The following is a 1,153,433-nucleotide window of genomic DNA, read 5'->3' as shown; positions in this document are numbered from 1 at the left end:
ATTGTTAATGCTTAAATAAAACAACTCTGCCAGTGGTTTTCCTACTGACTTGAACTAAAAATCTTGTTCATTTACCACTTCTCCCTCTCCTTTTCTCTCTTTCCCCCTCCCTTTCTCTCTCCCATCTCTCTATCCTCCTCTCACCCCTATTATTGGTAGGTCCTATAAAATCTTACCTTATAGAATCTCACATTTATCTTTTACATCATTCACACTGCTACCATCCAAATTCAGATCTTTCATACCTCTTCATTGGACTATTAAAATAGTCGAATTCCTTTCTGTCATTATCTCCATGCCAAACCATCTTTATTATTTATCTATTTATATGTAACATATCACCCCCAAACTTAGCATTTTAAAACACACATTATTTCAATTTTTGTTGGTGGGAATCCACATGTGGATTAGCTGTGGCCTCTGACTCTCACTCTTTTAAAAGTCTGCAGTCATCTTAAGGCTGGACAGGGAATGATTTATTTGCAGACTCACTCACATAGTTGTTGGCTTTAGTTTTGTGCCAGGTGTTGTGCTGTAAACTCCCTTGGTTCCTTGTCACGTGGGTCTCTCCACAAAGCATCACACAACATGGCAACTCTCTTTATCAAAGCAAGCAAGCGAGAGGGCAAGAGGGAATGCCAGCAAGAGTTGGGGGTGGCTAGCAAGGGGCAAGACATAGTTCCTTGTTAGCTAACCAAGGAAGTAACACCGCATTACTTTTGTTGAATTCTGTCTCTTACCAGCAAGGCACCAGGTCCAGCTCATACTCAAGAAGGGGAGATAATACAAGATATCGGGAGGTGGAATCAGAAACATGGGAGCTGTGTCAGAAGCCACCCATCCCACCACTCCAGATAGTTATCACTTTCTTCTATTATGTTATTTTTTTCTCCTTAAAATACTTAAATGACCTAGAGTAGTGGTCTCTACAGTTTTTTTTTTATCCTGCTCTTCACTCCCAGAGTATATTAGTTGATGCAGCAGTTTGTCTCTCTTCATTATCACCAAACTCACACATAATTCATGCATGTGGTAGAGATGCTCTGTGTATGCATAAGTCTGACTCTTCAGAATCCCTGTTATTGACATGTGAGTGACTATTGCTATCCATGAGCCATTGAATTTCTACTATCCTCATTCTCAGTGGTCAAAAGGGTTGATTGCTTTCTACTCTCTACTTCTCATTGTCACCTGGCTTCTGTAACAATGTTCCTGCCTATACTTTTTTCCTTTTTGCAATGTCATTTTCTGCTTTCTTGTGTAATTTCAAGTAAAAAGAACTTTTTTAAAACAGTTTCTACCATGGGGTCCTCCTGAACAGTGTGACTTCTCTGCCCAAAACAGTTGTAACGTCCAGCTGTTTTCAGTAATTTTTCCTAGTTGGAGCTCAAAGAATAACACGAGAGAACTAATTTTTTTTTCATTCTGTCCAGACTAAGATGGGAGGGCTGATAATTCTGTTAAACTATTGCAGGGATTGCTAAGATTTTATTGCATGAATACGTCTGTCTTTCTTTGGATGCCTTTTTTTTTTAAAGCACAAAGTTAACTGTAATAAGGATGGTTATTTATATTGTTTATTTATATGTACCTTTGAGATTTCAATTTTTGTTAAATGAATATTTATTAAGTCATTATGCACTAGAAAACAGAGAAAACTGAAAACAAAAACCTAAATTGCGAGGATTTTTCAGTACTACTGTAACTATATGCAAACTCAAAGCAGTTTTTTTGTGTTCGGTGGCGCTCTGAAATCCTCTTCTGGATACCTTGCCAAGTCCAGTATTGTGGAAGATGGCGTTATGGTCCAGATCACTGCAGAGAACATGGATTCCTCGAGGCAGGCACTGCTAGAGACGAGGGACTTCAGCATCACCTGTGGGAAGGCAGACGCGGAGGATCCCCAGGAGCGCATGCACATCCGGTGGGTGGATGATGACAAGAACGTTAGCAAGGGTGTCTAAGTCCTATAGATGGGAAGTCCATGGAGACTATAACAAATGTGAAGATATTCCACGGATCAGAATACAAAGCAAATGGAAAAGTCATCATATGGACAGAGGTGTTTTTTCTAGAAAACGATTCCCAGGATTTCCTAGAAATCCTAGTGCTGGGATTACAAGGAAACGATGACCGGCACAATTGCCTCAGTGATCCTACGGATCACAGTAGATTGACTGAGCATGTTGCCAAGGCTTTTTGCCTTGCTCCTGAAGCTTCTGAAGGAGGATGGAATGACCAAACTGGGACTACGTGTAACACTTGACTCAGATCAGGCTGGCTATCAAGCAGGGAGCAGCGGCCAGCCCCTTCCCTCGCAGTCCATGAATGATTTGGACAGCGCCTTGGTGCCGGTGATCCATGGAGGGGCCTGCCAGCTCAGTGAGGGCCCTGTCGTCATGGAACTCATTTTTTATATTCTGGAAGCCGGGCGCGGTGGCTCACGCCTGTAATCCCAGCACTTTGGGAGGCCGAGGCGGGCGGATCACAAGGTCAGGAGATGGAGACCATCCTGGCTAACACGGTGAAACCCCGTCTGTACTAAAAAATACAAAAAATTAGTTGGGCGTCGTGGCGGGCGCCTGCAGTCTCAGCTACTTGGGAGGCTGAGGCAGGAGAATGGCGTGAACCCGGGAGGTGGAGCTTGCAGTGAGCTGAGATCGCGCCACTGCACTCCAGCCTGGGCGACTGAGCAAGACTCCGTCAAAAAAAAAAAAAAAAGTTAGATTAACCTTTTGTTAACACTATTAATTGGGCGGGGAATAGGGTGGGAGTGGGGGTTTGGGGGATGGGTGGGAAAGGGTGGTTGGGGGGACAGATGTTCCATAATTCTAAGTCTTTTTTCTATGCACTCTCCACCAAGAAGATCTGGGCAGCTTCTGTTCCTGCACAACAGTTATGCTATCCTTACAGGTAATCCCCTTCTGTTAGTGTTTAGACAATAATTCCACTCCTCTCTCAAGATTTACTTACGGTCATGTGCCCCGAAATGCTCAGATGGGCACAACCATCACCAAAGGTGGGATGGGAGAGCAGAGGGGAAATAAAATATGAAGCATCAGTTAAAAATAATAATACTAATAATTTGAAAAATGTTTAATGAAGACATAACTTTGTAGAAAAAGGCACACCTAAAGAAGGTTATTCAAGACAAAATTAAGAATATATTTGCTAATATATGCTTTGAATTAATTTTTGATGTTTCTTATGTATATATTTAAAAAGCAAACGTATGAATTTTAATCATTTTTTATTCATAGGAAATGTATAGGGGTTCATAAATTTTGTCACTATACTTCTCTGACCTTATATATTCAGTTTTGTCCCCTTGTTTACAATCTGACTGAGCTGTAAAGGTGTAACCATTAACCAATCAAAGTGAACATTAAAAGGTCAGTGCATTACATATTTTAGCTGCTTCCCAAAAAAATGGGTAAGGCATTCAAATTTTGGCATATTTTTGCAAGTCCAAACTTGTAAAATAAATCTGTGATTACATAAATGAGACTGGCTCCCTGTAAAATTTGTAAAAAACATGAGAAGGAAGTTCAATTCCCTGTCTTTCCCTTTTTATTATATTTTAAAGTCAGTCTCCAAAATTCTAGTAAGTTGATATAGGAAGTACTCCAGTTATCAATGTCATAACAACCTTATAAATATTTTCCAGGCTGCAAGTTTCAAAATAAGAACTTCCTTCCTATTTACAAATTAGCACATGGACATACTTTGGAATTATTTGTGGGTATCAAATAACTTTTTATTTTTGCAAATATTTGTATCAATAACTTCTTTCCTGCCTCAGCCTCCCAAAGTAACTGGAATTACAGGTGCCCACCACCAAAACCAAAGAGTGTTTATTTATTTTTTATTTTTTTTTATGTAGAGACAGGGTTTCTACATGTTGGCCAGGCTGGTCTCAAACTCCTGACCTCAGGTGATCCCACCTTTCTCGGTCTCCCAAAGTGCTAGGATTACAAGCATGAGCCACCCCACCCAGCCAGTGTCAATAACTTCTATCATGACAATTATCCATTTTGGCCATCAGTTATTTGTAAATAAGTGATAAGACATTTTGCCCTCATATCTATTTGTGATCAAAGGAAAACCAGTACCAAAGAATATTTATTTTCTGCATGATCAATGTGATTGGAACATATATAGTGTCTATATTCTTTGTTATTAGTGTGAAAAATAAGCAAATAATTTGTGTTTTAAATCATTTGTAAAAATTGTTTTTGTTGCCAATATATTTTAACCATTCTGAAGAGAAGGCTAAAAAAGATTTTTGCGTCTTTTTTTTTGAGATGGAGTCTTGCTCTGTCACCCAGGCTGGAGTGCAGTGGCGCGATCTCGGATCACTGCAAGCTCTGCCTCCCGGGTTCACGCCATTCTCCTGCCTCAGCCTCCCGAGTAGCCGGGACTACAGGTGCCCGCTGCCACGCTAATTTTTTTGTATTTTTAGTAGAGGCGGGGTTTCACTGTGTTAGCCAGGATGGTCTCAATCTCCTGACCTCATGATCCACCCTCCTTGGCCTCCCAAAGCGCTGGGCTTACAGGAATTAGCCACCGTGCCCGGCCAGGTTTTTGCCTTTATAAGAACGAATGTAAGGAATAAAATTAGATGGCTAAAAATGGGGGATTGGGGAGGGGAAGACTGGCCTATTGATTAGGAGAAGGCCAGGAGTAAAGTCTGCCAGTAACATTAAAGATATGAAACCATAACCTTTGTTATACAATTTTATCCATTGCATAACAGCAATGGATGCTGTTTCTGTGCTGAATGGAAGGTGAGGTCATAGCAAGAAAGCTGCCTACAAGGCCTCATTTACAGGGAAGTTTTGAGAAGCTGGAGAAAATCTGAGAAAAAGCATATATGATGGTTGGAATTAAACCATCTACAGAAAGTATGTTCTAAGGTGTTAGGATAAGCACCTAATTAAGCACCAGCAGGCTGAAGCAAGCAGAGGCGTCATCGGAGCTACGTGTTCACACCGTGCTGGGACTGAGAAGAAGCTGAAGGCAGTATCTCTTCAGAAGTTTCAGGCATCCGGGCATTTGAGAGGCCAAGAAGTCTGTGGCTGCTAAAAGCAAAAGGGCCAGCAGATTTAAAAAAATAAATAAATAAATAAAAATAAAAAACGTTGATTTTTAAAATCTAGAAAATGTCACTGCGAGCGCAAGGTAAATTGTCACTGCAAAGATAAAAGGCACCCTCATTTCCTAAGCTTCCTGTTCTCCACATACAATTTATTTTTTAAGATTTCTGGGCAAAAGTAATTACTGCTTGATCTGCATCGAAAACTATTTTAATTGCTATATTTCAGTATAGCATGTGATATGTGGAGCATTGCTGCTATCACTGGGCGAATGTCAGAGTCAGTAGATGTGTGATTTGTTGCAAGTTACTTCTAGCAAAGGCTGAACTGAAGTTTCTTTCTTTTCTGACCTTGATTATGATAATTGAATGAGGTAATTGGATGAAAATATCCTTACTTTCATTTCAACCTTAATTTTTTCCTTAAAAATTTTATAGGCAAATACATTTGCCACTTTCCTCACCTTTCAGCAATTTTTTCAGAAAATAACACACTTTTCATTTGGCCATTATCCTATTTAAAAGGAGCCATGAATATCTTGCGAATGAGAGAAAAGGAGGTCAGGCACGAATAAGATGTGATGACATTTGGAAGTCTGAAAGCGAATAGAATTGTCCTGACAGTCTAGCTAAGGAGAAGAGACACACCACTCTGAGTACTCACAATGCCAATGTAGTGGCAGTTTTTCCAAAAATCACTATGGATGATAAGAACTGGGAAGAGAAGCAGAAATCAAGAAGATTGAAAAGTTGCATATGGCAACAGCTATGTGGGTCAACCTTCCACATACTTCCCCTATCGCTTCCGTTGCCTATAGCCTTTGCACAAAGGATAAAGTCACATAAATATTCTTGAGAACAACACGATTTGTCCAGAAAAGGCTCAGTGAGACATAGCTGAATGATAGTTAGATTTGACGGGTTAATTTAGCAATTACTTGTGTGACTTCTCATCAAAGAGCAGATGTGAGTTACAGCATCATCATAAATGATGGTGAACAGATGCAGACCTGAACCAGAACTTCCACCCAACCCCCACAAACGTGTCTCCCCACTGTGTGACTAAGCCCATCGTCTCTGGAACAACTGGTAGGAAAGTGTGAGTGGGATCATCAAATCAACTACAAGAAAATCGAACAAAGGATTCTGAAGAGTAGAACTGAGGTTACAACAGAAATGTATTCAATAATACGGAAAATAATTATGTCTATCTTTTTAAAAAGAAGAAATACTAGTTTTACTTGGACATATGTGGTTGAAGGAGAGGGGCTGTGGGCATCTATCCTCCCCTTCAATGGCAAGGTATCAGTAACTGCTCAAAAGAAGAACTAGTGGTCTTTTCAGAAACTTTACTGTTGGGATTAAAAAGTATGCTAGTGGACAGGAAATAATATTACCACAATGATTTCAAGATGAATTAAAAAGGCAAATGTTGAAAGCTAAATTTCAAATTCATTTGAATATGAATTGATATTTACATAATCTGGAGTGAGGCAGAGCCTGCATAGAGCTGGACACCATAAGGGAAAGGACTATAGATTAACTAGATAAAATTTCACATCGCAATTTTCCAAACAAAATTTTATCCTGTTTAGTAAACATCACTTAAACACAATTTTAACATTATAAATATATCTGCACATATACATGTACAAATGTGTTATTTATGTAGAAAGAGTTAAAACAGATCAACAGCAAAACATGCATTTTTGTACATAAGTGATTAACAAGGGAGGGTAATGTGCTTCTTTTTTCAAAAATAGTCACTAGCTTGGGCACAGTGGCTCACACCTATAATCCTAGCACTTTGGGCAGAAGTGCTTGAATCCAGAAGTTTGACATCAGCTTGGGCAACATAGCGAGACACCAACTCCACAAAATTTTTTTTTTTAAAAAGCCAGGCATGGTGGCACACACCCGTAGTCCCAGCTACTCAGGAGGCTGAAGCAGGAGGATTATGTGAGCTGGAGGTCGAGGCTGCAGTGATCAATCAGGCCACTGAACTCCAGCCTGGGTGACAGACTTCATCTCCAAAAACAAAAAATAGTCATTAAAAAGAAAGGCCCTGCTGCAAAAGAAGAAAGGCAGTGGATTTGTCATACAGTCTAACTTTTATGAAGAGTTTACTTACTGCTACTTTTAAAGGGTATCTTACAGTCTGTAAATTGGCAGATGGAATAATGACTTGTACTTCCCTCTTATGAGTAATTAAAGCAGCTTATTTTTGTTCAGTGCTTCAACACCTTCATTTACTGTCTGATTAGACAACTTTTCTAGAATCTGCTATCTGCAAACCCTCCTCTCATATGCAGATCTACAACGTGTGAATATAACATTCCTGATTATATCATGACCACTCCCAGTGGGCTCTGCTGGTAGCTTGTTTTGTATAGGTATAGATCCAGTGCTGTTTCCTCTTTATTCTTTTTATTGAGCACTCTTATACATATATGGTTATGCAGAGATAACACACTGTCAATACAAAGATTTTCAGAATTTATTTGACAAAATGACACAAAACTAAAAATATCATTTACACATGAAATTCAAAGAACGCATTATTTTTCCTTACAAAATTGTGGAAAAATTAATTCAGATAGTAACATAGAACTAGTTCTAAAACTAAAATGCTAGTGTGAATGTATATAGGAGATATGGTTTGACTGTGTTCCTACCCAAATCTCATCTTGATTTTTAGTTCCCACAATTCCCACATGTTGTGGCAGGGACACAGTGGGAGGTAACTGAATCACGGAGGTGAGTCTTTCTCATGCTGCTCCCATGAGACTGCATAAGTCTCATGAGATTGGATGGTTTTATAAAGGGGAATTCCCCTGCACACATGCTCTCTCTCTTGCCTGCCACCATGTAAGATGTGACTTTGCTCCTCATTCACCTTCTGCCATGATTGGGAGGCCTCCCCAGCCATGTGGAACTGTGAGTCAATTAAACCTCTTTACTTTATAAATTACCAGTCTTGGGTATGTCTTTATTAGCAGTGTGAGAACAGAGTAATAGAACAGGCAAAATGAAGGAGTTTATTTTAAACCTGCTTTAAATTATTTCGTGGTTAAAGTATTTAAAACCTTTTCTTCTATTTTTAGGAAAACAATGAGAAAGCTAAACACAGGTCTAACTTGTTATTCAACTAAAAATTATTTTAAAAATATTTGAGTACTGACTTCTGGCACCAGCCAAGACAAAGCATGCTCACCAAGGCCTATTTCTCTTTCTGACTGAAATTAAAACTCTGGACATAAAAAGCAACTATCAAGGACTCTTAAAAGTAAACAATAACAGATGGATTGAAGGCAAAATCAAAATACCAATAGTGACCTGTAACAGGGGTGGGTTTAATGGCTATTTTTTTTTTTTCTAACCCAGGTGTGCAAAATTTCTACTGTTTTTAGCTAGAGAACCAAGAATGAAGCCTCTGCAAGATGGAGCATATGTAGAGTGTTGGGAGCAGGCCCCCCAAAATCTGGCCATAAACTGGCCATAAATAAAATCTCTGCAGCACTGTAACATGTTCATAATGGCCCTAACACCCATACTGGAAGGTTGTGGGTTTACTGGAATGAGGGCAAAGAACACCTGGCCTGCCCGGGGTGGAAAACCGCTTAAAGGCATTCTTAAACCACAAACAATAGCATGAGTGATCTGTGCCTTAAGGACATGCTCCTGCTGCAGTTAACTAGCCCAACCTATTCCTTTAATTCGGCCCATCCCTTCGTTTCCCATAAGGGATACTTTTAGTTAATTTAATATCTATAGAAACAATGCTAATGACTGGCTTGCTGTTAATAAATACGTGGGTAAATCTCTGTTTGTGGCTGAGCTCTGAAGGCTGTGAGACCCCTGATTTCCCACTTCACACCTCTATATTTCTGTGTCTATGTCTTTAATTCCTCTAGCACCGCTAGGTTAGGGTCTCCCTGACCGAGCTGGTCTCGGCATAGAGAAATAATTCTTTTGTTTTTCTCTTTCTTCCCCACCCAGCCTTGCCTGGAAGCCAGCTCTGGTTCTGAAGCTGCTGTCATGATACTAGCTGTGTAGTGGCAGCAATGCACAGGCACTGAGAACTTCAAGAGAGACAATCTCTCTCATTATTTCTCTTTAAAGAAAAAAAAAGGGGGGTACAGACACTTATGAGAAAACAAAAACACATGAAGACAAATATAAAAATACAATACTAAGATATCAAATCTAGCAATATTTAAAAACAATACTTTACAAACAAGTGATTTATACCATGAATGCAAGGCTGGTTCAACATTCAAAGCTCAACAGATATAAATTGCAACATTATTAGGTAGATGAAGAATAAACGTGTCATTTCAGCAGATGCAGCAAAAGCATTTGACAAAATTCAATAGCTATTCTTTATAAAAACTCTCAGCAAAATGAGAAAAGGGAACTTATCCTGATAGAGGGCATCTACAAAACAAACAAAAAAAAAACAAACAAAACTACCACTAAATTACACTTAATGGTGACTCTCCAACTGATTTAAAAACTGGGTCCAAGGCAAGAAGTCAGATCTTTTACCACTTATATTCAACTTTATACTGATAGTCCTAGCCAGATCAGTAATGTAGGGAAAAAAATCAGTGACATCCACATCAGAAAGGAAGAAATAAACCTGTTTCTATTTTCAGACAACAGTCTATGTAAAAGTATTCAAAATAACCTATTAAAATGCTCAATATGCGAGTTTAGTAATGTGGTTATATGCAAACTCAATAAACAAAATCAATCATATTTCTATATATTACCAAACAACGTTTGGAAATAGAAACATACAAAAAATTATTTAGAATGACATAAAAAATAAAGTGTTTATGTATAATTTTACAAAAATATGTGCACAATTGGTATTTTTCCTCCCAAGTAGCTGGGACTACAGGCATGCACCACCATGTCCAGCTAATTTTTGTATTTTTAGGAGAGCTGGGGTTTCACCATGTTGCCCAGCCTGGTCTCAAATTCATGGTCTCAAGCAATCCGCCCGCCTCAGCCTCCCAAAGTGCTGGGATTATAGGCATGAGCCACTGTGCCAGACTCCCTATTTACTTTATTTTAAAAAACCTATTTACCTGTAGATAAATGTTTGAGGTGATAGATACGCTAATTACCCTGATTTGATCATTCCATATTATATACCTCAAAATATCACACTATACCTCATAAATATGTACAATTATGTGTCAATTAAAAATAAAACCAAAAAATTATTTTTTCAACCTTCATAGTAGCTTTTTTTTAATTAAAGGAATTTATCTCTAATAATAAAGTCAAATAGAACAAAAATTACAGACTGAGGATCATTTTGTGGAGGAAATACAAATGTAGGCCTGGAACAGAGGGCATAAAAAAATAACATCATCCTCTTAAGTATATACTTTAAAAAAAAAGAAAAAAGAAAGTTGTAGATATCAAAAAAAAACAACAACACATTTTACTTTTAACTGGGCACTTTCACTACACTTATATCACAATGCTGCCTGGATAACATTTTAAAGAATTGTTTATTACAAATGAGAGGAAATGCCAGCTAAAGTCAAGGGAGTTGAACAGTTTTCAGTTTTCCCTGCCAATCTAAACCACCAGTGCCAGTAAGGACTACTCAGTGAAGAGTGCAGAGCAGGAACCCAAGCGTGTTGTGATGTTAAAAACAGCAGTTATTTTATATCATGGGTTTTGAATCACTGATATTCTATTTTTGTTGTTGCTTTTTATTGATATACCAGAAATAATGTTATTTTTTAAATGTTTCATGTTCTGAATGACCTGTTCTTAATACTTTCCTCTTTAGAGCGGTCTTCATTTATTTCCCCAGAAGTGTAGATGAGGTGATTGTTTATAGAACTTACATCTTTAAATGCTCTCAATCGTTGGAGTGTTTGACGTTCTTGGTTGACCCATTCTTTTTTCTTTTGCTCCTTTTTATCTTGTCTCTTTTCTATATTTAAGCAGATGTATATTTGTAAATTGCTCAACATTACAAAAATGTGTGGCATACAATAAAAATGTCCTGACAAAGAAAGAGGCTGTACCCCAACATTACCACCCCAAGACTGCGCCCAGACTGCAGGCCTGGAGGTGAATTGGCTGACAGCTGCAGGTCCAGGGCAGCGCAACTCCAGTTTCCACAAGTCTAGGCCTGCATGTCACGCTACACAAACATAGAACATTTTCCTTCGGAGGACACTCACCATCTGAATACTGTGATGCTGACGAGAATATCTTATGCTTTCTTCAGCCTGTTGCAATCTGAGCCAATGATTTTCTTTGCACTGATCCTGGTGGAATAATACAAATCACCTACATGGTTTTTAGTGTTACCCTGGTATAGCATAAAAGGTTAAAAGAAGAAAGCACTGCATTTGGGCGTAGTGTAAGGCATTCATTAATATTAGTTCTGGTGCGGCCCAATGGTACTCTCCTCCACAGTCTATGATGAGAGTTGCCTGGCTGCTTATGGAAATAATTTGTTCCCAGCAGAGTGCTTTAAGAGGTGAAAACAATCCGCCAACCATGAGAGGACACACAGGCAGCCCCCATTCTTAAATGGGATGTGTCCCAACAATGTTTTAATGTGATTGTTTTAAACACATTTCCCCATAACATTATAAATACTAATTACATTTCCAAGCATACCTACAAACGCAGAGCAACTGAAAAATTGTTATAACTGTGTTTCACCTGTGCTTAACCACTCACTATACCAATATATAATATGCTATACATACATAAAATCCTTAATCTATGTAAAAAATAATACAGTAATACTCACAGATAATACTAACATTTATTGAGTAGGTTTTAGCTTCAGTGATAAATACTTTTCATGCCTTATGCTACTCTATCGTCACATGAAATTTGTATTATTACCACTATCTTTTTTTTTTGAGACTGAGTTTTGCTCTTGTTGCCCAGGCTGGAGGAGTGCAATGGCATGATCTCGGCTCACTGCAACTTCCGCCTCCTGGGTTCAAGCGATTCTCCTGCCTCAGCCTCCCAAGTAGCTGGGATTACGGGTGCCGTGCCTGATCTATCATCCTCTTTTAACAGAGGAGAAAACTGTGAGCCCAAAAGAGATTTAAGTAATTTGCCTAATGTCACATGACTACTACCTAAGTGGCCAGACTGCGATCTGAACCCAAGTTGAGAGCTCACCTCAACTACCATTCTATTAACCGAGTGCCTTCCAAATTCCAACATTTCCAGAATCAGTGGAAAGAGCTCCTCTAAATGGGGTAGGGGGAGTGATTATATCTTGAGAGTGAAGGTTAATGCTCCAAGTCTGGATAAGAGAAGGCACAGGAGCATTTTATATACATATACATATAACACTGCCAAGGAGGTGGAGGCATCTGTTCATCCACAGCACCATGGGAGTGCCAAAGGAGACTCCTCTTGGGGCTCATGGGTTTTCTGAAATGTGGAGCAAAGGGCAAATGCCTGTAGATCTTCAAATCCTCTGAATAACAGTTCCTAAATCCAGAAGTACAATTCTTAAACACGAACATGCAAAGAATATACTCTTCTAACAAATTTTTTTATTTTTAATTTTTATTAGAGACAGGGTTTTGTTCTATCACCCTAGCTGGAGTGCAGTGGTACAATCACAGCTCACTGAGGCCTCAACCTCCTGGCCTCAAGCAATCCTCCTGCCTCAGCCTCTTGAGTAGCTGGGACTATACGTGCGCACCACAGAGATGAGGTCTCCCTGTGTTGTCCCTGGTCTCGAACTTCTGGCCTTAAGTGATTCTCCCACCTCAACCTCCCAAAGTGCTGGGATTACAGCCATAAGCCACAGCACCTAGCCAAGTTTTTTTTAAGTATTTGTATTTACATGGAAGAGTAATTAACATTTTTGTAAGCTACAAAAGTCACAATTTTCATGTTTTCTTAATTCTAACAAGAAAAGTATAGTAGGCTCGGCACAGTGGCTCACGCCTGTAATCCCAGCACTTTGGGAGGCTGAGGCAGGTGGATTGCTCGAGGTCAGGAATTCAAGGCTAGTCTGACCAACATGGTGAAACCCCGTCTCTACTAAAAATACAAAAATTAGCCAGGCTTGGTGGCAGGCACCTGTAATCCCAGCTATGCAGGAGGCTGAGGCAGCAGATTCGCTTGAACCTGGGAGGTGGAGGTTGCAGTGAACCGAGATCACGCCACTGCACTCCAGCCTGGGAGACAGAGCAAGACTGCGCATCAAAAAAAAAAAAAGGGAGAAAAGTATAGTAAATATGAGTAAATACAAATAAAAGTCTGTATAAAAATGATATATAGAAGCTTCCTTTTCTGTCAGAAAAAATTAAATTTCTTAGTGTTATCTTTTTATGTATTCATGGATTTTTAAAAATTAAGAAAAAAAATCACCAAATACAAGGTCTGAGGTGAGCTGAATATTGTTATCTGTAATTGTTTTGTGTACTAAAATATATTTAGAATTATTATAGCTGGTTATTAGAAATGGAGTTTCTACCTATTGTGGTTTTTAAAGTACCTGTGGTCCGGGGGTGGTGGCTCACACCTGTAATCCCAGGACTTTGGGAGGCCAAGGTGGGCGGATCACTTGAGGTCAGGAGTTCAAGACGAGCCTAGCCAACATGGCGAAACCCCGTCTCTACAAAATATACAAAAATTAGCTGGGCGTGGTGGCACGTGCCTGTAAACCCAGCTACTTGGCAGGCTAAGGCACGAGAATTGCTTGAACCTAGGAGGCAGAAGTTGTAGTGAGCCAAGATCATGCCTCCGCACTCCAGCCTGGGTGACAGAGCAAGACTCTGTCTCAAAAAAAATAAAAATAAAGTGCCTGTGTATGCAGTGGGAATTCAACAAATAGTTGTTGAATGAATAAATTAAAACCTTGAGATTTGCTAAATGCTTAAAACCCAAAAGAAAAAAATAATATTTTTAAGAAAAATATTAAAAATCATTTTAACTATAGCCATGGATAAGTTCATAAGCACACAAAAAATTAATCACTGTGTTGGTAAAAACCTTATTTCAATACCTCTTTATCCTTCATACAAGAATAAATCTCTGGAAGAGAAAAGAAAAGAAAGCTGCTCTGAGCGTACCCACCTTTCTACTCTGGAGAGAAGCTCTTTTGACACAGATCCTGCCCCGTTTAATAGACTCCAGCTGCTGGCACTGCCTTCTGAGTTCTTTCACTTCCGAATTCTTATCGTCCTGCAGCCCCACCACAGTCAATGACTAAGTTCCTCTGGACTTTCACATGGATCGTAATAGACAACTTCATCCTGTTTTTCTAAAAAGGTATTAATGATTGTTTAAAACATATTTTATTATTTGTAAAAATACATTGAATTTTTTTAAATGTAAGGAAAATAAAGATCACTTGTAATCCCACCACTGAGAACCACTATTAACATATAAAAAATCTATGTGTATAAATGTAATATACATATACACATGTGTATATATACATGACTATACACATGTATGTAAGTAGCATGTGTGTATATACATGTAAGTAGTATATGCATGTATATATACCTGTATAGACATACGTATATATACACATGCACACACACACACATACTACTTACATAGCTACACGTATCAATGGAGTTCTAAAAGAACACTTTCCATGGGATGGAAATAAATTTTTAGGCCAGGTGCGGTGGCTCACGCCTGTAATCCCAGCACTTTGGGAGGCCAAGGCAGGCTGCACACCTGAGGTCAGGAGTTCAAGACCAGCCTGGCCAACATGGCAAAACCCCATCTCTACTAAAAATACAAAACTAGTTGGGCACAGTGGCGTGTGCCTGTAATCCCAGCTACTCAGGAGGCTGAGGCAGGAGAACAGCATGAACCTGGGAGGCAGAAGTTGCAGTGAGCCGAGATCGTGCCACTGCACTCCAGCCTGGGCAACAGAGCAAGACTCCATCTCCAAAAACAAAAAAAAATTAAAAAAGATAAATTTTAATGGCAGCATAGTATTCTCTAATTTAAGCAATCCATGTTGTTAGGCTGTTCCAATGTTCCATTATTATTCATTTCACTGTGATGAACATCTCTGTATAAATCTTTGTGTATGCTTTTTATCACTTCCTTAGCAGATAAGTGTTTAAGGATCTTGATACCCATTGCCACACTGCCCTCCAGAAAGGCAACTTATATTCTACCAGCAATATATTATTAAGATGCCTTAGTGATATTTAATCTTGATTACATATTGATTTTTTAAAAGTCATGCTTACTGTAACAAATTCAAACCCACCCGAAGTACATCAAATAAACAGTGAAATTCTATTGCTCCTTCCCCAAACCTTCTGAGTCATTCTCAGAGGAAAAACATTATGAACAATTTGGCATGCATCCTTCCAGATTAACTTGTTTTTTAATGTAATTTTTTTCCTAAATATGTAAAATGCTTATAACCTGAAACTACTGAAAAAAATTCTGAATACTCAGGATTAAACTAAAAGTTCAGGATCTATGTGAAGAAATTTATTAAACTTGGAGGAACTTTAGGAAAAAAGATTTAAATAAATGGAGAGAGACATACCAAGTTCTTGGGTAGGAAGATTCAAAATTGCAAAGACCACTATTCTCCCCAAAGTAATCTCTAATTTTAAGCAAAATCACAATCAAAATTCCAAAGAGTTTTTTGTTTTGAACTTGATTCTAAATTTCATCTGGAAGAATAAACGAGTGAAAATAGTCAGAAAACTTGTGAAGTAATGTGGGGGGTACTTGCCTTACCAGACCCTAAAATGTGCCTCCAAGACAGTCGTGGGAACAGTATGGAGCCAGCAGCAGAAGCCACTCACGAACCAATGGAGGAGAACAACTCAGAAACAGACCCAAGTCAATCTAAGGTTTAACTGGAGAAATGTTAAACATTTAGGGAAAATGTTTTTAAAATCAGTGATTGGGACTGCTTAACAATTTGAGGGAAAGGTTCAATTCCTACCACAATCAAAATAAATTCCACCTGGACTAAAGAATTAAATGTTTTAAAAAATAACATCATAAACATACTGAAAGAAAACATAAGTATATATTGACATAATTTTGGGATAGGAGACTATTGCCAGACATAATACTAAAAGCAGAAGCCATAGGGGAAAAAAATCGATAAACACGACTTCATAAAACTTAAATATTTCTGAAAGGCAAGAAAACGCAAATGACAAGGAGAGATTATTTGCAACATATGACAGACAATAGAGGACATTATTCTTAATGTTGAAAGGAAATATTCCAAAGAAAAATGGACAAAGACTATGAATAGGCATTTCATAAAATAAGTACAAATGGCTTGTAAACATACAAAATTTTGTTCAATAATCACTCATAATTAAATAAATGAAAATTGGAAGACTGCCATTTTCTCTGTCAAGTAAGCAAAAATGCAAAAGAATGGCATGAGTCTGGGAAACATACACACTCATATTCTGCTGATGGGAGCGTCTTTTTTCTTTTCTTTTTTTTTTTGAGACAGAGTCTTACTCTGTCGCCCAGGCTGGAGTGCAGTGGTGCCATCTCAGCTCACTGCAATCTCAACCTCCCAGGTTTAAGCGATTCTCCTGCCTCAGCCTCCCAGGTAGCTGGGATTGCAGGCACCCACCACCACGCCCGGCTAATTTTTGTATTTTTAGTAGAGACAGGGTTTCACCACGTTGGCCAAGCTGGTCTTGAACTCCTGACCTCAAGTGATCTGCCCCCTCTCAGCCTCCCAAAGTGCTGAGATTACAGGCGTGAGCCACCACGCCCAGCCTGGGAGCGTCATTTTAAATGTACGACCTATCTAGAGGGCCACTACATAGTATGAAATTTAGAAATCAGAAAATAATACGGAGGTGAGGAAAAATGTATCTCAGATGACTGCTGTATTGTTACGTAGCAAAATGTAAAATATACATTGCCCTTGACCCAGTAATTCCATCCTTAGATATTTATTCCAAGGAGATAATCTGTCCTATACTCAAAGACATGTGTAAAGGAAAGTTCACTACACTACTGTTCAAAACAGCGGAAATTTGGAAATCACGGTATATCCATATAATGGAATACTATGCAGCCATTAAAATTTTGATACTTTTATTATTTCTGAAACAGAAAGACAATTATTATGTATTAAATGAAAAAGAGACTATTATGCATTGTATGCCTGTGTCAAAATATCTCATGTAACCCATAAATATATGTATCTGCTATGCACCCCTAAACATTAAAAAATTTTAAAAAAGATGTTACTGAACTGGTTATGTAGTTTTGGTTAAAAATTTATATTTTTACATATCAGCATATTTTGAAATCTACAAAGTTATACAGCAAATTGTTACCACTAAGTATCCGTCTTTTTTTTTTTCTTTTTTAGACGGAGTCTTGCTCTGTCTTCTAGGCTGGAGTGCAGTGGCACGATCTTGGCTCACTGAAACTTCCACCTCACGGGTTCAAGCCATTCTCCTGCCTCAGCCTCCCAAGTAGCTGGGATTACAGGCACGTGCCACCACATTGGACTTTGTATTTTTAGTAGAAACAGGGTTTAGTATTTTTGTATTTTTAGTAGAGACGGGGTTTCACCATGTTGGTCAGACTGGTCTGGAACTCCTGACCTCAAGTGATCTGCCCGCCTCAGCCTCCCAAAGTGCTGGGATTATAGGCCTGAGCCACTGTGCCCAGCCAACCATTGAGCATCTCTAGATGATGGGATTGGGGTAATAATCATTTTTCTTTCTTTGTTTTGCTATGTGCTAACAATGAATATATTATTTGAATAATAAACCACTGAAGGAAAACTTTAGGAAATTTTCAGATGTTACAGTTTACAAAAAGTAATTGATAATATGGTCTGTATTTCCTTAAATTTATAAACATTGTAATCTATATACTTAAATAAAAACTTTACCTTTTATAAGTCTTTCAAGAGAGTCCAACTGTGTAGTAAGCAGTATTTCTTTGTTTTTTAATATCTCAAATTTAACTTCATATAGTTCTAACTGAATTTCATAAAATTGTATTTCTAATTCATCTACAACATTTATATTTTTTTCTTGTTCTGGAAGATCTTCCATCTTATTTTCATAGAAAAAAGAAAAATAAGTTAAAACAAATAGTATATTAAAAACAAACTTTAGAAGCATTCTAGCTATTTTCTATTCCTTGTTCCGTACTAAATATAAAAGAGCAAATAGGAAAGAAACACTTTTTCATTTCATCTAGTGATGCTAATACTTTATCCCATCCTTGAAACAGAGAAAAACATTTAGGTTTTGAGAAACATAAATGGCAATGAGGTATTATTATGTATTGCATATCGGTGTCCCCCCAAAATTCATATGTTGACACTGTAACTCCCAATGTGATGTTATTTGGAGGTGGGTCCTTTGGAAGTAATTAGGTTCAGATTATGTCAAAAGGATAGCACCCCCATCATGGGATTAGTGCCCTTATTAGAAGAGAAAGACAGGGATCACTTTCTTTCTCTCCAAACATACACACAGAAGAAAGGCTATATGAGCACTCAGTTAAGAAGGCAGCTGTCTACTAGACAGGAAGAGGATCCGCACCAGACAGTGAATCTGCAGGCACCTTGATCTTGGACTTCCCAGCCTCCAGAACTGTGAGAAATACATGTCCGTTGTTGAAGCCACCCAATCTGTGATATTTAATATTGTTATAGCAGCCTTAGCCAACTAAGACAGGTGTTTACAGTGTTTTCTGCTTTAAAGTCATAAGATTATAGGAAAAAACTTAAGTGTCTAAGATCCTTCAGGGAAGTATCTCTTTGATTATTTTAGAGCTGTACTGAAAACATTGCTGGATTGATTTTCAAGTACAGTACCCACTTCAATACTGGGCTTGGTGTTACTATAAAGTGAATCCTACAGTGTGGTATTTTGAAACATCTTAACCAAAGGAAAACTTTATGTCTAACCTTCCATAGGAGATGGTGTTGGAATAAGTGAAGAAAAGCAGCTCTTTAACAATGCCTGGAAAGAAAAGTGCTATCTAAAAATACAAGTGTGCTTTACCACATGGTCTCACTTATAAGTGGGAGCTAAGTAGTGTATACACAGACAGTGTGGAATAACAGACACTGGAGACTCAGAAGAGTAAGAGGGTGGGAGGGGGGATGAGAAATATTTAATGGGTACAATTACATTATGTAGGTGATGATTACGCTAAAAGCCCAAACTTCACCACTACACAATATATCCATGGAACAAAACTGCACTTGTATCCTTTATTTATACAAAATTTTTAAAAAATAAAAGTGGGGCGGGGCACGGTGGCTCACACCTGTAATCCCAGCACTTTCGGAGGCCAAGGTGGGCGGATCACGAGGTCAGGAGATCGAGACCATCCTGGCTAACACGGTGAAACCCCGTCTCTACTAAAAATACAAAAAATTAGCTGGGCGCGGTGGCGGGCGCCTGTAGCCCCAGCTACTCAGGAGGCTGAGGCAGGAGAATGGCATGAACCCGGGAGGCGGAGCTTGCTGTGAGCCGAGATCGTGCCACTGCAGTCCGGCCTAGGCAAAAGAGCGAGACTCCGTCTCAAAAAAAAAAATAAAAATAAAAAATAAATAAAAGTGTATTTTTAAAACAAAGTTACGTTTATCTTTGTCTTACCTTTCCCTGAATTTCAGCTCTTTTGCAATTTAAATACAATTCTTTCGCTCTCATGAGTTGCAGAGTCTCTTGAGCTAGCATTAGCTTAAGTTTTTCCAACCTGGGAATTGCTGTGGCCCAGGCAGCCTGGCCAAGTCTCTTCACATCCTGTTCCATTTCTTTTTGCATTCCTGTTGGATTATAAAAATAAAATATAATTACACCTCATTAAAAAGGGAAACATTGATCATGAGCTAATTCTTTTTTTATTGCCTCCATACTACCTGCAGAACATCTTTTTTAAAAGAAATTTTGTTTTATTAACTTTTTATTATTATAAAAATAATACATGGTCATTAATATACAATTTTAGGTATTCAATTTTTAAAAGGACAATAATAAGTCATGATCTCACCTAGTTGAGGCAACTGCTTCTTATATTTTGGCACACTTGCTTCCATATTGTTTCTATGACTAGCTAGACAGACAGGCTCATATGGATAGTTTGACCAAAAAACCAGGATCATCATTCTGCTTTATATCTTGTTGATTCTGTGCAATATATCAGAAACTCCTGCCATTTATAAAAAAAAAATCAAGAATCATGCTTAATAGCTATGTAGTTTTCTCTTTTATGAATGTACCATAACTTAAACTGACAGACATTAAGTTGTTTCCTATTTGGTGTTTTTATCAACAATTATTTAAGACTGAAAAAAAGTCCTTCACCCAGCCCACAAGCCCCTGCACGGTCTGATCCCTGCCTGTCTTGCCAGCATTCTCCCTCATACCACATTGTCCTGCACTCTCTGCGATCCAGCCCCGCAGGTTTTCTGTAAGCTCCTATTTGCCAACTTCCCTCAAGCCAGGGGACCTTCGCCAGTGCTATTCCTTCTGCCCGGAACACTCCTCACTTTTTCTATTCTCTCAATTTCCATTTACCCTTCAGATATTGGGGCAAGCGCCACTTCTCAGAGGCCTTCAGTGACCACGCTGATCAAGCCCAATTTCTCTCTCACAGACCCTCAGAGCCCCATGTCTCTCTTCTTTGTGCCATTTATTGTCACTGCCATTTTCTGTGTGCTTCAGTGAATAGATAATTAAGATTTCTCTCCCTTCACCAGACTGTACAATGTCTCTTAATGCTTGACACTGAATTCTCGCCACCTAGAAAACACAGTGCCTAGTGCGTAAGAGGGACTCAAATGGTATTTGAATAAAATGACAATCAATTACACGTATCTGCGTATAGCATTTTTTTAGATTATCACCTGCTAATGCTTTTACTGTCTCCTTAAAATAATTCACTGTGATATCTTGAATAGAGACGACAGCTTCTCCAGCCCGTCTGGTCCATTCTTCAGCTTCTTTCTCCAGGGCAACTACCCTTCTAGGACCTAGGTCATCCTCATCCAAGGACTTCTACAGACAGAAGGGAAAATTATCTTAGTAAGAGCTAATAGTTATGTAGAACCATTAGGAAATTGAAAGGAAATTGGTCACATGGATTAATTTAACTACACTACTACTCAGTCAGTTAAATTTTCATTCATTCAGCAGTCCCTTACTGCATATGAATAAGGCTCTAAGCTGAGCACCACCTGGAAGACAAAAGGACCCTCTGGGGCATAAAGTGGGGGGGAAAAAAAACTACTTTCACTTCACATGCCTAGAATAACTTTTTCTAGAGAGGAATGTTGTCAACTTATGCTTCTCTCTATTAATAATAATACACAATTGTTTAAATGAGTGATCTGTGTTGTCAAGCACTCAGCACAGGGCCTGGAAAACAGCACTTAAGTGTTAGCTGTTGTTATCATTTCTTTTAGGGATATGTAATATTATCACCTAAAAGACAGTATCTGTATATTCATGCTTATAACATGTACTGGTATTGGACTGAATGTTTGGGTCCCCCCAAAATGCATATGTTGAAGCCTAAATCCCCAGTGTGATGGGATTTGAAGATGGGGCCTTTGGGAGGTAATTAGGTCATGAGGGTGGAGACCTCAAGAAAATTGGGATTAATGCCCTTATAAAAAGAAGAGGAGACACAGGATCTCTCTCTCTGCTCTTCACCATGTGAAGACACAGCAAGACAGTCATCTACAAATTAAGAAACTGGCCCTCACAAGACACTGGATCTGCCAGCACCTTGATCTTAGACTACCCAGCCTCCAGAACTGTGAGAAAAAAGTTTTGTTGTTTATAAGCCACTAATCTACAGTACTTTGTTACAACAGCCTGAACTAAGACATGTACAGCTATGTCATCCAATATGCAATTTTTCTTCTACAAAGCATAAGAAATATGTACAAGTTAGCCGACAAGGAATTACAAATCAAAACGAGATACCACTTCACACCCACTAGGATGGCTGTAACCAAAGAGACACACAATTACAAGTGTTGGTGATAATGTGGACAAATTGGAACCCTCATTTACTGCTTCTGGGAATATAAATGATGCACCCACTTTGGAAAACCATCTGGCGTCTTTCAAAAGGTTAAACACTGAGTAATCACAGGACCCAGCAATCCTACTCCTCAGTACGTACACAAGAGCAATGAAAAGATATGTCTACACAAAAACTCACACACAAGCATTCATAGCAGAATTATTCATGATAGCCAAAAAGTGGAAACAACCCAAATGTCCATCAACTGATGAATAAAATGCAATATATCCATACAATGAATATCACTGAGCAATAAAAAGAAATGAAATCCTGGTATTTGCTACAACATGGATTAGCCTTGCAAACATTGTGCTGAGTGAAAGGACCACATATTCAATAATGCTGTTGCTATGTCCAGAGTAGGGAAATCCACAGAGACAGAAAGTAGATTGGTGGTTGCCCAGGGCTGGCAGTGACTAATGGGTACAGGGTTTCTTTTGGGGGTGAAAATGTCCTGAAATTACATAGTAATGATCATTGTGCAACTTTCAATATACTAAAAATCACTGAATTGTACATCTTTTTATATATGTAGATATATTTTATATATATATGCATATATATACATATATACGTATATACGTATACATACATATATACGTATATATGTATATATACATATACACATACATATATACATATACATATATACGTATATATACATATATACACATATACATACATACATATACAGATTATATATATGTATACATATATACACATACATATATACATATATGTATGTACGTATACATGCATATATACATATATGTATGTACGTATACATGCATATATACATATATGTATGTACATATACATGCATATATACATACATATATGTATACATATATATACAGATTTTACATATATATATATATATATATATATATATGGTCTGTGAATGGTATTTTAAAACAGCTGTTACTTAAAGAAAGGAAAATTATAGACTGGGTGCGGTGGCTCATGCCTGTAATCCCAGCACAATGGGAGCCTGAGGCAGGCAGATCACCTGAGGTCAGGAGTTCGAGACCAGCCTGACCAACATGAAGAAACCCCGTCTCTACTAAAAAAATACAAAATTAGCCGGGCTGGACAAGGTGGCACATGCCTGTAATCCCAGCTACTCGGGAGGCTGAGGCAGAAGAATCGCTTGAATCCAGGAGGTGGAGGTTGCCGTGAGCCGAGATCACGCCATTGCACTCCAGCCTGGGCAACAAGAGCGAAACTCCATCTCAAAAAAAAAAAAAAAAGAAGAAGAAAGCAAAATATATGCGAGACGTAGACTCTCCAAATAATAGACTTTCAAAATAATGAACAGAACAACTTTATCCACAGGTTAGGGTGGCATGAGTTTCATCTAAATGTGATACTATTTTTATAGTACAATCATCTGGCAGGGGCATGAGATTATATGTGGAAAGATGGCCCAGTGCAGGGGGCAGAAATCAAGAGATCTCTTAGGTGTCTTCTGATTCCCGTTGTTGAGACCCAAGGCAAGCTATTTAACAACTCCGGACTCTAGATTCATTTGTAACACTGGAATAAGAATGCCTTTCCTGAATGGTGTCACAAGGATGTTTGATGGCTCAATGAAGCAAGAGCGATAACTGTATTTACTAAAATTTAAGTTACTGAATTACAATCTAGGGTCCTGCTATTTAAATTTTCATCCTATTTTAAGAAATCTGCATGAGTCCTTAGAGGAAAACAACTGAAGCAAATAAACATCACATCAAAAACAATTCATCAGGCTGGGCGCAGTGGCTCACGCTTGTAATCCCAGCACTTTGGGAGGCTGAGACGGGTGGCTCACTTGAGGCCAGGAGTTCGAACCAGTCTGGCCAACATGGTGAAACCCCGTCTCTACTAAAAATACAAAGAAAGTTAGCTGGGCATGGTAGTGCACACCTGTAATCCCAGCTACTCAGGAGGCTGAGGCAGAAGAGTCACTTGAACCTGGAGGAGGTTGCAGTGAGCCAAGATTGTGCCACTGCACTCTAGCCTAGCTGACAAAGAGAGACCCTATCTCAAAAAACAAAAAAAAAAATTCATCGCCAGAAAAAACATTTAACTCTTTAAAATTTGTAGGAATCTTAAGCTATTAAGATGACCAACGTAAATGTCTTCATTTTCTATCAATTTTAAATATAAATTCAATATTTAAACACGAGGGTGAACTAGGCATAGTGGCTTATGCCTGTAATGCTACGCTTTGGGAGGCCGAGGTGGGCAGACTGCTTGAGCTCAGGAGTTAGAAACGAGCTTGAGCAACATGGCAAAACCTCATCTCTATCAATAAATAAGTAAATAAACATAAGAGTAAACCCAAACAAACCCAAACAAAGTACAGAGATTGAAGATTAAGTGTAAATAAAGAAATAATATATGACAAATAGTAAATGTGATAAAATAAAAATTAAAAAAAAAACCAAAATATCAAGCTTACATAAAGTTGCAACTTCTCGCATAGCCCTAAATGGCCGCAATAAGTACTGGAAGAACGTGGTTGCCACGGTAACTAATTCCTGGTAGGCTTCATCTTCCTCTTGGTAAACTTTCATTAATGCTACCATGGTGTTGGCTTTTCCGTGTCCTTGAATAACCTAGAGAGCAAATGTGAATAAAGCTCAAGTCAGGACAGTGTAATACATACCCAACAAACAAAGCTAAACGAAAGAAACCTTCATGTTCTCAACTTTCAATACATCAATTTAAAATATTGATTAAATACGAAAATGTTATCATTCTCCATCAAAAATGCCCAATAAAACAAGAATTGTTAAGAAAATTATGATATATCCATGGCAGAATATTATTAGTGTAGTCATTCAGCACTGTGCTTCTGAAGATTGTTTAATAATATGGAGACTTTTGGCCAGGCACGGTGGCTCATGCCGGTAATTCCAGCACTTTGGGAGGCCGAGGCGGGTGGATCACTTGAGGTCAGGACTTCGAGACCAGCCTGACCAACATAGAGAAACACTGTCTGTACTAAAAATACAAAATTAGTTGGGCGTGGTGGCGCATGCCTGTAATCCCAGCTACTGGGGAGGCTGAGGCAGGAGAATCGCTTGAACCTGGGAGGCGGAGGTTGCGGTGAGCCGAGACAGTGCCATTGCATTCCAGCCTGGGCAACAAGAATGAAACTCCGTTTCAAAAATAAAAAGAGACTTTTATAATTAAATGGAGAGGCAGAGTATAAAATTTAATCTCAACTGTGCACTAAGTATGCAGCGAAAAGGACCCAAAAGAAGGTTTGAGGTTGTGGATATTTTTTCATTTGACTTTTCTGACTGTAAAGGTTTTGTGAGGCTGTATTCCTTTTTAAAAGCTCATAAGGGCCAGGCGTGGTGGCTCACGCCTGTAACCCCAGCACCTTGGGAGGCCACAGCAGGCGCATCACAAGGTCAGGAGAACGAGACCATCCTGGCTAACACGGTGAAACCTGTCTATACTAACAATACAAAAAATTAGCCGGGCGTGGTGGCGGGCGCCTGCAGTCCCAGCTACTGGGGAGGATGAGGCAGGAAAATGGCGTGAACCCGGGGGGCAGAGCTTGCAGTGAGCCAAGATGGCACCACTGCACTCCAGCCTGGGCGACAGTGCAAGACTCTCTCAAAAAACAAAACAAAACTCAACTAAACAAAATCTCATAAAACATTACAGAGCTGTCTCCAAGTACTTTAGCATGTTGATTCTCTTAATGCCCCAGGTTAATATTCCCATGAAGTCCTTAGCAGTCAACTCATTTACAGAGCCTCAGCTGTGGTTCCGGTCTCTGCTGGTTATTGCTTGTGCTGCAGGGCAGAAAGCAAACTGAACAGTGTATAATCTAGGTGGACTGATTTGGTTGGAAATTATTTTACTCCCACAAGAAGAGAAATAAAATCAAATAATATAGATTTTTTTCAACCAATACATTCTTAAAGTCTTCTATTTCCATCCTTCTGCTTAAGGCTAAAGTGATCTACTTTCAGCTGTATTTTTTATCCAGGTAATAATATTATCATTTTTTTTAAGTGAAAGCCTCACTGAACAAAATTAAAACACACAAGCAAAAGTCAAAAGGCAAGTGGTACATTTCAGCCTTCTTTCTTAGACTATTCAGAAAAATTCCGGAGTTAAAACATTCAGCTTCATTTTATATATCCTAGCAATCCTAGCAATTGGTCTAATTCTAGAATCAATTACTTTTCTATTCTAAATATAAAGTAAATATTAAAATTATATATTTGGACATGTGAAGTTTAGCTTCCCCTCTCAACCCCTCATTTTTGAGTTCCAGATAAATATGTGAACTACACTAACGTGAACAACTAGCTCAACAGAATGAACTACATTCATGCTATAGTACCCCAGAGTGAACTTAAATTTGGGAAAACTAACTTTTCTGATAGCAACTACAGTAAAATACACCATATAAATGTTCGATTTTAAGGAGAAACCACCTATCTCTGTGAGAAACCAAGTGTTTAAAAAACAAGTCTGATACAAAATGATACCATTTTTGAAACTCCCCTGTGGGTTCCTCATATCCTCAGGTGAAAGTTATAAAGTTGAAGATGAAAAGCTGACTGGCCTGAAACTCCCCTGTGGTTTCCTCATAGTCTAAAGTGAAATCAACACGTTAAGTGGGTGTGTAGACATTTACACATAAAGCTCACAGTACAAAAATGACCCCACTAACAAGCTCCTTTTATAAAACCATTTTAATTTAGAAAGCTTATTCTATATTTAGCTTAGGCTGAATTCTTCTTTTCACCTCCCCTTCCTCAAAAGAATGCACAGAAAAATATCATTCAGGTTAATAAGAGCAGTGAGCCGAGACTCCAGCCTGGCTCTGCTTAGTAAACCGTGGGTGTGGATTTAGAAGGCATACTTTCTCCTAAACCCTTCTATGAACATGTACTTCCCCGTCCCCTAAGTTCAGTAAGTTTACCACTCAATTACTCTCTCAAACTACCTCTTTCAAGCTTAAAAGGGCACTAATGCGGTTAAACTGATGAATAAAGCTCACTTTCTACCGGCTTTCCATTTGACCAAGTCTGTATTACTTAAAACAAAACACCCTAACTCCTAAAAGCCATTTCTTCCTTTAAACCATTTTATCCCACTTGCGACGTCCCCGCAGACACAGACTTAGAATTGTTTACGTGTAGTCCGTGTTATTCTTTCCTACATGGATGGGTTGTTTTCAGTTTGCTTGCAGTATTTCTGACATTTCCCGTTACAACATCCTGCTCTGCCAGCATCTTCAGGGCAAAGGTTGGGGGCCTAGCCCAGCTCCCAGCGGCAAGTACACTAGGCTCTTAACTTCGCTTGTCCTCTCTGCAGGCCCTGCCGAAGCTCCCCCTGGTTTCCCGCAGCGATCCCGCGCAGGTGAGGGTACTGGGGAGCCCGTGGCCTTCTCCGCCCGCCGGCTCCTCCCCATCAGCCGTCAGCCAGGGCTCTCGGCGCCGGGGAAGCCTCCCACAGGGTCCCAGGCCACCCAAGCGCGGTCAAACGCCGGCGGCCCGGCCTCGCTTACCTGACGCAGCCGCGCGTCCGCCTCGACCCATCAGGCGCGCAGGGCCCGCTCCCGAAACTCGCGCGGGCTCTCGCAGTCGGCCGCGCGGCCCTTAGCCGCGAAGAGAGCGTCGCGCACGGTGGCGCCGCCACAGCCGTGGGCCGCCGCGCCCAGGTAGCGCTCCAGCTGCCCGCAAAGCTCCTGCAGCGCCGCCTCGCCGGGGCCCACGCGCGCCGGCCAGAGCAGCGCCCACCGCCCGAGCCCCAGACCTCAGGCCCCGCCGCCGCCCACGTCCAGCTCCGGCGGCAGCCGTGGGAAGCAGTGTTCCAGAGGCGGCCACAGCGCCGCTGGCTGCCGGCGCGCGCCGCGGAACCCCGCGGCCGAGAGCCGGCCGGCCCAGCTGGGCGGGGACACGGCGGCCTCGGGCTTGTGCTCCAGCCCCAGCCGGGCCCCCTCGCGCCGCTGCGGCTGCTGCGCGGTGCGGTCGTGACAAGTCACAGCAAACTTGCCCTCCGCGCCGTTCCAAGCCACCAGGAAGCGCAACCGGTGCCTCTGGGGATCGGCGAAGAGGCCCTCCCGGAGCGGCGCCCAGCCCTCCAGGCTGTCGGGCTGCTCGTCCTCCATGGCCGTCGGCGGCAGCGGCCCTAGGGCTTGGCGGGCGCGGGCCTGACCTCGTCGCACCGCCTGTCAGGGGACAGTCCCAGGTGAAGCATTTTTCGCTCCACAATTGGTATTTTAACAATATGAATGAAAAAAAAAAACCTCAGCTGTTTTGATAGAAATAACAAACGTGCCTAGGAATCATCTTCCTTGAAGGGAGAGGAGGGTCTTACTGAACTTGAAAAAACTAAATAAGCAAAGTTGATACATAAGGACACCCTTCTCTTTACCCTTACCTATTCTTAACAACTTTAATTCATTTCTGACACTGTCACCAACTGAAAAAGGGTCCAACTAAAAAAAAAAAATCATAAAGGTGAGAAAAATTGTGACGTGTTCTATCCTAATCCAATATATCTAAACCAATTTTACTGATAGAGAAAATATATTAAGTGAATGATGTAAATACATTAATATAGGTAACAACTCTTTGAAAGTAAAGTTTGCACATAACATGAAATACATAGAGAATTACTGCCGTCTCGAAGGAGAGAACCCTTGATGGGGAGTGGTAGTCAAAAAGGTGTATGAGCAAGTCATCTGTTGCAAGGTGATGGGAGGAGATTTTTATGCAGGCATTCAATATCAGTCAGAGGTTTTAATGATTTTTGTTTTTTATCTTGAGAGTTGGAGACTAGAAGATCTAAAATAGGAAAATTTTGGCATATCCATAGATAGAATGGAAGCTCTTGGCCAAAAATAACGTGCTCCAAGTCATGAAAAATAGCACACATGCACAATTAACTACAGAGTTACACAAGATGGTGTCTTTTCATTCGATTTTATTTGAACTCTTATTCTTCTCTATCTTTTACGCTTTGTATCCTTGTTAAATTAACTCTTCCATTTTTTCCTCATCCTATGGGGTACTTTAAACATTTTATTCAATAACTCTTAAGGCAATTTTTACAATTCTATTCACATATAAAATTGTCATAAGCATGTTTTGTGAGTGAAAAATTCTAATTTGTAATGCATATCAAGTGAAAAGCCTCAGTTCAGCACTCGTCATATCCAAAATCTGTGTTATATAATAATGTAAAAGACATATTTTCACACATGTAGCTCAAATGAGATTCTTACTTAACATTTCTTTTTTTTTTTTTTTTTGAGACGGAGTCTCGCTCTGTTGCCCAGGCTGGAGTGCAGTGGCGCAATCTCAGCTCACTGCAAGCTCTGCCTCCTGGGTTCATGCCATTCTCCTGTTTCAGCCTCCCAAGTAGCTGGGACTACAGGTGCCCGCCACCACGCCCGGCTAATTTTTTGTATTTTTAGTAGAGACGGGGTTTCACAGTGTTAGCCAGGATGGTCTCGATCTCCTGACCTCGTGATCTGCTCGTCTCTGCCTCCCAAAGTGCTGGGATTACAGGCGTGAGCCACCACGCCCGGCCTACATTTTACAAAATTTAACTCAATCTTTTATTTTAAAAAATGTGCATATACTGCCTGTTCAAGTACTTACTCTTTTTATTTATTATTTGAAATTGGAGGTCCATCTTTTTAGATTGTTAGGAGGTCTTCACATATTTGAATGAGTTATTAAGTTGATACAATCATTTTGGAAAAATAATTATCATTATCTACTACATTTAAACACATAATTTATGACTAGCAGTTTCAACAGAAACACCTGGATGTTCATCAGGCTAGAATGGATTGGAAAGCTCCATATTCATTCAACAGGGTGCTACACAAAACAAAAAGGAATGAATCACTGGTCCATAACATAAACAGATTTCACAAATGTAATTTTGAGTGAAATAAGCCAGAAAAAAATAAATACCATATGCTTCCATTTATATGAAGACAAAGATAGGCAATATTAATCTATGGTAACATGTGAGACTGACTTCTTTTTCTCAGCATCAGCTGAGAGCCTGAAAAATATTTTTCTGGGGTGCTAAAAAAGTGCCAGATCTTAAAAATATTTGTACAAAAGATAATAATATTTGTTTTTTATATAAATAGGTACAAAACATAAATATGTACAAAAATGTATTTATAAATATGTTAAACAAGATTACTATTTATACTTCAATATGATTTTTTTCACTTTTGTTGACATTAGTAAACCATCACACTTAATAAACAGCCATTTGGAATTGTTCTTGATTTAGGTATTTCCTTGATTAAATACCAAGTAGGAACATACCTTGATTCTAAAATATAAAGAATATTATTCCATGAAAGTTTCCATGAAAACTATTTTGCATTCTAAAATATTTTTAAAAGTACTTATTTTCAAAGTTCAGTTTCCTATTTTAAACAAAAGTTGAGCTAAATTACATATAAGCTAGTCCCCAAAATATTCAGTAAATATCAAATGAAGGTGTGAAAGTTAAAGATTTCATTTTACTAGTTAATTTGCAGTGCTATTATTTTGCTTAATAAACAATTTTATGCTAGAAATAAGCAGATTTCCCTATTCACATTATCTTTACCAAGAGAACTTAAATAAATACCATTGATTACTTGCAAAATACAGATTGTAGATTCAGAGCTCAAAACTAAACCTCTGAGGATGTAATTCAATTAAAACAACCCATAGTTGTGAATTCACCTCACCAGTGTCCCTAAGACAAGAAGCTCTTTCTCACATCAAAGTGAATTATTTTAATTCACTTTGGATGTTAGGAATATCCTAACTCCTTTGTAATTAAAAACAAAAACAAAACTTCTGATGCTTCTTTATATCTTAACAATCATGAGGTCTATAAAAATATGAACACAGAAGTTTGGGTCAGTTCAATGACTGAACTAAAACATTATTTCCCAACATGTCCATGTTTTACAAGATGATGGGGTTGTTATCGGTGATGCCATTGCAAAGATCTTGATGGTTCCAAAACACTAAGCATCACATAAGCCATGTTATAGCTGTTGCCCCAGATTTACCAAACCATTTGGATTAAAACTCTCAGTAAGGACCTCTGAAGCACAAAGATATATGAGTAACTCCTTAACCCCTTTGCTCTTACTCTTCAGGTACAAGTTCAAATTTTCACCTTTCCCTTTCTGCACTGACCTTGGGAAAGTCACTTTATCTCTGTGATCTAATTTTCCACATCAATAATGTATCTATACTTGGCATAGAGAGTTATGAGAATAAAATAATAACATATATGGGCAATTTCTGTGAATACCAATTGTATAGGTGGATTTTTAAATAATAGATTTAGGGCCGGGCGCAGTGACTCACACCTGTAATACCATCACTTTGGGAGGCCGAATCGGGTGGATCACCTGAGGTCAGGAGTTTAAGACCAGCCTGACCAACAAGGTGAAATACCGTCTCTACTAAAAATACAAAAATTAGCCAGGTGTGGTGGCGGGCACCTGTAGTCCCAGCTACTCAGGAGGGTGAGACAGGAGAATTGCTTGAACCCACAAGGCGGAGGTTGCAGTAGGCCGAGATCGCACCACTGCACTCCAGCCTGGGCGATGAAGCAAGACACCATGTAAAAAACAAACAAACAAATAAATAAATGAAATATATTTAGGAAAACTATTATAAGAAAAAATTTGAAAGCATTAAGAACTCTATTATGGACTGAACAAAAAAAGGAGAATTGGTACCATACCTTGGTAAGTTTATTTTAATAAGCCCAATTTCTATTAGTTCTTCAGTGTTTCCTCTTGCTCCGTGAATGTATGTTCCTTGCCTCTATCTTATCCCATTTTTTCTATTGTTAATGCACAGAGAGTTGTCGCAAGTTCTATTCTCAATGCCTACTGCATTGGGCAATAGATGACTCTGGTTCCCAACTCAGAAAAACCTCATTTTTAAGAAACGTTTGAGCTTTGACTTTGATCTCATTCAGAATATTTTGGTTCAAAAGTTTTTTGTTTTTTTGTTTTTTTTGAGACGGAGTCTCGCTTTGTCGCCCAGGCTGGAGTGCAATGGCGCGATCTCGGCTCACTGCAAGCTCCGCCTCTCGGGTTCACGCCATTCTCCTGCATCAGCCTCCCTAGTAGCTGGGACTGCAGGCGTCCGCCACCATGCCCGGCTAATTTTTTTTTTTGTATTTTTAGTAGAGACGGGGTTCCACCATGTTAGCCAGGATGGTCTCAAATCTCCTGATCTTGTGATCCGCCCGTCTTGGCCTCCCACAGTGCTGGGGTTACAGGTGTGAGCCACCACGCCTGGCCCAAGAGTCTTAAGTTTGTGTAAATAAGCACCTTTGAAAACTACATCTACAAATGGGAATATGGAATAAAAAGGACAAGCCAAAGGTTATGGAACAAAATAAAACATGAAGAAAGAGAAACACAATATTACTATATACAATATAGTAATATATTTTAAAATATGAAAAACGCTAGCAAAAAAAGCAATATGTAAACAAAAGAATTGGAGTAAAATAATATAATTTGAAACAGCACAATCTGCTGAAAATATACAAAAGACAAATTAGGGTATTCCTGAGCTCACTGTTTATAATATTAGAACATGTATATAAAAAGGAAAAGTGACTTTAAACTGTCTGGGGGCCAAGGAATATATAGTTTGTTACATTTTATTTACAAACAGTTTCTTTGACTAGGGAATCAATTTAAATTTTCTGTTTTGGAAATAATATAAATATATCTTTATTTTAGACTTTTTGCTGTAAAGTTTCTTAAATATTTACAACTTTAGGATAATCAGTGTACATTTCAATATATAATGTCCTAAAAATCAAACAGCTACCAAACATTGAATTGAAGTTCTGACTTATATAAATCATTTGCATAAAAACTGATCATTAAAAACAGTATCTAATGAACATTTTGGCCCCAATATTAATTAAAACTGAAATGATAGCATTACAAGCTAAAGATTAATTTCAATGACATGTCATTCAACCATTTTGACATAATTGACTTATAATAATCTAAAATTGACTATTTTTATGACATATTTGACATAAATGAAGAGAAAAAAGCTTCGACTCATTCTTAATTACTCATTCTAACCAATTGATGGCCAATAACTGAAATTAATTTCAAACCATTTTTTGTTATTTTAATCTTTTAAACATGTTTTACTTTCAGTGATTCATTTTCTAACATTCATAGCCAAAGCCCAGGCTCTACCCATCTTTGTCTACCTTAATGACTTTGTCAATTATTGGCATACACTGGGTCTTAAAAACTTGTGTTTCTTCCGAATTAATTAATGAAGTAGAATTGCTCTTATAGGGTTTCATATACCATTACCTCCAAAAGAGTACATTAGAAGTATTAGAAAATACTGATATTTATAAACAGATATTTATCTTATGATACAAAGAGCCAGAGCTGTTTTATTTTCTGTAAAACTAAGAATAACTTCTTGATAACATAGCTTCACAAAAAGAAAACCCAACACATTTCCATAAATAATTCTCTGAAATAACTATGTGAGTTTGTGTCTTTTTATATACATGTAGATATACATATACTTACACATCTATACATATATATGTAACATAAAGGATATGAACATTAGGACTGTTTAAATGTCTATTTGTCTTGGAAAGAAAAATATACTTAAAAATATTTCTCAATTGGGATTTGTAATCGTACCAACTTAATTGATAAACTTGGCAACTGCTTTTATGTTCCGTCTCCTTCCATAAATTTTTCAAAACACTAATTCAACAAAGAAAAAGCTCTAATTTTCATTGGAAATAATTTATATACTTGTTTAGAGCAGAGAAAAATTAAGAAAAACTTTGAAATTGTCTCAAAAAATTGCTAAATATTTTCAATGGAAAACTAAATGTTAGTTTAGCTGATTGTATGGGGTTTCTGAACCTTTCACTTTTTGTTTGTTTTACCTATTTCACAACTGTGTAAATTGCAAATAATTCCTGTCCATGAAAATGCAAATTATCCAGTGTAGATATATTTGACCATCACCCTATGGATATTGGCTAGTTTTGCCTTTATTAAGCAAATTCATTTCAGCATGAATGTCTGCCTATATATTCTCTTTGTATTCTCCTTTGAACCAGTTAAAACATCCTGTGGCACTCTTATTTATTAATCAGTTAAATAAAATCATGAACATATATTCATTTTACATTTGTATGAGAACCATTATTTTTCTTTTCTTTAAAAAAATTAATTATCCTTTGACATTGGGTTGACATTTTCTTAAGACATGCCATAAAGAGAGGGTATCAAGTTTCTCAATGTCAGTTCTAGAGGAAAAAAAATTCTTTATAAAAATTTAACCTCATGTGTAACAGTTTCCATTCCCATAGCAATGACATTTGATATACATTGTATATATTAATCTGGGAATGATGTAAGATTCCAAGTATAATTTTATCAGTGAACTCAACTACTTGATTACTTTCACTTATTTAAATATCTAGTTCAATGTTGTCCAGTGGCATTGTGGATTTAGGTAATTTTACCAGGCAGCCGTTCAATTTCTGCACTTTCTGTTTGCCCATGCAGAACACAACACATTTTATAAGTCAAAGTATAGGCATCTGGTGGCATAATTTTAATTTGTTATCAAATAAAAGCCTCATCAAATTAGTCTAGAAAATAACTCATTATTTATTTTAGGACTGTATCACTATGTAATGAGATACAAATATATGTAAATGTAAGTGCCTAAGAGGCATGCAGAGAGCCTAAGATGTATGCAGTATGCCTAACAGGAATGCAGAGAGCTTCATTTCCATTGTCAGCTGCTCAGTTGTTTCTCAGGAAAGAAATGTGGCCAACGGACACCATTTAAGAGATATATAGCAACAAGTTCAGAAAATTCTCATAAATGGGAGTGGCTAATGCATAGACAATAGCATTGACCTTTGATCCATATATATATATATATATATATATATATATATATATATGTATATATATAGTACCTCAAATACATTTGGATCAATTTAATTGTGAGTGCTATAAACTACAAATGAAAGTAAAAAAGCAAATCTGTTGATATTTTAGAAGAATGAAAGATTATTAACTCATGGCCTGTATGTATTTGGAATGAGAAGGATGTACATAGCTTTCTTTGGATGGGTGGAATTGAAATTGTGATTTACAGTGACTAAAACCTGACTGCTTTCACAATTTTTTTCACTGTTGGGGGTGAAATTCTTGATTGATTTGTGCATTGGGAACTTTTTTTTTTTTTTTTGGAGACAGAGTCTCGCTTTGTAGCCAAGGCTAGAGTGCAGTGGCGGGATCTCGGCTCACTGCAAACTCCATCTTCTGGGTTCACACCATCCTCCTGCCTCAGCCTCCCAAGTAGCTGGGACTACAGGCGGGCGCCACCACGCCTGGCAAATTTTTTGTATTTTTAGTAGAGACGGGGTTTCACCGTGTTAGCCAGGATGGCCAGGATGGTCTCAACCTCCTGACCCTGTGATCCACCTGCCTTGGCCTTCCAAAGTGCTGGGATTACAGGCATGAGCTACCATGCCCCACCTTTTTTTTTCCTTTTCTTTTTTTTTTCTTTCTTTCTTTTTTTTTTTTTGTTAGTCCTTCCCTCCAGTGTCATGGAGATAATTGGAAAATGTTTTAGAGCAAAAAAGTTTATTTCTCCTTCTTGTTGTTAGCAAAGAAATTTATTTTTCCTTCTTGTTATTTATTGGCCTTGGAGACATACACCAAATAGCTCATTCTACTTCTGAAATTTTGTTTTGATTTCCCTGGCCCTCCCCATGAAGTATTTCAGATTAGCAGGGAGTCAAGCATTGTCTGTCTATCTGTGAATAAAATATTTCAGGCTGCTTTTGCATAATATACATGCTCTTGCCTTTACAAGTCACACTCACATCTGGTTTTGTAAAACACCAGGTAAAGAAGAAAACAATGTTTCTGAATTCTGCTTTATCAGCCCAGTAGAGAACTCCTCCCTTCCCTAAACTGAGGGCCACATCTAAGGGGTTGAAACAGGGCCAGTTACATTCTATGTTCCCAACATAATTGTCCGTGCACGGATCCAATCAAGTTAAATGAGAAATAGGATATTTATTCTAAAAACAAGTTATTGCTACAATAATAATAATAATACTATAGTAATATTATTATTCTAATAATGATATTAGAATAAAAACTGGTTATTAAAGTACTAAACAGTTGAAAATCTAAATGTCTCACAAGGTCAACTACAGCAAGTATGTAAGATTTAGTATTAGTCACACGTCAAAAATTATATCCATAAAAGTAATGACATATGAAAACAGTTTATTGATACAGATATAACAAATGTAACTAAACTGTGCTGAAATGTATTTTAAAATAAAATATGCCAAAATATTATTGATGATGACTTTGGATGATGGTATTACTACTAAGGTTTCAAATTTAATTTGCTTCTTACTTCTGAGTACTTTTATAAATTTTTAAATAATAAAATTAGTGTGTTAAAAATATCAAGTGATATCTAGAAATCAGAAAAAGGCATATTGCCAGAGGAGGACCGAGTTAGTAGATTTGAGGCTCCATTAAGTTTTGTTTATGATCAAAAACCAAACAAAAACCAGGCAACAGTGGCAAAAAATATCTCACTCCCTTCCTGGAAAAGTAAATGAAACTACAAAGAATTTCCAAACTTAAAAACTATACATTTCAAGTCTGTTCATAACTAGTGAAGTCACAGTTTCTGAAAACAATGATAAAATTTTAATTGATATTTAATTCATATTTTTTGTTTAAAAAACTATCAGTATTGGAAGATAAATTTCATGGGAAAAGCATTGAATCATTAAGTTTTGCAGTCACAAAGGTAAATATAATTTGCTTAATGCTGCCCTCAGCTTACAATGAGTCTTTAGTATTTTCTAAGCTATGAGTTCACCAAAATATAGGATTGTTTTGCTGCGTATAATTTGCTCAGTGATCAAACACAAAGGAGTTACCTATGTTAAGATGTGAATAATAAATTTATGGAAAATTTATGAAAGTGTACATTGGAAAGACAATAAAACTTTCCATTAAATTGGTGGAAAAGGAGCTCAAAACCTAGCTGGGTGATTCATTATTTTAATGACTTCCTGCTTTACTGCAAAACCTCTCTCTTCATTCGGTGTTGGTAGTTTGAGCCCCTGTTAAGGATATAGGCTCACAGTGAAGCTTCTATAAATTTCTGGACCTCTGTCATGCTGGCATGTATATCATTCTCCTTTAGGAATGATGAGGAGACTGGAAAGCGGTTGCTCCAAGGGAAGGGATAATTTTGCAAACCTGAGCTGTCTAAGCTCAGCATGAATTGGAGTGGGCTGCTGACTCAGGCTAGCAGAGGCAGCCAGGAAACATGCAAATCTGCAATCCGTTCTGCCAGGTCTGTCCCAGCAGGTGTCACTGAAGGCACCTCTGTGTGCTTGTCACTGTGGCAGCCTTGACAAGGAAGGTGGAAAGGAAAAAGAGACCCAGTGCTGAACTCCAAGCAGAGATGGGGCTTTTCTGTATGCATATTTTCCCTCCCCTCCCAGCCTGCATTTCCAATAACATATTGATTTATATTTGTATTATGAAACAAAAGTGGTTGTAATCAGATGTTCTTTCCTTTTACACACAATGTTAGCTCCTATTTACATTCCTAACTGAACAATGTCTAAAGAGGTACTTAAACTGATGTAAAACGCAGATAATCTCATGACCAAATGCTTAGCGCAAGAAAAAACTTCAATTTGCAAGAGAAGTCCCTCCAAATACAGAAAGGACCAGTATTGTAAGAGGTACCTTAACTAAAATGTGGCAATGGAAGGAGCAGAGCAGGAAGAACTTTTAAGTCTGAAACTTACAACAAGTCAATTTCATAGTCAGTTTCTCTGGTCCTTCCACAACAGCCTCCGGCACCTGTTTTCTCTACAATGGAGGTAACAATAGTAGCTATTTCAGAGCAGGAAAAGGCTTAGAGCAGTGCTAGAATATGGTCGTGGCTATATAAAGTTTAGCTATTTATATATTGTAAGAAACCTACAATGTGTTCTTTTATCGGTAGTCAGTAATGGATTTCTTGTGGGAAAGTAGCAGCCTCCTATGGGGGGAACACCTGCAGTTCCCACTAAGTGAACACTGGTGTCTGCTAACCTTTGCCTCTATTTGTCGCAATAATATACTGTCAAGCTGTTCCTTGAGTTAGCAATTTTATTTACATTCTTTTTCTTTTTTTTTCCTTTCCCTTTTCCTGCCACAGAGTCCCGCTCTGTCGCCCAGTCTGGAGTGCAGCAGCGCCATCATAGCTCACTGCCACCTAGAAGCTGGGGTGAAGCAATCCTCCTCCATCAGCCTTCAGAGTAGCTGGGACTACCTGCGCGGCCCACCACACCCGGCTAATCTTTGTGGTTTTTGTTTTGTTTTTCTGTTCTGGGTTTCCGCCGGGCGCAGTGGCTCAGGCCTGCAATCCCAGCACTTTGGAAGGCAGAGGTGGGCGGATCACCCGAGGTCGGAGACCAGCCTGACAAACATGAAGAAATCCCGTCTCTACTAAAAAAAAAAAAAAAAAAAAAAAAAAATCTACAAAATTAGCCGGATATGGTGTCTCATGCCTGTAATCCCAGCTACTAGGGAGGCCTATGCAGGAGAATCACCTAAATCCGGGAGGCCGAGGTTGCGGTGAGCAAAGATCACACCATTGCACTCCAGCCTGGACAACAAGAGTGAAACTCCGTCTCAAAACAGAGACCGGGTTTCACCATGTTGCCCAGGCGGTCTGGAACTCCTAGGCTCAAGCGATCTGCCGCACTCTGCCTTCCAAAGTCCTGGGATCACAAGGGGGAGGCACCACGCCAGGCCGATCTATTCCTTTCTGGTTACTAAATTGGACCGGGGGCGCGGTGGCTCATGCCTGCAATCCCAGCACCCAGGGAGGCGGAGGCGGGCGGATCACCCGAGGTCAGGAGCTCGAGATCAGCCCAACCAACACGGAGAAACCCCGTCTGTACCAAAAAAATAAAACCAAAATTAGCTGGCATGGTGGCTTATGCCTGCAATCCCAACCACTCAGGAGGCTGAGGCAGGAGAACCACCTAAACCCAGGAGGTGGAGGCCGCGGTGAGTCGAGACCACGCCACTGCACTCCAGCCTGGAAAACGAGCAAAACTCCACTAAAAAAAAAAAAAAAAAAAAAAAAAAAGACAGTGTTTCACCACGTTGCCCAGGCCGGTCTGGAAGTCCTAGGCTCAATCGATCGCTGCTCTCGGCCGTCCAAAGTACTGGGATCACAAGCATGAGCTACCACGCCAGGCCGATCTATTCCTTTCTGATTAATAAATTGGACTGGGTGTGGTGGCTCACGCCTGCAATCCCAGCACCCCGGGAGGCGAGGCGGGCGAATCACCTGAGGTCCACAGTTTGAGACCAGCCTGACCAAAAGTGAGAAACCCCGTCTCTTAAAAAAAAAAAAAAAAAAAGCCGGGCATGGTGGCTCACGCCTGCAATCCCAGCACCCAGGGAGGTGGAGGCAGGTGGATCACCCAAGGTCAGGTGCTTGAGATCAGCCCGACCAACACGGAGAAACCCCGTCTGTACAAAAAAAAAAAACACCAAAATTAGCTGGCATGGTGGCTCATGCCTGCAATCCCAGCCACTCAGGAGGCTTAGGCAGGAGAACCACCTAACCGGGAGGTGGAGGCCGCGGTGAGTCGAGACCGTGCCACTGCACTCCAGCCTGGAAAACAAGAGCGAAACTCCACTCAAAAAAAAAAAAAAAAAAAAAAAAAAAAGACCATGTTTCACCATGTTGTCCAGGCTGGTCTGGAACTCCTAGGCTCAAGTGATCCGCTGCGCTCGGCCGTCCAAAATCCTGGGATCACAAGGGTGAGCCACCACGCCAGGCCGATCTATTCCTTTCTGATTAATAAATTGCGCCGGGCACGGCGGCTGACGCCTGCAATCCCAGCACCCCCGGGAGGCTGAGGTGGGTGGATAACCTGAGGTCGGGAGTTTGAGACTAGCCTGACCAATATGGAGAAAACTGTCTCCACCAAAAAAAAAAAAAAAATTAGCCAGGCATGGTGGCTCACTCCTGCAATCCCAGCCACTTGGGAGGCTGAGGCGGGAGGATCACTTAAAACCGGGAGGTGGAGGTTGCGGTGAGCCGTCATTGCACTCCAGCCTGGGCACCAAGAGCGAAACTCTATCTGAAAAACAAACAAACAACAACAAAAAAACAGGTTTCACCATGTTGCCCAGGCAGGTCTGGAACTCCCAGTCTCAAGCGATCTGCCTCGCTCCTGGGATTACACTGTGAGGGTAAATTTTATGTGCCATCTTGACTGGGCCACAGGGTGCTCGGATTAAACATTGTTTCTGGGTGTGTTTGTGAGTGTTTCCAGGTGACTTTAGCTTTTGAGTCAGTGAATTCAGTAACGTAGATGGCCCCATGGAGATGGACATCATCCAACCTGGTGAGGGCTTGAGTAGAACAAAGGGAGGAAGGGGAAATTTGCCCCCTTTCTTTCTGCCTCTTTGCTTGTGCTGGGACATCTCATCTTCTGTCCTGGGACTGGGATGTACACCATCAGCTCTCCTGGTTCTCAGGCCTTCTGACTTGGACAGAATTAAATCACCAATTTTTCTGAGTGTTCCAGCTTCCAGATGGCACATTCTTTGCCTTCATAATAATGTAAGCCATGACCCCATAATAAATCTCTTTTTAAGAAAATGTGGGACATATATATCATGGAATACTATGAAGCTATAAAAAGGAACAAAATCATGTCCTTTTCAGCAACATGGATGCAGTTGGAGGCCATAATCCTCAGGAAACTAACACAGAGACAGAAAACCAAATACTGCATGTTCTCACTTATAAGTGGGAGCTAATAATTAAGTCCTAATTCCTAGAACCTGTAGATGTTACCTCATTTGGAAAAAGCATATTTTCAGGTATGATTAAGTTAAGGATCTTGAGGAGAGATTATCCTGGATTGTCTCCGTGGGCATTAAATCCTGGCACATATATCCTTATAAGAGGGAGATAAAGGAGATTTAACTTCAGACAGAAGAGAAGGAGGCCCTGTGACCAAGGAGGCAGAGCCTGGAGTGGTGGAGCTGCAAGACAATGAATGCCAGCAGCCATCAGAAGCTGCGAAAGTCAAAGGATGGATTTTCCCCTCAGCCTCTGAGAGCACTGGCTCTGCTGATACCTAGATTTCAGCCCAGTGATACTGATTTTGGACTCCTGATATCCAAAACTGTGAGAAAATAAATTTCTGTTGTTTTAAGTCACCAAATTTTTGGTAATTTGCTCTAACAGCCACAGGAAACTAACATACATGCCTACCTGGGTCCAGTTGTGTCCTGTGACTCCTGCTTTCCTGGGACAGGCAGGCTGCTCCATGCCTCCTGGCCATCCTACTGAGTGCTGGACGCTGTAGGCTGCTCCATGCATGCCGGTCATCCTCCTGGGTGCTGGATGCTGCAGGCTGCTCCATGCCTGTTGGCCATTCCCTTTGGTGCTGGACAGCACTCGCGTTGTGAAATCCACTGGCCCTGTGAAAAACACCTGGAAATGTTACCAGGAGAGGGGTTAGTTCTCTTTTTGGCAACCCATGTTATTGCTTATGGCTTAATATCTGTGCCTCCAAGATCCCTTCTCTCTGCCTTCATCGATGCCAGGAAAGCAGTCACCTTTTGCCTTTCTTTGCTTCTCAGCAAGTGGCATGTCTCCATGTCACTTTAAGCATCAAGCACACGGAGCCCAATAAGATGCTGAAAAGTGTCTGCCTACAAGGTTACAAGGTGGTGGAGACATTCTGAGCCGGTAACTGCAGGGCTCAGTAAAACCGCTACAGGAAATCTCAAGTTCAAAATGCTGAAGTGAAAAATGGGTGATCACAACGAAGGGAAACACAAACCCCTTCTTTTAAAAACATTATGGTGATAAGGCACAACATAAAATTTACCATATTAACCACTTGTAAGTATACAGTGCAGTAGTGTTAAAAATATACATGTTGAGTAACGAGTTTCTAGAACTTGCTTCTCTTGGAGAACTGAAACTATAGCCACTATACAACAACTCCCCATTTCTCTATCCCCTGGCTTATGGAAACAACCGCTCTATTTTCTGTTTCTATGAGTTTGACTAATTTCAAACCTAATGTAAGAGAAATCGTACAGCATTTGTCTTTGTGTGATGGGCTGATTTCAATTAGTGTAATGTTTTCAAGGTTCATCTATATTGCAGCATGTGACAGGGCTTCTTTCTTTTTTAAGGCTGATAATTTTATAGTATTCCGTTGCATGGATAGACCACATTTATTTATTTATTTATTTATTTATTTATTTATTGAGACAATCTCACTCTGTTGCCCAGGCTGGAGTGCGGTGGCATGATCATGGCTCACTGCAGTCTGAATCTCACATTCTCAAGCGATCCTGCCGCCTCAGCCTCCTGAGTAGCTGGGACTACAGGCACATGACACCATGCCTGGATATTCATCTTTCTGTGTAACTGGTTGAGAAACAGGGGAGTAACAGTGAAGAAACGGTCTTAGAATAAATCTGGTGACAGCAGAAGAGAATATGAGACAGATTGTGCTCACAGAGCCTTGAAGAGTGTGACAGTATTTGAGGGCCACGCTGTTGTCTTAGAGTGAAGTGAGGAGAACCTACACTGGTTTGGTAGTCATGGGAATGGAAGGAGGAAAGAAATGTGAAAGCTCATCGGTGGCAGAGTCAAAATGGCTTGGTCTTTGTAGTCAATGCTTAGGTGAGAAGGAGGAATTACTGGCTGACTTAGAAGAAGTAAAAAATGTGAAATACCGATAAAACACAAATCTCGCGATTTTAGTCAGCGTACAGACTAACCATTGTGTGATTCTAGATATATTATTAAGCAGTTTTGTTCCAGTATTTTATATCCCATATCTTCTAGCTATGACCCTATTTCTTTGTTTCTTGACATAGACAAACATTTTTTAAACTAAGAGCTTTATTGTGATACAGTTTTTGTATGATAAGCCTCACCCTTCAAGTGTACAGTTCAGTGGTTTTTAGTATATTCAGAGTTATGCAGCCATTACCACTCCCTAATTTCAGAACATTTTCATCTCCCCAAAAAGAACCCCGTACCCACTAGCAGTCACTCCCTGTACCTCTCTCCCCCACCATTGATCCTGGCAACCTCTGATCTAACTTCTATCTCTGTAGATTTGCCTATCCTGGGCATTTCATATAAATAGAATCATACAAAAGTGGCATTTTGTGACTGATTTTTCTTTACAGTGATTATAAATCAAATGCCTGAAGACGCTAAGCTTAGGATAGTGTTTGCTGTACAACTTTGATAACTGAACTTTTGTAAAGCTGAAAATGTGACTGTGTCTGTATATGTGGCATATTATCCTTAGATGATCCTTACTTCGATTATTAAGAATTTTTTCCCCTAGTAATCTTCAACTGTCTCAATATTCAGCAGGAACCCCTTGGAGACAAAGATCAGTATGAATTTGGAACACCTATTGACAAAATGAATGTAATTTAATTTAGTACAGTAGTAAAGTCAACCACTTTTAGGTGTTGATGCTGCTGAAAGTGTATATTAAGGAAAAGTTTACTTACCCTACTTTTTGTGGAGGTGCTAGAACTACTTCTGTCTTGTGTTTAGATTTCAACAGACCTTTGCATGGGCATTATGTGGTTGCACAAATGTACTTCGTTTTGACCTGAAAATGCAAAAACTTCCTTTCTTCCCACTTTCTGAGACTCTGCAACCTTAAAGGAAGAGTGGGGTTCTTTAAAGGAAAGGTGGTGGTGGTTGGGTCATGGGTAACAATGTCTACTGTGTACTTCCTTTCCCAAAACAAGTCCCTGTCTACCGTCAGCATTTCGAAAATTTGAAGATCAAGTGTGGTGTTAACTCATGAACTAATGACTAGACTTTGAGCGGTTGTGGCAGCAAAATCTCAGTGAGTGCCTGGATGTTCTAATTCTGTTAAGTCAGTGAGTGCATATTCTGTACAATACTCTCTTAGCCCAGTGGCAGGTTTAAGGAGTGGGAGAGAGATTTCTATGTTTCGGAAATCAAATACACAAAGAATAAAAATTTTTAATCCCATGATTCTTTGCCCGAGTTTAATTTTTTGGAGAGTTTTTCTTTTAGATTTTCTTTCCCTTCCATTAAACTTTTACTTAGAAAGGTCCCAGGGTTTGGGCAAAGCAAGTGGGAAAGATACTTGCTTGGATTCTCCAGGATAAGGGATTGAAGAGGACTTCTTTCCCTCATTTTATTATTGAATAATGTCACAATAACAATTATTAAGGTGAATAGTCTACAGTGGAAGTTTTTAGATGCCTTGTCTGCAAAATAATTTGGTTTAGTCAACCCAGGGATGCCTTTGGTTAGCTGGAATGGGAGATGTGCAGGTTAGAGTGGTCTTGGCAAGTCTTCCAGGGGGAAATACAGCATTTGGAAGGGTAGGAAGCAGAAGGAATCTCAGGCAAGGGAAAGGCGTGGGCAGAGCCCCGGAGGACAGAACAGGTTGTGGTGGACTTGGTGTCCACATAGACCTAATTAGTGGTCTTAGCTTTTGTGTTTTCAAAATTACCACAGTTTGTGTTCTAAAACTGTCATTCTCTTGATTTTATTTTAGACATACTATCTGTGTATTTTGAAATTTAAAATAACAGTAAAGGAGAAACGAATTTATTTTGTTTGAGAAAGAGTTAAAAGGTTAAAACATCTTGATCTTAATAATTTTCTAAAGGGAGATTTGGTACACCCCCAGAAGTTGTCTTTGGTTCAGAGAATAGTCTTCAGATCTAGAAAGGACTTGAGAAGTCCCAGAGAGGTGCTGCATGGTCTGAACCATTTGATTCTCACGACAGAATGGATAAAAACAATTTGAACCAGGAAACCATGCAGATGTTCATATTTTGGATAGGGTAAGGTCAGTGCCGTCGTCAGAGGAAAAACTCTCGGCCATCACAGGATGGGAGAGAAAGTTTGAGTTGTGAAGAATACTCAAATGCCGTTTAAGGAAACGGGTTCTTCTGCACCTATTCTTTGGAATATTTAGGGCTAAGTTCTTAGTTTTTGACATCATAAAAATGTCAAAGTATTCTGTTCTAAGAGCCATTTCAAACAACTGACTAGAATTTCAGAGCAATTACATGAGAGTAATACCATTAAAATGTTTAAATTACCCATAGTCCTATATCCCTAACAAGTATGTTCACGCTTGCATGTCCTCTTCTCATCTTTACTGTGTGCATACTTAGTAATGGCACGTAGACATTGTTTAAGCAGGAATAATTCTCGAGATAATTTTGTATGTTTCCTTTTTTCTTTTTAAGGTAGGTATTGGGTGGAGGAGCATTATATTTGCAACTTCTCGCAAAACACGTGATTATTTTCTTATAATATTCAATTTTCACCCTCAATACAGTGTTTTGATTATGTAATTTAGATAGAAAGTAGAAGGTTCTCTTAGAGAAATTTTAGTGTTTTTTTTTCATAGCTCCTACTTTCAAGAATGAAAAAGGTAAACCAGTAAAATGACACTGTACTTGGTGCTGAATCTATGCCGGGATAGGCATTAAGAGTGACCTTTATTTAAGGTTCTAATTTGCTCATGTTGGGCACTTAGAACGTCAGTTTGTTGCTTTTTGTGAGATTCTGGAAATGGTCCAATTTTACTTTTTCCCCTTGACTCCAGACTTTTTAACACTGATGTGCTGCTGTTGAGGCATATGCCGTTTTGTTAGGCCTCCTCAAGTGGGAGTCAGGAATGCTGCTGTGTTCCAGAGAGGTTTTGTTCTTCCTGTAGGGCTGAAGCAGTGCCTACTCAATAGAACCAGTCATCGTGCAAAGAAATGCCACCTGACTCAAAGGCAAAGCCAGAGTGCAGCTTGGAGCAAAGAAGGTATTTTATTAAGAATTTTACATAAACCATAAGATATATTTTATATTACTTTGCGAGCCTTCTTCCTGTCTTGACTTAATTCTTTTTGAGAGAATTCATTTCATTTTCATTTGGTTTGTTTTCTTCTTGTTACAAAGATGATGTATAGAAAATATAGAAGTATAAGAAAATTAAAGATACTAACTGATAATTGCTTAATGATTTAGTATCTGCTTGTTTAGTCTTTGTTATATTTACAGTAGGCAAACATGTCTACCGTTGTAAATTTATTACTGGTATGTATACCCTAGTAAGTTAAAAGTTATATGTACTTTGAAGTTTTGCAAAATTGAGTTCATATTATAGAATTAATTCCTGATGAACTTTTATGTGCTAGGCACTGGTCTTTTTATTTAATTATTTATTTTTACTTTTTTTTCCTCTGTGCCTATGCTTACCAAGTCTTTTTATTTTTTACTTTTTATTAACTCTTTTAATCCTCTGAATAAATTGAAAAGAGGGTATTATTAATATCTGCATTTTGTAGATGAGGTAACTGAAGGTAGGTAACTTGTCCAAGGTCACAGGTGGCAGAGCAAGGATTAAAACTAGACAGTCTGGCTGCCCAAGGCCCAACGAAGAGGAGCTGAGAGCAAGCCACCGGGCAGAAGGATGTTGGTCAGGCTGGTTTCCTGTTCAGTTAACATGAAACACAGGCTTAACCTTAATTCTAGGACGTTACCGAGAAAGCCTTCCAAAGCCATAGGTTTTTTACCATGACCATGACTTTTTTTTTTTTTTTTTGAGACAGAGTTTCACTGTGTAGCCCAGGCTGGAGTGCAGTGGCGCGATCTCGGTTCACTGCAGCCTACCTCTCTTGACAGTCCACTGGTTAAAGTGATTCTCCTGCCTCAGCCTCCCGAGTAGCTGAAATTACAGGCACTGGCCACCACGCCTGGCTAGCTTTTGTGTTTTTAGTAGAGACGGGGTTTCACCGTGTTGGCCAGGCTGGTCTTGAACTCCTGACCTCAAATGACCCACCTCTGCCTCCCAAAATGCTGGGATTCCAGGCGTGAGCCACCGTGCCAGGACCTAAGGCCCTTAAGTTTTAACGTCTCATTCTTCAGTCAGGTTTTCCTTGTTCCTGCGTGTTCAGCCATTTGTTTTTAAGTTTGTGTTGAAGGAGAAACTAACAATGAAAATGGACTTGTTGACGGAAGAAAAGTAGGAATGCAGCCTCTGGTGCTGTTTGAGTGATCCCTCTGCCCCAGGCCTGGCTGTGCGCTGCTGTGTTCTGGAAAGGCGCATTGTGCCCTCGCTGTGGCAGGTAAGAGTCCTGTACAGGTGCTCTGCCCACTTTACCTTTCAGGCTTCTGTATCAGCTGTTTTTCCCTTGTAGAATGTGCCCCTGACCTGTGCCCCTGACTTCCACCCCTTAACCCTGCCCAATACATCTTTAGATGTCTGACCATCAAGACTCTTCTGGGTCATATTCAGTTCATGCTGATATTTTCCCTTCCTCCCCTCTTTAGTCCTTACTATTTTTGCTTTGGTCATGTTATGCTATATTCTGTAAGCCTTTAAAAATTTTGTTGTATCATGGCAGGGGAGAATATTTTATAATTATGCTTTGTGCGTTTTATCTTCCACTTAATGAATGCTTGGTAAATATTTGTTTTATTGAGTATATGACCCTTTTCTAGCTATACTGTGAACAAAAATGTTAACTGTCTTGTAAGTTAACTGCTAAGAATTTGTCAAAAGTGCAGAGATGACATCCAGAACTTGTCAGAATATTACAAAAAGGTCTCTAGGGGCATGACGGAGGTCTGTAAATTGACTTCATGTGAAAGAGTGTAAGAAGCGAAAATGTGAAGCATGACTGGAGAGCCGGAGTGATAAAGCAAGGGTCCCTTTCTCCAGATCCTTTGTAACAGTGTCATGTGACCTCTTCTAGATCATTCTGAAAGACAATGCCAGCTCGGAACCTAGGAAAGCATCCAGTGGGTTTCTGCATGTTAGGTGGTTCAAATCCTCATTAGCACCTTTGTTTTCTCTGCCTCAGTTTGCTTACAGTGATGTTCTCAGTAGCTGTAATTGCTCTCTGTCTTTGAATATTTAAGCATTTTTTTTTAGATCACAGGGTGTATATGTCCATTTTTATTTTACCAAGTGTTAGAATTTTTACTCTGCCTTTGTGGGCTCTGGGTTAGCTGCTTGGTTGTTTCATCGTAAAATGATTAGCAGGAAAAACTGTGTGTGTGTGTGTGTGTGTGTGTGTGTGTATTTTAAGTTTCTTAATTGGGTTGGTACATGTAAACCATTTAGAACAGTGCCTGCTGCATATCACATCCCCATCGGTATTCACGTCTCTCATATTCTACCCTCACACTTGATTGATAGTTTGCTTGATTATGTATTTCTAGGTTGAGGATAATTTTACCTTAGAATTTCAAAGTCTGTGCTGTTGTCTTCTAACCAGTCGTGGTGGTGAAGCCTCATGCCATCATGAGTTTCACTTGTTTATGCATTACTTTCTCTCTGGAAGCTTTTAGGAGTTTGTCTTTTCCTTGGTGAGCTGAAATAGCACAACAGTGTACTTAGTGTGGGTCTTTTTTCATTCATTATGCTGGGTACACCAAATGAACAGGCCAATGGATAGGCTCTTTCAAAGTTGGAGTCTTGAATCTTGTCATATTTTGTTGTTAACTTTCTCTTTTCCATTTTATTTGTTCATTTTGAAGTGTCTGTTAATTGGATTTTAGACCTCTTGTCCTGAGTGTTGTATCTCACGTTATTTCTAAATTTTTTAAAATTTTAAGTTCTGGAATATTTTCTTATCTTTTGACTTTCAGGAAATTTTATTTGGACTGTCATAACTTTAAGTTTTGTTTTGGTTATTTATTGTTGCTTAACCAATTATCCCAAAACTTAATGGCGTAAAACTACACATATGTCTATCTGTCACTACTGTATTGATTAACTGGGGCTAGCTGGACAGTTTTTCTGCTGGTCTCATTTGGCAGCTCTCACTGTGTGGTTAAACAGTGTCAGGGACTGGTCATCTGGATGCTCAGCTGCAGTGGAATGTCTGAGACGGCTTCTTCACCCACAGGTCTGCTGCCTTGGTAATTCTTGGTGTGGCCTTTCTCTCTGCATAGCATCTCATCCTCTTGGATCTCTTCATGTGGCTTTTCTTTCTCCAAGAAGGTAGCCAATTCTTATTTTTGGCTTCCAGAAGCACAGAAATGGAGCTGCCAGGAGTTCTTAAGGCTTAGACCTGGAACAGGTCCAGTGTCATTTCTACCACATGCTATAGGTTAAAGTGAGTGTTGGGGCCAACCCAGATTGACTATGGGATGGGCCTGTCTAAGGACATGATGACAGGAGGTATGGCTCATTGGAGACCAACTCCCAGGATGAAGCATGAGTTCTAAGAACTTTTTGTTCTCTGATTATTTCTTATTCATATTGTTTTGTTTTATACATGTAATATATTCACAAGTGTCTTTATGAAGTGATTTTGATACTCTTTGTCTTCTCCCTGGCATCTCCTTGTTCTTTAATAATTTTTTTCTTAGTTTATTTTGGTCTTATTTTTCTTTTTAAAGCCTTTCCTTAAATATCTATTCTATGTTGCTTATCATTTGTTGTCTTTCTTTTTTTTTTGAGACCCAGTTTCGCTCTTGTTGCCTAGGCTGGAGTACAATGATGTGATCTCAGCTCACCACAACCTCTGCCTCCAAGGTTCAAGCAGTTCTCCTGCCTCAGCCTCCCAAGTACCTGGGATTACAGGCATGTGCTACCACACCCACCTAATTTGTGTATTTTTAGTAGAGATGGGATTTCTCCATGTTGGTCAGTCTGGTCTGGAACTCCCAACCTCAGGTGATCCACCCACCTCAGCCTCCCAAAGTGCAGGATTACAGACATGAGCCACCGTGCCTGACCTGTAGTCTTTTTTCCATTCCTTTATTTGCTCATTCATATTTGAGAGAGGTACTAAAAGACTGGGAGCCGGGGTGTGGTGGCTCACACCTATAATCTCAGTGCTTTGGGAGACCGAAGTGGGAGGATCACTTGAGCCCAGGAGCTCAAGACTAGTTTGGGCAACATAGTGAGACCCCATCTTTACAAAAAAAAGAAAAATAGCTAGGTGTGGTGACACCCATCTGCAGTCCCAGCTACTTGGGAGGCTGAGGCAGGAGGATTGCTTGAGCCCAGGAGGTTGAGGCTGCAGTGAGCTCTGATCATGCCACTGCATTCCTGCATTCCAGCCTGGGCGAAGGAGCAAGACCCTGTCTCAAAAAAAATAAATAAATAAAAATAAAAATAAATAAAAATTGATTGGGAGTTCTTTGTGGCCAAGACTTGTCAACTGATAGCTTTAAGGGGAATGTATGCTGATTCCTAATTGTTATCCTCCATCCCTCTATCTTATCTCCTGTTGCAATCTTAAATGATGGCTGGATGACTACTCCATTCCTCTGGATGTAAAATCTACATTCTCTTGCCTGAGGTAGATACGTTTGCTTGGGTTCTGTTCAAGGAGATGGGGCCAGCAGTGTGTTTCAGGGCCTGTGAAATGTGTTCTCTATCCGGGCTTTTGCTTAATCTCTGTTTTCAGTCTTGCCTATCAGTCCCACTGTCGGGGGTACCTCGTGTCTGGGTCTAGAACCTTTCCAGGTTGCTGTGGGACAGATTAGCCTCCTTGTTCTCAGTATCCCCCTGACCTCCACCTTTGTTGCTTTGCTCCATGAATTAACCATTTTCCATGTACTGTCATTGTCTAATGAAGATGAATTCTCTTCTGTTGGTAACCCCATTCCTTTTTTGTAATTGTGTGCTTATACAATGTTTATTCTTCACTGTATTTCTATTGGAGCCTCAGGACAAAGAGCAGATGGTGAGAATCTTTGTTCAGTGTTAAGTTTTCCTTCTGTAAGACATGTGCAACTTGTGTTTTTCACTGAATAGATCATCAACTTAATGCATATAGAGCTACTTTGTTTTTCATGATTGTGCCTTCAATTATATGTAGAAATATAATTTGTGAATTGCCTGATGAAATTTTCCTAATTTTGAATTATCTTTGCATTCCTATAGTAAACACTGTTAGAATGGCTATGGTAATATTTTATTTTTGTATTTTTACTTCTGTATTAAATAAGATTATAGTTTTGTTTGTTTCCTTTAAGGCTGTTATTTCATTTCAGTATCAAGGGTATGCAGGGCTGAGTTGGGAAGCTTTACATCTTTTTTCTAAGATCTAGGATGTAGATCTGGTTTACACAGTAATTTTCACCTGCAGGAGTATTTTGCCTCCTATGGGACGTTTGGAAATATCTGGAGACATTTTTGTGGTCACCACTGGTCATGGTCGGGAGGTCTTATTGGCATTCTGTGGGTAGACGGAATGTTACTAAATGCCCGACAACACACCAGGAGAACCCTCCACAAAGAATTATCTGGCCCAATATATCAATATTGCTGAGGCTGACAAATTCTGGTTTAAATAAATACCCAATTTGGGGGATGAGTCTTTGTCTTTTTCCTTCTTCTGCATATTGGTCTCCAGATTTCCCACTTCTTCAGTTAGTTTTCGTAACTGTAGGTTCTTAAAAAAAAATGAACACTTTGGCCGGGTGCGATGGCTCATGCCTGTAATCCCAGCACTTTGGGAGGCCGAGGCGGGTGGATCACGAGGTCAGGAGATCGAGACCATCCTGGCTAACATGGTGAAACCCCGTCTCTACTAAGCCAAAATACAAAAAATTAGCCAGGCGTGGTGGCGGGCGCCTGTAGTCACAGCTACTCGGGAGGTTGAGGCAGGAGAATGTTGTGAACCCGGGAGGTGGAGCTTGCAAGTGAGCCAAGATCACGCCACTGCACTCCAGCGTGGGTGACAGAGCAAGACTCCGTCTCAAAAAAAAAAAAAAAAAAAAAGAACATGTCATCCATACTTCTAAGGTGTTGTAAAGATGTGTAAAGTTTTCACTTTTTGCATCATATTCACATGTGGCTATATGCCCTTTTCTCTTCAAAGTTTTCTTTATCTTGATTACTTATCAGAGGCTTGACTGTTTTATTATCTCAGTCTTTTGAAAGAATCCTCCTTCAGTTTTGTTTTTTAAATCTAGTGGTTTTTCTTTTTCCTTTTTCCTGACGTCTTAATTATTTCTCCCTTTTTGTTTGCTTTGCTTTTCCTAGTTTAGTGGATCAATGTAATTTAAATTGCTTTTTAAACAAACATGTAAGGGTATACATTTTCGTTGGGTGCTGTTTGACTTTGTTGCACAAGTTTTAAAATCTATTTTTTAATAGCTTGTATTTTCTAAATTATTTTATTGCATCTTTTGTTCACATTGCTCTTACTATTAATTTTTTATTTTTATTAATAAATAAATAAATTAATTAATTAATTGAGATGGAGTCTTGCTCTGTAGCCCAGGCTGGAGTACAGCGGCATGATCTTGGCTCACTGCAAGCTCCACCTCGGGGGTTCATGTCATTCTCCTGCCTCAGCCTCCCAAGTAGCTGAGACTACAGCTGCCTGCCACCACATCCGGCCTTTTTTGTATTTTTAGTAGAGATGGGGTTTCACCGTGTTAGCCAGGATGGTCTCGATCTCCTGACCTCATGATCCACCCACCTTGGGCTCTCAAAGTCCTGGAATTACAGGCATGAGCCACTGCACCCGGCCCAAAAGCTTTGTGTTTTTACAGATATTAGACATGTTTCTTGTTTAAGAAAAAAAATCTTAACGAAAACATAGGAGAATAAGAGAAACATTTTTCCAAAAAAGAGAAATCATTGTGATTATTTTATCTTATTAGAATGTTGGATAATATAGTCTGCTTCATTAATCATCAAGCATGCTATGCATTTTCCATTTTTATAGGATCTGTATCTCAGTTAAGATAATACTGGTAATTTTTGTACTGTAATCAAAGATGAAAAATGTAGGCCAAAATCATAGACCTTGCATAGAAGCTGGATAATGAAGACAGCTATGGAGAAAAACATAGATACGCACACACGGACACACATATATATAAAGTATACACACATATATTTTTTAAAGTTTTAAAGCTGTTAAAGCAAAAGCTGGCCCCTCTTCTCTTCCAGAGTGGGAGGCCTCTCCCCTCTCTTAGAGTGGGTGCGGAGAGCGGTCGCATGGGCAGCTTTCCTTGTGAGCCACAGGGCCCTCTGGACACGCTGCTGTCTGGCCACGCCCCCTTTCCCTTTCATCTTTCTCATTGACCAATGGGCTTGGAGCATTAAGGCCACACCCCTATTCCGCATTCTACTGGGGCCCTGGTTACGCCTCCTCTGGCTCAGTCACACAGCTGCCTGGAAGGTGACTGGAGGCCTTGATCGGTTCTCATTGCGATTTTGCTGCTGTGGCCCCAACCCTGCCTCCCTCCCCACCCTGCGATGGCAGAAGAAACTCAACACAACAAATTGGCTGCAGCCAAGAAAAAGGTAAAAACGCACTAGGTCATAGCCCCTCAACCCAGCCACAGATCCCCTCTGATGACAAGACCCCTGCCAGAGTCTATACGACTCCTGAGGCACACTGGACTGGTCCCCCCAACCCCGGTGCCTTGGGCTACCCCCATCAAAGTTTTGTCAGTCAGCCCCACCCCTTCAGAAAGCAGCCCAGTCCTTGCCCTCGCCAATCACCCCAGGGTGACTTTGGGTGGGTGACTCCTGGGGCTTCCCGCTCCGTTACTGGGCCCTCATCTCCTGCCGCCCCAAGCTTGATCTCCCTGGGCTCTTTGGGCTCTCATCTCTGAGGAGCCAGGCCCCACCCTCGCCAATCATCCCTGGGTGACTTTGGGCTGGTGACTCCTGGGGCTCCCTGCTGCAGACTCTGCCCTCCCCTCCTGCTGCCTCAAGGTCGACCTCCCTGGGTTCTTTGTGCTGGCGTCTCCAAGGAGCTGGGTCCCAACCCTGTGCTTCCCTCCCCCATCGTGGAGCAGCGACTTAGACATGGTGCTGACATGGTCCCTCCCCCCGACCAGGAGGAGTGGAATGTTGTGATGTCACAGCCCACCTAGTAACTGCCGTTACTGCAAGACTGGCCTTTGATCTTATGACCCAGTCCCCTAAGCGTTCTCACCTCGTTTCTGGTTCCTCTGGTCACAGGACAAATTTCCAGCTGGAAGGGGAATGGAGACTATGGGACCTAGGAGCAAGAGGTTCCAGGCTGCCTCACTCCCTTACAGATGTTGACGGTGGGAAAAGCCTACACTTCCCCCATGAACTCAAAACATTGACGGTATCTCTGGGTGGCAATGAGAGAATGGGTTTGGTTTGGTTTTCTCCCAGGCTTCTACTTTCCAGAGAGATTTTAACATTTTTTTCTGAGTTCTCCACCTCATATTCTAATTCTCCATGGTTCTGGGACCAGACTCTCCTTCAGTCAGTGGTCTCTGAAGTGACATTTGCTCATCTTCTGTGGAATAGATCTTGGGAAACTGAACTTGACACCTTGAATCTTCCTCATATTATCTCAACTTTGGGTACTTTGAGTGCCACAGGATAAATGTGGGACATCTTTCTGAAGCATCAGTTTCCCTTGATTCTCTTGAGATCAAGAGAAAAAACATGAATATACTTAGGGATGACAGTCACATAGGTTTCTAAGAGTATACCAGCCCTCTCTCTGAAATGAGGCTTGGGTTGTCCTCTTTCTGATGAATTCTGATTTAAGAGAAAGGCTGCCTTCTGCCGTGAGGACACATTGATATAAAAGTTTGAGAGGTACTGGTGCACTTCTTCACACTAACAGACGTGTGAGGATGTATGACTCTAAACCACATGGCATACAGTTCCTGCCTACTTAATGTTTACTTTTCTACCTCTGCCTCTGGTTTTGGTCCCTGGCAGCTGCTGATTCTTGGCAAAACCTCAGAGCTTGGAGTCAGAAGACTGAGTTTCAAAGTTCCAGTATTGCCTTTTTCTTTTTTTTTTTCTAGCCATGATATCAATCCTTCTCAGTCACTAAATGAGTGTGACAACACCTTGTACAGTTGTTGGTGTCATTAAATCAGATGGTGTGTAAGTGTATTTTGTAAAAACTGTAAAGGAGGATGTGGCTGTAGGGGCTGACGGTTCTCATGAGTATTACTGCTCTTCTTTCCAACAGTTAAAAGAATATTGGCAGAAAAACAGCCCTAGAGTTCCAGCAGGAGCGAACAGGAACAGGAAAACAAATGGCAGTATCCCTCAGACAGCCACTTCTGGTGGTTGCCAGCCACCTGGGGATGTGAGTCTTGGCTGACCAGGCTTCTGGGGACAGGGGGCCCAAGGGGCAATAGAGGGTAATTGTTAAGATTGTGGATGGACTGCTGGGTACGGGTTAAGAATTCTGGCTTTAGCCGGGTGTGGTGGCCCACGCCTGTAATCCTAGCACTTTGGGAGGCCAAGGCAGGCGGATCATGACGTCAGGAGATAGAGACCATCCTGGTTAACACGGTGAAACCCTGTCTCTACTAAAAATACAAAAACATTAGCCAAGCGTGGTGGCGTGTGCCTGTAGTCCCAGCTACTCAGAAGGCTGAGGCAAGAGAATGGTGTGAACCTGGGAGGTGGAGCTTGCAGTAGCCAAGATTATGCCACCGCACTCCAGCCTGGTGACAGAGCAAGACTCTGTCTCAAAGAAAAAAAAAGGAATTCTGGGTTTGAATCCTGCCTCTCCATCTGCTCTGCTAGGGATATGATTTAGGGCAAGTTGCTAGACCTCATCGGGCCTCTCTTTTCACATCTGTATAATAGAGGTGATATTGTTTCACTTCCATTTGTGAAATTTTCATGAGATTTGTTATTGTTGTTTTTATGTTAATCCCTAGTACATGGCCTGCTGTAAACACTCAGGACACCCAGGATATGGTCTTTGCTGTTTGATTTTCCTCATCCCCAGTCTCAAGGGGAAGCCAGGACAATGAGAACAGCCACTTGCCATCAGGAGTCACTGAAGGGGCCCCAGGATGGGATGGTGGGGAGATAAGAACCATGAGAGAAGTTGGCACAAAGGAGTTATGGGACAAAGGGTCCAAGATAGGCAGAAAAGAAAATGTTGCCAGTTGATGGGGAAGAAAGGAAGTCAGAGGGCTCAGACACTGTGGGGGACAGAACATCTCCATGTGCACTCTCATCTCTTGTAGTCAGCAACAGGTTTTCACAGGGAAGGCCCTACATCATCTGCTACCCTGAAAGATCTGGAGGTAAGAGGCTCTGGGCAGAGGTGCAGTGACCCTTCGGGTCAGCCCTCCAACCTCCTCCTCCAGGAGGGACTGGGTGCCCCTCTGCCAGCTGAGACAGCCCACACACCCCAGCCCTAATGATTGTTCTCTCTACCTCTCCCCCGACTCCTGCTCCACCTCCTCCTCTCTGCATGCACCTCAGAGCCCGTGCCAAGAACGAGCAGTAGTCCTGGATTCAAGGTCCGTAGAAATCAGTCAACTGAAGAACACCATCAAATCTTTGGTAAGAGTCCGGTGGGGTCCCCTGATTCCACGCTGCCAATCCTGGGCTCCAGTTTCCCCTTGGGGCCCTGAAGAAAGGGGCTGGGGGTCCCTGGTGCCCGGGACAAATAGGGAGCTTGGGTGCCCAGGCCTCACCTGGAGGGACCCCAGAGCATGCAGCATGGCTCTTCTTTTGCTGCCCTCTTTGCCGACTCTCTCCTCTCCAGACACCCCTGCTCGAGTCCTTGCTACACACGCCCTGGGGTTGTTGCCTCTTGGGGAAGTGCTAGCCTGACTGGTTGTCAAGGTCCCCGTATTTCTGCCATGACTCAGTCCCTAATTTGCTCTTTGATTCTGGACAAGCCACCTCTCCTTTTTGGGCTCGTGTTTCCAGAGGAGGTAGTGAGTATCAAAGGTCTCTGTTAGCTCTCGAGTCTGAGATTTAAAGGCCCCCGAGAATGGAAACCTCAGGGCTAAGGGCTCCTGTCTGTCCTTTTCCATCCTATATCTGCTGTAAAGAACCGTACCTGGTCCATACATGCTCAGTAAATGTTTATTGAATGAACCCACTTTTCTAAATCACAAGCTGCCAGAAGGAGGGGCCTTTCTGAAACTCCATCTCTAGAGGTTTATGTTGCTGTCCTCTCAAGAGATTCCAGATTCAGACTTTGAGTTCTGTGGCTGTGGGCAAAAGCCCACAAAGACCCAAATCCTCTGTCCTTGGGAGCTTGAGGAGAGTTTACCAGTTCGTGTTCCCATTATGTCTGAGAACTTTGCCTTTAAAATCCATTCCTGGCCCCTGCCTACCGCTTCCTGGTCTGGGGAATAGAGTTGAGGGGGCCACCCTCCATCACCTTATTTGACTCTCCCCACAGAAACAACAGAAGAAACAAGTGGAACATCAGCTGGAAGAAGTAACGTGATTTCGTTTCCTTGCAACATGACTGCTGGAAGAAGGCTCACCCTTCAGATTCCACCCCATCCCCACAGGGCCCCGATAACCTGGTCCCATGGGTGGGCCTGTCCTGGGGCATTGGTGGCATTCTGGGGGCATGTCTCTTGCTGTGCCATCTCTGCCTCCCCCTGGTAAGAGCTCTGTCTTCCTCTTCCTACAGGAAAAGAAAGCAAACAACAAGAAACAGAAAGCCAAAAGGGTGCTAGAGGTGAGTGGAGGGTGTGCAGTTTCCTCCTGTCCTCCGGAGAATGTTTCTTTCCTTCTCTTTCAGCACTTGCTTGGCTTTTCTCCCAAAGGTTCAACTCCAGACATTGAACATACAGAAAGAGGAACTAAATACGGACCTGTACCACATGAAACGTTCTCTCAGATACTTTGAAGGTGGGAATCTGGGCACCCTGTCATCCTTCAACCTGGCACTTTGACAGGTCTTCAGGGGGAGTCCTTTGGGCCCCATCTCAACTCTCTCACTACAGAAAAGTCCAAGGATCTGGCTGTCCGCCTGCAACATTCATTGCAGCGTAAAGGAGAGTTAGAGAGTGTTCTCTCTGATGTCATGGCCACACAGAAGAAGAAGGCAAACCAGGTGAGTCCAACCACCTGCCCCATCCCCTGGGAGTCTGGCTTTGCAGATGGAGGAGTGAGCCTAAAGGTCCCTTCTGCAGGATGGCGTGTCCTGCCCAGAAGGCAGCATGGCCATTTCTTGCTACTTTTTTGTATGGTTTTTAGTGGCAGCCTGGGGCTGAGTCAGCTGCTGTGGGTGAGTTGGGGGTCACTGTGTGGAGTGAGCACTGGACGCAGAGCTTGGAGGCCAAGTGCCTGCCCCGCCCTTACCTGGCTGTGGTCTTGGGCAAGTCCTAGGTGGGGTATTGGGTACTTGTACTGTGAAGGTACAGAAGAGTACCTTTAGTATGTTACCATTTCTGTAGAAAGAGGAAACGTGTGCATGTGTGTGTGTGTGTGTGTGTGTGTGTACATACTATGATAATATACATAAAACATGTCTGCAAGGGTTCATAAAAAATTCAGGAGAGAGCAACAAGATGGCCGGGAGATACTTCCCTTCTGTACCTTCTGAGTTTTGGACTATGCAAATGTATCATCCTTTCAAAAAGTGAACAAAAGATTAATTTTCCCCTTCCTATCTGTGCCCCCATCCCCAGCAAGAAAAACGGGCTTAGAGAATTGGATAGACCTGGGTGTTTATATCCCAGCTCTGCCTAAGTGAACTTAGGCAAGCACTTAACCTCAAATACTCCATGTTTTTTATCTCCACAATAGAGGGAATCATAGTAACTGTCTCCTATGGTGGTTGCGAGGATTAAATGGGATTGTTAGCATGGTATCTGGTGAAGCATTCCACAAAGGTTCAAACAGTGGTAATAATAACAGTAATAACAATAGCAATATTATCTGATCTCTCTGGGCCTCTGTTAGCCAGCTATAAACTCAATCTCATTCCCTGTCCGTTCCAACTTTACTGTGTTCTTTTAAAAACCAGACCACGGGCTTGGAAATGCCTTGATCTTTACTGACCGAGTTGTATATTGGGCCTAGCCCGAGCCCTGTTAAGGGGCACTGTGTGGAAATGCCCAGGCTCTCCAGATTGAAACTTCTCACTCTTTGCCATCCAGTTGTCCAGCCCCAGTAAAGCAGGTACGGAGTGGAAGTTAGAGCAGTCCATGCGGGAGGAGGCACTACTGAAAGTGCAGCTGACACAGGTGAGGTTTTCTGAGGGAGTTATGTGGAAGGAAGATGACCCCAGGTGGCCAGGAGCAGGTGAGGACCAGTGACAGCCCTTCCTAAGTTCTGTGCCCATTCTTGCAGTTGAAGGAGTCATTTCAACAAGTCCAATTAGAAAGAGATGAGTATTCTGAACATCTAAAAGGAGAGAGGGCCCGGTGGCAGCAGAGGATGAGAAAAATGTCGCAGGAGGTGAGATCTGACCCTTCAGCCCCCCCACATTAGATAGGTCACTGGATCTTTCTGGTCATCTGTAAAATGGGAATAGTAGAGCCAGAGGTGGTCATGGGTCTGGGCTTTGTGGAGGTGGGGGCAGAGAGGGAGAGGGCAGCCTGTCCAGCCTCCAGCCCCTCTCTCCAGGGCCCTTTCCCCTTGTGCTTTGGGCAGATTTGCACATTAAAGAAAGAGAAGCAGCAAGATATGCGTCGGGTAGAGAAGCTGGAGAGGAGCTTGTCCAAACTCAAAAACCAGATGGGTAAGATGGGGCTGGCATGACCTGGGAGCAGGACTGGCATCAGAGGGCTGTGAGGGTGGCTTAGAGTGCCCCAGGGAGGTGGGTGGATGGAAGGGCTTTGAGGCAGAGGGAAAGAGATCTGTGCCAGGAGACGGCGAGTCTTGTCATCTCAATGAGTCTCAGTGTCTCAGTGTCCCCATCAGCAAAGAGGGCCCGTTGTCAGCCACCCGCAGTGCTCTTTCTCTGAAAGTGCTTTGGAAGACTGGCTACCATCTGGGTGCGAGGAATCATTAGCAGTGAGGCCAAGTTTGAGGAGCCTGAGAGGAGCTGTGCGCCAAGAGGAGGGTTTTTCTTTTCCGAGAATCCAGAGGCCCTTATTGTCTGCTTCCTTTCTCAGCTGAACCCTTGCCCCCGGAGCCCCCAGCAGTGCCCTCTGAGGTGGAGCTGCAGCACCTGAGGAAGGAACTAGAGAGAGTGGCAGGAGAGCTCCAGGCCCAGGTCAAAAACAATCAGCGCATAAGTCTCCTGAACCAGCGACAAGAAGAGAGGATTCGGGAGCAGGAAGAGAGGCTTCGGAAGCAGGAGGAGAGGATTCAGGAGCAGCACAAGAGCCTTCAGCAGCTGGCCAAGCCACAGAGCGTCTTCGAGGAGCCGGTGCGTTGCCCAAACTGGGGAGCTTGCCCTCCTCCCTAGCCCTCCGGGCCTTTGTTTCCCCACCTCTAAAATGGGGCAGTGTAGCCCTCACATGAAATGTTACTTCTAAAGGCACCTGTGAGCCAGGTGGCTGTGGGAGAGAGGGGGTGATTTTTCTAACCTGCCTCCAGCCTTCCCAGTGCCATGGGAGGCAGACACCAAGTTCTGGGGTCTCCAGCTGCAGTGGGTGGCTGCTGATTGCTTCTCTCTGTCCAGAACAATGAGAACAAGAGCACACTGCAGTTGGAGCAGCAAGTAAAGGAGCTACAGGAGAAGCTTGGCGAGGTGAAGGAGTCGGAAACCTCCACCCCATCCAAGAAGGGCTGGGAGGCGGGCAGCAGCCTCTGGGGAGGGGAGGTACCAGGCCAGAGGCAGCTTCCAGCCTGGGGGCTGGTGACCACAGCACCCCCCAGGGCAGTCCTGTTTCTTGCTTCCTGCCTCTGACTTTTAAAGGTGGGTAGCCCTGGGCTCCTCTCAGGTCTGGACATCATCATCCTAGCTAGAGGCATGGAGCCCCCAATCACAGGGGAAGAGACAGTGCTATAACAGGCTCCTTATGCCAGGTGCAGTGGCTCATGCCTATAATCCCAGCACTTTGGGAGGCTGAGGCAGGAGAATCACTTGAGGTCGGGAGTTTGAGATCAGCCTGGCCAATGTGGTAAAACCTCATCTCTACTAAAATTACAAAAAAAAAAAAAATTAGCAGGACATTGTGGTGCATGCCTGTAATTCCACCTACTCGGGAGGCTGAGGCATGAGAATTGCTTCAACCCAGGAGGTGGAGGTTGCAGTGAGCTGAGATTGCACCACTGCACTCCAGCCTGGGCCACAGAGTGACACTCTTGTCTGAAAACAAAACAAAAAGACTCCTTAGATTAAAACTGGATTCCAGCCTCGGTTCCACTGGTCACCGTTCAAGTACTTTGCATCTCTAAGTCTCTGTTTCTTTAACTTCAAAGGGAAGTTAGCATTTTCCTTACAGAGGTGCTGCGGATTAAATGAGAAGAGGGTATGAGATTTGAGGCTGGGGAAGGAGGCATGGGGTTCTAGGAAAGGGAGGCAGTCACTTAGGCCTGGAGTAAGGGGACAGGGGCCTGGGCAGCTGACAGAGCCCCACAGTGCCCTCGCTACCCTATTAATGGGCCCAGAATCTGGAAACCAGCCACCACGTGCCCTCACACCCAGGGTCTTCCTGCAGGTGGAGCTGAAGAGCCAAGAGGCTCAGAGTCTGCAGCAGCAGCCAGACCATTACCTGGGTCACCTGCAGCAGTCCGTGGCCACCTATCAGCAGCAGGTGGCCGCCTATCAGCAGTTGACCTGTGAGAAGGAGGCGCTGTACAGGCAGTGACTGCAGCAGACCCAGCTAATGAACCAGCTGCAGTAGCAGGAAGCTTGAGGCAAAGCGGTGGCCGATATGGCCTGCCAAAAGTTGCAGGAGACCCAGGGGAGGGAGCTGCGGAGGATGGGGCTGTGAGGGGGACGACCTGGCAAACTCCATCCCTTCTCACTCTTTCCTGGCCCCTTAGGAGCACCTGGAAGCTGCCAGCCAGCAGAACCAGCAGCTAACGGCCCAGCTGAGCCTCATGGCTCTCCCTGGGGAAGGTACGGGAGACCGCTCAGAGGAAGAGGAGAGAGCCCCAGGAGGAAGGGGGGACTGCTAGCAGCATAGGATTGAGGAGTTGGAAGAGACCTTTAGAACAGCTGGTCATTATGCCGACTGGGTGCCTGCACTAAGTTCGGCATCAGTGTGGTGACCTCCTGTGAGCGGGGGGTCACCAAGTTGCCTAAGGATGGCTGAACTGGCCAAGGTCAGAAAGGGAGCAGGTCAGAACTCCCACATCGACCAGTAGTGGGAGTGTGCCTGGGCGGAATAGCAAGATCTTGATTCTTAAAAGTAAAAATAAAGAACAACAGCTCATTCCTCTCTGGGGAGGGGCTGGCTCAGGGTTACACAGTGAGGGTGGAGGTAGAGGTGGGCCCACAGTACCTCCCTTGTTGGGTTGTCTGAAGACCCCTCTGGCCACCCCCCACAGGACACGGAGGAGAACATCTGGACAGTGAGGGGGAGGAGGCACCTCAGCCCATGCCGAGTGTCCCAGAGGACCCGGAGAGCAGGGAGGCCATGGTGAGCCTGACTCCCCCTGCACCCATTTTGCCACCTTTCTCTGTGGTCCCTCCAAGACCCCTTTATGCTCTTCGTTTCCCTGCCTTCTGATTTCTCTGGACCCTCACCCCTTCTGAGAGCCAGTGGTCAGACACCATTTCACCTGTGGCCAACATGTGCAGTCTCTGGGGGCCCAAGGGAAGGGGCTGCGCTCCACCTCTCTGCCCCATTTGTTCTGTGTATGCCCCTAGAAGAATGCTCACATCTTGCCCTCAGGTGGCATTTCTCAAGTCCGCTGGAGCTAGTGCCCAGGAGAAGCAGGCACAGTTACAAGAGCAGGTGAAAGAGCAGAGGGTGGCTGCCAGCGCCTGGCTCACCCGGTGGCCTCGGCCCAGAAGGAGCCAGAGGCAGCCAGAGGCCCTGCAGCCCCAGGGCCTGGGGGCGAGTCTGTGAGTGGGGAGACCCACTGGGCCCTGCAGGAAGTCACGGAGAAGCTGGCCCATGCCAGGACTCACCTCCACCTTCTCCATGACTTGAAAATGCCACCTGAGGGCAGGTCGCTGCCGAGATGTGACTGCAATATTTTGGCTCCAGAGCAGCTTTATGGACCACCTGGAGGAGAAGGCAGACCTGAGTGAGCTTGTGAAGAAACAAGAACTTCGCTTCATTCAATACTGGCAAGAGAGATGCCATCAGTGAGTGGGAGGCCAGGGCACGGCAGGGGGAGCTGCAGGACCGTCGGAGGGGCCCCAGCGTCTGAGCCCCGTCCTCCCGCAGGAAAATCCATCACCTTTTATCAGAACCAGGGGGCCGTGCCAAAGATGCGGCACTGGGAGGAGGACACCATCAGGCTGGAGCTCAGGGAGGAGATGAAGGTAGGGTGTGCAACATCTCTGTGGGGGTGGGGGTGGGGGTGGGTGTGAGGGTGGGCGCAGGCAGCGGCATGGCAGCTGAGCACCCCTCCCTCCAGGTGAAGCTGCTGGAGCTGCAGCAGATGGTATTGCGGCTTACAGCAACTACAACAATGGGCACAGAAAATTCCTGGCCGCTGCCCACAACTCTGCTGATGAGCCCGGTCCAGGAGCCCCAGCTCCCCAGGAGCTTGGGGCTGCAGACAAGCATGGTGGTGAGTACAGCCCTCAGGTGGTGTGGGCAGGCAGGAAGAGGGGGCTCCCACTGTGCTCAGATCCCTGCCTCCCTCTCTCCAAAGATCTTTGTGAGGTGAGCCTCACCTCCTCTGCCCAAGGAGAGGCCAGGGAGGATCCTCTCCTTGACAAGCCTACTGCACAGCCGATCGTGCAGGACCACCAGGAGCACCCAGGCTTGGGCAGCAACTGCTGTGTGCCATTCTTTTGCTGGGCTTGGCTGCCAAGAAGAAGGAGATAAACATCACCATCCTCAAAGAGCTGCTCAAGAAATTTTTAAATAAGAAACCAAGTTATGGGGTTAATCTCCTACACAATTCATTTACTTCCTTTGAATGTTAGAGTCACTCATGATTATTTGTGTTTCTAATTTATAGTTTTAAGTTTATTTGTAAAAAGTTAAAAGAGAGTGGGTGTCTGTGGCTCTCACTGATGTTCACTCTGGCATCCTTTAGCATTTTTCTTTTTTAATTTCATAATTGTAGGTCATTAGCATGCATATCGAGTTTGCCCTTACGTGGTGGAAGTTCAAACACACAAAGACCCACTCTTTGCCCAAAACTGTTCTCGCTGGTTTGGAATAGGCTGCCATGCTTTTTTAATGTTATTGCAGCATGTATATTCACTACAGAATTCAGACAAAATTTGCCTATGTTCTGCTGTTGTTTGATCTAATCTTAATCACAGTGAGCTCTTCGTTAGCTCAATATGTAGTTTGCCCCCAAGTGTGCACTGTTTATTACTTTGTAATATGCCACTATGAGTACTGACATTTAGAGTTGTTTAAAGGCCAAGAACTGGAAACAGCCTTTCCTCCATTTTCTGTGTATTGGTGATGGGAGTGAAACCTTTTGGGGGAGCTTTTTAAATCTCACAGAAGAGGAAAGTGGCTTCCTCTGGCAGGTATGTGCAGGATAGAGTGTGTTTCATCTGTTCCGGTGCCAGGAATTAGCGGTGTATTATGGTGGTGCCCTTAGGATTTGTATGTGCTCTGGGCTCATGAAGATACTGCATCATGAGCTGCAGCAGTTGTACTCTTTTTCGATGACCTAAAAAGGGCTTATTTCTGAGGAATGAAAGGTTCCCATCGTTGACTGTGGATGTGGAAAACCTTTCCTAGCTTAGAGCATTTGTATCTACAATACATTTTAAAGTCAGAGTTCATGTTACCTGTTTTAATCGCATGACTACATGTCCCAGTACACAAAAGGACACTGGTTGGCATTCTTCTTAATGTATTTAGTGAAGATCATAAGAAATCCTTTATGAGTTCAAACGTCCCTGGAACAGGCATACAGGCTCTAGTCAAGAATGAATTAGAGTGAAGGAAAGCTGTGTGACACCTGGCATTCCTCTCTGTTCACGTATTCTTTGAGGCTTGAAGATTGATTTTACCATCTAGACCTCTTTGGCTAATACCTATTCTTCAACCACCTTGGTTACTCTGACATAGGAATTTACTTCTTTTTCCTTGAATGGAAAACACTTTAAAAAATAATAGAAACATTATTATAAACTAATATATGTGAGATACTTAGTTGAAACAAAAAGGAGTTTTAGTAGACGGTATTATACTATCTTTGAAAATCAAGGAGAAGTTTATGAAACTTAAAATGTGTACAAACTGCAGTGCAATCTACTGTTCGTGAATGTCAATGTATTATCAGGAAACGTGTCTATACAATCACAGAGTTATATTTTCTCACAGACTTCTTTACAAAGTGAAATATGTTTTTGTACCTCTGGGTTTCTGTTCGGGACATATTTTGTGCAATATTTATGTGATTGTGCCTATGCATGATGAATGAATGCATTTCAGTTATATATTGCCTAAATCGTAACTTGATGATGCTTGGGAAAGACTCAACAGTTAAAACTTCATGAAGTTCTAATGTCTGTGTTCCAAAACACATCACATTGTTAGGATGCAGGGAGATAGGTGTGTGTGCTCCCTGCGGTGGGGATTTCTAGTTACTAGATCATCTCCATTTTTAGCATTTGGCATCCTCATGATACTTCTATAAATATGACATTAACAGGAGAGCAACAGTACGATTTTACCGATGGAATAACAGATTTGCTGGCATTCACTGAAAGAGTGCAAATATTCGGTCCTTGTGACTTCCACTGACTCTTCCAAATTTTATGAATGTATCAATGTATTAGATAAACCCAGTTTCAGAATGATAAAGAAAAAATCTTAGACCAAATAATGCGGCTAATTAACAGTGGTACGATTTGTAGCCCGTGGGTTTAAAATGCACTTAAAGTCCTGTTCTCGCCTTTTATTTTCTGAACTTGCCGCTTTTGCATTCTTTGAGTTCAGTTTAAAGACAGTTACTTTAAGAGCATTTTAAACCCTCGGGCTAGAAATCGGACCACTGTTAATCAGCCACATTATTTGGTCTAACGTTTTTTCTTTTATCATTCTGAAACTGGGTTTATCTAATACATTGATAAATTATTGCAAAGGTACTTTTATCGTTGAAATCACTTCACTTTTACCCTGATAAATATCAGTGACTAGGAATGACCTTCGGATAGCGTTTAGCATCTGTAACCAATCTGACAATAATGTGTTCATGAGGTGCCTATGGATTAAATCACACACTGGCATATTTAAGCTGAAGGTCAGTCTGGAAAATAAATTTACTATATTGACTGAAATACCACTCTTTGTATAGGTATTTGTCATATATTTAAGAAAAAGCTAAAAAGAATGGAAATTGTATGACAATAACTCAAGTCTTTCTCCAAAGTGCATGCAGTCTTTTGCGATACCTCATTCAGCCGAGTATTTGTGCTCTTCCTCATTCTGTATAAGGCAGCTTTCAGTTTGCTTAGAAGGCAACATTGGAATGTTAGAGTTCATCAGAAACACAGAATTTTAAACTGTGAGTTCCACTGAATACATTTTAATTTCTGTAGGAAGAATCAAAATACCTATTTAAAGATGGCAATATATAATAATCATTTTAAAAGTATTTGATTCAACCTGATAATTTTCCAGAAATGAAAAAAAAAATCAGCTCTAAAACCAAAGCTGATTTTAGAAAATTTGAAAATGTAAATCAGCCCTATCCATAATATAGTTTCTCTAAAACTTTAAAGAGTTGTTTTAAAATAATATAACTATTAAAATATGTAACTGCTATCTTAATGTTCTGAAATAATTTAAAACATTTTAAAATATGAATACTGTAGTATAAAAGAAAGAAACAGTGGGAACGAAAAGCAGAGAAAGAAATGCCAATTCCAGTCCAAAGTTTTATTTGCCAAGTTTTCTTAGAATGAATTTTACCAGTTTATGAATTATTATAAACAGAATGTGTAATGGAAATACTGAAAGATTTTTCCCTAGAGTGGCCTTATTGACTGCTGGTGTGATGCCACTGTAATGTAATAAATTATTAAGTTGTTTGAATGTGTTGTTTTTGCCTTAAAATTTTATTTTGCGTTTCTTGAAAACTATAGTATTAAAGGTATTGATACTGTGCAAATGCTGGGCATGCTTGGCATGAGATAATGTGTTTCATTTTTACAAAGTTGTAATATAACTATGCAAGTGTTTATTAAAAACCAAAATAAAAAAGTTATGGGTTAATTAAAAAACTTTTATTAAAGTTTTATAAAAAGTTATTTTATTAAATAACTTTATTTAAAAAAGTTATGGGGTGAAAAAGTTATGGGATAAAAAATGTAAAAACGTTGTGGCAAAAAAACTTGTGGGAACAAAGTAGAAAACAGTATTATGAAAAGTTACAAAAAAAGTTATGAAAAAGAAGTTACGGGATTCTTTTTTAAAAAGTCATGGAATAAAAATAAAAATTAAAAGCAGGCCCCTGTCAGCAAAGCCTGGAGAAGTGGGGCCGGAGTCTCCACCGCCACCATGTCCCTACCACCCCTTCCCAGGCACCCCTTTACAATTAGGGTAGCAGGACAAGACCTCTGTCTAATGGGGAAAGACAAACAGACCCTTTGCCACCCTGACCAGGGCTGAGTCCCTAAATTTCTGGATGATGATGATTGTTATTTAAGAGCCAGAGGCTGGTGGAGTTGGTTTGTTTGGAGGAGGCCTGATGTCCCCCTTACTCTCACCATAGCAACTTTTCCCTCAGGGGGGCTCCCATCTTCTTATTCAGAGAGGTAGCTGAGGCCAGAAAGTGGGGCTAACTGTGGACCAGCGAGGGCATGGGCTGCTGGGGTGGCCCACCTTCCCCGGTGTACATACTGTGTCTGTGTAACATTTTGTATATTCCAGAGGGTAGGGCTGCCCCTGTATCATACCTAGCAGAGGTTGGAGCTGTCACATGGGGAGGAGGTTCTAATAATTATTTGTGGCTGGGAAACTTATTTATTGCTAGCGTAGGACAGAGGAAGGAGGCGGGGATGGGGTCGTGGCTCTCTGGTGGTATGATCACAGCTTACTGCAACCTCCAACTCTTAGGCTCAAGTGATCCTCCCACCTCAGCCTCCCAGGTAGCTGGGAGTATAAGCATGCACTACTATGCCTGGCTAATTTTTAAATTTTTTTGTAGAGAAAAGGTCTTACTATGTTGCCAATGCTAGTCTTGAACTCCTGGCCTCAAGCAATTCTCCCATCTTGGCCTCCGAAAGCACTGGGATTACAGGCACGAGACATTGCTCCTGTCCATTAGGTTTTCTCTTTATTACTGTTTTGTTGTTGTGGTTGTTGTTTTGTTTTGTTTTGTTTTGTTTTTTGACAGAGTCTTGGTCTGTTGCCCAGGCTGGAGTGCCGTGGTGTGATCTCGGCTCACGGCAACCTCTGCCTCCTGGTTCAAGCAATTCTCATGCCTCAGTCTCTCGAGTGTCTGGGGTTACAGGCATGAGCCACTGCGCCCCTGGCTAATTTTTGAATTTTTAGTTGAGACAGAGTTTTGCCGTGTTGGCCAGATTGGTCTTGAACTCCTGCCTCAAACAATCCGCCCTCCTCAGCCTCCCAAAGTGCTGGGATTACAGGGGTGAGCCACTGCTCCTGGCTAAGATCCCATCTCTATTTAAATAAAAAAAGAAAATTCAGAGCATGTGGAATACAGAACACCAAAGTCCAAAGTTATTTACCTCTCTGAGGTAATCTGTGTAAACAATTTGAAATATATCTTTTCAAGTTCATGCTTGCTATGCATATACATACATATACACACATACGTTGACATAGTCCCCCTTCCCTGCTGTCATGCTATTAGAGTCTTCTTTTTTTTGTAGAAATTGGACCAACTCTATGTTCTTTGCTGGCCCATATTTCTCCTATTCAGTGATGTGTTACAAATGTGTGTTTAAGTCAATGTATGCAACTCTTCAATATCATTTTAAAAGGTTAAATATACGATCATATGAAGGCATTAGAATTTATTCCAACAGTTCCATTTTGCACATTTAATAATTTCCATTGGTTTGCCAGGGAGAACATTCTCGTGTCATGGCTAAATCCTTTTGTATGGCCATCCTTAATTATTCCCCTAAGATAAACTTTTAAATAAAGTTGCTAGATGAGTCTCATTTCTTAAAAAGTTCTTTTTTGGTAGTTTATATGTAACACTGTAGTTTTATATGTACTTGCAAATAGCTATAGTGCCAGTAAAAAATGTGATAAAATTAAACTCTTTCACGTATGCCAAATATATTTTGATTTAGTGCTTCATTAAGTGCATGATTACAGTCTCTATATCTTTTGATTTACCTTTCTATCTTTACAATTTTCAGCCCAGATACTTAGAGGTCACATAGTAAATTAAGGTTTTCTTTTTATAATAATCCCCATCTTTCTAAATTTGGTGAGTCACAGTAAGTTATTTTTTGGTTGTTGAAAGCTGTGGCTCTGTTCTAAATTTGAGCCCAGAAATCATGCCACTTACAAAATATGCTTTGTCTTCCAACATCAGAGTGTGTGGTAGAAGGTGACTGTTCTTGGAATTTAAAAAATCTAAACAGGACAAGACAAGAATATGGAAAATATTTCTGTTTCTGATAATATGGCTGAGTAGGTACTCTGCAAAGCCTCTGTCATAAAATAGACATTCTGGATGGTCCTTGCAAAGACATATTTGATCTTGCCAAAAAAAAAAAAAAATCCAGAATCTCTAAGAATGAAGATGAAGTGAAAATCAGAAGGGCTACTATGAGAATAATGGGGAAGCAGCCCCAGTTATCAAGGGATGTTTGCATGTGTTCAATAAAAAGTTTCAAACCTAAAAAAAGTTAAGAAAAATAATATAACTGCCCTACATACATACATCATCAACAATTTTTCATTCATGGCATGGCCAGTTTTTGTTTTGTTTTTTTTTTTAAAGGTGGGCTTTTGCTGTGGTTGCCCAGGCTGGAGTGCAGTGGCATGATCTTGACTTACTGAAACTTCTGCCTCCCAGGTTCAAGCAATTCTCCTGCCTCAGCCTCCTGAGTAGCTGGGATTACAGGCACCCGTCACAACATCCGGCTAATTTTTGTATTTTTAGTAGAGATGGGGTGTCACCACGTTGGCCAGGCTGGTCTTGAACTCCTGACATCAGGTGATTTGCCTGCCTCGGCCTCCCAAAGTGCTGGGATTACAGGCGTGAGCCACCGCACCTGGCCACATCCTGTTTTGTTCCATTTGTATTCCCACTTCATTTATATACATTCCTTCTTCCTCTGAATTATTTTTAAGTAAAACCTATATATCATATCATTTTTAAAATTACCTTATATGTATCTGTAGAAGACAAGGAATTTTTAAAAATAAATATACTCATAACGCCATTAAATATCAAAAAATTAATACATTCTGAAAATAGCCACAAATCCAGAGTTCACATTTTCTTGACTTTCTCATAAGTGATTTTTTCTAGGTTATCTATTTCAATCAGATACCTGTTTGCTCATATTTACATTCCTAACTGAACAATGTCTGAAGAGGTACTTAAACCTGACATAAAACGCAAATGAGCTTATGACCAAATGCTTAGTGCAAGAAAAAACTTCACACTGCAAGATGAGTCCCTCCAAATACAGAAAGGACCAGTATTTTAAGAGGTATGTTAACTACAATGTTGCAGTGTATGGAGCAGAGCAGGAAGAACCTTTAAGTCTGAAAAGTACAAGTAAATTTCAGTTTCCCTGGTCCTTCCACAACAACCTCTGGCATCTGTTTTTTCTACAATGGAGGTAACAGTAGCTCTTTCAGAGCAGGAAAAGGCTTAGAGCAGTGCTAGAAGAGGGTGGTGGCTATATAAAGTGTAGCTATTTGTATATTGTAACAAACCAACTTTTTTTTTTTTTTTTAAGTCAATAGTAGATTTCTTTTGGAAAAATAGCAGCCTCCTGTCTGGGGACACCTGCAGTTCCACTAAGTGAACATTGGTGTCTGCTCACCTTTGCCTCTATTTCTCTCAATAATATACTCTTAAGCTGTTCCCTGATTTAGCAATTTTATATACTTTCTTTTTCTTTATTTTTTTTTCCTTTCCCTTTTCCTGAGACACTGTCCCGCTCTGTCGCCCAGTCTGGACTGCAGCAGCGCCAACATGGCTCACTGCCACCTCCACCCCCTGGCTCAAGCAATCCTCCTACATCAGCCTTCAGAGTAGCTGGGACTGCCCGCCGGGCCCACCAGGCCAGGCTAATCTTTATGGTTTTTGTTTTGTTTTTCTGTTAAGAGACCTGGTGTCAGGTCAGGCGCAGTGACTCACGCCTGCAATCCCAGCACCCCAGAAGGTGGAGTCCGGCAGATCACCTGAGGTGAGGAGCTGGAGACCAGCCTGACCAACATGGAGAAACCCAGTCTCTACCAAAAAAATAAAAAAATAAAAAACTAACTTGGCATGGTGGCTCACGCCTGCAATCCCAGCCACTCAGGAGGCTAAGGCAGGAGGACCACCCAAACCCGGGAGGTGGAGGCCACGGGGAGCTGAGACCGGGCCACTGCACTCCAGCCTGGGCAACAAGAGCGAAACTCTGCCTCAAAAAAAAAAAAAAAAGACCGGTTTCACCACGTTGCCCAGGCCGGTCTGGATCTCCTAGGCTCAATCGATCCTCAGTGCTCGGCCGTCCAAAGTCCCAGCTGGGATCACCAGCGTGAGCCACCACGCCAGGCCAATCTGTTCCTTTCTGATTAATAAATTGGGCCGGTCACAGTGGCTTATGCCTGGAATCGCACCACCCCGAGAGGCCGAGGCGGGTGGATAACCTGCAGTCGGGAGTTTGAGACCAGCCTGACCAATGTGGAGAATACTCGTCTATACTAAAAAAAAAAAAACAAAAAATACAAAGTTAGCAGGCATGGTGGTTCACACCTGCAATTCCAGCCACTCGGGAGGCTGAGGCAGGAGAACCACCCAAACCCAGGAGGCGGAGGCCCAGTGAGCTGAGTCCACGCCACTGCACTCCAGCCTGGGCAACAAGAGCGTAACTCCACCTCAAAAAAAAAAAAACAAAACAAAAACAAAAAACAAAGCGACCGGGTTTCACCGTGTTGCCCAGGCTGGTCTGGAACTCCTAGGCTCAAGCGATCTGCCGCTCTCGGCCGTCCAAATTCCTGGGATCACAAGCATGAGCCACCACTCCAGGCCAATCTATTCCTTTCTAATTAATAAATTGGGCCAGGAACGGTGACTCAAGCCTGCAATCCCAGCACCCAGGGAGGCCGAGGCGGGCGGATCACCTGAGGTCGGGAGTCTGAGATCAGCCTGACAAACATGAAGAAACCCCGTCTCTACCAAAAAAAAAAAAAAAAAAAAGCCGGGCATAGTGGCTCACACCTGCAATCCCAGCCACTTGGGAAGCTGAGGCAGGAGAACCAACCAAACCCGGAGAGGGAGGCCACAGGCAGCCGAGACCACGCCACTGCACTCCAGCCAGTCAGCAAGAGCGAAATTCTGTCTCAAAAAAAAAAAAAAAAAAAAAAAAAGAGAACAAGTTTCATCATGTTGCCCAGGCCAGTCTGGAACTCCTAGTCTCAAGTGATCCCCCGCGCTCAGCCCTACAAAGTCCTGGGATCAATCGTGAGCCACCACGCCAGGCCGATCAGTTCCTTTATGATTAATAAATTGGGACTTGCGCAGTGGCTCACGCCTGAAATCCCAGCACCCCTAGAGGCCGAGGCGGGCAGATAACCTGAGGTCGGGAGTTTGAGACCAGCCTGACCAACATGGAGAAACCCCATCTCCACCAAAAAAAAAAAAAAAAAAAAAAAAAAAAAAGAGCCGAGCATGATGGCTCACGCCTGCAATCCCAGCCACTAGGGAGGCTGTGGCAGGAGAACCACCCAAACCGGGGAGGCAGAGGCCCGGCGAGCTGAGTCCACACCACTGCACTCCAGCCTGGGCAACAAGAGCGGAACTCCGCCTCAAAAAAAAACAAAAACAAAAAACAAAAAAAGTGACCCGGTTTCACCATGTTGCCCAGGCTGGTCTGGAACTCCTAGGCTCAAGGGATCCAACACGCTCGGCTGTCCAAATTCTTGGGATCACAAGCGTGAGCCACCACACCAGGCCGATCTATTCTTTTCTGATTAAGAAATTGGGCTGGGTGCGGTGGCTCACACCTGCAATCCCAGCACCCTGGTGGCTCATGCTTACAATCCTGAAGCAGGATTTTTAAGGAATTAGAGAGACTGATGGGGTTTAGGAGGTTATTAATTAATTATTTACGTGCATTGACCCAGTCGGATTAACATTTAAAGCACTGAGTTCTGAACAAGACTTACCTTTTAAGCATTTTATGGGGTGGGGGTAGATCTGTGCAGGGTGAAGCATATGATAGAAGTGAGAAACAAAGATAATTGTTCAATTGAATCATGCATTATATTATTTTTTCCTTTTTTAGGAAAAATATGTTTTGTAACTTGAGTTTGTTTAGTGACCTTGCAGTTGTACAGTTAGGGAATTAGGGTTTTTATAATGCCCGGGAAGGGAGGAGAGATAAGGCTCACTGCCATAGAAAAACAGGAGGTAGTAGTTTTTTTTGAAGGACTCTAGCTCTTCTCTTTCTCAGGGGGAATTGGGTTTTTTTACATACAACTGAGTTTTTGTTTACACATTTTTAAATTTCTTTTAATTCCTGTTCCCATCCCAGCACCCTGAGAGGACGAGGCAGGCAGATAACCTGAGGTCGGGAGTTTGAGACCAGCCCCACGAACATGAAGCCCCATCTCCACCAAAAAAAATAAATAAATAAATTAGCCGGGCATGGTGGCTCAGCCTGCAATCCCAGCCACTCGGGAGGCTGAGGCAGGAATATTTTCTCCCTCCCTTAGATAAAAGATAGCATATACCATTGTGCACTTTGTTTTTTGACCTGGGGTGGGGTCTCACTCTGTCACTGAGGCTGGAGTACAGTGGGGTGATCTTGGCTCACTGAAACCTCTGCCTCCTAGACTCAAGCTGTCTTCCCACCCCAGCCTCCAGGGTAGCTGGAACCACAGGTGTGTGCCACCACACCCGGCTATTTTTTTTGTATTTTTGGTAGTGACTGGGTTTTGCCATGCTGCCCAGGCTGATATCGGGCTCAGGCGATCCACCTGCCTCAGCCTCCCAGAGTGTTTTCAAAGTGCTGGGAATTACAGGTGTGAGCCACTGCATCCGGCCCATTTTGCACCTTTTTAAACTTCTCTTAGAGATCACTTCATATCTGTTTATAGAAATGTTCTTCATCTTTTTTAAAATTAGTACTTTGTAGTGTGGATGTACCACTTTTTTATTCAGTTAGGTTTTTTTTTGACATTTGAGTGTTAGGTCTTTTTTTCTGACATTATAAGACTAAAATATGAAAAGAAAAACTAGAAAAAATTTCAAAGAAAATTTACCTGTCTTTGTGATCTTGTTGTAGGGAAACTTTTTGTAATGGTTAGTATCCAGGATATGAAAAATAGCCTAATAATGAAAAGAAAAACTTAAGACAAAATGGGCATAGGATGTGAAGAGTTACTTTATAGAGGAAGAAACTGGAATGGTCAGTAAACATGGGAAAAGATACTTGAACTAGAAACTCATGGATAAATTGAAAGTTAAAATGACTATTCTGTCATCTTCAGATTGGCGAAAATGTAAGTCTGACAGAATTGCTGGCAGAGATATGGGCCAGTGGAAACTCAGCTAGGTAAAGTGGAGTGCAATTTTATAATCTCTAATGAAGTTGAAGATGCACATACCTGAGCAAAAAAACACATGTGTACAAAGAAATTTGGAAAACCTGTTTATCACGGTAGTATTTGCAGTAACATAAGATGATGCAGAATGTAAGTTAACCAACAAGAGATTGGATAAACTCATATCCATGTGGTGGAATATTATACAGCAATTAAACATGAACATACTAGATTGAAAAGAATTAACATGGGTAAATCTCATGAAGAAAACTTTGGGTGAAAAAGGCAAGCTGCAGAAGGATATGGGCAATATAATAACATATGTGAGTAGTTCATTTCCATATTTATGTTGTTTCAAAGGAGTTATCGGCCAGGCACGAAGGCTCACACCTGTAATCCTGGCACTTTGGGAGGCTGAGGTGTATCGGGCAAAATTCACCCCCGATATTTCACATAGTTTCTTTTCTATTTTCCCTAAGTGTTGGCCGGTCTGAGAAATAAAGGAACAGAGTACAAAAGAGAAATTTTAAAGCTGGGTGTCTGGGGGAGACGTCACATGTTGGCAGGTTCCGTGATGCCCCCTGAGCCATAAAACCAGCAAGTTTTTATTAGCAATTTTCAAAAGGGGAGGGAGTGTACGAATAGGGTGTGGGTCACAGAGATCACATGCTTCACAAGGTAATAGAATATCACAAGGCAAGTGGAGGCAGGGCGAGATCACAAGACCACAGGACCGGGGCAAAATTAAAATTGCTAATGAAGTTTCAGACACGCATTGTCATTGATAACATCTTATCAGGAAACAGGGTTTGAGAGCAGACAACTGGTCTGACCAAAATTTATTAGGCAGGAATTTCCTCGTCCTAATAAGACTGGGAGCGCTATGGGAGACCGGGGCTTATTTCATCCCTCTGCTGTGACTGTAAAAGACAGCCGTCCCCAAAGTGGCCATTTCAGAGGCCTCCCCTCAGGGATACATTCTCTTTCTCAGGGATGTTCCTTGCTGAGAAAAAGAACTCAACGATATTTCTCCCATTTGCTTTTCAAAGAAGAGAAATATGGCTCTGTTCCGCCCGGCTCACCGGCAGTCAGAGTTTAAGATTATCTCTCTTGTTCCCTGAACATTGCTGTTATCCTGTTGTTTTTTCAAGGTGCCCAGATTTCATATTGTTCAAACACACATGTTCTACAAACAATTTGTGCAGTTAACGCAATCATCACAGGGTCCTGAGGCGACATACATCCTACTCAGCTTATGAAGATGACGGGATTAAGAGATTAAAGACAGGCATAGGAAATCACAAGGGTATTGATTGGGGAAGTGATAAGTGTCCATGAAATCTTCACAATTTATGTTCAGAGACTGCAGTAAAGACAGGCGTAAGAAATTATAAAAGTATTAATTTGGGGAACTAATGAATCTCCATGAAATCTTCACAATTTATGTTCTTCTGCCATGGCTTCAGCTGGTCCCTCCGTTTGGGGTCCCTGACTTCCTGCAACAGAGGTGGGTGGATCACCTGAGGTCAGGAGTTTGAGACCAGCCTGGCCAACATGGTGAAACCTCATTTTGGGGTGTGGTGGTGCATGCCTGTAATCCCAGCTACTCGGTAGGCTGAGGCAGGATAATCACTCGAACCGGGGAGGCGGAGGTTGCAGTGAGCCCAGATTGCAACACTATACTCCAGCCTGGGTGACAGAGCAAGACTCCATTACCAAAAAAAAAAAAAAAAAAAAAAAAAAAAAAAATCTCTTAGTTTCTGATGGTTTTCCTGACCATATATGTGATGCCAAAGTTGCTTTTTTGTTGTCACATCTATTGGCATCAAGTGCTGAACTTTTCATGGAGTGGCAATTTTTTGGTAATAAAGCAACTTTCAAAATGAGTCTAAGTTTATCTCTGGAAAAGTTTGAAAGAATCAGTGAAGGTTCTTTTAGACAGTACCCATGTTCTACAGATCAGCCATTCTCTGTCTCTCAAATTTTCAGTAAACCTTTCCACATAGGATGTCAGCACGATTTTAATACATTAAATATATGTAAAATAAGGCAAATTAAGACACAACTCCATCAACTCTCATCTGCTCTGGGCTTATTTCTCTTCATAGTACATAACACCATCTACGTCATATGCTTATTGTCTGTTTCTATTAGAGCAGGGTATTTTTGTTAGTGCTGTTAGTGTGCTCAGCATATACAGCAACACTTGGCAGACAGTAGGTGCTGAATGAAAGAATGAAGAAGAACAGAACTTATTTTACTAAAGACATTTTGATATCACTTTTGGGATAGGATACTATACATTAAAGATGATACACTGTTTATTCCAGAATGGTCTTAGCTACAGTGTTCACAGCACAGTATTTGTAGACTTAATGCTGTTATCCATTCTACCTTCCTTTGAGGTTGGCATGAGAGTTGCCCGTCAGCGTATGTGTGCTCTTAGAAATCAGGGACAATACTATCATTTTAAGCTTCTTGGCAGTGACGTGTACTTAACTAGATGGTGAACTCATAGGTGGATGGGGAGTATCTAATGCTTTTGTATTCTGCTTTTCAGCAAATAAATATTACCGTACTGTGTGTGTAACATGAGCTATATAAGTGTGTGATGATTAAATTAGAAGATAGGGTTCTCTGCAATCCAGTTTTCCAAGATAAATTTTTGCCTTGTTTTTCTTAGGTAATAAAGGTACCATATTGACTGTTGATATATGCCTACTTAGTCATGCTTCTCTTGCAGTAATCTTATCAAATTACCAGCTTTTTACTTTTTTAGAGAGACAGTCCTAGAATTGAGAATCCTCCTTTGCCTACATTCAAAATGAGACTATATTATGTGGGTAGGAAATTTCTGGTGACCTACTTTTAATTTTTAAATTTAAAAAAATATTAGCATAGTTTTATATTTAGAAAACAGTTGCAAAGGTGGTATAGAGAGTTTCTGTGTACCACACAGGCACCCAGTTTCCCTTGTTGCTAACATCTTACATGATTATGGTATATTTGTCACAACTAACAAATCAGTATTGATATATTATAACTAAACTGCATACTTTTAGGGGTAGTGACCCAGTTTTAAAGCTTATTTCCCACAATTTGTTAAAAATGACAATCAGTATTGAGTGCCCATGGGTGGTGGCTTCCTGATTCTTCAAAGAAACTGAGTAATTTTGTAACCATTGGGACTTATCAGGAAATAAGGAACTCATAATAATGTGCGCTTAAATTTCCAGTGGAGGAATTGTACAGCTTAACATACGGTTTTGTAAGTTGGGTATTAACACATAAAGAGGCTGGGTGGGGTTTGATCACTATTAAAACTGATTTGTTTTGTTCCCTGGAAAATATGTTACTACCACATGGTCTACCCTTCATAGATAATCGAACCTAAGATCACTGGGCAGAAAAGGGTTGCCCTGTAGTAGGAAATGTGTCCTCCTGGGACTGAGTTGAGATTTAGTTTAGCACACAGAATAAGTAGCCAATGGCTGCTATGAGTCTGACTTCTATAATTCAAATTGGTATAAATTAAATCTAATTCTTTTCCCCAGGACTGCCCAATTTAAGATTAAGTTTTATACTGGCGCTTATTAGAGATATGGCCATTTTGCCATTTCAGTGGAACCTTTTAATCAGCTTTAATGCTGTCTTAGGTAAAGTAAAAACTTAATCTAAGGGCTTTTCTAGTTTGCCATCCTCAAAGCAGAAAAAGCAGCAATGAAGCAGCACTGCCTCATATAGACTCTGCTTTTATTAAATTTGCTTCAATAATCCTCTTCCAGTCATCTTTTGTGCTGCATATTTGAACCATAAAATAAGCAAAAATTGTACCCAAATGAAAATTTCAAGTTATTTTAATGAAGCTCTGGAAACATCCCACAGCTCAGAAGATGTTTTTTCCTAGTTTATTTTTTAAATTCTGGAAAGTAGGTCAGTAGACATACCCTGCTTTAATTGGTTTAATTAGAAGTGAAAAATTATAGGACTAACTCAATTTGAAGTATAGATTTCAATAAGAATTATACTGGGATGAATATTATTTAAGGTTTTGAATTTAAGATGCATTTAATCAATGCTTATAATTTCCTCTTGAAAAGATTTATATTGCAAAAAGGAACACTAAGTGTTGGAATATGTCAATATATAGGGAAAAACTTTGCCATGAAATAGAATATTTGATAAAATCATTTTAGAATTGTATCTCTAAATGGTATGCCTAAGAATATTGTTCTATAGGACCTTAATAGATATGCCTCGGGGGAAAAAAGTATTGTGTGCTCAAGTGAGTTTGAGATATACTGCATTAAATATAAGAAGTTGCCTGCAGGACTTCTCAGAGTCTTTAACACTTTCTGAATTTCTGAGACAAGATATATAGAGGGTACAGTACTTTGCAAACCTATTTATCCCTATACCACCTAGTAACATTTTTCAGGAAAATGTTTTGAGAACACGAATTTGACCTGTTTTAGGAATTTATACCTTTGACAATGTTGAGGACCTTGTCTTTTCCTATTATAATGATGATGTGATATTCACATATATTACTTTTTCCCAATTCTTTAAGATATTTTTCCAATGTATTATATTCAACCCTCTGCTCAGTGCCTTCCTTCTGCTAACTAAAGTGATGGTTTCCGTCTGTTGCTACACATCAGACATACTTGGCCCTGACCCTGGAGATTCTGTATGAACAGAAATGCCAGAATACCTGCTCAGGATTCTGTATTTATTACAAACACCCAGGTGATTCTGATGCAGCCAACACTGGTCCTCCAACTGATGCTTTGGAATTGTTGAACTAAAAGCATGCCTTTTTTTCTAGATGGATGAGTAGATTGGGGCATAGTTTGTGGTCCTAGAACACATGGGTTAACCATCCCTCCTAGTGAGAATGATAGCACAGGCCTCTGATGACCCCACGAGGTGCTGTGCTGGCTATAACCTAACATGAAACGATCATTATTCCTTAAGAAAAGCAGAATATGTCTAAATGGGCTTTTAGTCACCTTCCTAATAATGAAGTACCATATATATGACTACCATTTGTTTTAATTTCAAGTAATTCCCTTGTAGATGATGTTTTATTTATTCTTTTTTTTTTTTGAGACAGAGTCTCGCTCTTTCGCCCAGGCTGGAGTGCAGTGGCGCGATCTCGGCTCACTGCAAGCTCCACCTCCTGGGTTCACGCCGTTCTCCTGCCTCAGCCTCCTGAGTAGCTGGGACTACAGGCGCCCGCCACCGCGCCCAGCTAATTTTTTGTATTTTTAGTAGAGACGGGGTTTCACCGTGTTAGCCAGGATGGTCTCGATCTCCTGACCTCGTGATCCGCCCGCCTTGGCCTCCCAAAGTGCTGGGATTACAGGTGTGAGCCACCGTGCCCGGCCTATTCTTTAAAAAGAATATTAGATTATATTTTCTAAATGTGCCAAGTATCTAAGAATATATTCTTTCACCTCCTGCTGATAAGAGTTATACATTTAACCTTAAGCAAATCTGCCAAGATTCTATGTCATTTATGCTTTGATTTATGTGAGTATTAATGTAGTTTCTGTGACTATTGTATGGTTATATATACCCTCCACCTAGTAAAACAGTTCCATATTCCTGGAAATGGTCTTTTACATCCTACAAGTGTAGCTGGAAAGGAATAATATAAATACTAATGGTTTGAGAGACAACTAGTCTTGACATGTCTTGGTTGAATAGTGTTCTATAAGCAACAATATATGAAATACTAGACATACCCATTAAAAGTAGAAAATACCCACTACTGTTTTAAAATTATTCTGCAAGATCTCATCAATGCAATGAGACATAAAACAGAAATAATGGGTGTAATTATTGAAAATTGGAGATAAAATTTTTATTACTTGTAAACAAAATTCTGTCAAAAACCTGACAAATTAAACAATACAATTAATATGTTTAATAGAACTAATTACATATGAGAGGCATCCAAAATCCATTTTTTCTATACAAACATGGTTTGATATACAGTCATTTTATCTGTATATTAATTGGTTTATGAAATAACAAATAGAAAAATCAAGTATGCATTATCAAGTTAAAGAAGCAGGAGAGATGGAGCTATAAAAACAGAGAAAAGAATGTTGTAAGGAGGGCTTAACGACCAGGATAAATGTTGTAGAGAGATCAATTAAAGTGATGGCCTAGAGATCACGGGCTTCCTTTGGCAGAGCCATGTTGGTGAAGTGAAGGAAGTGGAAGCCAGACCACAATGGTTGAAGAATGAATGTAATGTAAGAGCCAAGACATTTATTTGAGTCTGATAGTAATGAAAAAGGACGAGAATTTTCTTCTTGCTGTTGTTTTTGTCATTTCATGTTCAAAACCCTTTATCTCCCATGTGGGACTGAAAACTCCAAGATGGGATCTCTGTTTCTGTGAGGCCTGTAGTGCTTAGTACATCCTTGAATGTGTGAGGCTCTCATTGGTATAAGTTTAATTCCTGACTGTGGATGAAATCTTTAAAACTTTGCGGGCAAAATACAGAATGAATTTCAGTGAGTTCCCATGTATTAAACAAGGTGGCACTGGCTGGAGACATGCTGTCCCTGTGCCCACAGGAGTAGCAGTGCTGTGCTCATCTTCCTGACCCGCTCTTCACAGTCTTCACCGCCTTTCTTCAGGAGTCTCCCCTTTGGCTTTTCCACAGCTATGAAACCCACGTAGTCGGACACCCTAATGCTTCTCCTGCAGGGCGTGTGATGAGGAGGTGAGCTTGGCTTTGGAGTGCTGGGAACCTGAGGAATTGCCAAGGACCCAGAGCCCAGCCCTGACCACCCAGGGAGCCCAAAACACAATGAACAAATTGAATTTCCACAACAACAGAGTCATGCAAGACCACCGCAGCGTGTGCCTTTTCCTTCCCAATGAGAATCTCTGAACATCATCATAAATGTGAGTAGATCTCAATATAATTCTGATAGCTGGAGGATAGTGTATTTTCAGGTTTGCTGCAGGAAAAAAACTGGACTTTAAATAATTAAGACAAAATGATTGTATTAATTGACTTCTATTCTTAATCACTAATTTCATTTTTTATATTTCCCTTGACTTTTGGGGGAGAAATAGTCTTTGTCTCAAAAGTGGGCTTCAGTGACCTATGGGTTTGATAAAGCAACCAGAGATAATGAGACAAGGATATTTAATGGCAACATGCCAGCAATTATTATTAGTTAATTGAAAGCGTTTATGATTTTGGCCTGGGGCCAATGCTTTCCCCTTCTGCTGGACTAACATGTGGGTAAGGGAGAGGAAAAGCTTTGTTTCACTTTTTAAATAAAAGTATTACGTAACTTTGAAATTTGTATAAAATTAAAAGATAGTAAAAACAACTATTCTAACAGAATTCAAAACCTGTTATGCTTCAGTGGAGAGATTATTCAAGATAAGTCCGTGGGAAATTGGGAGTACATTTCTACTGGCAAAGTTAGTGATAACTATGCACTTCTGACAAAATGTGAAATGAGGGGTATGGGCGTGCCATATCATCATGGTGCAGATACGTGGATGTGTGCTTCCAAACAATGGCAACCTAACTGACTGCTGGAACCATACAAAATACCTGAAACTACTCAGAAAGAAGGTGAAAATTGCATGCAAAAATTATTTGAAAAATATTGAGCTAACACATGAATTTTGAATTATAAGTGAGGTATTGTAACTCACCTACAGATGTGTTTTTTGTAATCAATATTCATGGACTCAGACTACACAGTAAAAGCTTACATAGAAATCATTCTATCTAAACTTTCTGGATACGAAAGTAACCTAGTATGCGTTTTGCTACTATATCTTTATATGAATTTAAATCACATTTCCAAGTGGCTTACAGTAATCAAGGTTGTCACAAGGAAGATGCAAATTAAAACCACATTGCAATATCACTGCACACCCACTAGTACGGTTTAAAAGAAAAAAAAAACAGAAAATATCAAGTATTGGTGACAATGTGGAGCAAACAGAACTCTTTTTCAATAATGGCAGGTATGTAAAGTGGCACAAACACTTTGGAAACCTGTTTGGCATTATACTGTACTAAACCTGAACACACGCATTGTTTATGACCCAGGAATGCCCCTCCTGGGAACCAACAACAACGCATATATGTGTTGCATATGTTCACCAAAAGACATTTACAAGAATGTTCATAGCAGCACTATTTGAAATCACCCCCAAGTAGAAAATGCACAAATATTTAACAGTAGTTGGATAAAGTGTGGTACGTTTATGCAATATAATACCATATAGAAATGAGAGTGAGGGATCTGCAAACTAATATGCAACTGTACAAATGAATCCCACAAATATAATGTTGGGTGGCAGAAGCCAGATGCAAATGAATACATGCTGTAGATTTCATTCTTTTACATTAAAAAAGCTAGTCACACAAAGTTATGCTGTTAGAAGAGAGTGATTTGGTCGGGCGCAGGGGTAGTTACAGGAAGGGAGTACACGGAGATTTCTGGTTGTTAGTTATGTTCAGTGTCAATCTAGGTGCTAAACAGGTACAATAAAGATTTTAGAATTCATCAATTTGCACACTTATGATAGATGCACTTTCCTGTATGTATATTTCAATAAAATCTTTTAAAAAGTAAAATGACAAAAAGACACTATTAACAAAAATGACATATTATATTAACTGTTATACTAAGGAAAATATAAAAATGAGTTCTATAACAGGGGCTCTGCAGGTCATGTGGTCATGCCAAGGACCATATGTGCTCAAGATTCTCATGACATTTTGGAAGGAGGTTGGGCTTTCTTTATCTTTCCTTTCTTCTCTCCCTTCCCTTCCCTTCCCTTCCCTTCCCTATTTTTAAACCTAGGTTTGGTATTTTCCTGGGGTGATGGTGACTTTGGAAAATTGGGCCGGGGCGGAAGTGAAGGCTGCAACATTCCCCAGAACATTGAGAGACTAAATGGACAGGGGGTGTGCCAGATTGAGTGTGGAGCTCAGTTCCTACTGGCGCTCACCAAGTCTGGAGTGGTGTGGACATGGTACGTAAACGTCCTCCCCGTCACAGTGTGTGTGCTTGTGCCGGCGCGTGCAGGGAACTTGGGCCTCGCCCCAGGACCACCCCGGCGTGATTGTGACCTGTCATATTTTTACTTATGCATGCATCTTTGTCCTTTAAAGGATATTGAGTCGGGATTAGTGACAATAGTACAAGAAGAAATTTCCTATTGTAACTGGGTCATTTTGAAAATACTAGAAAAATTTTAGGCCACTTACCTTTCCTGTTTGGGCGAGATTTATAGGAAGTGTTTCTTCTGCTGAAGCCTAAGGATAAAATGAGAGCAAAATAGCCTTCTGAATCCTTTGATCCTGAGAAAGTTAACATGTATTTCTTGTAAAAGCTTATTATATTAATGTGCAAATGAGCAGGTGCCCAGACTGGCCTTGGATGCTGTGTCAGGCCTTGCTGCCTCTGGTCATAACATTGGCACTATTTATTTATTTATTTATTTATTTATTTATTTATTTATTTATTTATTTGAGATGGAGTCTCGCTCTGTCGCCCAGGCTGGAATGCAGTGGCACAATCTCAGCTCACTGCAAGCTCCGTCTCCCGGGTTCACGCCATTCTCCTGCCTCAGCCTCCCGAGTAGCTGGGACTACAGGCGTCTGCCACCATGCCCGGCTAATTTTTTTGTGTTTTTAGTAGAGATAGGGTTTCACCATGTTAGCCAGGATGGTCTCGATCTCCTGACCTTGTGATCCACCCGCCTCGGCCTCCCAAAGTGCTGGGATTACAGGCGTGAACCACTGCTACTGGCCGACATTGGCACTCTGAGAAAGATGTATACCAGATAGGACTTTGGATAGGTGTTTGCAGTAATGTGTCTTATTTTCAGTCTATATGAAAACCTACAACAGTAACTTAAATATTGTAGAACATGTATTAAGGTATTAAGGTTTTTCCCAGCTGACTTAATAAGTTAATTTGAATTAATGGTGTATGATTTTGAATACAAGTTCGAAGACCTTGGGTGCTGTGTGTGATGTCATTGAGCTGGCTGTGAAAGATGTGAGACAATGAGTGTCTTCTTGTATAGCATTGTCAGACCACAACTATATTGTAACACTCCACCACGGGCCTCCTTCTCAGGGGAAAGGGGGATTACTTCAGGTTGCGCCAGGGCTCTGACGTGCACGTGTGGAAACTGTAGGTGGTGGAAGGGCTGAGAGGGAAGAAGATCGTGCATGTGGCTGTCGGGGCCCTGCACTGCCTGGCGGTCACGGACTCGGGGCAGGTAAGGCTGCAGGTGGCCTGGGGGTGGCGTGCCATCCTGACTTGGGGGACGTGGGGGTCACGACATGGCCCTCGTCCTGTTGAAATCACAGCTGTTGATGAACTCAGCCGAGTCTTACTGCTTGAAGAACCATGAGGCCGGGACCCATCCGTTTTGCCCGCTGGTGTATCTGCCTGCTCAGCAGCAGGGGTTGGGGGTGGGGTCCTCAGAAAAGAGGCGTTCCCACTCTGAAGTCCACGTGAAAAGTGTGTGGAAAGATTGTTATCCTTTTTTTTTTTTTTTGAGACAGAGTCTCGCTCTGTCGCCCAGGCTGGAGTGCAGTGGCGCAATCTCGGCTCACTGCAAGTTCTGCCTCCTGGGTTCATGCCATTCTCCTGCCTCAGCCTCCCGAGTAGCTGGGACTACAGGCGCCCGCCACTACGCCCGGCTAATTTTTTGTATTTTTAGTAGAGACGGGGTTTCACCGTGGTCTCGATCTCCTGACCTCGTGATCCACCTGCCTCGGCCTCCCAAAGTGCTGGGATTACAGGCGTGAGCCACCGCACCCGGCCAAAAGATTGTTATTCTTGAAGATGCTCCTACTGCAAGGTATTAACAAGACTTTGCTTTAGGAAATTGCTAACTGGTGAGGAGGCACCCATGCCTCATTTTAGAGACAGAGCTAGTGCCTGACAAGTGTTACACTCTCTTCTGCTTGGAGAAGCATATGCTATGACCGGCTTGTGGATATTCAATTTAAAATTTTATTTATGAAAACAAAATTACCATTACTGTTTTTTAGTCAAAATGAATTATACTTTATAATTCTATAAGGCCAAGGAGCTACTTACTTGAAAAATGAGCATATTGTTTTTGGTCATTTTTCTTTGCAAAGTAAAAGGGAAAAAATTATTGCACTTAGTTGAAGAGAGGACCTTCTGTGTGACTTGCAACAAAGCAGAATTAATTTGATTAATATTAAGAAAATACTCCTTTTATGGTTATTGGCATTTTCATGGTTAGATTTTCTTCAGAATTATAGTACACCGATGCCATTTTGTAAGATTGTGAAATGGTTTGCTTTTACTTTTAAGAACTCAATTCTTTCAAATACCATGGCATACACGTTAAGCATTTTGAAGTAAAAATTACATTAAAGAAAATGTCCTGAAATGTTGAAAAATTATAAGCTTTTTTCTCCTCGTAAACAGGTGTATGCTTGGGGTGACAATGACCACGGCCAGCAGGGCAATGGCACGACCACGGTTAACAGGAAGCCCACGCTCGTGCAAGGCTTAGAAGGCCAGAAGATCATGTGTGTGGCTTGTGGGTCGTCCCACAGTGTGGCGTGGACAACTGTGGATGTGGCCACGCCCTCTGTCCACGAGCCCGTCCTCTTCCAGACTGCAAGAGACCCTTTAGGTGCTTCCTATTTAGGTAACACAGATTTGTATCCTGAGATTTTTCTGTAGGTTACAGCAACTTTACATTTATTTAATTGTGCCAACACATTAGAGGTTGTAGTGCTGCGTTAACTACATTATGAATCTAAAGACACAGAAGAATTATGGTGTGCTCTCATGCGATTTATGCTGCTGGAATGAAAGTTTTAGAAGAAAGTATGTTGCTGATTCTTGTGTTTATGATCAGGTAAACTCACAGCGCTGTCCTTGTGTGTGAACAGGACTCCTAATAACTGCCTGAGAGCTACAGGCACTGTACTGGGCTCTTTTGTATTTTTTAACAGCTTTATTCAGTTATAATTGACATATAATAAACTGCACCTATTTAAAGTATGCATTTTGATCGACTTTGGAATACGTATGATCCATGAAAGCATCAGCACAATCAAAGATAATGAACTCATACACTACCCCAGCGTTCCTCTCTGGCCCTCTGTACCCCTCCCTTTTGCTTTTACCTCCCTCCTTCCTGCCGTATGCACCAATTTAATTTCTGTCACTAGAGATCAGTTTGCATGTCTGCTTTTTGTTGTTGTTGTTTCGTGGGTGTTTTATTTGTTTGTTTTCTTTTTTTTTGTAGACCGGGTCTCACTCTGTTGCCCAGGCTGGAGTGCAGTGGCACGATCTTGGCTCACTGCAGCTTCCACCTCCTGGGCTCAAGTGATCCTCCCACCTTAGCCTCCCAAATAGCTGGGACTACAGGCACATGTCACCATGCCTGGCTAATTTTTGTTTGTTTGGTGGAGACATGGTTTTGCCATGTTGCTCAGGTTGGTCTGGAACTCCTGAGCTCAAGTGATCCTCCCACCTCGGCCTCCCAAAGTGCTGGGATTATGGGCAGGAGCCACTGTGGCAGGCCAGTTTGCATGTTTTACAGCTTACTATAAGTAGAATCATACAGCATATACTCTTTTTAAAAATCTTACTTTTTCCACTCAGCATAATAATTTTGAGATTCACTTACGTTGCATGTATCAATAGTTTATTCTTTTAAATTGTTGAATAGTATCTTAAGATAAACAAATGCAATTTGTTCATCCATTTTTCTGTTGATGAATGTTTGGGCTGTTTCCAGTTTTTGACTATGCAAGTGAAATTGCTAATGGACATTTCCATACAAGTTTGTGTATGGACATCCACTTGAAATTCTCTTGGGTAAACTTCTAAGAGAGGAGTGGTTGGATCATATGGTAGGTGTATGTCTAGCTTCTTAAGATCGCTACATACTGTTTTGCAAAGTGGATGTTCCAGAGGTCCACATCCTCCACATTTTTGTCAACCCTTGATACATTCAGTCTTTAATTTTAGTTATACTGACAGATGTATAGTGGTATCTCGTTGTGGTTTTAATCTGCATTTCCCTAATAACTAATGATCTCAAGCATCTTGCTTATTTACAAATCACATACCTTTTTTGGTGAATGTCTGTTCAAGTCTTTTCCCATATTTAAATAGGTTGTTTTCTTACTGGTTTGAGAGTTCCTTATATATTCTGAGTTACAAGTCCTTTGCCTAATATAGAATTTGCTAGTATTTTCTGTCAGTGTGGCTTGTCATTTTATTCTCTTCACAGGTGAATCTTAAAGATTAGAAGTTTTTAATTTTGATGAAGCCTAGTTTATTCATTTTATTCTTTTGTAGAGTGTACTTTTGATGTTGTGACTACAAAACCTTTGCCTCAAGATTATAAAGTTTGTCTTTCTATGTTCTGTTATAGAAGTTTTATAGTTTTAGACAGGTATATCTATGACCAGTTGATTAAATTTTATATATAGTGGGAGGTTCAGATTGAAAGGCTTTTTTGGGCATGATTGTCCAGTTGTTTCAGTTGTATTTGTTGAAAAACTACGCTTTTCCTACTGAATTGCCTTTTGCCTTTGTCAGAAATCAGTTGTCTATGGATGTATGGATCTATTTCTGGACTCCCAGTACTGTTTCATTGATTTATTTGTGTATTTTGGTGGCAATGCCACATTGTCTTGATTACTACAGCTTTATAAAAGGCCTGAACTCAGGTTGCAACAGTTTTTTAGCTTTGTTCTTTTTCAAATATATTTTGGCTGTTGCAGGCCCTTTGCATTTCCATATGACTTAAAATGAGCTTGTCAGTTTTTATAAAACCGCTTGCTTGGGATTTTGATGTGGATTGCATTAATTCTGTAAGTCAATGTGCAAGGATGGATTCACAGTATTCAGTCTTCTAACCCATGAACATAGTGTTTCTCTTTATTTGTTAGGTGTCCAGTACATAATGACACATGAAGAGGCAAAAAAAGTGACTAAAAATGACCAGAAATGATAGGAGAGAAACAGACCCACAAGGGCTCCATATATTGGAGTCAGAAGACACAGACTTTAGTATAATAAATATGCTTACTGTGTTCAAAAAGATAATATTTCAGCAGAGAACCAAAAACTACTGAAAATAAAATAGAAAGACTAGAACTGATAAATCCAATATTTAAAATTAAGAACTTAATGAGTAAGTTTAGAACACACTGAACTCAGCTGAAGAGAAAGTAAAAATATCTGGAATGAAGAACTGAGGAGCAAAAGTTTAGAAAACATAACAAGAAGGTAAAAGATCTGCAGGACAGAGGTTAGGCCTAACACAAGTGGAAGAAGAGTCCCCCCAAAAAGATAGAAAAGAGAATAGAGCAGAGGCAAAATGTGAAGAAATACTGAAAGACAGAATTTTCCAAAACAGACAACAGATATCATGCCCCAGAAGCCCTACCAACCCCAAGAAAGATAAACATCTCCATGCACATGTAAAACCTGTGCAAGATGAAAACAAAAAGACTCTCTGAAAAGCAGACGAAGGAAAAATAAAATGAACCACAATTAGACTTCCATCCAACTTCAGGAGAAATAATATAAACCAAATTGCAATGGAATACTATTTTTAAAGTGCTGAAAGAAAACACCTAGCAAAAAGACTTTTCAAAAATAAAGGAGAAATAAAGACATTTTCAGACATACAAAAATAGATAATTTGTAACCAACAAAGACACATTTTTAAAAATATTAAGGGGATTTTCAGGCAGGAGAAAAACAGTACAGATGGAAAATTAAAGAGGAAGAAAAAAGTGGAGAGAAATTACAAAGTATGCAGAAAAATCTAAATGAATATTGACTACATAAAATCGTCATATGCCCTGCATGTATTGTTTGATCCTTTGACTTGTTTTTTTGCTTTTTTTGTTTTTTGAGACGTAGTCTTGTTCTGTCGCCCAGGCTGGAGTGCAGTGGCACGATCTCGGCTCACTGCAAGCTCCGCCTCCTGGGTTCACGCCATTCTCCCGCCTCAGCCTCCCAAGTAGTTGGGACTACAGGTGCCCGCCAACACACCGGCTAATTTTTTGTACTTTTAGTAGAGACAGGGTTTCACCGCGTTAGCCAGGATGGTCTCGATCTCCTGAACTCCTGATTCACCTGCCTCGGCCTCCCAAAGTGCTGGGATTACAGGCATGGATCATGAGGTCAGGAGATCGAGACCATCTTGGCTAACACGGTGAAGCCCCATCTCTATTAAAAATACGAAAAATTAGCTTGGCATGGTGGCATGCGTCTGTAGTCCCAGCTACTCGGGAGGCTGAGGCGGGAGGAATGGCGAGAACCCAGGAGGCGGAGCTTGCAGTGAGCTGAGATCACGTGCCACTGCACTCCAGCCTGGGTGACAGAGCGAGACTCTGTCTCAAAAAACAAAAACAAAAACAAAAACAAAAACAGGCATGAGTCACTGCGCCTGGCTGATCCTTTGACTTTTTTTGAAATTTTGTTTGAGCATATGACCCACTTAGCATATGACTGGATTTTATGAACATTTTCTATGTGCATAAAAGAATGTCTTCGATAGTTCTGTTAGATATATATTTGTATAAAATGTATAAAATTTTGGCTGGACGTGGTGGCTCATGCACATAACCCCAGCACTTTGGGAGACTGAGGTGGGTGGATCGCCTGAGGTCAGGAGTTCAAGAGCAGCCTGGCCAGCATGGTGAAATCTCACCTCCACTAAAAATACAAAAATTAGCCAGGCGTGGTGGCAGGAGCCTATAATCCCAGCTACTCAGGAGGCTGATGCAGGAGAATCGCTTGAGCCCGGGAGGTGTCAGTTGCAGTGAGCCAGGATCGCGCCACTGCACTCCAGCCGGGGCGACAGAGTGAGACTCCGTCTCAAAAAAAAAAAAATTAAAAATTAAAATATGTTAAGAACATATAAATCAGAATGAAGATAAATGATGTTAAAGAGAACTAAGGTCTTTGCATTGTTTAGGAGGAGACTTTACTAAATAATAATAGATTTAAATCAGTCAAAAATAGATGTTATAATTAATATCTTCAGTAACTACTAAAACTAAAAATGTATATAACACATACACTCCTTATAGACAGAGTGAGACTCTGTCTCAAAAAAATAATAATTAAAAAAAAAAAGTAGAAAAGTTAGCTGAGCATGGTGGCACCGGCCTGTAATCCCAGCTGCTCAGCAGGCTGAGACAGGAGAACTGCTTGAACCCAGGAGGCGGAGGTTGCAGTGAGCCAAGATTGCGCCACTGCACTCCAGCCTGGGCAACAGAGTGAGACTCTATCTCACAAAGAAGAAAAGTGATATATGCATACAGTGGAATATTATTCAGCCATTAAAAAGGATGACGTTCTGACACATGCTACAATACGGATGAAGCTTGAAGACATTATGCTAAACACAAAAGGATAAATCTTACATGGTTCCATCTAGATGAGATGTCTGGAGTGGTCATATTCGTAGAGACCAAAGTTAGATTCAAGGTTACCAGGGTTGGGGTAAGGGGAAGTAGGGCAGTTAAATTGCTTAATGGGTACAGAGTTTCTGATCGGAGTGGTGAAAAGTTTTGGTAAGAGAAAGTTGTGATGGTTGTGCAACACTGTACTTAAGGTACTTAATACCCTGAATTATAAACTTAGAAAATGACTAAGTGGCTAATTTTAAGTTAAATATATTTTGCCACAATGAAAAATATAATAAAAGGTATACAAATTAAAACACTCACTCTCCATCTAACCAATTCCACATGCCACGCAACTAAACACTTACTAGTTTCTTGAGATTCTTTTAATGTTTCTTTATGGAAAAACAAGCAAACAAGCCTAGTTATTCTAATTCTTCCCCGATACCCCATCCTGATTTTTTTAAAAAGCCAGCCAGTCATCAGCGGGTAGGACCGTCACTTCCGTCTCACTGTACTCACTCTACAGAATTACCATATGCAAAGGAACCTTAAAATAACAAATTCCAGTACACTGTGGTCCACAATAAGTATTTCATTAATATTTGGTGGAAGAGAGAATATAAACATTCTGCCATACCTGGTTCATTTATTCTGCCAAATGTATGCCTGGTATTGTGTTTTTTGGTCTTGAAACACGTTTCACAAAAATCAAAGTCATCACAGTTTCTGCATTTGAATCTGGATCCATTGATAGGAAACATCTGACATCCATCACACCTATTTGTAAAATAGCAACTGAGTTAAGAAAGGTCATTTATTAAACTTAATTCAACAGAAAACCATTCGTCCCAAAGCAAATCTAGCAATCATAAAAATAACTCACGTAACCCCAGGATGAATACTGGGCACCAACTCCATTTCTGATAGCAACCCAGTCCAGTGAGACTGCTGGGGAAAGTCAACAATGATATCTTTTCCATTGGCACTGAAAGCCAGGACACAACAAAAATCACCTGATCCATCTTCCTCTTCACCAATAAAAACCTGAACTTAAAACTGCACCTAGCCATGTCATACTACATTGTAGTTATTTGTTTTTTACAAAGAGTCTATTTTTTAGAGATAGGTACTAAAATGCTTATGGATGAACTAATACATGATGTCAGCGCCTGGTTTCAAAATAATCACAAGAAGGGAGCATGAATAATTTTGGCCATGAGGCGACAATCGTTAAAGCCAGGTAATGAGCACATGGAGGTTCATTGTAAACTACATTCCTTACTTTTGCATTAGGTTTAAAATAGGACATTTTGGTTTCTAATTACACCAAGTCAACAATTCCATACAATACCTTTGGTATCTCAGGGAATAAAAACCACATTAATAACATGAAGACTTCTTTCATCCTTTGATAAGAGCAACGTGTCACTCAAAACAAAGAAACCAAATTCTTATTTTTAAAATTTGTCTTGTTTTGATTTGCAAATATTTTAACAATCTCTTAAGCAAAGAAAAATGTTTAAAGTAAAATATTAAATAATCCACTTGTTCTTATGTAACATGAGAAGCTCTAGGAACCTCTCACCACTGGGGAACCACCAACTGTGGCCATTTTCTAAGCGATCTGATGAAAAGAGAGGCTTCCACAAGGTTCAAACGAACAAACAAATAATCTCTTTATGCATCAAGAGTTTATAAAACTATACACATACTTATTTCTCATGCAACTGTTAAAACGGACATAGTGTGCCTTTCAAAGTGTGCCACGGATTTGATTTGGAATCTCAACAGTATCATATTAAATATAATCTGAGAATTGTTTCCAGTTCCTAATTTCCATCATTAGCACATTTCCATTTCTTAAATTCAGTCCTAAATTTTTATACAGCATGAAAAAGAGCCAGGCATGGTGGCTCACGCCTGTAATCCCAACACTTTGGGAGGCCGAGGTGGGCGGATCAATAGGTAAGGAGTTCGAGACCAGCCTGGCCAACATGGGGAAACGCCATCTCTATGAAAAATACAAAAATTAGCCAGGCACGGTGGTGGGCACCTGTAATCCCAGCTACTCTGGAGGCTGAGACTGGAGAACTGCTTAAACCCGGGGGCGGAGGTTGCAGTGAGCCAAGATGGCGCCACTGCACTCCAGCCTGAGGATCAGGGGAGGAGAAAGAAAAAGCAGTCCTGACAGTCAGGAGCTGGCCTGTTAATGTCAATGTTAGGCCATTTCACAGAACAAATGACAGGACAAGTTTACAGAACACGAACATCAGATAAGGCCACTCTGTGACTGATGAATCAAGGCACAACCAAAACCCCTCCTTAACCATGTGTGATTAAAGTTGAGTCTAATCCAAACCACAAACAACCACACAGTCCCCTATCCTGGTGATATGAATGACTGCTTCCTTACCAATCATGACGTTAGCATGGCTCCATTCTTTCTGCCTGCTAGGTAAATTTATTAAGACATCCTGTTTTAGGATTACCCCTGCTTTCTCGACCCCTCCCCCAAATACCCAACATAAACTTCATTAGTCCTCGCTCACTCCCTCTGATGGAGACACCCATTCCCCAAGGTGTGTGTTCTCCTGTACTGCAATGAGTTAATATTAATAAATCTGATTGTTTCACTGCAGGTGAGTTCCTTTGTGGCCTTTGGCAGAAGGCACTGACAAGCAAAGGAACACTCTATCTCTTTCTTCACACTTGTTTTCTGTTTTGTGTGCTTGAACAAAAAGAAATACTAAGTACATATGCATTAATGAAAAGTTAACATCAGGAATTTAATTACCCAGATGATATTACCTTTCACAACCCCCACACTCTGATGAGTCACAGATCCCCATTTGTATTTTGGTGTGGTGACAGAGGCTTTGACCCGCACTTTATCACCAATCTTGATGTGAGAAGAACTTCTTGGTGGAGGATAGCCTACAGATTTCAATAACAAATCATTATAATCAGTATTCATTTATGGGAATTCTGTCTCTAAGAAAAAGTAAAAGCACTAAACAAAGAATGTGCTCACCTATAAGTTCCACATGAATGTACCTAAACCAGTAGATGCCCCCTTTCTGCTGCCAGTCACACTGCACATTGAGATCATGCAATCCATCTCTGTCCAGCTTGATGACTTTGCCAACATCACATCACCTTCGCACACTTCTTCGTATGTTCGGCAGCATCTAACCATCATTCCCACCTAGAATTAAAATGAAATTGGAGATCCAGTCCATCATGTACACAGGTGAAATGAGCCATGATAAGTAGTATTACTCTACTCTTAATAAAGAATTTCAACTGGGCACGGTGGCTCACATCTGTAATCCTAGCACTTTGGGAGGCTGAGGTGGGAGGATCACTTGAGCTCAGGTGTTTGAGACAAACCTGGGCAACATGGCGAAACCCACCTCTACCAAAAATACAAAAATTAGCCAGATGTGATGGCACATGCCTGTGGTCCCAGCTACTTGGGAGACTTGAGTTGAGAGGATTGCTTGAGCCTGGAAGGTGGAGGTTACAATGAGCCAAGATCATACCACTGCACTCCAGCCTGAGTGACAAAGTAAGACCCTATCTCAAAAAAAAAAAAAAAAAAAAAAAAAAAAAAAAAAAAAAAGAATTTCATCTAGCACCCAGAGTGCATTCTAAGTATTATTTAATGATAAAGGGAAGAGAAACTCTTTAGAACACTGTCTGGCTTTGTGTCTCAGGCAGGAAATATACAGGAAGAGGCTGGATCAACTTGTATCATAAAGGAAGGGAGCTTTCAAAGATTACTCAAAAGGATTCCCTGATCATCAAAAATATAACAGTGGAGACATCACACCCTAAAAGCCAATGGATTGGTCATCATGATAATAAGGAAAACAAAGCTTCCTGGTCATCTTTATACATATCAGAACACCAATGCATCATTGTGAAAACTGGTGAAGTCTCCCTGTATTATCAAGAGCAACCAAGATTAATAACAAAGCTTTTTTTCACAGAAGAGAATTCCAGCTAATGAACTCAGAGAAGATGAAGTTAGAAAATCACTATGGTGCAGCCCCTAATGATAGGTCTAGGTGATGACACTAATGCCTGCTGGAGCTATGAGATGGACAATTAATACAGAATGTCATCAAGGAAGGAGCAGGCTGACAAGACCTAACCCACCCAAACCTGCTTGCCTGTTGAGATGGGGCCGGAGGGAGTACATGCCTATGAAGCTTCCTGCCTGAGATTCAGCCTGGTCCAATCACCCTCCAACCCTAACTCCTACTGCATTGGAGAAACAGGGAGAGAGGAAGATGTTAGCCACAAGGAAGCCACCTCCAAATGCAGACTGTAAGACATTTGGAGGACATGGTTTCAGCCACAAATAAATAGCATGAAAGGAGAGGAAGGGAGAAGGAGGGTTACTATGAAATGAATGTTTGTATCCCCCCCGCAAAATTCATGAAGTCCCGACTCCTAATGTGGCAGTATTAGGAGATGGGGCCTCTAAGGAAGTCATTAAGGTAAAATCAGGTCATAAGAGTGGGGCTCTGACACAACAGGATTAGGGTCTTTATAAGAAGAGACTCCAGGATGGGCATGGTGGCTCACGCCTATAATCCCAGCACTTTGGGAGGCCAAGGCAGGTGGATCACCTGAGGTCAAGAGTTCGAGACCAGCCTGACCAACATGAATAAACCCTGTCTCTACTAAAAATATAAAATTAACCAGGCATGTGGTGCATGTCTGTAATCCCAGATACTTGGGAGGCTGAGACAGGAGAATCGCTTGAACCCGGGAGGCAGAGGTTGTGGTGAGCCAAGATCGTGCCACTGCGTTCCAGCCTAGGCAACAAGAGCGAAACACCGTCTCAAAAAAAAAAAAAAAAAAAAAAAAAGACACCAGTGCTCCCCTGCTAGCTCCAGCTCCCCCCATCCCCAGCCCCACGTCCACAGGAGGACACAGCAAGAAGGCAGCCACCTGGCCGGGCACGGTGGCTCATGCCTATAATTCCAACACTTTGGGAGGCCAAGGCGGGCAGATCACGAGGTCAGGAGATCGAGACCATCCTGGCTAACATGGTGAAACCCCGTCTCTACTAAAAATACAAAAAAATTAGCTGAGCATGGTGGCGGGCACCTGTAGTCCCAGCTACTCAGGAGGCTGAGGCAGGAGAATGGCAGGAACCCGGGAGGCGGAGCTTGTAGTGAGCTGAGATCACGCCACTGCACTCCAGCCTGGGTGACAGAGCGAGACTCTGTCTCAAAAAAAAAAAAAAAAAAAAAAAAGGTAGCCACCTACAAGCCAGGAAGAGGGCCATCACCAGAATCCAGCCAAGCTGGTACCTTGATCTTGGATTTCCAGCCTCCAGAACCATGAGAAATAAATGTCTGTTGTTGAAGCTGCCAGTCTATGGTACTGTGTTATAGCCAACTGAGCTAAGACAAGGGGGAACCACTCTAGCTTGGAATAGACTTCAAAGATCCATCAACCAAATGTAGATAAGGCATACAATCTTGGTTTATCCAAGTTCAAAAACTAACCATTAAAGCCATTTCTGAGAAAACTGGAAAACTACAAGCAAGCGTTAGATATGAGATGATATTAAGGAATTATTATTTATTTTGTTAGGTAATGCTGGTAAACAGAAATGTCATTATGTTAAGATTCTTTATTAGTGATACTCACTGACATATATACAGGTGAAATGAGATGATTTGGGGGATTTTCTCTAAAATATACTAAAACAAGAGAATTAGGACAAGAAATGATTTAAAGTAGATAAAGGACTATATAAAACATAATTAGATTTTTAAAGTTTGATGGCAATGAGAATTACATAAGAAAAACAAGGAAAGGTATGTAGGAAGTGTCACAAGTGGGGCTAGTAGAAAACAGCCATCTCTGCGCCATGTCCACCGTGGACAGGCCACTTGTGCTCTCCGGCTGCCCCTGAGCCCATCTGCCCCTCTGTCCTCTGGCTACACCGGGGCAGCCACAGCAGCCTCTGTCTGGGTGCCCATCCTGCTCAGCCACCCTTCACACCCTGTAGGCTTTGCACCCATGTCACCTTCTCATTGCAGATCCCGATCCCTGGACTGTGCCCTCACTCCTACCCCTTTACTGTAGTCTGCTCTCTCTCATTCCAGGGTACACAGCACCTTCTAGTGTACCATGAGCTCACTGGTCAGGTATGTCTTCCAGCACCAGAAGGCAGGCTCCCTGAGGGCAGGGGCCTCTGTCCACTGATGTTTGGCATATAGGACATACCCAGATATTTGCTGAGTGAAAAACGGATCGAGGCTCCAGCTTAAGACAATTACTCACCTGAATATTCTCTCTCACATATACAGCATAATCATCATTACCCAAGAAACCAGCTCGGTTTTTGTACGTCTGGCTCTCCGTCACAACAGCACCAGTAGACTACAAGAAATAAATACATTCAAAGAAAAAAAAAAAGGAGAACTCAATAAATCTACTCAAAAAGAAATGTCTGTGAAATCTATAATATTAAAAAGTAAAGGATGAAATCCTTTATTTTCTCTATAAAAATCTTCATTTAAAAAAGACTAATAGCAGTAGCATAGTAGGCAGAAATGAATCTCAAAAGCTACAAGTATACAAAATTTCCAAGGCACTTCCAAATTAATCCTATGAACAATTTACTCAGGTCAGAAACTGATGTGTCAAAACATGGTATTTTAATAAAATATCCTCTAATGGCTAGCGAAGATCATGAGATGTTTGAACAAGGGTCTGTTCTGAAGCTAAAAGTAATTATGATATAGAAACCCAATCATCCCTTCAGTAGTGAAACACAGCTTTGTTCTGTGCCCGGCAACACCATAGGTTGGTTTTATGAAACAGTCCACAGTAGATATAGTTAATTCTTTCAAGGGACAGAGAAAGCCAAGGTGTAAGACTGTTAGAGCGCTAGACGGACAGCGGCCCAGGTGCGGGCGGTCACATGGGAGGCACTGACCATGGAGTAGGCGGCATCATCCACGTCCTCCACCACCTCCTCGTCAGAATACTCGTCGGACACCGTGTCTGCATCTGAGAGCTCCGTGACCTGTATGTCGGAGTGGTCCAGCAGCCACCCGACCAAGGCTTCCACACCTAAGAGAGGCACACACAGCACACCAGCCACTGTGAGTCAACAGCCCTGAAGCGGGAACCCACACACGTACAAGCAGAGGCCAGGAAAACGAAGTACCAGGCAAGCCGGACGCATTCCCGGAAGCACCAGTGAGAGACTTCAGGGCAAACTCGATGTTCCTTCTGGAAAATCCCATCTCCATGAGCTGCACCACGATCGGCAGAGCGGGAACGGGCGACTGCTTGCGCCTCTTCACTCTGGCAGGGCGGATGTGCTGCACGGCGACAGGCGTGGTGGCCTCACTGGAGCTGCAGTCTTCAAATCCTGGGCTCGAAGGGTGAGTGGACTCCACAGCCAAGCACTGGCAAACGGCCAGTGCAGCAGCCTGGGCAGACAAGAGGGTCCTGGGAGATTTGGGAAGTGCCCTCAGCTAGCTTACACAGTCTAGGAACACAGGGGTGATGGCCTTCTACTGTGAACTGCAGTATGCAAGTCTAGAAAGCCCGCATTCACATGTGTGTTTTTCAATGAGTTCCTAAAACATGTTAGAAAATGACAAAGCCAAGTTTCACGGTTTAATGCAGAGAAAATACGTGGGGGTAAAATAACTTGCCTGTTTCAGCAGACAGAGAGCCTACTAAATTAGCCAAGTATCAATGTCCATTAAGGAAAACTTCATTACAGCCCCAAGCGAACAGTCACAGGGGCTTGAAGGAGCAGGGAGAAAGGCATTCCCCCTGCCTTAACCAGGCACTGTGGTGGCGGCCACAGGCACCTGTGTTTTAGACAGGCCAGAAATGACACAGGACTCTCATGTACCATTAAAACAACCCTCAACTATTCAAGGGTTAAATAACCACAGTGAGGTTAAACAAGGTATTAAAAAGTAAGAGAAATAAAAGAGTATTAGTTGGGAAACACACTGCAATGAATCAGTGAACATCTAAACTGCCAGTCTCTGCAGCTGGGAACTCCCCACCTACAGCACAAATAGCACTTCCCTGATCTGTCTGTAACTCCCTGGTCCTCCTCCCCAGCTGCTCTCATAGCACTGACTTGCTATTTTGTTAAACGGAGCATGTGAGGAAGGAATCAGGAAGAAACCGAGGACACTGTGGAGCCCCCCGGTGCTCAGGAAGTATCAAAGCCTAGGGTTTTGCAGCGAAGTCTGGGTAACTTGGAAGTGACAGGTTTCATCCTAAAAGTTTAAAATTCAGAGCCAGATTGAGCCAAGAGTTCTGGTTCTGATAATGGGGAGTTAGGGTGCATTGGACTAACCCTTGGCTGATAATAATCATGAACTCTGGATAAAATATTTTTTAAAACTGCTTGAGGGCACTGGAGAACAGCTGACGCAATCAGCAATAAAACAAGCACAACCCCTGACACCGAGAAGCCTGCAGGTAAGACGCGCATTTAACCACAGACGGCGCACCTTCCTGCACTGCAGGGGCTGGGGTCCCGGCCTGCCAGAGCAACCAGAATGTGAGGGAAAGCCCGCCTGAGAAAGAAACCACAGAGGGAAAACCACGAAATATGCGGACGGACTACCCGCAAATCTACAGCTGAATCTAAACTGAAGCACCACTGAAGAGCCTGCGCTCGGCACAAAGGGACCGCTGGAAGGCTGCAGGGGCTCCCCAGCTGCCCAGGGCCAGGACAGCATCTGAGGCTCAAGCTCAACCAACTAGAGGTGGGGAGGAGAATGTCAAGGCTTCCAGTGACGCCCAGAAGAGATTCTAAATCCTTGAGAATTAAGGATCCACAACCAGGGCTAAGGGCAAATAAAAAATCATTAGAAAGCCTGGCACCAAGCCACCTCAGGATCAAGGAGGACTGCCAGGTACTGAACTGCCTGTGAGAAGAAAACTCCCCATTCTCCAGAGGAGGCAGAACCCAGAGCCAATACAATGTAGCGTCCAAAGAATCCAGAATGAAATAAAAATTCTCATATGTGAAGGACAACAACCAATAACTGACTATAATCAAGGGAAAAAAACTGCAAAGAGCAGCAGACCAACAGGTGGGCAGATGTTAGAATTAGCAAACAAGAAATTCAACATAACTATCAGAAATATGTTTTAAAATGTACAGCAAAAGATAGATTTGGCCAGGCACGGTGGCTCACACCTGTAATCCCAGCACTTTGGGAGGCTGAGGCGGGCAGATCATGAGGTCAGGAGTTCGAGACCAGCCTGGCCAACATGGTAAAACCCCATCTCTACTAAATATACAAAAATTAGCCAGGCATGGTGGCAGGCACCTGTAGTCCTAGCTACTCGGGAGGCTGAGGCAGGAGAATCACCTGAACCCAGGAGTCAGAGGTTGCAGTGAGCTGAGATCACGCCACTGCACTCCAGCCTGGTGACAGAGCAAGACTCCATCCAAAAAAAAAAAAAAAAAAAAAAAAAAAAAAAAGATAGACTTAAAGGATGAAGAAAGGAACTGTCAGAAGAGATATAAAACTATTAAATGAGAGCCAAATGGAAATAAGAGATGTGAGAAATATAAAATAAAGTATGTCTTGGATGGATATAACAACAGATTAGGCCCAACAAAGCAAAGCATCTTGACCTTTCAAACAGATCAAGACAAACTAACCAAGCTACTAACAAGGAGAAGAAAGACTTTCTATTAAAGTCATAAAAGGAAACTCACTAACAGTGTAACAGATGTATAATAGTATTTCCAGAAAAGAACAAAAAGAGCAAGGCAGGGGGAAAAAACAGCAGTCAAAAGTTTCCAAATTTGGTAGGGGAACAAAAATCAAGCCAAAGATGCAAGCAGCTTAAATAAATTTCAAGGAGGACGGTGGGGTGGGCGGGGTGTGCCACCATTGTATACATGAGCCCAGCTTAGGGAAACTGCAGAAAACCAAAGATAACACAAAATACGAAAAGCAACCAGAGAAAACAGACATTTCATACAAAAGAAGAGATAAGAACAACGACTCTCCATCGGAATCCATGGAGACAAAACAGCGGAAGGTCTTTTTTTGTACAACAGTCCTTCTCAGTTCCTGAAGAACAACTCTACACGGCCTTCTAGGTGTTCACACTCGGCATCTCCCAGCATGACTGCAGGGAGCACGTGCACCGCCCCACGTGCTCTCAAGTTGCTCAGCGTCTTTTGATCTCTGCCAGGGAGACTGGAAACACAACCAGGCCCTTTAAAATGAACCTTCACCTCGGAGGTTCCCAGACCTGAGAAGAAGCTGGAGTTCAGAAGAGCTCATGGCCAACCTCCTCCCTTCCTGCCCACACCCGTTTCTTGCTTTCTCCCTTTGCACCCCCACCATCTTTCCAGCTCGTTCTAGGACTGGGGGAGGCCTCCCACCTGTCCAAGGCAGTGGCTGCCTCATCTGGACCCTTGCTCCCAGAAGGGCCCTGCTATCTGAGGGTTTCTGTTAGGGTAATTTCTGATTGCCAAACTGAGTACTGATAGTTTTATTTTTGTCTCTGATATTTTGTCCAGATTTTTAATGTATTACACAGCAAGAAAGATTTTGGAATGAACATCTCTAATCCTCTATGTTGCCAGCCATGAAAGCTCCCATCCCTCTTACACTCAATCACGTCGCCTCCTCTATGCGAACGTCCCGTAGCCCTGACCCTGTGCCTCGCTGCTGCCCTCACCTGCTCCACAGCATGGAGAGAGCGGAGAGGCTGGCGGCACCAGAGCACCCCCAAGAGGCTCCTGAGTGAATGAAACAGACAAACGGCTGCCAGAGTCCTGACGAGCCTCTTTGAATAATTCTACTTCCTGGAAAAAGATCCCTTCATGAAGATGTGAGCGTTTAACCCATGCTGCATCTAGTTAATATTTTTTCACAATTTACACAAACCCAAAATAAGGTTAAACTTCAACCCTCTCAGTCTTTAGTATTATAATGTTCTGCAGACTATGCACAAACATGGTTAAACCCCAATGAATCATTAGAATTATTTGCGTACTATCATTTAACATTCAGAATAGATCCTTAAGAAAATATACATCTAGAAAAAAAGTGTTCACAATTTAGTGCTGTGGATTAAAAACTGTCAAGGCTGCATGGCTGTACCTCAAGTTCCTGTTTATCAAATATGGCCTTCACAGGAGACGGCTGGGTGGCCGAGGCCAGCAGCTGCTGCAAGAGGATCATGGGGGGCTGCGGCCCTTCAGGAGACATGTCCCCAAGGTCAGGTGATACCACTGCTCCATCATCTGAATTTAAAAACAAAATATGTGTAAGATTCTATTTTCAACTGCGAACACCACTTTACTATTAAAGAAAATGCATTAAGCATGTTAAATCAGGTATGACTTCTGCCTCATTATGTGATAGAAAACCAAAATCTTCAAGGTTCAGACATCGAACAAAAACTAGACTCTAGGTTGGGTGCGGTGGCTCACGCGTGTAATCCCTGCACTTTGGGAGGCCAAGGCGGGTGGATCACGAGGTCAGGAGATCGAGACCATCCTGGCTAACACAGTGAAACCTCATCTTTATTAAAAACACAAAAAAATTAGCCGGGCATGGTGGTGGGCACCTGTAGTCCCAGCTACTTGGGAGGCTGACACAGAAGAATGGCATGAACCTGGGAGGCGTAGCTTGCAGTGAGCCGAGATCACGCCACTGCACTCCAGCCTGGGCGACAGACCAAGACTCGGTCTCAAAAAAAAAAAAAAAAAAAAAAATTAGCTGGGCATGGTGGTGCGTGCCTGTAATCCCAGCTACTCGCAAGGCTAAGGCAGGAGAATTGCTTGAACCAGGGAGTTGGAGGTTGCAGTGAGCCAAGATCACGCCACTGCACTCCAGCCTGGCAACAGAGCGAGACTCCATCTCAAAAAAAAAAAAAAAAGGAACTAGACTCTAAACCACTTTCACTGCCTGCTTTTGGTCTCTGTCCTTCATTAGTGCATCTGTCTCTTAGAGCCAGCAAATGCTCCTTCCCAGATTTCTGCACTTGGTCTGATTCTTTCTCTTTTTCTTGAGATGGAGTCTCACTCTGTTGCCCAGGCTGGAGTGCAGTGGCACAATCTTGGCAAACTGCAACCTCTGCCTCCTGGCTCAAGCGATTCTCCTGCATCAGCCTTCCCTGTAGCTGGGACTACAGGCACATGCTACCACGCCTAGCTAATTTTTGTATTTTTAGTATAGATGGGGCCAGGCTGTTGATTAGATTTCACCATGTTGGCCAGGCTGGTCTCCAACTCCTGATCCACCCGCCTCGGCATCCCAAAGTGTTGGGATTACAGGCGTAAGCCACCATGCCTGACCTACACACTCTCTTTCATGTTCACTCACGGCTTCAGTAACCCCTGACACAGACACATCCCATGTGCATATTTCTAGCTGTAGCTTTTCCAGCTAAGCCTTGTTGAGATCATTAAGTGACCCCAATTCCAAATGTGTCATGTGCTCAGGGTGATGGCTTTTTGTCTGTTATGAGTAGCTTTAGGTGCAGCCTTTAGGACTCTGTTTGACACAGCCCCAGGGAGATCCACTGCGCTCAAGCCCACTTCACACATCTAGGTACTCATCCAGGTACTCACAGCATTTGCATGTGCTGGTTTTCTTCAGTGACAATTTCAACTAACTAGACCAGGAGCTGGAAATCTTTCTCTTAAAGGGCCAGAGAGTAAATAGTTTAGGCTGATGGGCTGTACAGTCTCTGTCCCAACTACTCAGCTCTGCCATTGCAGAGCAAAAGCATCCAGAGACGATCTGTAAACAAGTGGTGTGCCTGTGTTCCCATAAAAACTTACAAAAACAGGTGCACGGCAGTTTTGTCAATCTAGCTCTGTTCGGAGTCCCTGCTCGGCCCAAAGCACAGACTTGATCATCCTGATTCAGGTCTGCTGTAATTGCTCATCGGGCTGAGTGCAGAACAGAACAGCCAATCCAATTCCCAGGCTCCAATCTCCCAATCTCTACAACTGGGAAATCTTCATGTTCCCTACGACCTCTACTATTAATTGATTCTATACTTTCAATTGATTTCTTTCATCCTCAGCAGGTTTAAAATTAATTTCATAGCATCCTCTCCTCTTAAGAAGCAAACGCACACACTCCACATTCTACTGGACTTATTTGTTTCAAACACACTACTCAATATTCCTCCCTCAACTCAAGCTTGAAACAGCAGTCACCTTCCACTTTTTGCTGGTTCCCCATAAAGTTATCATCTACAAGACTACACCATCACAGTGGATGGCACCTTCCTTCCACCAGAACCTTCTTTCCCTTTTCATGCCTTCCCCCTCATCACCTGACGCAGGAGCAATTCTCCATCTCTGTCATCTCCTGTTTCAGATACTCCTATACCTTCCTAGCAGGTGTATCACCCGAAGGTCAATGCTTACCATGTGGCCCCTACCACAGCTTTCCAAGTGGGCCTCAAGTTTCACCCTGGTCTCCCAGGTACTCTGTAACAGGATGTCAGCTGCCCATCTAGCTTCAGCCCCACCACTCATCGAAAAACCCTGAGCTCCAAGAAGAGGAGAGCTGCTCAACGTGCTTCCAAAGACTCACCACGTTCACTCCTCTCCTCCTGCCTCCACCACCAGCAGAGTGCTTGTCTGCTGGCATCTGTCTGCCACAGCCTTCAAAGGCTGCCCGTCCAGTGCTCAGCTGCCACTGGCTCCAGACGCCTGTGGAACCACTCACATGCCTCACCGCCCCCTGGCCCCAGAGAACAAAGAGAGCCATCTGCATTCACTTCCTCTCCTCATCCAAACCCTAGAGAGCAATGATCATAGAAAAGGACTTCTCCGCAAAAGACTTAGCATAATGTCTTTCAATAGTTGGAGATCAAAAAATGTTTTTTTCTATTAAAAGTAACACAAGCTCATTCTAGAAAACTAAATATAGAGAAATATAAAGAAAATAAAGACAGCCAAAATTCCACCAAAGATTACTGGGTCACTGTTTTGCTAAACAGATAACTATGGCATATCTATAAACGGATATACATAGCAGTGTGCTTTTCTGTTCACTTATTGTTTTCATGTTTCCACAGCAATAAACATATACAGCTAGCCCTCCGTATCCATGGGTTCTGCATCCAAAGATTCAACAAACCACACATCAAAAATATTCAGAATAAAACAATTTTTTAAAATATAATTTTAAAAAGAATAGCAATAACAACTATTTACATATCATTTATTTTATTTTATTTTTATTTATTTATTTATTTTTTTGAGACAGAGTCTCGCTCTGTCACCCAGGCTGGAGTGCAGTGGCATGATCTCGGCTCACTGCAAGCTCCGCCTCCTGGGTTCATGCCATTCTCCTGCCTCAGCCTCCCAAGTAGCTGGGACTACTGGCACCCGTCACCACGCCCAGCTAATTTTTTGTATTTTTAGTAGAGATGGAGTTTCACCGTGTTAGCCAGGATGGTCTCAATCTCCTGACCTCGTGATCTGCCCACCTCAGCCTCCCAAAGTGCTGGGATTACAGGCGTGAGCCACCGCACCCAGCCTATATATCATTTATATTTTTAAAGTATTTCGGAGGATGTGCATAGGTTATATGCAAATACTACACCATTTTATAGAAGGGCCTTAAGCATTAGTGAATTCTGGTATAACTGGGGGTCTTGGAACTCATCCCCATGGATATTGAGGGAAGACTATACATGTACCATCATTTTGAATGGCACCATGATATCACACTGTACGGATACACAACATAAGAATGGGTATTTTGGTGTCTACAGTTTTTCAATACAAAAACAATACCAAAAAGGAGGCCATAACGACACTGTTGAATACATTATTTTTATTTATTATTTTTTTTGAGACGAAGTCTCACTCTGTCACCCAGGCTGGAGTGCAGTGGCACAATCTGCACCCTGCAATCCGCACACACGGCAACCTCCGCAACCCCCGGTTCAAGTGATTCTCCTGCCTCAGCCTCCCAAGTAGCTGGCATTACATGCAGCCACCACTATGCCCCGCCAATTTTTTTTTTTTTTTTTTTTGAGACAGAGTCTTGCTCTGTTGCCCAGGCTGGAGTGCAGTGGCGCCATCTCGGCTCACTGCAAGCTCCGCCTCACAGATTCATGCCATTCTCCTGCCTCACCCTCCCGAGTAGCTAGAACTGCAGGCGTCTGCCACCTTGCCCAGCTAATGTTTTGTATTTTTAGCAGAGATGGGGTTTCACCGTGTTAGCCAGGATGGTCTCTATCTCCTGACCTCGTGATCCGCCCGCCTCGGCCTCCCAAAGTGCTGGGATTACAGGCATGAGCCACTGTGCCCAGGTGGTGAATACATTATCTTTACATGCCTTTTCGTGTGATAAAGTCCCACAGAATGACTTGCTGGGCCAAAGTATATAAATACATACATACATCTATGCATTTCAAAGTCCAACTCATTTCCTCAGATGCCCATTAGATGGCTACACCAACTGAAATTCCCAGCAGCAGCGTGTTCATGGAGTGCGGCTTTACGCGCATTTGAAGAACCAGCTTAGGTTCATCTTGTTACAATACAGGCTCTATTTCTTTGGTCTGGGGTGCGGCCTGGGAGTCTGCATTTCTAACACATACCTGTGTGCCACCAGTCTTGCTGACCCATGCAGCACACTTTAAATGGAAAGGCATGAAAATACCTTTTTCCCTCCCCACCCACCAGATGCCCTCAGTCTTGTCTTATAAGATGACGATGACAATTTTATTCACAGTTGGTGGTTGCTGGGCAGGCCACGTGTCTGTTTTGTACATTTATAAGCCACCTATGTCCATTTTTATGAACTGATTATTCACTTCCTTTGTCTACTTTCTACTGCCCTTCTTATAAAGATTTAAGAACTTTTTAAAAAGACACCTGTGTGAACACTTCCAGTCTCCTGAACAGCTGGCTGAGACAGGATCTGCCGCAGTTTATCCTGGTGGGAGAACAGCGCCCGACCTGCTTTCAGGATGTATAGCTTCAACTGCTGGCACCGCAGCAGGTCCAGGTCCACTTGTCCTGCGGAAGGAAAGACTCAGTGAGAAGGGCGTGCCCTGCTCAGACTCCCTCCTCGCCAGCAGCAAGCCTCCGCCACATGGCGACGAGTAACGCTCTGCCCTTCAGGAATCTGCCGACCGCACACACTGTCCGTGACGAAGGGCTTGCCTTTCCCAGAGTTACACTCGGTGCTTCTGGGTAAGCATCTTCTGCCTCCTGGGTCTTCCTTCCCTGCTCTCCAGGCACCTAACTTGATAGGACGCAGGATTCAATGGGTTTAACACGGTTAGAACCATGTTAGCTACTATTAATATGATCAAATGTTCCCCAAGTTGCTGAAGTTTCAGCCGCTTCCACTCTTCTTCTAAGACTCCTCTGAGAGAATCTGTCAGCCCCACTAGCTCTTTAACTGATGAAGATCGCAGCAATGCCCAAGGCTTATCTGATAGCAGAGGCCGCAGAAGCAGCACAGAGAGCATGGGGTGGGAAGGAAGGAGGGCCGCAGGTGCCGCTCGGACACTGGCTCAACTAACTGGCAGACAGGTTTATTCACCACGATGGGAAACGGCAGCTACTAGAGAAAGCCAGCTGAATTTCGGACATGTGGTGATTTGCATGCACTGCACCTCCAACCAGAGATGTGAATGGGAGATCCAGAGTTGAAAGTGCTTACATCATATATGCTGAAGCAGCAATCGTAGGTCTGTGGGAGCAAGAGGGGAGAAAACTCAAGAAGACTGGGCAGAATATGCCATAGTTATGGGTGAAGCCACACAGACTTCCAGGACATAAAGAATGAGCAGAGAGAAGAGCTCCCTAGAAACATGGAAACAAACTCAGGAGAGCCGCATTCTAGACCCGAAGGAAGGCAAAGCCAAGCCAGGCTACAGTCACAGTCTTAGCCATCCTGAATGTCACAGGCAAGCCAGGCGCTTCCGGGACAGAGGCCCCTGGATCCGGCAGAGAACAGGCTGTGAGCCATGGTCCAACAGGGTGACGGGGCCACAGGGCCCTGGGATGGAGGGGAGGAGGGAAGAGGTGAACAGACTTCTCTTCCGGGATAAAGGGTGACACGGAGAAGAGGGTGTGAGCCATGGGGTTCTTCAAGTGTGGCTCCGAACATGGCGACAAAGGCTGACTCGAAAATACTCATTACCACGAACACAGGGTTACATTCCCAACCGCAACTCAACAAATGGTGAGCCCACGTGAACCCCAGGACTTTGGTATGTCCGTGAATTCACTCATAAAAGAACACTGTACAAACGACACGAGTTTAAGATGGCAGCTATTTCATCAAGAAGCGCCATGTACTGACCTGCAAAGGCCTGTTTAGTCGATTTCTTTATTTTGTGCTTTTCTAACTTGCTTCCAGCGAGGTTCACCAACTGAGCCCAGACAGACAGCATGGGCTCTGTGAAGGGCAGGTTGTTCACATTAAAGGCCACGGCAGGGAGCTGGAGAGGACACAGAAGCTGTCAGAGTGTGGCCAATATGACTAACAAATGAAACGTTCTGAAAGTCATCAAAACCATGGGCTTAATCCTGAAATGCCACACATACCCGTAAGCCTTTTTATAGCTGAGAATAATCATTTTTTAAAATGACATTAAAGGCAGGATAGAGATTTACACATATAATAAGTATAATCTATATTAATTTTTCTTTACAAACCTGTCAACAATAATTACATCAGTGTGGTGGTTACTATCTTCTCAGATATTTTCTATATACTTCAAGTTTTCTACAACATGTATATATTCCTATAATAATAAAAAAGAGTGCTTTATAGAAAATATAGTCAGGCCGGGCACGGTGGCTCATGCCTGTAATCCCAGCACTTTGGGAGGCCGAGGCGGGCGGATCACCTGAGGTCAGGAGTTTGAGACCAGCCCGGCCAACATAGTGAAACCCCCATCTCTACTAAAAATACAAAATTAGCCAGGCGTGGTGGCACACACCGTAATCCCAGCCACTCAGGAGGCTGAGGCAGGAGAATCGCTTGAACCCGGGAGGCAAAGGTTGCAGAGGGCCGACAACATTGTGCCATTGCACTCCAGCCTGGGTGACAAGAGCAAGACTCCATCTCAAAACAAAAAAGAAAAAGAATATATAGTAAGATTGCACTTGGGTTACATCAGAATAATGTAAATGGCTCCTTCTCCCTGTGCATCCTTGATTCACAGATTAAGATGACAGTAGCTGCTACATTAAGTCACGTCACTCAAAACTACTAAGCATTTTCTACATGAAGAAAGGCTGTTTTTTTAAAGGTGTTTAAACATGTTTGTTTTTTTAAAACTTGAGTTGTTGAATAAAAAGTAAACTTCATAAATTCACATTTTAAAATAATTAGAACTACCTCATAGATGCACGGTACCTTCTAGGTTGCTAAAGCCCTCTTCGTGTCTCTGAGGCTGAAATACACACGAACCACTGCTTTAAGTGCCCTGTGAGACAGGCCCTGCTTACCACAGAAGCACAAGCTCACACAGCTTCCTGGAAGGCAAACTTCAAGTACCAGAATCAAGTTCTTTCAAGTGCTGATGTTGGTGCTCGGTTCTAGTGTAAAGTCAATTTCCCTTATCATGCAGTAACTAAGCACAAGTTCACCTACTGGTTTCAGCTGATTCAATGGGCAAACGCGACACGTCCGCATGTCAGAGAACTGCACGGTGATTTTGCCCTTCAGGGTGATGCGAGTCATGGTGACTTCTCCAAAGTCATCGTGCACAACTTGGCCACCCAGGCGCAGGCGACCATCGATGCCTCCAACCACAGCCAGGACCGCCATGAGGCCCCCCACTTCAGGGTTCTCGGAGTCGGGGAAGTAGTCCTCTAACTGGGCCTAGTGCAGACCAAACAGCGAGCTCGACCGGGGACACTCACGGAGCTGCCCAATCCCTACAGGTTTACTGTTCAACTAAATTAATTCTGAGAACACAAACCCACCCCTTCGGAAGGCCTTCCCGCAAAGCTGTGGGTGATGGAGCGGAGCTGGGAGTTGATGTACTTGTTGATGAGCCCATTCCACTGAGTCAGGGAGTGCAGCGTGTGCAGCAGTGCCACCACCTCCTCCACCAGTGTGCTGCTGTGGGTGGCAGTCAGCGAGGCCTGCGGGCACACCCTGCGCCACCTCAGCATGGACTCTGAGGAGGAAACCAGGGGAGAAGCTGCTGCACCGCTCTTCACCAGGGCACAGGGAAAGGAGACGGCCACTCACCTCTGAGTAACGGCACGTCAGAGGAGCACATAGTGAGCAAGCTCCCCAAGAAGTCAAACAGCTTCTCCACGAGGCATTTCATGTCCCTCGCCCTTTCGGTCTTGTCCCATGACGGAAGGACTGCTTGCAACAAATGCACAGCTAAGATCTGATAAAAGAAAATTTACAATGACAAGCATTAAAAAAAATCTGATGAGGAAACTACAGATTGTTATTTTCTTTTTTTTTTTTTTTTTGAGACAGAGTCTCGCACTGTCGCCCAGGCTGGAGTGCAGTGGCACGGTCTTGGCTCACTACAACCACCACCTCCCAGGTTCAAGCGATTCTCCTTGCTTCAGCTTCCTGAGTAGCTGGGATTATAGGCACTCACCACCAAGCCCGGCTCATTTTTTTTGGATTTTCAGTAGAGACAGGATTTCACTATGTTGGCCAGGCTGGTCTCAAACTCCTGACCTCATGATACACCTGCCTCTGCCTCCCAAAGTGCTGGGATTACAGGCATGAGCCACTGCGCCCAGCCTCTCTTTATTTTCTGTTCTCATAATGCAAGTAATCATGTGAAAATTTTGAGATTCATTATTTTACAGCCAGGTAATTACACTCAAGTTGATTAGTGATTAGGATTGTCAGGGACTTTAGAAAAAAGCAACATTACAGATGCATGTGTTTAATTAAAAAAGAATTATTTTTAGTTTAATTCTTAAGACAATTACACTACAAATTCTGTGAAGCAGATGAGTAAGTAGTTGCAGGATTTACCACTTAAGAGAAAAGCAGGTAAACTGAAGGTTAGCAACTTACCAATTATCAAGGACCTCTGCCCCTTGCCTCCAGAAAATCTACCCTGTCACTTCTAGACCCTTTCTGCACTCGTTACTGAATAAAGGCCCCTGACTCTGAGGGCAGGGAACTTCAGTACATGGAGGCCTCTCTCAGGGAACTGGTTTTGCCTGGCAGCACATTACCTGCCTCTGCAGCGAGGTGGCAGTGAAGGGTGCGTGCCCTTCCACGACCTTCATGAGCAGCGTGATCCACTGCAGGGAGCTGAGGGCGCCGCACACCTGCAGCGTGAGAGCGATGCTCTGCACAAACCCCAGCGTGCACCAGCTCCGGTGTTGCTCCCTGTACACCAGCCTGTTTGGAGAAGCTGCAGGAGGGAAAATAGACATGCTTGGTAACAAGTCCCTAAAGACAAATCCCTAAAGATATATCCTTATTTTTTTATCAACTTATTTTCTACAATAAGCTCCTTTAAAATATATTGCAGTTTGTAAATTAATTCAAACTAATTCAAAGTGAGAAGTGGAAGGCGGCTTTTAAGTTAGTTCAAGAAACATTTCCGAAGTTTTCTTTTTTTTTTGTTTTTTTTAGAGATGGGCCCTCACTGTGTTTCCCAGGCTGGTCTAAAACTCCTGGGCTCAAGTGATTCTCCTGCCTTGCCCTGCCGAATAGCTGGGACTACAGGCATTTTTAAAACCTTCTAAATATGTGTCGTAAAAGTAGTTAGGGAATTTTAGCTATGTATTGTTTCTAGGCAATAGGAAAATGATCTATAATTCAAATAGTAATTTGCAACAGTGCATCTATTATATTTTTAATTTCGTGTTTTAAATATCTCCACAATCTTGCTTATATTTAATCTGCACCACTTAAATACTCTTTTTGTAATTTTAGTAGAGACAGTTTCCAATCCAAGTTTAATGCATCTGCATTAACAAAATGAGTTTTTCACTAGGTTTACACCACTGGATTCTAGCACCAGTGGGCCCACCTCTGCTCCGCCTGGCTCCAGGACTCCACTACTCCCTGAATGGAGGCTGAGGCTTGGAGGCTGGGCCCCCTGAGGGACCCCGCCCACAGCCCCACAGGACCTGCTCTCCCTCCCACCTCCCCCACCCTGCCCTCAGCTATCCAAGCTTATGAGGACACCTGCCTTCCTTCAGCACACTCACATGCGCTCACACACACACACACTCACTCTCACACCCTCATATGCATCCTCACACTCACACTGATACTAAGTTATTCAGACACACTCATGGGCACTCATACACCCACCCTCACACTTTCAGGTGCACTCACACCACTGTCGCAATCACTAACACACACACAATCCCAGTCACACGTATGCACAAACAGATGCAAGCTGACACACACTCCCATGCACTCTCACATACACTTACCCCTCCCAATGCATACAAAAACTCACATATGCACTCACACTCCTCAACACTAGTAACGACCGATTACTCACCCACTCACACCTTTACCCACACACTTTCTCACTTTACACTCACACCTATACTGTTATAACCTCCCATTCACTGACACAAGCAAAATGCTCACATTCACTCACACGCATTCACAATAACATCACTCGTGCTCACACTGACACAAGGCACTCATACACATTTACACAAATGCTCGCACTCAATCGCACACTTACACTTGTGCCTGCCACCCACTCATACTTCCTCACACTCACCAACCCTCACTGACTTACACTTACACTGGGTGTCTCATTCGCACACCCAGTAATCCCCTCACACTCACACTCATGCCTCCCTCGTGCTCACCCTCACACACACACTGGCTCAATGCACTGACGCTTTCACTCCCACTTCACCTGAATGTAGTCACCTGCCCACTCACATGCTCTCATGGACACACACCCACACAACCACATGCTACAAACACACCATCACACTTGCAACACAAACGCTCAGCCACTTGCCCATCGACCACTAACACACTCACTCTCATCAATATGTGCGGACGCTCCAGCACACCACTAATACACGCATGCTCTCACACACACACTGGAGGACGCCCACATACCCACCCACACTCACATGTGCTCACTCGCAGTCACATGCACACTCACCCCACTCCCTCAGCTCACATTTCTCATACTTACTCTCCACACACACAAACACTTTATGGATTAAACTGTGCCTGTCCTCCAACTTCACATACATTCGGAACCTCAGAATATGATCTTATTTAATGAGGTCTCTGTAGACGTCATTAAGGTAAGAATTTAGGTGACATCATGTTGGATTAGAGTCAAAGAAACTCAATGAAAGAGTCCTTTCAGAGACAGAAAAGGACATGCAGAACACAGGGGCAGGGGCCATGTGAAGACGCAGGCAGAGACTGGCACAATGCGTCCCAACACCAAGGAAGCCTGGAGCTCCCAGAAGCTGGACAAAGTAAGGAAGGACCTTCCCCTAGAGCCTGTGGAAGAAGCATGGCCCTGCCCGCACCTGGATTTGGGACTTCTGGTCTCCAGAACTCTGAGAGAACAAATTTGTTGTTTGAAGCCAGTGTTACGGGTTGAATTCAGAATTGCAAAATTCGTATGTTGAAGCCCTAACCCCTATCGTACCTCGGCAGGTGACCTTGTTTGGAAATAGGGTCGCTGCAGATGTAATCAGTTTGATGAGGTTGAATGATGTCCTCATGAAAAGGGGAGATTTGGAGGCGACTCACACACAGGGAGAATGCCATGTGAAGATGACGGCAGAGATAGGGGTGACACCTCTACAAGCCGAGGAACGCTAAAGAGACCAGTAAACTCCAGAAGCTGGGGCAGAGCCCTGAAGCAGCTTCTCCCTCACAGCCCCAGAAGGAACTACCCTTGATCTCAGCCTTCCAGCCACCAGAACCGTGAGAATTTCTACTGTGTAAGTCCCCAAGTTTGTATACTTTGTTACAGCAGCCACAGGAAAGGAATCCACACACATCCACACCCACCCACATGCACACCCAGACACGACAAGCGTGCGGCCCCCAGCGCTGACTCCCTGGGCCCTCGATCTCTCATTCCATACATGTCTTGTCCGTCATTCCGCTTTCCACTAACATTTGCAGCAGTCCGCATAAAGTCTTGGTGGCTTCACTCTGCATGATCTCAGCATGAACTCCAGCAGACAGACAAAGAGTCTGCAGTAAGTTAATAGTGCTGGTAAACATCATTGCAGTGGGGTGAATGTTCCTTTCAGTTTGTTCGGCTTCTAAAAAAAATAATCAAAATTACAAATTATATTGGCAGCCCCAGCCTCTTGGATGGTCTTACCAAGCCCAACCATGTGAAGCTTCACGTGTTTTAGGAACAGCTAAGAAATGTCACGAAACCTCCTCCCACAACCTGGATCTCCACAGATAGGATCTAGCTTTCTTGGTCCACCCCTAAATTCTCACCTCTGCTTCCCTAGAAGCGATAAAGTGCTGACTAACTCCACATTACATGAAGAGTTCAGAGTCAGGGACCACAGAGGAAAGGTAAAGGCAGGTGGCAGGTGGGGTGTGCTTGGGCAGGGGCTCTCACTGGAGGAGGACGCGATGGACCGAGACCGCAGGGCAATTCCACCAGGCCTCGGCTCACTCGCTCAGATGCAGGCTCAGCACCAACCACATGAGACTCACTGGTGATGCAGCTGCCCCCACCTGGCCACCACATTCTCAAAGAGGGGCGGGTGCACACATGAGAGGAAAATGCAGAAAGTCAGTTCCAGCCAGATCGCCGGATCCCACAGTCACTCCACACACCTGCATCGGAGGTGCCTGGGAGCTTATTTAAATTACAGGTTCCGAGGACAGAGCGCCAGCTGCAGGTGTGTCCTGACATCCCATTCTAAGGCCCAGATGGCAGTGGCAGCACCCAGCAACTGGACAGTTTGTAGGCTGCCTTGGACTAAACACCTTCCTGAGTCACCCACCAGAGTCGTCCTCTGTGTCCGAATCCTCTGCTGAGGGCTGTGCAGGGGCTGGCAGCTCTGCCAGCTTGAGGTCGTATTTTCCTTCTTTCCCCATCCTGTAGGAGTTGGTGCTGCCTGTGTCCCACTGGACTCTTATCCACCCGTCCTCTCCCAGCTCACCAATCACTCGGCCTAGGCCTGGAGGAGGCCCATCCTGAGAAAGCCAAAGTAGAGATCAGTTAGGAGGGTGCGTAACCTGCCCTGGTCCTTCCATGGCTCCCAGCAGACCTCAGTTAGGAGGGTGTGTGCCCTGCCCTGGTCCTTCCATGGCTCCCAGCAGACCTCAGTTAGGAGGGTGCATGCCCTGCCCTGGTCCTTCCATGGCTCCCAGCAGACCTCAGTTAGGAGGGTGTGTGCCCTGCCCTGGTCCTTCCATAGCTCCCACCAGACCTCAGTTAGGAGGGTGCGTGCCCTGCCCTGGTCCTTCCATGGCTCCCAGCAGACCTCAGTTAGGAGGGTGCCTGCCCTGCCCTGGTCCTTCCATGGCTCCCACCAGACCTCAGTTAGGAGGGTGCGTGCCCTGCCCTGGTCCTTCCATGGCTCCCACCAGACCTCAGTTAGGAGGGTGCGTGCCCTGCCCTGGTCCTTCCATGGCTCCCACCAGACCTGCCACACAGATGTCGCCATATGCCACCCTGTCTGTCAGGGGCTGTCCCCAGACACAGATTTCACCTCTCCTACAAAATGTGTGCTTGCATCATTTTAAATTAAATGGCATAAAATAACGTGCTCATGCTGCTTTACCAAGGAAGTCGGGGAAATCTCATCTCAATGAGGATCCTCTGAGTCAATGCAGAGACAGGGCTTTGCAGCAAGTCCTGTCCCCACAATCCCTCACGGGCCTTGCAAGAGCGGAAACCTGAAACAAGCACCAGCACCTCCACATTCCCTTTGCTTCAGTTTCCCCTGGGCCCCAGGGGGAAGCTCTGTCTCTCACTTCTGCAGGAGAAAGCTGTTTCTAGGATGGATGCTGTCTCCAGACACTGCTATTTCTAAGATGACTGTGACAAAGCCAGGGCTTACCAGCGTGGCTGAGAAAAGCCAGACAGACCATGGGAAGGTGAACACTGCCCTAACTTAGCTAGGGCTGTGGTAAGTGACTTCCACCTGGGGGCACCTGGCAGAGATTTAGAAGAGACCTGCGATGAGGGAAGATGGAAACGTGGCCACAGGCCCATGAAGTAGATCCCTAACTACTGGCTTCAGGGCACTTCGCAGCACATGGCCATCAGCCCACAGGGGCAGCATCTGGGCTTCCTGCCTCAGAGCCTTCACTACACCAACTTTCAGAATGAGATTTACTCTCTTGCTCACTCTCACACTCTTGTTCCAGTGACCCATCAAACTGAGCCTCATGCCAGTGAGTTTCCTGAAAAGAGCTGCCTCTCTTTCCAGACTTGATTCTGCTCAGATGCCCTACTTATGATTCCCTGTTTGTGTTCACTCCCTTCAGCTGCTCGGGAACCAACACCTGTGTCATCGATCAACTGACACATCCTGGATTATTCCAATTTCCACCCACCAATATCGTACAGAACTATGCAGAAGATAACTAATGTGTGGCTAATGTGTTCACATCAAATCTCTGAGTACCTGATCGCCCCATTTCCAGTCCACACCTCTCATGACCCTTGTTCCAATCTTCATCATGGCAGCCAGTTCTGGCCCTGAAACAGGGAGCTGCACAGGAGCCGTTTCCTTCCTTGTTTCTTCCAAAACTGTGGCAGAAGCACCTTGAGCAGAAGCATTCATATCTTCCTCAACGTTGTCACAACTGGGGCCTGACGGAGCGTCAAAAACAATAGCTGAGCCAACAAGTAGCTACAGTGTCCCCTTAATACACACAAAACATTCACAAAGTACTAATGAAGATCGTAATTTTGAACAATCCATACTATATGTTTTATCAATATAATATTATGAATATTTTACTGATATAGGATAAAAAGAAGATAAACGGAAGGATGAAATACATAAATATCCTAGGAAGATATAAAAGATATTAAAATGCTCAGTAAAGCTACTTTCTCTACTTCTAGGAATTACTCCCCTGAAAAAAGCAAAATAACTGAGTTAGAAAGATCCTCATCACATTTTTTATTAATAGAAAAACAAAGATAACTACCTAAATATCTAACAGTGGGAAACTAACAAACTTTAATCATGGTTCTGTGCAGAAGACAGCTAACAGCTGGCCCGAGATACAACCTCAGACAGGGTTGCTGCAGGCTGGCCCTCAGCTGGAGTCTGGATCTCAGGAGGGCTCCCCCATTCCCTAGGTGGTAGGTGTGGTTCCCTGTGCCTGAACTGTCTGTACAAACAATGGGGTCTGTGCTGAAACCTGCTTTCCTTAGTCTGGAACTTGGTACACGCCAGGCAGGGGGTGCCCGTGTGATCAGTCCTGATGGAAACCGTGGGCCTGGAGTCTCTACCCAGCTTCCCGGCAGACAGCACTTGACACGGCTCGGTGCCAGGGCAGTTAAGCTCGTCCTGTGTGGATCCTGTGGAAGCTTGTACCTGCTTTCCTCTGGACTTTACCCATGTCCTTTTTCATGATTTTGCTCTGTGTCCCTTCACTGTAATAAACTATAGCCCTGAGTACAACTACATGCTGAGTCTTGTGAGTCCTCCTGGCCAACCATCAAACCTGGGGGTGGTCTCGGAGACCCCTGACAATTGGTGCCCTGGGTGGCTACAGAGTCATCCATAGCACAAAACAGAAGCCGAGCTGCTGTCACCTGAGAGAAGTAAAACTTCCCAATGGATCTGAAAATAGGAGCGCTAACCCTAGGAGAGTAGGCTAGATTTTTAACCCCCCTTTTCCCACTTGCTAAACTGAGAGGGGGTAGGAGTGTGGTTCTGGTAACTCCCTTGATTTTAGTTTTCTCCTCCAGGTGGGAGGGAAAAAGATCCAAACAGTCCCAAAGGTGGGCTGGGGTGGACCAAAAAATGTAAAAAGTTTGTGTTTCTCTCTCTTCCAAGAGAACAAAAAAGGATATTCAATTCCCAGGGCTGGAGCAAAACTTTAGATAAACTAGCAGCAGAAACAGCCTTTCCTTTAGCCTAGCCGCTACTTTAGGGCCCCCAGGAAGGAGCCCCAAGGAAGGGACAGGAGTTGCATTCCAGGTGGATCTCCCAGGATCCCCTGGGCAGCTATACTGTTAACTCTGTAAAGACTGAATTTATTGCTAAGGGCTTGAATAAATTTGCAACCAAAACCGGGGGGAATTTTTTTATTTTACATAGCTTTATGTTTTGTGGCTGTTACATGTGGATGTATACATTAAGCTGGTATAAAATATTATATGTTTATAATTTCTTAAATGATAAGAAGGATACCCTGATCAGGGCAAGCTGCAAATATAGACGGATATTCATGAGACACAACTTCCTTGCTTTTTGCAGCCAGTGGGCCAGATGAAATTTAAACACATGAATATTATCAACAGAACAAGTCCCCATACTTAATGATTTGTGCTGTGATTTTTACTTATGGGAACCTCTGGGGGAAAAGTAGACAACATAAAAAGGCCATTTCTCGATGGAGATATGCTTTTGTAATTTTTAAATGCAACTTTTGGTTGCTAATGAGGCCTCAGGAAATCAGATATAACCCTTACTAGATAATTCTTTTCAGCTGTAATACACATATTAAAATATATATTTAACATAATACAACATATAAACATAATATATAAATTAAAAAATAATTATATATATATATATAGAGAGAGAGAGAGAGACAGACAGACAGACAGATAGATAGAAAGATTCCACCCACCCCCAAGACAGGATTTCACTCTGTCACCCAGGCTGGAGCCCAGGCTGGAGTGCAGTGGCTTGATCTCCGCTCACTGCAACCTCTGCATCCCTGGCTCAAGCAATCCTCCCACCTCAGCCTCCCAGGTAGCTGGGACCACAGGCACACACCACTATGCCCAGCTAATTTTCGTATTTTTTGTAGAGAGAGGGTTTCGCTATGTTGCCCAAGTTGGTCTCAAACTCCTGAGCTCAAGCAATCCACCCGCCTGAGCCTCCCAAAGTACTACGATTACAGCCTGGCCTGATACATATTTTTGAATGGATTAATGTGAACTCTAAAACTGATGTGATTATAAGAGCTTGGGAAAACCTTGCTTTTTCACTGTGACTTTGACAACTGGCCCTGCAGCATCTCAGTTTTAGCCAAAGAACACCACCATAAACCAATCAGATCTAATAGACATATACAGAACATTTCACCAAAAAGAGCAGAATACACGTTCTTCTCAAGTATACCACAGGACACTCTCTTAGACTGACCAGACCATATGTTAGGCCACAAAGTCTCAAATTTAAACAGACGAAAATCATACAAGTTACCTTCTCCAACCAAAAGGAAATGATGAGAAATTAATAACAAAAGGAAAAGTGGAAAATTCACAAGTATATGAAAATTAAACAACACATGGTAAACAATCAGTGGGTCAAAGAAGAAATCACAAGGGAAATTAGAAAATACTATGAGATGAATGAAAACACAACACACCAAAACTTCTGTGCTGGGCCAAAAGCAGGGCTAAAAGGGGCAATTATACTATAAAAGTCTGCATTTACAAAAGATGATCTCAAATCAATAACTCTACATCTGGAAGAACTAAAAAAATAAGAACACAATAAAAACCAAAGTTAGGCCAGGTGTCGTGCCTCACACCTGTAATCCCAGCAACTTTGGGAGGCTGAGGCAGGTAGATAACTTGAGCCCAGGAGGTTGAGGCTGCAGTGAGCCATGAGTGCGCCACTGTACTTGGGCCTGAGGGACAAAGTAAGACCCTGTCTCAAAACAAAGACAAAAACAAAAACAAAAAAATACAAAGCAGAAAGAAGGAAACGATAGAGATTAGAGCAGCCATAAATTAAATAGAGAATAGAAAAATAATCTACAAAACCAAAAGTTCGGTTTCTGGCAAGAACAAAAAATCTGACAAACTTTTGGTAAATTAAGAAAAAAAGAGGCCAGTCAAGGTGGCTCACGCCTCTAATCCCAGCACTTTGGGAAGCTGAGGTGGGCGGATCACAAGGTCAAGAGATTTAGATCATCCTGGTCAACATGGTGAAACCCCATCTCCACTAAAAATACAAAAAAAATTAGCCAGGCCTGGCGGCAGGCGCCTGTACTCCCAGCTTACTTGGGAGGCTGAGGCAGGAGAATCACTTGAATCCGGGAGGCGGAGGTTGCAGTGAGCCAAGACTGTGTCACTGCACTCTGGCCTGGCAACAGAGTGAGACTCCATCTCAAAAAAAAAAAAAAAAAAAGAAAAAAAAGAGAAAAGATGCAAATAACTAACATCAGAAATGTAAGTGGAGACAGTACTACCAACATAAAAATAAAAAAGATTATAAAAGAACACTGTGAACAACTGTATGCCAACAAATAAAATAGCCTAGATAAAATGGACACATTCCTAGAAACATAAATTACCCAAACTGACTCAAGAAGAAATAGAAAATCTGAATAGAGCCATAACAAGTAAAGAGATTGAATCGGTAATTAAAAATCTTTCAGGCCAGGCGCCGTGGCTCACGCCTGTAATCCCAGCACTTTGGGAGGCCGAGGCGGGTGGATCACGAGGTCAGGAAATCGAGAGCATCCTGGCTAACACAGTGAAACCCCGTCTCTACTAAAAATACAAAAAATTAGCCGGGCGTGGTGGCTGGCGACTATAATCCCAGCTACTCAGGAGGCTAAGGAAGGAGAATGGCGTGAACCCGGGAGGCGGAGCTTGCAGTGGGCCGAGATCACGCCACTGCAGTCCAGCCTGGGCAACAGTGTGAGACTCCGTCTCAAAGAAAAAAAAAAAAAAAATCTTTCAACAAAGAAAAGCTTAGGTGGTCAACTCTACCAAACATTTAAAGCTGAACTGACACCAATCCTCAAACTCTTCTAAAAACAGAATATATGGGAACACTACCTAGTTCATTCTATGAGGCCATTATTACCCTGATAACTGTAAAACAATAAAATATTGCTGAAAGAAATTAAAGAGGACAGAAATAAATGGAAAGACATTCCACATTCAGAGAATGGATGTTAACATTGTTAAAATGGCACTATTCCCCAAAACAATCTACAGATTCAATCCCTAGCAAAAATCCCAATGGTCTTTTTTTGCAGATATGGAAAAGCCAGCCTTGAAGTTCATGTGAAAATGCAAGGGACCCAAAGTAGCCAAAATCATCTTGAGAAAGAAAACACACTTCTCAATTTTAAAACAGTACAAAACTACAATGTTCAAAACAGGGCGGTACCTGCACAATTATCAACATATAGAATGTGATAATGTAATTGAGAGTCCAGAAATAAACCTAAATATCCACAGCCAACTGATTTTTGCCAAGGGTACCCAGAACTTCAGGGAAAGAACAGTCCTCAACAAGTGGTATTGAAACAATCAGATCAACAAAAGAAAAAGGCTGGACTCTTACCTCACACTGTGTAAAAGAAATTACCTAAAAATGGACCAAAGATCTAAATATAAGAGCTGAAACTATAAAACTTACAGAAGAAAACATGAGGATAATCTTCATCAACCTTGTGTTTGGAAATGGCTTTTTGGATATGATATCAAAAGCATAGACGACAAAAGAGAAACAGATAAATTGAACTTCATCAAAATAAAAAACTTCTCTATCTAAGGGAATACAATCCAGAGAACAGGAGAAAATACCCTCAAATGATATACCTGATAAAGGTCTACAGATCTGTGAAGGTCTAGTATACACGAACTTTTTAAAGAGTCTGAGGACTGGTGTTAATTCTTCTTTAAAGGTTTGATACACTTATATAGTGCATTTATTGGTACAACAAGATGACGACAAATAACCCTATTTAAAAAGGAGAAAGGGGCTGGGCGCAGTGGCTCACGCCTGTTATCCCAGCACTCTGGGAGGCCAAGGCAGGCAGATCACCTGAGGTCAGGAGTTCCAGACCAGCCTGGCCAACATGGCGAAATCCCATCTCTACTAAAAATACAAAAGTTAGCCAGGTGTGGTGGTGTGTGACTGTAATCCCAGCTACTTGGGAGGCTGAGGCACAAGAAGTGCTTGAACCCGGGAGGCGGAGGTTGCAGTGAGCCGAGATCGTGCCACTGCGCTCCAGCTTGGGCGACAGAGTGAGACTCCGTCTCAAAAAAATAAAATAAAAAATAAAGAGAAAGGGACTTGAATAGACACTTCTCCAAAGAAGATATACAAATGGCCAACAAGCACAAACATGTAAAGAAGCTCAATGTCATTCATCATTAGTGAAATGCAAACCAAAATCACAATGAGATACCACTTCACACCCGCTAGGATGGCCTTAATCCAAAAAAAAAAAGAAAACCACAAAAAATAGTGTTGGCAGGGAAGCAGAGAAACTGGAACCCTGGAATCCTGCCCACTGGTGATGGGAATGTAAAAATGATATGGCACTGTGGAAAACTTTGGTAGTTTCTCAGTAAGTTACACATAGTTGTACCATATGACCCTGTAATTCCAGTCCTAGGTGTATAATCAAAAGAACTAGAAACAAGTGTTCAAACAAGTACTTGTATATAAATGTTCCTAGCAGCACTATTCACAAAAGTCAAAAGGCAAAACCAACCCAAATGTCCATCAACAGATAAATGAGTAAACAAAATGTTATATATTCATACAATGAAATCTTTTTCAGCCATAAAAATAAAGTACTGATATATACCAAATGAAATAACCCAGACACAAAGGCCACAAATGGTATGATTCCATTTATATGAAATATCCGGGATATGCAAATCCATAGACAGAGAAAGCAGATTTGTGACTACCAGGGGCTGGAGAGCAGGGGAGTGAGGACTGATGGCTAAATGGGGTGCATTTATAGTGATGAAAAAGTTCTACAACTAGACAGTGGTGATGACTCTAGAAAATTGTGAATGTATTTAATACCGCTGAATTGCGACGTTAAAATGCTACACTTTCTGCTATTTGTGTCTTACCATAATTTACAAAAAGCTTTTTTTAAAAAAAAGAAAGAAAATAAATCAAAGCAAAATCTTGACGTTTTCCCAAAGGCTCTCAAGCCAGTGCAGACCTACCAATCAGGCGCAGTGCCGTCTGAGCGAGGGCCAGCGTGCCGGAATTGAGCAGGAGGTCAAGGTTGTTTGCGCTGTGCTGCAGGGTGAGCATGCTGAGCATCACCAGGAGGAAGTGGGCTTGCGGGATGGTCCCCAGGCTCGGTCCCGATGGGTTCTCATTGGTGATGGTTTGCAGGGGAACCGGCTGGATACCTAATGAGCATTGGCACCCACTGACATTTCTTGTAATGGATACAAGAATAAATGTAATGCAGAAAGCACGGGCAATTACTCTAAACATCTGACTAATAAGCACTGACACCCACTGACATTTCTTGTGCGTGGATACAAGAATAAACGTAACGCAGAAAGCATGGGCAATTACTCTAATCATCTGACTATTTTGACACCCACTGACATTTCTCTCGCATGGATACAAGCATAAACGTAACGCAGAAGGCACGGGCGATTACTCTAAACATCTGACTATTTTTCAGTGGTTTCCACAGAGTGGGCAGCTCTGTCATGCTGCACGATGGGCCTACCCCCTGCATTCTATGCACAGGTCGTTCCATCTGTCTACAGGACTTAGTATGTTGCTCTCTGAATACACCGGTGCCCTATTCCATTCCTTCCATTTCAAATATAAAAGTTATGTCTCACTTTTCCTCCATAAAATCAATCCAATCAACTCTCTGTAGATGCTCAAACTATCCAGGAAATAAATATCAATATAGGACACAGACACTTTAGGATATGTGGTGATACACATAAAAATGTCAAAATGTAAAAATGTTATACTAGAGTACTTCAACATTGTGTCTCCTGCTAAATTTTAAAGTTTTGTTTAAAATCTGAGAAAGCTGACAGCAGCATAGATTATACAAGTACAAAGTACAAACTTATTAAAGTCTTCTCAAAACCAAAAATTGGCATTTGCAAGTTTCCACAACATATAATTAAAGGCAAACTATAAAATAACATTGATACAATTATTGACTCACCAAGCTCTTTAAATTTGGCACTGGCATCCACCAAAACATTTCGAATGTTCTGAACAGCCCAAGCGTACAGCTTGCCAAAGGTGACTTCCAGCAGCATCCGATTAAAAGGCGGGATCAAATCAACATCCTTTAAACAATCAGTAAGAGGTTCCCTTTCAAATAAAGATAAAGAATTTGACTTGGGACACTGCCAGACTTCTAACTGTTACAGAAAAACATTCTGTTGCCACAGCTTCCTTAATTAAGAAAAAAATATGCTAACGTTTTACCCTATATCGATTCCCTCAGGAATAAGTCTTTGCCATCCACAAAACATTGCATATGGCACAGATGGAAGTAAGAAATTCTTGCTCACCAGATACAATTTTAAAATTGTATCTATCCCTTCCAGGCGAACCTCTGCTCTCTCCAACTGCAAAATATCAATGCATACAGTTAAGTGTTATGTATATTACCCAATGCAGAGAAGCATTTCTCATCAAATGTTACCTGTTTTAGTAGGCACTTTCTCTTTTCCACATCCACTGGCTCTTCTTTAAGGGCAAATTCAGCAATTGTACTGAGGAGTGGAGACTGCGGATAAAGACCCTGCACATTCTGCTTCAACCACTTGTATTTGTGAACACCTGTAACAGTACTCAACAGCGGCTGCCATTTGTCCTAACAAAGGAAAACAATTTTCATCATTAGTCTACCCTATTTAATAATAAACTGTGCTCTAAAAGTTATTCAAGTAAAATATAAATAATGCTTATGGGTTTAAATTGGTTAAAATACGTTAAATTTAGTAATACATGTTTTTAAAACTATGCTATAAATATAAGTGAATTTATAATCTCTATACTATATGTTGGAACAGGCTAGCTTGGCATACTAAGTTAAGTTATGGTTCATATTAACAGCCACAGGGCCCAGCACTGTTTCTGGAACAAAGAATATATTTAAGGAATGAATGGTGAATAATTAATGATACAATCTAATACCAAAAATAAAAGGAAACCCTTCTCCAGCTACAGCTCTGACCAGGACATCATAAGTCAAGTTCATGAAGCATCACTGGGGCCGTATTTCTAACAACCGCCCGTCCCTCCCTCCAGATGCTCAGGTACAGAGGTACAAGACTGTGGATTCCTGTGCTACATGCTACGATTCTATTCAGCCAACCTCAGAATCACAGAAAATACTGCACCTTGGGTGATTTAATTGCAATGGGTCTCTTGTCCACATTTATTGGACTATGAGGCAAAATGCAAGCTTCTTCTAAATCACTCTCTTCGTTTCCAATTTTTTCTTCATCATCCGTAGATTCTGGCTTCTTAGGAACTGTGTTTTAAAACATCATTCACTATAAAAATCATACACTTAAATATTAATTTTAAATTAAGACATATTTAGATTTACATGAAGGACAAATATTTCATTCAAATAAACATCTGAACAACATTATAAATTGCAATGCTCAACAAGAGTGAAATGATCACCCTGGCAGAACAAAAAGACAAAGTGAGAGTGCGACGAGGGGAGAAGCCCCGAAGCAGGGGAAGCCCGGCAGCCAGCAAGCTCTTCCTCAAGTGCCAGAGAGTGAACATTTGAGTCTTTCAGGCCATGCTGTCTGTCGCAAATACTCAACTCTGCTGCTGTAGCACAAAAAGTAACCACAGATAAAGCAACAGGTGTGGCTGTGCTCCTGTAAAACTTTATTTATGGTGCTACAATTTTAGCTTCATGTAATTTTCATGTGCCAAAATAATATACTTCTTTTAATTTTTAAATAACAATTTCAAACTGGAAAAAAAAAAAAGGTCTTAGTCCATGGGCAACCCAAAGCCAGCAAGAGGTAGAATTTGGCCCATAGTTCCTGGCTTGTCCACCCTGGTCCAGTTCAGTGGTTCTGTTACTGTGTAACTGAATCAACTGAATTCACTGTGATATGTGGAATTTCCTCCCTATACTTTATCTCTTTTAAAATTTTTGGTCTAAATCTCCTCAGCATATAATATAAAAAATAAGCAACATGATAATACATCTGGGCAGTAAAGAGCTAACATAGCAGGCCGGGGTTGCTCAAACCCTGCAAATTCCCAAGGAAGGTCTGTCCCTTCAGGATTGGTCCTTCTTCTAGGAGCTGAGCTCTGAGCCCTTGGAACATCCTGCCTGAGAAGTTTTTTGGTATACCTGACACCCAGGACCTTGTGGCAGTGGTCTGGCCAGGTAGTTTATGCTAATGATGGGACTTGCGAGGGACCACTTGTTTTTGCACTGGGGCACTGGAGCCTGAGTGAGGTCAGTCACAGGGGCACTGCCTGCGTATGTGACTGGCCCCCAACAAAATCTCTAGACTCGAGGCTCAGGTGCGCTGGCCTGGTTGACAATTCTTCACACATGATGTGACACTGTTGCTGGGAGAGCTAAGCACATCCACGTGACGCCACTGGGGAGAGACACCAAAGCGTGTGCCTAGTTTCCTCTGGACTTCCCTCCATGCACCCTTCCCTCTGCTAATTTTAATCTGTATCCTTTTTGCAGTAAAAACACAGCTGTGACTATAACAGCTCTTCTGAGTCCTTTTAGTGAATCATCAAGCCTGAGAGAAGGCTCGGGGATCCCTGACACAGCAACAGGAATATTAATCACTTAATCTTTTCAAGTTACTTAATTTCCAAAAAAAAAAGAAAACCAGCTTGAAACACCACACGATAAATCTATAAACCCACAAGAAACTCTAAAAGTGACAGTGTGGGCTCAGAACCCACGGATATGAGATGGCAAATGTGGAGTCTCTCTCCCTCATTCCGAGGCAGCCTGTCTCCTGGGCCCAGGCTGAGTTCCTGCATGCCTGGGTTAAAGGAATCGCAGCAGTGTGACTGCTGTGACTTCCTGATCCAGAGCACCCCTCGCATTCAGACAGGCTGTTATGGTGTAGGGTTTGTTCAGGAACAATCAAATTAGGATGGCTTCTAACACACTTTAGTCTTTCATAAGCTTATTGTTCAAAATGCCCATCAGAAAGTCAGTAATCAATACTGTTCAATAAGCAGGTTTGTGAGTAAATCAGTATAAGTCATAATATGATCAGAGGCCAGGCGCGGTGGCTCACGCCCGTAATCCCAGCACTTTGGGAGGCCGAGGCAGGCAGATCACGAGGTCAGGAGATCAAGACCATCTTGGCCAACATGGTGAAACTCCGTCTCTACTAAAATATAAAAATTAGCCAGGAGTGGTGGCGCGTGCCTGTAATCCCAGCTACTTGGAAGGCTGAGGCAGGGGAATCGTTTGAACCTGGGAGGCGGAGGTTGCAGTGAGCTGAGATCGCACCACTGCACTCCAGCCTGGCAACAGACCAAGACTCCATCTCAAAAAAAAAAAAAAAAAGGATATAATCAGAAATTTCTGTAGTTTATTTATAATCACAAGTGACTAAATTCTAAACTATTTTATAATTTCTAAGCATTTTTATTCAAATTTGGATTTAATGCAAAAAGACTTTTCTGTACCCTTACACAGCTACTTCCAGGAAAATGTCAGTAACTCTTTTAGCTTCCCTTTATAGTTCTTCATGTATCAGAATACTCAATATTTCCAAACAAAAAACATTTCTTTAGAAGAATGGCAATAAGTTTAAATGTTCCCATTATATCTCATTACCAGGATAACTAATAAAAGTACTTCCTTGTTCCCATCAATTTAGCAAAGATTATTTACGTTTTCAACATCAATTTACTAGTAATCAAATCATACCACACTCAATTCCTAAACTGCCTCATTGTCTGATCATTTGGAAAAATAAGCGAGATGTCTGTATTTAATCCTAACTATAATAAAAATGATGGCAGCAGGTAGAAATGTTACATGGAATCAACAGTAGAGAAACTTCACTCTGAAATCACAGATCCAACGTGGCAGGGTGAAGCACAAGCTTTAATAGTATCTTCTGTCCTTTTACATTCTTACCTCTCTTTTTCCTTGGTTCTCGAATTATCTTCTGAGCTATCCTCCTCCAATGGGGCAAAGAACTTAACAATTTAAACTTAGACATTATAGAGAGGTCATTACAAACAGCAGGTCTCAATTCATTAAAGAGGAATCTCAAACGTTCGATGACAGGAGCGCAGACCTCCTTGTAAGAACGGTCCTGTTCTTGATGAGTCTGCAAAGTTAACCAGGAAAAGACAACTTTAACAACAAATATTTCAGCAACTGTCTGCAAAGCACAGAATAAAAAGAATTAAAATCTATCACCTTAATGAGCGAACATTTTGCTTGGTAGACAACTCTACAAACATCCACCACTGACTTAGGCAACGTTCTGTGCTTTACTTGCTCAATACCAAGTGCACCTGCATGAACTAAAGATAATGCCACATGACCTGTAAAAAGACATTTAAAAGAAGGGCAGTGAAGGAATGAATACGTACCACAGGTTAGTCGAGGAATCTGCAGTGTAGCTAAAGTACAAAGATATTGAGCTCCTTACCTAAATCTTCATGTTTTAAGAGGCAACATAACAGCAAGCGACCGACCTCTTCCACGGGATGCTCGGGGGGAAACATGATCGGTGTGGTCAAATGGCACTGCCTACAGTACCTTTCTATTTGACACAAAAAGTCCTGCAACAGGAACAGCTGGAAGTAACTTCAGGGAAACCCAGTGAGTCTTCACAAATCTTAAACATGCCACAGCTTCTGACGCACTTGCAATCACTAATGCTTCTGAAGCCTCGCTAGCATGTTAACACAATCAGGTTCTCACCTCAAAACCCTCCAAATAATACATGAAACAAAGTCTGTGCTGTGTTAACCAAAGAGCACATAAGTATTCCTATGTCAAAGTCCTCAGATAAACAGAGCACTGAGGTGGCAGTGGGGGCAGGCCTAGCTCACCTTCACGTTGTGATCCTGAATGTTGTTGTCTGCAATGGCTTGCAGAAATGCCTGGGAATGGTCCCCCAGGGCCCGTCTGTGGGAGCAGAGTCGAGATTTGCTGGCAGGTGTGCCCCCTGGGGAGCTGCAGTGGTCCTCGTCTTTCTCCTCGTTGTAGCTGTAGTGGATCTGGCTGGTCTGCAGGCCTCCAGAGAAGATGGATGACTGAAGCCATTCTAGAAAATGCACACGCAAACATGAAAGAGAAACTCAAGTGCACAACTCAAAATAAATACTAAAAAAAAAAAAAGATGCTCAACTGAACACTCAATTTAGAAGGTGAAATTCAGCATCATTCATATGAAAGAGCTCCACCTAACATGTTTACACAGGTTGACTTATAATTCCTCTATCTACGTGAACACACTTTCTGGTGATTCCACACGCCTCAGGCATGGCATCAGAACTCAGGATCGTAGTTCCAGTCCAACATTCTCTGGATACCTGTGCTCTGCCTGCAGCTGCCTGGTTCCACAGGTACCGTGTGAAGACTGAGGTGCACATTCTAACAGGGAAGGCAGCAAAGGGCACCGCTGACACAATTAATCACAGGATTTCAAGTCCAAAACTGTGCAACAGATGACTATGGGGGTACCAGGGAGACTGGAAGACAGACCACCGCTATTCTGAGGGTCAGTGAGGGACTTGTGGAAGCAACAACTGAGCTAAGATGAGGAATAAGACCCAGACGCTGAGTATCCAGGCAGGGAACAGCACATCTGAAGGGTTTCTACAAAGAATTACATCCTCAGGGTAGGCTATGTATTCCTAGAGCACTTATAAAGGAATGAAAAGGAGAAAATATTTAAGAAACACACAATCTGTAATGAAGGATAGATCCTTGGAGATGGGAGGGCCGATGGACTGGAAAGGAGACCTGTGCGTGGTGCAAGGCATGGGATCAACCAGTGCGAATGTTAATTACAACTGCTTATGGCAACTTGAGGGAGTGCACCACTACAGATCTCTATTAACAATCTGTGTTATCAAATACTGCTCCAAATCCAAGCAATCAAAGCGGGATGCACTTAGTGTTCTTTTACTGGACATTTAGATTTTAGAGCACTCAGGAGCATTCCCCAACACACCACATTCGTTCTTCTGAAACACTAATCCAATGCCGACTCTCTCTGGCCCCCTCTCTTTAAGCACAGGACAGCCCCTCCTTACTGCTCCAAGATAAGCCTCTGATCCTCCTGTGGATCGGACCCACCTGCCAGGGCCCATGGCACCCTCTGCCCTGGAGCTCGCCAGCCCTGCCCTCCTTGCCAATTTAAACAAAGCCCATCTTCTGGCAAGCAATGAACCTTGAGGAGGAGGGAAGGAAGCAGACACCTCAGAGGGCACCACAGGCAGCCCAGCACCTAGCACTGCACAAAGGTCCGCCCAACGGGGGGCTGTATGGACACCAAGATCCTCCTTCCCTGCAAGCCTCTGCCACACCCACTCCTGCAAGCAGCAGGAAAGCCCTGCTCCTCTCAGCAGTGCCCTTGACACTCCTGTGTTTTCTGCCCCGAATGCTCTCTCACGCAATTTCAGGACTGCTGCCAATGTGAAGCCTTTCTTCTCCCAGAACCATGTATGAACATCTCCATTTCACCATTCACCACCTTGTAATGTGACCTGCTTAGAATGGTGGCTCATCAACAAGCAGCAGCTGAAAGCAGAGGCGTGTCCTACCCATCACTGCATCCTGAACACCTCGCATGGTAACGGCACCAGAAAGCAGAGGTGTGTCCTATCTATCACTGTATCCTGAACACCTCGTATGGTAACGGCACCAGGCAAATGCTCAACAGAAGCTGCTCACATGGATGGACAGACAGACAGATGGGAAATGCACAACTACATGAAGGAAAATGTAAACCCATCTTAGGAGACAGGAAGAAACTTATTATTTTAGGTGGTTACAAAGGCTGCCATCCTGAAATATAACTGACTTGAGCCTGGTCTGGTAAAAACGCAGTGCTCAAATAGTATGCTCTTCCCTGAGAGGACAGCTGATCCACATTCTGTGCAATTTCTGGGCATGCAGGGAGACAAAAGCCATGCTGGGCCCATCAGGCAGAGGCTGCAATACGTGAGACCACCAAGGGCAGACGGGTAGACATTCCTGCACACTTTTTAGCTTCCTCTGCAGCAACAGACCATGAGGGCAAATGACAACCACTCACAGCTGTTTCTACCTGATTGAGTCTCACTATCCTTATTATTATTATTTTTATCATCATCAACTGTGTTGAATCCTCCTCTCCTTTTTTTTTTTTGAGACCGAGTCTCGCTCTTGTCACCCAGGCTGGAGTGCAGTGGCATGATCTCAGCTCACTGCAACCTCCGTCTCCTGGGTTCAAGCAATTCTCCTACCTCAGCCTCCCGAGTAACTGGGATTACAGGCACCCGTCACCACACCCAGCTAATTTTTGCATTTTTAGTAGACATGGGGTTTCACCACATTGGCCAGGCTGGTCTTGAACTCCTGACCTCAGGTGATCCACCCGCCTCAGCCTCCCAAAGTGCTGGGATTACAGGCATGAGCCACTGCCTGGCCATCTCCTGCTTTTTTAAAGAGAGAGTCTTGCTCTGTCACCCAGGCTGGAGTGCAGTGGTATGATCATGACTCACTGCAGCCTCAACCTCCCAGGCTCAAGCAATCCTCCTACCTCAGCCTCCTGAGTATCTGGGACTACAAATACGTGCCAACATGCCTGGCTAATTTTTGTGTTTTTTGTAGAGATGGGGTTTTGCCATGTTGCCCAGGCTGGTCTCAAACTCTTGACCTCAAGCAATCCACGTGCCACAACCTCCCAAACTGCTGGGATTACAGGCATGAACCACTGTGCCTGGCCCTCTCCCACTCTTAATGGCACTTACAGTTCAAAAAAAAATAATCTGCTGATCAGCAAAAAGCAAAGATTTTCTTACTGGCACATTCAATCTCGACAGGAGACAGCGGTGTGCTCATTGCCAAATAGGAAGCGTGTAATCCGAGAAGCAGGCCCAGATTCCTCTCTGTGTCTATCAGAGGTGAAGAGAGACTCCCCAGATCTGGTATGGTGACGATTTCTTGGTCAGGCTGGAAAAATAAATTTCATCATCAATCTGAGGAAACAGAATTAATTAAAAACATAAAACCAAAAGGACAGCTCTGTCCTGCAGCTGTAACCGCACGTGAGCCCAGGGGTGCTCTGGGCATTCTGCCCCTCCATCCTGTAATGAGTTGATGCTGCTGTGCCCAAGTAACAGCAGATACCACATAAACCCACAAAAGACCCAGATATCAGTACTTCTAGATCCAAATATTCCTATCACAAACACACAGAGGGTATCCCCTGCCATCCTCTGCATCACTCAAGGCATACAGCCTCACCTCCAAATACTGGCCAACACAAAATGCGTGCATGGATTCCCGGGTGTCTTCAAACTGCAAAGCAGCTTCCAAAGCTACCACTGGGTCTTCCCCTGCAAACTGAGCTGAAACAAAAAGGGAAAAAGCAACATGAGTTCAATTCAGCTTGCCTGAAGAGCTACAGGAGAAATAGTGAGTAGGAAATAAGTTAGGCTCTTAACTCAAAAGTGAGGGTTACCAGAATATAATGACCTCCCACTGTCTCCCAGGGTTGCCTGGGCCAACTCGGAACTTGAAATGAGTTCCAAGTATTAAAACAAAAGATACATAATGAAAGGAAATTCTTCGAATGTGCTGAATTTGTTGATAAGACAGACACCAAAGCCACAGATACATTAAAATATGCGGGGGCTGGCACAAAACTAAAGGAATCATTTATAAGCCAAATACTCTGCTTAAAATGATACAGGCTGTAACTTTTAACCAGGAAATAACAAGTGTAATCTTACCAAGAATACTATTTTCTGTTAACGACTGTGTCTGGAAGTCCTTTATATCATACACTTTCCCGTCAATCACAGTCCAGAAGCCTCCATCGTTATTATGGTTCTCCAAATCAGCTATGCGTACAAGTGTCACTTTCTCATTATTTCTACAGTTCTGACCTGTAAAAAATGACTCTGTATATACAGAAACCAGAATCAGTCCATTGATCAATCAACAGGTAAAATGAAAAGAACAAACTGTGTGAAAGAACTACAAGCAGAAATAAACAAATCCACAATCACAATGGGAGAAATACATACCTAGCTCTGAAACTAATACCACACATACAAATTCTGTTAAATATAGAATGCTTTAAAAAAAAGGTCTAGGCAGCATGAATACCAAATCGGGCCATGCCAGGCCATAGAGTAAATCTCAACAGATTTCAAAGAAATAAACTTACAGAGCATGTGTGCTGACTACAATGCAGTTAAATTACAAATAGGTTTTCAAAAATTCATTCAAAATAAAATAAAAATGACTCTGTATACACAGAAAATAAAAATATTCATCCACATATTTGAAAATTACAAGATACACTTATAAGTAACCCAAAATTCTAAGAAAAAATGACTATGAAAATTAGAAAATGTGTTCAGTTAATAATCAAAATACTGCAGATCGAAATTGGTGACATACAACTAAATGCATGCTTGAGGGCATTTATGCCTTTAAATGTATATATTTACACATTAAAGGGGGAAAAAGCTAAAAAAGAAAAGAAACACCAAATCAATAAAAGTCTGTTAGTTCATAAAAATACTCAAAAAAAAGAAAACCTGAGTGGTGGTCACCTATGCAAGTGCTAGGATACCAACTCAATATTATGAAAAATAGTTAAAGGGAGGTGGCAGTTCAAGAAGTCAAGCTTAGATTATGTCCTTCCTGTACAAATTGTACCTCCTGCTAACCAGACAGCAGAGGGCAAGGTTGGTAGGGGATTTTATAGAGGATACGCAACACATGAATTCCCTGGTCTAGCTTCACAGAACTAAAGCGGGGAGCCACCGAGCATTACAGGCCTCCTGAGCCAACAGAAAGCATGCAGCATGACCCCAGACATAACACCGCCCCAACGAGACTGAATTCAAATCCAACCAAACCTCTAGATCTAACCAGCAGATTAATGTAACTAACAGAAGAACATGTTGGTCTAGAATAAGAGAATGCAATCAACCAAGTTCAGAAAATGTGAAGTTCTCCAAAATAACCAACCTGCTTCTTTGAAAAAGAAAACGGTATGATCAGAGACAGGGAGAAGAGGGCCTGGAGCCATGTTGTTTGGGGAAAGAGACTAGAAGCATATGTCAAGCAATGCCAATACGCAGAACATGCTCAGGTCTTAATTCAAAATTACCACCTAAAAAAGGCATTTTTGAGATAGTCCAGGAAAATGTAACATGGACTGCATGTTAGATTAAGGAATCACTGTTAATCTTATAGACAGGATAATGATATTGTAGGGTTTTTTTAAAATCCTTATCATTAAGAGGTAAAATACCTTAAAATGTTTTAAAGACAGAGTTATGCTTTAAAATAATCCAATCAGCCGGGCGCGGTGGCTCATGCCTATAATCCCAGCACTTTGGGAGGCCGAGGCGGGCAGATCATGAAGTCAGGAGATCGAGACCATCCTGGCTAACACAGTGAAACCCCATCTCGTACCATGCCATATTACTGCATTTAACAGGTATGATGAAGCAACTGAACAGGCTATTTTTCCATTTCCATTGCATTTCAACAGAGCCCATTAAAAAGTAGTATAAATGGCCCTTAAATACTAATATATTTTAAAATGCTCAAACTATATCGGGGTCACCACTTTGTGCTTTAGCAGGCAAAATCCCAAAAGCCCACACACAAGGCTGGGAGACCAGCATCCCTATTGGTGGTGAGAGAAATCAAGATGTACAGGAGCAATCTGGTGACAACCAGCCCACACGAGGTCCATCCCCACCTGTGCATGTGCACAGGCACACACGCGTGCACACATGGAGGACACGTGTTCCAGGCCAGGCCTTGCAGTACTATTTGTGTTTTCTGTTGTTGTTGTTTGAGATGGAGTTTCACTCTTGTTGCCCAGCCTGGAGTGCAGTGGCGCGATCTCGGCTCACTGCAACCTCTGCCTCCCAGGTTCAAGCGATTCTCCTGCCTCAGCCTCCCAAGTAGCTGGGATTACAGGCATCCGTCACCACGCCCCGCTAATTTTTGTATTTTTTAGTAGAGACGGGGTTTCTCCAAGTTGGCCAGGCTGATCTCAAACTCCCAACCTCAGGTGATCCACCCACCTCGACCTCCCAAAGTGCTGGGATTACAGGCGTGAGCCACTACACCCGACCCTCAGCACTATTTGTATAGCAACATTGTGGCAATAAGCCCAAGTGTCCACCAATAAGAGACTCACTAAAGAAAGATAGATAAAAGACACATCCACACACTGAAGACTAAGCTGATTTATAAAAACAAAGAGGGACACTCTGATAAGGTACTCCAGTATATATGGTTAGTTAAAAAAAAAAAACAAAAAACAAGCAACACAAGTAATGAAGCATGCTACCACGAACGTACTCATGCCAGAGAACAAGGAGGTTACAGAGGAGACTGGAAAGTCAGAGGGAGCAGGTGGGAAAATGGGTGGAAGGGGTGGGCAGGGGAAGCGACAGTGTGTCTCTGCCTAGGTTTGATTTTTGAACCATGTGACTGTATTTTTTTTTTTAATGACTGTAAAACAAAATAAATACTCTTTATACTAGAAATAAAATGTTAGAAAAATCTGGATTCAAAACTAGGATTACTGTTCTGCACTGGCAAAGTTCACTACCATTCCCAAAGGCAGTTTTCTCATTGACATAATGAGATACAACAGCGTGCATGAGGTCCTCAGCGGGCCTGCACCCTACAGGTGCTCCACACATGCAAATCACTACCATTACTATTACATAAGAGATATAATACATAATTATACTGTCACTACTATAACCAGCATGACATACTAAGACAGCCTGCGTTCAGAGTATGAAGAAGGCTGTGGAACCCCCTGCAGAAGGTGGGAGGGCCTGGGGCTGTGGATAAAGGGGAGCTCTCTGGGGCTGTGCCACCTGAACCTGGAACCCGGGCCCCCAGGTTGGGTCGCCAGGCCTGTGCGCCTCAGCTTGCTCATCACTCACTCTCAACACGGATAACACCTTCAACTGCAAACACGTTTAAAAACCACAGGCCAGCTCCCCCTACCAATACCAGAAAAAACAAGTCTCCACACGGGCCCAGGATGAGAACCTACAAGTGGTACTAGCTACAAAACACATGGAGAACACGGTTCTTGCACACACCTTATGAGACGTCGGAGAGCTACACAGAGGAGGCATCTACAGGGTGTAGCCAGACGGTCTAAATGGGCCATGACAACAACCGCCGTTTGTTGCAGATCAATGGCAAGCCTGTTGTCTTGTGGAAGGGTGAGGTACCTCAGGAAACTCTCACTGGGGCTCAGAGGACCACACAAAAGCTAGAAAGGAAAAGTAAACAAAAATTCAGAACTGGTGGGAAAAACTAAAGTAACACAGTTTTTTACCCACGCTTTATATTTTGGTATTGACTCACTTGACCCATCAAATGACAATGTTGATGATACAGTTATACTATACGTCTATATATTTATGCAGCATATAAACTGTATAAATCTCTAAATCTGCTGTATACATGTACACAACATTGACTGTGCATGTATACATTTATGATACCATAGGTAAGTTGAATCCACACAGATTACTAACATGACCAAACCACTCTACAAGCCTAGGACCCCTGGAGAAAGGCAGAACCACCTCTGTGGGAACCCAGCACAGCATCTCAAGCTGGCCTTGAAATCTAAAACCAAAACCTTTATTTTAATCCACTCTGGAGAACACCTACTTTCATTTGCAAATTAAATCACAGTTCTAATTCTTCTAAAGGCAGAAGACCCCTATTATCATTAGTTTAAAGACTGCCAAATAATAGGCTGGGCATGGTGGCTCACACCTGTAATCCCAGCACTTTGGGAGGCCGAGGCAGGCAGATCACAAGGTTAGGACTTTGAGACCACCCTGGCCAACATGGTGAAACCTCATCTCTATTAAAAATATAAAACTGAGCTGGGCATGGTGGCGGGTACCTATAATCCCAGCTACTCGAGAGGCTCAGACAGGAGAATCATTCGAACTAGGGAGGCGGCAGTTGCAGTGAGCTGAGAACGTGCACTGCACTCCAGCCTGGGAAACAGGCAGAGACTCCGAAGACGGGAAGGGACGGGATGGGACGGGATAGGACAGGACGGGATGGGATAGGACGGGACGGGAAGGGAGAAAGAAAGCAATGTACCCGCAAAACAAACAAACAAACAAAAAAACAGTCTCGGGGACCTATGGGACTATAACAACTCCGGTCACTGAACTCACGAAGGGACAGGAGAAAGAAGGTGGGGCTGAAACTGTACTCTATGAAGTGATGGCTTACAAGTTCCCAAATTTGGCAAGAGACATAAATCTACAGATCTAAGGTAAGCAAACCCTAAACAGGATGAACCCAAAGAAATCCAAACTAAGACATATAATAATCAAACTCCAAAAAACAAAAGACAAAACATTTCAAAAGCCACTAAACAAAAACAGTGCCTTAACTATCGTGGATTAACAAGTCAAATGACAGCGAATTTCTCATCAGAAACCATGGAGCCCAGCTGAAAGTACAAAATATTTTTCAAGCGATGAAAAGAACCATTAACCCAGAATTCTTATATCCAGCAAAAATGTCCTTCAGGAATGAAAAGGAAAGCAAAACATTCTCAGAGGAAGTGAAACAGAATTTGTCACCAGAAGACCCACACCAAAAGAAAGGCTAATGGAAGTTCTCTAAGCAGAATGGCAACCATCAAAGAAGAAAACCCTGGAACTTCTGGAAGGAGGAGATGACAAGCACACCAACGCATAAATACAATAGACTTTTCCCTCACCTCTTGACTTTGCTAAATTATGTCTGAAGGTTCAACCAAAAATTATAACATTGTCATATGTGGTTATCAATGTAAGTAAATGAAATATTTAAGGCAAGTATATTATGAACAGAAGAACATAAAGGAACATCAAAGGAGGTAGTTTCTATATCCCTGAAGCTGGTAAATGACAACATCAGGTAAAATCTGATAAGTGTTCATACATACACAGGCTGAGTGTCCCTTATAAAATGCTCAGGAGCACAAGTGTTCCAAATTTCAGATTTTTATCAGATTTAGGAATATCTGCATATAAATAATGAGATATTTTGGGGATAGGACCCAAGTCTAAATACATTCATTTATGTTTTATATATAACTTACACACAGAGCCTGAAGGTAATTTTATATAGCATGCTTAGTAATTTTGTGCATGAAACAAAGTTCATGCTAAGTACTTATGAATGGAATTTTCAATTTGGGGGCGTCATGCTGGAGTGCCATAAAGTTTCGAATTTTGGGGCATTTCAGATTTTGGATTTTGGGTTTACAGATGCTCAATCTGTATGTAATATATTACCTAGAAAAGCCACTAAAAAAGCTATACAAAAAGATACACTCTAAAACACTACAGATGAAATAGAATGCTAAAAATGGTCAAGTAAACCACAGAGAGCCAGGAAGAACCAAACCGAAAAAATGAAAAACAGAAGAAATAGAAAATGCAAAACAAAATGGCAGTGTTAAGCCTCAATTTATCAATGACATTAAATTAAATGTAAACAATCTAAATACATCAATTAAAAGACACTAGGAGAGTAGACTAGAGAACATGATCCAACTATATGTTGTCCATAAGAAAGTGACTTCAAACAGGCAAACTGAAAATAGAAGTATAGAAAAAAAAAGATCATGCAAACATTACTGAAAGGACAGCAGGAGTTGGCTATATTTATATCAAATAAAGTAAACTTCAGAACAAAGATAATTACCAGGAGGGCCGGGCACAGTGGCTCACGCCTGTACTCCTAGCACTTTGGGAGGCCAAGGTGGGTGGATCTCAGGAGTTTGAGACCAGCCTGGCCAATATGGCAAAACCCCATCTCTACTAAAAATACAAAAATTAGCTGGGTGTGATGGCAGAAGCCTATAATCCCAGCTTCTCAGGAGGCTGAGGCAGGAGAATCACTTGAACCTGGTAGGGTCGGAAGTTGCAGTGAGCTGAGATCATGCCACTTCACTCCTGCCTGGGCAAAAGGAGCGAAACTCCGTCTCAAAAAAAAAAAAAGATAATTACCAGGAACCAACGGCAACATTACAAAATGAGAACTTGGTCAATCCACCATTAAGACACAGCAATTCGAAACGTGCAGACACCAAACAAACAAAAAAACAATGAACAGAACCGAAAGGAGAAAAAGACATTTATACTTTTATAGTTGGAGACCTCAAAATCTCTCTCTACAGCTGATAAAATTAGGAGACAGAAAAGCTGCCAGGATATAGAACGCAACATCACCATCCATCAACTAGAGCCAATCAAAATTTATAGAACACTCCAGCCAATAATAACAGAATACATAATCTTTTCAAGTATCCACAAAACAAATACTAAGTTAGAACATATTCTGAGGCATAAAACAAACCTAACAAATTTTTTGAAATTAAAATCACACAGCATATGTTCCCTCAAACAATGGGAACAAATCTGAAGTCAACAAGAGAACAATTACAGGAAAATTGCCTAACTCTCAGAAACTAAACAATAAACTTTTACATAACCCATGGATCAAAGAGAAAGTCTCAAGGGAAATTTTAAAATATATTGTGAACTGAGAGAAAATGCAAGTACAATACATCAAAATGTATGGGAAAGAGCTACAGTGGGTGACGAGAGACAAATTTACAGCACTAAATGAATGGTACATTAGAAACTTGGAAACAAATCAATAATATAAGTGCCCACGTTGACAACCTAAAAGAAAATTAAAAATAGCAAAATCAACCCAAAAGTAAGCAGAAAGGAAGAAATAATTAAGGTAAGAGTAGAAACAAAGTGAAAACAGAAAAACAATAAACAGTAAAGCAAAAAGCTGGTTCTTTGAAAAGATCAATAAAACTGACACACCTCTCTAAGCAAGACTGACAAAAAAAAAAAAGACATAAATTACCCAACATTAGTGATGAAACAGGCTCTAAAGATATGAAAAAAGATAATTAGGAATTACTAGGAACAACTCTACACACATAACTTTGACAACTTGGGCAAAATAGACTTATTCCTCAAATAATGCAAATTACCACAACTCACCAAATATAAAATAGATCATTTGAATAGCTCTACCACTATCAAGAAAACTGAATTCATAATTCAAAGAATCCCAAAAAAAAAAAAAGAAATTACCAGATCCAAATGAACTCACTGGATAATTCCATCAAACATTAAAAAAGAATTAACACAGACTCAAAACAATCTCTTCTGGAAACTAGAAAAGGAAAAACTTCCCAATTCATATTAAGAAGCTAATATTAGAGCTAATATTAGCATTTTAAGAAGCTAATATTAGAGCTAATATTAGCATTTTAAGAAGCTAATATTAGAGCTAATATTAGCATTTTAAGAAGCTAATATTAGAGCTAATATTAGCATTTTAAGAAGCTAATATTAGGTACCGTACCTAAAGACAGTACAAACTACAGAACAATATACCTTAATATATATATAGACACAAAAATATTCAGTGAATTATTAGCAAGTAGAAGTAAACAATATATAAAAAGAATTCCACATCATCGCCAAGTAGTTTCATTCCAGGAATGCAAAGCTGGTTCAACAGTCAAATATCAATGTAACCCACCCTATTAATAGACTAAAGAACAAAAATCACATAATTACATATCAATTGATTTAGAAAAAGCAAATGACAAAATTCAATACTCGTGAATGATAAAAATTCTCAGAAAATAGCAACAAATGGGAACTTCATCATCTTGATAAACAGCATTTACAACACCTTAAGCTAAAACCTATGCCAACAAGAATGTCAGAAAGGGTCCTCCCAGACCTATTTATACAGCAGAGAGAATCATTAAGAATGATTTAGATAGTTACTAAGAGTTTACTCTCCTAAGAGATTACAACACCCAATGGCCAGCAAGCCCTTTTCATTAGACAAAAAGAAAAGCTGTGATCTGTCAACACTCTCAGAAGGTTCACTGTGAAATGTGCACTTCTGAACTCCTGCTGAGGGCCTACACGCTGCAATGTTGAGAAGCAAGTGTCCAGAGGTCTCCTTGGAAACATTGCAAAAAAAATGTGAGGGACTGATGGATGAATAGAAGGATGAAAAGGTGGAGAGAACGGTGATAAAGCACGTGGGATGATGCCAGCGGCACAATCTTAGGTGGTGAATATGTGGGTGCGCGCTGTAAAATTCTTTCAACTTTTCTGTATATATTTTTTTCATAATAAAATGTTGGAAAAAATAAACCTGTGAAAAAGGAAGCTTTAGTCAAACATATCTAAGCAAAAGAAAAAACAAATTCTAAATTCCTATGGCTCAAATTAACGTGTTTTTCTTTTTAGGCTGAGATGGAAGAGTAAAAAAACAGAAAAAGAAATGAAAGGAATAGGAGCTATTCTAACAGCTACAAATTCCACCTGCAGTTTGATTAAAGATGGCGTGGCTCAAGAATATGCTTTGAATCCAAGCCCCTTCAAGGCTGCCAGGTACAGAGTCGGTTCTGCAAAAGCTCTGTACCTGTGAACAAGCAGAGCTTCCAAATAAACCGATTAAAGCTGCCCTGAGTCAATAAGCCGGGCTTTAATCTGAGCAAGAAAGGTACATTTTTAGTCTAGTTACCCACCCATAACTGTAGGTACTTTGATACCTAGGTGAGGGGAAACATGGAGAAAGGCAAAATAACAGATTTTTAAAATCACAACAAATCTTTATCAAACATTTGTGCCAGGCACTGACTTAAGAGCTTCAAATGCATTATTTCATGTCATTTGCACAGCAACTCTCTGAGTAAGTACTTTCACTTATTTTATATATAATTTTAATTATTTACATTATATTATACTTATTCCTTTTTTTTGTTTGTTTTTTTTGTTTTGAGATGGAGTCTCACCCTGTCACCCAGGCTAGAGTGGTGGTGCAATCTTGGCTCACTGCAAGCTCCGCCTCCTGGGTTCATGCCATTCTCCTGCCTGAGCTTCCCGAGTAGCTGGGACTACAGGTGCCCACCACCACGCCCAGCTAATTTTTTTGTATCTTTAGTAGAGACAGGGTTTCACCACGTTAGCCAGGATGGTCTCGATCTCCTGACCTCATGATCCGCCCGTCTCAGCCTCCCAAAGTGCTGGGATTACAGGCATGAGCCTCTGCACCCGGCCACTTATTCCTATTTTATACATGAGAGGCCCAAGGTGAGACAAAGTGATTTGTGTAGAGTCAGAGATAAAGCCAAAATTGATACCCAGACAGACTGAAAAACTTCTCTGTCAGAAAATCTAGAAATGGTAAAGGGAGATCTTCAAACTGAAGGAACATGATAACACAAGGTAGCTGGGACAGAAACAAAACCTTAAGGGCCCATAATGGTAAAATGAAAGTTAACATAAAAAACTTTTTTTTGGCCAGCCATGGTGGCTCTTTGGGAGGCCGAGGTGGGTGGATCACCTGAGGTCAGGAGTTCGAAACCAGCCTGACCAACATGACGAAACCATGTCTCTACTCAAAAATACAAAATTAGCCAGGTGTGGTGGCGTATGCCTGTAATCCCAGCTACTCGGGAGGCTGAGCCAGAATCGTTTGAACCCAGGAGGCAGAGGCTGCAGTGAGCCAAGATCATGCCATTGCACTCCATCCTGGCAGCCTGGGCAACAAGACCAAAACTCCGCCTCAAAAAAAAAAAAAAAAAGAGGCCAGGTGTGGTGGCTCACACCTATAATCCTATAATCCCAGCACTTAAGGGTGGCTGAGGCACGTGGATCACCTAAGGTCAGGAGTTCGAGGCGAGCCTGGCAAACATAGTGAAACCCTGTCTCTACTAAAAATACAAAAACGTTAGCCAGGCACGGTGGTGTGTGTCTGTAATCCCAGCTACTAGGGAGGCTGAGGCAGGAGACTCGCTTGAACCTGGGTGGCGGAGGTTGCAGTGAGCTGAGATTGTGCCATTACACTCCAGTCTGGGCAACAACAGCAAAACTCCGTCTCAAAAAAAAAAAGACTTTTTTTTCTCTTTTCAAATTTGAGGGGAAAAAATGTAATTGCCTATTTAAAGCAAAAACAAAAACATCATATTGTGGGGTTTATACCATGTTTCACTTGGACATGACACAGCAACACTACCAACCAAGAACATGTCAGAAGCAGGAAGCTACAGTCAGAGCACTGCCCCGCAGCTCAGGCAGTGTAATACCATTTGAGAGTGGGCAGTGACAAGTGAAAGATGTAACTGAAAACGCCAGAGATGATAGATTTAAACCCAAGTAGTCTAAAGATTCCAAATAAAAAACAGAGGTTGTCAGGGTGAATAAAGAAGCAAGACCTAATTAAATGATACCTGAAAGAAATCTACTTTACACATACACAAAGTTTGAAAGTGAAAAAAGCTAAACCTGGCAAACACACCACGCAAACACCAAATCAGAAGAAAGGAGAGTAGTCAGACCAAGGTGACTTCACAACAAAGAATGTCACCGGAGATTAAGGGGGTCAAATTTATGAATATGGCGTAAAAATCCTAAAAGTGCATGCACCCTATAACATTCTCAAATACATGAAGCAAAACCTGCAGAGCTGAAAGAAAATAATCCATAATTAGCATGAGAGATTTCAATTCTCCTCAGAAGAAAGAGGAACTAAGCAGTGAAATTGCTCTTCATGCCTCCCCAGCACAATGGAGATACTCCTGGGAAATAAAGCCAGTCACTGGGGCTGATCTCCCAGAACACTGAGACTGGCTTCTCTGTAAATAAATGACTGGTATTTGCTAGGAGAAGTGTCCTTATCTATGAAATGTTTTTAGCAAGATGTGGTTAGTTTAGGATTGTGTTTGGTAAACATACCTAAAATCCATGGACTTATGGGACATGGCTCCCTGGAAAAGGTTCCCTAAGGTGTATAAACTATCTGACTACAAAACGGGAACACTGCACATCCTTAATGCTCCTTGTGCAGTGAGATGACGACACACCTCAGTGAGAGGACCACACGCCTCAGTGAGAGGTCTCATCTCGCAGGCCGGGCTCAAAGAGGATGGACCTGCGGGGGTTGCACAGACTCTCCCACATCTCTCCCCACTTTGCCTGAGCACACAAGTGAGGATATTACTTGTATCTTTAAAGTTACTAAGTAATCAGCTACGGGTAACATCTCTGAGATTCATGTCAAACTAATGTGGTAAGCCAACCTTGTGTGTTAGTTCAACTCCTCTCCTAACAGTGACTAGAACAAGCAGGCAGAAAACTATTTCAAGTCAAGGATACCTGAACACTATCAACTTGATCTCACTAAGCTTTACAGAGCAGCAAAATACACTTTTTTTTTTTTTTGAGATGTAGTCTTGCTTTGTCACCCAGACTAAAGTGCAGGGGTGCAATCGAGATTACAGGCACCCACCACCACACCCAGCTAATTTTTGTATGTTTCGTAGAGACAGGGTTTCACTATGTTGGCCAGGCTGGTCTCGAACTCCTGACCTCAAGTAATCCACCCACCTCAGCCTCCCAAAGTGTTGAGATTACAGGCAGGAGCCACTGCACCCAGCCACATTCTTATTACATGTGCATGAAACATTCCACAGAATGCACCATATTCTGGGGCTTCAGACAAGCCTCAGCATTGAAATCACAGAATATGTTCTCTGACTACAACTAATTTAGAAATTGTTAACAGGAGATATTTGAAAATCCCCAAATATTTGGAAATGAAATAACACATTTCCAAATAATAAGTGAGTAAAAGAAGAAATTAAAAGGGAAATTAGAAAATATTTTCAACTGAATGAAGATGAAAATGAATAAACATTTCCAAATTTGTGAAATGTGGCTAAACAATGCTTAGAGGGAAATTTATATTATAGTTTTGAACACTTGTTAGAAAAGACAAAAAATCTGAAGTCAATGATCTAAGCCTTTACCTTAAGAAACTAGAAGAGACAGAAGAACAAATGGAACCCAAAGCCAGCAGAAAAAAGGAAATAATAAAGAGTAAAGCAGAAATCAATGAAAAAGAAAACAAACAAAATCAATAAAACCAACAACTGGTTCTTTGAAAAAACTCAAACTGATGACTTCTAGGAAGACTGATCAAAATCGAAAGAGAGAAAATACAAGGCACATTTCAGCAAATTTCTGGATAACAGGTAGTATATGCTGGTACTTACTACATGCAAAATAATAGCATACGCACTTTGTCTGGCCTACTGTACTGATCCCATAATAACCTATGAGGTAGGTACTACTACTAACCCCAAATACGAATTTTTTTTTAAGAGACAGGGTCTCACCCTGTCACCCAGGCTGGAGTGTAGAGGCACAATCATAGATCACTGCAGCTTCAAACTGATGGCCTCAAGCAATTCTCTCACCTCAGCGTCCCAAAGTGCTGGGATTACAGGCGTGAGCTACCATGCATGGTGTCACTAATTATTTTTATATATGTACATTTACATATGTATGTCCATGCCAGGAAAGAAAAGCCTGAATATCCACTCTGAAGGGATAATAGTGGCTAACTCTTAGAGGAAAACTGAAATTGGGGTGGGCAGCCAGGTGAAATTTCTGCTTTTATAATCGATACATTTTTATAAGAAAACATTTATTTGATGTATATTTTTAATTGGAACGAAAATGCATCAGACATTTTAAAAAATTCAATTACACACAAAAAAGTAAGCAAAGAATAAATATATGGGTTTTACTGGGTTGGAGAAAGGGAAGAGATTATGAAAGTCCATCCATGATAAGGAACTCCTATAACCCAAAACAAAAAACTCAATTAAAAAATGGAATTAGCTGGGTGTGGTGGTGCCCGCCTGTAGTCCCAGCTACTCGGGAGGCTGAGGCAGGAGAATGGCGTGAACCCGGAAGGTGGAGGTTGCAGTAAGCCAAGATCATGCCACTGTACTCCAGCCTGGGTGACAGAACAAGACTCTGTCTCCAAAAAAAAAAAAAAAAAAAAGAAAGGGCAAAAGGGCCAGGCACAGTGGCTCATACCTGTAATACAGCACTTTAGGAGGCCAAGGTGGGTGGATCACCTGAAGTCAGGAGTTCAAGACCAGCCTGGCTAACATAGTGAAACTTCGTCTCTACTAAAAATACAAAAAATTAGCCAGGCACGGTGGCGGACACCTGTAATCCCAGCTACTCGGGAGGATGAGGCAGGAGAATCACTTGAACCTGGGAGGTGGAGGTTGCAATGAGCCAAGATTGCACCACTGCACTCCAGCCTGGGCAACAAGAGCCAAACTCCATCTCCCCAAAAAAAAAAAAAAACAAAAAACGGGCAAAGGATTTGAATAGACATTTCTCCAGTGAATGTATACAAATGGCCAATAAGCATGTAAAAAGATGCTCAGCATGACTAATCAACAGGGAAATACAAATCAAAACAATGAGATGCTGTACCTACTCACACAAATTAGGATGGCTATCATCAGAAAACAAAAAGTGTTGGTGAGGGTGTGGAGAAATTGGAACCTTAGTATACTGCTGCAAGAATGTAAAACAATGTAGCCACTGTGGAAAACAGTTTACTGCTTCCTCAAAAAGTTACACATAGTGCCAGGTGCGATGGCTCACATCTGAAATCTCAGCAACTCAGGAGTCTGAGGCAGGAAGATCCCGTGAAGCCAGGAGTATAAGACCGGCCTGGGCAACACAGTGAGATTCTGTCTCTAATTAGTCAAGCGTGATGGCTGGGCAACAATGTCAATATATTTAATGCCAATGAACTGTACACATAAAACTGGTTAAAACGGTAAGTTACATGGTATGTATATTTTACCACAATATTTAAATTTTTTAATTAGTTTTTAAAAAATTGTTACCAAAAAAATACTAAGAATCCATTCAAGTTATTTAGAAAGGGAGTGTCAGATCAACCTTTCCAAAGTGCCAAAATTCGCAAGATCACCTGGTTGCTTGCCCCATACCCAGCTGTCCAGAATTGACTTGGCCCTATATATAGGTGCAGGAGTTTCTTCTTCATCTTTTTTCTCTTTGTCATTCAGATCTTTCTTTGTCCCACTTGGTTCGACACTATCATCTGCAGAATTAAAAATTTTTTAATCTGTCACCGCTTTTCAGAATGTCATACCGTTAGCCTCTGCAAATGTCCCTCCCCGAAAAGTTACAACACACATGATTAACTGAATGCTTGACAACTTAAAAATAAAATACATCAATCATACCTGTAACAGATCCAGTATAATTTTCATAAAGAAACCAATATATTGGCCGGGCGTGGTGGCTCATGCCTGTAATCCCAGCACTTTGGGAAGCCATGGCGGGTGGATCAGGAGGTCAGGATATCGACACCATCCTGGCTAACACGGTGAAACCTCGTCTCTACTAAAAATACAAAAAATTAGCTGAGCATGATGGCAGGCGCCTGTATTCCCAGCTACTCGGGAGGCTGAGGCAGGAGAATGGTGTGAACCTGGGAGGCAGAGCTTGCAGTGTGCTGAGATCATGCCACTGCACTCCAGCCTGGGTGACAGAGCGAGACTCCATCTCAAAAAAAAAAAAAAAGAAACCAATACAACAAATTATTTAAAGGATGTCTTCCAAAATGATATTCCATCTACTTCCTAGTACATTTCTTAACTGAGAAACTTAAGTCTTTCATATTTACCTACTTCAATTTCACACCAATTGCTTTTATCCAGTGAGTCCCAGTGCTTGTGTATCCATGGGAAAAGGGAGGGTGTAGAACAAGAGTATGATTCAAAAATCTTTTAACTCTTTACAAGGCCCTACTCCACTGCCAACTGGGAAGCACTGCTATGCAGGGGCACTGTCACTGCTGGCATAATTCAAGAGCACTGGGACACAAAGGAAAAGCTGAGAAAAATCACTTTAGGCCACTGACAATGTCAAGTTTCAGTCAAAAACAACTGTCATAAAACTCCTTACACAGTAAGCGAAGAGAAGAGAGAACTAACCTTAACCTTGAAGTGTAAACACATTCCATCACAGAAGGCTGTGACTAAATGTCTAACAACATAATTAGAAAAATGTATCTCAATCGGGGAAAGACATGATATCCCATCCAGATTACAAATAATGACTATCTAAAAATCTCGAAGGAAACAGTTCCTCTGTTTACAACACTTCTGACACCAAATGTATGGACTTTTGCACCAAGCAATTCTCCAGTTCTCTGCGACACCCAGCTTTGTGTCCCACAGTGCAATTCAATTCTGAAACTAACTACCTAGAATTAGCACAGACCCCACAGGTTAATAACAAGAGAGAAAAGGTGAATGCTGAAAAAAATATCCAAAGAACTAATGGCTGAAAACTTCCTAGGTTCAGCAAATGACATAAACCCAGGCAGACTGAAGAATCTGCACAAAGCCCACACAAGATAAATCCAAAGGAAGCCATGACGAGGCACATCATAATCAACTGCTAAACACTAAGGACAAAACCTTTTGAAAAGTGCCACGGAAAGTAGATACAGAAGAATTTCTCGTGTGGCCTGAAATTAAGACTAAATATTACGTGCTGCCTTGACATTGGTAAAATCAAGAAGGCCTCAAATAGCCTAACCACAAGGTCTCCCCTGAGCTCTGCTCTCACGGATAAGATCCCAAAGCCAAACAACCTCCTTATCGCGGAAACCCGACCCCAGCCTGCTCATCCCTGCCGGCCCAGAGTTATTCAAACAAGCCAGTCACATCTTCCCATGGAAGCAAGGTCATCTCACCCTCCTGTTACTACAAAATGTGCCTCCCACAGCCCCTCGTGGTTCGCTCTGTTCCCAAGTGCAGCCCCCGTGTGGCATGCGGTGTCCCCCACCCCAGGGCTGTGAGCATGCGTGACTAATAAACTGCTATTTCATCTGTCCAGTGTCGGTGTCCTACGTTCAGCCATCCCATATCCCTAGGGCAGGAATCTTCTAGGGTTATAAACAGAACTTTAATCAACCTCTCCTTGGTTATTTTACTGGTTCCATGATACAGCTTTTTCTGTGCAAAAGATCTGAACAGAAACTCACAGAGGATACAAGAGTGGCAAAAAAGAACATGATATTCAGCATTGTTAGCCATTACAGAATTGCAAATTAAAACCACAATGAGATCCCACTAGACTTGTTAGAATGGCTCAACTAAAAATCACTGATAACACCAAGTGCTAACAAAGACACAGAGCAACAGAAACGTGACAGATTGTCAGCGGGAATGCAAACTAAAACAGCCTCCAGTTTACCAAGGTAGACACCTCGAGTCACAGAATACAGAGTAGAACCCAGCCAGGAACACGGCTCAGGTGAGAACACAGGTGCTGGCTCTGAATGCCAGACTCTGCCGTGTGTGTGTGTGTGTGTGTGTGTGTGTGTGTGTGGTCACTAACCACAGCCCACAGGACAAACCCAGCCCACAGCCTTTTTGTGTATGGTCTGAACACAGAGAAAGTATTTTAGTTTTGTTGTTCTTTTGAGATGGAGTCTTGGCTCACCACAACCTCTGCCTCCCAGGCTCAAGCGATTCTCCCAGGTTCAAGTGATTCTCATGCCTCAACCTCCGAGGAGCTGGGATTACAGGGGTGCATCACCATGCCCGGCTAATTTTTTGTTTTCAGTAGAGATGGGGTTTCACCATGTTGGCCAGGCTGGTCTCGAACTCCTGACCTCAGGTGATCCGCCTGCCTCGGCCTCCAAAAGTGCTGGGATTACAGGTGTGAGCCACCACGCCCAGCCACCGTATTTTATAGTTTTTAATAATTGAAAAATAATCAAAAGAAAAACAGTATTTTGTGACTTGCAAACATTCTGTGGACTTCATCTTTTCGTGTCCATAAATAAAGTTTACAGAATGAACGTCCCCAGCCCGCTGACGTAGTATTGTCTGTGGCTACTCTGGCACTACAGCTGCAAGGTCCCATGGCTATGACAGAGACCATAGGGTCCATTGAGAGCTTAAAATATTTACTATCTGGCCCTTTACAGAAAGTAGGCCACCCCTACCCTACATCTGGCTATAAATTTTACAAATTTGACAAATTCTGAGACCCTGTCTCAGAAAATAAAATAAAATATTCATAGTCTTAATAATGGAAAACAAAAACATTTACTGAATGCCAAAACATCTCCCTAACAATCCCAATCAGTTGGGATCTACATAAAGAACAATTATGCTCTGCTTTCCAACCATGATTTTTAAAAGAACAAAAGACAAAAAAATTCATCAAATGTGGGCTGGGCATGGTGGCTCACACCTGTAAACCCAGCACTTTGGGAGGCCGAGGTGGGCAGATTATGAGGTCAGGAGTTCAAGACCAGCCTGACCAAGATGGTGAAACTCCGTCTTTACTAAAAATTCAACAATTAGCTGGGCATGGTGGAGGGCGCCTGTAATCCTAGCTGAGTACTCAGGAGGCTGAGGCAGAGAACTGCTTGAACCCGAGAGGAAGGGGTTGCAGTGAGCCAAAATCATGCCGCTGCACCCCAGCCTGAGCGACAGAACAAGACTCCCTCTCGAGAGGAAAAAACAAAAAAAATTCATCAAATGTAATGAATAAAACATATACTTTGGATTTTGCCATGTACTTAGCTTTTCTTAGAGCACCTTTTAGAACTATTGTTTCACAGAAAACACTTTGGGAAACGTTTTAATTTATAAACAAATACTGGAGGGCTAGGAAGAAGAGGTTAAAACTTTTTAAAATATACAGAATGAATTACTGATACAGAAAAACAAAAAAAGGTTGCTGATTCCTGTCTTGGAAGACACTGTCATATGGACACTCTTAGCCTCAGCATCCAGAGGTCCAGAAAGGGAAAATTTCAAGTCAGAGAGAATTCTATATATACCACTTACTTGGAACATTCAGCCCTCAAAATCCCAACATCATGACCTCAGTTTCAACACAATTGTCCTTAGTCCTTATGTCACTGCTTTTGGTGCTGCCTGCTGTCAAGGCAGTGGAAGCCAGTGATGCAACTGCTCTCTCGTTAAAAGGTGTGGTTCTCAGTATTACAGGTGTTTGTACTTGCTTGCAGGTATACGCACGAAAGATAAAAATGAACAGATGTGACTTTGAAGGGCCTAATGAATGAAACCTCACCCTGAAAACCTTTGTGCTACTGAAACTAAATGTAAGCTTTGGTGTCTGAAAGTTTCCAAGAATTAGTAAGTAGGAGAGTTTTACTTTCTGAGTTGATTCCATGAAATGGGAACAAATTGGTACATAAATGGATTTTGCCCAGAATCCTAGGAAATCGCCACTGTTCAGTCGTAATCACTGCCTCCTAAATCACTGAGTCTGTTCTCTGTATTTTTATTAGACTTTTGTCATCTCCCCAATTCAGATATCCAATAGTCAGCCAAAAAGGGAAACTTTTATCTCTGGAAAGAAAAAAAATCATTTAGAAAAATGTGTTCAGTGTATCTAATACTGAAATGGAGAAAAGACTTAATGTTAAAGAAAAAAAAACACTATAGACATTGACATGGAAAAGAGATTTAATGTTAATAAAAACTTTATATTAACTGAGTAACACCTCCTGATGAGAAGTGCTATATTAAATATAAACCCATTACGTTGTTTAAAAAAAAAAAACATGAAAATCAAAAGCACTAAACAGAGTGAAAGAAGCCAAGACACAGAAGAACCCGACTACATGATTCCATGTATGGAGTTCTAGAACAGGCGCAATTTGTCAATGCTGGAGAAACATCAGGCCAGCTATTGCCTCTGGGAAGAAGGGGCAGGACACCAGAGAACTTTCTGAGCAAGAGTCATGATAAAGATGTGGGTTACACGGGTTACATTTGTCAAAACTTGTGAAATGGTAAACTCAAAATAGATACATTTCATTATATATAAATTTTACCTGAAAGTCAAAAACAAAGTTGAACTAGAATCAATTACATACATGAGTGTCTAAGGAGCTAGGTGAGACAAACGGTGGATGGACAGACAGCAGGATGTGGAGCCAAATACGGTGGCAGGACATGGAGGTGGGTCTGCAGCCACTCACTGTACACGTCTGTCAGTTATTGTGTGTGTGTGTGTGTGTGTGTGTGTGTGAATATTTTCAAAAAAATATAAAAAATAAATTAAAATAAAAACACAGGTAACTCTGCTTGACACTGAAACTGAAGAGGGAGACTAATACTTTTTCCCATGGTTTGTTTTGTGTTTTTTGTTTTTTTTTTTTGAGATGGAGTCTCACTCTGTCACCCAGGCTGGAGTGCAGTAGCACAATATCTGCTCACTGCAACCTCCACCTCCCGGCTCCAAGCAATTCTCCTGCCGTGCCCTCCCAAGTAGCTGGGATTACAGGCGCCCGCCACTATGCCTGGCTAATTTTTGTATTTTTTAGTAGAGACGGGGTTTCACCATGTTGGCCAGGCTGGTCTCAAACTCCCAACCTCAAATGATCTGCCCGCCTCAGCCTCCCAAAGTGCTGGAATTACAGGCACGATCCACCGCGCCCGGTCCCCAAGTATTTTCAAGTGGACACCATCCCAATTCATTCCACAAAAGAAGAATAAATACTTGCCAGGCACGGTGGCTCACGCCTATAATCCCAGCACTTTGGGAGGCTGAGGCGGGCGGATCACGAGGTCAGGAGATTGAGACCATCCTGGCTAACACGGTGAAACCCTGTCTCTACTAAAAAATACAAAAAATTAGCTGGGCGTGGTGGTGGACACCTGTAGTCCCAGCTACTTGGGAGGCTGAGGCAGGAGAATGGCATGAACCCAGGAGGTGGAGCTTGCAGTGAGCTGAGATCGCGCCACTGCACTCCAGCCTCAGCGACAGAGCAAGACTCCTTCCCAAAAAAAAAAAAAAGAAGAAGAAATACTTTCTTCAGACTAATGCTCTCCCAACTGAGCTATTTCAACTTAGAATAAATACTTTCTAAAGTGGTAGCTTTATCCACGTTGATGACTCTCAAGCAGGGGGACCAACGAACTTCAACAGTGGTTCTCAACCAAGGATCTTTTCAGATTCAACAAGTTTAGGGTGTATACAAGCATCCATTTTTTTAAACCTCAATGGGGACTCTGAAACACAGCCACTGTTATGAACAACCTAATGATAGTCCTATTGAGCATGCAAAACTACAACGCTAAATAAGATTGTTCAATGGCATTTCCTTGCAGGCCAAAGGCTTCCAATAAGTGTTTAATACACCCCCAAAGAACACCACAAATGCGGCAAGACGGTTTTGCAATAAAAATGCCTTCAATTCACGTAAAACAATAAAATCCGGGCAGCTTGTATTAACTACCATTTTAGACAACAATCTCCAAAGTAAAAAGCAAAACTTCAAAGAGTTAAGCTCAAAGCTCCTGTTCCTATAGCACATTACAAAATTTCTATAAAATGCATTTTATAATGGTCTTTACCAAATAAAAAACACTAGTTAAAGGCCCTTACCTTTTCCAGGAGGGAGCTATCCGTTCTGGGTTGATTCTGTTCCAGTGTATACAATTTCTCCATCTTTAACCATTTCATTCCACAGACCACAGAGCCCATCTCTTGTGAATGCAAGCTGGCAATGATAAATGAGATAAGCTCACACTCACACTGCAATTTTTAAAGAATGATATGGGAAAAAATCTCAATCGCCCTTATGTATTCGATCATTCGGTAATAAAATCAATGATTTACTGAATTAGTGACTTAATCATTTTACATTTCATGAAAGTCATCCAAGAAATATAAATGAAAAGGTGCATAATAGTATAAATACTATTCTACCTCTTATGTAACATACAAGAAAAATGACACATGGTCGGGCGAGGTGGCTCATGCTTGTCATCCCAGCACTTTGGGAGGCCGAGCGGGGCACATCACGGGGGATCAGGAATTTGAGACCAGCCTGGCCAACACGGTGAAACGCCGTCCCAACTAAAAATACAAAAAATTAGCCAGGCGTGGTGGCGGGCGCCTATAATCCCAGCTACTCACGAAGCCGAGGCAAGAGAATTGCTTGAACCCAGGAGGCAGAGGTTGCAGTGAGCCAAGATCGCGCCACAGCACTCAGCCTGAGTTGATAAGAGCGAGACTCGGTGTTAAAAAAAAAAAAAAAGAAAAAAAAAAAAAAGACACACACACAAACACACACACGTGCATATGCTCTGAAAAGATAAACCGAAAGCAAGTACCAATGACTACCTACGGGGAAATGGGGAGGGGACATGGACAAAGGCAGCAGGACCAGAAAAAGCAACAACATTGTGAGTATACTTTAGATGTCTTTACTTCTGAAACATACATGACTTTCATCCTCAAAAATTAAAATTAAATCATAAAAAAGCAAAACCTACAACTGGCAACAAGCAAATTAACCCATGCATATACAAAGAAAAGTATGTCAAGGGACTTTTGAACTACATATCATTAATAGAATATACTATAATGAAAAATAAAATATTTATCGGTATTGATAACACTCTCACAATTTTAGAACTACTTCATGTTGCACAATAAAGCAGTGTAAATACAATAAAACATGTTTATGATAAAGTATTAAATGTTCTTAGAAATTAAGGTTTTAGGCCGGCCATGGTGGCTCACACCCGTAATCCCAGCATTTGGCAGGCCAAGGCAGGTAAATCACTTGAGGTCAGGAGTTCATGACCAGCCTGGCCAACATGGTGAAACCCCATCTCTACTAAAAATATGAAAAATTAGCCGGGTGTGCTGGTGCATGCCTGTAATCCCAGTCACTCGGGAGGCTGAAGCAGAAGACTAGCATGAACCCAGGAGGCAGAGGTTTCAGTGAGCCGAGATTATGTCACTGTGCTCCAGCCTGGGTAAACAGAACGAGACTCCATCTCAAAAAAAAAAAAAAAAAAATTAAGGTTTTCAGTGGAAAAGAGGAAAAAAAATCAAAGAAATTTTGAAAAACAACTTAAATTGGAAATCTATGAACTTTATTTTTGAATATATTTGCTTACTCTGTTTTTTAAAGGACTAGAATCAAAGGCAATCTGACAGCGGCACCCAGATTTTGGTCTCTCAGAACCATTTCCCGATAAAAGACGCTAGGGCTCTTGGGAAAATAAGTAGATTCAAGGGCCAGGGCAGACAAAGATGAGCCTGTTTCCTCAAAGAAAAAGCTGTTTCCTCAAACATGGCCAGGTGCGGTGGCTCACGCCTATAATCCTAGCATTTTGGGAGGCTGAGGCGGGCAGATCACTTGAGGTCAGGAGTTCGAGACCAGCCTACCCAACATGCCGAAACCCCATCTCTTCTAAAAATACAAAAATTAGCTGGGCATGGTGGCAGGCGCCCATAATCCCAGCTACTTGGGAGGCTGAGGCAGGAGAATAGCCTGAACCCAGGAGGCGGAGGTTACAGTGGGCCAAGACTGTGCCACTGCACTCCAGCCTGGGTGACAGAGCAAGACTTTATCTCAAAAAAAAAAAAAAAAAAAAAAAAAAAGCAGCTGTTCAAAGACGATAGGGACTCCTGGCCAAATTTATAATAATTATAATAACTGTGAGCATCAAAATCAAAAACGCCTTTGCTTGTCAACATTTGTGAGTCAGAAAAGGCTTCCCAGAACAGGAAAAGGGAGCATTTCAGACACTGGGGGAAGGCATCCATTCTGAAAACTGCGTATGTGACAGAAGCTCCCTTGTCTGGCAAAACAAAAGCCATTTTTAATTAAAAGAGACAGATGTTTGCCCATCTTTTTTTTTTTTTTAACTTCTGTGGATACACACTAGTTGTATGTATATATATATGGGTTATATATTCTATCTAACTTTTTTTTTTTTTTGGAGACGGATCTCGTTCTGGCACTAAGCTGGAGTGCAGTTGTGCGATCTCAGCTCACTGCAACCTTTGCCTTCTGGGTTCAAGGGTTTCTCCTGCCTCAGCCTCCCGAGTAGCTGGGACTACAGGCTCACACCACCACACCCAGCTAATTTTTGTATTTTTGGTAGAGATGGGGTTTCACCGTGTTGGCCAGGATGGTCTGGGTCTCTTGACCTCATGATCCACCTACCTTGGCCTCCCAAAGAGCTGGGATTACAGGCGTAAGCCACTGTGCCCAGCCCTATCTAACTCCATTTTTATACCCATTAACCATCCGCACTTCACCCCCACTTTATCCTTCCCAGTCTCTGATAACCATCATTCTACTCTATCTCCATGAGTTCAATTACTTTCATTTGCTTAGCACCTACAAATAAGTGAGAACATGCAAAGTTCGATTTTCTGGGTCTGGCTCATGACATTCTGTTCCTGACTTAACATAACGACCTCCAGTTCTATCCATGTTGTTGCAAACGGCAGTATCCCATTCTTTTTCATGGTTGAATAGTACTCCGTTGAGTATATATACCACATTTTCTTCATCCATTCATCTGCTGGGAACACTTAGGTTGCTTCCAAATCTTGGCTATTGAGAATAGTGCTGCAATAAACATGAGAGTGTACATATTTCTTCAACATACTGATATTCTTTCCTCTGGGTATATACCTACCAGTGGGATTGCTGAATCATATGATAGTCCTATTTTTAGTTTTTTGAGGAACCTCCAAGCTAATCTCCATAATGGCTGTGCTAATTTACATTCCCACCAACAGTGCACAAGGGTTCCCTTTTCTCTATATTCTTGCCAGCATTTGTTCTTGTCTTTTGGATATAAGCCATTTTAATTAGGGTGAGATAATATCTCATTATAGTTTTGATTTGCATGTCTCTGATGACCAACCATGTTGAGCACCTGTTCGTATTGCCTGTTTGTCATTTGTATATCTTCTTTTGAGAAATGTCTATTCAAATCTTTTGCCCATTCTTATTGGATTATTAGATTTTTTTCCTATAGAGTTGCTTAAGCTAATTATATATTCTGGTTATTAATCCTTTGTCAGATGGGTAGTTTGCAAATATTTTCTCCCATTCTGTGGGTTGTCTCTTCATTTTGTTGATTGTTTCCTTTGCTGTGCAGCTTTTTAACTCAATGTGATCCCACTTGTCCATTTTAGCTTTGGTTGCCTGTGTTTACGAAGTATTACTCAAGAAATCATTACCCAGTGCAATGTCCTGGAGAGTCTCCCCAATGTTTTCTTTTAGCACTTTCATAGTCTGAAGTCTTAGGTTTAAGTCTTTACTCCATTTTGATGTGATTTTCGTATATGGTGAGAGATAGTGGTCTAGTTTCATTTTTCTGCATATGGGTGCCCCATTTTCCCAGCACCATTTATCAATGAGGCTATCCTTTCCCTCATGTATCCTCCGGGCACCTCTGTCAAAGGTGAGTTCACTGTAGATGTATAGATCTGTTTCTGGGTTCTCTATTCTGTTCCATTGGTCTAGGTGTCTGTTTTTATACCAGTACCATGCTGTTTTGGTATACCTTTCTAGTAAACTTTGCACTTGATCTAAGCCAAAAAAGACCAGGAAGTGACTGTAGTATAATTTTAAGTCAGATAATGCAATTTCTCCAGTTTTGTTTTTTGCTCAGGATGGCTTTGGCTATTCTGTCTCTTGTGATTCCATACAAATTTCAGGATTTTTTTTTCTATTTCTGTGAAGAATGTCATTGGTATTTTGATAGGGATTACATTGAACCTGTAGATTGCTTTGGGTAGTACAGACATTTTAATATTGATTCTTCCAATCCATGAACACAGAGTAACTTTTCCTTTTCTGTGTGTCTTCTTCAATTTTCTGCATCAATGTTTTACAGTTTTCGTGGTAGAGATCTTTTCACTTCTTGGGTTAGGTTTATTCCTACGTATTTTACTTTATTTGTAGCTATTATAAATGGAATTATTTTTCTTGATTTATTTTTCATATTGTTCACTGTTGACATATAGAAATGCTACTGATTTGGCTGGGCAAAGTGGCTCATACCTGTAATCCCAGCACTTTGGGAGGCCGAGGCAGGTGGATCACCTGAGGTCAGGAGTTCAAGACCAGCCTGGCCAATGTGGTGAAACCCTGTCTCTACTAAAAATACAAAAATTAGCCAGGCCTGGTGGCAGGCGCCTGTAATCCCAGCTACTCAGGCGGCTAACACAGGCGGATCGTTTGAACCCAGGAGGCAGAGGTTGCAGTGAGCCGAGATTGCGCCATTGCTTTCCAGCCTAGGCCACAGAGTGAGACTCCATCTCAAAAAAAAAAAAAAAAAAAAGAGAGAGAGAGAAATGCTACTGATTTTTGTATGTTAATTTAGTATCCTGCAATTTTACTGAATTTATCAGTTCTAATCATTTTTTGGTGGAGTTTTTAGGTTTTTCCAAATATAACAATCATCTGCAAACAAGAGTAACTTGGCATCTTCATTTCCAATTTAGATGCCCTTTATTTCTTCTTCTTTTTTTTTTTTTCTGAGATGGAGTCTTGCTCCATAGCCCAGGCTGGAATATAGCGGCACAATCTCAGCTCACTGCAATCTCCACCTCTGGGGTTCAAGTGATTTCCCTGCCTCAGCCTCCCGAGTAGCTGGGACAACAGACACCCGCCACCACGCCTAGCTAATTTTTATATTTTTAGTAGAGATAGGGTATCACCATGTTGGCCAGGCTTCAAACTCCTGACCTCAAGTGATCCACTCACCTCAGCCTCCCAAAGTGCTGGGATTATAGGTGTGAGCCACTGCACCCGGCCTTTCTCTCTCTTATCTGACTCCTCTAGCAAGGGCTTCCATTATTATATTGAATAACAGTGGTGACAGTGGGCATCCGTGTCTTGTTCCAGATCTTAGAGGAAAGGCTTTCAGTTTTTCACCTTTCAGTATGATACTAGCTGTGTGTCAGTTGTATATGGCTTTTATTGCGTTGAGGTGTGTTCCTTCTATAACCAGTTTTTTGGGGTTTTTATCATGAAAGGATGTTGAATTTTATCAAATGCCTTTTCAGCATGAATTTAAATGATCATATGGTTTTTTATCCTTCATTCTATTGATATGATGTATCAAACTGATTGATTTGGATATGGTGAACCATCCTGGCATCCCTGGGATAAACCCCACTTTGGTCATGATGAACGATGTTTCTAATGTGTTGTTGAATTCGGTTTGCTGGTATTTTGTTGGGTATTTCTGCATCAATGTTCATCTGGGATACTGGCCTGTTTTGTTTTTTTGATTATGTCTTTGTCTGGTTTTGGTATCAGGGTAATATTGGCCTTCTACAGTAAGTTTGGAAGTATTCCCTCCTCCTCTATTTTTCAGAATAGTTTCACTAGGATTGGTAATAGTTCTTCTTTAAATATTTGGTAAAATTCAGCAGTGAAGTCACTGGGTCCTGGGGTTTTTCTTTGCTGGAAGACTTTTTATTATTACAGTTTCAATCTCATTACCTGTTATTGGTATGTTCAGGTTCTGGATTTCTTCATGGTTCAAACTTGGAAGGCTGTATGTGCCTGTGAAATTATCCATTTCTTTTTCCTTCTTTTTTTGAAGACACAGTCTCACTCTTTCACCCAGGGTGGAGTGCAGTAACATGATCTCAGCACACTGCAACCTCCCCCTCCCAGGGCTCAAGTGACTCTCGTGCCTCAGCCTTCCAAGTGGCTGGAATTACAGGCACGCAAAACCACACCTGGTTAATTTTTGTATTTTTAGTAGAGATGGAGTTTCACCATGTTGGCCAGACTGGTCTCAAACTCCTGACCTCAAGCGATCCACCCGCCTCAGCCTCCCAAGGTGCTGGGATTACAGGTATGAGCCACCACGCCCAGCCTGCAAACTTATCTATTTCTTCCATGTTTCCCAATTTATTGACATATAGCTGTTCATAGTCTCTAATGATCCTTTGAATTTCTGCAATATCAGTTGTAATGCCTACTTTTTCACCTCTGATTTGGGTCTTCTTTTTCTCTTAGCCTGCCTGAAAGCTTGTCAATTTATCTTTTAGAAAAACCAACTTTTCATTTCATTGATCTTTTGTATTATTTTCTTCATTTCAACTCCATTTTATTTCTGCTCTAATTTTTATTATTTCTGTCCTTAAAATTATGGGTTTGGTTAGCTCCTTCATTTCTAGTTCTTTAAGATGTATCATTAGGTTATTTATTTGAAGTTTTTCTACTTTTTTGATTTTCCTCTTAGTATTGCTTTCACTATATCCCACAGGTTTCGTATGCTGTGCTGCCATTGCCATTTGCTTCAAGAAATTGTTTAATTTCATTCTTAATTTCTTCACTGACCTGTTGGTCATTCAGGAGCATATTGTTTAATTCCCATGTGTTGGTGGAGTTTCCAAAATTCCTCGTTATTGATTTTTAGTTATAGTCCATTGTGATCAGAGAAGATACTTAACATAATTTTTTTAACTTTTATATGGCAAAAGAGGAATCTAGCTTCATTCTTCTGCATATGAATATCAAGTTTTCCCAACACCATTTATTGAAGAGATTGTCTTTTCCCCAGTGTTTGTTCTTGGTACCTTTGTCGAAAATGAGTTCACCGTAGATGTGCGGATTTGTTTCTGGATTCTCTATTCTGTTCCGTTGGTCTGTGTCTGTTTTATGCTAGTACTATGCTGTTTTGGTTACTATAGCTCTGTAGTATAATTTGAAGTCAGGTAATCTGATTCCTCCAGTTTGTTTCTTTTCAATTATGAGAGCTTCGGCTATTCTGGGTCTTTTGTGGTTCAACATGAATTTTAGGATTTTTTTTTTTTCTGTTTCTGTGAAAAATGTCATTGGTATTTTGCTAGGGATTGCACTCAATCGGTAGATTGCTTTGGGTAGTATGGACATTTTAACAATATTGATTCTTCCGATCCATGAAGATGAAATATTTTTCCATCTTTTGTGTCCTCTTTAATGTCTTTCATCAGGGTTTTAGAGTTTTCATTACAGAGATCTTTGTAATTATCTTCTTTGGTTACTTCCCAGGTACTTAATTTCATGTGTGGCTACTATAAATGGGATTAGTTTTCTAATTTTTTTCATATTGTTTACTGTTGGCACACAGAAATGCTACTGATTTTTGTATGTTGATTTCGTATACTGCAACTGTACTGAATTTATCAGCTCTAATCATTTTCTTGTGGAGTCTTTAGGTTTTTCCACATATAAGATCATATCATCTGCAAACAAGGATAATTTGACTTCTTCCTTTCCAATGTGGAGGCCTTTTATTTCTTTCTCTTGTCTGATTGCTCTAGCAAGAACTTCCAGTACTATGTTGAATAACGGTGGCCACACTGAGCATCCTTGTCATGTTCCAGATCTTAGAGGAAAGACTTTCAGTTTTTCACCATTCAGTATGATACTAGCTGTGGGTCTGTCATATACGGCTTTTATTATGTTGAGGTATGTTTCTTCCATAATCAGTTTTAAGAGATTTTATCATGAAAGGATGTTGAATTTTATCAAATGCCTTTTCAGCATCGACTGAAATAATCACATGGTTTTTATCCTTCTGTTGACATGATGTGTCACATCGATTGATTTGCATATGTTGAACCATCCTTGTACCCCAGGGATAAACCCCACTTCATCACAATGAACGATCTTTCTAACGTATTGCTGAATTTGGTTTGCTAGTATTTTGTTGAGGATATTTGCATCAATATTCATCAGAGACATTGGCCTGTAGTATTCTTTCTTTGACGTGTCTTTGTCTGCTTTTAGTATCAAGGTTTCAATTTTTAATGACTTATTTTGTGGCCTAACATATGGTCTAACCTTGAGGACGATCCATGTGCTAAAGAGAACAATGTAAATTCTGCAGCCATCAGATGAAATGTTCTAGAAATATCTATTAAATCCATTTGGTCTACAGTGCAGATTAAGTTTGATGTTTCTTCGTTAATTTTGTCTGGATGATCTGATCTGTCCAATGCTGAAGTGGAGTGTTGAAGCCTCCATCTATTAATGTATTAACGCCTTTCTCTCTCTTTAGCTGTAATATTTGTTTTATGTATCTGGGTGCTCTAGTGTTGAGTGCATATATACATATATTTATAATAGTTATAGCCTCTTGCTGAATTGGCCCCTTTATCATTACATAATGACTTTTTTGGTCTCCTTTTATAGTTTTGGTCTTGAAATCTATTTGGTCTGATATAACCGCTATGCTCTTTTGTGATTTCCATTTGCCTCTCCCTTTTTCCATCCCTCCGCACCGTCCTGAAGAGATGGTCTCCAATCTGAAGAAGCAAGCAGCCAATGAACTGCCTGTGGGGAGGGGCAGCCTCCAAGAGCCCAGGGTTTCAGTCCCACAACCACAATGGATTCAATTCTACCAATGAGGACCTGAGCTCCAGATGACAGCGTGCCCTAGCCAACACCTTGACTACAGCCTGTGACACCTGAAGTAGAGGATAGAACTAAGCTATGGCCAGACTCCTGACCCACAGAAACTGTGAGAGTGTAAATGCTTGTTGTTACAAGCTGCCAAATTTGTGTTTGGTAACTTGTTCTGTAGCGACAGAAACCAAGCCAGCATCCTTCAGTTTTTGTAGAAGGAACAGCTTTCTCTCAGCACTGTTATTTTTTCTGTTCACATCACTAACAGGATAACTGCCATAAACATACTTGGAACCAAAACATATGACTTTTGGTAAAAATATCAGCTGGTGGGGGAGAGGTAAACTCCTTCCTAAAAAGTGAGCCCTGGCCAGGTAGAGTGACTCACATCTCTAATCCCAGCACCTTGGAAGACTGAGGCAAGAGAATCACTTGTGCCCAGGAGTTCAAAACCAATCTAAGCAACATAGCAAGACCCTGTCTCTACAAAAAAAATTGTAAAATTAGCCAGAAAGCTGGGCATGGTGGCTCACACCTGTAATCCCAGCACTTGGGAGGCCAAGGCAGGTGAATTGTTTGAGCTCAGGAGTACAAGACCAGCCTGAACAACATGGCAAAACCGCATTTCTACCAAAAATACAAAAAATTAGCCAGAGGTGGTGGCGCGCCTGTACTCCCAGCTACTTGGGAGGCTGAGGTGGGAGAACTGCTTGAGACCAGGAGGTAGAGGTTGCAGTGAGTTGAGATCACTCCACTGTACTCCAGCCTGGGCAATAGAGCAAGACCCTGTCAAAAAAAATTTTTAATTTAAATTTAAAAAATTAAAATAATATAAAAAATAAAATTAAAAAGTGAGCCAAAAACATTCAGGGCCCCTGAAGTTTAACGAGTGAATGGAAAGCTTTGACTCTTCTAGTCTTCAGTCAGAGGAGAGCAGTGAATACGTGCACTGGGGTTCAGTCCAAACCCTACCACAATGCACATGATAAGAGGCTAACAGTGGTCAGAACTCACAGCTCCATGTGGGCCGTGCTCCAGGAGTTTCAGACTATCTTTAGGCACTCAAGGGAATACGACATTTGACCCGTGTCTTAAAGTGTTTCAGAAAACAGAAACAGAGAAGGTGAACTAAGAAGCTATTACTGGCCACGCACGGTGGCTGACGCCTGTAATCCCAGCACTTTGGGAGGCCAAAGCGGGTGGATCATGAAGTCAGGAGATAAAGACCATCCTGGCTAACACAGCGAAAACTCATCTCTACTAAAAATACAAAAAATTAGCCAGATGTGGTGGCACGCGCCTATAGTCCCAGCTACTCGGGAGGCTGAGGCAAGGGAATTGCTTGAACCTGGGAGGCGGACGTTGCAGTGAGTGGAGATCGCACCACTGCACACCAGCCTGGGTGACAGAGTGGGACTGCATCTCAAAAAAAAAAAAAAAAAAAAAAGGCTATTACCAAGGGTCCAAAAAAGAAAGGATGACAGCAGAAGTCAACACAGGGAAGTACAGTCTTTAAGATTATTTCAGGCAGGGCACGGTGGCTCACATTTGTAATCCCAGCAGTCTGGGAGGCCGAGGTGGGCAGACTGCTTGAGCCCAGGAGTTCGAGACCAGCCAGAGCAACACGGTGAAACCCGGTCTCTACAAAAAATACAAAAATTAACCAGGCGTGGTGGTACGCACCTGTAGTCCCACTACTCAGGGAGCTGAGGTGGGAGGATCACCTGAGCCCGGGGAGGTTAAGGCTGCAGTGAGCCGTGACGGTGCCACTGCATTCCAGCCTGGGCAACAGAGTGAGACCCTGACTTAAAAAACAAAAAAAGAAACTATTTCAAATCACGTAAGTTAAATCAAATGTGAAAGGGAAAATAAGGGAGGGAACAGAAGAGGAATGAGAATTAGTTCCGTTTTAACCACTAAGATTTGCACTAACTACTGAACATAAACATGGAGCTCCTCCCCACTCCACCAACCCTCAGTAAATATAGATCCAGATCTTAGCAGAGTGTTCAGGGCTAGAGACTCAAATCTGGGAGTAGTCAACAAATGGACTGTAGGTGGTGTCCTGGAGAAGATGCCAACACCCAAGCAGAGAGGGGAGACCCCTGCCCAGCCCTGAAAGCACTCTAAGATCGCCCCAGACTGGCTGGGCTCCACACATCAGTGTTCTGCGGTACAGCCTAGATTGAGAAACATTAGTGTTACAGAGGTACCATTTAAAAAAAAAAAGCCAAAAGATGGAACATTTAAAGACTAAGCCAAGGAGGAAGCCCAGTTTACATGGAAACAAGAATAATTACCACCACCTTTCGATTATTACCTGGGTAGCACTGGGAAGGAAGAGGATAGGCCAGACCTTGTCCTTCTGAGTAACAAGGAATTCTTTTTTGGAAGGTAGACACTGGACTCCTGGAAGGACATGCACTGTGGAAGCCTCCTAGGAACTGATGACCCAAATAAATGGTAAGCACCATTCAAAAAACAATTTGGGCACCTTAAAGGTGGAACATTACTAAGGCAATAAAGCAAGCCTCACTGGAGGAGGTCTCCAGAGAGTTAGACTGTGAACAAGCAAAAGTGAAGCCCAGGAGAAGAGCTCTCCAGATCACAGACAGTACAGGATCCTGACTGAGGAAGCAGCAGCCTGGGAACAACTGGAAGACAGCCGTGGCACTGAGAAGAATGGAGACTACAGGCAGGGCGTGGTGGCCCACGCCGTAATCCCAGAGCTTTGGGAGGCCAAGACAGAAGAACTGCTTGAGGCCAAGAGTTCAAGATCAGTCTGGGCAACATGGTAAGACCGTGTCTCTACAGAAATGTAAAAATTACCCAAGTGCATGGCACGTGCCTGTAATCCCAGCTACTCAGGAGGCTACAGCAGGACGGTCACCTGCACCCAGGAGTTTGAGGTTACAGTAAGCTCTGATCACACCACAGCATTCCAACCTGGGTGACAGAGACCCTATTCATTTAAAAAAAAAAAAAAAGAAAGAAAAAGAAAAAAATGAATGGGACTTTCCATTTGTAAAGTGAGAGTATTTATTTCTACAACTGTCTCCAATTAGCTTTTTATTAGTAGCTGACTTACCTAAACGTGCCCAGTAGCTTTTCAACTTTTGACTTTTTTGGTTCAGATCCCAGAAGCTTCTAATTAGGTTATTTGGGCTAAGAACTCTTTTCCAATCTTTTCCAATCTCACATTCCTATCTTACACCTCTGAAATGACATGGCAAGTAAAGGCACTTTCATCGTCAAAAGACCCCAGCAAAAGAGGCAGTAACAGGCTCACTTTTTGTAAGTTACTAAACTGAAGCTCAGAAGGCCAATGACTTGACCAAAGGCCACACAACACTGAGGCTGTGAGAGGCGGGATTTGGGAAGAGGCCCAACTCCAAGGCTTATTCGCTTCCCACCAACACCATAACATGCACCCACACCTGCAGCACGGCAGCCAGGGCAAGCCTTCACGCTCCCATACATAGGCCACCAATATTTTAATACCAATCAGGACTAGGCAAGCAAACAGTTAAGGCATTTTTTTTTTTTTTTTTTTTTTAAGACAGAGTCTTGCTCTGTCGCCCAGGCTGGAGTGCAGTGGCGCCATCTTGGCTCCCCGGGTTCATGCCATTCTCCTGCCTCAGCCTCCCAAGTAGCTGGGACTACAGGCGCACGCCACCACGCCCGGCTAATTTTTTGTGTATTTTTAGTAGAGACAGGGTTTCACCGTGTTAGCCTGGATGGTCTCGATCTCCTGACCTTGTGATCCACCCGCCTCGGCCTGGGATTACAGGCGGGAGCCACCGCACCCAGCCCGTTAAGGCATTTATTAAAGTGACTTCAGAACTATAGAGTCAGGCAATAAAATCCAAAACTGAATAATATAACAAATGAATATCTGATTAATGTATAGGTTAGAAAATGTTTCTTTTTCATGTCCTTACAATTTGACAGAAAAGTAATCTTCAAATATTTGCAGATGAGTAAAGGTATACGGCTTTTTTTCTTAAACCTACAGAAAAATACTAAACACCTACTGAACGTAGGACAACATATGAAAAAATGTTAAGAACAGGTTCCTAGAACAATTAGAAAGGTCAGACAGGAACATTAAGTACGTCGATTTGAAGACATCCTAGAAGCAGCAAGGGAGTGAGGTCTTCCTAAAGTCTAAGACCCACGAGAGGAAGAAAGAGGCCCAGAGAACCTAAGCACGCAGGGATGAGACTGAGAAGCAAAACGGAGCTTCTGAGAGACTCCCAGGGCCCTCATACAGGAGAAAGAGGCCTGGCAGATCCCATGCTCTGAGCTGGAACCTCAAAGGGCCACACACCAGAAATACAGGTGAGTTAGAAGTAGACCAGCCTTCACGGAAAACCAGCCCAGTTTTGCATTCTCTCAATTTCCAAAGGGACTGCAGTGACCTGGGATTGCCTAGAACATCCTCTCTGGAGGAAGATATTGTTACCTAGAGCCTCGATTTATTGCTACAATATTGCATATACAATATCTGAAAGTCAAGCAAATATAATAATGACAAAGATACAAGACCACATCATTGAAAAATGAAAAAAAAATAGAAGTCATTAGAACAGACCGAGTAGATCCTGAAAACAGAAATATAAAGACTTCTGTCGTGAAAGAAGAGCCTGAGGAATGAACTGAAGTGTTGACACTCTGCTCAGCAGATGTCAGCTCGGGGCAATGGGGTGAGGGAAGTGGGAAAGTGAGACAAGGAGATCAATGAAGTAACGATATGCAGTATATGACTTCACAGTCAGCTAAGTGTGATTTTAGCCTACTCTGCCTATGTAGGAGCCATTCTTATTTCCTTTAATTTCCTAAAAAAAGAAAAATATATATTAAAAAAGAGTGATTTTATATTTTTCAATGGTTGCAACATAATCAAAAGAATCATATGTCAGCCAAGCACGGTGGCTCACACCTGTCATCTCAGACTTTGGGAGGCCAAGGCGGGCGGATCACGAGGTAAGGAGTTCACGACCAGCCTGGCCAACATGATGAAACCCCATCTCTACTAAAAATACAAAAAAAAAAATTAGTGAGGCATGATGGTACACGCCTGTAATCCCAGCTACTCCAGAGTCTGAGGCAGAACAATTGCTTAAACCCAGGAGGTGGAGGTTGCAGTGAGCCAAGATCGCGCCACTGCACTCCAGCCTGGGCAACAGAGCAAGACTCCCTCTCAGAAAAAAAAAAAAAAAAAAAATCATATGTCAACAAATGAAAATTATATGACATTCAAATTCTGGTATCCACAAAGTTTTCCTGGAATATAGCCATACACATGTTTGGCAGCTTCTCGCAGGACAATGGCCAAGGTGAGCTGTTCTAAAAGAGCACGTACGGCCCACATAAACATTTACTATCTGGTGCTTTACAGAAAAAATGTGCTGACCCCTATGTTAGTGCCACCTCTTCTCAATGAGCTGCAAATACAACCAACTGTTCAGCCAGCACATTCACTAGGCATATGTGGCTTTTCCAGAAGGTTTGCAAGAAGAAACTACACCATAAAATAGTCCAAAGAGGAAAGAAAAAAGGGAGGAATAAAAACACTGAGTTCCCTCATCTCTCCTTGTAAAGTGGTGAACGTTCATACCACAAGGAATTCACACCCACACACACTCGCCACACCTTCCAGGCTGTGTCACTGGCTCCTTGGTAGGCAGTCAGGAAGCCATACTCCAACTCTCTTGCGTGACATCACAGCGGAGACTGGAGCCGAAGGGCGGCTCACAGGCATGAGTCAGCCAAGAGGGACAGAGAGAGGCGGCTAAGGAATCTATGGGGTCGGACAAGGTTTATAAACACACTTTTAAAATAACTACCTTTAATAGAGTCAAGCAATTAAAAGATCCTATTAACAGCCGGGCACGGTTCATGCTTGTAATCCCAGCACTTTGGGAGGCCAAGGCAGGCGGATCACGAGGTCACGAGTTCAAGACCAGCCTGGCCAATCTGGTGAAACCCCGTCTCTATTAAAAATACAAAAATTAGCCAGGTGTGGTGGCGGGCACCTGCAGTCCCAGCTACTCGGGAGGCTGAGGCAGGAGAATCACTTGAACCCAGGAGATGGAGGTTGCAGTGAGCCGAGATTGTGCCACTGCACTACAGCCTGAGCGACAGAGCGAGACTCCTTGTCAAAAAAAAAAAAAAAAAAAAAGATCACATTAACAATTTCAACACAGAAGTTGAAACTAGAAAAAAGTACCTAAAGTGGCAGTTAAAGAAACTGTCAAACATTTCAAACTAAACATTTTAAAGGGATGTGTTTAATATAATTATACCTCAATAAAGTTGATATGTTTAAAAAATGGAAATTCTGGAATAGAAAAATATAATAGTAAAATTTAAAACTCAATGGATTTGATTAAAATCAGATTGGGAAGGCCTGTGCTTCCTCCACCTATAAAGGATGAATTCTGTAGAAATCACTTCCTTGCTATAATCAACTAGAAAACCAGACAGAATATACCGAAAAGCTGTTACCAAAAACTGGACAACAGACAGCCCAGAGCTGGGATCCCTGAGAGAAGGGAAACACTGCCCAGAAGCAGCTTCCAGGCTGCAGCACAGGAAAGGGGAACCCAAATAGAGCCCAAAGAACTTGCTGAGCTCAGGAGACAGATCAGCTATACGTAGGCCAAATGACAAGAATACAGCAAGCTCCAGAGATGAGTGGAGGGGCCCCTTGAGTATCTGTCTGAGTACTACTCTGAGCATAGGTTAAGAAAACTATGGAATACTGGGGAAAGCAGCACTAGAAAGTAATAAGCAGCACTGCCATGATGCACAGTCTGGGAAAAGCCTGTGTTTCCACAAACAAGGACAGAAAGATCTTCTCATACACCAAGCATCAGGTGGAGTCCTGAGAACAGTATTGCCTTCGTTGTATGGATAAATGAGCCCAAGAGTAAAGCCTGTGTGGATCAGCCTAACAAACCTCAGAATCAAGCTTTGAAAAGATCAAACTGACCCCATGTAACTTACATGTATGGCAGAAGAAAACTAAGGCTCTTTAAAAAAATAAAACAAAATCCTGCACAGAAGATAAAATTAATGCCTAGCATTCAATCAAAAATTAGCAGGCATACAACCATGCCCCCATAACTAGGGCAATCAATCAATAGAAATGACAGAATCAATCAACAGAGATGGATCTAGAAGTGATCAGAGATTACAGAATTCACAGACAAGGACATTAAAAGCTCTCTTACAGAAATTCTCCCTATACTAATAGAAGGAAAGCATGAATGTTATAAGGAGTGAAACAGAAGATATAAAAAGGACTCAAATGGAATCTCTAGAAATGAAAATACAAAATGGATGGATGAGATTAACAGAACTGCATAACAGTTACAACCATAATCTACAATGTCTAAGCACATGGCTATGCCATGCTCTCTCCCTTAACACTCATGCAGTCTAGGTTTAACAAATAACTGTTTCATGCCCATCATCAGTTGCAGGTTGATCTACAGTCATCCAGTTGTCTAAAGATCTTTCTCCACTCCATTCCTAAGGAAGGGCTCATGAGAACAATACTTCCTAAGTTACAGCTCACTGAGAAGTTTGTGTGTTTTTCATCTGAAAAGTCGGTTTTGCTGGAACAAAAAATGCTTTACTCACATTTTCTTTTCTTGAGTGCCTTAAACAGGATACTCAATTTCTTCTTCATAAAGAATTGTCATCTGCTGGGCTCAGTGGCTCACTGCTGTAATCCCACCACTCTGGGAGGCCAAGGCAGGTGGACTGCCTGAGCTCAGGAGTTCAAGACCAGCCTGGGCAACATGGTGAAACCCCATCTCTACTAAAAATATAAAAAATTATCTGGGTGTGGTGGTGCACACTTGTAATTCCAGCCACTTGGGAGGCTGAGGCACGAGAATGGCTTGAACCTGGGAGGTGGAGGTTGCAGTGAGCTGAGATAGTGCCACTGTACTCCAACCTGGGCAACAGAGTGAGACTCTGTCTCAAAAAAAAAAAAAAAAAAAAGGAATTGTCATCAAAGTCCTACGGCTAAACCCTTTTCCTTTTTTTTATAACAAGTATTGCTAGTCTTTTCCAAGAACCAAAGTTAAAAGTTAGTTCTTTAAAACACCAGGCCAGGCACAGTGGCTCACACATCTAATCACAGCACTTTGGGAGGCCAAGGCAGGAGGATCACTTGAATGCAGAAGTTCTAGACCAGCCTGGACAACAAAGCAAGACCCTGCCTCTACAAAAAACTTTTTTTTTTGCTGCAAAATGCTCTTAATTAACCTGACAAAATGCCACATACAGGGTTACTGCATCTTTTTTATCATGGAATTTTGAAAACAAAAATTGTTCTCTTGAGGCAGCAGTATTTGGATATTAGAGGTAAAAACCACCCTTAGAATCCAGTCCTAAAAACATCAATGAATATTCCTATATTTACAAATTCTTCTATTTCTACATGTCATCTATCAACAGGATTATGAACCTGAAAGCCTGAGAATAGAATTTATCAAGATACTCATGTTTGTACTTTTTTTATCTACTGCCCTTTTTTATTTTTTTTGAGACAGATTCTCGCTCTCTCACCAGGCTGTAGTGCAGTGGCGCGATCTCAGCTCACTACAACCTCCGCCACCTGGGTTCAAGCGATTCTCCTGCCTCAGCCTCCTAAGTAGCTGGGACTACAGGCACGTGCCACCACACCCAGCTAATTTTTGTATTTTTAGTAGAGATGGGGTTTCACCATGTTCGCCAGGATGACCTCGATCTCCTGACCTCAGCCTCCCAAACTGTTAGGATTACAGGCTAAGCCACCACACCCGGCCATCTACTGATATTTCTAAGCATGAAGTGACATTTTTTTTTTTTTGAGAAGGAGTCTTGCTGTGTTGGCCAGGCTGGAGTGCAATGGCATGATCTCGGCTCACTGCAACCTCCACCTTCTGGGTTCAAGCAGTTCTCCTGCCTCAACCTCCCAAGTAGCTGGGATTACAAGCGCACACCACCACACCTGGCTCATTTGTATTTTTAGTAGAGACAGGGTTTCACCATGGGGGCCAGGTTGGTTTTGAACTCCTGACCTCAAGTGATCCGCCCTCCTCGGCCTCCCAAAGTGCTGTGATTACAGGCGTGAGCCACCGCGCCCAGCCGAAGTGACTATTTATATACAATAAGTTTAACTGTAAAAGCTTACATTTATGCGTGGTCATTTTTAATTGATGATTAGATGAAGAGACAAATAAATGGTCCCAGTTTAGCTACTGATATACTCAACAAACCTTGACGGACCTGAGGGCATTATGCTGAGTAAAGAAAATCATTTCCGAAGGTCACATATCACTTGGTAATCTCACAGTAACAAAATTATAGAGATGAAGAACAGATCAGTGGTTGGCAGGAGTTAGAGATGGTGGCAGAAGAGAGGCAGGAGAGAGATCTTTCTGGTGATGAAACAGTTCTGCATAGGAAATTGTAGTAGTAGTTATATTTACAGACACTTGATAGAATGGCACAGAACTACGCACACACATTGTACCAACTTCAATTTCTGGGTTTTTATACTCTATTATGGTTACATAAAATGTAACCACTGGGGCAGTATGCGCAAATATACAATGACCTCTCTAGTTTCTTTACAACTTCCTGAGAGTCTATTATTATTTCAAAATAAAAAGTTTTTTTAAAAATTGCTTCATGCATATCTAGTTTCATGTGCCACTTAAAAAAGAACCCAAAAATAGAAACTGTAGGAAATTCATCTGAGTGCAGCTTATGCAAGAAGGGGCAGGATAACTCCATTCTGGACCTATGCTCAAAGACATGCACCTTTACCTTACAACAAAACTGGCGAACAGGCATGTGTTTTAAGAATAAAAAGCTTTTAAGGTCTCATATATTGGTTTTTATGATTCCTTTGCTTAACTGACTTTTTGGTTTGCTAAAAAACTACCAATCACATCAGATTAGAAGTACTTTCACGGTAAAAATAAAAAGTGATGTGACTGACACCTCTTACCTCTGTAATGTATTACTCTTCACGAGAGCAGTGAAGGAAAACATGGTGATTCAATCACTCCACACATCAAGCAGAAAAGAGTGTTGAACAGGCCAGGCGCGGTGGCTCACGCCTGTAATCCCAGCACTTTGGGAGGCCGAGGCGGGTGGATCACTTGAGGTCAGGAGTTCAAAACCAGCCTGGCCCACATGGTGGAACCCTGTCTCTACTAAAAGTACACAAAATTAGCCAGGCGTGGTGGTGGACACCTGTAGTCCCAGCTACTCGGGAGGCTGAGGCAGGAGAATGGCATGAACCCAGGAGGCTTGCAGTGAGCCAAGATGGCACCAATGCACCCCAGCCTGGGAGACAGAGTGAGACTCCGTCTCAAAAAAAAAAAAAAAAAAAAGTGTTGAACAATTAAACTGTTTATATGTAATAACCAGATATATATGCCTGGCATAAAATGAGCCCTGCATTAGAGGTTGCTGGATGTAGGGTCCTAGGCCTGACGTATCCAAATAATGTCTATGATAAAGAAGTCAATAAGTGCTCTCTATAACACACAAGCATTATAAGTTTTCACACTCCAAAAACTCTTCCTTTCTAAAGTTACTAAAACTTTTAAGGGCATTTCAAACAAAAACAGCTGTGGAAAACAGATCGGTTAAATCCTATGGCTAAGAAACATCTTCCTATCCCATGTATTATTCATTACCCAGGTGTCAATTCTGTTTCCAATACAAAAGTCTCAAGCAGTGAAGCGCTTCCCACTCCAGCTGGGAGAGCCATCCTCAACAAGATAAGGGTAAAACCTGTGAGCACAAGGCTTCCATCTGCAATTCCTGTCTGCAGGGAAGCTCCCCAAAGAGGGAAACCATGTCTTATTCCTTACGGTAAAACACCACCATTCATTCCTTGTGTTTAACAACCAATGCTGGTGGAACATAAAACAAAACTTAGCAATCACTTTTTTCATGCTACTTAGACCTGTAACACATTTTTCCTCTGGTGCACACTATCCAAAACCTAGTCGTTTCCCTTACTCCTAGGAGGAATTTAGATGACTTTTTTTTTTGGCCAGGTGCAGTGGCTCACGCCTGTAATCCCAGCAATTTGGGAGGCCGAGGCAGGCAGATCGCTTTGAGGTCAGGAGACCAGCCAGGCCAACACAGTGAAACCCCATCTCTACTAAAAATACAAAAATTAGTCGGGCATGCATGGTGGCACACACTTGTAATCCCAGCTACTCGGAAGGCTGAGGTGGGAGAATCACTTGCATTCGGGAGGCGGAAGTTGCAGTGAGCCAAGATTGCGCCACTGCACGCCAGCCTGGGCGACAGAGCAAGACTGCGTCTCAAAAAAAAAAAAAAAAGACTTTCTAATCATATTGGAAATGTGTAACAAGGACCAAGTACTGTGTATTAAACTTAATAAATCAAAACAACAGGCCCTCTAAGATATAAATGGTGCTTCACTGTATGTTTATCTGCCCAACCCATCATAGGAACTCAATTCAGCATTAAACTGGTTTTAGATCAAGACACTAGAACTCATGTTTAGCAGTTATTAAATTACAATTATTAAGAAAAAAACTTCATTACGTAAAGTCCTTTACTCCAAAAAGTTTCTCAAAATACATAAACACTAATATAAAAACGACTATTAAAACTTTGCCTGAATCTCAGGATTTCAGAAATATGAAAGTACTCATCTCTCACGTCTCCCATCCACTTAAAATGACAAAACAGATCATTATAGCTAAATCAAAGGAAATGTTTAAAGAGAAACAAACCCAAAGAGTAACTACACCAATTCTTGACCCAATTCTCTGTACTCTGTCTTATGTAACATTACACTATGAATAACAATCCCATCATCCACAACAGCTTTTTTTTTTTTTTTTGAAAAAAAAGCTCTCATTGTCCAGGCTGGAGTGCAACGGCACAATCTTGACCCATTGCAACCTCCACCTCCCGGGTTCAAGCGATTCTCCTGCCTCAGCCTCCCGAGTGGCTGGGATTACAGGCATACACCACCACGTCTGGCTAATTTTGTATTTTTAGTAGAGACGGGGTTTCACCATGTTGGTCAGACTGGTCTCCAACTCCTGACCTCAGGGCATCCACCCGCCTCGGCCTCCCAAACTGCCGGGATTACAGGCGTGAGCCACTGCGCCCAGCCACGCAACACAGCTCTAAACACTGGACTCTCATATCCACCAACACTCAATACCTGTTTAAAAAGAAAAAAAAAATTAGGAAGGGGCAATAACACTTCAGTGTAAGTATCCATGATCAACTACTGCTTAACAGCCTACACGACTTTTGATGAACAGTCAAGGCACATTACTTAATACTTAAAATGGTTAACCTTAGGGAGTAGGAAAATACAGACACACACAAAATATTTCAAACACTTCTTTTTGCTGCTGATAAGGAGTTCCAAAAGTAGTTTTTCCAAGCCATTTCCAAATAAAAGTAGATTGGGTGTAAAGAACTGTCTATCGAAATATTACCGTTATTATTTATTTAATAATGTCCTGACAAGCTTGCAATTATCTCATTAAATCAAAAAATTAGGATCTAAGGCCAACATTGTTTCCTCATATTCTTGATGTGAAAATCTGAGCACTCCTCTTAATAAGGAGTTACAAAGACAAAACAAACAGCTCAACTGAACTAACTCGTCTCTCCAGAAACACAAACACAAGACCTCATAAAATGAGTGAGTTTCTATAGGCCATAATTACTGCAACTTACTTCTCCAATTTTCCCCTCCACAGTTAACTCAACAGCTCAAAAACGATCAGTAACAAACAACAGTCACCATGATATGGTTAGGAGTGTGGCAGATTTCTTAACCAGTAATAATAAATAGGAAAAAAATTTTCTCTATTAATAGATCTCAAGTTTCGTGCACTTGCAAGAAACTAATTAAAAGGCAGCCGCGCACGATCTACAAAAACAGCCATAAGACTGTTACATTTTAAGTTACAGGAAATAAACCTGCTCCTCTAATTCAGCAAGATACAACTGACTTCCCCTTACATACCCTAAAAAAAAGCCTTACACGAGAAATTTAAACATGGAAGCAGAAACACACCAAGAAAAAGACATGTCAAACCCCACCTGTATATCTGTTTTCAACCATTTGGAGTCGAGGCGAGCCTGGGCAGCCAAACAGAAAGATTCAGAGGGCATCTTTTCTCCAGCTTCCTCCCAGGTCTCAGGCCTGCAAGTAAACACATACGCTGAAGACCTAATGCTTTTTAATAGTTTACAAAGACACTCCCGAAAGGTTCAATGCACAAAAGAAAAAAGAGAGAGAGAACAGAAAGGGGGGAGAGAAGAGCTGGTGGAGGGGAGAGAAGGGGAGAGAGGGAAAGAGGGAAGAGATGGAGGGAGAGGGAGGTGGGGAAGGGAAAGCCTCCTTCCAAGGTAGGCAGGGTGTGCCGAGTTTCTGCACCACGCTGACGAGACCTTGAGAATGGACGGTCACAGGAAGCCAAGTCACAATGTCATCCCCCTGCCCTCAAATCCAAGAAGTACACACACATAACACACATCGTTTTAACGACAAATGACAGCAGCATGAATCTGCCGCTTTACCCCACAGCAGGGCGCGTGCGTGAAACAAATTACTCAAAAGGATCGCCTGCAGAAAAACCCACAGCCACCACCACTTAAGAGATGGAGAGAGGCCCGAGGCTGCCCCGCGGGTGGTCCGCGCAGGCCCCGGTGCGGCCGCCGCGCCCACGCCCGCCTCCCGGGCTCGGCCGCCCGCCAGCCCCGCGCCCGTACCGCCCCCGCCACCGGCCGCCCAGGTGCCCCAGGCCAGGACCTGACGCGCAGGGCCCGGCCGCCTCGCCTCGCCGGCGCGCGGACGCAGCCTCCCAAGAGCCGCTGGCTCAGCCGGCGCCCGCGATCCCGGCGCCTCTCGCGGCCCGAGGGGCGGGCCGACGCGGGACTGCCGCCCCCCGCGTACGGCCAATCGCAACGAGGCTGCTCCGTGGGCGCAGCCAATGGGGAAGAGGAGCCCTTCGCCGCTCCTCCCGACTCTCCCGCTTCCAGCAATCCCGCTTATCTTCCTACTTGGAGCGCCCTGGCTGCGGCCAAGGCCAACAGCGGGCGCCGGAAGGCGGGATTTCCGCCGCACGCACGCACTCCCGCACTCCCACGGGAGACTGCTTGGCCCGGAGCGCTCTTGATCACGCCGCGGCGGGTGGTGGCGCTCACACTAACTATAGCTATCCAGGGCGCGGGTCGAGTGGCGAGACCAGCTCCCCTGGGTATGAGAACGCATCTTTGTGCGGTCGGCTGGCTGGGGCCTGAAGAGCTTCCTCCTGTGTGTTCAACTGAACGCAGCAAAAGTCTTGGGCAGATTCCATGGAGCAGCTGTGGAAGCACTGTGCAGGGAATCGAAGAAGGAAACACCTCCGGCGACCACAAAACAAAATTGAAGAACTATAAAACAATATAGGCCGGGCGTGGTGGCTCACGTATGTAATTCTCAGCGCTTTGGGAGGCCGAAGCGGGAGGATCCCTCGAAGCCAGGAGTTGGAGGATCCCATGTTGCCAGACTGGGCAACATAGCAAGACCCCATCTCTAAAAAATAAAAATAAAAAAATTTAACAATTAGCCAGGTGTGGTGGCACACACCTGTGATCCCAGCTGCTCGGGAGGCTGAGACAGGAGAATCGCCTGAGCCTGGGAGATCAATGCTACAGTGAGCTTAGATCGTGCCACTGCACTCCAGCCTGGGCGACAGAGTGAGATCCTGCCTCTAAGAAAGAAAAATAACGGCCGGGCGTGGTGGCTCAGGCCTGTAATCCCAGCACTTTGGGAGGCCAGAGCAGGTGGATCATCTGAGGTCAGGAGTTCAAAACCAGCCTGGCCAACATGATGAGACCCCTTCTCTACTGAAAATACAAAGATTAGCCAGGTGTGGTGGCACGTGACTGTAATCCCAGCTACTCGGGAGGCCGAGGCAGGAGAATCGCTTGAACCCGGGAGGCGGAGGTTGCAGTGAGCCGACATTGCACCACTGCACTCCAGCCTGGGGGACAGAGGCTGCACCACTGCAGCCTTGACTTACCGGGTTCAGGTGGTTCTCCACCTCAGCCTTGCCACTAGCTGGGACTGCAGGCACATGGAACCACACCTGGCTAATTTTTGTAGTTTTTGTAGACGGGATTTTGCCATGTTGCCCAGGCTGGTCTCGAACTCCTGGGCTCAAGTGATCCGCCCGCCTCAGTCTCCCAAAGTGCTAGGATTACAGGTGTGAGTCACTGCACTCGGCTAATAGTAATGAACTTTGAACAGAAGGAAAGTTGTTATTATTTTCTTGGTTATGTTCTATCTATATTTTCTAATTTTTCTAAACATGTAAAGATAAAATTCTAAAAACTCAGACCTCAGAACAAAAAAATTAGAGTATAAATATTTATTTTAGTTAACTTGTACAAATTTGGTTTCTGGAAAAAGAATGGAATAGATTTTCTGAGAAAAAAAATCCACCACTTTGGCCGGGCGCAGTGGTTTACGCGTGTAATGCCTGCACTTTGGGAGGCTGAGGCGGTGGATCACCTGAGGTGAGGAGTTCAAGACCAGCCTGACCGACATGAAGAAACCCCTGTCTCTACTAAAAATACAAAAATTAGTCAGGCCTGGTGGCACGCACCTGTAATCCCAGCTACTCAGGAGGCTGAGGCTGGAGAATCGCTTGAACCCAGGAGGCAGAGGTTGCAGTGAGCTGAGATCGCACCATAGCGCTCCAGCCTGGGTGACAAAAGGAAAACTCTGTCTCAAAAAGAAAGAAAGAAAAGCAGACTGGCTGAAAGGATTGAAGAACAAAATATGATCCACCAATGTGCTATCTACAAGATAAACATTTTAAATACAGAAACAGATTGAAAGTAAAGGGATACAAAGATACAATTAAAATAGTAACCAAAAAAGAGCTGAAGGGGCTGTACTAATATCAAATGTAATACACTTTAAATTAAAGCAGGGCTGGGCATGGTAGCTCAGGCCTGCAATCCCAGCACTTTGGGAGGTGGAGGCAGAGAGACACTTGAGCCCAGAAGTTCGAGATCAGCCTGAGCAACATGGCATAATCCCATCTCTACAAAAAATACAAAAATTAGGCGGGCATGGTGGTACCCACCTGTGGTCCCAGCTATTTGGGAGGCTGAGGTGGGAGGATCATGTGAGCTGGGGAAGTTGAGGCCGCAGTGAGCTAAGATCGGGCCCCTGCACTCCACCCTGGGCAACAGAGCGAGACCCTGTCTGAAAATAAAAAAAAATAAAAAACGGGGTTGAGAGACAAAAAAGGACATCCTTTTTTTTATTATTGTATTTTGAGATGGAGTTTCGCTCGTTGCCCAGGCTGGAGTGCAATCGTGTGATCTTGGCTCACTGCAACCTCCGCCTCCCGGGTTCAAGTGATTGTCGTGCCTCAGGCTCCCGAGTAGCTGGCATTACATGTGCCTGCCATCACGCCCAGCTAATTTTTGTATTTTGGTACAGACGGGGTTTCACCATGTTGGCCAGGGTGGTCTCCAACTACTGACCTCAGGTGATCCACCTGCCTTGGCCTCCCAAAATGCTGGGACTACAGACATGAGCCACCGCGCCAGCCGAAACCTTCATTTTAAAAAAGGCTGGGTCAGGCATCATGCCTCATGCCTGTAATCCCAGCACTTTGAGAGGGCAACGCAGGCGGATCACCTGACGTCAGGAGTTCGAGACCAGACTGACCAACATGGTGAAACCCCGTCTCTACCAAAAATATAAAAATTAGCCGGGTGTGGTGGCACACACCTGTAATCCCAGCTACTCAGGAGGCTGAGGCAGGAGAATTGCTTGAATCTGGGAGGTGGAGTTTGCAGTGAGCCGAGATTGTGCTGCCACACTGCAGCCAGGGTGACAGAGTGAGACGCCATCTCAAAAAATAAATAAAGGCTGGGTGCCAGATGTGGTGCATAGGCCTAGTTTGTTGACTCCTGTACTTAACATATAAAACTCTAAAGAACAGTGGGAAGGAGCTTCCCTCTAGAGGCACAGGACCGGCCAAGTTGGTCCCTGAGCAGTGACTTTATAATAACATGTTACACTGTGTTTTTTGTTTTTGTTTTGTTTTTTGTTTGTTTGAGACGGAGTTTCGCTCTTGTTGCCCAGGCTGGAGTACAATGGCGTGATCTCAGCTCAAAACAACCTCTACCTCCCAGATTCAAGCGATTCTCCTGCCTCAGCCTCCAAAGTAGCTGGGATTTCAGTCATGCAACACCATGCCCGGCTAATTTTGTACTTTTAGTAGGGATGGGGTTTCTCCATGTTGGTCAGGCTGGTCTCGAACTCCTGACCTCAAGGGATCTGCCCGCCTCGGCCTCCCAAAGTGCTGGGATTACAGGCGTGAGCCACCACACCCGGCCTATATTTTTTTTCTTTTTTTTTAGACACAGTCTGACTCCGTTGCCCAGGCTGGAGTGCAGTAGCGCGATCTTGGTTCACTGTAACTTCTGCCTCCCAGGTTCAAGCGATTCTCCTGCCTCAGCCTCCCAAGTAGCTGGGATTACAGGCATGCACCACCACATCCGACTAATTTTTGTATTTTTAGTAGAGATGGGGTTTCACCATGTTGGCCAGGCTGGTCTCAAACTCCTCACCTCAAGTAATCCGCCCGCCTCGGCCTCCCAAAGTGCTGGGATTACAAGGCGTGACCCACCGGGCCTGGCCCTGTGTGTTGTTTTATGTATGTTTCTATATGTGTTATATTTCACAATAAACTAAATATTAAAACAAAGAATAACTGATAGCTATGCACAAAGGTATTTAAATTTCACCCTCACAGATAATTTTTTTTTTTTTGAGACAGGATCTCACTCTGTTACCCAGGCTGGAGTGCAGTGGCACCACCTTGGTTCACTGCAGCCTTGACCTCCCAGGCCCAAGCGATCCTTCTACCTCAGCCTCCTGAGTAGCTGGGACTACAGGCACACTCCACCACACCCACCTAATTTTTGTATTTTTGGTAAAGATGGGGTTTCACCATGTTGGCCAGGCTGGTCTCGAACTTCTGGGATCAAGGAATCCTCCAACCTTGGCTTTCCAAAGTGCTGGTATTACAGGCGTGAGCCACTGTACCCGGCCAAGAATAGTTTCTTCTCCTTACCTAGGTAGAGACCTCTGCAGAAATGCTGGGAGATCTTTGGAGAGGGGAGATTTTTTAAATAAAAAATTTAATACTTGGAGGGGCGTGGTGGCTTACCCCTGTAATCCCAGCACTTTGGGAGGCCAAGGCGGACAGATCAGGAAGTCAGGAGATTGAGACCACCCTGGCTAACACGGTGAAACCCCATCTCTACTAAAAAAAAATACAAAAAATTAGCTGGGCATCGTGGCGGGCGCCTGTAGTCCCAGCTACTCGGGAGGCTGAGTCAGGAGACTGGCGTGAACCTGGGAGGCGGAGCTTGCAGTGAGCCGACATCGGGCCACTGCACTCCAGCCTGGGCGACACAGCAAGACTTCGTCTCAAAAAAAAAAAAAAATTAATACTTTGGGATGCCAAGGCAGGTGGATCACGAGGTCAGGAGTTCAAGAACTGCCTGGCCAAGATGGTGAAACCCCGTAAAAATACAAAAATTTGCCGGGCTTGGTGGCAGGTGCCTGTAATCCCAGCTATTCAGGAGGCTGAGGCAGGAGAATTGCTTGAACCTGGGTGGCAGAGGTTGCAGTGAGCCAAGATAGCACCACTGCACTCCAGCCTGGGCAATAAGAGTCAGACTCTGTCTAAAAAAAAAAAAAAAAAAAAAACTGATCTAGTTCAAAACCTCACTTTGAATCCACCCACATTGCTCTAAAATACTTTCATCTTTCCTGTGGCTAAAACCTTAAAGCCTTGCCAGTAACTCCCATTGCACTTAAGGAAATCCAATCTCCCTTGTTGTGGCCCCTGAACAGGCTGCTGCTGGCCCACCACGGTGCCTCTAGTTTGTGTAAAATGCATATGTTAATTTATAATATATGAGGCTTTTTTAGCTCTAAAAGGCTATTATTCACTAGTTGCTGTGTGAATCAGTATTTCTGGGTGCAGTTAGAAATTATTAGAGTTGATGCCCAAGACTCATCTCCATCAGCACGGGGGAGGCATCTGCTCGTTTTATGGTCAGTGACTCTGGGCCTCCTGCTGGGCTAAGTCCTGAGGTGGGTCTGACTCAGGTCAGAGCTGTGCACCCCGGCCCTCCTCCTCAACGTGCATGAGTGCTCTTTAGGATGGAGCTGAACACTGGCTTCTCAAAACCACTTGGCCCCATCACAGGCCCTGAGAACTGATTGGGTCACTCTGGTGGGCTCCCCAGCCCTAGCCAAGAAGGGTTTCTCTAGGGAGCCTGGCCCCCCACTTATGAGACCTGGAGCCCCAAAGATCCTGACCAGGGGCCTGCCTCCTCCAGGGAGGGGCCACTCGCCCCCACCAAGCTCCCTTCACAGAGACCCATCCAACAGAGCTGAGGAAAACCATGCCTCATAAATGAATAAATACATAAATAAGAATGCCGGGGACCTGTGGATTTTGTAATTCCTGAAAGAAGGCAGAGTGGCTGGCTCACAGCAAGCGCAGTAGGAGATACTGCTCCCCGGCCAGGCTGTTCTCTGTCTCTTTGGAGGGAGCCCTAGGGTACAAGAAAAGCCAGAGGAGACCAGCTGGCCCAGAAGGTGCCTCTCCACCCCTTCCCCAGAGTTTCTGGGAAACAAAGCCCACCCGAGGGACACATGCCTTCTTGGGAGTTGTACCAGGCCTCCTTCCTCATCCAGCCATGCAGTGGTTTTCAGTGCCCGAAACAGATGAATAAAATAGGCCCTTTACGGGATGTTCTTCAGGAACATGCACACTTCTTTGGATCTTACCATCGTTTTATCTCTATTTAAAGTTAAATGCTGTGTTATACAGAGTATTGGTAAAGATGTAGAGCTACAAGAACTGTCAAGCTGGCAGTAGCATAAAATTGTATAAGCACATTGGAAACCTGTTTGGCAGCTTCTACTAAAGCTATATCTATGCCTACCTTCAGAAATTCCATCCTAAGCATGTACACAAGAGAAACGAGTGCATATGTCCACAAAAAGACTTATATAAGAATGTTCACTGCCATTTTTATTCATAAGAGCCCCAAATGAAAACAACCTAAATGTCCATCAACAGGAGAGTGAATAAATGGTGATACAGTCACATCATGGAATACTACACAGCCAAAAAAGAAAAATGAAGTGGTAGGAACACTCAACGACATGGGTGAATAGAGGGAGCCAGGTATGAGAGACAGTGCACAGTACCAGCCCACCTAGATGAAGCGCAGGAAGACAGAACTGACGATGATTGAAGTCAGAAGAGTAGTTTCCTTTGTGGGAAAGTGTAGGTCAGGAAGGAGCCTTCTGGGGTACTACAAATCTGCCGTATTTTGGCTGGGTGCAACAGCTCACACCAGCACTTCGGGAGGCATAGGCGAGAGGGTCACTTGAGCCCAGGAGTTAGAGACCAGCTTGGGCAACACAGCGAGATCCCATCTCTACAAAAAAATTAAAAATTAGCGTGGCATGCTGGTGTGCACCTGTAGTCTCAGCTACTCAGGAGGCTGAGGCAGGAGGATTGCTTGAGCTTAAGAGTTTGAGGTTGCAGTGAGCTCCCAAAGTGCTGGGATTACAGGTGTGAGACACTATACCAGCCTGATTTTTAAATACTGACCAAGCCTTGTGTTACTGGGATAGGCATCACTTGGCCACGATTTACTACTCTCTTTCTTTTTTTTTTTTTTTTTTTTGAGACAGAATTTCACTCTGTCACCCAGGCTGGAGTGCATTAGTGCAATCTCAGCTCTCTGCAACCTCTGCCTCCTGGGTTCAAGCAATTCTCCTGCCTCAGCTTCCTGAGTAGCTGGGATTACAGGTGTGCACCACCACACCTGGCTAATTTTGTTTGTTTGTTGTTTGTTTTTAGTAGAGATGGGGTTTCACCATGTTGGCCAGCCTGGTCTCCAACTCCTGACCTCAAGTGATCCACCCTCCTTGGCATCCCAATATTCCTATGATTACAGGCGTGAGCCACTGCGCCCGGCCCTATTCTGTTTCTATATTGCTAAATTTGACTTGCTAACACGTTTTTGAGGATTTTTCTGTTGATGCTCATCAGGGATGTTGGTTTGCAGTTTTCTTTCTTTGTATTATACTATCTTGTCTGGCTTTCTGTCAGGGGAAAGCTGACCTTATACAAAGTATTGGCATGTGTTCCCTCCTTTTCCATTTTCTCTAAGGGATTGTGTAGAATTAGTGTTATTTCTTCTTTAAATGTTTTTGAATCCATCTGAACCTGGAGATTTCTTTCTAAAAGATTTTACGCCGGGCACGGTGGCTCGTGCCTATAATCCCAGCACGTTGGGAGGCTGAGGCAGGTGGATCACCTGAGGTCAGGAGTTTGAGACCAGCCTGGCTAACATGGTGAAACCCCGTTTCTACTAAAAATACAAAAAATTAGTCGAGCTTGGTGGCGTGCGCCTGTAATCCCAGCTACTCAGGAGGCTAAGGCAGGAGAATCACTTGAACCTGGGAGGCAGAGATTGCAGAGAGCTGAGATTGCACCAATGCACTCCAGCCTGGGTGACAGAGTGAGACTCCGGCTCAAAAAAAAAAAAAAAATTTTTACAAATTCAATTTATTTAACAGATACAGAACTATTCAGGTAACCTGTTTGTTTCTAGGAGGATTTTCCTGGTTTGTGGCACTCGGACATTGCTTTATTTCATCTAAGTTGTCTGATTTTTAAGTGTCAAGTTTTCCTTAGTGTTCTCTTGCTAACCGTCTGAAGTCTGTGGGGCCTGCAGTGATGTCCCTTCATTCATTCCTGATACTGATAATTTGTATCTTTTCTGTTTTTTTCTTTGTCAGTTTTCCTAGAGTTTTTCAATTTTGTTGATCTTTTCAAAGAATGATCTTTAAGTTTCATTAATTTTTCCCTTCTTTTTTTGCTTTCAATCTCATTAGTTTCTGCTTTTATCTTGGCATTTGTTCCTTTGGCTTGTTTTGCGTTCACTTTGCTCTTTTTCTGGTTTCTTAAGGTGGAAACTTAGATTGCTGATTTAGACCTATCTTTTCTGTAATATATAATGATTTGATGCTATAAATTTTCCTCTAAGCAGTGCTTTAATTAAACCCACAAATTTTGGTGCATTTTCATTTATGTTCAAAATATTTTCTAATTTCTTTTGAGAATTGTTCTTTGACCCATGGATGATGATGATGATTATTATTATTATTATTTTTCTTCAATACGGAGTTTCACTGTTGTTGCCCAGGCTGGAGTGCAATGACATGATCTCGGCTCACTGCAACCTCTGTCTCCTGGGTTCAAGCGATTCTCCTGCCTCAGCCTCCTGATTAGCTGGGACTACGGGCACCCGCCACCATGCCCGGCTAATTGTTTTGTATTTTCAGTAGAGATGGGGTTTCTCCATGTTGGCCAGGCTGATCTTCAACTCCTGGCCTCAGGTGATCCCCCCAACTTGGCCTCCCACAGTGTTGGGATTACACGCGTGAGCCAGTGCGCCCGGCCTGACCCATGGATTATTAAGTATGTTGTTTTATTTTGAAGTGTTTGCAGATTGTTTTGTTAATGATTTCTAGTTTAATACCATTGTGATTGGAGAACAAACTGCATATGATTTCATTTCTTTTAAATTTGTTAAGATTTATGTGTCAGGTTATGTTCTCAGTGAACATTCTGTATGTGCTTAAAAAGTATATGTATGGTCTGTATATGTATGGTCTGTATATACATATATGTATACATATATGTGTAAAAAGTATATGTATGGTCTGTATGTGCTTAAAAAGTATATGTATGGTCCAGCACTTTGGGAGGCCAAGGCAGGCAGATCACAAGGTCAGGAGATCGAGACCATCCTGGCTAACAGGGTGAAACTCCGTCTCTACTAAAAATACAAAAAAAATTACCCGGGCATGATGGCGGGCGCCTGTAGTCCCAGCTACTTGGGAGGCTGAGGCAGGAGACTGGCTTGAGCCTGGGAAGCAGAGCTTGCAGTGAACTGAGATCGTGCGACTGCACTCCAGCCTGGGCGACAGAGCTAGACTCCATCTCAAAAAAAATAAAATTTAAAAAAAGTATATGTAAAGTGTATGTATGGCCGGGCACGGTGGCTCACGCCTGTAATCCCAGCACTTTGGGAGGCCAAGGCAGGTGGATCACGAGGTCAGGAGATCAAGACCATCCTGGCTGACATGGTGAAACCCCATCTCCACTAAAAATAAAAATTAAAAAAATAATAATAATTAGCCAGGCGTGGTGGTGAGCACCTGTAGTCCCAGCTACTCAGGAGGCTGAGGTAGGAGAATGGCGTGAACCCAGGAGGCACAGCTTGCAGTGGGCTGAGATCCCGCCACTGCACTCTAGCCTGGGCGACAGAGCGAGACTCTGTCTCAAAAAAAAAAAAAAAAAGTATATGTATTTTGCTGTTGTTGGGTGAAGTGTTCTATAAATTAGATCCAGTTTATTGAAGGTGTTCTACAGTTCTCCTAGATTTTTGCCGATTACTTGTTCTCTCACTATGAAAGGTATTGTGTGTGTTATATGTGTCTAACAATTCATTTTCTAGTTAGAGTTGCTATTATACCACTTCAAGTGGATGGAGAGCCTCACTGCCATCCATTAATGTGCATTAATCATTTTGAGAGTGAAAAGATTTTTTAAAATGTTTTTACTTTTTTAGGTATGGCCAAGTGAGATGGGGCTAGTGAAATGGGTGGGAGAATTGGAAGCTGATAGTGTGTGAGCTAGACACCCATGAATGCTTTTCCACTGGGCAGTTAGAGGGATGATAGGTAATAATATAAGGCAGCTCCATCACACAAGCTGGTGACTCCTGTGCGACAGACCAAGAGCTGCATTTGGAGATTCATTTCCGATTGTTGCGTTTCCTCTTAGAGCATTGCTTGGTCATCGTGTTCTGAGTGGTCCATTGGCCTCCATGTCCCTTTTGGGGTGGATATTTGCTCAGTGACTTTTGAGCAGCTGGATCTCCTGCTTCGGCAGGTGAGTGAGGGGATGGATGGCTCCGCGGACTGGCCCCCGCCCCAGGAGAAAGAGTGCGTGGCCGTGGCAACGCTGAATCTTCCCCGACTTCAGGTATTCGTGATTTCCCTTCCTCTTGCTCCTTTTATAAGTGTCTTAGCGATTTGTAAGAAGGTTTATGTATTCTGAAGGACATAGGTTTTAGCCTGTTGGGGGAAGTATTTTAAAGTAAGATTGTAATGCACTAATAATGGACGCAAGGCTTAAAAAACTTGATCTGTTTATTTTATGTTTGTCCTGGAAGTCAGCCTCGGCATGCAGGAAGAGTGTATATGGATTGTGTTATTTTTGCTATAATCATTAGTTTGTTGGTATTCTTACTGTTTTACTGTTGTTGCGTGTGGAGAAATGACTGGGTGAGATCACAGGTGATGGAGAGAGACAGAGCTCAGCTGAGAGACCAGTGCTGGCCTGTCTCTCCTCTGTCCTGTGAAAACCCTGCTCCAGGAGGGTCCAGTCTTTTGGTTTCCCTGGGCCACACTGGAAGAAGAATTGTCTTGGGCTACACATAAAATACACTTATGATAGCTGATGAGCTTAAAAAAAAAATCCCAAAAATATCTCATGATGTTTTAAGAAATTTTACTTTGGGCCACATTCAAAGCTGCCCTGGGCCACATGCTGCCCTCGGGCCGTGGGTTGAACAAGCTTGATCTACTCAATAAGCTCGGCTCCCAAAGCAATACCTTCCTTTCCTCACCATGAAGGCTGTGGTTAGGGTCACAATAAAAGCTACAAAAGCCTTCCTCCCTAGCAAAACTAAAGCTGAAGTGTTTGATCATCATCTTTTGTCTTTGTAATAAAACCCTCTAACTTAATGACAAGAACCACGGTTTTCTCGACATAGTAATTTTTCCCTTTTATTACAGTGGTTTCTTGTAACAACCCGTCATGTCCCTCTTCCAGCCCCTCCCCTTTTTGCCCTGCTTCTAGAATGTACAGAACTGAGTGTAGTGTTTAGTTGCAGTAATGAACTGAGCAGAGGTCTGGAGCATGCTTCTCCTCTAGTCCTCTGTAGCACTCATTTATCACCATACCTGTGGCATCCTGGCGTTTGCGTGGTTGCGCCCCAGGTGTTTGCTGCCCCTCCTGGTTTGCGGTGATGTGTCTGTTCTGGTCAGTGCTGTGGGGCGTGGCCTTGCGTATGTCTTAGGCTGTCGAGGTGTCCCAGCGTATGGTTTTGCATTTGCCTCTCCGGGGTCCTGAGGGTTCTGTAGGTTTCACAGACTCCAGGTGAGTTTCGGTGGTCATTTCCTGACCTGTGATATCTATACCTAGATGAGTGGTGTGCTTTTGATTTCACTTCTACTTACAGGGCAAGGCCGGGTCTCTGATTTCTCATGGGGCCTCTTGCTACCCAGAGCCTGGGACGGGCAGTGTGTTGCCCCCTGGCTGCGGTTGGCTGGCAGGCAGGTGATCCTGAGTGGCTCCCAGCCTTCTGCAGGAAGCTCGGGTTCAGTGGGTCCTTGTGTGCATTCCCGTGTGGGAGGTTGTGCTGAAGCCTGGCGGCTTGGCTCTGCTTTCAGAGCCCGGAACCTCTTGACTCCTGCTGTGTGTGCCCATGTGAATTTTGGTTTTGCACTTGAGGAGTTTCCCTGTGTACTCTCAGCTCCGCAGTCTAATTTTTAGCAGCTCTTTTTTTTTTTTAGACAGGGTGTCACTTTGTCACCCAGGCTGGAATGCAGTGGTACAGTCTTGGCCTGCCAGGTTCCAGTGATTCTCCTGCCTCAGCCTCCCAAGTAGCTGGGACTACAGGTGTGTACCATCACACCCGGCTGATTTTTTTATAGAGATGGGGTTTCATCATGTTGGCCAGGCTGATCTTGAACTCCTGATCTCAAGTGAGCTTTCCACGTCGGCCTCCCAAAGTGCTGGGATGACAGGCATGAGCCACCGCCTGTGGCAGCTTTTGTGGTTACATTGTAGCCATTATTTCTGTGTTTGGTGCAGATTGTTGGGGCGGGGTGGAGGTTGCTGTTGCTAGTTGTTTAGCTCTTCTGCTCATCTTGAGCTTTTCCATATATGTGTTCATAGTGGGGTTAAAAAAAATTCCTCTAGAAAATACTTCAACTATTGTGGGTAAGAGTTTTTTTAGTCCAGTTTTTAAAAATACGTAAACTGAGAAGTTATTTTGTCTATTTAAATAATACTTCAAATTGACTTTTATTCAGTGTTTAATAAGACTTTGAAATTCACTCATTTTTAGGGGTTCTAAGTGAAAATTGTTTTTCTCCTTTCAGTTGCATGCTGCCATTAGTCACCAGGTTGACCTGGAATTCCTTGGTTTAGGTCTGGGCAGCGTCTTCCTGAACAGCCTGAAGCAGAAGGTGGTGACCCTGGCAAGCAGCGCAGACGTGCTGAGCACCGTGCAGTCGGCCTCCCAGGCCATGCTGCAGAGCGGCTGGTCCATGCTGTTGCCCACCGCTGAGAAGCAGGCCCGGGCACTCTGCTCTCCTGTCCTGTGGAGGTGGGCTCGGGGAAGGAACAGGAGAGGGCATGGGTCAGGGTGCTGGGAGGGGATGGCGTTTCACTCAAATTGGCACAGACTTTCTATTTCAGTTTCAGGCAATGAAGTGAACATAAGTCCAGGTCATCGATTGGTGATTGATCTTCTGGTGGGCAGCTTGATGGCTGATGGAGGGTTGGAGTCAGCCTTACACGCAGCCATTACTGCAGAGATCCAGGTATGGCCTTGGAGGCACACGTGACCTGGTGGTGGGCTGAGATCGGAAATACCACACTCACACATGTGAAGAATAACTGAAAACAGTAAAACACTAAACTTATATCCAAGTATTTTTTTAAATTAAAATTCTTTTATGTGCTAATTTTAAAAATTATTGAGATGATTTGTGATAAAATACTGCATGTTGTCTGTTTCAGTGAAGTTAACAGGTAACCTGTTCCTCATGTAGACCATTCCCGTCACCCGGAAAGATCCCTGTGCTCCTTGGCACTTGCAGCCAGGATACTCCCCTGCCCTGAGATTAGATTCATTTTTCCTGCTCTGAGTGTCGCAGCAATATAACTGTATAGTATGCACTCTTTCCTGCTTTGCCTTGGAGAATGATTTTCAGATTCACTCACTGTTGTGTGTATTGCGACTTCGTTTTTATTATTGGGAAGTTTTCCATTTTATAGGTGTAGTACTGTTTGTTAGTTCATTCTCCTATTGAAGGACATGTAATTGTTTTTGGTTTTTGTTTTCTTTTTTTTTTTTTTTTTTTGAGACAGGGTCTTGCTCTGTCACCCAGGCTGTATACAGTGACCTGATGTTGGCTCACTGCAGCCTTGTCCTCCTAGGCTCAAATGATCCTCCCACCTCAGCCTCCTGTGTTGCAGGGACCACATACATGTCACCATGCCCGGCTAGTTTTTTGATTTTTTTGTAGAGACAAGGTTTCACTGTGTTGCAAGGCTGGTCTTCAACTCCTGGGCTCCAGTGATCCCCCCACCTTGGCCTCCCAAAGTGTTGGGATTACAAGCGTGAGCCACCGCGCCCAGGCTTTCTGGTTTTTGGCCGTGTAGAGCTGCCACAATTGTGCTGTGAACAAGTACTTTAGTGAACATATGTTCTCCCTTTGGATAAACACTTGGAGTGGAATTTGTTAGGTCCTGGGGTAAGTGTGTGTTCATAGTTTCCCAAAGTGGCTTTGCCATTTGCATTTGAACCAGGACTTTTGTGTGTGAGAATTCTAGCTCCTTCTTGTCCTTACAGAGCAGCTGGATGCTGCGTGTGTGGAGCCGATCACATTGGGTTTTGTGTGAGCCATTAGCAGGGTTAAGGATTTTAGGGACTTCACAGAAGGAGGCTGGAGAGCATCAGCAGAGGCAGCCTGGACCTTGGATCTGTAAAAAGAAGACACTGTTTGAAACTGCACAAATGAGTTGGGGTTTCCAACAGGGCAGGTGGGGGGCCTGTGGGTGGATGGGTGTGGCAGCCACAGAGGCTGGGATAGCTTGGCACTGGGGTCAGGGCTCAGCCAGCCTGTGTGCCTTCACACCTGGTAATGAGATCACTTGTAAACAATTTCTGTTTATCAATTACAGGATACAAAAAAAGAAGCACGGAAGGAAAAAGAAATTTATGAACAGGAAGCAAATGCCTCAACATTTCATAGAAGGAGGACTCCATTGGATAAAGACCTTATTAATACGGGGATCTGTGAGTCTTCTGGCAAACAGTGTTTGCCTCTGGTTCAGCTCATACAACAGCTTCTTAGGTAAATCATATTAGCTGTATTGTATTGTGTTTTATTTATTTACTTTTTTTTTTTTGAGACAGAGTTTCGCTCTTGTTGCCCAGGCCGGAGTGCAGTGGTGCGATCTTGACTCACTGCAACCTCCGCCTCCCAGGTTCAAGTAATTCCTCTGCCTCAGCCTCTCGAGCAGCTGGGATTACAGGCATGCGCCACCATGCCCCACTAATTTTGTAGTTTTATTAGAGACAGGGTTTCTTCATGTTGGTCAGGCTGGTCTTGAACTCCCGACCTCAGGTGGTCCATCCACTTTGGCCTCCCAAAATGTTGGGATTACAGGCATTAGCCACCACGCCTGGCCTATTTATTTACTTATTAATGGTGTTTTTTGTTTTTTGTTTTTTTTTTGAGATGGAGTCTTGCTCTATCGTCCAGGCTGGAGTGCAGTGTCACGATCTTGGCTCACTGCAACCCCCGCCTCCTGGGTTCAAGCTATTCTCCTGCCTCAGCCTCCCGAGTAGCTGGGACTACAGGCGTCTGCAACCACACCTGGCTGATTTGTGTATTTTTAGTAGAGATGGGGTTTTACCATATTGGTCAGGCTGGTCTCAAATTCCTGACGTCAGGTGACCCACCTGCCTTGGCCTCTCAAAATGTTGGGATTACAGGTGTTAGCCACTGTTCCCGGCCTGTATTGTATTTTAATAGGTGATTATTGGTTTTCATATTAAGATAGTGAAATCTAGCGCAAGGGTCTCAAAAATTTGTTTGATGATTGAAGGAATATTCTGAAAATTACCTAGTATAGATGTTAGGATAAAGAGCAGACCCTTCTCAATATAGGTGAGAGGAGAAGTTGGAGGGTGTGATGATACTCAGAAGTTTTTCACAGAAGAGAAATTGGGGCGTGCAGTAAACATGTAAAAAGATTCTTACTAATAAGCAGGTAGGTGCGAATGAAAATCATCATGGAAGGTTATTTTTAAAACTGGTTCTATCATTGCCTCACTTTACATATTACAGAGTTGTACCTACTACTTTGTAAGATAACTTTTCTTTTCAAAACTGAAGTCAATGTGATAGAATGGTGAGCATTATTTTGGAAGGCCAGACTAGGAGGAGGTGGGAGGAGGAAGTCAGACTCAGCCTGTGAACAGACGCTAACCTTGGCAGAAGCCAAAACAGTCAGACAGTGTTGTGTAAAAATGATCATTCAAGAAGAGCGAAACAGCAAGGTGATTTGTGAAAGAGATTTATTAGAAAATGAAACACATTTATACCTCTGTTCAATAAAAATCTGCTTTTCGTCAACTGATGCTCCTGGTTTTTGTTTCTACACATAGAGAAAGCAGAGCCCTGGCAGCTTGGGTCAGGCAGCCGAGTACAGACCAGGGAGCCCTGGGCAGTGGCTGCAGCTCTCAGCTGGCCTGTTCATGGGGCCATGGTGGGTCTGTGGCGTGGGGTGGGCCCGTGGCGTGGGGTGGGCCCGCGGCGTGGGGTGGGCCCGCGGCGTGGGGTGGGCCCGCGGCATGGGGTGGGCCTGCTGTCCACAGCCAGCAAAACTAACTTAGTGCACACACAGTGAAATTTTGAAACAGGAAGTTTTAGAGCTAGTTTCTGTCATAGATTTTAGTAAATGCTATTTTGCAAAACCTTTTTCTGATGTTTGTTTTGTTTTTCTAATCTGATAATGCATATTTCACACATTCTGGTCTTTAACAAATGGAAATAAAGAGAACTAAACAATATAGTTTGTGTCGATGGAAAGAGCTTGGGATTTGTTCTCAGAAAATTTCAGTTACAACAGTTTGTTCATATAGGTGGACTTCCAACACAGTAACTATAGGAGTAAGAATAAAAGCTGTGTTTACTTTCACAGAGTTAATTAAGAATACATGAGAAAATGGATGTTAAAAACCTTGTAATTAAAATGTACAGTTACATGCAAAGTTTTAAAGTGAGCATTTTCCAGAGGTGCTTTTCTAAGTTCTTGAATGCCTCTCCCTTTTCTGAAGTGGCTGCTTCGTGGGGCTGTTGGTCTTTGGCAGGGGGTGAGTGCAGGGTTCCTGTTGTGGGTCCTTTGTTCTCACGAGGGCAGTGCCCGTTTTCCCCGTCTCCTGCTTGCCCAGACTGTTCCCGTGCGCAGAGAGACTGGCCTGTTTGACCTGCAGCTGTGCTGTTTGAGCTGCAGCTGTGTAGCCTGCGCTGGCCCATCTGGCTACACTCAACACCGTTTGCTGATCAGCACTTGAAGTCTGTCCGTCATAGCTGAGACACTGAATATTTTATCTGTTTAATTTTTATTCATTAAAATGCAGGTTTGAAAATTTGATTCTGTTATTAGAAAGCACTTAAGTATGTTTAGAATCACTTGGCCTTGGGAGTCTACTTTGTCAACTGTGTATTTTATGAGTCTAAATGGAGATCAGATGTTTTCAATGCAAATTTCACTGTCCAAATTGAAATGTGTTACATATGTAAGCTACTCAGATGGTTTTTGAGGACTTAATATGAAATAACCTATGTAAAATATCTCAATAATTTTTCTTAGATTGATTTCATGTTGAAATGGTCATATTTTTGATCTGTTGGAATAACTATGATACATTATTAAAATTATTTTTATTTTTTAAGATGGAATCTTACTCTGTTGACCAGACCGGAGTGCAGTGGTGCAATCTTGGCTCACTGCAACCTCCGCCTCTTGGGTTCAAGTGATTCTCCTGCCTCAGCCTCCTGAGCAGCTGGGACTACAGGACTACAGACTCCCGAGCAGCTGGGACTACCACCACGCCTGGCTGATTTTTGTATTTTTGTAGAGACAGAGTTTCACCATGTTGGCCAGGCTGGTCTCGAACTCCTGACCTCAAGTAATCTGCCCGCTTTGGCTTCCCAGAGTGCTGGGATTACAGGCATGAGCCACTGCAACCAGCCATTATTACAATTAATTTTATGTGTTGTTGTTTTTCTTGTTGGTGTTTTTTGTTTTTTTTTTTTACTTTTGTTAATGTGACTAAGAACAATTTTTTTTCCCCACCCGGAGATGGATCCTCACTCTGTTGCCTGGACTGGAGTGCAGTAGCACGATCTCAGCTCACTGCAGCCTCTGCCTCCTGGGTTCAAATGATTCTCCTGCCTCAACCTCCTGAGTGGCTGGGACTAACAGAAGCATGCCACCATACCTGGCTGATTTTTGTATTTTTAGTAGAGATGGGGTTTCACCATGTTGGCCAGGACGGTCTTGAACTCCCAAACTCAGGTAATCTGCCCACCTCAGCCTCCCAAAGTGTTGGGATTACCGGCGTGAGCCACCGCACCTGGCCATGTTTATTAATACGACTAAGAACATTCTGAATTGCACCTGTGGCTCCATTGGTGTCCTGGGCAGGTGGCTCTGTGCTGTCCACACAGGTTGTCTCCTGTGTCTTCGTCTTCGCTGCGTGTGACTTTTTGGTTCCTGTGGCACGTGGGGTCCTGTATGGGACATTGGTTCTACAGCAGATTTATAGTAAGGATGTACCTACTAAAAAATACAAAATAGAAAGAATAGACACAAACATAGAAATAAGTATCACCTCACAAAAATTTTGGAAAGTAGAAAAAGAAAAATGCATTCGCAGCTTTCCAGTAGCCGATATCCAGGCTGTCTTCATAAGCATGGATCATGTGTCCCTCTCCCGCATGGGTAGACACTGTTTTCTCACCTTAAGTGTTTGTGAGTGAAGGATTCTTGATGTGTTGACTTGGCAGATGCAGTTGTTGAACAGTAGTTTATCTAAAGATCGTAAGAGACTTTTGGAGACATTTCACGTCCTTTTTTCCCTTGGAAAACGTGAGTTGGAGAAATCGCTGCTTGCCAAAAATAAGCCGTGAAACGTATTTCAGAGTAGATCGTTATTTACTTGCTGGCGAGGAGCCACAGAATACCATTTACATTTGAAAATAGAGCGCTGCAAAGTTTTTATAAGTAGTGAATCCCATCAGAATTACACATTTTGATTATGGCTCTAAATTTTATATTAAATAAACTAAAAATTTCATTGTATTGTATTACCGTCTCTTGCTCCTTCAGGTGTAGCATACATGCTAGATTCTAGACCTGTTTCTTGTGTTACAGTGGTGTTATCCAGGCAGGGTATCATGTAGTGAAGGTGATGTCTGGTGGTGGTGAGCCCAGTGAAGGCGCATCCTTGCCGTGTGTGATGAGGGCCTGTGGGTTGCTATGGGATTCCCCAACCCTGGCTCCTCTGTCTCCTGCTTCTGTCCTTACTCATGCTGCTGGTAGTTTTCTGGTGTGAGACACGGGGGCAAGTGGGATTGACAAGCCTGCTGTCACATTAGGAACCTGAGTTAAAGTGGAGCTGAAAGCATGTCCTCGCTCTTGATGTTGTGCAGAGAGCCACCTGTGCTCCTGGCTCAACGGGGCAGGTGTGGTGGGTCTGGAACCAGGCCCTGGTTTGGCTCTCCTCCCCTCCATGTTCCCCTGTCCTGTCTGATTTGCTTCACACTGACATAAGAGTTACTTTCCCTCGGCCTCCCAAAGTGCTGGTATTACAGGCATTAGCCACCGCGCCCAGCTAGCATCCTTTCAAGTACTGGGGTACACCCAAGCTCCCAGCTTCTAGCTAGGAGTCATTTTGTCCCTCTTTATCCCAAAGGACTTGCCACCATCTTTGGTTCCCAAAGCCCAGGAGGGTCCAGGCTCTTCAGCCTCCAACCACTTTGCATTTCTTGTCTGCTTTTCGTTCATGGAGATAATTAACTTATTTTTCAGCCTGGGCATGTCTTTTTTATTTACTTTATTTTTTATTTTTATTTTTTGAGATGGAGTCTCACTCTGTCGCCCAGGCTGGAATGCAGTGGCGGGATCTCATTTCACTGCAGCCTCTGCCTCCCGGGTTCAAGTGATTCTCCTGCCTCAGCCTCCTGAGTAGCTGGGACTACAGGTGTGCACCACTATGCCCAGCTAATTTTTACATTTTTAGTAGAGACAGGGTGTCGCCATATTGGCCAGGCTGGTCTCGAACTCCTGGCTTCAAGTGATCCTCCTGCCTCAGCCTCCCAGAGTGCTGGGATTACAGGCACGACCACCGCACCCAGCCTTTATTTACTTTGTATATCTCATCTATTACTGCTGCAGTTTGCAGAAGAGAGGATGCCCTCAAACCTAACTTCTCCAAACCATCCCAAATGGGAAGTCTGCTCCACGTCAACAGCATTGTTGCTTTTAAAGACTATACGTCAACATGGCAGATTATAGCAAAAGGATGTCGAGGGAGCAATAGGAAAGCAAGCCTGAGAGTCCTGGAGAGAAGGTGGCAGAGCTGCCTTTTGAAGGTGGTTCCTTCCTCAGACCCTGCCCTTCCTGCCTTGTTCCTCCAGTTGCCAGATTTGCTGTTGGAGCTCCTCCACGGGCGAAGAGGTGAGGCTGGACTGAGAGGGAGATGGAGAAGCTGCCAGAGATTCTTTTGGATCTAGAATTGAGACAGCAGTTCCAGCCAGGTCCAGAGGTGGGGGCTGTCACCCAGCCCCCAGGGGAATGGTACTGATTGCAGAATGTGGCGAGAACTCCCTGGCTGGGAGAGGGAGGTGCTTGCTCCCTTGAATCACCTGAGCTCAGGCTGGAAGGCCCAAGGGGGAGGACGAGGCCAGCTCACTCCAGCTCCATCCCCTCCCTTTAACCCTAAGCTAGTTAACCCTCCCAGACTCCAGTCCTTTTTCCTAAGTGCCCTCCCTGCAAAGTCTGCACCGAGCAGCGCTCCCTCGCACCAGCTCACCCTGCACTGTCTTGTCTTTCAGCAACCCCATGGGTTTGAACTTGAGACGATTCATTTTCCTAAAAGCCTCTTTGGGCTGAGGGAAGGCATGGGTGGCTCTGCCAGTTTTGGAGTGGGGGCCGACTCTTCTCAGAGCCGCTGCAAGGGCCAGGGCCACCCTCCCAGGCGGGTGTCTCCGGGCTGGGCAGCAGCTTTGTAGGCAGCCTGGGTCATCCCCACTGGTCTGGGAAGCTGGGGGTGCACCGGCTCCTGCTCCTGATAGGGCCAAGGCACCTTCCTTACCTAAGAGCTGACTTTCTTGAAGAGTGGGCACAGAGGAGCCGGCAACCTGGGCTGTGTAGGCACCCAGGAGAAAATCTGCAGCTCAGTATCAGAAGTCTCCACCAGCACGGCTGTTGCAGAGATGGGGAAACTGGGCTGAGAGGGAAGGGGGCTTCCCCAAATCACCAGCCCTGGAATGTTTGGAGCTTTGGGGGTGGATCTCCCAGGAAACGTGTTTTTATGGCACCACCGCCTCTGGTCACCCACCCCGAGGTGTGGCGGGCCTGGACAGCCAGCTTGACTGAGGGCCAGGCTGGTGAAGTCAAAACTACCACTCAGGAAGAAGACCTAGCCCTTCTCCAGACAGAGTTCAAATGTGAGGGCTGCCTTCTTTGGGCCTCAAATTCCCCACGTGAATTCCAAGGACCCCTCTAGCTCCTACACTCTGGGCCAAGGTTTCCTCTGAGCCGCAGTCAGCCTAGAGGACCTAGGATACATCTTCCTTGGACAGAGACCCACCATAGGGGCAGCAGGAGGTAGGGGTGGGGGTAGGCAAGATTCCTGTGGGGAGGTGGAGCTGTCATCAGAGATGGTGTCTGCAGGCAGTGGGTGTATCGTGGCTCTGCTACTACTTGCTGGGTGGCCCCATGACGTTTCTTTCCCCACTCTGACCTCAGTTTCCCTATCTGTTCTGTGGAGATAAGATGCCTGCCTACATATTTGTGGACTGGGATGTGTGTGGGCCAGTTGCAGTGTTTCTTGGTGTGGTCCTGGGGCAGGCTGCACCACCCCATAGAGATTTCTGGGCCCCACCCTAGGCTCACAGGACCAGAATCTCTGGGAATGAAGCCTGGGAATTTGCATTTCCACAGGCATCTGGCTGATTCTGACATGACTGAAAAGCACTAATAGTATATAGCAAGCTCTTTATAAAAGGTAAATTCATAGCTGCCTTTTACTAAACATAAATCTCACCTTCCCTTCCTCAGTTAAGGACACACACTGCAGTTGAAAATCACTGTGCCTTTCCAGATGCAGAGTCTGACCTTTCCGATAAGATTCTGTTAACTGCTGCTTTCTGCAGTTTGTATTCCAAAACAAGGGGAATATGTTTCCATTTTTTCAATACAAATGTTTAAGTCGGATATGCTTTCTCAAACTGGACACACACTCACACAGCTTAGGGTTTCAGCTATGGCTTCCTCTCAAATTATTAGCCTCTTTCTGCCAGGGAGCAGTTTTTCCCAGACAAGACCCTGGACAGAGGTTGGTGGGGCCCTCCTCATCAGAATCACTAGATTATGACTGACCCCTAGAGGTGGCTTTTCTGCTTAAGTGTCAGCCCATGGGCTGGGTTGTGACCCCCAAAGCTGCGGCAGAAGCTTCCACCCATCCTGGGTCCCCCCTGCCATCTATGGGGAAAGGCCTGTCCCTTGTCTTCTGGGCCCAGCCGGCCTCACAGGCATTCAGCAGATTGGAAAGTCGAAGCATGTGCTGTGCTTGGCTGGGCTCTGCTGTGCCCCTTTTTGGGGTGAGGTGGAGTGCATCCAGCCCCCAGCATCCCTGCCGTTTATTCCCACCCCTCATCCCCACCCCCATACACACTCACAAGTACAAACACAAGCACAGTCACTGGCACACACCACTCTGGACAGCACCATTTCCAGCCTCAGCGGGGCAGTTTCCTTACAGGGAAGTTAATGAGGCACTAACGAAGGCTCAGGGGACAGGGGGAACCTCTATCGAGAAGAGGCTCCTAGACCTGGTTCTGCCTCTGAATTGCTGGGGGTCCTTGAGAAAGTTGCTATCCCTCTCTGGTCTCAGTTTCCTCAGGTGAGAAATGGGGGGCCGGCCAAATGGTCTAAGGTTCTGGGAACCTCTAAATCAGAGCCCGTAGCTGGTGGTCAAGATGAGGGAGAGGCCCTCAGGGTCAGCCGAATGCCTGAGAGGCAGGACAGGCCCAAAGGTGAGCAACGTGAGCACATCAGGTGGGCTCAGAGCTGGCGCATGAGCCCCACAGCCTGCAGAGCAGCCCTGTACTCGGGAGCCCGCTCACACCCACCCAGTGGGACTTCAGAGATGTGGGGTCCAGCCTTTCCTACTATTGCTGGGCTGAGGGCTGGGAGCTGCAGATTCTGACCCCACAGCTGCCTTAGACATGCCAGATGGTCTGGGGCAAGACACACCCCTCTCTATGAAATGAGCAGCCAGTCCAAATAGGTACATTAGAGAAGGGCTGTGGGATGGACCCAGCTGTAGCCTGGGGCTACAGACTGGCTTCCGGGGTACTCAAGCAGCTGGCCTCTGGGGTAGCAGCCCCAGGTATGAGAGGCAGGACTCAGAATCTAGGCCAAGCCTCCATAGGAATCCCCTCTGGAGAGCCCGGGCACTCTGCAGGAGGGGCAGCAGGCAGCAGGTGCACCAGGAGCATGTTTCACAAGGTGCCCAATATCGCATCTGCTCAGATAGGCAGCGAGTTGGAAAGTGGATGCAATAGGCAGGGTGGCGGCTGCTCCCCACAGCCAGGAGTCCGGCCCAGCACCCACCTGAGTCCGCCTCAGTCCTGCTCAATTGGGTTATCCGTGCTCTTGGCCCTCTGGTCCCACCCACAGAGGGAGGTCTTTGGGGCGACCAGGTGAGCTGGCCCTTGTGGGAGGATGTAACTGACTCCTGAGCCTGGCGAGCCAGGCAGCCCCTCGCCAACATCCCCACCCCTACCTCTCCAGCCCCCCCGCATTCCCTGATCCTCCCATCCGCTCCCCTGACCCAGCAGTTGCCTCTGCTCACTCTCTTTTCCTGCTCCCAGGCTCGCCTGGTCATGTGTCCTTCACTCTCCTCTGAGTCTCCCTCTTTCCAAGCCGCCTCCACTCTACTTGACACACTCTCCCTTAAGACACCAGAGTACACAAGCGCAAGTCCCTGCACCTCACCTTTACTCCCAGACATGGGAGGGAGATGACATGAAGACCCAAACGCCACTTAGCAGGAGATCTGGGGTATGCAGAGGGGCAGAACGGAGGCTGTGGAAGCTCCAGGGGCTCCCTGCAGGAGGCCACATGTAAGCTGGCTATTGAATGTGGCTCTGAGCTGAGACCTCTCCTTGAAGCTCCAGACCAGGAGCCAGCTGCTAGCTGGACCCCTCCATTTGGTGCCTCAGAGAAACTTTGCACTCTGTAGGTCTAACTTTGAACCCAGAAAATTCCCCCATGTCGGCCCTGTCTCTTCACAGGGAAAGCACCACCTCAGACCCAGTTCTGCACCAAACCCACATTTGAGTCACGAGGCTCCTGCCCTGCACTGTGAGCACTCTGGATAAGCCAGTGCTGAGGGGGAAAGAGCTCTGAATGCCAAGCCAAAACATGAGCTTCAACTCCACCTCCAGCTCTGAGAGCTGTGGGTAGGGAAGGGCCCAAGTCCAGTTTGCTGTAGAAAGACCAGTCTGCCACTGTATGGCACATGGATGGCACGGGCAGAGTGTGGGTGGAGAGAATAGAAGGTGGGCAGGGCGGGGGAGGCAGGGACATGGCTGTAGCCGTGGAGATGGGAGGACAGACAGGACTTGGTGGCCACTTGGGTGAACCAAGGGAGGAGTCAGGAAGAGACACCCAGTTTTGTATCAGATGTGTAGAGCGTGGGATGCTGTTCATTGACGGAGGGAGGAGGAGGAGGAAGAGGTATGGCATGGGGAGGAGGTAGCTGAGCTCTGTCGTGAATGTCATTTGAAGTCCCCAGGGAGAGCCAGGCCGGCCAGCACCTTCAGTGCTTCAGCCAGCTCTCAGGGTGTCTGTGCTCCCTGGCCCTCTCAGCTCCTGCTTCATAGCTGTCAGCTGCAGTGGGAGACAGCTGCACAAGGGCCCAGCATGTCTGTGTGTTTACCCAGGGGACTGCCGCATGGCCCATGCCGAGCAGAAACTGATGGACGACCTTCTGAACAAAACCTGTTACAACAACCTGATCCGCCCAGCCACCAGCTCCTCACAGCTCATCTCCATCCAGACGGCGCTCTCCCTGGCCCAGTGCATCAGCGTGGTAGGTGCAGAGGGTACCTGTGGCTCAGGCTCAGGTGAAGAGGAAGCTCATGCCCAAGCCCTAAGCAGTCAATGTCCAGAGGAATGAAATGACTAGAGTTGACTTAGACTCACCGGTACACGGTGGGGAGGCTGGAGGAGGGTCCATGAGGTTTATAGGTGTCCAGTATTTAATGAGGTCATGGTTTTGTTAACAAAGAAGAAATGAGGGTGGGAGCGAGATCACCACTGGCTAGGCAGCCAATGGGCCTGCATAGACTCTGCTCAGCTGAGTCTCCAGCACGACCATGAGCTTCTCCTCCTCATCCTCCCAGCCCCACCCTACTCTCTCCCCCAGCTTGCTCAACAGGTGACCTTATAGGCTCCCTACTCTTTGCAGGGAATAAGAACCAGACTGGGGGAACTGACGGGTACAGAGGCCCAGGTGTAGGCGCAGGACCACAGGCAGTGAAGCGTCTACTGACCCAGGCGGGTGAGGGTCTGGAGAGTGGGCATGGCTGCTGCAGGCATGGAAAGCAGGCACAGATGGCGGCACTCCCAGGGCCCATTGTCAGGGTCTCCACATGTGGACATGTGCAGAGGTGGGGGTGCTGAGGGAGGAGGGGCAGGGAATTTCTCATCTTCTCTCTACTGCCTCTGAGTTGGAGATGTCAGAGGGAGCCATGGCCCACTGTAAAGTAACACAATGTCCCCACCCACAGGATTAGAACCCCTCCCCTGGAAGCAGCTCTGAGGGGAACAGTCACATGTAGAGAGTGCAGGGCACTGTGTCCAGCCGGGGGAAGGAGGTCACCAAGGGGGTTGACCCCCCTCTGGCCAGGTGGCTACCTTCTGACACACCAGCCTCTGTCTCTAGCACGGTGGCCCCCACACACCCAGCCTGTGAAACCTACAGCCCTCAAGAAGGCTTTGGCCAAATTAATGAGCGGCTCCCTCTCCCAGGAGGAAGCACGGGTGAAGGATGTGGAGGGCAGTAGAGTTGTGTGTGCTCCGCCCCCTTTCTCCACAGTCGGATGGAAAGAAGGGGGCTTTCAGCCAGGCTCGCCCAGCCTGGGGTCTGAGTGTCACTGTCCAGCTATTGGCTTCTTGCTTAATGGGTGAGCCCAGCTGCTCCCGTGCAGCTGCCGCCCTAGTGAGGGTGAACCGGCAGGCGAGTTACATTTCTGAAAGCCTGGGAATACAGTAAATATTAGGCTGTGGGCTGCTGGGCCAGGAAGAGTTGTTTATTTTTCAGGGTTTGTTTATCTATTGACTTGATGAGGGAGGGTTATAGGTACAACCAGTTTAAAGATGGAAATTTTGAGAGAGCAGGCAGGGATTTAGTGCTGGGTAAGCCTGGTCAAAGCGGCTCTTTTGGGGCGGCCAGAATCCAGTACCAATGTCCTCAGCATGTTCATCAGCTGCTGGGGGAGTGCGGGACAGCATGAAAGCACAGGAGAACTTTCTGGATGATAGAAATACTCTGTATCTTCAAAGGAGGTGGGTTCCATAGTAATGTTAAATGAGTTAAAACTCATCAAAATGTAAACCAGACCTGTGCATTTCACTAATAGAAATTATACCTCCAATTAAAAACATGTTTTAAAAGACAGATGGGCCGGATGCAGTGGCTCATACTTGTAATCCCAGCACTTTGGGAGGCTGAGGCAGGTAGATCACCTGAGTCAGGAGCTCGAGACCAGCCTGGAAAACATGGTGAAATCCTGCCTCTATTAAAGGTATAAAAAAAAATTAGCCAGGCATGGTGGCACACGCTACTCGGGAAGCTGAGGCAGGAGAATTGCTTGAACCCAGGAGGCAGAGGTTACAGTGAGCAGAGATCGTGCCATTGCACTAGAGCCTGGGCAACAGCGCAAGACTCCATCTCAACAACAACAAAAAAAGGACAGATGAAGGTTTTCAACTTTCAATAAAGGCAGAGGAGCTTGTTACAGATTCGCCTCCCCGCAAGAGCAGTTAGAAAAACTGGATAAAAATGTGCCCCGCCCCCAATCAAAAACAATTGTTGGAAGGTAATTGGAGACCTCAGTCAGGACTTGAGTGACCAGGCCTAGGAGGTGATCCTGACAGTCTGTAGTGCTTTCCCACATTTGGTGATTGGTCAACAGTAGAGGGCTAAGAGGCTAAGAAACTGAGTATGAAGTGGTAGTTAAGAGGCTGGAGAGCCTAGCTGAATGTTTGGCACTCTCACAGGGCTGAAATGACCTAATGAGAATTTGGGTCCCAGGAGGGAGATGGGACCTTGGTGGGGACCCTGGAAGGGCCACCCCTGGGAGTCCAAATGAATAAAACATAGACCAGCCATCAGAAAACCTAAAACCTGCTTTGAACCAGCTTAGTCCCGAAGTAGATGAAGGCGATCTGCCCTTACTCCAATTGTGTGCCATAAACTCAAAGTCAATACTCTCTGGAGGCAGATAAAAGTTTACTATGAATGCCAAAAGACAACACAAGACTAAATGAGAAAGACCAAGAAGAAAACTAATAGAAACATACATGTAAGGAAGAAACTTTTTTTTTTGAGACGGAGTTTCGCTCTGTCACCCAGGCTTGAGTGCAGTGGCACGATCTCAGCTCACTGCAACCTCTGCCTCCCAGGTTCAAGCGATTCTCCTGCCTCAGCCTCCCAAGTAGCTGGGATTACAGGCATGCGCCACCATGCCCGGCTAATTTTTGTATTGGCCAGGCTGGTCTTGAACTCTTGACCTCAGGTCATCCATTTACCTCGGCCTCCCAAATTGCTAGGATTACAGGCGTGAGCTACCATGCCTGGCCAGTATTTTGCCACAATTTAAAATAAATAAAATTTTTTTTTCAGGTTTGTGCTCAGACTATATTCTAAACAGTCACATGGCGGCTTACTCTTCTCCAGGCCTTGCTGCCGGCTTTTACATGTTTATTGTCTTTGCCTTCTTGTCATGTGCTCATTAGATGGCAGCTTCCAGGTGCTCCTAAGGGGCCAGGAAAGAGAGTGAGAAGGCACGGAGGTTGCCAGATCATCCCCCTTGGGGCCCCGCCCTCATCAACTCCCTCAACCGGGTCTCCTGCAACTATCGGTGGGCCATCTCGGCCACCGCTTCGCCCTGAGCTTCCTGCTGCTGCAGCTGGGCAGTGCCTCCTTCTCAGAGGCCAGCTGCTGATAGGCGGCCACGTACTGCTGCAGGTGACCCAGGTAATGGTCTCGCTGCTGCTGCAGACTCAGCCTCTTGGCTCTTCAGCTCCACCTGCAGGATAGGCGTCAGGGTAGGTAGTGGCTGGCTTCCAGATTCTGGGCCCATAAACAGGGTAGTGAGGGCACTGCGGGGCTCTGTCGCCTACCCAGGCCCCTGGCCCTGGCCCCTTCCTCCAGGCCTAAATGACTGCCTCCCTTGCCTAGAGGCCCATGCCTCCCTCCCCAGCCTCAAATCTCACACCCTTCTTCCCACCATTTAAACTGTAGGCCACAGACTGGTGGAAAAGCAGAGGGAGCCAACCACCATCTGCTAAGTTGTGGTGAGGTCGTTCTGTATGATCTCCAGGGTTTGCACACACCTCCGCCTGCTCCCCCCAAGAGCTCGGCCTTCTGCCCCAGCTTCCCCAGCCTCTCCTCCAGCTCCTGCAGCCTCACCTAGTGTTCCTGCATCTTCTCCTCCTGCTGCCGCAGCCTCACTTCCTGCTCCCGCATCTTCTCCTCCTGCCTCCGCATCTTCTCCTCCTGTTCTTGCATCTTCTCTTCCTGCTCACACATCTTCTCCTCCTGCTCCCACATCTTCTCTTCCTGTTCCTGCATCATCTCCTCCTGCTCTCGTATCTTCTCCTCCTGCTCCCGTATCTTCTTCTCCTGCTCCCTTATCTTCTCCTCCTGCCTCCGCATCTTCTCCTCCTGTTCTTGCATCTTCGCTTCCTGCTCACACATCTTCCCCTCCTGCTCCCCCATCTTCTCTTCCTGTTCCTGCATCATCTCCTCCTGCTCTCGTATCTTCTCCTCCTGCTCCCGTATCTTCTTCTCCTGCTCCCTTATCTTCTCCTCCTGCCTCCGCATCTTCTCCTCCTGTTCTTGCATCTCCTCTTCCTGCTCCCACATCTTCTCCTCCTGCTCCCCCATCTTCTCTTCCTGTTCCTGCATCATCTCCTCCTGCTCTCGTATCTTCTCCTCCTGCTCCCATATCTTCTCCTCCTGCTCCCGTATCTTCTCCTTCTGCTCCCGTATCTTCTCCTCCTGCTCCCTTATCTTCTCCTCCTGCCTCCGCATCTTCTCCTGTTCTTGCATCTTCTCTTCCTGCTCCCCCATCTTCTCTTCCTGTTCCTGCATCATCTCCTCCTGCTCTCGTATCTTCTCCTCCTGCTCCCGTATCTTCTCCTGCTCCCGTATCTTCTCCTCCTGCTCCCTTATCTTCTCCTCCTGCTTCCACATCTTCTCCTCCTGCTCCTGCCTCTTTTCCTCCTGCTCCCGTATCTTCTCCTCCTGCCTCCACACCTTCTCCTCCTGCTCCCGTATCTTCTCCTCCTGCCTCCACATCTTATCCTCCTGCTCCTGCCTCTTCTCCTCCTCCCATATCTTCTCCTGCTCATGCATCTTCTCTTCCTCCCTCCACATCTCCTCCTGCTCCCGTATCTTCTCCTCCTGCCTCCACATCTTCTCCTCCTGCTCCCGTATCTTCTCCTCCTGCCTCCACACCTTCTCCTCCTGCTCCCGTATCTTCTCCTCCTGGTCGTGCATCTTCTCCTCCTGCCTCCACACCTTCTCCTCCTGCTTCCGTATCTTCTCCTCCTGCTCGTGCATCTTCTCCTTTTGCCTCCATATCTCCTCCTGCTCCCTTATCTTCTCCTCCTGCCTCCACATCTCCTCCTGCTCCTGCCTCTTCTCCTCCTCCCGTATCTTCTCCTGCTCGTGAATCTTCTCCTCCTGCCTCCACATCTTTTTCTCCTGCTCCCGTATCTTCTCTTCCTGCTCCCGTATCTTCTCCTCCTGCCTCCACATCTTCGCCTCCTGCTCCTGCCTCTTCTCCTGCTCGCGTATCTTCTCCTCCTCCTGCCTCTTCTCTTCCTGCTCCCGTATCTTCTCCTGCTCGTGCATCTTCTCTTCCAGCTCCCGTATCTTCTCCTCCTTCTCCCACATCATCTCCTCCTGCCTCCGCATCTTCTCCTCCTTCTCCCACATCATCTCCTCCTGCCTCCGCATCTTCTCCTCCTGCTCCCGTATCTTCTCCTCCTGCTCCTGTATCTTCTCCTCCCGCTCCTGTATCTTCTCCTCCTGCCTCCACATCTTCTCCTCCTGTTGCTGGTTCAGGCGGTTCCACAACTCGTTCTCTTCCACCTGGGCTTGGAGCTTTGCTGACACACTCTGCAGCTCCTTACCCAGGTGGTCAGCCTCCGCCTGCAGCTGCTGCTGGAATAGTGAAAGTGTTTTTTTGAACCTCAGAAGGAAGCAGAATCATGAGCTAGCCACATAAATGTAATCTATAGGCTGGGCGCGGTGGCTCACGCCTGTAATCCCAGCACTTTGGGAGGCCGAGGTGGGCGGATCACGAGGTCAGGAGATCGAGACCATCCTGGTTAACACAGTGAAACCCCGTCTCTACTAAAAATACAAAAAATTAGCTGGGTGTGGTGGTGGGCACCTGTAGTCCCAGCTACTTGGGAGGCTGAGGCAGGAGAATGGCGTGAAGCCGGGGGGTGGAGCTTGCAGTGAGCCGAGATTGCGCCACTGCACTCTGGCCTGGGTGACAGAGTGAGACTACTTCTCAAATAAATAAATAAATAAATAAATAAATAAATAAATAAATGTAATCTATAAAATAATGGTTTTCATCCATGATCCTTTAAAAAAATATTTTTAAGCCCTAACTCTTGAGATTCTGATTCCCCAGGCAGGGCCCCAATTTGTACATTTTTAGTACACTCTAGAGGATTCTATGGCGGGGCCAGAACAAGGACCCAAATTTTCCAGCTCTTGGCTGGAGCCTCCCCATACCCTGCATGATCCCTAGACCATGGTCCCAGCTGGATGGGTCTCCCACAACCCCCGGGGCTGCAGCTGCTCACCTGTGGCAGCAGGAGCTTGGCCCTCTCCAGTTTCCTTTTTAGCTCCTTTACGTTGAGCTGGATCTCAGACTTTTCAGATTCTACAAGTTGAAGTTTTTCTTGTAGTTTGGCATTTTTCTCCTTCAGCTCCTCATCAGTTATGCTATGGCCAGAGGCAGTAGAGAAAGGAATGAATGAAGAACATAAAAGACCACTTTGGTGATTGACCCCCTACCCTCGCCCCACAACCACAGAACCGTGGCGCTGGAAGGGACCCCAGGAATTAAAAGTCCCAGGTGGCAGGCCAGAGAGAAGACATGAGTTGCCTGAGGCTACCCCATGAGTCAGTGGCACAGCCAGCACTAGAGTTTCCGTGTGCACACATGAAAACATGTATGAGCCTCTCCCCACACTCACCTGGACCCCCCACCTCCCAGCACACCACCCATGCTAAGGGCCCCCAGACCTCCCATTCCACCTTCCCCCATCCTACGTGTTCCTGTACAGTTCCAGACTCAGGGCGTCCCTCTCCTTTGTTAACTCCTCAATGTACTGCAAATAGAGAAAGGTTAAGTCAGGATAGAGCAGGCACAGCAGTAGCTGGACGACCAGGAACAACTGCTACAGTGACTACTCCACAGTAACACTTCCTCACTCTCAATCACACCTGACGTGTTCTCAAGGCATTTCCAAGCCCATGGTCTCATTTGTTTTTCTTTCTTTCTTTCTTTTTTTTTTTTTGGCAGAGTTTCATTCTTGTTGCCCTCACTGGAGTGCAATGGCACAATCTCAGCTCACCACAACCTACACCTCCTGGGTTCAAGCAATTCTCCTGCCTCAGCTTCCCGAGTAGTTGGGATTACAGGCATGTGCCACCACACCGGGCTAATTTTGTATTTTTAGTAGAGACGGGGTTTCTTCGTGTTGGTCAGTCTAGTCTTGAACTCCTGACCGCAGGTGATCCGCCCACCTCAGCCTCCCAAAGTGCTGGCATTACAGGCGTGAGCGAGAGCACCTGGCCCTCATTTGTTTTTCAAAGAACTCAGTGGATGTGGAAGGGACAGGGAAAGAGATTGAATTTAGGGCTGGCTAACAGGGGCCCAGAGCGATCAGATAATATTGTTATTGTTATTACTGTTATTACTACCACTGTTGGAGCCTTTATTGGGTGCTTCACCAGGCACTATGCTAACAATCCCATTTAATCCTCACAACCTCCATAGGAGACGGTTACCATTATTACCTCTATTGTGTAGATGAAAAACATGCAGTATTAAAGGTTAAGTGCTGCCTAAGATCACTTGGAGCTGGGATTTCAACACCCAGGTATATCTGATTCTCTAAGCCCATTCTTCCGCTGGAGGTAGGGGCACAGTTAAGAAGGAGGAAATTAATCCTTTGTTGAATTTTTGAAAGGATGATACGTTCGCATAGTCCAAAACTCAGAAAGTCCAGAAGGGAAATATCTCCCCCCAACACTGTGCCTCTATCCTGAGTTTTTTAATGAATCCTTACAAACGTGTTTTATGTATGTTACCATAATACGTACACACACACACATATACACCTGCCCCCTCTCTCCACACAAATAATAACATACTCAAGATACTCTTCTGTACCTTTATGGTACAAGTACCCTAACCGCCACTTAGGACTTGGCCAAGGCCACAGCCAAGTATGGGCAGGGCGGGCACTTGGCCTCTGAGATCTATGTCCAGTGCTCGCTCCTCACAGTGCTCCCCAACTCACCCACAACAGCCGACTCAGCCCCAGTCTGCCTCTAACAACCACACACAAAAGCAGCAAGAAATGGCCATGCTGCCTTCTGGGCAGGACACTCCATCCTACAGAAGGGACCTTTAGGCTCACTCCTCCATCTGCGAAGCTGGGCTCCCAAGGGACGGGGCCGTGTTTGGACTCACCCTATCCGCCTTCTTCTTCTGTGTAGCGACAGCAGAGAGAGCCTGCTCTAACTCTCCTGCAAACTTCCATGAATCATGCAGGCGGCTGATCAGATCCCTGGCCTCTCCTGGAATGAGAGACATTCAGATGTGGCCCAAAGGACTCCCCCTAAAGGCCTGTCAAAGTGCCAGGTTGAAGGATGATGGGGTGCCAGATTCCCACCTTCCAACTGCTTGACAGCATGCTGGCTGTAGTAGAGTGCCATCTGAAGCTCAGTTTTCTGACATGTAAGGATTCGTATGGTATGAACCTGGGCCTTTGGGAGAAAAGACAAGCAAATGCTGAAAGAGAAGCAAAGAAACATTCTCCAGAGGGCAGGAGGGAACTTCACACCCTCCACTCACCTCTAGCTCCCTCCTTAGGGCTTCCTGATGTTGGTGGCTTGCCTTCTGTTCCTATAGAAAGAGGAAAACAGAGCTCTTACTAGGGGGAGGCAGAGATCCACAGCAAGAGACATGCCCCCAGAATGGCACCACTGCCCCAGAACAGGCCCACCCATGGGACCAGTTTATCAGGGACCCTGTGGGGATGGGGTGGAATCTTGGGGGTGAGCCCTCTTCCCCAGGCTGGGAGTGGGTGAGATGAGCCTGGGGCCTCTACATCTGAGTGCCCCCAAACCCAGCGGTCATGTCGTGAGCAAAGAAATCACACGACTTCTTCCAGCTGAGCTCGGTTCTATTGTTTCTGTGGGGAGAGTCAAAGGAAGGTGACTGAGGGTGGCCCCCTTGACTCTATTCCCCAGGCCAGGAAGCGATAGGCAGGGGCCAGGAATGGATTTAAAAGGCACAGTTCTCAGACCCAATGGGAACATGAACTGGTCAACTCTCCTCAACTCCCAAAGAAGAGGGATTTGGGTCTTTTTGGTTTTTGCCCACAGCCACAGAACTCAAAGTCTGAAACTAGATTCTCTTGAAAAGACAGTAACAGAAACCTTCAGAGGTGGAGTGCGAGAAAAGCCCACCCTTCCGCCAGCTTGTGATTTAGAAAGGTGCATTCACTCAGCAAACGTTGAGCACATACGGGCCAGGGACGGTTCTTCACAGCGGGAATAGAGGTCAGAAAAGGCAGACAGGAGCCCTTGGCCCCGAGGTTTCCATTCTAGTGGGCCTTTAACTCTCGGGCTCTCAGAGCTAACAGAAACCTCTGATACTCTCTAACTCTACCTCAGGAAACGCAAGCCCAAGAAGGAGAGTTTACAGCAGGTCCTGGACGAGGGATTAACATAAAAACACAATGACAAATCTCATTTAAACTTCACAAATGTAAGGAAAACAATACCACTCGTATTTTACGGATGTGAAAAGAGAGGCCCAAAGAGCTCAAGCAATTTGCGCTAAATCATATCCCTAGCAGATGGAGGGGTAGGATTCAAACCCAGAATTCTTAGCCAGTACCTGGCAGTTCTTCCACAATCTTAACAATTACCCTCCACCACCCCTTGGGCCCTCTGTCCCCAGGAGCCCGGCCAGCCAAGACTCACATCCTCAGGCGAGTGGCAACCACCAGAAGTGGTTGTCTCAGGGTTAGTGCCATTATTTATTTTCTTCTTTTTGGTGTCGCTTGCTGCTGTACCAACACTAGGGTTGGTCTGGGGATGATGGTCTGTCAACTGTGGAAAGGAAGAGCAGTGATACTCATGAGAACTACAAGCTCCTACAGTCACATCCTGCTTTACAGTTTATACTAAATACTCTTATAGACCATCTGATTTAATGCCACCAACTGTAGGAAATGTTGTCACAATCACTTAGTGACTGAGAGAGATTGATACCATGGCTGAAAAAAAAGGCAGTAATGGAACTTAAACTCAGTCTTCTGACTCTGAGCTCTGGGATTTTGCCCTAAATCAGCAGCTGCCAGGGACCAAAACCAGAGGCAGAGGTAGAAAAGCAAATATTAAGTAGGCAGGAACTGTGCACTATGTGGTTTAGGGTTATTCACCCTCACACGTCTGTTAGTGTTAAAAAGTACACCAGTACCTCTCAAACCTTTACATCAATGTCTCCTCATGGCAGAAGGCAGCCTTTCTGCTAAATCTGGGAATTTAACAGAAAGAGGACAACCCAAGCCTCATTTCAGAGAGAAGTCTTGTATACGCTTATAAATCTATGTGACTTTCATCCCTAAGTACATTAATGTTTTGTCTCTCAATAGAATCAAGGGAAACTGATGCTTCAGAAAGATGCCCCATATTTATCCTGTGGCACTCAAAGTACCCCAGGTTGAGATGAGATGAGGAAGACTCAAGCTAAGTTCAGTTTCCCAAGATCTGTTCCACAGAAGATAAGCAGATCTCACTCCAGAACCAGTGACTGAGGGGCACTCTGGTCCCAGAACAATGGAGAATTCAAATCTGAGGTGCAGAACTGAGAAAAAATGTTAAAATCTCTCTGGAGAGTAGAAGCCTGGGAGAAAACCAAACCAAACCCGTTCTCCCATTGCCACCCAGAGACACTGTCAACGTGTTGAGCTCATGGGGGAGGTGTAGGCTTTTCACACTGTCAAGGTCTGTGGTAAGGAAGTCAGGCAGCCTGAAACCTCTCTCTTCTAGGTCCCACAGTCCCCATTCCCCTTCCAGCTGGAAACCTGTGCTGCAACCAGAGGAAACAGAAGTGGGCAAGAACACTTAGGGGACTGGGTCCTAAGACCAAAGGCCGGTCTTGTGGTAGTAATGACAGTTTGTAGCGGGACTGTGACATCACTACATTCTACTCCTCGGTGGAGTGGTTGGGGGGGACACATGAGTGCAATGCCCAAGTTGCCGCTTTGAGACTGGGGAGGGGGTCACAAAATTGGGAGCCAGGTCCTTGGAGACGTGACCCCAAAGAGCCCCGGGAGGTCAGGCTTGGGGCGGCAGGAGGTGAGGGCCAATTAAGGAGCAAGGAGCTCCAGGAGTCACATCCCCAAAGTCACCCTGTGGCAACTGGTGAGGGCAGGTTCTGGGGCACCCAGGTCCTTGGAGCTGTGAGCTCAAGGAGCCCAGGGAGGTCGGGTTTGGGGTAGCAGGAGGTAAGGGCGGAGTATGGAGTTGGAAGCCCCAGGAGTCACCTGCTCAAAGTCACCCTGGTGTGCCGGGCAGAGCAGGGGCAGGACTTATGAGGGGGTTGGGCTGGCTGACAAGATTTTGGTGTGGGGAGCCCAGAGGCACTGGGGTGGGGGGCCCAGCCTGGTGTCCCTCAGGAGTGGCACAGACTCTGGCAGCAGTTCGGCTGTCAGAGGGGGCCTCGGGTTGGGTTGGGGTGTTGGTGCGTTTACCTGTTCCTTGGCCTCGGCCAATTTGCTCTGTCTGGTTTCTTTGGACATCATAGGATGGGTAGGGAGGTGGGGATGGGTAGGGAGGTGGGGATGGGTAGGGAGGTGGGGATGGGTAGGGAGGTGGGGTTGGGGCCACATCAGCATGATCCAGGTGAGGACAAGTATATACCTCCAGTCACCTCTACGTCGCTGTGTGACTGAGCCAGAGGAGGCGTAACCAGGGCTGCACTAGAATGCAGAATAGGGGTGTGGCCTTCATGCTTGAAGCCCATTGGTCAATGAGAAAGATGAAAGGAAAAGGAGGTGTGGCCAGACAGCAGCGTGTCATCAAGGACCTGTGTTGTCACAAGGAAAGCTGCCTATGCAACCGCTGTCCCCGCCCACTCCAGGAGAGGGGCGGGGCTGGCTTTCACTTTAAAAACTTTAAAACTTTATTACCTCAATTGAGGTACAAGTCCTATTAAAATGGAAATTTTATAGTGTGCTTGATGATTGATAAAGCAGACTTTATTATCCAACATTCCAATAAGATAATCACAATGTTTTCTCTTTTTTGGAAAAACTTTCTCTTATTCTCCTACATTAGCGTTTAGTTTTTTTAAAAAAAACAAACAAACAAGAAACATGTCTAATATCTTTAAAAATACAAAGCTTTGAGCCAGGCATGATGGCTCATGCCTGTAATCCCAGCACTTTGGGAGGCTGGGGCGGGTGGATCACCCGAATTCAGGAGTTCAAGACCAGCCTGGCCAACATGATGAAATCCTGTCTCTACTAAAAATACAAAAGTAGCTGGGCATGGTGGCAGGTGCCTGTAATCCTAGCTACTTGGGAGGCTGAGGCAGGAGAATCCCTTGAACCTGTGAGGCAGAGGTTGCAGTGAGCCAAAATCATGCCACTGCACTTCAGCCTGGGCTGCTACAGAATGTGACTCTGTCTCTAAATACACACACACACACACACACACACGCACAGACACACACACACACACACACACACACACACAAGGCTTTCCATTTAATAAGCACTCAAAGTTCTTTACAAGGTTAAAGCAAATACAGGACCCTTCTAAAGTAAGGCTAAATGCTAAGTGATGGGGGAGAGAAAAAGGACATAAATAACTCCTACTCTCATGAGTTAATCACTAAATCCGATTTTTCTAGAATCACCTGGCCTCTAAGCCCTGAAAATGAAACTGAATTTCTCACTCGATACTTGGCTATGACTTGCAATCATGAAAACCAAGAATTGTGTTATGTCACTGTGTATTGCTTGTTACCTGGGATCAAGGGTTGACTTTTTCATGATTTGCTCCATTACCTGTGTGCTTCTTCTCCCAGTCCAAACTACGCTTTTTTCTAGAGTTCTACAATTTACAGTTAGTATGTAAGGGTGGCTCTCAAACATGTAGTCTCCGGACCAGGAGCACCTGGGAACTTCTTATAAATGTAAATTCTCAGGCCCCACCCTAGACATGAATGAATCAGAAACTCTGCAGTAGGGCCCAGCAATCCGTGCTGCAATAATCCCTCCAGGTGCTCAGGAACCTCTGCCATACAGCAGGTAGAAAAATGTGTTTCCTTCTGTAGGTCCAAAGCCAGGGATACTATATGTTCTGTCTCAATATGAAACAATGACATGCAATTAAAAGACATAAATCTCCTTCCTACTTCCACCCTCCAGCCAGTGTGTTTTATTTTTATGAGTTCAATAAGAAAACGTGTGGCAATCAGAGATTTCATCTAAAAAATATATCTACAGGTATCAGTTCTCATCCAGCCTGATCTCATCCAATATCATTTCTATCCTCTTACATCTAAAGTTTTAGAAAAGGATTTTCACAACGTAAGACTCAGGCGCACTAGGAGTTCTATGATAAAAGACCAAGTAGATCTGAATGTCCAAACTTACTAGAGAAGAAAAGTGGACTCATTGGCTATATTTTCAAATTGCATTCAACAGGAAATTAAAGGTTTGAATTTTTTCCACCTTCATCCTTCCAAGTTAATAGAATTAAACCAGAATACTCCATTCTTCCAAAGCCTGTAGCCAGGCAAACTTTTACTGTATTACTTCTTGCTTTTCAATGGATATAAAGCAGAGTCCTGGTAGGCACATTTTGTATACCTGCAAAGATGCAAAACTAAACAGTTCCCTCGGTTCAATATTAAAACAAAAGTCCTGTAAACCTCAGATGGTGAGTGTAATACTTCAGCACTAGCACGAAAGCCTCAAATATAAAAAGATACCAAGAACCTTGCTAGCAAACCAAAGTAAGCTCTTGGCCGGGAGCAGTAGTTCACGCCCGTACTCCCAGCATATTGGCAAGCTAAGGTGGGGTAAGTCAGGAGTTAAAGACCAGCCTGGGCAGCATAGCGAATTCATATCTCTACAAAGAAAATTTAAAAATTAGCTGGGCTTGGCGGCACACACCTGTAGTCCTAGAGCTACTTGGGAGGCTGAGGTGGGAAAATCACTTGAGCCCAGAAGTTTGAGGCTGCAGTAGCTATGATCATGCCACTGCACTCCAGTTGGGGTGACAGAGCGAGAGCTAATTATTACATTCTGTCCTGCTCCTGTTTCCACTAAAATCACTAACTTAAAATGTGTTCATTCAGCAGGATAAAAATTAAGTGAAATTTGACTTTGGTGCTTTGCTAGCAAAAAATAAATAAATAAAGTGAAATGACAAATTACTTACTGGGAGAAGATCTTTGTAACCTCAATGACAGATTAAAGGTTTGTATCCTTAGCCTATAAAGAAATCTTTTAAATTACTCAGAAAAAAAAAATGAATGATTTGCAGCAGAAAATGGGCAATGGAGAAACCAGCACTTCCCACAAGAATAAAAATGGCCAATGAGCAAATGAAAAAGATTCAAAAGCACTAGAAATCAAAGAAAGGTAATGAAAACAATGAGATTTTCTGCTTAAAGACCAGCGAAGACGACAAATGGAAGGCGGAACCTGGAGCTCTGTCCCTGTTGGTGGGAGCGTAAACTCAACCAATTTTCCTATAGGATGATTTGAACATTTGTTTTAAAAATCCTAAAACTGTTTTATATTATTTTCTTCTAGAAATTCTACTTCTATGAATTCAGTGCAAAAATCCTCACTCGAGTCCATTAAAATATATATAGAAGGAAATCCACCTCTGGGGTGGCAATGATTCACTTAACATACATCCAGCTGTTGAAAGTGATGATGCCAGGATATATTTCTCCCATAGAAACATGCTTAAAATATAGTAAGTGACAAAAGACCATGTATTGTGATTCTACTTTTTAAAATGTTTACAGCATAAAAAGTGTGAAAAGCAACAAACCGGAATGTTTTGAGTGGCAAAATTAAAGATTTTTCTTTACATTTTGTCATCCAAATTATTACAAAAACAATGTGATTTCCTTTATAATCATGGAAAAGTGTTATTTTCATTTATTTATATTTACATTTCTTTTCTTTTTCTTCTTTTTTCTCCTGTATGTATCCCACATAGGCTACAGAGCTTAAATCCCTGCCTCTTGAGAGAAATCAGCCCGTTTTCAGGACATGCAATACACAAAGCTGCCCCATCTTCCCTTTATTTTTATTTTTATCTTATTTATTTATTTATTTATTTATTTATTTATTTATTTATTTATTTATGTTGAGATGGAGTCTCACTCTGTTGCCCAGGCTGGAGTGCGGTGGCGCATCTCAGCTCACTGCAACCTCCATATCCCGAGATCAAGCGATTCCCCTGCCTCAGCCTCCCGAGTACCTGGGACTATAGGCATGCACCACCATGCCCAGCTAATTTTTGTATTTTTAGTAGAGAGGAAGTTTTACCATCTTGGACAGGCTGGTCTCGAACTCCTGACCTCAAGTGATCCGTCTGCCTTGGCCTCCCAAAGTGCTGGGATTACAGGCATGAGCCACTGTGCCTGGCCTGTCATATTATTTCTAAACATTTGAGTGACATTTCAATTAAGTGAAATTTAATTCTTACTGACCTGATCTCTTATCCTCTGTTTAATGATACCTTCCAGTTGAAAGGTGTTTCCTCTGTAATCACGGGTGCCAAAGGAAATACAACATGTATTCATTAGGTGGATATCCACTAAACCACGGATTCATGCATTGTAGTCCTTAGACCCTCAGCATCAGAAACACGTGGGAACTTGTTAGACATGCAAATTCCTGGGCCAGCCCCACACCTCCTGAATCAGAAAGTGGGGAAGGACAGCTATCTGTGCTTTAATAAGCCTTGAGATGCTCCCTGAAGTTTGAAAACTACAGAACTAGAATACATATGGTAGTAAGTGCTCATACTTTATCCAAGGTACTAGGGACTCTTCCCCTCTTTTCCATTCTCTTTTCTGTTGAAATAAAATGAGAGCTCCTTTTGACTTAATGGGTATAAGAAAGAAGGCAATGAGATGACCAGGGTTTCAAGTTAGAGTTCAAAATTTAATCAGTGGACAGTGACAGGATGCAAGCCTTCTAAACAGATTGCTGCAAGGAAGCTGATTATAATCTATACAGTAGGTATCATTAGTGTATTGATGTTAAATTTTGGGGGTGGATTAATGGTATTGTGATTACATAGGAGAAGTCCTGGTTCCTAGAAGATATCTGCGAAAGTACTTAACAGTGAAATGCTCTGATACTGCCAACTTACTTTGAAATGATTCAGAGGGAAAAAGGGCACATATACAATCTTCCATACGCAGAAGACAGAAAACAAGTGTGACAAAACATTAACTAGTGAATCCAGTTGAATAGCATACAGATGTTCACTGTATGATTTTATCAACTTTTCTGTGTTTGCAAGTTTTCAAAATAAAAGTTGAGGGAAAGAAACATCACCCCAAATCTTTCTATGAAATGGGACCACAGAAAAAGCAGAGAAGTGAACACTTTGCAGAAAAGAGCACTGCACCCATCCGGACAGCATGGTCAAAGTGCAGGCTCTCCTCCAGGAGGCTCTTCTCTGGTCTCTTCTGTGCTGTCACTTCCCCCACATGCAGCCAAGGCTTTTTTCTAACAACTCTTTTTCTAAAGATGTAATTTTTGTCATTCATCTAAGAAAGAGAAGAAAAGAATTAGTATACATTTAGAAAATAAAATTACACTTACATTTGTGAAAAAGCAAAAAATACTTTGAAAAGTGGGGAAGCAAGAAATGTACTGTTCTACAATTCTGTTCTGTTCTTACCATCTTTTTATTCTGCCAATGACTTCCTATTCCTGCTGTGTATGGTGGGGTGAGCTGCAAATGATTTCTTTTCCTCATTGATTTAAAATCTCATGTTTATAATGTACCAAACTCCCCCAGAAGCATTTGGGTTTATTTCTGGGCTCTATTCTATTCAAGTAATCTATCTGTTCACAAGCCACTATCAATTTTGATTATTGGAGCATCCTAAAGTTAAGTAATTGTTGTTTTTGTTTTTGAGATGCAGTCTCTCACTCTGCCGCCCAGCTGGACTGCAGTGGCGTGATCTAGGCTCACTGCAAGCTCCACCTCCCGGGTTCATGGCATTCTCCTGCCTCAGCCTCCCGAGTAGCTGGGACTACAGGCACCTGCCACCACGCCTGGCTAATTTTTTGTATGTTTAGTAGAGATGGGGTTTCACCTTGTTAGCCAGGATGGTCTCGATCTCCTGACCTCGTGATCCACCTGCCTCGGCCTCCCAAAGTGCTGGGATTACAGGCGTGAGCCACCGCGCCTGGCCCTGAATTTGCTTGAGTTTTTAGCTCTCTCACCCATTTCAGGATTGTCACCACCCATATCTGACACGTCCTCCTCCTCCTCTAAATCTTCTAGGTCCTCCTGGCCATCAGCCTCTGTTTCTGAACCAGCCTCTTCATGCTCCTGTTCTTCACTCTCTGGGAGAAGACTGATATCTTCATCTTTCTTTCACTAACCGCATTCTGGAAGCACGGTAAAATTGCTTCATTTTGCAATTCCAGTTGTTGCAAAGTCTGCTCATCATCAAAACTTTCTATCACAAGTTTTTGTAAAGAGCTGCCATGGATTCTACCATTCTCTACTGTTTTATTAAAGTCATAAAGCACTTTTGTTAAAGAAGTGAACTTTGGTTCCAATCCATCTTGAAACCTATTGGGAGGAATTAAATGAGATTTAGAATTATAGATAATAATTTCACAGCCCTCTTAATTAAAAGAAAAATAAAAACCTCAACTCTTCTGTAAAATCAAATTTGAATAAAGTGTAAGTATAGATTCTGGCCCCAACAATATATAAGCTGATGAGCCACAATGATATATAAAACCTGTCAACCAAGTATTTGTGAATCAGCTGTATAGATTGTTGGCAGGAAAAGCATTACAAATCTATTTGCTTGGAGATATATAGTGAATTAGCCTTAAATTATCTACTCTGCTACATTATATACCACTCCATTCATTCATTCCCTTATTCACTCAATGATCAACATTTGCTTTGGCTACAGTGGTCAAGGAAAACCTCTCCTAGATGTGACATCTGAGATGAAACTTACAGACAAGTATAGTCTTATAAAGATTGGGAAACATGTATTCCAGGCGGAAGAAACAGCAAGAACAAATTCTCTAAGATGCAATTGAGCTTGGTAAGCCTGAGGAATAAAAAAAGTGAGCATGGCTATAGCGTGAAGGAGGCAGAAGGTGAAGTTGGAGAGACTGATGGGAGCCAAATTCTGCAGGGCTCAAGGGTAAGAGTTTGCCGTTTTAAGTGTAATAAGAAAATATGAGAAGATTTTAAGCAGAAGGATGAAATGATGATTTATACGAAGGAAGAAGAAAGGGAGGAAGGAGGAGGAGGAAAGTAGAGTGATTAGAAGGTTGATGCAGCATTCCAGGCAAAGGATGATGGTGATTTAAGCTGGAGTTAGAGCAGTGAATATGCTGAGTACAGTTTGGAGGTAGAACTGACAGGATTGCTAAGGAATTAGATACAGAATAGAGAAAAGTGAAGACATCAAAATAGCAGCCTAGTTTTATGTGCGAGCAACTGGAGAGACAGAACTGCCATTTAGTGCGATAGGCAAGGCTTGAGTGGTGGAGCAAGGGGAAAGGACTTCAGCGGATGGCAGAGTGTAGGTGGGTAGAAACAGCATTCTACTGTATTTTGGACACAGTGAATTTGTGATGCTGAGAGGACCAAAATTTAAAAAATTGTTAAAAACCGTACGGTGCGGATATCCCAGTTGTGCGCTACTGAATTCCAACTAAGCTCAGTCTGGAGTTGCTTGTGAGCAAGGAACTCAAGGGAGAGGTTGGAGTTTGAAACATAAATGAGTCATAATTTTATAGGTCATATTTGAAGTTCTTCAACAAAATACACATAAAACGTTTGTGTTGGGAAGAGACATGAAAGTTCTAATTCTCAAGAAGCTTAGTGGGGTAGACAGACAAGTGACAAGTTTGTGTTTTCAATAAAGTATGATGGCAGGTAAACACTGAGTGCTTTAGGAGCACAGGCGGAAGGAGAAACCAACACAGTTGTGTGTAGGGGGATGGGGGCCGTAATAAGCCTCAAGGGGAGCTTATAGGCGTGAATAACTGAGGTTAGGTTGATTTCAATAACATTCAACTGAGAGATCCATACTGTAAAAGTTTTAACAATTTTTAAAATTTTGATAGCCTAGGTCCTCTGAAATGTGGGGAAAAGTGATTTACATTTCCCCTTACCTTCCCCCAGCTCCACAATTTGCCAGGGGTCTGCAACCCGTGTCCACGTGCGACCGCAGTCGCACCCAAGCCCGGGATCTGTGCACTTACGTGAGGATGCTCTCGGGCCAGCCAGTGGCTTTGCCCACCTCCCTCAGACACCGCTCCAGGGTCCGTCAGCGCCAGGCCCATGGGCCATGGCTGTCTGCAACTCCCGACACAAGCTGCAAGGCAAGAGAGCCGCTGGGAAACCGCACCGCAAGGATGCTGGCATTGGAACAGGAATTAAAAGAAATGAAAAAATGTGTAAGCAAAAACTCAGCTGTATGTAAAAAAAAACCAATTCCCCCTGAGAATGAGAAAGAGCCTTAGTCCTTTAAAAAAACTACCTGTTTTCCTATGGCTAGTGAGCCTTATCGCTCCCTTCCCAGGCATTATCAAAACCCTAATTCCCTAACTGTGCAACTGCAAGGTCACTAAACAAACGAATGCAAGTCACAAAACATATTTTTCCTAAAAACATAAAAAAAAAAAAAAACATAATGCGTGCTTCAATTAAATAACCCTCTGTTTCTCGCTTCTGTAATATGCTTCCCCCTGCACAGATCTACCCGGGCTCCACAAAATGCTAAAAGATAACTCTTTATTCAGCTCAACGCTTTGATCTGCCTGGCGTGGTGGCTCACTCTTGTGATCCCAGGACTTTGGACGGCCAAGTAGGGTGGATCGCTTGTGCCTTGGAGTTCCAGACAGGCCTGGGCAACATGGTGAAACCTGGTCTTTTTGTTTTGTGTTGTTTTGAGACGGAGTTTCGCTCTTGTTGCCCAGGCTGGAATGCAGTGGCTGGGTCTCTGCTTGCCGCGACTTCCGCCTCCCGGGTTTCGGTCGTTGTCCTGCATCAGCCTCCAGAGTGGCTGGGATTGCAGGCATAAGCCACCAAGCCCGGCTAATTTTGTATTTTTTTTTTATTTTTATTTTGGTACAGATGGGGTTTCTCCCTGTTGGTCAGGCTGGTCTCAAACTCCCGACCTCAGGTGATCCACCTGCCTAGGCCTCCCGAGGTGCTAGGATTGCAGGCTTGAGCCACCGCTCCCGGCCCAATTTGTTAATCAGAAAGGAATAGATCGTCCTGGTGTGGTGGCTCACGCTTGTGATCCCAGTACTTTGGATGGCCCAGCGCGGGGTATCCCTTGAGCCTAGGAGTTCCAGACCTGCCTGGGCAACATGGTGAAACCCGGTCTCTCTCTCTTTTTTTTTTTTTATGAGGCGGAGTTTCGCTCTTGTTGCCCAGGGTGGAGTGCAGTGGCTGGGTCTCCGCTCGCAGCGACTTCTGCCTCCAGGGTTTTAGTAGTTCTCCTGCCTCAGTCTCCGGAGTGGCTGGGATTGCAGGCCTGACCAACATTGCTCTGCTAATTTTTTTTTATTTGTTTTTGGTAGAGACGGGGTTTCTCCATGCTGGGCAAGCTGATCTCAAACTCCAGACCTCAGGTTATCCGCCCACCTCGGCCTCTGGGGATGCTGGAATTGCAGGCGTGAGCCAGCGCACACACCCAATTTATTTTTATTTCATTTTTTATTTTTATATATATATACTTTTGAGACGGAGTCTCACTTTGTCACCCAGGCTGGAGTGCAGTGGTGCGCTGTCTCGGCTCACTGCAACCTCTGCCTCCCAGGTTCAAGTGATTCTCCTGCCTCAGCCGCCTGAGTAGCTGAGATTACAGGCGCCCGCTAGCACACCCATCTAATTTTTATTTATTTATTTATTTATTTATTTATTTTGTATTTTTAGTAGAGATGGGTTTTCATCATGTTGGCCAGGCTGGTCTCGAACTCCGGACCTCAGGTAAACCCACCTCGGCCTCCCAAAGTGCTGGGATGACAGGAAGGATCGGCCTGGCGTGGTGGCTCACGCTTTTGATCCCAGGAGTTTGGACGGGCCGAGCGTGGCGGATCCCTTGATCCTAGGAGTTCTAGACCAGCCTGGGCAACATGGTGAAAACCGGTCTCTCTCTCTCTCTCTCTTTTTTTTTTTTTTTGAGGCATAGTTTCCCTCTTGTTGCAGGGCTGGAGTGCAGTGGTGCGGTGTCGGCTCCCCGCGGCCTCTGCCTCTGGGTTTGGGTGGTTCTCCTGCCTCAGCCTCCGAGTGACTGGGATTGCAGGCGGGAGCCACCATGCCCGGCTCTTTTTTTTTTTTTTTTTCTGGTAGAGACAGGTCTCTCCATGTTGGTCAGGCTGGTCTCAAACTCCCGACCTCAGGTGATCCGCCCGCCACGGCCTCCCGGGGTGCTGGGACTGCAGGCGTGAGCCACCCTCCTGGCCCAATTTATTAATCAGAAAGAAATAGATCGGCCTGGCGTGGTGGCTCACGCTTTTGATCCCAGGACTTTGGACAACCGAGCGTGGGGAATTGCTTGAGCCTAAGAGTTCCAGACCTGCCTGGGCAACATGGTGAAAATCTGTCTCTTATTATTATTTTTTTTTTTTTTTTTTGAGGCGGAGTTTCCCTCTTGTTGCCCAGGCTGGAGTGCAGTGGCTGGGTCTCCGCTCGCGGCGAATTCTGCATCCCGGGTTTTGGTGGTTCTCCTGCCTCAGCCTCCTGAGTAGCTGGGATTACAGGCACCTGCCGCCACACCCGGCTAATTTTTTTTTTTTGTATTTTTAGTAGAGACGGGTTTTCATCATGTTGGCCAGGCTGGTCTCAAATTCCTGACCTCCGGTGATCCACCCACCTCCGCCTCCCCAAGTGCTGGGATGACAGGCGTGATCGGCCTGGCGTGGTGGCTCACGCTTTTGATTCCAGGACTTTGGACTGGCCAAGCGTGGGGGATTGCTTGAGCCTAGGAGTTCCAGACCGGCCTGGGCAACATGGTTAAACCCAGTCTTTTTTTAAATTCCTTTATTATTATTATTATTTTTTTTTTTTTTGAGACGGAGTCTCTCTGTCGCCCAGGCTGGAGTGCAGTGGCGCTATCTCGGCTCACTGCAGCCTCTGCCTCCCAGGGTCAAGGGATTCTCCTGCCTCAGCCTCCTGAGTAGCTGGGATTACAGGCGCCCACCACCACACCCGGCTAATTTTTTTTTATTTTTTAGTAGATCGTGGTAACTGCCTTAAAATGATGATTGTTCAGAAAGTCAGTTTAATTTAGATACTAAGGATATTGAGGTTATGTAACATTTGAGCAAGTTCTAAAAAAAAAGAGAAATAGTATATTTAATTGCTAATAAAGTATTGTCAACTCACAAATATATTCACATAGCATACATTTCAAGAGCAGAATAACCATGAATATAAAAGGAATTAGCAAAAACGAGACAAAAAAGACATGAAGAAATAAAAACAGATGGAACAAATAGCACAAAATACGATGAAAGTTATAAAAGAAACTATGCCAACAATCACAATAAATGTAAATAGACTGAATAATTAAGAGAAAATGACTATAAAACAGAATTAGGGCACGCGTGGTGGCTCATGCCTGTAATCCCAGCACTTTGGGAGGATGAGGCAGGCGGAGGGATCACAAGGTCAGGAGTTCGAGAGCAGCCTGACCAACATGGTGAAACCCCATCTCTGCTAATACAAAAATTAGCCGGCGTGGTGGTGAACATCTGTAATCCCAGTTACTCAGGAGGCTGAGGCAGGAGAATCGCTTGAATCCAGGAGGCAGAGGTTGCAGTGCCGAGATCACACCATTACACTCCAGCCTGGGCAACAGAGCAAGACTCCGTATCAAAAAAAAAAACACACAAAAAAAACACAAAAAACAGAAAATAAACAGTATGAAAAGACATCTAAAACATAAAGTCACAGAAAGACTGAGAGAGATTGAAAAAAGATACACATGTCATATGTACCCAACCCAAAGAAGGGTTGGAAGCTATATTATTATCAGATAAAATAGGCTTTGGGCAAAAAGCAATATGGGAGATTTTTTAAGGTCACAATATGATGATAAAAATTCTAATAAACCAAGGGAGAAGGTAATCTAAAATGTTAATGTATCTAATAACTAGCACTCAAAATACATGAAAGCAAAATATGACAAAATTGCAACCCTCAGAGGGCAATTTAAATACATATCTCAGTATCTGATAAAAGAGACAAAAAACAATCAGCATAGACATAGAAGATTTACATCTCTCTAGAAAATTAACAAGCTTGACCTAATGTAGAGAAAAAACATATCTCTCCAAAGTGACAGCATTCACCCCCCCCAAGTACATATGTACTGAGCCATAAGGAAAATCTCAACAAATTCCAAAGAAGCGGAATCATGCATCCATCTTTCTCTCTAACCATAATCTCATTAAACTAAAAACAATAATAAAAAGATAAAGTAAAAAGCCAGAAAGGCAGATGCTAAATGAGAAAGTGACAGAAAAGTTACAGATTTTGTTAAGCATACAAAGCTTCTATAGGGTAAAGCAGTCAAAGGGATATGCAAATTTACACAGAAATCCAACCGATATAAATCCTTGAAAGATACTACATACAGATATTTCATCAGTTCTCACATGCCAAACCCAGCAAAGCCAAACTTTGGAGCCTCCCCTGCGAGCAGACCTGCCACAGGAGGAGAGGCAGCACAAACCTCCCTTTGCAGTGAAAATGCCACATTGTGTGTGCTTCTTACCCCATCACCTCTTTGGAAGTGGCCCCACTCAGTGCTAGCTGAGAATCGCTTCCCTCATACCACTCTCAGTAGTTCACCCCAAGACACACTGGACAACTCTGTACCTGGTAAGTCATTGTGAATCCAATTAATAATGGCATTCAGAAAGTTAGGAATCTTTGAATTATTAGATTCATAGTGATATTCAAAAGAAAGAAAACGACATCATTTCTGTTCCACGCATGTTGCCCACATTCACTGCGTAAAAGGCAAAGGGAACTGTGAGTACCCACAAAGAACCTGATATTGACGGCACATACATTTCTTCATTAGGAAGAATAAATTTAGACTGTAACAATTTAAAAAACCAGAAAATACAACTGTACATTTTAGCTCTTATTAAAATCCAAGAGGTTTAACTTATTTGCTCCTTGTTTAGGTAATTAGTGTCTAAAACATTTCAAAGATAACATATATAGTGGCTACGATTTCTAGTACTTTTTAAAAATTCAAGCCCAGTCTCTTCTAATTAAATGTATAAATGATTTATCTCTGTCTTTCTTAAAAAGAACCAAGAGCCCCAATTAAAAAGTAAAACTTAAATTTCCTCTTAAAAAATTGTTACGTCAAAATTATCGAATAAACCATAGTTCAGAAAATAATTTCTGAATTAAGAAAATATGAATAATAAAACCAACAGTTTATGTGCTGAATTTCAAATTTTTATTTTTTATTATTTTTAAAATTTTGTTTTAAGTTCTAGGGTACATGTGCAGGAGTGTTACGTAGGGAAACGTGTGCCATGGTGGTTTGGTCCACCTATCAACTCATCACCTCAGTGTTAAGCCCAGCACGCATTAGCTATTTTTCCTGATGCTCCTCCCCCACCCGCCCTGACAGGCCCCAGTATGTGTTGTTTCCCTTCCTGTGTCCATGTGTTCTCATTGAACCTCACATTTTTAAATACAGCATATGCCAGGTGTCATTTCAGTACCCATGATTATACATAGTATAATTATACATAGTATATGTATATGTGTAAATATATGTATATGTGTACATATATGTATGTAATATGTGTATGTAAATATTATGTAAATATGTATGTATGTAAGTATATATGTAAATATGTATGTGAATGTATGTAAATATATACACATGTAAATATGTATGTAAAAATATGTACGTAAATATATGTATATATATAAATGTAAAATATGTAAATATTTGTAAATGTAAAATATGTAAATGTAAAATAAATGTAGAATGTCAAATGTAAATGTAAAATGTAAAATAAATGTAAAATGTAAAATAAATGTAAAATGTAAATGCAAAATATGTAAATATATGTATATGTGTAAATATATGTGTGTAAATATATATGTATATGTGTAATATATATGTATATGTGTAAATATATATGTATATATAACACAGCATACAGCATATGCCAGGTGTCATTTCAGTACCCATAATTATACATAGTATAATTATACATAGTATAATTAGACTACTATGTTAGCTAAAAAATGTTGATTAGATACAAATGTATAAATTTATCTTCTCTAAAAGTGGAAATTCTCTAGAGGCTATTTCCAGCTTCTGTGTGGATTGTAGAGCAGGCTGCTACCTGTACCCCAAAAATGAACACCTTAAAAAAAAGACAAGTTTCTCAGCCTCCCTATTGCACACACATATGAAAAATATGTTAAATTCAACGCCAACTATTCCTGAGATCAACACAGCAGTGATCCCAAAGAGAAAATTTCTCTTTGCTAATGGGCACAAACTTGAAGGGCAAAGCAGTGGAAGGGTAAGTCTGCAGACTCGGGTGGGGCTCAAGTCAGAATCACGTGGAAGATCATTGCCACATGTTTTTGTTTTTTTAAATAGCAAACACCACCAAGTGGAGCCCGCCGGGTTTAGTAGATATTAAACCTCTAAGGAGTGGCACATCCGAGACTGAAATTCCCATCTTTTGATTCCCAGCTCAAGGTCTCTGAAATGCCAGCACCAGCTGTGAAATTGTTCTTCTGCATTTTCATGGAGACCTTTTCTTCTATACTGCCATACTCTTTTTTTTGGAACAGTTATACCTGATCTTCCTATTTTTGTGTGTGTTCCACCGAAAGTTTTTCACTCTAAATACTTCCCTCTTTCCAACTGAGCATTTACATCTGTAACAAGGACAAAAACATCTAACATCTCTCTCACCCTTGGTTTGTGTTTTGTTTTGTTTGTTTTTGAGACAGGGTCTTGCTCTGTCACCCAGGCTGGAGTGCAGTGGCGTGATCACCGTTCACTGCAGCCTCGAGCTCCTGAGCTGAAGCAATTTTCCCACCTCAACCTCTGAGTAGCTGAGACTATAGGTGTGTGCCACCACGCCTGGCTAATATTTGTATTTTTTGTAGAGATGAGTTTTTGCCATGTTGCCCAGGCTGGTATTGAACTCCTGGCTTAAGTGATCCTCCTGCCTAGGCTTCCCAAAGTGCTGGAAGGAATTACAGGTATGAGCCACCGTGCCTGGCCTCACCATTGTTAAAATTATGGAAATCGTGTTTGCAAAGCAGCTTGGCCTGTTTGGAAAAGGGTGTCATAATTTCTCAGGTAACTCCAAAAAGAGAAAGCTACGAAAATTACTTTAATACATTCATTACAGTCTCAGTATAAGATTATAGCTTCCTCTCCCAAAGCGTAACCACAACCTGACGCAGGATGAGTTGGTTTGAAAATACCGCATACAATATCCTCTTGAGTAGAATCATAATTTAGAACTCTAAAACTGACCAGAAACAAAACTGTCCAAGTTTGTTTAACGTAATGTGTTTCAACTTATTTGACTAGAAAACCCTTCATTCGTGCAACACTTATAAACATCCCATGGCAAATCTAGTTTTCTATGAATAATGAACAAAACATTTATAATTTAAAACTAAAATTGTCTTCTAAGCAGAGATCTACGTATCAATAAAATGAAGAAATAAAATTTCCATACTGTTTTCTTCCCAATACAAGGATTAGAAGGAAAGGGAAAAGAGTAACAGCGAGAATCAATAGCCCATGTCTGGCCAGGCTCCATGGCTCAATCACACCTGTAATCCCAGCAATTTCAGAAGCTGAGGCGGGAGGATCACTGGCCTTTAGTGATCCTTGAATGAAACTCCATCTCTAAAAAATTAAAAATATTAGCTTAGAGAATCATTTGGGCCCAGGAGTTTGAGGCTGTATTGAACTATGACTATGCTACTGCATTCCAGCCTGGGCAACAGGCTGCTTAAACCTGGAGGGGCGGAGCTTGCAGTGAGCCGAGATCGTGCCACTGCACTCCAGCCTGGGCAAAGGAGCCAGACTCCGTGGCAAAAAAAAAAAAAAAAAAAAAGAGATTCTATTCACAATAGCAACAAAACCCTGAGAATATATCTAGCAAAGTATACACAAGGCCTTTCATGAAGAGTATTGCCATAGCCTGAATGTGTCTCCCAAAATTCATGTATTAAAACTTAATTCCCAAGATGATAGTACTAAGAAGTGGGGCCTTTAAGAAGTGATTAAGACATAAGGGTGAGCCCTCATGCATGAGATTAGTGCCTTCCTTATAAAAGGGCTTGTGGGTGGTGGTAAATCTGTCCCTTCTGCCTCATGAGAACATAGCATTTGCCTGCTCCAGAGGAAGCAGCATTCAACGTACCATCTTGGAAGCAGAGACCAGGCCCTCACTAGACACTGTGTCTGCTGGAGTCTTGATCTTGTTCTTCCCAACCTCCAGAACTGAGAAAATAAACTTCTGCTCTGTGTAAATTACCCAGTCTCAGGTGTTTTGTTATAGCACTATGAAGGGACTAAGACAAATATAAAAATTACCCAGGGACTTAAAGGAAGAACTGACTAAACTGAAATACATGCCATATATATTATGAATCGTAGGACTCAATGCTATAAACATACTACTTCTCAACAAATTAATCTATAAATTCAAGAAATTCCTACACAAATCCCAATAGAATTTTTTTGTGGAACTCGAGAGGCTCATCCTAAAATTCATACAGTCACTTGAGGGGCCAAGAATAGTGTAACAGGGCTGGCGGGGCTGGTGGCTCACACCTGTAGTCCCAGTACTTTGGGAAGTCAAGACTGGAGGATGGTTTGAACCCAGGAGTTCAAGACCAGCCTAGGCAACATAGCAAGATGTTGTCTCAAAATATTAAAAATAAATAAATAAATAAATAAATAAATAAATAAAAAGAAGGTTAAGTATGCACATTTTGTTGTGAATTTCAATTTTATAGTGTTTTTTTTTTTTTTTTGAGACAGGGTCTTGCTCTGTCACCCAGGCTGGAGTGCAGTGGTGCCATCTTGATTCACTGCAACCTCTGCGTGGGCTCAAGCAATCCTCCCGCCTCACTCTCTGGAGTAGCTGGGACCACAGTTATGTGCCACCACACCTGACTAATTTTTATATTTTTTTTTTGTAGAGATGGGGTTTTTCCATGTTGCCCAGGTTGTTCTCAAACTCATCCACCTGCCTTGGCCTCCGTAAGTGAGATCACAGACATGGGCCACTGTGCCCGGTCTAGTGCGCTTTTTTTTTTTTTTTTTTTTTTTAACCAAACAAACGATGAAGTCTCAGGAGTAAAAGTTGATACACAAGTAAATTTTATTGGTAATGTTTTTGTGTGGTCTTTAAGCAGAGGGAAAATTAGTCTGCATTATGGTGTATCCAGACTAAATAACTGATATTAAAATGAAATTATCCTTAGGATTTGCAATCTTAGAGAAAACTTTTTCATTTTTTTTGAGTTACAAATTATCTTCACTTACATTTGAGAACAGTGAGTCACAGAGGGATTAAGTATCTTACTCAAGATCTTGCAAGTGTTTGGTTTGAACCCAATCTTTTCACTCTGCAGAACTCAGAGTCACTCTTATTTGGAAACTTTTTAACTGATGTGGATCCTCTAATATGGGCTTCCTATTATTCATTCCGTATTAGTCAGAAGTTTTGCAAGCAGGCAGAATTCATTTTGCCAATTACGGGATTTTCCCTCAGTTGCAGTCAAGGTTCATAAAACTATAACTATTTATCTTTAATTATAAATTTTGTTTTTGAGACAAAGTCTTGCTCTGTTGCTCAGACTGGGATCCAGTGGCACAGTAACAGCCCATTGCAGCTTTGAACTCCTGGGCTCAAGGGATCCTCCGCCTCAGCCTCCCAAGTATCTGGGACTACAAGTGCATGCCATCATCCCTGGCTAATTTTGTTAAAAAAAAAATTGTAGAGATAGGGTCTTGCTTCGTTGCCCAGGCTGGTCTCAAACTCCTGGCCTCAAGCAAGTCTTCAGCCTTGGTCTCCCAAAGGGCTGAGATTACAGGTGTCAGCCATTGCACCTGGCCAAAACTGTAACTATATATACACACACACATAACTACATATATATGTGTGTGTGTATGTATGTGTGTGTGTATATATATTTTTATATATAAATAGATATATCTGAAAGGCATCAAAAGAAAAAAGCTGTAACTTTTAGTCTTGATCTTGATAGTGACTTGATTAGGCTATCTGTTTAACATCAAAGATGCAAATTAATGCTTTCTTTGGGTGAGCATATTAAAAATGCAGAAAATATTGGAGTAGTTTTTTATGTTAAATAAATTGTATTCTGTGTATTTAAGGTATACAACATGATTTTATGGGATGCATATAGATGGTTAAAAAAAATTACTACAGTGAAGCAAATTAACGTATCCTTCAACTCAGATAGTTACCCGTTTTCTTTTTGTTTGGTGGCAAGAGGAGCTTAAAATCTCATTTAGCGTGAATCCCAAATACAGCACAATTTTATTACCTATATTTCTCGCGTTGTACATTATATTTCTAGGCTTGTTCATCCTACATATCTGCTACTGTGTAACCTCTGAGCTATGTCCACCCATTTTCTCTCTTGCCCCCCAAGTAATTTCCTAAAGTGTCTCATATAAAAAGGCAGTAGCTTTCAGCTTAAACTTTTTCTCTGTATATATTTAAGTCAATTTCTTTGAGGTATGTTTTTCTCTCCAGAATAGTTAGATGTAGGCATACCACTTTAATGTTGACACTAGTTCACCTAGAACTTATCTTCTGCAAATCTGTCTCTATGTCCATCTCTGTCTCCATCTTTGTCTCTATCTTTATCTCTGTCTATCTATCTATCCATCCATCCATCCATCCATCTATCTATCTATCCATCTGTCTATCTAACTAAAGCAAATTCATGCCCTTCTCCTATTTATGGAATCGAGACCATAAACAGAGGTGAGGGAAAGAATTTGGCAGGAATTGCGATGTGTATTACCTGTGGCATAAGGAAACTTTACAGAACTAGGGTCAAAAGTATACTTTCTAGTTCTTTCCCATGGCTTTTCACTTTGATGTAGTCCTTATCAGGCAACTGAGGTTTTATATAAGTCCCCTGATTCTTAGAACATGAAGGTGTAGTATTCAAGTTTGGTCCCTTGAAACCACAATTTTTGTTAAAAAAAATTAAGAAAATTGTATAATTTCCTCAGCAAATACATATTGATCATCTGTTATACAGCCATGAGAAGTGGTTCTGTTGAACACGTTTATTTTATCAGATCCCAATTCTAAACCAGGCATAGAATGGAAACCATGAAGGTAGGATGAAATAACTTCTGAATGTTTGAAAATAGTGTACTTAAAAATAAATATCAGGTGTTTTTGTTTTGTTTTTTGTTTTTTGTTTTTGAGACAGGGTCTCACTCTGTCACCCAGGCTGGAGTGTGGTGGTGCCATCTCACCTCATTGCAGCCTTGACCTCCCAGGCTCGGGTGATCTCCCACCTCGGCCTCCCAAGTAGCTGGGACTACAGGCACATGCCACCATGCCCAGCTAATTTTTTGTATTTTTTGTAGAGACAGGGTTTCACCATGTTGCCCAAGCTGGTCTAGAACTCCTGGGCTTAAGCGATCTTCCCACCTCAGCCTCCCAAAGTGCCAGGATTACAGGCATGAGCCACCATGCCTGGCTGAAAATACCAGGTTTTTAAGTATCAGCACTGCCTCTTCAATCTTTTCTATTACTATGTTGTGCTCAGTGGTATTTTTTACTGAATTAGAGCAGTGCTGTTCAATGGAACCTTCTTTGAGGATGGAAATCTTTTATGTCTCTGCTGTGTGGGTATGGTATTAGCTGGGTATGGGGCACCTGCCTATAGTCCCAGCTACTCAAGAGGCTGAGGTGGGAGGATCACTTGAGCCCAGGAGGCCGAGTCTGCAGGTTCGTACCACTGCAATTCAGCCTGTGTGACAGAATGAGACTCAGTCTCAGAATAAAATGAAATAAGGAAATAAAAATGTAATTGTTGAAATAAGAAACTAGTGGATGGATTAGACACGAGAAGAAAGAATTAATTGTTTAGGCGATTCTCTCCAAAAAGTAAGTCAGCATGTCACACAGAGAGACATGAGGATGGATGATAGGGCAGAAGTTGGTGGGCTTGGAGGGGAGAGGAAGATCAGAATGAGGTCCAAAATGTGTCTTAGTGAAATCCCAGGAGGAGATATTAAAATTATATTAGAAAGTGAAAGAAATAGAAGTTTTATTTATTTATTTATTTATTTTGAGAAGGAGTCTCGCTCTGTAGCCCAGGCTCGAGTGCAGTGGCACGATCTGAGCTCACTGCAAGCTCCACCTCCTGGGTTCACGCCATTCTCCTGCCTCAGCTTCCCAAGTAGCTGGGACTACAGGCACCCACCACCACGCCTGGCTAATTTTTTGTATTTTTAGTAGAGATGTGGTTTCACCTTTTTAGTCAGGATGGTCTCAATCTCCTGACCTCATGATCCGCCAGCCTCAGGCTCCTAAAGTGCTGGAATTATACGCATAAGCCACTGCACCCGGCCCAAAAGCTTTGTGTTTTTACAAATATTACACATGTTTCTTGTTTAAGAAAAAAAGTCTTCACAATAACGTAGGAGAATAAGAGAAACATTTTTCCAAAAAAGAGAAGTCATTGTGATTATTTTATCTTATTGGAATGTTGGATAATATAGTCTGCTTCAGTAATCATCAAGCATGCTATGGATTTTCCATGTTCATAGGATCTGTATCTCGGTTAAGGTAATACTGGTAATTTTTGTACTCTATGAAAAATATAGGCCAAAATCATAGACCTTGCATAGAAGCTGGATCATGAAGACAGCTCTGGAGGAACACACAGGTACACACACACAGACACACATATATATAAAGTATACACATATATATATTTTTAAAAGCTTTTAAAGCAAAAGCCGGCCCTGCCCCTCTCCCAGAGTTGGCGGCCTCTCCCCTCTCTTAGGGTGGGTGGGGACAGTGGTTGCCTGGGCAGCTTTCCTTGTGAGCCAAAGGTCCCTCTGGACACATGATGCCTGGCCACGCCCCCTTTCCCTTTCATCTTTCTCATTAACCAATGGGCTTGGAGCATTAAGGCCACGCCCCTATTCTGCCTTCTACTGCATCCCTGGTTACGCCTCCTCTGGCTCAGTCGCACAGCTACCTGGTAGGTGACTGGAGGTGTTGATCAGTGCTTGGTGGGATTTTGCTGATGTGGCCCCAAGCCCGCCTCCCTCCCCACCCTGCGATGGCAGAAGAAACTCGACAAAGTAAATTGGCAGCAGCCAAGAGAAAGGTAAAAACACACCAGGTCACGGACCCCCAACCCAGCCATAGATCCTCTCCAACGACAAGACTGCTGCCAGAGTCCATACCACTCCCGAGGTTCACCGGACTGGGACCCCCACACCGGTGCCTCTGGGCTACCCCCACCAAAGTTTTGTCAGTCAGCCCCACCCCTTCAGCAAGCAGCCCAGTCTCTGCCCTCACCAATCACCCCAGGGTGACTTTGGGCAGGTGAATCCTGGGGCTCCCCGCTCCTTTACTGGGCCCTCATCTCCTGCCACCCCAAGCTTGACCTCCCAGGGCTTTTTGGGCTCACATCTCCAAGGACCTGGGTCCCACAGCCCCAGACCCCACCCTCACCAGTCATCCCTGGGTGACTTTAGGCTGGTGAATCCTGGGGCTCCCTGCTGCTGACTCTTCCCTTCCCTCCTGCTGCCTCAAGGTGGACCTCCCTAGGCTGTGTGCACTGGTGTCTCCAAGGACCTGGGTCCCAGCTCTGTTTTTCCCTCCCCTATCATGGAGCGGTGACTCGGACATCATGCTGATGTGGTCCCTCCCCCTCACCAGGAAGAGTGGAATGTAGTGATGTCACGGTCCATCCAGTAACTGTCATTACTGCAAGACTGGCCTTTGATCTTATGACCCAGTCCCCTAAGCATTGCCACCCCATTTCTGGTTCCTCTTGTCACAGCACAAATTTCCAGCTGGAAGGGGAATGGAGATTGGGACCTAGGAGCAAGAGGTTTCAGGCTGCCTCACTCCCTTAGCATAAACATTGACAGCGGGAAAAGCCTACACTTCCCCTGTGAGCTCAAAACATTGACAGTACCTCTGGATGGCAACTGGAGAATGGGTTTGACTTGGTTTGGTTTTCTCCCAGGCTTCTACTTTCCAGAGAGATTTTAACAAATTTTTTGTGAGTTCTCCACCTCACATTCTAATTCTCCATGGTTCTGGGACCAGACTGCCCTTCAGCCAGTGGTCTGTGAAGTGAGATTTGCTCATCTTCTGTGGAATAGATCTTGGGAAACTGAACTTGACAGCTTGAATCTTCCTCATATTATGTAAACCTGGGGTACTTTGAGTGCCACAGGATACATATGGGACATCTTTCTGAAGCATCAGTTTCCATTGATTCTCTTGAGATCAAGAGAAAAAACATTAATGTACTTAGGGATGACAGTCACATAGGTTTCTAACAGTATACCAGACTTCTCTCTGAAATGAGGCTTGGGTTGTCCTCTTTCTGATAAATTCCCAGATTTAACAGAAAGGCTGCCTTCTGCCATGAGGACACATTGATATAAGAGTTTGAGAGGTACTGGTGCACTTCTTCACACTAACAGACGTGTGAGGATGTATGACTAAACCACATGGCATACAGTTCCTGCCTACTTAATGTTTACTTTTCTACCTCTGCCTCTGGTTTTGGTCCCTGGCAGCTGATGATTCTTGGTAAAACCCCAGAGTTTGGAGTCAGAAGACTGAGTTTCAAAGTTCGTCTGTCGCCTTTTTCTTTTCTTCTTTTTTTTTCTAGCCATGATATCAATCTCTTTGAGTCACTAAATGATTGTGACAACACCTTGTACAGTTGTTGGTATCATTAAATCAGATGGTGTATAAGAGTATTTTATAAAAACTGTAAAGGAGGATGTGGCTGCAGGGGCTGATAGTTCTCATGAGTATTACTGCTCTTATTTCTGACAGTTAAAAGAATATTGGCAGAGAAACAGCCCTGGTGTTCCAGCAGGAGCCAAGAGGAACAGGAAAACAAATGGCAGCATCCATGAGACAGCCACTTCTGGTGGTTGCCACTCACCTGGAGATGTGAGTCTTGGCTGACTAGGTTCCTGGGGACAGGGGACCCAAGGGGCACTAGAGGGTAATTGTTAAGATTGTGGATGGACTGTTGGGTACCTGTGAAGAATTCTGGGTTTGAATCCTGCCTCTTTGTCTGCTAGGGATATGAATTAGGGCAAGTTGCTAGACCTCATCGGGCCTCTCTTTTCACATCTGTATAATAGAGGTGGTATTGTTTCACTTCCATTTGTGAAGTTTAAATGAGATTTGTTATTGTTGTTTTTATGTTAATCCCTAGTACATGGCCTGCTGTAAACACCCAGAACACCCAGGATATGGTCATTGCTGTTCGATTTTCCTCATCCCCAGTCTCAAGGGGAAGCCAGGACAATGAGAACAGTCACTTGGCACAGGAGTCACTGAAAGGGCCACAGGGTGCTGTGGTGGGGAGATAAGAACCATGAGAGAAGTTGGCACAAAGGAGTTATGGGACAAAGGGTCCAAGATAGGCAGAAAAGAAAATTGTGCCAGTTGATGGGGAAGAAAAGAAGTCAGAGGGCTTAGATACTGAGTGGGACAGAACATCTTCATGTGCACTCTCATCTCTTGTAGTCAGCAACAGGTATCCACGGGGAGAGCCCTACATCATCTGCTACCCTGAAGGATCTGGAGGTAAGAGGCTCTGGGCAGAGGTGCAGTGACCCTGCAGGCCAGCCCTCCAACCTCCTCCTCCAGGTGGGACGGGGTGCCCCTCTGCCAGCTGAGACAGTCCACACACACCCCAGCCCTAATGATTGCTCTCTCTACCTCTCCCCCCACTCCTCCTCCACCTCCTCCTCTCTGCATGCGCCTCAGAGCCCGTGCCAAGAACTAGCAGTAGTCCCAGACTCGAGGTCCGTAAAAGTCAGTCAACTGAAGAACACCATCAAATCTTTGGTAAGAGTCCACTGGGGTCCCCTGATTCCACGCTGCCAATCCTGGGCTCTAGTTTCCCCTTGGGGCCCTGAAGAAAGGGGACGGCGGCCCCTGGTGCCAAGGGCGAATAGGGAGCTGGGGCGCCCAGGCCTCACCTGGAGGGACCCCGGAGCATGCAGCATGGCTCTTTTTTTGCTGCCCTGTTTGCTGACTCTCCCCTCTCCAGACGCCCCTGCTCGAGTCCTTGCTACACACGCCCTGGGATTGTTGCCTCTTGGGGAAGTGCTAGCCTGACTGGTTGTCAGGGGCCCCGTATTTCTGCCATGACTCAGTCCCTAATTTGCTCTTTGATTCTGGACAAGCCACCTCTCCTTTTTGGGCTCATGTTTCCAGAGGAAGTAGTGAGTATCAAAGGTCTCTGTTAGCTCTCGAGTCTGAGATTTAAAGGCCTCCTAGAATGGAAACCTCAGGGCCAAAGGCTCCTGTCTGTCCTTTTCCGCCCTAAATCTTCTGTGAAGAACCGTACTTGGCCCGTACGTGCTCAGTAAATGTTTATTGAATGAATGCACTTTTCTAAATCACAAGCTGGCAGAAGGGGGGGCCTTTCTCAAACTCCATCTCTAGAGGTTTATGTTACTGTCCTGTCAAGAGATTCCAGATTCAGACCTTGAGTTCTGTGGCTGTGGACAAAAGCCAACAAAGACCCAAATCCTCTGTCCTTGGGAGCTTGAGGAGAGTTTACCAGTTCGAGTTCCCACTGGGTCTGAGAACTTTGCCTTTAAAATCCATTCCTGGCCCCTGCCTACCACTTCCTGCTCTGGGGAATAGAGTTGAGGGGGCCACCCTCCATCACCTTAATGTGACTCTCCCCACAGAAACAACAGAATAAACAAGTGGAACATCAGCTGGAAGAAGTAACATGATTTCTTTGTTTGCTCGCGACATGACTGCTCGGTTTGGGGGACACTCAGATGTAGAGGCCCCGAGTCTCGTCTCACCCACTCCCAGCCTGGGGAAGAAGGCTCACCCCCCAGAGTCCACCCCATCCCCCACAGGGTCCCTGATAACCCGGTCCCATGGGTGGGCCTGTCCCGGGGCAGGGGCAGTGGTGGCATTCTGGGGACATGTCTCTTGCAGTACCATCTCTGCCTCTGCCTGGTTAGATCTCTGTCTTCCTCTTCCTACAGGAAAAGAAAGCAAACAACGAGAAACAGAAAGCCGAAAGGGAGCTAGAGGTGAGTGGACGGTGTGCAGTTTTCTCCTGTCCTCCGGAGAATGTTTCTTTCCTTCTCTTTCAGCACTTGCTTGGCTTTTCTCCCAAAGGTTCAAATCCAGAGATTGAACATACAGAAAGGGAAACTAAATACGGACCTGTACCACACGAAACGTTCTCTCAGATACTTTGAAGGTGGGAATCTGGGTACCCTGTCATCCTTCAACCTGGCACTTTGACAGGTCTTCAGGGGGAGTCCTTTGGGCCCCATCTCAACTCTCTCATTACAGAAGAGTCCAAGGATCTGGCCGTCCGTCTGCAACATTCATTGCAGCGTAAAGGAGAGTTAGAGCGGGCTCTCTCTGCTGTCACCGCCACACAGAAGAAGAAGGCGGAGAGGGTGAGTCCAACCACCTGCCCCGTCCCCTGGGAGCCTGGCTTCGCAGACAGAGGAGTGAGCCTAAAGGTCCCTTCTGCAGGATGGAGTGTCCTGCCCAGAAGGCAGCATGGCCATTTCTCACTGCTTTTTTGTATGGTTGTTAGCGGCAGCTTGGGACTGAGTCAGCTGCTGTGGGTGAGTTGGGGGGCACTCTGGGGAGAGAGCACAGGACGTAGAGCTTGGAGGCCAAGTGCCTGCCATGCCTTTACCTGGCTGTGGTCTTGGCCAAGTCCTCAGTGGGTATTGGGTACTTGTACTGTGAAGGTACAGAAGAGTACCTTTAGTATGTTACCATTTCTGTAGAGAGAGGAAACGTGTGTGTGTGTGTACATATTATGATAATATACATAAAATATGTTTGCAAGTGTTCATAAAAACTCAGGAGAGAGCAACAGGGTGGCTGGGAGATACTTCCCTTCTGTACCTTCTGAGTTTGGGACTATGTGAATGTATTATCCTTTCAAAAAGTGAACAAAAGATTAATTTTCCCCTTCCTAGCTGTGCCCCCACCCCCAGCAAGAAAAATGGGCTTAGAGAATTGGATAGATCTGGGTGTTTAAATCCCAGCTCTGCCTAAGTGATCTTAGGCAAGCACTTAACCTCAAATACTCCATGTTTTTTCATCTACACAATAGAGGTCATCATAGTAACTGTCTCCCATGGTAGTTGCGAGGATTAAATGGGATTGCTAGCATGGTATCTGGTGAAGCACTCCATAAAAGTTCAAACAGTGGTAATAATAACAGTAATAACAATAGCAATATTATCTGATCTCTCTGGGCCTCTGTTAGCCAGCTATAAATTCGATCTCTTTCCCTGTCCCTTCCAACTTTACTGAGTTCTTTAAAAACCAAACCACGGGCTTGGAAATGCCTTGATCTTTACTGACCGAGTTGTATATTGGGCCTAGCCCTGGCCCTTTTAAGGGGCACTGTGTGGAATGGCCCGGCCTCACCAGATTGAAACTTCTCACTCTTCAGCAGTTCTCCAGCCGCAGTAAAGCACGTATGGAGTGGAAGTTAGAGCAGTCCATGCGGGAGCAGGCACTGCTGAAAGCGCAGCTGACACAGGTGAGGTGTTCAGAGGGAGGGATGTGGAAGGAAGATGACCCCAGGTAACCAGGAGCAGGTGAGGACCAGTGACAGCCCTTCCTAATTTCTGTGCCCATTCTTGCAGTTGAAGGAGTCACTTAAAGAAGTCCAGCTAGAGAGGGATGAATATGCTGAACATCTAAAAGGAGAGAGGGCCCGGTGGCAGCAGAGGATGAGAAAAATGTCGCAGGAGGTGAGATCTGACCCTTCAGCCCCCCCACATTAGATAGGTCACTGGATCTTTCTGGGCACCTGTAAAATGGGAATAGTAGAGCCAGAGGTGGTCCTGGGACTGGGCTTTGTGGAGGTGGGGGCAGAGAGGGAGATGGTAGCATGTCCAGCCTCCAGCCCCTCTCTCCAGGGCCCTTTCCCCCTGTGCTTTGGGCAGGTTTGCTCGTTGAAGAAGGAGAAGAAGCATGATAAATATCGGGTAGAGAAGCTGGAGAGGAGCTTGTCCAAACTCAAACACCAGATGGGTAAGATGGGGCTGGCGTGACCTGGCAGCAGGACTGGCATCAGAGGGCTGTGAGGGTGGCTTGGAGTGCCCCAGCGAGGTGGGTGGATGGAAGGGCTTTGAGGCAGAGGGAAAGAGGTCTGTGCCAGGAGACGGCAAGTCTTGTCATCTCAATGAGCCTCAGTGTCCCCATCAGCAAAGAGGGCCCGTTGTCAGCCACCCGCAGTGCTCTTTCTCTGAAAGTGCTTTGGAAGACTGGCTACCATCTGGGTGCGAGGAATCATTAGCAGTGAGGCTAAGTTTGAGGAGCCGGAGAGGAGCTGTGCGCCAAGAGGAGGGTTTTTTCTTTTCTTTTCTTTTCTTTTTTTTTTTTTGGAATCCAGAGGCTCTTATTGTCTGCTTCCTTTCTCAGCTGAACCTCTGCCCCCGGAGCCCCCAGCAGTGCCCTCTGAGGTGGAGCTGCAGCACCTGAGGAAGGAACTAGAGAGAGTGGCAGGAGAGCTCCAGGCCCAGGTGGAGTACAATCAGCGCATAAGTCTCCTGAATGAGGGGCAAAAGGAGAGGCTTCGGGAGCAGGAGGAGAGGCTTCAGGAGCAGCAGGAGAGGCTTCCAGAGCAGGAGGAGAGGCTTCAGCAGCTGGCCGAGCCACAGAACAGCTTCAAGGAGCTGGTGCGTTGCCCCAGCTGGGGAGCTTGCCCTCCTCCCTAGCCCTCCAGGCCTTTGTTTCCCCACCTATAAAATGGGGCAGTGTAGCCCTCAAGTGAAATGTTACTCCTAAAGGCACCTGTGAGCCAGAGCCCTGCTCTGGTGGCTGTGGGAGACAGGGGATGATTTTTCTAACCTGCCTCCACCCTTCCCGGTGCCATGGGAGGCAGTCACCAAGTTCTGGGGTCTCCAGCTGCAGTGGGTGGCTGCTGATTGCTTCTCTCTGTCCAGAACAATGAGAACAAGAGCGTACTACAGTTGGAGCAGCAAGTAAAGGAGCTGCAGGAGAAGCTAGGCAAGGTGAAGGAGACGGTAACCTCCACCCCATCCAAGAAGGTCTGGGAGGTGGGTGGGCACCAGCCTCTGGGGAGGGGAGGTGCCAGGCCAGCGGTAGCTCCAGCCCGGGGGCAGGTGACCCCAGCACCCTCCAGGGCAGTCCTGTGGCTGTTTCTTGCTTCCTGCCCTCTGATTTTAGAGGTGGGTAGCCCTGGGCTCCTCCCAGGTCTGGACATCATCATTCCAGCTAGAGACATGGAGCCCCCCCAATCACAGGGGAAGAGACAGAGTGGTATAACAGTCTTCTTATGCCAGATGCGGTGGCTTACGCCTATAGTGCCAACACTTTGGGAGGCTGAGGCAGGAGAATCACTTGAGGTTTGGAGTTTGAGATCAGCCTGGCCAACATGGTAAAACCTCATCTCTACTAAAATTACAAAAACAAAAAACAAAAAAAGAAAGAAAAATTAGTGGGGCATGGTGGTGGCGCATGCCTGTAATCCCACCTACTCAGGAGGCTGAGGCACGAGAATTGCTTGAGCCCAGGAGGTGGAGGTTGCAGTGAGCTGAGATTGCACCACTGCACTCCTGCCTGGGCCACAGAGTGACACTCTGTCTCAAAACAAAACAAAAAGACTCCTTAGATTAAAACTGGATTCCAGCCTCAGTTCCACTGGTCACCATTCAAGTACTTCGCATCTCTAAGTCTCTGTTTCTTTAACTTCAAAAGGAAGTTAGCATTTTCCTTACAGAGGTGCTGAGGATTAAATGAGATAATACATGGGAAGCATTAGGCCTGTAGCACATTTAGCAGATGGTGGTTGGCTCCCATACTTTTCTACCATTCTGTGGCCTACAGTTGAAATGGTGGGAAGAGGACATGAGATTTGAGGCTGGGGAAGGAGGCATGGGGTTCTAGGAAAGCAAGGCAGTCACTTAGGCCTGAAGTAAGGGGCCAGGGGCCTGGGCAGGCGACAGAGCCCCACAGTGCCCTCGCTACCCTATTAATGGGCCCAGAATCTGCAAACCAGCCACCACGTGCCCTCACACCCAGGGTCTTCCTGCAGGTGGAGCTGAAGAGCCAAGAGGCTCAGAGTCTGCAGCAGCAGCCAGACCATTACCTGGGTCACCTGCAGCAGTACGTGGCCACCTATCAGCAGCAGGTGGCCGCCTATCAGCAGCTGACCTGTGAGAAGGAGGCGCTGTACAGGCAGTGACTGCAGCAGACCCAGCTAATGAACCAGTTGCAGCAGCAGGAAGCTTGGGGCAAAGCGGTGGCCGAGATGGCCTGCCAAAAGTTGCAGGAGACCCAGGGGAGGGAGCTGCCGAGGATGGGGCTGTGAGGGGGACGACCTGGCAAACTCTGTGCCTTCTCACTCTTTCCTGGCCCCTTAGGAGCGTCTGGAAGCTGCGAGCCAGCAGAAACAGCAGCTAACGGCCCAGTTGAGCCTCATGGCTCTCCCTGGGGAAGGTACGGGAGACCGCTCAGAGGAAGAGGAGAGAGCCCCAGGAGGAAGGGGGGACTGCTAGCAGCATAGGATTGAGGAGTTGGAAGAGACCTTTAGAACAGCTGGTCATTATACTAACCGGGTGCCTGCACTAAGTTCAGCATCAATATGGTGACCTCCTGTGAGCGGGGGGCCACCAAGTTGCCTAAGGATGGCTGAACTGGCCGAGGTCAGAAAGGGAGCAGGTCAGAACTCCCGCACCGACCAGTAGTGGGAATGTGCCTGGGCAGTATAGCAAGATCTTGGTTCTTCAAAGTAAAAATAAATAACAGCAGCTCATTCCTCTCTGGGGAGGGCCTGGCTCAGGGTTACACAATGAGGGTGGAGGCAGAGGTGGGCCCACAATACTTCCCTTGTTGAGTTGTCTGAGGACCCCTCTGGCCACCACCCCCACCCCCAGGAGATGGAGGAGGACATCTGGACAGTGAGGGGGAGGAGGCACCTCGGCCCATTCCTAGCATCCCACAGGACCTGGAGAGCAGGGAGGCCATGGTAAGCCTGACTCCACCTGAACCCATTTTGCCTCCTTCCTCTGTGGTCCCTCCAAGACCCCTTTATGCTCTTCGTTTCCCTGCCTTCTGATTTCTCTGGACCCTCACCCCTTCTGGGAGCCAGTGGTCAGACACCATTTCACCTGTGACCAACATGTGCAGTCTCTGGGGCCCCAAGGGAAGGGGCTGCGCTCCACCTCTCTGCCCCATTTGTTCTGTGTATGCCCCTGCAAGAATGCTCACATCTTGCCCTCAGGTGGCATTTTTCAAGTCCGCTGGAGCTAGTGCCCAGGAGAAGCAGGCACAGTTACAAGAGCAGGTGAAAGAGCAGAGGGTGTGCTGCCAGCGCCTGGCTCACCCGGTGGCCTCGGCCCAGAAGGAGCCAGAGGCAGCCAGAGGCCCTGGAGCCCCAGGGCCTGGGGGCGAGTCTGTGAGTGGGGAGACCCACCGGGCCCTGCAGGAAGTCACGGAGAAGCTGGCCCATGCCGGAACTCACCTCCGCCTTCTCCATGACTTGAAAATGCCACCTGAGGGCAGGTCGCTGGCGAGATGTGACCCCATTATTTTGGCTCCAGAGCGGCTTTATGGACCACCTGGAGGAGAAGGCAGACCTGAGTGAGCTGGTGGAGAAAGAAGAACTTGGATTCTTCCAGTACTACAGAGAGAGATGCCATCAGTGAGTGGGAGGCCAGGGCATGGCAGGGGGAGCTGCAGGGCTGTTGGAGGGGCCCCAGCGTCTGAGCCCTGTCCTCCCGCAGGAAAGTTTATCACCCTATAACAAAGCCAGGGGGCAGTGCCAAAGATGCAGCACCGGGAGGAGGACACCATCAGGCTGGCCCTGGACAGGGAGGAGATGAAGGTAGAGTGTGCAACATCTCTGCGGGGGTGGGGGTGGCTGTGACGGTGAGCGCTGGCAGCAGCGTGACAGCTGAGCACCCCTCCCTCCAGGTGAAGCTGCTGGAGCTGCAGGAGATGGTGTTGCAGCTGGTGGCGACTACAAGGGACACAGCAAATTCTTGGTGACTGCCCAGAACCCTGCTCATGAGCCCAGTCCAGGAGCCCCAGCCCCCCAGGAGCTTGGGGCTGCCCACAAGCATGGTGGTGAGTAGAGCCCTCAGGCGGGGTGGGCAGGCAGGAGCAGGGGGGCTCTCACTGAGCTCAGATCCCCGCCTCCCTCTCTCCAAAGATCTTTGTGAGGTGAGCCTCACTGACAGCGTGGAGCCTGTGCAAGGAGAGGCCAGGGAGGGTTCTCCCCACGACAACCCTACTGCACAGCCGATCGTGCAGGACCACCAGGAGCACCCAGGCTTGGGCAGCAACTGCTGTGTGCCATTCTTTTGCTGGGCTTGGCTGCCAAGAAGAAGGAGATAAACATCACCATCGTCAAAGAGCTGCTGAAGAAATTTTTAAAAAAGAAACAAAGTTATGGGGTTAATCTCCTACACAATTCATTTACTTCATTTGAATGTTATAGCCACTTATGATTATTTGTGTTTCTAATTTATAGTTTAAGTTCATTTGTAAATAGTTAAAAGAGAGTGGGTCTCTGTGGCTTTCACTGATGTTCACTCTGGCATACTTTCGCAATTTTCTTTTTCAATTTCATAATTGTAGGTCATTAGCATGCATATTGAGTTTGCCCTTACGTGGTGGGAGTTCAAACACACAAAGACCCACTATTTGCACAAAACTATTCTTGCTGGTTTGGAATAGGCTGCCATGTGTTTTTAATGTTATTGCAGCATGTATATTCATTACAGAATTCAGATAAAATGTGCCTATGTTCTGCTGTTGTTTGATCTAATCTTAATCACAGTGAGCTCTTCATTAGCACAATATGTGGTTTGCCCCAAGTGTGCACTATTTAATACTTTGTAATATGCCACCAAGAGTACTGACATTTAGAGTTGTTTAAAGGCCGAGAACTGGAAACAGCCTTTTCCTCATTTTCTGTGTATTGGTGATGGGAGTAATAACATTTTGGGGGAGCTTTTTAAATTTCACAGAAGAGGAAAGTTGCCTGCTCTGGCAGGTATGTGCAAGATAGAGTGTGTTTCATTTGTTCTGTTGCCAAGAATTAGTGCTGTACTATTGTAGTTCCTTTAGGATTTGTATGTGCTCTGGGCTCATGAAGATATTGCATCATGAGCTTCAGCAGTTGTACTCTTTTTTGATGACCTAAAAAGGGCTTATTTCTGAGGAATGAAAGGTTCCCATCATTGACTACGGTTGTGGAAAACCTTTCCTAGCTTAGAGCATTTGTATCTATATTTTAAAGTCAGAGTTCATGTTACCTGTTTTAATCACATGACTGCATGTCCCAGTACACAAAAGGGCACTGGTTGGCATTCTTCTTAATGTATTTAGTAAAGATCATAAGAAATCCTTTAAGAGTTCAAATGTCCCTGGAACAGGCATACAGGCTCTAGTCAAGAATGAATTAGAGTGAAGGAAAGCTGTGTGACACCTGGCATTCCTCTGTTCATGGAGCTTCTTTGAGGCTTGAAGATTGATTTTACCATCTAGACCACTCTGCCTATTCTTCAACCACCTTGGTTACTTTGACATAGGAATTGACTTCTTTTCCTTGAATGGAAAACACTTTGAAATAATAATAAACATTGTTATAAACTAATATATGTGAGAGTGCTTAGTTGAAACAAAAAGGAGTTTTAGTAGACAGTATTATACTATCTTTGAAAATCAAGGAGAAGTTTATGCAACTTAAAATGTGTACAAACTGCAGTGCAATCTACTGTTGGTGAATGTCAGTGTATTATCAGGAAACATGTCTATACAATCACAGAGTTATATTTCCTCACAAACTTCTTTGTGAAGAGTGAAATGTGTTTCTGTACCTCTGGGTTTCACTTACGGGCATATTTTGTGCAGTATTTATGTGATTGTGCCTATGCATGATGAATGAATGAATTTCAGTTGTACATTGCCTAAATCATAACTTGATGATGCTTGGGAAAGACTCAACAGTTAAAACTTCATGAAGTTCTAATGTCTGTGTTCCAAAACACATCACATTATTAGGATGTAGGGAGATATGTATGTGTGCTCCCTGGGGTGGGGATTTCTAGTTACTAGACCATCTCCATTTTTAGCATTTGGCATCCTCATGATACTTTTATAAATACGACATTAACAGGAGAGCAGCAGTACGATTTTGCCGATGGAATAACAGATTTGCCGGCAATCACTGAAAGAGTGCAAACATCGGGTCCTTGTGACTTCAACGGACTCTTCCAAATTGTATGAATGTATCAATGTATTAGATAAACCCAGTTTCAGAATGATAAAGAAAAAATGTTAGACCAAATAATGCGGCTAGTTAACAGTGGTACGATTTCTCGCCCGTGGCTTTAAAATGCACTTAAAGTCCTGTCCTTGCCTTTTATTTTCTGAACTTGATGTTTTTGCATTCTTTGAGTTCAGTTTAAAGACAACTACGAGCATCTGTAACCAATCTGACAATAATGTGTTCATCAGGTGCCTGTGGATTAAATCACATACTGGCATATTTAAGCTGAATGTCAATCTGGAAAATAAATTGACTGTATTAACGGAAATACCACTCTTTGTGTAGATATTTGTCGTATATTGAAGAAAAAGCTAAAAAGAATGGAAATCGCATGACTATAACTTAAGTCTTTCTTCAAAGTGCATGCAGTCTTTTGCGATACCTCATTCAGCCAAGTATTGGTATTCTTCCTCATTCGGTATAAGGCAGCTTTCAATTTGCTTAGAGGGCAACATTGGAAGGTTAGAGTTCATCAGAAACAGAATTCTAAAATGTGAGTTCAATTCAATAAATTTGAATTTCTGTAGGAAGAATCAAATCACCGATTTAAAGATTGCAATATATAATAATCATTTTTAAAGTATTGGATTAAATCTGATAGGTTTTCCAGAAATGAACAAAAATCAGCTCTAAAACCAAAGCTGATTTTTAGAAAATTTGAAAATGTAAATCAGCCCTATCCATACTATAGTTTCTCTAAAACTTTATCTGAAAGAGTCATTTTAAAATAACTATTAAACAATGTAACTGCTATCTTAATGTTCTGAAATAAGTTAAAACATTTTAAAATATGAATACTGTAAAGGAAATAAACGGTGGGAAGGAAAAGTAGAGAAAGAAATGCCAATTCCAGTCCAAAGCTTTATTTGCCAAGTTTTCTTAGAATGAATTTTACCAATTTATGAATTCTTGTAAGCGGAATGTAAAACGGAAATACTGAAAGACTTTTGCCTAAAGTGGCATTATTGACTGCTGGTGTGATGCTACTGTAATGTAATAAATTATTAAGTTGTTGCAAAGTGCTGTTTTTGCCTTAAAATTTTATTCTGTGTGTCTTCAAAAATATAGTATTAAAGGTATTGATACTGTGCAAATGCTGAGCATGCTTGGCATGAGATAATGTTTCATTTTTACAAAATTGTAATATAACTATGCAAGGGTTTATTAAAAGAACACAAAATAAAAAAGTTATGGGATTAACAAAAGTTATGGGGTGAAAAAGTTATGGGATAAAAAATGTAAAAAAGTTGTGGCAAAAAAATCTTGTGACCAAAAAGTAGAAGAAAGTTTTATGAAAAGTTACCAAAAAAAGTTATGAAAAAGAAGTTATGGGATTTAAAAAAAAAGGCATGGGATAAAAATAAAAATTAAAATTAAAAGCAGGCCCCTGTCAGCAAAGCCTGGAGAAGTGGGGCTGGGGTCTCCACCACCACACTGTCCCTATCTCCCCTTCCCAGTCACCCCTTTACAATTAGGGTAGCAGGACAAGACCTCTGTCTAACGAGGAAAGACAAACAGACCCTTTGCCACCTTGACCAGAGCTGAGTCCTTAAATTTCTGGATGATATTGTTATTTAAGAGCCAGAGGCTGGTGGAGTTGGTTTGTTTGGAGGAGGCCTCATGGCCTCCTTACTCTCACCATAGCAACTTTTCCCTCAGTGGGGGCTCCAATCTTCTTATTCAGAGAGGTAGCTGAGGCAGGACAGTGGGGCTAACTGTGGACCAGGCGAAGGCATGGGCTGCTGGGGTGGCCCCCCTTCCCCGGTGTATATATTGTGTCTGTGTAAGGTTTTGTATATTCCAGAGGGTAGGGCCACCCCTGTATCATACCTAGCGGTGGTTGGAGGTGGCACATGGGGAGGAGGTTCTAATAATTATTTGTGGCTGGGAAACTTACTTATTGCTAGCATAGGACAGAGGAAGAAGGCAGGGATGGGGTCATGGCTTCCCAGTGGTGTGATCACAGTTCACTGCAACCTCCAACTCTCATGCTCAAGTGATCCTCCCACCTCAGCCTCCCAGGTAGCTGGGAGTATAAGCATGCACTACTATGCCTGGCTAATTTTTAAATTTTTTGTAGAGAAAAGGTCTTGCTATGTTGCCCATGCTGGTCTTGAACTCCTGGGCTCAAGCGATTCTCCCATCTTGGCCTCCCAAAGCACTGGGGTTACAGGCATGAGACATTGCTCCTGTCCATAAGATTTTCTCTTTATTACTGTTTTGTTGTTGGTGGTGGTGTTTTGTTTTGTTTTTATTTTTTGACAGAGTCTCGGTCTGTTGCCTAAGCTGGAGTGCAGTGGTGCAATCTCTGCTCACTGCAACCTCCGCCTCCTGGTTCAAGCAATTCTTATGCCTCAGCCTCCCGAGTACCTGGGGTTATAGGCATAAGCCACTGCGCCTGGCTAATTTTTGGATTTTTAGTAGAGACAGAGTTTTGCCATGTTGGCCAGATTGGTCTTCAACTCCTGGCCTTAAGCAATCCGCCCTCCTCAGCCTCCCAAAGTGCTGGGATTACAGGTGTGAGCCACTGCTCCTGGCTAAGATCCCATCTCTATTTAAATAAAAAAAGAAAATTCAGAATCTATGGAACACAGAACACCAAAGGCCAGTTATTTACCTCTCTGAGGTAATCTGTGTAAACAATTTGATATATATCCTTTCAAGTTCATACTTGCTATGCATACATATATATACACACATACATTGACATATTCCCCCTTCCCTGCCGTCATGCTATTAGTCTTCTTTTTTTTGTAGAAATTGGACCAACTCTATGTTCTTTGCTGGCCCGTATTTCTCCTATTCAGTGATGTGTTATGAATATCTGTTTAAGTCAATGTATGCAACTCTTTAATATCATTTTAAAAGGTTACGACATACGATCATATGAAGGCATTAGAATTTATTCCAACAGTTCCCTTTTGCACATTTAATAATTTCCATTGATTTGCCAGGAAGAACATTCTCGTGTCATGGCTAAATCCTTTTGTATGGACATCCTTAATTATTCCCTTAAGATAAACTTTTAAATAAAGTTGCTAGATTAGTCTCGTTTCTTAAGTTCTTTTTTGGTAGTTTATATGTAACACTGTAGTTTTATATGTACTTACAAATACCTATAGTGCCAGTAGAAAATGGGATAAAATTAAACTCTTTCACATATGCCAAATATATTTTGATTTAGCGCTTTATTAAGTGCATGATTACAGTCTCTGTATCTTTTGATTTACCTTTCTATCTTTACAATTTTCAGCCGAGATACTTAGAGGTCACATGATAAATTAAGGTTTTCTTTTTTTAATAATCTCCATCTTTCTAAATATGGTGAGTCACAGTCAGCTATTTTTGGATTGTTGAAAGCTGTGACTGTTCTAAATCGGAGCCCAGAAATCACGCCACTTACCAAATATGCTTTGTCTTCCAACATCAGAGTGTCTGGTAGAAGGTGACTGTTCTTGGAATTTAAAAAATCTGAACAGGACAAGACAAGAATCTGGACACTTTTTCTGTTTCTGATAATATGATTGAGTAGGTAGACACGCTGGATAATCCTTGCAAAGACATACTTGAACTTCCCAAAAAAAAAAAAAATAAAATCCAGAATCTCTAAGAATGAAGATGGAGTGAAAATCAGAAGGGCTGCTGAGAGAATAATGGGGAAGCAGCCCCAGTTATCAAGGGACATGTCCATGTGTTCAATAGAAAGTTTCAGATGTAAAAAAAAGTTGAGAAAAATAATATATATATTATATATAATAAATGATATAATTGCCCTACATATACACATCATCAACAATTTTTCATTCATGGTATGGACAGTTTTTTTTTTTGGTTGTTTTTTGTTTGTTTGTTTGTTTTTAAAGGTGGGATTTTGCTGTGGTTGCCCAGGCTGGAGTGCAGTGGCATGATCTTGGCTCACTGCAACTTCCACCTCCCAGGTTCAAGCGATTCTCCTGCCTCAGCTTCCCGAGTAGCTGGGATTACAGGCACCCGGCACCACATCCGGCTAATTGTTGTATTTTTAGTAGAGATGGTGTTTCACCACGTTGGCCAGGCTGGTCTTGAACTCCTGACCTCAGGTGATCCACCTGCCTCGGTCTCCCAAAGTGCTGAGACTACAGGCGTGAGCCACCACACCTGGCCACAGCCAGTTTTGTTTCATTTATATTCCCACTTCATTTATATACATTCCTTCTTCCTCTGAATTATTTTGAAGTAAAACCTATACATCCTATCATTTTTAATTACCTTATATGTATCTGTAGAAGACAAGGAATTCTTAAAAATAAATATATTCACAATGCCATTAAATATCAAAAAATTAATATTCTGAAAATAGCCACAAATCCAGAGTTGACATTTTGTTGACTTTCTCATAGGTGATTTTTTTTCTAGTTTATCTATTTCAATCAGATAACTGTTTGCTCATATTTACATTCCTTACTGAACAATGTCTAAACTTAAACTGACATAAAATGGAGATGATCTTCTAACCAGATGCTTAGTGTAAGAAAAAACTTCAAACTGCAAGAGGAGTCCCTCCAAATACAGAAAGGACCAGTATTTTAAGAGGTATGTTAACTAAAATGTGGCAATGTAAGGAGCAAAGCAGGAAGAACCTTTAAGTCCTAAACTTACAAGTCAATTTCATAGTCAGTTTCCCTGGTCCTTCCACAACAACCTCCCCCATCTGTTTTCTCTACAATGGAGGTAACAATAGTAGCTATTCCAGAGCAGGAAAAGGCTTAGAGCAGTGCTAGAAGAGGGTCGTGGCTATATAAAGTTTAGCTATTTGTATATTGTAACAAACTAACTTTTTTTGGTCAATAATAGATTTCTGTTGGAAAAGTAGCAGCCTCCTGTCTGGGGACACCTGCAGTTCCACTAAGTGAACATTGGTGTCTGCTAACCTTTGCCTCTATTTCTCTCAATATACTGTGAAGCTGTTCCTGGATTTAGCAATTTTATATACTTCTTTTTATTATTCTTTTTTTCCTTTCCCTTTTCCTGAGACACAGTCCTGCTCTGTCACCCAGTCTGGACTGCAGCAGCGCCATCATGGCTCACTGCCACCTCCACCCCGGGCTCAAGCAATCCTCCTGCATCAGCCTTCAGAGTAGCTGGGACTACCCAGGGGGGCCCACCAGGTCTGGCTAATCTTTGTGGTTTTTGTTTTGTTTTTCCGTTAAGGGACTGGGTTTCCGGCCAGGCACAGTGACTCACGCCTGCAATCGCACCACCCCTGGAGGCCGAGGCCGGCGGATCTCCCCAGGTGAGGAGCAGGAGACCAGCCCGACCAACATGGAGAAACCCCATCTCAACCTAAATAAATAAATAAATAAATAAATAAATAAAAGTAGCCAGGCTTGGTGGCTCACGCCCTTGATCCCAGCCACTCAGGAGGCTGAAGCAGGAGAATCACCCAAACCCGGGAGGCGGAGGCCCGGCGAGCCGAGACCGCGCCACTGCACTCTAGCCTGGGCAACAAGAGGGAAACTCCGTCTCAAAAAAAAAAAAACAGGTTTCACCATGTTGCCCAAGCGGGTCTGGATCTCCTAGGCTCAAGCGATTTGCCACACTCAGCCGTCCAAAATCCTAGGATCACAAGCGTGAGCCATGACGCCAGGCCGATCTATTCCTGTCTGATTAAAAATTGGGCCGGTTGCGGTGGTTCACGCCTGCGATCCCAGCACCCCGGGAGGCTGAGGCGGGCGGATAACCTGAGGTCAGATTGAGGCCAGCCTGAGTAACATGGAGAAACCCCATCTCTACCAAAAAAAAAAAAAAAATTAGCAGGGCATGGTGGCTCACGCTTGCAATCCCAGCCACTCGGGAGGCTGAGCCAGGAGAACCACCCAAACCCGGGAGGCTGAGGCTGCGGGGAGCTGAGACCCTGCCACTGCACTCCAGCCTGGGCAACAAGAGTGAAACTCCCTCTCAAAAAAAAAAAAAGAGAGAGAGAGAGAGACTGAGTTTCACCATGTTGCCCAGGCCGGCGTGTAACTCCTAGGCTCAAGGGATCCGCCGCGCTCGGCCATCGGAAGTCCTGGGATCACAAGCATGAGCCGCCACGCCAGGCCCATCTGTTCCTTTCTGATTAATAAATTGCGCCCGGCGCGGTGGCTCCCTCCTGCAACCCCACCACCCTGGGAGGCCGAGGCGGGCGGATCACCTGAGGTCGGGAGTTTGAGACCAGCCTGACCAACATGGAGAAACCCGTCTCTACCAAAAAAGAAAAAAAAATAAGCTGGGCATGGTGGCTCACGCCTGCAATCCCACCACCCCGGGAGGCCGAAGCAGACGGGTAATCTGAGGTCAGGAGTTTGAGACTACCCTGACGAAGGGAGAAACCCCGTCTATACCAAAAAAAAAAAAAAAAATACAAAAAGAGCCGGGCATGTTGGCTCATGCCTGCAATCTCAGCCACTTGGTAAGCTGAGGCAGGAGAACCACCCAAATCCCGGAAGCGGAGGCCGCGGGGAGCTGAGACCGCGCCACTGCACTCCAACCGGGCAACAAGAGTGAAACTGCCGCAAAAAAAAAAAAAGAAAAAAAAAAAAAAGAGAGCGGGTTTCACCGTGTTGCCCCGGCCTGTCTGGAATTCCTAGGCTCAAGGGATCCCCGGCCCTATTCCTTTCTGATTTATAGATTAGGCCTTGCGCGCTGGCTCACGCTTGCAATCCCAGCACCTCCGGACGCCGAGGCGGGCGGATAACCTGAGGTGGGAAGTTTGAGACCAGCCTTATGAACATGGAGAAACCCCATCTCCAACAATAAAAACAAAAACAAACAAAAAACAAAATGAGCTGGGCATGGTGGCTCACGCGTGCAATCCCAGCCACTCGGGAGGCTGTGGCAGGAGAACCACCCAAACCCTGGAGGCGGAGGCCCGTTGAGCCAAGACCTCACCACTGCACTCCAGCCTGGGCAACAAGAGCGAATCTCCGCCTCAAAACAAACAAAAAGTGACCAGGTTTCACCATGTTACCCAGGCAGGTCTGGAACTCCTAGGCTCAAGCGATCCGCCGCGCTTGCCGTCCAAATTCCTGGGATCACAAGTGTGAGCCACCATGCCAGGCCGATCTAGTCCTTTATGATTAATAAACTGGACCGGGCGCGCTGGCTCACGCCTGCAATCCCAGCATCCCCAGAGGCCGAGGAGGCGGGCAGATAACCTGAGGTCGGGAGTTTGAGACCAGCCTGATGAATATGGAGAAACCCTGCCTGTACCCCCCCCCGCCAAAAAAAAGAGAGACCGGGTTTCACCATGTTGCCCAAGCCGGTGTGGAACTCCTAGGCTCAAGTGATCCCCAGCGCTCGGCCGTCCGACGTCCTGGGATCACAAGCGTGAACCACCACGCCAGGCTGATCTATTCTTTTCTGATTAATCAATTGGGCCTTGCGCGCTGGCTCACGCCTGCAATCCCAGCATCCCCGGAAGCCAAGGCAGGCGGATAACCTGAGGTCCTGAGTTTGAGACCAGCCTGACCAACAGGGAGAAACCCTGTGTGTACCAAAAAAAAAAAAAATTAGCCGGGCATGGTGGCTCACACCTGCAATCTCAGCCACTAGGGAGGCTGAGGCAGGAGAACCACCCAAACCCAAGAGGTGGAGGTGGCAGGGAGCCGAGACTGCACCACTGCACTCCAGCCTGGGCAACAAGAGCAAAACTCTGCCTCCAAAAAAACAAAAAAAAGAGAGAGACCGAGTTCCACCATGTTGCCCAGGCCAGTCTGGATCTCCTAGGCTCAAGTGATCCCCAGTGCTCCATCATCCAAAGTCCCTGGATCACAAGCGTGAGCCACCACGCCAGGCCGATCTATTCCTCTCTGATTAATAAATTAGGCGGGGTGCAGTGGCTCACACCTGCAGTCCTGTAGAGGGATTTTTAAGGAATTAGATAGACTCATGGGGTTTAGGAGGACATTTATTAATTATTTAGGTGCACCGGCCCAGTCGGATTAACATTTAAAGGATTGAGCACTGAACCAAGAGTTACCTTTCAAGCATTATGTGGGGCGAAGGGGGAGATCTGTGCAGGGAGAAGCATATTATAGAAGCGAGAAACAAAGATTGTTATTTAATTGAAACATGCATTATATTATTTTTTACTATTTAAGGAAAAATATGTTTTGTGACTTGAGTTTATTTGTTTAGTGACCTTGTAGTTGCACAGTTAAGGAATTAGTCGGGCATGGTGGCTCACACCGCAATCCCAGCCACTCAGGAGGCTTTGGCAGGAGAACCACCCAAACCCCGGAGACGGAGGTCTGGCAAGCTGAGACCTCGCCACTGCACTCCAGCCTGGACAGCAAGAGCAAATTTCCCCCTAAAAAAAAATATATATGACTGGGTTTCACCATGTTGTCCAGGCCGGTCTGGAACTCCTAGGCTCAAGCAATCTGGCTCTGGATGTCTTTAACTTGTGATTGAAAGCGTATTAAGATGTTGGGTGTATCAACAGTCCGGAGGACAAGAAGGAAAATCCTGGCATGTGAAATATTCTGCAACAAGAAAAGCAATCGGAGAGGTGACTACATTCACTCAGCTGTTTTGCCCTCTTCTTCCCCACCCCCCACCCCCCCGTCTCTTTCCTGGAAGTTCCCTAGTAAGAAGTAAAAGAGATAATGGCTTTCGAGTGCATGTTTTTCCTGGAATTGGAAGGAATTTTAACAAAGGAGCCCTTCACAATGAAACCCCCCCACACCCCTGCTTTTCACCTGAAGTAGGACAAGATCGTCGCCCCCACCATCATTCTCCACGTGACCCCAGGTGGGGATGGGTAGTGGACACTACTGATAAGCTCTCAGCAATTTCCCTATTTGTGGACTCTGAAGCTCCTTAGCTTGACAACTGATGCATAAGTTTTCTTTTGTGGGATAAGAATAGGAGAATAGGTGACCTTTTCCCCCTGAATTCCCATCCTGGGGCCAGGGAAGAGAGCCCAGGATCCCTTCTCTTGGCCTTCACACTGTGGGAAAGAGTACCTAGAGTTAAAAGCCTGATAAATGCCCTCGAACAGCTTTGAAAATCACAAGGTCAGGAGATCGAGGCCATCCTGCCTAACACGGTCAAACCCGTCTCTACTATAAAAAAAAAAAAAAAAAAAAAATACAAAAAATTACCCGGGCATGGTGGTGGGCGCCTGTAGTCCCAGCTACCTACCGGGGAGGCTGAGGCAGGAGAATGGTGTGAACCCGGGAGGGGGACCTTGCAGTGAGCTGAGATCGAACCACTGCACTCCAGCCTGGGCGACAGAGCGAGACTCAGTCTTAAAAACAAACAAACAAAAAAAAAAAGAAAAGAAAAGAAAAGAAAAAAGAAAAATCACTCGGCGTGAGCGCTTGCCCCCTGAACAAATGTCCAAGTGTATCACTATGGGAATGCCTCTTGGGTCACAGACACAGAGGTAATTCTCTTTGTAAATAGATTCATGTCATTTGTCTCGTTTCTGAACAGTTTCAAAAGAATTATTTGGTGAAGTCAGTTTCCTAGGAGAATCCATCACATTTCCCCAGAGGTATTTCCACCCTTGCAAACCATTAGATAAAGAACAGGCCACGCACAGTGGCTCACACCTGTAATCCCAGCACTTTGGGAGGCCAGGCGGGTGGATCATGAGGTTAGCGGATCGAGACCATCCTAGCTAACAGTGTGAAACCCCGTCTCTACTAAAAATACAAACAATTAGCCAGGTGTGGTGGCAGGTGCCTGTAGTCCTAGTTACTCAGGAGGCTGAGGCAGGAGAATGGCATGAACCTCGGAGACGGAGCTTGCAGTGAGCCAAGATTGCGCTACTGCACTCCAGCCTGGGCGACAGAGTGAGACTTTGTCTAAAAAAATAAAAAAACAAAAACACGTAAAGAACAAATTAGTCCTCGTGGTAGGCCACCCCCACCCCATCTCCAGTTCACCACTTCAATCATACTACTTTCTCAGTGGACTTGAAGCCAAGCTTTCACATCAGAGCCCTCCAACCAAGAGCCTGACTGTATAACTCCTAAGAACAATCAAGTAAGAATGTTTTTCTTTCCATTCCTCACATCTGGTATCTGTTGCCTTGTGAATGGGGTGCCCATCAGCAGGAAGGGTTAGAACTAGGGTAAGTGTGTAGGGAGCAAGGCTTGAAAAGAAACAGATGAGGAAAGAGTAGCAAAATCAAGACTGTCCCAGGAAGTGAGTGTCAGTCAAAGGTTTTGAAATCCCTCAAATAGTTACTTCTGCTGTCTTGGTTTTGTCCACCTCCCTTCTTTTTTCACATACCTGCCACCCTAAAAAGTAATACCTATGCCTAACATAGAGCTAACCAGTTAAAGAACTGCTAGTAACTTTAGAAAAGAGTCCATTTCCCATCAGAATCAGAACAAAATCTTTTTAAAAAAATTATTTTTGGCCAGGCATGGTTGTTCACACCTGTAATCCCGGCACTTTGGGGGGCTGAGGTGGGTGGATCACTTGAGGTCAGGAGTTCAAGACCAGCCTAACCAACATGGTGAAACCATGTCTCTGCTAAAAATACAAAAATCAGCCGGGTGTAGTGGCATATGCCTGTAATCCCAGCTACTCAGGAGGCTGAGGCATGAGAATCACTTGAACCTGGAGGCAGAGGGTGCAGTGAGCCAATATCGTGCCACTGCACTCCAGCCTGGGTGACACAGCGAGACTCTGTCTCAAAAAAAACACAAAAACATATATATATATATATATATATATGTATATATATATACATATATATATATATATATACATATATATATATATATACATATATATATATATATAAAATATAAATATATATACATATAAATTTTTTCAGGCGGGGGCAATGGCTTATGCCTGCAATTTTAACACTTTGGGAGGCAGAGGTGGGAGGATCATTTTACCTAGGAGTTTGAGACCAGCCTGGGCAACATAGTGAGATCTTGTCTCTACAAAAACAGTTTTAAATTAGTCAGGCGTGGTGGTGCATACCTGTAGCCCCAGCTACTTAGGAGGCTGGGGCAGGAGAATCCTGCTGCTGCATTTTGTGCTACTTTTAAAAATATTTGGTAAAATTCAGGAGTAAAGCCGTCGGGTCTTGGGCTTTTCTTTCCCGGGAAACTTTTTTTTATTTTTTGAGAGGGCGTCTCGCTCTGTCGCCCAGGCTGGAGTGCAGTGGCCTGATCTCGACTCACTTGCAGGCTCCGCCCCTCAGGTTCACGCCATTCTCCTACCTCAGCCTCCTGAGTAGCTGGGACTAGAGGCACCCGCCACCATGCCCAGCTAATTTTTTTTTTTTGTATTTTTTTTAGTAGAGACGGGGTTTGACCGTGTTAGTCAGGATGGTCTCCATCTCCTGACCTCGTGATCCGCCCGCCTCGGCTTCCCAAAGTGCTGGGATTACACGCGTGAGCCACTGCACCCGGCTTTTCCTGGGAAAATTGTTTCCGTCTCACTACTTATTGGTCTTTTCAGGTTTTGGATTTCTTTGTGGTTCATTCTTGCTAGGTTGTATGTATCTAGGAAAGTATCCATTTATTCTAGATTTTCTAATTTATTGGTCTATAGTTGCTCATACTAGCCTCTAATGATCCTTAGAATTTCTACAGTATCAATGAAAATGTCCCCGTTTTCATCTTGATTTTATTTATTTAGGGTTTTTTGTTTTTTTTTAGTGTGGCTAAAGGTTACTGGTTTGGTTTATCTTTTTTAAAAAACGAACTTTTCGTTTTGTTCATATTTTGTATTTTTTCATTTCAATTTCATTAATTTTTGCTCTTATCTTTATTCTTTCCTTTCTTCTATACTTATTTTGGGTCTGGTTTATTCTTGCTTTTCTAGTTCTTTTAAGATGTATCGGCGCCACGGGCCCCGCAGAGCCAGGGCGGCTCCCGCCGGTAGCCTGTGTGTGGGCCCCGGCCAGCCGCGCCCCCAGTCCATATCGCCCTTCACTGCCCCGAGGCTGGCGCGGCTATGGGGCGCGGGGCCGGAGCTGCTCTGGGGCGTTGGAGCCGCGCGCCGCTGGAGGAGCTGCTGCCGGGGCGGGGGTCTGGGCGGCTCGGGGGGCCACGCGGGCCTCGGACGGCTCCCGGGGCTGTGGGCTTGGGCCCGGCAGCTGCAGGTGCGGGGCTCTTGCCGGCCGGGCGCTCCTCGGCTCCCGCGCACCGGGTTCCCGGGCGGTCCCACCGCCACTGCCTCGGCAGGGGAGGAGGCCTGGCGGCGCGGGCGGGCGGCGCCTTCCCGGGACGACCAGCGGCTACGACCCATGGCGCCCGGACTCTCGGAGGCCGGGAAGCTCCTGGGGCTGGAGTACCCTGAGCGCCAGAGGCTGGCAGCTGCGGTTGGATTTCTCCGATGTCCGGTGTTATCTCCATGTCTGCCCCTTTCTTTCTGGGGAAGATCATCGATGCCATCTATACCAACCCCACTGTGGACTACAGCGACAACCTGACCCGCCTCTGCCTTGGCCTCAGTGGCGTGTTTCTATGTGGTGCTGCCGCCAATGCCATTCGTGTCTACCTCATGCAAACTTCACGTCAGCGCGTTGTGAAGAGGCTGAGAACTTCGTTATTCTCCTCCATTCTGGGGCAGGAGGTTGCTTTCTTTGACAAGGCTGGCACAGGGGAATTGATTAACCGCCTCTCATCGGACACTGCACTCCTGGGGCGCTCAGTGACTGAAAACCTCTCAGATGGGCTCAGGGCCGGGGCCCGGGCTTCTGTAGGCATCAGGATGATGTTTTGTGTCTCACCTAATCGGGCCACCTTTGTTGTGAGTGTGGTGCGTCTAGTGTCAATCATTGATGTAATTTATGGACGATATCTACGGAAACTGACCAAAGTCACCCAGGATTCGCTGGCACAAGCCACTCAGGAGGAACGTATTGGAAATGTTAAGAACTGTTCGAGCTTTTGGGAAAGAAATGACTGAAATAGAAAAATAGGCCAGCAAAGTGGACCATGTGATGTAGTCAGCAAGGAAAGAGGCATTCGCTCGGGCTGGCTTCTTTGGAGAACTAGGCTGTCCGGAAACCTGATTGTGCTTTCTGTCCTGTACAAAGGGGGGCTGCTGATGGGCAGTGCCCACATGACCATGGGTGAACTCTCTTCCTTCCTATGTATGCTTTCGGGGTTGGAATAAGCATTGGAGGTCTGAGCTCTTTCTACTCGGAGCTGATGAAAGGACTGGGTGCCGGGGGGCGCCTCTGGGAGCTCCTGGAGAGAGAGCCCAATCTGCCTTTTAAGGAGGGGGAAGGGTTATCTTAAATGAGAAAAGCTTCCAGGGTGCTTTGGAGTTTAAGAACGTGCATTTTGCCGATCCCGCTTGCCCGGAGGCGCCCATATTTCAGGATTTCAGCCTTTCCATTCCGTCAGGATCTGTCACGGCACTGGTTGGCCCAGGTGGTTCTGGCAAATCAACAGTGCTTTCGCTCCTGCTGAGGTTGTTCGACCCTGCTTCTGGAACCATCAGTCTTGATGGCCATGACATCCGTCAGCTAAACCCAGTGTGGCTGAGATCCAAGATTGGGACAGTGAGACAGGAACCCATTTTGTTTTCTTGCTCTATCACTGAGAACATTGCTTATGGTGCTGATGGCCTTCCTCTGTGACCGCTGAGCAAGTCCAGAGAGTGGCTGAAGTGGCCAATGCAGTGGTCTTGATCCGGAATTTCCCCCAAGCGTTCAACACTGTGGTTGGAGAAAAGGGTGTTCTCCTCTCAGGTGGGCAGAAACAGCGGATTGCAATTGCCCGTGCTCTGCTGAAGAATCCCAAAATTCTTCTCCTAGATGAAGCAACCAGTGCGCTGGATGCTGAAAATGAGTACCTTGTTCAAGAAGCTCTAGATCCACTGACGGATGGAAGAACAGCGTTAGTTATTGCCCATCATCTCTCCACCATTAAGAATGCTAATATGGTTGCTGTTCTTGACCAAGGAAAAATTACTGAATATGGAAAACATGAAGAGCTGCTTTCAAAACCAAATGGGATATACAGAAAACTAATGAACAAGCAAAGTTTTATTTCAGCCTAAGGAAACAATTACTGGTAAACAACATGAGAGACTTTAATGCAAAACAGTACTGTAGAAAAAAAAAACCTCAGAGACTGCATGAAATATGTAAACCATATATCAAGTTATTTGAAAAATAGCTATTTTTTCCAAAGCGTGTAAAATATTGCTTTGAAATGTACCTGTTCTCAAGATCTTTTTATTCAGAGTTTTAACCATTGTAACTTTTTAAATGTCTATAGCACTGAAGTTATTTTCAGGTTTTGTATTTTCTTTCATTGTGGAATATTTTAATTAATATAGCATGGCACCTCATTTTCTTTTGCCTGCTGTTAAAGATGGAAGCTGTTGTCAAATGACAACTTTAAAAAGGGAAGTATAAATAAAAAGCCTGATTATTTTAGGCCAGTTTGCCAATCACTGTGTAATTCCTCTGGTAGTATTCTACCTACTTTAAGTCTAATTTTACTAGATAGAGTAATGGAAAATGAAAATCTAACCCTTTATTCCGATAATCTCATGAAGCAAACCTAACTATTTAACATCAGCTGGAAAGAAGGGAACATTTATATTGCCCGTCTCCTGTGTCTTCAAAGGTGTGAGAGTTGAGGAATATGTGTTCCTACGGGAACTATGTTTGAATATGTGCAGTTTTCAACATTTTGGCAAATGAAAGCCTGACAAGTTTTTAAAAGGGCAGAAGCTTTATTTTTTGAACAGAAAAATCTATTTTTTAAATTCACATGTTTGTATGAGTACTTCTGGGAAGCAAGGGATGAACTGCTAGGTATTATTAAGAACGAATGATTTTTGCATTTAAGTTGTTTGAAGGCATGTATTTTGAAAAATATCTGTTACAAATTTATAATTTCAAGACATACTAAATCTTATAATACTTTTGGAATTTCATTAATAAGGCTAAAATCTGAGGAATGTAACTAATTTTCAGCCTTAAGACACTTAAGTTTGGAAGTCCTTGCTATTCAACAGAATAACAAGAAACCTTCAGAATGTATCACTCTCCCAAAAAGAAGATATTAATAAGCCCTTTTCTTTTATTCATGGTTATAGTTTTTTTATAGTCTCAAAATTCCTAAAGCAATGCTGACAGCCATTGAATTTGCCATATTTTGTATTCAGTGCTGTTAATGTGCTGTTGCCTCAAGAAAAAGTGCTTTTTCTCCATTGATGAGGCTAGACCCTAAGAGGTAATTAAGTCAATGTAAATCAAATGGAAGTTTTGCCATGAACTAAGCATTTATTAGTTCCCTGATTAGACTGGAAGAAGAAACCGCTATTTCATGACAAGCATGGAATATTATATTTTCTTCTTCATAATTAATGAATAAAATTGATATGAGCGAATGAATGTAGTATTTTTTGAATTAGTAAACAGTACATCTGTGACAATCATTTTAACAAGCTCTACTTGTGTTCTTTATAAAGTGTGATTTTCAGAAAGCAAACAAAACACAATTAAAAGGTTGAATCTGAGGAAAATAATGCTTGTACCATAGAAGTATTTACAAAATTGCATTTCATTGTTATGTTTTATTTTCTGATACCTGATGTTCAATTATATCTGTAGGTAATATTTTATATCATAGATTAAAATTTATAGTGACCTTAAAAAAAGATGTATCATCAGGTTATTTATTTGAGGTTTTTCACTTTTTTGATCTTGGAAATTATAGGTATAAATTTCCCTCTTACTACTGCTTTTTGCTGTATCCCATAGGTTTTGGTATGTTGTGTTGCCGTTTTTATCTGCTTCAATAAACTTTTCAATTTCTTCTGAATTTCTTTGTTGAAATTGTAAGGATCATTAGAGGCTACTATGAGCAACCATAGGCCAGAAATTAGAAAACCTAGACTATCTGGATACATATAGATACAGAAAAATTCACATTATGAATTTGTTCTTAAATAAGCTTTGGTAATTTGTCTCTTTACAGAACTTTAAGCTGCCAAATTCTTGAGTATGGAATTGTTCATAATAGTTATTATCATTTAAATATAGAGGTTCTGTAATGATATTTCTTCTTTTATCAGTCCTTTTTTCTTAGTCTTACTAGTATGTAACAACTTTACTGATTTTTTCAAAGGAACTTTTCACTTTGTGAATTTATTTACTTTCAATTTCATTTATTTCTTTCATTACCTGTTATTTTATTTTTTCAAATTACGTTTTGTTTATTTTTTCATTGACTTTTAAACCTACGTATTTTTCTAATAGAAGAATTTCAAATAATAAATTACCCTCTCAATTTAACTCTACACCACAAATATGAAGCTTTTATTATCATAATTTTATTTTATTTTTTTAATTGGCACATAATAATTGTGCATATTTATGGGTACATAGTGATGTTTCAATACTCATAGTGTATATATTTAATTACCCTGATGAGGTGATGGTAATTAGCATATCCATCATTGCAAACATTTATCATTTCTTTGTTTTGGGAACATTCAATATCCTTTGCTAACTATTTGAAGCTATATGTTATTGTTAACTATTGTCATACCATAATGGTATAGAGCATTAGAACTTATTCCTCCTATCTAGCTTTAATTTTGAATCTTTTAACAAATCTCTCCCTATCCCTCCCTCCCTCTTATACTTTCCAGCCTCTAGCATCCTCTGTTTTAACTTCTATAAGATCAAAATATTTTAGCTTCCACATATGAGTGAGAAGCTGTAATGTTTAACTTTCTCTTCTTGGCTCATTTCACTCACATAATACACTCCATTTCTATGCATGTTGCTTTTATGGCCGAATAGTACTTCATTGTGTATCTATTCCTTTTCCCCTCCTGTCCCCTCCCTTCCCCTCCTCTCCCCTCTCCTCTCCTTCCTTTCCCTTCTTGAGATGGAGTCTTGCTCTGGAGTGCAATGGTGTGATCTTGGCTCACTGTAACCTCTGCCTCTCGGATTCAAGTGATCTTCCACCTCAGCCTCCCGAGTAGCTGGGGACGTGCCACCATGCCCAGCTAATTTTTATATTTGTAGTAGAGATGGGGTTTCACCATGTTGGCCAGGCTAGTCTCGAACTCCTGACCTCCAGTGATCCACCCATCTTGGCCTTCCAAAGTGCTGGGATTGCAGGCGTGAGCCACCGTGCCCGGCCTATATACCACATTTTCTTTAACCATCATCTGTTGCTGGACCCTTAGGTTGATTCCATATCTTGCCTATTGTGAATAGTGCTGCAATAAACATCTAGGTGCAGATGTTTATTTAATATACTGTTTTCCTTATTTTATATTTTTTCTAAATTATCTTTTGATTTCTTTTATGAACTATGAGTTAAATAGTGTTTCATGTTATTTACAACTATTTGGGGGTTTCCTAGGAATCTCTTATGTCATCGATTTCAAATTAAATTTTATTGTGATCAGAGAATATATTCTATAAAATCTAAAGCTTGAGTAAGTTAAATTCATTTAAACTTACTCTTTGATTCAGCATTTGGCCTATGTTGGTGGTGCTTTCAATACACAAGAAAACAATGTATATTCAGCATTTGAAATGTAGTTTTTATAAATGTCAATAAGATCAAGGTGATTTATAATGAAGTTGAAATGTTCTATAGCCATACGAATGGTTTGTCTTACTGTTCAATCAGTGATGAACAGAGGGATGTTAAAATCTTTAATTATTATTGTCATTTATCCATTTCTCCCTTCAATTCTGCTTTTTCCTTCATGAATTATGAGGCTTTATTATTAAGTTGGTGTCCCTTTCATAATTATGAAATGGGGGCATTTCATAATTATGGACATATATGTCATATTAGGACAATAATATAATAACCAATTCATCAGAGGACAATAATATAAGCAATATTATTGTCCTCTGATGAATTGGTTCTTTCATAATTATGAAATGCCCCCATTTTCTCTTATAATGCACCCTCTTTTCCAGTCTACATTGCATTTTGCTAATGTAGCCACACAAGCTTCCTAATGCTTGCTGTGTATATGGTTTATCTTTTCTTGTAGGTTTACTTTTCATCTATCTGTGTCTTTATGTTTAATGTATGTTTCTGGTAGACAACATTAGTTGGGTCTCATTCTTTTGTCTAATATGACAGTCTCTACCTTGTAATTGAATAATTTAGTTCATAAATATGTTAAATGAAATGTGTTGCCACTTTTAAAAACTGTACAATCTCTTGTTTCTCTTCTCATATTTTTGTTTAATTGTATTTTAAGTATTCATTTTAAATTGCATAGATGAGTTAGTTGCAACGCTTTTTTGTATTGAGTTATTTGTATTACAATAATCATCAATTTATACTTAACTAATCTAAATTTTACTTCGAGGTAATTTTTGACAACTTCATATATAATGTAAAAAACTGATGACATCTGTTCTATTTTTACATTCTCTCCAGTGATTGATAGTGTTGCCTACTTTGTCAAATCAAAACAAGGCAACATTTTCCTAAAAAGTGATCTGTGCTCCACCTATCCTATTCATATGCACAGAAGACTTTCAGGGCAGAAAACTATTCTGCATGATACTATACTGGTATATGAATTTGCCTAAACTCATAGAATGTATGACAGCAAGCGTGGACCCTAATATAACTATGGACCTTGGTGATAAGGATGTGCCAGTGCAGGTTCATCAGCGGTAAGTAATGTGCCACTCCAGAGGAGAATGACAGCAAGGGGTCAGGCTGTGCCTGTGTGGACACAATGATGTATGAGAAATCTTTGTATCTTTCTTTCAATTTTGCTGTGAGCTTACAACTGCCCTAAAAATAAAGTCTATTAAAAAAACCCAAAACAACAACAACAAAAACTGATGACGGTAACATTTCCTTTACTCCCCCTCTGTCTTTTGTGATTTTTTTTAGTATAAGTTTTTCTGTCCACATCATAAACCCCACAATAAAATGATATCTTTTTAAATTTAAATAGTCAGTTTCCCTTCAACAAAATCGGCAGATTAAAAAAAAGTATTTCCTGTTACTCATATACTTACCATTTCTATGCTTTTCATTTCCTCTAATCTGGAGTTTAGATTCGACGTTATTTCCCTTCAGGCCAGAAAACTTCTGCTAGCATGTTTTGTAGTACAGATTTGCTGGTGACAAATTGGCCCATTTAATTTTTCCGAAAATGTCTTAATTTTACCTTCAACTTTGAAAGATACTTTAATAATATATAGAAACGAACCTGATGCTCTGTCATCTCCAAATACTTTAGTAGACTGATTCTCAACCAGGGGGAGTTTTGCCCTCCAGGAAACATCTGATAATATCTCAAGATATTTTTAGTTGTTAGCCTGGGGAAAGGTGTGAGGAGGATGCTACTGTCATTTAGTTATTAAAGGCAAACCAAGTCGCTAAACATCCTGCAATTCACAGGAAATGCCCCCAACAAAGAATTATGTGGCCCAAATGTCAGAAGCGATAGTGCCAAAGTTGAAAAACCTTGCTTTCATATATATTTTCTACAAACACAATTGTGTCTATATATGTATATACATATATATAATTGTATATATTACAAATCTGTTACAGTAATATATGTGCCCCCCCAAATGCAATACATGCACAGTACAACGAACAAAACCAGAAAATTAATATTAATATATTGCTACATCTAATTATCAAGTCCGCATTAAAATTTCACCAATAGTCAGCCGGGCACGGTGGCTCACGCCTGTAATCCCAGCACTTTGGGAGGCCGAGGCGGATGGGTCACGAGGTCAGGCGATCAAGACCATCCTGGCTAACAGGGTGAAACCCCGTCTCTACTAAAAATACAAAAAAAAAAAGGAAAAAATTAGCCGGGCGTGGTGGTGGGTGCCTGTAGTCCCAGCTACTCGGGAGGCTGAGGCAGGAGAATGGCGTGAACCCAGGAGGCGAGGCTTGCAGTGAGCCCAGACTGCGCCACTGCACTCCAGGCTGGGCGACAGACCGAGACCCCGTCTCAAAAAAAAAAAAAAAAAATTCACCAATAGTCCCAATAATGTTTCATAGCAAAAGGATCAAGTTCAGAATCATGCATTGCCTTTCATTGTCATGTCTTTTTAATGTCCTTGTATCAAGAATAGATCTTTAGACCTAACTTAACCAAGATTTCTGGCCCATATTTTCTTCTTTTTTTCCTTTGCTTTGCTTCTCCTTCCTTTTCTCCTTTCCTTTCTCCTTCGCTTTCCCCTTCCTTTTTCTCTTCCCTCTCCCCTTCCCTTCCCCCTCCCCTTCCTTCTCTCCTCTTTCCCTTACTTTTTCCTTTTCCCTTCCTTCTTTTTTGAATGGCTCCCTTTAGGTTTTCTGAGGTTTCCTTGTGACTAGAGTCAGGCAATGCATTTTGGCAAGAATATCACAGAATTGATGCTGCGTTTTTTTCATTGCATCCTATCAGGTGGTACATGATTCCAGTTTGTCTCACTACTGACAATGTTTATTTTGACAGGTTGATAATGGTGGTATATAGTAGGCTTCTATCTTGTTATTCTCTGTTTCTAGATTCTGTTACTTTATTTTATGTTGTTTTTCCTAAAGGGTAATAGGAATTTTCTCTGTTTCTTTATTTTGTTTTTGTTTATTTCCCTATTTTTATTCCTTACTATACTTTTAGCACATAGTACCTAGTGCAAAATACTAATATATGTTGAACACCAACAGTTGTTGAACAAATGTCTGAAACTGACTCTGTCCTGCTACCACAAAAACATATATATATATATTTTTTTCCTATAGGGATACCATCAACTCTACATAGTTGTCTAAGCCAAGACCTCCTGCTAGGACTGATTAAAGCCTGTGCATCCTCATTATCCAGAGCCTGTGTTGCTCCTCTAGAGCTATAGTCAGGCTAACCATTCCTTCTGGTTAATATCTGAAAGGAAGAATCATGCAGCAAGAAGAGAACTGTGAGGGAATAAAAATGGCACAAACCCAGCCTGGATTTCTCTCTCCCCTTTTAATGATGAATGAATGAAAAAAATTCATCATTAGCTGTAGTTAGTTTCTATTACATAAAAAGGAAGCTGATGAAATATATAACTGAGTTATATACCCACATCCAATTGGTTCTGTTTCTCTGGAGAACTCTATTAAAGAAGTTATTGAGTATTGTTTACATGTACACTGACAAATATGTCTAAAGGTTATGTCTGAACACCTATAAATTTATATCAATGATTCTATATAGTTCATTCTTATTACACTTGATTCTAATTCTTATGAAGTTGATGTTTGGTAGAATGAATGATAAAAGGAGATTCTGTCCCCTATTGAAGTGTTTGTGTAGTTACACGCCAGAGTTTTGGAGATTGAGGAAAAGGTTGAGCTTAAATAATTTTATGGGCAAACTCAATGCTTGAATGTAAGATAGTACTTTGAAAGATTTGGAGGATTTCATAATGACTTTTACTTTTGCTAATTATTGATACAGTCACTTGTAAATAAGTTTACTTAGGTAAGCTCAAGGAAATCATGCTTTTTCTCAGGCTTATTTTAAATCTGAATATTTTTACTGTCTTTGCTTTTACAAGAAAATATTCATCATTGTATTTTTTGTCTTAATTTTCAAAGTCAAATGTTAATTGTTTTTGTGGGATTACTTTGGCAAATATGGGAGATCCCCAAACAAATTTTAAAAAGTTTTTTCGGCCGGGCGCTGTGGCTCACGCCTGCAATCCCAGCACTTTGGGAGGCTGAGGCGGGCGGATCACGAGGTCAGGAGGTCAAGACCATCCTGGTTAACACAGTGAAACCACGTCTCTACTAAAAATACAAAAAAATTAGCCGGACGTGGTGGCGGGCGCCTGTAGTCCCAGCTACTCTGGAGGCTGAGGCAGGAGAACGGCGTGAACCCGGGAGGCAGAGCTTGCAGTGAGCTGAGATCGTGCCACTGCACTCCAGCCTGGGCGACAGAGCGAGATTCTGTCTCAAAAAAAAAAAAAAAAAAAAAAAAAAAAAAGTTGTTTCTGTTCTCCTTTGTTTTCTACTTTCTCTTAAATAGAAATATATTTCTTGTACAAATAAATGCCATGAATTAAAAAAATAATAAATTATGATTTTCCTTCGTGAGGATCAGTTCTCCTAGACATTGGTTTAGCTAATGCCAGCTATTTGGTATAAAAATCTGTATCAGTGGAGAGGTAAAAAAGAGCTAAAGGAAGCATAAGAAAGACAACCGCATCTTTAAGAAGTTCCTCTTTTTCTTTTCTTTTTTTTTTTTTTTTTTTGAGACGGAGTCTTGCTTTGTTCCCCATTGTTCCCCAGGCTGGAGTGCAGCGGCGCGATTTCTGCTCAGTGCAAACTCCGCCTCCCGGGTTCACGCCATTCTCCTGCCTCAGCCTCCCGTGCAGCTGGGACTACAAGTGCCCGCTGCGGCGCCCAGCTAATTTTTTGTATCTTTAGTAGAGACGGGGTTTCACTGTGTTAACCAGGATGGTCTCGATCTCCTGACCTCGTGATCCACCCGCCTCGGCCTCCCAAAGTGCTGGGATTACAGGCGTGAGCCACAGCACCCGGCCAAGAAGGTTCTCTTAAAAGGAATCACTTCTTGTTTTCTTACAAGTTATAACCTCACTACCCTAGAGTCACATTTTTTAATAACTTATGAATTTTCTGAAACTTCAAATACCCTATGGCCCCATGGTAAAACATCAGATGACATTTGCCTCTCATTTAAACCATTTTTCTTTTCCTCTTTCTTCTTTATTTTTCTTATACTCTCTCCTCATTTCTTTTTCTCTCTTCCTATTTCTCTTTTTCTCTCTGCTTCTTCCTACCTCCCCTCGTGACTTTGTCTCCTCATCCCATCACCGTGCTACTTAGATGCCACATCAATTTGACTAGCCTCAAATTTACAATGAATACTTTTTAAATTCATGCTTCTGAAACTTTTAAAGGATGAAGAGGTATAAATGTCTCAAATAATAATTTGCTTGATGGCTGAAATGAATGGCATTTCTCAAAAAGGCCAAGGGACTGAATACAGAAATTTAAACAATAACTTTCCGTTAGTGATACGGTTTGGATGTTTTGTCCCCTCCAAATCTCATGTTGAAATGCGACCTCCAGTGTTGGAGGTGGGCCTAGTAATAGGTGTTTGTTTCCCAAGGGTGGATCCCCATGAATGGTTTTGTGCTGTCCTCCTGGTAATGAGTGAGTTCTTGCTCTATGAATTCACGAGAGATCTTGTTGTTTAAAAGAGCCTGGCATCTCCCTTGCTCCCTCTCTCCCCATGTAATATGCCAGCTCCCCCTTTGCCTTAAGCCATGATTGTCAGCTTCCCGGGCCTCAGCAGAAGCTGAGCAGATACTGGTGGCCTGTTTGTACAGCCTGCAGACCATCAGCCCAAATACTCCTCTTTTCTTTATAAATTACCCAGTCTCAGGTATTCCTTTATAGCATTGAGATGGACTAACATAGTCAGTTTTGACAACATGAACCTTTCATATTAAAATTTAATTTCTAAATTCACTCATTTACTGTGATTGGTTGATAGCTTTTCTGTAATAATGAATTTTACGTGTGACTTTCAATGTGCTTTAAAACTTGATTCACTTTTTAGCTCTATTTTTGGAAACTACCAGCTTCCACTGTTGAGGCAAAAGTGTCATCATTGAGGCTCTCCTGCTGAGGTAGCTGTTGTCTGATTTCCCTTCAGTTCTACTGCTGTCCCAGTGGAAAAAGGGAATCTTCACCACTTACATGACATGTTTGCCTGAACTCTAATCTTCCACACTTGCTGTAGAAAAGAGTAAAGTGGCAGTTCAGGGCAGTTTACCAATTTAGAAACGGTGTCCGCTCAGTATTTTCCTCTGTGTCACTTACTAAAACATATAAAGAAACCATGGACATTAAAAGAAAGAGAGAGGTTTAATGTGATATTTTAATTCTAACAAGGATTTATGGGCACGTGAATGCTCAAAATCACATACCCCCTTAGTGTTTTTCATCTCACACATATCACATCAGACACATATCACACACATCAGGCACATATCACACAGAACTTACCGTAATTAAATTATCAGTTTTTGAAAAATATTATCATTTGCTCTCTTTTTTTCTATATAAATAAATTTTTTTAAAATATGATTTTCAGTTCTGGGATACATGCACGGAACATGCAGGTTTGTTATATAGGTATACATGTGCCATATAGGTGGTTTCTTATTTGTGTTTTCATCTTATGGCTTTGGCTAGAACTAGATAATAAAAGTATGCATCAATTTAAGAGTTATTTTTAATCATGGTAAGGACATATCTATAACTACTTTGTTAAATTTCATCAGTCATGCATGTTAAATATCATTAAATAAATATCAAAAATGGGCTGCTGTACCAGAATACCATAGACTTGGTGGCTTATAAACAACAGAAAGGAATTTCTCACAGTTCTGGGGTCTGGGAAATCTAAGACCAAGGTACTAGCCAATCTGGTGTCTGGGAAAAACTTTTGTTCTAGTTCAAAGAAGGCTGCCCTTTCTCTATAACCTCAGTGGGGAAGGAGCAAGGGAGTTCAGGGGGCTGCTTTAGAAGGGTGCTAAACCCATTAATGAGGGCTGCTCTCTCATGACTTAATTAGTTCCCAAAAGCCCCACCTTCAAAAACCCTCACATTGGCGGTTAGCATTTCAACATATGAATTTGAGAGGGATGTAAACATTTAGTCTGTAGCAGTAAATGTACAATATAAAGTAAATAGCTTTATTGTTGTGTTGCATTATATTAATATATATTTTCTAGTATTAAATCTTTGTATGCCAAATCACTGGGGTGGGTGATTTCTTAGTAAGTGTAGAATTCAGTTCCTTTTTCTTTCAGTTAAGAATATTTTAACTATGTTTATAAGGGATACTGTTTAGTAATTTTATTCTTTTTGTATTCACTTCATCAAGAGTTAGTAATAGTTATATTTGCTTTGTAAAATGAACTGAAAGGAAGCCACTTTTTATAACTTTATCCATATTTCCTAGTTTGGGGTCCATTTTACAAGATGTTTTAAACAGATGCTTATTAAAAACACTGGTTATAGGGACTTTAATAAAAATTTTTAAAATAATGTTTTACATTTCTTGCAAAAATTGATGCCTGCAACCTATTTACTATTTTTAAAATTAAATTAAGATTCATTTAAGCAGTACATGTTTATTTTAGTGAAACACGTATTTAATTTTCTAAGATAGTATTTTTTGTCTTTAAAACAATTTCTGCATGTTTTGTTTTTTTTTCACTTTAAATTTTATGTTTTCTCAGTTTTTGTTTTATCACATTTGCTATATTTTTCTGTATCATGGGTTATTTGTTAAAGAATGAACTTGTGTATGTTTATAAATTGTTACTGTTTTTGTTTATAATTTATTGCCTTCTAACTTAATATGTAATTAGCATTCCTTTTAATTTTGCTTGTATGCTTTGCTGTACCATTTTGAAATTCTTGAGTTAAATGCTTAACTAGTTTTTATCAAGTTTAAATATTAAATTAAATATGTCCCATCAGTTTAGTCATTTTAATATTCTCACTCATCAGACATTTTTTGGGAACACCATATGCCTTTTCATGCAGTCAGTTTCAAGAAAATGAAAATTACTTTTTATATGTTTATACTCAAAGCTTGGCTAGAGATAAGTCTCCCCTTCCTTAAGTTGGGGAGAAAGTGATTTCTTCCAGGCTATAGTCAAAAGAGATACAATTATAGTAACTTTTTGTGTTTGTTTGGGTTGTTTCTGTTTGTTTGTTTGTTTGTTTGTTTGAGACGGAGGTTGGATCTTGTTGCCCAGGCTGGAGTGTAGTGGCATAATCTCAGCTCACTGCAACCTCCGCCTCCTGGGTTCAAGCAATTCTAAACATATTTTAGCACAAAACTGTTTAAGATTTCAATTTATATCTTTTTATTATGTTCCATATACTCTTTTGATACATTACCCATTATGTTGATTATTAACGTACACTCAAGTCAAGATCTTTTATTATGTGAGGTCATCAGTCAATGATAACAGATATTGATGAATTAGTCTCCTCATCAGAAATTGAGCAACATTTTCATTCAAGACGACACATGGGCCTTTAAAGCATATTCAATAATACTGAGTCTCAGTGTTCTCCTGCTATTTTCTGAATGTGCATTTAGACCTTTATACATCTATCTATCTACTGACCCATTTATTAAATTTTCAGCATTTACTTTGTACTCCAAGGACCAGAACCATGTTTGTCTTGTTCACTGCTGTACTCCTATTGCAAGGACCTAGAACATAGTAGGAGCTCATTAAACCCTGAGGATTCAAAATAAGTGAATAGAGGTTGTAGCAGGAAGAAGTCTAAGATAGCCCCTATGACCTTCATTTCCTCATGTTACCCTGTTGATACCTCACACGGCAAAGGAGTCTTGCACATGTCACTAAGGCTAATAATCCGTCAGCCTTAAGACGGGGGGAGTATCTGGGTAAACCTAACCTAATCACACCAAAACTTCACAATCAGGGAGTTTTCTACAACTGAGAGTAGAATGGGAAGTCAGAGAGTTTCAGAGTCCAAGAAGCATTTATAGCACCCTTATTGACTTTGAAGATGCTTTGCTTCTTCTTTTGAGTTCAGTTTGAGATTATCTTTCTAATAATTGATTAGATTTTATTCTTGTAAAAAAAGAGATAATTTAAAGGAATCTATTTTTAAATACTCTGAGGAGGGTGATACTAGGGGTGCTGGTTGTCCTGTTTTAACTTTGTCTTAATTTCTAATGTAATTAAATTTTGAGTAGGTAATGTGACCTGTGTGGTTTTTATTTTAAAAAATATATTGAGGTTTTATATAATCTATTTTTAAAATTTTCAATGGAAACTTGAAAAAATACTGTTTCACATATTCTCGTATATATATATTAAAAATCTTTTTTTATTTATTTTTTATTTTTATTTTTTTTTGAGACGGAGTCTCGCTCTGTCGCCCAGGCTGGAGTGCAGTGGCGCCATCTGGGCTCACTGCAAGCTCCGCCTCCTGGGTTCACGCCATTCTCCTGCCTCAGCTTCCCGAGTAGCTGGGACTGCAGGCACCCACCACCACGCCCAGCTAATTTTTTGTATTTTTAGTGGAGACAGAGTTTCACCGTGTTAGCCAGGATGGTCTCGATTTCCTGACCTCGTGATCCGCCCGCCTCAGCCTCCCAAAGTGCTGGGATTACAGGCGTGAGCCACTTAGCCCGGCCTAATTATTTGTTTTTTAAAAGACGGTACATAGGAAGAAGTAAATCAGGAAAAGTGGATAGTGATTGGTGGCAGTAGAAGTGAGTCAGTGTTACAGTTACTATTGCTGCTTAAGAAACTAACCCAAATGGCCTGGGCGCCGTGGCTCACGCCTGTAATCCCAGCAGTTTGGGAGGCTGAGACGGGCGGATCATGAGTTCAGGAGATCGAGACCATCCTGCCTAATACGGTGAAACTCTGTCTCTACTAAAAATACAAAAGTTAGCCTGGCCTGGTGGTGGTGGGCGCCTTAAGTCCCAGCTACTCGGGAGGCTGAGGCAGGAGAATGGCGTGAACCCGGGAGGCGGAGCTTGCTGTGAGCCGAGATCGCGCCACTGCAGTCCAGCCTGGGCGACAGAGGGAGACTCCGTCTCAAAAAAAAAAAAATTTAAAAAAAGAAAAAGAAAAAAGAAACTACCCTAAATTTAATAAGGTAAAACAACGACCACTTCATTATATCTCATGGATCCTATAGGTGAGAAATTCCAGCAGGATTCATCTGAGTGATTCTTCCTCTCTCACATCATTAACTAGGGTGACTCAGTGCTAGTCGGCTGGCAAACAAGTCAGTCTGGAAGGTGCAAGGTGCTTTTTTTCTGTCTTATAAATTGATGGAGTTGTCTGGAAGGCAAGGCTCAGATGGGAAGGACTCTTAGTTATAGTGCCTGCACAGGGTAAACTTTTTTTTTTTTCTTTTTTTTTTGAGACGGAGTCTCACTGTCCCCCAGGCTGGAGTGGTGTGACCCGATCTCGGCTAACTGCAAACTCCGCCTCCCGGGTTCACGCCATTCTCCTGCCTCAGCCTCCCGAGTAGCTGGGACTACAGGCGCCCACCACCAGGCCCGGCTAATTTTTTGTATTTTTAGTAGAGACTGGGTTTCACCGTGTTAGCCAGGATGGTCTCGATCTCCTGACCTCGTGATCCACCCGCCTTGGCCTCCCAAAGTGCTGGGATTACAGGCCTGAGCCACCGCGCCCGGCCTGCACAGGGTAAACTTCTTATATGGCTGCTGGCTTTCCGCAGATCAAACACTCCAAGGGAACCAGGTGGAAAATGCCTGGTCTCTTTTTATCTCACTTTAAAGGTCAGGTAGAATTATTTGTCATACTCTATTGATTGTAGCAGTCACAAGCACGTCCAGATTTAGGGAAGGGAGACATAGACCTATTTTTTGATGAGAAGAATATCAACCTGTTTTTGGACTATGTTTAAAACTGCCACACATGACAATTACACACCAGGTAGAAGGCATTTGGGGACAGACTTGAAGGAAATGAGGAGGAATCGTGCTCTGCTGAAACAAGAGCATTCCAAAGAGAGACCACAGCTTGGGCAAAAGCCCTGAGTCGGAATCATGTGGACTTATTCTTAGAACAGCATCGAGGAAGCCATTATAGCTGGAGTAGAATGAGAAGGGGGAAGAGTATTAGTAGATGGTGGCAGAGAAATAAACATGAGAAGACGGATGATGGAACGAGCACCTTGTACGTCATTTTAAGGACTTTGGCTGTTCCTCAAACTGACATGGGACCATTGAAAGATTTTTTTATTTTTTATTTTTTAAATTTAACTTTTAAGTTCAGTGGTACACGTGCAGGTTTGTTATGTAGGTAAAGTTGTGTCATGGGGGTTTGTTGTACGGATTATTCTGTTACCCACATGGTAAACCTGCTACCCACTAGTTGTTTTTCCTGATCCTCTCCCTCCTCCCAGCTTTCACCCTCCTTTTCAAAATAAGACATACGTGCAGCCAACAAACGTAGAAAAAAAGCTCAGCATCACTGATCATTAAAGAAATGCACATCAGAAGTACAATGAGATACTATCTCACACCATTCAGAATGGTTATTATTAAAAAGCTAAAAAATAACATGCTGGCAATATTGTGGAGAAAAGGCAACATTTCTACACTGTTGGTGGGAGTGTAAATTAGTTCAGCCATTGTGGAAGACAGTGTGGTGATTCCTCAAACACCTAAAAGAACTACCATTCGACCCGGCAATCCTATTACTGGGTATACACCCAAAGGAATATAAATTGTTCTGTCATAAAGACACATGCATGCATATGTTTATTGCAGCGCTATTCACAGTAGCAAAGGCATGGAATCAACATAAATGCCCATCAATGGTAGACTGGATAAAGAAAATGTGGTATATATACACCATGGCATATTATGCCACCATAAAAGATGAGATCACGCCCTTTGTAGGAACATGGATGGAGCTGGAAGCCATTATCCTTAGCCAACTAATGCAGGAACAGAAAACCAAATGTTCCCACTTAGAAGCGAGAGTCAAAGGGGAGAATACATGAACACGTAGAGGGGAACAACATTGAAAGATATAAGCAAAGAAGTGATATCATCTGAATTGCATTTCTGAGATTTCTCTGGCACTTGTGTAAAAAATAGCTGAAAGGAATCAACGGCAGAAGCTGGGAGACCAGTTAGGGAGCTTTTGCAATAACCATAAGAGGAAATATGTGTGGCTTAGACTAGGAATCGTCAGGTTGGGAGTGCTCATATTCAAATGTGGTCAGAATCCGGACATTTTGAGTGAGCCTACAGAAAGCTTTAATACTATCTCAAACTAAAGGATATAGAAGGTTTTCCCTTTCTCTTGCCCTGAAACCTTCTGTATCCTTTATTTTGAGATAGTATTAGAATTCTTACTATCTTACTGACAATTCTCACTATCTTGTTTTATAACTTGGAACATGATTATAATTATAGTATTGTTAAATATTTTATTTTTATTTTATAATTATACTTTAAAAATATTATTTTGGTAAATAATCATAAAATATGAAAAATAAATCTTTCCATTAACTGAATCAATTGTCCCCTTGCAGGATTTTGGCTTCACAACTTCCTAATCCTTGAAATATTAATTTTGATTATTTTTCTAATATGTACCCATATGTCTTTGAGTAAATTTTTATTGGAAGGACAAATCAGTGCTGGATATACAGATGCCATTGCTTCGTACTCAGGTAAAGACAACCTGATATTTATGATCCTCTTGATCATATTTTTATTCTCTTAAAATCTTTATGTCTTCTAATAATGTTAACAGAGAAGAAAAAAAGTCTTATCTAAGCCTGACTTTTTATTTTTAAGGAAGTTTTTTTCTTTATTTGTAAAATTCAGGAGTTTGGCTAGTTGTTATTTAAATATGGAGAACTCTTCCTTGTTTCTTCCCCCTCCCTGCCTAGAAGCTGGTTGGTGCTTTTATTATTCGTACTTCAGTGATAGCTTTGATTATTGTTTCAGATCTCCTTGCCCTTGTGTCTTTCCCCAGTACACAAACTATTCTCGAGGTGGAACCTGTGGTCTCTGGCATACCCATCCGCCTTCTTCTCTGTCATTAGTTCATCTCTTCTTTTGCCCTCCAGAGCTCTGATTCAATTGCTGCTTGAACTTTTCAGTGTGTCAGTTTCTTTCTCCACGGATTTCCCTGTGGATGGAAAATCTGCCCTTGCACTTTAGTTTTCATAGAAGCCTCATCTCAGCTATCTCCCATTTTGTGATATGAGCCTCTTTTGTTATTGTAGCCTTCATCTCCTATTTCCTAAATTCCATGTGTTTCTACATACTGTTCATAGACAAATAGTTTAAAGCAATGTTCTATAGTTTCTTGTGGTTTGAAAGTCATATATTTTTAAATACGTTTTCTCCCCCTGAGAATTCAGCATACAGTTTCATTTTTCTTGTACGCAGGATGATTTTTAAGATTTTTTTTCTGTTATTTTTTTCCATTCTGGTTACCTAGAAGGTAGTGATTATTACCCCAAACCAGGGTTTGATACTGTGTTAGTCCACTTTCATACTGCTATGAAGAAATACCTGAGACTGGGTAATTTATAAAGAAAAAAAGGTTTAATGGACTCAGTTCCACGTGGCTGGGGAAGCCTCACAATCATGGCAGAAGGCAAAGGAGGAGCAAAGACATGTCTTACATGGTGGCAGGCAAGAGAGAGAGCATGTGCAGGGGAACTCCCCTTTATAAAACCATCAGAACTTGTGAGACTTATTCGGTTTCACAAGAACAACACAGGGAGAAACCCATCCCCATGATTCAGTTACCTCCCACTGGGTCCCTTTCATGACATATGGGGATTATGGGAGCTACAATTCAAGATGAGATTTGGGTAGGGACATAGCCAAACCATATCATTCTTCCCCTGGTGCCTCCTGAATCTCATGTTCTCACATTTCAAAATCAATCATGCCTTCCCAACAGTCCCCCAAAGTTTTAACTCGTTTCAACATTAACTGAAAAGTCCACAGTCCAAGGTCTCATCTGAGACAAGTCCCTTCCACCTATGAGCCTGTAAAACTAAAAGCAAGTTAGTTACTTCCTACATACAATGGGGGTACAGGCATTGGGTACCCCCAGTGTATTTACACCTGTTCCAAATGGGAGACATTGGTCAAAACAAAGGGGCTACAGGTTCCATGCAAGTCTGAAATCCAATAGGGCAGTCATTAAACGTTAAAGTTCCAAAATGATCTCCTTTGACTCCGTGTCTCACATGCAGGTCACACTGACGCAAGTGGTGGTCTCCCATGGCCTTGGGCAGCTCTGCCTCTGTGGCTTTGCAGGGTACAGCCTCCCTCCTGGCTGCTTTCACTGGCTGGCATTGTCTGTGGCTTTTCCAGGTACACAGTGTAAACTGTTTGTGGATCTACCAATTGGGGGTTTGGAGGGCAGCGGCCCTCTTCTCATAGCTCCACTAGGCATTGCCCCAGTAGGGACTCTGTATGGGAGACAGAGCCCACATTTCAATTCTCTACTACCCTGGAAGAGGTTCTTCATGAGCCCCTGCTCCTGCCCCCGCACCCCACCAGAGCAAACTTCTGCCTGAACATCCAAGTGTTTCCATACATTCTCTGAAATCTAGGTGGAGGGTCCCAAACCTCAATTCTTGACTTCTGTGCGCCTGCAGGCTCAACATCTTGTGGAAGCTGCCAAGGCTTGGGGCTGCAACCTCTGAAGACATGGCCTGAGCTGTAGCCTGGTGTCTCCCACCCCAGCCATGGCTGGAGTGGCTGGAATGCCGGGCACCAAGTCTCTAGGCTGCACACAGCAGGGGGACCTGGACCTGCTCCAGGAAATCATTTTTCCATACTAGGCTTTTGAGCCTGTGATGGAAAGAGCTGCCGTGAAGGTGTTAAGGTCTTTAATGTTCTGGAGACATTTTCCCCATTGTCTTGGTGATTACATTTGGCTCCTTGTTACTTATGCAAATTTCTGCAGGAGGCTTTAATGAAAGTCGGTTTTTCTTTTCTTTTCTTTTCTTTTTTTTTTTTTTGGATTGGGAGTCTCACTCTCTTGCCCAGGCTGGAGTGCAGTGCCGCAATCTGGGCTCACTGCAAGCTCCGCCTCCCAGGTTCACGCCATTCCTCAGCCTCCCAAGTAGCTGGGACTACAGGTGCCCGCCACCACGCCTGGCTAATTTTTTTGTATTTTTTTAGTAGAGACAGGGTTTCACCGTGTTAGCCAGGATGGTCTGGATTTGCTGACCTCGTGATCCGCCCGCCTCAGCCTCTCAACGTGCTGGGACTACAGGCGTGAGCCCCTGCGCCCGGCCAAAAATCTTATACATTATAATGCTCAAATTTTATCCTTTAATAAGTCATAACGGAGAAACATGCTAATGATTTCACAATTAAATGTGACGTTCATTTAGTGTTTTGCTTTGTAATATTAAATATTTTATTGTTTTCCATGTGATACCTTTTCCTTTAAAATTCTACTTTATGTGAAATCGATGATGTTATAAATAGTCTTTGATTTTTACTTTATTAATCTTTGTACATTTTAATATCGTTAAACTTACAGGAACAGTTTGTACACTTCATGGAAATAGAGTAGAGTAATAGAGTTTGATTATTTGTTTTGTTTTCAGCTGAGGGTTTTTTTTTTTTTGGTAATTTCAGTCTTAGAGTCTTTCTTTTCAGCAGTTAGTGGTATAATTCATATTTGTTTCTCATAGCTGATTTTTTGTTTTAACTTTTGTGAACTTGCTTATAGTTTCTTTACAACTATTAGGCCGGTGCAAAAGTTATTGAAGTTTTCACTAATTATTATTATTATTATTATTATTTTGAGGCAGACTCTCCCTCTGTCGCCCAGGCTGGAGTGCAGTGGCGCGATCTCAGCTCACTGCAAGCTCCGCCTCCCGGGTTCACGCCATTTTCTTGCCTCAGCCTCCCGAGTAGCTGGGACTGCAGGCCCCGGTCACCACGCCTGGCTAATTTTTTGTATTTTTAGCGGAGACGGGGTTTCACCATATTAGCTAGGATGGTCTCGATCTCCTGACCTCGTGATCCGCCCACCTCAGCCTCCCAAAGTGCTGGGATTACAGGCGTGAGCCACTGCACCCGGCCTAATTATTTGTTTTTTAAAAGATGGTACATACGAGGAAGTAAATCAGGAAAGGAGGATAGTGATTGGTGGCAGTAGAAGTGAGTCAGTGTTACAGTTACTATTGCTGCTTAAGAAACTACCCCAAATGGCCCGGGCGCCGTGGCTCACGCCTGTAATCCCAGCAGTTTGGGAGGCTGAGACGGGCGGATCACGAGTTCAGGAGATCGAGACCATCCTGCCTAATACGGTGAAACCCCGTCTCTACTAAAAATACAAAAGTTAGCCTGGCGTGGTGGTGGGTGACTGTAGTCCCAGCTACTCGGGAGGCTGAGGCAGGAGAATGGTGTGAACCCGGGAGGCGGAGCTTGCAGTGAGCCGAGATTGCGCCACTGCACTCCAGCTTGGGCCACAGAGTGAGACTCCGTCTCAAAAAAAAAAAAGAAAAAAGAAAAAAAAAAAAGAAAAAAGAAACTACCCCAAATTTAATAAGGTAAAACAACGACCACTTCATTGTATCTCATGGATCCTATAGGTGAGAAATTCCAGCAGGATTCGTCTGAGTGATTCTTCCTCTCTCATATCATTAACTAGGGTGACTCAGTGCTATGCGGCTGGCAAACAAGTCAGTCTGGAAGGTGCAAGGTGCTTTTTTTCTGTCTTATGTATTGGTGGGGTTGTCTGGAAGGCAAGGCTCAGATGGGAGGGACTCGTAGTTATAGTGCCTGCATAGGGTGAACTTCTTTTTTTTTTTTTTTTAGACGGAGTCTCACTGTCCCCCAGGCTGGAGTGGTGTGGCCCGATCTCGGCTCACTGCAAGCTCCGCCTCCCGGGTTCACGCCATTCTCCTGCCTCAGCCTCCCAAGTAGCTGGGACTATAGGCGCCCACCACCAGGCCCGGCTAATTTTTTGTATTTTTAGTAGAGACGGGGTTTCACCGTGTTAGCCAGGATGGTCTCGATCTCCTGACCTCGTGATCCGCCCTCCTCGGCCTCCCAAAGTACTGGGATTACAGGCCTGAGCCACCGCGCCCGGCCTGTGCTCACCCATATTTCTGTTTGCTGTGTGGTGCAGTGCGACCACACGGTTCTTCAGACACAACCTCTGCTTTCTCATTTACCTCAACACTTTAACCCTTAGATTCTTTTTTACTATACTTCAGTGTATTTCCCAGGCATATATTGTCTATGAGGGATAAAATAAAATATCAATTAAAAACAAAAAAATTCAGAGAAATATTAACCATTCACTCTTCTAAGTTCTCAAAGGTTACATTCTTCACCAAATCATATAACCAGGTCCCAATAAAATACCATCATGCAGGGAATTTAACATCATGTAGTTTAAAATACCATCATGCGGGCAGCTTTCAACTAAGCATCCTGTAAGAAAAGATCATTTGTTCTTACATCTTTAAAAGTTTGGAAATTGCTATGGAAGATTATTTTTATTATATTGTCCATTGTCTGTTGCTTGAAGACATATATTTTGCTTGAGTTTAGAGTTACCAAAAAATAGTTGCTGATATATCCAGATACTATTTTATTAACTAACAATACCTATTTGAATTCTGGTTTTCCTTTTGGCCTTTAAGAACAAGGGGCTTAGGACTAAATTTTAGGCTGAAGGGTAGTGTTTCCTTCCCTAGGTTGTCCCATGTAATTGTCACCTCTTTCTCTTCATTATTCTGTCATTTTGCCCTTGTTTTATAGTGTCTGTGCCTTTCATTCTAAGCTGTCTCAGGGGCTTTTCTGGAAATACACAGTGTATAAGTACAAAATGATGAAATAAACATGCTTCTTTTTTTTTTTTTTTTTAAGACGGAGTCTCACTCTATTGCCCAGACTGGAGTGCAGTGGCACGATCTCGGCTCACTGCAAGCTCTGCCTCCTGGGTTCACTCCATTCTCCGGCCTCAGCCTCGCGAGTAGCTGGGACTACAGGCACCTGCCACCATGTCCGGCTAATTTTTTGTATTTTTAGTAGAGACGGGGTTTCACCATGTTAGGCAGGATGGTCTCGATCTCCTGACCTTGTGATCTGCCCGCCTTGGCCTCCCAAAGTGCTGGGATTACAGGCGTGAGCCACCGCATCAGGCCAACACACTTCTTTATTTTGTTTTCAAAGATGCTTGGGTGGGACTAGATGACCTCTAAGGTCCTTTCCAGCTCTAAATTTACGTTACTTTCACCAAAGACAGACAAAAAAAAAATCTGTTAGGTTATAGGTCTAGAGATGAGTGCCAAGTACTATATTCCTGCTCTAGGTGCATTTCTTGTTGAAGGCAGTGCTAGATTCAGTGACCTGTTACGGCCGTTTACAGTCTTATGGTGATAAAACAAGAGAACTGATTGCTAAAAAAAAAAAAAAAAAATTCAGTTGAAATATCTTTTTACTCTTAAGCATCAACAAAAAATAAATAGAAAACAGAAGAGTTGAGTTATTTAGTTTGAGCTATTTGTAATAAATTTGGACAACTAAGCTAAGCCCGAGTGTAGTTAATTCAATGAAATTAGTCATATTTGAATATTGTCACAACCTTACTACCACATTAGCATTAAGTGTGATTAAAATTTATTCTTTGTTTCTGTGTGAGTCTCCACAGAATCAGCTATCAACACCTTCATAATAAACTAGCCCTTCATTGCTTTCAGGAAACTTTTAGATTCAGAGCAGGTGGTTGGGCTTCTGCTTTAAAAGAGAACACATCATTTTTAAAGTCCCTTTCCTGTTTGTGTGTGTGAATTTAGAACACAGAAATTATCCATTGCATTGTTTATTTTTGCTAGGAGGTAGAAGTTCTTAAAAATATAGGAAATACTAGATATCATGTACTGATAATTTCCAAAGCTAATTATTTTTCTTAAGTCCAAGCTATAATTTAAGAGGTGTACTTGTGAAATATGAATATTGTTTTAGAGTAATAAAATGTTTCTCATGGAAAAATAGAATATGATTTTGTCGAAGTTCAAGGGAATATCCATTTTCATTCAGGTAGCTTCCAGATTTTTGTCTTTACATGTTCTGTGTAGTGATTTAAATACCGTACCTCCAAAATTTATGTCCATTAGGAACTTTAGAATGTGATTTTATTTGGAAGTAGGGTCTTTGCAGATATAATTAACCCAGTGATTGAGATGAGGTCATCCTGGGTGAAGGTGGGCCCTAAATCCAGTGTAAATGTCCTTATAACATACAGGAAAAGACACACACAAGGTCATGTGAAGATGGAGACAGAAATTGGAGTTATGCAGTCATAAATCAAAGAAGGTCAAGGATTGCCAGGAGCCACTGGAAGCCAGGAAGAAGCGAGGGAGAATTCTTCCCTAGGGTCTTCAGGGGGAGTGTGGCCCCGCCAACATCTTGATTTCAGAGGTCCAGGCTTCAGAACTATGAGAGAATATATTTCTGTCCTCTTAACCCACCAAGTGTGTGATAATTAGGTATGATGGCCCTAGGCAACTACTACACTCTAATTCAGAAGTTCTTCTGGATTTTATTGTATCATGTGTTGGTAGGAAGTACCTGGCTGTTTCAGTTGCATGATATGTGGGTAATCTTAGAATTATCATATCTTGCAAGTAATTTTAAAGTATGTTGTAATGTAGTCTGAAGCTTTTTAAATATGAAATTTAATTCATGCTGGTGTCAATTACATTTGAAAAAATACAAAAAAGCTATATAAGATTCTAGGATCTTTCAGAATTTTATAATGTTTATAATGGACAGTTGGTTAAATAAAAATTGTACCCTAAACAATTTTGTTGTTGGCTTAAAATAGCATTTAATTTATTAGTGCTCAGATAATAGTTATCCCCTAAATAGCATTTTTACTTTCATATGTTGATATCAAACAGTGAAGTGAGACAGCAAATCAGTACAACGTGGTGATTATCAAACATCATAAATCCATGAAGGATAGCCTTGATCTTACTGAGAAGAGTTTAATTTTAAAATGCATACCTGGAAAAGGCAACTTAGATTAACATTTCAAACTCACATAGCATTATTTGTGATTGATTATAGTTATAATTGATCATTTTACTTTTGGACCGTCACTTCGAATCAAATTGGGATAAATATAAATTAAAGATTGATTATTTGCTTTGAATTTTAGATTAAAAAATTCAAAAACCATAAAAACAGAGCTTTGACTATAATAAAGGTATTTATCCTTTCTTGGTAAGAATTGGGGAGGGGTTTAAGAAAAGGCTAAGCAATGTTCTATTTTTTACGTAGGCAAAAGTTCATTTGTGCTACTTTTTAATTAGGTAGTTTGTTGTTTTTTAAATGACAGCTTCCTAAACACTACTGATTTTACATGTGCAGTCATTAGCTTTTCATGTGGAAATAGTATCTTTCAAATTCACGCAGCTGCTTATTTTATGAAATGCAATGAGACTACTTACTTGCCACCTGTCTAAACTGGAATGCATAGATTCATGCCTTGCCAAATGAGGAGTTAGGGTGAAAAGTGATTAACGTCCATTCTTTAATGAGTTTCTAAGTCTTTCTGAACATGTTTTTATTCTATCTATTGCAGTGGTATAGTAACATTTTCGTGTTGGTTGCTGTACAAAGCATGATAATACCTTTATTAAAGCAATGTTAATGACATCCATAAGATATCATAAAATATTATATTCTCAATAGGAAATTTGTTATATATAAATAACAATAAAGATCGTAATAAGCTCTCCTTAATTCTGTTTATTTTGACTTCATTATTAAGTTTGGAAACATAGGTGTCAAATTTAGACATTATTTATATGTAATTATAAAGCCAAATAAATGTTAGAGATTAACTTAAAAAGAGTTTTGTGGCTTAACAATTGAAGTGAGATAGTGAGATCACAAGGGGCTTAATCATTCTGAATTGATTCTACAGATGTCTCCTTTCTCTAAATGCCCTGTAAGCTTCCTATCTTCCATGAAAGTTTATTCCCATAATCCTGGCACATAAAATTAGTCATATAACTCTTTTCCATTCTGAGATTTCAAGGATTAGGACTTTCAACATAGAGAAAACGTGCTGTGTAGAAGCTGAATGTACAAAAGGCAACACTTGGCAACGGAATCCAGTATTTCCCAAGTATTTGAGGAAACTTACAAAACCCAAATCTCTAGTACTTGCTTTCACATTTGCTATCAGAACCAGGAAGGGAGGCCTAGAAATGGTTTGAATGGAAAATTTGTTGTTGTAGAAGGGGTTCCCATTCACTGGTGAATAGACACAACGTATTTCCCAACCTTCTTTTAATCCAAGATAGCAACATTTTTACTGGAGCCAAAGATAAAACCAGTATTTAATCTCCTAGAAATTAGGAGATTTATGACTCTGGAAATGGAAAGAATTTTCATATCCAGCCACATAACCAAGTCCTGCAAGAACATAATAAACAAACCAATCAAACAACAAGAATAACAACCACAACATGGTCCCCATTCTGTCTTTAACCTCTGATAGAAAGAGCAGTAATGGTAAGACGAGAAAGCTCTCGTCAAGTGTTTTCCTCATCTACTGTTAATGATTTATTCTTACATCCTGTCCCAGTCCAATTATGAAAAAATTCTAAGAGAGATCCCTTTAACTGACTTGTAATGAATTCCAGGGTCACATTCCAGATATTGTTTTCCCCTGAAATCGTGTAAGTGCACATCAAAATACTATACTTTTGGTGTGAATCTGAGCCAAATTCTATTGTATTCTAAATAAAGTGAAACTCCTATCAGCCAATAGGGCACGGTATCAGTTTCAAATAAGACAAGTTGGTAAAGTCAGGAGAAATGACTTCCTCCTTCCTCCTGATGTGCTGTATATAGATGTATTAGCACTGCCTTTTAATATTTTATGTGTTCAACAGAGAGGGAACTAACATCTTGTTAATCCTCATTTGAAAACAATTTTGCGAATGTAAATGTAGCAGGGCTTTTGCCTTTTTTCCTTCTTCATGAAAAACAAGTAGTGCTTGGGGAGCAAGTGTTCCTGTTCAACTGCTGTCACTCATTCCCAGCTCTGTTTAGAAGAAATAAGCACAGATGGTTGGTCTACTACTTCCCCAACGAAAAATTTGCCTGTTGGCCGGGCGCAGTGGCTCAAGCCTGTAATCCCAGCACTTTGGGAGACGGAGGCGGGCAGATCACAAGGTCAGGAGATGGAGACCATCCTGGCTAACACGGTGAAACCCCGTCTCCACTAAAAATACAAAAAATTAGCTGGGCACGGTGGCGGACGCCTGTAGTCCCAGCTACTTCGAAGGCTGAGGCAGGAGAATGACGGGAACCCGGGAGGCGGAGCTTGCAGTGAGCAGAGATCGCGCCACTGCACTCCAGCCTGGGCGACAGAGCAAGACTCCGCCTCAAAAAAAAAAAATTGCTTACCTTTTTTGTGTTTTATTCCATCCTTCTCATTGTCATGTGAACAGTATTTCAAGGGAAGAAACTTCTGTAGGGATCTTTGAAATGTTTATCCACTGCTTGTGCATGAAAGAGAAAAAGAAGAAATTAATGATTTATTAAAATTCCATGAGGGGAACTCAAAAACGCTTTGTTACAAAAAAATTTAATTTAGAAACCGTGTATTTTGCATGCAAAATTAAAGTCTTCAGGGAAGTAAGTTTTTATATCAGACTTGCATCCTAAAGTACTCATTTAATGATGACAGAACCACTTCATCCATGTTAAAAATACCTGTGTGGGTCTTTTTTATTTATACTGTGGCTTAATGAAAATTTGTCTATTGTAAATATATTAAGAAAAAGAGCATAAAGACTTTTTAACATAATTTTCTAACGCTGAAAATACATACAAACAGTAAAATACCCAAATCTTAACTGTACAGCTCAATACTTCTTTTGTTTTTAAACAAACTTAGCCCTTCTGTGTATCCAGTACTCAAGTCAGGAAATTTTATATTATTACTTCTTCTAGACACTATTTCATAGGATCGCTCTTATGGTGATTTGGAACATAACTGATGAGTTTTACAATTTTTAGTGAATTAGATCGTAGAATATGTTCTGTATCTTGCTTCTTTCATTCAATATTTAGTTTATAAGATTTGTTAATCTTTTTGCATATAGTTGTAATTTGTTAGGTTCTCATTGCTATATACTATATCATTATACAAATATAAGTTCAATTTGTGGTTATTTTGAATGGTGCCTCTCTGAGCATTCATGTATTTGTCTTTTGGTAAATATTGCTGGGTATATGCTCAGGGTCATAGAATATGGTCAGATTTAGCATACATGGAAAATGGTGGTGTCCATCAGTTTACATTTCCATCCACAATGGGAGAGAGTTCTAGTTGCTCCGCATCTTTGCCAACACTTGGTATCATTTCTCTTTTTCATTTGAACTGTTCTGATGTGTATGTATCACTATTTCAATTGTGGTTATTTTGAACATTACAAAATTGGCAAAGAATAACTGATTTTATTAAATCATATTTCATTTGAAGTAACGTGGGTCTACTTTGCAGTATTTTTCCCTATTTACATGATTCATAAGAAGAGTGATCATGAGATAGTCAACAATATAACAGCTTGGAATGAGATTTTTGATCAGCTATAATTGTAATGTATTTTATCTAAATATTATTTAACTGTATTAGTAACTGTGATCATTAAGAACAGAAACAAAAGGTAAGCAAGTCCTTAGATTAACATGAAACAACATTCCTGCCTTTTGAAAGGAACTTTTCTGACCTGTAAGTAAATGATGTAAATCAATTAATAGCTTAACTGAAATTAAGAGATGAGTCTCAGCTTTCATTGCCTATATTATATCTGTGTTTCTGGAGAAACAAAAAAACAGTATGACAAACCTACAGTCTGCTAGTTTCTTCTCACCCTGCCAACAACTGTTATATTACTGTTTAGCTGGTTATGTGCAACCATTTGTTCAGGATTGTTTTGTTTTGCTTAGTTTTACTTTTTAAGGCAGAGTCTTGCTCTGTTGCCCAGGCTTGAGGTCTATGAGTTACACTCAGGGTCACGTGGTCAACGAGATGTAATCACAGCTCACTGCAGCCTTAACCTCCTGGGCTCACGTGATCCCCCTGCCTCTGCTTCCTCAGTAGCTGGGACTACAGGTGCATGCCACGACACCCGGCTTGTTGAGCAGAGTTTTGATGAAAATCATTCATCCCTTCTTAATCACAAACAGTGAAACCTTAGAAAATGTAATTAGAGAGAAAAATAACATTTTGCACCAAGCTAATTGTATCTTTACCTTTTATTAGTTGGTTTCAGGATTGGTACTTGTTGATGGTTCTGTTTTGGAGTGTGCGTTCCCTGGGTTTAACTCCTTGCAGCACACTTTATATACGTTGTGTGGCCTTACTTGAGTAACTTAAGTTGCTTAACTTCTCCAGATCCCAGATTCTCAACCTGTAGAATGGAAGTAATTATAATACAAACATTATGTGGTGGGTTAGTCCAGGTCCTCCAAGAGGTAGATGTTGAAAACGAGTTAAACACAAGAGGATTTTATTAAGGGAAATCCCTGTGAGAGAAAATGGAGAGGAAGCTGAGTAAGCCTGGAAGAGGTCTCAGCTATGAGGCAAGTCTGACCTAGAATGAAGGAAAGAGGAAAGGAAGGTTGAGTGGAAGCACTGGAGCGTAATGTACAGTCTAAGGAAGGGTGAGAAAAGGCTTCAGGGAATCCTGAGCCAAGACTGGTCCTCAGAGAAGCCCTGTGTCTCCTAAAGAGGGATCTGCATTAGCCACCCTGTGGGCCTCAGTCATTGACTGAGGGGCAGATGCAGAAACAGATTTTAGAGTGAAGCAGCAAGTGGCCGTAGGCAGTTAGGCTTCCCATACTTTGAGGTCTATGAGTTTATTTATTTATTTATTATTTATTTATTTAAATTATACTTTAAGCTCTGGGTTACATGTGCGGAACTTGCAGTTTTGTTTCATAGGTATACACATGCCATGGTGGTTTGCTGCACCCATCAACCCATCACCTACATTAGGTATTTCTCCTAATGTTATCCCTCCCCTACACCCCCACACCCCACAGGCCCCAGTGTGTGATGATCCCCTCCCTGTGTCCATGTGTTCTCATTGTTCAACTCCTGCTTATGAGTGAGAACATGCGGCGTTTGGTTCTCTGATCTTGTGATAGTTTGCTGAGAATGATGGCTTCCAGCTTCATGCATGTCCCTGCAAAGGACATGAACTCATGTCCTTTTTTATGGCTGCATAGTATTCCATGGTGTATATGTGCCACATTTTCTTAATCCAGTCTATCACTGATGGACATTTGGGTTGGTTCCAAGTCTTTGCTATTGTGAATAGTGCCACAATAAACATACGTGTGCATGTGTCTTTATCGTAGAATGATTTATAATCTTTTGAGTATATGCCCAGTAATGGGATTGCTGGGTCAAATGGTATTTCTAGTTCTAGATCCTTGAGGAATTCACACACTGTCTTCCACAATGGTTGAAGTAAATTACACTCCCACCAATAGTGTAAAAGCATTCCTGTTTTTCCACAACCTCTCCAGCATCTGTTGTTTCCTGACTTTTTAAGGACTGCCATTCTAACTGGAGTGAGATGGTATCTCATTGTGGTTTAGATTTGCATTTCTCTAATGCAGGTCTATGAGTTTCTTATTCATGGTCACTAAAAGATGTTTATCATGAATTGAAATCTCCAGATAAGAGTAAAGCAATGCCTAATTCATAGTTACGCACTTATCAATTTATTTATTCATATTATTCATTATCATTATGAATATTCAACACATTAATAAAAGAGTCACATGTGCAATCTACTTGGGGTATTGGGAGAGTAAAGAATAACATAGTGGTGCTACAGGTAATTTAAGAGATGGTTTCTCTCTCTCTCTCTCTCTCTATGTGTGTGTGTATATATATATATATATATATATATATATATGACACAGGTATAATTATTTTCCTTCTACTATTTGTTATTGATGTATACTGCCAAATCCCTAACGGATACTGGAATACTTAACTCTAAGCTCCCCCCACGCCTACAAAAGAAGTGGGTACAAGGTTAGTTTTTAAATCAAAAGATTTATTAATAGTATTTTTATCATGTCCAATTGATATTATCATTATCAAAAAGTTTAATCACTTATTATTACTTGAAGGACCTCGTTAGGAAATATTCGATCCACTTTTTTTGTTTTTTTTTTTTTTTGAGACAGAGTCTCATTCTGTCACCTAGGCTGGAGTGCAGTGAGGTGATCTCGGCTCACTGCAAGCTCTGCCTCCCAGGTTCACACCATTCTCCTGCCTCAGCCTCCCGAGTAGCTGGGACTACAGGCGCCCGCCACCACGCCCGGCTAATTTTTTGTATTTTTAGTAGAGACGGGGTTTCACCGTGTTAGCCAGGATGGTCTCGATCTCCTGACCTCGTGATCTGCCCGCCTCGGACTCCCAAAGTGCTGGGATTACAGGCATGAGCCACCGCGCCTGGCCTGTTCCACTTCTTAAAACTGGTCACTGGAAGTACATCGTCTTGGGAAGAACTGGATATTTCTTGAAACCCCTTTCATATAGCCATATTCTCAAACATAGAACCTTCTTTTATTTTTTTCAAAGATTTTTTTCCATTACTGTAGAAAATTCAGAGGGTGTTTATGGATAGTGCAGTACTCCGCTCAAATACAGGGAACGAAAGTTACATTAAAATGATAATATTTTTTGCTGAAAAGTATTATGATATTTAATGTAAGCAAACAAATTACTCAGGTGATAGTGTTTTGTTTTCATTTTTTAAATGTCTTGGCCGGGCGCGGTGGCTCAAGCGTGTAATCGCAGCACTTTGGGAGGCCAAGGCGGGCGGATCATGAGGTCAGGAGATCGAGACCATCCTGGCTAACACAGTGAAACCCCGTCTCTACTAAAAATACAAAAATTAGCCGGGCGTACTGGCGGGAGCCTGTAGTCCCAGCTACTCGGGAGGCTAAGGCAGGAGAATGGCGTGAACCCGGGAGGCGGAGCTTGCAGTGAGCCGAGATTGCGCCACTGCATTCCAGCCTGGGCGACAGAGCCAGACTCCGTCTCAAAAAAATAAATAAATAAACATAAATAAATAAATAAATAAATAAATAAATAAATAAATGTCTTACTTCAATAGCTTTTGGAGCACAAGTGGTTTAGGTAACATGGATAATTTGTATAGTGGTGAAGTCTGAGATTTTATTGCACCTGTCACCTGAGTAGTGTACATTGTACCAAACATGTAGCTTTTTTATTCCACACCCACCTGCCAACTTCCCCCTTATGAATTTCCAGAGCCCATTATATCACTCAGTGGAGAGTCTTCAACATTCAGGGTGGAATCTTCAGGGTGTGGCCCTCTATCCATTGCTTTCCAACGTTTGTACTCTCTGCTTTGTGAATAGAGGCCTGTTCTCCCTGTCTGCCTTGTTCACGTACCTTTGCCGTTTTCCTTGCTGGGATGACATCCTTTGCCCTGAAGTTCTCATTAACCATACCATAGATGTCCTCTTCTTACCTCAATACATCCAAGGCTACCTCAAGTTATAACTTCTCCTTTAGTTTTTCCCTAGTGTCTGAGTTCAAATGGGCTTCTCTATATCCAGAATATCTACCACCTGTCTTATCTTTCCTCACACGTGGCACGTGCAGTTCCTTCCATCTACTTTCATAATGTTGTATTTTAACGGTTCAGTTGTGTTTATATTACACTCTTCTGTCAGGCAAACAAGGGTATTTATATGGCTGAAATCTACGGTATTTTTTAAATGTAGTAAAATGTAATGAATAAGCATACAAATGAATGAGTTAATTAATCTGTTATATTCTTGGTTAAGTAATGAGCATTATGAGGACAAAAATTGAGTCTTACACCTTCTTATAATCCTAAAGACCTAGTACAGGACTTGGAATATAGCATTCACTTAAGACATCTTTGTGACTAATGAATTTAAATATTTTTATTAATTCTAAGTTGACGTATGATTGTAATTTGGGGAAGGTAGTGAAATTTCAAATGGCTTTCACCACCTGTGAAATGACCCTTTTTACCTACCACATGATTTACCAGATCTTTGTTTAGGTGAACCTAGGCGAAAGCAGATTGTTTCCTCTACTTAGGAAATACTTCGCACATTTTCGTTGCTTATAAATTTGATGATTTTAATTTGTACAGTTATAATTTATGATATTGACTTGTACAGTTATATATATTTTACATATAATATATATTATATATTATATATAGTTATACTATATATAATTTTATTTTCTAAAGTAAAGAATATCATTACACATTAACAAAATAGATATAACTGTTTTCTTTCTACTATTTGTTACTGGTGTATACTGCAAATCCCTAATGGATACTGAAATTCTTATCTCTAAGCCCCTCTATGACTATGAAAAGAAATGGGTTCAAGTTTATTTTAAAAATCAAAGAGTTTATTAATAATATTATTGTTATCATGTCCAATTGATACTATCATTATTAAAAAGTTTAATCACTTATTTCTTGAAGGACCTAATTAGGAAATATATATGTGTGTGTATATCTATATTCTATCTATATATATCCTATATCTATATTCCATATATATTCTATATCTATATTCTATATCTATATTCTACATATATTCTATATATAGTCTATCTATATTCTATCTATATCCTATATATAGTCTATCTATATCCTATATATAGTCTATATATATTCTATCTATATCCTATATATAGTCTATATATATTCTATCGATATCCTGTATATAGTCTATATATATTCTATCTATATCCTATATATAGTCTATATACTCTATATATCTTATATAGTCTATATATATTCTATATATATCCTATATAGTCTATGTATATTCTATATATATCCTATATAGTCTATGTATATTCTATATATATCCTATATAGTCTATGTATATTCTATATATATCCTATATAGTCTATGTATATTCTATATATATCCTATATAGTCTATGTATATTCTATATATATCCTATATAGTCTATGTATATTCTATATATATCCTATATAGTCTATGTATATTCTATATATATCCTATATAGTCTATGTATATTCTATATATATCCTATATAGTCTATATGTATATTCTATATAGTCTATATATATTCTATATGTGTATCCTATATATATTCTCTATACATATTCTATATATATATACACACACACACACACACATATATAGTAGCCTGATATTTAAAAAATAAGATTGGGACTGCGTAAAATAAGCTCACCCAGACAATAGGGGTACAGACATATGTATAATTCAGCAAGAACTGGTAACAAAGTGAGATATGTCAACTCTTTGTAGCATATTGTTAAGTAGTATTAAAAAACAAGTAATTTTTGGTTGGGTCCATTGAGAGAATAACATTATTTTTAGAATGATCTAATGGCACAATAAGCATTTTAGCATTTTACCTGCAAAAGCATTATAGCTGTGCCAGTTTCTGTTCCAAGAAAAAAATACATTGGTGTATTCTCTAAAGGAGGAAATTCTGACCTCAACTATGTTCAGATAGCTGTGGCAGATAATACTCTGATCAGGTACTAAGTCATATATCTTTCACATTTCCCTTTGCTAGTTATACTCAGCATGTGGTTGGAAATGGAATCAAAGCCCAGTCTGGAAATCCTGAAGTCAAAGTCAAAGGAACTGATCCTGTGATAAATCAGATTATTGATAAACTGAAGCATGTTATTCAGGTAAGTCCTGATCCTATATTTTTTGGTATAGCCAATAATAAATAATAAGTGGTCACTTTCTGTTATACTTGATAAATTTGTTAACCCTATCAGGTAATCCTGCCTAAAATATTGTAACACATTATTTGTATCAGGACTTTTGGGAATATTTAGTTTAATGATTTTTGTATGCAGTCAATATGCAGTGGTATTTTAATGTTGGACAATCTGTATATGTGAAAAGCAAGCCTCAGCCTCAGCATTTCAATAATGAGAATCTCAGGACATGCATTGTCTTCAGTGAATAAGTTTGAACGTGGGAATCACTGTGACCATTAAAGAAAACACATAGAAGACCATAGAAGATGCCAGAGTTTTCTTTCAGGTAATTCTCTGAATGTTGCTATGAAGGTTTTTGCAGCATTTCAATACAAATTAGGTCATAGATGAATAATATGTACTTCTAATATTTATTTCCTATATCACCTTTTATATGTTATCTTATAATCTACCTAATGGTTGTTTATGAAATACTTCTGTTTTATCTTCAATAATATTTTTCATCAAGTGAGTGTGTATTGCTGTTTTTAATACATGACAAATGAAGCATGAACATATTTATCAAAATAATATTTCATTGAAATAGTCTATTAATTAGAACCAAACATGATGTTGCATGTTGTAAATATTACTCTGCATTCTGCATCTATTGATGTTTGGGGAAAGAAAGGCTATTTTTTTTTTTAGTTAATAGTCATTTTATAAAAATTTATATTTGAATATACTTTCATTTTTCCTAAGCAGAACTTTGCATGGCTAGTTGATGCTTATTTCTAGTATCGTGCATCAGAAACAATACCTAAATAGTACAGAGTTTTTATTGCATACAACATATTCCAGAGTCAGTAGTAGGCTTCTCATAATTGTTCTGCAAAGACAAAGCTTAAGTTTATGCAGAGCCAATTCCTGGGTTTCCATTTTTCACGAGTCCCTATCTCTCAAGGAGAGGATATGTAAGAAGGACTTGGGGGTTGGTGTCCAATACCATAGACTTCTCCCTTCTGTGAGGCAACAATGCTTATTCTACCATTGATACCTATAGAAAACAGCTCTCACCCTGGCTGGCAAAACCAAAAATAAATTCTACTGGAAAAGTCTAAGAGAAAAGTGGTATCATGACTACTGATGAGTTAAACCTTCCAGCCTCTGCTGAGCTGGTCCAGTTGGTACCTCACAGTATCGTCCACTGTAGTATAATATGTACAGCTAGATTATTTGAAAATTCGACCGCATAATTGATAATAAAACCAAAAGAGCTTTAATATTAATGTTCTCTCATTGAGGAGTGAGTACAATCTCACTGTGAGGACACAGTGAAATCTTAGGGGTTTCTTAAGTGGGGTAAGCATTCCACAGAGGATGGAGGAAGAAAAACTAGAACTTAAATATATATTTATTCCATCTCATTCTTTTATATTTCTTTGGTTGTAGTAAGGTATATAAAATATGTAATGTATTAGTGCAATAGCATATACATATAATTTATAAATACATAAATATACATATTAACTGGACATTTGTTCAGATTGTTTTTCTAAGATATATACATGATGAAAGCAGAACAGAAACCCTGTTACAGATAATAAGGATAGAGCTGTTCCATGAGAAGTGCAGTTATAAGAAAACACATTCACAGAGGAACACATAGATACCCAAGATAGAAAGGATTATAAAAACCCTTAGGAGGAGGGCTCATATATTTATTACCCATTCAGCAACCCCCCTCCCCATTTCTTGTTTCGTAGGTTTCAAAGCCTTTTCAAGGTGGCAGAGGGAAGTCATCCTGCCTTTCTTTTTTAGCTTCTGTGTGAACTTGAGTCCCATTCTTTATTCTTTATAGGAGTGTGCAGATCTCCAATTATTCATGCTTAAGTTTCATTCTGGGGTTGCAAGAGAATATCAAATGCAGTGCTACCTTTGAGGTCTATCATTTTAAGATCTGCTAGATTTATATGATAGAAATGTAGATTTTTATAGAGGACAGCAGAAAGTCATATCTTGCACAGGTGTCACTGAAAATTTACCTTTAATATCTAAGAATATGCTCTTTCATGAACTGCTCTCCTGGAGATGAAGAGAAGTGTTTTACTTTGCCAATTTTTTTTTTTTTTTTTTTTTTTTTTTTTTTTTTTTTTGAGACAGAGTTTCCCTCTTGTTGCCCAGGCTGGAGTGCAATGGCGCGATCTCGGCTCGCTGCAACCTCCGCCTCCCGGATTCAAGAGATTCTCCTGCCTCAGCCTCCAGAGCAGCTGGGATTACAGGCACGTGCCACCACAGCCCGGCTAATTTTTTTTGTATTTTTAGTAGAGACAGGGTTTCTCCATGTTGCTCAGGCTGGTCTCGAACTCCCGACCTCAGGTGATCCACCTGCCTCGGCCTCCCAAAGTGCCGATTACAGGCGTGAGCCACGGCGCCCGGCCTACTTTGCCAAACTTTTGACTACTGATGGTGTACGCGTGCCCTGGCAGGGATGGCCATTGTGCTGTCAGTATCAAGGGATGGCTAACAGCACCCACCACAATGTCAGCTATGAAAGGATTCAGAAAATAGCCTTCTGTAAGTCAGAATTTATTAATTAAGGAGTAGGGCCATGGAAGATGTCAACATAGGAATAGGTTTCAGATTCTAAACTGTAGATTTAGATGATCACTTCTTAGTGTTTGTATAAAATTTACTTTATTTTTTATTATAACATGAAGTTCGCTTTCCACCTTTATACTATGAAAAATGCCGTGTCTCACAATAGGGACATACCTGTGTTAAAGTATATGGAAGTAAATCAGCCACAATAGCAAACATTGCCTGCATGGACTCACCCAAAAATGCCTTTCTCGGCCTGCCATTGATCTGAACCTCATTTCTACCTTGCATTGTCTGCAATTAGAGTCACTAAGGAAGTAGATAAAGATTTTTACTTGGAAAATGTCACTTTTTAATGTTTTAATAATTAATTCGTTCAAGATACTCAACAAATGCTCACTGAGTTTCTAGTACGGTCCTGGTTCTGTACAGGCACTGAGGTTAAAGTTGTGAATAAAGCAGACACAACCCTGCTCTCATGGGCTTTCCATTGTAAGAAAAAAGTAAATAAACAAACCAATGAAACCAGTATTGTAGCTGACACATGTTATGCACAAAACCAAACAAGGTGAGGTAAGGAAAGATATTTAAGAAGAGTGTGCTGGTGAAGGCCACTCAGGGGCAGATGTTTGGGTTGATGCTGAATAAGGAGAAGAAAGGAGTCATGGGAAAACCTGTGAGAACTGTGTCTGGGGCAGAAGGCAAAGTAGGTGTAAAGGCCCTGTGGCAGGAATAAGTTTATTTTATTCAGAGAACAGAAGGCCAGGTGGCTAAAACAGAGTGAGTTAAAGGGAGGAGATAAACATACATCATGTTTTGGGGAGTCCAGTAGGCTCTGGTAAAGAGTTTATATTTTCTCCTAAATAGACTAAGAAGTCATTTTAAAACTGTAAGCAGAAACTAGCTGCGCGCAGTGGCTCATGCCTGTAATCTCAGCACTTTGGGAGGCTGAGGTGGGTGGATCACCTTAAGTCAGGAGTTTGAGACCAGCCTGGCCAACATGGTGAAACCCCATCTCTTCTAAAAATACAAAAATTAGCTGAGCACGGTGGAGCGTGCCTGTAATGCCAGCTACTGAGGAGGCTGAGGAAGGAGAATCGCTTGAACCCAGGAGTCGGAGCCTGCAGTGAGCCAAGATCGCGCCACTGCACTCCAGCCTGGATGACAGAGCAAGACTCCTTCTCAAAATAAATAAATAAATAAAAATACATCACAAATTTAATAAATAAATAAATAACTGTAAGCAGAAGCTGATACAATTTAATACATGTTTTATGAGGACTTCACTATGAAAACTGGACCCTGCGTACAAGAATGGAAAAAAGAAAGTAACACAGACAGAAGGCCACATAATTGGAGCTAGAATAATAAGAGTGGATAAGCTGAGAAGTGCATAGATTTAGACAAATATTGGAAGCGGGGTTTTTGGGATTTGTTAATGGATTGGAAATTTGGGAGACGGAAGAAAGATGATAGCGAGGTTTGGTGGGATGATAGTGTCACTAAGTGAGAAAAGGAATTCTGAGAGAGGAGCAGGCCTGGCGGAGGGTCCCTGGGATTGATTAGAAATCAGTGGTTTTGTTAACTGTGAGATGCTTGTTAGATGCCCAAGAGGGATGTGCAGAACTCAGGGAGACCACACAACTGGAGGTGTATGTTTGTAAGCATCAGCACGTGGATAGTATTTAAGCCCTGAGATTGTATAAGGTTGTCACCTTTCCTTTAGAGTATAAATTCACACCAAAACTATTGGTGGAGATGATAGGACAAGGGAATCATACAAAAAAAATTGTACTGCAAAAAGCTATGAATGAATAAAACATTTTATTAAATGTATTTGGCACCTTGTATATACCTAGTTGATCTAGGACAGAGAAGATACTTAGTAACATTCATTTTTTCTTACTGTAAGAATAATGACCCAGGAGGCGGAGGCTGCAGTGAGCTGAGATCAGGCCACTGCACTCTAGCTCTAGCAGACAGAGTGAGACTCCGTCTCAAAAAAAAAAAAAAAAAAAAGAATAATGAATGCTCATCAGAGGGAATTGAATTTTATTATTCTAGGAAATCTGATGGAAAAAGTGAAAAATAAATATTGATACCATTTATAAAACAATGAAAAGACTTATAAGAGAAGCCATCTAGGCTTTTCTCTATACTTAATTATACATATAAATACATCAGTACTTTACTTCAAAAAATAAGATCATAGGGTACATTTGATTTTATGATCTGAACTGCTCACCTGACCACACAAAACAAATACTTTACCATGACATTAAATAGTCTGCTATCTGGTTGTTAGTGCTGGCATACTATTCTATCATATGGAAAAATTACAGTTTTCCTTCACCCAGTCACCGAAAGTTGGATATTTAGGATGCGACCAGTTTTTCATGATAATAAAGACTAATAGGAATAGCAGTAGACATAAGATGTTTTTGGCATCTTTTTTTTCTTGTAATACGTTCTACATATTGAAACTAATAATTGTATTTTGCTACATATTGCCACGTTTTTCTCAAGGAAAATTATAGCTAACAGAAAGTGTCAGCTTTCTCTGTGTGTTAAGGGTGTGGGTGGAAGCTCGGCAGTGACGCTGAGACATATTGGTATGGAACATCATTGGACTCTCTAGAGATCAAGGTAGCAGTCCTGTAGAAATGTTAGCCCGAGCTGTGTGTCACCTGGGAGTACTCCAAGGACGGCCAAAAGAAATATTTTAGTTAGAAGACAATTTATAAGAAAAGTTTAGAGGCTTCCTAGAGAGGTCATAGCATACACAATTTTATTTCATCCTTTAGGGCAAGCCGTATATATATGTTCTGCGCACATCTCCTCCTGCACCCTCCTCAAAAAAAAAAAAAAAAAAAAAAAAAAAAAGCTGAGATCTGATGTAAATAGATAGCTGTGAATTATAGCTTGGTCCTTAAGGAATATCTCAGAAACTTCAATGTTCCTTCACCCCCTCCGCAAACCCTTCTGAATTGAGAATGGGAACCTTGGCAACAGAGGGGAGTCATGCACCTCCCTTTTCCATCTGTGACTCTGGCATCTTCCTCCAGGTCAGCCATGGTGCAAACTCTCACAGTTACTTTCTGGCAGTTTCCTGCATTCCAAACCTGTTTCTGAAATGGGCAATATTTGTCCCCTTGAAAATCACCTGTGATAAATGTGGTATAGCCCACGGCCAGTGAAAATTTTCCTACAGGGAGACATATTCCTAAGTGTTAACATTAACTTTTTCAGATGTTTGAGTCAGACTCAATTGCCCTTTCATATTATAGATTGAAAACAACACTTGGTTGATGTTAGTATATCTGATTGAGGAAATATGAGAGCCTTTTTAATTTAGATTTGCTCGCCTAGAAAACTCACTTTGAAACTTCTTGGTCATGTTATGTTTGCTTATGGCAAAGTTATCAGCAAAAAAGTCACTGTTATGCAGCAATTTATCTTTAAACACTAAATGACATCTATCATTTTTCAAAGAAAATAGTGTCAGCAGTTAAAATCCTAACTGCTTGAGCACTGTTAGTTGACAATTATAATGCCCCATTGCTTAGAAATTAATTGACCTACTTTCAATAAGAAACATAAAAAGTAATATCACAGCAATTTTCTGGATCTATTTTATTCCAAAACCAATAAATGTTACAGTGTTGTTAAAAGTAATAGATTTAAAAACATTTTATTTTCTTAAACTTAACAATTCAAATAACATAAAATAATATTACGTTTCTATTAAGTATTCATTTTTATACAGACCAAAAGTTCTTTAGAAAATGTCTTCATGTATAATATAAATTTGATTTTTAGATGTGAGAAAAGCAACAATCATAATCGTTGCCTAAATCCACAAAATAAGTAGATATTCTATAATATGTATTTCAGTAATCACAATGTATTGGATTCAGGCAGAGATGAGAGACACTCTGATTTTAGCAGAAAAAGACTGTGTTAAATTACCTCTTTGCCTTTTCTCACTCTGTTCCTAGGATAGCAATATAATAAATAGTAACTTTAGAACTGGGATACACTGAGAAAATGTCCTAATTTAAATCTCAATAGATGATTACACAGGTAGTGTTTACACACACACACACACACACAATGACAGGAGTTTTTAAAGATATTAGTATCTCGGAATTTTTGAATTCTGAAAACTGTCCAAGCTTTTATCATTAAATCACTTGTTATGAAACCCATTTTAGAAACACGCTTTCCTATTTTTAATAGCCTATGATAGTCATACAGAATGAGTTAATCAAAATTGATTGGTCAATTGCTAATTGCAAATTCTTTGACCGTAGCATGTCAGCTGATTCTATGAACTTCTACAGACTCTTTCCCTTGGTCCGGGAGTTGCCACAACACTCTGACTCCTTTCCCCACAACTCCATTACATGATATTGTCACCTCCCCAGGCTTACGATACTAATATTCCAGAGAGATGAACAGTCCTTGATTTTGAATAGCAATGCAGTAGTGACCAAAACAGATTTAGTTTTGGTTCAGAAGAAAGTGCTGGATATGCCCTCAGTAACTTTCCATGGTCATCTAATTCAGCAATTAGTTTGAGTAAATTCAATGGAAGGCTGCTTTCTGGAATGGGTAGTGTAATGTACTGACTTCCCTATTAGACATTTCATTTAAAAAAATCAATTGTCCGCATAAAACAACCATTTCAATCAGTGTACATTCAACTGGAAAGGAAAGTTAGAGGACTTTTTTTGAAAGTAATGGGATTGGGGTTGGCCGTTGCTAATTTCTTTTTGATTAAAGCGTATGTAATTGTTTTGTGTTGGATAAAAATTTGACTTTTTATTTGCGCGGATGCTGCTGATCTTATATGTTATCATTTCCCATTCAGACTTGAGCTGTTTACCTGCCGGGTTTTCTGTTCATAAAATGTTGAAAGGACGTTAAAATGTAGAACTTTTACATTTTTTATTTAGGTGACTAGGACAAATTCTGGTAATTTGTAGGCTACAACTTAAATGTATTTCTGCTTAAAATATTTTGAAATATGGTTTATTTCACAAATGAGGTTCCAAACTATAACCAGCTCTCACTAAATTCTTATTTATTTATTTATTTATTTATTTATTTTGAGACGGAGTCTTTCTCTGTCACCCAGGCTGGAGGGCAGTGGCCGGATCTCGGCTCACCGCAAGCTCCGCCTCCCGGGTTCACGCCATCCTCCTGCCCCAGCCTCCTGAGTAGCTGGGACTACAGGCGCCCGCCACCACGCCCAGCTCATTTTTTGTATTTTTAGTAGAGATGGGGTTTCCCCGTGTTAGCCAGGATGGTCTGGATCTCCTGACCTCGTGATCCGCCCGCCTCGGCCTCCCAAAGTGCTGGGATTACAGGCGTGAGCCACCGCGCCCAGCCAAAAGATCATTTTTAAATTATGTATCTGGGAATATATTATCAAACCAGGCCTGAAACTTATTAAAAAGATGGTAAAATCTAATTTAACTTCATTTAATACTCCTTTTCTCTTAGTCTTATAAAAGCAAATGAGCTTGTTGGCTTTTCATTATGAAAATATAATTTTAATTTATAAGACATATGTAACAAAGCAAGATAGCTGCTAAATTCACTCTATCCTAATAACTTCTGGTACCCACCTGTGGTCCCAGCTGTTTGGGAGGCTGAGGTGGGAGGATCCTGTGAGCTGGGGAAGTTGAGGCCGCAGTGAGCTAAGATCGGGCCCCTGCACTCCACCCTGGGCAACAGAGTGAGACCCTGTCTGAAAATAAAAAAAAATAAAAAACGGGGTTGAGAGACAAAAAAGGACATCCTTTTTTTTATTATTGTATTTTGAGATGGAGTTTCGCTCGTTGCCCAGGCTGGAGTGCAATCGTGTGATCTTGGCTCACTGCAACCTCCGCCTCCCGGGTTCAAGTGATTGTCGTGCCTCAGGCTCCCGAGTAGCTGGCATTACATGTGCCTGCCATCACGCCCAGCTAATTTTTGTATTTTGATACAGACGGGGTTTCACCATGTTGGCCAGGGTGGTCCCCAACTACTGACCTCAGGTGATCCACCTGCCTTGGCCTCCCAAAGTGCTGGGATTACAGACATGAGCCACCGCGCCAGCCGAAACCTTCATTTTAGAAAAGGCTGGGTCAGGCATCATGCCTCATGCCTGTAATCCCAGCACTTTGAGAGGGCAACGCAGGCGGATCACCTGACGTCAGGAGTTCGAGACCAGACTGACCAACATGTTGAAACCCCGTCTCTACCAAAAATATAAAAATTAGCCGGGTGTGGTGGCACACACCTGTAATCCCAGCTACTCAGGAGGCTGAGGCAGGAGAATTGCCTGAATCTGGGAGGCGGAGGTTGCAGTGAGCCGAGATTGTGCTACCACACTGCAGCCAGGATGACAGAGTGAGACGCCATCTCAAAAAATAAATAAAGGCTGGGTGCCAGATGTGGTGCATAGGCCTAGTTTGTTGACTCCTGTACTTAACATATAAAACTCTAAAGAACAGTGGGAAGGAGCTTCCCTCTAGAGGCACAGGAGCGGCCAAGTTGGTCCCTGAGCAGTGACTTCATAATAACATGTTACACTGTGTTTTTTGTTTTTGTTTTGTTTTTTGTTTGTTTGAGACGGAGTTTTGCTCTTGTTGCCCAGGCTGGAGTACAATGGCGTGATCTCAGCTCAAAACAACCTCTACCTCCCAGATTCAAGTGATTCCCCTGCCTCAGCCTCCAAAGTGGCTGGGATTTCAGTCATGCAACACCACGCCCAGCTAATTTTGTACTTTTAGTAGGGATGGGGTTTCTCCATGTTGGTCAGGCTGGTCTCGAACTCCTGACCTCAAGTGATCTGCCCGCCTCGGCCTCCCAAAGTTCTGGGATTACAGGCGTGAGCCACCACACCCGGCCTATTTTTTTTTTTTTTTTTTTTTAGACACAGTCTGACTCCGTTGCCCAGGCTGGAGTGCAGTAGCGCGATCTTGGTTCACTGTAACTTCTGCCTCCCTGGTTCAAGCGATTCTCCTGCCTCAGCCTCCCAAGTAGCTGGGATTACAGGCATGCACCACCACATCCGACTAATTTTTGTATTTTTAGTAGAGATGGGGTTTCACCATGTTGGCCAGGCTGGTCTCAAACTCCTCACCTCAAGTAATCCGCCCGCCTCGGCCTCCCAAAGTGCTGGGATTACAAGGCGTGACCCACCGGGCCTGGCCCTGTGTGTTGTTTTATGTATGTTTCTATACGTGTTATATTTCACAATAAACTAAATATTAAAACAAAGAATAACTGATAGCTATGCACAAAGGTATTTAAATTTCACCTTCACAATTTTTTTTTTTTTTGAGACAGGATCTCACTCTGTTACCCAGGCTGGAGTGCAGTGGCACCACCTTGGTTCACTGCAGCCTTGACCTCCCAGGCCCAAGCGATCCTTCTACCTCAGCCTCCTGAGTAGCTGGGACTACAGGCACACTCCACCACACCCACCTAATTTTTGTATTTTTGGTAAAGATGAGGTTTCACCATGTTCACCATGAAGCCCCTGCCTCATTCCCAAGTTCTCTCCTTTTCCACTGCCAGTACTTGGAAGGTTATGTGCCATGTGTGTCATAGGTTAAGGCTAGAGGAGTTTATTCTGACTGACATTGAACTTTATGGGAGCAACCAACAAACTTTGGTTTGGTTGAGCCACTGAGAATTCCAGTTTAGTATCTTCTTGTTGCTACTGCTGTTTACCAACACAGTGGGATTTCTACAGGGCTCCAGCGGGCAGAGAAATTCCATGTGAACAAGAATGTCTCATGTTGGGCTTCTGTATAAATTGTGCTGATGAAAAATGTTAAGCTGATAAAAATTTTAGAAATTCATTGCTCCACACTGTATCGATGCTATTTTTGTCTCAGTTGAAGCCATCCTAAAATTATATATTTAGATCATACTATCTTCAATAGAATTGTTTTTACCGAGTTGCTTTTTGACGTTATAGATGAGCCTTTTGTAATTCACAACTGAGTTTATACACAAATGTTATTGAGTCTATTGCCCACCATGTTAGAGAGGTTTATGAGAGCTCAATGCAGAAATGCCTCTGAAGTGGGAAAATCTGTCATTTCTCTGAAGAAACTATTATAGTTTTAACAGAATGAGTGATGGAAAATAATAATATAGAAAATCATATGAAGGAGTAAGAAAGATGGGGCACTATTAAAGGGATTATTTGATGGCAATAAGGATGAAAATGTGTCATTGAAATTCTTAGGTTTCACATAGAAATTGCACCGGTTTATCCTAGCAGACATTTTGTTTAGAAGTTTTTAAGAAAATAAATTTCTGAATCATGGTTTACACTGTTTTAGGTCATTGGAACTAGTAAAAATGTTTCACTATGCAGACTATTAGTCAACATTTAAATCATGCTTTTCAATAAAGAATGTCAAATTGTGAGAGGAGAATTAATAAACCTAATTGTTACAGTCACTGAGCTGACATGTTGAAGTGCCTGGAAAATTTCTCACATGAATAATGGGTGAAGAGTCAAAGAATGTTTCACTTGGGGAAAAGAAGACCTGCCGGGTTTTGGAAAGGGTATGTGTATGCATTTAGTATTGTTTAGTGTGGTAGCTCTGTGGTCCTGACCTTCACATATTTATTGGGCTGCCATGTGTTAGGTGGAAACACAAAACTGTCATTTTTTTGTAGGACAAAAAAGGCTGAATACTGACAATTTCATATGGTTCCACCTAATAGAATAGGAAACAGAGTTATCTCTGAATTGTTTATCTAAGGTAGAATTTGGGGAAGTACTTACAATTTATAAAAATTAAATTTTAGACTAAAATATATAGATATATCTAGAGTTGTTCAAAAATGAAAATAGAGCTGAAATATCAAGTGCTATAATGGAGTTCATATGAGAATTCCATGCTTTATATTTGAGGTTGGATATGTGCTTTTTCTTTATCCCTTTCATTTATATGGATCTAATCTTCTATAATGCTTCAAACATTTTGACAGAGATCTTCTTTGGTGTTCTTTTTTCTCTTGATTTAAAAATCTGCTTTACAACCAAACAGTAAGATTAAACAAAACCAAACAATGCCCATGGCTTCATGGTCACTCTACCCATCTACAAAGGCCTTGTGCATGGCCTATTATGGTCATCTTGAAATTCTTTGTAAGTTTTTATCAAAGGGTTCTACATTTTCACTTTTTACTGGGCCCTGAAAATTATGCACCCAATCCTCAATCCTTGGTCTTCTTAAATTTGCATGCAGATTAGAATTATAAAGGTACATCAATTCTAGGCCATCAAAGGCTAGCTTATAACTCAAATTACATTTGGGAATTGTTCTTACGTAACAGCATTTATTGCTCCAAAGATCATTGTGTAATAACTACTAAATAATCTATATGAATGTACATTTGGAAAACCATGAAAACTTTCTGAAAGAGCTCTGCTGTTTTATGTAACAATCATAAAATATTTCCAAAGGCATAAATAAAAATAATTACAACAGAAAATCTGAGAGACAAAAAGAAAATCTATGATAATATACCAATGCAATTTATTGAAAATAGATACACATGGAACAAAGAATAAAGGAACAGCAGGAAAATGTGCCACTATTGTGGTTACAGCTTCGAGGCAACACATTAAAATGCCAACCAGACACAGGTGGCAACAGATGTATCTACCACCAAAAAATAAAGTTAAATTAAATCAAGTGAAAAATTTCAAATGAAGTAACTGTTCAATGAAAAGGAAAAAAGAATAAAAATCACATCTGCTTACATGGCAATGAAAGGTGAAAGAGTCTGCTAAAAGTTTATGTTGAAAATTAAGATGGAGGTAATCTATGCACACTCATCCAAAAATAGAAAACAAGGAATTAGTGGACCAATGCCAATGTTAATTTTGAAGACCTCAAAAAGAAGAAAATTAAGATATGGTTGATAGGTTCTCTACAATATAGCAAGAAAACTCTGCCCAAATTCTAAAGGATACAAAGTCTACTCAATTTAATAACAAATGGCACGTTTCTGTTTCTTAAAAGACATATGCAGAATCTGTGAGTGCATTTTCTACTTTAGGGACCATTTGAATTAAAATCCTTAAGTTCTTATGAATGTTTGAGAAATACATACAGTAAATGAATAAAGCCCATAGTTATTTAAGGATAACATTTAAAATTATTTCCTAAATATTTAATATTAAAATAATAGTACATGCCGTCCAGTCATAATCAAAAAAGCCAAAGTGATTATGGAGTATTGAGGCTGAAAAGAGTTAGATCTAAACCAACCTCTTCTGGACTTCACTGTCAAGGAGAAGAATTGAGAGGAAAATTTTCAAAAAACATGTATATTTGTGAGATTGGTGATGAGAAAAAACCTGTGAAATATTGCCATTTCTTTGGAGTAAAAATTTTAAATGATTGGTTAGCACGATGTCCCTTTCTCGTCACACTCACATCTTTCTGATTTGCTCCTCACATCTCGGGCATGCTGAGGCTATAATGCCTTTCCATCTACCTTAGGTTTACTATTTTAAAATTGGTTTTTGATGTTGTGAACATGAAGTGTGTATTAATACAGGAGAATGGGGTGTGTATTTCTGAAAGTCCAGAGTTGTAGTGGCAAAGAAGAGATTTCTGGAGTCCCCTGCGTGCCTGCTTACAGAGGTTTCCTTCCTGACATTGTCAAATTCCAGAATTCTTGCCCTGGCTCCATTTTAAAGCCCAGAGCACAGTTAAGTGTCTTTTCCTGACCCTCATTTATACTACCATGAGGCTCCTTTGTAACATGAAATGTGCAATGTGACCAATTGTTGGCTGCCCAAACAAGCATATGTTAGGACTTTTCACTCTGGCCCCCTATACTGACACATCATTCACATTTAGTAAAGGAAGGTGCACTCTGCTAAACTCACCACATTCTTTACTTTATGGAGTCATAAGAGATATTCCACTAAGTCCTTTTGCTTGATCCCACAGAGACCATCCTATGAAAACTGAATTAATATGAAAGCAGGTAGAGTGAATATTCATTTAAGTCATTTACAACAACATCAAATAGTGTCTCCAAGTGGAACAGATAAGTAGAGACCAATTTGGCAGGAGATAGGATGGGGAAAGAGAGTGGCTGATGCATGCTGAGAAGTAGGAGGAACAGTCCAGTTTTTAAAACATTGTTCTTCTTGTTAAGAGTCTGTTTATCAGATTAAACACAGTCAAGCGGTCAGCTGAGTCTAATAATTCAGCAACTGAGAACAGATGGAGAAAACCTGGATATGTGTCTGTGTGTACACTCACATGCAAAATCAGTTGCCCTGACTTTATCTTACTTACATCCATCTATTTATTGATTTTGATAGGAAGAGTATGTATTTTAGATACCTCAAGAATATCTCCTGAAATACTTCCATGTTCTTGCCTTTTGAAGAATCTTTTTAAAGAAGAAAAATAATTATTAGCAAAGAATCCACATTCCCAATGGCTCCATTTTCATCTCCTTAATCCAGTGTTAAAATTCATGGCTTGGGAAAAGTGGGATGTTTACAATGCCTATCTATACCATTTATCTATACCATTCGTTTTAATAGCCTGTTCACTTGAACAATTTCTAAGTATGTGGCAAAAGAAACTAAACTAAAATAATAATGCGTTATATTTGAAAACATCAGTATCCTGTACACAAAACTTCCATAAGTAATTCTTCCTAGATTGAGACTAGAACTAATCCATTTCCAAAATCATCTACATTTTTCTGAAGACAAAAAAAAATGTGGCTACAGATAATTGCCATAGGCTGCAAATATTCTAATTCATCTGATATTTCTCTCCTGTTGCATGTTGTATAGATAAATATAATGCATCAATATTAGGATAGCAGGTATTTTATTAAATGTTAATGCAGAATTCTAAATTTTCTAGATTTCACAGAAAAGCAAGCTACCGATAATAAGTAGTATTTAAAGAGAACTCTTATCTACTACAATCAATTGAGAAATCCAGGATATTAAGACCACAAAAATGATTGTTTAGATGATTTAATTATAGCACAACAGGCTTTTCTGCTGATAATGTTATAATGATGTTTTCATAACCCAATCTCAACAAACATAACTAGAGTACAAATGATGAGCACAAAAATCCATCTCATTTGTAGCTCAGACTAGTATTTCAAGTGTAATTTCTCTATTACTAATTTAGTCTGATTTTTATAATTCATCAGAATAAATCAATAACTGACTTAGAAATCACTTCTATGATTTTAAGTAATTTTCCACAGAAACATTAACAATACCACAAGCATTAAAATGTTGAGAAATATTTGTGTATGATGATGTCAGTGCATGTTCCTTTCCTCAGCTAATAAATTCTAGTATAAAGTTTTCAGATCTGTACACAAAAATGGATCATAAAAATATAATCATGGTAGAAACTATGTAGCAATTTTATGAATGTGGAGAAAGAGTTCAAATAGTACTTTTGTACTGTACTGTGTCCATGCAAAGCTTCATTCAAACAAACAAAAACAATACTGAATTTATTATGTTAAAATCTTTAAGGACACTCTGGTAGATGAGATCATTTTCCTGCATTTGTTCACACTCTCTCCTATCTCCATCTCTAAGGGACAGATATAATTCCCCACTCCTTGACTTTGATCCTTGCTGTGTGACTCTGCTTAAGCCAAAGGGGTATCTTAGAGGATTTAAGGCAACAGAAGCCTGGCATGTTTTTGCACAGGCAGGTTGCACTCCTGACTTTGGCCACAACAATAACATGCTTCAAGTACCCGGGAGGGCTGAGGAGGATCACAAATACATGGAACAGATCTGGACACCAGCTGCAGCTTCAAGCCAATGCTAGCCAAGCCCAGCCTACATCAGCTGAATTGCGTCTGACCAGCGGTGCATGAACAAGGAAGGCAACGCGTGGACCTGGGCCAGATGAGCAGCTTCTACATTGGCCTGTGTTCCCGCCTCCACTGCAACATCTTCTCCTACGACTACTCCGGCTACGGTGCCAGCTCGGGCAGGCCCTCCGAGACGAACCTCTACGCCGACATCGACGCCGCCCGGCAGGCCCTGCGCACCAGGTGAGGGCGACCCCGGGGGCAGCTCAGCCTGGGCACACCGGAGAGGGGACCAGGCCGGGGGCCGGGGGGAAGGGCGGGCTTCCCTGGGAGGAAGGTGGGCGGCCCTGCAGGAGAGGAGCCACAGTGGACGCATGCGGCCAGAGAGCCGGAAAGGTGAGCTCAGGCGTGCGGGTGCCGCCTCCACATGGCTGAGGTGTGGCCAGGTCCCCCCACACCCTGGCCTGTGGAGCCAGGCTCTCTGGGATCCCCTGGCCTGAGGACAGGAAGGGGCTGAGCTTGTCACAGGGGCGTGGACGCCACCCGGCGGGAGGGGGTGGGTGGTGTCTGGGGGGGGTCTGTGCACGTGTGGCTGGGAGCCCAATGGCCGAGGCAGCACTTGGGGCCAGGTGAGGCGAGGCTGCTGCATCGAGGTCCCGAGGCCTGGCCCATGAGGCCCTGTGGCTGTGGAGCTCGGCCATCCCGGGGCAGGGCCTGCTGGGTCAGGTGCAGACCCCCAGCACACACCTGAGGTCTGGGCCAGCCTCCATTCCAGATCCAGCCCTCCTAAACATCCAGCTCCCCAGCCCTGCGCTTTCCTGGGCCCTTCACTGGTGTTTGAGCACCGCCCACCGCCCGGGCCAGTGCTGCTCTGGATCAGAAGACCCGCGTGGGCCTCTGGAGGCCTTTCCTGCTTGCCACCCGCTGGGGCTGTCTCGTCCTGGCCCTGCCCCCCACTGGTCTGCCCCGCTCCTGCAGGGGCCAGGCGCAGCTCTGAGAAGTCAGAGGCCCTGGGGAGGTGGGGTCCTCGATGCCTTGGCGATATCCCAGGCAGTCCCTTCTGTGGGCCTGGGAGCTGGGTCCCCTGGCACCACCCTGGCTCTGGGGGCCTCCTGGCAGTGTGGGCGCAGAAACCAAGCACCACTTCATGCAGCTTCCTCGGCCCCCTCCTGTCTCTACTGCCCAGGGCACTGGCAGAGTCACACCCGCCATGGCCAGCTCTGAGCTCTGTCTGCTCGGCCATCTGTCCTGCTGCTGCTTTGTCCTGCAGGAACCTCGGCCCAGAGCCATGAGGGGGAGGCCAGATCGCGCTCAGGGCCTCCACTGAGGATGTGTCTTGTTTGATTGTCTGAGTGGTGACATCCAGGTGGCAGCTGGGGGTCCTGCCTGGAGCAGGTGACAGGGCTGGGCTGGCTCAGCACACTACTGGCCTTGGCTGCCAGGGAGCAGGCCAAGGAGGCTGAGGCAGAGCTGGGGCCACAGGCACCAGCCAGGCAGCATCCTTTGGGGCATGGGTGAACAGTGAGCTGTGGAGTGCTGCCAGGAGGCTGGGATTCCAGGCCAAGGAGGGGTACAGCCCTGCTGGTGGAGTCCGAATGCCAGGCAGATGGGACGCACACCTGCCCATGCTCCTGCCTCGCAGGAGGGCATCTGCCTGGGATCAGAGCCTGGAGCGTGTGGGAGGAGAGTTCTGGGGTTGCGGCATCGACAGGGTGGCAGGTGGGTCCCGCGTGGTTGGGACTGGGCACGAGGAGGCCTTGGTACTGGTGCTGGACCAGCTGGGCCAGGGGCCGCACACCAGTGACCTGGCGGTGGGGGTGGCCCTGGGTGGGAGCTGGTGGTGCTGAGGTGGCCGAGGACTTGTCCACTCCCAAGGGAAGGCGCTGGTGGGAGGAGGTGCTGCCCCCGCAGCCGCCACCCTCGATGTTGACCTGGGTTGGGCTGGCACCTCATTGAGCATGGGACTCCGAGAGTCCAAAATTGGGTGGAGACATGTGGGGACACAGCTGCCTGAATTCCTCATGGCCAAGGGGGTGGGCAAGGGCTGCAGGGAGGAAGAGTGTACCCTGTTCCGGCCAGTGCACCAGGAACGGCTTTCTAACCTGGGCAGGAAGGCATGAAGCATTCAGGATGTGGGGGGGCACACAGTTCCCAGTGTGCGCCCAGGGATGACCAGGAGAAGGAGAGGCGCCAGGGCTTCCCCTACCCTAGCCCGAGGGGGACTCCCTAGCCAGGATCCAGCAGATCCTGGCTAGGAAACGCCAGTGAACCATAGCGCCAGGGAACAGGACCAGGCCGCCGGCTCCGCCCACCGCTGCGGTCTTGGGGGACTGGGGGTGGCCCTTGGGACTGCTGTGGAGCCTGGGCCTGACCCACTGACTAGGCTGAGCCGGGAGACTGGAGAGTCGCATCTGGAGCTGGGCCCGGGGACGCCCGCTGGCGGGAGGGGTGCGCGCGAGTCGGAGGCCGCGGCTGACCCTGCTCCGGTGCCGCCAGGTACCGCATCAGCCCGGACAGCATCATCCTGTACCGGCAGAGCATCGGCACGGTGCCCACCGTGGACCTGGCCTCGCGCTACGAGTCCGCCGCGGTGGTGCTGCACTCGCCGCTCACCTTGGACCTGAGCGTCGCCTTCCCGACACCAAGACGACCTACTGCTTCGACGCCTTCCCCAAGTGAGCAGGCTGGGGCAGGGACAGGGGCGGGGACGGGGACTGGGTCGGGGACTGGGGCGGGGCGGGGCCCGGGCCCGGAGAGGTCTCACCCGCCCCACGCCCCTCCCGCAGAATCCAGAAGGTGTCCAAGATCACGTCGCCCGTGCTCATTATCCACGGCACGAAAGACGAGGTGATCGACTTCTCGCAGGGGCTGGCGCTCTAGGAGCGCTGCCCCAAGGCCGTGGAGCCGCTGTGGGTGGAGGGCGCCGGGCACAAAGACATCCAGCTCTACAGCCAGTACCTGGAGCGCCTGCGCCGCTTCATCTCCCAGGAGCTGCGCAGCCAGAGCGCCTAGCGGCCGCCGGGGCCCCAACCGGCCGGACTTCAGCAATAAGGCGGCCCCCGGACCTCACCCCGCACCGGCCTCCCGGGGGCTGCATGTGGACCCCCAGGTGGCCCGGGGGACCCCGCCCGGATCCAGGGGCCGTGGACGGTGTACAACAGAGCTACCCACTCCTTTCCTTTTGGAAGCAAGAAGAAATATGTGAAAACGGAAATTAAAGATTAAAATTTTTTTTTTAAAAAACACAATGTTTATTAATATACTCCAAAGTTGTGTTCTTTTTTTTTTTTTTTTTTTGAAATGGAGTCTCACTCTGTTGCCCAGGCTGGAGTGCAGTGGCGCGATCTCAGCTTACTGCAACCTCCACCTCCCAGGTTCAAGCGATTCTCCTGCCTCAGCCTCCCGAGTAGCTGGGACTACAGGCGCGTGCCACCATGCCCAGCTAATTTTTTGTATTTTTAGTAGTTACGGGGTTTCACCGTGTTAGCCAGGATGGTCTCCATCTCCCGACCTCGTGATCCGCCCTCCTCGGCCTCCCAAAGTGCTAGGATTACAGGCGTGAGCCACCGTGCCCGGCCGTTTTGCACAGATTTTTTAATGCAGAATCATGTTGGCAATGGGTAATGGCTACCAAGGTGCCATCGTTCCACATTCCTGTTATTCAGTCATCACATCTACTATGTGTGAGCCATAATATCTTCTAAAATGAATTATAACTATGTTCGAATTGTTATTTCACTAAGTAATCTCTGCTACTTTAGTCTCTATTTCATCTCAACGGAATGCCTTCTGAGTTCCTATAATTGTGACTAATTCTCTGAGACAACATCAGCAGTATCACTATAAACTATGAAACCTACAAAGGGAATTTCCTCTTTTTCCTTTTTATTATAGAGATGCTTTTTTGTTTGTTTTCTGCAAGCAAGCACAGTCTTAATCAATTTTGTATGCCCATACCTAGGAGAGCCCCTGATTCATAATAAGACCTCAATAAGATTTGTTGAATAAAGTGAAAATAGGATTTTCAGCTTTCCCTCACCACTTTCTTCAAAACAGACTAGTTCATAACTGAAATAGGCATTGTTTCTAGAAAACGGTCACTCCAGCTGATCCCTTCGTTTAACCATTTTTGTACTCCCTGAATCTATGATGATACCTGGCACATAGTGGGTAAGTAATCAATATTTGTTCACTGAACTAATGGAAGGATGAGTGAATGAAACAATACAGGCATTTTAAAATTATAATTCAAAATTAACATATTACTTGTTATTAGAGTGATTTTAAACAGTTATGTTAAGTATATGATAATTAGGAAGATTTACTTTCCTGCTTCATTTAAATTTTAAATATAGTGATCAAGGTAATCATGATTTTCATTCATTTATTCAATAAATGCATATTTAATATTTTTTATCTCACATGATAGATTGCTCCTGGTCAAAGACATTACGATGGTATTACACATAAAGATTTGTTTTAAATTTACAGTATCTTGAAATTTTTCTCTTGTTAATCCACAAAGTATATTTATCCATTGGGAAATATACTTTTTAAAATGTCAGTTAATGATATTTTTATTTTCTATTTTATCTTATTATTATTGATACAAGATCTCACTATGTCACCCACTGCTGGAATGCAGTGGCATAATCATGGCTCACCACAACCTCAACCTCCCAGGCCCAGGTGATCCTCCTACCTCAGCCTCCTCAGTTGCTAGGACTACAGGTGCCCGCCACCTTGCCCGGCTAACTTTTTACTTTTTTTTTTTTTTTTTTGGTAGAGATGAGTTTTCACCATGTTGCCCAGGCTGGTCTTGAACTCCTGGGCTCAAGCAATCTGCCAGCCTCGGCCTCCCAAAGTGTTAGGATTACAGGCATGAGCCACCACTATGGGGCAGATAATGATATTTTTTCAGGAATCGGTAAAACATTGTCCTTCAATGAATTAGTGCAGAAGCATGAAAAAATCTATTCTGAGCAAATCTGTGAAACAGACATTGAAATTAGTATTCTAATAAGGCTTTTGTGCTGTTTGATGATATAAAATAATTTTGCTATGACAATACAGTTACTTAAATGAGAAGTATGAATAACTTGCTTTGATATGTTTGTGGTATGTTTCACTTCTTTTTTAAGAAGGGAAATTATTAAATTTAAACTCTCTATATATGTAAAGAGTGCACATCAAATATTTTAAAGCCCTGAAGAATTAGGTCTTCATTTCAAGAATTATTAAGTGTCTTAAGAACATATTTATTTTCTAGAAATGTTGAGCCTCTTCTTGGGTAATGTGATTCTTTTAAGCATTTTGAAAGGATTTTCTTATTACATTAAAAATGAATGTATGCAATAGGAAGTTACTAGGATAGAGTGAATTTAGCAGCTATCTTGCTTTGTTACATATGTCTTATAAATTAAAATTATATTTTCATAATTAAAAGCCAACAAGCTCATTTGCTTTTATAAGACTAAGAGAAAAGGAGTATTAAATGAAGTTAAATTAGATTTTACCATCTTTTTAATAAGTTTCAGGCCTGGTTTGATAATATATTCCCAGATACATAATTTAAAAATGATCTTTTGGCTGGGCGAGGTGGCTCACGCCTGTAATCCCAGCACTTTGGGAGGCCGAGGCGGGCGGATCACGAGGTCAGGAGATCCAGACCATCCTGGCTAACACGGGGAAACCCCGTCTCTACTAAAAATACAAAAAATGAGCTGGGCGTGGTGGCGGGCGCCTGTAGTCCCAGCTACTCAGGAGGCTGGGGCAGGAGGATGGCGTGAACCCGGGAGGCGGAGCTTGCGGTGAGCCGAGATCCGGCCACTGCCCTCCAGCCTGGGTGACAGAGAAAGACTCCGTCTCAAAATAAATAAATAAATAAATAAATAAATAAGAATTTAGTGAGAGCTGGTTATAGTTTGGAACCTCATTTGTGAAATAAACCATATTTCAAAATATTTTAAGCAGAAATACATTTAAGTTGTAGCCTACAAATTACCAGAATTTGTCCTAGTCACCTAAATAAAAAATGTAAAAGTTCTACATTTTAACGTCCTTTCAACATTTTATGAACAGAAAACCCGGCAGGTAAACAGCTCAAGTCTGAATGGGAAATGATAACATATAAGATCAGCAGCATCCGCGCAAATAAAAAGTCAAATTTTTATCCAACACAAAACAATTACATACGCTTTAATCAAAAAGAAATTAGCAACGGCCAACCCCAATCCCATTACTTTCAAAAAAAGTCCTCTAACTTTCCTTTCCAGTTGAATGTACACTGATTGAAATGGTTGTTTTATGCGGACAATTGATTTTTTTAAATGAAATGTCTAATAGGGAAGTCAGTACATTACACTACCCATTCCAGAAAGCAGCCTTCCATTGAATTTACTCAAACTAATTGCTGAATTAGATGACCATGGAAAGTTACTGAGGGCATATCCAGCACTTTCTTCTGAACCAAAACTAAATCTGTTTTGGTCACTACTGCATTGCTATTCAAAATCAAGGACTGTTCGTCTCTCTGGAATATTAGTATCGTAAGCCTGGGGAGGTGACAATATCATGTAATGGAGTTGTGGGGAAAGGAGTCAGAGTGTTGTGGCAATTCCCGGACCAAGGGAAAGAGTCTGTAGAAGTTCATAGAATCAGCTGACATGCTACGGTCAAAGAATTTGCAATTAGCAATTGACCAATCAATTTTGATTAACTCATTCTGTATGACTATCATAGGCTATTAAAAATAGGAAAGCGTGTTTCTAAAATGGGTTTCATAACAAGTGATTTAATGATAAAAGCTTGGACAGTTTTCAGAATTCAAAAATTCCGAGATACTAATATCTTTAAAAACTCCTGTCATTGTGTGTGTGTGTGTGTGTGTGTGTGTGTGTGTAAACACTACCTGTGTAATCATCTATTGAGATTTAAATTAGGACATTTTCTCAGTGTATCCCAGTTCTAAAGTTACTATTTATTATATTGCTATCCTAGGAACAGAGTGAGAAAAGGCAAAGAGGTAATTTAACACAGTCTTTTTCTGCTAAAATCAGAGTGTCTCTCATCTCTGCCTGAATCCAATACATTGTGATTACTGAAATACATATTATAGAATATCTACTTATTTTGTGGATTTAGGCAACGATTATGATTGTTGCTTTTCTCACATCTAAAAATCAAATTTATATTATACATGAAGACATTTTCTAAAGAACTTTTGGTCTGTATAAAAATGAATACTTAATAGAAACGTAATATTATTTTATGTTATTTGAATTGTTAAGTTTAAGAAAATAAAATGTTTTTAAATCTATTACTTTTAACAACACTGTAACATTTATTGGTTTTGGAATAAAATAGATCCAGAAAATTGCTGTGATATTACTTTTTATGTTTCTTATTGAAAGTAGGTCAATTAATTTCTAAGCAATGGGGCATTATAATTGTCAACTAACAGTGCTCAAGCAGTTAGGATTTTAACTGCTGACACTATTTTCTTTGAAAAATGATAGATGTCATTTAGTGTTTAAAGATAAATTGCTGCATAACAGTGACTTTTTTGCTGATAACTTTGCCATAAGCAAACATAACATGACCAAGAAGTTTCAAAGTGAGTTTTCTAGGCGAGCAAATCTAAATTAAAAAGGCTCTCATATTTCCTCAATCAGATATACTAACATCAACCAAGTGTTGTTTTCAATCTATAATATGAAAGGGCAATTGAGTCTGACTCAAACATCTGAAAAAGTTAATGTTAACACTTAGGAATATGTCTCCCTGTAGGAAAATTTTCACTGGCCGTGGGCTATACCACATTTATCACAGGTGATTTTCAAGGGGACAAATATTGCCCATTTCAGAAACAGGTTTGGAATGCAGGAAACTGCCAGAAAGTAACTGTGAGAGTTTGCACCATGGCTGACCTGGAGGAAGATGTCAGAGTCACAGATGGAAAAGGGAGGTGCATGACTCCCCTCTGTTGCCAAGGTTCCCATTCTCAATTCAGAAGGGTTTGCGGAGGGGGTGAAGGAACATTGAAGTTTCTGAGATATTCCTTAAGGACCAAGCTATAATTCACAGCTATCTATTTACATCAGATCTCAGCTTTTTTTTTTTTTTTTTTTTTTTTTTTTTGAGGAGGGTGCAGGAGGAGATGTGCGCAGAACATATATATACGGCTTGCCCTAAAGGATGAAATAAAATTGTGTATGCTATGACCTCTCTAGGAAGCCTCTAAACTTTTCTTATAAATTGTCTTCTAACTAAAATATTTCTTTTGGCCGTCCTTGGAGTACTCCCAGGTGACACACAGCTCGGGCTAACATTTCTACAGGACTGCTACCTTGATCTCTAGAGAGTCCAATGATGTTCCATACCAATATGTCTCAGCGTCACTGCCGAGCTTCCACCCACACCCTTAACACACAGAGAAAGCTGACACTTTCTGTTAGCTATAATTTTCCTTGAGAAAAACGTGGCAATATGTAGCAAAATACAATTATTAGTTTCAATATGTAGAACGTATTACAAGAAAAAAAAGATGCCAAAAACATCTTATGTCTACTGCTATTCCTATTAGTCTTTATTATCATGAAAAACTGGTCGCATCCTAAATATCCAACTTTCGGTGACTGGGTGAAGGAAAACTGTAATTTTTCCATATGATAGAATAGTATGCCAGCACTAACAACCAGAGAGCAGACTATTTAATGTCATGGTAAAGTATTTGTTTTGTGTGGTCAGGTGAGCAGTTCAGATCATAAAATCAAATGTACCCTATGATCTTATTTTTTGAAGTAAAGTACTGATGTATTTATATGTATAATTAAGTATAGAGAAAAGCCTAGATGGCTTCTCTTATAAGTCTTTTCATTGTTTTATAAATGGTATCAATATTTATTTTTCACTTTTTCCATCAGATTTCCTAGAATAATAAAATTCAATTCCCTCTGATGAGCATTCATTATTCTTTTTTTTTTTTTTTTTTGAGACGGAGTCTCACTCTGTCTGCTAGAGCTAGAGTGCAGTGGCCTGATCTCAGCTCACTGCAGCCTCCGCCTCCTGGGTCATTATTCTTACAGTAAGAAAAAATGAATGTTACTAAGTATCTTCTCTGTCCTAGATCAACTAGGTATATACAAGGTGCCAAATACATTTAATAAAATGTTTTATTCATTCATAGCTTTTTGCAGTACAATTTTTTTTGTATGATTCCCTTGTCCTATCATCTCCACCAATAGTTTTGGTGTGAATTTATACTCTAAAGGAAAGGTGACAACCTTATACAATCTCAGGGCTTAAATACTATCCACGTGCTGATGCTTACAAACATACACCTCCAGTTGTGTGGTCTCCCTGAGTTCTGCACATCCCTCTTGGGCATCTAACAAGCATCTCACAGTTAACAAAACCACTGATTTCTAATCAATCCCAGGGACCCTCCGCCAGGCCTGCTCCTCTCTCAGAATTCCTTTTCTCACTTAGTGACACTATCATCCCACCAAACCTCGCTATCATCTTTCTTCCGTCTCCCAAATTTCCAATCCATTAACAAATCCCAAAAACCCCGCTTCCAATATTTGTCTAAATCTATGCACTTCTCAGCTTATCCACTCTTATTATTCTAGCTCCAATTATGTGGCCTTCTGTCTGTGTTACTTTCTTTTTTCCATTCTTGTACGCAGGGTCCAGTTTTCATAGTGAAGTCCTCATAAAACATGTATTAAATTGTATCAGCTTCTGCTTACAGTTATTTATTTATTTATTAAATTTGTGATGTATTTTTATTTATTTATTTATTTTGAGAAGGAGTCTTGCTCTGTCATCCAGGCTGGAGTGCAGTGGCGCGATCTTGGCTCACTGCAGGCTCCGACTCCTGGGTTCAAGCGATTCTCCTTCCTCAGCCTCCTCAGTAGCTGGCATTACAGGCACGCTCCACCGTGCTCAGCTAATTTTTGTATTTTTAGAAGAGATGGGGTTTCACCATGTTGGCCAGGCTGGTCTCAAACTCCTGACTTAAGGTGATCCACCCACCTCAGCCTCCCAAAGTGCTGAGATTACAGGCATGAGCCACTGCGCGCAGCTAGTTTCTGCTTACAGTTTTAAAATGACTTCTTAGTCTATTTAGGAGAAAATATAAACTCTTTACCAGAGCCTACTGGACTCCCCAAAACATGATGTATGTTTATCTCCTCCCTTTAACTCACTCTGTTTTAGCCACCTGGCCTTCTGTTCTCTGAATAAAATAAACTTATTCCTGCCACAGGGCCTTTACACCTACTTTGCCTTCTGCCCCAGACACAGTTCTCACAGGTTTTCCCATGACTCCTTTCTTCTCCTTATTCAGCATCAACCCAAACATCTGCCCCTGAGTGGCCTTCACCAGCACACTCTTCTTAAATATCTTTCCTTACCTCACCTTGTTTGGTTTTGTGCATAACATGTGTCAGCTACAATACTGGTTTCATTGGTTTGTTTATTTACTTTTTTCTTACAATGGAAAGCCCATGAGAGCAGGGTTGTGTCTGCTTTATTCACAACTTTAACCTCAGTGCCTGTACAGAACCAGGACCGTACTAGAAACTCAGTGAGCATTTGTTGAGTATCTTGAACGAATTAATTATTAAAACATTAAAAAGTGACATTTTCCAAGTAAAAATCTTTATCTACTTCCTTAGTGACTCTAATTGCAGACAATGCAAGGTAGAAATGAGGTTCAGATCAATGGCAGGCCGAGAAAGGCATTTTTGGGTGAGTCCATGCAGGCAATGTTTGCTATTGTGGCTGATTTACTTCCATATACTTTAACACAGGTATGTCCCTATTGTGAGACACGGCATTTTTCATAGTATAAAGGTGGAAAGCGAACTTCATGTTATAATAAAAAATAAAGTAAATTTTATACAAACACTAAGAAGTGATCATCTAAATCTACAGTTTAGAATCTGAAACCTATTCCTATGTTGACATCTTCCATGGCCCTACTCCTTAATTAATAAATTCTGACTTACAGAAGGCTATTTTCTGAATCCTTTCATAGCTGACATTGTGGTGGGTGCTGTTAGCCATCCCTTGATACTGACAGCACAATGGCCATCCCTGCCAGGGCACGCGTACACCATCAGTAGTCAAAAGTTTGGCAAAGTAGGCCGGGCGCCGTGGCTCACGCCTGTAATCGGCACTTTGGGAGGCCGAGGCAGGTGGATCATCTGAGGTCGGGAGTTCGAGACCAGCCTGAGCAACATGGAGAAACCCTGTCTCTACTAAAAATACAAAAAAAATTAGCCGGGCTGTGGTGGCACGTGCCTGTAATCCCAGCTGCTCTGGAGGCTGAGGCAGGAGAATCTCTTGAATCCGGGAGGCGGAGGTTGCAGCGAGCCGAGATTGCGCCATTGCACTCCAGCCTGGGCAACAAGAGGGAAACTCTGTCTCAAAAAAAAAAAAAAAAAAAAAAAAAATTGGCAAAGTAAAACACTTCTCTTCATCTCCAGGAGAGCAGTTCATGAAAGAGCATATTCTTAGATATTAAAGGTAAATTTTCAGTGACACCTGTGCAAGTTATGACTTTCTGCTGTCCTTTCTACATTTCTATCATATAAATCTAGCAGATCTTAAAATGATAGACCTCAAAGGTAGCACTGCATTTGATATTCTCTTGCAACCCCAGAATGAAACTTAAGCATGAATAATTGGAGATCTGCACACTCCTATAAAGAATAAAGAATGGGACTCAAGTTCACACAGAAGCTAAAAAAGAAAGGCAGGATGACTTCCCTCTGCCACCTTGAAAAGGCTTTGAAACCTACAAAACAAGAAATGGGGAGGGGGGTTGCTGAATGGGTAATAAATATATGAGCCCTCCTCCTAAGGGTTTTTATAATCCTTTCTATCTTGGGTATCTATGTGTTCCTCTGTGAATGTGTTTTCTTATAACTGCACTTCTCATGGAACAGCTCTATCCTTATTATCTGTAACAGGGTTTCTGTTCTGCTTTCATCATGTATATATCTTAGAAAAACAATCTGAACAAATGTCCAGTTAATATGTATATTTATGTATTTATAAATTATATGTATATGCTATTGCACTAATACATTACATATTTTATATACCTTACTACAACCAAAGAAATATAAAAGAATGAGACGGAATAAATATATATTTAAGTTCTAGTTTTTCTTCCTCCATCCTCTGTGGAATGCTTACCCCACTTAAGAAACCCCTAAGATTTCACTGTGTCCTCACAGTGAGATTGTACTCACTCCTCAATGAGAGAACATTAATATTAAAGCTCTTTTGGTTTTATTATCAATTATGCGGTCGAATTTTCAAATAATCTAGCTGTACATATTATACTACAGTGGACGATACTGTGAGGTACCAACTGGACCAGCTCAGCAGAGGCTGGAAGGTTTAACTCATCAGTAGTCATGATACCACTTTTCTCTTAGACTTTTCCAATAGAATTTATTTTTGGTTTTGCCAGCCAGGGTGAGAGCTGTTTTCTATAGGTATCAATGGTAGAATAAGCATTGTTGCCTCACAGAAGGGAGAAGTCTATGGTATTGGACACCAACCCCCAAGTCCTTCTTACATATCCTCTCCTTGAGAGATAGGGACTCGTGAAAAATGGAAACCCAGGAATTGGCTCTGCATAAACTTAAGCTTTGTCTTTGCAGAACAATTATGAGAAGCCTACTACTGACTCTGGAATATGTTGTATGCAATAAAAACTCTGTACTATTTAGGTATTGTTTCTGATGCACGATACTAGAAATAAGCATCAACTAGCCACGCAAAGTTCTGCTTAGGAAAAATGAAAGTATATTCAAATATAAATTTTTATAAAATGACTATTAACTAAAAAAAAAAATAGCCTTTCTTTCCCCAAACATCAATAGATGCAGAATGCAGAGTAATATTTACAACATGCAACATCATGTTTGGTTCTAATTAATAGACTATTTCAATGAAATATTATTTTGATAAATATGTTCATGCTTCATTTGTCATGTATTAAAAACAGCAATACACACTCACTTGATGAAAAATATTATTGAAGATAAAACAGAAGTATTTCATAAACAACCATTAGGTAGATTATAAGATAACATATAAAAGGTGATATAGGAAATAAATATTAGAAGTACATATTATTCATCTATGACCTAATTTGTATTGAAATGCTGCAAAAACCTTCATAGCAACATTCAGAGAATTACCTGAAAGAAAACTCTGGCATCTTCTATGGTCTTCTATGTGTTTTCTTTAATGGTCACAGTGATTCCCACGTTCAAACTTATTCACTGAAGACAATGCATGTCCTGAGATTCTCATTATTGAAATGCTGAGGCTGAGGCTTGCTTTTCACATATACAGATTGTCCAACATTAAAATACCACTGCATATTGACTGCATACAAAAATCATTAAACTAAATATTCCCAAAAGTCCTGATACAAATAATGTGTTACAATATTTTAGGCAGGATTACCTGATAGGGTTAACAAATTTATCAAGTATAACAGAAAGTGACCACTTATTATTTATTATTGGCTATACCAAAAAATATAGGATCAGGACTTACCTGAATAACATGCTTCAGTTTATCAATAATCTGATTTATCACAGGATCAGTTCCTTTGACTTTGACTTCAGGATTTCCAGACTGGGCTTTGATTCCATTTCCAACCACATGCTGAGTATAACTAGCAAAGGGAAATGTGAAAGATATATGACTTAGTACCTGATCAGAGTATTATCTGCCACAGCTATCTGAACATAGTTGAGGTCAGAATTTCCTCCTTTAGAGAATACACCAATGTATTTTTTTCTTGGAACAGAAACTGGCACAGCTATAATGCTTTTGCAGGTAAAATGCTAAAATGCTTATTGTGCCATTAGATCATTCTAAAAATAATGTTATTCTCTCAATGGACCCAACCAAAAATTACTTGTTTTTTAATACTACTTAACAATATGCTACAAAGAGTTGACATATCTCACTTTGTTACCAGTTCTTGCTGAATTATACATATGTCTGTACCCCTATTGTCTGGGTGAGCTTATTTTACGCAGTCCCAATCTTATTTTTTAAATATCAGGCTACTATACATGTGTGTGTGTGTGTGTGTATATATATATAGAATATGTATAGAGAATATATATAGGATACACATATAGAATATATATAGACTATATAGAATATACATAGACTATATAGGATATATATAGAATATACATAGACTATATAGGATATATATAGAATATACATAGACTATATAGGATATATATAGAATATACATAGACTATATAGGATATATATAGAATATACATAGACTATATAGGATATATATAGAATATACATAGACTACATAGGATATATATAGAATATACATAGACTACATAGGATATATATAGAATATACATAGACTACATAGGATATATATAGAATATACATAGACTACATAGGATATATATAGAATATACATAGACTACATAGGATATATATAGAATATACATAGACTATATAGGATATATATAGAATATACATAGACTATATAGGATATATATAGAATATACATAGACTATATAGGATATATATAGAATATACATAGACTATATAGGATATATATAGAATATACATAGACTATATAGGATATATATAGAATATACATAGACTATATAGGATATATATAGAATATACATAGACTATATAGGATATATATAGAATATATATAGACTATATAAGATATATAGAGTATATAGACTATATATAGGATATAGATAGAAAATATATAGACTATATACAGGATATCGATAGAATATATATAGACTATATATAGGATATAGATAGAATATATATAGACTATATATAGGATATAGATAGAATATATATAGACTATATATAGGATATAGATAGTCTATATATAGGATATAGATAGAATATAGATAGACTATATATAGAATATATGTAGAATACAGATATAGAATATAGATACAGAATATATATGGAATATAGATATAGGATATATATAGATAGAATATAGATATACACACACATATATATTTCCTAATTAGGTCCTTCAAGAAATAAGTGATTAAACTTTTTAATAATGATAGTATCAATTGGACATGATCACAATAATATTATTAATACACTCTTTGATTTTTAAAATAAACTTGAACCCATTTCTTTTCATAGTCATAGAGGGGCTTAGAGATAAGAATTTCAGTATCCATTAGGGATTTGCAGTATACACCAGTAACAAATAGTAGAAAGAAAACAGTTATATCTATTTTGTTAATGTGTAATGATATTCTTTACTTTAGAAAATAAAATTATATATAGTATAACTATATATAATATATAATATATATTATATGTAAAATATATATAACTGTACAAGTCAATATCATAAATTATAACTGTACAAATTAAAATCATCAAATTTATAAGCAACGAAAATGTGCGAAGTATTTCCTAAGTAGAGGAAACAATCTGCTTTCGCCTAGGTTCACCTAAACAAAGATCTGGTAAATCATGTGGTAGGTAAAAAGGGTCATTTCACAGGTGGTGAAAGCCATTTGAAATTTCACTACCTTCCCCAAATTACAATCATACGTCAACTTAGAATTAATAAAAATATTTAAATTCATTAGTCACAAAGATGTCTTAAGTGAATGCTATATTCCAAGTCCTGTACTAGGTCTTTAGGATTATAAGAAGGTGTAAGACTCAATTTTTGTCCTCATAATGCTCATTACTTAACCAAGAATATAACAGATTAATTAACTCATTCATTTGTATGCTTATTCATTACATTTTACTACATTTAAAAAATACCGTAGATTTCAGCCATATAAATACCCTTGTTTGCCTGACAGAAGAGTGTAATATAAACACAACTGAACCGTTAAAATACAACATTATGAAAGTAGATGGAAGGAACTGCACGTGCCACGTGTGAGGAAAGATAAGACAGGTGGTAGATATTCTGGATATAGAGAAGCCCATTTGAACTCAGACACTAGGGAAAAACTAAAGGAGAAGTTATAACTTGAGGTAGCCTTGGATGTATTGAGGTAAGAAGAGGACATCTATGGTATGGTTAATGAGAACTTCAGGGCAAAGGATGTCATCCCAGCAAGGAAAACGGCAAAGGTACGTGAACAAGGCAGACAGGGAGAACAGGCCTCTATTCACAAAGCAGAGAGTACAAACGTTGGAAAGCAATGGATAAAGGGCCACACCCTGAAGATTCCACCCTGAATGTTGAAGACTCTCCACTGAGTGATATAATGGGCTCTGGAGATTCATAAGGGGGAAGTTGGCAGGTGGGTGTGGAATAAAAAAGCTACATGTTTGGTACAATGTACACTACTCAGGTGACAGGTGCAATAAAATCTCAGACTTCACCACTATACAAATTATCCATGTTACCTAAACCACTTGTGCTCCAAAAGCTATTGAAGTAAGACATTTATTTATTTATTTATTTTTATTTATTTATTTTTTTGAGACGGAGTCTGGCTCTGTCGCCCAGGCTGGAGTGCAGTGGCGCAATCTCGGCTCACTGCAAGCTCCGCCTCCCGGGTTCACGCCATTCTCCTGCCTTAGCCTCCCGAGTAGCTGGGACTACAGGCTCCCGCCAGTACGCCCGGCTAATTTTTGTATTTTTAGTAGAGACGGGGTTTCACTGTGTTAGCCAGGATGGTCTCGATCTCCTGACCTCATGATCCGCCCGCCTTGGCCTCCCAAAGTGCTGGGATTACACGCTTGAGCCACCGCGCCCGGCCAAGGCATTTAAAAAATGAAAACAAAACACTATCACCTGAGTCATTTGTTTGCTTACATTAAATATCATAATACTTTTCAGCAAAAAATATTATCATTTTAATGTAACTTTCGTTCCCTGTATTTGAGCGGAGTACTGCACTATCCATAAACACCCTCTGAATTTTCTACAGTAATGGAAAAAAATCTTTGAAAAAAATAAAAGAAGGTTCTATGTTTGAGAATATGGCTATATGAAAGGGGTTTCAAGAAATATCCAGTTCTTCCCAAGACGATGTACTTCCAGTGACCAGTTTTAAGAAGTGGAACAGGCCAGGCGCGGTGGCTCACGCCCGTAATCCCAGCACTTTGGGAGTCCGAGGCGGGCAGATCACGAGGTCAGGAGATCGAGACCATCCTGGCTAACACGGTGAAACCCCGTCTCTACTAAAAATACAAAAAATTAGCCGGGCGTGGTGGCGGGCGCCTGTAGTCCCAGCTACTCGGGAGGCTGAGGCAGGAGAATGGCGTGAACCTGGGAGGCAGAGCTTGCAGTGAGCCGAGATCACCTCACTGCACTCCAGCCTGGGTGACAGAATGAGACTCTGTCTCAAAAAAAAAAAAAACCAAAAAAAGGGGATCGAATATTTCCTAACGAGGTCCTTCAAGTAATAATAAGTGATTAAACTTTTTGATAATGATAATATCAATTGGACATGATAAAAATACTATTAATAAATCTTTTGATTTAAAAACTAACCTTGTACCCACTTCTTTTGTAGGCGTGGGGGGAGCTTAGAGTTAAGTATTCCAGTATCCGTTAGGGATTTGGCAGTATACATCAACAACAAATAGTAGAAGGAAAATAATTATACCTGTGTCTCATATATATATATATATATATATATATATACACACATAGAGAGAGAGAGAGAGAGAGAGAAACCATCTCTTAAATTACCTGTAGCACCACTATGTTATTCTTTACTCTCCCAATACCCCAAGTAGATTGCACATGTGACTCTTTTATTAATGTGTTGAATATTCATAATGATAATGAATAATATGAATAAATAAATTGATAAGTGCGTAACTATGAATTAGGCATTGCTTTACTCTTATCTGGAGATTTCAATTCATGATAAACATCTTTTAGTGACCATGAATAAGAAACTCATAGACCTGCATTAGAGAAATGCAAATCTAAACCACAATGAGATACCATCTCACTCCAGTTAGAATGGCAGTCCTTAAAAAGTCAGGAAACAACAGATGCTGGAGAGGTTGTGGAAAAATAGGAATGCTTTTACACTATTGGTGGGAGTGTAATTTACTTCAACCATTGTGGAAGACAGTGTGTGAATTCCTCAAGGATCTAGAACTAGAAATACCATTTGACCCAGCAATCCCATTACTGGGCATATACTCAAAAGATTATAAATCATTCTACAATAAAGACACATGCACACGTATGTTTATTGTGGCACTATTCACAATAGCAAAGACTTGGAACCAACCCAAATGTCCATCAGTGATAGACTGGATTAAGAAAATGTGGCACATATACACCATGGAATACTATGCAGCCATAAAAAAGGACATGAGTTCATGTCCTTTGCAGGGACATGCATGAAGCTGGAAGCCATCATTCTCAGCAAACTATCACAAGATCAGAGAACCAAACGCCGCATGTTCTCACTCATAAGCAGGAGTTGAACAATGAGAACACATGGACACAGGGAGGGGATCATCACACACTGGGGCCTGTGGGGTGTGGGGGTGTAGGGGAGGGATAACATTAGGAGAAATACCTAATGTAGGTGACGGGTTGATGGGTGCAGCAAACCACCATGGCATGTGTATACCTATGAAACAAAACTGCAAGTTCCGCACATGTAACCCAGAGCTTAAAGTATAATTTAAATAAATAAATAATAAATAAATAAATAAACTCATAGACCTCAAAGTATGGGAAGCCTAACTGCCTACGGCCACTTGCTGCTTCACTCTAAAATCTGTTTCTGCATCTGCCCCTCAGTCAATGACTGAGGGCCACAGGGTGGCTAATGCAGATCCCTCTTTAGGAGACACAGGGCTTCTCTGAGGACCAGTCTTGGCTCAGGATTCCCTGAAGCCTTTTCTCACCCTTCCTTAGACTGTACATTACGCTCCAATGCTTCCACTCAACCTTCCTTTCCTCTTTCCTTCATTCTAGGTCAGACTTGCCTCATAGCTGAGACCTCTTCCAGGCTTACTCAGCTTCCTCTCCATTTTCTCTCACAGGGATTTCCCTTAATAAAATCCTCTTGTGTTTAACTCGTTTTCAACATCTACCTCTTGGAGGACCTGGACTAACCCACCACATAATGTTTGTATTATAATTACTTCCATTCTACAGGTTGAGAATCTGGGATCTGGAGAAGTTAAGCAACTTAAGTTACTCAAGTAAGGCCACACAACGTATATAAAGTGTGCTGCAAGGAGTTAAACCCAGGGAACGCACACTCCAAAACAGAACCATCAACAAGTACCAATCCTGAAACCAACTAATAAAAGGTAAAGATACAATTAGCTTGGTGCAAAATGTTATTTTTCTCTCTAATTACATTTTCTAAGGTTTCACTGTTTGTGATTAAGAAGGGATGAATGATTTTCATCAAAACTCTGCTCAACAAGCCGGGTGTCGTGGCATGCACCTGTAGTCCCAGCTACTGAGGAAGCAGAGGCAGGGGGATCACGTGAGCCCAGGAGGTTAAGGCTGCAGTGAGCTGTGATTACATCTCGTTGACCACGTGACCCTGAGTGTAACTCATAGACCTCAAGCCTGGGCAACAGAGCAAGACTCTGCCTTAAAAAGTAAAACTAAGCAAAACAAAACAATCCTGAACAAATGGTTGCACATAACCAGCTAAACAGTAATATAACAGTTGTTGGCAGGGTGAGAAGAAACTAGCAGACTGTAGGTTTGTCATACTGTTTTTTTGTTTCTCCAGAAACACAGATATAATATAGGCAATGAAAGCTGAGACTCATCTCTTAATTTCAGTTAAGCTATTAATTGATTTACATCATTTACTTACAGGTCAGAAAAGTTTCTTTCAAAAGGCAGGAATGTTGTTTCATGTTAATCTAAGGACTTGCTTACCTTTTGTTTCTGTTCTTAATGATCACAGTTACTAATACAGTTAAATAATATTTAGATAAAATACATTACAATTATAGCTGATCAAAAATCTCATTCCAAGCTGTTATATTGTTGACTATCTCATGATCACTCTTCTTATGAATCATGTAAATAGGGAAAAATACTGCAAAGTAGACCCACGTTACTTCAAATGAAATATGATTTAATAAAATCAGTTATTCTTTGCCAATTTTGTAATGTTCAAAATAACCACAATTGAAATAGTGATACATACACATCAGAACAGTTCAAATGAAAGAGAGAAATGATACCAAGTGTTGGCAAAGATGCGGAGCAACTAGAACTCTCTCCCATTGTGGATGGAAATGTAAACTGATGGACACCACCATTTTCCATGTATGCTAAATCTGACCATATTCTATGACCCTGAGCATATACCCAGCAATATTTACCAAAAGACAAATACATGAATGCTCAGAGAGGCACCATTCAAAATAACCACAAATTGAACTTATATTTGTATAATGATATAGTATATAGCAATGAGAACCTAACAAATTACAACTATATGCAAAAAGATTAACAAATCTTATAAACTAAATATTGAATGAAAGAAGCAAGATACAGAACATATTCTACGATCTAATTCACTAAAAATTGTAAAACTCATCAGTTATGTTCCAAATCACCATAAGAGCTATCCTATGAAATAGTGTCTAGAAGAAGTAATAATATAAAATTTCCTGATTTGAGTACTGGATACACAGAAGGGCTAAGTTTGTTTAAAAACAAAAGAAGTATTGAGCTGTACAGTTAAGATTTGGGTATTTTACTGTTTGTATGTATTTTCAGCGTTAGAAAATTATGTTAAAAAGTCTTTATGCTCTTTTTCTTAATATATTTACAATAGACAAATTTTCATTAAGCCACAGTATAAATAAAAAAGACCCACACAGGTATTTTTAACATGGATGAAGTGGTTCTGTCATCATTAAATGAGTACTTTGGGATGCAAGTCTGATATAAAAACTTACTTCCCTGAAGACTTTAATTTTGCATGCAAAATACACGGTTTCTAAATTAAATTTTTTTGTAACAAAGCGTTTTTGAGTTCCCCTCATGAAATTTTAATAAATCATTAATTTCTTCTTTTTCTCTTTCATGCACAAGCAGTGGATAAACATTTCAAAGATCCCTACAGAAGTTTCTTCCCTTGAAATACTGTTCACATGACAATGAGAAGGATGGAATAAAACACAAAAAAGGTAAGCAATTTTTTTTTTTTTTTGAGGCGGAGTCTTGCTCTGTCGCCCAGGCTGGAGTGCAGTGGCGCGATCTCTGCTCACTGCAAGCTCCGCCTCCCGGGTTCCCGTCATTCTCCTGCCTCAGCCTTCGAAGTAGCTGGGACTACAGGCGTCCGCCACCGTGCCCAGCTAATTTTTTGTATTTTTAGTGGAGACGGGGTTTCACCGTGTTAGCCAGGATGGTCTCCATCTCCTGACCTTGTGATCTGCCCGCCTCCGTCTCCCAAAGTGCTGGGATTACAGGCTTGAGCCACTGCGCCCGGCCAACAGGCAAATTTTTCGTTGGGGAAGTAGTAGACCAACCATCTGTGCTTATTTCTTCTAAACAGAGCTGGGAATGAGTGACAGCAGTTGAACAGGAACACTTGCTCCCCAAGCACTACTTGTTTTTCATGAAGAAGGAAAAAAGGCAAAAGCCCTGCTACATTTACATTCGCAAAATTGTTTTCAAATGAGGATTAACAAGATGTTAGTTCCCTCTCTGTTGAACACATAAAATATTAAAAGGCAGTGCTAATACATCTATATACAGCACATCAGGAGGAAGGAGGAAGTCATTTCTCCTGACTTTACCAACTTGTCTTATTTGAAACTGATACCGTGCCCTATTGGCTGATAGGAGTTTCACTTTATTTAGAATACAATAGAATTTGGCTCAGATTCACACCAAAAGTATAGTATTTTGATGTGCACTTACACGATTTCAGGGGAAAACAATATCTGGAATGTGACCCTGGAATTCATTACAAGTCAGTTAAAGGGATCTCTCTTAGAATTTTTTCATAATTGGACTGGGACAGGATGTAAGAATAAATCATTAACAGTAGATGAGGAAAACACTTGACGAGAGCTTTCTCGTCTTACCATTACTGCTCTTTCTATCAGAGGTTAAAGACAGAATGGGGACCATGTTGTGGTTGTTATTCTTGTTGTTTGATTGGTTTGTTTATTATGTTCTTGCAGGACTTGGTTATGTGGCTGGATATGAAAATTCTTTCCATTTCCAGAGTCATACATCTCCTAATTTCTAGGAGATTAAATACTGGTTTTATCTTTGGCTCCAGTAAAAATGTTGCTATCTTGGATTAAAAGAAGGTTGGGAAATACGTTGTGTCTATTCACCAGTGAATGGGAACCCCTTCTACAACAACAAATTTTCCATTCAAACCATTTCTAGGCCTCCCTTCCTGGTTCTGATAGCAAATGTGAAAGCAAGTACTAGAGATTTGGGTTTTGTAAGTTTCCTCAAATACTTGGGAAATACTGGATTCCGTTGCCAAGTGTTGCCTTTTGTACATTCAGCTTCTACACAGCACGTTTTCTCTATGTTGAAAGTCCTAATCCTTGAAATCTCAGAATGGAAAAGAGTTATATGACTAATTTTATGTGCCAGGATTATGGGAATAAACTTTCATGGAAGATAGGAAGCTTACAGGGCATTTAGAGAAAGGAGACATCTGTAGAATCAATTCAGAATGATTAAGCCCCTTGTGATCTCACTATCTCACTTCAATTGTTAAGCCACAAAACTCTTTTTAAGTTAATCTCTAACATTTATTTGGCTTTATAATTACATATAAATAATGTCTAAATTTGACACCTATGTTTCCAAACTTAATAATGAAGTCAAAATAAACAGAATTAAGGAGAGCTTATTACGATCTTTATTGTTATTTATATATAACAAATTTCCTATTGAGAATATAATATTTTATGATATCTTATGGATGTCATTAACATTGCTTTAATAAAGGTATTATCATGCATTGTACAGCAACCAACACGAAAATGTTACTATACCACTGCAATAGATAGAATAAAAACATGTTCAGAAAGACTTAGAAACTCATTAAAGAATGGACGTTAATCACTTTTCACCCTAACTCCTCATTTGGCAAGGCATGAATCTATGCATTCCAGTTTAGACAGGTGGCAAGTAAGTAGTCTCATTGCATTTCATAAAATAAGCAGCTGCGTGAATTTGAAAGATACTATTTCCACATGAAAAGCTAATGACTGCACATGTAAAATCAGTAGTGTTTAGGAAGCTGTCATTTAAAAAACAACAAACTACCTAATTAAAAAGTAGCACAAATGAACTTTTGCCTACGTAAAAAATAGAACATTGCTTAGCCTTTTCTTAAACCCCTCCCCAATTCTTACCAAGAAAGGATAAATACCTTTATTATAGTCAAAGCTCTGTTTTTATGGTTTTTGAATTTTTTAATCTAAAATTCAAAGCAAATAATCAATCTTTAATTTATATTTATCCCAATTTGATTCGAAGTGACGGTCCAAAAGTAAAATGATCAATTATAACTATAATCAATCACAAATAATGCTATGTGAGTTTGAAATGTTAATCTAAGTTGCCTTTTCCAGGTATGCATTTTAAAATTAAACTCTTCTCAGTAAGATCAAGGCTATCCTTCATGGATTTATGATGTTTGATAATCACCACGTTGTACTGATTTGCTGTCTCACTTCACTGTTTGATATCAACATATGAAAGTAAAAATGCTATTTAGGGGATAACTATTATCTGAGCACTAATAAATTAAATGCTATTTTAAGCCAACAACAAAATTGTTTAGGGTACAATTTTTATTTAACCAACTGTCCATTATAAACATTATAAAATTCTGAAAGATCCTAGAATCTTATATAGCTTTTTTGTATTTTTTCAAATGTAATTGACACCAGCATGAATTAAATTTCATATTTAAAAAGCTTCTGACTACATTACAACATACTTTAAAATTACTTGCAAGATATGATAATTCTAAGATTACCCACATATCATGCAACTGAAACAGCCAGGTACTTCCTACCAACACATGATACAATAAAATCCAGAAGAACTTCTGAATTAGAGTGTAGTAGTTGCCTAGGGCCATCATACCTAATTATCACACACTTGGTGGGTTAAGAGGACAGAAATATATTCTCTCATAGTTCTGAAGCCTGGACCTCTGAAATCAAGATGTTGGCGGGGCCACACTCCCCCTGAAGACCCTAGGGAAGAATTCTCCCTCGCTTCTTCCTGGCTTCCAGTGGCTCCTGGCAATCCTTGACCTTCTTTGATTTATGACTGCATAACTCCAATTTCTGTCTCCATCTTCACATGACCTTGTGTGTGTCTTTTCCTGTATGTTATAAGGACATTTACACTGGATTTAGGGCCCACCTTCACCCAGGATGACCTCATCTCAATCACTGGGTTAATTATATCTGCAAAGACCCTACTTCCAAATAAAATCACATTCTAAAGTTCCTAATGGACATAAATTTTGGAGGTACGGTATTTAAATCACTACACAGAACATGTAAAGACAAAAATCTGGAAGCTACCTGAATGAAAATGGATATTCCCTTGAACTTTGACAAAATCATATTCTATTTTTCCATGAGAAACATTTTATTACTCTAAAACAATATTCATATTTCACAAGTACACCTCTTAAATTATAGCTTGGACTTAAGAAAAATAATTAGCTTTGGAAATTATCAGTACATGATATCTAGTATTTCCTATATTTTTAAGAACTTCTACCTCCTAGCAAAAATAAACAATGCAATGGATAATTTCTGTGTTCTAAATTCACACACACAAACAGGAAAGGGACTTTAAAAATGATGTGTTCTCTTTTAAAGCAGAAGCCCAACCACCTGCTCTGAATCTAAAAGTTTCCTGAAAGCAATGAAGGGCTAGTTTATTATGAAGGTGTTGATAGCTGATTCTGTGGAGACTCACACAGAAACAAAGAATAAATTTTAATCACACTTAATGCTAATGTGGTAGTAAGGTTGTGACAATATTCAAATATGACTAATTTCATTGAATTAACTACACTCGGGCTTAGCTTAGTTGTCCAAATTTATTACAAATAGCTCAAACTAAATAATTCAACTCTTCTGTTTTCTATTTATTTTTTGTTGATGCTTAAGAGTAAAAAGATATTTCAACTGAAATTTTTTTTTTTTTTTAGCAATCAGTTCTCTTGTTTTATCACCATAAGACTGTAAACGGCCGTAACAGGTCACTGAATCTAGCACTGCCTTCAACAAGAAATGCACCTAGAGCAGGAATATAGTACTTGGCACTCATCTCTAGACCTATAACCTAACAGATTTTTTTTTGTCTGTCTTTGGTGAAAGTAACGTAAATTTAGAGCTGGAAAGGACCTTAGAGGTCATCTAGTCCCACCCAAGCATCTTTGAAAACAAAATAAAGAAGTGTGTTGGCCTGATGTGGTGGCTCACGCCTGTAATCCCAGCACTTTGGGAGGCCAAGGCGGGCAGATCACAAGGTCAGGAGATCGAGACCATCCTGCCTAACATGGTGAAACCCCGTCTCTACTAACAATACAAAAAATTAGCCAGACATGGTGGCAGGTGCCTGTAGTCCCAGCTACTCGCGAGGCTGAGGCCGGAGAATGGAGTGAACCCAGGAGGCAGAGCTTGCAGTGAGCCGAGATCGTGCCACTGCACTCCAGTCTGGGCAATAGAGTGAGACTCCGCCTTAAAAAAAAAAAAAAAAAAGAAGCATGTTTATTTCATCATTTTGTACTTATACACTGTGTATTTCCAGAAAAGCCCCTGAGACAGCTTAGAATGAAAGGCACAGACACTATAAAACAAGGGCAAAATGACAGAATAATGAAGAGAAAGAGGTGACAATTACATGGGACAACCTAGGGAAGGAAACACTACCCTTCAGCCTAAAATTTAGTCCTAAGCCCCTTGTTCTTAAAGGCCAAAAGGAAAACCAGAATTCAAATAGGTATTGTTAGTTAATAAAATAGTATCTGGATATATCAGCAACTATTTTTTGGTAACTCTAAACTCAAGCAAAATATATGTCTTCAAGCAACAGACAATGGACAATATAATAAAAATAATCTTCCATAGCAATTTCCAAACTTTTAAAGATGTAAGAACAAATGATCTTTTCTTACAGGATGCTTAGTTGAAAGCTGCCCGCATGATGGTATTTTAAACTACATGATGTTAAATTCCCTGCATGATGGTATTTTATTGGGACCTGGTTATATGATTTGGTGAAGAATGTAACCTTTGAGAACTTAGAAGAGTGAATGGTTAATATTTCTCTGAATTTTTTTGTTTTTAATTGATATTTTATTTTATCCCTCATAGACAATATATGCCTGGGAAATACACTGAAGTATAGTAAAAAAGAATCTAAGGGTTAAAGTGTTGAGGTAAATGAGAAAGCAGAGGTTGTGTCTGAAGAACCGTGTGGTCGCACTGCACCACACAGCAAACAGAAATATGGGTGAGCACAGGCCGGGCGCGGTGGCTCAGGCCTGTAATCCCAGCACTTTGGGAGGCCGAGGAGGGCGGATCACGAGGTCAGGAGATCGAGACCATCCTGGCTAACACGGTGAAACCCCGTCTCTACTAAAAATACAAAAAATTAGCCGGGCCTGGTCGTGGGCGCCTATAGTCCCAGCTACTTGGGAGGCTGAGGCAGGAGAATGGCGTGAACCCGGGAGGCGGAGCTTGCAGTGAGCCGAGATCGGGCCACACCACTCCAGCCTGGGGGACAGTGAGACTCCGTCTAAAAAAAAAAAAAAAAGAAGTTCACCCTATGCAGGCACTATAACTACGAGTCCCTCCCATCTGAGCCTTGCCTTCCAGACAACCCCACCAATACATAAGACAGAAAAAAAGCACCTTGCACCTTCCAGACTGACTTGTTTGCCAGCCGCATAGCACTGAGTCACCCTAGTTAATGATATGAGAGAGGAAGAATCACTCAGACGAATCCTGCTGGAATTTCTCACCTATAGGATCCATGAGATACAATGAAGTGGTCGTTGTTTTACCTTATTAAATTTGGGGTAGTTTCTTTTTTCTTTTTTTTTTTCTTTTTTCTTTTTTTTTTTTGAGACGGAGTCTCACTCTGTGGCCCAAGCTGGAGTGCAGTGGCGCAATCTCGGCTCACTGCAAGCTCCGCCTCCCGGGTTCACACCATTCTCCTGCCTCAGCCTCCCGAGTAGCTGGGACTACAGTCACCCACCACCACGCCAGGCTAACTTTTGTATTTTTAGTAGAGACGGGGTTTCACCGTGTTAGGCAGGATGGTCTCGATCTCCTGAACTCGTGATCCGCCCGTCTCAGCCTCCCAAACTGCTGGGATTACAGGCGTGAGCCACGGCGCCCGGGCCATTTGGGGTAGTTTCTTAAGCAGCAATAGTAACTGTAACACTGACTCACTTCTACTGCCACCAATCACTATCCTCCTTTCCTGATTTACTTCCTCGTATGTACCATCTTTTAAAAAACAAATAATTAGGCCGGGTGCAGTGGCTCACGCCTGTAATCCCAGCACTTTGGGAGGCTGAGGTGGGCGGATCACGAGGTCAGGAGATCGAGACCATCCTAGCTAATATGGTGAAACCCCATCTCCGCTAAAAATACAAAAAATTAGCCAGGCGTGGTGACCGGGGCCTGCAGTCCCAGCTACTCGGGAGGCTGAGGCAAGAAAATGGCGTGAACCCGGGAGGCGGAGCTTGCAGTGAGCTGAGATCGCGCCACTGCACTCCAGCCTGGGCGACAGAGGGAGAGTCTGCCTCAAAATAATAATAATAATAATAATTAGTGAAAACTTCAATAACTTTTGCACCGGCCTAATAGTTGTAAAGAAACTATAAGCAAGTTCACAAAAGTTAAAACAAAAAATCAGCTATGAGAAACAAATATGAATTATACCACTAACTGCTGAAAAGAAAGACTCTAAGACTGAAATTACCAAAAAAAAAAAAACCCTCAGCTGAAAACAAAACAAATAATCAAACTCTATTACTCTACTCTATTTCCATGAAGTGTACAAACTGTTCCTGTAAGTATAACGATATTAAAATGTACAAAGATTAATAAAGTAAAAATCAAAGACTATTTATAACATCATCGATTTCACATAAAGTAGAATTTTAAAGGAAAAGGTATCACATGGAAAACAATAAAATATTTAATATTACAAAGCAAAACACTAAATGAACGTCACATTTAATTGTGAAATCATTAGCATGTTTCTCCGTTATGACTTATTAAAGGATAAAATTTGAGCATTATAATGTATAAGATTTTTTGGCCGGGCGCGGTGGCTCACGCCTGTAGTCCCAGCACTTTGAGAGGCTGAGGCGGGCGGATCACGAGGTCAGCAAATCCAGACCATCCTGGCTAACACGGTGAAACCCTGTCTCTACTAAAAAAATACAAAAAAATTAGCCAGGCGTGGTGGCGGGCACCTGTAGTCCCAGCTACTTGGGAGGCTGAGGAATGGCGTGAACCTGGGAGGCGGAGCTTGCAGTGAGCCCAGATTGCGGCACTGCACTCCAGCCTGGGCAAGAGAGTGAGACTCCCAATCCAAAAAAAAAAAAAAGAAAAGAAAAGAAAAGAAAAACCGACTTTCATTAAAGCCTCCTGCAGAAATTTGCATAAGTAACAAGGAGCCAAATGTAATCACCAAGACAATGGGGAAAATGTCTCCAGAACATTAAAGACCTTAACACCTTCACGGCAGCTCTTTCCATCACAGGCTCAAAAGCCTAGTATGGAAAAATGATTTCCTGGAGCAGGTCCAGGTCCCCCTGCTGTGTGCAGCCTAGAGACTTGGTGCCCTGCATTCCAGCCACTCCAGCCATGGCTGGGGTGGGAGACACCAGGCTACAGCTCAGGCCATGTCTTCAGAGGTTGCAGCCCCAAGCCTTGGCAGCTTCCACAAGATGTTGAGCCTGCAGGCGCACAGAAGTCAAGAATTGAGGTTTGGGACCCTCCACCTAGATTTCAGAGAATGTATGGAAACACTTGGATGTTCAGGCAGAAATTTGCTCTGGTGGGGTGCGGGGGCAGGAGCAGGGGCTCATGAAGAACCTCTTCCAGGGTAGTAGAGAATTGAAATGTGGGCTCTGTCTCCCATACAGAGTCCCTACTGGGGCAATGCCTAGTGGAGCTATGAGAAGAGGGCCGCTGCCCTCCAAACCCCCAATTGGTAATCCACAAACAGTTTACACTGTGTACCTGGAAAAGCCACAGACAATGCCAGCCAGTGAAAGCAGCCAGGAGGGAGGCTGTACCCTGCAAAGCCACAGAGGCAGAGCTGCCCAAGGCCATGGGAGACCACCACTTGCATCAGTGTGACCTGCATGTGAGACACAGAGTCAAAGGAGATCATTTTGGAACTTTAATGTTTAATGACTGCCCTATTGGATTTCAGACTTGCATGGAACCTGTAGCCCCTTTGTTTTGACCAATGTCTCCCATTTGGAACAGGTGTAAATACACTGGGGGTACCCAATGCCTGTACCCCCATTGTATGTAGGAAGTAACTAACTTGCTTTTAGTTTTACAGGCTCATAGGTGGAAGGGACTTGTCTCAGATGAGACCTTGGACTGTGGACTTTTCAGTTAATGTTGAAACGAGTTAAAACTTTGGGGGACTGTTGGGAAGGCATGATTGATTTTGAAATGTGAGAACATGAGATTCAGGAGGCGCCAGGGGAAGAATGATATGGTTTGGCTATGTCCCTACCCAAATCTCATCTTGAATTGTAGCTCCCATAATCCCCATATGTCATGAAAGGGACCCAGTGGGAGGTAACTGAATCATGGGGATGGGTTTCTCCCTGTGTTGTTCTTGTGAAACCGAATAAGTCTCACAAGATCTGATGGTTTTATAAAGGGGAGTTCCCCTGCACATGCTCTCTCTCTTGCCTGCCACCATGTAAGACATGTCTTTGCTCCTCCTTTGCCTTCTGCCATGATTGTGAGGCTTCCCCAGCCACGTGGAACTGAGTCCATTAAACCTTTTTTTCTTTATAAATTACCCAGTCTCAGGTATTTCTTCATAGCAGTATGAAAGTGGACTAACACAGTATCAAACCCTGGTTTGGGGTAATAATCACTACCTTCTAGGTAACCAGAATGGAAAAAAATAACAGAAAAAAAATCCTAAAAATCATCCTGCGTACAAGAAAAATGAAACTGTATGCTGAATTCTCAGGGGGAGAAAACGTATTTAAAAATATATGACTTTCAAACCACAAGAAACTATAGAACATTGCTTTAAACTATTTGTCTATGAACAGTATGTAGAAACACATGGAATTTAGGAAATAGGAGATGAAGGCTACAATAACAAAAGAGGCTCATATCACAAAATGGGAGATAGCTGAGATGAGGCTTCTATGAAAACTAAAGTGCAAGGGCAGATTTTCCATCCACAGGGAAATCCGTGGAGAAAGAAACTGACACACTGAAAAGTTCAAGCAGCAATTGAATCAGAGCTCTGGAGGGCAAAAGAAGAGATGAACTAATGACAGAGAAGAAGGCGGATGGGTATGCCAGAGACCACAGGTTCCACCTCGAGAATAGTTTGTGTACTAGGGAAAGACACAAGGGCAAGGAGATCTGAAACAATAATCAAAGCTATCACTGAAGTACGAATAATAAAAGCACCAACCAGTTTCTAGGCAGGGAGGGGGAAGAAACAAGGAAGAGTTCTCCATATTTAAATAACAACTAGCCAAACTCCTGAATTTTACAAATAAAGAAAAAAACTTCCTTAAAAATAAAAAGTCAGGCTTAGATAAGACTTTTTTTCTTCTCTGTTAACATTATTAGAAGACATAAAGATTTTAAGAGAATAAAAATATGATCAAGAGGATCATAAATATCAGGTTGTCTTTACCTGAGTACGAAGCAATGGCATCTGTATATCCAGCACTGATTTGTCCTTCCAATAAAAATTTACTCAAAGACATATGGGTACATATTAGAAAAATAATCAAAATTAATATTTCAAGGATTAGGAAGTTGTGAAGCCAAAATCCTGCAAGGGGACAATTGATTCAGTTAATGGAAAGATTTATTTTTCATATTTTATGATTATTTACCAAAATAATATTTTTAAAGTATAATTATAAAATAAAAATAAAATATTTAACAATACTATAATTATAATCATGTTCCAAGTTATAAAACAAGATAGTGAGAATTGTCAGTAAGATAGTAAGAATTCTAATACTATCTCAAAATAAAGGATACAGAAGGTTTCAGGGCAAGAGAAAGGGAAAACCTTCTATATCCTTTAGTTTGAGATAGTATTAAAGCTTTCTGTAGGCTCACTCAAAATGTCCGGATTCTGACCACATTTGAATATGAGCACTCCCAACCTGACGATTCCTAGTCTAAGCCACACATATTTCCTCTTATGGTTATTGCAAAAGCTCCCTAACTGGTCTCCCAGCTTCTGCCGTTGATTCCTTTCAGCTATTTTTTACACAAGTGCCAGAGAAATCTCAGAAATGCAATTCAGATGATATCACTTCTTTGCTTATATCTTTCAATGTTGTTCCCCTCTACGTGTTCATGTATTCTCCCCTTTGACTCTCGCTTCTAAGTGGGAACATTTGGTTTTCTGTTCCTGCATTAGTTGGCTAAGGATAATGGCTTCCAGCTCCATCCATGTTCCTACAAAGGGCGTGATCTCATCTTTTATGGTGGCATAATATGCCATGGTGTATATATACCACATTTTCTTTATCCAGTCTACCATTGATGGGCATTTATGTTGATTCCATGCCTTTGCTACTGTGAATAGCGCTGCAATAAACATATGCATGCATGTGTCTTTATGACAGAACAATTTATATTCCTTTGGGTGTATACCCAGTAATAGGATTGCCGGGTCGAATGGTAGTTCTTTTAGGTGTTTGAGGAATCACCACACTGTCTTCCACAATGGCTGAACTAATTTACACTCCCACCAACAGTGTAGAAATGTTGCCTTTTCTCCACAATATTGCCAACATGTTATTTTTTGGCTTTTTAATAATAACCATTCTGAATGGTGTGAGATAGTATCTCATTGTACTTCTGATGTGCATTTCTTTAATGACCAGTGATGCTGAGCTTTTTTTCTATGTTTGTTGGCTGCATGTATGTCTTATTTTGAAAAGGAGGGTGAAAGCTGGGAGGAGGGAGAGGATCAGGAAAAACAACTAGTGGGTAGCAGGTTTACCATGTGGGTAACAGAATAATCCGTACAACAAACCCCCATGACACAAGTTTACCTACATAACAAACCTGCACGTGTACCACTGAACTTAAAAGTTAAATTTAAAAAATAAAAAATAAAAAAATCTTTCAATGGTCCCATGTCAGTTTGAGGAACAGCCAAAGTCCTTAAAATGACTTACAAGGTGCTCGTTCCATCATCCGTCTTCTCATGTTTATTTCTCTGCCACCATCTACTAATACTCTTCCCCCTTCTCATTCTACTCCAGCTATAATGGCTTCCTCGATGCTGTTCTAAGAATAAGTCCACATGATTCCAACTCAGGGCTTTTGCCCAAGCTGTGGTCTCTCTTTGGAATGCTCTTCTTTCAGCAGAGCACGATTCCTCCTCATTTCCTTCAAGTCTGTCCCCAAATGCCTTCTACCTGGTGTGTAATTGTCATGTGTGGCAGTTTTAAACATAGTCCAAAAACAGGTTGATATTCTTCTCATCAAAAAATAGGTCTATGTCTCCCTTCCCTAAATCTGGACGTGCTTGTGACTGCTACAATCAATAGAGTATGACAAATAATTCTACCTGACCTTTAAAGTGAGATAAAAAGAGACCAGGCATTTTCCACCTGGTTCCCTTGGAGTGTTTGATCTGCGGAAAGCCAGCAGCCATATAAGAAGTTTACCCTGTGCAGGCCGGGCGCGGTGGCTCAGGCCTGTAATCCCAGCACTTTGGGAGGCCAAGGCGGGTGGATCACGAGGTCAGGAGATCGAGACCATCCTGGCTAACACGGTGAAACCCAGTCTCTACTAAAAATACAAAAAATTAGCCGGGCCTGGTGGTGGGCGCCCGTAGTCCCAGCTACTCGGGAGGCTGAGGCAGGAGAATGGCGTGAACCCGGGAGGCGGAGTTTGCAGTTAGCCGAGATCGGGTCACACCACTCCAGCCTGGGGGACAGTGAGACTCCGTCTCAAAAAAAAAAAAAAAAGTTTACTCTGTGCAGGCACTATAACTAAGAGTCCTTCCCATCTGAGCCTTGCCTTCCAGACAACTCCATCAATTTATAAGACAGAAAAAAAGCACCTTGCACCTTCCAGACTGACTTGTTTGCCAGCCGACTAGCACTGAGTCACCCTAGTTAATGATGTGAGAGAGGAAGAATCACTCAGATGAATCCTGCTGGAATTTCTCACCTATAGGATCCATGAGATATAATGAAGTGGTCGTTGTTTTACCTTATTAAATTTAGGGTAGTTTCTTTTTTCTTTTTTTAAATTTTTTTTTTTTTGAGACGGAGTCTCCCTCTGTCGCCCAGGCTGGACTGCAGTGGCGCGATCTCGGCTCACAGCAAGCTCCGCCTCCCGGGTTCACGCCATTCTCCTGCCTCAGCCTCCCGAGTAGCTGGGACTTAAGGCGCCCACCACCACCAGGCCAGGCTAACTTTTGTATTTTTAGTAGAGACAGAGTTTCACCGTATTAGGCAGGATGGTCTCGATCTCCTGAACTCATGATCCGCCCGTCTCAGCCTCCCAAACTGCTGGGATTACAGGCGTGAGCCACGGCGCCCAGGCCATTTGGGTTAGTTTCTTAAGCAGCAATAGTAACTGTAACACTGACTCACTTCTACTGCCACCAATCACTATCCACTTTTCCTGATTCACTTCTTCCTATGTACCGTCTTTTAAAAAACAAATAATTAGGCCGGGCTAAGTGGCTCACGCCTGTAATCCCAGCACTTTGGGAGGCTGAGGCGGGCGGATCACGAGGTCAGGAAATCGAGACCATCCTGGCTAACACGGTGAAACTCTGTCTCCACTAAAAATACAAAAAAGTAGCTGGGCGTGGTGGTGGGTGCCTGCAGTCCCAGCTACTCGGGAGGCTGAGGCAGGAGAATGGCGTGAACCCAGGAGGCGGAGCTTGCAGTGAGCCCAGATGGCGCCACTGCACTCCAGCCTGGGCGACAGAGCGAGACTCCGTCTCAAAAAAAAATAAAAATAAAAAATAAATAAAAAAAGATTTTTAATATATATATACGAGAATATGTGAAACAGTATGTTTTCAAGTTTCCATTGAATATTTTAAAAATAGATTATATAAAACCTCAACATATTTTTTAAAATAAAAACCACACAGGTCACATTACCTACTCAAAATTTAATTACATTAGAAATTAAGACAAAGTTAAAACAGGACAACCAGCACCCCTAGTATCACCCTCCTCAGAGTATTTAAAAATAGATTCCTTTAAATTATCTCTTGTTTTACAAGAATAAAATCTAATCAATTATTAGAAAGATAATCTCAAACTGAACTCAAAAGAAGAAGCAAAGCATCTTCAAAGTCAATAAGGGTGCTATAAATGCTTCTTGGACTCTGAAACTCTCTGACTTCCCATTCTACTCTCAGTTGTAGAAAACTCCCTGATTGTGAAGTTTTGGTGTGATTAGGTTAGGTTTACCCAGATACTCCCCCCGTCTTAAGGCTGACGGATTATTAGCCTTAGTGACATGTGCAAGACTCCTTTGCCGTGTGAGGTATCAACAGGGTAACATGAGGAAATGAAGGTCATAGGGGCTATCTTAGACTTCTTCCTGCTACAACCTCTATTCACTTATTTTGAAACCTCAGAGTTTGATGAGCTCCTACTATGTTCTAGGTCCTTGCAATAGGAGTACAGCAGTGAACAAGACAAACATGGTTCTGGTCCTTGGAGTACAAAGTAAATGCTGAAAATTTAATAAATGGGTCAGTAGATAGATAGATGTATAAAGGTCTAAATGCACATTCAGAAAATAGCAGGAGAACACTGAGACTCAGTATTATTGAATATGCTTTAAAGGCCCATGTGTCGTCTTGAATGAAAATGTTGCTCAATTTCTGATGAGGAGACTAATTCATCAATATCTGTTATCATTGACTGATGACCTCACATAATAAAAGATCTTGACTTGAGTGTACGTTAATAATCAACATAATGGGTAATGTATCAAAAGAGTATATGGAAGATAATAAAAAGATATAAATTGAAATCTTAAACAGTTTTGTGCTAAAATATGTTTAGAATTGCTTGAACCCAGGAGGCGGAGGTTGCAGTGAGCTGAGATTATGCCACTACACTCCAGCCTGGGCAACAAGATCCAACCTCCGTCTCAAACAAACAAACAAACAAACAAACAGAAACAACCCAAACAAACACAAAAAGTTACTATAATTGTATCTCTTTTGACTATAGCCTGGAAGAAATCACTTTCTCCCCAACTTAAGGAAGGGGAGACTTATCTCTAGCCAAGCTTTGAGTATAAACATATAAAAAGTAATTTTCATTTTCTTGAAACTGACTGCATGAAAAGGCATATGGTGTTCCCAAAAAATGTCTGATGAGTGAGAATATTAAAATGACTAAACTGATGGGACATATTTAATTTAATATTTAAACTTGATAAAAAATAGTTAAGCATTTAACTCAAGAATTTCAAAATGGTACGGCAAAGCATACAAGCAAAATTAAAAGGAATGCTAATTACATATTAAGTTAGAAGGCAATAAATTATAAACAAAAACAGTAACAATTTATAAACATACACAAGTTCATTCTTTAACAAATAACCCATGATACAGAAAAATATAGCAAATGTGATAAAACAAAAACTGAGAAAACATAAAATTTAAAGTGAAAAAAAACAAAACATGCAGAAATTGTTTTAAAGACAAAAAATACTATCTTAGAAAATTAAATACGTGTTTCACTAAAATAAACATGTACTGCTTAAATGAATCTTAATTTAATTTTAAAAACAGTAAATAGGTTGCAGGCATCAATTTTTGCAAGAAATGTAAAACATTATTTTAAAAATTTTTATTAAAGTCCCTATAACCAGTGTTTTTAATAAGCATCTGTTTAAAACATCTTGTAAAATGGACCCCAAACTAGGAAATATGGATAAAGTTATAAAAAGTGGCTTCCTTTCAGTTCATTTTACAAAGCAAATATAACTATTACTAACTCTTGATGAAGTGAATACAAAAAGAATAAAATTACTAAACAGTATCCCTTATAAACATAGTTAAAATATTCTTAACTGAAAGAAAAAGGAACTGAATTCTACACTTACTAAGAAATCACCCACCCCAGTGATTTGGCATACAAAGATTTAATACTAGAAAATATATATTAATATAATGCAACACAACAATAAAGCTATTTACTTTATATTGTACATTTACTGCTACAGACTAAATGTTTACATCCCTCTCAAATTCATATGTTGAAATGCTAACCGCCAATGTGAGGGTTTTTGAAGGTGGGGCTTTTGGGAACTAATTAAGTCATGAGAGAGCAGCCCTCATTAATGGGTTTAGCACCCTTCTAAAGCAGCCCCCTGAATTCCCTTGCTCCTTCCCCAACTGAGGTTATAGAGAAAGGGCAGCCTTCTTTGAACTAGAACAAAAGTTTTTCCCAGACACCAGATTGGCTAGTACCTTGGTCTTAGATTTCCCAGCCCCCAGAACTGTGAGAAATTCCTTTCTGTTGTTTATAAGCCACCAAGTCTATGGTATTCTGGTACAGCAGCCCATTTTTGATATTTATTTAATGATATTTAACATGCATGACTGATGAAATTTAACAAAGTAGTTATAGATATGTCCTTACCATGATTAAAAATAACTCTTAAATTGATGCATACTTTTATTATCTAGTTCTAGCCAAAGCCATAAGATGAAAGCACAAATAAGAAACCACCTATATGGCACATGTATACCTATATAACAAACCTGCATGTTCCTTGCATGTATCCCAGAACTGAAAATCATATTTTAAAAAAATTTATTTATATAGAAAAAAAGAGAGCAAATGATAATATTTTTCAAAAACTGATAATTTAATTATGGTAAGTTCTGTGTGATATGTGCCTGATGTGTGTGATATGTGTCTGATGTGATATGTGTGAGATGAAAAACACTAAGGGAGTATGTGATTTTGAGCATTCACGTGCCCATAAATCCTTGTTAGAATTAAAATATCACATTAAACCTCTCTCTTTCTTTTAATGTCCATGGTTTCTTTATATGTTTTAGTAAGTGACACAGAGGAAAATACTGAGCGGACACCGTTTCTAAATTGGTAAACTGCCCTGAACTGCCACTTTACTCTTTTCTACAGCAAGTGTGGAAGATTAGAGTTCAGGCAAACATGTCATGTAAGTGGTGAAGATTCCCTTTTTCCACTGGGACAGCAGTAGAACTGAAGGGAAATCAGACAACAGCTACCTCAGCAGGAGAGCCTCAATGATGACACTTTTGCCTCAACAGTGGAAGCTGGTAGTTTCCAAAAATAGAGCTAAAAAGTGAATCAAGTTTTAAATCACATTGAAAGTCACACGTAAAATTCATTATTACAGAAAAGCTATAAACCAATCACAGTAAATGAGTGAATTTAGAAATTAAATTTTAATATGAAAGGTTCATGTTGTCAAAACTGACTATGTTAGTCCATCTCAATGTTATAAAGGAATACCAGAGACTGGGTAATTTATAAAGAAAAGAGGAGTATTTGGGCTGATGGTCTGCAGGCTGTACAAACAGGCCACCAGTATCTGCTCAGCTTCTGCTGAGGCCCGGGAAGCTGACAATCATGGCTTAAGGCAAAGGGGGAGCTGGCATATTACATGGGGAGAGAGGGAGCAAGGGAGATGCCAGGCTCTTTTAAACAACAAGATCTCTCGTGAATTCATAGAGCAAGAACTCACTCATTACCAGGAGGACAGCACAAAACCATTCATGGGGATCCACCCTTGGGAAACAAACACCTATTACTAGGCCCACCTCCAACACTGGAGGTCGCATTTCAACATGAGATTTGGAGGGGACAAAACATCCAAACCGTATCACTAACGGAAAGTTATTGTTTAAATTTCTGTATTCAGTCCCTTGGCCTTTTTGAGAAATGCCATTCATTTCAGCCATCAAGCAAATTATTATTTGAGACATTTATACCTCTTCATCCTTTAAAAGTTTCAGAAGCATGAATTTAAAAAGTATTCATTGTAAATTTGAGGCTAGTCAAATTGATGTGGCATCTAAGTAGCACGGTGATGGGATGAGGAGACAAAGTCACGAGGGGAGGTAGGAAGAAGCAGAGAGAAAAAGAGAAATAGGAAGAGAGAAAAAGAAATGAGGAGAGAGTATAAGAAAAATAAAGAAGAAAGAGGAAAAGAAAAATGGTTTAAATGAGAGGCAAATGTCATCTGATGTTTTACCATGGGGCCATAGGGTATTTGAAGTTTCAGAAAATTCATAAGTTATTAAAAAATGTGACTCTAGGGTAGTGAGGTTATAACTTGTAAGAAAACAAGAAGTGATTCCTTTTAAGAGAGCCTTCTTGGCCGGGAGCTGTGGCTCACGCCTGTAATCCCAGCACTTTGGGAGGCCGAGGCGGGTGGATCACGAGGTCAGGAGATCGAGACCATCCTGGCTAACACGGTGAAACCCCGTCTCTACTAAAAATACAAAAAAAATAGCTGGGCCTGGTGGTGGGCGCCTGTAGTCCCAGCTACTCGGGAGGCTGAGGCAGGAGAATGGCGTGAACCCGGGAGGCGGAGCTTGCAGTTAGCCGAGATCGGGCCACACCACTCCAGCCTGGGGGACAGTGAGACTCCGTCTCAAAAAAAAAAGAAAAAAAAAAAGTTTACCCTGTGCAGGCACTATAACTAAGAGTCCTTCCCATCTGAGCCTTGCCTTCCAGACAACTCCACCAATTTATAAGACAGAAAAAAAGCACCTTGCACCTTCCAGACTGACTTGTTTGCCAGCCGACTAGCACTGAGTCACCCTAGTTAATGATGTGAGAGAGGAAGAATCACTCAGATGAATCCTGCTGGAATTTCTCACCTATAGGATCCATGAGATATAATGAAGTGGTCGTTGTTTTACCTTATTAAATTTAGGGTAGTTTCTTTTTTCTTTTTCTTTTTTTAAATTTTTTTTTTTTTGAGACGGAGTCTCCCTCTGTGGCCCAAGCTGGACTGCAGTGGCGCGATCTCGGCTCACAGCAAGCTCCGCCTCCCGGGTTCACGCCATTCTCCTGCCTCAGCCTCCCGAGTAGCTGGGACTTAAGGCGCCCACCACCACCAGGCCAGGCTAACTTTTGTATTTTTAGTAGAGACAGAGTTTCACCGTATTAGGCAGGATGGTCTCGATCTCCTGAACTCATGATCCGCCCGTCTCAGCCTCCCAAACTGCTGGGATTACAGGCGTGAGCCACGGCGCCCAGGCCATTTGGGTTAGTTTCTTAAGCAGCAATAGTAACTGTAACACTGACTCACTTCTACTGCCACCAATCACTATCCACTTTTCCTGATTCACTTCTTCCTATGTACCGTCTTTTAAAAAACAAATAATTAGGCCGGGCTAAGTGGCTCACGCCTGTAATCCCAGCACTTTGGGAGGCTGAGGCGGGCGGATCACGAGGTCAGGAAATCGAGACCATCCTGGCTAACACGGTGAAACTCTGTCTCCACTAAAAATACAAAAAAGTAGCTGGGCGTGGTGGTGGGTGCCTGCAGTCCCAGCTACTCGGGAGGCTGAGGCAGGAGAATGGCGTGAACCCAGGAGGCGGAGCTTGCAGTGAGCCCAGATGGCGCCACTGCACTCCAGCCTGGGCGACAGAGCGAGACTCCGTCTCAAAAAAAAATAAAAATAAAAAATAAATAAAAAAAGATTTTTAATATATATATACGAGAATATGTGAAACAGTATGTTTTCAAGTTTCCATTGAATATTTTAAAAATAGATTATATAAAACCTCAATATATTTTTTAAAATAAAAACCACACAGGTCACATTACCTACTCAAAATTTAATTACATTAGAAATTAAGACAAAGTTAAAACAGGACAACCAGCACCCCTAGTATCACCCTCCTCAGAGTATTTAAAAATAGATTCCTTTAAATTATCTCTTGTTTTACAAGAATAAAATCTAATCAATTATTAGAAAGATAATCTCAAACTGAACTCAAAAGAAGAAGCAAAGCATCTTCAAAGTCAATAAGGGTGCTATAAATGCTTCTTGGACTCTGAAACTCTCTGACTTCCCATTCTACTCTCAGTTGTAGAAAACTCCCTGATTGTGAAGTTTTGGTGTGATTAGGTTAGGTTTACCCAGATACTCCCCCCGTCTTAAGGCTGACGGATTATTAGCCTTAGTGACATGTGCAAGACTCCTTTGCCGTGTGAGGTATCAACAGGGTAACATGAGGAAATGAAGGTCATAGGGGCTATCTTAGACTTCTTCCTGCTACAACCTCTATTCACTTATTTTGAAACCTCAGAGTTTAATGAGCTCCTACTATGTTCTAGGTCCTTGCAATAGGAGTACAGCAGTGAACAAGACAAACATGGTTCTGGTCCTTGGAGTACAAAGTAAATGCTGAAAATTTAATAAATGGGTCAGTAGATAGATAGATGTATAAAGGTCTAAATGCACATTCAGAAAATAGCAGGAGGACACTGAGACTCAGTATTATTGAATATGCTTTAAAGGCCCATGTGTCGTCTTGAATGAAAATGTTGCTCAATTTCTGATGAGGAGACTAATTCATCAATATCTGTTATCATTGACTGATGACCTCACATAATAAAAGATCTTGACTTGAGTGTACGTTAATAATCAACATAATGGGTAATGTATCAAAAGAGTATATGGAAGATAATAAAAAGATATAAATTGAAATCTTAAACAGTTTTGTGCTAAAATATGTTTAGAATTGCTTGAACCCAGGAGGCGGAGGTTGCAGTGAGCTGAGATTATGCCACTACACTCCAGCCTGGGCAACAAGATCCAACCTCCGTCTCAAACAAACAAACAAACAAACAAACAGAAACAACCCAAACAAACACAAAAAGTTACTATAATTGTATCTCTTTTGACTATAGCCTGGAAGAAATCACTCTCTCCCCAACTTAAGGAAGGGGAGACTTATCTCTAGCCAAGCTTTGAGTATAAACATATAAAAAGTAATTTTCATTTTCTTGAAACTGACTGCATGAAAAGGCATATGGTGTTCCCAAAAAATGTCTGATGAGTGAGAATATTAAAATAACTAAACTGATGGGACATATTTAATTTAATATTTAAACTTGATAAAAAATAGTTAAGCATTTAACTCAAGAATTTCAAAATGGTACAGCAAAGCATACAAGCAAAATTAAAAGGAATGCTAATTACATATTAAGTTAGAAGGCAATAAATTATAAACAAAAACAGTAACAATTTATAAACATACACAAGTTCATTCTTTAACAAATAACCCATGATACAGAAAAATATAGCAAATGTGATAAAACAAAAACTGAGAAAACATAAAATTTAAAGTGAAAAAAAAACAAAACATGCAGAAATTGTTTTAAAGACAAAAAATACTATCTTAGAAAATTAAATACGTGTTTCACTAAAATAAACATGTACTGCTTAAATGAATCTTAATTTAATTTTAAAAACAGTAAATAGGTTGCAGGCATCAATTTTTGCAAGAAATGTAAAACATTATTTTAAAAATTTTTATTAAAGTCCCTATAACCGGTGTTTTTAATAAGCATCTGTTTAAAACATCTTGTAAAATGGACCCCAAACTAGGAAATATGGATAAAGTTATAAAAAGTGGCTTCCTTTCAGTTCATTTTACAAAGCAAATATAACTATTACTAACTCTTGATGAAGTGAATACAAAAAGAATAAAATTACTAAACAGTATCCCTTATAAACATAGTTAAAATATTCTTAACTGAAAGAAAAAGGAACTGAATTCTACACTTACTAAGAAATCACCCACCCCAGTGATTTGGCATACAAAGATTTAATACTAGAAAATATATATTAATATAATGCAACACAACAATAAAGCTATTTACTTTATATTGTACATTTACTGCTACAGACTAAATGTTTACATCCCTCTCAAATTCATATGTTGAAATGCTAACCGCCAATGTGAGGGTTTTTGAAGGTGGGGCTTTTGGGAACTAATTAAGTCATGAGAGAGCAGCCCTCATTAATGGGTTTAGCACCCTTCTAAAGCAGCCCCCTGAACTCCCTTGCTCCTTCCCCAACTGAGGTTATAGAGAAAGGGCAGCCTTCTTTGAACTAGAACAAAAGTTTTTCCCAGACACCAGATTGGCTAGTACCTTGGTCTTAGATTTCCCAGCCCCCAGAACTGTGAGAAATTCCTTTCTGTTGTTTATAAGCCACCAAGTCTATGGTATTCTGGTACAGCAGCCCATTTTTGATATTTATTTAATGATATTTAACATGCATGACTGATGAAATTTAACAAAGTAGTTATAGATATGTCCTTACCATGATTAAAAATAACTCTTAAATTGATGCATACTTTTATTATCTAGTTCTAGCCAAAGCCATAAGATGAAAACACAAATAAGAAACCACCTATATGGCACATGTATACCTATATAACAAACCTGCATGTTCCGTGCATGTATCCCAGAACTGAAAATCATATTTTAAAAAAATTTATTTATATAGAAAAAAAGAGAGCAAATGATAATATTTTTCAAAAACTGATAATTTAATTACGGTAAGTTCTGTGTGATATGTGCCTGAACTGTGTGATATGTATCTGATGTGATATGTGTGAGATGAAAAACACTAAGGGGGTATGTGATTTTGAGCATTCATGTGCCCATAAATCCTTGTTAGAATTAAAATATCACATTAAACCTCTCTCTTTCTTTTAATGTCCATGGTTTCTTTTATATGTTTTAGTAAGTGACACAGAGGAAAATACTGAGCGGACACCATTTCTAAATTGGTAAACTGCCCTGAACTGCCACTTTACTCTTTTCTACAGCAAGTGTGGAAGATTAGAGTTCAGGCAAACATGTCATGTAAGTGGTGAAGATTCCCTTTTTCCACTGGGACAGCAGTAGAACTGAAGGGAAATCAGACAACAGCTACCTCAGCAGGAGAGCCTCAATGATGACACTTTTGCCTCAACAGTGGAAGCTGGTAGTTTCCAAAAATAGAGCTAAAAAGTGAATCAAGTTTTAAAGCACATTGAAAGTCACACGTAAAATTCATTATTACAGAAAAGCTATAAACCAATCACAGTAAATGAGTGAATTTAGAAATTAAATTTTAATATGAAAGGTTCATGTTGTCAAAACTGACTATGTTAGTCCATCTCAGTGCTATAAAGGAATACCTGAGACTGGGTAATTTATAAAGAAAAGTGGAGTATTTGGCTGATGGTCTGCAGGCTGTACAATCAGGCCACCAGTATCTGCTCAGCTTCTGCTGAGGCCCGGGAAGCTGACAATCATGGCTTAAGGCAAAGGGGGAGCTGGCATATTACATGGGGAGAGAGGGAGCAAGGGAGATGCCAGGCTCTTTTAAACAACAAGATCTCTCGTGAATTCATAGAGCAAGAACTCACTCATTACCAGGAGGACAGCACAAAACCATTCATGGGGATCCACCCTTGGGAAACAAACACCTATTACTAGGCCCACCTCCAACACTGGAGGTCACATTTCAACATGAGATTTGGAGGGGACAAAACATCCAAACCGTATCACTAACGGAAAGTTATTGTTTAAATTTCTGTATTCAGTACCTTGGCCTTTTTGAGAAATGCCATTCATTTCAGCCATCAAACAAATTATTATTTGAGACATTTATACCTCTTCATCCTTTAAAAGTTTCAGAAGCATGAATTTAAAAAGTATTCATTGTAAATTTGAGGCTAGTCAAATTGATGTGGCATCTAAGTAGCACGGTGATGGGATGAGGAGACAAAGTCACGAGGGGAGGTAGGAAGAAGCAGAGAGAAAAAGAGAAATAGGAAGAGAGAAAAAGAAATGAGGAGAGAGTATAAGAAAAATAAAGAAGAAAGAGGAAAAGAAAAATGGTTTAAATGAGAGGCAAATGTCATCTGATGTTTTACCATGGGGCCATAGGGTATTTGAAGTTTCAGAAAATTCATAAGTTATTAAAAAATGTGACTCTAGGGTAGTGAGGTTATAACTTGTAAGAAAACAAGAAGTGATTCCTTTTAAGAGAACCTTCTTGGCCGGGTGCGGTGGCTCACGCCTGTAATCCCAGCACTTTGGGAGGCCGAGGCGGGTGGATCACGAGGTCAGGAGATCGAGACCATCCTGGTTAACACAGTGAAACCCCGTCTCTACTAAAGATACAAAAAATTAGCTGGGCGCCGTAGCGGGCACTTGTAGTCCCAGCTGCACGGGAGGCTGAGGCAGGAGAATGGCGTGAACCCGGGAGGCGGAGTTTGCACTGAGCAGAAATCGCGCCGCTGCACTCCAGCCTGGGGAACAATGGGGAACAAAGCAAGACTCCGTCTCAAAAAAAAAAAAAAAAAAGAAAAGAAAAAGAGGAACTTCTTAAAGATGCGGTTGTCTTTCTTATGCTTCCTTTAGCTCTTTTTTACCTCTCCACTGATACAGATTTTTATACCAAATAGCTGGCATTAGCTAAACCAATGTCTAGGAGAACTGATCCTCACGAAGGAAAATCATAATTTATTATTTTTTTAATTCATGGCATTTATTTGTACAAGAAATATATTTCTATTTAAGAGAAAGTAGAAAACAAAGGAGAACAGAAACAACTTTTTTTTTTTTTTTTTTTTTTTTGAGACAGAATCTCGCTCTGTCGCCCAGGCTGGAGTGCAGTGGCACGATCTCAGCTCACTGCAAGCTCTGCCTCCCGGGTTCACGCCGTTCTCCTGCCTCAGCCTCCAGAGTAGCTGGGACTACAGGCACCCGCCACCACGTCCGGCTAATTTTTTTGTATTTTTAGTAGAGACTTGGTTTCACTGTGTTAGCCAGGATGGTCTTGACCTCCTGACCTCGTGATCCGCCCGCCTCAGCCTCCCAAAGTGCTGGGATTGCAGGCGTGAGCCACAGCGCCCGGCCGAAAAAACTTTTTAAAATTTGTTTGGGGATCTCCCATATTTGCCAAAGTAATCCCACAAAAACAATTAACATTTGACTTTGAAAATTAAGACAAAAAATACAATGATGAATATTTTCTTGTAAAAGCAAAGACAGTAAAAATATTCAGATTTAAAATAAGCCTGAGAAAAAGCATGATTTCCTTGAGCTTACCTAAGTAAACTTATTTACAAGTGACTGTATCAATAATTAGCAAAAGTAAAAGTCATTATGAAATCCTCCAAATCTTTCAAAGTACTATCTTACATTCAAGCATTGAGTTTGCCCATAAAATTATTTAAGCTCAACCTTTTCCTCAATCTCCAAAACTCTGGCGTGTAACTACACAAACACTTCAATAGGGGACAGAATCTCCTTTTATCATTCATTCTACCAAACATCAACTTCATAAGAATTAGAATCAAGTGTAATAAGAATGAACTATATAGAATCATTGGTATAAATTTATAGGTGTTCAGACATAACCTTTAGACATATTTGTCAGTGTACATGTAAACAATACTCAATAACTTCTTTAATAGAGTTCTCCAGAGAAACAGAACCAATTGGATGTGGGTATATAACTCAGTTATATATTTCATCAGCTTCCTTTTTATGTAATAGAAACTAACTACAGCTAATGATGAATTTTTTTCATTCATTCATCATTAAAAGGGGAGAGAGAAATCCAGGCTGGGTTTGTGCCATTTTTATTCCCTCACAGTTCTCTTCTTGCTGCATGATTCTTCCTTTCAGATATTAACCAGAAGGAATGGTTAGCCTGACTATAGCTCTAGAGGAGCAACACAGGCTCTGGATAATGAGGATGCACAGGCTTTAATCAGTCCTAGCAGGAGGTCTTGGCTTAGACAACTATGTAGAGTTGATGGTATCCCTATAGGAAAAAAATATATATATATATGTTTTTGTGGTAGCAGGACAGAGTCAGTTTCAGACATTTGTTCAACAACTGTTGGTGTTCAACATATATTAGTATTTTGCACTAGGTACTATGTACTAAAAGTATAGTAAGGAATAAAAATAGGGAAATAAACAAAAACAAAATAAAGAAACAGAGAAAATTCCTATTACCCTTTAGGAAAAACAACATAAAATAAAGTAACAGAATCTAGAAACAGAGAATAACAAGATAGAAGCCTACTATATACCACCATTATCAACCTGTCAAAATAAACATTGTCAGTAATGAGACAAACTGGAATCATGTACCACCTGATAGGATGCAATGAAAAAAACGCAGCATCAATTCTGTGATATTCTTGCCAAAATGCATTGCCTGACTCTAGTCACAAGGAAACCTCAGAAAACCTAAAGGGAGCCATTCAAAAAAGAAGGAAGGGAAAAGGAAAAAGTAAGGGAAAGAGGAGAGGAGAAGGAAGGGGAGGGGGAAGGGAAGGGGAGAGGGAAGAGAAAAAGGAAGGGGAAAGCGAAGGAGAAAGGAAAGGAGAAAAGGAAGGAGAAGCAAAGCAAAGGAAAAAAAGAAGAAAATATGGGCCAGAAATCTTGGTTAAGTTAGGTCTAAAGATCTATTCTTGATACAAGGACATTAAAAAGACATGACAATGAAAGGCAATGCATGATTCTGAACTTGATCCTTTTGCTATGAAACATTATTGGGACTATTGGTGAATTTTTTTTTTTTTTTTTTTTGAGACTGGGTCTCGGTCTGTCGCCCAGCCTGGAGTGCAGTGGCGCGGTCTGGGCTCACTGCAAGCCTCGCCTCCTGGGTTCACGCCATTCTCCTGCCTCAGCCTCCCGAGTAGCTGGGACTACAGGCACCCACCACCACGCCCGGCTAATTTTTTCCTTTTTTTTTTTGTATTTTTAGTAGAGACGGGGTTTCACCCTGTTAGCCAGGATGGTCTTGATCGCCTGACCTCGTGACCCATCCGCCTCGGCCTCCCAAAGTGCTGGGATTACAGGCGTGAGCCACCGTGCCCGGCTGACTATTGGTGAAATTTTAATGCGGACTTGATAATTAGATGTAGCAATATATTAATATTAATTTTCTGGTTTTGTTCGTTGTACTGTGCATGTATTGCATTTGGGGGGGCACATATATTACTGTAACAGATTTGTAATATATACAATTATATATATGTATATACATATATAGACACAATTGTGTTTGTAGAAAATATATATGAAAGCAAGGTTTTTCAACTTTGGCACTATCGCTTCTGACATTTGGGCCACATAATTCTTTGTTGGGGGCATTTCCTGTGAATTGCAGGATGTTTAGCGACTTGGTTTGCCTTTAATAACTAAATGACAGTAGCATCCTCCTCACACCTTTCCCCAGGCTAACAACTAAAAATATCTTGAGATATTATCAGATGTTTCCTGGAGGGCAAAACTCCCCCTGGTTGAGAATCAGTCTACTAAAGTATTTGGAGATGACAGAGCATCAGGTTCGTTTCTATATATTATTAAAGTATCTTTCAAAGTTGAAGGTAAAATTAAGACATTTTCGGAAAAATTAAATGGGCCAATTTGTCACCAGCAAATCTGTACTACAAAACATGCTAGCAGAAGTTTTCTGGCCTGAAGGGAAATAACATCGAATCTAAACTCCAGATTAGAGGAAATGAAAAGCATAGAAATGGTAAGTATATGAGTAACAGGAAATACTTTTTTTTAATCTGCCGATTTTGTTGAAGGGAAACTGACTATTTAAATTTAAAAAGATATCATTTTATTGTGGGGTTTATGATGTGGACAGAAAAACTTATACTAAAAAAAATCACAAAAGACAGAGGGGGAGTAAAGGAAATGTTACCGTCATCAGTTTTTGTTGTTGTTGTTTTGGGTTTTTTTAATAGACTTTATTTTTAGGGCAGTTGTAAGCTCACAGCAAAATTGAAAGAAAGATACAAAGATTTCTCATACATCATTGTGTCCACACAGGCACAGCCTGACCCCTTGCTGTCATTCTCCTCTGGAGTGGCACATTACTTACCGCTGATGAACCTGCACTGGCACATCCTTATCACCAAGGTCCATAGTTATATTAGGGTCCACGCTTGCTGTCATACATTCTATGAGTTTAGGCAAATTCATATACCAGTATAGTATCATGCAGAATAGTTTTCTGCCCTGAAAGTCTTCTGTGCATATGAATAGGATAGGTGGAGCACAGATCACTTTTTAGGAAAATGTTGCCTTGTTTTGATTTGACAAAGTAGGCAACACTATCAATCACTGGAGAGAATGTAAAAATAGAACAGATGTCATCAGTTTTTTACATTATATATGAAGTTGTCAAAAATTACCTCGAAGTAAAATTTAGATTAGTTAAGTATAAATTGATGATTATTGTAATACAAATAACTCAATACAAAAAAGCGTTGCAACTAACTCATCTATGCAATTTAAAATGAATACTTAAAATACAATTAAACAAAAATATGAGAAGAGAAACAAGAGATTGTACAGTTTTTAAAAGTGGCAACACATTTCATTTAACATATTTATGAACTAAATTATTCAATTACAAGGTAGAGACTGTCATATTAGACAAAAGAATGAGACCCAACTAATGTTGTCTACCAGAAACATACATTAAACATAAAGACACAGATAGATGAAAAGTAAACCTACAAGAAAAGATAAACCATATACACAGCAAGCATTAGGAAGCTTGTGTGGCTACATTAGCAAAATGCAATGTAGACTGGAAAAGAGGGTGCATTATAAGAGAAAATGGGGGCATTTCATAATTATGAAAGAACCAATTCATCAGAGGACAATAATATTGCTTATATTATTGTCCTCTGATGAATTGGTTATTATATTATTGTCCTAATATGACATATATGTCCATAATTATGAAATGCCCCCATTTCATAATTATGAAAGGGACACCAACTTAATAATAAAGCCTCATAATTCATGAAGGAAAAAGCAGAATTGAAGGGAGAAATGGATAAATGACAATAATAATTAAAGATTTTAACATCCCTCTGTTCATCACTGATTGAACAGTAAGACAAACCATTCGTATGGCTATAGAACATTTCAACTTCATTATAAATCACCTTGATCTTATTGACATTTATAAAAACTACATTTCAAATGCTGAATATACGTTGTTTTCTTGTGTATTGAAAGCACCACCAACATAGGCCAAATGCTGAATCAAAGAGTAAGTTTAAATGAATTTAAGCTTTAGATTTTATAGAATATATTCTCTGATCACAATAAAATTTAATTTGAAATCGATGACATAAGAGATTCCTAGGAAAGCCCCAAATAGTTGTAAATAACATGAAACACTATTTAACTCATAGTTCATAAAAGAAATCAAAAGATAATTTAGAAAAAATATGAAATAAGGAAAACAGTGTATTAAATAAACATCTGCACCTAGATGTTTATTGCAGCACTATTCACAATAGGCAAGATATGGAATCAACCTAAGGGTCCAGCAACAGATGATGGTTAAAGAAAATGTGGTATATAGGCCGGGCACAGTGGCTCACGCCTGCAATCCCAGCACTTTGGAAGGCCAAGATGGGTGGATCACTGGAGGTCAGGAGTTCGAGACTAGCCTGGCCAACATGGTGAAACCCCATCTCTACTACAAATATAAAAATTAGCTGGGCATGGTGGCACGTCCCCAGCTACTCGGGAGGCTGAGGTGGAAGATCACTTGAATCCGAGAGGCAGAGGTTACAGTGAGCCAAGATCACACCATTGCACTCCAGAGCAAGACTCCATCTCAAGAAGGGAAAGGAAGGAGAGGAGAGGGGAGAGGAGGGGAAGGGAGGGGACAGGAGGGGAAAAGGAATAGATACACAATGAAGTACTATTCGGCCATAAAAGCAACATGCATAGAAATGGAGTGTATTATGTGAGTGAAATGAGCCAAGAAGAGAAAGTTAAACATTACAGCTTCTCACTCATATGTGGAAGCTAAAATATTTTGATCTTATAGAAGTTAAAACAGAGGATGCTAGAGGCTGGAAAGTATAAGAGGGAGGGAGGGATAGGGAGAGATTTGTTAAAAGATTCAAAATTAAAGCTAGATAGGAGGAATAAGTTCTAATGCTCTATACCATTATGGTATGACAATAGTTAACAATAACATATAGCTTCAAATAGTTAGCAAAGGATATTGAATGTTCCCAAAACAAAGAAATGATAAATGTTTGCAATGATGGATATGCTAATTACCATCACCTCATCAGGGTAATTAAATATATACACTATGAGTATTGAAACATCACTATGTACCCATAAATATGCACAATTATTATGTGCCAATTAAAAAAATAAAATAAAATTATGATAATAAAAGCTTCATATTTGTGGTGTAGAGTTAAATTGAGAGGGTAATTTATTATTTGAAATTCTTCTATTAGAAAAATACGTAGGTTTAAAAGTCAATGAAAAAATAAACAAAACGTAATTTGAAAAAATAAAATAACAGGTAATGAAAGAAATAAATGAAATTGAAAGTAAATAAATTCACAAAGTGAAAAGTTCCTTTGAAAAAATCAGTAAAGTTGTTACATACTAGTAAGACTAAGAAAAAAGGACTGATAAAAGAAGAAATATCATTACAGAACCTCTATATTTAAATGATAATAACTATTATGAACAATTCCATACTCAAGAATTTGGCAGCTTAAAGTTCTGTAAAGAGACAAATTACCAAAGCTTATTTAAGAACAAATTCATAATGTGAATTTTTCTGTATCTATATGTATCCAGATAGTCTAGGTTTTCTAATTTCTGGCCTATGGTTGCTCATAGTAGCCTCTAATGATCCTTACAATTTCAACAAAGAAATTCAGAAGAAATTGAAAAATTTATTGAAGCAGATAAAAACGGCAACACAACATACCAAAACCTATGGGATACAGCAAAAAGCAGTAGTAAGAGGGAAATGTATACCTATAATTTCCAAGATCAAAAAAGTGAAAAACCTCAAATAAATAACCTGATGATACATCTTTTTTTAAGGTCACTATAAATTTTAATCTATGATATAAAATATTACCTACAGATATAATTGAACATCAGGTATCAGAAAATAAAACATAACAATGAAATGCAATTTTGTAAATACTTCTATGGTACAAGCATTATTTTCCTCAGATTCAACCTTTTAATTGTGTTTTGTTTGCTTTCTGAAAATCACACTTTATAAAGAACACAAGTAGAGCTTGTTAAAATGATTGTCACAGATGTACTGTTTACTAATTCAAAAAATACTACATTCATTCGCTCATATCAATTTTATTCATTAATTATGAAGAAGAAAATATAATATTCCATGCTTGTCATGAAATAGCGGTTTCTTCTTCCAGTCTAATCAGGGAACTAATAAATGCTTAGTTCATGGCAAAACTTCCATTTGATTTACATTGACTTAATTACCTCTTAGGGTCTAGCCTCATCAATGGAGAAAAAGCACTTTTTCTTGAGGCAACAGCACATTAACAGCACTGAATACAAAATATGGCAAATTCAATGGCTGTCAGCATTGCTTTAGGAATTTTGAGACTATAAAAAAACTATAACCATGAATAAAAGAAAAGGGCTTATTAATATCTTCTTTTTGGGAGAGTGATACATTCTGAAGGTTTCTTGTTATTCTGTTGAATAGCAAGGACTTCCAAACTTAAGTGTCTTAAGGCTGAAAATTAGTTACATTCCTCAGATTTTAGCCTTATTAATGAAATTCCAAAAGTATTATAAGATTTAGTATGTCTTGAAATTATAAATTTGTAACAGATATTTTTCAAAATACATGCCTTCAAACAACTTAAATGCAAAAATCATTCATTCTTAATAATACCTAGCAGTTCATCCCTTGCTTCCCAGAAGTACTCATACAAACATGTGAATTTAAAAAATAGATTTTTCTGTTCAAAAAATAAAGCTTCTGCCCTTTTAAAAACTTGTCAGGCTTTCATTTGCCAAAATGTTGAAAACTGCACATATTCAAACATAGTTCCCGTAGGAACACATATTCCTCAACTCTCACACCTTTGAAGACACAGGAGACGGGCAATATAAATGTTCCCTTCTTTCCAGCTGATGTTAAATAGTTAGGTTTGCTTCATGAGATTATCGGAATAAAGGGTTAGATTTTCATTTTCCATTACTCTATCTAGTAAAATTAGACTTAAAGTAGGTAGAATACTACCAGAAGAATTACACAGTGATTGGCAAACTGGCCTAAAATAATCAGGCTTTTTATTTATACTTCCCTTTTTAAAGTTGTTATTTGACAACAGCTTCCATCTTTAACAGCAGGCAAAAGAAAATGAGGTGCCATGCTATATTAATTAAAATATTCCACAATGAAAGAAAATACAAAACCTGAAAATAACTTCAGTGCTACAGACATTTAAAAAGTTACAATGGTTAAAACTCTGAATAAAAAGATCTTGAGAACAGGTACATTTCAAAGCAATATTTTACACGCTTTGGAAAAAATAGCTATTTTTCAAATAACTTGATATATGGTTTACATATTTCATGCAGTCTCTGAGGTTTTTTTTTTCTACAATACTGTTTTGCATTAAAGTCTCTCATGTTGTTTACCAGTAATTGTTTCCTTAGGCTGAAATAAAACTTTGCTTGTTCATTAGTTTTCTGTATATCCCATTTGGTTTTGAAAGCAGCTCTTCATGTTTTCCATATTCAGTAATTTTTCCTTGATCAAGAACAGCAACCATATTAGCATTCTTAATGGTGGAGAGATGATGGGCAATAACTAACGCTGTTCTTCCATCCATCAGTGGATCTAGAGCTTCTTGAACAAGGTACTCATTTTCAGCATCCAGCGCACTGGTTGCTTCATCTAGGAGAAGAATTTTGGGATTCTTCAGCAGAGCACGGGCAATTGCAATCCGCTGTTTCTGCCCACCTGAGAGGAGAACACCCTTTTCTCCAACCACAGTGTTGAACCCTTGGGGGAAATTCCGGATCAAGACCACTGCATTGGCCACTTCAGCCACTCTCTGGACTTGCTCAGCGGTCACAGAGGAAGGCCATCAGCACCATAAGCAATGTTCTCAGTGATAGAGCAAGAAAACAAAATGGGTTCCTGTCTCACTGTCCCAATCTTGGATCTCAGCCACACTGGGTTTAGCTGACGGATGTCATGGCCATCAAGACTGATGGTTCCAGAAGCAGGGTCGAACAACCTCAGCAGGAGCGAAAGCACTGTTGATTTGCCAGAACCACCTGGGCCAACCAGTGCCGTGACAGATCCTGACGGAATGGAAAGGCTGAAATCCTGAAATATGGGCGCCTCCGGGCAAGCGGGATCGGCAAAATGCACGTTCTTAAACTCCAAAGCACCCTGGAAGCTTTTCTCATTTAAGATAACCCTTCCCCCTCCTTAAAAGGCAGATTGGGCTCTCTCTCCAGGAGCTCCCAGAGGCGCCCCCCGGCACCCAGTCCTTTCATCAGCTCCGAGTAGAAAGAGCTCAGACCTCCAATGCTTATTCCAACCCCGAAAGCATACATAGGAAGGAAGAGAGTTCACCCATGGTCATGTGGGCACTGCCCATCAGCAGCCCCCCTTTGTACAGGACAGAAAGCACAATCAGGTTTCCGGACAGCCTAGTTCTCCAAAGAAGCCAGCCCGAGCGAATGCCTCTTTCCTTGCTGACTACATCACATGGTCCACTTTGCTGGCCTATTTTTCTATTTCAGTCATTTCTTTCCCAAAAGCTCGAACAGTTCTTAACATTTCCAATACGTTCCTCCTGAGTGGCTTGTGCCAGCGAATCCTGGGTGACTTTGGTCAGTTTCCGTAGATATCGTCCATAAATTACATCAATGATTGACACTAGACGCACCACACTCACAACAAAGGTGGCCCGATTAGGTGAGACACAAAACATCATCCTGATGCCTACAGAAGCCCGGGCCCCGGCCCTGAGCCCATCTGAGAGGTTTTCAGTCACTGAGCGCCCCAGGAGTGCAGTGTCCGATGAGAGGCGGTTAATCAATTCCCCTGTGCCAGCCTTGTCAAAGAAAGCAACCTCCTGCCCCAGAATGGAGGAGAATAACGAAGTTCTCAGCCTCTTCACAACGCGCTGACGTGAAGTTTGCATGAGGTAGACACGAATGGCATTGGCGGCAGCACCACATAGAAACACGCCACTGAGGCCAAGGCAGAGGCGGGTCAGGTTGTCGCTGTAGTCCACAGTGGGGTTGGTATAGATGGCATCGATGATCTTCCCCAGAAAGAAAGGGGCAGACATGGAGATAACACCGGACATCGGAGAAATCCAACCGCAGCTGCCAGCCTCTGGCGCTCAGGGTACTCCAGCCCCAGGAGCTTCCCGGCCTCCGAGAGTCCGGGCGCCATGGGTCGTAGCCGCTGGTCGTCCCGGGAAGGCGCCGCCCGCCCGCGCCGCCAGGCCTCCTCCCCTGCCGAGGCAGTGGCGGTGGGACCGCCCGGGAACCCGGCGCTCGGGAGCCGAGGAGCGCCCGGCCGGCAAGAGCCCCGCACCTGCAGCTGCCGGGCCCAAGCCCACAGCCCCGGGAGCCGTCCGAGGCCCGCGTGGCCCCCCGAGCCGCCCAGACCCCCGCCCCGGCAGCAGCTCCTCCAGCGGCGCGCGGCTCCAACGCCCCAGAGCAGCGCCGGCCCCGCGCCCCATAGCCGCGCCAGCCTCGGGGCAGTGAAGGGCGATATGGACTGGGGGCGCGGCTGGCCGGGGCCCACACACAGGCTACCGGCGGGAGCCGCCCTGGCTCTGCGGGGCCCGTGGCGCCGATACATCTTAAAAGAACTAGAAAAGCAAGAATAAACCAGACCCAAAATAAGTATAGAAGAAAGGAAAGAATAAAGATAAGAGCAAAACTTAATGAAATTGAAATGAAAACATACAAAATATGAACAAAACGAAAAGTTCGTTTTTTAAAAAAGATAAACCAAACCAGTAACCTTTAGCCACACTAAAAAAAAACAAAAAACCCTAAATAAATAAAATCAAGATGAAAACGGGGACATTTTCATTGATACTGTAGAAATTCTAAGGATCATTAGAGGCTAGTATGAGCAACTATAGACCAATAAATTAGAAAATCTAGAATAAATGGATACTTTCCTAGATACATACAATCTAGCAAGAATGAACCACAAAGAAATCCAAAACCTGAAAAGACCAATAAGTAGTGAGACGGAAACAATTTTCCCAGGAAAAGCCGGGTGCAGTGGCTCACGCGTGTAATCCCAGCACTTTGGGAAGCCGAGGCGGGCGGATCACGAGGTCAGGAGATGGAGACCATCCTGGCTAACACGGTCAAACCCCGTCTCTACTAAAAAAAATACAAAAAAAAAAAAAATTAGCTGGGCATGGTGGCGGGTGCCTCTAGTCCCAGCTACTCAGGAGGCTGAGGTAGGAGAATGGCGTGAACCTGAGGGGCGGAGCCTGCAAGTGAGTCGAGATCAGGCCACTGCACTCCAGCCTGGGCGACAGAGCGAGACGCCCTCTCAAAAAATAAAAAAAAGTTTCCCGGGAAAGAAAAGCCCAAGACCCGACGGCTTTACTCCTGAATTTTACCAAATATTTTTAAAAGTAGCACAAAATGCAGCAGCAGGATTCTCCTGCCCCAGCCTCCTAAGTAGCTGGGGCTACAGGTATGCACCACCACGCCTGACTAATTTAAAACTGTTTTTGTAGAGACAAGATCTCACTATGTTGCCCAGGCTGGTCTCAAACTCCTAGGTAAAATGATCCTCCCACCTCTGCCTCCCAAAGTGTTAAAATTGCAGGCATAAGCCATTGCCCCCGCCTGAAAAAAATTATATGTATATATATTTATATTTTATATATATATATATATGTATATATATATATATATATATATATATATATATATATATATATATATATGTTTTTGTGTTTTTTTTGAGACAGAGTCTCGCTGTGTCACCCAGGCTGGAGTGCAGTGGCACGATATTGGCTCACTGCACCCTCTGCCTCCAGGTTCAAGTGATTCTCATGCCTCAGCCTCCCGAGTAGCTGGGATTACAGGCATATGCCACTACACCCGGCTGATTTTTGTATTTTTAGCAGAGACATGGTTTCACCATGTTGGTTAGGCTGGTCTTGAACTCCTGACCTCAAGTGATCCACCCACCTCAGCCCCCCAAAGTGCCGGGATTACAGGTGTGAACAACCATGCCTGGCCAAAAATAATTTTTTTAAAAAGATTTTGTTCTGATTCTGATGGGAAAGGGACTCTTTTCTAAAGTTACTAGCAGTTCTTTAACTGGTTAGCTCTATGTTAGGCATAGGTATTACTTTTTAGGGTGGCAGGTATGTGAAAAAAGAAGGGAGGTGGACAAAACCAAGACAGCAGAAGTAACTATTTGAGGGATTTCAAAACCTTTGACTGACACTCACTTCCTGGGACAGTCTTGATTTTGCTACTCTTTCCTCATCTGTTTCTTTTCAAGCCTTGCTCCCTACACACTTACCCTAGTTCTAACCCTTCCTGCTGATGGGCACCCCATTCACAAGGCAACAGATACCAGATGTGAGGAATGGAAAGAAAAACATTCTTACTTGATTGTTCTTAGGAGTTATACAGTCAGGCTCTTGGTTGGAGGGCTCTGATGTGAAAGCTTGGCTTCAAGTCCACTGAGAAAGTAGTATGATTGAAGTGGTGAACTGGAGATGGGGTGGGGGTGGCCTACCACGAGGACTAATTTGTTCTTTACGTGTTTTTGTTTTTTTATTTTTTTAGACAAAGTCTCACTCTGTCGCCCAGGCTGGAGTGCAGTAGCGCAATCTTGGCTCACTGCAAGCTCCGTCTCCGAGGTTCATGCCATTCTCCTGCCTCAGCCTCCTGAGTAACTAGGACTACAGGCACCTGCCACCACACCTGGCTAATTGTTTGTATTTTTAGTAGAGACGGGGTTTCACACTGTTAGCCAGGATGGTCTCGATCCGCTAACCTCATGATCCACCCGCCTGGCCTCCCAAAGTGCTGGGATTACAGGTGTGAGCCACTGTGCGTGGCCTGTTCTTTATCTAATGGTTTGCAAGGGTGGAAATACCTCTGGGGAAATGTGATGGATTCTCCTAGGAAACTGACTTCACCAAATAATTCTTTTGAAACTGTTCAGAAACGAGACAAATGACATGAATCGATTTACAAAGAGAATTACCTCTGTGTCTGTGACCCAAGAGGCATTCCCATAGTGATACACTTGGACATTTGTTCAGGGGGCAAGCGCTCACGCCGAGTGATTTTCTTTTTTCTTTTCTTTTCTTTTTTTTTTTTTTGTTTGTTTGTTTTTAAGACTGAGTCTCGCTCTGTCGCCCAGGCTGGAGTGCAGTGGTTCGATCTCAGCTCACTGCAAGGTCCCCCTCCCGGGTTCACACCATTCTCCTGCCTCAGCCTCCCCGGTAGCTGGGACTACAGGCGCCCACCACCATGCCCGGCTAATTTTTTGTATTTTTTTTTTTTTTTTTTTTTTTTTTTAGTAGAGACGGGTTTGACCGTGTTAGGCAGGATGGCCTCGATCTCCTGACCTTGTGATTTTCAAAGCTGTTCGAGGGCATTTATCAGGCTTTTAACTCTAGGTACTCTTTCCCACAGTGTGAAGGCCAAGAGAAGGGATCCTGGGCTCTCTTCCCTGGCCCCAGGATGGGAATTCAGGGGGAAAAGGTCACCTATTCTCCTATTCTTATCCCACAAAAGAAAACTTATGCATCAGTTGTCAAGCTAAGGAGCTTCAGAGTCCACAAATAGGGAAATTGCTAAGAGCTTATCAGTAGTGTCCACTACCCATCCCCACCTGGGGTCACGTGGAGAATGATGGTGGGGGCGACGATCTTGTCCTACTTCAGGTGAAAAGCAGGGGTGTGGGGGGGTTTCATTGTGAAGGGCTCCTTTGTTAAAATTCCTTCCAATTCCAGGAAAAACATGCACTCGAAAGCCATTATCTCTTTTACTTCTTACTAGGGAACTTCCAGGAAAGAGACGGGGGGGGGGGTGGGGAAGAAGAGGGCAAAACAGCTGCAGTGAATGTAGTCACCTCTCCGATTGCTTTTCTTGTTGCAGAATATTTCACATGCCAGGATTTTCCTTCTTGTCCTCCGGACTGTTGATACACCCAACATCTTAATACGCTTTCAATCACAAGTTAAAGACATCCAGAGCCAGATTGCTTGAGCCTAGGCGTTCCAGACCGGCCTGGACAACATGGTGAAACCCAGTCATATATATATATATATTTTTTTAGGGGGAAATTTGCTCTTGCTGTCCAGGCTGGAGTGCAGTGGCGAGGTCTCAGCTTGCCAGACCTCCGTCTCCGGGGTTTGGGTGGTTCTCCTGCCAAAGCCTCCCGAGTGGCTGGGATTGCGGTGTGAGCCACCATGCCCGACTAATTCCTTAACTGTGCAACTACAAGGTCACTAAACAAATAAACTCAAGTCACAAAACATATTTTTCCTTAAATAGTAAAAAATAATATAATGCATGTTTCAATTAAATAACAATCTTTGTTTCTCGCTTCTATAATATGCTTCTCCCTGCACAGATCTCCCCCTTCGCCCCACATAATGCTTGAAAGGTAACTCTTGGTTCAGTGCTCAATCCTTTAAATGTTAATCCGACTGGGCCGGTGCACCTAAATAATTAATAAATGTCCTCCTAAACCCCATGAGTCTATCTAATTCCTTAAAAATCCCTCTACAGGACTGCAGGTGTGAGCCACTGCACCCCGCCTAATTTATTAATCAGAGAGGAATAGATCGGCCTGGCGTGGTGGCTCACGCTTGTGATCCAGGGACTTTGGATGATGGAGCACTGGGGATCACTTGAGCCTAGGAGATCCAGACTGGCCTGGGCAACATGGTGGAACTCGGTCTCTCTCTTTTTTTTGTTTTTTTGGAGGCAGAGTTTTGCTCTTGTTGCCCAGGCTGGAGTGCAGTGGTGCAGTCTCGGCTCCCTGCCACCTCCACCTCTTGGGTTTGGGTGGTTCTCCTGCCTCAGCCTCCCTAGTGGCTGAGATTGCAGGTGTGAGCCACCATGCCCGGCTAATTTTTTTTTTTTTGGTACACACAGGGTTTCTCCCTGTTGGTCAGGCTGGTCTCAAACTCAGGACCTCAGGTTATCCACCTGCCTTGGCTTCCGGGGATGCTGGGATTGCAGGCGTGAGCCAGCGCGCAAGGCCCAATTGATTAATCAGAAAAGAATAGATCAGCCTGGCGTGGTGGTTCACGCTTGTGATCCCAGGACGTCGGACGGCCGAGCGCTGGGGATCACTTGAGCCTAGGAGTTCCACACCGGCTTGGGCAACATGGTGAAACCCGGTCTCTCTTTTTTTTGGCGGGGGGGGGGGGGGGGTACAGGCAGGGTTTCTCCATATTCATCAGGCTGGTCTCAAACTCCCGACCTCAGGTTATCTGCCCGCCTCCTCGGCCTCTGGGGATGCTGGGATTGCAGGCGTGAGCCAGCGCGCCCGGTCCAGTTTATTAATCATAAAGGACTAGATCGGCCTGGCATGGTGGCTCACACTTGTGATCCCAGGAATTTGGACGGCAAGCGCGGCGGATCGCTTGAGCCTAGGAGTTCCAGACCTGCCTGGGTAACATGGTGAAACCTGGTCACTTTTTGTTTGTTTTGAGGCGGAGATTCGCTCTTGTTGCCCAGGCTGGAGTGCAGTGGTGAGGTCTTGGCTCAACGGGCCTCCGCCTCCAGGGTTTGGGTGGTTCTCCTGCCACAGCCTCCCGAGTGGCTGGGATTGCACGCGTGAGCCACCATGCCCAGCTCATTTTGTTTTTTGTTTGTTTTTGTTTTTATTGTTTTTATTGTTGGAGATGGGGTTTCTCCATGTTCATAAGGCTGGTCTCAAACTTCCCACTTCAGGTTATCCGCCCGCCTCGGCGTCCGGAGGTGGTGGGATTGCAAGCGTGAGCCAGCGCGCAAGGCCTAATCTATAAATCAGAAAGGAATAGGGCCGGGGATCCCTTGAGCCTAGGAATTCCAGACAGGCCGGGGCAACACGGTGAAACCCGCTCTCTTTTTTTTTTTTTTTTTTTTTTTTTTTTTTTTTTTTTGCGGCAGTTTCACTCTTGTTGCCCGGTTGGAGTGCAGTGGCGCGGTCTCAGCTCCCCGCGGCCTCCGCTTCCGGGATTTGGGTGGTTCTCCTGCCTCAGCTTACCAAGTGGCTGAGATTGCAGGCATGAGCCAACATGCCCGGCTCTTTTTGTATTTTTTTTTTTGGTATAGACGGGGTTTCTCCCTTCGTCAGGGTAGTCTCAAACTCCTGACCTCAGATTACGCGTCTGCTTCGGCCTCCCGGGGTGGTGGGATTGCAGGCGTGAGCCACCATGCCCAGCTTATTTTTTTTTCTTTTTTGGTAGAGACGGGTTTCTCCATGTTGGTCAGGCTGGTCTCAAACTCCCGACCTCAGGTGATCCGCCCGCCTCGGCCTCCCAGGGTGGTGGGGTTGCAGGAGGGAGCCACCGCGCCGGGCGCAATTTATTAATCAGAAAGGAACAGATGGGCCTGGCGTGGCGGCTCATGCTTGTGATCCCAGGACTTCCGATGGCCGAGCGCGGCGGATCCCTTGAGCCTAGGAGTTACACGCCGGCCTGGGCAACATGGTGAAACTCAGTCTCTCTCTCTCTCTCTTTTTTTTTTTTTTGAGAGGGAGTTTCACTCTTGTTGCCCAGGCTGGAGTGCAGTGGCAGGGTCTCAGCTCCCCGCAGCCTCAGCCTCCCGGGTTTGGGTGGTTCTCCTGGCTCAGCCTCCCGAGTGGCTGGGATTGCAAGCGTGAGCCACCATGCCCTGCTAATTTTTTTTTTTTTTTTTTTTTTTTTTTTTTTTGGTAGAGATGGGGTTTCTCCATGTTACTCAGGCTGGCCTCAATCTGACCTCAGGTTATCCGCCCGCCTCAGCCTCCCGGGGTGCTGGGATCGCAGGCGTGAACCACCGCAACCGGCCCAATTTTTAATCAGACAGGAATAGATCGGCCTGGCGTCATGGCTCATGCTTGTGATCCTAGGATTTTGGACGGCTGAGTGTGGCAAATCGCTTGAGCCTAGGAGATCCAGACCCGCTTGGGCAACATGGTGAAACCTGTTTTTTTTTTTTGAGACGGAGTTTCCCTCTTGTTGCCCAGGCTGGAGTGCAGTGGCGCGGTCTCGGCTCGCCGGGCCTCCGCCTCCCGGGTTTGGGTGATTCTCCTGCTTCAGCCTCCTGAGTGGCTGGGATCAAGGGCGTGAGCCACCAAGCCTGGCTACTTTTATTTATTTATTTATTTATTTATTTATTTATTTATTTATTTAGGTTGAGATGGGGTTTCTCCATGTTGGTCGGGCTGGTCTCCTGCTCCTCACCTGGGGAGATCCGCCGGCCTCGGCCTCCAGGGGTGGTGCGATTGCAGGCGTGAGTCACTGTGCCTGGCCGGAAACCCAGTCCCTTAACGGAAAAACAAAACAAAAACCACAAAGATTAGCCAGACCTGGTGGGCCCCCCTGGGTAGTCCCAGCTACTCTGAAGGCTGATGCAGGAGGATTGCTTGAGCCCGGGGTGGAGGTGGCAGTGAGCCATGATGGCGCTGCTGCAGTCCAGACTGGGTGACAGAGCAGGACTGTGTCTCAGGAAAAGGGAAAGGAAAAAAAGAATAATAAAAAGAAGTATATAAAATTGCTAAATCCAGGAACAGCTTCACAGTATATTGAGAGAAATAGAGGCAAAGGTTAGCAGACACCAATGTTCACTTAGTGGAACTGCAGGTGTCCCCAGACAGGAGGCTGCTACTTTTCCAACAGAAATCTATTATTGACCAAAAAAAGTTAGTTTGTTACAATATACAAATAGCTAAACTTTATATAGCCACGACCCTCTTCTAGCACTGCTCTAAGCCTTTTCCTGCTCTGGAATAGCTACTATTGTTACCTCCATTGTAGAGAAAACAGATGGGGGAGGTTGTTGTGGAAGGACCAGGGAAACTGACTATGAAATTGACTTGTAAGTTTAGGACTTAAAGGTTCTTCCTGCTTTGCTCCTTACATTGCCACATTTTAGTTAACATACCTCTTAAAATACTGGTCCTTTCTGTATTTGGAGGGACTCCTCTTGCAGTTTGAAGTTTTTTCTTACACTAAGCATCTGGTTAGAAGATCATCTCCATTTTATGTCAGTTTAAGTTTAGACATTGTTCAGTAAGGAATGTAAATATGAGCAAACAGTTATCTGATTGAAATAGATAAACTAGAAAAAAAATCACCTATGAGAAAGTCAACAAAATGTCAACTCTGGATTTGTGGCTATTTTCAGAATATTAATTTTTTGATATTTAATGGCATTGTGAATATATTTATTTTTAAGAATTCCTTGTCTTCTACAGATACATATAAGGTAATTAAAAATGATAGGATGTATAGGTTTTACTTCAAAATAATTCAGAGGAAGAAGGAATGTATATAAATGAAGTGGGAATATAAATGAAACAAAACTGGCTGTGGCCAGGTGTGGTGGCTCACGCCTGTAGTCTCAGCACTTTGGGAGACCGAGGCAGGTGGATCACCTGAGGTCAGGAGTTCAAGACCAGCCTGGCCAACGTGGTGAAACACCATCTCTACTAAAAATACAACAATTAGCCGGATGTGGTGCCGGGTGCCTGTAATCCCAGCTACTCGGGAAGCTGAGGCAGGAGAATCGCTTGAACCTGGGAGGTGGAAGTTGCAGTGAGCCAAGATCATGCCACTGCACTCCAGCCTGGGCAACCACAGCAAAATCCCACCTTTAAAAACAAACAAACAAACAAAAAACAACCAAAAAAAAAAACTGTCCATACCATGAATGAAAAATTGTTGATGATGTGTATATGTAGGGCAATTATATCATTTATTATATATAATATATATATTATTTTTCTCAACTTTTTTTTACATCTGAAACTTTCTATTGAACACATGGACATGTCCCTTGATAACTGGGGCTGCTTCCCCATTATTCTCTCAGCAGCCCTTCTGATTTTCACTCCATCTTCATTCTTAGAGATTCTGGATTTTATTTTTTTTTTTTTTGGGAAGTTCAAGTATGTCTTTGCAAGGATTATCGAGCATGTCTACCTACTCAATCATATTATCAGAAACAGAAAAAGTGTCCAGATTCTTGTCTTGTCCTGTTCAGATTTTTTAAATTCCAAGAACAGTCACCTTCTACCAGACACTCTGATGTTGGAAGACAAAGCATATTTGGTAAGTGGCGTGATTTCTGGGCTCCGATTTAGAACAGTCACAGCTTTCAACAATCCAAAAATAGCTGACTGTGACTCACCATATTTAGAAAGATGGAGATTATTAAAAAAAGAAAACCTTAATTTATCATGTGACCTCTAAGTATCTCGGCTGAAAATTGTAAAGATAGAAAGGTAAATCAAAAGATACAGAGACTGTAATCATGCACTTAATAAAGCGCTAAATCAAAATATATTTGGCATATGTGAAAGAGTTTAATTTTATCCCATTTTCTACTGGCACTATAGGTATTTGTAAGTACATATAAAACTACAGTGTTACATATAAACTACCAAAAAAGAACTTAAGAAACGAGACTAATCTAGCAACTTTATTTAAAAGTTTATCTTAAGGGAATAATTAAGGATGTCCATACAAAAGGATTTAGCCATGACACGAGAATGTTCTTCCTGGCAAATCAATGGAAATTATTAAATGTGCAAAAGGGAACTGTTGGAATAAATTCTAATGCCTTCATATGATCGTATGTCGTAACCTTTTAAAATGATATTAAAGAGTTGCATACATTGACTTAAACAGATATTCATAACACATCACTGAATAGGAGAAATACGGGCCAGCAAAGAACATAGAGTTGGTCCAATTTCTACAAAAAAAAGAAGACTAATAGCATGACGGCAGGGAAGGGGGAATATGTCAATGTATGTGTGTATATATATGTATGCATAGCAAGTATGAACTTGAAAGGATATATATCAAATTGTTTACACAGATTACCTCAGAGAGGTAAATAACTGGCCTTTGGTGTTCTGTGTTCCATAGATTCTGAATTTTCTTTTTTTATTTAAATAGAGATGGGATCTTAGCCAGGAGCAGTGGCTCACACCTGTAATCCCAGCACTTTGGGAGGCTGAGGAGGGCGGATTGCTTAAGGCCAGGAGTTGAAGACCAATCTGGCCAACATGGCAAAACTCTGTCTCTACTAAAAATCCAAAAATTAGCCAGGCGCAGTGGCTTATGCCTATAACCCCAGGTACTCGGGAGGCTGAGGCATAAGAATTGCTTGAACCAGGAGGCGGAGGTTGCAGTGAGCAGAGATTGCACCACTGCACTCCAGCTTAGGCAACAGACCGAGACTCTGTCAAAAAATAAAAACAAAACAAAACACCACCACCAACAACAAAACAGTAATAAAGAGAAAATCTTATGGACAGGAGCAATGTCTCATGCCTGTAACCCCAGTGCTTTGGGAGGCCAAGATGGGAGAATCGCTTGAGCCCAGGAGTTCAAGACCAGCATGGGCAACATAGCAAGACCTTTTCTCTACAAAAAATTTAAAAATTAGCCAGGCATAGTAGTGCATGCTTATACTCCCAGCTACCTGGGAGGCTGAGGTGGGAGGATCACTTGAGCATGAGAGTTGGAGGTTGCAGTGAACTGTGATCACACCACTGGGAAGCCATGACCCCATCCCTGCCTTCTTCCTCTGTCCTATGCTAGCAATAAGTAAGTTTCCCAGCCACAAATAATTATTAGAACCTCCTCCCCATGTGCCACCTCCAACCACCGCTAGGTATGATACAGGGGTGGCCCTACCCTCTGGAATATACAAAACCTTACACAGACACAATATATACACCGGGGAAGGGGGGCCACCCCAGCAGCCCATGCCTTCGCCTGGTCCACAGTTAGCCCCACTGTCCTGCCTCAGCTACCTCTCTGAATAAGAAGATTGGAGCCCCCACTGAGGGAAAAGTTGCTATGGTGAGAGTAAGGAGGCCATGAGGCCTCCTCCAAACAAACCAACTCCACCAGCCTCTGGCTCTTAAATAACAATATCTTCCAGAAATTTAAGGACTCAGCTCTGGTCAAGGTGGCAAAGGGTCTGTTTGTCTTTCCTCGTTAGACAGAGGTCTTGTCCTGCTACCCTAATTGTAAAGGGGTGACTGGGAAGGGGAGATAGGGACAGTGTGGTGGTGGAGACCCCAGCCCCACTTCTCCAGGCTTTGCTGACAGGGGCCTGCTTTTAATTTTAATTTTTATTTTTATCCCATGCCTTTTTTTTTAAATCCCATAACTTCTTTTTCATAACTTTTTTTGGTAACTTTTCATAAAACTTTCTTCTACTTTTTGGTCACAAGATTTTTTTGCCACAACTTTTTTACATTTTTTATCCCATAACTTTTTCACCCCATAACTTTTGTTAATCCCATAACTTTTTTATTTTGTGTTCTTTTAATAAACCCTTGCATAGTTATATTACAATTTTGTAAAAATGAAACATTATCTCATGCCAAGCATGCTCAGCATTTGCACAGTATCAATACCTTTAATACTATATTTTTGAAGACACACAGAATAAAATTTTAAGGCAAAAACAGCACTTTGCAACAACTTAATAATTTATTACATTACAGTAGCATCACACCAGCAGTCAATAATGCCACTTTAGGCAAAAGTCTTTCAGTATTTCCGTTTTACATTCCGCTTACAAGAATTCATAAATTGGTAAAATTCATTCTAAGAAAACTTGGCAAATAAAGCTTTGGACTGGAATTGGCATTTCTTTCTCTACTTTTCCTTCCCACCGTTTATTTCCTTTACAGTATTCATATTTTAAAATGTTTTAACTTATTTCAGAACATTAAGATAGCAGTTACATTGTTTAATAGTTATTTTAAAATGACTGTTTCAGATAAAGTTTTAGAGAAACTATAGTATGGATAGGGCTGATTTACATTTTCAAATTTTCTAAAAATCAGCTTTGGTTTTAGAGCTGATTTTTGTTCATTTCTGGAAAACCTATCAGATTTAATCCAATACTTTAAAAATGATTATTATATATTGCAATCTTTAAATCGGTGATTTGATTCTTCCTACAGAAATTCAAATTTATTGAATTGAACTCACATTTTAGAATTCTGTTTCTGATGAACTCTAACCTTCCAATGTTGCCCTCTAAGCAAATTGAAAGCTGCCTTATACCGAATGAGGAAGAATACCAATACTTGGCTGAATGAGGTATCGCAAAAGACTGCATGCACTTTGAAGAAAGACTTAAGTTATAGTCATGCGATTTCCATTCTTTTTAGCTTTTTCTTAAATATACGACAAATATCTACACAAAGAGTGGTATTTCCGTTAATACAGTCAATTTATTTTCCAGATTGACATTCAGCTTAAATATGCCAGTATGTGATTTAATCCACAGGCACCTGATGAACACATTATTGTCAGATTGGTTACAGATGCTCGTAGTTGTCTTTAAACTGAACTCAAAGAATGCAAAAACATCAAGTTCAGAAAATAAAAGGCAAGGACAGGACTTTAAGTGCATTTTAAAGCCACGGGCGAGAAATCGTACCACTGTTAACTAGCCGCATTATTTGGTCTAACATTTTTTCTTTATCATTCTGAAACTGGGTTTATCTAATACATTGATACATTCATACAATTTGGAAGAGTCCGTTGAAGTCACAAGGACCCGATGTTTGCACTCTTTCAGTGATTGCCGGCAAATCTGTTATTCCATCGGCAAAATCGTACTGCTGCTCTCCTGTTAATGTCGTATTTATAAAAGTATCATGAGGATGCCAAATGCTAAAAATGGAGATGGTCTAGTAACTAGAAATCCCCACCCCAGGGAGCACACATACATATCTCCCTACATCCTAATAATGTGATGTGTTTTGGAACACAGACATTAGAACTTCATGAAGTTTTAACTGTTGAGTCTTTCCCAAGCATCATCAAGTTATGATTTAGGCAATGTACAACTGAAATTCATTCATTCATCATGCATAGGCACAATCACATAAATACTGCACAAAATATGCCCGTAAGTGAAACCCAGAGGTACAGAAACACATTTCACTCTTCACAAAGAAGTTTGTGAGGAAATATAACTCTGTGATTGTATAGACATGTTTCCTGATAATACACTGACATTCACCAACAGTAGATTGCACTGCAGTTTGTACACATTTTAAGTTGCATAAACTTCTCCTTGATTTTCAAAGATAGTATAATACTGTCTACTAAAACTCCTTTTTGTTTCAACTAAGCACTCTCACATATATTAGTTTATAACAATGTTTATTATTATTTCAAAGTGTTTTCCATTCAAGGAAAAGAAGTCAATTCCTATGTCAAAGTAACCAAGGTGGTTGAAGAATAGGCAGAGTGGTCTAGATGGTAAAATCAATCTTCAAGCCTCAAAGAAGCTCCATGAACAGAGGAATGCCAGGTGTCACACAGCTTTCCTTCACTCTAATTCATTCTTGACTAGAGCTTGTATGCCTGTTCCAGGGACATTTGAACTCTTAAAGGATTTCTTATGATCTTTACTAAATACATTAAGAAGAATGCCAACCAGTGCCCTTTTGTGTACTGGGACATGCAGTCATGTGATTAAAACAGGTAACATGAACTCTGACTTTAAAATATAGATACAAATGCTCTAAGCTAGGAAAGGTTTTCCACATCCGTAGTCAATGATGGGAACCTTTCATTCCTCAGAAATAAGCCCTTTTTAGGTCATCAAAAAAGAGTACAACTGCTGAAGCTCATGATGCAATATCTTCATGAGCCCAGAGCACATACAAATCCTAAAGGAACTACAATAGTACAGCACTAATTCTTGGCAACAGAACAAATGAAACACACTCTATCTTGCACATACCTGCCAGAGCAGGCAACTTTCCTCTTCTGTGAAATTTAAAAAGCTCCCCCAAAATGTTATTACTCCCATCACCAATACACAGAAAATGAGGGAAAGGCTGTTTCCAGTTCTCGGCCTTTAAACAACTCTAAATGTCAGTACTCTTGGTGGCATATTACAAAGTATTAAATAGTGCACACTTGGGGCAAACCACATATTGTGCTAATGAAGAGCTCACTGTGATTAAGATTAGATCAAACAACAGCAGAACATAGGCACATTTTATCTGAATTCTGTAATGAATATACATGCTGCAATAACATTAAAAACACATGGCAGCCTATTCCAAACCAGCAAGAATAGTTTTGTGCAAATAGTGGGTCTTTGTGTGTTTGAACTCCCACCACGTAAGGGCAAACTCAATATGCATGCTAATGACCTACAATTATGAAATTGAAAAAGAAAATTGCGAAAGTATGCCAGAGTGAACATCAGTGAAAGCCACAGAGACCCACTCTCTTTTAACTATTTACAAATGAACTTAAACTATAAATTAGAAACACAAATAATCATAAGTGGCTATAACATTCAAATGAAGTAAATGAATTGTGTAGGAGATTAACCCCATAACTTTGTTTCTTTTTTAAAAATTTCTTCAGCAGCTCTTTGACGATGGTGATGTTTATCTCCTTCTTCTTGGCAGCCAAGCCCAGCAAAAGAATGGCACACAGCAGTTGCTGCCCAAGCCTGGGTGCTCCTGGTGGTCCTGCACGATCGGCTGTGCAGTAGGGTTGTCGTGGGGAGAACCCTCCCTGGCCTCTCCTTGCACAGGCTCCACGCTGTCAGTGAGGCTCACCTCACAAAGATCTTTGGAGAGAGGGAGGCGGGGATCTGAGCTCAGTGAGAGCCCCCCTGCTCCTGCCTGCCCACCCCGCCTGAGGGCTCTACTCACCACCATGCTTGTGGGCAGCCCCAAGCTCCTGGGGGGCTGGGGCTCCTGGACTGGGCTCATGAGCAGGGTTCTGGGCAGTCACCAAGAATTTGCTGTGTCCCTTGTAGTCGCCACCAGCTGCAACACCATCTCCTGCAGCTCCAGCAGCTTCACCTGGAGGGAGGGGTGCTCAGCTGTCACGCTGCTGCCAGCGCTCACCGTCACAGCCACCCCCACCCCCGCAGAGATGTTGCACACTCTACCTTCATCTCCTCCCTGTCCAGGGCCAGCCTGATGGTGTCCTCCTCCCGGTGCTGCATCTTTGGCACTGCCCCCTGGCTTTGTTATAGGGTGATAAACTTTCCTGCGGGAGGACAGGGCTCAGACGCTGGGGCCCCTCCAACAGCCCTGCAGCTCCCCCTGCCATGCCCTGGCCTCCCACTCACTGATGGCATCTCTCTCTGTAGTACTGGAAGAATCCAAGTTCTTCTTTCTCCACCAGCTCACTCAGGTCTGCCTTCTCCTCCAGGTGGTCCATAAAGCCGCTCTGGAGCCAAAATAATGGGGTCACATCTCGCCAGCGACCTGCCCTCAGGTGGCATTTTCAAGTCATGGAGAAGGCGGAGGTGAGTTCCGGCATGGGCCAGCTTCTCCGTGACTTCCTGCAGGGCCCGGTGGGTCTCCCCACTCACAGACTCGCCCCCAGGCCCTGGGGCTCCAGGGCCTCTGGCTGCCTCTGGCTCCTTCTGGGCCGAGGCCACCGGGTGAGCCAGGCGCTGGCAGCACACCCTCTGCTCTTTCACCTGCTCTTGTAACTGTGCCTGCTTCTCCTGGGCACTAGCTCCAGCGGACTTGAAAAATGCCACCTGAGGGCAAGATGTGAGCATTCTTGCAGGGGCATACACAGAACAAATGGGGCAGAGAGGTGGAGCGCAGCCCCTTCCCTTGGGGCCCCAGAGACTGCACATGTTGGTCACAGGTGAAATGGTGTCTGACCACTGGCTCCCAGAAGGGGTGAGGGTCCAGAGAAATCAGAAGGCAGGGAAACGAAGAGCATAAAGGGGTCTTGGAGGGACCACAGAGGAAGGAGGCAAAATGGGTTCAGGTGGAGTCAGGCTCACCATGGCCTCCCTGCTCTCCAGGTCCTGTGGGATGCTAGGAATGGGCCGAGGTGCCTCCTCCCCCTCACTGTCCAGATGTCCTCCTCCATCTCCTGGGGGTGGGGGTGGTGGCCAGAGGGGTCCTCAGACAACTCAACAAGGGAAGTATTGTGGGCCCACCTCTGCCTCCACCCTCATTGTGTAACCCTGAGCCAGGCCCTCCCCAGAGAGGAATGAGCTGCTGTTATTTATTTTTACTTTGAAGAACCAAGATCTTGCTATACTGCCCAGGCACATTCCCACTACTGGTCGGTGCGGGAGTTCTGACCTGCTCCCTTTCTGACCTCGGCCAGTTCAGCCATCCTTAGGCAACTTGGTGGCCCCCCGCTCACAGGAGGTCACCATATTGATGCTGAACTTAGTGCAGGCACCCGGTTAGTATAATGACCAGCTGTTCTAAAGGTCTCTTCCAACTCCTCAATCCTATGCTGCTAGCAGTCCCCCCTTCCTCCTGGGGCTCTCTCCTCTTCCTCTGAGCGGTCTCCCGTACCTTCCCCAGGGAGAGCCATGAGGCTCAACTGGGCCGTTAGCTGCTGTTTCTGCTGGCTCGCAGCTTCCAGACGCTCCTAAGGGGCCAGGAAAGAGTGAGAAGGCACAGAGTTTGCCAGGTCGTCCCCCTCACAGCCCCATCCTCGGCAGCTCCCTCCCCTGGGTCTCCTGCAACTTTTGGCAGGCCATCTCGGCCACCGCTTTGCCCCAAGCTTCCTGCTGCTGCAACTGGTTCATTAGCTGGGTCTGCTGCAGTCACTGCCTGTACAGCGCCTCCTTCTCACAGGTCAGCTGCTGATAGGCGGCCACCTGCTGCTGATAGGTGGCCACGTACTGCTGCAGGTGACCCAGGTAATGGTCTGGCTGCTGCTGCAGACTCTGAGCCTCTTGGCTCTTCAGCTCCACCTGCAGGAAGACCCTGGGTGTGAGGGCACGTGGTGGCTGGTTTGCAGATTCTGGGCCCATTAATAGGGTAGCGAGGGCACTGTGGGGCTCTGTCGCCTGCCCAGGCCCCTGGCCCCTTACTTCAGGCCTAAGTGACTGCCTTGCTTTCCTAGAACCCCATGCCTCCTTCCCCAGCCTCAAATCTCATGTCCTCTTCCCACCATTTCAACTGTAGGCCACAGAATGGTAGAAAAGTATGGGAGCCAACCACCATCTGCTAAATGTGCTACAGGCCTAATGCTTCCCATGTATTATCTCATTTAATCCTCAGCACCTCTGTAAGGAAAATGCTAACTTCCTTTTGAAGTTAAAGAAACAGAGACTTAGAGATGCGAAGTACTTGAATGGTGACCAGTGGAACTGAGGCTGGAATCCAGTTTTAATCTAAGGAGTCTTTTTGTTTTGTTTTGAGACAGAGTGTCACTCTGTGGCCCAGGCAGGAGTGCAGTGGTGCAATCTCAGCTCACTGCAACCTCCACCTCCTGGGCTCAAGCAATTCTCGTGCCTCAGCCTCCTGAGTAGGTGGGATTACAGGCATGCGCCACCACCATGCCCCACTAATTTTTCTTTCTTTTTTTGTTTTTTGTTTTTGTAATTTTAGTAGAGATGAGGTTTTACCATGTTGGCCAGGCTGATCTCAAACTCCAAACCTCAAGTGATTCTCCTGCCTCAGCCTCCCAAAGTGTTGGCACTATAGGCGTAAGCCACCGCATCTGGCATAAGAAGACTGTTATACCACTCTGTCTCTTCCCCTGTGATTGGGGGGGCTCCATGTCTCTAGCTGGAATGATGATGTCCAGACCTGGGAGGAGCCCAGGGCTACCCACCTCTAAAATCAGAGGGCAGGAAGCAAGAAACAGCCACAGGACTGCCCTGGAGGGTGCTGGGGTCACCTGCCCCCGGGCTGGAGCTACCGCTGGACTGGCACCTCCCCTCCCCAGAGGCTGGTGCCCACCCACCTCCCAGACCTTCTTGGATGGGGTGGAGGTTACCGTCTCCTTCACCTTGCCTAGCTTCTCCTGCAGCTCCTTTACTTGCTGCTCCAACTGTAGTACGCTCTTGTTCTCATTGTTCTGGACAGAGAGAAGCAATCAGCAGCCACCCACTGCAGCTGGAGACCCCAGAACTTGGTGACTGCCTCCCATGGCACCGGGAAGGGTGGAGGCAGGTTAGAAAAATCATCCCCTGTCTCCCACAGCCACCAGAGCAGGGCTCTGGCTCACAGGTGCCTTTAGGAGTAACATTTCACTTGAGGGCTACACTGCCCCATTTTATAGGTGGGGAAACAAAGGCCTGGAGGGCTAGGGAGGAGGGCAGGCTCCCCAGCTGGGGCAACGCACCAGCTCCTTGAAGCTGTTCTGTGGCTCGGCCAGCTGCTGAAGCCTCTCCTCCTGCTCTGGAAGCCTCTCCTGCTGCTCCTGAAGCCTCTCCTCCTGCTCCCGAAGCCTCTCCTTTTGCCCCTCATTCAGGAGACTTATGCGCTGATTGTACTCCACCTGGGCCTGGAGCTCTCCTGCCACTCTCTCTAGTTCCTTCCTCAGGTGCTGCAGCTCCACCTCAGAGGGCACTGCTGGGGGCTCCGGGGGCAGAGGTTCAGCTGAGAAAGGAAGCAGACAATAAGAGCCTCTGGATTCCAAAAAAAAAAAAAAAAAAAGAAAAGAAAAGAAAAAACCCTCCTCTTGGCGCACAGCTCCTCTCCGGCTCCTCAAACTTAGCCTCACTGCTAATGATTCCTCGCACCCAGATGGTAGCCAGTCTTCCAAAGCACTTTCAGAGAAAGAGCACTGCGGGTGGCTGACAACGGGCCCTCTTTGCTGATGGGGACACTGAGGCTCATTGAGATGACAAGACTTGCCGTCTCCTGGCACAGACCTCTTTCCCTCTGCCTCAAAGCCCTTCCATCCACCCACCTCGCTGGGGCACTCCAAGCCACCCTCACAGCCCTCTGATGCCAGTCCTGCTGCCAGGTCACGCCAGCCCCATCTTACCCATCTGGTGTTTGAGTTTGGACAAGCTCCTCTCCAGCTTCTCTACCCGATATTTATCATGCTTCTTCTCCTTCTTCAACGAGCAAACCTGCCCAAAGCACAGGGGGAAAGGGCCCTGGAGAGAGGGGCTGGAGGCTGGACATGCTACCATCTCCCTCTCTGCCCCCACCTCCACAAAGCCCAGTCCCAGGACCACCTCTGGCTCTACTATTCCCATTTTACAGGTGCCCAGAAAGATCCAGTGACCTATCTAATGTGGGGGGGCTGAAGGGTCAGATCTCACCTCCTGCGACATTTTTCTCATCCTCTGCTGCCACCGGGCCCTCTCTCCTTTTAGATGTTCAGCATATTCATCCCTCTCTAGCTGGACTTCTTTAAGTGACTCCTTCAACTGCAAGAATGGGCACAGAAATTAGGAAGGGCTGTCACTGGTCCTCACCTGCTCCTGGTTACCTGGGGTCATCTTTCTTCCACATCCCTCCTTCTGAACACCTCACCTGTGTCAGCTGCGCTTTCAGCAGTGCCTGCTCCCGCATGGACTGCTCTAACTTCCACTCCATACGTGCTTTACTGCGGCTGGAGAACTGCTGAAGAGTGAGAAGTTTCAATCTGGTGAGGCCGGGCCATTCCACACAGTGCCCCTTAAAAGGGCCAGGGCTAGGCCCAATATACAACTCGGTCAGTAAAGATCAAGGCATTTCCAAGCCCGTGGTTTGGTTTTTAAAGAACTCAGTAAAGTTGGAAGGGACAGGGAAAGAGATCGAATTTATAGCTGGCTAACAGAGGCCCAGAGAGATCAGATAATATTGCTATTGTTATTACTGTTATTATTACCACTGTTTGAACTTTTATGGAGTGCTTCACCAGATACCATGCTAGCAATCCCATTTAATCCTCGCAACCACCATGGGAGACAGTTACTATGATGACCTCTATTGTGTAGATGAAAAAACATGGAGTATTTGAGGTTAAGTGCTTGCCTAAGATCACTTAGGCAGAGCTGGGATTTAAACACCCAGATCTATCCAATTCTCTAAGCCCATTTTTCTTGCTGGGGGTGGGGGCACAGCTAGGAAGGGGAAAATTAATCTTTTGTTCACTTTTTGAAAGGATAATACATTCACATAGTCCCAAACTCAGAAGGTACAGAAGGGAAGTATCTCCCAGCCACCCTGTTGCTCTCTCCTGAGTTTTTATGAACACTTGCAAACATATTTTATGTATATTATCATAATATGTACACACACACACACGTTTCCTCTCTCTACAGAAATGGTAACATACTAAAGGTACTCTTCTGTACCTTCACAGTACAAGTACCCAATACCCACTGAGGACTTGGCCAAGACCACAGCCAGGTAAAGGCATGGCAGGCACTTGGCCTCCAAGCTCTACGTCCTGTGCTCTCTCCCCAGAGTGCCCCCCAACTCACCCACAGCAGCTGACTCAGTCCCAAGCTGCCGCTAACAACCATACAAAAAAGCAGTGAGAAATGGCCATGCTGCCTTCTGGGCAGGACACTCCATCCTGCAGAAGGGACCTTTAGGCTCACTCCTCTGTCTGCGAAGCCAGGCTCCCAGGGGACGGGGCAGGTGGTTGGACTCACCCTCTCCGCCTTCTTCTTCTGTGTGGCGGTGACAGCAGAGAGAGCCCGCTCTAACTCTCCTTTACGCTGCAATGAATGTTGCAGACGGACGGCCAGATCCTTGGACTCTTCTGTAATGAGAGAGTTGAGATGGGGCCCAAAGGACTCCCCCTGAAGACCTGTCAAAGTGCCAGGTTGAAGGATGACAGGGTACCCAGATTCCCACCTTCAAAGTATCTGAGAGAACGTTTCGTGTGGTACAGGTCCGTATTTAGTTTCCCTTTCTGTATGTTCAATCTCTGGATTTGAACCTTTGGGAGAAAAGCCAAGCAAGTGCTGAAAGAGAAGGAAAGAAACATTCTCCGGAGGACAGGAGAAAACTGCACACCGTCCACTCACCTCTAGCTCCCTTTCGGCTTTCTGTTTCTCGTTGTTTGCTTTCTTTTCCTGTAGGAAGAGGAAGACAGAGATCTAACCAGGCAGAGGCAGAGATGGTACTGCAAGAGACATGTCCCCAGAATGCCACCACTGCCCCTGCCCCGGGACAGGCCCACCCATGGGACCGGGTTATCAGGGACCCTGTGGGGGATGGGGTGGACTCTGGGGGGTGAGCCTTCTTCCCCAGGCTGGGAGTGGGTGAGACGAGACTCGGGGCCTCTACATCTGAGTGTCCCCCAAACCGAGCAGTCATGTCGCGAGCAAACAAAGAAATCATGTTACTTCTTCCAGCTGATGTTCCACTTGTTTATTCTGTTGTTTCTGTGGGGAGAGTCACATTAAGGTGATGGAGGGTGGCCCCCTCAACTCTATTCCCCAGAGCAGGAAGTGGTAGGCAGGGGCCAGGAATGGATTTTAAAGGCAAAGTTCTCAGACCCAGTGGGAACTCGAACTGGTAAACTCTCCTCAAGCTCCCAAGGACAGAGGATTTGGGTCTTTGTTGGCTTTTGTCCACAGCCACAGAACTCAAGGTCTGAATCTGGAATCTCTTGACAGGACAGTAACATAAACCTCTAGAGATGGAGTTTGAGAAAGGCCCCCCCTTCTGCCAGCTTGTGATTTAGAAAAGTGCATTCATTCAATAAACATTTACTGAGCACGTACGGGCCAAGTACGGTTCTTCACAGAAGATTTAGGGCGGAAAAGGACAGACAGGAGCCTTTGGCCCTGAGGTTTCCATTCTAGGAGGCCTTTAAATCTCAGACTCGAGAGCTAACAGAGACCTTTGATACTCACTACTTCCTCTGGAAACATGAGCCCAAAAAGGAGAGGTGGCTTGTCCAGAATCAAAGAGCAAATTAGGGACTGAGTCATGGCAGAAATACGGGGCCCCTGACAACTAGTCAGGCTAGCACTTCCCCAAGAGGCAACAATCCCAGGGCGTGTGTAGCAAGGACTCGAGCAGGGGCGTCTGGAGAGGGGAGAGTCAGCAAACAGGGCAGCAAAAAAAGAGCCATGCTGCATGCTCCGGGGTCCCTCCAGGTGAGGCCTGGGCGCCCCAGCTCCCTATTCGCCCTTGGCACCAGGGGCCGCCGTCCCCTTTCTTCAGGGCCCCAAGGGGAAACTAGAGCCCAGGATTGGCAGCGTGGAATCAGGGGACCCCAGTGGACTCTTACCAAAGATTTGATGGTGTTCTTCAGTTGACTGACTTTTACGGACCTCGAGTCTGGGACTACTGCTAGTTCTTGGCACGGGCTCTGAGGCGCATGCAGAGAGGAGGAGGTGGAGGAGGAGTGGGGGGAGAGGTAGAGAGAGCAATCATTAGGGCTGGGGTGTGTGTGGACTGTCTCAGCTGGCAGAGGGGCACCCCGTCCCACCTGGAGGAGGAGGTTGGAGGGCTGGCCTGCAGGGTCACTGCACCTCTGCCCAGAGCCTCTTACCTCCAGATCCTTCAGGGTAGCAGATGATGTAGGGCTCTCCCCGTGGATACCTGTTGCTGACTACAAGAGATGAGAGTGCACATGAAGATGTTCTGTCCCACTCAGTATCTAAGCCCTCTGACTTCTTTTCTTCCCCATCAACTGGCACAATTTTCTTTTCTGCCTATCTTGGACCCTTTGTCCCATAACTCCTTTGTGCCAACTTCTCTCATGGTTCTTATCTCCCCACCACAGCACCCTGTGGCCCTTTCAGTGACTCCTGTGCCAAGTGACTGTTCTCATTGTCCTGGCTTCCCCTTGAGACTGGGGATGAGGAAAATCGAACAGCAATGACCATATCCTGGGTGTTCTGGGTGTTTACAGCAGGCCATGTACTAGGGATTAACATAAAAACAACAATAACAAATCTCATTTAAACTTCACAAATGGAAGTGAAACAATACCACCTCTATTATACAGATGTGAAAAGAGAGGCCCGATGAGGTCTAGCAACTTGCCCTAATTCATATCCCTAGCAGACAAAGAGGCAGGATTCAAACCCAGAATTCTTCACAGGTACCCAACAGTCCATCCACAATCTTAACAATTACCCTCTAGTGCCCCTTGGGTCCCCTGTCCCCAGGAACCTAGTCAGCCAAGACTCACATCTCCAGGTGAGTGGCAACCACCAGAAGTGGCTGTCTCATGGATGCTGCCATTTGTTTTCCTGTTCCTCTTGGCTCCTGCTGGAACACCAGGGCTGTTTCTCTGCCAATATTCTTTTAACTGTCAGAAACAAGAGCAGTAATACTCATGAGAACTATCAGCCCCTGCAGCCACATCCTCCTTTACAGTTTTTATAAAATACTCTTATACACCATCTGATTTAATGATACCAACAACTGTACAAGGTGTTGTCACAATCATTTAGTGACTCAAAGAGATTGATATCATGGCTAGAAAAAAAAAGAAGAAAAGAAAAAGGCGACAGACGAACTTTGAAACTCAGTCTTCTGACTCCAAACTCTGGGGTTTTACCAAGAATCAGCAGCTGCCAGGGACCAAAACCAGAGGCAGAGGTAGAAAAGTAAACATTAAGTAGGCAGGAACTGTATGCCATGTGGTTTAGTCATACATCCTCACACGTCTGTTAGTGTGAAGAAGTGCACCAGTACCTCTCAAACTCTTATATCAATGTGTCCTCATGGCAGAAGGCAGCCTTTCTGTTAAATCTGGGAATTTATCAGAAAGAGGACAACCCAAGCCTCATTTCAGAGAGAAGTCTGGTATACTCTTAGAAACCTATGTGACTGTCATCCCTAAGTACATTAATGTTTTTTCTCTTGATCTCAAGAGAATCAATGGAAACTGATGCTTCAGAAAGATGTCCCATATGTATCCTGTGGCACTCAAAGTACCCCAGGTTTACATAATATGAGGAAGATTCAAGCTGTCAAGTTCAGTTTCCCAAGATCTATTCCAGAGAAGATGAGCAAATCTCACTTCACAGACCACTGGCTGAAGGGCAGTCTGGTCCCAGAACCATGGAGAATTAGAATGTGAGGTGGAGAACTCACAAAAAATTTGTTAAAATCTCTCTGGAAAGTAGAAGCCTGGGAGAAAACCAAACCAAGTCAAACCCATTCTCCAGTTGCCATCCAGAGGTACTGTCAATGTTTTGAGCTCACAGGGGAAGTGTAGGCTTTTCCCGCTGTCAATGTTTATGCTAAGGGAGTGAGGCAGCCTGAAACCTCTTGCTCCTAGGTCCCAATCTCCATTCCCCTTCCAGCTGGAAATTTGTGCTGTGACAAGAGGAACCAGAAATGGGGTGGCAATGCTTAGGGGACTGGGTCATAAGATCAAAGGCCAGTCTTGCAGTAATGACAGTTACTGGATGGACCGTGACATCACTACATTCCACTCTTCCTGGTGAGGGGGAGGGACCACATCAGCATGATGTCCGAGTCACCGCTCCATGATAGGGGAGGGAAAAACAGAGCTGGGACCCAGGTCCTTGGAGACACCAGTGCACACAGCCTAGGGAGGTCCACCTTGAGGCAGCAGGAGGGAAGGGAAGAGTCAGCAGCAGGGAGCCCCAGGATTCACCAGCCTAAAGTCACCCAGGGATGACTGGTGAGGGTGGGGTCTGGGGCTGTGGGACCCAGGTCCTTGGAGATGTGAGCCCAAAAAGCCCTGGGAGGTCAAGCTTGGGGTGGCAGGAGATGAGGGCCCAGTAAAGGAGCGGGGAGCCCCAGGATTCACCTGCCCAAAGTCACCCTGGGGTGATTGGTGAGGGCAGAGACTGGGCTGCTTGCTGAAGGGGTGGGGCTGACTGACAAAACTTTGGTGGGGGTAGCCCAGAGGCACCGGTGTGGGGGTCCCAGTCCGGTGAACCTCGGGAGTGGTATGGACTCTGGCAGCAGTCTTGTCGTTGGAGAGGATCTATGGCTGGGTTGGGGGTCCGTGACCTGGTGTGTTTTTACCTTTCTCTTGGCTGCTGCCAATTTACTTTGTCGAGTTTCTTCTGCCATCGCAGGGTGGGGAGGGAGGCGGGCTTGGGGCCACATCAGCAAAATCCCACCAAGCACTGATCAACACCTCCAGTCACCTACCAGGTAGCTGTGCGACTGAGCCAGAGGAGGCGTAACCAGGGATGCAGTAGAAGGCAGAATAGGGGCGTGGCCTTAATGCTCCAAGCCCATTGGTTAATGAGAAAGATGAAAGGGAAAGGGGGCGTGGCCAGGCATCATGTGTCCAGAGGGACCTTTGGCTCACAAGGAAAGCTGCCCATGCAACCACTGTCCCCACCCACTCTAAGAGAGGGGAGAGGCCGCCAACTCTGGGAGAGGGGCAGGGCCGGCTTTTGCTTTAAAAGCTTTTAAAAAATATATATGTGTATACTTTATATATATGTGTGTCTGTGTGTGTGTACCTGTGTGTTCCTCCAGAGCTGTCTTCATGATCCAGCTTCTATGCAAGGTCTATGATTTTGGCCTATATTTTTCATAGAGTACAAAAATTACCAGTATTACCTTAACCGAGATACAGATCCTATGAAGATGGAAAATCCATAGCATGCTTGATGATTACTGAAGCAGACTATATTATCCAACATTCCAATAAGATAAAATAATCACAATGACTTCTCTTTTTTGGAAAAATGTTTCTCTTATTCTCCTACGTTATTGTGAAGACTTTTTTTCTTAAACAAGAAACATGTGTAATATTTGTAAAAACACAAAGCTTTTGGGCCGGGTGCAGTGGCTTATGCGTATAATTCCAGCACTTTAGGAGCCTGAGGCTGGCGGATCATGAGGTCAGGAGATTGAGACCATCCTGACTAAAAAGGTGAAACCACATCTCTACTAAAAATACAAAAAATTAGCCAGGCGTGGTGGTGGGTGCCTGTAGTCCCAGCTACTTGGGAAGCTGAGGCAGGAGAATGGCGTGAACCCAGGAGGTGGAGCTTGCAGTGAGCTCAGATCGTGCCACTGCACTCGAGCCTGGGCTACAGAGCGAGACTCCTTCTCAAAATAAATAAATAAATAAATAAATAAAACTTCTATTTCTTTCACTTTCTAATATAATTTTAATATCTCCTCCTGGGATTTCACTAAGACACATTTTGGACCTCATTCTGATCTTCCTCTCCCCTCCAAGCCCACCAACTTCTGCCCTATCATCCATCCTCATGTCTCTCTGTGTGACATGCTGACTTACTTTTTGGAGAGAATCGCCTAAACAATTAATTCTTTCTTCTCGTGTCTAATCCATCCACTAGTTTCTTATTTCAACAATTACATTTTTATTTCCTTATTTCATTTTATTCTGAGACTGAGTCTCATTCTGTCACACAGGCTGAATTGCAGTGGTACGAACCTGCAGACTCGGCCTCCTGGGCTCAAGTGATCCTCCCACCTCAGCCTCTTGAGTAGCTGGGACTATAGGCAGGTGCCCCATACCCAGCTAATACCATACCCACACAGCAGAGACATAAAAGATTTCCATCCTCAAAGAAGGTTCCATTGAACAGCACTGCTCTAATTCAATAAAAAATACCACTGAGCACAACATAGTAATAGAAAAGATTGAAGAGGCAGTGCTGATACTTAAAAACCTGGTATTTTCAGCCAGGCATGGTGGCTCATGCCTGTAATCCTGGCACTTTGGGAGGCTGAGGTGGGAAGATCGCTTAAGCCCAGGAGTTCTAGACCAGCTTGGGCAACATGGTGAAACCCTGTCTCTACAAAAAATACAAAAAATTAGCTGGGCATGGTGGCATGTGCCTGTAGTCCCAGCTACTTGGGAGGCTGAGGTGGGAGATCACCCGAGCCTGGGAGGTCAAGGCTGCAATGAGGTGAGATGGCACCACCACACTCCAGCCTGGGTGACAGAGTGAGACCCTGTCTCAAAAACAAAAAACAAAAAACAAAACAAAAACACCTGATATTTATTTTTAAGTACACTATTTTCAAACATTCAGAAGTTATTTCATCCTACCTTCATGGTTTCCATTCTATGCCTGGTTTAGAATTGGGATCTGATAAAATAAACGTGTTCAACAGAACCACTTCTCATGGCTGTATAACAGATGATCAATATGTATTTGCTGAGGAAATTATACAATTTTCTTAATTTTTTTTTAACAAAAATTGTGGTTTCAAGGGACCAAACTTGAATACTACACCTTCATGTTCTAAGAATCAGGGGACTTATATAAAACCTCAGTTGCCTGATAAGGACTACATCAAAGTGAAAAGCCATGGGAAAGAACTAGAAAGTATACTTTTGACCCTAGTTCTGTAAAGTTTCCTTATGCCACAGGTAATACACATCGCAATTCCTGCCAAATTCTTTCCCTCACCTCTGTTTATGGTCTCGATTCCATAAATAGGAGAAGGGCATGAATTTGCTTTAGTTAGATAGACAGATAGATGGATAGAGAGATAGATGGATGGATGGATGGATGGATAGATAGATAGACAGAGATAAAGACAGAGACAAAGATGGAGACAGAGATGGACATAGAGACAGATTTGCAGAAGATAAGTTCTAGGTGAACTAGTGTCAACATTAAAGTGGTATGCCTACATCTAACTATTCTGGAGAGAAAAACATACCTCAAAGAAATTGACTTAAATATATACAGAGAAAAAGTTTAAGCTGAAAGCTACTGCCTTTTTATATGAGACACTTTAGGAAATTACTTGGGGGGCAAGAGAGAAAATGGGTGGACATAGCTCAGAGGTTACACAGTAGCAGATATGTAGGATGAACAAGCCTAGAAATATAATGTACAACGCGAGAAATATAGGTAATAAAATTGTGCTGTATTTGGGATTCACGCTAAATGAGATTTTAAGCTCCTCTTGCCACCAAACAAAAAGAAAACGGGTAACTATCTGAGTTGAAGGATACGTTAATTTGCTTCACTGTAGTAATTTTTTTTAACCATCTATATGCATCCCATAAAATCATGTTGTATACCTTAAATACACAGAATACAATTTATTTAACATAAAAAACTACTCCAATATTTTCTGCATTTTTAATATGCTCACCCAAAGAAAGCATTAATTTGCATCTTTGATGTTAAACAGATAGCCTAATCAAGTCACTATCAAGATCAAGACTAAAAGTTACAGCTTTTTTCTTTTGATGCCTTTCAGATATATCTATTTATATATAAAAATATATATACACACACACATACATACACACACACACACACATATATATGTAGTTATGTGTGTGTGTATATATAGTTACAGTTTTGGCCAGGTGCAATGGCTGACACCTGTAATCTCAGCCCTTTGGGAGACCAAGGCTGAAGGCTTGCTTGAGGCCAGGAGTTTGAGACCAGCCTGGGCAACGAAGCAAGACCCTATCTCTACAATTTTTTTTTTTTAACAAAATTAGCCAGGGATGATGGCATGCACTTGTAGTCCCAGATACTTGGGAGGCTGAGGCGGAGGATCCCTTGAGCCCAGGAGTTCAAAGCTGCAATGGGCTGTTACTGTGCCACTGGATCCCAGTCTGAGCAACAGAGCAAGACTTTGTCTCAAAAACAAAATTTATAATTAAAGATAAATAGTTATAGTTTTATGAACCTTGACTGCAACTGAGGGAAAATCCCGTAATTGGCAAAATGAATTCTGCCTGCTTGCAAAACTTCTGACTAATACGGAATGAATAATAGGAAGCCCATATTAGAGGATCCACATCAGTTAAAAAGTTTCCAAATAAGAGTGACTCTGAGTTCTGCAGAGTGAAAAGATTGGGTTCAAACCAAACACTTGAAGATCTTGAGTAAGATACTTAATCCCTCTGTGACTCACTGTTCTCAAATGTAAGTGAAGATAATTTGTAACTCAAAAAAAATGAAAAAGTTTTCTCTAAGATTGCAAATCCTAAGGATAATTTCATTTTAATATCAGTTATTTAGTCTGGATACACCATAATGCAGACTAATTTTCCCTCTGCTTAAAGACCACACAAAAACATTACCAATAAAATTTACTTGTGTATCAACTTTTACTCCTGAGACTTCATCGTTTGTTTGGTTAAAAAAAAAAAAAAAAAAAAAAGCGCACTAGACCGGGCACAGTGGCCCATGTCTGTGATCTCACTTACGGAGGCCAAGGCAGGTGGATGAGTTTGAGAACAACCTGGGCAACATGGAAAAACCCCGTCTCTACAAAAAAAAAATATAAAAATTAGTCAGGTGTGGTGGCACATAACTGTGGTCCCAGCTACTCCAGAGAGTGAGGCGGGAGGATTGCTTGAGCCCACGCAGAGGTTGCAGTGAACCAAGATGGCACCACTGCACTCCAGCCTGGGTGACAGAGCAAGACCCTGTCTCAAAAAAAAAAAAAAAATCACTATAAAATTGAAATTCACAACAAAATGTGCATACTTAACCTTCTTTTTATTTATTTATTTATTTTTAATATTTTGAGACAACATCTTGCTATGTTGCCTAGGCTGGTCTTGAACTCCTGGGTTCAAACCATCCTCCAGTCTTGACTTCCCAAGTACTGGGACTACAGGTGTGAGCCACCAGCCCCGCCAGCCCTGTTACACTATTCTTGGCCCCTCAAGTGACTGTATGAATTTTAGGATCAGCCTCTCGAGTTCCACAAAAAAATTCTATTGGGATTTGTGTAGGAATTTCTTGAATTTATAGATTAATTTGTTGAGAAGTAGTATGTTTATAGCATTGAGTCCTACGATTCATAATATATATGGCATGTATTTCAGTTTAGTCAGTTCTTCCTTTAAGTCCCTGGGTAATTTTTATATTTGTCTTAGTCCCTTCATAGTGCTATAACAAAACACCTGAGACTGGGTAATTTACACAGAGCAGAAGTTTATTTTCTCAGTTCTGGAGGTTGGGAAGAACAAGATCAAGACTCCAGCAGACACAGTGTCTAGTGAGGGCCTGGTCTCTGCTTCCAAGATGGTACGTTGAATGCTGCTTCCTCTGGAGCAGGCAAATGCTATGTTCTCATGAGGCAGAAGGGACAGATTTACCACCACCCACAAGCCCTTTTATAAGGAAGGCACTAATCTCATGCATGAGGGCTCACCCTATGTCTTAATCACTTCTTAAAGGCCCCACTTCTTAGTACTATCATCTTGGGAATTAAGTTTTAATACATGAATTTTGGGAGACACATTCAGGCTATGGCAATACTCTTCATGAAAGGCCTTGTGTATACTTTGCTAGATATATTCTCAGGGTTTTGTTGCTATTGTGAATAGAATCTCTTTTTTTTTTTTTTTTTTTGCCACGGAGTCTGGCTCCTTTGCTCAGGCTGGAGTGCAGTGGCGCGATCTCGGCTCACTGCAAGCTCCGCCCCTCCAGGTTTAAGCAGCCTGTTGCCCAGGCTGGAATGCAGTAGCATAGTCATAGTTCAATACAGCCTCAAACTCCTGGGCCCAAATGATTCTCTAAGCTAATATTTTTAATTTTTTAGAGATGGAGTTTCATTCAAGGATCACTAAAGGCCAGTGATCCTCCCGCCTCAGCTTCTGAAATTGCTGGGATTACAGGTGTGATTGAGCCATGGAGCCTGGCCAGACATGGGCTATTGATTCTCGCTGTTACTCTTTTCCCTTTCCTTCTAATCCTTGTATTGGGAAGAAAACAGTATGGAAATTTTATTTCTTCATTTTATTGATACGTAGATCTCTGCTTAGAAGACAATTTTAGTTTTAAATTATAAATGTTTTGTTCATTATTCATAGAAAACTAGATTTGCCATGGGATATTTATAAGTGTTGCACGAATGAAGGGTTTTCTAGTCAAATAAGTTGAAACACATTACGTTAAACAAACTTGGACAGTTTTGTTTCTGGTCAATTTTAGAGTTCTAAATTATGATTCTACTCAAGAGGATATTGTATGCGGTATTTTCAAACCAACTCATCCTGCGTCAGGTTGTGGTTACGCTTTGGGAGAGGAAGCTATAATCTTATACTGGGACTGTAATGAATGTATTAAAGTAATTTTCGTAGCTTTCTCTTTTTGGAGTTACCTGAGAAATTATGACACCCTTTTCCAAACAGGCCAAGCTGCTTTGCAAACACGATTTCCATAATTTTAACAATGGTGAGGCCAGGCACGGTGGCTCATACCTGTAATTCCTTCCAGCACTTTGGGAAGCCTAGGCAGGAGGATCACTTAAGCCAGGAGTTCAATACCAGCCTGGGCAACATGGCAAAAACTCATCTCTACAAAAAATACAAATATTAGCCAGGCGTGGTGGCACACACCTATAGTCTCAGCTACTCAGAGGTTGAGGTGGGAAAATTGCTTCAGCTCAGGAGCTCGAGGCTGCAGTGAACGGTGATCACGCCACTGCACTCCAGCCTGGGTGACAGAGCAAGACCCTGTCTCAAAAACAAACAAAACAAAACACAAACCAAGGGTGAGAGAGATGTTAGATGTTTTTGTCCTTGTTACAGATGTAAATGCTCAGTTGGAAAGAGGGAAGTATTTAGAGTGAAAAACTTTCGGTGGAACACACACAAAAATAGGAAGATCAGGTATAACTGTTCCAAAAAAAAGAGTATGGCAGTATAGAAGAAAAGGTCTCCATGAAAATGCAGAAGAACAATTTCACAGCTGGTGCTGGCATTTCAGAGACCTTGAGCTGGGAATCAAAAGATGGGAATTTCAGTCTCGGATGTGCCACTCCTTAGAGGTTTAATATCTACTAAACCCGGCGGGCTCCACTTGGTGGTGTTTGCTATTTAAAAAAACAAAAACATGTGGCAATGATCTTCCACGTGATTCTGACTTGAGCCCCACCCGAGTCTGCAGACTTACCCTTCCACTGCTTTGCCCTTCAAGTTTGTGCCCATTAGCAAAGAGAAATTTTCTCTTTGGGATCACTGCTGTGTTGATCTCAGGAATAGTTGGCGTTGAATTTAACATATTTTTCATATGTGTGTGCAATAGGGAGGCTGAGAAACTTGTCTTTTTTTTAAGGTGTTCATTTTTGGGGTACAGGTAGCAGCCTGCTCTACAATCCACACAGAAGCTGGAAATAGCCTCTAGAGAATTTCCACTTTTAGAGAAGATAAATTTATACATTTGTATCTAATCAACATTTTTTAGCTAACATAGTAGTCTAATTATACTATGTATAATTATACTATGTATAATTATGGGTACTGAAATGACACCTGGCATATGCTGTATGCTGTGTTATATATACATATATATTTACACATATACATATATATTACACATATACATATATATTTACACACATATATTTACACATATACATATATTTACATATTTTACATTTACATTTTACATTTATTTTACATTTTACATTTATTTTACATTTTACATTTATTTTACATTTTACATTTACATTTGACATTCTACATTTATTTTACATTTACATATTTTACATTTACAAATATTTACATATTTTACATTTATATATATATACATATATTTACATACATATATTTACATACATATTTTTCCATACATATTTACATGTGTATATATTTACATACATTCACATACATATTTACATATATACTTACATACATACATATTTACATAATATTTACATACACATATTACATACATATATGTACACATATACATATATTTACACATATACTTATACTATGTATAATCATGGGTACTGAAATGACACCTGGCATATGCTGTATTTAAAAATGTGAGGTTCAGTGAGAACACATGGACACAGGAAGGGAAACAACACATACTGGGGCCTGTCAGGGCGGGTGGGGGAGGAGCATCAGGAAAAATAGCTAATGCGTGCTGGGCTTAACACTGAGGTGATGAGTTGATAGGTGGACCAAACCACCATGGCACACGTTTCCCTACGTAACACTCCTGCACATGTACCCTAGAACTTAAAACAAAATTTTAAAAATAATAAAAAATAAAAATTTGAAATTCAGCACATAAACTGTTGGTTTTATTATTCATATTTTCTTAATTCAGAAATTATTTTCTGAACTATGGTTTATTCGATAATTTTGACGTAACAATTTTTTAAGAGGAAATTTAAGTTTTACTTTTTAATTGGGGCTCTTGGTTCTTTTTAAGAAAGACAGAGATAAATCATTTATACATTTAATTAGAAGAGACTGGGCTTGAATTTTTAAAAAGTACTAGAAATCGTAGCCACTATATATGTTATCTTTGAAATGTTTTAGACACTAATTACCTAAACAAGGAGCAAATAAGTTAAACCTCTTGGATTTTAATAAGAGCTAAAATGTACAGTTGTATTTTCTGGTTTTTTAAATTGTTACAGTCTAAATTTATTCTTCCTAATGAAGAAATGTATGTGCCGTCAATATCAGGTTCTTTGTGAGTACTCACAGTTCCCTTTGCCTTTTACGCAGTGAATGTGGGCAACATGCGTGGAACAGAAATGATGTCGTTTTCTTTCTTTTGAATATCACTATGAATCTAATAATTCAAAGATTCCTAACTTTCTGAATGCCATTATTAATTGGATTCACAATGACTTACCAGGTACAGAGTTGTCCAGTGTGTCTTGGGGTGAACTACTGAGAGTGGTATGAGGGAAGCGATTCTCAGCTAGCACTGAGTGGGGCCACTTCCAAAGAGGTGATGGGGTAAGAAGCACACACAATGTGGCATTTTCACTGCAAAGGGAGGTTTGTGCTGCCTCTCCTCCTGTGGCAGGTCTGCTCGCAGGGGAGGCTCCAAAGTTTGGCTTTGCTGGGTTTGGCATGTGAGAACTGATGAAATATCTGTATGTAGTATCTTTCAAGGATTTATATCGGTTGGATTTCTGTGTAAATTTGCATATCCCTTTGACTGCTTTACCCTATAGAAGCTTTGTATGCTTAACAAAATCTGTAACTTCTCTGTCACTTTCTCATTTAGCATCTGCCTTTCTGGCTTTTTACTTTATCTTTTTATTATTGTTTTTAGTTTAATGAGATTATGGTTAGAGAGAAAGATGGATGCATGATTCCGCTTCTTTGGAATTTGTTGAGATTTTCCTTATGGCTCAGTACATATGTACTTGGGGGGGTGAATGCTGTCACTTTGGAGAGATATGTTTTTTCTGTACATTAGGTCAAGCTTGTTAATTTTCTAGAGAGATGTAAATCTTCTATGTCTATGCTGATTGTTTTTTGTCTCTTTTATCAGATACTGAGATATGTATTTAAATTGCCCTCTGAGGGTTGCAATTTTGTCATATTTTGCTTTCATGTATTTTGAGTGCTAGTTATTAGATACATTAACATTTTAGATTACCTTCTCCCTTGGTTTATTAGAATTTTTATCATCATATTGTGACCTTAAAAAATCTCCCATATTGCTTTTTGCCCAAAGCCTATTTTATCTGATAATAATATAGCTTCCAACCCTTCTTTGGGTTAGGTACATATGACATGTGTATCTTTTTTCAATCTCTCTCAGTCTTTCTGTGACTTTATGTTTTAGATGTCTTTTCATACTGTTTATTTTCTGTTTTTTGTGTTTTTTTTGTGTGTTTTTTTTTTTGATACGGAGTCTTGCTCTGTTGCCCAGGCTGGAGTGTAATGGTGTGACCTCGGCACTGCAACCTCTGCCTCCTGGATTCAAGCGATTCTCCTGCCTCAGCCTCCTGAGTAACTGGGATTACAGATGTTCACCACCACGCCGGCTAATTTTTGTATTAGCAGAGATGGGGTTTCACCATGTTGGTCAGGCTGCTCTCGAACTCCTGACCTTGTGATCCCTCCGCCTGCCTCATCCTCCCAAAGTGCTGGGATTACAGGCATGAGCCACCACGCGTGCCCTAATTCTGTTTTATAGTCATTTTCTCTTAATTATTCAGTCTATTTACATTTATTGTGATTGTTGGCATAGTTTCTTTTATAACTTTCATCGTATTTTGTGCTATTTGTTCCATCTGTTTTTATTTCTTCATGTCTTTTTTGTCTCGTTTTTGCTAATTCCTTTTATATTCATGGTTATTCTGCTCTTGAAATGTATGCTATGTGAATATATTTGTGAGTTGACAATACTTTATTAGCAATTAAATATACTATTTCTCTTTTTTTTTAGAACTTGCTCAAATGTTACATAACCTCAATATCCTTAGTATCTAAATTAAACTGACTTTCTGAACAATCATCATTTTAAGGCAGTTACCACGATCTACTAAAAAATAAAAAAAATTAGCCGGGTGTGGTGGTGGGCGCCTGTAATCCCAGCTACTCAGGAGGCTGAGGCAGGAGAATCCCTTGACCCTGGGAGGCAGAGGCTGCAGTGAGCCGAGATAGCGCCACTGCACTCCAGCCTGGGCGACAGAGAGACTCCGTCTCAAAAAAAAAAAAAATAATAATAATAATAAAGGAATTTAAAAAAAGACTGGGTTTAACCATGTTGCCCAGGCCGGTCTGGAACTCCTAGGCTCAAGCAATCCCCCACGCTTGGCCAGTCCAAAGTCCTGGAATCAAAAGCGTGAGCCACCACGCCAGGCCGATCACGCCTGTCATCCCAGCACTTGGGGAGGCGGAGGTGGGTGGATCACCGGAGGTCAGGAATTTGAGACCAGCCTGGCCAACATGATGAAAACCCGTCTCTACTAAAAATACAAAAAAAAAAATTAGCCGGGTGTGGCGGCAGGTGCCTGTAATCCCAGCTACTCAGGAGGCTGAGGCAGGAGAACCACCAAAACCCGGGATGCAGAATTCGCCGCGAGCGGAGACCCAGCCACTGCACTCCAGCCTGGGCAACAAGAGGGAAACTCCGCCTCAAAAGAAAAAAAAAATAATAATAAGAGACAGATTTTCACCATGTTGCCCAGGCAGGTCTGGAACTCTTAGGCTCAAGCAATTCCCCACGCTCGGTTGTCCAAAGTCCTGGGATCAAAAGCGTGAGCCACCACGCCAGGCCGATCTATTTCTTTCTGATTAATAAATTGGGCCGGGAGCGGTGGCTCACGCCTGCAGTCCCAGCACCCCGGGAGGCCGTGGCGGGCGGATCACCTGAGGTCGGGAGTTTGAGACCAGCCTGACCAACATGGAGAGACCTGTCTCTACCAGAAAAAAAAAAAAAGAGCCGGGCATGGTGGCTCCCGCCTGCAATCCCAGTCACTCGGAGGCTGAGGCAGGAGAACCACCCAAACCCAGAGGCAGAGGCCGCGGGGAGCCGACACCGCACCACTGCACTCCAGCCCTGCAACAAGAGGGAAACTACGCCTCAAAAAAAAAAAGAGAGAGAGAGAGAGACCGGTTTTCACCATGTTGCCCAGGCTGGTCTAGAACTCCTAGGATCAAGGGATCCGCCACGCTCGGCCCGTCCAAACTCCTGGGATCAAAAGCGTGAGCCACCACGCCAGGCCGATCCTTCCTGTCATCCCAGCACTTTGGGAGGCCGAGGTGGGTTTACCTGAGGTCCGGAGTTCGAGACCAGCCTGGCCAACATGATGAAAACCCATCTCTACTAAAAATCCAAAAAAAAAAAAAAAAAAAAAAATTAGATGGGTGTGCTAGCGGGCGCCTGTAATCTCAGCTACTCAGGCGGCTGAGGCAGGAGAATCGCTTGAACCTGGGAGGCAGAGGTTGCAGTGAGCCGAGACAGCGCACCACTGCACTCCAGCCTGGGTGACAAAGTGAGACTCCGTCTCAAAAGTATATATATATAAAAATAAAAAATGAAATAAAAATAAATTGGGTGTGTGCGCTGGCTCACGCCTGCAATTCCAGCATCCCCGGAGGCCGAGGTGGGCGGATAACCTGAGGTCTGGAGTTTGAGATCAGCTTGCCCAGCATGGAGAAACTCCGTCTCTACCAAAAACAAATAAAAAAAATTAGCAGAGCAATGTTGGTCAGGCCTGCAATCCCAGCCACTCCGGAGACTGAGGCAGGAGAACTACTAAAACCCTGGAGGCAGAAGTCGCTGCGAGCGGAGACCCAGCCACTGCACTCCACCCTGGGCAACAAGAGCGAAACTCCACCTCATAAAAAAAAAAAAAGAGAGAGAGAGAGAGACCGGGTTTCACCATGTTGCCCAGGCAGGTCTGGAACTCCTAGGCTCAAGGGATACCCCGCGCTGGGCCATCCAAAGTACTGGGATCACAAGCGTGAGCCACCACACCAGGACGATCTATTCCTTTCTGATTAACAAATTGGGCCGGGAGCGGTGGCTCAAGCCTGCAATCCTAGCACCTCGGGAGGCCTAGGCAGGTGGATCACCTGAGGTCGGGAGTTTGAGACCAGCCTGACCAACAGGGAGAAACCCCATCTGTACCAAAATAAAAATAAAAAAAAAAATACAAAATTAGCCGGGCTTGGTGGCTTATGCCTGCAATCCCAGCCACTCTGGAGGCTGATGCAGGACAACGACCGAAACCCGGGAGGCGGAAGTCGCGGCAAGCAGAGACCCAGCCACTGCATTCCAGCCTGGGCAACAAGAGCGAAACTCTGTCTCAAAACAACACAAAACAAAAAGACCAGGTTTCACCATGTTGCCCAGGCCTGTCTGGAACTCCAAGGCACAAGCGATCCACCCTACTTGGCCGTCCAAAGTCCTGGGATCACAAGAGTGAGCCACCACGCCAGGCAGATCAAAGCGTTGAGCTGAATAAAGAGTTATCTTTTAGCATTTTGTGGAGCCCGGGTAGATCTGTGCAGGGGGAAGCATATTACAGAAGCGAGAAACAGAGGGTTATTTAATTGAAGCACGCATTATGTTTTTTTTTTTTTACGTTTTTAGGAAAAATATGTTTTGTGACTTGCATTTGTTTGTTTAGTGACCTTGCAGTTGCACAGTTAGGGAATTAGGGTTTTGATAATGCCTGGGAAGGGAGCGATAAGGCTCACTAGCCATAGGAAAACAGGTAGTTTTTTTAAAGGACTAAGGCTCTTTCTCATTCTCAGGGGGAATTGGGTTTTTTTTACATACAGCTGAGTTTTTGCTTACACATTTTTTCATTTCTTTTAATTCCTGTTCCAATGCCAGCATCCTTGCGGTGCGGTTTCCCAGCGGCTCTCTTGCCTTGCAGCTTGTGTCGGGAGTTGCAGACAGCCATGGCCCATGGGCCTGGCGCTGACGGACCCCGGAGCGGTGTCTGAGGGAGGTGGGCAAAGCCACTGGCTGGCCCGAGTGCATCCTCACGTAAGTGCACAGATCCCGGGCTCGGGTGCGACTGCGGTCGCACGTGGACACGGGTTGCAGACCCCTGGCAAATTGTGGAGCTGGGGGAAGGTAAGGGGAAATGTAAATCACTTTTCCCCACATTTCAGAGGACCTAGGCTATCAAAATTTTAAAAATTGTTAAAACTTTTACAGTATGGATCTCTCAGTTGAATGTTATTGAAATCAACCTAACCTCAGTTATTCACGCCTATAAGCTCCCCTTGAGGCTTATTACGGCCCCCATCCCCCTACACACAACTGTGTTGGTTTCTCCTTCCGCCTGTGCTCCTAAAGCACTCAGTGTTTACCTGCCATCATACTTTATTGAAAGCACAAACTTGTCACTTGTCTGTCTACCCCACTAAGCTTCTTGAGAATTAGAACTTTCATGTCTCTTCCCAACACAAACGTTTTATGTGTATTTTGTTGAAGAACTTCAAATATGACCTATAAAATTATGACTCATTTATGTTTCAAACTCCAACCTCTCCCTTGAGTTCCTTGCTCACAAGCAACTCCAGACTGAGCTTAGTTGGAATTCAGTAGCGCACAACTGGGATATCCGCACCGTACGGCTTTTAACAATTTTTTAAATTTTGGTCCTCTCAGCATCACAAATTCACTGTGTCCAAAATACAGTAGAATGTTGTTTCTACCCACCTACACTCTGCCATCCGCTGAAGTCCTTTCCCCTTGCTCCACCACTCAAGCCTTGCCTATCGCACTAAATGGCAGTTCTGTCTCTCCAGTTGCTCGCACATAAAACTAGGCTGCTATTTTGATGTCTTCACTTTTCTCTATTCTGTATCTAATTCCTTAGCAATCCTGTCAGTTCTACCTCCAAACTGTACTCAGCATATTCACTGCTCTAACTCCAGCTTAAATCACCATCATCCTTTGCCTGGAATGCTGCATCAACCTTCTAATCACTCTACTTTCCTCCTCCTCCTTCCTCCCTTTCTTCTTCCTTCGTATAAATCATCATTTCATCCTTCTGCTTAAAATCTTCTCATATTTTCTTATTACAGTTAAAACGGCAAACTCTTACCCTTGAGCCCTGCAGAATTTGGCTCCCATCAGTCTCTCCAACTTCACCTTCTGCCTCCTTCATGCTATAGCCATGCTCACTTTTTTTATTCCTCAGGCTTACCAAGCTCAATTGCATCTTAGAGAATTTGTTCTTGCTGTTTCTTCCGCCTGGAATACATGTTTCCCAATCTTTATAAGACTATACTTGTCTGTAAGTTTCATCTCAGATGTCACATCTAGGAGAGGTTTTCCTTGACCACTGTAGCCAAAGCAAATGTTGATCATTGAGTGAATAAGGGAATGAATGAATGGAGTGGTATATAATGTAGCAGAGTAGATAATTTAAGGCTAATTCACTATATATCTCCAAGCAAATAGATTTGTAATGCTTTTCCTGCCAACAATCTATACAGCTGATTCACAAATACTTGGTTGACAGGTTTTATATATCATTGTGGCTCATCAGCTTATATATTGTTGGGGCCAGAATCTATACTTACACTTTATTCAAATTTGATTTTACAGAAGAGTTGAGGTTTTTATTTTTCTTTTAATTAAGAGGGCTGTGAAATTATTATCTATAATTCTAAATCTCATTTAATTCCTCCCAATAGGTTTCAAGATGGATTGGAACCAAAGTTCACTTCTTTAACAAAAGTGCTTTATGACTTTAATAAAACAGTAGAGAATGGTAGAATCCATGGCAGCTCTTTACAAAAACTTGTGATAGAAAGTTTTGATGATGAGCAGACTTTGCAACAACTGGAATTGCAAAATGAAGCAATTTTACAGTGCTTCCAGAATGCGGTTAGTGAAAGAAAGATGAAGATATCAGTCTTCTCCCAGAGAGTGAAGAACAGGAGCATGAAGAGGCTGGTTCAGAAACAGAGGCTGATGGCCAGGAGGACCTAGAAGATTTAGAGGAGGAGGAGGACGTGTCAGATATGGGTGGTGACAATCCTGAAATGGGTGAGAGAGCTAAAAACTCAAGCAAATTCAGGGCCAGGCGCGGTGGCTCACGCCTGTAATCCCAGCACTTTGGGAGGCCGAGGCAGGTGGATCACGAGGTCAGGAGATCGAGACCATCCTGGCTAACAAGGTGAAACCCCATCTCTACTAAACATACAAAAAATTAGCCAGGCGTGGTGGCAGGTGCCTGTAGTCCCAGCTACTCGGGAGGCTGAGGCAGGAGAATGCCATGAACCCGGGAGGTGGAGCTTGCAGTGAGCCTAGATCACGCCACTGCAGTCCAGCTGGGCGGCAGAGTGAGAGACTGCATCTCAAAAACAAAAACAACAATTACTTAACTTTAGGATGCTCCAATAATCAAAATTGATAGTGGCTTGTGAACAGATAGATTACTTGAATAGAATAGAGCCCAGAAATAAACCCAAATGCTTCTGGGGGAGTTTGGTACATTATAAACATGAGATTTTAAATCAATGAGGAAAAGAAATCATTTGCAGCTCACCCCACCATACACAGCAGGAATAGGAAGTCATTGGCAGAATAAAAAGATGGTAAGAACAGAACAGAATTGTAGAACAGTACATTTCTTGCTTCCCCACTTTTCAAAGTATTTTTTGCTTTTTCACAAATGTAAGTGTAATTTTATTTTCTAAATGTATACTAATTCTTTTCTTCTCTTTCTTAGATGAATGACAAAAATTACATCTTTAGAAAAAGAGTTGTTAGAAAAAAGCCTTGGCTGCATGTGGGGGAAGTGACAGCACAGAAGAGACCAGAGAAGAGCCTCCTGGAGGAGAGCCTGCACTTTGACCATGCTGTCCGGATGGGTGCAGTGCTCTTTTCTGCAAAGTGTTCACTTCTCTGCTTTTTCTATGGTCCCATTTCATAGAAAGATTTGGGGTGATGTTTCTTTCCCTCAACTTTTATTTTGAAAACTTGCAAACACAGAAAAGTTGATAAAATCATACAGTGAACATCTGTATGCTATTCAACTGGATTCACTAGTTAATGTTTTGTCACACTTGTTTTCTGTCTTCTGCGTATGGAAGATTGTATATGTGCCCTTTTTCCCTCTGAATCATTTCAAAGTAAGTTGGCAGTATCAGAGCATTTCACTGTTAAGTACTTTCGCAGATATCTTCTAGGAACCAGGACTTCTCCTATATAATCACAATACCATTAATCCACCCCCAAAATTTAACATCAATACACTAATGATACCTACTGTATAGATTATAATCAGCTTCCTTGCAGCAATCTGTTTAGAAGGCTTGCATCCTGTCACTGTCCACTGATTAAATTTTGAACTCTAACTTGAAACCCTGGTCATCTCATTGCCTTCTTTCTTATACCCATTAAGTCAAAAGGAGCTCTCATTTTATTTCAACAGAAAAGAGAATGGAAAAGAGGGGAAGAGTCCCTAGTACCTTGGATAAAGTATGAGCACTTACTACCATATGTATTCTAGTTCTGTGGTTTTCAAACTTCAGGGAGCATCTCAAGGCTTATTAAAGCACAGATAGCTGTCCTTCCCCACTTTCTGATTCAGGAGGTGTGGGGCTGGCCCAGGAATTTGCATGTCTAACAAGTTCCCACGTGTTTCTGATGCTGAGGGTCTAAGGACTACAATGCATGAATCCGTGGTTTAGTGGATATCCACCTAATGAATACATGTTGTATTTCCTTTGGCACCCGTGATTACAGAGGAAACACCTTTCAACTGGAAGGTATCATTAAACAGAGGATAAGAGATCAGGTCAGTAAGAATTAAATTTCACTTAATTGAAATGTCACTCAAATGTTTAGAAATAATATGACAGGCCAGGCACAGTGGCTCATGCCTGTAATCCCAGCACTTTGGGAGGCCAAGGCAGACGGATCACTTGAGGTCAGGAGTTCGAGACCAGCCTGTCCAAGATGGTAAAACTTCCTCTCTACTAAAAATACAAAAATTAGCTGGGCATGGTGGTGCATGCCTATAGTCCCAGGTACTCGGGAGGCTGAGGCAGGGGAATCGCTTGATCTCGGGATATGGAGGTTGCAGTGAGCTGAGATGCGCCACCGCACTCCAGCCTGGGCAACAGAGTGAGACTCCATCTCAACATAAATAAATAAATAAATAAATAAATAAATAAATAAATAAATAAGATAAAAATAAAAATAAAGGGAAGATGGGACAGCTTTGTGTATTGCATGTCCTGAAAATGGGCTGATTTCTCTCAAGAGGCAGGGATTTAAGCTCTGTAGCCTATGTGGGATACATACAGGAGAAAAAAGAAGAAAAAGAAAAGAAATGTAAATATAAATAAATGAAAATAACACTTTTCCATGATTATAAAGGAAATCACATTGTTTTTGTAATAATTTGGATGACAAAATGTAAAGAAAAATCTTTAATTTTGCCACTCAAAACATTCTGGTTTGTTGCTTTTCACACTTTTTATGCTGTAAACATTTTAAAAAGTAGAATCACAATACATGGTCTTTTGTCACTTACTATATTTTAAGCATGTTTCTATGGGAGAAATATATCCTGGCATCATCACTTTCAACAGCTGGATGTATGTTAAGTGAATCATTGCCACCCCAGAGGTGGATTTCCTTCTATATATATTTTAATGGACTCGAGTGAGGATTTTTGCACTGAATTCATAGAAGTAGAATTTCTAGAAGAAAATAATATAAAACAGTTTTAGGATTTTTAAAACAAATGTTCAAATCATCCTATAGGAAAATTGGTTGAGTTTACGCTCCCACCAACAGGGACAGAGCTCCAGGTTCCGCCTTCCATTTGTCGTCTTCGCTGGTCTTTAAGCAGAAAATCTCATTGTTTTCATTACCTTTCTTTGATTTCTAGTGCTTTTGAATCTTTTTCATTTGCTCATTGGCCATTTTTATTCTTGTGGGAAGTGCTGGTTTCTCCATTGCCCATTTTCTGCTGCAAATCATTCATTTTTTTTTTCTGAGTAATTTAAAAGATTTCTTTATAGGCTAAGGATACAAACCTTTAATCTGTCATTGAGGTTACAAAGATCTTCTCCCAGTAAGTAATTTGTCATTTCACTTTATTTATTTATTTTTTGCTAGCAAAGCACCAAAGTCAAATTTCACTTAATTTTTATCCTGCTGAATGAACACATTTTAAGTTAGTGATTTTAGTGGAAACAGGAGCAGGACAGAATGTAATAATTAGATCTCGCTCTGTCACCCCAACTGGAGTGCAGTGGCATGATCGTAGCTACTGCAGCCTCAAACTTCTGGGCTCAAGTGATTTTCCCACCTCAGCCTCCCAAGTAGCTCTAGGACTACAGGTGTGTGCCGCCAAGCCCAGCTAATTTTTAAATTTTCTTTGTAGAGATATGAATTCGCTATGCTGCCCAGGCTGGTCTTTAACTCCTGACTTACCCCACCTTAGCTTGCCAATATGCTGGGAGTACGGGCGTGAACTACTGCTCCCGGCCAAGAGCTTACTTTGGTTTGCTAGCAAGGTTCTTGGTATCTTTTTATATTTGAGGCTTTCGTGCTAGTGCTGAAGTATTACACTCACCATCTGAGGTTTACAGGACTTTTGTTTTAATATTGAACCGAGGGAACTGTTTAGTTTTGCATCTTTGCAGGTATACAAAATGTGCCTACCAGGACTCTGCTTTATATCCATTGAAAAGCAAGAAGTAATACAGTAAAAGTTTGCCTGGCTACAGGCTTTGGAAGAATGGAGTATTCTGGTTTAAGTCTATTAACTTGGAAGGATGAAGGTGGAAAAAATTCAAACCTTTAATTTCCTGTTGAATGTAATTTGAAAATATAGCCAATGAGTCCACTTTTCTTCTCTAGTAAGTTTGGACATTCAGATCTACTTGGTCTTTTATCATAGAACTCCTAGTGTGCCTGAGTCTTACGTTGTGAAAATCCTTTTCTAAAACTTTAGATGTAAGAGGATAGAAATGATATTGGATGAGATCAGGCTGGATGAGAACTGATACCTGTAGATATATTTTTTAGATGAAATCTCTGATTGCCACACGTTTTCTTATTGAACTCATAAAAATAAAACACACTGGCTGGAGGGTGGAAGTAGGAAGGAGATTTATGTCTTTTAATTGCATGTCATTGTTTCATATTGAGACAGAACGTATAGTATCCCTGGCTGTGGACCTACAAAAGGAAACACATTTTTCTACCTGCTGTATGGCAGAGGTTCCTGAGCACCTGGAGGGATTATTGCAGCACGGATTGCTGGGCCCTACTGCAGAGTTTCTGATTCATTCATGTCTAGGGTGGGGCCTGAGAATTTACATTTATAAGAAGTTCCCAGGTGCTCCTGGTCCGGAGACTACATGTTTGAGAGCCACCCTTACATACTAACTGTAAATTGTAGAACTCTAGAAAAAAGCGTAGTTTGGACTGGGAGAAGAAGCACACAGGTGATGGAGCAAATCATGAAAAAGTCAACCCTTGATCCCAGGTAACAAGCAATACACAGTGACATAACACAATTCTTGGTTTTCATGATTGCAAGTCATAGCCAAGTATCGAGTGAGAAATTCAGTTTCATTTTCAGGGCTTAGAGGCCAGGTGATTCTAGAAAAATCGGATTTAGTGATTAACTCATGAGAGTAGGAGTTATTTATGTCCTTTTTCTCTCCCCCATCACTTAGCATTTAGCCTTACTTTAGAAGGGTCCTGTATTTGCTTTAACCTTGTAAAGAACTTTGAGTGCTTATTAAATGGAAAGCCTTGTGTGTGTGTGTGTGTGTGTGTGTGTGTGTCTGTGCATGTGTGTGTGTGTGTGTGTATTTAGAGACAGAGTCACATTCTGTAGCAGCCCAGGCTGAAGTGCAGTGGCATGATTTTGGCTCACTGCAACCTCTGCCTCACAGGTTCAAGGGATTCTCCTGCCTCAGCCTCCCAAGTAGCTAGGATTACAGGCACCTGCCACCATGCCCAGCTACTTTTGTATTTTTAGTAGAGACAGGATTTCATCATGTTGGCCAGGCTGGTCTTGAACTCCTGAATTCGGGTGATCCACCCGCCCCAGCCTCCCAAAGTGCTGGGATTACAGGCATGAGCCATCATGCCTGGCTCAAAGCTTTGTATTTTTAAAGATATTAGACATGTTTCTTGTTTGTTTGTTTTTTTTAAAAAAACTAAATGCTAATGTAGGAGAATAAGAGAAAGTTTTTCCAAAAAAGAGAAAACATTGTGATTATCTTATTGGAATGTTGGATAATAAAGTCTGCTTTATCAATCATCAAGCACACTATAAAATTTCCATTTTAATAGGACTTGTACCTCAATTGAGGTAATAAAGTTTTAAAGTTTTTAAAGTGAAAGCCAGCCCCGCCCCTCTCCTGGAGTGGGCGGGGACAGCGGTTGCATAGGCAGCTTTCCTTGTGACAACACAGGTCCTTGATGACACGCTGCTGTCTGGCCACACCTCCTTTTCCTTTCATCTTTCTCATTGACCAATGGGCTTCAAGCATGAAGGCCACACCCCTATTCTGCATTCTAGTGCAGCCCTGGTTACGCCTCTCTGGCTCAGTCACACAGCGACGTAGAGGTGACTGGAGGTATATACTTGTCCTCACCTGGATCATGCTGATGTGGCCCCAACCCCACCTCCCTACCCATCCCCACCTCCCTACCCATCCCCACCTCCCTACCCATCCCCACCTCCCTACCCATCCCCACCTCCCTACCCATCCTATGATGTCCAAAGAAACCAGACAGAGCAAATTGGCCGAGGCCAAGGAACAGGTAAACGCACCAACACCCCAACCCAACCCGAGGCCCCCTCTGACAGCCGAACTGCTGCCAGAGTCTGTGCCACTCCTGAGGGACACCAGGCTGGGCCCCCCACCCCAGTGTCTCTGGGCTCCCCACACCAAAATCTTGTCAGCCAGCCCAACCCCCTCATAAGTCCTGCCCCTGCTCTGCCCGGCACACCAGGGTGACTTTGAGCAGGTGACTCCTGGGGCTTCCAACTCCATACTCCGCCCTTACCTCCTGCTACCCCAAACCCGACCTCCCTGGGCTCCTTGAGCTCACATCTCCAAGGACCTGGGTGCCCCAGAACCTGCCCTCACCAGTTGCCACAGGGTGACTTTGGGGATGTGACTCCTGGAGCTCCTTGCTCCTTAATTGGCCCTCACCTCCTGCCGCCCCAAGCCTGACCTCCCGGGGCTCTTTGGGGTCACGTCTCCAAGGACCTGGCTCCCAATTTTGTGACCCCCTCCCCAGTCTCAAAGCGGCAACTTGGGCATTGCACTCATGTGTCCCCCCCAACCACTCCACCGAGGAGTAGAATGTAGTGATGTCACAGTCCCGCTACAAACTGTCATTACTACCACAAGACCGGCCTTTGGTCTTAGGACCCAGTCCCCTAAGTGTTCTTGCCCACTTCTGTTTCCTCTGGTTGCAGCACAGGTTTCCAGCTGGAAGGGGAATGGGGACTGTGGGACCTAGAAGAGAGAGGTTTCAGGCTGCCTGACTTCCTTACCACAGACCTTGACAGTGTGAAAAGCCTACACCTCCCCCATGAGCTCAACACGTTGACAGTGTCTCTGGGTGGCAATGGGAGAACGGGTTTGGTTTGGTTTTCTCCCAGGCTTCTACTCTCCAGAGAGATTTTAACATTTTTTCTCAGTTCTGCACCTCAGATTTGAATTCTCCATTGTTCTGGGACCAGAGTGCCCCTCAGTCACTGGTTCTGGAGTGAGATCTGCTTATCTTCTGTGGAACAGATCTTGGGAAACTGAACTTAGCTTGAGTCTTCCTCATCTCATCTCAACCTGGGGTACTTTGAGTGCCACAGGATAAATATGGGGCATCTTTCTGAAGCATCAGTTTCCCTTGATTCTATTGAGAGACAAAACATTAATGTACTTAGGGATGAAAGTCACATAGATTTATAAGCGTATACAAGACTTCTCTCTGAAATGAGGCTTGGGTTGTCCTCTTTCTGTTAAATTCCCAGATTTAGCAGAAAGGCTGCCTTCTGCCATGAGGAGACATTGATGTAAAGGTTTGAGAGGTACTGGTGTACTTTTTAACACTAACAGACGTGTGAGGGTGAATAACCCTAAACCACATAGTGCACAGTTCCTGCCTACTTAATATTTGCTTTTCTACCTCTGCCTCTGGTTTTGGTCCCTGGCAGCTGCTGATTTAGGGCAAAATCCCAGAGCTCAGAGTCAGAAGACTGAGTTTAAGTTCCATTACTGCCTTTTTTTTCAGCCATGGTATCAATCTCTCTCAGTCACTAAGTGATTGTGACAACATTTCCTACAGTTGGTGGCATTAAATCAGATGGTCTATAAGAGTATTTAGTATAAACTGTAAAGCAGGATGTGACTGTAGGAGCTTGTAGTTCTCATGAGTATCACTGCTCTTCCTTTCCACAGTTGACAGACCATCATCCCCAGACCAACCCTAGTGTTGGTACAGCAGCAAGCGACACCAAAAAGAAGAAAATAAATAATGGCACTAACCCTGAGACAACCACTTCTGGTGGTTGCCACTCGCCTGAGGATGTGAGTCTTGGCTGGCCGGGCTCCTGGGGACAGAGGGCCCAAGGGGTGGTGGAGGGTAATTGTTAAGATTGTGGAAGAACTGCCAGGTACTGGCTAAGAATTCTGGGTTTGAATCCTACCCCTCCATCTGCTAGGGATATGATTTAGCGCAAATTGCTTGAGCTCTTTGGGCCTCTCTTTTCACATCCGTAAAATACGAGTGGTATTGTTTTCCTTACATTTGTGAAGTTTAAATGAGATTTGTCATTGTGTTTTTATGTTAATCCCTCGTCCAGGACCTGCTGTAAACTCTCCTTCTTGGGCTTGCGTTTCCTGAGGTAGAGTTAGAGAGTATCAGAGGTTTCTGTTAGCTCTGAGAGCCCGAGAGTTAAAGGCCCACTAGAATGGAAACCTCGGGGCCAAGGGCTCCTGTCTGCCTTTTCTGACCTCTATTCCCGCTGTGAAGAACCGTCCCTGGCCCGTATGTGCTCAACGTTTGCTGAGTGAATGCACCTTTCTAAATCACAAGCTGGCGGAAGGGTGGGCTTTTCTCGCACTCCACCTCTGAAGGTTTCTGTTACTGTCTTTTCAAGAGAATCTAGTTTCAGACTTTGAGTTCTGTGGCTGTGGGCAAAAACCAAAAAGACCCAAATCCTTCTTCTTTGGGAGTTGAGGAGAGTTGACCAGTTCATGTTCCCATTGGGTCTGAGAACTGTGCCTTTTAAATCCATTCCTGGCCCCTGCCTATCGCTTCCTGGCCTGGGGAATAGAGTCAAGGGGGCCACCCTCAGTCACCTTCCTTTGACTCTCCCCACAGAAACAATAGAACCGAGCTCAGCTGGAAGAAGTAGTGTGATTTCTTTGCTCACGACATGACCGCTGGGTTTGGGGGCACTCAGATGTAGAGGCCCCAGGCTCATCTCACCCACTCCCAGCCTGGGGAAGAAGGCTCACCCCCAAGATTCCACCCCATCCCCACAGGGTCCCTGATAAACTGGTCCCATGGGTGGGCCTGTTCTGGGGCAGTGGTGCCATTCTGGGGGCATGTCTCTTGCTGTGCCATCTCTGCCTCCCCCTAGCAAGAGCTCTGTTTTCCTCTTTCTATAGGAACAGAAGGCAAGCCACCAACATCAGGAAGCCCTAAGGAGGGAGCTAGAGGTGAGTGGAGGGTGTGAAGTTCCCTCCTGCCCTCTGGAGAATGTTTCTTTGCTTCTCTTTCAGCATTTGCTTGTCTTTTCTCCCAAAGGCCCAGGTTCAAACCATACGAATCCTTACATGTCAGAAAACTGAGCTTCAGATGGCACTTTACTACAGCCAGCATGCTGTCAAGCAGTTGGAAGGTGGGAATCTGGCACCCCATCATCCTTCAACCTGGCACTTTGACAGGCCTTTAGGGGGAGTCCTTTGGGCCACATCTGAATGTCTCTCATTCCAGGAGAGGCCAGGGATCTGATCAGCCGCCTGCATGATTCATGGAAGTTTGCAGGAGAGTTAGAGCAGGCTCTCTCTGCTGTCGCTACACAGAAGAAGAAGGCGGATAGGGTGAGTCCAAACACGGCCCCGTCCCTTGGGAGCCCAGCTTCGCAGATGGAGGAGTGAGCCTAAAGGTCCCTTCTGTAGGATGGAGTGTCCTGCCCAGAAGGCAGCATGGCCATTTCTTGCTGCTTTTGTGTGTGGTTGTTAGAGGCAGACTGGGGCTGAGTCGGCTGTTGTGGGTGAGTTGGGGAGCACTGTGAGGAGCGAGCACTGGACATAGATCTCAGAGGCCAAGTGCCCGCCCTGCCCATACTTGGCTGTGGCCTTGGCCAAGTCCTAAGTGGCGGTTAGGGTACTTGTACCATAAAGGTACAGAAGAGTATCTTGAGTATGTTATTATTTGTGTGGAGAGAGGGGGCAGGTGTATATGTGTGTGTGTGTACGTATTATGGTAACATACATAAAACACGTTTGTAAGGATTCATTAAAAAACTCAGGATAGAGGCACAGTGTTGGGGGGAGATATTTCCCTTCTGGACTTTCTGAGTTTTGGACTATGCGAACGTATCATCCTTTCAAAAATTCAACAAAGGATTAATTTCCTCCTTCTTAACTGTGCCCCTACCTCCAGCGGAAGAATGGGCTTAGAGAATCAGATATACCTGGGTGTTGAAATCCCAGCTCCAAGTGATCTTAGGCAGCACTTAACCTTTAATACCGCATGTTTTTCATCTACACAATAGAGGTAATAATGGTAACCGTCTCCTATGGAGGTTGTGAGGATTAAATGGGATTGTTAGCATAGTGCCTGGTGAAGCACCCAATAAAGGCTCCAACAGTGGTAGTAATAACAGTAATAACAATAACAATATTATCTGATCGCTCTGGGCCCCTGTTAGCCAGCCCTAAATTCAATCTCTTTCCCTGTCCCTTCCACATCCACTGAGTTCTTTGAAAAACAAATGAGGGCCAGGTGCTCTCGCTCACGCCTGTAATGCCAGCACTTTGGGAGGCTGAGGTGGGCGGATCACCTGCGGTCAGGAGTTCAAGACTAGACTGACCAACACGAAGAAACCCCGTCTCTACTAAAAATACAAAATTAGCCCGGTGTGGTGGCACATGCCTGTAATCCCAACTACTCGGGAAGCTGAGGCAGGAGAATTGCTTGAACCCCGGAGGTGTAGGTTGTGGTGAGCTGAGATTGTGCCATTGCACTCCAGTGAGGGCAACAAGAATGAAACTCTGCCAAAAAAAAAAAAAAAAGAAAGAAAGAAAGAAAGAAAAACAAATGAGACCATGGGCTTGGAAATGCCTTGAGAACACGTCAGGTGTGATTGAGAGTGAGGAAGTGTTACTGTGGAGTAGTCACTGTAGCAGTTGTTCCTGGTCGTCCAGCTACTGCTGTGCCTGCTCTATCCTGACTTAACCTTTCTCTATTTGCAGTACATTGAGGAGTTAACAAAGGAGAGGGACGCCCTGAGTCTGGAACTGTACAGGAACACGTAGGATGGGGGAAGGTGGAATGGGAGGTCTGGGGGCCCTTAGCATGGGTGGTGTGCTGGGAGGTGGGGGGTCCAGGTGAGTGTGGGGAGAGGCTCATACATGTTTTCATGTGTGCACACGGAAGCTCTAGTGCTGGCTGTGCCACTGACTCATGGGGTAGCCTCAGGCAACTCATGTCTTCTCTCTGGCCTGCCACCTGGGACTTTTAATTCCTGGGGTCCCTTCCAGCGCCACGGTTCTGTGGTTGTGGGGCGAGGGTAGGGGGTCAATCACCAAAGTGGTCTTTTATGTTCTTCATTCATTCCTTTCTCTACTGCCTCTGGCCATAGCATAACTGATGAGGAGCTGAAGGAGAAAAATGCCAAACTACAAGAAAAACTTCAACTTGTAGAATCTGAAAAGTCTGAGATCCAGCTCAACGTAAAGGAGCTAAAAAGGAAACTGGAGAGGGCCAAGCTCCTGCTGCCACAGGTGAGCAGCTGCAGCCCCGGGGGTTGTGGGAGACCCATCCAGCTGGGACCATGGTCTAGGGATCATGCAGGGTATGGGGAGGCTCCAGCCAAGAGCTGGAAAATTTGGGTCCTTGTTCTGGCCCCGCCATAGAATCCTCTAGAGTGTACTAAAAATGTACAAATTGGGGCCCTGCCTGGGGAATCAGAATCTCAAGAGTTAGGGCTTAAAAATATTTTTTTAAAGGATCATGGATGAAAACCATTATTTTATAGATTACATTTATTTATTTATTTATTTATTTATTTATTTATTTGAGAAGTAGTCTCACTCTGTCACCCAGGCCAGAGTGCAGTGGCGCAATCTCGGCTCACTGCAAGCTCCACCCCCCGGCTTCACGCCATTCTCCTGCCTCAGCCTCCCAAGTAGCTGGGACTACAGGTGCCCACCACCACACCCAGCTAATTTTTTGTATTTTTAGTAGAGACGGGGTTTCACTGTGTTAACCAGGATGGTCTCGATCTCCTGACCTCGTGATCCGCCCACCTCGGCCTCCCAAAGTGCTGGGATTACAGGCGTGAGCCACCGCGCCCAGCCTATAGATTACATTTATGTGGCTAGCTCATGATTCTGCTTCCTTCTGAGGTTCAAAAAAACACTTTCACTATTCCAGCAGCAGCTGCAGGCGGAGGCTGACCACCTGGGTAAGGAGCTGCAGAGTGTGTCAGCAAAGCTCCAAGCCCAGGTGGAAGAGAACGAGTTGTGGAACCGCCTGAACCAGCAACAGGAGGAGAAGATGTGGAGGCAGGAGGAGAAGATACAGGAGCGGGAGGAGAAGATACAGGAGCAGGAGGAGAAGATACGGGAGCAGGAGGAGAAGATGCGGAGGCAGGAGGAGATGATGTGGGAGAAGGAGGAGAAGATGCGGAGGCAGGAGGAGATGATGTGGGAGAAGGAGGAGAAGATACGGGAGCTGGAAGAGAAGATGCACGAGCAGGAGAAGATACGGGAGCAGGAAGAGAAGAGGCAGGAGGAGGAGAAGATACGCGAGCAGGAGAAGAGGCAGGAGCAGGAGGCGAAGATGTGGAGGCAGGAGGAGAAGATACGGGAGCAGGAAGAGAAGATACGGGAGCAGGAGAAAAAGATGTGGAGGCAGGAGGAGAAGATTCACGAGCAGGAGAAGATACGGGAGGAGGAGAAGAGGCAGGAGCAGGAGGAGATGTGGAGGCAGGAGGAGAAGATAAGGGAGCAGGAGGAGATATGGAGGCAAAAGGAGAAGATGCACGAGCAGGAGGAGAAGATACGGAAGCAGGAGGAGAAGGTGTGGAGGCAGGAGGAGAAGATGCACGACCAGGAGGAGAAGATACGGGAGCAGGAGGAGAAGGTGTGGAGGCAGGAGGAGAAGATACGGGAGCAGGAGGAGAAGATGTGGAGGCAGGAGGAGAAGATACGGGAGCAGGAGGAGATGTGGAGGGAGGAAGAGAAGATGCATGAGCAGGAGAAGATATGGGAGGAGGAGAAGAGGCAGGAGCAGGAGGATAAGATGTGGAGGCAGGAGGAGAAGATACGGGAGCAGGAGGAGAAGGTGTGGAGGCAGGAGGAGAAGATACGGGAGCAGGAGGAAAAGAGGCAGGAGCAGGAGGAGAAGATGTGGAAGCAGGAGGAGAAGATAAGGGAGCAGGAGGAGAAGACACGGGAGCAGGAGAAGATACGGGAGCAGGAGGAGAAGATACGAGAGCAGGAGGAGATGATGCAGGAACAGGAAGAGAAGATGGGGGAGCAGGAAGAGAAGATGCAAGAACAGGAGAAGATGCGGAGGCAGGAGGAGAAGATAAGGGAGCAGGAGGAGAAGATACGGGAGCAGAAGGAGAAGATACGGGAGCAGGAGGAGAAGATATGGGAGCAGGAGGAGAAGATACGAGAGCAGGAGGAGATGATGCAGGAACAGGAAGAGAAGATGGGGGAGCAGGAGGAGAAGATGTGGGAGCAGGAAGAGGAGATGCAAGAACAGGAGGAGAAGATGCGGAGGCAGGAGGAGAAGATAAGGGAGCAGGAGAAGAAGATACGGGAGCAGGAGGAGAAGATACGAGAGCAGGAGGAGATGATGCAGGAACAGGAAGAGAAGATGGGGGAGCAGGAGGGGAAGATGTGTGAGCAGGAAGCGAAGATGCAAGAACAGGAGGAGAAGATGCGGAGGCAGGAGGAGAAGATAAGGGAGCAGGAGAAGAAGATACGGGAGCAGGAGGAGAAGATACGAGAGCAGGAGGAGATGATGCAGGAACAGGAAGAGAAGATGTGGGAGCAGGAGGAGAAGATGTGTGAGCAGGAAGAGAAGATGCAAGAACAGGAGGAGAAGATGCGGAGGCAGGAGGAGAAGATGCGGGAGCAGGAAGTGAGGCTGCGGCAGCAGGAGGAGAAGATGCAGGAACACTAGGTGAGGCTGCAGGAGCTGGAGGAGAGGCTGGGGAAGCTGGGGCAGAAGGCCGAGCTCTTGGGGGGAGCAGGCGGAGGTGTGTGCAAACCCTGGAGATCATACAGAACGACCTCACCACAACTTAGCAGATGGTGGTTGGCTCCCTCTGCTTTTCCACCAGTCTGTGGCCTACAGTTTAAATGGTGGGAAGAAGGGTGTGAGATTTGAGGCTGGGGAGGGAGGCATGGGCCTCTAGGCAAGGGAGGCAGTCATTTAGGCCTGGAGGAAGGGGCCAGGGCCAGGGGCCTGGGTAGGCGACAGAGCCCCGCAGTGCCCTCACTACCCTGTTTATGGGCCCAGAATCTGGAAGCCAGCCACTACCTACCCTGACGCCTATCCTGCAGGTGGAGCTGAAGAGCCAAGAGGCTGAGTCTGCAGCAGCAGCGAGACCATTACCTGGGTCACCTGCAGCAGTACGTGGCCGCCTATCAGCAGCTGGCCTCTGAGAAGGAGGCACTGCCCAGCTGCAGCAGCAGGAAGCTCAGGGCGAAGCGGTGGCCGAGATGGCCCACCGATAGTTGCAGGAGACCCGGTTGAGGGAGTTGATGAGGGCGGGGCCCCAAGGGGGATGATCTGGCAACCTCCGTGCCTTCTCACTCTCTTTCCTGGCCCCTTAGGAGCACCTGGAAGCTGCCATCTAATGAGCACATGACAAGAAGGCAAAGACAATAAACATGTAAAAGCCGGCAGCAAGGCCTGGAGAAGAGTAAGCCGCCATGTGACTGTTTAGAATATAGTCTGAGCACAAACCTGAAAAAAAAATTTTATTTATTTTAAATTGTGGCAAAATACTGGCCAGGCATGGTAGCTCACGCCTGTAATCCTAGCAATTTGGGAGGCCGAGGTAAATGGATGACCTGAGGTCAAGAGTTCAAGACCAGCCTGGCCAATACAAAAATTAGCCGGGCATGGTGGCGCATGCCTGTAATCCCAGCTACTTGGGAGGCTGAGGCAGGAGAATCGCTTGAACCTGGGAGGCAGAGGTTGCAGTGAGCTGAGATCGTGCCACTGCACTCAAGCCTGGGTGACAGAGCGAAACTCCGTCTCAAAAAAAAAAGTTTCTTCCTTACATGTATGTTTCTATTAGTTTTCTTCTTGGTCTTTCTCATTTAGTCTTGTGTTGTCTTTTGGCATTCATAGTAAACTTTTATCTGCCTCCAGAGAGTATTGACTTTGAGTTTATGGCACACAATTGGAGTAAGGGCAGATCGCCTTCATCTACTTCGGGACTAAGCTGGTTCAAAGCAGGTTTTAGGTTTTCTGATGGCTGGTCTATGTTTTATTCATTTGGACTCCCAGGGGTGGCCCTTCCAGGGTCCCCACCAAGGTCCCATCTCCCTCCTGGGACCCAAATTCTCATTAGGTCATTTCAGCCCTGTGAGAGTGCCAAACATTCAGCTAGGCTCTCCAGCCTCTTAACTACCACTTCATACTCAGTTTCTTAGCCTCTTAGCCCTCTACTGTTGACCAATCACCAAATGTGGGAAAGCACTACAGACTGTCAGGATCACCTCCTAGGCCTGGTCACTCAAGTCCTGACTGAGGTCTCCAATTACCTTCCAACAATTGTTTTTGATTGGGGGCGGGGCACATTTTTATCCAGTTTTTCTAACTGCTCTTGTGGGGAGGCGAATCTGTAACAAGCTCCTCTGCCTTTATTGAAAGTTGAAAACCTTCATCTGTCCTTTTTTTGTTGTTGTTGAGATGGAGTCTTGCGCTGTTGCCCAGGCTCTAGTGCAATGGCACGATCTCTGCTCACTGTAACCTCTGCCTCCTGGGTTCAAGCAATTCTCCTGCCTCAGCTTCCCGAGTAGCGTGTGCCACCATGCCTGGCTAATTTTTTTTTATACCTTTAATAGAGGCAGGATTTCACCATGTTTTCCAGGCTGGTCTCGAGCTCCTGACTCAGGTGATCTACCTGCCTCAGCCTCCCAAAGTGCTGGGATTACAAGTATGAGCCACTGCATCCGGCCCATCTGTCTTTTAAAACATGTTTTTAATTGGAGGTATAATTTCTATTAGTGAAATGCACAGGTCTGGTTTACATTTTGATGAGTTTTAACTCATTTAACATTACTATGGAACCCACCTCCTTTGAAGATACAGAGTATTTCTATCATCCAGAAAGTTCTCCTGTGCTTTCATGCTGTCCCGCACTCCCCCAGCAGCTGATGAACATGCTGAGGACATTGGTACTGGATTCTGGCCGCCCCAAAAGAGCCGCTTTGACCAGGCTTACCCAGCACTAAATCCCTGCCTGCTCTCTCAAAATTTCCATCTTTAAACTGGTTGTACCTATAACCCTCCCTCATCAAGTCAATAGATAAACAAACCCTGAAAAATAAACAACTCTTCCTGGCCCAGCAGCCCACAGCCTAATATTTACTGTATTCCCAGGCTTTCAGAAATGTAACTCGCCTGCCGGTTCACCCTCACTAGGGCGGCAGCTGCACGGGAGCAGCTGGGCTCACCCATTAAGCAAGAAGCCAATAGCTGGACAGTGACACTCAGACCCCAGGCTGGGCGAGCCTGGCTGAAAGCCCCCTTCTTTCCATCCGACTGTGGAGAAAGGGGGCGGAGCACACACAACTCTACTGCCCTCCACATCCTTCACCTGTGCTTCCTCCTGGGAGAGGGAGCCGCTCATTAATTTGGCCAAAGCCTTCTTGAGGGCTGTAGGTTTCACAGGCTGGGTGTGTGGGGGCCACCGTGCTAGAGACAGAGGCTGGTGTGTCAGAAGGTAGCCACCTGGCCAGAGGGGGGTCAACCCCCTTGGTGACCTCCTTCCCCCGGCTGGACACAGTGCCCTGCACTCTCTACATGTGACTGTTCCCCTCAGAGCTGCTTCCAGGGGAGGGGTTCTAATCCTGTGGGTGGGGACATTGTGTTACTTTACAGTGGGCCATGGCTCCCTCTGACATCTCCAACTCAGAGGCAGTAGAGAGAAGATGAGAAATTCCCTGCCCCTCCTCCCTCAGCACCCCCACCTCTGCACATGTCCACATGTGGAGACCCTGACAATGGGCCCTGGGAGTGCCGCCATCTGTGCCTGCTTTCCATGCCTGCAGCAGCCATGCCCACTCTCCAGACCCTCATCCGCCTGGGTCAGTAGACGCTTCACTGCCTGTGGTCCTGCGCCTACACCTGGGCCTCTGTACCCGTCAGTTCCCCCAGTCTGGTTCTTATTCCCTGCAAAGAGTAGGGAGCCTATAAGGTCACCTGTTGAGCAAGCTGGGGGAGAGAGTAGGGTGGGGCTGGGAGGATGAGGAGGAGAAGCTCATGGTCGTGCTGGAGACTCAGCTGAGCAGAGTCTATGCAGGCCCATTGGCTGCCTACCCAGTGGTGATCTCGCTCCCACCCTCATTTCTTCTTTGTTAACAAAACCATGACCTCATTAAATACTGGACACCTATAAACCTCATGGACCCTCCTCCAGCCTCCCCACCGTGTACCGGTGAGTCTAAGTCAACTCTAGTCATTTCATTCCTCTGGACATTGACTGCTTAGGGCTTGGGCATGAGCTGCCTCTTCACCTGAGCCTGAGCCACAGGTACCCTCTGCACCTACCACGCTGATGCACTGGGCCAGGGAGAGCGCCGTCTGGATGGAGATGAGCTGTGAGGAGCTGGTGGCTGGGCGGATCAGGTTGTTGTAACAGGTTTTGTTCAGAAGGTCGTCCATCAGTTTCTGCTCGGCATGGGCCATGCGGCAGTCCCCTGGGTAAACACACAGACATGCTGGGCCCTTGTGCAGCTGTCTCCCACTGCAGCTGACAGCTATGAAGCAGGAGCTGAGAGGGCCAGGGAGCACAGACACCCTGAGAGCTGGCTGAAGCAGTGAAGGTGCTGGCCGGCCTGGCTTTCCCTGGGGACTTCAAATGACATTCACGACAGAGCTCAGCTACCTCCTCCCCATGCCATACCTCTTCCTCCTCCTCCTCCCTCCGTCAATGAACAGCATCCCACGCTCTACACATCTGATACAAAACTGGGTGTCTCTTCCTGACTCCTCCCTTGGTTCACCCAAGTGGCCACCAAGTCCTGTCTGTCCTCCCATCTCCACGGCTACAGCCATGTCCCTGCCTCCCCCGCCCTGCCCACCTTCTGTTCTCTCCACCTGCACTCTGCCCCTGCCATCCATGTGCCATACAGTGGCAGACTGATCTTTCTACAGCAAACTGGACGAGGGCCCTTCCCTACCCACAGCTCTCAGAGCTGGAGGTGGAGTTGAAGCTCATGTTTTGGCTTGGCATTCAGAGCTCTTTCCCCCTCAGCACTGGCTTATCCAGAGTGCTCACAGTGCAGGGCAGGAGCCTCGTGACTCAAATGTGGGTTTGGTGCAGAACTGGGTCTGAGGTGGTGCTTTCCCTGTGAAGAGACAGGGCCGACATGGGGGAATTTTCTGGGTTCAAAGTTAGACCTACAGAGTGCAAAGTTTCTCTGAGGCACCAAATGGAGGGGTCCAGCTAGCAGCTGGCTCCTGGTCTGGAGCTTCAAGGAGAGGTCTCAGCTCAGAGCCACATTCAATAGCCAGCTTACATGTGGCCTCCTGCAGGGAGCCCCTGGAGCTTCCACAGCCTCCGTTCTGCCCCTCTGCATACCCCAGATCTCCTGCTAAGTGGCGTTTGGGTCTTCATGTCATCTCCCTCCCATGTCTGGGAGTAAAGGTGAGGTGCAGGGACTTGCGCTTGTGTACTCTGGTGTCTTAAGGGAGAGTGTGTCAAGTAGAGTGGAGGCGGCTTGGAAAGAGGGAGACTCAGAGGAGAGTGAAGGACACATGACCAGGCGAGCCTGGGAGCAGGAAAAGAGAGTGAGCAGAGGCAACTGCTGGGTCAGGGGAGCGGATGGGAGGATCAGGGAATGCGGGGGGGCTGGAGAGGTAGGGGTGGGGATGTTGGCGAGGGGCTGCCTGGCTCGCCAGGCTCAGGAGTCAGTTACATCCTCCCACAAGGGCCAGCTCACCTGGTCGCCCCAAAGACCTCCCTCTGTGGGTGGGACCAGAGGGCCAAGAGCACGGATAACCCAATTGAGCAGGACTGAGGCGGACTCAGGTGGGTGCTGGGCCGGACTCCTGGCTGTGGGGAGCAGCCGCCACCCTGCCTATTGCATCCACTTTCCAACTCGCTGCCTATCTGAGCAGATGCGATATTGGGCACCTTGTGAAACATGCTCCTGGTGCACCTGCTGCCTGCTGCCCCTCCTGCAGAGTGCCCGGGCTCTCCAGAGGGGATTCCTATGGAGGCTTGGCCTAGATTCTGAGTCCTGCCTCTCATACCTGGGGCTGCTACCCCAGAGGCCAGCTGCTTGAGTACCCCGGAAGCCAGTCTGTAGCCCCAGGCTACAGCTGGGTCCATCCCACAGCCCTTCTCTAATGTACCTATTTGGACTGGCTGCTCATTTCATAGAGAGGGGTGTGTCTTGCCCCAGACCATCTGGCATGTCTAAGGCAGCTGTGGGGTCAGAATCTGCAGCTCCCAGCCCTCAGCCCAGCAATAGTAGGAAAGGCTGGACCCCACATCTCTGAAGTCCCACTGGGTTGGTGTGAGCGGGCTCCCGAGTACAGGGCTGCTCTGCAGGCTGTGGGGCTCATGCGCCAGCTCTGAGCCCACCTGATGTGCTCACGTTGCTCACCTTTGGGCCTGTCCTGCCTCTCAGGCATTCGGCTGACCCTGAGGGCCTCTCCCTCATCTTGACCACCAGCTACGGGCTCTGATTTAGAGGTTCCCAGAACCTTAGACCATTTGGCCGGCCCCCCATTTCTCACCTGAGGAAACTGAGACCAGAGAGGGATAGCAACTTTCTCAAGGACCCCCAGCAATTCAGAGGCAGAACCAAGTCTAGGAGCCTCTTCTCGATAGAGGTTCCCCCTGTCCCCTGAGCCTTCGTTAGTGCCTCATTAACTTCCCTGTAAGGAAACTGCCCCGCTGAGGCTGGAAATGGTGCTGTCCAGAGTGGTGTGTGCCAGTGACTGTGCTTGTGTTTGTACTTGTGAGTGTGTATGGGGGTGGGGATGAGGGGTGGGAATAAACGGCAGGGATGCTGGGGGCTGGATGCACTCCACCTCACCCCAAAAAGGGGCACAGCAGAGCCCAGCCAAGCACAGCACATGCTTCGACTTTCCAATCTGCTGAATGCCTGTGAGGCCGGCTGGGCCCAGAAGACAAGGGACAGGCCTTTCCCCATAGATGGCAGGGGGGACCCAGGATGGGTGGAAGCTTCTGCCGCAGCTTTGGGGGTCACAACCCAGCCCATGGGCTGACACTTAAGCAGAAAAGCCACCTCTAGGGGTCAGTCATAATCTAGTGATTCTGATGAGGAGGGCCCCACCAACCTCTGTCCAGGGTCTTGTCTGGGAAAAACTGCTCCCTGGCAGAAAGAGGCTAATAATTTGAGAGGAAGCCATAGCTGAAACCCTAAGCTGTGTGAGTGTGTGTCCAGTTTGAGAAAGCATATCCGACTTAAACATTTGTATTGAAAAAATGGAAACATATTCCCCTTGTTTTGGAATACAAACTGCAGAAAGCAGCAGTTAACAGAATCTTATCGGAAAGGTCAGACTCTGCATCTGGAAAGGCACAGTGATTTTCAACTGCGGTGTGTGTCCTTAACTGAGGAAGGGAAGGTGAGATTTATGTTTAGTAAAAGGCAGCTATGAATTTACCTTTTATAAAGAGCTTGCTATATACTATTAGTGCTTTTCAGTCATGTCAGAATCAGCCAGATGCCTGTGGAAATGCAAATTCCCAGGCTTCATTCCCAGAGATTCTGGTCCTGTGAGCCTAGGGTGGGGCCCAGAAATCTCTATGGGGTGGTGCAGCCTGCCCCAGGACCACACCAAGAAACACTGCAACTGGCCCACACACATCCCAGTCCACAAATATGTAGGCAGGCATCTTATCTCCACAGAACAGATAGGGAAACTGAGGTCAGAGTGGGGAAAGAAACGTCATGGGGCCACCCAGCAAGTAGTAGCAGAGCCACGATACACCCACTGCCTGCAGACACCATCTCTGATGACAGCTCCACCTCCCCACAGGAATCTTGCCTACCCCCACCCCTACCTCCTGCTGCCCCTATGGTGGGTCTCCGTCCAAGGAAGATGTATCCTAGGTCCTCTAGGCTGACTGCGGCTCAGAGGAAACCTTGGCCCAGAGTGTAGGAGCTAGAGGGGTCCTTGGAATTCACGTGGGGAATTTGAGGCCCAAAGAAGGCAGTCCTCACATTTGAACTCTGTCTGGAGAAGGGCTAGGTCTTCTTCCTGAGTGGTAGTTTTGACTTCACCAGCCTGGCCCTCAGTCAAGCTGGCTGTCCAGGCCCGCCACACCTCGGGGTGGGTGACCAGAGGCGGTGGTGCCATAAAAACACGTTTCCTGGGAGATCCACCCCCAAAGCTCAAAACATTCCAGGGCTGGTGATTTGGGCAAGCCCCCTTCCCTCTCAGCCCAGTTTCCCCATCTCTGCAACAGCCGTGCTGGTGGAGACTTCTGATACTGAGCTGCAGATTTTCTCCTGGGTGCCTACACAGCCCAGGTTGCCGGCTCCTCTGTGCCCACTCTTCAAGAAAGTCAGCTCTTAGGTAAGGAAGGTGCCTTGGCCCTATCAGGAGCAGGAGCCGGTGCACCCCCAGCTTCCCAGGCCAGTGGGGATGACCCAGGCTGCCTACAAAGCTGCTGCCCAGCCCAGAGACACCCGCCTGGGAGGGTGGCCCTGGCCCTTGCAGCGGCTCTGAGAAGAGTCGGCCCCCACTCCAAAACTGGCAGAGCCACCCATGCCTTCCCTCAGCCCAAAGAGGCTTTTAGGAAAATGAATCGTCTCAAGTTCAAACCCATGGGGTTGCTGAAAGACAAGACAGTGCAGGGTGAGCTGGTGCGAGGGAGCGCTGCTCGGTGCAGACTTTGCAGGGAGGGCACTTAGGAAAAAGGACTGGAGTCTGGGAGGGTTAACTAGCTTAGGGTTAAAGGGAGGGGATGGAGCTGGAGTGAGCTGGCCTCGTCCTCCCCCTTGGGCCTTCCAGCCTGGGCTCAGGTGATTCAAGGGAGCAAGCACCTCCCTCTCCCAGCCAGGGAGTTCTCGCCACATTCTGCAATCAGTACCATTCCCCTGGGGGCTGGGTGACAGCCCCCACCTCTGGACCTGGCTGGAACTGCTGTCTCAATTCTAGATCCAAAAGAATCTCTGGCAGCTTCTCCATCTCCCTCTCAGTCCAGCCTCACCTCTTCGCCCGTGGAGGAGCTCCAACAGCAAATCTGGCAACTGGAGGAACAAGGCAGGAAGGGCAGGGTCTGAGGAAGGAACCACCTTCAAAAGGCAGCTCTGCCACCTTCTCTCCAGGACTCTCAGGCTTGCTTTCCTATTGCTCCCTCGACATCCTTTTGCTATAATCTGCCATGTTGACGTATAGTCTTTAAAAGCAACAATGCTGTTGACGTGGAGCAGACTTCCCATTTGGGATGGTTTGGAGAAGTTAGGTTTGAGGGCATCCTCTCTTCTGCAAACTGCAGCAGTAATAGATGAGATATACAAAGTAAATAAAGGCTGGGTGCGGTGGTCGTGCCTGTAATCCCAGCACTCTGGGAGGCTGAGGCAGGAGGATCACTTGAAGCCAGGAGTTCGAGACCAGCCTGGCCAATATGGCGACACCCTGTCTCTACTAAAAATGTAAAAATTAGCTGGGCATAGTGGTGCACACCTGTAGTCCCAGCTACTCAGGAGGCTGAGGCAGGAGAATCACTTGAACCCGGGAGGCAGAGGCTGCAGTGAAATGAGATCCCGCCACTGCATTCCAGCCTGGGCGACAGAGTGAGACTCCATCTCAAAAAATAAAAATAAAAAATAAAGTAAATAAAAAAGACATGCCCAGGCTGAAAAATAAGTTAATTATCTCCATGAACGAAAAGCAGACAAGAAATGCAAAGTGGTTGGAGGCTGAAGAGCCTGGACCCTCCTGGGCTTTGGGAACCAAAGATGGTGGCAAGTCCTTTGGGATAAAGAGGGACAAAATGACTCCTAGCTAGAAGCTGGGAGCTTGGGTGTACCCCAGTACTTGAAAGGATGCTAGCTGGGCGCGGTGGCTAATGCCTGTAATACCAGCACTTTGGGAGGCCGAGGGAAAGTAACTCTTATGTCAGTGTGAAGCAAATCAGACAGGACAGGGGAACATGGAGGGGAGGAGAGCCAAACCAGGGCCTGGTTCCAGACCCACCACACCCGCCCCGTTGAGCCAGGAGCACAGGTGGCTCTCTGCACAACATCAAGAGCGAGGACATGCTTTCAGCTCCACTTTAACTCAGGTTCCTAATGTGACAGCAGGCTTGTCAATCCCACTTGCCCCCGTGTCTCACACCAGAAAACTACCAGCAGTGTGAGTAAGGACAGAAGCAGGAGACAGAGGAGCCAGGGTTGGGGAATCCCATAGCAACCCACAGGCCCTCATCACACACGGCAAGGATGCGCCTTCACTGGGCTCACCACCACCACTCGACATCACCTTCACTACATGATACCCTGCCTGGATAACACCACTGTAACACAAGAAACAGGTCTAGAATCTAGCATGTATGCTACACCTGAAGGAGCAAGAGACGGTAATACAATACAATGAAATTTTTAGTTTATTTAATATAAAATTTAGAGCCATAATCAAAATGTGTAATTCTGATGGGATTCACTACTTATAAAAACTTTGCAGCGCTCTATTTTCAAATGTAAATGGTATTCTGTGGCTCCTCGCCAGCAAGTAAATAACGATCTACTCTGAAATACGTTTCACGGCTTATTTTTGGCAAGCAGCGATTTCTCCAACTCACGTTTTCCAAGGGAAAAAAGGACGTGAAATGTCTCCAAAAGTCTCTTACGATCTTTAGATAAACTACTGTTCAACAACTGCATCTGCCAAGTCAACACATCAAGAATCCTTCACTCACAAACACTTAAGGTGAGAAAACAGTGTCTACCCATGCGGGAGAGGGACACATGATCCATGCTTATGAAGACAGCCTGGATATCGGCTACTGGAAAGCTGCGAATGCATTTTTCTTTTTCTACTTTCCAAAATTTTTGTGAGGTGATACTTATTTCTATGTTTGTGTCTATTCTTTCTATTTTGTATTTTTTAGTAGGTACATCCTTACTATAAATCTGCTGTAGAACCAATGTCCCATACAGGACCCCACGTGCCACAGGAACCAAAAAGTCACACGCAGCGAAGACGAAGACACAGGAGACAACCTGTGTGGACAGCACAGAGCCACCTGCCCAGGACACCAATGGAGCCACAGGTGCAATTCAGAATGTTCTTAGTCGTATTAATAAACATGGCCAGGTGCGGTGGCTCACGCCGGTAATCCCAACACTTTGGGAGGCTGAGGTGGGCAGATTACCTGAGTTTGGGAGTTCAAGACCATCCTGGCCAACATGGTGAAACCCCATCTCTACTAAAAATACAAAAATCAGCCAGGTATGGTGGCATGCTTCTGTTAGTCCCAGCCACTCAGGAGGTTGAGGCAGGAGAATCATTTGAACCCAGGAGGCAGAGGCTGCAGTGAGCTGAGATCGTGCTACTGCACTCCAGTCCAGGCAACAGAGTGAGGATCCATCTCCGGGTGGGGAAAAAAAATTGTTTTTAGTCACATTAACAAAAGTAAAAAAAAAAAAAAAACACACCAACAAGAAAAACAACAACACATAAAATTAATTGTACTAATGGCTGGTTGCAGTGGCTCATGCCTGTAATCCCAGCACTCTGGGAAGCCAAAGCGGGCAGATTACTTGAGGTCAGGAGTTCGAGACCAGCCTGGCCAACATGGTGAAACTCTGTCTCTACAAAAATACAAAAATCAGCCAGGCGTGGTGGTAGTCCCAGCTGCTCGGGAGTCTGTAGTCCTGTAGTCCCAGCTGCTCAGGAGGCTGAGGCAGGAGAATCACTTGAACCCAAGAGGCGGAGGTTGCAGTGAGCCAAGATTGCACCACTGCACTCCGGTCTGGTCAACAGAGTAAGATTCCATCTTAAAAAATAAAAATAATTTTAATAATGTATCATAGTTATTCCAACAGATCAAAAATATGACCATTTCAACATGAAATCAATCTAAGAAAAATTATTGAGATATTTTACATAGGTTATTTCATATTAAGTCCTCAAAAACCATCTGAGTAGCTTACATATGTAACACATTTCAATTTGGACAGTGAAATTTGCATTGAAAACATCTGATCTCCATTTAGACTCATAAAATACACAGTTGACAAAGTAGACTCCCAAGGCCAAGTGATTCTAAACATACTTAAGTGCTTTCTAATAACAGAATCAAATTTTCAAACCTGCATTTTAATGAATAAAAATTAAACAGATAAAATATTCAGTGTCTCAGCTATGACGGACAGACTTCAAGTGCTGATCAGCAAACGGTGTTGAGTGTAGCCAGATGGGCCAGCGCAGGCTACACAGCTGCAGCTCAAACAGCACAGCTGCAGGTCAAACAGGCCAGTCTCTCTGCGCACGGGAACAGTCTGGGCAAGCAGGAGACGGGGAAAACGGGCACTGCCCTCGTGAGAACAAAGGACCCACAACAGGAACCCTGCACTCACCCCCTGCCAAAGACCAACAGCCCCACGAAGCAGCCACTTCAGAAAAGGGAGAGGCATTCAAGAACTTAGAAAAGCACCTCTGGAAAATGCTCACTTTAAAACTTTGCATGTAACTGTACATTTTAATTACAAGGTTTTTAACATCCATTTTCTCATGTATTCTTAATTAACTCTGTGAAAGTAAACACAGCTTTTATTCTTACTCCTATAGTTACTGTGTTGGAAGTCCACCTATATGAACAAACTGTTGTAACTGAAATTTTCTGAGAACAAATCCCAAGCTCTTTCCATCGACACAAACTATATTGTTTAGTTCTCTTTATTTCCATTTGTTAAAGACCAGAATGTGTGAAATATGCATTATCAGATTAGAAAAACAAAACAAACATCAGAAAAAGGTTTTGCAAAATAGCATTTACTAAAATCTATGACAGAAACTAGCTCTAAAACTTCCTGTTTCAAAATTTCACTGTGTGTGCACTAAGTTAGTTTTGCTGGCTGTGGACAGCAGGCCCACCCCACGCCGCGGGCCCACCCCACGCCGCGGGCCCACCCCACGCCGCGGGCCCACCCCACGCCACAGGCCCACCCCACGCCACAGACCCACCATGGCCCCATGAACAGGCCAGCTGAGAGCTGCAGCCACTGCCCAGGGCTCCCTGGTCTGTACTCGGCTGCCTGACCCAAGCTGCCAGGGCTCTGCTTTCTCTATGTGTAGAAACAAAAACCAGGAGCATCAGTTGACGAAAAGCAGATTTTTATTGAACAGAGGTATAAATGTGTTTCATTTTCTAATAAATCTCTTTCACAAATCACCTTGCTGTTTCGCTCTTCTTGAATGATCATTTTTACACAACACTGTCTGACTGTTTTGGCTTCTGCCAAGGTTAGCGTCTGTTCACAGGCTGAGTCTGACTTCCTCCTCCCACCTCCTCCTAGTCTGGCCTTCCAAAATAATGCTCACCATTCTATCACATTGACTTCAGTTTTGAAAAGAAAAGTTATCTTACAAAGCAGTATGTACAACTCTGTAATATGTAAAGTGAGGCAATGATAGAACCAGTTTTAAAAATAACCTTCCATGATGATTTTCATTCGCACCTACCTGCTTATTAGTAAGAATCTTTTTACATGTTTACTGCACGCCCCAATTTCTCTTCTGTGAAAAACTTCTGAGTATCATCACACCCTCCAACTTCTCCTCTCACCTATATTGAGAAGGGTCTGCTCTTTATCCTAACATCTATACTAGGTAATTTTCAGAATATTCCTTCAATCATCAAACAAATTTTTGAGACCCTTGCGCTAGATTTCACTATCTTAATATGAAAACCAATAATCACCTATTAAAATACAATACAGGCCGGGAACAGTGGCTAACACCTGTAATCCCAACATTTTGAGAGGCCAAGGCAGGTGGGTCACCTGACGTCAGGAATTTGAGACCAGCCTGACCAATATGGTAAAACCCCATCTCTACTAAAAATACAAAAATCAGCCAGGTGTGGTTGCAGACGCCTGTAGTCCCAGCTACTCGGGAGGCTGAGGCAGGAGAATAGCTTGAACCCAGGAGGCGGGGGTTGCAGTGAGCCAAGATCGTGACACTGCACTCCAGCCTGGACGATAGAGCAAGACTCCATCTCAAAAAAAAAACAAAAAACAAAAAACACCATTAATAAGTAAATAAATAGGCCAGGCGTGGTGGCTAATGCCTGTAATCCCAACATTTTGGGAGGCCAAAGTGGATGGACCACCTGAGGTCGGGAGTTCAAGACCGGCCTGACCAACATGAAGAAACCCTGTCTCTAATAAAACTACAAAATTAGTGGGGCATGGTGGCGCATGCCTGTAATCCCAGCTGCTCGAGAGGCTGAGGCAGAGGAATTACTTGAACCTGGGAGGCGGAGGTTGCAGTGAGTCAAGATCGCACCACTGCACTCCGGCCTGGGCAACAAGAGCGAAACTCTGTCTCAAAAAAAAAAAAGTAAATAAATAAAACACAATACAATACAGCTAATATGATTTACCTAAGAAGCTGTTGTATGAGCTGAACCAGAGGCAAACACTGTTTGCCAGAAGACTCACAGATCCCCGTATTAATAAGGTCTTTATCCAATGGAGTCCTCCTTCTATGAAATGTTGAGGCATTTGCTTCCTGTTCATAAATTTCTTTTTCCTTCCGTGCTTCTTTTTTTGTATCCTGTAATTGACAAACAGAAATTGTTTACAAGTGATCTCATTACCAGGTGTGAAGGCACACAGGCTGGCTGAGCCCTGACCCCAGTGCCAAGCTATCCCAGCCTCTGTGGCTGCCACACCCATCCACCCACAGGCCCCCCACCTGCCCTGTTGGAAACCCCAACTCATTTGTGCAGTTTCAAACAGTGTCTTCTTTTTACAGATCCAAGGTCCAGGCTGCCTCTGCTGATGCTCTCCAGCCTCCTTCTGTGAAGTCCCTAAAATCCTTAACCCTGCTAATGGCTCACACAAAACCCAATGTGATCGGCTCCACACACGCAGCATCCAGCTGCTCTGTAAGGACAAGAAGGAGCTAGAATTCTCACACACAAAAGTCCTGGTTCAAATGCAAATGGCAAAGCCACTTTGGGAAACTATGAACACACACTTACCCCAGGACCTAACAAATTCCACTCCAAGTGTTTATCCAAAGGGAGAACATATGTTCACTAAAGTACTTGTTCACAGCACAATTGTGGCAGCTCTACACGGCCAAAAACCAGAAAGCCTGGGCGCGGTGGCTCACGCTTGTAATCCCAACACTTTGGGAGGCCAAGGTGGGGGGATCACTGGAGCCCAGGAGTTGAAGACCAGCCTTGCAACACAGTGAAACCTTGTCTCTACAAAAAAATCAAAAAACTAGCCGGGCATGGTGATATGTATGTGGTCCCTGCAACACAGGAGGCTGAGGTGGGAGGATCATTTGAGCCTAGGAGGACAAGGCTGCAGTGAGCCAACCTCAGGTCACTGTATACAGCCTGGGTGACAGAGCAAGACCCTGTCTCAAAAAAAAAAAAAAAAAAAGAAAACAAAAACCAAAAACAATTACATGTCCTTCAATAGGAGAATGAACTAACAAACAGTACTACACCTATAAAATGGAAAACTTCCCAATAATAAAAACGAAGTCGCAATACACACAACAGTGAGTGAATCTGAAAATCATTCTCCAAGGCAAAGCAGGAAAGAGTGCATACTATACAGTTATATTGCTGCGACACTCAGAGCAGGAAAAATGAATCTAATCTCAGGGCAGGGGAGTATCCTGGCTGCAAGTGCCAAGGAGCACAGGGATCTTTCCGGGTGACGGGAATGGTCTACATGAGGAACAGGTTACCTGTTAACTTCACTGAAACAGACAACATGCAGTATTTTATCACAAATCATCTCAATAATTTTTAAAATTAGCACATAAAAGAATTTTAATTTAAAAAAATACTTGGATATAAGTTTAGTGTTTTACTGTTTTCAGTTATTCTTCACATGTGTGAGTGTGGTATTTCCGATCTCAGCCCACCACCAGGTCACGTGTGCCTCCAAGGCCATACCTGGATCTCTGCAGTAATGGCTGCGTGTAAGGCTGACTCCAACCCTCCATCAGCCATCAAGCTGCCCACCAGAAGATCAATCACCAATCGATGACCTGGACTTATGTTCACTTCATTGCCTGAAACTGAAATAGAAAGTCTGTGCCAATTTGAGTGAAACGCCATCCCCTCCCAGCACCCTGACCCATGCCCTCTCCTGTTCCTTCCCCGAGCCCACCTCCACAGGACAGGAGAGCAGAGTGCCCGGGCCTGCTTCTCAGCGGTGGGCAACAGCATGGACCAGCCGCTCTGCAGCATGGCCTGGGAGGCCGACTGCACGGTGCTCAGCACGTCTGCGCTGCTTGCCAGGGTCACCACCTTCTGCTTCAGGCTGTTCAGGAAGACGCTGCCCAGACCTAAACCAAGGAATTCCAGGTCAACCTGGTGACTAATGGCAGCATGCAACTGAAAGGAGAAAAACAATTTTCACTTAGAACCCCTAAAAATGAGTGAATTTCAAAGTCTTATTAAACACTGAATAAAAGTCAATTTGAAGTATTATTTAAATAGACAAAATAACTTCTCAGTTTACGTATTTTTAAAAACTGGACTAAAAAAACTCTTACCCACAATAGTTGAAATATTTTCTAGAGGAATTTTTTTTAACCCCGCTATGAACACATATATGGAAAAGCTCAAGATGAGCAGAAGAGCTAAACAACTAGCAACAGCAACCTCCACCCCGCCCCAACAATCTGCACCAAACACAGAAATAATGGCTACAATGTAACCACAAAAGCTGCCACAGGCGGTGGCTCATGCCTGTCATCCCAGCACTTTGGGAGGCCGACGTGGAAAGCTCACTTGAGATCAGGAGTTCAAGATCAGCCTGGCCAACATGATGAAACCCCATCTCTATAAAAAAATCAGCCGGGTGTGATGGTACACACCTGTAGTCCCAGCTACTTGGGAGGCTGAGGCAGGAGAATCACTGGAACCTGGCAGGCCAAGACTGTACCACTGCATTCCAGCCTGGGTGACAAAGTGACACCCTGTCTAAAAAAAAAAAAGAGCTGCTAAAAATTAGACTGCGGAGCTGAGAGTACACAGGGAAACTCCTCAAGTGCAAAACCAAAATTCACATGGGCACACACAGCAGGAGTCAAGAGGTTCCGGGCTCTGAAAGCAGAGCCAAGCCGCCAGGCTTCAGCACAACCTCCCACACGGGAATGCACACAAGGACCCACTGAACCCGAGCTTCCTGCAGAAGGCTGGGAGCCACTCAGGATCACCTGCCTGCCAGCCAACCGCAGCCAGGGGGCAACACACTGCCCGTCCCAGGCTCTGGGTAGCAAGAGGCCCCATGAGAAATCAGAGACCCGGCCTTGCCCTGTGAGTAGAAGTGAAATCAAAAGCACACCACTCATCTAGGTATAGATATCACAGGTCAGGAAATGACCACCGAAACTCACCTGGAGTCTGTGAAACCTACAGAACCCTCAGGACCCCGGAGAGGCAAATGCAAAACCATACGCTGGGACACCTCGACAGCCTAAGACATACGCAAGGCCACGCCCCACAGCACTGACCAGAACAGACACATCACCGCAAACCAGGAGGGGCAGCAAACACCTGGGGCGCAACCACGCAAACGCCAGGATGCCACAGGTATGGTGATAAATGAGTGCTACAGAGGACTAGAGGAGAAGCATGCTCCAGACCTCTGCTCAGTTCATTACTGCAACTAAACACTACACTCAGTTCTGTACATTCTAGAAGCAGGGCAAAAAGGGGAGGGGCTGGAAGAGGGACATGACGGGTTGTTACAAGAAACCACTGTAATAAAAGGGAAAAATTACTATGTCGAGAAAACCGTGGTTCTTGTCATTAAGTTAGAGGGTTTTATTACAAAGACAAAAGATGATGATCAAACACTTCAGCTTTAGTTTTGCTAGGGAGGAAGGCTTTTGTAGCTTTTATTGTGACCCTAACCACAGCCTTCATGGTGAGGAAAGGAAGGTATTGCTTTGGGAGCCGAGCTTACTGAGTAGATCAAGCTTGTTCAACCCACGGCCCGAGGGCAGCATGTGGCCCAGGGCAGCTTTGAATGTGGCCCAAAGTAAAATTTCTTAAAACATCATGAGATATTTTTGGGATTTTTTTTTTAAGCTCATCAGCTATCATAAGTGTATTTTATGTGTAGCCCAAGACAATTCTTCTTCCAGTGTGGCCCAGGGAAACCAAAAGACTGGACCCTCCTGGAGCAGGGTTTTCACAGGACAGAGGAGAGACAGGCCAGCACTGGTCTCTCAGCTGAGCTCTGTCTCTCTCCATCACCTGTGATCTCACCCAGTCATTTCTCCACACGCAACAACAGTAAAACAGTAAGAATACCAACAAACTAATGATTATAGCAAAAATAACACAATCCATATACACTCTTCCTGCATGCCGAGGCTGACTTCCAGGACAAACATAAAATAAACAGATCAAGTTTTTTAAGCCTTGCGTCCATTATTAGTGCATTACAATCTTACTTTAAAATACTTCCCCCAACAGGCTAAAACCTATGTCCTTCAGAATACATAAACCTTCTTACAAATCGCTAAGACACTTATAAAAGGAGCAAGAGGAAGGGAAATCACGAATACCTGAAGTCGGGGAAGATTCAGCGTTGCCACGGCCACGCACTCTTTCTCCTGGGGCGGGGGCCAGTCCGCGGAGCCATCCATCCCCTCACTCACCTGCCGAAGCAGGAGATCCAGCTGCTCAAAAGTCACTGAGCAAATATCCACCCCAAAAGGGACATGGAGGCCAATGGACCACTCAGAACACGATGACCAAGCAATGCTCTAAGAGGAAACGCAACAATCGGAAATGAATCTCCAAATGCAGCTCTTGGTCTGTCGCACAGGAGTCACCAGCTTGTGTGATGGAGCTGCCTTATATTATTACCTATCATCCCTCTAACTGCCCAGTGGAAAAGCATTCATGGGTGTCTAGCTCACACACTATCAGCTTCCAATTCTCCCACCCATTTCACTAGCCCCATCTCACTTGGCCATACCTAAAAGAGTAAAAACATTTTAAAAAATCTTTTCACTCTCAAAATGATTAATGCACATTAATGGATGGCAGTGAGGCTCTCCATCCACTTGAAGTGGTATAATAGCAACTCTAACTAGACAATGAATTGTTAGACACATATAACACACACAATACCTTTCATAGTGAGAGAACAAGTAATCGGCAAAAATCTAGGAGAACTGTAGAACACCTTCAATAAACTGGATCTAATTTATAGAACACTTCACCCAACAACAGCAAAATACATATACTTTTTTTTTTTTTTTTGAGACAGAGTCTCGCTCTGTCGCCCAGGCTAGAGTGCAGTGGCGGGATCTCAGCCCACTGCAAGCTCTGCCTCCTGGGTTCACACCATTCTCCTACCTCAGCCTCCTGAGTAGCTGGGACTACAGGTGCTCACCACCACGCCTGGCTAATTATTATTATTTTTTTAATTTTTATTTTTAGTAGAGATGGGGTTTCACCATGTCAGCCAGGATGGTCTTGATCTCCTGACCTCGTGATCCACCTGCCTTGGCCTCCCAAAGTGCTGGGATTACAGGCGTGAGCCACCGTGCCCGGCCATACATACACTTTACATATACTTTTTTTAAATTTTATTTTTTTTGAGATGGAGTCTAGCTCTGTCGCCCAGGCTGGAGTGCAGTCGCACGATCTCAGTTCACTGCAAGCTCTGCTTCCCAGGCTCAAGCCAGTCTCCTGCCTCAGCCTCCCAAGTAGCTGGGACTACAGGCGCCCGCCATCATGCCCGGGTAATTTTTTTTGTATTTTTAGTAGAGACGGAGTTTCACCCTGTTAGCCAGGATGGTCTCGATCTCCTGACCTTGTGATCTGCCTGCCTTGGCCTCCCAAAGTGCTGGACCATACATATACTTTTTAAGCACATACAGACCATACATATACTTTTTACACATATATGTATACATATATGTATATACAGACCATACATATACAGACCATACATATACTTTTTAAGCACATACAGAATGTTCACTGAGAACATAACCTGACACATAAATCTTAACAAATTTAAAAGAAATGAAATCATATGCAGTTTGTTCTCCAATCACAATGGTATTAAACTAGAAATCATTAACAAAACAATCTGCAAACACTTCAAAATAAAACAACATACTTAATAATCCATGGGTCAGGCCGGGCGCACTGGCTCACGCGTGTAATCCCAACACTGTGGGAGGCCAAGTTGGGGGGATCACCTGAGGCCAGGAGTTGAAGATCAGCCTGGCCAACATGGAGAAACCCCATCTCTACTGAAAATACAAAACAATTAGCCGGGCATGGTGGCGGGTGCCCGTAGTCCCAGCTAATCAGGAGGCTGAGGCAGGAGAATCGCTTGAACCCAGGAGACAGAGGTTGCAGTGAGCCGAGATCATGTCATTGCACTCCAGCCTGGGCAACAACAGTGAAACTCCGTATTGAAGAAAAATAATAATAATAATCATCATCATCATCATCCATGGGTCAAAGAACAATTCTCAAAAGAAATTAGAAAATATTTTGAACATAAATGAAAATGCACCAAAATTTGTGGGTTTAATTAAAGCACTGCTTAGAGGAAAATTTATAGCATCAAATCATTATATATTACAAAAAAGATAGGTCTAAATCAGCAATCTAAGTTTCCACCTTAAGAAACCAGAAAAAGAGCAAAGTGAACGCAAAACAAGCCAAAGGAACAAATGCCAAGATAAAAGCAGAAACTAATGAGATTGAAAGCAAAAAAAGAAGGGAAAAATTAATGAAACTTAAAGATCATTCTTTGAAAAGATCAACAAAATTGAAAAACTCTAGGAAAACTGACAAAGAAAAAAACAGAAAAGATACAAATTATCAGTATCAGGAATGAATGAAGGGACATCACTGCAGGCCCCACAGACTTCAGACGGTTAGCAAGAGAACACTAAGGAAAACTTGACACTTAAAAATCAGACAACTTAGATGAAATAAAGCAATGTCCGAGTGCCACAAACCAGGAAAATCCTCCTAGAAACAAACAGGTTACCTGAATAGTTCTGTATCTGTTAAATAAATTGAATTTGTAAAAATTTTTTTTTTTTTTTTGAGCCGGAGTCTCACTCTGTCACCCAGGCTGGAGTGCATTGGTGCAATCTCAGCTCTCTGCAATCTCTGCCTCCCAGATTCAAGTGATTCTCCTGCCTTAGCCTCCTGAGTAGCTGGGATTACAGGCGCACGCCACCAAGCTCGACTAATTTTTTGTATTTTTAGTAGAAACGGGGTTTCACCATGTTAGCCAGGCTGGTCTCAAACTCCTGACCTCAGGTGATCCACCTGCCTCAGCCTCCCAACGTGCTGGGATTATAGGCACGAGCCACCGTGCCCGGCGTAAAATCTTTTAGAAAGAAATCTCCAGGTTCAGATGGATTCAAAAACATTTAAAGAAGAAATAACACTAATTCTACACAATCCCTTAGAGAAAATGGAAAAGGAGGGAACACATGCCAATACTTTGTATAAGGTCAGCTTTCCCCTGACAGAAAGCCAGACGAGATAGTATAATACAAAGAAAGAAAACTGCAAACCAACATCCCTGATGAGCATCAACAGAAAAATCCTCAAAAACGTGTTAGCAAGTCAAATTTAGCAATATAGAAACAGAATAGGGCCGGGCGCAGTGGCTCACGCCTGTAATCATAGGAATATTGGGATGCCAAGGAGGGTGGATCACTTGAGGTCAGGAGTTGGAGACCAGGCTGGCCAACATGGTGAAACCCCATCTCTACTAAAAACAAACAACAAACAAACAAAATTAGCCAGGTGTGGTGGTGCACACCTCTAATCCCAGCTACTCAGGAAGCTGAGGCAGGAGAATTGCTTGAACCCAGGAGGCAGAGGTTGCAGAGAGCTGAGATTGCACCAATGCACTCCAGCCTGGGTGACAGAGTGAGATTCTGTCTCAAAAAAAAAAAAAAAAAAAAGAAAGAGAGTAGTAAATCGTGGCCAAGTGATGCCTATCCCAGTAACACAAGGCTTGGTCAGTATTTAAAAATCAGGCTGGTATAGTGTCTCACACCTGTAATCCCAGCACTTTGGGAGCTCACTGCAACCTCAAACTCTTAAGCTCAAGCAATCCTCCTGCCTCAGCCTCCTGAGTAGCTGAGACTACAGGTGCACACCAGCATGCCACGCTAATTTTTAATTTTTTTGTAGAGATGGGATCTCTCTGTGTTGCCCAAGCTGGTCTCTAACTCCTGGGCTCAAGTGACCCTCTCGCCTATGCCTCCCGAAGTGCTGGTGTGAGCTGTTGCACCCAGCCAAAATACGGCAGATTTGTAGTACCCCAGAAGGCTCCTTCCTGACCTACACTTTCCCACAAAGGAAACTACCCTTCTGACTTCAATCATCGTCAGTTCTGCCTTCCTGCGCTTCATCTAGGTGGGCTGGTACTGTGCACTGTCTCTCATACCTGGCTCCCTCTATTCACCCATGTCGTTGAGTGTTCCTACCACTTCATTTTTCTTTTTTGGCTGTGTAGTATTCCATGATGTGACTGTATCACCATTTATTCACTCTCCTGTTGATGGACATTTAGGTTGTTTTCATTTGGGGCTCTTATGAATAAAAATGGCAGTGAACATTCTTATATAAGTCTTTTTGTGGACATATGCACTCGTTTCTCTTGTGTACATGCTTAGGATGGAATTTCTGAAGGTAGGCATAGATATAGCTTTAGTAGAAGCTGCCAAACAGGTTTCCAATGTGCTTATACAATTTTATGCTACTGCCAGCTTGACAGTTCTTGTAGCTCTACATCTTTACCAATACTCTGTATAACACAGCATTTAACTTTAAATAGAGATAAAACGATGGTAAGATCCAAAGAAGTGTGCATGTTCCTGAAGAACATCCCGTAAAGGGCCTATTTTATTCATCTGTTTCGGGCACTGAAAACCACTGCATGGCTGGATGAGGAAGGAGGCCTGGTACAACTCCCAAGAAGGCATGTGTCCCTCGGGTGGGCTTTGTTTCCCAGAAACTCTGGGGAAGGGGTGGAGAGGCACCTTCTGGGCCAGCTGGTCTCCTCTGGCTTTTCTTGTACCCTAGGGCTCCCTCCAAAGAGACAGAGAACAGCCTGGCCGGGGAGCAGTATCTCCTACTGCGCTTGCTGTGAGCCAGCCACTCTGCCTTCTTTCAGGAATTACAAAATCCACAGGTCCCCGGCATTCTTATTTATGTATTTATTCATTTATGAGGCATGGTTTTCCTCAGCTCTGTTGGATGGGTCTCTGTGAAGGGAGCTTGGTGGGGGCGAGTGGCCGCTCCCTGGAGGAGGCAGGCCCCTGGTCAGGATCTTTGGGGCTCCAGGTCTCATAAGTGGGGGGCCAGGCTCCCTAGAGAAACCCTTCTTGGCTAGGGCTGGGGAGCCCACCAGAGTGACCCAATCAGTTCTCAGGGCCTGTGATGGGGCCAAGTGGTTTTGAGAAGCCAGTGTTCAGCTCCATCCTAAAGAGCACTCATGCACGTTGAGGAGGAGGGCCGGGGTGCACAGCTCTGACCTGAGTCAGACCCACCTCAGGACTTAGCCCAGCAGGAGGCCCAGAGTCACTGACCATAAAACGAGCAGATGCCTCCCCCGTGCTGATGGAGATGAGTCTTGGGCATCAACTCTAATAATTTCTAACTGCACCCAGAAATACTGATTCACACAGCAACTAGTGAATAATAGCCTTTTAGAGCTAAAAAAGCCTCATATATTATAAATTAACATATGCATTTTACACAAACTAGAGGCACCGTGGTGGGCCAGCAGCAGCCTGTTCAGGGGCCACAACAAGGGAGATTGGATTTCCTTAAGTGCAATGGGAGTTACTGGCAAGGCTTTAAGGTTTTAGCCACAGGAAAGATGAAAGTATTTTAGAGCAATGTGGGTGGATTCAAAGTGAGGTTTTGAACTAGATCAGTTTTTTTTTTTTTTTTTTTTAGACAGAGTCTGACTCTTATTGCCCAGGCTGGAGTGCAGTGGTGCTATCTTGGCTCACTGCAACCTCTGCCACCCAGGTTCAAGCAATTCTCCTGCCTCAGCCTCCTGAATAGCTGGGATTACAGGCACCTGCCACCAAGCCCGGCAAATTTTTGTATTTTTAGTAGAGACGGGGTTTCACCATCTTGGCCAGGCAGTTCTTGAACTCCTGACCTCGTGATCCACCTGCCTTGGCATCCCAAAGTATTAATTTTTTTTTTTTTTTTTGAGACGAAGTCTTGCTGTGTCGCCCAGGCTGGAGTGCAGTGGCCCGATGTCGGCTCACTGCAAGCTCCGCCTCCCAGGTTCACGCCAGTCTCCTGACTCAGCCTCCCGAGTAGCTGGGACTACAGGCGCCCGCCACGATGCCCAGCTAATTTTTTGTATTTTTTTTTAGTAGAGATGGGGTTTCACCGTGTTAGCCAGGGTGGTCTCAATCTCCTGACTTCCTGATCTGTCCGCCTTGGCCTCCCAAAGTGCTGGGATTACAGGGGTAAGCCACCACGCCCCTCCAAGTATTAAATTTTTTATTTAAAAAATCTCCCCTCTCCAAAGATCTCCCAGCATTTCTGCAGAGGTCTCTACCTAGGTAAGGAGAAGAAACTATTCTTGGCCGGGTACAGTGGCTCACGCCTGTAATACCAGCACTTTGGAAAGCCAAGGTTGGAGGATTCCTTGATCCCAGAAGTTCGAGACCAGCCTGGCCAACATGGTGAAACCCCATCTTTACCAAAAATACAAAAATTAGGTGGGTGTGGTGGAGTGTGCCTGTAGTCCCAGCTACTCAGGAGGCTGAGGTAGAAGGATCGCTTGGGCCTGGGAGGTCAAGGCTGCAGTGAACCAAGGTGGTGCCACTGCACTCCAGCCTGGGTAACAGAGTGAGATCCTGTCTCAAAAAAAAAAAATTATTTGTGAGGGTGAAATTTAAATACCTTTGTGCATAGCTATCAGTTATTCTTTGTTTTAATATTTAGTTTATTGTGAAATATAACACATATAGAAACATACATAAAACAACACACAGGGCCAGGCCCGGTGGGTCACGCCTTGTAATCCCAGCACTTTGGGAGGCCGAGGCGGGCGGATTACTTGAGGTGAGGAGTTTGAGACCAGCCTGGCCAACATGGTGAAACCCCATCTCTACTAAAAATACAAAAATTAGTCGGATGTGGTGGTGCATGCCTGTAATCCCAGCTACTTGGGAGGCTGAGGCAGGAGAATCGCTTGAACCTGGGAGGCAGAAGTTACAGTGAACCAAGATCGCGCTACTGCACTCCAGCCTGGGCAACGGAGTCAGACTGTGTCTAAAAAAAAAGAAAAAAAATATAGGCTGGGTGTGGTGGCTCACGCCTGTAATCCCAGCACTTTGGGAGGCCGAGGCGGGCAGATCCCTTGAGGTCAGGAGTTCGAGACCAGCCTGACCAACATGGAGAAACCCCATCCCTACTAAAAGTACAAAATTAGCCGGGCATGGTGTTGCATGACTGAAATCCCAGCTACTTTGGAGGCTGAGGCAGGAGAATCGCTTGAATCTGGGAGGTAGAGGTTGTTTTGAGCTGAGATCACGCCATTGTACTCCAGCCTGGGCAACAAGAGCGAAACTCCGTCTCAAACAAACAAAAAACAAAACAAAAACAAAAAACACAGTGTAACATGTTATTATAAAGTCACTGCTCAGGGACCAACTTGGCCGCTCCTGTGCCTCTAGAGGGAAGCTCCTTCCCACTGTTCTTTAGAGTTTTATATGTTAAGTACAGGAGTCAACAAACTAGGCCTATGCACCACATCTGGCACCCAGCCTTTATTTATTTTTTGAGATGGCGTCTCACTCTGTCACCCTGGCTGCAGTGTGGTAGCACAATCTCGGCTCACTGCAAACTCCACCTCCCAGATTCAAGCAATTCTCCTGCCTCAGCCTCCTGAGTAGCTGGGATTACAGGTGTGTGCCACCACACCCGGCTAATTTTTATATTTTTGGTAGAGACGGGGTTTCACCATGTTGGTCAGTCTGGTCTCGAACTCCTGACGTCAGGTGATCCGCCTGCCTTGCCCTCTCAAAGTGCTGGGATTACAGGCATGAGGCATGATGCCTGACCCAGCCTTTTTTAAAATGAAGGTTTCGGCTGGCGCGGTGGCTCATGTCTGTAGTCCCAGCATTTTGGGAGGCCAAGGCAGGTGGATCACCTGAGGTCAGTAGTTGGAGACCACCCTGGCCAACATGGTGAAACCCCGTCTGTACCAAAATACAAAAATTAGCTGGGCGTGATGGCAGGCACATGTAATGCCAGCTACTCGGGAGCCTGAGGCACGACAATCACTTGAACCCGGGAGGCGGAGGTTGCAGTGAGCCAAGATCACACGATTGCACTCCAGCCTGGGCAACGAGCGAAACTCCATCTCAAAATACAATAATAAAAAAAAGGATGTCCTTTTTTGTCTCTCAACCCCGTTTTTTATTTTTTTTTATTTTCAGACAGGGTCTCGCTCTGTTGCCCAGGGTGGAGTGCAGGGGCCCGATCTTAGCTCACTGCGGCCTCAACTTCCCCAGCTCACATGATCCTCCCACCTCAGCCTCCCAAATAGCTGGGACCACAGGTGGGTACCACCATGCCCGCCTAATTTTTGTATTTTTTGTAGAGATGGGATTATGCCATGTTGCTCAGGCTGATCTCGAACTTCTGGGCTCAAGTGTCTCTCTGCCTCCACCTCCCAAAGTGCTGGGATTGCAGGCCTGAGCTACCATGCCCAGCCCTGCTTTAATTTAAAGTGTATTACATTTGATATTAGTACAGCCCCTTCAGCTCTTTTTTGGTTACTATTTTAATTGTATCTTTGTATCCCTTTACTTTCAATCTGTTTCTGTATTTAAAATGTTTATCTTGTAGATAGCACATTGGTGGATCATATTTTGTTCTTCAATCCTTTCAGCCAGTCTGCTTTTCTTTCTTTCTTTTTGAGACAGAGTTTTCCTTTTGTCACCCAGGCTGGAGCGCTATGGTGCGATCTCAGCTCACTGCAACCTCTGCCTCCTGGGTTCAAGCGATTCTCCAGCCTCAGCCTCCTGAGTAGCTGGGATTACAGGTGCGTGCCACCAGGCCTGACTAATTTTTGTATTTTTAGTAGAGACAGGGGTTTCTTCATGTCGGTCAGGCTGGTCTTGAACTCCTCACCTCAGGTGATCCACCGCCTCAGCCTCCCAAAGTGCAGGCATTACACGCGTAAACCACTGCGCCCGGCCAAAGTGGTGGATTTTTTTTCTCAGAAAATCTATTCCATTCTTTTTCCAGAAACCAAATTTGTACAAGTTAACTAAAATAAATATTTATACTCTAATTTTTTTGTTCTGAGGTCTGAGTTTTTAGAATTTTATCTTTACATGTTTAGAAAAATTAGAAAATATAGATAGAACATAACCAAGAAAATAATAACAACTTTCCTTCTGTTCAAAGTTCATTACTATTAGCCGAGTGCAGTGACTCACACCTGTAATCCTAGCACTTTGGGAGACTGAGGCGGGCGGATCACTTGAGCCCAGGAGTTCGAGACCAGCCTGGGCAACATGGCAAAATCCCGTCTACAAAAACTACAAAAATTAGCCAGGTGTGGTTCCATGTGCCTGCAGTCCCAGCTAGTGGCAAGGCTGAGGTGGAGAACCACCTGAACCCGGTAAGTCAAGGCTGCAGTGGTGCAGCCTCTGTCCCCCAGGCTGGAGTGCAGTGGTGCAATGTCGGCTCACTGCAACCTCCGCCTCCCGGGTTCAAGCGATTCTCCTGCCTCGGCCTCCCGAGTAGCTGGGATTACAGTCACGTGCCACCACACCTGGCTAATCTTTGTATTTTCAGTAGAGAAGGGGTCTCATCATGTTGGCCAGGCTGGTTTTGAACTCCTGACCTCAGATGATCCACCTGCTCTGGCCTCCCAAAGTGCTGGGATTACAGGCCTGAGCCACCACGCCCGGCCGTTATTTTTCTTTCTTAGAGGCAGGATCTCACTCTGTCGCCCAGGCTGGAGTGCAGTGGCACGATCTAAGCTCACTGTAGCATTGATCTCCCAGGCTCAGGCGATTCTCCTGTCTCAGCCTCCCGAGCAGCTGGGATCACAGGTGTGTGCCACCACACCTGGCTAATTGTTAAATTTTTTTATTTTTATTTTTTAGAGATGGGGTCTTGCTATGTTGCCCAGTCTGGCAACATGGGATCCTCCAACTCCTGGCTTCGAGGGATCCTCCCGCTTCGGCCTCCCAAAGCGCTGAGAATTACATACGTGAGCCACCACGCCCGGCCTATATTGTTTTATAGTTCTTCAATTTTGTTTTGTGGTCGCTGGAGGTGTTTCCTTCTTCGATTCCCTGCACAGTGCTTCCACAGCTGCTCCATGGAATCTGCCCAAGACTTTTGCTGCGTTCAGTTGAACACACAGGAGGAAGCTCTTCAGGCCCCAGCCAGCCGACCGCACAAAGATGCGTTCTCATACCCAGGGGAGCTGGTCTCGCCACTCGACCCGCGCCCTGGATAGCTATAGTTAGTGTGAGCGCCACCACCCGCCGCGGCGTGATCAAGAGCGCTCCGAGCCAAGCAGTCTCCCGTGGGAGTGCGGGAGTGCGTGCGTGTGGCGGAAATCCCGCCTTCCGGCGCCCGCTGTTGGCCTTGGCCGCAGCCAGGGCGCTCCAAGTAGGAAGATAAGCGGGATTGCTGGAAGCGGGAGAGTCGGGAGGAGCGGCGAAGGGCTCCTCTTCCCCATTGGCTGCGCCCACGGAGCAGCCTCGTTGCGATTGGCCGTACGCGGGGGGCGGCAGTCCCGCGTCGGCCCGCCCCTCGGGCCGCGAGAGGCGCCGGGATCGCGGGCGCCGGCTGAGCCAGCGGCTCTTGGGAGGCTGCGTCCGCGCGCCGGCGAGGCGAGGCGGCCGGGCCCTGCGCGTCAGGTCCTGGCCTGGGGCACCTGGGCGGCCGGTGGCGGGGGCGGTACGGGCGCGGGGCTGGCGGGCGGCCGAGCCCGGGAGGCGGGCGTGGGCGCGGCGGCCGCACCGGGGCCTGCGCGGACCACCCGCGGGGCAGCCTCGGGCCTCTCTCCATCTCTTAAGTGGTGGTGGCTGTGGGTTTTTCTGCAGGCGATCCTTTTGAGTAATTTTTTGTTTCACGCACGCGCCCTGCTGTGGGGTAAAGCGGCAGATTCATGCTGCTGTCATTTGTCGTTAAAACGATGGGCTCCCTGTTATGTGTGTGTACTTCTTGGATTTGAGGGCAGGGGGATGACATTGTGACTTGGCTTCCTGTGACCGTCCATTCTCAAGGTCTCGTCAGCGTGGTGCAGAAACTCGGCACACCCTGCTTACCTTGGAAGGAGGCTTTCCCTTCCCCACCTCCCTCTCCCTCCATCTCTTCCCTCTTTCCCTCTCTCCCCTTCTCTCCCCTCCACCAGCTCTTCTCTCCCCCCTTTCTGTTCTCTCTCTCTTTTTTCTTTTCTGGCTTTCGGGAGTGTCTTTGTAAACTATTAAAAAGCGTTAGGTCTTCAGCGTATGTGTTTACTTGCAGGCCTGAGACCTGGGAGGAAGCTGGAGAAAAGATGCCCTCTGAATCTTTCTGTTTGGCTGCCCAGGCTCGCCTCGACTCCAAATGGTTGAAAACAGATATACAGGTGGGGTTTGACATGTCTTTTTCTTGGTGTGTTTCTGCTTCCATGTTTAAATTTCTCGTGTAAGGCTTTTTTTTAGGGTATGTAAGGGGAAGTCAGTTGTATCTTGCTGAATTAGAGGAGCAGGTTTATTTCCTGTAACTTAAAATGTAACAGTCTTTATGGCTGTTTTTGTAGATCGTGCGCGGCTGCCTTTTAATTAGTTTCTTGCAAGTGCACGAAACTTGAGATCTATTAATAGGCAAAATTTTTTTCCTATTTATTATTACTGGTTAAGAAATCTGCCACACTCCTAACCATATCATGGTGACTGTTGTTTGTTACTGATCGTTTTTGAGCTGTTGAGTTAACTGTGGAGGGGAAAATTGGAGAAGTAAGTTGCAGTAATTATGGCCTATAGAAACTCACTCATTTTATGAGGTCTTGTGTTTGTGTTTCTGGAGAGACAAGAGTTAGTTCAGTTGAGCTGTTTGTTTTGTCTTTGTAACTCCTTATTAAGAGGAGTGCTCAGATTTTCACATCAAGAATGTGAGGAAACAATGTTGGCCTTAGATCCTAATTTTTTGATTTAATGAGATAACTGCAAGCTTGTCAGGACATTATTAAATAAATAATAACTAATATTTCGATAGACAATTATTTACACCCAATCTACTTTTATTTGGAAATGGCTTGGAAAAACTACTTTTGGAACTCCTTATCAGCAGCAAAAAGAAGTGTTTGAAATATTTTGTGTGTGTCTGTATTTTCCTACTCCCTAAGGTTAACCATTTTAAGTATTAAGTAATGTGCCTTGACTGTTCATCAAAAGTCGTGTAGGCTGTTAAGCAGTAGTTGATCATGGATACTTACACTGAAGTGTTATTGCCCCTTCCTAATTTTTTTTTTCTTTTTAAACAGGTATTGAGTGTTGGTAGATATGAGAGTCCAGTGTTTAGAGCTGTGTTGCGTGGCCGGGCGCAGTGGCTCACGCCTGTAATCCCGGCAGTTTGGGAGGCCGAGGCGGGTGGATGCCCTGAGGTCAGGAGTTGGAGACCAGCCTGACCAACATGGTGAAACCCCGTCTCTACTAAAAATACAAAATTAGCCAGGCGTGGTGGTGTATGCCTGTAATCCCAGCCACTCGGGAGGCTGAGGCAGGAGAATCGCTTGAACCCGGGAGGTGGAGGTTGCAATGGGTCAAGATCATGCCATTGCACTCCAGCCTGGACAATGAGAGCAAAACTGTTTCAAAAAAAAAAAAGCTGTTGTGGATGATGGGATTGTTATTCATAGTGTAATGTTACATAAGACAGAGTACAGAGAATTGGGTCAAGAATTGGTGTAGTTACTCTTTGGGTTTGTTTCTCTTTAAACATTTCCTTTGATTTAGCTATAATGATCTGTTTTGTCATTTTAAGTGGATGGGAGAGGTGAGAGATGAGTACTTTCATATTTCTGAAATCCTGAGATTCAGGCAAAGTTTTAATAATTGTTTTATATTAGTGTTTATGTATTTTGAGAAACTTTTTGGAGTAAAGGACTTTACGTAATAAAGTGTTTTTCTTAATAATTGTAATTTAATAACTGCTAAACATGAGTTCTAGTGTCTTGATCTAAAACCAGTTTAATGCTGAATTGAGTTCCTATGATGGGTTGGGCAGATAAACATACAGTGAAGCACCATTTATATCTTAGAGGGCCTGTTGTTTTGATTTATTAAGTTTAATACACAGTACTTGGTCCTTGTTACACATTTCCAATATGATTAGAAAGTCTTTTTTTTTTTTTTTTTTTTTTTGAGACGCAGTCTTGCTCTGTCGCCCAGGCTGGCGTGCAGTGGCGCAATCTTGGCTCACTGCAACTTCCGCCTCCCGAATGCAAGTGATTCTCCCGCCTCAGCCTTCCGAGTAGCTGGGATTACAAGTGTGTGCCACCATGCATGCCCGACTAATTTTTGTATTTTTAGTAGAGATGGGGTTTCACTGTGTTGGCCTGGCTGGTCTCCTGACCTCAAAGCGATCTGCCTGCCTCGGCCTCCCAAATTGCTGGGATTACAGGCGTGAGCCACTGCACCTGGCCAAAAAAAAAGTCATCTAAATTCCTCCTAGGAGTAAGGGAAATGACTAGGTTTTGGATAGTGTGCACCAGAGGAAAAATGTGTTACAGGTCTAAGTAGCATGAAAAAAGTGATTGCTAAGCTTTGTTTTATGTTCCACCAGCATTGGTTGTTAAACACAAGGAATGAATGGTGGTGTTTTACCGTAAGGAATAAGACATGGTTTCCCTCTTTGGGGAGCTTCCCTGCAGACAGGAATTGCAGATGGAAGCCTTGTGCTCACAGGTTTTACCCTTATCTTGTTGAGGATGGCTCTCCCAGCTGGAGTGGGAAGCGCTTCACTGCTTGAGACTTTTGTATTGGAAACAGAATTGACACCTGGGTAATGAATAATACATGGGATAGGAAGATGTTTCTTAGCCATAGGATTTAACCGATCTGTTTTCCACAGCTGTTTTTGTTTGAAATGCCCTTAAAAGTTTTAGTAACTTTAGAAAGGAAGAGTTTTTGGAGTGTGAAAACTTATAATGCTTGTGTGTTATAGAGAGCACTTATTGACTTCTTTATCATAGACATTATTTGGATACGTCAGGCCTAGGGCCCTACATCCAGCAACCTCTAATGCAGGGCTCATTTTATGCCAGGCATATATATGTGGTTATTACATATAAACAGTTTAATTGTACAATACTTTTTTTTTTTTTGAGATGGAGTCTGACTCTGTCTCCCAGGCTGGAGTGCAGTGGTGCCATCTTGGCTCACTGCAAGCCTCCTGGGTTCATGCCATTCTCCTGCCTCAGCCTCCCGAGTAGCTGGGACTACGGGTGTCCACCACCACGCCTGGCTAATTTTGTGTACTTTTAGTAGAGACAGGGCTCCACCATGTGGGCCAGGTTGGTTTTGAACTCCTGACCTCAAGTGATCCACCCGTCTCGGCCTCCGGAAGTGCTGGGATTATAGGCGTGAGCCACCGCGCCCGGCCTGTTCAACACTTTTCTGCTTGGTGTGTGGAGTGATTGAATCACCATGTTTTCCTTCACTGCTCTCGTAAAGAGTAATACGTTACAGAGCTAAGAGGTGTCAGTCACATCACTTTTTATTTTTACAGTGAAAGTACTTGTAATCTGATGTGATTGGTAGTTTTTTAGCAAACCAAAACGTCAGTTAAGCAAAGGAACTATAAAAAACAATATATGATACCTTAAAAGCTTTTTATTCTTAAAACACATGCCTGTTCGCCAGTTTTGTTGTAAGGTAAAGGCGCATGTCTTTGAGCATAAGTCCAGAATGGAGTTATCCTGCCCCTTCTTGCATAAGCTGCACTCAGATGAATTTCCTACAGTTTCTATTTTTGTGTTCTTTTTTAAGTGGCACATGAAATTAGATAGGCATGAAGCAATTTTTTAAAAAACTTTTTATTTTGAAATAATAATAGACTCTCAGGAAGTTGTAAAGAAACTAGAGAGGTCACTGTATATTTGCGCATACTGCCCCAGTGGTTACATTTTATGTAATTATAATAGAGTATAAAAACCCAGAAATTGAAGTTGGTACAATGTGTGTGCGTAGTTCTGTGCCATTCTATCAAGGGTCTGTAAATGTAACTACTACTACAATTTCCTATGCAGAACTGTTTCATCACTACAAAGATGTCTCTCCTGCCTCTCTTCTGCCACCATCTCTAACTCCTGACAACCACTAATCTGTTCTCCATCTCTATAATTTTGTTACTGTGAGATTACCAAGTGATATGTGACCTTCGGAAATGATTTTCTTTACTCAGCATAATGCCCTCAGGTCCGTCAAGGTTTGTTGAGTATATCAGTAGCTAAACTGGGACCATTTATTTGTCTCTTCCTCTAATCATCAATTAAGAATGACTACGCATAAATGTAAGCTCTTAGAGTTAAGCTTATTGTATATAAATATTGTCACTTCGGCTGGGCGCGGTGGCTCACGCCTGTAATCACAGCACTTTGGGAGGCCGAGGAGGGCGGATCACTTGAGGTCAGGAGTTCAAAACCAGCCTGGCGCCCATGGTGAAACCCTGTCTCTACTAAAAATACAAAAGAGTCAGGCGTGGTAGTGTGCGCTTGTAATCCCAGCTACTTGGGAGGTTGAGGCAGGAGAAGTGCTTGAACCCAGGAGGTGGAGGTTGCAGTGAGCCGAGATCATGCCATTGCACTCCAGCCTGGCCAACACAGCAAGACTCCATCTCAAAAAAAAAAATTGTCACTTCATGCTTAGAAATATCAGTAGATGGCTACATGGCTGGGTGTGGTGGCTCAGCCTGTAATCCTAGCAGTTTGGGAGGCTGAGGTCAGGAGATCGAGGTCATCCTGGCCAACATGGTGAAACCCCATCTCTACTAAAAATACAAAAATTAGCTGGGTGTGGTGGCACGTGCCTGTAGTCCCAGCTACTCAGGAGGCTGAGGCAGGAGAATCGCTTGAACCCAGGAGGCGGAGGTTGTAGTGAGCCGAGATCGCGCCACTGCACTACAGCCTGGTGAGAGAGCGAGAATCCGTCTCAAAAAAAATAAAAACGATCAGTAGATAAAAAAAGTATAAACATGAGTATCTTGATAAATTCTGTTCTCAGGCTTTCAGGTTCATAATCCAGTTGATAGATGACATGTAGAAATAAAAGAATTTGTAAACATGGGAGTCTTCATTGACGTTTTTAGGACTGGATTCTAAGGGTGGTTTTTACCTCTAATATCCAAATACTGGTGCCTCAATAGAACAATTTTTGTTTTCAAAATTCCATGATAAAAAAGATGTAGTAACCCTGTATGTGACATTTTGTCAGGTTAATTGAGAGCATTTTGCAGCAAAAAAATTTTTTTTTGTAGAGGCAGGGTCTTTCTTTGTTGTCCGGGCTGGTCTAGAACACCTGCATTCAAGTGATCCTCCTGCCTTGGCCTCCCAAAGTGCTGTGATTACATGTATGAGCCACTGTGCCTGGCCTGGTGTTTTAAAGAACTAACTTTTAACTTTGGTTCTTGGAAAAGACTAGTAATACTAGTTATTAAAAAAAAAGGAAAAGGGTTTAGCCGTAGGACTTTGATGACAATTCCTTTTTTTTTTTTTTTTTTTTTTTTTGAGACAGAGTCTCACTCTGTTGCCCAGGTTGGAGTACAGTAGCAGTATCTCAGCTCACTGCAACCTCCACCTCCCAGGTTCAAGCCATTCTCATGCCTCAGCCTCCTAAGTGGCTGGAATTCCAAGTGTGCACCACCACACCCAGATAATTTTTTTTTTTTTTAAACAGCGGAAGAGGTGATTTATTATATGGTTGTTACACTCGGCCACAAATAAACACAGAAATAGTCCAGAATGTCACAGGTCCAGGGCAGAGGTCCAACATGGGCATTTTGTTTATGAGCAAGGTGGGTCTCAGAGGTGATCGGCGATCAGAGGGCGATGAAGTTCTAGATCCATTGAGACAAGCTCTAGACAGTGGCATGCAGTCCCACAACTTGTACCAGCATCCCCAGCGTCTGGCATTCCATGTTTCTGCTCCTGTGGCCTCCACAGTGCAACAAGCTAGCGGTTTACTTGGACCTCTGCCTCATCTTTCTTCTTTTGCGCTTCAGCCTGCGCATTCGCTTCTTCCTCCACTTGGCTCTCATGGCGCAGAGGTTTCCAAGAAAATGGCGCTAACGCCGAGAGCCAGATAATTTTTTATATTTTTAGTAGAGATGGGGTTTCACCATGTTGCCCAGGCTGGTCTTGAACTCCTGAGCTCGTGATCCACCTGCCTTGGCCTCCCAAAGTGCTGGGAGTACAAGCATGAACCGTGCCCGGCTGTTAATAGGATCTTTTAATTGCTTGACCCTATTAAAGGTAGTTATTTTAAAAGTGTGTTTATAAACCTTGTCCGACCCCATAGATTCCTTAGCCGCCTCTCTCTGTCCCTCTTGGTTGACTCATGCCTGTGAGCCGCCCTTCGGCTCCAGTCTCCGCTGTGATGTCACGCAAGAGAGTTGGAGTATGGCTTCCTGACTGCCTACCAAGGAGCCAGTGACACAGCCTGGAAGGTGTGGCGAGTGTGGGTGTGAATTCCCTGTGGTATGAACGTTCACCACTTTACAAGGAGAGATGAGGGAACTCAGTGTTTTTATTCCTCCCCTTTTTCTTTCCTCCTTGGACTATTTTATGGTGTAGTTTCTTCTTGCAGACCTTCTGGAAAAGCCACATGTGCCTAGTGAATGTGCTGGCTGAACAATTGGTTGTATTTGCAGCTCATTGAGAAGAGGTGGCAGTAACATAGGAGTCAGCACATTTTTTCTATAAAGCACCAGATAGTAAATGTTTATGTGGGCCGTACGTGCTCTTTTATAACAACTCACCTTGGCTATTGTCCTGCGAGAAGCTGCCAGATGTGTATGGCTATATTCCAGGAAAATTTGAATGTCAGATAATTTTCATGTGTTGACATATGATTTTTTTTTTTTTTTTCCTGAGAGGGAGTCTTGCTCTGTTGCCCAGGCTGGAGTGCAGTGGCGCGATCTTGGCTCACTGCAACCTCCACCTCCTGGGTTTAAGCAATTCTCCTGCCTCAGACTCCGGAGTAGCTGGGATTACAGGCGTGTACCATCATTCCTGGCTAATTTTTTTTTTTGTATTTTTAGTAGAGACGGGGTTTCATCATGTTGGCCAGGCTGGTCTTGAACTCCTGACCTCATGATCCGCCCGCCTTGGCCTCCCAAAGTCTGAGATGACAGGTGTGAGCCACCGTGCTTGGCTGACATATGATTCTTTTGATTATGTTGCAACCATTGAAAAATATAAAATCACTTTTTAAATATATGTTTTTCTTTTTTTAGGAAATTAAAGGAAATAAGAATGGCTCCTACATAGGCAGAGTAGGCTAAAATCACACTTAGCTGACTGTGAAGTCATATACTGCATACCGTTGCTTCATTGATCTCCTTGTCTCACTTTCCCACTTCCCTCACCCCATTGTTCCGAGCTGACATCTGCTGAGCAGAGTGTTAACACTTTAGTTCATTCCTCAGGCTCTTCTTTCATGATAGAAGTCTTTATATTTCTGTTTTCAGGATCTACTCTTGGTCTGTTCTGTTGACTTCTATTTTTTTTTTCATTTTTCAATGATGTGGTCTTGTATCTTTGTCATTATTATATTTGCTTGACTTTCAGATATTGTATATGCAATATTGTAGCAATAAGTCGAGGCTCTGGGTAACAATAACTTCCCCCAGAGAGGATGTTCTAGGCAATCCCAGGTCACTGCAGTCCCTTTGGAAATTGAGAGAATGCGAAACTGGGCTGGTTTTCCGTAAAGGCTGGTCTACTTCTAACTCACCTGTATTTCTGGTGTGTGGCCCTTTGAGGTTCCAGCTCAGAGCATGGGGTCTGCCAGGCCTCTTTCTCCTGTGTGAGGGCCCTGGGAGTCTCTCAGAAGCTCCGTTTTGCTTCTCAGTCTCATCCCTGCTTGCTTAGGTTCTCTGGGCCTCTTTCTTCCTCTCGTGGGTCTCAGACTTTAGGAAGACCTCACTATCTTACTGCTTCTAGGATGTCTTCAAATCGACGTACTTAATGTTCCTGTCTGACCTTTCTAATTGTTCTAGGAACCTGTTCTTAACATTTTTTATATGTTGTCCTACGTTCAATAGATGTTTAGTATTTTTCTGTAGGTTTAAGAAAAAAAGCCATATACCTTTACTCATCTGCAAATATTTGAAGATTACTTTTCTGTCAAATTGTAAGGACATGAAAAAGAAACATTTTCTAACCTATACATTAATCAGATATTCATTTGTTATATTATTCAGTTTTGGATTTTATTGCCTGACTCTATAGTTCTGAAGTCACTTTAATAAATGCCTTAACGGGCTGGGTGCGGTGGCTCCCGCCTGTAATCCCAGGCCGAGGCGGGTGGATCACAAGGTCAGGAGGTCGAGACCATCCAGGCTAACACGGTGAAACCCCGTCTCTACTAAAAATACACAAAAAATTAGCCGGGCGTGGTGGCGTGCGCCTGTAGTCCCAGCTACTCGGGAGGCTGAGGCAGGAGAATGGCATGAACCCGGGGAGCCAAGATGGCGCCACTGCACTCCAGCCTGGGCGACAGAGCAAGACTCTGTCTCAAAAAAAAAAAAAAAAAAATGCCTTAACTGTTTGCTTGCCTAGTCCTGATTGGTATTAAAATATTGGTGGCCTATGTATGGGAGCGTGAAGGCTTGCCCTGGCTGCCGTGCTGCAGGTGTGGGTGCATGTTATGGTGTTGGTGGGAAGCGAATAAGCCTTGGAGTTGGGCCTCTTCCCAAATCCCACCTCTCACAGCCTCAGTGTTGTGTGGCCTTTGGTCAAGTCATTGGCCTTCTGAGCTTCAGTTTAGTAACTAACAAAAAGTGAGCCTGTTACTGCCTCTTTTGCTGGGGTCTTTTGACGATGAAAGTGCCTTTACTTGCCATGTCACTTCAGAGGTGTAAGATAGGAATGTGAGATTGGAAAAGATTGGAAAAGAGTTCTCAGCCCAAATAACCTAATTAGAAGCTTCTGGGATCTGAACCAAAAAAGTCAAAAGTTGAAAATCTACTGGGCACGTTTAGGTAAGTCAGCTACTAATAAAAAGCTAATTGGAGACAGTTGTAGAAATAAATACTCTCACTTTACAAATGGAAAGTCCCATTCATTTTTTTCTTTTTCTTTATTTTATTTTATTTTTTTTATGAATAGGGTCTCTGTCACCCAGGTTGGAATGCTGTGGTGTGATCAGAGCTTACTGTAACCTCAAACTCCTGGGTGCAGGTGACCGTCCTGCTGTAGCCTCCTGAGTAGCTGGGATTACAGGCACGTGCCATGCACTTGGGTAATTTTTACATTTCTGTAGAGACACGGTCTTACCATGTTGCCCAGGCTGATCTTGAACTCTTGGCCTCAAGCAGTTCTTCTGTCTTGGCCTCCCAAAGCTCTGGGATTACGGCGTGGGCCACCACGCCCTGCCTGTAGTCTCCATTCTTCTCAGTGCCACGGCTGTCTTCCAGTTGTTCCCAGGCTGCTGCTTCCTCAGTCAGGATCCTGTACTGTCTGTGATCTGGAGAGCTCTTCTCCTGGGCTTCACTTTTGCTTGTTCACAGTCTAACTCTCTGGAGACCTCCTCCAGTGAGGCTTGCTTTATTGCCTTAGTAATGTTCCACCTTTAAGGTGCCCAAATAGTTTTTTGAATGGTGCTTACCATTTATTTGGGTCATCAGTTCCTAGGAGGCTTCCACAGTGCATGTCCTTCCAGGAGTCCAGTGTCTACCTTCCAAAAAAGAATTCCTTGTCACTCAGAAAGACAAGGTCTGGCCTATCCTCTTCCTTCCCAGTGCTACCCAGGTAATAATCGAAAGGTGGTGGTAATTATTCTTGTTTCCATGTAAACTGGGCTTCCTCCTTGGCTTAGTCTTTAAATGTTCCATCTTTTGGCTTTTTTTTTTAAAAATGGTACCTCTGTAACACTAATGTTTCTCAATCTAGGCTGTACCGCAGAACACTGATGTGTGGAGCCCAGCCAGTCTGGGGCGATCTTAGAGTGCTTTCAGGTCTGGGCAGGGGTCTCCCCTCTCTGCTTGGGTGTTGGCATCTTCTCCAGGACATCACCTACAGTCCATTTGTTGACTACTCCCAGATTTGAGTCTCTAGCCCTGAACACTCTGCTAAGATCTGGATCTATATTTACTGAGGGTTGGTGGAGTGGGGAGGAGCTCCATGTTTATGTTCAGTAGTTAGTGCAAATCTTAGTGGTTAAAACGGAACTAATTCTCATTCCTCTTCTGTTCCCTCCCTTATTTTCCCTTTCACATTTGATTTAACTTACGTGATTTGAAATAGTTTCTTTTTTTGTTTTTTAAGTCAGGGTCTCACTCTGTTGCCCAGGCTGGAATGCAGTGGCACCGTCACGGCTCACTGCAGCCTTAACCTCCCCGGGCTCAGGTGATCCTCCCACCTCAGCCCCCTGAGTAGTGGGACTACAGGTGCGTACCACCACGCCTGGTTAATTTTTGTATTTTTTGTAGAGACCGAGTTTCACCGTGTTGCTTTGGCTGGTCTCGAACTCCTGGGCTCAAGCAGTCTGCCCACCTCGGCCTCCCAGACTGCTGGGATTACAAATGTGAGCCACCGTGCCCTGCCTGAAATAATCTTAAAGACTGTACTTCCCTGTCTTGACTTCTACTGTCATCCTTTCTTTTTTGGACCCTTGGTAATAGCCTTTTTTTTTTTTTTTTTTTTTTTTTTTGAGATGCAGTCCCACTCTGTCACCCAGGCTGGAGTGCTGTGGTGCGATCTCCACTCACTGCAACGTCCGCCTCCCAGGTTCAAACAATTCCCTTGCCTCAGCCTCCCGAGTAGCTGGGACTATAGGTGCGTGCCACCTCACCTGGCTAATTTTTTGTATTTTTAGTAGAGATGGGGTTTCGCTGTGTTAGCCGGGATGGTCTTTATCTCCTGACTTCATGATCCACCCGCTTCGGCCTCCCAAAGTGCTGGGATTACAGGCGTCAGCCACCGTGCGTGGCCAGTAATAGCTTCTTAGTTCACCTTCTCTGTTTCTGTTTTCTGAAACACTTTAAGACACGGGTCAAATGTCGTATTCCCTTGAGTGCCTAAAGATAGTCTGAAACTCCTGGAGCACGGCCCACATGGAGCTGTGAGTTCTGACCGCTGTTAGCCTCTTATCATGTGCATTGTGGTAGGGTTTGGACTGAACCCCAGTGCACGTATTCACTGCCCTCCTCTGACTGAAGACTAGAAGAGTCAAACCTTTCCATTCACTAGTTAAACTTCAGGGGCCCTGAATGTTTTCGGCTCACTTTTTAATTTTATTTTTTATATTATTTTAATTTTTTAAATTTAAATTAAAATTTTTTTTTGATAGGGTCTTGCTCTATTGCCCAGGCTGGAGTACAGTGGAGTGATCTCAACTCACTGCAGCCTCTACCTCCTGGTCTCAAGCAGTTCTCCCACCTCAGCCTCCCAAGTAGCTGGGAGTACAGGCGCGCCACCACCTCTGGCTAATTTTTTGTATTTTTGGTAGAAATGTGGTTTTGCCATGTTGTTCAGGCTGGTCTTGTACTCCTGAGCTCAAACAATTCACCTGCCTTGGCCTCCCAAGTGCTGGGATTACAGGTGTGAGCCACCATGCTCAGCTTTCTGGCTAATTTTACAATTTTTTTGTAGAGACGGTCTTGCTATGTTGCCTAGATTGGTTTTAAACTCCTGGGCACAAGTGATTCTCTTGCCTCAGTCTTCCAAGGTGCTGGGATTAGAGATGTGAGTCACTCTACCTGGCTAGGGCTCACTTTTTGGAAGGAGTTTACCTCTCCCCCACCAGCTGATAATTTTTACCAAAAGTCGTATGTTTTGGTTCCAAGTATGTTTATGGCAGTTATCCTGTTAGTGATGTGAACAGAAAAAATAAGAGTGCTGAGAGAAAGCTGTTCCTTCTACAAAAACTGAAGGATGCTGGCTTGGTTTCTGTCGCTACAGAACAAGTTACCAAACACAAATTTGGCAGCTTGTAACAACAAGCATTTACACTCTCACAGTTTCTGTGGGTCAGGAGTCTGGCCATAGCTTAGTTCTATCCTCTACTTCAGGTGTCACAGGCTGTAGTCAAGGTGTTGGCTAGGGCACGCTGTCATCTGGAGCTCAGGTCCTCATTGGTAGAATTGAATCCATTGTGGTTGTGGGACTGAAACCCTGGGCTCTTGGAGGCTGCCCCTCCCCACAGGCAGTTCATTGGCTGCTTGCTTCTTCAAATTGAAGACCATCCCTTCAGGACGGTGCGGGGGGATGGAAAAAGGGAGAGGTAAATGGAAATCACAAAAGAGCATAGTGGTTATATCAGACCAAATAGATTTCAAGACCAAAACTATAAAAGGAGACCAAAAAAGTCATTATGTAATGATAAAGGGGCCAATTCAGCAAGAGGCTATAACTATTATAAATATATGTATATATGCACTCAACACTAGAGCACCCAGATACATAAAACAAATATTACAGCTAAAGAGAGAGATAGGCCTTAACACATTAATAGATGGAGGCTTCAACACTCCACTTTCAGCATTGGACAGATCAGATCATCCAGACAAAATTAACGAAGAAACATCAAACTTAATCTGCACTGTAGACCAAATGGATTTAGTAGATATTTCTAGAACATTTCATCTGATGGCTGCAGAATTTACATTGTTCTCTTTAGCACATGGATCGTCCTCAAGGTTAGACCGTATGTTAGGCCACAAAATAAGTCATTAAAAATTCAAACCTTGATACTAAAAGCAGACAAAGACACATCAAAGAAAGAATACTACAGGCCAATGTCTCTGATGAATATTGATGCAAATATCCTCAACAAAATACTAGCAAACCAAATTCAGCAATACGTTAGAAAGATCGTTCATTGTGACCAAGTGGGGTTTATCCCTGGGGTACAAGGATGGTTCAACATATGCAAATCAATTGATGTGATACATCATGTCAACAGAAGGATAAAAACCATGTGATTATTTCAATCGATGCTGAAAAGGCATTTGATAAAATTCAACATCCTTTCATGATAAAATCTCTTAAAACTGGTTATGGAAGAAACATACCTCAACATAATAAAAGCCGTATATGACAGACCCACAGCTAGTATCATACTGAATGGTGAAAAACTGAAAGTCTTTCCTCTAAGATCTGGAACATGACAAGGATGCTCAGTGTGGCCACTGTTATTCAACATAGTACTGGAAGTTCTTGCTAGAGCAATCAGACAAGAGAAAGAAATAAAAGGCCTCCACATTGGAAAGGAAGAAGTCAAATTATCCTTGTTTGCAGATGATATGATCTTATATTTGGAAAAACCTAAAGACTCCACAAGAAAATGATTAGAGCCGATAAATTCAATACAATTGCAGTATACGAAATCAACATACAAAAATCAGTAGCATTTCTGTGTGCCAACAGTAAACAATATGAAAAAGAAATTAGAAAAGTAATCCCATTTATAGTAGCCACACATGAAATTAAATACCTGGGAAGTAACCAAAGAAGATAATTACAAAGATCTCTGTAATGAAAACTCTAAAACGCTGATGAAAGACATTAAAGAAGACACAAAAGATGGAAAAATATTTCATCTTCATGGATTGGAAGAATCAATATTGTTAAAATGTCCATACTACCCAAAGCAATCTACCGATTCAGTGCAATCCCTAGCAAAATACCAATGACATTCTTCACAGAAACAGAAAAAAAAAAAATCCTAAAATTCATGTTGAACCACAAAAGACCCAGAATAGCCGAAGCTCTCATAATTGAAAAGAAACAAACTGGAGGAATCAGATTACCTGACTTCAAATTATACTACAGAGCTATAGTAACCAAAACAGCATAGTACTAGCATAAAACAGACACAGACCAACGGAACAGAATAGAGAATCCAGAAACAAATCCGCACATCTACGGTGAACTCATTTTCGACAAAGGTACCAAGAACATACACTGGGGAAAAGACAATCTCTTCAATAAATGGTGCTGGGAAAACTTGATATTCATATGCAGAAGAATGAAGCTAGATTCCTCTTTTGCCATATAAAAGTTAAAAAAATTATGTTAAGTATCTTCTCTGATCACATGGACTATAACTAAAAATTGATAACGAGGAATTTTGGAAACTCCACCAACACATGGGAATTAAACAATATGCTCCTGAATGACCAACAGGTCAGTGAAGAAATTAAGAGTGAAATTAAACAGTTTCTTGAAACAAATGGCAATGGCAACACAGCATACGAAATCTGTGGGATATAGTTAAAGCAGTACTAAGAGGAAAATCAAAAAAGTAGAAAAACTTCAAATAAATAACCTAATGATACATCTTAAAGAACTAGAAAAGAAGGAGCTAACCAAACCCATAATTTTAAGGACAGAAATAATAAAAATTAGAGCAGAAATAAAATGGAGTTGAAATGAAGAAAATAATACAAAAGATCAATGAAATGAAAAGTTGGTTTTTCTAAAAGATAAATTGACAAGCCTTCAGGCAGGCTAAGAGAAAAAGAAGACCCAAATCAGAGGTGAAAAAGTAGGCATTACAACTGATATTGCAGAAATTCAAAGGGTCATTAGAGACTATGAACAGCTATATGTCAATAAATTGGGAAACGTGGAAGAAATAGATAAGTTTGCAGGCCGGGCGTGGTGGCTCATGCCTGTAATCCCAGCACTTTGGGAGGCTGAGGCGGGTGGGTCACTTGAGGTCAGGAGTTCGAGACCAGTCTGGCCAACATGGTGAAACTCCAACTCTACTAAAAATACAAAAATTAACCAGGTGTGGTTTTGTGTGCCTGTAATTCCAGCCACTTGGAAGGCTGAGGCACGAGAATCACTTGAGCCTGGGAGGTGGAGGTTGCAGTGTGCTGAGATCATGTTACTGCACTCCAGCCTGGGTGACAGAGTGAGACTGTGTCTTCAAAAAAAGAAGGAAAAAGAAATGGATAATTTCACAGGCACATACAGCCTTCCAAGTTTGAACCATGAAGAAATCCAGAACCTGAACATACCAATAACAGGTAATGAGATTGAAACTGTAATAATAAAAAGTCTTCCAGCAAAGAAAAACCCCAGGACCTGGTGACTTCACTGCTGAATTTTACCAAACATTTAAAGAAGAACTGTTACCAATCCTAGTGAAACTATTCTGAAAAATAGAGGAGGAGGGAATACATCCAAACTTATTGTAGAAGGCCAATATTACCCTGATACCAAAACCAGACAAAGACATAATCAAAAAAACAAAACAGGCCAGTATCCCAGATGAACATTGATGCGGAAATACCCAACAAAATACCAGCAAACCGAATTCAACAACACATTAAAAACATCATTCATCATGACCAAAGTGGGGTTTATCCCAGGGATGCCAGGATGGTTCACCGTATCCAAATCAATCAGTTTGATACATCATATCAATAGAATGAAGGATAAAAAACCATATGATCATTTAAATTCATGCTGAAAAGGCATTTGATAAAATTCAACATCCTTTCATGATAAAAACCCCCAAAAAACTGGTTATAGAAGGAACACACCTCAACGCAATAAAAGCCATATACAGCTGACACACAGCTAGTATCATACTGAAAGGTGAAAAACTGAAAGCCTTTCCTCTAAGATCTGGAACAAGACACGGATGCCCACTGTCACCACTGTTATTCAATATAATAATGGACTAGTTTACAGTCCCACCAACAGTGTAAAAGTGTTCCTATTTCTCCACATCCTCTCCAGCACCTGTTGTTTCCTGACTTTTTAATGATTGCCATTCTAACTGGTGTGAGATGGTATCTCATAGTGGTTTTGATTTGCATTTCTCTGATGGCCAGTGATGATGAGCATTTTTCATGTATTTTTTGGCTGCATAAATGTCTTCTTTTGAGAAGTGTCTGTTCATGTCCTTCGCCCACTTTTTGATGGGGTTGTTTGTTTTTTTCTTGTAAATTTGTTTGAGTTCATTGTAGATTCTGCATATTAGCCCTTTGTCAGATGAGTAGGTTGCGAAAATTTTCTCCCATGTTGTAGGTTGCCTGTTCACTCTGATGGTAGTTTCTTTTGCTGTGCAGAAGCTCTTTAGTTTAATTAGATCCCATTTGTCAATTTTGGCTTTTGTTGCCATTGCTTTTGGTGTTTTGGACATGAAGTCCTTGCCCACGCCTATGTCCTGAATGGTAATGCCTAGGTTTTCTTCTAGGGTTTTTATGGTTTTAGGTCTAACGTTTAAATCTTTAATCCATCTTGAATTGATTTTTGTATAAGGTGTAAGGAAGGGATCCAGTTTCAGCTTTCTACATATGGCTAGCCAGTTTTCCCAGCACCATTTATTAAATAGGGAATCCTTTCCCCATTGCTTGTTTTTCTCAGGTTTGTCAAAGATCAGATAGTTGTAGGTATGCGGCGTTATTTCTGAGGGCTCTGTTCTGTTCCATTGATCTATATGTCTGTTTTGGTACTAGTTCAACCATTGTGGAAGTCAGTGTGGCGATTCCTCAGGGATCTAGAACTAGAAATACCATTTGACCCAGCCATCCCATTACTGGGTATATACCCAAATGACTATAAATCATGCTGCTATAAAGACACATGCACACGTATGTTTATTGCGGCATTATTCACAATAGCAAAGACTTGGAACCAACCCAAATGTCCAACAATGATAGACTGGATTAAGAAAATGTGGCACATATACACCATGGAATACTATGCAGCCATAAAAAATGATGAGTTCATGTCCTTTGTAGGGACATGGATGAAATTGGAAACCATCATTCTTAGTAAACTATCGCAAGAATAAAAAACCGAACACCGCATATTCTCACTCATAGGTGGGAATTGAACAATGAGATCACATGGTCACAGGAAGGGGAATATCACACTCTGGGGACTGTGGTGGGGTGGGGTGGGGGGAGGGGGGAGGGGTAGCATTGGGAGATATACCTAATGCTAGATGACGAGTTAGTGGGTGCAGCACACCAGCATGGCACATGTATACATATGTAATTAACCTGCGCAATGTGCACATGTACCCTAAAACTTAAAGTATAAAAAAAAAAAAAAAAAAAAAAATGGAAGCCCTTGCTAGAGGAGTCAGATAAGAGAGAGAAAGGCCGGGTGCAGTGGCTCACACCTGTAATCCCAGCACTTTGGGAGGCTGAGGTGAGTGGATCACTTGAGGTCAGGAGTTTGAAGCCTGGCCAACACGGTGATACCCTGTCTCTACTAAAAATATAAAAATTAGCTAGGCGTGGTGGCGGGTGTCTGTTGTCCCAGCTACTCGGGAGGCTGAGGCAGGGAAATCACTTGAACCCCGGAGGTGGAGATTGCAGTGAGCTGAGATTGTGCCGCTATATTCCAGCCTGGGCTACAGAGCAAGACTCCATCTCAGGAAAAAAAAAAAAAAAAGAAGAAATAAAGGGCATCCAAATTGGAAATGAAGATGCCAAGTTATTCTTGTTTGCAGATGATTGTTATATTTGGAAAAACCTGAAAACTCCACCAAAAAATGATTAGAACTGATAAATTCAGTAAAATTGCAGGATACTAAATTAACATACAAAAATCTGTAGCATTTCTCTGTTTTTTTTTTTTTTTTTTTTTTTTTTTGAGATGGAGTCTCACTCTGTGGCCCAGGCTGGAAAGCAATGGCGCAATCTCGGCTCACTGCAACCTCTGCCTCCTGGGTTGAAGCGATCCTCCTGCCTTAGCTGCCTGAGTAGCTGGCATTACAGGCGCCTGCCACCAGGCCTGGCTAATTTTTGTATTTTTAGTAGAGACAGGGTTTCACCACATGGGCCAGGCTGGTCTTGAACTCCTGACCTCAGGTGATCCGCCTGCCTTGGCCTCCCAAAGTGCTGGGATTACAGGTATGAGCCACTGTGCCCGGCCAAATCAGTAGCATTTCTGTATGTCAACAGTGAACAATATGAAAAATCAAGAAAAATAATTCCATTTATAATAGCTACAAATAAAGTAAAATACGTAGGAATAAAACTAACCCAAGAAGTGAAAAGATCTCTACCACGAAAACTGTAAAACAGTGATGCAGAAAATTGAAGAAGACACACAAAAAAGGAAAAGATACTCCGTGTTCATGGATTGGAAGAATCAATATTGTTAAAATGTCTGTACTACCCAAAGCAATCTACAGGTTCAATGTAATCCCTATCAAAATACCAATGACATTCTTCACAGAAATAGAAAAAAAAAATCCTGAAATTTGTATGGAATCACAAAAGAGACAGAATAGCCAAAGCCATCCTGAGCAAAAAACAAAACTGGAGAAATTGCATTACCTGACTTAAAATTATACTACAGTCACTTCCTGGTCTTTTTTGGCTTAGATCAAGTGCAAAGTTTACTAGAAAGGTATACCAAAACAGCATGGTACTGGTATAAAAACAGACACCTAGACCAATGGAACAGAATAGAGAACCCAGAAACAGATCTATACATCTACAGTGAACTCACCTTTGACAGAGGTGCCCGGAGGATACGTGAGGGAAAGGATAGCCTCATTGATAAATGGTGCTGGGAAAATGGGACACCCATATGCAGAAAAATGAAACTAGACCGCTATCTCTCACCATATACGAAAATCACATCAAAATGGAGTAAAGACTTAAACCTAAGACTTCAGACTATGAAAGTGCTAAAAGAAAACATTGGGGAGACTCTCCAGGACATTGCACTGGGTAATGATTTCTTGAGTAATACTTCGTAAACACAGGCAACCAAAGCTAAAATGGACAAGTGGGATCACATTGAGTTAAAAAGCTGCACAGCAAAGGAAACAATCAACAAAATGAAGAGACAACCCACAGAATGGGAGAAAATATTTGCAAACTACCCATCTGACAAAGGATTAATAACCAGAATATATAATTAGCTTAAGCACCTCTATAAGAAAAAAATCTAATAATCCAATAAGAATGGGCAAAAGATTTGAATAGACATTTCTCAAAAGAAGATATACAAATGACAAACAGGCAGTACGAACAGGTGCTCAACATGGTTGGTCATCAGAGACATGCAAATCAAAACTATAATGAGATATTATCTCACCCTAATTAAAATGGCTTATATCCAAAAGACAAGAACAAATGCTGGCAAGAATATAGAGAAAAGGGAACCCTTGTGCACTGTTGGTGGGAATGTAAATTAGCACAGCCATTATGGAGATTAGCTTGGAGGTTCCTCAAAAAACTAAAAATAGGACTATCATATGATTCAGCAATCCCACTGGTAGGTATATACCCAGAGGAAAGAATATCAGTATGTTGAAGAAATATGTACACTCTCATGTTTATTGCAGCACTATTCTCAATAGCCAAGATTTGGAAGCAACCTAAGTGTTCCCAGCAGATGAATGGATGAAGAAAATGTGGTATATATACTCAACGGAGTACTATTCAACCATGAAAAAGAATGGGATACTGCCGTTTGCAACAACATGGATAGAACTGGAGGTCGTTACGTTAAGTCAGGAACAGAATGTCATGAGCCAGACCCAGAAAATCGAACTTTGCATGTTCTCACTTATTTGTAGGTGCTAAGCAAATGAAAGTAATTGAACTCATGGAGATAGAGTAGAATGATGGTTATCAGAGACTGGGAAGGATAAAGTGGGGGTGAAGTGCGGATGGTTAATGGGTATAAAAATGGAGTTAGATAGGGCTGGGCACAGTGGCTTACGCCTGTAATCCCAGCTCTTTGGGAGGCCAAGGCAGGTGGATCATGAGGTCAAGAGACCCAGACCATCCTGGCCAACACGGTGAAACCCCATCTCTACCAAAAATACAAAAATTAGCTGGGTGTGGTGGTGTGAGCCTGTAGTCCCAGCTACTCTGGAGGCTGAGGCAGGAGAAACCCTTGAACCCAAAAGGCAAAGGTTGCAGTGAGCTGAGATCGCACAACTGCACTCCAGCTTAGTGCCAGAACGAGATCCGTCTCAAAAAAAAAAAAAAAAAAGTTAGATAGAATATATAACCCATATATATATATATATATATATATATATATATATATATATATATACACATACATACAACTAGTGTGTATCCACAGAAGTTTAAAAAAAAAAAAAGATGGGCAAACATCTGTGTCTCTTTTAATTAAAAATGGCTTTTTTTTTTTTGCCAGACAAGGGAGCTTCTGTCGCATACGCAGTTTTCAGAATGGATGCCTTCCCCCAGTGTCTGAAATGCTCCCTTTTCCTGTTCTGGGAAGCCTTTTCTGACTCACAAATGTTGACAAGCAAAGGCGTTTTTGATTTTGATGCTCACAGTTATTATAATTATTATAAATTTGGTCAGGAGTCCCTATCAGTCTTTGAACAGCTGCTTTTTTTTTTTGTTTGAGGTAAAGTCTTGCTCTGTCACCCAGGCTGGAGTGCAGTGGCATAGTCTTGGCCCACTGCAACCTTGGCCTCCTGGGTTCAGGCTATTCTCCTGCCTCAGCCTCCCAAGTAGCTGGGATTATGGGCGCCTGCCACCATGCCCAGCTAATTTTTGTATTTTTAGAAGAGATGGGGTTTCGGCATGTTGGCTAGGCTGGTCTCGAACTCCTGACCTCAAGTGATCTGCCCGCCTCAGCCTCCCAAAATGCTAGGATTATAGGCGTGAGCCACCGCACCTGGCCATGTTTGAGGAAACAGCTTTTTCTTTGAGGAAACAGGCTCATCTTTGTCTGCCCTGGCCCTTGAATCTACTTATTTTCCCTAGAGCCCTAGCGTCTTTTATTGGGAAATGGTTCTGAGAGACCAAAATCTGGGTGCCGCTGTCAGATTGCCTTTGATTCTAGTCCTTTAAAAAACAGAGTAAGCAAATATATTCAAAAATAAAGTTCATAGATTTCCAATTTAAGTTGTTTTTCAAAATTTCTTTGATTTTTTTTCCTCTTTTCCACTGAAAACCTTAATTTTTTTTTTTTTTTTTTTTTTTTTTTTTTGAGATGGAGTCTCGTTCTGTTTACCCAGGCTGGAGCGCAGTGACATAATCTCGGCTCACTGAAACCTCTGCCTCCTGGGTTCATGCTAGTCTTCTGCTTCAGCCTCCCGAGTGACTGGGATTACAGGCATGCACCAGCACACCCGGCTAATTTTTCATATTTTTAGTAGAGATGGGGTTTCACCATGTTGGCCAGGCTGGTCATGAACTCCTGACCTCAAGTGATTTACCTGCCTTGGCCTGCCAAATGCTGGGATTACGGGTGTGAGCCACCGTGGCCGGCCTAAAACCTTAATTTCTAAGAACATTTAATACTTTATCATAAACATGTTTTATTGTATTTACACTGCTTTATTGTGCAACATGAAGTAGTTCTAAAATTGTGAGAGTGTTATCAATACCGATAAATATTTTATTTTTCATTATAGTATATTATATTAATGATATGTAGTTCAAAAGTCCCTTGACATACTTTTCTTTGTATATGCATGGGTTAATTTGCTTGTTGCCAGTTGTAGGTTTCGCTTTTTTATGATTTAATTTTAATTTTTGAGGATGAAAGTCATGTATGTTTCAGAAGTAAAGACATCTAAAGTATACTCACAATGTTGTTGCTTTTTCTGGTCCTGCTGCCTTTGTCCATGTCCCCTCCCCATTTCCCCGTAGGTAGTCATTGGTACTTGCTTTTGGTTTATCTTTTCAGAGCACATGCACGTGTGTGTGTTTGTGTGTGTGTCTTTTTTTTCTTTTCTTTTCTTTTTTTTTTTTTTTTAACACCGAGTCTCGCTCTTGTCACTCAGGCTGAGTGCAGTGGTGCGATCTTGGCTCACTGCAACCTCTGCCTCCTGGGTTCAAGCAATTCTCCTGCCTCAGCTTCGTGAGTAGCTGGGATTACAGGCGCCCGCCACCACGCCTGGCTAATTTTTTGTATTTTTAGTTGGGACGGGGTTTCACCGTGTTGGCCAGGCTGGTCTCAAATTCCTGATCCCCCGTGATGTGCCCCGCTCGGCCTCCCAAAGTGCTGGGATGACAAGCATGAGCCACCTCGCCCGACCACGTGTCATTTTTCTTGTATGTTACATAAGAGGTAGCATAGTATTTATACTATTATGCACCTTTTCATTTATATTTCTTGGATGACTTTCCTGAAATGTAAAATGATTAAATCACTAATTCAGTAAATCATTGATTTTATTACCAAATGATCGAATACATAAGGGGGATTGAGATTTTTTTCCCATATCATTCTTTAAAAATTGCAATGTGAGTGTGAGCACTCTGTAAGCTTATCTCGTTTATCATTGCCAGCTTGCATTCACAAGAGATGGGCTCTGTGGTCTGTGGAATGAAATGGTTAAAGATGGAGAAATTGTATACACTGGAACAGAATCAACCCAGAACGGAGAGCTCCCTCCTAGAAAAGGTAAGGGCCTTTAACTAGTGTTTTTTATTTGGTAAAGACCATTATAAAATGCATTTTATAGAAATTTTGTAATGTGCTATAGGAACAGGAGCTTTGAGCTTAACTCTTTGAAGTTTTGCTTTTTACTTTGGAGATTGTTGTCTAAAATGGTAGTTAATACAAGCTGCTCGGATTTTATTGTTTTACGTTAATTGAAGGCATTTTTATTGCAAAACCATCTTGCTGCATTTGTGGTGTTCTTTGGGGGTGTATTACACACTTATTGGAAGCCTTTGGCCTGCAAGGAAATGCCATTGAACAATCTTATTTAGCTTTGTAGTTTTGCATGCTCAGTAAGACTATCATTATGTTGTTCATAACAGTGGCTGTGTTTCAGAGTCCCCATTGAGGTTTAAAAAAATGGCTGCTTGTATACACCCTAAACTTGTTGAATCTGAAAAGATCCTTGGTTGAGAACCACTGTTGAAGTTCGTTGGTCCCCCTGCTTGAGAGTCATCAACGTGGATAAAGCTACCACTTTAGAAAGTATTTATTCTAAGTTGAAATAGCTCAGTTGGGAGAGCATTAGTCTGAAGAAAGTATTTCTTCTTCTTCTTTTTTTTGGGGGGGAAGGAGTCTTGCTCTGTTGCTGAGGCTGGAGTACAGTGGCGCGATCTCAGCTCACTGCACGCTCCACCTCCCGGGTTCATGCCATTCTCCTGCCTCAGCCTCCCAAGTAGGTGGGACTACAGGCGCCCGCCACCACGCCCGGCTAATTTTTTGTATTTTTTAGTAGAGACAGGGTTTCACCGTGTTAGCCAGGATGGTCTCGAGCTCCTGACCTCGTGATCCGCCCGCCTCAGCCTCCCAAAGTGCTGGGATTATAGGCGTGAGCCACCGTGCCTGGCAAGTATTTCTTCTTCTTTTGTGGAATGAATGGGGATGGTGTCCACTTGAAAGTACATGGGGATCGGGCGTGGTGGATCATGCCTGTAATTCCAGCACTTTGGGAGGCTGAGGCGGGCAGATCATTTGAGGTTGGGAGTTTGAGACCAGCCTGGCCAACATGGTGAAACCCCGTCTCTACTAAAAAATACAAAAATTAGCCAGGCATAGTGGCGGGCGCCTGTAATCCCAGCTACTTGGGAGGGCACGGCAGGAGAATTGCTTGGAGCCGGGAGGTGGAGGTTGCAGTGAGCAGATATTGTGCTACTGCACTCCAGCCTGGGTGACAGAGTGAGACTCCATCTCAAAAAAAAAAAAAACAAAAAACACAAAACAAACCATGGGAAAAAGTATTAGTCTCCCTTTTCAGTTTCAGTGTCAAGCAGAGTTACCTGTGTTTTTATTTTAATTTATTTTTTATATTTGTTTGAAAATATTCACACACACACACACACACACACACACACACACAATAACTGACAGACGTGTACAGTGAGTGGCTGCAGACCCACCTCCATGTTCTGCCACCGTATTTGGCTCCACATCCTGCTGTCTGTCCATCCACCGTTTGTCTCACCTAGCTCCTTAGACACTCATGTATGTAATTGATTCTAGTTCAACTTTGTTTTTGACTTTCAGGTAAAATTTGTATATAATGAAATGTATCTATTTTGAGTTTACCATTTCACAAGTTTTGACAAATGTAACCCATGTAACCCACATCTTTATCATGACTCTTGCTCAGAAAGTTCTCTGGTGTCCTGCCCCTTCTTCCCAGAGGCAATAGTTGGCCTGATGTTTCTCCAGCATTTGACAAATTGCGCCTGTTCTAGAACTCCATACATGGAATCACGTAGTCGGGTTCTTCTGTGTCTGGCTTCTTTCACTCTGTTTAGTGCTTTTGATTTTCATGTTTTTTTTTTTAAACAACATAATGGGTTTATATTTAATATAGCACTTCTCATCAGGAGGTGTTACTCAGTTAATATAAAGTTTTTTTAACATTAAATCTCTTTTCCATGTCAATGTCTATAGTGTTTTTTTTTTCTTTAACATTAAGTCTTTTCTCCATTTCAGTATTAGATACACTGAATACATTTTTCTAAGTGATTTTTTTTCTTTCCAGAGATAAAAGTTTCCCTTTTTGGCTGACTATTGGATATCTGAATTTGGGAGATGACAAAAGTCTAATAAAAATACAGAGAACAGACTCAGTGATTTAGGAGGCAGTGATTACGACTGAACAGTGGCGATTTCCTAGGATTCTGGGCAAAATCCATTTATGTACCAATTTGTTCCCATTTCATGGAATCAACTCAGAAAGTAAAACTCTCCTACTTAGTAATTCTTGGAAACTTTCAGACACCAAAGCTTACATTTAGTTTCAGTAGCACAAAGGTTTTCAGGGTGAGGTTTCATTCATTAGGCCCTTCAAAGTCACATCTGTTCATTTTTATCTTTCGTGCGTATGCCCGCAAGCAAGTACAAACACCTGTAATACTGAGAACCACACCTTTTAACGAGAGAGCAGTTGCATCACTGGCTTCCACTGCCTTGACAGCAGGCAGCACCAAAAGCAGTGACATAAGGACTAAGGACAATTGTGTTGAAACTGAGGTCATGATGTTGGGATTTTGAGGGCTGAATGTTCCAAGTAAGTGGTATATATAGAATTCTCTCTGACTTGAAATTTTCCCTTTCTGGACCTCTGGATGCTGAGGCTAAGAGTGTCCATATGACAGTGTCTTCCAAGACAGGAATCAGCAACCTTTTTTTTTTTTTTTTTTTATGTATCAGTAATTCATTCTGTATATTTTAAAAAGTTTTAACCTCTTCTTCCTAGCCCTCCAGTATTTGTTTATAAATTAAAATTTTTCCCAAAGTGTTTTCTGTGAAACAATAGTTCTAAAAGGTGCTCTAAGAAAAGCTAAGTACATGGCAAAATCCAAAGTATATGTTTTATTCATTACATTTGATGAATATTTTTTGTGTGTTTTTTCCTCTCGAGAGGGAGTCTTGTTCTGTCGCTCAGGCTGGAGTGTAGCGGCATGATTTTGGCTCACTGCAACCACTGCCTCCCCGGTTCAAGCAGTTCTCTGCCTCAGCCTCCTGAGTAGCTAGGATTACAGGCACCCTCCACCATGCCCAGCTAATTGTTGTATTTTTAATAAAGATGGAGTTTCACCATCTTGGTCAGGCTGGTCTTGAACTCCTGACCTCATGATCTGCCCACCTCGGCCTCCCAAAGTGTGGGGTTTACAGGTGTGAGCCACCATGCCCGGCCCACATTTGATGAATTTTTTTGTCCTTTGTTCTTTTAAAAATCATGATTGGAAAGCAGAGCATAATTGTTTTTTATGTAGATCCCAACTGATTCGGGGTGTTAGGGAGATATTTTGACATTCAATAAATGTTTTTGTTTTCCATTATTAAGACTATGAATATTTTATTTTATTTTCTGAGACAGGGTCTCAGAATTTGTCAAATATGTAAAATTTATAGCCAGATGTAGGGTGGGGGTGGCCTACTTTCTGTAAAGGGCCAGATAGTAAATATTTTAAGGTCTCAGTGGACCCTATGGTCTCTGTCATAGCCATGGGACCTTGCAGCTGTAGTGCCAGAGTAGCCACAGACAGTACTATGTCAGCGGGCAGGGGACGTTCATTCTGTAAACTTTATTTATGGACACGAAAAGATGAAGTCCACAGAATGTTTGCAAGTCACAAAATACTGTTTTTCTTTTGATTATTTTTCAATTATTAAAAACTATAAAATACGGTGGCCGGGCGTGGTGGCTCACACCTGTAATCCCAGCACTTTTGGAGGCCGAGGCAGGCGGATCACCTGAGGTCAGGAGTTCGAGACCAGCCTGGCCAACATGGTGAAACCCCATCTCTACTAAAAACAAAAAATTAGCTGGGCATGGTGATGCACGCCTGTAATCCCAGCTCCTTGGGGGCTGAGGCACGAGAATCACTTGAACTTGGGAGAATCACTTGAACCTGGGAGGCAGAGGTTGTGGTGAGTCAAGACTCTGTCTCAAAAGAACAACAAAAGTAAAATACTTTCCCTGTTTTCAGACCATACACAAAGAGGCTGTGGGCTGGGTTTGTCCTGTGGGCTGTGGTTAGTGACCCCCCCACCGCCTCCCCCCCACTCCCCCCCCCCCACACACATGTAGGACAGAGTCTGGCCTTTAGAAGCAGCACCTGTGTTCTCACCTGAGCTGTGTTCCTGGCTGGGTTCTATTCTGTATTCTGTGACCCAAGGTGTCTACCTTGGTAAACTGGAGGCTGTTTTAGTTTGCATTCCCACTGGCAATCTGTAACATTTCTCTTGGTCTGTGTCTTTGTTAGCACTTGGTGTTATCAGTGTTTTTTAGTTGAGCCATTCTAACAAGTCTAGTGGGATCTCATTGTGGTTTTAATTTGCAATTCTGTAATGGCTAACAATGCTGAATATCATGTTCTTTTTTGCCACTCTTGTATCCTCTGTGAGTTTCTGTTCAGATCTTTTGCACAGAAAAAGCTGTATCATGGAACCAGTAAAATAACCAAGGAGAGGTTGATTAAAGTTCTGTTTATAACCCTAGAAGATTCCTGCCCTAGGGATATGGGATGGCTGAACGTAGGACACTGACACTGGACAGATGAAATAGCAGTTTATTAGTCACGCATGCTCACAGCCCTGGGGGTGGGGGACACCGCATGCCACACGGGGGCTGCACTTGGGAACAGAGTGAACCACGAGGGGCTGTGGGAGGCACATTTTGTAGTAAGAACAGGGTGAGGTGACCTTGCTTCCCATGGGAAGATGTGACTGGCTTGTTTGAATAACTCTGGGCCGGCAGGGATGAGCAGGCTGGGGTCGGGTTTCCGCGATAAGGAGGTTGTTTGGCTTTGGGATCTTATCCGTGAGAGCAGAGCTCAGGGGAGACCTTGTGGTTAGGCTATTTGAGGCCTTCTTGATTTTACCAATGTCAAGGCAGCACGTAATATTTAGTCTTAATTTCAGGCCACACGAGAAATTCTTCTGTATCTACTTTCCGTGGCACTTTTCAAAAGGTTTTGTCCTTAGTGTTTAGCAGTTGATTATGATGTGCCTCGTCATGGCTTCCTTTGGATTTATCTTGTGTGGGCTTTGTGCAGATTCTTCAGTCTGCCTGGGTTTATGTCATTTGCTGAACCTAGGAAGTTTTCAGCCATTAGTTCTTTGGATATTTTTTTCAGCATTCACCTTTTCTCTCCTGTTATTAACCTGTGGGGTCTGTGCTAATTCTAGGTAGTTAGTTTCAGAATTGAATTGCACTGTGGGACACACAGCTGGATGTCGCAGAGAACTGGAGAATTACTTGGTGCAAAAGTCCATGCATTTGGTGTCAGAAATGTTGTAAACAGAGGAACTGTTTCCTTCGAGATTTTTAGATAGTCATTATTTGTAATCTGGATGGGATATCGTGTCTTTCACCGATTGAGATACATTTTTCTAATTATGTTGTTAGACATTTAGTCACAGCCTTCTGTGATGGAACGTGTTTACACTTCAAGGTTAAGGTTAGTTCTCTCTTCTCTTCGCTTACTGTGTAAGGAGTTTTATGACAGTTGTTTTTGACTGAAACTTGACATTGTCAGTGGCCTAAAGTGATTTTTCTCAGCTTTTCCTTTGTTTCCCAGTGCTCTTGAATTATGCTATCAGTCACAGTGCCTCTGCATAGCAGTGCTTCCCAGTTGGCAGTGGAGTAGGGCCTTGTAAAGAGTTAAAAGATTTTTGAATCATACTCCTGTTCTACACCCTCCCTTTTCCCATGGATACACAAGCATTGGGACTCACTGGATAAAAGCAATTGGTGTGAAATTGAAGTAGGTAAATATCAAAGACTTAAGTTTCTCAGTTGAGAAATGTACTAGGAAGTAGATGGAATATCACTTTGGAAGACATGCTTTAAATAATTTGTTATATTGGTTTCTTTTTTTTTTTTTTTTTTTGAGACAGAGTCTCGCTCTGTCACCCAGGCTGGAGTGCAGTGGTGTGATCTCAGCTCACTGCAAGCTCTGCCTCCCGGGTTCACGCCATTCTCCTGCCTCAGCCTCCTGAGTAGCTGGGACTACAGGCGCCCGCCACCACGGCTGGCTAATTTTTTGTATTTTTAGTAGAGATGGGGTTTCACCGTGTTAGCCAGGATGGTCTCGATCTCCTGACCTTGTGATCCACCCGCCATGGCTTCCCAAAGTGCTGGGATTACAGGCGTGAGCCACCACGCCTGGCCGATATATTGGTTTCTTTATGAAAATTATACTGGGTCTGTTACAGGTATGATTGATGTATTTTATTTTTACGTTGTCCAACATTCAGTTAATGATGTGTGTTGTAACTTTTCGGGGAGGGACATTTGCAGAGACTAATGGTATGGCATTCTGAAAAGCGGTGACAGATTAAAAAATTTTTAATTCTGCAGATGATAGTGTCGAACCAAGTGGAACAAAGAAAGAAGATCTGAATGACAAAGAGAAAAAAGATGAAGAAGAAACTCCTGCACCTATATATAGGGCCAAGTCAATTCTGGACAGCTGGGTATGGGGCAAGCAACCAGGTAATCTTGTGAATTTTGGCACTTTGGAAAGGTTGATCTGACGCTCCCTTTCTAAATAACTTGGATGGATTCTTAGTATTTTTTTGGTAACAATTTTAAAAAAAGTAAATAAAAAATTTAAATATTGTGGTAAAATATACATACCATAAAACTTACCGTTTTAACCATTTTTATGTGTAGAGTTCATTGGCATGAAGTATATTCACATTGTTGCCCAGCCATCACGCTTGACTAATTAGAGACAGAATCTCACTGTGTTGCCCAGGCTGGTCTTATACTCCTGGCTTCAAGGGATCTCCCTGCCTCACACTCCTGAGTTGCTGAGATTTCAGGTGTGAGCCATCGCACCTGGCACTACGTGTAACTGTTTGAGGAAGCAGTAAACTGTTTTCCACAGTGGCTACATTGTTTTATATTCTTGCAGCGGTATACTAAGGTTCCCATTTCTCCACACCCTCACCAACACTTTTTGTTTTCTGATGATAGCCATCCTAATTTGTGTGAGTAGGTACAGCATCTCATTGTTTTGATTTGCATTTCCCTGTTGAGTAGTCATGCTGAGCATCTTTTTACATGCTTATTGACCATTTGTATACATTCACTGGAGAAATGTCTATTCAAATACTTTGCCTGGTTTTTTTTTTTTTTTTTTTTTTTGGAGATGGAGTTTGGCTCTTGTTGCCCAGGCTGGAGTGCAGTGGTGCAATCTTGGCTCATTGCAATCTCCACCTCCCAGGTTCAAGTGATTCTCCTGCCTCATCCTCCCGAGTAGCTGGGATTACAGGTGTCCGCCACCATGCCTGGCTAATTTTTTGTATTTTTAGTAGAGACGAAGTTTCACTATGTTAGCCAGGCTGGTCTTGAACTCCTGACCTCAGGTGATCCACCCACCTTGGCCTCCTAAAGTGCTAGTATTACAGGCATGAGCCACTGCACCTGGCCCTTTTGCCTCTTTTTTTTTTTTTTTTTTTTTTTTTTCCTTTGAGACGGAGTCTTGTTCTGTCGCCCAGGCTGGAGTACAGTGGCGTGATCTTGGCTCACTGCAACCTCCGCTTCCCGGGTTCATGCCATTCTCCTGCCTCAGCCTTCCGAGTAGCTGGGACTACAGGCGTGCACCACCACACCCGGCTAATTCCATTTTTTAATTGAGGTTTTTGTTTTGGGTTATAGGAGTTCTTTATCATGGATGGACTTTCATAATCTCTTCCCTTTATCCAGCCCAGTAAAACCCATACATTTATTCTTTGCTTACTTTTTTTTGTGTAATTCAATTTTTTAAATGTCTAATGCATTTTCATTCCAATTAAAAATATACATAGAATATTTCTTATAAAAATGTATAGATTATAAAAGCAGAAATTTCACCTGACTGCCCACCCCAGTTTCAGCTTTCCTCTAAGAGTTAGCCACTATTATCCCTTCGGTGTGGATATTCAGGGTTTTTTTTCCTTGCATGGACATACATATGTAAATGTACATATATAAAAATAATTTGTGACGCCTGCCATGGTATCTCACGCCTGTAATCCCAGCACTTTGGGATGCTGAGGTGAGAGAATTGCTTGAGGCCAGCAGTTTGCGGCTGCAGTGATCTATGATTGTGCCTCTACACTCCAGCCTGGGTGACAGGGTCTCTGTTTCTTAAAAAAAAATTCGTATTTGGGGTTAATAGTAGTACCTACCTCGTAGGTTATTATAGGATCAGCACAGTAGGCCAGACAAAGTGCGTATGCTATTATCTTGCATGTAGTAAGTACCAGCATGTACTACCTGTTATCCAGAAATGTGCTGAAATGTGCCTTGTATTTTCTCTCTTTCCGTTTGGATCAGTCTTCCCAGAAGTTATCAATTTGAGTTTTTTCAAAGAACCAGTTGTTGGTTTTATTGATTTTGTTTTCTTTTTCATTGATTTCTGCTTTACTCTTTATTATTTCCTTTTTTCTGCTGGCTTTGGGTTCCATTTGCTCTTCTGTCTTTCCTAGTTTCTTAAGGCAAAGGCTTAGATCATTGACTTTAGATTTTTTGTCTTTTCTAACAAGTGTTCAAAACTATAATATAAATTTCCCTCTAAGCATTGTTTAGCCACATTTCACAAATTTGGAAATGTTTATTCATTTTCATCTTCATTCAGTTGAAAATATTTTCTAATTTCCCTTTTAATTTCTTCTTTTACCCGCTTATTATTTGGAAATTGTTATTTCATTTCCAAGTATTTGGGGATTTTCAAATATCTCCTGTTAATTTCTAAATTAGTTGTAGTCAGAGAACATATTCTGTGATTTCAATGTTGAGGCTTGTCTGAAGCCCCAGAATATGGTGTATTCTGTGGAATGTTTCATGCACACATAATAAGAATGTAGCTGTGTGTGGTGGCTCATGCCTGTAATCCCAACACTTTGGGAGGCTGAGGTGGGTGGATTACTTGAGGTCAGGAGTTTGAGACCAGCCTGGCCAACATGGTGAAACCCTGTCTCTATGAAACATACAAAAATTAGCTGGGTGTGGTGGTGGGTGCCTGTAATCTTGATTGCACCCCTGCACTTTAGTCTGGGTGACAAAGCGAGACTACATCTCAAAAAAAAAAAGTGTGTTTTGCTGCTCTGTAAAGCTTAATGAGATCAAGTTGATAGTGTTCAGGTATCCTTGACTTGAAATAATTTTCTGCCTACTTGTTCTATTCACTGTTAGGAGAGGAGTTGAACTAACACACAAGGTTGGCTTACTGCATTAGTTTGACATGAATCTCAGAGATCTTACCCGTACCTGATTATTTAGTAACTTTAAAGATACAAGTTATATCCTCACTTGTGTGCTCAGGCAAAGTGGGGAGAGATGTGGGAGAGTCTGTGCAACTCCTGCAGGTCCGTCCTCTTTGAACCCCGCCTGAGAGATGAGACCTCTCACTGAGGTGTGTTGTCCTCTCACTGAGGTGTGTGGTCCTCTCACTTAGGTGTGTAATCCTCTCACTGAGGTGTGTAGTCCTCTCACTGAGGTGTGTCTTCCTCTCAGATGTGTCGTCCTTTCACTGCGGCGTGTCATCCTCTCACTGAGGTGTGTCGTCCTCTCACTGCACAAGGAGCATTAAGGATGTGCAGTGTTTCCCTTTTGTAGTCAGATAGTTTATACACCTTAGGGAACGTTTTCCAGGGAGCCATGTCCCGTAAGTCCATGGATTTTAGGTATGTTTACCAAACACAATCCTAAACTAACCACATCTTGCTAAAAACATTTCATAGATAAGGACACTTCTCTTAGCGAATACCAGTCATTTATTTATAGAGAAGCCAGTCTCAGCGTTCTGGGGAGATCAGCTCCAGCGACTGGCTTTATTTCCCAGGAGTATCTCCATCGTGCTGGGGAGGCATGAAGAGCAGTTTCACTGCTTAGTTCCTCTTTCTTCTGAGGAGGATTGAAATCTCTCATGCTAATTATGGATTATTTTCTCTCAGCTCTGCAGGTTTTGCTTCATGTATTTGAGAATGTTATAAGGTGCATGCACTTTTAGGATTTTTACATCATATTTGTAAATTTGACCCCCTTTATCTCCAGTGACATTCTTTGTTGTGAAGTCACCTTGGTCTGACTACTCTCCTTTCTTCTGATTTGGTGTTTGCGTGGTGTGTTTGCCAAGTTTAGCTTTTTTCACTTTCAACCTTTGTGTATGTGTAAAGTGCATTTCTTTCAGGTATCATATAATTAGGTCTTGCTTCTTTATTCACCCTGGCAACCTCTGTTTTTTATTTGGAATCTTTAGACTACTTGGGTTTAAATCTATCATCTCTGGCGTTTTCAGTTACATCTTTCACTTGTCACTGTCCACTCTCAAATGGTATTACACTGCCTGAGCTGCGGGGCAGTGCTCTGACTGTAGCTTCCTGCTTCTGACATGTTCTTGGTTGGCAGTGTTGCTGTGTCATGTCCAAGTGAAACATGGTATAAACCCCACAATATGATGTTTTTGTTTTTGCTTTAAATAGGCAATTACATTTTTTCCCCTCAAATTTGAAAAGAGAAAAAAAAGTCTTTTTTTTTTTTTTTTGAGATGGAGTTTTGCTGTTGTTGCCCAGACTGGAGTGTAATGGCACAATCTCAGCTCACTGCAACCTCCCCCACGTGGGTTCAAGCGAGTCTCCTGCCTCAGCCTCCCTAGTAGCTGGGATTACAGGCAGGCACCACCGTGCCTGGCTAATGTTTTTGTATTTTTAGTAGAGACAGGGTTTCACTGTGTTTGCCAGGCTCGCCTTGAACTCCTGACCTTAGGTGATCCACGTGCCTCAGCCACCCTTAAGTGCTGGGATTATAGGATTATAGGTGTGAGCCACCACACCTGGCCTCTTTTTTTTTTTTTTTTTGAGTCGGAGTTTTGGTCTTGTTGCCCAGGCTGCCAGGATGGAGTGCAATGGCATGATCTTGGCTCACTGCAGCCTCTGCCTCCCTCCTGGGTTCAAACGATTCTGGCTCAGCCTCCCGAGTAGCTGGGATTACAGGCATACGCCACCACACCTGGCTAATTTTGTATTTTTGAGTAGAGACATGGTTTCGTCATGTTGGTCAGGCTGGTTTCGAACTCCTGACCTCAGGTGATCCACCCACCTCGGCCTCCCAAAGAGCCACCATGGCTGGCCAGAAAAAAGTTTTTTATGTTAACTTACATTTTACCATTATGGGCCCTTAAGGTTTTGTTTCTGTCCCAGCTGCCTTGTGTTATCGTTTTCCTTCAGTTTGAAGATCTCCCTTTACCGTTTCTAGATCTTCTGACAGAGAAGTTTTTCAGTCTGTCTGGGTATCAATTTTGGCTTTATCTCTGACTCTACACAAATCACTTTGTCTCACCTTGGGCCTCTCATGTATAAAGTAGGAATAAGTGGCTGGGAGCAGTGGCTCACGCCTAATCCCAGCACTTTGGGAGGCTGAGGTGGGTGGATCATGATGTCAGGAGATCGAGACCATGCTGGCTAACACGGTGAAACAGCGTCTCTACTAAAGATACAAAAAAATTAGCTGGGCGTGGTGGTGGGCACCTGTAGTCCCAGCTACTCGGGAAGCTCAGGCAGGAGAATGGCGTGAACCCAGGAGGCGGAGCTTGCAGTAAGCCAAGATTGCACCACCACTCTAGCCTGGGTGACAGGGTGAGACTCCATCTCAAACCAAAAAAAAAAAAAAAAAAAGAGGAATAAGTATAATATAATGTAAATAATTAAAATTATATATAAAATAAGTGAAAGTACTTAGAGAGTTGCTGTGCAACTGACATGAAGTAATGCATTTGAAGCTCCTAAGTCAGTGCCTGGCACAAATGTTTGATAAAGATTTGTTGTGATTTTAAAAATCTGTTGTTTTGCCTTTCTCCTTGTTTCCCCTCACCTAGGTATCAAAGTACCTACAGTTATGGGTAGGTAACTAGACCCGAAATACACCTTTCTTGCTCAGATTAAAGCCCAGCTTATTGACTCAGGGTGGCTTTAATGAAGAGGGTTTACTTGGAAGCTCTGCTTGCTCACAGGTACAGAGCTTTCGCAGAACCGACTCTCTACCTGGCAGCCTTGAAGGGGCTTGGATTCAAAGCATATTCTTGAGCCACTCCATCTTTAATCAAACTGCAGGTGGAATTTGTAGCTATTAGAATAGCTCCTATTCCTTTCATTTCTTTTTCTGTTTTTTTGCTCTTCCATCTCAGCCTAAAAAGAAAAACACATTAATTTGAGCCATAGGAATTTAGAATTTGTTTTTTCTTTTGCTTAGATATGTTTGACTAAAGCTTCCTTTTTCACAGGTTTATTTTTTTCCAACGTTTTATTATGAAAAAAATTATACAGAAAAGTTGAAAGAATTTTACAGCGCGCACGCACATATTCACCACCTGAGACTGTGCCGCTGGCATTATCCCACGTGCTTTATCACCGCTCTCTCCACTTTTTTGTCCCTCTATTCATCCATCAGTCCCTCACATTTTTTTTGCAATGTTTCCAAGGAGACCTCTGGACACTTGCTTCTCAACATTGCAGCGTGTAGGCCCTCAGCAGGAGTTCAGAAGTGCACATTTCACAGTGAACCTTCTGAGAGTGTTGACAGATCACAGCTTTTCTTTTTGTCTAATGAAAAGGGCTTGCTGGCCATTGGGTGTTGTAATCTTTTAGGGGAGTAAACTCTTAGTAACTATCTAAATCATTCTTAATGATTCTCTCTGCCGTGTAAATAGGTCTGGGAGGACCCTTTCTGACATTGTTTTTGGCATAGGTTTTAGCTTAAGGTGTTGTAAATGCTGTTTATCAAGATGATGAAGTTCCCGTTTGTTGCTATTTTCTGAGAATTTTTATCATTCATGAGTATTGAATTTTGTCATTTGCTTTTTCTAAATCAATTGATATGTAATTATGTGATTTTTGTTCTTTAGCCTATTAATAGGGTGGGTTACATTGATTTTTGACTGTTGAACCCACTTTACATTCCTGGAATGAAACTACTTGGCAATGATGTGGAATTCTTTTTATATATTGTTTAATTCTACTTGCTAATAATTCGCTGTATATTTTTGTGTCTCTGTATATATATTGTTCTGTACTTTGTACTGTCTTTAGGTACAGTACCTAATATTAGCTTCTTAAAATGTTAATATTAGCTTCTAATATTAGCTTCTTAATATTAGCTTCTATTAGCTTCTAATATTAGCTTCTTAATATTAGCTTCTAATATTAGCTTCTTAATAGTAGCTTCTTAAAATGAATTGGGAAGTTTTTCCTCTTCTAGTTTCCAGAAGAGATTGTTTTGAGTCCGTGTTAATTCTTTTTTAATGTTTGATGGAATTATCCAGTGAGTTCATTTGGGTCTGGTAATTTCTTTTTTTTCGGATTCTTTGAATTATGAATTCAGTTTTCTTGATAGTGGTAGGGCTATTCAAATGATCTATTTTATATTTGGTGAGTTGTGGTAATTTGTATTATTTGAGGAATAAGTCCATTTTGCCCAAGTTGTCAAAGTTACATGTGTAGAGTTGTTCCTAGTAATTCCTAATTATCTTTTTTGGTATCTTTAGAGTCCGTTTCATCACTAATGTTGGTAATTTATGTCTTTTTTTTTTTTTTTTGTCAGTCATGCTTAGAGAGGTTTGTCAGTTTTATTGATCTTATCAAAGAACCAGCTTTTTGCTTTACTGTTTATTGGTTTTCTGTTTTCACTTTGTTTCTACTCTTTCCTTAATTATTTCTTCTTTTCTGCTTACTTTTGGGTTGATTTTGCTATTTTTTTTTTCTTTTAGGTTGTCGAGGCGGGCACTTATATTATTGATTTGTTTCCAAGTTTCTAATATATCATTTATTTAGTGCTGTAAATTTCTCATCACCCACTGTAGCTCTTTCCCATGCATTTTGATGTATTGTACTTGCATTTTCTCTCAGTTCAGAATATATTTTAAAATTTCCCTTGAGACTTCCTCTTTGATCCATGGATTATTTAGAAGTTTATTGTTTAGTTTCTGAGAGTTAGGCAATTTTCCTGTAATTGTTCTCTTGTTGACTTCTAATTTGTTTCCATTGTTTGAGGGAACATATGCTGTGTGATTTTAATTTCAAAAAATTTGTTAGGTTTGTTTTATGCCTCAGAATATGTTCTAACTTAGTATTTGTTTTGTGGATGCTTGAACAGATTATGTATTCTGCTGTTATTGGCTGGAGTGTTCTGTAAATTTTGATTGGATCCAGTTGATTGATGGTGATGTTGAATTCTATATCTTGGCAGCTTTTCTGTCTTCTAATTTTATCAGCTGTAGAGAGAGACTTTGAGGTCTCCAACTATAAAAGTATAAATGTCTTTTTCTCCTTTCAGTTCTATTCATTGTTTCTTTGTTTGTTTGGTGTATGCACGTTTTGAATTGCTGCGTCTTAATGGTGGATTGACCAAGTTCTCATTTTGTAATGTTGCCATCTGTTCCTGGTAATTATCTTTTTTTTTTTTTTTTTTTTTTTTTTTTTTCCGAGACGGAGTTTCGCTCCTTTTGCCCAGGCAGGAGTGAAGTGGCACGATCTCAGCTCACTGCAACCTCCAACCCCACCGGGTTCAAGTGATTCTCCTGCCTCAGCCTCCTGAGTAGCTGGGATTATAGGCATCTGCCATCACACCTAGCTACTTTTTGTATTTTTAGTAGAGATGGGGTTTTGCCATGTTGGCCAGGCTGGTCTCAGACTCCTGAGATCCACCCACCTTGGCCTCCCAAAGTGCTAGGATTACAGGCGTGAGCCACTGTGCCCGGCCTTCCTGGTAATTATCTTTGCTCTGAAGTTTACTTTATTTGATATAAATGTAGCCAACTTCTGCTGTCCTTTCAGTAATGTTTGCATGATCTTTTTTTTTTTCTATACTTCTATTTTCAGTTTGCCTGTTTGAAGTCACTTTCTTATGGACAACATATAGTTGGATCATGTTCTCTAGTCTGCTCTCCTGGTGTCTTTTAATTGATGCATTTAGACTGTTTACATTTAATTTAATGTCATTATTAGTAAACTGAGGCTTAACACTGCCATTTTGTTTTGTATTTTCTATTTCTTCTGTTTTTCATTTTTTCGGTTTGGTTCTTCCTGGCTCTCTGTGGTTTACTTGACCATTTTTAGCATTCTATTTTATCTGTAGTGTTTTAGAGTGTATCTTTTTGTATAGCTTCTTTAGTGGCTTTTCTAGGTAATATGTTACATACAGATTGAGCATCTCTAAACCCAAAATCCAAAATCTGAAATGCCCCAAAATTTGAAACTTTTTGGCACTCCAGCATGATGCCCCCAAATTGAAAATTCCATTCATAAGTACTTAGCACGAACTTTGTTTCATGCACAAAATTATTAAGCATGCTGTATAAAATTACCTTCAGGCTCTGTGTATAAGTTATATATAAAACATAAATGAATGTATTTAGACTTGGGTCCTATCCCCAAAATATCTCATTATTTATATGCAGATATTCCTAAATCTGATACAAATCTGAAATTTGGAACACTTGTGCTCCTGAGCATTTTATAAGGGACACTCAACCTGTGTATATATGAACACTTATCAGATTGTACCTGGTGTTGTCATTTACCAGCTTCAGGGATATAGAAACTACCTCCCTTGACGTTCCTTTATGTTCTCCTGTTCATAACATACTTGCCTTAAATATTTCATTTACTTACATTGATAACCACATATGACAATGTTATAATTTTTGGTTGAACCTTCAGACGTAATTTAGCAAAGTCAAGAGGTGAGGGAAAAGTCTATTGTATTTATGCGTTGGTGTGCTTGTCATCTCCTCCTTCCAGAAGTTCCAGGGTTTTCTTTGATGGTTGCCATTCTGCTTAGAGAACTTCCATTAGCCTTTCTTTTGGTGTGGGTCTTCTGGTGACAAATTCTGTTTCACTTCCTCTGAGAATGTTTTGCTTTCCTTTTCATTCCTGAAGGACATTTTTGCTGGATATAAGAATTCTGGGTTAATGGTTCTTTTCATTGTTTAAAAAATATTTTGTACTTTCAGCTGGGCTCCATGGTTTCTGATGAGAAATTCGCTGTCATTTGACTTGTTAATGCACGATAGTTAAGGCAGTTTTTGTTTAGTGGCTTTTGAAATGTTTTGTCTTTTGTTTTTTGGAGTTTGATTATTGTATGTCTTAGTTTGGATTTCTTTGGGTTCATCCTGTTTAGGGTTTGCTTACCTAAGATCTGTAGATTTATGTCTCTTGCCAAATTTGGGAACTTTTAAGCCATCACTTCGTAGAGTACAGTTTCAACCCCACCTTCTTTCTCCTGTCCCTTCGTGAGTTCAGTGACTGGAGTTGTTATAGTCCCATAGGTCCCCAAGACTGGTTTTTTTTTTTTTTTTTTTTTTTTTTTGCTGGGACATTTCTTTCTCTCTTCCCTTCCCATCCCGTCCCATCCAGTCCCGTCCCGTCCCATCCCTTCCTGTCCCTTCCCATCCCTTCCCGTCCCTTCCCATCTTCGGAGTCTCTCCCTGTTTCCCAGGCTGGAGTGCAGTGGACGTTCTCGGCTCACTGCAACCGCCGCCTCCCTAGTTCGAATGATTCTTCTGTCTCAGCCTCTCGAGTAGCTGGGATTATAGGTGCCCGCCACCATGCCCAGCTCAGTTTTGTATTTTTAATAGAGATGAGGTTTCACCATGTTGGCCAGGCTGGTCTCAAACTCCTGACCTTGTGATCCGCCTGCCTCGGCCTCCGAAAGTGCTGGGATTACAGCTGTGAGCCACCGTGCCCTGCCTTGGGGGCATGTATTTCTTCTGTGTTATTCACATTGGATAACTTCTATCTTCTATGTCACTGATTCTTTGCCCTTTTTCCTCCATTCTACTGCTGTGTCCATTCACTGAGCTTTTTATTTTGGTTATTGTATTTTTCAGTTCTAAACTTTCTATTTGGTTTCTTTTTTTTGTCTTCCTTTTCTTGTCTTAGGCTTTCTATTTTTTCATTTATTTCACATGTGTTTGTAATTGCTTGTTGAAGCCTTTTTATCGTGACCGTTTTTAATTATTTGCCACATTATTCCAACATCTTTCATCGTGGTATTTCTATAACTGTTTAAAATTTGGTTTTAGATCTTCCTGGTTCTTGGTATCATGAGTGACTTTCTCAATAGAACATGTTGTTAGGCGACTCTAGGTCTTACTTAAATCTTCTGTGTAAGTGGTTAAATCTTTCTGTGACCCTGCTCTGGCAGGGATAGGGCGTGCTTCACCTCATCGCTGGCAGCTGGAGACGAAGTCCAGGCTTCCCACTTTGCCTAGAGGCCCCTGGTTACTGTGAGGCAGGGGTAGGAGTTCTGACTCCCCAGTGGTGTCCATGGTTTGTGTATTTTCTCACCCACTGTTTCAGAGTGTACATGACTGATGGACTGGGCAGTCAGGATTGCGACGGAATAAGCAGGAGGGTGTCAGGGAGAAGGGCACGTGGGTGCTCAAGGGCAGAGCTGCCCTCTTGGAGCTTTGGGGTTGTTTCTGGGCTCTGCAGCCAAGCAGAAGGGAGATGTATTATTTAAAAGCGGCAAATGCAGTGACTCTTCAGGAAGGGCTTAGCCCTTGAAGTGCTGGGCCAGCTCCTTGCCTGAAGGGTGGCTCGGTGGGGATGCCCTGAGAAGGGCAGGGGCACTGCTTTACCTTTCAGTCTTTCACTTCTCCATCTTGAGCCCAGTGTGCAATTCAGTATTCTTCATGTCGTTTTAAATAACTATTAGCTCTTAGCTGCAAAGCTCCAGGTCTCACATCCTACTGCTGGTGCTGGGCACAGTGTGCGCCACCCTGTGCCTTTCCAGGGAGTGGTGAGATGTTTCTCTCTACTGCCTTCTAAGGCCCTCCTGTCCCGTGGAGAGCATATCCAGGTAGTGGGTAGCCAGAAAACTGATGTCTTCTGCACAAGGGGAGGCAGCCAGTAGGGGTGTTGCTATTACCTGTGAGGATCCAGGGCTGCGAGGCTGGTGGCTGCTGGCCTCCAGGCTAGTAAGCAGCAGAGAGGCAAGCACAAAAGAGACCAGCTCTCACCTCGCCACTGGGAGCTGTGCTGTTAGAGGGGATTGGTGGGAGGTAACTTACAATTCCCTTATAATGATCTGTGCTCTGAGGCAGACACATGCTTAATTGAAAGACCAGAATCCTTTGAATTATTTTCAGTCCTGTGATTGCCTTCTAGCTACTTACAAAACACTTGTTAGTATGGAAATTTTCAAAGATACATAGAAGAAGAGAGAATAATATAATGAAATATCACTTACTCACTAGTTAGAATGTGTATTCTAACTTGTTACTTTATCTTCCTCTAAAATATGTCCATAAATGTGCTTCATGAGTCATGCATGCTGGGTAATTTTATCAAGACATCGTTTTTATATTGAATTTGGTTTTGTAACATGAAAATAATGGCTAGTGTTTTTCTCTGTTTAGGAGATGTGCTGCTGATAAATATTGACTAATATTGACTTCAAAGTTCTGTGTTAGTAACTTTTTTTTTTGGGAGACAGAGTCTCACTCTGTCACCCAGGCTGGAGTGCAGTGACAAAATCTCAGCTCACTGCAACCTCCTCCTCCTGGGTTCAGGCAATTCTCGTGCCTCAGCCTCCTGAGTAGCTGGAATTCCAGGCGTGCGTCACCACACTCGGCTAATTTTTGTATTTTTTTTTTAGTAGAGAAGGGGTTTCACCATGTTGGCCAGGCTGGTCTCGAACTCCTGACCTCAAGTGATCCACCTGCCTTGGCCTCCCAAAGTGCTGGGATTCCAGGTGTGAGCCACTGTGCCCGGCCAACTTCTTTTGTATGATGTTTCCATAGAGAGAGGCAGTGTGCCATGGTGGCTCAAGAGTCTCTGTCATGTGCCGCACTCCTCTGTGTGGCCTCGGACAAGTTGCTTAACCACTTGGTGCCTCAGTTTCTTCATCCATAAAATGGATGGACAGCACTGCTTGACAGTGCTGGGTGTGAGGGTTGCCTGAGCTCATGTGTGTAAAGTGGTTAAAACCATTATTGCCACATATCATGCCTTCGAGTACTACCTGTCGTCATCATCCATTTTCTCAACATTGCAACAAACTGTGGCCACATTGTCCACAGGTGAGATGTTTTCTTGTCTTATTTTCTAGATGTGAATGAACTGAAGGAGTGTCTTTCTGTGCTGGTTAAAGAGCAGCAGGCCCTGGCCGTCCAGTCAGCCACCACCACCCTCTCAGCCCTGCGACTCAAGCAGAGGCTGGTGATCTTGGAGCGCTATTTCATTGCCTTGAATAGAACCGTTTTTCAGGAGAATGTCAAAGTTAAGTGGAAAAGCAGCGGTATTTCTCTGCCTCCTGTGGACAAAAAAAGGTAACAATAAAGCGAAGAAAGAATCCTGATGCCAGTTAAATATAAAATTCAGACTGTTTTGTTTCAGAAAGTTTAAGGTTTTCAATATAGGCTGTCTTCACCTTCTGAAATTTATTCTTGCTTTCCCTTTTTGTATGTTTTGTATAATCTGGAGAATGGATTTGCCAATTTGCTCATGTAGTAATAGACCATGCTGTGTAATCTGTGCCATTATTTTATTTTATTCAATAAAATTTTTCTTTTCTTTTTTTTGGAGAGACAATGTCTTGCTCTGTCACCCAGGCTGGGGTGCAGTGGTGTAATCATAGCTCATTGTAACCTTGAACTCCAGGGCTCTAGTGATCCTCCCGCCTCAGCCACCTGAGTAGCTGGGACTACAGGCACATGCCACCATGCCTGGCTAAATAAAAACAATTTGTGTGTGTGTGTGTGTGTGTGTGTGTGTGTGTGTGGAGATGGGGTCTTGCTCCTGGCCTCAAGTAATCTTCCTGCTTCAGCCTCTCAGAGTACTGGGATTACAGGCATGAGACACTGCGCCTGGCTCTGTGTCATTATTGTAAAGACATTTTTCTGTCAGTAACTGTGGAAGCCAGCCACAGCTTTAGATCAGCTCAAGTATAAATTGGAAAATGAGTTCTGAACGTTGTATACGTTTTATTTTGTTTTGCTGCTGGGTAGGAGATAGATTGTAATGTTTAATGCCCAACTAGTTTAGATGCTTCATGTTTTTCCTTCCTAATGTGATTTTCTTATTCTTTTATTACAAGAGTTGCTTTTGGGCTGGGTGTGGTGGCTCACGCCTGTAATCCCAGCACTTTGGGAGGCCTGAGGTGGGCGGATCACCTCAGGTCGGGAGTTGGAGATCTGACCAACATGGAGAAACCCCATCTCTACTAAAAATAAAAAAATTAGCCGGGGCTTGGTGGCTCATGCCTGTAATCCCAGCTACTTGGGAGACTGAGGCAGGAGAATTGCTTGATCCCGGGAGGTGGAGGTTGCGGTGAGCGGAGATTGTGCCAGCCTGGGCAACAAGAATGAAATTCTGTCTCAAAAAGAAGCAAAAAAAAGAGATGCTTTTGGGCATATGAGTTTTAATTTGTTGATGCCTGTTAATGTATCACAGATTTCCACTATTTGCTAACAGCCACTAGAATGTTTAAGGCTTATGTAAATTTGTACTTTTCCAAAATGAAGCTATCAGACTTTTGTCCTCAGAAGGTTAAACTACAAGACTGCCAGATGAAACTTATATTTTGTGTTAGGAGTGCTGGCTTTATTTGACTGTGATAGTGACTTTGACTCCCTGGAGAGAGCACATAGAAGGTACGGGAGGCAGAAAGAAACAAGAGCAAAACCCTGATCGTCTTGCTCCCCAGAGACAGGAGCGGTACTTGTAGCTTGTTTCCTTGTTTTCTTATGTTTTAATTTTTGTGTTTGTTTTCCTTTTTTGTTTCCTTATGTTTAAATATAGTTGAAATCACATTACAGTTGGCTCTCTGTGTCTGTGGGTTTCACATCCACAGATTCAACCAACTATGGATCGAAAATATTGGAAGAAAAGCAATAAAAAACAACACAACAATAAAAAAATACAAAGAAAAAACAATACAATATAACATCTAATTCCAGAGCATTTACCTTGTATTGGGTGTTATAGTAATCTAGAGATGATTTTTTTTTGTTTGTTTGTTTTGACATGGGGGTCTCACTGTTGCCCAGGGCAGTGGGGCCATCATGGCTTCCTGCAGCTTTGACCTCCTGGGCTCAAGTGATTCTCCCACCTCAGCCTCCCAAGTAGCTGGGACTGCAGGCGTGTGCCACAATGCCTAGCTAATTTTTGTATTTTTTGTAGAGCTGAGGTCTCACTGTGTTGCCCAGGCTGGCCTCGAGTGATCTGCCTGCCTTGGCCTCCCAAAGTGCTGGGATTACAAGCATGAGCCACCATACCTGGCCAATTTTTTTTTTTTTTTAATTTGTATAGATTGGGTTTTGCCATGTTGCCCGGGCTGGTCTTGAACCCCTGGGCTCAAGCAACCCTCTCGCCTTGACCTCCCAAAGGGTTGGGATTATAGGTGTGAGCCACTGTGCCTGGCTGAGATGATTTAAATTATACTGGAGGATGTGCACAGGTTATATGCAAATACTACACCATTTTATATCAGGGACTTGAGCATCCTAGGGTTTTGGTATGGAGCCAGGGTGGGGCAAGCCTGGTACCAATCCCCTACAGATACCAAGGGACGACTGTACATGTTGTATTTTTGAAAATAGTTTTAGGGTAAATTAAACCAAGAGACAGATGAGATTCCTACCCATTTGGTAATAGGAGTGCCATGGTTCTTTCTTCCTTCCTAACCGGCTGTGATGGTCATGAATCAGTGTTATGTACGGGTCGGCGGTAGGTGCTAAGATTGTCCAAGCACTGTTGTGTGTTTGTCGAATCAAACTGAATTCCCTCAGCTGCAGAAATGGCTGAGAGCCCAGCTGATTTTTCTCTGCTGTTTCCTTTGTGATGACTTAGGGTTGGTGAATTAATTGGAATGTATCTTTCATTAAGTGGAAGAATTCCTAAAATTTTAAAAAAGCCCCTTTTTTTTTTTTTTTAGATAATTGTGGATTCACATACAGTTGTAAGAACCAGTATAGAGATTCCTTGTACTGTTCGTCCCGTTGCCCTCAATGGCAGTTGCAAACTGTGACACAGTCATCACAACGAGGGTGTTAATTTTGATAGCCTGCCTATCTTATTCAGATTTTCCCAGTTTTACATGCTCTCAATTGTGTGTGTATTTCTTTGCAATTTTTTCAGGTGTGGATTTTCTGAGACCACCACTGCAATTGGTACATGGACAAGGGCCCTTTATACCCACATTCACGTCTTCTCTCCCCACCTTAACTGCTGGCAACCACTCATCTGTTCTGTGTGCCTATTATGTGATTTTTTGACATTGGCTTTTAAATTTTTTATTATTGTTATTATTATAATTTTTGGAGACAGGGTCTCACCCTGATGCCCACAAGCTGGAGTGCAGTGATATAATCATAGCTCACTGCAGCCTCAAACTCCTGGACTCAAGCAGTCACCTCATTTCAGCTTCCTGAGTAGCTGGGACTACAGATGCATGACACCACACCCAGCTCATTTTGTATTTGTAGAGACTGGGGTCTTGTTGTGTTTCCCAGGCTTGTCTGGAACTCCTGGCCTCAAGCAATATTGACTTTTTTCACTCAGCACAATCCCCTTAACATTTTCCCAAAGGGGTCATTGCATGTATCATTATTTTATTATGGCTGAGTAGTTTTTTTTTGTTTTTGTTTTTGTTTTTTTTTTGAGACAGAGTCTCGCTTTGTCGCCCAGGCCAGGCTGGAATGCAGTGGTGCGATCTTGGCTTACTGCAACCTCTGCCTCCCAGGTTCAAGCAATTCTGCCTCAGCCTCCCATATAGCTGGGACTATAGGCATGCACCACCACACCCGGCTAATTTTTGTATTTTTAGTAGAGATGGGGTTTTGCCATGTTGGCCAAGCTGGTCTCAAACTCCTGACCTAAAGTGACTGGCCCACCTCCTCTGACCACACTTGGCCCATGTGCTTTCTCTTGTAAGGACTGTGTGTCCTGTTACATGTCTGTGTCTTGTCATGTTCGTATTTCTCATTTAGGAGCAAAGATTTCCATCTTCCAGGTACCCAGTGCCCTTCTCAGAGGTTCTTGTGTTTCCTCTCTGAGCTCCCGGTGCATTATTCAGGCACTTGTGGATAAGCGTGTACTGTTGCCCCTGGCCAGCCGTGTTCTTCATTGCCATTTTTATTACATATTGTATCTTGGGGAGATCCTTCTATAACAACCCTCTTTTTTTTTTTTTTTTTTTTTTTTTGTTTTTTGAGATGGAGTCTTGCTCTGCCTCCCAGGCTGGAGTGCAGAGGTGCGATCTTGGCTCACTGCAACCTTTGTCTCCCAGGTTTAAGTGATTGTCCTGCCTCAGCCTCCGAGTAGCTGGGACTACAGGCACCCGTCACCACACCTGGCTAATTTTTGTATTTTTAGTGGAGACAGGGTTTCGTCATATTGGCCAGGCTGGTCTTGAACTCTGTATCACCTGTTTTTATAGGATTTCCCCTGATCATGAAAGCAAATTTTAGTAAATTTGGAGAATATAGTTTATAGTAGCAATACTGTAATATTAGAAACATGATATAGTATAAAGTATAACATACAATTACTTGCTGTGCATGATTGAGTTGAGATTATATATGCATTTTTATTTTATTTTATTTTATTTTTTTTGAGATGGAGTCTTGCTCTGTCTCGCAGGCTGGAGTGCAGTGGCGCGATCTTGGCTCACTGCAAGCTGCACCCCCCAGGTTCACACCATTCTCCTGCCTCAGCCTCCCCTATATATGCATTTTTGTATTCTAGCCTTTTCTCTCTTGTACAGGATGATTTTTATGGTGTACCATATGCATAACCTTTTAGAACATGCAGAATGAAACTGTGACTTGTGAAATTAACATACACAAGTAGTGAAAAGCTTAAATAGACACAGGAGGGTGATGAGCACCACCGTCAGAAGAGGGCAATGCCCCATAGGGTGGGTCAAGCACGCAGGGCTTCACCCGCGGCCAGGAGCAGACCTCGAGTGGAGGACGCCGGAGCTGGGGCGAGCCAGGCTACCCTCTGCGGCTCTGCTGCTCTTCTTCCAGCTCTTCTCCGGCCTGGTCTCCCATGTGGGGTTTATTCTCCCTCCGTTTATGTATTTATCTCCTTATCGTCTGCTTCCTCCCAGTAGAATCTCACTTTGGGAGGTCATTTCTTGAGCATTTTCCCAAGACATTTAAAATTCCTTATACATTTCTTTGATTCTTAAAGAGAAAACTTTTCCTTTACAAAAGACATTTGATGAAAGTTGTTAAACAACAAAACGAAAAATCCACTTGTGATCCTGTCACTTGAAGAAAACCATTGGTCGGATTTTGGTACACACCCTTTCATAGTATTGATTTTATGTAGTATCTGCACCCTCTGCTGCTGACTGGTTGTATGTTCCGTGTGTGTCGTCTGCAGTTCCCGGCCTGCGGGCAAAGGTGTGGAGGGGCTCGCCAGAGTGGGATCCCGAGCGGCGCTGTCTTTTGCCTTTGCCTTCCTGCGCAGGGCCTGGCGATCAGGTACGGTCCCTGGTGTGGCGCGTTGTTCTGCTTCCCTAATACATCAACAGACTGGGTTTCGAACTCGGTTCAGCCACCATGTGCCCTTTGGCTGATCCCATGTGCTCTCTGTGCCTCAGTTTCCTTGCTTGTGAGATGAGAGGCTGCAGAGGCTGTTTGGCTTTTCACATCTGTGCTTTAAAGAAAAAAAAGAGAGTGTATGCACCCCCACCCCCACGTCAACCACTACCATGGAACACCTGAGTACAGACTTAATTCTAGAAGGACAAGAAGTTAGTGTATTGCTCATGTGACAGCCGTGAAACACAGAATTGACTGGAGCAGCTGCGCTAGATTTTGGCCTGTTGAGTGAGGGATTGGAAAGGTGACAGTGGCGTCATCTCTCGCTGAGGGGTGGGAAGCCCAGCGGGAGAGTGAGGGGAGTGGGGGGGCTCCTCTGACGCGTGTGTGCGCCCAGGCGAGGATGCGGACCTCTGCAGTGAGCTGTTGCAGGAGTCCCTGGACGCCCTGCGAGCACTTCCCGAGGCCTCGCTCTTTGACGAGAGCACCGTGTCCTCTGTGTGGCTGGAGGTGGTGGAGAGAGCGACCAGGTTCCTCAGGTCCGTCGTGACGGGGTGAGTTCTTTCCTTTCTTGCCTTCTGCACGCAGACAGCTGGCCTGCTTGAGGCTGGTTCTTACCACCCTTGCTTTAGAGCTAAGAAGCCTAGTAGGTTGGTTTTTCACCTGTTTTCAGCGGGCTGTCAGTGCTGTGATTCCGGGTCTGGGTTCTCAGCTTTTCAGGCGATTTGATTTATGATACTCTGACTAGACCCAGGAAGCTGTGATACTAAATGAGACGGATGAGAGAGAATGCTTAGAGATTTGGCCATCAGTCATTCGTAGAGGTTTGAGTGCTTACACTGTGTGTCTCTCTGTGATGATTAGGAGCTGCTGTTCTGAGTGCGGAGTGGTGCTTGGTTTGAAGTCTTATAGATAATGTGGGAGTAAACAACTACTCAAGATCAAATTCTTTAGTCCTGTAGCTGATCTTTTTAGTGTAAAAAATTTTGAATAGGAATCATTTGTGTGTAAGAAAAACATGAACTCTGGTCTTGGGTGCTATGCATTTTTGTTAAGGTTTTTAAATTTAAAGAAAATATAAAATTCAACAGGAAGGACAGATGCAGAGGGAAAGTGAGGCCACTCCTCACTCTCCTTGCAGAGGTCAGCACTGTGCCTTCTTGCAGCCAGCAGGAGGCCTTTGGCGTTTGCGTCCCCGGCTCTGAGTCCACTTCCTGAGCCGGCTGGTGAAGGCATCACCACAGAGTTTTAACGCTGGAGGCCCTGAGCATAGGCTTGGAGTTGATTTCACAAATTCAGCTGTAATATTGATACCATAAGATCCTTTCTCTGCAGTCTTAGGATAGAATTTTAGAAAATTTATTATTGAGTAACATAGAAAAGTTAAAAATATTTCATTGATCAGAGATAGAAATTAGTGTTGACATTTTGCCTCCAGATTCTAAGGTGGTTTTAGAAATTGGTTCTTTAATTCTGTAGATAAATGCTGATACTGGTATAGTCTTATACGTCATTGAAACTGGAAAAGATAGCTAGATATTCTTCTACTTATGTTTTTGATAATGAGATAAATTATTTTATGCTTCATATACATGGAGTATGTCATCTACTGTAATATAGTATCTGAGTGAACACTTTAAATAAAATATAGTTGTGTAAGCTAATTGTACACTTATAATCTCTGAATAAATTTGAGTAGCAAGTATCAGAAACTTGATCCTAAATATTAAAAATACATCCTTCCTTTGGAGGGAGCGTGTAGTAAATGTGTTAGTGTGATTGTAAGCATGCTGTCTTTCTGGAGGTTGCTTTGTTCCTGCATCCACTGCTTTCATTTCAGGGATGTTCACGGAACGCCAGCCACCAAAGGGCCAGGAAGCATCCCCCTGCAGGACCAGCACTTGGCCCTGGCCATCCTGCTGGAGCTGGCTGTGCAGAGAGGCACGCTGAGGTGAGGGCTGCCGCAGACGGGAACGCTTTGGGGAAGCGCCTGTGTATGGAAATACCTGTTGCATTGTGTGTGTTTCACTGAATCGTTTGTGACCGCAGCAGATGTGGTACTCTGTACGGAGAACCATGTCCCAGGGCTCTCTCTCTTTACCTTTTCTTCACTTCCTGTTTTATGCTCAGTGTTCTAGCCTGGGAACTGTTCTTTTTTTTTTTCTTTCAGTTTTCTTCATTTATTTATTTTTATTCCATGAATTTAAGATCCTAGAACTTTCATGTAAATGTGCTCTTTGAGCTTCTTAACTGGTCTTTCTTATGAGCAGAAGGCGATGTCTTGTGCTAAAGTCTTGGTGTCAATTCAGTGATTTAATTACCACGGCTTTAGTTTAGTTTCCTTTCAAATCCCAAGTATTTGTTCACTTCTATCCAGCTATTTGCTTTTATTTTTGATCAACTGTGAAGAAAAGAAGTTAATCTGTTTTTACTAGAATAAATATCTTTTCTCCTTTAGCCAAATGTTGTCTGCCATCCTGTTGTTGCTTCAGCTGTGGGACAGCGGGGCACAGGAGACTGACAATGAGCGTTCCGCCCAGGGCACCAGCGCCCCACTTTTGCCCTTGCTGCAAAGGTTCCAGAGCATCATTTGCAGGAAGGATGCACCCCACTCCGAGGGCGACATGCACGTGAGTGTCATGATGGAACTTTGTGTTTAGGTGGCACTCGAGTCTAGTTACTTTTAAAGCAAGACTAGCATGCATGTCAACGGCAGTGTTTTTCTCTGGCGTGTGTGTGTTTGGTGGTAATAGCAGCGAGTCAGATGAGACAGGTGTGGGAGGTCACTTGTTTGTGGAGAAGACTCGGATCAGTGAGCACTGACTTCCTTGTCAGCACAAAACCAAGCTTGAAACATTCACTTTTAAATAAATACCAGAAAAGAACAACGAAAATAGCGGCCTGCTTTGTTGGTCCTTCCTATGTACTGGGCTCTGTGCAGGGCACGTCACCTGAGCTGTCACTCTGTTTGGTACCAGCTCCCGCCTTAACAGGTGTGGACAACAAGCTGAGGGAGGAGCAGGCGTGCGGGGCCCTGGGCCTAAACCTCCAGGACTGCTGGTCTTTACATGTCAAGTACAAGTTGGATTTTGCCAGTCTTTTTGGGAAAGTCTTAGGCATTCCAATATCGTGCTTTGGTTTAATTTTTCTATTATTGGCAGTCTTTTTTTTTTCCTTAGATGGAGTCTTGCTCTGTCGCCCAGGCTGGAGTGCAGTGGCGTGATCTCGGCTCACTGCAAGCTGGGCCTCCTGGGTTCACACCATTGTCCTGCCTCAGCCTCCCGAGTAGCTGGGACTACAGGCGCCCACCACCAAGCCCAGCTAATATATTTGTATTTTTAGTAAAGATGGGGTTTCACCATGTTACCCAGGATGGTCTCGATCTCTCGACCTTGTGATCCGCCTGCGCCTGCCTGGCCCTCCCAAAGTGCTGGGATTACAGGCGTGAGCCACCATGCCCAGCCTATTATTTGGCAGTCTTTAAACTAATGATAATAGGGCTCTTCTGCCTTTAGAAGAATTAGAACTATGATTTAATTTGCAAATGAAAGTAGGTGTTCTCCAGAGTGGGCAACGTTTAGATTAAAATAAAGGTTTTGGTTTTAGATTTCAAGGCCAGCTTGAGATGCTGTGCTGGGTTCCCACAGAGGTGGTTCTGCCTTTCTCCAGGGGTCCTAGGCCTGTAGGGTGGTTTGGTCATGTTAGTAATCTGTGTGGATCCATCTTACCTGTGGTATCATAAATGTATACATGCGCAGTCAATGTTGTGTATGCGTGTACAGCAAATTTAGACATTTACACAGTCAGTTTATATGCTGCATAAATATATAGATGTATAGTATAACTGTATCATTGACATTGTCATTTGATGGGTCAAATGAGTCAATACCAAAATATAAAGCGTGGGTAAAGGTTAATTGTGTTAACTTTAATTTTTCCCACCATTTCTGAATTTTTGTTTACTTTTCCTTTCTAGCTTTTGTCTGGCCCTCTGAGCCCCAATGAGAGTTTCCTGAGGTACCTCACCCTTCCACAAGACAACGAGCTTGCCATTGATCTGCGACAAACGGCGGTTGTTGTCATGGCCCATTTAGACCGTCTGGCTACGCCCTGTATGCCTCCGCTGTGTAGCTCTCCGACATCTCATAAGGTGTGTGTGCAAGAACCGTGTTCTCCATGTGTTTTGTAGCTAGTACCACTTGTAGGTTCTCATCCTGGGCCCGTGTGGAGACTTGCTTTTTCTGGTATTGGTAGGGGGAGCTGGCCTGTGGTTTTTAAACGCGTTTGCAGTTGAAGGTGTTATCCGTGTTGAGAGTGAGTGATGAGCAAGCTGAGGCGCACAGGCCTGGCGACCCAACCTGGGGGCCCGGGTTCCAGGTTCAGGTGGCACAGCCCCAGAGAGCTCCCCTTTATCCACAGCCCCAGGCCCTCCCACCTTCTGCAGGGGGTTCCACAGCCTTCTTCATACTCTGAACGCGGACTGTCTTAGTATGTAATGCTGGTGATAGTAGTGACAGTATAATTATATGTTATATATTATATATTATATATCTATATTACATGTCTGTCTGTCTGTCTATCTATCTATCTATCTATCTATAAATAAATAAAAAGAGTGGGTTCTATCTATCTATCTATCTATAAATAAATAAAAAGAGTGGGTTCTCCAGCCTGGCCAACTTGGAGAAACCCTGTCTCAACTTAAAAATACAAAAATTAGCTGGGCATGGTGGCATATGCCTGTAATCCCAGCTACTTGGGAGGCTGAGGCAGGAGAATCACTTGAACCCGGGAGGCGGAGGTTGCAGTGAGCCAAGATCGCGCCATTGCACTGCAGCCTGGGCAACAAGCGTGAAACCCCATCTCAACAAACAACAACAACAAAAACAAACACAAATAGTGCTGCAAGGCCTGACCTGGAACATGTGTCCTCCATGTGTGCACGTGTGTGTGCCCGTGCACATGCACAGGTGGGGATGCACCTAGTGTGGGCTGGTTGTCACCAGATTGCTCCCGTACAAGTTGATTTCTCTCACCACCAACATGGATGCTGGTCTCCCAGCCTTGTGTGTGGGCTTTTGGGATTTTGCCTGCTAAAGCACAAAATGGTGACCCTGATATAGTTTGAGCATTTAAAAATATATTAGTATTTAAGGGCCATTTATAGTACTTTTTAATGGGCTCTGTTAAAATGAAATGCAATGGAAATGGAAAAATAACCTGTTCAGTTGCTTCATCTTACCTGTTAAATGAGGTAATACAGGCTGGTATGAGCTATTTTGATGTTTTGAATCAGCATATTTTCTCTTTATTTGCTTTGTTTTTATTTTGTAGTAGCTCAGTGTTACTCCCAGCCTTTTTTTATTGTTGTTGTTGTTAAAGGAAATGTTTACTTTCTTATCTTACAGGGATCATTGCAAGAGGTCATAGGTTGGGGGTTAATAGGATGGAAATACTATGCCAATGTGATTGGTCCAATCCAGTGCGAAGGCCTGGCCAACCTGGGAGTCACACAGATTGCCTGTGCAGAGAAGCGTTTCCTGATTCTGTCACGCAATGGCCGCGTGTACACACAGGCCTATAATAGTGACACGCTGGTGAGTGTTCTGGGCACTGTGCCTGCAGTGTTCCCTTGCGGGGCAGGGTCTGTCCTACAGATGCACAAGCTCTGGTGTTTCTTTAAGGCGTTTGATTTCTGAAGATTGACAAAGTTCTGTTTATTGTATATTATGTTTAATGATCTCAGTTGTAATATTGTCAAGATTTGGGTTGTGAAGATTAGGAAGTCCTTACAGTGAAACTCATTGCTAATCGTGAGATTCCCGTTTGTAAACTCATTTCCACGTGTAAACTCATTTGACGTTGGGGCCAGACAGGTGACAGGTGAGGGAGTTGGGCCTCGTGGGGATAGTGGCAAATTGGGACGTGGCATGTTTTCATTAAAGCGAGGTGTTCCTCCCTGTCGGCTGCGTGTCTCTGTGGCATGGGGCTAGCCTGCCCTGCCCCTGCATCGGCTCTGGTCTTGCTGCAGAGCACTTGGAGGCTGCCCGCTGTTCTGTTGCTGCTGGGTGGGAAGGGCTGGAGAGCCGGCCCCGTAGTTCCCAGAGACTTATGCCCCACTTGGAGTTACAGCAGGCTTTGCTTGGGGATACATGATAACGGAGAGCTGAGCTGGTTTCATTTTCCTTGGACTGATGACTACTTTTCTTCGTATTTTTCCTTCTTTAGGCCCCACAGCTGGTCCAAGGCCTTGCCTCCAGAAACATTGTAAAAATTGCTGCCCATTCTGATGGTCACCACTACCTAGCCTTGGCTGCTACTGGAGAGGTGTACTCCTGGGGCTGTGGGGACGGCGGACGGCTGGGCCATGGGGACACTGTGTATGTATCGCTTATTCCTGTAGGGGACACACTCTCCTTTTATGTTGCCATATCCTAAACAGGATGGAGCGCAGAAGTGTGTCCAGGTGTTTTCCAATTGCCCTGACATGTAGCGCTGGGATGGAGCAGGACACTACGATATGCCTCCTCCTTGGTGATGGCTTAGGAGCTCTGCCCATGTGTGGAGGGCAACGGGAATTGGCCTTTCTGTTCTTCTTGACCCCGTGCAGCCTTGGCCAGCCTTCTATCTACTCAAACTGCATCCCCACTGTGGAGTTTGCCAAAACAAATCCCACACCACTGTTCCTTCATTCACAAACAGTTCACCCTGTCTCTCATAGATAAGGTTGTCACCCTTTTCTTGAACCATATATTATTTTTACAGGAACAAAAGTCAGCAGTTTCTTCCTAATATTATCCTACTCAGTGGAACCTTTTATTGTGAAAGAACAAATGAAACAGAAAGTTGTTATAAATGCCAGGTTGTAAAAATTGGGAGGTCTGCCAGCCCCATGGAGTGATGGGAACCCTCTTGTACTTTGCTGTTGTGCATGGAACTTTGGCATTAGGTTTAAATGAGGGATGTATGTACACACCAACCCAGCAAGCCCATTTCTTGTGGGCTGGAGCCCTGAGCAGGGAGAGGGCAGTGCAGAGCTTGAAATGAGTGAAGTCATGACTGCACTTGTGTCCCTTGAGAGGAGCCTGGGGGGCATGGCCCATGCACACCACAGGGTGGAGTTGAGGGCATCATTGCCGACAGCATCCGCTGGGAAGATCCCAAACTGGGAGAAAAGCAGAGTAATGCGTATCGTGTGGTACATGTATGCCAAGCTCAGAACAGCCCAACCCTGACAGTGTTGTAAGGGATTCAGACAAATCTAAGACGAGTGAAAAAGAAAAGATTGATCTCCATGGAATTTATAGCTGTTACTCTCACACTGGATTGTAAAGGCTGGGATTGACATGGGGTACACGGGACTTGAAAGGCATCGAGGTACAGGACAGGGTGGTATGTCTGCTTACTTCCTTTATGGTATTTATAACTGACTTTCTATAAAATATTTCATAGTAAAACAATTCTCAGTGGAGAGTAAGTGCTGGGATGAGTAACTTACGCCTTATTCTAGGACTTCAAGGAAGGAAGAGAGATGAGTGCAGATGGCAGAAGCTGGAGATAACCTTTTGGGGAAATTGAAACTTAAGCTGAATAAGGGATAGTTTGTACTGGAGTAGAGTCATTGGGCTGTCCCTGTGAGCACCTGTGCCACTGTGTGTATTTTGCAAACTAGTAGGTCACAAAGTGAGTAAAGGAGAGGCCTGGCTTCTGTAGATTTTCAAGAAAATGTCATCCATCATAGGAACATATTCTGGATCCTAAGAATAGGGTATTTTGCTAACTTTGAAATTTCTTCAACTAGTAAGACTTCTCTACCCTAATCCCCACTGCCTCATACTTTTCATTTGTAAAGTATAGATTGCAGAGTGCTGGCTTCATTCCATCCACATTCATTTAACAAATACATATAAATGTCGGTCAGCTTTATGAGGCTTCCATACAACCAGATGACTGAGTTTCAGATGTAGAGTTGGATGGGTTTTGACAAGTGCACGCAGTTGGGTCACCACCATCAAGACATGGGGCGCTCCCATCGCTTCCAGGGCCCTCTTTGTACCCTTTGAGTTGATGCCCCCTTCCTACCTCCAGTTCCTGACAACCTCTGATCTGCCCTCTGTTGTTATTATTTTGTCTTTTCCATAATTTAATATAACAAAGCCATACAGTGTATGGTATTTTGTTTCTGGCATCTTTGACTTAGCAGATGTCTTGAGATCCAGCCATGTTGGGTTGGGTGTATGGGTAATTCATTCCTTCTGTTGCAGATGGACCATGGTTTTGGGACATTGTGAATAAAGCTGCAGTGGACTTTACAAGTCTCTTTTTTTTTGAGATGGAGTTTTGTTCTTGTTACCCAAGGTGGAGTGCAATGGGGCGATCTCACCTCACTGCAACCTCCTCCTCCCAGGTTCAAGCGATTCTCCTGCCTCAGCCTCCCAAGTAGCTGGGATTACAGACACCCTCCACTATGCCCACCTAATTTTGTATTTTTAGTAGAGACGGGATTTCACCATGTTAGCCAGGCTGGTCTCGAACTCGTGACCTCAGGTGATCTGCCCACCTCGGCCTCCCAAAGTGGTGGGATTACAGGTGTGAGCCACCGCGCCTAGCCTATTGTACAATTCTTTAACAAACACTATTTTTATATTTCTACTGGGTACCATGTTTGGCATCGGGTTCCAACTGAACAAAAAGTCATGGAGGTGTTAGGTGTTGGAATTCTCTCTTCCTTCTTTCACAAGGTACCTGGAAGGTGAAACTGGCCTGATGCTATGCTGGTCTAAATTTGGATAGTGAATTTCCTTTGTTAACATTAATAAGAAATAACACCAAGAAGAAGGGCATTCATGTTTGTTCCCTTTCTCCCCAAGGCCTTTGGAGGAGCCTAAGGTGATCTCCGCCTTCTCTGGAAAGCAGGCCGGGAAGCACGTGGTGCACATCGCTTGCGGGAGCACTTACAGTGCGGCCATCACTGCCGAGGGGGAGCTGTACACCTGGGGCCGCGGGAACTACGGCCGGCTGGGCCATGGTACGTCTGCTCTGCATGAGTGGGAGCATGCAGCAGGAGGTGGCCTCTTACAGGACTTAGTAACCGCCGTCCTATCTGTTTGAAGGCTCCAGTGAGGACGAGGCCATTCCGATGCTGGTAGCCGGGCTTAAAGGACTGAAGGTCATCGATGTGGCGTGTGGGAGTGGGGATGCTCAAACCCTGGCTGTCACTGAGAACGGTACGTAGAGCTCTCGCCACCCTGGACAGGCCCACGAGGACACGCATGGCAGCTTCCCTGGAGGAAGTGAGATGAGTACAGTGGGCCTCACGAGGCCACCCACCCTGTCGCCCAGTGGGTGTGGGGCTCAGTGGCATTGGGGAAGAGGCCCGGGTGGTTACTGGGCTTGTTTGCCTGAGGCCTCTCAGCTGGTTAGCAGCTGCCGCCGTTCCTGTGTGGGCATTTTATTTTTTAAGAATGAGAGTTGAAATGGGATGATTGACACTCTGAATTGTCTCTGGTTAGTATTATTACATTTCTTAACGTTCGGCCACTCTTGATTCCCTGTGGTAATTCCTGCTAAGTCTTTCTGTGTTCTGTAGTCTGATGCTACGGTATCTGCTTGCTTTGAATTTTGGTTTTATGTTTGTGTTCCTAAGTGAGATCATCCTTTTTTCAAGGGTACCTGATGAGGTTTGATGGTTAAAGTCATGTTAATATTTTAGAAATGACTCGTCTTTCAGTATTGTGGTGGTCTGTCCTTGGCATCTTGTGTGTCTCTGGCGTTGTGGAGTCTTTCCGTTATAATCAGCAGGGGTACCTGTCAGCTTGCTTTCTCTCCTGCAGAAGTTGAATGGCAGATTGGTAATTGAGTGACTTTTGGGCATTTCTTAGGTGAAAGATGAAAAATCATTTTAGATACTTCCCTGTATGTCGGTCCTGCTGCCATTGACGGGACAGACCTTGTCAGAGCCGTGTTGTTTCTGCTTTTGTGAGTCCTAGAGCAAAGATGGCCTCATCTGAAAGGCTCCTGCTGTCAAGGAGCTTTCAGTTTGACATCTCGTCATTTTAAAATATCTATTATTGAGTGAGTTGCAGACCTTAAAATATTTCCCGGTTAAAAGTTTTGTAAGGTCTAAGCTGTGTTAGGAGATTAGCCTTGCATTCTTTATGTGTAGTTGCTACTTTAGTTAAAGTTTGCGATGATATGTTGAGTAAACTGCCTTGAGTAGGGCTGCAGACATTGTCTTCCTCACACTGGTGTTTCTTTGGTGCAGATCTTGTAGGGAAGTGTCCCTGCTGTGCTGCTATATATTTTCTGAGGCGACTGTTACAGTAGAAGTATCCTACCCTGCAGTCTGGCCTTGGGGGACAGTGGGAAATAGCCAGGTGGGCTATGTGAACAGCATAATTTTCAGCACAGCATATGGAAATGCATGCTCCGATCTCTGTGTTCAGGTCTGCTGTGCCGCTTTCATTGACCATGTAATAGTGCGTCATCTCCAGTTTCCATTTTGCTTGGGGTTGGCCTGTTTTTGCAGGTAGAGTTGTATTGGCATGCAGGCATGCCACTCATTTACGTACTGTCTGTGGCTGCTTTCCTGTGACAGTGGCACAGCTGGGTAGTTGGGACAGAAAGCCCACAGAGGCTAAAAATATTTACCATCTGATCGTTGAGGAAAATATTTGCCTATCTTTAGTTATTATAAAATAGAGTGTGGGAACTTGTGGAGCAATCTGATATCTTCTCTGGTTTCTTTTTCCTGATCTTTTACAGTTTTCACCTTTACGTAATTTCACTTTTTTTTGTTTTTGTTTGTTTTTTTTTTTTTTTTTTGTAAGACAAAGTTTTGCTCTGTCACCCAGGCTGGTGTGCAGTGGTGCAATCTCGGCTCGCCGCAAACTCCACCTCCCGGGGTCAAGCAATTCTCATGCCTCAGCTGGATTATAGATATTCACCACCATGCCTGGCTAATTTCTGTATTTTTAGTACAGACAGGGTTTTGCCATGTTGCCCAGGCTGGTCTCGAACTCCTGGGCTCAAGTGATCCGCCCGCCTTGGCCTCCCAAAGTTCTGGGATTACAGGTGTGAGCTACCATGCCCAGCCTAACAATTCTGTTTTTTAGCAATTCACTTTAAGTTTTTGCAAAGTTTTCAGCTTAGTTTTCACCATAAAAATAAAAATATTTACTTTTGCAATTGCATTTTATCCCTTTATGTAATATTTAATCAACTTACATAATTATGCTGATATGCAGTTGGGAACACATACAGTGGTACAGTTGACCACCGGTCAGCATGGTGGCAACAGAAGCAGGCAGGCAAACGGGAGGGTGGTCCGCAAGCATCTGCAATGTGCCAGGCCCCAGTTACTGTGTGTTATGGAGGCAGTGGGCCTTTGGTTCTGTGAAGCAGTTAACATTGAGCCCAGGCTAGTAAGAGTCAGGACTTTGTTTTTCATGGAATGAAAACAAAAAGAAAACTCAGCTTTCCCTTTCTTTATTGCTTCTATGTCAACCTCAAGTGTCACCTAGATTTCGTTTGCTCAGTAGCCACCCTTGTAGTGTTAACTATGTACCTGAGTGGTCTAGATTAGTGTGCGTTTTTCATTATATTATTTGCAGTCATTTAAAATTTTTCGTTAAAATGCAGAGTTGTTGTTATTTAAATGCATTTGTATTTTTTAGGGCAAGTGTGGTCTTGGGGAGATGGTGACTATGGGAAATTGGGCAGAGGTGGTAGTGATGGCTGCAAAACCCCAAAGCTGATTGAAAAGCTTCAAGACTTGGATGTGGTCAAAGTCCGCTGTGGAAGTCAGTTTTCCATTGCTTTGACGAAAGATGGCCAAGTTTATTCATGGGGAAAAGGTGACAACCAGAGACTTGGACATGGAACAGAGGAACATGTTCGTTATCCAAAACTCTTAGAAGGCTTGCAAGGTGAGTGCAAATGTAAACTTTTAAAACCCTTCAGGACAGTTTCTTTAGTAATGTTTTAAAGTTAGCAGGTTTTATGTTCTTAACCTGACATTCCATGAGTTAGCAGGTTTTATGTTCTTAACCTGACATTCCATGAATGGACTGTCATTAGAAACTTTTACTGCCTGCTTGGTATAGGTATTGATACTAATTGGAAAGTGGGTGTCTATTACAAAATGACTGAAATGTAATTTAAACCTGTTGAGTTGACTTTCTGTGGCAGGCACCCATTAATCACTCAGCAGGCTGGACTCAGTAAGGGTTCCCTCTGTGTGGTGAGGTCACCTGTACTTGTACTGCAGGCACACTGAGACCATGAGTGTGCATTGTGCTGTGGAGCCACATTGGGAGGTGGGATTGGGTCCACTTGGGACACCCTCATGTGAACTCATCCTTGGTGGGTGATTCCTGCTTGCTCAGTTGCAAAGGTGTCCAGCATGCATTGTAGTTGGAGGCAAGAGATGGAAGCCAAGGTATGTAGATAAGAGTGCCGGCGCCTTCAGTGTGGGCTGCCGGTGCAGGCAGAGAGGATGGGAGTCTCTGCAAGAAGACCCTGAGATTCTTCTGTGGTGTTCTTACTAGGGATGTTATGCTGCAGGAAGTTGGGGTGGGGGCCATCAAAACTATGATGTTGGAGGGATCTTTCTAAGGTAAAACAGGACTTTTCCGTACCACCTGGCCTAGTGGTTGGGAGATAGTCTTCATCCTAATCGAGAACTGTTGAAGGGCAGACAAATTGACAAGAAAGTAGGAAGAAGGGAAAAGGCAGTGTGAGAGGTACATCAGATGGACTCTTTAGGGTTCTCTTCTCTCAGGGGTGGGCAGCCTTTTTCTTAAAGGACCAGATTGTATTTGAAGTAGGTGGACCTGGCAGTGTTCCAACACCAGTGTCTTCACAGAAGCAGGCCTTGGGCTGCGTTGTGTGTGGGGGCTGTAGTTCGTTGGGTCCTGGTACTACATACATTCTTTGTGTGTTTGGTTCTTTACCAAGTGGGTTTGGAAGTGGGACTTTTAAGTGAGACTTGCCAGTTCCCTTCTCCATTAGTTTTATTTTAAAGCAGGTTAATATTTTGATGACTGAGAGTTTTGTGCGCCCATATGGTGTTTATTGTTTTCTAAGCTTCTGAGATAAGTTGCAGAGTAAGAAGTTTACTCTGTGTCATTGAATGGTATTTGAATTTCATTTGCCTTCTTGTTTATATTCCCCTCCATTAGTATAGGAAAGCTACGACAATCATTAGTATAGAAATCATTTACTTTGAGGGTATTTAAATTACTGTTGAGAAACACCTTTTTTGTTGCTGATGTTAACTTATGGTAAGTTCCTAGGATAGAATTTTTCCCCTTACTGCAGTGTGGTTTTTCAGCTGAATTATTTTATATACTGACATTTCTGCGAAACACCCTTTGTGTTGGCCATGTTAGATTTACCAGGAAGGAAAAATAGAATATTTTGCTAAGTGTTTAAATAGAAACAATGTTTTAAATATCAGTTATATCTAACTGAGAGAACAATAGATTTCTTCTTAGGAAACCTTCCTCACTGAAGAGTGTGCTATGCATTGTTAAATCTCGGATGGGAGAATATGATCTAATAGTTAATTAAAAGCACCTTGTTTCTTTCTGACTGAAAATCTGAATGAGGAGGAGAAAAAAAAACAGATCCTTTTTGTATCCTAGTATTATGATCTTTGTAGACTGTGGGTCCTAACGAATTGTAGCTGACAAAATACAGCAGTTTTAATAACACACCCAAAGCAAATGAATTGTGCTTAATATTAAAGCAAAGCAGATTATCCTCAAGAAGTTAATGTTAAAAGCTGTCTGACCTGAATGGCCTAGGAAATATCTTTCTTGCAGCGGAAGTCATAGGCTTGAAGCTGCATCTGCATCCCTCTTCCCTTGTAGGGAAGAAGGTGATTGATGTGGCTGCAGGCTCCACCCACTGCCTGGCTCTGACTGAGGACAGCGAGGTCCACAGCTGGGGGAGCAACGACCAGTGCCAGCACTTTGACACCTTGCGCGTGACCAAGCCAGAACCTGCAGCATTGCCAGGACTGGACACCAAACACATAGTGGGAATTGCCTGTGGGCCTGCCCAGGTACTGAATATAGAGCTTGATTTGGTATTTTGGAGGATTTTGGTTTCCAGTTGTTCATTACCAGTATGTAGAAAATACCACTGAGTTTTGTTTGTTGTTCTTGTGTCCTGCAGTTGTGCTAAACTCATTTATTATGAGCTTCACTGTAGTTTCCTTGGGTTTTCTTCATGGACAATTAAATGCTATCTGTATAGAGGGGCAGTTTCATTTCTTCCTTTCCAGTCTGCTCGCCTTTTATGTCTTTTCCCGGCCTGATTGCCCTGGCCAGGACTTGCAGTGTGAAGCTGAATAGGAGAGGTGACAGTGGGCACCCTGCCTTGATCCTGACTGTAGGGGAAGGCAGTTCAGTCTTTCACCATCAACTGTGATGTTAGCTGTGGGTATTTATGTAGATGCCTTATTATCAGATTAAGGGAGTGTCTTTAATTCCCCGTTTTAGAAGCTTCTAAAAAATCCTGACTGGATGTTAAAATTTGTTAAATGCTTTTAATCTTCTCAAATGAAATGGTCATGCAGTTTTCCTTCTTTAGTGTGTTAGTATGGTGTATTACATGATGCTTTTTACTTTTCTTTTTCTTAAACATTTTTTTTTTTTCTTTTTTGGAGATACGGTTTCACTATGTTGCCCAGGCTGGTCTCGAACTCCTGAGCTCTAGCGATCTGCCTGCCTTGGCCTCCCAAAGTGCTGGGATTACAGGTGTGAGGCACTGCACCAGCCTGATTTTTAAATACTGATCAAGCCTTGTGTTACTTGGATAGGCATCACTTGGCCACAATTTACTACTCTTTTTTTTTTTTTTTTTTTTTGCCAGATGGAGTCTCACTCTGTCACCCAGACTGGAGTGCATTGGTGCAATCTCAGCTCTCTGCAACCTGTGCCTCCTGGGTTCACGCAATTCTCCTGCGTCAGCCTCCTGAGTAGCTGGGATTATAGGTGTGCACTACCATGCCTGGCTAATTTTTGTATTTTTTTTTTTTCTTTTTAGTGGAGATGGGGTTTCACCATGTTGGCCAGCCTGGTCTCCAACTCCTGACCTCAAGTGATCCATCCTCCTTGGCATCCCAAAGTGCTGGGATTACAGGTGTGAGCCACTGTGCCTGGCCCTATTCTGTTTCTGTATTGCAAAATTTGACTTGCTAACAGGTTGTTGAGGATTTTTCTGTTGATGCTCATTAGAGATGTTGGTTTGTGGTTTTCTTTCTTTGTGTTATACTATCTTGTCTGACTTTCTATCAGGGGAAAGCTGACCTTATACAAAATATTGGCATGTGTTCCGTCCTTTTTCATTTTCTATAAGGGATTGTGTAGAATTAGTGTTATTTCTTCTTTAAATGTTTTTGAATCCCATCTGAGTCTGGAGATTGCTTTCTAAAAGATTTTACGCCAGACACAGTGGCTCACGCCTGTAATCCCAGCACGTTGGGAGGCCGAGATGGGTGGATCACCTGAGGTCAGGAGTTTGAGACCAGCCTGGCTAACATGGTGAAACCTGTTTCTACTAAAAATACAAAAATTTCGTCGAGCTTGGTGATGTGCGCCTGTAATCCCAGCTACTCAGGAGGCTAAGGCAGGAGAATCGCTTGAATCTGGGAGGCAGAAATTGCAGTGAGCCGGGATGGCGCCATTGCACTCCAGCTTGGGCAACAAGAGCGAAACTCCGTCTCAAAAAAACAAAAACAAACAAAAAAAAGATTTTGCAACTTCAATTTCTTTAACAGATATAGAAGTATTCAGGTGACCTGTTTGTTTCTAGGAGGATTTTCCTGATTTTTGGCCCTCAGATGTGCTTTACTTCATCTACGTTGTCTGATTTTTACGTGTCAAGTTTTCCTTAGTATTCTCTTGCTGTCTGAAGTCTGTGGGGCCTGCGGTGATGTCCCTTCATTCATTCTTGATTCTGATAATTTGTATCTTTTCTGTTTTTTTCTTTGTCAGTTTTCCTAGAGTTTTTCAATTTTGTTGATCTTTTCAAAGAACAATCTTTTCGTTTCATTAATTTTTCCCTTTTGTTTTGCTTTCAATCTCATTGATTTCTGCTTTTGTCTTGTCATTTGTCCCTTTGGCTTGTTTTGCGTTCACTTTGTTCTTTTTCTAGTTTCTTAAGGCGGAAACTTAGATTGCTGATTTAGACCTATCTTTTTTTTGTAATAGATAATGATTTGATGCTATAAATTTTCCTGTTTAGCAGTGCTTTAATTAAACCTACAAATTTTGGCGCATTTTCATGTATGTTCAAAATATTTTATAATTTCTCTTGAGAATTGTTTTTTTGACCCATGGATGATTATTATTATTATTATTTTGAGATGGAGTTTTGGTCTTATTGCCCAGGCCGGAGTGCAATGACATGATCTCAGCTCACGGCAACCTCTGTCTCCCGGGTTCAAGCAATTCTCCTGCCTCAGCTTCCTGATTAGCTGGGACTACCGGCATGCACCAGCATGCTTGGCTAATTTTTTTGTATTTTCAGTAGAGATGGGGTTTCTCCATGTTGGCCAGGTTGTCTTGAAATCCTGACCTCAGGTGATCCCCGCCGCCTTGGCCTCCCAAAGTGTTTGGATTACAGGCGTGAGCCACTGCGCCCGGCCTGACCCATGGATTATTAAGTATGTTGTTTAATTTTGAAGTGTTTGTAGATTGTTCTGTTCATGATTTCTAGTTTAATACCATTGTGATTGGAGAACAAACTGTATATGATTTCATTTCTTTTAAATTTGTTAAGATTTGTTTTATGTCTCAGGATATGTTCTCTCTTAGTGAACATTCTGTATGTGCTTAAAAAGTATATGTATGGCCAGGTGCGGTGGCTCACGCTTGTAATTCCAGCACTTTGGGAGGCTGAGGCGGGCAGATCATGAGGTCAGGTGATGGAGACCATCCTGACTAACACCATGAAACCCTGTCTCTACTGAAAATACAAAAAAAAAATTAGCCAGGCTTGGTGGCGGGCACCTGTAGTCCCAGCTACTTGGGAGGCTGAGGCTCCAGTCTGGGTGACAGAGTGAGACTCTGTCTCAAAAAAAAAAAAAAGTATATGTATTTTGTTGTTGTTGGGTGAAATGTTCTATAAATTAGATCCAGTTTATTCATAGTGTTCCACCGTTCTCTTAGATCCTTGCCGATTACTTGTTATTTCACTGTGAAAGGTTGTGTGTGTGTCATATGCATCTAACAATTCGTTGTCTAGTTAGAGTTGCTATTATACCACTTCAAGTGGATGGAGATCCTCACTGCCATCCATTAATGTCATTAATCGTTTTGAGAGTGAAAAGATTGTTAAAAATGCTTTTACTTTTTTAGGTATGGCCAAATGAGATGGGCTAGTGAAATGGGTGGGAAAATCGGAAGCTGATAGTGTGTGAGCTAGACATCCATGAATGCCTTTGGACTGGGCAGTTCGAGGGATGATAGGTAATAGTATAAGGCAGCTCCATCACACACGCTGGTGACTCCTGTGGAGCAGACCAGCAGCTGCATTTGGAGATTCATTTTAGATTGTTGCGTTTCCTCTTAGAGCTTTGCTTGGTCATCATGTTCTGAGTGGTCCATTGGCCTCCGTGTCCCTTTTGTGGTGGACATCTGCTCAATGACTTTTGAGCAGCTGGATCTCCTGCTTCGGCAGGTGAGTGAGGGGATGGATGGTTCCGCGGACTGGCCCCCGCCCCAGGAGAAAGAGTGTGTGGCCGTGGCAACGCTGAATCTTCTACGACTTCAGGTATTCATGATTTCCCTTCTTCTTCCTCCTTTTGTAAGTGTCTTAGGGATTTGTAAGAAGGTTTATGTATTTTGAAGGGCATGGGTTTTAGCCTGTTCGGTGAAATATTTTAAAGTAAGATTGTAATGCACTAATAATGGACGCGAGTCTTAAAAAACATGATCTGGGCTGGGCGCGGTGGCTCACGCCTGTAATCCCAGCACTTTTGGGAGGCCTGGGCGGGTGGATCACGAGGTCAGGAGATCGAGACCATCCCGGCTAACATGGTGAAACCCCGTCTCTACTAAAAATACAAAAAATTAGCCAGTTGTGGTGGCGGGCGCCTGTAGTTCCAGCTACTCGGGAGGCTGAGTCAGGAAAATGGCATGAACTGGGGAGGCAGAGCTTGCAGTGAGCCGAGATTGCACCTGTGGCAGCTTTTTTGGTTGAGTTGTAGCTGTTATTTCTGTGTTTGGTGCAGATTGTTGGCGCGGGGTGGAGGTTGCTGTTGCTAGTTGTTTAGCTCTTCTGCTGATCTTGAGCTTTCCATAAACATGTTCATAGTGGGGTTAAAAAGATTCCTCTAGCAAATACCTCAACTATTGTGGGTAAGAGTTTTTTTAGTCCAGTTTTTAAAAATACATAAACTGAGAAATTGTCTATTTAAATAATACTTGAAATTGACTTTTATTCAGTGTTTAATAAGACTTTGAAATTCACTCATTTTTAGGGGTTCTAAGTGAAAATTGTTTTTCTCCTTTCAGTTGCATGCTGCCATTAGTCACCAGGTTGACCCGGAATTCCTTGGTTTAGGTCTGGGCAGCATCCTCCTGAACAGCCTGAAGCAGACGGTGGTGACCCTGGCCAGCAGTGCGGGCGTGCTGAGCACCGTGCAGTCGGCCGCCCAGGCCGTGCTGCAGAGTGGCTGGTCCGTGCTGCTGCCCACCGCGGAGGAGCGGGCCCGGGCACTCTCTGCTCTCCTGCCCTGCGCAGGTGGGCCTGGGGAAGGAACAGGAGAGGGCATGGGTCAGGGTGTTGGGAGGGAATGGCGTTTCACTCAAATTGGCACACACTTTCTATTTCAGTTTCAGGCAATGAAGTGAACATAAGTCCAGGTCGTCGATTCATGATTGATCTTCTGGTGGGCAGCTTGATGGCTGATGGAGGGTTGGAGTCAGCCTTACACGCAGCCATTACTGCAGAGATCCAGGTATGGCTTTGGAGGCACACGTGACCTGGTGGTGCACTGAGATCAGAAATACCACACTCACACACGTGAAGAATAACTGAAAACAGTAAAACTCTAAACTTTTATCATATCCAAGTATTTTTTAAATTAAAATTCTTTTATGTGCCAATTTACAAAATTATTGAGATATGATTTAATTGTGATAAAATACTGCATGTTGTCTGTTTCAGTGAAGTTAACAGGTAACCTGTTCCTCATGTAGACCATTCCCGTTACCCGGAAAGATCCCTGTGCCCTTGGCACTTGCAGCCAGGATACTCCCCTGCCCTGAGATTAGATTCATTTTTCCTGCTCTGAGTGTCGCAGCAATATAACTATATAGTATGCACTCTTTCTTGCTTTGCCTTGGAGAATGATTTTCAGATTCACTCACTGTTGTGTGTATTGTGACTTCTTTTTTATTATTGGGAAGTATTCCATTTTATAGGTGTAGTACTGTTTGTTCATTCTCCTATTGAAGGACGTTTAATTGCTTTTGGTTTTTGTTTTCTTTTTTTTTGAGACAGCGTCTTGCTCTGTCACCGAGGCTGGATGCAGTGACCTGATGTTGGCTCACTGCAGCCTTGTCCTCCTAGGCTCAAATGATCCTGCCACCTCAGCCTCCTGTTTTGCAGGGACCACAGACATGTCACCATGCCCGGCTAGTTTTGTGATTTTTTTGTAGAGACAAGGTGTTACTATGTTGCACAGGCTGGTCTCGAACTCCTGGGCTCCAGTGATCCCCCCACCTTGTCCTCCCAAAGTGTTGGGATTACAAGCATGAGCGACCACGCCCAGGCTTTCTGGTTTTTGGCCATGTAGAGCTGCCACGGTTGTGCTGTGTACAAGTACTTTAGTGAACATATGTTCTCCTTTTGGGTAAACACTTGGAGTGGAATTTGTTAGGTCCTGGGGCAGGTGCGTGTTCATAGTTTCCCCAAGTGGCTTTGCCATTTACATTTGAACAAGTATGTGAGAATTCCAGCTTCTTCTTGTCCTTACAAAGCAGCTGGATGTTGCATGTGTGGGGCACATCACATTGGGTTTTGTGAGAGCCAGTAGCAGGGTTAAGGATTTTAGGGACTTCACAGAAGGATGCTGGAGAGCATCAGCAGAGGCAGCCTGGACCTTGATTCTGTAAAAAGAAGACACTGTTTGAAACTGCACAACTGAGTTAGGGTTTCCAACAAGGCAGATGGGGGCCTGTGGGTAGGTGTGTGCATTAGCCACAGAGGCTGGGATAGCTTGGCACTGGGGTTAGGGCTCAGCCAGCCTGTGTGTCTTCACACCTGGTAATGAGATCACTTGTAAACAATTTCTTTTTATGAATTACAGGATATTGAAGCCAAAAAAGAAGCACAGAAGGAAAAAGAAATTGATGAACAGGAAGCGAATGCCTCAACATTTCATAGAAGCAGGACTCCACTGGATAAAGACCTTATTAATACGGGGATCTGTGAGTCTTCTGGCAAACAGTGTTTGCCTCTGGTTCAGCTCATACAACAGCTTCTTAGGTAAATCGTAGTAGCTGTATTGTATTATATGTTATTTATTTACTTTTTTTTGTGTGTGTGACAGAGTTCGCTCTTGTTGCCCAGGCCGGAGTGCTATGGCGCCATCTTGGCTCACTGCAAGCTCCGCCTCCCAGGTTCAAGTGATTCTCTTGCCTCAGCCTCTCACACAGCTGGGATTACAGGTGTGTGCCACCACACCCGACTAATCTTGTAGTTTTAGTAGAGACGGGGTTTCTTCATGGTGGTCAGGCTTGTCTTGAACTCCTGACCTCAGGTGATCCGCCCGCCTTGGCCTCCCAAAGTGTTGGGATTACAGGCATCACCCACCACTCCCGGTCTATTTATGTACTTATTATTTTTTTTTAATATTTATTTTTTAAGACGGAATCTCGCTCTATTGCCCAGGCTGGAGTGCAGTGTCATGATCTTGGCTCACTGCAACCTCTGCCTCCTGGGTTCTAGCAATTCTCCTGCCTCAGCCTCCCAAGTAGCTGGGACTACAGGCGTCCGCAACCACACCTGGCTGATTTTTGTATTTTTAGTAGAGACGGGGTTTCAAAATATTGGTCAGGCTGGTCTCAAACTCCTGACCTCAGGTGATCTACCCGCCTTGGCCTCTGAAAGTGTTGGGATTTCAGGCGTAAGCCACTGTTCCCGGCCTGTATTGTATTTTAGTAGGTGATTATTGGTTTTCATATTAAGATAGTGAAATCTAGCACAAGGATCTCAAAAATTTGTTTGGTGGTTGAAGGAATATTCTGAAAATTACCTAGTATAGATGTTAGAATAAAGAGCAGACCCTTTTCAATATAGGTGAGAGGAGAAGTTGGAGGGTGTGATGATACTCAGAAGTTTTTCACTGAAGAGAAATTGCGGTGTGCAGTAAACATGTAAAAAGATTCTTACTAATAAGCAGGTGGATGCAAATGAAAATCATCATGGAAAGGTTATTTTTAAAACTGGTTCTATCATTGCCTCACTTTACATATTACAGAGTTGTACATACTACTTTGTAAGGTAACTTTTCTTTTCAAAACTAAAGTCAATGTGAAAGAATGGTGAGCATTATTTTGGAAGGCCAGACTAGGAGGAGGTGGGAAGAAGAAGTCAGAGTCAGCCTGTGAACAGAGGCTAACCTTGGCAGAAGCCAAAACGGTCAGTGTTGTGTAAAAATGATCACCCAAGAAGAGCGAAAAAGCAAGGTGATTTGTGAAAGAGATTAGAAAGTGAAACACATTTGTACCTCTATGTAATAAAAATCTGCTTTTTGTAAACTTGGGCTCCTGGTTTTAGTTTCTACACATAGAGAAAGCAAAGCACTGGCAGGTTGGGTCAGGCAGCCGAGCACAGAGCAGGGAGCCCTGGGCAGTGGCCACAGCTCTCAGCTGGCCTATTCATGGGACCATGGTGGGTCTGTGGTGTGGGTTGGGCCTGTGGCGTGGGGTGGGCCTGCTGTCCACAACCAGAAAAACGAACTTAGTAGACGCACAGTGAAATTTTGAAACAGGAAGTTTTAGAGCTAGTTTCTATCATAGATTTTAGTAAATTCTATTTTGCAAAACCTTTTTCTGATGTTTGTTTTGTTTTTCTAATCTGATAATGCATATTTCATACATTCTGGTCTTTAACCAATGGAAATAAAGAGAACTAAACTTCATATAGTTTGTGTTAATGGAAAGAGCTTGGAATTTGTTCTCATAAAATTTCAGTTGCAACAGCTTGTTCACATAGATGAACTTCCAACACAGTAACTATAGGAATAAGAATAAAAGCCGTGTTTACTTTCATGGAGTTAATTAAGAATCAATGAGAACATGGAAGTTAAAACCTTTGTAATTAAAATGTAAAGTTCCACGCAAAGTTTTAAAGTGAGCATTTTCCAGAGGTGCTTTTCTAAGTTCTTGAATGCCCCTCCCTTTTCTGAGGAGGCTGCTTCATGGGCTATTGGTGTCTTTGGCAGGGGGTGAGTCTAGGGTTCCTGTTGTGGGTCCTTTGTTCTCACGAGGGCAGTGCCCGTTTTCCCCGTCTCCTGCTTGCCCAGAATGTTCCCGTGCACCGAGACTGGCCTGTTTGACCTGCAACTATGCTGTTTGAGCTGCAGCTGTGTAGCCTGCGCTGGCCCGTCTGGCTACACTCAACACCGTTTGCTGATCAGCACTTGAAGTGTATCCATCATAGCTGAGACACTGAATATTTTATCTGTTTAATTTTTATTAATTAAAATGCAGGTTTAAAAACTTGATTCCGTTATTAGGAAGCACTTAAGTATGTTTAGAATCACTTGGCCATGTGAGTCTACTTCGTCAACTGTGTATTTTATGAGTCTAGGGCAGATCAGATATTTTCAATGCAAATATCACTGTCCAAATTGAAATGTGCTACATATGTAAGCTACCCTGATGGTTTTTGAGGATTTAATATGAAATAACCTATGTAAAATATCTCAATAATTTTTCTTATAGTGATATCATGTTGAAATGGTAATATTTTCAATCTGTTGGGATAAGTATGACACATTATTAAAATTATTTTTATTTTTTGAGATGGAGTCTTGCTCTGTTGCCCAGGCTGGAGTGCGGTTGCATAATCTTGGCTCACTGTAACCTCTGCCTCTTGGCTTCAAGTGATTCTCCTGCCTCAGCCTCCCGAGCAGCTGGGACCACAGGCGTACACCACCACGCCTTGCTGATTTTTGTATTTTTGTAGAGACAGGGTTTCACCATGTTGGCCAGGCTGGTCTCGAACTCCTGACCTCAAGTAATCTGCCCGCCTTGGCCTCCCAAAGTGCTGGGATTGCAGGCGTGAGCCACCGCGCCTGGCCATTATTAAAATTAGTTTTATGTGTTTTTTTGTTTTTTTTTTTTACTTAATGTGACTAAGGACAATTTTTTTCCCCCGAGATGGAGCCTCACTCTGTTGCCCAGACTGGAGTGCAGTGGCACGATCTCAGCTCACTGCAGCCTCTGCCTCCTGGGTTCAAATGATTCTCCTGCCTCAGCCTCCTGAGTGGCTGGGACTACAGGTGCATGCCACCATACCTGACTAATTTTTGTATTTTTAGTAGAGATGGGGTTTCCCCATGTTGGCTGGGGTGGTCTTGAACTCCCAACCTGAGGTAATCTGCCCGCCTTGGCCTCCAAAAGTGTTGGGATTACAGGTGTGAGCCACTGCACCTGGCCACATTTATTAATACAACCAAGAACATTTTGAATTGCACCTGTAGCTCCATTGGTGTCCTCGGCAGGTGGCTCTGTGCTGTCCACACAGGTTGTCTCCTGTGTCTTCATCCTTGCTGCATGTGACTTTTTGGTTCCTGTGGCACGTGGGGTCCTGTATGGGACATTGGTTCTACAGCAGATTTGTAATAAGGATGTACGTACTTAAAAAATACAAAATAAAAAGAATAGACACAAACATAGTTATCACCTCACAAAAATTTTGGAAAGTAGAAAAAGAAAAATGCATTCGCAGCTTTCCAGTAGCCGATATCCAGGCTGTCTTCATAAGCATGGATCATGTGTCCCTCTCCTGCATGGGTAGACACTGTTTTCTCACCTTAAGTGTTTGTGAGTGAAGGATTCTTGATGTGTTGACTTGGCAGATGCAGTTGTTGAACAGTAGTTTATCTAAAGATCGTAAGAGACTTTTGGAGACATTTCATGTCCTTTTTTCCCTTGGAAAACGTGAGTTGGAGAAATCGCTGCTTGCCAAAAATAAGCCGTGAAACGTATTTCAGAGTAGATCGTTATTTACATGCTGGCGAGGAGCCACAGAATACCATTTACATTTGAAAATAGAGCGCTGTGAAGTTTTTATAAGTAGTGAACCCCATCAGAATTACACGTTTTGATTATGGCTCTAAATTTTATATTAAATAAACTAAAAATTTCATTGTATTGTATTACCGTCTCTTGCTCCTTCAGGTGTAGCATACATGTTAGATTCTAGACCTGTTTCTTGTGTTACAGTGGTGTTATCCAGGCAGGGTATCAGGTAGTGAAGGTGATGTCTGGTGGTGGTGAGCCCAGTGAGGGCGCATCCTTGCCGTGTGTGATGAGGGCCTGTGGGTTGCTATGGGATTCCCCAACCCTGGCTCCTCTGTCTCCTGCTTCTGTCCTTACTCATGCTGCTGGTAGTTTTTTCTGGTGTGAGCCACGGGGGCAAGTGGGATTGACAAGCCTGCTGTCACATTAGGAACCTGAGTTAAAGTGGAGCTGAAAGCATGTCCTCACTCTTGGTGTTGTGCAGAGAGCCACCTGTGCTCCTGGCTCAACGGGGCGGGTGGGGTGGGTCTGGAACCAGGCTCTGGTTGGGCTCTCCTCCCCTCCGTGTTCCCATGTCCTGTCTGATTTGCTTTCACATTGACATAAGAGTTAGTTTCCTTAGGCCGGGCGTGGTGGCTCACGCCTGTAATCCCAGCACTTTGGGAGGCTGAGGCGGGTGAATCACGAGGTCGGGAAATCGAGACCATCCTGGGTTTACATAGTGAAAGCCCGTCTCCACTTAAAAAAAAAAAAAAAAAAAGTTAGCTTGGCGTGGTGGCGTGTGCCTGTAATTCCCAGCTACTCGGGAGGCTGAGGCAGGAGAATCGCTTTAACCCGGGAGGCGGAGGTTGCAGTGAGCTGAGATCATGTCACTGCACTCCAGCCTGGCAACAAAGCTAGACTCTGTCTCAAAAAAAAGAGTTACTTTCCTTAAACACACAGAAGGTGTTATTTTCCTATCATAACCTTGGTGGGTTGGCATTGCAGACTCTGGTCCCACAGCCTGACATTCCATTACCTGCACTGTCTCTCCCTTGCTTCCTTGTGTTGTTCTCCTGCCCTTGTTTCTTGGTGTTCTGCTGAGGAACCAGAAACATTCACTGCTCTCCTAACTTTACCTTCTGGGAACATATGTTTCTTCTCTTTTCTTGTCATCTTCCAATGGCTCATGGCTCAAGTCACATCACAGTGTTGGAACTGGAGCCTCTTCTACTTTCTTCGCTGCCGTGCTCTTTGGGCACCTGCTTTGGTCTTCCTTCCTGGACTCCCTGAGCCCTCGGCACCTGCTGCATGGCCCACCCCAGTGCTGCTTGCGAGTAAGGGCTCAAGGTGGACTTGCAAGGCAGATGTGGCAATGCAGGCGAGTCTTGTCTTGAAGAGTAGTATCACATTGCTGTTTGAAATGCAGCTTTGGACAAAAAATAATGACACTGTGTTTGTTCTTTCTAGAGGGTCAGATATTTCTATATTAGCCTCATCAGTATTTTAAATTTCGTTGTCTTAATGTTTACATTCCTTAAACATTGGGAATGTGGAAGTATTCCTTTGGAAGCAAGATCTTCTGCAGTTTGGACCACTGCGCGCAGCTCCATAGGCGCACATTAGTGAAGCACGAGGGCATCATTATCTCTTTTGAGCCTTCCGTGCCCTTCTGCTCCGTTTTGGCTGAGGTTGCGCTTGTTGCAGATACATTGGACACACTTGGGGAGGGAAGCCAGCTGCAGGTCATCATGTATGATCTGTGTTTGTGATATTAATTTGTCATGATTTACCCCATCCCATTTTCTTTTTAGTAGAAATATCTTGTTTAATTTTGTAATCCTCTTCTTTCCTGTATAGAAACATTGCTTCTCAGACTGTAGCCAGATTGAAAGATGTTGCCCGTCGGATTTCATCATGTCTGGACTTTGAGCAACACAGTCGTGAAAGATCTGCTTCATTGGATTTGTTACTGCGTTTTCAACGTTTGCTTATTAGTAAACTTTATCCAGGAGAAAGTATTGGTCAGACCTCAGATATTTCTAGTAAGTTGCTTAAAATGTGAAAGTGTCTTGTATGTGATCGGGGCTCGTTACTTTAGGCTTTTCGACGTGTCCATCCTATATGCCCAGATGTGTAGTTGTTATACTACTAAATGCACCAATTTTGGGGCTTCATTTTGCATCCACTTTTTTGAGTTGGACCTTTCTATAATAGCCTCGTTAATATTTTTAATTTTGTTGCCTTAATATTTAAATTCTTTAGACATCAGTAATAGCATCCTGTATGTTCAGTTTAGTCTTACAGAAGATTTATCAGATTTGTTCCATGTGCTATGGAATGCTGGAGACTGGCATGATGTAGGAAGTAAACAGTGACAGCCTATTCATATGTCACATGGGGGAGCCAGCTGGGTGGAATGGGAAGAACTGTTGGAGAAAGCCTGGGTTTCAGTTACAGCTCGGCTTAATAGTTTAGACATTAGACCAAGTCTAATGGGGCCAAAGACTTCTCACCTGCAGACTTGGGATAATCCCTGAGGCAGCCTGTGAGAATCAGAACAGAATGGTGTGTAAGTGCTCAGTGCTGTGCACTGTTGAGGGAATGGTTCCCCTTCTTCAGCATCCAGGGCAGCGGCTGGCCCTCCATCATGAGGCTTTCTCTGTCAAGGATGGAAAGCTCTGCTGCTTCCATTAGTAATTTTGTAGCTGTTTTTTTCCCAAAGTAACTTAATTACTTTCTGAAGAGTTAGGCTCTTGTCAGTAATGGAAACTTTCAGGTTTCAGTAGGTGAGCTGATAGTTTGAAAGAGGTGACCATCTTAAAGACAAAGTCACAAGGACTGAAAAGCTATTAAGAACCATGTAGGAGGCTGGGTGTGGTGGCTCACGCCTGTAATCCCAGCACTTTGGGAGGCCAAGGTGGGCGGATCACAAGGTCAGGAGTTCAAGACCAGCCTGACCAACATAGTGAAACCCCGTCTCTACTAAAAATACAAAAAATTAGCTGGGCATAGTGGCAGGTGCCTGTAATCCCAGCTACTCCGGAGGCTGAGGCAGGAGAATCGCTTGAACCCAGGAGGCGGAGGTTGCAGTGAGCCGAGATCAGACCATTGCATTCCAGCCTGGGCGACAAGAGTGAAACTCGGTCTCAAAAAAAAAAAAAAAAAAAAAAAAGAACCATGTAGACAGAAAAACTGAAGATTTTATGGAGCAGAAAAGTGCCTAACTTTGTTTTTTGGGAATAATTTACAAGCTTTTAGGAAACATTTGTGTACTAGATATAAAATTTTAAAAATTTAGAGCTGGGTGTGGTAGTGCATGCCTGTAGATCTAACTACTCAGGAGGCTGAGGCAGGAGGATCACTTGAGCCCAGGGGTTCGAGTCCAATCTGGGCAACATGGTGAGACCCCCGTCTGTTAAAAAAAAAAATCTTTAAATTAAATTATGACTTTAGTGTTCATACACCCAAAATTTCTAGGTACTCTGTAGTGCAGGGTATAAAACTTGACATAAAAACCCTGTCCCTCCAGTCACATGATACAGAAAGAGCGCAAGGACAAGGGTTAACAGGCTTCTGTTTGAGAAAATTATTATGGGTAAAAGATGTGTAGATGAGAATAGCATCATGGAGCAGTTAGTTTGTTTACAAAGAAAAATTTTAGTAGTGAAAATGAAAATTTCTCAATCCTTCTTCAAGGTCCAGAGCTAATGGGTGTTGGTTCCTTGCTGAAGAAGTACACAGCCCTCCTGTGCACGCACATTGGAGATATACTGCCTGTGGCCGCCAGCATTGCTTCTACCAGCTGGCGGCACTTCGCGGAGGTGGCTTACATTGTGGAAGGGGACTTTACTGGTACCTTTTGTTTCCTGCTTGTGTACATGTTTATTTTAGGAGATAGATGAAAGCTAAAGTGTCTTCTTTGCTGATCAGCATGCCTGCATTTACTCTCTAAATTTTCTGGGCCTCCTGCCCTTTCACCTTTGTTTTTTTTTTTTAGTTACTGACAGTTCTGTTGTTAAGCCAGCTGGTATGGGACTCATATCACTTTAAATGTAATTGGTAATTTAGATTTATACTTCCATTATTGACATTTCAATAATGAGGTCAAAGGTAATTGTCTAATTTTATTTTGACAGCATAATAAAAATTAGGTACCTATTTAAGGATCTTAAAAATTCTGATATTACCTGGTATGTTTTAACTTTTTGAGGTTAGAGCATTATTTTTTAGTGTTTTTTCCCTGATGATAAACATATCAATAAACATTTAATTTTCTGAATAGAAGACTCTTAGTTCATAGTTCTGTGATTGAAATACAGTGTTTTGGAAAATATTTTTGTAATTTAAAGGGTTCTGTTTAATAGCTATGCCTGTCTCAATATAAAATATAAGATAATTCTTTAGAAATATGCTAAAGGACAAACATTTCTTATTTTGTGACTTAGCAGAATTTAAACACAGAACAAGTTTACAAATAGCTTTTATAGGATAAATACTTATTTAAATCTTATTATTTCTTAAATGTAGGTGTTCTCCTTCCAGAACTAGTAGTTTCTATAGTGCTTCTGCTCAGTAAAAATGCTGGTCTCATGCAAGAGGCTGGAGCTGTACCTCTGCTGGGTGGCCTGTTGGAACATCTGGATCGGTTCAACCATCTGGCACCAGGAAAGGAACGGGATGATCATGAAGAGTTAGCCTGGCCTGGCATAATGGGTACGGCGTCTTAAAGGAGTTTTACTGAGGAAAGTTTTATTGTCCTTGTCTAACCTATTCTTGCCTTTCAATTTGAAAGAATACTTTACAAAGGAAGATTTGCCATTTCTACTGATGGTAGTATAAGTAAAAAATGGAGATAATCCAAATCAGAAGAAATTTGGGTCATATATGTATATATTAACCAAATATATGTGTGTTTATGTATGTGTGTGTGTGTATATATGAGTGTGTATATATATGTGTGTACATATATGTGTGTGTATATATATATCTGTGTGTGTGTGTGTGTGTGTGTGTGTGTGTGTGTGTGTATATATTTTTTTTTTTTTTTGACACTACATCTTGCTCTGTTGCCCAGGCTGGAGTGCGGTGTCATGATCTCAGCTCACTGCAACCTCTGCCTCCTGGGCTCAAGTGATTCTCTTGCCTCAGCCTCCTGAGTAGCTGGCACCACAGGTGCACACCACCATGCCCAGCTTACTTTTGTATTTTTAGTAGAGATGGGGTTTCACCATGTTGTCCAGGATGGTCTCGAACTCCTGACCTCAAGTGATCCACCCGCCTCTGCCTCCCAAAGCGCTGGGATTACAGGAATGAGCCACTGCGCCCGGCTATATTTCGGTTATATTTAAGGAAGATTTTTCCATTAGTAATCCTTGTTAAGTACTGAAATGAAATTTTACAAAGTCCTGGTGCCTCCAGAAGGTGCAGTTGGGGTGGTTATCTGTGGTCCAGCTCAGGAGGCAGAGATTGATAATGGGAAGACTCTCCAGAGTCCTCTGGTTGTTTGATGTTAGTGAGATGCAGAATTCCTGGAGTCACCTGAGCACTTCTTACAGGCATTGCCTTGTAGTGCATCCCAAATTGGAATGAGACTTATCTTCTCAATGTTTTGAGTTTTGGGTTTTTGAATCTAAGTCACCATGCTTTCTATGGTTCTAGCTTCCTGGACTCAGAATCAATCAAAATCAGGGTTAAACTTTGATTTATATGAAATCTCAAGCTGGATGGGCTTTTTTTCTTCTCGTGTTTTAGACCATCATCCCCCTAACATGGGAGCTTAAAACAAGAGGTAGCAGTTGTCCTGAGGAAAACAGCCCCAGGACATTGAACATGGTTTTTTATTTTTAAAACAGTCAATACTTTGAGCACCATTCTTCCCCTTTTGTTAAGGAGTGAGCTTAGTCCTGTGTTATTTTGTCTCTCTACTATCATACTGTTGAGGGGCATTCATTTGATCAGATCAGCAGCTTACTCACTGTAAAGCCTCTTGAAATTGTGATAAGTAACACATACACAAAAGTACCTAGTAGATACCTGTAATTGATCATAGAGAGAACTGTGTCACAGCCATTCAAACCTTAGCCTGGATGGTGGCAGGACCCTCCCAAACTCGGACTCATTTCTCTGAAAAGTGCCCTTCCCCAGGCTGTGTGGTCATCGCCACCTTACTTCTGATCATCTTATACTAAGTTCTTGTCCCTACCCAACATCATTTTAATTCTGTCTGTTCTCGGACTTCATATAAGTGGAACTAGACGGTACGTACCTTTTGGTTTCTGAGCTTCACCCCGTTATTGAGTTCTTTCATTTTTATTGCCATATGTAGTATACTTTTGTTTGAATATACAACAACCTATTCATTCTACTTGTTGATGGAAATGTAAGTTGTTTCCAGGTTTAGGTTAAAGTAAATATGTTACCTTTTTTTTTGAGGCAAGGGTCTTGCTGTGTCATCCAGGCTGGAATGCAATGGTGCAATCATGGCTCACTGTAGCCTTGACCTCCCCGGCTCAAGCAGATCCTTCCACCTGCGTGGGACTGCAAGCATGCGCCACCATGCCTGGCTAATTTTTAAATTTTTTGTAGAGACACGGTCTCCCTCTGTTGCCCAGGCTGGTCTCAAACTCCTAGGCTCAAGTGATCCTCCCACAGTGCTGACATAAGAGGCATGAGCCAGCGCTCCTGCCAATACGTTAACATTCTTACATCTGTTTCTTTAATCATTCTTTCTGTTTCTTGGTGGGACTCTTGGTTTGTAGAGGATGCCTTTAATACAGAATGCCAGTTTTCCACGGTGATTGTGCTGCTACTCATCTCCACTGCAAAGTGAGAATTCTCAGTGTTCCACTTCCATGCCAAGACCTAGCATTGCTAGCACTCCCTGTTTGACCCATTCTGGTGGGTGTACACTGGTATCTCATTGTGGTTTCAATTAGCATTTTCTAGATTATTAGTGAGGTTTGATACCTTTTCCTGTGTGCATTAATCAGTTGGAAATTCTCTTTTGTGAAGTGCCAATTCAAGTTTTGTGCGCATTTTTCTATCTGGTTGTCTTTTTTTCTTTTTAGTCATTCATGTGAGTGTTACTGTGTATTTGGGATATGAACTTTTGGCTCTATTTCTGATGGAGCTTTTTCTCTCACTCAGGCCTGTGTAGTCACTTAAAAGTGTTTTCTGATGAACAGAAGTAATATTCGTGAAATCCAGTTTGTTTCTGTTTTAATGGTTGTTCATTTTGGGCCTTAAGAAATCTTTTTCTTACCCAGATTTTCTTTTACACCTTAAAAGTTTTATTGCCTTAACTTTCATGTTTAGAGCTATAGTGCACTTGGACTTGATTTTCATGCATGTTATGAGAAAGGGGTCACATGTCACTTTTTTTCCATGGGCATTTTGTCCATAGTGTCTTTGTGCCAGCACCTTTGGGTGAAAAGACTGTCCTTGGTCACTCTTCTGGGATGTCACCTTTGTCTGAACCAAGTGATTGTCTATGCTTGTGTCTGGTCTGATCTTGCAGCTTTTCCCCTAGTGACTTATTGCACTTGCTAGGACCTGTAGTGCATTGTGGAGTAGAAATGGTGACAGTGTACCTCCTTGCCTTTTTCTTAGTAGCAGAGAAAAAGCTTTCCAGATTTCACACACAAAGTATGATGTTTGTTTTAGGAGTCTCTTTGTAAGTACTTTTGAATCTTAAGGATGTTTTCTTCTGTTGCTGCTTTGTGATGCAGTTTTAACTATGATTGGGTGTTAAGTTTCATCACATGCTTTTCCTGCATTACTTGATCATATAATTTTTATTTTTTTTATTAATGTGTGAATTACTGACTTTTCAAATGTTGACTCAACCTTCCGTTTCTGGAATAAAACTACTTTGCTCATGATATTGGTCATATGGATAGATATTTCTGGTCTTGGTTTGCTATTTTTTAAAGACAATTTTGCATCTGTAGTTGTAATTTTTCTAGATTTTGCATCTCATTTTCCTTGTAATTTTTTCAGTGACCTGTAATTTTATTTTCTTGTAATGCCCTGCAACTTATTGTTATTGATAACCACCACCCCTTTACTAATAAAGAAGCTATAATTCAGGAAGAAGATAGGTCCCATGCAACCCGTTAGTTTCCATCTATCCACCAGAGAACGTTAGTTTGTCGAGGGAAACACTGGCTGATGGATCCAGTAGTAGGAAAACATAATAGACATTCAGGTTTTGGTAACCAAAGTTGTGCTAATCTTGTAGAGTGAGTAGGAGAATGTTCCTGCCTATTCTTTTCTTGGAAGGGTGTGTATAAGATTGGTAAAATTTGCCATTTAAGTGTACCATTTAGTGGCATTAATACATTCACATTGTTTAATAGCCATCACCGCCACTCATCTCTAGAGCTTTTCATTTTTCTCAACTGAAACTATGCATCTATTAAACACCAATTTTCCCTAGCACCTGGCAACTACCATTCTACTTTCTGTGTCTGAATTTGACTACTCCAGGTACTTCATATACATGGAACCATACAGTATTTATCCTTTTGGGATTGGCTTATTTCACTTAGCATGTCTTCAAGGTTCATCCATGTTGTGCAAAGTGTCTGAATGTCCTTACATTTTAAGGTGAAATCATATTCTGTTATATGAGTATATCACATTTTGCTGTCCATCCATCAGTTGATGACATTTGGGTTGTTTCCATCTTTTGGCTATTGTGAATAATGCTGCTATGAATGTGGGTGTGTATATCCATTTGCGTCCCTTCTTTTTTTTATTTGTTTATTTTTTTTGAGACAGAGTCTTGCTCTGTCGCCCAGGTTGGAGTGCAGTGGTGTGATCTCGGCTCACTGCAACCTCTGTCTCCCAGGTTCAAGCAATTCCCCTGCCTCAGCCCCCTGAGTAGCTGGGACTACAGGCGTGCGCCACCATGCCCAGCTAATTTTTTGTATTTTAGTAGAGATGGGGTTTCACCATGTTGGCCAGGATGGTCTTGATCTCCTTACCTTGTGATCTGCCCACCTCGGCCTCCCAAAGTGATGGGATTACGGGAGGGAGCCACTGCGCCCGGCCTGCTTTTACTTCTTTTGGGTATATAGCCAGAGGTAGAATTGGTAGATTATATGGTAATTTTATATTTAATTTTTTTGAGGGGTTGCCATAGTGTTTTTCGGAGTGGCTGCACCATTTTATGTTCCTGTCAGTAGTGTGCAGGAGTTCCAGTTTCTCCACATCCTCACCAACACTTTTTTTTTTTGATAGTAGCCATCAATGGGTGTGAAGTGGTATCTCATTGTGGTTTTGATTTGTGTGTCCCTAATGATTAGTGATGTCAAGCATCTTTTCATGTGCTTATTGACCATTTGCATACCTTTTTTGGAGAAATGCATATTCAAGTCTTTTGCCCGTGTTTTAATTGGGTTTTTTGTCTTGTTGGGTTTTAGGAGTTAATTATATATTCTGCATAGATATTATTTGCAATCTGTTTTGCATTCTTTCGGTTGCTGTTTCACTCTTGATAGCCTCCTTTGATGCACAGAAGTATTCGATTTTGATCAAGTCCAACTTACCTATTTTTTTCCTTTTGTTGCCTGCACTGCTTTTGGTGTCCTATTCAAGACACGTCACCAAATTCAGTGTCATGAAGATTTTCCACAGTGTTTTCTTCTAAGAATTTTATAGTTTTAGCACTTATTTTTAGGTCTTTTATCCATTTTGAGTTAGTTTTTGTGTGTGGCGTAAGGTAAGGGTCTACCTCCGTTCTTTACATGTGCATGTCTGGATTTCCCAGTACCATGCATTGAAAAGGCTCTTCTTTCCCCATTGAGTGGTCTTGGCTCCCATGTCAAAAATCGTATGACCAAATACGTGATGGATTGTTTTTGGGGTCTCCATTCTATTCCATTTTTCTGTATGTTTGTCTGTCCAGTGCCATACTCTTTATTATTGCCTTCTTCTTTCTTAGGGTTTAATCTGCTATTTTTCTTGCTTTTTGAGAAATGAATACTTATTAGCACTGTGATGTTTTTGTAATCTGTTTATTATGAAAATTTTCTAACATAGATAAAAGTAGAAAAATAGTAAAATGAATCTAGTTTTAACAGGTGAGTATGTTCCCCTCTCATACTTCTCTGTATTTTTGATTGATTGGATTATTTTTATTTTATTTTATTTTATTTTTTTAATTTTTGTTTTTAGACGGAGTCTCGCTCTTTCGCCCAGGCGGGAGTGTAGTGACGTGATCTCAGCTCACTGCAAGCTCTGTCTCCCAGGTTCATGCCATTCTCCTGCCTCAGCCTCCCGAGTAGCTGGGACTACAGGCGCCTGCCACCACGCCCGGCTAATTTTTTGTATTTTTAGTAGAGATGGGGTTTCACCGTGTTAGCCAGGATGGTCTCCATCTCCTGACCTTGTGATCTGCCCACCTTGGCCTCCCAAAGTGCTGGGATTACAGGCGTGAGCCACTGCGCCCTCTGATTGGATTATTTTAAAGCATAATTCTGTCTTTAAAACATTTTAAGGCATTTTACCTCTTAATGATAAGGATTTAAAAAAAAACCCTACAATATCATTATCTTGTCTATAAGATTAACAGTGATTCCTTAATCTAACATGCAATCCATGTTACATTTTCCTGGACTATCTCAAAAATGCCTTTTTTAGGTGGTAATTTTGAATTAGGACCTGAGCATGTTCTCTGTGTTGACATTGCTTGACATGTGCTTTCAGTCTTTCTCCCAACAACATGGCTCCAGGCCCTCCTCTCCCTGTGATCATACCGTTTTCTTTTTCAAAGAAGCAGGTTGGTTATTTTGGAGAACTTCACATTTTCTGAACTTGGTTGATTGCATTCTCTTATTCTAGACCAACATGTTCTTCTGTTAGTTACATTAATCTGCTGGTTAGATCTAGAGGTTTGGTTGGATTTGAATTCAGTCTCGTTGGGGCGGTGTTATGTCTGGGGTCATGCTGCATGCTTTCTGTTGGCTCAGGAGGCCTGTAATGCTCGGTGGCTCCCCGCTTTAGTTCTGTGAAGCTAGACCAGGGAATTCATGTGTTGCGTATCCTCTATAAAATCCCCTACCAACCTTGCCCTCTGCTGTCTGGTTAGCAGGAGGTACAATTTGTACAGGAAGGACATAATCTAAGCTTGACTTCTTGAACTGCCACCTCCCTTTAACTATTTTTCATAATATTGAGTTGGTATCCTAGCACTTGCATAGGTGACCACCACTCAGGTTTTCTTTTTTTGAGTATTTTTATGAACTAATAGACTTTTATTGATTTGGTGTTTTTCTTTTTTAGCTTTTTCCCTCTAATATACACATTTAAAGGCATAAATGCCCTCAAGCATGCATTTAGTTGTATGTCACCAATTTCGATCTGCAGTATTTTGATTATTAATTGAACACATTTTCTAATTTTCATAGTCATTTTTTTCTTAGAATTTTGGGTTACTTATAAGTGTATTTTATAATTTTCAAATATGTGGATGAATTTTTTATTTATTTTGAATGAATTTTTGAAAACCTATTTCTAATTTAACTGCATTGTAGTCAGCACACATGCTCTATAAGTTTATTTCTTTGAAATCTGTTGAGATTTGCTCTGTGGCCTGGCATGGCCCAATTTGGTATTCATGCTGCCTAGATTTTTTTTTAAAGCATTCTATATTTAACAGAATTTGTATGTGTGGTATTAGTTTCAGAGCTAGGTATGTATTTCTCCCATTGTGATTGTGGGTTTGTTTATTTCTGCTTGTAGTTCTTTCACACAGTTTGTTCTTTTCATTTTACCTGTTGATTGATCAATGGACTGATTCTGGTTTCTGTATATACAGAGTCATTTTTTACAGGTCAGAACTGTAGAAATAATGAGGAAGTGACACTTATACGCAAAGCTGATTTGGAGAACCATAATAAAGATGGAGGCTTCTGGACTGTGATTGACGGGAAGGTGTATGATATAAAGGACTTCCAGACACAGTCGTTAACAGGAAATAGTATTCTTGGTAAGATTACACTTGTTATTTCCTGGTTAAAAGTTACAACCTATATCATTTTAAGCAGAGTATTTGGCTTATAAATGATTTCTTTAGTTTTGTGCCAGCCCCCACATATTTTAATGTATCTGTGGCTTCGATGTCTGTCTTATCAACAAATTCAGCACATTTGAAGAATTTCCTTTGATTATGCATTTTTTGTTTTAATACTTGGAACTCATTTCAAGTTCTGAGTTGGCCCAGGCAACCCTGGGAGACAGTAGAAGGTCATTATACTCTGGTAACCCTCACTTTTGAGTTAAGCGCCTAACTTATTTCCTATTCACTGTTTCTCCTATATCTCTTCAGGCAAGCTGAATTGAACTCATGTTGCTTTTTCCCTTTTTGTTTCAGCTCAGTTTGCAGGGGAAGACCCAGTGGTAGCTTTGGAAGCTGCTTTGCAGTTTGAAGACACCCGGGAATCCATGCACGCGTTTTGTGTTGGCCAGTATTTGGAGGTGAGGCTGTATGCCTTGAGTGATGCAGAGGATGGCAGGGGATACCCTCTGTGTGTTTGTGATAGGAATATTTGGATCTAGAAGTACTGATATCTGGGTCTTTTGTGGGGCATTAGGGATAAATATAAAGATCCTTTAGAAGTTTTGTCATAAATGAATTTACATTTATTCATGTTAAGATCTGTGATGTACTGGTCTTGAAAAATTGTTTTTTAAATGATCAATTTGTGAGAAATATAGACAGTGTTCCACAAGAAAAGAGGTTAAACTTTGGTCTTATGTAGAAATTTGGAATGGCTTATAATCTTGAGGTAGTATTTTTTGGGAAGAACTATGTAGAAGTGTAATTCTTTACAGTAGAAATATGTCCTTCCTATGTATTCACGAACACATAGAATTTATATATTGGGATTAGCTTTCCAGGTATCGACAAGTAATAAGATGTATTAAATGCCATTAGGGCAGGGCTTAAAACAGTTTATGAAGGGGAGAATTAACTTTGCTGTAAATATCTTCTGTGACTGGAAAAGATGAACTCTTACTTTTTTCAGAGTTTGATTTTTGTTAGAATAAATTTCATTTCCTCTACATGTGTGGTCACAGTCCACTAATACTTGTCATCGAATACTTGTCATAGTTTTGTTGCCCAGTGGGTTCTTTATGCATGTAACAATTCATTATACTTTCTGAAGCATGGTGTACAGTCACTTTGGAAACTGATTCCTAAGGAATATTCTAGCCAAATCATGTATCTGTGGTTTAGTTTTTCTACAGTAGGGCTGTGCAGTTGCTGCCTGCTTTACTGGGCATGTGGGTTTATGTGGTATCTGCTGTTACTTGGGCACAGCAGCATCAACTCATTACAGGATGGAGGGGCAGAATGCCCAGAGCACCCCTGGGCTCACGTGCGGTTACAGCTGCAGGAGAGAGCTGTCCTTTTGGTTTTATGTTTTTAATTAATTCTGTTTCCTCAGATTGATGATGAAATTTATTTTTCCAGCCTGACCAAGAAATCGTCACCATACCAGATCTGGGGAGTCTCTCTTCACCTCTGATAGACACAGAGAGGAATCTGGGCCTGCTTCTCGGATTACACGCTTCGTATTTGGCAATGAGCACACCGCTGTCTCCTGTCGAGATTGAATGTGCCAGTAAGAAAATCTTTGCTTTTTGCTGATCAGCAGATTATTTTTTTTGAACTGTAAGTGCCATTAAGAGTGGGAGAGGGCCAGGCACAGTGGTTCATGCCTGTAATCCCAGCAGTTTGGGAGGTTGTGGCACGTGGATTGCTTGAGGTCAAGAGTTTGAGACCAGCCTGGGCAACATGGCAAAACCCCATCTCTACAAAAAACACAAAAATTAGCCAGGCATGTTGGCACGTATTTGTAGTCCCAGATACTCAGGAGGCTGAGGTAGGAGGATCGCTTGAGCCTGGGAGGTTGAGGCTGCAGTGAGTCATGATCATACCACTGCACTCCAGCCTGGGTGACAGAGCAAGACTCTCTCTTTAAAAAAAGTAGGAGATAGCCAGGCAGTGGCTCATGCCTGTAATCCCAGCACTTTGGGAGGCTGAGGCGGGTGGATCACCTGAGGTCAGGAGTTCAAGACCAGCCTGGCCAATGTGGTGAAACCCCATGTCTACTAAAAATGCAAAAATTAGCTGGGCGTGGTGACGGGTGCCTGTAATCCCAGTTACTCGGGAGGCTGAGGTAGGAGAATTGCTTGAACCCAGGAGACGGAGGTTGCAGTGAGCCGAGATCGCGCCACTGCACTCCAGCCTTGGTGACAAGAGCGAGACTCCGTCTCAAAAGGAGAGGCGGATTCAACACAGCTGATGATGATAAAAATAATAATAATAAGGATAGTGAGACTCAATCAGGTAGAAACAGCTGTGAGTGGTTGTCATTTGCCCTCATGGTCTGTTGCTGCAGAGGAAGCTAAAAAGTGTGCAGGAATCTCTACCCGTCTACCCTGTGGTGGTCTCACGTATTGCAGCCTCTGCCTGATGGGCCCAGCATGGCTTTTGTCTCCCTGCATGCCCAGAAATTGCACAGAATGTGGATCAGCTGTCCTCTCAGGGAACAGCATTCTACTTGAGGACTGTGTTTTTACCAGACCAGGCTCAAGTCAGTTATATTTCAGGATGGCAGCCTTTGTAACCACCTAAAATAATAAGTTTCTTCCTGTCTCCTAAGATGGGTTTACATTTTCTTTCATATAGTTGTGCATTTCCCATCTGTCTGTCTGTCCATCCGTGTGAGCAGCTTCTGTTGAACAGTTGCCTGGTGCAGTTACCATGCGAGGTGTTCAGGATGCAGTGATGGGTAGGACACGCCTCTGCTTTCAGCTGCTTCTTGTTGATGAGCCAGCATTCTAAGCAGGTCATGTTACAAGGTGGTGAATGGTGAAATGGAGACGTTCATACGTGGTTTTGGGAGAAGAAAGGCTTCACACTGGCAGCAGTCCTGAAATTGCATGAGGGAGCATTCGGGGCAGAAAACACAGGAGTGTCAAGGGCAATGCTGAGAGGAGCAGGGCTCTCCTGCTGCTTTCGAGAGTGGGTGTCGCAGAAGGCTTGCGGGGAAGGAGGATCTTGGTGTCCATACAGCCCCCCGTTGGGTGGACCTTTGTGCAGTGCTGGGTGCTGGGCTGCCTGTGGTGCCCTCTGAGGTATCTGCTTCCTTCCCTCCTCCTCAAGGCTCATTGCTTGCCAGAAGATGGGCTTTGTTTAAATTGGCAAGGAGGGCAGGGCTGGCGAGTTCCAGGGCAGAGGGTGCCATGGGCCCTGGCAGGTGGGTCCAATCCACAGGAGGATCAGAGGCTTATCTTGGAGCAGTAAGGAGGGGCTGTCCTGTGCTTAAAGAGAGGGGGCCAGAGAGAGTCGGCATTGGATTAGTGTTTCAGAAGAACGAATGTGGTGGGTTGTGGAATGCTCCTGAGTGCTCTAAAATCTAAATGTCCAGTAAAAGAACACTAAGTGCATCCCGCTTTGATTGCTTGGATTTGGAGCAGTATTTGATAACACAGATCGTTAATAGAGATCTGTAGTGGTGCACTCCCTCAAGTTGCCATAAGCAGTTGTAATTAACGTTCGCACTGGTTGATCCCATGCCTTGCACCACGCACAGGTCTCCTTTCCAGTCCATCGGCCCTCCCATCTCCAAGGATCTATCCTTCATTACAGATTGTGTGTTTCTTAAATATTTTCTCCTTTTCATTCCTTTATAAGTGCTCTAGGAATACATAGCCTACCCTGAGGATGTAATTCTTTGTAGAAACCCTTCAGATGTGCTGTTCCCTGCCTGGATACTCAGCGTCTGGGTCTTATTCCTCATCTTAGCTCAGTTGTTGCTTCCACAAGTCCCTCACTGACCCTCAGAATAGCGGTGGTCTGTCTTCCAGTCTCCCTGGTACCCCCATAGTCATCTGTTGCACAGTTTCGGACTTGAAATCCTGTGATTAATTGTGTCAGCGGTGCCCTTTGCTGCCTTCCCTGTTAGAATGTGCACCTCAGTCTTCACACGGTACCTGTGGAACCAGGCAGCTGCAGGCAGAGCACAGGTATCCAGAGAATGTTGGACTGGAACTACGATCCTGAGTTCTGATGCCATGCCTGAGGCGTGTGGAATCACCAGAAAGTGTGTTCACGTAGATAGAGGAATTATAAGTCAACCTGTGTAAACATGTTAGGTGGAGCTCTTTCATATGAATGATGCTGAATTTCACCTTCTAAATTGAGTGTTCAGTTGAGCATCTTTTTTTTTTTTTAGTATTTATTTTGAGTTGTGCACTTGAGTTTCTCTTTCATGTTTGCGTGTGCATTTTCCAGAATGGCTTCAGTCATCCATCTTCTCTGGAGGCCTGCAGACCAGCCAGATCCACTACAGCTACAACGAGGAGAAAGACGAGGACCACTGCAGCTCCCCAGGGGGCACACCTGCCAGCAAATCTCGACTCTGCTCCCACAGACGGGCCCTGGGGGACCATTCCCAGGCATTTCTGCAAGCCATTGCAGACAACAACATTCAGGATCACAACGTGAAGGTGAGCTAGGCCTGCCCCCACTGCCACCTCAGTGCTCTGTTTATCTGAGGACTTTGACATAGGAATACTTATGTGCTCTTTGGTTAACACAGCACAGACTTTGTTTCATGTATTATTTGGAGGGTTTTGAGGTGAGAACCTGATTGTGTTAACATGCTAGCGAGGCTTCAGAAGCATTAGTGATTGCAAGTGCGTCAGAAGCTGTGGCATGTTTAAGATTTGTGAAGACTCACTGGGTGGCTCTGAAGTTACTTCCAGCTGTTTCTGTTGCAGGACTTTTTGTGTCAAATAGAAAGGTACTGTAGGCAGTGCCATTTGACCACACCGATCATGTTTCCCCCCGAGCATCCCGTGGAAGAGGTCGGTCGCTTGTTGTTATGTTGCCTCTTAAAACATGAAGATTTAGGTAAGGAGCTCGATATCTGTGTACTTTAGGTACACTGCAGATTCCTCGACTAACCTGAGGTACATATTCATCCCTGCCCTTCTTTTAAATGTCTTTTTACAGGTCATGTGGCATTATCTTTAGTTCATGCAGGTGCACTTGGTATTGAGCAAGTAAAGCACAGAACGTTGCCTAAGTCAGTGGTGGATGTTTGTAGAGTTGTCTACCAAGCAAAATGTTCGCTCATTAAGGTGATAGATTTTAATTCTTTTTATTCTGTGCTTTGCAGACAGTTGCTGAAATATTTGTTGTTAAAGTTGTCTTTTCCTGGTTAACTTTGCAGACTCATCAAGAACAGGGCCGTTCTTACAAGGAGGTCTGCGCTCCTGTCATCGAACGTTTGAGATTCCTCTTTAATGAATTGAGACCTGCTGTTTGTAATGACCTCTCTATAATGTCTAAGTTTAAATTGTTAAGTTCTTTGCCCCGTTGGAGGAGGATAGCTCAAAAGATAATTCGAGAACGAAGGAAAAAGAGAGGTAAGAATGTAAAAGGACAGAAGATACTATTAAAGCTTGTGCTTCACCCTGCCACATTGGATCTGTGATTTCAGAGTGAAGTTTCTCTACTGTTGATTCCATGTGACATTTCTACCTGCTGCCATCATTTTTATTACAGTTACGATTAAATACAGAAATCTCGCTTGTTTTTCCAAGTAATCAGACAATGAGACAGTTTAGGAATTGAGTGTGGTATGATTTGATTACTAGTAAATTGATGTTGAAAACATAAATAATCTTTACTAAATTGATGGGAACAAGGAAGTATTTTTATTTTATTAGTTATCCTGGTAATGAGATATAATGGGAACATTTAAACTTATTGCCATTCTTCTAAAGAAATGTTTTTTGTTTGGAAATATTGAGTATTCTGATACATGGAGAATTATAAAGGCAAGCTAAAAGAGTTACATTTTCCTGGAAGTAGCTGTGTAAAGGTACAGAAAAGTCTTTTTGCATTAAATCCAAATTTGAATAAAAATGCTTAGAAATTATAAAATAGTTTAGAATTTAGTCACTTGTGATTATAAATAAACTACAGAAATTTCTGATTATATTCTTTTTTTTTTTTTTCTTTGAGATGGAATCTTGCTTTGTCGCCAGGCTGGAGTGCAGTGGTGCGATCTCAGCTCACTGCAACCTCCGCCTCCCAGGTTCAAACGATTCCCCTGCCTCAGCCTTCCAAGTAGCTGGGATTATAGGCACTACAGGCACCCGCCACCACTCCTGGCTAATTTTTGTATTTTAGTAGAGACGGAGTTTCACCATGTTGGCCAAGATGGTCTTGATCTCCTGACCTCGTGATCTGCCTGCCTCGGCCTCCCAAAGTGCTGGGATTACAGGCGTGAGCCACCGCGCCTGGCCTCTGATCATATTCTTATGACTTATACTGATTTACTCACAAACCTGCTTATTGACCAGTATTGATTACTGAGTTTCCGATGGGCATTTTGAACAATAAGCTTATGAAAGACTAAAGTGTGTTAGAAGCCATCCTAATTTGATTGTTCCTGAACAAACCCTACACCATAACAGCCTGTCTGAATGCGAGGGGTGCTCTGGATCCGGAAGTCACAGCAGTCACACTGCTGCGATTCCTTTAACCCAGGCATGCAGGAACTCAGCCTGGGCCCAGGAGACAGGCTGCCTCGGCATGAGGGAGAGAGACTCCACATTTGCCATCTCATATCCGTGGGTTCTGAGCCCACACTGTCACTTTTAGAGTTTCCTGTGGGTTTATAGATTTATTGTGTGTTGTTTCAAGCTGGTTTTCTTTTTTTTTTTTTGGAAATTAAGTAACTTGAAAAGATTAAGTGATTAATATTCCTGTTGCTGTGTCAGGGATCCCCGAGCCTTCTCTCAGGCTTGATGATTCACTAAAAGGACTCAGAAGAGCTGTTATAGTCACAGCTGTGTTTTTTTACTGCAAAAAGGATACAGATTAAAATTAGCAGAGGGAAGGGTGCATGGAGGGAAGTCCAGAGGAAACTAGGCACACGCTTTGGTGTCTCTCCCCAGTGGCGTCACGTGGATGTGCTTAGCTCTCCCAGCAACAGTGTCATATCATGTGTGAAGAATTGTTAACCAGGCCAGCGCACCTGAGCGAGTCTAGAGATTTTGTTGGGGGCCAGTCACATACGCAGGCAGTGCCCATGTGACTGACCTCACTCAGACTCCAGTGCCCCAATGCAAAAACAAGTGGTCCCTCGCAAGTCCCATCATTAGCATAAACTACCTGGCCAGACCACTGCCACAAGGTCCTGGGTGTCAGGTATACCAAAAAACTTCTCAGGCAGGATGTTCCAAGGGCTCAGAGCTCAGCTCCTAGAAGAAGGACCAATCCTGAAGGGACAGACCTTCCTTGGGAATTTGCAGGGTTTGAGCAACCCCGGCCTGCTATGTTAGCTCTTTACTGCCCAGGTGTATTATCATGTTGCTTATTTTTTATATTATATGCTGAGGAGATTTAGACCAAAAATTTTAAAAGAGATAAAGTATAGGGAGGAAATTCCACATATCGCAGTGAATTCAGTTGATTCAGTTACACAGTAACAGAACCACTGAACTGGACCAGGGTGGACAAGCCAGGAACTATGGGCCAAATTCTACCTCTTGCTTGCTTTGTGTTGCCCATGGACTAAGACCTTTTTTTTTTTCAGTTTGAAATTGTTTTTTAAAAATTAAAAGAAGTATATTATTTTGGCACATGAAAATTACATGAAGCTAAAATTGTAGCACCATAAATAAAGTTTTACAGGAGCACAGCCACACCTGTTGCTTTATCTGTGGTTACTTTTTGTGCTACAGCAGCAGAGTTGAGTATTTGCGACAGACTGCATGGCCTGAAAGACTCAAATGTTCACTCTCTGGCACTTGAGGAAGAGCTTGCTGGCTGCCGGGCTTCCCGTGCTTCGGGGCTTCTCCCCTCGTCGCACTCTCACTTTGTCTTTTTGTTCTGCCAGGGTGATCATTTCACTCTTGTTGTTGAGCATTGCAATTTATAATGTTGTTCAGATGTTTATTTGAATGAGATATTTGTCCTTCATGTAAATCTAAGTATTTCTTAATTTAAAATTAATATTTAAGTGTATGATTTTTATAGTGAATGATGTTTTAAAACACAGTTCCTAAGAAGCCAGAATCTACGGATGATGAAGAAAAAATTGGAAACGAAGAGAGTGATTTAGAAGAAGCTTGCATTTTGCCTCATAGTCCAATAAATGTGGACAAGAGACCCATTGCAATTAAATCACCCAAGGTGCAGTATTTTCTGTGATTCTGAGGTTGGCTGAATAGAATCATAGCATGTAGCACAGGAATCCACAGTCTTGTCCTGAGCATCTGGAGGGAGGGACGGGCGGTTGTTAGAAACATGGCCCCAGTGATGCTTCATGAACTTGGCTTATGATGTCCTGGTCAGAGCTGTAGCTGGAGAAGGGTTTCCTTTTATTTTTGGTATTAGATTGTATCATTAATTATTCACCATTCATTCCTTAAATATATTCTTTGTTCCAGAAACAGTGCTGGGCCCTGTGGCTATTAATATGAACCATAACTTAGCTTTGTATGCCAAGCTAGCCTGTTCCAACATATATTAGTATAGAGATTATAAAATCACTTATAAGTATATTTATAGCATAGTTTTAAAACCATGTATTACTAAATTTAACCAATTTAAACCTATGAGCATTATTTATATTTTACTTGAATAACTTTTAGAGCACAGTTTATTATTAAATAGGGTAGACTAATGATGAAAATTGTTTTCCTTTGTTAGGACAAATGGCAGCCGCTGTTGAGTACTGTTACAGGTGTTCACAAATACAAGTGGTTGAAGCAGAATGTGCAGGGTCTTTATCCGCAGTCTCCACTCCTCAGTACAATTGCTGAATTTGCCCTTAAAGAAGAGCCAGTGGATGTGGAAAAAATGAGAAAGTGCCTACTAAAACAGGTAACATTTGATGAGAAATGCTTCTCTGCATTGGGTAATATACATAACACTTAACTGTATGCATTGATATTTTGCAGTTGGAGAGAGCAGAGGTTCGCCTGGAAGGGATAGATACAATTTTAAAACTGGCGAGCAAGAATTTCTTACTTCCATCTGTGCAGTATGCGATGTTTTGTGGATGGCAAAGACTTATTCCTGAGGGAATCGATATAGGGTAAAACGTTAGCATATTTTTTTCTTAATTAAGGTAGCTATGGCAACAAAATGTTGTTCTGTAACAGAAGTCTGGCAGTGTCCCAAGTCAAATTCTTTATCTTTATTTGAAAGGGAACCTCTTACTGATTGTTTAAAGGATGTTGATTTGATCCCGCCTTTTAATCGGATGCTGCTGGAAGTCACCTTTGGCAAGCTGTACGCTTGGGCTGTACAGAACATTCGAAATGTTTTGATGGATGCCAGTGCCAAATTTAAAGAGCTTGGTGAGTCAATAATTGTATCAATGTTATTTTATAGTTTGCCTTTAATTATATGTTGTGGAAACTTGCAAATGCCAATTTTTGCTTTTGAGAAGATTTTAATTAAAGTTTGTACTTTGTACTTGTATAATCTATGCTGCTGTCAGCTTTCTCAGATTTTAAACAAAACTTCAAAATTTAGCAGGAGACACAATGTTGAAGTACTCTAGTATAACATTTTTACATTTTGATGTGTATCACCACATATCCTAAAGTGTCTGTGTCCTATATTAATATTTATTTCCTGGATAGTTTGAGCATCTACAGAGAGTTGATTGGATTGGTTTTGTGGAGGAAAAGTGAGACATAACTTTTATATTCGAAATGGAAGGAATGGAATAGGGCACCAGAGTATTCAGAGAGCAACATGCTAAGTCCTGTAGACAGATGGAACAACCTGTGCATAGAATGCAGGGGGTAGGCCCATCGTGCAGCATGACAGAGCTGCCCACTCTGTGGAAACCCCTGGAAAATAGTTAGATGTTTAAAGTAATTGCCCGTGCTTTCTGCATTACGTTTATTCTTGTATCCATGCACAAGAAATGTAGGTGGGTGTCAATGCTTATTAGTCAGATGTTTAGAGTAATCGCCCGTGCTTTCTGCGTTACGTTTATTCTTGCATCCATGCAGAAGAAATGTCAGTGGGTTTCAAAATAGTCAGATGTTTAGAGTAATCGCCCGTGCTTTCTGCGTTACGTTTATTCTTGTATCCATCACAAGAAATGTCAGTAGGTGCCAATGCTCATTAGGTATCCAGCCGGTTCCCCTGCAAACCATCACCAATGAGAACCCGTCAGGACCGAGCCTGGGGACCATCCCGCAAGCCCGCTTCCTCCTGGTGATGCTCAGCATGCTCACCCTGCAGCACGGCGCAAACAACCTCGACCTTCTGCTCAATTCCGGCATGCTGGCCCTCACGCAGACGGCACTGCGCCTGATTGGTAGGTCTGCACCCGCTTGAGCGCCTTTGGGAAAATGTCAAGATTTTGCTTTGATTTCTTTTCTTTTCTTTTCTTTTTTTTTTTTTTTAAAGCTTTTTGTAAATTATGGTAAGACACAAATAGGAAGTGTACCATTTTAACGTCACAATTCAGCGGTATCAAATACATTTACGATTTTCTAGAGTCATCACCACTGTCTAGTTGTAGAACTTTTTCATCACTATAAATGCACACCATTTAGCCATCAGTCCTCACTCCTCTGCCCTCCAGCCCCTGGTAGTCACAAATCTGCTTTCCCTGTCTATGGATTTGCATATCCTGGATATTTCATATAAATGGAATCATACCATTTGTGGCCTTTGTGTCTGGGTTATTTCATTTGGTATATATCAGTACTTTATTTTTATGGCTGAAAAAGATTTCATTGTATGAATATATAACATTTTGTTCATTTATCTGTTGATGGACATTTGGGTTGGTTTTGCCTTTTGACTTTTGTGAATAGTGCTGCTAGGAACATTTATATACAAATACTTGTTTGAATGCTTGTTTCTAGTTCTTTTGATTATACACCTAGGACTGGAATTACAGGGTCATATGGTACAACTATGTGTAACTTACTGAGAAACTACCAAAGTTTTCCACAGTGCCATATCATTTTTACATTCCCACCACCAGTGGGCAGGATTCCAGGGTTCCAGTTTCTCTGCTTCCCTGCCAACACTATTTTTTGTGTTTTTTTTTTTTTTCTTTTTTTTTTTGGATGAAGGCCATCGTAGTGGGTGTGAAGTGGTGTCTCATTGTGATTTTGATTTGCATTTCACTAATGATGAATGACATTGAGCTTCTTTACATGTTTGTGCTTGTTGGCCATTTGTGTATCTTCTTTGGAGAAGTGTCTATTCAAGTCCCTTTCTCTTTATTGTTTATTTTACTTTTTTTTGAGACGGAGTCTCACTCCGTCGCCTAGGCTGGAGCACAGTGGCACGATCTCAGCTCACTGCAACCTCCGCCTCCCGGGTTCAAGCGCTTCTCATGCCTCAGCCTCCCGAGTAGCTGGGATTACAGTCACACACCACCACACCTGGCTAATTTTTATATTTTTAGTAGAGATGGGGTTTAGCCATGTTGGCCAGGCTGGTCTGGAACTCCTGACCTCAGGTGATCTGCCTGCCTTGGCCTCCCAAAGTACTGGGATAACAGGCGTGAGCCACTGCGCCCAGCCCGTTTCTCCTTTTTAAATAGGGTTGTCATCACCTTGTTGTTGTACCAATAAATGCACTATATAAGTGTACCAAACCTTTAAAGAAGAATTAACACCAGTCCTCAGACTCTTTAAAAATTTCGTGTATACTAGACCTTCACAGATCTGTAGACCTTTATCAGGTATATCATTTGAGGGTATTTTCTCCTGTTCTCTGGATTGTATTTCCTTTGATAGAGAAGTTTTTTATTTTGATGAAGTTCAATTTATCTGTTTCTCTTTTGTCGTCTATGCTTTTGATATCGTATCCAAAAAGCCATTTCCAAATACAAGGTTGATGAAGATTATCCTCATGTTTTCTTCTGTAAGTTTTATAGTTTCAGCTCTTGTATTTAGATCTTTGGTCCATTTTTAGGTAATTTCTTTTACACAGTGTGAGGTAAGAGTCCAACCTGTTTTTTTTGATGATCTGATTGTTTCAATACCACTTGTTGAGGACTGTTCTTTCCCTGAAGTTCTGGGTACCCTTGGCAAAAATCAGTTGGCTGTGGATATTTAGGTTTATTTCTGGACTCTCAATTACATTATCACATTCTATATGTTGATAATTGTGCAGGTACCCCCTGTTTTGAACATTGTAGTTTTGTACTGTTTTAAAATTGAGAAGTGTGTTTTCTTTCTCAAGATGATTTTGGCTACTTTGGGTCCCTTGCATTTTCACATGAACTTCAAGGCTGGCTTTTCCATATCTGCAAAAAAGACCATTGGGATTTTTGCTAGGGATTGAATCTGTAGATTGTTTTGGGGAATAGTGCCATCTTAACAATGTTAACATCCATTCTCTGAATGTGGAATGTCTTTCCATTTATTTCTGTCCTCTTTAATTTCTTTCAGCAGTATTTTATTGTTTTACAGTTATCAGGGTAATAATGGCCTCATAGAATGAACTGGGTAGTGTTCCCATATATTCTGTTTTTAGAAGAGTTTGAGGATTGGTGTCAATTCTGCTTTAAATCTTTGGTAGAGTTGACCAGCTAAGCTTTTCTTTGTTGAAAGATTTTTAATTACTGATTCAATCTCTTTACTTGTTACGGGTCTATTCAGATTTTCTATTTCTTCTTGAGTCAGTTCGGGTAATTTATGTTTTTAGGAATGTGTCCATTTTATCTAGGCTATTTTATTTGTTGGCATACAGTAGTTCACAGTGTTCTTTTATAATCTTTTTTATTTTAAGTTGGTAGTACTGTCTCCACTTACATTTCTGATGTTAGTTATTTGCATCTTCTTTTTTTTCTTTCTTTTTTTTTTTTTTTTTTTGAGACGGAGTCTTGCTCTCTTGCCAGGCCAGAGTGCAGTGGCACAGTCTCGGCTCACTGTAACCTCTGCCTCCCGGGTTCAAGTGATTCTCCTGCCTCAGCCTCCCGAGTAGCTGGGACTACAGGCACGCGCCACCACGCCCAGCTAATTTTTTTGTATTTTTAGTGGAGACGGGGTTTCACCGTGTTGACCAGGATGGTCTCGATCTCTTGACCTCGCGATCCGCCCACCTCAGCTCCCCAAAGTGCTGGGATTACAGGCGTGAGCCACCTTGACTGGCCTCTTTTTTTCTTAATTTACCAAAAATTTGTCAGATTTTTTGTTCTTGTCAGAAACCAAACTTTTGGTTTTGTTATTTTTCTATTCTCTATTTAATTTATGGCTGCTCTAATCTCTATCGTTTCCTTCTTTCTGCTTTGTATTTTTTTGTTTTTGTCTTTGTTTTGAGACAGGGTCTTACTTTTCCTTCAGGCCGAAGTACAGTGGCACAGTCATGGCTCACTGCAGCCTCAACCTCCTGGGCTCAAGTTATCCACCTGCCTCAGCCTCCCAAAGTGCTGGGATTACAGGTGTGAGGCACCACACCTGGCCTAACTTTGGTTTTTATTGTGTTATTTTTTAGTTCTTCCAGATGTAGAGTTAAGTTATTGATTTGAGATCATCTTTTGTAAATGCAGACTTTCATAGTATAATTGCCCCTTCATCCCTGCTTTTGGCGCAGCACAGAAGTTTTGGTAGTTGTGTTTTCATTCATCTCATAGTATTTTCTAATTTCCCTTGTGATTTCTTCTTTGACCCACTGGTTGTTTACTGTGTGTTGTTTAATTTTCATATACTTGTAAATTTTCCACTTTTCTTTTTTTTATTTCTCATTTCATTTTGGTTGGAGAAGGTAATTTGTATGATTTTAGTCTGTTTAAATTTAAGACTTTGTGGCCTAACATATGGTCTGGTCAGTCTAAGAGAGTGTTCTGTGGTATACTTGAGAAGAATGTGTATTCTGCTCTTTTTGGTGAGATGTTCTGTATATGTCTATTAGATCTGATTGGTTTATGGTGGTGTTCTTTGGCTAAAACTGAGATGCTGCAGGGCCAGTTATCAAAGTCACAGTGAAAAAGCAAGGTTTTCCCAAGCTCTTTTAATCACATCAGTCTTAGAGTTCACATTAATCCATTCAAAAATATGTATCAGGCCAGGCTGTAATCCTAGCACTTTGGGCGGCTGAGGCGGGTGGGTCGCTTGAGCTCAGGAGTTTGAGACCAACTTGGGCAACATAGAGAAACCCTGTCTCTACAAAAAATACGAAAACTAGCTGGGCATAGTGGTGTGTGCCTATGGTCCCAGCTACCTGGGAGGCTGAGGTGGGAGGATTGCTTGAGCCCGGGAGGCAGAGGTTGCAGTGAGCGGAGATAAAGCCACTGCACTCCAGCCTGGGCTCCAGCCTGGGCGACAAAGTGAAATCCTGTCTTGGGGGTGGGGGGAATCTTTCTATCTATCTGTCTGTCTGTCTGTCTGTTTCTCTCTCTCTCTGTGTGTGTGTGTGTGTGGGTGTGTGTGTGTGTATAATTTTTTAATTTATATATTTATATGTTGTGTTAAATATATATTTTAATATGTGTATTACAGCTGAAAATAATAATCTAGTAAGGGTTATATCTGATTTCTTGAGGCCTCATTAGCAACCAAAAGTTGCATTTAAAAATTACAAAAGCATATCTCCATCGAGAAATGGCCTTTTTATGTTGTCTACTTTTTTCCCAGAGGTTCCAATAAGTAACAATCACAGCACAAATCATTAAGTATGGGGACTTGTTCTGTTGATAGTATTCATGTGTTTAAATTTCATCTGGCCCACTGGCTGCAAAAAGCAAGGAAGTTGTGTCTCATGAATATCTGTCTATATTTGCGGCCTGCCCTGATCAGGGTATCCTTCTTGTCATTTAAGAAATCATAAGCATATAATATTTTATACCAGCTTAATGTATACATCCACATGTAACAGCCAGAAAACATAAAGCTATGCAAAATGAAAAATTCCCCCAGTTTTGCTTGCAAATTTATTCAAGTCCTTAGCAATACATTCAGTCTTTACAGAGTTAACAGTATAGCTGCCCAGGGGATCCTGGGAGATCCACCTAGAATGCAACTCCTGTCCCTTCCTTGGGGCCCCTTCCTGGGGGCCCTAAAGTAGCGGCTAGGCTAAAGGAAAGGCTGTTTCCCCTGCTAGTTTATCTAAAGTTTTGCTCCAGCCCTGGGAATTGAATATCCTTTGTTGCTCTCTTGGAAGAGAGAGAAACACAAACTTTTTACATTTTTTGGTCCGCCCAAGCCCACCTTTGGGACTGTTTGGGTCTTTTTCCCGCCCACCTGGAGGAGAAAACTAAAATCAAGGGAGTTACCAGAACCACACTCCTACCCCCTCTCAGTTTAGCAAGTGGGAAAAGGGGGGTTAAAAATCTAGCCTACTCTCCTGGGGTTAGCGCTCCTATTTTCAAATCCATTGGGAAGTTTTACTGCTCTCAGGTGACAGCAGCTCGGCTTCTGTTTTGTGCTATGGATGACTCTGTAGCCACCCAGGGCACCAATTGTCAGGGGTCTCCAAGACCACCCCCAGGTTTGATGGTTGGCCAGGAGGACTCACAAGACTCAGCATGTAGTTGAACTCAGGGCTATAGTTTATTACAGTGAAGGCACACAGAGCAAAATCATGAAAAAAGGACATGGGTAAAGTCCAGAGGAAAGCAGGTACAAGCTTCCACAGGATCCACACAGGACGAGCTTAACTGCCCTGGCACTGAGCTGTGTCAGGTGCTGTCTGCCGGGAAGCTGGATAGAGACTCCAGGCCCAGGGTTTCCATTAGGGCTGATCACACGGGCACCCCCTTCCTGGCGCATACGAAGTTCCAGAACAAGGAAAGCAGGTTTCAGCACAGACCACATTGTTTGTACAGACAGTTCAGGCACAGGGAACCACACCTACTACCTAGGGAATGGGAGAGCCCTCCTGAGATCCAGACTCCAGCCGAGGGCCAGCCTGCAGCAACCCTGTCTGAGGTTGTATCTCGGGCCAGCTGTTAGCTGTCTTCTGCACAGAACCATGATTAAAGTTTGTTAGTTTCCCACTGTTAGATATTTAGGTAGTTATCTTTGTTTTTCTATTAATAAAAAATATGATGAATATCTTTCTAACTTAGTTATTTTGCTTTTTTGGGGGGAGTAATTCCTAGAAGTAGAGAGAGTAGCTTTACTGAGCATTTTAATATCTTTTATATCTTCCTAGGATATTTATGTATTTCATCCTTCCGTTTATCTTCTTTTTATCCTATATCAGTAAAATATTCATAATATTATATTGATAAAACATATAGTATGGATTGTTCAAAATTACGATCTTCATTAGTACTTTGTGAATGTTTTGTGTGTATTAAGGGGACACTGTAGCTACTTGTTGGCTCAGCTATTGTTTTTGACGCTCCATCAGGCCCCAGTTGTGACAACGTTGAGGAAGATATGAATGCTTCTGCTCAAGGTGCTTCTGCCACAGTTTTGGAAGAAACAAGGAAGGAAACGGCTCCTGTGCAGCTCCCTGTTTCAGGACCAGAACTGGCTGCCATGATGAAGATTGGAACAAGGGTCATGAGAGGTGTGGACTGGAAATGGGGCGATCAGGTACTCAGAGATTTGATGTGAACACATTAGCCACACATTAGTTATCTTCTGCACAGTTCTGTACGATATTGGTGGGTGGAAATTGGAATAATCCAGGATGTGTCAGTTGATTGATGACACAGGTGTTGGTTCCCGAGCAGCCGAAGGGAGTGAACACAAGTAGGGAATCATAAGTAGGGCATCTGAGCAGAATCAAGTCTGGAAAGAGAGGCAGCTCTTTTCAGGAAACTCACTGGCATGAGGCTCAGTTTGATGGGTCACTGGAACAAGAGTGTGAGAGTGAGCAAGAGAGTAAATCTCATTCTGAAAGTTGGTGTAGTGAAGGCTCTGAGGCAGGAAGCCCAGATGCTGCCCCTGTGGGCTGATGGCCATGTGCTGCGAAGTGCCCTGAAGCCAGTAGTTAGGGATCTACTTCATGGGCCTGTGGCCACGTTTCCATCTTCCCTCATTGCAGGTCTCTTCTAAATCTCTGCCAGGTGCCCCCAGGTGGAAGTCACTTACCACAGCCCTAGCTAAGTTAGGGCAGTGTTCACCTTCCCATGGTCTGTCTGGCTTTTCTCAGCCACGCTGGTAAGCCCCGGCTTTGTCACAGTCATCTTAGAAATAGCAGTGTCTGGAGACAGCATCCATCCTAGAAACAGCTTTCTCCTGCAGAAGTGAGAGACAGAGCTTCCCCCTGGGGCCCAGGGGAAACTGAAGCAAAGGGAATGTGGAGGTGCTGGTGCTTGTTTCAGGTTTCCGCTCTTGCAAGGCCCGTGAGGGATTGTGGGGTCAGGACTTGCTGCAAAGCCCTGTCTCTGCATTGACTCAGAGGATCCTCATTGAGATGAGATTTCCCCGACTTCCTTGGTAAAGCAGCATGAGCACGTTATTTTATGCCATTTAATTTAAAATGATGCAAGCACACATTTTGTAGGAGAGGTGAAATCTGTGTCTGGGGACAGCCCCTGACAGACAGGGTGGCATATGGCGACATCTGTGTGGCAGGTCTGGTGGGAGCCATGGAAGGACCAGGGCAGGGCACGCACCCTCCTAACTGAGGTCTGGTGGGAGCCATGGAAGGACCAGGGCAGGGCACGCACCCTCCTAACAGGTCTGGTGGGAGCCATGGAAGGACCAGGGCAGGGCATGCACCCTCCTAACTGAGGTCTGGTGGGAGCCATGGAAGGACCAGGGCAGGGCACGCACCCTCCTAACTGAGGTCTGGTGGGAGCTATGGAAGGACCAGGGCAGGGCACACACCCTCCTAACTGAGGTCTGCTGGGAGCCATGGAAGGACCAGGGCAGGGCATGCACCCTCCTAACTGAGGTCTGCTGGGAGCCATGGAAGGACCAGGGCAGGTTACGCACCCTCCTAACTGATCTCTACTTTGGCTTTCTCAGGATGGGCCTCCTCCAGGCCTAGGCCGCGTGATTGGTGAGCTGGGAGAGGACGGATGGATAAGAGTCCAGTGGGACACAGGCAGCACCAACTCCTACAGGATGGGGAAAGAAGGAAAATACGACCTCAAGCTGGCAGAGCTGCCGGCTGCTGCACAGCCCTCAGCAGAGGATTCGGACACAGAGGATGACTCTGGTGGGTGACTCAGGAAGGTGTTTAGTCCAAGGCAGCCCACAAACTGTCCAGGTGCTGGCTGCCACCACTGTCATCTGGGCCTTAGAATGGGATGTCAGGACGCACCTGCAGCTGGCGCTCTGTCCTCGGAGCCTGCAATTTAAATAAGCTCCCAGGCACCTCCGATGCAGGTGTGTGGAGTGGCTGTGGGATCCGGCGATCTGGCTGGAACTGACTTTCTGCATTTTACTCTCATGTGTGCACCCGCCCCTCTTTGAGAATGTGGTGGCCAGGCCGGGGCAGCTGCACCACCAGTGAGTCTCATGTGGTTGGCGCTGAGCCTGTGTCTGAGCGAGTGAGCCGAGGCCTGGTGGAATTGCCCTGTGGTCTCGGTCCATTGCCTCCTCCTCCAGTGAGAGCCCCTGCCCAAGCACACCCCACCTGCCACCTGCCTTTACCTTTCCTCTGTGGTCCCTGACTCTGAACTCTTCATGTAATGTGGAGTTAGTCAGCACTTTATCGCTTCTAGGGAAGCAGAGGTGAGAATTTAGGGGTGGACCAAGAAAGCTAGATCCTATCTGTGGAGATCCAGGTTGCGGGAGGAGGTTTCGTGACATTTCTTAGCTGTTCCTAAAAGACATGTGAAGCTTCACATGGCTGGGTTTGGTAATACCATCCAAGAGGCTGGGGCTGCCTCCGGAAGCACCGCAGTGCCCCCCATGGCTACAGTGTCATCAGGCTCAGAAATGGCTATTTCAGTGAGCACGAGATCTTAGAAGGTGTACTCACTAGAGAGCAGGTGGTATGGGGGCTGGAAGAGGCTATGCCATAGCGCACCGTCTGGGCTCGGGGCACACAGCTCAGATCCTGATACCACCATCTTTGACACGTCACTTCTGGGGCCTGGGTCCCTCAGGTGTGAGCAGAAGTGTTCCCTACTGCGTAGGCCTGTTAGGAGCGATGTATATGGCACCTGGAACCCTGTCCCTGAGGGCGGATGTGGTGCTGGCCGCCAGCATCCAGCCTATAGCATGCTGCCTGACACCAGTCGCTGCTTCCTCCCTCAGCCTCCCTTGCCTGCAGGAAGCAGGCCTGGCTCCCTGCCTGGGGCCTTTCCCCACAGAGGCATCAGAGCCTGGGCAGGGGTGGCCCCACGGCAGAGGGTGGCCTCATTTGCCACACATCTCCTCATCCCAAAGCCAGCCAAGCGGGCTGCATGAGCGTCTGGTCGCCCCACTCCACAGATGCCGGTGCTTTGTCCTCATCTAGGACACAGCCAGCTCATCAGAAACCAGCGCTTGACATTTGATAAGTTGTGTTTCTAAAGAAGTGAAACCTTGGAATCATTTATTGCTTCTGAGTTATATGCTAATGTTGTTTCGAGAATTATTATTTAAAAGATTCTTGAGGAAGATGGGAACAGAAAATGATCAGGGTGCACGTTTAGTGCATCCTGAGTTCCATCTTTTCTTCTTGTAAAGATCTGTTTCCCTTTCCAAAGCAGAAAAGATGACAGTTTGGGAGGTCGAGGTGGGAGGACTGCTTACCCTGCGAGGTCAAAGCTGCAGTGAGCTATGATCATGCCGTTGCACTCTAGCTTGGGAGACAGAGCCTGTCTCAAAGGAAAAAAGAACACAAAAATAAATCTCTGTACTTTCAATTTTGCGTGAACCTAAAACTGCACTAAAATTCAAGTCTTCAATAAAACAAGAATGTAATATTAAAGCTGTTGAATTATATGCAGGACTATCTTCCAGTTTTACTTGGGAATATAATTTGTAATTTTGATTATTTTTTTTAGAAGCCGAACAAACTGAAAGGAACATTCACCCCACTGCAATGATGTTTACCAGCACTATTAACTTACTGCAGACTCTTTGTCTGTCTGCTGGAGTTCATGCTGAGATCATGCAGAGCGAAGCCACCAAGACTTTATGCGGACTGCTGCGAATGTTAGTGGAAAGCGGAACGACGGACAAGACATGTATGGAATGAGAGATCGAGGGCCCAGGGAGTCAGCGCTGGGGGCCGCACGCTTGTGTCTGGGTGTTCATGTGGGTGGGTGTGGATGTGTGTGGATTCCTTTCCTGTGGCTGCTGTAACAAAGTATACAAACTTGGGGGCTTACACAGTAGAAATTCTCACGGTTCTGGCGGCTGGAAGGCTGAGATCAAGGGTGGTTCCTTCTGGGGCTGTGAGGGGGAAGCTGCTTGAGGGCTCTGCCCCAGCTTCTGGAGTTTACTGGTCTCTTTAGCGTTCCTCGGCTTGTAGAGGTGTCACCCCTATCTCTGCCGTCATCTTCACATGGCATTCTCCCTGTGTGTGAGTCGCCTCCAAATCTCCCCTTTTCATAAGGACATCATTCAACCTCATCAAACTGATTACAGCTGCAGCGACCCTATTTCCAAACAAGGTCACCTGCCGAGGTACGATAGGGGTTAGGGCTTCAACATACGAATTTTGCAATTCTGAATTCAACCCATAACACTGGCCTCAAACAACAAATTTGTTCTCTCAGAGTTCTGGAGACCAGAAGTCCCAAATCCAGGTGCGGGCAGGGCCATGCTTCTTCCACAGGCTCTAGGGGAAGGTCCTTCCTTACTTTGTCCAGCTTCTGGGAGCTCCAGGCTTCCTTGGTGTTGGGACGCATTGTGCCAGTCTCTGCCTGCGTCTTCACATGGCCCCTGCCCCTGTGTTCTGCATGTCCTTTTCTGTCTCTGAAAGGACTCTTTGAGTTTCTTTGACTCTAATCCAACATGATGTCACCTAAATTCTTACCTTAATGACGTCTACAGAGACCTCATTAAATAAGATCATATTCTGAGGTTCCGAATGTATGTGAAGTTGGGGGACAGGCACAGTTTAATCCATAAAGTGTTTGTGTGGAGAGTAAGTATGAGAAATGTGAGCTGAGGGAGTGGGGTGAGTGTGCATGTGACTGCGAGTGAGCACATGTGAGTGTGGGTGGGTATGTGGGCGTCCTCCAGTGTGTGTGAGAGCATGCGTGTATTAGTGGTGTGCTGGAGCGTCCGCACATATTGATGAGAGTGAGTGTGTTAGCGGTCGATGGGCAAGTGGCTGAGCGTTTGTGTTGCAAGTGTGATGGTGTGTTGGTAGCATGTGGTTGTGTGGGTGTGTGTCCATGAGAGCATGTAAGTGGGCAGGTGACTACATTCAGGTGAAGTGGGAGTGAAAGCGTCAGTGCATTGAGCCAGTGTGTGTGTGAGGGTGAGCATGAGGGAGGCATGAGTGAGTGTGAGGGGATTACTGGGTGTGCGAATGAGACACCCAGTGTAAGTGTAAGTCAGTGTAAGTCAGTGAGGGTTGGTGAGTGTGAGGAAGTATGAGTGGGTGGCAGCACAAGTGTGTAAGTGTGCGATTGAGTGCGAGCATTTGTGTAAATGTGTATGAGTGCCTTGTGTCAGTGTGAGCACGAGTGATGTTATTGTGAATGCGTGTGAGTGAATGTGAGCATTTTGCTTGTGTCAGTGAATGGGAGGTTATAACAGTATAGGTGTGAGTGCAAAGTGAGAAAGTGTGTGGGTAAAGGTGTGAGTGGGTGAGTAATCGGTCGTTACTAGTGTTGAGGAGTGTGAGTGCATATGTGAGTTTTTGTATGCATTGGGAGGGGTAAGTGTATGTGAGAGTGCATGGGAGTGTGTGTCAGCTTGCATCTGTTTGTGCATACGTGTGACTGGGATTGTGTGTGTGTTAGTGATTGCGACAGTGGTGTGAGTGCACCTGAAAGTGTGAGGGTGGGTGTATGAGTGCCCATGAGTGTGTCTGAATAACTTAGTATCAGTGTGAGTGTGAGGATGCATATGAGGGTGTGAGAGTGAGTGTGTGTGTGTGAGCGCATGTGAGTGTGCTGAAGGAAGGCAGGTGTCCTCATAAGCTTGGATAGCTGAGGGCAGGGTGGGGGAGGTGGGAGGGAGAGCAGGTCCTGTGGGGCTGTGGGCGGGGTCCCTCAGGGGGCCCAGCCTCCAAGCCTCAGCCTCCATTCAGGGAGTAGTGGAGTCCTGGAGCCAGGCGGAGCAGAGGTGGGCCCACTGGTGCTAGAATCCAGTGGTGTAAACCTAGTGAAAAACTCATTTTGTTAATGCAGATGTATTAAACTTGGATTGGAAACTGTCTCTACTAAAAATACAAAAAAAAAAAATATTTAAGTGGTGCAGATTAAATATAAGCAAGATTGTGGAGATATTTAAAACACGAAATTAAAAATATAATAGATGCACTGTTGCAAAGTACTGTTATTTGAATTATAGATGGTTTTCCTATTGCCTAGAAACAATGCATAGCTAAAATTCCCTAACTACTTTTACTACACATACTTAGAAGGTTTTAAAAATGCCCGTAGTCCCAGCTATTTGGCAGGGCAAGGCAGGAGAATCACTTGAACCCAGGAGTTTTAGACCAGCCTGGGAAACACAGTGAGAGCCCTTCTCTAAAAAAAAAAAGAAAAATTGAGAAATGTTTCTTGAACTAACTTAAAAGCTGCCTTCCACTTCTCACTTTGAATTAGTTTGAATTAATTTACAAACTGCAATATATTTGTAAAGGAGCTTATTTTAGAAAAATAAAATAAGTTGATAAAAAAATAAGGATATATCTTTAGGGATTTGTCTTTAGGGACTTGTTACCAAGCATGTCTATTTTCCCTCCTGCAGCTTCTCCAAACAGGCTGGTGTACAGGGAGCAACACCGGAGCTGGTGCACGCTGGGGTTTGTGCGGAGCATCGCTCTCACGCCGCAGGTATGCGGCGCCCTCAGCTCCCCGCAGTGGATCACGCTGCTCATGAAGGTCGTGGAAGGGCACGCACCCTTCACTGCCACCTCGCTGCAGAGGCAGGTAATGTGCTGCCAGGCAAAACCAGTTCCCTGAGAGAGGCCTCCATGTACTGAAGTTCCCTGCCTTCAGAGTCAGGGGCCTTTATTCAGTAACGAGTGCAGAAAGGGTCTAGAAGTGACAGGGTAGATTTTCTGGAGGCAAGGGGCAGAGGTCCTTGATAATTGGTAAGTTGCTAACCTTCAGTTTACCTGCTTTTCTCTTAAGTGGTAAATCCTGCAACTACTCACTCATCTGCTTCACAGAATTTGTAGTGTAATTGTCTTAAGAATTAAACTAAAAATAATTCTTTTTAAATTAAACACATGCATCTGTAATGTTGCTTTTTTTAAAGTTCCTGACAATCCTAATCACTAATCAACTTGAGTGTAATTACCTGGCTGTAAAATAATGAATCTCAAAATTTTCACTTGATTACTTGCGTTATGAGAACAGAAAATAAAGAGAGGCCGGGCGCAGTGGCTCATGCCTGTAATCCCAGCACTTTGGGAGGCCGAGGCAGGTGGATAATGAGGTCAGGAGTTTGAGACCAGCCTGGCCAACATAGTGAAATTCTGTCTCTACCAAAAATCCAAAAAAAAATGAGCCGGGCTTGGTGGTGGGTGCCTGTAATCCCTGCTACTCAGGAAGCTGAAGCAAGGAGAATCGTTTGAACCTGGGAGGTGGGAGTTTGTAGTGAGCCGAGACCGTGCCACTGCACTCCAGCCCGGGTGACAGTGTGAGACTCTGTCTCAAAAAAATAAAAAATAAAAAAATAACAATCTGTAGTTTCCTCATCAGATTTTTTTTAATGCTTGTCGTTATAAATTTTCTTTTATCAGATCTTAGCTGTGCATTTGTTGCAAGCAGTCCTTCCATCATGGGACAAGACCGAAAGGGCGAGGGACATGAAATGCCTCGTGGAGAAGCTGTTTGACTTCTTGGGAAGCTTGCTCACTACCTGCTCCTCTGACGTGCCATTACTCAGAGGTGGGTGGCCGTCTACCTTCCCTGTGCCCTGGTGAAGAGCGGCGCAGTGCCGTCACTCAGGTGGGTGGCCGTTTCCCTTCCCTGTGCCCTGGTGAAGAGCGGCGCAGTGCCGTCACTCAGAGGTGGGTGGCCGTCTCCCTTCCCTGTGCCCTGGTGAAGAGCGGTGTACTGCCGTCACTCAGAGGTGCGTGGCCGTCTCCCTTCCCTGTGCCCTGGTGAAGAGCGGCGCAGTGCCGTCACTCAGAGGTGCATGGCCGTCTCCCTTCCCTGTGCCCTGGTGAAGAGCGGCGCAGTGCCGTCACTTAGAGGTGGGTAGCCGTCTCCTTTCCCTGTGCCCTGGTGAAGAGCGGTGCAGCAGCTTCTCCCCTGGTTTCCTCCTCAGAGTCCACGCTGAGGCGGCGCAGGGTGCGCCCGCAGGCCTCGCTGACTGCCACCCACAGCAGCACACTGGCGGAGGAGGTGGTGGCACTGCTGCGCACGCTGCACTCCCTGACTCAGTGGAATGGGCTCATCAACAAGTACATCAACTCCCAGCTCCGCTCCATCACCCACAGCTTTGTGGGAAGGCCTTCCGAAGGGGTGGGTTTGTGTTCTCAGAATTAATTTAGTTCAACGGTGAACCTGTAGGGATTGGGCAGCTCCGTGAGTGTCTCTGTCGAGCTCGCTGTTTGGTCTGCACTAGGCCCAGTTAGAGGACTACTTCCCCGACTCCGAGAACCCTGAAGTGGGGGGCCTCATGGCAGTCCTGGCTGTGATTGGAGGCATCGATGGTCGCCTGCGCCTGGGCGGTCAAGTTATGCACGATGAGTTTGGAGAAGGCACTGTGACTCGCATCACCCCAAAGGGCAAAATCACCGTGCAGTTCTCTGACATGCGGACGTGTCGCGTTTGCCCATTGAATCAGCTGAAACCAGTAGGTGAACTTGTGCTTAGTTACTGCATGATAAGGGAAATTGACTTTACACTAGAACCGAGCACCAGCATCAGCACTTGAAAGAACTTGATTCTGGTACTTGAAGTTTGCCTTCCAGGAAGCTGTGTGAGCTTGTGCTTCTGTGGTAAGCAGGGCCTGTCTCACAGGGCACTTAAAGCAGTGGTTCGTGTGTATTTCAGCCTCAGAGACACGAAGAGGGCTTTAGCAACCTAGAAGGTACCGTGCATCTATGAGGTAGTTCTAATTATTTTAAAATGTGAATTTATGAAGTTTACTTTTTATTCAACAACTCAAGTTTTAAAAAAACAAACATGTTTAAACACCTTTAAAAAAACAGCCTTTCTTCATGTAGAAAATGCTTAGTAGTTTTGAGTGACGTGACTTAATGTAGCAGCTACTGTCATCTTAATCTGTGAATCAAGGATGCACAGGGAGAAGGAGCCATTTACATTATTTTGATGTAGCCCAAGTGCAATCTTACTATATATTCTTTTTCTTTTTTATTTTGAGATGGAGTCTTGCTCTTGTCACCCAGGCTGGAGTGCAATGGCACAATGTTGTCGGCCCTCTGCAACCTTTGCCTCCCGGGTTCAAGCGATTCTCCTGCCTCAGCCTCCTGAGTGTCTGGGATTACGGTGTGTGCCACCACGCCTGGCTAATTTTGTATTTTTAGTAGAGATGGGGTTTCACTATGTTGGCCGGGCTGGTCTCAAACTCCTGACCTCAGGTGATCCGCCCGCCTCGGCCTCCCAAAGTGCTGGGATTACAGGCGTGAGCCACCGTGCCTGGCCTGACTATATTTTCTATAAAGTACTCTTTTTTATTATTATAGGAATATATACACGTTGTAGAAAACTTGAAGTATATAGAAAATATCTGAGAAGATAGTAACCACCACACTGATGTAATTATTGTTGACAGGTTTGTAAAGAAAAATTAATATAGATTATACTTATTATATGTGTAAATCTCTATCCTGCCTTTAATGTCATTTTAAAAAATGATTATTCTCAGCTATAAAAGGCTTACGGGTATGTGTGGCATTTCAGGATTAAGCCCATGGTTTTGATGACTTTCAGAACGTTTCATTTGTTAGTCGTATTGGCCACACTCTGACAGCTTCTGTGTCCTCTCCAGCTCCCTGCCGTGGCCTTTAATGTGAACAACCTGCCCTTCACAGAGCCCATGCTGTCTGTCTGGGCTCAGTTGGTGAACCTCGCTGGAAGCAAGTTAGAAAAGCACAAAATAAAGAAATCGACTAAACAGGCCTTTGCAGGTCAGTACATGGTGCTTCTTGATGAAATAGCTGCCGTCTTAAACTCGTGTCGTTTGTACAGTGTTCTTTTATGAGTGAATTCACGGACGTACTAAAGTCCTGGGGTTCACGTGGGCTCACCATTTGTTGAGTTGCGGTTGGGAATGTAACCCTGTGTTCGTGGTAATGAGTATTTTCGAGTCAGCTTTTGTCGCCATGTTCGGAGCCACACTTGAAGAACCCCATGGCTCACACCCTCTTCTCCGTGTCACCCTTTATCCCGGAAGAGAAGTCTGTGTTCACCTCTTCCCTCCTCCTCTCCATCCCAGGGCCCTGTGGCCCAGTCACCCTGTTGGACCATGGCTCACAGCCTGTTCTCTGCCGGATCCAGGGGCCTCTGTCCCGGAAGCGCCTGGCTTGCCTGTGACATTCAGGATGGCTAAGACTGTGACTGTAGCCTGGCTTGGCTTTGCCTTCCTTCGGTTGTAGAATGCGGCTCTCCTGAGTTTGTTTCCATGTTTCTAGGGAGCTCTTCTCTCTGCTCATTCTTTATGTCCTGGAAGTCTGTGTGGCTTCACCCGTAACTATGGCGTATTCTGCCCACTCTTCTTGAGTTTTCTCCCCTCTTGCTCCCACAGACCTACGATTGCTGCTTCAGCATTTATGATGTAAGCACTTTCAACTCTGGATCTCCCATTCACATGTCTGGTTGGAGGTGCAGTGCATGCAAATCACCACATGTCCGAAATTCAGCTGGCTTTCTCTAGTAGCTGCCGTTTCCCATCGTGGTGAATAAACCTGTCTGCCAGTTAGTTGAGCCAGTGTCCGAGCGGCACCTGCGGCCCTCCTTCCTTCCCACCCCATGCTCTCTGTGCTGCTTCTGCGGCCTCTGCTATCAGATAAGCCTTGGGCATTGCTGCCATCTTCATCAGTTAAAGAGCTAGTGGGGCTGACAGATTCTCTCAGAGGAGTCTTAGAAGAAGAGTGAAAGCGGCTGAAACTTCAGCAACTTGGGGAACATTTGATCATATTAATAGTAGCTAACATGGTTCTAACCGTGTTAAACCCATTGAATCCTGCGTCCTATCAAGTTAGGTGCCTGGAGAGCAGGGAAGGAAGACCCAGGAGGCAGAAGATGCTTACCCAGAAGCACCGAGTGTAACTCTGGGAAAGGCAAGCCCTTCGTCACGGACAGTGTGTGCGGTCGGCAGATTCCTGAAGGGCAGAGCGTTACTCGTCGCCATGTGGCGGAGGCTTGCTGCTGGCGAGGAGGGAGTCTGAGCAGGGCACGCCCTTCTCACTGAGTCTTTCCTTCCGCAGGACAAGTGGACCTGGACCTGCTGCGGTGCCAGCAGTTGAAGCTATACATCCTGAAAGCAGGTCGGGCGCTGCTCTCCCACCAGGATAAACTGCGGCAGATCCTGTCTCAGCCAGCTGTTCAGGAGACTGGAACTGTTCACACAGGTGTCTTTTTAAAAAGTTCTTAAATCTTTATAAGAAGGGCAGTAGAAAGTAGACAAAGGAAGTGAATAATCAGTTCATAAAAATGGACATAGGTGGCTTATAAATGTACAAGACAGACATGTGGCCTGCCCAGCAACCACCAACTGTGAATAAAATTGTCATCGTCATCTTATAAGACAAGACTGAGGGCATCTGGTGGGTGGGGAGGGAAAAAGGTATTTTCATGCCTTCCCATTTAAAGTGTGCTGCATGGGTCAGCAAGATTGGTGGCACGCAGGTATGTGTTAGAAATGCAGACTCCCAGGCCGCACCCCAGACCAAAGAAATAGAGCCTGTATTGTAACAAGTAGAACCTAAGCTGGTTCTTCAAATGCGCGTAAAGCCGCACTCCATGAACAGGCTGCTGCTGGGAATTTCAGTTGGTGTAGCCATCTAATGGGCGTCTGAGGAAATGAGTTGGTCTTTGACATGCATAGATGTATGTATGTATTTATATACTTTGGCCCAGCAAGTCATTCCGTGGGACTTTATCACACGAAAAGGCATGTAAAGATAATGTATTCACCAGCCGGGCACAATGGCTCATGCCTGTAATCCCTGCACTTTGGGAGGCCGAGGCGGGCGGCGGATCACGAGGTCAGGAGCTAGAGACCATCCTGGCTAACATGGTGAAACCCCATTTCTACTAAAAATACAAAACATTAGCTGGGCACGGTGGCGGACGCCTGTAGTTCTAGCTACTTGGGAGGCTGACGCAGGAGAATGGCATGAATCCGGGAGGCGGAGCTTACAGTGAGCCGAGATGGCGCCACTGCACTCCAGCCTGGACGACAGAGCAAGACTCTGTCTCAAAAAATAAATAAATAAAAAAAAATAGTGGGGCATAGTGGTGGCCGCCTGTAATCCCAGCTACTTGGAAGGCTGAGGCAGGAGAATCACTTGAACCGGGGGGCGGAGGTTGCAGTGTGTGCGGATTGCAGGGTGCAGATTGTGCCACTGCACTCCAGCCTGGGCGACAGAGTGAGACTTTGTCTCAAAAAAAAAAAAAAAAAAAAAAAAAAGATAATGTATTCAACAGTGTCGTTATGGCCTCCTTTTTGGTATTGTTTTTGTGTTGAAAAACTGTAGACACCAAAATACCTATTCTTATGTTGTGTATCCATACAGTGTGATACCATGGTGCCATTCAAAATGATGGTACTTATATAGTCTTCCCTGAATATCCATGGGGATGAGTTCCAAGACCCCCAGTTATACCAGAATTCACTAATGCTTAAGGCCCTTCTATAAAATGGTGTAGTATTTGCATATAACCTATGTACATCCTCCCAAATACTTTAAAAATATAAATGATATATAGGCCTGGCGCGGTGGCTCATGCCTGTAATCCCAGCACTTTGGGAGGCTAAGGCGGGCAGATCACGAGGTCAGGAGATCGAGACCATCCTGGCTAACACGGTGAAACTCCATCTCTACTAAAAATACAAAAAATTAGCTGGGCGTGGTGGCAGGTGCCTGTAGTCCCAGCTACTTGGGAGGCTGAGGCAGGAGAATGGTGTGAACTCGGGAGGCAGAGCTTGCAGTGAGGCGAGATCGTGTCACTGCACTCCAGCCTGGGTGACAGAGCGAGACTCTGTCTCAAAAAAAATAAATAAATAAAAATAAAATAAATGATATGTAAATAGTTGTTATTGCTATTCTTTTTAAAATTATATTTTAAAAAATTGTTTTATTCTGAATATTTTTGATGTGTGGTTTGTTGAATCTTTGGATGCAGAACCCATGGATATGGAGGGCTAGCTGTATATGTTTATTGCCGTGGAAATATGAAAATGATAAGTAAACAGAAAAGCACATTGCTATGTATATCCGTTTATAGATATGCCATAGTTATCTGTTTAGTGAAATAGTGACCCAGTAATCTTTGGTGGAATTTGGCTGTCTTTATTTCTTTATATTTCTCTATATTTAGTTTTCTAGAATGAGCTTGTGTCACTTTTAATAGAAAAAAACATTTTTTGATCTCCTGCTATTGAAAGACATTATGCTAAGTCTTTTCGGGGAAAGTCCTTTTCTGTGATCATTGCTCTCTAGGGTTTGGATGAGGAGAGGAAGTGAATGCAGATGGCTCTCTTTGTCCTCTGGGGTCAGGAGGCGGTGAGGCATGTGAGTGGTTCCACAGGCATCTGGAGCCAGTGGCAGCTGAGCACTGGACGGGCAGCCTTTGAAGGCTGTGGCAGACAGATGCCAGCAGACAAGCACTTTGCTGGTGGTGGACCAGGAGGAGAGGAGTGAAAGTGGCGAGTCTTTGGAAGCGTGTTGAGCAGCTCTGCATTGCTTGGAGCTCAGGGTTTGTCGATGAGTGGTGGGGCTGAAGCTGGATGGGTGGGTGACATCCTGTTACAGAGTACCTGGGAGACCAGGGTGAAACTTGAGGCCCACTTGGAAAGCTGTGGTAGGGGCCACATGGTAAGCATTGACCTTCGGGTGATACACCTGCTAGGAAGGTATAGGAGTATCTGAAACAGGAGATGACAGAGATGGAGAATTGCTCCTGCGTCAGGTGATGAGGGGGAAGGCATGAAAAGGGAAAGAAGGTTCTGGTGGAAGGAAGGTGCCATCCACTGTGATGGTGTAGTCTTGTAGATGATAACTTTATGGGGAACCAGCAAAAAGTGGAAGGTGACTCTGCTGTTTCAAGCTTGAATTGAGGGGAGAATAGTGAGTGGTGCGTTTGAAAAAAATATGCAAGTCCAGTAGAATGTGGAGTATGTGGGTTTGTTTCTTAATCTTAAGAGGAGAGGATGTTATGAAATTAATTTTAAACCTGCTGAGGATGAAAGAAATCAATTGAAAGTATAGAATCAATTAATAGTAGAGGTTATAGGGAACATGAAGATTTCCCAGTTGTAGAGATTGGAAGATTGGAGCCTGGGAATTGGATTGGCTGTTCTGTTCTGCACTCAGCCCAATGAGCAGTGACAGCAGACCTGAATCAGGATGATCAAGTCTGTGCTTTGGGCCGAGCAGGGACTCCTAACAGAGCTAGATTGACAAAACTGCCGTGCACCTGTTTTTGTAAATTTTTATGGGAACACAGACACACCACTTGTTTACACATCGTCTCTGGATGCTTTTGCTCTGCAATGGCAGAGCTGAGTAGTTGGGACAGAGACTGTACAGCCCATCAGCCTAAACTATTTACTCTCTGGCCCTTTAAGAGAAAGATTTCCAGCTCCTGGTCTAGTTAGTTGAAATTGTCACTGAAGAAAACCAGCACATGCAAATGCTGTGAGTACCTGGATGAGTACCTAGATGTGTGAAGTGGGCTTGAGGGCAGTGGATCTCCCTGGGGCTGTGTCAAACAGAGTCCTAAAGGCTGCACCTAAAGCTACTCATAACAGACAAAAAGCCATCACCCTGAGCACATGACACATTTGGAATTGGGGTCACTTAATGATCTCAACAAAGCTTAGCTGGAAAAGCTACAGCTAGAAATATGCACGTGGGATGTGTCTGTGTCAGGGGTTACTGAAGCCGTGAGTGAACACGAAAGAGAGTGTGTAGGTCAGGCATGGTGGCTTATGCCTGTAATCCCAACACTTTGGGATGCCGAGGCGGGTGGATCACCTGAGGTCAGGAGTTCGAGACCAGCCTGGCCAACATGGTGAAACCCCCATCTATACTAAAAATACAAAAATTAGCCGGGCGTGGTGGCGTGTGCCTGTAGTCCCAGCTACAGGGAAGGCTGATGCAGGAGAATCGCTTGAGCCAGGAGGCAGAGGTTGCAGTTTGCCAAGATTGTGCCACTGCACTCCAGCCTGGGCAACAGAGTGAGACTCCATCTCAAGAAAAGAGAAAGAATCAGACCAAGTGCAGAAATCTGGGAAGGAGCATTTGCTGGCTCTAAGAGACAGATGCACTAATGAAGGACAGAGACCAAAAGCAGGCAGTGAAAGTGGTTTAGAGTCTAGTTTTTTTTTTTTTGTTTTGAGATGGAGTCTCGCTCTGTCACCAGGCTGGAGTATGGTGGTGTGATATTGGCTCGCTGCAACCTCCAACTCCCTGGTTCAAGCAATTCTCCTGCCTCAGCCTTGCGAGTAGCTGGGATTACAGGCACGCACCACCACGCCCAGTTAATTTTTTTTTTTTTTTTTTTTTTTTTTTTTGAGACCGAGTCTTGGTCTGTCGCCCAGGCTGGAGTGCAGTGGCACAATCTCAGCTCACTGCAAGCTCCGCCTCCCAGGTTCATGCCATTCTCCTGTGTCAGCCTCCCAAGTAGCTGGGACTACAGGCGCCCGCCACCATGCCCAGCTAATGTTTTGTATTTTTAGTAGAGATGGGGTTTCACCGTGTTACCCAGGATGGTCTTGATATCCTGACCTTGTGATCCACCCGCCTTGGCCTCCCGAAGTGCAGGGATTACACGCGTGAGCCACCGCACCCAACCTAGAGTCTAGTTTTTGTTCGATGTCTGAACCTTGAAGATTTTGGTTTTCTATCACATAATGAGGCAGAAGTCATACCTGATTTAACATGCTTAATGCATTTTCTTTAATAGTAAAGTGGTGTTCGCAGTTGAAAATAGAATCTTACACATATTTTGTTTTTAAATTCAGATGATGGAGCAGTGGTATCACCTGACCTTGGGGACATGTCTCCTGAAGGGCCGCAGCCCCCCATGATCCTCTTGCAGCAGCTGCTGGCCTCGGCCACCCAGCCGTCTCCTGTGAAGGCCATATTTGATAAACAGGAACTTGAGGTACAGCCATGCAGCCTTGACAGTTTTTAATCCACAGCACTAAATTTTGAACACTTTTTTTCTAGATGTATATTTTCTTAAGGATCTATTCTGAATGTTAAATGATAGTACGCAAATAATTCTAATGATTCATTGGGGTTTAACCATGTTTGTGCATAGTCTGCAGAACATTATAATACTAAAGACTGAGAGGGTTGAAGTTTAACCTTATTTTGGGTTTGTGTAAATTGTGAAAAAATATTAACTAGATGCAGCATGGGTTAAATGCTCACATCTTCATGAAGGGATCTTTTTCCAGGAAGTAGAATTATTCAAAGAGGCTCGTCAGGACTCTGGCAGCCGTTTGTTTCATTCACTCAGGAGCCTCTTGGGGGTGCTCTGGTGCCGCCAGCCTCTCCGCTCTCTCCATGCTGTGGAGCAGGTGAGGGCAGCAGCGAGGCACAGGGTCAGGGCTACGGGACGTTCGCATAGAGGAGGCGACGTGATTGAGTGTAAGAGGGATGGGAGCTTTCATGGCTGGCAACATAGAGGATTAGAGATGTTCATTCCAAAATCTTTCTTGCTGTGTAATACATTAAAAATCTGGACAAAATATCAGAGACAAAAATAAAACTATCAGTACTCAGTTTGGCAATCAGAAATTACCCTAACAGAAACCCTCAGATAGCAGGGCCCTTCTGGGAGCAAGGGTCCAGATGAGGCAGCCACTGCCTTGGACAGGTGGGAGGCCTCCCCCAGTCCTAGAACGAGCTGGAAAGATGGTGGGGGTGCAAAGGGAGAAAGCAAGAAACGGGTGTGGGCAGGAAGGGAGGAGGTTGGCCATGAGCTCTTCTGAACTCCAGCTTCTTCTCAGGTCTGGGAACCTCCAAGGTGAAGGTTCATTTTAAAGGGCCTGGTTGTGTTTCCAGTCTCCCTGGCAGAGATCAAAAGAAGACGCTGAGCAACTTGAGAGCAGTCATGCTGGGAGATGCCGAGTGTGAACAACTGGAAGGCCGTGTAGAGTTGTCCTTCAGGAACTGAGAAGGACTGTTGTACAAAAAGAGACCTTCCGCTGTTTTGTCTCCATGGATTCTGATGGAGAGTTGTTGTTCTCTTCTTTTTCATGAAATGTCTTTTTTCTGTGGTTGCTTTTCGTATTTTCTATTATCTTTGGTTTTCTGCAGTTTCCCTAAGCTGGGCTCATGTATACAATGGTGGCACACCCCGCCCACCCCACCGTCCTCCTTGAAATTTGCTGAAGCTGCTTGCATCTTTGGCTTGATTTTTGTTCCCCTACCAAATTTGGAAACTTTTGACTATTGTTTTTTCCCCCTGCCTTGCTCTTTTTGTTCTTTTCTGGAAATACTATTATACATCTGTTACACTGTTAGTGAGTTTCCTTTTACGATTTTAATAGAAAGTCTTCTCCTTGTTAGTAGCTTGGTTAGTTTGTCTTGATCTGTTTGAAAGGTCAAGATGCTTTGCTTTGTTGGGCCTAATCTGTTGTTATATCCATCCAAGACATACTTTATTTTATATTTCTCACATCTCTTATTTCCATTTGGCTCTCATTTAATAGTTTTATATCTCTTCTGACAGTTCCTTTCTTCATCCTTTAAGTCTATCTTTTTTTTTTTTTTTTTTGACGGAGTCTCGCTCTGTCTCCAGGCTGGAGTGCAGTGGCGTGATCTCAGCTCACTGCAACCTCTGACTCTTGGGTTCAAGTGATTCTCCTGCCTCAGCCTCCCGAGTAGCTAGGACTACAGGTGCCTGCCACCACGCCTGGCTAATTTTTGTATATTTAGTAGAGATGGGGTTTTACCATGTTGGCCAGGCTGGTCTCGAACTCCTGACCTCATGATCCGCCCTCCTCGGGCTCCCAAAGTGCTGGGATTACAGGTGTGAGCCACCGTGCCTGGCCAAATCTATCTTTTGCTGTACATTTTAAAACATATTTCTGATAGTTATGTTGAATTTCTTGTTTGCTAATTCTAACATCTGCCCACCTGTTGGTCTGCTGCTCTTTGCAGTTTTTATTCCTTGATTATAGTCAGTTATTGGTTGTTGTCCTTCACATATGTGAGAATTCTTATTTCATTCTGGATTCTTTGGACGTTACATTGTATTGGCTCTGGGTTCTGCCGCCTCTGGAGAAAGGGGAGTTTTCTTCTCACAGGCAGTTCAGTACCTGGCAGTCCTCCTTGATCCTGAGGTGGCTTGGTGCCAGGCTTTCTAATGATTTTGTATTTGCCCTTAGCCCTGGTTGTGGATCCTTAATTCTCAAGGATTTAGAATCTCTTCTGGGCGTCACTGGAAGCCTTGACATTCTCCTCCCCACCTCTAGTTGGTTGAGCTTGAGCCTCAGATGCTGTCCTGGCCCTGGGCAGCTGGGGAGCCCCTGCAGCCTTCCAGCGGTCCCTTTGTGCCGAGCGCAGGCTCTTCAGTGGTGCTTCAGTTTAGATTCAGCTGTAGATTTGCGGGTAGTCCGTCCGCATATTTCGTGGTTTTCCCTCTGTGGTTTCTTTCTCAGGCGGGCTTTCCCTCGCATTCTGGTTACTCTGCCAGGCCGGGACCCCAGCCCCTGCAGTGCAGGAAGGTGCGCCGTCTGTGGTTAAATGCGCGTCTTGCATGCAGGCTTCTCGGGGTCAGGGGTTGTACTCGTTTTATTGCTGATTGCGTCAGCTGTTCTCCAGTGCCCTCAAGCAGTTTTAAAAAATATTTTATCCAGAGTTCATGATTATTATCAGCCAAAGGTTAGTCCAGTGCATCCTAACTCTCAATTATCAGAACCAGAACTCTTGGCTCAATCTGGCTCTGAATTTTAAACTTTTAGAATGAAACCTGTCACTTCCAAGTTACCCAGACTTCGCTGCAAAACCCTAGGCTTTGATACTTCCTGAGCACCGGGGGGCTCCACAGTGTCCTCGGTTTCTTCCTGATTCCTTCCTCACATGCTCCGTTTAACAAAATAGCAAGTCAGTGCTATGAGAGCAGCTGGGGAGGAGGACCAGGGAGTTACAGACAGATCAGGGAAGTGCTATTTGTGCTGTAGGTGGGGAGTTCCCAGCTGCAGAGACTGGCAGTTTAGATGTTCACTGATTCATTGCAGTGTGTTTCCCAACTAATACTCTTTTATTTCTCTTACTTTTTAATACCTTGTTTAACCTCACTGTGGTTATTTAACCCTTGAATAGTTGAGGGTTGTTTTAATGGTACATGAGAGTCCTGTGTCATTTCTGGCCTGTCTAAAACACAGGTGCCTGTGGCCGCCACCACAGTGCCTGGTTAAGGCAGGGGGAATGCCTTTCTCCCTGCTCCTTCAAGCCCCTGTGACTGTTTGCTTGGGGCTGTAATGAAGTTTTCCTTAATGGACATTGATACTTGGCTAATTTAGTAGGCTCTCTGTCTGCTGAAACAGGCAAGTTATTTTACCCCCACGTATTTTCTCTGCATTAAACCGTGAAACTTGGCTTTGTCATTTTCTAACATGTTTTAGGAACTCATTGAAAAACACACATGTGAATGCGGGCTTTCTAGACTTGCATACTGCAGTTCACAGTAGAAGGCCATCACCCCTGTGTTCCTAGACTGTGTAAGCTAGCTGAGGGCACTTCCCAAATCTCCCAGGACCCTCTTGTCTGCCCAGGCTGCTGCACTGGCCGTTTGCCAGTGCTTGGCTGTGGAGTCCACTCACCCTTCGAGCCCAGGATTTGAAGACTGCAGCTCCAGTGAGGCCACCACGCCTGTCGCCGTGCAGCACATCCGCCCTGCCAGAGTGAAGAGGCGCAAGCAGTCGCCCGTTCCCGCTCTGCCGATCGTGGTGCAGCTCATGGAGATGGGATTTTCCAGAAGGAACATCGAGTTTGCCCTGAAGTCTCTCACTGGTGCTTCCGGGAATGCATCCAGCTTGCCTGGTACTTCGTTTTCCTGGCCTCTGCTTGTGTATGTGTGGGTTCCCGCTTCAGGGCTGTTGACTCACAGTGGCTGCTGTGCTGTGTGTGCCTCTCTTAGGTGTGGAAGCCTTGGTCGGGTGGCTGCTGGACCACTCCGACATACAGGTCACGGAGCTCTCAGATGCAGACACGGTGTCCGACGAGTATTCTGACGAGGAGGTGGTGGAGGACGTGGATGATGCCGCCTACTCCATGGTCAGTGCCTCCCATGTGACCGCCCGCACCTGGGCCGCTGTCCGTCTAGCGCTCTAACAGTCTTACACCTTGGCTTTCTCTGTCCCTTGAAAGAATTAACTATATCTACTGTGGACTGTTCCATAAAACCAACCTATGGTATTGCCGGGCACAGAACAAAGCTGTGTTTCACTACTGAAGGGATGATTGGGTTTCTATATCATAATTACTTTTAGCTTCAGAACAGACCCTTGTTCAAACATCTCATGATCTTCGGTAGCCATTAGAAGATATTTTATTAAAATACCATGTTTTGACACATCAGTTTCTGACCTGAGTAAATTATTCGTAGGATTAATTTGGAAGTGCCTTGGAAATTTTGTATACTTGTAGCTTTTGAGATTCATTCTGCCTACTATGCTACTGCTATTAGTCTTTTTTAAATGAAGATTTTTATAGAGAAAATAAAGGATTTCATCCTCTACTTTTTAATATTATAGATTTCACAGACTTATTTCTTTTTGAGTAGGTTTATCATGTTCTCCTGTTTTTTTGTTTGAATGTATTTATTTCTTGCAGTCTACTGGTGCTGTTGTGACGGAGAGCCAGACGTACAAAAAACGAGCTGATTTCTTGAGTAATGATGATTATGCTGTATATGTGAGAGAGAATATTCAGGTGAGTAATTGTCTTAAGCTGGAGCCTCGATCCGTTTTTCATTCAGCAAATATTTGAGTATGTCCTATATGCCAAACATCAGTGGACAGAGGCCCCTGCCCTCAGGGAGCCTGCCTTCTGGTGCTGGAAGACATACCTGACCAGTGAGCTCATGGTACGCTAGAAGGTGCTGTGTACCCTGGAATGAGAAAGAACAGACTACAGTAAAGGGGTAGGAGTGAGGGCACATTACAGGGATGTGGGGCTGCAATGAGAAGGTGACATGGGTGCAAAGCCTACAGGGTGTGAAGGGTGGCTGAGCAGGATGGGCACCCAGACAGAGGCTGCTGTGGCTGCCCCGGTGTAGCCAGAGGACAGAGGGGCAGATGGGCTCAGGGGCAGCCGGAGAGCACAAGTGGCCTGTCCACGGTGGACATGGCGCAGGGATGGCTGTTTTCTACTAGCCCCACTTGTGACACTTCCTACATACCTTTCCTTGTTTTTCTTATGTAATTCTCATTGCCATCAAACTTTAAAAATCTAATTATGTTTTATATAGTCCTTTATCTACTTTAAATCATTTCTTGTCCTAATTCTCTTGTTTTAGTATATTTTAGAGAAAATCCCCCAAATCATCTCATTTCACCTGTATATATGTCAGTGAGTATCACTAATAAAGAATCTTAACATAATGACATTTCTGTTTACCAGCATTACCTAACAAAATAAATAATAATTCCTTAATATCATCTCATATCTAACGCTTGCTTGTAGTTTTCCAGTTTTCTCAGAAATGGCTTTAATGGTTAGTTTTTGAACTTGGATACAACCAAGATTGTATGCCTTATCTACATTTGGTTGATGGATCTTTGACGTCTATTCCAAGCTAGAGTGGTTCCCCCTTGTCTTAGCTCAGTTGGCTATAACACAGTACCATAGACTGGCAGCTTCAACAACAGACATTTATTTCTCATGGTTCTGGAGGCTGGAAATCCAAGATCAAGGTACCAGCTTGGCTGGTTTCTGGTGATGGCCCTCTTCCTGGCTTGTAGGTGGCTACCTTTTTTTTTTGTTTGTTTTTTGAGGCAGAGTCTCGCTCTGTCACCCAGGCTGGAGTGCAGTGGCGTGATCTCAGCTCACTACAAGCTCCGCCTCCCGGGTTCATGCCATTCTCCTGCCTCAGCCTCCCGAGTAGCTGGGATTACAGACATGCACCACATGCCTGGTTAATTTTATATTTTTAGTAGAGACAGTGTTTCTTCATTTTTGTCAGGCTGGTCTCGAGCTCCTGACCTCAGGTGATCCGCCTGCCTTGGCCTCCCAAAGTGCTGGGATTATAGGCGTGAGCCACCATGCCCATCCTGGAGTCTCTTCTTATAAAGACCCTAGTCCTGTTGTGTCAGAGGCCCACTCTTATGACCTGATTTTACCTTAATGACTTCCTTAGAGGCCCCATCTCCTAATACTGCCACATTAGGAGTTGGGACTTCATGAATTTTGGTGGGGGGGACACAAACATTCATGATAATACTCCTTCCCCCGTCCTCTCCTTTCATGCTGTTTATTTGTAGCTGAAACCATGTCCTCCAAATGTCTTACAGTCTGCATTTGGAGGTGGCTTCCTTGTGGCTAACATCTTCCTCTCTCCCTGTTTCTCCAATACAATAGGAGTTAGGGTTGGAGGGTGATTGGACCAGGCTGAATCTCAGGCAGGAAGCTTCATAGGCATGTACTCCCTCCGGCCCCATCTCAACAGGCAAGCAGGGTTGGGTGGGTTAGGTCTTGTCAGCCTGCTCCTTCCTTGATGACATTCTGTATTAATTATCCATCTCATAGCTCCAGTAGGCATTAGCGTCATCATCTAGACCTATCATTAGGGGCTGCACCATAGTGATTTTCTAACTTCATCTTCTCTGAGTTCATTAGCTGGAATTCTCTTCTGGGAAAAAAAGCTTTGTTATTAATCTTGGTTGCTCTTGATAATACAGGGAGACTTTATCAGTTTTCAGAATGATGCATTGGTGTTCTGATATGTATAAAGATGACCAGGAAGCTTTGTTTTCCTTATTATCATGATGACCAATCCATTGGCTTTTAGGGTGTGATGTTTCCACTGTTATGTTTTTGATGATCAGGGAATCCTTTTGAGTGAACCCAGTAATCTTTGAAAGCTCCCTTCCTTTATGACACAAGTTGATCCAGGCTCTTCCTGTATATTTCCTGCCTGAGACACAAAGCCAGACAGTGTTCTAAAGAGTTTCTCTTCCCTTTATCATTAAATAATACTTAGAATGCACTCTGGGTGCTAGATGAAATTCTTTTTTTTTTTTGAGATGGGGTCTCACTTTGTCACTCAGGCTGGAGTGCAGTTGTGTGATCTTGGCTCATTGTAACCTCCACCTTCCAGGCTCAAGCAATCCTCTCAACTCAGTCTCCCGAGTAGCTGGGACCACAGGCATGCACCGCCACGTCTGGCTAATTTTTGTATTTTTGGTAGAGGTGGGTTTCGCCATGTTGCCCAGGTTTGTCTCAAACACCTGAGCTCAAGTGATCCTCCCACCTCAGCCTCCCAAAGTGCTAGGATTACAGACGTGAGCCACCATGCCCAGTCAGAATTCTTTATTAAGAGTAGAGTAATACTACTTATCATGGCTCATTTCACCTGTGTACATGATGGACTGGATCTCCAATTTCATTTTAATTCTAGGTGGGAATGATGGTTAGATGCTGCCGAGCGTATGAAGAAGTGTGCGAAGGTGATGTTGGCAAAGTCATCAAGCTGGACAGAGATGGATTGCATGATCTCAATGTGCAGTGTGACTGGCAGCAGAAAGGGGGCACCTACTGGGTTAGGTACATTCATGTGGAACTTATAGGTGAGCACATTCTTTGTTCAGTGCTTTTGTTTTTTCTTAGAGACAAAATTCCCTTAAATGAATATTGATTATAATGATTTGTTATTGACATCTGTAGGCTATCCTCCACCAAGTTCTTCTTCTCACATCAAGATTGGTGATAAAGTGCGGGTCAAAGCCTCTGTCACCACACCAAAATACAAATGGGGATCTGTGACTCATCAGAGTGTGGGGGTTGTGAAAGGTAATATTATCTGGGTAATAAAATTCCTGATGTTAACTTTTCATTAACGCATGTGTACTTAGTATTTCTTTTTGTTCAAGCACACAAAACAGAAAACAAGTGTTGAAGAAAGATAGAGTGTTCCTTTGCTTGTCAGTGCCTTCTGCCAAAGGCCACAGAGGAACTCACCTGCAGTGAAACAATTAGATTTATTAATATTAACTCATTGCAGTACAGGAGAACACACACCTTGGGGAATGGGTGTCTCCATCAGAGGGAGTGAGCGAGGACTAATGAAGTTTATGTTGGGTATTTGGGGGAGGGGTCGAGAAAGCAGGGGTAATCCTAAAACAGGATGTCTTAATAAATTTACCTAGCAGGCAGAAAGAATGGAGCCATGCTAACGTCATGATTGGTAAGGAAGTAGTCATTCATATCACCAGGATAGGGGACTGTGTGGTTGTTTGTGGTTTGGATTAGACTCAACTTTAATCACACATGGTTAAGTAGGGGTTTTGGTTGTGCCTTGATTCATCAGTCACAGAGTGGCCTTACCTGATGTTCGTGTTCTGTAAACTTGTCCTGTCAGTTATTCTGTGAAATGTTCTAACATTGACATTAACAGGCCAGCTCCTGACTGTCAGGACTGCTTTTTCTTTCTCCTCCCCTGACCAGGCTGGAGTGCAGTGGCGCCATCTTGACTCACTGCAACCTCCGCCCCCAGGTTTAAGGAATTCTCCAGTCTCAGCCTCCAGAGTAGCTGGGATTACAGGTGCCCACCACCATGCCTGGATAATTTTTGTATTTTTAGTAGAGATGGGGTTTCACCATGTTGGCCAGGCTGGTCTCGAACTCCTTACCTATTGATCCGCCTGCCTCAGCCTCCCAAAGTGTTGGGATTACAGGCGTGAGCCACCATGCCTGGCTCTTTTTCATGCTGTATAAAAATTTAGGACTGAATTTAAGAAATGGAAATGTGCTAATGATGGGAATTAGGAACTGGGAACAATTCTCAGATTATATTTAATATGATACTATTGAGATTCCAAATCAAATCCGTGGCACACTTTGAAAGGTATACTATGTCCGTTTTAACAGTTGCATGAGAAATAAGTATGTGTATAGTTTTATAAACTCTTGATGCCATAAAGAGATTATTTGTTTGTTTGAACCTTGTGGAAGGCTCTCTTTTCATCAGATCGCTTAGAAAATGGCCACAGTTGGTGGTTCCCCAGTGGTGAGAGGTTCCTAGAGCTTCTCATGTTACATAAAAACAAATGGATTATTTAATATTTTACTTTAAACATTTTTCTTTGCTTAAGAGATTGTTAAAATATTTGCAAATCAAAACAAGACAAATTTTAAAAATAAGAATTTGGTTTCTTTGTTTTGAGTGACACGTTGCTCTTATCAAAGGACGAAAGAAGTCTTCATGTTATTAATGTGGTTTTTATTCCCTGAGATACCGAAGGTATTGTATGGAATTGTTGACTTGGTGTAATTAAAAACCAAAATGTCCTATTTTAAACCTAATGCAAAAGTAAGGAATGTAGTTTACAATGAACCTCCATGTGCTCATTACCTGGCTTTAACGATTGTCGCCTCAGGCCAAAATTATTCATGCTCCCTTCTTGTGATTATTTTGAAACCAGGCGCTGACATCATGTATTAGTTCATCCATAAGCATTTTAGTACCTATCTCTAAAAGGTAGACTCTTTGTAAAAAACAAATAACTACAATGTAGTATGACATGGCTAGGTGCAGTTTTAAGTTCAGGTTTTTATTGGTGAAGAGGAAGATGGATCAGGTGATTTCTGTTCTGTCCTAGCTTTCAGTGCCAATGGAAAAGATATCATTGTCGACTTTCCCCAGCAGTCTCACTGGACTGGGTTGCTATCAGAAATGGAGTTGGTACCCAGTATTCATCCTGGGGTTACGTGAGTTATTTTTATGGTTGCTAGATTTGCTTTGGGACGAATGGTTTTCTGTTGAATTAAGTTTAATAAATGACCTTTCTTAACTCAGTTGCTATTTTACAAATAGGTGTGATGGATGTCAGATGTTTCCTATCAATGGATCCAGATTCAAATGCAGAAACTGTGATGACTTTGATTTTTGTGAAACGTGTTTCAAGACCAAAAAACACAATACCAGGCATACATTTGGCAGAATAAATGAACCAGGTATGGCAGAATGTTTATATTCTCTCTTCCACCAAATATTAATGAAATACTTATTGTGGACCACAGTGTATTGGAATTTGTTATTTTAAGGTTCCTATGTATACAGTAATTCTGTAGAGTGAGTACAGTGAGACGGAAGTGACGGTCCTACCCGCTGATGACTGGCTGGCTTTTTAAAAAAATCAGGATGGGGTGTCGGGGAAGAATTAGAATAACTAGGCTTGTTTGCTTGTTTTTCCATAAAGAAACATTAAAAGAATCTCAAGAAACTAGTAAGTGTTTAGTTGCATGGCATGTGGAATTGGTTAGATGGAGAGTGAGTTTTTTAATTTATATACCTTTTATTGTATTTGTCATTGTGGCAAAATATATATAACTTAAAATTAGCCACTTAATCATTTTCTAAGTTTATAATTCAGGGTATTAAGTACCTTAAGTACAGTGTTGCACAACCATCACAACTGTCTCTTACCAAAACTTTTCACCACTCCGATCAGAAACTCTGTACCCATTAAGCAATTTAACTGCCCTACTTCCCCTTACCCCAACCCTGGTAACCTTGAATCTAACTTTGGTCTCTATGAATATGACCACTCCAGACATCTCATCTAGGTGAAACCATATAAGATTTATCCTTTTGTGTTTAGCGTAATGTATTTAAGCTTCATCCGTATTGTAGCATGTGTCAGAACGTCATCCTTTTTAATGGCTAAATAATATTCCACTGTATGCATATATCACTTTTTTTCTTTGTGAGACAGAGTCTCAGTCTGTCGCCCAGGCTGGACTGCAGTGGCACGATCTTGGCTCAGTGCAACCTCCGCCTCCTAGGTTCAAGCAATTCTCCTGTCTCAGCCTCCTGAGTAGCTGGGATTACAGGCCTGAGCCACCACGCTCAGCTAACTTTTCTATTTGTTTTTTAATTATTATTTTTTTGAGACAGAGTCTCACTCTGTGTATAAGGAGTGCATATGTTATATACATTTTTAGTTTTAGTAGTTACTGAAGATATTAATTATAACATCTATTTTTGACTCATTTAAATCTATTATTAGTATATTCTCCACCTAAACAATGCAAAAACCTTAGTTCTCTTTAAGATCATTTATCTTCATTCTGATTTATATGTTCTTAACATATTTTAATTTTTTTTTTTTTTGAGACGGAGTCTCACTCTGTTGCCCAGGCTGGAGTGCAGTGGCGCGATCCTGGCTCACTGTAACTGACACCTCCCGGGCTCAAGCAATTCTCCTGCATCAGCCTCCCGAGTAGCTGGGATTACAGGCTCCCACCACCATGCCTGGCTAATTTTTGTATTTTTAGTAGAGGTGAGATTTCACCATGTTGGCCAGGCTGCTCTTGAACTCCTGACCTCAGGTGATCCACCCACCTCAGTCTCCCAAAGTGCTGGGGTTACATGCATGAGCCACTGCATCCAGCCAAAATTTTATACATTTTATATAAATACATATCTAACAGAACTATAGAAGACATTCTTTTATGCACACAGAAAATGTTCATAAAATCCAGTCATATGCTAAGTGGGTCATATGCTCAAACAAAAGTTCCAAAAAATGTCAAAGGATCGGCCAGGCACAGTGGCTCATGCCTGTTTTTTTGTTTTGTTTTGTTTTGTTTTTTTTGAGACGGAGTCTCGCTCTGTCGCCCAGGCTGGAGTGCAGTGGCGCGTGATCTTGGCTCACTGCAAGCTCCGCTTCCCGGGTTCATGCCATTCTCCCGCTTCAGCCTCCCGAGTAGCTGCGACTACAGGCGCCCGCCACCACGCCCGGCTAATTTTTTGTATTTTTAGTAGAGATGGGGTTTCACCGTGTTAGCCAGGATGGTCTCGATCTCCTGACCTTGTGATCCACACCTGTAATCCCAGCACTTTTGGAGGCGAGGCGGGTGGATCACGAGGTCAGGAGATCGAGACCATCCTGGCTAACACGGTGAAACCCCGTCTGTACTAAAAATACAAAAAATTAGCCGGGCGTGGTGGCGGGCGCCTGTAGTCCCAGCTACTCGGGAGGCTGAAGCGGGAGAATGGCGTGAACCCAGGATGTGGAGCTTGCAGTGAGCCGAGATCGTGCCACTGCACTCCAGCCTGGGTGGCAGAGGGAGATTCTGTCTCAAAAAAAAAAAAAAAGGTCAAAGGATCAAACAATACATGTGGGGCATGTGATGATTTTATGTAGTCAATATTCATTTAGATTTTTCTGCATACTTTGTAATTTCTCTCCACTTTTTTCTTCCTCTTTAATTTTCCATCTATACTGTTTTTCTCCTGCCTGAAGATACCCCTTGATATTTTTAAAAATGTGTCTTTGTGGGTTACAAATTGTCTATTTTTGTATGTCTGAAAATGTCTTTATTTCTCCTTTATTTTTGAAAAGTCTTTTTGCTAGGTGTTTTCTTTCACCACTTTAAAAATAGTATTCCATTGCAATTTGGTTTATATTATTTCTCCTGAAGTTGGATGGAAGTCTAATTGTGGTTCATTTTATTTTTCCTTCGTCTGCTTTTCAGAGAGTCTTTTTGTTTTCATCTTGCACAGGTTTTACATGTGCATGGAGATGTTTATCTTTCTTGGGGTTGGTAGGGCTTCTGGGGCATGATATCTGTTGTCTGTTTTGGAAAATTCTGTCTTTCAGTATTTCTTCACATGTTGCCTCTGCTCTATTCTCTTTTCTATCTTTTTGGGGGGACTCTTCTTTCATTTGTGTTAGGCCTAACCTCTGTCCTGCAGATCTTTTACCTTCTTGTTATGTTTTCTAAACTTTTGTTCCTCAGTTCTTCATTCCAGATATTTTTACTTTCTCTTCAGCTGAGTTCAGTGTGTTCTAAACTTACTCATTAAGTTCTTAATTTTAATTATTCAATTTATCAGTTCTAGTCTTTCTGTTTTATTTTCAGTAGTTTTTGGTTCTCTGCTGAAATATTATCTTTTTGAACACAGTAAGCATAGTTATTATATTAAAGTCTGTGTCTTCTAACTCCAATATATGGAGCCTTTGTGGGTCTGTTTCTGTCCTATCATTTCTGGTAATTTTTAGTCATATTTTCTTGCCTTTTCATGTGTCATTATGTACTGGACATTGTATTTAAAAAGTTATTTCTTGACTCATTTTGAGGCTAAGATGTTATTGTTCTCCAAGGAATGGAGGAGAGAAGGTTGTTCTGTGAGCTACTTGGTAAAGGTTAGTGACTATCTGGGCTTACCTTAATCAGCATTCATTGATTGAGATGATTTTATGCTGAGTTGCAATCTGTTGGAAAAAAAAAAAGGGAAACCCAAAAACCCTTCATAGTTCACTCTGACTTTTGGGGTATTTCCTGTTGGGGTTCCAAGTGTGGGTTGTATTTCTGTAGCATCCTCAGCCTTCCTGGTCTTTCTGGACCCCATTCCTTTCCCTTCCCTTCACGAGGCTGTCAAAATGCTATGTGTCGTCTCAGGGACTTTGCTTGGAACCTGGTGATGCCATCAGGGAACAGCAGCCTCTGATCCGTGGTGTGCGTCATCTTGACACCTCCATTCGCCTCGGGTCTTCCTGCGGTTCTGACCTTGTAATTCTTTATTTTCTCCTGAATTCTGATAGTTCGAAGAGAATTTATTTATTTTTGAGTGTTTTGTCTGGCTTTACTAGTTGTCTTTGATGGGGAATGCCAGTTGAATTCCAGATTTGCCATTAATGGAAGTGGAAGCACTTTACAATTTACTTTTTGCCTTGTATTTATAAAAGCATTTTTAATAAGAATGGTTTTTGTGAGTGCTGTTATTGAACTTTTCCCACAGCTTATTTTGTTTTCTTTGGAAATATATTAATCTGCTGTTGTTCCCTGGGAGGTTTTAGTAGAATAAATCATAGCATTATGTGGACTTCATCTCATAAATTGGTGTAACTATATCTTGACTAGGGAAACCATTTGTGGCATTTATTAACTCCTTTCAGTTTGAAACTTTCTATTTTTCTTTAAGAAGCTCCTTACTATGTAATATTCTTGATCATGATGTTTCTCCCCAGTTCAGCAAGGGTTAATTCTCTTTTTGACTATCACGAAATAGGTCAGTCTGCGGTATTTTGTGGCCGTTCTGGAAAACAGCTGAAGCGTTGCCACAGCAGCCAGCCAGGCATGCTGCTGGACAGCTGGTCCCGCATGGTGAAGAGCCTGAATGTGTCGTCCTCCGTGAACCAGGCATCCCGTCTCATTGACGGCAGCGAGCCCTGCTGGCAGTCATCGGGGTCGCAAGGAAAGGTAGCATCTAATAGGGCACAGCAGCGGGCACTTTCACACCGATGGTTTTGCCTTGTACATTTTCAAAATGAACTTTGAGCAGCCTGCAAAGTTTTGCTGATAGCACCTGTCAGTACTCACGTTATGTTTTAATTTATAAGTTATTTCAAAGTTAGAGTTATATACCATCCAATTTTATTGTCAGAGATTTTAAACAATACGAGTAATAGATTTTATCTAACTGACCACTTGATAGAGGATGTGGTCAGGCTTTTTTTCCTCCTCTCCTGCATAGAATGTATGAATTCAGATTTGCTTCTGGTTAGAAGTTTTTCTAGTATAGTCTAGCAAATTTGTGTTGCACATTGGAGTGCTGTTGTGATTACACCAACGCGTGGAGGCACCTCGTGGGCACACAGGTCAGACTTTAGGACAGGGCCTTTCTCCATCTCGACTGTAGTGTTTTCTGTCACTCACTTGGTGGGTAAAAGGACCACCCTAGGCCAGGAGTATATAGATACATGGTTTCTGAGTCTTAGAGTGAGACTTTTCTCTAACAATCAAAGAATGGCGTAGAATATTCTTGTTGCTGCCAGGTTGAGGGAAAATTCTCTCTCATGCTACATTTTATATTGAAAAAATCTCATGTAGATTCAAGCTTCAACGATACTATTGTAGTAGCTAAAATATAGCTGAATTTTGCTAACTGAGAATGTGGTTTTTTTGTTTTTCTAAAGCACTGGATTCGTTTGGAGATTTTCCCAGATGTTCTTGTTCATAGATTAAAAATGATCGTAGATCCTGCTGACAGTAGCTACATGCCGTCCCTGGTTGTAGTGTCAGGTAATTCAGTTAGTTTACCTAAAAAGAAGTACCTTCTATAATAAAGACGCCTTTGTTTGATTCTTTACCCATTTTTTCCTAGGTGGAAATTCCCTGAATAACCTTATTGAACTAAAGACAATCAATATTAACCCTTCTGACACCACAGTGCCCCTTCTGAATGACTGCACAGAGGTAAGTAGCTATGCTAGTGTTCCATTTGGATGATTTACAGATGACAAGGGAGGTGACTTGGCCATTTCTATACTAGCATTGAGCCCAGTTTTTCCCCGTTTAAATAATTGGTTCTTTCTGTTTTAAATTTTGACACTTTAAAAGATACAACTTATTTTGTACAACTGAATTTGCTGCTTATCAGTTCAGCTTGAAAAGGAAACAAATTTCATTCTCACTCTCTTTGGTAGCAGAGGTATACTTGGTAACTGCTCCTAGCAAAAGTTTTCATCAGGCATTTTAGGTTGCTGATTGCATCTGAACACTTCGGTTTTCATTAAATATCTCAGTTTCTGGTGGTTTTCCTGACCATATATGTGACGCTGAAGTTGCTTTTTTGTCGTCACACCTGTTGGCATCAAGTGCTGAACTTGTCACGGAGTGGCAATTTTTTGGTTAATAAGGCAGCTTTCAAAATGAGTCTAAGTTTATCTCTGGAAAAGTTTGAAAGAATCAGTGAAGGTTCTTTTAAACAGTACCCACATACTACAGATCAGCAATTATCTCTCTCTCTCAAATTTTTAGTAAACCTTTCCACATAGGATGTCAGCATGATTTTTAATACATTAAATATATGTAAAATAAGACAAATTAAGATACTTTTGTTGGCCGGGCGCGGTGGCTCACGCCTGTAATCCCAGCACTCTGGGAGGCTGAGGCGGGCAGATCACGAGCTCAGGAGATCGAGACCATCCTGGCTAACACAGTTAAACCCCGTCTCTACTAAAAAAAAAAAAAAAAAAAAAAAAATTAGCCGGGCGTAGTGGCAGGCACCTGTAGTCCCAGCTACTTGGGAGGCTGAGGCGGGAGAATGGCATGAACCCGGGAGGCGGAGCTTACAGTGAGCCGAGATCGTGCCACTGCACTCCAGCCTGGGCGACAGAGCCAGACTCTTGTCTCAAAAAAAAAAAAAAGAAAGAAAGAAAAAAAAAGATATTTTTGTACTATGTATACTGTTGTCTGGTGTAGACTAATTATAATGATAGCAGATAAAAATATCAAATAGTTGATTTTTGTATTCATTTAAAGTTTATAACTGATGAGTTTATTTTTTAATTATTAAATGTAGTTAACCATTCATTTTTTAAAAAAGTTTTATTTTAGTTTTAACCAAATAGTAATTTGTAATAATTTGTATTTATTTTTGGAGAACACTGTGATGTTTTGTTACATGTATACTTTGTGGAATGATCAAATCATGCTAAATAATGTATCCATCACCTCAAATATTTATCACTTTTTTGTGGTGAGAACATTTAAAATCCTCTCTTTTAGCTATTTTGAAATACGTAGTACATTCACAGTAGTTACCATTTATTCTGGAATGTCATGGAACTATTTCATAATACACTGATTCATTATAGCCAATACCAGTGGTGCTAATAAGTGAAGAAATTGGCAAACTATAAAAATGAAAGATAATATTGAATTTATCTGAAAAAATTAATCTTGAGTTTTAATGCATTTTACTGGTAACTTATTGCAATGTAACCGAATACAGCCTGTAGAGTGCCTTAGTTACATAGTTCAGAGGATGTTTTTACTTTAGCCAAACCAGAAACTAAGTAATTAAATCAACAATGGAGATTATCATTCGTAAAAGATATCTTTAATCCAAGAAATTTTCAATTCAAAACCATTCATCCTGTGATACTTAGTGTATGTCATGTACATGAGAAATACGAAGCATTGCAGGTAAATGGAAAACTCCTGACCTAACCTGCATGCCCCCAGCTGACCAAAGAACTAGACTGTACCATTCCTGTGGAGCCACTGCATCTTAAGCATGGCCTTTGCTGTACAAATAGTTTGTTATGGGAATTTTCTTTTCTTTTTTTTGAGACTGAGTCTCACTCTGTCGCCCAGGCTGGAGTGCAGTGGCAGATCTCAGCTTACCGCAACCACCACATCCTGGGTTCAAGTGATTCTCCTGCCGCAGCCTTCCGAGTAGCTGGGATTACAGGTGCCCACCACCTCACCCAGCTAATTTTTGTATTTTTAATAGAGACGGGGTTTTGTCATGTTGGCCAGGCTGGTCTCGAACTCCTGACCTCAGGTGATCTGCCCACCTTGGCCTCCCAAAGTGCTGGCATTTACAGGCATGAGGCACCGCACCCAGCCGGGTTTTTTCTAACATGTAAACAAAAATAGAAAGTATGCTGGAACCCTCACAAACCTGTCACCCAGCTTCAACATTTATCAACATTTTGCCAGTCATGTTTCACTTTCTCCCTCCCACCTTACTTCCCTGCCTCAGCAAGTCCTAGTCATGGTCTTATTTCAGGAGCACTTGCTTCAATATTCATCTCTGACAGGGCTTAACAAAATATAACCTTGGTACCATTATCACACCTCTAACAAGTACTCTTTTTTTTTTTTTTTAAGACGGAGTCTCACTCTGTCACCCAGGCTGGAGTGCAGTGGTGTGATCCCGGCTCACTGCAAGCTCTATCTCCCGGGTTCACTCCATTCTCCTGCCTCAGCCTCCCGAGTAGCTGGGACTATAGGCGCCTGCCACCATGCCTGGCTAATTTTGTTTTTGTATTTTTAGTAGAGACGGGGTTTCACCGTTAGCGAGGATGGTCTCGATCTCCTGACTTCGTGATCCACCTGCCTCGGCCTCCCAAAGTGCTGGGATTACAGGCGTGAGCCACCGTGCCCAGCCAATAATTACTCTTTAATGTCATATAATATTCAGTCAGTGTCCAGATTTTCCTAATTATCTTGTAAATGTCCTTTTGCAGTTTCTGATTCAGATGATGTTTGCATTCTACACTACACTTAAGTCACTCTTGGTTTTTTTTCTTGCTAAAGAAAAAAAAAACTGAGTAATTGTTTCCTGTAGCATTCTTCATATTCTCAACTTGGCTTTTGCATCCCTATGGTGGTGGTCAAGCTGTATTTCCTCTGAAATGGTAGATCTTGAGGTTTGAGCAGGTCGTTTAGGCAATAAAAAGTAATTGTTAGTGTGTGCTTCCAGACGCATCTCTCTTCGTTCACATGAAATACAGTGATGGAGGAATGTTGTCAGTACCACAGCAGGCATGCAGTCGGCCACATGGGGTGTGGGACATTTGCAGGACAAGTAGACCAACTCCACTAAATGCATGGCAAAGGCAGAACAGAGGAAGGTTGGGTCTTGCTTGTGTTCTGATTTGAATGAGGCAACAATAAAATGACATGACATAATCAGAAAAGTTTGATCACTGTAGCATATTGGGTGATATGGGAGTTATTGTTTGTGCTATGATAATAGCAATGCGGATATGTTTTTCAAAAAACTCCATAATTCTGGCCAGGCGCGGTGGCTCACTCCTGTAATCCCAGTACTTTGGGAAGCTGAGGCAGGTGGATCACCTGAGGTCAGAAGTTCAAGACCAGCCTAGCCAACATGGTGAAACCTTGTCTCTACTAAAAATACAAAAAATTAGCCGGGTGTGGTGGCAAGTGCCTGTGGTCTTAGGTACTCAGGAGGCTGAGGTTGGAGAATCGCTTGAACCCGGGAGGCAGGGGTTGCAATGAACCAAGATTGCACCACTGCACTCCAGCCTGGGCAACAAGCAAGATTCCATCTCAAAAAAAACAAAAAAACAAAAAAAAAAACCAGACCTCCTTAATTCAGTGATATATACTGAAGTTTTGAAACAGCATAATGCCTAGAATTTTTTAATGATAATCCATATCTGAACAAGATTGGTCACATGTTGGTAACTGTTGAGCTGGGTCATGGAGTCATGGAGTTCTTTGTACTATTTGTTCTGATTTGTGTATATTCAAATATGTTTTATGTTTTAAAAACGATGAAAGGTCTGTTACTACCTGACATTTAATATCTTCCTTAGTTAAAGCATCTTGGTTCAAGAAAGCTCTAAGACGGAAGAGTTTGCAGTCATTCAGTAAGGCTGTTATCCTATTTAAAAATTTTAGGAAGAAAATCAGTGAGTGTCTCATGCCTCAGGTAGACATCTTGATGAGTTGACCACTTCTTTTGAAGTAAACATTACTCAGATGTGGCTGCATTAACTTTGAGTAACTCAGTTGATATTTCCAGAACTGAAGTAAAGGAGCTCTAACCGTGTGTACATGTTCGTGTCTCACACATCCCGTTCTCCAGTTAGAGGATCTAATATGCTTGATTCTACAGAGTCTATAGATCATGGTTTTTGTGTCTAGTATCACAGGTATATTGAAATTGCTATAAAGCAGTGCAGGAGCTCAGGAATCGATTGTAAAATCCATGGTCTCATCCTGCTGGGACGGATCCGTGCAGAAGAGGAAGATTTGGCTGCAGTTCCTTTCTTAGCTTCGGATAATGAAGAGGAGGAGGATGAGAAAGGCAACAGCGGAAGGTGAGAACCATTTGTTACAGGTGCTCACTTACCTCCCGCTACATTCCTGGATCCTCACTTTCGAAAGGAAACATTTAATTAGAATGTGTCTCATACTGAGAGTCATTTTATGTCCACACGATTGGTAAATTACAGTTGTTTCCAAAAATTGTATTTTTTAAAAAATAAAGTGTTTAATGTAGAAACACATTATATTTAGAAAAATACCATTAAAAGAGGGAAATGAAAATGTTTAATATCTCTACCTAAAATATCACTGTGACTATTTTGGTATATATCTTTGTAGTTTTCCTTTTTTTCTGTTACTAAATTTATTGTCCTATGGAAGTTGTATGGTATATTTTAAAGCTCTTTTTGTTAAGTATTTTATCATTAACTTCAAAAAATGTATTTATTTTTTATTATGGTGAAATATATATATTGTTTACCATTTTAAGTGTACAGTTCAGTGGCATTAAGTACATTCATATTTTTGTGCAACCATCACTATTGTCCATCGCTAGAATTTCCATATGATTAGTCTTCAGTCCTGTAATTTTTGAGTGCAGTATTTCATCTTATGACTGTTCTCATTTACTCACTCAATTCCTTATTTTATCTGAGCACTGTGATGATGACTGTTGTTGTATTTATTCATTCAACATCTTTTGAATGCCTACTGTGGGCCATTCCCAGTTATGTGTACTGGGAACACTGTGATGAACATGCAAAATAAAACAAGACAAACACATGCATCAGTGTGCTATTAGGCCTTTGGTAAGAGGCAGGAAGAAGTGCATACAGCCTTGAGAGTCTGCATTGGAGCATTGATCTGTCAGGACAAGGAAAACTTCCCCCCAGGCCATACGTACAGAAGTCAGAATTACTGAAACAAAGTGGACAGGCAAGGGCGTTTCTGATAGGGAAGACAGCATACCAGAGGAGAATGATATCTGCGAAGTTTTTGCATGCTTGTGCATTTCCCAGGGCATGTATCTAGAACTTGCATTTGCAGGGGCTGCTCTAAGCCTTGTTTACCATCCCAGCAGCAAACAGTGGATAATAGTGGATAATAACAATGGAGGATAATCAGTGTCCTCATAGAAGTTGTATTTTCCTAGATAAATTGCTGAAAGTGAAATTGCTAAGTCAAAGGGTATGCAAAATAAATGGATATGTTGTTAACATTCCCAAGGCGCTTTGGATTGCTAGTGTGACCGGGGCCCTCCAGACAGGCACAGGAGGCAAGCCGCCAGTGCTGGCTGAACTCTGTTGACCAAGACACCCTGTGCTCTAAGTACTCTGCAGCGTGTGACATGAGGAGACAACAGAGCACTGCCCTGTGCCGCTGTTGAGCACGTTATATAGACAGAAGTGGGGGGTAGTAGTTCTGGTAATAAATCAGGTTATTCTAGGGCTCTGTGATCTTGGCTTTGGATTCTGTCCTGTTTTATTTCAGAAACTTTGTGTAGAAGTTGAAAAGAAAATAGTATCTATAACATTACCTTATCTAGAATATATGTTATACTATATGCTGTAGTTCAAACTGATTGCATCTGTAGATATTAATTAAATAGGGACAATACCAGTTCACTTAAATAAGGAAGTCATTGGGATTTTTAATAAAAGGATTATAGATTGTAGGGGTGGGTTGCCCCTACAATAGATTAGCATTTTCTTACTCAGTAGCTACTAAAATGAATTGGACAAATAAAATTATTATTTATTTATTTTTTGAGACGGAGTCTTGCTCCGTCACCTAGGCTGGAGTGCAGTGGTGCAATCTCGGCTCACTGCAAGCTCCGCTTCCTGGGTTCACGCCATTCTCCTGCCTCAGCCTCCTGAGTAGCTGGGACTACAGGTGCACGCCGCCATGCCCGGCTAATTTTTTTGTATTTTTAGTAGAGACGGGCTTTCACCGTGTTAGCCAGGATGATCTCGATCTCCTGACCTCGTAATCCGCCTGCCTCAGCCTCCCAAAGTGCTGGGATTATAGGCGTGAGCCACTGCGCCTGGCCATAAAATTATTAATACATATATTGTATATGTGGAATAACCAAAAATGTTTTGAGCTTTACTCATTGATCAGATTTTTGTGTAATTGAATATATTGTCGAAAGAAAAGCTAGATACTTGATTGTAATGGGTTTTGTTCTGGTAAGATCTTATTAATTAGCTAATAACTTCAGAATGAGTCAGTGGCCCAGGCAGTCTCCTCCTACAGGGCTGCCACCCAACTGGGATGTTCCCACACTGACCACGTACAGCTGGCCTCCACTCTGGCTGATTGATACTTACATGGTGCCAGACATTAAATATCTTGAATATCAGTCCTGGTTTCCCATACATACATGCATACATATATGTGTGTATATATATGTGTGTATGGAAAATATATATATATTTTGAGATAGGGTCTCACTCTGTTGCCCAGGCTGGATCGCAATGGTATGATCTCAGCTCACTGCAACCTCTGCCTCCCGGGCTCAAGTGATTCTCCCACCTCAGCCTCCCAAGTAGCTGGGATTACAGGTGTCTGCTACCACACCTGGCTAATTTTTTGTATTTTTTTTGTAGAAATGAGGTTTCACCGTGTTGCCCAGGCTGGTCTCCAACTCCTGGGCTCAAGGAATCTGCCCACCTTGGCCTCCCAAAGTGCTAGGATTACAGGTGTGAGCTACTGTGCCTGGTCCCCATACATATTTTTAAGTAAAAATGTATCACAAGATATTTCAATATTTTGTGCTTATGCTTGCTCACCTGTGCCTAGTATTGGATGAAAGAGTTTTCCACTTTTATTCCAAAACATGAAATTTTGAACCCTTAAAGTAAATATTTATTAGTATATAATGTGTGAAAAAAGTGATACCTGTCTGGAAGCCGTCTGGTGCCTTTGGGCATCTATCCTAGCTTATAAAAATAGAGCAAAAGCAAACACAAAGGTGAAAACCCCAAACACAGAAGCAGCAATTCCTTAGCACCTGGCATCAGACCATCAGCCAAGAAAATCTAACACTGTCCTGTGTACTCTTTTCAAGTTGCAAGAATTGGAGTGTTTTGGATGCTGTTGATTAAACTTCTAACCTGCTGGGTGTGGTGGCTCCCACCTGTAATCCCAGCACTTTAGGAGGCTGAGCAGGGAGGATCACTTGAGCCCAGGAGTTCAAGACCAGCCTTGACGATATAGTGAGACCCCGTCTCTACAAAAAAAAATGCAAAAATTAGCTGGGCATGATGGTGCAGGCCTATAGTGCCAGCTGTTCGGGAGGCTGAGGTGGAAGGATTGCTTGAGCCTGGGAGGTTGAAGCTACAGTGAACCGGGATTATGCCACTGTATTCCAGCCTGAGTGACAGAGCATGACCCTGTCTCAAAACAAACAAAAAATAAATAAACTCCTAACCTGTTGAGGGCAGGTCAGGAGATAGATGAGCAAGGTGGAAGGAGCAAGCCCTCTGGGAAGGACAGGAGACGAGGACTTTCAGCTTAGCTGGCCGATGATCAGGTTCCTCTGGCCGGTGTCCTGGGCAGAGGGTATAAAGGAAGAGAGAAGCATTTTACATTGGGACATGTGTCTGTGTTAAAGTAACTCCATGGTCATGTGGCCACATCCGTTTTATTCTTTCTGTGGGAAAATAATTGGCCAAACAGCTGTCTAGATTTGGGGATAGTGCTGCAAGGCCAGACCCAGCGTGGCTCCTGGGCAGGTTTCCTCAGTGTCTCTACAGTGCCATTTGTAGCAGCTGTGCGTCTGTTTCCATGGCTTGGAATGATTCCCACCCATGTTCACGTTGGTATTTAAGATGAAAGAGAAGGCCTGGTGTATCATCGTTTTCCACCAAAAATAAAGGCTGAAATTAAGTGCTAGTATTAAAAGGTGGCATGGTTGTATCTAGAAAATTTGACCCTCCAGAGGACTTACTCCTGTACATGCTTGAGGTTTTTTTCTATTAAAGCAAAATTTTAAGAGTTTCTGAAAGTAACCATAAAACTTTGAGTGCTTGAGGTTGCTTTTCTTTTTATTTTTTAAATGTTTTATGCTGAATAACCTCTCTTTTCTTTTTCTTTTTTTTTTCCGTTTGGTTAGCCTCATTAGAAAGAAGGCTGCTGGGCTGGAATCAGCAGCTACGATAAGAACCAAGGTGTTTGTGTGGGGCCTGAATGACAAGGACCAGCTGGGCGGGCTGAAAGGCTCCAAGGTACGGCCTGCTCCCTGGGACCCAGCAGGGTGGGGCACTCGGCAGCAGCCACACCTCGTGAAGTTTCTATAATAACTTTACTCTCTATATGTTGTATTGTTTCTTTACACGAACTAAAAGACATTATCAAATTACCCCTCAGAAGCGTCTCTCCTTGAAAAATTTCACTTTAGGTATAATTGTCTTATTGCGGTCTTGTAAACTAGAAAATGAACTTTTGAAAAGATTTGACAAGTGCATAAATGAAAATTATAGACTGTCAATAGGTGTATCTTGCCTTCCCTACAATAAACATTTTTGACTATCATGAACAAAATAATGTGTAAAAAGGCTGTAGTGGCCCACAGATGAGCAAATTGTTGTCTCTGTCCTCCAGGTGCTTCGCGCCTGAGATTCTTCAGGGTGAAGTAGCTTGCACAGAGAGAGAACGCTTTGCGAGCACAGAGAAACAAGCAGAATGCACATGTGTGCGCATACACACTTGCCTTATTCTCTGCAGGGCTTGTTGTGGGTGGAGAGCGCCATGATCTCATTCACCTTGTCAGTAAACCATGAAGCTTGCACGGGAAGCCGTGCCATAGCCTCTGTGTTCACAACGTCCTTCATCCCCTAGGTACTTGGATGAGAGGTTAATTTGTATTTTGAGTTGCTTAGGAGAAAAAGACCATATTTTGAAAAGAATAGGTGTAAGAAATGATGCATTTGAATTGGAGTTGAATTCAGCATTCCTTGTATTACTTAGTGTCTCCTGGCTGAGGAGCCACAAAGCAAATTCCTCTAAATTTTATTGCCCAGAGGCACTCTCTGTGTTCACGTGAGCTTATGCTTCCTGTTAGTATTCTGTGAGACATCACATCATACGTTTTCTTTATTGCCTGCCCTATTGAGAAACTGAGAAATAAAGTTAGAACTCATTCATTTGAACTCTTTCCTTTCAAGGTGCAATTAGTTTTTATCTGTATTGGAGCAGTCTTGAATTGCATTTGTGTTTCAGTGTACCTGAGCTTGGTTTGGGAAGTGGACAGTGGGCAGTGAGCTGTGAGTGTCTCAGCTGCGGGAATGCAGGGCTGTCCAGAGGTCCCTGAGGTGCAGGCCATTGGTGGGAGCCTATGACCTTGCTCACTGCCTTACATGGAGTTTTCACTTCAAGGACAGAGTCGGTGTTCCACGGTTGTGATGAAAATCCTTTCTTCCGCTGCAGTAGTGACTATTTCACCCAGGGAATCATAAAGGTTTTTTAGACAAAGGGCCCTAGGAATTTTAAATTACATCCATCTACAATGGGAAATTTAAGCATATGATTTCTTAGAGATGTCAGAGTCAGAATCAGAGAGTGAGCAGGACATGACTTGAAATAAGGCATAGTCTACAGGTGTGTGTTTTTATCTTTACATTATATGCATAGTCATCCCTCAGTATCCGTGGATTTGTTCCAGGACTTCCTGTGGATACCAAGATCTGTGGATGCTCAAGTCCCTGATATAAAACAGTGTAGTGTTTGCATATAACCTATGTACACCCTCCCAAATACTGTATATCATCTTCAGATTACTCAGAATACCTAATACAATGTAAATGGTATGTCAATAGTTGTTATATTACATTGTTTAGGGAATAATGGCAACAAAAATATCTGTACATATTTAGTACACGTGCAATAAAAAATATTTTCAATCCATGGGTGGTTGAATTCATGGACGTGGAACCTATGGATACAGAGGACCAACTGTATTTTATTTTTCACTTTCTACTATGGAACTGTTCAGATGTACCCACATAGAGTGAATAGCTTCATGAACCCTCATGTCCCTGGTACAGCTTCCATAGTTACCAGCAGCTGTCTACGTTTTTCTGTCTTTATCCTCCCATTCCCCCAACTCTGGTTTAAAGTCAATCACAGTGTATCATTTCATTCTTAAAATACTCCAGTGTGAATCTCTAAGGGATAACCAATGCCTTTGGTTAATGTAACCATACATATTAGTAGTACAGTCATGCATTACTTAATGATGGGGATATATTCTGAGAAAGTTTTGGTTGGGTGATTTTGTCATTGTTGGAAAATGATAGAGTGTACTTAACACAAAGGTAGATGGTGTAGCCTACTACACACTCAGGCTATATGGTATAGCCTGTTGCTTCTAGGCTACAACATGGAACTGTACTGAATATGGTAGGCAGTTGTAACTCAGTGGCATGTGTGTATTTAAACATCGAAAAGGTACGGTAAAAATACATTGTAAAAGATAAAACATGGAACACCTGCATAGGGCACTTACCATGAATAATGGAGTTTGCAGGACTGGAAGTTGCTCTGGGCGAGTCAGTGAGAGAGTGGTGAGTGAACGTGAAGGCCAGGACATCACTGCATGTTACTGTAGACTTTAGAAACACTATATGCTTAGGTGACTCTATGCAAAATATTTTTCTTTCTTTAATAATAAATTATTTGTAACTTTATGAACTTTTCACTTTTTAAAAAACTTTTTGACTCTTGTAATAATACTTAGCTTAAAACACAAACACAGCTCTGCACAAAATGTTTTCTTTACATTCTTATGCTGTAAGCTTTTTTCTATCTTTAACATTTATTCTTTTACTTTTTAACGTGTTTGTTAAAAACTAAGACCCAAACACATACATTAGCCTAGCTAGGATCATAGTGTTGCTCTCTTTCACCCCCACAAAGGAGCTAGCTGTCCTTTCCTGTGACAGCAGTGCCTTCTGGAATCCCTCCTGAAGCACCAGCCGCAGGCTTTTTACAGTTAGCTTAAAAAACAAAAAAGTAGAAGGAATACACTCTAAAAGAATGATAGAAAGTACAGGAGAGTGAATATATAGCCCAGTAGCAGTAGTCTGTTATCATGGTGAGGTATTAGGGATTGTTGATATGTAGCTGGCAGCACAGAGGCTTGTTGACACCAGCATCACCACAGACACATGAGGAATAGGTTGTGCTGTGACGTTGTCACGGCCAGGACACCACTAGGCAGTAAGGATTTTTCAGCTCCATTATAATCTACTGGGACTGCCATCGTATATGTAGCCTGTGGTTGAGTGAAATGTTACACAGTGCATAACTGTAATTCCTTGTATCATATAATAAGGTAACATAATTTTAAACATGCAAGTAAAATTTTCTTTTCTTTTTTTTTTGTTAAAAAAATTCTGTTGTAGATAAAGGTTCCTTCGTTCTCTGAGACACTGTCAGCTTTGAATGTGGTACAGGTGGCTGGTGGATCTAAAAGTTTGTTTGCAGGTATGATTATTCTAATCTTAAAAAATTTTTAAATTATGCTTGGCACCAAAAAACAAAAAAGTTTTTAATGTTGTGAAAAGAGAGTCCTCTCCTGGCTGTCGTTCCTTGCAGTGACTGTGGAAGGGAAGGTGTATGCCTGTGGAGAAGCCACGAATGGCCGGCTGGGGCTGGGCATTTCCAGCGGGACGGTGCCCATCCCACGGCAGATCACAGCTCTCAGCAGCTACGTGGTCAAGAAGGTGGCTGTTCACTCAGGTACAAGCCAAGCACCAGGAGGCCTGTGCGGGGCGGCCTTTGCTCCTGCTCCGTTGTTAACCAAAGCCCTAATTGGTGTCCTTACATTCTTTCTTAAGTTTTTACTTAGTAGGAATAAAAATTGGATAATGTAAATCTCTAGGTGGTCTAGAATTTAGTTATTGCTGCTAAATCAAGTTCTTTGCCTAAAAGTAGGCTGTTTTTCTGAGAAAGAGTCTATAACTTTCTTCAGATTCCCAAAACCATCTATGAACCCAAGTAATGAGAAAGATCCTTTAAAAGAAAATGAAACCACTCTTTCAGTGTAGGGAGTGTTTATTTTGGAGGCACCGTGCTAGGCCTCTGAGGAATGGAACTGAATTAGACACAAAGTTCTAATTCAGTTCATGCCTATGCTGAACGGGGCTCAGTGTAACTTGCATAACAGGAAATCCAAATGATGGTGGCTTAAGCAATATAGAGTTTTACTTTTCTCCTTTGTAAAAGTCCAGAGGTGGGGTCAGAGTCTGTCCAGCAGGGCTGTGTCTATGAGGAGTGCTGGTCCTTTGTGTCCACCTTTGTGGGAAGATGGTCTTAGACTAGCTCTCGCCCCCAGAGTCCAGGGCCAGGCCTGGCAGAAGAGGCAAGCACCACACAGTGTGCCCTCCTGCCCACGCAGCCCCCTCTCCAGAGCCCCTCGGAAGCCCCACTCATTTCAGTCACCATCTCCTGGGGGCAGAGGAGGCTGGGAATTAGCTGAGCACTTTAACATGGGGGTTCTGTTGGTAAGGAAGGGGGAGAATGAGGGTTGGGGGAAGAAGCAGGGTCTGCTGTGATGTTCTCAAAGCCCAGGAGTTGGCAGGAACTCACTGTATAGGAGTGGTCATGCCTTTAATCCTGAGGCAGGTTGTATGGACTTTGAGAATATTCCATGCTGGGGAAAGAGCATAAGCTGACGTGTTTTGGGAAGAGTGAATATATTGCATTAATCGCAAATGATTGAATAATTTCACTGTTGAGGTACAGTTCTCAAAAACTTAAATTGACACTATTTTTACATTTTGTCTAATCACAAATTATTTTTACTTTTTTCATCTAAATTTTGATTTTTCGTGTATTTAACATAATAGGAACCCCATTAATAATCAGTATTATTTTGCCTCTTTGCAAATTCTTTCTAGAGTTAAAATTTGTAGTTTAGTGAAAATTCACCTATTTGGCACATATGTCCCAGGAAGCTTTCCTGCTAACTCCGCTGTTGATCCTGTTGAGTTACTCATTTATTCAGCTCACGCTCATTGAGTGTGTGCTATATGCCAGGCAAAATAGGGAGCTAGCTATGCTGTGGGCTTTCTGTTCCCTGCCCTTTGGCAATCCGTGTGTCTGTGAATGTTGCAGGTGGCCGGCACGCGACGGCTTTAACTGTCGATGGAAAAGTGTTTTCGTGGGGCGAAGGTGACGATGGAAAACTTGGACACTTCAGCAGAATGTAAGGGTACTTTTTTTAGTCTCATTTGCTAATAAGAAACTGTTTCTGACTGATACTCTTGAGAATTATTTTGCAGAAAATTAGAATAGAATAGATTATAGAAATGGTTCTTAAACAAAATTTTTTTAACACGGTTGTTTGTGTTTTGGTCTCACCGGTTCTGCTTTAAGTTTTGATAGTTGATCTGTGGATCCTGTGTTGACTACATGTGGATCAGTATAGATGTCTTTTTTCCTTCATCTCTAAGAAGGGACAGATTGACTGTAGAGAGCTGATTTCATCTTGTTGTAGGAACTGTGACAAACCAAGGCTGATCGAGGCCCTGAAAACCAAGCGTATCCGGGATATCGCCTGTGGGAGCTCGCACAGCGCAGCCCTCACATCCAGCGGAGAACTGTACACCTGGGGCCTCGGCGAGTACGGCCGGCTGGGACATGGGGATAATACGACACAGCTAAAGCCCAAAATGGTGATTATACGCATTTTTGTTGCTTGCAGAAAGCTTACCATCTGAAGATGTCAAGAGAAAATAAGCTTCAAGTCTAGGAAAGTTCATAAAGATGTGTGCATGGTTGGCTTTATCTGTGGGAAAATCCATTGCTTTCTCCGTGCCTGTGCGTGATTCTGTTTTTAAATTTGTAATTGAGTAGGTGAAAGTCCTTCTCGGTCACAGAGTAATCCAGGTTGCATGTGGGAGTAGAGACGCGCAGACCCTGGCTCTGACCGATGAAGGTGAGTGGCTGGCAGGATTCTGTGCTTCTGGGTGGGTAGGAATGATATGAAACGCTGGCCTGAAGTATATGTGTTTCTTAAACCTAGGTTTGGTATTTTCCTGGGGTGATGGTGACTTTGGAAAACTGGGCCGGGGCGGAAGTGAAGGCTGTAACATTCCCCAGAACATTGAGAGACTAAATGGACAGGGGGTGTGCCAGATTGAGTGTGGAGCTCAGTTCTCCCTGGCGCTCACCAAGTCTGGAGTGGTGTGGACATGGTACGTAAACGTCCTCCCTGTCACACTGTGTGTGCTTGTGCAGGTGTGTGCAGGGAACCTGGGCCTCGCCCCAGGCTCACCCGGCGTGATTGTGACGTGTCCTCTTTTTACTTATGCATGCATCTTTGTCCTTTAAAGGATATTGAGTTGGGATTAGTGACAATAGTACAAGAAGAAATTTCCCATTGTAACTGGGTCATTTTGAAAATACTAGAAAAATTTTAGGCCACTTACCTTTCCTGTTTGGGTGAGATTTATGGGAACGGTTTCTTCTGCTGAAGCCTAAGGATAAAATGGAGCAAAATAGCCTTCTGAATCCTTTGATCCTGAAAAAGTTAACATGTGTTTCTTGTAAAAGCTTATTTTATTAATATGCAAAAGAGCAGGTGCCTGGACTGGCTGTGGATGGTGTGTCAGGCCTTAGTGCCAATGTCATGACCCGAGGCAGCTTGAGAAAGATGTATACCAGATAGGACTTTGGATAGGTGTTTGCAGTAGTGTGTCTTATTTTCAGTCTCTTTATATGAAAACCTACAACAGTAACTTAAATATCATAAAATATGTATTAAGGTATTAAGGTTTTTCCCAGCTGGCTTAATAAGTTAATTTGAATTAATGGTGTATGATTTTGAATACAAGTTTGAAGACCTTGGGTGCTGTGTGTGATGTCATTGAGCTGGCTGTGAAAGATGTGAGACAATGAGTGTCTTCTTGTATAGCATTGTCAGACCATAACCGTATTGTAACTCTCCACCATGGGCCTTCTCTCAGGGGAAAGGGGGATTACTTCAGATTGGGCCACGGCTCTGACGTGCACGTGCGGAAACCACAGGTGGTGGAAGGGCTGAGAGGGAAGAAGATCGTGCATGTGGCTGTCGGGGCCCTGCACTGCCTGGCGGTCACGGACTCGGGGCAGGTAAGGCTGCAGGTGGCCTGGGGGTGGCGTGCCATCCTGACTTGGGGGACGTGGGGGTCATGACACGGCCTTCGTCCTGTTGAAATCACAGCTGTTGATGAAATCAGCTGAGTCTTACTGCTTGGAGAACCATGAGGGCGGGTCCTGTTCCTTTTGCCCACTGGTGTATCTGCCTGCTTTGCAGCAGGGGTTGGGGGCGGGGTCCTCAGAAAAGAGGCGTTCCCACTCTGAAGTCCACGTGAAAAGTGTGTGGAAAGACTGTTATTCTTGAAGATGCTCCTAGTGCAAGATATTAGCAAGACTTTCCTTTAGAGAATTGGTAACTGGCGAGGAGGGATCCATGCCTCATTTTAGAGACAGAGCTAGTGCCTGACAAGTGTTACACTCTCTTCTGCTTGGAGAAGCATACGCTATGACTGGCTTATGGATATTCAATTTTAAATTTTATTTATGGAAACAAAATTACCATTACTGTATTTTAGTCAGAATGAATTTTACTTTATAATTCTATAAGGCCAAGAAGCAACTTACTTGAAAAATGAGCATACTGTTTTTGGTCATTTTTCTTTGCAAAATAAAAGGGAAAAAATTATTACACTTAGTTAGAGAGAGGACCTTCTGTGTGTCTTGCAACAAAGCAGAATTGGATTAATATTAAGAAAATACTCCTTTTATAGGTATTAGCAAGCATTTTCATGGTTAGATTTTCTTCAGAATTGTAGTACGCTGATGCCATTTTGAAAGATTGTGAAATGGTTTGTTTTTACCTTTAAGAACTCAATTCTTTCAACTACCGTGGCATACGCGTTAAGCATTTTGAAGTAAAAATTACATTAAAGAAAATGTCCTGAAATGTTGAAAAATTATAAGCTTTTTTCTCCTCGTAAACAGGTGTATGCTTGGGGTGACAACGACCACGGCCAGCAGGGCAATGGCACGACCACGGTTAACAGGAAGCCCACACTCGTGCAAGGCTTAGAAGGCCAGAAGATCACACGCGTGGCTTGTGGGTCGTCCCACAGTGTGGCGTGGACAACTGTGGATGTGGCCACGCCCTCTGTCCACGAGCCCGTCCTCTTCCAGACTGCAAGAGACCCTTTAGGTGCTTCCTATTTAGGTAACACAGATTTGTATCTTCTCTGAGATTTTTCTGTAGGTTTACAGCAACCTTATAGATTTATTTAATTGTGCCAACACAATTAGAGGTTGTAGTGCCATGTTAACTGCATTATGACTCTAAAGACACAGAAGAATTATGGTGTGCTCTCATGCGATTTATACATGCTGGAATGAAAATTTTAGAAGAAAGTATGTTGCTGATTCTTGTATTTATGATCAGGTAAACTCACAGCGCTGTCCTTCTGTGTGAACAGGACTCCTAATAACTGCCTGAGAGATACAGGCACTGTACTGGGCTCTTTTGTATTTTTTAACAGCTTTATTCAGTTATAATTGACATATAATAAACTGCACCTATTTAAAGTATGCATTTTGATTGACTTTGGAATATGTATGATCCATGAAAGCATCAGCACAATCAAAGATAATGAACTCATACACTACCCCAGCGTTCCTCTCTGGCCCTCTGTACCCCTCCCTTTTGCTTTTAACTCCCTCCTTCCTGCCGTATGCACCAATTTAATTTCTGTCACTAGAGATCAGTTTGCATGTTTTCTTTTTGTTATTGTTGTTGTTTGGTTGGGTTTTTTTTTTTTTTTTTGTAGACAGGGTCTCACTCTGGAGTGCAGTGGCACGATTTTGGCTCACTGCAGCTTCCACCTCCTGGGCTCAAGTGATCCTTCCACCTCAGCCTCCCAAATAGCTGGGACTACAGGCACATGTCACCATGCCTGGCTAATTTTTGTTTGTTTGTTTGGTGGAGAGAGGGTTTTGCCATGTTGCTCAGGTTGGTCTTGAACTCCTGAGCTCAAGTGATCCTCCCATCTTGGCCTCCCAAAGTGCTGGGATTATGGGCAGGAGCCACCGTGGCAGACCAGTTTGCATGTTGTACAGCTTACTATAAATAGAATCATACAGCATATACTCTTTTTAAAAATCTTTTTCCACTCAGCATAATAATTTTGAGATTCACTTATGTTGCATGTATCGATAGTTTATTCTTTTTAAATTGTTGAATAGTATCTTAAGATAAACAAATGCAATTTGTTTATCCATTTATCTGTTGATGAATGTTTGGGCTGTTTCCAGTTGACTATACAAGTGAAATTGCTAATGGACATTTCCATACAAGTTTGTGTATGGACATCCACTTGAAATTCTCTTGGGTAAACTCCTAGGAGAGGAGTGGATGGATCATATGGCAGGTGTACGTCTAGCTTCTTAAGATCGCTACATACTGTTTTGCAAAGTGGATGTTCCAGAGGTCCACATCCTCCACATTTTTGTCAACCCTTGATACGTTCAGTCTTTAATTTTAGTTATACTGATAGACGTATGGTGGTATCTCATTGTGGTTTCAATTTGCATTTCCCTAGTAACTAATGATCTCAAGCATCTTGCTTATTTACGAATCAGATACCTTTTTTGGTGAATGTCTGTTCAAGTCTTTTCCTATATTTAAATAGGTTGATTGTTTTCTTACTGAGTTTGAGAGTTTCTTATATATTCTGGGTTACAAGTCCTTTGCCTAATATAGAATTTGCTAGTATTTTCTGTCAGTGTGGCTTGTCATTTTATTCTCTTCACAGGTGAATCTTAAAGATTAGAAGTTTTTAATTTTGATGAAGCCTAGTTTATTCATTTTATTCTTTTGTAGAGTGTACTTTTGATGTTGTGTCTACAAAACCTTTGCCTCAAGATTATAAAGATTCTCCTTCTATGTTCTGTTATAGAAGTTTTGTAGTTTTAGATATGTGTATCTATGACCAGTTGATTAAATTTTATATATGGTGGGAGGTTCAGATTGAAAGGCTTTTTTTGGCATGATTGTCCAGTTGTTTCAGTTGTATTTGTTGAAAAACTACGCTTTTCCTACTGAATTGCCTTTTGCCTTTGTGAGAATTCAGTTGTCTATGGATGTATGGATCTATTTCTGGACTCTCAGTACTGTTTCATTGATTTATTTGTGGATTTTGGTGGCAATGACATATTGTCTTGATTACCACAGCTTTATAAAAGACCTGAACTCAGGTTGCAAGAGTTCTTTAGCTTTGTTCTTTTTCAAATATATGTTGGCTGTTGTAGGCCCTTTGCATTTCCATATAACTTAAAATGAGCTTGTCAGTTTTTATAAAATCGTTTGCTTGGGATTTTGATGTGGATTGCATTAATTCTGTAAGTCAATGTGGAAAGGATGGATTCACAGTATTCAGTCTTCTAACCCATGAACATAGTGTTTCTCTTTATTTTTTAGGTGTTTAGTTTCTCTCAGCAATGTTTTCTAGTCCCAGTATTGTGTAGGTTTTTTTTTTTTTTTTTGAGACGGAGTCTCGCTCTGTCGCCAGGCTGGAGTGCAGTGGCGCAATCTCGGCTCACTGCAAGCTCTGCTTCCCGGGTTCACGCCATTCTCCTGCCTCAGCCTCCCAAGTTGCTGGGACCACAGGCACCTGCCACCACGCCCGGCTAATTTTTTTGTATTTTTAGTAGAGACGGGGTTTCACCGTGTTAGCCAGGACAGAATCGATCTCCTGACCTCGTGATCCGCCCACCTCGGCCTCCCAAAGTGCTGGGATTACAGGCGTGAGTCACCGCACCCGGTCTATTGTATAGGTTTTGCTTGTCTTTTGTTAGATTATTTCTAAGAATTTCAGATTATTAAATGGTCTTTTAAAAATATCATTTCTTCTGTATGGGAATATTCAGATTGCTCTTTGCTAGCATGTAGAAATAAGTACAATTGCTTTTTTTTTTAAAAAAAGTGAGCTTCATCTTGTCATACAAATATTTTGTTTTTTCCCCTTCTGTCTCAGGAGGGGACATTTAGGCTCCAGCAGCATCTGCTTTTATGAATAACTGGAATGTGATCTTCTGGCTGTGTTAGTTACTGGCTGTATGAACTGGGGCGAGTGGCTTCACCTTCCTGTGCTGTCTTCTTTTCTGGGGTAGATGAAGATAATGCTTGACTCTCATCTTCTCCTTTCTGGTTCAAATTACTCAGTATCTTCTTAACGTATAGCTCTTTTCATGTCACATTATATGTATAACTTTTGAGTCTGGCTTTTTCTGCTCAGCCTAATCCTCTGGCTATTCATCCAAGTTGTTACATATTACATAGTATGTTCAGTATTCCATCGAATACTCAACCATCGAAGGACATTTGGATTATTTCTAGGTTTTGACTATTACAAATAAAACTGCCATGTCATTCATATACAGGTGAATGTGAAAATTTACTTTACGTGAAAATAAGTTCTTATTTCTTTGGCATAAATGTCCAAGAGTGTGATGGTTGGTCATATGGTAATTATGTTTAGTTTGATAAGAAACTGCCAAGCCGTTTTCCAGAATGGCTGTGCCATTTTATATTCTCATTAGCAGTGGAGGATGATCCAGTTTTTCCCATATCCTCACCATCTTTTTAAAATGTAGCCATACTGATAGATAGGTCATTGTATCTCATTGTGGTTTTAATATTTTCCTTATGGCTAATTATGTTAACCATCTTTTCATGTGCTTATTTACTGTCCATATCTCCTCTTTGGTAAAATATGTCTTCATGCCCTTTTCTAATTGGCTTTTTTTTTTTCTGTTGAGTTTAGAGAGTTCATTATATATTCTAGATGTTTCTAGTCCTTTGGCAGATGTGTGTTATGCAGATATTTTCTCCTGGTCTCTAGCTTGTCTTTTCGTTTCCTTTCATAGAACGAAAGTGTTTAATTTTGATGAAGTCTAATTCATCAGGTTTTTCTTTTATAGATCATACTTTTGGTGTCAAGTCTAAGTATATTTTTGCCTAGTGCTAGTTCCTAAAGACTGTCTCCTATTTTTCTCTAAAAGATTTATAGTTTTGTATTTTCTACTGAAGTCATGATCCATTTGGATTTAATTTTGCATAAGGTGTAGACTTAGGCTGAAGTTTGGGTTTTTTGCCCACAGACGTCCAGTTGCTCCACCACCATATGCCGAAAGGCTGTCCTGCCTCCGAGTTGCTTTTGCACGTTTGTCAACAGTCAGTGAGGCATATTTGTGTGGTTCTGTTTCTGGGTTCTCTGTTTATTCCATTGATTCTTATGCCAGTACCACACAGTTTTGGTTATGGTATTACAACTTTTGAAATTGGGTAGACTCATTCCTCCTCCTTATTTTTCTATTTCTATTCTTGCTCCTTTGCCTTTCCATGTACATTTCAGAATAATCTTGTCTGTTGACAAAAACTCTTGCTGGAATTCTGGTGGGAATTGCATTAAATCTGTGTATCAATTTGGATGAGTTGACATAGACACATGTCCCAGCTCTACTTGGCTCCCTCCTTCTGCTGAGACCTGGGAGTTCACAACGAAGTGAGCCTGATGAGACTTTATTGGTGAACATCTTTTCTCTTTGTTGTTTTGTATTCTTTTTTGTCTTGTCTTACCGGGGTAAGAAAATACAGGTAGTTATTGTAGCATTTTCATAGTTTATATGTATATAACATAAACTGTTGTAAGTGCATTTTATAAAAGCACCTACATCTTTTTGCAGTTACAGTGGAACTATGCTGAAAATAGCTTCTTTATCGAAGTATGGATAAGTGGTTTTCTTATTTTGAAGGCCTATTAATGAGCCTGATAGGTGCTTTGTGAAATAGCAAAATGCAGATTGCAGTGTGTTTTGGAACTAACCTGTAAGGTCAGATTTTATAGAAATAGATCAAACTGTGATTTTAAAAACAATGCAAATTTTATTTTCCTCTTATAGGCGTGCCTTCAGATGCTGATTCTTCTGCTGCCAGTAATAAAATAAGTGGTGCAAGTAATTCTAAGCCAAATCGCCCTTCTCTTGCCAAGATTCTCTTGTCATTGGATGGAAATCTGGCCAAACAGCAGGCCTTATCACATATTCTTACAGCATTGCAAATCATGTATGCCAGGTAGGCTTCTGTGCTAATTTTTGAAATTCTGCAATTATGTGAGCTTCACATTTTTGTGATTTTTTTTCTTTTCGTTGATCAGATGTCTCCAAGAATGTTGTATTATTGTCTTTAAATGCTGTATGTTGTAAGTCACAAGTTCTTTGATGGTGATTGGTGATATCTTAGTGTGTGTCTTAATGGGCATTGAAATATGAATTAGAAAACTAACTTGAACATTTTCACTATTCTTTTTGACCAGTAGACTCGAACCATCAATATTTGGGGGAAGAAAAGAAGAATTAGGTGATACTAATTTATAGTGATGTCTAAGACGACTTAGCATCCCCTTCGCTCACTTGAGAAGGCTGAGTTTTGCCAGTGCGGCATTTTGCAGTATTTTTCTGCTGCTTTCCCACAGCCTAGATAAGTTTCCCATCTACTAATGTATCACACATGTGGACCTGACAGGTGTCCTTACATAGGAAAATTAGTTTCAGAACAAAAACAGTCATTCAGTAGAGGCCATTGAGTCGTTGCTGCTCAGTATGTGGCTTTCAGTAAACACAAAATTGCCTGCTGGTCAATTATCCAGCCCTCAGGCTCTCACAGCAGCCCAAGAGGATTTCTTTCTCAGGGAGAGCCAGAGTCTCATTCTGGTCTGGTTTTTATGTTTGGCAGTTTTTCACCTGCCATTACTCTGGTTTTTCAAATAAATAGGATCCAGAGTAAACATTTTAGCTATTAGCCAAAGGATACATGGTAATAATGTTTGGTAGTTTTCCAAAACTCTTCTACATGTATTCAGTAAAAATGAGGAAACGCCTCAGTGCGTGCTAGCCCTGCCTCTCCACTTCCTGTGCTGCAGTGGAGAAGGGGCAGCTCACCACAGGCCTGGCTTTGTGTCCTGACAGAGATGCTGTTGTCGGGGCCCTGATGCCGGCCGCCATGATCGCCCCGGTGGAGTGCCCCTCGTTCTCCTCGGCGGCCCCTTCCGACGCATCTGCGATGGCTAGTCCCATGAATGGAGAAGAATGCATGCTGGCTGTTGATATCGAAGACAGACTGAGTCCAAATCCATGGCAAGAAAAGAGAGAGGTAAAAGCGAATCTAAAGCAATGTTAGATCAGAAAGGAAAAGGTGGCTACTTTGTGTCTAGGAAAGTCTCATTGTGTCATTTAGTTTAGGCTGTTTCTGTGCCTCCCGCTTAGATTTTTGGCTTTACTTAGAAGAATATTCTCTGTAAAGGAGCTTTTAAAGTGCTTAAGTGGAATTGGCTTTCTTTTATTAAAAAAACCATTAAATCAAGTTCACAGTCCTTTATCTGCAATTCTGAAACCTTAAAGTTCTGACAGTCAAGAATTTTAGTAACATTTTGGGGGAAAGAACCAACTCGAAGATATGTGAACTCATTTTAGTCTGGTTCATGTGACCTGCTGTGAATATTAATAGTTATTCTTGAAAATATGAATGTGCTTGACTTTGCAAAACTGTCCTAGGCCTGACTGGGGGTGGTAGTGGCTATGTCTGGTGGGCACCATGTTACCTCTGTAAAATCTGGAACATTCTAAACAGCCCAAGTAGTTTTAGGTAAAGCATTTGGGACTTGCATAGGAAATGTGTTATGTTGCTGAGTTTTTCCACTTAAACTTCCCCTACTGTGCACTCTTGGACTAGATTGTTTCCTCTGAGGACGCAGTGACCCCCTCTGCAGTGACTCCGTCGGCCCCCTCAGCCTCCGCTCGGCCTTTTATCCCAGTGACGGATGACCTGGGAGCCGCAAGCATCATTGCAGAAACCATGACCAAAACCAAAGAGGTGAAGAGGCGTTCTTCTTTAACTTTGTATTGTGAAATAATCTTAAATGTACACAGAAGTAGAAATAGAACTTAGGAGTGGAACACAGTCTATTCCTATCCCATTCACCTCGGCTGTCCACTTGTTAGCATCTTCGAAGCGTTTGTGGGAATGCCGCAGGACACGGTCCCTGTCACTGCTTACTGCTTCCACGTGTATTCCTTGAGTATCAGGACTGCAGCTTGATCCAGGATTACTTTCAAACCCACAGACATATTCAGATTTTGCTCATCATCCCAATAGTATCCTTAAAGGTCTAGCACTCAACCTAGGATTGCATGTTGCCTCTTTAGTCTTCAGTGTGGAACAGTCCTTCAGTTCTTCGTTTTGACAGACACCACAGGAACGGTGCAGAATTCTTTTCAGTGCCTCCATTAGGACTCACGCATTGCTGATTTGCTGCATCATTGGTGAGATAGCTTATCACTTGGTTAAGGGTCTCTGCCAAGTTTCTCCACTGGAAGTCAGTAAGTGTGTTAAGTACTCATGGGGAGATACTTTTGAGATTATGTCAATGTCTTGTTCCTCATCATACTTTTACCTCCCAGTTTTTAGCATCTTAAAGATTCTAGCTGAATCCATTATTACTGTGGTGGTTGTCACATTTTCATTGTTCACATTTATTGTTACTTCTGGAATGTAATTGTTGCCATTCTTTTGCAAGAGACAGCTTTCCCTTCTCATCCGTCTGTCTTCTACCTACCTACCTACCTGTCTTTTTATATTGTATAGAATCAGGAGTTCCTGTTTTAGTCAAATAGTGACGTTTGTTGCTATCATTATTTGACACCCAAATGGTCCTGGACTTGGTTATTGGGACTCCCATGGACTGGTCACTGGGACTCGGTCACTGGGACTCCCGTGGACTGGTCACTGGGACTCGGTCACTGGGACTCCCGTGGACTGGTCACTGGGACCCGGTCATTGGGACTCCCGTGGACTGGTCATTGGGATCCCTGTGGACTGGTTCCATTGTCTGATGTGTCCCCATAATTTTTAGGGCTCTTCCTTCATTTCTGGCACAACTGTGCTCTAGACTTATCTTTCACCTACCCTCCCCCTGCCTGGAATCAGCCATTTCTTCAAGAAGCCATGGTTCCTGCTAGTGGCTTGTAGGATTTGGAAACCGAGATCTGGGTGCTTGGTAAGCTAATTGTTACTGAGTGTCTTTGGTTAGGCCCTCTCAGCAAATAGACCTATACACATGAACATTTATTTATCCTTCTGCATTTATCTATATAATAAAAACCATTAACAGCCCAAATCAGTACTTTTAATTCCAATCCAGTACCACAGGGCTTATTCCTACTCTCCCTTTTTCCATATTTTTTTGGTGTATAATGCTTTTATATGTTGCTAGATTTGGTTTGCTGCTATTTTGTTGAAGATTTTTACATCTGTATTCATAAGGGATACGGCTCTGTAGTTTTCTTGTGATGTCTTTGGTTTGGATATTATAGCAATATTGGCTTCATAGATTGAGTTGGAGGGTGTGCCTTTCTCTTCTGTTTTTTAGAAGAGTTGGTGAAGCATTCGGGTTAATTCTTCTTTAAGTAGTTGGTAGAATTTTATGTGTTCTTCTGGCATATTCCCATCATTCTTTGAGTATTTCCTTACTTTTTGGCACAACACAAAATTCCAGGCTCAATAAGATGTTTTATGCTCCAACATAGGAATCAGTTGTGTTTCTGAGAAGTCCTAGTTCTTTCTGGTGGAGAAGGGCATTTAGAGGTCAAGATCTGGGCCCTTTGTGTGCTTGTTGCTGTTTGGGTGACAGGGCTAGAGAATGAATATGTGTGTGTGTAACATAATAGGTACATACATCAGTTTTTGTTTTTGTTTTGTTTTTAGACAGGGTCTTGTTCTGTTGCCCAGGCTGCAGTAGAGTGGCACGATCTTGGCTCACTGCAGCCTCAACCTCCTGGTCTCAAGCCATCCTCAGCCTCCCAAGTAGCTGGAACTACAAGCATGCACCACCATACCTGGCTAATTTTTGTATTTTTTTTTTTCTCTTTTTTTTTCAGAGATAGGTTTTGCCATGTTGCCCAGGCTGGTCTTGAACTCCTGGGCTCAAGTGATCTGCCTGCCTCATCCTCTCAAAGTGCTGGGATTACAGGCATGAGCCACCGTGTTTGGCCTACATCAGTATTTGTGTTGTTATATATTTACGTACATGGAAAACCACCGGTTCACACCAATATGATTGATTGTAACCCAACTAAGATTCATTCTAGTTTTCACCCTTTCTGTATTTATAACTTCCTTCTCTGAAAGTGGGAAACCTGGCTCCTGTCATCAGCAGGCTATTTACTTACAGTTCAGTCCCCTTAGATAACCAACCTCCGATCTTGGCTGTCCCCCACTCCGTGGTGGGCACCTTTCTTCCTCTGTACATCCTCTGGCACTCAGAACCAGTCTGCCTCCATGGTCCTCCATGGTCACCCTACGTGACCTCTGGCCCTCCCCTCACCTCCATGTTGACCCAGAGTGTGGCACCTTCCTCACTTGGCCTGGCTGTGTCTCTCCAACCCCCCATGTGTGGATGCCTTCCCCAGCCCGCTGAGGCGCTCCCCACACCAGGCCAGCCCCTGCTCATGTGTACTCCCTTGCCAGCCTTTCCACCTTGAGGGCAAACACTTTATTTTTAATTACATTTGGAACCCTTGATTTATTATGCTGTTACTGCTGGCAGAAAATATGTCCTACAGAAATTATTTATAACCATCCATGGTAGTAAGAAAGCCTCTATTTATGAATTAGGTGCCTGGAATCAACTTCTAATTTTTGGCAGTCTCCTGGTTTGAGGGTTTAATGCAGAACTTATTCTGAGGAAGGCAACATTTTTGTTTTAGGTAAAAGGATAATATGATTTATTTCCCCCCAATTTATTTATGAGACATAGGCATTATCCAGGTTGCAACCCTGTATTTCTATTATTTCAGTTTTGGCTTGACTCATGAATTTAAGGCAAAGCAATTTTAATGTTAGTATTAAGCTATAATTCATATTTAAGGATATGCCGCTAGTGATTTTCTTCCTTAGCAATTCTTCTAGACATATTTTCTGTGTTTGTGTGTGTGCATGTTTTAAGACACCCTCATAAAAAAAAATGGTAGGTACATTTCAATCTCAAGACTAAAGATATTCTTGTTAATATGTTTCACTGAATGCTTTTGCTGTCCTTCAGTGAGTTATGTTCTGGAATGTCATCATTTATAATGAATTTCCCTTACTCCTTGTGTCTCCATGCAGAGGCAGGAGCAAGGTCTGTTTCCCAAAAGGGAGAGGAACCTTGTTCCTAAATCAGAGTGGTGTGGTTTCCAGGGTCCACTGGTTGGGTCATTTTCCCCTTAAGGGGAACATGTGGGGCTGTCCTTCCCCCAGCCTGTTTATGTTTGTGGAAAGAGTTGCACTGGATTTGCTGAGGTCCAGAAAGCAGGAGAGAAAAGCGGCACTTCCCTGGCTCTCGATCTTCCTCTGGGGAGCCAGACTCTGCCTGGGGAATGAGAAGGGCTTGACACACTCCTGCTCTGCACAGGGTCACAGCGGTTCCCATGCTGGGTCGGAAGCGGTGGGAGTCCCTGGCACTGACAAGGGCCTTTCCCGTTTCCACAAGCTCAGCCCCAGTGCTGCCCTCCAGGAGGCTTCTGTGTGCCAACAAGCAGGGTGGGGGCGGCCATCCTGGGCAAGGCACCTCCATAGGGTGGGAGCTGGGGGTGCAGTGATGCTGGGAATTGGCTCATAGCAAACAAGGAGAGGAGTTGAAGGATCAAGATGTGGTATGTTTAGGCTGACATGGCAGGAATGGGAAGTACACGAGTGGTAATGAGAAGACTTTTATGTATGATGTTTTCAATGAACCCAAGGAGAGAGAGAGACTGGATAGTGTGTTAATGCCAGTGAGTTGCTTGAAATAAGATTCCAGGAAAGAATTATGGAGAGGATCTAGACAAAATGTATACAATTAGAGAATACAAATTTAGTTTGTAAACGATTCCCTAGCGTATCTTATGGGTAGATTATACAGGATGCAGCTTCATTCCAAAACTCCCCCTGTAGTATCTGCTTATGATCCAAACTTGGTCCCAGTAATAAATTGTCATTTCTTTATAGCTTAAGTCATCCCTTTTTGATAAATGCCATTGGTAATACAACAGTTAATTGGTCTTGAAAACATAGTACATGGCTTGGTGGAGATTTTAGGGGCCGTCGTTTCTTAATCTGTTTCTTAAGGTCTTAAACACCTTCAGGTTTCTTACTCGTTGGTATTCATGTGTTCTCTGAGTTTATGGGTAAACTGGTGACTCTTTATCTCTTAGCATATCATTCCTCATGTTAATTGTTGGATGTCATTTGACTTAGGATGTTGAAAGCCAAAATAAAGCAGCAGGTCCGGAGCCTCAGGCCTTGGATGAGTTCACCAGTCTGCTGATTGCGGATGACACTCGTGTGGTGGTAGACCTGCTCAAGCTGTCAGTGTGCAGCCGGGCCGGGGACAGGGGCAGGGATGTGCTCTCCGCGGTGCTTTCCGGCATGGGGACCGCCTACCCACAGGTGAGTCTCAGGGAGGGCGGGGCCGTCTGATTCCACCTCCTCCATGTTGGGCCACCCTCCTCTCCAAAGGAGAGCTGCTATGGATCACCGGTGATCTTGTGCTGGGTTTCATCCTAGTAGACTGCAGGTTAGGAGCACTCCTTTAGAGCAAAACGTTTTAGCATTTAACCCAGTGACATCCTTTACCTGTTTTTTGTTTTTTTGAGACGGAGTCTCGCTCTGTCGCCCAGGCTAGAGTGCAGTGGCGCCATCTCGACTCACTGCAAGCTCTGCCTCCTGGGTTCACACCATTCTCCTGCCTCAGCCTTCCAAGTAGCTGGGACTACAGGTGCCCACCACCATGCCCGGCTAATTTTTTTTGTATTTTTAGTAGAGTCGGGGTTTTACCATGTTAGCCAGGATGGTCTTGATCTCCTGACCTCGTGATCCACCTGCCTCAGCCTCCCAAAGTGCTGGGATTACAGGAGTGAGCACCAAACCTGGCCCCTTTACCTGTTTTATAACTGATTTGTGCATCTTTTTAAAATGATTTGTCAAAGTTCTTTAAGTCCCTTTTCTATCATATGTCTTACAGTTTCCACCCCAGTTTATTTTTTGATATTAGTTTGATATTTTTTGCCATGTAGAAATTTTTAATTATTATGTGGTCAAATCTGTCAGTTTTTTTCATTTATGCCTTCTGAGTTTTGTATTATGCTGAAAAAAAAATGCTTGCTTATGTGACATTGTTTTAAATAAATTCTTCCAAGTTTTCGTCTAAGGTTTTTGAGACAGTCTCCTTCACCCGGGCTGGAGTGCGGTGGCGCAATCTCAGCCTCCCAGGATCACCTCTACCTCCCGGGATCAGGTGATTCTTGTGCCTCAGCTTCCTGAGTAGCTGGGATTACAGGCATGCGCCACGATGCCTGGCTAATTTTTGTATTTTTAGTTGAGATGGGGTTTCACCATGTTGGCCCGGCTGGTCTGGAACTGCTGACCTCAAGTGATCTACCCACCTTGGCCTCCCAAAGTGCTTGGGATTACAGGCATGAGCCACCATGCCCGGCCTTCTTCTAATTTTTTATGATTTCATGTATTGTTTACATTTTTTAGCCACCTGGGATTTATTTTGATGTAAGAATAAAGTAGGTATCCAACTTTACTTTTTTTCCTAGATGGTAAACCGGTTGCCCTAACATCATTTATTGAATAACTCATCTTTTCCCTGGTGATTTAAAAACCAGTTTTATCATATTCTAAATTCCTGTATGCATTTGGGTCTATTTACAAAACTTCTTAGGTTCTGATACTATGGTATTTTAACTATTACAGCTTTAAAATGTCTTTTAATATTTGGTAGCACTGGGTCTGTAGGACTTTGTCATTGTGGAAATGTTCTGGACCGGAGCCATCTGGGACCATTGGCACCAGCCACATATGGCCACTGCACACTGAAATATGGCTAGTGCACCTGAGGAACTGAAGGTTTTAAAACACTCAACTTGAGGCACATGTGGCTAGTAGCTGCTGAATTGGTCTGTAGGTCTGCAGTATAAAGTGAGCGTCTTACTAGTATGTCTTAGAAATAGGACTGATCAGTCGTAAAGGCCGTGGGCTTCCTTAAGAACTCTTCTTTATCAGCAGCCATGCTCTGCCCTGCCAGGGAGCCTGAGATGTCCTTCCTGGCTGCAGACACTTCATCCGTTTCTCTGGGTGCCTACTTTGTGTGGAGGAAAGTCTTACTCTGTCACTTAGTTTAGGCAGTTTCTGTGCCTATTAGGATTTTTGGCTTTAGTTAGAAGAATATTCTCTTTAAAGGAACTTCTGAAGTTTTTAAGTAGAATTATATTTAAAAAAAAAATCATTAAATGTAAGTTCATACTCCTTTATCTGAAATTCTGAAACGTTAAAGCTCTGATGGTCAGAAATTTTAGTAACTTACATGATCACCAAAACGATAAAGTACTTAAGTAGAGTTGAGCAGTCTTGAAAGCGCAGCAGAGTTTGGTAGATATTTTAGGGGCTTGTTATTTCTTCATCTGCTATTCATGAAGAACTAAAAAGCTGTAGGTATCCTTTTTTCTAGTTTTTTGAGACAAGTTACTTGGCATAATTCTAAGAGATGAAATCAAGGTGAATTACCATAAGCACTATTATTATTTTTCATAAGTTTATTGCATTTGTGAGAGGGAAGGGTATGAATGAGAACTTTGATTTAAAATAATGCTGAGCGGGGGGCGGTGCCAAGATGGCTGAATAGGAACAGCTCCAGTCTACAGCTCCCAGTGTGAGCAACGCAGAAGATGGGTGATTTCTGCATTTCCAACTGAGATACCAGGTTCATCTCACTGGGGCTTGTCGGACAGCGGGTGCAGGACAGTGGGTGCAGTGCACCGAGCATGAGCTGAAGCAGGGCGAGGCATCGCCTCACCTGGGAAGCACAAGGGGTCAGGGAATTCCCTTTCCTAGCCAAGCAAAGCTGTGACAGAAGGCACCTGGAAAATTGGGTCACTCCCACCCTAATACTGTGCTTTTCCAACGGTCTTAGCAAATGGCACACCAGGAGATTATATCTCGCGCCTGGCTCGGAGGGTCCCACGCCCACGGAGCCTCGCTCATTGCTAGCACAGCAGCCTGAGATCGAACTACAAGGCAGCAGCCAGGCTGGGGGAGGGGCGTCCACCGTTGCTGAGGCTTGAGTAGGTAAACAAAGCGGCCCGGAAGCTGAAACTGGGTGGAGCCCACCGCAGCTCAAGGAGGCCTGCCTGCCTCTATAGACTCCACCTCTGGGGGCAGGCCATAGCCGAACAAAAGGCAGCAGAAACCTCTGCAGACTTAAATGTCCCTGTCTGACAGCTTTGAAGAGAGTAGTGGTTCTCCCAGAACGGAGTTTGAGACCTGAGAATGGACAGACTGCCTCCTCAAGTGGGTCCCTGACCCCCGAGTAGCCTAACTGGGAGGCACCCCCCAGTAGGAGCAGACTGACACCTCACACGGCCGGGTACCCCTCTGAGACAAAACTTCCAGAGGAACGATCAGACAGCAACATTTGCTGTTCAGCAATATTCGCTGTTCTGCAGCCTCCGCTGCTGATACCCAGGCAAACAGAGTCTGGGAGTGGACCTCCAGCAAACTCCAACAGACCTGCAGCTGAGGGTCCTGACTGTTAGAAGGAAAACTAACAAACAGAAAGGACATCTACACCAAAACCCCATCTGTACATCACCATCATCAAAGACCAAAGGTAGATAAAACCACAAAGATGGAGAAAAAACAGAGCAGAAAAACTGAAAATTCTAAAAATCAGAGCATCTCTCCTCCTCCAAAGGAACGCAGCTCCTCACCAGCAATGGAACAAAGCTGGAAGGAGAATGACTTTGATGAGCTGAGAGAGGAAGGCTTCAGACGATCAAACTTCTCCGAGCTAAAGGAGGAAGTTCGAACCCATTGCAAAGAAGTTAAAAACCTTGAAAAAAGATTAGACGAATGGCTAACTAGAATAACCAATGCAGAGAAGTCCTTAAAGGAGCTGATGGAGCTGAAAACCATGGCATGAGAACTACGTGACAAATGCACACACTTCAGTAGCCAATTCGATCACCTGGAGGAAGGGGTATCAGTGATTGAAGATCAAATGAATGAAATGAAGCGAGAAGTTTAGAGAAAAAAGAATAAAAAGAAATGAACAAAACCTCCAAGAAATATGGGACTATGTGAAAAGACCAAATCTATGACTGATTGGTGCACCTGAAAGTGATGGGGAGAATGGAACCAAGTTGGAAAACACTCTGCAGGATATTATCCAGGAGAACTTCCCCAATCTAGCAAGGCAGGCCAACATTAAAATTCAGGAAGTACAGAGAATGCCACAAAGATACTCCTCGAGAAGAGCAACTCCAAGACACATAATTGTCAGATTCACCAAAGTTGAAATGAAGGAAAAAATGTTAAGGGCAGCCAGAGAGAAAGGTCGGGTTACCCACAAAGGGAAGCCCATCAGACTAACAGCGGATCTCTGGGCAGAAACTCTACAAGCCAGAAGAGAGTGGGGGCCAATATTCAACATTCTTAAAGAGAAGAATTTTCAACCCAGAATTTCATATCCAGCCAAACTAAGCTTCATAAGTGAAGGAGAAATAAAATCCTTTACAGACAAGCAAATGCTGAGAGATTTTGTCACCACCAGGCCTGCCCTAAAAGAACTCCTGAAGGAAGCACTAAACATGGAAAGGAACAACCGGTACCAACCACTGCAAAAACATGCCAAATTGTAAAGACCATCAATGCTAGGAAGAAACTGCATCAACTAACGAGCAAAATAACCAGCTAACATCATAATGACAGGATCAAATTCACACATAATAATATTAACCTTAAATGTAAGTGGGCTAAATGCTCCAATTAAAAGACACAGACTGGCAAATTGGATAAAGAGTCAAGACCCATCAGTGTGCTGTATTCAGGAAACCCATCTCATGTGCAGAGACACACATAGGCTCAAAATAAAGGGATGGAGAAAGATCTACCAAGCAAATGGAAAACAAAAAAAGGCAGGAGTTGCAATCCTAGTCTCTGATAAAACGGACTTTAAACCACCAAAGATCAAAAGAGACAAAGAAGGCCATTACATAATGGTAAAGGGATCAATTCAATAAGAAGAACTAACTATCCTAAATATCTATGCACCCAATAAAGGAGCACCCAGATTCATAAAGCAAGTCCTTAGAGACCCACAAAGAGACTTCGACTCCCACACAATAATAATGGGAGACTTTAACACCCCACTGTCAACATTAGACAGATCCATGAGACAGAAAGTTAACAAGGATATCCAGGAACTGAACTCAGCTCTGCATCAAGCCAACCTAATAGACATCTACAGAACTCTCCACCCCAAATCAATAGAATATACATTCTTCTCAGCACCACACCGCACTTACTCCAAAATTGACCACATAGTTGGAAGTAAAGCACTCCTCAGCAAATGTAAAATAACAGAAATTATAACAAACTGTCTCTCAGACCATAGTGCCATCAAACTAGAACTCAGGATTAAGAAACTCACTCAAAACTGCTCAACTACATGGAAACCGAACAACCTGCTCCTGAATGACTAGTGGGTACATAACGAAGGCAGAAATAAAGTTGTTCTTTGAAACCAACGAGAACAAAGACACAACATACCAGAATCTCTGGGACACATTTAAAGCAGTGTGTAGAGGGAAATTTATAGCACTAAATGCCCACAAGAGAAAGCAGGAAAGATCTAAAATTGACACCCTAACATCACAATTAAAAGAACTAGAGAAGCAAGAGCAAACACATTCAGAAGCTAGCAGAAGGCAAAAAATAACTAAGATCAGAGCAGAACTAAAGGAGATAGAGACACAAAAAACCCTTCAAAAAATCAATGAAGCCAGGAGCTGGTTTTTTGAAAAGATCAACAAAATTGATAGATCTCTAGCAAGACTAATAAGAAAAGAGAGAAGAATCAAGTGGATGCAATAAAAAATGATAAAGGGGATATCACCACTGATTCCATAGAAGTACAAACTACCATCAGAGAATACTACAAACACCTCTACACAAATAAACTAGAAAATCTAGAAGAAATGGATAAATTCCTGGACACATACACCCACCCAAGACTAAACCAGGAAGAAGTTGAATCTCTGAATAGACCAGTAACAGGCTCTGAAATGGAGGCAATAATTAATAGCTTACCAACCAAAAAAAGTCCAGGACCAGATGGAATCACAGCTGAATTCTGTCAGAGGTACAAAGAGGAGCTGGTACCATTCCTTCTGAAACTATTCCAATCAATAGAAAAAGAGGGAATCCTCCCTAACTCATTTTATGAGGCCAGCACCATCCTGATACCAAAGCCTGGCAGAGACACAACAAAAAGAATTTTACACCAATATCCCTGATGAACATTGATGCAAAAATCCTCAATAAAATACTGGCAAACCGAATCCAGCAGCACATCAAAAAGCTTATCCACCATGATCAAGTGGGCTTCATCCCTGTGATGCAAGGCTGATTCAACATATGCAAATCAATAAACGTAATCTAGCATATAAACAGAACCAAAGTCAAAAACCACATGATTATCTCAATAGATGCAGAAAAGGCCTTTGACAAAATTCAACAGCCCTTCATGCTAAAAACTCAACAAATTCAGTATTGTTGGGATGTATCTCAAAATAATGAGCTATTTATGACAAACCCACAGCCAATATCATACTGAATGGGCAAACACTGGAAGCATTCCCTTTGAAAACTGGCACAAGACAGGGATGCCCTCTCTCACCACTCCTGTTCAACATAGTGTTGGAAGTTCTGGCCAGGGCAATCAGGCAGGAGAAAGAAATAAAGGGTATTCAATTAGAACAAGAGGAAGTCAAATTGTCCCTGTTTGCAGATGACATGATTGTATATCTAGAAAACCCCATCGTCTCAGCCTAAAATCTCCTTAAGCTGATCAGCAACTTCAGCAAAGTCTCAGGATACAAAATCAATGTGCAAAAATCACAAGCATTCTTATACATCAATAACAGACAAACAGCAAAATAATGAGTGAAATCCCATTCACAATTGCTTCAAAGAAAATAAAATACCTAGGAATCCAACTTACAAGGGATGTGAAGGACCTCTTCAAGGAGAACTACAAACCACTGCTCAATAAAATAAAAGAGGATACAAACAAATGGAATAACATTCCATGCTCATGGATAGGAAATCGTGAAAATGGCCATACTGCCCAAGGTGATTTATAGATTCAATGCCATCCCCATCAAGCTACCAATGACTTTCTTCACAGAATTGGAAAAAACTACTTTAAAGTTCATTTGGAACCAAAAAAGAGCCCGCATTGCCAAGTCAATCCTAAGCCAAAAGAACAAAGCTGGAGGCATCACGCTACCTGACCTCAAACTATACTACAAAGCTACAGTAACCAAAACAGCATGGTACTGGTACCAAAACAGAGATATAGACCAATGGAACAGAACAGAGCCCTCAGAAATAATACCACACATCTACAACTATCTGATCTTTGACAAACCTGACAAAAACGAGAAATGGGGAAAGGATTCCCTATTCAACAAATGGTGCTGGGAAAACTGGCTAACCATGTGTAGAAAGCTGAAACTGGATCCCTTCCTTACACCTTACACAAAAATTAATTCAAGATGGGTTAAAGACTTAAATGTTAGACCTAAAACCATAAAAACCCTAGAAGAAGACCTAGGGAATACCATTCAGGACATAGGTATGGGCAAGGACTTCATGTCTCAAACACCAAAAGCAATGGCAACAAAAGCCAAAATTGACAAATGGGATCCAATTAAACTAAAGAGCTTCTGCACAGCAAAAGAAACTACCATCAGAGTGAACAGGCAACCTACAGAATGGGAGAAAATTTTTGCAATCTACTCATCTGACAAAGGTCTAATATCCAGAATCTACAAAGAACTCAAAGAAATTTACAAGAAAAAAACAACCCCATCAACAAGTGGGCGAAGGATATGAACAGACACTTCTCAAAAGAAGACATTTATGCAGCCACCAGACACATGAAAAAATGCTCATCATCACTGGCCATCAGAGAAATGCAAATCAAAACCACAATAAGATACCATCTCACACCAGTTAGAATGGCGATCGTTAAAAAGTCAGGAAACAACAGGTGCTGGAGAGGATGTGGAGAAATAGGAGCACTTTTACACTGTTGGTGGGAGTGTAAACTAGTTCAACCACTGCGGAACACAGTGTGGCGATTCCTCAGGGATCTAGAACTAGAAATACCATTTGACCCAGCCATCCCATTACTGGGTATATACCCAAAGGATTATAAATCATGCTGCTATAAAGACACATGCACACATATGTTTATTGTGGCACTATTCACAATAGCAAAGACTTGGAACTAACCCAAATGTCCAACAATGATAGACTGGATTAAGAAAATGTGGCATATATACACCATGGAATACTATGCAGCCATAAAAAAGGATGAGTTCATGTGCTTTGTAGGGATATGGATGAGCTGGAAACCATCATTCTCAGCAAACTATCACAAGGACAAAAAAACCAAACACTGCATGTTCTCACTTATAGGTGGGAATTGAACAATGAGAACACTTGGACACAGGAAGGGGAACATCACACACCAGGGCCTGTTTTGGGGTGGGGGGAGGGGGGAGGGATAGCATTAGGAGATATACCTAATGTAAATGATGAGTTAATGGGTGCAGCACAACAACATGGCACATGTGTACATATGTAACAAACCTGCACGTTGTGCACATGTACCCTAGAACTTAAAGTATAATAAAAAAATATATATATAAAATAATGCTGAGCATTTGCCATGCACATCCCCACATTCTCAGTAGAGAGGGTAGGGGTTACCTTTATATATGGATGAGGAAACTGAGGCTGAGAGGTTACTGCTGGCTTGAGGACACTCACTTTGCTGGTAGGTGGAAGAGATGGGTTGGAACCCTGAGTGTCTGAGCCCCAGCTCCATCATGACCCCTCTGCAGATGATGTGCTTGGCAGAGCAACCTTCTGAAGGCCAGAGCCCCTGATCGACTCTGCACATGGGCGCTTGATGATGCCAACATCTGCTTTCAGTTACTCAGCCAGGTTCCAGGAGAGACAAGAATAAGGATACGGCCGTTTTCAAACTGCCCTTGCCAGGTTGGCAAGATGGCTATTTCTGTGTCCTGCCCTGACCTGATATTTGGGACTCAAAAAGAGAGACAAATTTAGATTTAAAATCATGCCTATGTGACAATGATATTAGTTTGTTAATATATAATATTTACTAAGCAAAGCTATTTCTTACCTAAATATGAGGAATAATAGAAAAAAGAATAATCTATTTCTAAAAAGTATAGAATGGGCATTAGAAGAGTTTTATTTTTTCTGGATTAAAAATGTTGGGGTTAATAGATTATTGCTGTTATGATGTATTCTCTCATTTATTTTTAAAAATAACAGAGTTTATAATCACCACTCTTAACCTTAATCGTAAAAGATGTGAATCATCAATAAGTTTTAAAATAAAATAAGAACACTGTGGATTGTTGAGAATGTGGTATGGGTCTGACCCCTAGTGTACTGGGTCAGCAGGGGCAGCTGTGTTGGGGTCGGCGGTCCCTCCTGTCACAGACTCTCCCTGTCTCTGTCTGGCCTGAGCGGCTTGATGGTTCCTGATTCCCGCCCCTCCCACCGGGCTCCGTTGCCTTCTAGGATTGTGGTCATTTTCACCTACTGGGTGCTCCTTCCCTTGATGTTTTTGTTTCCGAGGCCAACTTTCCTCACTAGGAAGTAATCTTGTCTTGGTGTAAAATGAAGCTATTGTCACCACGGTGTTTCATTTTATCAGCTGGCACATATTAAGTGTTGTGTGTGTTGGGAGCCTTCCAACTACTTTTTTTTCTTTTTCTTTTTTCGAGACAGAGTCTCTCTCTGTCGCTCAGGCTGGAGTGCAGTGGTGCAGTCTCAGCTCACTGCAACCTTCACCTCCTGAGTTTAAGCGATTCTCCTGCCTCAGCCTCCTGGGTAGGTGGGACTACAGGCACGGGCCACCATACCCAGCTAATTGTATTTTTAGTAGAGACGGGGTTTCACCGTACTGGCCAGGCTGGTCTTGAACTCCTGACCTCCAGTGATCTGCCTGCCTCGACCTCCCAAAGTGCTTGTATTACAAGTGTGAGCCACTGCGCTCCACCCAATGACTTTTTTTGTTTGAGACGCAGTCTCGCTCGGGTCACCCAGGCTGGAGTGCAACGGTGTGATCTCGGCTCACCGCAACCTCTGCCTCCCAGGTTCAAGTGATTCTCCTGCCTCAGCCTCCTGAGTAGCTAGGATTACAGGCATGCACCACCACGCCCAACTAAGTTTTTATTTTTAGTAGAGATGGGGTTTCTCCATGTTGGTCAGGCTGATCTCGAACTCCTGACCTCAGGTGATCCGCTTGCCTCGGCCTTCCAAAGTGCTGGGATTCCAGGCGTGAGCCACCGTGCCTGGCCCCAACGACTTTTTAACATAGATCATCCCTAAGCTTCACAGCATCTTACAGGCTCTGTGCTGTCTCTGTTTTATGTGCAAGGAAGCCAAGCCCTGATTTGAACTCAATTTCTCAAACTCCAAGCCCTCCACTCTGCCACGCTGTCCTTGTGGAGCTCCTGAGCAGGACGGGCAGAGGTGGCATGCAGGTGACCAGGTGTGGGGCTGTTGGCCCCCTCATTCATGTCCTTGCTTCCTCTCCAGGTGGCAGATATGCTGTTGGAGCTCTGTGTCACCGAGTTGGAGGATGTGGCCACAGACTCGCAGAGCGGCCGCCTCTCTTCTCAGCCTGTGGTGGTGGAGAGTAGCCACCCTTACACCGACGACACCTCCACCAGTGGCACAGTGAAGATACCAGGTACAGGGGCTGGCCCCAGCGGGGAGCTGCAGCCTTTCCCACCTTCAGAATGATGTGATTCTGTAATTGCTTCAGTAGAAACAACCATCTCCATTTTATAAAAAGAAGTTACAGAATTGCTTTAGAATCACTTTTCTCCCCTTTTCTAACAAACTACTTTTGCACAATAAATCATGATATAGAAAGTCACACAAAGTAAATGTTTAGCTTCATGATAATCAGGCAGATGCCCTAGTCATCATGACCCAAGTCTAGACCTAACCTGTGGCAAATTCTGGAAGCCCTCAGTGTATCCCCTGATGTTCCTCTGAGTGATGCTGTCCTGATATTGATCCATCACTGACTTGCATTTCTGGACAGCTTCTGTTACCCACGTGTATATCTTTTGTTTTTAACAACTCAACAAAAATTATTAAGAAGAAAATTGTTGAGGCCCCGGCCTTTGATCTGGCGGGCTTCACTGCAGCCTGGATCTGCTGACTGGACACGTGTGCTGCTGTTCAGTGTGTTCCTCAGGCCCGTCCTTCTGCAAGGTGCTGCCCGATTCGGAGGCCCATAAGTTCCGCCCCTTTTGCCAGCTCCTTAGTGGTTGTGACTCAGCCTCAGCAGGCACCTCCTGCCTGCCTGTCTTTGCTTTGTGACATCAGCAGTCCCTGAGGCTTATTAGCACCCGAGGCTATTGGCCCATGAGGGGCTACAAATGGTGCTATTCTAGTGGAATCATTTCTTGCTTATTTGTTAGCTGGAATACTTTCCTGTAAAGAGGCATTTCCCTTCATCCTGTAGTTAGTTGTTCAAGGTGCTGTTTGCCTGAGAAAGACAAGATAAAAGCTTGATTCTTTCTTCCATTTACCAGAGAATGAATTGGTTTCCTATTATTTCTTGAAGGTGACCTGTTTTTTTTTTTAATGTTATTATGAACTCATGGCTTGGAACATATGTGATTGTTTTACTCTATTGTTATTATCTTTGTTGAAGCTGAGATTATCCTGTTTCTAGACAGTGGCAGCCTCTTCAGTGTAGCTCCCGAAGTGATTCTGGTAGTCTTCAGTAGCGTCCAGGCAGTCTACACAAGGTGTCCTCGGTTTTTTGTAGGTTGCCACTCTTCACCTGGGGTCTGCCCTGGATTCTTTTGAGTTCATACTGATACTTAAAAATTTTTTCCTTTTATTTATTTTTTATATTTTATTTATGTATTTATTTGTTTAGAGATAGGATCTTGCTCTGTCATCCAGGCTGGAGTGCAGTAGTGCAATTATAGCTCACTGTAGCCTCGAATTCCTGGGCTCAAGTGATCCTCCTGCCTCAGCCTCCTGAGTAGCTAGGAGTACAGACACATGCCACCTTGCCTGGCTAATATGCTGATTCCTTCTACTCAAATTCAAAAGTATGGGGTCTGTACTTCTTCTGTTACATCTGTCTCTCCTTTCTTCCATATCAAATCCTGGTTCCAAGAGTGTTTGATAAAATATCTCATGATTTTTCATTTGCTTTACATAACCACATTTCATACACGACAGACTTAGGATATAATTTCAATACTGCCAACATCAGTATAATTACTGAAATTCTTAAAAATCTTAGAATATGCCCTAATTTTCTCGAATTTATTAAAATAATTATACTGCATCTACAAGAGCATAATAGCTGTTACATACTATACTTTCTTTCAGTCTTCAAGTCTTAGTTTTACTGACTGGTCCTCGTGGGGTCTGAAGTGGACTCTAGTGAATTCCTCATTAGTCCCTGAGATCAGACTTGTCCATGAGAGTTTTTGTCCTTCAAATTTGAAAGGTAGTTTTTCTGGATATTAAAGCCTTGGATCATGTCTTTTTCCTCTGTGAAAGTATGATAATGATAACATCTTTTCCCCTTAGAAGTCACGTGTGTTTTTTCAGTAATTTTACTAGAATATACGTTCGTGTGGCCATTCTCGGTGATGTTCTCGGTTAGTTAGAAGCCGCGTGTGTTTTTTCTGTAATTTCACTAGAATGTCTGTGTGGCCGTTGTTGGTGATGTTCTTGGTTAGGAGCCGTGTGTGTTTTTTTGGTAATTTCACTAGAATGTACGTTCGTGTGGCCATTCTCGGTGATGTTCTTGGTTAGAAGCCGCGTGTGTTTTTTTCGGTGATTTCACTAGAGTATACGTTCATGTGGCTGTTCTCGGTGATATTCTCGGTTAGAAGCTGCGTGTGTTTTTTTGGTAATTTCACTAGAATGTACGTTCGTGTGGCCGTTGTCGGTGATGTTCTCGGTTAAGCCAGTGTGTGTTTTTCGGTAATTTTACTAGAATGTGGGTTCATTCGGCTGTTCTCGGTGATGTTCTCTGTTAGAAGCCGCGTGTTTTTTCAGTAATTTTACTAGAATATACATTCGTGTGGCCGTCCTCAGTGATGTTCTCGGTTAGAAGCCGCGTGTGTTTCTTCGGTAATTTTACTAGAACGTACGTTCATGTGGCCATTCTCGGTGATGTTCTCGGTTAGCAGCCGCGTGCGTTTTTTTCGTGATTTCACTAGAATGTGCATTTGTGCGGCTATTCTCAGTGATGTTCTCGGTTAGGAGCCGTGTGTGTTTTTCGGTAATTTTACTAGAATGTGCGTTTGTGTGGCCGTTCTAGGTGATGTTCTTGGTTAGAAGTCACGTGTGTTTTTTTGGTAATTTTACTAGAATGTGTGTTCGTGTGGCCGTTCTCGGTGATGTTCTCGGTTAGGAGCCGTGTGTGTTTTTTGGTAATTTTACTAGAATGTGCGTTCGTGTGGCTGTTCTTGGTGATGCTCTTGGTTAGAAGTCGCATGTGTTTTTTTGGTAATTTTACTAGAATGTGCGTTCGTGTGGCTGTTCTCGGCGATGTTCTTGGTTAGAAGTCACGTGTGTTTTTTCGGTGATTTTACTAGAATATACATTGGTGTGACCGTTCTTGGTTGGAAGTCGCGTGTGTTTTTTCGGTAATTTTACTAGAACGTGCGTTCATGTGGCCATTCTAAGTGATGTTCTCGGTTAGAAGTTGCATGTATTTTTTCGGTAATTTTACTAGAATGTACGTTCGTGCAGCCGTTCTCGGTGATGTTCTCGGTTAGGAGCCGCGTGTGTTTTTTTGGTAATTTTACTAGAACGTATGTTGGTGTGGCCATTCTCGGTGACGTTCTCGGTTAGGAGCCGCGTGTGTTTTTTTGGTAATGTTACTGGAATGTATGTTGGTGTGGCCGTTCTCGGTGACGTTCTCGGTTAGGAGCCGCATGTGTTTTTTTGGTAATTTTACTAGAATGTATGTTGGTGTGGCCGTTCTCGGTGACGTTCTCGGTTAGGAGCCGCGTGTGTTTTTTTGGTAATTTTACTAGAATGTATGTTGGTGTGGCCATTTTCGGTGATGTTCTCAGGAGCTGCGTGTGTTTTTTCGGTAATTTTACTAGAACACGTGTTCGTGTGGCCATTTTCGGTGATGTTTTCAGTTAGGAGCTGCGTGTATTTTTCGGTAATTTTTCTAGAATGTGCGTTCGTGTGGCCATTCTTGGTGATGTTCTCGGTTAGAAGTCGCGTGTGTTTTTTTGGTAATATTACTAGATTATACGTTCGTGTGGCTGTTCTTGGTGATGTTCTCGGTTAGGAGTCTCGTTTGTTTTTTCGGTAATTTTACTAGAATGTACGTTTGTGCGGCCGTTCTCGGTGATGTTCTCGGTTAGGAGCCGTGTGTGTTTTTTTGGTAATTTTACTAGAATGTATGTTGGTGTGGCCGTTCTCGGTGATGTTTCAGTTAGGAGTTGTGTGTTTTTTCAGTAATTTTACTAGAATATACGTTTGTGTGGCCGTTCTCAGTGATGTTCTCAGTTAGAAGTTGCGTGTGTTTTATCAGTAGTTTTACTAGAATGTACGTTCGTGTGGCCGTTCTCGGTGATGCTCTCGGTTAGAAGCCGCATGTGTTTCTTCGGTAGTTTTACTAGAATGCGCGTTCATGCAGCCGTTCTCGGTGATGTTCTCGGTTAGAAGCCGCATGTGTTTCTTCGGTAGTGTTACTAGAATGTGCGTTCGTGTGGCCGTTCTCGGTTAGCAGCCGCATGTGTTTTTTTGGTGATTTCACCAGAATGTACGTTCATGCGGCCGTTCTCGGTGATGTTCTCGGGTAAGGGGTGCTCCTTTAGTCTGTCGTCCCAAGTCTGTTTTGCAGGACGTTCTCTTGAATTACAGTCTGCAGTGTTTGTTCTGTAGCCTTGCTTAGCAGTCTTTTCTGGGGACACTTGGTAACTCTCCATGCATTGCATAGTTCATGCCTTTTAGAGTTAATGTTGGTTACTTTCTCTTTCAAGTACTTTCTACCTCTGTTTCTTTTTTTAAAATTTCCTCCTTTTTTCCTATTTGTCTTAAGGTAGCATCTGCTGTGTTTATTTGATTTTACACTCTGTTTTAGTCTCCATTGGAATGTAGTTTTATTGTAATTCTGTCTTCAGCTTTATAAAATGTTTTGGTTTTTGTAAGTCTGATTTATGTGGTTCTTTCATGTCTTGTATCATTTTTCTAATTTCACTCAATTTGTTTTGAAATGTTCAGGGTTGATGTGTTTTGTGGGTGTATCTTTCTGGCCTGCTTTTATTGCCTGTGGGGATGTTATTTTGTTCCTTATTCTCACTTTTCTTTTTTTTTTTTTTGGAGACACAGTCTTGCTCTGTCACCCAGGCTGAAGTGCAGTGGTGTGATTCTGACTCACTGCAGCCTCGACCTCCCAGGCTCAAGCCGTCCTTCCCCATCAGCCTCCCGAGAAGCTAGGACTACAGGCTTGTGCTGCCACACTTGGCTAACTTATTTTTATTTTTTGTGGAGATGAGTCTCTCTGTGTTGCCCAATCTTGTCTCAAACTCCTGGGCTCAAGCAGTCCTCCCAGCTGGGCCTCCCAAAGTGTTGAGATCGTTACAGGTGTGAGCCACTGTACCCAGCCTATTCCCTTTTTCTAACAATAACTTTTTATTGTATTTGGTCTTATACTTTTATCTCACTCACTTTTTTTGTGAAATCATTTTTCTTCAACTTTTAGAATGAGGTGTGAGATTCAGAAAAGCTTTGTCACTTTGTCGCCCAGGTTGGAGTATGGTAGCACGATCGTGGCTCACTACAGCCCCAAACTCTGGGCTCAAGCGATCCCCCTTCCTTAGCCTCCTGAGTAACTGGGACTATAGGCCGTGCCCAGCTAATTTTTAAAATTTTATATTTTAAAATATATAATATATAATAAAATATATAGCCTGTTGTCCAGGCCTGTCTTTAACTCCTGAGCTCAAACAAGCTGCCTGCCTCGGCCTCCCGAAGTGCTAAGATTACAGGAGTGTACCACTACATCTGGCCCAGAAAAGCATTTTTAAACTTGAAGCTATTACTTCATGATAGAAATTTAAAGAACAAAGGGTATTTCTAGTCAGCCTTTTCCTAGACGAAAATCTTGTGACCCTTTTTCTCTTCTGTTTCTCTCTCGCTTTATATCTAGTCCACCAGCAAATCCTGTTTTCTCTGCTTTTAAAATATATTCCAAATTCAACCATTTTTCCCTCACTCTAGACATTCTGGGCTAGAGCACCGCGGGGTCTCACCCAGTTTATCATCCTAGCAACCACATACTAGCTGCCTCCCTGTGTTCCTGCTTCCACTCCCCACCTCCTGCGGCCCCCCCAGAATCAGCTCCCAACAGAGCATGCAGAGATAGTATCTTAAAACCAGTCCAAGCCTGTCAACCCTGTAACCGTAAGAGAGGACCTGAGCCCCTGCCCCACGTCCCTCCTTCTTCCCTCCTTCCTCCCCTGCCTCTTTCCCGGCCTCTCAGTGCCATCCTCTGCTAGATCTTCCAGCCTGAAGGAAAACTCTTGTGCCTCTGCTCGCACACCTCTCACACCAGATGTGCGGGTTCTCCACACCAAGCGGTTCTCCAGTTCTCTGGACACGCCAGAAGTTGAGGTGCTCCTCACCTCCAATGCCGCTCACTCCCCAGGTGACCCACAGCTGCCATCTGACTTGGCTGCACACTGGGCATTCCCACAGCCCCTGGTCAGTGTGATGTTCGCTGTAAAGCTTGATCAGGGGAGTGTGGTTGCAGTAGGAAAGTCTGCCCGGGAGTGACCGCACAAAACAAATTGGCCAAGTGGAAGTGTTTTCTGGCCTTCCAGTCCACAGACATGATCTTCAGTGGGGATGAGCTGGGGAAAGAGTGGTCAGTCTGAGATGCTTGTCTTTGAGGCCAGTTCTTTCTGACTTTCTGCTATTCATTAGCTGTTAAATGTGGTTTTAGTTTCACTGTTTCTACTTTGGGTGCTGATCTGGAGTGGTTGCTATGTTTTGTGCTTGCCTGTCCTTCAGGTGCAGAAGGACTCAGGGTAGAATTTGACCGGCAGTGCTCCACAGAGAGGCGCCACGACCCTCTCACAGTCATGGACGGCGTCAACAGGATCGTCTCCGTGCGGTCAGGTAAGGACAGGAGGTTGAGCAGGGCATGATCTACCCACCTGTGTCTCCGTAGACACAACCCTTCACATTTGTAGGACAGAATGCTGCCTTCGTATTCTCATGGAAGTCTTAAGGAAGGGACAATATGCTATTCAGCTGTGAAACACAGTGGGTTTGCTTGCCTCTTTCCCATACTTTTAAATACAGTAATTATCTGTGATGTATGTACCACATCCCTGTCGGATGGGCCCTGCCTCATCAGACAGTTGCAGAAGGTGCTGGAGACGTGTGAGGTGCCAGAGCTCGTGTAAGGTCATGGTTGGCATACTGCAGAGCTTCTTCAAAAGGTTTGTTTCTTACTGGCTGCAGTGAGGGCATGGCCATGTGTGGAGTGACTTCTGTATGTAGGTGGAGGCAGCCACATGTCCGGCTTATCTCTGCTGCTGGGCTCCATGAGGCCAGCTGGGACAGGTCAGGACCGTCTTTGGGTGCTTGTGAAATGGTCTTTTACCAAGTATTTTAGAATTGGCAGTGCAGGGGTGTGTGTATGCACCTTTTAAGACCTCTTTATCCTTCATCTCGAGTGTTTCCTGTAAAGGGCCAGGTAATGCAGCCTCTGTCATAACAACATGCAGACTGGATGCCAGAGAATGGGCGTGGCTGTGTCCCAGGAAAACTTTATTCACACAGTGTTACTTAGTTAAGTAAAGCTTTGCATGAAATGGTATGGTCCCAGTGGGCGTGGGTTTTTCTGGTGCTTTGACAGATGTCTGCCAGTGTAGTTTTCAGTAGTGTTGTTGGATGTGAGTTTTTCTGCATCCAGTGGAAAGCCTTTATGGGCCATCCCTGAGCTGCTGGCAGATGGTCCTTCTGAAGCAGAAATCTGGCAGGGTTCTCTTGGCCTTCTAAGATCCTGTAGATCTTAGGTGTAGTACACCACCGCTCCTGTCCACAGCAGCCAGGCCCTCTGCTCCCTCGAGGGCGGCCTACTCTGGGCCGTGCTGAACCACACACATAGGCCTTTTGTTGGGAGAGCTAGGGTTCTTCCTTCTGCTGCCTGGTCACCTGGTTGTATCAGAGCTTTCCCGGGAAATGTCCCCATGGCCCCTGGCCTGGTGTGTGCTGGACACCTGGAGGCCACTCACTGTATCCTGGCTGGTGGGGTCATTTCCCCACTGGGTGGTGGCTTCTGCCAGGGCAGTGTCTGCCCGCCTGCCGCAGTTTCCTGGGTACCTGGTACAGGGGCTGAATGCGTGTTTGCTGAAGAATGGTATGTATTAAAATGTGAATCCCAAGAGTGTTGTGTCACTGTGCACTTCGGCTTGGGAGAGCTTGGATTGGAGGAACTTGCTCTTCACACGTGACGGAAATCATTCTGCTTTGCGTCTAAGAAGGTTTGTGTTGATTGGATGATGGAGTGAAGCTAACCCCGGGGTGCGCTTTCCTCCCGCAGGCCGAGAGTGGTCCGACTGGTCCAGCGAGCTGCGCATCCCAGGGGATGAGTTAAAGTGGAAGTTCATCAGCGATGGGTCTGTGAATGGCTGGGGCTGGCGCTTCACCGTCTATCCCATCATGCCAGCTGCTGGTAAGGAAGGGGCTTATGGCGATCAAGGTTAGATGACTGGCTGTGGATTGTTTCTGGAGCAACAGGGACACGTGCACATGTCCACGTAGTGCCTGACAGCCTGCCTTCTGCTGTGTTGGAGTGAGTGCTCTCACAGGCCCTGCTGAGGCGTGGAACAGAACACAGATCTGTCCCAGCCATCCAGCTGTCAGGCTCACACTCCTCCTCACCTGGTGTGGAAGGAGTTGTTGCTGGTGCAGTTCTTAGGCTTTTGGTTTACAGTGGAAATGTGAGTGTGAAGAGCGAGTCTCACCGACTCGCAGTGGCATGCGTGGGCACACCAGCTGTTGCCTTCTGGTGGGTGGGGCTGGGTGGAGCCACCCTTGTTCGTTGGCGGCTTCTTATGGGGTGGTACCTAGCTTGTGAAACCCGGGGATGTTTACAGTGTTCATTCACAGGCCCTAAAGAACTCCTCTCTGACCGCTGCGTCCTCTCCTGTCCATCCATGGACTTGGTGACGTGTCTGTTAGACTTCCGACTCAACCTTGCCTCTAACAGAAGCATCGTCCCTCGCCTTGCGGCCTCGCTGGCAGCTTGTGCACAGCTGAGTGCCCTAGGTAAATGCCACCATTACAGTTACATCTGTCTTCCTGCTTGGAAGAAACCATCAGACTTCTGATACTTTCTCTCTGCTCATTTCAGCTGCCAGTCACAGAATGTGGGCCCTTCAGAGACTGAGGAAGCTGCTTACAACTGAATTTGGGCAGTCAATTAACATAAATAGGCTGCTTGGAGAAAATGATGGGGAAACAAGAGCTTTGGTATGGAGCATTCTAGTACAATTTCTAGATTTGTGACCCTTGGGGAATAAAATGTTGCTTTAGTAGTCTAAACCTCTAAATCGTTGAGAGGAGTTGGGGAGTTTCACATAAGAATAAGGAGGCCTTGGACCGGGCGCGGTGGCTCATGCGTGTAATGCCACCACTTTGGGAGGCTGAGGTGGGCGGATCACGAGGTCAGGAGATCGAGACCATCCTGGCTAACACGGTGAAATCCTGACTCTACTAAAAATACAAAAAATTAGATGGGCGTGGTGGTGGGCACCTGTAGTCCCAGCTACTTGGGAGGCTGAGGCAGGAGAATCGCTTGAACCTGGGACGTGGAGGTTGGAGTGAGCTGAGATCCCGCCACTACACTCCAGCCTGGTGACAGAGCGAGACTCCATCTCAAAAAAAATAAATAAATGAATAAAAATAAGGAGGCCTTTGTCCCATCCAGACTTCTCGTATGTTGCAGTGTATACTGAGTTCAAGTTGGACTTTGATATTCTGAAAATCTGTCTCGACAGCTGTGAACATAGGATTGTGTTGATTGGACTTTACAATGAGGCTAACTGATTGGCCTCCCCTTTATTTTGCTGACTAAAGTAGTCCCTTTTGATCCTACCCATGGGACGAGACAGGCAGCGTTTGTGGGCCAGAGAGGGGCTATTTCTCTGGAAGCGGATGTACTGAAATCAAGACCAAACATTCTGAGATGAGTCTTCAAACTCCTCTTTTTTATTTCAGTGTTTATGTTCTTTTAGCTTTTTTCCTACTTGAGAATTTTGATAAGCTTTTTTTTTTTAGTTTTTTTAGAAGAGTTAGTACCAACATAATAAAACATTTGACGGTAGAAACAAATGGTCAGCCTCCCCGGCACCTGGATTCCTGCGATAGAATACTGTTCTGTTGTTTCTTAGAGTTTTACAGGTAGTGCTCTTGCTGCTTTGGTGAAAGGTCTTCCAGAAGCTTTGCAAAGGCAGTTTGAATATGAAGATCCTATTGTGAGGGGTGGCAAACAGCTGCTCCACAGCCCATTCTTTAAGGTAATGTTTCACTTCTTTTTTAAAGTGACAATAGAGCTATTTGACTGAAAGAGCCACTGAGAGTTGTCATGTGCAGTGTGTGTGTTTTAGGCCTCTGAGGGCAGCTGTAGGTATTGCTGAAGTCAAATATGAAAAAATCTCAAGAAATGATCGTGTAATCTAAACCCTTAAACCATAAGCCTGTAACCGTTAGCATGCCTTGAGATGCACAGGTGTTCTTGTCACTTGATGCAGGCAACAAGTGTTGCAGCAGTTGTGTGGCACGTGGCTAGGAACTGTCAGAGGTCGCCACATCACTGATGGTGGCCGTATCCTTGCTGTGCCCATGGCCGTCATCCTGGAATAGGAGGTCCTGCGGAAGGAGCCACAGAAACCTTGGCCTGTTCACTGCATTTCTGAGTTTCCCTGAGTTTGTCATTTTTGGTGCCTGCAGGTACTGGTAGCTCTTGCTTGTGACCTGGAGCTGGACACTCTGCCTTGCTGTGCCGAGACGCACAAGTGGGCCTGGTTCCGGAGGTACTGCATGGCCTCCCGTGTTGCTGTGGCCCTTGACAAAAGAACACCGTTGCCCCGTCTGTTTCTTGATGAGGTATTGCATGATATTTTGGAATCACTTTTGGGATGCAAAAACATTATTTAGCTATAGTGTAACAAGATGCCAATATTACGAGACACAGAAAAATTTCGCTTGCCAAGGAATATCAAAGAAAATAACACATAGGTGAAAATGAGTGAACTGACACTGTGAATTTCAGTTAAAGTTTATTTTTAGTAAACTACAGGTAGAATGATACTGTCTAGACATTTCTAATATGTTAGACTTGATGCAGTCATTATTGGTTTTGCCCATGAACCATAACATTGCAATGTTGCTCTTCCCTCATATTTTTAGGCAGGGATTCCTTCTGTCTTTCCTTAGTATTTATCTATTTTGTTTGAGATAAGTGTTTGATTTGTAACATCATAATAATTTTGTTTAGGTGGCTAAGAAAATTCGTGAATTAATGGCAGACAGCGAAAACATGGATGTTCTGCATGAGAGCCATGACATTTTTAAAAGAGAGCAAGACGAACAACTTGTGCAGTGGATGAACAGGTTATTATATTAGAAACAAGCAGTAATGTCGATCGTGAGTGTGAGAGGCTGTGTGCATTGTTCTTGCCCATGGCAAATGCTCACTTGATGTGTATTGTAGGCGACCAGATGACTGGACTCTCTCTGCTGGTGGCAGTGGAACAATTTATGGATGGGGACATAATCACAGGGGCCAGCTCGGGGGCATTGAAGGCGCAAAAGTCAAAGTTCCCACTCCCTGTGAAGCCCTTGCAACTCTCAGACCCGTGCAGTTAATCGGAGGGGAACAGACCCTCTTTGCTGTGACGGCTGATGGGAAGGTAAGAGCTCTTTTTCTATGTCACAAGGTCATTGAGCCTGAGGCAGTTGTGGCTAAAGGTGCTGTGTGGTTCTTAGCACGTGCAAGGATCTGTACTAAAACGTTTCTCAGGATTAATGATACTGTGGTATGCAGGAAGCAGCTAGAGTTCTAAGATATTTTTGTATAATCTTTAAATTAAAAAAAAAAAAAGTTTAAGACAGTTTTGCTCTTGTTGCCCAGGCTGGAGTGCAATGGCGTGGTCTCGGCTCACTGCAACCTCCACCTCCTGAGTTCAAGTGATTCTCCTGCCTCAACCTCCCAAGTAGCTGGGATTATAGGCGCCCGCCACCACACCTGGCTAACTTTTGTATTTTTAGTAGAGACAGGTTTTCACCATGTCGGCCAGGCTGGTCTCGAACTCCTGACCTCAGGTGATCCACCCACCTCGGCCTTCCAAAGTGCTGGGATTACAGGCATGAGCCACCACGCCCGGCCAATTTATTTTTATTTTTATTTTGAAAATACGTCATGTATGCAAAAGTATTACAATTTTTATTTGCACATCACTCGTTAGATGTATTTCTTGTTTGCTATTGTAAATACTATCTTTTAAAAAATGTATTGCTGCTGACCCGGTGCGGTGGCTCATGCCTGTAATCCCAGCAATTTGGGAGCCCAAGGTGGGTGGATCACCTGATGTCAGGAGTTCGAGACCAGCCTGGCCAACATAGGAAAACCCTGTCTCTACGAAAAATACAAAAATAAGCCAGGCTCAGTGACATGTGCCTGTAATCCCAGCTACTCGGGAGGCTGAGGCAGGAGAATCACTGGAACCCGGGAGATGGAGGTTGCAGTGAGCCGAGATCACACCACTGCACTCCAGCCTGGGTGACGGAGTGAGATTCTGTCTCCGCCCCCAAAAAAAGATTGCCACTGATATATAGAAATATTGGATGTTTATATATTGACTTTATGTTTGGTGACCTACTTGACTGTCTCCATTCTAGTATATGTGAAGATTTCTTGTATCTTCTTTATAGAGTGCCGTAGTCTCTAAATGAATGCTGTTCCTTTCTGTCTAGCCTACCTCTCTTTTATTTTTCCCGTTTGTGTGGGAGAATGGGAGCTCATGGTGCAGGCTGGGGTTGCGGTGTGATTCTGGGTAGGAGTGGGTGGAGGCTCCTGCCTTGATCAAGACTGGAGCGGGTGCAGATGGAGCGTTCCCAGGCTTCCAGTGGGGTTTGAGTAGAAGCCCTTGATCAGATTAGGCATGTTTCCTTCTGTTTCTAGTCAACAGTGGACACTGATTTTTGTTCAACACTCTTTCTACGTGTTTTGAAATGTTCTTTCATAGATGTTTTCTTCTTCTTCTTTTTTTTTTTTGAGACAGAGTCTCACTCTGTCGCCCAGGCTGGAGTGCAGTGGCACAGTCTCGGCTCACTACAACCTCTGCCTCCTGGGTTCAAGCGATTCTCCTACCTCAGCCTCCCGAGTAGCTGGGACAACAGGCGCCCGCCACCACGCCTGGCTAATCTTTTTTTTTTTTTTTTTTTTAGTAGAGATGGGGTTTCGCCATATTGGCCAGGCTGGTCTTGAACTCCTGACCTTGTGATCCGACCACCTTGGCCTCCCAAAGTGCTGGGATTACAGGCATGAGCTACCGTGCCCGGCCAATGTTTTCTAATGGATTAGTATAGCCAGTTGGATTAATTGGTTTTCTCATATTAAACAAACTTACATTCTTTGGATAGATCCAGTTTGGTCAGGATATGTATCTGGCTTGTGTTTGTGATAGTTTTGTTTTAGATTTTTGGGAGATCCTATTCATGAGTGAGATACTCTCATGTAATGTACTGTCTCACACACATTTATTATTTCATAGTTTCTCTGGGTCAGGACTCTGGATGCAGCATAGCTCCGTCCTCCAGCTCAGAATCTCAGCAGGCTGCAGTCATCTTGAGGCTGTCCGAGCAAGGATTCAGTCCCTCATGGAACTTTGGGCTGAGGCCTCAGTCCCTTATGAGCTGTTGGCAGAGCCTCCCCTCACTCAGCCCTTTGCCACGTGTCCATAGAGCGTCTCACAGGGTGGCAGCTGACTCTGTCAGCGAGAGCAAGGGAGGCGCAGGAGGGAGCACCAGCAAGAGAGAGTGGAGGAGACAGAGCCCCGGTCCTGTGTAACTGAATCACAGAAGTGACCACACTCCAGTTCTTGCCCTATTCTGCTCATCAGAAGCAGGTCATTAAGTCCAGCCCACACTCAGGGAGAGGGAGCTGTAGGCATGCTTGGAGATATGCAGGCTTGGTTCTAAATCAACACAATAAAGCAAGTGTCTTCGCAAAGCATGTCACACAAATTTCTTGGTTTCCCAGTGGATATAAAAGTACTATAGTCTATTAAGTCACATCTTTAGACTCCACTTCTAATTCTAGTTCTCTTGCTGTTTCCACCACATCTGAGGTCACTTCTTCCACTCGTGTTGAATCCCTCAAGGTCATCTGTGAGGGTTGGAATCCACTTCTTCCAAATCCCTGTTAATGTTGATATTTTCACCTCCTCCCATGAATCACAAATGTTCTTAATGGCATTTATAATGGTGCTGGCTTTCCAGAAGGTTTTCAATTTAGTTTGTCCACATCCGTTAGAGGAATCACTGTCTATGGCAGCTATAGCCTTATGAAATGTATTTCTTAAATAACAAGATTTGAAAGTCGAAATTACTCCTTGATCCATGTGGCTGCAGAAAAAATGATGTGTTAGCCGGCATGAAAACAACTTTAATCTCTTTGTACATGTTCATCAGAGCTCTTGGGCGACCAGGTACATTGTCAATGAGCAGTAATGTTTTGAAAGAAATCTTTTTTTCTGAGCAGTAGGCCTCAATAGTGGGCTTAAAATATTCAGTGAACCATGCTGTAAACAAATGTGCTGACTTCCAGGTTTTGTTCTATTTCTGGAGCACAGTCAGAGTGGAGTTAGCATAATTCTTAAGGGCCCTAAGATTTTCAGAATGGTCAATGAGCATTGACTTCAATGAATTCAACTAATATAGTCATCAGCTGCATTAGCCCCTAACAAAATATTTGAAGCTTTGAAGGCAAACATTGACTTCTCTCTAGCTATGAAAGTCCTAGCTGGCATCTTCTTCCAATAGACGGTTGTTCCATCTACGTTGAAAGCCTGTTGTTTAGCGTAGCCACCTTCATCACTGATCTTGGCTAGATCTTCTGGGTAACTTGCTGCAGCTTCTACATCAGCACTTGCTACTTTCCCTTGCACTTTTATGTTATGAAGACGGCGTCTTTCCTTAAACCTCAGGAACCAATCTCTGTTACCTTCAGACTTTCCTTCAGCAGCCTTCTCACCTCTGTTAGCCTTCGTGGAATTGAAGACAGTTAGCAAGCTCTGGATTAGCTTTGGCTTAAGGGAATATTGTATCCGTTTTGATCTTCTGTCTATGCCAAACATTCTCTATATCAGCAATAAGACTGTTTTGCATTCTCATCATTTGTGTGTTTACAAGAATTGCACTTAATTGTGCTTCAAGAACTTTTTCTTGGGTAACTGGTGCAAGAGGCCTAGCATTCAGCCTGTCTTGGCTTTCAGTGTGCCTTACTCACTAATCTTAATCATTTCTAGCTTTTGACTTAAAGTGAGAAATATGCAACTCTTCCTTTCACTTGAACTCTTAGAGGCCACTGTAGGGTTATTAAGTGGCCTTATTTCAATAAGTTGTGTCTCAGGGACATAATAGGGAGGTCTGAGGAGAGGGAGAGAGATGGGAGAACAGCTGGTTGGCGGAGCAATCAGAACATACACATTTATCGTTTAAGTTCACCGTCTTCTATGGGTGTGGTTTGTGGTGCCTCAAAACAAGTACAACAGTAACATCAAACATTACTGATCACAGATCATCATAACAGATAAAATAATGAAAAAGTTTAAAATATTTCAAGAATTATCAAAACGTGACATAGCGACGGTAAGTCAGCACATGCTTTTGGGAAAATGGCGCCGATAGACTTGATCAGTGTAGGGTTGCCACAGACCTTCAGTTTATAAAAAACAGTATCTGCGAGGTACAGTAAAGCAAGGCACAGTCAAATGGGGTGTGCCTGTATACAGGAGCACACATATTTAGAAGCAGGGATCATTGTGAACCGTATCAGAGGCAGACTGCTAGCACAGGTGTTGAAGTGGTCTAGCCTCATAAAAAGGTTTGAAATATAGCCCCTCTGTGTCAATTCTCAGGAGAATTCTGTTTCTTTTCATTGTTTCTCTGGTTATTTTAACATAGGTACTTAAAAACCTAAAGTTAATTAGTATTTTCCCCTCCTCCCAATCAGTGACCCCTTGTTACCCAGTGTTTGGGTTCTAACCTATTCCCCTCTGCCATAGACATTATTGTTGTTGTTTTGGTTGTTTTATATGGACTGTGGTTTTTTTTTTTGAGTTAGCTAAATGTTGCACATCTTTGCTTACTATCATTTCTTACCATCATTTGTTATGTCTCAGATCTTATAAAATCATTTCCTTCTCCTTTAGCATATCTTTCTCAATTTACTTTAGTGAAATTCTTTCGTTGGTTAATTCTGATTGTTTGTTTCAAAATATCTTCATTTTGTCCTTTTTCTAGGGTGGGGGTTGGTAAACACTTTCTGTAAAGGGCACAATGGTATTTTCAGCTTTGGGCCATATAGTCTCTGTTGCGACTACAAAAGCAGCCCTGGACATATTATAAATGAGTGGGTGTGGCCGTGTTCCCGTAAAGCTTCATTTACAGAAAGAAATGATGGGCCTGATTTGGCACATGGGCCATAATTTGCCAACTCCTGTTGTAGTTATGAATTCTCAGGAGCAAGCCTCTGTCTCCCTGTCAGTGCTGAGGCTGGGAAGGGCAGCTTTCTGTGGTGTTCTTCTTATTCACAGTCACTGAGGGGCAACCCTTTGGAGCCCCACTTTCTATAGGAAGTCCTGGGAGGCATGCTGCATTACCCTGCACCCTGTGCACCAGAGAGCCTCACACCCTCCCCGCCAGAAGCTGGCTTTGGGGGTGGGGCTCATTTATCCACCTGAGTTTGGGTTTCACTTCCTGCATTGGCCCTTGTGGCTTCCTTATATTATGTCAGTGCAGCAGCACGTTTGAAAGATGTCTAAAACAGCATGGAACAGCATTTAAGTTTTTATCAGGAGGGATGTTTGCCTTCATTTGGAAAACGGCAGTCTGATTTAGTGTGTGTATGTTTTTAAATTAATCATTTTTTAAAATTAATCATAGATGTTTTGTGTCCTAAAACATTCCCACTTAGATTAAAAAAAAAAAAGGTGTTTTTTCCCTTGTGGTTTATATGCTGCCCTGCTGAAATATTAAAATGTATTTGTGTTCTTTTATGGGTATGTTTTGTGGCTGTTATTGTCAGAGTTTTGCATATAGTAGATAATTAAATTGTTTTTTATTTTTCTTGGTGTTAATTGTAGTTGGTATTCTACACAAAAATGGAAGAGCTTCCAGCAAGAAGACCTTATTTTCACAATATGTTTTCTGAATTTGGAATTTCTAATAGTCATGTTTTTATTTCATTTCTAGAACTTTGATAGAGCATGTATAAAGGCATAAACTTATATTCCTGAGATTTTTAACTTTAAATTTTATTTCTATGTGGTAAAAATGTCTAAAGCATGGATTAGGTTTATGAATTAGTAAATTTAGGGGATATTGAGATTAAAAACTGATGTTACTATTGCTTTTTCTTTTCTTAGCTGTATGCCACTGGGTATGGTGCAGGTGGCAGACTAGGCATTGGAGGGACAGAGTCGGTGTCCACCCCAACATTGCTTGAATCCATTCAGCATGTGTTTATTAAGAAAGTAGCTGTGAACTCTGGAGGAAAGCACTGCCTTGCCCTGTCTTCAGAAGGAGAAGTTTACTCTTGGGGTGAGGCAGAAGATGGGAAGTTGGGGCATGGCAACAGAAGGTATGATGTGAAAAAATTATTTCAACATTCTATTTGTCTTTGTTTTTGTTTGTTTTAATGCTGCTACAATCTATTGGCGCTTTGTTTTTCAAGGCAACATTTACAATACTCTCAAACTAAATAATGTTAATGACTCATTTGGCAGAAATAGTTTTATGTTCCAATACGAAGGCTTACCCGTATGATTCCTCTGTTGAGAGGGAAAAAAAAGTCAATTCTGTGTTTTTGATGACAAGTACTAAGTAAGTGTTTTTTTGTCCTTCTCCCTTAAATCATCCACTGAATCACGTTTGGCATTTTGTGTAACGTGCGTGATACTAAAACTGCAAATACAGAGGAAATAGCAGGGGTGAGGAAGAAAGAACGCACAATTGACACCATTTGTAAAAGAATGAACCAAACTCACAAGTATTAAAAAATTAATGAGAACTACCAGCCAGATTGGAGTAACAGGGGCCTTCTTATCCTAGGAATAACTAAACCACCATATAAAATATATTAAACAGGTCCGGCGTGGTGGCTCACGCCTGTAATCCCAGCACTTTGGGAAGCTGAGGTGGGCAGATTGCTTGAACTCAGGAGTTCAAGACTAGCCTGGGCAATATGATGAAACCCCATTTCTACAAAAAATAGAAAAAAATTAGCCAGATGTGGTGACACACACCTGTAGTCCCAGCTTCTCGGGAGGTGGAGGTTGCAGTGAGCCGAGATTGCGCCACTGCACTCCAGCCTGGGGAACAGAGCGAGACTCCATCTCAAAAAAAAAAAAAAAAAGAGGAAAAAATAATTTGGCAAACTCCAACATCCATTTCTGATAAAAACTCTGAGTAGTCTAGGAGTAAGAGGTCTCTTCCTTTACCTGATCAAGGGCATCTCTGTTAACCTAGAGCTTAGGTTGTAGTTAATGGCAACAGACCAAAAGCTTTCCCCCTGAGTTGAGGATCAAGGCAAGGATGTCTGCTATCACCACTTCTCTTCAACATTGTGCAACAGGTTTAGTAAGTGCGGTACAGCAGTGCAAAGAAATAAAAGGCATCTAGATTGTAAAGAGAATTAAAACTGTCTTTTTTGCAGAAAACATTGTTTATGCAGAGAACCTGGTGGTATTTACAAAAAGCTGCTAGAACTGATAAGTGAGGCTAGCAGTGTTGCGGGATAGAAGATCAATAAATAAAAGTTACTTGTACATCTATACGTATACATATACGTAACCAGAAAGTGAAATTTTAAAATACCACTTAGAATACCCTCTCCCAGAATTGAAAAACTATGGGATAAATCTGACCCAAAAATGTGAATGACCCTGTAGACAGAAGACTACAAAGTATTGCTGAGATAATTTTTAAAAAACCTAAAGTCGTGAAGGGGCATGCTGTGTTCATGGAGCAGAAGAGTCAGTATTGTTAATTTGCTGGCTATCCTCAAATCTATAGATTCAACACCTTCCCAATCAAGATTTGTATAGAAATTGATAAGCGGAGCATAAAATGTATATGGAGATGCAGATGGCCTAGAATAGTCAAATCAACTTTGAAAATGAGGAAAAGGTCGGAAGATTTGCACTACCTGACTTAAGCCTCATTTATAGCTGCAGTAAACAGCATGGCTTGGTGCTGGCAAAAAGAGAGAGACAGATACATCAATGGAGCAGAATAGGGAATCCAGAAACCGGCTGGCAAATGCTGACAAGATGAGTGTGGAAAAATGAAACTGGACTTCTCACAGTTTCTAGTGCACAGTTTATACGAGTGCACAGCCAGTTCACTGGAGAAAATATACTATTTTCAACAAGTGGTTTTGAATAATTGGATAACCTATGGCAAGAAATGAACTTAAATTCATACTTTACACCATATCCAAACATTAATTCAAAATGAACCATAGTCATGAATGTAGAATGTAAAATGTAAAACTTAAAAGTTCTGGAAGAAAACATGAGAAAATTTTTGTGACTTTAGGTCAGAAAAGATTTTTAGATTGAACTCCAAAAGCATGATTCATGAAAGAAAAATATAACTTGGACTTCATAAAAATTATGAACTGTTCTTCAAAAGACACTATGAAGAGATTGAAACCACAAGCTGGGAAAGGATATTCACAATCATATAATCTGACTAAGGTCTGATAGCCAAAATATATAAAGAACTTCTTTCAGAACTTAATAAGAAAACAAAAAGTTTGTTATCAGTAGTCACTATGTTATAGACTAGTGACATTCATATGTTAAAACTCCTTAAATGAATTGTTAATTCATAGTGGGGGTGAGGTGCAAACTTTCCTTATAGGGCCAGATGGTAACTATTTTAGGAGTTGCATATGATTCTTTTTTTTTTTTTTTAAACCCGTTAAAATGTAAAACCTGTTCTCAGCTCATAGGCCTTTGAAAAATGGTCTGTGCTTCGAACTTGACCCAGTATGTGTGGTCACTTTCCAGCCTCTGAGTCAGAGCTGGGGAAGCCGTGTCCTCTGGCCTTGTACAGGAAGGAGATAGGAAGTGGTGAACTTTTGAGTTTAGGTCTGAATGATTCTTCTTGATTGATTTAACAATTAACTGATTAGGAAGGTGTAGATTGAGAGGTATTTAATACACTGAAAAATGTTTAAGAATAAAAATGTGTTTCCATTATATTTGGTGACTTTTTTGCAGTCCGTGTGACCGCCCTCGTGTCATCGAGTCTCTGAGAGGAATTGAAGTGGTCGATGTTGCTGCTGGCGGAGCCCACAGCGCCTGTGTCACAGCAGCCGGGGACCTCTACACATGGGGCAAAGGCCGCTACGGCCGGCTGGGGCACAGCGACAGTGAGGACCAGCTGAAGCCGAAGCTGGTGAGGAGGCGCCGTGTGCAGAGGCCGGAGGCTGCATGCTCCTCACTGCTGCTGTCAGATGGGGGCGGTTTGCCACCGTTGTTATGAAAAATGCTTTGGCTTCTAGAAGGCCCACTGTATTTTTGGGTGCAAGAAGTGAATAAACAGCCTTCATGGTGATGTAGGGTTGGCTCATCAAAGACGCTGATACCTCCTCCTGCGGTTTAGATGCATGTAGTTCAAATAGATGAAGGTGCTTTCTCTTTTGTCTTATAGGATTTTAGAAATCACCTCTTTGTAAAGGCTTAAAACAGGTACCCCCATAAAAAAAGAATGGCAGTGTTGTGAAGCCAGTCCTGTGGCAAGCCTTCTTGTGTTGTGCTTGGCCAACCCAAGTCCCTTTTCTCTGAAGGTGGAGGCGCTGCAGGGCCACCGTGTGGTTGACATCGCCTGTGGCAGTGGAGATGCCCAGACCCTCTGCCTCACAGATGACGACACTGTCTGGTCCTGGGGGGACGGGGACTACGGCAAGCTCGGCCGGGGAGGCAGCGATGGCTGTAAAGTGCCTATGAAGGTATTTCCCATTCTTTCCCTGCCCAGTGCTCTCCCAGCTCACCGCAGTCGGGCCCCCAGGGCCCCTCTGGGAAAACACAGCCTCAGAGCCACCATTACTGTCCCCCGTGTGTGCTCCTTAGGAGCACTTTAACCTCCTCTTTACCTTCGTTCCAGTAAATATAATGGGTAATTGGCTAGAAAGTGTGTGGAGGGCCTAGAGGGAGTAAGGTGTTCTATGTGCTGTGTGCGTTCTCTTGAGAAGTGGATGGGATCATCCGGGCACCGTGGAGCCTCCTGGTTTATAGCATGTAGGCCTGTCTCAGAGAAGGATATCACATGGCTCACACTCTCTCAGTTTACAGTGGTGTGGAGTTGCCACGGCACGCGCTTGGGGGTGCCAGTGCTTGCTAAAGGGACTGCATCTGGGTTAGCCGGGGCCATCTCAGGTGGGTGTCCTGTGAGGAGCGAGAGCAAGGCCTGCACAGCGCCTGAGTCCTGCAGTCCTGGTGGGGTCGGCGGCTCTGCTCCACTCAAGCCCGGTGGCTGCAGGCGATTTCTTATCTTTGCCAGAATGTCTTTTGCTCTTGTGAATGGGTGGCTGGTACGTGGTTCAGGTCCTGCACATGCTTCTCAGTGACCTCAGTGCATGCACACCACACTGCCGTGTAGCCCAGGTGCTCTGCTGGGTACTTGGGAGCCTGTTGCTGCGAACCTGTCTCTGCCTGGCCTCCTCTCTCGTGGGGCTGTGGGGTTGCAGGTGTGGCACAGGTGCTTCTGGAGCAGACCCTCATCAGTGGCATGTGTCAGAGGCCCCTCCTTGTGGGAAAGAGCCTGGGGTTTGCACTTCCAAGGCTGAGGATGCTGGGCATCAGAGGGGCTGGAGCAGGACGTCCCGATGCCATTGTGGTAGGGCCAGACACTAGAGCCCTACCACATTGTCTCATTTAGAGAATGAAGTCAGTTTTAATTAATTTGAGTTCAGAATTAAATATAAGAACTTACATATGAGAGCAATCACAGAGGTCATGAGGAGCAGCTTGTGGGATAGGGAAAGTTGGCTGGCAGGTGTGCAGTGTGGAGGGTGGGTGGGGCCCAGTGCTTTTGGCCATCCCTCCCCTTGCCTGCTGCTCCTCCCCCGCGGGCCTCTGCTCTGAGAGGGCTGGGGCAGGTGAGGAGAGACACAGGGATTGCTGGAGTTTGGTGCTCCTGCACAGAGAAGCATGGTTGCGGGAGGCCATTCTGGGGAGAGGCTTGCAGGCCTCACCTGCAAAGCTCCCATTTCTGGTGCCCTGTGCTGGGTCCCACCGGGCCACAGTGTGCCAACGGGTGTGCTGTCAGTCACGGTCCCGCCTGCCTCCTGAGAGTGCTGAGATTAAGTGGAATATGATTTTATGTTGCACTAATTATTCATCATGGGTACAAGTTTTCAGAATTCTTACTAGATTTAGTTAAATCTCAGTGTGGTTATAGCAGTCAGCAGGAGCCTTGTTGCTGTCTGTCTAATTGAACCTTTTCCCCCTCTAGATTGATTCTCTTACTGGTCTTGGAGTAGTTAAAGTGGAATGCGGATCCCAGTTTTCTGTTGCCCTTACCAAATCTGGAGCTGTTTATACCTGGTACGCAAGATTCTGTTTGTTTAAACCCACTAAAACCAGATTTTTATTGGGGTATGTGCACCACCTTTTCATGGATGGGAATGTAGCTTCTGCAGCAGGCTATGGTTGTGTCCTGAACAGCAGAGGCTGCCCAGGAGGCTGGTCAGGGTGGTCAGTGAGATCACCTTGCCCCATAATTTCCATGCTTCCTTTGTGTGCAGGGGCAAAGGCGATTATCACAGGTTGGGCCATGGATCAGATGACCATGTTCGAAGGCCTCGGCAGGTCCAAGGGTTGCAGGGGAAGAAAGTCATCGCCATCGCCACTGGCTCCCTGCACTGTGTGTGCTGCACAGAGGATGGTAGGTAGGGGCTCAGTGCCGCAGGACTGAGGCCTGTGAATCTAAGAGGGTTGAGCATGAAGGACATGCGCAGCCTTAAAAGGGGGCACAGGCCAGGTGTGGTGGCTCACTCCTGTTGCCCCAGCACTTTGGGAGGCTGAGGCAGGCGGATCACGAGGTCAAGAGATCGAGACCAGCCTGGCCTACACGGTAAACATCATCTCTACTAAAAATACAAAAATTAGCTGGGCATGGTGGCGCGCGCCTGCATCTCAGCTACTCAAGAGGCTGAGGCAGGAGAATCACTTGAACCCGGGAGGTGGAGGTTGCAGTGAGCCAAGATCGTGCCATTGCACTCCAGCCTGGTGACAGAGCAAGACTGTCTCAAAAAAAAAAAAAAAAAGGAGGCAGAGGCTTATACTGTGTCCTGAGAATCTATCTGCAGTCAGCAGGGCTTTGGCCCTGTCATCTTCAGCCCCTGCTGTTAAACCTGTGAATGAGTTCTATTTATTACTTATTACTGGGCTGTGCAGAACAGAGCTAGCAGCCAGCCTGAGACGTGTCCTTAGACAGACCTGCTGCAGGCTTGGCCCTCTGCTGGTGTCTGGGAACCTGGGTTTCGGGAGGGATCCCCTGTTCCCTAGGTGGTAGGTGTGGTTCACTGTGCCTGAACTGTCTGTACAAGCGACATGTTCTGTGCTGAAATCTGCTTTCCTTGGTCTGGAACTTGGTACGCGCCAGGCAGGGGGTGCCTGTGTGATCAGCCCTGATGGAAACCCTGGGCCTGGAGTCTCTACCCAGCTTCCCGGCAGACAGCACCTGACACAGCTCAGTGCCGGGGCAGTTAAGCTCGTCCTGTGTGGCTCCTGTGGGAGAGGACTCTGGAAGCTTGCTCCTGGTTCCCCCACTGCTTTGCCACAGGTCCCCATCCCTGTGCTGGTCTTACTCTGTGTCCTCTTGCCATAATACACTGTAACTGTGAGGAGGAGTGTATGCTGAGTCTTGTAAGTCATGCTGGAGAATCAGGAGCGTGGGGCGGTCCGGGGAACCCCAACACAATGGCAAAAGGGACTTTTCAGGTCAAATGAAGTTTGTGAGTCAGCTGACTTGATGATATGGAGATTATTCTGGATTATTTAGTGGGCCCAGTGTAATCACACAGACCCTTTGATCAGAAAAGGAGGCAGAAGAGTCAGTCAGAGATGTGACTGAAGAGGTAGTAGAAAGATTTTCAAAGTCTGAGAGCTCTCTACCCTCTGTTGCTGGCTTTCGTGGAGGAACAGGGCTGGGGAATGGGGTGGCCCCTGGAAGCTGGGAATAGCTCAGCCAGCAAGGAACCTGGACCTCAGTCCCACAGAGAACTGAGCTGTGTCTGAATGAGCAAGGAAACTCTCCCCTGGGGCCTCTGGGAAGGGAGACAGACCCATGCGGGGCTTCTCACCTGCAGAGCGAAAGGATCCTAAGTGTGTGTTGTTTAAGCCAGCCGGGCTGTGGGGATGTGTTATGGCAGCAGTGAAAAACGTGGGCGCCATCTTTCATTAACATGGCCTTCGCACAAACTGTGCTCCTCGTTAAAGCCTTTGGTGAATTATATAAGCATGCACCCTTTAATCATTTCATTGAGGGAAGAGGCTCATGGATGAATGAGCAACTTCTGTGGCCTGTAGTGGAAGGACATTGTAGTTCTTGATCCAGAACTTTTTATTTGACTTATTTAATTCTTTTAAATTTTGAGACAAATCACAGTTGGAAGCAAACCAGTTGGAAGTACATTACCTAGAACTTGCTTATCCCAGTCCACATGAGAGTGAGTTGCTGTCCTGCTGCCGCGTCCTGAGCTTTTCAGTGTGTTTCCCACAAACAGGGAGGCTCGTCCTGCCAGCCAGTTCACACTCCCCCACCCCGCCTGACGCCCATGCCCATTTGCAGCACATTGCCTGCCAGTCAGCTGGCAAGCTGTACCCTCTGTCCTGTGACACTCTCTCAGTGCCTGGCATCATCGTTTCACTTCCTCGTCTTCCTGGGCTTCTTGCAACTTGACACCAGTTATTTTGTAGCACATTCTTCTGTTTGGATTTTTTGCGATGTTTCTGCGTAGATTCGGGTTGTGTGTCTTTGATCGTCACAGTTCATCCTTGCAGGTGACATGCAGTTTGTCTGCTTGCTGATGATGCTCACTACAGTTGCTTGGTTACATTGTCTGCCATGCTTTTCACTGCGAACATTCTTTATAATTAACAAGTATTTAGTAGGGACATCCTGAATCTATTTAAATATTCCTTTCTCATGCAGCTTTGAATCAATTCATGTATTTGTTTTATCTGAGTGGGAATCATGGATCCTAATGTATTCATTGGGGTATATAGTCTATTTATTTTGATGCTCTAGTTGTGCTCTATTTGGCTGGCTCTGCCCCCTTTTTGTGTGTCCCCGTTGTCTGGGAGTACTTCCTTGCTCTGGCAGAAGAAGATGATTAGCCTCCACTTGTTCCCGCCATGCCCCACGCCTCGACCTGGCCATTTCTCCAAGGAGCCCTGGCATCTGTGGAGGAGAATGGCCTTGAGAAGACAAGGTCTGGATGATGGGTGTGCTCATTGCTATTGAGGCGTCACCGCTCCCCAGACCTCCTCAGTGGACAAAGCCAGGGAATAGTAATGTAAACAATACCCTGGTTTATGTTTGATGTCTGTTGAAAACTGTGAGTTCACACCAGTATCCCCAGGTCCAGTTTGGATCCACAGGGTTCATTCCAGTTTTCTCATGGCAACCTTGCAGATCCTTTCTTTTCTGGCGATTTGGCCACTCCCCCCGTGCATAACCAGCATCTCATCCTCCCCTGTGTGGCTCCTCCCCTTGCATGTGGGGGTCTTGGCTGACTCCCCTCGGAGCTAGCACCTGGGTGGAAGCCCTCCTCACTCTCACAGACTCATTCCCTATGCCCAGCTGCGTCTGCAGAGACACCCTCCTCACCTTGTGTGTGCGACACCCGCCTCGTGGCTTTAGGACCAACGTGTGGAGAGCAGGCAGGGGCAGGAGACAAGTACACTGCCCTTGACCACGCAGGCGTCACACTTTCCAGACACCCGAGGAGTCTCTCTGGATTTGACAATCCTGATGGTGTCTCCAGAGAACATGAGCCTTGTTTCCATCCTGGTCACCAGGGACCTTGCCTGAGAATATTTTCCGGTGGTATTTCTTGGTTGAGGTCCCACACGGTGCACTGAAAAGTGTGATGATTCTTGCGAATGGTGAATCTTATGTTTAGGATATGAACAGAAACGGCATGTTCTTTTTTTATGTTATTTTTTAAATTTATTTTTATTTCAACAAGTTTTTGGCGAACAGGTGGTGTTTGGTTACATGAATAAGCTCTTTAGAGGTGATGTCTGAGAGGTGGGTGCTCCCATCACCCAAGTAGTGTACACAGTACCCAATGTGTAGTCTTTTATCCCTCACTCCTCTCCTACCCTTTCCCCCGAGTCTCCAAAGTCCATTGTGTCATTCTTATGCCGTTGCATCCTCATCGCATGAGAACATATGGTTTGGTTTTCCGTTCCTGAGTTACTTTACTTAGAATAATGGTCTCTAGTCCCATCCAGGTTGTGGCAAATGCAATCATTTCATTCCTTTTTATGGCTAGTAGTATTCCATGGTGTATATATACCACATTTTCTTTATCCACTCATTGATGGATGGGCTTTGGAGCTGGTTCCATATTTGTGTAATTGCAAATTGTGCTGCTATAAACATGTGTGTGCAAGTGTTTTTTCAAATAATGACGTCTTTTCTTCTGGGTAGGTACCTAGTGGTGGGATTGCTGGATCAAATGGTAGATCTACTTTTAGTTCTTTGAGGAATCTCCATACTTTTCCATAGTGGAGCGTGGAAAATGCTTTCCATCACAACGCGTTTTCACAGATAGCTTGTTGTTAGTTTTTATCGCCCTCTAGTGGGGGAAAATCTCAATGTGTTGTACTGGTTTCTGTTCCCACCAGCAGTATAAGTGTTCCCTTTTCACCACATCCATACCAACATCTATTTTTTTTTATTCTTATTTTATTATGGCCATTCTTGCAGGAGTGAGGTGGTATCACATTGTGGTTTTGATTTTAAAAACATAGATTTTCAGGTGGATCACCAAGTCAGGAGTTCGAGACCAGCCTGACCCACATGGTGAAACCCTGTCTCTGCTAAAAATACAAAAATTAGCTGGGCATGGTGGTGCGTGCCTGTGAGCCTAGCTACTCAGGAGGCTGAGGCCGGAGAATCGCTCGAACCCGGGAGGCGGAGGTTGCGGTGAGCTTGAGATCGCACCACTGCATTCCAGCCTGGGCGACAAAGTGAGACTTCATCACAGTGGTTCATGCATGTAATCCCAACACTTTGGGAGATGAGGTGGGAGGATCACTTGAGCTGGGGAGGTTGAGGCTGCAGTGAACCGTGATCATGCCAGTTTACTCCAGCCTGGGCAACAGAGTGTGAGACCCTGTCTCAAAAAAAAAAGTATAAAATAAATAAAACAGACTTTTTCTTTTCTGTTTCGCATGCAAGAGCAATTTGGAATGTTAGGGATATTGCTATGTGTTTTAATATTAGATGGATTTGGGATGTTCGGGATATTGCTATCTGTTCTAATATTATTCTGATGGAGAACTGCTGCTGTTCATGCCTAGTCCTGAGAACTAACACTGTTGGAGGCTTAAGACCAGAGTTGTGTGTCTCTCACTAGAAGAGGCCTGGTGGCCAACAGGGGCTGTGGAGAGTCCTGGGAAGTATACTCGCCTCTTTGGATGTGTAATTAGCATGTATTCATGTTTAGGTCATACCTAAAGCAGACATTCATGTCTAGGTCATATGTAAAGTTGACAACTAGGTCAACACCAGCTGAAGGGCAGGGAGCGTTGGTGCTGTGTGTGGTGGGAAGACACTGGCAGCCATGCGTTTGTTGGCCCTAGTATACAGGTTCTGATTCTAAATTCACTTCATTCAGGTGAGGTTTATACATGGGGCGACAATGATGAGGGACAACTGGGAGACGGAACCACCAATGCCATCCAGAGGCCTCGGTTGGTAGCTGCCCTTCAGGGTAAGAAGGTCAACCGTGTGGCCTGTGGCTCAGCACATACCCTCGCCTGGTCGACCAGCAAGCCCGCCAGTGCTGGCAAACTCCCTGCACAGGTGAGTCCGGGCAGGTTGGGTGGGTCGGGGGCAAGCAAAGTGTGCTCCTGTCACATGCTGCATCCTGTCGTTGTGTGTTTACAGAGGCTTCTTGGTGAAAATAATTCAGGCTCAGTAAATGTTAACCACACAGTGCATTTAAGAACCTTGATATTTGGCTGGTTGTGGTGGCTCACACCTGTAATCCCAACACTTTGGGAGGCCAAGGTGGGCGGATTGCTTGAACTCAGGAGTTCAGGACCAGCCTGGACAACATAGCAAAACCCTGTCTCTACAAAATTAGTCAGGCATAGTGGCATGCACCTGTAGTCCCAGCTACCTGGGAGGCTGAGGGCTGAGGTGGGAGGATCACTTGAGTCTGAAAGGTCCAAGCTGCAGTGATTGCACCACTGCCCTCTTACTTGGGTGACAGAGTGAGACCCTGTCTCAAAAGAACCTTGAATGTTCATGCCAGCCAATATTCTGTGTGTACAGTGTGTATCACCTTCTATATCTTATAACCCACACCAAACTCTTCCACACCAAACTGTTCTGCTAGTACATGCCTCACATTTCTTAGTGAATTTATTTGTATAGACTAATTTTTTTTACAGTCAAACTGGACAGAATATTATTTTAAAAGCAGCACAGTGAGGTTGTGCAAACCAAACTCAGACACCATAGTGCTTCTCTGTATTTGAAACAATTGTTTTCAGAATCCTTAATGGATGCCACACTGGCCCCCGTGTGCCTTTGGTGCCTGAGGGGCTGAAGGCCATTTCTGTGTTCTAGGTCCCCATGGAGTACAATCACCTGCAGGAGATCCCCATCATTGCGCTGAGGAACCGTCTGCTGCTGCTGCACCACCTCTCCGAGCTCTTCTGCCCCTGCATCCCCATGTTCGACCTGGAAGGCTCGCTCGACGAAACTGGACTCGGGCCTTCTGTTGGGTTCGACACTCTCCGAGGAATTCTGATATCCCAGGGAAAGGTATTCAAGTGGCAATCTTTGCTCTAGGGGAAACTGGTGTCTTCAGTACATGTAACCCAATAGAATTCCTATACTGGGAATAGAACACATAGAATACAGCTCATTCAGCAAATGTTCACGGAATGCCTCCTGCATGCCAGGCTCTGTTCTGGGTACTTTATATCAATGAGAAAACAGACAAAAATCTGTTCCCTTTTGGAGTTTATATTAAAAGCAAACAGTAAGATGCTGCATCTCTCCTTCATAATCTCTGCCTCTCACTGCTCCAGAAGGATGAGGTGGGGCCTTCATAAACTAAGCCTTTGTTCCTGCGGTCCTTCTCTGCCTGCCTGGCCTTGTGGCTATGGCAAGTCCCCACTGACACAGGAAGGCCGGCGATTGGGCTGTTTCTCTCAGGATGTCCAGCAGAGGGGGCCAGGAGTCACAGATATATCACCTCGAAGGTCCGTGCCTGAATGTGTAGAGATTGCTGGCCAAGTGAGAATTAACAGGTGGTGAATAATACAGTCATGAGTGAGGGCATCTGAAAGTCACCAGGCAGGTTTTGACCTGTAGATGTTGCTAATAGTTGGAGCTTTCTAGAAGTTGGGTTAGTTTCTGGCAAGCAGCTTGACAAGATGATCTTGAAGGGGCTAATTACCATACGGTAGGGGCATCTCTGTATAGGGAAAAGTTATAGAATTGGATTGAGGACCACTAATCCTGATTGTGATTCTCTAATGTATTTTGTTGTCGAATATTATGGCCCATTCTTAGTGATTTAATAAAATTGCAATGTTTTGGAGTCCTGTCCCAGCAGGTTACTTTTTAAAGACCGGCTTTGTTTCCACTTGGCTAGAACGATTTCTGCTGAACAGGACTGGTACATTCATTTTACTTTCACGTGTGCCTGAGGGTGGAAGTGGTCAGGCTTGTGTTTAATGGAAAGACCATCTCTCTGATGAGAGAGGCAGAAGAAATCTTGGGCAGGTAAAATGGATAGGAAACATAATTTCAATTACTGTTCAATAATAAAAAGTAGCAAACGATTAATTTTACCTTCTTTTTTTAATCCTTCAAAGTGGTGATGATAATAGGCAGCACAGAGGAAAAAAACCTTTCTTTGTAGGGAGAAAAAAAGTGAGAGGCAGGGCACGTCCCACCTGGCCCTGTGTGAGCGTTGTGCAGGCTGTGAGCGGGGCATGGGTGGGAGCTGGTGTGTGGTAGGGGAGCGGTGGGCAGCAGCATCTGGCACCTGCTGGGGCTGCAGGAGAGCAGGGGAGTGCTGAGGGCGTCTGAAAGGTACCTCTGGTCAGGGAATGTGTAGGCAGCCTCGGTTCTGGTCCTGGTTATGGTGAGGATCGGCCTCAGAGAGTGGGTGTTACTACTCCCGGTCCAGAGCACCAAAATGGACTCTCCAGGAAGGTGGGCGGGCTGGTGACTGGGAGGAGAGGGGAGTGCTCCTGTGGAGGGGGAGCCGCCCTGAGGTCCAGGCAGGGCCTCTGGGAGCAGGATGAGTCTGGGCTGTGCGAGAGGCATGGGGCTGGGGTGCCGCCAGGATACCCTTTCTGGGTCTCCTCTGGCGCTTGGGGCCCTCACCTCCTGCCTTCAGGGCTTGGAGTTCTTAGGCTTTGAGCTGGGCAAGGGCTCAGCCTCCACTGAGGGACCCTTGTGCTCCCACAGCCCACCCCTAACCGAAAGAAGGCACGATTGCCTCCTTGGCCAAGAGAGCTGAGACCCCTGCTGACCTGTCTCATCCCTTTCCATTGGCACGGCTGCGTGCCGCATCCTCTGCCCTTTCCCCACGGGCATGGCCGACCTGCTCCCTCCTGGGGAACGGCTGGGTCCTCACCGTGGTGCTGATGTTTGGCCACGCCCTGCTGTCTTCACCCCAGGCACTCCCGATTTCTTTTAGTGTGATCCCAGCCAGGACCTTGTTTCCCCTCCCCGGTCTGTCTTTTCTGTCCCGATCCAAGGTCTGGCTGGCTGCACGGTGCTCCCTGGCCCCGTGGCTGCTGTATGGCAGGCAGTGGCGATCCAAGGTCCGGCTGGCTCCGCGGTGCTCCCTGGCCCGTGGCTGCTGTATGGCAGGCAGTGGCGATCCAAGGTCCGGCTGGCTCCGCGGTGCTCCCTGGCCCGTGGCTGCTGTATGGCAGGCAGTGGCGATCCAAGGTCCGGCTGGCTCCGCGGTGCTCCCTGGCCCGTGGCTGCTGTATGGCAGGCAGTGGTTTAACAGCAATCCCTGCCACGGGTGGGCTTGCTTGGCAGGGAAACCTTGACTTCAAGACCTGAGTCAGAGCAGGTGCTTGCCAGGCCCAGCCCTCCCTGTTCTGTGCCCTGTGTGTGCTGGGCTCTTCCAGCCTCCGGAACGCTGCTGGGTGGAGGTAGTTTCCTGAGGGACCTGCCTCTTGCCCGGCCATTGGCACTACCTGCCTGGCCGTCTGTCCCTGTGTGCTTCGGGGCCAGCCTGTTCCCCTGCACCCTCACAACTTGAGAAAAGGGAACTGGCAGTTTTCTGTCCTTAAGAAGGTCTTCAACACAGATTTTAAACAAAACTATGTGATGATTTCTTCAGGAGTGATGCTTTCCATATCAGATTCTAAATTTTGTCTGTTTGATGTGTTTTAGGAGGCGGCTTTCCGGAAAGTAGTACAAGCAACTATGGTACGCGATCGTCAGCATGGCCCCGTCGTGGAGCTGAACCGCATCCAGGTAGCACATGGAGATTACTCTCCAAGTCTGACAGCCTTAGAAGTGATGCTTTCGTGGGTACCTGGGCTGGGACGAGAGCGCTGGTAGCCTGCCATCCTGTGCACCCCAACTTTAAAGAGCAGGTGCCACCTTCCTTTTTGTGGGCTTCCTGTATGTGATGTGCTGGGGCTTCCAGGAATGTCAGTGTGTTTCTTTATACAGAAGTAATGAAGATTTATGTCAGATAGTCCAAAAGCACAAACACAGGTCAGCAAGAATGGGGAAAATAAAATCAGCCCTCTTCCCACTGCATGATGATAACCGCTGCTGTTACATTGGGAGGTGTGTGTCTATTTGTTACAGCCAAAGCAGGATCACTGCCTTTTGAAATTTGCTGCTCTCCTCCCTGCCATGGAATAGGGTCCTGTGGGGCTGCTTGTGTTTGGCAGCTGCCTGCAGCCTGCTCCTCTCTTGCAGGGGTGTGTCCTGGTTTACTCTGTCAGATTTCTCTGATGGTGCTGGGGGGCCGTGCCCACTTTTCTGTGGTACAGGCAGGGCTATCTGGGTGTATCTTCGGTCACCCCTTTTGTTAAGTTCTGAGAAGTGGAGTGGGTCAGAGGCCCAGTGACAATTTGATGATACATCCGATTATAGGTTATAACAGTTCATGTTCCCACCATCCTCACACCCTCCCCACCACTGGTAGTTTTCTTTGCCAATTTCATAGGCCAGAATTACTAATACTGTCTCATGGGTAGTAATCAAAGAAACGACAAGTAGACCATTTCTAAATGTATACTGCTTCAAGTGTATATAAACTCACAGTTAAAAACAATTAATTAAAAACAAAGAGAAGCCTCGGCCCCTGATGATGATAGCGTGCAGAACTTGACATTTAATGCTCAAATGAAACTGGCCTCGCCTCTTGGATCAGACACAGAGAGCCATGAAGAACAAATTCTTTGTTCCTGTACCTTTGTATTAACACATGATTTTTACCCTGATGTTGATTACAAGACTAGAAATGTTTTCAGAGTTATACTTGGGGGCATTTTGAATTAAGACACGAAACTCTTGTCCTTTGTTGGACAGCTCATGTGACCACATTGATGGAGCTGGTCTCTTCACTGACGTCAGAGTGTTTAATGCTAAGCTGTACGTCAGTCACGTCCTCACATAAATAGGTTGTTTAACTAGGTTCATAAAAAAGCTTTTATTTCCCTACCTTGGACGATGGCTTCAGTTTGCTGTGCATCATAAACATTATAGCTTGTAGGCAAGGCCAGCTGATGGCTTCTGCGTTGTCTAACCCCCGCGATTGAGTGCACCTTGACTTGCACCTCCCTCAAAACCGCACGCAGACTTTTTGGGCCAGGGGCTCTCAGGGTGGGTATTCAAGCCTGGGGGACTCTGGGAATCAGTGAAGTTTTGATAAACTAGGATGCAGGTTAGGCACCCTTGTTTCTGTCTTTGTATCATCTGAAATTTTTAAGAAGTCATTACATGCTGAGCACCTCTTTCTTACTCATCTTGCTATCCCCAGCTTGTGTTACAAAAACGTTCAGTATGCAATTGAAAAAACAAACTGGGTAAATGGCAAACAAATTTATATTAGTCGTTGGTGGTGGCTCATGCCTGTAATCCCAGCACTTTGGGAGGCTGACGTGGATGGATTGCTTGAGCCTAGGAGTCTGAGACCATCCTGGGCAACGTGATAAAACCCCATCTCTACAAAAAATACAAAAATTAGCCTTGTGTGGTGGTGGGTGCCTGTAGTCCCAGCTACTTGGGAGGCTGAGGCAGGAGGATTGCTTGAGCCCGGGAGGCAGAGGTTGTAGTGAGCCGAGATCATACCAGCGTACTCCAGTCTGGGCGACAGAGCCAGACACTGTCTCAAAGCAAACAAAAAACGACAACTTATATCAGGCCTTTTTTTTTTTTTTTTTTTTTTTTTTTTTTTTTTTTTTGAGAGGGAGTCTTGTTCTGTCGCCCAGCCTGGAGTACAGTGGTGCAATCTTGGCTCACTGCAACCTCCACCTCCCAGGCTCAAGCAATTCTCTTGCCTCACCCTCCTGAGTAGCTGAGATTACAGACGTGTGCCACCATGCCAGGCTAATTTTTTTTTTTGTATTTTTAGTAGAGACAATTTCACCATGTTGGCCAGGCTGGTCCCAAACTCCTGACTGCAGGTGATCCACTCGCCTCGGCCTCCCAAAGTGCTGTAGGCATGAGCCACCGCACCCAGCCTTTTTTGTATTTTTAGTGGTGACAGGGTTTCACTGTGTTGGCCAGGCTGGTCCTGAACTCCTGACCTCAGGTGATCCACTCACCTCAGCCTCCCAAAGTGCTGGTATTATAGGCGTGAGCCACCGTGCGTGGTGTCAGGCCTTCTTAAGAATCAGATAAACACCCTTCAGCCTAGTGTGCAATGTGGATTGACGTCTGGGGGCTGCTCTGGCTCAGCCACGGCCCCGGGTGCCAGAGGTGGCTCCTTCCCGTTCAGGGTAGCATGCCCCTCCCAAAGCGAGGAAATTTTCTACAGATGTAGAAATAGAAGTGATTTTCTGCCTAAAAATGAACATGGAGAAAAACATTGTTTGAATTCAGGGTGTGCACAGGACACCAGCACGGAGCCAGGAAGGCTGCACAGGCGCCTCCAACCCGCCACCCCATGGCTGCGATGATGGGCTCAGGGACACGCCTCCCAAGAGGATGCCATGGGAGGGACTCTCACAGCTGTCTGGATAGTTTCAGAGACTCCAGAACACAGGTCATCTTACTGGAAGGTTTTGTTTGTTGGGAATTTTATTTAGTTTTATAGCAGGATCTGAACATCACTACATAAAAACTTTTTTATACTTAAAAATTTATTACAGAGTTATTGCATGCACATTTCTGAAAATTTAGGGAATTCAGATTAAAGACAGTTAAAATCATCTGTGTTTCTATTGAGCAGAGAAAGTGCTGTCCCGCAGGAGCCTGTCTGCCTCCAGCCTTATGGCTGCTGTTTTCTGCAGCCTCTGAGTGCAGACAGCCTCTACTAGTGGGTGTCGTCATGGAGGAGAGGCAGCCCCGTGGGCTTCGGGGAGCTGGGTGCACCTCTCCTCTCACACAGCCGCCGTGACATAGGGCATGTCCTGTTCTTTTCTTGTAGCCTAGTCTCCTCTGGGCATGATGGAGCCTTAACAAGCTGCCGCGAGTTTCCAGGAACTCACGTCTGTGAACACTAGCCGTGTGTGTGGCACGCAGACAAGTTCATTCTACAGGCAACTGTGGCTCCTGTCATTCTTCTTGTATTTTTAGTCTTGGTTATGGCAGCCTGCTCTGTAAGCTGTTTAAACTCAACTTTAAGTGAGCTAAAGGTGAAGAGAGCTTCACTGGAGGAGTCATCAAAATACATTCTCAGGACCATTTTTTCTTCAATTTTTCTTTTTGACATCCTTCCAGACTGGGCTTCCCAGATGATTCTGATGCACAGCCTCGGCCACCTGCCCTCCGATGTGCCGAGGTCCTGCTGCGGCGGGGCCCTAGGGCTCCTGCCCTGGTGTCTTTGGGAATTGGAGGCCCCTGAGCCTTTAGCAATTGTAGCTTAGGATGAGAAGGATGGGCAGGGAGTGACTGCCTGTGTTGGGGAGGCTGAGTGGCCCCAAGGCTTGGAAATGGGATGGGTGGAAGCAGATGTGGGGAAGGGCTGGTCCTGGCTGAGGCACTCACTCACTGTGTCTGCTTCAGTCTCAGGGGCATTGGGTTGAATCTTTGAGTGCCGGGAGTCTGTTCTGGTCTGCTGGGGGAGCTGCTTTTGGAGTTCCTGGTGTCTTATTTCATGAGGTCGTGGCAAGATGGTGAAGTAGCAGCAGTGCTTAGGGTGTGAGGATGGTCCGTGCCAGGGTGGTGCTGCCGGGCCGCAGCTGTGGACGTGGTGGTGGTGTGTGTCGTGTTGGAAGGTGTGTTTGTTCAGACACACTAGTCCTGGGGGCTGCTGGGCACATCACTGGCGACATGCCCAATGGGGTGAGGCAGCGGTCTCGGGTGTCCACAGTCGAGCGCCCCAGACGGCAGGGTCTGCCTGGCGTCCACACAAGCAGGTGTGTGACCAGGGAGGGGCCCATGCACGGTGCCTCCTCCTCGTGCATTCGCCAGTGCCGCATATCCCCGACTGTGTGCTTCCTGCTGCGGCAGCGGCCTCACGCTTGCTTGCTTCCTCCTCTCCAGGTCAAACGATCAAGGAGCAAAGGCGGGCTGGCCGGCCCCGACGGCACCAAGTCTGTCTTTGGGCAGATGTGTGCTAAGATGAGCTCGTTTGGTCCCGACAGCCTCCTCCTTCCTCACCGTGTCTGGAAAGTCAAGTTTGTGGGTGAGAACTTGCCACGTGCTGGAGCACCTGTGTCCCCGGCAGTGGTCGCCTGAGCCCACAGGGAGCACAGAGGCCACATGGTGTGGGAGCGTTGGGGCTCTCTTTACACAGGACTGTGTGAGGGGACTTCGAGTGGCTGCTTCTCCCCTGCAGGTGAATCTGTGGATGACTGTGGGGGCGGCTACAGCGAGTCCATAGCTGAGATCTGTGAGGAGCTGCAGAACGGACTCACGCCCCTGCTGATCGTGACACCCAACGGGAGGGATGAGTCTGGGGCCAACCGAGACTGCTACCTGCTCAGCCCGGCCGCCAGAGCACCCGTGCACAGCAGCATGTTCCGCTTCCTGGGTGAGCTTCTCGGCCGCTTGAGACTGTGTCGCTGTGGCCTGTGCCTGCTCTTGAGTTAAAATGTACTATCTGTTTGAGGAGTGACAGTAGATATCTTGAATATCTGCTTTTAGTTTTTGAGACTGTTACCAATAAAAATGACTTTTAGGGTGAGGCGCGGTGGCTCACGCCTATAACCCTAGCACTTTGGGAGGCTGAGGCAGGCAGATTGCCTGAGGTCAGGAGTTCGAGACCAGCCTGACTAATGTGGTGAAACCTCGTCTCTAGTAAAAATACAAAAAAAATTAGCTGGCTGTGGTGGCATGCACCTGTAGTCCCAGCTACTCAGGAGGGTGAGGCAGGAGAATTGCTTGAACCCGGGAGGCGGAGGTTGCAGTGAGCTGAGATCGTACCATTGCACTCCAGCCTGGGCAACACTCTGTATCAAAAAAAAAAAAAAAAAGAAAAAGAAAAGACTTTTAATATTGATCGTGCCTTTCACCAACATTGTGGAAGCGAACGAGGTGCTGTTGACTTCCGTGCCTAGCATTGAGGGCCTGACGGTGGTGGACCGTCGGAAGCTCTGTGCACAGCTGCAGGCACTGGCAGAGCCAGCCCCGGCCACGTGCTGAGGACTGGAGACTGCCTCGGGTACTCAGAAGATGGGAGATTCTGTTTCTGCATCTTCAGTGTTTATCTGAGACTTGGGATCAGAGTGGGGTGAGGTCTTCGCCATTGGCCAGTCCCTCCTTCCTGTCCCACTGAGGGTGTGCAGGGTGTCCTCGGCTGTGCGTCCCACCACAGCCAGCACCTCCTGGGCAGGGCTGTAGCTCCCTGGAGGACACTCCCGTGGGGAAGTTCCAGCTCTTTGCTGTCATAAGAAGAAGAATTGGCCACTGTGTGGCTTAAACTAGTGTGCGTGCAGAAAGGATGTGAAGAGTTAGAGGCTTTTAGGCACAAAAGGATAGATTTAGAGCAGGACAGGCGGTCTTGAGGAAGGGCCTAGACCTATGATGTGGGTGTTGCTGCTTCAGAAGGCTCTGAGTCCTGAGTGTGGAGCTGCTGTCAGTGGCGTGTGTGAGTGAGCGGGAAGTTTTGTCATCCTTTTGAAGTGTCCTCTGTCACTTGTGTCCTGAATGATCAGGTGTGTTGCTGGGCATTGCCATCCGAACCGGGAGTCCCCTGAGCCTCAACCTTGCCGAGCCTGTCTGGAAGCAGCTGGCTGGGATGAGCCTCACCATCGCGGACCTCAGTGAGGTAACTCCCTGGGGCGGCAGGCGGGGCCTCTAGGGTCTTGTTAACAGGCACAGTCTGTTCTGCGGGTCCGGTCAGGCTGTGAACTCTGGCCTAATCTCAGTGCCCAGGTGACGCAGAGGCTGTTGGCTGTGGACCACCTTTGAGTAGCAAAAAAAAAAAAAAAAAATAGACCATCTATTTTCTGGTGTTTTGTAACATACACTGTCTTGTCAGATAAGGAAGCTCACTGCCTCCCCTGTGAAGAAGCTGAGCTTTTGGGCAGCTGGGGGCCGTGAGTCAGGCTTGCACGGGAGGCTCTGTCCTGGGGCGACCACAGCCAGCTCATTCCCCATGGCTGTGTTGTGCCTCGGCTGCAGGGAGGGAACCCTTGCTAGCCAGTTGCTGTAACTTTCTCGGTGGTTAGTTTTAAGCATTTGGCTGAATTGTGAATTCTTCGTTCAGCTCCTTGGGTGAAGTACTCTCTCGTTGCTCCTCTTATATCTTGGTGTGTGCCATGCACTTGCAGCCTCGAGATGCACTTGAGGCTGACCCTGGTTCCTGCTTGACAGAGTGTGCTGGGTGGACTGGAGTCTGGGATGGAGATGAGCCGTGAGTCGACACATGGGCTTTCTTTTTCTCCTTAAAAGGTTGATAAGGATTTTATTCCTGGACTCATGTACATCCGAGACAATGAAGCCACCTCAGAGGAGTTTGAAGCCATGAGCCTGCCCTTCACAGTGCCAAGTGCCAGTGGCCAGGACATTCAGTTGAGCTCCAAGCACACACACATCACCCTGGACAACCGCGCGGAGTACGTGCGGCTGGCGATAAACTATAGGTTGGTGGTCATCCGTCTCTGTTGCATTGACATAAATAGCAAAAGTAGCAGAACGTGGTTGTGTGGACATGTGTGTTTTTCAGGAGTGTCATACACAGTAAAGTAATGGATTTGGCTCCAACTATTGCTGATCTGTGGGTATAAAGCTTATTTTGTGATCAGGGTCGGTATTTATTACTCTGACATTCCTGGCTCTAACCAGAATACCAAGATCAACAAAATCCACCCATTTGGGTCACTGCACCTGGAGAGGCCATAGTTTTTGCCCCTGTGTGCTTTCTTTGTTGGCTTCCCTGGGACAGGGCTGTGTCTGGGGCTGTCTCAACCCCCTCCAGGCTGCTTGAGTGACACAGAGCAGCCTTTGCCAGGCGCCCAGGTGTGACTGTGCACGGTCCTTTGGGTGCCGTGATTCAGGCTTGGCAGGTCATTACCACCACCCACAGCTTCCACTGCTTGTCCCATGTCCCCTGGAAGCACCTGAGAGTGTCTGGGTGAGGCCCCGTGTGGCAGGTGGGCCCTGTGGGCTCTGGTGGGGGTAGTCCTGGCAGGTGTCCTGGGCGGTGCTGTCCCCCGTATCGTGTCTGCTGTGGGTCAGCACAGTGTCTCGGGCCTGGGGCGGATGCACATGTGTTTCCCCTCTTGGTGCTGGCTTCTCCTGGGGTGTCCTGTGGGTACTGAGAGTGGCGTCTTGGGGTGTGCATAGCTGTAGGTGGTCATTAGGCCGTACCCTGTCGGCTGGACGAGATGAGCCCAGTGTCAGGAGAAGCTCTGCAGTGCCGAGCTGCTAAGCATGCTCATGCCATCTGGAGCTGCTCCCTCTGTTCTCCCAGCTGGGACGTGTGCGGCCACAGTGCTGCATGCCAAGGCTTGGTGTGAGCAGCATAAAGTCAGTGTCACTGAAGACAGAAGTGTAAAGTGAGCTTTTTCTTCCAGACTCCATGAATTTGATGAGCAGGTGGCTGCTGTTCGGGAAGGAATGGCCCGCGTTGTGCCTGTTCCCCTCCTCTCTCTGTTCACCGGCTACGAACTGGAGACGATGGTATGCCGACCCCCAGGTGGGGCTGCCCTGCAGCTGCCTTTTGCCTGCTGACCCACAAATCAGTGACAGCAGTTAGAGTCAGAACCTTGCCCTGTGTGTTGACTGAAGGGAGTGCACTCTGAGCGCGTCCCTCCACCCGCCTGCAGGAGGCTGTGTGTGGGCCCACCCAGAGCCCCCAGACCTTTCCCCACCCCAAACAGGCCTTGGTGTAGAGAGGGAGCGTGACGGAGTCTTGCGGAAATGCCAGGGTGGGAAGCATCACGCGGCCCTGACAGACATCCTCCCGCAGGTGTGTGGCAGCCCTGACATCCCGCTGCACCTTCTCAAGTCGGTGGCCACCTATAAAGGCATCGAGCCTTCCGCATCGCTGATCCAGTGGTTCTGGGAGGTGATGGAGTCCTTCTCCAACACAGAGCGCTCTCTTTTCCTTCGCTTCGTCTGGGGCCGGACGAGGCTGCCCAGGACCATCGCCGACTTCCGGGGCCGAGACTTCGTCATCCAGGTAGGCTCCTGGCTGGGCTTGCCGGCCCTGGGCTGATGTCGGCCGACGGTGGGTGGCTGGCTCCTCACCCACAGTCCTGCAGCACATGGAAAACGAGCCTCTTGAGTCTTTACAGAAATGAAAATGGAAAACATCGAACTTCTCTGATGTGAAGGCTCAAAATGTTATGATTATGTGTTTTGGGTACCATTACCTATTTTTTAAAAATGTATCTGGCCATCCCCAGAATACATCACTGCTGTGTCAGCCTGCTCTAGATTTCAAACACACGTAAAGCACTCATTCAGTTATCTGGTCGAATTAGGTGAGTCACTAAGTAACATCCTACATACCGAGAAAAATGAGGCCGCTCGTTGGATTGAGAACAAGGGTTTTGCTTTGGGTTCCAACTCTGTGGGCCGGTGGTCAGAAACAAGCTCAGTGGACCTGCCGGGTCACTGAGAGGGGATGGCCTAATGCCCCCACTCTCTGTTGGGACCGTAACAGCAGTGCCTGGGCGGATGGATCGATGGGGTCCACTGTTCCCAGCATGTGTCCAGCACAGCCTGACCTGCGTCTCTGCCAGGGTTAGAAAAGTGGCCGTCTTTCAGGGTCACCTTGGAGAGCATGCATAGTTTTCTATCTTAGAAGGTCAGTAATTCTTAGTTTTTGTCCATAATTCTTGCCGTTTCCTAGTATCTTAATCTGTAGGGGTCAAAGTTGGGCTGGTAGACTCATGAAGAGCTCTCCCGTGGTCACGTGCCTGGTCCTCCGCCAGCCAGGCCGCCCCGCATCCACACAGGTGGTGTGGTCCTCGGGCCCTCTTCCCGGGATGACAATAGAGAGCCATCATCTCCATAGTGAGGTGCTGTTTCTTACTCCAAGTTCTAGGAATTAATTGCTCCTCGTTACTCCTAAAGTTGTTTGGATTATGTTTTCTGCTGTTTTGTTCTTAGCAAAAAATATGGTTTTGTGAGCACGAAGAGTCTAATGAGCACAGTAAAGTAAACTGCAGCCGTACTCAATTTCTAATCACTTCATGTTTCTGCTCAACAGGTGTTGGATAAATACAACCCTCCAGACCACTTCCTCCCTGAGTCCTACACCTGTTTCTTCTTGCTGAAGCTGCCCAGGTATTCCTGCAAGCAGGTGCTGGAGGAGAAGCTCAAGTACGCCATCCACTTCTGCAAGTCCATAGACACAGATGACTACGCTCGCATCGCACTTACAGGAGAGCCAGCCGCCGACGACAGCAGCGACGATTCAGATAACGAGGATGTCGACTCCTTTGCTTCGGACTCTACACAAGATTATTTAACAGGACACTAAGATGGGGAAACGTCCTCGTGAGATGAGAGCCTGAGCCAGGCAGCAGAGCGCTCGCTGCTGTGTAGACTGTAGGCTGCCTGGTGTGTCTGATGAGAAGCGTCCGTCCTCGAGCCAGGCGGGAGGAGGGAGTGGAGAGACTGACTGGCCGTGATGGGAATGACAGTGAGAAGGTCCGCCTGTGCGCGTGGAACACTGTGGACGCTCGACTTCCAAGGGTCTTCTCACCCGTAATGCTGCATTACATGTAGGACTGTGTTTACTAAAGTGTGTAAATGTTTATATAAATACCAAATTGCAGCATCCCCAAAATGAATAAAGCCTTTTTACTTGTGGGTGCAATCGATTTTTTTTCTTTCTCCTTTCTTTCAAGTGTCGTGAGTCGTCTTGATTGTATATTGGAAATAACTGTGTAACAAATCGTATTATAAATATTTCAATTAATTTTACTCTGAATTTGTTTATTAAAAGACTTTTGAACATGAAATGATTAGTATTACTTGAATGCATCCAGAGGATATTTAAACCAAAATGAAAAACCAGAAGGCCATTTGGTGTCCCCCCTCCCAGGTGTCCCCTTGTAGCATATGCATTATGTCATCTGAATTGAGGCCTTTCTGTGAACAGCATCATAACTTCTATCATGGAAAGTGTACTATATATAATGTTTGTGTCATGTATATGCCTAAATTTTAATTATCTATAAATAAAACATCTGACATAAAAGTGTAGGCTGAGCTTTCTTAACCAGTACAACCAAAAAATCAATTAGTTCTTGATATAGCAGTAGTAAAGATTTCAGCCAAGTTGAGATTATTTTTTTGTTAAACCAAACTCAAGTCACAAAGAAGTGATTAGGAGAATGGAAGATTCCACGGGACCAGCTGGTGGCAGGGGCTGAAGGGCTCTGGAGCCTTCAGAGTTTCCTCCGACTTCCTCCCCAGCCCCATCTGTCTGCACAGCCTTGGCTTCTGCTTTCATTGGCCTGGGCTGAGAGTCTTCCGTCCAGGCAGCCATGGTACACGGTTTGGGCTGCTTGTGTATGGCACGCACTCTGCAAAGGGTAGAACTGAGAACAGGCTAGGAAAACTGGCTGGCAGGTCTAACGCATTAGAGCTTGAGCTGAAGACTATCAGATTGAGGCAAAACTATGTATTTCACGTTGGGAGACAGTTTATTCAGGGACACGATGTTTAGCACTGGCACAGAAGATCCAAAGAGGGAAAGTTTTATTTTTTTTCTGGGAACCTTTCCAGAACTGAATTGGTAAATGCCAGGATTAGTCTATTTTCAGCTTAGCTCAAAACGTCCATAAGCTGTGTGGTATTATTTTTGTTAATATCACCAACCCTTTTGTTGTCAGCTTTTGCGGCATAACAGAATTGCCCCTGAAGTCAGTGAGAAGCAGCGTTTCTCACTCGCGCGCCTGGCTGGGCCGGCCTCTGCTGAGTGGCTCTGGGCCCGCGGTTAGGAGGTGTCAGGCTTCACATCTCTCTTCTCGCTTTGGGCGTGTGTATCACGGTGGTGACACAGGTGTAAGAGGGCCCAGAGCTGCACTGTCCCCTCCACCCACTTTCCATTGGCCAACCCCCAAATCAGGCTGGCAAATGCCTTCTGCCTCTAGAATGTGGGTTCTCAAAGTCCTGGCTGAGGACCCCTGGAGTTCCTGAGGCCCTTTCAGGGTGTCCATGAGAGCCTCTATCTCCTACTACGTCTCTCTGTGAGGCCAGATTTTCTTCAGCTCCTTCCACCAAAACTTCACAATGTGGGGATGCACAGACAGAAATGAGAATTCACCTGTCTTCTGTGAAAGGAAAGAAAATCTCCACCCGCAAGCCCACTAGGCCAGAAGAAAAGCGTGAGCTTGGAAACGGTCACACGGGAAACTGCCTTTTCATTGTGTGCCTGAACAGGTATCTCCCCAGGTGGCCTCCCGGACCCAGACTATGTAAAGTCACAGCTCATCGCTCCGTAAGGGATAGAGACTAGAAATTGTCTGTACGCCCATTCCCAGACTAATGCATATTTGACTTCTTCCTCGACTCTAGGTTGACTTTATCTGATGTAAAGTGCAGATTTACTGAGCGTGAGCCGAATGTATAATTGACTCTTCCTCTGCCCCCTGCGATTCAGCGAGCACTCATCAAAACCTCACAAGGGTGTGCCCCACTTCTCTCACTTTTCCTACCCTCCCTCCTTTTTATTCTTTCCTCCTTCCCCTCCTGCCTTTTTCCCCTTTAAATATTGAAATCCTCAAAGCTCTTTGGAAGAAGCCCCGGACACAGAGCCTACTGTGGCTTGTCTCTTTCCCTGGCACGTCCTCAGCTGTGGCAAAATCAACCTCTAAGTGGATTGAGGCCTGTCTCACTTTTTTTTTGAGACAGAGTCTCGCTCTGTCGCCCAGGCTGGGGTGCCGTGGCGCGATCTCTGCTCACTGCAAGCTCCACCTCCCAGGTTCACGCCATTCCCCTGCCTCAGCCTCCCGAGTAGCTGGGACTACAGGCACCCGCCACTACGCCCAGCTAAATTTTGTATTTTTAGTAGAAATGGGGTTTCACTGTGTTAGCCAGGATGGTTTCGATCTCCTGACCTCGTGATTTGCCTGCCTCAGCCTCCCAAAGTGCTGGGATTACAGGCGTGAGCCACTGCGCTGGGCCACTTTTTTTGGTTTACACTTCCATTAAGCCAGACAGTTAAAGAGGCTAATAAAAGTATTAATGCCATTGTCACTAATTTGTTTTCGTTTTGGAAAACGATTTTTCAAAATTGTGTCCATGTTAACAAGTCATGGGTTTGTTTTTATTCTAAACGTATTCAATATTTTAAATTTTTTCAGTTGTAATTTCCAATGTGATAGGTAAAACCCAGACGAAAATGATTGAGGATTGAGAGCTTTCGTATAAGAGTCCTGAGGGGGAAGCTAATGTGCCAGAAGAGGCCGGCCGCAGACACCAAGGCGGGACCCCCATGCAGCTGCCCTGCGGGGGCTGTGTCTCTGCTTTCTGCAGTTAGAAGCAATGGCGTAAGTGTTATGGTTTTTTTGTTTGTTTGTTTGTTTGAGACGAAGTCTCACTCTGTCGCCCAGGCTGGAGTGCTGTGGCGCCATCTCGGCTCACTGCAAGCTCCGCCTCCGGGGTTCTCGCCATTCTCCTGCCTCAGCCTCCCGAGTAGCTGGGACTACAGGCGCCCGCCACCACGCCCGGCTAATTTTTTTTTTTTTTTTTTTTTGTATTTTTAGTAGAGACGGGGTTTCACCGTGTTAGCCAAGATGGTCTCCATCTCCTGACCTCGTGATCCGCCCGCCTCTGCCTCCCGAAGTGCTGGGATTACAGGCGTAAGCCACCGCACCCGGCCTTTTTTTTTTTTTTTTTCTTTTTTTCTTTTTTTAACTAAAAGCATACTAGAGGGCACTTCATTCCCACAAAAAAAAAAAAAGTGATTTTTGTAGCCACAGCTTCTTCATGTTTGGACAGGAGGACTCTCTCGGACAGTTCCATGTCACCTTCAGTTTAACTTTTTACTCTCATCCAACTTCCAAAGCCTGAAGTTATATAGTTCACTTTGACAGACAAATGTGTGCAGCCGAGACCATTAAACTGTAGAAAAGACAGACGACCCATCTGTGCTAGGAGTGGAAACTTGTCACATTGACAATTGTTTGGAAGCTCACCAGCATTGTGAATTGTGGATTAATTGTGGTTTCCTGCCTGTTTGCTTTTCTGCTGATAGAATCGGTGACAGTGGCTGTGCCCTTATGATGTGCATGAAACTGCAGTCTGCTTAGAGTTAGGAGAGCTTTACATGGTGCCCGACACCGTGGGCACCCTTAGCGTCTCCGACAGGAACTTCTGGTGGTGTCCGAATACGGCCCCCCGCGTTGTCCCCAGGGGCGGACTGCCTCCCCTCCAGGACTTTCTCCTGAGCCGGTGGGCCATGCCTTCTCCCCGCCTGTCGGGCATATCTTTGTGCACAGCCCGTGCGGCCTGGCCTGGCTCTGCGTCCCACGCTGCCGGTCCATCTTTCCCCCCAAATGCAGCTCCACAAGCGAGGCGGGATCGGCGCCAGTGCCCAGCCCGGGATAGCCCGGGGCAGGCGGCCACCCACCAGCAGGCCCTGGCGCGGAGGCATGCGGGGTGGGCTGAGCGCGGGGCCCCTGCGCGGAGGCTTATCCACGACCTCAGAAGGGGCTTCCGGCGCTGCTGTCGCTGGAAGGCATTTTGTGCTGGGCCCTGGCTGGCCCGGGGCTGGCCCCTGCGGCTGCCCGGGCTGTTGGAGGAGGGAGAGGTGGCGGCCTGGCCGGCGCGCACTTGCTGTTTCCATTCTCAGCGGACCCGCGCTGGGGTGGCCGCCGGCGGCAGCGGTCTTTCGGGCTCACCCTCAGGTTTAACCAGAAATCCGGGAGTAGCTGAGAGAGCTTCGGAGCTCCGTGCACTGTGCGCTGTCCTGACTTGCCAAAAAAGAAAGCAGAAAAACACCCAAAGCACGTTCGAGAAGAGAAGGGGGAAATCTGGGGTCTGCCCTTCCTTTAGAAAAGCCGAGGTTCAGGGTGAGAGCCCCTCTGAGCGGTCCTTGGTTGAGCTAGCGGAGCGGGGAGGCTCCCGGCGCCCCTGCGATGAGACCCCACCCTCACGCCGGCTGCGCCCCGGGACCTCCGCGAGGATTCGTCCGGCGGGCGCGCGAGCGAGCGGGGTCTCTTCGGGTTTCAAGCGGCCCCGGGGCCGGCGCCTCGTGACCCTGCCGGACTCTCCCTCCCCGCGCGGCAGCGAAGCGCATCACCGAGGCTGGGGCCGGGCTCACCGTGGGGCCAGAGCCCGCTCCCAGCAGGATCTCGGCGAAGACCAGCCCCCGCACGCCAGCCCGCCGGGTGGAAGCCCGGGGCACCAGGACAGGCCCGGAGGCGGCCGCGGGGCCCGGTACTGCCTGCGAGGAAGTCGCCTCTGCCCGGCCACGCCGCTCCTCCCGCAGCGGTGCTCCCGGGGTTGCGACCACAAACCTCGGCGCTCTCGGGGTGATGCCTGCTCCGCCACCAGGGCCCCCGCGCGCACAGCCCCCTCCCTGCGCTCGCTGTTGCCGGCAGCCGTGGAGGTTCAGGCATTTGGCGTGGCCGTGGTCGTGGGGAAATTCCCCGCGTGCGCCCGGTGCCCCCACCCTGCTGTGCGCTCCCCGCTCCTCATGCCAGGCGGGGCCGGAGGCCGGGGCCCGGAGGGTGGAGAGACCCTTGGGGACAACGAGGTCTCAGAGCACAAACGCTCAGCACTGCGGGTGACACCCCGGGTCCCAGCCCGGGAGCCCGCGGGTGGAGCCGCTCAGCCTTGCTCCTGGCTTGGCCCAGTCTGGCAACACTGCCTTGGGTACAGCCTCCTCCTGGGTGAGGGAGTGAGAGGCAGAACCCCCACCACACGCATGCTCCCCGCACCCCAGACGCGCACACACACCCACACACATGCATACACACACACCCCCAACACATGCACACACGCGCGCGCACACACACACCCCACACGCACACACACCCCCGACACATGCACACACACACCCCACACACACATGCACACACACCCACACACGCACACACACCACCCCAGACACATACATACACACACCCCACACACATGCGCACACACACACCCGAGGCACGTACACACACCCCTACAAACCTCACACACGTGAACACACCCCACAGAACTCCCCACACACATGCACACACACATACACTTCTCACACCCCACATGCACACACACCCCAGACACACATGCACACACACATCACAGACATGCACACACACACCCACACCCCACACATGCACACACACTCCACATCCCAGACACATGCACACACACCCCACATCCCAAACACATATGCACACACACCCCACACCCCAGACACACATGCACACACACCACACACATGCACACCCCCCACACCCGACACATGCACACACACCCCACACACCACACATGCACACACACCCCACACACCACACATGCACACACCACACACATGCACACACACACCCCAGACACACATGCACACACACCCGACGCACCACACACCCCCACACCACACACACACCACACACATCCTCACACCATACACACACCACACCCCCACACCACACACACCCCCACAGCACACGTACATACACACAACCTACACACATGCACACACACCCCACACCCCGGACACACATGCACACACACCCCACACACGCACACACACCCCACACATGCGCGCACACACCCCACCACACACACCCCCACATCCCACACACATGCACACACCCCAAACACCCCAGACACACATGCACACACACACCCCACACCACACACACACCGCACCATACACACACCACACCCACACACCCACATCACACACCCCCACACCACACACACACCCACACCACACCCCCACACCACACACACTACACACATGCACCCCCACACCCACACATGCACACACATGCGCACATAACCCACACACTCCAGACACACATGCACACACCCCCCATACACCCCCCCACACACATACCCCACACACACCAGACACATGCACACACCCCACATAAACACCAGACACACATGCGCACACCCCACACACACCACACACGCACACACACCCCACACACCAGACACACATGCACACACCCCACACACACCAGACATACATGCACACACCCCACTCAAACACCAGACACACACATGCACACACACCCCACACACACCAGGCACACGCATGCGCACACACTCCCATACCCCACACATGCACACACCCCACACAGATGAACACACACCCACCACACACATGTACACACACACCCATGCGTACACCCTCCCCCCACACCCCAGACACAAATACACCAAAACACACCCACACACCCACACGTACACCAACCCCAAACACACGTACACCCTATACACATACACATATACCCCCCACACACATACATCCCTTACATACAGCCCGTCACACACACCCCCCACAGACATACACACCTCCTAAACACATAAATCTTGGCCCCTTCACATACACTCACCCTCACACACACCGTCTTCCCTACCCTCTCCCCACCCCATCCCCCTCCCCATGCTGCCTGCAGCTGGGCAGGTGGGCAGGATGCGGAAGGAGAGCGCTGGGCCTCTGAAAAATTGGAACAAGGAAGGCCCCTGACAGGCCTGCCCTGGGTGGCCTGGACAGGAGGGTCGGGGCCTGAGGACATTCCTTGTCACTGCCAGGGACATGCCATGATGGCTCACCATGTCAGGAAGGGCCAGGCCCACTGGCAGCCAGTCTGGCGAGTGAGTCCTACTCAGGGTCCTCCAGGCCGAATCGCGCAGACCTCACTCCTCCCCGATAGTCAAGATAGTCAACACTTCAAACAGGGAATCGCTCAGGGCTACAGTGAGCTATGACCATGCCCCTCCCTGCAGCCTGGGCTGCACAGAGGGACCCCGTTTCTAAAACAAGAAAATACAAAAGATCGTTTTAAAAAGGTCTTCGAATGGGTCCATTCTGCATGGAGGCCAGCTCCACAGGGTGGGAGGCTTTTGTCTGCAGGACCTCCTGGGCCTCATGTCTCATGGGATCCAAATGCAAATGGAAACACACACGCACAGAGATACCAACTACTCAACATCCAGAAGCAATAGCAGGCACCTTCGTCCCTCAAGCTGCAGACTCCCGTGTCCAGCTTCGCTCCCCGCTGGAGCACCAGCTCTCAGGACCCCACTTTCTTCCCACCCCCACGGGCCTGGCCTCCCCATTCTCCTGCCACCCAGGGCCGCCCCTCCGCATGGAGCCTTCAGCTCAGGATGACCCGGGACTTGGGCCAGCCCCTCCCAGTCACAGGACCCACCCTCTTCAGGATGAAGTTTATAATCGTTTTTATTCCTGAGTCAGTCCTGGAGTTTTTGCCCATCCCACTCACTTTTCAAAATTGATTTTTTCCCCACAGACAAATGAGACTTTCTATTTTCCTCTAATTCATTAAAAGAAAGACATTATCGATCAGATGGTACAGAGAAGTCCCATATACACCCACCCCACACATGTAGCTTGCCCCAGTGCACATGCTGCCCACCAGATTGGCCCATGGGTTACACCAACACACCAGCATTATCCAGAGGCCTCGGGTTACATCGAGGCTCACTCGGGCAGTGCCTTCTGTGGGTTTGCACGAATGTTTAATGCCCTGTATCCGCCTTACAGTATCATACAGACTAGGGCCGCTGCCCTGAAATCCCCTCCAGCTAGTCATCCCTCCGCTCCCCACTAGCTCCTGACAGCCACCAATGTTTTTACTGTCTCCATAGTTTTACCTTTCTAGAAAGTCATCTAGTTGGAATCAGGCAGTATGCAGCCTTTTCCGATTGGCTTGTTTTACTTAGTAATCTGCATTTAAGGTTCTTCTGTGTCTTTTCATGGCTTGATAACTCATTTCTTTTTAGCTCTGAATAATAAATATTCCATTGTCTGAATGTACCCTAGTTTGTTTATTCATTCACCTCCTGAAAGGCATCTTGGTTGTTTCCAAGTTTTGGCAATGACAGATAAAACTGCTATAAACACCCGTGTGCAGATTTTGGGTGAACATAAGTTTTCAAATCATTTAGGTAAATACCAAGGAACATTGGTTGCTGCATCATATTCTAAGAGTGTTTAGTTTTGTAAGAAACGGCCCAACTGTCTTCCAAAGTGGCTGTACCATCTTGCGGTCCCACCAGCAATGAATGGGAGTTCCTGTGACTCCACAGCTCATTACATTTAAACATGTCTTTAAAGTCCGGAATTTAAGTTCAGAAGGTAGCATCATGCCCTCATGTTATGCAGCTCCTGCCTCCTAAAGCCGTGGTAACTTTAAAACATGGCTCTGGCCGGGCGCGGTGGTTCACGCCTGTAATCCCAGCACTTTGGGAGGCCGAGGTGGGCGGATCATGAGGTCAAGTGATCGAGACCATCCTGGCCAACATAGTGAAACCCCATCTTTACTAAACACACAAAAATTAGCTGGGTGTGGTGGCGCCCACCTGTGGTCCCAGCTTCTCAGTAAGCTGAGGCAGGAGAATTGCTTGAACCCGGGAGGCGGAGGTTGCAGTGAGCCAAGATCACGCCACTGCACTCCACCCTGGCGACGGAGCAAGACTCCGTCTCAAAAACAGAAACAAACACAAAAAACATGGCTCCAATGTTCTTTGACATTCCTCCCCTCAAGAACTGGTGTCTGTGTCCTTCCTTGGGCTCCTTGACTGCTTGGCCAATAGAATATGGCAGAAATGACACCTGCCAGTCCTGGGTGCAGGCCCTAAGGAACTGGTGGCTTCTGTTTCCTGTCTCTTGGGCCCCAGCTGCCATGCTGTAAGGAAGTCCAAGAGCTGGTGCAGGGGCCACGTGGCAGAGCCGACAGACCCGCCCTAGAGTGAGCAAGTGCACCTCCGGATCCTCCAGACTCCAGTCATTTCCAGCTTTCACATTGCCCTGGCTGCAGTGGGGAGCAGACGAGCTGTTTCCACTGTGCCTTTCTGAATTCCAGACCCGCAGGATCTGGGAACTTGACAGAATGCTTGCTGAATCAAGCCAACTTCGGGCAGGGGTGGGTGCATAGGGTTTGTGGGCTGAACCATGGCAGGAACAGGCAGAGACTGGGGACTGCAGAGGCCTGCACAGCAGGTGGCCCCGGGGACCCCTGGGGAAGGATTCATAAAGGGAAGCTGTAGACAGATTTCCCCATGACGGGGCTGGAGGGCTGGGCTGGGAGGCGCTTTCTTCTCTCTGGATGCTGTGGTCTGGGGAGGCAGCGCTTTCCTGCACCCTCAGGCCTGCCCAATTCTGAGAGCTTCTCACTTTCCTGGACCATTGTCCTCTGAGTCACAACTGCCTGTCCAGGGCAAGAAGCCAAGGGTGCCTTCACTGGGTCACCCACAAACATAAAATATGCACATACACGTACACAAAAGCGACACCGCATCCCAGCCCTCTGCTTGGAAATAGCCACCTTTGGCTTTTATATCTGATTCCAATGGTGCTGTTCTTTGCCAAGAACATTTAGGGGGACCTTATTTTGGGATTTCCTTCTGGAATTTCCTTGGCCAGCCAAAAAAGTATAATTCTATATCATATCTTGTTTGGGACCCAAATCTTCATGCTCAGGAGAAACCACATCATTTCTGAGACTGGCCCCAATCACTTGTAACTGAAGAAGCACGGTGCCCCTTGAAGGCAAGTTTGGCTGTTCGAGTCACACACAGGCTTCCATTGATGCATCTGCAGGCAACACTCACTCTCAGCCACCAGGAAAGGAAACCCCATCTGGCCCTGAGGGTCAATCAACCAAGGGGACTGATTGACGGCAGCTAAGAAGCCCAGAGACAGTGAGCATGTGGCTGTGCTGGGTGTGGGTGCCTGTCGGCTCGCGGGGGGGCTTTGTCACCCCTCAGCTGCCGCCAGGGCTGGGACACATAGATTTGGCTCACCCGAGCCAGTCCCTGGCATGGAAGTTGGGTTTCCTCCATTACTGTGGCCACTCAGGGTCTATCCCTGGAGCTGGGGTAGGGTTGCTCCTTCCCCATACATTCAGCAGTTACACAAAAACAACTGTGACCTGCAAGGCACAGAGAGCCACACGCTTGGCCGCAGCTGTCCTGCTGGCGTTTCAAAGCCCGCATTTCGACAGATCTGCGTGCACACCAAGAGCCTTCTGCCCACTCAGGGAGCCTCCCCCGGGCTCTGTGCCCCAGCCCCTTCCCGCCCTGTAACAGTGTCCCTGAGGCACTGGGAGGGGAGCAGGTGCAGTGATGAGCGAGGAGGAGACAGTATTTCTGGGACGGGAACTGGTGCATCGGTGGTCACAGGCTCCCTGGAGCCGCCATCCCACAAGGATGGGGGTCACCATGCAGGCTGCTTGCCAGCCATATCCACACCTAACGCACACGGCGGTCTGAACTGAGGGGTCTGCACATGCGACAGTGAATGTGGTCTCAGAGATCTCGGGCTCTCCTGCTGTCAGGGCCCTGGCTGGGAACTTCAGTGTCCTGGAGCCTGCCATGCCGAGGACATCCTCGGTCCCTGCTACCAGGGCAACCCCTGGCCCACCCTGTGGCTGTGCAATGTGCTCTGTTATAAGGCATGAGATCTCTTTCAGCTCTGCTGTTACACTGTGGATGGAGCCTCTTACTTCCTGCCAATTCCTGTGCAGGGCCTGGCCACTGCAGCTGTGTGTGTGTCTGTAGCTGTGTTGTCTCCATGTGTTTGTGCGTGTATCTGTGTGTGTGTCTGTATCTGTGTGTGTATCTGTGTGTGTCTGTGCGTATATCTGTGTTTGTATATCTGTATATGTGTATCTGCGTGTGTGTCTGTGCATGTATCTGTGTGTGTGTCTGTATGTGTCTATGTATCTGTGTATCTCTGTGTCTGCGTATCTGTGTGTCTGTGTATCTCTGTGTGTAGATCTCTGTATCTGTGTGTATCTGTGCATGTGTGTATCTGTGTGTCTGTATCTGTGTGCCTGTGTATATCTGTGTCTGTGTATCTCTGTGTGTGTCCGTGTGTGTATCTGTGTGTGTCTCTGTATCTCTGTATCTGTATGTATCTCTGTATCTGTATCTGTGTGTCTGTACCTGTGTCTGTGTATCTGTGTCTGAGTATCTGTATATATTTGTGTGTGTCTGTGTATCTGTGTCTGTGTGTATATCTGTGTATCTGTGTGTATCTCTGTGCCTGTGTGTGTGTCTCTGTGTATCTGTGCATGTGTCTGTGTGTATCTGTGTATGTGTGTCTGTGTATCTGCATGTGTCCTTGTGTGTCATCTGTGTATCTGTGTCCTGTATCTGTGTGTCTGTGTATTGCTGTGTCTCTGTGTGTGTCTCTGTGTATGTGTATCTGTGTATCTGTGTCTGTGTATATCGTGTCTATCTCTGTATCTGTGTGTGTGTCTGTGTGTATCTGTGTGTGTCTGTGTATCTGTGTGTGTCTGTGTATCTCGTGTGTGTGTCTGTGCTGCAGGAGGGGCTGTCGGCAAGTGTAACCTTGGCGTCCTAGCTGGAGGGCCTCTCAGTGCCCGCTGGGAGAGCTCTGAAGGGAACAGAATGTTCACTGAGCATTTCCCCGTTCTTGTTCATAGGGAAAAGCCTGTCCGCAGTCCTGGGCCGCCTCTTTAGAGGTAAAGCTGGAAACTATCCCCGCGGAGAGCGCTGTCGGGGACGCCGGGGCGGCGTGGCCTTAGACGGAGCTGCTCTCAGCCCGCGCCGCCGGGGGCTGGGGAGCTGAGGGGCCGGGGGTGCGGAGCGGGCGAGCTGTGGGCGGGGCCATGTGGGCAGCTTTGTGGGCGTGGCCGGGAGGGGCGTGCTACGGGCGTGGCCGCACTGTGGGCGGGGCCGAGTGGGGAGTGCTGTGGGCGGGGCCGGGCCGGGGGCGTGCCTGGGTGGGGGACCCGCTGCGGGAGCGCCGAGCTCCCTCTGAGTTCTTACTTCGAAGGCTGTGCTCCGCTCACCATCCAGAGCGGAGGTGCGGACCTTAAACTCACTCCTGGAGAAAGATCTGCAAGTGCGCAGGTAAAGTGCACGTGCTCCGCGGTCGGGAGGAAGGAGGCGAGGAGCCAGACTAGCCTGGGAACAGGCAGGGAGGGTTTACACAGCCCCGGCTGAGTCGCGGCTTAGGAAGCAAGGCAAGTTCCCCTAAAGGTTAGTGTGCACAGACGGGTGCGACGGAGCCGACCTAGCGCGGCTGAGTCCGCCTGGGCCTGCAGCAGCTGCCCCCTGAGCACCCCCTCCGGCTCTCTGCCAGGCGACCCAGGAAAAAGTCGCCCCCTGGTGGGCCATGAGGTCATGGGTGGGGGGAGTTTGGAAAGGTTCAGACAGCAAATGTTCCACTTGAACTCCAGGGCAGCATCTGGCACTGCGGGGCCTCCTAGCCATGAGCCGTGGTCAGGCGTTTCCTTAGAATGGAATGCACTGGAGTGAAAACACTAAATCCCTCAAAGCTGCTTCTCTTTACTGTGGTCACACACAGTGAAATCAATGGGCATTAGTGCAGCTAGCTCTTTTCAAGGACACAATGTTAAGCACAGGAAGCCTGGTATGTGGACGCTCTGGGTTTGCAGAACCAGGCAGGGGCCAGGGGCTCAGGACAAGTGCCCGGTGCTCCCTTCCCATTGGGCGAATCAGAGCCTGGGGCCCGGCGGTGAAGCTCCCCAGGTGACTCTAATGTGCAGTGCACTTTGAGGAGCACTACTTAGACCAATGTGACAGTCTACAATGTGTAGATTTAGGGTGAGTGATTCTGAGGAAAAGAAACCCGAGGCTGTTAGCAGTTGTGGGCAGCTGCTGTCTACCTAAACCAGCTGCGGTTTGCTTGCTTGGTGAGCCTGAGCTTCGCGGGGCGGGCATGGCATCTGCCATCCAGGACCCTGGGACGGGGCCTGCCAGGGCAAGGAGCTGAGCATTGAACGCATCTGGGGATAACTATCTCTCATAGAAGAACTAATGAGGATTGAACCTGAACACAGAGATGAAAGAGCTGAGTAGACTGCAAAGAATTGCACAAAAACTGCTTGTTCTGCAAATTTAGTTTACAACAATTTGAGTGCAGTTCACATTGGTGTAATGTGATTTAGGATCATAAGTCCCTAAAGTTTCATTACACTGATGAAAAGCAAATGCCTATACTGTTCTTGTTTTATGAGAAGAACGCAACCTCCAGCCCCTGGAGCAGCTGAGATCTGAGGATATCAGGAATACCAGGAATGGGGAGGTCCTGGCTGTCCCTGGAAACCCAGCGGCATGACACCTGTGTCACCTGGGTCCCCGTTTCTATGCTGGAGTGGCAGGCAGCAAGGAAATATTTTGAGTTTGAGGCCATATGCATTTTGGAAAGATCACTGTGGCTGGGGGGTTGGGAGCAGCTGGGGAGTTGAAGAAAGCCACTGCCAAGGCCTTCCCACTGAGTGTGGTTGCCAGGCCGGGGCAGGGAAGCACTGGTGAGCTGCAGGGGGGATTCCCAGTTGGTGATGGGTGATGGATGGTGGGATCAGTGGGCCCCTGGGAAAGGCCAGGTGTGGCTTCAGCACTCTGGGAGTTTTGGGTACCTTTATGTCTAGGGACACAAAGAGGTAGATGGACACAGTGGTTTGAGCTGCAGAAGAGAGTTGGGCGGCCACCTGTCCACAGGTGAGGATGAGGTTTCTTGGGAGAGTAGAGAGAAAGGGGAGGCTTTTAACTGTTAGTAGTGGAAAGATGGCTTGCAATGGAGATAAAGGCTACCACAGAGGGGAGGAAAGCCCAGAGCCTGGAGGCCAGGGGGCAGGATCTGGGGCAGGGGCTGACCCAGTGTGGCATTCTCCATATGCTGGAAATGTGAGAAGAGACTCCACAAGCCGGAGCTCCCTCAGCTCCTTGGGGCCGCTGGCTCTACCAGCTCACTCGCTGGTTGTTGGGTTTCCGCAGTTTCCATTTGGGGTTCTGTCACTGACCTGCAGGCAGCCGGCTTGTCGCGGGCTGTGGCTCTTGCGCCGGCCACCCGCGGGACCCGCGCAGTTTCGGCGGAGCGCGGCGGGGTCCGTGTGGGTCCGACCCGTGGGGAGGTGTGGCTGGCGCGCCTGTGCTCTCGGCCCGGCCACCCACTGAGGCGCCAGGAGGCGCATTCCGCAGGGCGGCGGGGAGCAGGTCCGGTGTTTCGAGGAGCATGGGACACAGTTTCCAAGCTGGCCTGCAGGATGGGCGAAGGGACACCGAACTACAGCGGCACAGCGCCGGGCCAAACTGCCCGCAGCTGGGGTAGCAGAGGAGGCTTGCGGCAGCGGCGCCGCGGGGAGGGGTCCTGGCCCCGGGCTGGGAGCGGGGCTGGGCGGCCGCGTGCCCGGCTGCGCGTTTGCTGGCGCTGCTCGTTTCTCCCCGAGAGGTGCGCCTGGCCTGCCGCGGGGCCGCCAGTCCCGGGGGGCCCTGCGAACGCGGCCCTCGGCAGAGCCCACCCGCGGCCTCCCGAGGCCCTCTCCCGGGCCCCGCCCCTCCTCCCAGGCTGGAAGGAGGCGTACTCTTTCAAACAAGAACAGAAAACGGATGGAAAGCCACGATGTTTGGCTTAACGTTCTAGAAGCTTTTAACCAAGTTCACATGTTGAAAAATCCACCTGAAGGGATATACGGTCACACTCGCGGTCTCGGTCCAGGCCCGAAGTGGGGTGGGGGCACCGCACCCTACACTGCCCTCAGCGGGACACCCCTGTCTCAGCCCAGGACCGGCTGAGGAGGAGGCTGACCCCTGGACGGGCTTCTTCAGGCCTTCTTGGCCGCAGGGCTTCTCCTGCCCCCTCCCTGGGATCCGGGAACTAGAAGGAATGCTTCAAATGCAACGGTCACAGCATCGCTCCTGCGGACACCGCCAGGCTCCCGAGACACGGCTACGCCTCCGGCTCACAGTCACGCCCGACACAGACAGACCACCTCCAACGAAAAGCCACGCCCCCGGAGACACGACCACACCTCGGAGACAGGCCATGCCCCCGGAGACACTACCAAGCCCCAGAGACACGACCACGCCCCAGGAGACACAACCACGCCCCGGAGACAAGCCATGCCCCCAGAGACACGGCCACGCCTTGGAGACAAGCCACGCCCCCGAGACCAGCCACCTCCCGGAGACACGACCACGCCCCGGAGACAAGCTACGCCCCCGGAGACACATTGACGCCTTTGCAGACGCAGCCAGGCCCCCGGAGAGAAGGGCCGTGCTCCGAGAGACACAGCCATGCCCTGTGGACCCAGCCAGGCCCCTGCAAGCATAGCCAGGGGCGGTTTCTCGCTCAGAGGGACGCCTTGGGGCTGAGCAGCGCATTAGGGACGATTTGGGGCCAAGCAGCGCTTTGTGGGGAGGGGAGCGTTCAGTGACGGGTGTTTTCTCTGGATGTTAGACACTGTCCACCAGAGGGGAGTTGGCTGCAGAGGGACTGCCTTTCAACAGCCAAATTTTCACCTCAGCGCCTAAACCTGGTGCTTCTCGTTCCTTGCCGGTATTATGTCAGATATTTAAAGAACTCGAAGAACAATGTTCTTTTTTTTTTTTTTTTGAGACAGTTTCGTTCTTGTTGTCCAGGCTGGAGTGCAATGGCGCCATCTCGGCTCACCGTCACCTCCACCTCCCTGGTTCAAGCGGTTCTCCTGCCTCAGCCTCCCGAGTAGCTGGGATTACAGGCACGCGCCACCACGCCCGGCTAATTTTTGTATTTTTAGTAGAGACGGGGTTTCTCCATGTTGGTCAGCCTGGTCACGAACTCCTGACCTCAAGTGATCCGTCCGCCTTGGTCTTTCAAATTGCTGGGATTACAGGTGTGAGCCACCGCGCCCGGCCACAATGTTCTTAAGATTTACGAAGAAGCTGTTTTCCACACGCTGTTGATCGCCGCCACTGTGAAGTCGGCGTGCGGCGCCTGCTGCCGGCTGTCGTTTCACAGGGGCGGGGTGGGAGGGCCGCGGTCCCCCGGGCGCACCCGGGCGGGGAGTGCGCAGGGCGGCCTGGCTGGGCCACTCCTGCCCTCCCGCCGGGCGCCAACCGGGGATCCGCCAGCTCGAGCTCTGCTCCGAGTCCCGCAGACCCACCATGCCCGGAGCACTCAGCCGTGCGGCCACGGGCGTGCCAGTACCAGCGGGAAAGGCCGGGGCTGCCTGGACCTGGGCAGGAGGCGGTGACCCGGCCTAGCTTGAGCGCCGGCAGCACCGCTCTCTTGGCTGCTGCTCATTCACACCCGCAGGCCTGGAGCCTTTTCTTGGGCCGAGCAGGTGACCCAGGCTCCTGTACGCAGTGGAGAAGGGCCCAGGCGTGGAACGCCGTCCCCTTCCCGGCAGGGCAGGTGTCAGGACCACGCCCGGCGCCGCGCCCTGGCCTCTGTCGGTCCTGGCACCGGTGCCGTCGCCCCACTCCGCCCTGGGCACGGCTGCGGGAGGCGGGGCTCGGGCAGGCTTGGTGAGCGTCTGGCGCGCTCTGAAGGCCACGGCACGGCGGGGCGTTGAGGGCCTCGGAGAGAACGGTGCTGGCAGCAGGGGCGGCAGGAGGGGCCCGGGCCCACCCCCACCTCGCAGGGCCCGAGTTCGGGGGCACGGTTGCAGGCAGAAAGAGCGCAGAGCCGGAGAGAGGGCCGGCAGTAGCCCACACGAACGATTTGGGGTTGAGTGTGAGGACTGGAAGGTTCCACCGACTCTGAACCATCTATTTTTTTTTTCTAAAAATAAGCCACAACTATCTATTTTTTCTTTCTAAAATTTGGTGACTTCGGTGTGAGTCTTGCTTGGAAGGAGGGTCCTGGGCGCCATCGCGGGGAGGACCTGGAGGGGTGGGTTGGGGCTGTGGCATACTCCGCCCTGTGCCGCCGGCTTACAGCTCCCCTACCCCTCTCCCGCCAGCTGCAGGTGTCCCTACGGGCGGGAGCTCTGCCCAGGGTGGCCCTGCCCTAGGCAAGTCAAGCGCATGGGGCCCAATAAAGCAAAGCCAGGCTGAAGCTGTGGTTCCCGTGAGAGTGCAGCCACGGGCTGGGGTGAAGGGAGGGTCACCCCAGAGGACGGGCTGTGTGCTAGTGTGTTGGGGTCCCCCAGAGGTAGGCTGTGTGCTAGGGTGTTGGGGTCCCCTAGGAGACAGGCTGTGTGCTAGGGTGTTGGGGTCCCCTAAGGGACAGGCTGTGGGATTGGAGTGCTCCATCATCTGCATGAGAGGCGATGACCAGGTGGGACTAGGAGGAGTTAGGATGTGTTTGGAAGAACTGGATGAGGAATGTGTGAGAAAGAGGGAGAGTTCTGGGTGAGCAGAGGCCTCTGTCTCCCAGGGAAGAGGCAGGAAGTGAGGTGGAACGAGAGCCCCTACTCAACCCCGGACAACCACTAACCTGTTCCCCATTGATATAACTTTGCCGTTTCAAGAATGTTGTAGTCATGGAATCAGAGTAAATAGTCTGTTGGAACTTGCTTTTTTTCACTGAGGATTTTCACTCTGGATTCCTCTACGTTGCTGTGTATGAATTGTCTGTTCCTTTTGATTGTGGCGTGGTCTTCCCGGCATGCATGCACCGCAGCCTATTTCACACTCCCCTACGGACAGACGGCTGCGTGGCTTCCAATTTTTCATATAGCTTCTATGACCATTTGCGTGTAGGGTTTTGTGTGAATGAAAGTTTCATTTCTCTGGGATTAATGTCCAGGAGTGCAATTGTTGGCTGGTAGTTGCAATTTTAGTTTTTTTTTAAAAACTGTCAAACTGCTTTCCAGAGTGGCTGTACAATTTTACATTCCCATTGGTGATGCAGGAGTGAACCACCCTCTCGAGTCCTAGGCAGCTGGCGGTGTTGTCTCTGTTTTCTTTTTTCTTTCTTTCTTTTTTTTTTTTTGAGACGGTGTTTTGCTCTTGTCGCCCAGGCTGGAGTGCAGTGGCTCACTGCAACTTCCACCTCCTGGTTTCAAGTGATTCTCCTGCCTCAGTCTCCTCGGTAGCTGGGATTACAGGCGCCCGCCACCACACCTGGCTAATTTTTGTATTTTTAGTAGAGGCGAGGTTACACCATGTTGGTCAGGCTGGTTTCGAACTCCTGACCTCAGGTGATCTGCCTGCCTCGGCTTCCAGGTGTGAGCCACTGCGCCTGGCCTGTTTTCTATCTCAGCCTTTCTGATAGGTGTGCAGTGATAGCTCATAGTTTTAATTTGCATTTCCCTAATGGCTCACGATCTTGAATGTCTTCTCACGTGCTTAGTTGCCGTGTGCATATCCTCCTTAGTGAAATCTTTGCCCATTTTACTTTTTTTTTTGTTTACTTTTGAATTTTGAAAATTGTTTAGGAGTGGTGAGAGGGAACATTCTTGCCTTGTCTTCCTGAGAAAGCTTCAGGTTTCTCACCATTAGGCGTAATGTTAGCTCTATGTCTTTTGCAGATGTTCTTTAATAGGTCTGAGGAAGTTCCTCTCTATTCCTAGTTTTCTTAGAGTTTTTGTTTTATCATGCATAGGTGTTGGATTTTGTTAAATGCTTTTTCTGCATCAATTGATATCACCATGTGATTTTTCTTCTTTAGCTTTTAATATGGTAGATTACATTGCTTGATATTTTTCACAGTTCTATTGAGATTATAATTAAATACCATATAATTCACCCATTTAAAGTGTACAAATTCATACCTGTAATCCCAGGACTTTGGGAGGCTAAGGTGAGAGGATCACTTGATCCCAGGAGTTTGAGACCAGACTGGGCACCATAGTAAGACCCCATCTCTACTAAAAATAAAAAATTAGCTGAGTGTGGTGGTGTGTGCCTGTGGTCCCAGCTACTTGGGGGCTGAGGTGGGAGGATCACTGAGCCTGGGAGGACAAGACTGCAGTGAGGCGTGATTGCACCACTGCACTCCAGCCTGGTTTACAGAGAGAGACCCTGTTTCAAAAAAAATGTACAATTTAATGTTTTTTTTCAGTATATTCACTGAGTTGTGTGACCATCACCATGATCAATTTTAGAGCATTTTTATTAACCCAAGTGAAACTCCACATTCATTAGCATTTGTTCTTCATTTCCCTCCAACCCTATCCCCTCCCCTAGCCATAAGCAGCAACTAATTTATTTTATTTTATTTCCCTATGGATTTACCTGTTCTGAAGATTTTATATATACATGGAGTCAGGCAATATGTGGCCTTTTGTGACTAGCTTCTTTCACTGAGCATGTTTCCAAAGGTTATTCATGTTTTAGCATGTGTCAGACACCATTCATTTTTATTGTCAAATAATCCACTGTGTGTATATACCACATTTTATTTATTTAGTAATGGACATTTGGGTTGTTTGTACTTTTGTTTTTTTGAGATGGAGTCTTGCTCTGTCACCCAGACTGGAATGCAGTGGCACGATCTCAGCTCACTCCAACCTCCGCCTCCTGGATTTAAATGATTCTCCTGCTTCAGCCTCCCAAGTAGCTGGGGTTACAGGTGCCCATCACCATGCCTGGCTAATTTCTGTATTTTTAGTAGAGACGAGGTTTCGCCGTGTTGGCCAGGCTGGTCTCAAACTCCTGACCTCAAGTGATCCTCCTGCCTCAGCCTCCCAAAGTGCTGGGATTACAGATGTGAGCCACCGTGCAGGGCCGGGTGCTTTCCACTTTTAGGGTATTATGACTAATGATCCTATTAATGTTATTGTACACATTTTTGTGTGGACATATGTTTTCATTTCTCATGGGCATATTCCTACAAGTGGAATTGCTAGGTCATATGGTAGCTCCATGTTCAACATTGATTGATTTTTGAACATTGAACCAGCCTTGCATTCCTGGAACAAACCCTACTTAGTTATGTGTGTAGCTCTTTTGATATATTACTGAATTCCCTTTGCTAATATTTTGTTAAAGATTTTTGCACCATATTCATAAGAGATATTGGCCTGTAGTATTTTTTCTTTGTACTGTATCTGATTTTGGTATCAGGGTAATATTGTCTTCATAAAACTCACTGATGAGGTATACCTCATTTTCTATTTTCTGGAAGAGATTGTATAGAATTGGTGTTAAATGTTTGGTAGAATTCTCTAGTGAAACCATCTGACCCTAGAGATTTCTTCTGTAAAAATTCAAATTTAATTTACTTAATAGAAATTACAGAGCTATTGACATTACCCATTTTATATTGGGTGAGTTATAGTAATTTGTGCTTTTTGAGGAATCACTAAGTTTTCCAAGTTATGTATGTAAAGTTGTAAAATGGCAATCTGATATACCACTATTATTCTTTGATGTCTTCAGGGTCTGTAATGGTATTTCCTGTTTCACTCCTGACATTAATAACTGTCATTCTGTTTTTTTTCTTTGCCAGTCTTGCTAGAGGATTGTTAATTCCATTGATATTTTCAAAGAAGTAGCTCTTGGTTTCATTGATTTTTTTCTACTGTTTTTGTTGATTTGTTTTCTATTTCACTGATTTTTAATCTCAGCTTCATTATTTCTCATTTCTGCTTGCTTTGGGTTTATTTTCCTCTTCTTTTTCTAGGTTCTTGAGATGAGAGCTTATATTATTTTTGAGACTTGCTCTCCTTTTGATACCAGCATTTATGCTGTAAATTTCCTCCCATCACTGATTTAGCTGTGTTCTGTCAATTTTGATATGTTATATTTTCACTTTCATTCAGTTCAATATAATTCTGATTTCCCTTGAGACTTTCTTTTTGAATCCTGGATTATTTGGAAGTATGTTTAATTTCTAAGTGTGCAGATTTTCCTCCTCTCTTTTTGTTACTTATTTCTGATTCGATTGCATTGTGGCTACAGAATACTCTGTGTGATTTCAATTCTTTTAAATTTGTTGAGGTTTGGTTTATGGTCCAAAGTGTAGTCTATCTTGGTGTATGTTCTGTAGGCACTTTGTAAGAATATTCTGCTGTTGTTGGATGGAGTGTTCCATAAATATTGATTATATTCTATTGGTTGATGGTGTTGTTCAGTTCTTCTATAACTGCACTGATTTTCTGTCTAGTTCTATTAATTGCTGAGAGATAAATGTTTAAGTCTCTAACTATAAAACTATACTATAAATGTGTCTTTCTCCTTTTAGTTCTATTAGTTTTTGTGTTAGATATTTTGCAGCTCTGTTGTTTTGTGCATATGTGTTTAGGATTTCTATGTCTTCTTGGTAAAGTGACCTTTTTATCACTACAAGATGTCTCTCTCTGTGCCTGGTAATTTTCTTTGCCTTGAAGTTTAGCATATATTACGTGAATATAACCGCTCCTACTTTCTTTGGATTGATGCTTGAATGATATATCTTTTTCCATCCTTTTACTTGCACCCTACCTATATTGTTATTTAATTTTATTTTTCAACTTTTATTTTAGATTTGGGGCTACATGTGCAGGTTGTTACAAAGGCATGTTGTGTGACACTGAGGTTTGGTGTACCACTGAACCTGTCACCCAGGTAGTGAGCACAGTCCTCAATAAGTAGTTTTTCAAGCCTTGACCTCCACCCTCTTTCCCTGCTCCAGTAGTCCCCAGTGTCTGTTGTTCCCATCTTTATGTCCATGTGAACCCATATACTGTTATTTTAGAAGTAAATTTCTTATAGACCTTGCATAGTTGAGTCATATTTTTAAATTCACTCTGCCAATCCGTCTTTTAGTTGATGTATTCAGACCATTTACATGTAATGCATTTTTTTCTGATATGTTAGGGCTATGGGTAAATTGAACATTTTTTTTAGAATTCCATTTTGATTTGTTGTTGCGGGAAGTCAGGGACCCCGAATGGAGGGACCAGCTGAAGCCATGGTAGAAGAACATAAATTGTGAAGATTTCATGGACATTTATTAGTTCCCCAAATTAATACTTTTATAATTTCTTACACCTGTCTTTACTGCAATCTCTTTACATAAATTGTGAAGATTTCATGGACACTTATCACTTCCCCAGTCAATACCCTTGTGATTTCCTATGCCTGTCTTTAATCTCTTAATCTCATCATCTTTGTAAGCTGAGGATGAATGTCACCTCAGGACCCTGTGATGATTGCGTTAACTGCCCAAATTGTTTAAACAATATGAAATCTGGGCACCTTGAAAAAAGAACAGGATAACAGCAATGTTCAGGGAGCAAAGGAGATAACCTTAAAGTCTGGTGGCCTGTGGGCCGGGAGGAACAGAGCCATATTTCTCTTCTTTCAAAAGCAAATAGGAGAAATATCGCTGAATTCTTTTTCTCAGCAAGGAACATCCCTGAGAAAGAGAATGTGTCCCTAAGGGGAGGCCTCTGGAATGGCCACTTTGGGGACGTCTGTCTTTTACGGTTGTCGATGAGGGATGAAATAAGCCCTGGTCTCCCGTAGTGCTCCCAGGCTTATTAGGATGAGGAAATTCCCACCTAATAAATTTTGGTCAGACCGATTGTCTGCTCTCAAACCCTGTCTCCTGATTAAGATGTCATCAAAGACAACATGTGCCTGAAACTTCATTAGCAATTTTAATTTTGCCCTGGTCCTGTGATCTCGCCCTGCCTCCATTTCCCTTGTGATATTTTATTACCTTGTGAAGCATGTGATCTCTGTGACCCACACCCTATTCATGTACTCCCTCCCCTTTTGAAAATCACTAATAAAAACTTGCTGGTTTTACGGCTCAGGGGGCATCACGGAACCTACCGACATGTGATGTCTCCCCTGGATGCCCAGCTTTAAAATTTCTCTCTTTTGTACTATTTCCCTTTATTTCTCAGACCAGCCGACACTTAGGGAAAATAGAAAAGAACCTACATGAAATATCGGGGGTGAATTTCCCCCGATAATTTATCCATAATGTTTCTTGGTGTATCTCTTTTAAAGTCATTGTTCTAGGTATTAAAGTATATATACATGTTACTTGTCACAGTCTACTGATGCCATCATTTTATCAGTTTGAGTAAAATCAAGAAAACGTACCTCCTTTTACATCCTTTACCTCTCTCATTTGTTATAGAATTGTCTTGATGATTCCCTCTGCATACATTAATAAACACATCAAGGAGTGTTAAAATTTTTGCTTCAAACATTCAACAGAATTTAGGAAAATCAAGAGGAGAGGGAAAACATATTTACCTACGTATAAATGTTATTCAATAGCATGCTATCAACAGTAGATGACAGAATTATTTCCATTAAGCACTTGCATTCTCTGAATGAAAACAGCACATGATGCATCTGTTAAGAATCTTGCTTGGACTTACCTTTTTTTTTTTCCTTTGAGATGCAGGTTCGCTTTCGCTGCCCAGGCTGGAGTGCAATGGTGCAGTCTCAGCTCACTGCAACCTCTGCCTTCTGGGTTCAAATGATTATCCTGCCTCAGCCTCCCAAGTAGCTAGGATTACAGGTGTCTGCCACCACGCCTGGCTATTTTTTGTATTTTCAATAGAGATGGGGTTTCACTATGTTGGCTAGGCTGGTGGCAAACTCCTGACCTCAGGTGATCCACCCACCTCGGCCTCCCAAAGTGCTGGGATTACAGGTTGTGAGCCACCGTGCCCAGCCTGGACTTACTTTTTATTTTATTATTATTTTTTGAGATAGGGTCTCACTCTGTCACCCAGGCTTGAGTGCAGTGGCACAATCCTGACTCACTGAAGCCTCGACTTTCCTGGCTCAGGTGATTCTCCTACCTCAGCCTCCTGAGTAGCTGGGACTATAGGCATGCACCACCATGCCTGGCTAAGTTTTTGTGTTTTTAATAGAGATGGGATTTTGCCATGTTGCCCAGGCTGGTCTCAAACTCCTGGGCTCAATGAATCTGCCTGCCTTGGCTTCCCAGAGTGCCAGGATTATAGGCGTGAACCACCATGCCTCTCCTTACCTATATTCTTTTACCTTCCTGATGTTCTAAAATGTATTCTTTCATTTTCCCTTTCTATTTAGAGAACTTCCTGTAGCCATTCTTTCAGGGTAGGTCTGCTGGCAATAAATTTTTAGTTTTCTTTGAAAACATCTTGATTTTTCTTTCACTGGATATAGGCTTCTGGCTTGACTGTTCCTTCCTCTCATTACTTGGAAAATGTTATGTCATTTTCTTCTGGCCACCATGGTTTCTGTCATCTGAATTGTTTTTTCCCTGTAGGGACATTTTAATTTCTCTCTTTAAGACTTTTTCTTTGCTTTTAATTTTTAAAATTTTGCCCACTATATATGTTGGTGTGGATTTCTTTGGGATTATCTTGTTTGGGGTTTGCTCAGCTTCTCAAATCTGTAGGTTTATGTCTTTTGCCACATTTAGGAAGTTTTCAGCCATGAGATCGTCAAATACTTTTTAAGCTACATACTCTTCATCATCTTCTTCTGGCATTTGGATTATATGAAAGTTAGGTCTTTTGTTATGGTCCCATAGGTCTCTGAGGTTCTGATAAATTGTTTTAGACTATATTTCTCTATTGTTCAGGTTGAGTAATTTCTATTGTTCTATCTTCCACTTATTGATTCTTTTCTCTGTCCCCTCCATTTTACTGTTGAGTTCATTTTTGCATTTTGAATTTTGCTATTGTGTTTTCAGTTTCATTTGAGTCTTATTTGCTGAGACTTTCTGTGTTTCATTTGTTTCAAATGTGTTTATTTCTCTTTGAAACATTTTTATTTTGGCTGATTTAAAAATATTTTTTCAGATAATTCTAACATCTCCATCATCTTGGTGTCATCATCTATTTTCTTTCAAGTTGAGATTTTCCTGGTTATCACTATGACAGGTGGTTTTGAGTGAAACCTGCATATTTTGAGTATTGCTTTATAAGACTCTAATCACCACTTAAACCTTCTGTTTAGGTGCCTTCCTTTGACACCACGCCAGCAGAAGGGCCTGACACTGTCTCATTGCTGCCAGATAGGGTTAGAAGTTCAGGTTCCCCAAGATGGGGAAGGATTCCACCTTATTGCTGGGTGGTTGTGGGACCTCTGCCTCTCGCTAGGACTCTGCTGATATCACCCTGGCTGAGTGGGGTGGGACACCTCATTACTGCTCATTACTGACCTCTAGTGACACCACTGGGGAGTGGCCTCATTACTGCTGAGCAGAAGTGAATGCCCTGACTCTCCATTTGGCCTCCTCTGACACCCTGTCAGCAAGGAAGGAGAGGGGTCCCTTTTCTGCAGGGCAGGGATGAAGTCCAGCCTCCTCACATGGTGGTCCCCACTTAAGCCATTGGGGGAGGAGTGTGTAGGGAGGAGGTGGAACTCCCTAGCACTCAGCAACGGTGAATGTCCAAACTCCCTACTCAGCCTTTTGCGAAGCATCCCTGTGAGGACTGGGGGCCAGGCACTGTGTAATAGCCTTTGGAGGGTGCCCACTCAGCCTTTGCTCTCCTGAGTGGATGTGGGTCTGCAGTATTAGGCTGCAGTAGAACAGATATTGTCTAAAAGCTTTCTGTCTTGCTAGGCTACTCATTTCCTGGTCCTTTGGCTGGGGGCAGGCTTCTTTGGGGCTTTTTGTTCTAAACATCAGGTTTTTAGTTGTACTTAGCAGGAAGAACAGGGAAAAGTAGGTCTTCTCTGTCTTCCTGAAGGCACCAGTCCTGAGCTGTATATTTTTAGTGTTGGCAGATAGGACAGTATGTTTGCATGCCAGCTTGTGAGGTTTGGGATGGGGAGGAATGCAACAGTGCAGTCTGGGCGGGGGTGGGAGCAGGTGGGCTCCACTGTACCTGGCAGGGCTGTAGACAAGTGTGTCCTTGAGAGGCTGGGCTTTTATTCTCATTGCTTCTAGTTTTGCCAGCACAGCCATTCTGGGACGTTTTGCTCTTGGAGACATTCCTCACTCTTGCCCTACTGTGTTCTGAATCCCAGTGTCTGACTCCAGCTTGGGCTCTGGCTTGAGTTCAGCCAATAGGAGACTCTTCTAGAAGATTAGGGGAGGGAGGATGCCCCACTCTTCTTTGGGGCATCTCTTCTGGGGCTCCAGCTCCTTCTAGAAGTTCTCAGAGTAGCTTCTATTTCCTTCTTGGACCCCGGCTGATTCAGGCAGTGAAGGGAGCAAGAGGCAGAGGCAGCAGCTGGGAGTGAAAGGGGGAAGGGTGTGTGGGGTTTAAGTGGGGAGTGAAGGAGAGCAGGCGCGTACACTGTCTGGGGAGGTGCGGTGGGATTGCTGGGCAGTACTGGGGCCCACCTGGGGTTCCTAATATGATGTCATCTGCAGGCATAGGCAGCAAGGAAGGTTTTCTACAGCCATGTTCAGCTGCTGAGCAGGGTTGGGATTTGGCCACAGGTGGCAGACTCTAGGGGCCCATGGTCCCCACCTCCTGGTGTTCACACCCTGGTTTAGTCCCCTCCCTTTGAGTGTAGGCAGGCAGGACCCAGGACTGACCTCCAGCTGACAGAATACAGCAAAGTGGTGGATGTCCCCCTGACACGTAATAGCCTATAAAACTCTGCCTCACTGCTGCTCGCTCTCCAGATGCTCCTTGTTGCCTGAAAAGGCAAGCCAACATACTGGAGGAGCCCACATGGTGAGGATGCAGGAGCCTGTTGGGGTGAAGGGGGCCTCTGAGGGGGCCTCCTGTAACAAAACACCATAAACTTCTTGCTGGCCCACAGCCAGCAAGAAGCTGCAGCCCTGAGTCATGCAGCCACGAGGACATGGATCCTGTCTGCACTGAGTGACCTTGGCAGCAGATTTTTCCCCAGTTGAGCTTCCAGATGAGATCACAGCCCAGTGGCCCCTTGAGATCCCAAGCAGACAACCCAGTTGAGCCACCCTGGCCTTGACCCACAGAAACTCTGAGATTATACACGTGTGTGCTTTTTAACAGGTACACTTTGTGGTGATTTGTTTTGCAGCAATAAAAAACTCGTTTATCAGGTAAGTTTGAGAGAATGAGTTGGGGCAAGTAAGAGGAGGGTGTTTGCTGGACCAGAGAGGCTCCACTGGGAAAGAGGGGAGTGAGGTCTTGGAGAAGGGACATGGCCTGAAAGAGAATGGACATTTGTTGCACTAAGGGTGGGTGGTATGTTCCTGTGTGAGTCCATTCATGCTGCTGTAACAAAACATCATAAACTGATGACTTATGCCACAAACATAATTTCTCACAGTTTGGGAGGCTGTGAAGTCTCAGATCACAGCACCAACAGATTCCGTGTCTGGGGAGGCCCACCTCCTGGTTCACAGACAGCATCTTCTCGCCGTGTCCACACATGGTGGAGAGAGGAGCTGAGCTCTCCCACGACTCTCAGAAGGGTCTGGAGCTGATTCATGAGAGCTCTACCCTCAGGGCCTCTCCAAATCCCAGTCACCTCCCTGAGACCCCACCTCTGAATACCATCCCATTACAGGGCAGGGTTTCAGCCTCTGAGTTTGTTGGAGGGCACATACACATTCAGTCTGTGGCAATTCCAATGGCATGTTCTTCTAAAGAAGCTGGGTGTTTTAGGAGGGGCAATGGCGCCCTGGAATTGTCAATGGAGAGCAGGAGGACCCCCTCTAAAGTCTCAGCAGGACCAGTTACATAATTTGTGAGGCCCTTTGTTCAAAAACCAGGGAAAATGCCATTAATGGTAAGGATAAAGTTTTCTCCTTTCTTCCATAGTCTCTCTCTCTTGGCTTGTCATGGTGCTTTTAAATTGGTATTTAATGTCATTATTCTAAATAAAAAAATTTAAATTTTAAATTGTTAGCATTACTTTTACTAGTCATCTTTATATCATGCCACATCAGTTTCAAATGCAAATATTGAAACATTTAGCTCATGCGTGGAATTTGTGAAATCAGACAACTTTTTTATAGCTGGTATGTACATTTGTACTTTGTTCTTACCAGGTAGTGGAGCCACTGTCTAAAACCAATGCAACTGTTTTATCTCACTTTTATGATACAAGAACATTCTGCCGACATGGCCTGCCTTCGGCTCACTGGTTTGTGAGTGATCACTCTCAGCATAAGTGGTTGGTTAAAGCAGGGAAATAACAATGGTGAGAAGGATATATGGACTTCCTTGGTCGTTCAGGTTTCTTCGAATGTCATGTTTTTCTATATTTGAAGTAAGTTCTGGCTCCACCAGGAAGTGTGCGTCTGGGGCTGTCAGTGCTTGGCTTACTCAGCTGTAGCCATCACACGTCTTGTACTTGCTTTGAGTCACAGCAAACTCCTTTCATCCTGGGTCCACTGGAATTCTGTGCTCATGGGGCATTGTGAAGACTGTATGTGAAACAGGCGATTAGGAGTGGTGATACACTACTGTGCTAACTCCAGCCCCAGCACGTGCCTCTGCATCTCAGCGCCAGACATCCTGCATGGCCAAAGTGCACAGTCAGTCCTGGCTTCCCAGCAACCCTGGACAGCAAACCAAGTGGCTGCAAGGCCAAAGGTCATTTCTGGTGCTGTCGGCTGCTTGAAAATGCAAAAAATAAAATGGTGAGTGGTTTGAAATATAAGCCCCAAAGTAGGACAGCATTACTTTAGAGGTATAGGAATAGTTCTTACTTTTATTGTAGGTATTATTATATTCTCACCAGAATAGTATTAATTTGCTAAATGCAAAAAATGTGAAAATCATAGATCAAACAAAACCAAAGAAAAAGGACCCCCGTGGGCACTTTCGCCATCCAGAGGTAGCCATGTTTTGGAGGGTGTGTCTTTTGGGCCTCTGTTGTATGTATGTAATTTATACATATTTATTTCAATAAAAACATCACAGTGTACCACTTGTCCTTATTCTTTACACATCCATAGCATTTCCCAATAACAAGAACCATCTCTTAGATCATTTTAAATGTAGCACAGAATTTCATGCTGTGCACACATCACAATCTACTTAACTAGCTCTCTGTTGCTGAACACTTAGGCCACTGCTAGGGTGTCCGGAGTTGGTTCCTTCTGGTGGGTTCTTGCTCTCACTGACTTCAAGAATGATGCTGCAGACCTTCCCGGTGAGTGTTACAGCTCTTAAAGGTGGCACAAACCCAAAGAGTGAGCAGCAGCAAGATTTACTGTGAAAACCAAAACATCGAAAGTATCCACAGATTAGTAGGGGAGTCCAGCGTGTTGGGGTAGCCAGCCTTTTATTCCCTTATTTGTCCCCGCCCACGTCCTGCTGATTGGTCCATTTTACAGAGTGCTGATTGGTCCACTGTACAGAGTGCTGATTGGTCCATTTTATAGATTGCTGATTGGTGCATTTACAATCCTCTAGCTAGACACAGAGTGCTGATTGGTGCATTTACAATCCTTTAGCTAGACAGAAATGTTCTGCAAGTTCCCACTCCACCCAGGAAGTCCAGCTGGCTTCACTTCTCACTAGGGTGAAATGCTCTTGCGTGGTTAGGATGCTGGAACTCTGGGACCGCCTCCGAAGAAGCAACCTTCCTATTGTACGGACTCCCAAGGTGCAAACGTTAGTCTCAGTGTGCCTTTCATGAAGAGTGGTTTCTTTCTGGCTGCCCTAGAGAGAAGACTGGCAGTGGAGCATGCATCTGGAGGGCAGAGACGGCAGGCGGTACCCCGGCGCGCCGGCGGTGGAGCTCCTGCAGACGTCCGTGCCCAGCGGACTCGCTGAACTTGTGGCCGGCAAGCGCAGGCTTCCTCGGGGAGCCGGTGGAGCTGACCCCTCGCACTCCTGCCCCAGGGGGGCTGCCGGGCAGAGCTCTTGGGCTCCTGCAGGCCAGGAGTTTGCTTCATTCCTCACAAAAGGGAGGTGAGTTTAAAATAGTGCCATCTTGTAAATGTGGACTTCACACAGATTGGGTTTCCATGAGCATCGTTCCCCCACGTTTGTTGTGGGAAAAATTTCCAGAAATTTTGCAAGAATTTTTCCAGCATTAGATCACTTTCCTGGCTTAGTTTTTGATGACTGATATTTGTAAAATATGATGAACTTAATTTAGCTCCAAAAGATAATAAAAATAGAAAAAAGAGTTTGTAGCATGAAGACTTAACACTTAATATATTATTTAAAGTATTGCAATTATTCTGCAATTTTGGAAAGCGTATGTCTCTGAGGGCATGCCTTATTTCTATACATATAGCAAGTGAATTAACTGAGTATTGTTTTTCATGTCAGAAAAGTCAGAATTTACATAAAAGGAAATTTAAAAATAATTTCAACTTTTATTTTAGATTCAGGGGTTAAATGTGCAGGTTTGTTACCTGGGTATATTGTGTGATGCTGAGGTTTGGGGTACGACTGATCACCCGGGTAGTCAGCATGGTACCCAATAGTTACTTTTCCACCATCCCTCCTCCCGCCCCTGTGTGGTCCGAGTGTTCCCTGCTGCCTTCTTTATGTCCATGTGCACCCGGGGGTTAGCGCCCACTTGTCGTGAGAATATGTGGTATTTGGTTTCCTGTTCCTGGGTTAATTCGCTTGGATAATGGCCTCCAGCTACATCCATGTTGCTGCAAAAGACATGATTTCATTCCTTAAGAAAAAATTTGATACATCTTTAAATATTTACTTATGTAAAGACAATGAATGGTTTTTACATGTCAATGCTTATACTGCAAACCCATAATTTGCAGTTCACATAGATGTCCTTGTAATGAGAAAAGCAGCATCCTATGAGTAGGTGTCTCTGACTGTCTTTGTTGGGCCATATCGATTACATGGCAGATCTGAGGATCCTCGTTCCCACAGCCAGAGCTCCGACCCCTGCAGTACTGATGGTCTCTCCAGCCTTTAACAAAGCACCACAGAATTGCATGCGGGTGTGGTGCATGCTGCTGCTGTCATCCTGCCCGCTCCAGGGGGAGCTCCCCAGCTTGCGTGCTCATGCTTTCACTGAATGTTTCTATTGACTTACAGTCTATGCTGTCCTTTTGCAAGTGGTGAAACTTTGAGTTGCTCTCTTTGGCAATGTGTTTTGAGGTTTCTTTGTGCTGATGCCTGTAGCTCTCGTTCATTCGTGTGAACTCCTTGCATAGAATTTCATTATGTGAATATGCTACCATTAATACATGTTCTCCTGTTGGCGGCTTTTCAGTTTCTGCTCCTCATCCCCCAGTATGTGCTATTAAAAACAGCCTGCAGCAAATGTTCTCTGTTATACACTGAATGTGTCTGTTCCCCCCAGATTCATATGGAATATTCTGAGTATTAACTTTCTCTGGTCCCATGTTGCAGGATCTTCTCCCAGCGAGGAGCTTGCCTTTTCCTTTTCTTTAAAGAGTGTTTTGTTGGGAAGTGTCTAATATGGCCGGAAGGACTGTGTGGCCTGTGCATGGGGAGGCAGATGAGGCAGCAGGATTGTCCCAGCCAGGATGTGAGTGATGGAAGGTAATGTTCAGCTTCCAGTGAGACAAGAATTGGGAAAACCAGAAGAGCATATGTTGCATATGTTCCAAGTTCTTTGACCTCACTTCTTGCTTCGATGTATGGTGTACCAGGGGCAGACTGGGGCCTGTCATGAGCTCCACAGGCAGGAGGCCCTGGGCAGCCAGGCAGGATTCCAGGTGGAGGAGGAAGGAGAGCGTGGGGAGGTGCTGACAGGTGCAGGCACATGGGGGCAGGAGCTGGCAGGTGTGGTGGTCCAGTGAAGGGAGGGTGAGGGTGCCCTGACCCCACAGCCTGCGCAGGGCACGGGGAGGGGGTGTCGGGATGGCACTGGCAACTACCTAGGCTGAGTGTGGAGATGCCAGAAGGTGCCACCCTTGTCCACAGGCATGAGCCCTCATGAGTGAGCCACACCTCCCATGCGGAGCTTCTCCCAGGAGGAGGAGCAACAGGGAACCGCAGCCTCAAGGGGCAGCTCTCAGCACCATGAGGAGAATGGTGTGTTGGCCCAACCCACCCACAGTGCGGGCTCTCGGGGGAAGGGCTCACTGGTGTGAATGTCTGAGTGTGGAGGGCACAGGCTGTTGCCCACATGGCCCTAGGTGAGCCCCCTGAAACAGCACACTCCTGGGCAGGTGTGTGGCCATGTCGCCTGGTGGCCATGTACACAGTATCCCAGCACTGTCATCTCAGGCTAAAGGTTACTGAAGAGTTTTATTACATTTTGCCCTTCTTGTTTCATGAAAATAGGCAGAAAATGAAAAAAAAAAAAACAGTAATCTTATCAGAGAAAAGATACGTAAGTCTTTGAATCTACCATAGGTGGGAGTCTCAGGTATGTGGAAACCAGCAAACCCCTTAGCCTCAATGAAGTCAAACTCATCTATTATGGGTTCAGTTGTGAAGAGAATGAGCAGAACGAAAGAACACTATGAGATGCTGCAAATAGATTGCTTCAGACTGCGTTGAAAAGGTAATTTGGGGGACTGTACTGGCCTATGTTTTAGCTCTCAGGGAATCATCCCCTTGTAGCCTCGTTTTCTGTTGTTTCTGCAGGAGAGAAGCAGGCAGAGGCTGTAGCCTGCCGTGTCCCCTTTTTCCTTTGGCTCCCAGGCAGCTCAGGTGCAATTTCTTGGGTCAGTTACATCACCTGTGCACAAACTGGTTACTCGGTATTTTCTTAAAATGATTAAAATCTGTGTGAAACAAGGCAGGATATACATATAAAGAAAGCTGGAAGGAAGAGTGAATTCAGGATCTATTGCCAGGTAACAAATTTCTCCCAAACTTAGCAGCTTAAAAGAGTACATATTTATTTTCTCAGTTTCATGGGTCAGAAATCTGGGCACAGCTGACCTAGGTCCTCTGCTCAGGGTCTTCACAGGCTGGGACAAGTTGTCATGTATGGCTCTAACCATAGCATCTCAGTGTTCAGCTGGAGCAAGGTCTGCTTCTGAGCTCATCTGTGTGGTTGTTGGCCGGGTGTGGTTCTTCCTGGGCTGTTGGATGGATGGCCTCAGTTCCTTGCCAGCTGTTGACTGGAGGCCATCTCAGCTCATTGCCAGGGGCCCACTCCATCTGGGCAGGCACAAGGGATAGTCTTTTGTGACCTAATCATGGAGTGACACCATCCCTTCTTCTGTATTCTGTTGGTTAGAAGCCAGTCACTACTAGGTCCAGCCCACTCTCAGGGATGGGATTGCTGGAGGCTGTGAGTAGCAGCAGGCCAATTCCTGGGAGCCACTCAGGCATCACCAACCCCAGAGATGAATAGTGATGAAGGAAATTGTTGTGAAAAAGTTGGAAATGGAACACAAAGATGATTGGTGTCTTTTATAGGAAGTGAAGGGAAGTCTGGAGTCCTTCCAGGTTATCTGCATCTTTCACTGTTTGCAACTGATCAGAAAGCTGACAATAATGCAAATAACTCTTTTCCCTAGAAGTAAAGTTGGATTGTGTCCGTGGAATGCATTGTCCAGTTTTGCATTTATTTGTAAGTTCAATTCAACGTTGTCACCCAGGCTGGAGTGCAGTGGTGCAATCTCGGCTCACTGCAACCTCTGCCTCCCAGGTTCAGGCGATTCTCCTTCTCAGCCTCCCGAGTAGCTGGGACTACAGGCACTCGCCACCACATCCGGCTAATTGTTGTATATTTAGTAGAGACGGGGTTTCACCATGTTGGCCAGGATGGTCTCGATCTCCTGACCTCGTGATCCACCTGCCTCGGTCTCCGAAAGTGCTGGGATTATAGGCATGAGCCACCGCTTCTGGCCCAATTCAGCATTTCTAATTGCCCATGTTTGTGTGGTTTTTTGCGTCTTATCAGTTTCTTCTAATTGATGAGTTAAACAAAATATTGACCTGCATTCATTTTATATTGGGACGTGAGTCGCAGTTTTACCCTCCTTTAATAGTAGTCCTATAACAGAGGGAACCAACCACAAAGACATATGGAGAAAGCAGACTTCATTCTCTGGGCACCTCAACCCTTGTCTTTGGGACCCTGCGCCTGCTCTGTATGTCCAGCCCTGGAACGCTGCTGGACATTCCTCAGGGCTGTTTCCCCTGTCCTAGCTGAGGACTTCCACCCTTTTGTTAGAGGAATACGTCTTGTCCATACAATCGTAATGACATGGAACAAACAAAATTGCCAAATTAAAGATGAATTTTTTAATCTAATATGCTAATTTTATTCATAAAAAAACTAAGCACAGGGCTGGGTGCGGTGGCTCATGCCTGTAATCCCAGCACTTTGGGAGGCTGAGGCAGGTGGATCACCTGAGGTCAGGAGTTCGAGACCAGCCTGACCAACATGGAGAAACCCCGTCTCTACTAAAAATACAAAATTATCCGGGCCTGGTGGCACATGCCTATAATCCCAGCTACTCTGGAGGCTCAGGCAGGAGAATTGCTTGTACCTGGAAGGCTGAGGTTGCAGTAAGCTGAGATCTCACCATTGCACCGCAGCCTGGGCAACAAGTGTGAAACTCTGTCTCAAAAAAAAAAAAAAAACAAATTAAGCACAGAGTGACACACAGACTTCCCCACTCTCTCCACTCTCTCTTTCCCATTTGCTTTGCCTAATTAAATCTCAGAAAATTTTGAATCAATTTTTTTTGTATCTCAAAATAGTATGTAAGAATGACAGATGTACTTAAATACAATTGGTTGTCAGATTGACAGACTTAAATTATCTATTTTTTTTTTTTTTTTTTTTTTGAGACGGAGTCTCGCTCTGTCGCCCAGGCCGGACTGCGGACTGCAGTGGCGCAATCTCGGCTCACTGCAAGCTCCGCTTCCCGGGTTCACGCCATTCTCCTGCCTCAGCCTCCCGAGTAGCTGGGACTACAGGCGCCCGCCACCGCGCCCGGCTAATTTTTTGTATTTTTAGTAGAGACGGGGTTTCACCTTGTTAGCCAGGATGGTCTCGATCTCCTGACCTCATGATCCACCCGCCTCGGCCTCCCAAAGTGCTGGGATTACAGGTGTGAGCCACCGCGCCCGGCCAAATTATCTATTTTTTTTAAAGGCAAGATTGTGTGGGAAGGTTTATTTCTAATCAGTGGAAAATGTAATTAATTTTTTCTAATTGTTTTCACAAATCAGGAATTAATTGACCTTGAAATTTGCCCTTTCAAAATTAGCTAATTACCTTTTGGTCTTCCACTTAGCAGGAATATATTTGATGGCAGATTGGACAGGGAAGCAAATTAGAGAGAATATGTTAAAAATAATGAAGATAAATTATTTAAGGCAGCGTTTACATCTGTCATGGATTGGTTACTGTATTTCATTATCAAGTGAAAATAAATATATTGCTGAAAATTTGGAGGTCGAAGGGAGAACACAACATCGTGCCTCTAACACAATCATTACTGTCTGCTTGCATTTATCTGTGTTCCCTTCTGGTCTTTCCTATATGTAATACAAGTTTTTACATAATTGTGCTCAGAGTGTATCTCTTGCTTTGTAGTTTCTTAAATGTAACAATATGTTGTAAACACTATCAGTGCTGTTGCAGATTGCTCAAAGCTATTATTTTATGTATTTTTAATTGAGGTATAATTTCACCAGAAATGGTGAGTAGATCTATGAGTTTTGACAAATGCATACAATTGTGTAATTGTCAGCAAATCAAGATCTGGAATATTTCTATCACCCCACAAAAACTCCTTTGGCTGCTTCCTTTTCCCGTCAGCACTTGTTAACCATCAATCTGTTTTCTGTTTTTACATTTTGGCCTGTTTCAAGCATGTCAAATAAATGGAACCATTGAGTTTGGTTCTTTTACTTTGTATAATGCATTTGAGCTTCATCCAAGTTGTGTTTCTTTTTATTGCTGAGTGGAGTTGTGTGGACATATCACACTTTGTTTATTCATTCTCCTCTTGAAGGGCACTTGGATTGTTCCCAAGTTTTGGTAATTATGAATAAAACCAGTATAAGCATTGGCATACAGGTTTTTATGTGAATGTAAATTTTAATTTCCCTTGGATAAATGCCTAAGAATGAGATTGCTGAGTTATTTGATAAATATATGTTTAACTGTCTAAGCAAAGGCCAAATTGCTTTCCAAGGAAGCTGTACCATTTTGCATTTTCACCAGCAATACATGAGAGCTCCAGTCCTCTGCGTCATTGTCAGCACTTAATATTGACTGTACTTTTAATTTTAGCCATTTTAATAAGTATTTAGAGGCACCTTATTATGGTTTTATATATTTGGAGAGTGAGGTCTGCTTGTTTTCCTATTATGGGGTTTGTGATTCATTATATATTCTCAACACAACTTTTTTTTATAAAATGCATTTTTCCCAATTATCTTCTGACAGTTTGTGCTTGTCTTTGCATTATTATTTTTTCATTTCTTTTGGAGAGCAGAAATTTTTAATTTTGATGTTGTCCAATTTATCAATTATTCTTTTATGGAGTATACTTTTGGTGTTGTATCTAAGAAATCTTTGCTTAACCCAAGATCACAAAGATTTTCTTCTGTTTGTTCTTTTAGAAGTGTTGTAGTTTTAGGTTTTACATTTAGGCATATAATCCATTTTGAGTGAATTTTTGCATATGCTGCTGGGTTTATTTATATTTTGCTTATAGATGTCCAATTGTTCCAGGACCGTTTGTTGAAAAGACTCCTTTGTCCATTAAATTGCCTTGTATCTTTGTCAAAAATACATTGTCCATTTATCTGTTGATTTATTTCTGAACTCTCTATTCTTTTTTGAGACGGAGTCTCGCTCTGTGCCCAGCTGGAGTGCCGTGGTGTTATCTCGGCTTACTGCAACCTCTGCCTTCTGGGTTCAAGCGATTCTCCTGCCTCAGCCTCCCAAGTAGCTGGGATTATAGGTGCCCACCACTGCACCCAGCTAATTTTTTTTTTTTTTTTTTTTTTTTGAGACGGAGTCTCGCTCTGTTGCCCAGGCTGGAGTGCAGTGGCGTGATCTCGGCTCACTGCAAGCTCCGCTTCCCGGGTTCACGCCATTCTCCTGCCTCAGCCTCCCGATTAGATGGGACTGCAGGCGTCCGCCACCACGCCTGGCTAATTTTTTGTATTTTTAGTAGAGACGGGGTTTCACCATGTTCGCCAGGATGGTCTCGATCTCCTGACCTCGTGATCCGCCCGCCTCGGCCTCCCAAAGTGCTGGGATTACAGGCGTGAGCCACCGCGCCCGGCCATTTTTTTTGTATTTTTAGTAGAGACGGGGTTTCACTATGTTGGCCAGCTGGTTTCAAACTCCTGTCCTCAAGTGATCCACCCACCTCGGCCTCCCAAAGTGCTGGGATTACAGGCGTGAGCTACCGTGCCTGGCCCCCTGAAATCTCTATTCTGTTCCATCAGTCTATGTGATTATCATGTCATGAATATCACACTATCTTGAATCTTTATGAAGAGTTCTGAAATCAAATGGTGTGAGCCCTCTAACGTGGTTCTTTCTCAAGATTGCTTTGGCTATTCGATGCCACTTGCCTTCCCATATAAATTCTATCATCATTTTGTTGATTTATGTAACATTCCTGCTGGGATTTTTTTTTGTACTGTGTGTGTGTGTGTGTGTGTGTGTGTCTGTCTGTCATTTTATCACTTGGGTAGCTTTATGTAACCTCTACTATAATCAAGATATAGACCTATTCCATCGTAATCTCAGATTCCGTACAGAAATCCCTCACACAACCCTTAAGTTACATACCCCTCCCCCTGCCATCTTTAACCCCTGGAAATCACTGATCTGTTTTTCATCTCTAGAATTTTGCCATTTTGATAATGTTATATACATGAAATCATACAGTGTGTGTAAAAATTTAAAATTCAACGTTTATTTTAGATATGGGGGTACCCATGTGCAGATTTGTTACATGAGAATATTATGTGATGTTGAGGTTTGGAGTATGGATCCCGTCACCTAGGTCATGAGTCTAGTACCTGATAAGTAGTTTTTTATTTTTTTAACCCACTCCCCCTTCCTTCATCCTCTAGTATTCCACAGTGTCTATTGTTCCTACACTCATGTCCATGTGTGCTCAATGCATAACTCCCATTTATAAGTGAGAACATGAGGTATTTGGTTTTCTGTTCCTGCATTAATTTGTTTAGGGTTATAGCTTCCAGCTCCATCTATGTTACTGCAAAGGAGATGATTTCATTCTTTCTTTTTGAGATGGAGTTTCGCTCTTGTTGCCCAGGTTGGAGTGCAGTGGTGCAATCTTTGCTCACTGCAACCTCCACCTCCCGGGTTCAAGCGATTACCTCGCCTCAGCCTCCCAAGCAGCTGGGATTATAGTTGCTCGCCACCACGCCCAGCTAATTTTTGTATTTTTAATAGAGACGGGGTTTCACCGTGTTGGCCAGGCTGGTCTCAAACTCCTGACCTCAGGTGATCCGCCCACCTCCGCCTCCCAAAGTGCTGGGATTACAGGTGTGAGCCACCGTGCCCTGCGGATTTTACTCTTTTTTATGGCTGCATAGTATTCCATGATGTATATGAACCACATTTTCTTTATCCAGTCTAGCATTGATGGACACCTGGGTTGGTTCCATGTTTTTGTTATTATGAATAGTGCAGTGATGAACATATGAGTGCATGAATTTTTGGTAGAATGATTTTTCTTTTGCATATCTACCCAATAATGGGATTGCTTGGTTTAATGGTAGCTCTGTTTTAAGTTCTTTAAGAAATCTCCAGACTGCTTTCCACAGTAGCTGGGCTAATTTGCATTCCCACCGGCAGTGCATAAGGATTCCCTTTTCTCTGTAGCCTCACCAGCATCTGTTGTTTTTTGATTTTTAAAATAATAGCCATTCTGACTGGTGTGAGATGGTATCTCATTGTGGTTTTAATTTGCATCTCTCTGGTGATTAGTGATGCTGAGCGCTTTTTCATATGTTTGTTCACCACTTGTATGTCTTCTTTTGAGAAGTATCTGTTCACGTCCTTTGCCATTTTTTAATGGGGTTACTTGTTTTTTTTTTTTTTTTTTTTGAGACGGAATCTTGCTCTGTCGCCCAGGCTGGAGTGCAGTGATGCGATCTCAGCTCACTGCAAGCTCTGCCTTCCAGGTTCACGCCATTCTCCTGCCTCAGCCTTCCGAGTAGCTGGGACTACAGGCACCCGCCACCACGCCCAGCTAATTTTTTTATATTTTTAGTAGAGATGGGGTTTCACCGTGTTAGCCAGGATGGTCTTGATCTCCTGACTGTGTGATCCTCCCGCCTCGGCCCCCCAAAGTGCTGGGATTACAGGCGTGAGCCACCGCACCCGGCCTGCTCCACTATATTCTAATAGTCAGTGTGGTGGAGATGGCAGCCCAGATTCAACACTCTGCCCTGCCTCAGAAGACCCAGCCCAGCTAATTTTTTTGTATTTTTAGTAGAGACGGGGTTTCACCATGTTAGCCAGGATGGTCTCCACCTCCTGACCTGGTGATCCACCCGCTTCGGCCTCCCAAAGTGCTGGGATTACAGGCGTGAGCCACTGTGCCCGGCCGGGGTTACTTGTTTTTTGCTTGTTGATTTGTTTAAGTTCCTAATAGATTCCGGATATTAGGCCTTTGTCAGATGCATAGTTTGTAAGTATCTTCTCTCATTCTGTAGGTTGTCTGTTTACCCTGTTGATAGTTCATTTTGCTGTGCAGAAGCTCTTGAGTTTAATTAGGTCCCACTTGTCAATTTTTGTTGCAATTGCTCTTGGGGACTTAGTCAAAAATTATTTGCCAAGGCTGATGTCAAGAAGAGTATTTCCTAAGTTGTCTTCCAGGATTTCTATAGTTTGAGGTCTTATATTTAAATCTTTAATCTATTTTGCGTTACTTTTTACAAATGGTGAAAGGTAGGGGTCCAGCTTCAATCTTCTGCATATGGCTAGCCAGTTATCCCAGCACCATTTATTGAATAGGGAGTCCTCTCCTCATTGTTTGTTTATATTGGCCATGTCAAAGATCAGATAGATGTAGGTGTCAGGTTTTATTTATGAGTTTTCTATTCTGTTCCAGTGGTCTGTGTGTCTGTTTTTGTGCCCATACCAAGCTGTTTGGTTTCTGTGGCTCTATTGTGTAGTTTGAAGTTGGGTAACGTGATGCCTTCAGCTGTGTTCTTTTTGCTTTAAGATTGCCTTGGCAATTTGGTCTCTTTTTTTGGTTCCATATGGATTTTAGAATAGTGTTTTTTCTGAATCTGTAAAGAACGTTGGTAGTTTGATAGGAATAGCATTGAATCTGTACATTGCTTTGGGCAGTATGGACATTTTTATGATATTGATTATTCCAGTCCATGAGCATGAAATGTTTTTCTATTTATTTGCGTCACCTCTGATTTCTTTCAGCAATGTTTTGTAGTGCTTATAGAAATCTTTCAACTCCTTGGTTAGCTGTATTCCTAGGTGTTTTTCTTTTTTTTTTTTTAATTTATTTTTTTATTGATAATTCTTGGGTGTTTCTCACAGAGGGGGATTTGGCAGGGTCATGGGACAATAGTGGAGGGAAGGTCAGCAGATAAACAAGTGAACAAAGGTCTCTGGTTTTCCTAGGCAGAGGACCCTGCGGCCTTCCGCAGTGTTTGTGTCCCTGATTACTTGAGATTAGGGATTGGTGATGACTCTTAACGAGCATGCTGCCTTCAAGCATCTGTTTAACAAAGCACATCTTGTACCGCCCTTAATCCATTTAACCCTGAGTGGACACAGCACATGTTTCAGAGAGCACAGGGTTGGGGGTAAGGTCACAGATCAACAGGATCCCAAGGCAGAGGAATTTTTCTTAGTGCAGAACAAAATGAAAAGTCTCCCATGTCTACTTCTTTCTACACAGACACGGCAACCATCCGATTTCTCAATCTCTTCCCCACCTTTCCCGCCTTTCTATTCCACAAAGCCGCCATTGTCATCCTGGCCCGTTCTCAATGAGCTGTTGGGCACACCTCCCAGACGGGGTGGTGGCCGGGCAGAGGGGCTCCTCACTTCCCAGTAGGGGCGGCCGGGCAGAGGCGCCCCTCACCTCCCAGACGGGGCGGCTGGCCGGGCGGAGGGCTGACCCCCCCACCTCCCTCCCGGACGGGGCGGCTGGCCAGGCGGGGGGCTGACCCCCCCACCTCCCTCCCGGACTGGGCGGCTGGCCGGGTGGGGGGGCTGACCCCCCCATCTCCCTCCCGGACGGGGTGGCTGGCCGGGCTGAGGGGCTCCTCACTTCCCAGTAGGGGCGGCCGGGCAGAGGTGCCCCTCACCTCCCGGACGGGGCGGCTGGCCGGGCGGGGGGCTGACCCCCCCCCACCTCCCTCCCGGACGGGGTGGCTGCCGGGCGGAGACGCTCCTCACTTCCCAGATGGGGTGGCTGCCGGGCGGAGAGGCTCCTCACTTCTCAGACGGGGCAGCTGCTGGGCGGAGGGGCTCCTCACTTCTCAGACGGGGTGGTTGCCAGGCAGAGGGTCTCCTCACTTCTCAGACGGGGCGGCCGGGCAGAGACGCTCCTCACCTCCCAGACGGGGTCTCGGCCGGGCAGAGGTGCTCCTCACATCCCAGATGGGGCGGCGGGGCAGAGGCGCTCCCCACATCTCAGACGATGGGTGGCCGGGCAGAGACGCTCCTCACTTCCTAGATGTGATGGCGGCTGGGAAGAGGCGCTCCTCACTTCCTAGATGGGATGGCGGCCGGGCGGAGATGCTCCTTACTTTCCAGACTGGGCAGCCAGGCAGAGGGGCTCCTCACATCCCAGACGATGGGCGGCCAGGCAGAGACACTCCTCACTTCCCAGACGGGGTGGCGGCCGGGCAGAGGCTGCAATCTCGGCACTTTGGGAGGCCAAGGCAGGCGGCTGGGAGGTGTAGGTTGTAGTGAGCTGAGATCACGCCACTGCACTCCAGCCTGGGCACCATTGAGCACTGAGTGAACGAGACTCCGTCTGCAATCCCGGCACCTCGGGAGGCCGAGGTTGGCAGATCACTCGCGGTTAGGGGCTGGAGACCGGCCCGGCCAACACAGCGAAACCCCGTCTCCACCAAAACCAGTCAGGCGTGGCGGCGCGTGCCTGCAATCGCAGGCATTCGGCAGACTGAGGCAGGAGAATCAGGCAGGGAGGTTGCAGTGAGCCGAGATGGCAGCAGTACAGTCCAGCTTCGGCCCCGCATGAGAGGGAGACCGGGGAGAGGGGGAGGGGGAGGGGGAGGGGGAGGGGGAAGGGGAGGGGGAGGGGGAGGGGGAGGGAGAGGGAGAGGGAGAGGGAGAGGGCAGGTGTTTCATTTTCTTTGTGGCTAGTGTAAGTGGGATTGTGTTCTTCATTTCACTCCCATTTGGACTTTATTGTTGTATAGAAATGCTGTTGATTTTTGTACATTTGATTTTGTATCTTGAAATTTTACTAAAGTCATTTATCAATTCTAGGAGTCTTTAGGATTTTCTAAGTATAGAATCATATTGTCCGTGAAGAGAGATAGCTTGACTTCCTCTTTTCTTGTTTGGATGGCTATTACTTCTTCCTCTTGCCTGACTGCTTTGGCTAGAATTTCTAATACTCTGTTGAATAGGAGTGGTGAAAATGTGCATCCTTGTCTTGTTCCAGCTCTCAAGGGGAATGGTTTGAGCTTTTGCCCATTCAGTATGATGCTGGCTGTAGGTTTGTCATAGATGGCTCTCAGTATTATGAGGTACATTCCTTCAGTGCCTAGTCTGTTGAGGATTTTTATCATGAGGGGCTGTTGGATTTTATCTAAAGCTTTTTCTGCATCTATTGAGATGATCATACAGTTTTGCTTTTGATTCTGTTTATGTGGTGAAACACATTTATTGATTTGTGTACATTGAAACAGTCTTGCATCACAGGAATAAAGCCTACTTGATTGTGGCATATTAACTTTCCGATGTGCTACTTGATTTTATTTGCTAGTATTTTGTCGAGGACTTCTGCATCTATGTTCATGAGGGATATTGTTCTGAAGTTTTCTCTTTTCACTGTGTCTCTGCCAGATTTTGGTATCAGGCTGATGCTGGCTTAATAGAGTGAGTTGGGGCAGAGCCCCTCCTTCTTGATTTTTTGGAATAGTTTGAGTAGTATTGATATCAGTTCTTCTTTGTACTTCTGGTAGAATTTGGCTATGAATCCATCTGGCCCAGGGCTTTTTTTGGTTGATAGGTTCTTTCAGATGTTGATACTGGTTTATTCAGGTTTTCAATCTCTTCCTAATTCAGTCTTGGGAGATTGTGTGCTTCCAGGAATTTATCCATTTCCTCTAGATTTTATAATTTGTGTACATAGAGTTATTCATACTCATCTCTGAAGATCTTTTATAATCCTGTGGGATCAGTTGTAATGTCATCTTCGTCATTTCTGATTGTGCTTATTTGGATCTTCTCTTTCTCACATGTAATGACACCCACAGGCTCAAAATAAAAGGGTGGAGTAAAATCTACCATGCAAATGGAAATTAAAAAAGAGCAGGAGACTCTATTCCTACATCAGATAAAACAGTCTTTAAACCAATAAAAATTAAGAAGGACAATGAAGGGCATAACATAGTAAGGATACAATCCAACCAGAAACCTTAACTATCCTAAATATTTGTGCACCCAACCGTGTAGCACCCAGATTCATAAAACAACTTCTTGAGCTGTAAAAAGACTTACAGTACCACACAATAATAGTGGGAGATTTCAACACCCTATTGACAGTGTTAGATAGATCACCAAGTCAAAAAACTAACCAAAAAACTCTGGACTTAAACTCAACACTTGACCAATTGGACCTAATAGACATCTGCAGAACACTCCAACAACCACAGAACATACATTCTTCCCATCTGCATATGGAACATATTCTAAGATTGACCACATTCTCAGTCATAAAGCAAGTTTCAATAAATTCAAAAGAAATCGAAATAATACCAAGCACATTCTGAGACCATAGTGCAATGAAAATAGAAATAAATACCAATAAGATCTTGGAAAACTACAAAAATACATGGAAATTAAACAACTTACTCCTGAATAAGTCCTGAGTGAACATAAAAATTAAGGTAGAAATAAAAAATGATTATTTAAAATTAATGAAAATAAGGACATAATCTTCAAAAATCTCTGAGATACAGCATTAGGAAGAAAGATTGTAGCCCTAAATGCCTTCATCAAGAAGTTAGAAAGGTCCCAAATTAACAATCTAACTTTACACCTAAAGGAACTAGAGAGAAAGGAACAAACCAATCCAAAGAAATAATTAGAGAAGAACTTAATAAAATCGAGATGCAAAAATCCATACGAAAGATCAATGAAACCAAGTTTGTCCTTCAAAAAAATAACTAAGATTGATAGACTCCTAGCTAGATTAACAAAGAAAGAGAAAGAGAAGATCCTGGTAGGATTTTTATTGGAATGGCATTGAGTCTATAAGATGAATTTATGGAGTTGACACCTTAATAATATTATTGATGAGAAAAGTCAAACACTGTAAAATATTTGAAGAGATTTATTCTGAGCTAAATGTGAGGACCATGACCTGTGGGCACAACCCCAGGAGGTCCGAGGTTACAGCTTGATTTTATACATTTTACGGAGACAAAAGTTACAGGCAGACATCAATCAATACATGTAAGGTACACATTGGTTTGATCCAGAAAGGTGGGACAACTTGAAATGGGGGTTTACAGGTTGTAGGTAGATTAAAAGATTTTTTGATTGGCAATTGGTTGAAAGAATTAAGTTATTATCTAAAGCCATGGAATCAATAGAAAGGAATGTCCGGATTAGGATAAGGTTGTGGCGACCAAAGTTCTTTTTAAGTAGATGAAATCTCATAGGTGGCCACCTTTAGATGCAATAGATGGCAAATGTCTCCTGTTTAGACCTTTAAAAGGTGCTAGACTCTCAGCTAATCTCTTCAGGATCAGAAAGGGAAGGGGATTCTCTACAGAATTTAGATTGCCCCCACAAGAGACAGCTTTGTAGGGCCATTAAAAATGTGTCAAAGAAATATATTTTGGGGCAAAATACTTTTCTTTTAGGGTCTGCTGTCTGTCATGTGATGCTATATTAGGGTGAGGTTGGAATTTGGTATCTTATTGCTACAAAGAGTCTGCTTCATCAGTTTTAATGTCTCTGTTTTAAATGTTAATGCTAATCAGCTGTGCCTGAATTCCAACGGGAGGAGAGTATAATGAGGCATATCTAACGCCTCCCACCCCCCTCTCCCATCATGGCTTGAACTGATCGTTTAGGTTTCTTTGAAACTCCCTTGGCCAAGGGGAGGATTCCCATTAGTCAGTGAGGGGCTTAGAATTTTATTTTTGGTTTCAAATATTGAATCTTCTGCTCTAGGAACATGGCTTATCTTTCCATTTGTTTGGGTATTATTTAATTTCTCTAAGCAAAATTTTATAGTTTTCAGTGATAGGTGTTGGACATATTTTGTAAGATTTATCTCCAAGTGACTCATTTTTTGGTGTTGTTGTAAAACATCAATTTACATTTGTTCAGTGTTGGTACATAAAACAGAATTGATTTTTGTACATTGATCTTGTGTTCTGCAAACTTGCTAAAGTAACTTATTAAGTATAGCAACTTTTTTGTTTGTAGATTTTTTTGTGGGGGATTTTCTAAGTAAATAATCATGTCTGTGAATAAAGACAGTTTTATAAATCAACATACAAAAACTAATTGTCTTTATATGTTAGTAATGAATAATCTGAAAATAAAATTAAGAAAACTGTTTCACAAAATCATTAAGAAGAATCACATTTTTAGGATTAAATTTAATAAAAAGTACAAGATTTATAATTGAACAACACAAAATATTGCTGAGAGAACTTAAAGAAGATTTAGATAAGTAGAGAGCCTTCAATGTTCCTGGATTGGAAAACAACATAATTAAGATGACAGTTTCCCCCTAATTTATCTTTAGATACAAAATAATCCCCAAAGCAATGACTTACTGCAGAGGAATAGTGATGGCAAAATGGCAAAGTGAGCAGTTCCAAGCTCTTATTCGACCCCCAGAAACGTTGAAAACAAGCAGAAACTCTTAGAACCAGCACTAAGAGTTGTGGAAACTGTAAATTATTGCGTTTGCTCTGATTTGTCTGTGGGCTCACTGAAGGATTGACACAAGACTCTGAGCTCTGTTTTGCCTAACTCAGAACATAAGCTGGAAAAGTGATGGGCATTGCTTGAAGATACTGTCAGAGAGTCTGACAAACTATAGAGGCCTAGGGCAGATGCATACTGATTGAGGCATACAATAGACTGCCTAAAACCTAGGTGCAAAAGCTGTAGGAGATTCCTTGGGAACTTAGGATACTCAAAAGTACCTGTGTGTGGATGAACTTAGAAAGCCACATACATAATTAGGGTGAGATGCATGCTCAGAAAAGACCATAGAAAACCCTAAACTTTCACCTCAAGCTTAATCTTAGTCTCAGTGGGAGACTTGATAATTGTTGATGAAGTGCTCCATCAGAGCCACTTTGCAAAGACTGGGAAAGGTGTTTGCTTCTTTGGTTTTGTGTTTTCTCTTTTTCTGGTTTGCTTGTAAAATCTCCTGGTATTGAAGAAAATCTCTGTCAAAACATTAGCTGAACATGATGTTAGGAAACAGACATGAAAAGGGATACAGTCCTTGGAAAAATAGTTTGGAAAAGTACCTAAACCAACGGACTGCTACAGCATTTAATAACAGTGACAACAACAGCAACCACTGCCACCAACAACAAAGTGTTTCAACAACAATAATAATAAAAAAAAAAACCCCAAGACATACAAAGAAACAAATCCATTTAAATCCTTTAAATGGATTTGTTTCTTTCCATCCTTGAGGAAGCCCAGACATCATATTAATACCTCCTGAAAAAAGTCTTTAAAACATCTATCTTAAATATGCTCAGATAGCTAAAGGAAAAAGAAGGACAAATAAATATGGGAAATAAGAAAAACACCGTATGAACAAAATGAGTCTATCAACAAAGAGATAGAAATTATAAAAAAGAAATCAGCAAGAAATTCTTGAGCTGAAAAGTATAAATGAAATGAAAAACTCACAAGTGGCATTCAACAGCAGATTTAGGAAGGCAGAGGAAAGAATCAGCAGGCTTGAAGATAGGACAATTGAAACTGTTTAATCTGAGAGGCAGAAAGAAAAAAGAATGAAGAAATGTGAATAGAGCCCAAGGGACCTGTGGAAAGCCATCAAATAGTACAACATACACATTATGGGTGTTCCAGACAGAGAAGAGAGAGAGAGAGAGAAAGGACCAGAAAACATTTTAAAGAAATAATAACTGAAAACGACACAGATGTACAAATCCAAGAAGCTCGATGAATTCCAAATAAGGTAAACTTAAAGAGACTTATAGCAAGACACATGTGAAGGCCAAAGAGAGAATCTTGAAAGCACTGAGAGAGAAGTGACTTGTCACATACAAGGGATCCTTAATTACATGCACAGTTGATTTTTCATCAGAAACCATGGAGGCCAGAAGGCAGTGGGATGACATATATAAAATGTTAAAAGAAACATACTGTCAACTAAAAATTCTATATCTGGCAAAACTGCCCTTCAAAAATGAGGGAGATGTTAAGAAATTCCCATACCAACAAAAGCTGAGGGAGTTCTTTAACACTATACCTTTCCCACAAAAATTGTTAAAGGGAGTTTTTCAAGCTGAAATGAAAGCACACTAGACAGTATCTCAAATCCACATAAGGAAAAACAGAGCACCAGTAAAGAAATCTGTATAGGAAAACATAAAACACAGCATAAATGTATGTTTTTCTATGCAACTCCTTCATTCTACCATCTGCTTTAAATGACAGTTGCATAAAGCAGTAATTATAAATCTTTGTTAAAGGATATACAATGTGTAAACGTGTACTTTATAGTCAGCAATAGAACAAACAGGTGAGAGGAAATAGAGTTATGTAGGAGCAAAGGTTCTGTATAGAGCTGAAATTAAGTTGGCACTAGTTCTAAATAGATTGTTTTAAGATGATAATTGTAATCCTCTCAGCAATCACAAGAAAATAACTAAAATAACATATAGTAAAAAAAGAAGAAAGGAATCAAAATGATACACTAGCAAATATCTATTTGACTTCAAAGAAGGCAGTAATGGAGAAGTGAGGAACAGAAAAAAACATGAGGCATATAGAAAAAAATACCAAAGTAGCAGATAAATCTTACCTCAATGGTAATTATATTAAACATAGATGGATTAAATACTTCAACCAAAAGGCAGAAATTGGCAGACTGGGTAAAGTAAATGATCCAACTGTATGCTATCGCCAAGAAACACACTTTAGAATCAAAACCCCAAATAGGCTGAAGGTAAAAGAATGGAAAAAGGTATATCATGAAAACAGTAATCAAAAGAGAGGTAGAGAGACTATACTAATATTGGACAAAATAGACTTTAAGACAAAAATTGTTACTAGAGACAAGAATTTCTGGTAATAAAAGTGTCAATTCATCAAGAAGATATACTTACTATTGTTAAATGGCATTACTACCCAAATTAATCTACATTTTCAGCACACTGATCCTGCAAGTCATAGAGAAATGCAAGCAATCCAGAATAGCCAAAACAACCTTGTAAAAGAATAGCACTTGGAAGACTCATGCTTTCTGCTTTCAGAAGTTACTACAAAGCCACAGTAATTTAAGACTGTGTGTTTCTGGCATAAGGATAGACATACAGATTAATGAAAGAGGATCAAGACTCCAGAAATAAACTCTTATATGTAAATTCAATTGATTTTCACCAAGGGTATTAAAACAAATAAATACAGAAAGAATAGTCTTTCCAACAAATTGTGCTGGGATAACTGGCTATCCACATGCAAAAGAATGAAGTTGGACCCCTACTTCACATCATATACAAAAATTAACTCAAAAGGGATCATAGACCTAAATGCAAGTTCTAAAACTATAAAACTCCTAGAAGAAAACATGGTTATAAATCTTTGTGACTTTGAATTATGCAGTATCTTAGATTTGATGCTAAAAGCACAAACAAAAAAAGTACATAAATTGGACTTTATCAAAAAGAAAAACTTTTGTGAATAAAAGGGACACTGTCAAGAAGTGGAAAGACAAGCAACAGAACGGGAGAAAATAATGGCTGACAATATATCTGATAAGGGACTAGTATTCGGAATATATATAGAACTCTTACAACTCCATAATAAAAAGACTCCCCCCATGCCCACAGGCAAAATATTTAAATAGGCATTTCTCCAAAGAAGATATTCAAATGGCCTGTAAGCAACTGAAAAGATGCTCAACATCAGTGGTATTTAGAGAAATGCAAATTAAAAGCTCAGTGAGATGCCATTTGACACCCAATAGGATGGCTATCATAAAAAAGATGGCAATGACAAGTGTTAGGGCTGATGTGGAGAAATTGGAACTCTCATGCATTGCCAGTGGGAATATAAAATAGTGCTGCCATTTTGGAAAACAGTTCAGCAGTTCCTCAAACTGTTCAGCATGGAGTTGCCATTTGATACAGCATTTCTGTTACTAGGTATGTACACAACAAAATTGAAAAGACATGCCTGTGTAAAACTTGTGCATATGTGTTCAAAGCAGCATTATTCCTAATGGCCAAAGAAAGAAGCAACCTCATTGCCCATCAATTCATGAATGGATAAACAAAATTTGGCATATCCATACAACAGAACATAGTTCCCATAAAAATAGAAGAAGTACTGATATGTGCTACCACTTGGATAAACCTTAAGGACATGCTCAGTGAAAGAAGCCAGATATAAAAAACGATAAATTGTATGTTTTCATTTATATGAAATGTCAGATTAGATGTCTTAGTCCATTAAGGCTACTGTAACAAAATGCCATAAACTGAGTAGCTTATAAACAACAGAACATTATTTCTCATAGTTCTGGAGGCTGGGAAGTGCAAAGTCAAGGTGCTGGTGAGGGCCTGTTCCTCGTAAATGGTGCCTTCTCTCTGTGTACTCACCTGGTGGAAGGGGTGAGTGCACTCTCTGGGCCTCTTTTAATATGGACACTAATTCCATTCACAAGGACTCCATCCTATTTACCATTTTTTTTTCTTGTGTATGGACCATACATGTCTTTGCATGTGTATATTTTTGTCAGACTGGACATTTAAAAGAATATAATATGGAAGCTCTAGTAATCAGATTCTTCCCCCTTCCCAGGGCTTTTTGCTGTTCCTGTTTGTTTAGTGACTTTCCTGAACTCATGTTTTTGAGTCTGTATTCTTTGTTGTGTATGGCCAGTGAATTCTCTGTTCAGTTAGTGACTGGACAGAGGTATTCTTAAATAAGGGCTGGGACCATTAAGTCTCCCTGCCTTTGTCAAGGGGCTGTGTGTGCATGTTGGGGTCGGCTTTCAGCTTCCAGCCAGACATTCTGCCTTCTTCTTCACTTCTGGCTTCTGCAGAGCCTCACGGTCATCCAGAGGTGAGTGGGTAGAACTTCACAGGTCCCTCTTGGGCACACGTACAGCCCTGTGCTTGAATGCCTAGGAATGTGTTGAAGCTTTACAAACTGCTTTTTCTTTTGTGTTTTTTGGTTGGCTTCTTGTTAGCCCCAGTGGCTGTTGCTGCCTCAGGAAGCTGTGATGTTAAACACTTGCTGCTCATTGTTTGTGGCAAACGCCCAGGAGAGAAGGCTATTCACCTCTGGAGCTCTGAGCCTGGTCCAATACAGATGGTACCTGTGAGAGGGGTAGTCAAGGTACTGCCAGACAGCTCCAATAGTGCCAGTTCTCTGTAAAGGAGATTTGGAAGTGCCCTAGTCCAATTCTGCTCTCTTCAATGGCTACTAGGCCTCTGGTTTTCACCATCATGGCAGGGCTGATTTTCAAGCCCAGCACAGAACTGGGTAAAGGGATATGGCAGTAGAGCAAGTTAAAATTTTCTCACTGAGACTTGGCCATCCTCTAGAATACATGCTCCATGGATTGTTTTATACTTTTGTTAACTTCCAAAGTTCTGAAAATATTGATTTTGACAAGTTTTGTCTGTTTTTGCTGCTTCTATGGAGGAGAGAATGTCTACACGTCCTTTCTGTGCCATTCCTGCTGTTACCTCGTCTTCCTTTGATTTGAAAGCAAATCTCATCTTACAAAAATAATACTTTTGAGATACTAAGTGGAAGTGCTTTTCTATCCCCACAAGGGTGCAAGAAGATTAGGTTTGGCTTAGAACAGACAAGTCATTGCTCATTTTGTATTTCAAGCTAGGATTAAAAAAAATAAAATTCATAGCAGCAAGGTGATCATTTCGCAAGGCTGGGCAGGAGGTGCTGGTCTGGTCAGCACATCCCAGCCTGCAGTGCCCCAGCTAGAGGGCGTGCAGGCCTTGCTGGAGCAGTGTCCATGAGGTGGTCTGAGACTGATTCCTGGCCTCCAGTTCCAGGCAGGCATGCTGGGGACCTACACTTCCCACCTGCCTCAGTGCGGGGCCGGCACCCTGAGGAGCCTGGCAGGGACCAGGTGAAACATGAGACTGCAGCAGAGGTGCTGGCACCAGGGGTGGGAGCTCCTGCAATGCCATGAGGGTTGGTGGAAGCAGCGGGTTGCATGAGGGGCATGCGGCGTGTGCTCGCCCACAGCCTTCCCCTTTCATGGTGCCATTGTGTGTGCTGCTCCTTGGGTGGGGAGAAATCCTGATTGGGAGTCTGAACTTTGGCTTGAATGAATGTGTACATAAAGAGAGACTCTTAAATAGAAAGAAACGGAGTAAGTACTAATTGACTTCACATGCTCCCATTCATCAAGGGGACTAGCGGCCGGTTATATTTAATAGAAACTGGAGTGAATGAATTACACACGAAGTGACCCAGTGCGTGTTCCAGCTCTGCCCAGGCATGCTTCCTTCCAAGAGGAGATTTGCTCTTCCCTTTTTGGGTCAATAAAATGGAAAATCTGCAGAAGACTTTACTACTAGGGAGCAAAAGGCATTTAGAAGTCTTTAAAAATTGTTCTTTTCACATAATTTTAATGTAGTACATCTTTTAGTTAATCTCAAATTTAGATTTGTCTTATGATGATGATGATTATTATTATTACTATTTCTGAGACAGGGTCTTGCTCTGTCGCTCAGGTTGGAGTGCAGTGGTGCAGTCATAGCTCACTGCATGCTTGACCTGTGCTCAAGGGGTCCTCCTGCCTTGGCCTCCCAAAGTGCTGGGATTACAGGCAAGGGCCACCACACTCAGCCTATCTTATCCTTCTGATGATTTTAATAAGGAAAAAATAAGATTTACCTTATTCCTTTGCTGATAAGTTTTGGGTTATTCAAATGAATAACTGATTTCCCTGGCCACTGCAGTAGCTCACGCCCCACCTCCCTGCAGCTCCAGGATGTTCCCCAAATGCAGACCAGCTTTGCCCTGCGTGGCTCCTGCAGGCCAGCCTTCACCTTCTCAGTCTTCTGCTCTCTTGTGGGCACAGGGAGGAACTGGAGCTTGAGTGGACAGGGCAGGCTTTCAAACATCTTCAGAAAGTGCAGTTTGTCGCCTTCTAAGCAGTGAGGTGCATTTGGTGTGATCTAATGTCCTATGCACTCTCCTTTTCCTAGGGGAAGGCAGGCTTCACTGAGCGCTCTCTGGACCCAGTGGGAATGTGCCCCTTCATCCAGCACCAGAGCTGTCCTCATCTGCGGGGCCCTTGGGGACCTCCACTGCATCCCCTCAGGACTTCTGGGAGCAGGGAGAGGACCCAGGCCCTGGACCACAGGCTTGCACCCCAGCGCAGACTCTCCCCTGCACACCTGCCCCCTGGACTGGGCTCTGGGATGCTACGTTTATTACCTCTTCTAGTCCCACTTGCCTGCAAGGGAGGAGCTGTTCATAGCTATTTTGGGGGCTGAAATAGTGACAATTTTCTGTTAAGTGTTTTGGTCACCTGGATTATTACTATTTATACAAAAGAGCAACATACATAAAGTCACTAACACTGGTCTCTAAGAAATAGAGAAGTCGACATCATGTTCCCAGCAGGGCACCACCCCATCTCTCTGAGATGTGTCTGGGTTTGCCACCTCAGGGGGATGAGGAGGTGACAGGGAGTCCAGAAAATGAGCAGTGGAGGGGCACAGGGTGGCAGGGTGGGTGGTGGGGCCTGAGCCAGGTGGCCAGCGTGCCCTGGGCCAGTACCTCCTGCATGATTCCTGCAGCTGCAGAGGGAGCCTTCCCTGCTAGAGGCAGATGAAAGAGGGAGCGCTCAGAAAAAATCGGACAAAGGCCCCACCACAGAGGAAGGCCAATTCCCAGAGGACATTGCAGACGGAAGAGGCGGTAGAGGCAAGGGTGGCAGCAGCCAGGCCCAGCTCCTGGCCTTCGTCCTTCCCTGTGGGCAGTGGACCAGCACCCAGAGCCACCCCTTATCAACCCTCCTGCTGCAGTTTTGCCTTCAGCATTCAAGTGGCTATGCATGTGGATAGCATTTCCCCAAAGTCTCTCATTTCATTATTGGGGGGGACCCTCAAGCTTTGAGGGTCAGTTCCCAGGCCCTTATAAGGCTATGAGAGAATGTCTACCAGCCCTTCAGGGTACCAGGGCACTTGGTGGGCCAGGGTGACCTGCTGCAGGTACCCAGCTCTGGGTGGGTCCTCACATGTCACTCCCCGCTGTGCCAGGACCAGGCAGGCTGCCTCCCGGTGTGTGAGGCTGTTTACGATCCAGTAGTCACAGGGTCCAGCCTGGTGGCTTAGTTTGGTTGATCTGGGAAGGGATCAGTCTTGTTGGACAGTTTACTTTCCCCTCCTGCTTTACTCCTGAGTTTTCTGAGTACAAATCCCACCCGTCTTTGTGATGACGTTGTTCCCACCTGTTCCCCTGCAGCAGCGGCTGCTTACCTGTCTTACTCTCAGAGGGCTTGTGCCCAGGAGGCTTTGCTGTCTGAGAGCAGGGAGTGTGTCTTGTTCATGCCTGCCCCTGGCCAAGCGAGTGCTCGATAAATATTTGAATGCAAGAGTAGCTTATATGTATTTTTGGGCCAATGTTTTTGGAGTATGTGTAGTAGGGCCATTTCTTGGTGGGGAGCAGACATTCTGGGAGTGTAGGAGCCTTGTCTGTGGGGCCCTGTCTGTTACAGAGCTGATGCAGCAGTGACAGTGGCTGGGCAGGCCAAGGGATTCACTGGTCTCCAGGACATCTCAGGGGCACAGATACCCTGACAAGGGCATGGAGGCTTCTCACAGTGCAGGCCCCATAGAGAGCTGCTATTATGTTGAGGGCCGTGGCAACATCACAGGGCAATGTCTTGGAGTTTCATAGAGTTGATTTCCATGAGCATTGGATTCTAGCTCCTGTAGGTTGCCAGGTGTTCTTGTGGATCAAAAATAATGAGACCATCACCTACAAGCACTGGAGAATTGGATAGTTTCAAAAAGGTGCTTTCTTCAATGTATTCATAAAATGTAAAGTCTAAATGCATTTCCTATTTGAAGCTCTTAGGAATCAGACTTTTTGTGCCAGAATCCTTTCTGAAACATGTGTTCTATTTTATGCTATCAATCATTGCAACTTTGCAATGGAAGAAGTGTGTTCAGAAAAGCAATACAAACCTAAAGCATGCTTTCCTATGGGCCCTCCCTTTCTAGAAATGCAGCCACTGCCTCTGCTGAACTAGGAGGGGGGCCTGAGAGGGTGCACCGACTGCCCAAGGTCACACATGCACCAGAGGCAGGGGGCAGGCAGCTGGGGCAGGGGCCACCCCACTGGCCTATGTCCCTGTCCTCGTTGCCTGGCTCCGAGAGAGACACTCAGCATCGTGGTACTCACTAAGGGTCTAGCACCTGAATATTCATATAGTGTGGAGCCCTGTTGAGCTCACCCTGGCAGGGACTTGCAGGGGCAGGGATAGGAGCGCGTGATGAGCCCCACTGGGGTGTCACATGGACAGCCCTGGAGGGTGTGGAGCTCAGCAGTGATGCAGGTGTCACCTGGGAGCCACACTGCCATCCTCCACACACACATGTCCACTGCTGATGCTTTCCTAACGACTCAGTTTTCAAAGAGCAGTGGAAAGAAGTAAAGCAGCGTGCCCCCACGTCACCCCAAAGGACAGGAATGCAGTGTGCTGTGCAGATGTCCCTGAGCAGGGAGGGCAACCGTTTTCCCAGTGCAGGGTCCTACATCTTGACAGGTGTTGGGTTTGGCTTCCGGCCAGTGAGTCCCAGACAGCCCGTCTTGTTCCTCCTGTGGACAAATTTTCTGGGGGAAAACTTAAAGTTGCACAAGCAATAGGAACGTCTCCCATCCAGCCAGTGGTAGAATTTTGTCATGAATGCCAGTGCTCAAGAAGAGAGGCTCCTGTCAGTGGGAATTCTTGAGAAATCATGGCCAAGTGGACTGTTTCATGTCAGACTTCTCTGCATATGAAAACGCTGTTTCTACATGGGAAGCACACAGGCAGGTCCCATGGTGGGCTGTGGAGCGAGGCTCTCCCTCTGGTTACCCAGACTGAACTGGCCAGCCCCCAGTCAGCGTTGCAGGCACTTGTACAGCAAGGTGGCCAGAGCCCAGGGCCACGAGGCTCCAGGGGCCCCTGGAGTGCAGGGGACCAGGGGACAGTGTCCTAGGAACAGACACTGCTCTGGGTCTCTGCCCTCTTGTGTCTCTCCTTTCTCTCTGGCCTTTTCTGCTCCCCCAGTCAGATCCCGGTTGAGTTCTGGAATCCCAGGGCTCCTGGCAGGTCCTTGACCACTTGCTGTCTCCTCCGGAGATGAGCAATCCATGCTCTGCATCTGAAGCAGGGGTCAGCTGGGGTTCCCAGCTTCTTCTGTCCTGCTGCACCGTGAGGATGGCCAGGCACCTAGGGGTGGGGGACATAGGCCGGGGAGATGTCCCTGAGGGGAGGTGGCCCTCGAGGAGGCTGCAGGTGAGGGAGCCGGCCTTCCCTGCTCAGGTGGGCTTGGCTCCCCGCTGGCCATACCCACTCACTTGAGGAGGCTGGAGCACCAAACCACTGTGATGTGGCCTGGGAGGGGCCAGGCCCCACAGCATTCCACACATAGCTTTCCTAAGCCTTGGAAAATGTAAGGAAGACACCCATTGAGGATACCACCCCAAACAAACCATCTAGGAGCACACTTCCATGGATGTTCAGTACCTACGTGAAAGGCCAACTCTGCCCAAAGCCCTCGAACTTCTGCAATGAGCGGTTCTCAGGGGAAACAGCATTGAAATGAAAGCAAACCTGGAAGAAGTCTCAGTGCAATTGCTTTACAACTTGACGAGGCTTCTTTTGCAGATAAAAGTTTTGGGGAAAAATGCAAGTGTGAGATCAGATATGTGAAAAAACAAATATGTGAAGAGAAACACGAAAGACGAGAAGGAATGAGGGAACTTTGTCCTGTAACTGGCCACATTTTATATAATGCCACACCAACACAGGAATAACAGGAAAGTCCCAGATACAGGTGTATGACAAACTCAGCAAACCCAACCTCTTAGACAACTGCAAAAGTGTGGCTCACCCATGTTACGAAAGTGGACACGCATTTGGAGAGGAACTGATAGGGTTTGGCTCTGTGTCCCCACCCAAATCTCACCTTGAATTGTAATAATCCCCACATGTCAAGGGTGGGAACAGGTGGAGATAATTGAATCACGGGCGTGGTTTCCCCCATGCTATTCTGGTGATAGTAAATGAGTTCTCACAAGAGCTGATGGTTTTATAAGGGGCTTCCCCCTTTGCTCTGCTCTCATTCTTCTCTCTCCTCCCACCACGTGAAGAAGGACATGTTTGCTTCTCCTTCTGCCATGATTGTAAATTTTCTGAGGCCTTCCCAGCCATGTGGAACTGTGAGTCAATTAAACCTCTTTTCTTTATAAATTACCCAGTGTCTCAGGCAGTTTTTTTATAGCAGCATGAGAACGGGCTAATACAGTAACAAAAAGTTGCATTCAGTTTTTTGCCAAGATAAATCTTGGACTTATGTGTAAGTAACAATAATGTAAGAGTACTAGAAAAAGCACATGTGAAGAAATCCTTATGTAATTTTGGGAGAGGGGTATCTCTATGGCAGCAACATAGAACTGTCTTCATGAAACGTGATGTATTGAGGTCTCAACATTTGGGCCCTGTGTCAGGGCAGAGCCGGCCAGGCTCTGGAGCCAGTCAAGATGGGTGTGGGAGGTGTTGCCAGGATCAGAAAACACGTTGAGGTGGGGCTCCTCTTGGCCACAAACATGCTGCTGTGCCTGCAGGAGCCATTTGGCCATCTCCAGAGGACCAGCACGCACATGTACATAGCTATGCACACACATAAACACACACTTCATACATGCATGCATACATACCCACACAGTTATACATGTGTACATGCATGCACACATGATTATATGCATCCACACACATTTATACATGTATATATGCATACACACATACACATACATACACACATACATGTGTGCACACATACCCATACACACATATACCTATAATACATATATGTACAGTATTTGTATACATACACATATTTACATACACATGCACCTATATACATGCACATATTTACACATACATATATATGCACTTACACATGCCCACATATATACATGCACATATTTATACACATACATATATACACATTTACAAACACACACCCACACTCATATAGCGATTTCTATCTTCTGTTACTCTGGACCCTCATGAGTTTAGAAGGGGGTGAGCCAGGGTGGGGGATCCGGAGACAGCTGTCCACTTGCCTGTGGGGGCAGTGGTTGGGAGCAGATGACCTGAGCTCAGTGGGCTACCACTTTTGCCAGGTATTGGTCTTGTCATTCTAAGATGGACATAACAACAATTCCTGCCCGTGGTTGCGCTGAGCATCGTGAGACAAAGTGCCCAGAATAGGCTCAGCTAGTTGCAAGAGCAGAGAGTGTGGTCTTGTGCTGGGAGGCCCTCTGAGGTGGGGCCTCTGAGGTGAGGTCCCCCTCTTTGGGAGACCTCATGGGCTGGGGCAGCATGTCTGGACTCCAGGGGCCTCATCAGCAAGAGCCCAGGCTTGTTTTGGGAGCCTGGAGGGAGGTAGCCATGGTAGTAGCCCTGAGTGGAACAGCTGTGCCCAGCACAGTGACCATCTCTTGGGCAGTGTGGGTGATGCCTTGAGAAATGCTTGGAATCAGCCAGGGTCACTTTGAGGGCCTAATATCTGGCACAGGGGCTGGGAGAGGGTTGTCACTGTGCTTTGTGATGAAGGAAGAGCACCTCCACCTTGGTCAGGCTATTGAGGTTGGGGGGCGTTTCCTGGTCCCCTCTTCCCTCCCACACCTCCTAAGAGGCATCTTCCTTCCCAGGTGTGTGAAGGTGAACGTGGCTGTCTTGTGCCCTCCATGGCCCACCCATGTGGGTGCTGCCTGGAGATACACACCATGTGTGTGCCAAGGAAAGGTACCAATGACTGTAACGATGACGCTGTGGCCACAAGCCTCTCCAACCAACTCTTTGGTGATTTTCTGATATCAGTATAGTTACATACACACGCAACTGAGGCTATATCAGAATGGCCTTTCCAGTCTCGCTTTTGAAAGTGGAATCCCATTTAATATTTTCATTCTGATCTACATGAAATTCAAACCTGCCTTGAAGACCCACCTCAGATTCCCTCTGTGAAGCCTTACCTGGCAGCGCAGTCATTGCCATCGCCATCCCTGTCTGCTTCTACGGTCTTCACCTTGCGTTATACTTGCTCACAGAGTCTTACGTGCCTGAGTAAGGCGATAGGCCAGCAACTCACCTGTCCATTACCCCCTTCCTAGAACAGCACCTGGGCCAGTACCCATTGAGGAATTATTGGTAACATTCTGATAAAATACAGAATTGCAAAATTTAACATTTCTCAATTTGGAATTTTGTCGAAGCCTGTGAGCTTGCTTAATGCAGGGCATTAGACCTCTGTGAAAATGCAGAAATAGTATTCTAGTTTTACATCGTATCGTAGTGTCATTATTTGCTTTGCATCTATTCACAGTTTATAGAGTATCTGATGGGGTGGAATTATTTTGGGGGTTTATGGATTTATTCTCATGTTTCCCCACCAGCTTCTACTGATTTCCCTTTTTAACTTGTGGATTTGCATTTGGGTTGATTAGCTCTGAGGCCAGCAATGCTCAGAGCTAGACTGAGGTTGATCCCTGCATGATTCCAAGTTTGGAAGGGTCATGAACGGCCTCTCAGCAGAAGGCGTGATTATTTTTATCTGTGGCTGTACTGTAATTAGAACACAGCTGTGAGAGTTGGTAGTTTACAAGTTTCTAATGAGCTATTTCCTTCCCCAATCACATTAGTTGGGGAGTTAATTGGGTCCATCTGGTGCATAATTCACAGTATCTCTAATATCTGTGATTTTATAAGCCTGTGGCAAACTTGGACTCTCGATTCACAAGGGGGAGTTTTGGTGCTTGAGTTCAACGGCAGAGTTTAGTGAAATGCAGGGACAGCAAAGCTGAGCTGGGGCTTTGCAGTAAACATGCCCTAGGAAGCAGAGCCACTGGATTCCAGTGAGGTGGTCAGGGCCATTCAGCACCCCAGCCAGCCTCAGGGATCTGGTTCCTGAGGGGGGTCACTGATCTGTGGGTTACCCGGCCAGGCCCAGCCTCTGATAGGAGGATCCTCTCCAGCTCAGTGAAGCAGAGGGGGGTTAGACAGTAGCTACAAATGCTGGCTTTCTTCTCATGATGAATGTATGTTCCTGATTTTTTTGCAGAATAGTGTGCTACAGGGCACAAGGCTATAGGAAAGATAACATGGGGCATATCTATAAACTCCTGGTCACATGAGGACGAAATCTGACCCAATCAACCAGTGCCCAAGCATCCCATGGTCCCCGCCTGCACCCTTCGGAGACTACACCTGGTCTGGAGGCTGGGACAGGAGGATTGCTTGAGGCTGGGAGTTGGAAGCTGCAGTGCGCCATGGTCTGGCCTCTGAATGAATAGCCACTACACTCCAGCCTGGGCAGCCTAGTGAGACCTGTGTCTATTAAAAAAAAAAAAAAAAAAAAAAAAAAAGGAAGGCCAGGCGCAGTGGCTCATGCCTGTAATCCCAGCACTTTGGGAGGCTGAGGCGGGCGGATCACCTGAGGCCAGGAGCTTGAGACCAGCCTGATCAACATGGAGAAACCCCATCTCTGCTAAAAAAACAAAATTAGGTGGACGTGGTAGCGCATGCTTGTAATCCTAGCTACTCGGGAAGCTGAGGCAGGAGAATTGCTTGAACCTGGGAGGCGGAGATTGCTGTAAGCAGAGATCACACCATTGCACTCCAGCCTGAGTGACAAGAGTGAAACTGTCTCAAAAAACAAAACAAAACAAAACAAAACCATAAAGGGAAATGTCTGTAGATTTCCCAACTGTAGTTCCTTGCCTGGAAGCATAGCATACTGCACAGTGTGGTGGTGCTGGCAGCCAGTGAGCCAGGATGTCCTTTTGAGGCCAGCGCCCTCCACAACATTCTCTAAGTGTGAGTAAACTTGCCCCCTTGCTTCAACACATCCCTGTGGGAAGACCTGCAGAGGTCCCAGCTCCAGAGGCCTCCAGGCAGGATCCACCCTCATATGGGTGGGAGGCAGGCACAACCCAAGTCACCATGCCCTGTGCAGGGCCACACATGCAGCCCAGCTCCGAGTGGCTGTACTGGGGTGGAGGGCAGTAGGGGGTGCAGGGCAGAGGAGGGGTGCTGCAGGGCAAGGATGGGGCGGGATGGGTGAGATGGGGATGGAACCGGTTTCATTTTCCCTAGTGGCATGAGGGAGAGTAGTACTGACTTCTCAGGGTCTGCTCCTGACCAAGAGCCACTCCATGCCATGTGTTTTACCTGCACTCGGCATGTCTGTGTGGCCTCATGTCCAGGAGAGGATAGTTCTGCCGGCAACAAGAATGACACAACAATCATCATGAAATGGATTAAAGACAACCTGAGGTGTATGAAGCAATAGGTGCGTATTATGTCTGTCTCCTAGATGAAGAGGATGCGTGCGTATGCTCATTCCCATGCTTTCCCACCACTGGAGGGCACTGGTCTTTTTTTTTTTTTTTTTCTTTTTTGAGATGGAGTCTCACCCTGTCACCCAGGCTGGAGTACAGTGGCACGATCTCGACTCACTTCAACCTCCGCCTCCCGGGTTCAAGCTATTCTCCTGCCTCAGCCTCCCAAGTAGCTGGGATTACAGACGCCTGCCACTATTGCTGGCCTGCTAATTTTTGCGTTTTTAGTAGAGACGGGGTTTCACCATGTTGGCCAGGCTGGTCTCGAACTCGACCTCAGGTGATCTGCTTGCCTCAGCCTCCCAAGAGGGTATTGATCTTTTCCTTTTTTTCTGTGAAACAAGGTCTTGCTCTGTTGCCCAGACTGGAGTGCAATGGTGCGATCAAAGCTCACTGCAGCCTGAAACTCCTGGGCTCAAGCGATCCTCCCACCTCACCCTCCTGAGTAGCTGGGACTACAGGCATGTGCCACTACACCCAGCTAACTTTTAACATTTTTTTTTCTGGAGAGATGGGATCTTGCTATGTTGCCCAGGCTGGTCTCAAACTCCTGGCTTCAAATGATCCTCCTGCCTTAGCCTCCCAAAGAGTTGGGATTACAGGTGTGAACTACCACCCCAGCCCAATTTTTTCAATTATTTTTAGTGTGGAAAAAATATATATCATATAATCTACCATTTTAGCCATTTTTAAGTGTACAATTCAATGGCATTAATTACATTCCTAATGGGCAACCATCAGCACAAATTCTAAAATTTTTTCATCACTCCAACTATGAACTCTGTGCTCATTAAGCAATAACTCTCCGTGCCTTCCTCCCCACAGGCTCTGGAACCTGCAATTTCCTTTCTGTCTCTGTATTTACCTTTTGTAGATATTTCATACACGTGAACTCATGCAGCATTTGTCCTTTTGTTCCTGGCTTATTCATTCAGCATGATGTTTTCAAGGTTCATCATATTCGGCATGTGTCAGAATTTCATTCCTTTTATGAGTAAATGATGTTTCATTGTGTGTATATACCATATTTTATTAATCTTTTATTGATAGACATGGGTTGTTTCCACATTTTGGCTATTTTGAATAATGTGGCAATGAATATTGGTGTATAAGTATCTGAGTCCCTGCTTTCCATTATTTTGGGATATACATCTAGGAGTGAAATCGCTAGATTATGTGGTAACTATGTTTAACTTTGTGAGAACCTGCAAAACTGTTTTTCATAGAGTTTTCCACACTTTGCATTATTACTAGCAGTGCATGAGAGTTCTGGTTTCTCTATATACTCACCAACATTTATATTCCTTTTTTTATTCTAGCCATCCTAGTCAGTGTGAAGTAATATCTCATAGTAGTTTTGCTTTACATTTCTCTAATGACTAATGATGTTGAGCATCTTTTTATGTGCTTATTGGCCTTCTGTATATCTTCTTTGAAGAACTGTTCATGTAAGTCTTTCGCCCATTTAAAAATTGGGTTGTATTTTTGTTGTTGAGTTGTAGGAGTTTTTAAAATATTGGATACTAGACCCTTATCAATATATGATTTGCAAGCAATTTCTTTAATTCCATAGGTTGTCGTTTCACTTTCTTGAGAATGTCTTTTGTTCTCTTGTTTTTGAGACAGGGTGTTGCTCTGTAACCCAGGCTGGAGTGCAGTGGTGTCATTATGGCTCACTGCAATCTCTGTCTCCCGGGTTCAGGCCATCCTCCTCAGCGTCTCAAATAGCTGAGACTACAGGTATATGCCACCATGCCTCACTAATTTTTGTATTTTGGGTAGAGACAGGGTTTCACCATGTTGCCCAGGCTGGTCTCAAACTCCTGAACTCAAGTGATCTTTCCACCTTAGCCTCCCAAAGTGCTGGGATTATGGTCATGAGCCACCGTGCCCGGCCCTGAAATGTCTTTTGAAGCGCAAAGGATTTTAATTTTGATGAAGCTCAATTTATCTATTTTTTTTTCTGTTATTGCTTGGGATTTTGGTGCTATAGCTAAAGATCCATTGCCAAATCCAAGGTCATGTTTGTTTTTTTCTAAGAATTTTATGGTTTTATCTTAAATAAATGATCTATTTTGAGTCAATTGTTTTATAGGGTGTGAGGTAGGGGTCTAACTTCATTCTTTTGCACGTGGAAATTTAGTTATCCCAGCACCAATTGTTGAAGAGACTATTTATTCTCTGTTGAATGGTCTTTGCACTCTTGCCACAAAACTGGTTGGCCATAAGATGTATGAGTTTATTTCTGGACTTTCATTTGTATTCCATTGTAGTAAGTTTTGATATTTGAAAATGTGAGTACTGGAAAGTTGTTCTTTGTCAAGATTGTTTTGGCTGTTCAGAGCCCCTTGAAGTTCCATATGAATTTGATGACCAGCTTTTACATTTCTTTGGAATTTTGATAGGTGTTGCACTGAATCACTTTGGATAGTATTAAAATATTAATGACATTAAGTCTTCTTATCCATGAACATAGGGTGCATTTTAATTTATTTAGGTCTTCTTTAATTTCTTTCAGTTATGTTTTACAGTTTTTAGTGTACACGTCTTTTACCTCTTTGTTAAATTTATTTTTAGCTATTTTGTTCTTTTGGATGCTATTGTAAATGGAATTGTTTTCTTAATTTCCTTTTTCAGATAGTTCATTGCTGATGTATAGCAACACAACAAATATTTTGCATTGAAAATTGTACTTGCAACTTGATGAATTAATTTATTAGCTCAGTAGCTTTCTTGTGGATTCTTTGGGATTTTCTACATATAGATTCATGGGATCATGTCTGCAAATGGAGATATTTTTACTTCTTCCTTCCCCATCTGGATGTCTTTTATTTCTTTTTCTTGTTTAATTACTCTGGCTTGAACTTCAAGTACAATGGTGAATTAGCAATAGTGAAAGTAGGCATCCTTGATTTGTTCCTGATCTTAGGGGGAAAATTTTCAGTCTTTTACCATTGAGTATGATGTTAGCTGGCTGTGGGTTTTTCATATATATCCTTTATCACGTTGAGGCAGTTCTCTTCTATTCCTAGTTTTCTGGGTAATTTTCACCCTACTCCCAGAGAGCTTATGCTTAAGATGGAAGATGGCAGGAAGACATAACAAGTGGGGGAAGAAGCCTAGACCACGTGTTTCCCTGGAGTCCATCTATATGACATGAGGTCTGTCTGTATGTCTTAATGGTGATGAAGTTGACAATGTTCAAAGGATGGTGCCATGGACAGATAATCATGCCAAGCTGGAGAGGTCCGAATTCATCCTCTATGCCAGTGTTTCTCATAATGTGGTACTATATCAATATCTCCTAGGTGTTAAAAATATAGCTCTTTGAGCCACACTCTCTTCTGAATCAGAGTCTCTGGAGGAGGATTCTGGGAAATTGTCTTTGAAGTAAATTCCTCAGGTGATTTGACTGTGGGCTTATTTTTGGAAACCACTGCTATAGGTCATGGTGGGAGAGAATGAGGTGAGAATGGTGTTTTGGGGAGTCTGAAGTTTGTGAGATGGCCTGGGATATAGGCCAGGGCATGTGTCAGGGCCTGACCAAAGAGAGGGATGCACAGGCAGGCATGGGAGTGTGTGCTGGCAAATTTTTTTCGGAGAGGGGAGTCCAGTGATCTTTGGATTGTTCCAGATCTAGAGTTGTTCCCAATAATTCTAGGATCCCAAAATTTTCAAAGAGGATGACAAGAGGGAAATCTTGAGCAGGTGGCTTTTAGGAAAACATTAATTCATTTTTAGGCATGTCGATTTGAAGTAAGAGTAAAGCCAGGCTTGTGGCTGCCTACCCTGTGTGAAGAGGCACAGCCTCTATAAAAGGAATAACCCCAAATTTCCATCACAATATCGGTTCATTTCTTGCTTGTATGGATGAAGTCCACTTGGCAGCATGGTGGTAGTGCTGTGGTCATTATTCAGCACCAGCATGATAGGTACCCTGTCCTGTTGTTGTCAGTGCATGGTTGGTTGCCCCTTCCCTCCTTTCCCCCTGCCCTCTGCCCTGGGATATGACCTCTAGGGACTTCTTAGAGCTCCCTGGTGGCTTCTGGCTGGGTTCAGCCCATGGGGCATGGTAGGAGATGGAGCATGATGCGACTGGGGCTCTTATTTCTTCAGTCCTCCCTTTCCTGTCCTCCCAGAAAGACCCTTGTGGCTGATGTGTCCTTAACAAGAGACCTCCATTCATCTCAGAATGGCTCTTCTGCAAGACTCTTTTCTGCTGGGTTCTGACAACTGCCTCCTCCCTTTATCCCCTTCAGGCCAGGGGTGGTAACAGATCTGCTGTTCCTAACCCCATCATACTGCACGTGTGTTTTCCCTACACTCTGCCTACACTTTTGCAAATTTTCCCTTTATTGAATCCTCCTTGAATTATTCTGACTTAGTGAGCCACCCATTTCCTTCTGGTATCCTGACTGGTAGAATAGCTTCCAAGATGGCACTGCGGGTAAAGTCCATCTGGAGTGTGGAAGAAGAGAGAGGGAGGATGATGCACAGGAAGAGAGAGTCTGGAGTGTCATCCATCATGTCCTCCTCTGGCCACTATCTGGGACTTGGTTCTGTGGTCCCCTGAAATAGAAGGGGTGGGACACGTGGTCCCTAACCAGCGAGCCATCTCATAGCAGCAACTCCACACTGAGCAGCTGCCCTGGTGAAGAGCTGGTGGTCTGTGTTGCAGGAAGGGGCAGTTCTCAAGACTGAGGGTTTTGGTATGAATATTCAGTATCACTTAACCTGATATCACCAGGATATTTTAGGTGTCTTAAGAGTGATGATAGCACAACACCCTGTTTTAGAGACTAGTATATATGAGTTTGGAGGAAACTGTGACAGATAACTAAGAAGTATTTGTTGGAGAGAAATACTGGATTTCTCTGTAAAATACTGTAGCCTGGATTTAAGTAGTTCTGGCATTTTCTGTGCTATGTGCCGGGTGCTGTGCTGGGAGGCAGTTACATAAGCAAGTGGCCCTGATATGTTGAGTTAAATGTGGTACTGGTGAGTGTGAGGTCCAGCCAGGTAGAGGGTGTATGAGCTCCAGCTCCATCAGAGGAAAATGGGTCTGCACAAAGGAATGGAGGGTACCAGAAACACTGACAGCTTTGTAAATCTACACATTCCTTCTTATCATTAAAAGGTAATTGGCAATTGAAATAAAAATAATCAAAATGAAGTGTGCGTCTCATATCACATGTAAAAATGTGACAGCAGTGATACAAAGGCTGAGGAGAGAAATGGAAGCACACTCTTCTTGTATGTGAACCACAGTGTACCATAGAGGTAAAGTGTTATATACTGTATATGTGTACATACATGTATATATTCCTATTGTATGCTCTCTAGCAATGGGTATAATATCATTTTCAGTTAGACTGTGGGAAGTTAAAGATGTATACTGTAAACCCTAAAGCAATACCTAGAATAAAAAAGAGTTATAACTAATAAGCCAATAAAAGGATAAAATGGAATCATACAAAATAATTAATGCAAAATAAGGCAGAAAAAGGGAACAAGGAACAGATTGTCAAATAGAAAACAAGTATCAAGATGGTAGATTTAAATCTAAATATATTTCTAATCACATTATATGTGAATGGACTTATTATCTCGATTAAAAGGTAGACATTGTCATATTGGGAAAGAAATAAAAATTGAACTATATGCTACTTATAAAGGAACCAATTCTAAGTATTAAAATCATTCTAAGTATTAAAATAACATATGGAGATAGGTTAAATACAAAAATGAAAAAAGACATACAGTGCTAAAACTGATACTGTCCAAAGAAAAATGGGATGTCTATATTAATATCAGAAAAAGTAGGTTACAGAGCAAAGAATATTACTAGGGACAAAGAAGGCCAGACCATAATGATACAGGGGTCAATTGATCCCAAGGACATAATTCACAGTGCATATGGACTTAGTAACAGAGCTGCAAAATACACGAAGCAAAAACTGATAGAACACAAGAAAGAATCATAGTTGGAGATTTCAATACCCCCTTCTTATTAATTAATAGAACAAATAGACAGAAAATCCTGTAAAGCCATGACTTGTTCAGATGCCTGTAGCACGTGGCAGGGATAATTGCCATCTGCAGAGAAATGTGCTATTATTCACTGTGACGAGTCTCCAGGCCGTGTATGTGTCAGGTCCATGCCAGGCCACTGGGACAAGAATCTCCTGGACAAGCATCCTGGACAAGCATCCTGGATAAGTATCCAGGAAGGCCAGTGGTTTTCGAAGAAGAGCTTAGGAAATATACCTAGCCACTGTGTCACTGGCAGAGTCTACCTAGGAACATGAGATAGGGACAATCTGCCATCTGCTTCATGCATGCGTTGCCACCTACTATCATTTCAGAGAATGCCCTTGAATGTTTCATTGATTTCAAATTAGATATTGGTTAGAATAATTTTTTAAGACTATACTTCCCCTTTTTTTATGTGGGATATCACTGTTGAGCAAGTTGTACACATACACATATATAATATGAAAAATGTTAACACAAGTTGTAAAATGGTCTTTCAGAGAGCTGTCTACTCTGGCAAAATGGAATGAGCTCAGGCTTCATCCAATAACATATGGAGGTACTGTCTGCCCATCTGTGTTCCTGTTGACATTGCTCAATGTTTTCCTTTCCAGGACTCAAGCATTCATTGGCCTTTCTGTGAAAGTATGGCTATTAGGAAAAGATACAGCTTTTAACTCATGGCCTGCACATCATTCATTAACATGAAGAATCTTATCTTTCTTCCTTGAAAAGCATAGCCCATCTGGTTTGTTTTGGGAGGAGTATACTTCTGTGCTTTGTGCAATAAAAATGATTTATCTCTTCAATAACCAGCCCAGTCACAAGCCCATCTAATGTTAATAATTAATTTTGGGGCTTTCCAGCTAACTGGAGTGAATGTTGGTCTGATTTCTTCCCTCGGGTTTTTTCTGCCTGAAAACAATCCTTCCAATACTGATTTCTTTGCACACTGGGCTGAGATTTGAAAACTTGCTTAATTACATGGCAGTGGTTCTCTAAACAGGAGTCTTTCATGTTCCATCCGTTTGCTTTGAAAAGGAAGGATTGCATCCTTATGTCTGAGGAATTACTTAAGCCCAAGGATCGAATGTTCTGTTTTACTACCTGTGTGTAAGCCCCAGAAAAAATGGGCACCAATCTTCTTTATTGTGATTTTTGGAGATTTATTGAGCGATCACCAGCTTCACAGCAAGCTGGATAGAAACAGCCATGCATGTTTGGCTTTATTTCTGGTATGTCTACTTCTTGTGTCTCACTGGGCTCAGGCACTACCCTACCACCTCTCCGTCTCTCTGTTGAATTGTAAACTTCAAAAATCCTACCACTGGGCCTACTTGCTGTTTAAACTACTTTCCTTAGGGGAAAGGACAATTGAAATTAGACCTTAAATACAGGTGATGTTCTTACATCCAAGTAATCCTAAAATTGCTCCTGTAAATATTTCTCAGTGAATACCTCCCCAGGCTTTGGGGCATATGATTATACTTTTTTGCCAATTATTAATATCCATTTATATTCAATATTTCTTGTGTTAACTGTCCTTACAAATTGTCTGGAAGCATTTTAAAAACAGTTTGTAGACATTCTCTTAAAAATATTAATTTGCACCCTCTGTAATGAAACTAGTTGTTCGAACAAAGGTTACCATCAACCCTAACATATTTTCCAATTAGGGGGCACTGCTAGGATTGGTGGAGTATAAACGAATAAAATTTTATTATGTTGGCAGAGAGAGAAAGTGAAAAAACTTTTCACTTGTAAAGACTGCATTCTTTTAATCCCTTTTTCTGCTACTATTAATATATAATATACAGGGCATCTTGGTTTGGCAATTCATTTGAAACTTTAATATTCCTATTAATACTCACTTTACCTCCAAGTCCCTTAATTTTTAGAAAGCATTTTATTTATTTATTTATTTATTTATTATTTATTTATTTACTTTGAGACAGAGTCACACTATGCCACCTAGGCTGGAGTGCGGTGGTGCAATCTTGGTTCACTGCAATCTCCACCTCCTGGGTTCAAGTGAGTCTCCTGCCTCAGCCTCCCAAGTAGCTGGGACCACAGGTGTGTATCACCACGCCCAGCTAATTTTTTTTTTTTTTTTTTGTATTTTTAGTAGAGATAGGGTTTCCTCATGTTGGCCAGGCTGGTCTTGAATTCCTGGCCTCAAGTGATCCACCCACCTTGGCCTCCCAAAGTGCTGGGATTACAGGCGTGAGCCACCGCACCTGGCCCGAAGGCATTTTTAAAATAAGAGTTTCTTCATTTCATAGAATAGCTAGAAATGATAAGTAGAAATGATTAGTTTTCATCTTGTATTTCAGGGTTTCAGTACAGTCTTTCATCCCATCATTTCTTGAATTCCTATTTTCTATCCTTCCCTGTATCATTTATTTACTGTGCAAATTTCTCTTGTTTTCAAGTTGATAAGTTCATTCTTCCTTTAAAAATAGCATGTAATATTTGATCTACACAAAATAATATATGTAACATATGGATAGGTTATGAAGTTTAGTTTTTACAAACCCCTGTATGCTCACCAACCAATTGTTCCTCTTTTACCCCATCTCTTTGCTTCCCAACATGGAGACTTCTCTCTGGAATTGTGTATTTAAAATTCCTGTATGTGTACGCATGCCTCTCTCTCTCTCTCATCTCATGCACATTCACTCTTTCTATCTAAAACCAAATAAATTTATCCTAAACAATGTATTCTTCAGTGTGTCTTGGTTTTGAGCCTTATAAAAATTGCATCATGTGTGTATTCTTCTATTTTTCTTCATGCAACATTATGTTTCTAAGATTTATCCATATTGATTTGTTTAGCTGTAGTTCATTTATTTCCACTATTGTGTGAAATTCCATTGTGTGAATATACCATTGTGTGTTGATTTTGTATCCTTCAGTTATGCTGAATTTATTAATCCTAATGATTTTAAAAATGGAGTCTTTAGAGTTTTCTACACATAAAGTTGTGTTATCTACAAATAGAGATAATTTTACTTCTTCCTTTCCAGTTTGGATGCCTTTCATTTGTTTTTCTCCCCACCTGTTCTGGCTAGAACTTCCAATACTGCATTGAGTAGAAGTAGCAAAACAGGCATCCTTACCTTGTTCCTAGTCATAGGGGAAAAGCTTTCAGTCTTTCACCATTCAGTGTGATGTTAGCTGTGCGTTTTTCATAAATAGTCTTTATTATGTTACAGTAGTTTCCTTCTATTCCTAGTTTGCTGAGGGTGTGCATTTTTTTTTTTTTTAATCATGAAAGGGTGTTGAACTTTGTCAAATGTTTTTCCTGCATCAGTTGAGATGCTCACGTTTTTTTTTCTTTACTGTGTTAATGTGTATTTCATAGATTGATTTTTCCCATTTTAAGCCATCTCAGTATACCAGGAATAAATCCTACTTCATCATGGTGTATAATACTTTTAATATGCTGCTGAGTTTGATTTGCTTAGTATTGAGTATTTTGTTGAGGATTTTTGCATCAGTATTCACCAGGAATATCGGTTTGTAGTTTTCTTTTCGTATAGTGTCTTTGTCTGGCTTTGGTATCAGGGTAATGCTGGCCTCATAGAATAAGTTAGGAAGTTAGGTCTCACAGAATGAGTTTGCCCTCCTTTTCAATTTTCTGGAAGAGTTTGAGAAGAATTGGTGTTAATTTTTCTTTAAACGTTTGGTAGAATGCACCAGTAAGGCTATCTCATCCAGGGCTTTTCTTTGTTGGGAAGTTTTTGATTACTGATTCAATCTTTTTCCTGGTTGTAGGTCTATTCAGATTTTTTTATTTCTCCATGATTCAGTCTTGGTAGGTTGTGTGTACTTAGGAATTTGTCCATTTCATCTAGGTTATCCAATTTTGGGGCATACAGTTGTTCATAGTATTTTCTTATAATACTTTTTATTTTTTAAAAATTGGTAGTCATGTCCCTGATTCCATTTCTGATTTTAATAATTTGAGTTTTTCCTTAGTCAGTCTAGCTAAAGATCTGTCAATTTTGTTAATCTCTTCAAAAAACCAACTTTTGGTCTCATTAATTTTCTTTATTTTTAAAATTCACTACAGATCTCCTCTCTAATATTTATTATTTCTGTTAGCTTTTTAGTTTAGTTTGTTCTCCTTTTTCCAGTTCCTTATCGTATAAAATTAGGTTGCTAATTTGTGATCTTTCTTCTTTTTTAATGTCAGCATTTACAGCTATAAATTTCCCTTTTAGTACTGCTTTCACTGCACCACATAAATTTTGATGTGTTATGTTTCATTTTCATTTGTCTCAAGGTATTATATTAGTTTGCTAGAATTGCCATCACAAAATGCCAGACTGTGTGGCTTAAACAACAAAAATTAATTTTCTCACTGTTCTTGAGGCTAGAAGTCCAAGGTCAAGGTGCTGGTATGGTTGGTTTCTTCTGAGTCCTGTCTCCTTGGCATGCAATGGCTCCACTCTTCCTTCCTCTTCACATGGTTCTGTCAGTGCATGTGTGCTCCTGGTGTCTCTTTGTGTGTTTGAAGTGTTTGAATTTCCTCTTCTTTTTTTTTTTTTTTTGAGATGGAGTCTCTCTCTGTCACCCAGGCTGGAGTGCAGTGGCACAATCTTGGCTCACTGCAACCTCCGCCTCTTGGGTTCAAGCAGTTCTCCTGCCTCAGCCTCCCGAGTAGCTGGGATTATAGGTGCGTGCGACCACACCCGGCTATTTTTTTATTTTTAGCAGAGACAGGGTTTCACCATGTTGGCCAGGCTGATCTTGAACTTCTGACCTTGTGATCCACCTGCCTTGGCCTCCCAAAGCATTGGGATTACAGGCATGAGCCACCGCGCCTGGCCAAACTTCCTCTTCTTATAAGGACACCAGTCAGATTGGGTTTAGATCCATCCTAATGGCTTCATTTTAACTTAATCATTTCCTGAAAGACCTCATCTCCAAACACATTCACACATTGTGGGGTACTAGGGGTTAGGGCTTCAACATAGGAATTTCAAAGCTACACAGTTCAGCCCATAACAGGTGTTTTCTAATTCCTCCTTTGATGGATTGGTTAAGAGTATGTTGTTTAATTTCCACATTTTGGTGAATTTTCTAGTTTTCCTTCTGTTATTGATTTCCAGTTCATTCCTATTATGATTGGAAAAGATACTTTGTATTACTTCAAATTTTTAAAAATTATTAAAACTTGTGTCCTAACATATGGTCTATTCTGGAAAACGTTTCATGTGCACATTAGATAAAAGTGTATTCTGCTATTGTTGGGTGGAGTGTTTTGTATATGTCTGTTAGGTCCAATTGGTTTATAATGTTGTTCAAGTCTTCTGTTTTGTTATTGATCTTCTGTCTGGCTATACTATCCATTATTAACAGTGAAGTATTGAAGTCTTCAACCATTATGGTAGAGTGATTTTTCCCTCCTGTTTTGTCAGCATCATATATTTTGGAGCTCTAATGTTTGGTGCATATTATTTGTAGTTGTTATAACTTCTTGGTGAATTGACTCTTTTATCATTATATAATATTTTTCTTTGCCTCTTGTAACGGTTTTTGTCTTAAAGTCTATTTCGTCTTAACTCTCTTTTGGTTACTACTAGCATTGAAATATCTTTTCTCATCCTTTCACTTTCAACCTATTTATGTCTTTTGATCTACAGTGCATCTCTTGTAGACAGCATATAATTGAACTGTGTGTATGTGTGTGTGTTTTAAAATCCATTCTGCCACTCTTTGCCTTTTGATTGGAGAGCTTAGTCCATTTACACTGATTTTGTTTAGTTATTTATCCATGTTTTGCCAAATGGCTTTGTGCTGGGTCAATCCTTCATAACTGGCTGGGTGTGCCTTGAACCTAGAGACCAGCATGAGGTGAGTGCTTACAGTCTTCTCAGATGTTTTCTGAGCATGCATCTTGCTTGATCATGTTTGTGTTTTTTTCGGTTTTTCAGTACACTTTTCAATATTTTAATTTCCCAAAGAGTCTCATTCAAACTTCACCTTGGTGCCTTAGATGGACTGTGGTCTATCTTTACCCATAATCTCTTTCCTGAGAAGTCTGTGAATCTGTACTCTCCCTGTTCTGTGACTCTATCTCCTGAAAATGTGTGCATAGGGCCACTATGCAAAGCTGTGCTGAACTTTGCACTGTATTTTTTCTGTGTTACGTTACACTTAAAGGGCTGACCTTGCTCATACAGAATGATGCCAGACTCCCAGAGGCTCTGACTGTACACGGGTGAGGAATCATAGTCTCCTTCCAAGCCTTCTGAAAAATTGCCCATGAGAGCTGGCAGCTTCCTTACTCATGTTTCTTCCTCAGATCTGCCTTCTGTCTATGGGAAACATGTTTGGCTGTGTTCTGTGTGGTTGCTTTTGGGGTAAACCTAGCCTTACCACTGCCTGCTAGTTTGCTTTTTCCTCCTGGAAAGGCAGCTTGGGTCAGTGAAGCCAGGATGAAAACAGGCCGCAAACAAGAGTCCCTGTCAGAGAGAGGGAGAGAGAAAGAGAGGAGAAGAGAGAAGAGTACATAGGGATACAGAAAGAGAAATAGCGAAGGGAGGAGATAGGGATAGAGAAAGAGAAAGAGAGAAAGAAACAGACAGGTGAAACCTTGCTAGTCAGCCTGCTGGGCAGAGGGGGCTACAGGAGGGCTGGGTTCTGTTGGCTTGCTGTGGCTCCCCATGACTGCTGCTCCATGCAGAGTACATCTGTACAGAGGGTACCATGCCTGGCACAATCCTCAGGCTGGGATGTGTTGCCTTCTGGTGGGAGGGAAGGGCTGGGGGATGGCATCAGGTGCTGGACACATGTTGGCCCTGCCCTCAGCAGCTGGGAGCCTATCCTGAGTCCCATTTGCTCCTTTTAAAATGAGGATAATATTATCTACCTTCAGGGTTATCATGAAGGTTAAATGAGATAAAAAAGGTGATAGCTTCAGCAAGAGCCTAACATAGAAAGTACTTGCTTAAATGACCATGGTTGTTATTAATACTCATCAACTAAAATCCTGGTAATAATATGGTGGGGAAAAGGCCTTTTGTCTACAGGATACTTCAGAGATACTGTCAAGCAATTGGGACAGAGAGTGAAGGGCCCCAAGTAGAAGGCCTAAACCCGCTTCTGCTGTCTGCGGCCTGTCTCTTGCCCTGGAGATACTTCCCATGAGGGACCCCTCCTGGTCACTGCTGCATAGGCTCTGTTACAGAGAAGGCCTCATTGCTCAGCTTGGTTTTCCCACAGCTGATCTCCAATGTTACCAACCACTGGGGTCCTTCCTGTTACAGACCTCCTGACCTGGGTGTAGAGGGACCACCAGCTGCCTTCCTGCCCTCTGACTTCTGCTTGATTTATTTTGGTCCCACTCCCAGTCTGGCCCTGTCTTGATTTCTCTTGGTCCCACTCCCAGGCTGGTCCCACTCCCAGCAGCTCTTTTACACGGCTCTGCATGGCTGATGCCATCTGCCACCTGCCCTCTGTCCTGAGCCATTGGCTCTCGACCTTCCTGCCTGCTCTGTGGTCTTCCTGAGTGGTGCCTGGGAAAGAGCCTGCATATGACTTGAGCAGGCATCCCTTGGAGAATCTGTGGATGTGAATTTGGTCATGCACAGGTTAAGGCAGTGAAAGCACTTTGTATTCCTTGTTACCGGCTCTGTATCATCTTGTCCAGCAGAACTGACCTCAGCAATGGCTGCATAAATGGTGCCTATGTGGCACAGGGCCTAAGAAAGACTGAGGGCAAACCTCTTCCTCCATGCCTGGTACCCCAATCACCACCTCCCCAAGCTGTCATTTGCACTAACCACTGTCTCTTTTTTGGCCTTTAAAAATGTAAATTCTTTTGGAAGTGTTCATATATTAGGTACTCAATATTTTCAACATTTTTTAGCTCATTTTTTGTCAATATGATGATATAAGCATCATAGGATTGTTAAGTGTTTTGATCTAGAAAGAACCAAGGGATCTAGGGATGAGGAAGCTGTTGAAGAAGAGGGCAGAAGAGGCAGAGGCATGGGCAAGAAACTGTTTCCATCTCACAGTCTGACATGAACCTGTCTTATTAATAATCATGGTAGCAAGGGTTCTTGACAATGGTGGATCTGCCTCAGATCCATCAATTCTGGCTGTTTAAAACTTACTGTTTGAGGATTTTAAACATGGCTGATACCGAGGACTAGTGGGGATAGCGGTTTGTTCCTGCCTGTAACTGAAACAGGGAGTAATGGGGACAGGCTCTCTTCCAGCAAAAGGACCATGGGCACCAAGAAACTTCTTGATCCAGTGACCTCACGTCTAGGAATCTATCCTAAGGAAATAATTAAAGGCACACACAAAGAGTTATCTACCAGGACTCACATAGTGTTTGTTATTTACCCAGGTGAAAAACCAGAAATCCCCTAAATTTCCATCAACAGACAGATGGTCAGGCATAATTTGATGATCCATGTAATGGAATATGATGGCTGGCATTTAAAAATCACATTGTAGAAGAATAGCTAATATTTGATAACCTGTGAAATGCTAATGAGATAGCTGAGCTGAACAATTAGAGGACAAGGCAATTTGTATACGTGAATATGTATATGTGTGAATGTGTGTCTCTGCACTCATATGTATGAATCTGACCTGAAAATATTCATTTATATGTAGGAAAAGAACATTGAAAGGAAATTCTCTAAATGTTAACATTGGGTATCTCTGAATTAATAGAATTATGTACAGTTGCAGTTGTTTTATGTGTTATCTTCTGTAATTTCCTTTAAAATAAGTATAAATGTATAGGCATTTATAAGCTTATAAATGCTTATAAATGTATAGGCACATAGGGATTTTGTAAATGTATATACAGAGTTTATTGAGACATGGGGGAAATCAGACAATGTGGAAATTAGTAAAACTAGACAGTGCTCAGTCTTAGACTGAAGTCAGAAAAATGTCAATGGGATTTCTTTTTTCAGAAGAGGAAAAGTCAGGAATAATATAGATCTCATCAATATTTTCTACCTTATTGAAGTCAAAAGGAGAAAAAATTGGGCTTTCAGCTTTGTGGACCACCATTTTTATTTTCAACCTCTGGAAAATGTTTTTGGGCAATCCTGCATCTTCTCTACATGTGATCTGTGAGCTCTCTGGATCACAGGCCAGGGATTCTATCAAGCAACAGGGCCCCAAGGCCTCCTTGGTGCTTCCCCTATTTGCAGAGAGGAATGGATTTGGAACATTGAAAATGGTATCCGGATGGTGTTAAGTTTAAATTGGAATGGCCCAAAGTCTCTTTAGGAAATTGCCTGGTGAAACTCATTTTATTTTTGGATTTTTAGAAATATAATTACATAAAAAAGCTCAGAAATGATTACCTATATGCTTAACTACAATTATAAAATACTTTGTATACACAAAGTGCATAAATGTAAGTGTTAAACAGTAATAAAAATCAGCCAGATGTGGCCACCACAGAGAAGATAAAATGGACTTTGGATTTTTCCCCATTTCTAATTTTCCTTCTTAGTGGCAAGAAGGTAAATCCTCCACATTGTGCGATGTGGTGCTGCTGTGGGCTGTTTTGAGACCCCATGGGTCATGCTTTCCAAGGAGCAATAGCGCCTCCACTCTCCTGGGCACTCTCCTGAGCACTCTCCCTCTCCTGAGGGTCTCCTGACCCTCTCGTCAGAGGGTTGATATTGAGTCTATAAACATTATTGATTTAATGATTTAGAAAACTTGTTTTATTTGAGTTAAAAAGCCAATCTCATGCAAAAAAGCTATGATTACTAGGTTTTAACCCATTCATTATTAAGTGTGTATGTATGTATTTGTTTTTGTGACAGGGTCTTGGTCTGTTGTCTAGGCTGGAGTGCAGTAGCACAACCTCAGCTCATTGAAGGTTTGACCTCTCAGGCTCAAGCAATCAATCCTTCCACCAGCCTTCCCAGTAGCTGGGACTACAGGAGTACACCACCACACCCGGCTAATTTTTGAATTTTTTTAGAGACAGGGTTTTGCTATGTTGCCCAGGCTGGTTGTGAACTCCTAGGCTCAAGCAATCCACTTGCCTTGGCCTCCCAAAGTGCTGAGATTACATGTGTGAGCCACTGTGCCCGGCTCATTATTGAGTATTTATTAAGAACTTACTTTGAACTGGGTGCCACTTACAGTACCAAATAAAACAAGATGAAAACATGGCAGCCATTCTTAAGGAGCTCACAGTCTAATGAACCTCAGTGAATCAATATCCACAATCTATCTTTATGTTTTCCATTTACATCTCCTTAGTTAATGTAAGAAAACCAAGGATTTTTGTTTCTTTTTTTAAAGCAAGAGGGTCTCCTCCAGGCTGGAGTGCAGTGACTCCATCATAGCTCACTGCAGCCTTGACCTCCTGGCCTCAAGTGATTCTCCCACCTCAGTCTTCCAAGTAGTTAGGACTACAAGTGTGCACCACTATGCCCAGACAATTTTTTATTATTTTTATTTTCCATAGAGATGGGGTCTTGCTATGTTGCCCAGGCTTGTCTTGCACTCATGGCCTCAATCAATCCTCCCACCTTGCTGGGACTACAGGTTGGAACCACCATGCTTGGCCTTGTTTTCTTTTAATCTACATTGCATGACTGAGAAAATGGAAGCTCAGGGCTCAATAATGGGAGGGAGGTCACCGTCTCCGTAACACTCAGCTCCCCTAGACCACCCCAGGGAGCATCAGAAAACATCTGGTTGTTTGGTCCACTCACTGTGACATTTTCTAAATGTACCTAGGGAGTTACAGTTACAGATTTATAGTTATGGGAAACAGGGGTGGGAGGATCTCAACTATAAGCCAGTTTGAGCAGCTAAAAGCATGCTAATTATTAAATCTCTTGGGCAGAGAGATTCTTCCAAATCTCTCTACCTTCATCTGGCAAAGTTAAACCACCTACTTTGTAATTCTCTCTCCTGCCCTGCTGACCTCTACTGGCCGTTAAGTCTCTGAGGAGAGTCCTCAATTACCTGTGTTCTCCATGGGAAGTGGCCCAGTGCTGCCCAGAGATGACGCCCAGCGGATATTCACTGGCCCCAGACAGACTCCTTTTCTGACTTCCCAGAGGCATGGTGCTGGTGTTAGACACAACTCAGGGGCCCATGTTTTATTCATCCACAGAAGTCTTATTGTCTATCTCACAGGTGAATGCTTGAATGAGAAAGAAGCAAGCAAAAATATTTTTCTTAAAATTTCTTCCTTTGTTGTGCATTCGTGATCAGAAAGAATTACTGTTATTTCCCTAGGTGAATGTTTCATAGCATCTACAGCATCTCTACCTGGCCTGGGATCCTGTAAGAAAGGCAATGCATCAGCATATAAAATGACATATTCTCAGTGATCAGGAACGAAAATTGTTCCTACAACTTCTCATGGAAAGCTGGTTGTCTTTTAACATCATGTGTCCTTTAATGAGGGTGACCATACATGCCGGTTGTGGTTGTGCAGTTACTTCCTTTTCCACAAGCTCCTGATTTAAATGATACATTTATGGTGGTCCTTCCATATGGCAGGCAGGCCAGTGTGGTGGAGGACCATCCTGCCCAGTGCAAACCTTTGCTTTGCTTCAGTTGTGGCTGCTGTCCTTGGAGAGCTTCCTCCTTGCCATTCTGATTGTCGTCTCATTCCAACCCCTTGGTCCTGATTTGTTCTGTTTGGTCTTCCAATGGACGCCATTAGGATATTTTAAATGTGAACTGCTTGTGATTTTAGGAAATAGAATTTTCTGCCTACAAAAGCACCAATGAGACTCTGAATGTTTTTTTGTTTTGTTTTTTTTTTTTTTTTTGAGACAGAGTCTCGCTCTGTCACCCAGGCTGGAGTGCAGTGGTGCAATCTCGGCTCACTGCAACCTCCGCCTCCCAGGTTCAAGCAATTCTCTGCCTCAGCCTCCAGAGTAGCTGGGATTACAGGCACCCACCACTATGCCTGGCTAAATTTTTTTTTTTTTTGTATTTTTAGTAGAGGTGGGGTTTCACCACGTTGGCCAGGCTGGTCTTGAACTCCTGACCTTGTGGTTCACCCGCCTCAGTCTCCCAAAGTGGTGGGATTACAGGCGTGAGCCACCGCGCCCGTCCCTCTGAATGTTTTTCTTGATGAGAAGCTCTGCATGAAATAGCAAAGGTGGCCTGAATCTCCTGCTAATGCAAAAGTGAGCCTAAAAGTGTCATCCCATAGTATTTGGTCTCCTGTGCGAGTTTCTGCCATGCATTTTCAATTGAGTTGGGGAGAAGAGGTCTTTCTTATGGTGTCTTCTAAAACTTCAGCCTTTTACAATTCAGACAGACCCTTAGGCAAATTTCCTTGTAAGATTTATCACTGAATCTTGGGCACATTCTTGAATCTAGCACCTGAGTGCTGGGAACACATACATTATTTCTGTGTTGGTGATTCTGTTTCCTACCCTGTCTCTTTCAGGTCTCACTCTTCTTTGCCCCAGATGTCCAGCTCCAGGTCTAAAGATTCCTGCTTTACAGAAAACACTCCTTTGCTGAGGAATTCCTTACAGGAGAAAGGGTGAGATATTTTCCCCCTCATATGAAAGTAAGAGTTTCTGAGCATTGCACCTGGCATGTATGCTGGAGAACTTGAGACACGAATTTTTATTGGACATGTTTAACCTCTGCCAGATCCTTGACAATTTATTGTAGTAGATGTTCATGATTCCGGTGGTTATATTCTGTGGATATTAATTTCCAGATGGCCTTGAGCATAACCCTGCAGCAACTGCACAGCACACACGCACACTCATGCATGCACAAAGCTCTGATGGGCTGTCTTACCAGGCTGGGGTTTCTCAGCTAGGGGTGAGGTTGGCATTGTCTGGAGACACTTTTGGTTGTCACACTGAGGGCTGAGATGCTTCTGGCATCTAAGGGTAGAGGCAAGGGATGCTCCAAACATTCTGCAATGCACAGGACAGCCCCCACCACAAAGAATTATCCAGCACAAATGTCAGTAGTGACGAAGTTGAGAAACCCTGTATATGTGTTTCACAAGAAAACTCAATTTCCTGCAAACTTGCAGGTCCTTTTTGGGCACAAATCAGGGTGGTTCTGGAATTGCCTGAGGAGAGCTGTCCTGGAGGGCAAGTTACAGATGCTTCCTTCTGGGATGAAGGGCCTTGGGCCAGGCCTGCAGCCTCAATCTTCTTTTCTTTCTGCAAACAAACCGCCAGAAGCCTGAGCCGCCTGCTCCATGTTTCCTGGCTCCTTGAACGTCACAAACTTGGTGACATTGTCACTGTCAAACTGAAATAATAAAAAATATCAGAACCCAGTTTAAAATTATTTATTCAAGCACAAAGCTGAGGATAGCCATTTGGGAAACACAGAATCCAAAGGAATGGGATCAGTGCTCCAAAGCTGAAAAGTTAAGGTCTTATTCTTATCCATATAGGCAGAAAACAAAGAAATGTAGAAGGACTACATTTTCCATACATGGCTGGTTTATGAGTTACAGCAATTTGATTAGTTACAGCTTCCCCCCTCCCCCAATTTAAAAGAGTATATTTGACATTCCATGTTAGACAATGTGATAGTCATGAGGTCTTTGTGTGAGAGAAGAAAGAAGGAAGTTAATCTGTCAATGAAGATCAACAGTGAAGAGGGAAGGGGTCTTCTCTCGTGCCCGGTAGTCTTTTACAACATTTTACAAAACAATGTAGGTAAGGAAAAAGGCAAATCTAGAATCAGAGAAAAGGCCACAGCTGCCTTTTATGTGACTCTTTTCATAATCACATTCTTTTAAGACTCAAAATAATTTAAAGTTTCAACAGCTTTGATTTTGAATCACTTATTTGCACATCATGGATTCTCCTTTCCCTGCCCACTGATGGTGTGTACCTGCATTGACAGGAGGGCTGCTGTGTCTTCTTCACTCACCTCTGAGCTTCCGAGGAGCTGCCTCCTCTCTCCCCAGCCCAGTCTGCAGCCAGGGCAGGGACCAGGGCTTCGCACTTTAGGGGTGCTTGCATGCCATGTGCATTCCTGTCCTCAGCCTCCAAATACTCTGGCTCCCGGGATTTGGATGGTATGCAGCCATCTGGGTTTATCATTTCTCAGTGCAGGGATGATTTGTTCACATGAAGCCCTTGACTAGAGGAAACTCCTTCACTCTCTGGCTCTCCAGGCAGTCAGTCCTACTCCTGTCAAGGGCATTCAAATGTCACTTCCTTTGAGGACCCTTAGTTGTCTCTGCCCCACCCACCAAGAGTCAGTGCTTCTCCTGTGCTCTCAAACACTACATTCATGCCCTTACTTCCAAACTAGCCCCTGTGCTATCTATGGTTATGTTGGCCAGCCTGTCCCCTCTTCATCGTACATCCTGGCACCTAGTACAGTCCCTGCCACCAGCCCCTCAGTGACTGGATGGGTAAGGAGTGTAAGCTGAGGCACTTCCACTGACCCAGCTGCTTCAAGCTTCTGTACTGGTGGATAACTGAATTCTCCTCCATTGCTCCTAATCAATAACTTTTAAGACAAAAACTTTACGCACCTATTCCCTTAATGCTTTCTCTTGAATTACTTGGTAAATTGTGAAGGCCTGTGACATTTTAGAACTTGCAATTCATTGGAAAACCATTAATGTGTAAGCATTTTTTCTGGCATGCAGAGCAGAGACATGCCCTGGGAGGCCGAGCTGGGCCTCATGTCACAAAAACCATTTCAAGGGAGTAGAACATGGGTCAGCTTTGCTTACAAAACGTTTTCCTTTTCTCTTTTTGCATGAAGCTAATTAAGGTATTGGTGGTAGGAATGTCTTTTTCATGCTTTACTTTTATCAACTTTATTTTGTTGCAGTTTTAATTTGATCAAATGGCTTATTAGGATAATATCCATTGATTTATATATTTTCAGAAGTATTCTTTTAAGGGTGTTGACAGCAGGAACGTGTGGTACAAAGGTCAAAGCATGCCCTGTATCTGAACTGACAACTGGTAGCCACTCTTCACAGATGTTTATTTAAATTTAAATTAATTAAAATTAAAAATTCACTTCTTCAGTTGCACTAGCCACACTTCAAGTGACAAATAGCACATGTGGCTGCCATATTGGACAGGGAAGCGAACATTTCTATCACCACAGAAAGTTCTATTGCACAGCACTGCTCTAGAAGGCAATGACATTAACTTGCTTCCCTCTGTCTTCTTATAAGAAAAGGTTTTTTTTTGTTCCAATTTTGTTACAGTTGTGTTTTTTTCAGCAGTTGGTGTGATATTATTTCTCACACACCTGAGCATTTTCCAGTCACAAAATTGATAGGATTATCGACTATTTTCAAAGTCATGTGTTATCTTGTTACACATTGGTTATACACAGCCTAATTGGCATCTCTACGCTTCTTCTGAATAACATTTTTTCCTTGTGAACCACTTCTAAAGCAGTCATAAGTGTTCAGGAGAATCACAATGCCCCATTGAGCTGGCTCCATTCTAGTGTGTCACAGATCACATCTGTTAACGTCAGTATTGTGAGCCCATGAATATTCTATATGATACATGAAAATTCTGGCTTTTGGTACAAACTTTTAAGAGTCAAGTGCATCTAAACTGAAGGAACTGATCAGGTCAGGGATTCAACCAAAAGTAAATGGAGGCTCTGTACAGTGGCTCATGACTGTAATCCCAGCACTTTGGGAGGCCAAGGTAGTCAGATCACTTGAAGTCAGGAGTTCGAGACTAGCCTGGCCAACATGATGAAACCCCATCTCTACTAAAAATACAAAAATTAGTTGGGCATGGTGGTGCACGCCTGTAAGCCCAGCTACTGGGGAGGCTGAGGCAGGAGAATCGCTTGAACCTGGGAGACAGAGGTTGCAGTGAGCTGAAATTGCGCCACTGCACTCCAGCCTGGGTGACAGAGCAAGACTCTGTCTCAAAAAACAAAACAAAACAACAACAACAACAAAAATCCCAAAAGTAAACGGATGTGTTTTCAAGTAATTCTGAGAAAAGTTTATGATTCCCCTTGAGTCATCTAGATATAGGCCCCATTTTTGGCCTGTATAGTCAGGTACGAATGTTCCCTCTTCCTGCTCATGCTTCTGTGGATGTTGTGTGGGAAGCCAGGTAGGCCACCTTCCCTACAGCTCCACTGCAGAAAGAGATCTACACAGAGGAGGAAAAACTGACACCACTCACCCTGGACAAGTCTCCCAGATCTAGGTATTGACTACTGGAGTGCATGCAGTGAAAAAGCCAACGCTGAAATCAGCGGGAACTGGTCTGAGCCAGAAACAGCTTTCTTGGAAAGTCCCAAACTCAGAAAAAGCTGGTTTCTTGAAGGCCCACAATTCATTTTGAAGACTTTAATGACTCCAGAAAATTTCCTTTGACCTAAGTGTTCTGAGAGGTCACAAAAAAACCCATTCCCACCAGTATGAGAGTGCACCACTGTCTGTGGTCCTTTGAAAGACCAGGGTTGATTCGGTGCCATTTCACACAGTCAGAACTCAGAGGAAAGCTTGCTTTGTAGCCATTACTATTTCAGGAGAGATAACCACACCTCTCTTGCTTTCCAGGTCACGGTGCATACCTGTTTACCATCCAGAGTTCATCACTGCTGAAGAGTCTTGGGAAGACAGCTCTGCTGACTGGGAGCGAAGATACCTGCTAAGCAGGGAGGTGTCTGGTCTGTCTGCATCTGCCTCCTCCGAGAAGGGAGACCTTCTGGACAGCCCGCACATCCGACTCCGTCTTTCCAAGCTGAGGTAGGCGGACTTGGGGTGCCCACCCTGGCAGCAGCGGTGGCCGCACATCGCGTCCTACATGGCCCCTCCATCTTTCAAACCAGCAGCGTGAAGAAGAGGATGAGTTTTGTCTCATCTGGCCAGGCTGCACTTTTCCTCCAAGGTGATTTATTTTTACCTGGGCCTAGGGAGACATTTAAGACCTCCTGCAAATCATGCAGCGCCGGAGAGGACAAACCTAAATGATTGACACAGTACACTCCTCTCCTTCCTGCTTGTGTGGCTGGGGTCTTCATGGCCATTAGGTTTGCAGATAGGATCTGTTTGCTTCAGGCGTCCCCGTGGCGTTTTGGAATTTGATATACCTTTGTAGTTATTGACGAAGGAGTGGGTCTGGCCCAGCGCACAGCCTGAGGGGTGGGGTTCCCTTCTGTGCTGTGGGCTCCAGAAACCTTGTTAAGGCTGGAAACATTTTAGAACTTACAATCCGTTGGAAAACCATTAATGTGTAAGCATTTGTCCGGGGCACACGGAGCACAGAGCCATGCTTGGGGAAGCAGAGTTGCATAGAGAAAGTGGATGGTGCACATGCCTACGGGAGCAATGGGTGGGGAGGGGATGCGCATGCGTAGGGGGACGGCGGGCGTGGGAGTGGGAGTACGCATGCGTGTGTAGGCCTAGGGCGCGCATGCGTGGGAGGCCGAGCGTGTGCGCGGGCAGTAGCGCTCTCACCTTACTGGCCTATTTATCTAATGGGTTTCCTCCCATGCGCCCGTTCATTTGAAAGGGTTCTTTTGAGAGGGACATGTTTGAAAGCATCATTTCCAGGACAGAACAAGGTTTTGGAGCCGGGACCAGTGGGCTTCCATTCTGGATCCGACCTGAAGTCGCTGAGCGCCCATCGCAGGGCCTTGCCTGGCCACGCGACGGTACCCTGTCACGCGATGCCCTCCTGGCTTTGTGGCCTCTCACGGGCCTACACTAAGATAATATGTGTGAAAGCCCTAGAAAAGTGAAAAAACACTACTTAGTCATCAAATATTAGCGTCACCGTGTCTCTGTGTGTGGGGACCAGTCTTTTCTGAAGATGCTCGCGGTTGGTTGGAAGTGTACCCGCCTGCACGCTCCAAGTGCACCTCCCGGGGTGCGAAGAGGCCCGCCTCAGACTCCCTGAGGTGCGTAGGGATCCGCTATCCTATACATCTTCCCAACAATCCTGGGAGGTACACGGAGGGTACCTCAAGGAGGATAAGGCTTTTGCCCAAGGCCACACTGAGCCAAGCCAAGGGGCAGGGATTCGACCCTAGATCCCCCACATCGCTGCTTGACATGGAGCTGTCTCTTCCCACTGTGACTCTCAACGGCCTGTAGCTTCTTCCTGATGAGAAGAAGGGGTCTCAGCCCCCCTCGTGGGTGCAATAAACATTTGGCCAATGAATCCGCTATGAGATTATGTGAGTTGGGTGAAATTGTGTGAGTGGGGTTCTGGCGCCATGGGTCAACAAGATGGCAAACGCTGACACTGTTCATGCCTTTTCCCAGCTGGACGGGTAACCACTCCTGAGGATGCCGTGTCCTCAGCTGTCCCACAACATGGAAAAATAGAATCAAGTACATTTGAGACTTTTGCATTCAGTACTTGTTTTATCTTCTATGATTCATGGAATATTTGCCTTTGAGCTTGCCACTGAACTAAAAGACGTTAGCTCCATTCTTTATAACATGTCTAAAAAGTACCATGCGTGATCAGTGAAGAATCTTGTAAAAAACCTTTTATTTTGGGTTGTCAGCTCTGCTGCAGATGTCAGTTACGTAGAAAGAAATTTGTATTTAGAATAGCTCAATTAATGCTTCATGCTTTAAAAAGAAATGTCATTTTGATTCCTATTTAAGTAGGAGCTGTTGAATCGTAATTGGGAAGCGTGAACTGATTATTCATCAAATTCATTAAATCTAAGAGAATGCAAAACAAGATTTTACCATTTTCAAAGGATCAGAAAGAAGGTTTTCAAAGACAGATGCAACTTAACTAAGTGAGGAGAGTATTAAAAAGATGTTCCAACATAGAGTTTCTTATTTCATTCTACACACATACATCAAGCATGGGCTATGTACCAGCATCCTTCCATGTGTGGGGACAAAGCAAAAACGCTCTAGTGCCTGCCCTCACGGAGCAGCCGGTGGGAGAGCACAACCTGGACTGGGCAGTGATGGTGCCATTGGGTGATGGGGTCTGGCTGCTGAGTGAGCAGAGAAGGGCATGACAGGAGGACTGCAGTCAGGGAGCATCCCGGCAGGCAAAGGCCCTGTGGTCCGGTCTGGGAGCAGCAAGGACGTTGGTAGGATGGAAGGGCAGCAGAGTGCAGGCCAGGCCCAGGTTCACATAGGGCCTTGGGGGTCATGGTTAAGAAATGGGTAATGGTAAGGGGGCCGGGATGGCTTTGGAAGTCCTTGGTAGGGGCTGAGTGTGTGGCTTGATGGTTAATTAAGTTATCGCCTAAGGAATTCTTAACAGACTGCTGGTACAACCAGTAACGGCATAGCAATTTCTTTCTTAAGTTATTTGTTTTTGTATTTGATGATCAAATCTGTATTCCTACCTTTCAGAAAACTTAGGGGAAAATAATTGATAAATATGAATCAGAGAGACAAGATAAGGCATTCAGTTTACTTTTTTTCCAGGAAACAGGAGCCTTTAAACAGCTATCAAAAAGTCTCAAATCTTGAACTTTAGTTTCCCCAACAACAAGCTATGTGCAAACACTTTGGTTAACTTTGTTCTCCTCTGGAACCTCCACCATGCTCCTTTGGATGGGGCTGTGGGTTTACTGGTCACTGATATGAGGGTGTTCTCCCTCATATCATGTTATGGAAAGAATTCAAAACACATGCTTTGAGATGGAAGTTACTCAAGGCTGCAGAAAAGTGTCTGAGTCTGGGCAACAGGACTGCTGCCCTTGCCACTAAGGCCCTACTTTTTCTCTTGCAGGCGCTGTGTGCAGTGGCTGAAAGTCATGGGCCTGTTTGCCTTTGTGGTGCTGTGTTCTGTGAGTACCTTAGCTGCCCCAGCACTACTGTTGGGTCCGTGGAAGCCCTGTGTGCCTTTGGCTGTATAGCAGGGGGAACCTGAGGTGTGGGGCTCAGTGCCTGGCCCTCTTCGCCTGATTCTCTGACTGTCTTTGGAGGAGATGCTGAGGGTTGTGGGGCAGCGGGCTGAGGGGGTCGAGGCCGCAGCTGTGCTCCTCTGCTGTGGTCCCAGTCACACGGCAGAAGCCGGGCAGCATGTTGTTGCCATATGGAAGGTCGGGTAGCTGGCTGTGGGGCTCCCTTCCCCCTCGAGTGGCTTACCACTTCCCTGTTCAGCCCTGGACAGTAGCACTCTTCATGTGTGTTGGAACACATCTGGAGATCGTGGATAGCCCAGAGTGTCTCAGCACCCCTTTGAGATTGTGCCCTGGGCCTCTGCCCAGCGGTAAGTGTTGAAGCTCTGAGGTTTGCCCCCTCTGGGGAGGTGTCTCTGATTTTATTTGCCCAGACATCTCCATCCTTTCAAATACATGAACATTCACAACAGACTCATTCTGGAGCCAAACCAACGTGAGATGCCCTTGTAGGGAACAGAGTGTGGGAACGAGGGGAGGGCGAGGGCTGCTCTGGTGAGCCCATGGCAGTGGGCGGTGCTGTTCTTCATTGGAGGGGTCCTAGCAGATGGACCCATCAAGGGAAAGGCACAGGAGCCCGAGCAGGGAGCCAGGGCTGCAGAGACACCTCTGTGCCCTCCGAGGCGACAGTCACAGGTCCCACTGCCAGCCTTGGTGTGCTTTGTGGCCTGATGTAGCCTGAGCCAGGGTCACATAGCGGCACTCAAAATACATTTGCCCAATGAGTGGGTGTGTGGTCTCCTGTCTGGTTGTGTGTCTGTGTGTGTGCAGGTGAGTATATGGTCTCCTGTCTGTGGCTGTGTGTCTTCGTGTCTGCACGTGGGTGTATGGTCCCCTGTGCCTGCTCTATGTCTGTGTGTGTGCACCATTGTGAACTGTGTAGGTTGTGTGTGGTCCCCTGTGCCTGCTGTATGTCTCTGTGTGTGCACCTGTGTGAGCTGTGTAGGTTGTGGTCAGTGACCATGATGGGTTGTGCCTGTGCTTTGCGGAGTTATTTTGGGTGAGTGCCACTTTTGAGTGTTGCTCCAAGATGGTGTGCATGGGCAGTTGCTGGGAGACCACAGTGGGTGGTAGGTGCTGCTGTGATGGGGGTGTGACTGTGGTTGTGGGCAAGGGTGGGTCTGAGCTGTGTTTCATGATGTGCACCAGCTTAGGGGGTGGTGTGCTCTCCCACGCAGCCTGCCCTGGTGACAGGGTCCCCTGTGCATGAGATGTGTGGCTGTTGCTGGCTGTTTCGTGACCTGCACGCGTGGCATGTGTGTTGTGGCTCTGCGTGCGTGCAGGAATGTCTGTGGCCCTGGGTCCGCTCTCAGCTGTGACATGTGGACAGCAGGGTGGTGTACGAAGTCAGTGCTGATTGCATTGAGCTGAGTACAGTCAACTTCTTAATAACCAACCCATGAGGGAGGAGATCTGTGACCCAGAGAAAGGAAACCTATGCTAGAAATGGAAAACCAATTACATTGAGCTCTGAAAGCATCACGATTTGATATTTTTGGCTACCAATTTGCTTCCCCACTTCCTACTCACATGAATGTGTGTTTCTGAAGCCCTGCTGCTCAGCAGGGCCTGGCAGGTGCTCTGAGATTTCAAAGGAACCGGGCAGGGTGGGCCAGGTCTCCCCTGGTCCCCAAGAGCTGACCTGAGCTCTGTGTCCAGTCTTCAGCCTTCTTCTGTGAGATGGAGTTTAGGTGATTTGTGGAGATATCCAAAATAGAATTTGAGGAATGATTTGAACTTCTATAATCTCATGTTATCATCAGTTTAATTTACTTTTTGATGGTGTATAAGGTGCTTTGCAAATTTCACAAACACCTGCTACCACAAACACATGCTCTAACCATCACAGGGGTCATATGCCTTTATTCTCCATTGTGAGAAAACCACATTTATCCTTCTTCGATGATTTAATTTTATGGCCAGGCATTTAATCCTTAAATTTGGCAGGTATCAATAATCAGGGCCCATTGTAGCTGAACACTGTAATGAATCAGAATATTATAATATTTAAGACAAAGCTATTCAGAGTAAGCTGGCGCGTACTGGATGCACACAGTAGCCCCATCATCACATCTGTTTTCGACTGTTATCAAAATGATTTATACCTTACTGCTCTCATACCACACCTCTGTCATTCAACGTTTCTGATTGTTACAGATTTTGTTCAGCCTATATCCGGATCAAGGAAAGCTCTGGCAGCTGTTGGCCTTATCACCGCTGGAGAACTACTGTATCCAAAATCCACTCTGAGATGGCCAGCCGCCTGGCTGAGATCTGAAACACAAGGAGACACTTGCAGACGGTTGTGACTGCTGCTGAAGGCCACGGCACAGGCCATTACCACTCGAATTTTGTTTCTCCAGGATGTCTGATGAGAGATGGAGTCTCAGGACAGAGGGGCGGGGAGCTCCAGGGAGACAGTGGCGGGGTTGGTGGTGGAGCTCTCCGAGTGAGGAAGGGGGACAGCAGGGCACATTCCAGCCAGGACCTGGCTTTCCCTAGCTCCCCGATACTCCTTTCCTCCCCCGTCTCTTTTGCGTTCAGCGTGACCCATCTTCCAGTCCCTGCTGTCCTGGCTGTGTCACCTTGCTCTGATGACTGCTGTGGCACCTCCTACTGTGCTTGCTCTGGCCTTCTTGCATGCCTCAGAATTTTTAGTTAGAAGTCATACACATCCTGTAGGATAGTAGATACAGAGGCCAGTGGTGTTTAAGCTTGGAGATGAGCATGCCTTGACTTCTGCAGGCATTAGTTGGAGGGTTCATGTAAATCTAGTGAGAATCTGGCTGTGTTGAGGTTTGCGGTTGCTGTGGCAACCTGCGGTGCACTAGACACTCAGAATTACCGGGCGCCCTGCCAGCTGTCTGCCAGACCTTGCTCTATGCCCACCCCTCCCACTGGGGTAAGAGCTACTTTTTCCCCTCCTACCTTCTCATGGCTGCAGGAATTCCCACTGCGCCCTCTGGCTGCCAGATTAGATGCGCTTCCCAAGCAAATGAAGGCCTTTGCTCCTTAGGGGAGATAGAGGCAGCGGGAGAGGGTGAAGCTTGGCATCACTGGGGGATGCTTTCCCGGGATCTTCCCCAGGCTTCCTGTCTTCCTGGGGAGCGTCCGCTGGGGTTCCTGGAGGAAAAGCCTGCAAGAAAATGTGAACACCTCCATCTGTGGCTCTCAGAGGCTCCCACGCTCAAGCGAGCCCACACTTGACCTTGAGCAATGTCTACATTTTCTGGCTGAATCCCGCCTGATTCTGAAGTGTGGGGCTGGCACCTGTCCCAGGGAAGCCGCCTCTTCCTACAGTCACCTGTTTTGCTCTAGGTTTCAGGCGAGTTGTTTCTGCTGCAGCCTTATTCTGGGATCAGGAGTGGGCGGTTAACTGATGTCCGCCCAGCCTTTTCTGGGTGAAAGGGTGGGAGGGCTGTTTCTCAGCTCTCCAGCCAGGGTCCAGAGCCTATTTTGGAATGGACATGGTCATTAAGGTGTCTGTGCATGAAGGCCCCTGAAGCCCCCGGTACTGCTAGTGCGGCGGGCATCCGTGGAGGGTCCTGGAGAGGTGGGACCCTCCGATGCAGTGCTCTGATCAGGCAAATATTTTTGATGATTATTATTTAAAAAGGAATTAATTCAGTTAGCTAAATGGCAAGTGTTTTTTTCTTTAGTCTACTTACTTGATAGCCTCAGTGAACTGAAATTTTAGGAAACTGGCTTGCTTTCCTTGCAGTTGCTGTAATCTGTTGCATAGTCTTGGTTTTTGTAGTCCTTCTGGCAGTCTCACTACATCTTCCCAGGACACCCTCTCCTTAGCCAGTGACCTACCCAGCAGGGCACCAGCAGCCTTCCAGAAAGGCCTGGCACTTGAGGCTTTCTGGTGAGCCGGGGGCACACTGGTCACAGTTTGTGCTTCCCTCTGCTCAGTGGATGGAGGCACCCACAGTTTTAGAAGCACTCCACTTCCACTGGGGTCAGGGCGGTGCTGATGTCAGCTGAGTGCGTGTGCACGTGTTTGTATTTTCTTCATCACTTTAAAACCGTGCCTGAGCTGTAAAGTATCTCCATGTGAGAGAACCGAAGAGCTGTGTGATGTTGACAGACTTTGTTTCTCATTCTTGTGCCTCGACCTCTGCATTACTTCTCCAGGATGAAGAAAGCCAAGACTTGCCCTGTGTTCCTGGCCCCCCTCATGAAGTTCCCAGGACATGCCACCCTCCTGGGCAGGACTTTCCCGCAGGGGGAAGGGGAGATAGAGCAACCGGCTGCCAGGCTGACCCAGGAACCTGAAGGGGGAGGCTGGATCCTGTCCAGAAACCGTCCTCAGTGGGACTCAGGCAGGAGGGGGAGATTTCGGGGAACACTGGCACCAAACTTGATCAGTCAGTAGAGATCCCAGGCGAGCACAGCAGCTTAGGTCACTAAGATGAGATGATAGCCTCAGCCCTCTGGTCATCCCACCCAGGCCCCAGTGTGTCCCCTTTATTCTAAGGCATTTTGCCGAGCTCCTTCTCGAGCAGCCTGAGTGCACCAGGCCCCACGCAGGACCCCACAGCCTGAGTCCCTCCCAGCAGGGGGCAGGGCAGCCTGCCTTTCTTGGCAGGGGGTGGGGATGGGTGGGGGCGGGGAGCTGTCTCGCCTGCTCCCTGTGTGGCCTTCGAATTTGGATGAAGAGGGAGAGAGAGAGCCTGGGAGAGATGAAGGCCGCAGGGGGGAAGACGGGTGCTGCGTCCTCCAGCGCAGTGGGTCACCAGCCACGATGAGGGGTTGATTTGAGCCTCCAGCAGGCTCCTTGGAAAAGGGCAGTGTTCCCAGGGATTAACCACGCTTTCCGGAAACTCACGGACCCTCTCTTTGTGAAAGCTGAGCTTTGTGAAAGCTGCAGGCCTGAGGCCTGCCTGGGGAGGAGGGGAAGCCAGCTGGACCCTGCCCCCCACAAGGTGATTCCCTGAGAAAGGGCGTGCAGTATAGGCGTGAGGTAGGAGGGGCCTCGGCCTGGTTGGAAAGGCCCACAGCAATGTCCTCAGGGCTGTCTTCTGAGCAAGGAGCTCGAGGCCTCCTCCCGGCCCTCTGGCCTGCCCTGTGGAGGAGGCTGGGTGAAGGACACCCAGGGTGTCTGCTGTGAGGGGAGGAGCTTCTGGAGAAAGCACCACTCTCCTTTAGCCGGTGAATAGCGAAGCCACCTTTCTTTCGGAACCTCAGTGTCTCCCGCAGCAGCCAGGCGGTGTCGGTTCGGTAGTTGCAGGGTCTATTTCAGAAGCCTGTAATTGTAGCACCTGAAGTTCTTTGTCCCTGAATTGTTGTCTGAAGGAGGCCTGTCAGGCTCCCAGGGCACTGGGCAAATGAACAGAAGCCAGCAAACCTCTACAACCAGGTCAGTTAAGGGCGCCGTCCTTGTCTCCCGCTCTCCTTTCTCTTCCTCCCTCCCTTCCTGCTCTTCTTTGCTGCGTCCTCTTCTTTCTCCTCTCCCTTTCTCTCTCCCTCCCTTCTCCCCATTCTCCCTATTCTCTCCCTCCCTCTTTCCCCATCCCTTTCATTCTCTCCTTTTTCCCATGTGATGCATTTTGTATCACACCCAGCGCTGCATCCTGGGCTCTCAGAGGACATGGAGGAGACTGTGAGATTCAGAGGGGAGGAGAAAACACTGTTTCCCCACCCTCCTAGCTTCTCCAACCAGGGCCCTGCAGATTAGACACGAAGGACAGGTTAACAAGAAAAAGGCATACTCATGTATTTCATATAAGCGTTGCTTGACAAGAAACAGCTGAGCTTGGTGTTTTGATGCTAGGTTTGATGAAGAGTGGGGTCCTGAAAGGTGTGATAGGACGAGAGCACATGAGCAAGCGCAGGAAACGGGCCGGGAGGGGCCCTGGCGAGGCCTGTCCATTCAGGTCCCTCTTGGCCTCCCTCCATCTTTGGAGCTAAGGATGCACCCTTTCCCTGGTGTGGGGGGCACCTCTCACAAGAGGGTCACGACGATCTGCTTCAGGGGAGTTAGGTCTTGAATGAGGGCTGAGATGTGGGTAATAAGAAAGGCAGGAAGATCGTGTTAATGGCCAAGGGCGTGGGGCACCTGGGGAAACGCATTTCTTCACACACTGTCAGAGGAGGGTGTGCGTCTGGCGGGCGGCGGGGACATGGGGTTTCTCCTGTCTGCCTTGTGGTTCTCCTTGACACTCTCCGAGCCGTGAACCTTAGCAGCCACGTGGACTCCACGCTGCTGCAGGTGGACCTGGCAGGGGCCCTAGTGGCCAGTGGGCCGAGTCGTCCTGGGAGGGAAGAGCACATCGTGGTGGAGCTGACCCAGGCTGACGCTTTGGGCTCCAGGTGGCGGCGGCCACAGCAGGTTATGCTGATAATTTATTTGAAAGGAATTGTGAAATCTCATTTCATCTCATAATAAATTGTGTTTCCTCTTGAATGGATTTGATGGGGAGCCACAGGCGAGGACACCATTCTTAGTCAATTCATTGGCTCTTCTTATCTTTTGCTTTGTCTTTGAAATTCTCTTTTTACCATTTCTCTATTTATGAAACTCTTGCCATTTCAGTAAAATCAGGCTTGCAAGTTCTTTATTCAAAACTGTTTTGCTGGGCCATTCAGGAAACATACATTTGAAATGAAAAAACTTTTTTTTTTTTTTTTGGTGTCGTTGAAGTGCAGTTAAGTCCGGGCCTTACGTCAGGGTTCAGAAGACACTTCCACAGCACGGTTACTGTGTTTGTGGACATCTGCTAAGACAGTGCCTACGTTCTGAGCTGCTGTATCTGTGTAGGCCTGTGCTCAGCCTTGTCTCTGAGCCTTGTCAAGCCTTCATTCACATCCTGCAAAGGCAGCCAGGAAGCGGTGGCTGTCATGGCAGCCCAGAGCCTAGACTCCAGAGGCAGGGCTCCTTCCACGCAAGCCTGACTCCCCCGAGCCCTGGCCTCGGAGACTCCACTGGATTATCACGGTGACTTCTGCATGGAAGTCGTAGCCCTGGTTCATGGATGTTCCCTGTTATAACCAGTAGAGGGAAACCCCGCCCATGCACAGGCTGTGTCACCTGCAGTGGAGCATCTGAAGAATGAATGCACCCTCCCCTTTTCCTGCCTTGTAGAGCATGGTCCACAGAGCAAAGGTCTCATTATGAACTAGCATGCAGTGTCCTGGACCGTGGCTGACGCAACACCAATGTTCTGAACCGGCTGCCCTGGCCAGGGTCTTAGGATGTCAACTTGGTTCCCTGTGTGAAAAGCACAGCCCTCTGGCAAGGGGCTCCTTGGTGATGAGCAATGACCTTTGCCCTCTGACCTGGGACTTGCATGGAGAAGGGCAGGACCTTACACAGCCTGCGGTCCCGCTGCCTCCCCAGCACTTGCATATTAATAACCCAGATTAAATGATCTGTATGGCACCTCCCTGCTCTCTTGGGGTGGCCCTTCCTAACATGCTGATGCACCCAAAATGCCCACAGGCAAATCCAGCCCCAGAAACATGGGAAACCCAAGAGATCTTTACTAAAGGATTTTTCCCCCCAGATACGCTCTTTGCAAACACTGAAGTACCTAAAAGAACTTCTGTTCTCTCATGCGTGTGCTTCTTTGCTTTGACCGGTTTCAGAGATCCTATTTTCAGTGTCCTTTGTGATTTGTGGGCGAGATTCGCATCTTCCCATTGAGGGTCCCCCCCCGCCCCCCGCTCCCCAGGCTGCCTCCCCAGGTGATCACTCTCCTGCACCCCAGGGGCAAGAACATGCAAGGCAGGGAATGAAGCTTCACTCTGGGGCCCTTCCTTGCAGGGGCTCCTGTGCACAGGGGTGTGGAAGGTTTGCTGGGGGTGGGTTTGTTGCCTCCAGGTTGCAAGCAGTTGCAGAAGCAGTTCTCAGGACTCAGAGCACTCAGAAGAGTTCTCCAAGTCTCTAGTAACTTGTAGTGATTTCATTTTTTAAATTAAAAAAAATTTATATTAGAAAATTTTTAGAGTCGGGGGTCTCACTCTGTTGCCCAGGCTGGGGTGTAGTGGTATGATCTCAGCTCACTGTAACTTGGAACTTCTGGGCTCACAGGATCCTCCCGCCTCAGCCCCTAAGTGGCTGGGACCACAAGCACATGCCACCAGGCCTGGCTAATTTTTAAAACTTTTTTGTGCAGACAGGGGTCTTGCTCTGTTGCCCAGGCTGATCTTGAACTCTTGGCCTCAAGTGATCCTCCCACCTTGGCCTCCCAAAGTGTTGGGATTACAGGCGTGAGCCAGCGCGTCTGGGCATGATTTCTTTTTCTCGTATTAAATCACTATTTACTTCTATGCCTTTTGTACTTTTGTACACTAATTCTGCATTTTTTCTTTTGAATCCTTTTTCTTAAACAAAGCTCTCTAAATTGTGGAAATTCCCAGCTCCAACCACCTGCACTAGCTCCTAACATCAGAGATGTGAGAGCTCAAATAAAGATGCTCTCCTGTTTCTTTCTTTCTCCTTTTCTTTTTTGAAACAAATACCTAGACCGAGCAGTGCCAGATCCCAGATGGTGTCTCAGGTGAAAAGCCTCACCATAACTTATGCTTTGGCTTGTACAGGTCACTCACAACTGGACGGTGTATTTAAATCCGAGGAGAAGCGAGCACTCAGTGATGAGCAGGACCTTTGAGGTACTGACCAGGTGAGTTCTCAGTGAGTGAGGTGTTGGGGCAGGCTCTCTGGGACACGTGCGTTTAAAGGAGTCTGACCTATAGGACACTGATTTCGGCCCACACAGCACCAGGTCAGCATGTGACTTGGACACGGCACTCATGCTGTGTAGACAGTGAGCTCAAAGGCTGTGGGAGGACATCGTAGCCATGGGTGTCAGGATGTGAGAGGGTCGACTGCAGAAGTCACTTTGAAACAAATGGTATTTTTTGGTTGACGTTCTAATTTCATTAATGTGAAGCTGTACAATGGAGAATTCTAGGAAATTTAGGATTCTTCTTCCTTAACTAATGCTGCTTCATATTCAATCGGTACTCTTGCTTGGTGTGTTAGACAGCTAAGGCTGCCGTATCATAGTACTACACACTGGGTGGCTTAAATGTCAGTCATTTACCTTGTAATTCTAGAGGCTGGAAGTCCGAGGTCAAGGTGTCGACAGGGTCAGTTTCTCCCAAGGCCTCTCCCCTGGCTTACAGGTGACCATCCCTCTGTGCCTGTCTTCTCATCTCTCCTTGTATGGACACCCATCCTACTGGATTAGGAGTCATCCCCATAACCTCATTTAACCTTCTTCACCTTGTTAAAGACCCTCCCTCTACCTACAGTCACATTTGGAGGTACTCGGGGTTAGGACTTCAACAGAGGAATTGTTTTTGGAGGAAGGGGACATAATTCGGCCCATAAAACATATTGGCCTGAACTTGAAAAAACGCTTCAGTGTTCGCCACAGACCTGTGGTCACTTGCAGGCTTCTCGTCTGTAGTGCGTCTCCCCACTCTCAGGGACTGGAGTTCAAATAGCTGGCTTTGCTCTTAGTTAGCAGGTAAACTGGTCGGGTATGTTGGGGAGGAGGAAGAGCCAGTTCAATGGCTGGCGTCTTCTGTGCAGGCCCCTACTCACTGTTCATTGTCGGGTGGTGTCACAGGAAGGCTGAGGGGCCTGCTTGGACCAGTCGGGCTTGGCTGCAGGGAGGCTGCATCCTATGTCTCACGCCGCTGGCCTGTGCTCACTGCTCTTCCAGCTGTGAGATTGGGCGTTGGGCTGAATTGTTCCATTTGCACTCTGGTTAATGCCATGGCTGATACAGAGGGAGGTCCCCTAACTGTTGACCTTGTGAACAGTAAGGTCGTTGTTTCGTTCTGCAGAGAGACGGTGTCCATCAGCATCCGGGCCTCCCTGCAGCAGACCCAGGCTGTCCCTCTTTTGATGGCTCATCAGTACCTCCGCGGAAGTGTAGAAACCCAGGTGACCATCGCGACGGCCATCCTCGCGGGCGTCTACGCGCTGATCATATTTGAGGTAACTTTCACACCTGCTCCCCCGATCTGTCTGGGCCCACAGTCAGGGAGGCTTGAGATCCGTGAGACACTCTGGATGGGCTCAGTCCTGACTCCTTAATCAAACTGGACTAGTGTCATCATTCCTAAAGATTAGCGTGTCCCTCTCTCTAGGTAGAAAGGGAACCATACAGGAATATTTGCTGAATCTTGGCAACTGACATGAGAAGGATGGACTTTAGGAGCAGAAGTGTACCTGAGAAAACAGAATGTGCATACGATTTTCTACTCTCTCTCCGCTGCTCACTCCAAGTGTGACCTTGAGGGAACAAGAGTCACAGTCTCCTCTGAGACTCAGAGTCTGCACCTGTGTGATGGGTGTGCTCATTTGCGCCCACCTGCACCGTGGGGTTGTGTGTGTGAGGGGACACGGATGGCCTGGGGCTGTGTGCCCGGAGGGATTATTTGATTATCTGTTCCGTCTACCAACTTGGCTTATGGGCATTTCCACATGTGATCTTAAGTCCAGTCAATGTTATGTTTCTGGGAAGTTCTAAGTGTGGCTATGCCTTCAATAGCACGAAGCAATGTGCAGACCCTTCCTGGGCTGGGCAGGTCCGTTGTTGCTTTAACTATGAAATCAAACTTAACCACAACACGGACAGGAGCCTGGAAGGTCAGTGCATGATGTGACCGTTAGAGGCGCGTCCTAGTGAGCTTGGGATAGGTCTGAGAAATACCTGGGGATGTTGAGGAGATGGCAGGCTGGAGGAGTGGCCAGGAAAGTTCCAGAACTTTGCTTGTGGTTGTTGAGTACACTTGCTGAGGAATGATGACCCCAGTAAGTTGAGCCCTCACCTGTCTAACAAGGACCACTCACAGGATTAATTGTTATCTCTTACATCTCTTCAGTTCTAGAACAGTTTTGTTCCCTCCATTTTCTATCCATTTTCTTTTAAATTAATATTACTGTTGTTTCACGGTTCCCATGACCACCCTGTGATTTGACACAGGAACTCGCAGGCTCAGGGGCAGCTGTCCTCTGGGCTGGGGTTTATTGCCATGCCCGGCAGTGGAAACCTGCTGAGCCTGGAGGAACCCAGGAGTGGGCTTCTGAAAGGTCTCCTCTCCCAGGTGGGCCCACACAGAGCACGCCCCTCCCTCCAGCAGCCAGAGGCAGCCATATGCGGTGTTTCTGCCCTGGGCAACCTGTTGGAGACTGAGTTTTTGTGGAGGCCGGTTAGATGGTCACCCTCAGCTTACCAAGATCCCTGCTCCCAGGAAGCAAGCAGGTGCGCACCATTTATAAATCACATTTTATACAGTCTGGGCATGCAGGTAATACAGCAGAACACACTGCCCCAGGCCCACAAGACAGCCTTCTCTTTGGTAATGAGGGAATAGTCCCGAAGCTGAGTACCCAGAAGCCAGCCAAGGGCCCTTCTAAAGGTGACGTTAGGTGAAATCTTTACTGCGCCACCATCTAGTTGACAAATCCTATTCTGTTGTTCTGTAGAATATTCTATACCCTGATTCAGTGCTGGGTTCCTCATGGGATTAATTAGCTGCTCTATCCTATTTCCTACAGACTACAATTGAGATCTGAAGCCTTCAGGTTCCATTTTGGGGCACCTGTGCTTCACAGGTGTGCAGGGGTCTGGCCTGTGTCCAGGAGGAGGACCCTATGTCTGGATGTCCTGCTGTCAGGGGTGCGGAGAATGCTCAGGGAGTTGAGGTGGTGGAGAAAGGTGCCCAGCTCCCTGCCACTTTTTCTCTTAATGATTTTAATACCCACCAGGGCCCACTGCCCGCCTAAGATAAATCCTATTTCTGTAATGATCAACTTTCTTAGTAATGAGCTCTTCCCTTAGTAACTTCCAGTGGTGTCCACTGAATTTATTTAGTTTCCCTCTTCCCCTTTTTTACTATTATTTTGCAATTATAGATTTAATAAATTCAATGTGCTTTAATTAGTTACAGTCATTAATTAAAAAATACAATACAATGCCAATTATTTTTAATGGGCTTCTCTGTTATTCTAAGGTTTGTTCACTTTTTTTGTAAAATTGTTCAACCTTTGAAAACTACATAATTTGCAAAGATTTATTTTCATTAATTAATGGTTAGTATTATTTGTCATTTAGAAAAAACCTCTCCTTCTCTACAAAAAGCCATTTCTAGATTTTAAAAGTCCTGTACTTTGATTTTTTTTTTATTACGGCTAGCAGATATTTAAGAGGCCAGTTCGACATGGTTTCCACCCTTACAGAAACAAAAAGCAGAGGCCACCACACAGAAACCAGCCACACATAGAAGGGAGCATGGCAGGGTCTCAGGAAGGGCCTTGGAGGGCAGTCCCTGGATTCCATGAGTAGTGTGGCAGCCCAAGACCTCCCAGAGGCTGCCTCCCCATGCAGCCCATCCGTTCCCTGGCAATCTTTCAGTAGGTCTCCCTACACGGCTTGTTCTACACATCTGGTGGTCCAAGGCCCTTCTGTCATAGCTGTCCATGTGCCCCTGCCTATGACAGGGTGTGGTCTTTCTATTGGTGTGTAGTGATATCTTACTGTGCTTTCAACTTAATTTCTCTAATGATGATAATGTTGGATATTATCTTTTCATGTATTTATTTGCCACCTGTCTATCTTCTTCAGCGTGATGTCTGTATGTGCCTTTTGCTTATTTTCTAATTGAATTGTTTTTAAAAATGTTGAGCTTTGACTGTTCTTTATATATTATAGATATACAGACTGTTGGATATGTGGTTTGCAAATATTTTCTCTTAGTCTAGTTTATAATTTTTTTTCCTTTTTTTTTTTTGGAGACAAAGCGCTGGGATTACAGGCATGAGCCACAGTGCCGGCCTTTTTTTTTCTTTTTTGAGATGGAGTCTCCCTCTGTTGCCCAGGCTGGAGTGCAATGGTCCAATCTCGGCTCACTGCAACACCATCTCCTGGGTTCGAGTGATTCTCCTGCCTCAGCCTCCCAAGTAGCTAAAACTACAGGTGCGTGCCACCACACCTGACTAATTTTTTTGTATTTTTTGTAGAGACAGGGTTTTACCATGTTGGCCAGGCTGGTCTTGAACTCCTGACCTCAAGTGATCCACCCACTTCAGCCTCCCAAAGTTCTGGGATTACAGTCATGAGCCACTGTGCCGGGCCAGTTTTTTTCTGTTATAGATTGCGGTTTGGGTGTCAAGTCTGAGAACTTATTGCTTAGTTGCAATAATTCCAGAGTCCAAAGATTGGTTTTCTTTTTTTTTTTCAGTTTTACTTTTAAGACCAGGATCTATTTTGAGTTAGTTTTATTATTATTATTATTTTCTTTGAGATGAGGTTTCAGTCTGTCACCCTGGCTGGAGTGCAGTAGCATGATCACAGCTCACTGCAGCCTCAAACTCCTGGGCTCAAGTGATCCTCCTACCTCGGTCTCCCGAGTAGCTGGGACTACAGGCATGCAATACCATACTTGGCTAAGTTTTAAAATTTTTTTTGTAGAATCAGGGTCTTGCTATGTTGCCCAGGATGGTCTTGAATTCCTGGCCTCAAGAGATTCTCCTGCTTTGGCTTCTTAAAGTGCTAAGATTACAGGTGTGAGTGACTGTGCCAGGCCTTGAGTTATTTTTTGTGTTTGTGTGAGAGTTTTAAGTGAAGGTTCATTTTTAAACCTATGGATGTCCAACTGGGCCAGCATCATTTATCGACAAGACTACCCCTCCTCAGTTGAATTGCATTTGCTCCTTGGTTAAAAATTAATCGGACATATTTGTGGGGTATCTCTCTGGGTTCTCTATTCTGTCCCATTGGTAATGTGTCTGTTCCTCTACCAGTACCACACTATCTTGATTACTGCAGGTGTAAGTTTGGACACTGGGAAGAGTGATTCCTCACACTTATTATTTTTTTTCCCAAAATTGTTCTGGCTATTCTGTGGCCATTTGTTTTCCAAATACATTTTCCCCTCTTTGTCCTCCAGCTTTATTGGAATAAAGTTACATTTCTATTTTCTAGGACTTCAGTTGCTTTTTCATGTGGTGCTTTGACATCCACATTTTAGAATGGCCTTCTAGTCCCTAAACATAGTATTTATTTTGGTCTTCTTTGATTTTTTAAATAATTTTCATGATACTGATCTTGTACATCTTTTCTTAAATTTATACCTAAGTGTTTCCTTTTCTTTGGAGCAATTGTAAATGGTACTGAGTTTTTATTTTGATTTCCACCTATCTATTGTCAGTACATATAAATACATTTTTCTGTGTATTAATCTTATACCTTGTCATTTTATTGAATTTACCTATTACTTCTCAGAGTTTTTAAAAAATAAAATTATTGAGATTTCCTATGTAGACAATCATGTCATTTGCAATGAGGACAGTTTTATTTCTTCTTTTCCAATCTGTATGTCTTTAATTTCCTTTTCTTGCCTTACTGCAGTGGCTAGAATGGGAATGGTAAGACTGGCATTGTTCTCAATCTTAAAGGGAAAGCATTCAGTCTTTCACCATGAAGTATGACATTATTAGTTTTTGTAGGTGCTCTTTATGAGACTGAGGAAATTCTTTTCCTAATGTACTAAGAGGGGTTTTTTGTTGTGTTTTTTCTTTTCTTCTCTCTCTCTCTTTTTTTTTAAAAACCATAATTGGGTGTTGAGTTTTGTCAGCATCTTTTTTGTGTCAACTGATGTGCTCATATGGTTTTTTTTCATTAGCTGCTTGAGATGGTGGATTACATTGATTTATTTTAGAATATTGGACTAGACTTGCATATCTGGAATAAATCCTTCCTTTCTAATGTGAGCGTTTATTACTATAATTTTCCCTGTCAGCACTGCTGTAGCTGCATCTTACAGATTTTGATCTGTAGTGTTTTCAGTTTCAGTTAGTTCTCTCTAATTCTTACATTTCCCTGAGACTTCCACTTTGACCCATAGATTATTTAGATGTGTGTTGTTTAAATTCTAGATATTATAGATTTTCCTGTTGTCTTTCTATTACTAAATTACAGTTTGATTCATTTATAGTTAGAGAACTTACACTATATTTAATCCTTTAAATTTGTTGACTTTGTGTGTGTGTGTGTGTGTGTGTGTGTGTGTGTGTGTGTGTGTGACAGAATCTCGCTCTGTTGCCCAGGCTGGAGTGCAGTGGCGCAATCTCAGCCCACTGCAACCTGCGCCTTGTGGGTTCAAGTGATTCCCCTGCCTCAGCCTCCCAAGTAGCTGAGACCACAGGCGCATACCATCATGCCTGGCTACTTTTTGTGTTTTTAGTAGAGACGGGCTTTTGCCATGTTGGCCAGGCTGGTCATGAACTCCTGGCCTCAAGTGATCTGCCTGCCTCGGTCTCCCAAAGTGCTGGGATTACAGATGTGAGCCACTGTGCCCGGGCATTGTTGACTTTTTTTTAAATGACTCAGGTTTATGGTCTATCTTGATGAATATTCTGTGGGCTTAAAGTAATATGATTTTTCCTTTCTTATAATACTAGTGTAACTTGCAAATATAAATTTTTTATAGGTAGTCTAAGCAACAACTTGTGAAAACCCAACACTGACCTTTTGTTGTGTCTGTAACTTGATGTGGAAGGTAGAGAAGGCTGCAGGGGTGTTAAAGGAATAGTATGTTCTACCTTATGTTTCTGTGACTTCTGTGTGTCCATAACTCCCTAGGGGAAGGTCCACATTATGAGGGGAGGGCTGGATGCAATCGCCAGCCCTATGGGCTCTCCAGCAGTGGAGCCAACATTGCATTATTCCTAGGATCTACTCTAGGGGTAGAATTTGCCTTGGGCAATGACTCAGAAGTTGTCTTGTTTCAGGCAAAGCTGCTTCCCCAGAACTGGAGGTCTCTAGATTCTGCAGGCAGGCATGCTTAGGCTGTGCCACTGCTGTCTGCATCCTGCTCTACTCAGGGGAGTCTTGGGGTGGCTTGCAGATGCCCCTGCCTGTCCTCCCAATCTGCTGCTGCCAGCTGCTCCCCAGATGCTGACACTGTTGCCTCAGGCTATGGCCTCCTCCCTGATCCCTTCTCATCTGCTCTGTTTGAAATGTTTGTTTTTTGGTGCCGAAAAGAAATAGCACTTGAACATAAATTTAATTTCCTCAGCAAGGCCATTTTTATACTTTCTGCAGAAAGGGCACACTCGCCAGTAGTTTTGCCATGAGAGTATACCAAACAAAGGAGACAGGGTCATTTATAACCTGACGTGTCCACCTTACTACTGTGTCTGGTTTCCATTGGCTAGGACGGGACCTCACATTTTGTATTTGTTTTGATTGGCTAGCAACTTAGAACTTTTTAAAAGAGGCAAAGGCAGAGGACAACAAAGGAAGGAGGAAGTAACTTGTAGAATGCTGAGAAAGGTAAAAACAAACACCTTTAAATAAGGAAGAGGAACAGGCTATGAGCTAATGCTTGCTTGGATTAGTATAAGCATGCCAGGACAAGTATTTAGGCTAAATTGTGGGAGCTAAGAACATAAAGTACATTGATTTCTTTATTACGGCCAGCAGATATTTAAGAATGTTAGCACAGGTATTTGAATAAATTTTGCTTCTAAGAGAAGTTACTATTTATTTCTAATGAGATGGGGAGGAAGTCTTTGAAGAGGAAACTCTACTCTACTTTTTACATGCTTTGTCGTGGGCGCTCCATCTCACTTATTGTGTCTGTTGTTGGTTGCTTTTGTTCAGTGTTGATTCCCAGTGCCTTGGACACTGCCTGGCCTAGAGCAAGTGCTCAATAAATATTAAACAAATGTTTCCAGAGCATCTTCAGATATTTGAGACAGGTGCTAAGGTCCTCTGGGTCTGGTCTAACTTGGCTCCTACGTGGGGGGCACTTTCCACCCCTGACTTTGTGCCCAGTGATCCATGAGTGACTGAATGGGAACAAAGGATCAGCCAGGGTTCCCTTAGGTCTTTTAATAGCTTGATGGGATGAAATTATTTCAGGAAATACCTTGGGTTATTTATACTTCTGGTCCTACAGATAATCATCCTGATTGGCACTTTCTTGCCTGAGGATTTGGGGTTGTATCTTTCATCCTTGTACAGTAGGTCTTTTTTTTTTTTGAGATGGAGTCTTGCCCAGGCTGGAGTGCAATAGTGCAATCTCGGCTCACTGCAACCTCCACCTCCCGGGTTCAAGCAGTTCTCCTGCCTCAGCTTCCCAAGTATCTGGGATTACAGGTGCGAGACACCACCCCCGGCTAATTTTTTGTATCTTTAGTAGAGATGGGGTTTCACCATGTTGGCCAGGCTGGTCTCGAACTCCTGACCTCGTGATCTGCCTGCCTTGGCCTCCCAAAGTGCTGGGATTACAGGCGTGAGCCACCATGCCCGGCCCATCCTTGTAAAGTAGTTCTTGTTGAAAGTCCCAAAGAACACAGTTGGAGCAATCCTCCTAACTCTTGCACTTTGCATCTATAATACGGCTCTGGGAGATTTCCCAATGCAGCATTCTAAAAATTCCATTATCAGAGCTAAGGCTTCTATGCCCTTATACTGTATAAAATTAAAATAGTTCTGACACAGTCTTAATGAACAATATTTCACAACATAAATGAGACAGTGCATTTTCTCCATATGTCTTCCATCCAACCCCTGGTATTATGTTTTAAGAAGGATTGCCACCACAGCTCCTTTCTGCTGGAAACAAGCGAGCCCTTTCTTTCCCTTCACCCACTTTATGTAATTGTAGCAAAATGATGCAGCCTTTGTGTAACATCGTGTTTCATTGCTCTGGGTCCTTTCATATTTAATTTAGGAGTTCGTGTAGTGTTTGGTTTAAAAATTAACTGTGAAATTAAATTCGAGGGAGATGAATAGAGAACACCTTCCATCTTCCAGGGAGTTTCCATTTTTAATTTACAGAAATGGGAAGCATATTTGGAGAGAGAAGAGCTGCATTTCAAAACCCAATGCACGTATCATAACACTGCAAACCTCCAAGTTAGGTTTTCCTAATTTCTGTTCTTATGATGCTCTGCAGGGCTGCAATTTAAATCTGTAGCCATTGGCTCTGCCCCCTCATTCATTTCTTTTTGTCTGCAAGCCTCTTCTTACTGCTGATTCATGGAACATATTGCATAAGTAGCACTGGCAAACTTGCTCCATTACCTTGTTCCAGAGATACCTCTCCTTTTCTTTCTTGAAAAGGACTCCTTCAGAACTGCAGGAAAACTGGTGGATTATGTAATACACTCCCTCTGCTTAACACATAAACTGAATTGCAGAGACACTTTTGCAGTTGAAGGAGTCGGGATGGGACATAGGTCTTCTGGCCACTGGGCCATGCTACTCACATTTTTTTCTGGCAAGCTCACAATCCAGCATTTCTTCTCAAAGTGAGTAGCCACATCATTCCTTAGAAAAATGGCAAGTATTTTGCAGACTGCTTGAAGTAGGTGGACCCTTTCCAACCTCGCCTCCTGGATGGCTCTCTTTCGCATGCCCTTGGCTGTTCCTGCACATGCAGTGAGCTCTGGAGCATGCTGTTGTTCGAAGCCAGATCCAATGAGAGGTGGGGGGTGGTGGGGCGAAAGGAAGCCAGTGCAGGAAGGAGGGCCACAGTGAATCTTGAGGGCTCTGATTTCAAAGAAAATGATGATGGTGATAACCACCGGAGCTAACGTGTGCGGAGGGGCCAGCCCTGTTCTGGGAATTCTCTGTGTGTTAATGGACAACCCCACAACCCCATGAGGCAGACTTTATCACCACCTCCATTTTATAGTTGAGGACATCAAGCACAGAGAAGTCAGACCACTTGCCCAAAGTTCCCCAGCTGGCCAGTGGCTGCCTTTGGAGTCCACATTTCTCACCAGGGTGTGGCGCTTCTCAAGGAGATGGGAATTATCTGTAGCCAATGCCCAGAAGGCTGTGCAAGGTGAACAGATGTCTGTCATGCTCCTACCATGGGTCTGGCTCTATGTTTTCATCATCTATGTTGATTCTGAAAAGGTGCAGTAGGCTGATTAAATGACCACTTCCAAGATGCCACATCCTAACCCCCAGACCATTTGCATATGGGACCTCACACGGCAAAAGGGGCTTTGCAGAGTGATTATGCCAATGACCTTGTGATGTAGAGACTATCTGGGTGAGCTCAGTGGGTCTTTACAAATGGAGAGCCCTCCCAGCTGTGGTCAGTGGGAGAGGTGACTATGGAATAAAGGGTCACAGAAGTGTGATGCGAGGGCTTGATTCACCGTTGATGGCTTCGAAGCTGGAAAAGAGGGGTCCTGTTCATGGGATTTGGGTGTTAGGGGAAGGTGAGGGATGGATTCTCCTCTAGAGCCTGCAGAAGGAATGCGTTCCTGCGACGCCTCGATGTAGGATGTAGCGCACCTGCTGGATGTCTTACCTGCAGGACCAGAGGAGGGTGGGTTTGGTGACAGCAGCCCGGGAAACTCATACAGAAGGTCTCTGAAGGAGGTGTTGTGCTCCGGTTTTGCCAATGGAGATGTGAGCTTGGGGAGATGTGGGCTTGGGGAGACGGGGGCTTGGGAGGCAGTGAAGGCAGGGTTGAACCTAGGTTCAAGACACCCCCCAGCCCTTTCTGTGGAATCACAGCCATTTCCATGGAATCAGCCTCCTTCTGAGGAGGGGAAGTGGGGGTGCTGAGGACTGGCGGGCTGAACTGAGCTGAGCTGAGCTACAGGCAGTGTGAGAGGAGCCTCCCAAGCCTGCCTGCCTCCTGGACGCCCTGACACCACGGTCCAGCTCGCAGGGGCAGTGCGAGGCGAGGCCGGCACACAGTTTCTGTCACAGCCACATTGTGAGGCATGGTGATTTTCTTTGATATACAGGAAGAAATCTGGGGCTCAAGGGGTGGAGGGGCTTCCTCCCCCACAGTCTGATGGCCTTGTCTGTCATCAAAAGATCGGGCTGCCGTGAGAGTGTGGGATCAAGTGGAAGGACGTTGGGGTGCATGTGAGTGTGTGACTGTGTGTGTGTTAGTACATGAGTATGTGTATTACTGTTTAAGTGCATGTGAGGCTGTGTGTGAGTCACAGCGAGGGTGTGTGTGTGAGACCATGTGTCTGTGTGTGATTGCATGTGAGAGTGTGACTCTGTTGTGTCTGTGCAAGTTAGTGTGTGAGTCAGCGTGTGAGACTGTTAGTGTGTGGGCATGTGAGGGTGTGTGTCAGACCATGTGTCTGGGTGTCACAGTGTGTGACTGCATGGTTGTGTCTGTGTATACCAGTTAGTGTGTGAGTGTGAGACTGTGTTAGTGTGTGGGCATGTGAGGGAGGGTGAGTGTGAGACCGTGTATGTGAGGTGAGGGCGTGTGACTGTGTGTGTGTCTGTGTGTGGGTGTGTGCCAGACGGTCCGGGTGCCCCGCTGGCGTCCCCGCAGGCTCCCCTGCAGCCCAGCTTGGAAGTCAGGGCCTCGGCCTGTTGCTCACACTCTGGTTGGAGAGGTGGTTTCCAGAGCGCGTGCTCTGGGGAGCTGGGTGGCAGGCAAGAGTGTCCCGGGGACAATGCAGCACACCACGGGGACAGCTGCCACAGGGCGCCTAGCAGGGGGGCTGAGAGGGGGCGGAGCCGCAGGGGATGCTCCCACCCCAGGGCCGGCAGCTTCTGCTGTCTATTGTGCACAGGTCTTTCGATGTCGTAGGCTGCTTTTCCATGTTGAAAACAGGAGACGATGGACTGATGTTCTTCTGTGGGCTACTTTGGTAAATGGAAGGATCAGTGACGTGCAGAGAGACCCACAGGAAGGAAGAGCAGGGTGTCTTGCAGACCTGTGGGGCCCAGGGCCTGGGTGGCAGCGGCTGGACGGTGTTTCCGCGCGGGCGCGCAGCGCGCTACGTGGACACCAGCAGAGCCGGGAAGGGACAGGTTGAGTCCCTCGGTTTCGCATCACTCTCAGGTCACCTTTCCCCGCTCGGGGCGTAGGCCGGAGCATGACGCGGTGGAGGGAGCAGGCGGCGCGGGCGGGTTCGTGGGGTGGCCCTTGGAAGGCCCACCTTCAGAGCACCCAGATCGAGGACGCGAGCAGGCTGGGCTAGGGGTGGGACCGCCACCCTCGTGGACGTCGAGGGCGGTCTTCAGACATCCGCCAACTCTGAGATCCCGTTTCTAAGAACCCCCGAGGGCCGTGTCATTGACACACCTCGGGCTCAGCGTTCGGGGGGCACACTGCCCTGCGCACGGCTCACGCGCTGCACCACGGAGGGCCCTGCTTTCCCGTCGTTCCCCGCAGCCAGCGTGTAGCAGCCAGAATGCAGGCTTTCAGACTCTAGGCTGTGGTTTTTCCACATTTTACTCCCCTCACCCACAAAACAGAGTAACATCTCCTGGCTTCTTGTGGGAGACGAACGCGGCAGCGCGCGTGGGGCACGGACGGGCGTCCTGGGTGGGGACCGCCAGCTTCTAGAGCCATCTTTCGTCTGAACCAGGGGTAGGGACGGCACCTGTTCAATTTTGTATATTTAGGGATACAGTCACGCGAAAGCAGCTTTGGGAACATCTCGATTCTCTAAGATGGGGAAGTGTGGCTGGCCAATGTGACTCTCCGAAGCTGGCGGAGTTGGCAGCTCACAGGCTATTTTATTGCGGAGCTAAGCTTCTATAGCTTCTGAGCAGAAAGCTTTTCCATATACAATAGGAATTTGTACCTTAGGAACTGAGTACTGAAAATTCAGCTCTCCTTGCAGGCCAGGCAGGATCACGTGGGGGAAGAAGCACAGTCCGTGCGTGGCTGACGCGGACCCGCAGGCCCACAGCCCACAGCTGGGCATCATCACTTCAGAACTGAAATCACAGCCAGGAGGTTTCGGATGCTGGAGGACTGCTCCACTGATTTCCTGTGGTGCCTTCGAGCTCTGGGATCTATTGTTCTGCATAACATAAGCCAGGCTAGAAAATCAGCTCAGTATTTGTGGGCAATACCTGAAAAGAAGATATTTGAATTTGGAGTGTATACCTTCTCCTTGGGTCACACGGTGTCCAAGGGGCCTTGCAAAGGGAACACATCAGATAACACACAATAATGACAAAATATCAACAAGAACAAGGGGCCAGGAACTCATCACATCCATGTAAGAGCAGAGGAAAGCAGGCCTTGGTGGCAGGGACAGACGCAGCCCTGTGAGGCTCCCGCGTGGCCTGGAGCCCACCCCATCAGCCCGCTGAGGAAAGGCCAGCAGAAGATGATTGGGAACACAGGAACCCGGCTCTCCTGGACCGATCGGCAGCCACAGGTTTACTCCTCAAACCAGGTACACAATCTCCTCCCCAAAAGCTTTCATCCTGTTAAGGGCTCCTGCCCCCAATGCAGGAGCCAGTGATGGGATAAGGACCAGTGGCCACAGCCTCCGAGTGGGCATTCTCTGCCCTCATGCACCCCACAGACCACAGTGAGGTAGGGCACTCACCATAGCCCACCTCCACCCTGCAGAGAAAGGAAGCAGGCGGAGCAGGCCCTGCAGGGAGGCCCCATGGGGTCAGACCATGCCCTGTAGCTCCATGGTCCAGCATCTGCCACACACCTCTTAGCTTCCTCTGTTCCAGCCTCAGCTCAAGCCTCTACGTTCCAAAGATCCAAGTTGGTTAGGTATATTTTCTGACTTCCTTGGTATCCCGGGGGACACCCCTACTTCATGTTTTGCTACTGTGCAAGCCTAGTTGCCATTTTTCTGGCCTCTTGTATCAGCTTTTTTGGTGCCTCCTGCCCAACCTTGAAAGTCTTGCCATATATTTTAGCATTTTGCTTCTGGAGTGCCCCACATCTGAACCAATTTCTGTTAGCCAGTGTTTGCCGTGTCAGTGACCTACTTGAACATCTTGGTGCACACAGCCCACTCTGTTGTACTTATGGTGCAGAGTGCCGTGAGCCCGGCAGCTCTCGGCCTCTCCAGGCTCCAGGTCGCCTAGCTGGAATCCAATGGCAGAGCCGATGCTGCAGAGAACCAGGTGCCTCTGTGGCTCCTCTGCAGCTCTGCCCGGCTGGGCATTTGTCAGGGCTGTGCACGGCCTCCGGGCATCGCTGAGGTGCATGCTGTCCTCCAGCACCACATTCTGGGGCTGCAGCTCCCTGGGGGCAGTGCTGTGAGTTCAGGCAGCTGTCCTGTGGCTTGGGTGCCTTCATCTCTTCCTTCCTGATGTGTCCAAGTCATTTGGAAGTTTCTCTGCAACATTTTTCCTGCACCCTTCCTCCTTGTTCTTTATTTTTTTCCTCCTTCACAGACACACAAGGAAAGAAAAATATGTGTTTTTTGGCAAGTAGTTGGTTATGTTTTAAATGAGAAATGTAGAATTAAATCCAAACCCTTCCCTGACCACACTGCCCCAGTGCCCAGCTCTGGCGGTCAGCTCTTCATCTCCCACACCCTCCTCTCCTTCCACCCCTGACCCCAGAGCTCCCTTTGGCCTCATATAAGTGGGATCATGCAGTATTTGTCTTTCTGTCTCACTTATTTCACTTAGCATTCAGGTTCGTCCATGTTGTCCCAAATTGGCAGGATTTCCTTCCTTTTTAAGGGTGAATAATATTCTATTTGTGTGTGTATGTGTGTGTGTGTGTGTGTGTTTGTATGTATATGAAACATGTTTTCTTTATTCATTCATCCATTGTGGACACTTAGGTTGTTTCTGTATCTTGGCTACTGTGAATAAGGTTGCAATGAACATGGCCGCACAGATATCTACTTGAGATTCTGATTCCATTTCCTTTGGATATAGACCCAGAAGTGGGATTTTTCTCAGTCATATGGTAGATCTATTTTTAAGTTTGGTGAAAGTTCTATATTGCTTTCCATGTGGCTGTACTAATTTGCACCCCCACAGCATACTAGGGTTCCCTTTTCTTCACATCCTACCCAACATTTGTTATCTCCTGTGTTTTTGATAACAGCCATTCTAACAGGTGTTAGGCCATATCTCATTGTGTTTTTGATGTGCATTTCTCTGATGATTAATGATGCTAAGCACCTTTTCATGTACCTGGGGGCCATTTGCATGTCTTCTTTGGGAAAATGTCTATTATCCTTTGCCCATTTTTTGATCAGGTTATTGATTTTTTTGCTCTTGATTCGTATGAGTTCCTTACATATGTTCAATATTAACCCCTTATTAGGTATATGGTTTGCAAATATTTTCTGAGTCTGTAGGTTGTCTTTTCATTTTGTTGTTTGTTTCCTTTGCTGTGCAAAAGCTTTTTAATTTGATATGGTTCCACTTGTTTATTTTTTGCTTTTGTTACCTGGGCTTTTAGTGTTATATCCAAAAAATCATTGTCAAGACCAGCATCAAGGAGCTTTTCTCCTGTGTTTTCTTCCAGAAGTTTTACAGTTTCAAGTCTTACATGTGAGTCTTTAATCAATTTTAAGTCAATTTCTGTATATGGTGTAGGATAGGGTCCACTTTCATTCTTTTGTATGTGGTTATCCAGCTTCCCAATACCATTTATTGAAGAGACTATCCTTTCCCCACTGTGTATTCTTGGCATTCTTGTCAAATATTAGTTGACTGTAACATGCATGGGTTTATTTCTGGGCTGTTGATTCTTCTGTTCTATTGGTCTATATATCTCTTTGTATGCCAGTCATACTGTTTTGATTGCTATAGATGTGTAATATAGTTTGATATCAGGAAGTGTCACGCCTCCAGCTTTTTCCTTCTTACTCAATGTTGACTTGGCTATGTAGGGTCTTCTGTGGTTCCATATAAATTAGAATTTTTTTCTATTTCTATGAAAAATGCCATTGGAATTTTGATAGGGATTGCATTGAATCTGTAGATTGCTTTGAGTAGTTATGGACATTTTAGCAATATTAATTCTTCCAAACCAGGAACATGGGATATCTTTCCATTTATTTGTATCTTCTTTGATTTCTTCATTCATGTCTTACTGTCCTGAGTGTACAGATCTTTAAACCTCTTTGGTTAAATTTATTCCTATTTTATTCTTTTTGATGCTATTATAGATGGGATTATTTTCTTTCTTTTTCGGATAGTACATTGTTAGCATATTGAAGTAAAACTGTTATTTTGTATGTGTTCTGATTTTGTATCCTACGAATTTACTGAATTTGTTTATTAGTGTTAGTAGAGTTTTGGTAGAGTCTTTAGGGTTTTCTATATATAAGATCACATCTGTAAACAAATAGAGTTTAACTTCATCCTTTCCAATTTGGACATTTTTAATTTTGTTGTTGTTGTTGTCTAATTGCTCTACTATGTACTTCTGGTACTATGTTGAATAGAAGTGGTGAGAGTGAGCATCCTTGTCTTGTTCCTGACCTTGGAAGAAAAGCTTTCAGCTTTTCACTATGGAGTATAATGTTAGCTGTGGGCTTGTTATATATGGTCTTTATTACGTTGTGGTACATTTATTCTATACCTTATTTGTTGAGAGCTTTTAATTATGAAAGGATGTTGAATTTTCTCAAATGCCTTTTCTGCATTCATTGAGATGATCCTATGATTTTTATCCTTCATTCTGTTAAGGCAATGTATCACATTTATTGATTTGCGTATGTTGAACCTGTCCTTGGATTTGGGAATAATTCCTACTTAATCATGGTATATGATCCTTGTGATGTGCTGCTGAATTCAGTTTGCTAGTATTTTGTTGAGCATTTTTTCTTGTTATACTTTAAGTTTTAGGGTACATGTGCACAATGTGCAGGTTAGTTACATATGTATACATGTGCCATGCTGGTGTGCTGCACCCATTAACTCGTCATTTAGCATTAGGTATATCTCCTAATGCTATCCCTCCCCCCTCTCCCCACCCCACAACAGTCCCCAGAGTGTGATGTTCCCCTTCCTGTGTCCATGTGTTCTCATTGTTCAATTCCCATCTACGAGTGAGAACATGCGGTGTTTGGTTTTTTGTCCTTGCGATAGTTTACTGAGAATGATGATTTCCAATTTCATCCATGTCCCTACAAAGGACATGAACTCATCATTTTTTATGGCTGCATAGTATTCCATGGTGTATATGTGCCACATTTTCTTAATCCAGTCTATCATTGTTGGACATTTGGGTTGGTTCCAAGTCTTTGCTATTGTGAATAGTGCCGCAATAAACATACATGTGCATGTGTCTTTATAGCAGCATGATTTATAGTCCTTTGGGTATATACCCAGTAATGGGATGGCTGGGTCAAATGGTATTTCTAGTTCTAGATCCCTGAGGAATCGCCACACTGACTTCCACAATGGTTGAACTAGTTTACAGTCCCACCAACAGTGTAAAAGTGTTCCTATTTCTCCACATCCTCTCCAGCACCTGTTGTTTCTTGACTTTTTAATGATCACCATTCTAACTGGTGTGAGATGGTATCTCATTGTGGTTTTGATTTGCATTTCTCTGATGGCCAGTGATGATGAGCATTTTTTCATGTGTCTTTTGGCTGCATAAATGTCTTCTTTTGAGAAGTGTCTGTTCATATCCTTCACCCACTTTTTGATGGGGTTGTTTGTTTTTTTCTTGTAAATTTGTTTGAGTTCATTGTAGATTCTGGATACTAGCCCTTTGTCAGATGAGTAGGTTGCAAAAATTTTCTCCCATTCTATAGGTTGCCTGTTCACTCTGATGGTAGTTTCTTTTGCTGTGCAGAAGCTCTTTAGTTTAATTAGATCCCATTTGTCAATTTTGTCTTTTGTTGCCATTGTTTTTGGTATTTTAGACATGAAGTCCTTGCCCATGCCTATGTCCTGAATGGTATTGCTTAGGTTTTCTTCTAGGGTTTTTATGGTTTTAGGTCTAACGTTTAAGTCAATATAAGCAACTTCAGCAAAGTCTCAGGATACAAAATCAATGTACAAAAATCACAAGCATTCTTATACACCAATAACAGACAAACAGAGAGCCAAATCATGAGTGAACTCCCATTCACAATTGCTTCAAAGAGAATAAAATACTTAGGAATCCAACTTACAAGGGACGTGAAGGACCTCTTCAAGGAGAACTACAAATCACTGCTCAATGAAATAAAAGAGAATACAAACAAATGGAAGAACATTCCATGCTCATGGGTAGGAAGAATCAATATCGTGAAAATGGCCATACTGCCCAAGGTAATTTATAGATTCAATGCCATCCCCAGCAAGCTACCAATGACTTTCTTCACAGAATTGGAAAAAACTACTTTAAAGTTCATATGGAACCAAAAAAGAGCCCGCATCGCCAAGTCAATCCTAAGCCAAAAGAACAAAGCTGGAGGCATCATGCTACCTGACTTCAAACTATACTACAAGGCTACAGTAAGCAAAACAGCATGGTACTGGTACCAAAACAGAGATATAGATCAATGGAACAGAACAGAGCCCTCAGAAATAACGCCGCATATCTACAACTATCTGATCTTTGACAGACCTGAGAAAAACAAGCAATGGGGAAAGGATTCCCTATTTAATAAATGGTGCTGGGAAAACTGGCTAGCCATATGTAGAAAGCCGAAACTGGATCCCTTCCTTACACCTTATACAAAAATTAATTCAAGATGGATTAAAGACTTGTTGAGCATTTTTACATCTAAGTTCATCAGGGATATTGGCCTGAAATTAATTAATTTTCCCTTTCTTTCTTTCTTTCTTTCCTCCTTCCTTCCTTTCTTTCTTTCCTTTCCTTTATATCCTTTCCTCTCTTCTTTTCTTTCTCTCTCCTTCCTTCCTTCCTTTCTTTCTTTCTCTCTCTCTTCCTTCCTTCTTCCTTCCTTCCTTCCTTTCTTTTCTTTCTTCCTTTCTTTCTTTCTCTCTCTTTCTCCCTTCCTTCCTTCTTTCCTTCCTTCCTTCTTTCTCTCTCTCTCTCTTTCTTTCTTTCTTTCTCTCTTTCTCTCTTCTTTTTTTTTGTTGTGTCCTTATCTGGCTTTGGTATGAAGGGTAACACCAGCTTTATAAAACAAGTTTCGAAGTGTTCTCTCTTCATTTTTTGCAAAAGTTTGAAGTTTTACAAAAGTTCCAGTATTGGCATTCTTTAAATGTTTGGTAGAATTTACCTGTGAAGCCATTGGTGAGACTTTCTTTGTTGGAAGGTTTTTGATTAGTGCTTCAATCTTCTTACTTCTTATTGGTCTGTTCAGGTTTTCTATTTTTTCTTGATTCAGTCTTGGTAGGTTGCATGTTTCTAGGAATTTACCAGTTTCTTCTAGGCTATCAATTTGTAGGCATGTAATCTTATGATATCAGTTGTAATGTCTTCTTTTTCATTTATAATTTTATTTATGTGAGTGCTCTTTTTTTTTCTTGGTAGGTCTAGATAAAGTTCCATCAATTTTGTTTATCCTTTCAAACCCAACTCTTAGTTTTGCTGATCTCTTCAATTGTCTTTCTAGTCTCTGTTTCATTTCTTTCTGCCAATATTTTTTTCCTTCTGTCAACTTTGGGCTTAGCTGGCTCTTCTATTTCCTTGAGGTATAAAGTTAGGTTGTTTATTTGAGCTCTTTCTTCTTTTTTAAAGTTTTATTTTATTTTTAATTAACAAATAAAAATTGTATATATGTATGGGGCACAATGTGGTTTTCAATTCATTTATACACTGTAGTGTCATCCAATCAGGCTAATGATTTTGAGGTAGGTATTCATCACTATAAACTTCCCTCCTAAAACTGCTTTTGCTGTGTCCCATAAATTTTGGTATGTTGTGTTTCCATTTTTGTCTGTCTCAAGATACTTTCTGATTTCCATTTTATTTCTTTTATGACACATTGGTTGCTCAAGAGTGTGTTGCGGCTGGGTGTGGTGGCTCACACCTGTAATCCCAGCACTTCAGGAGGCTGAGGTGGGCGGATCATGAGTTCAGGAGTTCAAGACCATCCTGGCCAACACAGTGAAACCCCGTCTCTACTGAAAATACAAAAATTAGTCAGGCATGGTGGTGCTTGCCTGTAGTCCCAGCTACTTGGGAGGCTGAGGCAGGAGAATTGCTTGAACCTGGGAGGCAGAGGCTGCAGTGAGCCAAGACTGTACCACTGCACTCCAGCCTGGGTGACAGAGCGAGACTCCATCTCAAAAAAAAAAAAAAAAAGTGTTGCTTAATTTTTGCATATTTATCAATTTCCCTATTTTCCTTCTGTTATGAATTTCTAGTTTTATACCATTGTGTTCGGAAAATATACTTGATATTATTTACATCTTCTAAAATTTGTTAAGTTCAAGCATGGTGGCTCATGCTTATAATCTTAGTGCTTTAGGAGGTTGAGGCAGGAGGATCACTTGAGACCAGGAGTTCAAGACCAGCTTGGGCAACATAGCAAGACCTCCATCTCTGAAAAAAAAAAATTAGCTGGACATGGTGGTGTACACTTGTAGTCCTAGTTACTCAGGAGGCTGGGGCAAGGGGATTGCTTAAGTCCAGGAGTTCAAGACTAAAGGGAGCTTTGATTGCACCACTGCACTCCAGCCTGGGTGACAGAGCAAGACTCTGTCTCTAAGACAAAATTTTTTTTAAAAGAAATAAAATTTGTTAAGACTTGTTTGTGACCTAATATGTGATATATCCTGAAGACTTTTTTGTGTGTGCTAGAGAAGAATGTCTTTTTCTGCTGTTGGGTGGAAAGTTCGGTCTATGTCTGTTAGGTCCACTTGGTGTACAGTGCTGTTCACGTCTGCTGTTTCCTGTCTGGATGTTCTATCCATTGTCTTAAATGGGATATTGAAGTCCCCTATTACATTGCATTGCTTTCAATTTCTCCCTTTATCTCTGTTAATACTGCTGTGCATATTTAGGTGCTCTGGTGTTGGGTGTGTACTTATTTATAACTGTGATAGGTCCCTGTTGAATTGACCATTTTATCAGTGGAAGAGGGTGGGTAATGACCTTCTTTGTCTCTAGAGACAGTTTTTGACTTACAGTCTATTTTGTCTGATATAACTTTAGCTATCCCTGCTGTCTTTTGGTTACCATTTCCATGCAAATGGTAACCAAAAGAAGTTTTGTCTTTCCATCTGCTCGGTATCCCACCTATCTGGAATTTACATGATGACTAGCTGTAAACCTGTGTGACTATGGAGGGGCAGATGCGTGAAGATCAGAGATGCCCTAGATAATTTCCTTGGGGGCTGCCCCCAAACTCTTTCCTTTCTTCTCCCAGGAAGCGATGCTGGCCTTCTGTTTTGCAGGCTCTGTTCATGCATTTTCTGCTTCTCATTTGCTCAGCATGTATTGCTTGCGCTGCAGAGCACTGAAGAAACCAAGAGAGGCACGCCATGCTCACAGGAGCTCACAGCTGGACTCTTGCCAAAGAAACTCATAGGCACAGAGTGTCGGCTCGACCAGAGAGGAGTGCAGTGATAGAACGGTGGCTGGGTCTGTGAGGCGATGCCTGGGAAGCTAGGTGGTGCGTTCTGTGCCTGGGAAGTGGTTTGGGTGTAGGAAGAGGTGTGCTATATTTCCCAGAGCATGGGCAGGAAGAGAACCTTTGTACAGTCCTTTAAGGCAGTGGTCCCCAACCTTTTTGGCACCAGGGACTAGTTTCATGGAAGACAATTTTTCCATGGACCGTGGGGTGGGACATCATTTTGGGATGAAACTGTTCCACCTCAGATCATCGGGCATTAGTTAGATTCTCATAAGGAGTGTGCAACCTAGATCCCTCACATGCGCAGTTCACAGTAAGGTTCACGCTCCTATGAGAATCTGATGCTGCCGCTGATCTGACAGGAGGCAGAGCCCAGGCGGTCATGTTCACTTGCCCAGCTCACCTCCCACTGTGCGGCCCTGGTACTAGTCCGTGGCAGGGTTAGGAGGGTTGGGGACCCCTGCTTTAAAGCATCTTTTAAGAATTTTTATTATTTTTACTCTTTAGGTCCATTTACCAGAAATTTTTTTATTCCTGATAGCTGAAAATTCTTTTTCTTAAGCATAGAAATTTAGTAGTGTCCATCATTATATCTGAAGTAATGAACTCATCTTCTTCTACAACCATGTAGTTTAAAAAGTTTTATTCCACATCCTAGAGGCGGATCATCAGCGTGCTTTTCCATTTTTTAAATGGGAAGTGATGGTTTCGCCTCCCACGTGGTGTGTGGGGCCCCTTAGCTGGTGGAAGAGGGTGGGTTTCTGAGTGAGGATAGCTGCATCCACATGTCCTAAGCACTCACTGTGGGCCACAGAGATGCTCATGTGTGGATCACTTGCAAGCCGGTGTGTGTGACGAGGGAGGGGAGAAAGGTGTTGATGGTGGCAGTGGGCGGAGCAAACTTAGCGAGGGTGCTAGGGGTGTCAGTGAGACCACGATGAGCCCAGCTGTCCTGAGAGGGCCATGGCTGTCTGCCTTGTCGTTTGCTCATTTGTGTGTTAATCTGCTAGGACTCATGATTTCATGATGTCCACGGACCTCCTCCAGAGCTGAGGGCTCCTTGAGGTATGTAGTGCAGTTTTCTGATTTTACAAATGAGCAAACAAGGCCCCACGAGGAGAGAGGAGGTGCTCTGGAGTAAGAAAATGCTGGTCTGTATCCTGGGTGTGCGTGTCCTTTGTTTTCCGACACGGGGACAATTATTCAGCTGAGACTGTTTCCTCCTCTGCAAAGTGGATTATCATAGTTCTACTTCATGCAGTTGCTGTGAAAGGTGCAGATGGTGTGTGTAGAGCACTTAATCCAGGGCCGGGTGCACAGTAGGTGCTCAATAAAAATTAGTTATTTTTGCTGCTATCCAATCCTGCTGACCAGTGGCTGGCAGTCATGGCTCTTCACTCTTTTTTGTTTTTTGTTTGAGACGGGGTCTCGCTCTGTTGCCCAGGCTGGAGTGCAGTGGTGCAATCTTGGCTCACTGCAGGCTCTGCCTCCAGGGCTCAAGCAATTCTCCCACCTCAGACTCCCGAGTCACTGGGACTATAGGTGTGTGCCACCACACCTGGCTAATTTTTTTTATTTTTAGTAGAGATGAGGTCTTGTGATGCTGGCCAGGCCGGTCTTGAACACCTGGCCTTAAGCAATCTGCCTGCCTTGGCCTCCCAAAGTGCTGCGATTACAGGTGTGAGCCACTGTGCCAGGCCGGCTCTTTGCTCTTTACTGGAAGTCTCCTTTCCGTCCAGACAAAGTTAGCCCAAAGGTTAAGCCAGAAGAAAGGAACATGTCATAGAGTGAGGTCACAGGGCTGGCTTGGAGCAGGCTTCATCCCTATCTGCTCTGTCCCTGCAGTGACTTCCTCCTGTCATCCATGGGCTGTATTTGCATGCTGTCACATCCTGTTCTACTAATGAAGACTTAATTAAATATCAAAAAAGAGACATACCAAAGTGGGAAGTGTCTTCGCCTTGTTCTCTGTAGGGCGGATAGGACAGCCTGGCTCTGGTGCCTGCTCACCATGTCCAGCGGGTGACCCTCCACTCTCAGCGCCATGGCTGTCAAGTTGGGGATGAATGCCTGCCCTGCCTGCTTCCTGGGGCCACCCTTGGCATTGGATAAGGAAGTATCCTTAAAATGGGTCCTAAACTGGCTGGGCGCGGTGGCTCATGCCTATAATCCCAGCAGTTTGGGAGGCGAGGTGGGTGGATCACCTGAGGTCAGGAGTTGGAGACCAGCCTGGCCAACATGGTGAAACCCCGTCTCTACTAAAAATATAAAAACTAGCCAGGTGTGGTGGTGGGTGCCTGTAATTGCAGCTACTTGGGAGGCTGAGGCAAGAGAATTGCTTGAACCCAGGAGATGGAGGTTGCAGTGAGCCAACGTGGTGCCACTGCACTCCAGCCTCGGCAACGGAGTGAGACTCCGTCTCAAAAAAAAAAAAAGCGTCCTAAACTAAGACTGAAAAGCAGAGAACGAACAGAAGGAATTATTAGAGTTTGGTAGCAAGTTATTGGATTTTAGGTATTTACATTTAAAACAAACAAAACAACTCTTAAAAAGTGAAACTGTGAAAAGCCAACACCTAGTATCACATTTCCTGAAAATGAACTTTGAATCTAGTACTACACATTATAAATGATATAATTTTAGTCAGAATTTGCATTTCAGGTAATTACTGGTAAAGGGAGTCAGTTTCTGTGAGATGGAAGCTGTGAAAAAATGGAGTGGAAGTCCCTTTAGGGGATTAAGAAATGAATAATGCATGCTAGCGTTTAATTTTCCGCTTGTTCTTGCCACATTCTTTTTGTATTTTTTTAACAAATTTATTGAGGTATAATTTAAATACCATTAATTTCACCCCTTGGAAATGTACAATTAAGTTATTTTTACCAGTTTAGAGTTCTGCCACCATCACAAGTTCTAGAACATTTCATCACCCCATAAGGATCCCTGGGACCCGTTTCCAGTCAACCTTTGTTGCTTTCCCCAGCCTTGGGCAGCCCTGATCTTTCTGTTTCTCTAAATTTACTTTTTCTGGAAAGTTCATATAGATGGACCGACCCCATCTTCTGTGTCTGGCTTCTTTCCCCAGCATCACTTCTAAGCATTCATCCGTGCACGAGCTGTGCCGCATTTTCTTTATCCCTTCACCACGGATGGACATTTGGAAAGTTTCCAGTTTTCGCCTCCTTTGTATAATGTTGTTATGAGCATCAGTGCTTTGTGTGGACATGTGTTTTCATTTCTTTTGGGTGGATTCCTAGTAGAATTGCTGGGTCATATGGTAAATTTATGTTTAACTTCGTAAGAAACTGCCAAACTGCTTTCCACAGTGGCTAGCCCATTTTACATTCCCACTAGCAATGTATGAGGGCTCCAATTCTCCACATCTTGGCCTTTTCTCATATTTTGTCTTAGAAATTCCACTTCCATTTGAATTATAATCAAATAGAAAAGATGCTTTTGTGATAACACAGACATCTCAATTAGATGAAGTGTTGGACTGTGTACCTTTGGTTTAACAGCAGCCTAGTAATTGGGAGGAATTGATTTATGTTGCTGAACAAATGGGCCAGTTGCCAAGGGAGCATATGGCAAATAATTAATGACAGTTTGCTATGGCCTTTCTCATAGAACATACTCCATCTGGCCTTCCGCTGCTTTATCAGGGTCATCTAATTATTTAGGAAATGCAAGCAGCTTCCCTTAGATGGCACGTTGGTGGTAGCTGTATGTGTCTGTGGGGTGTCCAGGCCTGAAACATCAAGACCCATGACTTATCATTTGAATAGATGTGGTACACAGTGGCAGATATAGACCCCCTCATGTCCACACAGGCTTTCGTGTGTGCTAACTCCCTCGTGCACTGGAACGCGGTAATTTCCTGTGCTTCTTTCCAGATCGTGCACAGAACTCTGGCGGCCATGCTGGGTTCCCTTGCAGCACTGGCAGCACTGGCTGTGATTGGCGATGTAAGTTGTCACAGTCCCAATCCCTGGCTTACCACTCAGTGGGATGTCAGCTCAAAGATGTTCCAGGATTCAGGCTTTCGCTGGTTTTTTCACTATTTTATATGCCACGTCCATGTTTTTGCCCAAGAACCATGCTAGAGGTATGAACTAACAAGCTACAGCATTGAAGAGTACTTTTCATTAGGTTTTGTCACACACTCACATCCCAGTGGTGTGATTCCTCATCGTGGTGGAGGAAAGGCTCCTCATGGGCATGTTTGCCTAGGGCTGTGGAGCTGGGTTGTGATGGGGCTGGATCTGGGTGTTGGAACTAGAGGGGACCGTCCTAGCTGGTGCAGAAAGGTGGGAGTCAGTTGGGCCAGGGTCTGTCCTGAAGAGATCAGGAGGCCCCTGGAGAGGCGTGTTTGGGGATGAGGGTGTCCTGTTTGGGTCTGAGCAGGGCCTCTCTGGCAGGGACATGGGAAACAAATGTAGGGAAACAACAGAGACCAGTGGCCACTGGGGATGGAGGCCCAGAGTTGTCTGAGAGGCAGTGCTGGAACCCAGCTGAGAGTGGGACAGCTGCCATGCCAGTTCCTGTCATCTGGTCTCAGGCACGGCACTGCAGAGAGCACATACAGACTCCACTCGGAATGTAACCAGGGGCCAGTCCCGCCATGTGGGAGCTGCCAGAGGCAGGGGCTAGAAAAAACTTTATTACTAAATGCATAGATTTGACATTATAGATGCCCTGGGTCAAGACTGTTTTTCAGCAGCGATATAATCCAACTTCAAAGGCAAGTGGATGGTGAGATTTCCAACCCTGGCCCGCCCACTGAGTGGGTCTGCAGCAGGGGGCAGCGCTTCATTAGGCTCATCACTGGGATGGCGGCGCACGGATTAATTGGCAAATTTGTGCTTTGATTGCAGAGACCCAGCCTGACCCATGTGGTGGAGTGGATTGATTTTGAGACGCTGGCCCTGCTGTTTGGCATGGTAATTACAGCTCTCCCCGTGGGACTGGGCTCCACGCCTGCGGTAACCGGGCCTTCTCTGGCCTCCACCGCTGAGGGTCCTTCATTATGTTAAAGACACAGCGCCTAGGGCTTGACTGAGAAGTGTTAGTGCAGGTCTCATGAATCTCCTGAGGAGGAATGGAATGGGGCTATGGTTCGTGGGCGGGAGAATTTCAGCCCAAGGCGTGTCTGACGATGAAGTCATATTGCCATTTAGAAAAGCTAGCAATTCTTTTGAGTTATTTCCGTTAAAATAAAAAAAATGGACTATCCCAAATAAATAAACCATGTAGGAGTTTCAGTGGGAGAGAGAGTACCTTTCATTATGTGAATAAAGGAAGGTGTCACTCCTAAGTATTAGTTGGGTGTTTACCAATTGATCATAGTGCCCAGTGGCCACTCTGCTGTGAGGAATGCCACCAAGTCCACCTGCAGGATCTCGAAGTGCCCAAGCGGGCTAGTGTGGGACTCACTAGTGTGAGTCCTAACCCAGCTTAACTAGAACCAGTGGAGCCTGGGCAGCAGGGGCAGTCCACGTGTTCCTCAGCAGACCCCAAACAGTCCAGTGGTCTGCAGGAGGGCTCTTCCTCTCTGGGCTAGAAGACTTGCTCTGTGTACAGCTGGGCACGATAGATCCTCATTTTCCTTGCCAACATTTCGTCCCTCCCAAGGCTGGCTGACATAACGGAGGGCCCAGCTATGTGACCTGATGGAAACCGTGCCGCCATCCTCTGTGGGTGGTGCGCAGGGAGGCAGGCCAGTGCTCTAACCCTGGCTTCACAGAGTAACTAATACTTGTGTCGGGCCTGAGACGTATACAGAGTTTGGGCATCTGGATAGAAGAGAGGAAGTGTACCAGATATCCCTGAGATACGCCTTTTTTAAAAAAGGAATGCTATATTAGTTTGCTAGGACTATGTAACAAAGTACCACAGACCGTGTGGCTTAAATAATATAAATGTATTTTCTCACAGCTCTGGAGGCTGCAAGTCCGAGATCACGGTGTGGGCAGGCATGCTTTCTCCTGAGCCTCCCTCCTGGGCTTGTAGATGGCACCTTCTCCCAGCGTTTTCACTTTGTCTTCCCCGTGTGTTTCTGATTCCTGAGACCCTCATCCTATAAGGACATCAGTCACACTGAATGAGGGCTCACCCTAACAACCTCATTTTAATTTAATTACCTCCTTCAACGCCCTCACTCCAAATACAGTCTCACATTCCCAGGTACTAGGGGCTAGGAGGTGAACATATGAATTTTGGGGGACACAGCCTATAAAAATGGCTTCAGCACGTTTTTCTCGGTGGAATTCAGTTCAGCGAGCACTGGCAGGTTCTGTGATTCTGGAACTGCAGGGTACAGGGTCGTTACAACCAGGTCCCTGCCTCTTCTCCCCCATTTCCTGGCAGCCAACCACCCATGGGACCATTTACCCCCATCCCTGAGTTCTAGTCTCCCAGGGTGGTTCTGTCAGCAAATGTGTAAAACACCACATGGGTCTCCACACGCCTGTCTCCTCATGCGTATTCACGTGAAGCTACATTGGTGTGCGAAGCCCCACGCTCCACCGTCAGCTCTCAGTGGCCTTTTGGGTGAGGATGAACATTGATGGTCACTCTGGACATGGTGGATATTTACACTGGGTCTAAATTGACTGGGGACATTTTTGTTTTCTATAGTTTATTTGAGAGACAATAGTGTCTGTTGGGACTCCTGTTTACTGAGTATTGTAATTTGAATAATTATATTGCATTTTCATAACCTGACAAAGTATAGAACATTCACAGGTAAGGTGAGAAAACTGAAGGACAGAAAGGTTAATTCATATTTTTGTTCAAGTTCGGACTTTTTTTTTTGAGACAGAGTCTCGCTCTGTCTCCAGGCTGGAGTGCAGTGGCGTGATCTTGGCTCACTGCAAGCTCCCCGTCCTGGGTTCATGCCATTCTCCTGCCTCAGCCTCCTGAGTAGCTGGGACTACAGGCGCCCGCCACCCCACCCAGCTAATTTTTTGTATTTTTTTTTTTTTTTAGTAGAGATGGGGTTTCACCATGTTAGCCAGGAGGGTCTCGATCTCCTGATCTCGTGATCCGCCCGCCTTGGCCTCCCAAAGTGCTGGGATTACAGGCGTGAGCCACCACACCCAGCCTCAAGTTCAGACTATTTTTAAGTGGCAGAATCAGGATCTGAACTTGCATCTTCTCATTCCAAGTTCAACACATGGTGACTGCCATCAAAGAGGTGAAGCAGAGGAACTTCCAGAACATTCACTAGCTGAGATGTCTGGTTGATAAAATTCAGAATAACTGGGACATGACTTTTTATTAGGATCCAGGATGGCTGTTTCTGTTTTCACTAACTCATCATCCTCACTGGAAAGAAACAGGTGATAGGCATTCTGGGTTCACCTGGAACCCAGGGAGCAATCATTTCAATAAAACTCTCAAATTGGTGACAAAAATCAGTTTAATTATTTTAGAAAACAAAATTGAACCCAATTTTAGCATCATAGAATGTTTAAGTGTTGCTTGTGTGGACACGTAGGTGCAGAAGGCCACATGCTGGCTCCCGCCCGGCTTCTAGATTTGTGGCTGTGAGCAACCCACCTCGCACTCTGATCCCATTTTCTAGTCTATAAAACAGAGGGTGAAAATAACACCTGATTTTTTTGTGTGTGAGGATCAGATGGGATGGTAATGTGCCTTGAGGACAAATCCCTGGACACACATATAGGCACAAAACTGCTAGCAAGAGGCTCCATTCAAGGAGTGAGTGAGTGTACTATTCCAGGAAGTGACGGTCTTTCTGCATCTCAGAGTGAGGAGCTTGGTGATGTGGTGGCTTTCAGAGGCCAGAGCTCAAATGTGTAAGGGATCATGCTGATGTCGTTTTAATATGGTGTCCTGCTAAAAGATTATCCTTGTCTTCTTCTTTTCCCCATAGATGATCTTAGTAGCCATATTTTCAGAAACGGGATTTTTCGATTATTGTGCTGTAAAGGTAGGTATGATGTTGCATTTAATAATTCTATCCTGATTAATTTATATATGTATTTTTCTGACATTATATATTTAGGAAACAAACATTTAAAACAAACATTGAAAAATTCCATCCTTCTTTTAAAGGTTGCTTCTGCAGGGCAGGGTATACTTGCTATGTTAAGTTGTATGGCTCTGAGCAGCACTTTCAGCTGCTCAGTAAATAAATGAAGAAGGAGGTCAAGGAAAAGGGTACTCAGGTTGAATCGTTGTGTATTATTTAAATTGTCTGGTGAGAGCTACACATCAAAAATTGTTTTACATATTAGAGTATCCCAATATTTCAAGCCATTAGCTTCTGATTACTTTGCTTTTTGGTGAAATAATTTCCATGATTCCTTCCTAAATATTGAATATATACACATTTACATTTTTAACTGGAACCCTGGGGAGCTTCACCAGCCAGCTCTGGCCTCCAGGATTTGTACCTGTCCTGTCATTCAGGGTTGGCAAGAGGAGAGCTCAACATGTACCATGCCCTGCTAATGCAGTCTAGTGCTGTGCTTGAATATATATTATTTTTGAAACTGAAAAGGTCTTTTTAAAAATTACTCAACAGGCTGGGCGCAGTGGCTCACGCCTGTAATCCTAGTACTTTGGGAGCCCAAGGTGGGCAGATCACGAGGTCAAGAGGTTGAGACCATCCTGGTGAACATGGTGAAACCTCATCTCTACTAAAAATACAAAAATTAGCTGGGCGTGGTAGCACACGCCTGTAATCCCAGCTACTCGGGAGGCTGAGGCGAGAGAATTGCTTGAACCCCAGGCGTGGAGGTTGCAGTGAGCCGAGATCACACCACCAAACTCCAGCCTGGGTGGCAGAGTGAGACTCTGTCTCAAAAAAAAAAAAAAATTACTCAACAAAGCCCTTTGCAAACTCTGAATGATGGAACTGTGCTGTGATTTTTGTCATCTTTGAGCCCCACCTTATACATGCCAGGTAGATATTTGGTCTATTACTCCTTACTATTAAAAGTATCCCTTAGTTCCCCAGAGATCAGCAGACACTAGGCTCACATGGATCCCAAATGTCAAAGCCCAGGTTGTCTAACCAGAATACCGATGGCATTACGGGGACTGAGGGTCATCACCTTGTGACAAATTAACCATCACAGGGGCTCTGTGAAGGAAGAGGATCAGAGGGGTGACAGTGCTGGCTAGGGAGGATTTAGAATGTCTAGGAACTTCGATGGCCAGCACTGTCTCATCTCGGCCCCCCTAGGACTCCGTGGGTCTATGTCTTAACCCATGGGGTAATGTTAGTTTGGCTCCCTGTTCTTAAAGTCACTAATGAAAGGCTGCCTCTGTTCTACGAGCCTGCTCACTCTGGCTTGTACTCTCTCTGTGTGTGTGTGGCCAGGCATACCGGCTCTCCCGGGGACGGGTGTGGGCCATGATCATCATGCTCTGTCTCATCGCGGCCGTCCTCTCTGCCTTCTTGGACAACGTCACCACCATGCTCCTCTTCACGCCTGTGACCATAAGGTACGCAAAGCACCTCTGCCGTGGGAGTTGCGGCCAGGTTCTGGCAGGCAGGGGCTCTGCCTGCACTGCCTGGCTCCAGGTTCCATTCTCAGGTGCATGAAAAGGTGGGGGCGGTTGAGCCCACAGCTCACTGCATTCCAGTCCAGCTCGTGTCTGCTTTGTGTGACTGCAGTACATGCTACAAGCAGTGGGGCCTCAGAAGCTGGTGGCAGAAATGCCTGCAGGAGGTGGAAGACATAGGCCTTGCTTTCCTGGAGATTGTGGTCTCATGGGGAGACATGTGGACAAGAATGGCTCACCCCTGGTGAAACCCCGTCTCTACTAAAAATACAGAAATTAGCCAGGCGTGGTGGCACGTGCCTGTAATCCCAGCTACTGGGGAGGCTGAGGCAGGAGAATCCCTTGAACCCGGGAGGCGGAGGTTGCAGTGAGCTGAGATTGCGCCACCACACTCCAGCCTGGGCAACAGAGCGAGACTCCGTCTCAAAAAACAAACAAACAAACAAACAAAAAATGGCTCACCCCAGACCACCAGGTGCCCAGGTGCCAGGAGTCCCTGTCCATGTTCTTCTCCATCACCATCTGCTGAGGTGGTGGGAGGCCTCTGAGTGAGACCCAAGGCCGGGTCCTGTGTGGGAGTGGGCTGTGTGGATGAGCAGGTGTAGGGGATGCTGTGATGTGCCTTCTACACTTTCTTTAGAGCAATGTTTCCCAGCTGTGTGCATACTGGGTCCCCTGGGGAGCTGTAGAGCACCACTGCCCGGGCCCACTCCCAGGCACTGGTCTGCGCTGGGCGAGTTGTAGGACTCCCAGATTCCAGCACAAATCTAGTGTGAGGCCATGGTGGAGCTCCACAGCTGTAGAATGTGGCTTAGACAGATCTGTAGGGTGAATACAGTTAGCATGAATTGATTGTACACTCCAAGATAGCTAGAAGAGAATAACTGGAATGCTCCCAGGGTAAAGAACAGATTGATATTTAAGGGGATGGTTATCCTAGTTACCTGGTTTGATTATGTGAATTATTACATTATCATATGCACCCTGAAAATGTATGTATGTATATATATATCTAGTATGTTTTATAGCAATACAAAGTAAATACATAGAAAATACATAGATGAATAAAACAAAGGGAGGGGGTGAGAAGAGAGCCTAGGGCCTTGGTGTCCAGGAAGGGGGAGGTGGGAAAGGGGCTGAGTCAGCAGGCCCTGTGTGAGCCATCCGCACTGCCTCCACACTGACCCCCACAGCACTGGCTTGCCTGTGGAGGGCCTGCCCTGCCCTGGGGGCCAGTGCTCCCTCCAGACCTGGGAGCATTGGGGAAAGGGTACCTGACCACACCGAGGGTTTGGTGGCTGGAGGCTCACTCTGGAAAGGAATGTAACTCTCGGAGTGAGCTGTGGCCTGCGGGGGTTGTTGCAGTTGTTCATTCCCCCCAGCACTGCCTTCCCCACAGGGGTGTGTGTGTGTGCGCGCCTCCCTTATACGAGCAAGCGCCTTAAAAATCTCTGGGTTGCATGTGGGCCTTTCACGATGTGTATAGTGGGACTACTTTCATTTTCCTCCATTTGTGACAGGTTGTGTGAGGTGCTCAACCTTGATCCAAGACAAGTCCTGATTGCAGAAGTGATCTTCACAAACATTGGAGGAGCTGCCACTGCCATCGGGGACCCTCCAAATGTCATTATTGTTTCCAACCAAGAGCTGAGGAAGATGGTACGTACCAGCATGCTAGGGTTGCTTCCAGTAAACGCACACCTCCACTTAGTTAGAGCTCTACCCCACATGGACGCCTTTGTTAGAAATCAAGATCATCACGCCACCTCTTCACAGTAAGTGCTACTGGGCATCTCAAGACTGGGATGTTAGGTGACTGGTCCTTCAATCCTAGAGTTAACTGGCTTGAATTGACTTCATACTCATTCTGATCAGTTTTTAAAGAAATGACTGGATAGCATGATGTAGTTAGTCATAGTATGTTATATTAATTGTATTAATAGGAACTGAGGTTTCTTCCAACCTACATTAAAAACAAAATGACCTGTTCCCTCTCACTGGAGATATGGGATTCCCAAACTGTGGTGGATTAGTTTACTGATGAAGGACTTAAAATTTATTTTTTAAGGGTCAGAAATGAATGTCTTTAGAAATTCTTTGAAAGCCCCATATAAATATTAGGGTATAATTTCTTTGTATACTGTAATAAAGACAAAGTATTAGAAAGTGCAAGGTATTCTACATATCTTCAAGGTGAAAATTGAACTATATCATTAATTTTTATTCTCTACTCTTTGATCATTAGAATTTTCTCAATCTTCCTCCTCTGAGGCATCAGTGAAAATGCTTCCACATTGGTGTTATTTCTTGTAGATGATGTGTTTGTGTGTGTGTGTGCCTGAAGGGTAGCAGTGTGTTTGTATTTGAACGCTGTGTTCCATAAAAATATTTAAACATTTGAGAATCCATGGCTCCAGGGTGTTAATGGCCGCTTCATGGAAGCAGTGCGCTCCAGAGGTTCTGGGTATGGCTCTGCATTCCCTAGCTGCCGTGGGAAACTGCTTGGCAACACTTCACCAACTTTGCCATGTGAACTGAGGTGTGCAGCCATGGTCATGCCACCCTGGAGCATGTCAGGTGGTAACAGACCCTGCAGTTTATGCTAGGGGCACCTGTTATCCAGGATGGAGCTCATGCTCATGGAATAGAAGTATTTTTAGAAAAAAATTGTATTGTTAGTTTCATTCCATAAACAGGTAATACTTTTTTTGGTAGAAAACAGAAGTCTCACAGACATGCACATGCACATACAATAAAAATTCATAATTCCAAAAACCAGAGGTAAATTCTTTTAATATTTTGGTGCAAATAGCATCCTAGAGTGTTTGTATGTGGATATAGATGAGTACAAAAGACAGCACAGCTTCTGCTTCTGGCCAACATGGAATAACAGGGCCTGGATTTACTCTCTTGCCTGGGATAGTCAAACAAAACAAAAATAAACCAAAACCAGACAAAACACATGGAACAATGGTAACCAAGTCACTGGATAACAGGCACAAAGGGACAGTGATCCCTGTGAGACGGGAAACAAATGCGGTGAGCTCTATGACTGCTCCAGCTCACTACCTCAAGAGAGCTTCCAGAGTGCAGTGCAGGGAGGGACGACCCTGGCCAAGCCCATGACACCCCCTGAGTTGAGAGGATGAAGCTGAAAGTCTGGGGAGACCAGGGCAGCGAGAGTCCAGAGAGGACACAGCTGAACCACAGAGATCCTCAGAGGGTCCCTTTGGAGTGTTCAGCAGAGTGTTCAGATCAGTGCATTCATGCGAGGAGACTACATGAGACCCGGGGAGAACAACCCAGAAAGATGAGAGGGACAAGTGCTTGACGCACACGACAGGAATAGTAATGATATCTGTTCTGCCAGGCAGACTGGAACCTCTTAATTTATGGAGCACTGGGTAGAGTACTCACAAGTGTCTTGCCTCAGTTATGAGGGGTAATTAACTATAAACTGAACACTGCTCTGCTTCCACCTAAGAAATCTTGAAACTAAGACCCCAAAGAACCAAACTGTTTCTAAGTATTTTAACTGCATCCTAGAACAAACGTCAAGAATATTTAGAGTGATACAAAAATATTCAACAACACACAGGGTAAAATTTGCAATGTCTGGCAACCAATCACTGATTATCAGGCATGTAAAGAAGCAAGAAAATATAACCTATGACAGCGATGATACAAACCATTTGAAACTAACGTAGAACAGGCACAGGTGTTAGAATTAGCAGACTAGGACATTAAAAGTGTTATTATAATGGTGTTACAGATATTCACCAAGTAGCAACATTAAAGATATTAAAAAAGCCCCACATCAAACATCTAGACATGAACATTACAATGTCTGAGATAGAAATACACTTGCTGGGATTAGTGGCATATTAAATATTACATAAGGAAAGATTAATGAAGACATAAATCCAAAATGAAATGGAGTAAAAAGATAATAACAAGGACTGAAAAGCATTAGTGAGCTATGGGAAAATTTCAAGTGGCCTAACATATGCAATTCTCATCTCTGAAGGAGAGAGGGGAACGGAAAAAGGCATCTGAAAAATGGTCCTAAATTCCAAATTTTATGAATGGTATAAACCCACAGAATCAAGAAGTTCAATGAAGCCAGAGCCCAAGAAACACGTAGAATACTACAGTAAGACACATCATAATCAAATTATTTGAAAGCAAGATGAAGAGAAAATCTTAGTTTCCAAAGAAAAAGACATGTTACAGGCGAGGAAACAGAGATAAAGACGACAATATATTTCTCTTTAGAGATAATGCACGTGTGAAGGCAACGGAGCAATACCTTTAAATACTGAAAGAAAACACCTGTGATCTCAGAATACTACACCCGGTGAAAATCTTTTTCTTATGTACAAAAAACAGACTTTTTCTCATATAGAAAAGCTAAAAAGAATGCATCAGCAGCAGACCCACATGGTAAGACATACTAAAGGAAGTCCTTAAGGCAGAAGGAAAATAACACCAAATGGAAACATGGATCTTCACAAAGTCATGAAGAATACTGAAAAGGGTAACTACATGGGGAAATTCACATAATTTAAAAAATTACTGGCCGTGCGCGGTGGCTCACGCCTGTAATCCCAGCACTTTGGGAGGCTGAGGCGGTCGGATCATGAGGTCAGGAGATCAGGACCATCCTGGTTAACAAGGTGAAACCCCGTCTCTACTAAAAATACAAAAACTTAGCCAGGCGTGGTATTGGGTGCCTGTAGTCCCAGCTACTCTGGAGGCTGAGGCAGGAGAATGGCGTGAACCCATGAGGCGGAGCTTGCAGCGAGCCGAGATCGTGCCACTGCACTCCATCCAGCCTGGGCAACAGAGCGAGACTCTGTCTCAAAAAACAAAAAAAAATTAAGCCACTTTGAGATAATTGTTTAAAGAAAACAGTAATGTAACATGTAAGTAGAATTGATGACAACAATAAAATAAAGCCTGGAAGGGAAGAAATTAAAGTATATTAATGTGTCAGGTGCGGTGGCTCACACCTGTAATCCCAGCACTTTGGGAGGCTGAGGCGGGTGGATCATGAGGTGTGGAGATCGAGACCATCCTGGCTAACACGGTTAAAACCCGTCTCTACTAGAAATCCAAAAAAAAAAAAAAAAAAACACTAGCTGGGCATGGTGGCACGTGCTTGTAGTCCCAGCTACTCAGGAGGCTGAGGCAGAAGGATTGCTTGAACCCAGGAGGCGGAGGTTGCAGTGAGCCAAGACTGTGCCACTGCACTCCAGCCTGGGTGAAAGAGTGAGACTCTGTCTCAAAAAAAAAAAAAAAGTATATTAATGTAAGATTTTTTATAGTATATGTAAACTAATATAATTTGAAGGTAGTCCGTGAAAGTTAAAAATGTATATGATAAACTCTAAAGCAACCGCTAAAAGGAAAAACAAAGAGTAACAGCTAATGCCAACAAAGAATATAAGTGGAATCATAAATAGTATTTATTTAATGGAATGGAATTTAGAAAAAAGGCAAAAGGAAGCAAAGAAATGGTGGAACAAATATAAAACAAATTGCAAGAGTTAAACCTAACTATATTTAATAATTACATAACATATAAATAGTTTAAATATCCCAATTAAAAAGCAGGGATTGTCAGATCAAACAAACAAGCCCCATCCAACTATAGATGCTCCTCAGCTAACTTTGGGATTACATCCAGATAAACTTACTGTAAGTTAAAAATATCATAAGCCAAAATGTGTTTAATATACCTAACCTACTGAACATCATAGCTTAGCCTAAGCCCACCTTAAATGTGCTCAGAACACTTACATTAGCATATAGTTGGGCAAAATCTAACACAAAGTCTACTTTATAATAAAGTGCTGGATAGCTCATGTAACTTATTGAATATTGTACATTACATCAAAGTTGAGATGCTTTTGCACCATTGTGAAATTGAAAAATTGTAAATGGAACCAAATTAAGTCAGGGAACATCTGCATTATGCTGCTTACAAGACACAAGTTTAAAATATAAAGATACAAGGCCAGGCGCGGTGGCTCATGCCTGTAATCCCAGCACTTTGGGAGGCCGAGGCTGGTGGATCACCTAAGATCAAGAGTTCAAGACCATCCTGGCTAACATGGTGAAACCCCGTCTCTACTAAAAGTACAAAATATTAGCCGGGCATGGTGGCAGGCACGTGGAATCCTAGCTACTTGGGAGACTGAGGCAGGAGAATCGCTTGAACCCGGAAGATGGAGGTTGCAGTGAGACAAGATCACCCCATTGCACTCCAGCCTGGGTGACGAGTGAAACTCCGTCTCAGGAAAAAAAAAAATGTCTCTCTCTCTCTCTCTATATATATACACACATATATACATATAGACACAAGTTAAAAGTAAAGGAATGGCAAAAGATTCATCAGAACAAAGTGGCTATATTAATATCTGACAAAGTAGACTGCAGAGCAAAGAATATTTCTAGGATTAAAGAACATTTCATCATAATAAAGGGGTAAATTCATATAGTGAACATAAAAATTACATTTATACAACCAATGACAGAGCTTTAAAATATGTGAAACTTGATAGTACTGCAGGAGGAATAGATAAATCCTTAATTATAGTTGGAGAGTTCAGTACAATTCTCACAATAATTGAAAGAACAAGTAGAGAGAAAATCTACAAGGATATAGAAAACTTCATTATTGTTAACTAACATGACCTAGTTGATATTTATAGAAAACGCCACTCAATATCAGAAGAATGTATATGTTTTTCCAACTGCACTTGAAACATTAACTGAAATGGATTCTAGGCCATAAGACAGATCTCAATAAACTTAAAAAGATTCAAGTAATATAAAATATTTTCTGTGACCACAGTTGAATTAAATTAGAATATAATAACAAGGATATGTGGAAAATCCTCAAATATCTGGAAACTAAATAACACACATTTCAGTAATCCAAGGGTCAAAGAAGAAAGTGAGATTGAAATTAGAAAGTATTTTTGTACTCATCAGCTTGGAATGCGATAACCAAATACCATAGACTGGGCAGCTTAAATAACAGCAATTTATTCCTCACAGTCGGGAGGCTAGAAAGTTCAAGATCCAGTGGATCTCATTCCCTGGTGAGGGCTGTCTTCCAGGCTTGCAGATGGCCGCTCTCTCACTGTGTCCTCATGTGGCAGGGAGGCGGGGAGAAGAGGCAGAGATGAAGCTCTCTGGTGTCTCTTCTTATACAGGCATTAATCCCAGTGTGAGGGCTCCACCCTCATGACCTCATCTAAGCCCTATCACCTCCAAAAGACTCCATCTCCTAATACCACCCCATTGAGGGGGCGAGGTAGGGCTTTGGCCACAGTACTTTCGGGGAAACACAATTCAGTCCCGAGCAATTTTGTGTTGAATTATAGTGAAAACAGAACATATCAGAATTTGTGGGATTCCTCTATAGCAGAAGTCAGTAGACTTCTTAAAAGGCCATATATAGTTAATTTTATAGACGTGTGGGCTGTATGGTCTCCATTGCAATTACTCAGCTGCACCACTATATAGCAAGAAAGCAGCCATAGACAACACATAAATGAATGGATATGGCTATATTCCAGCTCCACGTGTGCTAGTCCCTACTCTAAAGCAGTATTTAGAAGGAAATTTATAACACTAAACACCTGTATTTGAAAAGATGTGTCTCAAATCCATAACCTCAGCTTTATCCTATGGAATCAGAAAGAGAAATTAAACTAAAAGTAAGCAGAAGAAAAAAATATATACAGACTAGAAAAATAGGGAACATCAACGAAAGCAAAAGCTGGTTCTTTGACAAGATCAATAATATTGATAAACATCTCGCCAAGCTGATGAGGAAAATGAGACAGAAGATTCAAGTTACTAATATCAAGAATAAGAGTTGTTATATTACAACAGAGCATACAGACATTAATACTATTCTTAGAGAAGATCATGGACAACTCTATGTAAACTATTTGACAACTTAGATAAAATAAACAATTTTTTGGAAACACACACTCTTTAAAACTTCACTCAAGAAGAAGTAGGTAACCTGAGTAGCCCTGTATCTATAGAAGAATCAAATATGTAGTTAAAAACCTTCCCACAAAGAACAAAACAAACATAAACAAACAACTCAGGCTAAGATAGCTTCTTTGGTGAATTCTCCCAAATAGTTAAGGAAAAAATAATGTTATAATACCAATTCTATACAAAGCTTTACAGTAAATTGAAGAGGTGAGAATATTTCCCAATTAATTCTATGAGGCCTTGATATGTGAACTAGACAAAACCAGTATGAGAAAAGGCAACTATAGATAAATATTTCTTGTGAACATAGATTTAATATTTAAAAAATTAGTAAATCCAATTTAACAATATCTAAATAGGTAATACATCTTAACCAAGTAGAATTTATCCAGGAATGGAAGATTCTTATATTTGAAATATTAATCAATGTAATTTACTATACTAACAAACTAAATGAGAAAACCATATGATCATCTCAATAGATGCAGAAAAAACATTTGGCAAAATCCGATATCTATTACTGATAAAATCTCTCAAGAAACTAAGGATAAAAGAGAAATTCATCAACCCAATAAAGAACATCTGAGAATCTATAGCTAGCATCATACTTCATTGAGAATAACTGAATGATTTCCCTCTAACATCAGAAACAAGACAAGGATATCTGTTCTCACTATTTTTATTCAACATTTTATTGGAGGCTGTAGCTCACGTGATAATGCAAGAAAAGAAATACAAAGCATCAATATTGGTAAGGAAGAATTAAAAGTCTTTATTTGCGGATGACACAATCGTCCACGTAGAAGATTTGGTGCAGTCCACAAAAGAGCTCCTACAAATAAATAAATTTGACAAGGTTGCAGGATACGGAGTCCATATACAAAAATTAATGGTTTTCTATATTTAGCAATAAATAACTGAAAATTAAAATTTCACTTACAGTAGCACAAAACATATGCTGTATTCAGTATTGCATATGACCAAACATACGCAAGGCCTATATACTGAAAACTACAAAACTGCAGAGTAATTAAAGAAGATCTAAATAAATTAAGAGGTACACCTTGTTTATGGGCTGGAAAACTCAATATTGTTAAGCTATCCATTCTTTCCAAATTAATCTATAAATTCAAGCAATCCCCATCAAAACTATAGCAGGTTTTCTCTTTGGGTAGAAATTGACAAGCTGATTCTAAAATTTATACAGAAATTCAGAGTATCCAGAATGACAAAAAAAGAAAACAAAAACAAATGGAAAGGGCTAGTACTTCCTGACACCAAGATTTATTATAAAGTCTCAGTAACCAAGACAGTGGTTTTGGCATCAAGACAGACAAATAGATAAATGGAATAAAGTAGGGAGTGTAGATACAGGCCCACACATAAGTGAACTACTGATTTTTGACAAAGGTGCAAAGCCAAGTCAGCAGAGACAAGATAGCGTTTTCCACAAATTGTCCTGGAACAAATGTATATTCATATTCAGGAAAAATGAACTTTAGTCCACACCTCTCACTATATCCACAAATTAACTCAAACTGGATCATAGATGTAAGTGTAAAACCTAAAACCTTAATTTCTAGTGGAAAACCTAAGTTGTAGTAGAATAGGTAGAAAAATAGTTCAAGTGAAGATGTGGCTACTGTACTTCATTACACTCTTTAGAACTTGGCTTTCAACTTATTTTTTTTTCTTCTTTTTAAGACAATATTTAATGAATGCTGCAACAGTTTAACTCTCCTGACTAGCATCACATTAGTGTTAATGTAAAATCCTAGGCATGGTGTATTTCTTACACACAATCTGAATTAACTCTGCATCATTTTAAGCCTGCCCTTACAGTCCTAGATCGAAATATTCTGAACTAAACAATATGATATGACCCAAGACAGACACTGGCTGTGTTTCTACCAAGCCACGTAGAAAACTGAGGGCAAAGAGCAGTCTGTCAGACCATTGCTACAATCCTCCATGGCATATGACGAGCCTTTTTAAGATATCCAGGTTTTAAATACGATGGTAGGAAAGAAAGGTGAGGACCCTGGAGGTGAGTACACCCTATGGTCTTGCTGAGGCTCAGCCCAGGCTTGTCATACAATTTTCTGCCAAAGTGACATTCTCTGGGAAGATGGCCTTAGGACTGTCCTTATTTTACTGAAGACAGCATTCCTTGTCTTCTACTTAATGACTTTCTCTGAATTTGGGAATTAAACTGTAATGGAGTCTCACCCTATTGCCCAGGCTGGAGTGCAGTAGCGTGATCTTGGCTCACTGCAACCTCCGCCTCCTGGGTTCAAGCAATTCTCCTGCCTCAGCCTCCTGAGTAGCTGGGATTACAGGTGCATACCACCACGCCTGGCTAATTTTTATATTTTTAGTAGAGATGGGGTTTCACTGTGTTGCCCAAGCTGGTCTTGGAATTACTGACCTCAGGTGATCCATCTGCCTCGGCCTCCCAAAGTGCTGAGATTATAGGCATGAGCCGCCATGCCCGGCCTTGATTTTAATTTATTTCACAGTAGTTTGGAGATAAGGAAATACTTCTCTGTATGGAGACACAGATGCACTCATAGTTTCAGGGACAGTGTCTTCAGTAGAGATAAATTTATAAAGCCTCATTATCAATAGTGACAGCACAGCCATACATTTGCCTCACATGATGTGCATATTTATTTTGCATTGTTTACTTGTTCATCAAGGAACTCAAATAGGAAGAAAACAGATTATGAAATAAAACTTAAGTTTGAAATTAATTTTAAAATTATTCCTGAAGAGGAAGTCCTAGTCAGAGTAATCAGACAAGAGAAAGAAATAAAGAGTACCCAAATTGGAAAAGAGGAAGTCAAACTATGTCTGTTTGCCACTGATATGATCTTATACCTAGAAAAGTCTAGACTCCTCCAAGACTCCTAGATTTGATAAATGAATTCAGTAAAATCTCAGGTTACAAAATCAATGTACACAAATCAGTAGCACTGCTATATACCAACAATGACCAAGCCAAGAATCAAATCAAGAACTCAATCCCTTTCACAATAGCTACCAAAAAAATAAAATACCTAGGGATATACTTAACCAAGGAGTTGAAAGATGTCTAAAAGGAGAGCTACAAAACACTGCTGAAAGAAATCATAGATGACACAAACAAATGGAAATGCATCCCATACTTATGGATTGGAAGAGTCAGTATCACAAAATGACCATATTGCCCAAAGTAACTTACAGATTCAATGCAATTCCTATCAAAATGCCAATATCATTTTTCACAGAATTAGAAAAACCAATCTTGAAATTCATATGGAACCAAAAAAGAGCCTGAATAGCCGCCAAAGCAATCCTAAATAAAAATAACAAATCTAGAGACATCACATTACTCAACTTCAAATTATACTAAAAGGCTATAGTAACCAAAACAGCATGGTACTAGTATAAAAGTAGACACATAGAGCAATGGAACAGAATTGAGAACCCAGACATAAAGCCAAATACTTACAACCAACTGATCTTCAACAAAGTATACAAAAACATAAACTGGGTAAAAGACACTCTCTTCAGTAAATGATGCTGGGAAAACTGGCTAGCCACATGTAGAAGAATGAAACTGGATCCCTATCTCTCACGATATACAATATAACTGAAGATGGATTAAAGACTTAAATCTAAGACTTGAAACCATAAAAATTCTAGAAGAAAACCTATGAAAAACTCCTTTGGACACTGACCCAGGCAAAGAATTTAGGACAAAGACCCCAAAAACAAATGCTGCAGAAACAAAAATAAATGGGATCTAATTAAACTGAAAAGCTAATGCAGACTGGGCATGGTGGCTCACGCCTGTAATCCCAGCACTTTGGGAGGCCAAGGTGGGAGGATCACTTCAGGTCAGGAGTTAGAGACCAGCCTGGCCAACACGGTGAAACCCCATCTCTACTAAAAATAAAATAAAAAAATAGCTGGGCGTGGTGGTGCATGCTTGTAATCCCAGCTACTCGGGAGGCTGAGGCAGGAGAATCACTTGAACCAGGGAGGCAGAGGTTGCAGTGAGCCGAGATTGCACCACTGCACTCCAGCTTGGGTGAGAAAGAGAGACTCTGTCACAAAAATAAAATAAAATAAAATAAAATAAAATAAAATAAAATAAAATAAAATAAAATAAAATAACCATCAAAGTAAACAGAAAACCTACAGAATGGGAGACAATGTTTGCAAACTATGAATCTGACAAAGGACTAATATCCAGAATCTATAAGAAACTCAAACAAATTAGCAAGAAAAAAAAAATAATCCCAATAAAAAGTAGGCAAATGACATGAGTAGACATTTTTGAAGAAGATATGCAACTGGCCAAGAAACATATGAAAAAATGCTGAACATCACTAATCATCAGGAAATACAAATTAAAAGAATGAGATATCACCTTATTACAGCCAGAATGGCCATTATGGCCATTATTAAAAAGTCAAAAAACAATAGATGTTGGCACAGATGTGGTAAAAAGGGAATGCTTATACACTGCTGGTTTGAATGTAAATTAATACAACCCTTATGGAAAATACTGTGGAGATTTCTCAATGAACTAAAAGTATATCTACCATTCAATCCAGCAATCCAGTCACTGGGTATCTACCCAAAGGAAAAGAAGTCATTATATCAAAAAGACACCGGCACACTTATGTTTATCACAGCACAATTCACAACTGCAGAGATATGGACTCAACCTAAATGCCTATCAACAGATAAGTGGATAAAGAAAATTTGAGAGAGAGAGAGATATGCGTGTATATACACCCACACACACCATAGAATACTACTCAGCCATAAAAAAGAATGAACTAATGTCTTTTGCAGCAACTTGGATGGAACTGGAGGCCATTATTCTAAGTGAAGTAACTCAGAAATGGAAAAGCAAATACCGCATGTTCTCACATATAAGTGGGAGCTAAGTTGTGAGTATGCAAAGGCATACACTGGTAACGAGAACATTGGAGACTAGGAAGAGGGGAGGTCAGGAGGGGTTGATGGATGAAAAACTACATATTATGTACAATGTCCACTACTCTGGTGATGGGTGCACTAAAATCCCAGACTTCACCAGTATATAATTTATCCATGTAACCGAAAACCACTTGCACCCCTAAAGCTAATGAAAAAAAAATTCACAAAGAAAATGAATACTTATGTAGTTTGGAGGAATAATAAACAAATCAGCACTAGAGTTTGGAACAGTAAAGAAGTCACATCTGAAAACTCGTCCACATTTTCCGAGCATTGGGCAGAAACGACAGGAAGTTGTGAGGAAAGTTCTTGCCACCTACCATTGCTGCACGAGGCTTAGGTCTCTCAGGTCTCTTGGGATAACTCTCTGTCGGTGGAATTTCCAGCACTGGACAGGTAGGTAGGGAGGACCTCCAGGACCCACCACATGGACAACCACTTATTCCCCAGCCACAAGCCTCCCTTGGGTAAGCATGAGTCGGCCTGGCTGTAGCATCCACGCGCACCAACCCACTGCACCTTCAGCTCCTAACAAGCTGACAGGATAAAGTTTTACTTTGCTGGTTACATTTGCTCCTTTATGCCTGTTCTACAGAGACTCACCATGGTGAGCAAAACTATTCAACTATCTTTAAAATAATACCTGAAAAGTCTCTTGAGGGAAGCGTGCCCCTATGCTTCTGAATAGCATCTTTGTAAGAAGACAGGTTTCCCTTCATGCCCCACGTTGTGTACTTGGATGCTTTTTATACTTTTCCCACTATACTGTGCGCTGGGCTTGCTGGGACATTCTTCCCGTTTTCCCACCATGCCATGCGTGCTGGGGCGTTCTTCACGTTTTCCCATCATGTCTTGCATGCTGGGAGGTTCTTTCCGTGTTCTCACCATGCCGGGCATGCTGGGGCGTTCTTCAGGCTTTCCTGCCATACTGTGCTTGCTGGGACATTATAATTATGTTTTCCCACCATGCCTTGCATGCTGGGGCATTTTTCACGTTTTCCCACCATGCCGTGCTTGCTGGGGAGTTCTTCAGGCTTTCCCTGCCGTACTGTGCATGCTGGGACGTTCTTTACGTTTTCCCATCATGCCGTGGGTGCTGCCACGTTCTTCCTGTTTTCCCACCATCCCATGTGTGCAGGGACGTTTTTCACGTTTTCCCACCATGCCATACGTACTGGGGTATTCTTCAGGCTTTCCCTGCCATACTGTGCATGCTGGGATGTTCTTTATGTTTTCCCAACATTCTGTGTGTGCTGGGATGTTTTTCACGTTTTCCCAGCATGCGTTCTTCAGGCTTTCCCTGCCGTACTGCGTATGCTGGGACATTCTTAATGTTTTCCCACCATGCCGTGTGTGCTGGGGCGTTCTTCAGGCTTTCCCTGCCATACTGTGCATGCTGGGACATTCTTCATGTTTTCCCATCATGCTGTGCGTGCTGGGACATTCTTTACATTTTCCCACCGTGCTGTGTGTGCTGGGACCTTCTTCATATTTTCCCACCATGCCGTGCCTGCTGGGGCGTTTTTCCTGCGTTCCTGCCATGCTGCATGTGCTGTGAAGTTCTTTGGCTTCTCCTCCACTACTGCTTTTCCCCCACTCCCTTGGGTGTTAATTGAGACAGTGTCTCTCTCTTGTGGGCCCTGCTCTGCCTCTCTGGCCCCCTCTGAATTTCCTTTATGGGGTTTTTTTTTTGGTTTGTTGGTTTCCACACACCTATTTAATATCTGTGGGCTCAGGGGTCTTCGTTTTTGACCTTTTTCTCCTCTCAGATCAGCACTGGCTAGCAAAGCTCATCCCCTCCGTGGCTTGCTCCGTTTTCAGCTTGCTGGGATCTGTGTCTCTGCCAGAGGCTCTTCCTTTAGACCCATGTGTGCCAGGACCCCTGCACCTATGCTTGATGGATCCCTTACAAGCAGCGAGACCCACACCCCCGTCTGGCCCACACGCATTCCTGCAGTGCTGGGTCCTCTCCTTACTGGCCATCTAGACAGGATTATATTTTCAAATTACACCATGCATATTTTACTAAAATATTCAATAGATTCAGCTAAACACTTCATAAGAAGCTTTTTTTTTTTTTTAAATTTTCACATGGAAGAATTCAAGAAATCATTTTGGCTTGAGCCCCTCCTTTGCAACCTAATGGACCATTTTGACTTGTCACAGAGCTAGCCTGAAGCGTCATTCCTAGAAAATGATATTGGTGGGCCAGAAGTCCCTCAGGCGTGTCCCCTTAAATGTATGTAGATTATGAATCTGGGAATGTTCTGATCTGATTGAGGGTTCCTCTTTTGTTTGGTTTACGTGCCTAATATTTGGCCATTTAATCCATCAAATGAGGACAGTGGGGAAAATTAAGAAGAAAATGACTGAGTGGAGCCTATAATAAAACAATACAAAGCAGAAGTGGCACCTTGAAGCAGAAAGAGCGCATTTAGGCGCTGAATTGATGTGAGTGTGCTGGTGGATAGTTTTGTTACTGGGAACACAGACGAGAGTCTAGGAAATTACAGAGGCATGTAAAAGCAGCAGGGTGTCCCAGATACCTGCGCCTAATAAGCTTAGTGCAAACATCTGCATCCCACTGCACACTGCATCTGCCTGTTTCCTAAAGTGATCAGTTTGGATTTTTCCCTTATCATTGCTCTTTTGATGAATCCACCCATCGCAAGTCTAGTAGCAACCAAATGCTTCACTCAGTGCTGTGTCATTTTGCTGTGGACGCACACCCAGGACCTCCTTACTTTTTTTTTTTTCTTTTATCTACTCATCACTTTTTTCTCCAATTGCCCCAACATTTCAAATGGGGCAAAACTTTATAGTTATTATGTTCTAGAGGGACCAAGAATTACTCAGGATATAGGTACTTCTGTCTTCTTGGGACATTTTCTCTAAAAAATATTAACAATTGCATTTCATGACCCAGCTAGTGTATAAATATATTAGTACTATAGTTTAAATCATTTTCTCTGACGCAACAGTTCCTTTTTTTTTTTTTTTGCCTCTGAGTTTAGAAGAATTTAAAACAGTTTCATAAGCCCCTAAAAGTATCGTGGATCTTTTTCAGATATCTGGGGTATGAATTATAGAGATAAACACAAAATTCAATGTAATACCCCCATTGAAGAACTATCGGGAAAGTGGTGAATTCTTCTATATGATCACCCAAAGCATTCCATGAGTCCCGCCTCTGTGTGGTTTCCCTGCCATCTGTCCAGGAATTAGCTTATATAGCTCCACCTGTCATTTGTAATGCTGTTTTCAAGGACAACCATTGGATGTGCCGGTAACTGCAAGGGATTAAGCATTTCAGATTATTGTATATTGGCAAGCTCTAAACTTTTACACAACTTCATTGATAATGGCCTCTAGTTGTGTTGTATCTTTAATAATGTTGAAAGTGATTTCACATATTTTCTAAAAGTGAGAGGAAAAATACATAAATTTTAATAAGGAACAATTAATATAGTTTAAATCACTCAAACCCAGACCTTTGGAAGGTGATTTTCCAAACTCCCAACGTGGGATCCTCACTAACGTTCTGTGTGACTTGCCACCCCTCTACCTATGTAAGAGGTTCCTAAGGGTCCCAAGGCAGAGCTGGACTGCCCGTGGTCCCTCCCACCCTGCCCCTGTCATTCCCCATGGTCGTGCATTGTCACTGTGCCTCTGACCCCCTTTGTGGCACCTGTGATTCATGGACACTACAGAAAAGACCTTGAGTTCTTGCCAGATGGCCAGCTTCATGGGGATAAGAGCCTCATCTGTCCTGCTGGGGGCTCAGGAGGTGCCTGCACAGATGTGCTGAAGGTGTAAAAGCACATGGTCTGTGAAAGAACAGAACCAACCAATGACGCTGCTGACTTACTCCAGGACGTCTGTGAAAGAACAGAACCAACCAATGACGCTGCTGACTTATTCCAGGACGTCAGCGAAAGAGCAGAACCAACCAATGACGCTGCTGACTTATTCCAGGACGCCAGTGAAAGAACAGAACCAACCAATGACGCTGCTGACTTATTCCAGGACGTCAGTGAAAGAACAGAACCAACCAATGACGCTGCTGACTTATTCCAGGACGTCAGTGAAAGAACAGAACCAACCAATGATGCTGCTGACTTATTCCAGGACGTTTGTGTGTGAAAGAACAGAACCAACCAATGACGCCGCTGACTTATTCCAGGACAAATCAACCTAGTGGGGATTTGCCCAACTCTAAAGATACCCTCAGTGGCCGGCCACGTGCAGAGCCCTAGGCAGGCAAAGGAAGCGTGCCGGGAAGGAGAGGTTCCTGCTTGAGTCCCTGCGGCTGGTCCCCATGCTCTAAGCGATCCCAGCCCTGATGGGCCCTGAGTGCCCTGCAAAGGGCTGTGCTCTCCAGCCACGAGGACACTTTCAAACCGATGGCAGGGACTTAAATGAAGTGTTTAAAAATTCAACTTACCTTTAAATGGGCAAATATTATCATATAGTTTAGTATTTTGTCCCATTCAGTCTTTTTTCACCCTATCTTGGGGAAGGCATCAATCTAGTGGTGAAGATGGACCAAGCCAAGGTTGAGTTAGATGTGGTAGCCTGTTTTTGTTTCTTCCTATGATGGCTTGTCATTTGTGTAAGAATTGGTTTTTGGTTTTCGACATGAAAGAAACAAACGTTAACAATTTTCAAAATCATGGTAAGGAATCCGTGGTCTTTCGTGGGCTTTGTGTTGGGCTCCAGGACCTCTGCCTAAGGTCCTGGAACTCCTGGTGAGCCCCTTCCCTCCTGGGCTCTGGCCCTCCCTGGACCCTGACTCAGGGAGCTGCTGCCTGTGCGGAGGAAAGGCCCGTCTTCCGTTTCTTTTTGTTTGTTTGTTTTGAGACGGAGTCTCGCTCTGTCGCCCAGGCTGGAGTGCAGTGGCATGATCTCGGCTCACTGCAAGTTCCGCCTCTCGGGTTCACGCCATTCTCCTGCCTCAGCCTCCCGAGTAGCTGGGACTACAGGCACCCGCCACCACGCCCAGTTAATTTTTTGTATTTTTTAGTAGAGACAGGTTTTCACTGTGTTAGCCAGGATGGTCTCCATCTCCGGACCTCGTGATCCACCCACCTCGGAAAGTGCTGGGATTACAGGCGTGAGCCACCATGCCTGGGCTGCCATTTCATTTCCCCTTGTTTATTTCCAGGGCCTGGACTTTGCCGGATTCACTGCACACATGTTCATTGGGATTTGCCTTGTTCTCCTGGTCTGCTTTCCGCTCCTCAGACTCCTTTACTGGAACAGAAAGCTTTATAACAAGGAACCCAGTGAGATTGTTGGTGAGTACAAGTGCAACCTCATGTAGGCTCAGATTTCATGACCATAATATTGTTTGTTTACCAGGAGAAGTTCTTATTAGGAAGTATCTGTTGATGGGTTGCTGGATGCTCAATACCAGTGACTCTCCACGTCCACCTTCTAGTATACACTGTTTTCAGGGCTGCTATCATGAGCTGTGCCTCTTTAGTTTTCTGTGAAGTGTACTGTGGTAAAATGTGGGAAGTAATGGCCACCATGTACAACTCACATGTCATAACCCCCTAAAGCCACGTGTATATGGTACAAATACACTAACATATAGACTGCAGTGCTCTAATAGTGTATCATAGCTTGAGTCTTAAATATGACTGGAAATAACAGCAACATAACCCAGCACAGGAGGTGATGGGCCCTGTCAATCAAGAGCACATGCTAGGCCAGGCACGGTGGCTCACGCCTGTAATCCCAGCACTTTGGGAGGCCAAGGTGGGCGGATCACCTGAATCAGGTCAGGAGTTCGACTCCAGCCTGGCCAACATGGTGAAACCCCGTCTCTACTAAAAATACAGAAATTAGCCGGGCATGGTGGCACAGGCCTGTAATCCCAGCTACTCAGGAGGCTGAGGCAGGAGAATTGCTTGAACCCAGGAGGTGGAGGTTGCAGTGAGCCAAGATCGTGCCACTGCACTCCAGCCTGGGCGACAGAGTGAAACTCTGTCTCAAAAACAAACAAACAAACAAACAAACAAACAAACAGCAGATGCTGAGCACCAGCCAGCAGGATGAGGGCTTAGGGCCATCTTATCGTTTTGCATTTTCATCACTAAAACACTTTAGTAGATGTTTTACTGAGATCATTACTGATTAGAATATATTAGGAACAATAGATTATTTGGGAAACAAGCAGCCTTTCCTTGACGAGCTCCAGAATATGGATGCTGTGCAGGTTGCCTGGGTAACAGGGGCATCAGGCGACCAGAGCTCAGCAGATGAAGGCGCTCTTCTTTGGGAATTTGTAGAGCTCACGGATTGCATGTTGATCTCTCTCAGCCTTTGTGATTCTGCTGGCCTGTGTTTTACAGGATCTCAGTTTGTCTTTGTTCTGGATAAGATACCCAGATTCCATTTCCACATGGGTGGCTGGAGGCCACGACATGGTCCTGCCATACTCCAGTTCCTCCGATGCTGACTGTCCAAGACAGATCTGTGTGACTTTCATGTTATTCAGAATTTGAGTATTTAAAAAATCTCATTAAGAAAACATTGTTTTGCATTCCTCCTCAGGATTCATCTGTCAAAACAAGCTTGTTCTTGGGAATATCTACTCATCTTACCTGGGGGCTGGACCTAGTTCAACCCATAACAACTAGTTAGAGGTGTTTAGAATGTTTTATAATCAACTAATATATGCAAAGTAAGATAAATTAATATATAGGTTTCTTTTTCTGATGAAAATGTTAGAACTAAGGGAGAGTGAAGGAGACTGTGATCGTGGTGGATAATTGTCCTGTCTCTTGGAGCTTGTGTGTGCACAGCTGTGTCTTAGTGGAGAGCTCAACCGTCATCCTGCCCAACTATGCCAGCCTCTCCCAACCTCCCTGGTGATCACAGTGACCTGGGACAATTGTTGTATATGCAGATTTTCAGCGTCATCCCCAGGAATTCTGTGTTGTTAGTAAGCTGTCCTGAAGAGTCTAATCTTGAGATGAATTTGGGATACACAGATTTAGACACACAGAAAATAATCTCTGTAATGAATTCCTCACCGTTCCTGAGTAAGGAACAGAGAAAAGCTTCGAGGGAAGTGGGGAGTGATGGTTGGAAGTGGACACACCTGGTGATGCAGGAACCCTATGGCCGGGCTAAGACCAGCAGTGCAAGGTGGGGTGATTGCTCTGTGCCACTGTGGGGCTTAGAGGGCTCCAAATTTGGAGTGGTGGGTAAAACTGCAGATTCCCAAGCCCCACTCAAGAGATCTGAGTTTAGCAGGCCTGTGGTGGTGTACAGAGCATTGTCAGAACAGGCTTGGTTATGTTGCAGTGAAAAAGTAACCCTGAAATCTCAGTGACTTCCAGAACTGTGTTTTCTTCCTTGTGTTGGCTTTGTACCCCCCGCCCCCTCCCCAATGGACTGGCAGGGGCCCTGATCATCATCTGTTCTTAGAGTCCTGAGCGGCTAGCCTTGAAGGCAAAGAGAATAGCATGGTCCCATTCTGCCATCCAGTGACACAGGCAGGCCCCACCCAGTCACAAGGGACCAGGACAGGCCAGCCTGCCAGGTGCTCAGAATGGGAGAGAGCATGACTTACATGGTGAAAAGAACAATAATCACCAGAGCCTATCCCTCTGATCACCAAATGTTCAACTCATGCTGCTTCTTGCTAATACTTTGTTTAGCATTTTGTTTTTGTGTACATTAGGGATCTTGATTGTAGTTTCCTTTCTTGTAATGTCTTTTTTGTTGTCCTCATAGGAGGAATATGGAAATATTTCCTCATCTTCAATTTTTTGGAAGAATTTCTGTAGAATTGCTATTACTTTTTTCTTAAATGTTTATTTGGACATTTATAGGCCTGGATGTTTTTGTGGAAAGGTTTTTAACTACAAATTCAAATCCCTTAATATACATATAGGGATGGCTATTCAAGTTATCTGTTTCTCCTTGAGTGTTGACTGGTAGTTGGTGTCTTTCAAGGAATTTGTCCATTTAATCTAAGTTGTTGAATGTATTGTTATAAAATTGTTCATAATATTCTTTCATTATCCTTTTAAGGGCTATCAAATTTTTGATAATGTCATATCTCTCATTCCTGATGTTGGTAGTTTGATAGTTTGTGTCTTCTCTCTCTCTTTGGTTGGTTTATCAATTTTATTGATCTCAAAGAACCAGCTTTTGATTATATAGATTTTTCTCTACAATTTTTTTCTCTTTTAATAATGTCTATTGTGCTCTTTATTTATTTTTTTTCTGCTTACTTTCAGGCTTGCTTATTTTTTCACTGGTTTCTTAAAGTGGAGGCTAAGGTTATTGATTTTATGTGCATCTTATTTTCTAATATAGGCCTTTAGTGCTCTAAATTTCCTTCTAAGTATTACTTTAGTGGCCTCTCACTAATTTATTATTTTTATTTCATTTTCATTCAGTTCAAATTATCTTATAATGCATCTTTTTATTTTTTCTTTGATCCTTGGATAATTTAGATGGTTTATATACCTTCCAAGTATTTGGGAAAGTTTTTGCAGTTACCTAATTTAGTTCCACTGTAGTAAGAGAATATATTTCATAAATCTTGAATCCTTTAACATTTATTGAGGCTTGTATGGCTATAGAATGTGGTCTACCTTTGTAAACATTCTGTGTGCACTAGAAATGAAAACGTATTCTGCTCTTGTTAGGAGGGATGTTCAGTGATGTCAATTATATAGCTTAGGTCAGATTGGCTGATAATGTTATTCAAGTATTCTATATTCTTGCTGATTTTCTATCTACTTGTTTAATTATTGAGAGATGGATACAGACGTGTCTAAGGTTGATTATAGATTTGTTTATTTCTCTTTGTAATTCTATTATTTTGCTTTATGCATTTTAAAAGTTTACTATTAGGGCACATAAATATTTAGGATTGTTCTTTCATCTTGATGATTTAACACCTTGCTATAAAAACAATCTTTGCGATCCATGATAATATTCTTTGCTCTGAAATATACTTTGTTGTTAATATAACAATTTCATTTTTCTCTTGACTAGTGTTAGTGTGGTGTATCTTTTTCCATCTTTTTACTTTTAACTTATTTATATCTTTAAAGTACAGTTCTTGTAAGCAGCATATATTAGCATCCTGATTTTTTATCTACTCTGATAGTCTGTCTCTTAAACCATTTATATTTAATGTGCTTAGTGATGCGATTGAATTTAAGTGTAACATCATATTATTGTTTTATATTTGTGCTTCATTATTACCCTTTTCTTCATTTATGCCTTCTTTTGAATTAATTGAGTATTTAAATACATTCTATATTTTCTCCTCTGTTGGTTGTTACTTTTTTTGGCTTTAATTCTGTTTTGTGATTTTAGTGACTATTATACCACTAACTTTGAGCGATATTATACTACCTAACATACAGTAGAAGAACTTAACACTAGTATAGTTCCATTTCTCTCTTTCTGGCCTAGGCTTCTTCTCCTGAGATTCCCAGCTCTGAGCTCACTACTCTAGGCTTCCCTGGAAGCCATCACCTCCTGTGTCAGAGCACATCCCACACGGCACTTTCTTTGCCTGTTTGAAACATGTATGTGGCCACTCTAAGTAATACCATCAGAAGTTGGTTGAGAAGCTCAGAAAGATAGAGGCTGATAGAGAGGTAAGACATGGGATATCTGATGATGTCTCCTAGTAAGAGGCTAGGGTGGCAAAGACAAAGAGTTGAAACTTATATGGCAGAATCAGAGCTCACAATGGTGCTGGGCATTTGGGGTTTTGAGTCTTCTCTGAAGATCTTTGACATCTTTAGCTTTATTCTACAGGCCACGGGGAACTACTGGATATTTGAAAGAAGGAATTTATCTGTCTATCTTCTATTTATCTATCTGTAATCTATCATCTAATCTAGGAAATGATAGATCTAGGAAGATGATAGCTAGATAAATATCAGTCATCTTCCTATCATCTGGGAAATAGATTTATTTTGTTTTATTATTTTAATTAATTAATTTAAAAATGTTTAAATTATTTTTATTTTTATTTATTTTATTTTATTTCTCAATTACACTTTAAGTTCTGGGATATATGTGCAGAATGTGCAGGTTTGTTACATAGGTATACACATGCCATGGTGGTTTGCTGCACCCATGAACCTGTCATCTGCACTAGGTATTTCTCCTAATGCTATCCCTCCCCTAGCCCCCAACCCTCCGACAGCCCCCGGTGTGTGATGATCCCCTCCCTGTGTCCATGTGTTCTCATTGTTCAACTCCCACTTATGAGTGAGAACATTCAGTGTTTGGTTTTCTGTTCCTGTGTTAGTTTGCTGAGAATGATGGTTTCCAGCTTAATCCATGTCCCTGCAAAGGACATGAACTCATCCTTTTTATGGCTGCATAGTATTCCATGGTGTATATGTGCCACATTTTCTTTATCCAGTCTGTCATTGATGGGCATTTGGGTTGGTTCCAAGTCTTTGCTATTGTGAACAGTGCTGCAATAAGCATACGTGTGCATGTGTCTTTATAGTAGAATGATTTATAATCCTTTGGTTATATACCCAGTAATGGGATTGCTGGGTCAAATGGTATTTCTGGTTCTAGATCCTTGAGGAACCGCCACACTGTCTTCCACAATGGCTGAACTAGTTTACAGTTCCACCAACAGTGTAAAAGCATTCCTATTTCTCCATATCCTCTCCAGCATTTGTTGTTTCCTGACTTTTTAATGATCATCATTCTAACTGGAGTGAGATGGTATCTCATCGTGGTTTTGATTTGCGTTTCTCTAATGACCAGTGGTAATGAGCTTTTTTTCATATGTTTGTTGGTCGCATAAATGTCTTCTTTTGAGAAGTGTCTGCTCATATCCTTTGCCCACTTTTTGATGGGGTTGTTTTTTTCTTGTAAATTTGTTTAAGTTCTTTGTAGGTTCTGCATATTAGCCCTTTGTCAGATGGATAGATTACAAAAATTTTCTGCCATTCTATAGGTTGCCTGTTCACTCTGATGGTAGTTTCTTTTGCTGTGCAGAAGCTCTTTAGTTTAATTAGATCCCATTTGTCAATTTTGGCTTTTGTTACCATTTTTTTTTTTTTTTTTTTGAGATGGAGCCTTGCTCTGTCATGCCCAGGCTGGAGTGGAGTGAAGCAATCTTGGCTCACTGCAACCTCCACCTCCTGGGTTCAAGCAATTCTCCTACCTTAGTCTTCCAAGCAGCTGAGATTACTGGTGCCTGCCACCATGCCCAGCTAATTTTTTGTATTTTTAGTAGAGTCAGAGTTTCACCATATTGGCCAGGCTGGCCTCGAACTCCCGACCTCAGGTGATCTGCTCGCCTCAGCCTCCCAAAGTGCTAGGATTACAGGCGGGAGATAGATACATAGATACATAGATAGATAGATAGATAGATAGATAGAGCAAATGGTGTTTTATGATTAAGCAGGGGCAGGTTTATAGCAAGTGACTGTAGTTAAAGGTTACTAAGGAACAATAAGAATTAAGAAATGTGAGAGGGTGAGGCCTGGACAAGAAGGTAACCTAGGACAGGAAGAAGCAGACAAGGCAAGAGCTGTGCCAGCATATCCTGGGTGGCTCTTGAGGCTCACACTACCCTAGCGTATGTTTATTTATGATATATCTTATATCTCTTTCCAGTTTTGGAAGGCCATCTTGTAACTTACCAATGAAATTTTATCCTTTAGCATCAAACACAGATCTGACACCTGTGACACAATAATGTTAATGTGGAAATATAAAAGAGAATGACATTGACAAGACCAGGATGACATTTCAGTCTTGTGTACCTGGAAGAGCAATTGCATTATATAAAAACTAAGAAGGTAAGGGTAGGAGAGAAACTTTATGGGAGGAAGATAAAGTGTTTAGCTATGAGTTTGCAGCACAGGGTTCAGAGGGAAATATTGGGTAGCCAGCTGGGTCTATGGTCTTGGACCTCAGCAGAGTAGACAGGGTGGGGAAATGACAGAGGAGGTGCAGAGGAAGCCTGGGAACTGATACATGGACAGGTTTTGGTAAACTGAGTTCTGGGTGAACCCTTCTGGGCAAAATCCCTCCCGACTAAATTCCTTCATAATTTGTATATTACATTCCACAACTAGGAATACAAAAGTGTACTACCTGAGTATTAATGCGTGGGTTGATCTGAGTGGAGCAGCACTTCCTTTTTGGTTTTATGGGTTAGAAGGCAGGTAGGTGCTGGGTGTGCATGAAGGTGGCTGAGGCTCCACTGGAGAGTAAGCACCTGCAGTAGTCGCACAGAGACTGGGAGGTCAGCTCCACCAGCATAGCCTTGGTTCCCAGGCTTTGCTTCTCCAAACATAAAGGCATGGAGAGACTTCCAGCCCGCACCCAGGGGCTGGCACCAGAGATGAACCACGCAGAGGTGTGAGCACTTTAAAGCTGATCAGCTGCTTCAGAAAGTGGCCCTTCACCGTGATGCCTTTAGAGAATGGCTGGAAAGTCTCTGGTACTTTATGGACGGGCTTTTAGCAAGATTTAGAGCACTGGATGAAATACTGGCTCTGTCTGAACTTACATTGGAGACCTTCCACAGATGGTGTTTTTGTGTTCAGTGTTTCAGAGAGTGAGTTCATTAGTTTTTTCCTTCACTTCCTCTTCCCCTTTCTTTTTATGTTATCATAGCCTCATAGGTGGTTTAACGAAGTGTGAGACTTTTCAAGAGGAAATTTTGGATCTGTTTCTCTGAAGAGGCCTTTGAATTATACCCAAGTTCCTTTTATTTTAGTAAGCTACAAAGCATCCATATGTACTGAATGAAAACATATTATGTATCTTAGTTCTAAAGGTTTTCATCTTGGTAGGGCTGAAGCTTTAGAGAAAGCCATGTGCTAACTGAAATAGTTCTGGTGCTCCCAGGCTCTGCGCATTCTCTCTGAGTCATGACATGCTTCGTTTCCAGACTGCCTCCCTCTGCCTAACTCATCTTTGTTGTTGCAGTAGGTCTGCCACGCAGTGGGTGATGAGCACTCACGTACTGAACAGAAGGGGCTTAAAAGGTGGCGTTTTCCCATTCCACTGAACCCACGATGTTCATGCTGCTTCCCAGGTCTTCGGGTGATCACCATGCCTTGAATCTGCCCCGAGCTGCTCTTCCAGTGCCCCAGCGCCTGCTTGAAAGGCTTTGTCTTTTCATCCTATCTTTAATTCTTGCTATAGGCAGTGTGGAGTATTGCACGTAAGGGATGGTTCATGAAAATATTGTGCTTTCTTATATTCTTTTAATGGATATTTTGAGAAACATATGTAATGTTTTTAACAGTAAAATAGAGGTTAAATGTAGGTTTTCATGAAATATTTGAATATCTTAAGAGGCAATGAATTGACACATCATTTCCTCTCTACTCTTCTCTATCAGAAGGTGTCTGAATTCAGTGATGGGTGAAAATTCTGCTCATTCTATAGATTTCAGCATCTCATCAAGTCATCTACCTCTCTCTTTCGCCTGTGTCAGAGACAGCTCAGTGGCGCCTGGTTGGAGGGCGCCTCCCTGTCTTCTGCTGCTTACCAAATGCCCTGTTGGAGAGCGCTGAGCACCTTCTCCTGAGAATTACACTTGTGTTTTCAATTTTCACTAGATCTGCTCCTGAAACCCCTCAAAGATTGGGCAATGTCTAGATTTTGGCTGGAAGCAGATCCGAAATATTTCCTGCAAGAAGGGGAAATGTTGTTGGGTGCTAGCTTTGATGTGTTGGTTCAAGAAAGGAATTTATTCTTCACTGAAAGTGTTGAAATTGCATTACTTCGCTTTCGTGATAATTTTTTTTTTATTACACTTTAAGTTCTAGGGTACATGTGCACAACGTGCAGGTTTGTTACGTAGGTATACATGTGCCATGTTAGTGTGCTGTACCCATTAACTCGTCATTTATATTAGGTATATCTCCTAATGCTATCCCTGCCCCCTACCCCCACCCCACAACAGGCCCTGGTGTGTGATGTTCCCCTTGCTATGTCCAAGTGTTCTCATTGTTCAATTCCCACCTATGAGTGAGAACATGTGGTGTTTGGTTTTTTGTCCTTGCAATTTGTGATAATTTTTAAATGTCGGCTTTGTCGTCTGGGCTCCATTGCAATAGCTCAGGTGCTGAGAAGCTCTGGGTGACCCTGGGCTACCTGCACGTCTCGAGTGTGTGTCTGCTCTGTCAGGCATCGACTGTGTGGGGAACAGAGGAGGGTGTTGCTGATATCTGAGGTCATGGGAGACCCAAGCTTCGCCTTCCTTTCTCTGCAGAACTGAAGCACGAGATTCACGTCTGGCGCCTGACTGCTCAGCGCATCAGCCCGGCCAGCCGCGAGGAGACAGCTGTGCGCCGCCTGCTGCTGGGGAAGGTGCTGGCACTGGAGCACCTGCTCGCCCGGAGGCTGCACACCTTCCACAGGTACCGGGCGGGGTCCTGCTCAGACTGTGCTTGGTGTGCAGCAGAACATTCCATGGGCCTACAAAATAGCGACATTAGCTGTATACTAATACGTGATATTTAGGTGACGCACACTGTGCTAAGCCTCTTATAGTACATTTTATCTAACCCTCACTGAGCTCTGCAGGGGGTACACAGCCGAGTTTAAGGACCAAAGAAACAACACAAAACCAGAGGCTCAGAGAATTTGAGCGGCGTGCCCAGGGTTGTGCAGCTCGGAAGGAGTGGCACTGGGGATGGGGCTCTCACTGTCAACCGCTGGGCTGTCCCATCTCTCTACATTGTAATTGTTGCACGACAAAAACCAAAAACCATTAATGCAAAGACTAATTTGACAAAATATTCTGCCAGCAGTTGATTTTCAGGCACCTGCAAGAATATGAAAGCCCCACTCAATTTGTTTCCTGGCATTCGTTGTTAATTGAAGCTGAGATTTAAAGGGTAACCATGAATTGGTGGTTTTTCTCCTTGCTATGACATGTTGCTGAGTTCCAAGCAGTCTTTGTTCTGGAAGCTCAGACAGAAGAAGCAGGAGCCTGGTGGCCCCCCAAGGGATGCTGAAGCTGAAGCGTCCCCACAGCTGAGCTGAGAGGGGGTGGAGATGTCCATCTAGGCAAGGGGAAATGTGAACCCTTATGAACAAAATCTAGAATGGTCTTGCCTGTTGCCATTCGCTGTGCACTGAGGGGTCACCCTGCATGGGTGTCTCAAGGTCTGGTCTGTTAGTGGGAGGATTCACAGGCAGTCACATGGAGTCCCACACAATCCCGGGATGAAGTGCCGGCTCAGTGCCATTGGCTTCATCCCCGGTCCGGGACCCATCTCGCCCAGTAATGCTGGAGCAGCAGGACCAGTGTCCTCAGGCCACAGGGAGGCCCTGAGTTACAGGCTGGGGAAAGAATGACCAACTTTGGCAGCAAGCACAGATCTTAAAGGAGACGCTTCATAAACTAAAGATGGAATAAATTGTGCTGGTGTTGGGTGTTAAAGACACACTCAGTGCATCTCAGGTTACAAACATGAGGAAACATGTGGGCTCCGAGGCTCACCACGTTCCCATCAGCTCCTCTGGTGTTAGTCACACATGAGGAAACAGACCTGGGGAGGGCGTGGCTTCCCAAGGCCACACAGTTGCTGAGAAGCAGATTACCATGAGGGTGTCCTAAAGCAAGGTCGAGCTCTGCAGGTTTTATTTTTTTGAGACGGAGTTTCGCTCTTGTTCCCCAGGCTGGAGTGCAGTGGCATGATCTCGGCTCACTGCAACCTCTGCCTCCTGGGTTCAAGTGATTCTCCTGCCTCAGCCTCCCGAGTAGCTGGGATTACAGGCATGTACCAACCCTCCTGGCTAATTTTGTATTTTTAGTAGAGACGGGGTTTCTCCGTGTTGGTCAGGCTGATCTCGAACTCCCAACCTCAGGTGATCCGCCTGCCTCAGCCTCCCAAAGTACTGGGATTATAGATGTGAGTCACCACGCCCGTCCTGCAAGTCTTATTTTTACATTTTCTTTTTAAAAATTGTCCTCAGAATCATTCGACTGTGTCTGCTGTGATTTCTTACGACCCAGACTGCCTGTGTGGTCAGCCTCTTTTGATACTAAAACTGCATTCTTCATTGTGCAGCCCCTTTTCCCTAATTGGTTTGGGAGGAAGTCAGCCAGGAGGGGTGGGCTGAGTCAGAAACATGAAAAAGAAGAGGCAAGTGGGAGCCACTGAAGGGGCTGAAACAGGCGGGAGGAGACCACCCCGGCAGGAGCAGCATGGACAGAAAAGACTTCAAAGCTGATCTTCCCCAACTGCTGGCCTCAAGTGATCCTTCCCCCTCGGCCCCCCAAAGTCCTAGGATTTCAGGCGTGGAAGTGATCATCGATTGATAAAAAACAACATTAAAGCAAGTGACATTTCTTTTACCACGTTTTTCTTTAGTTGGTTGTAATAGTTGTATAGGTTCAGTGCCCTCATTTTGGAAACAAAGAGATTCAGGACCGTAGAAGTGTGCATAAAGAGGAAAATAAAGAGACTGACGGTCGCTGCCCTCCTCCACGCACTGCTGCGGGGTTTTCGTGAAGCTTCCCCTGCGCAAGCTGTCACATGTACCTCCTCACACACACTCCTTTCATCATTCAGGTCATTATATGTATTTTTTTGGGAAAATAGAGAGTGAGCACCTTTTCCAGCCAACAAATGAAGCCCCACCGGCCCCCCATGACTAGTCCTGCCAGCCAGGCTCCAAGTCACAGACCGCGTCCAGGCACGAAGCGCTGGGGACTGCTGCTCCGCGATCTCACCACGCAGCGTGACCAGGGAAGTAATGAGTCTCTTCTTTTCTCTTTTAGACAGATCTCACAGGAGGACAAAAATTGGGAGACCAATATCCAAGAACTCCAAAAAAAGGTACCCAGCTTTCTTTCCTCAGGGATTTCTGATTCACTTCTCCAAGAAGAGAGTGAGTGATGCCTTTTCCTTCCCTCACGTGACTGAATGCCGTTTCTCTTTTTATTTCTGTGGTTATACACAAGACGTTGAGGTTTATGTGTGTGAGTGGATGGGGAAAAATGTTTTCTGGATACAGCAGGCTGATTTTGTGAGGATGTGGAAAGCAAACATCTTTATAGAGCCTTTCCCTGTCCCTGCACGTTGCAGGGCCCGCCCTCTGAGCGGGTGTCCCTGACCACCAGCCCGCTCCTGGCCCTGAAGGGCAGGCCCAAGGTTCACACTTTGCGGAGGGGAGACCGGCAAGGCATGCTGCATGAAGTGGAGCAGCTTTAGGGGCAGACATAGGATGCGTGAGTGTGCTGCCGATGGCTGTGACTTCCTGGGGCAGAGCTTGTTTTCTTTTGTTTTGTTTTTTTTGGCTCATTCTTCCATGGGGGTGGACTTTCTCAGCCCATTTATGAACACAGAGGACCCCTTCCCAGTCGAGAGAGCTCTGCTCAAGATCTGCTAGGAGTCATTTGCATCTCAGTGACATTTCAGATCCATGCAGTTTGTTTTCTAGGGAGAGATTGAATACCCACTCTAATTTTGATGGGCACACTCTCCATGCGAGTCAGGTGTTTCCTCAAAGGGCTTCAGAACACCTCACATCTATCGTGCTTATTTTCCATAAAGATGTTGGATGCAATCTGATGAGGTGCCTCAGTGCCTTCACACTCTGTCCCATGTGGATGGCCAGGGTTAGAAAAGAAAGGTATAGCTGTGATACTCTTGCAGGCCCCAAGTTCATACAGATTATGCCTGCCTTGCTAGACTGTGGTGTTTTAGTCATGAGTTGGAGAACTGTGTGCCTCTCTGTACACCTGGACGAGGACTACAGTGAGATGAAATGGAGAGGTAAGGCTTGGCAACATCCCTGTATCACATCTAAGAATTCTTACAGAAATGACCCTAGGTGTGTGTGTGTGTGTGTGTGTGTGTGTGTGTGTGTGTGTGTGTATGCCATGGAATACTACTCAGCCATAGAAAGGAATGAAATAATGGCATTCACAGCAACCTGGATGGACTTGGTGACCAGTGAAGTAACTCAGGAATGGAAAATCAAACATTGTATGTTCTCACTTATAAGTGGGAGCCAACCTATGAGGACACAAAGGCATAAGAATGATATAATGGACTTTGGGGACTTGAGGGGAAGGGTGGGAGTGGGGCGAGGGATAAAAGACTACACATTGGGTACTGTGTACACTGTTCAGGCTATGGGAGCACCAAAAATCTCAGAAATCACCACTAAAGAACTTACCCATATAACCAAACATCACCTGTCTTCCTGAAACCTATTGAAATAAGAAAAAGAAAAAAAAAAGAAAACAGAAAAAAAGAAATGACCTCAGGTATCCAGAAGGAGCAAATTTGAATGATACCCCCAAAAAACCTCCACTTCCATGAGCTGCAGGATGCTGGAATGCTCTTTGACCTGCCTACTCCTCCACCTCCAATCTTTGCACTGGCTGTGGCAATAGCCACTTTCTGTGGTTGCTGCGACCTCAGGGAAGGTTTGCAGTGCCTCCCCTCATGCCTGGTGAGAATCCGCATCACTCTCCTCTGAGCATTTCAAATCTTTTTCCTGCCATGCTCCTTTGGCCCTAATTCTTCAGCACAGAATCATGTAGGAAAATCGGCCTTCCCCAGAGAGGCGACAGGGAAGATGAGAAGGGGCTGGCCCAGCCATGAGCCTTCACGGTGGGCAGGGAGGGGCAGATGCTCACCAGTGGCCCCACTGCACATAGAGGAGGGGCTGTGTCAGCTGTTGTGACACAGAGGGCCTTGCATGTGTTTTTGATGGCAGCAGCTTTACCTTTGTGACCAGAGGAAGCAAGAGAGAGAATCTCTTTGTAGCTCTAGCTCTACCTCTGTGTGTCTATATCTATATATCTATATGTCTATATCTGTCCAAATCCAGATAGCTATAGATCACTATGATGGTAGATATCGAGATCCACCTGCATCCATGAAGCTACAGACATTGACATTCATCATCATTGCTGTCTCCATCTAATCCACCTAGACAGATTAGACAGATGGGTAGACAGGTGTGCTGGTGGGACCAGACTCAAGAAAGGATCTGATGCTTGCCAGGCGTGGTGGCTCACACCTGTAATCCTAGCACTTTGGGAGGCAGAGGTGGACGCATTGCTTGAGCCCAGGAGTTCAACACCAGCCTGGGCAACATGGTGAAACCCTATCTCTACTAAAAATACAAAAACTAGCTGGGCATGGTGGTGCACACCTGTAGTCCCAGCTACTGGGGAGGGAGGCTGAGGTAGGAGGATCACGTGACCCTGGGAGGCGGAGGTTGCGTTGAGCTGAGACTGTGCCACTGCACTCCAGCCTGGGTGATAGAGTGAGACTGTCTCAAAAAATGAAAATGAAAATAAAAATAAAAATAAATAAATAAATAAATGAAAGAAAGAAAGAAAGAGAAAGGACCTGGTGCAGTTATCCTTTCACACAGTGGGCCGGCATTCACACGGGGACCTTGTTAACAGGGCAGGCCTACCAGGTGCCCATCTGTGCGTGCTTCCCTGCCCTGGCCCCACGCAGCCATGGCCTGTGGAGCACAGTACCCTTGGGGCCTCATAGGGAGAGCCCCGTCTCGTGCCGTCTCCTAGGTACTCCTAGGTTGATGGAGGCCTTGCGGAGGATGAGGTGCCTCGGGGCCTGCCCTCCCCCTATGACCAGGTGGATTCTCGCGGGTGTCATTCCAGCGCTAAGAGTGCACCCCCTGCATTCCAGGGGCCTCATGCATGTCGTGTAAAGAACATGGCCAGAGCCTTATCTGGGAGTCACAGTTCCGTGAGAAGGCTCAGCCTCATGGCCCCACCCGCATGCTTGGCGTGGTAGAGAAAGGAACAGTGAAGACAGCATAGGCCCCTGTAGAAACGCCCCGTCATCCTCTGATACCTGCCGGCCAGGTGTTTCATAACAGGGCTGTGCTACTCTTGACATCTGTGTTTATCTTTCATAAAGATTTTGAATGCAGTAATCCTGAATCTGTACGGGTTTCCTTGTAACACAGTACTTTGCCATTTTCTTTCAAGTTCGAGAGGTTACATTTTTCATCCTCGTGAAATCTGTCGTGATTCCAGTTGCGTAGGTTATGACACGCTGCAGGAGTCAGAAGGTTGTGCAGAGTAAATGAGCTGTGGTTTCTCTCTTACAGCATAGGATATCTGACGGGATTCTGCTCGCCAAATGCCTGACAGTGTTGGGATTTGTTATCTTCATGTTTTTCCTCAATTCGTTTGTCCCTGGCATTCATCTTGATCTTGGTGAGTCTAATTTAGCTTTGGTTCATAGGCTTTGTCACATTCTGGATGGGAAGGTTTCAGAGCCTGTTCCCAGACACTGACTTTGCCCACAGGCAGCCGGGCTGGTGGAAGGCCAGAGAGGGCTGAGATGGAGGGTGGGCAGCCTGCCCTGGGAAGAAGGGCGCCTTTCCTTTTGGTTTCCTGGGCAGGAGGGAGGGAGAGAGAGATGCATCTCTGGCCCCTTAGACTCTGTGCCATGGGTCCTCAGCCCCTCCAGGGATGACCATGAGGAGGAATATAGAGTGGGCACTGTCCTGTCTATTGTAGTTAATAACCACATCTTTACATGGTTCCCAGAAGAGATGGAGCCACATGGGCAAGGCCAGCGCTGCCATCTGTGCCGCCTACCATGCCAGTTAGGTGACAGTCTGTTCGGGAGAGCCCTGGCGAATGGCCGGTGCTCTGCAGGGCCCACTTGCCTTGTCTGAGGGTGCATCTGGCGCATGAAACTGTTCTCCCACCGTCCACCATTGGTTTCTCTTCTCCCACGTTCACCACACCCATGGCTCTCAGACCTCTCCACTTTCTCTAGCCTGTGCTGTGGCCAGGACCTATCCCCACCTGAGATGTGGCTCTCTCAGGGGGAGCTCACCACAGAGCTTGTCAACCCCTGGCCTCCTCCACCCTCCATAAACGTTCTCCACTCTCCCAGGCGTTTCTTATCAATTTCACAGTTATCTCCATTGGTATCCTTATTGAAAACAAAACAAAACCCACCCCACATGAAAGTGTAGGTTTATAAGAAGCATAAATTTGAGGTGGTGTCACAGTCTTTTCTTTTACCAAAGCTTTACCCATAGTTTTCCTTCAAAAGTGAGCTCTGCTAAGATGGTTAAAATACCCAACTTTTATCTTATTTTGTATAAAACCTTGGTTCACTGTGAAATTTGAGGAGTGCAGCTGCCGTAGAAAGTGAAGCCTCTTAATTTTGTAAAATAGATGGATAATGCCTCAAGCTTCAGCGATTCGCACCACATCATTGCTTCCGGGGTTCCTGGAAACCATCAGACATTCATGGGCTAGAAGTTGGTCTTCCTTTTCTCTTATGTAAAAAAGCCGCATTTCTAGATTCTCACACAACACATGATGTATGTGCTTTTGACTGGAGTTCCAGCTTTGTGTTATGTATTTGCAGCCCCTCCATTTCTTTCTCTTGATAATCTCAAATCCAACTTGCCAGGTGGCCTGGGCTTGGTTCAAGCTGGCAGGTATTATTTATCCACACCTGAGAGCTGATCTGCTTGGAATCCTGATGAGGTAATGATCCAAAGCTGGAGTGGTAACGATTTTGTGAATTTCAATTGTATTTGGTGGATTACATCTAGAAATTGCTGCAGTGTAATTATTTTTAATTACGCCTCAGGCCTAATGTAATTTTAACATTAGAAACCTTAATGACTACAAGAATGTTACGTGGTCACCACTGGTAATTAAACAAATTTAAAAAACTAGTGTTTTGTGGGCAGAGAGGTTCCATTAGGTGTTCACAGATAATTTTGCTCCTGATTTTATTTGAGAGTCTACTTTAGAGGAACATAGCAGGCATTTTAAAAACTAAAAAGATATAAGAGCTTGCATTCAATTTTATTAACATTTGGCAACAGTCTTTGTATTAAAAACAATACTTTAATACTTAAAGTCACATCTTTAACTATATGGACTTAAAAAATCTTGGTTACTATGAAACTTTTAGCCTGCAAGTCTACGTTTTTTTTACAAAATGTCTCATCTCCTTTTGTGTGGTTGTTACATCTGTGAATGATGGACATGTTTATTTTCTGCTTTTAAATCCTGTTTTGTTTTTAGTTAGGGCTTGTGTTCAGGTGATTTTATCTGGGGATCCAGATACTGCATATTTATCAAGATAGGTTAGGTTGACTAGGAGAAAAGTTTGATTGGCATATATTTTAATGGAATACAGTTTCCTTAGAGTTATAAGAACTTTTCTGATAGAACAAGGGCAAAATGGATACAAGATCTTCCCGGGTCTTCAGCCAGTAGCAATGTGATCATTTATCTTTGGTGAAGTTCTGTTTTCTTTTTAATTTTTTTAAATGTAACAGTGTTTTTTTAAATTTTTTTGAGACAGAGTCTCACTCTGTTGCTCAGGCTGGAGTGCAGTGGCACAATCTCAACTCAGTGCAGCCTCTGCCTCCTGGGCTCAAGCAATTCTCCTGCCTCAGCCTCCTAAGTAGTTGGCATTACAGGAATGCGCCACCACACCCGGCTAATTTTTGTATTTTTAGTAGAGCTGGAGTTTCACTATGTTGGCCAGGCTGGTCTCAAACTGCTGACCTCAGGTGATCCTCCCGCCTCAGCCTCCCAAAGTGCGGGGATTACAGGCACGAGCTACTATGCCCGGCCAGAAGTTCTGTTTTCAATGTGTCCTGCTGTGTAAGTTGAGCCTCGTTCAATGTGATGTCATATGATATGAAATGATGTCGTATCACACGATGTACATCATGTAACGTGACATCATCTAATACAGCGCACACACTGTACACTACGTGACATTATAACAATGTAATTTCATATAACATAGGGTGCTGTCATATAAAAATGTGCATTGTGAAACAAAATGTGACATCAGATAACATTCCTTCATTTAGGAATCCTAACCTAGACATAGCATTGACTCTTTCTCTTTATTTTTTTTTTATTATCATAGAGCAAAACTGACTTTTCCTTTGAATGTAGCGTTCTTTGGATTTTAACACATAGGTAGGTTTGTGTAACTGCCACTGCAGTCAGAGCACAGGCCAGCTCCGTTACAGAACTTTCTCAGCTGTCCTTTTGTAGCCACCCTCCCCCGGTCCTGGCAAGGACTGATCTTGTCTCCATCACTATGGTTTTGTGTTTTTGGGGCTGTCATATACATGGAATCAGATCGTATGCCACCTTTCGAGACTGGCTTGTCTCACACAGTGTAATGCCTTTATGGTTCACCCAAGTTGCTGTGTGCATCAATGGTTCATGTTTGGCCGGGCACAGTGGCTCATGCCCGTAATCCTAGCACTTTGGAAGGCCGAGGAGGGTGGATTGCTTGAGCCCAGGAGTTCGAGACCGGCCTGGGCAACATGGCAAAATCCCGTCTCTACAAAAAATACAAAAATTAGCTGGGTGTGGTGGTGCACGCCTGTAGTCTCAGCTACTTGGGAGGCTGAGGCAGGAGGATTGCTTGAGCCTGGGAGGTGGAGGTTGTAGTGAGCTGAGATTGCACCACTGGGCTCAGCCTCGATGACAGAGCCAGACTATTTCAGAAAAACAAAAAACAGAAAACAAAAAAACCCCAAAAAACAAAAAAACTACTCCAGACACTTCTGAGCACATGGTTTTCTGTGAACTTAGGGTTTTATTCTCTGGGTTGATTTCCTTCTCTTGAGTGGCACTGCTGTGTCATATGGTGGGTGTAGATTTTATTTTAAAAGCAGCTGCTGCCCTGTTTTCTAGCAAGGCCAACCCCGTTGCGTTCCCACAGCATGTATGGGAGTTCCAGCTGTTTCACACCCTTGCTGGCACGTGGCACAATGAGAATCCCCCTGGAGTTCCGCAGCACCTTATGCAAACCTTAAATATATTCTTATGATTTCTTTCCTCGTCTGTCCTCTGTCCTCCCCCTTCCCAGCTAGACTCAAGGACATGGTCTGTGTGTCTGCATTTCCCCTCCCTGGTGCCTGCTGCTAATGCCTGGTTCATTAGTAGAAGCAAGGTGTAGGTTCTCAGGATGCACGAACAAAGTTCTCATTGCTGCTCACAGATTCCAACTTAACTATTGTGGGGAATTTCCTATGTGGCTGACCCAGCCTGGGGCACAGCCTGAGGCAAAGGCTCACATGTGTGTTCTTCATCCGGGAGCTTCAACCCAGAGAAGAGGAGTGAGGGATGGGGGCCGGGCAGTGAGGAGAGTGAGCGCAGGCACCACTGCCCCAGCGTGCTGGCCTTCGTGACGGGCCACTGGGGCTCCATCCTGCAAGGCTGCCTGAGTGGAGGTACCAAATGCACCTCAGGGCTGTCTGTGGGGTTGAGTAGAGCAAGAAGGAATGTTTACTGGCTGGTGCGCATGGCCCATTGGTCATAGCTCCTTCCCGTGGGATGCCAGAGTGCATGTGTCCAGCTGCATGTGCCGAGGCCATGCGACCGCACCCGCAGGGCGGCCCAGGCAGAGAAGGCATCAGGGGCATGGGCTCCAGGGCAGACCTTCCAGGTGCATCTGTGTGAGGGTTGTCGGGCCACACGGAGCTGGCTGTGGTGACAGAGAGGAGAGCCCTGAGGGACCCAGGGGTGTGCAAGAGGTGGCACAATGGCAAAGAAGGGTGAGCAAGGGCCAGGGTCACAGTTCACACCCATCCGGTAAAGAGGTGGCTCCCAATGTGCAGGGACCATCACCTCACAGCACAGCAAGACCAAGCCCAGCCTGGGCGCTGGCTCTGCAGAGGTCTGCAGTGCCTGCATGAGACCCTTAGTGCCAGATGGGTTTCACAGGGGCCAAGGGAGAGCTTTCCCCTTGGGCCTCTTGAGTTTTGCTGAAAAACCAACTCACAGAAGGCAGAGTAATAGGAGAAAAGGCAAACACATTCATTTAACATGTGTACACAGGAGCCTTCAGAATGAAGACCCAAAGATACAGGAGAAATTGTTCATGTTAAAGCTTAGGTTCAGCCAAGTGTGGACAGCCATGTAGAAATGGGATTGGAGAAAAAGTGTATGATTGGGTACTGATAGACTGAGTGGGAAACCCAGCAGGGCCTGTCTGTCCAGGGTCCTCCTGGCCTCTCTGAGCGGCACTCCTTCCTTCTGAGTGTGGGGCAGGCCCCTTTCTGGAATGGGAGTTGTAGGACCCACAGTCAAACAAGGCAGGCCAGACAGTTTCTTCATGGCCAGTTTTCACACAGAAAGGCAGAGGGAAAATGAGAATAACACTTTAGATTTTATGGCTGGCTTTGCAGAAAAGGATTCTGGTTTCAATGACCTGCCTTGGGAAAGATTCTAGTGTCTTTGGCAGTCTCAGGGGAGAATGGGACTGAGAGATGGGCAGGCAGGAGGACGGCAGAGAAAACTTTTCCTTCTGATAAAACAAAAACTTCAGCCGAATTAAATGTAAAGGAGTTTGATTGAATGATGAACGATTCGCAAATTGGGCAGCCCCCAGAATCACAGCAGATTCACAGAGACTCCAGGGGTGCCTCATGGTCAGAACAAACTTATAGACAAAAAAGGTAAAGTGACGTACGGGAATCGGAAGTGAGGTACAGAAACAGTGACATTGGTTACAGCTCGGCGTTTGCCTTATTTGAACACAGTTTGAACATACAGCAGCCTATGAGTGGTTGAAGTATGGCTGCGGGGATTGGCTGACACTCAGCCATTGTTAGAGGTGCATACTATTAAGTTAGGTTTTCGCTTTGTCTGACTATTAAGCTAGGTTACAGTTCATCCACAAGGACTCAAATAGAGAAGTACAGAGTCCTTCTCAGGCCATCGTTAGCTTGCTTTAACACTTCTGAGGCCTTCATTTTGGGGTATTGCTTTCTGAGCCCCAGAAGTTTCAAAATTCAGATTTTTTTATGTGTTTTAGAAAGATAATTCAGTGAGCATACTGAATTTTGGATATAATGTAACACACCCTGAGAGGTTCAGGGCCAGCACCCTGTCATCCGAGCATGATTTCTGCAGTGAAACATGAATATTTACACAAAGTGGGACAAATAAAGACTGCAAACAACCTCATTCCTATTCAAGTCAGGGTTTTTTGAATTTTTTTACATCAAAATATATAGAAAAAGTTTGCTTTTCTGAAATTAGGGTTTCAAGATTGTGGATAACTGATTATGAACCTGTGAAAAGAATCAGCGAGGCAGGCTTGAAAATGTTATCTTTGGCCTTAAAATTCAGAGCCTTGATGAGCTGTTTCCTAGGCCTCCTCCTTTGATAATTAGTTCAGAATGTACCCCAGATTCTCTCATGATGTGTTTGATTAGATTTCAGTTCTGGAAAATTTTCCGTCATTATTTCCCTGATTATGGTTTTGAAATTGCTGGTCTTCTCCCTGTCCCTTGGTGTCCCTCTGGTTGAGCAATTTTATTGTTGTCTTTGTGAAAGTATTTTTAGCTACAAATAAAGCAATCTATTGGATCTGTCTTAAGCAAAATGGAGGATTATTAGAATAATAACAGGCTGACAGGCTCCAAGGACACTGGGGCCTCTTGGGGGCAGGCTCAGGAAGGAGGAAGGGTCCGGATGGAGGGCGCCCACCCACCCCGGCATCTGCAGTGCTCTGCCCTCAGCTCCTTGCTTCTCCGTGACCAGTTAGTGCATCTTTTTTCTGCTCATGGCAGAATAGTGCTTGCCTGATCAGTTTCCCAGTTTATAGGACCTCGATTTCAGCCACACACAGAGAAATGGCTATTTTGAACCCCCAATTTCCAGGCGAAGAGGAGTCTGCTTGGCCTTGTTGGTTTCTTTCATCTCCTAGCACAGGAAATTCTGAGCAGGTGGACGGGAACAAGTGGTGAGATGTGGCCTGGAGTGGCTGAGGCATACTTCTTAGAGGAGGTCACTATGAGCTGGACAGACATTCCCAAGGCTTCCTAATATATGTTCTATGCACTCTAGTTTCTAGTAAGATTCATTTCAGCTAAGCCATTCACATATCCATCCTCTCACTTATTCATGCATTTGTACAACACATGCAGGCAGTGGCCTAGGGGTTGATTGGGGCTAGTGTGGTGAACATAAAAACCATATCGCTGCTCTCCTAGGTCGTCTTCTCTAGAGGGGAGATGGATCTATATTTACTCTACCAGGGACTCATGTAACTGTCCAGCGGGTTCCTCTTGCCCACTGCTGAGGTAGACCAGATTTATGGAGGCAGAGTTGTTGCAGTAGGGAAGGAGTTTTACCCATGTAGGACCTGGCTAAATGGAAGACGGGAGTTGTATTATTACTGAAATCTGCCTCTCTGATTTGGAGGCTAGGGCTTTTCAAGGACAATTTTGGGGAAGAATGGCGGGGAGGGTGGTTAGGCAATGGGTGCTTGCTGCCAATTGGTTGAGGGTGTAAATCATAGGGGTGTGGGAAATGGTTCTCCTGCATGCAGAGTCATTTCTGAGTAAGCCACAGGAGCAGCTGGCCAGTCCAGGTGGAGCCATCAGTCTCAAACATGCAAAAACCCTGAAAACGTATCTCAAAAGGCCAGTCTTAGGCTCTCCAATAGCGATGTTATCTGCAGGAGTAACTGGGGAAGTTGCATATCTTGTGACCTCCAGAATAATGGCTGGCAATCTTCTATGTCTACACTTTAGCAGAATTCAGTCTCTCCTATCCTCCTAGCCTGGTGTTCTTTGATTAGCTTTACAAATGCAATTGAGTTTTGGGGAAGGGCTGTTATCATTTAAGCTATAAACTAAACGTCTGCCAAAGTTAGCTTGCCTTAAGCCCAAGAATAATTGAGGGCAGCTTGAAGGCTAGAGGCAAGAAGGGGATTGGATAGATCAGATCTCCCTCACTGTCATAATTTTCTCACTGATGCAATTTTTGCAAAGGTGGTTTCAGTCACATTAGGGCCAGCAAGGACTACACAGCTAATTTAGACACCAAGACCTTCAGAGCTCTGATGTGGAGACAAGCCAAGGGTACCAAATGGTAAAGCCAAAAACGATAATTTCCATAGTCAAGGTGTCGATGAAAAGAGTGAAACTCTGTAAATTATTTGAAGAGATCTATTCTGAGGCAAAAATGAGTGAACACGGCCCATGACACCACTCCAGGAGATCCTGAGAACATGTACCCAAGGTGGTTGAGTTACAGCTTGATTTTATACATGTTAGGAGGACAGAAGTTACAGGAAGATATTCACCAATACATGTAAGTTGTGTATTGGTTCAGTCCGGCAAGGTGCGACAACTCGAAGCAGGGGGCAGGATAAGGGCTTCCAGGTCATAGGTGGATTCAAAGACTTTCTGATTGGCAATTGGTTGAAAGAGTTATTATCTAAAGTCCCAGAATCAATAGAAAGAAGAGCCTGGGTTAAGATATGGGGTTGCAGAGACCAAGGTTTTTTTTTTTTTTTTTTTTAAATTATACTTTAAGTTTTAGGGCACATGTGCACATTGTGCAGGTTAGTTACATATGTATACGTGTGCCGAGACCAAGGTTTTTATCATGCAGATGAAGCCTCCAGGTAGCAGGTTTCAGAGCTCTTATCAGACCTAAAAAATTACCAGAGTCTTAGGGAAAGGTTTTGGAAAGGGAAGGGGATTCTCTACAGAATATAGATTTTCCCCACAAAAGACAACTTTGCAAGGCCATCTCCAAATGTGTCAAAGAAGCGTATTTTGGGGTAAAATACTTTGATTTCTTTCAGGGCCTGCTGTCTGTCATGTGATGTTATACTAGAGTCAGGATGGAATTTGGTATCTTATTGCTACATCTATTCTATCGGTCTGAAGATCCCTGTTTTAATGTGAATGCTGGTGAGTTGTGTCTGAATTCCAAAGGGAGTGGGGTACAGTGAGGCACGGCTGACCCCCTTCATGCCCTGAACTAGTTTTTCAGATTTCTTTGAAATGTCCTTGGCTGAGAGGGGGTCCGTCAGTTGGTTGAGGGGCTTAGAGATTTGTTTTTGGTTTACAAAGTTACAGATGAAAGGCCTAATGAAATCCCCAAAAGAAATGAGGAGCTCTTACTGGAAAGGCTTTGGCATATTAGAAAATAGCCCTGATATATGTAAACTATTTAAGGCAGTTATTACATACAGTTTGTGTTAACCTGATAATAAAAATATTTACATCCCTGGATGGCTCTATTCTAATTTTCATCAAATATTCATCTTAGATGAATGTAAATATCCAAGAGATTATTTCAGAATGATGATAAATATAATATAATGCAATATAATATAACATAATGTAAAGTAATATAATATGGATCTTGGATTTATAAGTCAATTAGAATAATTAGCTGCTTTCCTTACTATCCTCACCGTGGGTAGAATTACCAAATTTCATCATAACACTGAAGAAATGAAATCATGGGGGAGAGAGAATGACTCAGTTTTTTAAAAATGGAGATATAGAATTCACACAACATAAAATTTATCTTGCAAAATTATATCATTCAGTGTATTTTAGTATATTCACAAAGTTGTACAACCATTGTCAGTATCCAATTCCAGAACACTTTCCTCATTCCCCAAATAATCCTATACCCATTAGTAGTCACTCACACACTGCTTCCCCCCTTTCCCCAACCCCCAGACCCTGGAAACCACTAATCCTACTTTCTGTTCCTGGATTTGCCTATTCTGGACATCTCATTTAATGGAATCATTTAACATGTGGTCTTTTGTGTCCAGCTTCTTTCACTTAGCATAACATTTTCAAGGTGCATCCGTGTTGCATCATGGATTAGTGCTTCATTTCATTTGGCTGTATGATATTCATATATATGTTTTCTATTAAACTATGTATATTATATATGTATATCATATATATTATGTATATCGTATGTATATCATATATAATATCATATATTATATATAGTAATATATAATATGTATCACAATTTATTTATCCATTTATTAGCTGTTTGACCTAGGAGTGGAATTGCAAGGTCATATGCAACTCTCTGTTGAACTTTTAGAAACCCTGCCTAACTGCTTTTCCAGAGCAGATGCACCTTTACATTCCTGGTGGTAATGCATGAGCGTTCTGATTTCTCCACACTTTCACCAGCACTTGTTATTGTGTGTGTCCTTGATTATGCTCATCATACCAGGCGTGAAGTGGTACTTCATTACAGCTTTGATTTGCATTTCCTAGTGATGAATGACATTGAGCATCTTTTCATGTGCTTATTGGCCATTTATGAAATGCTCTTTTACTAAATAACATGTGAACTTGTTTTTTCCATCTGTTTGGAAATTTCAGCTGTGATTTACATTAACAACAGCCTTCTTTTGCTATGAAGATTTGTTCCTAACTCTGGAGCATTTTTGCCCATTTGAATCTCCCTTCCTGAGCATCATGCACACATATGAGGATGAGGAAGGCCAGTGTCTCTCCTCTAGTTGCTTAAAACCGCAGCCTTGCCAGGAGCCTAGTGAAGCATTTCATAGGGTTGGTCATGATTCTCCACATGCGGGGATTCATCGTTGGTTGCGGTCTCCTTTTATTAGCTCCAAAATGTTTTCAATAATGCAGCCAATATCCTCCATTGAGTACCCACAGGTTAATGAATTTGGGGGTAGAGCAAATCCATTTAATGACTGTTTCTCACTTCATTTTTCATTCCAAATGGCTTGGATCACATAGGTCTGCATATAACAGTAAGACTGCGAGATTTTTAAAAGGTTGGATAATTTTGACGGAGTACCACATTAGCTTTTAAACTGTGGATTTTCAGAAATGTTAGTGGTCTCTATTTGAATAAAAGTATCTGTGAGTTATGGGTGGGAGAGTAAGGTGTTAGATATGCATTCATCAAGAGATTGTTAACATTCTCACATCGAATGATTACTACTTACAATTTTTTCATTGGTCATTACCCTTAAGATTCTACATTGTCTCAATATATATTAACATTTTTCTATGTAAATTATATTTTCCCCTTAGCATTAATAAGAAAGACAGTCTTTATATTCACTATAGAAAACCAAGTCTGGAGAAATCACAGCTACAGAATTATTAGAAATATTGGGACCAAGAGATTCTTCCTTTCAGGGCTCAGGATATCCCTAACTTTGCAGTCACAATGCTAAGAAGAGTTAGGTTGTGTCAACATTTTCACTTGCTTGTCTGAAGCTACACTGTGGTCACATTTAAATTCCTCAACATTAATAATCTGAAGAAGAATTTAAATAAATTATGAGAGAATAGTGCTGTGGCCATTCACTTCTCAAACTTTTAATAATAAAAAGCAGTTTTTCGGTGATGTTTATGATGTGCATTTGTGGAAATTAGGTATTCCATTGCTAGTGAATGACACAGTTAATTGGAACAAAACTGAACAACTGCAAACATGACTGACCTAATTTTTCTTTCAACGTTTGCAAACAGACCAGATGACATATAGCCTATCCATTTGATATTTTCTTGTGCCGGATGTATCAGGATAGGATAGGCTTTGCTGAGTGAAACACTGGCCCTGCTGTCTTGGAAGCTTGACACAACCACACTTTTTCTTGGTGACATCTTTAGTGCTGGTCAGTAGGGTCCCTGCTGGACAGAGACACTGGCGTTTTGTGATGCCACCATAGAAACAGCAGCTTTCAGGATCATCTTGGCAAGGAAGAGACAGGGGATAGAACTGACAGCTGCCTGTAAATGCCAGGCTAGGAATGTGTGTCTCATTTGCTCATGGCCCAATGGCCGGGTTGGTCTTGTGGCTTCACCTAACTACAGGGCTGGAAACCTTTCTGGGGGTCCAGTAGGGAGAAGAGTGACAGGTGTGGGGAGCTCTGACAAGCTACTAGTGAACCGATACACAAAACACCTCCTACACGATTTGTTAAGGGTTTTACATGATATGATGTTTTATCTGGTACTTTAGAATATTACATAGTGGCCCACCAGTGGGGGTGACTAAAATCTGCTTGGATGCTGGTGAGCATGGAATGTATCAATCAGAAATGCATTCTATTTGGATTTTGAGGAGCCTGAGAAGAAAGGGGGTTCAGTCCCAACGGCAAAGCTGTGTGATGTCCAAGAAGAGCTGGGTGTGTTTCTCAGGGTCAGGCTGCTCTGTGGCCCGCCTCTCCAGGCTCCATCCACATGGAATGCAGCTCACTGCAGTTGTGCAGTCAGTGACCTGGGTGGTTCCCGAGGACCACAGGAAAACCTGCAATGAGGAGTAAACGTTACTTGCTACAAGAAGATCCAAGTTGTGTGGCATTCTGAGAATTTGCATTCCGTGTTTAATGCAGATACTTTAGCTGCTTGTTCATTCACTTGTTGATTCGTTATTTTTGAGTGTGTTTTTACCCACTCCTCACTGTGAGAGGCACCAGGGATACCTGTGAATGAGGCACGATTCCTGACCGTGTCTAATGCACCTGCAGCACTGACCTGCCTCTGTGATAACGAACCTGATTCTTTAACAAAGCCCAAATGCACAAGTGCAAAATGAGAATTCTTAACTGCATTTAGCATTATTTCTTTATGCTTAGTTATTCTTGTGTAAGGATTACTCATTTTAATGAATAAATGAGCATATGAAAAGGTGCTCAACCTCGTAAGTCATCAGTAAAATGCAGAATTTAACCACAATGAGATGACATCATTTTAAGCACTCACAATTTTAATTCTACTCCTTCATGATATCTAGGGAGCATAATATTCATATTTTACATATCACTGCATTTAATAGGCCCCGAGGGTACCAGAAATTGAGTACAAATGTTAGCAGAGTCTTGTTTGGAGTGGTGAATAATACTCATCATAAACATGGCCAACATTTCAATTAATTTTTTAAAAGTAGAGGTTAGAAAATCATTTGATATTGAGACCTAAAATAGTGAAAATAAAAGTAAGTTAAGAAAACAGCTATGATGCCTTCCTTTCTTGCTGACATTTTTATGAGTTTGTCATAGATGTTCTAGTTCACATGAGTTTTAACAGTCAAGAATATGAAGCTCCTCAGAGCCTGTTTGATTTTCAACATGTTTCAAAGATGCTTGAGACCACAGAAGAGCTCCAATGTTCAGTTAAGCTCTGGTTGGTTCCCCCATGGCCTCAGCAAGCGTATGGATTTAGCTGAGAGACCCCTATGGTACCTTGGTGTGTGAGGCTAGCATAGCCGTCACAGGTCCATCACGGCAGTTGTATGTGAGCTGTCTTCTCCATGAGCCTGTGCAGTCCTCGGGGCAGAGCTCAGTCCAGTCCGCCACTCCCAAGGCCACAGAGACCATACTTGAGTGTGCTCAGGGCATGTGCATCGATGCAGCTGTCTCTCAGTCCATCCCGGGAGCTCAGCCTGCCACTGTCTTTCTCTGACAATGTGAGTGCTTTAGAATGTGAATGAGCTGGCATTCAGGGGACAGCCTGGGTAACTGGTACTTGTGTTTATCAAGGACAAAAATCCTGCCTCTGTGTCTGTGTCTGTGTGTTCTCATTAGAGGTCTTCATATTTGGTGAAACTTACCAGCCTCTAAGCACAGTAACCCTTGAGTGTCCTGAAAGTTTTAGTTACTGCCTTCTAATGGCATATTTGTAGGGCTGTACCATTCCCTGACCCTGCCATCACAATTTTCTCCCTTCCATTTTTGGAAGTGGGGTGGAATGCATACATTGAAACACTTTTGCTGATGAAAAGCTGGAATCAGCCCACTTGGTCTAGTGAGCAATGAGCCTGGAGTCTTGCCTCTGCAAGTTGTGGGCAGAAGGGCTAGAATGCCGCCTGGTGAGACAGGGTGGATGCTTAGCTACCTCCTGACCCTCATCAGATCTTAGGTGGCACGTAAGCTGAGGCAGGTGTGTATCTTCTTCCCCTCCTGCACAGCTACATGCACTTCCCTCCCCAACGTGCCCATTTGGTTTAAGAGGACCTAATCTATGTAAGGTTCAGTGGCCTCTGTAAAATAGGGATCCTGCTGAGTGTCTTCATCACATCATATTATGTCATCAAACATCTCCATGTGACTCAACTCCTTTTTTTGTTATGTAGCTTTATTGCAGCAATAACTTACCAACATACCTTACAGTCTATTCATGCATAACATGCAATCACTAGGGTAAGCTGGCCCATCATTTTCTTATTTATATTTGTGACTCAGCTTTTTAAATTGGATATGAAAAGTGCTAATGGTAAAAGATTAGGTTGATAACTTTGACTATCTTAAAATTAGGAACTTATGTCTCAAAGTGTACTACTAAATGAGTGAACAAGAAGCCACAGAGTGAAAAAAGTGTGTGCAAAAGCATCCATTGTCACATTTGGAAATTATATCTAAAATATAAAAAGAACATCTATAGAGCAATAAGAAAAGACAGAACCCCCCAATAGAAAAATGGACGGAATCTTAAGTAGACACTTCACAGAAGAAGATATTGAAATTACTGAAAGTATTAGTAAGCATATGAGAAGGTGTTCAACCTTGTAAGTCATGAGTAAAATGCAAAATTTAACCACAACGAGATGCCATTATATGCACACCTAAATGGTTAGAAAAAAAGACTGACAGTACTGAGTGCTGAAAGATTGTGGAGCAGTAGGAAGTGTCATGCATTGCTGATAAGATTGTAAATTTGTACAATGACTTTTGAAAATGATTTGACAGCATCTACTAAAGTTTAGAACAATGTATATCTTCTGCTTAGTAATTTTGTTCACAGTGGTATGCCCAACAAAAATATGTACATTTGCACACCAAAAGACTCTCTGAAAATGCTCATAGCAGCCTATTTATAATAGCCCCAAACTGGAAACAACTCAAATATCAACCCCTAGAACGGACAAATGGTGGGAGAGTCATATAGTGGAATACTATACAGAAATAAAAAATGAACGTATTACATGACTGGATCTCACAAATGTGTTGGCCAAAAGAAAAATCTGACAGAAAAGAGTATATGCTATATGATTCCATTTATGAAGAACTCAGAAACAGGCACATTTACTCTCTGGTTGTGAAGGGCAGAGCCTGACTGGCATCCTCGGTCATGAAACCTTTTGATGTGGTCTGCACAATTCAGCCTCTGGGGCAGAGAATGTGGGGGGACGGTGAAGAGAGAGGGAGGGGAAAGTCAGCAGCGTCCCCTCCCCCGCCACTGGCCTGTCTGTATTGGTGGAAATCTTTATTTGAGGCAAAATGCTCAGAAATAGAATAATCTTTATTCTTTCCAACCTCAACTCTTTTAAATGACTCACTTGATGTAATTGAGGCATTTCCTAAGCCAGATTGGAAACCACGCAGAAGCTTCCAGGTGTTGAATGGAAGCCATTAGCTTCACTCCGAGCTTTGGTGTTGCAGCTACAGCGGGTATCTTGGGCAGTCACAGCCACTTTCTGGGTCTAGGAGGGAGAGGGCAGATCTGGAGCTCAATCTTCCTGGTTCTAAGCCTGTGTCCTGCAGCACACAGCAGGTGCCCATAAGAGCCACTGAGTGTTGGAGCTAGGCTTTAAAATTGCTGTGAGGATTGAATCAGGTAATACACACAGGCCTGAAGAGCAGTGCCTGGTGCACGATTGCATGAGATATGAACAAACAGTTCAGGCTGATGGCCAAGCAGTGCAGGAAGACACGAAGATTATAAAAAATGGTCTTTCTTTTGCTGGATTTTAAAGGGAAACTAGAAAGAATGGGAGTTTTCTCTTGAGAGAAAGCCTGTGCAGTCTACATGATAATTGAGTAAGTAGTTAGGTGCTCCCTCCTTCTGCTGCCATAGCAACTGCCTGATGCATGGTGCTATAATAGACCTTAACCCCCTGGTCACTCGGCTCCTTCTGACTTTCTAAGCCAGCTCATCCCATGTGCCCTGTCCTACTCACCCACCCAACTGTGGAGTGGGTGCTCCCCACAAGGAAGCACTGGGTTTGCACCCTGGAGGTTGAGTGCTTGGGTAAGTGAGAGAGCTAGAATTACCCAAGGAACAACCACAGTGTAGCTGTGCAACAGAAAGTCCTTGATTATTTGTGATCTTACTTGGTCTATTTCAGGCAGTTGATGGCCAGTACTCATGTAGTACTTCATGAAAGGGTGGCAGGCAGGGTGGTTTGTACTGTATATGGTATGCACAGTCCATCTGTGGGTTTTCCTGTTTGGAAGGATGAATATGAGATGAGTAACTGTTGAGATACTCTCTGGAGATGCATCCTGTGTGCCTCAAGGTACATAGGTTAGTTCATCTTAATTGATCAGGACAGTACTGCCTTTGGTCAAAGTCAGTTACACAATGTCCAGGGCAAGGAACTGTACAGTATATCTTTTATAAAAGATGACAAGGTTTCAAATAGAACAAAATTAAGTTACATTTCTCAGTATATTCATCCAATCACACTGTGACAAGAGATTTGAAATAAATAAACCAGATCTGTTCATAATTAGCAAAATCATTCCATCAGAAGCCTGAGCATATCAGAGGAATATAACGTGGCAGCATGGAAGGAAATTCTTGCAGACTGGGGATTGAATCCTGGCTTCACCCCAGCAAGCTGTGCAGCCTGGAGAAAACCAGTCCATCTTCGGGAGCCTCAGTTTCCCCCTGGGCTGGGGTGCTGAGAGATGCCCAGCAAATGCCTGTGCGGAGGAGGCTGCTGGGGGACTGGTGAAAGCCCTTTCCTACTTTCCTTTGAATCATGTTGCCCAGGGCTTTAGGAATGAGGGAAAAGAGGCTCCTTTAGCTATTTGTTCGGCATAGAAACTTGACTCTGTTGGAGACACAAATGAAAGTACAGAGCCACTTATCTCAGATTTTTTGAGTTGAGAAATGGCAAAGCTCTTGGTGAGAGATTAATGCCCACTCGAGGAAAGCGTTTGATAGAAGCTCCACAGGATAAAGACAGGTCACGTAAATGGTACTTTTTATCTGTATTCATCTCCACTCAACTGCATTTTTAATTTTTAGGAAAAGAGTCTCAATGACACATTGTTAGAATTTGTAATAGAATGTGAAGCTGGAAACTGGGATGTTTCCGTCAGTGGCTTTTGCTTCCAGTACACTGTGGAAGAACCACTGCCTCACCCTTTGTCAGTGTCCCTGAGGAGCCGGTGCTGAGCAGAGCAGCCTGGAGCATTGCTCACAGGGACCGGGGCTGCAGTGGAAAGTGTGGTCTGGACTCAGAGCAGGACCAGGCAATACCAAGCAGACGAGCTTATGCACCGGCAGCCTGATTAGTGCCGCTGGCTCTGCAGGCAGTGCGATTAAAAGTAAGAGGGAATTGAGGTTTTGCAGGGACAAGGTCTTCATTCGATTGTAGGCTATTGCAGGGAATTTTTCTAACAAGACAAATCTCCGTGACTATGGAAACTTTCTGAAGTTGGATGGATGAGTGCTATAGCAGGAGTTTTGGCTGGAGGAAAGCTCAGGCCTCCACAATTGATAAGAGAAAGCAGAACTATAAAAAGAGCCCTAAAGGACCTTCCAGCTTTTTGTCATGACTGAAATTTCTCTCAGAATCATGGAAAAGAACTTGTGTTCTTACTGACTTTTAGAGAGAGCTTCTTATTGCTATATAGCAGAGAAAACAAGGGATGCCATTTCTGGGGTCAAAAAGCTTTACCCAGGAGAAGTGAAATTGGAGCAATTATTTCTTACTGAGAATTTAAAGAAAAGATGTGGTGATCTGTGTTAGAGGAGCGGTGAAGGAATCACCATCAGATGTGATGATCAGATAAGCAAGTGTCTGTTTGTCTTCTGAACTGTGTGGTACGTGCCCTGGAGAATTCAAAGAAAAGTAACATTCTGGTTAGGAGACAAAGCTAACATAAGTAGAAATTAGGCCACTGCAGCCTCTTTGCTGAGAAATCTCATTGACTTCTCCCTGTCTAAGACTGGGGTCCCAACATTTTTGCATGATATAAAACATGGTCTGCCCTTCACATGCTAAATGACAATGTCCTTCCCAACCCCATCTTCCTTTTTAAAATGTTGCTGTTGTAGTAAGAAAAATAATATATCATATGCTTAAAAAAATATATGGTTAAAATGGCAAGGCTTGTGTGATATATATGTATATCACATAAAATTGTGTATGCATATAAAGTATGTGATATGTATATGTATATAGATATGTATATATCCATATGTGATATATACATATATGTGTTATGTATATATCAAATACATATGTGATATGTATATAACACATACAACTTGTCATTTTAACTATTTTTAATTGTACAACTCAGTGGCATTAATTACATCACTGTCAGGCCTCTGAGCACAAGGCTGCACCAGATAGCCTGAGGCAACTGAAAAGTACAAAAGAAGTGAAACAGCCAGCTCTTGTCTTAATTGATTGACCAACCTTACAACATTCCGCTATGACTTGTTCCTGCGCTGTCCCAACTGATGGATCCATCGACCTCATGACATTCTTCTTCTGGACAATGAGTCTTATGTTCTCTCCAGCATGCACGTTGTGACTCCCGCCCTGGCCTGCAAGAGAAAAACCCCCTTTAACTGTAACTTTCCACTGCTTACCCCAGTCCTATAAAACTGCCCCATCCCTAACTCCCTTCGCTGACTCTCTTTTCGAACTCAGCTCGCCTGCACCCAGGTGATTAAAAAGCTTTATTGCTCACACAAAGCCTGTTTGGTGGTCTCTTCATACGGACACGCGTGACAATCACCATTACCGTTATCTCCAAAACATTTCATTAACCCCAAGAAGAAACCCTATAATCATTAAGCAATGACTCCATTTCACCTCCCACCCTGCCCACCCCTGGTAATCTCTTAATCTACCTTCTGTCTGTTTAATGTAATCACATTTGTTTATTTCTGCTTTTTTTCACTTTTGCTGTCATAGCCTAGAAATCACTGCCAAGTCCAATATACTGAATATTTTCCTCCATGTTTTCTTTTAGGAGTTTTATAGTTTTAGACTTTATGTTTAGGTCTCTAATCGATTTTGAATTAGTTTCTGTATATGGTGTAAGATAAGGGTCCAACTTTATTCTTTTGCATGCAGATATCCAGTTTCCTCAACACCATTTGTTAAACAGACTGCGATTGAGTAGTCTTGGCATTCTCATCAAAGATCATTTGACCATAAGCATACGTGTTTATTTCGGGGCTCTATATTCTATTCCATTAGCCTGTTTTTTTTTTCTATGCCTTGTGATTTATTTTTGGTTGAACACTGAACATTTGAATATTATATTGTGGTAAATCTGGAAATCAGTTTCACTCCCTTCCCCGGGGTTATTATTATTATTTTTTATAATCGAAGGCTGTAGTAGTCTTGTTTGTTTTGTGACATTTCCAAACTATTTTTGAAAAGACTGTATTCCTTGTCATGTATGGTCACTGGAATCTCTGTTCCTTAGTGATTGCTTACTGTGTTCGGCTAGTGTTTTGACACAGATTGATTTGAATTCCAGGAGCTAAAAGCAAACAAACCACCACAACAAAAATACCTCTTCCTGTTTTATAGATTGGCTCTGTGCTAGAACCCTCCTTCAAAACTTAGCCAGGCTTGCACTGAGACTAGGCATCAGCACAAGCTGAAAGTTTTGGGAATTCTCCAGTCTTTTCTGAGCATGGGCCTTTCCCTAGGCATGCAGGTGGCTTTCCTTATCTCTGCCTGCCCCCACCGCCCCCTAGCTCTGCCCTGCCCCGCCCCATGTTTGTTTTTGAATATCTCAGTTTCACAAAGAAACTCTCCCCAGATTTTGCTCCTATTCCTCAGGTGGCGCATTACATGCTTGTCTTTTCCCCAGGCATCTGTGGTTTGGCTTGCAGTGATTTTGAACAATGCCTGCCATTTTCCTGGCCTAAGTTCTGCCTTAGGTGAAACAGATGAATGCCTTGCTTCAGTGCCTCAGCTACCCTCCAGCCAGGTTAGAACAGACATTCACAATAGTTTGTGAATAATGCTGCTCTTCTCTACCTGAACCAGGGAGCAGGGTTCACCTCCTTTGTGGAACCTTCTCTCAGTCCCCATATATTGTTATTTTTTTCTGGGTGCTCTCCAGTGGTTCACATCTACCTATAGTATTGCATTAAGTATAACGTTATTTACATACATGTGTTCTCCACTGGACGGCGAGGCCCTTGGAATTCAAAGTGGTGCCTTGCTTACATTCCCATCTGTATCCCTTAAGCTCAGAGGCAGGTACAGAGCAGGTTTCCAAAAGTGGCATACAGAACAATTTGGATTTAGGGGACATTCAGTGAGGACCAGATGAACAGGAGTGTTTCCTGATATTGTGAGACAGTGGTCTTGCAAAAGTAGACAAGTGGGTATACTTTGGAAAGCAGGAGGAACCGTAGGAGACAAAAGGGTAGTTTGGATACCTCTTCAAATTCTATACATCGTATTCAATAACTGTCATTGTTTTCCAGAAAATAATCTATATTTAAGCCCTTGAAGGTAGAGTAAGAGTAATAGAAATAATTTGAGAAAATAAGAACAGATCATTTTTGTTTTTTTTTTTAAATGCAAGGTACAGGCTGGGCGTGGTGGCTCACGCCTGTAATCCTAGCACTTTGGGAGGCTGAGGCTGGTGGATCACCTGAGGTCAGGAGTTTGAGACCAGCCTGGCCAACATGGTGAAACCCCGTCTCTGCTAAAAATACAAAAAATTAGCCAGGTGTGGTGGCAGGCACCTGTAATCCCAGCTACTCAGGAGGCTGAGGCAGGAGAATCACTTGAACCTGGGAGGCAAAGGTTGCAGTGAGCCAAGATTGTGCCACTGCACTCCAGCCTGGGCGACAAGAGCAAAACTCCATCTCAAAAAAATTAAAAAGAAAAATAAATAAATAAATAGATAAAATAAAATGCAAGGTATAGAATTGTCAAGAACTGTTTAAAAGGATACGTTATCCATCCAGGTAATTCTTATTTAAGAGATTTTTTTTTCCCCTCAAATACGTAAACAATTGAGATCTTAGTACTTTTTTTGTTTTGTTTTGTTTTTAAACTGAATAGTATTCTGTTTCTCCTAGTTGCAAGCCGGCCTGATCCACTCTGGTCTTGGAGAACTCCTTTATCTTTTGGTGGACCCTAACTGTAGTCTCTAACTCTTGAAAGTGGGAGATGGCTAGCTCTGTAGTGCTTATAATGAAAGTCACACACATAACTATCAATCAGATCCATATTTAGTTGTGAGCAGGCATATGTCAGTTTGTGCAACGTGTTTGGCTAATTTGATGATGCCCCAGTTCTTTGAACTTTTAGTGTTCTAAGCACATCTTGTCTACAGTGTTTACTGGAGACAGCAAAAAATATTCTAAGAAAATTCAGTGAACCTTAGAGTTGGAATCAGAGTGTTTAGAGATGAAGTGTCAGACCCCTGCCCTGATGAAGAGCCTGGCTCAGTCACCACACTGAGGAGCTCCTTGAGCCTCTTGATACTCGCTTACTCCTGACCTCCCAGCACCTCCATCCTCAGGCAGTCTCTGACCTGTTTTCTGTCACTGTAGATTAAGAGTTGGCAAGCTTTTCCATAAAAGAGTAGATAGAAAATACTTGAGGCTTTTTAGCCAGACACTCTCTCTCACAAATACTAAATGACTGGGTTGTGGTAAAGCAGTCATAGAAAGTATGTAAATGGGTGGCTGTGGATGTATTTCAATAAGATTATATTTATAGAAACAAGCAGGGGGTCAGATTTGACCCATGGACTATAGCTTGTCAAACCCTGCTATTTAAATTTTCTAGAACTTTATATTAAAAATGGTATATATGTATATTTGGTCTGGCTTCTTTCATTCAGCATAATTATTATGAGATTCATCCATGTGGTAGCATACATCAATAATTCATTCCTGTTATTACTGAGTAGTATTCCATGGTTTGAGTATTACACCATCTTTTTGTACACACATTCACCTGTTGATGGATATTTGAATTGTTTCCAGTTCTTGACCATCAAAACTAAGACTACAGCAAACATCGTGTTCAATTCTTTGTGTTACCTTATGCTTTAATTTCTCTTGGGTAAATACTTGAAAGTGGAATGGTGGGTTCATATTGGTAGGTGTATGGATCATGTTTTTAAAAACTGCCACGCTGTTTTCCGGAATGGTTGAACCATTTTACACTCCCACCAGCAGTGCTTGAAAGTTCCTGTTCCTTCATCTCCTTGTCAACATTTACTTTAGTCAGTGTTTTTGATTTTACACATTCTAAGGTAGATAGTGAAATGTCATTGTGGTTTTACTCCACGTTTCCCTAATGGCTAGTGATATTTGACCATCTTTTCATGTAATCATTTGTCAATCTTATGTCTTCTTTGTTGAAGTGTCTGTTTAAAATATTTCCCATTTGAATTGTGTTGTTTACTTGTTGAATTTGAGAATTAAAAATTTATATATATATATTCTAGATATTAGTCTTTTATCAGATAGATGATTTGGAAATATTTTCTCCCAGTTTGTGGCATTTCTCTACTTTAACTTAACAGTGCCCTTTGAAAAACAGGAATTCATAATTTTGATAAAGTCCAATTAATATGATTTTTTTCTTTTCATATATTATGTTTTTACTGTTATGTCTAAGAAAACCTTTAACTCAGGGTCAGAGATTTTTTCCTATATTTTCTTCCAGAAGTTTTATAGTTGTGTTTTACATTCAGACCTATAATCCATTTGTATTAAATTTCGTATATGATTAGTGAGCAGATCAAAGTAAAAGTTCTTTTGCATGTGGATATCCAACTGTTCCAGCACCATATGTGGAAAAGACTTCTCCTTCTGTATTAAACCACCATTGAATCTTTGCAAAAAAATCAATTGACCATAAATATATGGGTATATTTTTGGATTCTCCATTGATCAATTTATTTTGATGCAATATCACATTGTTTTTATTGTTGTTGCTTTATAATAAATCTTGAGGTGAGATAAAGTATATTCTCAAACCTTGTTCTTTTTTATTTTTTTATAAAAGTTGCATTGGTTATTCTAGTCCTTTGCATTCTTATGTGAATTTTAGAATCAGTTTGTTAATTTCTACACAAAAGAGTGCTGGGATTTATACAAAACATTCTTAGGAAAAATGAAAGAAGACATAAATAATTGGAGCTATATATTGTGTTTATAGATCAGAAGCCCCTATATTGTTAAAATGTTAATTTTCCCCAAATTAATTCGTACATACCTCTCTGCTTCAAAGGAGTCCACCCTGTAGTCCCTGATATTAATGGCCATATATGTTATATTACATAGCCAAGGAACTTTGCAGGTGGATTTAGGTTATAAACCTCCATAAAGGGAGATTTTTCTGGATTATCCAGGTAGATCCAATGTAATCATAAGGGCCCTTAAAAATAAAGTGAAAGATAGAAGAGCCAGTTAGAGAGCTGTGACAGAAGAAGAGGCAGGAGAGATTTGAAGTGTGAGAGGGACATTGCTGACTTTGAAGATGGAGGAATGGAGGCATGAGGCTGGGAATGTGGGTGCCTCTGGAAGCTCAGCACAGCTTTTGGGTGACAGCCAGTAAGGAAACAGGGGCCTCAGTCTTACAGCTGCAGGGAACTGGATTATGTCAACACCTGAATGAGCAGAGAAACAAATCCTCCCCTAGAGCCTCCAGACAGGAACGCAGCCCTGCCAACACTGTGGCTGTGACTTCATGAGACTCTAAGCAGACATCCTGCTGTGAACCAGCATCCTCTGACCTATGAAAATCATGATATAATTGAAAACTAGTACACCTTTTTATATCTATAGCATCTATAGTCATGCCACTGATCTTCTTCTTGATACTGGAAATTTTGTTTTCTCACTTGCTCTATTCAGATTGGCTAAAAGTTGACTGATCTTACTGAGCTTTTGAAAGAAGCCAGTTTTGGTATCATTGCTTTTCTCTAACATTTTTTCCATTTTCTATTTCATTGATTTCTACTCCAGTCTTTATTATTTCTTTTCTTCTACTTATTTTGGGTTTCATTTGCTCTAACCAGTAAGGAAAAATATAACCAGAACAATTAAACAAAAACTTTATGAAAGAAGATATATGGATGTCAAGTAAGTAAAAGATGCTCAGTGTTGGCTGGGCATGGTGGCTCATGCCTGTAATTCCAGCGCTTTGGGAAGTCAAGGTGGGTGGATCACTTGAGGTCAGGAGTTCGTGACCAGCCTGGCCAACATGGTGAAACCCCATCTCTACTGAAAATACAAAAATTAGCTGGGCATGGTGGTGCACACTTGTAATCCCAGCTACTCGGGAGGCTGAGGCAGGAACATCACTTGAATCTGAGAGATGGAGGTTGCAGTGAGCTGAGATTGCACCACTGCACTCCAGCCTGGGCCACAGAGTAAGACTCCATCTCAAAAAAAAAAAAAAAAAAAAAAAAAGATGCTCAAAGTCATTAGTCATGAGAAAAATGCAATTGGAAACCACAGTAAGATCCCACTACACAACCATTGGAATGTCTAAAATCAGAAAGGCTGATCAAATGTTGGTGAAGATGTGGAAGAACTGGAATTCTCATCCACTGCTGGTGGGATTGTAAAATGATAAAATTATTTTGGAAAATAGTTTTGCAGTTTCCTAAAGCATAAATGTTGCATATAACATTGCATAGTATTAAGCTATCATATATCCAACCATCTCATTCCTAGGTATTTAGCCAAGAGAACTGAAAGCATGTGTACATACAAAAACTTGTATATGAATGTTCATAGCATGTTTATTTGAAATAGCCAGACACTGGAAACAATCCATGTGTCCATCAATAGGTGAATGGTATGTACATTGTAATATAGCCACACACTAGCATACTACTACACATTAAAAAAGATGAACTACTGACTCACACACCAACAGCGAAGGATCTTTTTTTTGTTTTTGAGATGGAGTTTGGCTCTCATTGCCCAGGCTGGAGTGCAATGGCGTGATCTCGGCTCACCACAACCTCTGCCTCCCAGGTTCAAGCAATTCTCCTGCCTCAGCCTCCCAAGTAGCTGGGATTACAGGCATGTGCTACCACATCCAGCTAATTTTGTATTTTTAGTAGAGACGGGGTTTCTCCATGTTGGTCAGGATGGTCTCGAACTCCTGACCTCAGGTGATCTGCCTGCCTGGGCCTGCCAAAGTGCTGGGATTACAGGCGTGAGCCATCGGGCCCGGCCAACAGTGAAGGATCTTAACATGATTATGCTGAATATTAATTTTTTTGTCTGGATGATCTGTCTATTGAGAAACAGTCAGACAAAAAATACAACAGGTGGGGCATGGTGGCTTATGCCTGTAATCCCAGCAGTTTGGGAGTCTGAGGTGGGCGGATCACTTGAGGGCAAGAGTGTGAGACCAGCCTGGTCAACATAGTGAAACCTCATCTCTACTAAAAATAGAAAAAGTTAACTGGGTGTGGTGGTGCATGACTGTAATCCCAGCTACTTGGGAAGCTGAGGCTCCCCAGCTTGAGCCTGGGAGGTGGAGGTTGCAGTGAGCTGAACTGCAGCCCAGCCTGGGTGACAGAGCAAAACTGTGTCTCAAAAAGGCCCCCAAAACAACAACAACAAAAAACTATGGTGCAATTTACAGAAAACCTGCATTTATAGAAAATTTAAGCCAATCTATAGTGAAAGAAAAGAGATGAATGGTTTACTGGGAGTGTGGGGGTTGACAAGAGGAGCTAGAGGAGGTACAAGAACATAGGCATGAATAAACTTGTGGGTCAATGGGCATGTTCATTATCTTGATTACAGTGTTGGTTTCATGAGTATACACATAACCAAATAGAAATTATATGCATTTTACATATATGCGGTTTGTAGTATGACAATTATTCTTGATAAAGAAAAAGGCAACCAGAGGTTAAAGAAATGAATCGGTGTGTTAACAGTGGAACTATATCTCTATGTCTATTTACTTATTTTCAGGATGGATTGCTATTCTGGGTGCCATCTGGTTGCTAATTTTAGCTGATATTCATGATTTTGAGATAATTCTACACAGAGTGGAATGGGCAACCCTTCTGTTTTTTGCAGCGCTCTTTGTTCTGATGGAGGTAAGATTTTAGAACTTTTGCCATATGGCATTTTACCTGATTTTTGTATTTCATGTTTTATTTGGTGAATGAAGAAAGCCTACATCTATTAATCTTTCCTTATATTCTCTAAGTGGAAAACAATGAAGGTTGTAATTGGACTATTTTAAGTTAACCAGCTTTACCTTAGCCACTGAGAGATTTCTGACAGCACTGCGTATTTGTTTTTTTTCTTGAATTATCTTTGTGGTTTGTAAACTCATTCTAATTTCATTTTCTATAAAATATAATTTACTATAAGTTGAGTTTGGAGCTAAATTACTTATAACAGCAAGTTTAGGAGGTAGTGTGACCTTGATGATCTGTTTCATTTTGTGTGATATTTGAGTAACATTTCCGTTATCACGGAAAAGACTACATCAGTAATATGTATTGTTTCCATTACAATTGTTGTTACAAAATTACTCACAAAATCTTGAGACTTCATTTATAAATTTGTGTCCTCCTCAAACAGAAAGGTTTACTAACACAGAAAGATACTACTCCTCAAACCATGCCCCCAGCACCACTTCTTTGCATTTCTTCAATTTAACATGTAACGTGCTTTCATTTTCATTAAGCTAGAAATATTTTCTAATTTTCCATATAATTTCTTTTTTTGACTTATGGGTTATTTCAAAGTATGTTTTGAAGGCTCCAAATATTTGTGGATTGCCCATGTTTCTTTATGTTTTTGACTTTTAATTTAATTCAGTTGTGGTCACAGGACATACATTGCACAATTGCAGTCCTTTTAATTTTATTAAGACTTGTTTTACGGTCTAGCATTTGATCTGTCTTGGAGAATATTCTACTTGTGATGTGTATTCTGCTGCTGTTTTGTGGAGCATTCTATCAGTGTTAGATTTGTCTTGCTTGTTAACAGTTCTGTTTGTCTCTTGCACATTATTAGTGATATTCTGTGAAACTGTTCTATCAGTTATTGAGAGTGGGGTATTGCAGTCTTCAACTATTTTGTTGGATTGGGTATTTTTCCTTTCAAGTATGTCAGCTTTTGCTTCATGTATCTTGAGGATCGGTTGTTAAGTGTATATACTTTTATAATTATTACATCATCCAAATGAATTGAACTTTATCATTACTAAATGTCTCTTTTTCTCTGGTAATGTTTTTGTCTTAGGGTCTATTTGCCTGATACTGGTATAGCCACTTCAGCCCACTTTTGTTTACTGTTTGCATGACTTATCATTTTAAAAATGATAAAATCTAGCCTGACAATTTCTACATTTTAATTGAAATATTCAATCCACCCCCATTTAATACTTATTCATACGCTTGGCTTCACGTCTGCTACTTTGCTATTTTCACTATATCTCATATCTTTTTTCCTCTCTTTATCTTTTACTGCTTTCTTACTGTGTTAAATTACATTTTATTGTATACTAATTCTCTTCTTTGTTTCTATTTTTAAAACTGTGTTTTTGAGTTATTTTATTATTGATTGCTCTAAGGGTTAAACTGTACATCTTAGTTTAATATGATCTGTGCTGGATTAATACTAACTTATCTCGTGGAAAATACAGACATTGTGTTCCAGTAGAGCTCCATTTGTCCTCCCTTGTTTGTGCTTTGATGGTCACGTATGTTGTACTTCTACGTTATATGCCTAACATATATAATAGTTTTATCATTTCAATTATTTTGTGCAATGTATTTTATATTAAGAGAAAAAAGAAAAATGATAAAAAAAAGACATACAATTGACCCTTGAACAACATGGATTTGAACTGCATGGGTCTACTTATATGGAGATCTTTTTCAATAAATGTATGGGAATTTTTTTTGGAGATTTGTGATAATTTGAAAAAACACAGATGAACTGCATAGCTTAGAAATATTGAAAAAAATTAAGTCAAAGTTAGGTATGTCACATAGACCAATGGAACAGAACAGAGAGCCCAGAAATAAGGCTGTACACCTATGACCATCTGATCTTCGACAAAGCTGACCAAAACAAGCAGTGGGGCAGGCAGTCTCTACTCAATAAATGGTGCTGGGAGAACTGGCTACCCACATGCAGAAGATTGAAATCGGACCCCTTCCTTATACCATATACAAAAATCAACTCAAGTTGGATTAAAGACTTAAACGTAAACCCCAAACTATAAAACCCTGGAAGACAATCTAGGCAATACCATTCTGCACATAGGCACGGGAAAAGATTTTATGACAAAGGTGCCAAAAGCAATTGCAACAAAAACAAAAATTGACAAATGGGATCTATTAAACTAAAGAGCTTCTGCACAGCAAAAGGAACTATCAACAGAGTAAACAATCTACAGAATGGGAAAAAAATTTAGCAAATTATGCATCTCTGACAAAGGTCTAATAGGAACCAAAGTCTATAAGGAACTTAAACAAATTTACAAGAAAAAGAAACCAAACAGCTGCACTAAAAAGTGAGCAAAGGACATGAATGCTTTCAAAAGAAGACATACACGCAGCCAATAAGTGTATGATAAAAGCTCAATATCACCTATCATTAGAAAAATGTATATCAAAACTACAATGCAATGCCATCTCACACCAGTCATATAGCTATTATTAAAGAGTCAACAAATAACACATGCTAATGAAGTTGCAGAGAAAAGAGATCACTTATACACTGCTGGCAGGAGTGTAAATTAGTTCAACCATTGTAGAAAGCAGTGTGGTGATTCCTTAAAGAGCTAAAGAGCTAAAAAACTGAATTGCCATTTGACTCAGGAAATCCCATTACTGGGTATATATAAAAAAAGAATATAAATTCTTGTACTGTAAAGACATATGCACATGTGTGTTCATTGCAGCATTATTCACCATAGCAAAGATATGGAATTGATCTAAATGTCCTTCAGTGGTAGACTGGATAAAGAAAAGTGGATAAAGTGGTAGACTGGATAAAGTAAAGTATATGTATAAACATATACACCATGGAACACTATGCAGCCATTAAAAAGAATGAGGTAATATCTTTTGCAGAAACATGGATGGAGCCAGAGGCCATTACCTTTAGCAAACTAACACAGGAACAGAAAACCAAATACCACATGTTTTCACTTATAAGTGGGAGCTGAATGATGAGAACACATGGACACAAAGAGGGGAACAACACACACTGGGGCCTACTGGAGGATGAAAGGTGGGAGGAGGGAGAGGATCAGGAAAAATAAGTAATGGGTGCTAGGCTTAATACCTGGGTGACAAAATAATCTGTACAACAAACTCCTGTGACATGAGTCTACCTATATAATAAACCTGCACATGTACCCCTGGACTTAAAAGTTAAAAAAATTGTCCTTTGAACCAGTTATTAAAAAAAAAATGATGGTGGGTTGTGAGTGGCCAGGGGCCAAAATAAGCACATGGGAGAAACAAACACAGAAACACACACACACACACACACACACACACACACACACACACACCCCAAACAAAAAACCACAAAAGCTATGTCATGAATGCATAAAATTTTTGTAGATACTAGTCTATCTTATTTACTCCTATAAAATATACACAAATCTATTATAAAAAGTTAAAATGTATCAAAGCTTACACAAACACAGACAGTACATGGTACCATTCACAGCCAAGGGAAATGTAAACAAATGTAAAGATGCAGGATTCAATCATAACTGTGTAAAGTTAACTGTGGTACATACTGTGCTACTGTAATAATTTCACAGCCACCTCCTGTTGCCATTGCAGTGAGTGAGGATCTACTTAAGATGCTATATGGTGCTGATCATCTCCATGAGTGGTTAATCCCTTCAGTAAATTGCCTATTGCAGTAAAAAGTGATCTCTCAATTCCCATGTATTTCTTGGTTTACTGCAATGCTTAAACCGTGGATGACACATGGGACCCATAGCAAGTGCCATTAGTGATGCTGGAAGTGCTCTAAAGAAGCAGAGAAAGGTCGTAACATTACAGGAGAAAGTTGGATTGCTTGATATGTACCATAGATTGCGGTCTGCAGCTGCAGTTGCCTACTATTTCTGACAGATGATTCACCTTGTAAACAGACGATGTAAACTTATGGTATCGATAAACACAGTACAGTACTGTAAATGTAGTTTTTGTTTCTTATGATTGTCTTAATAACATTTTCTTTTCTGTAGCTTACTTTATTGTAAGAATACAGTGTATAAGACATATAACATACAAAATACATGTTTCAGGAGTTTGAGACCAGCCTGGGTAACATAGTGAGACTTCATCTCTATAAAAATATTAAAAAATTAGCTGGCATGGTGGTGCATGCCTGTAGTCCCAGCTACTCAGGAGGCTGATGTGGGAGGAGCACTATGCTCCTGGGAGGTTGAGACTGCAGTGAGCCACGATTGTGCCACTGCACACCAGCCTGGATGACAGAGCAAGACCATGTATCAAAACAAAAGAAAATGAAATATGTGTTAATTGACTGTTTATGTTATTGGTAAGGCTCCCAGTCAATAGTAGGCTGTTAGTAGTTAAGATCTGGGGGAGTCAAAATTTATACACGGATTTTCGACTTTGTAGGGGGCTGGTGCCCCTAAAACCCACAATGTTTGAGGGTCAGTTTGTGTGTGTGTGTGTGTGTTTGTGTGTATCTTTCCTACAATTCTTTACTTCTTTGTATGGATTTAAGTTGCCACATGATGTCAGCCTGAAGAATTTCCTTTAGTAGATCTTGTAAAGCAAATCTTTTGGAAACAAATTCTCTCTTTGTTTATGTGTGAATGCCTTTATTTTGTCTTTTTAAAATACAGTTTTGTTTCACTTATATAGAATCCCTGATAGTTTTTTTTTCTTTCACCAGTCCAAATCTGTCATTCTGACTTCGGGTCTCCATTGCTTCTTATGAGAAATTAGCTGTTAATCATTGTTTCCCCTATATGCGCATTGAGTCATTTTTCTGTTACTGCTTTTGAGGCTTTACTTTGTCTTTCAATAGTGTGACTATTATGCATCTAGGTGTGGATCTTTTTGTGTTTCTCCTACTTACGTGTATGTTTTTTGAAAGTTTTAACTTTTAAGATCTTTAGATTAATTTTGAAATTAATTTTGGGTATTTGGATAGTTTTTGGTTACTATTTTTCACATATATTATTCTCTCTTTTTTTAAAAAAAATTATTCTCTTCCTTTTCTGGGATTCCTATTACAGACATGTTGGTTTGCTTGATTGCGTCCCATAGGTTTTGACACTTTATTCATTTTTCTTCATTCTTTTTTCTTCTATGTTCTTCAGATTGAGTAATTTCTATTGATCTATTTTAATTTTTGATGAGTAATTTTTATGTCATCTCAATTTTATGTCATCTCAAATATTATATTGAGTCCCTCATGTAAGTGAATTTTTTATTTCACTTGTATTGTTCAATTCCAGAATTTCTATTCTGTTGTCTTAAAAATAATTTTTATTTCCTTGTGATATTCTCTACTTAATGCATCATTGTTATCATTTTTCAATTTTTAAAGCATGATTCTTTAATTCTCTAAACATATTTAAAATTCTGCTTTGAAGTCTTTCCTAACTTCAGCATCCAGGCTCCCCTCACAGATAGTTTCTATTGGCAGTTTTTACCCCAGAGCAGGGGTCACACTTTCCTTTATTTTTTGCATATCTTATAATTTTTGTAAAAAATTAGAAATTTTAGATAATGTATTTTAGCAACTGTAGATGCTGATTTATCTCCCTGAATTTGTTATTGATTTCATTTATATGAAATCATAATAAAATGTCCTTCTTTGACCCTAAAAACAATTTTTGTCTTAAGGTCAGTTTTGTCTGATGTTAGCATAGTTACTCCAGCTCTTTTTTTGTTGTTGTTGTTACTATTTGTGTGGTCTACCTTTTTCCATCTTTTTCCTTTCAATCTATTTGGGTCTTTTAATCTAATGTGACAGCAGTAAGCTCTTGTAGACAGCATACAGTTGAATCACATTTAAAAAATCTATTTAGCCCATATCTGCCCTTTAATTGGTATGTCTATTCCATTTACAGTTTATGTAAATGCTAAGAAGGTAGTATTTATATCTGACATTTTTCTATTTGTTTTTTTCCTTATCTTTGTCTCTTTCCCTGGCCTCTCTGTTAAGGCATCTGTCTTTGCTGATATCACATACAACCTTCAGGCTTCACTAATTCCCAGTTGATTGCTCTATTTAAGTCTTAAGTTTTTAAGAATAGTTTTAGGTTCACAGCAAAATTGAGGGGAAAGTAAAGAGATTTTCCATATACTCCAACCCCCACACATGCATAGCTTCCCCCATTATCAACTTCCTCCATCACAGTGGTACAGTTGTTATGATTTATGAACCTAAATTGATGCATTATAGTCATCCAGAGTCCATAGTTTATATTAGTGCTCATTCTTGGTTCTTGGTGTTGTACATTCTGTGGGTTTGGACAAGGTATAATGACATGTATCCATCATTATGGTATCATACAGAGTAGTTCCACTGCCCTAAAATTCCTCTGTGCTCCACTTGTTCATCCCTTCTTCTCCCCCAGCCCCTGGAAATCACTGATCTTATTCCTGTCTCCATAGTTTTGAATTTTCCAGAATGTCTTATAATTGGAAGAGCACAGTATGTGGTCTTTTCACATTGGCCTCTTTCATTTAGTAATATGCATTTAACTTTCCTTCTTGTCTTTTCATGGCTTAACAGCTCATTTCTTTTTAGCTCTGAATACCATTCCATTGTCTGGATGTACCACACTTTATTTGTCCACCCACCATGACTTAAGGACATCTTGCCTGCTTCCAAGTTTTGGCAATTTTAAATAAAGCTGCTACGAACGTCTATGTGCAACTTTTTGTGTGGACCTAAGTCTTCAAATCGTTTGGGTAAATATGAAGGATTATGGCCAGAGGATAATTGCACCACCTAGAGCACTCCCAAGTTGCTGAAGTCCTCAGCATATATTCCAGGAGCTTATGGGATCGATCAGGACTATTCTTGTGTGTCTTTACTACCCAATACCTAGCACCTCCTCATATAATTGTGGGTATGAGAGTAATCATGATTCTTTGAGGAGAACTATATGATGTTTATTGTCTTGGCTATTTTATTTATACATCATGTTGGATTTCTTTAAATTTTTTCTGTATATCTTCTTTATAGCTTATTTCACTCTCCCTAATTGCTTCTTAATATTTTTCTCTTTTATCTGTACTAACCTAGGCAATTAGGGGAACCAAACTGAAAATATTGATTCAGTTACCTTGACACTGGGAAAGTCTCTTTTGTCTGTCTTCTCATTCTATTCGTTGTTATGCTGCAGTATCCCAATGATAAGTATCAGGCAGTTTCATCATGTGAGCACTAAAATGGGACAATTTATCCAGCTGCTTCCTTTAGGACCTGTATCCAATAGTGCAGGTACATGTAGCATTGGTTTTATTCATATTGATAAGTCAGAATACAATTTTGTAAAATTTCATTCTGTTGATTAAAAAAAGTTCTGGAAACTATAGGGATATAATATGTTTTCAACTAGAACAAAACAAAGAATTTTCATTTGTGACTGAAACTAATGTCAACAAAACCAACCCAACAAAGTTGCTGCTTTGTTGATGTGGACGTTAATTGAAAGAGGCACTTTTTGTGCAGAAACCAACAGGAAGGATTTCTGACTACAACTACGGGATGCATTCTTGCCTCAGTTTCCAACCTTCATGTTTTTATTTGGGTCCTCAGCAGAATATATTAATCTATCATAATTACTTATATCTTCTTGAAACTCAAGAGGTGCTGGACACAGTGGCTCTCGCCTGTAATCCCAGCACTTTGGGAGGCCGAGGCAGGTGGATCATGAGGCCAGGACTTAGAGACCAGCCTGGCCAACATGGTGAAACCCTGTCTCTACTAAAAATACAATAATTAGCCAATCCCAGATACTCGGGAGGCTGAGACAGGAGAATCACTTGAATCCAGGAGGTGGAGGTTTCAGTGAGTCGAGATCATGCCACTGCATTCCAGCCTAGGTGACAGAGTGAGACTCTGTCTCAAAAAAAAAAAAAAAAAAAAAATCAAGAGGGAGCTGAGCTTATTATTATTGCATTAACTTTGCTTGTCCTGTAACATTGTATGAATTGTGGTTTTGCAAGATGTTCAATAATTCTCCAACTTAAGTAGTCTAAAATATGGGGAGTTGAGGAACAATGGAATCTTCATGAGGTGTAACCTTAAGGAAGCCAGTTCAGATGCTTGCCTTCCCCAGGCTTCCCTGAGGGGCAGCCTAACACTCTTTCTGAAAAGTGTTAGACTTTTCGGCCCAAAAGGGACAATCAACTGGGCAAGATACTCTGACCGTCCTTTTTGAAGTAGGAAAAGCCCTATTAGGAGCCATTTTAAGGCCTGGATGCTTTCAACTCTGTTATTTTATCCTCAGATGTTCCTGTTCATTTTGCTCCCACTCATCCTTATGTAACAGGTCCTCACCTTGCTTCCCCCCTCTATGAGCAGTCTGACCATCATCATCAAGCTTACAGACCTCATTGCAGCTGGATGCAGCCTCTGGCATAATGGGGAGATGGATGGGTTGGAAGCTTTCTCATGTGCCATGAATATCACAGGACCATGAGAGCACTCCAGTGGGGATGCTCAGAGATCTGCGCACCAGTCCAGGAAGGACTCTTCCAATTCAGGCGAACAGGTTATAGTTCACATGATGTTTATGAGCACAGGCTTTCACATCAGATGGATCCATGTTCAAAGCTCAGCTTTGCTACTTCCTAGTTCTAAAATTTTAGACAAATTACTTAATACCTCTGAGCCTCAATTTTCTTATCTTTAGAATAGTCTATTAATATTAATCACGCTGCTTGTGAGAACCAAGAAGATCATATAGAAGTACTGAGCTCCATGTTGAGCTCCTAGTTGGCATTCAAAAAGTGCTATAGCCTATTATTATTATTATCATTTTTAGTAATAATTTGATTCAAAAGCTTAATTCAACCTATTCATGTTCAAACTATTCACTGTTAGCCCAGAAGAGAGTAAGGTTTGTATACAGAGGTCCTAGGCAAACTCTCTGGGCCCCACAGATCTCACACACCCAGCTCCCCTACCCCAAGCAGCCATTCCCTTCAGAGTGGCCTGCCTTCATCTTCACGCCCTGGGCTTTCATCTCTCGTTTTGCATCTGCTATCTTACACCTACCTAAGACCTCTTCCACATTTTGAGGGCTTCCTGGCCCTTTTCCTGCCATTTTGGACCTGAGTTCTCCAGCGTACGTTTTGGGTCAAATCCTTCTTCTGTCATGTTGCAGTGGCTCTGAAACAGGCCCCACTCTGAAGCACATACAGTAGGTCAGGTGTGTTCTATTTTTTGGAAAACAGTTGGAGACATTTGGGTCTATTGATTTATGTTGCACTGACTTTTGTTACTGAGGTCAGATTGTCTTCTAGAAAATTTGGTCAAACCATAGAGTAGTTGGTACAATGAAAACTGTAGGCATCTTGTCCCCTGAAATTCAAGATCAATTTTGAGTATTTCTAAATTTGGATAATGGAGCATGTTTCTGCAGATTTAGAAGGGCTTCAAAGTTAGTTAATGAATAACCTGTGTTAAGGAGTGTTATTTTACTTGTCCTTTTGTTTTATAGGGATTTGAAATGCTAAGTGTCCTTTAAATTCATGTTTAAAAATTTCTGGATGATTCTTGGATATAGGGAGTACATAACATCAATATAAACATGTTTACCCTTAGAAGAAGAAATTTTAGAATGAAACTGTTAGGCAGGAAATGTCTTTTTTTTCTTTCCAATTTGCATTTTGGGTTCGGGGGTACATGTGCAGGTTTGTTACAGGGGTAAACTGCATGTCATGGGGGCTTGGCTTACAGATTATTTCATCACTCAGGTAATAAGCGTAGGACCTGATACATAGTTTTTTGATCTTTACCCTCCTCCCACCTTCCACCCTCAAGTAGACTCCAGTGTCTATGGTTCCCTTCTTTGTGTCCATGTGTACTCAATGTTTAGCTCCTACTTATAATAATGAAAACATGCAGTATTTGGTTTTCTGTTCCTGCATTAGTTTGCTAAGGACAATGGTTTCCAGCTGCATCCATGTTGCTGCAAAGGACATGATTTCATTCTTTTTTATGGCTGCATAGTATTCCATGATATGTGTCACATTTTCTTTATTCAGTCCACTGTTGATGGGCATTTAGATTGATTCCATGTCTTTGCTATTGTGAATAGTGCTGTGATGAACATATGCATGCATGTGTCTTTGTGGTAGAATGATTTATATTCCTTTGGGTACATATACAGTAATGAGATTGGTGGGCTGAATGGTATTCTTTGAGGATCTCCAAACTGCTCTCCACATTGGCTGAACTGACTTATACTCTAATCAGCAGAATCAGCAGTGTATAAGCATTCTCTTTTCTCTGCAACCTCACCAACATCTGTTATTTTTCACTTTTTAATACTAACCATTCTGACTGGCATGAGATGCCATCTCATTTCGGTTTTGATTTGCAACATGATTAGCCATGTTGAGCATTTGTTCATATGCTTGTTGGCCATGTGTATGTCTTCTTTTGAGAAATAGCTATTCATGTCCTTTGCCCATATTTTAACAGGGTTGTTTTTTGCTTGTAAATTTGTTTAAGTCTCTTATAGATTCTGAATATTAGACCTTTGTCAGATACATAGTGTGCAAAAATTTTCTCCCATTCCATTGGTTGTCCGTTTACTGAGGTGATAGTTTCTTTTGTTATGTAGAAGCTCCTTAGTTTAATGAGGCCCCATTTGTCAACTTTTGTTTTAGTTGTAATTGCTTTTGGGGTCTTTGTCGTGAAATCTTTGCCAGGCTCTGTGTCCAAAATGGTACGTCCTAGGTTTTTGTCTAGGGTTTTTATGGTTTTAGGTTTTAAATTAAAATCTTTGATCCATCTTGAGTTGATTTTTGTATGTGATGGAAGGAAGGGGTCTGGTTTCAATCTTCTGCATATGACTAGCCAGTTATCTCAGCACCATTTATTGAACGGGGAGTCCTTTCCCCATTGCTTGTTTTTGTTGATTTTGTCAAAGATCTGATAGTTGTAGGTGTGTTATTTCTGGGTCCTCTATTCTGTTCCATTGGTCCATGTGTCTGTTTTTGTACCACTACCATGATGTTTTGGTTAACTGTAGTCATGTAGTATAGTTTGAAGCTGGGTAATGTGATGCCTCCAGCTTTGTTCTTTTTGCTTTAAACTTCCTTGGCTATTTGGGCTCTTTTTTTGGTTCCATATATATTTTGCAATAGTTTTTTTCTAATTCTCTGAAGAATATCATTGGTGTTTGATATGAATAGCATTGAATCTGTAGATTGCTTTGGGCATTATGGCCATTTTAATAATATTGATTCTTCTTATCCATGAGCATGGAAAGTTTTTCCATTTGTTTGTGTCATCACTGATTTATTTCAGCAGTGGTTTATAATTCTTGGTGTAGAGCTCTTTCACCTCCCTGGTTAGCTACATTTCTAGGTATTGTATTTTTTGTATAGCTGATGTAAATGGGATTGCATTCTTGATTTGGCTCTCAGCTTGAATGTTGTTGGTGTTTGAAAATGCTCCTGATTTTCAGCCATTGATTTTGTATCCTGAAATTTTGCTGGAGTTGTTTATCTGCTGAAGTAGCTTTTGGGCCAAGACTATGGGGTTTTCTAGGTATAAAACCATATTGTCTGTGAAAAGAGATAGTTTGACTTCCTCTCTTCCTATTTGGATGTCTTTTATTTCTTACTGTTGCCTGATTGCTCTGGCTAGGACTTCCAGTACTATGTTGAATAGGAGTGGTGAGAGAGGGCATCCTTATCTTGTTCCAGTTCTCAAAGGGAATGGTTCCAGCTTTTGCCCATTCAGTATGATGTTGGCTGTGGGTTTGTCATAGATAGCTCTTATTATTTTAAGGTATGCTCCTTTGATACCTAGGGATGTTGAATTTTATCAAAAGCCTGTTCTGCATCTATGGCGATGATCATGTGGTTTTTGTTTTTAATTATGTTTATGTGGTGAATCACATTTATTGATTTGCATATGTTGCACCAAACTTGCATCTAAGAGATAGAGCCTAATCATAGTGGATTAGCTTTTTGATGAGCTGCTGGATTCAATTTGCTAGTATTTTATTGAGGATTTTTGCATCTATGTTCATCAGGGATATTGGCCTGAAATTTTTTTCTTTCTTTCTTGCTTGCTTGCTTGCTTGCTTGCTTGCTTGCTTGCTTTCTTTCTTTCTTTCTTTCTTTCTTTCTTTCTTTCTTTCTTTCTTTCTTTCTTTCCTTTCTTTCTTTCTTTCTTTCTCTTTTTTTTTTTTGTTGTGTCTCTGCTAGGTTTGGTATCAGAAGAGGAGGGACTCTTCTCTAATTCACTCTTTGAGGCCATCTCATAGAATGGTACCAGCTCATCTTTAGAAAATGTCTTCATCTGACCTGATGGGCACATTAAATACAGTATGTGAAGATTTTCATGGCAGTTTTGGCCCCACTTTCTTTCAGGTTGTAGCAGTCTCTTCTTATAACAAGGATTTAGCAGCATAAGGGGAACCTCTCTTCAGTATTCCTATAGACAGAACCAACATATATGAGCTCACAATCTAAAATTGCAAAACACGTGGAGAAATAGTTTATCATGAATGAGAGCAAGCAAGACATTTTTGGATTATAATAATTTGAGAATGATGGATAACACTTTTAAGATGATGTATTTGATATATCTAATCTTTCCCTTCTTTCTTTTGAAATGCTTTTTTTTTTCAAAAACAAGGAAACAAGGAAATTTTCTTTTGAAAGAATTTTGGGCTTACATAAATATCGTAAAAAAGTATAGAGAGTCCACATTTACCCATCACCCAACTTCCCCTAAGTTAAAAATTATACAACCGTGATAAAACTATCGAAACCAGAAAATTAACATTAGTAGAATATTACTAAAACTACAAATACTATTCAGTTTCTTCAGTTTTTTCCTAATGACTTTTTTTCTGTCCAATATTCTATCCAGAATCCCACATTTCATTTAGTTATCATATGTCTTGAATTTCGTCTAAATTCTTTAGTCTATCTGGACCCTTTTGAAAAGTATTAGTTAGTTACCTTGTAGAGATTTCTCAGTTTGGGTTTGTCTCATGTTTTCTCATGACAGTTTTGAGGCTATGAAGTTTTGGCGAGATCACAGAGGTGATGTGCCTTGTCTAGTGCATCATATTGGGGTACAAACATTGGCATGTCCTATTACTGAAAGTGTTAACATCGATCACTTGGCTCATGTGGTGTCTGCCAGGTTTCTGTATTGTGAAGTGGAGCCCTGGCAAATTATCTTGTGGGGAAATACTTTGAGATTATACTAACATTGTGTTTTTCCTCAAACATTTTCTTACTGATTTTAGCATTTGTCAGTAGCTCTTTGCCTCTAATCATTATGACTGTAGAGTTTGCCTAATGATGATTTTGTATTATCCTTATTGCTTCTATTAATACATTTATTAACTGGAGCTTATCTATAAGGAAGAGCTATCCTTCTCCTTTATTTATTTACATTTGTAAAAGTTCATGGATGTTTATTTTATTCTATGTGTTGTAAGTCGGTACTATTGTTATTTATTTTGTTGCTCAGATTATTCCAGTTTTGACCACTGGGAGCAGCTTCGGTGTCCATTTGGCTCCTGTCGTCTTTAGACACATCCTCATCAATTTTCAATCAGTTTTTCATTTTCTCACATCATAAAATGTTCCTGAATCATTTTGCATTTTGCCTGCTCTTGCCCTGGAATCAACTGCCTCTCAAAAGATTTCTCATTCCTTGTATTGGGGAATGGTGTTTAGAAATCAAAATCTGGATGCTTGGTGTGTGTGTAGCAATTTAGATGTCGCTGAATCTAGGCCTCCGCAATCAGCATAGTTGGGCATATGTGTTTGTATACCAACACCCATATCCACACATCCATATCTGTATCTATATATTAATTTACTCGTCTATGTGTTTAAAACCTTCAGATCATATTGATTCCCTGAATTCCAATCCAGCACCATAAGATTTGCCTCTTGCTCTCACTGTCTACAATATATACTCACTTATTTGTTCAATTCCTAGCATACACCTAAAGTAGTTACAGAATTGCTAACTCATATATTTGTGAGAAATAGATTTACTAACTCAACTACAGTATTTGTGTAGACTTCTTTTTGTCTTTAGTCTTACAGTAGCCTGTCAAAATATGGTTTTCTGAAATTTCTTAAATTAATTCTTTTCTTCTCCATAGCCTTCAGTATGTTTATGTTATTTATTTGTAATGCACTTATTGGGGCTGGGATTGCTGTGATTTGGATACTTGTCCCTCCAAATCTCATGTTGAAATCTGATCTCTAGTGTTGAAGGTGGGGCCTCATGGAAGGTGTTTGGGTCATGGGGGGTGGATCCTCTAAGAATGGCTTGGTGCCATCCTCATGGTAATGAATGAGTTCTCACTCTATTACTTCGTGAGAGACCTGGTTGTTAAAAGAGCCTGGCACCTCCCCCTTCTCTCTTGTTTTCTCCCTCACTTCTGCTCCTGCCATGTGATCTCTGCACACCAGCTTTCCACTATGAGGGGAAGCAGCCGGAGGTCCTCGTCAGATGCAGATGCTGGTGCCATGCTTGTTCTACAGCCTGCAGAACTGTGAGCCAAATAAACCTCTTTTATTTTCTCTTTTCTTTTTTCTTTTCTTCTTGAGACAGGGTCTCATTCTATTGTGCTTGAAGTGCAGTGGCACAATCACTGCAGCCTCAACCTTTCCAGGCTCAAGGAATCCTCCTAACTACAGCCTCCCAAGTAGCTGGGACTACAGGCTTATACCACCACACCTGGCTAATTTTTGTATTTTTTGTAGAGACAGGATTTTGCCATGTTGCCCGCAGGCTGTTCTTTTCTTTAAATTACCCAGCCTCAAGTATTTCTTTATTGCATCATAAATGGACTAAGATGGGATATTTGAACCATTACCATGGTTCTAAGAATCAAAGCCATACAGAAATGTATATGAAAGGAAGTATCACTCTCTCCTCATGCTTACTATCCTGTTCTCCTTTGCTCATCTTTCTACCTTACCTAGATCTTTCCTGTAAGTAGCTGATGTACCTGTCTTGTATTTCTTTTCTTTTCTTTTTTTTCTTTCTTTCTTTTTTTTTAGATGGAGTCTCACTCTGTTGCCCAGGCTGGAGTGCAGTGGCATGATCTCGGCTCACTGCAACCTCTGCCTCCTGGGTTCAAGCGATTCTCCTGCCTCAGCCTCCTGAGTAGCTGGGACTACAGATGCCCTCCACCATGCCCAGCTAATTTTTGTATTTTTAGTAGATGCGGGGTTTCACTGCATTGGTTAGGCTGGTCTCGAACTCCTGACTTTGTGATCCACCTGCCTCGGCCTCCCAAAGTGCTGGGATTACAGGTGTGAGCCACCACACCCAGCCGTATGTTTTTTTTTTTTAACATAAATAAGCACATACAACTGTTTATTTTGTATCCCCTTCTTTATTACTTGAAGAATAACATAGTGTAGATAATCTTTCACATTTTGCTTTTTATAAGCTTAATGTTATGTCTTGGAAATCACTCCTAATCAGTTCACAGAAATCTTCCCAATTCTTTTTTATAACTATATAGTACCCCATTTTGTGAATGTGCCATCGTTTATTCAACCTTCCTTCTACATAGAGGCATTTAGGTTGTCTCCAGTCTTTTGTGATTACAAACAACACTACGGTGAATATTTTTGTATTGTTAGAGGTGTACCTTCAGGGTATATTTCTAGAAGTCAGATCACAGAGTCAAAGGTAAGTGCATGTTTTATTCTTCATTGCCAGATTTCCCTCTGCAAGAGTTGTGCTGGGTTATACTCCCACTGGCATTATGTGAGTGTGGCCATTTTCCTAGTCTGCCTGACAGAATGTCATAATTTTTCATTTTGTCAGTTTTATGAAAATAGTATCTCAGTGCTGTTTTCATTTGCATTTCTTTAATGATAAGTGAATTTGAACTTTTTTTTTTCATGTTTGAAGGCCATTTTTGAATCCTTTTTGGTTAATTGTGCATTCATGTCAGTGTCCTGTTTTTCGATTGCGTCTTTGTTTCACACTGTTCAAGGGTTCTTTATTTATTAGGGATATTAGCTCTTTGTGGTATAGACTGCAATTATTTACTCCTAGTTAGTTGTTTTGTGACTTTTTATAGTGTGTCTTTGTTTATTTTGGTCATGTAATTTTAAGACACTTTATGTAGACAGATTTACTAGTTATGTCTCTGGATTTTCAGTTTTATATAGAAAGGCTAAATAGAAAATCACCCATTACTTCTATGCTATCTTATTTTACATTTAAATCTCTAATACATTTGGGTTTTTTTCTTGCATATAGTGTGAAATATGGAATCTAATTTTATTTTATTTTTCCAAGTGACTACCTGGTTGTCCCAGTACCATTTATTAAACTGGACACTTGTACTCCAGTGATTTGAGATGTCAATTTTATCCTACATTAGCTTTTCATATGTCCTTGGTCCTATTTCTGAACTTCCTATTATATTACATGTCTATTTGTCTGTTAATGGACCAGCATCAAATTGTTTGAGGCTTTATAATATGTTTTAATGTCTGGTAGGGCTAGTTATGTCCCCTTTTTAGTTTTTCTTTTTCAGTGCTTTTTGGGATATTCTTAATATTTCTTTTTTCTTATGAACATTAGTATCAACTTGTCTAACTCAATTATGAAATAGCTTGCTGACATTTTTGATCAAGATTGCATTGAATTCATACATTAATGTGGCAATAGCTGTCATCTATATATTGTTAATTAATTTAATCTGAGAACAGGATGTGTCTTTGTATTTGATCAAGTCTACTTCTGTGTCTTTCAGGAATGTTTTAAAATTGTGTTGTATAATTTTTGCACATTTTTTGTTAAAGGTATTATAAAATATTTAATCTTTGTTGATATTATGCATGTGGTTTTCTTTGACAGTAAGTTCTCTACTGTTTATTTTTTTGTGTATATAGAGGCCATTGGTTTTTATAAGTTAATTTATCCTTAGTTGATATCCCTGTCTAATGTTAAATAGTAGCAGAAATAAAGGGTAAACACAGCAGGCCTATGAATGCCATGCTTAGAAAGGTCTACTTGCCAGGTTAGTCCTTGGCTGGCATCTGGGAACTCAAATTTCAGAAGTATTCCCACCATTATCTAACTAATAAGGACAGTTTACTGTGCCTAGACTGTTTATGCAAACAATTTGATTTATGCTAAACACCTGTTTTCTTTCTGGGAGTCTGGAATTTTGGTATATGTTAGGCAGAGGATGTTTATGTGTCAGACCCCAATAAAAACCTGAGTCTCTAATGGGCTTCTCTGGGCAGGAACATCACACACATGTTGCTACATTTTCATTGCTGGGGCACTCTGTGAGCCCCCACCATGGGAGGAAGAGCGAGAAGGAAGCCTCACATGGATCTGTACTCACGTGGACTCCACATTCGTCTTTTCCCCTTATGATCTGGCTGTGTGTCCTTACTTCATGGCTGTAATGAATGGTAGTCAGGTGTGCAACTGCATGCTGACTCGCAGAATTCCTCTAGAAAATCTCCAAGTGTCAGGATGGTCTTGGAGATTCTGACACACTGACATAGTGGAAATGCCTTTAGTATTTCTCTATTAAATATGATACTGGCTTTAGGATTAGATATATATACCTAATGTAATTTTTTATCACATTAACAAAGTATCCACCAATTCCTACTTTCTTGAGTGTTTTAAGCAAGAATGGGTGTTGAAATTTGACAAAGATTTTTTCCCCCTAGTATTTATGGAGATCATCATATTATTTTTCACTTAGATCTATTAATAGAGTGTATGGTACTAATGAATTTCCTAATATTGAACCAACCTTGAATTCTGGAATGAATTATCTTTTTTATGATTTATTATTTTCTTAATGTGGTGGTCTTTTTGCTAATATTTCATTTTCTATTTGGCATTGATATTTATTAGTAATTCATGATATTCATAAGTAATACTTTTCTGTAGTACTCTTTTTTTTTCTTAATGAGTCTTTACGTGGTTTAGGTATCATTGTCACACTTGCTTCATAAAGGGAGTTAGGAAAATTTACCTTCTTTTCAATAATCTGAAATAATTTATAGATAATTGTGACTATCTGGTTTTTGAGGGCTTGATACAATTCCCCTGTGAGACCATCTTGGCCTGGCTCTTTTTTGGGAGTGGGCTAGTTATTTCTTCAATAACTTTTTATTTCTTTGGAAATAGGTCTGTTTAAGCTTTCTAAATCAGATGGGGTCAATATTGGCAATCTGTATTTCTCTAGGGAACTATCCATTTCACCTAGGGTTTAAAATTTATTTTCACAGAAGTTTCCAAATTAGTCATTTATGATTTAAATTTTACTTCTGTTTCAATGATTATTTCCTTGTTGTTCTTTCTTATTTTGAATATTTGTGCTTTTTCCCCCTTTTCCCCTTAATCAAGTTAGATTGTGGTTTGTCCATCTTGTTAATTTTTTTCAAAACAACAACTGGGAGTTGGTTAATTAATATACTGTTTTTATATTCTCCATGTCATTAATTTCTGCTTTAACTTCATTATCTCCCTCCTTTATTTGGTGGACTTTGTTTTTTTCTAGTTTTTAGAATTGGATATTTAATCTTTTTTTCAGTGTTGTTATTAAATGTGTTTTGTGCAATGATTTTCCTCTGATTACTGCTTTAAATGCATCCCTTAAATTTTGATATGTAGTGTTTTCATCATTTTTTAAAAATTGTAATTTCTGTTTCTATTTCCCACAAGAATTGTTTCAATAGAACATTTTTAACTTTCCTGGCAGAAGGACCTTTCTGTTTTTTGTTTTTCTTAGTAATTTTCTAGCTTGGTTGCACTGGCAGCAAAGAGGTTTTTGTATTTCAAAATATTTCTACTTTACGGAAGTTATTAATTGCTATGTTTTGGATATTTGTCCCCTTCAAACCTTATGTTGAAATTTGATCGCAGTGTTGGAGGTGGGGCCTGATGGGAGGTGTTTGGGTCATGGTGGCGGATCCCTTCTGAATGGCATGGTGCCATCTTTGTGGTAATGAGTTCTCACTCTATTAGTCCTTGTGAGAGCTGGTTGTTAAAAGAGCCTGGCGCCTCCCACTCTCTTGCTTCCTCTTTTGCCATGTGATCTCAGCATGCCCTGGGTCCCCTTTACCTTCCCCAACAAGTGGGAGCAGCCTGAGGCCCTCACCAGAAGCTGAGTGGATGTTGGTGTCTGCCTCTACTTTCAGAGGCTACAGAACCATGAGCCAAATAAACTGTTCTTTGTAAGTTGGCTGGATTGGAATCCTTTGTTACACTTTTTTTTTTCATTGACTTATTTTTAAAAATATTGCTCCATTGTCGTTTTGTTTATATCTTGATTTTGGAAGACCTGATGTCAGTCTGATTGTTTTGCGTGCGGCCTTGATGATTTTTATCTTCTTCCTTGAAATCTTATAGTTTTACTAGAACATGTAACAGAGATTTTAGTTTTAAATATTAGCTTCATTCTACTATTTGTTTTTTTCCCTTAAGGACTCCAATAAACAAATATTATTCCTTCATTGCCCGGGTTCCATTTCCACTACTATCTCTGCCCTTTTAATTTATCTATTTACTTATTCATTTTTATTCTCTTACTTGCTTTGATATCTTTATTTAGTGACCCTTGTTATATTTTCATTTTTGTCTATTGTCTTTTGGGCATCTTTTAATTTATTTCTCATTTCTTTTGTAAAGTGATTTCTCTGAGTACATAATAGTTGTTGCATATTTATGGGGGACATGTGATATTTTGATACAATAATACAATATGTAATGATGAAATCAGGGTAATTAGGATATCCATAACCTCAAACATTTATTGTTACTTGTTTTGGGAACATTCCAAGTCCTTTCTTCCAGTTATTTTAAAATATACAATAAGTTATTGTTAATTATAGTGGCCCTATCATGCTATCAAACACTAGAACTTATTACTTCTAACTAACCCTATTTTTTGTACCCATTAAACAACCCCTTATTTCTGAGAAAACTTGGTTACCTCATCCTTGAGTTCAATCAACTTTTTATTTCTCCCTGTTATTTGCCCATTTCTGTTTTCAAATCTCTGATTTAAGGTGGGTTTGTATTTTTGATGCTTGCTTGAGGCGTGGGCATGGCGAATTCATTTTGAAGTGTGGGCTTGTAGTTTTCTTCTACATGCTTCATGGTTATTTTCAGAGGGGATTTTCCTCAGCTGATACATGTGACATTTCCGCTCCTGATAGCGTTTGCACTAGCTCTGTAGGTGTGACTTCATTTTTCTCTTGTTCATTTAATGCCGTTGGGCTTGTTTGTGTTTTGTAGGATTCCTGGCGCTCTTCTGCGGGCAGAGCACAGTCCTCCGACTCCTGCCTTGCGGAACCCCGCTTTTACCTCCTTTTCTTTTCCACTTGACCACTTGGTTGCCCAAAGGAGCTTTCCCTTCCTCTTTGCTCTTTCCTCCCCAAGGCTGCATGCCCCCAGATGGGCCCTTTCTGTGCTCCTGCTCCTCTCACAGCACCTCCCAGGGCCCAGTTCCCCCTGGCCCGTTCTGGTGGACCTTCTGATCACCTCAGCACCCCCTCTGTCTTCCCTCAGGGCTTTCTGTCCATTTGCTGTAAAGCTTTGTTGCTGGGACAGCAGTGAGAGAGAGAGCAGGCTGGGGGTTTGGTGGTATTTTCACTTTTCTCTTTTCAGTTCAGATATTTTACACTTTTGGGGTTCTCTACCTTCACATTATGTGGAAGGCATGGCTTTGTGTAGATTTTACTTTCTTTTCTTTCTTTTTCTGTCTTTTGGGAGGAAATTTTGGGATAGAAGCAGTTATACCACTGCCATTGTCCTCAGCTGTCCACATTGCCAATTTTTTTTTTTTTTTTTTGAGGTGGAGTCTCATTCTGTTGCCCAGGCTGGAGTGCAGTGGCGCGATCTTGGCTCATTGCAACCTCTGCCTCCTGGGTTCAAGCAATTCTCCTGCCTCAGCCTCCCGAGTAGTTGGGATTACAGGCACCCACCACCACGCCCGGCTAATTTTTGTATTTTTAGTAGAGACGAGGTTTTGCCATGTTGGCCAGTCTGGTCTCGAACTCCTGACCTCAGGTGATCCGCCTGCCTTGGCCTCCCAAAGTGCTGGGATTACAGGCATGAACCACCATGCCCAGCCCCGTGTTGCCGATTTCTAAAAGGGAACCACTGTATGTTAATCAACAAACTGTGCTGTGGTGGCCACAGGCCAGGTCCATGGAGATTTCAGAGGCCTACCCAGGCAAGCTTGAGGAGGTGGGGGGTGCTGGGAATATGAGGAGTTGTTGCCTAGGGTTCCTGGCCTTGTCCTTGTACTTTGCAACTTGGTGTTCCCCAGTTTGTGCTGGAGTATCCCCAGGAGTTGGGGAGGATAGACTGTTGGCAGTAGAAGGAACTTTATACACTTAACCAAGCCCCATGATCAGTGAGGGGCTGAGCTGCTGCTCCATGTGTCAGCTCGTGTCTCCAGCCCAGCCACTGAGCTGGCCCAGGTAGGACTGAGCTCCCTCTTCTTCTCTGGGGCTGCCATTCTCAGCCACCCCCGCACCTCCCTAGTAGAGTTCCCTGAAATTGCCCTGTGTCTGGGCCAAGGATACACCCCGCACTGTAGTGTGCAGTTCTTCCGTCCTCCAAAGCTCATCTGCGCATCTCTTCTGGTTCTCTTAGGCCCCAGCATGGTCGGGAGTCTTTCTCTGTCCCCCAGCGCTCCCAGCCAACAGCACTGCTCACTTCTGCCCCGTCCACCTGAATCTGCTGCAGTGGGCCCTGCTCTGGTCCTCCTGGGGCTGGGTCGGGTGGATTTTGGAGCGAGCGAGGGAGCTGAACAATGCACTGTGGGCTGGCTTCCCTTGTTGCTGCTCCGGCAGGACGGTATCTCCACAAAGGTTCAGAGGCGAAAGGAAATGAGAACGGGAGCTATGACTTGGATTCACAGGGAAGCTGAATAAAGGGAAAGGAGAGAGTTTAAACTTATCTGCAGGCATCATGTTAAATGTAATGTTTTCTTGACAAATAGCCAGCACACTGCACTATTTTTAAAAATCCCCTCATTAAAAGCTAAGACCAATTTCTTACATATGGAAGAGTTTCTATGCTACAGGTTATTCTAATGAGAAAAGAAGAAAAGTGACTTACAATACTATACAATACCATCACATGAAATATTCATGTAAAAATTCTTTTAGAACAAGAAGACACATTCTTATAGGTAAGAAATGCTATGCAGATATTAAAAATTAATTCCTGAGCACAAGAGTGAGCCAGGGTAATGCGAGTGCAGTTTGTCCAGAGTTTAAAAACCAGGACCTGGGGTTCCCAGGCCTTGAAGCCATCACTAAGGACCTAAGCCTCGCTCTCCACTCCCGCTAGGCCGCAGGGACCCGCTCCTGGGGGATGGAGGGCAGGAAGCAGGGGGCGAGGGGAGTTCCAAGCTCCTGGGGGAAGCCCGGGACTTTCCAGGGTTTTCTTCTCAGTAATAGAAAGTGCCTCCGGGGCAACAGAGCAAGACTCCATCTCAACAAAACAACAACAAAAACAAAACAAAAAGAAAGTGCCTCCTAGAGAGTAGGTGGGAGTTGGAAGTTCCTTCAGTCTTCATTTCCATCTCCCAAGCGACACTTTCTGAGGCAGGGTCCCCTGCACAGGCGTCCTGGAGCGGGAGGGGTGGCTGGCGGTGCCAGGAGAGGAGGGCAGCTGTGGGCCCGCGGAAGCACCGCCGTGGCGGGCTTGGGGTTTCGGAGCACAAGATAACAGCTGTGTGAGAAACACACACAGCTGGGTGAGGACAGACCGTCGGGACTTACGCGAAAGCCTGCTTTGAGGGTTCACGGCGCCGGCGACACAAAGGTGGAGTTTACTGCAGCCTGTCTCCAGCCTCACAGCAGCCCAGGGGAGAGGGGGCGCAGGAGCGCTGGGACCCCCGCAGATCTCGGGGCTTCTCTCAGGGTCACAGAGGGCTCCTCTCCTTCCCCTTGGCCTCCTTCCTTGCGGGGTGACTGCCCCTCGTGGCCTCCCTGACCCGGGTGCCCTGTGGGTGCTCCCGAGGGGATCGAGGTCGGGGTGGAGGATGTGAGCTCTGCAGGCCGCCCAGCCAGCGCCCACGTGCTCAGGTGTCAGCTAGGGACGCGCGTGTGCGTCAGCGTGATTTGGAGGAACGCACTGTGCCTGGAACACTCTGACTCTGTCCCTCTGCGCCTGCCCGCCTCCCCAAAGGCCAGGTCGGCTGCACGTAGTGTTTCCGCGTATGGTGCATCTCCCTGTGGCCATCCCGCCCCCAGCCTGCAGAGGAAGAGTTCCCAAAGCCTTTCCTAAATCTCCAAAGTCCCTCTGTTTCCCTGGTGGCACTTCACACTAGCTCTTTGTGTGAGGTGGGACTCGCCAGAGATGGACAGTCACTGCCAGGAGAGGCCCCTGCGTGTCCTGGGAACCTGGGATTCAGTGCGTGCTCAGAGACGTTTTAGGAGTGCAAGATTTACCATAGGCTTGGCGATGTCTTTTGTTTATTTTTAAGTTAACTGAAACAACCCAGGAACTGGATTTCTTCAAATTTACCAATTTATACTTTAATTTGGGAAAAGGAAAAGCACTCAAAAATAAATTTAATTAGTCAATCTATAATTATGATACGAATAAGTTCCACTTAAATATAATATTCCAAGCATAATAATTTGTTGAGTAAATCAAATCGTTGATACATCTTAGTGTTCCCAAAGTTAGGAAATCATCTAAGCTTCATAAAAAGAAAGCATTTCACGTATTTAAATTTTCCCCAGAAGTCCTTCTTTGCTAAAAATAGAAAAAAACAACAACAACAACAACTTTTTTTTCATGACTTCAAAATTTGCAGATATTCTGTGCCTGGAAGGAATCAGTGGGGTTTCTCATGCTTTCCACACCGTAGTTCAGGACTGCAGCCTGGAAACTGCATGATGATGGAATTTCCATCAGAGGGAATATTAGACATTATTTAATCAAATCCTTTCATTTTATGAATACATTTCAGAGGTCAGATGAGTTGAGTGCTCTCCCCCTCCGCCCCCTGCCAGGACCCTTCTGGTCACAGTGGCTCTGGGTGGGCAACCCTGTTCTCTCAGAAACCCCTGGCTCCTTGGGCACAACTCGCTGAAGTCTTGTGTCCCCAGCCTCACATGGCTGCCCTGGATACTCCAGGTGAGCAGGGCCCTATTGGGTTGAACAGTTGTGACCTGCTACGTCTGGGGACTTAGGTCTGGGGACTTACATGTGCATGTATTTCTGTATCATCATTTAAAAATCTGTGCAATGTTACATTGTAAGTGGATAGGCTATCATCAGCTTTTCCCCTTTTGTTGACATTTAGGTTATTGTCTATCTTTTTCCTCTTGAAACAGTCATGTAAGGAACATCTTTGAGCATTGGGTGGTGACTATTTTCCACCCTCCTTGCGAGGTAGGGTCTTTCTCAGGAAAGAAAGAGATTATGTGCTCAAAGGTCAGGTTTGGGGAAAGAATGGGTGTGCTGAACTCCTGAAGAAAAGAGGCCACGACCTCATGGGCCTGAGGGGCAAAGGGGAGATGGGAGCTCTAGTGGCCTGTGATCACCTGTGGCCTGGCCAGAGGAGCCAGGAGATTCAGTGACCTTGTTCCTCCCACCCATCAAGTCCTGCCAGTGTCTCCCATTGGCCAGACTTACCTGGATTCCAGAAGATGGGAGAGCTGCCAGCAGCAGGGCTGGGGAGAAGGCTGGGGAGAAGACCAGGGGCAGGACTAAAGGGCAATGAGGGATAGCCCCAGACAGTCCTCCACTTGTGCCTGTTAGGATTTTAAAAACATCGTTTGTCCAGTCCAAGAGAAAATCACTTGTCCTCAAAACAAGAGCTGTACAATATCCCATCAGCTACTGTGTGATATGGGGTGATGTTGGTTCAGTAACACCTGAAACTTAAAATGTTAGCTATCCCAATGCTCTTCCTATTATGACAATGGAGAATAAGTGGGGGAAGAGAAGCAACAAAATACCATAAAACAGAGCTGCTATAGCCCCGGCTTCCAGAGCTGATTCTGAAGTCTGAATTGTTAGTTAACTCACTTCTTTAATGCCACGTTCCCCTGACCTCTGCCACCACTTCAGATACGTGGTTTTTATCCACTGTTGAGGTGACCCAAACCATCATTCTCATAGGACCTGAGACCTTGGTGTTGTGTCTGTACTCGAGTGCCAAGGTGTGCATGAACTGGGACTACTGGAATGTAAGGAGGCACACCTGTGAATGCCCAGCTCCCGGCCAGTTCTTGCCAGCATGAGGAAGCAGCAACCTAGTTCCCTCTGAGAATTGAAAGCAGTTATCTTGGACAGTAGAGGGACTCTCCTTGTCTGCTTGATGGTCACAAGACATGTGGAGCTTCACATGGCCAGGGAGGATTCTCAGCTTCCAATGAAATGCTGACACCTGTTGTGATACCTTGGTTCTTGTCTTCTTGGTTTAAGAGAATTTAAACAAGAGACACATAGCAAAAGAAGTGCAGCATAGAGTATTGCAAAAGAAAAAGAATACTTTGAAAGTTAGGTGCAGAATAGGCAGTACACCCTGAGAGAGAGAGAAATTCAGGACGGGCCGCTCATAAGGATGAGACAACAAAGACCAGCACTAGGGAGGCTCCCAGTATGGGAGTCTTACATGATTATTTATAAGGAGGTGGGAGAGGTGTTGCTAGTAAGAATGTTCTGGGTGTTCCTCTGGGTGCATGTGCGCAGTAGCTGTACATGCTTGTTCATATATCATATGTCTCATTAGCATCTTAAATCTCCACCCAGGGGTATGTTTTTTGCTATTATAATGAGGGCAGGTAAAGTCAAATTGCACATGCTCTCTAGAGGGGAAAGTCCCTACTGAAGATAGCTTTGCTTGAATAGCTCAATTACAATGCAAATGCTGAGGCTTATTTTGTTGACTGCACGGTCACCATGGTTGCCGCATCCTGAGAACATAGTCACTGCCTTGACTGCCTATCCCACCTCAGGTAATAAAGGTAATGGTACCTTTATTAGTTGTGTTTCCTTGGATATTAGGACCCGCAAATCCACTGAGCTCAAGATAATTAAGACAGGGGGCAAAAATTGCTGAAGTGGGTCACTGGGTATAGTAATAAGGGAGGGAGTGCTCCTATCTCACTCCTTTGTTTCCCACACCAGTGCTTCCCAGTGGGCTGTGACAGAGATAGTGACATTCATTGGTAATTTGTTTAAGCACATACTGCATGCTGTAGGGTGGCACCCCAACTTTGCTGACTTTTGGATTGCAGCAAATAGTACCTCTGAAGCTTTAGCAGGCCACTGTTCTATCAAGTCAGCTGCTTCTGGGTAATGGAGCACATGGTACGACCAGTGAGTTCTGGTGTGATGCACTGCCTTCGCTGTAGAATAACCTCCTTGTCAAAGGAACTGAGTGAGAAACCAAGGACTGGAAAAGGAATTCTGTACATCAGTGAATGATGGGGCTGGTTGAAGCTTTACAAGAAAGAAAAGGAAATCCTTATTTGTAAAATGTTTCTAACATTTCTAACCTAATCATAGGATTTCTAACCTAATCATAAATTTCTAAAATAATCATAAGAGCCCTTGTGATTGGATTGCGCCCACCTCTATTGGTTAGAATAATTTCCCCTTCTCCGGGTCCTCAACTTAATCACATCAGCAAAGTCCCTATTATCATGTGTGTTCATCTCCTATTGCTGCACAAATTAACAGAAATTGAGTGGCTTAACCCGAATTTATTCTTTTACATTTTTGGAGGTCAGAAATCTAAACTCAGTCTATTAGAGAGGGCTGTGCTACTTCTGGAAGCTTCAGAAGAAAATAATATGGTTTTTCTTCTTTAGCCTTTTGATATGGTTAGATTACATTGATTAATTTTCAAATATTGAGCCAACCATGCATACCTGAAATAAATCCCCTGTGGTCATGGTGTATAATTATTTTCACGTATTCATGGATTCAGTTTGCTAACATTTTGTTGGGGATTTTTAACTTTATGAGATATATTGATCTATAGTTTCCTTTATGCTAGCTTTGTCTGATTTTGGCTTCACAAAATGAGTTGGAAAGTGTTCCTTCCTGTTTTATCTTCTGGAAAAGATTATATAGAATTGATGCTAGTTCTTTACATGTTCAGTAGAATTTTTATTTTGTTGTTTAAGATTTGCTAGGATAATTTTATTAAGAGATTAATATGTATTTTTAGCAAGGTAAAAAATACAAATAATAATAACAACCCTTCTGTTCATAAATATCCCTTCAGGTGAAAACACTGGAAGTCACAACAATGTAAAGAATGGGGCCCAAATAAAGCCCAAGTATTTTTTGCACACTTTTATTTATTTTACCTACCATATGATCCATAATTCAACCTTTTATTCAGTTACTGGCTTTATTAGTCTGTTCTCACGCTGCTGATAAAGACATACCTGAGACAGGGAAGAAAGAGATTTAATGGACTTACAGTTCTTTGTGTCTGGGGAGGCCTCACAATCATGGCAAAAGACGAGGAGAAGCAAGTCACATTTTACATGGATAGCAGCAGGCAAAGAGAGAGCTTGTGCAGGAAAACTCCTGTTTTTACAACCATCAGATATTCTGAAATTCATTCACTATCACGAGAACAGTGCAGGAGAGTCCCATCCCCATAATTTAATCACCTCCCACTGTGTTCCTCCCATGACTTGTGGGAATTGTGGGAGTTACAATTCAAGATGAGATTTGGGTGGGGACACAGCCAAACCATATCATTTCACCCTGGCCCCTCCCAAATCTAATGTCTTTACATTGCAAAACCAATCATGCCTTCAACAGTTCCCCAAAGTCTTAACTAATTTCAGCATTAACTCGAAAGTACACAGTCCAATGTCTCATCTGAGACAAGGCAAGTCCCTTCCGCCTATGAGCCTGCAAAATCAAAAGCAAGTTAGTTACTTCCTAGATATAATGGGGGTACAAGCATTTGGTAAATACAGCCATTCCAAATGGGAGAAATGGGCCAAAACCAAGGGGCTACAGGCCCCATGCAAGTCCAAAATCCAGCAGGATTTCTTAAAGCTCCAAAATGACCTCCTTTGACACCATGTCCCACATCCGGGTCATGCTGATGCAAGAGGTGGGTTCCCATGGTCTTGGGCAGCTCGGTCCCTGTGGCTCTGCAGGGTACAGCCTCCGTCCCCGCTGCCTTCACGGGCTGGTTGAGTGTTGAGTGTCTGCGGATTTTCCAGGCGCACGGTGCAAGCTGTCAGTGGATCTACCATTCTGGGATCTGGGAGCTTCTCACAGCTCCACTAGGTGGTGCCCCAGTAGGGACTCCTCAGTGTGGCACCTCTGACCCCACATTTTTCTGCTGCACTGTCCTAGCAGAGGTTCTTCATGAAGGCCCCGCCCCTGCAGCAAACTTCTCCTGGACATCCAGGTGTTCCCATACATTCTTTGAAATCTAGGTGGAGGGTTCCAAACCTCAATTCTTGACTTCCATGCACCTGCAGGCTCAACAGCACGTGAAAGCTGCCAAGGCTTGGGGCTTCCACTGTCTGAAGCAACAGCCCGAGCTCTGCCTTGGCTCCTTTTAGCCATGGCTGGACTGGTTGGAATGCAGGGCACCAAGTCCCTGGGCTGCACAGAGCAGGGAGGTGCTGGGCCCGACCCAGGAAACTATATAACCATGACTGGACTGGCTGGAATGCAGGGCACCAAGTCCCTGGGCTACACAGGGCAGGGAGGCACTGGGCCCGACCCAGGAAACTATATTTTTCTTTTAGGCCTCTGGGCCTGTGATGGGATGGGCTGCCAAGAAGATTTCTTTTTTTTTTTTTTTGAGACGGAGTCTTGCTCTGTCGCCCAGGCTAGGGTGTAGTGGCACCGTCTCGTCTCACTGCAAGCTCCCCCTCCCAGGTTCACTGCATTCTCCTGTCTCAGCCTCCCGAGTAGCTAGGACTACAGGCACCCACCACCACACCCGGCTAATTTTTTGTATTTTTAGTAGAGACAGGGTTTCACTGTGTTAGCCAGGATGATCTGGATCTCCTGACCTCGTAATCCGCCCACCTCGGCCCCCCAGAGTGCTGGGATTATAGGCGTGAGCCACTGCGCCTGGCCTGCCAAGAAGATTTCTGACATGCCCTGGAGACATTTTCCCCATTGTCTTGGGAATTAACATTCGGCTTCTCATTACTTATGCAAATTTCTGCAGCTGGCTTAAATTTCTCCTCAAAAAATGAGATTTTCTATTCTATTGCATTGTCAGGCTGCAAATTTTCCAAACTTTTATGCTCTGTTTTCTTTTTAAAGCTGAATACCTTTAACAGAACCCAAGTCACCTCTTGAATGCTTTGCTGCTTATAAAGTTCATTTTTTTTTTTTTTTTTTGCTGTCAATAAGTTTATGATCTTCATCTGAAAAATCCTCATGGAAAATTGTTTGGTTTAGCTCTCAGAAGCCCACTTCTGAGCTCTGAGGAAGCTTGCATTCTTTTGAGCTACTCAATCTTTCTTTTGAGCAAGGGACATTTTGGGACAGTTCCACTTCTTTTTAACTTTTTTCTTGGGCTTCTTCTCCTAGATGGGATTCTCTCATATAGCAGCATGAGCTTTCTTTTACATCTCCTCCATCATGTCTGGAGTTACACTGTTCTTCCTGTATTGAACGAACTGTTTCTGGTAAGCATCTTCATCTTCCTCCATTAAGTAGCACATGTAATCTGCAACATTCTGGCCCATGATGTGCTTCCGGTGTACTTCTGCATTAAATTCCTTGCTTTCAGAACCATAACCAGGGAATCATTTGGTACTGTGAGGGATAGACAAGCCTCTATCTACAGCTCTCTTCAGGGCACCAAAAACTTCATTGCCACTGGTAGTTCTGGCAAGGCCTGCATCCATATAGCAGGTAAAGGCACTTGGCTGACCATCAATGCTTTCCACATTGTATTCCTTGCCAGTCACCTCCACTTGGCCTTCATAGATCTTTTCCATGCCAAACCTATTGAGAAGCCTGCAGGCCAGTACAATACACCGCAGCGTAATTGGTCAGGCCAACCTTCAAACCATATTTTCGTAGTTCACATGCATATGCTGTGCGTACTATCATATCCCCTTCTGTACGGGCATAAGCAACCTGATAAATAATATCTCTGTGTGTTACACAAACTATCATCCTGTATTTGGGTGTGTTGTATTTATTTTTGTCCTGTATCACCAAGCATTTCCAAGCATAATACTCAGTTTCACCCTCTTGCCGTCTTCTAAATTTCGCTTGATATCTCTTAAAGTAGGCTTTATTCTTAACAACTTTACAAACCCCATCCTGCGGAACAGAGATCCCCATCCATGGATCAACAGAGACCTGCCCTGCTTAGAAATTTCTTCCTCCAGATACCCTAAGTCATCTCTCTCAAGTTCAAAGTTCCACAAATCTCTAGGGAAGGGGCAAAATGCCACCAGTCTCTTTGCTAAAACATAAGAAGAGTCACCTTTGCTCCAGTTCCCAGCAAGTTCCTCAGGTCCGTCTGGGACCACCTCAGCCTGGACTTTATTGTCCATATCGCTATCAGCATTTTGGTCAAAGCCATTCAACAAGTCTGTAGGAAGTCCCACACTTCCCCACATTCTTCTGTATTCTGAGCCCTCCAAACTGTTCCAACCTCTGCCTGTCACCCGGTTCCAAAGTTGCTTCCACATTTTCGGCTATCTTTTCAGCAATGCCCCATTCTGCTGGTACCAATTTACTGTATTAGTCTGTTCTCACACTGCTAATAAAGACACACCAGAGACTAGGTTCTGGGCCCAGTGATATGTCACAATCACCCTTTGTGGCAGGTTTCAGTCAAAAAAGGAGAGTCACAACAGCTGGGTGATGGATACACAGACAGGTCCTTATGCTTCCTATAGGCAGGACCCAGGAAGGAGAGTTACATTGCCTACAGAAGACCCAGGAATTTATTCCTTTCTCTAAGTCTAGCTACAAATGCCAGCATCTCTTCTGTTGGCTGGTTTGTGGTATGAGTGTCATCATCACAACTCTGAGCTGGGCTAAAGTATATGTCACAATCCAACCTTAAATATGCAAGGTCCAGGCAAAAGGTGAGAGTTACATCATCTAGGTGCTGAGTGCAGTGATGCATCACAATCCTTTTGTGGTAGGGTGCAGGCTGAAGAAGAGTCACATGACTTTTGGGTTGGGACCAGGCAGAAAAGTCAAGTCATTCAGGTTCCAGACAGAGGTGTACGTCACAATCACACATCATTTGGATGAAAGGCCCAGCCATATGTCACAATGCCACCTGTGGGCAGCACCAAGGCTGGAAAAGAGAGTCACATCTTCAAGGTGCAGAGTCAATATGTCACAATCTCATCTGTGGGCTGGGCTGAAGCAGGAGAGTCAAATCACTAAGATGCTTAGCAGATATATACAATCACACCTGGCTGTATGGCTACTGTCTCCTCACTCTTTTCTTTCCTTCGAAAAGGTCACCAGGTTTAGCTTAGAGACATCAAGACCCAGAGATCAGGTTTCTGTCCTTCTTTTAAAGCACATCTCTATACGAATTCTGCTAAGCAGGTTCCAGTATTTCCACTCGTCCAGAGAGAATTCTATGGCCACATTCCTGAATGTAAACAGTTTCATTTCCCAGCTTTCAGGATGTCCTGGCATCTTAGCTATGCGTCTCCCAGTACCTGCAGATCACAGGGCAACAGAGGCTGTGACAAAGTCACTGGGGGCTCCAGAGGTGGTGGACATGGAACAGTAGAGATAAATCCCAAGCTCTGGTGGGAGTGGGAGACAAAGGCCTGGTAGAATTTTCTAGTGAAACAGTATTGGGGAACCTGCCCCCAATATTTCAACGTAGGTTCTTTCTATTATCCATAAGTGTCAGCCAGCTGAGAAATAGAGACAGTACAAAGAGAGGAATTTTACAGGTGGGCTGCTGGGGGTGACATCACATATTGGTAGGACTGTGATGCCTGCCTGAGTCTCAGACCAGCAAGCTTTTATTAAGGGTTTCAAAAGGGGAGGGGGTGTAAGAACAGAGAGTAAGTACAAAGATCACATGCATCAAAGAGCAAAAAGCAGAACCACTAATAAGGGTCTAACAAAGATCACATGCTTCTGAGGGAACAGAACAAAGGGCAAAAGCAGAACCACTGATAAGGGTCCAACAAAGATCATAAAGCAAAGGGCAAAAGCAGAACCACTGATAAGGGTCTATGTTCAGCGGTGCACGTATTGTCTTGATAAACATCTTAAACAACAGAAAACAGGGTTCGAGAGCAGAGAACTGGTCTGACTACAAATTTACCAGGGTGGAGTTTTTCCCCACCCTAGTAAGTCCGAGGGTTCTGCAAGAGACCAGGGCATATCTCAGTCCTTATCTCAACTGCATAATACAGACATTCCCAGAGTGGCCGTTTATAGACCTCCCCCCAGGAATGCATTCCTTTCCCAGGGTATTAATATTAATATTCCTTGCTAGGAAAAGAATTTAGTGATATATTTCCTACTTGCACGTCCATTTATTGGCTCTCTGCAAGAAGAAAAATATGGCTCTTTTTGCCTGACCCCACAGGCAGTCAGACCTTAAGGTTGTCTTCCCTTGTTCCATAAAAATCGCTGTTATTCTGTACTTTTTCAGGGTGCCCTGATTTCATATTGTTCAAACACACGTGTTTTACAATCAATTTGTACAGTTAACACAATTATCACAGTGGTCCTGAGGTGACGTACATCCTCAGCTTATGAAGATAACAGGATTAAGAGATTAAAGTAAAGACAGGCATAAGAAATTATAAAAGTATTATTCAGGAACTGATAAATGTCCATATTAATATGAAATCTTCACAATTTATGTTCCTCTGCCACGGCTCCAGCCGGTCCCTCCATTTGGGGTCCCTGACTTCCTGCAATAAAACCAGGAGTCTGGAATCTTTTTTTAAAAGGAAACTTTCAAATTAATAATTCAACGTCTTTCATGGCTAAAGGGCTATTCAGATTATAGATTTTATCTGTGTTTTCATACTTTGTGTTTTTTGAGGAATTGGTTTGTTTCTTTTTAGTTGCCAAATTTGTGAGCGTAAAGTTGTTGATAATATTCCTTTATTATCATTTTAATGTCTGAAATATATGTAGTAAAATTTCCTATTTCATTCCTGATATTGGTGATTTGTGTCTCTCTCCTTTAATTTTTGGTCAGTCTTTTTAGAAGTTTGTCAATTTAACTGATTTTACCCAAAGAAACAGCCTTTTCTCCTTTGATTTTCATTAGTATTGTCCTATATTAACTCAATAGATTTCTTCTGTGATCTTTATTGTTTCTTTCCTTAAGCTTTCTTTTGATGCATTTTACTCTTTTTTGGCAAGTGTTTTTGAGGTAGGAACTTAGATTGTTGATATGAGATTTCCTTTCTTTTCCAATGTTAACATTTAGTGTTATAAAGTTTTGTCACAGTTATATTTCGGTTGCACCCTATATGTTTCTATGTGTTGCATTTTCATTAAAATTCAGTTCTATATATTTTAAAATTTACTTTGAGACCTCTTCATTGACCCATAGACTATTTAGAAGTATGTTGGTTAATTTCCATGCATTTAGAGATTTTTCTATTGTCTTTCTGTTAGTTTCTAACTTTATTCCATTATAGTTGAAGAACATACTCTGTATGAGTTTATTTTTTTACATTTGCGGAATTTTTTTTGTGACCCAGAATATGATACATCTTGGTAAATCTTTCATGGGAACTTGAAAAAAACTGTATTCTCCTGTTTTGGAGTGAAGTGTTTTATATATGTGTATTAAATCCCTTTGGTTCAGTGTTGTTCAGTTCTTCCATATTTTGAATTATTTTCTGTGTAGCATTTCTATTAGTTTCTGAGGGTGAGTTATTTATGTTCCCAATTATAAACATGAATTTGTTTTTTCTTTCAGCTCTAGCAGTTTTTCACTTCATGTATTTTGCTGCTCTGTTGTTTGGTGCATACATATTTAGGATTGTTGTATCTTCCTGGTGGATTGACCTATTTATCATTATTTAATAATTTTCTGTCCCTCTAGTAATTTTCTTTATTTTGAAGTCTACTTAGCTGGTATTAATATAGTCTCTTGCTTAGATTTTTTTTGTGTGTAACATATCTTTTTCCAGCATATAGTTGGGTTATTTTTTCAATCCTTTCTTCCGGTCTCTGTGTTTTGGTTGATATGTTTAGAAAATTTACATTTAAGGTAATTATTGATATGTTAATGCTTAAATATGCCATTTCAATTAAAGTTGCTCTTTCATATCCATAGCTTTTGCATCCATGGGTTCAACCAACTACAGGTAAAAAAAATTCCCATAAACTTCCAAAAAGCAAAACTTGAATTTTCTGTGCACTGACTACTATGTTGAATCCATGCAAGTGATGAGATGCATAGGCATTGTATTAGGTACTATAAGTAATCTAGGGATCATTTAAAGTATACAGAAGAATGTGCTTAGTTTATATGCAAATACTATGCCCCTTTAAATAAGGGACCTGAACATCTATGGAGTTTGGTATCCACAGAGGTCCTGGAACCAATTCCCCATGGATACTGAAGGATTACTGTATTTATTTTCTCTTTATTTCCTCTGTTTCCAGTACATACCCATGTTTCTTTTGTCTTGATTTTCTGTGTGTTACTTGAACATTTTTTACAGTTCTATTTTGATTCATTTATAGTATTTTTTAGTGTTTCTCTTTGTATAGTTTTGGAGTGGTTGCTCAGAGGACTACAGTATACATACATGACTTATTAGAATTACCACTTTGAGTGAAGTGTGACAATACCACTTCCATTAAGATTCCTTTATCTTTTCTTGAGTATCAGATGGCAACATAACTTTTGTTTAAATCATCAAATCGATCTATACAACTCATAGGGAAAGGAATAATCTATTGTGTGTACACATTTCTGCTTTTTCAGTTCCTTTTGCTTCCTGATGCTCCAAAATTTGTCTTTTTTTTTTTTTGAGATGGAGTCTCACTCTGTCTCCAGGCTGGAGTGCAGTGGTGCAATCTTGGCTCACTGCCACCTCTGCCTCCCAGGTTCAAGTGATTTTCCTGCCTCAGCTTCCAAATAGCTGGGACTACAGGTGCACACCACCATGCTCAGCTAATTTTTGTATTTTTAGTAGAGACAGGGTTTCACCATGTTGGCCAGGATGGTCTTGATCTCTTGACCTCGTGATCCACCTGCCTCGGCCTCCCAAAGTGCTGGGATTACAGGTGTGGGCCACCACACCCAGCCTGTCTTATTTTTTGTAATTTTCTTTATCTTTGAAGAACTTCTTTTAGCCAATCTTTAAGGGTAGGTCTGCTAGTAAAAAATTCTTTTTCTTTATCTGAGAGTGTATTTATTTCCTCTTTATTCCTCAAGGATAGTTTCACTGGATATAGAATGTATGGTTGACAGTGCTTTTCTTCAGTACTTGAAAAATGTTGTACCATTTCCTTCCCTCTCTCCTGGTGTCAGAGAAGAAATTTGCTGCCATTTGAATTTGTGTTTTCCTGTAGGTAACGCATAGTACTTTCTGGCTGCATTCAAGGTTTTTCTTTGTCTTTAGTCTTTGAAAGTTGATGATTTATTTTGATATGGATTTCTTTGGGTTCATCGTGTTATCCTGTTCCTAGGGTTTGTTCATCTTCTTGAATTTGTAGGTTTGTGTCTTTTGCCAAATTGGGAAAATTTCAGCCTTTATTCCTTACTGTACTTTTCTAACCTTGCTCTAATTCTTTTATCCTTCTAGTACTCCAGTGACATGAATATTAGATTTTAAAAATAGTTCTACAGTTCCCTGAGGCTCCATTCCACCTCTGCCCTTTTAAAAAAATATATTTTCTCCTTGCTGTTTAGATTGGGTGAATTCTATTGATTTGCCCTCAAATTCACTGATTCTTTTCTTTATTATCTCTACTATTGAGTGCATATCAAGAAGCTTTAAGAAATTCTGTTATTGGGCTTGCTCTTCCACTGCGTGAGGATGTAGCACTCATCAGACCCCAAATGCTGGTACCTGGATCTTGGACTTCCAGCCTTCAGAACTGTGCTATCTTCTCTCTTCTACCTTGGAGGAAACTGAAGCTCCAGAGATCTGGGTATCTTTCCAAGGCTTTGACTCTGGGAGGTGATGAGTCAGGGTTGGCTCTAAAGCCCAAGCTCTTTTCTTCACACCTTGATGCTGTCCAGCCTGTCCATGGACCAGTTAGAGCCAGTGACCAAACAGGTACATCAAAATGGCATCCCTCCTGGATGGCACATCCTCCCCAGACAGCCTGCCCATTCCCTGGCTCTGACAGGCTAGCAAATCCCTGATAACCTCGGAATGCCTCAAATTATGTCAATGAAGGGCAGTGAGGCTTTGATGTTGAACAAATGCCCCATGACGGATGGGCACTGGCTGATACACTTTCCCACGGTGACTCAGAAGTGTGAAGGAGAAAGGAGGGCTGAGGTGCCAGCTCCAGGCAGGCCAGGTACCCCAGATGTCAGCACCTGCCCGGCTGCCTCTGACATACCCTTAGACATACCTTTTGGCATGTGGAGCCCCAGGGGCCTTTCTTCATGTCCAGACAGGATGACTCATCTTAAGGGGTGTGGCAGGAACTGAGCATGTGTACCACCACCTGAGCTGCAGTTCTTGTTTCTGTAAGAGAAAATGCTCCCACATTATCCTACTACATGTGCTAGACCTCAAAGGTGAGAGAGAGCATGAGTTGAGGGATCTGAAATGAAAGCAGTTGTAGTGAAAAGCCCATGAAATATAGCGCTCAAGGGTAGCTAAGTCTTGCAGGCTGTAATTTATGCTGTTTCCTGCTTTGAGAATGTATCCCAACCTTTTGGTTACTAGAAAGCCTCAATTTGAATAGTAAAATACCTGAATTCTGGGTCCTCTAACTTCTCTTCATGTGTGGCTCAGTCTAACCTGTAGTTTAATACTCAGACATGACGCCTTCTAGGAAGCCTTCCTTGATGTCTCCAATTCTACATTAATTCCTCCACTATGAGCTTCCACAGTAACCTAATCTTACCCTGAGATGTCTATATCAAACTGCTTCCTCACATGAGGGAAGGCACCAGGTCTCGTTTACATTTTTGCTCTGTATCACTACAATACAAGAGAGAATGTGATAAAGGTTGTAACAGACCCGGAAAAACCACTCTGGGAGCTCTAAGAAGGGTAGTTCATGTAAATACACACACATATACATATAGTTCATGTAAATATATATATGTATACACACACACACGGCCTTCTTCAAGGAAGAGATTGCTCTTAGGATGTTTTCAGATTGAAGATGCTGTAAAATTTGTATTGATGATATAAAATTAAAAAAAAGAAATTCTGTTATTGTATATTTTAGATCTATCATTTCCATTTGGTTCTTTTTTCTATATCTTTTGTTTCTTCCCATAGTTTTTCATTTTTCACTTGTTCCAAGAGAAGTTGTTAACTGATTGTTGAGACATTTTTAGGAAGGCTGCTTTAAAATCCTTTTAAGATAATCCAGCATCCGATATATCTCAGTGTTGGCATCAGGTGTTTGTCCTTTCCCATTCAAGTTGTGATTTTCTCAGTTTCTGATATGACAGGTGACTTTTGATTGTATCCTGGATATTTTGTCTATTATTTTAGGAGACTCTGAGTCATAAATAACTGTTTTATTTCAGCAGGCAGTCAACCTGTTTAAGTTTAGCACACAGGTTATAGACTATTTACATAGCCTGTTGTTCAAATGAAGATTTAATTTTCAGAGATCTTGCAGTGCTACTTTGATCTGTTTGGTTTCTCCAGTGCTGCTGGGTGCTGCCTTGGGGGCTGGAAGGGATATCCCCAGGCTGGGCTGCCCAGATGTCTCTTCCTGTGGAGAGGAGTTTCAGGTCTGCAGAAGTGAAGAGGCTTCCATGGCTAAGTGTTTGTTAAGATGGCATCCCCCTTCCTGTGGGGGCCTCAGAACATTTCATGAGCCATGTGCTATTGATGAGCACATGGCTCTTGACCTGGGTGTCTCTTGGCCTGAGATCCCAGGTGTGAGGTGTAGTGGGGTCCCTCCTCAGGTTCTGTCCACTCACCACATATCTCTTTGTAGGGGATGGGGTGCCCCCCATGGTTACCTTTGCTGGCAGAGCTTTTATTAATCTTACTTGACAGGGGGACATGTTCCCCTGGTATTGTTTCATCCAAGGGAGGAACAAGCCCACCTAGCTGTCTTCTCTTGCTATGTTGGGAGTTGGTCTGGAAATGCTGATTTTGAGGGACAAAATGCACCCTGCAGCTGTGCTGTTCCCATTTTCCCGGGCTCCTGTATTAGTCCATTTTCATGCTGCTGATAAAGACATACCCTAGACTGGGCAATTTACAAAAAAAAAAAAAAAAAGAGGTTTAGTGGACTTACAGGTCTCCCAGTAGAATACCATAGCACATGGCTCTTGACCTGGGTGTCTCTTGGCCTGAGATCCCAGGTGTGAGGTGTAGTGGGGTCCCTCCTCAGGTTCTGTCCAGTCACTGGTATCTCTTTGTAGGGGATGGGGTGCCCCCCATGGTTACCTTTGCTGGCAGGGCTTTTATTAATCTTACTTGCCAGGGGGGCATGTTCCCCTGATATATTTTCATCCAAGGGAGGAACAAGCCCACCTAGCTGTCTTCTCTTGCTATATTGGGAGTTGGTCTGGAAATGCTGATTTTGAGGGATGAAATACTCCCTGCAGCTGTGCTGTTCCCATTTTCCTGGGCTCCTGTATTAGTCCATTTTCATGCTGCTAATAAAGACATACCCCAGACTGGGCAATTTACAAAGGAAAGAGGTTTAATGGACTTACAGGTCAACATGGCTGGGGAGGCCTCACGATCATGGCAGAAGGCAAGGAAGAGCAAGTCACATCTTACATGGATGGCGGCAGGCAGAGAGAGAGATCTTGTGCAGGGAAACTCCCGTTTTAAAACCATCAGGTCTCGTGAGACTTATTCACTGTCATGAGAACAGCTGGGAAAGAGCAGCCCCCCATGATTCAATTATCTCCCACCAGGTCCCTCCCACAACACATGAGAATTATGGGAGCTACCAGATGAGATTTGGGTGGGGACACAGAGGCAAACCATATCAGATCCCAAACAGTTTCCTCTCCTCTTACCACCTTTCCGAATTCTCCTTTAGTTGCCTCTTGCTTTATTCCCAGGGTTTATAGGTGTGCTTGGCAGGAGTAAGCAGGGAGTTTGGGGTCTATATCATTTTGTCTGGACTGGAAGTTCCTTGGAATTGCCCATTTGTTTATTTTTAATCTCTGTCATTTTGTTTTTAATTTGTTTCTAGTAGAGAACATATAATTGGACCTAACTTTAAAATATTTGCTGTTATGCCTTATATTCGCTATATTGTATTTCCTTGATACTTCCTCTTCCCATGTGCTGATGTTGTATATTGTTAAAGTTTCTTTGCATCTTGTTTTTCAGTGTTTTGAAGTTATAAATAATAGTTGCATTCTCTTAATTTTTGGCTTAAAAATATACTAAATCATATTTAAACCTGCCATTATAAATAGTAGGAATAAAACAAGAGTTGCCATGCATTTTAGGGTTCTGCTAGAGATTAAGGAACTTTATTGGCTTCTCAGCGGCCGTTTGGTTTGAGAACCTTGAATGAGACACTGCTTCCTCTTTTTCCTTGTGATGTTGAAAAGTTAGACCTGAAGGGCTGCTTGGATCTTTTGGTGCTTTTGATAGCAGCATGTTGTCCTTCTTTCACTTGGAATAAAATCCAGAGCCTCAACCATGACTTACAAAGCCACAAATGACCTGGCTGCAGCTGCCATTTACATATAATTTCCTGCCTCAGGGGGCTGGACCCCAGACACGGTGGCCTTCTTGCTAGGTGAATGTGCATTTGTACTTGTCACCTCTACGTGGGATGCTCTTCCCAAGCATGCTGGTGGTGGTTCACCTCTCTAGAGTCTCCTCAAATATCCATCCTCAGGGCAGCCTTCCCTGGCCCTGCGGAAGGAGTTCTTCCATCATTGCTGACTACTTTCCTGTGTTCCTTTTCTTCCAACAGATTATTACCTATGACACATTGTAATAATGCTCTAATATATATCTGTGGCAAATATATGAATATATAAACTTTTTCTCTGTCTCCCTTCACCAGAATATAAGCTCCAGGAGATCAGCAAATGTGTGTCTATCTTGGTCACTGTGGCATCCTGGGTGGTCCTGACAGTGCTGCCACATAGTAAGCACATCAAACAAATAAAGGAGTGAATGGAGACTAAGCAATATGGGATGCTGGCTCATGAGGACTGCACGTTTTTGAAATACGTGTACTTATATTTAGAAATCAAACCATATATCAAGTGGTGTAATAGTCATTCATCATAATTTTCACAGGTTCTGTGAGGAGAGTGGTTCTCACATGGATTCACCTAAGAAGGCTTCTTGTGAGGATATTTAATCAGATTTCTTAAGCTGAGAAGAAAGAGAAAAAGATAACTTTGTTATTTCTCAGCAGTGTTAGGAAGCTTTGGGGATTTCTTGGTTCCTAAGTGATGAATTCTCCATGCAGGCCTGTTCATGCCTGTGTGTTCATTTCCTCCTTTGGGTGTGAAGGGGGTTTGGAAAGCCTTCCCATGGGTCTGGATTTATTTGTGTCTCTGCCAGTGGGACATCTTTAGCCATGCCAAGACTCTGTCATTGAAAGTAAGAATAGTGCTGATAATAGGCAGGATAAAGGCTCTAATTTATAGGTTGCATATAATAATTTCATGTTAATAGTTGATAACTCTTGCCAAATCCTAAATCAGGCTTCCCTGCTGCCTTCCAAGTTCTTCCTGGCTAACTGTCATTTCTGGTGTATGTTATTTTTCAATATTAGTTACCTTTCCTCATAAACTATAGGGCTTATAACATAAGTCATGTAGCTTTTATATTCTTAACTGTCTTGAGAAATGTTAAGATCTGAGAAATGACATAATGTAAAAGAGTGAAAGAAAGTTCATTCACTGTAAAGCTTCATCATAGGAATGCTGGTGAAGGGCACGGTTGTCCTCATGTGCTCTACCCCACAGAGGCAGAGTGGCCACCGATCTGTGCAGTCTCTAAGTTCACCGACACAATAACTCATTCTTCTTGCCTTTGGGGAAATAAACAGCAGAAAGAGAAAATACTCCCTTAGCAGTAAAACTAAACAAATGAGAACACAGAAATGAAACTAAACAAAAAAATACGTATCACTATCAAAATCCCCCCAAAATAAATTTTATTTTCTTCCCTTTATTTAGTGCTTTTCAATAATGATTCAAGTCACTTCTAATATCTCTTTTTCATGGAATACAAAAATAGGATTAGTTTTTAAATTACAGATGATTTTAAATGGATCTCTGATTCCAATGTGAATGAACAACATAACAAGAAGTTTATTTTTAGAACGAGAGTGGTCACCTAGCTTTTCTGCCAGGCATATAAACATGAGGGTCATTTAACTTACTTTATCTTGTATCTGAGTCTTTAAGGAAGTGCTGCCTTGCAAACAGAATCATTAGTAAGTTTACTGGGAAGATGCATGCATAATTTTGGAGGAAAATTGACATACAGGCATTTTCATTTTTATTTTTACTTATTTATTTATTTTGAAACAGGGTCTCACCCTGTCACTGAGGCTGGAGTGCAGTGGTGCGATTTCGGTTCACTGCAACCTCTACTCCCCGGGCCCAAGTAGTCATCCCACCTCAGCCTCTGGAGCTGGGACTACAGGCTTGCGCCACCATGTCTGGTTAATTTTATTTTTTGTAGAGACAGGTTTCGCCACATTGACCAGGCTGGTCTTGAACTCCTGAGCTCAAGTGATCTGCCCACCTTGGCTTCCCAAAGTGCTGGGATTACAAGTGTGAGTCACCACGCCTGGCACATTTTTATTTTTAAATGTTTGCAGTAACGATGATTTATAATGAGTTTTTACTAATTTTGATAGTCTTTCTAACCTTGCTCTGACATTCTCCAAAGATAATAAGTCAAGTTCATTTAAAATAATTCAATTATAATATATTTGAAATGCTTGTGAAAATTGCTAAATATGTCAGCTGTTAAACATGTAAGAACTTTCAATATATTTTAGAGGTTCAAAAAAATCAGATTTTTCTTTTTGCTCAGGTCAGATTTTGATGAAGATGATTTTAAAATGAGACAGGACATCATGAGCAGAAGCATCAGCACAGAAACGCAGGCTGCAGGGCATCCAATAAAAGGAAGCCCAGAGATCCCAGGGACTGTCTACCTGACTTCTGAGATATATCAGCCTGCTTGTACCTCTGCCATGGTACACCTGATGGTCATGGAGACTGTTCAGGTTCTCAAATGCCGGCTGAAGGCAGGCAGCCCTGCGCCCTTTCCTCCTTATCCAGAGTTGTGTGATGCTCGTTGATCTCCCTCGCCCTGATGAGGGATCCGCAGGGGGCGTGAGGTCCCAGGACTCTAGGTGGTCAGTTGGGGAGGATTGGACACAGGAACAGTAGCCGACTTAATTTATTTTAAAATTTTAGATATTGGCAAGAAAAGAGTGTTTTAACCGGGTGTCATAATGAGAGAGAATGTTGAATTCCAATCTGCTAAGGGCGTGTAAACCTACTAAAGCTCACGCCTCCCTCTGATTACAATGAAAACTGGACAAAAATCAACTACATATGGACTCTGAAAAATATAAACAGGTAGATTGTGGAGAATGTTAAAACCTGGAGAAGGGACCCTCTCGGGGTGGTTTTCCTGTTTTCTTCTCTCCTGGATTTCTCCCTAGAGCCAGTCTTCATCATGTAGTGGCATGGTGGCATAGGTAGCTAGTAATCCTGTAGCAACCCCATCTTTTGGCCCAGAGGAGTCAGAGAGAGCAGCACCTGCAGGCCAGGGAGTGTGGGGGAAAACCAGAAGAGAGAGCCAAAGAAGCCCCCCAGTTCTGTTCATGAACTTGCACTAGCCTCAGCCTAATTTCAGAACAACACCATCTGGGGACAGACTCAAACCAGCCCAGCAAAGGCCCAGAGGACTGACTGATGACTGGCTGAGGTTAGAACCATCCATACAGGTATCTGACTAACTCTTGAATGGTGTATGTGCTAGACAGGCATGAAGCAAGATGGCAAGGCTTAGAGAACCGAACTGAGATTTGAACCATCTGCACAAGCATGTGGCTGGCTACTGGATGATACACGTGTGATACAGGCCAATATGATCACAGGAAATTTGAATTTGAACCACTTCCCTTAGAAAGTGTGACAGAAATTGTGGTCAGAAGCCAATTAGTTTATAAGTAAAAAAAAATAATAATCTCCAGAAGATTAAAACAGAATCCAGAGTTTACATATTTTAACATTGACAGTATCCAGGAGACAGTACCAAAGGACTCGATGTACAAAGAATAAGAAAAAAATGTAATAAATTTCCAAGGGAAAATGACAGTCAACAGATAGCAAACCTAAGAGGACCCAGATATTGAAATGACCAAAGAATTTAAAGTAGCTTTTATAACTATGATCAATGAGGTAAAGAAAATGCACTTGAAATGAATGAAAGGTTGGGAGTTCTCAGGGGAGAATAGGAATTTACCAGAAAATCTAATACAAAGGTTAGAAATGAAACTACAACACCTTAAATAAAAAAGAGTTGCTTGATGGGTTCAGTAGTGGAGTGACTATGACAGAGCAAAGAGTTAGTGAACTGAAATAGATCAGTGTAAATTATCCAATCTAAAGAACTTAGAGAAAATTTTTTTACATTGCCAGAGCTCATGCAGCTGTGGAACACGACCAAAAATTGGAGTTTCACTGAAGAATAAGAAACTCACTCAAAACCACACAACTACATGGAAATTGAACAACCTTCTCCTGAATGACTCCTGGGTAAATAATGAAATCAAGGCAGAAATCAAGAAGTTCTTTGAAACCAAAGAGAACAAAGAAAACCTCTGGGATGCAGCTAAAGCAGTGGTAAGAGGGGAATTTACAGCACCAAATGCCCACATCAGAAAGCTAGAAAGATGTCATATCGACACCCTAAGATCACAACTAAAATAACTAGAGAACCAAGAGCAAACAAACCCTAAAGCTAGCAGAAGACAATAAATAACCAAGATCAGAGTGAAGCCGAAGGAGCTAGAGACATGAAAAGCCCTTCAAATAATCAATGAATCTAGGAGTTGGTATTTTGAAAGAATCAATAGGACAGGTAGACTGCTAACTAGACTAGTAAAGAAGAAAAGAGAGAAGAATCAAATAGACACAATAAAAAAATGATAAAGAGGATATCACCACTGACCCCACAGAAATACAAACAACCATCAGAGAATACTATAAACATCTCTATGCAAATAAACTAGAAAATCTAGAAGAAATGGATAAATTCCTGGACACATACACCCTCCCAGGACTGAACCTGGAAGAAGTTGAATCCCTGAATAGACCAATAGCAAGTTCTGAAATTGAGGCAGTAATGAATATTTAACAGCCTACCCATAATAAAAAGCCCAGGATAAGAGGATTTATAGCTGAATTCTACCAGAGGTACAAAGAGGAGCTGGTACCATTTCTTCTGAAACAATTCCAAACAATTGAAAAGGAGGGACTTCTCCCTAACTAATTTTATGAGGCCAGCATCATCCTGATACCAAAACCTGGCAGAGTTACAACAACAAAAAAAGAAAACTTCAGGCCAATATCCCTGATGAAAACTGATGCAAAAATCCTCAATAAAATACAGGCAAATTGAATCCAGCAGCACATCAAAAAGCTTATCCACCACGATCAAGTCGGCTTCGTCCTTCAGGTGAAAGGCTGGTTCAACCTACTCAAATCAATAAATGTAATCCATCACATAAATAGAACTAAAGATAAAAACCACATGATTATCTCAATAGACACAAAAAAGGCCTTTGATAAAATTCAACGTCCTTTCATGTTAAAAACTCTCAATAAACTAGGTATTGATGGAACTGTACCTCAAAATAATAAGAATCATTTATGACAAACCCACAGCCAGTATCATACTAGACAAGGGGCAAAAGCTGGAAGCATTCCCATTGAAAACTGACATAAGACAAGGATGCACTCTCTCACCACTCCTATTCAACATAGTATTGGAAGTTCTGGCCAGGGCAATCAGGCAAGAGAAAGAAAGGTGTATTCAAATAGGAAGAGAGGAAGTCAAACTGTCTCTGTTTGCAGATGACATGATCCTATGTCTAGAAAACCCCATCCTCTCAGTCCAAAAGCTCCTTTAGCTGATAAACAACTTCAGCAAAGTCTCAGGATACAAAAACAATGTGCAAGAATCACAGGCATTCCTATACACCAACAATACACAAGCAGAGAGTGAAATCATAAGTGAACTCCCATTCACAATTGCTACAAAGAGAATAAAAAACCTAGGAATACAGCTAACAAGGGAAGTGAAGGACTTCTTTAAGGAGAACTACAAATTCACTGCTCAAGGAAAACAAAGAGGACACAAAGAAATGGAAAAACATACCATGTTCATGGATAGGAAGAAGAATCAATATTGTGAAAATGGCCATACTGTCCAAAGTAATTTATAGATTCAATGCTATTCCCATTAAACTACCATTGACATTCTTCACAGAATTGGAAAAAAAACTACTTTAAAATTAAAATGGAATCAAAAACGAGTGCATATAGCCAAGATAATCCTAAGCAAAAAGAACAAAGCTGGCAGCATCATGCCGCCCAATTTCAAACTATACCACCAGGCTACAGTAACCAAAACAGCATGGTACTGGCACAAAAACAGACACATAGACCAATGGAACAGAATAGAGATCTCAGAAATAAGACCGCACATCTACAACCATCTGATCTTCAGCAAACCTGACAAAAACAAGCAATGGGGATAGGATTCCCTATTTAATAAATGGTGCTGGGAAAACTGGCCAGCCACATGCAGAAAATTGAAACTGAACCCTTTCCTTACACCTTATACAAAAATTAACTCAAGATGGATTAAAGACTTAAATATAAAACCCAAAATTTTACAAATCCTAGAAGAAAATCTAGGCAATACCATTCAGGACATAGGCACAAACATAGATTTCATGACAAAAATGTAAAAAGCAATTGCAACAAAAGCAAAAATTGACGAATGGGATCTAATTAAACTAAAGAACTTCTGCACAGCAAAAGAAACTAACATCAGAATGAGCAGACAACCTACAGAATGGGAGAAAATTTTTGCACTCTATCTATCTGACAAAGGTCTAATATCCAGAATCTACAAGGAACTTAAACAAATTTACAATAAAAAAACCAACAACCACATTAAAAATTGGGCAAAGGACATGAACAGACACTTCTCAAAAGAAGACATTTATGCAACCAACAAACTTAAGAAAAAAATCTCAACATCACTAATCGTTAAAGAAATGCAAAGCAAAACCACAATGAGATCACACATCAGTCAGAATGGCAATTATTTAAAAGTCAAGAAACAACAGATGCTGGTGAGGCTATGGAGAAATAGGAATGCTTTTACACTGTTGGTGTAAATCTAAATTAGTTCAACGATTGTGGAAGACAGTGTGGTGATTCCTCAGAGACCTAGGGCCCAAAATACCATTTGACCCAGCAATTCCATTGCTGGGTATATACCCAAAGGAATATAAATCATTCTGCTATAAAGATACATGCACTTATATGTTCACTGCAGCACTATTCACAATAGCAAAGACATGGAATCATCCCAAATGCCCTACAATGATAGCCTGGATAAAGAAAATGTGGTACATATACAACATGCAATACTCTGCAGCCATAAAAAGGAACAAGGTCATGTCCTTTTAAGGGACATGATGGAGCTGGAAGCTGTTATCCTCGGCAAGTTAGCACAGGAACAGAAAACCAAGCTCTGCATGTTCTCATTTATAAGTGGGAGCCGAACGAAGAGAACAATGGATAGAGGGAGGGGAACAACCCACACTGGATCCTGTCAAGGGGGAAAAGGGGGAGGGAGAACATCAGATAAATAGCTAATGCATGTGGGGCTTAATACCTACGTGATGAGTTGATAGGTGCAGCAAACTACCATGGCACACATTTACCTATGTAATAAACCTATACTTCCTGCACATGTGTCCCGGGACTTAAAATAAAATTTAAAAAAGAATAAATATTTTGAAATATTAAAAACAATTATAGTTTCAGAGGAGCAAGAGATTAAGAGAAAAAGATATTTGAAGAGGTAATGACAGAATTGTCAATCTTTGCAAAGACACATTTACAATTTCACAAAATTCAGTGAAAACACAGGATGAAATAAAGGAAAACATGCCTAGACACATCATAATCATAGTGCTGAAAACTAAAAATAAGGAAAATGTCTCAAAAACAGTGAGAGAAGAGTGATACATTACATGCAAGGGACTATGATTTGAATGACTGCAAATTTCTGATCAGAAATCCTGGAGGCAAGTAGATAGTGGAGCACCTTCTTTAAGTGCTGAAAGAAAAGAACTTTTAAGCCAGAATTCTCTATCCAGCAAAATAATCCTTCAGGAATAAAAGCAAAAAAGAGAGACATTCTCAGATGGAGGAAATGACTGGAATTCATTTCCAGCAGACCTGCTCTATAAGACATGTTAATGGAATTTCTGCAGGATGAAGCAAAATGATACTACAGAGAAATTAGATCTTTAGGGATGAAGAACAGCAGAAATGGTAAATAGTAGGTAAGTGTAAAAGATAACGTTTTTCCCTCTTACGTTCTTCAAAATAGGTTTGATGGTTGAAAGTATAAATTATAATATTGTCTGGTGGGAGTTTTAATGTATATAGATGTAATATGTATGACAACTATACCATAAGAGGAAAGGGGAGAGGTAAAGTGACCTATATCATTTCAAGGCTTGTATATTTCACTTGATGCAATAAAACTTTGTAGAGAAGTTATGTATGTATATTTTAATTCACGGAGTAAGTACTAAAATATAATTAAAAATTAATTAAAATATTAATATTTAATACTTAATAATAATATTATTAAAAGCCAACTGATGAAAATACAATATTCAAGTAACCCAAAGGAAAGCAAAAAATGGGCACAGAAATGAATAAAAAAAGAGACAAACAGAAAATAAATAATTTTGTTGACCTGAATGCAGCTATATCAATAATTGTGTTAACTGCAAACATTCCCATTAACAGGAAAATATTGAGAAAGCAGATAAGGAAGTAAGGCTCTAATATATGCTGCTCTTAAGAGACATACTTTTACCCTTGATCTTAGCTGAAAGGCTGAGCAATGATATGGGACATGCTTTTAAATTAAGCATAGAGATATGTTGAAAGTAAATGAATGGAAAAATACATAGCATGCAGGTAATAAGCATAAAAGGCCAAAGTGGCATAGAATAAACTTCAGTGCACATAATGTAATTGGAAATAATGAGGGACATTTAATAATAATAAATGGGACAGATTATAAGGAAGATATAACAATTATAAATGTCCCTGGTAAATACTCAAGATGCAATTGATTCACTAAAGTAAAACAAAATAGACAATTCCACAATCATAGAAGAAGATTTTATCACTCTTCAGAAATTGATAGAACACCTAGACAAAAAAAAATCAGGAAAGCCATAGAAGCTATGAATAACATTATCAACCACGTTGATTCAATTGACATTTGTAGAACACTATATCCAACAACCACAGAATTCAATCTTGTCATGCGTGCACGGTCAATTCACCAAGATTATAATATTACATCATAAGGATTATATACTCTGACCACAACAAATTTAAGTTAGAAATCAATAGCAGTCTAGGAAAACCTCAATGTCTGGAAAGTCAATGATACACTTCTAGTTAAATCATGAGTCAAAAATGAAATCACAAGGGAATAAGATAATATTACAAAGCAAAATGTTGATGAAAATATATAAAAAATTTTTGAGTGCACCTAAAGTTAGCTTAGAGGGAAACTTGTAGATGAAATACAACAGAAAATAAGAAAGATCTAAAATTATCTAATCTAATGTTCTACTCTAAGAAGCTGGAATGGAAAGTAAAACTAAAATACATAGGAAGAAGAAACTAATAACCATAAGATCAGAATCAACAAAGTAGGAAACAGACAAAGCAGAAAAAAACCTACTAAGCCAAAAAGCTGGTTCTTTGAAAAGAAACAATTGAACACACATCACCAATATCATCAAGAAAAGAGAGGTGACCAAACACAAACCCTACAGGAATTAAAAAAAATAAGAGAATCTATTAACAAATTTATACCAACACAGTCAACAACCTACATGAAATGGAATAGTTCCTTAAAAAATACAACTTACCAAAATAGACTCGTTTTAATAGAAAATCAAAATAGAGTTATATCAATAAAGCAGCTGAATTAGTAATTAAAATTATTTACAGAAGGAAAAGTCCAAACACAAATGGCTTCCCTGTTTAATTTTCTCAAACATTGAGTAAGAAATAATACCAATCCTATAAATCTCTTTCAGAAAATAATGGAGGTGGAGGACAGTTCCCCACTTATTTTGTAGGTCTAGTATTACCCTGATATTAAGACAAACGTATTATGTGAAAAGAAAATTACAGATCACCATCTCCCACTCACATAGATCCAAACAAGATATCAAATCAAATGCTATGGTATATAAAATAGTACAGCATAACCAAAAAAAGTTTATTCCAGAAATCCAAGGTTGATTTAACATTCAATAATTAGTATAATTTTCCATATTAACAGATTGCAGGAGAAAAACCATATGATCATTTCAATAAATGCAGAAAAAGCATTAGAGAGCAAACCATGAATTCTCAAACTGATGAAAGGCATTTTTGAAAAACCTAGAGCCAACCTTATACTTCATGGCGAAAAACTTAATTATTTTTCCATGAGACTGGCAGCAAGGCAGTCACCTTTTCCGTTCAACAGTCAATGTACTGAAGGGCCTAGTTCTTGTAATATGACAATATAAAGAAATAAAGCACAGAAAAATGAAAATGAGAGAAGTAAAACTGTTCTTGTTTGTAGGCTATATGATTGTTTATGTAGAAAATCTCAAGTGGTCTACAAAAAATCCAGTACTACCAGCACTAATATATAAATTTAGCAAGGTCAGAAGATACAAGATCAGTATCCAAAAATCAATATATTCTCATATTCTAGCGCATAATTGGAAAATATTTAAGGAACAATTGCATTTATAATGATACCAAAACCCTAAGAAACCTAGGAATAAACCTTAAAAAAAAAGTATGCTCAAGATTCCTATACCAAAAATTACCGAGATATTTTGAAAAGAAATTTTTGTAAAAGATCTAAAGATCTAATGAAGAGATATAGTCTGTCCATAGATAAGAAGACTCAGTGTTGTTTAGTGTGCAGTTCTTCCCACATTGACTTACAGATTTAAGTGCAATTGTAATAAAAATTGAACTAGGTTTTTCTGCAGAGAATGACAAGCTAATTACACAATTTATGTAGACATTCAAAGGACTAAATTCAAATAACTAAAGCATTTTTTTCCCCAAAAGGACAACTTTTGGAGCACTTACCTGATTTCCTGACCTACTACAAAGTTATAGTAATCAAGACTGTGGTCCTGGCAAAAGATAGATATAGATTAAGGGAACAGAAGAGAGAGTCCAGAAATAGACTCTGTCGATGTGTTATGTGTTATTTAAATATACAACTGATTTTAAACCACAGTGGCAAAGCAATTTATTTAGGAAAGAAAACATTTTTTCAACAAATGGTGGTGAATCAACTGGATATCTGTATAAAACCAAAAGAATGCTAGAGTTGATTTGTAGTTTTACTCCATTATCTGTTTATTGTAGTATCTTTATAGTGATGATCTCTTTTTCGTTGTTGTTTTTGGTGACTCTCTTTCCCACTTTCTACTTAAAATTATCATTTTCTCTTCACTTCTTTGGGTTCAATTTGTCATTTTCTTAACTTACAAAGATGGATACTTAGCTTTTGATTTTCATGCTTCATATTTCCCATTGTGTATATTTAAGACTATAAATTTCCCTGTAGCTGCATCCCTCAAGTTTTCATGTGCATTTTGATTGCATTTACATTTTATTTATTCAAAATTATTTTAAATTTCTATTATGATTTATTACCTTAGTTTTCTTGACTAGTCAATTTTTGACTATTTGATTTGATTGAGAATTATTTAAAATTCTATTTCCCCTTTCCTGGCAGTTATATACTCACTCTTTTAGTATTTTTAGTGGTTTAATGTCATCTGGAGATGATAGCCTTCATTCTTAACTCATTAAGGGCCCATGTTAATTGGTACTTTTAAACTCTTCAACCCCTAATTTCTTTAAGCAAAATTCCTCTTTTACATTCAGTATCTATGAATTCTCATCCATGCGGTTTTGGGGTCTGGCTAAATCTGTTTTGGTTGTTTCTGCTCTCATTCATGCTGCTTGTCTTCTTGTGTCCCTGGAGATGCAAGACTATAATCTCATCACTTCATCGTATTCTGTGGGATTCCTGAGGGCCTGCAGGCGGGATGCTTTCCTCCAGAAACTGCTGTGTCTGCTTCTTCTGGATGCCAGGGAATAATTTTAGTGCATTTCAAGGATCTTGGCTCAATGTGAGAAACAGTGGAGCCTACAACCCTCACAGGTGTTCACACCTCCTCTGACTTCAGTGCTTGATCAGCCTCGAGGTTCCAGGCAGTTCCATCCTGTGCCACTCAAGTCTTGCCGCTCCTAGACAGCTGCAGGAAATGTTTTCGTGGGGAGAGAGATTCCTTGGAAAACCATACCTTGTCTTGCTAATCTAGAATGTGTTAAAAAGTATGTTTTATCTAGGGTCCATTTGTTTGGCTGAAGAAGGGACTCTTAGACCTCCTAGTTTATCATTTTGAAATAAGTGGTAGCAATGATTTATTGTATTGGCTTATTTCAGTGGGACAAGGATGTCAGGTCATTGCTGAATCAGCATTTCTGTGACAGACTAATGATGTTTCACATCCTGATTTATACCACACAATCATCTTTTCACTGTATAAGCTGATGAAGGAGACAAGTAATATGTATAATCTTCAACTGTACATAAACTTCACATACTGTAAAATACACATTATATACCTACAGTGTTAGGCTTGATAGATAGGGATGTGCTAGATAATTACTTTATTTTGTAAAAGAGTGTATTTGTATTTTCTTCATATTTTGATTTTTTTTAAATTAAGAGATCATTTATTTTGAGCTGAGTTATTAGGTGCAATATTCAAGTTTTTTGAAGATTTTACTTTATTTTGTCTTACATTACATAACGCAGAGCATGATATTTAGGATAATTATATGACACTAAATATGTAAATATAAATGTCTATAGGTACACATCAAGAGGTGCACACCATACTCTGTGTGCATGTGGGGGGCATATACACACACAACCATCTCTATTTGGTATTTGGCAGAACATTTTAATCTGGTTTAGGCCTCTGATTTTTCTTTCAACTGATGATATCAAACAAAATAAAAGGTATAGCTACATTCAATATTTTTTCAATTTTAAAGTGTTATTTAATAAAATTTGGATTATGATAAATTATTCGTTCTTTAACAGTGGGTGATTTTATCCCCCCTGGGAACATTGGTTCTTAACAGGGGGTGATTTTACTCCCCCAGAGGACAGTGGCTGTGTCTGGAGACATCTTTGGCTGTCACACTGGTGTTGGTGAGGTGCCACTGGCATCTAGTGGCACCAGGCCAGGGCTGCTACGCAACATTTTATAATGCACGGGCCAGCCCCACAGCCAAGAACGATCTGGCTCTAAGTTAGCAGGGCGAGGGTGAGAAACCCTGCTCTAAAGAGATTCTCCTTATGACTTAGTTGATATAAAAGCAAACTTGATGGAGAATCGTGATTGAAGACCCAACATTTGGGCTCCATAGCTTTTAAATGAAAGTCGGCTAACAACTGTACATGCAGATTGAGATTCTGAAGCTTAATTTAAACTTGGACAAGCTGGCCGGCACGTTGGCTCACGCCTGTAATCCCAGCACTTTGGGAGGCCAAGGCAGGCAGATCACCTGAGGTCACGAGTTCGAGACCAGCCTGGCCAACATGGCGAAGCCCCATCTCTACTAAAAATACAAAAATTAGCCAGGCATGGTTGTGGGCACCTGTAATCCCAGCTACTTGGGAGGCTGAGGCAGGAGAATCACTTGAACCCGGGAGGTGGAGGTTGCAGTGAACCGAGATCGTGCCACTGCACTCCAGCCTGAGCAATAGAGCAAGACTCTGTCTCAAAAAAAAAAAAAAAATTAAAAAATTAAAAGAAAAAAGCGCAGACAAGCTGCTGTTTCCAATATTTGCAGTCTTTCAGCGCGATGGAATCACAGTGAAAAGGCCACACCCACAGAGGTGCTGGGCAGCTGAGCCACCGGCACCTGTTGCTTTCCGGTGACCTCTCACAGTGGCTCGGTCGTGAGCCTCTGGGCATCCCTGTGTGGGACCTTGGCCACCTGGGCAGAAGGCTCCTGCGTCTCATCTTCTCTCTTCTACTCTTTCCTGCCTTTCCCTGAGTACAGTTTTCTGAATCTGCCTAGTACTGTGAAAATAGTTACATGTGCCAGTTAAATAGACTTTTCCTTTCTTTCTTTGAAGATTACAAAAACTGCATTAAAAATGTCTTTTAAAACTCTGTGATGTTTAACTTTAAAAAGAAATTGGAAATGCGACTTTCTTGAAAGATCTATATGGAGTGGTATTTCATTATGTACGATTGAACAGTATCTTTATACACAGGTCTTAAAGAGAGTCTTCCATTCGGATTTAAATTTAACATGGACCTTAACTCAAATCAATGAGGGATTTCTGCCACTGCTGTTGGACTTTTTCTCCATGAATCTTCGTTGTGCATATATGATAGTAAATTATTTATAGACTGTGTATTTGAGTCTGATCTTTTATAAGAAGCAGGAATCTGGGCCTACCTTATGTTCACGTCTTTTCATTTTCAAGACTTTTTTTTTAAATCTTGCATATATTTTCGGTTCTAAACTGATTCTCACCACACATCCTTTCTTCTAGGCATTGGCACATCTCCACTTAATAGAATATGTTGGAGAACAAACTGCTTTGCTAATAAAGGTAAAATAAATGCTATAATAGAAGGCACTCCAGCCACTGTTCTTTGATTTTGTGAAAAAAATTAAAAAAAAAAAGCACTCTGGTAAGAACAGGTCCCATTAATTATGTAAAAAGGCACAGCAGGGAACCTGTTCTATCCTGTGCAGCCCAGAGATGAAGGGAGACTTTTTCCGAAGAATATGTAATTACAGATGCCTGCTCTTTTGCTTTTAGCCTTTATTTAAAGCCTGTCTGAGAAGGAGTGGGATTGACACCAGCCTCAGTAAATGAGTGCTGCAGGCGCCCCAGCCCCAGGGGTCTGCCGGGCCATCAGGTCAATGTGACCAGTGTGCGCAGCCACCACATGGGGATGAGGGGCAGGGTCACTCTGCCTCCCCATCCAGGGGGCTGGCAGGTCTGGGCATGGCTGGGCTTTGCTGGTAGAAACCCAGCAGAGGCTCCTGGTGTGGGTGTGGCCCTGGCTTGCACACCTATGTCTGCCTTGGTCTCGTGATGGGTAAGAGGAAGGACTAACACCCTCGGGCCCCTCTGAGTCTCGCGGCTGGTGGGTCTGACCCTAAGTGCATGCGATGGAACACTGCAGCTGCTATTGTCCTCCTTCCAGATGGTCCCAGAGGAGCAGCGCCTCATAGCCGCCATTGTCCTGGTGGTGTGGGTCTCAGCCCTGGCGTCGTCCCTGATTGACAACATCCCGTTCACTGCTACCATGGTGAGTTGCACATGTCCATGTCGACGGCTCAACTTTAGCCTGGACATAGCCTGGGGCTCACCCTCCCTTCCTAAGGCAGCAGAGGATGAAGCCTGCCCCTCTGCTGCACTCACAGGTGTAGAGGACGAAAGTGAGCAGAGCCCAGGGCAGCTGGGTGGGGAGTGCCGAGAGCCCAGACTGCAGGCTGGGAGCCGAGGCTCTGCAGCTGCCGTGGACAGCACGTCCTGGGGTGACTGGTGATCTCGAGGTCAGCCCCACTGAGAGCTGCCACCCCTCCCAGAAAAGGCTGTGCTTGCTTGCTTGCTTTCTCTCTTTCTTTCTCTTTCTTTCTTTCTCTCTCTCTTTCTTTCTTTCTTTCTTTCTTTTTCTTTCTTTCTTTCTTTCCTTTCTGTCTTTCCTTCCCTCCCTCCCTCCCTCCCTTCCTTCCTTCTTTCCTTCCTTCCTTCCTTCCTTCTTTCCTTCCTTCCTTCTTTCCTTCCTTCCTTCCTTTCGAAAATTGTGAGACATCAAAAGATAGAGACTTGCATCTTCATTTGCGGCGGAGGCAAAAGCTATTCTAACCAGCCTGTGTGTCTCCTAGTGCTTGGCCTGGGCAAGATCTTTCATTCTCTGTGTGGTCTTGAGCCCCAGCCAGGATTGGAAGTACACATCGAAGACCTTTAGTTGGGCAGATGAGCCTGTTCCTGGCGTGACTTCTGCCGTCACTGATTGCTTGGCTCAGGGCAGGAACTGGGAATCCAGGTGTGGCAAAGTAAAGATAGGCCCAGGGGCTTGCACACAAGTCTCTGGGGTCCTCTCACAAATACTTGAGGTCCCAGGTGTGCAGGGCACAGGCCAGAAGCCTGGTGAGCACTCCCCATGGCAGGACACAGGACAGGGGAGAGCCCTCTGTTCTTCTGACTCTGAGGGTCTCCCCCTTCCCCGCAGGGAACATCCCATGCAAGGGGGTCCCAAGACATCCCACCGCCCTGTATAGTATTCTGAACAATGGCACCCCCGGGCTGGAGCAGCAGGCCTGGCTGTGTGGGGAGAAGGGCAGGCCAGGCTCATGCAGCGCCGACCTTAGGCGGATCTGGGAACCTGCATCCCTCGCTTGCAGCCTGGAATTTAGTTTCTGCCTAGGTTGGCCCTCTAGTTGCTTGGCTGTTGCTCTCCTTCCAGGGCCTGGGTGTGGTAATCCTGAACTAACTCGGTGGCTGTTATTTTTTTGGTGAAGTTCCAAATTGGAGAACTCTTGCGGCTGTTGTCAAATGTCCCGGCTGTGGCCCAGCTGGCTCCACCTCTCCCTGCGCCCCAGGCAGGCTGATGCCTTCTGGCAGGGCTGCCCTTACCCAATCCTCAGCTTCATCCTGTGCATTCATCCTGTTCTCCAGGGAAACACAGTCCACAGGAGACTCCGCGCTGTCCCAGCCAATGAGGCCACAGTTGCGGACCGAGCGCAGGACCCCGACACAGCCTCCATCAGTGCTTCCTTCTGACCCTGCGCTCACAGCTGAACCCCACCTCTGGGGGGCTCTGAGGTTTGCACCCAGATCCTTTCTGGGACTGAATTAGAAGAGCCCTAGCATTGATGATTTAAGTTGCTGCTTTTTCTGAGAATAGGACACTTTCACAGTTTTGTTCCATAAATTTTTATGACTACCTAAAATTTAACTTTAAAAAATGGAATCAGAGACAATAGTACAACAAATATCCATATGTTCACCACAGAAAGTGAGAAAGTGTCAACATTTTATCCTCTTTGCCTCAGAATTTGTTGTGTGTTTTATCAAGAAATACAACATTACAGATAAACAGGCAGGTCTCTGTTCTTCCCCTGGAGTCTCAGGACCATCTCTGCCCTCATGAATGTGGGTCCCATCCATCTCTGCAGTGGCCGCTGTGGGGGTGCTGAGGGTGGGATGCTGGCTCTTGTGTGTCCACAGGGGCAGAAGCCACATACAGCATGACCACAGCAGCCACAGGGTGCAGAGGTGGACACACAGCTCTTCAAAGCCCATGCATCTCCCCGGAGTGACTGTGCCACGCTAGCATGAGGTGTCTGCAGTGGCCACATCACGGGAGGGACATGGGGAGCCACTGGGGTTTGCTGCCTCAGGCTGGAAGCGGCATGCAGCGATGGTCACAATCCTTGGGTGGGAAGGGGACATGTGGCCCTTCCCTGGAGCAGGGATCTGCGAAGTGGGTGGGCGTCGAGGTCTCTCCACTTTCCCTCACTCCCTTCTCCCCTCTTTTCCTTTGAGTGTCTTTTCACCACATTTTTTAAAAAGCTGTATTGAAGTCATTGACAAAAATCTGCACCTATCGAATGTATAAGTTTTCATGAATTTGGACATATATGTGTATACCTGTGATAATATCACCACAATCAAGGTACTGAACGCATGCATCATCTCCATACATGTGCTTATGTGTATATATGTGTGCTTCATGGTAAGAACACTTAACACCCATCTGACCTCTTAGTACACTTTGAAGTGCATGATACCATATTAACGCTAGGCACTGTGTCATACCACGGCCCCTGGAATGTACCCATCTGGGATAACTGAAACTCTACCCATTGAGCAGCCTCTGCCCATCCCCCTCCCTCCACCCCCGACAGCCACCATTCTACTCTCTGCTTCCGTGAGCGTGACGATTTTAGATTCCACACACGATGGAATCAGGCGGTGTTGCTCCTTCTGTAACTCGCTTATCTCACATAGCATAATGCCGTCTGCGTTCATCCATGTTGTCACAAATGGCAGGATTTTCTGCTCTTTTAAGTCCGAATCACCTTTCATTGCATATATATTCATATACCACATTTTCTTTATCCACATGTCCATCAGTGGACACGCAAGTTTTTCCCATGTCTTGGCTATTCTGAGTAATGCTACAGTGAAAATGGGAGTACAGCTATTTCTTCTTCGAGAGCCTGATTTCCGCTGCAGGTGGTTAGAAGATATGGTCTATAGGGTTTAATGCTTAGAAACCCCCAAAACATCATCTGACTTACCATGTGACTGTTTTTCTCCAGCTGCACGCCTAAAAAGCTGCATGTCAGCTTCTGCACACTGCGGCTGCTTCGGTCACTCCGTGTTTGGCTTCTGCCCCTGCTGACACACAGGAGCCAGGATCCTGCCCCAGCTCCTCCCACAGTGGGCTGCTGCATAGGTGGTTACGACTTGAATTCATGAAGGCAGCTCCCTGAGGAGAGGGAAGGATGAAAACAATCCTGGGGCCTGAGGGAGGAAAGGAGCTTCACATTTATTTATAATATTTTGTTCCTTAAAAAATAAGCAAAAAGGAAATCCTGCAGCAAAGGAGATGAAATGTTCAAATTTTCTCAGTGTCTGTGAGCAGTTAACATACATATATATTGCTCATATAATGTGAGCATTAACATACATAAGCATGTCGTTGTGTTGTTATCCTCTAGATTCACTTATCTCTTTTAAATCAATCTGTTTTGATACAGCAGAGAACTTTGTTAATTGGTTTGTTTCTCCTTGCACTTCAGCACGTTTTTGCATTATTTACTTTGTGATCATATTAGGTGTTAAAAGTTCATTATCTAGTAACTTCACAGCGACTGGTTTCTTTTACCTTGTGTGAGGTCTCCATCTCTGCTCTGAGCCTCTGCCAGGTTTATCTTTTTCTAGTCCTTTATTTATTTATTTTAAATTCTTTTTCCAATTGCATTTTTAAGCAGCATGCAAGTAGATTTTTAAAATTCAAAGCAGATTATCTTTTAAGAGAATAGTTTAACATGTTTACATTTATTGTAATGACTTATCGACTTGAACTAAGTACCATCATTTCACTTTTTAATGCTTTTTCCTTGCTAATTCTTTTTTTTCACCATCATTTCCTGACTTCTTTAGATTGATACATCATACCTCCGCATCCATCAACTGGTTTTGAAGGTACTGATTTTATTCCTAGTCCTTTAGTGGAAATCATTCTGTTTGTAATGCACCTAGTGGTATCAACATTTCAAACAACAGTTGCAGTGAACAGAACCTATTTTAGTTAGTTTAAGATGAGAAGGAGTTTATCTAGGGATAGTACATAGTTCTTGGAATTTCTGAGAATTTCTCAACTGCACACTGGGAATGGGGGGCGGCTGCCCACAAGCCCCCAGCTTTTGCAGCTTGCCCTGAGTGCTCAGGATCCCTGCCCCGACGCTGGCTGCTGAGTCCAGGGACTTCTGTCAGCCTGCTCTTGAGTATGCCTTGTCACACCTCTCCTCCAAATTCTCCAGACTGGCCTCTGGAGCAGGTGTGTCTGATTGGAGGAACCCATGCCTGTTCTAGCTGCAATGCAGGTGGCAAAAGTGTGTTTCTGGCTTCTGCCTTGGAGGCCCAGAACTCACAAAACAGATCTCCGAGGAGGCTTCAAAGCCTTTCTCCATCCCTACCTCAGCGCTTTCTCCTCGATGCTTCTGTGCTTCCTGGTGCAGAGCCTCGCTTGCCCTCTGGGTCCCACAGTACTGTGCACCTACATCCACCAAGTCACTGGACAAGCGGATTGTCAAGAGTGTCTGCAGCTGTCTGGGAATTCCAGCCGTTTGTGTTTGTAGCCTCATTCACTAGCGTTATACCTGGCACCAAAAAGATATTTAGCAAGTGTTTGCAGATGAATAGGAAAGTGAACTAACTGCAGTAGATTAATTGTCCTGGAATAACTCTGTGTCTGCCTCCTCCCTGGCCTGCCATCCTCTGCTACTCTGTTACTGAGGGAGCTGGACACCCCATGCTTGCTGCATGTCTCAGAGTCGCAGACCCTAGCTGTGCACCTCCCTCCTGCCAGACCACCTGCCACTCGAGACACACCCTCATCTTCAGTGATGTGGTGCCACCTCTTCAGCACGACGCTGGGGCTCTTGTGCCTTTGACAGTGCTGTTCTTTGCCACTGGTGGCAGCTGTCCCTCTCAACTCCCTCCTTCCCTGTACTGGGAGCCAGCCACACCAACCTATAGCCCTCTACATTGCCTGGGTGGGAGCTGGTCCTTTCTCTGGATCTGCCTTCCCTCTGGCAGCCTCTGGGTACGATGGCCTGCCCTCTGGGTGGAGGTAGGGTGTCCTGCTCAGGCCCCCAGTCATGTAAGGCAACTCATTCATAGTAAATCCTCATGTCTACAGTTTTCTCCCACTGGTTCTGGCTTCTGACAGATGCAGTGATAGGAATGGCTCTTTGGGAGGTGATCTGGGTTTCCTGCCTACAGAGGGGCCCCTTTGACTGGGAGGACCTTTACACTGCACAGCTGTGGAGCCCTCTGAACCCAGGGAGTGACGAGGAGAGTATGTGGGTGGCAACGCGGGTCTAGTTCAGGCCTGAGATCTTTGCAGTCATGCGTCCCTCTGCACCTGCTGCTGATGTAGAGAGAAGGCAGTGCCGCCTCCTTGCCATTCTGTAACGTTTGTGCCCTGGCCTGGCTTATGTAGATCTACAGAATTCAGGCATCTGAGCTTCTTCTGTAGTTGGCCAGGCTTCTTGGTCCTCAGGGTTGGCGCTAACCAAACACCCTTAGAGTAACTGGTCCTCTCTGCACCCACTCGGGAGGCCTGCTCAGTGTTCAGGTGGGGAATGGACAAGAAGACCAAAGAACATTCATGAAAATGCATCAGGAGAGACAGGTGTGCCTGCCCACAGCTGCAGACACAGCATGAACACAGGGTGCAGTGCCTGGGCTCTCGCCGCCCAGTCAGCAGAGCTGCCTGCCTTCCCTGCCTCCTCGCCAGCCTCTGTCAGATGCAGAAACACACCTCTGGCTGGCGTCATTGGCCAGGTCAACAGGACACTCTTCACTGGGGATTTTAACATGAATAGAACCTTAAAAAGGGTCAGAGAGCGGGCAGGTGCAGTTGCCACCTCCAGTGACATGAATGCAGGCCACTGTGTAGGTGGGGAGAGCTGGCGGGGGCCTGAGCTGTGTGGGGCATTTCAGCAGCCTTCGCGTGGTATTCCAGGGAATTGAGTCTCAAGAGACAAAACAGAACCCATCTCTTCTCCGATGGCGTCATCTCTCCAAGCGTGTCTTCAGCTTGGGGTTGTTTCTGCTACATTTGCGTTGTCAGCTATGGCCTGAGAGCAACAGGTGAACTCTGTTCACATTTGTTCAGGATATTTCTCTTCCTATTTCTTTTCTTGGCATGGAGACGTTTAACCAATATTTCCATACAGGGAAATCCCTTTCACACCCGCCGCCTCTTCTTCCTTCCTCTTGCCCTCTTGGTGGGCAGGCGGCCTCTGTGGGTGGCGTTCTTAGGGCTCCATTGCATGGCCCTAAAGACCGAGTTGGAACCGCTGAGAAACAGCATAATGACTGAGAATTCCCTGACAGTCTTTCTCCATTTAAACCTTAACTTTTCAACCTCATGTGCTTGAACAGGAAGAATCCTCAGGCAACTTTCAAGTTAAAAGATTATTACTCTTGTCCTGAATGTTGAATTCAAAGGCTGGTAATTTATGCACATAAATCTGTGGGTTTCCTTCAACTGACTTGTTGGCACTCATCATTATCTATGCTGTCACCCAGCCTCTGGGTGGAAGGCAGTTTCTCAGGCATCTCCTTTCCCCGGCTTTCTTTGCAGTCTCGCCCCATCCCATAGCCCTGCGGGAGGTATCAGGACAGACATCCTGGGCTATCACACCTGGCACAGGAGAGCACTCTTTCAGAGGATGTGAGAGTCAAAAACATTTCATTTGAGCTTTAGCTTTACAATTTTTTAAAAAACTTAATCTCATTTTTGTTTTAACTCCTCCTGTCCTGAAACATCCAGGAACATAATTATGTGGAGGATCAAACCCAGCCTGGCGGATTGCAATTAGGTTTAATAACATGAGCAGTTGGCACTATTAGCAGCTCAGGTTCTGCAGGAGGTGGATCTGGGCTTGAATCCCAACTCTGCCATTGTGCAAGCTAAGGAGGTGCTAGAGTTAGAGAAACAGAAATGGGAGGAGCACAGAAATGCCATTTTCCCCCATTTGCTTGGTGCTGAGCCTGGTACTGATGGGCTGTGTGGGTTACAAGTCTGCCCCGGACAGGTGCACAATGGATGCCCTCTGGGTGGTTGGGGAGCAGCCTCAGAGGGGCACTGCCGGCCCAGAAGTGAGGGTCTCCCATCTTCCATGGTCCACAGACCAGCCACTACACCGCCAGACCCCAGCTCCATGGCACCCCGTGAAATCCAAGTGGCACATTTAGGGGACCAGTAGTGTGAGAGAAGATTATCCACTGTGTCCCACCGACACAATACAACAAATGATAAATTATGAGGACACTCAGAGATTTAAGCACAGCACAAAAAATAGTTTCTGGAACTAAAACCTATAATGTTTTCAACAAAAAATATTGAATAATGAATTGAAGAAGAGCAAAGTGTTAGGCCTGAGTTGCTGTGCTTGCAGCCAAGTGAGAGACATATGTGCAGGTACAGAACAAAAGCAAAGAGAAACAGAGTCGTGAAAAAGGGTGAGAGATTTGGAGGCGAGACCCAGGGGACCCAGCGTGGCCATGACAGCAGTTCCAGAATGGGGAGAAGGAATGCATTGTATTGAAAAAGCACAGCCCTTTACCCTCAGATGGGGCTTGGGCACCGGCAGCATCACAGCACTGGGAACTTCTAACAGGTCAGGGTCTCAGATGCTCAGACCCTTGAGTCAGAGCCTGCATTTGGACAAGGTGCCGGGTGACCCACTCCACACATTGGCATTGGAGAAGTGCTGGTCTAGGCCCGGCCCATCAGGAGGACTTGTGCCCCTGCCAGCTATAAATAGCTCTCCCCTGCCTCATGGCAATCCATATCTCAGCTCTCAGAATCCCAGTGAGGGTGCAGCCTTCCCTGTGCTTACCTGAGGCACTTGTACACCTTTACCAGGGGATCCGCCCGGAACTGCTGCTGGGTGGCTGCTGTGTCCCACACAGCCAGGAGCCGACTGCAGCATCCCTCACCCATGCCCCAGGCAGCTCTGCCCTCCTCCCACCGCTGCTCTGTGCCTGCCATCTGCCTAGGTCACCTCTGCCCCTGCCCAGTTAGTTGCAGCCTCAGGGGGCCTCTCCTTCCTGACCTGTCAGGTCAGCCCTGCCAGCCTCCCGCTGATGGTTAGTGCCTTCTCGGCCAGCTTCCCAGGCCCCTGAGTCAGACCCATTGCCTGGGCCAGAGGTCAAGCAGTGAGGACCATGTGCCTTCCAGCTGTCACACAGCGGAAAAGGAGCTTCAGATGTATATTTAGATGAATTATGATGTTGTGGTATTTAAATTTGAAAGTATACATTTAAAAGAATGACGGGATGCCTTTGTTTAAGAATGTTGATATAGACTATGTCCTTGGGGACTATTGTATATTGGAATGGCAAATTTGACATACGAACTTAAAATGTCTGAGGAGGCTGGGTACGGAGGCTCATGCCTGGAATCCTAGCACTTTGGGAAGCTGAGGCAAGTGGATCACCTGAGATCAAGAGTTCGGTACCAGCCTGGCCAACATGGTAAAAGCCTGTCTCTACTAAAAATACAAACATTAGCTGGGCATAGTGGCACACACCTGTAATCCCAGCTACTCAGGAGACTGAGGCAGGGGAATGGCTTGAACCCAGGGGGCGGAGGTTGCAGTGAGCCGAGATCGCACCACTTCACTCCAGTCTGGGCGAAAGAGTGAAACTCCATCTCAAAAAAAAAAAAAAATGTCTGAGGAGGTCTACTTTTTTTTCAAAGTTCTTTGGCGCTGGGCAGGCAGCATGTCCCCTTGTATGGGTGCTGTGCACTGTGCATGCCTCTTGTGCCCCATCAGGCCTCCAGCACTGCCCCTCCTTTGAGGCTGATGACCATGCTTTCTGTCCGTGAGGACTCGAGGCTGATGACCACGCTTTCTGTGAGGACTTGAGGCTGACGACCACGCTTTCTGTCCGTGAGGACTCGAGGCTGACGACCATGCTTTCTGTCCGTGAGGACTCGAGGCTGACGACCATGCTTTCTGTCCATGAGGACTCGAGGCTGACGACCGCGCTTTCTGTCCATGAGGACTTGAGGCTGACGATCACGCTTTCTGTCTGTGAGGACTCAAGGCTGACGACCATGCTTTCTCTCCATGAGGACTTGAGGCTGATGACCATGCTTTCTGTCTGTGAGGACGTAAAAGCAACCATGTGGGCACTTTCCACGTGACGCCGTGGCCACCCAGTGCATCCTGGCTGCATTCCGGGTGTGTGGGGGGATGTCTGGCTCCCAACGAAGACCGGTGCCTTCACCCAGGACCACATGCCACTGTCCTCCCTGCATCATTTATTCTTCACTCTGCTGATCATTCGCAGGCGGATCCAGACTTGCTGCCGTGTCTCCAGGCCTTCCCGCCACTCCCCTATTTCCTCAGTTTCCTGTAGCCAGACACTTCGAAAGGGAGTCTGAAACTTTCTTCACTTTTTCTTGGCTTTACTGCAATTGAGTTTTTCTTCCATAATCCATGGACATAGTTCTCTCCAAGATCACTAAGGACTAGTGCCCGCCCTCGAGAGAGACCCCCTTGGAACCTGGCCAGTCAGCAACATGACATGGAGGCCACCCCTCAGAATCTTTCCCCGCCTGGCCCTTCAGGTACTCCTCCTCCCTGCACGGGGCTCCTTCTCCTCGCCTCCTTCCATGACCCTCTCCATCTTCCAAGCCCAGAACCCTGGAATCAGCTCTGACCTCCACTCTCTAGACTCACGGCTGCAGGGGTCTCATCTGAACACTTACTCCAAGTGCCATCCACAGCAACCTCTCCTGGGCTGCTCCCCAGAGCCTAGCCCCGGTTGTCCACCTGCCTCTCCATTTCTCTCCTGGGGCACTGCAGGTGTTACAGACTTAACGTGTCCCGAACTGAAATCCTGATTCCATCTTTCCCCACTCTTCCTTGCCCTCATAAATCGTGACTCCGTTCTCTCAGTTGCTCAAGCCCCTGAGGCTGAGAGCCAGCTAACACCTCACCTTCTCTAACACCCCATGGCCAGCTGCCCCTCAAAGGTTTTGAATCTGATCCATTCTTGCCATCTATACTCCTGTCCCCTGAGGCCCCAGCAAGGACCACATGCCCTCCTGCTGTCACACAGTGGAAAAGGAGCTTCAGACGTATTGTTCCCAAATACATTCCAAATTCTTCCTTTTGTTTCCACTCTTGCCCTGCTCCTGAGAGCCTGTGGTCCACAGAGGCTCCCTGCTTTGGTATAGCCCAAGGTCTTGGCGATGGCTTGCACCTCTCCTAGGCCTGGCTGCTGCTTCCTCCCTGAGCTTACTTCTTACTGCTCTTCTCTCTGCTGACTTCACTGCAGCCATAGTGGCCTCCTTGGATTTCAACCTAGCAATCCCACTGCTGAGTGTATACCCAAAGGAGATGGAATCATTCTACCAAAAAGACATGTGCCCTTGCGTGTCCATCACTATGCTACTCACAGTAGCGAAAACATGGAATCAACCTAGATGCCCATCAGTGGTGGATTGAATAAAGAAAATGTGGTACATAAACACTGTGGAATACCACACAGTCATAAAAACAATGAGATCATGTTCCTTGCAGCAACATGGATGGACCTGGTGGTTATTATCCTAATCGAATTCACACAGAAACAGAAAACCAAATATTACATGTTCTCACTTGTAAGTGGCAGCTAAATATTGGGTACATATGACACAAAGAAGGGAATAATAAACAGTGGCGTTTTCAGAAGGGAGGAGTGAGGGATGAGGACGAGGGTTGAAAAACTACCGAGCAGGTACTATGCTCACTGCTTGGGTGACAGGAACATTTGAAGTCCAAATCCCAGCATCACACAAGATATCCATGTAACAAACCTGCAGGTGTGCTCCCCTGACTCTAAAATAAATTGATTATAAAGGCTTTTGCACTTTTGTATGCTTTCTGTCTGAGATTCTATTCACACAGATCATTAGAGCTTGGTCTTGCTCCTTCACCTTTTATTGAGTTTTGCAAAATTGCTCCTTCCCAGTGCTAAATTGACAACCTCATCCTCCCTGTCTCCCTTTTTGCTTTATTTTTTTCCCCATAACACTTAATACCACCAAGCATACTGTGTATTTTACTTATTCATTATTCTTTTGAGCTGCTTAGTTGTTCAATGTTTGCTTTTAAATAAAATTATACATTCATACAGTTTAAAGTGCTAAATCAGCCTGGAATTCTTGTTTAAAAAATAGCACCTTTATAACTTTCATCACATTTCTTTTTCTCACAGAAAACCTTTTTTATCCTTTGCCACTTTTTATTTTATTTTATTTTATATTTTGTTTCCTGAGTGCTGCTATCTGCCATCTTTTTTCCCAAGCCCTGGGGTCTTTCCATCGATGTCATGTTTGTGGAGGCAATGGCTTCCTTCCGTTCCTTTCTTCCTGTAAGAACGTTGGTATAGACTACATCCCAATTTCATCAGGAACATTGATCTGTAGTTTTCTTTTCTTGTAGTGGCTTTGTCTGACTTAGTATCAGGGTAATGCTGGCCTCATGGAATGAGTTAGGAAGTATTCCCTCTTCTTCATTTTTTGAAACAGTTTTTGGAACGTTGGTATTAATTTTTCTTTAAATGTTTGGTAGAATGCACCAGTGAAGCCATGTGGTCCTAGACTTTTCTTTGTTGGGAATTTTTTGGTTACTGATTCAGTGTCCTTACTAGTTACAGATCTAATCAAATATTCTATTTTTTCATGAGTCAGTTTTGGTAGATTGTGTATTTCTAGAAATTTATTTATTTCACTTAGTTAACACAATTTGTTGGCATGTAATTGTTTATAGTTTTCTTTTATAATCCTTTTTATTTCTGTAAGATTGGTAATAATGTTTCCACTTTAGTTTTTGATTTTAGTCGTTTGTATTTTATCTCTTTTTCTTAGTCAATCTAGATAAAACTTTGACAATATCGTCGATCCTTTCAAGGAATCAGCTTTTGGTTTTATTGACTTTCTCTATTTTTTCTATTCTTCATCTTATTTATCTCTCTTCTAATCTATCTTATTTCCCTCATTCTACTAGCTTTAGGTTTAGTTTGCTTGCCTTTTTATAGTTTCTTAAGGTGTGAAGTTAGGTTATTTATTTGAGGTATTTCTTCTTTTATAATATATGCATTTATAGCTGTAAATGTTCCTATTAGCACTGCTTTCATTGAATTTCACAAGTTTTAGTATGTTGTGTCTTCATTTCTCTTTGTCTTAGGTGTTTTCTGATTTTCCTTGTAATTTCTTCTTTAACTCATTGGTTGTTTAATATTTGTAAATTTTCTCTTTTTCCTTCTGTTACTGATTTCTAGTTTCATTCTACTGTAATTAGAAAAGATACTATGTATTATTTTAATCTTTTAAAATTTATTGAGAATTGTTTTGTGCCCTACATGTGGTCTATCTTGGGGAATATTTTATGTCTCCAAATTTTATAGTAGAAATATCTATTTCTCCTTCAATTATGCCAATTTTTGTTTCATATATTTCCACGTTCTATTTTTAGGTGTGTAAATATTTATAATTGTTGTATCTTCCTTCTGTATTGAATCATTTATAAATATATAATGTTATTCTTTGTCTTTTGTAACCTGTTTTTATTTAAATTCTATTTTGTCTGACAATAATGTACCCACCTCAGTTCTATTTTGGTTACTATTTACATGTAAAATATTTTTTCTTACTTTTAACTTATTTGTGTCCTTGTATCTAAAGAGAGTCACTTGTTAACAAAATGTGTAAGATGTATCCTGTTTCTTATCCAGTCTGCCAATTTCTGTTTTTTTTTTTTTTTTTCTTTCTTTCTTTTTGGAGGCAGAGTTTCACTCTATTCCCCAGGCTGGAGTGCAGTGGTGTGATCTCGGCTCACTGCAACCTCTGCCTCCCAGGTTCAAGTGATTCTTCTGCCTCAGCCGCCTGAGTAGCTGGGATTACAGGTGCCCACCACCACACCTGGCTAATTTTTGTATTTTTAGTAGAGATGAGGTTTCACCATGTTGGCCAGGCTGGTCTTGAACTCCTGACCTCAGGTGAACAGGAGAGTTTAATCCATTTACAATTAGTGTAATTTCTGATAAAGAAGTAATTACTCTGCCATGTATTTCTTTTCTGCATATCTTAGATTTTTTGTTTCTCAGTTTCTCCATTACTGCCTTTTTTTTTTGTATTTAGTTGATTTTTTTGTAGTGTACAGTTTTGATTACCTTGTTTTAATTTTCTGTATATTTTAATAGTTATTTTCTTAGTGGTTACCTTGGAAATTTAAATTAACATCCTAAATATATAACAACCTGTCATGAATAATACCAAATTAGTTTCAATAGCATACAGACTATTTAGTCCTTACTTCCTTTACAGTTCAGTCCTTACTTCCTTCATAGATTACATCTTTATTAGCTGAATGCCTATTAAATATTTTTCCTGTCTCTTTCTCTCCATCTTCTCTTTCTGGAAATCCTATAATGCATATGTTGGTAGATTTGATGGTGTCCCACAGGTCCTTTGGGCTCTGTTTATTTATTTTTTTTCTTTTACTTTCTGCTCCTCAGGCCTACAATTTCTTCTTTTTTTGACATTTTAAATTTTATTTATTTTTTTAAATTGTGGTAAAACACATGTAACATAAAATGCACCATCTTAATCATTTTTAAGTGTACAGTTTAGTAGCATTAAGTAAATTTATATTATTGTACAACTATCACCACGATCCATTTCCAGAGCTCTTTTCCTTGCAAAACTAAAACCCTGTACCCATTAAAAATAATTCCCCATTCCCTAGTCCCCCAAGGCCTTGGCAACCACCATCTTACTTTCTGTCTCTTATGAATTTAAATATTCTAGATAAGCCCTGATAATTTCAAACGTCGTATCTTCAAGTTCACTGATCCTTTCTTCGGCTTCCTCAATTCCACTGTTGAACTCTTGTAGTGAGGTTTCCATTTAAGTTATTATACTTTCAGGTCCAGAATTTCTATTTGATTCCTCTTTATAATTTATATCTCTTTAGTGATATTTAAATTCTGTCTGTACATCATTTTATTGATTTCCTCTAACTCTTTGCCTATGGTTTCCTGTAGTTATTGAACCTCTTTAAGATAGCTGAATTAACATCTTTGACTAATAATTCTAATGCCTAGACTTCTTCAGGGATGATTTCTGTCAATTGTTTTTCTGTGAATGGGCCACACTTTCCTATTTGTTTGTATGTTGTGTAATCTTCTTTGTTAAGAGCTGAACATTTTGAGTATTATGTTGTGGTAATACTAGAGATCTAATTCTCCCATTCCTCAGACATTGCTGAGTCTTGCTTGTTGAGTGCTGGAGCCATCCATTTATGATTTTTCCAAACATTTTTTGAAAAGTGTATGGTCATTGAAGTTTTTCTTCTATTATCTCTATAGTCAACTAGTAGACTGACAAAGATTTCCTTAAATTTCTGGCTCCCAAAAAATGTGTGTGTGTGTGTGTGTGTGTGTGTGTGTGTTAGGGGTGTGTGTTTGTGTGTGTGTACAGAAATAATTACTGCCACTTTAAATTCCCTGGAAGCTGTTCCATCACTTGGAGGTTGAAACAATGGCCAGCCTCTGTGCTGGCCCCTCAGTGATCAAAACAGTGGCCAGCAATCAACATACATAACCTCAGTTTTTGGAGGACAAGGTCGTTATTGCCTGCCCTGATATCAGCAAGTCACATCCTAAACATGAGCTGCCACCCCCACAGCTTCCTGCCACAGGGAGAGAGATGGGGAGTGACAACCACTATTAAAAAAGCCAAAATTCACCAAAACCCTTTTTATCAGTCTTTCCTGTGGTTGCTGAAGGTGTTTGACTACACTCTAGACTTCCAAAATAGTTACTGTTTGAATTGAATTGTCTCCCCAAAACATATACTGAGGTCCTAACCCCGGGTACTTTGGAATGTAACCTTACATGAAAATAGGGCCTTTACAGAGATAATCAAGTTTAAATCAGGTCACCAGGGTGGGCCCTAATCCAATATGACTGATGTCCTTACAAAAAGGGGAAATTTTGGCACAGACGCACACAGGCACGGGGAAGGCTCCTGTGTGGCTGGAGTGATGCACCCACAAGCCAAGGATGGCCAGGATTGCCGCAGACACCAGTGGGGCAAGGAAGGACCCTCCCCTAGAGCCATCAGAGAGCACAGCCAGGCCAACACCTGGTTTCACACTCTCGCCTTCAGAGCCGTGCGGCAATGAAGTCCTGTTGTTTTCAGTACCCAGCTCGTGGTGCTTTGTGACAGCAGCTACAGGGAGCTCATACAGTAGCTTCAGACAGTTCCTGCCAGTTCAGTCATCCTTTAGGCAGAGGTAGATTCCTGGAGCTTCCTGCTCTGCCATCTTCTGTGCTGTCATTCATTAGTTTTAAATTTTTCTGTCTGCCACTGTAAAGCAAGCTCTATGAGGGCAGGGATTTTTGTGTCTTATATTTACTGTCTGTCTCTTGTATCTAGAGCAGAACCAGACACAAAATGGAATATTCAGAATAATTATTGACTGAACTAAGAATAAATGAGCATAGACAAGATAACATGGTCCCATCCAGTGGAGGAGGGATAAGTGTTAAATGCAATGATGGAAGTAAGCTCTGGGCATAGTGTGTGATAAAATAGCAGCCACATTGAGGAACTCAGGGAGACTTCTCAGAGGAGAGATGCCCAAGCCTCTTATGGGCTGAGCGGGAGGCTATGTGAGGGCAAGAGTGACCATGTGCCTAGGTGGAGATGTGGGCATGGGCAACTGCACAGAAGTGGCAGGTGGTGCTCAGGTGAAGGCCTGTGAAGACTGTAGTGTGTGAGGCAGAGGACAGCCTGGCGAGGGAGCGCTTGCCTCAGATTGAAGGGTGTGGAGTCAGGTCAGTTGCATGGGCAGACTTCAGAGATGGAAAGGTCATGGCTGGCTGCATGGAGGACAGAATTAAAGGGGCAAATGGTGCATCTATGTTGTGGGAAGGAGAGCTTGATCAAGGCAGGGCCTGGGAGGACAGGCCACAGAGTTGCGGGGAGACCCTTGGGCTCTGGAGTTTAGGGAGCTGGTTCTTATCAGAATTGCAAATCCCAGAGAGGGCTTGCTTTGAAAACAATGTCAGAGCATACTTTTTGAAGCAATCAGCCTGTAACAGAATCTGGCAGTTGTAAGTATGCAGTTTGGAACATGGGGTAGGTTTTCTCTGGCTTTGGGTGATGGACCTCGCAGCACAGGAGCACTTGCTGGAATTTCCACATCACTAAGCTTGAAGACATTGCCTCCTCCCTTGATACTGCAATGCCCCCACAAGGACCCAGGGTCCTGTGCTTAGTTGTTCTGACCCTGTCTCCTTGTTCCGGGTGGCGTGCCGTGTTCTGTAGGGTGGAGGCTGGCTTTGCACCAACAGCATGGTGCTCAGTGCCTAGGGGCCCCGTGGCCTCACAGTGATGTGTGTGTGTTAGCTCTGCTCATTGATAACTGGCTGTTGTGAGAAGTTGCACTTCGCTCACTCCTCCGAAGAACGAAGACATCAAGTCTAAAGGTGCCTCTATGATAATCGCGTTTATCATAAGACAACAAAAGCAAAGCTTGAAAAGTGCCTCAGGGACTGCATGGGAGCACCCTGCTGCCAGGAGTTTCTGATTCTGCATCAGATTGATAGACGCAGAATCAGATGCTTTTCCTAGCGTGCTACTTATTTCTCTTCCAGTGTATATTTGACGCTACTGACAACAAAAAATTGAGCTGTTCAACATGCCCCTTGTGACCCAGCAAATATGAAGGGCTCCTTCTCAGACCCTGCAAGGCAACTCTCGAGAACCAGACCCTGGACTGGTGGAGACATGTGCAGTAGCAGGCACATGGGTCAGCGGCCTGGCTGCAGCTTCCTGGTCTGGACTCCGCTGGGGCTGGGCGGACCCTGCTCCACATGTCCTCCCCATGGGGACTCCCCAGGGCAGCAGCAGTGCCCAGGCTCCATCTTCTGTTGTGGCCAAGAGCCTGAACCTCCAGAGGGGCATGCAGAAACACAAGATCTTCTGTCCAACCCACCCACATTCTATCGGTCAAAGGAAGCCACTAGGCAAGCCCAGAATCTGGGGTGGGGAGGAGGACCCACCTGCCCCAGTGGGATGCAGCAGAGGGCACACACGAAATCCTGCTGCAGCGGTCAGGAGCTGAGAGTGAATGGATCTTCCCAAGTAAGCCCTAAGGCACCTCTTTCATGACATTGGGGGACTGAGCACCCAGCAGAGGGTGGCTCTCTTGCCCCTTAATTCTCGGCATCGAATATTATTGCACATCATTCACATCTCCACACTGGGGTCCGCTTTCTGTTTGTGTTTTTGTGTAATGTTTTCCAGATCAGCCACCATTGGTGCTCTCCTCCTGCTGCTCTTTAGAGTGGTTGACATACGCAACTGCCCGGGATGGCGGGCCCAGGGGTCTCTCCTTCACACCCTGTGGGCTCTCTGAGGTGTCTGGTGGGGACAACATAGCTCTCCATTCTCCGGAGCCTCCCGGAGGCAGGCTCAATGGCTGTGTCCTTCCCAGCTCCTTCTAGCAACATAAGCCACAAGGGGGCATGCTGTTTGAACACAAATTTCTTTTTTTTTTTTTCTTTTATTATTATACTTTAAGTTTTAGGGTACATGTGCACATTGTGCAGGTTAGTTACATATGTATACATGTGCCATGCTGGTGTGCTGCACCCATTAACTCGTCATTTAGCATTAGGTATATCTCCCAATGCTATCCCTCCCCCCTCCCCCCACCCCACAACAGTCCCCAGAGTGTGATATTCCCCTTCCTGTGTCCATGTGATCTCATTGTTCAATTCCCACCTATGAGTGAGAATATGCGGTGTTTGGTTTTTTGTTCTTGCGATAATTTACTGAGAATGATGATTTCCAATTTCATCCATGTCCCTACAAAGGACATGAACTCATCATTTTTTATGGCTGCATAGTATTCCATGGTGTATATGTGCCACATTTTCTTAATCCAGTCTATCATTGTTGGACATTTGGGTTGGTTCCAAGTCTTTGCTATTGTGAATAGTGCCGCAATAAACATACGTGTGCATGTGTCTTTATAGCAGCATGATTTATAGTCCTTTGGGTATATACCCAGTAATGGGATAGCTGGGTCAAATGGTATTTCTAGTTCTAGATCCCTGAGGAATCGCCACACTGACTTCCACAATGGTTGAACTAGTTTACAGTCCCACCAACAGTGTAAAAGTGTTCCTATTTCTCCACATCCTCTCCAGCACCTGTTGTTTCCTGACTTTTTAATGATTGCCATTCTAACTGGTGTGAGATGGTATCTCATTGTGGTTTTGATTTGCATTTCTCTGATGGCCAGTGATGATGAGCATTTTTTCATGTGTTTTTTGGCTGCATAAATGTCTTCTTTTGAGAAGTGTCTGTTCATGTCCTTTGCCCACTTTTTGATGGGGTTGTTTGTTTTTTTCTTGTAAATTTGTTGGAGTTCATTGTAGATTCTGGATATTAGCCCTTTGTCAGATGAGTAGGTTGCAAAAATTTTCTCCCATTTTGTAGGTTGCCTGTTCACTCTGATGGTAGTTTCTTTTGCTGTGCAGAAGCTCTTTAGTTTAATTAATCCCATTTGTCAATTTTGTCTTTTGTTGCCATTGCTTTTGGTGTTTTAGACATGAAGTCCTTGCCCATGCCTATGTCCTGAATGGTATTGCCTAGGTTTTCTTCTAGGGTTTTTATGGTTTTAGATCTAATGTTTAAGTCTGGTACCAAAACAGAGATATAGATCAATGGAACAGAACAGAGCCCTCAGAAATAACGCTGCATATCTACAACTATCTGATCTTTGACAAACCTGAGAAAAACAAGCAATGGGGAAAGGATTCCCTATTTAATAAATGGTGGTGGGAAAACTGGCTAGCCATATGTAGAAAGCTGAAACTGGATCCCTTCCTTACACCTTATACAAAAATCAATTCAAGATGGATTAAAGACTTGAACACAAATTTCTTACAGAAACTTCACAGCCACTGTGTTTCATTGATTACAATAATGCAAAGTGCATCAACGTCAGAAAGGTGCACCAGAGGCTGGCACGGCTGACTAGAGAATGGTGCTTCCTGGCTGTAGAATCTGGTACCTGATGTCATGCTGTGAATGTTAGCAGGCTCAGGGTGCCTGGCAGGGAGCAGCCGTGATAAGTGGCTTAGCACAGGGGACCCAGCATGCAGTTTAGGGTCAGGGGACTGTGTGTGAGTTCCGGCTGGATTGCTTTCAAGATCTGTGCTCCTGTGCCTCTCTGCATCCTGGTCTCCTCATCTGTCAAAGGAAGGAGTAACAGCACACTTGAGGGATGTTGAGGATTCAAGATGACGTGTGCATAGTTAGCACAGCACTCCAGGGTTCTATGAGCTCTGTTTTAATGGCCATGTTCTCAGGCCCTGTGTTAGACTCTGTGTGCCTTTACCCCGTATAAGAGCCACAACAGCTGGCAGGGCTCAGGACCAGGAGGACCAGTTGGTGGCAGCTGGCATCAAAGACATACAGATGAGTTCAAACTCAAGTTTCTGTGGATTCCAAAGTCTGCTTTGGTTTCTTTCCACAAATCTTATGCTCCTTAGAGTTTGAATGCTGAGAAAGCATTTGGATTTTCTAAATTGGTCACAGTATGGCAGCTTCTCTGAGCGTCCATGGGACGTGGCATCAATGTCCTCTTCCTCCACAGATTCCCGTGCTCCTGAACCTGAGCCACGACCCTGAGGTTGGCCTGCCCGCACCGCCGCTCATGTATGCCCTGGCCTTCGGTGCTTGCCTGGGAGGTAAGGGGCTGCTGACTGCATGGGGGTGGGGGTGCACGCCCACACTGTGGTTCAGCCCAAAGCAACAGTTAGTGTGTATCAGATTAAAAGCAAATGAAGGAGAGTCTGGATGATTTCCTGAGTGGACACACATATTCAGCTTTGACAGAGCAATTCCAGAGCAACTCCGTTCCTTCCCATTCTCTGCAGAGCTGCCCCCGACTTCCCGGGCCCATTGCCTGGGGATGACTGGTTCTGATGCTTCACAGCTAATGTGTTCCCGCCGTGTGCCTGTGTGGGTCGTGCTTAGGTTTAGAAACAGATTTTGAATCAGAAGCCATCCTCAGTTGCAGTTCTCTTTCTCTCTTAAGCAGTGGAGGGACAAATGGGTCAGCTAGAAGGGGAGACTCTAACCCATAAGAGTGGGAAGAAAGATTAAAGGATGTTTTTGGGGTGGGCATTGCACTTTGGAGACAGTGAGGAGTGGATTAGAGAGAGTGTTGGGAGAGACTGACCTCTGGTGAGCAGACACAGGGTTGTGGATGCCGTTGCTGTGGAGAGAACAGCGGGGGAGTCCTTCTCACAGCTAAGAAGCCTGATCACCTTTGGGAACACAGGGGGATTGTGAAGAATCTTAGATCAACACATCAGATACGCTTTAAGTTTTTATTCTTATATCCAGGTATTCTTAGATAATCCAGCTTTCTTTGTTCTTTGATTGATTTCTGACTATTAAATCAATACCTCTCTGGTTAGTTTATCTCCTTGGCTGAAAAGGGGGATTAATGTCATTCAGTGAAGTTTCTGTAATGTCAGCAGCCAGCTAATTCATGTAAGTCAGTGACTGATGCCTCAAGTTCTTCCGAGAGTGTAGAACTTGTTGAAATTGAGTGCTGAAATTGCCCCTAAGAACCAGTCCCGGGAAGGCAATGCAGAGCTACATTTAACATCAACAATAAGGAACAGGATCCAAGGACACCTGGAAATGCATCCCCTATGAGGATTCTGTTCATTTGAACTTGCTGAGCATCTGCTATACCCTGACATTGTAACAGACAGTGAATTCACCCCCCTGCTGTCGAGTGGGGAGGATGGTCACCTAAACTAAGGTTACAGCATAGACTGACACGTCCTGTAACGGTGGTGTGCCCTGAGTGCACAGGGCCCTGAGGAGAGACTGGAGACATCGGAGGAGGTTCTGCAGACAGGGAAGTGTGAAGCCAGGTCATACAGAGTGACAGGCCTCGTGAGCTAGTTTGGATTTCCCCAAAACATGTAGGATCAATGTGGAGGAGATTTCTCTAGGAGAGACATCAATGTGTGCCATTTATAGGCTAATTCCTAAAATAGGATTAGACACTTATTAACTGAGCACACTTTGGAAGCAGGGATGCAGCGAATAATGAATGTTTTCAGTCTTGGGAGCGTTTTAATCTAGTAGCTCTGGCGATTGAAAGGCACCTGTTCCTGGCACGGCAGGAGTGCAGTTGTGTTGGGAGTTAACTCTACACTTATTCTCTCAAGGCCCTTTCTCGTTGACTCAAGATTTAGCATTTTACAGAAATTATGGTAAAATATGTGTAACCTAAAATGTACCATCTTAACTGTGTGTAAGTGCACAGTTCAGTGGCATTAGGGACATTCACAGCGTTGCGCAGCCGTCACCACCGTCCATCTGCAGAGCTCTTTTCACCAGCCCAGGCTGAAGCTCTTTCCCCATGAAACACCAACTTCCCATCCTCCAGGGCTGGCATTCTGAGGAACACTTTAAATAGAAGTTTTCATTTGGTTTTAGAAATGTCATTTGCTCTATAAATTGGAGGTGATTCACTGGATACTTTGAAACAACTTTTTTTTTTTTTAACTGGTCTGACCCCAGTATTTTTTGGTTGCTCTTTTCATGAAGAGCTAAGAACTATTCAAATAAGCCTTCAGAAAAACCTGCCTTTGCCTGAGTTTCCTGGAAAGCAGAGGTGGAGGCAAGTGCACGTGCTAAGGTGTTACTGGCAGGTGCAATCCTAAGGCAGAAAACCTGTGGGAAGGAAGTGAAGTGAGCGTGGAGAGTGAAGAAGTCTTCCCTGCTGCAGTTATCTAGAGGCTGTGGTCAATCCAGGCAGCATGTGACTATTTTCTCAACAACTCAGGCAGCACGTGGCTGTGTTCACACCAATCCAGGCAGCATGTGGCTGTGTTCACACCAATCCAGGCAGCATGTGGCTGTGTTCACACCAATCCAGGCAGCATGTGGCTGTGTTCACACCAACCCAGGCAGCACGTGGCTGTGTTTAGATCAATCCAGGCAGCACGTGGCTGTGTTCACACCCACCCAGGCAGCATGTGGCTGTGTTCAGATCAATCCAGACAGCACGTGGCTGTGTTCACACCCACCCAGGCAGCACGTGGCTGTGTTCACACAAACCCAGGCAGCATGTGGCTGTGTTCACACCAATCCAGGCAGCATGTGGCTGTGTTCACACCAATCCAGGCAGCATGTGGCTGTGTTCACACCAATCCAGGCCACACGTGGCTGTGTTCAAACCCTAAGGCTGCTGCTTTCCTTAGGTTATATCCAGGTCTTGAAGGACTGGTGGCTCTTCAACTCGACAAAGGGAATGTCCATGCATAGAGTTAATTTATATGTGTTCTGTCAAGTGGAAAATCTCACTGTTCTGAGAGTGTGGCCTATTGAGTGGAATGTATACTGCAGACACAGGAGTTACCCTGGAGGTTCGATTCTTTGTGTGCAGCATTCATCAAAAACAGAGCCAGGCATGGTTTTGAAAATGCCCTTGTTCTGCCTCTGGATCCATGCATTGTCTTCCCATGCAGGATGACCTGGGTGTGCCAGGACAGGCAGGGCTGTTCATGTGCAGGCCCGACCCCCCTGTGCTTCTCCGTCAATGGAAACTGGGAGGGAGGCTTGAGCTGGGGAAGTGACACCTGGGGCCTTGTTCTCCCTACCACATGGAGCCCATGCCACGTGGAATACCCTTAAAACCCCACTGGTATCTTATTAAATGACTGCAACATCGTTGGCATCTGAATAATAGGCTCACATTCTTAATCTCATGTGAACCCCACAACCACCCCAGGAGATGCTGGGGAAGGTGGTGATGGTCCTCATAAACACAGAGGAAGCAGACTCCCTGCATTTCTGCCCCTGCCCATGATAGGGAGGGATGGGCAGCTGGGTTTCTGGTCCTGGCCAGGGACTGGCATAGGGATGGGCAGACCAAAGCCATGTGGAATCCAGGTGACATGAGGGAATGTCTTCTGTGGGAGAGGGAGGAGCTCTGATAATGATTTTCCTGGCCCTGAGACCAAACCTCAGAAAACATAGGGGTCCCGCTCCCTCCTCTGGCCATGGTCATGTCTGGATGCGTGGTGAGGAGATGCCTGCGGCATCTGCAGCTTGAGTGTGGGCCGGCTCTGTGTGTTGCTGGCAGGTGGCAGAGCGCACAGGTGCAGGGAGCAGGTCCTGACGGCGCCACAGAGCTCTGCTGTCGCTGTGTCTGGACTTGTGCCACCTGGGACTGCCTGTCCCCAGGAGGTAAATGCTTCCTACGGCTAACACCGGCTGGTTTTGCATCTTCCTTTCCCTACTATCACAAATACCTCAGTTAATGTAACAGAAATGGTGGCAGATTTGCTCAGCTTACAGAGCTTAGAAGGTTTGAGACTTCAACTGAGGTCTTCTGAATTTAAATATAGCATTCCTTCTGTTGCACTGGCGGACACACTTTATTTCCAATACATCTGTGCAGAACCTGCCAGGGCTGACCCATAACCTCCAGGCCTCTCTCCGGGGCCTCTCCAGGGCCTCCTTTCCGGAGGCTCCTCTCCGTGGCCTCCTGTCTTTGGCCTCCTCTCCAGGGCCTCCTCTCTGCTTTGGTATCAGCCTTGCTTGTCTCATTTTGCTGACCAATAAGACAGGAGGGGCCTGTGTAGGAGCCTATGCCATAGCCTTTGCCTTCGTCATCAAAATGTGTTGGTGCCAGTTCTCCTCCCTGCCCTCCTGTCTTAGATGTGGCTGGGAAGCCATCCTGTGAGGGGAGGGAGAGGCCGAGAACAGTGGAGACCTGCCTGACAGTAGCAGGCCTAGCACCAGCTCCCCGCCCTCTGTCTCCAGGCTTCTCCTTACAGGGGAGGAGGTGGTCGCACACGTGTCTAAGTGCTGTTCATCAGGTTTCTGTTGCCCGTAAAGCATTCTTTAAAGAAACAGGGCTCTGTGCGACTTAACGAGTTGATGTCCTGCCTCCCAGGCTATGAGTCTGTGAGAAGGCTGAAGGACTTCTGCAAGGGGATGGCTGAGAAGGAGGGCCCTCAGGGAGGGAGGCCAGGCAATTCAGACACATCTGGTTGCAGGAGGGCCTCTGGGGGAGAGCAGCCCCTCTGGTGTCACCCACACGACACTCCTGAGAAGATGGGTGGATGTCTGATGTCTGAAGGCTGAGCAGTCACCCCCATGACATAAGCCAGCCCTGCCCTTGCCTGTCCTCAGCCGCATCTCCCTTTCCAAGGAAAGAGCTGTGCTCCCCACTTGCCCCCCATCCTCACCCAGCCTTCCTCATGCAGGCCCCAGGCGGTATGCAGCCCCTCCTCCAGATCCTTCAACATCCTTTCCTCCTCCCCATTCCTTTCCCTGAGTCCAGAGTGCTCAGGACCAAAATAGCCTCCTGAGCAGTTCACCTTGGCAACCTACAAAAGGAAATGGAAAGATCCTTCTGTTTCCTGGGAAGTGGTCCCTCGCAGATCAGGAATCCACGCCCACAGCAGACAGGGTGAAATGCTCTCCACCTGGGCAGGACCTGCCTGCAAAACTATCATTTTAATTGGAAAATGGGCATTTTTTTCAATCACTAATCCTTAATGGGAGAGAAAATAAGTGGAGTCTTTTATTTTCAGCACTCACGCAAGTTGCTGACTGTAAACTTGGACCATGGGTTGGGCTCCACTCATGATGTCCTGGAGTTAGTAGGGTTTAGGGTGCAGGCTGATGCTGTCCTGGTACCCAGGTGCATTCTTGGGGCTGAGCAGGGCAGGGCCTGCTGAGGAACATCGGCTTCTTTGTGGGAAGAGACTTGTCGGACAGTGAGAAATGATGGCCACATTAGATGGCTTGGCAAGGGTGTGGAGTCTCACTGGGCAGGTCTCCTGGCCAGGGAAGGAGTGGGGTTGGCAGGCAGGATGATGGGATGGAACCGTTGGTGCAACAGTGCCCAGAGGGGGCTGTCTGGGCCAGCACTGCCCCGAAGACTCGCATATCGCAGCTGCTCCAGGCCTTTCAGACACTGCATGGCTGTCTACAGAAAGGCCTGGGGCAGCCTGAGCCCCACCTCTCACTGATCTTCCTTTGGAGCCAGAATGGTTCACGGTCAGGACTTGCCACTTCCCGACCTGACACCTGGGCACACTGCTCACCCTGTCTGTGCTGTGTCTTCATGGGGACGTGGGGCCTCCACCTGCTCTGTTATTCATGTTGTCCAGCCTCTGAAAGGTTGCTCCCTCACACTGACATGCTGTAGGCAGCTCCAGGGCAGTGTTGCACAGTTCACCCATCCTCCATAGAAGGAGAGAGAGATGGAGATGGAAGGCGACTCTTCCTCAACCGTGTGTGCACGGACATCAGGACTCAGCTAAACTGGCTGAGCCCAAATCACGCGCCTGTTCGTGAACACTGACCACGATGGCTGGGAGCGACGGAGGAGGCTCCTGGGCCTTCCCTGGGTGTGAGTGTGTGTGGGGGGTTGGATCTCATGACCCAAGTGGCCACCTTGGCCCTATTGCTCACCAGGCTGCGAGGATGGCACGCATGCATGTGTGCACGGTCATAAAAGCTTACCCAGAGAGGTGTTTTATGTCAAGGAGATGCCATTGGTGAAGACGTGAAGGAAAGGGGTTCCACCTGGTTGTTTTTACCTATCCTTTCATCCACTGAAAGAGTTTCCTAGTGTGTGGGCCTGGAGTCCAGAGGAAGGTGGTTCCTGTCTGAGACTGCATTCCTGAGGGACACACGTTCTGGGCTTTGGTTGTTGGCCCCACTTGTGTTTTTCTCTGAAAGACACACAGCCCCACAGTGACTTGCCCATTCTCCTTAGCTTTCCTCCACTCTGTTAAATACAACAGCCATGGTCTTATCCATAAATGAATCATGGTATTTGTAATCAGTGAGCTTATTTTTTGCTTGCTTGCGTGTGTGTGTGTTTCCAGATATTTACAAAGCGGTCACTTTGACTATAAAATAATAATCAAATCAAAGCCTGTGAGATGATCTAAATATTACAAACCAAAGAGAACAGAAGCTTACCACCAAGATGAACTGGGATTTTGTTTTTAAATTTTGACTTTAGGTAACGGGACACTGATTGGCGCGTCGGCAAACGTCGTGTGTGCAGGGATTGCAGAACAGCATGGATATGGGTTCTCCTTCATGGAATTTTTCAGGTACTTTTAAATTCCCTTTAAATTTTCTGTTAAACTGTCTAGTTCCTAAGCTTACTTAATTAAAAAAATAACACATTAAATGCTAAAATAAGCATATTTTTAGCAAGTAGAGAGACTGTGGTGTAGGGGAGATTAGCTCAGAAAAAAACACATTAAAAATTTATTGCTGGTGGCTCACGCCTGTAATCCTAGCACTTTGGGAGGGCGAGACGGGTGGATTGCCTGAGCTCAGGAGTTTGAGACCAGCCTGGGCAACATGGTGAATCCCCAACATGGTGAAAACACAAAAAAAATTAGCTGGGCATGGCAGCATGTACCTGTAATCCCAGCTACTCAGGAGGCTGAAGCAGGAGAATTGCTTGAACCCGGGAGGTGGAGCTGAGATTGCACCACTGCACTCCAGCCTGGGTGACAAGTGAGACTCTGTCTCAAGAAAAAAAAAATTGCTGGGATTAGCTCCATAACACAGAGGATGGTTCAGATATCCTGGATGACTCAGGTTGAGTCAGGGGGCCAGGAAATGACTGTGGGCTTGCCAGATATTTCGTGTGGCTGTCCTCTTGAATATTCCAGTGGGAGCTTGTGCCCTGACTGTCCACGAAGACGGTGCTGGATTGCACAGTCCCTGCTAGCAAAGACCCCGTAATGTTGCAGACTGAAGCCAGGGTGGCGGAATGGGGGCAGCCTGGCAGTGGCGTCCCTCTCTTGTGTGGGCACCTCTCAGGAGGACTGTGCAGAGATGAGGCCCTCGGTGGGGGCGTCCAGCGGATGCCTGCAGAGTAGAGCCTCCTCTAGGAGGAGCTGAGTCCGCGCTGGGGCCCTGACTGCTGACACGTCTGTGTGTGAGTAGCACACTGCACATTGCAAACAGGTGAGGGGGCAGAATGGAGGCTGGAAACCCCTGTCAAATGGTGCTGTTAAAATGAACTTCATTTATTTGGTGTCGAGCAAGTTTCCTGTGGAGTTCTTTGTACATTTGCACAGGGTGTATGCACAATGATGGTTCTCAGAACCAGCCTCGGGTAAAGATTTGGAACCTCAACTTTGGTTGAGTGGCAGAGAACCCTGTAGCCAGTGGAGACAGCGATCCCTGCACCAGGCACTGCTGCCTGGGGCTGGCTTGGGAACAGAACCCTGGCCATCATACCCAGGTGAGGACCCACACACAGCAGGCTCTTTGAACACTAGCACGTTGGATTTTGCCAGACTTATTATATTGGCCATTTCCATGGTTCGTAAGAAACTAGTAATACCTGGTAATTTTGCTGAGGCATTAATTTGAATGACACTCCTGGGTGACTTGGGTGTGAGCCTCAGGGGACGCTGAATGTGCGTCTCCCGGTGGGACTCTGGGCATATCGCTGACCCTGCCGCTAAGGGACAGGGTTCAGAACTTAATGCCTGACCCAGTTCTTTCTGTTTGGACTCTCATCTGCCTCTGCTGAGCATAAAAGAAATCATCCTGTCAGTTAAACAAGAATTACCTTAATGAGAACAGCATTGATTACAGCAAATATAGCAGTGGCCTTTGCAGGGTGGCCTACCACACACTGCCATCTTCTCATCTTTGCCCTATGGTCAGTGAGGGTCAGACCCAGAGCACAGCCAAGAGAGGGGATCAGAGACAAGTGTGCTGAGTGGGCAGCAGGAAGAGATTCAGTTCACCCTCTCTACCAGCTCTGCCTCCTTCATTTGGGCCGGGCTCCTAACTTCTGCAGCCCTGGAAGGCCGTCGTTCTCACATCCTCCATCTCCTCTTCTTTGGTTGGCCAAGCATACTATACACTGGCTCCTCTACTCTCTGGCAACCCATAGGCTGGATTTCAGAGAGCAAAAAGCATGGCTTTTTGCAACACCAGTTGGTCTCACAAGTAGGCATGGGAGGCCTGGCATTAGTATTTTTTTAAAAAGAAGGTTTTTAGGGCAACCCCAGTCTGATCTTTTCCCAAGTAGCACTTTGGAATAATAACCAGGGCATCTGCCCAACTGAAAGGGTTTGCGTCCACTCCACCTGGGACATGTAAAGTGCCTGAGGTTCAGCTCCAGTGGGTGATGCATGTGGGCACTGAACTTTTCACATAGTTCTTGCATTTGGTGTGCAGTGTGTGACACACCTATGCGTGTGTGTGTGTGCGTGTGTGCAGTTACTGTGGTGAACAGCTAGTATGACAGGAAGTCGGTGGCCTCAGAAAGCTTGGGCAAGACTGCCAGTTGTCTCCTTGAAAGCTCATTAGTCCCAGCCTTATGAATCACATGCATCTTCTTGGATGGAGAGTGTGTCCTTGTGGTGAGTGGTCAACAGAGTTCCTTCCTTGTTTTTGCCTGGTTCCAGTTCTTCCAGCTCTGACCATCCTTCTTGCCAGGTCCTTGCTGTGCAGAAATCAGAGCAGTTTTTGCCCAGGGAATGGTTATCTAATTGTAGTAGGGCCTTTATTTGCATGAATTTCTTAATTTGCAATTGCACATGCACTGATTTGACTTTTATCTAACTCAAAGATTTATTTTCACAAAAGGGGGCTTCCTGTGATACACATTGCAGAATGTTTTAAAGAATTACCATTTCTCTCATGATGTAGATAAGTATTTAATGGAAAATATGTAAACGAATAAAATACAAAAGTAACCTATAATTTTGCTACCTAGAAATAGCCACTGATCGTAATTTGGTGTGTTTTCTTACATTTTTCCTGCCTACCATAGATTACATATTTTTTACAAAGCCTTTGAATCACATTGTGTCCTACCTTTTATACTTTATACTCTATTGTGAGCATCTTAACAAGACATAAATTGTCCTTCCAAAATAGAATAGCTATGCCTCCAACAGGCAGATGTATCCTGGTTTATTTTACATTGAGGCATTGAGGTTGCTTGCTGTTTCTTGTTATGGTGTGATAAATATCTTTATAGATAAAACCTTGTTTCATTTCTGATAATTGAAGATAAATTTTCTGACATAGAACCGCTGGTTAAATGAGTGATGTTTTAAGAATCCAGATAAATATTGACAAGCTGGCATCCAGAAATGTTGCTCTCCACGCATTTTATTGAACTTCACTGCTGAAACTCGTCACTGCCATTTGAAATGCTCAAGGTTCATCTGGCTGGCTAACAATAGACTCATGTTTTGTTTTAATTAATTCTACTGAGATTATACTCTTTCTGTATAAACACTGAATATTTGCATTTCTTATTTTGTAAACTTTCTATTCATATCCTTTGCCTTCGTCTTTCTCTTGAGAGATGAATTTTCCTATTTTTCAGAAGCTCTCTTGCATCTACAGAAATCAGTTCTGATATATATGTTGTGACTATTTTTAAGCTTATTTTTGTATTTTAAATTTGGCAAAGGAATTTTAGATATTCTATAGTCAAAATGGATAAACTTTAGCTCCATTTTTATCTATACTTTTTGCTTTCATTAATTTTTTAAAACTTTTTCTTTCAAGATAATTGTAGATTCATGTGCAGTTGTAAGAAATAATTCAGAGAGATTCTGTGAGCCCTTTGTGCAGAAACCCCTGGTAGTAAAATCTTGACAAACTATAGTAGAAGATCATAGCCAGGATGCTGCCATTGATGCAGTCAAGGCACAGAAGAGTTCCATTGCTACAAGGCACCCTTATGCTGGCCTTTTCCAGCCAGCTCTGCATCCCTCCCACCTCTACCCCTGCCCCAATCTCTTCTCCATCTCTAACATTTTGTCATTGCAAGAATGCTACATAAATGGAATCATACAACATGTGACCTTTTTGTATTGGCTGTTTTCACTCGGCATCATTGTCTAGCAATTCATCCAAATTGTTTCACATGCCAGTATTTGATTTCTTTGCATTGCACTCCATGGTATGGATGGACCACAGTTTGTTTAGTCATCTCCTCACTGAAGAACACCTGACTTGTTTCCAGTTTGGGGCTCTTACGAATAAAGCAGATAGGACATTTTCTCCCAGTCTGTAGACTGTTCATCCACTTAACAGGTTCTTATACAAATCAAAAGTTTTGAATCTTAATGAGGCCCAATGTGTCAAAAAAATTTTTAATGTGTTGTGTTTTTGGTGTCAAAAGCATGACAACAGGAGACCTTTTTGCCTAGCCCTAGATGTTTTTCAAAGATTATCTCCTATGCCCTTTTTTTCTCCCAGGTTTTACTGATTTACATGTTACATTTACGTTCATGTTCCATTTTGAGTTAAGTTTCATATAAGGTGTGAGGTTTAGATCAAGGTTTTATTTTCTTTTATTTTTGCATATGGATATCACTGCACTCTAGCACCGTTTGGTGCAATGGCTATGGTTCCTCCGTTGAGTTGCTGTTGCAGCTGTCACTCATCAGCTGAGTGCATCTTTGTGGATCTGTTCCTGGGTTCTCTGTTCTGGTGTATTGATCTGGATGGCTGTCCCTCCCCAGTAGTGCACTGTCTTGATTACTGGAGCTATGAGAGACAACATACTGGATTACACTTTTATTAGGATCAGAAATATTGGAATAGACACATAATTTAAAATTACCCTAAAAATACTGGTATCGAGAGGTCTGCAAATATTTTCTTAGAATTATTTTTAAATTTTGTCTGTTTTGGTGGTTATTTCCCCCTTGTCATTTCTTATCTGTGGATTTGTTTTTGATTAGTGGCTTGTGATTCATCTAGTTCTGTTTTATTTTTCAAAAAATAAGACTTTGATGTATTTCTTAGGTCTAGTTTTCTGTTTTCTGCCTTGTTCATTGCTGCATTTTTCTTTATCATTCCCTTCCTAGTGCTTTCTCTTGGTTTACTTTGCTGTTCTTTAGTTTTTTCAAATTTCAAATTTATTTCATTTATTTTTATTTGTTTGTTTTATTTGCCATAAGTGTTTAAGGCTAAGCTCTTTCCTCCGAACACTGCTTTAAATGTATTCCATGGAGTTTAATATATAATGCTTCCATTGTCATTATTTCTAGGATTTCTGTATTTTCAGTGTGGCTTTCCTTTCATCTGAATTGGATGTTTAATAACAGTTCTTCTCAATTTCCAGTTTGAAGAATCTTTTTATTTATTTTATTAATTTCTATTTTGATGGAACTTACCTCTGGTTTCTTTGTGACCAAATTTGATCATATTTTATGTGTGCATTCTCTGTTGTTATTGTATAAACTTACATATTTCTCAAATCTACCCAATGATTATACTAGGTCATTTATATCCTTACTTATTTTTTGTCCACTAAATCTGTCATGTACTTTAAGTGGCATGTTAAGTATTTCCTGTTACAAGTGTGTCTCTTTATTTCTTCCTTGAATCTCTTACTATTTATCTTTGAAAGGTGGTTACTATGTTATTTGGTGGATACATATTTATCACTGTTCTGTCTCTACTGTGAGTCGGAGGCTTTTAGCACTATTAAACATCCCCTCTGTCATGCTTAATGCTCTTTGACTTGATTGTACTTTATTCAGTATTGGAATCACAAATCACTTGCTCAGCTTTTAGCCTTTCTAAATCACTTTGTTTTAGGTGTGTCTCATATAGACTGTTGGGACTTGCTTTGTGAATCAAAATAAAAGTATTGTTTTCTTTTAATAAATGAACTTAGTCCACTCACATTTATTGATATGACTCACACATTTTCCATATTATAGGTTTTATGTATATTTTAGTTGCTGTGTTTCTCTATGTGTATATCTTTTTTGCTCTCTTATTTTCTAAAATGTTTCTTTGCAATTTGAAAGATTTGTATTTTGATCTAGTGATTACCTTTGTTCTTATGCTTTTTCACTTGCCTTTAGTCTTCTGTTTTCTTACGTAGTCTTTTATACCTTGTTTGTCTATCTTTAATGATAACCTTTGACTTCTACCTCTTGCCTAAATGACCACTGATAAGTTTATTCTACAGTACTTTTCTCTTCCCTTCTTTCTCCACGCACTTACTAATTGAAGTATTTCTGCTTTCAAAACATATAACATCATTCATTTTTTCCTCCACCCCCCATTGTTCTATGCTTGTTTCTCTTAGATCCGTGATTAAGTTTATTGGATGCTCACCATTGGCCCTTTTGCTGAAGTGTTCCTGCCTTTTGACAGGTGAAGCTAATCTTTGAGAGCCCAAGATCAGCTCCTGGGTACAGTACCCCTGAGCTTTCGTAGGTTTAAAGCTGCGTTCTACATCCTTAACATTTGACAAGACACTTTGCTTCCTAATACACCCTTGGTTCACACGTACCTTCTCTGGGTTTCATGAAGGTGTTACTCCATTGTGGCCTCAGCTGTATGTGTGTGTGGGATGTGTGATGGCAGCCCCGTTCTCTTACATTTGAAGTTATTTGATCATTTTGCTACAGGCTTGGAGGGTTTTACAAATTTATCTTCAGAGTCTAATAGTTTTACTAAGATATTCCTAGGTATCCCTTGGGTATCCATGGGCCTAACATGTAGCATTGTATCTTCTTTTGAGTCCAGAAAGGTTTCTTGGATCAGAGTTTTGAGTATTTGTTATATTTTACGATTTCACGGATCTCTTTATGTTGAGTCTCACTGGCCTGGCTTCCATTTCAACCACTTTCTTTCTGGCTTGTTTTTACTACTCAGCTGTTTTTGGCCTCCTGTTTGCCTTCTTTCTTTAATGCCCCTGATTACATTTTCATTTGATTATAGTCTTCCTGGAACACCTTATAATTTAATCTTCATTTCTTACATGATTTGGTGTTTTTCTTTGGCTTTTCATTTTAGTCTTCATGGTTTTGTCGTTTTCTGCTCTCAGCATTTGGGTTTTGGATTCAGGTTGTTTTTGCACAGCCCCCAGTGCTTATCTGAGGGTATGGAATTCAGTATAGAGTGTTGTATGTGGTTTTGTGTTTCCTGGTTTACATGTGGCTTGTTGGGGAAATCTTTACCAGCTTCCGTATTTAGATTCTCATGCTCTGTTTTATTATTAGGAAAGCCTTGCACGGGGCAGTCAGCTTTCGGCTATGTACTTGTGGACAGGGTGGCCAGCCGGAGTCAGTTCCAGGGTTCCTAATTTGAGGAGATTCCTATTCTTTGGTCAGTGTGGTGGAGAGCAGTCTCTGTAACAGCTTTTTTTCTTTTTTTTTTTTTTTTCAGTCGTGGGGCATTTCCATTCATTTTTGGTTCCTTTTGTCTTACAGGATTCTGCATTTCCCCCCCTGCCCTCACTGTTTTTCCCCTTCCCCTGCCAGGCTTTGATGGGCACGCCTGCCTGCCTGTTTGCTGTCTTCTCTTGCGGGTGATGCATGCCTGCCTGTCACCTGGAGCCCAGTGTATGTCAATGTCTTTTCTCCGTAGTCTATACACAAATCCACCAGGATCGTTTTCCAGTGGTTTTATGCTTAGGTTGGCCTTCCTACTTCTGGCTGTTACTTTCCTCAATTTTAGAATTTTTATTTCTTTCTTCTCTTTTTCATGAAAATTATCTGGATTTCTCTGGCTCCTTGCAAGGGTGTGGGGCAGGGGCCTGAGAGATAGCTTGGCTGGGAATTGGTGTTTTCTTCTTTACTGCCAAGTAATAATGTGGAGTTTATGGTGCTCTCCATCTTCTAGTTATGTCGAAAGGCAGGCTGCCCACGTAGCTTAACCTACATTTCTTGTTGATCTGTGGAGTTTATTGTGAGCAGATGCAGTGATGTGGCATTGGGTGGCTGTCAGTACCTTGCCTACCAGAAGCAAGACAGTGGCATCGCTAATCCACAGTCCAGAACTCGTTCTTTCTGCCATGCCCAAGGAATCTTATTTGCGGCACTTCCTAGGGAGGATATGATTTTATTTGCTCCATTGGAGAAAATGATTTTCTGACTAGAGATTATGCTAATGTTAGATTCCCTCACTGGGCAGAAACATGGTCTGCAGGACATTCCTCCATGGGGACCAGGGCATACCGTTTCAGTGCCACCCACGTAAGATACACCAGTCAATTAAAGAGTGTCTCACTAATTGATAATGCTGATTTATACTATTTCTTTAAACATAGAGACACATTAAGTTGAATTTTATTGTGGAATTTAGCTTCCAGTAAAGCTTTTGTCACCTCATTTTGTTTTCTTTTGTGGTTTCTTAGAACATAGCTAATTATTGTGAGGCTTTAAAAACATCAAGTTAATAAATTAAATGAAAAAGTGAAAAAAATATCTAGAGAATAAACCATCTAGAAAATACTGTATTCGAAGCAATATTTGAAAATGACCTGGCTTTGTTCAGTGTGATTCAAAGGGATCATTACCATTGACTAACAGTAAACATAATAAAATTCTTTGTAGATTTATAAAGCCCTCATTCTGTCTGCTGCTTCAAGGGTAGCCAGGCAGACATTCATATTTTCTCAAAGGTCAAAACAGTTGCTAATGTAATATTGGGTGCCTTTTCAAAGGTTAATCTCTGTATTGATCACAGTGCTGTAAACTCACTGAACCAAAGTCAAATACTTTCTTTTCCCCTGAGGGTTAAAAATCATGAATGTGAGATCAATATTTTCTGAACGTAAATTTCAAAGTTAGTCTCATCCACATGTTATATTTGCTAAAGAAGAAAGAAAGAAAGGAAAGAAGGAAGGAAAGAGAAGAAAGAAAAGACAAGACAAGAAAAGAAAGAGAAAAACAGGCTATTTTTCTTGCAGCTCTCATCTGGTTAGAGCAGAAATGGGCCTTAGGCTTCTCAAAGCAGGCTGATCCTCCGTGTCTGAAGGAAAACTTAAAGCCACTCACCCCCTGCCCTTTTCCCTCCCTTAATGTAAACTCAAAGAACCTCTCCTGTTGGTTTGCACCTCGACGTAAAATCTTCAGCCTTAGGATAATGCCATGTGGGTAGATTTGTATATTGAACCCTTCTAATCAGTGGCCCTGAGAAAGGTTACAATGAGTGGGGCAGGAGCTGAGAGCTAGGAGCATCGCAGGGCTGTCTGAGGCTCCTGAAGGCCAGAGAGTCCTGGACAGTCTGAGAGAGCCACGAGAGCCGTAAATACTTGTCAGGAGGGTGTCAGGAGAGCTGGTGCAGAAGAGGTTCTAGTTAACCATGTAGTGATTTTGTTATTCAAAATGGCTCCACTTTGATTCGGGGTGACCACCCCCCCTCCACTGTATACTTTTCAGGAAGCAATGCCCCACAACCTCAGTACTGGGAGAGGCACGCAGACCACTAGGGGAGAATGGGAGGATGGCACAGAGCCCAAGAGAGAAGATCGACCCAGCACACTGTTACTGAGGTGCTGGAGAATGAGGGCCTCACACTGACGGGGGTGATGATGAGAGGCCAACGCCATTGCATATCATTGCCAGGAGCCTGAGAACAGGGCCTGCGCCTGAGGCACCAGAGCCAAGGGGAAGGCCCTGGTAAAGTCACCTGTCCCACTCACTATGGCTGCCTAACAAGTCATCCCAAAATGCAGGGACTTAAAGCAACAGTGACGATTTCACGCCTAACTCTACCATCTTCATGGAATTTGAAAGGGCAGCTGGTACTATTCCACTGGGGATCACCAGAGCTGGCAGAGGCCAAGGCCAGAATCATCTGGAGGCTGCTCACTTATGTCTCCTGTCCAGGTTGTGGGGGCCCAAAGAGCACTGCTGGGATGGCGGTGGGGGCCTCAGACTTCTCCCTGCATCACAGGCCCTAGAAACAGGGGAAGGAGCTTCTTGATGGGAACGTGCGCTGTCAGGGCTGTGGGATAAATCATGTGGGATGGAATATATTAGTGCTGGCGAATTTGGGAAATGCAACCTGCCGCATCATTTTATTTGCCCAAGACTTGTAATCCATATGATCTCATAATTGCATTTTGCTTTAGCCATTCTGGGTTGGGTTTTCTGTCACTTGTAGCTGTAAGAGCCCTAAGTGGTACAAAGGCCCAAAGAAATGTGCTGCCCTTCTTGATCTTTCTCAAGGACTCATGTTAACTGCAGTCGCTGCAGCAGCAAGTGTTGGATCATAGACTGATCTTTGCTTTCTGCATCCCATTACGTCCGGAAGGCCCAAGTTCCTATTGTGGAGGCTGTATCAAGAGCCAGGCCTCCTTGCTGCTGAATGTCCTAGGTCTGAGATGAGCGTGGTGCATTGTCCCGTTGGCTTAGCTTGTGGTTCACTTATCAGCAGTTAGGAGATGGCGCTTGTCAACATGAGGAGCAGGTGCCTGTGCAGCACCTCGTGTTTACCGCGGCTGAGTCCCCAGCCTTGACAGGAGCCACTAGTTACCATGGAAGGTGGGTGACAGGCGCTGACTTAGCAACATTCTGCAAGCACCAGCAAGTGGCTTTTTCTACTCCTTACTCCAGCTGATCCTTTAATTCTCCAACACCAAGTAGGTATCCCACAATTCAATTCAGTTCTAATACCAATTACCCGGAGCTATTGTCAGAGCACAGGCTAAGGGCTCCATCCCTCATCAGTGCCCTCAATTCAGACACAGCTATCAGTCACAGGTATCAGGCACTCACACTTCTGTGCAACTTGGCTACAAATCAGGGTTCCTGCAACCCCTCACCTCAGGTTCAATAGTTCGCTGCAATGACTCAGAGAACTCAGGAAAGCATGTTACCTACCTTTACTACTTATTTTAAAGGGTATTATAAAGGGTTCAAATGAAAAGCCAGATGAGGAAGTGCATAGGTGAGGTCTCTGGCAGGGTCCCAAGTGCAGGAACTTCTGTCCCCATGGAGTGCAGATGCACCACCCTCCTGACACATGAATTCGTTCACCAACATGGAGGATCCCAGAACTCCACTGCTTAGGGGGTTTGAGGCTTCATTACATTGGCATGATTGATTACATCATTGGCCATTTGTGATTGGCTCAATCTCCAGCCCTGGTTCTCTCCCTGAGGATTGGTGTGGGGACGGATGGTGGAGCTGTCAGTTTTAACTTTCTAATCATGCCTTGATCTTTCTGGCAACCAGTCCCCTCCTGAAGCCATCTAGGGCCCCCAAGAGCTGCCTCATTACAACAAAAGGAATTCCTGTCACTCTTATCACTCAGGAAATGCCAAAGGTTTTAGGAGCTCTGTGCTAGGAATGGGGACAAAGACCGAATATTTTTATTCTTCTACCATCACTAGTCAAAGGGCCCTCGAGGTGCCTGCGTTGCTTGATGGTGGGTCAATGGGGTGTTTACGGATGAAGGCACAGTTGCGTGCAGAGATCCTCCATGGATGCTGGGGTGAGATCTCCGGAGAAGCCATTCACTGTCAGTGTTTCTTTATACGCTTAGACTATAAAGTTGAAAAATGATGCTATAGAGTCGTCTAAGGGGAAATTTCTCTCTGCCTTTCCACGGATCAAATTTCCTATAACTGGGAAGAAATCCATTGGAACCACTTGTGGCCTAAATGATTGCTTTTATGTAACTTGTTTTTGGTATATTATTAATTTAATGGCAGAGAATCCTTAATTTCAACCATTAGGGAACCCAGAAAAAAATAAGTACATTAAAATAATGTAAAACGACTTAAAAAGCCTTAAAGCGACTTCAAAGACTTAGAAGGACTAAAGAGTAAATGTCCTGGTAAAGTGCAGTAAGCTGCAGTGGGGTCAGGAGAGTCCCAAGACATCTTTAGTCTTCTTCTAAAACAATCTCAGCAAACAAGGTGCTTATCTCATAACCTCCAGACAACATAAACAATGGAGTGCAGCTCCGCATTTATGGATGACCCAAATGTGGCCAGCTCCACATGTGTACTGTCACGATAGCATATTGATTGGCTAAATTTTTGAAGTAAAGGAAGCTTGGCCTAAACTTTCCTCTATAGGATATGCTATTTTGAAAAACAATAAGATAAAACTTTTTTTATAATGCATTTAGACATGCTGACACAGATGGACATTTCTTTACAAGGTTGTATATTTAGGGGTAACTAAAGAATTTATCAGGCTGGGTATGATGGCTCATGCCTGTAGTCCCAAAACTTTGGGAGGCTGAGGCGGGCAGATCATGTGAGGTCAGGAGTTCGAGACCAGCCTTGCCAACATGGTGAAGCCCCGTCTCTACTAAAAATACAAAAAAATCAGCTGGGCGTGGTGGCATATGCCTGTACTCCCAGCTACTGGGGGAGGCTGAGGCAGAAGAATCACTTGAACCCGGGAAACAGAGGGTGCAGTGACCCGAGATCGTGCTGCTGCACTCCAGCCTAGGCGACCAAAAAAAAAAAAAAAAATCAGATATTTAATCCGGCCATATTTCATGAATAGTCAGTGTATTAAAATGTTTGTTCTTTTATAGTCATCCATGAAGTCAACACAGCTTTGTAACTAGCAAGAAGTAGGCCTCAGTGGCGCAGTGATGAAGCAGGCAGATACTGTGTGCTGAACTTGGAGACTCACCAGGGAGGAGCAGCAAACACAGCTAAACGTAGACCCCATAAGCCATCCCCAGTGTGGGTCAGTGGTACTGTGCTAACGGCACTGAGGTTCCCAGATGGCAAACAGCCCTGAGCAGGTGAGCTGTGTGACTTCCCCAAGGAGGAGAAACAGCCAGCATCCCTGATGGCCGGGCAAGAGGATGGCGCTGAAGATGGTGGAAGGCACCCGGGGGAGGGAGACTGTAGATGGGCAAAAAGGCTGGATTTCACTCCAGGTGGTGGGAGTGCAGGGAAGGGCTTTAAGCAGGAAAGCTTGCAATGCGATTTTTCTTTTACAAAGCCCATTCTTCCCTGCAGTGGAATGGACAGGTTAGAGGAGGACCGAGTGGCCCCGGGGAGGCCAGGTTAGAGCCTGAGGCTTGGGGCCAGTGTGTGCAGGGCAGGTGGGGAAAGGGGGCCAGTGGGGTAGGGTTTGGAGGTGGACAACGTGGATGTGAGCCATGAGGGGATGAAAACTCAAAGGCACATCAGGTGCAGGCGCAGTTTAGAGGAGAAATGCAGAGTTTGGTCTTGAGTATGTTCCAGTCCGCAGTTGGTGAGGCTGCATGAGGGACGTTGGATTGGCAGGCGAGTGTGCAAGCATAGAGGTCTGGCAGGAGTCTCTGACGGAGCAGGGGGTGGTGAATGCTCAGGGAGAGAAGGCGCCTGAGCACGGGGGGCTGGAGACGGCCTCGGGAGCGGGCACTGGACGTCAGCCTGGGTGCTATCTATGGGGATAAAGAGGAGAAGGATGCAGACACCCTGCTGGGGCTCTTGGCTGCAGGTGACAGATGCCTCAATCAAATTCGCTTGGGTGGAAAGGGACATGGACCAGAGGGTTCAGCAGCCTGGATGGGCAGTGTCTAGCTGGGCCTCGGAGGCAACAGGAGCCAGGCTGTGCTCTCTCCACCTCTCATCTCTGCCTCTCCCTGCATGGGAATTCCTTCCAGTGATAGAGAACGGCTGCAGGCAGCTCCGGAGACAGACCCAGACACGCTCCCTCTGGAAGGGCTCTGGCTGGTCTGAGCTGGGTGCCCACTCTTGGCTGGCAGAACAGGCCTTGACTGTCACAGTGTGAATCTAGCCCAGTGCCTAGGCCAGTCACCATGGCACCACGTCCGGTGTGTGGCACAGGAATGCCTCCCAGGAGGAGAGGGCTGAAAACAATCGGGTTACGTGCGCGGCAGGTCCGCAGAGGGTGGGGTAGTCTGTGCCTGCTCAGCGCTGTCGACGCCTTTGCTCTGTGTTCCCTGGAAATTTCCGAAATGCAGCTACTTTGCTGGAGCTCCATTACTGAGCTTTATTCCAGGGGCGAGCCTGGACTCACTGGACTCAGACCGATTTTTTTTTTTTTTTTTTTTTTGAGACGGAGTCTCGCTCTGTCACCAGGCTGGAGTGCAGTGGCACAATCTCGGCTCGCTGCAACCTCGGACTCCCTGGTTCAAGCGATTCTCCTGCCTCAGCCTCCAGAGTAGGTGGGATTACAGGCACGTGCCACCACAGCCAGCTAATTTTTATATTTTTAGTAGAGATGAGTTTTCACCGTGTTGGCCAGGATGGTCTCCATCTCCTGACCTCGTGGTCCGCCTGCCTTGGCCTCCCAAAGTGCTGAAATTACAGGCGTGAGCTCAGACCCATTTTATTGCATTTTTATATCTATACTTATAAGTAAAATTGGCTACAGCTTTTATTTTTGTCTTATAGTTGAGTTTGAAGGTTCTGTAGCTCCATCAAATGAATTGGGGAACTTTCTATATGTATGTAACTTGGAGCAGGGAAATTATAGCCCCATTTGAATCTGACATCTTCTTAACTGGGAGATTGTTAACCAGTCTTCCAGTCTCCTCACTGGCTATTGAATTTGTCAGGTTTCCTGTTTTCTGCATGGATCAGTTTTAGTTATTTATATTTTGCTATGAAATGACTTGAAGCTTTTCACTTGTCCTTGTATCTGTGATCAAATCTCCCCTCTCAGTTGATATACACACAGTCGCACACACATACACACACATTCTTTTTCCCTTAGTGAAACTTCCCAGAAGTTGATATTTGTATTAGAAATTTCAGAAAAGAGACTTTTGGCCTTTTACTCTTTATGTAATTTGTTATTGACTTTTTAACTATATCACTTTCAGTTTTTTATTCCAATTCATCCTTCTTATCTTTAAATAATATTTGTACTCCTTTTCTATCCTATTATTTTAAGTATTTAATTTATTTATTTTCAGCTTTTTAAAAGTGAACATTTGGAATCTCATCCATTTTGATTTGGAATGCATGCTTATGTATGGTGCGACATGGATGCAGCTCACCTATAAAACATGGGTCTCCAGCTCTCCCAAAGCTCTTCATTACTACGTTTGACTTCATCTCACTGACTTCACAAACCACCTTTATGATGAAAAAATCCTCGTGGGGTTTTGAGTATGTTGGTGGGCCATCTGTTGTGTTTTGTGGGGTCAGTGACATACCATCATGTTTAAATTATTTGGACTTTATAAGCTTACTCTGTGGTAGGGCAAGTACTTTGCCTTATCAGTGTTTTTCTGACTGTTCTTATTTATATTTTTATATGAATTACAGAATCATATCATTTCAATTAATTAAAAAGCCAATTATTATTTTGATTGGGATTGTAATAAACCTTAAAATAACATCAAGAGAATTAACATCTTTATAATATCTTTGCTTTATAGTATTCTTTGCTTATGAGAGAAAAATGCATTTGCCAGTTGAAATAGTGTGTGATAGTCCTAGAGGGTATCAGCTATTTTCAGTAAGACAGTCTTTTATATTAAAATAGCTGCAACTGGATTCCATAATCTACTTTTTCCAGGCACTATCTATCTTCTGCACCAGCCAAAGTGGCGAATCAGGTAAGGATGTGACAGGCAAGTTCTCCAGTGCTTCCTCTCTGTAGATTAGCGATGCTGAGGGAAGATGCTGATTGAGGTTGACTTCCCAATTTCAGTACGGATGCTAGGGATCCCAGTACAGGCACAAAGGCCATGTTGGCCACAGCCACAGCTCACACCTCCCATCCTACTCCTGGAAACTCCATGTTGCTGTTGTGGATGCTGAAGCCAGCCCCCTTGGCAGTGTGTCTGTGGCCCTTGTCACTGCATATCTAGTGCTACAAGTTCTAGGCAGGTGAAGAGTTGAATGGACAAAGCCTAGACCATGTATTCTGCTTTAGGTGCAAGGAAGTCTAGAAAGTAAGTGTCTTATGCTTCAAATTCTAGGTGAGGTGTGGTTGACTCCCACCAGGTCCTTAGGTGTATGCTCTGTGTCCTTGCATTTCTGAAAGTATCTTTCATTTGTTCTGATCACTCTATCTATCTATCTATCTATCTATCTATCTATCTATCATCTATCTTCTATCTCTTGTCTCTATCAATCATCTCTCATCTAGCTGTCTGTCACCTATCTATCTATATCTACTCATTTAGCATCTATCCATCAGCTATCATCTATCTGTCATCTACTCTAAAGCCACTTCTGCCCTTGTTGTAGGTCGATTTTATTCTTTCTTCAAGTCAGTGGAAGCTGTCCGTTCACATCCGAATCCTGGTTTTTCCTTGGCTACTGCCTCCCCAAGTGTGAGCTGCTGTTTCTCTTGGCCTGCTCCCAGCTTCGAGTCCTGTTAGAAGTCACATCAGCAGGATGTCTTCAGGACAGTGCTCAGCTAGCAGCCAGGGTGGCCCCTTTCTCTGACTTTTCTGTCTCAGCGGCTCTTCTAGCACGCTTGAGAGGGCGGCAGAGCCCCAGCATTTGGCCTTTGCTCTGACTTCATGCCACGGAGAGCCAGGTCTTCTTCCTGAAGCGTGCAACCCCAGACTGACCCTTCAGGAGCTCCCAGACCCTATCACTTGCCACCGGTTTACCCCAAGCCACATCTTCCCAGACCTGGAATAGGAGTTTGTCCCAGATAAGTAATCACCATGTTTTCTACAATCATAGTTGGTGGATATTTTTCATAATACAGATTTTCGGAGGTTGGGTCAGCTTGAAAAACCTGTGATTTTTACTGTATTTGTCTCGGCCATGGGACTCTCTAGCTACACTCAACAGGACCTCAAGAACTTACAAAGAACAGCTGAGAGTTTGAGGCAAAAATTGAATTTCTCTGTAAATTTTTCCTCTGCCTCTTTCCAAAATGCTCTGCAAAACTCTGAACATAAAAGTGAGGAGTGCACAGGTATGCCTCGCTGTTCCCAGGGCAGCTGCTTTTTGAGTGAGGACCCATGAGGAGCCCCTGCCCTCAGAGGGGAGCCCCACAGTAGCTAGGGATGCCGGCACTGAGCAGTCAGTCCCTAGCCCGCATCCTTTGGAGAGTTTGGATTACAGTGGAAATCTCCTTGGGAACATTGGTACTATAAGTCCCCGACAGGGACAGCTGGCCAAGAGCGAGCCCTTCCAAAGAGGGCGACTTCAGCACTGGGAGGAAGGCCGGGAATGGAGTGGGAGCTGGCAGGGGGTAGGGGTTCGGGAGGTAGGAATCAGGGCAGACAGGGCCCTGGCGCCAATGCAGGGTTGAAAATTAGGTGCTCCAACCTCACTTCACCTGTACTCAAGTTAATTTTCTACTCTGCCATTCACAAGAACGATATGAAATGCCTAAGAAAAAATCGTCACAAGATGAAGCTGGAAAAATCTATTTATAATTATAGAATTTACCATAAAAGTAGTGCCTTGTGCTATAGATCGTCTTATCCAGTGACCTTATTTCAAGTGTCTTCGTTTCTATATATAAAGAGATTATGAAAAACCTGTCAGTTTGTAAAAAGCAAAAACATGGATGGAAAATAATTTTCAGAAATTCGAATTTACATTTTTAAAGATAATTTACTTTCTTCCTGATTAAAACAACAACAGTATGATTATGCTTATTTTAAATACGTCTATATTCAGCTCTCACAATCTTTTAATATTGCATGAGTTTTCCACTAAGCTTAAAATAAAATATCCCCCTTTTCCAGAATGTAAATTATTTTGTTTCTGCCTTCTAGTAAGCTGGACATTTCAGGCAAACCCACAGCATCATGATGGTTTCTGTTGTATTTTTCTCAACCTAATGTGTTTTTTTTTTTCCTTAAATGACTCATGAGAATTACAAGGAACAAATAAAATACCCAATAGTATGATGACTTGCACATTGGATTTGGCTGGTGTGCTAATTGCACTCCCCAGCTCCGTCGGCACTCTGTGGAAGGTGGTGTTGTCCTAAATTTGCTTTTCCTATATTAAACCCGGAATTACCTGAGCACCAGGCTCTTCCTTCCAGAACTCAGCTTAATCCTAAGCTTTGAGAGTTAATTTTATGGTGCTTGCCGTTCAGCTTGTTTCCCTCATTTAAATCAGATGTTGATTTCCCAGTCCTGGCTGTCAGCCCCTCTCGCGTTGTGTGACTCCTGCATGACTCGATGCTTTCCATTTCTTGGTTTGTGTAATTGTCAGATGTGCCGGCTTCCTGTCTTGTTATATGTTTCATATCCGTGGAGAATGAAGCTGAGTTTAATAGACTGATGAAAACATCGTGGGATCTCACTCTAAGGCGAACGTTTGTGAGAGGCTGCTTACTGTCTCACGCTGGTGGCTCTGTATGGATTGCTGAGCCCCACAGGGCAGGCTGCTCCACTCAAGGGAAGGGCATCTTGCCGGGAGACCATGCGGAGGGCAGGAAGCTGCCCAGTGAGGATGGTGCTGAGTTCTCCTGTAGGATGTTAAGGGAAGAATCACAAAATGAGGGTTTTGTGCTTTCAAATAAGTTTGGGAAGTATTTGTTACGCAAGGCTAAATACCTTCTTGGTGCAAAGCACCCAGTCCCGCACTCCGGTGTTTAATAGCTAGTGTGCCTCAGGCATCATGCAGTGGGGAGTCTCGATGCCTTAGGCCGCTGGGGTTCATCTGGATGGCCTCATCTGCCCACTGGCCTTGCCACCCCCATTTGCAAGGTAATATCTACAGAGTTGTGGGCCAGCCTGAGTTTCTTTCCTGGGAATGTGGAGCTGGGCCTGAAGAATCTGGATCCAGCCACAGAGGAGGCATGAACGCAGGAGTCGGTGTGCTAAGAGTCACCACATGCTGAGAAAGGATAGGTCAGCAGTGCAGGGAGCTGGGGAAAGGAGGGGGAGGCAGTGTCCAGGCCTGGGTTCCGTCTACACAGAGCACCAGTTGCATCCCTGACATGGCACAGTTGGCTGTGGGAGTGTAGTGGTTGAGGGCCGTGCCTCTGCGCTTGAAGCTTGAACCCTAGTCCTACTGTTTACTGCTGTGTGTGTGTGTGTGTGTGTGTGGGAAGTTCCTTGACTTCTCTGTGCCTTGTAAAATGAGACTGCAATCAACTGCTGCCTCATAATACTGTTACAGGCATGGAATGCAGTAACTTTCATTTAGGTAAAAGCACTCAGAAAACTGCCTGATACACAACTCTGCACCTTCCCTAACAGGGCGCCTGGGGAAGTTTCCACTGTCTCCCAGAACACTGTGCCGGGCAAAGGGCAGGCCATTGCTTACCATTTTGGTGGACTGTAGCCCAGTTTCCTATGGACCTATGTAAAAAAGCTCCTAATGGTGGCTCATGGGTAGTCCTTGTATTTACTTGCTCAGTTCTAGCTGGCATTCTCTGCAATCTTCTCAGCTCTCACACCCAGTCAATAGTCTGGAATTGAGAAGCTGAAAATCATTTTATTTCCTTAGATATGATCTAATTTAGAAGGAGAATCTATTGCACAAATTCAGATAGTGCACTGTGAAGCTAAAGTAGAAATGGTTCCTCATTATCTCCCTGGTCCTTTTGGTCCTGGCCGGCTGCCTTCCATGGGGACTGGGGCATAGTGGGCTGGGCACTGGCATGGGGCCAATCACTGCGGGAGCTGGACACTTCCGGGAGGAGCTGCGAGGAGCCTCAGAGGAAGAAATGGGAGCAAACTGATGTCAAAGGTGGGGTTGGGAGAACCAAAGGTAGCCCCATGGAGGCCGGGGACATCACCCTAAAATGCCTGGTTGGCGTCTGTCCTGTGCGAACTTCTCAGGTTCCCTGGACTCTGCTCACGGTCAAGTCCGCAGTAGCCTGTGACCCACACCATCACTCCACCTCCTTTCCTAGGGGGCAGCTTGGCCCAGGCGCCCAGGCTGGCCAGGAACCCTCTCCCCGCCACTCCCAGCCGGGCCGCTTCCCTGCCTCCCTCAGTGCTCCTCAGTCCTGAAGACTTTCAGGACCTCCTGCCTAAGGTTCCTTCTGTGTTCCAGCAGGGGCAAGCATTTCTGCTGTCCCTGCTGAGTTGAAATGGCTTGTCTACAAGGGGGGAGCCCTTCAGGATGGAAACTGTGTCTACGTGTGCTTCCTGACGCGTGGGCTTGGGCACACAGCAGCACACAACAGGTACCTGCTGGGCCTGGCAGCTCTGGGGCGGGAGGGCAGGTGCACAGCGGGCTGCCCTCCTCCGTGTGGGCCACGTGGCTGGAGGAGGCCGGCTGTCCTTGGAGAGTCAACTCACCAAGCAATCACTTTTCAATTAAGAGCATCACCCAAAGCCATTTTTTAATTGTGTCTAATGTGATAATTTTGTCATGTAATGATAATGTAACGATTGCCCATTATTCAAGTCACAGATCAGACCTTAATTAAAACTGCTAAGTTCCTAATTAATTCCCAACAAGGCCATTCATGAGTGTGGAGAAAAAGCATTATCTTGGCAGATGGAGATTTTTGTGCCTATGCCCCCTGTGACTAGCAGGGTTTGTAGGTGAACTGACCAAGCAACCCCAAGCTGAATTCACTGTTGGCATCCACGGAGGCCTGTCTTCGGCAGAGGGACGGGGAACAGCACCCTTCCACAGGCCTTACGTGTGTGCACACCTGAGTCGTGTGCGAGGCAGGCTTCAAAAAAAGTTTGTTGCCTTTTAGGCGAGTGTGCTGCGTGCAGAGCAGAGCTAGCAGCTGGCCGGAGATGTGGCCTTAGACAGGCTGGTCCTTAGAACTGGTCTTTTGACAACCTAATTTTTTACATATATATATTATATTATATATATATATATATATAGAGAGAGAGAGAGAGAGAGAGAGAAATTGTATTTATTCAAAAGAAATTAGGTTTTGCCAGTTTAATTTCACATAAGTGCCTGCCCCTCTGTTTTAATTATTTTCTCCCTTTATATCAGCAGATCTCCTTTTACTTCCTTAAACTTGATGCCCTTGATCATTATCTCTTATTTTGTGCATCATGTCATAGGCTGCATACTTTCTTTCTTTCTTTCCTTCTTTCTTTTGTTTTTTTGAGACAGAGTTTCACAGTTGTTGCCCAGGCAGGAGTGCAATGGCACCATCTCAGCTCACTGCAACCTCTGCCTCCCAGGTTCAAGCAATTCTCCTGCCTCAGCCTCCCAAGTAGCTGGGATTACAGGCACCTGCCACCATGCCCAGCTAATTTTTGTATTTTTAGTAGAGATGGAGTTTTGCCATGTTAGCCAGGCTGGTCTCAAATTCCTGACCTCAGGTGATCCACTGGCCTCAGCCTCCCAAAGTGTTGGGATTACAGGCATGAGCCACCGCGCCTGGCCAAAGGCTGCATAGGGCTTTATAGCACTTTAAAGTTAACAAATATTTTAAGATTTTATGATGCATTTCGATAGTAGAACAGCTAGGTTCCCCCTGAGCTTGCAAAGTTTGAGAAGTGTGTGTAGATTGCTATTTGTAGTCTTAAGCTACTGATGAGCTTCATATATAATTCACATTCTTATATGCTTTAAGCTCCTTAGTATTGCAATGTAAATCATTTTGTTGCTTCAAAATGCTCTTTAAATGAGCATTTTGATTAGAAAATAAGTCAACATTGCATTTTATTTTTATTGTTGCAGCTACATGACTAATTTATTGAAAGTTTCAAAGACAATTAGCAGTGCTGTGAGCTAATATGGAATTTAGAGTTTTTTCGGGGAGGGAGAGAGTGTTAATTTTGCTAATTGAATAAGTTGTTTCTCAGTACCATTTATCAGTCATTTAGATTGTATCTAGAAGATACTAAAATAACTAATTGAAAATGTAAAAAAACTCAGTTAAAATGTTTTTGATTTCTTTTGCTTTATGATTAAGTTTCCCTGTGTCAGCTGGTTGTTTTAGCATGAGGTAAACATGGCATTAAATCAAATTTTATCTAAGCAGATTTATTATTTCGGGAAAATCTTATTTATTATTTGGGAAAAATTAAATAACTGCAGTTATAACAGCAAATAACATAATCACTATAATCGGCATATGACTTATTTATACAAATCCGTGACCTATCTTTCTTCCTCCCTCCATTCTTTCCTTCCTTCCCTCTTTCTTCTTCATTAGCATATAAGTAAAACAATGCTTGAGGACTTAGATGAGCAGAGGTCAAGAACTCTAATAAAACTCTAATAATTAGCACAGTGTAGTCTTAGTGCAAAGACAGAAAAACCAGTGGGAAAGAATGGAGAGCCCAGAAACAGGCTCAAACGTATAAGGCTCTCCGATTTATGACAGAGGTAACACTACAATTCAGTATCAACGAATTTTATTTTGAATATACGGCACCATGCCAATTGGCACCCATGTGAAAGAAAATGTACCTTTATCCCTACCTCATTCCGTACACACAGATCATTTCTATATGGACCGTAGATCTAAATGTGAAAAGCAAAATGTAATATTAGTGAACTCACGATAGGACAACATTTGATAAACAGGACCCCAAAAGCACTGAAGAGTAAAGGATAAAACAAGATCAGACTATATTTAAGACCTTTTGGTCATCAAAAGTTACCATTAAGGGCCTGAAAAAACAATTTACCAAGTGGGAGAAGATTTTTACAGTATGTATTCCAGTAAAGGATTCATAGTGACACCATGGAAAGAGCTCCTACCAATCAATTAGGAAAAACCCCAGACCACCCCATAGAAAAATGAGCAATTTCACTCTCATTTCACTAGAAGAGGATACCCAGTAGACAGTAATAATATGAAAAGATGCGGAACTTCCTTAGCTACAGGGAAATTCAAATTAAAACCACAGCGCCATTTTACACCATGCCTATCTGGATGATGAAATTGAAAAAGATGAAAAGAAGCAAACATTGGTAAGGACATGAAACAATGGAATATATACACTGCTAGTGGAAATGTAAATTACTTCTACCACCTGAAAGATTCATTTGCATGAACCCTCAGTCTCACTCTTAGGCGAGCCCCAACAGAAATGCCACTCTGTTTTCACTTAAGAATGTACTAGAGTGTTCATAGCAGCAGTAAAAATTAGATATACAATATATAGCAGCATGGAAGATTCTCAAGAACATAATATTGAGTGAAAGAAGCCAGACACAAAAAAGTGCATATATGATTTTAATTACATAAAGTACAAATATAGGAAAACTGATCTGTGCTGTTAGAAAATAGGATAGTGATTCCTCTTGGGGAGTGTGAGAATTAGGGGACTCATGAGGGGACTCTGGGTTCTAGTGATATTATATTTTATGACACACGTGCTCAGCTTGTAGTAATCCATTGATGTACAGGTATGATAGGTGCATTTTTTCTCTTTTTGTATTTATTCTCTATTCAGGGATTGACTGCCTATGGGCTGCTCACTTGTTTCTGTGACTGAAGTTTTATTGGAACACAGATATGCTTATTAAGTGATGTATTATCCATAGCTACTTTCATGCTATAACAGAGAGTTAAGTTGCCAGATCCATGGTACTTCAAAATATGCAAAAAGATTTTGTTAAGACACAGACAAGGAGGTAGAGTACTGCAAATGTAAAAGTGTGTGTGCATATGCGAGCATGTGTATTGGGTGTGTATGTGCCTATGTGCCTGTGTATGTGTGTAGTGTGCATGGGTGCATATAGACAAATGTGCCTGTATGTATGCGAGCTTATATGTATGCATGTATGAGTGTGCCTGCATGTGTATTATGTGTGTATGTGTGCATGTGTGGGTGAATACACGTATGCATGTGAGCCTGTGTCTGTGTGCACACTTGTGTGCAAGTGTGCACACATGTATGTGTACTAGTGTGGATGCACACACGTGTGGCCCATGTCTGCATGATTGTGTGTGTGTGAATGTGTGCATGTATGTGTGCATGTGTGAATTATGATTTGGTGTGTACACATGTATACCTGTGTGGGTGTGCGTGCATATGCATAGTTGTGCCTGCATGTGTGCATCCATGTGTTTTCATGTTCACACGTGTATATGTTCATGTATGTGCCCATGTGGGTGTAAATGTAATATGTGTGTGTGTTTTATGTGTGTGTTGTTCCAACTGAAGATTGTCAGTGAAATTTCTCTTTTGTCTTATACAAGTACTTGCCTGAATTAACATTTCAGGGGTAGCAGCAGAATTACCAGAAAATGAATTAATTAGTCTTACTCACTGTGGGTAAAATAACCATCTTAAGAGTGTGCATAACCTCTCTAATACAAAACAAACAAATGGAAACTGGTGCTTTTCTCGTGTTGTTATGGGCTTTGGAAATCATAGCCTCTGAAAGGAATTTAGCATTTTAAAAATAATAATTTACAGAATATCTAAGACATTGAGGCATCAATGTCTCAATGTCTCACTTGAGACATTGTTTTGGAATATTGTTTTCTTTCTGGTAGAGGGAGGGCGCCTGCACCTCCCTCCAAGGAGAACAGTGTGTATCTCTCTCTTGTGCTGCCCGACCTGGCAACCCAGGACAGAATACTCACATGCCATCTTGATGACAAATATTATAGCCCTTGAAATGTTTAGTAGGTGGTTAATCCCAAAGGCAAATTGCCACTTACAGTCTGTAACCAGGAAGAATAGTAGAATACTGAGAAATTATTCTTCTGCGTTATTATTTACACATCTAAGCCATTTACTTTTTCAGCTCATAGGCCCTACTTGAGGCCGTTTTTGAATAAAAATAAAGTGTTGACCGCTTTTCTAATTAACTAAGGTGCACACTTTATTTAGATTTCCTTAATTCTTCCTTGATATCCTTTTCTGTTCCAGGACCCCATCGGGGACCCCACTTCCCATTTTGTCATCATATCTCCCAAGTCCCTTCTTAGCTGTGACAGTTTCTCAGTCTTTCCTTGTTTTTGATGACCTTGACAGTTTTGAGGTCTATCGGTCATGTGTCTTGTAGGATGGCACTAAAGTGAGATTTGTCTGACATTTTTCTCACGATTTGACCAGGGTTGTGGATCTGGGGGAGAATGAGTGCAGAGCTGAAGTGTCATTTTCATCATACCCTGTGGAGAGTGCGTGCTGTCAGCATGACTCATCATGGGCTGAAGTAGTGTTTGTCGGGTGTCTTTACTGCAGAGTTCCTCTCCCCACTTCTGTACTGTGCTGGTGGGAGGGAAGTTGCCACGAGCAAGCAACACTTAACGGGTAGGGAGCTTTGCTCCCCGCTCGAGGAGGAAGTATCTTTAGAAGATAGTTGGGATTCTTGTACATACATGTGTTTATGCTTCTCCAATCATTTACTTATTCAGTCATTCATTTATATCAGTTTGGACTCTCATATATTTATTTTGTGCTTTGAGTTATAATCCAATATTGCTTTATTTCTTACTCAACTTCTTCCCAGTTGTGGCCATTGGGAGCGCTCTCCATTGGTGCCTGTGTCCCATTGATGTGTGCCGCTAACATCGTGCTTGTTTTTCTTTCCGTGAGCCCTTCCTTATTTTAGAGCACTGCGATATGTTCCACGCTCATCTTATATACTTCCTGCTCCAGTCCTAGAATACAACGTTTCTCCAAGAAGCCTTGTTCTCTTTTACTGGAGACTGGTATTATAAGCCAAGATCTGGGATCTAGGTGTGCTCATTGATACTGAATGTCATTCATTCTACATGCTCTCAGCTGATTGATAGAGCACAGAAATATATGTGTATATACTAGTTTGTATACACACACACACATTTATATACATTGGTCTATGAATAGTTCTAATTAAACCATCTATTTCTAGGTTAAGCCAAGTCCATATCATTACCACATGGATAATTCTAGCCTCCACCCCTTGCACATGTGTAATCTCCCTCTCCAACAGGGAGAAACCTAATTCCCATCATCCACCATCTGTTTACTTAATCATTCACTTCCAGTACTATGTATATCAGTTTCAGAATTCTTAATTGGCATTCTCGTGGGAAATGCCTTCAGCGTCCACAGTATAGTGAGCTTGTACAGTTACTTCTCCCTTGGAGATGGATGAGGCAGTGGGGGACCTTGACTACTGTAACCCTGCTCTGAAGTTGTCCCCTGCCTCCTGTGACATGTTATGTGACTGCTCCCTTCTCCTAGACATCGTTGTTTGACATCTGTCTCTGTATGATATTTTCTGCTTACTGCGCAGGCCATTGCCTTCCTTCTGCTTCTATTTCTGCTGCTTTGACTTGTTGAATGGTGACTGGCTGGTTCACAGAGGATTGAGCACCTTCTCTTGGGTGTATGTTCCTTAGTTGGTCCTCACAGCAGCCTTATAAAGTAGGTATTATTAACCATATTGAACAGCTGAGGAAACAGAATGATTCTCATTTTATTTTACAAAAGTATTTCAGTAGTCTCTGTCAGGAGTTTTACCCTATTTGTAAGCTAGTAAGTGGCAAAGTGTCATGGATGCTGACAAGAGACATGAGCCTCAGGACTTTGTTCCCCAGGCCACAGTAGGCAGCATGAGCCGAAGCCTACCTGGGTCTGGCGACACCTGCACATGCAGTAATTTGTGTCAGGAGAGGAATTTGGCACTTAGGAAACACAAATCCATTTTACAGGACAAAAAGCATCCCTGCCTTTTGCTACAGAGGGACATATCTCTGTATTTCAAGGCTGATGGGCTGTGCATGCATCTTGGAAAAGATAGTCTGGAACAAAGACAATCAGTTCTTCTGCTTAGAAGATGTTCAGAAATGCAAGAGCTCAGTAGAGTGTTTTCTCCCAACAGCCTCCTCCATGGTCTCTCAGAGACTTTCCATTCAGTTTTGCCCAGCTGCATCCTCACACCTGATTCACCTTCCTGGAGCACCAGGCAGGTGCTCCTGCTTAAACATCTGCTTCTGTTAATCCCATGTTCAGAAGCCTCTCAAGACTCTCCAGGGTTTGTTAATTTCTATGGCATGACAACTCTTTTGTGGCATTCATCACATTTTGCCTTCTTTTATGTCTTCTGTTTCCTATACTATTAGACTGTAAAATTCTTGAGGATAGAGATGATATTTAATGTAATTTATTAATTTATTTATTTTTGGAGATGGAGTCTCACTCTGTTACCCAGGCTGGAGTGCGGTGGTGTGATCCCGGCTCACTGCAACCTCCACCTCCCGGGTTCAAGCGATTCTCCTGCCTCAGCCTCCCGAGTAACTGGGATTACAGGCATGCGCCACCATGCCCAGCTAATTTTGTATACTTAGTAGAGATGGGGTTTCACCATGTTAGCCGGGCTGATCTCAAACTCCTGACCTCAGGTGATCTACCCGCCTCAGTCTCCCAGAGTGCTGGGATTACAGGTGTGAGCCACCATGCCAGCCAGAGATGATATTTTAAAAAGTATTCTAGTACCTGATAATGTTTAGTATAATAGCTGTAGGTTTTCCAATAAATGTTAAATTGAATGGATGTTTTCAGTCTTCCTGAAGAAAATAAGAAGTACATTTCTTAGGGCTTAAAATTTTGACTTCTGAATCACCTTTCCTAATGTATCATTTTATTAGAAGTTAGATTACTAGAAATGATCAGAGTCCACTGTCAATTACACATACACATGCACAGACACCTACATCTCACTCAAGTATGTAAAAGCGTGGGCCCTTCTTATAAGGATCCCCAAAGTTTATATGCAAACCCTTCTGTTTAGGACCAGCAGGTTTGTATGCCCCCTGTGCAGTAACAGATCCACTCCACTGAGACAGCAGGTTTTGCAGCAGAGAAACAGTTTAATGATCACAGGGCGCCAAATGAGGAGCTGGGAGGAGACCCGCAAATCCATCTCCTGGGGTTCTGGGCCGGAGTTTCTAAGAGGATCATGGAGGGTGAGGGGCTGGAAAGTTGGAGTGGTCGATTGGTTGGGGCAAGGAGGATGAAATCATCAGGATGTGGAAACTTCATTTCCTGGTGAGTGAGCTCCTATGGGACCCTTCAGACCAGCTGAGCCAGTAGTTTCATCAGTATGCAGGAACTGAAGGAATATCTCAAAGGGAAAACTCAACATTTCATAATGTTCAAGTTGTTATTTGTAGAGCAGTTAAGGGAAACTGTAATCTTGTAACAGGGTCTGCCGGATTCTGGGGCAACAGGCAGCAGATGGCTCTGAGGAAGCAGGTCAGAGAGCAGCTGATCTAGTGATCAATGCTGAGTGTGCTGCAAGCTGGGTTTATTGTTGCTTTTCTTCTTCCCTGATTAATTTAATAAAGCTTATAGGGATGGTTTAACTTCCTTCATGAGGCTTCCATTCTAGACTAGGAGACTGGTCATCTACATAAATAAAGAAGGCGAAAAATACAGACAGGATAGCGTGGGTTCCAGGTAAATAGGAGAGTAAGGATGCCAGGAGCGCAGAGCCTAGAGGGACGGCCATGGCCTGGGTTGCTGGCCTTGGCTTTGTGATCAGGTCAAGTAAGTGGTGAGAACAGAGAAAGGCTTTCCTAGGAAGCGCCTGACCTGAGCGGAGACATAGGGGAAGGGAGGCCTGAACTCTGCTGGGTGTGATCAGCCCATCTTATCAATCACTGCAGTGGGTGGCTCCGGAGGGCAGTGAGGGGTGGTGGGGTGCCATTGCCTTTGGTGTCACTCAGAGGCTGTCACTGGAAGTCTTTGAGCAGAGAAGCCTCCTGCTCCTATAGGCCACGTCCAAGCAGGAAACAGAGGGTGGCTCCAGTGGGAAATTTCTGATTACGGGGAATATTTATAAGGATGTGGGCAAGGGAAAATTCAGTAGCTGTAGGGTATCGTCATCCTGGGCATGAAGGGATATGAGAGGGAGGAGTTACGGGAACCGAGAGAAAGGGTCAGGAGAAAGCCCTGTGGACAGTAGAGCCATGGGGCACCTTCCCTGCGAAGTCACGCAGCTTTATTGTTTCCCAGTGGCTGGGAGGAGGTTCTTCACTGTCGGGGAGCTGGGGCGCTGAGAAATCCACCCATACTTACGAATGGGACATGGTGTCTGGTCTTTCTTGAACAAATGAAGTAAGGCGCCTGGTGGCTACTTTATATCTGAAGAGCAGGTATCTGAAAACACAACTTGTAATTGTAGTGATATAACATTTTACCTGGGTAAGAGTGGATTGCTCAGGGCTGCTGGAGAAAGACGTAGCCTTACACTTCCCGATGATTCTGCGTGAACATTCTGAGTTTCTGTGTTGGTTCATGTTTTTAAAAAGATTTTTTTCTTTCTTCTTCTGTCCCTCCCTCCCCTCCTTCTTCTAATGTAAGTTCCCTTTCAGGGATAATTAGCATTGATAGTTTATAATGAATATAATTATTTTCTTATTTTGTTTTTGTTTTTTGAGATGGAGTTGTGCTCTTGTTGCCCAGGCTGGAGTGCAATGGTGAAATCTCGGTTCCCCGCAACCTCCGCCTCCCAGGTTCAAGTGATTCCCCTGCCTCAGCCTCCTGAGTAGCTGGGACTACAGGCACCCACCACCATGCCTGGCTAATTTTTTTGTATTTTTAGTAGAGACGGGGTTTCTCCATGTTGGTCAGGCTGGTCTCGAACTCCTGACCTCAGGTGATCTACCCGCCTCAGCCTCCCAAAGTGCTGGGATTATAGGCGTGAGCCACCCACCCAGCCAGAATATGATTATTTTCTTTGTAAAACATAAACACGGGGGTCACTGTGTGTGCTATTCTGCACCTTGTTTTTGTTTTGTTTTGTCTTAGACCTAACAATAAAGCCTGAAGGCAGTGCGTGTCAGCATTCACCTGACTCTCCCACTCACTCGTGGTCACATGTGTTCCATCCTATGAGGGGTCATTGTTTATTTCACGCGATCTGTTGGTGGGCATGTAAGTGTTGTCTAGACTCTTGCTAGCCTTTGGGATTAGAAGTGGAATTGCTAGTGTAGGGGTTCTTGGCTATTTAATTGGCTAGATATTGCCAAATTGCCCTTTCAATAAGTTGCAGTGATTCACCTTGCCCCAGGAGGTATGAATACAGACGCCTATTCTCTAAACCCTCACCAACATGTTATGCCATCTTTTCCTCATTGCTAGTTTGGTGGGTAAAAAACAGTACCTCATTGTATAATTGTTGGTTTAAACTACTTTTGAGGGGCTTATTTCTGACTGCCCAGCCCTGCTGCAGATGCACCGTCTGGGCACAGGCACCAAGAGGGCTTTCCCAGAGCCCCTTCCCTCTGTTCCTGACTGTGCAACACGAACAGCGGGGTTGGCCCAGTCTCTTCTGCTGTGACGCACCACAGAGTTCACCTGGGCAGAGGCATTGCGGCGAATGGGAAGCTTCTCCCCGTCCATTTAGTTAAAATCATGTCCTCCAATAATTTCTTATCTTACTTTCTGTTATCTTACTGGACTGATGGTTGGCCTTTAGTTTTCCCTGCCCTTCCCACAGCCCTCCAGGAAGCCCTGCTCTCCCTCGGGGTGCTGCTTTTGTGATGGCCACACCATCTCCTTATTTTCCTTGGGGTAAATTACATGTTCCTAGCATAAAGAAGATATATATATATATATCTCTGTATCTATCTATCTATCTATCTATCTATCTATCTATCTATCTATCTATCTATCTATCTATCTATAGAGAGAGAATCTCACCCTGTTGCCCAGGCTGGAGTGTAGCGGCACAATCTTGGCTCACTGCAACCTCTGGCCTCCCAGGTTCAAGCAATTCTTGTGCCTCAGCCAGCCACCTGAGTAGCTGAGATTACAGGTGGCCATCACCACACCCAGCTAATTTTTGTATTCTTGGTAGAGATGGGGTTTTGCCATGTTGGCCAGGCTGGTCTCGAGCTCCTGACCTCAAGGGATCTGCCTGCCTCGGCCTCCCAATGTGTTGGGATTTCAGGCGTGAGCCACGGTGCCTGGCCTATATTTTTATTTTAATATGAACACACCTATGCTTAGAATGATGATACAATAATCTTAAAGATTGACTGAACCAAACTTACCTTTTAAGTACCTCATACTTTAGTAGTTTCAAGTTTCCCATGACTATTCAGTGGATGATTGAAAGCTGTTTTGTAATTTTGTTACTGTTCTAAATATGTCAAGTGTTCTGTGCCAGCTTCCTCAGTCTTTTGTCAATGGACATCATTGTATGTCTTAAATATATCTCCATTATCTTTCGTTTACTGTTATACATTTTATGCACTTCAGTCTTCTATCTTATTCAATATTTTTCATGCTTCTGTATTATCACATTCTTCTCCTTCTACTTATAAAATTCTGTGTTTTTTCTTGTTTTTTTTAATTAAAAAAATAAACTGTGGATTGAAGAGAGGTTGGTTAGTGGGTACAAATACATAGTTAAATAGAAATCAGACCTCATTTCTCATTGATCAGGAGGGTGACTGTAGTTAACATTGATTGATTGTATGTTTCAAAGAATAATTGTATATTTCAGAGAATAATTCGAATATTCCTAGCATAAAGAAAAGATAGATATTTAAGGTGATGGGTATTCCAATTACCCTGTTTGATCTTTACACATTACATGAATGTGTCAAATTACCACATATACTCTGAAAATATGTACATCTATTATGTATCAATAAAATAGTAATTAAAAAAGAAAAAATGTAATTTTCTCCTGTCTTCATCTTTTCTCTATAGATTTTATAAGATGCAGGACAGGGTGATTGTTTTCCTCTTGGCTCTAGTTTTAAGAGGTTTCTTTAGATCAGTGCTTTCTGAAGATGCATTGGATTTGCTATTTCCAGCCTTTTGAGTGTGAAATATGTGTGAGAAGCCTCTTTCATCTAAATCATGAATTTCAGAGTCCCACTAGGCGCCACTGTAATTATGAACTGAGTGATCCGATGGATACTTCCTCCTAGTGGAAAAGCCTTGAATGGAGATGAAAGGTCCCTTTTAATGAGCTTTAATGTCTCATGGCTTTTATTCCTTTTTACTCTGCTTTGAAAGTAAAGGTTTGTGGGGACCTAGAAGACTATGAACATTTCCTCCCATTTCTATGTCACTTGAGCTGGCTAAGGCCACTCTTCCCTCATAGGCTGTGAGTGTGTATCTGTGTGTGTGTGTGTATGTGTGAATGTGGATGCATATGTGTGCCTGTGTATATGGGGGGTGCCAGTGAAGAAGTGGATGGAAGTGGGTCAGCCCCTCCTGCTGGGGTCAGGAGGGTGGAGGGGAGAGAGGCCCTCTGGGCCAGTTGGAGGCCCTTCCCACTAGGCTGGGACCCCGGAGAGCCTGCACCCCATTTCTCATCCTGATGTGGAGTAGCTGGGTGACGGTGGTCCAGGAGCTGTGGTGGACTCTGCCCTTTGCTCTCACACTCCTGAGGCAATGCCACCCCCAGAGACCTGCAGCACCTGCCCCTTTCTCCTTGTTCCTCTGCCCAGAGAAGCACCGAGTTCTCAGCAGTGACCCCTCCTGACCCTTGACACCTGTGCTGCTCTCTTGCCCTCTCTATGTGAGTGCGGTAGGACACTGGTGCAGGAGCCTCCTGGGGAGGGGGCAGAAGGGAGTCTCTGGGGCATCTGTAGTGGGCATGTGGGGAAGTGGGGAGGAGGAGGAAAGGAGGTCTGTGATGGAGGAGGGGCATCTTAGGCATGAAGCAGCTGCTGGGCTGGCTGGGGTGAGGGCCATGGCACAGCCTTAGTATTTTACTTCTAGTCAATGAAACAATAGCAGCTGAAGTCGCAGTAAGAGACAGATCCTGTTAATGTGCATGGTATGCACCCAGGGAATCCTCACATCACATGTTTCTCCCTTTAAGCAAAAGGGGGCTCTCTTTTGTTTCCTTTTGCAATTGGATATTACTGGGAACTTTAAAAAAGGAAAGCAACTTAAGTGTTTTATATTCTGAACTTGGAATGAATAATAACTAAAATGACAGTCCCATGGGACAAGGTGGAATTTATCATTTCACAATGCAGCTTAACGTACAATTGGCTTTAATTAATCTTTTTTTAATGAAAGATATATTTTTTAAAAGTTTTGTTTCTCTGTATGTCAATATAAAAACCTATCATGAACTTTTTCCCTGGAGAAACTGCCACCCCTGTCATTGCCTGTGCATGAGATCGGTGAGGGAGGCCAGCACCTTCCCTGCGTCTGCACCTGTCAGGGATGCCAGTCCCCTCCCTGTGCTCCTGACTTGCCCAGAGAAAATATTTTCTCTCAAAGATTTTTCTTTTGGAAACCACTTACAATCTTAGAATCAAATACTTAGAGGTATTCTTCTTTATTTTGTTGTTAAAAGGAGTTTGGGTAGTTTTATGGGCAGAAGGTCGTGGTGGCTTTTGATAAATATAAGCTGTCCTGCTGGAAGCCGCTGACTGATGAGGGGTCTTCGCTCCAGCATTTATCCCATGGTTGCATCATCAACTTCATTATCGGTACAGAGTCAGCTAACAAATATACTCCACTTTTTTGTGGACGTTATTTATGGACTTATTTTATGGAATGCACAAATCCAACTTCAAGATCATTTTTTAAAAAGTGGTTTGAAATAAAAATAAAGTGATTCTGTCCCTGTTTAATCACCATTAAGCCCTTGAGCCACAAGGTTGGTGCAGGGGAGGGGCTCCTGTTTGCTGAGGTGCTGGGCTTGCGAACAGGGGCCCTTCTTATGATGTCCTTCTTATGAAGTTCCACCGACACTTAGATATCCAGTGACCTGGTCTTATTAGCCTCATTTTAGAGGTCAGGAAGCTGAGGCCCATATGGCTTATGTAGCTTGGCCATGTTGCCAAAGCCAGACCGAGGTACAGGGGCAAACGCACATGGACACTGCCAACCCCAGACACGCCACGGCCCTGTGTCCCTACAGAGAGGGCAAAAAGGTAAGCCTTTATCACACTCTGAAACAGCAGTAAGCCATTTTCTTTTCTTGATTGACTTACAAATTGAAAAAAGAAATCAATAGACCTGCATTTTCTAAGCTTTAAAAGCTGGTAGCTGTTTTTTCGTTTAATTTTTTTTTATTTCAATAGCTTTTGGGAGTACAAGTGATTTTGGGTACATGGATGAATTATATAGTGGTGGATTCTGAGATTTCAGTGCACCTGACACCTGAGGAGTGTACATTGTACCCAATATGTAATTTTTTATGTCACACCTCCCTCTCACCCTTCCCATTCTGAATCTCCAAAATCCATTATATCACTCTGTATGCCCTTGCATACTCAAGCTTAGCTCCCACTTACAACTGAAAACCTGTGGTATTTAGTTTTCCATTCCTGAGTTACTTCACTTAGAATAATGGCCTCCAGCTCCATCCAAGTAGCTGCAAAAGACATTTTTTTTTTACGGCTAAGTAGTATTCCATGGTGTATATATAGCACATTTTCTTTATCCACTCAGTGGTCAGTAGGCACTTAGGTTGGTTCCATATCTTTGCAGTTGTGAATTGCGCTGCCATAAACATGCATGTACGGTGTCTTTTTCATATAATGACTTCTTTGCCTTTGGGTAGATACTCAGTACTGGGATTGCTGGATCAAATGGTAGATCTACTTTTAGTTCTCTAAGGAATCCCTATATAGTTTTCCATAGAGGTTGTACTAATTTACATTCCCACCACAGGGTAAAAGCATTCCTTTTTCATGACATCCACATCAACATCTATTGTTTTTTGACTTTTTGATAATGGCCATTTTTGCAAGAGTAAGATGGCATCTCATTGTGGTTTTGATTTGCATTTCCTTCATAATTAGTGATGTTGGCATTTTTTCGTATGTTTGTTGGCCATTTGTATATCTTATTCGGAGAATTCTCTATTCATGTCCTTTGCCCACTTTCTGATGGGATTATTTGTTTTTTTCTTGCAGATTTGTTTTTTCCCTATGGATTCTGGATACTAGTCCTTTGTCGGATGCATAGTTTGCAAATATTTTCTCCCACTCTGTGGGTTGTCTGTTTGATGATTTTTATTAATACTCTGATGATTACTTCTTTTGCTGTACAGAAGTTTTTTAACTTAATTAGGTCCCATTTATTTACTTTCATTTTTGTCACATTTGCTTTTGGGGTCTTAGTCATGAATTCTTTGCCCAGGCCAATGTCCAGAAGAGCTTTCCCAAGGTTATCTTCTAGAATGTTTATGATTTCACATCTTAGATTTAAGTCTTTGATCCATCTTGAGTTGATTTTTGTACAAGGTGAGAGATAGAGATACAGTTTCATTCTTCTTCATTTGGCTAGCCAATTTTCCCAATGCCATTTAGTAAATAGGGTGTCCTTTTCCACTTTATGTTTCTGTTTGCTTTGTCAAAGATCAATTGGCTGTAAGTATTTGGCTTTATTTCTGACTTTCATTGGTCTATGTGCCTACTTTTATACCAGTACCATGCTGTGTTGGTAACTATAGCCTTGTAGCATGACTTGAAGTCCAATAATGTGATGTCTCAAGATTTGTTATTTTTTGCTTAAGTTTGCTTTGTCTGTTCAGGCCCTTTTTTTTGGTAGCACATGAAGTTTAGGATTTTAAAAAAATTCTGTAAAAAATAGTGTTCGCATTTTGATGGGAATTTCATTGAATCTGTAGATTGCTGTAGGCAGTGTGGTCATTTTCACAATATTGATTCTTCCCATCCATGAGCATGGGATGTATTTCCATTTGTTTGTGCCATCTATGATTTCTTTCAGCAGTGTTTTGTAGTTTTCCTTATAGAGGTCTTCGACCTCCTTGGTTAAATATATTCCTAGGTATTTTATTTTATGTTTTGCAGCTATTGTAAAAGGGATTGAGTTCTTGATTTGATTCTTAGCTTGGTCGTTATTGGTGTATAGCAGCTACTGATTTGTATACATTGACTTTGTAACCTGAGACTTTATTGAAAGTTTGTCAAATCTGGGAGTCTTTTGGAGGAGTCTTTAGGGTTTTCTAGGTATACTATCATATCTTCAGCAAACAGTGATAGTTTGACTTTCTCTTTTCTGATTTGGATACCCTTCTTTCTTTCTCTTGCCTGATTGCTCTGGCTATTACTTCCAATACTGTTGAATAGGAGTGTTGAGAGAGAGCATCCTTGTCTTGCTCCAGTTCTCAGGAGGAATGCTTTCAATTCTTCCCCATTCAGTATGATGTTGGCTATGGGTTGGTCATATATCGCTTTTATTAATTTAAGTCCCTTCTATGCCTAGTTTGTTGAGGGTTTTTATCATAAACGGATGCTGGATTTTATCAGATGAGAAGCTGATAACTTTTAAAATTAGAATAGTTCCTCTAAAATGGGAAGCAATAAAAGAGAGAGGAAAGAATGCCAGTGTTCCCAAAGTCAGTGAAACATCCCCAAACGGTAAGCTTCAGCATTGTCCAAAATGGAGGTAACTCCAGAAAGTGAAGGAATCTGGGAAACAAGCACACAGGAAGAAGCCCACAAGGGCAAGAGGAAGTTCTTTGAGGCAGGAGAGGGGACTGAGGGGAAGGAGTTGCAAGGTTGGGGAGCCTTTGGGGGCTGCAGTGAGCTAATGGTGTGGAGGACACTGGCTGGATGCCTCTGAAGGTCATGTCAAAGGACAGAAGGAAGACAACAGGGAAGTGAAGAGGAAGGAGAATGATGGCATACCCCACGATCCCATCTGTTCAGTCATGGGGAGAACATCTAGAAGAGACGGGAGCAGGACAGCCGTTGTCCTGGGATGTGGCCAACACATAGGCCAGCCTAAGCTTGTGACAATTCCATAGGGATCCCCATGAGAAGCTCCTCCTCGCTGTTCCTCACCCAGCCCAGTTCCAGCTTCTTCCTTGATGCCCAGCCTGCATTTCTCAGACCCCGGCTCCCAGCTGCCCTTGTGTCAAGTGCGCAGTGCTCCCTACCCATCCTTCATAGCCTGCCCTCCCCTTTTCTGTCAATTCAGTCACGTTTTTCTAAATATCCAGGCTGGAAACCTCCGAGTCATAGAATGTCAGTGCAGCGCTAAAGTGTAGAGATTGTTCCCCCACCTTCCCTCCACACCATGCATGGTTTTAGAATTTCTGCCATGTGGTTCCAGCTTCTATGAAAGCCCATTCCATCTTGAGACAGTTGTACGGTTGGACGGTTTCTCTTTATAAGAAAGTGAATCCTGCCTCCCAGCGGTCCTTGCTGCCTCTGCTCCCCAACCCAGCATCTAGGTCCCAGTTCATTACTTTCAGCTGAAGGGAAGGAGGTTGCGACATCTGCCCCATGGCCAGCTCAGGCTCCCCGAGCATCACTTCCCCAGCTTAACATCCTCCGGCTGTTCTGGGCATTCATGCCTTTGCCCAGCCCTGCTGCACACGTGGGAGTTCTTCCACTTCCTCCCACAAATGTGGGCTTGCCGGAGCAGAAGGAAACGTTTCTCCCTGTTTTACACTCTGTTCCCTTATTCCTGAAGCCTAACTCTGCATTTGCCCCCATGTAGAATAGAGACTGGGATGCCCTCTGGGGCCACTATCTCCATGACTTACCTTCCTCAATAGTATTCATCACCACCTGTAAAGGCACCTGTGTCTGCAACACATGCATGCACACACTTGCACACACACAGGCACGTGTGAAGTCGTGGAGCAAGGAGTGCTGTCAGTAAATGTACAGGGGAGTAGACTCCTCTAGCCCTGCCCTCGTGGAGCTGACGGTTCAGCCTCCTGTGGACAGCAGGTGCCTCTGGGTCCAGGGAGAACCTTGCTTTATGTCTTAATGCCCAGGTTATGTAACCAGATTAAAGAAACGTTTGAAAACTTTTGCTCTAGAGAGCTTTTCAGTAAGTTGGATGGCATGAGTGATTTTCCTTCCTGAGAATTTCTTCTTTTTTTATGGGAGAGGAGATTATTTTTAAAGTCCATTTTCTTCCGAAGAGTGAAAAAGGCCAAGCAATAAATCCACAGCTGTGCAACCTACCTCAGTGCAAGTCTCCAGGCCATAATTTGTTAGCCTCCATCAAGCAAAGGAGCATGTGACACTTCCATCTGCCCAAGTGAAGGCAGCACGGGTTGTCTGAGGAGGGGACGAAGGTGCCTTCCCTGACGTGTGTGGATGACACCAACGCAAAGGCACTCATTATTCTTCGTGCCTGTCTTGGCTTAGCTCTGAAGACATGGGGAAGCTGGGGACACACTGGGCAAAGGGAGAAGTCACATAGCACCAGTGACTGGTCACAGCACCACAGCACCGGCATCAGGAGTGGTCAGCAAAGACTCCCCCAGCTGCCCTGTGGTCTGAGAGAAGTGAGGGAAGTCAGGAGAGTGGGGGTGAGGCTGGAGGAGCCCTGGGGAAAGACCCTATGGCTTGAGTGGGGAGACCAGTGAGAAGTTTGGAGTTTCCTTGGTGTTACAGGAAGCCCTCAGAAGGGCTTAGAGGGTGTGAGGTAGTCTGTTCTCCCTGGTAAGCATCACCCAGGCTGCCCGTGGATGGGTAGAGGGCTTCCCCAGAGGTGGGCGGGCCGGGGGTGACTAGGTCAAGAATGCTGGCGGGTAGACAGGGGAGGCAGGGCCGGTCGGTCCAGAGCACGTGTTTTTCGTGGAGTTGAGGGGATTTGCTAATGTGGGTCTGAGGTGGGCAGGACCCTGGGACAGTGTCCAGGTCTGGCTCAGGCCATGCCATGCAGAATGTGGGCAGGAGCCCGGGCTAGAATGTGAGAGTGAAGAGACTGAGGGGCTGACCCAGTGAGGCTCGGCCATGCAGCTGCTTCCCACCTGGGCCTCCCTTGCCATCTGCCAGCTGTTATTAAGGTGGCCACGGTCCTCTCCGCAGTCTGGGCCATCAGTGAAGTTCAGCCGGCTTCTTTTTTATTTCTGTAGAAAATATCCTCTTCCCACAGGGCAGCCTTTTTGACACCTCTTCTTTATTGAGAATCATGCTAAGCATGTGTGCCAGGTAGACTCATCAGTGCCGGGAGGGACAGGCCGAGGCGCAGGAGAGCGCACAGCGGACGGCGGGAAGCCAAGGGCACGGGTGGAGCGGGGCCGCTAGGGAAGGGCCCTCCTCCTGTCGCCCTTCTGAGCTCCGGGGTCTTCTACCCCGACCCTTCTCCACTGAGAAATTAGCCCAGGGAGCGGAGCCGGGGTGCCACCTATGCTCACGTCTGAATTCCCTTGCTTACTCCCCAAGCTCGCCCACGCATCTCACAGTACGTTCCTTTCCGGTAGGAAGGCCAGTTTTTCATCTTGTGCACTTTACACATCTGTGAACCATGGCGCAAACCTGCCTCTCAGGCTCCGTAACAGTTGGAAATCTTAAAGCACAATGAAAAACAACTATTTTCTCTCTAGAAAGTTCTGCTTCTTTTTAGTGTAAGCCTAGGATTGTACACAACTTACTTTGGAAACAAGCTGGAAGTCAGCCCTCTGCTCCCAGCTGGTCTTCCCCACCCGCGGAGGGCGGAGCATCAGAGCCCTCGCCTTCCCAACAGCCAGCATGCGGCTGGTGCCATTAGCCAGGCACTGGCATCTTCTAAAGTTCATCTTTTTAGAAAGTATTATTTACTTTCTAAATAGTCACAAACCTGCACTGTAACTATTTACTTTCTAAATAGTTTGTCACGGCCTGACAAACCTGCACTGTAACTCCGCAGTGGTGTCCGGGCTCGGCCATTCGGCCTGGAGGCGGGCGGAGGCCAGGGTGCTCTTGGCTCTGGAGAGCCAGGCTCCCCTGCCCTGTGGCCTTTGAATCCCACGCCCCGGGCGTGTGAGGGTCTCGCTCTGGCTGTTCCCGCCGCCTGGGTCTCCTGGACACTCCCGAAGCCTCCATTACCACCTGGATGTGGGGGGCGCGGAGGGTCTTCTCCAGGCAGCGCTCACTGTGCACCTCTGGCACTCGGCACCTCCATGGCACGTCCAGGGCTCCCCTGCCACCCTCATTTCTGCTCTGGTCCCAGCCCAGAGCATCTGCCAGCGGCCCGCTCCAGCCCCACCGCTCGCAGGCGGACCCTGGACGTGCCATAGGTCCTCCTCCCCTCCCGCCAACACCCGGGCAGCTGCCACATCCTGGGCGAGCGGCTCCATGCGCTCCCAGGGCCTCGTGCTGGGGTTAGTGCCATGCTGTCGCCGCCTGGAGATTCGGGGTTGGTTTCCGTTTTACACCGGGTCCCCGCGGTGTGCAGCCATCTGCCTGCTCAGGCCCAGCGAAGCATCTGGAACACCCAGCCGCTTTTCCTGTCGCTGCCTCGCAGCCCAGCCCAGGCCTCCTTCGCGGTTCCCTGCCTGCGGGAGCAGCCCCTAAGGCTTATCGCCTCCGATTTACTGCCCGCGCTGTGTTTTCAACATGAAAATGTAAAGACGGCGGCTCTGCATTGCATCACATGGAGTCTCCCATCAAACCTTTCACCTGCTCCAGGCCAGCGTGGACGCAGCTCCTGCGCTGGGCGCTCTGCGCGGTGGGGCCGCCACCTCAGCCAGGCCCACTCTCCCCGGCTCCCACACAGCGTCCAGCCGTCTCCTCTCAGCCTGACCACTCGCTCCAGGGCAGGGCCTCCCTTGCAGGGGCTTCTTGGTGGCATTGATGACAGGCACAATTAAATAACTCACCACGCAGCTCGGTGGTTAGTGGCTGTGTGTCTCGCTAGAGTGCACGTCCAGCGGGGGTCTGCCATAGTGGGAGGAGAACGGAGCCCAGAGCTTGTGTCTGCCCGGTGCTGAGAAAATACGGACGACTGACAGAATGCATAAATGAGTGAACACCTCTCCTAAGGAACAGGCCTGCCTGGCGCCGAGGACTGGGGCCGTAGGCTGCAGGACGCTGGTGGTTCCCAAGGCGCTGGGTAGCTGTCTGGTCTTTCCTGGCCAAGGGGAGGAGGGGCGCCCCAGCCCTCTTTTCAGCCTCTTTCCCAGGCGCCTCCCATTCTCTGGGCTCTAGTTTACTCACCTAGAAAAGAAGAGAAACCAGATGGTTTCTGAAGTCCGTTGTGGTGCTAGCATTTTATGTTTTTATTTTTGTCAGAGCCCCTTAGGAAATAAAACTACAGTGTAAATAATGAAAACAAAAAAGAACATTCTACGTGCAAGTGCTTCGGGCAATTCCCTTTTTATATTCCTAAGAAATGATTCTATTTCCATCCACGCGAAATAGGGCCATTCTGTCTTTCTACTTCACAAACTGGGCAACTTTTTTCCTTTGAGTTTCAAGAAGACAATTTAAGTGCAAAGAACCCAACACTCAAAACATGGTTAATTGTGCCTTCCTTGTGTGTAAATGTTGCTTAGGGGCCATTGTGTTAGAATTCACAATCAATGAGCAAAATATCAACGTTCATTTTTCAAGGCACTTCATAGTAGACAAGGGTAGAACGCCGCAGTTTGCTGTTCTTCTCACAATTCCTGGGTGAAAATTGTACTTGTGGTTTGTTAGCGATTTTTTCAGAATGAACCCATAAATTCCTTTTGGTGTGGTTTTTCTCACTTTACTATATTCTGCCATAGTCTCTTTTTATTTTTTTAAACAGTCTTGTTGAGATATAATTGACATACAATAAATTACAAATACTTAAAATGTAAAATTTGATAAGTTTTCACATATGTACCCCTGTGAAACCGTCACCACAATCCAATAGCTGACATACCCATCACGCTTCTACCCAGTGGAATGAGTGGATGAAATGGTGTGTATTTAAATTTTAAAGAAATTGCCCAACTGTTTCCCACATGGTTATGGCATTTTTCATTCCCACCAGCAGTGTATGAGAACTCTCATTTCTCTACGTCTTTGTCAACATGTGTTATTGTGTCTTATTTGTTGTACTCATTATAGTGAGTGTGAATGCTATCTCACTGTTTTTTAATTGTGGTAAAATACATATAATATAAGGTTTACCATTTAAACCATTTTACACGTTCAGTTCAGTGGCATTAAGTACATTCATATTATTGTGCAACCATCGCCACCATCCATCTTCAAAACTCTTTTCATCTTGCAAAACTGAAAGCCTGTACCCCTTAAACACGAACTCCCTACTTAGCCCTTGTGCTAGATCCTGATAACCACTATTCTGTTCTGTCCCTATGAACTTGACTACTAGGTATCTCATATTAGCGGAATCATATAGTATTTGTCATTTCGTGATGGGCTTATTTCAGTCAGCCTTATGTCGCCAGTGTCCTCAAGGCCCATCCACGTTGTAGCATGTGTGAGAATTTTCTTTCTTTTTAAGGATGAATAATATTCCATTGTGTAGATATACCACAATTTATCTATTTATCTGTCAACGGATACTGGGTTGCTTCCACCTTTTGGCTATTTTGAATCATGCTGCTATGAAGATGAGTGTACAAATAACTCTTCAAGACCTGTTTTTAATTCTTTGGGTATATATGCCGAAGTGGGGTTGCTGGATTATTTTGTCTCGTCGTGGTTTAAACTTAGGGTTTCCTGCTAAGTAGTGATGTTGGGCATCTTTTTATGTGCATATTTTTCATTTGTATTTCTCCTTTGATAAAGTGTCTTGTTCAAATATCTTCTCAATTTTTGAGTTTTGTTTATTATTGAATTTTCAGAGTCCTTTATATGCTCTAGATGCAAATCCTTTATAAGATAGATACTTTGCAAATATATTCTCCCAGTCTGTGGCTTGTCTGTTCATTCTTTTTAACAGTGTCTTTTGAGGAGGAGAGGTATTTAACTTTGATGAAGTCCATTTAATCCACTTGTTTTTCATGTATTGTGTTTTTTAGTGTTGTACCTAAGCAACCTGGGGTCAAAAAGATTTTCTTCTGTGTTTTCTTTTATACATTTTAGAGTTCTAGGTTTTACATTGAGGTCTGTGATCCCTCCTGAGTTAACTTTTGTATATGCTGTGAAGTATGGATTCAAGTTTATTTTGGGTGTGGGAGGGGTATTTGGGTGTCCAGTTGTTCCAGAAGCATTTGTAGAAAATGATTATTTTTGCTTTTTGCATCTTTGTAAAAGAATTAGTTATGTATGTGAGTTTATTTCTAAACTCTTATTGGCCTATATTTACACTGTTTCATTACTGTAGCTTTATAATGATTATTAAAAGCAGGTAGTATCATTTCTTTATATTTGTTCTTTCAGGTTTTTTTGGTGTTGTTTTGGCTATTCTGGGGTCCCTGCATTTCCATATGAATTTTAAAATCAGTATGTCAACCTGTACAAATAGCTTGCTGTGATTTTATTGGGATTTCTTTGAATCTATAGAACAAATAGAGAGAGGGGGAGAATTAGCTGCTTGACACTAGTAAGTCTTCCTGCCATGAACAAGGTATGTTTCTCCATTTTTTTAACCTTCTTTTATTTCTTTCAGCAATATTGTGTTGTTTTCAGTGTACAAGTCTTTCACATATTTTGTCAACTTTGTTTCTAAGTACTTTATATTTTTGATGGTATTATAAAAGTTATTTTTAAAAATTCTAATTCCTGATCTTCATTGCTATTATATAGAAATATAATAGATGTATACGTATGGATCTTATATCCTGCAGCCTTACTACACTTACTAGGTCTAGTAGTCTTTTTGTAGATTACATCAAATTTACTATATAGCTAAATAGAGATTTCTTTCATCCTTTCTAATCTATATGTCACTACTTTTTTTCTTGCCTAATTGCATTGGTTATACTTTCCAGTAAAATGCATTGGCTATTTACACCCAATAAAATGTTTAATAGAAATGTTGAGAGTGGATCTCTTGTCTTATTCCTGATGGTAGCCAGGAAGCACAAATACTTTCACCATTAAATATGATGTAACTGTGTAAAGAATAAATTATTCTAAAGAATAATTTAGATATTCTTTTCCAAGTTAAGAAATTGCTTGTTTATTCCTGGTATGCAGAGACTTTTTATTATGAATGGGTGTTGAGTTTTTCAAATGCCTTCTATGTGTCTATTAAAAATATATATTTTTTTAGTTTGTTAATGTAGTGAATTACATTGCTTGCCTGTCAGATGTTAAATCATCCTTGCATTTCTGGATAAACTTCACTTGATCATGATGTATTGTTATCCTTCTTTTTTTTTTTTTTTTTTTTTTTTTTGAGACCGAGTCTCACTCTGTCGCCAGGCTGAAGTGCAGTGGCATGATCTTGGCTCACTGTAACCTCCGCCTCCTGGCTTCAAGCGAATCTCCTGCCTCAGCCTCCCAAGTAGCTGGGACTATAGGCGTGTGCCGCCACACTCAGCTAATTTTTGTATTTTTAGTAGAGATGGGGTTTCACCATGTTGGCCAGGATGGTCTTGATCTCTTGACCTCGTGATCTGCCCACCTTGGCCTCCCAAAGTGTTGGTGAACCACCACGTCTGGCATATTGCTATTCTTCTAATATATTCTTGGATTAGATTTGCTAAAGTTTTAAAAATATATTTTACAACTATGTTTATAAGAGATTGTTCTGTAGTTTCCTTTTCTTGTAATGTCTTTGGTTTTCATAGTAGGGTAATTATGGCCTCATTTAATGAGTTGGGAAGGATTCTCTTTTATTCAGTTTTCAGGAAGAGTTTGTGTAAAATTACTATAATTTCAACCTTATATGTTTGGTACAATTCACCAGTCAAACCCTGAGGTCTGGGGTTTTCCTTGTGGGAAGGTTTTGCATTATGATTTCAAAAAAAATTGTTTTTCGAGGTAGGGTCTCACTCTGTTGCCTAGGCTGGAGTACAGTGATGCAGTCTTGGTTCCTGCAGCCTGGACCTCCCAGCCTCAAGCAATCTTCCCACTTCAGCCTCCTGAGTAACTGAGACTACAGGCATGTACCACCACACCTGGCTAATTTTTTTTTTTTTTTTGGTAGAGATAGGGTTTTACCATGTTGCCCAGGCTGGTCTTGAACTCTTGGGTTCAAGCAATCTGTCCACCTCGGCCTCCCAAAGTGCTGAGATTACAGATATGAGCCACCATGCCTGGCCTCAACTTCTTAAATAGTAACAGGGCTATTCCTGTTATCTCTTTATTCTTGGGTGAACTTTGATAACTTGTATCTTCAAGGAATTTGTTCATTGTATGTGTTGTCACATTTGTTCACATGAAATAGTTCATATTATTTACTTATTATCCTTTTAATATCTGTATAATCTGTAGTACTGCCACCTCTGTCATTCCTGATGTTGATAATTTGTGTCTTCTGTATTTTTTTCTGATCATTCTTGATAGAAGTTTATCAATTTTATTCATTTTCTGAAAACAAAAACAAATGCCTTCGATTTCATTCTGTGTTTTTTTAAATTTCATTGATTTCTCCTTTGATCTTGTTATTTTCTTTTTTCTGCTTACTTACTTTTTTTCTTCTCCTTTTTTCCAGTTTTTTCAGATGGAAGCTGAAGTCATTGATATGACACTTTTTCAATATAGATGTTTAGTGTTACTGATTTCTACCTCGGCAACGCTTTAGTACAATCGTACAAATTCTGATAAGTTGTGTTTTCATTTTCATTTAGTTCAGAAAACAAAATTTCTAGTTTCCTTTTGGCTTCATTTTTGATCTACAGGTTATTTAGAAATGCATTATTTACTTTCCAAATATTTGGGCATTGTCCAGGGATTTTTCTGCTATTAATATCTAATTTAACTCCATGTGGCTGGGTAAGATACCTTGTATGACCCAAATCCTTACAGCAGTCTGTGAGGTTTCATGTGCTCTGGCCCCTTCCTGCCTGATCTCATCTCCTATAATTCTCCTCTTCATCACTCCAGCCTTTTTACCACTTTTTGAGCCCACTACTGGTGTGGGGTCTTCGTTGGCTGTTACCCCTCTCTGGAACTCTTGCCCATGATGAAGGGACGTGGCTGGCTGCTCACTTTTCTCAGATTTCTGTTCAATTTTTGCTAAAGTTTTTTTTTTTTTTTTTAGACGGAGTCTTGCTCTGTCACTCAGGCTGGAGTGCAGTGGCACCATCTCGGCTCACTGCAGCCTCCGCCTCCCAGGTTCAAGCAATTCTCCTGTCTCTGCCTCCTGAGTAGCTGGAATTACAGGCATGCACCACCACGCCCAGCTAATTTTTGTATTTTTAGTAGAGATGGGATTTCACGATGTTGGCCAGGTTGGTCTCGAGCTCCTGACCTCAGGTTATCCACTTGCCTTGGCCTCCCAAAGTGCTTAAAAGATATTTTATGTCTATGTTTGTAAGGGACATTGCCTTTTTCAGACAGGCAATTTTGACCACTCGAATTGTAGTAGGACTCTTGCACTCCTTTCCTCCCTATTTTTCTCTATACTGCTTTCTACCTCATATAGTGTATATGCATTTGTTCATTGTCAGTCTGTCTCAACTAGGGTTAAGGCTCCTGAGCACAGAGACCTCTACGTGTTCACTGCTGTGTGCCCAGGGCTAGAACAGTGCCTGCCTGCAGTAGGTGTTTAGTGTACTTTGAGTGAATGAGTGGATAATGTCCGTGGGGCAGCTTGGTCCATCTTTGCAAATGCAGAAGCGATCGTCTCCCCTGTTCCTCTGGAGTTTGCCTGACGATTGCAAAGAAAGTGGCTTCCATTCTGTTGAATAATGAGAATAATCATGTTTTTAAAAGCTACTTATTAAGAGCTCTCTTGTTTAATGAAAAACATTGTTTGGCTTTCTTAAGATCCAATTGTGATGCAGATCTCTCAACCTGCAGCTGGTCTCTCTCTTTATGTAACAGCCCATCTGGGTTGTGCTCAAGGAAACCATATTCTAAATGGAATTCTTTAAGGCCTTTTCAAATCAAGCTATTACATGGCTACATTGTGTCTCTGTACTTACTAGCCTAACTTTGTTAAATGCTTTGTAAATCCAAAAACCCGGAACATTTCTAAAGAAGGGCACAAAATGTAGTTACCTTGCGTGTTATTTTGAATGTTGGAATCAGCATCCAAACCCCACACCCACTGTTTGTGTAATAATTAATTAACGGGCATCTTCAATGGGCCTGGTGTTTTCTGTGTATTTGTTTAATGACAGAAAGTTTTTTTTTTTTCAAATTAATAAGAAAAGTTCAGGAAGACTTCCATAACTTTAGACAAATCCTGATCATCAGGGTCAGAGCGAGGAAGCAGGAGAATAATTTCATAACCCCTTCTTCCTTCACGGAGGATGTCTCAGTCTTCTGAAGTTATTTTCTCTGGGTCATGACCTCCTGCAAATGAAGACTTTTTCATATATAAACAATTATAAGTCATTATACAAAAAATGTTAAAATAGAAAACAAAATTGAAAGTAAAATTATATTACCTTTTTCAAAAACTCCTCTCCTACGGTAGAATTTGTTGGTACCTTTGGGGAAAAAGTATCACCAAAAAATTGGATGTTTGTTATTCCCACCTCTCTTAGGCAGAACCGAGCTCACAAGAGCTCCGGTCAGCCTCCTGTGAGCCAAGAAGAGGAAGCAAGACGATTGGTCATAGCCTGGCCCTTCCTCTTCCTCCAAGCTCTCCCCTCTGACCCCACCTCCCATCTTAAAAGACATTTTCATCTTCTTTTCTTAACCTGACTAATAAATAATTTAAATCAAAATGTTTGCTCTTTGCTTATCAGTGCTTGCCTAGCGACGGCATGTCACACGTAACCCTCTTGCCCACCCTGCACACCCTGGTGCCTGCACACCTGCTGCTCACATGCCCTCCCTGTCCTGGCGCCAGGCTGCTGTCTCAGGTCAGCTCCCGGGTAGAGTGCTTCCTGGCTGGCTTCCCAGCAGAGCCATTGCAGGCAGGCCAGGGCCAGGACTCAGGAAAGACTCTAGCGTGGCCAACATGGGAGCCCTCTCCAGCTTCTCCAGGCCCTTCAGGAAACATGGAGCCCCCAGGGTGCTCCTGTGTTTCCCGTTACTCCTCGCCCTCCAGTCTCTCTGCAGCTCATCCTCCTTGGGTGCATCTTAGTGAACCTGGTTCTGTCTGCTGCTGATAGACGTTTTCATCCAGCTTCAGAGTAATCTTATTCTAAACACTACCTGTCCACAGGCTAAACGTAACAAATTAAACTTATACTATTCATTTTTGTCCTAGACACTTAAGCTGCAATGCCATCATCCAGAGTGTTTCTGTGAGACCCCTGCCACAACAGCAATAATAGTCTCCGTTAATGTGAATGGAGCCTCTGCCTGCTGTGTTTCTGAACACGCCTGCCGCCCATGAACTGGAACAGAGCTGGGTCTGTTCTTCCCATAAACCGTTTCACAGACCTTGGTTTTCCTTCCCTTAAGGTCAAGGTCTAGCACAGCCAACATCAATTCTAAATTTCTTCTCTGTGTCTGGAGGGTACGGTTTGTGCTCTATAAAATCAGCCCCCTTTGCCTCCAGGGATTGCCATACACACAGGTAACTAGCAAGAAGATGGGGCATTGCAGGGGATTCTTGAGGACTCTGATGTCCAGCATCTGAGGCCCAATTCCTGTTGACCCACATTTTACTTCTGCAAAGGCTGAAATTCCATCTTTCAGAGCCAGCCCTTTAGATCAAAGCCTTTCCGCTCACCAGCAGCTGCTCCTCAAAGGAGGCGGGGGTGCCACGCTTCACCAGGGAGGTGAAGAGGTGAAGGGAGGCAGCAGCGCAGGGGACCCCAGTGAGGCTGTGTTCTGTGACTCCAGGAAATGCTCATGACTGACAGTGACTGTACCTGCGTGTGAAGTGGGTGATCCCCTGGTTCCTTCCTGTGAGGTTGGGAGAATCCTCTCCATCTGCTGGACAAAAACACTCTACCCTCACAGAGGGTTGCCAGAGAGCTCCAGGGCCCAGGGCTTGTGATTGGAGGGACACGGAGTGGGTAGGCGGGGCTGGAGAAACCTTGGATGAGGAAAAGGGGGAGCATGGGAGGCAGGTCTGTGCTTGCTACAGATTTTTCCGTATAGTTTTTCATGCAAGTTGCTGCTGATGGTGTTTGCTTCCAACCTGGGGCCAGGAAATGCCCGGCGGAGTTGGGAAGGGCAGTGCTCTGGACGATGATAGGCTATGCTCTGGCAGGACTCCGTGCTTAGCCCTGTTACACCTGCTGGAGGAAACCAGCACTCGCTGAGCACCTGCCCTGCCCTGACTCCGTGCTTAGACCTGTTACACCTGTTGGGGGACACCAGCACACACTGAGCACCTGCCCTGCCCAGACTCTCTGCTTAGCCCCATTACACTCTCTGGCGGACACCAGCACTCGCTGAGTACCTGCCCTGCCTGGCATGATGCTGAGTGCCCAGCACGTGCTGTTTCCTGCAGGTCTCCTGGGCATCCTGTTGACCATTGCCAGGTAAGGGTGCTGGTGTCCACGTGGGACAGGGGCTTGCTCATGCCCCTCAGGTGGCGAGAGGCCAGACTGGGGTCGTCACTGCTCTCTCTGCCCATGTCTAAGCCTTTCCCATCATACTGTGCTTTCTCTCATAGAAGTCTTAGAAACACATGTCTTAGTTGAAAATAAATTAGCATGGATGTCCAGGACTTGGTGTTGTTCCAACAAATAAAACAGCAAGTGCTGCCTGTTCCTCCAGTCAGAGAGTAGATGTGTGAATCAGCAGAACCTGAGGTCCTGCTAGAACCGTGGATGGCTGGAGCATCTTCTTTTCCCTTCTGGGAGTACGTAACCAGGCTGGTAGTGGTGCACAAGCATTAAAAACAAACTCAATTATGATGCTGCTGAAAGCACAAAAACAATGTGCTTGAGAACAACTATTGATTTTTTTCTTAAATAGGCAAATTCAAGTGACTTAAGTACATTCTGCTAAGTTATAAATTTACAAGTGAAACATGCCTGCATAATATAACCCTGTAACTTGTGGAGCTTTCTCCTCCCATACAATCAGCGATGTGGATGGAGACATACCGCTAAGAGTGGCTGTGAGAGAAGGCAGCTCTGGACCCATGTGGGGAGTAGAGCAGTGTGTGTTGGGGGAGTCTCTCCCTAATGGGGTTAAGCTGCCAGGCAGGGTGCCACCCCTTGGAGCTCTGCTTCTGACAGCCTACCCTGCTCTCAGGTCTTGGAAACTTGAACTGATAATTGTTTCAAAAAGATCCTTAATGATATGGAGAACTAGAGAGATGGTTGTTGAAGAGCTGATGCTGGTCTGTGGCGGAGCATCAGCTGAGAGAGAGGGTGAGAGTGGGGGGCCCGTTTGGTTGTAGTGCCAACTTGCCTGCTGAGGATCAGTGAGTTGGGCAAGGGAGGGGAAGGGAGAGAGCATTCAAGGAGACTCCTGAGCTTGTGGGTGGAGAAACTGGGTCAACAGCGGTGCCATTTATTGTGACAGAGAAGCTCTTGGTGGGAGGAGGAATGGAAGGAGCTTTCGATGGCTGAAAAATTCAGCCAAAGAGAAAGACACAAAAACATGTCCAAAATAGTTACTGTGAAAAGGCCAGGCCAACTCTGAACAATGACAGTGTCTGTGTAAAGTATGTAAAATACTCTATTAAATAAGGGTTCAGTACGGGTTGGAGCACAGACGCTACGGAAATGTGCTTATTTAAACTCTTTTCACCCAGATTGAAGGTTTTCCTGGGCACCAGTATTCCAAGGGAAGGTGACAGAGTCTTGTAGCAAGGTTAGGGTACAATCACTCCTGGAATGGAACGAACGTAAGCCACTCGGTGATTAACAAATTGGAAATCAGCCCCCTGTACAATATCTCCCACCTGCTTCCCATGCTATAGTGAGGGTCTGCCCTGCTGTCTTTTTAAATCTGACATCTGAACTACTAGAATAGATTGTTTTCTGTTAGTAGTTACATATTCTGAAAAGAACCAGAGATTGAAAATTCAAAAGTATAAATTATGCTTTGCCTTTGTGCTGAGGAAAAAAAATGCATTTGTTTTCATAGATCCTCCAAAACATGACCTTTTACATGGAACTTCTGCATAAAAATTGGCAATTGAGAAGGATGTAGGCATTCCAACGAGAATGCACCTGAACAGCATGTCATTTTTAAAGGCCTTCTCTACACCATCATTTGGGAGTGAGGATGTCTATTTCATGCATGTATATACTTTTCTTTTAAATTCCTGGCTCTACAACACACTTCCTTTTATCTAACGTACAGTGATCCAGGTACCTCTTGCACTATTCAGCATCTGCACACGTGTATTTACTGGAGACTTATGCAGTCATGGCCCGTTAGGTTTCAGCCCACTAGCAGTAATTAATGCCAAAGATATGCATGGCTACAGTCCTGCTTATGTATTGATATACTCCCGACTCATTTGAAGTTGTTTCCTGACAGAGTGGGGGAGGCCACATGTAAAAATCTGCCTCAAAATTTCCAGTTCCACGGCCCGTTCTTCCTGGAATGGGTGCAGCAAGTCCTCCTGAGCGCACTCTTCCATGCATGTTGTCCCTTGCTTGTGGGACAATGAGCCACATCCTGTAGCCATCTGCGCTTAGCCACGACCCACACCAGGGCCCCTGTGGTCCAGCTCAGGACTCAAAGCAGCTGCTGGCCACGCCTCTCAAAGATGAGGGGCGCTGAGTTGTCCGCAGTTTTCGGAGGGTTCCTGATGCAGAGGTGCTGATCCAGGAACACACACATTCTTGGAGCTTTTGGCACACCTTATCTTCTCCTCCTGTTTGCAGGATCTTTGAATGTGACTTACTAAGAAAAGATCTTCTCTAGAGAGAATTTTCTGTAGGAAGCCTGCAGAACCCTGACATCTCCCCAGCCCCCAGTGACACACAGTCCCACCAAGTGCCGGCTAGTGGGATGGGGGCCTCCTCATTGTAGCAGTGGAGCTGTGGCCATGTGTCATCTGCCCTGAGCCTGTGGTGGGCACGTCCATTCACGCAGCCCAGGAGGGCCATCTCCCAGCCCCCTGGCAACACAAGCCAGCATTGTGAATAAGGAAAAGGCTCTGTCATTGGGTGAGGAAGAAGAACTGCAGCTACACAAAGTCGCCCCAGGCAGGCCCTTGCACACCGCAGAATGGTCCTAGAGACCCTGTTATCTCTGTTCTTAACCCTGTAGACTTCAGGGTCCTGAGGTTGAGTGAAACTCATGGAATAAATAAATGTGCACGTGAGCGGGATGGAGGGCTGAAGGCTACGGTGCCGGAGGCAATTTCAGCTCTCAAATCCTAGGATTCCACCCACAGAAGATTAAAGCAAGGACTCTGAACACAGCTTTGTATTATTTTAGTAATAAATACAGCACCTGAAGAATCACCATTTTTCTTTTTAAAACCAAATCCTGAAATCCTGATAGGAGAAAAGGTCCAGCTAAGAGTCATCTGAAATAATTTTTTTTTTTTTTAATGGTGGAAGTCCTGCTCATTGTTTTACCAGGTGGGCATGTTAAAAATCCCGGAAGAGTATAGACATCATTCTTTTCAGATTCTAGTAATAGTTTCGCAAACACTCATAAGATTGCAAAAGGTGGCACAAACCTAGCTTGCTATCAGCTTTATAGCTCTGAAACCTAGCTGAGCTACATACGTGATACTTTTCTGGTCCAATTGGAAAAAGCATCCTGTAATAGATGATGCCGGCTTTGAGTAGCCAAGCCCCATTGATCTGTGGCTGCATTGGTCACTCAATTACTTCCATTGCAGTTCTTCTTCTTTCAAAGCTGGTTGGATAAAGATAAATGAGCCTTGTCAGCAATTACAAACATGAGATTTCCAGTTTTGTAAACAGCCCGGGAGCTGTTGGACCTGCAGGCACCAGATGGCCAAGTGCCCTGGCCGCCCCTCCTCTGAAGTTGTGCTGGACGCCAGCACTCGGCCACAAGCCCATCTGGGACCTCTGGGCAAGGTGGGCCACACAGGGCGCTGCTTTTCCCCTCTGCTCTCCTGTTTAGCCTCACTTATGGTCCTCAGTGCAGACTCTCCTTGTCTCAAGTCGACGGAACTCAGCTAAGTTTTATTGGGCCATGGGACTCAGAGACGAATTAGGCCCTTCTTTGGCCTACAGTAGCTTACGCCCTAACAGGGAGACAAGCAACAGCTGTGACCACAGTCCAGAGTGCTAGGTGGTGTGGTTGAGGTACACCCGGGAATGCTGGGGTGCAGAGGAGTGAGAAGCCACAGATGCTAACTCGGCTGTGGAGGGTGCACGTCTCGGAAAGTTATGGACCCCATAGATGGAAGAAGCTGCAGGGGGCCATGTGGCTCGTGTGGGAGGTGAGGCTGCTTGGGGCTGGCCACCCAGGAAGGACTGTGCAGACTGTAGATGAGAAGCTTTGCCCGAAAGCCAAGCCACTAGATGATTTTTAGCCATAAAACCCAGTTAGATTTCCACTGCCATGTAAAGGATGAAGTAGGGAAAGGAAAGTTGGTTGGGCAAGCAGGCCAGTGGCCAGCCTTGTTCAATGGTTCTGTAGAAATGTCACAGTGCTTGGTTCATTCATGTGCATAAAAAGCATGGATCAATGAAAAAAGAAAGCAAGAAGGAAGGAAGAAGGCACACAGGAAGGAAGAAAGGCAGGCAAGAGAAAGAAAGAAAAGAAAAGAAAGGAAAGGAGAAGATGGTCCCTCCTCTACTTTAAGCCCATATAAGGCTGCGATGTTCATTGTGTATCTTTTTGGGTATTGGTGTCTGGCTCTGTGACTCCATACAGAACCCTCAATGCATGGTGAGGAAATGCATGAACGAAGCATGAATACTTCTCACCGCAGGCTGTGAGGCAATGGGAAGTGGAGACACACAGTCTTGGGCTCCTCCCCTCCTTGGGAGCCCATCAGAGCCCATAAGGTGCAACAGAAAAGGAGTGACAGGGAAAGGGAACATCGTGGGCTTGAGAAACATTCAGATTAGGAAGTCAGCTCCACTCCATCATAAAACATTGGCAAATGTTTCCTGCTCTGGGGAGAAAAACAGAGGTCTAAAAGAATCTTTAACTTTTTCTTTTCTGTGTTTTCCAAAGCAACCCCGTAGTGTGTCTAGTACGTTGCTCAAGAGTCCCTCTGCTGGGGCCACCTCCTGACTGGCCATCTGAATCTTCCCTGCTTCTCCTCAGGATCCACAATATTAAAAAACAAAATTTAAAGAGTTTATATTTTGCGTCTTATTATACATGCAGTAAAATTCAGTCATGTGCTGTAGAGCCCTGTGAATGTTGAAGAATCCGTAGCCACATACATAGCAGCACAACTAAGACACGCAGCAGGTCTATCACTGGAAAAACACTCCTCTATGCTGCTCCTTTGTAGACAACCCTTCCCCCGAGCAACCACTGGCCACCACTGAGCTGTTCTCCCACTACAGCTTTGCCTTCACCAGAATTTCATGTAAATGGAATCATAGCCTTTTGGGTCTGGCTTCTTTCATTTACAAAAATGCATTTGAGATTCATCCATGTTGCTGCTTACATCAATAGTTTGTTTCATTGTATAGCTGTGTAGGATCCTACTCATTAAGAGTGTCTTTTCATCATTTGAAAGTCAATTGTTTTCCCTCCAATTTGGGGCAAATACATGATGTGTATTTTGGGCATATACTCATGGACATGTTTTCTTGTGAACATACATTTTGTATATTTTGAACAAGGCTGCCTGGTAACAAGTTCCATGCAATTTGATGGTATGATGACAAAAATTCCATATCCTAATTTATTATTAAAAAAAAAATCAGGGCCAGGCACAGTGGCTCATGCCTGTAATTCCACCACTTTGAGAGGCAGAGGCAGGAGGATAGCTTGAGACCAGGAGTTTGAGACCAGCCCAAGTAACATAGCAAGACCCTATCTCAACAAAAAATGAAAAACTTAGCTGGGCATGGTGGCACACACCTGTAGTCCCAGCTATGCAGGAGATTGGCATGGGAGGATCACTTGAGTTCAACAGTTGGAGGCTGCAGTGAGCTATGATTGTGCCACTATACTTCAGCCTGGGCAACAGAGCAAGTTGCCCTGTCTCAAAAAAAAAAAAAAAAATTCAGGGTAATTGAGGTATAATTGAATATAGTAAATTTTACCATTTGAGGTGTATAGTTTAATCAGTTTTGGCAAATATACAGTCATGTAACCACCACCTCAACTGAGACATAGAATATTTCCATCACACCCAGAACTTTTCTGGTACCCCTTTACATTCAATCTCTCCTTTCCACTTTCAGCCCCTGGCAAGAATTTGTCTTTTTTTTGTCCCTATAGTTTTGTCTTTTCAAGAATCTCATAAAAATGGAATCCAGTTTCCTCCACCTACCATAATGTTTTGGATATCCAATCATGTTTTTGTATGCATCAGCAGTTTGTCTTTTTATTGCTGAGTAGTATTTTATTGCATAGATGGACCACATTGTGCCCAGAGGTCTTTGTGTGGATGTATGTTTTCATTTCTCTCACCTAGCAATGGGGCTGTGAGGCCAGGTAGTTTGCTATGCTTAATTTTCCATAGTTGCTATATCATTCTCAATCTTCCAGTAATGTATGAAAGTTCGTTTTCCTACTGTCTAATCAGCACTTGGTTCTGTCAGATTTGATTTTAAACCATTCTAATATGTGTGCAGTGGTATCTCATTGTGATTTTGATTTATATTTTACTAATAATTAATGATGTTGAACATGTATTTATGTTCTTTGGTGAACTGTCTGTTAAGGTCTTTTGCCCTTTTCAAATTGGATTATTTTCTTATTGTTGAGCTTTGTGAAGTTTTCATATTTTCAGAATATTAAGTCCTTTGTCATCTTTGATTTGAAAAATTTTCCTGAGTCTCATCTCTTCATTTTTCTAATAGTATAGTTCTCAGACAAAGTTTTAAGCTCTGATAAAGTTCAGTTGATGAATTTGTCCCTTTGGGGATCATGCCTTTAGTATTATATTTAAGAAATTTTTGGCTAGCACAAGATCACAAAGATTTTCTCTTAGATTTTCTAAGTTTTACTTTTACCTCTAAATCTATGATCCATTTTGAGTTTAGATTTATTTTTGTTTGCATATAGATATCTATTCATTATAGTACCATTTGTTGAAAAGACTATAATTTTTCATTAAATTGCTTTTGTACTTTTGCTAAAAATCAAATAAAAATCAGACTAGCCAGACATTTAATAGGTGATGCAGGGAATGTGACAGCCAGAGTAGACTTTGATAAGCGCCCCCTGTGTCCCTGAGGGCATAGAAAGCTGAGTATGTGCACAGGGCTGCATCTGTACTTGAGAGGCCAGAGGGGACTTTCATGGGCTCTTCATTGCTGTTTACATGAAAAGCCTCATGTAAGAATACAATAAGAACAATAGCTGACTTCTCATCTCATCAGAAATAAGTGTAGGCCAAAAAGCAGTAGTATGACATTTAAAATGTTGAAACGAAGATACAAACTCAAGAAAGAATTTCATTTCTAGAAAAACTATTTTTCAAAATGATGTTGAAAAAAGATATGACCAGATTTAAAACAAAACAAAAGAAAGACTCAGAGAATTAATTGTTGGCATACCTACCTTGAAAGAAATACTAAAGAAAGGAATGGAAATTACAACAGACAATAACTTGAATCCAACCCTCCCCCCGCCCAGAAAAAAAAAGAGCACTGGAAAAGGTATATATACATCTATATAGCTATACACAGCTATATAGATGAGCCTGAATAAATGTATTTTTGTCTTTTCTTCTTTTAACTAATTGAAACTAAAATCACATAAAGTAACATGAATATGCTTTTGGCCTTTTGACATAGAGAGATGTAATATATATTAAAATAATAGCATAAAGGAGGAGGGAAAGAATGGGCCACCTTAGAGCAGAATCTCTAGGTTTTAATGAAATTAGGTTAGTTATTAATCTAGGCCAGATTGTGATAAATAGGATGTATATTGAAATCTCAATGGCAATTACTAAAAACAAATTGAAAACACAAAGTAAAAATAGCAACAAAGGAATTAAAATAGTAGGTCAGAAAACATCTATTTAACATAAGTGAAAGTAGTAAAAAGAAACAGGAACAAAAAAAAATGTGAGACATAGAAAACAGCAAAATAGCAGATATAAATCCAACCACATAAACAATTACATTGAATGTAAATATACTAAAGACTCCAATTAAATTGCATAGATTTACAAACTAGATTTTTAAAAAAGGGTTTCACTCTAATCTGTTTACATATTTAGGTTTACGATCCAGATTCAGGTTTAGACTAAAAATACGAATAGCCTGAAAATAAAAGGAAGGAAAAAGATAAATGGAATGGTGCAAACATAAGAAAGCTGAAATGGCTATACAAATGTCAGACAAAATAGATTTAAAGACAGAAAATACTACTAGAGAAGAAGACAAATGTCCTCCTAGCACATTTTTATCAGGGTCAATAAATCAGGATGATATAACAACTGTTCATATACATATACCTAAGAACAAAATCCCTAAATGTATGAAGAACAAAACAAATAAATGGAGACTTTAATAACCTCTTCTTAATAATGGATATAGCAACTAGACAGAAAAATTAGCAAGGCTATAGAAAATTTGAGTAATACTCGCAATTACTTGACCTAATATCTACAGAATAGTCAACCCAACAAAGGCAGAATACACATTGTTTTTTTCAAGCTTACAAAGAACACTCTTCAGGATAGACCATAAGCTAGGCCATAAATCAAGTGCTGATACATTTACAAAGACTGAAATTATACAAAGTATGTCATCTGACCACAATAGAACTGAATTAGAAATGAACCATAAATGGATTTGGGGAAATACAGAAATATTTGGAAATTAGACAGCTCACTTCTAAATAACCTATGAGTCAAAAGAGAAAACACAAAGAAAGAAAATATTTTGAACAAAATTAAAATAAAAGCATAATCTATTAAATATATGAGATATAACTCAAGCAGTGTTTAGAAGAAAATTTATGGAGTTGAAGGACTATGACGGAAAAGAAGAAAAATCTGAGAATATTAACTTAAACTTTTACCATAAGAAAGTACAAAAAGAAGAGCAAACTAAATTAAAGTCAATTGGAAGGAAGAAAATAATAAACAATAGGGAAAATATAATATTGAAAATAATAGAGAAAATCAATGAAACCCAAATTGATTCTTTAAAAATCTTGACAAAATTGACAAATTGTTCATGAGACTAATAAAGGAAAAAGAAGACCCTAATTGCCAAAATCAGAAATGAAAGATGAGACATTACTACCAGCCTTTCAAAAGTTATAAGTATTATAAAAGAACGCTCTGAACAATGTTACGCTAACAAATAAGACAACTTAGATAAAATGGCTACATGTGTAGAAAGTCACAATTTACCAAACAGAACCTATGAGAACTAGAAAATAGGAAGAGTCTTATAACAAGTAAACAGATTAAATTTGTGATTAAAAATCTTATAAGGAAAAACTAAGGCCTAAATGACTGCACTGTTGAATTCTATCAAACATTGAAATTTAGAAAAATATACCACTACTTGAAAAGCTCTTCCAGATTTTTTAGTACTGTTCTAATGCCAAAGGCAGGCAAGGCTATTAACATGAAAATAAAACTGCAGATGACTATTTTAGGAATGTAGATGCAGAAATTCTCAACAAAATATTAGCAAGTCAAGTCCAGCAATATATGAAAGGATTACTATCATGTCCAAGTGAGATTTTTAACGGTAATGCAAGATTTGCTTTAACATTCAAAAATCAGTTAGCCTAATTATTCCTTTTAATAGCATAAAGGGCAAAAAACTCCCACATAATTATCTCAACAGGAACAGAAAAAGCATTTGACAAAATCCAACACCCATTCATGATTAAAAGTCTCGAAACAGTAGAAATAGAAGGGAACATCCCCAGCCTGGTAAAGGCTGTCTACAAAAGATTCTGAAGCTAGTATCATACCTAATGGTGAGAGAATGAATGTTTTCCCTCGGATTGAAACTTGCCACTTTGATTCAAGATTGTGCTCATGGTTCTGGCAAGTTTAATCATATAAGAAAAAGAAATAAAGACATTCAAGGAAAGTTATGGAAAGGAAGAAGTAAAACGGCTTTTATTTACAAATGACAGAATCCTGTATATAGAAAATTCTATGGAACCCATGAAAAATTCTGTAGAAAATTTATAAGAATGAATAAATTCAGCAAGTTTTCAGGGTACAAGATCAATATACAAAATTCTACTGTATTGCTGTATATTAACAGCAACAATAACAATAATCTAAAAGTGAAATTAAGAAAACAATTCTATTCAATAGTATCAGAAAGGATAAAACAGGATGAATTTTAGCAAAAGAAGTGCAAGACATGTACACTGCAAACAACGTGGCATTGCTGAGAGTAATTTAAGAAAGACTCAACTAATGGAAAGGTGTTCATATTCAAGACTCAGTTCATATGCAAGACTCAGTATTTAGATGATAACTCGTCTCAAGTTGAGCTGTAGAGTCAGTGCAGTTCCTATCAACACCCAGTAGGCTTTTTCCCCCTCAGAAATTAACAACACGATTCTAAAATTTAAGTGGATATTCAAAGGACACAGAATAGCTCAAACATCTTGAAGAAGAACAAAGGTGTAGGGCTTACACTTTCCTATTTAAAAACATACTATGAAGCTACTGTAATAGAGGCAAATGTGTTCCTGGCAACTACAAAGGTAATTCAATTGGAAAAGGATAGTCATTTAAACAAACGGTGCTGGAACAATTGGATTTCAACATACATGAAGACAAAGTTAGATGTATATCTGTATTTATAGATTTTCCTATTCCAGATATTTCAAATAAATAGAATCATATAATATATGACCTTTGGTGTTGGGCTTCTTTCACTTAGCGTAATGCTTTTGAGGTGCATTCACATTGTAGCAGGTATCAGTACTTCATCTTTTTTATGGCAGGAAAATATTCCATTGTATGTTTATACCACAGTTTGTTTATTCATTCATCAATGGACACTTGAGTTGCTTCCACCTTTTGGCTATTATGAATAATGCCATAAGGAACATGGGTGTACAATGATCTGTTCAAGTCCCTGCTTTCATTTCACTGGGGTATATACCCAGAAGTGGGATTGTGGGAACATATGGGATTTCCTGCTCAGTATTTTGAGGCACTGCCATACTGTCTTCCATAGTGGCCCCACAATATTACACTCCCCCTAGCTGTGCACAAGCATTGAAATTTTCCCACATCATCTTCAATACTTCTTTTCTTTTCTTTCTTACCTTTTTTATTTAAATAGCTAATCTGAAGGGTATAAAGTGGTATCTCATTGTGGTTTTGATTTGAATTTCCCTAATGATTAGTAATATTGAGTATCTTTAATGTTGGCTATTTGCAGATCTTCTTTGGATAAATGGCAGAATAATATTCCCTTGCATAGATATACTAGCTTTTGTTAATTCGTTCATATATTGATGAATATTTGGGCTGTTTCTACCTTTTTGCTATTGTAAATAGTGTTGCTATGAACATGTGTGTACATGAATTTGTTTATGTACCTGTTTTCAGTTCTTTTGCGTACATACCTAGGAATGGAATTTCTGCGTCTGCTTTATTTTTGAAATGTATTTTTTTTGCTGTGCATAGAATTTTGTGTTGACATATTTTTTTCCTAATACTCCAAAGGTGTCACCCTAGCACCTCCTGGCTTGCATAGTCTGACAAGTTTTCCATAATTATCATCTGTGTTTTTCTGTATGTAATGTGGTGGTTATTTTTTCTGTCTTTGGTTTTCAGAAGTTTGTGTATGGCATACCTTGGTTTGGTTTTGATTTGTTTGCTTGTTGGCATTTATTCTGCTTGATGTTTTCTGTGCTATTTAGATTTGTGGTTTGATATCATTAATTTTGACAAATTCTTGGCTATTTTTTCTGCCCATTTCTCTCTCTCTCTCTCTCTCTCTGTCTCTCTCTTTCTGCTTCTTAGATTCTGATTACACATGCTGGATGTTTTGATGTTATTCCACAATTCATGAAAGCTCTGCTGGTTGTTTTTTTCTGTTCATGTTTCAGTTTGGGCAATTTTTATTGTTCTATTTTCAAGTTCACTAATTACTTTCTGAGATTTGTTAGGCCTATAGTGAGCCGGTCAAAGGCATTCTTTTTGTTAATATGGTTTTCATTTCTAGCATTTCATTTGATGTTTTGTTCTTCCCATCTCTCTGCTCAAAATACTCATTTGATTTTGTATGGTGTCCACATTTTCCATTAGGCTTTTAAACATATTAATGTCAGTTATTTAAAATTTCTGATCTGAAAGTGTCATACCTGAGTCTGGTTTCATTGGTTGCATTATCTCTTGAGAGGTTCTTTTTCCCTAGCTTATTTATATGTCACAAAATTTTTGATCCAAGGTAGATAGTACAAAGGCAAATATTCATTTGTGCCTGGAAATGAATACTTTTCCTTCCATTAGGCCTTTAAGGTGGGGTTTTGATTCAGGCTAGCCAGGAGGACTTGGTTCGTGGTTTGCTGTTGCTATGGTTACCCTCAATGCACCCTAACCTTCAGATTCCTCTCGTGGTACCTTGTGTTCAGGGTGGAACCGGTTTGCCTGAGCATTTTTACCAATGTGTTTTCCGTCCTCACTTTTAGGTGTTTTCTTTGAACTGATTTTCAGAGACAGCCTTCCTCTATGCTCCTGCCGTTCACCCTAAAGTGATTACTACATGCTGTTACTTGTCGCTGGACACTTGTTCACCTGGTGGGACTGTGGCTGGTGCTGTCCTCTGCTATTCTGGTTAACTTTCAGCCTTAGGCTGGTGTTGTGTCCCTGTGTCTTGACTGTGTGGCTTTCAGTGCTATCCAGCCTTGCTTCTTGCCTCTCCTCCCCTGCTTTAAGGCCTTGTTGCTGTGCCTTCCCCTGGAGGCAGTGGGTTTTCATCAGCGCCCTGGGTGTAGAGTGCTTGCTGTCCTCCCATAAGGACGTCCTGGACAGTGATCCAGGCCTGGCTTCATGCTTTCTGACAGCACATGCTGACCCCTTGCCAGGCCTGAGCCACAAGGATGTTTTCTCAGAAATGCAATCTCTTGCCCGTCTTCAGTGAGCACTCAGTGAGGTTCATGCTGAGAGGGTACAAGGGAGTGTAAATTCTTCTTTTACTTGAAGCTTCAGGATTGTTCTCTTCTCTTGCTAGTTCACATCTAGCCTTTGCCAATTCGTGAGAAGCTTCTGGCCGAACTCTTCATAGTGGTGTCTGGGGTATCTGGCATGTATCTGCCCTGGCTAGCAGCTGCTCACATCCCATTTTTCCTTGCAGGTCCCTCCCCCTCTTCATATTTCAGGTTAATCAGTTGCATCAACACCTCACTTCCATGATGCATTCAAGAAAAGTTTTTAATTTGCAGTTTGTGTGGACTTTTTTTTATTACAAAATTGGTAGTGATACTCTTGCGAGCTTCCTTCTGGTTGGAAGCCCTGAATGGGAATTTGAATTAGCAAGATAGGAGTCACTTTGGTATATTCACTAAATCAAAGTGTAAGGTGTGGAGAAACACATTCTAAAAACTGACCTGGTCTTTTTCTCTTTGCCTATAATGTTCCAGTAATTCACCTTCACAGGTGCTTTAAGAATGACTTTCACTTTCATGCTTGGGGTCCCCAGAATCCCCCCACCCAGGGCCTGGACACTGCTAATGAGCTTATTATTTAAGGTGCAGTTTGAACAATGTCTTCTTAATGAAATAGTCATAGATTATCACAATGGGCTGTGCTGTCTTACTGGTCCATTTAGGCACATGATTACCTGTGCCTCATGCTATTTTGTCAACACCTTGTACATTTTCCTATAAACCCATAGCCCTATTTCAGAGTCCAGTGTAATAGATGTTGGATAAATGATTTAATAAACAAGGACTAGTTGGAATCACACACGTGACATTATGTTAGTGAAGCTGTTTATTGGTCTGTCTGCTCTGCAAATTTATGAGCTAATGAAGGCAAGAATTGTCTTATTTACTTTAGAGCCCCTATGGGGATAGTAGGCTTTCAATGTATTTTATTAAATGAGCAAAAAAATTAAAGGCCTTCAAAGGTGGGACACGCATTGGCTCCTCCAAAGAATCAGGTTAGGAAGAGAATGAACTGGAAGAGAGAAAGATGTCGCATTAGCACTATGAGGGCATTAAGGAGCAGCTTCCCTCCAGGGCCCACTCTGCTGAGGCATGACCCTTCAAGATACACATAGCACAGTTCTGGAAAATCAGTTTTGAGGGGGCATTCTTTATCAATTAGATAAAAGAGATGACTGCCAGTAAAATAAGCAAAAAATGTTCAAAGAATGTTATTCTTAGAAATGTCACCTTTTATGTGAGTTGACATTTTTGCTGTGGTTTTTCAATTTTGCCAACAAAATAAAAAATGAAATTTGTGATAGAGTTTTCCCTCATCTTGCATTAGAACACACTCTCAGTGAAGTTCTGTTGGGAGACACTCCACATTTGTTTCTCTTTAGACAGCTGTACTGTGTTTTGTCACGGAGGCACAGAATCTGGAAAGTGAAACATCTTTTTTTCTTGGATTGCATTTCATTTGAGGTTGCTCTATCTGGGGCTGGGTTCCTCCAGAAACAAACTTAGTAGCTTTAATTGCTTTACAAATGTAGCTTTATTGTAAATATAAATCTTCTTTCATCAGTCTTGGCTATTATATACATACGAACATTTAGAAAGACTATCATGATATTCAGAGAGCAAAAAAGGAAAGACAGAAAGAGACAGCAAGAGAAGGATTGGGTTCATTTTCCAGTTCTTCTTCAAAATAAAATGTAAGTTGCAATAGAACAAATGCTTTTGTGTGTTTTTTCCACAGTGTGTCTCTAGCACAGGAATGGTGCCTGGAACACTGTAGATGCTCAAAAACATATAATAAAGGAGTTAACTCCAGCAGATCGCTTGACTCCTCAGACCTCAGTCTCCTGTGTGTAAAATGAAGGTTTAGATGAGATTGCTTTCAAGATTCTCATTTTAAAATTCTGAAACTTTACTATAATTTTAATGTCAGTATGTACGTTACCTTTAGGCTTTCAAAATCATTTTACTCTAATATGGCTTTACTCTCTGATATGCTATTTACTTTCTGGTATTTACCATATGGTAAATTTACCAGAGAGTAAATAGCATATTAGACAGTAAAATGATTTTAATAAATGATTCTAATAATATATATAAGAAAGGATGAAGCAGTTATTAAAGATGATAAAGCACACAAAAGAAATAAAAAGATTTAAGGATCTTGGTTTAACCTGTGGAGATTTAAAGATCTCAGGAAGTCAGTATTAATCAATGGTAAGGTGCTGGGAAAAAATTATTTCAACCAATGAGTGACTGAGCAATAGTGAGACACCCCCACAACCGCAGTGTCCACCCTGCTGTGTGGTGCTGGGATGGTTTGCTTTGAATATGTGAGGTGGGATGGACACTGAGAAACTAGCTCTTACTCAAAGGATGGCAGCTGCCAATGATTTAAACATCCCTTCCATCTGAGAAAGAGTGGTAGGAACTGGGTGTGCTGGACCTGAAAAAGAATACAAGGGAGGCTTGGTAGCTGCCTTCCAACACCCAAGAAGAGATAGGATGTTTCCACATTGCTGCAGGGAATAGAGATGGGATCTGTGAGTACAAGTGGGGTGACTGAACCCACACAAGGGAGGACAATGAACCATAGGCACTGACAGTGGGATGCCTTCTTAGGCAGCAGACTCTAATCCTGGAGATGTCCAATGAGCTTAGAGCCTTGATAAAATGATGCATTTGATGGACAAAATCAGGTATTTCTTGAGTGAAGTTTATGAGAAGAGACACTCAGCTTAGAATGAAACAGACAAGGTACTTTTATATAATGTCAGAATAATTCTGAATTAGGTCAGAGCTTTTTTTTCCTCATAATTTCGTGGAGAGATACAAATATGAACCATGGATTTTTATTTTCCATTAAAAAATCTAAAGTAGCTAAAATCATTTTTGATGGTTGATAATTTCCTAATTCTTGGTCCTACAACCTTGATTCTCCCGTTCCTCTTCAAAGGATATCGCCTCAGAACACTGGTTGTTTAAAGTCATTCAAGCAAAAGGGTTTCCAGGTCCAACTCATTCTGAAAACACTGCGTAATATATCCAACCCTTGGAGAAGCACAGTGCACATCAGAATATTAGGCTCTAAGGAGCCTGTAATTAATTACCCGAGTAACCTGAGTTGCTCTTTAGTCGGTGTTCTCAAATTTATTTGACCTTGGAATTTCATTTGAATAACACTCAGAGACAACTAAAGGAGCCCTCCTTGGGAGTTGGGACAGGCAGGCATGAGCCTCTGGGTGTCTCTTCCTATCAATTCCATGCACTTGGACTGCAGCACCAGGAAGTCTTCACAGGCTGCTTGGGAAGCTTGCACTATTGTGTTGGGCAAGAGAGTGCCCTTGCTGGAAGCCAGGGCCCATATTCCAAAGGGGAATGCCCAGAGGGCCAACTGTGGTCAGGGGAGGGAGGTGAAGAATGATGGTAGTCTCGGGCATACCACTTTCTCCCCTGTCCAGGACAGATCAGTCTGGACAGAAGCCCGAGAGAACAGAAGGTAGCCTGGCAGGGAGGTTTGCAGAGTGCAGAGTTCACCTACGCCCCTCTCAGCATGTGGAGGGCCTGGTTGTTTTAGGGAAACATTTCCTTTAATGGAATTGAGCATGTAGGGATCAGACACATTAAAAAATCTCTTTGAGAGAACTCTGCTTTCAGTCATGCTCACCCTAACTCTACTTTAACCCTTTCTTTCACTAAGGACACATTTTTGTTATGGTAAGAACTTTTAACATGAGATCTACCCTCTTAGATTTTTGAGTGTACAATACAGTATTGTCATCTATAGGTATAATTCTTTACAGCAGGTCTCTAGAATTTATTCAAAGCATATCAGTATAAACAAAAGCACAAGGAAACACAAGGCAAGATGGCAAGAGAGAAAAAGAGGGACAAAAAAGCTATAAGACAAACAGAAAACAGTGAACAAAGTGGCAATAGTAAATCCTTCCCTATCAGTAATTACTTTAAATGTAAATGGTTTAAATTCCCCAATCAAAAGACATAAAGTGGATGAATGGATTCAAAAAAGCAAGATCCAGCAATGTGTTGTCTATAAGAGATTCACTTTAAATTTAAGGACACATATAGGCTGAAAGTAAAAGGATAGAAAAAGATATTCTGTGCAAATGGTAACTAAACCAGAAAAGGGTGGCTATAGTTATATCAGACAAGATAGGCTTTAAGTAAGAAACTGTCACAAGAGACAAAGAAAGATGCCATATAATGATGAAAGGGTCAATCCACCCAAAATATATAACAATTATAAATATATATGCACCCAACATTAGAGCACCTAAATATATAAAGTAAGCATTGACAGAACTGAAGGGAGACACAGACAGCAATACTTAATAGTAGGAAACGTTAATACTCCATTTTCAATAATAGATGGAACATCCAGGCAGAAAATCCAGAAAGCAACAGGAGACTCGAAAACCACTGTAGACCAAATGGACCTAGCAGACACATCCAGATCATTCAACCCAGGAGCAACATTCTTCCCAAGTACACAGGGAACATTCTCCAGGACAGATCACATATTAGGTCACCAAACCAGTTTTAACAAATTTAAGAGGATTAGAATCATACCAAGGATCTTTTCTGACCACATATGAAACTAGAAATCAAATAAGACATTTTAAGTATTGTAGGAAACTCCAGTACTTTAATGCCTAACAGTTTTAGTAAACTTCTGTCTCATCTCTCTAGAGCAATTATTTGAGCCTTAGTCTTCTCTTCCATAATGAAGGGATAATGCTATCTAACCATATCCAGGTTGCTGTAAAAATTTCAAAAGAGGCATATATAGCTCATAGCATAATGCTCAGCGTATAATAGTACTTAAGTGAAATTCCTGCATGTTTTCTTTCTTTTTACCTCCTGCAAGGAGCCTAATTTATAACTTTCTATCAACGTAGAAAGTCTAATCTTTTTTCCAAGTCTCTGCCACTTGCCTTTTCCAGGCAAGAGCAGATTCTCTCAGCAGCTTTCCTCACTTGGTCTAGTTTCCTTTTTCCTCTGTGTTTGCTTTGCTGCTGTGTGGGAAGGACGAGGGCCCTGGGAAATTTCCACAACTTTTCTTCTCTCCTGCTACACCTTGACCTCTGACAGGACCACATCTTTTTTTTTTTCTCTACAAGATATGTAATTTAAAAACAATATAAGCAGAACGTTATAGCTTTAAAAACAGATATGCAAGGGCGTGTCTTCTGTGCAGTGTCTCTTGCTATTCAAACCATGTGCAAGGAAAGGGGCCCAGGGTAACTGATTGAATATCAAATCAGCCCCAAACCTCCTCTCGGAGTGACCTCACCAAACACAGACTCTTCTGATGAGACTTTCCTCTCTTTTGTTTTTCTTTCTTTTTGATGGTCACATTCTCCTGGTGCGTATGAGCTCGTTTTAGAAACAGAAGAATGAATGCTGCCTAGCGAGAACTCTACTGAACAGTGTTGCAAAAATGGAAAGAAAATCATTTGGATTTTAAAATGCCCACTAGACTTTCGTGGTTTCACAGTCAGCAAAAGGTTTGATACTAAAAATTAAAGTTAACTCATGGAATTATGTCCCCAGTGCCATTGTAATCATGGTCTGCCTGAGTTTTAAAAAAATGAGATCTGAATTTCTAAAATAGGGTCAATTTAATAAGGATTATTTGTGCTTAAAGTTTTCCTCCTGAAATGTGGTATTCTACACTAAAAGGCCACTCTAATATGCCTCAAAATATTGTAGAATGTGGTTCATCACAGGCTTGTTAAAAAGAGCTTGCCTGCCTTTATTATTCCAGACTTCCTTTCTGAGAAAGAGTCACGAGTACCTCTGTCTGTTTTTCAGTTAGGGCTGGCTAATTTCTTCCATGAATATGAAATTCAGAGCAGCAAATAATAAGGCAGTCAGAATAGTCAACAGGCCCTCTGCAGACAGGTGCAGCATCCTACCCTCCAGGTGCTCCTGACCTCTGAGCCACCAGGCCAGGCAAGGGAGACCCTGGGCCAGCTCATGGCTTACAGACTCTCCAAGGCATTGGGGCTAGAGTTTCGAGCTTGACTGCCACTCTGATAAGCCCCTGATGGTAAAGAATATTGTGTACTCTGTGGTTTCATTGCAGTAAAAATGTGCATGTGAATAAAAAATGTGTGCACATGGACAAGCCAAACAGCATTTCTGTTAGGATAATGAGATTATAAGTGGCTGGAAACTTCAACATTTAGTAGGTGATTTTTTGGTTTGTTTTTTGCCTTTAGCATATAGTCACTAATTTTAAGTGCATTTTTCCAGCTAGAGAAGCAATGCATAAATGCATTCTCACTGTAAAATTATAAAGTCAGACAATGTAGAAGCAGAGAAAAAACCAGGGGATCTCCCTGTTCCCTTATCACTCCCTCCCTAGAAGGGAGTCCCTTGCCACTATTGCTCTAGCGTTTTTTTCTGTGCGTTTATTAAGTATAACCTGTTTTAAGAATGTTAAGTAGGACCCTTCCTGCTCTCCCTTAGTCTCACTTGAGCCCAGAGCGTAGTCCAGCAGTAGTGACAAGGACCCCACTTTTTGAAGGGGGTTGCTAGAGCCACCCTGCTCAGGGTTGGCCAGGGTGGGGCCAATGCTCGCCTGTAAACTCAGCCCACCAGGCACCTCTAGGGTGTGGAGCAGAAAGGCTGGGCGCCGATGGGGATGTGTGGACAAAGCTCCCTCTGGAGAAAGTGGCAGGGCTGGTGTGGGGGGAAGTGCTCTCCAACACTCCCCCCACCCCCCCCCACCTCACGCTCCCCGCCGCCACACTTGCCTGTAGGTCTGCTCTCCGCTGCTGCTGCGGGCCCTGGTGAAGGGGCTTTGAGAAAGCTGCCCTCATGTTGCCCAGAAAAGTCCAGAGTGGCTCCTGAGCTCTGAGGAACGCTGCTGGATTAAAGAGGGTGCAGAGGAGACCTCTGCTCCGAGACTGCTGACACCAGGTTGTCGCACGGAGGATATGGGTGCCAAGTGCAATCGTCAGCTGGAGCCGTGTTCTGGGATGCTGACCTCAGCAGACAGAGGGGTCTAGTACTCCTTGAGTAGGGCGGAGCGACATCCTCAGAGAAGCACAGGAGAGAGAGCCTCCGCAGGCCTCAGAGGACAGGTGCCTCAGCCTGCCTCCATCCCTGCCTGCCATGGGGAGGGCGGCCACGGAGGCCGGTGTGGGCTGGCCGTGTCGAGGAGAGGGGAGATCACGCTGAACAGCCAAGTGGAAGAGACATGGGCTGTGCAGTCGATGTAACTCAACACATCCTGGGCTGCCTCTGAAGGTGATTAAGCAGGGGAAAATAATTAATACTGTGATTTAGCTCAGCTTTACAGAAGCATCTCAGCAAGTGTGAAGTATTAAGGGGAGAGTGGGCGTGAGGTGGGAAGATGGGATGGAGCGAAGGAAAGAATGTAGGGATGGCAGGAGGGAGGGAAGAAGAGATGGTGTGCAGAATGGCTTCTGAGACAAAGAGGCAGATGAGGCCACTGCCACTGAGAAGGGTATATATCTGCATGTGCACACAGCACCATGGGCCGGAACCGCAGCAAGCCAGGGAGAAACTATTTTAAAATGGAGAAAGATCGGACATACCGATAGCAACAGAAATTCTAGGATTTCATGGGTGACAGACTACAAAGGCTAAAGAGGAAATTATGACTTCAAGGACTAAACTCAATGTTGGAGCAAGAGCAGTGCCCAAGAAGGTGGGCCAGGAGGTAGCTCCGTTCAAGGGCACATGGCAAAACTTTGGTGCTGGACATTGCTATGGACTAAACCATGTCCCCGCAAAATCCATAGTCCCCAGCACCTCAGAATGTGACTGTGTTTGCAGACAGGGCCTTTACAAGGTGGTTAGTTAAAATGAGGTCATAGGGCCGAGCCCTCATCCAGTCTGGCCACATCCTTTCAGAAGAGGGGATTGGGATCCCTACACTCACAGAGGAAAACATTGTGAAGACACAGGGAGAAGACGGCCAAGGAACGAGGCCTCAGGGGAAACCAGCCCTGCCCTGGCCTGATCTCGGACATCCAACCTTTAGAACTGAGAGAGAACAGGCTTTTGATGGGAAACCATGGCCTGCAGTGCTTTGTCACAGCAGCCTGAGCTGACGGATGCCAGCCTGCTGACTTTGAAGGACCTGGGGGTGGTGCCTGGCAGGGTTTGCACAGAGCCTGGGACTGTGACCTCACAGGGGTCCACCTGCAGGGAGTAATTCCTGAGTGATGGGTCTCCAAGGGATGCAGTACGGAGTACGAGGAGAGGAGGTGTGAGGAGAAAACACTGGAGAGAATCTGCTTTCATAGATTTTAATACCATCTCCATAGGTGTGGGATCTTTTTCAGTACAGGAGCCAATGACACACAAAGTCATCTGAGAACTGGGCGTCTGGGCAGCATGGCCCCTGCAGTTAGAGGGGAAGAGAACACGTGACAGAGGACGAGCTTCACTGATGCAATGGGCAGAAGTGAAGAAAACAGGCCGCCAACTGTGGGGTCGCCAGGCCGCACTCAGCCAGCATATCCCGTAGGGGGCGGAGCTAACCCTACTGTGTGGGCCAGCTTCCTGGTTCACGTGGCCCAGGGCGCCAGCCCCAGAGGGCCCAGCTTCTTATTAACAAACACACAGACACACACACACACACACACACACACACACACACACACACGAGTTCTAAAAACTCCTTTGAGCAAGTGACTGGAGAGAATATCTACAAACTACAAACTAAAGAGGGCTGGATTGCTGTCATCGTCTGCTCAGGCTGCCAGGACAAAGTACCACAGCCTGGGTAGCTCAGACAACAGACATGTATTTCTGTACCGTTCGGGAGCCTGGAAGTCCAAGGTCAAGGTGCCAGGAGGGCTGGTTCTCCTGAGCCTCTCTCGTGGCCTGCGGACTTGGCCTTGCTGCGTCTTCACTGGGTCTTTCCTCTGTGCGTCCGGCTGCCTCTCTGTGTGTCTAGACCTGCTCTGCTTATAAGGACACCTGTTTTCCCGGATTGGGGCCCCATCCCAAGGGCCTCATTTTATCTTAATCACCTCTTTAAAGAGCTTGTCTCCAAATCCAGTGGAATTCTGAGGTCCTGGGGGCTAGGGCTTCAACATATGGATTCCTAGGGTCACAGTTCAGCCATAACAACTGAGAAACCAAAATGGTCTCACATGTGCTTCAGTGGCTGAAATCCAGCTAGAACTGCTGGCTCAAAGATCAGAGAAGTGGAAATGGTCTACACCAAGAAGCTGCCTGCACCACATGAAGGTACCTTCCGAGGGACCAGAGGAGTTTCATCCATACCTGGGTTCAAAGGTTACACTGGTCTCCGCTCAATGATGCTGGGTGGCCAGGCACAGCAGGAGGCTCTCAGTGCAGAACGCGGGGGGCCTGAAGGCCTCAGATGTAGGCCCTTGAACTTGTGTTATAACATGGACTCTCTTCCTCACTGCCAGAGAGAGGCGGGGGCAGCAGAGACATCATCTGGAATGCACTCGATGGGGCCTTCACTGGCCCCCCACAGTGGGGTGAGGTGACACCAGCATTCAGTGAACAGATTTGAGGGACTTGGTGACAGTCTACAAGCCTGTTTATTGGGAAACAAGTTCTGGGTGGACTTCAGTTTGATACAAGATGACTGAATTAAAAAGGAAATAAACAGTGGCAATAATCAAAACATAGTTGAAGAAAATATACCTGAATAGAAAAAAAACCATAGAAACAGATTATGGAATGTACATGGAAAATATACTTCCTGTGTCCCAGTTAACGGAATGATATTTTAACTAAGGCACAGCCTGTCAGCAATTTTAATTACAAAGATAAAGACAGATATCATTTCTACAAGAATTCAGGAATTGTATACGCACAAATAGAAACAAAATTAAGAGGACTTCCAACTCCTGGGTATCCAACTCCTGAATAGTCAATGACAAAGCTTTGAGAGGAAATGGCTGTGATCCCAAAGCTCCAGTTTCAGATCCAGCCAAGTTTCACATGTCTACTAAAGTTACAGAAACCTGTCTGTGTCTGTTATTAACCTCCTGTGTGACCTTGGGTATGACTTAGCCTCTCTGGGCCTTAGTTTCCTTAGCTCTAAGCAGTAATAATAATGCTCCCTATCTCACAGAATTATCGTGAGGATTAGCTGAGCTAATACTCATGAACCACACAAAATGCCTGATGTAACCACTCACAAATGTAACCTGATATTATTATAGTTATCAGATGTCATCTTTCTCCAAACATATCTGAACAAATGACATATATTGTAAATAATAAGAATTTAACAAATATAACCTGAGTCTAAAATCTCATATTGAATTAATGAAGATCACAAAATCTCTTGAGATGTCAGTGAGAGAAATTAAAACTTTCTATTAGGCGGGTCAAAGGATACTGGTTCATTTATTTATCTTTTGTCACTGAGATATATAGATTTATTCTCATTATTTTTTGGCAAATCTATAAATAAAAAAAGGAATAAAAAACTCAAAACCTAAACCAAAATTATATAAAAATAGCCAACAAAAAATAAGAATTAAATTTCTAACTGGATTCTACTTTAAAACTGATCAGAGTAACTTGAGAGAATTAAAACTTGTGAACAAAAATAAATGGCTAATACAACTTAAATAATACAATTGAAAAGGTAGAATTATAGAGAATATTTTATAGAGTTCATATTTAAAAATTCAATGAGACAGTCAACATAATAGTTCTAATTGCCAAAAATATTGCATCAGAATAGAGAAAATGAATTTAATCAGAAAATATAAGGGGAAATTAATAGAAACTTCACTGCCATGGAAGACTTTCATATGACACTATCTGTCTCTGAGCATTGAATTCTTAGACATATAGTTCTCTCCATTTTCTTTTTTTCCTTTTTTTTTTTTTTGAGATAGAGTCTCCCTCTGTCACGCAGGCTGGAGTGCAGTGGCGAGATCTCAGCTCACTGCAACCTCCACCTCCTGGGTTCAAGGGATTCTCCTGCCTCAGCCTCCCAAGGAGCTGGGACTACAGGCGCCTGCCACCACACCCAGCTAATTTTTGTATTTTTAGTAGAGATGGGGTTTCACCGTGTTAGCCAGGATGGTCTTGATCTCTTGACCTCGTGATCTACCCACCTCGGCCTCCCAAAGTGCTGGGATTACAGGCGTGAGCCACCGTGCCCGGCCAGTTCTCTCCATTTTCTATGGAAAATAGGCCTTTTCAAGAGTCCACAAAACAGCTACAAAATTCATCATATATTAAGCCAGGAAGATAATCTCAATGATTTCCTAACTGGATATTTTCCAACATTTCTTCAATTATTTTCCAGTCTTTGACCAGAATACATTAATTGCAAAATAAAAATGAGAGGGAAAAAGTGATCCTCTTTCAAAAAGTAAATTAAAAAAGTAATAGTAGTAGTAGTAATAGAATTTGCAGTAGTAGTGGCAAAAACAATAATGCATACCATTTCAGTAACATTGACAAAGTACAGAATTACAAAGTATTAAGTCACTACTTTATACATTTTAAATTTCTTAGCAGAAAATATTGTTTTAAAGGAAGGTCAGGCCCAGAGAGGTTGGCTAGTTGTTCAGGACGCACAGCAAACTCACCTCCCATTCCAGGGCTTGGCTATGATGCCTTCCTCGTGGGCCCGCAGGCGGCTTGCTCAGCTCAGGGAACCACAGCAGCCTCAGAGTTCACGGCAGGCCTTGACGCTGTGCTTGGGAATAATGTCTAGACTTAGTTATTTTAATTGTTTTCAAATTGAGGAAAAGTAATAGGCGCACAAAGTAACACAGGAGAGAAGGAGGAAAGAGCTGAACCACATGAAGGCAAGCATACAAAATTAGAAGACTAAAAATGGCAGAACTGGTAAGCCAGGAGGCGATTTTGGGGGGTAAACATTATTGATAGTACAGGTAGAGTTTTAGCGTCAAGAAAGAGAATGGGAAAGCAAAAATTAACAAAATTAAGTATTTAAAAAGGGAATACAGTAGCAGAGGTAAAGAAGATTAAAGTCAGACGATTACATGCTGATAAAAAAAATACAGATTTCACACAATGGGTGATTTTCTGGAAAAACATGTATTATTAAAATTCTAGAAACTAGTGGAACCAATGGATACTGTCTTTGGGATCTCCCACGCCCATTCTCCTCTCTTTGCCATTAAATTCTTCCTCGCTGTGGAACACAAGTCTCAAAGTCACCCCTGCAGCCACCTCAGCTGGACTCGGCCCGCGGCCACGGAGCACCCCCCAGCTGGGCGCTGCCTGGAGAACCCACGCCTCTGCGGAGCACACGGAGGGGCGGCCCATTGATTTCCGTGCGCGGCTGTATTTTTTTTTTTTTTTTTTAGGCTTCTCTCTCCCCCGGGGCCTCTCGCAGGCAGGGCCCGTCCTCTCTATAGCGCCGCCCTTTCTCCGAGCTGGGGCCGTGGAGTGGCAGTAGCGCTGTGACCTTGGCGGGACCGCGGTGGAGAGTGGGGCGATTTGCTGTGAGCAGGAGGACCTGGGGGTGTTTATGGGCCTCAGAAGGTGTGAGGGGACCTGATGGAGGCGTTCTAGGAGGAGGCCAAGGGGGTGTCGCTGCAAGGGGAGGGAAGGAAGGGAGGGAAGGAAAGAAGGAAGAAGGAAGCAAAAAATGGAGGGAGAAAAGAGGGAGGGAGGAAGGGAGGGAAGAAAGGAAGGAAAGGAAGGAAAAGAGGGAGGGAGGGAAGGAAAGAAGAAAAGAAGGGAAGGAAGGAAGGGAAGGAAGAAAGAAGGAAAGGAAGGGAGGGAGGAAGGAAAGATGGAAGCAAGGAAGGAAGAAAGGAAAAGAGGGAGGGAGGAGGGAAGGAAGGAAAAGGAGATGGGAAGGAGCAAAGGAAGGAGGGAAGGAAGGAAGAAAGGAAGGAAGGAAAAGAGGGAGGAAGGAAGAATGGAAGGGAGGAAGGAAGGAAAAGAGGGAGGGAGGAAGGAAGGATGGAAGGGAGGGAGGGAGAGAGGAAGGAAGGAAGGAAAAGAGGAAGGGAGGGAAGTAAGAAAGGAGCGGGAAAGAGCTCCCTGGTGGAGAGGGCCGAAGCCACCGCTGTCCATCTTGGATTCAGAGGCCACGGGAGCGGCCGGGTTCTGAGGAGGGAAGTGGGTAAGGACACGGGAGGCCAAGGGCAGCTGCGCTGGGCACCGTGCGCGCCCATCGGGGACCTTCCCCGGCGGCGAGGGAGGAAGGAAGGGCGAGCCCGGCGGCCTGCGGGGAGGGTCCTGGAGCCGGGAGGTGGTCGCTTCTCCAGGGCAGCCGGTGTGGATGCCGGTTCTCAGGGAGAGCAGACAGGCGGCAATGAGCCTCTTCTGCCGGCGGAGACGGGGACAGCGCCACACACGGCTGGAGGTCTGAGAAACCGGGCGCACTGAAAGCCTCGCCCGGCCCCGCGTTGCCCGTCCCTGGCCCCTCCCGGCTTGGGGTCCGCGCAGTGTCTCCGTGGCCCCGCGCGCGACCAGGAGGCCTGCGGACCCCGCGGAGCCCCCGCCCTGAACGCCCCTTCCCTCCGCCCGCCTGGAAACGCTCTTGCTTTGTGTGGCAAATAACGAGGATGAGCTTTGTTTCCAGGGACCGAGACTTTGTTATGGAACCGAGTTGGGATATTGTATTTCCATGCTTGGTGGTGCTGGGGGTGGGGGGCACTGCAGGCCCTGCAAAAAAGGGGGTCCCTGCCCCATCTCAGCTTCTAGCCTTTCCTCATAAAAGGAGTTAGCTAAGGACTATTACCCTGGGAGACCCAGGAGATGGGGTATGAGGCTGTTCAGATGGGGGCTGAGGATGAGCCTGGTCCTGAGGCCCAGAGGGGCCGCGCACAGGCCGAGGCGCTGCACACAGGCCGAGGCGCTGCACACAGGCCGAGGTGCTGGGGAGGGCAGGCCTCAAGGGGTCCACTGGCACAGAAAAGGGACAGCCTCCGTGCCCGGGCGGCTTGCTCGTGCATCCTCCATGGGCCTTCGGAAGTAGAAGCAGTTCTTCCTTCTGCTCAGAATCATGTGTTACCTTTGTAGAAGGGCGACAGCCAAATGGCTTTTTGTTTAAAAACCATAGTTATGGTTTGTTATTAAAGCCTTTTTTTTTATTTCAATAGGTTTTAGGGGGAACAGGTGGTGTCTGGTTCCATGGATAAGTTCTTAGGTGGTGATTCCTGAGATTTTGGTGCACCCCTCACCTTAGCAGTGTGCCCTGCACCCAATGTGTAGTCTTTTGGAAAGGAAACATAAACAGGAAGAATGGTTTCAGTCTGAGACTCAAGTAGGAGACTTCATTAGCAGACACTTCTTTTGGAAGCCAGGCTCTGTTGGAAACGCTCCGGGCACTATTCTGGGGCTGCCCCATTTCCCAGCAATCCGGAAGCCTTGGTTCCTTAGAGAACTGTGTGTCAGCACAGGCAGGTTTTTAACTTAAAACTAAACGCGTGTAACACAGGGGCTGTGTGGGCGTCCATCTGACGTGTGCATCGTGATTTGTGCTTTGACACGCAAGTGCCTTCCCTAACATGGCATGGTGAGAGAGCCAGAATGGATTGAAAATCACCCCGGAGGGAGATGAAGGCGTAGTGTGATGCTGGATGTTGAACAAATGCCCTTTTCCTGAGCTTTTGGTTGAGATTGTTGCCTTGAGGAGAGGCTTAGGGTGCAAGACAAATGGATCTTCTGGGAAATGGAGGCTCCCGGTGAACCCGCAGCATCCGTGTCCTGTGTATCTGGAGTCGTCCTGGCAGCGACAGGAAGTCATAACATCCTCTCTTCAAATAAATCTCCCTCTGGCTGCCTCCCGGCTGGGCAGCGCATGAAGCATTGAAGCTCCAATCAAGCTGCTTGCATCCCACGGGAGGAAGCAACTGGCTCGGCCCCAGAAGAAACAGGCCAGCCTTTGAAGTGCCAGGGAAAGAGCTGCCCGCAGGCCTTGCCTTCCCCTTCAGAAACTCGGGCGTGTGCCACTGTGAACGGGGGCTGCCACCACAGGGTCCCATAGACAGGGTTATCACTGGTCTCTTCTTGACTCTAACTAATGTCAACCCTAAAAAACAAGATTCATAAAACATGACTAAATATAAAGTTTATTCGAGTCCAAAGCTCGAGGCTGGCCAAGCCAGGAGCATAGATTCTACTTGCCCTGAATGTACACTCAGATTAGCTGCAGTTACAAGAGAGTTTTTAAGGAAAAAAGAACTGGCACTTCCTAAGTTGTTACCGAGAATTTACATTAGAATAACATAAGCTATTGATTCGCTATACATTGTTCTTTGTATCACAAATTCCAGGCAGGAGAAGATAATAGGTGAGGCGGCTAGTCGGGAACACAGTGTCTTTAAACAGTTGCCCCTGGGTGTGGGGGCAGGAGAGGAGGAGTGACGGCGTGTGACTGAAGTCCCATACTCGATTCTCTCTGGACCTGATAATTTTGCATATCTCACAGAAGTTACACTGCTCAAAGCTATATTTCTTTTCTCAGTAATAGAAGAATTTTTTTCATGACTTCCAAAATGTATAAGGAAGAGGCTGCAGTGTGAGATGGTCCCTGTAGGGCGGTGGAGCTCCCTCAGCCTGCCTAGCTCAGACCTGCTTTCTTGGCAGGGGCCGCACCTCACAGGCATCCACCTAGAAAGACCCATCCTGGGCCGGCCCTCCCTGCGCCAGGTCACAGCTGCAAGTCTGCCTTTCCAACCGCTTTCAGCTGGAAGCCGGGCCTTCCTGGAGCCCTCTGTCCAGTACACTATTCCCCCTTCCTCCACTGCCATTGTGGCTGCTGAGCTTAAAATGTGGCAAGTCCAAACAGAGGTGTGCCATTGTCATGCGACCCCTCTGACTCCAGTAGGAGTTTTTGTTTTGTTTTGTTTGAGCAACAGCAAGATTTAGTGTGAAGAGTGAAAGAACAAAGCTTCCACAGTGTGGAAGGGGACCTCAGTAGGTTGCCTCTGCTGGCTGGGGTGGCCAGCTTTTATTTGCTTATTTGTCCCCACCCACATCCTGCTGATTAGTCCATTTTACAGAGTGCTGATTGGTCCATTTTACAGAGTGCTGATTGGTCCATTTTACAGAGTGCTGATTGGTGTGTTTACAATCCCTTAGCTAGACACAGAGTGCTGATTGGTGCATTTTTACAGAGTGCTGATTGGTGCATTTACAATCCTTTAGCTAGACATAGAGTGCTGATTGGTGCATTTTTACAGAGTGCTGATTGGTGCATTTACAATCCTTTAGCTAGACACCCAGTGCTGACTGGTGCATTTACAATCCTTTAGCTAGACACAGAGTGCTGATTGGTGCATTTACAATCCTCTAGTTAGACAGAAAAGTTCTTCAAGTCCCCACTCAACCCAAGAAATCCAGCTGGCTTCACCTGTCAATCACCCCTCTAAACAGGACACCCCAACTGCTGTTGGGAATTGGGACTTCCTGCTGGATAGGGGCAAAGAAGGTGCCCTGCAGTTGTAGTGTGCCCCAGAAGGGAACTCTTTAGGCCAGTCAAAGGGCCAGTGGGTCAGTCCATGGGTCCTCAGTAGAAGTTGTTAGTTGAGCTCATTTGGGTTTCCATTTGTAAGACCATCTGTAGCTTGATAGCCTTGATCCTAGAGGAAACTAATTTGACAAGGAGGTTAAAAGTACAGGGCCCAAAGGCAAGTAATAGCAAGATGGCGGTCACAGGACCTAGAAAAGGGAGAAGCCATGTAGCCCAACTCCAGAGGCCGGTATTTGGGAACTGGGACTTCCCGCTGGATAGGGGCGAAGAAGGGGCCAGGGAAGGAGACGTAAGGTTTATTGAGGATTTCATACAGGGCGGTCCAGGAGCAGTGGGCAGGACAGGAAAATCCTCTCCAGTTTGTAAAGAGCAGGCAGATTACAGAGCATTTTCACTTGGCGCCCTCCACCTAGCAACCTCTATTTGGCCCAGAACCAAGGGCCTGGATCCCCAGGGTAGCCTGCCTGTGTTCAAGGGATGGCTGGGAGGTAGGTGCCCTCCTGGGAAGCAGGGCTGCTGGGCTGGGAGGAGACTGTGCCTCAGGGAAAAGGCGAGGCTGCCTTGGTACTGGGTAGGAGTGAGTGGTGAGGACCTAGCCAAAGGTAGGTGAGAGGACACCCTCTGTGTCCATTTAACAAAGCAGAGTTTCAGACAGGGTGTGAGGCTTCCAGAGAGACATTTAACATTCACTGAGCTTCAGGAGAGCTGACCACCCCAAGCCAAGGCCAACACTGCCTAGTGTCCTCACTAAGCAACCCCTCAGGACACAGGTTCCAACTCAGCCACTGAGGGAGAGAGAGACAAGGCGGTGTCAGTGTCCTTCATAGAGAAGGAGCGAATGTCTGGGTTGGCTGCTCCCAGATTCCTTAGCTGGGAACTCTGAGCACACATTCTTTTCAGAGATGACCATAGGGTCCTTCTCAGGGCATGCTTCAGTGCCATGAGTAGAACATCCATACTGGATTTTTTTATTTAAAAAATGTCAACTATTCCATCAAAATGTTATGTTGACTATATGGTCAAATAATATTTTGGATATGTTAGGTTAAATAAAATATATTATTATACTTAATTTCATCTGTTTCCTTTTACTTTAAAAAATGTGATAGTTGAACATTTAAGACTACACAACATATTTATTGGTCTGGACTTCCTTGCATTTTAGATAGAGGCTGACAGGAAGCTGACAAGTTCCTTTGTCAGAGCTGTCTGAACCAGAGCGACTCCATCTTAAATAGGGGTTGACTCCATCTTAAAATGAGGCTGAGGCCCGCTGGGCAGCATTCCCAGGAAGGTAGGCATTCTAATTCACGGGATGAGTTAGGAGGTTGGCACAAGATACAGGTCACAAAGACCTTGCTGATAAAACAGGTTGCAATAAAGAAACTGGCCAAAACCCACCAAAACCAAGATGGTGATGAGAGTGACCTCTGATTGTTCGCACTGCTCATTATACACCAATTATAATGCATTCCTGTTCCCGGACCAAACCGAGGGTCGGGCTTATTATTCTTGAAGCCCAATAACAGGATGCAGATGACCTGGGAAAGGAAAAGAGTTTTATTTTATTTCTATAACTGGTTAAGGGAGAAGGTCTGGTAAATATCTCCAGACCAACTCAAGATTACAGCCTTCCAGCTATAACCTTCTAAGCTGTATGTCTACATGTAAGTGTGATTCTTTCATCTAAAGACGTAAGTGATTAGTTTCTAATCCATAACTAAGACTTGAATCCTGAAAACCTTCCTCTGGAGCCTCAGGAAATTTACTTAATCTAAATGGGTCCAGGTGCTTGAGTGATTTGTCTTGTCTCTTGCTAAATCATGGAGTTATAGGGAGTTCCTTCAGACCCCAGATAAACTTGTTTGTGGAAGCCTGGGGAGTTTCTTCAGTCCCCCAGTAAAACTTGTTTAATCCTAAACGGGTCCTGTTAAGAATTCCCTCGTTATCTTGTCATGCTTCAAGGCCCAGGAAAGGCCTGGGCAAAACTCTTGGTGGGCTTTTTTTACATTCCAGTGTTTGTATAAGGACACTGGCTCTCTCAGCTTTTGATGTTGAACCTGAGCACTCAGTCAGTGCTGAGATAGTTTTTTGGAGGCCTGCGTCCGTGAGACCTGGCCTGCTACACTCACCTGGTAAGAGACACTCCCACCAGCACCTTGACAGTTCACAAATGCCATGGCAACATCAGGAAGTTAGTCTATACAGTCTAAAAATGGGAGGAACCCTCAGTTCTGGGAATTGCCCACCCCTTTCCTGGAAAACGCATGAATAATCCACCCCTTGTTTAGCAAGAAATATCTACACAAAATATCAAGAAATAGCTACACGTATCCTTAGTCCAGCAGCCCAAGCTGCTGCTCTGCCTATGGACTAGCCATTCTTTATTCCTTTACTTTCTTAATACACTTGCTTTTGCTTTACTCTATGGATTCACCTCAAGTTTTTTCTTGGGCAAGATCTAAGAATCCTCTCTTGGGGTCTGGATCAGGACCCCTTTCCTGTAACTCCTTCACCTTCCCAGGACCTGATATTCTTAGGGTCAGCAAGTGTTTTCAGTAAGGGTGAATGCATATTTCAGGCTTTGTGGACCGCAAGGCCTCTGTCACAACTGCTCCACTGGACTCTACCTTGGTGGCTCTGGGGTGGCCGTAGACAGCAAGCAAATGCATGGGCGGCTGAGTCCCAGTCCCAGTGGAGTTTTCTCACAAGAAAAAGGTGGTGACCACATTTGGCCTGAGGCTGTAGTTTGTTGGCTCCTGGTCTGTAAAAAGGGAGCAGTTTACCTTGAGTTGTCTTTGGAATGGAAGGGGAGATTTTCATTCATGGAAGCCCTGCTGTGTGCATCTTTATGAGATAAGGGCTCTTTCAGGGATCTTGTGGCATGTGCAAAATGCCTTTCAGTGTGAGTGTTATTCTTTGCTGGCTCATGGTAACCCTGCAAGCAGATGATGAAGCCAGGATATAAAATACTAGAGCTGGCATTTGATGCCAATCTCCTCCCCCTCCTGCCTCTCCTTTCTCCCCTCTATTTTCCCCTCTCTCTCTTCCCCTCTCCTTGCCTCTGTCCCTCCTTCTTTCTCTCTCCCCGTCTCCCTCCTCCCTCTTTCTGTATCCCTCTCTGATCCCTCTCCCTTTTTCCTTCTGTCTCTCTCCCCTGTCCCTTCTGTTTCTCAGTGCCTTCCATTTCTCCCTCTGTCTATCTCTCCCTCTCCCTTCCCTCCTACCTCTCTCTCTGTCTCTCTCCACTCCCCAAACCCCCACCCCTCAGTGGCTGGGTTGGAACCTGTGTCCTGAGGGGTTTCTTAGTGAGGACACTGGGCAGTGTTGGCCTTGGCCTGGGGTGATCAGCTCTCCTGAAGCTCAGTGAATATTAAATGTCTCTCTGGCTGCCTCACACCCTGTCTGAAACTCTGCCTTGTTAAATGGACACAGAGGCTGTCCTGTCACCTACATTTGGCCAGGCCCTCACCACTCACTCCCACCCAGTACCAGGGCAACCTCACCTTCTCCCTGAGGCACAGTCTCCTCCCAGCCCAGCAGCCCTGCTTCCCAGGAGGGTGCCTGCCTCCCAGCCAGCTGTGCCCTGGGCATCTGCTGCCTGTCTCCCCACAGGAAGGGCCCTACCATAGCCAGGGACATCTCCATCACACCGGCATCGCAACCACTCACAGCAGCCGCATCATTGCCCACTTCCCTAATGGCTAGTGATGTGAGGCATCTTTTTGTGTGCTGGTTTTCCACTCATATAGCTTCAGTGAAATGTCTCTTCATGTCTTTTGTTCGTTTTCTAATTGGATTTTTTAGTGTTTGTACCACTGAGTTTTGAGATCTTTTCATATATTCTAGATAAGAATCCTTTGACTGGTCTATGGTCTGCAAATGTTTTCTCCTAGCCAGTAGCATGTCTTTATACCCTCCTAGCAGGGTCTTTTATTTATTGAGCAAATGTTTTAAAAAATATTTTTATTTTGATGAAGTTGATTTTATCAATTTTTTTTTCTTATGGAATCATACTTTTGGTGTCATGCCTAAGAACTCTTCACTAAACTGTAGGCCTCAGATTTTTATCCTATGTTTTCTTCTAAATGTTTTGTAGTTTTACATTTTGCATTTAAATCTGTGATCCATTATGAGTTAATGTTTGTATAAAGTGTGAGGTTGAGGTTGAAATTTATTTTCTGACATTTAGATACCCAATTGCTCTAGAAGTATTTGTCAAAAAGGGCATCCTAAAGTGTAGTGTATATGCTCAGTGGAATACTACTCAGCCATAACAAATGAAATCACGTCATTTGTGGCAACATGGATGGAACTGGAGGTCCTTTTCTTAAGTGAAATAACTCAGAAACAGAAAGACAAATACCACGTGTTCTCACTTATAAGCAGGAGCTTAATAACAGGTACATGTGTTATCAGCATGAGATTTTTGGCTCTCAATGTAAGAGAAATTAACACAAGCCTAGGCAAACCGTTTTTAGACAAGGTCCATTAAGACTTAGGCCCAGAAAGGTTGGGCATAAGGGAGATTTAGTGCAGGAACAAATGTTACCTGGCTGACACCCTGAGGGGAGTGCATTGTGGTGTCTTAAGGAGGGTGACATGCATGAAGTAGGTAAGCATCACTGAATGTGCAGGGTGGAGTGTTCGGGTGCACAGGCTAGTAAGGGGGCATGCTAATCCACACGTCACATGATTAGAAAATGGCAGATAAGCCCCTCCCTGGGTGGGGATTTCAGTATTACAATAAGTCATGGGTTAAAGATGGCTCATTATTCTGCTCTTAGGTACATGCTGGTGATGGGGTTAACTTTTTTTGAGTGAGATTTATGTTAGGATGTTGCTTATTTTAGGTTTTTGAGGTCCTGCAGTCAGCAGGTATGGCTCCTTGAATAAGATTTATGGTGGGAAGCTGCTTATCTCAGTTTCTTCAGAGAGCTTCCAAGGTCTGGTCAATGGGCATGTATGGAAAAATACCATAGTGGAGGTGGGCTGAGTCCTGTGTCTACTCTGTCTCACATGGACATGGAGTATGGAATAATAGACATTGTAGACTCAGAAAGATGGGAGGGTGGGAGAGGGTGAGGGATGGGAAATTACTTAAAAGTACATTATTCTGGTGATATTACACTAAAAGCCCAGACCTCACCACTATGCAATATGTCCATGTTACGAAACTGCACTTATACCCCTTACATTTATACAAATATAAAGAAAGAAAAGGCTATTCTTGCAAAGACTCACTTTTGCATCTTTGTCAAAAATAAGCTGGGCATACTGGGCATGGTGGCACCTGTAGTTCCAGCTGGCTGGGAGGCTAAGGCAAGAGCATCCCTTGAGCCTGGGAAGTCAAGGCTGTAGGGAGCTGTGATGACGCCAATGCGCTCCAGACTGGATGACAGAATGAGACCCCATATCTTAAAAAAAATAAGTTGGGCATGTCTTTATGGGTCTGTTTTCAGGTTCTGTGTTCTGGCCCATTGATCCATGTGTCTATATCTGCATCCGTGCTGTATTGCCTTAATTACTGGTGCTACATAGTAGACCTTCATGTTGGATAGAGAGGGTCTCCCATTCAGTTCTTCTTTGTTAAGATTGTCTTTGCTATTCTAGAGCCTGTGCCTTTCCATATACATTTTAGAATAAGCTTGTCTATGGCTAGAAAAATTTCTGCTAGGAATTGCATTAAACCTAGAATCAATTTGGGGCAAATTAACATTTTGTCTATGTTGAGTCTTCCATTAATGAACACTCTATATCTCTCCATTTATCTAGAACTGCTTTGGGTTTTTTTTTTTTTAATCACCATTTTGTAACTTACAGCACACAGATGCTGGTGTGCTGTAAGTTACAAACACGATTTAAGTTTAAAACAAGATTTAAGTTTATGCCTAAGTGTTTAATTTTAATTGGAGTGATTTTAAGTGGTATTGTGTTTTTAATTTTAATTTTTATGTATTCATTGGTAGTTTATAGGAAAAAATAAGGTTTGAATGTTGATCTTGTGTTGCAGTCCTTGCTGAACTTACTGCTCACTGATTAGTTTTAGAAATGTTTTGTTTTGCTTTTTTTTTCAATTTCTTAGGATTTTTTAATGTAAGCTATCATGTCATCTGCAGATAGAGAGAATTTTATTTCATCTATTTTAGTCTATGTGTCTTTTGCCTTATTATACTGACTTGGGCTTTCAGTACTATGTTGAATAAGAGTGGTGAGAATCCTGTGGGGGAGAAGCATTCAGTTTCTCCTTATTAAGTATTATGTTAGCTGTAGTTTTTTCATTTGCTTCCTTTTCCTAGATGATTTTCTTTATGGGGTTGAGGTAATACAGGGATCATAAAATAATTTAGAAAATGATGTTCCCTCCCCTTTTATTTTCTGGAAGCATTTGTATAGAATTAGTGTTAGTTCTTTAAATATTTCACAGAATTCACCAGTGAGACAATCTGGCCTTACAATTTTCTTTTTTGGAAGGTCTCTAACTACCAGTTTAAATTCTCTAATATATATAGGGTGATTTAAATTATTTCATTCTAGTTGTTAAATGTATATGTATACAATTGTTAATAGTACAACAGTAGTTAATATGAGAAACTTTTAATCTTTTGATTAAATCCTGAAGGTTTTTTGTGATGACTCCTGTTTCATTGATATTGACCATTTCTCTTTTTTCTCTTTTTACTTGTCAGTCCTTCTAGAAGCTGGTTAATTTTATTGATCTTTTTTAAAAAATCAGCTTTGTTTCATTGGTTTTTCTCCACTGTTTTCCTATTTTTAAATTCATGAATTTATGCTCTTATCTTTATTATTTCTTTTCTTCTGCTTGTTTTTGGGTTTATTTTTAAATTCTTTTTCTATTTCCTTAAGATGGGAACTTAAATTATTGATTTAAGACCTTTTCTTTTTTCTAATACAAACATTTAGTGCTATACGTTTCCTTCTCAACAAGTGACATGTTAGCTGTAGTTTTTAATTTGCTTTCTTTTCCTAGATGATTTTCTTTATAGGGTTGAGGTAACACAGAGATCATAAATTAGAAAATGATGCTCCATTTTCATTCAGTTCCATGTGGTTTTTTTACTTTCCTTGTGACAATCTCTTGGATCTATGAATTATTTAGAAGTATAATATTTAATTTGAAAATGCTTGGATAGTTTCTGGTTGCCTTTCTGTTACTGATTTCTTATCAAACTAGCAAATCAAATCAAATCAAATTTGAAATCAAAATTAGTTTGATTGCTTATGGTAAGAAAAAAAACCCTCTGTATAATTTTAATTCTTTTAAACTTGTTGATGTTTATTTTTTGGTCCAGGATATGATCTGTCTTGCTAAATGTTTCTTGGATGCTGAAAGGAATGTGCATTCTGCTGTTGTTGGCTGGAGCACTCTGTAGTATCAGCAAGATTTGATTGCTGGAAGATATTGTTGAGTTCTCTCTGCTGAATTTCTTTCTAGTTCTTCCATGAATTACAGAGAGAGAGAATAAAAGTCTCCATCTATAATAGTGGATTTGTCAGTCTACAATCCATTTGTGCATGTGCCACTTTCTCTTGTCATTTACTTTCTCTTGTCATTTTGTCAGTTTTTGTTTCAATTTTTCAGCTCAGTTATTTGGTGAATACACATTCAGGATAACTATGATCTCTCGGTGGATTGACTGCTTTATCTATATGCAATATCCCTCTCTGCCTTGGAAATGTTCTTTGCTCTGAAATATACTTCATGTGATATTAATATAGCCATTCCTGCTCTTTTGATTACTGTTTGTGTGGTTTATTCTTTATCCGTGCTTTTACTATTTTGCTATTTATTTTGTTTCAACCATCAAACATAATTTAAAAACTCAAGATGAAAAGGAAAGTTTATCATATTTAACCATACATTTGCTCTTTATTTTGTTATTCCTTCCTGATACTCCAAGATTCCTTCTTTTTATCATTTCATTTCTGTTTGAAGACCTTCTTAGCAGTACTTTTAGGGTAAGTTTGCTGCTCTTCTAGTTTTTCTTCATCTGAGAGTGTCTTGAGTCTCCCTTTATTCCTGAAGGATATTTTTGATGGATATAGAAATTGGGGTTGATTGTTCATGTCTTTTATCAATTAAAAATATTATGCCACTTTTTTCTGGCCTCCATAGTTTCTGAGGAGAAACTTGTAGTTTTTCTCTATAGGTAAATTGTCATTTATCTCTGACTGCTTTCAAGAAATTTTATCTTTCTTTAGTTTTCACGAGTTTGATTTGTTGATTGTTGTGTCTTGGCATAGATTTTGGGGGGTGCCTAGCCTTTTTAGGATTTTCCCAGCTTCTTAAATCTCTAGGTTTATATCTTTTACCAATTTTTTAATCATTATTTCTTTGAATACTTTTTCATCCCTGCCCTCTTTCTCCGATGATACAAATGTTAGATCTTTTGTTCATGTCCCACAGATCCCTGAGGGTTGGTTCCTTTTGTTTTTTTAGTCTTTTTTCATTTTTCAGATGAACAATTTCTGTTGTTGTATCTTCAAGTTCACCGATTCTTTCCTTTATACTCTCCATTATATTATTGTGCCCATTCCGTTAGAGTTTTACTTCAGTTGAACTGAAAAATTTCCATGTGGTCCTCCTTTATAGTTTTAATTTCTTGTCTGAGACTTTCCATTTTTTTTCACTTATTTCAAGTGTGTTTGTCATTGCTTGTTGAAGAATTTTTATGGTAGCTGCTTTGAAATCCTTTTCAGATAATTTCGACATCTGTATCACCTCAGTATTGGCTTCTGTTGATTGGCTTTTCTCATTCAACTTGAAACACCCCTGGCTCGTGGGATCCCCACGTGGTCTCTGCTGTTACCACAGGAGAGGGGCTTGCTACAGCCTGGTGAGTGTGGAAGTTCTGGTTCCCACTTGGCCTTCACCAAGGAGCTTAATTTTTTTTCCCGTGGAATTTGGCAGGAGTGGTTATTATCTAGGAGTGTTATGTCTAGCTTTAGTGCCCTTTCCTGGCTTTCTGGCTAGGGAGAGCAGGCTTCTCTTGGGGCTTTTTGTTTTCTTTCTAGTACCCACTGACGTATCAGCTTCCCAGCACCTAGTCCAGGATATATGAGGGGAAACAAAAAGGAAACCCACCTCCATGCCATTCTTTGGGACCCCAAGATCCCCAGCTGATCTGCCTCTTCTTCATCTTTATGGTCTCCTTATGCTTGTTTTCTATAAAATGCCAAGCTTTTAGCTCTGCTTAGTGGGAGGAATTGGAAGAAACGCATCCACTTCATCTTGCTTGAGAACTAGAAGCCTGCTTTATCATCTTTAATTTGAGAGTAAAATTCTCTTCTCCGATAAACCCTTATGTATTTGTATCATTAAATTCCTTACCACCAAACACAACTCATGCACCAGGGAGGTGCTCCAGGCTTACTCTGTGATTTTGGGCACTTTGTAATCCCAGTCAACATGCACTTTGGGGCAGGTGTCCCGGTTTGAGGAGCACTGGTCTGTGGCTAAAACTTGTTGAGGGCTCATTATGTGGCCACTGTTCTCACTGTTCTAAGGGATTTATAAGAGTGAACTCATGGAATCCTCATAGCTCTCTTAGGTACTGTTATTACCTTCATTTTATATATAAAGAAATTGAGTTATGGAGACATTTAATACTTTTCCAAGGTGATGCCACTGGGCAAGAGCAGGAATTGAAAACTAGAGCCCTAAGCTAGTGTATTGTGGTACCTGTCTCTGTTGGGAAAATGCATTTGGGTTTTGAAGCCAGAAGAATATTCCAAGACACCATCTCTGCCTTTTACTGGTGGTGGCCTTTGTCAAGTTCCCTACTATATGCAAGCTTCAGTTGCTTCATCTATATAATAGGGGTAACATGACATGCCTCACCATGTTTGGGAAATAATAGATAATGTCAACGTCTAGTCTATGAGGCCCTTAGCATACAGCAGATATTCAGTAAGTCATTTACCTACTAATGGCAGGTTGCCATTGTTATGATTTATCCATGTCCACAGGGAGGCAGCATATGTAGTGATTAGGAGTACACACTCTTAATCACTCTTAATCACACAATCTAACTAGAGTTAGACTGATGCATTTGGATTGTCACACCAGAGCAAACTAGCTGAGAGACCCAGGCAAGCCTGCTTACCTCTCAACATCCCACCTCTGCAGTAGGTGTGATGATGCCAATTCCAGAAGGCACTGTGGGCAGTTGAGAGGGTCCTGTGCATGGAGAGTGTCACAGTGACTAGGTGTTGTGAGGGAGAGTAGGGTTTCTGATGGGTCTGAGTGATTGCATCAGTTCTGGGTGAAATGAAAATGTTTGGTGATGCTAGGTGATGCTCCTTCTCTGCGTTGGTGCCATCCTCAAGACATCAGTGGCTCTCACTTGGGAGCACGGCAAAACCACCCACCAGGAACTTTCTCCAGTCTTGGGCTTCTCAAGCAAGGTCTGCTTTTTGTGGAATTCACCCCTTGGCAGGCAAATTTGCTTCTAAAACATGGCCAGGTGTCTCAGCACCCGGATTGAGATTCTCGGCATCTTACCTGACACTGACTCACTCTACACAATCTGTCACAGAGGAACGAAGGCTTTGTGCTTCCATGAAGGCTTGCAGTGATGTCTGTGATGCCTGGAGTTGACCAGACACTGTCGTGGGTTGTGTTTTTCCAGAACTCAATGATCAGGGCTGACATTTTGCAAACATGTTCAGCTATTTTCAAAAACAAAGTTGATAAAGTTCAAGAAATTTAAGTAGTTTTCCCAAAATATGTTCTGTGTTTCTTTTTGTTTGTTTTGTAAAATAAAATGTGTTCAGAAGAGAAGCCAAGAGAATCCTACCACTTTCTTGAAATGCCCAAGTCTACTCTATAATTTCGGGAGCTGTCTCGCTCATGGAATCAGTTTTTGTGTTTAATTGTAGCTCTGTTGAGGAACCCTTGCTGTGGCTCTTTCTGAGTAGCCTCTTCCTACACTTATGGCCAGGGAAGAGAGAATGTCTTTATAATTGCCACATGCTAGGCTCTTACTGCTAAAACTTAAGCCTTTTGAAACCAAAATTGTAACATTTGCAGGGGCTTCCCTTAGTGACCAGGCAGCACTGAGCAATGGCTACAGAGCGTGCATTACCCATGCCAAGTGGCATCTGTCAGTGCCTGGAAGCTGGGGTAGGAATTTGTGGAGATGTGTGTACATTGGAGGAGGCACACAATGAGGGATGCTTCTCTCTTCTCATGACTGCTTTTGTATCTGTGCATACCCTCCTTGTCCACACGTCTCACACCTCACCGGCTACAGAAGAAAAACTTCTTCTTCCCTTTGCCTTTCCTTAGACAACAGTTGGCCTTAGTTTCCAACACTACTTATCAAGCTCTCCTTGGCCTTAAGTGTGAGGGACTTCAGGAGCCTGCTGGAAGCTGGGATCTCTGGGAAATCTCCAGAGAAGAAAAGTTGGAAGATGACACAAGTAGAGGAAACATCCAGAGATTTAAATGGTGGCCCAGCACATGGCATTGAAAGACCAACAGTCTAATATAGATGAACAAACAGAGGCTCCATATAGCCATTAAAAATTTGAGAAAACCTTAAGCAGTTCTCAAATAAAATTGCACACAATGGAGGATGTCTAATAGAAGCATGCATTCACATAATTTAGTCTAAAACTAACTTCCTGATTTATGGAAATAAAAGGTAGTGGCCATTGTGAAAATGCAAAGGTGCTAAGGCCATGTTCTCATGAGCTATGAGTCCGTATCTCATGAGATTATCCAGATTTCAGATGCCATAACTCATTTCTCTTTGTATTTCAGGCTGGGCTTCCCAATGATGGTTGTGTCCTGCACTGTTGGGATGTGTTATCTCCTTGTGGCTCATGTGGTGGTGGGATGGAATTAATAGACATCCATCTATTGCTCGAAGACTAAAGGAAACTTCATCCATCACAACCCATTAGTCATAAAACTACCCTGACCCCACTGTTTGAAGAAGAAAAGGTGCTTACCCTGGAGATGCTACAGAGACACAGTGGAATAGACCTTGACACTAACACTCTAATTCAAGCGAATGTTGGAACACCATGACCTCCTCTGTGTGTCCTTTCTCCCCAAGGACAAAATGTAGAAAGATGTGAGATAACTTACTCAAGATTCCCCTCCAGAAAAATACGTATGTTTAAAAACCCTTCCTGCTATACATAGGAAAAGACACACATCCACCTAAAATTGACTGTACTGTTTAACTGTCAATTCTCCTGAGGCTAAACACAGTTTGTTTTTCTTGTAATCACTTTTCATGTTAAAATAATCAGCATTCAAATTGTATGCTTTCTGAATATAGACTTTCTGGGAAAAGGTTTACTGCTCGTAAGGAAACATTTTATGTATTAAAATAAACTGTTCCTTGATAAAAGGCTTTGGAGTAGTTTACATTATGTAAAATTGCATTTTATCCATTTATATTTTTCTCTGCAGTTTTAAAGTTATTAATTAAAAGTCCAGAAATTTGACTTGCAGAAGATCATAGGTATCTTTTAAGGATATCTTACATATTTAACAGCTTAGAGTAATGATTTTTCCATTTTGCAAGTGGTGCATGCTATTTCCATCAATTACACAGACGTACACTCGATACCCTCAGTCCTGCTCTCCCTGCAGGACGCTGTGGCTCAGTCGGTGTTTATTAAATGCAGTTCTTTTGTGAAGCATTCCTTGTGAGGTAAGGGTAATGAGAACAAAGACCAAGGGGGAGCCCTGTGCTTCCTGCGAGGTCTCCTCTGCTCTGCCTCATCAGTATCATGGCTATGCCCCAGAGGAAGAAGCCCTTCTTCAGTTTCTGATCTTCTGTGCATGACACCTTGGAATGAAAATGGGGACACTGCTCCGAAGTGATTGTGTGTCAAGCGTCTGACTTCAAAAGTTCCAAGATGCTCAGGGCACTAAGAACTGCAAGGCAGGAGACCTTTCTGGTCCCATTTCTGTCACAGGTGCCCTCAGGATGGGTGTCCCTGTCTACTGTTTAGAGTCTGTATTGTCGAATGGCAACACAGTTCTTCCCTGAAAGGTTGGGAGTGTTTATATGCCCTTTGAATTCCTTGACAGCAAAGCTGACGTGCAACCGTAGTTTATTTTAAAATGCAGTGTTGGACAACGTCACACAGAAGCCTTGAGACACGTGCAGCTGACTGGATATCCCGGAGGAGCCCCTGCCACAGCCTGTCCAGGGAAGGGTTCTTCTGGCCACTCCCGTGCTGCCCGTACTTTGCTTGGTCTCACTGGACCTGGATATCCCTGAGCCGGTCACTGAAAAGCACTGTTTCCTCTTCTATCCCACATCAGGATGGCTGGGGACAGCACTGGGCTCCCTCATGTCCGGCTCCTTCCAGCTCAGCTCCCATCTGCTCTTTCATCCTTTAACACGTCATCCCCTACAATGCTCAGGCCCCATCTCCCACCCACTGCCTCTCCTCGTTGGTGCCTCTCTCTACTCTTCAGTCATGCCTTCTCATTCTTTTTTCTTTCTTTCTTTCTTTCTTTTCTTTTTTCTTTTTGAGATGGAGTCTCGCTCAGTTGCCCAGGCTGGAGTGTAGTGGTGCGATCTCAGCTCACTGCCAGCTCCGCCTCCCGGGTTCACGCCATTCTCCTGCCTCAGCCTCCCGAGTAGCTGGGACTACATGCACCCGCCACCACGCCTGGCTAATTTTGTTTTTGTATTTTTAGTAGACACGGGGTTTCACTGTGTTAGCCAGGATGGTCTCGATCTCCTGACCTCGTGATCCACCCGACTCGGCCTCCCAAAGTGCTGGAATTACAGGCATGAGCCACCGTGCCCGGCCCATCCCTTCTCATTCTTAAAAACCATTAGCTCCGGGCTCATTTCTCCCTCTTGCTCATACCCCCAGCCTCCCCCGAGGTTCCTATTCATGCCCCACAGTTCTGATTTCTCTGCCCCCACCCCCTTCTCCCACTCCCCTCCGTGTTACACCCACCCTGGGTCTCCAGGACCTGCCTAGGGTCCTTCATCTCTGTGGTCTTTCTCTGACGCTCCAACACTTCCAGTCATTTACCCCAGGTTACCCTCTAAAACAAAACTTGCCCCTGCTGGAACCTCTCGTTCATTGGCCTAGGACATTTTAAATTCCCCTGTCAACTCCCTCGTAGCTTAGTTGTTTGTTTATGCTCTAAAATTTAAAAGTCAACCAACAAACTGGCCCCATGCTACCTTTACTGCCCCTCAATGTTGCTGAGGTGAATCATCCCACAGGGATGGCTGGTTTTATTTTTAAATGAAGATCTCAAGCATCAGACAGGACCTCAGCACTGCCTGGCTCTTTGATTCCATTTCCCTAGCGCAGCAGCCAGAGAACTGGCTGGAAATAGGTGTCTGCCCACATTGGGTAAGTGCAAGTGACTGCAGCCAGGGATGGTGCAATCCTTTAGGGCCAGTGAGAGGAGGCAGCTGTGGGCCTCTGGGGGGGGGGGGGGGGTGGGGGACCAGGACCTGGAGATGCAGGGAGCTGTGTCCAGAGGGACTGGACGGGAGCCGTGGCCTTCTGCTGGGGCTGTGCCAGCATGAGACACTTGGTAGCCAGGGCCGGGGGTGGGCTGTGGGAATCATCCTGAGTTTATGCCTTTCTTCCTGTGGCTTCCCTCTGTACGTGGACTGAGCTAGCTGGAAGCCAGGGGACAGGAAGCACTGCTGATGCTGTCCGGGAATGGGAGTGTGGCAGGAGGAGCAGATGGAAGATACTCAGCTTTATGTACTGTTTTGCTCCTCAGCAGATGAAAAGTCCACTTCTGAAGAAAGGAGACACTAAAAGTGCCATGAGCTTTTCCACTCAAGAGACCACGCGAGCTTGCCCACACTCCCTCCTGACGCTGTCTACAGAATTATTAGGTGAACAATCCAGTGCTTATTAAATCCTGTGTCGTTATGATGGAAAAAGACAACCTCGAAGAAACCAGCTGTGCCTTTGCTATAAATGTTGGACTGCCACAGGCAGTTGTCCTTGCTAGAGTTTGCCCGACATCACGTGCATAAAGTCCTGAAGACCACAGGGACGGTGAGGACACACTTTTACTGTCTGAATTCACCATGAAAATCCAGATGAAGGGTCTGTGTGCTGCAGACGAGGATCTGGTCCTGCCTGAGCTTGCATGAGGAGCTGTGCCTTACCTTTGACACACGGCCCCACGCAGGCAACGTGGCAGCAGCAGAGTCCATGGGAATCTGAGCCACTTCCTCCTGCAGTGCATGTGCGCCTTCCAGATCTGCTGGGGCCCAGTCTTGTAAATGCAACATACTTCATAACAGAAGATCACTGTGCACATCTGACTTGATGGTTCAGTGGATCAGATAGCCCTTGGCTTGTGACGCACAGCCCAAGTTCTGTAGTCACTCTGTTTTCCACAGTCAGATCTTCAACCTGCACCAAGGCCCAGTGGCAGCCTGGAGCTGCTTTTCTAGAGAAGACTAGTACACTAGTCAGAACAGGAAGGCAGGGACTTCATTCAGATCCTGAGGTTTGCACTCCTATTCTCCCCTCAAGGCTTGCCAGCATCTCCCTACAGTGTGTGTGTCTGCCCTTGGGATACCTGCAGCTGTGCTGTGCTATTTCACAAGGCCCAAGTGGCAGGGCAGCCAGTGTGGCAACCTGGACCTGTGAGCTGCACTTGCTTGCTCTGGTCCCCCTCAAACCTTGCAGCCTTGGGAGGTTACCTGCTAATGGGTCAGAGCAGCGAATCCAATATGTTATATGCTGCCTTCGAAATTAAAAGTGGACCATCAAGAATTGTATTTTTTTCTTGTTTTTGATGATTGGTACAACTTTTTCTCACTTTGTAGGGTAATTTTAAGTCACTCCTAAAATTACCATCAGGATGTTGTATTTCTTTTGTGTTACCATCTTGGTGTGAGATGGGCAACTTCCTCATGTAATAGGAAACAAACTTGGTCATTCTAATGGTTATTTAACATGATCTCTCTCAGCATTCATTCTGGAGAAGGGGAATAACCATAGGAAGGGTCCACCATTTCATAGGACCAATTATTATGCGGACTTAGCACAAGAATGCACTTGTCACTTGACCAACATAAGCCTCTATTCTGTCTTAAGGACCAGAGGATGTTTTGGATCTCTGAGAATCAGGGAAAATTTAAAACCATTAGGACCGTCTGGATATTTCTTACTGGAATGCAAAAGTCACCTGGTAAATGGCCACAGGTCCCTCTGAGGAAGGTGTGGGAAGAGCAGTAAATGCATCCGTGGGTCTGTTGCAGGATCTTTCTCAAATGCACCTGGCTGACCTCTCTTCAATCAATGACCTGTGAGGCTAGGAACACTCTCAGGTCTGGGAAGCAGCTTGTGTCATTCATCCTTCTTATGATGACTGAAGCTTCTCCCCAGGTCCAGATTCTCTCCAGGTTTCTATGTCAAGCTTCCCATAGAAGCCATTGCTTTGAGCTCTGTGATCCACTTGCCTTTTGGCACAGACCTCTGAAGCATAATGTGGTAACTGTGCCAACCTTGACTATGACAATTAAGCACACCGCTGGTCTTTACCACCTTGGAATCCCATTATTCCCACTGAGAAAAGATAACTTTATTCCATTACTGCCTCTCCTACTGTCAGCAACAGTCTCCAAAGGACAGATATCAGAGACTTCTAAGGACACTGGTGGCCCCTGCAACACTGCATTTATTAATGCTTCAATGCAGGAAGTGTCCACTGGATTCTCTTGCAGGGAATGCTAGGGGACAGCTGAGTAAGGGACACATAAAAATCTGAGCCTTTGGACTCCTTTCTCTATATGCCCAATATTAACCAACTGTGCATATTAATAATGCCTATTCCAAGGGGTCAGCTAACACATTAAATCTCAAACTCCCGGTGAGTGTGCCTGTCCAGGAATTTGGCCCGTTCAAGCCTTGTATTTTATCCTCTGGGATGTAATATACTTAGATTCCATTTCCTTAAGTGCACTCCAAAGAGGGGTGTAGTTCTGTAACTTTTTCAATATACAGGTTAATTTGTCTTGAAGGAGACGTTCTACTTCTCTATCCAGGATGCGTTAGTATCTTGTAAGAGCCCTGGAGAAAATGATGGGTATTGAGGGATGAATCTTGAGACAAATACACATCAGTTTCTGAGGCAACTAACCAAGGTGCAGTCACTAGGTGGCTTTAAGTGGAGAAAAGAGGGGTGGGCTTGTGGATCAGAGGGAGATAGAGTGATTCTTCCCACTTAACTCTTGGTCAAGATTGTCTTTGCTAAAGCCTATGCTTGCAAATAAATTTTAGGATAAGCTTGCTTATGCCTATTTTAAAAAACTTGACCTGATGTGATAGAAATCACACTAAACTTATAAGTTAATTTGGGAAGAATTGACAATTTTACTATGTTGAACTTTCCATCCCTTGGACATGATATGTCTCTCCATTTATTTAGGTCTCTTTTGGTTTCTTTCATCAACATCTTACAATTTTCAGCGTGCATAACCTGGACAAGTTTTGTTAGATTTATAATTGAGTATTTAATATTCTTTGAAGAGAAAGGTACTGTGTTTTAAATTTCAGTTTCCAAATCTGCATAATTAACGTGTAGAAATGTGATTGATTTGTGTGTGTAGATCCTGTATACCATGGCCTTGCTGAGTTCACTTATTAGTTACAGAATTAAAAAAAAAATTCCTTGGTATTTTTTACATAGATCATTATGTCATCTACTAATAGGGACATTTTCATTTCTGCCTTCTCAATCTTTATGCCTTTAATATATATTTTTTGCCTTATTCTGGTGGCTAGAACTCATAAGAAAGAATTTGGCCATTCATTCACTAAGCTAGATCTACTTGCAACAACTTCTTTCAGTTTTTCTTCATTCTAGAAGAGTTTCATTTCACCTTCATTCTTGAAGGAAGTCTTACTGGACATAGTTCTTAGTTGACAGTTCTTTTCTTTCAGCCCTTGAGAAATGCTCTGTTACTTCCTTGTGCCCATATGGTCTCTAATGAGGAATGTACTGTCATTCAAATTGATTTTCCCCTACAGATAAGTTGTCATTTCCTCTTGCTGCTTTCAGGAATTTCTTTTTTTTATTTAATTTCAGGGATTTGATTATGTTGTGGCTTAGTATGGATTTCTTTGAGTTTATTGTTTTTGAAGTTTTCTCAGCTTTGTGAACTTTAGATTTCTTTTACCAAAATCGGGAAATTTTCAGTTAACAATTATCCAAATATTCCTTCAGCCCCATTCTCTTTTTCTTCTTCTAGAACTCCAGTGATACAAATGTTGAATTACAGTCTTAAAGCTCTGTTCATTTTTTTTTCAGTATTTTCTCTCTGTGTTCATATTGGATGAATTTTATTGATCTGACCCAAAGTTCACTAATTCTATACTCTGTCGTCTCCACTCTACTGTTGAACACATTCAGCAAGTATTTTATTTTTATTTTATCATTATCATATTTTTCAGTGTTTAGTTTTCATTTGGTTCATTTATTTATTGCTTATTCATTGCCTATTGCATCATTTTGTAATATAGGCTTTAGAATCCTTGTCATATAATTTGTACAACTGACTTCTCCTAGTGTTGGCATCAGTTGATTGTCTTTTCTTATCCAAGTTTTAATTTTCCGGATCATTGCATGACAGATGATCTATATATACTGGAAAAACTGGCTATTAGGACATTATGGATTATATTTAAAAGTTGAATTTTAGCAAGCAGTTACCCTTTTCAGGTTTGGCACAAAGGTCCTGGTGTACTTTTGTGCACTGCGGCTCCAATGACTGTCTAGTTTTGGGAGCTGATGCCATGCTATTTTGGTCTGCTTGCTTTATCATTGGTGTTGATGCTTCCACTGCTCCCTGCTGATGCTGCTTGAGGATGTGGAGAAAATACCCAGGTCAGGCCACCTGGTGTCCCTAGGATGATGGGATCTTCTGACTTGCTCATTTGTTTTGAGGTTCTCCCCCAACTATGGAGCAGTGCCGACCATGAGCATTTCCCAGCCCAGGTAGTTTGGGAGCAGGATATTCCTCATAGGTGCATCCTGGCCTCAGTGTGTCTGGGTTGGGGAAGGGATTCATCAGGCTCACTGATGGGAAGAGGAACACTTATTGTCAGTGGAGATTCAGATTGCTCTCCCTAGTTGGTTCTTCTGGGCTGACCTGGTATTGTTGGTGGGACTCGTGTTCAGCTTGAAGGAAGACAGAGCCCATCTGGGCTGTCTTCTGTAGCTAGGCTGGGCCAGGAATAATTCTGGCTGGGTTACCTTCTTCTGTTGAGTGGAGGGTGTGGGTGCCCCACCACTATATTTTTCCTCCTACCCTGGATTCCAAACCAGTTCACCCTCCTCATCCACGTTTCAGAGTTCTCCTTTGGTCATCTCAAGTTACCAAGATGCATAATTGTACTGAGTGGGGAGCAACAGGCAGAAATAGAACTTTCTGGAAATGTCATCTTTTCCAGATCAAAATTCTCATTTGCTGTTGAGAAAGAACTCATGTGATCAAACGAGAATACTCATTTTTTTTAATAGATATTAAATCTAGGTTTAAGATAAGCATAGCATTATTTCTTTAATTTCAAATTGGAGAGAGTTAGTTTTAGGTAAACAGGTACAACTTAAAAACAGGTTTTAGGTAACCTCCCTGTTTAATTCTTATATGGGTTCTTTCCATAAAAACTGACGTCTGGGTGGTTCTGCACTGAGAACCACTGCTCACTGCTCCCCTCAGTCAGTTCCAGGCCGGCCTGCCCACTTCATGGCCTTTGTCACCCTGACACTGGCTCCCCAACATCTAAAACCAGCAGTGTTTTAGTCTGGAGGATCTTGAAACTGTTGGCTGAACATGCCCAGAACTGGCTGTTATACACCACAATGTCAATTTTCAGCGGCTTCTTACTTTTTCAAAGTAGCTTAGTCCAGAATAAGGAAGACCGATCGAACACTTACTCACATTTCTGACTTTTACATTTTCTGCAGGACATTTGTTGTGCTGTATATAATCACAGTTCTTCCCATGTCACCATGCCCCAGCAGGGGTCCTTGCCCCATGTGACTGTCACAGCCATACCTCACCTGCACTGGCATGAGGCTGGGGTGGAGTCCCCTCCTCACTGTGTGGTTGTTGGTGGTGGGGGGCTGGAGGTGCTCACTGAGTCTGTCTGTGTGCCTGTTTCCTGGGCAGTGATCTGATGGTATTAATTTTCAAGTGGAGGAGACAGTAAGTGAAATTGATACATTTAGGAGTGATAAGTTTTGGGGAAAATGGAGTCAAGTCATTTAAACAGGTTCATTGGGAGGGAACATCTGAATGGATGTCTTGAGCCAGGGTTCTTGTTACAGCCAGGAGGTCTGTAGCATGAGCAGGATGAGTGAGGGTGGAACCAGGGTCTGATCCCACCAGACTGTAGGCCAAAGAGGGACTCTGGATCTTAGTGCCTGGGAGAAGCAGCTAGATAAATGGATGGGGATGTGGGAGAGAGGGGAGTACATCCCACTGTCCAAAAATGGTATGCTGTCTCCACTGCTGCATCAAAGGCCAAAGTTGGGTGAGGGAGGAGACTGACTTTATTTAGGCTGTCACCATAGGAGAACACCCCAGATCTGAAGACCAGTGTCGTGGCTGGGGGGTTATCCTGGAATTTTACAGGGATGGTTAACCAGTTGCAGAGGAGTTGACTCACAGCTAGGGTTGTTCCGCAGAAGAGGAAGTCTCCATCAGTTTTTGGAACAAGGATTGTTTTTCTTTCTAGTTAAGTAGTTTCAGGGGGAAAAAAGTTCTATTTATTTATTTATTTATTTATTTATTTATTTTTTAATACAGAGTCTTGCTCTGTCACCCAGGCTGGAGTGCAGCGGCACGATCTCGGCTCACTGCAACCTCCATTTCCTGGGTTCAAGTAATTCTCCTGTTTCAGCCTCCCGAGTAGCTGGGATTACAGGGATGCACCACCACTCCTGGCTAATTTAATTTTTGTATTTTTAGTAGAGATGGGGTTTCACCATGTTGGCCAGGCTTGTCTTGAACTCCTGACCCCGTGATCCACCTGCCTTGGCCTCCCAAAGTGCTGGGATTACAGGCGTGAGCCACTGCGTCCAGCCAAAAAGTTCTAATTTTAATGTTGATGAAGAGTGAAACGCTGTAAAATGTTTAAAGAGGTTTATTCTGAACCAAATATGAGTGACCAAGGCCTGAAGCACAGTCTCAAGAGGTCCTGAGAACATGTGCCCAAGGTGGTTGGGTTAGAGCTTGGTTTTATACATTTTAGGGGGGCAGAAGTTATAAGCAGACGTCAAGCAATACGTGTAAGGTGTACATTGGTTTGGTCCAGAAAGGTGGGACAACTTGAAGCAGGGGGCTTCCAAGTCATAGGTGGATTCAAAGGTTTTCTGATTGGCAATTGGTTGAAAGAGTTATTATCTAAAGACCTGGAATGAATCGAAAGGAGTGCTGGGGTTGTGGACAACAGGGTTCTGATTATGTGGGTGAAATCTCTTCAGCAGCTGCCCTTAGATGCTATAGATGGCAAATGTTTCCTATTCAGACCTTTAAAAGGTGCCAGAATCTTAGTTAATTCTCTCCTGGATCAGGAAAAGGCCTGGAAGGGAAGGGGGATTCTCTACACAGCGTAAATTTCCCCCCACAAGAGAAAGCATTGCAGGGCCATTTCAAAATATTTCAAAGTGTCAGACGTGTTCAAACCAGAGCAACTCCATCTTGGGTGAGGGCTAGGAAAATAAGGCTGGGACTTGCTGGTCTGCATTCCCAGAAAGTTAGGTATTTCTAGCCGCTAGAGGTTTACGGTTAAGGGAACAGACTGAGAAGGTTTACTAAACAGATCCAGACTTGGGAGTGTCCAGATATCCCAATATCTTGAGAATAAAGGCATTCCTAATTTTGCTTTAAGTATAATAATATTGATTCTTGCAAAATATGGTAATTAAGAAAATTAATCCTTTACTACAAACCCTTGTAACAGAGCACATCTCCCCATGACCTTTTTTTATCCTATATACATACACACACGAGCATTGTACCTAGGGTGGACACGTTTCCTCCTCTTACTTTTGGAAATGCCCGACTCCGTCTAAGGAGTAGCTGCACTTTCAACACTTTACTTTCTTAATAAACTTGCTTTTGCTTTGCATTGTGGACTTGCCCTGAATTCTTTCTTGTGGGAGATCCAAGAACCCTCTCTGGGGGTCGGGATCGGGACTCCTTTCCTGTAACAAAAGGAGTACATTTTGTGGTAAAATACTGCAGGTTCTTTCAGGGCCCGCTATCTGTCATGCGATGCTGCACTAGAGTCAGGTTGGAATTTGGTCTCTTACTGCTACAAAGGGTCTGCTCTGTCAGAATCTCTGGTCAATTGTGCCTGAATTCCAAAGGGAGGAGGGTATCATGAGACATGTCTGACTCAACTTCCCCTCATGGCCTGAATTAGTTTTCCAGGCTTCTTTGGAATGTCTTAGGCCAAGAGAGGGGTCCATCAGTCAGTTGAGTGGGGAAGGGTAGAAGTTTATTTCTTGTTGACATTACCTAATCAGAGGCAAGGAACAGTTTTAATGTTATCTAATCAATCATAAGTCGAACAGCAGGAGGTCAGAGGGTCTGTCTTTGGCTTTGTCAGCTGCATATACATGGGGCCCGGGTAATCCTGTCTGAACAGAGCAACATTCAAATAAAATTCATCCAGCAACTGAGAATAACTGAATATGGAATGTAAATCTTTACTGGAATTTTAACAGAGAAACCCAAAGGGCCAATGCAAAAACCATGGCCCACCTTGAGAAGAGCAAATCCTTTTTCTCTGCCTCTTGCCCCATCACCAGCCCTGCTGGCCTGACCCCTGGCTTTCCCTCCATCTCGTGCCCACGGTTCCCCCATCCAGCCCAGCCTCTTGCTTTCTCCATCCCTGCCTGCCCTTATTGTCAATGTCAAGTTCCCACCATCCTGCTTTTGCTTGCTTTAAATTCAGCAGCTCTTTTCCCGCATGATTTTAATGAATTTATCAACTTTTGAAAGACCACCATCCCCCTCCGCTGGCCCCACCAGGTCTTAAAGATCCAGGCTGAGGGTGCGGAGGGGCTGACACCCCGGATCTTAGTCATTGTTGTTGGCTGTCTTTGCCCTTGTTGCCTGCCTGTCTTTGGGGCTAAGGATGCTAAATCGAGGTGCAGGTGTTGCTGCAAGAGTGTCTGGGCCAGCTGTGGGCACTGCCCGAACTGACCTTCAGTCTTTCTCACAATACTTTATGGACTCTGCAGTGTAGAAAATCAGTGAGAGGTTTCCTGGGGGGATATGGGTTACAGGGAAGCATTTGTGGCCAGGGAGCAGCTGGTAGACAGTCAAAAGCAACGATGACGTGGTGGCCAGGTGTGAAGGTGAAAGGCAGGTGCTCAGGACCTGGCTGCGGGAGGGAAGCTGGCTGGCCTCGGGGCAGGGGTGCTGGTGAAGGAGGCTGCCGAAAGCCAAGGGCCGTCAGCTTCTCCAACTGCACAAGCTGATGGAATGCATTTGCCGTGTGCTATCTGGACATAATCTGTGCCTGAAGAGCAAGGATATTTGATCGAAACCCACTTGTCCTATGATGGTGAGCTCCTGGTGTAAGGACAGCAGGCATTTAGTTGCTGAATTCACTAATTCATGGCCTCCCTGGGCCCCACCGTGTTTCTGGGCCTGACACGTGGGCAGACCATCTGTGATATGGACAGAGGTGTGCTGTTGCATTGCTGACACTCTGGAATAAGCTTCCTGGGCAGACGGAGGAGAGCAGGAGCAAAATTCCACCAGAAGGCTTCTGGGAGGCTCTCTGCCCTGGTGTTCAATAAGCCCAGACGAGGGACCCTTGATAAGCATGCTGTTTTGTTGGATTGTAGCTGATGTTTCTCCTGGCAGCCTGAAAGCGACTGGAATAAACCTGTCCCCACCCCTTCTCAAGAGTGTGGCAGAGTGTCACTGTCCTCTTGCTCGTCTCCGCATCCATTGGCAGTGCAGCCCTTACAGACTTGTGGCCGTGCAGACTGGGATGCGTGCCATTCAGATTTCCTCTTGCCAGTAACTGGCAGCTGCCCTGGGTGGCCGGGCAGCCAGCTCCCCTGCAGATGCCTTTTGATAAAGTGCCACTGTGAGCCAGGGTACCAGGGTTCTCCCTTCCCAAGCATGTGGGTGCTAAGAGGCGAGATGTGCTATGCAGAGAAGCAGCAGGATCGCAGAGGCAGCCAATGGAGCCTTGCGGAATGTCTACCCTGATGGCATTTTATGCCATGGATAAATTAAAAACAAGCTTCCTAATTAAGTGCTTAATCGAATACTCAGCCTCCTGAGGTGTGTACAGAAGAAACGGAAGATGGCTTTTGGCCTCCAGGGGCTTTCATTAAGCATTCCATATTTCATCATTTTCTCCCGCTTCCTTCACTCCCCAAGGCCACGGCCATGTGTGCTGCTTCCAGACTTCTCAGAGGGCCTTATGTATGGTGAGCCCTTAAACAAGCTGTGTGTGGACTAACGCATCATTTCGGATTCTATCATACATATAAAGAGAGCTCGAGGTGCCTGAGGGATTCTTTTAGTGACAAAGCCAGATTATAGCCGGTTAGGTTCAAGCTGTTCTCGTTTTGCTCTCTTCAGCTCATCCTTTCCTCGTGTTTTGCCCAGCTTGCTTCTGCAGACAGTGTGCAGAAAGCTTTAAGGGAAGGTGGCCCGGTGCTGCATCCTCCATTGCCTATAAATCTTACCGGCCACAGCTCTGCCATCGTGCTTCTTCTGCCTCTCAGTCTTCAGCCTGGGATGGGACTCTTGGGGTGGGAGGTGATTGGCTTTTGTCCCCCTCCCACATGGCCCTTCCCTTGACCTATGCACAGTTGGTCTGGGCTGGTCCCACCTTTTGACAAATTCTTGAAGACTGACCTTTCCCCAAGCATACTGTCTGCTCCAAGGTTCCACAGCTGCTTTGCTGTGCATCAACATCATGCTTTAGAGCACTGGGGAATGATGTTTAACTTGCAATCTGCAGCCAGAGAGGCCCCATTTGCTTTGTCAGTGCCCACTCTCACCGCCCTTCCACCATCAAGGCCCAACCAGAAGGCAGGGCATGTGTTCTCTCCTCCCACCTTGCCCTGGACCTGGCATGGTGCTCTTCTCCCAGACAACACTGAGCACGTGTTGAAATGAACATATCACCTGCCTCCAAGCAAAGGCATAGCTGCCACAGTTCAGATACGTCTGCAATGTGTATTTCCTAAAACCATTATTTTCAGCAAAAGAAAATGTCAAGAGGAGGATGTTTAAATCCTTGTCTAAATGTCCAATCCTTAGAGAAACCAGCTTGGATAAGTTGCTACTGTTTCAGTGCTGAATTGTTTTGCAGGATGAGTAATGTTAATCGTGTAACAATAATGATTGATATGCTATCTAAAACAATTTGTATGACACATTTGAATAAAAGTAATTTGAAACAATTCATAGTGGCATTGTTACACTTTCCTTGAGCTCTGCTGTCCTGGAAACCTCATGGTTAAGAAGCCCCCGTCCCCTCCCTTATCTTTTTGTTCCCCAGGAAAAGGCTCACTGCCAAGATCCACCCTTTCCCATGCGACTTACATAAAACTCTGGAATGCCCCTTGTTTATCTGGGATAAGGCCAGGCACAGACCCTCATAAATAATTAGCTGGACTTTGTCCCCACTCCTCAATCTGGACAAAACATTCAGTAACTTGACTTGCCCAACCGTACTCAGGATTCTGTCCCACCGCCAGATGCAGACCCATCCTTTCTCATGTCCACTGAGAATGTTTTCTGCTCAACCGTGGGGTCACGACACCGGCTCACTCCTCTTACCATACCCTGTTCTTTATAGCTGTGCCTACCCCTCCCTATGAAAGAGAATCCCTTTCTTTCTGGCCTTTGGGACGCTTGCAGGTCTGATGGTCAAAGCCTCCCCCATGCAGCAGTCCTTCCCCCAATGGCAATGTTCCTTTTGGATACAGTCTCTCCTTGCCTAAGTCTGGGTTTGGTTTTAATTTGACAATAGGAATCTTCTATGTGTGTAAGGGATGTGTTTCTCAGAGATCTCCATTTTGAAGTGTCCAGTTGGTGAAGTCGTAGTTATATTTTCATGATCTAAGACAGAGACATTTTGTCTTGGTGAGGGTTAGAGGCCTCCGCCGTAAGCAGGCCTGAGATAAGAGCTGTGCTGTACACAAGGATGTGCTGGAAAGCCTTGCTGCTCACTCACCCTGCTGTTATCCACAGCTCTGGAAATGCTGCTGAGCCTTCAGCTTCCTCTACTCTACTTACTGTTATCAAACTCAGCAAGGGGCCTCCAAGCTTCTTGCAGGTCTGCTCCTCGGGGAGTTAGGTGGGATGGATGAGGAGGAATAGGACTCATTTCAGGAGGCTGGAGACTCGTGAGACAAGCATGGGAGCTTCTCTCAGATCTGCTGACTGTGTAGGGACAGAGACAGAGCAGGGTGCACCTTGGGCTCGGCCGACCCAGCCTGTGCCTATGCCCAGCTCTGCTGGTACACGGGGAGCAGAGATCACTGCTTCTTCAGGCAGGATCTGAATTAATCTGCTGATTCCAGTCATCAGGATCAATATTTAATAAGCACTTGTTCACCTGCTTGTCCTCCCCATGAGGTCCTTAGAAATCAAGGACCATGTGTAACTCAACTCTGCATTTCCAGCACATGGCAAAATGCCCATACATACTTGCACTGCATGTACTTTTGTTGACTAAATTGATGAATTAGGTTAAGTCACCCTTCACCTCTCCTTCTTCTTCTCTCCTAGTGGAGAGATGACCAGATGCACGAGTGGACCCAGGAAGGCTTTGATGTCCTTCCCTGACCCTCCCAGGGGCGATGGTCAGGGCTGCAGCCTGTGGCTCCCGGGTTGTGTCTGAATTGGGAGGACGGGCACGGGGGCTGGCCTCTGGTAAAAAATGTAGGGGACCTTTTGATCTTTTTCTGTCCCTCCACAGCCAAGAACACTCAAGCTGGCCCTGCTGGAAATAGGGAGTCACACCCAAGCACAGGGCTGGTCACAGATCTCAGAAATGCCAACCTTATTGGCCTTTTATTCTAAACAACATTTCTGAAAGCAGCATATGGGCACAGCACACTGTGCTGTAAGTCACGTCTATGGAAGCAGATGTAAATAGCAAGGCCATTTATCAACAGAACAGTTTCTCAAGACAGGAAAGTGGAAGACAACATCCAATTTGTTTTATTACTCAATCACAAAAAATAACCAGTGTATAGTCAAACATGTACCTTAAACAGTAGTGTGCTGAGGGAAATGGCCTGAAATGCAAATCTCACCTGTACCTCTGCACCCCTGAGTCACGTCCTCTGCTGACAGTGATCTCTGAGACATTTGCCAACTCTTTGGGAGAAGATGGCTTCTGTAGTTGAGGTAAAAGAGCTCTTCATGGGTGCATGGAGGGAGATGAGGAAGATATGGGATTTATGCCTGAGGTAGATCCGGTTGGAGGTAAGAGAATTCATGTGCTTAGAAATCATTAATATTGGCCAGGCGCTGTGGCTCACACCTGTAATCCCAGCATTTTGGGAGGCCAAGGCGGGTGGATCAGCTGAGGTCAGGAGTTCAAGACCTGCCTGGCCAATGTGGTGAAACCCCGTCTCTACTAAAAATACAAAAATTAGCCAGGCATGGTGGTGGGCGCCTGTAGTTCCAGCTACTCGGGAGGCTGAGGCAGGAGAATCACTTGAACCCGGGAGGTGGAGGTTGCAGAGAGCAGAGATCATGCCACTGCACTCCAGCCTGGGTGACAGAGTGAGACTCTGTCTCAAAAAAAAAAAAAAAAAAAAAAAGAAAGAAATTATTAATATTATCATTGGTAAGTGTAATGATCAGCAGGCAGTCATGTCATCACTGCTTCTCCAAGGAACAACTTAAATCTGGAAATAATAGTCAAGCACTGCTATCCCTTATAAAGACAGGGTGACCACGCACCGCAGGATCCTTCCTAGGGGTGGAGTTGACCAAATCATGAGGTAGTCCTCTTTCAGTGTTCTCCTTAAAGGATGCTGCAGCCTGGCAAGGGTCTTTAAGAAATCATTTCCTATTTATTTTTAGGGTTTCCCACTTCTCATTTTTCATCACGAAGGTATCTGGAACTAAAGAAAACTCAAGTAGTTCATGTTGACAGGAAAAGGCAAAAGAGGCTCCATGTGCTAGAAGACGCTGGCGACCTCACTCTGCCCTGGTTCCGCCACTGAGTCAACCTCAGACACACTGGTCTCTGTGCCTCAGGGTCCCACCTGTAGAGCAGAGGCATTGGACAAGGGGATGCTGGACTCTTCTTCTAGACTGTCGATATTAAGTTAGATGCTTAACCTTGATGCCTTCATATTTTTAAATAAACATTTGTGTAGATGTACAACACACATAAAGGAAATTATAAATATTTCCCTAGTGAATTTTCACAAAACTCTTACAACCTAGAAACCCATTCCCTGTATGCTTTCTGGAAATACGGATTTTTAGCTCCGTAGGTTAGTTGCGTTTGGCGTAGAGCCTTTTTTTTTTCTGAGACCGAGTCTCGCTGGAGTGCGGTGGCGCGATCTCGGCTCACTGCAAGCTCTGCCTCCCGGATTCAAGCCATTCTCCAGCCTCAGCCTCCCGAGTAGCTGGGACTACAGGCGCCCACCACCATGCCCGGCTAATTTTTTGTATGTTTAGTAGAGACGGGGTTTCACCGTGTTAGCCAGGATGGTCTCGATCTCCTGACCTCGTGATCTGCCCGCCTCGGCCTCCCAAAATGCTGGGATTACAGGCATGAGCCACCGCGCCCGGCCCGGCGTTGAGCTTCTTATAAGTGGAAGCGCATCGTGTGATTTTGCTGTGTGTCAGTCTTGTTTTGCCCCACACGATATTTATGACACTCATCGGTGGTCTTGGCACGTAGCAGAGTTTGCTCATTTTGATCCTTCAGGTATTCCATTGTGTGAATGTGCCGCAGTTTATTTACCATCTGTGGTTGGTTGGTATTTGGGCTGTTTTTTGTTTCTAGGTCTTATTAATAATTGTGCTAGGAACATTCTTGTGCATAGTTTTTGCTTTGTTTGGTTTTTGGTGTATTTCTGGTTGCTATATATCTAGGAATGAAATTTCTCTGCCCTAGAGTGAGCAAAGGTTCAAGATTAGTACATAGTTTTCTAAAGAGATTATGTTACTTTATACTCCCACCAGTAGAATATTAGATTCCATGTGCTCCCTGTCCTCAGTAGTAGGTGGTGGTGTCAGCATTTTGTTATTAGGCATTCTGGCGGGTGTGTAACAGCACTTCAAGACAGTTTCGATGTGCATTTTTCTGATGACTGATGATGTTGAGCATAGCCTCTTTTGTAAAGTGTCTGCCCACACCTTTTGTCCATTCTCCTATGACGTTGTCTGACCTTTGGCTAATTTGTGGGAGTTCTTTCACTACTCTGGATCAATGACTGCCTTGTTACTCTTTTAATGGCATATTTGATCGCAACAAAAGTTGTTAATTTTAAGGCAGTCCAATTTATGAATCTTTCTTCTTATGATTAGTGCTTTTTGTGTCCTAAGTAAGGAATATTTGCTCACCTCCCAAAACATGGTAATTTCCCATTAGCTCTTGTAGAAATTCTACTGTTTGCCTTTTATGTTTAGCTCCACAATCCAGCTAGTCTTATTATTTTTACGTATGGTGTGAGTAGGAGTCAAGATAGCATTTTTTTGGTATGGATATTCAGTTGACTTTTCATTTAAAAGACTATCTCTTCTCTTTCTGGTCTAGAACAGACTATTCTGTTCTATTGACATATTTTGCTATCCTCAAACCGACACTCCCTGTTTTAATAACTGCAGTTTTATGATGTGTCCAGATATGCTGAGGTGTAAGCCTTCCAACTTTGTCCTTCATTCTCAAGATTGTACTATTTGCCTTTTTCATTTTCATAAATAAATATATTTTGAATGTTTCTTATGAATTTCTATAAACCTACCTGCTATGATTTTGATTACAATTGCATTGAATCTACAAATAAATTTGAGAAGAATCATACTCATGAGCTTTTATTTAGGCTTTAAGTTCTCTGAAGAATGATTTGTAGAAGTTCTGTGGGGAGGCCATGCATATTTTTCACTAGATTTATTCCTAATAACTTGATGTTCTTTGAGGCTATTGTAAATGGTATCCTTTAAAAAGTTTCTTTTCTAATTTATTATTGCTGACATAAACAAAGGTAATTGATTTTTTTGTATGTGTTGGCCCTCTGTCTACAAACTAACTTTGCTAAATTTAATTAATAATTCCCACAGTATGTCTGAATGAACTCTTGTATTTTCCACAGAAGTATGTCATAATAAATAATGGCATTTTAAGTTTCTTTTTTTCCAGTCTATTCTCTTATCCCATTTCTCAAATTATTGCACTGGTCAGGACTAGACATTTCTATATCATGCCCAAATTCATAGTGAAAGCTTTCAACATTTCATAGTTCAATATGATGTTGGCTGTGAATTGCTGTGTATTTAACAGGTAAGAAACTTCCTTCTGGGGAGGATTTTACAGGAGGTGGGAACTTGACTCTGTTTTCTGTGACAACACTTGAGGCCATTATTTCTTTGCTTCAACCAGATTTATTTGTAAACATACTAATGGGATTTGCTAATTGGAAGATAACCAGGGGCATTTAGGGGTTGTTATGTAATAAGTCCTTTTATAAGAATGCTTTTAGCAGGATAGACCTGGTTTTTATTTTTCTAGCCCCAAGAGACTACTGAAAACTCCATGTAGCTTCCTGGCTTCTCAGCTACTCCATTCTGCTCTGTGTCCTGCCTTTCAGATGCCACCTTAGAGTCCACAAATAAACTGAGGAAAAAGTGTCAGGAAGCCCTAGGTGCCTCCCCCTACTCTTGAAATTTGGAATCCTTGAATTCTGGTAATCTGTTTGTTCTCAACAAAAATATTTTGTCCAACTTTTATATTGTTCTCTGGGGATAGTCCATCAGGAATAACTTAATCTGCTATTGCAAGAAGCAGGAGTAAATTCTTCTGAAAATGCACATTTTAGCATATGTAATACACAATTTCAAAATAATAATTTTAATATTTTATGAATATAACATGTACACTTATAGTTATTTTTATTATTTTATTTTTTAATTAGCAGATCTAATTTTATATTTATCATGTACAGTATGATGCTACAAACTATATGTACATTGTGGATTGACTAAACCTCACTAATTACCATATGTATTACCTTACATAGTTATCATTTATGTGGTGAGAACACCCAATGTCCATTCTTTTTACCAGTGAGTTTTATACTTTCAGATGTTTTCTTGTTACTCATTAGCATCCTTTTCTTTCAGCTTAAATAACTCCTTTGAGCATTTCTTGAAAGATAGGTCTGGTATTGAACTCCCTCAGCTTTTGTCTGGGAAAGTATCTCACCTCACCTCTATTTCTGAAAGACAGTTTTGCTGTGTACAAGATTCTTGGTTGGCAGGTTTTTTGTTTTGTTTTTTTGTTTTTTTGTTTTGTTTTTTTCCTTCAGTACTTTTAATATAGCATCTTACTGTCTTGGCCTGTAAGGTTTCTGCTGAGAAATCTGCTGCTAGCCATATTGTAACTCCTTTTATTTTATTTGCTTCTTTACTCTTGCTACTTTCAGGATCTTGTCTTTGTTTTGGTTTTTGACAGTTTGATTATAATATGTCCTGGGTTTGTCTTGCTTTGATGGAATCTAATTGGAGATCTTTGACCTTCCTGTATCTAGTTATTTATATCTTTCTCTAGGTTTGAAAAGTTTTCCGCTATTATTTCTTTAAATATCCTTTCTACCTTTTCTCTTCCTCCTTTTTAACTCCTATAACACAAACATTTGCTCTTTTGATGTTGTCCTATAAATTTTGTAAGCTTTCTTCATGTCTTTTCATTCTTCCCTATTTTTTCCCCTCTGACTATATATTTTCAAATGACTTGTCTTCCAGTTTGAAGATTCTTTCTTCTGTTTGGTCAATTCCAACGTTGATGCTCTCTATTGCATTTTTTGTGTCATTCATTGTATTTTTCACCTCCAGGATTTCTGCTTGATTTTTAAAATTATTTCAATCTGACTGTTAAATTTCTCATTCTGGCCACTTAATATTTTCTTCATTTCACTGATTTTTTTTTCTCCTGTATTTTCTTGAAGTTCACAAAGCTTCCTTAGTAGTTAATTTTAATTCTTTGTTAGGTAGTTCATATATCTTCATTTTTTTAGGCTCAGTCATTGGCACTTTATTTTGTCCCTTTGATGATGTCATGTTTCCATGATTGCTCTTCATCCTTGTGGTCATATGTTGATGTTTGTGCATTTCAAGAAGTAGGAGCTTATTTCAGACTTTGCAGACTTACTTTCTCTGGAAAAGCCGTTCAGCAGTCAACCTGTTTAGAGATTTTGAGCTGGTTGTCTGGCATGGTTCTGAAGCCTGGGGCAGCTAGGGCCAATGTGGTGTGGGGGTGGACCTGACTTTTGGTGCCACTGTGGCCAGTGTGGTGCCAGGAGACAATGGAAGCCTAAGGCTGCAATGGCTGTCATGGTGCTGGGGCATGCCCCAAACCCAGGCCTATTATAACCAGCATAATGCTAGGGTGAGCTGGAGGTCGAGCCTGCCTCACAGCCCTGAAGCCCCACACCTGGACAGGTCTGGAAGCTTAGTTTGCTGGTACTAACCTGGAGTCTGGGTCCATGGGGATCTGTCTGGTGCTGAGTTTTAACTATGACAGGCCCAGTGCTGGGGCCTAAGGCAAGGTCCTGTGCTCACTTTCCTCTCATTCCCCCAAGAAGACATTATCTCACTCCATCCTGTGCTGATTGAGGTTGGGAAAGGCATGATGTGGGTAATGTAAAACTGTCCTTCCTACCCTTTTCAATGCATTCTTTCTTATGACTGTGCTACAACCAGGTATCATGATCTCTCATTTTTTTTTTTTTTTTTTTTTTGCTCTTGAAAAGGTATTTTTGTGCATGGATAGTTGTTCAAATTGATGTTTCTGCAATCACTGGAGAGTGATTGCACTATTCTGCCATTCTGCCATTTGGCTCCACTTCTCTCATATAATTTTTTTTTTTTTTTTTGAGACAGAGCCTCACTCTATCTGGAGTGCAGTGGTGTAAGCTTGGCCCACTGCGACCTCTGCCTGCCAGGCTCAAGCAATTCTCCTGCATCAGCCTCCTGAGTAGCTGGGATTACAGTCGTGCACCACTATTCCCAGCTAATTTTTGTATTTTTAGTAGAGACGGGGTTTCACCATGTTGGCCAGGCTGGTCTTGAACTCCTGACCTCATGGTACTCCCACCATGGCCTCTCAAAGTGCTGGGATTACAGGTGTGAGCCACTGTACCTGGCTTCTCATATAATTTTAATAATATACTTTAATATGTAATATTTTAAATGATATTTTAATAAGTTAATACTTTGAGTGAAGTTAAATGTACATAAAATGTGATGATTTAAAATGGAGACATTCAATTTTATGGCTGTTTTTCATTATTAATAAATAAAAAATTAATTATTAATAAATGTTTAGTGAACACCTACTGCATATCACGCAGCTTTAGATGCTCAGGACACATCAATGAGCAATACAAAGACCCCTGCTTGTATTTTCAGGTGCAGACACAGAGAATCACACACTAACCCTGTCAGTTTATGGGAAATGCTGGGAGGGCCTGGAGTGGTTCTGATGGGCACAGCCAACTGAGATGGAGAACAGCCCTGTTAGGAAGGGTGGGCAACATGAGGCCATGAGGCCATGAGCCAGTTTGGCTGAGGGAAGAGCATGCTGGGCCGTGGGTGGCTGACAGACTGACAGCCTGATGTTCAGGAGGTACCAGTGTGGGCGGGCTGGAGACAGGGGAGTGACAGACCTGGGGCAGAGGCAGACAAGCCTGAAGACCACAGGGGCGGTGAAATGTGGGCAGTCTGCTGGTTTCTATTACAGGAAGGATGGGACCTTACTTACATTTTCAAAGGAAAAAAATATTCTATCTGAAAGAAGATATGAACTTTAAAAAATCCGAACATCTGAATGTAACCATATCTCATGTCTCTTGAAAGTCTAGATGAACCAAACAAAATTGAGGTATTTTGATGATATTTCAACCAAATTGGATCAGTTCAAAAGAATGCAGGCATTCGTGACCAGCCTTTCATGAGAGACGAGTGCTAATGGATTTGGGGGTCACAAGAGTTCTGCCTCTGAGGGTGCTTTTTCTTTCTTGTTTTTGCTTTTCGTTACAAAGTTGTAATTATCCTTTGCCGCAATTTTCTGTAATGGACAGATGAAGAAGGATGTAAATGGTCAGTGTGAGAATATAAATGGCAATCAAATTGAGTTCTTCCTGTTGGGCAAAACCAAAGCAATAAATATTTCCTTATACCCTATTTTTGTAAGTTATTATCTCCAAAAGTCATGAATGGGCTTTTAGTTTACTAAAACATCTGAGGGAGGAGAAATGCCTGTTTACATGGTGTACCCAGGAGGGGCCCACAGAAGACTTGTGCTAGTGAGCAGAGTGCTATCCTATCACAGGGCCACCTTGGAGATGTCTGCTGGGAACCAGTGTCACAAGGGAGAACCCAGCCTGCACAGCAATACAGCAGCAAGGACAGACACCTTGAGGGGCTTGCACACCCACACATGCCCTCTCTCCACCCTCCACACTCTGCTGCCATTCCCTTGAATGCAGGGGACTCTAGTCTCTCTTCTTAGTTTTCAGCTGTGAAGTCTTCTGCTGGCAGCCCCTACCATCCTGGTTACCTACCTGGGTCTTCCATCGTGGCTTTGCGAGCACTGTGCCTGCTGTGGTGGGCTGGACCCCACGGGCCACCTTAGATGGTGCCTTCTCAACAGAGGGGCTCTCTTCCATGTCTCCGGGCCCTCCAGGTCTGGTGTACAACAGGTGCTGAAGATAGAAACCAACCATACACCATTAGTGTGTTTTTGGTCCTTCTTCCTCCACTTTGAGAAGGGAAGATCCCCAGCCCTGGCTATTTTCACAATTTTCATGCATGATGGAATTCATTGTTCTCAAATTCAGGTTCATATTCATTGTTTTCAAGTATAAATTTTGGAGGAAGCTCTTTCACTCTGAAATGAAAAGTGAATACTGTGTATGGCTGATTGGCACTTGAAATAAAACCATCTCTTGCCAGCAAGCCTGTGTCTCATTAGCAGACCTACTCACTCTACTTCAAGGGCAGCTGTCAAGAGATCCTGTCAGACCCTGGGCTGTGGATACAATACTCCAGGGGTCTCGCCTGAAAGCTGAGCCAAAAGTGATTAAGCCTCTTGGCAGTACTGGAATGGGTTCCACATTTTTGCTTATTGATGGCTTAAATATATGAATGAATATAGGAACCCACACTGGGGATGCTGGTATGTTAAACAGTGTTAACATATGCATCATCTTTAAATATGCCCTCAGAATTCTCTGCATCTATTTAAAGGAGATTCCTTTTTTCTCTCCTGTGAACACACGGCACCTGATGCCTAAACCCTGCCTCATTCTCAGAACTGACTGAAGCCCATTCAGCTGAGGTAATTTAAGTACACCCCCAGGGTCACTGATGGAGCAGGTACAAGAGAGTGAAGAATGAAAGTATAATGTTTCTGTAACTCTTCATACCTCATTAAATCAAAGAAAGATGTAGTTCACCATTTCTATCTACAAATAGCTTAACATTAACATCACAATGTATTCATTTCCTTTGAATTCTTTTTCTCCTTTTACATCCAGGCTGAGGCCAAATCCCACATATGAGAAATCTCTACAACTGCCACAAAACAAAATACCATCAACATTTCATTCTCCAAAAGAGATATGTAATTTGAAATATATATATATGTCACAGCTAAAATGGCTGTTCTTGCTTAATAGTATTTTTATACAGGTAATTTTCTCACTGAGAACTAATAAGTACTATAAATTCGAGATCCATTATAATTTTATGACAAAGTATATGAGTTTTATAAGATAACCTTTGAAGACTTTGCATGCAAAGCCATCATTGCTTTTTGAATTTTAAGAGAATGTTATAATCAAGTGCAAAATTGAATGAAAGTGAATATGCCTGTGCAAGCTGTTTGAAGGTAACTTACAGCCAGTGTACTAACAGCCTGTGACACAGGGTTAAGTCATAGGAACTGAGAATGCCATTCTGCTTACTATGTGGCTACATTTAGGATGACTTTGGCTGCAAGTAATAGAAAACTTAACTTTGATGGATTTCAGAAATAAAAAAAATTTTTAACTCACTTAGGGAAAATGCTGAGAAAACACAGGCTTTAGAATTAGTTGATCCATGCATAGCTGAAAAACAGTCTAAAACTCACTCTGTTGCTCATCCTGTGTGTCAGTATTCTGCTGCGTTTAGGCTTGGATTGTTTTTGGTGTTGCCCATCAGTTCAGTTCTCAAAGCTCCTGTGATATAATTTGAAAAAAAAACATATATATATATATATATATATATATATATATATATATATATATATTTGGTCTTTTTCTCTGGTTCCTGGCATATAGCTCCTAAAACTCTTGTAATCTGGAGAGTGTTAACAGTGTTTTTTGCATGCTAATGAGGCAAATGGTGACGGAGACCCTAGATAGCTGTAGGATGGAGGCTGGCTGCCAGCAACACCAAGGCGTGATTAGAGGGTTGGAGCTTTTAGTCCAGCCCCCAACCTTGGGAATGGGGAGGGGTGGGAGATTGAGCCAATTACCAATGGCCAGTGATTTAATCAATTATGCCTACCCAGTGAAACCTCCATAAAACCCTTAAACAACGGGGTTTGCAGACCTTCCAGTTGGTATGCACATTGGCACACCTGCCGAGGCCAGGGAAGTTCTGTGTACCCTCCTTTCCCAGTGTCTTGAACTATGCATCTCTTCCAACCTGCAGAGGCCAGGGAAGCTCGGTGCACCCCTCCTTCCCCCAGGACCTTACACTATGCATCCCTTCCATTTGGCTGTTCCTGACTTGTATCCTCTATAATTAACTGGCAATGACATATAAAGTGTTTTCCTGATTCTGTAAGTCAGTCTAGCAAATTATCAAACCAGAGGAGGAGCTGTGTGAGCCCCCAGTTTTTAGTAGATTGATTAGAAGCATAGGAGGACCAGGACTTGAGACTGGTATCTGAAGTTGGGGTGGTCTTGAGGGACTGAGTCCTTAACCTGTGAGGTCTGCATTAACTCCAGGTAGTTAGTGTTGGAATTGATTGAATTGTTGGACACCTAGTTGTTGTCAGAGAGTTAAATAATTTGTTGGTGTTGGAAAAAGAAACAACCCACATTTTTGGTGCCAGAAATGTCACGAGTACACTAGAGTAGAAACACAGTAGAACCCCAATGTCATCTATTTTTTAAGATGTCCTTTAATAGAAGTGTAAATTATGAAACACTAAATGGCTACACTCCAGTTTATAGCTCAGTGAAGTTTTACATTTGTCCATGGTGGTAGGCAGAATAATGCCCCAACAAAGAGGTCCACAATTTAATAACAACCATGAGTCCTTAAACGCACAGAAGCTAGAGGATTTTTTCCCGCCATAGGCAGAGAAAGTGGCAGCATGAGAAGGCTGTGATGCTCCAGTTGCTGGTTCTGAGAAGTAGGGAGACCCTGTTGTTGAGTTCTGCCAGCAATTCAAACAGGAAGGAAAGCCATCCTCCTTACAGCCTCCAGAAAGAAATACAGCCTCCCAACACCTTGATTTGAGCCTGGTAGTGTAACGAATTGTGGCAATTCCTTATAGTAACAATAGAAGGCTAATACATATTTTTGGAACCGGGAAGTGAGATTTGCTGTAATAAACATCTAAAAATATGCAAGTGGCTTTGAAATTGGAAATAGGGAGAGACTGGAAGAATTTTGAGATGACAAAAAGTCTCAATTGCCTTGAGCAGACTATTAGTCAAAAAAAAAAAAAAAAAAAAAATAGATGATAATGACATTGCCCATGAGGAAACAGAAGAAAGTGAGGGATACAATAGACAAACCTAGGTCAGGCTTAGAGAACATTTAAGTTGCCGTGAACAGATTGTTGGTAGAAATAATGGACATTAAAAACACTGCTGGTGAGGATGCAGAAGAAATTAGGGAATGTGGTATTGGATATGGAGGAAAAGGGGGCCAATAGCAGAAAGCTTACAGGTCTTGCAGGCGTGGAAAGCAGAACCTGTAAGTGATTTCCAAGCCAAGCGTTGAAAGTGCAGTCTGGCTTCTTCTTGCAGAGTGGAAGAGAGAAAAGTTACATTGAGGGAAGAACCATTAAATAAAAAGAAACCAGGACTTGATCGTTTGAAAAACTCTCAGTCCTTCCAGGTTGTAAACGACACTAAAATTGAGAGATTTATTGTCAGAAAAGCATGTTCTAGAGAAAAGGCTGACGGTATGGCTCTACACTTTCTGGAAATATCTTAGGAAGACCAAAAGGTCAGAGTATTCTGTCACACAAAAGGCTCTTTGACGGGGTAAAGAAAGGGACTCACAAATGTCCTGGAACCAGAGAGCCTCTTCCTCTTTCTAACAATGCCCTTAGGAAGCTCAAGGGCATTGTTCCTCAGCCATCTCCGCAAAGGAAAAGTAGAGATGGGATTACCTGGAAAGATCTGTGGGCAAGCCTCTTGTCTAATGAGTGAATCCCCATGATGTACGTGTGTGATCCACGAGGTTCCTGAGAATTTCATATCAGCAGGAACAGTGCCAGCTTGCGCCGAAAGGGATGGAAAGAGCAAAAATGAAAGAAGGCTGATGGACCCCCAAAATTCTACTGGCAGGAAACAGGCTGATAAAACGACTCAGCTCTGCAGCTCATTTAGAAAAAAAAAAGGGGGTAAGATGATTTAGAGGGTAGAGCTGAGAGCTACAGAGGATTTTTTTTTCTTGCCTCAAAACCTAATGGAGTTTTCCCTTCTTGATTTCAAAACTGCTTGAGACCAGTCTTTCCTTCTGTTTCTGAAAGGAAATGTCTACGACTGTCCCACCATTGTATTTTGGAAACAAAACACTTGTTTCTTTGGATTCACAGCTTCACAGATGAAGGGGAATTTTGCTCCAGGATGGATTATTGTCAGAGTCCTACCCTTGCCTGATTTAGATGATATTTTGGGCTTTTAAACTGGTGAGATTTAATGAGATAATGGACTTGGAGTTGCTATGATGAATTGAGATTTTTGGAGACCTTAAGAGGAGGTGAATGCCTTTGGCGTGTGTGAGAGACATACACCTTTGGAAGCCAGACTGCAGGCTGGCATAGCTTCATCCCCAAAGATGTCCATGTCCTCGTGCCAGGGCCTGTGAATACGTTGTCTTAAACAGCAAAGGAGACTTTGCAGATGTGTTTAAAGTAAGGATATTGAATTGGGGAGGACACTCTCCGTTTGGGTGTGGGTCTCATTGGTGTCATCCGGTTCTACTCCTACTGGAGCCCCACTACCTCTCCCCTGTGGTGGTGCCTGCAGGACACTGCCCTGGTGTGGCCTTCATGGCAGGCCATGATCGTTTAGAATACTCACTTCACTGTCTGCAGATGAATTCATTTCTTGGTGTTGTCTTTTAGTCAAGCTGTTAGCCTGAGTGCTGGATGATTTTACGTGCCTTCATTGTCCTTCTGAGTATTTTTGGGAAGATGTAAGGATATATTCTAACTTAATGAGCTGAGCCGATGTTACCTTGTAGGACCTGCATCTGGGTGCTGTTTTTAAGCCTAAAATCTCCGTGCTTTACACTCCTGCCCCTGCACCTTCGGTGTTCTCTTCCCACTCCATGGCAATCCCTTTGATGAGAGGGTAACATCTGTGATCACATCTCTGAAGCTGGCCTCATTCTCACTGGTTGGAATCACAGTTTTTTTCCAGGTTAAAGTTACCACTTCTGTAACAGCTTTAGTGTGAGTGACAAAAGCAGTAACTGTTGCTGCCCTGTGAGGCCCTAAATTCCTAGACTCTCAGTTGATGTACAGGCAGCTGTAGGGAGGCTCTCATCCTCAAGGAGACTGTACCACTCCCTGCTCTGCTCCAGCCTGAGCTCAATTCTCTCTTCAGACTTTGCAGAGCGGAGAGGTGTAGCTGAGACACCACCACATGCCTCATTTTCCCATCCTTTTCCCTAGAGTTAGAAGCTTTGTTGCACATGGTGCGCCTTCTAACATCTCATGCCTGTGAGCTTTGCCCTAATGATTTGCCACAACATAACTCGCATCACAAGCTTTCCAGCTTGCAAATGCCTGTGTCTTTGCTACTTGCCTTTAGACTGCCGAGCTGATGCTGCAGGGTTTAGCTTCTGCCATGTGCAGCGCTCTGCTTTCAGGAGGCGCACTCTTCACTGTTTAAGATTCAGGTTCCCCTGCATGTAATGGAGATCCATCTCAACAGTGGCTGAGAGAGACGAAGAACATTTCTTCTTCATGCAATTTTCTGGAAGCAGACGGCCAAGTGCTGGATTCACCTTCTTCTTTTTATTTTATTTTATTTTATTATACTTTAAGTTCTAGGGTACATGTGCACAACGTGCAGGTTTGTTACATATGCCCTGTCCCATTCCTCCAGCTTTTGCTCTGGTCTCTCCTCTTCAGGATGTCCCTAGCAGGACAGAAGTAGCACAAATCACTTCCCTTCCACTCCGCTGTCCCAACCCCATCACACATCCATGTCTGGCCACAGGAGAGCTGGAGAAGATTCTCTCTATCTCCAGGCCCATGTGCTGAGCGAAGCATTGTGGTTCCATTACAGTACAACCGGAGTCAGGAAATTGCAGTCTAATCCGGCTGCTGCCTCTTTCTTTGTATTGAGAAGACTGTTTTCATGCAGTTTTAAACCATTTCTTTTTTAACAAGAGGAAGATGTGACAAAGACAGCATTGGGCCCATAAAGTCTAAACTATTTTTATTTATTTATTTATTTATTTATTTATTTATTTATTTATTTTTTGAGCTGGAGTCTCGCTCTGTCGCCCAGGCTAGAGTGTAGTGGCATGATCTTGGCTCACTGCAACCTCTGCCTCTCAGATTAGAGCGATTCTCCTGCCTCAGCCTCCCGAGTAGCTGGGACTACAGGCGTGTGCCACCACGCCCAGCTATTTTTTTGTATTTTTGGTATAGACAGGGTTTCACCATGTTGGCCAGGCTGGTCTCAATCTCCTGCCCTCAGGTGATCCACCCGCCTTAGGCTCCCAAAGTGCTGGGATTACAGGCATGAGCCACTGTGCCCAGCCAACTATTTATTATCTGGTAGTTATGATCTAGTATCTTATTACAGCAAGAGTTTGCAGACGCCAGCTCTAGAGAGGGCACAGCTGACAGATGCTGGCAGCTTCTGCCAATGTGTGCATTCCACGCACCCAGCTTAACCAGAAGGCTGCATGAACTTTTTTTGAGAACTCAACCCACTCTTTTTAAGAAAGCAAGGAAAAAAGCTGACCCTCTTCAAATAAAAGACAAACAGTGCCTACCCTCTCCTGGCCCCAAAACCTAAGAGAAGGAAGACCCTGCAGGCAGAAGCTCCAGACACCCTGGAGGGAGAGCTCCATTGTTCTCTCTTCCCAAGTGAAAAGTAAGGGCCTTTAAAGAAGCTTCAGAACCTCCCTGATCTGTCCTATTTGTACTTTGCTCCCGTGTTGAGAAACGTAGGTTTTTTTGTTTGTTTTGTTTGTTTTTGTTTGTCACGGAGTCTCACTCTTGTTGCCCAGGCTGGAGTGCAGTGGCACAACCTTGGCCCACTACAACCTCCACCTCCTGGGTTCAAGCAATTCTCCTGCCTCAGCCTCCTGAGTAGCTGGGATTATAGGCACCCACCATCATGCTCAGCTAATTTTTGTAGAGAGGGGGTTTCACCATGTTGGCCAGGCTGATCTTGAACTCCTGACCTCAGGTGATCCACCCACCTTGGCCTCCCAAAGTGCTGGGATTATAGGCGTGAGCCACCATGCCCGGTCAAGGAAGGTAGGTCTTGGCCTACAGTCTATGTCCTGCAGTGATGCCAAATGCCCATGTTGGCGTGTGGTCCAGTAAAGCAATAGACAGGCACTAGTAAAAGTTTAGCTGTTGGCTCCTGTATGTGTGGCCCTTCGAGGAATCACCTTCCGCGGTGCTCCTCTGTCTCCCACTGCCCACTCTGCGGTTGAGCACTTACCTCTGGTGCCTGGTATTTGGACTGTTCTCCCTTTCCTGATCCCTGATCTTGCACTTCAACTCTGCTTCAGAGCAGAGTTGAATTGGCTGAAAGCAAGAGCATAAGTCACTGCTACTTACCTCAACCAAGAGAACATATGACTTTTTCACAGAACTCTAGGCAGAGACATCCTGGATTTGAGGACCACTTCTTTCACTAGTCACTCCTGGATAACACTGAGTTCCTGATTGACTTTATCCAAGCGGCAGTTTTCTCATATGTAAATTGGGGTAAAAAAAAAAAAGCGTCTCTCACAGAATTGTGCTTTTTCTTGGGAGGCAGGAAAGAATCAGGTATGTAATATTTCTAAACAATAAACAAGCAAAAAGTTTTCTCTTCCTTGCAGTCACTGTAAGACTAGGGCCCTAAAGCAGTCAGGGTTCCGGACTCTGATGGAGGTTTCTAGAAGCACAGGGCAGCTGGGAGGGTACTGTGCAGTAATACTGCCAGCAACATTCGCATGAAGCCCCTGGGGTCAGGGGCCTGCTGAGGATGAGCTGTGTCCCTTCAAAAAAGAAATGTTGAAGTCCTAACCCCCAGGACCTCACAAAGGGACAGTATTTGGAGATAGGGTCTTAAAAGGGGCAATCAGTTAAAATGAAGTCATTAGAGTGGCCCTGCATCCAACAGGACTGGGTCCTTATACCAAGGGGAAGTGTGGACACAGAGACCGATGTGCACAGAGGGGTGATGATTAAGGCCACCAGGAGTGCCTCACCTACAAGCCAGGGGCAAAAGGGAGAGGCCCGGGGCTAACTCTCCCTCACAGCCCGGGTAGGAACCACCTCTGCCGACACCCTGATCTCAGCCTTCCAGCCTCCAGAATTGTGAGACAATAAAAGTCGGCTGTATGACTCCCCCAGTCTGCAGTATCTTGTTACAGCAGCCCTGGCAGACAGACACCTGCACATTTAAAACATGACCCATGCTGAGGCAGATAGAGCCCTCTAGAAAGCCTTTGGCCACCTCTGCCTGTGATTCCAGCTGCAATATCCCCAGAGATCATCCAAGTCACGTGGTTCATGATGCCTAGTTACAGCAGCCCCAGGAAATGAACACAGGGTCCCACTGGGACATAGGAGCTGACGGCAGGGCTGCTGGGAAGAGGCAAGCGTTGAAGAGGAGGCATTGTGAGGAGGAGGTTGTGCACGCAGAAGGGAGCTGTGTGAGGCTGTGTCCTGGTTTTGGTTATAAACATGCAATTTCCCATATTCTGCACCTGAGATGTCCCTTCTAGACCAAGGCTTTCAGAATTTACTGTGAACAAGCACCTCAAGATTCTATTGCATCCAAAATGTTGACAAGACTGGACTCAGGTTTAGTCGCTGTGACAGGATTTCTGGACTAATGAGGGAGGGGACTATCTACTCACCAAGGATGGGCGGAGGCAAAGAGGAAAATGTGAATGAGAGATTGAAGCCGCCCAGGAAGTCAGCTACGCCCCTCTTGCTCCTCCCTGGGTGCCCATCTCTGACCTGCCCCCAGGTCGGTTCTTCACACTGATTCCCTCTTCTCTGCCTTCTTGGTGGTGGTGGGGGTGCCCTTCTGTCTCTCGGTCAGGTCAGAGTGATGTGGCCTCTCCTGCACTCCTGGGCAGGTTTAGCATCTGTGAGGATGTGGTTTGTGGGGCACTGATTATGATTTCTAAGAGGACGAAAGGAGACCTTGGACTCACACAGCAGTGCTCATAGCACGTGTGTTTGTGCGTGCACACGTCATTTGTTAGCCATTTATTAAATAAATATTAATTGCACTCCTACTATGCTCCAGGCATTATTCTACGCAAGGTGGAAACAATAGGGAAAAAAAAGTTCCTGCTCTTTGAAGTGGGGGGGCAGAGGAGGATAGACCATTATAAAAACACATGTAGGCATAATATTTTAGGTGCTCATAAGGGCTGTGAAATATAAAACAGGGGCCAGGCGCGGTGGCTTATGCTTGTAATCCCAACACTTTGGGAGGGTGAGGCGGGCGGATCACCTGAGGTCAGTAGTTTGAGACCAGCCTGGCCAACATGGTGAAACCCCATCTCTACTAAAAATACAAAAAATTAGCCAGGCATGGTGGTGCATGCCTGTAGTCCCAGCTACTCGGGAGGCTGAGGCAGGAGAATCGCTTGAGTCAGGCAAGTGGAGGTTGCAAAGAGTCAAGATCACGCCACTGGACTCCAGCCTGGGCAACAGAGAGAGACTCAGCCAAAGAAAGAAAGAAAGAGAGAAAGAGAGAAAGAGAGAGAGAGAGAGAAAGAGAGAGAGAAAGAGAGAGAGAGAGAGAGAGAAAGAAAGAAAAGAAAGAAAGGAAGGAAAGAAGAAGAAAGAAGAAAGAAAGAAAGAAGAAAGAGAGAAAGAAAGGAAGGAAGAGAAAGAGAGAGAAAGAAAGAAAGAAAAGAAAGGAAAGAAAGAGAGAAAAGAAGGAAGGAAGGAAAGGAAGGAAGGGAGGAAGGAAGGGAAAGAAGGAAAGAAATATAAAACAGGTTAAGGAGATAAAAGGTGATAGAGAGGGAGTGGGGACATCACAGTTAGGATCCTGTGGGTTTCCCATAAATACTAAAAGAAATGTAAGCAAGTATTAGATGGCCACTGCTACACTGAACCAGATTGCCCATACCTGCCTTGGGTGCAGGAGAGAGGCACACAGCCACAAGGCTGCCAGGTGTGCAGAAGGAAAAGGCGATCTGGCATTTTGGTAACCTCCACTCAGTCATGAAAACCTTGGCACGTGATCTCTGACTGAGCAGTTCAAATCCAAGAACTGATACTGAGAAAATGCCCCCGGATATTTGCAAAGACTGATGTGCTAGGGTATTCACAGTCTCTTTATTTACCACAGAAAAATAGAATACACGACCCGGTCTAAGCGTAGAGGCCAGTACGGCGGATACAGCAGATGCTTTCACTGAACGGCACACATTCTTGCATCCCTACTGAGTTTCAGTAACTACTTGATTCATGGAATTAAATACTCCACAATTATGCTGAATAAGTTCATTTAATGACATGGGCAAATGTCCACGCAGCATTAAGTTGAAAGGGCTGGTGAAATTATTATAGCACAGATCTTGCAATAGATACAAATGTGTCTCCATCAATTTTAGAAGAAATATCAGTTGCAGAGACACAGAGGTCATCTCTTGGATTTTTAAAAAGTGGGTGTGTAGATAGAAGGATATTTTCTTCTTGTCACTTTTTCCCCCACCATATTTTCTCTAAAGAACACATTACCTTTTTGATGAAAATATAAAAACAAAAAAGATTCTATGGCTTTAAACAAGAGAGTAAGAATTTTATAAATAAATAAAATTTTTGTCATTTCCACTTACAGATCTGTGTAAATTACAAAAGAATACCACACAAACATAAACCATGTTTGTTTGGGACTAATGCAACTTGAATTTATAGTTGAGGAATGTGATAATTGTCCTTTGAAAATACTGATTATACTTTAATTTCTATCCAGTTTTCACAAATCACTTTATTACGTGAAGGTAGTAAAGGAGTAGTATTTAACTTTCATTACAGTGAAGTGCAGCTGTTGATGATTAAAAAGCAAAACAATTTTCTTCTATGATATAATTCTATTTTTAATGTTACTCATTAAAATAATATTGTTCACTTTTCCTCCTGAGTTTTCTGTAGTGTCACGTATAATGTGATGTATTAAAAGTGCAAATTACATAATTTTCTTGTGGAGGGGTGCAGGATCTCACTCTGTCACCCAGGTTGAAATGCAGTGACACAATCATGGCTCACTGCAACCTCTGCCTCCTGGGCTCGAGCAATCCTCTTACCTCAGCCTCCCAAAGTGCTGGGATTACAGGCCTGAGCACCGCACCTGGCTGCAAATTACGTTATTTGTTAATAAATGGATTTGAAATCAGAAAATTCTTTAAAGAAGCGAAATTTAAAACTAAATAAAAACTCTCTGAAGTTCCCAGAATCAACTAACAAAGAGCACAACACAAGTATTTAAAGTATTAAAGCCAGTCAGTAACCATAAAGGTAGCCGCGCAGTGCCAAGTGTCACTAGAATGCATGCCAGCTGCTGAGGACAGCAGGTGAAATGTGGCTTCCAGCTCCGTCCTGCTCATCATGTTCATGAACTCACGCAGGAGCTTCCCAGGGGCTTTGAAGGGACTCAGCCTCAGGATTCGCATGCTCCTTTCTTTGGGAAGTAAATATGGTATGTACAGGTTGCTTGTCAGAGGTGATATGGTGAGTAAGAGTGTACTTCTTTTACAATTCTATTGAGGTACTATTGCTGTATAATAAACTCATGTATGCACAGTATACCATTTGGTCAATTGTGACATGTGTGTACACCTGTGAAATGTCACCATCGTCAAGATAGCAAACAGGTCTGTCAGCCCCCAAAGCTTCCTTGTGTCCTCAGGCAACCAACCACTGGTCTAATTTTGCCACCAGAATTTTATATTAATAAAATGATAAGTATGCATTCATTTTTTGCTCAGCCTAGTGGTTTTGAGATCCATCTATGTTTATATATATGTATATATATAAAAACATACATATGTAGATGAATATATTTATACAGCTTCTTCATAGATGAATCTATACATAAACATATAAAAATGCATATATATATAAACAGATGAATTTCAAAATTACTAGGCTGAGCAAAAAATAAATGCATATATATAACATAATATATAAACATATATATTATATATATATTTCTGTGACGCTTGTTTGTTCTGCCTTATTTCTCCCCCGATTGCTAAGTCCCTCCCTGTCTCCCACCCCTGTTCTTTCTCTCTCCCCTAAGTAGTATTCTAATGAATGGATAGATCACAATTTGCTTATTCATTCACTCTTAATGGACGTTTGGATTTTTATCTTGTTTCAGACTATTACAAAGGAGGATGCGATGGAATGCATATTTGTGTGCACTATGGTTTGAATGTTTGTCCCCCCATCAAGTCATGTTAAAACCTAATCTTCATTGTGGCAATACTTAATACTTTAATTACCTAACTGTGCTTTTTGTTGGTTGATTCTGGGATCCTCAGAGAGTTTAAATTTTGTTAAGATGAAATGCAGAGGGTGGGAAATCTATACCAGTATGTGAGAGGGGAAGGTTTGGGAGAGAATCAGATTAGATGGGGCCATGAAGGTGGGGCATTAGCAGCTTTATAGGAGGAGAAAGAGAGACATGAGTGACATGGTCAGTCCTCTTGTCCTGTGATGCCTCCTGCCACATCATGATGCAGCACAGGGCCCCTCACCAGGAGCTGAGCAGATGGGGCCACCCAATCTTGCACTTCCTATCCTCCAGAACTGTGAGCCAAAATAAACCTCTTATCCTAATAAATTACTCACTTTGTGGTATTAAGTTATAGCAATGCAAAATGGACTAAGACAGTGTGGATATGTTTCCGTTTGAGTAAATACCAAGCAATAGAATGATCAGGCTATGGAAACAGATATAGTGCATGTCTAACTTTTTAAGATATTGCTAAACTGTTTTCAAATTATTGTACATTCCCTGCAGCATATATGTGTGTATGAGTGTGCCTACATGTACGTGCATGTATGTGTGGATATATGTGTTATGCACTGAATTGTGGTCCCCCCCGCAAGTTCGTATGTTGAAACCCTAGCCCCCAGTGGGAAAGCATTTAGGTATCTGGAGCTAGAACCTTTAAAAAGGTAACTGAGGTTAAATGAGGGTTAAGTGTAGAGTCCTAATTAAATACGACTGGTGTCCTTTTAGGAAGAGAGAGAGAGAGACCAGGGATGTACTCGCACAGAGAAAAGCCCTATGAGGACGTGGCAAGAAGGACTGCAAGGCAAGGAAGGAAGACCTAGGAGAAACCAACCCTGAAGACATCTTCATCCTGGACTTCCAGCATGTTCAAGATCTCAGACTTGAACTCAGTGTTCTCAAGGACATTCCAGTGGGTGTCTATTGCTTGTCTGCTTGAGCAGTAGTATAGGAATTAGCCCTCTAGTTAAATCCCAACATGCTGTGAACCCTTGCTCATGTCAGAAGTTGGGGCTGGGCCAATACAATACAATGTGAATGACAATACAATACAATGTGAATGCAGTACAATGCAATACAATGTGAATGACACACACTCTTTGGTGAGGGGGATAACCCCATACTCATGCATTTATAATGTGATTGGAAGGGGGAGAATCTCTCCCTTTTGGTCATGTTATTTCCTATAAGGACTGTTAGAAAATACCTATTATGAGGCACTTTCTGTCTAGTGGTCCAGGCATCTTCTGGAATGAGTGATTTTCTTTGCCACCTGCCTATAAGAAGGTGCCCTTCCCACCACCTCTAGTTGGTATCACCTGACCCATGACTGGGGTGTTGGGCAGAGACAAGGGGTGGGAGCAGTGAGGAGTGAATCTGCAGATAGAATGATTTTCTTCCAGGAGAGGGAGGAGGATGGGAAATAACCAAGAATTCCAGTTGCTGCGAGAGGGCTCATGTCTGTTTAGTCTAAGGAATATGTTATCCTGTTTGACTCATGAGGTAGTAATACATCATTGATCATTGATCAGTTTAAATCCTCTCTCTAGAAGAAAGGTGCACCTTGGCTTCTCTGTTGTCATTTTGCACTACGGAGCCAGTACACTCACACAAGTGTTGGCCAGATGAGGCCTCTTCCTAGCAGGCCTGGAGCCATGGCGAGGCTGCAGGGATGACCAGGGTAAACCTGCACAGAGCAGAGCAGTGATTCCACTGCAAACCTGAATGACGCACATCGCTGTACCTCCTGCTGTCAGGAATTTAACTGCTGTCAGTGACAGATCACTAACTTTTGACCTTTGCTTGCCATGTTCTTGGGGTCATCCCATAACAATCTATATTTCCCAATTGTTTCCATCCTACTTTTGGTTGGCCTCACAGGCTCAGCTAACTACGGATTAACTGCCACATGTAATAACTCAATACCCCTTCACTCAACATTGACTAAGCATTTTCTGTGTAATTGCTAGCCATTGTCCTGTTTCCCAGAAAATAGCTAGTTTTTACCCTCAAAGTTGAGTGGAAAAAGACAAGATATCCTCTAGCCCCATCCTTATCAGCAAAGCTGATAATGTCTACCCCAATGAAGGTCATCTGTCACAGTTAGTGATTGATGTGGGGTAGAATGTCAATGTCTACCCTGATGAAGGTCATCCATCACAGTTACTGATTGATGTGGTGCCATCCTTTATTTTGGTGGCATCCTTCTTCTAGGCCTAGCTGTCTGGGAATGAGGCATGAGCCTACCATAACATCAGACAGTCTTTGTTCACAGATGAGGAAACAATCCCCATAAGGTCAGAGCACATGTTCAAAAATGGAAAGCTTTTTAAATGTCCAGGAGCAACTTGTTAACACTATATGGTTTTTTGCTTGTTTTAAAGATGATATTTTAACTGAGTGAAAGTAAAAATGCCATATACTAAAGTATGTGGGATGCAGCTAAAGCAGTGCTGAGAGGGAAATATATAGCACTAAAAGGCTACATTAGAAAACAGAAAACATTTCAAATCAATGGTCCAAATTCCAACTTTGAGAAATTAGAAAAAGAAGAGCAAAAAAATTCAAAGCATGCAGAAGGAAATAAATAATAGATATCAGGGCAAATATCAATAAAATAAAAAATAGAAAGATGGTATAAAAATAGAAAGATGGTAGAGGAAATCAATAAAACAAAAACGAAATCTAGTCTCCAAAACAGATCAATAACATTGATAAACTTTTAGCGAGATTGACAAAGATAAAAAGATGACGCAAATCACAAGTATCAGGAATTAAAGCAGAGCTAGCTCTACAGATCCTGCAGCAATCCAGATGGTGATACAGGAATGCCATGAACAACCTTCATTCATAAATTCAACAACTTTAAGGAAGTGAGTCAGTTCTTTGAAACGCAAAAATTACCCAAAAATCAAACAACATGAAATAGAAATTTGAAAAACCTATAAATTTGTAATTAAAAGGCTCTTAAAAAGGAAATCACCAGGCCCAGATGATTTCACTGGCAAATTCTGCCAAATATTTAATGAATACTGAACACCAGCTGTCCACAGTCTTTTCAAGAAAGTAGAAGAGGAGGGAATACTTTGCAACCACATTACAAGGCCAGTATTTGCATAATACCAAAACTAGATAAAAACAGTACAGGAAAACTATAGACTGATATTTCTATAAATTTAAACACAAAAACACTCAAAAAAGATTAGCAAATAGAATGTAGCAATATAAAGAATTATACTCCATGACCAAATGGAATTTATTATAGGGATGAAAAGTGAATTAGTTCAATATTTAAAATTAATCAGTGTAGTCTCCTATACCAACAGCCTAAAGAAGAAAAGTAATATCAATTAATATTGAAATAAAATCAATTGATGCAGAAAAATGCAACACCCAGTCATGATAAAAATCAGCAAAGTAGTAATGGAAGAGAATGGCCTCAACTTCATAAAGAGACTCTACAAAAAGTCTGCAGTTAACACTCAATGTGACAAGACTGAATGGCTTCCTCCTAAGATCAAAAACAAAGCAAGGTGTCTGCTATCATCACTCTTATTCAACATAGTACTGAACGTTCTGGGCAGTGAAATAAGTCAAGAAAAAAACACTTCATGCAGATTGGAAAGGAAAAAATTAAACTGTCCTTATTTGCAAATGACATGAGGGTCTGTAGAAAAATCCCAATCTACAAAAACAAACACATAAACAAACGATGAACCTCTTCAAACTAATAAGTAAGCTTAACGAGGCTGTAGGATTTAAGAGGAACGAAAAGCTTAATTGCATTTTTATATGCTAATATATAGAAACTGAGATTAATAATATATTACCATTTAAAGTTGCTCCAAAGAAAATTATGTACTCAGGTATAAATCTAACAAACACGTGCAGAATCTGTATGTTGAAACTTGAAAAATTGATGGTGAAAGATATCAAATATCACTTAAATGAATGGAGAGACATGTTACCATGGAGATGGAGAAGAAGGGTGGAGGATGGAAGGGAGGGTATGGCTAAAAACGAGCACGAGGAAACCCTGTGGGCATGGCCTAGCTCTGTGACATGACCATTGTGATGGTTACACAACTCTATGCATGGGATTAAACTCACATAGAGTAAGTTATACACACACACGAGTGCACACAACGCTAGTGAAATACAAATTAGATCTGTGGATTGTATTACTGTCAAAGTCTAGGTTTCAATATTGCACTGTAGTCATAAGATTTGCCCTGGGAAAATGGAGTAAAAGATTCCCGGGCATTTCTGTATTATTTTTGCAACTTCCTCTTAATCTATAATTTCAAAATAAAACGTTAAAAATATTAAACCTGCGTGTATCAGTACAGAGAGGGGAACACAGACAAAGGTAATACAATGGAAAGTTTGGAAGCAGGCCTATGGATAATGCCAATCAGCAACAGGGCAGTGCTGCCACTGTACGTTGACATTCAACAAATGACGCTGCAATAGTCGATTCCTCGCTGGGACTCAAAAGGAAACGGCATCCTGACCTCATGCCTTAGAGAAAAATTAACCTCACATAGACCCAGTGGATAAAACCAAAATGTTACTTTGATAATCCTTTTTAATCTCTCTTTTCATTAAATACCAGAGAAAAAGTTGTTTGCTTTTCCTGGCTGTTCATGTAAACAAGGCAAGAAACCAAGTTCGAATTTGGTCCTGTGTATCGTCAGGTTTCTTTTACATTGTCTGCTTTCTATTGTGTACCTAAACTAATTTGGATTAAGCTACATGTAACAGAGACCCACAATTTCACAAGTTAGACAAGATAGCAGCTTTGTGTTTCACGCATTGGTGCAGAGGTACCTCACCCTCGGCTGCTGTGGTGTCTTGTCCACTGCTAACATGTTTCCATCTAGCTTCCTTATATGCCAGCCTTAAGGCGGCTTTCTGCAATGCCCATATTCCAACCACAAAGGAGAAGAGAAATGACCAACATGGGATCGCCTTCCTTTTCTCTATCGATATGACTCATCCCATTGGTTGGAATTTAGTCAACGAACTCACCAAACTGCAACGGATTCTGGGAAACAGTCAATACAATGCTTGGTGTGCACCACTAAAAATCGGGAATTCTAACGCTGTGAAACTGAAAAAGCTGGGCAGGGTTAACTGGCAGTCAACCACCCAGCAACAGGAATGCACAGCGCACCCAAGTGGTCAGGTTTGCTGGGCTCATTCCACGTTCAGTAATAAAACCTGCCAGGGCACAGTGACCACCACCAGGTCGACTTGGAGTGTCAACGCATTGTCCTTTTGCATCCATCTGTTTTTTATTAGAACAGTGGGTTTCAAGACGTTGGTTCCCAATTTCAGCTATACCAGCGTTTAAACATTCTTAAAGATATAAATATTGAGTATCTCTTTTTTCCCTGCCCCCGGTATGCTGAATAAGAAAGTCTAGCCGTGGGCCTGGAACTGGTTCCTTGCGGAGGGTTCTTGGGTTCACAGACTTCAAGAACGAAGCCACGAACCCTCGCAGTGAGTGTTGCGGTTCTTAAAAATGGTGTGTCAGTCGTTTGTTCCTTTCACATGTGTCCGGAATTTCTTCCTTCTGGTGGGTTCGTGGTCTTGCTTACTTCGGAAGTGAAGCCGCAGACCCTGGCCGTGTTACAGCTCCTAAGGGTGGCGGGTCCGGAGTTGTTCATTTTTCCCGGTGAGTTTGTTGTCTCTCTGACGTTAGGAATGAAGCCACAGACCTTTGCCGTGTTACAGCTCCTAAAAGTGTCACGTCCAGAGTTCGCTTCTCTCGAGGAGTTCGTGGTCTTCCTGATTTAGGAGTGAAGCCGCAGACTCTCCCAGTGTTACAGCTTTTAACGGAAATCCGAACCCAAAAAGTGAGAAGCAAGAAGATCTACTGTGAAAAGGAAAATAAGAAAGATTCCACATTCCGGAAAAAGGATTCGAGCAAGTTGCGTTGCAGCCCAGGTGGCCTTTTATTCCCTTATTTGGCCCCGCCCACATCCTGCTGATTGGTCCATTTTACAGAGTGCTGATTGGTCCATTTTACAGAGTGCTGATTGGTCCGTTTTTGCAGAGTGTTGATTGGTGCATTTACAAACTTTTAGCTAGACACAGAGCGCTGATTGGTGTGTTTACAATCCTTTAGCTAGACAAAAAAGTTCTCCAAGTCCCCCTGACCCAGAAGCCCAGCCAGCTTCACCTCTAAGTGGTGGGGCTAGAGTTTCTCCAAATCCTCCAGATGATTCTAATTTAAGCTAAAATTTGAGATCCACTATAATTACAAAGTAAATCATGAAGGAAAGTGTTAGGGGAAAAAGAGATTTAGGTTTGTAGGAATTATGTAGTGGAATTCTTAAAAAGTATAGAAAATTTAAATGTGATTAAATGTGATTCTAAAAGCAATAAACGAGATTTTTTGAAGAGACTGGATGTGAGCAATTGAAAAAAATTGTTTATCACTGCTTACTGGGTTATCTGTATTCTCGTGAACCTGTGACATCCAGAGGTGGCAAAGCCATGTCCATACTGTTGTTTTCAGTCTCCATAGCACACAGCACATTGCCTGGCATGCAGCAGGCACACAATAATGTGCTAGATGAGTGGATGAAAGAGGAGAACAGAAAGTACATTTTTGTGTCTTTATCAGGGAGACAATCATCATTGTGTGGCCATGAATTTTAAGCATTAGTAAGTCTAAGAAGGAAAAATATCTGTGCTTAAGCTTTTATTTTATAGCAATGGTGACAGGTTTTATATTTAAACATATATAGTACAAGCAGTTGCCCAAAAGTTTGATTGCTTGTCCTACTGAAAATATGTGCATTATTTTTTTTATTGCTGCCTGAATTTTAGTGGCTTATACAATGCAAATTTGTTTTCTTAAAGTTAACGTGGATTAGAAGTCCAACACTGGCTGCTCCAGGCTAAAACCAAGGTGTTGACAGAGCTGCCTTCCTTTCGGGAGATCTAGGGAAGAATCCATTTCCTTGCTTATTCAGGTTGCTAGCAAAATTCAGATTCCTGTGGTTGTAGGGTTTAGATTCAAGTTTGCATGTTGACTGAGAGTTGGGGCCATTGCCAGCTTTAAAGGTTCCCTGCTTTCCTTGGCTCATGGCCCCTCCTCCATCTTTATAGCCAGCACCAGCAGGCTGCCTCCTCTTCCCCGTTACATCTTACCTTGACCACTGCTGAGAAAGACTCTCGCCTTCTAAGGACACATATGATTAATTGGGCCCACAAAAAAATCCTGGGCCAGGATTTTATATCCTGGATATAAAATCCAGGATAATATCTCCTCCTCAAATCTTTAATCACATCTGAAAATCCTTTTTGCTGCGTAAGGTAACATATTCACAAAGCCCAAGGAGGAAGTCATGGACTCCTCTGAAGGACTATTGTGACTACTGCAGTCTGTCCGCTAGCCTCCAAATAGTCACACCTGTCCCAGTTGCAAATATACATCCACCCAGTCCCAAGGTTCCCTGAAGTCTTATCCAATTAAAAAATCAACTCAAAATCTAAAAATATTGTTTAAATATCATCAGCTCAAAAGTCTCAGGTATCATTATCTAAATTGTCTAAATTAAGTATGGGTAAGGATCTGGTATGATCCATCTTAGGACAAAATTTCTTTTTATCTGTGAAACTGTTAAACTACAGAAATAAGTTATCTGCTCCCCAAATACAGTAGGATAAGGGTTATAGACATTGTTATTCAAAGAGGGAGGAAATGGAAGAAATAAAGAAGTCATTGGGTTCAAATCCAGCCAAGGAAAACTCCATTATGTGTCAAGGCTTAGAAATAACCCTGTGTTCCTCAAGCTCCACCTTTTGAGCCTCTGACTCCACTCTCTACACTCTGAGATCTCCCGTTTGAGTTAATCTTTCTTAATGAAAGGTAACTTACACTCTCAGCTGAGTAATTTTATCATCCAGTTTCTTGCCTGTGGAATCTGGAGAGTCCAAGTTATTCTCTCATGTTCAACAGCTTTCTTTTCTTTTGTACTCTCCCCAACCCTTTCAGTCCAAGCTGGCACTGTTTCTGCTGATAAAAAATTCTCAGGAACCGTGTGTGTCTTTTGTGTATATCATGGTGATTCACTCCATTAGACAAGTGGCGTGTCCACAAATCTTTTCTAGATAATTTCATCTCAATTTTTGGTTTTTGTCAAGATGGCCAAGGGACGATGTTGTTACATTTCCTAGATGCTCTGTAGCTTGATTTGGGGGGTCTGTGAGTCCTACCCTTAATGTTTTCAAAGATCCTTTGTGTAACTGAAAACTGACTTTTTGATCATTCAAAGGGGTTTACTTTAAGCCATTTCTCTAGAGTATGCTTTCCTGATAGTAAATCTTTTAATTTTAATGCGTCTCACTGTTCAGACATGCTGAGAATTTCCCACACCATCAAGTTCTAGTTCCTTTTTGTTTAATAGCTCTTCCTTCAATTTATCTGTTTCATCTTGCCTTTTACTATAAGCAGCTAGAAAAAAAACAGAACACATCTTTAACATTTTGCCTGAAAATCTCTCTTCTAAATATCTAATTTTATTGTTTACAGGTTCTTCTTGTCACAAAACTGTGACATAATTCAGCTAGGCTTTTTTCCACTTATAAGAAGCATTACCTCTCCTCCAATTTCCAATATATATTCTTTACTTCCTTCTGAGCTCTTAACACCAGCACCTTTAATGTCCATTTTTTCTATCAATGGTCTGTTCATGCAGATTTAGGTATTCTCTAAGGTGATTTACTTTTTTTCTATAATGCTCCTCACTTTCTTCTTAGCCTTCATTGGAAGTATTTAACATTCATGAATAGTTTGTTTAAGACAACGGAGGCTTTTTCTATTATGCTCCTCAAAATTCTTCTCACCTCTGACCAATATCCAATTTTAAATCCACTTCTGTATAGTTAGGTGTTTGTTACAGGTGCATTCCATTTCCAGGTACCATTTCCAGGTACCAATAGCCTGTATGAATCTTCTATTGCTGCCTTGAAAAATAACCACAAACTAAATGGCTTAAAATAACACAAATTCATTATCTCTCAGTTCTGTGGTCAAAAGTCCAATACTGGTCATATCAAGCTAAAATCAGTGTGTTGGCAGGGTTGCATTCCTTTCTGGAGGCTCAAAAGAAAGATGTGATTTTTGATTTTTTTTTTCTTGGCAGAATTTAGTTGCCTGAAGTTGTAGGACTGAGATACCTCTTTTCTTGTTAGCTGTGAGTTGAGGGTCATTCCCCATTTCCAAAGGCTTCATGTGATTAGATTAGGCCCATCCAGGACAATCCAGAAAAATTTTCTTCATATAAAAGCCTGTAATCTTAATCACAAGAGCAAATCCCTTTGCCAGGTAACATATTCACAGGTTCTGGGTATTGGGGCATGAACATCTTTAAGTGGCCATTATTCTGCCAACCACAATGCAGTAGGTAAACAGTAGGCATCACTTCTGGAGTCATGTTAGCAAAAATGGCAGAGTGGGTAGCTCTAAGGCTAGCTAGACCCTTCACAGAAATGCTGAAATAATGAGAAAATCTGTGAGGATCTACTTTATCCGAATTCTAGAAAATGGTCAAAGATTTACACCAGCCAAGTTTGTTTTATTTTCTTTTTTTGAGGCAATATAAAAACAGTAGGAGAGATTTGTGGCATTTTTATTTTCCCTTGTTTTACCTCCCTCCCTAGCTGGTCATTGCTCTTGAAGATGGAAGCCCATGTTTTGACTGTGGGACTCTAGTCATTGGTTTCAGAGGAAACAGAGAAGAACTTTTCTCAAAGAATTATCTTTGTCTGTTTTGATCTGTCTGGGTGTTACCTGAAGGAATGATGCAATGTGCTTGTCTTCGTTTCGCTTAACTTGGAACTCTCTAAGAGCAGAAAAGTGGCTATGCTGAGAGCATTCCTCAGGAACATTGAAAGGCAAGTGAGCCACCTTCTAGTGACTTGGGAAAATACTACATTTCAGGCAAACAAAAGACATACCAAAATCCTGGGATGAAAAGCTTAAAAGAGAGATTCTTTGGCAGATTAGAGTATTGAAAAGCACCTATGTATTCCAGGGTATTTAGAAAGCCACAGCATGCCCAGGGAAGGAAATAAGCTCAGAAAAGACTCAAGAAGACTCTAAACCTCTACTTCTGGCTAACCTTTAAGGCTGGTGTCAGCAGGTAGTGAAGGCTAACACAGAATTGTAAATGGCTGGGCTCAGCACTGAAGGAGTGTCCAATAAAGGGCCATTCTGCAAACACTGTGAGAGGTTTCTTGTTTTTGCATTTTGTTTTCTGGCTTTAGGCATTCAAAGAATCTCTGTCAAAAACACTAGCTGACTGCAAGCTAGAGGAACAGAGACATCAGAGACCACAAATGGCAAAGAATACAGTCTTTATGTATTAGTCCATTTTCCCACTGCTATAAAGAACTACCTGAGACTGGGTAATTTATAAAGAAAAAGGTTTAATTGACTCACAGTTCCACATGGCTGGTCCCTGTCCCTCCCTCAACATGTGGAGATTATAATTCGAGATGAGATTTGGGTGGGGACACAGAGCCAAACCATATCACTTTATAAAAATAGTTTAGAAAAGTTATCAAACAATTATAACCCAAAACAAGCAACAAAAACAAACCCTGAGGAGGGGGAAGAAACTTATTTCCTGAGTTACCGTATTATAATATTTAAAAAGTCCAGTTTTCAACAAAAAGTATGAAGCATACAAGGAAACAGGAAATCATGCTCTATTTAGGGGAAACATTAAAAGAAATTGTTGTGAGGAAACACAGACATTGGACTTACTAGAAATAAACTTTAAATCAACTGTCTTAAATGCTGAAAGAGCTAAGAAAATCATGGACAAATAGTAAAGGAAATAAAGAGACTAATGTCTCAATAGATAGATAGAAACTGTCAATAAAGACAAGTGGTAAAAAAAGAACCAGTCAGAAATTCTGGAGCTCAAAAGCCCCATAACTGAAATGAAAATTCACTGCATACAGGTAATGGGAGTATCAGGAGAAGAGAAAGAATTGTGAAGAAAGAATATTGGAAGAAATAATGCTCAAAATTTCCAAACTTGATAAAAGACATGCATTTAAACATCCAAGAAGCTCAACAAACTCCAAGAATGATAAAGAGATCCATAACTGGGTATTTTATAGTTCTGTCAAAAGCAAAAGACAAAGAGAATCTTGAATGTCACATGAGAGAAATGACCAGTTACATACAAGGGATCCTCAATAACATTAACAGAAAAAAACATGGAGGCCAGATGGCAGTGTGGTGATATTATTTAAAGCATTGAGAGGAAAAAATAATCTATCAACTAAGAATGTTATATCTAGCAAAAGTATACCTCAAAAGTGAAGGAGAACTTAATACTATCCCAGAAAAACAAAACCTGAGGGAACTTGTTGCTAGTGGACCTGCCTTATAAGAAATGCTACAAGGAGTACTTGAGGTGTAAAAGAAAGGCTGCTAGTTATTAGATGCTTGAGTTACTACACAGTAACTCAAATCTATACAAAGAAATAAAAAAGTCTGGTAAAGGTCATTACATAGATAAATATAAAAGCTAACATTATTCTGGATTGTAGCTCCTCTTTGTTTCCTGTATGATTTAAAGGACACATTTATAAAACAATAATTATAAATCTTTGCTAATGGGCACACAATGTATAAAGATGTAATTTGTGACAATGACAACATAAAGGGAAAGGCTGAAGCTGGGTAGGAGCAGATGGGCTGACAGGTGCTGAAGGCTTATATTTAATGAGATTTAGTACAAAACTCTGAAGCTTTCCAGACTCACAGGGGTGATATTTTGATGAAGTAACAGGAGAGAGAGGGTGTTTGGCATCTCCTTTAGAAGTTATAGCTTATGACACTGTCAAGGCAAAAATTGTACCTGACAAAGTTATAAAGGCAAGAACTAATGTATTCAGATTATTGCAGTGGGAATTGTTCAACCCCACTGAAACAACAGACAGGAGGGTTTGTAAGTGGACGACACTACTAGGGGAAGGTTGATCAGTGGGATGAAGCCTGCACACTGAGTGCTGTCTTGGGTAATATGTAATATCTTAATCTCATTCAGAAATGTCTTGGGCAGAGTCCTGTAACAATGAAGGTAGTGGAGCCTGGTCCACTCTGGCCATGGGTCAGGCTGGCAAAGGCTAAGAAGTGGTTGTGGGTGCCACCTGGGGCAGGAGGTGGGGTGGAGAGTGCCCCAGATTCCCACGCTGGGCTGGTGGCCATGCTGAGGAGCTGGGGCTGGCCTGGGCAGAGGATGACTGGGACCTCCTTAGTCTTGAGCAGCCCCTCTGCCACTTTGAAGAACTTTGCAGTCTTTCTCCTTAGAGTCTGCATTTCCGGAAGTTTAAGGGCTGCCCAGAAAGTCTCCTTGCACCCAGCAATAAGCTGGCAGAGCTGTTCAAGCAGAGAACCAGGCAGGGGAGCAAAAGTGGCTTCTCTGCTCTTTGGAAGCACTGGCAGCACAGCTGTGCCCTGCAGAAGAAGATGAAGAATCTCAGACACATAAACCTTCATTGCCGTGGCAGAGGATGAATCTGAAAGAGGAAGGTGGAGTGCGGGTCACATTTACTCTGGCTGGCCCTAACCCTCCCTCCCTGGAAGCCAGCCATGTAGCTAGGCAATCATCCAGACCCACTCAGATGGGGTTTCCAGCAGTCCCTGGTGTTGCCCTGGCCATTCTCTAATGCCAGCTAATGAGGGGCAGCCAGTGGAGCACATGGACTGACCCTCTGAATTAACTCACCACTGGGGGACAGCATCTCTGGATGACCTCATCAAGCATTTGAGAACAGTGGCATGATCAAGATGCTGTGAAAATGGTTTGTTATCATTTATTCAATTAGAAATGGGCTTCCATGCTTCAAACATTTATATTTAGATATAAAATTTAGCTTCCAGAAATACCCTGGTAAAAATGTTATTTCAATGCAAACTTTTTTTTTTTTTTTTTTTTTTTTTTTTTTTTGTAATTCAAGAAACCAAGAAAGATAAAATCAGGTCACAGCTGTCTAGGGCACTAAGGAAACTAATCCAAATAAAATCTACCCTGAGCTTTCATAAAAAACCAAGGGAGGAGGAGGTTTAACTATTACCTACCAATATTACAAACAGCAGTGCATGCATATATTCTCCAAAGACAGGTAGAATGTTCAAATCAGCATTGTACATAGTAGCCCAGCTAGAAATTGCCAACTGTCCATCCACAGCAGAATGGATAAATACCGCATGAAACATTCACACAATGGAATAGTGCTGAGTGGTGAAGATAAATGACCTGCAACAAAGACACACACCAATATGGATGAACCTCCGGGCACAAATAGCACCTACGGCACAATTCTATTTACAGAAACTAAGAAAAGAGGCACAGCTGACCCCGGATGTTCAAGTCAGTAGAGAGACAGCCAGGCTGGTGTGCGCCTGTGATCTGGAAGGGGAATGGTGCCAGGTGGGCTGTTTGTGGAGCTGTACAAGATGACCTGTGGTTTGTGCATGTCCTGCCTCACTAGGAAGGTGTAGACAGCCACCTGGCAGGTAGTACAGTGACAGTCTCTGTGATCTGGGTGTGACAGCCACAACTTCTGAACTCCTGTCTCATGTGGTTTCGGTTGGTCACACTGAGATGCATGACAGTCCGCCTAGATTTGATTGTGAATAGAAAATAAGGCACGAGCAATGCTACATGGGGGCAACATTGCAGGATGGTTTTGCCTGTTCTTCCTACATTTAATGCTACACAAATGAAAACGTTCCATGTGGAATAACAACCAGCATCGTGTCCAACTGAGAGTAATTAGATGGGAGGATGTCTGCCAGGTTCAGAGCAGACAAGTCTTGGTTTCCAAACCTAGAAGTCAAATGAAAAACTTCCAGGCCTCAATGTGTTGAACTCTGAGAAGAAATACATTTTCTTTTCTTTTAAAAAAAAATTGTGGTAAAATACAGAAACATACAGTTTGCCAGTGTAGCCATTTTTCAGTTCCGTGGTATTGAGTACATTCAGGATGCTGCGCAACCATTACCGCACCCGTCTCCAGAACTTCTCCATCTTCCCCAGCAGAAACCCCGAAGAAAGGCATTTCTATAGCCGTGCCTCGTTATCCCCTTCCCCGACACTCTCAGCAGCCTGTCTGAAGGAACTTTAAAGGCAAGTCTCTCTCGAGAGCAGTGGAAAGCATTCATTCAATCATAAGTGCATTCATTCTCCTACTCCGCTGGAGAAGGCATTATAGGTCACTATTTATACAGCTTACAGGCAACTTCAAATAAGTGTTGAATAATTGACGAAAATTCATTCAGCTATTAAATAGTTTTTATGTGTGTTTTAACTTAAAAATTATTTTGCATCCACTATCAAAGCCGATAACTGTGGATGGAAATTTCCAGATAGTTACTCGTGCTTCCATTAAACCTTTGCAGTACTTTTTAGGAAGGAAAATAATTCTGACAAATTGCAGTAATACAAATCATACCTTTTATTTTATTTTTAAATCTCAGTCACAAGAAATAAATAATTTTAAAAAAAGAATAAGAGTTTTCATAAGAAGGGTGCCGTGAAAATCATTCCAGGTAGCTCATGAACTTCTGCAGGTGGCTGGGGCACAGGCGGTGGGTGGGCCATCCTCACAGATTAGCTGTCAGAATGCGATTAAAACATAACCCACTCTTTGAGAATTGCTCATGCTGGCTGGTAGATTTCCCAGTTCTTTAAACCTGGTGAAGGGAGCGCACCCTGAGGCTGGCTAAAAGCTGGGTTGCCAAGGCAACAGGCAGCCTCCACGGTCCTACTCCTCCATGGAGCCTCTCCCTAAGCCAGCTTAATACAGTGGAACACTCGGTTTCCTGGTGCCAGCATAGGCATCTCTGTCCTCCTGACCAGCTGCATGGAACTGGTGTTTCTCACAAAGCATTTGGCCAGGAAAATGCAGACCATGGTGACAAGGAGTTAGAGTTAGTTTGACAGGAAGTTAGTTCATGTTCTGGCCTTAATGACTCTCTAAAGGGATGTGTCAGATTTCATATCAGACAGAAGGTAGCTTAGAAGAGCTTGTAGGAGGTTGCTATTTAAGCATTAGGAATGGCCAGCCCGTGGGATTCCTGGAGGTTTGTGTATCTCGCTTGCCTGCACAAAAGGCTGTTGGGTCCACCAGGGGCTGTCTTGTCCTGGCCTGTCCCGGAGGAGACAGTGAAAGGGCACCCAGAGGGGAGCAAACAGGCGACACTTGTGCAGAGCTGCCCCAGCCTCTTCTCGGGCTTCTGGAGGTGGTAGGGGGGGTGCCTATTTCAGGAAACACGGGCTTTGGGCCTGACAGAGGGTTCCATCCTCCTGCTGTGTATGATTAGTCCATTCTCATGCTGCTACAAAGAAATACCCAAGATTGGGTAATTTATAAAGGAAAGAGGTTTAATTGACTCATGGTTCCACATGGCTGGGGATGCCTCTGGACACGTACAATCATGGCGGAAGGGGAAGCAAACAAGTCTTATAGGGCAGCAGGCGAGAGAGTGAAGGGGGAAGAGCCCCTTATAAAACTATCAGATCTTGTGAGAATTCACTCACTAACAGGAGAGCAGCATGGGGGAAACCGCCCCCATAATCCAACCACTTCCCTACCTTGACACGTGTGGATTACAATTCAAGATGAGATTTGGGTGTGGACACAGAACCAAACCATAGCCGTGGTTAACTGCTTAGAATGCAAAAACAAAAACAAAAACAAACAAACAAAAAACATTGAGCACCCACTTCCCGCTGCAGGCTTTCTGTCTGCATCTTCCCCTCCAAAATCCCCCAAACCCAGGGAGGCAGGCGCTCTTACTACCTCTACACATGAAGAAAGGGAGGCTCAGAGAGATGAGACATTCTCAAGTGGCAAGCCAGCAGCTGCATCCAAGGCTTCCTCTCCGAATCTGCCTTCAGCACCTCTCGCCCTCTTTCTGGCCGTACGATCTACTGGAAGAAGAAATATCCCTCCCCCTCCTTGTTCCGCACCCTCCTCCAGGTACTGTGGTCTGGATCTGGAGGGAGGAAGTACTCGAGGGGCTGCTCCTTGGTGCTGAGCTGTCTCTGCTCTCGGTGGAGGAGTCCTTCCCAGAACATTCTCTGAGGGCTCTGGAGTCTGTTGTCACTCACCTTCCTTCCGCCCTCATCCACCTGTTCCACTACAACATTCATTGCGTGTGCTTGCAATGAATGAGGCTTTTAGTGAGATAATGTTTCTCCCGTAACCCAAGGCTTAGGTGGAGTAAAGTCTTGGTTCCAAGACAAGACAGAAGAGTCTTAAGGGGAAGGGTCATGTCTTATGTTTATCTTGCATCCCCAATTCTCAATGAGTTCATTGGCTTGGACAGGCCTTGAGAAGAAAGTCCGTTTTTCACACAGCCCCCAAATGTAGCTTACACCCCTGTGGCCATGACCAGAGGCAGAGGAAGGCCCTGAGGACTCTCCTCCCCAGGCTTCCAGGTAGGTGGATCTGGGAGGCCTGAGCTGAGGGATGCATGCCCAGTCCTCAGCCCCTTCTCAAGAAGGCTGTGGTGAAAATCAAATGTGCAAAGTGCACGAAGTGGAAAATCCTTACTACAAGTATAAATAGCTAATAATTAGGTGGAAAATGTTCTTAAGTCTACTCCAAATAGAAAAGAGGGAAGTTTTCTCTTATCTGCAGGGCACAGTGCCTGGTACCCACTAAACACTTAATGAATGTCAGCTTCATTCTTCTTTCTCCCAACTGAAATGTGTGGCAATGATCTAAGGGAGGGGGAACATGATGGGAGGAGAGCTGGGGCCAGGGAAGCAGTGGAAGAGGAGAAAAAGAATAAAGAAGATGAGACGATTGCCCTTTAGAGTTAGGGGAAGCCTTGGGTGACTCATCAATGTTAAAAGGGCCAAAATCCAAATGGGAGGACGTCAACTTGGGATTGTCCGAGGCTCAAGGCACAGTGGATGGAACAAGGTTTGGTGGGTTTCAGCTCTAGAGCAGCGTAACATTCACCAAATTAAGTCACTCAACCTCTGGGGGCTTTTTGTTTTATTCTTCATTTTGAAAATAACAGTATCTGCCCTGTGCACATCATAGAGCTACTCTGAGATGCCTTTTTAACATTTTATGAAATTGGAAGAGATGATAAAAAATTATGATATGATCTGTTGTTGGGAGAGTAAACAACCGATGGTTTCCAGACAACGACTTGGCAAAATATATTAAGGCATTGAAATATACATCTCCTTTAACCCAGCTAACCACTTCTGAGAACTTCTCCCGGGAAATGATGAGAGGGAGCTAAAGGAATTCTGAGCAAAGATGCTCACAGCCATATGTCAGTAATAGGGAAAATCTGGAAATAACACATGTCTAACAGAAATGTTTCGGTGCTTTAGCCAGTAAGCAACTCTTAAAATGATAAGTGCTTACTGAAAGAAAAAGACATTCTTCACATAGGGAGTTAAAAAAGCTTTAGAATCATAAGAGTATCATTTAATATTTTCCAAGCATATTCTGAAAGAGGGGCTTCACGATGGCCGACTGGAGCATCTGGCGCTCACCTCCTCCACAAAGAAGAACCGAAATAGCGAGTGGAGAACCACACTCTGAAGGGATAATCTAAGCGAGAACTCTGGAATTCAACTGAGAAGTAACAGGCAACACCGGAGGCAAGAGAGGAGAGGGAGATGGTGCAGCCTGTCGGCCAGGATAGGCGGGGAACCTGGAGGGGCTCCCCAGTGTGGGGAAAGAGTAAGTCAGAGACCCTCAGGGGTCTGCATCCCACCCCAGACCCCTGCAGTCCTAGCCAGGGCAGACCCCCTAGGCCCTCGCAGGCTGTGGCACTAATGCAGGGAGCTGCCTGGAGACCGCACGATGGCATGGATCCAGAGAGGGAGCTCACGCTGCCTCCCACACACCCTGAGTCCTAAGCAGCTTCCTCACAACGCCATTTTGAGCACACAGCCTGGACCACACTGCAGCCAGCCCAGCAGCCCCTGAGCTCCACACTGGCAGCCGCATTGACAACCCCACCTTGTAGCCACCACCATTGCTGCCTACTGCAACTGAGAACGAAGCGCGTGCCACTTGCAGCCACCCTGCCGCCCCAGTAGTGGGGCTGCTGAACATTTACAAGCGCGCTGAGGACAGGCTATCCTGCCCACAGCTGCTGAAGAGCATGCTCCCCAGCTGCCTGCCCAAAGCTGCTGCTCCCGAAAGCAGCCCCTTCCTCCCTCCAGCAACAGGGCTGCAGGGCAGCTGCTTCCACCTCCACCAGAGCACTGCCCTGGGGGCCTGGGGATCACCCAGCCCCCGCCTAGCACAGCCAGCCCTGCAAGCACCACCGTGGGGACCTGAGGACAGGCTTGCCCTGACCACCCCCACCAAGGAAACCAGACCCCTATCTCCCACCACATAGAGAAATCAACTCAAGATGGATTAAAGCCTTTAACATAGGACCTATTAGAACAAAACAAACAGAGGAAACATTTCAGGATCTTGGTCTCGGCCAAGGTTTTATGTCTAAGACCTCAAAAGTATAGTAATAGAAACAGAAACAGACAAATGGGACTCTATGAAACTGAAAAGCTTTTGCACAGCAAAGGAAACAACAGAATAAAGAGAAGCCTGTTGAATGGGAGAAAATATTTGTAAACTATTCATCTGACAAAAAACGAATATCTGGAATATACAAAAAACTCTAACAATTCAATGTAAAAAAAAAAAACCCAAATAATCCAATTAAAAAGTGAGCATAGGACATGAATAAACATTTCTCAAAAGAAGACGTGCAAATGACCAACAGGTATATGAGAAACGCTCAAAGCCAGTAATCACCAGGGAAATGCAAATGAAACCACCATGAGATGAGATGTCATAGTATACCAGTCAGAATGGCTAGCATTAAAAAGAAAAAAATAACAAGATACTGGCACAGATTTGAAGAAAAACTCTTATCCAATGTTGGTGGGAGGATAAGTTAGTACAGCTACTATGGAAAACAGTAGGAAGATTTCTCAAAAAACTAAAAATAGATCTACCCTACGATCCAGCAGCCCCACTTCTGGGCATTTACCCAAAGGAAAGGACATCAGTATATCATAAAGGATAACTGCATCTCCATGACTATCACAGCACTATTCACAACAGCAAATATATAGGATCAACCCAAGTGTCCAACAATGGGTGAATGGGTAAAAACATGTGGAATACTATTCAGCCATAAAAAGTAATGAAATGCTGTCGTTTGCAGGAACATGAATGGAACTGGAAGTCATTATGCTAAGTGACATAGGCCAGGCACAGACAGGCAAATACCACATGTTCTCACTCACATATAGGAGCTAAAAAAGTTGATCTCCTGGAGGTAGAGAGTAAAATGACAGATACTAGAAGCTGAGAAGAGTGTGTGAGTGATAAGGATGAGGACGAGATACAGAGAGGTTGGTTAATGGGTACAAACATACAGTAAGGTAGAATGAATAAGTTCTAATGTTCAGTAGCCGAGTAGGGTGACTGTAGGTAACAACAATGGAGTATAAGTTTCAAAATAGCTAGAAGAGAGCTCTTAAAGTGTTCCCAACACATGGAAACGATAAATACTTGAGGTGATGGACATCCTGAGCACCCTGACTGGATCATTACACATCCTAGGCATGCAGTCAAATATCACAGGTACCCAATAAATATGTACAAACAGTATGTATCAATAGAAAGTAAAAAAAAAAAATAAGAATTTGAAGGATATACCTGAAAATATTATAATAGTATTCCCCTAGTTGGAATGTGTGATCATACAGATCTTATATATTTTTTGCAATGAGTTTATGTCTTTATTTGGGTAGAAACGTATACAGAAATATCTCTACAATATTTCTGTTAAAGTAGACAGCCCCACCCAGTAAGGAATTCCCTTTCTGCTATTCCAGATGGACAGTTGTGTAGGTACCTTTTAAAATCACCTTCTATGTCAGGGAGCTCCCTTCCTCCCAGGGCAGCACTCTGTTCCCAGAGGTTTCTTCCTTGTCACCTACATTTGTAGTCTCCCTGTGTTGCCGTGCTTCCATCTCCCTGACATACTGGTGCTGCTCTGCTATGGCTCTGCCTTTCCCCCGGCTCCTGGCAGGCAGGCAGGGGTGGCTCGCCCAGCGTCACACTGCAAGCTGACCTCTCTGACCCTCCCAGTCTGTCTCTGTCAAGCTGAGCTTGGACATTGCTTTGAGCACCTGAAGTCCCTTGACTCATTTTATCCTCAGACCTCATCTGTGCAGTCACATGCTCACCAGTGGCTGTCCAGCCACAGACAGCTTAGCCACCTTGACTGCAGTTTTGGGGGGAGTCAGAGGCACATCTGGTCCTTCCCAAAGTCTGTGCACAAAGTAGACCTCCTCTGGTGTGCCTGTCCCCCTGGTCCCCATCCTTATTGGGTGTGCACCCCATTAGCCTCCCTCTTCCACCTTCTATATCTAGTCATCCTTCATCCCTCCTCTTTTCTCCCACATGTATGTTCTTCCCAGGCATCCATAATCTAGTCACCGCCCTCCATTGCTAATAATCTCTCTTTCCTCTCACCAGCAATTAGATTAAAAGACCAGCTGTCCACACCTGGTCACTCTGATCCACTGTAATCTGGTTTCAGTCTCCAGTATCCTACTGAAGCCAGTTAGGTCCTTAGTAAAGGCATGTTTCAATAGATATTCCTAGAGAGAACAGGGAAGCTTGGTCAACGGTGTGCAAGTCCTGTGTGAGATGTGTGTCCCTGTATTAGGCCATTCCTGCATTGCTGTAAGGAAACACCTGAGACTGGGTAAAACAGAAAGGTTTAATTAGCCCACAATTCTGCAGGCTGTACAAGCATGGCACCTGCATCTGCTCAGCTTCCGGGGTGGCCTCAGGGAGGTTTTAGTCATGGCAGAAGGTGAAGCGGGAGCAGGCACGTCACATGGTGACAGCAGGAGTTACAGAGAGAGTGTGGGCAGGCGTCACACACTTTTAAACAACCAGATCGCCTGTGAACTCACTCATCACCAAGCCCATGTGGTGCTAAGCCATTCCTGAGGGCTCCACCCTCATGACCCAATACCTCCCCCACCAACCCCAGGCCCCACCTCTAATAATAGGAATCACATTTCAACATAAGATTTGGTGGGGACACAGACCCAAGCCCTCTCTCCTTGGAGATGTCCAGTGACATGGCATACTGAGATTATTAGGACGTCCCGTCCAGAGGAAATCTGCTAAGCTCTGCGTGACCATTTCTCAGCTGACCTTGTCTACAGAGCACTTTCAGCCCTCGGGACATGCATTGCCATCATGCAGATGGGACTGCCCCTCAGGACCCAGCCTGAAGACAGAGCTTTGGCTGCACCAGCCCCACCGTGGACCTCTCCTGCTTCAAGTTTTCTTGCTCCTGGGGTTGTCCAATGAGGTCTCCTTCCTCTCTCAAGACTCAGCTCACGTGTCTCACTCTCTGCGAGGCTGAGCAGGCGCCTTCCCTGGGACATGCACCCTTTCTTCATGGAGCCCTTTGCTTGAGCCCCTGTGACCACAGATGGAGCTCTCCTTGGCAATGACCCATGCTTTTGCCCTGACCCTGGCTGCCAGGTAGGGATGCACAGAGAACCACCAAGCATCCTGTGCCCGACCAATAATGAATGCAGGTGAAAAGGTAGAATGAAATGGCAGACGACCTTAGACAGTGTGAGGAAGAAAGCCAATGGAGCGAAAGGCACTGGGGGATTCTACTCCTCTCCATGATGACCTTCCCAGAGGCTTGTCCCCTTCACTTTCTGTCCCCCGTCCTTGGGATGGAACGCACGTATCTGCTTTCTGGACACACTCCTCTGTCACCGACCTTAGGTGCTTGCCCTGGTCTTGCAGGTGTGACATCAAGTACTGGTGTGCCTGCGGACATCTGAGGTGATGGGCAGGGAGCTGCCCATTTTGCCTGGGTTTTCCAGGTCATTGAAACACGGGGTCTCATTGTGTGTGTGTAGTATGACTTCCTGATTTACAAACCCAACTGCGTGTGGAAGGGAGGTCTTAATTCTAATGGGGGTGGGAACATCCTAATGGCTGGGTCTGAGGCTTTTGAACAGATTAGCAAATACAGCTGGGCTCTCAGCCTGCAGACTTTTGAAGCACCAGGAAAAATCACACACCCACCACAATATCAAAGGTGCAGAGGAATCGCAGCAAGTCTGGTATTGCTTTTGAAACTCAGGTTTCCTGCAGTCCTCTGGCAGATGCCGTGGCTGCTCTGCCCAAAAGAGATGTCAGCTCCCTGGAGTGCTGGGTGGCCTGGGTGTCACCTGGGCAACCAGTACTTTCTCCACGGCCTGTATGAGGAGAGCCCGGAGCCTGTGCTGGTGGTGGGGAAGTGGAGTGGGGGAGGCTGGAAGCTCAGCCTCCGCAGAGCCTGTGTTTTTCATGTGGGCGTTCTCTCTTATGATACCCTCTTCTTTTTCTCAATGAATATTTATTAAGCATTGACTGGATGCCAAGTACAGTTCTCGGTGCTGGGTACACAGCTGTGAACAAGACAAGATGCCGTCCTCACTGGGCTTCTGTTCTGCCGCGGGAGAACATGATCCGTAACCAACAAGTGGAGATTGTGTGGGCTATTTATGAGAAACAACGTATTTCTAATAAAATATGTTTATATATATATAAGATATATGTTTATATATATAAGATATATATTTATTTACATATCACAGGGACAGGGCAAAGGAGACAAAAGTGACTGCATTTCCTGGTGATTTATAATTTGCAAAGACATTTCACTTTGCAGTGTCTCCTGACACTGCATTTATTTCTCTGATCTGGAAACTGCCCTCCCAGGTGCAGACGTCACCCTTCCTTAGGGATATATGCTGAGCTCTGAGCACCCTGGGGCCTCTGTGGGAGCCTGTCCAGGTCTGTGTTGTTGGGTGCTGCAGGGCTCACAGCATTTCGAGGGCAGGACAGGTGCACCTTTCATTCACTGGGACATGAAGGTAGGTGGGAGGCCTCTTCGTGCTTGGGGAGGCACATGATCAAGTGCTGCTGGTCCAGGCATGGGCACACAGAGGACGTGGAGGTGGCACGGGGTGTGGAGGAGGCCACTGACCCTAGCTTTGTTGGGGTGCTGCCCAGGTTAGTCAGCGGGAGCTTTGGGGAAGACAAGATACCTAAACTGGCAGCTCATCTTGCTTTAGACCAGAGTGAGTCTGTAGCTGGATGGCCCAGGATAGGTAAACAGGAACAGGGCAGCCCTCACAAGTGCACTCTGCTAGACAGCCCAGCCATCTCTGGGCACCAGCGTGTGGCTCTGGCCTCTTGCCTACCTGCCTAAAGCCTGCCATCACCTCTCTCTCTGTAACACCTCTGTGCACTGTGCACTTCTCCAAAGCCACAAGAAGAGCCTCTTAATGCTGAGAGGAAATAGCCAGGGCTTTTGGAAAAGGATTCAGCACATGTTCTCTACCCACATGGCTCCTGGCCGGTCCCTTCCTGCGTGTCCTGGCTCATTGCCATGACTCTCTCCACACCTGCGTGGGAAAAGCACTCAGCACCGTTTTATCTTATAGGAGCATTGAGTGTGTTTGTGTGTGTGCGCCATACCGTGTGGCCTGTGTGTACAGTATATGTAAGTGTGTGTGCAGGGCGTGTGCCTGCAGTGCATGTGCATGTGGGGTATATGTGTGTGGGGTGTTCATATGTGTTCTATAGTGTGAATCTGTGTGTGTGGTGTTGGTATGTGGTATGGTATGTGTGTGTAGTGTGAGTGTGTTTGTATGGTGTGTGGTACAGGTGTGGGGTATGGACTATCTTTGGGCTGTGATATGGTGTCTGTGTGTATGTGTGTGTGTGGTGTGGGGCATACATGTGTGTGTGGTGTGGTATGAGTATGCATTTATGTGTGGTATGTGTGTTGTATGTGTGTGTAGTGTGGTGTGTGGTATGTGGTGTAGTGAGTGTGCATTTGTGTGGCATGTGTGGTGTGGTATATGAGTGCATTTGTATGTACTGTGCATGTGTTTGTGGTGTGTGGTGTGTTGGGGGATGTATGTGCATTTGGGATGTGTGTCTTGGTGTTTCTGGTTGCTGGAATCAGGGAAGCCAAGCGAGAGACATTCTGACATTTCCAAATGGCAGCAGTGACTGGCTTACTAGGCTTCTTCCAACATTCAGAAAGATGAAAAGAGAAAAACTACACTCTGCAGGCCATTGTTGGTCAGAAACAATCCCATTCAAACCAATTGGTTTTGAAGCATTTTGCTTTTCTCTCCTATAAAATCCTCTAATTATTTTGAGTGAACATCTGTTACTTTGTTTGTATTTCGGTTGGACTGGAAGGCAGAGTAAGAATATTCTTTTCAAATGACTGTTTCATAGCCAAGCAAACATATAGACAGCCTCAAAGCCAGAAAAGGTGAAGAAACATAAAATATGAAGCTTAAATGGCTAAAAGAGATTGGGATTAACCAAAGTAGCATGTCAAACGATGGGGGAGTCACAGTCGTCTGAAATCCTCGACCACAGCCCCAAGTCCGTGGCGTTTCTCCCCCACGCTCCCCTGCACGTGCTGATTTCTGTAGCTTGGGACTCCCTGCGCTCTGTTCCTCTCAGCAGGCCCCGCTCCGCCTCCTCCCTGCAGCCTTCAGCTCTATACCCTCCGTGACACTGACTGGCCTTGGCCCCATTAAGCATCTTGTGGACCTGTGCAGGTGGCTTGTCATAATTCCATTATGTTTATGAGAACTATGGTTTAGTGTCAGCCCTTTCCTATTTTCCTTTATCTCTATAATTTGAAACAATCAGCAAAGAAAAGTGTCTGCAAACAAACACACACAGCCGGGCAGTCACGGTGAAGCTTCTTGTTGGGAATAATGCTCAAAATCTTAAGGAAATTGAACACTTAAACAAAGGATTCTTAGCAAAGCAATTTTACTTCTGTGCAGAAGAATGCTTCTCTTTGGCCAGTTGCCATGAGAGCACACCTGAACAAAGGGGCATAAGAGCCTTCATTCTTGATGCAAGTCCTGCCTCTGTACTTTTTCCTCATTGGCTGGGGTTGGGCCGTACAATCTAAACTAATCTTGGTTGGCTAAATACTTGAACTTTTCTTCAGATAAGGTGGGCATATAAGGGAGAGAGGGGAGAGGGGAAGGGATGTCTGCAATGACCTAGAGAGCTAGTCTTCTTTCCAAATAAGGAAAGGAATGTGAGCTGGTACTGATAAGCCTGATACTGTGGCGTGTCCGGGCATGCAACAAAGGCAGAAAAGAGAAAAAGGAAAAGGGGCGGGGTGGTACTATGAATTAAAGAATAAAGGATTGATCAGGCTATTTGAAGAGAAACCTCATCATATCCCACATTCTTAAAGGGGTTGTGGGCCGGCAAGCAGCGTGTTCCTTGACCAGCTATGGACAGAAGCAAAAACTCAATTGTCTTAGTTTGTTTTCTTTTGCTATATTAGGCCACTCTTGCATTGCTATAAAGAAATACTTGAGACTGGGTAATTTCTAAAGAAAAGAGGTTGAATTGGCTCACAGTTCTGTAGGATTACAGGAAGCATGGTGCTGGCATCTGCTTGGCTTCTGATGATACCCCAGGAAGCTTACAATCATGGCGGAAGGTAAAGGGAAAGCTAGCGTGTCACATGGCAGGAGCAGGAACAAGTGAGAGAGGGTGGGAGATGCCACACACACTTTTTTTTTTTTTTTTGAGATGGGTGTTTTTTCACTCTTGTTGCCCAGGCTGGAGTGCAATGGCGTGATCTCAGCTCACCGCAACCTCTGCCTCCCAAGTTCAAGCGATTCTCCTGCCTCAGCCTCCCGAGCAGCTGGGATTACAGGCATGTGCTACCACACCTGGATACCATCCACTTTTAAACAACTAGATCTCATGAGAACTCACTCACTATCACAAGAACAGCACCAAAAGGAGTGTGCTGAACCATTCATGAGAAATCCATGCTCCAACCCAATCACCTCCCCCCAGGCCCCATCTCCAACACTGGGGATCGCAATTCATCATGAGATTTGGGTGGGGATACATATCTGAAATATATCAGTTGCTTATAACAATATCTGAGACTGGGTAATTTATAAGAAAATAAATTTATTTCTTACTGTTCTGGAGGCCGGGAGTTCCATGGTTGAGGGGCTGCCTTTGGTAAGGGCTCCTTGCTGTGGGGACTCTCCGCAGTCTTGAGGGGGTGCAGGGTGTCATACGACACAGGGCTAAGTGTGCTAGGTAGGGTCTTTTTTTTCTTCTTCTTATAAAGCCCCACTTTCATGATAACCCATCAATCCACTAACCCATTAATCTGTTAATCCATCAATGGATTAATCCATTTGCAAGACCAGAGCCCTCATGATCCAGTCACCTCTCAATACTGCCACATTGGGGATTAAATTTTAACATGAGTTTTGGAGGGGCCAAACTTGCAAACCATAGCATTGATCTTCAGGAGACAATTTGAGGCAGGAATTGGCACTCTCTCTATGAAGGGCCAGAAAGCAAATATTTTAGGCTCTGCAGACCACACATGTCTCCATGGTGACCATTGATTCTGCTGCCACAGTGAGAAAGCATCATAGATGTAAATGAATGGGTGTGGACGTGTTCTTATAAAACTGTATTTGACACTGAAGTTTGAAGTTCATGTAATTTTTATGTGTCATGAAGTATTCTTCTTTTGATGGTTTTTCAACCATTTGAAAATGTGAAAACCATTCTTAGCTCGAAACTGCATGCCAACAGAGAGGGGCTGGATTTGGCCCTGAGGAGACATTTGCTGTGCACACTAGAGAAGCTGGGAATGCCTTGCCCGCAGCCCTCCCCAGGCGGCCCTAGCCCCTCATGGGTGGGGTGCTTTCTTCTCAGGTTCCAGACATACAGAGGGCCTCAGTACATGTTCAGAGAACACATGCGTGCTGAACCCTGAGCCTCTCCTGCCTTATCTCTCCCCAACCAGGAGCGATGCACCACCTTTCCCTCAAGCAACCTTCCCTTGTTCTTATTTTGGCCAGCCCCTTCCCTGTGGGCACACATGCAGGCTTTCAGGCTGTCCTGTGGGATCACTGCAGGCTCAGTGGGCTACTCACTTACTGGGCGTATTAGCCTAGGGGAAAACTTTAATTCAATTACATTTTTGCTTGTCTTAACCCAACTGTAGAAACCAAAGTTACACCTGCTCCAGGTAACATTTGCATTTTAGCAAATGTCTTTCAGGCCTTCACATCGGAGCTAGTGGCCAGGCTAATTAAGGGGTACTTTTTGATAGCTTTATCCACCCTTACAAAAATAAGCCGCTGAAGGTAGCTCCTGAGGCGTCTAGAAAGGTAAGCTCTTTTAGCCATTATACTTGGTTCAGTGCTCTTCTACCAACTGGCTGGCAGCAAAGTGAAAATCCAGGTGCTAATTATAGACCATTTCTATTTCTGCTGCCAAGAAATGGCTCATCTTTTCACGCTTCATGATGGGAGTGACGGACAACAAAATATTCCTCTCCAAAATACTGGGGATGGTTGAGCTAAAAGGGTTGAGGTGCAAGGCACATTCTGCCTTTTGCTGTGCTCTCTGCCTTTCTCACCTAAAGTCAGGCCCCTTTGCAACACTTGCTCACCAGCTCAGAAAGAAAGCTCAGAGATGGTGGCGCCAGAGGTTCTAGGAGCAGACTTCACTCTCCCCACAAATCTAACTTCTTGCATCTTCCTCCCTTTCGAAAACCTGGAGCAACTTTTGTCTTTGTCTTGTTGCTATATAGGAGTTAGGGCTCTTTGTTCCAATACTATTTAAGTAAAGCTCCCCGTCCTTGAGAGATAAGTACTTTTTGAACTCTCCAGCATGATGGGTGCAGCGCCCGTTAGTAAGCTTCTGTTGGTTTTTTGTATGTTATTCCAACTTTCGTTTTCAGGATAGTGTCTCAACTAAGAATGTAAAAAGGGAAGGAAAAGAAATTATATTTTCTCCCCTACAAGAGCATGGGCTTTTCTATAGATATTTGGCTAAAAAAAAAACCCAGATAATTCCAGCTGGTGTCCAGGGTCTTTGAAGCATCAGTGACCAAACCTGTGGCAGGTGCATCTAGTGCCGTTTCAACTGTTTCTGATGACCACCCTGTAAGTGTCCTGTGTAAAGGTGGAGGCATTGTCTACATGTGACCAGAGCTCTCACACATGAACGAGCCAGTGTATTGACATGATTCTTATTTATTTCTAAACACCATTATGATTCTCCTAGAGAGAACTGAACGGAGAGCATAGGCAGCATCTACCCAAAGCCACGACACTCTCATCCACTCACGTGGATGGGATTGTGTCTGTATGTGTGTGCTAGGATAGTCCCAGCTCTCTGCCTTTTAACTCAGGGGCCAAAAGTGTTTCATTCATCAGGTGAGAAAGTGCCAAATCCTTGAAACAAGGTACACCCATGGCCAATTTCCAGACATTTGTTTAATGGGATGCTCTCTGTTCCTTTTTACATTAAGTTATTGTTCATGAGTTGTTTGTGTTTCCAGTGTTTGTCAAAGATTTTACTTATATGTAGTCCAATTCCTATTAGAAAGGGGAAGGAATTTGCTCAGGAAAACACCATGGCGATGCTTGGGATGCAGATGAGCTACAATGGCACGGTCAGCCACAGAGGAGGTCAGCCACGGAGGAGGTCAGCCATGAAAGAGGTCAGCACATAGGAGGTCAGCCACAGAGGAGGTCAGCCACAGAGGAGGTCAGCACAGAGGAGGTCAGCCACAGAGGAGCTCAGCCACATAGGAGGTTAGTGACAGAGGAGGTCAGCCGCAGAGGAGGTCAGCACAGAGGAGGTCATCCACAGAGGAGGTCATCCACAGAGAAGGTCAGCCACAGAGGAGGCAAATATATTTCTAGGGGAGGAGGGGATTGCAGAATTAATTTATTCTGTAATAAATCAGAAATTGGAGACAGTGGAAGAGAGGGAGGAAGAGAAAGAGATGATTAAGAGAGTTGAAATGGCATTTAGAAGAAGTGTGACCAGTGTGTAACATAGAAGAAGTATGACCAGTGTGTGATTTAATAGGTATCCCCAGCTCCCAGATCTGCTGTAAAGTATAAAAATTGACTACATACATCAAGGATTTAGGTGATTTTTCTTGTGATGGTGAAGGGGAAATTAAATAAAATCAAAGGAAAGGACAGCATTCCACACCTGGTGAGATAGAGCACAGAAGAGGCAGTGTGTGGTCGAGAACTCGGAGGGAGTTAGTGGGAGGGGAAACTGCAAGCTGGGTGTGTGCCTGGCATCTAAAGGTGGAGGGAAAGAGGCCCAGATTCCAGGTGCTGGCCGAGGATCACAGCAGAGCTGGCATTAGCAATCCACAGGTGTGTTGGGAAGAGTGGTGACATCTTTCCCCTGCAGCGGGAGTGGGCCAAGGAACCCACTGCCTGTCTTCCACTCCCAGGCAGAGGCTGGGCATTTGCTGGGCTGCGCTTTGGGAGCCCCTCTCTGCTGTGAGCTTCCTGACATCACTGCATGAGAAATGTCATCCGTCTCTTCTGGAGGAGTTAGGCTTGGCTGTCTGAAACCATCCTCCCCGACAGGAGGCAGCATTACTATTGGGATGGGCCGGGACTGGGCTTGTTTCCTTCCTGCCTCCCCAGCTTCCTTGCTCTCAGGCCCCATTCTCCAGGCTGCTGTCTTGCAGCTGGTCCAGGCCAGGGTATTGCCCAAGGTTGGCAGGGGATCAGCTGTCTCTATGGGACCCTAGGCACAGGTGTGCAGCCAGCACACCTCTATCCATGTCCCTACCCAAGGCTTGCTCACCTGGGACAGGTCTGTCCTTCCCCAAGTCTGTGAGAATTAAGAAATCTCCTAAACAAGAAAAATTCATCTTGGCTAGAGGAAGAGGAATCTGCACACCTGAGCAAGCATTCTAACTATCTGAGGGGGTAAAGCACGGATGAAATGACCAACTGCTATTCCAAATCCACAGAAAAGGTAGGGCAAATGAGTCCAAAGGCCTGAAAGAACAAGCCCCAGGGCAGAATGTGTTGACCAGAAAAGTAATTTTGTACTAAGGGAAGGCCTAGAGATCCTTTAGAACAAAGAAGAAGAACAATTGCCGTAGTATGTTCTAAGACGAAGATGTGAAAGTCTTGAGTATTGGAGGGCACTTTGCAAGGGCAGGGTTGTCAGTTTCAGTGTGGTCCTCATGGCAGGAGATGGCCAGAGGAGAAGACTCACAGAACACAGAGCAAGCGCCATGCAGGCACGGAGACTGCACACACTACAGCCCCCCACGGAGGACATCTCCCTTGCTTCCTAGCTGGGACATGATTCCTGCAGACTGGAAATATTTTCAAGAAACTTAAGGAGTAACATATGAATGTTGAAAAGGCTGCATCTTTGAATAGCTCCAGGTGACATGTGCAGTTGCAACTTACATTTTCTGGTAAGTTACAGGAACCCAGATTGTATCGTGCCTCCATATTCTGTCTGTATTGTTTTAGGGTTAGTGCAGCCCGAGGCCATCATGAGGCGGATTCCTGGGATTCACTTGGTTGTTTATTTTATTCACTGGCACTGAATCCCACTTAAATGCATAAAATCATCTTGAAACCTAACTCTCCTTTCCTCAAGCACTCCAGTGAATTTTTCTACTTAAAATTCATGAAGTAAGAATGAAAATGGTGCATTGCGTATTGGGAGTGCTCACTGAAGTCTGAGTGGACACTTGTAGTCAAGCCAGAGAAAAATTGGGAAGACAACGCTGTGACCATTGTGGATGGGAAGCCAACCTATCAGTCAATATAAGATTGGCAATGCTGCGGCAACAAGCAACCCAAACCCAGTGGCTCCATGGGGAAAACAAAAGGCATTTCTCACCCAAACAAAAGTTGTGTTGGGTTTGTGTGACTCTCTAAGATGCTGTTATCTCTGCAGTGATTCAGTGACCCTGTTATGACATTATCCGGAACATATGCCTTCCTCAGTCAATATGGTTGGCAAGAGATGGCATGGACTTGCAATCTCTATAGTTGGCAAGAACTATGCAGAAATGATGCACAGTACTTCGGCTCACACCTTATCTGTCAAAGCAAATCATATGACACAACAGAGTCTAAAAGAGGGAAAGAAGAAGAGCCTTGGCGTGTGCCTGGTGAGCATTACCTGATGCTGGTGAGCATTAGTGATGCCTACTGCACCTCGATAATACAGAGTCATGCTTGGGTGTAAAATGCCATGCAATCCTGATACCACTGTGTGAACTTAGGTCACTTCAGTTCCTAGGATGCTGAGCAGTATATTGAAGTGGGCAAGTCCTAAACTCGGATTGAAGTAGACGAAGGAAAAGTGATGGCTCCATCATCTATATTAACTGAGAGACTTCAGGCAAGTTACTTAACTTCTCTAGGCTTCCATTTCTAAAATATGTAATAAGGATGATAAAAATAGCATTTGCTCCTGAGGGTTCTCATGATGCTTAAATGAGATGGCGTGTAATGCCAGCCCCACTACCTTCACCCATCTAGCCCCAGGTCTCTGTATAGAGTGATGCAGCTGGTTAGGCTCTAGCCCAGTGATTTGTATTTCACATCTGTTACTTGAGAGACCCGAACTCTAGGAAGAACCAGAAATAAATTCTGAAAAAGGACCTTCATACTGGAAAATAGCAGGTGGCTTTTCTAGCTGGGAAATACATAGACAAATAGAACCACAATGGAAGATCACTGGGACAGTCTTGGAATCTTAGACTGTGAACCCCTGAAGGACAAGCTTGTATCCTTAGTATCTACAGGAGTGTCTGGAACTGGGAGGCCCATATCTGCCTCTGCCCTCGAGTCCCTCTCTGGACCTACTCTGCCTTCTCATTCTCCTGTTGACCCAAGTGTTAACCAGGAAACTTAATTTAATACCACTAGATGCTGACCATAAAGATAGCTGGTTTCTATTCTTCTAATGTGGAACCTGAATTTTGCTCACCAACCAGTCATTGCTTATGGCAGCTATAAACACTTAAAGCTTTTCACACACGGCAAATTCACCCATTTCCAAGGTGTTTATATGGACACCACGACATGCCAGGTGTGGGCTAGGGGCTCATGACATGGAGCAAAATCAATGACCCCACCTCACGGAATTCACAGCCTGGGGGAGGAAGCAGGTGTTTAAATAGAGGATAATACAGACAGAGATTGAGAAATTGTAACTATGATTCTCCAGTCTCCAGAACTGTAAGCAACACATTTCCGTTGCTTATAAGCTGCCCAGCTTATGGAATTTCGTTATAGGAACCCGAATGGACACAAGACACATATAACACTAGATACAGTGTGATTTGATTCAGTAGCATCTAGATTCTTCTGATCAGGCATGCCTGATAATGCACCTGTACATCCTGTAAACTGTTTCTGACAATGAGCCTTTAATTCACACATATGCACGTGTTTACAAATTATAAACATATGCTATTGTGACCAGATTTCTCATAAGCAGGAATGTCCCACTGAGTGAGTGGTCTTACCTCCCTGGGATCCAGCACTCCACTCTGGAGAACACTCCCCTAATAGTGTCCTGCCCAACTCCGTGTTATTAAACTAGATGGGAGGGGAGGGCATCTGCAGGGATTCTCTGGAAAAGAGGCAGAAGTTGGATTTCTCTCTGTGATTCCTGGGCTGGCCAGAAAAGGAAGGACAAGTAGACTCAATGGTCAGTAATGGCCAAAGACCAAAGTTCAGGGATGTATGTGAGGTCCAAGACCATGCTTCTGGCCAGATGGGAATGTGGTGGAGGTCCACACTGGTCATGCTGTGTGCTGAGAGCCCTGGGCTCTGTGGAGAGCAATGGGGTGGCCAGGCAGGGGGTGGCCAGCTCCCTGCACTCTTCCCATCAAAACAGTGTGTATCGATTTTACCTGTCGAACGTCTGCATTTGATGCAGTTCTCCCTGGCCAGACACAGTCTAAAGCCCCCGCCCCAGCTCTTGCGGCTGCCCCTGTCCACACCCCCTCCAGCCTCCCAAACTCCTCCAAGTCACGCCCACCTCACGAACACTTTGAGGTGTTTGAGTGAATTGACTGAACCTGCACCCATGCCAGGTAGGTCTATTGATCACTCCAGTTTTACTATTCCAAGCTCAACGCATCTGGCACACTGGACCAGGGGTAGGAGGGTCAGAGGGAAGCCCAGGTCCTCGTGCTCTTCCAGGGAGAGCGGGGCTGGGTGGCAGGCCTGGCCTCACAGCACCCTCCACGCTGGCAGGACCTGGCCACACCCCGTGTACTGGAAATTCACTGTAAGGGCCAAAGGAAAACTTCTGCCCTCTGAAGGTTTTCTGAAAATCAACTCACAAAAGACAGATTAGTAGAAGCAAAGATCTACAAAATTTTAACATGTACAGCATGGGGAGTCTCAGGAGAATGATCCCCCAGTAACCCAGCATGCTGCAGGAACCTATTTACCTTTTCTTATAGGGGAAGGGAAGCTGGGGGAATGAATAGGCGCAATACTCAGACAATGACTCATAAGAACGAGGGTTGTTTTATGCAGATAAATTCCTTCAGTTAGACTCTAAGAGCTTCCTTCGGGAGAATAGATGGTTAAGTCTGTCTAGGAGCAGGGAGGACTCCCAGTCTCTTCTCCTTTGATGGTTGATCTTTCTAGGTTATTTGATAAATCCCTAGGGAGGGGGTTTAAGACAATTGCATTGTTTGGAAAGAAGCTTTTTTGGTCAAATAAAGAAATTGCAGAGGGAGGCCCTCCCTGTGCTTAGGGATGGAGGACCAGACAAGGTTAGAGGGACTTTGGTTCTGAGGCAGCTTCTAAGGCCTCTCAGTGTCAAAGCACTGGTCCTCAGGGAATCACTTTCTCAGCCCAACACTGCCTTGGTGGATATCCTAGCTCTGCTTCTCAGTAACTTTCTAGCATCTCACAGTTTATGACCGGCTATGAGTGGCCTCTGAAAACACATTGAAAGTGCATAGAGAAGCCCCTCAAAGCCACCTGCAGTGGACGCTCCACTGCGTGCCAGTCTTAGGTGTCGCTGCAGAAAAGCACAAGAACTTGAGAGCCCTGTACGCTGACAAGAGTGATTTTCCTCCTGGAATAAAGGATTTCTTACCGAGAGCTAGCAGGGCGATGTGAGAAAGCACTATCTGCCAGGTTTGACAGCTAGGTAATTTCAAATTGGAATTTCAGATTTGGCCTTCACTTGTCTTTCCTTTGAAATTTCCATTGCATTTCCCAGACATTTATTGAGTCCACTTGTCAGCTTGGGTGAAAAATACTGCCTACCCATCACTTTCTGATTTTTCCTTTCAGCCAAGACTGAATGCCACTAATGGGCCATTACCTGAAGGTACCGTGAAGGGCGAGCTTGTCCTTGGGAAATAAACCTCTGGTGTGAATTATTCCACTTGCATCTGACCAGCGTCAACACTGATGGCCTGTGGAGTGGGTAGGTTTGTATCCACTCAACAGCCTAATTACATTCCATAAATGTTGGTAACCTTTCCTTTGCTATCTCCGCAAATGTAAGTATCTGTAGTTCCTGTTTCTCTTTTCAGCCTACAGAATATTATTATTTTTTCCCTTTCTTTACAAGCAAGAGCACAAATGAATTTACTAGAGCTGACTGGCTCCAGTTCCTTTGGAACAAATGCTAAGCATAACAGGATCAGACATAAGGAAAAAAATTTAAAAGGATGTTTGATAGAAATATTTTCAAAATTATGCTGTAAAAACCTAGGTGGAGTTCATAGTTATGGATATAATTTTGTCTGTAGAGGACAGGATCAAGTTTTACAGATGTGTTGATGAAAAGATTAAAACTCAGTAAAATTGAAGAGATGTATTCTAAGCCAAATATGAGTGACCTGTGGCCTGTGATACAGCCCTCAGGAGATGTTGAGAACACGTGCCCAAGGTGGTCAGGTTACAGCTCGGTTTTATATGCTTTAAAGAGACATAAAGCATCAGTCAGTACATGCAAGGTGTATATCGATTTGGTCTGAAAAGGCCGGAAAACCGGAAGTGGAGGATTCCAGGTCATAGGTAGATTCAAAGATTTTCTGATTGGCAGTTGGTTGAAACAGTTAAATTATTGTCTAAAGACTTAGAATCAATAGAAAGGAATGTCTGGGTCAAGATAAGGGGTTGTGGAGACCAAGGGTTTATCACGCAGATGAAGCCTCCAGGTAGCAGACTTCAGAGAGAGTAGATTGTGAATGTTTCTTATCAGACTTAAAGAGTCTGTCCTATCAGTAGTTCAAAAAAGGAGGAGGGTATAATGAGGCATGTCTGGCTTCCCCTTCCCCTTATGACCTGAACTAGTTTTTCAGGTTAACTTTGGAATGCCCTTGGCTGAGAAGAGGGGTCTGTTCCTATCGGGTGGCTTAGAATTTTATTTTTGGTTTACAGATGGGACTTAAACATATATACAGAAAATTGGTCTAGCATATGACTGTTTACTCCAATGTCACCTTTATTACATCTCATGCAACAGGACCTTCTTTTGCAGAGCCTAAGCTCAGTCCACAGCAGGGCATGCTGCATGATGCTTGGAAGCTGGGGGGTGTTGATTTCAAAGCTGCTTCCAGGAGAAAAACCACTTTTATGGGACAGAGTGTGAGTATTAGGGGAAAGATGGGTGGAAGTAGGCACAAAGAAGAAGACAGGCAGGCATAGGATACAGGTGAGGGCTTCGCAGATGCACGTCAACCAGGTGCAAAGCTGGTGAACTTTGTACAGGTCTGCCAGCTGAGGCCAGGGAGTTACAGGGAGTTAAATGTGGGGACACAGGTGTACACACGGGTTTATGTTCTAAACCTGAGTTTCTTGCAGGTAACAGTTTCTATGAATATGCTAGCACTTGGGAAAAACAGGAGGTCATGGTGGATTATATTTGTAGCCAGAATTTCTTGCAAGTAATTTAGTTTCTAAGAATACGTGCATTAACTTTGAAATAAAAACTGGGGATACAGATGAATATCATATACTAAGAAAACCTCAGGAATGAGAATTTTTATCTCTTTTCTTCCGTAGGTCCACCTGCTGTTCTTTCTCAGAGCAGATGTCAAAGCATCAAAACGAGCAATGTTGCGTTAGTTGGGGGTGGTTTGCACCTTCTAAACTGCCTCGCTTCCGCCTTTCCACCACCTCTTTCTAAAGCCTCCCTCCCCTCACACAAATAGCTGGCTTGGTAGTTGATAAGTAAAAAACTTGTAGTTACCTTGAAATTCATAAAGCAGAGGTGTCAGAGTTTACAAAAGACCATAAAACATATGGAAAATTCCTTTGATTCTTGGGACTTGTTATGCTCTATGAAGTTACCTGGAACACTGCATTGGCCCATACTGAACTATTGCTTCTTAGAGAAACACAGGGTCTGGTGCCTGCAAGTCTTTGGTCACAGAATTTTGTCAAGCAGTCAATGCATAACCGTTTTTGAGTGTGTTTCTATGGAAAGACACTATATTTAACCTAGAGATACTGTTGATTCATTAAGATTGAGCTCGCCTCCAACAGCGCTATAACTTGTGCCTGCATGAAGCTTGTCTGACACTTGTATTTTTTCCATGAGGCACATACCAGGCTTGAACTTAGGAACGCTAGCCAGCACTTCATCCCTATGTTTGGGGCCATTTTAAACAGAAAAATCACTACCAAAAAGCACAAAAGTGCGAGAAACAGGGCACCACACAGACCATGGAAAAGACATTTGTTTACAGCAGGAGACAAGAAAGCAGGCCTTGCGCTGCCTCAGCTGGGAACTTGCCCACTAGGCAATTCAAATTCTTTGCCACTTTGTGTGTGTCCTCAGAAGACTGTGAAAGTGCTGCCAGCATTGATTTTTGGGGCTACAAACACATCCTAGTGAGCAGGCCAATTTGCAAATATGGAGTCTGAATATAGTGCATATGACTATATTTATTACTTGCTACCTTAGTCTGAGCTGCTATGACAAAATACTGCTATAACAAAATACCTGAGGCTGGGTAATTTGCAAGAACAGAAATGTATCTCTCACAGCTCTGGGGGCTGTAAAGTCTGAGAAGCAGGTGCTGGAAGGTTTGGTGTCTGGTGAGGGCTGCTTCATCGATGGCCTCCTCTCTCAGCTGCATCCTCACAGGCTGGAAGGTGGAGGGGCAGAAAGGGCCTAAGCTGGTTCCCTCCAGCTCTTTCTAAAAAATAAGATGCTAACACACGCAGGGCTTAAAACCTAGATGGCAGGTTGATAGGTATAGCAAACCACTGTGGTACATGTATACCTATGTAACAAACCTGCACGTTCAGCACATGTACCTCAGAACTTAAAAGAAAAAATAATAAGGTGCTAATCCATGTTTGATGGTAGAATATTCAAGACTTAATCACTTCCCCAAAAGCCCCACTTCTTAATACCGCCATGATAGGAATTAAGTTTCAACCTGACTGATGGAGGGGACACCATCACTGAAACCAAAGCACTTGCTAACAACTGATCTTCCCAAAGAGTTTCCAAGAATGTAAGTTCTCTCAAGTGAGATACTCAACGCAAGGTAGTATTTTACTTTGGATGGGGTGGCCTATTTTCATCTCTTTTTCAGATTAGCAAATTCTATTTTAGCTCTCATAATTTGAATGGGAGCTGATCCCTCCCAGGGTCTCAGTGATTCAGCCTCTTTGCCGCACACTCATATTTCTGGCCTGAAATTCTTTTGAGGTTGAAGCGGATAGACTAGGTTTCCTCTCTTTTGATTGAAGGATGGAAAGGCTGATGACACACAGGCCAGGTGACAGCAGAGCAGCTCAGCACAAGGGCCGAGGCTGGCTGCAGCTCTGACGGGCATGTTCTGGACTTCAGCAAGTATGGAACCTCCCTGTGCCTCAGTTTATACACTTGTAAATGGGTGGATAATAATGGCACTGTCAATCAGGAATCCAGACTCAGGTAAGGAGAGACTTTATCCAAAAGGACCAATGCCATTGAGGGAGGGGCTGTTGCTGTGGGGGATGCTTCGTCCATCAGACCTGCAAGTGTGGCAAAGGCCAGAAAGAAAGGGATTTTCTTTAATAGGAAGGGGTAGGTATGGCTGGAAAGAACAGGATATGGTGGGAGGAGTGAGAGGGTGTTGTGATCCCACAATCGAGCAGGAAATGTTCTCAGTGGGCATGAAGGAGGGTGGTTCTGCCTCTGTGCCTAGGACAGAATCCTGACTACAGTTGGCCAAGTCAAATTATTGGACATTTTGTCCAGATTGGTGAGTGGGGACATAGTCCAGCTAATCATTTATGAGGGTCTTATCCCAGATAAACAAAGGGGCATTTGAGAGTCTCAGTGAAGTCACATGGGGAAGGGTAGATCTTTGCAGTAAGCCAGTTCCTGGGAACAAAAGGATGAGGGAGAGGCCAGGGGACTTCTTAACCATGAGGTTTCTAGGAGCGCAGAGAAAATTCAAACTTGTCATTGCCTACCTTAAAGGGATGTTTAGAGGATTTAAAATGGATACATGCAAAATGTTCATATTTCTAGGATATATTAAATTGATATAAGTGCTAGCTCTTATTATTATTGCTATAATACTAAGAAGCAAAGGCATGCGTAGATGAGCAATTCCGACGGGAGCAGTGCAGCGGGTGGGAGGAGGGGACCCTCCCTGGGGGCTGTGGCTCAGACACGTGGGTGAGCAAATGCACAACCCTGGGACATGCTGGGATGTCATGAGAACTCACTAATGGTCATCTGTAAAAAGGTGCTTTGTGAATAGACTCCACTAGACGGGCACTGCTCACTAGAATATTAGCAAATCCATTGCAACGAGCTCACTGCTGGGGTCCTGTCTCTTGTCTACCCGCCCGGCCAAAACAGCCCCTACTGCCCCCTGGCGGCAAGCCTGTGTACGAGGTGTGGGGAGGGGAAGCCACAACAGGTAGCAGTTGGGTCAGGGCACCTACAAGTCATTTTTATTCTTAAAGCTCATTTAAAGCATTTATGGTGTTCATTAAAATATATTTTGACAGCCTGGGCAACATAGCGAGACTTCATCTCTAATAAAAATAAAAAAAATTAACTCGATGTGGTGGTGCACGCCTATAGTCCCAGCTGCTCAGGAGGCTGAGGAAGGAGGATCACTTGAGCCTGGGGATTTGAAGCTTCAGTGAACTATGATCAGGCCACTGCGCTCCAGCCTGGGTAACAGAGCAAGATGCTCTCACCCCACCACCTCTCTCTCTCTCTTCTCTTTATATATATATGTGTGTATATATATATATGTGTGTGTGTGTGTGTGTATGTATGTGTATATATATATATATATATATATAGGCTCAAATTGGAGAAGAAAGTGCTAGAAATCCACACCACTTTCTTCTAATGGCATTGCATTTTGAGAGAGAATAGACCAGACACCTAGACTTTAGCAACATTCTCAAAGAACAAGCCATGGAAAGGCTGTGTGCGGAGGAGAAAGGACTTCTGTTTGGGTTATATTAGTCTATTAGAGGTCTGAGCACTGAACTTATAAAAACCTGACTTTTGAACTGAAAAAAAGGGAGCTTTTATCCATTCACTTCCACAAAAGTATTGCCTAGGGTAATCTATGCAATTCCTGCAGGATAAAGATTAGCCTGTAGGCCCAATTATCATAAATTCCTATTACCCCAACAGAAATGTGTTGAGTGCCTATTTTGCAGGCAAAACGTCTTCCCTTCTCTCCCTGGTGCTGCGTTCAGCACAGAACAACCGCATTTGGCAGCTTCACTCCGACAGAGGCCAGTGGCTCCTTAGAGAGCTGAGGTGTTCCGGAGGCGCGTGCACCAAGCTTCTGCTATTCACGCTCCTTGGTTCCTCGGAAAGAGAGCGTTCGGTTGGAGGAATCAGTGTGCTTTTTGCTTATTGACAGCCTTTCTTCTCTTCTGAATCACTATTTGAACTGAAGGTCATTGGAAGACATGCTTTTGGGAGGGATATTTGTTTGGAAAAACAGACATAGCTCAAACCCTGCAGGCTCTCTGAATCTTTTGGTCTTTGATGAGCGGGTGGCCTGCCAGGCAGCGGGTGTTCTGGCTGCTGTGTTTGTGCCATTTGTATTTGATCAGCTGCTGGGGCACTTCTCCCTCTGACTGTGTGTGCGTGGGGCAGCTCGATTGCTGTTTGGTGTGCCGGGCTCATGGTCTCTTGCCCTCTTGTCTTCTTTTTATAAGCAATTAGATAATCAGAGAGGATAGACGGATAGACTCCTCCCCTGAAAAGCTGGCTGTGTTCCCAGGCATCGGGTGAAAGGCTTGTCTTTGGCTGCCGACCCCCACCCCCCACCCCTTCCTGACTCTTCCCTTTGCTTCTCCCCAGCACATATGGATCTTCTCAGGAGGCCCTTCTCACCCAGGACAAACATAATCTAAATAAGAAAACCCACATCCCTTGACGGCTCTGGTGCTATAGAATTCATACTTTTATCTTTGCCATCTGTCTTACCTCTCAGGGTCTCAGTTTCATCATCCATAAAATAGGAATAATAGTAACAATAACCACTTCTTAGGGATGTTATGCTGATTTAATAAGATAGTGTAAGGAAAGGGCTTAGAAAAGAGTAAGCCCCCACTAAATGCTGGCTGATCACATTATCAGCGAAAGCAGTGCACCCCAGGAAGGCTTTCAGTCTCAAAGTGGACTGCTGCAGAGACATGGCCCCTTGATCTCTATCTCTGCTGGCGGGGCTGCAGGCCTTAGGTCAGAGGCCATGTTGAGGAGGGGGACAGAATCCCTGTCCTGCCACCCTCTTAAAACACCGCACACCTGGCCTCGCAGAGAGAGGGACATTGAAAAAGAGATTGTGAATATAAATTGCAGGTCAGGTGTTCCCCCAATATTTAGTGTCCATCCAAGTAATTGGGAGTTTTTTTTTTTTTTTAAATAGAAAGGCACAAACTCCTGGCCACAACCCCTGCTGCAGACGGAGGGAGTCTGGGGCCCCAGGAGGATCCGGATGCTGGTGCTGTCGGCTGTGGAGAGAAAAGACATGCTTGAGGAGAACTGTGCCCTGTCTATGGCTCAGCCTTCCAGGGTATCTAATTCTGGTTCTAAGGGAACTGTTTCACAACTTGCTAAGGTGCAGACAACTGACAGCAATGCAGAGAGATGACTCCATTGCAGCCAGGTGAGCTCAGTCCTGTGGAGGCTCTGCTGGCTACCTCCTCACGGCGGAAGGGCCCAGCGTGGTTCCATCTGCACATTCCCCTACCTATTCCAGACCTACACACGCATGGGTTGTCTGATTCTCCTTCCTTGTAACTAGTTGTAAGATCTTACTAGTTCTCTCATTGATAATGAATTAAATAAATTTCTTAACATGTTTTATTTGATGAATGTATGTGAATCATGATGTAGCCTTTTATGAAAGTTAATTTCTAACCATGCCCTGGCAACCCAGCTCAGGGTGTCAGCACTTGGCCTTCGTGGACACACCAGAACAGGTCTGTTTGAAGCTGTCACTTTGTGGATCAGTAAAGAATTCAGGAGAGAGTCCTGCTGTTGGTCAAGCGTGCTGATCCCCAGTCTCTGGGGCGCCAGCGTTCTGTAGCTCAGCAGCTGGGATATCCTCCTATTCAAGGTGTACATCTAAGTGCACAGAGAGGAGGGAGGAGAAGATGAGGACCGCAGAAGACAGCCAGCATCGAACTGCTGAAATACACCCAGCTTCACAGCAGGAGAGTCCATGCGGCTGGACTGACCCCTGACCTGAATTCAGTTCCAAAACACATGGCTTCTGTAAGATTGAGGAAAAGCCACCAACAGTTTGGGGTGTTCAGAGGATTAAACATTTTAATGAGTCTTGTCTTCTTGGTGGGCTGCTGGGAAGCTTGGCGAGTGGCTTCCCAGGATTCCCCAGCCAGGTCAGGGTGGGTTGTGATGAAGCTTAGAGGCCAGGATTCCTGCTCCCTGGCTGAGACCCCCAAAAGTCTCCAAGGTGAGGAGGATCCTGGGTTCACAGTGGAAGTTAGTGGAAGAAGGTTTGTGAGGAGAGTGTGGGCTTTGGAGCTGGGCCTTTGGCTGAGCCTTCAGCCTGAGTGTCTGCGGGCTCCTGTTTCGCGTGGGTGCTGTCCCTCTCTCGTGGGCATGTGATGATCAGTACCACTCCCAGAGCACACGGGTATGAAGTGTGTACGGCCAGCATGACTGTGGACAGGACCTACCTGACGAGGAAGCTAGTGAGTGGGGACTCCCCGACTCTGACCTTAACCTTAGATAGGCTGTTCTTCACAGGGGAGGAGACCCGGCATGGGTAACCACCACCCAACAGCAGAGGGCAGGAGGATCAAACTGCTTCCAGCAACGTGTGTCCAAAGAGGCTGCAGGAGAGGACACTGAGGCTCAGGGCAATTTGTTTGCCTGATTGTGAGATGTCGCTTGTTGATTTAAGACCCCATTCAAAAGTCATGTTTGGAATGGCTCTTGTCAATGCACAGGACATTGGGGAATCATGAAAAAGAACTGAGCTGAGAAAAATGTCAGGCTAAGAGAAAGTGGAGGAAGACAAACAAGAAGAATCCAGGGAGATGCTGATTGCACCTTAAGGGTTACCTCTGTGTGTTGGAGCGGACACAGGCTGGTGCAGACTCTGGTTCCCAGATCCATCACAGAGCCCATGAAGCAGAAGCAGAGGGGCATGTTGGCAGGTGCGAGGTGGGGCGGTGCTGAGCTGCCCAGGCTCCTCACGGTCAACCCCTCCCCGTCTAGGTAGGAGGTGGGATGCCCCAGGGCAGGGGGAGGTAGGAGTCATCCTAGGAGATTCTAGCGAGCCCATGAGCAGCTCTCCACAGCCCAGGCACAACGACCCTACAGGTGCTTTCATGTTCTTCTTCAAGCCACAAGATAAACACACAAGGCTTCTCAGAGTGCTGGGCAGGTCTCAGGCCTTGCGGGGCTGGAGGGAGCTGGAGTGGTGGGGTCTGGGGTCCACAGTGGCTGGAAGTAGCAGCTCAGGAACCTTCAGAAACCCTGGGAAGGGCAGCTGGCCACACAGAGCCAGCAGGTGTCCTTGGCATTTGCCTTACATTCTGGGAGAACAAAGGGCTGCGTCTTAATCCGGTGGGGAACTCAAGTGACAGGTTATCCCTGTCCAGCCTCTCTGTCCTAAGGGAGCATGTTCAGCATGAGTGACCCAGGACTCTGGGAACAGCTGGAATTCCATCCTCAGTCTCTGCTGGTCCTGGACCGAGGCCTGTCACCAGGTCACCAGGCCTCAGTGTCCAGGGTTGGGGCATCCCTGAGGAGGGTGGCCCTGAGTCAGCAGGTGTGCCGCAGTGCCTTCCGGGGCACTCAGCACTGAGAAGACGGACGGGCTCTGCAGGCACATCACCTGGAACTTGGCAAGGGAGCACTACAAGGGTTTGCGGTCAGCATGGATGTTGCTCTACTACTTCACTTAGCATTTGATGAGCGTATAGAATCCCCAACCCTTAGTGCTGGAAGCACCTTCAACAAATACAATTCCAACGTGCTCCCTTTGTGCATGAGGCTGGGAGCAGGCACAGGACTCTGTCAGCTGCTGGAGGACCGCTCTGAGCGTGTGCTGCCAGACTGCCTACTCAGAACCATGCAGGTCTTGTTCTAAAAATGATGGTCCCAGAATGCTGAAGAGTAATGATCTCAGGGACAGGGCTTTCCCTGTGTAAGTATGAGCAGCTTTTCTAAGTGTTTGGAGACCTGCTATTGCATCCTTACAGAGCTCTATCATGTATGGGGAGCAGGGGTATATAACTGATGAATTTTACAATTTAGCAAACTCAGAGGAAAATAACAATTATTGCTATTTACTAAGCGAGTGCTAGGTGTCCGGGACAGTTGTAGCACATTGTACTTTTTATTTATTTATTTTTATTTTTAGTTGAGATGTAATAATTGTACGTGTCTCTGGGGTGCATGGTGACGTTTCTATGCGTGTATACAATATGTAGTGATCAATGTGTAGTAATTAGCACATCCATCCCCTCGAACATTTTATCACTGCTTTGTGTTGTGAACATTCAAAAATCCTCGATTCTAGCTTTCAAAAATTTATAATAAATTATAATTAACCAAGTTCACCCTCCAGTGGTGCAGAGCAGCAGGACTCATGCCTTCCATCTGGCTGTGATTTGTATTTGTTAAGCAGCCTCTCCCACCCTCCCAGCTGTATTTATTATTTCTTATCCTCACACGGAAGCAGAACAGTGGGTACTATTTCCCTGGCTTGCACTGCCCTGCTTCACACCTATCCATGAGAAGTCCAGGCCTCCAGCAGCCATGGAATACGACTGCTCCCATTCACACGGTGCTGGGAATGAGGCATGAGGCACAGGCCAGGTTAGCCTCGAGGACTGGAACACGCAGCTCACACGTGGCCGAATCCGGAGCAAGCTCAGATGTTCATGTCACCTCTCAAGGTGTCTGTGACTTGTCAAGTTAGTGACAAAAGACCTGGGGCCCACAGCAACAAAAATACCCATTCTTGATGTAAATTCTACAGGGATCCCATGAGCCATGCAAACCCCTGACATATGCAAATGCAATTTAATAACAAACTCTGTTTGTCCTTTGTAAAAGATTCAGAAATGGAAAATGACCTTACTTCTCTACAAGTGAAGTCATAAGTGTGCATGGTCCTCTATTTGCTGAATGGTAATAAAATACATCTTCATCCTAAAGGCCTAGCCACTGCACAGTCTTTTCTGTGAATCCTGATGATTAAGCTTGGAGCCAAAACCCATTTGAGGACAGTCACACTTTGTCTTTGTTTTCCAAAGGGATAAAGCTTATTTGTGGAAACAGACCTTGATCCATTTATCCAGACTGCAGGCTACACAATTACTTTTCAGGTTGGAACGTTGTCTGTAAAGTGTTCTTAGAATTCTTCTCTGTCTCTATGTCGTGCTCTTGCGCATGTGCCTAGGAAGTGTGGTGGGAGACTGGCTGATGCGGTGCTGGAGAAGCAGCCATTGACAGTTCTCAGGGTATCACAGGCAGTGCCAGGACCAAGGGGCTCATGTGGAAGGAAGATGCTGTGGACTCTGTCAGGTACTTGGTACCACAATAATGCTGTGAGCCTGCCACCACCAAACCTCGGGCAGTTAACAACGTTTACTTTTCCCCTGCGTCTGAGGCCAGCCGAGTTCGGGATCTGCAGGTTGGGCTGGGCAGATGCATGTTCGAGCTTCTGCCACATCCATCTGCAAACATCTCATGGCCCAAAGTCATGGCCTGGAGCGGGCTCTGCTGTGCCCACAGAGGGGGAAGAGGAAAGGAAGGATGTGACAAAGGGTGTCTTAGACCATTCAACCTGCTATATCAGAACACCATAGATGGGGCTTCTTATAAACACCTGACATTTATTTCTCACAGTTCTGGAGGCTGGGAAGTCCTGCATCAGGGTGCCAGCCAGCAGACCTGGTATCTGGTGAGGGCCCATTTCATGGTTCCTAGAAAAGCTGCCTCCTCATGGCAGAAGGGCCAAGGCCACGCTCCTGCGACCTCTTTTATAAGGGCACTAATCCCCATTCATGAGGACACTAATCCTACCCTCAGGACCCATCACCTCCAAGTGGCCCCACTTCCTAACGCCATCAACTTGGGGGTTAAGATTTCCACATAGGAATTTTGCAGAGACACAAACATTCCATCCATGGCAAAGGGGAACCACAATCCACCGTGGCAGCAGGTTAAGCCCAAGGCAGAGGCATCTTAGAAAGTGTGTGCGGAGTCGGCTGACCACAAGTGATCAGAGGGAATGGGCAGCCGGGTTAACGCTGAGAACGGGCACCTGGCTGAGCATGGGGCTCTGCTTCACTCACTCAAGCACCAAGGCGGCCATCAGGGCTGGTCTCTGATGAACTCGGTTTCTCTGCCAAGGGAAAGGGCATCAAGATGACTTCTCAGTTCAAAAATAAAAAGCTTACACCTATTTTTTAGGCCAGAGGTTAGCAACATTTGCTTAAGTGGCTGGACAGAAAATATTTTAGGCCTTGTGGGCCAGCTGGTTTCTGCTGCCAGTGCCCAGGCGCTGTTGTCCCTTGTAAGCACCCATGGATGGTGCAGATACACATGCGTGTGACTGTATGCTGGCAAACTGCATGTACAGAAACAGGCGTCAGCCCGTGAGCCTGGTCTTAGTGACCTCTGTTCAGACCCAAAGATTTCAGAAGTAGGTCAAGCATGATGGCTCACGCCTGTAGTTCCAGCACTTTGGGAGGCCGAAGTGGGAGGATAACTTGAGCTCAGGAGTTTGAGACCAACCTGACAAACATAGTGAGACCTTGTCTCTGCAAAAAATTTTAAAAAGTAGCCAGGCATCGTGGCACTTGCCTGTAAGTCCCAGCTACTTACGAGGTTGAGGTAAGAGGATTGCCTGAACCTGGGAGGTTGGGGCTGTAGTGAGCTGTGATGACACCACTGCACTCCAGCCTGGGTGACAGAGTGAGACCCTGTCTCAAAAGGAAAAAAAAGGCTTCAGAAAAATGTACCTCTCCGACTGGGGGCAGGGGTAGCTCAGTAAGATCCTCCAAGCAGAGAAAGTGGAGGAAGATTCAAAGCCTGGAGAGTTCGGACTCTTGGGGGGATGGGCTCCTCTCCTGCCCCCAGGAGAGAGTCAAGGGTGATTTAGTTATGCCTAGGGTCTGGAAGCAGCGTGGGCCTTCAGAGCTGAAGACCTGCAGAGAGTCCCTCAGGGGAAGTGGACGCAGGTGATTAATGACAGCCACACATCTCTGAGAGAAGACATGTTGCAGCAAACAGGTGGGAGAGTCTCTTCCCCTCTGAGGTGGAGGCCTGGAAACACCCAGAAGGAAAGAAAGACCGACAATCTGGAATGTAAGCAGAAGCCTGAAAACACCCCAGTGTCCATGTAGCCCTGGAGGCGGTTTGATTGTTCCTCGTCACTGTTATTATTTACCATTTGATGGATGAGAAGATTGAAATAGAAACGACCTTTAATTACAGGAATGCGACTTATCATTTTTTTTTTTTTTTTTGCAAACAGGTATAGCTCTGTAAGTCTTATGAACCACAATGCCACCTGTTGATTGGAAAAGGGTGATCATGGGAGAGGGGAGGCTCATTTTAAGCGGTATCTCCAGGCTTCCACAGAGAAATGTCACCTTTCCGTGTGTTGAGTAAGCCTATGAGAAGGTTGGTGCATTCTGCATTGGGTGGGAAGATGTGTCTTTTCCCTGCATGTGCTGAGGAGGCCTCTGGGATGGGTAGATGGGCTGTCCGTGCAGTACAGGATCACCAGTGCATATGCGTGTATGTGCATGCATGTGCATGTGCATGTGTGTGTTTGTGCATGTGTGTGCATGCATGTGCATGTGTGTGTGTGGGCATGCATGTGCATGTGTGTGTATGGGCGTGCATGTGCATGTGTGTGGGGGCATGCATGTGCATGTGTGTGTTTGTGCATGTGTGTGTGTTTATGCATCTGTGTGCATGTGCATGCATGTGCATGCGTGTGCGTGTATGGGCATGCATGTGCATATGTGTGTGTGCGTGCGTGTGCATGTGCACGTGAGCACATGACCATGTGCTCTATTCAGTTTAGTATTTGCTCTATTCTTATTCTCTGACTTCCAGGAGAGCCCTGTACTTCCTCCATATGCACCCCCACGTACTCTCCCTCACTCTCAGCCTCGAGAAAGGTGAGCGATACTGGTCTGTCATGAAGGTTACCTGGATGAGAAACCGAATATACAAAGTGACAGGGCTGGACTATGTATAACAGTCCAGCTCTACAACCTCTGCAGCAACCAGGCCGGAAAGCCAGCCACAGCCTCTGCAGTCAGCAGCCAAGAACAGTCAGGGCTCTATTCACAACCGCCAGCTTCCCTGATTTTTGTACCCCACCCCCAACTCAGGACCTACTGGAGAAAGCCTGCCAATCGCACAGATGCCTGCTTCTAGCGGGCTGCCTCCAGCTTCCCCACACCAACAGCCCCCACTCGGGGTGCACCGGAATCCCTCCTTCTCTTTTTTCACAATTTGCCTTCCCACTCCTCTGCTTGCCTTTGAGTCTCTGACAAATGCAGGTGCTGAAGGCTGCTTCCCTTGGTCTCGAAAGCGCTGAATAAATAGCCTCTGCTTGTTCCATTTGGGTGGACTTTGTTTATTTCCACAAAAGGAACCACATGTTAGGGCTCTGGCCAGCAGCTGAAGGCGTGGGAGCCCAGGAAGGATGGGGCTGTCACTGTCCATCTCTCGCTGCTCTTTCTCTCATGCTTTTGGTTTGGGAAGTCGTGCACCAGGGATTTGGCTACCAAAAATTTGCAGAAAACTCTCTAATAAATAAATAGTCCTAATCACTGGTGATGCAACTATTGATAATGTAATACACCATGGAGCACATTTTCTATCTGTGTTTTTATTTTTTATCTATGTATCAAAATGTATTTTACGTTTTCATTTCTGATCATTTTTAGCCAGTCATGTATGATGATATTTGTAACATTGAGAAGATGAAACATCCTACTGCTATCAACCAATGACTGGCTGGAACAGCTGGAGTGCAGAGTTGAGATTCCTCATGTCTCTGGAATCAGAGACACCGAGCCCCGAGTCCTGGCCTGGCAGCTCACTGGGAGTGAGACCATGGGCATATTTCTTACCCTCTGCAATCCTGCATCCTCCTCGGTAAATATGCTTATAAAGTATACCTCCCTTGTGTGGTATTTATAAGAATTAACTAAAAATAGAGTGGGTAATACATAAAAAACTCATAATGTAGCAACAGCAGGTATTAGTTGCAGTTGTTATTATTATTATCATTGCCCTTGTGTTTGCAAAGAGTTGACTTAGTCATGGATGACTTCCCTGTGCTACTATGAAATGATGCTCTTTGTTTTTTTGTTTGTATTTTCTATGTGATGCAATTTTGGGATTTGTTTTTAGATGGTCTCAAGACCAATAATATCAAGAAGTTTTATGATTTGCAAAGCTGAAAATGGTTTTAGGCACATTTGGCAGTAATTGTTCCCCTCTGGAGTGTCTGGAGGTTACAGGGGGTGATGATGTCCCGCAGGGACTTTGGGGCAGCTCTTCCAAGATCTTCGCCCCACCCAGGTTCTGATGTGCAGATTCACCCTGCTTAGGGGAAGAAGAGTGAGACGGCTCAGTCCAAGCTGCTGCCTGCTTTTTGTGGACACACAATGCTGGCATGTTGTGGGGTCACTTGTCTGTGTCCTGAGGAGCCACGTAAGTCTGGAAAACACTGGCATGCTCTGGGCAGGAACTGGCCTTCCTCACAGTCCGTGTATGCTGGCAGCGCATTTCCTTAGAAGGTCAGTGGAAGAAAATGAACCAGAATCCCATAAAGCCTTATAGCTGCAAATAGCTCTTTTAGTTGAGAACACACGCTGGCTTGGAACGAGTCCCTGACACAGTCTATTCTCTGGGCCTTTCCCGTGACCCTCCACTGTTGACTTTGCCATTAATTATCTGGCTGAAGTACTGATGGTCTGTTTTCTCCACTATAAGGGTAATCTTACCCACTCAATTTCTGTACTGTAATCTTTGCAAGGGCGTCACTGTGTGTGGCCCACATTTAAGGGTGGGGAGTTAGGTTCCACGTGCTTGAGGGTGGAACAGCTACATAAATTATTGGGAACTTTCCTGCATAGGAAATTTGTCTTTTCTCCACCGTTAATTAATCTGTGTAATCCTTCATATCACTATGGCTCCTGGATATTTATTTTAAATATAATCCAACACCATTTTGTTGCTCAAATTGTTCCAGCTTTGGCCATTAAGAGCTCTCTTCCAGTTAGCTACTGTGTAGCTTTGACATAACTTCATCTTTTTTTTTTTTTTAAGTCTTTTAAAACTTTCTAGGGCTGCAAGGTGCTCCAGGCTCATTTGTACATTTCCTGCTCCAGGCCTATGGTCAGCCATTTTCCAAGGAGCCCTGGTTCCTTTTACTGGAGAACGCGATTAGAAACCAAGGTCTGGGCACTAGTTATGCTCATTCCTACTTAGGTGTCATTGACTCTGAGCCTTCTCAGCTGACAGAACAAGGGAATGTATGTGCACATACTAACCACATGCACACACACATTTATACACACTTTTGTAGCCGTTGGTATCTATACTGAAGTAAACACGAATTCATACTGATGTCGGTGACTCAAATCTGTTCCTACCCACATGGGTCATTCCAGGCTCCCCGCTGCTTATTGGTAACCTCCCTGCTCCACCCTCTGTCATCCATTTACTCAACTGCTCAGTGCAGTAGACATGTGCAGCAGAACTGCCAGCCTTTCATGCCAGTGAGTCAGTCCATAGTCCATCGCTTGTTTCCATAACCACGTGCCCCAGCGCTCTGTTTCTCCATATCCAGGACTCCATACAGCCCGACAAATTTCAAAAGAGGGCAGAGCATTATCAATACAACTACCTTCCAGGTCAGAAATGCGCTGATGAAAACCTCACGGTTCTTGGCAGTGGCAGTGGCCACTGCTTTCTATTTTGCTGAAAGTTTTCCCAAAGTAGTGATGCCAGTTTTTGGTGGCGCCCAGCACATATGAACAGCATCAGAGATTCATGTGGTGGAGACAGAATAGCTAATGAAGCAGTGTTCTGAGACATACAGAAGCCACCCAGAACAAAGAAGATGGAGTGAGAATAATTTGCTCAAATGACCAGGGTGTGTAAGTGTCCTGGGTCCTCAGTACATGTTGAATTGGCTGTAACAAGCCATCATTCAGAAAATTGCCACAAATATATCTTCTTTCCTTTTGAACCACTGTCCTCTCCATGTTTCACTTTTCTTTCAACAACTCTATCATTAATTCACAATTAATAAGATGGAATTTTTTAAACAAAATTGTAAGCCTATTAAAATCCATTTTTCTGGTAAGACGGTGCCTCAGTGAAATTATCATTTTGGAGGCTGTCAACCAAGGTGAGCTTCTTATGCAATGTCTCATGTCTGTGCCCAAGTCAGAACGTACTGCCTTCATCAGAGGACAATGGGGACCTGCTCGTGTAAATCCCATTGTTGGGGATCAAGGAGGGGTTCCTCAGTGTCGAGAGCAGCTCCAGGGAAACCACATCCCACTTAAGTCAGAGGAGAGTTGGTGAGGGCTGCAGAGCAAGTGATGACAAGCACTTTCCACAGTCAGTCCCCGTCCAGAGAGATGGCTGGCTAGAATCATAATGCTGATTCAAGGAGGATATTTAGATTTTCTCACTTACTTGATGGAGGACTGAGGTGAGGACTATGAATGGTCAGAATGTCACTTATTCCATACTAAAGGGCACATTACTCTTTTTGGATCAGTTAAGCACCCATTGTAGCTTATTCTGTGAACATTTACCCTCCTCGCTTGATTGAATTCTGCCCTTCCATGCGCTGGGTCACTACTCTGTGGTCTCACTCTGGTAATGAAGGGGGAATGCAACGGAAACTGCCTTTTGGGCTCTGTCATGCATCTCATCTCCCTTGGGAAAATCTGACTTTCCTTGATTACGCTGGGGCTGCCCACAGTGCCACACCCCACTTGGTCACACTGATCAGGGTGCTCCATTTCTATGGCCAACACGACCCAAGCCAGCCCAATCACAGTCTTGATAGTTTTCAAACTTAAGAGAGTGAAAATGGGCTTTGTCTTTAGGATCATCCTAAATTGGAGGCTGCTTGTGGCCACTGTGCCTGTGGAAGGAAAAAAAGCTAAGAGGGAATCTTAACAGAGAGAAGGAGAAATGAGAGTGAGCATCTTGGTAGGTTTGGGTCTCATTGGTTTGGGATGGTTGCTCCAGGAGAATCAGTGCTAGTTGCAAGTTCTCTACAAACTCTTCCCTTTAGCTTTGCTGATCTTGGCAATTAGGTCTTAAGCAAGTAGGGTTTTATTGTGACATTGTTTAATTATACATTTATACATATATGTATATATATATATACACACACACATATACATCTATACACACACAATCTGGAAACCATTTTTATTCATAGTATTAGACAAACAATGGATGACACCTGCGGTGTGCCAGGCACTGTGCGAGGCCCCAGGGGTGCAGTGATAAGGGAAGTATACAGAGTTTCTGCCCTTACAGAACTTATAAAGACCAGTGGGGGGCACGTTTTTAATTATAAAATCAACCCAACTACATAGCTCAAATACAAATTGTGTTTAGTGCTTGTGGTCTATTTACCTCAAAAGAAGTGTGTTCAGAGAAGTGTCTGTGAGTATGGATCTTATTTGGTGCTTCCAACCTGGAGTGAAAACACATCTGCAGTAATGACTTTGTGTTATGTTATCTTTATTTTCATGGTGTCTTTTAAAACTATCCATTGCTTGTTCTGAATACAAGCATGAATTAAATTCTAATGAATACTGACAACTATTTATTAAGGTTTTACTATGGCTTAAATTATATAACTATTCAGGGAGAAGATGCTTAGTATAAAATATTGAGTCAGGCAAAATTCTAATCCATATGATCTAATGAAATGAACATAAGTTTGCTATCCTCATTTTAATCAGTATCTTCTCTCCTGATTTTTTTCACATAGAAACGTTCATTACACTTACCACTTGTTTCTCATGGGTAGAATGCTGGGACAAAGATGTGACTTAGATCTCACAGACATGAGAATCATAGCTATTATTTACTTGTTATTATTCTTTAGCCATAAGCTACAACTAGTTATTTTTTAAGCTCATCTTGAATGTGCAAACCCAGTGTATACAGTGAGTAGTCACATAAGTTCTGTAATTCACCCGTACGATAATTTAATTTGTTTTAATACATGGCTACAGTCTACACTATGTCAGACCTTGTGCTGGTTGCTGTTGTTACACTTTGGAAACAGCCATATCTTCGGTTTTGGAAGACTAGTGGGGAAGGCAGCTGGTGATCTCGTCACGATAGATGAGATGAGAAGTGTGACATCCTGCCGGGGCATATTCCAGGTGGACAGCACTAGTGAAGGGAGCACACGAAGCCCTTGGAAATCGGAAGGCTGAAGCAAAAGCTTGGACTGAGAGTAGGAGGTAGGTAGCTAAGAATCAGGAAAAGACATTTTGTTAGAATAAACCTCTTTGTGAAGATCCATGGCTAGGGTTAGGGGGAAAGACAGTTGCCATAGCTGCGACAGACGAAAGGTGTGGAAGAGAGAAAGCTGAAGGGAGGCACTGGCCTTTGGGTCTGAGCTGAGTTAAAGATGTTAGATTCATCTTAAAAGCACATGCAGGGAGTTGATATCCTATATTCATTATCATATATGCATTCTAATTATATAATACATATAATTATATATAATTTTGAGTGTATATAATTTTTAGCTCCTCAGCTATGATCTCTTGACCATAACAATGGCAACAAGCAGTGTCTGACTGTGTTGAGGGTGTGTGAGGCTGAGGCTGAAACTGGATGGTGCCCACAGGGGATGGAAAACAGGCTTGGTTTCAAGGGAAAGTTATGAAAAGGGACCCACAGGGCAGGGAATTGTAGGGAGAGTAAAGGGTGACACCCATCTTTCTGGTGTCGGATGTGAGTAGGTGTATATGTATATATACACACATATATGTGTATAAGTGTACACATATGCAAAATCTGGACTTGCCAGCCTCCATAATTGTGAGTCAGTTCCTTAAAATAAATCTATATCTACATATCTATACCTATGCATATCTGTAGGTATCATATACATACATATGCGTAAGTATGTGTAAACATATACATATATATGTATATATACACACATGCCTGCATATATATGTGTGTAGATAGGTAGATAGATTTACTTTAAGAAATTAGCTCATGCACCTGTGGGGGCTGTTAAGTCCAAATTTTGAAAGGCAGGCTGGAGACCCAAGGATGAATGGATGCTTTGGCTCAGTCTGAAGGTAGACTGGAGGCAGAATTCCTTTTTCCTCGGAGGACCTCAGTCTGTTTCGTCTTAAGGCTTTCAGTTGATTGGATGAGGCCCATCCACATTACGGAAGGGAATCTGCTTTACTCAAAGTTACAAATTTAAATGTTAGTCTCATCTAAAAAACACCTTTTCAGTGATATCTAGGCTACTGTTTGACCAAATATCTGGGCTCCATTGCCCAGATGGACTGCTGTGGTTTGGAAGTCCAGCTCAGGCCCCACTCCTGGAAACCAGCAGGGATCTCTCCTTGGCCAGTCCGGGATGAGCCTCAGGAGAGCATTTGAGATGCCAAACAGAGGGAAAAGTCACTACCACACCCTCTCGGATGAAAGACGGTCTGAGGAAGTAGAAAGATACTTCTTACACCTGGGGCCATTCAGTAGCAGACATTCAGATGTCTGATGACTGCAGCATCAGAGGGAACATGAAGACTTTGAAATAATGTCAAAGGGAAGGAAATGAAAAATAATGAAGGCCCTCTTCAAACAGAGTTAGGAGAAAGCAATAGTAATCATTACGGAAAATCAATTAGTCATCTGTTCGCTGTGTAAAATATAAAACACATTTATGTGGGAGACATGTATTACACATTCACATGCACATGCTCAGATAAGGAGTTTGTTTTGTTTAAAATAATGCTACCTTATAGTTACAGCAAGTTTAGATTTAATTGCTCTGTTTGGTACCGAACTCAGCTTGCATTCTGGTCAGCACTGCCTCTGAAGCTGCATTCCGGTGAGTTATGTGATGAAGTTACGTTAAAATGAATTTATTTGTTAGAATAAAATCTATCTAGCTATGAAGAAATATTTAGTTTGTGGAAGCAAATAATTTTACCGCATAGCATAGGGGGAGGTCACACAGACATTTTTTTTTTCTTATGCTCCCTGAAAAAGGGAGTAATCAGTAAAAACCCACAGCAAAAACACACCAGCCACAGATGAAGGCCAGGCGGATGTGGCCGGCAGCTTGCTGATGCTTATGTTTTTTCTGTTTTGCAGGAAGGAAGTTGCTTGTTATTTTGAATAAGCAAGCTTCATGAATAAAATGCTGACCTACTGTCTGCTCTCCACACTGCTACACTGGTTAGCACACTGTAATTGCAAAACACTTTGCTAGAGCCTTTTGCCGAATTTCCCTCAAAAGAGGCAAGTTTTGATTTTTTTTTTTTTTTGTCAAGCATATACCCTCCGATTTAGCTGTTCACCATCTTTGTAATCTACTGGGACTGTGATGTAACCTCTGGCATCTAAGATTCTTCAGGCTTGTTAATAACCACCAGCTACAGCTGAGAGAAAAGCAAGAATGCAAGGTTTGGATAGATAATGGCAGTGGAAGGAAGGAGCTGGGAAGATAATTAAAACAATGACATTCTAAGGTAGCTGAAGTTTCCCTTTTATTGAAAATATTTGAGAATCTTTAGGATCTCCAATTTTCTGCTCTCAGTAATTTTTCTCAACAAATTATTCCACTACTGCCTCACGGAAGCATAAACCACTGTCTCCAGTGCTTGGAGAAATCACAAAATTTCAAAAAACAGCCACAATCATTGTTTTCAAAAAATGTATGTTAAAATTAATTTATAGTTAAGTTTACTTTTTACCCTTTATATCAGAAGAGGCCATTTATTATTTATTTATTTCAGAATTATTTCTTTCCTATTTTTATTGTATGTATTTATCATGTACAACATGATGTTTTGAAGTAAGTATACATTGTGGAATGGCTAAATCAAGCTAAGCATATGCATTACCTCACATACTTATCTTTTTTTTGTGGTGAGAACACTTAACATCTACTCTCATGTTTGAGTTCCTTATGTATGTTAGATATTAACTCCTTATCAGATATAGTTTGAAAATACTTTCTACCTTTTGTTGTCTGTGTTGGCAATTTTCAAGAATACAATACATTGTTATTAACTATAGTCATCACATTGTACAATCGGGTCTCTTGAATTTATTCCTTCTGTCTAACTGAAATTTTGTATCCTTTGACCAACATCTCTCTAATCCCATTCTACTCTCTACATCTATGAGTTCAGCTTTGTCTATTATACACACAAGTGAGATCGTGTAGTGTTTGCCTTTCTCTTCCTGGCTTATTTCAATCCTGCAGTTCCATCCATGTTGTCACAAATGATAAGATTTTCTTCTTTATAAAGGCTGTATAGTTCTTCATCATGTAGATGCACCACATTTTAAAAAATCCTTTCATCCATTGGTGGACACTGAGATTATTTCCATATCTTGGTTTGGAACAGGAATTAAAGGAAATTAAAGAATGTGTAAGCAGAAACTCAGCTGCATGTAAGAAAACCCAGTTCCCCCCCAGAAAAAGAAAGAGCTGGAGTCCTTTAAAAATTAACTGCCTGTTTTTCTGTGGCTAGTGAGCCTTATCTCTCCTCCTTTCCCAGGCATTGTGAAGACCCTGTTTCTCTAGCTGTGCAGCTGCAAGGTCACTCGACAGATAAACTCAAGTTGTAAAACATGTTTTTCCTTGAAAAGTAAGAAATGATGTAATGGATGTCTCAATTAATTGAATAACTGTCTTTGTTTCTCGCTCCTGTAATATGCTTCCTCCTGCACAGATCTCCCCCTGCCCCACGAAATGCTTAAAAGGTAACTTAACTTTTTGTTCAGGGCTCAGTCCCTTGGATGTTAAACCAACTGGGCCGGTGCACCTAAATAATAAATATCCCCCTGAACCTCATCAGTCTCTCTGATTCCTTGTCAATCCCACTACAGGTTATTGTGAACAATACTAAAATCAACATGGAATTGTAGACATCTCTTCAACATACTGATGTCAATTCCTTTGGATATATACCAGTCGTGGGATTGTTGGATCATATGGTAGTTCTATTTTTAATTGTTGAAGAAACTTCATACTGTTTTCTATAACAGTTGTACTAATTTATGTTCCCACCAACAGTATGCAAAGGTTCCCTTTTCTCTATATACTTGACAGTGACAGAGCAGGGGCACTGTCATCTTGGACAAACACTGTCACTTTAAGTTCCAGCTCCATTTTTAGCCTCATGAATTTCAAGGAAATCACTTCTCTTCTAACAGCAAGCAGCCAGAAAGAGAGACAGTAAAACACAGATAAGACAGCTGGAGCACAGAGGGAGAGGGGAAAGTCTTTTGAGTAACTGCCAAACTTCACACTCATACAATGGGCCCCAGTAAAACAGTGGGCCCTAATAAGCACATTCCTTTCCCTTTAGGTGCACTAAGATAGGAAAGCCAAAATCAGACTTGGAGGGTATGCCTGTAGCTTCAGGAAGATGTATGGGAACAGACAAAAACTCTCTCTCCAAGATAAGTATGACAAAGAGGCACAGAAACAGTCCAAGCCTCTGATAAGCTCTCCTGCCCTGAACCCTTAAAAACTCTTAGTCTGTAAGAGAGAGTGCCTCTGACCTAACTAGGCCAGAAGCCCCTCTCAGGTTGATTCTTCAAAATAAAGCTGCCTTTGACTGTTAAGCCACTATTTGTGTTTCTTTCCTCTTTCTTTAGTTCTTACAGACAGCACTGGTTGTCTTCCCTTTTTAAAATAATAGAAAATGTAACAAGTGTGAGGTGATATCTCATTATGGTTTCAATTTGCATTTCTCTGAAGATTAGTGATGTTGATCATTTTTTCAAATACTTTTTGGCCATTTGTATGTCTTCTTTTAAGAAATGTCTATTCAGATCCTTTGCCACTTTTAAAAAATCAGGTTATTTGTTTTCTTGCTATTGAGTTGTTTGAGTCTCTTATGTATTTTGGATATTAACTCCTTATCGGATATGGTTTGGAAATACTTTCTCCCTTTTGTTTTCTATTCTCCTTATGGTTTTCTCTTCACTATTGTTTCCTTGGTTCTGCAGAAGATTTTTAGTTTGATGTAATCCCACTTGTCTATTTCACTTCATTGCCTGTGCTTTGGGGTCAAATAAAAAAACAATCATCATGCAGACCAATGTTGTGTAGCTTTCTGTCTATGTTTTCTTCTAGTGGTTTTAAAGCTTCAGGTCTTATGTTTAAGTCTTTAGTCCATTTTGAGTTGATTTGTATATAGTGTGAAACAAGTGTCTAATTTCATTCTTCTGCATGTAGATATCCAGTTTTCCCAACACCATTTATTGAAGAGACTGTCCTTTCCCCACTGTATGTTTGCAACAGTTTTGCCAGAAATTAATAATTAATTGCCTGTAAATGTGTGGATTTATTTCTGGGCTCTCCCATTCTGTTTCATTTATCTATGTTTCTGTGTGTGTGTGTGTGTGTGTGTGTGTGTGTGTGTGTTCTTTTTTTGTGACAAGGTTTTGCTCTGTTGCTCAGGCTAGAATGCGGTGGCTGAATAACGGCTCACTGTAGCCTCAACCTCCCAGACTCAGCTGATCCTCCTGCCTCAGCCTCCTGAGTAGCTGGGACTACAGGTGCACACTGTCATACCTGGCTTTTGTGTCTGTTTTTATACCAGTACCATGCTGTTTTGATTACTATAGTTTCATAGCATACTTTGAAGTAGGTGGTGTGATGTCTCTAGCTTTGATCTATTTGCTCAAGATTTCTTTGGCTGTTCAGGATATTTTGTGGTTCCATAAGATTTTTAGGATTTTTTCTATTTCTGTAATAAATATCATTAGAATTTTAATAAAGATCGCACTGAATCTGTAGATTGCTTTGGATAGTATAGGCATTTTGCCAATATACATTATTCCAATCCGTGAACATGGAATATTCTTTCATTTATTTGTGTCTTCTAGAAGAAGCCATTTAGATTTTTTAAAAGTTGGACTGTTTCGAAATGTTGAGTTTAAGTAAAATGGCTTTATATGCAGGCTATAGGAATATTTGCAAATAAAAGCCACATAATTTACTTGTAATAACCAACTTGGATATTATCTGCTGTAGATGCTAGGAATGGCCTACACAGTGTCAGTGACCAAGGGCAGAAGCAGGACCAAGGGGAGAAGATGAGCTCCAGGCTTTTTGTCATATGAGTCCATAAGAGGGAGGGCAATGAAATTAAGCTGCTAAGATTGTGGAAAAATGAAGAACTCAAAACAATCTAACTTACATTGTGAATACACAAATGTGTTGAAAACTGATCGTATACACAGAGTTTAAATATGTTTCCCATTAAAGTTAGATTAGTTCATGTCAACCAATGCTCATTGACATCACTCTTCCAGGTAAGGCACTTAAATCCAGGAGGAGCACAGTGCAGCATGTCCCAGCTCCAGCCTTTGCAGATCCTGAGTCTGTCTGTGGGAGGGAGTGGGGCATTAATGGAATCTAACATTAGTCAGCAGCTGCTGCCCTTTGAGGATGGCCTGAAAATTGTACCAGTTCCTCCTATGTCAGCAAGAGAGGTTAGAAAACCATCTAGACAGAGGCAGGGTGCTGGGGTGTGTGTGTGTGTGTGTGTGTGTGTGTGTGTGTCTGCTCAAGTCTTGGCTGGCTTAGAAAGCATTGTCTTTTTGTTGGCATGAGGAGTGTGGGGAGGAGGGCAAGTGAGGGAAATTGACCAAAAAGAACCCAGAGTTTTTTGGAGAAAAAGGCTTACATTGGAGACTCCAGTTCTCTCATATAAAAATCCACATTAGGAAACCCCGTGAGAGAGGATCCCTGGTGGTTTTAAAGGGATTCTGCTGGCAGGAAAGAAGGGCAAGGCACCTGGAGGGAACGTCCTCCAGAGGGAGGAGAGGCAACATACAGGTGATCACTGGGACCCCCATTCTGAGATTTAGGGAAAAGCGAGGGCAGAATCTGGAGAAGGCAGGGGCAGCTGCTGCAGATGGCCTTCATCTGTGGGGTCAGGAGCACCCTCAATCTAAAAGTTGTCCATCTGGAAAGAGCCATTGTTGCCACCCATGCTGGGGAGTAATGGTCAGCGGGTTGAATTTTTTTCTACCCAGCGGTCATCTCAGTGCAGACTCTAACCAGCTTAGTTCCCTCCCCCGGTGATTCTGGAAGTGCCCACGTCCTTGGAAGTGGTGGCCTTCCTCCTGTGAGTGCACCTCTGTCTTCATTAGCTGCACAGGGATGAGCCCCCTTGGGTGGGTAGGCAATAAAGAAAAAACTAATTACAACTGAGCAATGACTGCTACCATAGTTTGTTGTATATGAATGTAGTTTCCTTAAAAATCCAAAGTTGGAACCATGTTTATTAATTTTGAAAAAAGAGAGCACGTATAATTTTATCCTTAATTGGGTAATTAAGTTCTCACTAACTAAGCAGAGTCTGTCAAGAGGAGATGAGGGATACTTAAATAAATCCTTTGAGAACAACATTAAGAATCACTTTTCGTCTCTGTTCCCATCTCTACTCTTTTGTAAATCTGTTACGATGCTGGTCTGTCTGTGGTGGGAATATCCTCATGTAAAAATCAGACTAATGTACTCATACATTTTTAGGTCACACAATTGAGCGGCATTACTTGGCTCCTTGTCCTAAGAAGACTGCTTTGGGCCTGTGATGTGAGAGGAAACACAGCCTTTCCCTTTAGAAACTTGGATGCGACAGGCCCAATGTAAGTGTGCATGCCTGGAGTTTCCCTAAACAGATGGTACCTTACATGGAGACAGTGTGTAGTCCTGCCTGAGGTACAGAAATCAGGTGTAGGTCACTCTGCTTGCCCTGCAATGACTTTCTCTCTTCCTTTCTCTATTATATTGATAAAGAGAAATACATATATGTGTGTGTACATATATGTGCATATGTATATATGTGTGTATATATTAATATGCATGTGTGAATATAGATACATATACATATGTATATGATACATACACATGTAAATATGTATACATATACACATATGTATATGATACATACACATGTAAATATGTATACATATACACAATATATAAATATATATAAACCCCATGAGAGAGGATCCTAAGTGCTTTTAAAGGGATTCTGCTAGCAGGAAAGGAGGGCAAGGTGTCTGGACGTCTGGAGGGAAAGTCCTCCGGAGGGAGAAGAGGCAGCATACAGGTGATTGCTGGGAGCCCCTATTCTGAGATTCAGGGAAAAGCAAGGGCAGAATCTGGAGAAGGCAGGGGCAGCTGCTGCAGATGGCCTTCATCTGTGGGGTCAGGAGCACCCTCAAGCTAATCTATGTACATATTAATACATATGTGTGAATATATAGATACATGTATACATATGTATATGATACATATACATGTAAATATGTATGCATATACACATATATAAATATATGCACATATGTATCATATACATTATCTACATATACACACATATATTAATATATATGCACACACATATATGAAAGAAGAATATATTTCCTTCTTTCTTTTTTCTTTTTTTTTTGACTATTTTCCAGTTTTCCAGATTACTTGGCTAGCTTGACTGCAGAGGAGAGTTAATTTGTTTGCTTTTCTGGTGGTGAATTGGTTTCTGAGTTGTACCTGTCTTTCTTACTGTTAGACAATAACCATGAAGCCAGACTTCAGACCTCTGGGACTGGGTTGGCCCCCACCCCACTTGCCTAGATGGTTCCAGAATTGCCTGGACCAAGATCAATTCCTTTGTCTCACAGCTGCTTAAACTTGAGAACACCTTTTAGTACCACAAGATATCACTGTTTCTTTATTTCCTTTAGGAAGAATATTTTTAAAATGCTATTTTTCTGCATATTTAATAATGAGAGCCACATAAAAATAAGAATAAGAATGCAAGTAGAGAAGGCACAGAGGGTGGCATAGATTGCGGGGTGGATGCCTGGTCTGGGCTTCACCTGTGCACTCTACCCCTCTGACTGTGAAATAGTGAAGGAGAGGGAGTCGTCCTGGATGAAGCCGTCCATGGTGATGGGATTGTGCCTGCAGGCTACTTAAGGCCCTTGTTTAGAGTGATGAAGAAATTACTTCTAAAAATAGACATACAGGTTGTCAGAATCGGCAATCTACGTTGGAAAGAAATGAAGTGAGAGTCCCGATAAATATTATGAGCAAAACCACATGAATCTTAGAGCTAATCATTGAAATAAAAAACTTTTTGGAAATCGTCTTTTTGGAGATTTTGCCATACTATTGGCTTACAGCCCTTTCATTTTGTTTTGTTTTGTTTCATTTTATTTAAAAATCCATTTATTTTGCTGAGCTGAATACCACGATCTCCTGGTAGAGGTAACAGGGAGAGAAGGGCAGCCTGGGTCTCCTCCGGAGGCAGCCATGGGCGCGTGTTTTAAGCCTGCCGGGGATCTTCTCAGCTCTGCTCCTGCGTTTATGCCGCTGCTTCATCAACAGAGGACATTACATATCGATTCTCTAGTAGGAAATGAGAGGCTTTCGTTTACACCAATGCTACTTTCCTTTACCATTATAAGTTCAGGCAGTCATTAGTGCCCTTAAATCGTAAACACGAACCTCCATGTTTTATCCCAACAGTGCCGAGCATTCTCTACTGGCCTCGTGTGAAAATGGAGAAAGAGGTTCATGCCCTTATTCTTCTTCCATTCCACTTCACATTCACCTCAAGATGAATGTTTATTATATGTTTGTTCTTCTAGACACACATATTTACATCTGCGGTGTTTTGTCAAAGCAAGCCAGATAAGAGCATTCCGACGATTATCACTGTGCAGCTATTGCTAACAGCAGAGCCGGGAGTGCGCCTGGGTTCCAGCTCCTCTCCTGTGGGCCAGGGTCTTGGCGCTTGAGGTGCTGGAAGGAGAATGTTCCAGCCCAGATGGTTTCTTCTTTCACTGCGTCCCATCAATAGCTCACAGTCTAGCAATTTCTAAGTATTTTTTGGCCTTTCGCATTTTCTCTCCTATAACCTGCCTCTGGTTTTTCTTTGGAAATTTTTCTATTGGGTTGATTTATTTTCCTTATTCATGTTATATATTCTTTATGTAACCTGATTGTTACGTATTCCTCGTGCCTCATTAATTATTCATTTTTTAAGAAATCAGACTATTCTTCAAAGACTAGTGGTACTTTCCTTCCTGAAAGTCATACAGATGGTCTTCTCACTTTTCTTCTACATAATTTTTATTTTCATGTTAACTCTGTAATTAATCTGGAATTTACTCTTTAGATGATGTGAGTCAGGAATCTCACTTCATTTTCTCTCCAGATGGGTAGCCAATTTATCTCTATTTACTGAACAATCTTTCCTTCATGATTTTAGATGACATCTTTATCATATTCATATCAAATTCCCGAATTAATCATAATTCTATTTTTGAGCTATCATGTTCCACTGATCTATGTCAATACTGAGAGGTGACAACATGCTGGCAGCCCCCGCAGCCCTCGCTCTCGGCACCTCCTCGGCCTTGGCACCCACTCTGGCCACACTTGAGGAGCCCTCCAGCCCGCGCTGCACTGTGGGAGCCCCTTTCTGGGCTGGCCGAGGCCGGAGCCGGCTCCCTCAGCTTGCAAGGAGGTATGGAGGTAGATGCCTGGGAGGGAACCTGGGCTGCGCGCGGCACTTGCGGGCCAGCGCGAGTTCCGGGTGGGCGTGGGCCCAGCGGCCCTGCACTTGGAGCGGCCAGTGGGCCCACAAGCCCCGGGCAGTGAGGGGGCTTAGCACCTGGGCCAGCAGCTGCTGTGTTCAATTTCTCGCTGGGCCTTAGCTGCCTCCCCATGGGGCAAGGCTCAGGACCTGCAGCCTGCCATGCCCGAGCCACCCCCAACTCTGTGGGCTCCTGTGCTGCCCGAGCCTCCCCAATGAGTGCCGCCCCCTGCTCCGTGGCACCCAGTCCCATCGACCACCCAAGGGCTGAGGAGCGCGGGTGCAGGATGCGGGACTGGCAGGCAGCTCCACCTGTGGCCCAGGTGTGGGATCTACTGGGTGAAGCCAGCTGTGCTTGAGTCTGGTGGGGACTTGGAGAACATTTATGTTCAGCTAAGGGCTTGTAAATACACCAATCAGCACCCTGTGTCTAGCCCAGGGTTTGTGAATGCATCAATGGATACTCGTATCTAGCTACTCTGGTGGGGACTTGGAGAACCTTTATGTCTAGCTAAAGGATTGTAAATACACCAATCGGCACTCTGTATCTAGCTCAAGGTTTGTAAACACACCAATGAGCACCCCGTCTAGCTCAAGGATTGTAAACGCACCAATCAGCACCCTGTCAAAATGGACCAATCAGCTCTCTGTAAAGTGGACCAATTGGCTCTCTGTAAAATGGACCAATCAGCAGAATGTGGGTGGGGCCAGATAAGAGAATAAAAGCAGGCTGCCGGAGCCAGCAGTGGCACACAATTCTGCTCCTCTTTCTCCGTGTGAAAGGTTTGTTCTTTGTTTCTTTGCAATAAATTTGGTTGCTGCTCATTGTTTGGGTCCATGCTGTTTTTATGAGTTGTAACACTCACTGTGAAGGTCTGCAGAAGGTCTGAAGCCAGTGAGACCATGAACCTACCAGAAGGAAGAAACTCTGGAAGCATCTGAACATCAGAGGGAACAAACTAGACACGAATTAAGAGCTGTAACATTCACCATAAGGGTTGGCAGCTTCATTCTTGAAGTCAGTGAGACCAAGAACCCATCAGTTCTGGATGCAGTATTATATTGTTTAATTTGTATAGCTCTGTAATAGATTTCTATATAAGGAAATTAAGTTAGCCTGCTTTGTTTTAATTTTTTATTTTAAATTGACAATTATCTGTACTTGTGGGGCACAATGTGATGTTTTCACTCATGTATAAATTATAGAAATATTTAATCTGGTTAACATATCCATTGTCTTACCCAATTATTACTTGTTGTGGTGAAAATGTTATAAATCTGTTTTAACGAGTTCGAAGTATAGAATACATTATTGCTAGCTGTGGTCACCATGCAATAGATCACTAAAGCTTATTTCTTTAGCATAACTGCAACTTTGTACCCTTTGATCAACATCTTCCTTTTCCCCATTCCATCTCCTCTACCCCAGCTGCTAGTAACTACCTTTCTATTATGTTTCTGCAAGGTCAGCTTTTTTAGATTCCACAAGTGAGATTATACTGTATTTGTCTTTCTGTGCCAAGTTTATTTCACTTAGCATAATTTTTCCAGTTCCATTCATGTTGTTGCAAATGACAGGATTTCCTTCTTTTTGAAGGCTATATGGTAGGCCGTTGTATGCATATACCAGATTTTCTGTATCCATTCATCCGTTGATGGACACTTAGGTTTTTCCACATCTTGTCTATTGTGAATAATGCTGAGATCACCCTGAGAGTGTAGATATCTCTTTGACATGATGATTTCAATTCCTTTGGATATATACTTAAAAGTGGAATTGCTGTATCATATGGTCATTCTATTTTTAGTTTTTTAAGGAACCTCCATGCTATTTTCTAAAATGGCTGCCCTAACTTACATTCCCACCAACAGCGTACAAGGGTTCTGTTTTTAGCATTACCCTGATACCAAATTCAGACAAGGACACTGTAAGAAAAGAAATATACAGGCCAATATTTCTGATGAACACAGATGCAAAATTCCTCAACAGAATACCAGCAAACCCAATTCAATAGCACCTTAAAAAGACTGTTCACCATGGTCATGGGGATTTATTCCAGAGATGCAAGGATGGTTCAACATACATAAGTCAATAAATGTGATACACTGTATTAACAAAATTAAGAACAAAAAACACATGATTATCTTAAAAGATGCAGGAAAAGCATTTGACAAAATTTAATCTTCATTCATGTTAACAACTCTCAAAAAATAGGCATGGAAGGAATTTATCTTAACCCAATAAAAGCCATGTATGACAAGTCCATAGTTAACATAATACTCAATGGCGAAAAGTTGAAAGCTTTTCCTCTAAGATGAGGAAAAAAGCAAGGAAGCCCACTCTTTCCACTTCTCTTCAACACAGTACTGGAAGCCCTAGTGCCGGGCCACTCAAGTAAGAAAAATAAATAAAAGACATTCATACAGGAAAGGAAGAAGTGAAAGTTTCTGTTTGCAGATGACATAATCTTGTGTTTAGAAAACTTTAAGACTCCACCAAAAACTATTAGAACTGATGAACAAATTCATTAAGGTTGCAGGTTAAAAAATCAACATACAAAAATAAGTAGCATTTTTGTACACTAACAATGAACTATCCAAAAATGAACAATCTCATTTACAATAGCATCAAAAAAGATAAAATAGGAATAAACTTAATCAAGAGGGGTGAAAAGTCTGTACAATGAAAATTATAAAATGTTGATGAACAAAATTAAAGAAGACACAAATAAATGGAAAGCTATCCCATGTTTATGAATTGGAAGAATTGACATTGTTAAAATGTTCATACTATCCAAAGCAAGCTGCAGATTCAATGCATTTTTAATAAAAATTCCAATGTCATTTTTCACAGAAATAGGAAAACAGACCATAAAATTTGTATGGAAATAAAAAAGACCCTGAATAGCCAAAGCAATCTTGAACAAAAAGCACAAACCTGCAGGCATATTGTTTTAATTTACAATGTTGGTTTAGCTATTCTAGCACACACTCTATACATATATGTTTTAGAATTAGTTCATCAATTTCCATGAAAGATCCTGTAGGGATTTAACCTGGAGTTGCATTGATTTTGCAGATTAGTTTGGGGAGAAATGACATCTTTCGTCTATATTGCCTCTCCCTGTCCATGAACATAATTGCGTGCTTCATTCACTCAGTTATTCCTAGGTGCCTTCTAGTAAAGTCTTCTAATTTTCTCCATAAAAATTTTCGCATTAGCATATTGAAATTTTGAGAAGAAGAAGAAACAAATGCTAAGAAGTCATTCACAAAATTTATTTTCGTATGCAAGTGGTAACTATGACAATGTAGTAGCTTTGGTCATTTAAGGAAGTGGATTGTTGGGGATTTCTTGAAGGATAATTAGTCTTCAACTTGAGGAGTGAAAATATTTGGTCACTTATAATATGTTACCTAACACCTTCCTATGACAGGGATCACGTTTATTCATTTAAGACAGAAACCTTCCCAGTCTAATGTTGAGGCTGTCCTAAAGTCAGTGTATTACACTTGATAATTTCCATTCACGCTGAATCTAACAAGACTATCTTATTTGTATCTTTTTCACAACAAAGCTTTCCCAAAGAGTGGTCCTATATCTGTTCTTTTCCTTGTTAAAAAATGGAATCCTGTGTGGAATTTTTCTGCTAGGTTTGGTTCCATTTGTGAGATTTTACTTAATAAACTGATAAGCACGTAAGTGCCAGACACTAATTCTAAGTGCTGCAAAATACACGAAAACCCATTTCATCCTTAAAACAAGCCTGGGAGGCAAGTACTTTTATGATCTCCATTTTGCAAGTGTGGCAGCTGAGGGACCAGAGATCCGAGAACTTCTTTGAGGTCACACAGACAGAAAGTGATGAAGTGAAGCCTCACGCAGCAGGCAGGCCACCACCTCTGCGTGCTGCCTCAATCCCTGAAACGCGGCACATAGTGGAGGACATGGTGAAATGCCTGAGAATTTTTTTTTCATTTACAGAATAGAAGAGTATATTGATGCTCTTAGGATTTTGAAACTAGAAGAGATCAAAGCACAGATCCTATGCAGTAGCTTCTTTGTTCTATGGCCAAGGCTGTCATCCCCAAAAGAATGCATGGCTGCCCAAGGGAAACAACGGGATCTATTTGTATTTTATGTAGATTAATTGGATTTTTAAGAAATAATTGGGTAAATGCAATATAATGAAAGTATAACAAGACACATGCTGATAAATGACAGGAACTTTTTAGAACACTATTTATGTTAAAAATGTCAGAAGATGGGATTAATTAAGGGAAATGGCCAAAACTGTTATCATGTGGAGTCTAAGGAAGGTACACCTGGAAAATGACTTTTGTTATAGAGGAGGATATGGAACATATTTAGAAATTATACAAAATATAGATGCTAAGAAGTCAATTAAATATATTTTGTTAATTTTTTCTCAAATGTATTCATTACCTTTGTTTGGATTTTGAAAGAGTATTCTTTTATTTTTGAGTCATATCTTTTTTTAAAAAAACTTAGGGTATGTACAAATGAGTTTCTTTCTATGTCAATCTTAATATATCCCGCAGAAGAAATTTTATATTTAAGAATAACATTGAATGCTGTTTGATTTATTGATTCAGATATTTACTCTGAGGAAGACTGTACCAGGCACTGAACTATAAGAGCCCAAAATGAATTTAGTAAAGAACTTGATGAAATTATATTTGTATGGGTATATGGGTGGTTCTTTTTGGCTTTCATTATTATTTTTAATTGATATATAATAGTTGTACATATGCATGGGGTACAGAGTAATTTTTTTTTTGAGATGGAGTCTCACTCTGTCACCCAGGCTGGAGTGCAGTGGCACAATCTTGGCTCACTGCAACCTCTGCCTCCTGAGTTGAAGCAATTCTCCTGCCTCAGTCTCCTGAGTAGCTGGGATTACAGGCACATGCCGTCACACCTGGCTAATTTTTGAATTTTTTTTTTTTTTTTTTTAGTAGAGATGGGGTTTTCCCATGTTGGCCAGGCTGATCTTGAACTCCTGACCTCAGGTGATCCACCTGCCTTGGCCTCCTCCCCAAAGGCTGGGATTACAGGAGTGAGCCACTACGCCCAGCCCCAGAGTAATATTTTGACACGTGTGTACAGTGTGTAATGATCAAATCACAGTAAACAGTACTTCCATCACCTTGAACATTCATCATTTATGTGTATTGGGAATATTCAAAATCCTCTCTTCTATTTGAAAAAAGTCAATCAATTGTTGATTATAGTCACCCTCTAGTGCTCTAGAACACTAGCAATGATTCTTCCTATCTGTGCTTTTGAACTCATTAACTAAACAAAGGATATTGTTTATACATCAGCTTTTATCACCTATTAAGATTATAATGATTAACATAATTTACAAATTACATAACATTGAAAATCAATGGCCTGAGGCTCCTAAATATATGTACATAGTCTATCATATAATGTGATTTTAAAAAGAAAATCATATTTCAGCTATCACTATATATATATAAAACTTACACTCATTTAAAAAAACTATTATCAATTAATTTTCTCTATTTTATATTATAAAATGTATCATGTTTTTAATTGTGGTAAAATATACATAAGATTTACTACCTGAACCATTTGTAAGTGTACAGATGAGTGACAAGTGACATTAAGTGCATTCACAGTGTTGTGCAGTGCCACTGCCATCCACCTCCAGAACTCTGATCATCCTGAGCTGAAACTCTGTACCCATTCAACAACTCCCTGTCTCCTCCCCTGCCAGCTTCTGGCAATCACCATTCCACTTTCTGTATGTATGAATTTGACTGTTCTAGGTACCTCATATAAGCATACAGTATTTGTCTTTTTGTGACTGGCTTATTTCACTTTGCATAATGTCCTTAGCATAAAACATAAAACATACCATTCACGGTATAACATGTTTCAGGATTTCCTTCCTTTTTAAGGCTAAATAACATTCCATTGTCTGTTATGCCACATTTTGTTTATCTATTTATCTGTTAATGGACATTTGGGTTGCTTCCATCTTTTGGCTACTGTGAATAATGCTAATATTGGAACCATCCTTATAAGCTTTATTAAGTTAATACGGGAAGAAGAGGAATGGGGGGGGTCATGTAGGGGAACGAGAATAAACCCAGCTGGCAGCATACTCAGCATCAATCACTAGGTCAGCTGCTTTCTGACCTGCTTCCTTATAGCTGTTTACTGCCTGTTGCCCCAGAATCATATAGACCCTGTAACAAAATTACCATTCCCCTTAACTGCTCTATAAATAACTTGAACATTATGAAATGCTAAGTTTTCCCTTTGAGGGCATTCCTTTGGGTCTTTCATACAGATGAAACTACTGATGCCAGCTGGTCTGAAGGGCCCCATGGGAGCTCACTCACCAAAAAAAATGCAGTTTCTGCATCCTGATGATTTCATTCTCCTTACCCCAACCAATTAATGACCCCAATTTTCCAGCCCCTTGCCCTCCATGATCCCCTTAAAAACCCTAGCGCAGAACTCCTCAATGAGACAGATTTGAGGGTCCTTCCTGTCTCCTCACTCAGCCTCCCTATGATCATTAAACTCTTTCTCTGCTGCAAACCCTGCTCTCTCGGTGTATTGGTGTCTTACTGTGCAGTGGGCATATGGGCCTGTTGGTCCTGTAACAATATGAAGACTGGTGTACAAATGTTTCTTTAGGCCCCTACTTTTGTGTCTTTTGGGTATATACCTAGAAGTGGAATTGCTGGATCATAAGATAATTCTCTTTTTAATTTTTTTTGGAACCACCATACTGCTTTTCATGGCTGCTGCTCCATTTTACATTCCCACAAACAATGCATGAGGATTCCAATTTCTCCATGTCCTTACCAACACTGCTATTTTCTACTTTTTTTTTTTTGTATAGTAGCCATCCTAATGAATGTGACGTGTTATCTCTTTGTGGTTTTATAAAATATATTATTTCAATCATCTTTGTTTCCTAGCTACCAGACACTCTTAGAAATACTAAAGAAGATAATTCTATAAAATCATTGCATCTTAGCTAGTGTCTTAATGATAGCTTGAAATTCTCTTATTGAGCTAGGCCTTGATTCTAATTGTTTATTCAATTATCATCTAAAGCTCCAGGAGTTCTACCCAGTTTTCTTGGCCCAGTGAACCAGACAGTGCTGAGCATTGGGGTAGGCAGAGGGTAAGTTAATGTAGAGTCCACTTCACAAGATGTCCTGTAAGTGTAAGAAGTGATCTCCACTGTTATTTTAGATCACATTTTTGCCTTGGTTCTCTTTAAACAGTCAAAACCAATGGCATACGGATCTCTCGCTGCAGCCTTAGGAAGAGACTATACTGTAATTAATTTTAAAAGAAAATCCAAGTGGGCTTATGAATCCATGTGTTTTAAATTGACTAGCATGTTGTGAATAGATTCAGCTCCCTAATCTTGAGTTCAGAGCACCCAGGATATATTAGCTAGATTAATAAAAAAGATGCCTGGCCAGGCGTGGCATTTCACACCTGTAATCCCAGCACCTTGGGAGGCTGAGGCAGATGGATCTCCTGAGGTCAGCAGTTTGACACTAGCCTGGCTAACATGGTGACTCAGTCTCTAATAAAAATACAAAAAAGTTAGCAGTGGCATGCACCTGTAGTCCCAGCTATTTGGGAGGCTGAGGCTGGAGAATTGCTTGAACTTGGGAGGTGGAGGTTGCAGTGAGCTGAGATTGTGCCAGTGCACTCCAGCCTGGGCAACAGAGTGAGACTCCATCTCAAAAAAAAAAAAAATGTCTGCCCAAAATGTGGCATATATTATTCTGAAGATTTGTATATGTAGGGTTTAGGAAAGTTGTTTTAATGTATACTTTTCAATCTCAGGTTTTAAAAGAGACTGTCATGAAATGCTGACTGGTTTTGAAATGTTTGCCAATAATTACTTGAGCTCTATGGATTATTATATCTGTATTCAGTAAGTTAGGAAAACCAAAGGGCAGAAAGTGGTGAAGGAGAATAAGCCATAGATATTTACTTTTTGTTCTATGTGCTGTTTCCGTTTTATGATTTCAAAAATAAAAGTACCAAAAATAAACACAGTGTATGTGGCTGATGCACTGTTTTCTTGAAATGACAATCACAAATGTCATGCTGATTGCCAGGAAGACAACAGCTGTTCTGAATCTGCACATCCTTATCCACTCTGCAGCTGTCACTCAGGCCTCGGGGGGCGTGCAGGGGAGTCCTGAGTTCTCCTGCCCTCCTGAGTAATAATGGCTGCATAGTAGGGAGGGCAGAGAGCTACAGGTTTTAGATTCGTTGGTATTAAAGATTGTATTTTTCTGTTAAAAAATCTGTTTTTATAATAATGTGAATATTCAATTTTACAAAACAGTGTGTATTACCTAGGTGATACTAGAGCTATTTTTTTTCTTTTTCTTTTCCTTTTTTTTTTTTTTTTTGAGATGGAGTCTCGCTCTGTTGCCAGGCTAGAGTGCAGTGGCACGATCTTGGCTCACTGCAACCTCTGCCTCCTGGGTTCAAGTGATTCTCCTGCCTCAGCCTCCCGAGCAGCTGGGACTACAGGTGTGCACCACCACGCCCAGCTAATTTTTGTATTTTTAGTAGAGACGGGGTTTCACAATGTTGGCCAGGATCGTCTCAATCTCTTGACTTAGTGATCTGCCTGCCTCGGCCTTCTAAAGTGCTGGGATTACAGGCGTGAGCCACCGCACCTGGCCTAGCTTTTTTCTTCTTTCTACTTTATCTTGGAAAGTAAGAGAAATGATTAGATCCTAAGTAAAATGCCATTTTTCCCAGGGGAAGTGAAAGTTGGGCCTGACCTCCTCCATGCCCACTTCAGAGCCTCCAGGATCATTTGGTACCATGGTAAGTGCCAGGAACAGTTAGGGAAGTCAGAGATGGAGACTTAATTTCAGTCTGGCCATTATGTACCAGGCACTCACATCTGTTTCCCCATCAATAATCCAGGAACAGTAACAGTATTGAAGAAGGTGTGGTGGGAGACAGAGGGAGGGTGGAGGCCTTTCCTTCAGTGGGCACTTGGCAAACACTGTTTTCTTGTGTATTTGGGGAGACCCACTGTCCTCTGCAGTACTCTTACCCACAGGGACCTGCTGTGCTAGGCGTCCTTCCTGCCTGGCTCTCTTTCTCTCTCCCAGGCCTTCCCAACCCCTTCTTTTCCTGAGACCTCCCCCTTCGGGGACATGGTCCTTGACTATAGTCGCACAGCAGTCACAAATGAGCAGAGCAGAGTGCAGACACTGACCCGGGGCTTGAGTGACTCTGAGTGACAGCAGTGGTTCCAAGGCCTCTGTTCACTTTCCCGTCTTTATAGTCACAGCAAACACAGAGCATTCCTGGGTGTGATATTTCCCCTCTCCAAGCTGCTGTGTCTGTGAGGACAGGACCCTCAAAGCACCTTGTTCAGTTCCGGACACTGGATGCTCAATTAATAAAAAATTGTGATTGGATTAATAAGGATGTCTGGTTTTGTAAGAGTTAAAGGGGAAGTGGAGTTCAAAAATGTTAAAATACTTTTTTCCCCCTTTGGCCAAAGCCCTGCTTCTAATACCCAAGAAATCCATCTGGCCATGTTTCTATGCAGGATGCTTTTGTTAAGGCTGAGTCCTAATCTTGAAAAAATAGAGTAGGAGAAATAGACACATATTTAGGTGAACAAATATTAAAGGTGTGAAGTCCTGGGTTCAGGTCCCGGGTCTCTAGCTCTAGGTCTTCCACATACATCTTTGTGATCATAAATAAGTCAAGAAAACTTCCTAAGCATATGTTTGCAAATTGAAGCAAGAACAGTGGTCTGGGAGGGTGGTTTTACTGCTTCAAAGAGATGATGCAGAGTGAAGCCTTTTGGAGTGTGAAGCATTGCAGATGAATGTGAGGGATGATTAAGGGTATCAATCAAGGGCCCTGCTCCTGACAGGAAGATATGACCTGAGGCGAGAGGTTTGCTGTGGCCATAATCCTCATTCTGTGACTCTGTGACTGAAGGAACATTTCAGCTCAGCAGGAAGCCAGAGTATTATCCACATGGCCGGTGGCGGGGACTGTGAGGCCGACCACCACGAAGGGCTTGATTTGTTAAGATCTGGGTTTCTGATGAATCATTGAAGGGAGCTGGAACCACATTGGGTACGAAGAGCTCTATTATTTCATGAAAGTCTTGGATGCACCCATGATTTCCCGCACACAGGTGCATTTAAGATTTTATTAATCTTAAAATAGGTATTTATTAGTTTTTCCCTTGTCTTTGTACATAAAGGACTGTGTTCTAAATTGGAAAAAGCTAATATGCACTTAATGAGATTGCTTGGGGGATTGCACACCATGCCATGAAATGTTTTAATGGAGTGTTCAAGCGAGTCAGCCGTAAGATCTCTCACTTCTCTCTAATTGAGAAAGCTATCAGGTGCAAACAAACATGAAGACTGCAAAAAACGAACAAGAACAGGAAGAAAACTGCATTATATTCGATGAAAGCATCTTATACACTGAGGTATTTGTTGGGATGCCAGGAGTGTTTAGATAAATGCTCATAAGAGAATCATGTATTGCTGACCTGTATTCAAATAAACACCTTTGATTGATTGATTTGTGATTGTATTTTTTCCAATTTTTTTGTCCTCAGCCCTTTGTAATCACCTCTAAATATTTTTGGGAGTTTTAAGGAGATGATGTGACAGAAAAGATCAGAGAGAGAATTCCATGCGTATTTTTAAACAGCATCTGCAGTGGGTCATACAAGTGCTGACTCCCGCCTTGAGCAGCACAAGGCACTTGGCACATATACAGAGAACCCCAGGTGGGGCCATCTACAGGGTCCTTGTCTCATTGTGATGCGTTAGGGTTGAAAGCCATTTCTCTTTGCTCACAGACTTTCTTCTCAAAGGAATTACATTTTTGTGCAACTGGCCATTGATCTAAAGATTAAAAGAAAAATAAAAGCACTAATCTTGAAATTGTTAAAGGTACAAAAATAGTTCCTGCAGGAGAGACACACTGGCCATAATACTTCTTGAACATTGAAAATTAATCCTACAAACTCCAGCTGGGAGCTCAACTGGTTTCTGTGCACAGAGAACTCACATCTTCAGGGATCAAGTTCAAACTGCTTGCATTTATTATGCAAATTTATATTGTGGCCTTGGCCTTGATTTACAAAGAAGAGGAGTTTGCTAATTAAAACAAAAGTCTTAGTGAGAAAGCAGGGCCAATTAAATTTATATACAGCAAATGAAACATCCATGTCTAGTTATATCTTAAAAAAAAACCCCAACAATCCAGAATTCAAGAATGTTAAAATATGACATGGAAAACTCCGTACACCTTTGAGACAAATTACACAACGATCAGCTTCACACTGAGCACATCCACCCTGTTCCCAGCATGGCCACTCTTCCTCTTGACACCTCACTTTCTCCATCAGCCACACCATGGTCAGCCCTCAATACCTGAGGCTCAAAGCTCAGACCTATCTTTGATACCATATTTTCCCATCTCTCCAAATGTCAGCAGTTGCCTTAAGTCTATTCTCCTTTCGAGTTTTAAGAAAAATGATGAAAAGTTCTCAAAATACCACATGAACTTGAGGTGTTTGTAAATGAGGCTATTCAGAGCTCAAGCAAAAAATTGAAATGGTTTGATGATGACAACACCAAACAAGAGTTTGATTGAAGTGAAGCTTGAAAATTTATTTAATCGAGGTCCTGGTTTTACAGGAAATGACCAAATAAATTTTTTTAAATAAAAAAGAATAAAAGGCCAAAATGCCAGCCAGAGAGAGGTAAGAGCTAAGAAAGTGGGGCCAAAGGAGGTGAAGAGGGAGAGCTGGAAGTGATCTCAGGTCATAGGAAGAGCTGGGGTTTTAGGGAGGAGGAGCAAAGCTGCTGGCAGCCCACTGCCTCCTGGACAGAGAAGAGGGGTCCCTGAGGGGTGGCCACAGCCCAGGGAAGCAGGGCTCCCACTCACAGAATGACACATGTTGGTGCACCTCACTTGGCAGGAGGACCCCCACCAGGTCTCCCTGCTGAGGTGCTGAGAGACTCCCCAACAAGCTAGTATGAACATTCAAAATAAGACAAAAGAATTAGAAGAAAGCATACCCTAAAGATATGAGGGACTATCACATACCATGAGAGAGGGTCCCCTAGCAAAACAAACACAAGAATTGACACCTAAGGGGGCAGAGGTGACAGGCTCCACAGAAGACACATCCTGTTGTTCTCATGGACAGATGATCAGTGATGTTGAGCTTTTTTTCATATGTTTGTTGGCCACATAAATGTCTTCTTTTGAAAAGTGTCTGCTCATGTCCTTTGACAATGGGATTGTTTTTTTCTTGTAAATTTGTTTAAGTTCCTCATAGAGTCTGGTTATTAGACCTTTGTCAGATGGACAGATTACAAACATTTTCTCCCATTCTGTAGGTTGTCTGTTCACTCTAGTGATAGCTTCTTTTGCTCTGCAGCAGGTCTTTAGTTCAATTAGATCCCATTTGTCAATTTTTGCTTTTGCTGCAATTTCTTTTGATGTTTTCATCATGAAATCTTTGCCTGTGCCTATGTCCTGAATGGTATTGCCTAGATTTTCTTCTACAGTTTTTATTGTTTTAGATTTAACTCTTTAAATCATCTTTAGTTAATTTTTGTATAAGGTGTAAGTAAGGGGTCCAGTTTCAATTTTATTAAAAAGGGAACCCTTTCTCCATTGCTTGTTTTTGTCAGGTTTGTTGAAGATCAGATGGTCGTAGATCTATGGTCTTCTGTCTGAGATCTCTATTCTGTTCCATTGGTCTGTATGTCTGTTTTTGTACCAACACCATGCTGTTTTGGTTACTGTAGACTTGTAGTATAGTTTGACATTGGGTAGAGTGGTGCCTTCAGCTTTGCTCTTTTAGCTTAGGATTGTCTTGGTTATACGGGCTCATTTTTGCTTCCATACGAATTTTAAAGTAGTTTTTTTCTAATTCTGTGAAGAATGTCAATGGTAGTTTAATGGGAAGAGCACTGACTCTATAAATTACTTTGGGCAGTATGGCCATTTTCACGATGTTGATTCTTCCTATCCATGAGCATGGAATGTTTTTCCATTTGTTTGTGTCCTCTCTGTTTTCCTTGAGCAGTGGTTTGTACTTCTTCTCGAAGAGGTCCTTCCACTTCCCTTGTTAGCTGTATTCCTAGGTGTTTTATTCTGTTTGTATCAATTGTAAATGGCAGTTCATTCATGATTTCACTCTCTGCTTGTGTATTGTTGGTGTACAGAAATGCTTGCTATTTTTGCACATTGATTTTGTATCCTGAGACTTTGCTAAAGTTGTTTATCAGCTTAAGAAGCTTTTGGGCTGAGGTGATGGGATTTTCTAGATATAGGATCATGTCATCTGCAAACAGAGACAGTTTGACTTCCTCTCCTCCTATTCAAATATGTTTTATTTCTTTCTCTTGCCTCATTGCCCTTGCCAGGGCTTCCAATACTATGTTGAATAGGAGTGCTGTGAGAGGGCATCCTTGTCTTTGCTGGTTTTCAAGTTGACTGCTTCCAGCTTTGGCTGATTCATTAACATATTAACTATGGGTTAGTCATAAATAGCTCTTATTATTTTGAGGTAAGTTCCAGCAATACCTAGTTTATTGACAGTTTTTTTTTAACATGAAAGGATATTGAATTTTATTGAAGGCCGTTTCTTCTGCATCTATTGAGGTAATCATGTGGTTTTGTCTTTAGTTCTATTTATTACATTTATTGATTAACATATATTGAACCAGCCTTGCATTCCAGGGGTGAAGCCAACTTGATTATGGTGGACAAGCTTTTTGATTTGCTGCTGGATTCAATTTGCCAGTATTTTATTGAGAATTTTTGCATCAAAGTTTATCAGGGATATTGGCCTGCTGTTTTCCTTTTTTGTTGTATCTTTGCTAGGTTTTGGTATCAGGATGATGCTGGCCTCATAAGGAGAAGTCCCTCCTTTTCAGTAGTTTGGAATAATTTCAAAAGAAATGCTACCAGCTTCTCTTTGTACCTCCAGTAGAATTCAGCTGTAAATCCATCTGGTCCTGGGCTTCTTTTGGTTGGTAGGCTATTTATTACTGCCTCAATTTCAGAACTTGATATTGGTCTATTCAGGGATTCAACTTCTTCCTGGTTCAGTCTTGGGAGGAAGTATGTGTCCAGGAATGTATTTATTTCTTATAGATTTTCTAGTTTATTTGCATAGAGGTGTTTATAGTACTCTCTGATGGTTGTTTGTATTTCTGTAGGGTCAGTGGTGATATCCCTTTATCATTTTTTATTGTGCCTGTTTGATTCTTCTCTCTTTTCTTCTTTATTGGTCTAGTTAGCAGTCTATGTATTTGATTAATGTTTTCAAAAAAAGCAGCTCTTGGATTTATTGATTTTTTTAAAGGGTTTTTTGTGTCTGTGTCTCCTTCAGTTCCACTCTGATCTTGGTTATTGCTTGTCTTCTGCTAGCTTTGGGGTTTGTTTGCTCTTGGTTCTCTACAACATTTAGTTGTAATGTTGGGTGTCAATTTGAGATCTTTCTAGCTTTTTGATGTGGGCATTTAGTGCTATAAATTTCCTTCTTAGCTCTGCTTTAGCTATGTCCCAGAGATTCTAGTACATTGTCTCTTTGTTCTCATTGGTGTCAAAGCACTTCTTGATTTCTGCCTTTACTTCATTATTTACCCAGGAGTCATTCAGGAGCAGGTTGTTCAATTTTCATGTAGTTGTGTGTTTTTGAGTGAGTTTCTTAATCACAAGTTCTAATTTGATTGTGCTGTGGTCTGAGAGACTGTTTTCATTTCAGTTCTTTTGCATTTGCTGGAGTATTTTATTTCCAATGATGTGATTGATTTTAGAGTAAGTGTCATGTGGCGCCGAGAAGAATGTATATTCTGTTGTTTTTGGGTGGAGAATTCTGTAGATATTTATTAGGTTTACTTGATCCAGAGCTGTTCAGGTCCTGAATATCCTTGTTAATTTTCTGTCTTGATGATCTGTTTAATATTGACAGTGGGGTGTTAAAGTCTCCCACTATTATTGTGTGGGAGTCTAAATCTCTTTGTAGGTCTCTAAGAACTTGTTTTATGAATCTGGGTGTTCCTGTATTGGGTGCATATATATTTAGGATAATTAGCTCTACTTGTTGAATTGATCCCTTTACCATCACATAATGCTCTTGGTCTTTTTTGATCTTTGTTGGTTTAAAGTCTGTTTTGTCAGAAACTAGGATTGCAACCCATGCTTTTTTCTGCTTTTCATTTGCTTGGTAAATTTTCCTTCATTCCTTTATATTGAGCCTATGTGTGTCTTTGCATGTGAGACGGGTCTCTCGAATAGGGCACACTAATGGGTCTTGACTTTATCCAGCTTGCCATTCTGTGTCTTTTAATTGGGGCATTTAGCCCATTTACATTTAAGGTTAATATTGTTATGTGTCAGTTTGATCCTGTCATCATGATGCTAGCTGGTTATTTTGCAGATTTGTTGATGTAGTTGCTTCATAGTGTCATTGGTCTTTGTATTTCAGTGTGTTTTTGCAGTGCTGGTAATGGCTTTTCCTTTCCGTATTCAGTGCTTCCTTCAGGAGCTCTTGCAAGGCAGGCCTGTTGGTGGTGAATTCCCTCGCTTGTCTGAAAAGGACTTTATTTCTCCTTCACTTATGAAACTTAGTTTGGCCAGATATGAAATTCTGGGTTGGAAATTCCTTTCTTTAAGAATGTTGAATATTTGCCCCAATCTCTTCTGGCTTGTAGGGTTTCTGCTGAGAGGTCTGCTGTTACTCTGAAGGGCTTCCCTTTGTTGGTGACCTGGCTTTTCTCTCCGGCTGCCTTTAATATTTTTTCCTTCATTTTGACACTGGGGTTGATCTTCTCCTGGAGTATCTTACTGGGGTTTTCTGGATTTCCTGAATTTGAACGTTGGCCTGTCTTGTTAGGTTGGGGAAGTTCTCCTGGACGATATCCTGACGTATGTTTTCCAACTTGATTCCATTCTCCCTGTCTCTTTTAGGTACCCCAATCAGTTGTAGGTTCAGTCTTTTTACATAATCCCATAGTTCTTGGAGGTGTTGTTCATTCTTTTTCATTCTTTGTTCTCTAGTCTTGTCTGCCTGTCTTATTTCAGCAAGATAGTCTTCAAGCTCTGAAATAGTTTCCTCTGCTTGGTCTATTCAATTATTGTTACTTGTGATTGTATTGCAAAGTTCTCATATTGTGTCTTTCAGCTCCATCAGGTCATTTATGTTCTTCTTTAAACTCGTTATTCTGGTTAGCAGCTCCTGTAATGTTTTATCATGGTTCTTAGCTTCTTTGCATTAGGTTAGAACACGCTCCTTTAGTTCAGTGAAGTTCCTTATTACCCACCTGCTGAAGCCTACTTCTATCAATTCATCCATCTCAGCCTCTGCCCAGTTCTGTGCTCTTCCTGGAGAGGTGTTGAGATCATTTGCACGAGAAGAGGCACTCTGGCTTTTTGAGTTTTCAGCATTTTTTTCTTATTTCTCATCTTTATGAGTTTATCTAGTTTTGATCTTTGAGGCTGCTGACCTTTGGATGGGGTTTTTGTGGGGATTTCTTTTGATGCTGCTGCTGTTGTTGCTTTTTGTTTGTTTTTCTTTTAATAGTCAAGCCTCTCTTCTGCAGGGCTGCTGTGGTTTGCTGGAGGTCCACTCCAGACCCTATTCACTTGGGTCCTTCCCGCATCTGGAGATGTCACCAGTGGAGGCTGCAGAACAGCAAAGGTGGCTGCCTGCTCCTTCCTCTGGGATCTCTGTTCCAGAGAGGTGCCGGCCTGATGCCAGTGGGAATGCTCCTGTATATGGTGTCCGGAAACCCCTGGCTCACCCAGTCAGGAGGCACGGGATCCGGGACTCGCTTAAAGAAGCACTCTGGCTGTCTCTTGGAGAGGGGGTGCACTGTGCTGGAGGGAATTCCACTCGTCCGGACTGGCTGGGTTCCTCAGAGCCAGCAGGGGGAAAAACTAAGTCTGCTGGTCCTTGGAGACCACGGCCACCCCTTTCCCCAGGAGCTCAGTCCCAGGGAGGTCAAAGTTCTGTCCCTAAACCCCTGGTTGGAGTTGCTGAAATTCCCGCATGGAGGCCCCGCCCAGTGAGGAGGGATGGGTCAGGGTCCTGCCTAAAGAGGCACTCTGGCCATGATCTGCCACAGCCGCTGTGCTGGCTGTGGGGAATTCCTCCCGGGTCCATACCATCCAGTCTCCCTGGTGCTGGCAGGGGAAAAACAGCTGACTGGAGCTGCAGTGATGGCAGCCGCCCCTCCCCAGGTAGCTCAGTGACCTTAGGCAGCAGCAGATGCAGAAGCGGTGGTGATGGCCGCCCCTCCCCGGGAAGCTCAGTGGTCTTAGGCAGCAGCAGATGCAGAAGGAGTGATGGGTCTTAGGCAGCAGCAGATGCAGAAGCAGTGATGATGGCCACCCCTCCCTGGGAAGCTCAGTGGTCTTAGGCAGCAGCAGATGCAGAAGCAGTGATGACGGTCGCCCCTCCCCCGAGGGGCTCAGTGGTCTTTGGCAGCCGCAGAGGCAGATGCAGTGATAATGGCGCCTGCCCCTCCCCCGTCTTAGGCAGTCTCCAGCCAAGTGGCCGCTGAGAATCTGCACAGCTCTGTGCTTGGAACCTAAGGCCCTGGTGGCGTGGGCTCACTAGGCGGAACCCCTGATCCGCGGGTTGCACAGATCCGTGGAAAAAAGTTTTCCGGGCTGGGTAGTGCAGGTCACTCACTGCCTCCCTTGGCTGAGGGTGGGAGTTTCCCTTTCCCTATGTGGCTCCTAGTGGGGCCATTGCACCACCGTGCTTTTCCTCGCTCTCTGTGGGTCGCACCAACTGCCTAGTCATTCCTGGTGATAGAATCTGGATACCTCGGTTGCCGGTGCAGGATTTGCACACTGTTTTTGTTCTTTTCCATGGGAACCTCGCATCGCAGCTGTTTCTAGTCAGCCGTCTTAGCCCCTCCTCCTTGGTGATTTTATTGTTGACTTTTAGAATTTACATTTCATTCTTTAGCATAGTTTGGAGTTCTATGCTCCACTTCAGAATATTTTTAAGTTCTTTTGATATTTTAATTTTAGTTAATTGAAAGCTAGTATCTCGTAACTCAATTTCCTAAATCCCTTGGGTGTTTTTTTTATTTCTCTTGATTCTCTTGGATTAGTGACATATTTGATATTTCTGTATGCCTAATTGTATTTCTTTATTGTTTCTTTACTTGTTACTTTTCGTTTGGTTATAATTTCAGACTTACAAAGAAGCTGTAATTAGAGTACAAAGAACTGAATAGCCATCACACAGACTCGCCATTTTGCCCCAGTTGTTTCATTATTTTCCTGCTCTTTCTTCATGTGTGTATGGTGTGTGTCATGACATAATTTTATCCTATGTACTTTGTATATGCTTTTTTTTTTTTTTTTTTTTGAGATGGGGTCTCGCTCTGTCACCCAGGCTGGAGTGCAGTGGCGCAATCTTGGCTCTGCAGCCTCCGCCTCCTAGGTTCAAGCAATTCTCCCACCTCAGCCTCCCCAGTAGCTGGGATTTCAGAGGCATGCCACCACACCTGGCTAATTTTTGCATTTTTAGTAGAGACAGGGTTTCACCATGTTAGCCAGGCTGGTCTCGAACTCCTGACCTCAGGTGATCTACCCACCTCAGCCTCCCAAAGTCCTGGGATTACAGACGGGAGCCACTGCACCTGGCTGGTATATGCTTTTTCCTAAAGCTTGGAACTCCTATTACAACTAAGAAGGAGTAGCGGAGTTAGTCCCCTAGTCAACCTTACACACACTTTATGCCAGAACATTGAAATAAATGTATTAATATGTGTTTACAGGGCTACTGTAAAAATGACCACGAAATGAAAAGTGGGATAAATCTTCCAGGATGGATAACTGAGAATGCATCTTTACTGGCTTCCACATTCAGCTGTGGAATTGAGTATAGAGTAGAAAGTCAGAAAAGCATGTGCATTGATTTTTCTTTTAAAATGTTCTTCGTGCCTGAAACTAAGGTTGTGTCTATGTCGGTTAGCTGAATAGCAATAGCTAGGTAATAGCGTTTACTTTTGCTCATAGTGATGCTGTGATTTTTTAAAATCATGGTCAATTAGCTTTCCTGACTGACTTGACAGTGGAGAGGGTTGCTCTTAAAGTGGCATGGGATTATGAACAAAAAGGAATGGAATCTAAATCAGGGCTAGTTGATAACGTGGGCAGTATTGACACCAACCAAGTATTTCCTGACAAGTTTTATAAGATAAAACAATTAAGTCAGTATATTAAATTGTCCTTTTGCATTCACCCAGTTTTTCTTTCTTATAACCAAGAAACTATGGAAATATGAAATAAAACAGCTTTCTGAGGCTGTGGTCTGTCCCTGTGGTCTGACACTTGTGTCTCTCTTAGGCTGGCTCTGAGCTACATTTTCCCCTCACCACACAGCTCCAGCAGAACCTTCTGAGATTAACCGTTAAGCATGAAGACAAATGTGCAAATGTGTATCAGTATTACCTACTTTAAAGTCAAGGAGAAGGAGTTTAAACACTGAAGTGAGTATAAAATGTATACACTGTGCACAAACTGTAACTGGACTAAGTATACTCATTACATGCCCCTGAATATCTTGGAAATCTCTTCATCCCAAAGGTACACAGCAAGCTACTGTATAAAAGCAGGAATATGTCATTTATCTTTGAATTTTGAAAATCAGAGTGTAGCATGAATTTTTGTTTCAAACGAGTTTTATCAAGAATATGTGCATAAAATTGTTAAAGAAATAAAGATTAACTTCAATCAATTAAAATGTAAGGTTCAATGAAGCAAAAAAATATTTTTAATAAAGTTAAAAAAAACCTGTGATGAGTTTTGAAGTGCTGTTTTGAATTCAATTGCAATCTCTATAACCTATGCAGTCTCCATAGGGGGCCTCTTTGTGCTCTCTCCATCGCCTTCCTTCCTTCTGTTTTCCTTTCTCTCTTTGGCTTCCTTCCCACAGACCTTTTTTCCTTCTTTGATTCCTCAAACATGAATTAGTCACTTAAAATATCCCAGGTCCCTGGGCAGGAAGGGTGTATCTGTGTTATAGGTGGGGTTGGGGGGGGGTAGATAGAGAAGATTAAACAAAAATGAGAAGGAAAATTAAAAGGCGAGTTCAATAATCTGTCATCACAGAGATGCCTGGCAGTGTGGAATATGTTTGCCATAGAATGCTCAGTTTTCTAGCAACCCAAAGTCAAATATATAAGTGCCTTAGTGATTGCAATGAAAATTAGCAATGTTTTATAAAAATAAAAGTTACAGGCTGCCAAGAAATGTAAGTTAGTGTATAAAATTGAAAGTAAGTTTTCTTAAAGACAAATGAAATTGGCATTAACAAAAGACCCTCTGTTAATTGGTTAAATGTCCCACAAGGGCAAAGTTTGTCTGAATCCTCAGCCCTGTTGAGTATCTGACTTGGGCTGGGATTCCACTAACAATCACTGAAGGGGAGTTACATGGGGGGATATGGTACCCATGGAATACTTTTTTTAGTATTTTTAATAAGATAACTTTAAATTTTGCTTAGCTCATCAAACCATCATCTTTAGATTACTCAGTGTACATTGAAGAGGAAGTAAAAAGTGATTTAATTTCATTATAACTGAGATGCAGATCAGGAGGTAAATCTATTGTCAAAAAAATACACAAATTCAGCATGTAATCTTGAGTATGTTGCCTGTCAACGTGACAAGGAATGATAATTTTTTTTTTTTTGAGATCGAGTTTTGCTCTTGTCACCCAGAATGGAGTGCAATGGTGTGATCTCGGCTCACTGCAACCTCCACCTCCTGGGTTCGAGAGATTCTCCTGCCTCAGCCTTCTGAGTAGCTGGGATTACAGGCTTACACCATGATTCTCAGCTAATTTTTGTACTTTTAGTTGAGACAGGGTTTTACCATGTTGGCCAGGCTGGTCTCAAACTCCTGACCTTAGGTGATCCACCCACCTCTGCCTCCCAAAGTGCTGGGATTACAGGAATGAGCCCCTGTGCCTGGCCAGGAATGATAATTTTAAAAGCAGCAAAATGTTGGAGGTTTAGATATAGGAATCATGCATTTGACATGATGGAAGGAATACGAGAATTGGAAAACCAAGATCTAAGTGTCTTTTGGAATTGAAAATTTAAAACAGAACTTCTAAACTCTGAAACAATATTTATTCTGAGTGCAATGCTTTCTAGGTTCAATGCCCTCATTTTTTATTTTATTTCATTATAAAAATTCTAACCCAGGAGCCATAAGATAAAAAAATTATATATTTTTTACTTTATAAAACTTAAAGCTACAGTAGGCAAAAAACAAGATAAGTAAAATTTTAAAGATTAAACAACGGAGAGAAATAGTCGCAACTCATCTCAGAGAGCGCTCCATCCTTAGTGTGTAAAGATCCCCTAGAAATCAATAAGATGACAAAAATCCCATGCGGAATTGATCAAAGTATAGACAATTGAAGGAAATATAAATGACCGATGAATATATACTTATTAATTAATAAAGATATATGGCCCAAGAATATATAAAGATATATTAATGAATCAAAACTGTACAAAATGCCATACTAGTTTGAACAATAGAGTGTCAAAAACCCTAAAGTATGATAAACAATCTTTTTCACAGGCTACTGTGAAACAGGCACACTCATACTTTATAAGGGAGAACTTGGTAATATCTATCAAAAATGAACATATGTATATACATTGACCCAAAAATCCTACTTCTGGAAATTTATCCTAAGGTGCACCTATCTATAAAAGCATAAATACAAAATAATGCATTACAGTGTTATTTATAAGAGCAAATGACTGGTAACAGCCCAGATATCCATCAGTAAGAGCCAGGTTAAGTAAGTTATGGAACAATGATAATATGAAATGTCACACATTTAAAGAAAATGAGCATCTTCTGATATTAAAAGTACAAGGATGTTCAGGAAGTAACCATTAAAGGAAGCAAAGTGGGTAACATAGGACCCTTTTGGAAGAAAAAGAGGAAGAGGACAGGGAGGAAATGGTATTCACATTTGCTTAAAAAGTTCTAGGGAAAGTGGAAGAAAAATATATCAGTGGTTTCCTGTGGAAGGGTAGAAGGGGAAAAAACATTGAGGGTAAATGTTTCCTCCATATATCTTTACATTGACTTTTGAACTGTGTTATTTCCTACTGAAAGTTTTGATTAAATATTTTAGAAAATGAGAAGAGAAGTAAGATGGGACCAGTACTGAGTTAAATCAACAAAATGAATGTGTAGAGTCTTCTACCCCTACTCGAAATGAGCTCTCGGTGTCTCTTCATGCTATCTTACATCCAGTGATTAAACTATCCAAATAGAGTACATGATTCACAGCTGACATAACTATTTCTAGTTTAAAGAGAGGAGCAAGTCACCTCCAATAGTTAGGAATAGAAAGAAGATAATAAAATGTAGAGATCAGTCCTCTTAGCACCATTTTACAGTAGGCACAGGGATCTTTCTCATAAAATCACTCTGGGGTACATTGAGCAAAAGAAGCTGTTTGGAGAAAATGAAATTATATAAAATGGCTATGTGGCTCTCGCATGATCCAGTCAAGGCTGTACAATATTTTGGCTTCTCTCAGCCACATTGGAAGAAAGAGGATTTTCTTGGGCCGCACATAACATACACTAATGATAGCTGATGAGCTAAAGAAAGGAAATTGCAAAGAAAAAACCTCATAATGTTTTAAAGTTTACGAATTGGTGTTGGGCCACAATCACAAACGTCCTGGGCTGCATGCGGCCCATGGGCCACGGGCTGGATAAGCATGATCTAGTCTAACTAGATAGACTAGACTAACATAGCATATTAGAGATAGGTTTTAGTTGGTTAGAGGAATGAGAGGTTTGCCAGTCTTTCAGGCAAACCTTCATAATTATGGTGTTTCACTGCCAGGATTTTGAGAACTGCTAACCACAGCAGGTTTACAATCACATTCCTTCACAAGATGTATTTGAGTCCCAGAGTCTCTATTGTCATCATCCTGTTGTAAAAAGCAAGGCTGCTCACATGGACTGCGGGAGACATGGGTAGATACAAACCCTGTCTTGGATGATTATAGTTATTCTTTACCCCCTGGAGTCCCCTGTGTTTTCTCTAGCAGGGACTTGCTATAACTAGTATTGTTGTGAATATTCTTCCTGACTTTCATTCCACTTGTCATACTGAGGGGTCTGTGGCCACATTCCCTAGATTTGCATAAGTTCTTTACCCTATTTGGCCATTTAGAATAACCAAAATTTATTATTTCAAAACATTATCCCTTAAAAATAAATGTAAAAATGTAGCTAGGGCCAGGTGGTAGCTCACGCCTGTAATCCCAGCACTTTGGGAGGCCGAGGCGGTAGGATCACTTGAAGCAAGGAGTTTGAGAACAGCCTGGCCAACATGGCGAAATCCTGTCTCTACTGAAAATATAAAAATTAGCTGGGCATGGTGGCACATGCCTGTAGTCCCAGCTACTCGGGAGGCTGAGGCACAAGAATTGCTTGAACTTGGGAGGTAGAGACTGCAGTGAGCCGAGTTCACGCCGTTGCATTTCAGCCTGGGGCACAGAGCGAGACTCTCTGTCTCACAAACAAAAACAAGAAAAACCCTGAAGCTAGTCATTTGATATTGAACCAAGAATGAACCACGGCTAAGCCTGAAACTTGCGGGACCTGAAATCTAAATTTTTGATTAAGAATGTAGTGGAGGACGAAATTAATGTAGCATATTAGAGAAAATTCTCAACTTCCAAAGTTAAGGAAGAAACATAGAAATAATATCGTGAAATATTTCCGTGGCATGTAGTCCTCATCTTATTTTACATAATGTTTAATATTAATATTTCTTTCATTCTCCCTTACAAAACATAAAATTATATGCTAGTTTCTAGCCTGATAAGATTTTAAATACTCACTCTTCCATTCAATGCATAGGGAATTTTGATCAGGCTATTTAATAAATTAATGATATTATTTCTGATTTGTACATTTGAGTCTTAGTTATTTTTGATCAAAAATTGAACATTAGATTTATGCATGAGCACACACCTACCAACAATATTATGCTTTTTATGACACTATTCACTTCCTAAAGAATTTATGATTGTACTACATAAATAATAAGTATTAAGAAAGAATATATTAATACACTACCCTGTATTCTGATTTCCTTACTTAGTATTATCACTCTGTTTCTTCTTCTTAGCCTTGTCTAGGGCTCTGACACTATTCCTCACTCATTCTTGTTTTCATTAAACATTCACATGTCCTAGACACTGTTAAAGGATTCTGAAGGATTCTGAAGGATTCAGTGAGCAATCTACCTACCTTTACGGACCTTGAAATTCTAACTGACAAACATAAAGAGTAAATAAATAAATATAATATATTAATAAGGGCTATAAGAAAAAACAGAGGAAAATAAGAGGAAGGCATGTGGCGGGTAGTTACTGGAAGCTATTTTAGAACAATCGTCACACAAGACCTCTTTACAGCAATAACGTTTAAATGGAGAGCTGGAAGAAATACTGGCAAGGCACAAGATTGGGGAGAAGGCATTCCAAAGAGCACAGCAAGTGTGAAAAAGCTGAGATAGAAAGGAGCTTGCTGTGTTACAGGAATAGCAAGCAAGGCCGTGTAGACGGAAGGGTGTGAAACTCCATGGGAGTGGATATTTGTGCAACATAATATGGAACACCATGGCCTGATGAACCTGATTGAAACAGTATTCTGCATAGTCTATGGAGAATTACGAGTAGGAAGCGGGTGGTGGAAGGAGGAAGGACAGTTTGAAGGCCGCTGCACTGATACAGGTGACACCCAATGGGGCTTACGCTAGGGTGGTAGCAGGAGCAGTGGCAGGAAATACTCTGAGTCAGATGTGCTTGGGATTCAGAACCAGCCAAGGAGCCAACGGAATGTGTGTGTGAGGTGTGAGGGGAGCGGCCGCTGGAGCAGCCCCAGGGCTCAGCGGAAGATGCAAGTGGCAGCACTGGTTGAGATGGGGACTAGAAATGCTCTTTTGAAAATTTAAAATCCTGTTTCAGTCGTGTTCGGCCTGTACACATTTCTTTTATGAGCCCTGCTAAAGGGTCTTCGATATTATTAATTTTTCAGAGATCTAATTTTTAAATGTATTTTTCTACCATATGCCACCTTTTAATTCACTTTTACTTTTTATTATTTCATTCATTCAATTTAATTAAAGAGATTTAATTTGATCTTTTTCTAGTTTCCAGTTTCTGAGCTGTAATCTGAGATAACTGATTTTATAACTTCATTTTCAATAAAATACACGCACACTTTATAATATACAATTTTCAAGAATCGAGACAAACACAAAGATATTAATTGAATACATTAATGAATTACCAATGATTGATGAATGAGATCTGGAGATTAAAGAGAATAAATAAATAACTCAATTTTTAAAAGGGAGAAATAAAGATAAACAAGACCAAATTATTGTCCTCAAGAAATAAACTCTAGTACTAGAGTGAAACTGACAAGCAAGTAAATCATTATGATTAAAACAAAGATATGTAAAAGTGAATATAAGATCAAAGAGAAAAGTACTTTAATGGTCTTCAGAAAGGAAGTTTCCTTCATAACATCTATTTTAAAAATCCACTCAATTTTAATCTTTCATCAGCAAATATTTATTAAGCATGTACCGTGGTTTAGAAACTGCTAGCTGACAACTTGTGGTATTTGTATTATTGTTCCCAAATATTTGCTCCCTTTTCCTGTAAGAGCATTATACGTCTCCGCTCAGTTCTTCTGCTCCGTTTCCTCTGTCTTGGGAATGACCTATTCCAAGCACAGGCTTTATGTATTTATTTATTTACTTATTTATTTTTGAGAGGGGGTCTTGCTGTGTCACCCAGGCTGGCATGCAGTGGTGTGATCTCGGCTTACTGCAAGCTCCACTTCCCGGGTTCACGCCATTCTCCTGCCTCAGCCTCCCGAATAGCTGGGACTACAGGTGCCCACCACCACGCCCGGCTAATTTTTTGTATTTTTAGTAGAGACAGGGTTTCACCGTGTTAGCCAGGATGGTCTCGATCTCCTGACCTCATGATCCGCCCGCCTCAGCCTCCCAAAGTGCTGGGATTACAGGCATGAGCCGCCGTGCCCGGCCTTTTGTTTTTTGTATTTTTAGTAGAGATGGGGTTTCACCATGTTAGCCAGGATGGTCTTGATGTCCTGACCATGTGATCTGCGTGCCTTGCCCTCCCAAAGTGCTGGGATTACAGGGGTGAGCCACTGCGCCCAGCTAGGAGGGGCTTTTTAATCACGTTACTTACTTCAGCCTGGTCCCAGAGTGAGCAGACATGAATCAGATGTGCAGCCTCCAACAGACCACAGCCAACATGTAACATGGCGTTAAAGAGACTTTGTTGATGTAAGCCCCAAACCACCATCACCACTGACAATGACAACAGCCTTACTTTATTTTCTAATACGAGCAACTAAACTGTACATTTTCTTTTAAACAGAGTTCAATCATAGAGGCATAACCACTAGAAAATACATGCACAGCACACACAGACATCTCTCTCTCTGTCTCTCTCTCTCTCTCTCTCTCTCTGTGTGTGTGTGTGTGTGTGTGTGTGTGTGTGTGTGTGTGTGTGTGATTTGACCATACTCTGTCGTGGGAGCTGGTTAAACAGCATCACTTCTGATCTGATGCTGGAGCCTGCATTCCAAAGGGCAGGCAGGCAGGCAGGCAGCCGGTCCACAAAGGGAGTTGGGTGTCAGTGGGAGAGCTCAAGAGCAAGCTGAAACAACAGGCACAGGCCGGGGCCCCATGAGGATGACCCGAACCCCAGTCTGTTCTTTCTGTTTTTGTTCATCATGGGTACTGTCCTGCAGAAGCCAGGGCACTTTGTCATGGAGCTGAATACACATTTGGTGCAGGAGTCAGAGAAGCTGGAGGACCACCTAGGGAAGGGAAAGCAATTGCTGGCCCAGTGCTGCTTCAGGACAATGAGGTGCCTCTGCATATCAGCAACAGCAGGCCTGAGCCACCAAAAGGGTGCTTCTTTTGTGCCCGTGTTGACTAAGGAGAAACATACAGGGAAGGAAATTCTGATCAAGGTAGACACCTTACAGGTTGCAAAGTTACCCCAAGCTGCATCCCACTAACTTTGATATACTGTTCTTTGATAATCATTCAGTTTGAAATAGTTTTCCCTTGTGAATTCTTTTTGGAATAAGGGTTATTTAGAAATGTGTGCACGCGTGTGTGTGTGTCAGAGAGAGAGAGTTTTAATTTCCAAGTATAGGGATACTTTTAGCTACCTGATTTAATCTTACTTGTCTTTAGTGTCTAGTTGTGGTCAGATAACATATTCCTTAAATTTCATTTATTTGGTGTTTATTGTGATATATTTTATGCCTTGACAAAGGTTGGTTTTGGTTAATGCTCCACGTACACATGAAAAAACTGTGTTTTCTGCAAGAGTTGGTTGTACTCTTCTGTAAATGTAAATTAGGTCAACTTAGTTGATAGTGCTATACAAGTCTCCTATATACTTATTGCTTCATTTTTTCTATTTGTTTTATCAATGATTAAGAAAGAGGTATTTAAATATGCATCTATGATTGTGGACCTGCTTGTATCTCACTTTAGTTTATAATTTTTAAAACTCTGTTATTTGCTTAATAAATATTTATAATTTTATACATTTTTGATGAAATGCCCCTTTTATCATTAGGAAATATCAATTTTCATTTCTTTGAATATTCTTTGTCCTAAAGTGTATTTTGTCTGATACAAGTATAATAACCTATATAAGCTTTCTTATGGTTTCTGTATACATGGTATATATTTCTCATTCTTTTTATTTTAACCATTTTGTGTATTTATATTTAAGGTGTATTTCATATAAATTTTAATCATTGGATCTTGCATTTTTATCCAGTATGACAACCCCAGCCTTTTACTTCGATTTTTGTCCATTGACATTTAATGTTGTTACTGATATGGGTACATTTAATTCTCATATTTTGTCATTCGTTTTCTATTTTCCTTTCTCTTTTTGTTCCTTTATTGATGCTTTTCTAACTTCTCTGGTTAATCCATTATTTTTGTAGCTTCTTAGCTGTACATCCATTTACTATTTTTTTCTAATGGCAAACAATTTGCCAAAGTGTATAATTAATGTCTATATTGTGCTCTCTCTCATTTTATACCTGGGACTTTACACTTTCTATGTTTTCTTACTTTTTTTCCCTAACATTGTTCTATCCCTGCTTTCCACGTCTCACTTCACTTCTACCCAGTTTACACCATATTGTTCCTATTTTATAATCTGGTAATCATAAAATGGTGTAATTCCATTCACTTTCTTCCTTTCTTGTTTTTTCTTCTATTTTTTCCTATAATTTTTATTCAATATTCACTAGAAGCCTGTCCTAACATTGTTATGGATTTGATTTCAATTGTCAGTTGTCTTTTAAGAAAATTATAAGAAAAAGTTGTCATTTTATATTGATTTAACTTATTGTTTCCCATTTCCAGTACTCTTTTTTTCCTTCCTGCAGATTGAAGTTTTTCTTCTTCCTGAAAAATCTCTCTTAGCATTTTTTTTTTGTACCAGGTTTGCTGGTAATGTATTTTGTCAACTTCCATTTATCTGAAAATTTCTCTATTTTCTTTTTGTTTCTGAAGGATATTTTAATTGGATATGGAATTCTGAGTTAATGATCACTTTTCTTTAATAGGTTAAATAAGTTATTCTATTGTTTCCTAGCTTCCATTGCTTCTAAGAAGAAGTCAGCTGTGATTCCTTTGATGCATGTTTTCTCCCTGGTAATTTCAAGATTTTCTCCTTTTCTCTTCTTTCTTTCCTTCTTCTCTCTCTCCTTTCTTATTCTCTCTCTTTCTTTTGCTTTCTCTCTTTTTTCTTTCTTTCCTTCCTTCCTTCTTGCTTACATGAAAACATAAGCCCCAAATGAGAAAATAATGAAAATAGCTCAGAAAGTGACATTGTATGCTATACTGTTTCTATTGTTTTACATGTCCCTAGGTTCTGCTCTTTTTTCTTCAACTTCTCTCTTCTTCAGAATGAAAGGTTTTCCATTCATCTGTATTCAAATTTATTGACTTTTTTTTGTTATCCCCAACCTGTGGTTAAGTTTATTAAATGAATTTTTAAAAAATTTTAAATATTGTCTTTTTTGATTGAAGAAGTTTAAATAGGTATTTTTTTCATAATATTCATTTCTTTCCTGAGATGATCTCAGGACCATTTCTACTGACTGCTTTATTTATTTGCTATTTTACTATGGGCTACATATTTCTGTTTCTTTGCATTGCTAGTAATTGTTAATTATAGCCAGATATTTTGCATATGTTGTAGACTCTAATTTTTTAAGAAAATTCTTTCAAGAATTTTTATGTTGAATTACAAAGCAGTTCAGTTACTGGCTGGTATCCTCAAACTTTTGTTGACTTAGTTTTATGCTTTGTTAGTAGAAAACCTGTGGAAAGACTAAAGAATTTCCCTGAAGTATTTCCAAAATTCCCTTATCTTGATGGAATTCAGCCTCCAAATCGTCTCCCTTATGGATCTTGTCCATTTCATTATTACATTTTGTTAAGATGGTTTCAGACTCTAGAGCAGTCTTCAAACTATGTTCCTTATCTTAAGGCATTTACTTGCTGATGTTACTGCTTGATGATCAGTATATTAGCAAAATATTGACAAGGTCACTGCATTGAGGCTGTGCCAGAACTCCAATATCTTCCAACATTGCTAGACTCATAGTATCACCATTACTTTTTCAGTCCCATAGCAACTGCTCTCTGGTAGCCTTGGGATATCTTGTATATCCCAGCTTTCAACCAAGGACTCATAATGACCTTCACACAGGCCTTTCACCATTCCCTTGTGTAGTTCCATCTTCTCACTACTGTGTCCGGTGTCTGCCTCTATTCTGATTCTTGCATCCTCCATTCAGCATAACTAACATGCTTTGCTTGGATTTTAGCTTTTGCACCAGGTTCAGAAATTTGTCCCCAGGCAGAAAACTGGACTGATCATGAGCTCGCATCTAAAGTTTACTTTCTTTCATATTTTTTTTCGGGTTTTCTGGTTGTTTTTCATGTAGAGTAAGTCTAGTATAAGTTACTCCATTATAGGTAATAGCAGAAGTCTTGACCATTTTCTGATTTTAGTATTATTCCATTCTACATATTCTGAAATTTTGAATTAGATTTTATCTTTATCCCATGAGTTTAAGAGAGGATTTTCTTTTTCCATTGATGGTGGCCTTTTTTTTGACAGGGTTGGGGGGGCACTGAAAGTTAAACTATCATTTTATCGTTTTGTAATCAGAAAATGTCTTTGCCATTTCTACTTTTAGAATTTATTGAGGTTCATTTGTTTGTGGCCTACTATTTGCATGTTTTCTGACAGTTTCATGAGCATTTGAAAAAAAAGCTTATTTGTGTTTACAGGATAAAGCATTAATCACATAGCAATAATAACTACCTAATTATCTGATTTAGGTCTTCTATAATTACCTTTTTTAATCCACTTGAACAGCTATTCATTGAAAGAAGCAAAATACAGTCACTTATTTTTAATTTTTTTCTATTTCACTTTATATCTTCTATAGTTTTTGAACTATGAACATTAATGAATGTTGTTTGGCTCATGACTATTAATCTTCACTGTAAATCGCACAGTCTAGCACTATGAAGTGTTGCCTTTGTTTCACTTCAGTGTTCTTTTTAAATCGTATTCAAGTATTTAAAGTATTAGAATAAAAAAATAAAAACTATCCCTTGCTTTCTTTTTATTTTCCTGGAATACCTTTGCTCATTTATTTAAGTCCATGTTTTCTTTGAAGTTATTTTTATGTGTATATGTGTCCTATTTCTGATAAATAGGAGATATGAATTTTTGTTGTAGTGATTAGCTAATTATTACTTGGAAACATACTATCATTAGGTTCTTACTTCTTTAATTTGGTGTTTCTTAATAGGAGTCCTACTGGCTTTTATGGAAAGAAACATTTGTCATTGTGCAAGAATGTCACATGCATTGCAAGATATTTAGCATTCTTTTCCTTCACCAGTAAATGTCAGTACTAAACCCCAGTTATTGTGATTATCAAAAACATCCCTGTGTATAATCAAATTTCTCTAAGGGAGTAGTATTCTTGGTTAAGAAATATTCCCTTAGAAAACATGTAGCAATTTCTTCCTTTACTCCCATCATCTATTTTGCTGGTTTAAACACATATTTGCTATATTTTTTACTCTCAACTATATTTATGACTCTATTATTGTTTTATCAGCTGACTATTAAAAGTGAGGAAGCCATACTACATTCCATGTTCTTTGCTCCTTTCCCTCATCACTTTTGTTAATTATATTATTTCTACACTATTAAGGTTAAGAACATTGTGTTGTGTTCTAGAACCATAACCCTTATTACAATTGTTTTTATCTCAGTATCATAAATATTAATATATTCTATTCAATGCCCATGCCTGTCTTTTTGCCCTAATTTTTCAAGTTATCTCTTGGGTATAACACTCAAAAAGTACTCAAGAAAATACTATTTCCCAGAGTAGTTTACCTTTATATTTGAAAGACAGTTTGCTGGATAGAAACTGTCTGAGTTATATTTTTTAGAAATTCTGCAGGTGTTTCTTCACTCTGCCCCACTGTTGCTATGGACAGTTTGCTGGATAGAAACTGTCTGGGTTATATTTTTTAGAAATTCTGCAGGTGTTTCTTCACTCTGCCTCGCTGTTGCTATGGACAGTTTGCTGGACAGAAACTGTCTGAGTTGTATTTTTTAGAAATTCTGCAGGTGTTTCTTCACTCTGCCCCACTGTTGCTATGGACAGTTTGCTGGATAGAAACTGTCTGGGTTATATTTTTTAGAAATTCTGCAGGTGTTTCTTCACTCTGCCTCGCTGTTGCTATGGACAGTTTGCTGGACAGAAACTGTCTGGGTTATATTTTTTAGAAATTCTGCAGGTATTTCTTCACTCTGCCCCACTGTTGCTATGGAAGTCTGAGGTTTTGCTTTGTTTTTCTTTGCTTTAACTTCTCTGTTTAGAGGCTTCTTATCTTTGAATTTGCATAGCATTGATTTTATCTATCTTAAGATGGACTTTTCTAGGTTATTATTTTTCCTGGACAAGGTGTATCCTTTAATTTGTAGACACGCATTTTATTTCTCTTGAATTATTTCTTTTAGTATTTGTTTAGTTTCATGTATTTTTTTAGCATGACTTTATTGATGAACATATTTAGTCCCTAAGTGTCATATTTATTATTTGTTCTAATCTTTTTAATCTGTTCATTTACACTTCATTGGTTTGCTTTCCTCATTTCTGTTCTCTGTGTCAAGGGAGGCGACATTGTCTGTAAAGGGTTGGTGGGTAAATGTAGGCTTTGTAGACACGTGCGGTCTCTGCATGCATTTCTCTTTGTTTTTTATTTGTTTTTATGAATGATTTGAAGCCATTCATTGCTCATGGGCCCCACAGCAGCTGGGCGAGTGGATTTGCTCCCCAGGCTGTGCTTGCTGAGCCTTGCTCTGCATTTTTAGCAGCGACTCTGTTTTGCATTCGCCAGTTTCATTTTCCTTTATGGGATAAATTTAGTTTCTTTTTAAAACTTCTTAAATGAGTGCTGCCAACTTAACACTGCATATCGTTTTGTTTTCTTTCCATTTCTTTCCTGAACTTTAAAAAAAAATTTGTTCTGTGCAGGTGATTAATTCACTCTGCTTTTAAACTTCAGAGCTTATGTTTCATAATTATTATTAATTCTGTGGAAACATTTTTTTGGTGAGATTTTTCAACTGCCATTTGGTGGCCCAGTTCCTCCCCACCGCCTCTCTCGTTCTTGTAGAACATCTGTGTAGATTATTTTCTAGGACCTCTATGCTTGCCCATATTTGAGGAAGGGCCACATTTGCAGGGCCTATTCCCAGGGTACAACACAAAGGAGAGGAAACAGAATTGTATTTCAGTCTAGCAGGGATTGTCCTTATTACCTTATTATTGTTGTTTGTTTGTTTGTGCATGTGAGATTGTAGTCTTTATTTCCTCCAAGCTAGTAGGAATAGACACCTATGATACTGATACTAAGAGTGTCTCTTCTCACCTGCTAAGGGGACTTTCTCTGTGCCTCCCTATTTAGATTTCTTCCTCTCCTCATATTAAGCCCAGGACAGTTCTTGCTGGCAGCCTGTGCTTCCATCCCAGCTGGGCAGACGTAGGTTTAGGTGTTTCACCCTTGTCACCGAGACAGGCACTCTACAAACGTCTCTGCAGCTCTGTAGCTCAAGGCCCGCCTCCACGCCTTCCCTCCGTCGGTCTGACCGCCTTCCCTCTGTCTGATCGCCTTCCCTCTGTCTTCGCTCCTGGCTGCTCCTCAGCATATTTTCTGGTGTTCAGGTTTTGCTCCTTCTTTGAAGGCAGAGATTGTGACTTTGCTTCTTGATCTCCTTATCACTTTTAAGAAATTCCCAGATAATAAAAAATAGAAACTGCTTTATGCTCCTGTCTTCTATCTGGAATACTCCTTAACCATTTTAACACAACTCATTTTACTACTGTCTACAGATTGTCCTGTTCTTTCACTTCCTGGGTGTGTGATTCCACTGTTACTTTCCTTGGGTTCATGGCTATTGTTTTGGGCAGCAGTTGTTTTTCCTGAATTTTGGAAGTTTCCTTATAGCATGGCTTGATTTAATTTTGCCAGAACTCTAAATGATCAGCTGGCTAATCTCCAGCCTTTATGCCATTTGCTCACTTTGCAATTCTTGTGTTACATGAGCACTATAAATCTGGTCTCAAAATCCCCTGTAGGTTTAGAATGAAATGTATTGCTTATGATTTTTTTCCTAGCCCACAGGAAGATGAAAAACTTCCACTGGCATTTTATTCTGTTAGCTGATGGTATTTCTAGATTCCATTTTATGAAAATGTGCAACCCTTTGAGGTTGCTAGGTATAAAATGCCTGATTATGGGCAGTTTAACTTGCAGTACTAGGAAAGGCAGGAGAAGGGAGAAAATTGGTTTTAAAGCAGAACTGCAATTAAACAGTTCCTAAAACAGATCTGCAATTAAATAGTCTTTCTGCTCATTCTTTCCCTTCAGCTTCCCCTGGGTAAGGCTATACCAATTACTCACATCTCCTGGACTCACATTCAGACTCAGTGGCTCAGGGCTTTCATAGCTGAAGGGTTGTGATAAAACAGTTCACAGGTTTAATTTTACTACTGTGAAGAAAGTAGAATGGCAAATAAATCACCAAAGGAAAGGCTAAGCATTCAGGAGCTTTATTTTGTAATTATGGTGTCTGAAAAACATTTTGCAGCTTTATGCTACTTAATATCAGAAACTAGAGGAATTCTGCTTCTGTGGATTAAGGAAGTGTCTGAAACCTGGAGGTTCAATTGTATCACACTATCATAGTGGAATTACCCATTCTATCTTTACGGTAATATATGCAAATGAGATTTTACATTGAACCTGAGAAAATTTAAAATTTTCTACATGGAAATGAAAAAAACAAAGGCATAGGAAGACCTAAACATAGATTAACATGTGTATGGACCTCAGTTATAACTAAATCACTTACAGCACTAAAATGATTATTTCATTAGATTGAGGTCTATTTTTATTGGCTTAATGATGACTTCTGCATACCCCTTTGGACATTTTACAAATGCACTAGTAAATTGAGCTGTGTAGGAGGCCCTTTGATGATGCTTATAAAAGATTGCCTCTATGTTTGCATTCAAGCCTTTTAAGTAGTTCAATAACAATTAAGACTCAAGGCAATTTTGAGGCACAGAGAACAGTTATTTCATTTGTATGTCTATAAATTTTCTTTCTTTTTCTTTTTCCTCACTTCTGCTAGCATTACCAAAACTATTTTGTTACATTTTTGCATCCAAGGGAGCAGAATACAAGAAAAATAATTTATTCACCATGTCTCTGCTGAAACATTTTCACAGAGAAAGCAGGGGACACGGAGTGTAGAATGGTGATCTTCATGGTCTCGACTTCATAGCCTGGGCAGTCAGTTAGTGGAGGCATTGCTTGCATACCACAGAGAGACATTCCCATTCTAGAGCCTGAAAGAATCTGATGGAACTTCTGGAGCAGGAGGATGGAGACATCTAAGGTCTTCACAGTAGATTGTCTTTTTATACCTAGAAAGGAAATAATCATATTCTGTGAGTCACTGCTCCATTGTGTCATCACAACTGGATACAGTGACACTTGATTGGAGGAGGTATAAATGAAGGGATAGGATTCATAAGCTGTATTTTTACATTTTAAATTTTTGATACATTCATAATGTTTTACCTATTTATAGGGTGCGTGTGGTATTTTGTTACATGCATGGAATTTGTAATGATGATGTCAGGGTATTTGAGGTGGCCATCACTTTGAGTATTTACCATTTCTATGTGCTGGGAACAGTTCAAGTCCTCTCGCAGCAATTTTGAAATATACAGTACATTGTTGTTAACCATAGTCACTCCACTCTGCTGTTGAACAATATAATTTAAAATGATTCCAAGTAATCTCCATGGACTTATTTAAAACGGAACTAAAGCAACTTAGTTGGTAGGAGAAAAGCAGCATGATGAGAACCAGCATTAGTGGGTTAAGTAGGAAGCCACACAATGGGCCATTTGGAAACACAGTTGTTTCCTTTGACAATCATCATGTTTACTTGCTGAGCAAATTTTGTTTGATTTTTAATGTAATGATCTAAAACTCAAGTACTATTCCGGAGATAGAAACAGAAAGCAAGGTTATTTATTAATCCTATTAATCGGGGTTTTTTTTTTCACCCAAGGTGGTTTGCTTTAGAGGCAAATGTTATTCAACCAAAGGGATGTTTTCAGAAGGTCTGAAAATTTTGTTCTTACTATTTGACCATAACTTGAATCATTTGGCAAGTTTCAGGAGGCTTAGAATTTTTGTTAGAAGGAATACAAATCTAATTAGGATTTCCCAAGGAAACCAGAGATATGCTGCCTATGTTATTGCCTGGTCATATTGCATTCACTCAATTGCTGTACATCATCTGTCTTACTTATAGTGTTGTAAATTACTTGAGGAAAGAAACAATGTTGCGACGTTCTTTGCTATCTCTTCATGCACTTCATAGTGTATAGCACAGAGTAAGTTTTCAATAAACTTTAAAAAAATAAAATAACGAATGAGTGAATATAAAAGTGTTTCATATAAATTAAAGAGCAGCCATCTTTCTACTATAGCATTAAAATGGGAAGTCTTTCCTAGTACTCTTGGGAATTTTAATCTCTCTTCACAGTAGTCAACTGTGCAAAGGAGAGAATATTCAATAAGACTCCGTAGTTCTTCACACTGAAGAATCTTTTCTTTCACATAGAAAAGATCACCTAGATTTTAGGTACTGCTATTACATGTAATACTATTGGTTTCTTATTTAACATGCTATTTTAAGAAAAAGCTTTTGAAAAAAAAATTTAACCTGTAAAATGGGAGACCGTTTGATTGCAGCTGTGCCCATGTTTGGTATTTCAATACCAGCACCTGGTGGGTCAGAAGGAGATGACACATCTAGCTGTAAGCTGAAGTTTGTATGGTGCGCCGAGGAGGGATTCTGAAGGTGTATAATTTCAGAATGAGTTTATTTTACCCTGAAGGAGAAAACTGAAGATTCCAAGAGGAAAGTAATGCTGTGGCTTTGCTAATTAAGCCGTATGTGCAGAGTTGGACTTGAAGAAAGTGTGGGCAGCAAGGAAGTTGTTCCTCAAAATAAATATATGAGAGAGAGAGAGAGAGCAACCAACTATTTTAGTTGTTGTTCCCTCCAAATTAAGTTAATTGTTGCTAACAAATGTGGCACCTGCTTACTCACTACATAAGGCACTCTATAAAATAAAAATATATGCTTCCAACCTTTGAGAAGTAAAAAAGAAAGATTCTAGAAGGATCCTTAGAATAGGGCGACCCGAACACAGATGACAACGTTCTCTCTCTTGCTTCTCCCTGCGGGCAGATTCAACACGGGAACCAGTGTGGCATCTGGGAGGGCTTGGATTGGGAATGGGGATCTGAAGGTTCATTTGAATCCACTGAAAGGGAGAGCAGGTGCAGGAGATGGTATTTGAAGTACTGGTGGGGATAGAGAAAAGTGACAAAGAGCAAGTGAGTGACAGAGAGCCGCCTGTGCCTGTGCCGGGGGCTGGGGTGGAAACGGCCACGCGGCTGCTCCCCTCCACCTCAGCACAGGGCTTGGTTTGCAGAGAGAGGCGGACCTGCCTGGAGCGTTCCTCCAAGGCTCTCCTGGAGGGCAAACTGGAGTAGGGGGGAAGTCTCATGAAGAGGTTTACTGCAAGATGCAATCATTGAACTGTATAGCCTGTTTCTTTTTTGTTGGTATATTTTATAATAAAAATGTTTATAAAAGAAAAATGAAGAGTTATGGCAGATTACGCTCCTAATATGACATAGAGCAATTTGTAATGTTACAAATATGATTTGCTTATAATGAGCAAATCAACTCTTTATGGAAATGTATGTTTTAAAATTGGATGTAAATGTCTGAAATTTTATTTCCAAAATAATTTGAGTTGATAAAAAGTCTTGGTTAGCTGCCAGTCTTCTGCGCTTCCCTAATATCCTATATGTCTAGCGTGGCACTTATTACATTGTCTAATAATTAATTGTTATAAATAAACTTTTAATTTTAGCACACTTTAGTATTTACAGAAAAGTTGAAATATTAGAGAGGTTTTTATAGTCTACATCCAATTTCCCCTATTACCAACATCTAACATTAGTTTGAAACATTCGTCACAACCAATGAACCAATACTGATACGTTATTATTAACTAAGTCTATGTGCTGTTTGGGTTACCTTAGTTTTTACACAATGTTCTTTTCCTATCTTAAAATCTCATTTAGGATAACACATTACATTGAGTCACTTTGTCTTCTTGGGCACTGTTAGACTTCATAATTTCTTAGACTTTCCTTGTCTTTGAAGACCTTGACAGTTTTGAGGAGTATTAGACAAAATTTTTTTTTTTTTTGAGACGGAGTCTTGCTCTGTCGCCCAGGCTGGAGTGCAGTGGTGTGATCTCGGCTCACTGCAAGCTCCCCCTCCCGGATTGACGCCATTCTCCTGCCTCAGCCTCCTGAGTAGCTGGGACTACAGGTGCCCGCCACCACACCTGGCTAATATTTTGTATTTTTAGTAGAGACGGGTTTCACCATGTTAGCCAGGATGGTCTCGATCTCCTGACCTCATGATCCGCCTGCCTCGGCCTCCTAAAGTGCTGGGATTACAGGTGTGAGCCACCACACCCCACCTTAGACAAATGTTTTATAGGATGTTCCTCAATTTGAGTTTGTCTGATTCCTTTACTTATGAGTACAATGAGGTTATGGGTTGTATGGCGGGAGACCACAGAGGTGAGCTGTCACTCTCTTCCCATCCTGTCAGGGATACACATGGTCATTGGGACTGGTTGCTGCTGATGCTGCCCTGAATTACCTGGCTGGCGTGGTGTTTGCCAGGTTTTTCCATTGTGAGCTTACCTGCCCCCAGCCTTTCCATACCGTATGCCATGAAATGAATGCCCTATGCAAAGTCCAAACTAAAAGGGTGGGGAGTCATGCTCCTCTTCCTTGATGGGAGAGTATCTATATAAATCATTTGAAATTCTGCACAAGCCAATGAGCTATTTCCCCCATTTATTTATTTATTTCCTCACTTATGTATATCAAGATGGACTTTTGAATGTTTATTTTATACTTTTGGCTATAATCGAATACTACGTTATTTTGTTGCTCAAATTGTTCAGATTTGATTCCCATTGAAAGGTCATTCTGGATGGCTCCTGTGTTATCTTGACAAAACATATCATTTTGTGCTTGAGCACTTTCTTGCCTTCTGGAACTGCATGATACTGCAGGCTTATCTTGTATATTTTGGCAAAAGGAATCAACAACTAAGTTCTAGGTGCTAGGTGTGCTTGTTGCTGCTAGGGTGCTGTTGCTCCTAAGTCATCTCAGCAGAAAGCACACATCTGTGTACTAACACATTTACACATATGCATCTATAATTATTTCTAGGTGTACCCATCTGTATGGATATTAAGCAAAACGAGTTCATAATGATGTCACCAACTCTAATCTAGGACATATAACTTGTTCTAGGTCTTCTTTGTTAATCTGTAACCACCCACACCAACAGTGAGAAACTTGGCTCCCTTGCCACCACCCTTCTACTGATTTATTCAACCCCTGTATATAAATACAACAGTTTTAGAATTGTTAACCTGTACTCCTACGAGAAACGACTTTGCCAACTAGAGTACAGTGCTTATGGCAGTTTATTTTGTCTTTCATCTCATAGTCATCACTCATATTCAGATTTGCTTAGGTCAGCAACTCTTCTCCACATCCTCTTCAGGGAGGTTATGGCATACATTTTAAATATATTTTGATTCTTTTGTTACAGTCTGCATTCAATTCTGGTGTTCCCTGCCAGTCGAGTTGACTTTGATATCATTTGTATGCACAGAAGTTTCCTCTTTGTGTTATAAAGTTCTATGGGTTTTTACAAGTGGATAGTGTCACATATCCAACAATAAAGTCCCACACAAAATAGTTTCGTAGCCCTACACATCCCCTGTGCTTTAAATATTTATATTCGGTTCTCCCCAATTGTTAGGCCCCTAAATACTGAACTGCTTTCTGTCTCCACAAGTTTCCCTTTTTCAAGATATCATATAAATGGAATCATACAATATGTGGCATTTTCAGACTGGTTGCTTCTATTTAGCAGTTTGCATTTAAGAGTCATTCATGGTTTTTTAAATTGCATGGATTGTTATTTCTTTTTTCTTTTAAATCACTGAATAGTACTTCTGCATTGTATGTATATACCACAGTTTGTTTATCCATTTACTTGCTGACGGACATTTTGGTAGTTTCCAGGTTGGTGATTATGAATAAAGCTGCTATAAACATCAGTGTGCAGAGTTTTATTTACAGTCTAACTGTGTGGACTGCAGTTGCTGGATTATATGATAAAACTTTGTTTAGCTTTCCAAGAAACTCTTAGAGTCCTTCAAAAAAGACTGTAACATTTTGTATTCCACCAGCAATGAATGAAACTTCCTGTTACTCTGAATCTTGACAAGCAACTGGTATTGCCAGTTTTTTAAATACAAAATTTAACTGTTATATGTACAGGAGTAATCCATTGCTGTTTTAATTTTTATTTCTTTAATGAGAAATTATGTTGAGTTGCTTTCCATCTGCTTGTTTGCCATCTATATATATATATATTATTTGAGGAGTTTTTTTTTTTTTTTTGAGGTTTTTCTCTGTCGCCCAGGCTGGAGTGCAATGGCATGATCTCGGCTCACTACAACCTCCGTATCCTGGGTTCAAGCGATTCTCCTGCCTCAGCCTCCCGAGTAGCTGGGAATATAAAAGTACCTGCAAAAAATTGCTCAGCTAATTTTTGTATTTTTAGTAGAGATGAGGTTTCACCATGTTGGCCAGGCTGGTCTCAAACCCTTGACCTCAGGTGATCCACCTGCCTTAGCCTCCCAAAGTGCTAGGATTACAGGCTTGAGTCACTGGGCCTGGTCTTTGATGAGTTTTTGTTCGGATCTTTTGCCCAGAATTTAACTGGGTTGCTTGTTCAGTTGGTTGAGTTTTAAAAATTCTTTGTATAATGTGGATATGGGTCAGATATGTGGTTTGAAAATATTATCTCCTAGTCTATGGCTTATCTTTTCATTTTCTTAACAGTGTCTTTCAAAAAGCAAAAGTTTTAAATTAAGTTCCAACTATTAAATTTTTTCTTCATTGATCATGCTTTTGGCATTCTGTCTAAAACTTCATCACAGAAAGTAAGGTCACACGAATTCTTCTCTCTTTTCTTTTAGAATTTCTATAGCTTTATATTTTACATATAAGTATACAATCAACTTTGAGTAAATTTTTGTCTAAGATGTTAGGTCATTGTCTAGGTTTATCTTTTTGCATTCAGACATCCAATTGTGCAGGCAGCATTTGTGAGAAGACTATCTTTTATCACCGAGTTACATTTGTATCTCTGTCAAAAATCAAATGGCTATATTTTCTTGGGTCTACTTCTAAGCTCTCTGTTCCACTGCTGTATTTTAAAATTATTTTCCCAATACCATAGTGTCTTGGTTGATGTAGTTTTATACTAAGTCTTGATCAGATAGTTTTAGTCTTCCAACTTTGTTCTTTTTTCAGTATTGTGTTGGCTATTCTCAGTCCTTTGTGTTTCTAAATAATTTTAGAATACGTTTTGTGATGTCTACAAAACCCAAAACATCCTGGGATTTAGAAGGAATTGGGTTGAGTCAGTAGGTTAAGTTGGGGGAGCATTAACATTTTAATATAGTAAGTCTTTGAATATAGACTATCTCTCCATTTATTTATATCTTTGTTTGCCTTTACTAGGGTTTTGTTGTTTTCTGTATAGAGATCTTATAAACATTTTCTTAAATTTATACTCCAGTATTTCTTTTTGGTGTTATTATACGTGTTTTTAAACATTTCAAATTCTAAAAGCATTAATTTCTCTCCATTAAGAATATTAATTACAAGTTTAAAAAAAACTCATCATTATGTTAAGGAAATTCCCTTCTATTCATAGTTTGCTAGTTTTGTTCATAAAAAAGTATTGAATTTTGTTGAATTTTTAATGGATTAATTAATATAATCACATAATTTTTAAAATTTAGCCTGATAAAATGATGAGTTACATTGATTAACTTAAAAGTAAAGAACAAGCTTTGTGCCCTTGGCATGAACTTTGTTTGATTGTGATGTGTTATCCTTTTCAAGTATTGCTTAAGCTGTATTGCTAATATTTTATTAAGAATTTTTGTGTCTATGTTCATTAGAGATTGGTCTATAGTTTTCTCTTTTTTTGTAATGGCTTTATCTGGTTTTGTCATTAGGACATTTCAGTGTTCAAAAAATAAATTGGCAATTGTTTCCTCTTCTATTTTCTGGAAAAAACTGTGGTGATTTTGTATTGCTTCTTCCTTAAATATTTGCTTAAATTTCCCAAGTGAAAGAAAATGAGCCTAATGATTTATTTTTGAAAGGTCTTAAACTACTAATTACATTTCTTTAATAGATAAATGGCTATTAATGTTATCTTTCTGATAGCATAAGTTTTGATAATTTGTATATTTCAAGGAATTGGTATACTTTATCTACATTATCCAATTTGTGGTCAGAGAGTTTATCAATTATTTCCCTTATCATTTTCATGTCCATTGCATCCGTAGTGACAATTGGCAATTTGTGTCATCTTCTTGGTAAGCCCAGTTAGAGGTTTATTAATATTATTGATATTTTCAAAGAACTGCCTTAGCTCTCATTGATTTCATCTATTGTTTTTATGTTTTTAATTTAACTTATGTATTATCTGATTTTTATAATTTATTTTCTTCTATTTGCTTTAGGTTTAATTTGTTCTTGTTTCTTTTGTTTACTGATGTTAAAGCTTAGGTTATTCATTTTGGATATTTCTTGTTTATGCTCTAAAAACTTTATTGTTCTTTTCATTTTTATTTTAAATAAATAAATACAAGGCCAGACACAGTGGCTCACACCTGTAATCCCAGAACTTTGGGAGGCCGAGGTGGGTGGATCACCTGAAGTTGGGAGCTCGAGACCAGCCTGACCAACATGGAGAAATCCCATCTCTACTAAAAATACAAAAATTAGCTGAGTGTGGTGGTGCATGCCTGTAATCCCAGCCACTTGGGAGGCTGAAGCAGGAGAATCACTGGAACCCAGGAGGTGGAGGTTGTGGTGAGCCGAGATCGTGTCATTGCACCCCAGCATGGGGAACAAGAACAAAACTTCATCTCAAAAAAATAATTGATACAAAATAATTGTACATATCTATAGGGTACATAATAATGTTTCAATACATATAATGAATAGTGATTAGAGTAATTAGCATAGCCATCAGTCATCTCATTTATCATTTCCTTGTATTAAGAACATTCAATATTCTCTTATCTATTTGAAAAAATATATATTATTGTTAATTGCTGTATCTCATAAATATTGATGAGTTTATTTTCATTTCACTGAAAATTTTAAAAAATTTCGCTTGCAACGTCTTCCTTGACTTATAGGTTACTTAGAAGTATGTTATTTAATTTCTAAATATTTGAGGATTGTTGTGATGTCTTTTCATTACTGATTTCTAGTTTAATTCTGTTGTGGTCTGAGAATGTACTTTGTATAACTTCTATTTTAAATTTGTCAAGCCCAGAATATGGTCTATCATGATAAATATTCTATGCCTGCTTGAGAAGAATGTACAGCCTGCTGTTGTCAGATGGAGTGTTCTATAAATTTCTCTTATTGACAGTGTTGTTCAAGTCATCTATATCCTTACTGATTTTCTGCCTGCCTTATTTGTTCAATTATTGACAGAGAAGTTTTGAAGTTTCCAAATATAAAATAGATTTCTTCATTTTCCCTTTCAATTCTATTAGTTTTTGGCTTGTTAACATTTTAGTTATTTTAAAATATTAAAATATTAATTATTTTAATGCTCTGTTGTTAGATTAATTAACACTTTGGATTGTTGTCTTCTTGAAAATTGACTCCACCATTATGTAATGTCACTCTTTATCTCTGATATTCTTAGCTGTTCTGAAGTCTACTTTTTCCAAAATTAATATATCTAATTCATTTTTCTTTTGATTAGTGTTAGCATGGTACATCTTTCTCTTTTCCTTAACTTTTAACCTGTTTCTTCCAGACAATATATACTTGTTTTTATATTATTTACTTTGGCAATATCTATCTTTAAACTGGTGTCTTAATAGCAACCACATTTAAAGTGGTTGCTATTATAGTTGTATTAAAATATCGTCCTTATAACCATTTTGGATTTACTGCATTTGCTCTTTCTTTTTTTCTGTCTTCTCTAGCGTTGATTTTTTTTGATATCACCTCTCTTGGTATATACCATATATATATTTTTAAATATTTTAATTTTTAAAAGATGTTGAAGATTGACGCAGATTCTGCATTAGTGTTTTTATTGTAACTATATTTTAAAATCTTTCTAATTTTGGTTTGTATTTCCACTTTCCCAAAATGTTGTTTAATGCAAACTTTTCTCCAACTTTTCATGTGG

General features: G+C 43.3%; 8 protein-coding genes, 1 long non-coding RNA gene, 2 other non-coding genes and 17 pseudogenes across 69 annotated transcripts, besides 41 other annotated features; 14 read left to right on the top strand and 14 right to left on the bottom strand.

The window, feature by feature from the left end:
* On the top strand, nucleotides 1,724-3,064 carry LOC100996670 (zinc finger FYVE-type containing 9 pseudogene; annotated as a pseudogene).
* On the bottom strand, nucleotides 7,504-28,283 carry WHAMMP2 (WHAMM pseudogene 2; annotated as a pseudogene). The gene is made up of 9 exons (NR_026589.1): nucleotides 27,681-28,283; nucleotides 24,583-24,756; nucleotides 20,967-21,117; nucleotides 20,111-20,269; nucleotides 19,717-19,886; nucleotides 17,991-18,156; nucleotides 14,192-14,378; nucleotides 11,311-11,397; nucleotides 7,504-11,052 (listed from the first exon to the last, which is right to left on the bottom strand). The product of NR_026589.1 is annotated as a WHAMM pseudogene 2 (transcript).
* Nucleotides 20,904-21,496: an enhancer, noted in NCBI's record as "NANOG-H3K4me1 hESC enhancer chr15:28989516-28990108 (GRCh37/hg19 assembly coordinates)". NCBI's record gives its function as "activates a minimal SCP1, AML or CMV promoter by ChIP-STARR-seq in naive H9 embryonic stem cells {active_cell/tissue: H9 hESC(naive)}" and the evidence as "EXISTENCE:reporter gene assay evidence [ECO:0000049][PMID:30033119]".
* A 24,249-nt stretch (nucleotides 28,284-52,532) lies between the features above and the next one.
* On the top strand, nucleotides 52,533-67,283 carry GOLGA8M (golgin A8 family member M). Of its 7 annotated transcripts, XM_011521951.4 has the most exons (20): nucleotides 53,445-53,590; nucleotides 54,257-54,389; nucleotides 55,260-55,379; nucleotides 56,278-56,337; nucleotides 56,519-56,599; nucleotides 57,453-57,491; nucleotides 57,693-57,740; nucleotides 57,829-57,913; nucleotides 58,009-58,118; nucleotides 59,167-59,253; nucleotides 59,360-59,467; nucleotides 59,663-59,750; nucleotides 60,127-60,383; nucleotides 60,639-60,707; nucleotides 61,949-62,024; nucleotides 62,456-62,547; nucleotides 63,121-63,221; nucleotides 63,304-63,401; nucleotides 63,497-63,652; nucleotides 63,737-67,283. In XM_011521951.4, exons 8-20 carry the CDS (start codon nucleotides 57,886-57,888, stop codon nucleotides 63,910-63,912), a joined length of 1,446 nt encoding a protein of 481 aa, XP_011520253.1. In that variant the 5' UTR covers nucleotides 53,445-53,590; nucleotides 54,257-54,389; nucleotides 55,260-55,379; nucleotides 56,278-56,337; nucleotides 56,519-56,599; nucleotides 57,453-57,491; nucleotides 57,693-57,740; nucleotides 57,829-57,885; the 3' UTR covers nucleotides 63,913-67,283. The 7 variants fall into 7 exon arrangements, with proteins under 7 accessions (XP_005268341.1, XP_005268342.1, XP_011520254.1 ...); XM_005268284.6 differs by having other exon boundaries at nucleotides 52,533-54,389; NM_001282468.3 differs by lacking the exon at nucleotides 54,257-54,389.
* Nucleotides 59,043-63,847, bottom strand: LOC107984746 (uncharacterized). Its single transcript, XR_001751465.2, has 3 exons — nucleotides 63,759-63,847; nucleotides 63,042-63,138; nucleotides 59,043-60,630 (listed from the first exon to the last, which is right to left on the bottom strand). It is a non-coding gene; the product is annotated as an uncharacterized LOC107984746 (long non-coding RNA).
* Nucleotides 59,870-60,579: an enhancer, noted in NCBI's record as "H3K4me1 hESC enhancer chr15:28950433-28951142 (GRCh37/hg19 assembly coordinates)". NCBI's record gives its function as "activates a minimal SCP1, AML or CMV promoter by ChIP-STARR-seq in primed H9 embryonic stem cells {active_cell/tissue: H9 hESC(primed)}" and the evidence as "EXISTENCE:reporter gene assay evidence [ECO:0000049][PMID:30033119]".
* RN7SL719P (RNA, 7SL, cytoplasmic 719, pseudogene) lies at nucleotides 62,076-62,312 on the top strand (annotated as a pseudogene).
* Nucleotides 62,497-62,997: an enhancer, noted in NCBI's record as "H3K4me1 hESC enhancer chr15:28948015-28948515 (GRCh37/hg19 assembly coordinates)". NCBI's record gives its function as "activates a minimal SCP1, AML or CMV promoter by ChIP-STARR-seq in primed H9 embryonic stem cells {active_cell/tissue: H9 hESC(primed)}" and the evidence as "EXISTENCE:reporter gene assay evidence [ECO:0000049][PMID:30033119]".
* Nucleotides 62,998-63,498: an enhancer, noted in NCBI's record as "H3K4me1 hESC enhancer chr15:28947514-28948014 (GRCh37/hg19 assembly coordinates)". NCBI's record gives its function as "activates a minimal SCP1, AML or CMV promoter by ChIP-STARR-seq in primed H9 embryonic stem cells {active_cell/tissue: H9 hESC(primed)}" and the evidence as "EXISTENCE:reporter gene assay evidence [ECO:0000049][PMID:30033119]".
* A 13,318-nt stretch (nucleotides 67,284-80,601) lies between the features above and the next one.
* On the bottom strand, nucleotides 80,602-111,424 carry HERC2P9 (HERC2 pseudogene 9; annotated as a pseudogene). Its single transcript, NR_036443.1, has 14 exons — nucleotides 111,411-111,424; nucleotides 110,446-110,593; nucleotides 109,840-110,070; nucleotides 108,541-108,679; nucleotides 107,100-107,243; nucleotides 102,346-102,488; nucleotides 98,403-98,670; nucleotides 98,169-98,305; nucleotides 97,511-97,609; nucleotides 94,233-94,406; nucleotides 94,010-94,135; nucleotides 91,839-91,978; nucleotides 84,023-84,070; nucleotides 80,602-81,737 (listed from the first exon to the last, which is right to left on the bottom strand). The product of NR_036443.1 is annotated as an HERC2 pseudogene 9 (transcript).
* On the top strand, nucleotides 83,614-86,461 carry LOC100419574 (HECT and RLD domain containing E3 ubiquitin protein ligase 2 pseudogene; annotated as a pseudogene).
* Nucleotides 99,315-99,815: an enhancer, noted in NCBI's record as "H3K4me1 hESC enhancer chr15:28911197-28911697 (GRCh37/hg19 assembly coordinates)". NCBI's record gives its function as "activates a minimal SCP1, AML or CMV promoter by ChIP-STARR-seq in primed H9 embryonic stem cells {active_cell/tissue: H9 hESC(primed)}" and the evidence as "EXISTENCE:reporter gene assay evidence [ECO:0000049][PMID:30033119]".
* Nucleotides 104,826-105,326: an enhancer, noted in NCBI's record as "OCT4-NANOG-H3K4me1 hESC enhancer chr15:28905686-28906186 (GRCh37/hg19 assembly coordinates)". NCBI's record gives its function as "activates a minimal SCP1, AML or CMV promoter by ChIP-STARR-seq in naive H9 embryonic stem cells {active_cell/tissue: H9 hESC(naive)}" and the evidence as "EXISTENCE:reporter gene assay evidence [ECO:0000049][PMID:30033119]".
* A 3,739-nt stretch (nucleotides 111,425-115,163) lies between the features above and the next one.
* Nucleotides 115,164-153,807, bottom strand: LOC124903450 (putative HERC2-like protein 3). The gene is made up of 17 exons (XM_047433403.1): nucleotides 153,693-153,807; nucleotides 147,488-147,647; nucleotides 147,211-147,342; nucleotides 133,059-133,229; nucleotides 132,571-132,674; nucleotides 132,126-132,276; nucleotides 129,165-129,379; nucleotides 128,759-128,891; nucleotides 128,524-128,651; nucleotides 128,236-128,431; nucleotides 125,474-125,607; nucleotides 124,774-124,944; nucleotides 124,554-124,696; nucleotides 124,285-124,436; nucleotides 123,302-123,493; nucleotides 116,825-116,986; nucleotides 115,164-115,359 (listed from the first exon to the last, which is right to left on the bottom strand). The coding sequence occupies exons 2-17, from the start codon at nucleotides 147,579-147,581 to the stop codon at nucleotides 115,322-115,324; spliced, it is 2,316 nt and encodes a 771-aa protein (XP_047289359.1). The 5' UTR covers nucleotides 147,582-147,647; nucleotides 153,693-153,807; the 3' UTR covers nucleotides 115,164-115,321.
* Nucleotides 172,906-173,455: an enhancer, noted in NCBI's record as "OCT4-NANOG-H3K4me1 hESC enhancer chr15:28837557-28838106 (GRCh37/hg19 assembly coordinates)". NCBI's record gives its function as "activates a minimal SCP1, AML or CMV promoter by ChIP-STARR-seq in primed H9 embryonic stem cells {active_cell/tissue: H9 hESC(primed)}" and the evidence as "EXISTENCE:reporter gene assay evidence [ECO:0000049][PMID:30033119]".
* Nucleotides 176,626-192,086, top strand: HERC2P11 (HERC2 pseudogene 11; annotated as a pseudogene). The gene is made up of 5 exons (NR_145479.1): nucleotides 176,626-176,975; nucleotides 186,468-186,668; nucleotides 188,904-189,081; nucleotides 189,160-189,298; nucleotides 190,665-192,086. The product of NR_145479.1 is annotated as an HERC2 pseudogene 11 (transcript).
* Nucleotides 192,087-196,003: 3,917 nt separating this feature from the next.
* LOC105369220 (pectinesterase inhibitor 10-like) lies at nucleotides 196,004-199,913 on the top strand (annotated as a pseudogene).
* A 2,173-nt stretch (nucleotides 199,914-202,086) lies between these two features.
* Nucleotides 202,087-212,298, bottom strand: GOLGA6L25 (golgin A6 family like 25). The gene is made up of 9 exons (NM_001365373.2): nucleotides 212,100-212,298; nucleotides 210,325-210,453; nucleotides 209,189-209,239; nucleotides 209,007-209,100; nucleotides 208,805-208,911; nucleotides 207,376-207,434; nucleotides 206,904-207,045; nucleotides 204,487-206,247; nucleotides 202,087-203,830 (listed from the first exon to the last, which is right to left on the bottom strand). Exons 1-8 carry the CDS (start codon nucleotides 212,235-212,237, stop codon nucleotides 204,487-204,489), a joined length of 2,481 nt encoding a protein of 826 aa, NP_001352302.2. The 5' UTR covers nucleotides 212,238-212,298; the 3' UTR covers nucleotides 202,087-203,830.
* Nucleotides 217,021-218,215, bottom strand: MPHOSPH10P8 (MPHOSPH10 pseudogene 8; annotated as a pseudogene).
* Nucleotides 219,898-220,400: an enhancer, noted in NCBI's record as "H3K27ac-H3K4me1 hESC enhancer chr15:28790612-28791114 (GRCh37/hg19 assembly coordinates)". NCBI's record gives its function as "activates a minimal SCP1, AML or CMV promoter by ChIP-STARR-seq in naive H9 embryonic stem cells {active_cell/tissue: H9 hESC(naive)}" and the evidence as "EXISTENCE:reporter gene assay evidence [ECO:0000049][PMID:30033119]".
* Nucleotides 232,816-233,315: an enhancer, noted in NCBI's record as "H3K4me1 hESC enhancer chr15:28777697-28778196 (GRCh37/hg19 assembly coordinates)". NCBI's record gives its function as "activates a minimal SCP1, AML or CMV promoter by ChIP-STARR-seq in primed H9 embryonic stem cells {active_cell/tissue: H9 hESC(primed)}" and the evidence as "EXISTENCE:reporter gene assay evidence [ECO:0000049][PMID:30033119]".
* Nucleotides 232,869-246,255, top strand: GOLGA8G (golgin A8 family member G). Of its 7 annotated transcripts, none has more exons than XM_024449906.2 (20): nucleotides 232,869-232,911; nucleotides 234,738-234,857; nucleotides 235,443-235,502; nucleotides 235,686-235,766; nucleotides 236,621-236,659; nucleotides 236,933-236,980; nucleotides 237,069-237,153; nucleotides 237,249-237,358; nucleotides 238,378-238,467; nucleotides 238,574-238,681; nucleotides 238,877-238,964; nucleotides 239,355-239,611; nucleotides 239,879-239,947; nucleotides 241,319-241,394; nucleotides 241,832-241,923; nucleotides 242,179-242,241; nucleotides 242,498-242,598; nucleotides 242,681-242,781; nucleotides 242,871-243,023; nucleotides 243,109-246,255. In XM_024449906.2, exons 9-20 carry the CDS (start codon nucleotides 238,405-238,407, stop codon nucleotides 243,291-243,293), a joined length of 1,356 nt encoding a protein of 451 aa, XP_024305674.1. In that variant the 5' UTR covers nucleotides 232,869-232,911; nucleotides 234,738-234,857; nucleotides 235,443-235,502; nucleotides 235,686-235,766; nucleotides 236,621-236,659; nucleotides 236,933-236,980; nucleotides 237,069-237,153; nucleotides 237,249-237,358; nucleotides 238,378-238,404; the 3' UTR covers nucleotides 243,294-246,255. The 7 variants fall into 7 exon arrangements, 6 of the variants coding, with proteins under 6 accessions (XP_024305674.1, XP_024305673.1, XP_024305672.1 ...); XM_024449905.2 differs by having other exon boundaries at nucleotides 232,895-233,040; nucleotides 238,381-238,467; XM_024449904.2 differs by having other exon boundaries at nucleotides 232,895-233,040.
* Nucleotides 257,073-259,436, top strand: ABCB10P4 (ABCB10 pseudogene 4; annotated as a pseudogene).
* Nucleotides 257,122-257,621: an enhancer, noted in NCBI's record as "H3K4me1 hESC enhancer chr15:28753391-28753890 (GRCh37/hg19 assembly coordinates)". NCBI's record gives its function as "activates a minimal SCP1, AML or CMV promoter by ChIP-STARR-seq in primed H9 embryonic stem cells {active_cell/tissue: H9 hESC(primed)}" and the evidence as "EXISTENCE:reporter gene assay evidence [ECO:0000049][PMID:30033119]".
* Nucleotides 257,622-258,123: an enhancer, noted in NCBI's record as "H3K4me1 hESC enhancer chr15:28752889-28753390 (GRCh37/hg19 assembly coordinates)". NCBI's record gives its function as "activates a minimal SCP1, AML or CMV promoter by ChIP-STARR-seq in primed H9 embryonic stem cells {active_cell/tissue: H9 hESC(primed)}" and the evidence as "EXISTENCE:reporter gene assay evidence [ECO:0000049][PMID:30033119]".
* Nucleotides 273,302-273,802: an enhancer, noted in NCBI's record as "H3K4me1 hESC enhancer chr15:28737210-28737710 (GRCh37/hg19 assembly coordinates)". NCBI's record gives its function as "activates a minimal SCP1, AML or CMV promoter by ChIP-STARR-seq in primed H9 embryonic stem cells {active_cell/tissue: H9 hESC(primed)}" and the evidence as "EXISTENCE:reporter gene assay evidence [ECO:0000049][PMID:30033119]".
* Nucleotides 275,021-275,114, top strand: MIR4509-3 (microRNA 4509-3). The gene has a single exon (NR_039734.1). It is a non-coding gene; the product is annotated as a microRNA 4509-3 (primary transcript).
* Nucleotides 275,115-281,052: 5,938 nt separating this feature from the next.
* LOC101059997 (alpha/beta hydrolase domain-containing protein 17A-like) lies at nucleotides 281,053-311,242 on the top strand (annotated as a pseudogene). The gene is made up of 6 exons (XR_007064495.1): nucleotides 281,053-281,147; nucleotides 292,420-292,540; nucleotides 295,048-295,135; nucleotides 308,065-308,254; nucleotides 310,508-310,686; nucleotides 310,798-311,242. The product of XR_007064495.1 is annotated as an alpha/beta hydrolase domain-containing protein 17A-like, transcript variant X1 (transcript).
* Nucleotides 308,483-309,080: an enhancer, noted in NCBI's record as "H3K27ac-H3K4me1 hESC enhancer chr15:28701932-28702529 (GRCh37/hg19 assembly coordinates)". NCBI's record gives its function as "activates a minimal SCP1, AML or CMV promoter by ChIP-STARR-seq in primed H9 embryonic stem cells {active_cell/tissue: H9 hESC(primed)}" and the evidence as "EXISTENCE:reporter gene assay evidence [ECO:0000049][PMID:30033119]".
* Nucleotides 309,081-309,679: an enhancer, noted in NCBI's record as "H3K27ac-H3K4me1 hESC enhancer chr15:28701333-28701931 (GRCh37/hg19 assembly coordinates)". NCBI's record gives its function as "activates a minimal SCP1, AML or CMV promoter by ChIP-STARR-seq in primed H9 embryonic stem cells {active_cell/tissue: H9 hESC(primed)}" and the evidence as "EXISTENCE:reporter gene assay evidence [ECO:0000049][PMID:30033119]".
* Nucleotides 311,243-339,281: 28,039 nt separating the features above from the next.
* MIR4509-2 (microRNA 4509-2) lies at nucleotides 339,282-339,375 on the bottom strand. Its single transcript, NR_039733.1, has one exon. It is a non-coding gene; the product is annotated as a microRNA 4509-2 (primary transcript).
* On the bottom strand, nucleotides 360,638-363,001 carry ABCB10P3 (ABCB10 pseudogene 3; annotated as a pseudogene).
* Nucleotides 373,845-387,228, bottom strand: GOLGA8F (golgin A8 family member F). Of its 3 annotated transcripts, NM_001350920.2 has the most exons (19): nucleotides 387,057-387,202; nucleotides 385,240-385,359; nucleotides 384,595-384,654; nucleotides 384,331-384,411; nucleotides 383,438-383,476; nucleotides 383,117-383,164; nucleotides 382,944-383,028; nucleotides 382,739-382,848; nucleotides 381,630-381,719; nucleotides 381,416-381,523; nucleotides 381,133-381,220; nucleotides 380,485-380,741; nucleotides 380,149-380,217; nucleotides 378,702-378,777; nucleotides 378,173-378,264; nucleotides 377,498-377,598; nucleotides 377,315-377,415; nucleotides 377,073-377,225; nucleotides 373,845-376,987 (listed from the first exon to the last, which is right to left on the bottom strand). In NM_001350920.2, exons 1-19 carry the CDS (start codon nucleotides 387,102-387,104, stop codon nucleotides 376,803-376,805), a joined length of 1,911 nt encoding a protein of 636 aa, NP_001337849.2. In that variant the 5' UTR covers nucleotides 387,105-387,202; the 3' UTR covers nucleotides 373,845-376,802. The 3 variants fall into 3 exon arrangements, 1 of the variants encoding a protein (NP_001337849.2); NR_033351.2 differs by having other exon boundaries at nucleotides 383,117-383,476; nucleotides 387,057-387,228; XR_002957623.2 differs by lacking the exons at nucleotides 373,845-376,987; nucleotides 377,073-377,225; nucleotides 378,173-378,264 and having other exon boundaries at nucleotides 377,323-377,415; nucleotides 387,057-387,228.
* Nucleotides 378,381-378,670, bottom strand: RN7SL238P (RNA, 7SL, cytoplasmic 238, pseudogene; annotated as a pseudogene).
* Nucleotides 392,077-392,277: a silencer, noted in NCBI's record as "peak2278 fragment used in MPRA reporter construct". NCBI's record gives its function as "represses an SCP1 promoter by STARR-seq MPRAs in K562 erythroleukemia cells {active_cell/tissue: K562}" and the evidence as "EXISTENCE:reporter gene assay evidence [ECO:0000049][PMID:32103011]".
* MPHOSPH10P7 (MPHOSPH10 pseudogene 7) lies at nucleotides 401,874-403,068 on the top strand (annotated as a pseudogene).
* GOLGA6L24 (golgin A6 family like 24) lies at nucleotides 407,782-418,015 on the top strand. Its single transcript, NM_001394758.1, has 9 exons — nucleotides 407,782-407,998; nucleotides 409,645-409,773; nucleotides 410,860-410,910; nucleotides 410,999-411,092; nucleotides 411,188-411,294; nucleotides 412,672-412,730; nucleotides 413,061-413,202; nucleotides 413,855-415,615; nucleotides 416,272-418,015. The coding sequence occupies exons 1-8, from the start codon at nucleotides 407,843-407,845 to the stop codon at nucleotides 415,613-415,615; spliced, it is 2,499 nt and encodes an 832-aa protein (NP_001381687.1). The 5' UTR covers nucleotides 407,782-407,842; the 3' UTR covers nucleotides 416,272-418,015.
* Nucleotides 418,016-420,188: 2,173 nt separating this feature from the next.
* Nucleotides 420,189-424,098, bottom strand: LOC101060587 (pectinesterase inhibitor 10-like; annotated as a pseudogene).
* On the bottom strand, nucleotides 430,805-433,638 carry HERC2P1 (HERC2 pseudogene 1; annotated as a pseudogene).
* Nucleotides 443,687-654,826, top strand: HERC2 (HECT and RLD domain containing E3 ubiquitin protein ligase 2). 12 transcript variants are annotated; one of them, XM_006720726.4, is made up of 93 exons: nucleotides 443,687-443,791; nucleotides 444,402-444,504; nucleotides 466,350-466,464; nucleotides 472,844-472,978; nucleotides 485,579-485,798; nucleotides 490,861-490,961; nucleotides 491,419-491,575; nucleotides 492,862-492,972; nucleotides 493,480-493,651; nucleotides 494,998-495,171; nucleotides 496,430-496,618; nucleotides 497,250-497,401; nucleotides 499,892-500,049; nucleotides 500,135-500,248; nucleotides 502,697-502,948; nucleotides 504,896-505,089; nucleotides 508,605-508,805; nucleotides 509,549-509,777; nucleotides 509,870-509,994; nucleotides 511,348-511,526; nucleotides 517,130-517,314; nucleotides 518,969-519,124; nucleotides 519,800-519,985; nucleotides 527,109-527,264; nucleotides 527,649-527,752; nucleotides 528,753-528,903; nucleotides 531,582-531,796; nucleotides 532,070-532,202; nucleotides 532,305-532,432; nucleotides 532,525-532,720; nucleotides 535,366-535,499; nucleotides 536,019-536,192; nucleotides 536,270-536,406; nucleotides 536,520-536,671; nucleotides 537,457-537,648; nucleotides 543,651-543,838; nucleotides 545,222-545,414; nucleotides 547,195-547,377; nucleotides 550,064-550,245; nucleotides 551,064-551,211; nucleotides 551,594-551,790; nucleotides 551,894-552,124; nucleotides 553,283-553,421; nucleotides 554,721-554,864; nucleotides 559,484-559,626; nucleotides 563,252-563,519; nucleotides 563,617-563,753; nucleotides 564,312-564,410; nucleotides 567,097-567,265; nucleotides 567,363-567,488; nucleotides 569,297-569,405; nucleotides 569,512-569,651; nucleotides 573,715-573,905; nucleotides 574,622-574,727; nucleotides 574,810-574,901; nucleotides 579,114-579,289; nucleotides 583,354-583,465; nucleotides 586,643-586,724; nucleotides 586,836-586,979; nucleotides 588,357-588,447; nucleotides 588,739-588,916; nucleotides 589,098-589,179; nucleotides 589,267-589,438; nucleotides 590,210-590,354; nucleotides 591,246-591,471; nucleotides 596,211-596,382; nucleotides 597,276-597,459; nucleotides 598,039-598,179; nucleotides 602,581-602,772; nucleotides 613,036-613,189; nucleotides 619,522-619,629; nucleotides 621,062-621,193; nucleotides 621,631-621,789; nucleotides 621,875-621,993; nucleotides 622,914-623,039; nucleotides 623,473-623,628; nucleotides 624,020-624,135; nucleotides 624,236-624,434; nucleotides 630,174-630,388; nucleotides 633,036-633,213; nucleotides 633,605-633,766; nucleotides 635,272-635,363; nucleotides 635,564-635,703; nucleotides 640,673-640,860; nucleotides 641,632-641,829; nucleotides 644,437-644,520; nucleotides 648,712-648,853; nucleotides 649,007-649,201; nucleotides 650,325-650,437; nucleotides 651,064-651,254; nucleotides 652,188-652,293; nucleotides 652,583-652,795; nucleotides 653,831-654,826. In XM_006720726.4, exons 2-93 carry the CDS (start codon nucleotides 444,433-444,435, stop codon nucleotides 654,101-654,103), a joined length of 14,490 nt encoding a protein of 4,829 aa, XP_006720789.1. In that variant the 5' UTR covers nucleotides 443,687-443,791; nucleotides 444,402-444,432; the 3' UTR covers nucleotides 654,104-654,826. The 12 variants fall into 12 exon arrangements, with proteins under 12 accessions (XP_006720789.1, NP_004658.3, XP_006720790.1 ...); NM_004667.6 differs by having other exon boundaries at nucleotides 527,094-527,264; XM_005268276.6 differs by lacking the exons at nucleotides 443,687-443,791; nucleotides 444,402-444,504 and adding an exon at nucleotides 448,017-448,336 and having other exon boundaries at nucleotides 527,094-527,264.
* Nucleotides 446,585-447,235: an enhancer, noted in NCBI's record as "OCT4-NANOG hESC enhancer chr15:28563777-28564427 (GRCh37/hg19 assembly coordinates)". NCBI's record gives its function as "activates a minimal SCP1, AML or CMV promoter by ChIP-STARR-seq in naive and primed H9 embryonic stem cells {active_cell/tissue: H9 hESC(naive and primed)}" and the evidence as "EXISTENCE:reporter gene assay evidence [ECO:0000049][PMID:30033119]".
* Nucleotides 449,787-450,213, bottom strand: RPL41P2 (ribosomal protein L41 pseudogene 2; annotated as a pseudogene).
* Nucleotides 473,213-473,756: an enhancer, noted in NCBI's record as "OCT4-NANOG hESC enhancer chr15:28537256-28537799 (GRCh37/hg19 assembly coordinates)". NCBI's record gives its function as "activates a minimal SCP1, AML or CMV promoter by ChIP-STARR-seq in primed H9 embryonic stem cells {active_cell/tissue: H9 hESC(primed)}" and the evidence as "EXISTENCE:reporter gene assay evidence [ECO:0000049][PMID:30033119]".
* Nucleotides 484,006-484,507: an enhancer, noted in NCBI's record as "H3K27ac hESC enhancer chr15:28526505-28527006 (GRCh37/hg19 assembly coordinates)". NCBI's record gives its function as "activates a minimal SCP1, AML or CMV promoter by ChIP-STARR-seq in naive H9 embryonic stem cells {active_cell/tissue: H9 hESC(naive)}" and the evidence as "EXISTENCE:reporter gene assay evidence [ECO:0000049][PMID:30033119]".
* Nucleotides 508,436-508,636: a silencer, noted in NCBI's record as "peak2277 fragment used in MPRA reporter construct". NCBI's record gives its function as "represses an SCP1 promoter by STARR-seq MPRAs in K562 erythroleukemia cells {active_cell/tissue: K562}" and the evidence as "EXISTENCE:reporter gene assay evidence [ECO:0000049][PMID:32103011]".
* Nucleotides 632,646-633,423: an enhancer, noted in NCBI's record as "H3K27ac-H3K4me1 hESC enhancer chr15:28377589-28378366 (GRCh37/hg19 assembly coordinates)". NCBI's record gives its function as "activates a minimal SCP1, AML or CMV promoter by ChIP-STARR-seq in primed H9 embryonic stem cells {active_cell/tissue: H9 hESC(primed)}" and the evidence as "EXISTENCE:reporter gene assay evidence [ECO:0000049][PMID:30033119]".
* Nucleotides 645,322-645,466: an enhancer, noted in NCBI's record as "145 bp 15:28365618 sequence used in MPRA reporter constructs". NCBI's record gives its function as "activates a minimal TATA-containing promoter with rs12913832 allelic activity by MPRAs in UACC903 melanoma cells {active_cell/tissue: UACC903}" and the evidence as "EXISTENCE:reporter gene assay evidence [ECO:0000049][PMID:36423637]".
* Nucleotide 645,394: a transcriptional cis regulatory region, noted in NCBI's record as "rs12913832 or 15:28365618 MPRA-significant variant associated with a GWAS melanoma risk locus at 15q13.1". NCBI's record gives its function as "allelic transcriptional activity by MPRAs in UACC903 melanoma cells {active_cell/tissue: UACC903}" and the evidence as "EXISTENCE:reporter gene assay evidence [ECO:0000049][PMID:36423637]".
* Nucleotides 651,372-651,871: an enhancer, noted in NCBI's record as "H3K4me1 hESC enhancer chr15:28359141-28359640 (GRCh37/hg19 assembly coordinates)". NCBI's record gives its function as "activates a minimal SCP1, AML or CMV promoter by ChIP-STARR-seq in naive H9 embryonic stem cells {active_cell/tissue: H9 hESC(naive)}" and the evidence as "EXISTENCE:reporter gene assay evidence [ECO:0000049][PMID:30033119]".
* Nucleotides 657,541-658,101: an enhancer, noted in NCBI's record as "H3K27ac-H3K4me1 hESC enhancer chr15:28352911-28353471 (GRCh37/hg19 assembly coordinates)". NCBI's record gives its function as "activates a minimal SCP1, AML or CMV promoter by ChIP-STARR-seq in naive H9 embryonic stem cells {active_cell/tissue: H9 hESC(naive)}" and the evidence as "EXISTENCE:reporter gene assay evidence [ECO:0000049][PMID:30033119]".
* Nucleotides 658,102-658,663: an enhancer, noted in NCBI's record as "H3K27ac-H3K4me1 hESC enhancer chr15:28352349-28352910 (GRCh37/hg19 assembly coordinates)". NCBI's record gives its function as "activates a minimal SCP1, AML or CMV promoter by ChIP-STARR-seq in naive H9 embryonic stem cells {active_cell/tissue: H9 hESC(naive)}" and the evidence as "EXISTENCE:reporter gene assay evidence [ECO:0000049][PMID:30033119]".
* OCA2 (OCA2 melanosomal transmembrane protein) lies at nucleotides 666,551-1,046,858 on the top strand. 30 transcript variants are annotated; one of them, XM_017022255.2, is made up of 26 exons: nucleotides 680,641-681,391; nucleotides 682,346-682,939; nucleotides 683,971-684,218; nucleotides 733,703-733,801; nucleotides 737,807-737,995; nucleotides 740,964-741,021; nucleotides 743,293-743,365; nucleotides 747,309-747,469; nucleotides 749,680-749,762; nucleotides 750,937-751,090; nucleotides 775,219-775,290; nucleotides 776,200-776,265; nucleotides 779,223-779,279; nucleotides 780,678-780,802; nucleotides 782,383-782,521; nucleotides 799,044-799,176; nucleotides 808,131-808,278; nucleotides 810,651-810,708; nucleotides 813,974-814,082; nucleotides 839,612-839,739; nucleotides 893,944-894,003; nucleotides 894,608-894,712; nucleotides 898,582-898,623; nucleotides 914,391-914,484; nucleotides 920,814-920,907; nucleotides 1,010,394-1,010,991. In XM_017022255.2, exons 2-26 carry the CDS (start codon nucleotides 682,937-682,939, stop codon nucleotides 1,010,476-1,010,478), a joined length of 2,583 nt encoding a protein of 860 aa, XP_016877744.1. In that variant the 5' UTR covers nucleotides 680,641-681,391; nucleotides 682,346-682,936; the 3' UTR covers nucleotides 1,010,479-1,010,991. The 30 variants fall into 30 exon arrangements, 29 of the variants coding, with proteins under 29 accessions (XP_011519942.1, XP_047288562.1, XP_047288561.1 ...); XM_011521640.3 differs by lacking the exons at nucleotides 680,641-681,391; nucleotides 682,346-682,939 and adding an exon at nucleotides 666,551-666,642; XM_047432606.1 differs by lacking the exons at nucleotides 680,641-681,391; nucleotides 682,346-682,939; nucleotides 898,582-898,623; nucleotides 1,010,394-1,010,991 and adding exons at nucleotides 666,551-666,642; nucleotides 1,046,538-1,046,858.
* Nucleotides 666,604-667,256: an enhancer, noted in NCBI's record as "H3K4me1 hESC enhancer chr15:28343756-28344408 (GRCh37/hg19 assembly coordinates)". NCBI's record gives its function as "activates a minimal SCP1, AML or CMV promoter by ChIP-STARR-seq in naive and primed H9 embryonic stem cells {active_cell/tissue: H9 hESC(naive and primed)}" and the evidence as "EXISTENCE:reporter gene assay evidence [ECO:0000049][PMID:30033119]".
* Nucleotides 741,706-742,205: an enhancer, noted in NCBI's record as "H3K4me1 hESC enhancer chr15:28268807-28269306 (GRCh37/hg19 assembly coordinates)". NCBI's record gives its function as "activates a minimal SCP1, AML or CMV promoter by ChIP-STARR-seq in naive H9 embryonic stem cells {active_cell/tissue: H9 hESC(naive)}" and the evidence as "EXISTENCE:reporter gene assay evidence [ECO:0000049][PMID:30033119]".
* Nucleotides 745,930-746,598: an enhancer, noted in NCBI's record as "H3K4me1 hESC enhancer chr15:28264414-28265082 (GRCh37/hg19 assembly coordinates)". NCBI's record gives its function as "activates a minimal SCP1, AML or CMV promoter by ChIP-STARR-seq in primed H9 embryonic stem cells {active_cell/tissue: H9 hESC(primed)}" and the evidence as "EXISTENCE:reporter gene assay evidence [ECO:0000049][PMID:30033119]".
* Nucleotides 782,134-782,634: an enhancer, noted in NCBI's record as "H3K4me1 hESC enhancer chr15:28228378-28228878 (GRCh37/hg19 assembly coordinates)". NCBI's record gives its function as "activates a minimal SCP1, AML or CMV promoter by ChIP-STARR-seq in primed H9 embryonic stem cells {active_cell/tissue: H9 hESC(primed)}" and the evidence as "EXISTENCE:reporter gene assay evidence [ECO:0000049][PMID:30033119]".
* Nucleotides 834,872-835,041: an enhancer, noted in NCBI's record as "experimental_39278 CRE fragment used in MPRA reporter constructs". NCBI's record gives its function as "activates a minimal promoter by MPRAs in K562 erythroleukemia cells, with activity observed for both the introgressed and non-introgressed 15:28176056 variant alleles {active_cell/tissue: K562}" and the evidence as "EXISTENCE:reporter gene assay evidence [ECO:0000049][PMID:34662402]".
* Nucleotides 849,126-849,295: an enhancer, noted in NCBI's record as "experimental_39258 CRE fragment used in MPRA reporter constructs". NCBI's record gives its function as "activates a minimal promoter by MPRAs in K562 erythroleukemia cells, with activity observed for both the introgressed and non-introgressed 15:28161802 variant alleles {active_cell/tissue: K562}" and the evidence as "EXISTENCE:reporter gene assay evidence [ECO:0000049][PMID:34662402]".
* Nucleotides 861,228-861,728: an enhancer, noted in NCBI's record as "H3K27ac hESC enhancer chr15:28149284-28149784 (GRCh37/hg19 assembly coordinates)". NCBI's record gives its function as "activates a minimal SCP1, AML or CMV promoter by ChIP-STARR-seq in primed H9 embryonic stem cells {active_cell/tissue: H9 hESC(primed)}" and the evidence as "EXISTENCE:reporter gene assay evidence [ECO:0000049][PMID:30033119]".
* Nucleotides 868,045-868,545: an enhancer, noted in NCBI's record as "H3K4me1 hESC enhancer chr15:28142467-28142967 (GRCh37/hg19 assembly coordinates)". NCBI's record gives its function as "activates a minimal SCP1, AML or CMV promoter by ChIP-STARR-seq in naive H9 embryonic stem cells {active_cell/tissue: H9 hESC(naive)}" and the evidence as "EXISTENCE:reporter gene assay evidence [ECO:0000049][PMID:30033119]".
* On the bottom strand, nucleotides 869,226-870,206 carry RPL5P32 (ribosomal protein L5 pseudogene 32; annotated as a pseudogene).
* Nucleotides 894,586-895,086: an enhancer, noted in NCBI's record as "H3K4me1 hESC enhancer chr15:28115926-28116426 (GRCh37/hg19 assembly coordinates)". NCBI's record gives its function as "activates a minimal SCP1, AML or CMV promoter by ChIP-STARR-seq in naive H9 embryonic stem cells {active_cell/tissue: H9 hESC(naive)}" and the evidence as "EXISTENCE:reporter gene assay evidence [ECO:0000049][PMID:30033119]".
* Nucleotides 1,014,054-1,014,555: an enhancer, noted in NCBI's record as "H3K27ac hESC enhancer chr15:27996457-27996958 (GRCh37/hg19 assembly coordinates)". NCBI's record gives its function as "activates a minimal SCP1, AML or CMV promoter by ChIP-STARR-seq in naive H9 embryonic stem cells {active_cell/tissue: H9 hESC(naive)}" and the evidence as "EXISTENCE:reporter gene assay evidence [ECO:0000049][PMID:30033119]".
* Nucleotides 1,050,964-1,052,163: an enhancer, noted in NCBI's record as "BRD4-independent group 4 enhancer chr15:27958849-27960048 (GRCh37/hg19 assembly coordinates)". NCBI's record gives its function as "activates an origin of replication core promoter dependent on BRD2, P300/CBP, MED14 and CDK7 cofactors, and independent of BRD4, by STARR-seq in HCT116 cells {active_cell/tissue: HCT116}" and the evidence as "EXISTENCE:reporter gene assay evidence [ECO:0000049][PMID:35650434]".
* Nucleotides 1,063,407-1,064,003: an enhancer, noted in NCBI's record as "H3K4me1 hESC enhancer chr15:27947009-27947605 (GRCh37/hg19 assembly coordinates)". NCBI's record gives its function as "activates a minimal SCP1, AML or CMV promoter by ChIP-STARR-seq in primed H9 embryonic stem cells {active_cell/tissue: H9 hESC(primed)}" and the evidence as "EXISTENCE:reporter gene assay evidence [ECO:0000049][PMID:30033119]".
* Nucleotides 1,070,526-1,071,725: an enhancer, noted in NCBI's record as "MED14-independent group 3 enhancer chr15:27939287-27940486 (GRCh37/hg19 assembly coordinates)". NCBI's record gives its function as "activates an origin of replication core promoter dependent on BRD2, BRD4, P300/CBP and CDK7 cofactors, and independent of MED14, by STARR-seq in HCT116 cells {active_cell/tissue: HCT116}" and the evidence as "EXISTENCE:reporter gene assay evidence [ECO:0000049][PMID:35650434]".
* Nucleotides 1,078,328-1,079,307: an enhancer, noted in NCBI's record as "H3K27ac-H3K4me1 hESC enhancer chr15:27931705-27932684 (GRCh37/hg19 assembly coordinates)". NCBI's record gives its function as "activates a minimal SCP1, AML or CMV promoter by ChIP-STARR-seq in primed H9 embryonic stem cells {active_cell/tissue: H9 hESC(primed)}" and the evidence as "EXISTENCE:reporter gene assay evidence [ECO:0000049][PMID:30033119]".
* Nucleotides 1,119,612-1,120,392: an enhancer, noted in NCBI's record as "OCT4-NANOG hESC enhancer chr15:27890620-27891400 (GRCh37/hg19 assembly coordinates)". NCBI's record gives its function as "activates a minimal SCP1, AML or CMV promoter by ChIP-STARR-seq in primed H9 embryonic stem cells {active_cell/tissue: H9 hESC(primed)}" and the evidence as "EXISTENCE:reporter gene assay evidence [ECO:0000049][PMID:30033119]".
* Nucleotides 1,126,559-1,127,303: an enhancer, noted in NCBI's record as "H3K4me1 hESC enhancer chr15:27883709-27884453 (GRCh37/hg19 assembly coordinates)". NCBI's record gives its function as "activates a minimal SCP1, AML or CMV promoter by ChIP-STARR-seq in naive H9 embryonic stem cells {active_cell/tissue: H9 hESC(naive)}" and the evidence as "EXISTENCE:reporter gene assay evidence [ECO:0000049][PMID:30033119]".

This window comes from Homo sapiens, chromosome 15 (genome assembly GCF_000001405.40).
Source record: "Homo sapiens chromosome 15, GRCh38.p14 Primary Assembly".
Lineage (NCBI taxonomy): Eukaryota > Metazoa > Chordata > Mammalia > Primates > Hominidae > Homo > Homo sapiens.
The sequence above is the reverse complement of the archived record's forward strand: the minus strand, read 5'-3'. Positions and strand labels throughout refer to the sequence as shown.

What these genes read in the sequence shown, in the direction of transcription:
- GOLGA8M (XM_005268284.6), top strand. Translation starts at nt 54,204, where the DNA reads ATGACCCAGTCCCCTAAGCGTTCTCACCTCGTTTCTGGTTCCTCTGGT. An exon ending in AGAAGAAGAAGGCAAACCAG is followed by an intron (nt 58,119 to 59,166) that starts GTGAGTCCAACC and finishes TTTGCCATCCAG; the next exon opens with TTGTCCAGCCCCAGTAAAGC. An exon ending in TGAGAAAAATGTCGCAGGAG is followed by an intron (nt 59,468 to 59,662) that starts GTGAGATCTGAC and finishes TGCTTTGGGCAG; the next exon opens with ATTTGCACATTAAAGAAAGA.
- LOC124903450 (XM_047433403.1), bottom strand. Translation starts at nt 147,581, where the DNA reads ATGGCTTCCCAAAGTGCTGGGATTACAGGCATGAGCCACCACGCCCGG. An exon ending in AACAGAAAATAGTATTCTTG is followed by an intron (nt 132,675 to 133,058) that starts GTAAGATTACAC and finishes TTTTTGTTTCAG; the next exon opens with CTCAGTTTGCAGGGGAAGAC. An exon ending in TGCCAAATTTAAAGAGCTTG is followed by an intron (nt 123,494 to 124,284) that starts GTGAGTCAATAA and finishes AATGCTCATTAG; the next exon opens with GTATCCAGCCGGTTCCCCTG.
- GOLGA6L25 (NM_001365373.2), bottom strand. Translation starts at nt 212,237, where the DNA reads ATGTGGCCCCAACCCCACCTCCCTACCCATCCCCACCTCCCTACCCAT. An exon ending in GTTGCCACTCGCCTGAGGAT is followed by an intron (nt 209,240 to 210,324) that starts GTGAGTCTTGGC and finishes CTCTTTCTATAG; the next exon opens with GAACAGAAGGCAAGCCACCA. An exon ending in CCAAGCTCCTGCTGCCACAG is followed by an intron (nt 206,248 to 206,903) that starts GTGAGCAGCTGC and finishes TCACTATTCCAG; the next exon opens with CAGCAGCTGCAGGCGGAGGC.
- GOLGA8G (XM_024449904.2), top strand. Translation starts at nt 232,957, where the DNA reads ATGTGGCCCCAAGCCCGCCTCCCTCCCCACCCTGCGATGGCAGAAGAA. An exon ending in AGAACAGCTTCAAGGAGCTG is followed by an intron (nt 239,612 to 239,878) that starts GTGCGTTGCCCC and finishes CTCTCTGTCCAG; the next exon opens with AACAATGAGAACAAGAGCGT. An exon ending in AGGCACAGTTACAAGAGCAG is followed by an intron (nt 242,242 to 242,497) that starts GTGAAAGAGCAG and finishes TTTTGGCTCCAG; the next exon opens with AGCGGCTTTATGGACCACCT.
- GOLGA8F (NM_001350920.2), bottom strand. Translation starts at nt 387,104, where the DNA reads ATGGCAGAAGAAACTCGACAAAGTAAATTGGCAGCAGCCAAGAGAAAG. An exon ending in AGAAGAAGAAGGCGGAGAGG is followed by an intron (nt 381,720 to 382,738) that starts GTGAGTCCAACC and finishes CTCACTCTTCAG; the next exon opens with CAGTTCTCCAGCCGCAGTAA. An exon ending in TACAGAGAGAGATGCCATCA is followed by an intron (nt 377,416 to 377,497) that starts GTGAGTGGGAGG and finishes GTCCTCCCGCAG; the next exon opens with GAAAGTTTATCACCCTATAA.
- GOLGA6L24 (NM_001394758.1), top strand. Translation starts at nt 407,843, where the DNA reads ATGTGGCCCCAACCCCACCTCCCTACCCATCCCCACCTCCCTACCCAT. An exon ending in TGCTGTCAAGCAGTTGGAAG is followed by an intron (nt 411,093 to 411,187) that starts GTGGGAATCTGG and finishes CTCTCATTCCAG; the next exon opens with GAGAGGCCAGGGATCTGATC. An exon ending in AGAAGAAGAAGGCGGATAGG is followed by an intron (nt 411,295 to 412,671) that starts GTGAGTCCAAAC and finishes CTCTATTTGCAG; the next exon opens with TACATTGAGGAGTTAACAAA.
- HERC2 (NM_004667.6), top strand. Translation starts at nt 444,433, where the DNA reads ATGCCCTCTGAATCTTTCTGTTTGGCTGCCCAGGCTCGCCTCGACTCC. An exon ending in GCTGTAAAGTGCCTATGAAG is followed by an intron (nt 633,767 to 635,271) that starts GTATTTCCCATT and finishes TTCCCCCTCTAG; the next exon opens with ATTGATTCTCTTACTGGTCT. An exon ending in GCTACGAACTGGAGACGATG is followed by an intron (nt 652,294 to 652,582) that starts GTATGCCGACCC and finishes ATCCTCCCGCAG; the next exon opens with GTGTGTGGCAGCCCTGACAT.
- OCA2 (XM_017022255.2), top strand. An exon ending in AGGCTGCACACCTTCCACAG is followed by an intron (nt 808,279 to 810,650) that starts GTACCGGGCGGG and finishes TTTCTCTTTTAG; the next exon opens with ACAGATCTCACAGGAGGACA. An exon ending in CTTCGGTGCTTGCCTGGGAG is followed by an intron (nt 914,485 to 920,813) that starts GTAAGGGGCTGC and finishes TTTTGACTTTAG; the next exon opens with GTAACGGGACACTGATTGGC.